This window comes from Leptodactylus fuscus, chromosome 2, assembly GCF_031893055.1.
Source record: "Leptodactylus fuscus isolate aLepFus1 chromosome 2, aLepFus1.hap2, whole genome shotgun sequence".
Lineage (NCBI taxonomy): Eukaryota > Metazoa > Chordata > Amphibia > Anura > Leptodactylidae > Leptodactylus > Leptodactylus fuscus.
The window spans coordinates 125,717,619-126,871,051 of record NC_134266.1 but is presented as its reverse complement, the minus strand read 5'-3'; the positions used below and the strand labels follow the sequence as shown (position 1 = coordinate 126,871,051).

Sequence of the window (1,153,433 nt, the reverse complement as noted above, 5' to 3'; positions counted from 1 at the left end):
ATTCCTTGAAAAAACTCCACACCTTCGAGAAACGTGCCCTCGAGGTGGGAGTTTTTCGGGGCTGGGTACGAACTGGAACATCTTGGGAGATTCCGGGTGTGGCCTGGCTTCGCCTAAGCTGCTGACCTCTGCCTCTGCCTCTAGCTACCCTTTTTGGTGCTGCACCTGCCTCAACATCCACACTACTTTCCCCGCTTGACATCCCCCCTGTCCAGGTCGGGTCAGTGTCCTCATCATCCACCACTTCCTCTTCCAACTCCTGTCTCATCTCCTCCTCCCGCACAATGCGCCAGTCAACTGGATGCCCTGACGGCAACTGCGTCACATCATCGTCGATGAGGGTGGGTTGCTGGTCATCCACCACCAAATCGAACGGAGATGGAGGAGACTCTAGTGTTTGAGCATCTGGACACAGATGCTCCTCTGTTAGGTTCGTGGAATCGTGACGTGGAGAGGCAGGTTGAGGGACAATGAAAGGAGCGGAGAACAGCTCTGGGGAGCAGGGACAGTTTGGGTTATTGTTCTGTAAAGCTTCGGAATTTTGGGAGGAAGGAAGACAAGACTGTTGGGTAATAGGAGGAGAGGAGGCAGAGTCTGACTGGCTGCTGGACAATGTGCTGTAAGCGTTCTCTGACAGCCATTGCAAGACCTGTTCCTGGTTCTCGGGCCTACTAAGGTTTGTACCCTGCAGTTTAGTTAATGTGGCAAGCAACCCTGGCACTGTGGAGTGGCGCAATGCTTGCTGCCCCACAGGAGTAGGCACGGGACGCCCTGTGGCTTCACTGCTACCTTGCTCCCCAGAACCATTCCCCCGACCTCGCCCACGGCCTCGTCCACGTCCCTTTCCGGGAGCCTTGCGCATTTTGAATTCCTAGTTAGAAATTGGCACTGTATACCAGTAGTAAAAATTGTGGGTGCACGTAACCCCAATATATTCTTTGAATTACCAGTCAGACACTGGCACTATATGGCAGTAGCAAGAAATGAGGGTATTTGTATTCCCAATATATTCTTTGAATTCCCAGTCAGACAATGGCACTGTATACCAGTAGTAAAAATTGTGGGTGCACGTAACCCCAATATATTCTTTGAATTCCCAGTCAGACACTGGCACTATATGGCAGTAGCAAGAAATGAGGGTATTTGTATTCCCAATATATTCTTTGAATTCCCAGTCAGACAATGGCACTGTATACCAGTAGTAAAAATTGTGGGTGCACGTAACCCCAATATATTCTTTGAATTCCCAGTCAGACACTGGCACTATATGGCAGTAGCAAGAAATGAGGGTATTTGTATTCCCAATATATTCTTTGAATTCCCAGTCAGACAATGGCACTGTATACCAGTAGTAAAAATTGTGGGTGCACGTAACCCCAATATATTCTTTGAATTCCCAGTCAGACACTGGCACTATATGGCAGTAGCAAGAAATGAGGGTATTTGTATTCCCAATATATTCTTTGAATTCCCAGTCAGACAATGGCACTGTATACCAGTAGTAAAAATTGTGGGTGCACGTAACCCCAATATATTCTTTGAATTACCAGTCAGACACTGGCACTATATGGCAGTAGCAAGAAATGAGGGTATTTGTATTCCCAATATATTCTTTGAATTCCCAGTCAGACAATGGCACTGTATACCAGTAGTAAAAATTGTGGGTGCACGTAACCCCAATATATTCTTTGAATTCCCAGTCAGACACTGGCACTATATGGCAGTAGCAAGAAATGAGGGTATTTGTATTCCCAATATATTCTTTGAATTCCCAGTCAGACAATGGCACTGTATACCAGTAGTAAAAATTGTGGGTGCACGTAACCCCAATATATTCTTTGAATTACCAGTCAGAAACTGGCACTATATGGCAGTAGCAAGAAATGAGGGTATTTATAACCCCAATATATTCTTTGAATTCCCAGTCAGACAATGGCACTGTATACCAGTAGTAAAAATTGTGGGTGCACGTAACCCCAATATATTCTTTGAATTACCAGTCAGAAACTGGCACTATATGGCAGTAGCAAGAAATGAGGGTATTTGTATTCCCAATATACTCTTTGAATTCCCAGTCAGACAATGGCACTGTATACCAGTAGTAAAAATTGTGGGTGCACGTAACCCCAATATATTCTTTGAATTCCCAGTCAGAAACTGGCACTATATGGCAGTAGCAAGAAATGAGGGTATTTGTATTCCCAATATATTCTTTGAATTCCCAGTCAGACAATGGCACTGTATACCAGTAGTAAAAATTGTGGGTGCACATAACCCCAATATATTCTTTGAATTACCAGTCAGACACTGGCACTATATGGCAGTAGCAAGAAATGAGGGTATTTGTATTCCCAATATATTCTTTGAATTCCCAGTCAGACAATGGCACTGTATACCAGTAGTAAAAATTGTGGGTGCACGTAACCCCAATATATTCTTTGAATTCCCAGTCAGACACTGGCACTATATGGCAGTAGCAAGAAATGAGGGTATTTGTATTCCCAATATATTCTTTGAATTCCCAGTCAGACAATGGCACTGTATACCAGTAGTAAAAATTGTGGGTGCACGTAACCCCAATATATTCTTTGAATTCCCAGTCAGACACTGGCACTATATGGCAGTAGCAAGAAATGAGGGTATTTGTATTCCCAATATATTCTTTGAATTCCCAGTCAGACAATGGCACTGTATACCAGTAGTAAAAATTGTGGGTGCACGTAACCCCAATATATTCTTTGAATTCCCAGTCAGACACTGGCACTATATGGCAGTAGCAAGAAATGAGGGTATTTGTATTCCCAATATATTCTTTGAATTCCCAGTCAGACAATGGCACTGTATACCAGTAGTAAAAATTGTGGGTGCACGTAACCCCAATATATTCTTTGAATTACCAGTCAGACACTGGCACTATATGGCAGTAGCAAGAAATGAGGGTATTTGTATTCCCAATATATTCTTTGAATTCCCAGTCAGACAATGGCACTGTATACCAGTAGTAAAAATTGTGGGTGCACGTAACCCCAATATATTCTTTGAATTACCAGTCAGACACTGGCACTATATGGCAGTAGCAAGAAATGAGGGTATTTGTATTCCCAATATATTCTTTGAATTCCCAGTCAGACAATGGCACTGTATACCAGTAGTAAAAATTGTGGGTGCACGTAACCCCAATATATTCTTTGAATTACCAGTCAGAAACTGGCACTATATGGCAGTAGCAAGAAATGAGGGTATTTATAACCCCAATATATTCTTTGAATTCCCAGTCAGACAATGGCACTGTATACCAGTAGTAAAAATTGTGGGTGCACGTAACCCCAATATATTCTTTGAATTACCAGTCAGAAACTGGCACTATATGGCAGTAGCAAGAAATGAGGGTATTTATAACCCCAATATATTCTTTGAATTCCCAGTCAGACAATGGCACTGTATACCAGTAGTAAAAATTGTGGGTGCACGTAACCCCAATATATTCTTTGAATTACCAGTCAGAAACTGGCACTATATGGCAGTAGCAAGAAATGAGGGTATTTGTATTCCCAATATACTCTTTGAATTCCCAGTCAGACAATGGCACTGTATACCAGTAGTAAAAATTGTGGGTGCACGTAACCCCAATATATTCTTTGAATTCCCAGTCAGAAACTGGCACTATATGGCAGTAGCAAGAAATGAGGGTATTTGTATTCCCAATATATTCTTTGAATTCCCAGTCAGACAATGGCACTGTATACCAGTAGTAAAAATTGTGGGTGCACGTAACCCCAATATATTCTTTGAATTACCAGTCAGACACTGGCACTATATGGCAGTAGCAAGAAATGAGGGTATTTGTATTCCCAATATATTCTTTGAATTCCCAGTCAGACAATGGCACTGTATACCAGTAGTAAAAATTGTGGGTGCACGTAACCCCAATATATTCTTTGAATTCCCAGTCAGACACTGGCACTATATGGCAGTAGCAAGAAATGAGGGTATTTGTATTCCCAATATATTCTTTGAATTCCCAGTCAGACAATGGCACTGTATACCAGTAGTAAAAATTGTGGGTGCACGTAACCCCAATATATTCTTTGAATTACCAGTCAGACACTGGCACTATATGGCAGTAGCAAGAAATGAGGGTATTTGTATTCCCAATATATTCTTTGAATTCCCAGTCAGACAATGGCACTGTATACCAGTAGTAAAAATTGTGGGTGCACGTAACCCCAATATATTCTTTGAATTCCCAGTCAGACACTGGCACTATATGGCAGTAGCAAGAAATGAGGGTATTTGTATTCCCAATATATTCTTTGAATTCCCAGTCAGACAATGGCACTGTATACCAGTAGTAAAAATTGTGGGTGCACGTAACCCCAATATATTCTTTGAATTACCAGTCAGACACTGGCACTATATGGCAGTAGCAAGAAATGAGGGTATTTGTATTCCCAATATATTCTTTGAATTCCCAGTCAGACAATGGCACTGTATACCAGTAGTAAAAATTGTGGGTGCACGTAACCCCAATATATTCTTTGAATTACCAGTCAGACACTGGCACTATATGGCAGTAGCAAGAAATGAGGGTATTTGTATTCCCAATATATTCTTTGAATTCCCAGTCAGACAATGGCACTGTATACCAGTAGTAAAAATTGTGGGTGCACGTAACCCCAATATATTCTTTGAATTCCCAGTCAGACACTGGCACTATATGGCAGTAGCAAGAAATGAGGGTATTTGTATTCCCAATATATTCTTTGAATTCCCAGTCAGACAATGGCACTGTATACCAGTAGTAAAAATTGTGGGTGCACGTAACCCCAATATATTCTTTGAATTACCAGTCAGAAACTGGCACTATATGGCAGTAGCAAGAAATGAGGGTATTTGTATTCCCAATATATTCTTTGAATTCCCAGTCAGACAATGGCACTGTATACCAGTAGTAAAAATTGTGGGTGCACGTAACCCCAATATATTCTTTGAATTCCCAGTCAGACACTGGCACTATATGGCAGTAGCAAGAAATGAGGGTATTTGTATTCCCAATATATTCTTTGAATTCCCAGTCAGACAATGGCACTGTATACCAGTAGTAAAAATTGTGGGTGCACGTAACCCCAATATATTCTTTGAATTACCAGTCAGAAACTGGCACTATATGGCAGTAGCAAGAAATGAGGGTATTTGTATTCCCAATATATTCTTTGAATTCCCAGTCAGACAATGGCACTGTATACCAGTAGTAAAAATTGTGGGTGTATATAGCCCCAATTCTATTGCTAGGGGACTTGCAGGGTATTTCTGGGGTGAAGGTGGGGGGGCACACCGTTGGAACGGGTATCGGGGTATATATCGGGTATACGGGAATACACTGACAGTGTATTCCATTCAGGATCCTGGGAAAGCTGGGTTGCGGCGATTGAGCCCGTCAGTGCCACGTTACACTGACAAGCTTCTCCCTGGAATTTAGCTCTTACAAGAGCTGTTGGTTGTCTTCTCCTTCCTATCCTAGCCTGTCCCTGCCTACCCAGAATCTAAGCCCTAGCTAGCTGGACGGAAACCTCCGTCCTCGGTGAATTGCAAGCTCAGAATGACGCGAAGCTGGGCGTCGCTGTTCTTTTAAATTAGAGGTCACATGTTTTCGGCAGCCAATGGGTTTTGCCTACTTTTTTCAACGTCACCGGTGTCGTAGTTCCTGTCCCACCTACCCTGCGCTGTTATTGGAGCAAAAAAGGCGCCAGGGAAGGTGGGAGGGGAATCGAGTAATGGCGCACTTTACCACGCGGTGTTCGATTCGATTCGAACATGCCGAACAGCCTAATATCCGATCGAACATGAGTTCGATAGAACACTGTTCGCTCATCTCTAGTCTTAATGTTTGCAGGAAAATTGTTCTTCATGATGCCTTCAGGATGATTTTGGAGATAACAAATTTATATGGTTTTATTTACATTTTAACCCCTTGATAAAAATCTAAAACAGTGCCAATATTTTTTCCCCTAAAAGTCACCATCTTCTGACACCGGTAACTTTTTTTTATACTTCTTTGTTTGGGGATATACAGGGTGTTTTTTTTTTTTTTTTGTGGGGCTGGGTGTATTTTTTAGTTATACCATTTTGGGGAATTGATATTCCCCCACATCCAAACCGCAGCACAGCAGATGGGGTATTCCTGCACATGTGTGTGGTTTAGGACATGTGGATTTTTAATTAAATTAATAAAGCAATTAACCCCCCTCCCACTATAAGAAGGTAAGAGGAACAGGGAGGAGGCTTTCTAGCCTCCTGTATGGTTTGGAGGAAGGTGTCTTAGAGCCTTCTTATTCTCCTTTTTCTTCTTTTTCTTTCTTTCTGAGAGAAAGATCTGGGTTTATATTCCAGTCTTTTGTTTTCCTGTTACTGACATTTTTTCAGCTGTGTTGCAGCTTGCTCACTACCAGCAGTAAGTTAAAGGGATTCTACCATTAAAACATGTTTTTTTCTAATGACCACGTTGGAATAGCCTTAAGAAAGGCTATTCGTCTCCTACCTTTTGATATGGTCTCCGCCACAGCTGTCATCCGAAATACCATTTTTTCCCGCTATGCTAATGAGTGTCCGGCAGCAATGAGGGTGGGCCCCAGCACTCATACGCCGATGGAGGCGTCCCCACTGCTGCCGGAACTGGGCAATCCAGCCATGCCTTCCTCCTGATCTGCCTCCTCCCCTTCTGTGCCCTCTTCTTTCGTTGTCATGGGTGACGCATGCGCAGTTGGCTCTGGCAGCGAGACCCTGTTAGAGCCGACTGCGCATGCCGGACGGCGGCCATATTTGCGAGGCCGCAATTGCGCGCATGTGCAGTACACTCCATGAAGTATTTGCCGAACAGAGTGTACTGCGCATGCTCAGTAAGGTCCGTACAGCCCTCCGACGCACGAGTGGACTCATCCAGGCGTCGGAGGGCTGTACGGACCTTACTGAGTATGCAAAGTACACTCTGTTCGGCAAATATTTTGCGGACGCCACATTGCAGGATGCAGCTAAAAAATGCTGTGGGAAAAAAATGCTGCAAAAACCCATTGCATTTTTTCTGCAGTGTTTTTCACTTCTTTTTTGTGGCTTTTTTCTATGAACCTTTTCTTCTTTTATTAACTCTATAGGGAAAACATGAGCATTTCCATAGGTAAAATTGACATGTTGAGTTTTTCAAGAACATGTGCATTTTTGAACACGCAGCTGTTCCACAATATTTTTTTTCCCCACAAAATGCAGCATTTTTTTCTGCTGCTTTTCTGCAACTTGAGGCCTTAGCGTTAAACTTCTGTTTACAAATATAAGCAAATTTGAGTTGTATTTACTTTAAAATTGGCCACTTTTGTATGGCCACATACCAGTAGGTGCACCCCAATAACTAGGATTTAAATTATAAACCAATTCTTTTGTTATTGTAACCCACTCACCCATTCCAGTCTTCTAAGATAGTACCACACAAGGGTACGACTCCACTGCAGAATCTGCAGTTGCACAAAGGCCTTGGTGCTTGAGAAACAGAACAGAAAAAATAGCAAGAAAAGTATCAGACCACTTTCTGCCCATGAACTGATATTCTCGGTTTTCTGCATATGCAAAGGATTTTTCTCTCAGCACTGGGGACATCCCCAGTGTTGCCTGAAAAATTTCCAACACCACCTCATCTTCTTCTGGAATGTGTATCCGCATCACTGTGACATTATAATCTAGCATAGTGCTTGCAATTGCGTTTGTATTCCATTCAGGGGGTCTCCATGCAGACTCTCCCTGGACGGAATACAAAAGCAGATGTGAACAGGGCATTAGTTGAAGGAAATTAGAATAGATTGCCCGGATTAGACTTGAACACACTGCATGCTTATTTTTTATATATTTTTTATATACTGTAATAATTGCACTTTGCATGTATTGGTTGAAAAAAAAAAAATATTGCCCCCCCCCTAAAAAAACAAACAAACAAAAAAAACAACAAACCTTAACAATATAAGGATTTGCACTATAAATTATAATACACTGCATCAGGCAGCTTTTAACAAAATTAGATTGTTCACTAAAAGCTTTTCTCCTACCAATCATAATTGACAGAGATGATTTCTGGTGATGCCAAAAGCCAACCTATGTCATAGAGCCTATGGGATCCTCCTTGTGCTCCATATTTTAACTACACAATACATGACATGACAGCCATTTTAGTTCACCTCAGAGAAAAATTGCAAAGTTTTTGTGTTTGTTAAAAACAAAACTTTTGGAAGATTCAGGCCTAATCCGAAATTGTTGCAAAACTCCCAAACATATACAGTTAGGGCCATTTTATTGTGTGGAGGGGCTACTATAGGATACTATACTGTGTGAATGGCCACTGTGGGGCATTATACTGTATGAAGGGGCCACTATGGGACAATATACTGTATAGAGGTCTTTGTGGGAAATTATACTCTATTAGAAACACTATGGAACATTATACTATGTGTAGGGACACTGGAATATTTTTTACTTTGTGGGATCCAGTAAAGGGAGCGTTTTTACATGTGTGGACCAGTAAATGGGGTATTTTATAGTGTGGAAGGCACTTGTAGTGGTAGGGGGCTCTAAGTCAACAGATCGCTATGGGGCCTAGACTTTGATAGCTATGCCTTTACAAGCAAGATCGGGCACAGTAGAGAATTGAGGTCACCACAGTTCAAGTTAGGGTAAAAAGTCCTATAACTAGCACTTAGACTGAGTTAACACAGAGTTTTTTGAACTGCATTTTGATGTGGAGGCCACCTTGGAATCCGGTCCAAAAACGCCTCCCACAGCTAGCAGTGCACCCAGTGCATCCAGTCGAGGCATTCTGCTCCGGATTAGGTCCAAATGAAAGGGCCTAGTCGGGAGGGAGTCTCACGCCGCGGATGCTGCGGCGGATTCAGCTGCGGAATCTGTGGCAAGATAGGGCAGGAAAAAAATACTAGCGGAAAAAAAGAAGTGAACAGCTCCCATTGGAGTCAATGGGAGGTGTTTTTTTGGAGCCGGGTTCTGAGGCAGATTCCACATCAAAATCTGGTCCAAAAAATTCAGTGTGAACTCAGCCTTAGATCTTTGTAGCTCAGTCTCACTGGCTTATTTCTCATTCTGATTGTTCAGATGACCCCACACTGTGCATGTGCACCACTTGGCATTCCTAAAAACCTTGTCGCAAGAATTATTGCAACAGTGACAGGAAGAACAAAAACATGGTGCTGCAATGCAGATAGGTAAGACCACAATGTAATACTTGCCTGAATTTCAAAAAGACATGAAAAAAAATCTACAGAATGTGAACAAGGGTTTCTGTTCTCGGAAAAGCTGTCAACCAGCTTTTGCACACTGTTAGGCTGGGGCCCCACGGGAAGTAAACGCTGCGATTTGCCCGCAGCGGAGACGCGTTGTACAGTGCAAGCAAAGGGGATAGGATTCATGCGAATCCCATGCCCACTTTGCGGAAAAAAACGCAGTGCAGACATGCTGCGATTTGCAAAGCCGTTGTGGTTTTGCAAATCACAGCATGTCAATTATATCTCCGGAAACGCTGGCGGTTTTCCCATGAATATAATTGTAACAGAAAGTCCATGGAAGAAAACTCTGCAAACTTTCTGTTGAAAGCACTGTGGAAAGAACCGCAATGCGTTCACACAGTGGTTCTTTCCGCAGCGCTTTAGCGCTGCGATTACGGCCCATGGGGCCTTAGCCTTAAGCAGCAACTTACTAGGTATCTAGGAAAGTTAAGAGTCATAATAGTTAATATATTGGTTGTCATCGCCTTTCTAGGACGCTTGAAAAACAATAAAGTCGATTTTTTTTTTACAAATTAATGAAGATGACAAGTCAAGGACTTCTATTTCTGATTTTACAGAAAATTCTCATTAACTGCCATAACTCTCATCAGTATCAGTTGGTTACATGAATAGGCTAATAAAGCTTTCAATTGCTTTCATGACCTGCATCCGATCTTTCCAGCAAAGTGTAAACATATTGTCTAGAGGTATCCATTAATGGCTGCTATAATTCACAAGCACCTTATTTATTAGCGATTTGCTCTAGCAGGAGAGATTTAATGATTGGCTAATGATTTAGTTTTACCTCTTTACTCCTGAAGCTTATGATTTGTACACAGGGGCATTCACTGGCTGCATTTTCCACACCGCAAATGTATGATTGTACAATTCTGAGCTGTCACTTAACTGTACAGATACACAGAAATATAATAAGCAATGCTGCATTTAAGACACCCAAAAGCTCTTTGGATATTTCACTTTTTATGGTCCACACATCATATAGAAGTATCTACTTTTTCTGCATTTGCTACTTCATAATTAGAGTTAGAAAAACTACAAAAAGTCAGTGTGTACAGTATGTTACTCTGAAATGGAACTAGAGTGCTATTGTAAAAAAGTGAAAAAAGAAAAGAAATAGTAAATAGAAATATCTGTGCTATCAAAGCACATATGAGGATGCTTATTTGGGTATGTTGATATAGCGGAAACCTCCGCGCGGCTAGCCATGACGGAATGCTGATGCAGTGCACCGGCATCCTGTTGCGACAGCCGCAGAATCCACAGGAAGAAGGGACATGTCACTACTTTTTCCCACTAGCGGGAAAAAAATCGCTTGCGGGAAAAAAAAGCGAGTGGCTCCCATTCAAATGACAGGCCAATTTTGAGACGGATTCCGCCTCAAAATCTGCCTGCAAAAAACTCTGGTGAACTAGCCCTTAGCCATCTTTTTTTTATTATGTATTACTTCACTTTTTACCTAAATCTTTGTCAATATGCAGAGTTGCAACATCTCCATTTTTCTTCTGTTGACTCTTTTTGTTATTTTTTAATAGTACTTTTGAGTGGGGCATACTCACCTCTACCTGGTCCTCAGTTTCCAGCAGCACCAACATTGGTCTTCAGTTTATAAGAACCCTGGATTAATACCTTTACCAGGGATATTGGTATTTCAAAATTTGTCTTGTACTGACAACTAGAGATGAGCGAACAGTGTTCTATCGAACTCATGTTCGATCGGATATTAGGCTGTTCGGCATGTTCGAATCGAATCGAACACCGCGTGGTAAAGTGCGCCATTACTCGATTCCCCTCCCACCTTCCCTGGCGCCTTTTTTGCTCCAATAACAGCGCAGGGTAGGTGGGACAGGAACTACGACACCGGTGACGTTGAAAAAAGTAGGCAAAACCCATTGGCTGCCGAAAACATGTGACCTCTAATTTAAAAGAACAGCGCCGCCCAGCTTCGCGTCATTCTGAGCTTGCAATTCACCGGGGACGGAGGTTTCCGTCCAGTTAGCTAGGGCTTAGATTCTGGGTAGGCAGGGACAGGCTAGATAGGAAGGAGAAGACAACCACAACAGCTCTTGTAAGAGCTAAATTCCAGGGAGAAGCTTGTCAGTGTAACGTGGCACTGACGGGCTCAATCGCCGCAACCCAGCTTTCCCAGGATCCTGAATGGAATACACTGTCAGTGTATTCCCGTATACCCGATATATACCCCCGATACCCGTTCCAACGGTGTGCCCCCCCACCTTCACCCCAGAAATACCCTGCAAGTCCCCTAGCAATAGAATTGGGGCTATATACACCCACTATTTTTGCTACTGCCATATGGTGCCATTGTCTCACTGGGAATTCAAAGAATATATTGGGCTTACATATAACTTAAATTCCAGGGAGAAGCTTGTCAGTGTAACGTGGCGCTGATGGGCTCAATCGCCGCAACCCAGCTTTCCCAGGATCCTGAATGGAACACACTGACAGTGTATTCCCGTATACCCCATATATACACCCCAAATCCCCGTTCCAACGGTGTGCCCCCCCACCTTCACCTCAGAAATACCCTGCAAGTCCCCTAGCAATAGAATTGGGGCTATATACACCCACAATTTTTGCTACTGGTATATAGTGCCATTGTCTGACTGGGAATTCAAAGAATATATTGGGGTGACGTGCACCCACAATTTTTGCTACTGCTATACAGTGCCATTGTCTCACTGGGAATTCAAAGAATATATTGGGGTTATGTGCACCCACAATTTTTAATACTGGTATACAGTGCCATTGTCTGACTGGGAATTCAAAGAATATATTGGGGTTATGTGCACCCACAATTTTTACTACTGGTATACAGTGCCATTGTCTGACTGGGAATTCAAAGAATATATGGGGGTTATGTGCACCCACAATTTTTACTACTGGTATACAGTGCCATTGTCTCACTGGGAATTCAAAGAATATATTGGGGTTATGTGCACCCACAATTTTTACTACTGGTATATAGTGCCATTGTCTGACTGGGAATTCAAAGAATATATGGGGGTTACGTGCACCCACAATTTTTGCTACTGCTATACAGTTCCATTGTCTCACTGGGAATTCAAAGAATATATGGGGGTTATGTGCACCCACAATTTTTACTACTGGTATACAGTGCCATTGTCTGACTGGGAATTCAAAGAATATATTGGGGTTACGTGCACCCACAATTTTTGCTACTGCTATACAGTGCCATTGTCTCACTGGGAATTCAAAGAATATATTGGGGTTATGTGCACCCACAATTTTTACTACTGGTATACAGTGCCATTGTCTGACAGGGAATTCAAAGAATATATGGGGGTTACGTGCACCCACAATTTTTGCTACTGCTATACAGTTCCATTGTCTCACTGGGAATTCAAAGAATATATGGGGGTTATGTGCACCCACAATTTTTAATACTGGTATACAGTGCCATTGTCTGACTGGGAATTCAAAGAATATATGGGGGTTATGTGCACCCACAATTTTTACTACTGGTATATAGTGCCATTGTCTGACTGGGAATTCAAAGAATATATGGGGGTTATGTGCACCCACAATTTTTAATACTGGTATACAGTGCCATTGTCTGACTGGGAATTCAAAGAATATATTGGGGTTATGTGCACCCACAATTTTTACTACTGGTATACAGTGCCATTGTCTGACTGGGAATTCAACGAATATATGGGGGTTATGTGCACCCACAATTTTTACTACTGGTATACAGTGCCATTGTCTGACTGGGAATTCAAAGAATATATGGGGGTTATGTGCACCCACAATTTTTAATACTGGTATACAGTGCCATTGTCTGACTGGGAATTCAAAGAATATATTGGGGTTATGTGCACCCACAATTTTTACTACTGGTATACAGTGCCATTGTCTCACTGGGAATTCAAAGAATATATTGGGGTTATGTGCACCCACAAGTTTTACTACTGGTATATAGTGCCATTGTCTGACTGGGAATTCAAAGAATATATGGGGGTTACGTGCACCCACAATTTTTGCTACTGCTATACAGTTCCATTGTCTCACTGGGAATTCAAAGAATATATGGGGGTTATGTGCACCCACAATTTTTACTACTGGTATACAGTGCCATTGTCTGACTGGGAATTCAAAGAATATATTGGGGTTACGTGCACCCACAATTTTTACTACTGGTATATAGTGCCATTGTCTGACTGGGAATTCAAAGAATATATGGGGGTTACGTGCACCCACAATTTTTGCTACTGCTATACAGTGCCATTGTCTCACTGGTAATTCAAAGAATATATTGGGGTTATGTGCACCCACAATTTTTACTACTGGTATACAGTGCCATTGTCTGACTGGGAATTCAAAGAATATATGGGGGTTACGTGCACCCACAATTTTTGCTACTGCTATACAGTTCCATTGTCTCACTGGGAATTCAAAGAATATATGGGGGTTATGTGCACCCACAATTTTTAATACTGGTATACAGTGCCATTGTCTGACTGGGAATTCAAAGAATATATGGGGGTTATGTGCACCCACAATTTTTACTACTGGTATATAGTGCCATTGTCTGACTGGGAATTCAAAGAATATATGGGGGTTATGTGCACCCACAATTTTTAATACTGGTATACAGTGCCATTGTCTGACTGGGAATTCAAAGAATATATTGGGGTTATGTGCACCCACAATTTTTACTACTGGTATACAGTGCCATTGTCTGACTGGGAATTCAACGAATATATGGGGGTTATGTGCACCCACAATTTTTACTACTGGTATACAGTGCCATTGTCTGACTGGGAATTCAAAGAATATATGGGGGTTATGTGCACCCACAATTTTTAATACTGGTATACAGTGCCATTGTCTGACTGGGAATTCAAAGAATATATTGGGGTTATGTGCACCCACAATTTTTACTACTGGTATATAGTGCCATTGTCTGACTGGGAATTCAAAGAATATATGGGGGTTATGTGCACCCACAATTTTTAATACTGGTATACAGTGCCATTGTCTGACTGGGAATTCAAAGAATATATTGGGGTTATGTGCACCCACAATTTTTACTACTGGTATACAGTGCCATTGTCTGACTGGGAATTCAAAGAATATATGGGGGTTATGTGCACCCACAATTTTTACTACTGGTATATAGTGCCATTGTCTGACTGGGAATTCAAAGAATATATGGGGGTTATGTGCACCCACAATTTTTAATACTGGTATACAGTGCCATTGTCTGACTGGGAATTCAAAGAATATATTGGGGTTATGTGCACCCACAATTTTTACTACTGGTATACAGTGCCATTGTCTGACTGGGAATTCAAAGAATATATGGGGGTTATGTGCACCCACAATTTTTAACACTGGTATACAGTGCCATTGTCTGACTGGGAATTCAAAGAATATATTGGGGTTATGTGCACCCACAATTTTTACTACTGGTATACAGTGCCATTGTCTCACTGGGAATTCAAAGAATATATTGGGGTTATGTGCACCCACAATTTTTACTACTGGTATATAGTGCCATTGTCTGACTGGGAATTCAAAGAATATATGGGGGTTACGTGCACCCACAATTTTTGCTACTGCTATACAGTTCCATTGTCTCACTGGGAATTCAAAGAATATATGGGGGTTATGTGCACCCACAATTTTTACTACTGGTATATAGTGCCATTGTCTGACTGGGAATTCAAAGAATATATGGGGGTTACATGCACCCACAATTTTTGCTACTGCTATACAGTTCCATTGTCTCACTGGGAATTCAAAGAATATATGGGGGTTATGTGCACCCACAATTTTTACTACTGGTATACAGTGCCATTGTCTGACTGGGAATTCAAAGAATATATTGGGGTTACGTGCACCCACAATTTTTGCTACTGCTATACAGTGCCATTGTCTCACTGGGAATTCAAAGAATATATTGGGGTTATGTGCACCCACAATTTTTACTACTGTTATACAGTGCCATTGTCTGACTGGGAATTCAAAGAATATATGGGGGTTACGTGCACCCACAATTTTTGCTACTGCTATACAGTTCCATTGTCTCACTGGGAATTCAAAGAATATATGGGGGTTATGTGCACCCACAATTTTTAATACTGGTATACAGTGCCATTGTCTGACTGGGAATTCAAAGAATATATGGGGGTTATGTGCACCCACAATTTTTACTACTGGTATATAGTGCCATTGTCTGACTGGGAATTCAAAGAATATATGGGGGTTATGTGCACCCACAATTTTTAATACTGGTATACAGTGCCATTGTCTGACTGGGAATTCAAAGAATATATTGGGGTTATGTGCACCCACAATTTTTACTACTGGTATACAGTGCCATTGTCTGACTGGGAATTCAAAGAATATATGGGGGTTATGTGCACCCACAATTTTTAATACTGGTATACAGTGCCATTGTCTGACTGGGAATTCAAAGAATATATGGGGGTTACGTGCACCCACAATTTTTTGCTACTGCTATACAGTTCCATTGTCTCACTGGGAATTCAAAGAATATATGGGGGTTATGTGCACCCACAATTTTTAATACTGGTATACAGTGCCATTGTCTGACTGGGAATTCAAAGAATATATGGGGGTTATGTGCACCCACAATTTTTAATACTGGTATACAGTGCCATTGTCTCACTGGGAATTCCACAAATAATTTGGGGATTCATTCACCCTACATCTCAGGCTCTTGCCATATTCACCCAGGTTGTCAGTGCTGCACCAGCTCGTTCCCAGACAGCTCGGCCCGAAAAACACGTTACCTATATAGAGGATTTGGACAATGAAGACAACATGTTCTAAATCTAATGTCTGCACCTTCTCCAGAATTAAAATAAAGGCAGCGTTTAACTTTCAAATAGCACTGCACAAAGGAAGAGCTTATCAGCTTGTCTCATGACATGCTACTGAAAAGTTTCATTTGTGTATCTTAATGTAAATATAGTTGTATAAGCTTTTTGGGTTTTAGGCACTGCCAAGTTATTTATTACCACCCGCTCCCTTATAATGATGATGACGCCAAAGTCACTGTGGGTGTTCAGAGCTCACAGCTTTGGGTGACATTTGTCTTGCTCTCTGTCGGTACCAGCTGTCTTTTTGGATACCGTAAAGTTATGTTGACTTTATTAACAGCTATAGAAGCTTTAGCCAGGTTGTGACGGTGTGTAACCCTAACAACACTAAGTGGGATACACATTAATAGTCAGTCTATGTACGCTAAACGTATCACTGAAGTAATTTTTTTTCCCTCTCCCCTAATATAAGAAAGGAACAGACATTAGACCTAGACCGGGGTTCGAGGCTTGAAAAAATCCAGTATTATTGTTCTTCATGATTTGAAATATGTGTTGAAAAGCAACCCAAGATGAAGTCAGCCATGTGTGCCAGTGTGTTACTTGGCATGCCTTTGCTGGCCCCAACTGTAAGGGTCACTCTCCATTTCCTCCATTTTCCACTCCCCTTCACACCATTTGTGGTGAAGCAATGGGATGCACTGAAGTGCACCCTCTAGCCTCGTGTGGGATAGGGACATCAGATGCCACTCCAACCCCCTCGTCTTCCTCCGCCAGCCAACGGTGCGAAGATGAGAGGAGTGTGCTCTGAATGTTTTCTGCCTAGCAGAGGCTAGTTCTCACTTACGAAAATGGCCCCACTTTGACCTGTATATCAGGCACAATGGTGTAGGTTTCAAAGAAACATGGCACCAACAAGTTGGAAAACGTGGGCCATGCGTGGACCGTGTTTGAGTCTGGCAAGCTCCAGATCTGCTACCAGGTTCCAGCCATTATCACAGGCGCAAAAATGCCAGGCCCCAGGTGTAGCAGGGAAAAAAAAATGCCATCTCAGCCAGGATGGCATCCCTGACCTCGGAGGCACTGTGCTGTCTGTCCCCCAAGCTGATCAGTTTCAGCACGGCCTGCTGACATCTCCCCATGCCAGTGTTACAGTGTTTTCCGCTAGTAGCTGGGGTGGAGGTTGCAGCTTCGTAGGGTTTCAGTCTACTCCTGCCATGAATTTTGGCCTGGGAGAGGAGATAGGCCACCCCAGTTTGCACCCGGGGAACAGACTCCACCACATTCACCCTGCCTGTCATTAAAGATAAGCACTGCAGCATCCCTGACCACAGGCGCTTGTCCATGTGTCGGTGGTCAAGTGGACCTTGCAGCAAAGCGCAGAGCTCTGGGCCCGACTGATGTTATGGGACACATGCAGGCGCAAGGCAGAGACAGCACACCAAGAGAAGTAGTAACGGCTAGGCCCAGCATAGGGAGGTGCCCCAGCTGCCATCTGCTGACGGAAGGCCTGGGTCTCCAGAAGCATAAACAAACACCAACATCTCCAGGGCCAGCAGTTTATCGATGAGGCTGTTACAGGCTTGGGCATGGGGGTGGGTTGTATTGTACTTCTGCCTGCAATGAAAAGCTTGGGAAATGTGGAGTGGCTGGGAAGAGGCGCATGATGGTGCAGGCCAAAAGGGCGCATGAGGGTGAACTCCCCAATGTGTCAGAGATAGGTGTGTAGGTGTCCTTGCATCATATACTTGCACCATATTTGGCTTTGGAAGTTAATTTTGTGCCAAAAAGTGGTTAAGACAGCGATCCCTCAGCTACTCCCGTTACACTGTCTATTGAAGTTACCATCTGTGGAAGTGGACCACCATTTCTAAGATCCCAAAGGAAGCAGGCAAGAGATGTGCAGTTCAGAAAAAAAGATGAGAAAATAAGTTTAGGCTGTAGAGCACAGAGGGATCGGAGAGGACAGAGCTGGTGTCGGCCAGGTATTCCCACAACATGCGCCTATACTTGTCCCTCCTGGTGACACTAGGCCCCTGAGTGGCAGTAATTTGTCCAGGGGGGCCATTAACGTGTTCCAGACCTAGGAATAAGTCTTCCAACAGGGTAGAGTTTTGCATGCCTTTGCTTCTACCCACTGTTTTTGCTGCTTAGCTTCCCTCCACATCTACTCTGCTTTCACCCCTAAACATCACCCCAGTTTATGCCTTTGCTTCTACCCAGGTTTTTTGTTGATTTAGCTTCCCTCTACATCTACACTGCTTTAGCCCCTAGACATCACCCCTGTCCATGTGGGGTCGGTGGCCTCGTCATCCACCAACTCCTCTTCTAATTGCGCACTGCCCCCTTACTGCAAACCGCACATGACCACAGCTTGCCTTGATGGCAACTGTGTCTCATGATCCCCACTTAGGTCCAGACAAGTCGGTGGCGGGTCCAAAACCCCAAAATTGGAAGGAAATGGCAGATGCTGCAGTATTTCTAACACCTGTTCCTGGTGCTCGGGCCTGGTCTGTGTTGTACCCTGCACCCTGCTTAACGCATCTGCCATATCCGAAGTTGTGCTGAGCGCATGCTAATGTTTCGTGTCCAGTGCAATGGATGGGATGGGATTTCACATAAGTCTGCCACCCATGGCCACTCATGGTTGAGCAACTGAGGGAGTTGACTTTGACGAACCCGAGGGTTTTGGAGTTGGAACTACATCAAAGGTCTGTGCTGCTCACACACTCTGCTCAACATATGATATGTTTAGTGCCAGCAGTGTGGAGACGTCGCACAACAGCCGTTGTTCCAGCAGGTACAGGCGTTGTAGGAGTGCATAGAGGCTAGCAGCGGCAACTATACACTTTAAAAACTATCCGCACAAGCGCCACACTTTCACCAGTAGCTCAGGAACATTGGGGTACCTTTTTCAAAAGATTAGCAGCAATGAGTTAAAAACGTGGCCCAGGCATGGAATATGTTGCAGGCTGCCAAGCTACAGAGCCAATCCCAGGTTACGGCCATTATCACACATGACAACATGCCTGGGCCCAGGTGCAGTGGCAAAAACCACATTGCCGTCTCATCGAGGATGGCATGACTCACTTTGTAGGCAGTGTGCTGTCTGGCCCCCAAGCTGATGAGCTTCAGCACGGCCCGCTGACGTCTCCCCACACCAGTGTTGCAGCGTTTCCAGCTCGTAGCTGGGGTCAATTTAACAGCGGAGGAGGGTGGTGTTTCAGCCCTCCTCCCAGGAATGTTGTGTGGGGAGACAAGTCAGGCCACCACATTTTGCGACCCGGTCCACGCCTCAACTACATTCAACCACTGTGCCCAAATTGAAAGGTAGCGTCCCTGTCCGCATGCACTTGTCCATTCGTAACTGGTCACATGGAACTTTAGGGCTAAGCGCTGAATTTAGGGACCGCCTCATGTTTGGGGGAAAGTGCTGGTGTGGACGGCACAGTGCGGTGGCGCAGTAGACACTCTGCCCAAAAAGGGCAGAGTGTCCCCCAGCCGGGATTCCAACATCTCCTGGGCCAGATTTCTTGAGATGAGGCCGTTGAAGCCTTGGGCATGTGGGTGGGTTGCGCTGTACTTTAGCATGAAATGAAAGGCTTGGGAGATGGGGAGTTGCTGGGAAGAGGCGCATGATGGCGCGGGCAAAAGGAGAAATGGCAGGAAAAGGTGAGGATAAGGGTGAACTCCCCAAAGTGTCAGAGGCAGATGTGGAGGTGTCCTGGCTCCTGGTCTGGACTGCAGCGCCAGACCTGTCAACAGTGGAAGAGGCAGTGGCCGCCAGGCCAAACGACGATTATCCTGCGCTTGCTCTCACCCACTGAGCCCAGGGCTTGCCTTCCAAATGATGGCACCCGCAAGAGGTGGTGAGATTCCTCTCCGCAGATCTCCAAACCATCTTGGACTTGCAAATTGCACTAAATTTGTCATGTAACTGACATGTATATGATGAGTCTATCCATTGTCTGTTCATTTTGGTGAAAGTCAGCCTGTCAGCTGACAGACAGCTGTGCTTGTCAGTGATGATGTCACCGGCTGCTTGTACCCCCAGTTTTTGCTGCTTAGCTTGCCTCCACATCCACACTGCTTTTGCCCCTACACATCACCCCTATCCATGTCTGTGCCTCTAGCCATAAGTCTGCCACCCATGGAAACTCATGGTGCAGAAAGTGAGGGAGCTGACTCTGAGGAACCCTTGGGTTTTGTAGCTGGTACTCCATCAAAGGTCTCTGCTGCTCACACACCCTGCTGAACATACGGTATCTAGGGTTAGAGCGTGTGGTGACCTCGCACAACAGTAGGTGCTTCAGGCAGATGTAGGCCTTGCTGGAGTGTATTGCGGCTAGCTCCAGGTACTGTAGACTTGGGAAAGTGGGTGTCCAAGTGCCGCACTTTCACCCTTAGCTCAGCTAATTTGGGGTATGTTTTTAAAAATCATTGCACCACTACATTGAACATGTGGGCCAGGCATGGAATGTGTTGGAGGCTGGCAAGCTCCAGAGCCCTCCAACAAGCTAAAAAACCTGGCCCCAGGGGCAGCGGGGATAAACAAATTGCCATCTCATCCAGGATGGCATCCCTGACCTCAGAGGCAGTGTGCTGTCCGTCTCCCAAGCTGATGAGCTTCAGCCCAGCCTGCTGACGTCTCCCCACACCAGTGTTGCAGCGTTTTCAGCTCGTAGCTGGGGTCAATCTAACAGCGGAGGAGGAGGAGGGTGGTGTTTCAGCCCTCCTCCCAGGAATGTTTTGTGGGGAAACAAGTCAGGAAAATTCTTGAAACGGGAGAGTTTTGCATCTTTGCCCTTGCTGCCTATGGACATCCCTTTGTCTCTAGCCACCATTTTCCCTGCTTTGCTTGCCTCCACATCCACACTGCTTTTGCCCCTAGACATCACCCCAGTCCATGCCTTAGCTTGTACCCCCAGTTTTTCCTGCTTAGCTTGCCTCCACATCCACACTGCTTTTGCCCCTAGACATCACCCCAGTCCATGCCTTAGCTTGTACCCCCAGTTTTTCCTGCTTAGCTTGCCTCCACATCCACACTGCTTTTGCCCCTAGACATCATCCCTATCCATGCCTCTTCCCCTAGCCATAACTCTGCCACCCCTGGAAACTCATGGTGCAGAAACTTTGGTTGCTGACTTTGAGGAACCCTTGGGTTTTGTAGATGGAACTCCATCAAAGGTCTGTGCAGCTCACACACCCTGCTCAAGATATGGTATTGTAGGGTTTCAGCGTGTGTGAATGACGGACAACAGCCTGTGTTTGGACAGATGTAGGCCTTGCTAGAGTGTTTTTAGGCTAGCAGCGACTCCTGTGCACTTGCAAAAGTGGGCGCACAAGCGCCGCATTTTCAACAGTAGCTTCGGTACATTTGGGTATGTTTTTAAAAAACTTTGCACCACTAGGTTAGACGTGGGCCAAACATGGAACGTGTTGGAGGCTGGCAAGCTCCAGAGCCGCTACCAGGTTCCAGCCATTATCACAGGCGTAAAAATGCCAGGCCCCAGGTGTAGCAGGGAAAAAAAAATGCCATCTCAGCCAGGATGGCATCCCTGACCTCGGAGGCACTGTGCTGTCTGTCCCCCAAGCTGATGAGCTTCAGCACCGCCTGCTGACGTCTCCCCACACCAGTGTTTTAGCGTTTGCCGCTAGTAGCTGTGGTGGAGGTTGCAGCGTCGTAGGGTTTCAGTCTACTCCTGCCATGAATTTTGGCCTGGGAGAGGAGATAGGCCACCCCAGTTTGCACCCGGGGAACAGACTCCACCACATTCACCCTGCCTGTCATTAAAGATAAGCACTGCAGCATCCCTGACCACAGGCGCTTGTCCAAGTGTCGGTGGTCAAGTGGACCTTGCAGCAAAGCGCGGAACTAAGGGCCCACCTGATGTTGAGTGACACGTGCTGGTGCAAGGCGGGGACGCCACACCGGGAGAAGTTGCCATCAGGTCCGGGAAGGCGGGAGTTTCAACAAGCCGGAACGCCAACCTCTCCTGGGCCAGCAGTTTAGCGATGTTGGCGTTCTAGGCTTGCGTGGGTGGGTGGTTAGCGGTGTATTTCTGCCGGCGCTCCAATGTCTGAGAGATGGTGGGTTGTTGTAAAGAAGCGCCTGATGGTGCCTTTGATGGTGCAGGAGAAGGAGATAAGACAGAAACAGGGGAGGATGAGGGAGAAGTCAACAAAGTGGCGGAGGCAGATGAAGTGATGTCCTGGCTCGTCCTCTGGAGTGCATCGCCAGCACTGTGAGCAGAGGCAGTGGCATGAACGGCGGGCGACGTTTGTCCTGCCGTTGCTGCCTGCCACTGATTCCATTGCTTGGATTCCAAATGACGGTGCATTGAAGTGGTGGACAGGTTGCTCTTCTCAGGGCCCCTACTCGATTTCGAGAGGCAAATTGTGTAGACGACACTATATCTGTCCTCGGCGCATTCCTTGAAAAAACTCTACACCTTCAAGAAACGTGCCCTCGATGGGGGAGTTTTTCTGGGCTGGGTACAAAAGGGAACATCTTCGGACATTCCGGGTCTGGCCTGGCTTCGGCAAAGCAGCTGACCTCTGCCTCTGGACATGTCTCTGCCTCTAGCTACCCTTTTTGGTGCTGCACCTGCCTCAACATCCACACTACTTTCCCAGCTTGACATCTGCCTTGTCCAGGTGGGGTCGGTGTCCTCGTCGTCCACCACCTCCTCTTCCAACTCCTGTCTCGCCTCCTCCTCCTGCACAATGCGCATGTCAACTGGCTGCCCTGACAGCAACTGCGTCTCATCGTCGTCGATGAGGGTGGGTTGCTGGTCATCCGCCACCAAATCGACCGGAGATGGAATGGAGGAGACTCTAGTGTTTGAGCATCTGGACACAGATACTCGTCTGTTAGGTCCGTGGAATCGCGAAATGGAGGGGCAGGTTGCGGTACAGTCAAAGGAAGGGAGAACAGCTCTGGGGAGCAGGGACAGTTGGGGTTATTGTTCTGGGAAGATTGGGAATTTTGGGTGGAAGGAGGACAAGACTGTTGGGTAAGAGGAGGTAGAGGCTGACTGGCTGGTGGACAATGTGCTTTAAGCGTTATCCGACAGCCATTGCAAGACCTGTTCCTGGTTCTCGGGCCTACTAATCTTTGTACCATTCAGCCTAGTTAATGTGGAACTTTTGTGCAAAGCGCAGAACTTAGGGCCCGCCTGATGTTAAGGGACACACGCTGGTACAAGGCTCAACTCACCCTAAGTGCCAAAAACACTGCTGGTGCAAGGCTCTACTCATGCCAAGGGCCTCAATCTCTGCTGGTAGCTCAGCTTAAGGTCATGTAACTTTGTTTGGAAGGGCTCATGTTAAGGGCTAGAAAAGTGAATTTTGGAAGGTCTTACCACATCACACACACACACACACACACACACACACACTCAAAATGACAGTTAAGGGTGAGGGCTTTTGGAATTCCCATTGCCTATTCCATTTGTGGTTGTCATGGGGAATGTGATTTAAAGGGGTGGTTGTTACTGTTTGTTGAGCTTAAATTGGGGTTTGTGTCCATCCATTTGGGGAGTAAAGAAGGTTTCCAGGTATTTTCCCACTTTGATAGAGGTTTTTTTGAATGTGGAAAGTGTGTAGTTGTTAGGCAGTGATGTTGGGGTAATAAAGGGTCTTTGGTGTGTTAGATGCCCCCAGACATGCTTCCCCTGCTGTCCCAGTGTCATTCCAGAGGTGTTGGCATCATTTCCTGGGGTGTCATAGTGGACTTGGTGACCCTCCAGACACGGATTTGGGTTTCCCCCTTAACGAGTATCTGTTCCCCATAGACTATAATGGGGTTCGAAACCCGTTCGAACACACGAACATTGAGCGGCTGTTCGAATCGAATTTCGAACCTCGAACATTTTAGTGTTCGCTCATCTCTACTGACAACCCCTTTCTACTTAGAAGCCGTGCTATTGATAGTTCAATATATGGGGCTTTCTGGCTATTAGAGGGAACCCACCGCAATGATTTCCAAATGCTTAGTAAGTAGACATGTAGGTCAGAATAATATGTTAGCTATCATAGCAATCTTATTTTTTCAGTTTTTTATTTTATTTTATTAACCGCTTCAGTACCGGGCTAATTTGTGGTCCAGGACAGATACATTTTAGGGTTTTTTGTATGTGCGATTTTGAAGCCTGTAACATTTTCATATGTGTTGTTCTACTAATTTTTGTGTAATTTTTTGGTTACCCATAAGACTTTATTTGTATGTTGTTTTTGATTTTGCATGTGTTTTAATTTTTTTATAACATAAACAAAATAGGAGGGAAATCGTGTCTGTTAACTTTCATCTTTTTTAAATTTAATAATAATGTTTATTGGCGTATTATTTTATTCACTTTTTTTTAAAGTTACTATTATTTTTTTTTTTTTTTTTTTTTTTTTTATATTGTGTCCCCATAAGGCCATAATAGACCTTTGGACATCTGATCACTTTTTTTTTCTAGGGGAGATTGATTTCCCCTGTAACTGGGGCTGGAAAATATAGCCCCAGTGTCAGGAGGAAAGCAGCCTCCTGTGCATAACTATGGGACTAATAGAGCTGATTTGTGTCCTGGGTCCCAGCAGCTCTTAGAAGACACTGATCCCAATGAATCACATAACTGTTGGGTCAAAGGGGTGCCGCAAAATGGCGGCATTCATAGTGTTGGTTACAGCTCTCATTGAGGGCTGTATACACAGCGATCGGGAAAGCAGGGGAAGGTAATAAACCTTCCCTACCTTCTCTATGGGAGCTCTAGCTGAAGATGCAGCTGGCTCCTACGTTCAGGAGCTGCTGAGTTCAGATGTAAAAGTCCAATGGGCAGTCCAGAAGTGCAGGGCCGCACCTCTAATGAGGCAACGTGAGGCGGCTGCCTCAAACGGCACTATCACGGCAGTGTAGGAACACTGATCTGCGTGCATCCCATCAGGTACATCGCTCTTCATTTAACCTTACCTGACGGGACGCATGCAGCCTAGGCTTCCCTCCTATTTCTAAGCTGCCCGGGCCATTAATCTATGCTTCACTTTTAACTAGATTGGCATCTACAAGACACCGACAACCACACACAACTGAACTGTGGTTTACAAGACACTGAGAAGACATCTGCTTTTATGTGTAGGAGGTGTGATGCTATGATGTCACGCGCCTCCTAAGCTGAGACGCAGACGTCCTGCACTCTGTTATTCCGGGTGATGAAGAGGAGACGCCGGCTGCATTAAGGGCTCCAAAATAGGTGAGTATAACTTTTTTCTTTTTTAACCGAGTTATGGGTATTTCAAGGGGTCGTTAGGAGGGGGTAACATATATATTAAAGGGAGTTATTTATATAAGGGCTATTAGGGACATTATTAATACAAGGGGGGTATTTTAAATACCCCCTTGTATTAATAATACCCTTTATAGCCCTTATATAAATACCCCCTTGTATTAATAATGCCCCTAATAGAGCTTATATAAATACGCCCCTTGTATTAATAATACCCTTAATAGCCCTTATATAAATACCCCCCTTGTATTAATAATGCCCCTAATAGAGCTTATATAAATACGCCCCTTGTATTAATAATACCCTTAATAGCCCTCATATAAATACCCCCTTGTATTAATAATGCCCCTAATAGAGCTTATATAAATACGCCCCTTGTATTAATAATACCCTTAATAGCCCTCATATAAATACCCCCCTTGTATTAATAATACCCTTAATAGCCCTTATATAAATACCCCCCTTGTATTAATAATGCCCTTAATAGCCCTTATATAAATACCCCCCTTGTATTAATAATGCCCTTAATAGCCCTTATATAAATACCCCCCTTGTATTAATAATACCCTTAATAGCCCTTATATAAATACCCCCCTTGTATTAATAATGCCCCTAATAGAGCTTATATAAACACCCCCTTGTATTAATAATACCCTTAATAGCCCTTATATAAATACCCCCCTTGTATTAATAATGACCCTAATAGCCCTTGTATAAATACCGTGTATCATTAATACAAGGGGGGTTATTTATATAAGGGCTATTAAGGGCTTCATTAATACAAGGGGGGATTTATATAAGAGCTATTAGAGGCATTATTATTATTATTATTATTATTGTTTATTTATTTATATAGCACCATTAATTCCATGGTGCTTTACATTTGGGGGTTACATACAATACACAGAATATACAGGTAGATATAATACTAACAGTGACCGACTGGCACAGTGGGGTAGAGGACCCTGCCCGCGAGGGCTTACAATCTATGGTGGAAGGACGTAGAGACAGAAGGAGATGGGGAGACTGTACAGATGTCAGTGCGGTGATAGTGTTATTGGGGGTTGTAGGCCTTCCTGAATAGGTGAGTCTTCAGCGCCTTCTTGAAGTCTGTGATTGTGGGGGTCAGTCTTATGTGTCTTGGTAAGGAGTTCCAGAGTATGGGGGATGCACGAGAGAAATCTTGGAGACGGTTGTGTGAGGAGCGGATGAGAGCAGAGCGGAGTAGGAGGTCATTGGAGGATCTGAGGTTACGTGTGGGCAGGTAAGGAGGGGTACTATTAATAAGGAGCACTATTTAAGGGGCTTTATGTCGGTGAGAACAATATGGGTCGGGTGCCTGGGGAAGTGAGGAGTCAAAGATGTCTGTGTTGCAAACTTTACAGAGACAAGTGAGAGCTGGAAGAAGTGGCCATGACGGTTCAAAAAGGAAGAGACAAGAAATGTGATTGATTAGTCAGACACGTCTCCTGTAAGTCACCACAAAATGTTCCTGCCCTGTATTGACTGTAATGCTACCACTAGCACCCCCTCCCCCATTTGTGGTATTCAGTCTTTCTATCGTCCGCCTCAGGCAGCACAAAGGCTATGTTCACCACTGGGAAGTGGTTAAAGGTCTCTAAATATAAAATACATGTGTAAAATATAATTTGCTGTATAACAAAAGTATTATTATTATTCTACTTGATGATGATACTTAATGACAATGTACATGTAGAAATATTCATATAGCAATGTATGAAGTAACAATCATTATCCATGAACTTTACACAGGGCAAGGAATATTATACAGTTATTACTTACTTTGCTTACTTTTTAAATATAAGTTAAAAAATACACTGAATAGATAGAAAATCTTTGGGACAAAGTCAATGTGAAATAATAATATCAGTAAGGTAGAACTGCAGCTATAAGCTCAGCACTCGCTCCATGTAACTGCAAACAATGACATGACAAATTTAGCCCTGATACATCTGCTTACTAGAGTTTTTTTATTGCCCAGAAGCCTGTAGGAGGAACCAGTGGAAAGAAGAGGATATATACTGTATATATATATATATATATATATATATATATATATATATATATATATATATATATACAGTCCTATGAAAAAGTTTGGGCACCCCTATTAATCTTAATCATTTTTAGTTCTAAATATTTTGGTATTTGCAACAGCCATTTCAGTTTGATATATCTAATAACTGATGGACACAGTAATATTTCAGGATTGAAATGAGGTTTATTGTACTAACAGAAAATGTGCAATATGCATTAAACCAAAATTTGACCGGTGCAAAAGTATGGGCACCTCAACAGAAAAGTGACATTAATATTTAGTAGATCCTCCTTTTGCAAAGATAACAGCCTCTAGTCGCTTCCTGTAGCTTTTAATCAGTTCCTGGATCCTGGATAAAGGTATTTTGGACAAACAATTCAAGTTCAGTTAAGTTAGATGGTCGCCGAGCATGGACAGCCCGCTTCAAATCATCCCACAGATGTTCAATGATATTCAGGTCTGGGGACTGGGATGGCCATTCCAGAACATTGTAATTGTTCCTCTGAATGAATGCCTGAGGATTTGGAGCGGTGTTTTGGATCATTGTCTTGCTGAAATATCCATCCCCGGCGTAACTTCAACTTCGTCACTGATTCTTGAACATTATTCTCAAGAATCTGCTGATACTGAGTGGAATCCATGCGACTCTCAACTTTAACAAGATTCCCGATGCCGGCATTGGCCACACAGCCCCAAAGCATGATGGAACCTCCACCAAATTTTACAGTGGGTAGCATGTGTTTTTCTTGGAATGCTGTTTCTTTTTGGACGCCATGCACAACGCCTTTTTTTATAACCAAACAACTCAATTTTTGTTTCCAAAATGAAGCTGCCTTGTCCAAATGTGCTTTTTCATACCTCAGGCAACTCTATTTGTGGCGTACGTGCAGAAACGGCTTCTTTCTCATCACTCTCCCATACAGCTTCTATTTGTGCAAAGTGCGCTGTATAGTTGACTGATGCACAGTGATACCATCTGCAGCAAGATGATGCTGCAGCTCTTTGGAGGTGGTCTGTGGATTGTCCTTGACTGTTCTCACCATTCTTCTTCTCTGCCTTTCTGATATTTTTCTTGGCCTGCCACTTCTGGGCTTAACAAGAACTGTCCCTGTGGTCTTCCATTTCCTTACTATGTTCCTCACAGTGGAAACTGACAGGTTAAATCTCTGAGACGTTTTGTATCCTTCCCCTGAACAACTATGTTGAACAATCTTTGTTTTCAGATCATTTGAGAGCGGGCTGTCCATGTTCGGCGACCATCAAACTTAACTGAACTTGAATTGTTTTGTAGAAAGAAATGGTCCAAAATACCTTTATCCAGGATCCAGGAACTGATTAAAAGCTACAGGAAGCGACTAGAGGCTGTTATCTTTGCAAAAGGAGGATCTACTAAATATTAATGTCACTTTTCTGTTGAGGTGCCCATATTTTTGCACCGGTCAAATTTTGGTTTAATGCATATTGCGCATTTTCTGTTAGTACAATAAACCTCATTTCAATCCTGAAATATTACTGTGTCCATCAGTTATTAGATATATCAAACTGAAATGGCTGTTGCGAACACCAAAATATTTAGAACTAAAAATGATTAAGATTAATAGGAGTGCCCAAACGTTTTCATAGGACTATATATATATATATATATATATATATATATATATATATATATATACACAGTGCACTTTGGAAACATTTGTGAATTTCAGTATAGCTATGCTGCCTGTGGGAGGCAACATCTTACTATATATAACACACACCAGGGAGACAGGCAATGATAGCACGGAGTGAATGCACCAAACATAAACAAAACTGATTTATAGCAAGCACATATTTAACAAAGCTGATTAAGGGACCTTTCATGGGGAAAAAAACATGGATGATGGCCTATGCCTCATGTCTGTGATGGACACAAGTGGCTTGAAACAATCCAAAATAGAGCAATTGAATTCACCATGTTGCTGTGGCACTACTAAGCAGAAAATAAATTAAGAGAAAGTGACAGGAGAGGTCAAAGCCTTAGTGGAAGCTGCCGCTAATAAGATGTCATGCAGGTAAATCATAGATGCCAGTGGCTCAGAAGGGGATAAGAGCAAGATATTTTGTGTGAAGGCTCCAGGGAAAATATTATGGATAAGTTGAATCTAGATGGAATGACAGCTGATGCGTCATGAAAGTTTTTATTTGTTTTTTGCTATGTGGGTGAGGACATACATCTAGTGTTCCAAGGTATTATTATTACATATGGAGGGTCCACACATAGATTACATTATATGTTTGATAGTTAACCATTTCAGGGCATTTTCCTTGATTGAGGATGGAGTATTTTTGTGCATGCGGTTTTGAGGGCTATAAAATTTTTTCCTTTGGGTTATTCCAGTCGTCTAAGACACATGCTCATGCACTTCACAGCCTCTTCCGGTCATGTGATCTCAGGGCAGGAAGTAAAGCCGCATCATGGAGGCTCCCATAACTGTGTACATAGCATCAGAGATCATTGAAGGCAATGACAGTAATAGACTGCCTCCCTATAGGAGCTCTGGTCATAGCAACAGCCGGCTCCCTGCTTCAGCAGCTGCACGATTTTGTCCAGCTGCTTAATAGTGCAAGGATATATATATATATATATATATATATATATATATATACATATACACATATATACAGGGTGTCCCAAAAAAAAGTATACAGATTTTAGCAGCTGCTAACTCAATTATTTATTTATCTGTCTCCATACTGCTGTGAACCTTTTCTGTTGTTATAGTGAAGTCTTTTTCAATTAATTTTTAATTTAAGCCTGAGGACTCATAACATGGGTAGAAAATTTGTTTATATTGGTCTAAAGCAAAAAAAGCGCTACAGGAAAAACTGCAGTGACAATGCATCACAGTTTCTGACAGAAAGTCCTATTTCCTACATTTATAATTTTTTGACATCACAGCATGTGCGCTGCGTGGATTTTCCTGCAATGTGGGGATGGGATTTGCAGGAACTGTAAAACCCAGTTTTCCACAGCATTTTCGTCACGGGAAAACCGCAGCGTTTACTCCACATGGGACACCGGCCTTAACATGTCTATAAGACTTATTGCGTTACATTCGATTCCAGTTTCCCCACGTTGCAAAAACAAAATGGCAGAAAACAGAAATGCCATGGCAAAAAACTATATGTTTTACAGTACCTGCAAAGTGGATGGGATTCTGGCTAATCTGCAGTGGAAAAGATACATTTTCAAAAATGCCCATGTTTTTGAAAATCGCAACAAGTCAATTATACCTGCAGAAATGCTAGCGTTTCCCGTATAGGTATAATAGGGGCAGAAAGTCTGCAGAGGAAGACTCTGTGAAAATGCTATGAAAAATGCGGAGTGCTTTTCCGACGTGTTTTTTTTTTTTTTTTTCCTGCGTTTCACTATGTGGGGCCTTAACCTAAGCTTGTTAACCCTAAAAATATTAATTCAAATGATGAAAACATACAGTACTGTATGCCTGGTGTGAAGTACACAAGGAAGCAAACATGACAGCAGATATGATGGGGTATAAATGTGACAATTTAGTCACAAGAAACAGAATGTTAGAAATGCTTTCAGTATAAAGTATATGGAATGCATATATTTGATTTATTAGTTACAACACAAAGGTCTAAAGATTAAAGAGTTGTTTAGAGCAGAAGAGGAAAGACATAACTTTCTGTGTAGTAACACTTTTACATATTGCTGTCAAATGCTGTCAGACAGAACAGATGGTGTATTACTCAATCTGTAACCATCAAATAATGTGTAAAATAACAGAGCAGTATAATAGCACAGTAGGTTTCCAAAGACTTAAAGGGGTTTTCCAGACCCAAATGGATATTTCCTATTGATGACTAGAGATGAGCAAACACTAAAATGTTCGGGGTTCGAAATCTGATTCGAACAGCCGCACACTGTTCGACTGTTTGAACGGGTTTCGAACCCCATTATAGTCTATGGGGGGAAATGCTCGTTTCAGGGGTACGCAACATTCGATCAAATTCTACTTACCAAGTCCATGAGTGAGGGTCGGGCTGGATTCTTCTCCCTGCGCAGCGTCCCCGAGTCCTCTTCCAGCCTTGAATTCACTCTGCTAGGCATCGGGCCTGGGCAGAGCCGACTGCGCATGCCCGCACTACAAGCGGACATGCGCAGTCGGCTCTGCCCAGGCCCGATGCCTGGCAGAGTGAAGTCAGAGCTGGAAGAGGATGCGGGGCACTGCGCAGGGAGAAGGGTAAGAGAAGAACCAGCGTTGATTGGCAATGTATAGCATTCTGCCAATCAACGCTGGTTCTGCATCGAATCTTAACTTTGAACAGCTAGTAGTACTCGATTGAGTACGAGTATTTTGAATACCGTAGTATTCGATTGAATACCTACTCGCTCGAGTACTACTCGCTCATCTCTATTGATGACCTATCCTCTGGACCTCACATAGATCAGCTATGTTATGTTTCCTGTGCATTGGTCGTAGTATGGAAAATCCATCTGGGGCCTGGAAAACCTATTAAGGCTGGGGCCTCACGTGGCATACACTTCACATGGTTTGTGGCTGCAGCGGAAACACGGCAGCATAAAATGTGGCGTTTTTTACAGTCAATGCCAATCCCATCCACAAATTGCAGAAAAATATGTGCAGCGTAAATGGTTGCAGTTTTGAAAATCACTGTATGTCAATTATAACTACTTTCTGTGAAAATCACCGCATGAAACGTAAGATAATATGCCCAAAAATAATCAAGATAATGTTACCAGAAAATCAATCGCTGGGACTTCGATTTGCCACATAACAGATGACTATAGCTGTCATATGATGGGAAATTCACCTGATTACTGTTTGATACATCTAAATTGAAAATGCTTATTCAAATGTTTGGCCAAATATGTACGCCCATTGTGATGGCTATAAAAAGGGCATGACTTGTACAATAAAGCATGCTTCTGCTCAGATACAATTTGGTCTCTGTGTTGCTTTTATCTTTCTATGGCTCGGGCCTCTATCTGATCTAGCTACCATCCAACATACTCAAATGGTCCCATTGAAGATGCTTTACTTCCACAGTTTTTCCCACAGCATTTTTTATTTTGTTTTTGCTGCGGCCTGCTACATGGAGAATTAGCCTAAGGTAGCAAATTGCAGCAAAAAAAAAAAAAACGCCTTGAAAACTCATTGTACTAGCAAAGTCAATGAGATTTAGGTTAACCTAACATAAGATAGGAAAAGAAATATATTCCGTAAAGCACATCAGTTAGCTTAAGCTTCAAGTGAGAATATGATCCTTGAGGCCAGGGCCGCACATGGCATAAACGCCATTTTACTTTCTCTTCAAAGTGGAAAATCCCACTCTAGTGAATCCCATCTACACATTGCGAAATAATACGTGCAACGGAAGATCAGCGATTTCCAAAACCATTGCAGTTTTGGAAATTGAAGAATGTCAATTATACTACTGAAATGACAGTGATTTCCCTATAGGTATAATGAAAGCAGAAAGTCCTGAAAAACCTTTGTAGAACAACAGCATTGCCATCAACAGTTCCGGGATTTTTCTACATCATACAACGTTGAAAAGAGAATTTTACGGACCAGACAAAGCAGGTTGATTTCACTGTGCAAATTACATACCGAAAGAGTCATTGCTCTCTGTTCACAACACGTAGGGCAAGTTGTTTTTTTTTAAGGAAAATACTTAAATACTTAATACTTTATACTTTAATACTTTACATAGTTGCAAGAATAAATAACTGTAGACAAAGATCTTAAAAACCACAAGGAATTGACTTAAAAAAGAATTTTGAAAAACTGCATTACGGTATCATCATACTTTTTCCACATGGCTGTATAAGGTCATATGATCATCTGGAGTGGTTAACTTGAATGTATAAAAAATTCCAACACAAAAACTGCTCGTTTTTTATACATGCATGCAGTCTATATGTCCACAGATAAGGAGGAGTGGGACGCTGTGTGAAAATTTTTTTCTCCAATGCTCTAAAAATCCCTGTTGTCAGCAAATTAAAAAAAAAAAAATGAAACTGCCGTCCTTTTCACGTGGACTGTGGGTGTGTGTGAAACAATAGTGGTGTGAATTTCTCCATTCACTATTATAGGTCTGTGTGCTGTCCCTGTGGAAACCATTTTACACATGCGACTAAACACACAGACCAACAATACAGTCTTCTGAATTAGTAATTAGTAGCAGAAGTCAAATTTGTAAAATGGACCAGACCAATATTGTGCATAGAGTTGCTAATACATTAAGGCTGAGGTCCATGTTGTGGAAACTCAGCTTTTTTTCTTGCAGATTTTGCTGAGGTTTTTTGAGCCAAAAACAGTAGCGAATGGAGTAGAAGGTAGGAGTATAAGAACTTCCTATATATTGCTCATTCCATTTGTAGCTATTAGAGATGAGCGAACAGTGTTCTATCGAACTCATGTTCGATCGGATATTAGGCTGTTCGGCATGTTCGAATCGAATCGAACACCGCGTGGTAAAGTGCGCCATTACTCGATTCCCCTCCCACCTTCCCTGGCGCCTTTTTTGCTCCAATAACAGCGCAGGGTAGGTGGGACAGGAACTACGACACCGGTGACGTTGAAAAAAGTAGGCAAAACCCATTGGCTGCCGAAAACATGTGACCTCTAATTTAAAAGAACAGCGACGCCCAGCTTCGCGTCATTCTGAGCTTGCAATTCACCGAGGACGGAGGTTTCCGTCCAGCTAGCTAGGGCTTAGATTCTGGGTAGGCAGGGACAGGCTAGATAGGAAGGAGAAGACAACCAACAGCTCTTATAAGAGCTAAATTCCAGGGAGAAGCTTGTCAGTGTAACGTGGCACTGACGGGCTCAATCGCCGCAACCCAGCTTTCCCAGGATCCTGAATGGAATACACTGTCAGTGTATTCCCGTATACCCGATATATACCCCCGATACCCGTTCCAACGGTGTGCCCCCCCACCTTCACCCCAGAAATACCCTGCAAGTCCCCTAGCAATAGAATTGGGGCTATATACACCCACAATTTTTACTACTGGTATACAGTGCCATTGTCTGACTGGGAATTCAAAGAATATATTGGGAATACAAATACCCTCATTTCTTGCTACTGCCATATAGTGCCAGTTTCTGACTGGTAATTCAAAGAATATATTGGGGTTACGTGCACCCACAATTTTTACTACTGGTATACAGTGCCATTGTCTGACTGGGAATTCAAAGAATATATTGGGAATACAAATACCCTCATTTCTTGCTACTGCCATATAGTGCCAGTGTCTGACTGGGAATTCAAAGAATATATTGGGGTTACGTGCACCCACAATTTTTACTACTGGTATACAGTGCCATTGTCTGACTGGGAATTCAAAGAATATATTGGGAATACAAATACCCTCATTTCTTGCTACTGCCATATAGTGCCAGTGTCTGACTGGGAATTCAAAGAATATATTGGGGTTACGTGCACCCACAATTTTTACTACTGGTATACAGTGCCATTGTCTGACTGGGAATTCAAAGAATATATTGGGAATACAAATACCCTCATTTCTTGCTACTGCCATATAGTGCCAGTGTCTGACTGGGAATTCAAAGAATATATTGGGGTTACGTGCACCCACAATTTTTACTACTGGTATACAGTGCCATTGTCTGACTGGGAATTCAAAGAATATATTGGGAATACAAATACCCTCATTTCTTGCTACTGCCATATAGTGCCAGTGTCTGACTGGTAATTCAAAGAATATATTGGGGTTACGTGCACCCACAATTTTTACTACTGGTATACAGTGCCATTGTCTGACTGGGAATTCAAAGAATATATTGGGAATACAAATACCCTCATTTCTTGCTACTGCCATATAGTGCCAGTGTCTGACTGGTAATTCAAAGAATATATTGGGGTTACGTGCACCCACAATTTTTACTACTGGTATACAGTGCCATTGTCTGACTGGGAATTCAAAGAATATATTGGGAATACAAATACCCTCATTTCTTGCTACTGCCATATAGTGCCAGTGTCTGACTGGGAATTCAAAGAATATATTGGGGTTACGTGCACCCACAATTTTTACTACTGGTATACAGTGCCATTGTCTGACTGGGAATTCAAAGAATATATTGGGAATACAAATACCCTCATTTCTTGCTACTGCCATATAGTGCCAGTGTCTGACTGGTAATTCAAAGAATATATTGGGGTTACGTGCACCCACAATTTTTACTACTGGTATACAGTGCCATTGTCTGACTGGGAATTCAAAGAATATATTGGGAATACAAATACCCTCATTTCTTGCTACTGCCATATAGTGCCAGTGTCTGACTGGGAATTCAAAGAATATATTGGGGTTACGTGCACCCACAATTTTTACTACTGGTATACAGTGCCATTGTCTGACTGGGAATTCAAAGAATATATTGGGAATACAAATACCCTCATTTCTTGCTACTGCCATATAGTGCCAGTGTCTGACTGGTAATTCAAAGAATATATTGGGGTTACGTGCACCCACAATTTTTACTACTGGTATACAGTGCCATTGTCTGACTGGGAATTCAAAGAATATATTGGGAATACAAATACCCTCATTTCTTGCTACTGCCATATAGTGCCAGTTTCTGACTGGTAATTCAAAGAATATATTGGGGTTACGTGCACCCACAATTTTTACTACTGGTATACAGTGCCATTGTCTGACTGGGAATTCAAAGAATATATTGGGGTTATAAATACCCTCATTTCTTGCTACTGCCATATAGTGCCAGTTTCTGACTGGTAATTCAAAGAATATATTGGGGTTACGTGCACCCACAATTTTTACTACTGGTATACAGTGCCATTGTCTGACTGGGAATTCAAAGAATATATTGGGGTTATAAATACCCTCATTTCTTGCTACTGCCATATAGTGCCAGTTTCTGACTGGTAATTCAAAGAATATATTGGGGTTACGTGCACCCACAATTTTTACTACTGGTATACAGTGCCATTGTCTGACTGGGAATTCAAAGAATATATTGGGAATACAAATACCCTCATTTCTTGCTACTGCCATATAGTGCCAGTGTCTGACTGGTAATTCAAAGAATATATTGGGGTTACGTGCACCCACAATTTTTACTACTGGTATACAGTGCCATTGTCTGACTGGGAATTCAAAGAATATATTGGGAATACAAATACCCTCATTTCTTGCTACTGCCATATAGTGCCAGTGTCTGACTGGTAATTCAAAGAATATATTGGGGTTACGTGCACCCACAATTTTTACTACTGGTATACAGTGCCATTGTCTGACTGGGAATTCCAAGAATATATTGGGAATACAAATACCCTCATTTCTTGCTACTGCCATATAGTGCCAGTGTCTGACTGGGAATTCAAAGAATATATTGGGGTTACGTGCACCCACAATTTTTACTACTGGTATACAGTGCCATTGTCTGACTGGGAATTCAAAGAATATATTGGGAATACAAATACCCTCATTTCTTGCTACTGCCATATAGTGCCAGTGTCTGACTGGGAATTCAAAGAATATATTGGGGTTACGTGCACCCACAATTTTTACTACTGGTATACAGTGCCATTGTCTGACTGGGAATTCAAAGAATATATTGGGAATACAAATACCCTCATTTCTTGCTACTGCCATATAGTGCCAGTGTCTGACTGGGAATTCAAAGAATATATTGGGGTTACGTGCACCCACAATTTTTACTACTGGTATACAGTGCCATTGTCTGACTGGGAATTCAAAGAATATATTGGGAATACAAATACCCTCATTTCTTGCTACTGCCATATAGTGCCAGTGTCTGACTGGTAATTCAAAGAATATATTGGGGTTACGTGCACCCACAATTTTTACTACTGGTATACAGTGCCATTGTCTGACTGGGAATTCAAAGAATATATTGGGAATACAAATACCCTCATTTCTTGCTACTGCCATATAGTGCCAGTTTCTGACTGGGAATTCAAAGAATATATTGGGGTTACGTGCACCCACAATTTTTACTACTGGTATACAGTGCCATTGTCTGACTGGGAATTCAAAGAGTATATTGGGAATACAAATACCCTCATTTCTTGCTACTGCCATATAGTGCCAGTTTCTGACTGGTAATTCAAAGAATATATTGGGGTTACGTGCACCCACAATTTTTACTACTGGTATACAGTGCCATTGTCTGACTGGGAATTCAAAGAATATATTGGGGTTATAAATACCCTCATTTCTTGCTACTGCCATATAGTGCCAGTTTCTGACTGGTAATTCAAAGAATATATTGGGGTTACGTGCACCCACAATTTTTACTACTGGTATACAGTGCCATTGTCTGACTGGGAATTCAAAGAATATATTGGGAATACAAATACCCTCATTTCTTGCTACTGCCATATAGTGCCAGTGTCTGACTGGTAATTCAAAGAATATATTGGGGTTACGTGCACCCACAATTTTTACTACTGGTATACAGTGCCATTGTCTGACTGGGAATTCAAAGAATATATTGGGAATACAAATACCCTCATTTCTTGCTACTGCCATATAGTGCCAGTGTCTGACTGGTAATTCAAAGAATATATTGGGGTTACGTGCACCCACAATTTTTACTACTGGTATACAGTGCCATTGTCTGACTGGGAATTCAAAGAATATATTGGGAATACAAATACCCTCATTTCTTGCTACTGCCATATAGTGCCAGTGTCTGACTGGTAATTCAAAGAATATATTGGGGTTACGTGCACCCACAATTTTTACTACTGGTATACAGTGCCATTGTCTGACTGGGAATTCAAAGAATATATTGGGAATACAAATACCCTCATTTCTTGCTACTGCCATATAGTGCCAGTGTCTGACTGGGAATTCAAAGAATATATTGGGGTTACGTGCACCCACAATTTTTACTACTGGTATACAGTGCCATTGTCTGACTGGGAATTCAAAGAATATATTGGGAATACAAATACCCTCATTTCTTGCTACTGCCATATAGTGCCAGTGTCTGACTGGGAATTCAAAGAATATATTGGGGTTACGTGCACCCACAATTTTTACTACTGGTATACAGTGCCATTGTCTGACTGGGAATTCAAAGAATATATTGGGAATACAAATACCCTCATTTCTTGCTACTGCCATATAGTGCCAGTGTCTGACTGGTAATTCAAAGAATATATTGGGGTTACGTGCACCCACAATTTTTACTACTGGTATACAGTGCCAATTTCTAACTAGGAATTCAAAATGCGCAAGGCTCCCGGAAAGGGACGTGGACGAGGCCGTGGGCGAGGTCGGGGGAATGGTTCTGGGGAGCAAGGTAGCAGTGAAGCCACAGGGCGTCCCGTGCCTACTCCTGTGGGGCAGCAAGCATTGCGCCACTCCACAGTGCCAGGGTTGCTTGCCACATTAACTAAACTGCAGGGTACAAACCTTAGTAGGCCCGAGAACCAGGAACAGGTCTTGCAATGGCTGTCAGAGAACGCTTACAGCACATTGTCCAGCAGCCAGTCAGACTCTGCCTCCTCTCCTCCTATTACCCAACAGTCTTGTCTTCCTTCCTCCCAAAATTCCGAAGCTTTACAGAACAATAACCCAAACTGTCCCTGCTCCCCAGAGCTGTTCTCCGCTCCTTTCATTGTCCCTCAACCTGCCTCTCCACGTCACGATTCCACGAACCTAACAGAGGAGCATCTGTGTCCAGATGCTCAAACACTAGAGTCTCCTCCATCTCCGTTCGATTTGGTGGTGGATGACCAGCAACCCACCCTCATCGACGATGATGTGACGCAGTTGCCGTCAGGGCATCCAGTTGACTGGCGCATTGTGCGGGAGGAGGAGATGAGACAGGAGTTGGAAGAGGAAGTGGTGGATGATGAGGACACTGACCCGACCTGGACAGGGGGGATGTCAAGCGGGGAAAGTAGTGTGGATGTTGAGGCAGGTGCAGCACCAAAAAGGGTAGCTAGAGGCAGAGGCAGAGGTCAGCAGCTTAGGCGAAGCCAGGCCACACCCGGAATCTCCCAAGATGTTCCAGTTCGTACCCAGCCCCGAAAAACTCCCACCTCGAGGGCACGTTTCTCGAAGGTGTGGAGTTTTTTCAAGGAATGCGCCGAGGACAGATATAGTGTTGTCTGCACAATTTGCCTCTCGAAATTGATTAGGGGCTCTGAGAAGAGCAACCTGTCCACCACTTCAATGCGCCGTCATTTGGAATCCAAGCACTGGAATCAGTGGCAGGCAGCAACGGCAGGACAAAGGCCGCCTGCCGTTCACGCCACTGCCACTGCCTCTGCCTCTGCCTCTGCCACTGCCACTGCTGACTGTGCTGGCGATGCACTCCAGAGGACGAGCCAGGACACCACTTCATCTGCCTCCGCCACTTTGTTGACTTCTACCTCATCCTCCCCTGGTCCTGTCTTATCTCCTTCTCCTGCACCATCAAAGGCACCATCAGGCGTTTCTTTACAACAACCCACCATCTCTCAGACATTGGAGCGGCGGCAGAAATACACTGCTAACCACCCACACGCGCAAGCCTTGAACGCCAACATCGCTAAACTGCTGGCCCAGGAGATGTTGGCGTTCCGGCTTGTTGAAACTCCCGCCTTCCTGGACCTGATGGCAACTGCGGCACCTCGCTATGCCGTCCCTAGCCGTCACTACTTCTCCCGGTGTGCCGTCCCCGCCTTGCACCAGCACGTGTCACTCAACATCAGGCGGGCCCTTAGTTCCGCGCTTTGCACAAAGGTCCACTTGACCACCGACGCGTGGACAAGTGCATGCGGACAGGGACGCTACATTTCACTGACGGCACACTGGGTGAATGTAGTTGAGGCTGGGACTGCTTCCCAAACTGGCCCGGTGTACCTCGTCTCCCCGCCTAACATTCCTGGCAGGGACACGAGAAGAACACCCCCCTCCTCCTCCTCCTCTACCGCCTCCTCCTCCGCCACCGCCTCCTCCTCCGCCACCGCCTCCTCCTCCGCTGTTAGATTGACCCCAGCTACGAGTTGGAAACGTTGCAGCACTGGCGTTGGTAGACGTCAGCAGGCTGTGCTGAAGCTGATCAGCTTGGGGGACAGACAGCACACTGCCTCCGAGGTGAGGGATGCCCTCCTCGATGAGACGGCAATATGGTTTGAGCCGCTGCACCTGGGCCCAGGCATGGTCGTTTGTGATAACGGCCGGAACCTGGTAGCAGCTCTGGAGCTTGCCGGACTCCAACATGTTCCATGCCTGGCCCACGTCTTCAACCTAGTGGTGCAACGTTTCCTAAAGAGCTACCCCAATGTTCCAGAGCTACTGGTGAAAGTGCGGCGCATGTGCGCCCACTTTCGCAAGTCGACAGTAGCCGCTGCTAGCTTAAAATCTCTCCAGCAACGCCTGCATGTGCCACAACACCGGCTTTTGTGCGACGTCCCCACACGCTGGAACTCAACGTTTCAGATGTTGAATAGAGTGGTTGAGCAGCAGAGACCTTTGATGGAATACCAGCTACAAAACCCTAGGGTGCCACAAAGTCAGCTGCCTCAGTTTCACATCCATGAGTGGCCATGGATGAGAGACCTTTGTGACATCCTACGGGTCTTTGAGGAGTCCACAAGGAGGGTGAGCTCTGAGGATGCGATGGTGAGCCTTACAATCCCGCTCTTGTGTGTTCTGAGAGAATCCCTGATTGACATCAGGGATAACTCAGATCACACAGAGGAGTTAGGGATAGCATCCGATCCGTCACAGCTGGAGAGTAGGTCCACACATCTGTCCGCTTCACTGCGTTTAATGGAGGAGGAGGAGGAGGAGGAGGAGGAGGAAGAAGAGTTGTCCGATGATGTGATGGTGATACAGGAGGCTTCCGGGCAACTTCGAATCGTCCCATTGTTGCAGCGCGGATGGGTAGACATGGAGGATGAGGAGGAAATGGAGATTGAACTTTCCGGTGGGGCCAGAGGAGTCATGCCAACTAACACTGTGGCAGACATGGCTGAGTTCATGTTGGGGTGCTTTACAACCGACAAGCGTATTGTCAAAATCATGGAGGACAACCAGTACTGGATCTTTGCTATCCTTGACCCCCGGTATAAAAACAACATCTCGTCTTTTATTCCGGTAGAGGGGAGGGCCAATCGCATCAATGCTTGCCACAGGCAATTGGTGCAGAATATGATGGAGATGTTTCCAGCATGTGACAGTGGCGGCAGGGAGGGCAGTTCCTCCAGTAGGCAACCAAGTTCTCACCGGTCCACACAAACGAGGGGCACACTGTCTAAGGTCTGGGACACCTTGATGGCACCCCCTCGCCAAAGTGCCGCCACGGAGGGTCCTAGTGTCACCAGGCGTGAGAAGTATAGGCGCATGTTGCGGGAATACCTTTCCGACCACAGCCCTGTCCTCTCCGACCCCTCTGCGCCCTACACGTATTGGGTGTCGAAGTTGGACCTGTGGCTTGAACTTGCCCTATATGCCTTGGAGGTGCTGTCCTGTCCTGCCGCCAGCGTCCTATCTGAGAGGGTGTTCAGTGCAGCCGGTGGCATCATCACTGACAAGCGCACCCGTCTGTCAGCTGAGAGTGCCGACCGGCTCACTTTGATAAAAATGAACCACCACTGGATAGAGCCTTCATTTTTGTGCCCACCTGTGTAAAGCACCCCAACATGAAACTCCATGTCTGTACTCAACCTCTCCAATTCCTCCGCATCCTCATACTCATCCACCATAAGCGTTGCACAATTCTGCTAATACTAGGCTCCCTCCAACATGATTTCCCCCAACTCTGCTGGTTAGAGGCTCCCTCCACCCTGATTTCCACCAACTCTGCTGGTTAGAGGCTCCCTCCACCCTGCTTTCCCACAACTCTGCTGGTTAGAGGCTCCTTCCACCATGAATTTGCCCAAACTGGGCTGTTTAGAGGCTCCCTCCACCATGAATTGGTCCAAACTGGGCTGGTTAGAGGCTCCCTCCACCATTAATTGGTCCAAACTGGGCTGGTTAGAGGCTCCCTCCACCATGAATTTGCCCAAACTGGGCTGTTTAGAGGCTCCCTCCACCATGAATTTGCCCAAACTGGGCTGTTTAGAGGCTCCCTCCACCATGAATTGGTCCAAACTGGGTTTTTTAGAGGCTCCCTCCACCATGAATTGGTCCAAACTGGGGTGGTTAGAGGCTCCCTCCACCATTAATTGGTCCAAACTGGGCTGGTTAGAGGCTCCCTCCACCATTAATTGGTCCAAACTGGGCTGGTTAGAGGCTCCCTCCACCATTAATTGGTCCAAACTGGGCTGGTTAGAGGCTCCCTCCACCATGAATTTGCCCAAACTGGGCTGTTTAGAGGCTCCCTCCACCATGAATTTGCCCAAACTGGGCTGGTTAGAGGCTCCCTCCACCATGAATTGGTCCAAACTGGGGTTTTTAGAGGCTCCCTCCACCATGAATTGGTCCAAACTTGGCTGTTTAGAGGCTCCCTCCACCATGAATTGGTCCAAACTGGGGTGGTTAGAGGCTCCCTCCACCATCAATTGGTCCAAACTGGGCTGGTTAGAGGCTCCCTCCACCATTAATTGGTCCAAACTGGGCTGGTTAGAGGCTCCCTCCACCATGAATTTGCCCAAACTGGGCTGTTTAGAGGCTCCCTCCACCATGAATTTGCCCAAACTGGGCTGGTTAGAGGCTCCCTCCACCATGAATTGGTCCAAACTGGGGTTTTTAGAGGCTCCCTCCACCATGAATTGGTCCAAACTGGGGTGGTTAGAGGCTCCCTCCACCATTAATTGGTCCAAACTGGGCTGGTTAGAGGCTCCCTCCACCATGAATTGGTCCAAACTGGGGTTTTTAGAGGCTCCCTCCACCATGAATTGGTCCAAACTTGGCTGTTTAGAGGCTCCCTCCACCATGAATTGGTCCAAACTGGGGTGGTTAGAGGCTCCCTCCACCATTAATTGGTCCAAACTGGGCTGGTTAGAGGCTCCCTCCACCATTAATTGGTCCAAACTGGGCTGGTTAGAGGCTCCCTCCACCATGAATTTGCCCAAACTGGGCTGTTTAGAGGCTCCCTCCACCATGAATTTGCCCAAACTGGGCTGGTTAGAGGCTCCCTCCACCATGAATTGGTCCAAACTGGGGTTTTTAGAGGCTCCCTCCACCATGAATTGGTCCAAACTGGGGTGGTTAGAGGCTCCCTCCACCATTAATTGGTCCAAACTGGGCTGGTTAGAGGCTCCCTCCACCATTAATTGGTCCAAACTGGGCTGGTTAGAGGCTCCCTCCACCATGAATTTGCCCAAACTGGGCTGTTTAGAGGCTCCCTCCACCATGAATTTGCCCAAACTGGGCTGGTTAGAGGCTCCCTCCACCATGAATTGGTCCAAACTGGGGTTTTTAGAGGCTCCCTCCACCATGAATTGGTCCAAACTGGGGTTTTTAGAGGCTCCCTCCACCATGAATTGGTCCAAACTGGGGTGGTTAGAGGCTCCCTCCACCATTAATTGGTCCAAACTGGGCTGGTTAGAGGCTCCCTCCACCATTAATTGGTCCAAACTGGGCTGGTTAGAGGCTCCCTCCACCATGAATTTGCCCAAACTGGGCTGTTTAGAGGCTCCCTCCACCATGAATTTGCCCAAACTGGGCTGGTTAGAGGCTCCCTCCACCATGAATTGGTCCAAACTGGGGTTTTTAGAGGCTCCCTCCACCATGAATTGGTCCAAACTGGGGTGGTTAGAGGCTCCCTCCACCATTAATTGGTCCAAACTGGGCTGGTTAGAGGCTCCCTCCACCATGAATTGGTCCAAACTGGGGTTTTTAGAGGCTCCCTCCACCATGAATTGGTCCAAACTTGGCTGTTTAGAGGCTCCCTCCACCATTAATTGGTCCAAACTGGGCTGGTTAGAGGCTCCCTCCACCATGAATTGGTCCAAACTGGGTTTTTTAGAGGCTCCCTCCACCATGAATTTGCCCAAACTGGGCTGTTTAGAGGCTCCCTCCACCATGAATTGGTCCAAACTGGGTTTTTTAGAGGCTCCCTCCACCATGAATTGGTCCAAACTTGGCTGTTTAGAGGCTCCCTCCACCATTAATTGGTCCAAACTGGGCTGGTTAGAGGCTCCCTCCACCATGAATTGGTCCAAACTGGGTTTTTTAGAGGCTCCCTCCACCATGAATTTGCCCAAACTGGGCTGTTTAGAGGCTCCCTCCACCATGAATTGGTCCAAACTGGGTTTTTTAGAGGCTCCCTCCACCATGAATTGGTCCAAACTGGGCTGGTTAGAGGCTCCCTCCACCATGAATTGGTCCAAACTGGGCTGGTTAGAGGCTCCCTCCACCATTAATTGGTCCAAACTGGGCTGGTTAGAGGCTCCCTCCACCATTAATTGGTCCAAACTGGGCTGGTTAGAGGCTCCCTCCACCATGAATTTGCCCAAACTGGGCTGGTTAGAGGCTCCCTCCACCATGAATTGGTCCAAACTGGGTTTTTTAGAGGCTCCCTCCACCATGAATTTGCCCAAACTGGGCTGGTTAGAGGCTCCCTCCACCATGAATTGGTCCAAACTGGGGTTTTTAGAGGCTCCCTCCACCATGAATTGGTCCAAACTTGGCTGTTTAGAGGCTCCCTCCACCATGAATTGGTCCAAACTGGGGTGGTTAGAGGCTCCCTCCACCATTAATTGGTCCAAACTGGGCTGGTTAGAGGCTCCCTCCACCATTAATTGGTCCAAACTGGGCTGGTTAGAGGCTCCCTCCACCATGAATTTGCCCAAACTGGGCTGTTTAGAGGCTCCCTCCACCATGAATTTGCCCAAACTGGGCTGGTTAGAGGCTCCCTCCACCATGAATTGGTCCAAACTGGGGTTTTTAGAGGCTCCCTCCACCATGAATTGGTCCAAACTGGGGTGGTTAGAGGCTCCCTCCACCATTAATTGGTCCAAACTGGGCTGGTTAGAGGCTCCCTCCACCATTAATTGGTCCAAACTGGGCTGGTTAGAGGCTCCCTCCACCATGAATTTGCCCAAACTGGGCTGTTTAGAGGCTCCCTCCACCATGAATTTGCCCAAACTGGGCTGGTTAGAGGCTCCCTCCACCATGAATTGGTCCAAACTGGGGTTTTTAGAGGCTCCCTCCACCATGAATTGGTCCAAACTGGGGTTTTTAGAGGCTCCCTCCACCATGAATTGGTCCAAACTGGGGTGGTTAGAGGCTCCCTCCACCATTAATTGGTCCAAACTGGGCTGGTTAGAGGCTCCCTCCACCATTAATTGGTCCAAACTGGGCTGGTTAGAGGCTCCCTCCACCATGAATTTGCCCAAACTGGGCTGTTTAGAGGCTCCCTCCACCATGAATTTGCCCAAACTGGGCTGGTTAGAGGCTCCCTCCACCATGAATTGGTCCAAACTGGGGTTTTTAGAGGCTCCCTCCACCATGAATTGGTCCAAACTGGGGTGGTTAGAGGCTCCCTCCACCATTAATTGGTCCAAACTGGGCTGGTTAGAGGCTCCCTCCACCATGAATTGGTCCAAACTGGGGTTTTTAGAGGCTCCCTCCACCATGAATTGGTCCAAACTTGGCTGTTTAGAGGCTCCCTCCACCATTAATTGGTCCAAACTGGGCTGGTTAGAGGCTCCCTCCACCATGAATTGGTCCAAACTGGGTTTTTTAGAGGCTCCCTCCACCATGAATTTGCCCAAACTGGGCTGTTTAGAGGCTCCCTCCACCATGAATTGGTCCAAACTGGGTTTTTTAGAGGCTCCCTCCACCATGAATTGGTCCAAACTTGGCTGTTTAGAGGCTCCCTCCACCATTAATTGGTCCAAACTGGGCTGGTTAGAGGCTCCCTCCACCATGAATTGGTCCAAACTGGGTTTTTTAGAGGCTCCCTCCACCATGAATTTGCCCAAACTGGGCTGTTTAGAGGCTCCCTCCACCATGAATTGGTCCAAACTGGGTTTTTTAGAGGCTCCCTCCACCATGAATTGGTCCAAACTGGGCTGGTTAGAGGCTCCCTCCACCATGAATTGGTCCAAACTGGGCTGGTTAGAGGCTCCCTCCACCATTAATTGGTCCAAACTGGGCTGGTTAGAGGCTCCCTCCACCATGAATTTGCCCAAACTGGGCTGGTTAGAGGCTCCCTCCACCATGAATTGGTCCAAACTGGGTTTTTTAGAGGCTCCCTCCACCATGAATTTGCCCAAACTGGGCTGGTTAGAGGCTCCCTCCACCATGAATTGGTCCAAACTGGGGTTTTTAGAGGCTCCCTCCACCATGAATTTGCCCAAACTCTGCTGGTTAGAGGCTCAATCCACCCTGATTTTCAAAACAAATGTTGGTGCCAACCTCAACTTACTACAAGGGCCAAATTCACTGCTGGTGACAAGCTCTCCTCACTGCAAGTGCCAAATACACATGTTTCAAGGTGTTTTCCTACTGTCAGAGAGGTGGTATTGAGTGTGTAAAGTGTGTAGTTGTTAGGCTGTGATGTTGGGGTAATAGAGGGTCTTTGGTGTGTTAGATGCCCCCAGACATGCTTCCCCTGCTGTCCCAGTGTCATTCCAGAGGTGTTGGCATCATTTCCTGGGGTGTCATAGTGGACTTGGTGACCCTCCAGACACGGATTTGGGTTTCCCCCTTAACGAGTATCTGTTCCCCATAGACTATAATGGGGTTCGAAACCCGTTCGAACACACGAACATTGAGCGGCTGTTCGAATCGAATTTCGAACCTCGAACATTTTAGTGTTCGCTCATCTCTAGTAGCTATTCTTGACTTTTGCTCAAAAAAACGCAATGTGAGGCCTCAGCCTAAGAGAAGAAGCTGAAAGTGCAGAGTTCATGTGCAAAGAAGAATCTAAGAAAGTATTGTAAACAACAGGAAGTAAAATTGGCCTTATGTATATATCACCCACCTTCCGTATTAACATGTAAACTTGGTTTCATCAATCATATGCCAGTGCAAAGAGTGGAAAACAGCTGAGACACCTCTGGCAGCAGGTTAAGTTTCATATCATACATTCGGTATGAGCCATAGCCATAAGTAAATCCAACAGAAAGGAGAAATATAAGTGCTTCATTTATATTCCTCATCCCCCTTGAATCCACTCCTGGCTTGGGTCAAATAATTGCATTGAAAACCACCAAAAAACTACCACAACAGCTAAATGTGCAATTCCAGCTAAAGTCTGTTGAAATCTATAAAATACTAAAATGATGTATGTAGTCTTACTTTAGAGCTGAAACCATTTTATGTCTACAACTTCTCTTCAGATTTATAAATTTGTAAGATTACAGTCTATAAACAATCCCTGTGTTGTCTAATCCTGCTATTATAAATCGGTAGGTTGCCAGGAAGTATGGGACAAATAAATGACAATAGCTTACCTTAAAATCGGTCACCCTAAGGGGGCATTCACACGGAGTAACGCCGGGCGTGTATCACAGCCGTACACGCCGGCGTTACGGCAGACTGCCCAACACTTCCCATTCACTTCAATGGGAGCGCTCGTAAACGCCGCTGTTACGAGCGCTCCCATTGAAGTGAATGGGAAGTGTTCAGCAGTCTGCCGTAACGCCGGCGTGTACGACTGTGATACACGGCCGGCGTTACTCCGTGTGAATGCCCCCTTAGAGTATATTTTATTTTCAGATGCAGTGGAACAACACAAAATCAATGGTTTTGGGTTAGGTTTGTGCTGTATATTATTTCCATGACAGCTGTAAGTTTTCTGATCACAGGTTCCAAAAAGTTACCTCCTATGCATCACTACTCCATTAATTTCATTGGGAGTGCCCGAGATGGCTGAGCACTTACTTTATCTATAGAGGTCCCATTTAAATGAATGGACCATAGGTATGCATTTCTATTCAGTTGCTTCATTCAAACTGGGGAACAAAACTCCCTAGTTTTTATGATTCTGTAGATAAGGGGTAACTTGTTTTGAGCTTCTCTTGACCTGACTCAGAAGCAGACTCTTTTTTGCTCATGGTGATCTTTAGTTTGCATAACAATTCTACAGCACATACATATATAGTTGATCTGACTTCTGCTAGTAATAGTATAAAAATATACATTTTAAGGGGCCACACGGTGGCTCAGTGGTTAGCACTGCAGCCTTGCAGCGCTGGAGTCCAGGTCTTCAAATCCCGCCAAGGGCAAAAAAAAAAAAAATCTGCAAGGAGTTTGTATGTTCTCTCCGTGTTTGCATGGATTTCCATCCCATATTCCAAAGACATACTGATAAGGAAAAATGTACATTGTGAGCTCTATGTGGGGCTCACAATCTACATAAAAAGAAAAAAATATATATACATTTTATTAGGTACATTTTATATTCCTTTATTTAGCCTATAGAAACTGATTTTTAGCATGCGAAATCCAATTTTGGAAATAAGTTATTAAAAGAAATCTAAATTGTAGTAAATAACATAGAAATATAGATAAACGTAAAGTAGACTTAAGAACTGAATGAAAATCTTGTGTTATTGAAAATAGAATGAATAGCTGTTTGTTCCAGTGGTCAATGAAGTAATGTGTCTTATCTTGACATTTCTCGGCAATGAACCTTCAAATGGACAAGGACATTGTAGAAAACAGAGCAGAGTAAATATCCTCAGAGCACGGGGAATTGTATTTTGTCTTTGTTGGTTCACACATTCCTAATCTCTCCCCAAGAGAGCAAAAGATTTACCAAACATCTGAGGTTTATGATAGTCCCAGTGCCTGTTTGAACATGTAATCTGACAATGCCAGAATCACATATCCTTCTTCAGATGGGGCCAAGCTTTGAAAAAGTGGTCTTTCGGGAGTATGGAGATCCATGCTGTTATAAGGCTGCTAGGTCTAAAAACTCTTGACTTATAACAATGTTCCTGCTATAAACCTCATAAATTAGAGCCAAAGGTGATTGAGAACAATAACAATGGAAAGTGGCAGCTAGGTATATGCTAGTTAAAGGATAGCTTATTCAGAATATTTTGTTGGAGAAGCATTGGAGAAACATTTTGTTTACTCTTGGTTTATTATTTTATATAAAAAAATTGACAATGGAGCTTTACCTCTTTATATACATCTTTATTGATACTCTCTAAAATAAATATGCACAACACATATGAATAAAATTCAACCGCATTAGGTGGATAAAGATCAATAAATACCCCTTCTATAGATCAGTAAAAGATAGAAAAACACCGAGCACACTTTATAGTGTAGATAGTCTATTCACCTTTTTAGATAATTGTAATGAATGTATCAGACCTGGTGGCCTCTCACCTGGTTTGGTTGTGACAGCGTTCACAACTCCGTACAAAGGTGTATATGATACCAGGTATGGGGAGCAGCACGTCTCTATGGCACCAGTTGTGTCAACCGGGGAAACAGCAGAGGAATAGGGCAGGACGGCGCTCACAGGTCCAATAGATTTTATTAATAAGAAGAATTGCAATTCTTCTTATTAATAAAATCTATTGGACCTGTGAGCGCCATCCTGCCCTATTCCCCTTCTATAGATCACACCATCTGCAGATATACATTACTAGTAATATCACATATTCTTGACCATATACACATATGCTGCTACACACCAGTATACAAGGTCTAAGTCACTATGAGCGAACTTCTATATACTAAAGCCCAACTAATAGTCAACTACATTAACACTAAAATGGTGAGACAAGACAGAAATCATGGATGTCTGCACGTTGACTTTCTCAAAGGGCAGGTCTATTGATTTATTTTGATCTATATTATGGTTTTTAAATAGAGATGAGCGAGTAGTACTCGATCGAGTAGGTATTCAATCGAATACTACGTTATTCGAAATACTCGTACTCGATCGAGTACCACTCACTGTTCGAATATAAAAGTTGGATGCAGAACCAGCATTGATTGGCCGAATGCTATACAGTTGGCCAATCAACGCTGGTTCTTCTCCTACCTTTAGAAGTTTTCTCCGTGCAGCTTCCCCGCGGTGTCTTCCGGCTCTTCATTCACTCTGCCAGGCATCGGGCCTGGGCAGAGCCGACTGCACATATCCACTTGTAGTGCGGGCATGCGCAGTCGGCTCTGCCCAGGCCCGATGCCTGGCAGAGTGAATGAAGAGCCGGAAGACGCCGCGGGGACGCTGCAAGGAGAAGACTGCACCGAGGATCCAGCCCGACCCTCACTCGTGGACTTGGTAAGTATAATTTGATTGACTGTTGCCTACCCCGGAAATGAGCATTTTCCCCCCATAGACTATAATAGGGTTTGATATTCGATTTGAGTAGTCGAATATTGAGGTGCTACTCAAAACGAATATCGAACCTCGAACATTTTACTGTTCGCTCATCTCTATTTTTAAATCATTACATATGTTTAAGAAAGATGCATACTGGTTTTTAGGAAAATAGCATTGATGAGTATCGGCATAGTAGTGGCAAGAAATTATCCCTTACAAGTCCTTCATGTTCCATTTTCTCCACCCTTGTTTTGGAGCGATAAGAAAAAAACAGACTACATAGTTATTGTGATTTAATGTATATATAAAAATGGAGCATGGTCTGATGCTTAGACAGGATGCAAGAGTTACATGACTGATTTAGGGTCCACATAAAAGTAATAGGCTTAGGACAAGAGAATTTCAGCCTTATCTTTTCCAGGGCAATGGCCTAACTTCTGGAGGGGAAAAAAATCGAATGAAATTAGAGATGTGGAAATGTGTTCTTGGCTTTCTCAGCTGAACAAATGGAACATTAAACCCAAAGAATGTAAATCTCATTGACTGTCCTCTTGTGAATTATTTCATATTAAAAATAAAGCTTCAGGTGCATCTATTGGACTATGTATGACTCCTGATGTCTTTAATTGTAAAAGTCACCACACTGTCGGTCATTAGTTTCAGCTCCCTAAATATCATATAGTATCAAATATATAGTATCAAATATAACATAGTAACATGGTTGGAAAGGCTGTAAAAAGATAGATCCATCAAGTTCAAGAAACTTCTATGAGGTGACTACCAATTGCCCCATATTAGGGAAGGGGGGTTTCCTAATTCCAAATATAGCATTCATAATCAATCCTTGGTTCACAGTCACAATTCAGTAGTGTAGTTCATCTACCTGTGATATACTATACACTTCAAGAATGGTATCCAGGGTGCTCTTAAACTCCTTTAACATATCAATCAATGTTGATATAAAAACCTCCTTTCCTCAAGACATAGATCTCTGCACTGTCCATTCATTTATTTGTGCATAGTTATCAGATATCTCTTAAAGGGATTCTATCATTAAAACTGATTTTTTTTCTAACTGGGGCCAACCCCAGTGCTGCGAGAAAACTCTCCAGCAACAGCGTTTTCTTCCTCTGGAATGCCCTCTCCGCTACGCAGAGCCAACTACACATGCCTGCTACCATTTTCTTGTGGTCGCTTACACAGTACACGCATACGCAAGAAAATTACCGCAGTCAGCTCTGCCCGATGGCAGAGCCAACCGCACATGCATGTCATCTAAATCTAGAAGATGCCAACGGAAGAACAAGTAGCGTTCCAGAGGAAGAATACGCTGTTGCTGGAGAGTTTTCTCGCAGCACTGGGGACACCCCAGCGCTGTTTGAGTGCTGGGGACCACCCCAAGTGCTGCGAGAAAACTCAATTGCATATCAATGAAAACCCGGGATATCTACGGAACGGTGGCGAGGAGAAGACATCTATAGGTAGGAGAAGAATAGCCTTTCTTAAGGCTATTCCTATGTGTTAGGGAGAAAAAAAAATCAGTTTTAATGATTTAATCTCTATAAGTAATTTTTTTTCCCAAACTAAGGTTGACAGTTGTGGAAATGCAGATATTTTTTGCAGATTTTGCTACGTTTTTTTTTAACCAAAGTCAAGAATAGCTACAAAGGGAACAGGAAATATATGGGAGGTACTTCTGCTCAGAGTGCTACTGCTTTAAATACTTGCCTATTGTGCCTCTGGGTTGTGTTGGAATGCCCCATCCTTTTTATTCTATGTCACTTGTACATACATTGTTTTGCCGCTTCCCTGTTGTTTTTCCCCCAATGTTACAAACCTTTGCCTTGGTTTAGCCCTGGTCAATCAAAGGCCACTAAGTGGGGTTGTAGGAGACCTAGGTCTTCAGGGTGTCCATTGAGCCTCAGTTCAGTTGAGTCTAGAGTTTGGTTCAGTGTAGAGACAGTGTGTAGATCTTCACTGCAGCCAGCACCTGGACTGGATTCCAATGGCTACCCATACAGCCTCTAGAAAGATAATTATTGCTGTATGGACTATTGTACATTTTGCATTCAGTGTCAGGAGGAGTGGGTGAGGACCCTGACAGGTGGAACGTATTCGGGCCTAAGCTGAAGGTAACCAGGTCCCTGTCACGACTTCCTGCAACACCACTATCCCCAGCATCTTTATCTTTGAGTGGCACGGGAGGAGGAGTAATTGGAGAATTTTGCCATAGAGCCTGTAACATCCCTGGGCACCTTCCTATAAACAAGGCTGGGGGATTGGACATTGTGCTACTACTACCCACATTTGAAGCTGCCGTTTGTATCTGTTCCAGTTGCTGAATAAAGCAGTTTCTCTGTTCAACTGCAACCTCTGGCTACCTGAGTTTTGCCTGCTTTACCATCAGGACCCTTCCAAACACCGTCACACCAGCTTAGAGAGGAGAGGTTCCCTCTCCAACTGGAAGCACTCCTGGAAAAAACTACTACCACCACTGTCCAGGCAGGTAGTGCTAAAGTACCCCCTCAGTGGTGTCCGACTCAGGAGTTCAGCTGGAGTTTTTAGTTGAGTGTGCTTGGCCTAGCAGGTGGAACATGATCTGCCACTACAACTCCCATCCTCTGGTCTCCTCCATCTGGGTTGCAGCACATATTCTCTACTACATTTTTATGGACTTTTCTTTCTGCAGAAACCTAATGGACCCCATTATAATCTATGGAGTCCTAAGATTTCTGCATGTAACTGATTTTAAGTAGAGTTTCCATTTTTTGGATCCCTAAAGTGGACCTAAAGAATGGAAACCCGAATGCGGTGAACCTAGCATTAGTGCTGCTCACTGTTGTACAGTTTCAATAAAGAAAAGCTGAAAAGTTGAAGCTCCTTAATTCTATGCATGTGATCTCTTAGTTTATTTAGAAGAATATATAGGGGAGGATAATTATGTTTATGTTTAGTTATGTAAATCAATATCTTTGGTATTGGCTCTAGTTCACCATGTGATGCTGTGCTGAAGCTTCATGTCATTGATAGCAAAGCAAAGAGAGAAAAATGAAGTGGAAATCTAAAAATCAAGATGGCGTTTGATTAGAAGAAGAGAGGAGGCTACATTGAAGGCTGGAAGTACATAATTTAAGAGCATCTACTGATTCTGGGGCTGAGTGTTAAGACTCGCTCTATAATAGTGTGTTTTCAGTCTCAGTCTCCAAATCCACAATGCCCCAGCTGGAGATGCAGAGCCACAAAGGGTTGCCTTGACTGACCCCAGACTAACAAACAGAGTCATTACTCCGAGGTCCATATAATCTCTATCTTCTGACTGCAGAACAACACATAGACTGTCTTTGAGCTAGCTTGAGACCAGCCTAAACTGGAGCTCCAGCTCAGTCTCCTCCTATTCCCTCCACCAAAGTCAGGGATAATGCCAAATGCTCAGCTCACAGGTCAAATGGTTCACTCCATTTGTGCATATTAAACACACAGTGATTTTCAGGCTATCACACAAGCAATTACAATTCCTAACTCTCATAGTGCTCCTGATGGTACATAGCATAAGTTCTTTTAGCAACAGAACTTTAGTTGAAAATATTACAATCCAGGTAAAGATAAAGTAAAGATATGTTGCACTGCCAGTGAAGCTAAAATAATGTTGTGCTACTCATTGGAATGTTCAATGCATCAATGTAAGACCATGATTTATAGGAGATTTCCAACTTCATGTGTTCGCCACCCATAGTTATTTGTGGGGAGACCCCTTTGAGGGCTTGTGGGAAGTCCAGTCTGTAACAATCTATACATATAAAACTCATATTCTGTAGTAGTCTGCTCTCTACAAATCCACAGTTCTCGCCTGATTTGGGTGAAATTTGGCACACCCCCTCTCCACCCACAGGAGCAGAATACTGCGCATGTTGCATCTCACTAGCATCCCTCCGTCATGAGATTGGGGCCCCAAAGTTAGACCCTATACATATAATGGGGAAATGTGAAAGTGCTGAGGGGAAACAACAGTTGTGACTGACAGGGACGGATTATAGTGACAGCGCCAAAGAGTGGCTGCTAAAGGGGCCACATCACCACGCACAACACACAAACACCATATAAATATCACACAGACAGCACACATACACCAACCCACACGCACAACACCATACAAATACCACAACACACCACACAAACACCAGAGCACTCTAAACACACACAACACAAACACCACCCCAGAAATACCACAACACCTCCCCATAAATACCACATGCAAACCACACACATACACACGCACGCAAGGACCACATATGCACGCAAACACATTCAGATGAATGCACACTACGCATATGGACAAACAGAGCACATGCGTACTCAAACACAACTACGGCACGGATAGACACTTGCACTGCGCACACACAAACACATGGATCACATGCACACATGCACGCATACATATACACGGACTGCACACGTGCATGCACACACGCATACATACACATGGATCACACACAGGCACACACACCCATACATATACACGGATCACACGCGTGCATACATCTGGTATCCTTAGTGGCTGTTTGCACAGTACAGTATTTTTCATGGGCCTCTGGGCTATGAATATGGCGGTTCCATAGATTTCTTTGTGCACAAAGCTGTAAATTTTGGCAATTATGGCTCAGATTTCCAGTGGAAATGGGGGACTGTTTTTCCTAGATGCACCAGGAGGTTCTGGTAAAACATTTTTAATTAATTTGCTGCTTGCAAAACTTGGCTTAAACAATGACATTGCCTTGGCTGTTGCATTATCTGGGATTGTGGCCACTCTTTTAGATGGAGGGAGCACGGCTCATTCAGCATCAGGATTGCCCTTTAATCTAGCGCTGTCTGTAATATCACTTAGGCTGGGTTCAGACAGGGTTTTTTGGTCTGGATTATGACACGGAATCTGCATCAAAATCTGGCTCAAAAAACCACCTCCCATTGAAGTCAATAGGTTCCTTTTTCCAAGAGCAGTTTCTTCCTGCTCACAGAAAAAAGAAGTGACATGCCCTTTCTTGACATAAATTCCACATCTGAATCAGCTGCGGCAGCACTCCCTTCATTTGGGCCCAATCTGGAGCAGAATACCACAAATGGATGCCAGCATCCAGTCGCAGCTACCCGTTTTTTGGACCAAACTCTGAGGGTAAGTTCACACGAGGATTTTTGAGGATACGGCCTCAAAAAGACGGCTCCCATTGACATCAATGGGAGATGGTCAGGTCTTTTTTCCAGGAGCTGTTTGTTCCGGATCGCGGAAAAAGAAGCGGTCTGAAGACACTCCCTCAATATATCTACTTATAGATTACACTGGAGGGAGGGGGAAGGGCTGCACTATGTTGTTAAATGGGTGTAAAGGTTTTATATGTTTGTGTAAGGTGCATACATTTTAATTTTAATTTTTAAAAAAACTGTTAAAGTTGTAATATTTCAGACTACATAATATGTATTGAATATATTAAATAAAAAATGTTGAAATAAAAAAAATAAGTTGTTGTTGACATCAATGTCACGACAAATTAGTAAAATGACAAAATAATAAAAATTTGAAGAGGAAAATGTGAAAATGTCAATTTCATTGTGACACTGAAAATTTTACTTAAGATAGCATAACCAACAATTTAACATATTTTCCGCGAGCGAAGCCACGGGTATTCTGCTAGTAATTCATAAAACAATTATTGCTGTTTCCGCTGCAGTGCGTCTTCCAACACCGCTCACACCTGCTGAACAATATACTGCAGCTATGTAAGTGGCATTGTTTGCACCAAAAAGTAGATGAGATGTGCTTCATTGACATGATGTCAGACATTATAATTGTTCCCTAATGTGTAAAAACCTATATTCACTATATTATTGATACAATGTCTATATTATACATTTTCATTGTGGCTAAAATAAAGCAAATAAAAAACCGAGATATTGACTTAACTAATGATTACAGCAATATTTATAGTGAGATATTTAATCCTATTGTCTCTTGGTAAGCCATATTCTCCAAGCACTTTACCGCATATTACTTCTCAAGATCTAATGCTCCTCAGAAATATCATTTGCTTACAGGCAGCTTTAAAAGCATCTAATTAAAACCCAGGTGGATTAGAACAAGAGCCGTCGGAGTAACGGTTACTTTTATTACTTGGGAATTTTGGATGTAATCTAATTTGATATAAATTGGTTACAACTATATTAGTGTAGTGACTTGCCCTTTTAAGGAATTGAACATGTGTTAATTTAAGAAGTCTTATTATAAAGGCATCCAGTATTTTAATGACTATCTGGTAAAAGAGAAAAAAAATCAAAGCAAGTTTAATCTGAATATGTTGCCTTTTACTTCCCAGCAGGATTGCTAAATTGTTCTGATTGTCTCTCACAGACACAGAAATTAAATGGAAATGATATCGTTCCCACTAATACAAGGCAAGGACTGTTTCCCATCCACTTACATGACATTTTCATTACCCTAACAACATCTCACTGAATGCAGTCATCATTAGATTGCCCCGGCTCTCAGATTGGATAAGATAACAGCTCCAATTTAAAATGGATACATTTGAGAACATCATTTAAACATTCATTGAATGCGTTATATTGATTTTCAGCGGTTGCTAGGGAATATCATGCATTCTGTTGCTACATGGTAATTTAGTAAAAGAAAAAAAAAAAATATCCATTTACCTAATAAATGAAGAGGAAGTTTTAAATGTTGCATGAATTCGACCCTGCACAGTAATAACCTTAATAACATCAATGTGAGTAGGCATGATATTCCTAGGCAAGTTCATTGTGAAAGAGTGATGAAAGTATGAAAACATATGATCTAAGTGATAAAGTTTGCTGAATTTATGTTTAAGGCTTCATTCACATGACCATAATTGTATCCATAAGTACGGCTTATACACATGGTATACACATTTTTTGTCCAGGTTGTGGAAGAGGTCCTTAGATTATGAAGCATGTTCTATTTTTATCTGCATTTCTACCCTATGGGCCTATATATTAATTCTACCCTTCTGGCACATGCACATTGTGAGAAGCTCATCTGTGGGTAAAGTTGACACACGGGTAAAGTTGACACACAAGGAAGTTCCGAAGTTCCTGTCGAGATCTGTGTTGGTGACTGTTTATGACTGTGTTGCAAGAGCCCTGGCTGCTTCCAGTTTCCATCACTTCTGGGTTGTGTCTACATCCTTGCAATAATAGCCAGAGAAGTTGTTGAGCAGCTCATCACTTTAGTCCAGGTATGTGTCCCACTAGAGACCGCCCCCCCCCCCCCAATGTATTCCCCATAGTAATGTGCAGTGTCTAAGCTCTGCATCTAGAACCCATAGAACCATCCTCATTATTTTGCACCTGCCACTCTGGCCCCCACAATATAATATACACATCATTTGCTTCTCACAGTATATTGTGGCTTGCAAAAGTATTCATATTCCTTGAATTTTTTCACATTACAACCACAAATTTAAATGTATTGTATTGAGATTTTAAGTGATTGACCAACACAAAGTAGCAGATAATTGTCACGTGGAATGAAAATGATACATGGTTTTCAAAATTATAATGAAATAAAAATCTGAAAAGTGCAACATGCGAAAGTATTCAGCCCCCTGTACGCTGACACCTCTAAATAAAATCCAGTGCGTACAATTGCCTTCAGAAGTCACTTAATTAGTTAGTAGAGTCCAGCTGTGTGTAATTTAGTCTCAGTATAAATACACCTGCTCTGTGAAGGCCTCAGTGGTTTGTTAGAGAACACTAGTGAACAAACAGCATCGTGAAGAACAAGGAACTCAACAGACGGTTCAAAGATAAAGTTGTGGAAAAGTTTAAAGCAGGGTTAGATTGTAAAAACATATCCCAAGCTTTGAACATAACAAAGAGCACTGTTCAATCCATCATCCAAAAATGCAAAAAGTATTCTACAAATGCAAACGTACCAAGACATGACCATCCACGTAAACTGACAGATCGAACAATGAGAACACTGGTCAGACAAGCAGCACATGATCACTTTTTGAGGAGCTGCAGAAATCCACAGCTCAGATGGGAGAATCTTACTACAGAACAACTATATATCGTGCACTCCACAAATCTTACCGTTATGGAAGACTACATTTTGAAAACCATGTATCATTCAACTTCACAATAATCTGCTACTTTGTGTAGGTCTATCAGTTAAAATGTCAATAAAATACATTTAAATTTGTGATTGTAAGGTGACAAATTGGGAAAAAGTTCCAGAGTTATGAATACTTTTGCAAGGCACTGTATGGCCCATTCAATGTGGTCATTACAGTATTCCGTTTTTTGTTGGTCCAGGAACACACCATTCTCTGGGAAAAAGGTAGTGATTACTACTGCAACCACAGTGCCAAAGACCTCCTCTGGGGATAACTAGTGAAAGCACTACACCCAACCGAGTGGGAAACTAGGTTAAGATCCAAGTACAAATTACTTGGTAAGTACCCATCTTTTCCCTTGCCATACAACAAATAAATATAAATTTTTGTGCATAGCAATTTTAATTTTCACCATGTAAAAATCTGTTGAAAGACAACTTTGCAAAAAAAACTTTTTCTTAAAGTTGCCATTTCTGACACCCTTAACTTTTTTCATATTTATGTATAAAGTGAGGCATAAACAGTCATTTTTAGAGGGGCTAGATGTACTTTTTAGTTATACCATTTTGAGGGATGTCTATTGCGTTGATCATTTTTATTCAAATTTTTATCAGAGGCTATTTCATTATCCCTACTTGAGATTCACTACATCACTATTGAGGCTGGTTATTTTTACAATACCTGCAAAGTGGATGGGATTCTGGCTAATCCCATCCATACATTGTAGAAAAAAAATCTGCAGCTGAAAATCTGCGTTTTCAAAAACGCTCATATAGGTATAATAGAAGCAGAAAGTTTGCAGAGAAAACCTCTGTGGACTTTCTGTGAAAAGCACTGGGGGAAAACTGTGATGCGTTTCCATCAAAGTTTTTCCCACAGCAATTTTTGGCTGCAGCTCACTATGTGGGACCTTAGCCTAAGTTGTGATACACATATATGGACATGTCCTGGCTACGAGGCATACAAAGAACCATGCATTTGTACTTGTTGCTCTGAGTACTAATATTTAATATTTCCCCAGAGAACATGGCACAGTCACCATGATAAATTCCTCAGATGCACAAGGCCAATACACACTTTTCCAGTCCAAAAATCATGGTGTTGAGAGCAGGGGAAAGGTTCAGACACTGAGATTGGGGTGTCATCTTTGGTGTTTACACGATGAGGAACTCGCTACGAACCCCATCATATCCCTGGCTTGACACTATGATCATCTGAGGAGTAAGTATGACTGTTCATAGTTATTTGGTTTCAAGGATGGAGGGCGGGGTGTATAGCCCTGATGACATCACTCCAGGGAGGAAACCAGGAAACCACGTGATGGGACTATGGAACTCTTATGGACTAAAATCATGGGCCTGTTCTGTTCTGACCTACTGATAGAAGTCATGTGCTCTGGTCTGCTCTGGACTGTTATACTGTTGGGGAATGCCACCCCAAAAGCCTGAGGATTACTTAAGGACTTTAAGCAATGTGCCCTGGAATTTCTGAGAATAAACTCCAGAGACCCATGTGGGTATTATATCTCTTTTTCTAACCTTTTAATCTCCTTCTCTTTTATTGAACTGTACCATGCTTTTGTAACCATATTTGCTTGTCTTCCGCTAATATATGTCTCCATTTATGTTTGTGGCTAGTACTGACCCATTTGGGGTTAATAAATATATAAAATTTATAAAGCTTGTTTCGTATTATCCTATAAGACCCGGACACTCTCAGGGTGAGAGTGGACAGAAAGGTAAGAGGGGTGGCCCAGGTGTGCGAAGCTGTTTGGTAAGGCGGGCAACCCTTCACAACCCTCTCAAATGGAATACTGAGTGTATTAAAAAGCAGAGAGCAATGAAACCACACGGACGCCATAGACTATAATGGCGTCCATGTGTTTTCCCCACGGTGTCTGTATGAATCTTGTGGAGAGAAAAGTGCTGCAAGAAGTAATTTTCTTTCCGCATGATTCGTGTAGACACCATGTGGAAAACACTCGGACCCCATCTCCAAGCGGACTTCCTGAACAGAATACCAAACGCAGATGTGAACCAGGCTTCAGATTTCATATATATATTACTGTTGACCAGACTTTGGTTCTGTTACACATACAGACTAGGGATCTATTTGTTACACCAGGGACACATAGGGGCAGCTGTGGACTGCCCTTGTCAGGGCAGGAGTTATCTGGGTCTTGAGGGTCAATGTGAGACTGCATAATAGGGAGAAATTGCTTGCTGAACCCTTGACCCTGTTACTTCTCCTGCCTGCAAGGTGAGACCGGTAAGACCGTTTAAATTTCTAATATATGATAGACGGTTGGGCTCTGCTATATAGGTGAGAATTAAATTTGTTCATCTATTGAGTTCATTTGTGTATTTGACTACTCATGGTTATGTTCTTAACATGAGGACGTTTGTCTTTTTTAAGGGACCTATCTTTTAAATATAAGAAATAAATGTTATGTTTTATTATTTTGCATCAGTGCTTTTACTTCTGTTACACATACCACCAGTTGCTGCTATCTCAGGAGTATTGAACATATGGGACGACTCAAATTACTGTAGTTTACAAAGAATGATATGTGGAAAAGATACAAAAGGTAGGGTAAAGGTAGTAGCAGGATCAGATTATCTCTCTATGATAACCAGAACTCTAGAGCGGATCATCAACATGATTTGTGAATTGCCATATTATAGAGGAATTTTTAACACAAAAGTTGAGATGAATTTACTTGAATACTCAAGCAAGATAATTCCATACCTTGGTAGCTTTGCATAGGAAGAGTTTATATTTACACTGCCTACTGGTCACCATTAAACTGTGCATGGAAATCTAAACTGGTACTAGAACTATACAGGTTAGATATGTCTCTATGGCAAGTTAAACCATAAAGTTTCTAAGATTCTAAATGCCCCTCATTTATCCAGAGAAAATATATTCAGAAATACAAGTTCTCTAAAGTGTGGTAATGGTAAGACATTTTGAGAAGACTTAGACAAGGTGTTAAATGCCTTCCACATAGCAGCCTAGTCTTTTTTTTTTTTACACTTTTGTCTAATTATCGTTAAAAGTGGTAAAGTTAATCTGACATATGTTTTGCTAAGAACCCTGGGTTACTTAGACATATTTTTTAAGGAGTATTGCAGGATATTAGACGTATGGTTAAGGCACATCTTGCAGTGTCTTAATTTGTAATAAACTACATTGATTCTTTGATACTTTTTCTTACCTTAACTTAAACTTATAATTTGGATAATATAATATCACCTCCTCTTACAGAGTGAGAAAATAATCGAAAAGAAGCTTTATAAAATAGGCTGCTACTTAAGCCATTTTTCTAAAAATGATTTCAGCTACATAGCTTTCCTAAGCCTTATTAATAATCAGTCCCGTGGGCAGAAGATTGTATGGGAATTAGAAGCAGCTGGAAGAAATTACTCAGTTTTATTAGCAATTTTCCTGCTTTTATCAGCTAAATATGAGGAATAGAAGAAGTGATTCCAGCATGGTCTATCTGGGACCCTCGCTGAGTGAGCAAGCAATCATTTGTAAGCTGCTCATGGTAATTGAAAGTTAGATGTATCCCCTGTGTGTCCTTCATTAGGCTGTTATGTAACTTGCATCGTTTAGACTGTATAATAAATGACTTCTCTGAGAAGGATAAATCTGCAGAGTCTCACTGATGTTGAGCTGGGTTCAGTCTACTGGGTTGTGGTCAGAAGGTGAAGGGGACTGGATAAATATCACATCAACACATTAAATGATCCAGTCAGTGACTCACAGAGCAAGTGGAAATCAACAATGGTTTATAAGAGAACGAAGGGGATTCCAAATAAAGTTTCCAAGGTCAGAGAAGTGTTTTGATATTTTATCATGTTAAACATTCAATACAAATACCACAAGACAACTCTTACCAAAATTGATCTGAGCTACTGTCCTACAGTGCTTGAAATACCATCTTTCATGGATTCTAGTTTGATCAGAAAATCTCTTTTCCCTCCCTTAGAATATACCTGATCATTGGGTTTTCTGTTGTGTGTACAGACTGGTGCACAGGCTATGAAAAAAGTCTAAATTTGTGTGTGTTAAAATTGTAACTTTTCAAGGTCCACTTTCCACAAAGGGGATGTAACAAGGCATGTGGTGGGTCATGGCCATAGGCCCCCGTTCGATTTATCATCAATCACGCCACTTTTCTGACATAAATTATGTTAGAACCTGGCATAGATTTCTGTTTAGACACATGAACTCTAGAAGATGCATTTCATTTATGACTTGTACAAACTCAGCCCCTATGTATAAGGCTGCAAACAACAAGAAGTAGACCATTACGTCTCACCACTGCCTATTACTAAACATCTAAAAAAAACCTTCAGCCATCAGACGAGTACTCTTTGAAATGTTATTTTTTTTTGAATGTACAAGATGATTTAATTGGAAGAAAACCCTGTACTTAAACCTGATAAAGATTCCTGTCAAGGAGTAATGTTAAGAAATGTGCTGTACTGTTAAGAAGAAAATTTCAGCGAACATCTGATTAATGTTTAATTCTTTTTCAAAGGTTTGGGTTATGCAGTGTTCTGATATTCAGGCGCAACGGGATCCTTTACTCCACATACGCTAACAGCACTGGGGTATAGGGGGTTTTATACTTTTCATTATTACCCATCCTTGTATTCTATTTTTTTTTTTTTAATTCTGAAGTTTATTGAGTTTTTTCAATAACATTTTTAAAAGAACAGAACAGAAAGTTATTGGCAACAGTCAAACAGCCAATACCACAAACATTCCACATGTACAAAAATAAGCAATCAATAAAGAGGGGACAATGTCCCTAGTCCGCATCATGTCACAACCGTGAAAGTCATAATTAACGACAGCAATGGCAATAGCTATAAGGAGAAAATGCATAATGACTAACAATACCACTATGATCGGTCCGTGAAGGTATGACAAAAGTAAAGAGGAACAGAATTGCGAATTGAAAAAAGGGGAGGAGCAATGCTATGATGTTATGAGAATATTTTGAGAAATAAAAAGAAGAATGAAAAAGAAAAAGGAAGAGGAGGCAGAGAGCGGAGGGAATAAGATGAAAAAGAAAAAATGAAAAGAATGGGAAAATAAATAAAATGAAAGCAAGAGAGAGTGGAGGAAATAAAAATCCATTGAGAGAAAAAAAGATTCAGAAAAATCAGATAAGAACATAACAATGTTCTCCATATAAAAGACCAGAGAAGAAAAGAAGGTTCAGTGCTTATGCAAGATCCAAGGGGTTCACGTTTTCACATAGCGATCATGAGACCGCGCTGACCAACACATCAACTCGTCAAAGCGGGCAATTTGGTTGACTTTGTCGACCCACTGCGAGAATGGGGGAGCTGCAGAGTTCATCCAATATAAGGGGATCAGTAGTTTTGCCGCTGAAATAAGATGTGTAATCCTTGTATTCTATTTTGCCCATGCTGGATTCCAGCTGAAGACCCACTATACAGGAGGCAGAATCACTGAACAACAAAGTCATCTGTCTGCCTTATATCCTCAATAATATTCTTCTTCTACCCCATTATCATGTTCTAACATGGTCAGATTTCTTGATATTTATTGATAAAAATGACAGAATAAGTATATACTTATATTATTTTTGCAAAAAAGTACACAAAAAATGCCTCACATTATATTACAAAATGTCTGTTGACGCTATTGATTTATGCTATGCTGGGTGTTTAAAATAAGTCGAGACAAAAGGGATCCCACCACAACTCTAGTGGAAAGTTGGTATTATATATTATATTACACTATTTGTAATATCTGAACAAGCAACTACAATCAAGTCAAAAAGTAAAGACATTTTTTTAAACCATTTTAACATCTGTGAGCATATTATTACTAGAGATGAGCGAATAGTGAAATATTCAATATTCGTTTTGAGTAGCTCCTCAATATTCGACTATTCGAATGAATATCAAGTCCCATTATAGTCTATGGGGAAAAATGCTCATTTCAGGGGAAACCACAATTCGACTAAGGAGAGTCACCAAGTCCACAATAACACCCCAGGAAATGATGCCAACACCTCTGGAATACAACTGGGACAGCAGAGGAAGCAAACCTGATGGCATCTAACATGCCCAAGTCCCAGGATTACCCCACTATCACAGCCTATCAACTAGACGCTCCAAACTCAATATGGAAAGTGGAAAAATAATTGGAAACCTTCTTTCCTCCACAATAGTATAGACAGAAACACAAATTTAAAGCTAAAGAAACATTAGCATGCACCCCTTTAAATCACATTGCCCATGACAACCACAGATGTCATAGGCAATGGGAAATCCAACAGCCCCCACCCTTAACTGTCATTGTGGATGTGTGTGTGTGATGTGGTCAGACCTCCAAAAATAACATTTCTGGCCCTTCACGTGAGCCCTTCCAAATTAAGTTAGAGGCCCATAAGCTGAGCTACCAGCAGAGATTGAGGCCCTTGAGGTGACTTCAGCCTTTTACCAGCATAGATTTAGGTCCTTTAAGTTAGTTCAGTCTTGCACCAGTGGAGTGTTAGGCCCTTTAAGTGAGTTGCACCTTGCACCAGCAGAGTTTTTTGCCCTTTGGGTGAGTTGAGCCTTGCACCGGCAGAGTGTTAGGCCCTTTGGGTGAGTTGAGCCTTGCAGCAGCAGAGTGTTAGCCCCTTTAAAATTGTTAGCCCCTAAAACAGTGTTTCCAAAACCATCACTCTCATTGTGTGGGATTGATGCAGTGGATTGGACTGAGGACCCACACATTGACCTTGATTTTGATTGTGAAATTGATAACATTTTGGCATCAAGTCCTGGGGTAAATTTTATTTAGAAGATCGCAAAAGTGGAGAATTGGCTGCAACCACTACTACCGGTAATGGTCCTCTAATATCGGACTCTACATTGCCTCTACAGGGTTCTGATCAGATGTTAATAGTCCAAACAACATGCTCCAGTACTTTAAATGTAGATCAGAAACCACTTTCCCTTCCAACACCAGATTTAACCAAGCTTCACCATCATCATCCTGCTGAGATGGAATCACTAAAGGAGACCTTGCCTTCCAAGGTATGTTCTGTAGTTGCAACTGAGCCAAATCTAAACACAGTTTCGTTTGGAACTGAACAAAATTCAAAGTTTCAAAAGACTTTAGAGACTGTTGAAATTAATGGGGTCCAGGATGAAGAGTTTATCACAAGGCTGACAGACCAAACTCCAAATGCTGCAGCACAAGCAACCAGCAGTCAGACTAAGATTGTCTCTTCTTCAAGTATGACACGATTCTTTGGAACCAGAACAGGAAAACCCAGTGATTGCCATTGCAGCAGTGCCTAGGCCATCTTTCAGAGCAGTTCGTTCAGAGACTGAATTGGAGAAAAATAAGAACATTTACTGTGATCGAGTCTTCATGCACATTAGTGGGCATGGACAACCTAATGTAGAAGATCCTCATGCTAAGCTGGCCTCATTACTGAACAAGATCAACCACGATAATCAGGGCTGGAAACAGTCATCAGATCTTACCAAAAGGAATCACCCTCGGTTTGTTAAGAAGCCATCTAAACGATGCACCTTTAATTGAGTTGAGCAGTGCACCAGCAGAATGTTAGGCCCTTTGGGTGAGTTGAGCCTTTAACCAGCAGAATGTTAGGCCTTTTGGGTGAGTTGAGCCTTTAACCAGCAGAATGTTAGGCCCTTTGGGTGAGTTGAGCCTCTAACCAGCTTAGTTTTTGGCCCTTTGGGTGAGTAGAGCCTCTAACCAGCCTAGTATTTGGCCCTTTGGGTGGATTAGGCCTCTACACAGCATAGGTTTTGGCCCTTTGGGTCAGTTGAGCCTCTAAGCAGCATACTTTTTGGCCCTTTGGGTGAATTGAGCCTTGTAGCAACAGAGTTTTAGTTTTTGGCCCTTTGGGTGAGTTGAGCCTCTAACCAGCATAGTTTTTGGTTATTTATGCACATTTACTGTGTTGGGTATTTCATATATAGCAGAATTTAAAGGTGTCAAAAGGTTATAACCGTTTATATAGGGGGATTAGTTGTATATGACAAATGGGTTAAGTGGTTTGAATGGTGTTATATGTAGGGTATAGTTGTGGATGCATAGACACACATTGTTCATTGGGGGGGCATTGTAGGTATCTATGGGTATATAATGTCAAGTTGTATATGTTGGGAGTATTGTATTGTAACTCAAATTAGTTTTCAGGCCCTTGGGGTGAGCCCTAAAACATTAATGTTTTTTTTAACTATTTATTTACGGTGAAGGTGGTGGTGTTGGAGGAGGACCAGTAGAAGGATGATGAGGAGGACAAGGAACTTGTGTGCTTGCACAGATACATGGAACTGTGTCTTACCAGTACTGTTGACGGGACATGCTGGTTGCGGGTCCACAATATCTGCTATCCACCCTAGCATATGTTCCTGGTACTTGGCCTCGTCAGCAGCGTACCCTGCTTGATGTTGTGGCACTGCTGGCTGCCCCTCTCCAGTAGCTAATTGGATCTGCAGTCGAGCTACTATGGTCTGGATTCCCAGCTGGATTTCCATGTCCTCGTCCCCGTGTGCTAATGACGAGGGGCACTGCTGGCTGGCACTGCTCTCCAGTAGCTGGACTGTGGACTGGATCCCCAACTGTATTTCCACATCCACGTCCATGTCCTCGTCCTCTTGTTGTTACCCTGATGCATCTTTGGCAGGTTCAGTGTATAGTACACTGTTTCTGCAGTGTAGCTCTGAAAAGAGCTGTTGATTACTGTTTTCCTGCCTAGCAGAAGCTACAATCTTTCTCACCCTCAACACAATGTCTCACCCTAACTAACTCAAAACCGCATCTGACACAAATATGGCTGACACTATTCCTATAAATCCGAGGTCACCTGTTTTAGCGAGCCAATGACTTTTTCCTAGTTTTTTTTTTTTTTTTTTTTTTAAATGTAGATTGTGAGCCCCACATAGAGCTCACAATGTACATTTTTCCCTATCAGTATGTCTTTGGAATATGGGAAGGAAATCCATGCAAACACGGGGAGAACATACAAACTCCTTGCAGATAGTTTTTTGCCCTTGGCGGGATTTGAACACCAGGACTCCAGTGCTGCAAGGCTGCAGTGCTAACCACTGAGCCACCGTGTGGCCCCTCCTAGTTTTTTTTTTTTTATGCCTATGTTTTCCTGCTTCCTGTCTCACCTTCCCTGCACAGTTATTGGTGCAAAAAAAAGCGTCAGGGAAGGTGGGAGGGCATACAAATTTTTACTGCTTTTACCGTGTGGTATTCGATCGGAATCGAATATGTCGAATACCCTAATATTCGATTGAATATCTACTCGATCGAACGGTATTGGCTCATCTCTAATTATTACCTGATTTACATTGAAATAGTGTGATAAGATAAATATGAAAATGAACAAAATACTAATAAAATACCATTGAAACTTCTTCTGTATCTCTTTGTAAAAAAACAACTAAAAAAAAAAAAACACTTAACATGAGATGTTCTAAATTTTTGACTGTATATGTAAATGTAATTGCAACTAATTCCCAGGCATTTAGATTGTCTCAACATATGTATAATTTATATACCAGTGTTTCTCATTCATTTCAAGCCAAGTACCCATTCCAACCAAGTCTGCCTAGTGGACACTGTGTTGCTTGTCATGTGACAGATCCTGCTTAAGTGGGGAATAAAATTGGCACATATAGCATACCAAGCAATTTCCTTTTCTTGTGGGGGCACCTGTGGCAGCTACACACTAAAAATTCTGAGGGTCTTTTAGCTTCAGATCAGCTTTTCACTCTTCAGATAATAGATCACAAGCTGTTTGCCTATTCAACACAAACTACCCCATGCTGTAGAGGAGATCTGCCATTTTAACAATGCCTTATGACATCTGCTTCTGCTAGCAGCCTCTGTGCCTCTGAGCACTCACTAAGTCAGAACAGTAGTTTTAGCCATGACAAGTTACTTCTGAAACTGATCAGCATAACCCCTCAGTACCACAGGTGGAGAGCCAATGGTATACACAGGGGTGAACCTAGCCTTTCTGCTGCCTGAGGCGGACAACAGAACCCCCCCCCCCCCCCGCCAGACTGAATACCAGGGGGGGGGGGATTTGCTAGTGGTAACATTACAGTGAATACAGCGATACAGTGCATAACATTTTGTGGTGACTTACTGGAGACTTCCCTGACTAATCGCTCACATTTCCCTTCTCTTCCCTCTGGACCACCATGGCCACTTCTTCCAGCTGTGATTTGTCTCTGTAAGGTTTGCAACACAGACATCTTTGACTCCTTACTTCTCCAGGCACCTGACCCATATTGTTCTCTCCTACACAAAGCCCCTTAAAGAGGACCTTTCATGAGTTGCGGCACATGCGGTTTTATGTACCGCTGGAAAGCCGACAGTGCGCTGAATTTAGCGCACAGTTTTCTTTCCAGCGGTATACAAAACCTCATGTGCCCCAACTCATGAAAGGTCCTCTTTAAATAGTGCTCCTTATTAATAATACCCTCCTTATATTATTAATGCCTCTAATAGCCCCTATATACCCTCCCTCACTTGTATTAATGATATGCAGTATTTATATAAGGGCTTTTAGGGGCATTATTAATACAAGGGGCGGGGGGTATTTATAAAAGGGCTATTAGAGGCATTATTAATACAAGGGGTGTATTTAAAATACCCTCCTTGTATTAATAATACCCGTAATAGCCCTTATATAAATAACTCCGGTTAATAAAGTGTCCCCTCCTAACGAACCCTAAATACCCACAACTCTCCTTTAAAAAATAAAAAGTTATGCCTGCAGTTATCACCTGCTGTGTTTTCCTTAGTGAACTAGAAATTGGATAGCTAGATTTCTAGGAGCCCTGAAAGTGCTCTACATGATGTTTTAAGCCAATTTAAGGTGTGTTTCATACCAAATCTGTTTGATTAAAAGTAATCTTGTCATTGAACCACCCAAACCCTAAACTAATCTTGAGATGTTCACCAAACTCTAATGGCTAATTCATTTTTCTGTAATGGTTACCTTTGCATGTACATGTACACTCTAATTAGTAAAGTACTATGGAATATGGTGATGCTATAAAAATATTTTTGTTATTAAATATGAAAAGGGGTTTCGAGGGCCTGAAGACAACTGATACCACCCTGGGGCCTACTCCTATTATACTCTGGGGTCTGAAGAGAGCATAACAATTTACTGCAAATCATGTCGCAGTGGCCATTTCAGTTCCTCTAAGACGAATCCCAAATTGTTCAGTGTCAGTAAAAAACAAACACTTTGGAGTATTCAGGTTGGTTTAGTTCATTGTGAGCTGATTCATCCAACACTACTAATGACTAGAGATGAGCAAACACTGTTCGGAACAGCCATTCTGAACTGCATGCTCACAGCACGCTCCCATAGAAATTAATGGAAGCGAGCAGCACGCGGGGGGTTAAGCGGCCGGCCGCCGGCAAAGTCTGCGTGCCAGGTGCTTCCATTCATTTCTATGGGAGCATGCTGTTCAGATCGGCTGATCCGAACAGTGTTCGCTCATCTCTACTAATGACCTATGCACAAGATAGAACACTAGTATCAGATCAGTTAAGGTCCGACACCTCAACTTTCCACTGATCAGCTGATACAGCCGCTGGAAACTGGAAACTAGGTATATGGACAGAAGCAACCCTGTTCCTAGTCAAGTGAATAGAAGTGGAGCTACAGCTTTCCTGCACTGCCACTACAGTGTATGAAGCTCTATATATATGCTATATACAGCCAGTGGTGTAACTAGGAATGGCGGGGCCCCGTGGCGAACTTTTGATATGCCCCCCACCCCCCGACCGCCTTCCAGCTATACACCTAGCATATGGATTCCCTCTGCCTGTGAAGGGGTTCGGGTGTTGGACCTTAACTGATCTGATACCGATGACCTATTCTGTGGATAGGTTATCAGTATCAATTATCTTCAGGTCCTGGACCCTTTCATTCTTTACATTACATATGAGACAAGATATGAATTCAAACCATTTACTTTAATGATAGCTTACCCTGCTAGTACGCTCTTTTTTCAGTGTACATTCTGTATATTCTTTTTTTGCATCAATCTTTCTTTGAAACTAGTTTATTTTAATCATAGCGTTAAGTGCCATCCTAGATCCTTGTATAAAACTTGTGTCTTTGTGAATGCTGAACTTCGTAAATTGTGTGTCTCAGGCAGACAATAAACAAGATTGTCACAAAGAACAGAAGGTGGTTCTTCTGAATGAGATTGTAGGATGCGAGCAGGTCATTCTTGTCTTAGATTTTTCACTCTTTAACACACTGTACTTCTTTGAATTGTTGTTCTAAACTTATTAATATTGACATTTCTGTTCCTTTGCTTGTGTGATAATTTTGTGTGAATTTTGCTTTGGCAAAGCTGTTATTTTAGTTGAGCGAAAAATAAGCTCACATAATTGTTACTGTTCTCACTTCTGACAATCAGAATGGCCTGCCAGCATTTATCAGAACAGTTAAAGAGGCTTTGAATGAAGAAGAAGAGACTTGAAGGGGTTTTCTGGAGTTTTTTGTTGGCTTATCCTCAGGAGATGACCTTTCTCTTGACCATCACTTCTGCTCCTACGGGAGCTTCAGATCTTGCTAAGTTAGTGTCAACCTTTCAATGGAAATCGTGATTGTTCAACCTTCCTTTTGTACCAATCCTCAGAACCCTAGAAAAGAGTCCTTTTATCATCAATTGGACCTAATTGTCTATCTAGGCAGTGGAATAGATGGTAGTTGTTAATCTTTTGGCAGGTTGGCCTTGTCAACATGATATCGTCCACGACAATGATTCCAGTTGTGATAACTGCTGAATATTGGTTTTTAATATATTCGTAAGTATTGGACTCATGCTCTTGCTATTTAAAGAAGTATGCTATCTGGAGGTCTCAAACTACTGTGTTCTGATCCCTGGGCAATGGTGACCAGATTTTAAGGTAAGTATTATATTGACTGTTTTTCCAGCTCTCCATTTCCTTGAAGTGCGCTATATGGTTTACTTTCTTCCTCGATTGGTGTATGCTTGGGGCTGTTGTTGCATCCAATGGAGAGGGAGGAGAGATTTTGTTGCTGCAAACATGAGGGTCATGAACATCAAGTCATTTCTAGAGTGTCAGAGATGCAAGGTGAGTCATTCTGTTGAAATTATTATTTTCAGATTTGTCATTCTTTGGATGCGTGCCTGTACCATGCACCAGAAAGATTGAATAGCCTCAGAGTGCCACCAGATGTGAAGGACAGATCAAGGTTGTTACATCATCAGTGCTTGTTGGTGTCCATTAATTTATAAGTATCTTTAAACTCCTAGACCAGTGACAAGAGGACATCCTCTACGTCTGGAGGAGAGAAAGTTTCACCAGAAACATAGAAGGGGATTCTTCACAGTAAGAACAGTGAGGCTCTGGAACTCTCTGCCCCAGGAAGTGGTGATGGCGGATTCACTGAACAAGTTCAAAGTGGGCCTGGATGCCTTTCTTGAAGAGAAAAATATAACAGGTTATGGACTCTAGATTATAAGGACATGTTGAGCCAGAGTTTTTATACTGACTGCCAGATTTGAAGTCGGGAAGGAATTTTTTCCCCCTGAAATGGGGCGATTGGCATAAGCCTCATGGGGTTTTTTGCTTTCCCCTGGATCAACACTGTAGGGATTGTAGGGTTATAGGTTGGACTTGATGGACTGATGTCTTTATCCAACCTCATCTACAATGTAACTATGTAACTATATGCAATGTAGCCATTCAGGGGTCTTGTACCACCTGAACATCAGTTTAAAATTTCTTATTTTTCACCCCTTTTATGAGGTAACTTACCTCATACTGTGTGAGAGGTGGGTCAAGGCCAGTCTTGTTTACTAAGGCTTCATTGTACTGTCGACAATGACCATAGTCTAGAAATGTAGACTTTTTTTTGGCTAAACGTAACGGGCCACAGCAAAAAAGGATTTATCTGCGGACTTTCTACTTCAATTATTACTATAGGGAAACGGCGGCATTTTGTTAGATATAATTGACATGGTGTGATTTGGAAAACTGCAACGGATTTGCAAATCACAGCATTTCCACTGCGCATATTTTTCTAAAGCTTTTCTCTTTTTTTGTGTTGTTCCAATACACACAAAGGAAATTAACATGTATAACAAAACATATGTAATTGCAATCATTTTCTGAAAGAAATTCTTCATTTTCTGGAAAAATTTCAGGGGTACCAACACTTGACTATAAGTAAATTATTTTATTATTATATTATTATTAATAAAATATTGTAAATAGAATAGTGTTATTCTATTCAATAATAATAGAAGCAAATATAAGAAATACTTTGCTTAGGTGTTAGGTGATAAATATTCATATAGAATATACATGTTATATTACATGTTCTTTTTTTCTGTTCTATTATACTCTGCTTGGCTTGTGCTGTCATATAGCTGAATGCAAGTAGAAAACATGTGGGTGTACTTAACAGATTTCCAAGCTACTTCTCTATGGACGGATAACATTCTGAGGTCCTTGTCGGATATGCTTATTTCGAAAGGTAATTAAATTTCCTAGCATCAGCTTGCAAAGTATTCAGCTTATATTTTTATCTCCTCAAGCAGAAAAAAACATGACAAAGTGATAATCGTATTTTTAATTGAGCACCCTGGAAAGGAACTCTAACGGTAACTAATTACTTTTCATCTTGAGGAGCTAACTTGTAACATGACAGCCACTAGTAACTGTGACTAATTATTTTTTATTAGAACAGTTACAACAGGGTGATTTCTACAGAGTACAAATTGGTTAGATATTTGATATGCTATGCTGCACTGATTAAAATCTATAGGCTCCTCAGATATTCAGAAAAGGAATAAATAAAATGGACAAATTCTATTCTGTGGGTACCATAATCTTTGGTTACATTAAATATTCATGGCTGCCTACTGGCTTACAGATGTAGCATTCTTTAACCTAACACTTTTACATACCCCAAGTACCATTGAAAAAGTCAAGATAAAGTGTGAAGCAGCTGTTTATTTGAGTAGTTGACTGTAATGGAAAACTTTGTTATATCTGTAGACCCTTGAGTAACAGAGTTGGTACAGACAACTGTTGGCATAACAAGCTACAATGTATTATTAAAGCTATGCTACTGCTGTCTAATATTCAATGCATCCTACTGACAACATGAAACTTTGTAGCTAGAGTCTCAGGAACTTATGCTATTTATTTTTTAAAAATGCACTAAAAGGAAAAAATATTTAATTTAGTATTTTTTAAAGGTCTTCCCGCTTAGATAACACCCCAGTTTATGTCCCCATCTACATAGGATCACATTATCTATTTGCCTCAGACCTCCTATAGCTGATTGTTAACTTATAGCCACACCACTTTTCAAAGTTACAGTTTCCAAAGTTCCTTGCACTGATTCATCCTCCCGTGCAAGGAAACTTCCCTTGGAACTACCTCCAGTTTCCTATTCTCTCCATCTTTATCTTTCATTGTCTCCCTCTACACCACACCCAGACAGGTGTCATATGACTGTAGTGCTCAGCAACCTAGCTGTAGTCAACCCCCTTTAAACTGGGGTTGTCCATTCAAGATACATTTTTGGTAACCCTGATCCAAATGCTGTACAAAAACGGCCTCCTCCTAGGAAACACTAGTAGGGAACCTTGAAGCATTGTATAAAAGGAGTGGTGTGGGATTGGTGAAAGGAGTATATTTTTTGTACACCATTTTGAGGCAGACTAAGAATATTTTTGATGGGATAAAACCCTTTCACTACTATGTGGCTGTCTATGAAAGTAACACAACTCCCATTCTAAGTTTATACTTTTACACTCTTTAATTGTCCATAAAGTGCAAAATTTACCATAAAGATTTCTGCATACAAGTACTTATCCTAATTTTGAGATGATAGCTTCTATAGCCTTTATGTTTCTGCAGCTCAGCCAATGTTTTGTTACCTATAAAAAAAAACTGCTTGCAGTTCACATTTGGTGTATAATCCTACTGATGTACTCACTGGCTGCATCTATACAGTTCCATAGACAAATATATATCATTAGAGTGTCTAATTTTATTGGAAAGCATTATTAGTAGAGATGAGCGAACACTATTCGGAATAGCTGTTTCGAATAGCACGCTCCCATAGAAATGAATGGACATAGCCGACACGCAGGGTTAACCAGCTGCGTGCCGGCCACTTCCATTCATTTCTATGGGAGTGTGCTATTCGAAACGGCTGTTCCGAATAGTGTTCGCTCATCTCTAATTATTAGCTATACTTCTGACCAGAGCTGCTTTAACCAAAGGGTCAATGGTGTAGCCACATTGGGCCCTATGGTTGTGAGGGCCTCCTCAGTTGCCCTGGATTGATCTAGACCAGGGGTGCTCACACTTTTTCAGCGTGTGAGCTACTTTGTTAGCTGACCAAGGCATAAGATCTACTAGGGCGAGGATGGGGCGGGCCTGTGGACAGGGACGGGGCGGATCTATGGGCGGGACCGGGTGGGCTTATGGGCAGGGCGGGCATATCTGTGGGTGTGGCTGGACATGTGGCCGGGGCCGAACAGATCGTGAGAGCAGGAGACAGCAGCGTTCTGTGGCTGCCCAGGGATCCCCGGTGTCTGTTTGTTCACAGCGCAGGCTGAGAGTTATCTCTGGACACTGGCAGGCTGGGGCCGCGGCAGCTCCGCCTGCCAGTGTCCGGAGATGACTCTCAACCTGCACTGTGAACAAGCAGACACCGGGGATCCCTGCATCTCGCGATCGACCCATATGTCCTTTGCGATCTACCAGTAGATCGCAATCGACTTATTGGACACCCCTGATCTAGACAGTCCCACAAATTTGGGTGCTTTCCCACTGTTTCAAGCAGCAGCCAATGATTTTAACTCAATGTGTGTCCTTAGGACCCAGATAGAGGTTGAAACAGGGGTGAACCTGCCCCTTTCGCCACCCGAGGCGAACTACAGAAAGCCGCCCCCCCGCCGGAGGAGAGGGTGGAGCGGGGGCGTGGCAGAGCAGAGGGGGCGTGGTGAATCGAAGGGGACAGGGCTTAGCGCCGTTTGCCGGCAGAGAGCAGGCTCGGAGACTGCCTGCTCTCTGCCTGAGCATGAGGGGAGGCTGCTGGAACAGCGCTGCTCCAGTGGCCTCCCCAAACCACCGCTCGGTGCTAAGCCAGTCCAGGATAGCTTGTCCTGGACTGGCTTAGGTTAGCAAAAATGACGCCCTCCTTGGGGCCCTGGCATAGCGCCGCCTGAAGCGCTCGCTTCAGGTCGCCTCATGGGAGGTGTGGCACTGGGTTGAATACAATAGTAAAGCACGGATCTATCAGCTGTCAGCCTTCGGGTGATAATGTCTGCGGCAGACAAACACAATGAGTGCTGAGCTGCAGACATTACATTATCATTACAGTCAGAGCCTGCAGGTCTGTGGGGATGTGGTTAGGTGAGTATTCTTTAGTGGTTTTTTTTTTTTTTGTTTCTTTTTTTGTGTGGTTATTCAGTAGGCAGGGAGACATGTGAGAGGGCTAGAATATTACAATGATTACAACGGCACTGGTTCTGACTACATAGTATACAACTATATGGCATACAGTTGCACGTCATGTCACATACAATGTACAGTACACAAAGTAGTGGTAGAAAGCAAACCTAGTGGATCAGGTTTAATCTAAAGGGTAAGAGTTAAAATAAAGTAGTTGATTTGGATACTTTGCACTGGGGGGGATTCAGAGGGGATACCTCATGAGAAAATTTTTGTATTCTTTCTCCTTATTCCTATTTTACAAGATGGAGAAGGAGAACTTTATGAGAAGGTGTTAACATTTTATGTTGTTTATTTATGTTTCAAAACAATAAAATATCACCCAAAACAAAGAACCATAGTACTATCTAAACTGATCTGTAAGACAGGAGGTTTTATGAATAAAATTCCACTGATACTATAAAATGGGGCCATTTTATATGCCATGTTTGGCTTGCTGCTTTAACATATTTCCCTACTTAACACAAAATACAGCTGCTACATGAAATACTTTGCCTATGATTAAGAAGTGCACCACATATATCTGTAAGTTTGTTTCAAAACAACAGGCTCATGATAAGTGAAAACAAATGTTGGCATATGTGTGCTAACTACTGAGCATTGCTGAGAAAATACCTGTTATTAGGAGGTTACTGGGGTTTTGCTCTGTCACAAAGCAATTTAACACAGATCACTGCATCCATATTCTGCTCAGGGAAAATGTGAAAACACATAGAGATAATTAGGATATATAAATATAAAGTACATCAAACTGAAGTAATGTACCTAGATAAACTTTTACAACCCAGTCAGTGGATTCTTCCTGTTTTAATTAGTTTTGCCCTCATTCGAAAATCACCAATTAACTCTAATTAGGCGTTATTTCAATCCACCGTAATTTTGTTAACATTTTCAAAATTTAGTAGTTTAGTACAGTAGCAAAAACAAATATAAATTATGTTATTAAAAATCATTACATAGGGCTGTTACTCTTATTTACAGAATGTTGTAACTAATGATAGGTGAACCTCAAAAGATTTGTTTCATCCTGTGTTCGGACGAAGAGAATCTGCGGGTTGGATACAACTGGAAGGGAAATGATTATATACTGGGTTCTCTTCACATCCAAAGTTTAATACCTGGAGGCCCACTAGCGGCACAATATGGGGTATTTTTTGCCCCTGTGTGCTGGTAGGACAGACGGAATTTTTAATTAGCCAAATTAGCCACATGGCTGACCCTATAAGAGGGCACAGAGACACTCCCCCCTTGTGTTTTTTTCTGTCCTGTGTGACCGGACAGGTGGTGAGGAGGCCCTGTAGCCTTCTGTAGGGGTTGGAAGAAGGTGTCTGTTAACCCCTTCTTCTTTCCCTTTTTTTCTTCCCTTTTCTTTCCTCCTGAGAGAAATATTTAGGTTTTGTCTTACCTGCTCTGCAGGGTGTTCTGATTGTTCAGCTGTGCACAGCTCATTCACTGCCCAGTAAGGTAAGCTGAGTCCTCTCCAGCTTTCCTATGTATTTAGTGCAAACTAAAAGCACTGATATTTTTTGCTACGGGCACTGTCAACTTCCTTCCGTTGTGTTTTGTCAGCGCCGGTGCGCACTTATCTGTGCCTCAGTGTAGCGTGGAATCTATTGTGGCCTGTGCGTGCCTGTCTGTGTTACAGTCACAGGCATGGAAATTGTGTAGGAGCTTTCAGCTTTCCCTTTATGCTTAGTGCATAGTCTGAGAACTTATGTCTATTGCAATGGCTTGTGTGCACCTGTCTGGCCGGGCTTCGCCCGCTGCCCTAAAGCGCAGCTAATGTGAACAGCATCCTGTGAGATGGCAGTGAGTTTTTTCCAGCAACTCCCACAGCTCAGGTGAGGTAAGCTGAAGGTGCACCAAGACTACTTTTGCGAGTGAGCAAGTCCCTTTAAAAAAAAAAAGGAAATTTTTTGTGTTTCAGTCTGTAAGGAAACAGACTTTTATCTTGAGTGTACCGGGCCTACAGTTCAATACTGTTTGTACTATACCCCTATAGATCTACCCTATAGATATACCTATAGATTTACCCCTATAGATCTGCCTGCTGCCATCTTTCAGCCTTTGTGTCTTCCTTCTTGTGGCATCTGCTACTCTTTTGTGACATCAAAGAAGAGCATCAGATGCCGATAAGAGGGAGACACAGAGTGCTTGATGTTGCAAGGAGGCCCAAAAGAAATAACGGAAGGTGAATATAAGTGGGGGGTTTTGTCACCTCCCTAGGTCTCCAGCTATTATACTTCAGATTTGATGAGACCCCAGAGTATATTAATTTACTATCAGTGGCCATTTAGTTTGTCCGAGATTAATCCCAATTTGTTCCTTTCTTATGTATGTCACTTTTGTATATTGGAGGAAAAAACTTAAAATTGTATGCAAATGTGGCAGTTGGTACACTGGAGGAGGGCCTTCTTCTCCCTCAAAAACTGCTTGTGACTACCAGACCCTTATCTTCCCCTGCATGTGCCACCCTGTGTAGTGGGAGTTGATCTCCCCACTGTTATGATATCACCCATCCTACTGGAGCTACAAGAACATCGCTCCCAGGGCAGAAGGCCCACCCCCATTGCACCAATCCATTTGCCTATTACTTCAAAGTTGTTTTTCTGCAAATCTACAAAATTGACATTCACAAAAAAACTATGTTGTTCATCACTGTAATGTACTCTGGAATGTGGTTGTGAAAGTTGAATATGTCTGGTGGAGGTGGTAGATTCAATATCAGATTTCAGAATTGTGCCCTGCAAGTAAAACACTAATATTTTAATCGACTGACTACAAATAGAGATCTGGAAAGGCCAAGAGATTGAAAGGCAAAGTGTACCACATGGCTGCATACTTTTTATTTTTATCATACAATGACTAAACTTTGTTTGTTGTACATACAAGAAAATCTGTTTAAATCTACTATAAAATAGTGTCATACAGTCAATTATTAAAAGTACAAAGGGTAGACGTGAACCTACAGAGCTGCCACAACACTTGGCAGTATGATCAAGAGAGCCTGAAGCCTTCGCCTAATTTTTTGACCGTCTCACACTGCGGCCGAGTACTTTCCTGTTTTACTGTTCAAACCTAGTGTCCTAAGTACTGCTGAATACCAAGAATTGAGGGTGGTATGAAAGCCCCAATATCTTTTTTGAATTAACAGTCAGAACCTGGCACTATATGCCAATAGCAAGAATTGAGGGTGTATGTAGCCCCAATATATTTTCTCAATTACCAGTCAGAACCTGGCACTATATGCCAATACCAAGAATTGAGGGTGGTATGAAATCCCCAATATCTTTTTTGAATTAACAGTCAGGACCTGGCACTATATGCCAATACCAAGAATTGAGGGTGGTATGAAAGCCCCAATATTTTTTTTCAATTACCAGTCAGAGCCTGGCACTATATGGCAATACCAAGAATTGAGGGTGGTATGAAAGCCCCAATATCTTTTTTGAATTAACAGTCAGGACCTGGCACTATATGCCAATAGCAAGAATTGAGGGTAGTATGAAAGCCCCAGTATATTTTTTAATTACCAGTCAGAACCTGGCACTATATGCCAAAAGCAAGATTTGAGGGTGGTATGAAAGCCCCAATATCTTTTTTCAATTACCAGTCAGAACCTGGCACTATATGCCAATACCAAGAATTGAGGGTGGTATGAAAGCCCCAATATTGTTTTTCAATTACCAGTCAGAACCTGGCACTATATGGCAATACCAAGAATTGAGGGTGGTATGAAAGCCCCAATATCTTTTTTAATTAACAGTCAGAACCTGGCACTATATGGCAATACCAAGAATTGAGGGTGGTATGAAAGCCCCAATATCTTTTTTGAATTAACAGTCAGGACCTGGCACTATATGCCAGTAGCAAGAATTGAGGGTGGTATGAAAGCCCCAATATATTTTTTGAATTACCAGTCAGAACCTGGCACTATATGCCAATAGCAAGATTTGAGGGTGGTATGAAGGCCCCAGTATATTTCAGGAATTACCAGTCAGAACCTGGCACTGTATGCCAATAGCAGCAAATGGAGGGTGTATGTAGCCCCAATTCTATTGTTAGGGGAATTACACACAGTGTATTCAAGTTAGTTTCAGGGGTGGGGGTGCACACTGTTGGAACGTTGATTGGTATATAGGGTATATGGGAATACACTTTCAGTGTATTCCATTCAGGATCCTCCACACTGTGGAAAGCTGGGTTGCGCAGACTGAGCCTGTCAATGCCACGTTATGGTGATGGACAAGACACTGGAATGTAGTTATTAAAAGAGCTGTTGGTTTTCTTCTTCTCCTTCCTATCCTATCCTACCCTATCCCTGCCTACCAGAATCTAATTCCTAACTCTATGGCCGCAGACCTCCGTCTGTGACCAAGTGTAAGCTCAGAATGACGCGAACCTGGGTGGCGCTGTTCTTATGAATCAGAGGTCACATGTTTTCGGCAGCCAATGGGTTTTTAATATTTTTTTCAATGTCCCTGTTGTCGTAGTTCCTGTCCCAACTCCCCTGCGCTGTTATTGGAGCAAAAAAAGCACCACGGAAGGTGGGAGGGGAATCGAGTTTTTGTGCACTTTACCACGCGGTGTTCGATTCAATTTGAACATGGCGAACAGCGTGATATCCGATCGAACATGTGTTCGATAGAACACTGTTCGCTCATCTCTATTCTCAACAACAAAAGCACTCCCCCCCCCAAATTCCCCACCAAATATCACATATGGAGGATCTCTCTCCCACTTATATCCGTCCATGAGCATAACAGCCTGAGCGCCCTGGTATTCCTTTAGGAATAGTGTTAGATGGAAGCATCTGTGGATTGACTCTAGCACATACATATATGTATTCTCTCTCACTCCCTCATCTCCTCCTGTATTCACTGTTATTTACATTTATGCTTCTCCCTACTGATTGAGTCCTTGACACCATGAGAGAAGACTCGCAACACATTGTTTACCGTCTTTTTTAATAATATTTTGACCTTTTGTCTTCTCTGTTTAGGTTTCTAGTCTCGTTTACTCAGTTTTAAGCCCTTTCAGTTTCCAATGATGCAGACAAGATATACTCTTTTGACACAAAGTAAGTAATCGTTTATCTATGCATGTAAAATTAATAAAAAGTTATTTAAAAAGAAAAGTGCAAAAGGTTAAATATTCTATACACACTTTCCCACACTCTGTTTCTCACTGAATACTATGACCTTCAATACAATTGTAAAAGGATTATCAGCTTTCCACTCGTACACTTACATATTTCTATATAGTAATATGTGTTGTCAGGGTTTGGGGTTGCTAGGTGGGGTGGCATAGATACACAAGTCCAGTTTCTTTAGTTCAAAACAAAGGTAGAGTTTATTTTCACTCAAAAATCCAGTGCAGCAAAAAAAGGAAACAATACAAAAATAAATACCTGCCCGGCTAGGCTCTAACTAAACCTAGAATAGGTTACCTCACCTAGAATAACAGAAATCCAAAAAGCCAGTAGAATCATTCAGGACACAGCTCCCAAAAAATATGACCTCTCTGTCAGCTCTTCAGCCAAGCTCTGCCCAAAGTCTGCTGCTGGAGCTGACTTCTTGAGAGTCACTGCTGGAACATCCCCAAAGTGTGGACTGGAGGGGGGTGGAATGACAGGTCCCACCACCAACTTACCTGCCAATCCTAAAAATCCAGCCCAGTAACCGGAACTTTGAAATAACACTCAGCAGACAATAGTTATCTGCTGAGAAATGTTCTTCCTGGAGATTTCTTATCTCGCCCACCTTAGTAGTCTGGGTGAGATGTATACCCCCTCCATTACCTGACCAGCCATCGGCTTACAGTATATTCATATTATTTTAAAAAATAACACTCCAAAACCAGTGCTCACATCCAGTCTAAGTGATGCCACCTCCTGTCATTATAGTCAAAGATTTTCCACCCCATTAACACACAAGTATACACAGGCACACACCACTCTAAATGGTAGGGCCAACCACTAGAAAACTAACATTCAGACAAGTAACGAAAGGAAAGAAAATGTAATTAAAATTTAATTTACAAAAGTATAATAGTAAAGTTTTTGACTAATAGATGAAATAACTTAACTTGAGTTGCTGCGTTGATGGACGTGTTGAAGTCTATTGGGTTTTGTGATCACACAGAAAGAAGCAGCTGGAATTGGAAGTCAAAGCTTCACAAAGGAGTACTTTGTCAAATTGTAGCCAAAATACACAAAACTGCAGTCCTGCAAATTACAGCAGAGTTTAATGAAATTTTAAGCGCACCAGTGTTAATAAAAATCATTAGACCTGCATTACAAAAGTCAACATCTATAGCCAAACCAAAGTGGGGCTTTGACTTTCAATAACATCTGCTTCTGCCTGCAGTTGTTTCACCAAGCTTTGTATACTGAAATATGATCAGGAACCAGTAGGCCGACAGCACGTGACAGTGCTGTGTATGGTGTTTTTCTAATTTGTTTTCATATTCATGAAATCAGCTATTATATCTGTTTTGAGTAGTTTTAAAAGCAGTCTTTAAGATTATTTTCATGTAAAGAAAAACCCTGCATATGCACAAGATAACTACCACTTTATAAGGGCTTGCAAAAGTATTTATACCCATTGAACTTTTTCACATTTTGTCACCTTACAACCACAAACTTATTGACTTTTTAACTCATAGACCAACACAAAGTAGCAGATAATTGTGAAACGTAAAATGATATGGGGTTTTCAAAATTTCAATCAAATAAAAATCTGAAAAGTATTTAGCCCTCTGTACTCTGATACCCCAAAAAACAGTGCAATAAACTGGCTTCAGAAGTCACTTCATTAGTTAATAAGAGTCTAGCTGTATGTAATTTAGTCTCAGTATACATACACCTTTTCTGTGAAGTCCTCAGGGGTTTGTTAGAGAACACTAGTGAACAAACAGCATCATGAAGACCAAGGAACTTACCAGACAGGGCAACTGATAAAGTTGTGGAGAAGTTTAAATCAGGGTTAGGTTACAAGAACATGTCCCAAGCTTTGAGAATCCCAATGAGCACTGTTGAATCCATCATTCAAAAATGGAAAAAGGATTCTGCAACTGCAAACCTACTAAGACATGGCTGTCCACCTAAACTAGCAGAGTGAGCAAGGAAAGCACTGGTCAGAGAAGCAGCCAAGAGTCTCAGAGTTACTCTGGAGGAGCTGCAGAAATCCATGGCTCAGGTCATAGAATCTGTCCATAGGACAACTATAAGTTGTGCACTTCACAAACCTGTCCTTTATGGAGGAAAGTGGTAAGAAGAAAACCATTATTGAATGAAAGACATAAGAAGTGCCATTTACAGTTTACCACAAGCCATATAATGAACACAGCAAACATGTGGAAGAAGGAGCTCTGGTCAGATAAAACCAAAGTTGAAATTTATAGCCTAAATGCAATGTGTAGCAGAAGTAACACTGCTCATCACCCTAAACACACCATTCCTGTTGTGAAGTGTGGTAAAAGTAGCATCATGCAGTGGAGAGGCTTTTCTTCAGGTGGGACATAGAAGCTGGTAGGAGTTGATAGCAAGATGGATGGAGCTAAATACAGGGCAATCCTGGAAGAAAACCTGTTGGAAGCTGCAAAAGACTTGAGACTGGTAAGGAGATTTACCTTCCAGCAAGACAGTAACCATAAATATACAGCCAGACATATAGTGGAATGGTTTAGATAAAAAAAAAATATTCAAGTGTTAGATCAAAGAATATTCATGTATTAGAATGGCCCAGTCAAAGATCATACCTAAATCCTTTTGAGCATCTGTGGCAATACATGAAAATTGCTGTTCTATCCCATCTGGCTGAGTTTGAGCTATTTTGCAAAGAAATATGGGCAAATAACTCAGTCTCTAGATCTGCAAAGCTGGTAGAGACATAGCCCAAACATAGCCCCAGACTTGCAACTGTAATTGCAGGAAAAGGTGGCTCTAAAAGTATTGATGTATGGGGGGGGGTTTGAATACTTTTGCAAATCACACTTTTCAGATTTGTATTGGATTAAAATTTTGAAAGCCACTGCAAATAAAACTATTGTATGTTATGTTATGTGCAGTAGTCACTATGTAGAGGAAGGAGGAGATGATAAACTATTCCCATCATCTGTTGTTAATGCAATTATATATTGTCTTATAATATAGATACTACTATCTAGAGATGAGTGAACAGTAAAATGTTCGAGATTCAATATTCGTTTCGAGTAGCCACTCAATATTCGACTACTCGAATCGAATATCGAATCCTATTATACTCTATGGGGGTAAAATGCTTGTTTCAGGGGTAGGCAACATTCGATCAAATTGAACTTACCAAGTCCACGAGTGAGGGTCGGGTTGGATCCTCCGAGAAGTCTTCTCCGTGCAGTGTCCCCGCGGTGTCTTCCGGCTCTGAATTCACTCTGCCAGGCATCGGGCCTGGGCAGAGCTGACTGCGCATGCCCGCATGCCGATGCCTGGCAGAGTGAATTCAGAGTCGGAAAACGCCGCAGGGAAGCTACACAGAGAAGACTTCAAAGGTAGGAGAAGAACCAGCGTTGACTGTATAGCATTTAGCCAATCAACGGTGGTTCTGCAACAAATGTTTCCATTTGAATAGTCCAGATCAAGATCAAGTACGAGTATTTCGAATACCGTAGTATTCGATCGAATAACTACTCGATCAAATACTACTCGCTCATCTCTACTACTATCCATTGTAATATGCCCTGTGACAAAAATGGGTGACCATTCCCCCATGTTAACCTAATCTATTTGGTATCCAGTCTGAATATTGCAATTTTTTAGTTTACTTTAGAAAAAAAAAATATTGATATCCCTGGGTTTTGTAGATGGAACTCCATCAAAGTTCTCTGCTGCTCAACATACGGTATCTAGGGTTTCATCGTGTGGCGACCTCGCACAGCCAGTGCTTCAGGCAGATGTAGGCGTTGCTCGAGTGTATTGAGGCTAGCACACACATTCAGCTCTACTTCATCGGGCTAATAGAATGCATTGGCCAGCGCTGATTGGCCAGAGTACGGAACTCGACCAATCAGCGCTGGCTCTGCTGGAGGAGGCGGAGTCTAAGATAGCTCCACACCAGTCTCCATTCAGGTCCGACCTTAGACTCCGCCTCCTCCAGCAGAGCCAGCGCTGATTGGCCGAATTCCGTACTCTGGCCAATCAGTGCTGGTCAATGCATTCTATTGGCGTGATGAAGCAGTGCTGAATGTGTATGTTTAGCTCAACTACACCGGTGGAGTAGTTGAGCTAAGCACACAGATTCAGCTCTGCTTCAATCAGCGCTGGCCAATGCATTCTATTAGCTTGATGAAGCAGAGTGTGCACAAGGGTTCAAGCGCACCCTCGGCTCTGATGTAGCAGAGCCGAGGGTGCACAAGGGTTCAAGCGCACCCTCGGCTCTGATGTAGCAGAGCCGAGGCTGCACAAGGGTTCAAGCGCACCCTCGGCTCTGATGTAGCAGAGCCGAGGGTGCACAAGGGTTCAAGCGCACCCTCGGCTCTGATGTAGCAGAGCCGAGGGTGCACAAGGGTTCAAGTGCTCCCTCGGCTCTGCTACATCAGAGCCGAGGGTGCGCTTGAACCCTTGTGCAGCCTCGGCTCTGCTACATCAGAGCCGAGGGTGCGCTTGAACCCTTGTGCACACTCTGCTTCATCAAGCTAATAGAATGCATTGGCCAGCGCTGATTGGCCAATGCATTCTATTAGCCCGATGAAGTAGAGCTGAATGTGTGTGCTAAGCACACACATTCAGCACTGCTTCATCACGCCAATACAATGCATTAGCCAGTGCTGATTGGCCAGAGTACGGAATTCGGCCAATCAGCGCTGGCTCTGCTGGAGGAGGCGGAGTCTAAGGTCGGACCTGAATGGAGACTGGTGTGGAGCGATCTTAGTCTCCGCCTCCTCCAGCAGAGCCAGCGCTGATTGGTCGAGTTCCGTACTCTGGCCAATCAGCGCTGGCCAATGCATCCCTATGGGAAAAAGTTTATCTCACAAAAATCACAATTACACACCCGATAGAGCCCCAAAAAGTTATTTTTAATAACATTCCCCCCTAAATAAAGGTTATCCCTAGCTATCCCTGCCTGTACAGCTATCCCTGTCTCATAGTCACAAAGTTCACATTCTCATATGACCCGGATTTGAAATCCACTATTCGTCTAAAATGGAGGTCACCTGATTTCGGCAGCCAATGACTTTTTCCAATTTTTTTCAATGCCCCCAGTGTCGTAGTTCCTGTCCCACCTCCCCTGCGCTGTTATTGGTGCAAAAAAGGCGCCAGGGAAGGTGGGAGGGGAATCGAATTTTGGCGCACTTTACCACGCGGTGTTCGATTCGATTCGAACACGGCGAACACCCTGATATCCAATCGAACATGTGTTCGATAGAACACTGTTCGCTCATCTCTAGTAACAATGATATAATAAGAAACTGACATATAAGCTGTACTTGCTGTCTAAGTCTCCTGGCCCAGATATCCATGTTTTGTAATCTCCCTCCTAATTTACACGCAGTGTTTTCATCCACAATGAAATTGAAAACCCTCAGGATAAAGGGAAAGCTGAATTTTCTCTGATTTCCCCAGACGTGCAAGAGAAAGCACATGAATAAGATGAGCATACCTGAATGTTTTAACCCTTTGTCATCTCTTCCGCAACTTCTGCTAATTGTTAATGATTACAGTACTGTCAACTAGCATGGTCTGTGTGATGATTCCAACATATGGAATATTAGGGGGTGTTCACACTACCGTCATTGTCCGACAGGTATTGTCCGCTGCTAATGTCCGTTCAAAATCTCGCTCGGACATTAGGAGCGGACCCTAGCTGTGTCCGTGACACTTTTCATTGATTTAAATGGCGATCGGGTGCATACTTTTGCACTCTGTGCCTGTCCTTAAGTGTCTGTTTGTAAAGATGTCCGACTTTTCAAGTGGACAGAAAAAACCTACATGTCGGGTTTTGCTGTCCGCTTGAAAAGTCGGACATCTTTACAAACGGACACTCAAGGACAGGCACGGAGTGCAAAAGAATGCACCCGATCGACATTTAAATCAATGAAAAGTGTCAGGGACACAGCTAGTGTCCGCTGCTAATGTCCGTGAGAGATTTTGAACAGACACTAGCAGCGGATACTGCCTGTCGGACAATGACAGTAGTGTGAACGCTTCCTTAGTTAGTACTTTCCATCCATATTTGGAAAAGGTTCAAATCCAATATAATTTTTTTCTGTTTATGTTTCACTCTTGATTTTGTCTTTAACATTGTATACACTCCAGTCTTTGCTGCATTCTGTATTGTTTTTCTATTTTACATCTCTGACTCCACTTCCAAACAAAAAACTATGAAAAAATATACCTGGCTTACACATGATATTAGGTTTCTTTTGGAATATTCATGCATCACTAGGATGAATGGGATCCTATGGATACATAACTGTGTGATCAACATGCCTTAGACATAATGATGCACAACTGGCCTAAAGCTTTGCTTGCTGTACAGAGGTATACATTTATGTATGACTTAAAAAATTTGGGTGCAGATAGTATTCTATGCTGTTCTGTCCCTTCAAACAGGGTATTACATGTAAGTAAAGGACACACTTGTTGACCCATCTTTTAATAGTATTTATTACATGTTACGTTTTAGTTAGGGGATATTCAGTAAGAGTTAGTTAAACTTGTGTCCAGTTGAGACTTTTATTGCATGCTGACATCTTTTGGTTTTAGAGAACTAAAATTATTTAGTTATTTAAAGAAATTTTCAAGTTACAACAACAAACCTCCGACTCCTTAAAAGTAAGTGGAATGCATGTGGATGTCATTACCTTCACTTCACATCACTTCAATAAATAATCACATAGCAAGCAAATTGCACATAAAGGATATTCAGCGCTCGGACTTATATACTATAACAGCACTGGTACGTAATATAGGTTTTAACATCCAAAAGCATAGAGCGGTGTCTCACACTGTTTTTACATTACAGACAGTTTGCAGCATTAAACTAGTTACAACTCATCTCCTTGAGTCTAGGTCATGAAATGAGAAACTGCCTTAACTGTGGATGATACGCTCTCATCTTCTTCGTTAAAAGAAGGGCTGAACTCTCCCCAAGGAATGCATTGACTGAGGCTTGGGGATAACATCACCGTCATTTTTTTTTCTCCAGCCCTTCATGACCCCGGCAGTCCTCCGAGGATCTGAAGTTTGACTGTAAAAGCCCACTTTCTGAGTAACTTTCTGACATCTCTTTTCAAAGGAAGTGAATTCTTAATCGCATTCTTTGTAATTGAGCCATGGGATCTCAGGATCTTGCAGCAAAGGATGTGAAGTGGTTACGCAGTCTCATTTTGGAATATTTCTCAAAATAATAGTTTTGGAAAGAAATGAGAGTTAATCAGTGCCAGGAGAATTTTACAAACACAATGAAAGACTTGTCAATTTTACAAGCACAATATTAAACAATATATTCGGCACGTGCAGAATCAACATAAATAAACATAAGTCAGGTTGAAAAGTGCGACATTGCAACATGTAAATAATTGTGAGGTCAGCTCCCTAAACCCTATAGGGGGAAAGTTAGTGAAGGTCACAAGCTTGTCTTAGGAAACTGAATTAAACAATAAACCAATGAGTCTAAATACCAATGGCAACCAACAAAACATCTTGTCAAAATACTGAAAATACTGTTCAATGGGCAACAATTATAGGTCAAAGACCTAACAGGAGAGCTCTCTGATAGCCCAGATATAGCTTTATTCCCAAAAGCCAGAGTAGACCATTCGTATAGAGCCACATTGGGCAGCCCATGAGGCTTACAGTATAATGACAGATTTGAAGGTGTTTGGAGTCAGGGCTTTCTCCCCATGGTATTCTATTAATGCAAGCAGTCCTAGCTGTATTATAGCCCTTTTGTTTGCTTGCGTTAGAGCAGGACTTGAGAATTAAGATGAGTTAGAGCTAGTTTACACAGAGTTTTCACACTTCAATGGGAACTGCTCGCTTCTTTTTTCTGCTAGCTAGTAGCGGAAAAAAGAAGCAACATGCCCCTTCTTCCTGCGGATTCCACGGTTGGCTCAACTGCAGCGTCTGTGGCATGAGACTCCCTCCCAATTAGGCCCTTTCATTCAGGCCTAATCCGGAGTGGAATGCCGAAATGGGATGCCGGTGCACTGCATTCCGTTGCGGCTAGCCTCGCGGTATGTTCATACGTGGAATCCATTTTCTGCCGTGTGAATATACTCTTAGAGAACCTGTCTATGGAAGTCAGGAAAGGAGTAAATAAGATAAGATAATCCTTTAATAGTTCCACCGTGGGGAAATTTCAGTGTATTACAGCAGCATGGTAATACAGATACAGGATAATACACAGTAATATATTACAGAAGGAGACACACATATACTGAGAAAAATACTAGGAATCCATAGCAGCTAGGAAGAAAAGAAATAATGAAGACTTAGGATCATTTAGTTCTCTGTGCGGAGTGATCTTCGCTTGGTCTGATGTAGATTATGTAGACTGACAGCAGTTGGGAGGAAGGACCTCTCGATAGAGCTCCTTCTCACACTTGGGGTGAAGCAGTCGGTCACTTACAGTGCTGCCAACTGCTGTCAAGGTCTCATACATGGGGTGGGATTTATTCTCCAGCATGGAGGTCACCACAGACAGATTCCTTCTGTCACCCACCACCTGTACTGGGTCCAGGGGGCTTCCCAAGGACAGAGCTGGCCCTTCTGATAAGCCTGTCAAGTCTATTTCTGTCCTTGGTTGATATACTGCTCCTCCAGCAGGCCATACCGAAGAAGAAGGCTGAAGCAACCATAGAATTGAAAAAGCCCCTGGACTCCAAAGGCCCTCAGCCTTTGTACTCTATTCAGTTATGCAGTACGCAGTACGCTCATGAGCTGCCATTGAGAAAAATGGTGCCGGAGCCTGTGCAGTGCTACTGCGCACGTTCCGGATTTGAACCAATCCTGCCGGAAGAAGAGGACGATGAAGCCGGGGAAGAGTCAGGACCGGAGGGCGTCGCCGAAAGAAGAAAGAAGAGGAAGGAATGCCAGAAGATGACATCGAACCGTGCATCACCGCCCAGCGTGCACGATAAGTATAATTTACATATATGTTTTTATGGTTTTATTTTAAAACAGTGTGTGTGTGTGTGGGGGGGGGTGTAAAATAAGATTAGCGGTGCCTGAATAGGCTATTCACGCATATGTGGGTCTCATACAGCATAATTTTGCGGATAGAGCCCGTTTAAACTGGGCTGATAGGGCCCCTTTAAACTGGGGCATCTGGCAGGGGACATTAAACAGTGGGGACATTTGGAGGGGGACATCAAACAATGGGGATAGTTGGAGGGGGACATTAAACTGGGGGCAAGTAGAGGCAGACATGTCCCCCTCCAGCTACCCCCCATTGTTTAATATCCTCCTCCAGCTGCCCCAGTTTAATTTCACCCTCCATCTGTCCCCTAGTTTAATGTCCTCTCTCATGTGCGTTCAGTTTAACTGCCCCCCTACATCTGCCCCTAGTTCCCCCTCTTGCTCACACATGCTGTCTCTTCTCTATTCTTTATCATACAGCAGCCTCATTGCCGGCAGCTTGCAGCAAGCACACAGTCCCATGTGGCTCCGCCCACTAACAAGTCATAGCCTATCCTGGTGATAGGCTGTGATGACATCATCTCATGTCCTTGAACTAACGTCCACAAGCTATGCGGGCCGGATAGTCGCCATCAGAGGGCCGGATGTGGCCCACGGGCCGTACATTGCCCAGGTCTGCTCTATGGTATATCTTACAGGAAACACCTATACTCATGCAACAAGGGATGGAAGAGAAGAAATAGTTTCCACCTCTTAGTCAATATCATTGTCTTCAGTTGATGAAGGAGGATGAGGATTTGAGTTGGAGTCATTACAGTGAAGGAACTAGAACCCCTAGACTGGAGGAAGAGAAGGAAGGCTCTCCTTTGGATGCAGAAGGTGCTCTAGATTTGTTATTGGTACAGCCAGGAGAGGAGTCTGACCCTTATTTCTTCCAATATGATGATGATGATGATGACCATGCTGGCCAAGTACACTAGCCCCCAGATCTGTGCACACGCTGGCATGCATAGCAGCTTGTATGCTTACACAGCAGCAAGTGTATTATTAGCAGCAAGCAGAGGACTGAGTGCTGGATGGCACTGCTCTTAGACCCTCATTTTAAAGCTAAAATCCAGGAAATCTTCTCTGCTTCCCAAAGGGAATAAAAATTGCTGTATTATCCAGATAGGCTGTGTACCCAGCTTACCACAATGTCTAGAGAGACCACTGCAAGTGCCAGTGGGATGCATACCCAGGTGGCCTATGCCCATTCCCTAAACCCCTCACATCTAGAACTCCACCTCCTCTACCAGGGCCAAATCTCCAAGTGTCAAGGCTTAAAATATTAGCCAAGCTCAATACCTGGAACACGATGAACCAGAAATTTTCGCCTTGCAGCTCTCAACTTTCATTCATTTATCTTTCTTACCCATACTCCTTTCTCTAGAAAGTTTTTTTTAAACCATAACAAGTATTTTAGCTGTAAAAGTTTATCATTCAACATGTACAATTTTGTACAATGCAACGATTTTGTAAAGAATTTTGGTAAGTAGACGCTTTCTAGGTAGACCAATAGATGAACCCCCGTCACTCTAAAATTGATGTACTATCTTATGGATATGCCATCAATTTTTAGAATTTGGATAGCCCCTTTACGGTGGCTCTTTAAGGCGGCCATACACATAAAATAGAACAACCAACTTTTTCAATGTACTGCTCTCTGGTATCAGGTATATACAGTAGCAGAACTTGAATCACTTTTCTGTCTATAGAACCAATTATACAATTAAAAGTGTTGCATAATAAGTAAAGGAGCCTACCGTCTGACTGTATATAGTACAAACTAATTTATCTTTCTATGTAGACTTAACCTGAACTATGGGATGTTGCAATAGCTATAGCAGGGATATGATAAAAGCCTTGTACACTTTCAAACTACGCAACAATGTTGTTTAGCCCTGTCATAATATGCACTTTTAATAATGCTGTTAGCCAATTAATTAGAGCTATCTTTTGTTTTCCCATCATATGCTTATTACGTAGCACCACTTGCTCTATGATAACAAACGTTTACTGAAATTTACATTATAGCTTTGAGGATTGATATTTTAAATTGTACCAATCCCTCAACACTTCTTCTGTCTTAGTAATTGGTATTTGAAGATAAAAAAAAACACTACTTACAAACTTTTTACATAAATTTGCATTCATAAATAACTTTAAACTTAACTTCAAAGAAAAACAGAGTTTAACGAGAGGTAACAGGAATACCCTATGTATGACACAGCATCACACTTGTAGAGATGATATGGGAATAGGATACAATATGCATGCAAGATGTACTAGGGGTCAATTGTTCAAAATGCCCTAAGCTATTCACTGGCACAACAACAGAGTATTCTATTATTCATTCTATGGAGGTTGTTCCAGCTTTGTCTGCCATACTGCCCCTGGTATTGATAATGTGAAACAACTGAGTAGCGATTTCTAATTCAAAAATAGGAATTGAAGGGACAATGGTGCACGGAATTCTTCACTGACAGACAACAGTTGCTGCAAGTTGTGTGACTTTAAATGAGTAGTAACATATCTTGTTCTGCATAGACTAAAAGCAATTCATATTCACTTATGCAAACATTGCATAGGGATCAAATATTTACAGTTTAAAATTTTTGTTTTAGGGTAAAATTTTCGTTTAACCATTTCAGTACAGGACACGTTTTCATAGATTTGATTTTGAGGGCTATAACATTTTCTCATTCAGCTAATTTCTCAAAGCTCGTGTAATCTCCCTATATTATAAAAATGAATTTCTGTCTGTCTGTCTGTCTGTGCTCTAATGCGAACCAAACGACTGGACCGATCTTCACCAAATTTGGTACAGAGATACTTCAGATACCCGGGAAGGTTTAAGACGAGACTCCAACTCGCTCGGACGTACCGTTGCTGAGATACAGCATTCCAAACACAGTGTCCCCCCCCTTAGCCAATACAAACCTGCAAGACTTTCACTCATATTCCAACTGCAATACACACGGTCACTCCACATGCACAATACAACACTGATATAAAAACTGAGATACACACATCAGAGGATTAGATACACAGATCAGCACACAGTATCACACACCAGAGGATTAGTCGGGTCTGCACACAGTCCCACAAACCAGAGAATTAAATACGCGCTTCTGCACACAGTTCCACACACTGAAGGATTTGATACGTATGTCTGCACACGGTTCCACATACCGAAGGATTAGATACAGGCGTCTACACACAGTTCTACACTCCAGAGGATTAGATACGCGCGTCTGCACACAGTTGTACACGCCATAGGATTAGATACACGCGTCTTCACACAGTACCACATGCAGTAGGATTAGATACGTGCATCTACACACAGTTCCACACGCCGAAGGATTAGATACGCGCCTCTTCACACAATACCACACAGGGGAGGATTAGATACACGTGTCTTCACACAGTTGTACATGCCTTAGGATTAGATACACGCGTCTGCACACAGTACCACATGCCGTAGGATTAGATACGCGCGTCTACACACAGTACCACATGGGGGAGGATTAGATACGCGCATCTGCACACAGTACCACATGCCGTAGAATTAGATACGCGCGTCTACACACAGTTCCACACTCCAGAGGATTAGATACGCGCGTCTGCACACAGTTGTACACGCCATAGGATCAGATACACACGTCTGCACAGAGTACCACATGCCGTAGGATTAGATACACACGTCTACACACAGTTCCACGCTCCAGAGGATTAGATACACGCGTCTGCACACAGTACCACATGCAGTAGGATTAGATACGCGCCTCTTCACACAGTACCACACAGGGGAGGATTAGATACGTGTGTGCACACAGTAACACACTTTGGAGGATTAGATACATGCCTCTGCACACAGTACCACAAGCCAGAGAATTAGATACGCGTCTCAGCACACAGTATCACACGGGGAGGATTAGATACGCGCATCTGCACACAGTACCACATGGGGGAGGATTAGATACGCGCATCTACACACAGTACCACATGCCGGGGGATTGGACACGCGCGTCTACACACAGTTCCACACGCCGTAGGATTAGATACGCGCCTCTTCACACAATACCACACAGGGGAGGATTAGATACGTGCATCTGAACACAGTACCACACAGGGGAGGATTAGATACAGGCCTCTGCATACAGTACCACATGCCAGAGAATTAGATACGCGTCTCAGCACACAGTTCCACATGGGGGAGGATTAGATATGCGCATCTGCACACAGTACCACACGCCAGAGTCATTAGATACGCGCGTCTGCACACAGTTTCACTTACTGGAAGATTAGATACGCGCCTCTTCACACAATATCACATGGGGAGGATTAGATATGTGCATCTGCACAAAGTACCACACCAACAAGGATTAGACACTTGCATCTAAACACAGTACTACACGGGGAAGGATTAGATACAGCTTTACTCCAGGTATCTATAACAACTGATCACAGGTTTTTCACTGACATCCAAAATGAGATACACATAATCACATTACGCTTATGGACATACACACAAACCACATACAAAATACACCAGTGCAAAATTGGACAATTCTTATGGGGCCAGTACACAAACATAAATTGTAATATACCCGTGCGAAGCCGGGTCCTCCCTCTAGTATGTTATAATTCTAACACTGACTATGCACTCATGTGGTTACTATAGATATATATTTTACTAAGTCAGTACTCTGTACTATGGGTTGGTACCTTTTAGTTAAAATTTTTGTGAGTAACCTGAAATCATTTTACATTGCCAGTGTTAGGAATTGCTAGGACAGCAGTTCCCCAGTGCTGTAGATGAACCCTTGAGGAAGGGGCACAAGAGACAGTGAGCCCTAAGCTGAAGCCCCCCCACTGTCCCTTCCTGCTTGCCTAGTCCTATCCTAGGTAATAGGCGGCAACTTGAAGACGGACCCTTCCTATATATGTGAAACACAAAATGCAGACAAGACAAACAACAAAAAAGGGAGATCAGTAAGCCAAGGGTTCAATAACAGTTGAGCAATACAGTGTCAAAATCGATAGCCAAAAGAGTAGTTAGGATGGAAAACCAGAGGTCAAGAATCAGAATACAAGAATAAACAGCGAGAGAAAAACCAGCACGCACAAGGCAATAGCAAGCACCAATGTCAATCTGAGCCAAGAATAAATAGGGAGGAAGAACCTGCCCTGGAGTTGATAGGTGGACAGGCTGTCAATCACAGGGCAAGGCTAAACGTAACCACTTCATGAACAGAGGCAAATAAGAGCAGAAGACGGGTGTGGTGGAAATTCAATTACAGAACTAGAGCCGTGTTCACACAGTGCAACCAAAAACTCTAAGCAAGGAACTAAGCTGCACACACCTCCTGCACCGCAGCATGCGAGCACAGGGTGGCGCAGTGACCCAAATAGGCAGAGATTTTACAGCCAGTGTTTATCTTTATGTATTATGCAGTATGTCTACATATTTATGACTAATAAAATGTGGGTTTCTTGTGATGTATTTTGGGTACTTTTAGTGCTTTATCTCATATATTTTCTTTTTGTATGTTTTTGTATTTTATGATATGCTGCCAACACGTGCTACACATGAGGTTTCTCATGTTGTTTACTGGGAGGCTTTAGGGGTATTATTACCTCTTTGCACCTTTTTAAATAATTTTTGGAGCAATTTAAATGTTAAGACACATAAAAGCGAGTGTCAGTGCAGTGCATGGTTAACCTTGGAGTTTGTATCTACTGCTTACCATCCGTTTTTCATAGACATATATCACTTTCACTCCAACATAATGACGGCTGTTTTTGCCTTAGAAATTGGATACATACTGTAGGTTTCTAGGAGCCCTGACTGTTATACATTATGTTTTAAGCCAATTTAAGTTGTAGTTGGTACTAAACTTATTTGACCCAAAACGAATTTGGGACCTAAGTCACCGAAAACCCATAACTAAATGAATCTTGACAGGTTCACTCTTCTCTAGTCAAAGTATAGATGTATTTTAGTGTCACATAATGGACTTCTTAAGTGGACTTTTATATGGATAATAGGGGTGGACTGAGCAGGAGGTTCTCTCAGGGCTCTGCTTGATCGCAGAAAGAACCTGTGCTGCTGTTTAATCATAGTCGCATAGTTCTCTGTGTCAATGCCTGCACTGATCTGCGCTATCAGTGCTAGGAGCGAAAAGTCAAAAAGAAACTGAATGTTATAATATTAATGTCTTCAGTAAGCTAGAATATCATGGAAATGTGAATTAAAGGGGTTTTTCCCATAAACAACAATAATTAAATTTATACACAATTAAAAGTTTAACATTTTGTAAATATAATTAATTAAAAAATTTGCAGAGTTTTAAAGATTCGCTAACAAGCTTAGTGGTGACTGTTTTTTTTTCTTAGCTAATTGCCAATGTATATTATTGTGTGAAATTTGTTAGAAACCCAGCATAATACCTCGCTATTCATACAGAAGTGAATTCTTGAAACAATGCTCTCATCTTAGATGCATTTTTTGGATTGTCATGGGTTGTTGACCGCGACTCAACCGAAACCAAATGAGACAGGCTCAATGAGAATGATAGTTACCTTTGACAATGGGGAAATCATTTTGTGACACTGGGGCATATGGATAATGTACCAAGTTCTTAAAACATTTATGGATGAATGCCCACAACTAACATATTGGGTAAAGTCACTGAGGGACGGGCTGGTTCACAGCCACTTCTCCTAGCAGACAGAAGCCACATGGTTAAAAATAGGAACAGTTGTTAGAGATGCAGTGGTTGCATCTGCCCCTGCATACAAATGGGTAAGGGCTTCATATCCTTTGTGACAAAGAAAATATTCCTCATCCGAGACCTAATTAACTGTAAAACAGGGTGTTATCTACAGGTATTATATGATTGCAATTTGGAGTACATATGAAAACTAAGGGAGAATCAAGAAGGATAATGAGTTGAATACCTGAATCATATCACCAATGCAAGGGGCACACTAAGTTACTGCATGGTGGAAAGTTGCCATAATAAAATGTAAGGGTGTTGATCAGTTATATTGGAATATAAGAGGTGTTGATTAGGAATGAACCATCCTCCAAAAGGAGACAAAATGGATATTTTGGTTGCACACGCTTGCAACTAAAGGACTGAATGAATAGCTTCAGTTTATCTGTTTCATCTAATAAGTTTTGTTATCCAGTATGGTTCAAGGAAGGAAGAAGGGTAGATGGGGTACAAAAAGGGGTGTGTGGGGGGTATGAACAACAGTGTAACCTGCAGGAAGTAGTGGTAGGTACCTATGGGGGGATGTTGGAATCTATGAGTCACTGTGGTAGTGTAATGCATAATACAGTGAAATGTGAGGCAGACAAGCTTAAGTCTATGAGGAAATACAGTAGGTAAATTAGTTACATGAAATTTAGATTCGTAGTTGTGCAAGTGTCTTTTTTTTTTATAGATAATCACATGATCCACATTTTTAGGAGGGTTTATCGGGACATGTTGTTCTATTGTACCAACTCCTCTATCTGGAAGATGCCACTAACCTTAAAAACCCATTGTAAGAAGGGGGGTGGGTGGAACTCTTAAAGTGAGCAGGTATAAGAAGCTTGATCACAGCTAGTAGGTGGGAGGCCAGGTCCTCTTTTCGAGGTTGATAGTTTTTATGGGAAAGCCATAGTAAGATGCATTCAGGAGAGGAAAAATTTGCATGGAGCAAATCTGATTAATCACTTTGTCCTAGAAGGGTCGGATCATTAGGCATTGCCACTGGTGTTTTGGTGCTGCGTGAACAATGCAAACTGTGTCCAAACGCAGTGAGTGAAGATGTGTGCATTGGCCACAATTGCATGTGGAAATGGTTAACTCTAGTATTTCTTCCCATCGCAAAAAGAACCATGATTGGATGTCAGCAATTAGGGAAAGAATGTACTTGTAGAGTGTGGAGAAAGTATCTTTCAGTCGCAGATAGTTCATTGCAAAGAACTCTAGCCAAGACAAGAACCACTTGGTCCATTTTTTGCTGTAACTTTGGTGGTCATTGGTGGGCAGTCCCTATTGAAAAAGGAGGACAGAAAGTGGTGCCAGAGTGTTCCAGAATGTGGGTTGCACAAAACTCTTTGATCAATGACTTGTTGATCATATAGGGGAAAAGGTCCAGGGTTCGTGTGGGGTATGGTGCACACAGCAGGGGGGTGTTTTCTGGAGAGTGTGCCAGGTTATGATAACATTATGGAAAAGAGAGCTATTAGTAGGAGCAGGAGCTATGATACCCCAGAATGATAATTTATCCGATAACAACATAAGAGAGGTTTTGATTATGCAACAAAATTATCACTGGAGGCTTGCGTTAAGAGGATCCAGTGCTTCAATTGATGGGCATGGTGAAATGTAAGCAGTTCTGGGAGTCCCGTTTCTCCCTTTGTAAGTGGTTGCAGAAGCTGGTAGTATTTGGTCATGGTGAGACAGTTGGAAAAATTGCTAGCAGGGGCTGGGGAAGACCTATCTGTCATGGTCGATGTAGTTACCAATGTCAGAGTAAATAGTAGTAGGTAGAGTGAGTTTATTCTGCATAATAGAGGCTGTGAGAGGTATGTCCCAGCCAGGCAGCTAAAGGGTGTTTAGTAGAGATGAGCGAGTACTGTTCGGATCAGCCGATCTGAACAGCACGCTCGCATAGAAATGAATGGACGTAGCCGGCACGCGGGGGGTTAAGCGGCCGGCCGATGTCAAAGCGGAAGTACCAGGTGCATCCATTCTTTTCTATGGAGCGTGCTGTTCGGATTGGCTGATCCGAACAGTACTCACTCATCTCTAGTGTTTAGTAAAGGCCCACACCAGGGAGGTCAGCTGACTAATCAAGGCCTGATAATAGTCTGTGAGTGAAGACTAGGAGTGTGGCACCACACTGACAGAGCTGACCTGTCCAGACCAAATTTACAGAGCAGGTACTGTGCCACCCGTTGTTATTGCCAAGGTGGGAGTCTGGTAGCGAGGCTTCTGTATAGTCAGGGAACAGTTTTCCTATGTTTAGTGAGTTCTCAGCCGAGAAGGCTTTTGTTTTGTTTATTTTGTGCCTTTGAAAAGTAAGTGTATGCACTACAAGTGAATACAGCCTGAACTTGTGTGCAATCCAGTGTCTGTGTCCCTGTTTCCTGCACTACAAGCATCTACCTGAGCGATTCACCACATATGGTGCTTCGGATGCGGGCATAAGTGCAATGAGACATACACAAGCTGAAATAGAATAGGCATAATTCCACATGCAAGGGGCATTTATTAAAAAATTCGTTAGGGGACATTGTGAATAGAAGGGGCATTAAATAGATAGATAGATAGATAGATAGATAGATAGATAGATAGAGATATATATATAAGTGTATATATATATATATATATATATATATATATATATATATATATATATATATATATATAGGAGTCGGGTGTGTGGAGAAGTGTGGAGTCAAAGATGTCTGGGTTGCAAACTTTACAGAGACAAGTCACAACTGGGAGAAGTGGTCACGAAATGTGATGGGAAATGTGAGAAGACGTCTCCTGTAAGTATTAGAGATGAGCGAACACTAAAATGTTCGAGGTTCGAAATTCGATTCGAACAGCCGCTCAATGTTCGTGTGTTCGAATGGGTTTCGAACCCCATTATAGTCTATGGGGAACAGATACTCGTTAAGGGGGAAACCCAAATCCGTGTCTGGAGGGTCACCAAGTCCACTATGACACCCCAGGAAATGATGCCAACACCTCTGGAATGACACTGGGACAGCAGGGGAAGCATGTCTGGGGGCATCTAACACACCAAAGACCCTCTATTACCCCAACATCACTGCCTAACAACTACACACTTTCCACATTCAAAAAAACCTCTATCAAAGTGGGAAAATACCTGGAAACCTTCTTTACTCCCCAAATGGAGTAACCCCAATTTAAGCTCAACAAACAGTAACAACCACCCCTTTAAATCACGTTCCCCATGACAACCACAAATGGAATAGGCAATGGGAATTCCAAAAGCCCTCACCCTTAACTGTCATTTTGAGTGTGTGTGTGTGTGTGTGTGTGTGTGTGTGTGATGTGGTAAGACCTTCCAAAATTCACTTTTCTAGCCCTTAACATGAGCCCTTCCAAACAAAGTTACATGACCTTAAGCTGAGCTACCAGCAGAGATTGAGGCCCTTGGCATGAGTAGAGCCTTGCACCAGCAGTGTTTTTGGCACTTAGGGTGAGTTGAGCCTTGTACCAGCGTGTGTCCCTTAACATCAGGCGGGCCCTAAGTTCTGCGCTTTGCACAAAAGTTCCACATTAACTAGGCTGAATGGTACAAAGATTAGTAGGCCCGAGAACCAGGAACAGGTCTTGCAATGGCTGTCAGAGAACGCTTACAGCACATTGTCCAGCAGCCAGTCAGACTCTGCCTCCTCTCCTCCTATTACCCAACAGTCTTGTCCTCCTTCCACCCAAAATTCCCAATCTTCCCAGAACAATAACCCCAACTGTCCCTGCTCCCCAGAGCTGTTCTCCCTTCCTTTGACTGTACCGCAACCTGCCCCTCCATTTCGCGATTCCACGGACCTAACAGACGAGTATCTGTGTCCAGATGCTCAAACACTAGAGTCTCCTCCATTCCATCTCCGGTCGATTTGGTGGCGGATGACCAGCAACCCACCCTCATCGACGACGATGAGACGCAGTTGCTGTCAGGGCAGCCAGTTGACTTGCGCATTGTGCAGGAGGAGGAGGCGAGACAGGAGTTGGAAGAGGAGGTGGTGGACGACGAGGACACCGACCCCACCTGGACAAGGCAGATGTCAAGCTGGGAAAGTAGTGTGGATGTTGAGGCAGGTGCAGCACCAAAAAGGGTAGCTAGAGGCAGAGACATGTCCAGAGGCAGAGGTCAGCTGCTTTGCCGAAGCCAGGCCAGACCCGGAATGTCCGAAGATGTTCCCTTTTGTACCCAGCCCAGAAAAACTCCCCCATCGAGGGCACGTTTCTTGAAGGTGTAGAGTTTTTTCAAGGAATGCGCCGAGGACAGATATAGTGTCGTCTACACAATTTGCCTCTCGAAATCGAGTAGGGGCCCTGAGAAGAGCAACCTGTCCACCACTTCAATGCACCGTCATTTGGAATCCAAGCAATGGAATCAGTGGCAGGCAGCAACGGCAGGACAAACGTCACCCGCCGTTCATGCCACTGCCTCTGCTCACAGTGCTGGCGATGCACTCCAGAGGACGAGCCAGGACATCACTTCATCTGCCTCCGCCACTTTGTTGACTTCTCCCTCATCCTCCCCTGTTTCTGTCTTATCTCCTTCTCCTGCACCATCAAAGGCACCATCAGGCGCTTCTTTACAACAACCCACCATCTCTCAGACATTGGAGCGCCGGCAGAAATACACCACTAACCACCCACCCATGCAAGCCTAGAACGCCAACATCGCTAAACTGCTGGCCCAGGAGAGGTTGGCGTTCCGGCTTGTTGAAACTCCCGCCTTCCCGGACCTGATGGCAACTGTGGCACCTCACTATGCCGTCCCTAGCCGTCTCAACTTCTCCCGGTGTGGCGTCCCCGCCTTGCACCAGCACGTGTCACTCAACATCAGGTGGGCCCTTAGTTACGCGCTTTGCTGCAAGGTCCACTTGACCACCGACACTTGGACAAGCGCCTGTGGTCAGGGATGCTGCAGTGCTTATCTTTAATGACAGGCAGGGTGAATGTGGTGGAGTCTGTTCCCCGGGTGCAAACTGGGGTGGCCTATCTCCTCTCCCAGGCCAAAATTCATGGCAGGAGTAGACTGAAACCCTACGACGCTGCAACCTCCACCACAGCTACTAGCGGCAAACGCTAAAACACTGGTGTGGGGAGACGTCAGCAGGCGGTGCTGAAGCTCATCAGCTTGGGGGACAGACAGCACAGTGCCTCCGAGGTCAGGGATGCCATCCTGGCTGAGATGGCATTTTTTTTTCCCTGCTACACCTGGGGCCTGGCATTTTTACGCCTGTGATAATGGCTGGAACCTGGTAGCGGCTCTGGAGCTTGCCAGCCTCCAACACGTTCCATGTTTGGCCCACGTCTAACCTAGTGGTGCAAAGTTTTTTAAAAACATACCCAAATGTACCGAAGCTACTGTTGAAAATGCGGCGCTTGTGCGCCCACTTTTGCAAGTGCACAGGAGTCGCTGCTAGCCTAAAAACACTCTAGCAAGGCCTACATCTGTCCAAACACAGGCTGTTGTCCGTCATTCACACACGCTGAAACCCTACAATACCATATCTTGAGCAGGGTGTGTGAGCTGCACAGACCTTTGATGGAGTTCGATCTACAAAACCCAAGGGTTCCTCAAAGTCAGCAACCAAAGTTTCTGCACCATGAGTTTCCAGGGGTGGCAGAGTTATGGCTAGGGGAAGAGGCATGGATAGGGATGATGTCTAGGGGCAAAAGCAGTGTGGATGTGGAGGCAAGCTAAGCAGGAAAAACTGGGGGTACAAGCTAAGGCATGGACTGGGGTGATGTCTAGGGGCAAAAGCAGTGTGGATGTGGAGGCAAGCTAAGCAGGAAAAACTGGGGGTACAAGCTAAGGCATGGACTGGGGTGATGTCTAGGGGCAAAAGCAGTGTGGATGTGGAGGCAAGCTAAGCAGGAAAAACTGGGGGTACAAGCTAAGGCATGGACTGGGGTGATGTCTAGGGGCAAAAGCAGTGTGGATGTGGAGGCAAGCAAAGCAGGGAAAATGGTGGCTAGAGACAAAGGGATGTCCATAGGCAGCAAGGGCAAAGATGCAAAACTCTCCCGTTTCAAGAATTTTCCGGACTTGTTTCCCCACAAAACATTCCTGGGAGGAGGGCTGAAACACCACCCTCCTCCTCCTCCGCTGTTAGATTGACCCCAGCTACGAGCTGAAAACGCTGCAACACTGGTGTGGGGAGACGTCAGCAGGCTGGGCTGAAGCTCATCAGCTTGGGAGACGGACAGCACACTGCCTCTGAGGTCAGGGATGCCATCCTGGATGAGATGGCAATTTGTTTATCCCCGCTGCCCCTGGGGCCAGGTTTTTTAGCTTGTTGGAGGGCTCTGGAGCTTGCCAGCCTCCAACACGTTCCATGCCTGGCCCACATGTTCAATGTAGTGGTGCAATGATTTTTAAAAACATACCCCAAATTAGTTGAGCTAAGGGTGAAAGTGCGGCACTTGGACACCCACTTTCCCAAGTCTACAGTACCTGGAGCTAGCCGCAATACACTCCAGCAAGGCCTACATCTGCCTGAAGCACCTACTTTTGTGCGAGGTCACCACACGCTCTAACCCTAGATACCGTATGTTCAGCAGGGTGTGTAAGCAGCAGAGACCTTTGATGGAGTACCAGCTACAAAACCCAAGGGTTCCTCAGAGTCAGCTCCCTCACTTTCTGCACCATGAGTTTCCATGGGTGGCAGACTTATGGCTAGAGGCACAGGCATGGATAGGGGTGATGTGTAGGGGCAAAAGCAGTGTGGATGTGGAGGCAAGCTAAGCAGCAAAAACTGGGGGTACAAGCAGCCGGTGACATCATCACTGACAAGCACAGCTGTCTGTCAGCTGACAGGCTGACTTTCACCAAAATGAACAGACAATGGATAGACTCATCATATACATGTCAGTTACATGACAAATTTAGTGCAATTTGCAAGTCCAAGATGGTTTGGAGATCTGCGGAGAGGAATCTCACCACCTCTTGCGGGTGCCATCATTTGGAAGGCAAGCCCTGGGCTCAGTGGGTGAGAGCAAGCGCAGGATAATCGTCGTTTGGCCTGGCGGCCACTGCCTCTTCCACTGTTGACAGGGCTGGCGCTGCAGTCCAGACCAGGAGCCAGGACACCTCCACATCTGCCTCTGACACTTTGGGGAGTTCACCCTTATCCTCACCTTTTCCTGCCATTTCTCCTTTTGCCCGCGCCATCATGCGCCTCTTCCCAGCAACTCCCCATCTCCCAAGCCTTTCATTTCATGCTAAAGTACAGCGCAACCCACCCACATGCCCAAGGCTTCAACGGCCTCATCTCAAGAAATCTGGCCCAGGAGATGTTGGAATCCCGGCTGGGGGACACTCTGCCCTTTTTGGGCAGAGTGTCTACTGCGCCACCGCACTGTGCCGTCCACACCAGCACTTCCCCCCAAACATGAGGCGGTCCCTAAATTCAGCGCTTAGCCCTAAAGTTCCATGTGACCAGTTACGAATGGACAAGTGCATGCGGACAGGGACGCTACCTTTCAATTTGGGCACAGTGGTTGAATGTAGTTGAGGCGTGGACCGGGTCGCAAAATGTGGTGGCCTGACTTGTCTCCCCACACAACATTCCTGGGAGGAGGGCTGAAACACCACCCTCCTCCGCTGTTAAATTGACCCCAGCTACGAGCTGGAAACGCTGCAACACTGGTGTGGGGAGACGTCAGCGGGCCGTGCTGAAGCTCATCAGCTTGGGGGCCAGACAGCACACTGCCTACAAAGTGAGTCATGCCATCCTCGATGAGACGGCAATGTGGTTTTTGCCACTGCACCTGGGCCCAGGCATGTTGTCATGTGTGATAATGGCCGTAACCTGGGATTGGCTCTGTAGCTTGGCAGCCTGCAACATATTCCATGCCTGGGCCACGTTTTTAACTCATTGCTGCTAATCTTTTGAAAAAGGTACCCCAATGTTCCTGAGCTACTGGTGAAAGTGTGGCGCTTGTGCGGATAGTTTTTAAAGTGTATAGTTGCCGCTGCTAGCCTCTATGCACTCCTACAACGCCTGTACCTGCTGGAACAACTGCTGTTGTGCGACGTCTCCACACTGCTGGCACTAAACATATCATGTGTTGAGCAGAGTGTGTGAGCAGCACAGACCTTTGATGTAGTTCCAACTCCAAAACCCTCGGGTTCGTCAAAGTCAACTCCCTCAGTTGCTCAACCATGAGTGGCCATGGGTGGCAGACTTATGTGAAATCCCATCCCATCCATTGCACTGGACATGAAACATTAGCATGCGCTCAGCACAACTTCGGATATGGCAGATGCGTTAAGCAGGGTGCAGGGTACAACACAGACCAGGCCCGAGCACCAGGAACAGGTGTTAGAAATACTGCAGCATCTGCCATTTCCTTCCAATTTTGGGGTTTTGGACCCGCCACCGACTTGTCTGGACCTAAGTGGGGATCATGAGACACAGTTGCCATCAAGGCAAGCTGTGGTCATGTGCGGTTTGCAGTAAGGGGGCAGTGCGCAATTGGAAGAGGAGTTGGTGGATGACGAGGCCACCGACCCCACATGGACAGGGGTGATGTCTAGGGGCTAAAGCAGTGTAGATGTAGAGGGAAGCTAAATCAACAAAAAACCTGGGTAGAAGCAAAGGCATAAACTGGGGTGATGTTTAGGGGTGAAAGCAGAGTAGATGTGGAGGGAAGCTAAGCAGCAAAAACAGTGGGTAGAAGCAAAGGCATGCAAAACTCTACCCTGTTGGAAGACTTATTCCTAGGTCTGGAACACGTTAATGGCCCCCCTGGACAAATTACTGCCACTCAGGGGCCTAGTGTCACCAGGAGGGACAAGTATAGGCGCATGTTGTGGGAATACCTGGCCGACACCAGCTCTGTCCTCTCCGATCCCTCTGTGCTCTACAGCCTAAACTTATTTTCTCATCTTTTTTTCTGAACTGCACATCTCTTGCCTGCTTCCTTTGGGATCTTAGAAATGGTGGTCCACTTCCACAGATGGTAACTTCAATAGACAGTGTAACGGGAGTAGCTGAGGGATCGCTGTCTTAACCACTTTTTGGCACAAAATTAACTTCCAAAGCCAAATATGGTGCAAGTATATGATGCAAGGACACCTACACACCTATCTCTGACACATTGGGGAGTTCACCCTCATGCACCCTTTTGGCCTGCACCATCATGCGCCTCTTCCCAGCCACTCCACATTTCCCAAGCTTTTCATTGCAGGCAGAAGTACAATACAACCCACCCCCATGCCCAAGCCTGTAACAGCCTCATCGATAAACTGCTGGCCCTGGAGATGTTGGTGTTTGTTTATGCTTCTGGAGACCCAGGCCTTCCGTCAGCAGATGGCAGCTGGGGCACCTCCCTATGCTGGGCCTAGCCGTTACTACTTCTCTTGGTGTGCTGTCTCTGCCTTGCGCCTGCATGTGTCCCACAACATCAGTCGGGCCCAGAGCTCTGCGCTTTGCTGCAAGGTCCACTTGACCACCGACACATGGACAAGCGCCTGTGGTCAGGGATGCTGCAGTGCTTATCTTTAATGACAGGCAGGGTGAATGTGGTGGAGTCTGTTCCCCGGGTGCAAACTGGGGTGGCCTATCTCCTCTCCCAGGCCAAAATTCATGGCAGGAGTAGACTGAAACCCTACGATGCTGCAACCCCAGCTACTAGCGGAAAACACTGTAACACTGGCATGGGGAGATGTCAGCAGGCCGTGCTGAAACGGATCAGCTTGGGGGACAGACAGCACAGTGCCTCCGAGGTCAGGGATGCCATCCTGGCTGAGATGGCATTTTTTTTTCCCTGCTACACCTGGGGCCTGGCATTTTTGCGCCTGTGATAATGGCTGGAACCTGGTAGCAGATCTGGAGCTTGCCAGACTCAAACACGGTCCACGCATGGCCCACGTTTTCCAACTTGTTGGTGCCATGTTTCTTTGAAACCTACACCATTGTGCCTGATATACAGGTCAAAGTGGGGCCATTTTCGTAAGTGAGAACTAGCCTCTGCTAGGCAGAAAACATTCAGAGCACACTCCTCTCATCTTCGCACCGTTGGCTGGCGGAGGAAGACGAGGGGGTTGGAGTGGCATCTGATGTCCCTATCCCACACGAGGCTAGAGGGTGCACTTCAGTGCATCCCATTGCTTCACCACAAATGGTGTGAAGGGGAGTGGAAAATGGAGGAAATGGAGAGTGACCCTTACAGTTGGGGCCAGCAAAGGCATGCCAAGTAACACACTGGCACACATGGCTGACTTCATCTTGGGTTGCTTTTCAACACATATTTCACATCATGAAGAACAAATAATACTGGATTTTTTCAAGCCTCGAACCCCGGTCTAGGTCTAATGTCTGTTCCTTTCTTATATTAGGGGAGAGGGAAAAAAAATTACTTCAGTGATACGTTTAGCGTACATAGACTGACTATTAATGTGTATCCCACTTAGTGTTGTTAGGGTTACACACCGTCACAACCTGGCTAAAGCTTCTATAGCTGTTAATAAAGTCAACATAACTTTACGGTATCCAAAAAGACAGCTGGTACCGACAGAGAGCAAGACAAATGTCACCCAAAGCTGTGAGCTCTGAACACCCACAGTGACTTTGGCGTCATCATCATTATAAGGGAGCGGGTGGTAATAAATAACTTGGCAGTGCCTAAAACCCAAAAAGCTTATACAACTATATTTACATTAAGATACACAAATGAAACTTTTCAGTAGCATGTCATGAGACAAGCTGATAAGCTCTTCCTTTGTGCAGTGCTATTTGAAAGTTAAACGCTGCCTTTATTTTAATTCTGGAGAAGGTGCAGACATTAGATTTAGAACATGTTGTCTTCATTGTCCAAATCCTCTATATAGGTAACGTGTTTTTCGGGACGAGCTGTCTGGGAACGAGCTGGTGCAGCACTGACAACCTGGGTGAATATGGCAAGAGCCTGAGATGTAGGGTGAATGAATCCCCAAATTATTTGTGGAATTCCCAGTGAGACAATGGCACTGTATACCAGTATTAAAAATTGTGGGTGCACATAACCCCCATATATTCTTTGAATTCCCAGTCAGACAATGGCACTGTATACCAGTAGTAAAAATTGTGGGTGCACATAACCCCCATATATTCTTTGAATTCCCAGTGAGACAATGGCACTGTATACCAGTAGTAAAAATTGTGGGTGCACATAACCCCCATATATTCTTTGAATTCCCAGTCAGACAATGGCACTGTATAGCAGTAGCAAAAATTGTGGGTGCACGTAACCCCCATATATTCTTTGAATTCCCATTCAGACAATGGCACTGTATACCAGTAGTAAAAATTGTGGGTGCACATAACCCCAATATATTCTTTGAATTACCAGTGAGACAATGGCACTGTATACCAGTAGTAAAAATTGTAGGTGCACATAACCCCCATATATTCTTTGAATTCCCAGTCAGACAATGGCACTGTATACCAGTATTAAAAATTGTGGGTGCACATAACCCCCATATATTCTTTGAATTCCCAGTCAGACAATGGCACTGTATACCAGTATTAAAAATTGTGGGTGCACATAACCCCCATATATTCTTTGAATTCCCAGTGAGACAATGGAACTGTATAGCAGTAGCAAAAATTGTGGGTGCACGTAACCCCCATATATTCTTTGAATTCCCAGTCAGACAATGGCACTGTATACCAGTAGTAAAAATTGTGGGTGCACATAACCCCAATATATTCTTTGAATTCCCAGTGAGACAATGGCACTGTATAGCAGTAGCAAAAATTGTGGGTGCACGTAACCCCCATATATTCTTTGAATTCCCAGTCAGACAATGGCACTATATACCAGTAGTAAAAATTGTGGGTGCACATAACCCCAATATATTCTTTGAATTCCCAGTGAGACAATGGCACTATATACCAGTAGTAAAAATTGTGGGTGCACATAACCCCCATATATTCTTTGAATTCCCAGTCAGACAATGGCACTGTATACCAGTATTAAAAATTGTGGGTGCACATAACCCCCATATATTCTTTGAATTCCCAGTGAGACAATGGAACTGTATAGCAGTAGCAAAAATTGTGGGTGCACGTAACCCCCATATATTCTTTGAATTCCCAGTCAGACAATGGCACTGTATACCAGTAGTAAAAATTGTGGGTGCACATAACCCCAATATATTCTTTGAATTCCCAGTGAGACAATGGCACTGTATAGCAGTAGCAAAAATTGTGGGTGCACGTCACCCCAATATATTCTTTGAATTCCCAGTCAGACAATGGCACTATATACCAGTAGCAAAAATTGTGGGTGTATATAGCCCCAATTCTATTGCTAGGGGACTTGCAGGGTATTTCTGAGGTGAAGGTGGGGGGGCACACCGTTGGAACGGGGATTTGGGGTGTATATATGGGGTATACGGGAATACACTGTCAGTGTGTTCCATTCAGGATCCTGGGAAAGCTGGGTTGCGGCGATTGAGCCCGTCAGTGCCACGTTACACTGACAAGCTTCTCCCTGGAATTGAAGTTATATGTAACCCCAATATATTCTTTGAATTCCCAGTGAGACAATGGCACCATATGGCAGTAGCAAAAATAGTGGGTGTATATAGCCCCAATCCTATTGCTAGGGGACTTGCAGGGTATTTCTGGGGTGAAGGTGGGGGGGCACACCGTTGGAACGGGTATCGGGGGTATATATCGGGTATACGGGAATACACTGACAGTGTATTCCATTCAGGATCCTGGGAAAGCTGGGTTGCGGCGATTGAGCCCGTCAGTGCCACGTTACACTGACAAGCTTCTCCCTGGAATTTAGCTCTTACAAGAGCTGTTGTGGTTGTCTTCTCCTTCCTATCTAGCCTGTCCCTGCCTACCCAGAATCTAACCCCTAGCTAACTGGACGGAAACCTCCGTCCCCGGTGAATTGCAAGCTCAGAATGACGCGAACCTGGGCGGCGCTGTTCTTTTAAATTAGAGGTCACATGTTTTCGGCAGCCAATGGGTTTTGCCTACTTTTTTCAACGTCACCGGTGTCGTAGTTCCTGTCCCACCTACCCTGCGCTGTTATTGGAGCAAAAAAGGCGCCAGGGAAGGTGGGAGGGGAATCGAGTAATGGCGCACTTTACCACGCGGTGTTCGATTCGATTCGAACATGCCGAACAGCCTAATATCCGATCGAACATGAGTTCGATAGAACACTGTTCGCTCATCTCTAGTAAGTAACAAAATATTACTACACTGTATTCACTGTATCTCTTGCAAAATCTAAGATGATGTATGATTAAAAGCAGAGGAAGATGCAGTAGCAAGCAGGTTCCAGGTGGTGACAGAGGGTCACAACAGGAGGAAGCAGAGGTACAGAATCGGAGGACAGAAAACGAAGTCAAAGAGCAGAAGCAAGAAGTTACAAATGAGTAATGCAGATCCAGAAGCTAACACACAGAGAAACAGAATAGCCAGCAGAGCAGGAACGGCAGAAGTATGCAGATATAGGTTTGGGAGTGAGAAGACAGGTAACCCCTAACAAGACAAGTGCACTACAGGCACATGTAAGGAATAAAGCAGCACCTCACAGCGCAACTGAAGAGGTCCCAATTCTCTCTTGACCTCCTAATTGATGTCATGGACTTGGGGTCACCACTGAGATGTTATGATGTCATGAAGCTCGGTATGCCCATGTGACTCTGATAGCCCAATCACTAGAAGAACACCAGGCACCCCAAGGAGGCCAAAAAAAGAGGTAAGAGAAGGTGAGTATGAATGTTTTTATTTTATTTTTTTCACTTCTGGGCATCCACCTAATATACTCTGGAGTAGTATAAAAGTTGTTACATTTTAATTAACTTTTGAAAGCAAAAAAACTTGAATGAATTAAAGTTTTAATTATTTCTTATATGTGGTTAAATGCTTTTTCATGACATGATATTGATATCCCCTATATCCCCTTTATGTGTCCTTTTTCTCCCCAGTGTTAGTGTACATTAATCTAGGTAGATTTATTGGGAAATATTTGTCCTCCTTATACGATTTTATATTTTAGGACCTAGAATTACCAGCTTTTGGTAGTGGAAAAAGATATTTTGAGAAACACATGCCTTTTGATGATTTTACAAAAGCATCATGCACATGCTCAGTAGGGACTATAAAGCAATTACCTGTCTGTTTCTACTTGAATAGAATTTATCTTCAAGAGATGATTAGAGATTTCAACAGATGAGAATCATAAACAGTATTTCAGTAATTTGGGTTGTTATTGATATTTCCAAGTAAACATCTACATTACAAGAACTGTCTCATCTGAAAATATAATTTGCAAAGCAGACCCTTAAGTCAGTGCTTTACCCACTGGGTATTTAGAGCATGGCACAAGGCGTTTTGAGAAAGAATCCTACCTAGCATCTGCAAAATTGATGGAATAAATGATTTATCTCATATACCCAAGGAGTCAGTTCAAATTAGCCATACAAAAAATGTACACTGTTTTCTTTTATTTATTTTTCTCTGTAGATTGTGACCCCATATAGGGCTCACAATGTACTTTTTTTTTTTTTTCCTATCAGTATGTCTCTAAAGAATGGGAGTAAATCCAATCAAATACGGGGAGAACATACAAACTCTTTGCAGTTGTTGTTCCTGGCGGCATTTGAACCCAGGAACCTCTTGTAGATAAGAGGCTATGAGAGCACAAAATGAGGCTATAAATCAATTAACTAGCCAGAAGCCTACTCAAGCACTCTCTGCTCCATCGAAGCTCGAACTTCTGCACCATCCACTGGCATGCTGCGGTGCAGAAGGCATGTTCAGTTTTGATTCTTTGCTTTGGGTTCTTCTTGTGTTGTCTGAACACTGTCCTATTCCCTCACCTTGGTAATTGATTTACCACCACACCCATCTCCTTCATCCTGGGTTCAATCTGTCCCTTTAATGGTTAATGTTTGTCTTGCCTGTGTGTTTGACAGCCTATCTTCCTATCAGGTCTGGGGCAGGTTCTTCCTTCCTATTTATTGTATGCTCACATTCACATTGGTGCTTGCTATTGCCTCATGTGTGCTGGCATTTCTCTTACTATTTGTTAGTTGTATTTTTATTCTTGACCTCAGGCTTACCCTCTGACTATTCTCTTTGATTTTGATTCTGCACTGCGTTGCTTGACTATTAACGGACTCTTGGCTAGCTGACCCTGTTGTTGTTTGTCTTGTCTGCATTCTGTGTTTTCACGTATATAGGTAAGGCCCATCAACCAGTTGTCGTCTATTACTTAGGATAGGACCGGCAAGCAGGAAGGGACAGCGGGAGGGTTTCAGCTTAGGGCTCACTGTCTACTGTGCCCCTCACCCCAGGGTTCACCAGCAGCTACTGGGGAGATGCTGTCCTAGCAATTCACTTACATGTATGTTTAAGACGGATATAATGCAAATAAACAGTGAGATTGATAAGGAACAAGAGACCAGCTTAAAAGTGGAGAAGGAAACATATTTCCTTTATAACATATATTGCTAAGTTTCATATATTTAACTGCACTACTTTTTTTTTTTTTTTTTTAATGTAGATTGTGAGCCCCATATAGAGCTCACAATGTACATTTTTTTCCCCTATCAGTATGTCTTTGTAATATGGGATGGAAATCCATACAAACACAGGGAGAACATACAAACTCCTTGCAGATGGTTTTATGCCCTAAGCGGGATTTGAACACCAGGACTCCAGCGCTAACCACTGAGCCATCGTGTGGCCCCTCACTACTCATTTATGAAAAGTTATTTATAACTGATTTAACAAATCTGTCCCCAAAGGAGCACTACTATTGGAACTTTACAATAAAGGAATTCTTCATATTTTAAAAATTGATTTCCTATCTTAAGAACTAACTCGGACATTGAAATCCATGTACTGTATAACATTAGGATTTACTAATGTTGGAGAACACATTTCAGTATCAACATTAACCCCTTAGCGACCTTTGACGTACTATTATGTCATGGACGCGAGGTACTTCGCGCACCATGAAGTAATAATACGTCATGGTTATAAACAGCCTCCGTGTCTCAAGACACGGAAACTGTAAGAAGGTTGCTGCTGTCCATGACAGCAGACAACTTTGTTTACATGAATCAGAAGATTTAACCCCCTCCCTGCCACGTGGATCGCTGCAATTGGACGATTGCTTCGCAATGTCCAATTGCAGCTTGCCGGCACAGATCCAATGATCTGTGCCGACAGATCGGTACAAAAGTGACAGTGATTGGAGCTACACCTTGCACCAATCCCTGTCGAGTGTTTGGGGGGCGTACAGTGGTGCGACCCCCTCCAGATGTTTTAATTGGTCAATCTGCCAGCATCATGGCAGATTGACCAATCAATGGCGTGCAGGGCAGTGTAAACTTCGGGCACTGCTCTGCTTACATCACTCCCTCTGGGAATTGCGAGCAGAGCAGAACCCGTGCTGCCCTGTGAGCCCTGTGCGTGAGATTGCTGCGTTACCGCTGCGTCATACCTCGATCAGATTCTGCCAGACGTCCTAGGTCCTCTCCCAGCCAGCCCTCTACTACCCATCTCTCCCCTCTGCCGTCTCCCGTCCCCCCTCCCATCTCCTCTCCACCCTTTCCTGACCGAGGCATCTGAGACTGTCTGGCTCCTCCAGCTTCTGGGTCCTAAACTCTGCATTCTGTGCAGAAAAGAGACTCACTTCCCTCCCCTTTTTGAGAAAGCCCTTTTTGGCATTTCTCCAAATATTTTTTTTTTTTTTGTTAGGTTTTTTTGCATTTTTGCATTTTGTTTTCCTTTTCTTTTTTTTTGTTTGTGCACAAGCTTTTTTTTTTTGTAAAACTCGCCACCGCAAATTGACCAGTAATAAAATATACGTTATTGGTCACATTTGTGATTTTTGGCTCAGTTTTTTTTTTCTAGTAGGTAGAAAAGAGAATTTTGTTTGTGCACAAGCTTTTTTTTTTTGTAAAACTCGCCACCGCAAATTGACCAGTAATAAAATATACGTTATTGGTCACATTTGTGATTTTTGGCTCAGTTTTTTTTTCTAGTAGGTAGAAAAGAGAATTTTGTTTGTGCACAAGCTTTTTTTTTTGTAAAACTCGCCACCGCAAATTGACCAGTAATAAAATATACGTTATTGGTCACATTTGTGATTTTTGGCTCAGTTTTTTTTTCTAGTAGGTAGAAAAGAGAATTTTGTTTGTGCACAAGCTTTTTTTTTTGTAAAACTCGCCACCGCAAATTGACCAGTAATAAAATATACGTTATTGGTCACATTTGTGATTTTTGGCTCAGTTTTTTTTTCTAGTAGGTAGAAAAGAGAATTTTGTTTGTGCACAAGCTTTTTTTTTTGTAAAACTCGCCACTGCAAATTGACCAGTAATAAAATATACGTTATTGGTCACATTTGTGATTTTTGGCTCAGTTTTTTTTTCTAGTAGGTAGAAAAGAGAATTTTGTTTGTGCACAAGCTTTTTTTTTTTTGTAAAACTCGCCACCGCAAATTGACCAGTAATAAAATATACGTTATTGGTCACATTTGTGATTTTTGGCTCAGTTTTTTTTCAATCTATATATAGCTCCATTTTTGATAGAAGGGAAGGTTTTTTTTTTGTTTTTTTTTACATAAAATACACGTGTTAAAGCACAACACACACCCCACACTGAAAAAGTTTCAAAGAAATAAAGTTTCAAAGAAATAAAGTTTCAAGAAATAAAGTTTCAAGAAATAAAGTTTTATATACTCAAGTAAAACACCACACACACACAAAAATGTCCCAATCATCCCAAAGAAGGTTTTCAGTAGAAGAGGCGTACGCCATACTGGCCTCTGACACTGATACCGCCAGCGAGGGAGAAGAGGAAAATGCCCCATTCCTTTATTTTTCCTCTTCTTCCTCCTCCTCCTCCTCCAGTGATGAGCAACCCCGAAGGAGGCGCCCCAGAACAATTGCTGAGTTAGTTGCCCCACCTGTAGAGCCCATGTGGACCCCACCCCCAGAAAATTATGAGCCTCAGCTTCCTGACTTTGTTGCCCGGTCAGGAATACAAATTGAGACTGAGGGCTTCAGAGAAAATGACTTTTTCAAAATCTTTTTCTCTGATGAGTTTGTAGATCTTATGGTGGCCCAAACGAATTTGTACGCTGAACAATTTTTGGAACAAAATGCCACCTCTTCCTATGCCAGGCCACAGAACTGGACCCCAGTAAATGCAGCAGAAATGAAGATTTTCTGGGGTCTTATTCTGCATATGGGCATAGTGAAAAAACCTAAAATTCGTCAGTATTGGAGTACAGACGTCTTGCACAACACTCCAATCTATCGAATGGCTATGTCCAGGAAGCGGTTTGAAAGTATCCTAAAGTTCATTCATTATAATGATAATTCCCAGTGCCCGCCCCAAGATGCCCCAAATTTTGACCGCTTATACAAAGTTAGGCCAGTCATTGACCACTTTAGTTCCAAATTTGCAGAGTCCTACATCCCTGATCAGAACATTGCAATTGATGAGTCTCTGATCAGTTTCAAAGGGAGGCTAAAATTCCGCCAATACTTGCCCAGTAAGCGGGCACGGTATGGCATTAAAATGTATAAGCTATGTGAGAGCAGTTCAGGATACACTTATAAATTTAGGGTGTATGAAGGAAGGGACACAAGGATTGAGCCCCCAGACTGCCCCCCAATCCTAGGAGTTAGTGGGAAAATTGTGTGGGATTTGATGCACCCACTGCTGGACAAGGGTTATCACCTCTATGTGGATAACTTTTACACCAGCATCCCACTCTTTAGGTCCCTGAGTTCTAGAGGAAGTGCAGCTTGTGGGACTGTGCGCAGAAATCAAAGAGGCCTCCCTAGGGCACATATTAAGCAGCGCCTCAGAAAGGGTGAGAGTAGTGCCGTCTGCAATGAGAATATGCTGCTGGTCAAGTATAAGGACAAGAGGGATGTTTTTGTACTGACCACAATTCATGGCAGCGGCAGCACCTCTGTCCCTCTGCGTGGCACCAGTACCACTGTCTCCAAGCCAGACTGCATCCTGGCATACAATAAGTACATGGGAGGGGTTGATCTATCTGATCAAGTCCTAAAGCCCTACAGTGCCATGCGAAAAACAAGAGTGTGGTACAAAAAGCTGGTCGTGCACATGGTTCAGATGGCATTGTATAACTCTTACGTGCTATCACGATGTGCAGGCCACACAGGAACTTTCCTTGAGTTTCAGGAGGCAATTATCAAGTCCCTGATATTTGGGGACCTAGAAGTGCCAGGCCCCAGTACTTCTGAAACTCATGGTTCCCGTATTGTACCAGGGCAACATTTTCCCGGTGAAGTCCCCCAAACTGCTAAAAAAGGGAAAACTCAGAAAAGATGCAGAGTGTGTTACAAAAGAGGAATAAGGAGAGACACCATTTATCAGTGTGACACCTGCCCTGATAAACCTGGCCTGTGCATGAAGGAGTGCTTTAGATTGTACCACACTTCCATGGAATATTAATTTTAGAATTTATTTTCCATGGAATATCACCTCCTTATACCATCACGTACTCTGCACACAATTACTTTCATCCGGTTATGCAGTAATTTCTGGATAATAAATTATTGCCATACAAGCTGCATCCAAATGTTTGCTATACTTCTTGGTAAATTTTTTAAGAGGTGTAATTTAACACTAACGTCACTGAAGTCAAGGGGTCTAGTTTCCAAAATGGGGTCACATTTTGGGGGTTTCCACTGTTTTGGCACTTCAAGGCCTCTACAAATGTGACATGGTAACTAAAACCAATTTCAGCCAAATCTACCGTCCAACTATTGTTCTATCCCACTGTGTGACCATACATCACTTTACGTCCACATGTGGGGCATTTCTGTAGTTGGGAGAAAATGCTTGACAATTTGTGGGGTGCATTTTCTCTTTTAACCCCTTGTGGAAATGCATAATTTGGGGTTAAAGCTACATTTTATAGCAAAAAAATGTCACTTTTCCTTTTGTTGGGCCAATTCTGTTACACTCCTGTAGGGTCAAAGGGCTCACTATACCCCTTGATAAATTCCTTGAGGGGTCTAGTTTCCAAAATGGGGTCACATTTTGGGGGTTTCCACTGTTTTGGCACTTCAAGGCCTCTACAAATGTGACATGGTAACTAAAACCAATTTCAGCCAAATCTACCCTCCAACTATTGTTCTATCCCACTGTGTGACCATACATCACTTTACGTCCACATGTGGGGCATTTCTGTAGTTGGGAGAAAATGCTTGACAATTTGTGGGGTGCATTTTCTCTTTTAACCCCTTGTGGAAATGCATAATTTGGGGTTAAAGCTACATTTTATAGCAAAAAATGTCACTTTTCCTTTTGTTGGGCCAATTCTGTTACACTCCTGTAGGGTCAAAGTGCTCACTATACCCCTTGATAAATTCCTTGAGGGGTCTAGTTTCCAAAATGGGGTCACATTTTGGGGGTTTCCACTGTTTTGGCACCTTGGGGGCTCTGCAAAAGGAACATGGTGCCTGCAATCTATTTTAGCAAAATCTGGCCTACAAAATCCAATTAGCGCTCCATCCGTTCTGAGAGCGACCGTGTGCCCGTACATTAGGGTACCAGCACATATGGGGTATTGCCATGTTCGGGAGAAATTGTGTAACAAAATGTGGGGTGCAATTTCTCCTTTAACCCCTCGTGAAGATGAAAAATTTGGGGCTACAGTGACATTTTATTATAAAAAAAGTAATTTTTCATTTTCACTTCTCAATGGTAAAAAAATCTGTGAAGCACCTGTAGGGTTCAAGTGCTCACTATACCCCTTGATAAATTCCTTGAGGGGTCTAGTTTCCAAAATGGGGTCATTTTGGGGGGGTTTCTACTGTTCTGGCACTTCAGGGGCTCTCCAAATGCAACATGGTGCCTTGTACAAACTCAAGCTAAATTTGCCCTCCAAAATCCCAATAGCGCTCCTTCCGCTCTGGACCTTACAGCGTGCCCATAGATCACTTTACATCCACATGTGGGGCATTCCTGTTTTTGGGAGAAAATGCTTGACAACTTGTGGGGTGCATTTTCTCTTTTAACCCCTTGTGGAAATGCATAATTTGGGGTTAAAGCTACATTTTATAGCAAAAAATGTCACTTTTCCTTTTGTTGGGCCAATTCTGTTACACTCCTGTAGGGTCAAAGTGCTCACTATACCCCTTGATAAATTCCTTGAGGGGTCTAGTTTCCAAAATGGGGTCACATTTTGGGGGTTTCCACTGTTTTGGCACCTTGGGGGCTCTGCAAAAGGAACATGGTGCCTGCAATCTATTTTAGCAAAATCTGGCCTACAAAATCCAATTAGCGCTCCATCCGTTCTGAGAGCGACCGTGTGCCCGTACATTAGGGTACCAGCACATATGGGGTATTGCCGTGTTCGGGAGAAATTGCATAACAAAATGTGGGGTGCAATTTCTCCTTTAACCCCTCGTGAAGATGAAAAATTTGGGGCTACAGTGACATTTTATTATAAAAAAAGTAATTTTTCATTTTCACTTCTCAATGGTAAAAAAATCTGTGAAGCACCTGTAGGGTTCAAGTGCTCACTATACCCCTTGATAAATTCCTTGAGGGGTCTAGTTTCCAAAATGGGGTCATTTTGGGGGGGTTTCTGCTGTTCTGGCACTTCAGGGGCTCTCCAAATGCAACATGGTGCCTTGTACAAACTCAAGCTAAATTTGCCCTCCAAAATCCCAATAGCGCTCCTTCCGCTCTGGACCTTACAGCGTACCCATAGATCACTTTACATCCACATGTGGGGCATTCCTGTTTTTGGGAGAAAATGCTTGACAACTTGTGGGTGCATTTTCTCTTTTAACCCCTTGTGGAAATGCATAATTTGGGGTTAAAGCTACATTTTATAGCAAAAAATGTCACTTTTCCTTTTGTTGGGCCAATTCTGTTACACTCCTGTAGGGTCAAAGTGCTCACTATACCCCTTGATAAATTCCTTGAGGGGTCTAGTTTCCAAAATGGGGTCACATTTTGGGGGTTTCCACTGTTTTGGCACCTTGGGGGCTCTGCAAAAGGAACATGGTGCCTGCAATCTATTTTAGCAAAATCTGGCCTACAAAATCCAATTAGCGCTCCATCCGTTCTGAGAGCGACCGTGTGCCCGTACATTAGGGTACCAGCACATATGGGGTATTGCCGTGTTCGGGAGAAATTGTGTAACAAAATGTGGGGTGCAATTTCTCCTTTAACCCCTCGTGAAGATGAAAAATTTGGGGCTACAGTGACATTTTATTATAAAAAAAGTAATTTTTCATTTTCACTTCTCAATGGTAAAAAAATCTGTGAAGCACCTGTAGGGTTCAAGTGCTCACTATACCCCTTGATAAATTCCTTGAGGGGTCTAGTTTCCAAAATGGGGTCATTTTGGGGGGGTTTCTACTGTTCTGGCACTTCAGGGGCTCTCCAAATGCAACATGGTGCCTTGTACAAACTCAAGCTAAATTTGCCCTCCAAAATCCCAATAGCGCTCCTTCCGCTCTGGACCTTACAGCGTGCCCATAGATCACTTTACATCCACATGTGGGGCATTCCTGTTTTTGGGAGAAAATGCTTGACAACTTGTGGGGTGCATTTTCTCTTTTAACCCCTTGTGGAAATGCATAATTTGGGGTTAAAGCTACATTTTATAGCAAAAAATGTCACTTTTCCTTTTGTTGGGCCAATTCTGTTACACTCCTGTAGGGTCAAAGTGCTCACTATACCCCTTGATAAAATCCTTGAGGGGTCTAGTTTCCAAAATGGGGTCACATTTTGGGGGTTTCCACTGTTTTGGCACCTTGGGGGCTCTGCAAAAGGAACATGGTGCCTGCAATCTATTTTAGCAAAATCTGGCCTACAAAATCCAATTAGCGCTCCATCCGTTCTGAGAGCGACCGTGTGCCCGTACATTAGGGTACCAGCACATATGGGGTATTGCCGTGTTCGGGAGAAATTGTGTAACAAAATGTGGGGTGCAATTTCTCCTTTAACCCCTCGTGAAGATGAAAAATTTGGGGCTACAGTGACATTTTATTATAAAAAAAGTAATTTTTCATTTTCACTTCTCAATGGTAAAAAAAATCTGTGAAGCACCTGTAGGGTTCAAGTGCTCACTATACCCCTTGATAAATTCCTTGAGGGGTCTAGTTTCCAAAATGGGGTCATTTTGGGGGGGTTTCTACTGTTCTGGCACTTCAGGGGCTCTCCAAATGCAACATGGTGCCTTGTACAAACTCAAGCTAAATTTGCCCTCCAAAATCCCAATAGCGCTCCTTCCGCTCTGGACCTTACAGCGTGCCCATAGATCACTTTACATCCACATGTGGGGCATTCCTGTTTTTGGGAGAAAATGCTTGACAACTTGTGGGGTGCATTTTCTCTTTTAACCCCTTGTGGAAATGCATAATTTGGGGTTAAAGCTACATTTTATAGCAAAAAATGTCACTTTTCCTTTTGTTGGGCCAATTCTGTTACACTCCTGTAGGGTCAAAGTGCTCACTATACCCCTTGATAAATTCCTTGAGGGGTCTAGTTTCCAAAATGGGGTCACATTTTGGGGGTTTCCACTGTTTTGGCACCTTGGGGGCTCTGCAAAAGGAACATGGTGCCTGCAATCTATTTTAGCAAAATCTGGCCTACAAAATCCAATTAGCGCTCCATCCGTTCTGAGAGCGACCGTGTGCCCGTACATTAGGGTACCAGCACATATGGGGTATTGCCGTGTTCGGGAGAAATTGCATAACAAAATGTGGGGTGCAATTTCTCCTTTAACCCCTCGTGAAGATGAAAAATTTGGGGCTACAGTGACATTTTATTATAAAAAAAGTAATTTTTCATTTTCACTTCTCAATGGTAAAAAAATCTGTGAAGCACCTGTAGGGTTCAAGTGCTCACTATACCCCTTGATAAATTCCTTGAGGGGTCTAGTTTCCAAAATGGGGTCATTTTGGGGGGGTTTCTGCTGTTCTGGCACTTCAGGGGCTCTCCAAATGCAACATGGTGCCTTGTACAAACTCAAGCTAAATTTGCCCTCCAAAATCCCAATAGCGCTCCTTCCGCTCTGGACCTTACAGCGTACCCATAGATCACTTTACATCCACATGTGGGGCATTCCTGTTTTTGGGAGAAAATGCTTGACAACTTGTGGGTGCATTTTCTCTTTTAACCCCTTGTGGAAATGCATAATTTGGGGTTAAAGCTACATTTTATAGCAAAAAATGTCACTTTTCCTTTTGTTGGGCCAATTCTGTTACACTCCTGTAGGGTCAAAGTGCTCACTATACCCCTTGATAAATTCCTTGAGGGGTCTAGTTTCCAAAATGGGGTCACATTTTGGGGGTTTCCACTGTTTTGGCACCTTGGGGGCTCTGCAAAAGGAACATGGTGCCTGCAATCTATTTTAGCAAAATCTGGCCTACAAAATCCAATTAGCGCTCCATCCGTTCTGAGAGCGACCGTGTGCCCGTACATTAGGGTACCAGCACATATGGGGTATTGCCGTGTTCGGGAGAAATTGCATAACAAAATGTGGGGTGCAATTTCTCCTTTAACCCCTCGTGAAGATGAAAAATTTGGGGCTACAGTGACATTTTATTATAAAAAAAGTAATTTTTCATTTTCACTTCTCAATGGTAAAAAAATCTGTGAAGCACCTGTAGGGTTCAAGTGCTCACTATACCCCTTGATAAATTCCTTGAGGGGTCTAGTTTCCAAAATGGGGTCATTTTGGGGGGGTTTCTACTGTTCTGGCACTTCAGGGGCTCTCCAAATGCAACATGGTGCCTTGTACAAACTCAAGCTAAATTTGCCCTCCAAAATCCCAATAGCGCTCCTTCCGCTCTGGACCTTACAGCGTGCCCATAGATCACTTTACATCCACATGTGGGGCATTCCTGTTTTTGGGAGAAAATGCTTGACAACTTGTGGGGTGCATTTTCTCTTTTAACCCCTTGTGGAAATGCATAATTTGGGGTTAAAGCTACATTTTATAGCAAAAAATGTCACTTTTCCTTTTGTTGGGCCAATTCTGTTACACTCCTGTAGGGTCAAAGTGCTCACTATACCCCTTGATAAATTCCTTGAGGGGTCTAGTTTCCAAAATGGGGTCACATTTTGGGGGTTTCCACTGTTTTGGCACCTTGGGGGCTCTGCAAAAGGAACATGGTGCCTGCAATCTATTTTAGTAAAATCTGGCCTACAAAATCCAATTAGCGCTCCATCCGTTCTGAGAGCGACCGTGTGCCCGTACATTAGGGTACCAGCACATATGGGGTATTGCCGTGTTATAGAGAAATTGCGTAACAAAATGTTGGGTGCAATTTCTCCTTTAACCCCTCGTGAAGATGAAAAATTTGGGGCTACAGTGACATTTTATTATAAAAAAAGTAATTTTTCATTTTCACTTCTCAATGGTAAAAAAATCTGTGAAGCACCTGTAGGGTTCAAGTGCTCACTATACCCCTTGATAAATTCCTTGAGGGGTCTAGTTTCCAAAATGGGGTCATTTTGGGGGGGTTTCTGCTGTTCTGGCACTTCAGGGGCTCTCCAAATGCAACATGGTGCCTTGTACAAACTCAAGCTAAATTTGCCCTCCAAAATCCCAATAGCGCTCCTTCCGCTCTGGACCTTACAGCGTACCCATAGATCACTTTACATCCACATGTGGGGCATTCCTGTTTTTGGGAGAAAATGCTTGACAACTTGTGGGTGCATTTTCTCTTTTAACCCCTTGTGGAAATGCATAATTTGGGGTTAAAGCTACATTTTATAGCAAAAAATGTCACTTTTCCTTTTGTTGGGCCAATTCTGTTACACTCCTGTAGGGTCAAAGTGCTCACTATACCCCTTGATAAATTCCTTGAGGGGTCTAGTTTCCAAAATGGGGTCACATTTTGGGGGTTTCCACTGTTTTGGCACCTTGGGGGCTCTGCAAAAGGAACATGGTGCCTGCAATCTATTTTAGCAAAATCTGGCCTACAAAATCCAATTAGCGCTCCATCCGTTCTGAGAGCGACCGTGTGCCCGTACATTAGGGTACCAGCACATATGGGGTATTGCCGTGTTCGGGAGAAATTGTGTAACAAAATGTTGGGTGCAATTTCTCCTTTAACCCCTCGTGAAGATGAAAAATTTGGGGCTACAGTGACATTTTATTATAAAAAAAGTAATTTTTCATTTTCACTTCTCAATGGTAAAAAAATCTGTGAAGCACCTGTAGGGTTCAAGTGCTCACTATACCCCTTGATAAATTCCTTGAGGGGTCTAGTTTCCAAAATGGGGTCATTTTGGGGGGGTTTCTACTGTTCTGGCACTTCAGGGGCTCTCCAAATGCAACATGGTGCCTTGTACAAACTCAAGCTAAATTTGCCCTCCAAAATCCCAATAGCGCTCCTTCCGCTCTGGACCTTACAGCGTGCCCATAGATCACTTTACATCCACATGTGGGGCATTCCTGTTTTTGGGAGAAAATGCTTGACAACTTGTGGGGTGCATTTTCTCTTTTAACCCCTTGTGGAAATGCATAATTTGGGGTTAAAGCTACATTTTATAGCAAAAAATGTCACTTTTCCTTTTGTTGGGCCAATTCTGTTACACTCCTGTAGGGTCAAAGTGCTCACTATACCCCTTGATAAATTCCTTGAGGGGTCTAGTTTCCAAAATGGGGTCACATTTTGGGGGTTTCCACTGTTTTGGCACCTTGGGGGCTCTGCAAAAGGAACATGGTGCCTGCAATCTATTTTAGCAAAATCTGGCCTACAAAATCCAATTAGCGCTCCATCCGTTCTGAGAGCGACCGTGTGCCCGTACATTAGGGTACCAGCACATATGGGGTATTGCCGTGTTCGGGAGAAATTGCGTAACAAAATGTGGGGTGCAATTTCTCCTTTAACCCTTAGTAAATGTGTAAATTCTAGGGCTAAATTAGGGCTATTAGTGATAGAAATTGAAAAATGTAAATTTGACCTCCATTTTGTTTTAATTGCTGTGAAATGCTGAAAGGGTTAAGAAACTTTCTAACTGCTGTTTTGGATTCTTTCAGGAGTGCAGTTTTGAGAATGGGGTGACTTATGGGGGTTTTTACAAGAGAGGCCTCTCAAGTTCCCTTCAAAACTGAACTGGTCCCTTGAAAAATGTGTTTTGGAAATTTTCTTGAAAATTTGGAAAATCACTGCTTGACTTGTAAGCCTTATAATATCTGAAAAAAATGAAAGGGTGATTAAAATTTGACTTCTACATAAATCAGAGACATGGTTAATTATATTTATCAAAAAATTTGGGTAGTATGGCTTTCCATTTGAAAGGCTTGCAATTTCAAAGTTTGAAAACTGCACTTTTTTCCAAATTTTCATCAAATTTCCTATTTTTTCATAATCAAAGGCAAAAAATATCGACAAAAATTTTCTACTGACATGAAGTACAATATGTCACAAAAAAACAGTCTCAGAATCACTTGTGTAAGTTAAAGTGTCTCAAAGCTATTGCCATTTAAAGTGACACATGTCAGTTTTGAAAAAAGAGGCCTGGTCCTTAAGTCACTTTTGGGCTGTGTCTCTAAGGGGTTAAAGAGCTTATCTATTTAGGGGAAAAGGATATTCTGAAAGTAGACTAATGGATGTCCAACTGGAAGAGTTCAGCCTCTGCAATATTACCAAAAAAGGGAAATCACATACAATAGTACACACTGAAATAAACAGTCTTTGTATTGCATAGATATACAGAAACCTTAATATAGATGTTTTTGTGATGTCTCTTTTTACCAACTAATTGATGTAGGTTACAAATGAGGAAATCCCCCCTATTTTGATAGAGAATTTAATAGGGTTGTTGAGAAATGTCCTCTAAGCAGCCCTTTATTCAATACATCTCAACAGTAAAATATATGAATTAAAAGCAAGCCTCTGTTAACATCTGAGCTAGACAGGCAGAACGAAAAATAAAATTGTTTTATACAGTAAGAATACAGGAACATTATTTCACTGATATGGAGACGATCAGCAATGATAAAAGGTTAGAGTAAAATCACAACAATCATATTCAGTAAAATTGTCGGAAGGCTAAAAATCTTACAAGAGAATGATTATCTTTTGAGAAAGTTAAATCTACATTTTGCTCTGGAAGCAAAGAATTGCTCTTTTGGAAATAGGTTGATCTCCTATAACTGGATATTATTGGATCTAAAAAAGTGCAGTTGAAGTCAAATATCCAAACCATCCAACCAATTTAAACAATAAGTAAAAAGCCCAGAATAACATCACTGTTGTATAAATTTCAGTTTTTTACAATTGGAAATACATTTTCTCCTACAGTACTGTGAGATGTAGCTTAAATTATTGTTGAATTCACAGAGATAACGTGCAGCAATATCACACTTAAATTACTCTAGTCCATCTCATACTGCACTTTCTGGTCATCTCAATCATAGAAGTATCATTCCAGTATAACATGATGCATAATAAGGTAATACTGACACACTTGTGGCTTAGAATAAATGCTCTACTACATCTATATGTCACTTTTGTGCTCAAAGTTCTAGCTACAGAATAACCTGTATCTATTTGACAAAGTTTGAAATATTTATCAAATAAAATGTATAGAATTAGGTCTGAACATTGCAAGCTTTGTGGTAATATAAACTGAATGCCCTTATGAGAGCTGAGAATAGCTACAAGTAAGCAGAAATACAGGTAGATACGTATTCATCTTAGGGTCCTTCCATGTGCTTGCCAGAGGTAGCCTAACTGGCATTAGGTACCGAGATGAGATCCTCAGACCCCTTGTGAGACCATATGCTGGTGCGGTTGGCCCTGGGTTCCTCCTAATGCAGGACAGAGCCAGACCTCATGTGGCTGGAGTGTGTCAGCAGTTTCTGCAAGATGAAGGCATTGAAGCTATGGACTGGCCCGCTCATTCCCCAGACCTGAATCCGATTGAGCACGTCTGGAACATCATGTCTCTTTCCATCCACCAACGTCACATTGCACCACAGACTGTCCAGGAGTTGGCAGATAATTCAGACCAGGTCTGGAAGGAGATCCCTCAGGAGACCATCCACAACTTCATCAGGATCATGCCCAGGCATTGTAGGGAGGTCATACAGACACGTGGAGGCCACACACACTACTGAGCCTCATTTTGACATGTTTTAGGAAAATAAAAGTTGGATCAGCCTGTAGTGTGTTTTTCCACTTTAATTTTGGAGAAAACTTCAAATCCAGGCCTCCATTGGTTAATAAATTTGATTTCCATTGATGTTGTTTGTGTGGTTTTGTTGTCATCACATTCAACTTTGTACAGAACAAAGTATTCAATGGGAATATTTTGTTCATTCAGATCTAAGATTTCTTATTTGAGTGCTCCCTTTATATTTTTGAGCAATATATATATATATATATATATATATATATATGTAAACCGTGCGGTCTGTCAGCAACTTGTGTGGATGGAAAATGTTCTTTTATTGGAAAAAGCAGTACACCACGTATCAGTCCACACTGGGACCTTGCACTTGAGAAAGGTCCCAGTGTGGACCGATACGTGGTGTACTGCTTTTTCCAATAAAAGGACATTTTCCATCCATACAAGTTACTGATTGACCGGATTGTTTTTTCTATTGCAAACCCTTTTTCCTGGAGAGGGGTTTCTGCCGTGCAATTTGTGGGATAATCCCCAGATTTGCTGGTGCTGCAGCAATTATTTTTCTTTAAAATACTGACACTGTTGGGGATTTATTCATAATTAAAGGCATACTGAACTAGCATGGCTACCACAGCATCTTGCATATATACCTATATATATATATATACAGTTCTATGAAAAAGTTTGGGCACCCCTATTAATCTTAATCATTTTTAGTTCTAAATATTTTGGAATTTGCAACAGCCATTTCAGTTTGATATATCTAATAACTGATGGACACAGTAATATTTCAGGATTGAAATGAGGTTTATTGTACTAACAGAAAATGTGCAATATGCATTAAACCAAAATTTGACCGGTGCAAAAGTATGGGCACCTCAACAGAAAAGTGACATTAATATTTAGTAGATCCTCCTTTTGCAAAGATAACAGCCTCTAGTTGCTTCCTGTAGCTTTTAATCAGTTCCTGGATCCTGGATAAAGGTCTTTTGGACAAACAATTCAAGTTCAGTTAAGTTAGATGGTCGCCGAGCATGGACAGCCCGCTTCAAATCATCCCACAGATGTTCAATGATATTCAGGTCTGGGGACTGGGATGGCCATTCCAGAACATTGTAATTGTTCCTCTGCATGAATGCCTGAGGATTTGGAGCAGTGTTTTGGATCATTGTCTTGCTGAAATATCCATCCCCGGCGTAACTTCAACTTCGTCACTGATTCTTGAACATTATTCTCAAGAATCTGCTGATACTGAGTGGAATCCATGCGACCCTCAACTTTAACAAGATTCCCGGTTTGATGGAACATGCAGTGCAGTTTATCAGTAGTGTAATACCAGTGTAGTCTTGTAGTGGGTGACACACTTAAACATCTTCTGTGTAAAATCCAATGCTCTTTTCTTCTAGTGCCCGGATGTGATGATCTTCTGTAGGGATATTTCCCAGCTGCGTAACAGGGCAGTTTTAGTAAATGAGTGCTCAGAGTCTAAGGTATGATAGATAGGACCTGGGTCACAATTGTTTAATCAGGGTTCTGTGTGTTCCTCCTCAACATATTATTTACCATGCTGTCTTTCTGAAGTGTTAAACATGTTTTCTTTACTGACAGGAATCCCATTCTCTAGTAGTCATGTGGCATCTGATCAGGGAAATATTCCTCAGCCCAAGACTTCCGCTTCACCCTATTTTGTATTGTTTGGATGAGAACTGCCATTGTTTTTTGGATGTATTGTGAGGGCATAGAGGAATCCCATTACCATAATGAGTCACAAAAAAGTGGGGAGGATGGTTACATTACTGAATCTGATGAAGTTTCTATTACAGATAAAACCTGGCAAAAAGTTGAGGGTGAAAGAGTCTACCCGAAATGCAGCCCCAACATCCAAAAGAACCGCCTGGGGTAGAGCTAAGGCAAGCACAGGTGGTGGTGTCACTAACAGACACTTTTCTTCTGCTGATGGTTTTGGCATCAGGGACATGCGGACGTTTCTGGTCTGTATTATAATTTTTTGTACATTACCAAATGACAAATCTATGGCAAGGTGCATAATGAAAAATTTTTATTGGCTATTTTATGAAATCAATTTTTTAACACTTCACTTTGGCATGCTGACAGTGTGCCACAAATTTGTCTTCAAATTCTATAGTCAGTGCTACTTGCCACTGCCACTCTATTAGCATAATACAAAGAAAATGAAAACCAAACAACCCCAACATTGCTTCTTCCAGTACCACTGCAATTTTTTTTTTTTTCTTATGTAGATTGTGAGCCCCACATAGAGCTCACAATGTACATTTTTCCCTATCAGTATGTCTTTGTAATATGGGATTGAAATCCATACAAACACGGGAAGAACATACAAACTCCTTGCAGATGGTTTTATGCCCTTGGTGGGATTTGAACACCAGGACTCCAAGCCTGCAGTGGTAACCACTGAGCCACCATGTGCCCCCCAGTGCCATTGCAATATTTGAGTGGAATTCTGCTTCCATAAAGGGATAATGTTTGGTGTTTTTTTTTTTTTTTTGTAAATGCCAATTCTTCATTACTTCCAAATAGACTCACAGCCATATTTTTTTTCCCAAATAAAAACAAGGCTATAACATATAACATATCATTTGACCTTGTCTAGCTACTAAGAAGAGGAAATTGAAAAAATATCAAGATACATTTTATATTAATAAATTATCTAAATGTGTGCTAGTATGAAAATTATTTCTTTACCATATACTGTATGTAACTCCCATGTGAATATAATTGGTTAAGCTACAGCCTGTAAGAAGCGGGGTGTTATAAATAAATACTTGTCAGGGGCCATACCCTGAGACAGCATCTCCATGGACCTGTGTGTAAATGTTGTTTTCTCCTTGGTCTTTCAGTTATTCTCCATAGATCAGAGGGAGAGAGATTTACTAACCTTAATTTCAATCCCATAGGGCCCATGAGCTTTGTAATCAGAGTTCATGAGCTTTGACTTATGTCAGTGTTACCAAACACAGTCTTAGGACTTGGTGTTTACTGAACTAAGAGCAATTGTTGCCTATCTTTGTAAAGCAAAATTCATAAATGATAAAGTCATCAGTTTTGTCATATAGTTGCTCTTATGGGAAGGGAAGGATTGTATGCTAAACGGTTAATGAATTTTGTAGTGCAACTTTTTTACTGTATTCAAATTAGTTTTAGTTATGATTGTAATTCTTGGTCAATTATGTTTCCTTGTACTTCAAAGGTCCTTGCTTAATCAGTACAGATTTTATTAAGCCTGACACATCTTCCTCCATTTGGAACTAATGATGTTCTCACAGAGTTTGTTATGAAAATGTTATCTGTTTTGTTTTGTGACTTTGACAGGGTTGTTATGTTAAGTAAATTCTAATTCTTGGATAAAAATCAAGCACAGATACAGTGCACCCTCCATTTATAATACTAATAGATTCTAGGATAAGCATTGAAACTTAACATATGCAGAATTTGAGTTCTATGAAAAATGAATTATCGGTTTTGAAGCCCCCAAAATGTCAAGTTAACATGGGAAAAAAATAGCAAATAGAGATGAGCGAATAGTATTCGTCGAATTCCTCGCTCCCACAGGAATGCGTGTAAGCGGCCGAACACCAAGGGGTTGAGCGCAGTGAATATTTGATGCACTTAACATCTTGGTGTTTGGCCGCTTACACGCATTCCTATGGGAATGAAGTATTCGACGAATATGATTCGCTCTACACTAATAGCAAACTAATATAAACAAATCAGGTTCCGTTTCCATTATGGATGTAACTGCACAAGAACTATTCCAGCAAAATCTGCCCTCAAAAAGCCAAATAGTACTTATTCCATTCTGAGCCCCAGAATTTTCTTTTTTTAATGGGCTAAAAAAATCCAATTTATATGTACTGTATATAACTGAACAGAATAGCACAGTATGCAAAGTGATGAAACATAGTGTGAAAATACAGTGTGAAAATCGCATAGATATGTAGCCTACAGTGTTTTATCTCAGTCACTCTGTCCCACAACTCGGTGACCACCAGCACCGAGTTTACTTAATAAATAGACACGGCAGCCTTTTTTCCTTATTGTACTCCTAAAACTTGCTCCAGTTTGTTACTAAGTGAATGCAGGTAAGGATTAAGACAAGTACCCTGACATGTTCTTTTTTTTTTTTTTAAGTCTATTTCTGGAGTATTCCTTTAATCCCTGGTCGTGTAATGGAAAGGGTCGAAACAAAGTCTGCTACAGATATGAATTATTAAGAAATTTTGTCATATTACAGAGTAAGATATAACTAGCAAAGACACAGGTGTATATATATATATATATATATATATATATATATATATATATATATACAGTCCTATGAAAAAGTTTGGGCACCCCTATTAATCTTAATCATTTTTAGTTCTAAATATTTTGGTGTTTATAACAGCCATTTCAGTTTGATATATCTAATAACTGATGGACACAGTAATATTTCAGGATTGAAATGAGGTTTATTGTACTAACAGAAAATGTGCAATATGCATTAAACCAAAATTTGACCGGTGCAAAAGTATGGGCACCTCAACAGAAAAGTGACATTAATATTTAGTAGATCCTCCTTTTGCAAAGATAACAGCCTCTAGTCGCTTCCTGTAGCTTTTAATCAGTTCCTGGATCCTGGATAAAGGTATTTTGGACAAACAATTCAAGTTCAGTTAAGTTAGATGGTCGCCGAGCATGGACAGCCCGCTTCAAATCATCCCACAGATGTTCAATGATATTCAGGTCTGGGGACTGGGATGGCCATTCCAGAACATTGTAATTGTTCCTCTGCATGAATGCCTGAGGATTTGGAGCGGTGTTTTGGATCATTGTCTTGCTGAAATATCCATCCCCGGCGTAACTTCAACTTCGTCACTGATTCTTGAACATTATTCTCAAGAATCTGCTGATACTGAGTGGAATCCATGCGACTCTCAACTTTAACAAGATTCCCGATGCCGGCATTGGCCACACAGCCCCAAAGCATGATGGAACCTCCACCAACTTTTACAGTGGGTAGCATGTGTTTTTCTTGGAATGCTGTTTCTTTTTGGACGCCATGCATAACGCCTTTTTTTTATAACCAAACAACTCAATTTTTGTTTCCAAAATGAAGCTGCCTTGTCCAAATGTGCTTTTTCATACCTCAGGCAACTCTATTTGTGGCGTACGTGCAGAAACGGCTTCTTTCTCATCACTCTCCCATACAGCTTCTATTTGTGCAAAGTGCGCTGTATAGTTGACCGATGCACAGTGACACCATCTGCAGCAAGATGATGCTGCAGCTCTTTGGAGGTGGTCTGTGGATTGTCCTTGACTGTTCTCACCATTCTTCTTCTCTGCCTTTCTGATATTTTTCTTGGCCTGCCACTTCTGGGCTTAACAAGAACTGTCCCTGTGGTCTTCCATTTCCTTACTATGTTCCTCACAGTGGAAACTGACAGGTTAAATCTCTGAGACAGCTTTTTGTATCCTTCCCCTGAACGACTATGTTGAACAATCTTTGTTTTCAGATCATTTGAGAGTTGTTTTGAGTAGCCCATGATGCCACTCTTCAGAGGAGATTCAAATAGGCGATCAACTTGCAATTGGCCACCTTAAATACCTTTTCTTATGATTGGATACATCTGGCTATGAAGTTCAAAGCTCACTGAGGTTACAAAACCAATTTTGTGCTTCAGTAAGTCAGTAAAAAGTAGTTAGGGGAATTCAAATCAATAAAATGATAAGGGTGCCCATACTTTTGCACCGGTCAAATTTTGGTTTAATGCATATTGCACATTTTCTGTTAGTACAATAAACCTCATTTCAATCCTGAAATATTACTGTGTCCATCAGTTATTAGATATATAAAACTGAAATGGCTGTTGCAAACACCAAAATATTTAGAACAAAAAATGATTAAGATTAATAGGGGTGCCCAAACTTTTTCATAGGACTGTATATATATACATATTTGTGAAAATCTCTACTGGAAGATAGTTAGATTTCAGTCACAGTTGTTTGGCACATTCTGAAATGTAAGAAGGCACAAAGCTTTTAGAAACCAACATACAGTGCAAAAGAGAACTTTTAGGCCAAATTTAGGAGAGCGGTAACTATCCCTGGGCCATAACTAAATTTATCATCCGTCTCCAAGTTACTGCTGCTAAGAAACCTTTGTAAAGTCTTCAAGATATGAAAACAATTTGAAAGAGAAGCTATTGTTAGAAATTTGCCTATTGAACATTTTTTATGTTACAAATATTTTTTTTCAATGATTGGTAGTGGTACTGAATCTTTTTTATATTATTATATATTATTCCTGAATCTTTTTTTATATTACTACTAGAGGTGAGCGAACAGTGAAATGTTTGAAGTTCGAAGTTCGATTCGAGTAGCCGCTCAATACTCAATACTCGACTGTTCGATCGAACATTGAACCCCATTATAGTCTATGGGGAATAAATACTCGTTTAGGGGGAAACCAATATTCAGAGGGTTATCAAGTCCACTATGACACCCTAAGAAATGATGCCAACACCCTGGAATGCTACTGGGACAGCAGGGGAAGCATGCCTTGGGGCATCTAACATTCCCAAGTCACTGTATTATGTCAGGATCCCTGTCAGCTTGCAATATGCGGGAGCTGACTTTTTCCCATAGGAATGCATTGACCTGCAATGATTGGCCGAATGCCATACAGAGTACAGCATTTGGATAATCAACACTGGTTTTGTCGGAGGCTCGTCTGTGAGGAGGCGGAGTCTAAGATCAGACCAGAATGGAGACTGCTGTGGACCGATCTTAGACTCCGCCTCCTCCAGCAGAATCAGCATTGATTGGCCGAATGCTGTACTCTATATGGCATTCAGCCAATCAACGCTGGTCAATGCATTCCTATGCCGAGATGTAGCAGTACTGGCCATGCGCGTGGCCAGCACTGCTACACCGGAGATGTGAACCCTGCTGTACACTCAGTCATGCTGCATCAGAGATGTAGCAGAGCTGAGTCTGCGCTGAACACTGCTGCACACTCAGCTCTACTGCATCAGAGATGCACTGAACCCTGCTGCACACTCAGCTCTGCTGCATCAGATATGTAGCAGAGCTGAGTGTGAGCTGAACCCTGCTGCACTCTCAGCTCTGCTGCATCAGAGATGTGCTGAACCCTGCTGCACACTCAGCTCTGCTTCATCAGAGATGCGCTGAACCCTGCTGCACACTCAGCTCTCCTGCATTAGAGATGTAGCAGAGCTGAGTGTGCGCTGAACACTGCTGCACACTCAGCTCTGCTGCATCAGAGATGCGTTGAACCCTGCTGCACATTCAACTCTGCTGCATCAGAGATGCGCTGAACCCTGCTGCACACTCAGCTCTGTGGCATCAGAGATGTAGCAGAGCTGAGTGTGCGCTGAACCCTGCTGCACACTCAGTGCTGCTGCATCTCAGCAGAGCTGAATGTGCAGCAGGGTTCAGCGCACACTCAGCTCTGCTTCATCCCCGGTGTAGCAGTGCTGAGCGCATGGCCAGCACTGCTACATCTCGACATAGGAATGCATTGACCAGCGTTGATTGGCCAAATGCCATACAGAATACAACATTCGGCCACTCAACACTGGTTCTGCCGGAGGAGGCGGAGTCTAAGATCGGCCCACAGCAGTCTCCATTTTGCTCCAATCTTAGACTCTGCCTCCTCATAGATGAGCCTCCGTCAGAACCAGCGTTGATTGGCCGAATGCTGTACTTAGTATGGCATTTGGCCAATCAATGCTCGTCAATGCATTCCTATGGAAAAAGTCATCTCCCGCATATCGCAAGCTGACAGGGATCCCGACCAGATAGAGCCCCAAAGAGCTCCGATGCCTCCGTTGTCGTAGTTCCTGTCCCACCTCCCCTGCGCAGTTATTGGTGAAAAAAAAGCGCCAGGGATGGTGGGAGGGGAATCGAATTTTTAGTGAGTTTGCCACGTGATGTTCGACTGGAATCGAATATCTCAAACAGCCTGATATCTGATCGAACATGTACTCGATCGAATGCTGTTCGCTCATCTCTAATTAGTACATGTTGCTCCTGAAATATTGCGTTTTTTATTCAGACCACTTAGCCAATAGGTTGACACTTCCTTTTCTGTAGAGATCACCTCTCAGAGGTTGTGCTAGTGTCATAAAAGAGCACACTGTCTTTCTTCCACAAATAACACAGAATTTGTTCAGAATCACATTTTCTCATTGTACTGTAAGTCAATATGTTTGCCACAAAAGAACCTGTGAAAAATGCTTTTATTCACAGAAAACTACTACTCACATTTTAACCTCAAAGAAGCTTAACACTTTTTCGATTTCCTTTTTTTTTTTTTCAATTCACGCCTTCCAAACTCCATAACTTTGTTATTTTTCCATTCACAGAGCCATATGAGGGTTCAATGTTTGTGGGACAAATTTTTCTTCATAACAGTACCTTGTATTATTATGTACAATGCACTGGAAAGCTGGAAATAAATGTAGGGTGAGTGGAATTGGTGAAAAAGTACATTTGTACGACTTTCTTACATTCTTCGTTTTATGGCGTTCACTCTGCAGGCAAAATAACATGTCACCTTTATTCTATGTTTTGGTACGATTATGCGGAAACCAAATTTCTATAGTTTTATTTAAATTTTTACCCCTTACAAAAATCACTAAAAAATTATATAACGGTATTATCAATAGAGATGAATGATCTTCTTCAGTACATACAAGTTCGGTACAAGCCACACCTTAAATTGGTTATCCAATCTAATTGTTATCCAAGGCAAACACAGTCGAAGCTTTGGCAAAGTAAAATTGACATTAATGTCTATGGAAAAATGGATGTTAAGCAGGGGACTCAGACTCATAGAAAAACTCGGCCTAACGTTGCCCAAAAGTTTGGTTCAGGTACCCAAACTTGACCTGAACCCAAACCCCATTCAAATCAATGGGGACCCGAACTTGGTGACCTAAAAAAGGCTGTAAAATAGGATAGTAATGGGTAGAGGGCTACAAAACGGGGGCGATAACAGGGCAAATTCCCTGCAAAAAATAGGGAAGGGAAAGTACTTAAATTAATAAAATAACATAAATAAAAAGAGATATAATAATAATTTTGAAACAAGTGGTAGAGGTTCAGGGGAATGAGGAGGGGTATGTGGCAGTGTAAGTTGGAGAGGCAGAGAAGGTAGTCAACATTTAAACCACTTACTCAGATGCTGGCAAAGCCAAGTCCTTTGGATCCATGCCACATTCATCTTAATGGACATAATTATGTCCATATTGGCTGCGGCTAGGTATATCTTCTTCTCAGTGATGACACCCTCTGTCGTGCTGAACACATGTTCTGATAGGAAACTTGCATTACAGCAGACCAGACCTCTAAGGCATAGTGGGCAAGCTCTGGCCACGTGTCCAATTTACCAATTCAGAAATTGTATGTGGAGGACCCATTGCTCAATACCAGAAGACGTATTGACAGATACTCATCCACCATATGAGTCAAAGTTTCACTGCATTAGAAGACAGTATGTGTATACAAATGTAATTATTGCTACTTCGCTAGGAAACAGTGTGAGTACACACACAGTTATTGTTATTGCTCTAGGAGATGATATGGCTATACACACAGTTTACTGTCACTGCCCTGAAAAGGGCAATTCTTATTTTTAGGCTAACTGTCCCTCACAGTATCAGGCTCCTCTCCCAACCTAGCTGCAATGCCCTGAAAAAGATAATCAAATTTAGCTAAGGCCCTAACAGTCTTTATCTCCAGTTACAGACTCTCCCTACCTAGCTAGCTTAACTAGCTGGAATGGCGATGGGACCTGTGACCCTGCCTCTTAAACCGAAGCGTCACATGTCCAACTTGGCCAATAATGGGCATGTATATGACGTCTGTGGGCTTATAGTTGGTTGATAAGCTGCTCAGCAGTCAGTCCACCAGCTTTAGGGATGAGCTGAACCTGAACTTCTGTGCAATACTTGGAACAGACTCGAACTCTGTGGTTCGGGCCCGCTCATCACTACTTCTAACTAATCAGTTCTCCAAAGGGCAGAAAACAAAAAAAGCATGCAGGTCCTATTTTGTTGGGGGTGGGCTCAGTAATGGAAGCCCTCTTCTGATACATAGATTGTTTGTATGCTATTATTAACTACACTCCCTTCCTTGGTTACTGGCACTAAAATTTTTTTTGCAAACTTTAGAAGTTAGTTGCCATTTTAACATGAAAAATACTCCAAAAATTAGACTGTTTTGGAGGAAGGTGCTTGACCTTGTTTCTTTTTATACAAATACAGCGGTTATATTGCAAAAAAAAGGATGAAAATTAGCCATTTATAAGAGCAGAATGTCACAAAAATCTGGCATTGGTATTGGAAAAGGCAATGGTGGTATTTTTTTTGTTTTATTTTGTTGTTTTTATACCAATAATGTGGTAGTGTGAAACGTAAACTACAGAATTTCAAGAAAATTTGTGGCACACAGTTAGTTGAAAAGTAATTGAGTTTATGAAAAAAAAGTCACCAAAAAGTTATCCTATTATGGGAGCAGAGATGGGAACTTCAAGGAGATGCAGACAGAGATAATAATTATAACAACTCTATTATATTTGGAAAACTCTTATATATCAGGTTTATGGAACATGTGGAAGGGAGGGTTAACACGGTGTAACATCACGCAACATCACGGCCGCAAACTAGCGCGGCGCATACGATCCCTGCTCCCATTGAAATCAATGGGAGCGTGTACGGCCCGCAAAGGGTCCCACGGCGTAGACGTGCCACATCACGCGGCACGTTACACCGTGTGAACCCTCCCGAAGGGTGACCTCAAACATATGGTGAAGAATCAAATGGGGAATGCATCAAATCTTAGATTTTCTGATCTGCAACATGTGGGAGTACCACCACCGAGGGTAGGGCGTTTTCTGGAGTTCAGACATAAAATTCTATTAAGGAGAGAGAGTGATTGGATATTGATGCTGAATTACTTGGAATCTTTGGGTCTCAACGATAGAAAAGATCTAAGTCCATTTTGTAAAAATATAGTCTGTTATTGAGGACAGAACTGACTTATTCTGTTTTTTGTAGAATATTTTTAAAATAAGAAAAACATCTTTTATTATATGTGAATAATAGTTAAGGTTATGTGTAATGCCAGCCTGAGGAAGGGCATGTGTGTGCATAATATGTCCCTATATAGTCAAAGCCAGGATGAAGCGAGAGTGATCATGAAACAGCCGTCACTCTGTTTGCTACATGCTTGTATTCTGTTATGGAAACATTTTCACAAAACCAAGAGATAAGCCATCTCTAAGGTGGATAAAGCAGATTTTATTTTATTGAAAAGTGAGGTTAAAGCAAAAACAATATCATACAGAGAGATTATAAAAGAAACAAAGAGGACGTACTGTAGCTACAGAAACCTCTGATAGGGTACAGAATTCTGGCATATGTCCCAAAACCAGGGTTTTTAAGCCAATTTCCTGGCAACCAGCCATCAGAACATCCTCTTACAATCAAAGTCAGTCTCATATGCGATATCATAAAAATACTTTGACTTACAGTCCACTCTAAGGCTGTATTCACACAGAGTAACGCCAGGCGTTTTTTGTGTGTTTTTTGCACTTAGCGCCGCGTTAACGCCGCGTAGCGCCGGGTTAACGCCACATATACACCGCGTTAACGCTGGGCAATGCCACCGCATAGTAGCGTGGCGCGTTAACGCCGCGTATACGCGGAATTAACGCGGCATTAACGCGGCGCTATGTGCAAAAAGCACACAAAAAACGCCTGGCGTTACTCTGTGTGAATACAGCCTAAAGAACATTAAGTGGCCTAAACACTGTGTTTTTTCCCCTTCAAGGTAGCCTTTATCAAAGTATTTCTATCTATAACAATGTCTCTGGATTCGCTTGGTTCCAAGTAACTACATCATAGGTAAACATTCTTGTTCACATGACAAGGCCACATGTGAAAATGTCAGCAATAAAGGAATTAGCAGTATGCATTTATACCATGGGATTTAAAATACATTAGCAATTATTAGTAAAGCCTATAATGATGATTTTTATTTATCAACTCCCTCCAGTCCATGTATTTTATGTAACAGATGATGGAATAAATAAAAAAAATTCTATGGAATGATGAGCATAGAAGGGCTTTTGAAGTTGAATTGCTACAAACAAGAACTTTTCTCTAATGCATTTAAGGTACCTTGCAGATGACTGTGTGAATTGTGCAGTCCACACAATACTGTGCAGTTTTTGCGGACCATGTGTCAACAGTATGTCTTCAGCATCAGAGCCGTATATCTGTAAACATGAGCGATATTGTTTCAGAGTGTCATTGTTTTTGGTAGAAATAGTACACAGTCACATGCAAGGGGAACAGAAGCAGCTGGTGGCTGAAGGTCGGAAATACTAGAAATGAGGAAGACACTGCATCACTACAGCTTTATAGGCTAAGAAGTATACATGATCTAAGCAGATACTAGGGCATGATCAAAGCAGATACTGGCTAGTACGGGACCTGAGGAGTGGTACATAACAGAAGGAATCAAAAGGGAAATCCACTGTTTACTGTTGTGCACCCTGCTGCCACTTTAACTAATCTTTCCTTACTTCTATTTTGCTAGAAGCAGTGAATATAGGCTGTCATTGTAGAGAAGTAGATAATAAAATAAGGTGTACGAGTATTTAAAAAGGTAGTAATAAAGTACACCTTATTTTTTCATCTACTTCTGGAGTGCTTCCTTTTTGTTATATAATGCAGTGGTTAGTCCTTTATATAAATAAACTATATATATTACCTGTCAAAAAGTTTAGAACACCTCATCTTTTTAAGTGATTTTTTACATTTACATAGTTCTAGTACAGCAAATAACATGAAATGATTCACAGGTTTAAAAGTATGTTAAAATGTATAAACAATATGAAAGCAACAATGTCGAAAGCAACCATAGTCTAAAGTTCTGATTTTAACCAAAAGGCGTACAAATTATGGTTCAAAATATGATGCAAATTGTTAATACAGGTGTTTCAACCTTTGGAGATTACGTTCAAACCTTCTCATTCTACTGTACAGTATATAACCAGTATGGGAATAGACTGCATTACAACACCCTCTAGGGTAGGATTTGGACAGTCTTCCTCTTCAGAACAGAGCACACTGCTATCATAATGGTAATTATAATTAACAATTAAATACAATTCTAACCCTTAGAGGTGTAGGACTGCCCTACAGAGAAATTGTTAAGAAAGCCAACGTGGCAGTCTACATAGTTTCCTATTCCATTTAAAGGCATTTGAGAATTGAAGGAAACTCTGACAAGAGGCAGACCATAGGGCAATACAAAATAATTTTTGAGAGTCAACAGTTTGTGTGATCAACAACTCACAGTACAAAATCTTCCAACACAAGCACAGTTTAATGCAGCAAAAAATAAATCTCAAACATGGAGAGGAGGAGTAATGGTCTGGGCTCTTTCACTAGATCCACTTGCACAGATTCACTGGCACATTGGACAAAAAGGGCTACCCCAGCATTCTGATTCACCATGCAGTATTGTATATATTTAGTTAGTCATGGGTTCATATTACAGCAAAATGGACAAAAGAGTTAAAGCAAAGCAACCTAAATTTATAACTCGGGAGGCGTGGCCTAGTTGATGACGGATTGAGGTGAGGTGTCTCTTACCTCGGCTCTCACCCAGGTATTCTTCTCTGCTGTTTGAACAGCCTCAGTGATATGTGGGATCTCAGGAAGATGGGAAGCCAGGACCTCCCAGATCATCATTGGTGCCTCCGGTACCGGCTTCATCTCTCTCTCTACAATGTTTCCTAGGTAGAACGGGGGCTGTGTGCTGGCCTGAGGGTGAGTCCGATATGGTGCCGGCCTCCCACCGTGCACTGTCTCCCTGTTCTTCCCCAGCTTCCACCTTGAGGGACTCTATGGATACCTCCCCGGGAACTTCAGCATCAGCTCCCCTGGGGGCAGTGCTGGACAAGTGCTTCTCTGCTGTCCTCCTGCGCCCTGTCTACAGTGAGCACTGGGGCTGTGTGCGCACCATGCCCTGCGGGTGTCAGCCATAACATACGGCTGACAATGCCCTGTAACACCTGGTCGGAACTGGGTTCGATTGCGGGTTTTTAACCCCTGAGATGCCGGCGGTCAAACATGACCCCACGGACTCTCAGGGGTTTCTGTACATAACGGTGCCGATCGGCACCCCCGCGACAGTTTCGGGGGTGTTGGTGTTGGTAGTGGGCATCCCGGGTTGACCAGTGACCTAGGGTCTGTCCCATGTCATCCCCTCCACGTACCTGGTTGATCTTGCCAAAATGGAAGCTGTCAGCCCCGTGCGTGTGCACGGGGCTGAGAGCTTCCTGTTCTCTGCAATACACATGTATTGCAGCATACATGTAGTTAAGCAGTGACCAGCATATCACTGCTTCAATGCCCCATGGGGACAAAAAAAAGTTATAAAAACGTAAAAATAAAAAAGTTTAAATAAGTTTAAAATAAATTAGAAATAAATAAAGCCCCAAAAATCCCATTTTCCATATAAAATGTTTCTTTATGTAAAATAAAGAAAAATAGAAAAAAAATTATATATTTGTTATCACCGCGTCCGTAATAACCTGAACAATAAAATGAAAACATTACTTAACCCAAACGGTGAACATCATTAAAAAAAAATGTAGAAAACTGCACAAAATAATGATTATTCACCACCTTTGCCTTACAAATTGTTCAATAAAAAGTAATCAAATGGTCAGATGAAAACCAAAATGGTACCAATAAAAAGCAGAGGTCACCCTGCAAAAAATAAGCCCTCAACCAGCTCTGTCTACTGAAAAATAAAAATGTTATGCCTTTCAGAAGATGGTGATGCAAAAATAATTGATTTTTTTCCCCTGAACTGAATGTTATTCTGCACAAATAGCAACGCATTAAAAAATAATATAAATGAGGTATCGCCATAACAGTGCCACCCGCAGAATAAAGGTAACATGTTACTTATGTTGTATGCTGCATGGGAAAAAAATAAAAAAGGCTAAAAGCAATGCTAGAATTGATGTTTCCTTTTACATCCCACCCAGAAAGAGTTAATAAAATGTAGTCAATAAGTTACAGGCCCTAAAATGGTGGCATTGAAAAGTACATCTAATACCGCAAACACCAAGCCCTCATAGGGCCACATTGCCAGCAAATAAAAATAAAAATCTAGCTTGTACAATGTGAAGACAAAAATCCCAAAAGTCGCCAAATCATTAGGACATAAGTGGCTGCGACTAGAAGGAAATGTATAAGCTGTGTGAGCGTTTTCAGGGGACACCCCAGAGCTTATAAGAGATAATACACCAGCGCTGACCCCCCAGAATGCCCCTCTTCCCCGTCCGTGTTATAGGAGCTAGTGGAAAAATAGAATGGGATTTGGTGTACCCAATTTACTCCGCACAGCTTACATATTCACTTCGGGGTTACTAATGCTCACTACATCACTTGATAAATTCTTTGAGGGGTGTGGTTTTCAAAACAGGGTCACTTTCTAGAGGTTTCCACTGTTTTGACTCCTCAAGGGCTTTGTAAATGTGACATGGTGCCTGAAACTGATCACAGCCAGATCTGCCCTCTAAAAGCTCCTTGGCGCGCCTTCCCTCCTGTGTCTCGCTGTGCGTCCATATATTAGTTTACACCCACAAGTGGGGTACTTAAAAAATGGGTTTTAGAAATTTCTTGAAAATTTTGAATATTGTTGTTTCACTTGTAAATCTTATAATGTCCATAAAAAGTAAAAGGGTGACTAAAGTTTGATGCCAACATAAAGCAGAGATCTGGAACATGAGAATTCTGATATTTTTCAAAATTTATACCAAATTTCCTATTTTTTCATAATTAAACACAAAACATATCAACCATAATTTATTACTAACATGAAGTATTATGTGTTACGAAAAAACAATCTCAAAATGACTTTGGTAAGTTAAAGAGGACCTTTCACCACTTTTGGGCACTGCTGGAAAGCTGACAGTGCGCTGAATTCAGCGCACTGTCGGCTTTCCCGATCTGTGCCCGGTGTAAAGAGCTTACGGTGCCGGTACCGTAGTGCTCTATGGTCAGAAGGGCGTTTCTGACCATTAGCCAGAGACGTCCTTCTGCCTCGCGGCGACAATCGCGCTGTGCTGTCGAGCGGGGAGGAACGCCCCCCTCCCTCTGCTCACAGCGCTCGTCCATAGACGAGCATTATCAGGAGCGGGAGGGGGGTGTTCCTCCCCGCTCCACAGCACAGCGTGATTGGCGCCACGAGGCAGAAGGACGTCTCTGGCTAATGGTCAGAAACGCCCTTCTGACCATAGAGCACTACGGTACCGGCACCGTAAGCTCTTTACACCGGGCACAGATCGGGAAAGCCGACAGTGCACTGAATTCAGTGCACTGTCAGCTTTCCAGCAGTATATAACACTACGAAGAAGAAGAGAAATGGGCGTCTTCACACCTTGACTTCCTTAAAACTTAGCTTTTATTCCATGTTGAATTTAAAAATACAGAAGACGGTGCAAAAAGATATGAAAATACATGGTATACATGTATTTTCATATCTTTTTGCACCGTCTTCTGTATTTTTAAATTCAACATGGAATAAAAGCTAAGTTTTAAGGAAGTCAAGGTGTGAAGACGCCCATTTCTCTTCTTCTTCGTTGATTTATACAGCTTTGCAAGTCCCAAAGTCGGGATCTCACACTCTGTGATCTTCCATCAATACCTGGTGAGTCGTAACCTCAATAGCACATTTTGTTTTTTAGTATATAACACTGCATGTGCCCAAAAGTGGTGAAAGGTCCTCTTTAAAGTGTTCCAAAGTTATTGCCACATAAAGTGATACGTCAGTTTTAAAAAATCGAGCTTGGTCAGCCCATAAAGGATTAAAATCCTGATTTTCAACCACCCATGAATAAATTCAAAGTTGAGTATTAAAGTAAAATAAAGTGGCATCTATCATAATGATAAATATAAAAGAGCTCCTAAGTAGAAACAAAAGGTTCCACTGATAAAATACAACATGGAACCAATCCCTCAACTTGTCAACTTATTATTCAAATCCCATTCTCTAAATATTAGATGTAAGAATAGGGCAGATATATAACCTAATAAGACAGAGTAAGTTTCAGGCTGTGACCCACACCTGGGCGCTCTTAACCCCTTCCCGCCGATGGCATTTTTTGATTTTCGTTTTTCGTTTTTGACTCCCCTCCTTCTAAACCCCATAACTTTTTTATTTCTCCGCTCCCAGAGTCATATGAGGTCTTAATTTTTGCGGGACAATTTTTTCTTCATGATGCCATCATTAATTATTCTATATAATGTACTGGGAAGCAGGGAAAAAATTCAGAATGGGGTGGATTTGAAGAAAAAATGCATTTCTGCGACTTTCTTACGGGCTTTGGTTTTACGGCGTTCACTGTGCAGCCAAAATTACATGTCCCCTATATTCTGTGTTTCGGTACGGTTCCAGGGATACCAAATTTATATGGTTTTATTTACATTTTGACCCCTAAAAAAAATTCCAAAACGGTGTTAAAAAATTTTTTTTCTAAAAGTCGCCATATTCTGACGGCTGTAACTTTTTTATACATAGGTGTACGGGGATGCATAGGGCGTCTTTTTTTGCGGGGCCGGGTGTACTTTTTAGTTCTACCATTTTCGGGAAATGTTATTGCTTTGATCACTTTTTATTCAAATTTTTATCAGAATTAAAACAGTGAAAAAACGGCGGTTTGGCACTTTTGACTATTTTTCCTGCTACGGCGTGTACCGAACAGGAAAAATATTTGTATAGATTTGTAGAGCGGGCGATTTCAGACGCGGGGATACCTAACATGTATATGTTTCACAGTTTTTAACTACTTTTATATCTGTTCTAGGGAAAGGGGGGTGATTTGAACTTTTAATACTTTTTATATTTTTTTATATTTTTTTTTACTTTTTTTTTTATTTTTTTTTTTGCATTTATTAGACCCCCTAGGGGTGTTGAACCCCAGGGGGTCTGATCACTAATGCAATGCATTACAATGCTAATGCATTGCAATGCATTGCCAAAAAGCATCATCTCTTTTGCAGGCTGTATACACCAGCCTGCAAAAGAGAGAATTTGCAGACCGGCTGGGAGCCTTTAACAAGGCTCCCGGCTGTCATGGCAACGGGGGGTCGGCCCTGGAGCATGCTCCAGGAGCCGGCGATCCCTGCCAAAATGGCGGCGCCCATGCGCCGCCGGGAAAATGGCGCCTCCGGCGCCTTTGACAGCAGCGCCGGAGGGGTTAATGCCTCCGATCGGTCCGGGGACCGATCGGAGGCATTAGAGCCGGTTGTCTACTGCTTGAAGCAGTAGACACCCGGCGGCTATGACGGCCGCCCGGCTCCCGGGCGGTTGCCATAGTTACAGACCCGACACGCGCCGTACTATTACGGCGCATGTCGGGAAGGGGTTAAAAGAGCCAAAACCAGACTTGCAAAAAGTCTATTTGAATTACTTAGTCAAAAAAACAGGGCCCATGAATAGGAATAGGATCCTGAAGCAGCTAAGATGTTTTTTTTTTTTTTTTTTTTTTTTTTAAAGCAGTCCCAGTTTTCTCTATTCAAGTCCTCTATATATATATTTATTATTCTAGCAAGATATGTTTATTAAACATGGTTCAAGATTGATGAAGGAGAAGTAAGCCTGGGTGGCCGTCTGATTGGTGACTATTCATTCTTTGGAGGCAACTCATAAGCGAAGTTTGGACCGTGCAACTGATATGGAGCTCCTTAATGTTAGGGAGGAACTCCGTATGTATCTTGATCATATGAATGTTCACCTTAGGGACAAATTTTGTAATCATTACTCTGAGTTTGTGGATAAATGCAGTCGCTCCTTGGCCTGTTGTATATACTCCATGAGATCTCCATGACCCTGTTGCTATTACGGAGGCCTTCCGAACATACTATCACAATTTTTATAATATACAGGGCCAATGGATCCGGATTCTCTCTGTGACAGATTGTGGGACAATGTCAGTGATATGGCCTTCCCACTCTCTCGGACTCTGAGAAGGCTTTCCTGGAAGAACTGTTTTATCAGGAGGAGCTCTTTAAGGTTATCCAACCAAGCAAGTTATCTCCCTCTACTAAATCTTCAGGACCCGACAGTTTTACCCCGCAGTTTTATAAATGTTTTCAAGACCTCCTGCCCCAGTTCTTCTTTGGACCTTTAATAGTCGTGATAGTGATACTCCATTCCACTCACACGCGCTGATGGCCCTAATTACAGTTATTTCAAAACCTGGGAAAGACCACACTAATTGTGCTAATTATCGTCCGATCTCCTTAATAAACGTTGACATCAAACTCTACTCCAAATTACTGGCTGTTTTTCTCCTCATACCGGGCTTGGTATGGTAGGTTCTGGATAATGTTGGCAAGATGCTCTTGGCAATCGATGTGGCCTGAGGCAGTTCATCACTGCTGTGTCTCCTCTCTCTTGACGCTGAAAAAACATTTGACTGTGTTCACTGGGGCTTTCTACAGGACAGCCTAGAGCAGGTGGGCATTGGACCAACTTTCTTGGGGAAGATTCTTTCCCTCTATGGAGACGCTTCTGCCAGGGTTTGGATTAATGATATCCTTTCATTTCAAACCTTGAATGGGATAGGACAGAGTGCCTTAGTCTCATAAGCTCTATACCCTGGTTATGGAACATTTAGTGCTTGCCCTGCGGGCTAGCTCCAGTGTACACAGTTTGCAGATGAGGAACAGGCAGGTTAAGGCAGCTCTGTATGCTGATGGTCTACTTCTCTATGTTACGCAACCAGGGGTTTCATTCCCCTCGATACTCCATGTGTTCCACAGGTTTGGTCTGATGAGCAATTTCAGAGTTAATTTGTCTAAGAGTGAGGACTTGGACATTACATTACCATCAATGGAGGTTTCCCACTTGTCTATGCTGTTTCCTTTTAGGTGGCAGCCCCATTCTAATAAGTATCTGGGGATCCAGATTGTCCCTGACCCTGCTGGTTTGTTCTCAAGCAATTATCTCCAACTTTTAATACAGACCGAGGCAGACTTGCAGAGATATGGAGCGCTGGGCCTCTCTTGGTTTGGGTGTATTAATGCTTTAAAAATGGATGTTATTCCCCGTTTCTTATACCTATTTCAATTCCTGCCAATTGGGGCTGATTTATTTGGGTGTTGGCCCATAGTCACCTGCATTTTCTCACATTGTCATGAAGTAAATGCAAAGGTAGAGCAGGTTTACCTGATCCTTTTTTATATGATGTGGCTGTGATCTTGTGGCGCCTCTTTGATTGGCGCTACTGGGAATCTGGCAAGCAGTGGGTAGCCATTAAGAAAAAACTTCTTGTGACACATCATTTCTCACTGCCCATTTTCTTAGTGTCTGGGACTCAGTGTGTGCCGTAGTCAGGATATAGTGAGGATTCTGCTGGGCTGTTTTTCTCTGCATTTTTTGTGCTGGTCTGACCAGGACGATATAAGATTGTGTAGTGTTTTAAGTTTGAGCTCCTTCTCCTCTTTGTATTAGCTGCGTGCTTCCAATCCAGGCCTCACCATGTCCTGGTTGGAAACATCATCAACTGCTCTGTTTTATTTGTAAGTTCTCTTTGTTGCAGGTTTCTTCTTCTGATCCCATCGCACGGGAAAAGGCATTGTTTCAGTCTCACACCCCTCTATGTGTAGTTTATTTTCTTTATAATGTTCTTCTGAGTGACATTACATCAGGAACTTCCCCTATACTGTGACTTGGGCCATGGTCTGTAGATTTCAATTTCCCCCACTGATTGGTCTAGAATTTTTTTGTTTACTCATAAACTACCTTTGCTGTGCAATGAGCAGTAGAAATTTTTTTAAATATAGCACCAGTGGTATCGTTGTCGAGATCCCTTCCATAAGATATACCCTAGCGTGTCTGATCGGTGTTGGTGCTATGGTGCAGAAAAAGGTTCCCTTTTTCATATTTCTGGAATTCTGTTTTTAATCTCTTCTTTAAAGTCAGTGGTTGTACCTTCTGCTCTTCCTCCAGTTGGCCCTCTTTTCCCTCATAAGGGGCAAATATAAAATAGTTAAGGGTGACCTCCTACGACACTTTCTTGCGGCTTCCAGGGCAGTCATCCCTAGGCAGCTTCTAGGCAGGAGTGGCTCCAGGAATTCTTCTATATACGGCGTATGGAGGGGTTAGTAGCAGCGGATGTAGTGGACTCTTCCAAGTTTGATTCATTGTGGCAGCCATGGATGGTGTTTGAGTTGTCACCTGATTTTGTTAGTTAATTTCCTGAGCCCCTGATAATTTGGGATGTATTCCTGTTTTTACATCTCATTTTGATATCCTTCTCTTTTTCCTTTTGTTTATTTTTTTCTTCCTTTGTTGTATTTCTTGTCTTTATGTCTTTTTGTTTTTTGGTTCTATTTACACTGGCTCCTATAGGAACAACGGTTTCCGAGAAGCCTTTCTTTTAGGCTTCAGTTTTTTCTTTTTTCTGTTTGTTGAGTCACTATGAGAGTCTGAACTGCACCTTTTTGACCATCTTTTTTGGGCCTATGACCCTACCTTATATATTGAAATTGAACTATGCAGCCTCCTGTTTTGTATTCTGTTTTATTTTCTATTGTTATTCGATGTTATATATTTTGAAAACTTTAACAAAATTTGATTAAACCTAAATATGCAATCCATTTATAGGAATTTCTGAAAAAATGTTGTATAAAAAAAACCCAAAAACTTGAGAGTCTTCAGTAGATGATACATTTTAATGGCTAACTCATAATGATGACAGAATATAACGTTTCGAAGCTCTTTGGCTTCTTCTTCAGATATAACTAAGAACAATCATTTATGAAAAAATGTTGGAAATATATTTCTGAACAATATCTAAATGCAATTGTAGAAAGCTTTTTTAAAGCTGTTATATCAGCTAGAGGTGTCTACTTACAAGAGTCAAATGTCAAGATTTCATTTTTGGAAACAAAGTTCATTTCAAAGTACGTGTGAGACATTAAACTGTGTAAATATGAATAAAATTGAGGTGTTCTAAAATTTTTGACCAGTAGATTAAGGTCTCCTCATGTGCCTGTTAGTATTTAATTGTGACAAGTAAGGCTCATGTGTTCTGATGATATCTGTTGGTTTGCTGTATTCCTGACCCTGGCTTCTTTACTGAATATTCTCTTGCTTACTGATTTTGACTTTGAATGTTAATTCTCGTATTGACCTCAGCTTGAATCTAGGTACGAATTCAGTTTAAGACCAACTGACTTTGCAGCAGGCTCTGATGAAGAAGTCTGTGTCAGGAGTGTCTCTTTAGGTGTGCTTCTTTAAGTTTGTTGTGACAACTTAAGGGTGCATTCACACTACGGATACGGTGACTGATTCTGAACGTAAAAACACGTTCAGAATCAGCGCGTATAAAGCAGATCCCATTCATTTCAATGGGAGCCGGCATACAAGCGCTCCCCATCGAAATTAATGGTCTGCTTTTTTCTCTACGAGCGCTCCTATTGAAGTGAATGGGAAGCGCTCGCGTGTACGGTTCGGAATGAGCCTGAGCGCCGGGCCCCTTCACACGACGAGCCGTACACGCGAGCGCTTCCCATTCACTTCAATGGGAGCGCTCGTAGAGTTAGGGAGGGTTCACACGATGTCTTTTGGCTCGTAATCTGGCCGCGGGAGCTTTTGCGGGCCGTATACACTATTTTGCGTATATGATCCACGGTCCCATTGAAATCAATGGGAGCGTATACGGCCCGCAAAAGCTCCCGCGGCATAGACGTGCCAGATTACGAGCCAAAAGACATCGTGTGAACCCTCCCTAAGAAGCAGCCCATTCATTTCAATGGGGAGCACTTGTATGCTGGCTCCCATTGAAATGAATGGGATCTGCTTTATATGCGCTGATTCTGAACGTGTTTTAATGTTCAGAATCAGTCACCATATCCGTAGTGTGAATGCACCCTTAGGGAAGCTTTTCACTTATGGGGTCAGTTCACACTGCGTTTTATCGGGAGGCTTTGTTTGGAGGCTGATTTTGAGGCGGATTAAGCATCAAATCCTAGCCAAAAAATTCCGTGTGAACTGATCCATATACTTCCATGTCTTAACCTATCATTAGCTGATGAGGCCTTTATAAACCACTCCTTTATTCATACAGATGCTGACTAAACCGATCAAAGCCCATTTACAGCAAGCCTTGCATCTAACCATAACAGAATGGGTAACCGTTGATTCTGTTCTCTGGTACCTGCCAGTTTCTGCATTTTTTTGGCAAAATTACTCCTATGGCAATTTCATAACAATGAAAACAGATTAATTAGAAACTTGCATTTGGATACATATTTTTATCTTACTTGGATTTATGCAGTCACAAAAGCCTAGAGCCTCCGTATGCTCTATTTATGGTACTCTGATATTACTTATCCCTAACTAAGGTATTCAAGATATTCAAATCCAAATTTGAATCCCCTCTCACTTTCCCTGGCGCTTTTTTTGCACCAATAACTGTGCAGGGAAGGTGGCACAGGAAGCAGGAAAAGATAGGCATAAAAAAAAAATAAAAAAAAAAATAGGGAAAAGTAATTGGCTGGCTAAATCAGGTGACCTCGGATTTATAAGAATAGTGTCAGCCATATTTGTGTTAGATGCGGCTTGGATTTAGACAGAGAGAGACATTCTACTCAGGGTTAGAGAGGATTCAGCTTCTGTTAGGCAGGAAATATCACACCAACAGCTCTTTTAAGAGCTACACTGCTTGAAGAGTGTACATACACCCTCAGTATATACACTCATCCTGCAGTTGATTTCACAAAAACCCTTTTTAGGGCTCAAATATATAGAGTATATACCTGTCCCATATGGGTGTGAAGCGAGGCTTATACTTTCACACATCACACACACATACACAATAACAGTTAAGGGTGGGGGCTGTTGGATTTCCCATTGCCATCTGTGGTTGTCATGGGCAACGCGTTTCTTTAGCTTAACCACTTCAGTACCGGGCCAATTTGTGGCCCAGGACCAGACACATTTTAGGTTTATTATGTATGTGCAGTTTTGAGGGCTGTAACATTTTTCTCATTTTTTCTCATACGTCTCATTCAACAAATTTTTGCGTCTTTTTTCTTGGACACATAGGGCTTTATTTTTATGTTGTTTTTATTTTTGAATGTGTTTTAATTTTTTTTTTATATCTGGGAAAATATAAACAAAATAGGAGGGAAATCGTGTCTGCTTTTCACTTTTCTTTTTTTTTTAAATTTAATAACACATTTAATAAGTGCAACTGAAAAACTTTATAAAATAGTTTTTCCTCTCCTTTATGGTAATTTTTATTTTGTATGGTATTGTTGGGGGTGGGACTATAACTTTTAATAACGACATTCTATTGGCGTATTATTTTACTTATTTTTTTAATTATTTTAATTTTTTTTTTAACTTTTTAATTAATTTTTTTAGATTTTTTTTTTTCAGATGGTGTCTCCATAAGGTCATAAGAGACCTTTGGGGACATCTGATCACTTTTTTCTTTGTTAAGGAGGCTGATTTCTCCTATAACTGTGGCTGGTACATTTAGCCCCAGTTACAGGAGGAATACAGCCTCCTGCACCTTGTATACACAGTATACAGAGCTGATCTGGGTCCTGTAAGACTCAGCAGTTCTTGCATGACACTGAGCCCGGCAGATAACGTGACCGCTGGGTTAGAGGGCGGCTGCATCATGGTGGCGCCCATAGCTCATTGAGCGCTGTATACACAGCAATCGAGAAGGCAGGAAAGGGAATAAACCTTCCCTGCCATCTCTCTGGGAGCTCCGTCTGAAGTTTCAGCGGGCTCCCAGTATCAGCAGCTGTACGATCTTGTGCAGCTGCTGTGTTCTAACAGGACGTAATGGCGGTCCGGAAGTGCTTAAAATTTGTCTTTCTGTCCATACTAATGTAGAGGAAAGAAGGTTCCCAAGTATTTTTCCACTTTCCATAGAGGTTATATTGAGTGGAGTTGATAGGCTGTGATAGTGGCGTAATCTTGGGACTTGAGCGTGTTAGATGCCCCCAGACATGCTCCCCCTGCTGTTCCTGTTGCATTCCAGACATGTTGGCATCATTTCCTGGGGTGTCATTGTGGACTTGGTGACACTCCTTAGTCGAATTTGGGTTTCCCCTGAAACGAGCATTTTTTTCCCCATAGATTATAATGGGATTCGATATTCGATTGAATAGTCAAATATTGAGGGCCTACTCTAATCGAATTACAAATATTGAATATTTCACTACTCGCTCATCTCTATCCCTAATGTAATGGACCTGAAGATGATCAGTGTATGTTCCACACCTAAACATGGTTAATACAGTTAATACAGAAAGCTTAAAATTGACTCCCAAATTTAATATATTTTTAATTGTGTATTGTATGCAATTTCTTTACTAGCCCTCATTTAATAACACCAAGCCAATTTGTAAAGCTCATTTAAGCTTACTTTATTAGATCTGCTTATTATTTAGATGCATAGTTCATTACCTGGTATGTTGAGTCTTCTATGTGAAGTAATGTCTAAGAAGCCTATCAGATAATTGATTTCTTTGTGTAGAAGTAATCCTCTCTATGAAGAATTAATAATTTATGTAAAGTATTTATTTTTGTTTGTGAGACATTGTTAGCTCTTTTTTGTTTTAGAGTATAATGGCCATTATCAATACAGTAATTAAAAACCAATAATCAGGAATGTAATTTTTTTCTATTAAAGTCATGTGCACACAAACAATCCCAGTGTGTAGTCGGATTGTATAATTATATATTCCCTCACTCATCCACCTGGTACTTCCTAATCTATTCTTGGACATTCAAAAAGCTGTTATGGTCAATGAATGTCAGCATTATTTAGACATAGCATGCTGTATTCTGAGCAGTTATCTGATTTGCATTTACTCATAGAAATGACAGCTAGGCACTGTGAGAATGAAACAGTGAGGTGATCTGGGCATATATACTAAACTTCTCCAAGAAATAAGAGAAAGAAGGTGGGAGAGCATACTTCTCAGGGAATACCCACAATCTTTAAATATTCATGGTCCTAGAAGATACCTGCTGGATAGAGAGCAGCTCTGTGATGTTTTTCCAGTTATCCTTGTTATGTATATATCTTACCTAGTTTGTAGTTCAGCGTTGGGTTCTAGTGGTAGACTTAAATTAGGCTAGTTATGAATCTCTGCTTCCCTATAAAAGTACAGTTTATGATAAAAGCATTTCCAATGCGAGGGAAAGAAATTTCTAATGCAGCATCCAAATTTACCGAAGTGCAGATTAAACAAAGTGCACTTAGACAGGGAACGAGACAGGCAAGCAAAGGAAAAACACCAGTGCTCTCCATTCACTCAATGAACTAAGACTTATATCCTCAATTATCAGAACCTCCCATCCCATGTCCAAGACTTCTTTCAAGTTGCACCACTTCTCTGGAATGCTCTATCCCAATCAGATTAATAATCAGATTAACTCGTTATTTCTACAACTTCAAGAGCAAACTAAAGACACATCTTTTCAGACAGGCTTATCCCAATTTCTAATGTAAACCTTCTTTAGTTAGAATGCCTTAAAACAAACCCTCCTCTGTTCTTTCTACTGCATTACCCCACAAGATGTGATGTTGCATCACTATCCTATTAATATTATAAATGTGAAAGTTTGTGAGTTTGTGGGTTTGTGTGTTTGGATGTTTGCATGTTCGGATGTTTGTTCCTCAATCACGGAAAAACCGCTCCACCGATTTGGCTGAAATTTTCCACAAACATAGTCATTACACTCGATTAAACAATAGGCTACTTTTCGTCACAATAGCGCACATACATTTGTGCCAGGACCCCCACAAAACCCAAACTCACACCACCATCTCTGCAATCTCACACACTTTGGACCATAGCAAGCCACAAAATTCATATTGCCCTCTACAGCCTAGCCCCTAACCCCACACAATCACATATACATATACTTTACCACTTCGCCCCTCACCTTAACGATACTCCAGGAGGCGCTCTTTAACGCTCCGGAGCAGCCATGTTTGCCGACCCCCACCACTCTGACAATCCGCGACACCGCCCACCCATGTCAGTACCCCTAGGCAGTCTAATAAATGCAAAAAAAAAGTTTAAAAAAAGTAAAAAAATATAAAAAAATAAATAAAAAGGATGAAAAATTCAAATCACCCCCCTTTCCCTAGAACACATATAAAAGTAGTTAAAAACTGTGAAACACATACAAGTTAGGTATCCGCGCGTCCTAAATCGCCTGCTCTACAAAGTTATACAAATATTTTTCCTGTTCGGTAAACGCCGTAGCGGGAAAAATGGTCAAAAGTGCCAAACCGCCATTTTTTCACTGTTTTGATTCTGCTAAAAATTTGAATAAAAAGTGATCAAAGCAATAACATTTCCCCAAAATGGTAGAACTACAAAGTACACCCGTTCCCGCAAAAAAAGACGCCCTATATATCCCCGTACATGCATGTATAAAAAAGTAACGGCTGTCGGAATATGGCGACTTTTCAAAAAATTATTTTTTAACACAGTTTTGGATTTTTTTTAAGGGGCCAAATTGTAAATAAAACCATATAAATTTGGTATCCCCGGAATCGTAATGAAGCACAGAATACAGGGGACATGTCATTTTGGTTGCACAGTGAACGCCGTAAAACCAAAGCCCGTAAGAAAGTCGCAGAAATGCATTTATTCTTCAAATCCACCCCATTCTGAATTTTTTCCCTGCTTCCCAGTACATTATATAGAATAATTAATGGTGGCATCATGAAGAAAAATTTGTCCCAGGAAAAATTAAGACCTCATATGGCTCTGGGAGCGGAGAAATAAAAAAGTTATGGGGTTTAGAAGGAGGGGAGTCAAAAACGAAAATCAAAAAATGCCATCGGCGGGAAAGGGTTAACTTCAAATACTTCTGTCCCAAAGTCACTATGTAAAGTTTCTCACAACACCGTATATATAGCAGCGCAAATACAAAGTAACTGCAACACAAAAGTCTCACATATTCTCTGAATTACAGCAAAAACAAGATACAAACTTACATTTCATATCCCATACCTTATACACAGTACGAAAACCTTACCCATGCCTGTATATACCCACTTCTACAGTCACCGCAGACGAAGTCGCGGGTACCAGCTAGTAACTTTATATGTCCAGGCATTAGCTGCACATTAAAGGACACTGACTGGTGATGGCTCATACAGCTTTTTTTTTTTTATGTTTAATGAAAGTAACTTATATTACAAAAATGGCTAGACCACTGCATAAATAGGTAAAAAATAATGTAAGACCCTGTCTTATTTTCAGAGGAACACTGTATTATTATTATTATTATTATTATTATTATTATTATTATTATTATTAGTCTTGCATTGCAGATCAATGCAGTTAATGCACTGCAGTTTACTTTAGGAATATCTTTAGCAATAGTGAGGGTCAGTGGTGTCTGATGTTAAGGTCAATGTTCAAGGGTTTACACAGAGAAAGATTCCATTAAGGTCACCTGCCATATGTTCATCTATTATTAATCCTCCATCTGCTCCATACTCTGACTGTCACTATTGTCATCCTTTTGAGCCATCCATTATGATCACCATGTGCTTCTCATTAGAGATGAGCGAACACTAAAATGTTCGAGGTTCGAAATTCGATTCGAACAGCCGCTCAATGTTCGTGTGTTCGAACGGGTTTCGAACCCCATTATAGTCTATGGGGAACAGATACTCGTTAAGGGGGAAACCCAAATCCGTGTCTGGAGGGTCACCAAGTCCACTATGACACCCCAGGAAATGATGCCAACACCTCTGGAATGACACTGGGACAGCAGGGGAAGCATGTCTGGGGGCATCTAACACACCAAAGACCCTCTATTACCCCAACATCACAGCCTAACAACTACACACTTTACACACTCAATACCACCTCTCTGACAGTAGGAAAACACCTTGAAACATGTGTATTTGGCACTTGCAGTGAGGAGAGCTTGTCACCAGCAGTGAATTTGGCCCTTGTAGTAAGTTGAGGTTGGCACCAACATTTGTTTTGAAAATCAGGGTGGATTGAGCCTCTAACCAGCAGAGTTTGGGCAAATTCATGGTGGAGGGAGCCTCTAAAAACCCCAGTTTGGACCAATTCATGGTGGAGGGAGCCTCTAAAAACCCCAGTTTGGACCAATTCATGGTGGAAGGAGCCTCTAAAAACCCCAGTTTGGACCAATTCATGATGGAGGGAGCCTCTAAACAGCCCAGTTTGGGCAAATTCATGGTGGAGGGAGCCTCTAAACAGCCCAGTTTGGGCAAATTCATGGTGGAGGGAGCCTCTAAAACCCCCAGTTTGGACCAATTCATGGTGGAGGGAGCCTCTAAAAACCCCAGTTTGGACCAATTCATGGTGGAGGGAGCCTCTAAAAACCCCAGTTTGGACCAATTCATGGTGGAGGGAGCCTCTAACCAGCAGAGTTGGTGGAAATCAGGGTGGAGGGAGCCTCTAACCAGCAGAGTTGTGGGAAAGCAGGGTGGAGGGAGCCTCTAACCAGCAGAGTTGGTGGAAATCAGGGTGGAGGGAGCCTCTAACCAGCAGAGTTGTGGGAAAGCAGGGTGGAGGGAGCCTCTAACCAGCAGAGTTGTGGGGAAGCAGGGTGGAGGGAGCCTCTAACCAGCAGAGTTGTGGGAAAGCAGGGTGGAGGGGGCCTCTAACCAGCAGAGTTGGTGGAAATCAGGGTGGTGGGAGCCTCTAACCAGCAGAGTTGGGGGAAATCAGGGTGGAGGGAGCCTAGTATTAGCAGAATTGTGCAACGCTTATGGTGGATGAGTATGAGGATGCGGAGGAATTGGAGAGGTTGAGTACAGACATGGAGTTTCATGTTGGGGTGCTTTACACAGGTGGGCACAAAAATGAAGGCTCTATCCAGTGGTGGTTCATTTTTATCAAAGTGAGCCGGTCGGCACTCTCAGCTGACAGACGGGTGCGCTTGTCAGTGATGATGCCACCGGCTGCACTGAACACCCTCTCAGATAGGACGCTGGCGGCAGGACAGGACAGCACCTCCAAGGCATATAGGGCAAGTTCAAGCCACAGGTCCAACTTTGACACCCAATACGTGTAGGGCGCAGAGGGGTCGGAGAGGACAGGGCTGTGGTCGGAAAGGTATTCCCGCAACATGCGCCTATACTTCTCACGCCTGGTGACACTAGGACCCTCCGTGGCGGCACTTTGGCGAGGGGGTGCCATCAAGGTGTCCCAGACCTTAGACAGTGTGCCCCTCGTTTGTGTGGACCGGTGAGAACTTGGTTGCCTACTGGAGGAACTGCCCTCCCTGCCGCCAACGTCACATGCTGGAAACATCTCCATCATATTCTGCACCAATTGCCTGTGGCAAGCATTGATGCGATTGGCCCTCCCCTCTACCGGAATAAAAGACGAGATGTTGTTTTTATACCGGGGGTCAAGGATAGCAAAGATCCAGTACTGGTTGTCCTCCATGATTTTGACAATACGCTTGTCGGTTGTAAAGCACCCCAACATGAACTCAGCCATGTCTGCCACAGTGTTAGTTGGCATGACTCCTCTGGCCCCACCGGAAAGTTCAATCTCCATTTCCTCCTCATCCTCCATGTCTACCCATCCGCGCTGCAACAATGGGACGATTCGAAGTTGCCCGGAAGCCTCCTGTATCACCATCATATCATCGGACAACTCTTCTTACTCCTCCTCCTCCTCCTCCTCCTCCTCCATTAAACGCAGTGAAGCGGACAGATGTGTGGACCTACTCTCCAGCTGTGACGGATCGGATGCTATCCCTAACTCCTCTGTGTGATCTGAGAAATCCCTGATGTCAATCAGGGATTCTCTCAGAACACACAAGAGCGGGATTGTAAGGCTCACCATCGCATCCTCAGAGCTCACCCTCCTTGTGGACTCCTCAAAGACCCGTAGGATGTCACAAAGGTCTCTCATCCATGGCCACTCATGGATGTGAAACTGAGGCAGCTGACTTTGTGGCACCCTAGGGTTTTGTAGCTGGTATTCCATCAAAGGTCTCTGCTGCTCAACCACTCTATTCAACATCTGAAACGTTGAGTTCCAGCGTGTGGGGACGTCGCACAAAAGTCGGTGTTGTGGCACATGCAGGCGTTGCTGGAGAGATTTTAAGCTAGCAGCGGCTACTGTCGACTTGCGAAAGTGGGCGCACATGCGCCGCACTTTCACCAGTAGCTCTGGAACATTGGGGTAGCTCTTTAGGAAACGTTGCACCACTAGGTTGAAGACGTGGGCCAGGCATGGAACATGTTGGAGTCCGGCAAGCTCCAGAGCTGCTACCAGGTTCCGGCCGTTATCACAAACGACCATGCCTGGGCCCAGGTGCAGCGGCTCAAACCATATTGCCGTCTCATCGAGGAGGGCATCCCTCACCTCGGAGGCAGTGTGCTGTCTGTCCCCCAAGCTGATCAGCTTCAGCACAGCCTGCTGACGTCTACCAACGCCAGTGCTGCAACGTTTCCAACTCGTAGCTGGGGTCAATCTAACAGCGGAGGAGGAGGCGGTGGCGGAGGAGGAGACGGTGGCGGAGGAGGAGGCGGTAGAGGAGGAGGAGGAGGGGGGTGTTCTTCTCGTGTCCCTGCCAGGAATGTTAGGCGGGGAGACGAGGTACACCGGGCCAGTTTGGGAAGCAGTCCCAGCCTCAACTACATTCACCCAGTGTGCCGTCAGTGAAATGTAGCGTCCCTGTCCGCATGCACTTGTCCACGCGTCGGTGGTCAAGTGGACCTTGGTGCAAAGCGCAGAACTAAGGGCCCGCCTGATGTTGAGTGACACGTGCTGGTGCAAGGCGGGGACGGCACACCGGGAGAAGTAGTGACGGCTAGGGACGGCATAGCGAGGTGCCGCAGTTGCCATCAGGTCCAGGAAGGCGGGAGTTTCAACAAGCCGGAACGCCAACATCTCCTGGGCCAGCAGTTTAGCGATGTTGGCGTTCAAGGCTTGCGCGTGTGGGTGGTTAGCAGTGTATTTCTGCCGCCGCTCCAATGTCTGAGAGATGGTGGGTTGTTGTAAAGAAGCGCCTGATGGTGCCTTTGATGGTGCAGGAGAAGGAGATAAGACAGGAACAGGGGAGGATGAGGGAGAAGTCAACAAAGTGGCGGAGGCAGATGAAGTGGTGTCCTGGCTCGTCCTCTGGAGTGCATCGCCAGCACAGTCAGCAGTGGCAGTGGCAGAGGCAGAGGCAGTGGCAGAGGCAGTGGCAGTGGCGTGAACGGCAGGCGGCCTTTGTCCTGCCGTTGCTGCCTGCCACTGATTCCAGTGCTTGGATTCCAAATGACGGCGCATTGAAGTGGTGGACAGGTTGCTCTTCTCAGAGCCCCTAATCAATTTCGAGAGGCAAATTGTGCAGACAACACTATATCTGTCCTCGGCGCATTCCTTGAAAAAACTCCACACCTTCGAGAAACGTGCCCTCGAGGTGGGAGTTTTTCGGGGCTGGGTACGAACTGGAACATCTTGGGAGATTCCGGGTGTGGCCTGGCTTCGCCTAAGCTGCTGACCTCTGCCTCTGCCTCTAGCTACCCTTTTTGGTGCTGCACTTGCCTCAACATCCACACTACTTTCCCCGCTTGACATCCCCCCTGTCCAGGTCGGGTCAGTGTCCTCATCATCCACCACTTCCTCTTCCAACTCCTGTCTCATCTCCTCCTCCCGCACAATGCGCCGGTCAACTGGATGCCCTGACGGCAACTGCGTCACATCATCGTCGATGAGGGTGGGTTGCTGGTCATCCACCACCAAATCGAACGGAGATGGAGGAGACTCTAGTGTTTGAGCATCTGGACACAGATGCTCCTCTGTTAGGTTTGTGGAATCGTGACGTGGAGAGGCAGGTTGAGGGACAATGAAAGGAGCGGAGAACAGCTCTGGGGAGCAGGGACAGTTGGGGTTATTGTTCTGTGAAGCTTGGGAATTTTGGGAGGAAGGAGGACAAGACTGTTGGGTAATAGGAGGAGAGGAGGCAGAGTCTGACTGGCTGCTAGACAATGTGCTGTAAGCGTTCTCTGACAGCCATTGCAAGACCTGTTCCTGGTTCTCGGGCCTACTAAGGTTTGTACCCTGCAGTTCAGTTAATGTGGCAAGCAACCCTGGCACTGTGGAGTGGCGCAATGCTTGCTGCCCCACAGGAGTAGGCACGGGACGCCCTGTGGCTTCACTGCTACCTTGCTCCCCAGAACCATTCCCACGACCTCGCCCACGGCCTCGTCCACGTCCCTTTCCGGGAGCCTTGCGCATTTTGAATTCCCAGTTAGAAATTGGCACTATATACCAGTAGCAAAAATTGTGGGTGCACGTAACCCCAATATATTCTTTGAATTACCAGTCAGAAACTGGCACTATATGGCAGTAGCAAGAAATGAGGGTATTTGTAACCCCAATATATTCTTTGAATTCCCAGTCAGACAATGGCACTATATACCAGTAGCAAAAATTGTGGGTGCACGTAACCCCAATATATTCTTTGAATTACCAGTCAGAAACTGGCACTATATGGCAGTAGCAAGAAATGAGGGTATTTATGACCCCAATATATTCTTTGAATTCCCAGTCAGACAATGGCACTATATACCAGTAGCAAGAAATGAGGGTATTTGTAACCCCAATATATTCTTTGAATTCCCAGTCAGACAATGGCACTATATACCAGTAGCAAGAAATGAGGGTATTTGTAACCCCAATATATTCTTTGAATTCCCAGTCAGACAATGGCACTATATACCAGTAGCAAGAAATGAGGGTATTTATAACCCCAATATATTCTTTGAATTCCCAGTCAGACAATGGCACTATATACCAGTAGCAAGAAATGAGGGTATTTGTAACCCCAATATATTCTTTGAATTCCCAGTCAGACAATGGCACTATATACCAGTAGCAAGAAATGAGGGTATTTGTAACCCCAATATATTCTTTGAATTCCCAGTCAGACAATGGCACTATATACCAGTAGCAAAAATTGTGGGTGCACGTAACCCCAATATATTCTTTGAATTACCAGTCAGAAACTGGCACTATATGGCAGTAGCAAGAAATGAGGGTATTTGTAACCCCAATATATTCTTTGAATTCCCAGTCAGACAATGGCACTATATGGCAGTAGCAAGAAATGAGGGTATTTGTAACCCCAATATATTCTTTGAATTCCCAGTCAGACAATGGCACTATATACCAGTAGCAAAAATTGTGGGTGCACGTAACCCCAATATATTCTTTGAATTACCAGTCAGAAACTGGCACTATATGGCAGTAGCAAGAAATGAGGGTATTTGTAACCCCAATATATTCTTTGAATTCCCAGTCAGGCAATGACACTATATACCAGTAGCAAGAAATGAGGGTATTTATAACCCCAATATATTCTTTGAATTACCAGTCAGAAACTGGCACTATATGGCAGTAGCAAGAAATGAGGGTATTTGTAACCCCAATATATTCTTTGAATTCCCAGTCAGACAATGGCACTATATACCAGTAGCAAGAAATGAGGGTATTTATAACCCCAATATATTCTTTGAATTCCCAGTCAGACACTGGCACTATATGGCAGTAGCAAGAAATGAGGGTATTTATAACCCCAATATATTCTTTGAATTACCAGTCAGAAACTGGCACTATATGGCAGTAGCAAGAAATGAGGGTATTTGTAACCCCAATATATTCTTTGAATTCCCAGTCAGACAATGGACTATATACCAGTAGCAAGAAATGAGGGTATTTATAACCCCAATATATTCTTTGAATTCCCAGTCAGACAATGGCACTATATACCAGTAGCAAGAAATGAGGGTATTTATAACCCCAATATATTCTTTGAATTACCAGTCAGAAACTGGCACTATATGGCAGTAGCAAGAAATGAGGGTATTTGTAACCCCAATATATTCTTTGAATTCCCAGTCAGACAATGGCACTATATACCAGTAGCAAGAAATGAGGGTATTTGTAACCCCAATATATTCTTTGAATTCCCAGTCAGACAATGGCACTATATACCAGTAGCAAGAAATGAGGGTATTTGTAACCCCAATATATTCTTTGAATTCCCAGTCAGACAATGGCACTATATACCAGTAGCAAAAATTGTGGGTGCACGTAACCCCAATATATTCTTTGAATTACCAGTCAGAAACTGGCACTATATGGCAGTAGCAAGAAATGAGGGTATTTGTAACCCCAATATATTCTTTGAATTCCCAGTCAGACAATGGCACTATATGGCAGTAGCAAGAAATGAGGGTATTTGTAACCCCAATATATTCTTTGAATTCCCAGTCAGACAATGGCACTATATACCAGTAGCAAAAATTGTGGGTGCACGTAACCCCAATATATTCTTTGAATTACCAGTCAGAAACTGGCACTATATGGCAGTAGCAAGAAATGAGGGTATTTGTAACCCCAATATATTCTTTGAATTCCCAGTCAGGCAATGACACTATATACCAGTAGCAAGAAATGAGGGTATTTATAACCCCAATATATTCTTTGAATTACCAGTCAGAAACTGGCACTATATGGCAGTAGCAAGAAATGAGGGTATTTGTAACCCCAATATATTCTTTGAATTCCCAGTCAGACAATGGCACTATATACCAGTAGCAAGAAATGAGGGTATTTATAACCCCAATATATTCTTTGAATTCCCAGTCAGACACTGGCACTATATGGCAGTAGCAAGAAATGAGGGTATTTATAACCCCAATATATTCTTTGAATTACCAGTCAGAAACTGGCACTATATGGCAGTAGCAAGAAATGAGGGTATTTGTAACCCCAATATATTCTTTGAATTCCCAGTCAGACAATGGACTATATACCAGTAGCAAGAAATGAGGGTATTTATAACCCCAATATATTCTTTGAATTCCCAGTCAGACAATGGCACTATATACCAGTAGCAAGAAATGAGGGTATTTATAACCCCAATATATTCTTTGAATTACCAGTCAGAAACTGGCACTATATGGCAGTAGCAAGAAATGAGGGTATTTGTAACCCCAATATATTCTTTGAATTCCCAGTCAGACAATGGCACTATATACCAGTAGCAAAAATTGTGGGTGCACGTAACCCCAATATATTCTTTGAATTACCAGTCAGAAACTGGCACTATATGGCAGTAGCAAGAAATGAGGGTATTTATAACCCCAATATATTCTTTGAATTCCCAGTCAGACAATGGCACTATATACCAGTAGCAAGAAATGAGGGTATTTGTAACCCCAATATATTCTTTGAATTCCCAGTCAGACAATGGCACTATATACCAGTAGCAAGAAATGAGGGTATTTGTAACCCCAATATATTCTTTGAATTCCCAGTCAGACAATGGCACTATATACCAGTAGCAAGAAATGAGGATATTTGTAACCCCAATATATTCTTTGAATTCCCAGTCAGACAATGGCACTATATACCAGTAGCAAGAAATGAGGGTATTTGTAACCCCAATATATTCTTTGAATTCCCAGTCAGACAATGGCACTATATACCAGTAGCAAGAAATGAGGATATTTGTAACCCCAATATATTCTTTGAATTCCCAGTCAGACAATGGCACTATATACCAGTATCAAGAAATGAGGGTATTTATAACCCCAATATATTCTTTGAATTCCCAGTCAGACAATGGCACTATATACCAGTAGCAAGAAATGAGGGTATTTGTAACCCCAATATATTCTTTGAATTCCCAGTCAGACAATGGCACTATATACCAGTAGCAAGAAATGAGGGTATTTGTAACCCCAATATATTCTTTGAATTCCCAGTCAGACAATGGCACTATATACCAGTAGCAAAAATTGTGGGTGCACGTAACCCCAATATATTCTTTGAATTACCAGTCAGAAACTGGCACTATATGGCAGTAGCAAGAAATGAGGGTATTTGTAACCCCAATATATTCTTTGAATTCCCAGTCAGACAATGGCACTGTATACCAGTAGTAAAAATTGTGGGTGCACGTAACCCCAATATATTCTTTGAATTCCCAGTCAGACAATGGCACTATATACCAGTAGCAAGAAATGAGGGTATTTATAACCCCAATATATTCTTTGAATTACCAGTCAGAAACTGGCACTATATGGCAGTAGCAAGAAATGAGGGTATTTGTAACCCCAATATATTCTTTGAATTCCCAGTCAGACAATGGCACTATATACCAGTAGCAAAAATAGTGGGTGTATATAGCCCCAATTCTATTGCTAGGGGACTTGCAGGGTATTTCTGAGGTGAAGGTGGGGGGCACACCGTTGGAACGGGGATTTGGGGTGTATATATGGGGTATACGGGAATACACTGTCAGTGTGTTCCATTCAGGATCCTGGGAAAGCTGGGTTGCGGCGATTGAGCCCGTCAGTGCCACGTTACACTGACAAGCTTCTCCCTGGAATTGAAGTTATATGTAAGCCCAATATATTCTTTGAATTCCCAGTGAGACAATGGCACTATATGGCAGTAGCAAAAATAGTGGGTGTATATAGCCCCAATTCTATTGCTAGGGGACTTGCAGGGTATTTCTGGGGTGAAGGTGGGGGGGCACACCGTTGGAACGAGTATCGGGGGTATATATCGGGTATACGGGAATACACTGACAGTGTATTCCATTCAGGATCCTGGGAAAGCTGGGTTGCGGCGATTGAGCCCGTCAGTGCCACGTTACACTGACAAGCTTCTCCCTGGAATTTAGCTCTTATAAGAGCTGTTGGTTGTCTTCTCCTTCCTATCCTAGCCTGTCCCTGCCTACCCAGAATCTAAGCCCTAGCTAACTGGACGGAAACCTCCGTCCTCGGTGAATTGCAAGCTCAGAATGACGCGAAGCTGGGCGTCGCTGTTCTTTTAAATTAGAGGTCACATGTTTTCGGCAGCCAATGGGTTTTGCCTACTTTTTTCAACGTCACCGGTGTCGTAGTTCCTGTCCCACCTACCCTGCGCTGTTATTGGAGCAAAAAAGGCGCCAGGGAAGGTTGGAGGGGAATCGAGTAATGGCGCACTTTACCACGCGGTGTTCGATTCGATTCGAACATGGCGAACAGCCTAATATCCGATCGAACATGAGTTCGATAGAACACTGTTCGCTCATCTCTACTTCTCATCACCTACTGGTGAGTTTCTATTTTCTTGAATTTCCTGTTACCTGCTGTGTGCAGTATACATTTGGGACCTACAGCACATATCAGCCTAAAGCACAATAGATTGTCATGGATACTTTCAAGCTTTAACCACCCAAGACCTCTTTAAATGTTTAAGCAGGTTTGGCTTATGATATGTATTTAATTCTAAACTACAAGTAGTACTATTTTCTAAATCTATAGCTACTGTAGACCATTAGGATAATCAGAATGTCTGAAAATGTCACAGAACCCTGGAATTCTATAGACTTCCCCATGCGAAATAGGCAACTAGAGTACAGACAACAGCTGGAAAGAAACTACTTTAACAGCAGGAAAGATTTACTTTTGTACATTTGTACAGTATTATTCTCTAAAGCAATGTATTGGACTGACAATTTAGACATTTATACAATGCCACGGTAGACTGCAATGCAAACGTTCTTCACTATTTCCCTTCTTTTTCCCTTGTTCAGTAGAACTTGCACGGAAACACTAAATGATTAAGGACATGGCCGCGCCAAATGGGACTTAAAAGCAAAGGCAATGCAAATGGATTATGCAAAAATTCTGGCAACAATCTGTAAAAATGAAGTAGTGTATGAGGATATTGCTTTCTAAAACTCTTGTGACTTAAGGAAGCAGTAGAGCAATGTATTTTTTGTTTTTAGGAGTGCAGGGCTTGGTATAGAAATTAAAATGGCAAAGTCCATTGTAAACTACACAAGGGAAATTAAAACTTGCATTCTGACTGCAATGAAAGTCCCTGTCTGTATATTATACTTGTCAGTGGAACTGTATTGTAGATTTGTGTGTATGTGTTGTGATTATGACATATCCATAAGGAATATATCAGTGTTAGTCAATTGTGATCACTTAGGAGGATTGCTGTGGTTTTGCCACATATGCTCTCTCCTTTGAGGCCTCAGCACAATACAGACAGGAGGGTTATAAAAAAAATAGAAGAGGCCAAATATAGACCTCTTTTAGACATCAAAGATTTTTTTTTTCTCTCTGTTCATTTTATACCTGTTTGCTTGTTTATGTCACTTATTGTTTTCTTCTATTTTTGGTAAACAGCCATATGACTGTTGAGAGAGGTGGTATATGTGTGAGTCGGGATCCTACTACCCCAAATCAGTAGGTGGTGGCAGTGTGTATTTGGGGTGCATAGAATGTGTGGGGTATCATTTATGCTCAATTTTCAGCCTGAGCTCAAGATTAGGGTTGAGCCGATCTTGACTTTTCAGGATCGATTTTAAAATCCGATTTCCGATCATTTTTCATTCGAACCCGATCTCGATCCCAATTCTGATCCCAATGCAAGTCAATGGGATTTTCTTATTAATCGGAGATCGGATTTTAAAAGCAATCCTATTCATATACAGCATGGACTCTAACAATTGAACACTTTAATTGTTAGAATCCACGCTGTGTAGTGAATCACTAAGTAGCCAGAGGATTTTTTTTGGCTACTTAGGCCCCCTGGTGTCCGCTTACCTGCAAAGATGGCTGGTCCAGTGTCCGGTGTTCTTCTTCGCCTCGCTGCTGCTCCACGCTGCTCTTCTCGCCTCGCTGCCCCCTGCCTCCCAGATTAGGAGAGTGTGGGTGGGTACTGGGAGGAGAGACATCACGTCTCCCTGCCCTGTACCCCCCACACTCTCCTAAGCCACAAGCCCCACCTTCCTAGCTCTTTAAACACTAACCTGGGAGTCGATGGCAGCGAGGTGAAGAAGAAGGAGAACACTGGGAACTGGAGCAGCCATCTCTGGAGGTAAGTAGCTACTAGAGATGTTAGTTTAGTCTCCCATTAGAATGAATGGAGGCAGCCGGCACACAGGGGGTTAAGGATGTGTGTCGGCTGCTTCCATTCATTCCTATGGAACCGCAGCGGAGCCTTCACACTGAGTATACACTCCACTCAGAATGAGCGGAGTGTATACTCAGTGCGAAGGGTAAGGAAAACATTGTGGGAAATAGTACCGATCTCGATCCCACCTAAAAAGATCGTGTTCGGAATTCCAATCGTGATTGTGAAATTTTCTTGATCACCGATCGGAATCCGATCTTTTCCAAACACGATCACTCAACCCTACTCGAGATTGAATAAGTATAGTAAACCCACTTACATCATGTGCTAGGATGGTGATTAGGTGACAATGACTATACACCCACTCAACAACATGCACTAAATCATTAATAGAAAGATATTAATATAAAATGATATTTAGATTTCACCAGAGGGAATAATATGTGTCTTTTGATTTCTATCAAATATAAACTATTATAATGGCCTATTTTGAGACAACATCACTCATGTAGTGAGTACTTCTATGGCATAAAGTGAGTGTACATGATACAATTAAAAATGGTCCATACTAAGGGGCTACTGAAATGTGGAATCTCTCACACCATCTGCCACAGAGGCTGTGCATGCATCTCAAGAACACCATTAGTAGGGAACTGAAAAAGGTACTTTATTGTCAATTTAGCTAAACTTAAGAGGACTAACAAATGTTACCATATTCATTACACTTCAATAAAAAGGTAATGGTGTGAATATGTTGGAGATCTGCATCGTATATTTTCATTACTGTGTTTTAAAATATGTTTTGCTGAGAAAATCTGCTACTGCTTGATGGAGATATAGTAGTAAATCTCCAGTCATCTCACTGAAGAGGATATAACAGTTTAGTACAAATTTCAGGGTCTGTGGTCAATGATAAAAGAGTTGATCTACAGATGTAATAAAATTTACTTAGCCACTTCAATGAACCAGGACAATTACATTAGCAGCATTCTAGTCATTTTACACATCATTTTCAACATTTATGGGGGCACATTAATTGATTTGTTAGTAAAAAAAAAAAAAAGCCATAATTTTAATTAAAAAAATAGTTATACAACTTTAAAGTACATTTTGTTGTAAAATTCAAATTATGTTAAAAAATGATTTTCCCTACTCTAGACCTGCTAGGCTTGTGTCAGTGACTGGTGATGCCGTCTAAGCCAATTGCTGCAGTGGCCTGCCTTGGTTAGTGACTAGCTGAGGGGTATTTCCTGTGTGTGAAGTAGGAATCCCGGCAGGAACAGGATTTGAACAGGGACAGAGGAAGATCGGAGGAAGTGATTAACACCATTATTTATCTTCTTAAACTTTGTCGAATGTTATTAACTCATTTCCCCTACAGGCATATTTCTAATTTCTGATTTGTTTTTCACTACCCGCCTTCCAAACCCAATAACTTATTTTATTTTTCCATTCACAAGGTATATGAGGGCTTAATCTTTGCAGGATAAATTGTTCTTCATAATGTCTCAATTTAATATTCCATACAATATACTGGGAGGCTTGAAAAAAAATGCAGTGGAATTGGAGAAAATTTTTTTATTTTTGTGTCTTTTTTATGGGCTTCGTTTTTATGGCTTTTATTGTCCAGCCAAAATAATGTCATTTATATTCTGTAGATTGGTACAATTTTGAGAATACCAGACTTATATACTTATTTATGTTTTAACTCCTTAAAAAAAATACAAAACCTTACAATTTTTTTTTTCTTAAATTAACCATATTCTGACACAGATAGCTTGCTAATATTCCTGTGTACAGGGATGTATAGGGTGTGTTTTTTGAAGAATAAAAACAAGAAAAAAGTTATTTGTAATTTTTTCTGTAGAGTGAGATCCAATGCTTTCTGGATCATGTACTGTAGGTCCTAAGGTATATATACGGTCATATAGTTCCTTTAAGTTTTCTGCAATTTAAAGATAACTTTTTCCTAATTCGATCAACTCCAACTTTTTGCACCAATTTTTTTTCTGTGACTTCCTTTTCCAATCATTTCGGTCAGTTTCAGCATCCAAAATGCTAATTAAGCTTTCTATTGGACATTCCATGTCTACCAAAGGGTTGCACAGTAGAGAACCTAGTTTGTATATTGGGAGCTAAAACTGCCAAATATATTTGTTTAGAACCTGTGGGGGCTAGACAAACATTTCAACCGCACTGGGATCATTGGAGTGGCACCCATTGGAGGATGCAAATAGGTAGATTCGGTGATAATGGTGAAATGTTCTCTTTAAGGGTTTTTATTATACAAGCAATACAAAGTACATGTGACACTTCATTCACCATGAATTTTAGACTGTGTATATATATATATATATATATATATATATATATATATATATATATATATATATATATATATATTACATGCACTAAGGATTGCTTTCCCAAGTAAATAAAACTGAAATTGCAACCACTTTGTAGTTCAGAGCTCTACCTTACACTTGTAATTTTTTTTTTTTTTTTTGCAGACAACGGTTATTGATATATGAATATTTGAAATTAAAGGAGTATTCCCAAACATAACCATTTTTAAATTTGTAGATAATTAAAAGTTAAACATTTTTGTAAATGTAAGTTAGTAAACATTTTGCAGAGTTTACATTTTTTTCTCTAAATATCTTGTGGTCACAGTCTGTTGTCTTGATCAGTTGCCAGTAGATACGACCAACAGTGCAGGAACTTTCTAAGATTAGTACATCAGCCATGATTTCCTTATTGTGGAAGGAATATCTTCTCATACATGTAGTGTCCCTGCCTGATAACCCAGCTACAATAAGAAAATCATAGCTGGGTTCCTGAAAACTCCCAGACCATAGAAAGTTTCCACATTCGTGATCATATCTATTGCCAACCGATCAAAACAACAGATTATCACTAGAGATGAGCGAGTACTATTCGAAACGGTAGTTTCGATTAGCACACTCCCAAAGGAATGAATGGGAGCTGCCAGTACACAGGGGGTTATGCGGCAGGACGCTGGCCCCGGCTGTGTGTCGGGTGCATCCATTCATTCCTATGGCAGTGTATTATTCGAAACTACCATTTCGAATAGTACTCGCTCATCTCTAATTGTCACCACTAAGATAGTTAGAGAAAATCTTTAAAACTGCAGAATTTTTAACTCTTTATATTTGCAAAAATGTTTAACTTTTAATTATTTATAAATATAGATATCATTATGTTCGTGGGAATACCCCATTAATTTCTTGAAATAATGTGACAAAATGTAATATGCAATTCTTAATTCCTTCTTCTTCAGGGGGTGATTTTGCAAGGAAAAAAAATCGCTAACAAAATATCAAGAATACTCAAATGAATTTTTAATACAGATCAACAGCAGGGAGTTCATGGATTGCCAAGTGTAATTAATTCACACTTAGTAAGCCAAATGAGTTAGATGATAGAATTACATTGGAATGGGAGCAACAGCCATATTGGGCCCAGATTGAATGTGTTCAGTCTCTTCTATGACATCACACTCCGTTACACAATGGGTTGGATATATTGAATATTTTGACACATATTGAAAGTAAAGCTATCTTAATATTATAGAAACTAGATAACATTATTATAAAATTTAACAAGTATATATTAAAGAAAAACTACTTACATTTTCTTATAAAACTGTAAATTATATTTATCACAGACTTAAGTTAGCAATGATATGTATATGCTGCCATAAGAATATTGTTTGTATTATTATTGTATTATTTGTTGGTTTACTGTTTAAGGGTGAATTCACACTGAGTAAACGCTAGCTTATTCTGAACGTAAAACACGTTCAGAATAAGCGGCGTCTAAAAGCAGCTCCATTCATTTCTATGGGAGCGGGGATACGAGCGCTCCCCATAGAAATGAATGGGCTGCTTCTTTCACTCCGTGCAGTCCCATTGAAGTGAATGGGGTGTGCCGGCGTGTACGCTCCGGCATGAGCAGAGCTTGCCGTATACGTCGGCACTCCCCATTCACTTCAATGGGACTGCACGGAGTGAAAGAAGCAGCCCATTCATTTCTATGGGGAGCGCTCGTATCCCCGCTCCCATAGAAATGAATGGAGCTGCTTTAGACGCCGCTTATTCTGAACGTGTTTTATGTTCAGAATAAGCTAGCGTTTACTCAGTGTGAATTCACCCTAAGGCCGGGGCTCCACATGGCATAAACATGTAAATACGAATCTAGTAAATCCAAATCCACACATTGCAGAAAAATAAATGTGGCAAATTTGGAGGTTTCCCTATAAACCCCATGGAGTAACACGCCTCTCATTTAGACATGTAAACACGTGTCAGAGCGAGGCACTTCAAAACAGATCCCATTGACTTCAATGGGTGCTGGTTTACGCACGCTACACATTGAAATCAATGGGTTATAAAGCCTCCCATTGATTTCAATGTGTAGCGCATGTAAGCTGGCACCCATTGAAGTCAATGGGATCTGTTTTGAAGCACCTCGCTCTGACACGTGTTTACGTGTCTAAATGAGTGGTGCGTTACTCCGTGGGAAGCAGAAAGACTGCAGAGGAAACACCTGTGGACTTTCTGTGAATGCGCTTTTTGAAAAAACCATGATGCATTTCCACCATCGTTTTTCCTGCAGCCCTTTTTTGCTGTGGCCCGCTACGAGGGATGTTAGCCTAAAACGCTTTTCTTCCATGGAGCCTTTGTAAAATGAAAAATGCTTACAAAGTATATACAATTTCCTTTGGTTACTAAAACAAGCTAAGTAATAGCACAAAGAGCAATGACAATCTAAGGTAGAGTTCACACTACCATTGGAGTCTGTTATGAAGGTGTACATTTTTTTAATAAAAATGGATACCTATCATAACAGACAAAAAACAGACAATTACTATCCATTATATGTCTGTTGCCTTTAGACCTCAATGTAAAAAAAAAAAATGGACACTTGCTGTCCATTTTTTCTAATGGACAGAAAAGTCCTGCATGTAGGATTTTTTTGTCCGCTAGAAGAAACGGACATGGATGTAAAGGACACAAATGGACTCTAAAGCACAAACGAACACAAGATAAAATCCCATTGAAATGAATGGAAATTTTAACGGACTTCTGACAATTCAGCTAGTGTCCATTGCTAAAATCTTGAATGGACAATAGCCACGGACACTGCTGAGCAGACATCAATGGTAGTGTGAACGATCCCTAAAGGAGCAAAATAAATAATATATATTACAGACAAACTAAATGTTAAGGAGTTAAGTATGACAATGTGCCTGGATAACAGGAAGATGCCGCAAATTTTTGGTCACTTTATTATGGTACATGCTGCTGAGATTGTTGCAGAAAATTACTAAAATTATTAACAACAATGTTGTAAACCATAGCCTTTCCAGTCACATGTTACTAGCCCATAATGGGACTAACATTGAATATAAGCTTAGGCTAAGGCCCCCAGGTAGCAGGTCGCAGTGAAAAAGTACTGCGGGAAAAACGATGGTGGAAACCCGTCACGGTTTTTCCCACAGTGCTTTTCACAGAAAGTCAAAGTTTTCTTTTGCAGGTATATTTGGCATGCTGCGATTTCTAAAAACGCAACAATTTTGGAAAACACAGCATTTCTGTTATGGGTATTTTTCCGCAATGTTTGGATGGGATTTGCTATAATCCCATCCACTTTGCAGGAATGTGTTTTTTTCCATTGTGTTTCCACTGTGTTTCCCTATAGGTATGATTGAGGCAGGAAACTTATGCAGACATTCTGTTAAAAGCGCTGCAGGAAAAACTGCAATGCGTTTCTGCCACTGGCCTTAGCCTTAAAGTGATTGTCCCAGAAAAAAGTTTTTTCTCTGGAGGCTGGTGAAGGTAAGAAATAAAAAAAGACAAACATACTCACCTGTCCCTGGTATTCTGGTTTCCCAGGTCACTACCCAATCCCGATGAACAAGGTGTTTTTTTTTTTTTTTTTTTTTAATTCTTCAGCTCCCCCAACCTCCAGAGAAAAAACTTTTTTCCTAGACAACCCCTTTAACAAAAACAAAAATATCAAACTTTTGCGATGCAACCAGTTTCTACTATTTAGAGCATTTGCCCTTTTTTTTGGTATTGCTAAGAGTTTTTATTTTAGTAATTTACTTTTATATTTATGTCTTTTATGATCCCCTTCTTTAACAAAGGTAAACAAACCAAACTAATAGAGTTGCGAAGTAGCCTTCTCTGGCCTTAGGTTATTCCCATTTCTAGTACAAGTATATTTACAATGTCTAGCAGTGTACTTATTATCTAAATTGGAAGCCACAGCATAAATCTCTTCATTTGTCATAAAAAATGATTGCCTATTCCTCAGGTATAGGAAAAGAACATAGATTCTTGCACTCTTTACTCCCAAGAGAAAGATGTCATACTATAAAGAGCAGATCATGCATCTTAACAAAGAAAATACTTAGTAAGATGGATGCCATTGCTATCCCAGCAGCCTCCTTCTCCTGAGAATATGGAAGAAAAAGACTAATTCTCCCTGAGGATGGCAAGATTGTACACAATAGGTGTTTGGGGAATGAAGACGACTGAACAAAATGTAAGCATGCAATTTATTAAAGGTGTAAAGTATGTAAAGTTCTATGTAGTAATTAAAATGATAGTTAGTGTAATGATAGGAATAAGCAGAAAAGCTTTTTTAATGGCCTTGTAGCAGTAATTTGAAGAATATATAGCACCTCTATGCAGTAAGTGGAGCACGCTCAGCATTTATAAATTAAGTTAATTGATACTTCAAAAAGTAAAGAAACCAAAAATGAATCAAAACTTGCAAAAAGTACCATGCATTTCATATATAAGACATGTATTAATATGTTTAATCAATGCTTATTAAGGTTTTCAAAGGTAAACACAAAAGAGTAACAAACAAGCAAGACAGGCTGCAACAAGGGTAAGAAAGTACATATGGCGTAAGCACTAATGAGAAATGCATGTGCAGTCCCCCACGCAGTATGTCTCTTACAGAGAACAAATAGGGCTGCAATGAATTCCAGTACACAGCAGACATGGCAATCGATAGAAACATATCTTATAGCTAAACCACAAGAAGTGATTACGGGGCATGTCGAGGACCCTCCAATCAGGGCTGTTTGAATGTACTGGGGGCCCTGTGAAAACTTTTTGAAAGTGAGCCCCCAATATCCCCCCATAATTCTTAATGAATTTACATTTCTCGGTCTCAAAGAAACATGGCTGACACCCTCACACACCACCTCCCCCGCTGCCTTCTCCTATGGAGGTCTGCAATTCTCACATACTCCCCGCCCCAACAACAAACCTGGTAGAGGTGTAGGCGTCCTCCTGACAGACAAGTGCTCATTCGCCCCTATCCAAGCGCTACCTGCCCTCACCCCCCTCTTTGAAGTGCACTCTGTTCGTATCTACTCACCCTCCAACCTCCAACTGGTCATCATATACCGACCGCCTGGACCTGCCGCTGCCTTTATCGACCACTTCACCACCTGGCTCACACACTTCCTAGCCGCAGACACCCCGACCATCATCATGGGTGATTTCAACATCCCCATTAACACAGACCACCCCCCCTGCTTCCAGCCTCCTGTCCCTCACTGCCTCCTTTGGTCTCTCCCTTTGGTCCTCCTCTGCCACCCACATAAAGGGGGCACATATACACCCGCCTCTGATCCATATGCAGCCTCTCTAACTCACCGTCTATGCTCTCTGACCACAACCTGCTGACATTCTCTGCCCTCTTCTCTCCAATTGACCCCCAATCTCTAAACCACCATGTCCTCACAGGAACCTCAACCGCCCTGACACCTGCACTCTCTCAGACTCTCTCCTACCACTCGCTGACATATCCTCACTCCAGGACACAGATGCTGCTGCTGCCTTCTATAACACCACAATTACCTCAACCCTTGACTCTTTGGCTCCCTACACAAACACCAGAGCCCGACCGATCAATAGACAACCCTGGTACACCGACCTGACTAAAAAACTGAAACGTGCCTCGCGGGTTGCAGAGCGTCTCTGGAAGAAAAGCCACTCCCAGGAGGATTTCCTCAGTTACAAAGAGGCAGTTCTCACATTTAAGAACACACTCACTTCCGCAAAGCAGGTCTACTTCACCACACTGATATCTGCAGTCATATCTGCCAGAGTTCCAGATTGTTTAGCGGCGTCTTCCAGCTCTGAATTCACTCTGCCAGGCATCGGGCCTGGGCAGAGCCGACTGCGCATGTCCGCTTATAGTGCGGGCATGCCTAGTTGGTTCTGCCCAGGCCCGATGCCTGGCAGAGTGAATTCAGAGCCAGAAGATGCCACGGGGAAGCTGCAAGGAGAAGACTTCTCGGAGGATCCAGCCCGACCCTCACTCATGGACTTGGTATGTATAATTTGATCAAATGTTGCCTACCCCTGAAACGAGCATTTCCCCCCATAGACTATAATAGGGTTCGATATTCGATTTGAGTAGTCGAATATTGAGGGGCTTCTCGAAACGAATATCGAACCTCGAACATTTTACTGTTCGCTCATCTCTATTCATGACATCTTGCATGTGACTAATGCCAATGCACTAATGCCAATGCTATTTCCTATTTAACGGGAGAAGGCATGACGTACATCACAATCGCAGATATCTTCATTTGCATGGGTGTCCAAATACTTCTTGGTAGGCAGTGTATTACAGAGCCACACTTGGATCTGTCATGTTTCTACCCTGCTCTGTTTAGATCTCCAGCACTACATTAGCGCCATCTTCACTGCCATCTACTAATAATGAGATGACTGCTTACTTCCACCATTCTATACAGCAAAGGATGTAACATATCTTAAAAAAAAAACCCAAAAAAACAAACAAGAAGTAGCAGCCTGTGTAAAGACAGTTAATAGGAGTAAGACAAACCTATCAATAACCAACTAAGCTCAATTTTAGCATTAAACTCAAAATGTTCAACCTCTCTCCTCCGTAGCCTTTCAGTACATTCTCTGCACAGCATCCCAACTACACAGGAAACTGTGCAGGAAACTTGAACACAGCTTTGTTTAATTGAATGGGACTGCATTGTATTTGTCATACACAGTAGGTGATCAGAAGTACCGTTTCGTTTTGCAGGGAAAAAACTAGTGGAGCCACAGCCGTTAACTAGAAGAGGATGAAGATGTTTCCAGCAGTTAAGCCCCTACTAATGGTATATGTCAGTGATATGTCATAGGACTCCATGCAAAAGCAAGCGATAATCTATGAAGTAATTTTTTCTTTCAGTTCATGAGGGTTGCAATACATCTGTAACTTTCATTCCGAGTAAAAAGTGTTTAATTCATGCCTGTTATACCTATACAGCAACATTCTTAACTCTCGGGAGTCTAACGCTAACATGCAGATTTATTAATTATGGGCTTGCGCTGGTAAATCGTGTCCCCAGAGGAAGCACAATGAATACAATCTGACATCTTTATAAGCCAACATTGAACTGCCCAAACTCAACAGCCGTCTGTGGCTCTGGAGGAAAGCAGAATAAGCAGCTGGTAAAGGCCTGATAGTTTTCTTAAGTCGATTATAAAAAGGTTGCCTTAACTGTACCTACAGGAACAAAACTATAAAATACAGGGATATAAAACAAACAATTTAGAACAATGAATCAGACAATCTATTAATCTTTAAGCATGGAATGGAAATAGGCAGAATATTTTCTTTCAAAGTGCACGCAGTAATTTTATTGCTTGTATTTTTATCCTTCATATGAGCTGAAATTTTTGAACTGTATAATAATCCTTTAGAAATCTATATAAAATATATTACATATACCACATTAATTACACGATAAAAATAGAAGTATCTATTATCCTTTAAAAAAAACAATAAAATTCCATATTTAGAGGGCCTATTATCTCTGCAGACTAGTATTAAAAAAGTAAATTGGCTAAATACTAAATACATTTTACAATTTTACATGTACAGTTTATATGCAGCAACCCAGACCCCAGTGGTAATGTGGTGGGCCTACAGCAGTGCAACTAATGAAAGCAGTTATGCCCAACATATTAACTGTCCTTTTCAATGAGTCTGTTGTTGTTTGGTCATGGTGGCTGGGTCCTTCCTGACAAAACCTCCCACAAGTCCTTGGGTGGTGCAGTGATGAGGAGGATGCACAGGAGTGGATAGTGGTGGTGATTGTTCATCTTAGACACACCATATTCTCATTGATGGATGGTAGGGAGACGTTAATGTTAGGTGCAAATAATAGGCAGGAAAACTATGACAGCTTAACAAGCATAACCATACCTTCCAACCGTCCCGCAGAATTCGGGGTCATGTCCCGCGGTCCTAGTGAGTGGGAAGTATGTCCTGGATTCAACTCAGCTGCATCCGGAGAGGATGAGGATGAGTTGAATACAATGGTAATGCAGTAGTGGACAGCTCCTGACTCATCACCCTGTCCCTGTGTGCTCAGTCTGGGTAGGTATGATGTCACAGAAAGGGCAGAGACTCTCTGAGGAAGGTGGGGTCTCTTTTATCCCTGATCTGTGTTCTGTAGAGGAAGCAGGAGCGACGCTCATGTAGATGGAGAACAGAAACTAGAGAGGTGTTTTGTGGGACTGGATGATGGAAGGGGAGTGATAAAATTATTTTACATGGGATTCAATGTTGGAGGAGGCTGAGAGGTAGTAGTAATGTATTTACTTGGGACTGCATGTTGAGGAGTTGAAGAAAGAGTGATGTTTTACATGAGACTATATCCTGGAGGGTCTGGAGGATTGGATGGATGTTTATGGTGGGATATGAGTCCCTTGGGTGCCGTTGGCATTGAGGGATAAAGGGTCCTGTGGGTTCTGCTGGCATCTAAAGGAGGGACCCTTGGGGTGTTTCTGGTATCTAAAGGAGGGGCAGGAGTCCATGGGGTGTTGCTGGCATATAAGGGGGGCAGGGGTTCTTGGGGTGATTCTGGCATCTAAGAGGAGCAAGGGGGCAGAGGTCCATGGGTTGCTGCTGGCATCTAAGGGAGGGCATGGTTCCTCGGGGTGCTGCTCACATCTAAGGGATGAAGGGGTCCGTGGGGTGCTGTTGGCATCTAAGGGAGGATAGGAGTCTCTAAGGTATTGCTGACATCTAAGGGGTCACAGGGGTCTTTGAGGTGCTGTTGGTATCTAAGGGGGGGACAGAGGTCTTTGAGGTACTTCTGGCATCTAAGTGGGGGAAAGGTCCGAGACATTTTCATTTTCAAGTCTTGCACACATATTTGCTCTGTATTTCCCAGTCAAGCATGTGCTGGCAGCCATTTTCTCATAGCTTGGCTATTCAAAGAAAATCACCATTTGCAATAATTTTGAAAAAAATTTTTTTAATCCATTTAGTTACAAACTGATTCACCCATCTTTAACTGTAATGCCTCGTGTTCAAGCTTCGAATACCTTATATAGTGTATATGACATCAGCACAGTATGGTGTCCATATTTCACTGTCCATTTGCTGAAAGGATATCAGCCAACAATGGGGCATCTCAGGGGATTGGTGGAGATTATTTGGCACTTAGGAGGAAGGTACGAAGTACTGTATTTACTCGAGTATAAGCCGACCTGAGTATAAGTCGACCCCCCTAATTTTACCACAAAAAACTGGGAAAACTTATTGACTCAAGTATAAGCCTAGGGGGGAAATGCAGCAGCTACTGGAAAATTTCAAAAATTAAAATGGTTTTTGGGTGCAGTAGTTGCTGGGTACTGGGAAAGGGGAGGGGGTGTTTTGGTTGTCTGTCTGCCCCTTCCCCAAGCTTGAGGACTGGGTTTTTTTTTTCCCCACTTGGAATTCAGCCTGGCTGAATATAGGGTATCTGCAGTGCTCCTATTAACCCCTTCCTGATTTAATAGGAGCACTGCAGATACCCTATATTTATGTGTTTCACAGTAATTTTCTACTTTTATATGTATTCTAGGGAAAGGAGGGATTTAGAACTTTTATTTATTTTTAGAGATGAGCGAACACTAAAATGTTCGAGGTTCGAAATTCGATTCGAACAGCCGCTCACTGTTCGAGTGTTCGAATGGGTTTCGAACCCCATTATAGTCTATGGGGAACATAAACTCGTTAAGGGGGAAACCCAAATTCGTGTCTGGAGGGTCACCAAGTCCACTATGACACCCCAGGAAATGATACCAACACCCTGGAATGACACTGGGACAGCAGGGGAAGCATGTCTGGGGGCATAAAAGTCACTTTATTTCATGGAAATCCCTGTCAGTTTGCGATTTTCGCAAGCTAACTTTTCCCCATAGAAATGCATTGGCCAGTGCTGATTGGCCAGAGTACGGAACTCGACCAATCAGCGCTGGCTCTGCTGGAGGAGGCGGAGTCTAAGATAGCTCCACACCAGTCTCCATTCAGGTCCGACCTTAGACTCCGCCTCCTCCGGCAGAGCCAGCGCTGATTGGCCGAAGGCTGGCCAATGCATTCCTATGCGAATGCAGACTTAGCAGTGCTGAGTCAGTTTTGCTCAACTACACATCTGATGCACACTCGGCACTGCTACATCAGATGTAGCAATCTGATGTAGCAGAGCCGAGGGTGCACTAGAACCCCTGTGCAAACTCAGTTCACGCTAATAGAATGCATTGGCCAGCGCTGATTGGCCAATGCATTCTATTAGCCCGATGAAGTAGAGCTGAATGTGTGTGCTAAGCACACTCATTCAGCACTGCTTCATCACGCCAATACAATGCATTAGCCAGTGCTGATTGGCCAGAGTACGGAATTCGGCCAATCAGCGCTGGCCAATGCATTCTATTAGCCCGATGAAGTAGAGCTGAATGTGTGTGCTAAGCACACACATTCAGCACTGCTTCATCACGCAAATACAATGCATTAGCCAGTGCTGATTGGCCAGAGTACGGAATTCGGCCAATCAGCGCTGGCTCTGCTGGAGGAGGCGGAGTCTAAGGTCGGACCTGAATGGAGACTGGTGTGGAGCGATCTTAGACTCCGCCTCCTCCAGCAGAGCCAGCGCTGATTGGCCGAATTCCGTACTCTGGCCAATCAGCGCTGGCCAATGCATTCTATTAGCCCGATGAAGTAGAGCTGAATGTGTGTGCTAAGTACACACATTCAGCACTGCTTCATCACGCCAATACAATGCATTAGCCAGTGCTGATTGGCCAGAGTACGGAATTCGGCCAATCAGCGCTGGCTCTGCTGGAGGAGGCGGAGTCTAAGATCGCTCCACACCAGTCTCCATTCAGGTCCGACCTTAGACTCCGCCTCCTCCGGCAGAGCCAGCGCTGATTGGCCGAAGGCTGGCCAATGCATTCCTATGCGAATGCAGACTTAGCAGTGCTGAGTCAGTTTTGCTCAACTACACATCTGATGCACACTCGGCACTGCTACATCAGATGTAGCAATCTGATGTAGCAGAGCCGAGGGTGCACTAGAACCCCTGTGCAAACTCAGTTCACGCTAATAGAATGCATTGGCCAGCGCTGATTGGCCAATGCATTCTATTAGCCCGATGAAGTAGAGCTGAATGTGTGTGCTTAGCACACACATTCAGCTCTACTTCATCAGGCTAATAGAATACATTGGCCAATCAGCGCTGGCCAATGCATTCTATTAGCTTGATGAAGCAGAGTGTGCACAAGGGTTCAAGCGCACCCTCGGCTCTGATGTAGCAGAGCTGAGGGTGCACAAGGGTTCAAGTGCACCCTCGGCTCTCCTACATCAGAGCCGAGGGTGCGCTTGAACCCTTGTGCAGCCTCAGCTCTGCTACATCAGAGCCGAGGGTGCGCTTGAACCCTTGTGCACACTCTGCTTCATCAAGCTAATAGAATGCATTGGCCAGCGCTGATTGGCCAGAGTACGGAATTCGGCCAATCAGCGCTGGCTCTGCTGGAGGAGGCGGAGTCTAAGATCGCTCCACACCAGTCTCCATTCAGGTCCGACCTTAGACTCCGCCTCCTCCGGCAGAGCCAGCGCTGATTGGCCGAAGGCTGGCCAATGCATTCCTATGCGAATGCAGACTTAGCAGTGCTGAGTCAGTTTTGCTCAACTACACATCTGATGCACACTCGGCACTGCTACATCAGATGTAGCAATCTGATGTAGCAGAGCCGAGGGTGCACTAGAACCCCTGTGCAAACTCAGTTCACGCTAATAGAATGCATTGGCCAGCGCTGATTGGCCAATGCATTCTATTAGCCCGATGAAGTAGAGCTGAATGTGTGTGCTAAGCACACACATTCAGCACTGCTTCATCACGCCAATACAATGCATTAGCCAGTGCTGATTGGCCAGAGTACGGAATTCGGCCAATCAGCGCTGGCTCTGCTGGAGGAGGCGGAGTCTAAGGTCGGACCTGAATGGAGACTGGTGTGGAGCGATCTTAGACTCCGCCTCCTCCAGCAGAGCCAGCGCTGATTGGCCGAATTCCGTACTCTGGCCAATCAGCGCTGGCCAATGCATTCTATTAGCTTGATGAAGCAGAGTGTGCACAAGGGTTCAAGCGCACCCTCGGCTCTGATGTAGCAGAGCTGAGGCTGCACAAGGGTTCAAGCGCACCCTCGGCTCTGATGTAGGAGAGCCGAGGGTGCACTTGAACCCTTGTGCACCCTCAGCTCTGCTACATCAGAGCCGAGGGTGCGCTTGAACCCTTGTGCACACTCTGCTTCATCAAGCTAATAGAATGCATTGGCCAGCGCTGATTGGCCAATGTATTCTATTAGCCTGATGAAGTAGAGCTGAATGTGTGTGCTAAGCACACACATTCAGCTCTACTTCATCGGGCTAATAGAATGCATTGGCCAGCGCTGATTGGCCAGAGTACGGAACTCGCCCAATCAGCGCTGGCTCTGCTGGAGGAGGCGGAGTCTAAGATCGCTCCACACCAGTCTCCATTCAGGTCCGACATTAGACTCCGCCTCCTCCAGCAGAGCCAGCGCTGATTGGCCGAATTCCGTACTCTGGCCAATCAGCACTGGCTAATGCATTGTATTGGCGTGATGAAGCAGTGCTGAATGTGTGTGCTTAGCACACACATTCAGCTCTACTTCATCGGGCTAATAGAATGCATTGGCCAATCAGCGCTGGCCAATGCATTCTATTAGCGTGAACTGAGTTTGCACAGGGGTTCTAGTGCACCCTCGGCTCTGCTACATCAGATTGCTACATCTGATGTAGCAGTGCCGAGTGTGCATCAGATGTGTAGTTGAGCAAAACTGACTCAGCACTGCTAAGTCTGCATTCGCATAGGAATGCATTGGCCAGCCTTCGGCCAATCAGCGCTGGCTCTGCCGGAGGAGGCGGAGTCTAAGGTCGGACCTGAATGGAGACTGGTGTGGAGCTATCTTAGACTCCGCCTCCTCCAGCAGAGCCAGCGCTGATTGGTCGAGTTCCGTACTCTGGCCAATCAGCGCTGGCCAATGCATTCTATTAGCCCGATGAAGTAGAGCTGAATGTGTGTGCTTAGCACACACATTCAGCTCTACTTCATCAGGCTAATAGAATACATTGGCCAATCAGCGCTGGCCAATGCATTCTATTAGCTTGATGAAGCAGAGTGTGCACAAGGGTTCAAGCGCACCCTCGGCTCTGATGTAGCAGAGCTGAGGGTGCACAAGGGTTCAAGTGCACCCTCGGCTCTCCTACATCGGAGCCGAGGGTGCGCTTGAACCCTTGTGCAGCCTCGGCTCTGCTACATCAGAGCCGAGGGTGCGCTTGAACCCTTGTGCACACTCTGCTTCATCAAGCTAATAGAATGCATTGGCCAGCACTGATTGGCCAGAGTACGGAATTCGGCCAATCAGCGCTGGCCAATGCATCCCTATGGGAAAAAGTTTATCTCACAAAAATCACAATTACACACCCGATAGAGCCCCAAAAAGTTATTTTTAATAACATTCCCCCCTAAATAAAGGTTATCCCTAGCTATCCCTGCCTGTACAGCTATCCCTGTCTCATAGTCACAAAGTTCACATTCTCATATGACCCGGATTTGAAATCCACTATTCGTCTAAAATGGAGGTCACCTGATTTCGGCAGCCAATGACTTTTTCCAATTTTTTTCAATGCCCCCGGTGTCGTAGTTCCTGTCCCACCTCCCCTGCGCTGTTATTGGTGCAAAAAAGGCGCCAGGGAAGGTGGGAGGGGAATCGAATTTTGGCGCACTTTACCACGTGGTGTTCGATTCGATTCGAACATGGCGAACACCCTGATATCCGATCGAACATGTGTTCGATAGAACACTGTTCGCTCATCTCTATTTATTTTATTATATTTTTTAAAGCTTCTTTTTTTTTGCACTATACTATGGGAGATTCTATTCACTACTATTGCGGCTGGTCATAGACCCCCCCAAGAAAAAAATTATAATTTTTTTTTTTTTTTTTTGCTTGACTCGAGTATAAGCCGAGGGGGGCTTTTTCAGCACAAAAACTGTGCTTAAAAATTCGGCTTATACTCAAGTATATATGGTAAGTACCACTGGAAAGTTCACCAGGCCAGTATTATTTTGAAACTAGTAGATTCTTTATCTACTGCTCGTCTAAGAATATTAGCCAGCTTGCATTTATTATGAGCTGTAGGGTCCTGCGTAAGGAAGTTGATAATGATCCTTGTCTGTAGATTTTATTTGTGGATTTTTCTCTGATAATTTTTGCCAAGATTTAACTCTTGTATTCACATTTGCATACTTGTATAATGAGTGTCTTTTTGCACTGGCATTTTGATGTAGCACCTTAGATATATAAATGTACATTGCACTTTATTATTGTATTAAATTAATTTTGCATATTTAATATTATTTTGTGACACTCTTGTCTTTTTCTTAGTTTTGTTATTAGTGATTTTTTGCACTTGGATGGTTATTATTAGAGATGAGCGAACAGTGTTCTATCGAACTCATGTTCGATCGGATATTAGGCTGTTCGGCATGTTCGAATCGAATCGAACACCGCGTGGTAAAGTGCGCCATTACTCGATTCCCCTCCCACCTTCCCTGGCGCCTTTTTTGCTCCAATAACAGCGCAGGGTAGGTGGGACAGGAACTACGACACCGGTGACGTTGAAAAAAGTAGGCAAAACCCATTGGCTGCCGAAAACATGTGACCTCTAATTTAAAAGAACAGCGCCGCCCAGGTTCGCGTCATTCTGAGCTTGCAATTCACCGAGGACGGAGGTTTCCATCCAGCTAGCTAGGGCTTAGATTCTGGGTAGGCAGGGACAGGCTAGATAGGAAGGAGAAGACAACCAACAGCTCTTATAAGAGCTAAATTCCAGGGAGAAGCTTGTCAGTGTAACGTGGCACTGACGGGCTCAATCGCCGCAACCCAGCTTTCCCAGGATCCTGAATGGAATACACTGTCAGTGTATTCCCGTATACCCGATATATACCCCGATACCCGTTCCAACGGTGTGCCCCCCCACCTTCACCCCAGAAATACCCTGCAAGTCCCCTAGCAATAGAATTGGGGCTATATACACCCACAATTTTTACTACTGGTATACAGTGCCATTGTCTGACTGGGAATTCAAAGAATATATTGGGAATACAAATACCCTCATTTCTTGCTACTGCCATATAGTGCCAGTGTCTGACTGGGAATTCAAAGAATATATTGGGGTTACGTGCACCCACAATTTTTACTACTGGTATACAGTGCCATTGTCTGACTGGGAATTCAAAGAATATATTGGGAATACAAATACCCTCATTTCTTGCTACTGCCATATAGTGCCAGTGTCTGACTGGGAATTCAAAGAATATATTGGGGTTACGTGCACCCACAATTTTTACTACTGGTATACAGTGCCATTGTCTGACTGGGAATTCAAAGAATATATTGGGAATACAAATACCCTCATTTCTTGCTACTGCCATATAGTGCCAGTGTCTGACTGGGAATTCAAAGAATATATTGGGGTTACGTGCACCCACAATTTTTACTACTGGTATACAGTGCCATTGTCTGACTGGGAATTCAAAGAATATATTGGGAATACAAATACCCTCATTTCTTGCTACTGCCATATAGTGCCAGTGTCTGACTGGGAATTCAAAGAATATATTGGGGTTACGTGCACCCACAATTTTTACTACTGGTATACAGTGCCATTGTCTGACTGGGAATTCAAAGAATATATTGGGAATACAAATACCCTCATTTCTTGCTACTGCCATATAGTGCCAGTGTCTGACTGGGAATTCAAAGAATATATTGGGGTTACGTGCACCCACAATTTTTACTACTGGTATACAGTGCCATTGTCTGACTGGGAATTCAAAGAATATATTGGGAATACAAATACCCTCATTTCTTGCTACTGCCATATAGTGCCAGTGTCTGACTGGGAATTCAAAGAATATATTGCGGTTACGTGCACACACAATTTTTACTACTGGTATACAGTGCCATTGTCTGACTGGGAATTCAAAGAATATATTGGGGTTATAAATACCCTCATTTCTTGCTACTGCCATATAGTGCCAGTTTCTGACTGGTAATTCAAAGAATATATTGGGGTTACGTGCACCCACAATTTTTACTACTGGTATACAGTGCCATTGTCTGACTGGGAATTCAAAGAATATATTGGGAATACAAATACCCTCATTTCTTGCTACTGCCATATAGTGCCAGTGTCTGACTGGGAATTCAAAGAATATATTGGGAATACAAATACCCTCATTTCTTGCTACTGCCATATAGTGCCAGTTTCTGACTGGTAATTCAAAGAATATATTGGGGTTACGTGCACCCACAATTTTTACTACTGGTATACAGTGCCATTGTCTGACTGGGAATTCAAAGAATATATTGGGGTTATAAATACCCTCATTTCTTGCTACTGCCATATAGTGCCAGTGTCTGACTGGGAATTCAAAGAATATATTGGGGTTACGTGCACCCACAATTTTTACTACTGGTATACAGTGCCATTGTCTGACTGGGAATTCAAAGAATATATTGGGAATACAAATACCCTCATTTCTTGCTACTGCCATATAGTGCCAGTGTCTGACTGGGAATTCAAAGAATATATTGGGGTTACGTGCACCCACAATTTTTACTACTGGTATACAGTGCCAATGTCTGACTGGGAATTCAAAGAATATATTGGGGTTATAAATACCCTCATTTCTTGCTACTGCCATATAGTGCCAGTTTCTGACTGGTAATTCAAAGAATATATTGGGGTTACGTGCACCCACAATTTTTACTACTGGTATACAGTGCCATTGTCTGACTGGGAATTCAAAGAATATATTGGGAATACAAATACCCTCATTTCTTGCTACTGCCATATACTGCCAGTGTCTGACTGGGAATTCAAAGAATATATTGGGAATACAAATACCCTCATTTCTTGCTACTGCCATATAGTGCCAGTTTCTGACTGGTAATTCAAAGAATATATTGGGGTTACGTGCACCCACAATTTTTACTACTGGTATACAGTGCCATTGTCTGACTGGGAATTCAAAGAATATATTGGGGTTATAAATACCCTCATTTCTTGCTACTGCCATATAGTGCCAGTGTCTGACTGGGAATTCAAAGAATATATTGGGGTTACGTGCACCCACAATTTTTACTACTGGTATACAGTGCCATTGTCTGACTGGGAATTCAAAGAATATATTGGGAATACAAATACCCTCATTTCTTGCTACTGCCATATAGTGCCAGTGTCTGACTGGGAATTCAAAGAATATATTGGGGTTACGTGCACCCACAATTTTTACTACTGGTATACAGTGCCATTGTCTGACTGGGAATTCAAAGAATATATTGGGGTTATAAATACCCTCATTTCTTGCTACTGCCATATAGTGCCAGTTTCTGACTGGTAATTCAAAGAATATATTGGGGTTACGTGCACCCACAATTTTTACTACTGGTATACAGTGCCATTGTCTGACTGGGAATTCAAAGAATATATTGGGAATACAAATACCCTCATTTCTTGCTACTGCCATATAGTGCCAGTGTCTGACTGGGAATTCAAAGAATATATTGGGAATACAAATACCCTCATTTCTTGCTACTGCCATATAGTGCCAGTTTCTGACTGGTAATTCAAAGAATATATTGGGGTTACGTGCACCCACAATTTTTACTACTGGTATACAGTGCCATTGTCTGACTGGGAATTCAAAGAATATATTGGGGTTATAAATACCCTCATTTCTTGCTACTGCCATATAGTGCCAGTGTCTGACTGGGAATTCAAAGAATATATTGGGGTTACGTGCACCCACAATTTTTACTACTGGTATACAGTGCCATTGTCTGACTGGGAATTCAAAGAATATATTGGGAATACAAATACCCTCATTTCTTGCTACTGCCATATAGTGCCAGTGTCTGACTGGGAATTCAAAGAATATATTGGGGTTACGTGCACCCACAATTTTTACTACTGGTATACAGTGCCATTGTCTGACTGGGAATTCAAAGAATATATTGGGGTTATAAATACCCTCATTTCTTGCTACTGCCATATAGTGCCAGTTTCTGACTGGTAATTCAAAGAATATATTGGGGTTACGTGCACCCACAATTTTTACTACTGGTATACAGTGCCATTGTCTGACTGGGAATTCAAAGAATATATTGGGAATACAAATACCCTCATTTCTTGCTACTGCCATATAGTGCCAGTGTCTGACTGGGAATTCAAAGAATATATTGGGGTTACGTGCACCCACAATTTTTATTACTGGTATACAGTGCCATTGTCTGACTGGGAATTCAAAGAATATATTGGGAATACAAATACCCTCATTTCTTGCTGCTGCCATATAGTGCCAGTGTCTGACTGGGAATTCAAAGAATATATTGGGGTTACGTGCACCCACAATTTTTACTACTGGTATACAGTGCCATTGTCTGACTGGGAATTCAAAGAATATATTGGGGTTATAAATACCCTCATTTCTTGCTACTGCCATATAGTGCCAGTTTCTGACTGGTAATTCAAAGAATATATTGGGGTTACGTGCACCCACAATTTTTACTACTGGTATACAGTGCCATTGTCTGACTGGGAATTCAAAGAATATATTGGGAATACAAATACCCTCATTTCTTGCTACTGCCATATAGTGCCAGTGTCTGACTGGGAATTCAAAGAATATATTGGGGTTACGTGCACCCACAATTTTTACTACTGGTATACAGTGCCAATTTCTAACTAGGAATTCAAAATGCGCAAGGCTCCCGGAAAGGGACGTGGACGAGGCCGTGGGCGAGGTCGGGGGAATGGTTCTGGGGAGCAAGGTAGCAGTGAAGCCACAGGGCGTCCCGTGCCTACTCCTGTGGGGCAGCAAGCATTGCGCCACTCCACAGTGCCAGGGTTGCTTGCCACATTAACTAAACTGCAGGGTACAAACCTTAGTAGGCCCGAGAACCAGGAACAGGTCTTGCAATGGCTGTCAGAGAACGCTTACAGCACATTGTCCAGCAGCCAGTCAGACTCTGCCTCCTCTCCTCCTATTACCCAACAGTCTTGTCTTCCTTCCTCCCAAAATTCCGAAGCTTTACAGAACAATAACCCAAACTGTCCCTGCTCCCCAGAGCTTTTCTCTGCTCCTTTCATTGTCCCTCAACCTGCCTCTCCACGTCACGATTCCACGAACCTAACAGAGGAGCATCTGTGTCCAGATGCTCAAACACTAGAGTCTCCTCCATCTCCGTTCGATTTGGTGGTGGATGACCAGCAACCCACCCTCATCGACGATGATGTGACGCAGTTGCCGTCAGGGCATCCAGTTGACCGGCGCATTGTGCGGGAGGAGGAGATGAGACAGGAGTTGGAAGAGGAAGTGGTGGATGATGAGGACACTGACCCGACCTGGACAGGGGGGATGTCAAGCGGGGAAAGTAGTGTGGATGTTGAGGCAGGTGCAGCACCAAAAAGGGTAGCTAGAGGCAGAGGCAGAGGTCAGCAGCTTAGGCGAAGCCAGGCCACACCCGGAATCTCCCAAGATGTTCCAGTTCGTACCCAGCCCCGAAAAACTCCCACCTCGAGGGCACGTTTCTCGAAGGTGTGGAGTTTTTTCAAGGAATGCGCCGAGGACAGATATAGTGTTGTCTGCACAATTTGCCTCTCGAAATTGATTAGAGGCTCTGAGAAGAGCAACCTGTCCACCACTTCAATGCGCCGTCATTTGGAATCCAAGCACTGGAATCAGTGGCAGGCAGCAACGGCAGGACAAAGGCCGCCTGCCGTTCACGCCACTGCCACTGCCTCTGCCACTGCCTCTGCCTCTGCCACTGCCACTGCTGACTGTGCTGGCGATGCACTCCAGAGGACGAGCCAGGACACCACTTCATCTGCCTCCGCCACTTTGTTGACTTCTACCTCATCCTCCCCTGGTCCTGTCTTATCTCCTTCTCCTGCACCATCAAAGGCACCATCAGGCGTTTCTTTACAACAACCCACCATCTCTCAGACATTGGAGCGGCGGCAGAAATACACTGCTAACCACCCACACGCGCAAGCCTTGAACGCCAACATCGCTAAACTGCTGGCCCAGGAGATGTTGGCGTTCCGGCTTGTTGAAACTCCCGCCTTCCTGGACCTGATGGCAACTGCGGCACCTCGCTATGCCGTCCCTAGCCGTCACTACTTCTCCCGGTGTGCCGTCCCCGCCTTGCACCAGCACGTGTCACTCAACATCAGGCGGGCCCTTAGTTCCGCGCTTTGCACAAAGGTCCACTTGACCACCGACGCGTGGACAAGTGCATGCGGACAGGGACGCTACATTTCACTGACGGCACACTGGGTGAATGTAGTTGAGGCTGGGACTGCTTCCCAAACTGGCCCGGTGTACCTCGTCTCCCCGCCTAACATTCCTGGCAGGGACACGAGAAGAACACCCCCCTCCTCCTCCTCCTCTACCGCCTCCTCCTCCGCCACCGCCTCCTCCTCCGCCACCGCCTCCTCCTCCGCTGTTAGATTGACCCCAGCTACGAGTTGGAAACGTTGCAGCACTGGCGTTGGTAGACGTCAGCAGGCTGTGCTGAAGCTGATCAGCTTGGGGGACAGACAGCACACTGCCTCCGAGGTGAGGGATGCCCTCCTCGATGAGACGGCAATATGGTTTGAGCCGCTGCACCTGGGCCCAGGCATGGTCGTTTGTGATAACGGCCGGAACCTGGTAGCAGCTCTGGAGCTTGCCGGACTCCAACATGTTCCATGCCTGGCCCACGTCTTCAACCTAGTGGTGCAACGTTTCCTAAAGAGCTACCCCAATGTTCCAGAGCTACTGGTGAAAGTGCGGCGCATGTGCGCCCACTTTCGCAAGTCGACAGTAGCCGCTGCTAGCTTAAAATCTCTCCAGCAACGCCTGCATGTGCCACAACACCGGCTTTTGTGCGACGTCCCCACACGCTGGAACTCAACGTTTCAGATGTTGAATAGAGTGGTTGAGCAGCAGAGACCTTTGATGGAATACCAGCTACAAAACCCTAGGGTGCCACAAAGTCAGCTGCCTCAGTTTCACATCCATGAGTGGCCATGGATGAGAGACCTTTGTGACATCCTACGGGTCTTTGAGGAGTCCACAAGGAGGGTGAGCTCTGAGGATGCGATGGTGAGCCTTACAATCCCGCTCTTGTGTGTTCTGAGAGAATCCCTGATTGACATCAGAGATAACTCAGATCACACAGAGGAGTTAGGGATAGCATCCGATCCGTCACAGCTGGAGAGTAGGTCCACACATCTGTCCGCTTCACTGCGTTTAATGGAGGAGGAGGAGGAGGAGGAGGAAGAAGAGTTGTCCGATGATGTGATGGTGATACAGGAGGCTTCCGGGCAACTTCGAATCGTCCCATTGTTGCAGCGCGGATGGGTAGACATGGAGGATGAGGAGGAAATGGAGATTGAACTTTCCGGTGGGGCCAGAGGAGTCATGCCAACTAACACTGTGGCAGACATGGCTGAGTTCATGTTGGGGTGCTTTACAACCGACAAGCGTATTGTCAAAATCATGGAGGACAACCAGTACTGGATCTTTGCTATCCTTGACCCCCGGTATAAAAACAACATCTCGTCTTTTATTCCGGTAGAGGGGAGGGCCAATCGCATCAATGCTTGCCACAGGCAATTGGTGCAGAATATGATGGAGATGTTTCCAGCATGTGACGTTGGCGGCAGGGAGGGCAGTTCCTCCAGTAGGCAACCAAGTTCTCACCGGTCCACACAAACGAGGGGCACACTGTCTAAGGTCTGGGACACCTTGATGGCACCCCCTCGCCAAAGTGCCGCCACGGAGGGTCCTAGTGTCACCAGGCGTGAGAAGTATAGGCGCATGTTGCGGGAATACCTTTCCGACCACAGCTCTGTCCTCTCCGACCCCTCTGCGCCCTACACGTATTGGGTGTCGAAGTTGGACCTGTGGCTTGAACTTGCCCTATATGCCTTGGAGGTGCTGTCCTGTCCTGCCGCCAGCGTCCTATCTGAGAGGGTGTTCAGTGCAGCCGGTGGCATCATCACTGACAAGCGCACCCGTCTGTCAGCTGAGAGTGCCGACCGGCTCACTTTGATAAAAATGAACCACCACTGGATAGAGCCTTCATTTTTGTGCCCACCTGTGTAAAGCACCCCAACATGAAACTCCATGTCTGTACTCAACCTCTCCAATTCCTCCGCATCCTCATACTCATCCACCATAAGCGTTGCACAATTCTGCTAATACTAGGCTCCCTCCAACATGATTTCCCCCAACTCTGCTGGTTAGAGGCTCCCTCCACCCTGATTTCCACCAACTCTGCTGGTTAGAGGCTCCCTCCACCCTGCTTTCCCACAACTCTGCTGGTTAGAGGCTCCCTCCACCATGAATTTGCCCAAACTGGGCTGTTTAGAGGCTCCCTCCACCATGAATTGGTCCAAACTGGGGTTTTTAGAGGCTCCCTCCACCATGAATTGGTCCAAACTTGGCTGTTTAGAGGCTCCCTCCACCATGAATTGGTCCAAACTGGGCTGGTTAGAGGCTCCCTCCACCATGAATTGGTCCAAACTGGGGTGGTTAGAGGCTCCCTCCACCATTAATTGGTCCAAACTGGGCTGGTTAGAGGCTCCCTCCACCATTAATTGGTCCAAACTGGGCTGGTTAGAGGCTCCCTCCACCATGAATTGGTCCAAACTGGGCTGTTTAGAGGCTCCCTCCACCATGAATTTGCCCAAACTGGGCTGGTTAGAGGCTCCCTCCACCATGAATTGGTCCAAACTGGGGTTTTTAGAGGATCCCTCCACCATGAATTGGTCCAAACTTGGCTGTTTAGAGGCTCCCTCCACCATTAATTGGTCCAAACTGGGCTGGTTAGAGGCTCCCTCCACCATGAATTGGTCCAAACTTGGCTGTTTAGAGGCTCCCTCCACCATTAATTGGTCCAAACTGGGCTGGTTAGAGGCTCCCTCCACCATGAATTGGTCCAAACTGGGTTTTTTAGAGGCTCCCTCCACCATGAATTTGCCCAAACTGGGCTGTTTAGAGGCTCCCTCCACCATGAATTGGTCCAAACTGGGCTGGTTAGAGGCTCCCTCCACCATGAATTTCCCAAAACTTGGCTGTTTAGAGGCTCCCTCCACCATTAATTGGTCCAAACTGGGCTGGTTAGAGGCTCCCTCCACCATGAATTTGCCCAAACTGGGCTGTTTAGAGGCTCCCTCCACCATGAATTTGCCCAAACTGGGCTGTTTAGAGGCTCCCTCCACCATGAATTGGTCCAAACTGGGCTGGTTAGAGGCTCCCTCCACCATGAATTTGCCCAAACTGGGCTGTTTAGGGGCTCCCTCCACCATGAATTTGCCCAAACTGGGCTGGTTAGAGGCTCCCTCCACCATGAATTGGTCCAAACTGGGGTTTTTAGAGGCTCCCTCCACCATGAATTGGTCCAAACTTGGCTGTTTAGAGGCTCCCTCCACCATGAATTGGTCCAAACTGGGGTGGTTAGAGGCTCCCTCCACAATTAATTGGTCCAAACTGGGCTGGTTAGAGGCTCCCTCCACCATTAATTTGTCCAAACTGGGCTGGTTAGAGGCTCCCTCCACCATGAATTTGCCCAAACTGGCCTGTTTAGAGGCTCCCTCCACCATGAATTTGCCCAAACTGGGCTGGTTAGAGGCTCCCTCCACCATGAATTGGTCCAAACTGGGGTTTTTAGAGGCTCCCTCCACCATGAATTTGCCCAAACTGGGCTGGTTAGAGGCTCCCTCCACCATGAATTGGTCCAAACTGGGTTTTTTAGAGGCTCCCTCCACCATGAATTTGCCCAAACTGGGCTGGTTAGAGGCTCCCTCCACCATGAATTGGTCCAAACTGGGTTTTTTAGAGGCTCCCTCCACCATGAATTTGCCCACACTGGGCTGGTTAGAGGCTCCCTCCACCATGAATTGGTCCAAACTGAGGTTTTTAGAGGCTCCCTCCACCATGAATTTGCCCAAACTGGGGTGTTTAGAGGCTCCCTCCACCATGAATTTGCCCAAACTCTGCTGGTTAGAGGCTCAATCCACCCTGATTTTCAAAACAAATGTTGGTGCCAACCTCAACTTACTACAAGGGCCAAATTCACTGCTGGTGACAAGCTCTCCTCACTGCAAGTGCCAAATACACATGTTTCAAGGTGTTTTCCTACTGTCAGAGAGGTGGTATTGAGTGTGTAAAGTGTGTAGTTGTTAGGCTGTGATGTTGGGGTAATAGAGGGTCTTTGGTGTGTTAGATGCCCCCAGACATGCTTCCCCTGCTGTCCCAGTGTCATTCCAGAGGTGTTGGCATCATTTCCTGGGGTGTCATAGTGGACTTGGTGACCCTCCAGACACGGATTTGGGTTTCCCCCTTAACGAGTATCTGTTCCCCATAGACTATAATGGGGTTCGAAACCCGTTCGAACACACGAACATTGAGCGGCTGTTCGAAGCGAATTTCGAACCTCGAACATTTTAGTGTTCGCTCATCTCTAGTTATTATTAGAGATGAGCGAACAGTGTTCTATCGAACACATGTTCGATCGGATATTAGGGTGTTCGCCATGTTCGAATCGAATCGAACACCGCGTGGTAAAGTGCGCCAAAATTCGATTCCCCTCCCACCTTCCCTGGCGCCTTTTTTGCACCAATAACAGCGCAGGGGAGGTGGGACAGGAACTACGACACCGGGGGCATTGAAAAAAATTGGAAAAAGTCATTGGCTGCCGAAATCAGGTGTTACATCAGAGCCGAGGGTGCGCTTGAACCCTTGTGCACACTCTGCTTCATCAAGCTAATAGAATGCATTGGCCAGCGCTGATTGGCCAATGCATTCTATTAGCCCGATGAAGTAGAGCTGAATGTGTGTGATAAGCACACACATTCAGCACTGCTTCATCACACCAATACAATGCATTAGCCAGTGCTGATTGGCCAGAGTACGGAATTCGGCCAATCAGCGCTGGCTCTGCTGGAGGAGGCGGAGTCTAAGGTCGGACCTGAATGGAGACTGGTGTGGAGCGATCTTAGACTCCGCCTCCTCCAGCAGAGCCAGCGCTGATTGGTCGAGTTCCGTACTCTGGCCAATCAGCGCTGGCCAATGCATTCTATTAGCCCGATGAAGTAGAGCTGAATGTGTGTGCTTAGCACACACATTCAGCTCTACTTCATCGGGCTAATAGAATGCATTGGCCAATCAGCGCTGGCCAATGCATTCTATTAGCGTGAACTGAGTTTGCACAGGGGTTCTAGTGCACCCTCGGCTCTGCTACATCAGATTGCTACATCTGATGTAGCAGTGCCGAGTGTGCATCAGATGTGTAGTTGAGCAAAACTGACTCAGCACTGCTAAGTCTCTGCATTCGCATGGGAATGCATTGGCCAGCCTTCGGCCAATCAGCGCTGGCTCTGCCGGAGGAGGCGGAGTCTAAGGTCGGACCTGAATGGAGACTGGTGTGGAGCGATCTTAGACTCCGCCTCCTCCAGCAGAGCCAGCGCTGATTGGTCGAGTTCCGTACTCTGGCCAATCAGCACTGGCCAATGCATTTCTATGGGGAAAAGTTAGCTTGCGAAAATCGCAAACTGACAGGGATTTCCATGAAATAAAGTGACTTTTATGCCCCCAGACATGCTTCCCCTGCTGTCCCAGTGTCATTCCAGGGTGTTGGTATCATTTCCTGGGGTGTCATAGTGGACTTGATGACCTTCCAGACACGAATTTGGGTTTCCCCCTTAACGAGTTTATGTTCCCCATAGACTATAATGGGGTTCGAAACCCATTCGAACACTCGAACAGTGAGCGGCTGTTCGAATCGAATTTCGAACCTCGAACATTTTAGTGTTCGCTCATCTCTAGTTATTATATCACTTTGTATTCCTTTATATAGCTTTAATTGATTCAGTATATGCATTTCTGATTTAATGGTGGCAGTCAATTATTTATGGATTATGATTTATCTCTTTGTTCTGGCACTCATAGATACAGTGCCTACAAGTAGTATTCAACCCCCTGCAGATTTAGCAGGTTTACACATTCGGAAGTAACTTGGCATTATGACATTTGGACTGTAGATCAGCCTGGGAGTGTTATGTCAGTCCAGGTAGCTGCAACGGGGCTAAGGGATAGCAGTAGGGAATCTCGCCCTGCACTACTCCCACTAGCTATCCCGGTCCCTGCCTCACGGGTGTGGGTCGGCTGTACTCAGGCTAAGCCTGACCCCGACAGCTCCTCTCTCACTGATTCCGTAGGCCTAGAGGGAAGTGGGAGAAAGAATGCCCTATAAGACCTCTAGGGACTGGAGACTAAAGGGGGTCACCCCTAACGAACAAGTGAAGCTGCTACTGACAGGGACTGACCAGAGTGTTTGCGCTGACTAACAACACAAGCAGCACACAGGAAACATGTGGGAAAGGATTCCCCCAAACCAATATGGGAAGCAACCTTACACTAGGAAACAAACACAGGGAAACTGAGTAGAAATCAAAGGATAAGGCAATTCACTCACACAGTCAATTATACACAGAGGGAGGATTGGTGAACACAGAAGGGAAAACACACAAACCAACTCGTTCACCCAAACCTCCCAAAAATCAACCACGGAACTTCCTCTATCCCAGAACACCACCTACTCCTCCTGCTAAGGCCTAGCTCTGTAAAAGCGACACTCAGCACAGAACCATGGGAGGCATGGGTTTAAATACAGAGTAGAGACCACTCCTCCCAGGTGCAAATGGGAGGACAGACTAATCAACCAGGAGATAAAGCTGCCTACCATCAGTGCGCACGTGCAAGTCAGAAGGTGTGCACCAATACTCACGACAGGGCAACCCCGCAGCGCCAGGATGCCACCCCAGACACTGCGCAGCCAAAAACTCCCCAGGTAAGAAAAATAGAAAGTAAAGAACCTAAATACTCCTAACAGGATCCTCCCCTCAAGGAGAAGACTCCGGATTCTCTAGGAGCATCCTTCTTCGGGAACTCCTTGTGGAATTTCTCCACGAGTCTGGGAGCTGACACATCCGACTCCAGGACCCAAGAATTATCCTCAGGACCGTATCCCTTCCATGCCACCAGATACCATAGCTTCCCCCGAACATATTTGCTATCCAGAACTCGGGATATCTCATACTCCCCGGACTCAGAAACTGGTGGAACCTTAACTGGAGACGTTCCCTTCTTGGCCTTCTTTAACAAGGAGACATGGAAGACCCGGTTTATCTTCCACCTTTTAGGTAGTTGCAGCTGCGCCGCCACTTCATTTACCATCTTGATGATCTTAAAAGGACCCACAAATCTGGGACCCAGCTTCTTGCTAGGAACCTTTAACCTGATATTCTTGGTGGACAACCAAACCATCTCACCAGGGAAGAACTGCAACTCTCCTCTCTTCCGATCCGCCTGGACCTTAGCCTGGTGCGACGCCCGCACCAGATTCTCTCGGATACGGGACCATACCCCTTGCAGCTTTTTAGAAAATAGCTCCTCCTCCGGAACTGGGGAAGAAATGGAAGAAAATACTCCGAAAACAGGATGTCTACCACCGGAGCAAAAAAAAGGTGTGGTACCTGTGGCATTGGAATCATGGTTGTTTAGGGAAAATTCTGCCAGGGGGAGAAAGGCAGCCCAATTATTCTGGTTCTCTCGAACAAAACACCTCAAAAACTGTTCCACATCCTGATTCTTCCTCTCTGTTTGTCCGTTAGACTCTGGGTGAAACCCGGAGGAAAACAACAGTGTAACTCCCAACCTGCTGCAAAAAGCCCGCCAGAATTTAGCCACAAATTGCGGTCCCCTGTCCGAAACGATCTCCTCAGGAAGACCATGCAACCTTACAATTTCTTTAATAAACGCCTCAGATAGTGTCTTGGCACATGGCAGCCTGGAAAACGGGATCAAATGGCACATTTTCGTGAAGCGGTCAACGACTACCCAAATGACCGTGAAACCCTTAGACACCGGAAGGCCCGTGATGAAATCCATAGACAGATGAGTCCAAGGTGCCTTAGGAGGTTCCAATGGATGTAGAAGACCGTGGGGACGGGTATGCGACGCCTTGGCTCTTGCACAGACCGAACAGTTTTGAACAAACTGCAAGACCTCCTTACTCCACCCTGGCCACCAAAAATTCCTAGACACCAATCTCATGGTCTCTGAAACCCCCGGGTGACCAGCAAGAACCGACTCGTGACACTCCCTCAGGAGACTTTGTCGGAGAGTAGTTGGGACAAAAAGCTTGTTTCTAGGTATCTTGGAAGGTGCAGCGTGTTGCGCTTCGATCAAGGCCTTCTCCAATTTTGCGCCCAATACTGCTACCACCACTCCATCCCCAAGAATAGTGGCAGGCGCCTCTCGTTCCTCCTCAGTCGACATATACCGGGATAAAGCATCAGCCTTAACATTCTTTGAACCCGGCACATAAGTCACGGTAAAATGGAACCGCGCAAAAAATAGAGCCCATCTGGCCTGCCGTGCATTTAATCTCTTCGCCGACCCAAGATAAATCAAATTCTTGTGGTCAGTAAATACCTGGACTGGCCTTCTGGCCCCCTCCAGGAAATGACGCCAATGTTCGAACGCTAGTTTTATTGCTAGTAGTTCCCTATCTCCGATGTCATAATTCCGTTCAGAGGCAGAGAATTTCTTAGAAAAGAAGGCACAGGGATGCGTACCCTCCTCGAACTCCTGAGAAAGTACTGCTCCCACCCCCACCGAGGAGGCATCCACCTCCACTCGGAAGGCCAACCTCTCATCCGGCTGTCTCAAAATGGGAGCGGACGAGAATCGCTTCTTCAGTTCTTCAAACGCAGCTAGCGCCTCTGGCGACCACTTAGCACAGTCAGCCCCCTTCTTAGTCAAGTCCGAGATAGGTTTCACAACCTCAGAAAATCCCTTGATAAACTGGCGATAATAGTTGGAGAACCCCAAGAACCGTTGGACCGCCTTTAGGTTCTCGGATCGCGGCCACTCCAAGACTGCCCTGACCTTCTCAGGGTCCATCTCGAACCCCTTGTCCGATAGGATATAGCCAAGGAAACATAATTTATTGACCGCGAACACACATTTCTCCAGCTTAGCACTTAATTGGTTAACCCTCAGGAGATCTAAAACCTCTCTCACTCTCTCCCAATGAGTCTCCAAATCCGGGGTGTAAATGAGTATATCGTCCAGATAGACCACAACCCCCCTCCCTATGACGGCACTTAGTACATCATTAATAAAATTCTGAAAAAACGCAGGCGCATTGGTTAGACCGAAAGGCATCACAAGATTCTCAAAGTGTCCTAGGGGTGTGTTAAACGCTGTTTTCCACTCATCCCCCTTCTTGATTCTCAGCAAGTTATACGCCCCACGTAAATCTATTTTACTAAACCAGCGGGCTCCCGTAATCTGGCTGAATAGATCCGAGATCAACGGAATGGGATAGGGATTCCGCACCGTGATTTTGTTAATCTCCCTAAAATCCAAACAAGGGCGCAACCCTCCATCTTTCTTCTTTACAAAGAAAAACCCCACTGCTACTGGGGACTTAGATGGGCAAATATGCCCCACCTCTAGACTCCCCTCAATATACTCTTTGAGCGCCTCCCTCTCCGGAATAGTGAGATTGTACAACCGTGTCTTGGGTAACACTGCATTAGGTATAAATTTAATCGAGCAATCATAGGTGCGATGTGGTGGTAATGTCTTGGCTGCCTTTTCCTCAAAGACCTCCCTGAACTCACATATTTCTTGAGGCAAATTGTCTATAGACAAAGACATAACGGATATGGGCAGACATCGACCATTACACCCCTGCCCCCAAGAAACTACTGACTCGGTCTCCCAGTTGATAATAGGGTTATGCTGCTTCAGCCAGGGCCACCCCAAAACTACTTGTGCTGGTAACTTAGACAACAAGAACAAGTCAATCTCTTCCCTGTGGCCACCCACAATAAACTCTAAACCCTCCACCTGTTTGGAGATGACAGCTTGCTGTAGAGGGGTCTTATCAATAGCCCACACCGGTATCTGAGACTCCAAGACCAAAGGACTCACCCTTAATTGCTCACAAAACTCTGAGTCAATAAGGTTGACTGCCGAACCACAATCAACCAAAATCCGGCACTTCTGCCCATTTACCCATCCTTCAAGGGTCAACCCGGCATTCTGAGTACAGGAAATATGCACACCTCCCTCCTTAGTAGGTTTTCTCCCTTTACCCTCAATAGACCTGGGGTTATTACTCTCCTTGGCGAACCATTCTCTGGAGGGGCATACCCTTGCTACATGTCCCATCCCTCCACACACAAAACAGCGTACTGTGCGGGACCCTTCACTCTTGGGTCTTGCACTTTGCACAGTGGCCCCAATCTGCATGGGTTGGTCCCCCGGGTCCTCTCTAAAAACAGAGAGTTGAGGAGGGCTAAGCCCCCCAGGACTCTTGTCTCCATGCTCCCGGAGGCGCCGTCCAACTCTAATTGCCAGCTGCATGGCCTCATCTAGATCTCCCGGAACAGGGTGAGAAACTAGATGGTCTTTAACCTGGTCCGAGAGCCCTGTCTCAAACTGACTAAGTAGAGCGGGGTCATTCCAGTGTACTTCTGCTGCCCACCTACAAAACTCTGTGCAATATTTCTCTATAGCGTGATCCCCTTGCACCACACGTCGTAGGTTATACTCAGCCGTGCGTACCCTGTCTGGGTCGTCATACAGTAACCCCATTGTGGAGAAAAATGCCTCTGCAGTTAGTAAGCAAGCTGAGTCGGCTGGTAACGAATGTGCCCAGATGAGGGGATCATCTCTCAATAAAGTAATAATAATCCCAACTCTCTGTACCTCAGAACCGGAGGAAAAAGGCCGTAGCCGGAAATACAAAAGACAGTCCTTTTGAAATCGGAAAAAATCTGACCTCTTACCTCGGAAGGGTTCAGGTAAGCTGACTTTTGGCTCCAGAGGCCGACCCACAGGGGCGCTACTCACCTGCCTCTGTATGCCCTCCACCTGAGAGGCTGTGTGTTGAGCCAACTGCTGTACTTGAGATACGCCAGAAGCTTGGATGGCATCCATTCATAGCTTGATCCCCTCCATCTCAGTGGAAATCTGCTGCACCGCCTGGTACAACTGTTTCAGGTCCGTCATAATGCAAACAAACCTTTTTTTTTTTTTTTACCGGCTGAGTGTACTGTTATGTCAGTCCAGGTAGCTGCAACGGGGCTAAGGGATAGCAGTAGGGAATCTCGCCCTGCACTACTCCCACTAGCTATCCCGGTCCCTGCCTCACGGGTGTGGGTCGGCTGTACTCAGGCTAAGCCTGACCCCGACAGCTCCTCTCTCACTGATTCCGTAGGCCTAGAGGGAAGTGGGAGAAGGAATGCCCTATAAGACCTCTAGTGACTGGAGACTAAAGGGGGTCACCCCTAACGAACAAGTGAAGCTGCTACTGACAGGGACTGACAAGGGTGTGCGCTGACTAACAACACAAGCAGCACACAGGAAACATGTGGGAAAGGATTCCCCCAAACCAATATGGGAAGGAACCTTACACTAGGAAACAAACACAGGAAAACTGAGTAGAAATCAAAGGATAAGGCAATTCACTCACACAGTCAATTATACACAGAGGGAGGATTGGTGAACACAGAAGGGAAAACACACAAACCAACTCGTTCACCCAAACCTCCCAAAAATCAACCACGGAACTTCCTCTATCCCAGAACACCACCTACTCCTCCTGCTAAGGCCTAGCTCTGTAAAAGCGACACTCAGCACAGAACCATGGGAGGCATGGGTTTAAATACAGAGTAGAGACCACTCCTCCCAGGTGCAAATGGGAGGACAGACTAATCAACCAGGAGATAAAGCTGCCTACCAACAGTGTGCGCGTGCAAGTCAGAAGGTGTGCACCAATACTCACGACAGGACAACCCCGCAGCGCCAGGATGCCACCCCAGACACTGCGCAGCCAAAAACTCCCCAGGTAAGAAAAATAGAAAGTAAAGAACCTAAATACTCCTAACAGGAAGTATGAAATGCACTGCAGCAAAAAAGAATGTTATTTCTTTGTTTAATTTGTTTTTTTTAATTGTGAAAAGTTTATTCAGAGGGTCATTTATTATTCAACCCCTCAAACCACCAGAATTCTGTTTGGTTCCCCTAAAGTATTAAGAAGTAGTTCAGGCACAAAGAACAATGAGCTTCACATTTTTGGATTAATTATCTCTTTTTCCAGCCTTTTCTGACTATTTAAGACCCTCCCCAAACTTGTGAACAGCACTCATACATGGTCAACATGGGAAAGACAAAGGAGCATTCCAAGGCCATCAGAGACAAGATCGTGGAGGGTCACAAGGCTGGCAAGGGGTACAAAACCCTTTCCAAGGAGTTGGGCCTACCTGTCTCCACTGTTGGGAGCATCATCCGGAAGTGGAAGGCTTATGGAACTACTGTTAGTCTTCCACGGCCTGGACAGCCTTTGAAAGTTTCCTCCCGTGCCGAGGCCAGGCTTGTCCGAAGAGTCAAGGCTAACCCAAGGACAACAAGGAAGGAGCTCCGGGAAGATCTCATGGCAGTGGGGACATTGGTTTCAGTCAATACCATAAGTAACGTACTCCACCGCAATGCTCTCCGTTCCAGACGAGCCCGTAAGGTACCTTTACTTTCAAAGCGTCATGTCAAGGCTTGTCTACAGTTTGCTCATGATCACTTGGAGGACTCTGAGACAGACTGGTTCAAGGTTCCCTGGACTGATGAGACCAAGATCGAGATCTTTGGTGCCAACCACACACGTGATGTTTGGAGACTGGATGGCACTGCATACGACCCCAAGAATACCATCCCTACAGTCAAGCATGGTGGTGGCAGCATCATGCTGTGGGGCTGCTTCGCAGCCAAGGGGCCTGGCCATCTGGTCCGCATCCATGGGAAGATGGATAGCACGGCCTACCTGGAGATTTTGGCCAAGAACCTCCGCTCCTCCATCAAGGATCTTAAGATGGGTCGTCATTTCATCTTCCAACAAGACAACGACCCAAAGCACACAGCCAAGAAAACCAAGGCCTGGTTCAAGAGGGAAAAAATCAAGGTGTTGCGGTGGCCTAGTCAGTCTCCTGACCTTAACCCAATTGAAAACTTGTGGAAGGAGCTCAAGATTAAAGTCCACATGAGACACCCAAAGAACCTAGATAACTTGGAGAAGATCTGCATGGAGGAGTGGGCCAAGATAACTCCAGAGACCTGTGCCGGCCTGATCAGGTCTTATAAAAGACGATTATTAGCTGTAATTGCAAACAAGGGTTATTCCACAAAATATTAAACCTAGGGGTTGAATAATAATTGACCCACACTTTTATGTTTAACATTTATTAACATTTAACTGAGCAACATAACTTTTTGGTTTGTAAGATTTATGCATCTGTTAATAAATCCTGCTCTTGTTTGAAGTTTGAAGGCTCTAACTTATTTGCATCTTATTAGAGATGTGCGAACACTAAAATGTTCGAGGTTCGAAATTCGATTCGAACAGCCGCTCACTGTTCGAGTGTTCGAATGGGTTTCGAACCCCATTATAGTCTATGGGGAACATAAACTCGTTAAGGGGGAAACCCAAATTCGTGTCTAGAGGGTCACCAAGTCCACTATGACACCCCAGGAAATGATACCAACACCCTGGAATGACACTGGGACAGCAGGGGAAGCATGTCTGGGGGCATAAAAGTCACTTTATTTCATGGAAATCCCTGTCAGTTTGCGATTTTCGCAAGCTAACTTTTCCCCATAGAAATGCATTGGCCAGTGCTGATTGGCCAGAGTACGGAACTCGACCAATCAGCGCTGGCTCTGCTGGAGGAGGCGGAGTCTAAGATCGCTCCACACCAGTCTCCATTCAGGTCCGACCTTAGACTCCGCCTCCTCCGGCAGAGCCAGCGCTGATTGGCCGAAGGCTGGCCAATGCATTCCCATGCGAATGCAGAGACTTAGCAGTGCTGAGTCAGTTTTGCTCAACTACACATCTGATGCACACTCGGCACTGCTACATCAGATGTAGCAATCTGATGTAGCAGAGCCGAGGGTGCACTAGAACCCCTGTGCAAACTCAGTTCACGCTAATAGAATGCATTGGCCAGCGCTGATTGGCCAATGCATTCTATTAGCCCGATGAAGTAGAGCTGAATGTGTGTGCTAAGCACACACATTCAGCTCTACTTCATCGGGCTAATAGAATGCATTGGCCAGCGCTGATTGGCCAGAGTACGGAACTCGACCAATCAGCGCTGGCTCTGCTGGAGGAGGCGGAGTCTAAGATCGCTCCACACCAGTCTCCATTCAGGTCCGACCTTAGACTCCGCCTCCTCCAGCAGAGCCAGCGCTGATTGGCCGAATTCCGTACTCTGGCCAATCAGCACTGGCTAATGCATTGTATTGGCGTGATGAAGCAGTGCTGAATGTGTGTGCTTAGCACAAACATTCAGCTCTACTTCATCGGGCTAATAGAATGCATTGGCCAATCAGCGCAGGCCAATGCATTCTATTAGCTTGATGAAGCAGAGTGTGCACAAGGGTTCAAGCGCACCCTTGGCTCTGATGTAGCAGAGCCGAGGGTGCGCTTGAACCCTTGTGCACCCTCGGCTCTGCTACATCAGAGCCGAGGGTGCGCTTGAACCCTTGTGCACACTCTGCTTCATCAAGCTAATAGAATGCATTGGCCAGCGCTGATTGAAGCAGAGCTGAATCTGTGTGCTTAGCCAACTACTCCACCGGTGTAGTTGAGCTAAACACACACATTCAGCACTGCTTCATCACGCCAATAGAATGCATTGGCCAGCACTGATTGGCCAGAGTACGGAATTCGGCCAATCAGCGCTGGCCAATGCATCCCTATGGGAAAAAGTTTATCTCACAAAAATCACAATTACACACCCGATAGAGCCCCAAAAAGTTATTTTTAATAACATTCCCCCCTAAATAAAGGTTATCCCTAGCTATCCCTGCCTGTACAGCTATCCCTGTCTCATAGTCACAAAGTTCACATTCTCATATGACCCGGATTTGAAATCCACTATTCGTCTAAAATGGAGGTCACCTGATTTCGGCAGCCAATGACTTTTTCCAATTTTTTTCAATGCCCCCGGTGTCGTAGTTCCTGTCCCACCTCCCCTGCGCTGTTATTGGTGCAAAAAAGGCGCCAGGGAAGGTGGGAGGGGAATCGAATTTTGGCGCACTTTACCACGCGGTGTTCGATTCGATTCGAACACGGCGAACACCCTGATATCCGATCGAACATGTGTTCGATAGAACACTGTTCGCTCATCTCTACATCTTATCAAACCTGCTAAATCTGCAGGGGGTTGAATACTACTTGTAGGCACTCTATATTTCGGATGTACTTCCAGGCTGTACTTCTGTGTGTTTTTCGTCTGGTGCCGTGATATCATCTAGTTCTTTGTCTTTTTATCTGTTTCTTATTTTTATGAATTTCTATGTAATATTTGTATCTGAATAAAAGTGTTATTATTTTTATAAAGTATTTTTTGTTTTTTTCTGATATTGTTTTTCTGTTATCGATTGGATTCTGTGATAGCTAGAAATTGGTATGGAGATGATGTGGGCAACATCATGAAGAGGCCTTCACAATGGAACTTTGTACTGGTCCTACTCACAAGATTATGGTGTGGGGTGGCATAATGTGTGAACCGAACTTCTCTACACTTACACTTATAGTTCCATCCGATATTAATATTGTCATGGAACCAACGGTACGATCATTTCTCCAAATTGTCCCAGGAGCTGTTTTTCACCAGTATAATGTCAGGCCACATGTTGGTCATGATACTGTGAGGAGCCTGTGTGGCCTAAACATCTTATCATGGCCTGCAGCATCTCCTACTGCTATTAAGCATGTTTGGAGCATCATGGCAAAGGGAGCTGCCAGCAGCCAATATTGATGATTTATGTTCCTAAATCCACAGTATAACATTCCTCAGGCAACCATTAATAACCACACTGAAAGCATATAAGTGCAAATTACTTCATTTGGCTCTCATTCTCTATAGTGAATAAATCGACATTTGTGAATATTTTGTTTCTTATTTTTGTTTGTTTTATTAATAATTCCATAATTCCAAGACTTTTCATTCTTGGTGTTGCAATTTTAAAGTTAAGGAGTGTACATGTAAATTTTGTACTTCAGCTGCACAGTACTAAAAAATATAAAATATAAAATAAATGCTGATGTAAATGAGTCTGCAATGATTTTTATGGAGACTGTGCACAACCCATCGACAGGATCTCGAAATGCTCCTGAGTAAGTATTGTAGCAACAAACTACAACAAGGAAAAGGAGCAAACATTGGTAAAGGAACATGAAGTAGTCTACATGTACAGTATGGGAGACAACACTATTTGGGTGATTGTGTTCACATTTTATCACCTCTGTTTTTTTTCTTTGCCGTTGCAAAGAGTTCCAGTGTTAGTAAATGTTCACTGTGATTATATATTAATCCTTCCGTGAGTAATACTCATTCCGTACTTGTCCTTACATCCTTCTCTTCGCAGCAAACGCTAATTTTTCAACTGCAGAGATGCACAGCCAAGAGGTACCTTGGCAGTTTTCTGTTATCATTTAAGAGATTTATTGAGTGGAACTTCTTTAATGTAGCTCTCAAAGCTCAGAGCTTAAGTGCCAAGCTGTATTGTATTTGCACAATCAGCCTATAATAAATGCTTGACTATTGTCTTGTGTTTTTGGCTCCTGCTGTGTTTTCTGATGAGAAAGGAAATCCTCCATTTATCTACACTTCATGTTCAGCTCTGGCAGTTTTGGCTGAAATTTCCTTGCACTGTCAGCGAAGAGACTGCAGAGAGCCACACAGGACCAAGTAAAAGTAATGTTCTCTATCATTTCACCAATGTGCTTTTTTTTTCCATTTTTTTCCATTCTCAATTAATCATAACTATTATTAACTCAACTGACAAACTGAAAAACCTATTCTTATAGCCGCCACATCATAAAAACTTGGACATTTCTATTCTTTTGATTAAACAAGGGTCGCTCAAAAGTGTTTCCTACAGTTATGTTGAAAAATAAGGGTATGTTCATACAGGATCATAATGATGCAACCCAGTCTCCTTTGTCAGTCCAGTCTCTCAATCTATCCATGTGCGGTTCCCTGCTATCCCTTCACTCGTTCTATGAATTCATATATGGTAAGAAGAGAGGGAGAGTAGGATGTGACCAGTGTGCCCAGGGCCACTATAAAGTAGAGACCATTCCTGAGTAATCATCAGGGTTAGACTCATGCCATGATGCTCCTGGCTGCGAGAGCATTGACCTGGGGATTAGTACAAGTAAGGCTAAGGCCCCAAGGGACGATACACAGTGCGGCGGCAACGCATCGTGGTTCTTCCTGAAGCTCTTTAAATGGAAAGTTCATGGAGTTTTCCTCTGGAGACTTTCTGTTACCATTATATTTACGGAAACGCTGCTGGCATTTCCGAAGATATAATTGACATGCTGCAATTTCCAAAACCGCGCCAGTTTTGGAAATCGCAACGTGTCCGTGCTGTGGATTGAAATGCAAAATGGGCATGGGATTCGCATGAATCCCTTCCCCTTTGCAGATATTGTAAATTGCGCAATTTTTTGTGCCGCATTTCCACCGCGGAAAAATCGCGGCATTTCCAGCCCATGAGGCCCCGGTCTAAATATGCCCTGGTCTAAGGGTGTGATCAGTTTTTTTTTCAAGTAGATTTTGAAGCAGGGTCTGTCTCAAAATTCACCTCAAAAAACAACTCTCAACTCTCCCATTCATTTCAATGGTAGTCAGTAGCAGATTTTCTCCTCTAGATGATTTTTCAGGTACAGAGTATAAGAAAAGCGTAATGACTTATCGTCAAGTGGATTCTGACTTGCAAATAGGAAATAAACGGGAGGTGGAAAAAACTCTAGAAATTAAAACCACTTTAAAAACCCCAAAATTAAATGTAGAAAATAAAAATATACTTTACATTTGTGTTGCATGGAGTCAACCAACTTCTTGCACCTCTGAACAAGTATTCCAGTACAGGAAGATTGGACTAAATACCACAGTTCTTAATTTTTAGGTATTGCTTCATAAACCACATCTGTAATGTCACCCCACAAGTTCTGTATGGGATTGATGTCAAGGAATTAGATTGGAAAATGAAAAAAAGAAAGATTGTTTCTTGATTTTTTTTTTGCGTTTTTAGGGTGTATTCACATTTCGGATACGCTGACTGATTCTGAACGTTAAAACACATTCAGAATCTGCGCGTATAAAGCAGATCCCATTCATTTCAATGGGAGCCGGCATACGAGCGCTCCCCATTGAAATGAATGGGCTGTTTTTTTCTCTACGAGAGCTCCCATTGAAGTGAATGGGAAGTGTTTAGATGCGCTCACGTGTACGGCTCGGAATGAGCTGAGCGCTTATGCCGTGTGAAGGGGCCCTTAGGGTCAGTGTTGTTTTTCAAAAATTAGCATGATCTAGATATGATGGTTTTTGTCATAGTTTTCCATAGACAGTCATCTGAATGATCAACAATGTTCGTTTCATATGATTGATGGCAGTCTAAGGCAGTGAATAAATGGCACTGCTTGCACACAAATGTTATCTGTGTGCCGCCCATGCATCGGCTGTGCTTCTGTGGCCCCATTCATTCAATTTTGCGGCCCAGACTGTCAACACATGGGACTGTGTAATTCAGACATTTATGAGTCAGTGTGCTATCCAGGAAAAACCCAGATAGCACATTGACCTAGCACACAGTCATGTGCAAAAGGCTTAAGGGTAAGTTCACACAGAGGAATTTTCTGTGGATTTCAGCAGCTTGAGACTCCCTATGATTAGACCCATTTATCTGAGTCTAATCATCACAACTGAATGGCGATGTCCTGCTCGGCCATAATTCCTCTTCCACCATGTGAATTTATCCTCAAATCTAATGTATAGAGCTAGCATGAGGCCATGACCCCAAGTAGCGTAAATGACACAAATTTGGTAAATACCACTACATTTTACAATCCCTGCAAAGTGGATGGGCTTGTGGCTAATCCTAACCACACATTGCAGGAAATAATTCTCAGTGGAAATTTTTGCAAATAGCAGGATGTAATTATACCTACGGAAATGCTGACTGTATAATAAAGTCCACAGGGGAAAACTGCAATGCATTTCTTTCTTTTTTTTAAATTCAAACGTTTTATTTGAGTTTTTACATTTTACAGCAAAGGAATACAACAATATAGCATAGCATTTCTTAACACATACAGTCAAATGGGTAATGATGAAAATATCTAAAGAACTTGTACGCCATCTGACTCGGCGATGAAGAAAGTCCAAAGTTGAAATTTCTTGAGACACAGAACAAAGGTAAGTACAAAAACTAAAGGTTGTAAGTCAGTCAAGGCAACAGCTCTCTGAATTAGCTAAATAATAGTACTTGTAAAGGTAAGTTAGGTAAATTATGAAAGGGTTAAAGATAAACAGTAGTCTAGCAAACATCAAAAACCAGAGACCCAAGAACTAGGAGAAAGAAGTAGACTAAGAAAGAGAATGGAAAGAAATAGAAGATATAGAGGAGAGAAGAGGGTATGTGAGAGGAAGCAGAAGGGAGGGAGAAAGGAAGGGGGAGAGGAAAAGATGGACATAAAAGAGGTTAGGTTAGTATAGTGAGGCTAAATCGAGGCGGTAAATCTGGGGTGTGGGTTGTACAGTGGGCATAGAACTGAAAATGTAAGGGGGTCAGTTGTGGGTAAGTTTAAGATTGCTTTTGATGGGGGGCAAATATAATTAGGAAAAAAAGGGGGGATGAGGGATGGAGCTAAAGGATGGGAGGGGGAGTTTGTTGGTAAGAGGCGAGAGGTGGATAAGTACACGTAGAGTAAGGACTGGGGTGAGGTGAAGTTAGGGTCACTGGTTCTAAAGATCAATTAGTAGAACTGTTCCAAGAATTACCCAGCAGACTAGCCTGTAAACTGCCCGGGGGCTGCACAAGTAAGGTCAGAGTTTGACACAAATGTGACAGCCAGAGGAGGGTGGAGAAAATCCTAATCAGTAATCGTCTATTATTCACCAATGCAGGAGCTAAAAATATTCAAAGTACAAAAGGTCATGAGTATGTAATCCGAGATAAATGCTACATTCAGTGACAAGTGAAGAAACATAACCAAATTGCTGAAAATATATAAGGTATAAAGGTTATATATATATATATATATATATATATATATATATATATATATATAATCCAGATATGAACATAAACAATTGCTTTGTATCTAAATGTCTTCAGGAACAGTATTTGCAAGTAAAAATGGGAATTTTCACTTAGATAATCAATGGAGGCACAGGCAGGAGAAGATGGGACGAGTCGATCTGACACAGTGGGAATGGGTGTATATGTGCTAAAATTTGTTAGAGAAGACCGAGGTCTAATCCATCAGGTAAGTATCTACCAGGGTTAGCAAACAACTAACACCCATTTTAGGGCAGTAGGATGCGTGAGATCTGGAGAAAAATACTGTACCGAATCGAGAAGTCCATAAGACATATATAGTGCAACAAGTTCTGAGGTTGGTGAACTATAAACACAGGTACGTGAATGTATGGAAACATAGGAAAGAAGTGGACCTATGTACTGTAATGCATTTCTGTCACTATGTGGGGCCTTAGCCTTACAAGTGATTTTATCTCATAACAGGTGTGTTGCATGATTCTGTATTTTCACAGCATTTAGGTTTGTATTTGTTGAGCTGTGTTGTGTTTTCCTACTTTGCCAGTATGTGGCGCCACTGTGCCGCTTCTCTCACTCCTCCTACTTGCCTTACACAATGATGAATTAATTTTTGCCAAGAACGTAAGCTATATGAGTTAGTTCCTTCGAAAGGTCATTTCACATTGTTCTAATAGTTCATTAACTCCCCATCTCTACACTAAATTTGATGCAACAATGAAGTAGGATTTTAGATATATAAACACCATCTCTGTCTGAACATACCTTGGCAGCCATTCATTTACATTAAATGCTGCACCTGCTTATTATAAGCAGAGCCTTATGTTCTCTTACCCTGGTAAAGCTATGTACCAGCAAAGTGAAAAACTCCAGTAATCTTCTATTACAGACCTTGCCTCCCTAGATAGACTTCCTAGACGTACTTGGGTCACTACGGCTCATACTGCAACCACACTCTTGATTTGTGTTCAGTTTTACAGCATGTGACAGAATTAACTCAGCACAAATGCTCATTCAAGCTGCCCCAAATGTGTCTTGAATTCTTTTGGATGTTCCCCTACAAACAGCAGCTGCAGAAAGGTTATACTCTCCCTCCGGGGACCACTATTCTTAAACAAAGTACATAGCAGCAGTGGTTATTGTTGCAGTAACAATGTTATCCTAGCGCTAGACACTTGTAACAATTGCAGAATTAGAATTAGTCCTCATTTCAGCTAATATAGTAGCTGAGAGCATCCCATTGTGGTTTGGACAAGTGAAATTGTTCCAACATAGATTTTAACTCATTCCGCTTTCAAGTTTCCCACTGTGAATATACTTTTACTGCTTTTATTTCCTCTTTCTGGAAATCTACTCATAATGGTTACAGTAATGCCATTTAGTTATGAAGCTGCGGAACTACAGATGGCGTTTCATCTCTACAGGTGCATGCCCTGACTGCACAGGCTAAAATTGGAGCTTTCATACTTAATACTAAAGGTGTGATGTTAGAAATGACACTTTAATACTATCCATACGTTACATAAATGCATATTAACTTCATTATCTGTAATAAGGTGATGAATACAGATGAGATGATAATTCCATATTCAATTTATCATCTTCTGTCGTGTGAGAATGTGAGAATGACCAATAATCTAGTCCGCTTTGGTATTATTGCATTTCTATGCTGCTGGAGGCTGACTATGGACAGAATAAGTCTTCCTTCTATTTTTCATTTCAGCAACATAATGCTAACAAACCGGGTAGAAGCTATGTCATCATATCACGGCAGAGGTGCTGAAACTTTCCTGGCAAGCGGGGCAAAAAGCTCTTTCCATTGGCTGCTTTGTAGTGAACAGTGAAATATGTAGACAACTGTCTGTAAGAAGAGTGACTGAGCATACATGTTTACCTATTCACAAGTCATTGAGTGGCCATGCACATTGCAACTCAACACTCTACAAGATAATCCTTTAATAGTCCCACCTTGGGGAAATCTCAGTGTGTTACAGCAGCATGGATAATACAGATATGGGATAACAAACAGTAAAATATTATAGAAGGAGACGAATCCATAGCAGCTAAGGAAGAAAAGAAAGAAGACTTCAGGATCATTTAGTTCTCTGTGCGGATTGAACTTCTCTTGGTCTGATGTGGATTATGTAGCCTGACCGCGATTGGGAGGAAGGACCTCCGAAAATGCTCCTTCTCACACTTGTGGTGAAGCAGTCAGTCACTTACAGTGATACCATCAAGGTCCCATACATGGAGTGGGATTTATACTATACTATACTATATAAAAATATCATGTTATAATTTTTTTACTAGATCATTTGTTTAAGAAGATTCATTTGTGTGACTTTTTGGGGTTAGTTACCTAAAAATCTTAACCCTTTTTGCATTATTGCACAGCATATTCCACTGTTGAAAAGTGAGTGGGAATGTGGACCTGGTTAGACTACGCTATGATTAAGAGGGATATCCACCCTGAAACACGTTAGTCACAAAAGTCACAAAAATTGACACAGTGTAACTCCAGTAAGAGGTTGGCATAAAAAGTGGAGTGACATCTCAGGGTGAAGTGTTAGACTTGATGATGTGCAAAACTCATCAAACATCATGAACTGTCTCCTAAATTTGGGGCAAACTGAGGCAAAGCAGATATCAATTCAACAAAATTGACTTTAAAAATTCCCCCTCCCCAACATTTAACAGAAATAAATGAATAGATAGTAATAGATGGAGCTATGTCACTAAATGGCCAGGATATATAGTAAATTTGGGGAAGAAATTAGAGGCCACATGATCCTGTTTACTAAGCAAATTGTGAATGAAGAGGATGAACTTATAATTAATTTGGACATGTCCTGAAATGTATATGACAAAGTGAGCGCCACATGATCTTGTGATAAGTTATCACACATCTATATATCAACTATCCTATGTATGTGTATGTGTGGCCATCCTGAAGGTGAACTGTAGATGATAAACTGTGAATTGTAGCCCTTTCTGTTAGCATGTCATGATATTGGGAATTGATTTAATGAGGCATTGCATTATTTCACCAAAGTGGAGATTATTTATGTATAGATACATCAGTATGGTAGAATAAAGTCATCTGAGTATTTTTTATGTATACAGTAGAGATGAGCGAACACTAAAATGTTCGAGGTTCGAAATTCGAATCGAACAGCCGCTCACTGTTCGTGTGTTCGAACGGGTTTCGAACCCCATTATAGTCTATGGCAAGGATGGACCGGACAAAAAAGAGGATCTCTGCGCTCAATCCGTCGTCTTTTAAAATTTCACTTTATTTTGGAAATATAAACACAACGCGTTTCGGGCTAGCTGCCCTTTTTCAAGTGTATGAACTTATATCTCACGTCGAGCTGGATGCTTCCCCTTCATAAGTGGTCTATAAACTGTGAAAAACGGTTGTGTTTAAAACCTTCCAAGGTGAGCAACTTTTTTGTCTTATTGACCTCCTTACTATACGGTACTTCACTATGTGCAGCTCGGTGCTGTTCTTTGTTTATCCGATTATAGTCTATGGGGAACATATACTCGTTAAGGGGGAAACCCAAATCCGTGTCTGGAGGGTCACCAAGTCCACTATGACACCACAGGAAATGATGCCAACACCTCTGGAATGACACTGGGACAGCAGGGGAAGCATGTCTGGGGGCATCTAACACACCAAAGACCCTCTATTACCCCAACATCACAGCCTAACAACTACACACTTTACACACTCAATACCACCTCTCTGACAGTAGGAAAACACCTTGAAACATGTGTATTTGGCACTTGCAGTGAGGAGAGCTTGTCACCAGCAGTGAATTTGGCCCTTGTAGTAAGTTGAGGTTGGCACCAACATTTGTTTTGAAAATCAGGGTGGATTGAGCCTCTAACCAGCAGAGTTTGGGCAAATTCATGGTGGAGGGAGCCTCTAAAAACCCCAGTTTGGACCAATTCATGGTGGAGGGAGCCTCTAAAAACCCCAGTTTGGACCAATTCATGGTGGAGGGAGCCTCTAAAAAACCCAGTTTGGACCAATTCATGGTGGAGGGAGCCTCTAAACAGCCCAGTTTGGACCAATTCATGGTGGAGGGAGCCTCTAAACAGCCCAGTTTGGGCAAATTCATGGTGGAGGGAGCCTCTAACCAGCCCAGTTTGGGCAAATTCATGGTGGAGGGAGCCTCTAAAAACCCCCGTTTGGACCAATTCATGGTGGAGGGAGCCTCTAAACAGCCCAGTTTGGGCAAATTCATGGTGGAGGGAGCCTCTAACCAGCCCAGTTTGGACCAATTCATGGTGGAGGGAGCCTCTAAAAACCCCAGTTTGGACCAATTCATGGTGGAGGGAGCCTCTAAACAGCCCAGTTTGGACCAATTCATGGTGGAGGGAGCCTCTAAAAACCCCCGTTTGGACCAATTCATGGTGGAGGGAGCCTCTAAACAGCCCAGTTTGGGCAAATTCATGGTGGAGGGAGCCTCTAAAAACCCCAGTTTGGACCAATTCATGGTGGAGGGAGCCTCTAAAAACCCCAATTTGGACCAATTCATGGTGGAGGGAGCCTCTAAACAGCCCAGTTTGGGCAAATTCATGGTGGAGTGAGCCTCTAAAAACCCCAGTTTGGACCAATTCATGGTGGAGGGAGCCTCTAAAAACCCCAGTTTGGACCAATTCATGGTGGAGGGAGCCTCTAAAAACCCCAGTTTGGACCAATTCATGGTGGAGGGAGCCTCTAAACAGCCCAGTTTGGGCAAATTCATGGTGGAGGGAGCCTCTAAAAACCCCAGTTTGGACCAATTCATGGTGGAGGGAGCCTCTAAAAACCCCAGTTTGGACCAATTCATGGTGGAGGGAGCCTCTAAAAACCCCAGTTTGGACCAATTCATGGTGGAGGGAGCCTCTAAACAGCCCAGTTTGGACCAATTCATGGTGGAGGGAGCCTCTAAAAACCCCAGTTTGGACCAATTCATGGTGGAGGGAGCCTCTAAACAGCCCAGTTTGGGCAAATTCATGGTGGAGGGAGCCTCTAAAAACCCCAGTTTGGACCAATTCATGGTGGAGGGAGCCTCTAAAAACCCCAGTTTGGACCAATTCATGGTGGAGGGAGCCTCTAAAAACCCCAGTTTGGACCAATTCATGGTGGAGGGAGACTCTAAAAAACCCAGTTTGGACCAATTCATGGTGGAGGGAGCCTCTAACCAGCCCAGTTTGGACCAATTCATGGTGGAGGGAGCCTCTAAAAACCCCAATTTGGACAAATTCATGGTGGAGGGAGCCTCTAAACAGCCCAGTTTTGGCAAATTCATGGTGGAGGGAGCCTCTAAAAACCCCAGTTTGGACCAATTCATGGTGGAGGGAGCCTCTAAAAACCCCAGTTTGGACCAATTCATGGTGGAGGGAGCCTCTAAAAAACCCAGTTTGGACCAATTCATGGTGGAGGGAGCCTCTAAACAGCCCAGTTTGGACCAATTCATGGTGGAGGGAGCCTCTAAACAGCCCAGTTTGGGCAAATTCATGGTGGAGGGAGCCTCTAACCAGCCCAGTTTGGGCAAATTCATGGTGGAGGGAGCCTCTAAAAACCCCCGTTTGGACCAATTCATGGTGGAGGGAGCCTCTAAACAGCCCAGTTTGGGCAAATTCATGGTGGAGGGAGCCTCTAACCAGCCAAGTTTGGACCAATTCATGGTGGAGGGAGCCTCTAAAAACCCCAGTTTGGACCAATTCATGGTGGAGGGAGCCTCTAAAAACCCCAGTTTGGACCAATTCATGGTGGAGGGAGCCTCTAAAAACCCCAGTTTGGACCAATTCATGGTGGAGGGAGCCTCTAACCAGCCCAGTTTGGACCAATTAATGGTGGAGGGAGCCTCTAACCACCCCAGTTTGGACCAATTCATGGTGGAGGGAGCCTCTAAACAGCCCAGTTTGGGCAAATTCATGGTGGAGGGAGCCTCTAACCAGCCAAGTTTGGACCAATTCATGGTGGAGGGAGCCTCTAAAAACCCCAGTTTGGACCAATTCATGGTGGAGGGAGCCTCTAAAAACCCCAGTTTGGACCAATTCATGGTGGAGGGAGCCTCTAAAAACCCCAGTTTGGACCAATTCATGGTGGAGGGAGCCTCTAACCAGCCCAGTTTGGACCAATTAATGGTGGAGGGAGCCTCTAACCACCCCAGTTTGGACCAATTCATGGTGGAGGGAGCCTCTAAAAACCCCAATTTGGACCAATTCATGGTGGAGGGAGCCTCTAAACAGCCCAGTTTGGGCAAATTCATGGTGGAGGGAGCCTCTAAAAACCCCAGTTTGGACCAATTCATGGTGGAGGGAGCCTCTAAAAACCCCAGTTTGGACCAATTCATGGTGGAAGGAGCCTCTAAAAAACCCAGTTTGGACCAATTCATGGTGGAGGGAGCCTCTAAACAGCCCAGTTTGGGCAAATTCATGGTGGAGGGAGCCTCTAAAAACCCCAGTTTGGACCAATTCATGGTGGAGGGAGCCTCTAAAAAACCCAGTTTGGACCAATTCATGGTGGAGGGAGCCTCTAAAAACCCCAGTTTGGACCAATTCATGGTGGAGGGAGCCTCTAAAAACCCCAGTTTGGACCAATTCATGGTGGAGGGAGCCTCTAAAAAACCCAGTTTGGACCAATTCATGGTGGAGGGAGCCTCTAACCAGCCCAGTTTGGACCAATTCATGGTGGAGGGAGCCTCTAAAAACCCCAATTTGGACCAATTCATGGTGGAGGGAGCCTCTAAACAGCCCAGTTTTGGCAAATTCATGGTGGAGGGAGCCTCTAAAAACCCCAGTTTGGACCAATTCATGGTGGAGGGAGCCTCTAACCAGCCCAGTTTGGGCAAATTCATGGTGGAGGGAGCCTCTAACCAGCAGAGTTGTGGGAAAGCAGGGTGGAGGGAGCCTCTAACCAGCAGAGTTGGTGGAAATCAGGGTGGAGGGAGCCTCTAACCAGCAGAGTTGGGGGAAATCATGTTGGAGGGAGCCTAGTATTAGCAGAATTGTGCAACGCTTATGGTGGATGAGTATGAGGATGCGGAGGAATTGGAGAGGTTGAGTACAGACATGGAGTTTCATGTTGGGGTGCTTTACACAGGTGGGCACAAAAATGAAGGCTCTATCCAGTGGTGGTTCATTTTTATCAAAGTGAGCCGGTCGGCACTCTCAGCTGACAGACGGGTGCGCTTGTCAGTGATGATGCCACCGGCTGCACTGAACACCCTCTCAGATAGGACGCTGGCGGCAGGACAGGACAGCACCTCCAAGGCATATAGGGCAAGTTCAAGCCACAGGTTCAACTTCGACACCCAATACGTGTAGGGCGCAGAGGGGTCGGAGAGGACAGGGCTGTGGTCGGAAAGGTATTCCCGCAACATGCGCCTATACTTCTCACGCCTGGTGACACTAGGACCCTCTGTGGCGGCACTTTGGCGAGGGGGTGCCATCAAGGTGTCCCAGACCTTAGACAGTGTGCCCCTCGTTTGTGTGGACCGGTGAGAACTTGGTCGCCTACTGGAGGAACTGTCCTCCCTGCCGCCAACGTCACATGCTGGAAACATCTCCATCATATTCTGCACCAATTGCCTGTGGCAAGCATTGATGCGATTGGCCCTCCCCTCTACCGGAATAAAAGACGAGATGTTGTTTTTATACCGGGGGTCAAGGATAGCAAAGATCCAGTACTGGTTGTCCTCCATGATTTTGACAATACGCTTGTCGGTTGTAAAGCACCCCAACATGAACTCAGCCATGTCTGCCACAGTGTTAGTTGGCATGACTCCTCTGGCCCCACCGGAAAGTTCAATCTCCATTTCCTCCTCATCCTCCATGTCTACCCATCCGCGCTGCAACAATGGGACGATTCGAAGTTGCCCGGAAGCCTCCTGTATCACCATCACATCATCGGACAACTCTTCTTCCTCCTCCTCCTCCTCCTCCTCCATTAAACGCGATGAAGCGGACAGATGTGTGGACCTACTCTCCAGCTGTGACGGATCGGATGCTATCCCTGACTCCTCTGTGTGATCTGAGTTATCCCTGATGTCAATCAGGGATTCTCTCAGAACACACAAGAGCGGGATTGTAAGGCTCACCATCGCATCCTCAGAGCTCACCCTCCTTGTGGACTCCTCAAACACCCGTAGGATGTCACAAAGGTCTCTCATCCATGGCCACTCATGGATGTGAAACTGAGGCAGCTGACTTTGTGGCACCCTAGGGTTTTGTAGCTGGTATTCCATCAAAGGTCTCTGCTGCTCAACCACTCTATTCAACATCTGAAACGTTGAGTTCCAGCGTGTGGGGACGTCGCACAAAAGCCGGTGTTGTGGCACATGCAGGCGTTGCTGGAGAGATTTTAAGCTAGCAGCGGCTACTGTCGACTTGCGAAAGTGGGCGCACATGCGCCGCACTTTCACCAGTAGCTCTGGAACATTGGGGTAGCTCTTTAGGAAACGTTGCACCACTAGGTTGAAGACGTGGGCCAGGCATGGAACATGTTGGAGTCCGGCAAGCTCCAGAGCTGCTACCAGGTTCCGGCCGTTATCACAAACGACCATGCCTGGGCCCAGGTGCAGCGGCTCAAACCATATTGCCGTCTCATGGAGGAGGGCATCCCTCACCTCGGAGGCAGTGTGCTGTCTGTCCCCCAAGCTGATCAGCTTCAGCACAGCCTGCTGACGTCTACCAACGCCAGTGCTGCAACGTTTCCAACTCGTAGCTGGGGTCAATCTAACAGCGGAGGAGGAGGCGGTGGCGGAGGAGGAGGCGGTGGCGGAGGAGGAGGCGGTAGAGGAGGAGGAGGAGGGGGGTGTTCTTCTCGTGTCCCTGCCAGGAATGTTAGGCGGGGAGACGAGGTACACCGGGCCAGTTTGGGAAGCAGTCCCAGCCTCAACTACATTCACCCAGTGTGCCGTCAGTGAAATGTAGCGTCCCTGTCCGCATGCACTTGTCCACGCGTCGGTGGTCAAGTGGACCTTTGTGCAAAGCGCGGAACTAAGGGCCCGCCTGATGTTGAGTGACACGTGCTGGTGCAAGGCGGGGACGGCACACCGGGAGAAGTAGTGACGGCTAGGGACGGCATAGCGAGGTGCCGCAGTTGCCATCAGGTCCAGGAAGGCGGGAGTTTCAACAAGCCGGAACGCCAACATCTCCTGGGCCAGCAGTTTAGTGATGTTGGCGTTCAAGGCTTGCGCGTGTGGGTGGTTAGCAGTGTATTTCTGCCGCCGCTCCAATGTCTGAGAGATGGTGGGTTGTTGTAAAGAAGCGCCTGATGGTGCCTTTGATGGTGCAGGAGAAGGAGATAAGACAGGAACAGGGGAGGATGAGGGAGAAGTCAACAAAGTGGCGGAGGCAGATGAAGTGGTGTCCTGGCTCGTCCTCTGGAGTGCATCGCCAGCACAGTCAGCAGTGGCAGTGGCAGAGGCAGAGGCAGTGGCAGAGGCAGTGGCAGTGGCGCGAACGGCAGGCGACCTTTGTCCTGCCGTTGCTGCCTGCCACTGATTCCAGTGCTTGGATTCCAAATGACGGCGCATTGAAGTGGTGGACAGGTTGCTCTTCTCAGAGCCCCTAATCAATTTCGAGAGGCAAATTGTGCAGACAACACTATATCTGTCCTCGGCGCATTCCTTGAAAAAACTCCACACCTTCGAGAAACGTGCCCTCGAGGTGGGAGTTTTTCGGGGCTGGGTACGAACTGGAACATCTTGGGAGATTCCGGGTGTGGCCTGGCTTCGCCTAAGCTGCTGACCTCTGCCTCTGCCTCTAGCTACCCTTTTTGGTGCTGCACTTGCCTCAACATCCACACTACTTTCCCCGCTTGACATCCCCCCTGTCCAGGTCGGGTCAGTGTCCTCATCATCCACCACTTCCTCTTCCAACTCCTGTCTCATCTCCTCCTCCCGCACAATGCGCCGGTCAACTGGATGCCCTGACGGCAACTGCGTCACATCATCGTCGATGAGGGTGGGTTGCTGGTCATCCACCACCAAATCGAACGGAGATGGAGGAGACTCTAGTGTTTGAGCATCTGGACACAGATGCTCCTCTGTTAGGTTCGTGGAATCGTGACGTGGAGAGGCAGGTTGAGGGACAATGAAAGGAGCGGAGAACAGCTCTGGGGAGCAGGGACAGTTGGGGTTATTGTTCTGTGAAGCTTGGGAATTTTGGGAGGAAGGAGGACAAGACTGTTGGGTAATAGGAGGAGAGGAGGCAGAGTCTGACTGGCTGCTGGACAATGTGCTGTAAGCGTTCTCTGACAGCCATTGCAAGACCTGTTCCTGGTTCTCGGGCCTACTAAGGTTTGTACCCTGCAGTTTAGTTAATGTGGCAAGCAACCCTGGCACTGTGGAGTGGCGCAATGCTTGCTGCCCCACAGGAGTAGGCACGGGACGCCCTGTGGCTTCACTGCTACCTTGCTCCCCAGAACCATTCCCCCGACCTCGCCCACGGCCTCGTCCACGTCCCTTTCCGGGAGCCTTGCGCATTTTGAATTCCCAGTTAGAAATTGGCACTATATACCAGTAGCAAAAATTGTGGGTGCAAGTAACCCCAATATATTCTTTGAATTCCCAGTCAGACAATGGCACTATATACCAGTAGCAAGAAATGAGGGTATTTATAACCCCAATATATTCTTTGAATTACCAGTCAGAAACTGGCACTATATGGCAGTAGCAAGAAATGAGGGTATTTATAACCCCAATATATTCTTTGAATTCCCAGTCAGACAATGGCACTGTATACCAGTAGTAAAAATTGTGGGTGCACGTAACCCCAATATATTCTTTGAATTACCAGTCAGAAACTGGCACTATATGGCAGTAGCAAGAAATGAGGGTATTTGTAACCCCAATATATTCTTTGAATTCCCAGTCAGAAACTGGCACTGTATACCAGTAGTAAAAATTGTGGGTGCACGTAACCCCAATATATTCTTTGAATTCCCAGTCAGACAATGGCACTATATACCAGTAGCAAGAAATGAGGGTATTTATAACCCCAATATATTCTTTGAATTCCCAGTCAGACAATGGTACTGTATACCAGTAGTAAAAATTGTGGGTGCACGTAATCCCAATATATTCTTTGAATTACCAGTCAGAAACTGGCACTGTATACCAGTAGTAAAAATTGTGGGTGCACGTAACCCCAATATATTCTTTGAATTACCAGTCAGAAACTGGCACTATATGGCAGTAGCAAGAAATGAGGGTATTTGTAACCCCAATATATTCTTTGAATTCCCAGTCAGAAACTGGCACTGTATACCAGTAGTAAAAATTGTGGGTGCACGTAACCCCAATATATTCTTTGAATTCCCAGTCAGACAATGGCACTATATACCAGTAGCAAGAAATGAGGGTATTTATAACCCCAATATATTCTTTGAATTACCAGTCAGAAACTGGCACTATATGGCAGTAGCAAGAAATGAGGGTATTTGTAACCCCAATATATTCTTTGAATTCCCAGTCAGAAACTGGCACTGTATACCAGTAGTAAAAATTGTGGGTGCACGTAACCCCAATATATTCTTTGAATTACCAGTCAGAAACTGGCACTATATGGCAGTAGCAAGAAATGAGGGTATTTGTAACCCCAATATATTCTTTGAATTCCCAGTCAGAAACTGGCACTGTATACCAGTAGTAAAAATTGTGGGTGCACGTAACCCCAATATATTCTTTGAATTCCCAGTCAGACAATGGCACTATATACCAGTAGCAAGAAATGAGGGTATTTATAACCCCAATATATTCTTTGAATTCCCAGTCAGACAATGGCACTGTATACCAGTAGTAAAAATTGTGGGTGCACGTAACCCCAATATATTCTTTGAATTCCCAGTCAGAAACTGGCACTATATGGCAGTAGCAAGAAATGAGGGTATTTATAACCCCAATATATTCTTTGAATTCCCAGTCAGACAATGGCACTGTATACCAGTAGTAAAAATTGTGGGTGCACGTAACCCCAATATATTCTTTGAATTACCAGTCAGAAACTGGCACTATATGGCAGTAGCAAGAAATGAGGGTATTTGTAACCCCAATATATTCTTTGAATTCCCAGTCAGAAACTGGCACTGTATACCAGTAGTAAAAATTGTGGGTGCACGTAACCCCAATATATTCTTTGAATTACCAGTCAGAAACTGGCACTATATGGCAGTAGCAAGAAATGAGGGTATTTGTAACCCCAATATATTCTTTGAATTCCCAGTCAGAAACTGGCACTGTATACCAGTAGTAAAAATTGTGGGTGCACGTAACCCCAATATATTCTTTGAATTCCCAGTCAGACAATGGCACTATATACCAGTAGCAAGAAATGAGGGTATTTATAACCCCAATATATTCTTTGAATTCCCAGTCAGACAATGGCACTGTATACCAGTAGTAAAAATTGTGGGTGCACGTAACCCCAATATATTCTTTGAATTACCAGTCAGAAACTGGCACTATATGGCAGTAGCAAGAAATGAGGGTATTTGTAACCCCAATATATTCTTTGAATTCCCAGTCAGAAACTGGCACTGTATACCAGTAGTAAAAATTGTGGGTGCACGTAACCCCAATATATTCTTTGAATTCCCAGTCAGACAATGGCACTATATGGCAGTAGCAAAAATAGTGGGTGTATATAGCCCCAATTCTATTGCTAGGGGACTTGCAGGGTATTTCTGGGGTGAAGGTGGGGGGGCACACCGTTGTAACGGGTATCGGGGGTATATATCGGGTATACGGGAATACACTGACAGTGTATTCCATTCAGGATCCTGGGAAAGCTGGGTTGCGGCGATTGAGCCCGTCAGTGCCACGTTACACTGACAAGCTTCTCCCTGGAATTTAGCTCTTACAAGAGCTGTTGTGGTTGTCTTCTCCTTCCTATCCTAGCCTGTCCCTGCCTACCCAGAATCTAAGCCCTAGCTAGCTGGACGGAAACCTCCGTCCTCGGTGAATTGCAAGCTCAGAATGACGCGAACCTGGGCGGCGCTGTTCTTTTAAATTAGAGGTCACATGTTTTCGGCAGCCAATGGGTTTTGCCTACTTTTCTCAACGTCACCGGTGTCGTAGTTCCTGTCCCACCTACCCTGCGCTGTTATTGGAGCAAAAAAGGCGCCAGGGAAGGTGGGAGGGGAATCGAGTAATGGCGCACTTTACCACGCGGTGTTCGATTCGATTCGAACATGCCGAACAGCCTAATATCCGATCGAACATGAGTTCGATAGAACACTGTTCGCTCATCTCTAGTATACAGTACTATTTGACAGATGTTTTTTGAAATGGCTTTGGACTCCATTTCTTTTTAGATGCATGTGAGGCACTGACCTGGAGCTCCCAGAAATCCATGATCAAGGAGAGTCCCCGACATCCCTGATAACTCTGACCAAATTTAGTTACGGCTGAGTGCAAATCCAGGAACATGGGAAGAAACGGATTGGGAAACTTTCTCTAACAAACTTACTGGCTGAACCCGCCTAACCTCTGAGTAACATCCTTACAAGGGCACTAGAGATGAGCACTAGAGATTTTGCATAGAAATGAATGGACGTAAGGTGGGTTAAGCGGTTGGCCGCCGTCAAAGCAGAAGTACCAGGTGCATCCATTCATTTCCATGGAGCGTGCTGTTCGGATGGGCTGATCCGAACAGTACTCGCTCATCTCTAAAGGACACCCCTCTCCGGAACCTATAATAGATTCCCTACATTTACCCTAACAGCAGACTGGGATGAGCAAAAAGAAGTAAACCAAGCATTACTAGTTGTGACTGATAACAGAGAGCAATAGCAAAAAGCGTAGTCAGGCAAGACCAGTGGTAGATATCGGTGAGCAATAGAATACAAAAATAAACAAGGAAACAAAACAGGCAGGAAGGGTAAGGGAAAACAAAGCTTAAAGGGATTGGCCACTTTCAGACCAATATTGACAAACAAATGTACAATAACAAGATATACAATTTTCCAATATACTTTCTGTATCAATTCCTCACGGTTTTCTAGATCTCTGCTTGCTGTCATTCATTCTGTTAGGGGGCGTTCACACTACCGTCAGTGTCCGACAGGTAGTGTCCGCTCTTAGTGTCCGTTCAAAATCTCGCACAGACATTAGGAGCGGACACTAGCTGTGTCCGTGATACTTGTCATTCATTTAAATGGCGATCGGGTGCGTTATTTTGCACTCTGTGCCCTTCCTTCACTGTCCGCTTGTAAAGATGTCCGACTTTTCAAGCGGACAGAAAAACTCTACATGTCCGCTCCTAATGTCCGTGCAAGATTTTGAACGGACACTAGGAGCGGACACTACCTGTCGGACACTGACGGTAGTGTGAAGGACCCCTAACAGAATGAATGACAGCAAGCAGAGATCTAGAAAACCGTGAGGAATTGATACAGAAAGTATATTGGTAAGTTGTATATCTTTTTATTGTACATTTGTTTGTCAATATTAGTCTGAAAGTGGCCAACCCCTTTAAAGGATAGAGCTGGAGTACAGAAAAAGTTATAAAGAAGCTGGAAGTTGCAAACAAGTCTGAATGCTATAGCAGGCACATGAACTTGGGGGAGGGGACCTAAATAGGAGCAGAGATAGGAACCCCACCCTTCACAGATAGGAATGAATGGCCAGACAGTCTGCAAGTCAAACAGTCACCAAGGAAACAACACCTTAATGAACTAAAAATAGCCAGAAGAGTCTCTGGTGCGCCTCCGGGACATGCACCACATAGCAGGAAGGCCGCAGTGTCCCCGAATCCTGACATTGCATATTTCATTTAAAAGCGCAAAAGAAATTGCATGTTTCCATATAAATAAATCCTTAGCAGACAGATATGTATGACTTGTATCTTTTAAGAAAAGTTGCAAATGACATTTAGTGTGTAACCAGATTTTTCGTCTCTACTAGACTATACTATCCTCTTTCTTATATACTGTATATCTTCCAATAAAAAAAAACTTTGAGGCAAATGTCAAGGATATTTACTAAGATTCAACAGTTTTAGTTTCTGAATCACAATCTTCACACCATATTTGCTTTGATATATAAAATAGGATAAAAACTGCAATGATAATGGACATATTTTAGCGCAATAATGTAGAAAGTCTTAAAATAACAACTGCCTTCAACATTTATAGGGCTACAATAAAATGTGTCACAACCTCCATAAAAATCTGTTTTTATAGGCACAGCACATCGTAGTCTTAGTTTCTTAAACAGTATGAAATGTCTGGATTTTGCAGATCTTGGACATCACCTTTTGCAATGTCATAGAACACCTTTATTGCTTAAGGCATCAGGAACATTTTGCTATTTACATTTAGTTAAGGGACGGCATAGAACAGAGGTGAAAAAGGACAATCTGCATCAATAGTCTGAAGAATCAACTCAAGGATAGAATATTTCTTTAGATGCATCTCGGGAAAAGCAAAGGTGATAATGCCAAGTCTTTGAACTTTTACTGGTGAAGCATCGATGAGTTCATCTTTGGAGCAGGGCAATAGTTGAGAGCAGTAAGTTTTAAAGTTACAGCCATGATCATTCTTTATCCTATATTGAGACACACCTGAGAAAAGACTATACATCCTGTAAGATTGTTAAGAGATATACCAAGTTCTACTCTCTTGCAAGCTGATACAAGTCTCGCAAGCTTTAACAAAGGTTCAAAATGAATTTCAACTATGGGTCTATAATTTGGAATTATTATATTAAATAAATTGTCTGAGTTGTCCATAGGTGCAAGAGAATATAACAAACAAACAAACAAACAAAAAAAGCAGCAGGACATATCTAAAGGCTCATGGACCCTGTTGCAAAAGTTCAGTTTTAGTTCGTGTCCTGATATGCACACCCCCAACATCAACCAACGCCAAGCTGTTGAAGGGCAAAACATAGTATAAAGTCAGACCAAAACAGAGCCAATAATTTGGTAATGATCTTTATACCATCCGCATTACAAATGTGATAGCTAATTCATTTTTTTCTTGGAGTACTTCATTAGGGTAGGGCCAGACTTGGTTGTAATATGGCCAGGATGTTGCTGGAAACCATGCTATTAATTCAGCCACTGGTGTTTTCTATTTAAGCATGATTATATATTTAACCCCTTAATGACCAAACACATACTATTACATCATTGGTTGCACGGGGATGTATGAAGAGGGGTCAGGAGTTGAGCTTTCCCCATACAAGGCTAATTCTGGCTGTATAAAACCATATAATGCCATAGGCTGCGTTTAATAGAAATGAATGGATTTAACATTAGTATTGCAGTGAATAGCAAGAACGATCACATCCCCTAGGGTACAAGGTCCCTAGGAGGTCTAAGCATAAAAGTAAAATAGAAATTTAATTAAAACTATTTAAAAACACAGAAGTTCAAATCCCCCCTTTTTCCCTAGATCACAATAAATAAATAAAGTTAAACAAACACTTTAGGTATCCCAGTGCTCAAAAATCTGATGTCTGAACTATAAAAATAGGCATCAAAACTATGAATTAACACATGTGGAATTATATACTTAACAAAAAAGTGTGAAACAACTGAATATATGTCTTATATTCTAGGTTCTTCAAAGTAGCCACCTTTTGCTTTGATTACTGCTTTGCACACTCTTGGCATTTTCTTGATTAGCTTCAAGAGGTAGTCATCGGAAATGGTCTTCCAACAATCTTGAAGGAGTTCCCAGAGATGCTTAACACTTGTTGGCCCTTTTGCCTACACTCCAGCTCACCCCAAACCATCTCAATTGGGTTCAGGTCTGGTGACTGTGGAGGCCACGTCATCTGACCTAGCACCCCATCACTCTCCTTCTTGGTCAAATAGCCCTTACACAGCCTGGAGGTGTGTTTAGGGTCATTGTCCTGTTGAAAAATAAATGACGGTCCAACTAAACACAAACTGGATGGAATAGCATGCCGCTGCAAGATGCTGTGGTAGCCATGCTGGTTCAGTATGCCTTCAATTTTGAATAAATCCCCAACAGTGTCACTAGAAAAGCACCCCCACACCATCACACCTCCTCCTCCATGCTTCACAGTGGGAACCAGGCATGTAGAGCCTATCTTTTCACCTTTTCTGCGTCGTAAAAAGACATGATGGTTGGAATCAATCTCAGATTTTGACTCATCAGACCAAATCACAGATTTCCACTGGTCTAATGTTCATTCCTTGTGTTCTTTAGCCCAAACAAGTCTCTTCTGCTTGTTGCCTGTACTTAGCAGTGGTTTTCTAGCAGCTATTTTACCATGAAGGCCTGCTGCACAAAGTCTCCTCTTAACAGTTGTTGTAGAGATGTGTCTGCTGCTAGAACTCTGTGTGGCATTGACCTGGTCTTTAATCTGAGTTGCTGTTAACCTGCAATTTCAGAGGCTGGTGACTCGGATGAAGTTATCCTCCGCAGCAGAGGTGACTCTTGGTCTTCCTTTCCTGGGGTGGTACTCATCTGAGCCAGTTTCTTTGTAGTGCTTGATGGTTTTTGCAACTGCATTTGGGGACACTTTCAAAGTTTTCCCAATTTTTCGGACTGACTGACCTTCATTTCTTGAAGTACTGACGGCCACTTGTTTTTCTTAGCTGCTTTTTTTCTTGCCATAATACAAATTCTAACAGTCTATTCAGTAGGACTATTAGCTGTGTATCCACCTGACTTCTGCACTACACAACTGATGGTCCCAACCCCATTTATAAGGCAAGAAATCCCACTTATTAAACCTGACAGGACAGACCTGTGAAGTGAAAACCATCAGGTGACTACGTCTTGAAGCTCATCAAGAGAATGCCAAGAGTGTGCAAAGCAGTAATCAAAGCAAAAGGTGGCTACTTTGAAGAACCTAGAATGTAAGACATATTTTTAGATGTTTAACACTTTTTTGTTAAAGGGGTTGTCCCATCAGAAGGATCCTATCTATATTGCTTGTTAATGTGGATGTAAGACTTTTCCTAAATACTAGAGATGAGCGAACACTAAAATGTTCGAGGTTCGAAATTCGATTCGAACAGCCGCTCACTGTTCGAGTGTTCGAATGGGTTTCGAACCCCATTATAGTCTATGGGGAACATAAACTCGTTAAGGGGGAAACCCAAATTCGTGTCTGGAGGGTCACCAAGTCCACTATGACACCCCAGGAAATGATACCAACACCCTGGAATGACACTGGGACAGCAGGGGAAGCATGTCTGGGGGCATAAAAGTCACTTTATTTCATGGAAATCCCTGTCAGTTTGCGATTTTCGCAAGCTAACTTTTCCCCATAGAAATGCATTGGCCAGTGCTGATTGGCCAGAGTACGGAACTCGACCAATCAGCGCTGGCTCTGCTGGAGGAGGCGGAGTCTAAGATAGCTCCACACCAGTCTCCATTCAGGTCCGACCTTAGACTCCGCCTCCTCCGGCAGAGCCAGCGCTGATTGGCCGAAGGCTGGCCAATGCATTCCTATGCGAATGCAGACTTAGCAGTGCTGAGTCAGTTTTGCTCAACTACACATCTGATGCACACTCGGCACTGCTACATCAGATGTAGCAATCTGATGTAGCAGAGCCGAGGGTGCACTAGAACCCCTGTGCAAACTCAGTTCACGCTAATAGAATGCATTGGCCAGCGCTGATTGGCCAATGCATTCTATTAGCCCGATGAAGTAGAGCTGAATGTGTGTGCTAAGCACACACATTCAGCACTGCTTCATCAAGCCAATACAATGCATTAGCCAGTGCTGATTGGCCAGAGTACGGAATTCGGCCAATCAGCGCTGGCCAATGCATTCTATTAGCCCGATGAAGTAGAGCTGAATGTGTGTGCTAAGCACACACATTCAGCACTGCTTCATCAAGCCAATACAATGCATTAGCCAGTGCTGATTGGCCAGAGTACGGAATTCGGCCAATCAGCGCTGGCTCTGCTGGAGGAGGCGGAGTCTAAGGTCGGACCTGAATGGAGACTGGTGTGGAGCGATCTTAGACTCCGCCTCCTCCAGCAGAGCCAGCGCTGATTGGTCGAGTTCCGTACTCTGGCCAATCAGCGCTGGCCAATGCATTCTATTAGCCCGATGAAGTAGAGCTGAATGTGTGTGCTTAGCACACACATTCAGCTCTACTTCATCAGGCTAATAGAATACATTGGCCAATCAGCGCTGGCCAATGCATTCTATTAGCTTGATGAAGCAGAGTGTGCACAAGGGTTCAAGCGCACCCTCGGCTCTGATGTAGCAGAGCTGAGGGTGCACAAGGGTTCAAGTGCACCCTCGGCTCTCCTACATCAGAGCCGAGGGTGCGCTTGAACCCTTGTGCAGCCTCGGCTCTGCTACATCAGAGCCGAGGGTGCGCTTGAACCCTTGTGCACACTCTGCTTCATCAAGCTAATAGAATGCATTGGCCAGCACTGATTGGCCAGAGTACGGAATTCGGCCAATCAGCGCTGGCCAATGCATCCCTATGGGAAAAAGTTTATCTCACAAAAATCACAATTACACACCCGATAGAGCCCCAAAAAGTTATTTTTAATAACATTCCCCCCTAAATAAAGGTTATCCCTAGCTATCCCTGCCTGTACAGCTATCCCTGTCTCATAGTCACAAAGTTCACATTCTCATATGACCCGGATTTGAAATCCACTATTCGTCTAAAATGGAGGTCACCTGATTTCGGCAGCCAATGACTTTTTCCAATTTTTTTCAATGCCCCCAGTGTCGTAGTTCCTGTCCCACCTCCCCTGCGCTGTTATTGGTGCAAAAAAGGCGCCAGGGAAGGTGGGAGGGGAATCGAATTTTGGCGCACTTTACCACGTGGTGTTCGATTCGATTCGAACATGGCGAACACCCTGATATCCGATCGAACATGTGTTCGATAGAACACTGTTCGCTCATCTCTACTAAATACATTGTTTCAGCAAAACTGCTTTGTTTGTCCACTATCTTACTTTATTCAATTCATTGTTGACACAGCCCTTGACTTATCTGCTCAACAGTCAAGTGATGTATCTGCCTGCTCTGAGGGGGGAGGGAGGAGGGGCTAAGTGCACGGGAGCGAGCCTGTGTTTCTAGCTATTCCTGTGTCTACACCATGTGACCTAGCTTCCTGCTCTCAGATAGGGGAGAGGAGCTGCTTTCATTTCTGAACTCGTCTTCTGTTCTCCCAGTTATCAGGCTAGCTAATTTAATTGTGTTCATTATGGCAGAGACAGGCAGTCTCTGTATGTAACACAGAATGGAGTTGCTCCTGTCTGTACTTCATAGTCCAATATTGTGCATATAGTGTTTTTTGAGGACCTTTGATGACATAGGATCACGCTATGTGGTGGGCGGAGCTATACGCTAATTTAGGGCGGAGATAAACAGCAGGTTGCATGTGAAACCCCGCCCACCAAATGACGCAAGAAACCAGGAAGAAAGAAGATTTTACAGCAGTGAAGACAGGTGAGTATGCAATGTAGGAATACCCCTTGAAGTATATAATTCCACATGTGTTAATTCATAGTTTTGATGCATTCAGCATGAATCTACAATTTTCAAAGTCATGAAAATATAGAAAACTCTTTGAATGAGAAGGTGTGTCTAAACTTTTGGTCTGTACTATATATATATATATATATATATATATATATATATATATATACCTCTGGACTTTGGGCAGCATATGGCCACTGATGCATATGCTGTAGCACATATGAGCTGAGTAATACTGACTATTAGAGTTGAGCGAACAGTAAAATGTTCGAGATTCGATATTCGTTATGAATAGCATCTCAATATTTGACTATTCGAACGAATATTGAACCCCATTATATTCTATGGGAGAAAATGCTTCGCTACAGGGGATCCCACCATTCGACTCAGGAGAGTCACCAAGTCCACTAAGACACCCCAGGAAATGATGCCAACACCCTGGAAACAACTGGGACAGCAGGGGAAGCATGTTTGGGGGCATCAAGTACCTTTATTATGTCGGGATCCCCGTCAGCTTGCGATATGCCGGAGCGGACTTTTTCCCATAGGAATGCATTGACCAGCGCTTATTGGCCGAATGCCCGTACGGTGGCCAATCAACGCTGGTCAATGCATTTCTATAGAGATGCCAGAGATATAGTAGAGCCCGTGCGGTTAGCCCAGCTACTCTGGACACCGGAGATGAAAAAGCACTACACCCAACCATCCCTCCAGCTCCTCCTCCTGTCACATACATCTCTGGCGTAACAGAACTCAGCACACACTCAGCTCTGCTACATCTATAAACTCTGTTGTAGAGATGTAGTAGAGCTGAGTGTGTGCTGAGCTTTGCTACATACGAGATGTGTGTGACAGGAGGGGAGTAGATGGAGGGATGGTTGGGTGTAGTGCAGAGCTGGCCAATGTTAGCAGTCCAGCTCTTCTACATCCGGAATAGTTGAGCTGAGTATGCAGTATTAAGTGGGCGATGAAGCAGAGCTGGGATTTTAAAGACGATCCTATACATTACACAGAATGTAGTCCAAAAATTGTTGGACCCCACGCTGTGTAGTGATTAACCCCCTCCCTCCCTTACCGGTGTCCGGTGTTAAGGGAAAAAGTCAGCTCGCGCATATCGCAAGCTGACAGGGATCCCGACAAGATAGAGCCCCAAAGAGCTAGGTGAGTGACATTCCCCCCTAAATAAAGGTTATCCCTAGCTAACCCTGTCTGTGGATCTGTCCCTGTCTCATATTCATATAGTTCACTGCTTCAAATTAAATGAATAGTAAATTCACCATTCATCTAAATTGGAGGTCACATGTTTTTGGCAGCCAATAGGTTTTTTAAATTTTTTTAACTGCCTCTGTTGTCGTAGTTCCTGTCCCACCTCCCCTGCACAGTTATTGTTGCAAAAAATGCGCCAAGGAAGGTGGGAAGGGAATCAAATTTTTAGTGAGTTTGCCACCTGGTGTTCGATTGGAATCAAAAACCTCGAACGGCCTGATATTCGATCGAATATCAATTCGATCGAACACCGTTTGCTCATCTCTACTGACTATATACTTCAGCAGTGCTACATTAACAGCAAGTTGCAACTCTACAACAGTATACAATAAGAGAGCTCCCCATGGATTAGAAATCCATTATGCCGAGCAACTACCAAACCCAAGCCATGAGCACCTACAGCATGGGAGCTCCTCTGGGCTTTCTAATCTAAGTATTCTTTCCTTTTTTATTATTTTAATCATTTTCCAACACTGATATTGTTTTATATATGATTTCAAAAAGCTCTTCAAATTGAAATGTCATTCTATAATATACTTGTTCTGGCTCTCTTCCTAGTGATAAGAAATGTCTGTAGAAGTCAATAAGTTATCTAGAATATGTCCATGTCATCGCCACATTCATAGTTCAATAGTGGAATGTCATGTGAAATATTATAGGGACTTTTAAAACAATACTATTTCAATAAAAATTGACCTGGCAATCAGCTGCAGGTTCCGCTTCGAAAACCCTACAGGAAGTAGCTTGACTAATATTTACTCTTTAGCATCTGCAACAGAGTGATATAGAGTGGGATATTCTGTCTTTGTGCTGGAGTTCCTTTTATATTTCAATACTTTCAGTAAAAATGTAAGTTTTCTTTTTATTTATACATTAAAAATTCTCAAAATCTGAGAATACAGGATTTCAAACATTTAAACAATTTAGGTACACAGGCCTTTCCATTTTTTCCTAAAGAAAAAGGTTTTAGAAACATGGTACATTACATTGTATTACCATACTCACTTTTAGAGATGGACAATTCAGTTTGTAACGAGTCCAAATATTTTTTTTTTAACATTATAATTAGAGATGAGTGAACAGCGTTCGATCGAGTACATGTTCGATCGGACATCACGCTGTTCGCTCTGTTCGATTCGATACGAACACCACGTTGAAAATGCACTTACAGTTCAATTCCCCTCCCACCTTTCCTGGCACTTTTTCTGCACCAATAACAGCGCGGGGAGGTGGGACAGGAACTATGACAACGGAGGCATTGAAAAAACTAGGAAAAAGCCATTGGCTGATGAGGACATGTGACCTAAGATTCAAATGAACAGGTGGCATCAGCTCCGATTCATTCTGTACTTGCACTTAGTTAGAGAGAGAGACATCTGTTGAGGGCTAGTTAGGTTTTAGATTCTGCTAGGCAGGAATAGCAAAGAAGAAGAACCACAACAGCTCTTTTAAGAGCTACACTAAAGGGAGAAGCTGAAACAAGCTTGGCACAGTGTCTACCCACAAACGCTAAAGTGGGACTCACAGCAATTATATTTCGAGACTCCTACATCTCTTTCTCAAAGCCTTTGAGAAAGAGGTGTAGGTATCTCAAAACGCGTCAATAGCGTGTTTTATGGGAGGGGGGGAGGGGTTCCATCATTTTCTTTCTTTATGTCACTTTTTTGCTATGTAATATTTTTACTTATTTAAATTAAAAGTTATATTTTAATTATCTTCGGAGAGCTGCCGGTTTTCCTTTTATCTATTTTTTATATCATATGTTGAGCAGAGTGGTTGAGCAGCAGAGACCTTTGATGGAGTACCATCTCCAAAACCCTAGGGTGCCACAAAGTCAGCTCCCTCAGTTTCAACCATGAGTGGCCATGGATGGGAGACCTATGTGAAATCCTACAGGTGTTTGAGGAGTCCACCAAGAGGGTCAGCTGTGACAACGCACTAGTGAGCGTAACAATCCCCCTCTTGTGTGTGATGCGAGAATCCCTCATTGCCATCAGGGATAACGCAGATCACACTGAGGAGTCATGGATAGCAGCAGAACTGTCACAGCAGGAGAGTAGTTCCACACACCTGTCCTCTTCACAGCGTTTAATGACGGAGGAGGAGGATGAAGACGTGGCAGATGATATGATTGTGACACAGGAGGCTACCGGGGAAGTTCAATGCATCCCATTCTTGAAGCGTGGATGGGGCAAAAGGGAAGAGGAGGAGGAAGAGGAGGAAATGGAGAGTGACCTTTCCAGTGGGGGCAGCGAAGTCATGCCAAGTAACACTGGCACACATGGCTGATTTCATGTTGGGGTGCTTTTCAAGTGAGAAGCAATACTGGATATTTGCAATCCTTGACCCCCGGTATAAAAATAGCATCTCATCTTTTATTCAGGTAGAGGGGAGGGCAATTCACATTAGTGACTGCCACAAGCAATTGGTGCAGAACATGATGCAGATGTTTCCATCAAGTGTCGTTGGCGGCAGAGAGGACAGTTCCTCCATGAGGCGAACAAGCGCCGTCCGGTTCACACCCACAAGGGGTACACTGTCTAAGCTCTGGGACACGTTAATGGTACCCCCTCACCAAACTCCCGCCACTGAGGGGTCTAGTGTCACCAGGCGGGAAAAGTATAGGCGCATGTTGCGGGAATACCTGTCTGACCACAGCCCTGTCCTATCCAATCCCTCTGCGCCCTACACATATTGGGTATCGAAGTTGGACCTGTGGCTTGAACTTGCCCTATATGCCTTGGAGGTGCTGTCCTGTCCTGCTGCCAGCATGCTATCTGAAAGAGTTCTCAGTGCAGCTGGTGGTATCATCATGATTAAGCGCAGCCGGCTGTCAGCTGAGAGTGCCGACCGGCTGACTTTCATCAAAATGAACAGCCACTGGATAGACCCATCATTTTCATGCCCACCAGTGTCAAGCACCCCAACATGGGGCAAAACGGTGGCTCAGTGGATAGCACTGCAGTCTTGCAGCGCTGGAGTCCTGGGTTCAAATCTCGCCAGGAACAACATCTGCAAGGTATTTGTATGTTCTCCCTGTGTTTGGGTGGATTTCCTCCCATTCTACAAAGACATACTGATCGGTAAAAAAAATGTACATTGTAATCCCTATATGGGGCTCACAATCTACATAAAAAAGCACCCCAACATGAATTGTCATGTCTGCGCTCAACCTATACAATTCCTCTTCATATTCTTCCACCATCTGCGTTGCACAATTCTGATCCTTCTAGGCTCAATTCACCCTGATTTCCCCAAACTCTGCTGGTTAGAGGCTGAATCCACCCTCATTTCCCCAAACTCTGCTGGTTAAACACTGAATCCACCCTGATTTCACCAACCTCTGCTTGTTAGAGGCTGAATCCACCCTGATTTCTCCAAACTCTTCTGGTTAGAGGCTGAATCTACCCTGATTTCCCCAAACTCTGCTGGTTAGAGTCTCAATCCACCCGGATTTCCCCAAACTCTGCTGGTTAGAGTCTCAATCCACCCTGATTCCCCCAAACTCTGCTGGTTAGAGGCTGAATACACCGTGATTTCCCCAAACTCTGCTGGTTAGAGGCTCAACTCACTCCAAGGGCCAAAAACACTGCTGGTGCAAGGCTCAACTAACCCCAATGGCCAAAAACACTGCTGGTGCAAGGCTCAATTAAGTTAAAGGGCCTAAAAATCTGCTGGTAAGAGGCTGAAGTCACCTTAAGGGCCTCAATCTCTCCTGCTAAGAGGCTGAAGTCACCTAAAGAGCCTAAAACTCTGCTGGTAAGAGGCTGAAGTCACATAAAGGGCCTCAATCTCTCATGGTAAGAGGCTGAAGTCACAGAAAGGGCCTCAATCTCTCATGGTAAGAGGCTGAAGTCACCTAAAGAGCCTCAATTTCTGCTGATAACTCAGAATGGGCCTCTAACCTCTAACAATGACAGTTAAGGGTGGGTACTGTTGGATTTCCCATTGCCTATTCCATCTGTGGTTGTCATGGGCAATGTGATATAAAGGGGTGCTTGTTAAGGTTTCATTAGAGTAAAATTTGGGTTTCTGTCCATCCAATTGGGTAGGAAAAAAGGTTTCCAGGTATTTTTCCACTTTCATAGTGGATTTTTTTGAGTGTGGAAAGTGTGTAGTTGATAGGCTGTGAGGTTGGGGTAAAACTGTGACTTGGGCTTGTTAGATGCCCCCAGGCATGCTTCCCCTGCTGTCCCAATTGCATTCCAGAGGTGTTGTCATCATTTGCTGAGGTGTCATAGTGGACTTGGTGACCCTCCTGAGTCGAACATTGGTTTCCCTCTAAACGAGTATTTTTCCCCATAGACTATAATGGGGTTTGATGTTCGATCGATCAGTCAAGTATTGAGCAGCTACTCGAATCGACATTCGAACTTCGAACATTTCACTGTTCGCTCATCTCTAATTATAATCTTTATTAGATTTTCCGAAAGAGTTATACAGAAACATAAGGAAAAGGTATGACCCAAAAAACAAGACATAATTCAAAATTCAATACAATATAAATATCCATACAATAAAATATAACATAGACCAATGTCAAGAAAGAAAGGAATTATAGGACAAGCTAGGTATCATGGTGGGAGGGGGAGGCAACAAAGGAAAGGGAAGGCAAAGGAAAGCAAATCTCCAGTAAGGGAAAGGGAAATTTAACATAGTACAGAGAAATCAGTGGATATTAAAAAGTGTCTCACAAATGCCAGGTACATAGAAACGTATCAGAGTTTGGTCTCAGTTCAGAAATGAAAAAATCCATTTGTAATAAATGGTACTCTTATGACTTTTTAGAGCCTGGGTATGATGGTGCGAGCCCCAACTAACATGAAGCCAAGTTTGGTTGGAAAAAAGAATAGCAACAAGAAAAATTGAAGTTGCGTATAGATGTGGGTTAGTTGTCATATTGTAAATGATGAGATGGAGTGCTGGGGTGGATTCGACAAGGTACAGAGTTTTTCAAAAATAATAATAGGGTATGAACAATATTCTATTTTAGTTTTGTTGTAAAAGTACTGGAGTTGGGAGTGTTGCAGGGAGACGGCATTGTAGACTTCTTGGGATGGACAGTGGTCTCAAAACTGGAAAGTGAGTTGTGGCTAAGAACATGCAAAAAATCTTGTAGAATGGGCCTCATAGGGCGAGCCAGGAAGAAAAGGGTGTAGGCTGACAGAAGATCAGGATTATGAGATATTGGGGTGAGAGGGCCATCATTTCCGAATAGGTTCACTGCATGGAGGTAGCGTTCCAATGACCTGTTTTGTAACTATTGGAGTCTGTGACAATACCATCAAGGTCCAATATCTCCTGTGCAGGGAGGGAAGGACCTCCAAGGGGGAAGAGAGTAGTTAATTTTTCAGGAGTATGCATAGTTTGGTGAATTTATGATGATGCCATCCAAGAATACGTGCAGTCACTGCTTCCTTATAATAGTATAAACAGTGTGGTGCTGCTAAACCTCCTAGATGTTTATGCTTAAAGAACATACATTTTAAAAACTCTGGATGACCTGGAAAGCCAGATACATTTTAAGATAAACCCACGACAGAATAGCCTTAAGAAACGCTATTCTTCTCCTACCTTTAGATGTCTTCTCTGCGGCGCCGTTCCATAGATATCCCTGTTTTTGTCCATATGCTAATTAGTTTTCTTGCAGCACTAGGGGAGTCCCCAGCACTCAGACAGTACTGGGGGCGTCCTCAGTGCTGCGAGAAAACTATCCAGCACTACCTTCTTCTGTTCGCCGCTTCCACCTCTTCTTTCCTGTTTGGCCACAGTAAAATGGCACTTTTTGAAGAAGACGTGGCGGGACAAGGAAGAAGAGATGTTGAACAAGAAGAAGGCAGTGAAGAAAATTAATTAGCATATGGACGAAAACTGGGATATCTAAGGAATGGTGGCGCGGAAAAGACATCTAAAGGTAGGGAAAGAATAGCCTTTCTTAAAGGGGCTCTTTCAGCAGATTTACGGGTTATGAGCTAAAGATATTCCTGAATAGCCTTTAAAAAAGACTTATTCAGGTGCTGCTATTAGTGTGTAAAAAAAAAACAACAGTTTTTTTTAATTACCTTGGTAATTGATATTTAAATTAACTGGATCGTGCACGGTGGGAGTGTCGTGTACCCCTTAGCATCATAGCTTCTGCATGCCCACTGCTGTCTCCAAGCCCCCCTCCTCCTGCTTATTCACGTTGGTTTCTATTAAAAGCTATTGAAAGCACGCGCGTGCTCCAGCTCCAGCTCGCAATGGTCTTTATAGGAAAATGGCACTGGAGAGTGCACAGTATTATACTCTGGGGTTTTGTTACTTACCTCTCCTGGGCTCTGGCAAGCTCTGGGCCTACTTGGTGATGTCCCATACATCACATGGGCCCAAAGTATAATAATTGTTCATGGGGGGTCCACAATGGGGCCTAATACTGTGTGGAGGGGCCACTATGGGGCATAATACTGTGTGCAGGGGCTACTATGGGGAATAATACTGTGTGCAGGGGCTACTATGGGGCATAATACTGTGTGCAGGGGCCACTATGGGGCATAGTAGTGTGTGCAGGAATGCAGGGGGGGAGTCAATCAGGGTCGGAAGGGGGAAAGTCCCATGTCAAATGTTTGCCTTGGGGCTCCGCTATTCCTATTTACGCCACTGCACTGAAGTCTTGTCAAGACTGTTTGATTGGTGCTATAGGGGCTATGATAAGAAATGGGTGGGCATTGCATTCCTTTTGCCTCACCCACCTGCGAGATCACCCAGGCTCTTCTAATATTTTCTGTAGTGCTCTTGCCTGGGATAAAGTCCAAAAAAGCAGACTTGAGTCATGTGACTAGTATTTTGGTCATTAATTAATATACAATCTACATTGAATAGAAATGCCTCTTGTATATTTTTGCTTTTCCAGTTTTTCTGTGTTATGTGATGTTAAATTTGAAAGCTTTTTCCTCAATAAAGTCTGATTAAACATGGTGTTATCGTTGACTTGCTATCATTTTAATCTGGTCTGTACGTGAAGCTATCAACTGCATCATTGTCTGAGTATATCCACCTTAGATTCAGTTTTGTTAGGCACTGGGCAATGAACCTATAGCGCCAAGGTAATAAAACACTCTTTAAAATGACTAATAAGATCATAGGGGAAGCGATGACTTGTCAGTAACAAGCTGTCGTCCGAAGGTTAATGCTCAGTGTTCTCCTTGGAACACTTCTCAAGGGCAGCAGACAGACTGTAGTGCAACAGAGATGTATAGGAGACTGGTAGCAGCTGGCCATGCAGACACTGAACAGGTAGACAGATTTATTATATGTGGCAGAATGGGGATGCTGGTAGGAGTGGGACAGTAAAACTATTATCATCCAGTGATCTGATGCAGGCACATTACTACACGAGACAAATGGATTTCAAGTCACATTTGCTGATATAGTTTAGCTGCCACTTTTTCAGGAGTCAGAGGTTCCTATAACACAAGAACTCATTTAGCATATCTGCCTACACAATATATAATAGAATGATGAAGATTTATGGTGAGCCATGAATCCAGGAAGGATTATTAAACTTGCATATGTCTGTGCTGCAGATGTCCCCAGTAAAATTTAAGGTACTCCTGAGATGATGTAATTTCTTTTCAAAATTTTATACTTTGCTCACTTTTTAATGCTTCTTAACATTTACTCAGCATGAAAGAAATCTATATTACGATCACCTACTGTAAGCTAGTAGCTGAATGGGGAGGACATTACAGCAATGGATATAGCACATAGAAAATAGTAATAGAGCTTTGCCTTGACATAGCTTTCTTTATTACAAGAAATATATAAAAAGTGAAATCACCAAGAGATGTCATAATGACTAGAATGGGACTAAGTGACCTGAAACTTAAGGCCAAATCTAAATGGCACATGTTCGTTGGATGGATATTCATTTAAATATATGGCAATTACAATGAAAGACATTATATTGATCAGGCTGTAAGACAAAGGTGACATCATTGCCAAGCATGATTTGCTAGGGCTGCTGAGATGTTGTATTACTCAATAAATAATGTGTTACTGGCCATATTAGCTTTTTACAGTCAGGGTTGTATTAATACATTGGTGGGGACCGTGCAAGTTTTTCATAAGTGGGCCCCCTGATCACCACCATCTAGAAATACACCATCTGAAATTTTCATGTCCCCTTCACAGATTCATATCCCAAACCCCCTTGGTTGCTCCCACATTGTCATGTACTCCCCAGTTGCTCTCACACTGTCATGTCCACCTCAGGTTGCCTCCACAGTATCATGTCCCCCCAGGTTGCACAGACAGTATTAAGTTTCCCCAGGTTGCCCCCACAGCGTCATGTTCCCCTCAGGTTTCCCACACAGTATCATGTCCCTCTCAGGTTGCTCCCACAGTTTCATGTCACTGCAGGTTGCTCTCACAGTGTGTCCTCCCACACTGTCATGTCCCCCTCCAGGTTACCCCCACAGTATGATGTCCCCACACAGTATGTCCTCCATCATGTCATGTTCCCATCAGGTTGTCCCCAAAGAATCATGTCCCTCTCAGTTTGCTCCCACAGTATTTCCCCACACACTGTTTTGTCCCCCTCCAGGTTTCCTCCACAGTATCATGTCCCCCTATGGTATAGCCCCCACAGTGTCATTTCCCTCTCCAAGTTGCTCCTATAGTATCATGTCCCCCACATTATGGCTTCACAGTGTCATATCCCTCTCAGGTTGCCCCTACGGTATCATGTCACCCCAAGTTGCTCCCACAGTATGTCTCCCCCCCAAACTGTCATGTCCCCCTCCAGGTTGCCCCCACAGTATCATGCCTCCCCACATTATGGTCCCCACAGTATGTTTACCCACCCACACTGTCATGTTCTCTTCAGGTTGCCCCCCCCCCCCACAGCATGTATCCCCACCCCTTGCATATTGTTGCTACAGTTTCATGTCCTCCACTGTATTTAATCGAAGAAAAAAACAAACCTTAATACTCACCTTACCCCATTCACTCTTCTTTCTGGTCCCGGAGTCTTCAAGGAGCAACTGGCATGATATAAGTGGCCTCATTACATTGCGTCTCCTGCTTCCAGGACACCTGGAACAAAGACAGCAGCCATGTGTGGAAGCAGGGAGTGGACAGCGGGACCCTGGACAGTGGGACAGAAAATGCAGGACGGCGTACTAGCATACGGCGCAGTGCAAGTGCAACATTGGCCCTATGGTTAAAGCAGCTCTGATTACATTGATACAATAGCAGCTAGAAAAATTTCCCCAATTAATTCTGATTTGATGCCAAGCAGTTAATAAAGAACTTTGGTTTTCCGCAAACCCCAAGTGGTATATAAATCCCAACTGTTATGCACTCTGCCTCTCTAGAATATCCAAAATAATTCCCTTTCCAATAGACAGAAATAATGGAATAATGAATAGAGAAATTATTGCAAATTATGTAACACTCCTAGAAAAGCTTATAAAGCTCTGCTTTTACTGACTTAGCCATCATAAAACTTAAATGAGTCATTCTTGGTAACACAAATTTAAAGAAAACTGTACAAGTTAGTAAAATTAGTGTGGAAAAAATTTCTGTATAATGGTAAGGGGCTAAGATGTACTATGATGTCTTATGTCACCAAGGGGATTATATTTAGTGCTCTTGTGAATTTAATTGTATATATAATGCGGCACAATAGGTGCTTATTCTAGCGTCAGCTTTATTTTATGAGACTGCATAGTATTTCACTGTTTCTATGGTGAGGACACACGCAGGGCTGGATGCCGATATGGCGTCATCCACCTTTCAGTGCATATGCCCACAATGTCATTGGCTGAGTGATGCACATGCGGAATGCTCTGATACCAGGTAAGTTCAAATACATGTGTAACAGGGCCAGACAAAGTACAGTGTGAGCAAATCGGCGGTCACTGCTCGTGTTCTGTTCTTCTTTTGCTGTTGTTTCTATGTCCTTGCTGGAATAAACATAATAAACATCGGTGACTGCCTCCTCTTCATTTGCTTCTATACAGGATTGCCTTACTACATTGCTATTGTATGGGGTTGAGCACATGGGGTTCTTTAATGTGCTTGAAAGAATTGATTTCAGAATTATGGCTGTGTCATTCCTTGTTCCAACTTCTTTGTGAGATATTTGTAAAGATGTTCACCATATGGATAATTAACATTATTTTCAAATAGCTCTGAATTTTACAGATGTGAAAATATCAGTAATGTTAATTTATTTCTAATTCTATTTAAACTCTATAAAATATTTGTTTTTTTTAAATTGCTTAACTTTTTATGGTGCAAGAGGACTTGAATATGGAATTGCTTTTTACAATTGTAACATCTCTGCCTAGTCAGGTCTCTTTGCCACCCTCTGCTCGCACGCTGCGGTGCAGGAGGCGTGTTCAGTTTAATTAGTTGCTTAGTCTTTTTCATTGCACTGTGTGAACACTACCTCCAGCACCTTGATTCCCTCTGCCCCTCTAATGGTTAATGTTAGCCTTGCCTGTATGTTTAACAGCCTGTCTTCCAATCAATCCTAGAGTGGGTTTTTCTATATTGGACTTTCTATATTGGGCTTTCTATATTCAGGAGATCGGGCCTCACTGAGTTTCTGGCTATTGTGACTTTGTCCCTGCTAAGCTTCTCTTCTGCTACCATTGTACAGTCATGGCCAAAAGTTTTGAGAATGACACAAATATTCTATTTTCACATGATCTCCTGCCCTATGTTTTTTATGTGTGTTTGTCAGATGTTTTTATCACATACAGAAATATAATTACAATCATATTATGAGTAACAAAAGCTTATATTGACAGTTACAATGAGTTAATGCAGCGTTGCAATATTTGCAGTGTTGACCCTTCTTCTTCAGGACCTCTGCAATTCTCCTTGGCATGCTCTCAATCAACTTCTGGACCAAATCCTGACTGATAGCAGTCCATTCTTGCACAATCATTGCTTGCATTTTATCGGAATTGATAGGTTTTTGTTTGTCCACCCGTATCTTGATGATTGTCCACAAGTTCTCAATGGGATTAAGATCTGGTGAGTTTCCAGGCCATGGACCCAAAATATCTCTGTTTTGTTCCCTGAGCCATTTAGTTATCACCTTTGCTTTATGGCAAGGTGCTCCATCATGCTGGAAAAGGCATTGTTGATCGCCAAACTGCTCTTGGACGGTTGGGAGAAGTTGATCTTGGAGGACATTCTGGTACCATTCTGTATTCATGGCTGTGTTTTTAGGCAAGACTGTGAGAGAGCCGATTCCCTTGGCTGAGAAGCAACCCCACATATAAATGGTTTCAGGATGCTTTACAGTTGGCATGAGACAAGACTGGTGGTAGTGCTCACCTCGTCTTCTCCGAATAAGCTGTTTTCCAGATGTCCCAAACAATCAAAAAGGGGAATCATCAGAGAAAATGACTTTACCCCAGTCCTCAGCAGTTCACTCCCTGTAGCTTTTGCAGAATATCAGTCTGTCCCTGATGTTTTTTCTGGAGAGAAGTGGCTTCTTTGCTGCCCTCCTTGAGACCAGGCCTTGCTCCAAGAGTCTCCGCCTCACAGTGCGTGCAGATGCACTCACACCTGCCTGCTGCCATTCCTGAGCAAGCTCTGCACTGCTGGTAGCCCGATCCCACAGCTGAAACACTTTTAAGAGACGTCCTGGCGCTTGCTGGTCTTTCTTGGGCGCCCTGGAGCCTTTTTGCCAACAATGGAACCTCTCTCCTTGAAGTTCTTGATGATGCGATAGATTGTTGACTGAGGTGCAATCTTTCTAGCTGCGATACTCTTCCCTGTTAGGCCATTTTTGTGCAGTGCAATGATGACTGCACGTGTTTCTTTAGAGATAACCATGGTTAACAGAAGAGAAACAATGATGCCAAGCACCATCCTCCTTTTAAAGTGTCCAGTGGTGTCATTCTTACCTAATCATGACAGATTGATCTCCAGCCCTGTCCTCCACAACACCCACACCTGTGTTAATGGAGCAATCACTGAAACGATGTTAGCTGGTCCTTTTAAGGCAGGGCTGCAAATGATGTTGAAATGTGTTTTGGGGGATAAAGTTCATTTTCTACGCAAATATTGACTTTGCAAGTAATTGCTGTTACGCTGATCACTCTTAATAACATTCTGGAGTATATGCAAATTGCCATTAGAAAAACTGAAGCAGTAGACTTTGTAAAAATTAATGTTTGTATCATTGTCAAAACTTTTGGCCATGACTGTATTGCTGACTAGAGATGAGCGAACACTAAAATGTTCGAGGTTCGAAATTCGATTCGAACAGCCGCTCACTGTTCGAGTGTTCGAATGGGTTTCGAACCCCATTATAGTCTATGGGGAACATAAACTCGTTAAGGGGGAAACCCAAATTCGTGTCTGGAGGGTCACCAAGTCTACTATGACACCCCAGGAAATGATACCAACACCCTGGAATGACACTGGGACAGCAGGGGAAGCATGTCTGGGGGCATAAAAGTCACTTTATTTCATGGAAATCCCTGTCAGTTTGCGATTTTCGCAAGCTAACTTTTCCCCATAGAAATGCATTGGCCAGTGCTGATTGGCCAGAGTACGGAACTCGACCAATCAGCGCTGGCTCTGCTGGAGGAGGCGGAGTCTAAGATCGCTCCACACCAGTCTCCATTCAGGTCCGACCTTAGACTCCGCCTCCTCCGGCAGAGCCAGCGCTGATTGGCCGAAGGCTGGCCAATGCATTCCTATGCGAATGCAGAGACTTAGCAGTGCTGAGTCAGTTTTGCTCAACTACACATCTGATGCACACTCGGCACTGCTACATCAGATGTAGCAATCTGATGTAGCAGAGCCGAGGGTGCACTAGAACCCCTGTGCAAACTCAGTTCACGCTAATAGAATGCATTGGCCAGCGCTGATTGGCCAATGCATTCTATTAGCCCGATGAAGTAGAGCTGAATGTGTGTGCTAAGCACACTCATTCAGCACTGCTTCATCACGCCAATACAATGCATTAGCCAGTGCTGATTGGCCAGAGTACGGAATTCGGCCAATCAGCGCTGGCCAATGCATTCTATTAGCCCGATGAAGTAGAGCTGAATGTGTGTGCTAAGCACACACATTCAGCACTGCTTCATCACGCCAATACAATGCATTAGCCAGTGCTGATTGGCCAGAGTACGGAATTCGGCCAATCAGCGCTGGCCAATGCATTCTATTAGCCCGATGAAGTAGAGCTGAATGTGTGTGCTAAGCACACACATTCAGCACTGCTTCATCACGCCAATACAATGCATTAGCCAGTGCTGATTGGCCAGAGTACGGAATTCGGCCAATCAACGCTGGCCAATGCATTCTATTAGCCCGATGAAGTAGAGCTGAATGTGTGTGCTAAGCACACACATTCAGCACTGCTTCATCACGCCAATACAATGCATTAGCCAGTGCTGATTGGCCAGAGTACGGAATTCGGCCAATCAGCGCTGGCTCTGCTGGAGGAGGCGGAGTCTAAGATCGCTCCACACCAGTCTCCATTCAGGTCCGACCTTAGACTCCGCCTCCTCCAGCAGAGCCAGCGCTGATTGGCCGAATTCCGTACTCTGGCCAATCAGCACTGGCTAATGCATTGTATTGGCGTGATGAAGCAGTGCTGAATGTGTGTGCTTAGCACACACATTCAGCTCTACTTCATCAGGCTAATAGAATACATTGGCCAATCAGCGCTGGCCAATGCATTCTATTAGCTTGATGAAGCAGAGTGTGCACAAGGGTTCAAGCGCACCCTCGGCTCTGATGTAGCAGAGCTGAGGGTGCACACGGGTTCAAGTGCACCCTCGGCTCTCCTACATCAGAGCCGAGGGTGCGCTTGAACCCTTGTGCAGCCTCGGCTCTGCTACATCAGAGCCGAGGGTGCGCTTGAACCCTTGTGCACACTCTGCTTCATCAAGCTAATAGAATGCATTGGCCAGCACTGATTGGCCAGAGTACGGAATTCGGCCAATCAGCGCTGGCCAATGCATCCCTATGGGAAAAAGTTTATCTCACAAAAATCACAATTACACACCCGATAGAGCCCCAAAAAGTTATTTTTAATAACATTCCCCCCTAAATAAAGGTTATCCCTAGCTATCCCTGCCTGTACAGCTATCCCTGTCTCATAGTCACAAAGTTCACATTCTCATATGACCCGGATTTGAAATCCACTATTCGTCTAAAATGGAGGTCACCTGATTTCGGCAGCCAATGACTTTTTCCAATTTTTTTCAATGCCCCCGGTGTCGTAGTTCCTGTCCCACCTCCCCTGCGCTGTTATTGGTGCAAAAAAGGCGCCAGGGAAGGTGGGAGGGGAATCGAATTTTGGCGCACTTTACCACGCGGTGTTCGATTCGATTCGAACATGGCGAACACCCTGATATCCGATCGAACATGTGTTCGATAGAACACTGTTCGCTCATCTCTATTGCTGACCTCTGACCTCTGGCTTACCCTCTGACTTCTCTCTTGGATTATGTTTCTGTACTGCATTGCTTGACTGTTACTGGACCCTTGGCTTGCTGACCTCCCTTTGTTGTTGTTTGTCTTGTCTTCGTTCTGTGTTTTCACGTATATAGGAAGGGTCAGTTGACCAGTTGCCGTCTATTGCTTAGAATAGGACCAGCAAGCAGGAAGGGACAGTGGGGGGAATGCAGCTTAGGGCTCACTGTCTTATTGTGCCCTTCCTCCCAGGGTTCACCAGCAACTACTGGGGAATTGCTCCTATTGCAATTCCCTTACAACAATATAATCCAATATATTGGTGCTCTGGTGTCTGCCAGTATAGTCTTGTACTTCTGCTTTAGTGTCTTGTCCCTGCCTCACATGACTGGTGAGACAGATCAGTGGCCTAAGGAAAAGGCACATTACATCATAGGTAGTAATGTCCTCTTCTTGGCTGATAGGAGGCACAATGGGAGGCAGAATCATTATGAAATGTGCCACTAATTCTGTTGCGGAATCCTAGTGCCAAATTTTACTGTGTGAACAGGCAGTGCCATATACTGTATTATGCTGTAAATAGAGATAGGAGAATCCACTTCCCTACTTTCACTAAGAAGAACTCAGATACATGCATTATCTGATTACTCAGTACTGAATTGTATTGATGTTAATAAAATATTGCATTTGGGTTGTGAAAACTCGTATTTAGCTGTAGCCTAAGCCTAAACATGTTTTGGTGCTCTTTATCTCCCTATACATCTGTTCATTCGAAACGCTTCCTTGCTCGATAGACTTCTATAGATATGTGTAATGTGATGTCTGTTAACAGAGGGAGGTAATAAATTATTGTGTTAATAGGAGAAAGAGCCATTTTTCACTGGTAAGATGTACTAATAAGTTTCTTAAATTCAAAGAGTGTCCTAGTGACAGGGATCATTTAAGGCATTTTGCAGAGCATCGTGAAAATATAGTATGTACAATGGCATAATGTACAGTAGATACAGCCACAGAATAATACAACTCTAAATTGAAATACTCACACATTTCTAATACTTAATATTAGAGAGCTCGAAAACTGATTGTCTGGGAGATTCTCTACGATGAAAAATCTCACCTTTTGTTTATAATAGAAACAGAAAATGATTCAAAATTACATACATTATTACAATTAACTCTAAAACCTAACCTAACTCTTAACCTAACATTTCTGCTACATGGCTATTGAAAATATTAACATTAGTGTGGGGTGCACTTTAAGAAAGATATGAAGAAAATAGTCTTGCTGCTTGTAGCATCCCCAGCGTCTGCAGCTCCCGGAATCCCTGCAGTGCAGACACTTTGCTCTCTGACGCTTCATTAGCTGGCTGTTTCCTGGATGGTTCTCCTGATCGAATCCAAATTTTATCCCACAGCAAAATAATACGATCTTTCATCTAACCGATAATGGAAAATAGAAAGGTATTTAAAAACAAATGACACAACTGCACTAAACATACCAGGGAGAACATTGAGATGGTGAGAAACTACTTTCCCCTTAGGGAAAAAAGCTATGGAAGATAGTCCTACTCTCTAGTAGTAAAAACAAAGTTTATACACAATCCTTGAGACTAAAATAGGATCTCAACTATGTAATTCGCAGCAAGATCATCCACCACCAAAGTCTATTACCTGCATTGTTTCCAGTTAAGTGTTAATTAATATGCTTATAGACGGTTGAAGAAGATGAATCTTTATCTACAAAAAATGCAATTTATCTCTAAAATTTTCATCCAAAGGACAATTTCACTTTTATGTTTCATATATTTAATAGAAGAAGAGAACAATACCATTGGAACAAAAAATGTGAGTTTAAAATTCTGCTCACATATGATTTTTTTTCCACCTTTGTCTTTGCACAGTTGAATTTTTTGACCAGGGATATATTATGTACAGTGCATGCATAGGTGAAACAAATACCACAACTTACACTACTGATGTATTATTCAAAGATAAATGTGGTGCATTACAGATGTCTGGATTTAGTCTTAGCATGATGCTGGCCGTAAAGCTATTTGTTACCTAATGAAAAGGTTGAACAAATTTATTTCTCACTCGATTTTCAAGATCTCTGCTTGCAGTGATTTTACTGGGTTTTCCCTTGGATATAACCATATTTTTATTTCTACATAATTAAAAGATACACGCTTTTGCAAATGTAGATAATTAAAAATTTTGCTGTGTTTTAAAGATTTTCCCTAATCATCTTAGTAGTGCCAACTAGAGATGAGCGAACAGCGTTCGATTGAGTACATGTTCGATCAGATATCAGGCTGTTCGAGATGTTCGATTCTAGTCAAACACCAGGTGGCAAACACACTAAAAATTTGATTCCCCTCCCACCTTCCCTGGAGCTTTTTTTTGCACCAATACCTGCGCAGGGGAGGTGGGACAGGAACTATGACAACGGAGGCAGGAAAAAAAAATAGGAAAAAGTAATTGGCTGGCTAATTCAGGTGACCTCCAATTTATACGAACAGTGGATTTAATATCCGGTTCATATGAGACTGTGAACTATGAGATTGTGAGACAGGGACAGATGTACCGGCAGGGTTAGCTAGGAATTACCTTTATTTAGGTGGGAATGTCACTCACACAGCTGTTTGGGGCTCTATCTGGTCGGGATCCCTGCCAGCTTGCGATATGCACGAGCTGACTTTTTCCCATAGGAATGCATTGACCAGCGTTGATTGGCCGAATGCCATACAGAGTACAGCATACGGCCAATCAACGCTGGTTCTGCCAGAGGCTTGTCTGTGAGGAGGCGGAGTCTAAGATCTGACCAGAATGGAGACTGCTGTGGATCGATCTAAGACTCCGCCTCCTCCGACAGAACCAGCGCTGATTGGCCGAATGCGTTACTCTGTATGGCATTTGGCCAATCAACGCTGGTCAATGCATTCCTATGTCTAGGTGTAGCAGTGCTGGCCGTGCACTCAGCACTACTACATCGGAGATGAAGCAGAGCTGAGTGTGCAGCAGGGTTCAGCGCACACTCAGCCCTGCTACATCTCTGATGCAGCAGAGCTAAGTATGCAGCAGGGTTCAGCGCATCTCTGATGCAGCAGAGCTGAGTGTGCAGCAGGCTTCAGCGCACACTCAGCTTTGTTACATTTCTGATGCAGCAGAGCTGAGTATGCAGCAGGGTTCACATCTCTGGTGTAGCAGTGCTGGCCATGCGCTCAGCTCGGCTGCATCTCTGGTGTAGCCGAGCTCAGCGCATGGCCAGCACTGCCACACCTTGGCATAGGAATGCATTGACTAGTGTTGATTGGCCGAATGCCATACAGAGTACAGCATTCGGCCAATCAATGCTGGCTCTGTTGGAGGAGGCGGAGTCTAAGATCGATCGACAGCAGTCTCAATTCTGGTCTTATTTTAGACTCCACCTCCTCAGAGACAATCCTCCGGCAGAACCAGCGTTGATTGACCGAATGCTGTACTCTGTAGGGCATTCGACCAAACAACGCTGGTCAATGCATTCCTATAGGAAAAAATCAGCTCCCGCATATTGCAAGCTGACAGGGATCCTGACGTATTACAGTGACTTGGGCATGTTAGATGCCCCCAGGCATGCTTCTCCTGCTGTCCCAGTTGCATTCCAGGGTGTTGGCATCATTTCCTGGGGTGTCATAGCGGACTTGGTGACCCTCCTGAGTCGAATAGTGGTTTCCCCCTAAACAAGTATTTATTCCCCATAGACTATAATGGGGTTCAATGTTTGATCGAACAGTTGAGTATTGAGTGGCTACTCGAATCGAACTTTGAACATTTCACTGTTCGCTCATCTCTAGTGCCAACCTTTTGTCTTTATAAGTTGTCAATGGATACAATCGTAAGTGCAGAAATTTACTATTGCCTGGTCTATACATAAACATAAATATGATTTTCTTATTGTGAACAGGTTAGGGCGGGTTCAAACTAGTGCCCGATCTCCGTTTTGCAGGTTTCCGTTTCCTGCCTGAGAAACTGGACATAAGACAGAAACCGGCAGACACTTTTCAAACCCTCACAGTGAGCACTTGTGAGCGTTTTGTGGTCTCCGCTGCGAAACCGTTTTTTTTAACCTAACAAAAAGTCGGACATGCATGTGTCCAGTTAAAAAAAAAAAACGGTTTAGCCGCGGAGAGTACAAAACGCTCACAGACGCACATGGCCGGACACTGTCTGCCAGGATTCCATCTTCTGTCGACCGAAGACGGAAACCTGAAAGCGGAGGCTGGGGCACAGATGTGTACCCGCCCTTATAAAGCAGGGACAATACATGCAAGAGAAGGCAATTGGCCACAATTGTGGCTGGATTTCAAGTGGCTCCTGGGACACTTTGGAAAATTGACTGCATCAAGGTTTCCATGATCAAATCAATATAATTCTGAGCTTCTGGTGTAACTGAAATAAGCAGTCTTTCTGCCATACATTATGCCATCCCAAATGACACTGCAACCCATAATCAGATCAGTAAAACCAGTGTGAATAAATGAAAAAAATGACACTGGGTACCTCTTTTTTTCCATAACTAGCCAAGGTAAACCCCGAACCACATTAACCCCTTCCTGACATCTATCGTACTAGTACATCAGATGCTGGGTGTTTAAAGATGGCAGTCCCCATAGCTGCCAGGTCTCTGCTGTTTTATGCAGCAGAGACCCAGTGCTAATGCCTGAGATTGGTGCCCACACTGTGCATGGGCATTTACCCCTCCGATGCCTCGATCAAAGCTGACCAAGGTACCATTTTTCCAGTGGTGTGCATTGTAATGCATTGTATTAGTGATCAGACCCCTAGGGGGTCTAATAAATGCAAAAAAAATAAATAAATACTGTGAAGTTATCCCTGTCTGAAAACACCGATCTACAAATCTATTTAAATATTTTTCCTGTACGGTAAGAACTGTAGTGGGAATAAAAATCTAAAGTGCCAGACCGCCATACTTTCACTGTTTTGCCTCTGATAAAAATTTGAATAAAAAGTGGTCAAAGCAATAGCAATTCCCCAAAATGATATAACTAAAAAGTACGCCCGGCCCCGATAAAAAAAGATGTTTTATAAATAATAATAATAATAATAATAATAATAAATTTTATTTATATAGCGCCAACATATTCCGCAGCACTGTACAATTTGTAGGGTTCAGATACAGACAGATACAAAACAAAGAACGTCATTTCACACAATGGGACTGAGGGCCCTGCTCACAAGAGCTTACAATCTATGAGGTAGAGGGGATGACACAAGAGGTAGGAGGGGCGGCATTGCTTATACAGAGGTCAGACAATTTTGTAATAGAGGTTGCAGCCATTACACAAACAAAGCTTTATAGGCCGTCACTAGTAGTGTCCTTTAACATGTGGATAGAGCATGGACAAATATGTTAGGCTGAAAAGGCATCAAGAACGGAAGGGTTTGCATTAGGACTTGTGATAGGCCTGTCTGAAAAGATGCGTCTTTAGTTTGCATTTGAAACTGTAGAAATTGGGAGTTAATCTGATTGTCCGGGGTAGAGCATTCCAGAGAAGTGGTGCAACTCGGGAGAAGTCTTGTATACGAGCCTGGGAGGTTCTGATAATAGAGGATGTAAGTGTTAGGTCATTGAGTGAGCGAAGAACACGGGTTGGGCGGTAGACAGAGATGAGGGAAGAAATGTAGGGAGGTGCGGCATTATGGAGAGCCTTGTGGATGAGAGTAATAACTTTATATTTTATTCTATAATGAATAGGCAGCCAATGTAGCGACTGGCACAGACCAGAGGCATCGCTGTAGCGTCTAGCCTGGTAGATGAGCCTGGCCGCTGCATTCAGAATAGATTGAAGAGGGGAGAGTTTAGTGAGGGGAAGACCGATTAGTAAGGAGTTACAGTAGTCAAGGCGAGACTGAATCAGAGAGACAATAAGTGTCTTTAGTGTATCTCTGGTAAGGAAAGGACGTATTCTGGAGATATTTTTGAAGTGGGGGTGACATGAACGTGCAAGTGATTCAATATGTGGGGTGAAGGAAAGGTCTGCGTCAAATACATCCCCGTACACGTAACAACACATAACAATTTTATGCATGTATTCTCTCTAAGTTATAAAAAAATGTTTTTGATAAAAAATCAGTTTGATAAATACAACTGTTATATGGAATAACAATAATTGAAATTGTCATTATTCAAGTAAAAAAACAAATGTTCAGTGAAATTCTGCAATCTAAATAGTTCTATCAAATTTTAATTTGCCCATTGACTTCCCTTAAATGAATTGGTAGAAGTTAACAAGAATTTGCACTTAATAATGAACTCAGAGACAAAAGATTCACATTTTCTGTTAGTTCACGTTAATGAAATTAATAGAATTATGTCTTTCTGCATGCCTCTGTGGGTATTCTCATTAGCAAAGCTAAAGAACTTATTAATTCAGAAGTGAGCTTATATTGCATACAGTATGCCTAATAACATGTATATTACTGTATAGTTAGCTAGTAGCTCTGATTTGCCATGTCTCGAATCTACTTAAATGGCATTTTTTTTAATCAGATCTGATAAACAGAAATACATTATTCATGGATCATTTTTCCCTAAGATATTTTTTCTAAGAGAAGTGAAAAGTGTCTTCTGTTTTAGCGCGACATAGAACTCACCAATATTTAACAGCTATTGTTAATAGTTGTCACAATACAAATTTTTAAGAGCATAACAATAGAACTGTCATTTATCCCAATCTAACTAATATATGACAGCAATGAAAGACTTTTCAGGAGCATCAGAGGGTGAAATATATAGATTTCAAGTAAAATGTTTACTTGTCTGTTCTCTTAAATGCTCCCTTTTATTACAGTAATAAAAAAGGCTTAGAGATAAAAGATAAGCTCTTAGATGAAAAGAAAATCGCAAATGATATGCATCAAAACGCGTCATAAAAATAAATAGGTGAAGATCGGTAGTGGATAGATCCAGGTGTATAAGAAGGATGGTTAAAGACATTCGGTCACTTTATTTGAAGTTCCTAAACTACCATCTTCATGTTATATCCCCTTTGGTATAGCTTTATAAAGAAACCCCTGTAAAAATTGTTGGTCTCAGTAATATGTAGAAAAGGAAGCTAACATACATAATATGCATAATGTACAATATACCATAACCTTAATATTTACACAGTCCAGGCATTGAACTGCCCCATTCACCTTGACTGACATCCTCTTGCATCCATTTTCATATGCAGGGTAGGTATACTTACAGGACACACATGGTGCAGAAATGAAATCAAGCATAATACCGAGCAAGAAATAGAAGACATTAGGGAACTAACCCTTGGACATGGTATAGGGGGTGTCAATCAAATTAGAATGTCTGGAGAACCTCATGACTATTTAGGGTAGCAACATTGCCCTCATGACTATTAAGCTTTGATCAACATCCACCACAGTATGTCATATAAGTCCTTTATAAATAATGCTGAAATTTAATTTACATAAAGGCTTATTTAGAAAACTTTAACACTACTGGTTTACATGCCTCAAATAAAGTGATTGGCTATCATTAAAGAGGATTCCAAGAATGTTACAATCCCCCAGGAGGTGTAGCATATATACTCACCTGTCCCTGACACTCCTTCCACTGTCCATTTCATCTCATGCCTTGCATTTGTCGCTGGAAGTCCTGCACACCACTTGACTGCTGGAAAAGGATCAGTGAGGTCAATCACATACATCACTAGTTCCTCATAGGGTTGAGCGATCGTGTTCGGAAAAGATCGGATTCCGATCGGCGATTCCGAACACGATCTTTTTATGTGGGATCGAGATCGGTGATTTTTCCCACAATGCATTGCTTATCCTTCACACTGAGTATACGATGTATATTCAGTGTGAAGGCTCCGCTGCAGTTCCATAGGAATGAATGGAAGCAGCCGACACACAGCCTTAACCCCCTGCGCGCCGGCTGCCTCCATTCATTCGAATGGAAGGCTAAACTAAATCTCTAGCAGCTACTTACCTCTAGAGATGGCTGCTCCAGTGCCCTCCTTCTTCTTGCCTCGCTGCCCCGCCTCCCAGGTTAGTGTTTAAAGCACTAGGCTTGTGGCTTAGAGTGTGGGCGGGTACAGGGCGGCGAGCCGTGACGTCTCCCCTCCCAGTACCCGCCCACACTCTTCTAACCCGCCCACACTCTCCGAACCTGGCAGGGAGGGGGCAGCGAAGGAAGAAAAGCAGCGTGGAGTAGCACCGAGGCGAAGAATGAAGGCACTGGGCACAGGACCAGCCATCTCTGGAGGTAAGTGGACACCAGGGGGTAGGATTGCTTTTAAAATCCGATCTTCGATTAAAAAAAAAATCCCATTGACTTGCATTGGAATCGGAATTGGGATCGAGATCGGGTTCGAATGAAAAATGATCAGAAATTGGATTTTAAAATCGATCCTGAAAAGTCAAGATCGGCTCAACCCTAGTTCCTCATCATTGACTGATTCAATGGTTAAAGAAAATTGGTCACTTTGATGCTCCTAAACCACCACCTTTATGTTATACCCCCTTGGAATAGCATTATAAAGAAACATCCCTAGTTTCTTATCATTGACTAATGATTGACTGGCCATTGATTGGTCTCAGCAATAGTGAGGGACGCAGGGCTTACAAAAAAGATGACATAGCACAATACCAAACATAAGACCCCTATGCCCCCCTCCAACAAACATAAATTATAATGACCAAATTTAGCACTAACATAAAAATACATACAATGTGTCCCAAAAAAAAAAACAAATTTGGAATCACATTGATAGATAAATGCGTTATGAAGCTTTTCTAACAGAAAGTAAAAGGTGTCAGATTTTAAAAATGGACTCTGAGCATTAACGTCCAATCTACTCTGCATTAAGGGGTTAATGAGAAATTTTCAGAGGCATGCATCCCACAAAAATTATTGCCATTGATGATTCACTGGCACTATTTAAGGGGAGACTGAGATTCTGGCAATATTTTATTTTCATTTTTTTAAATGTAGATTGTGAGCTCCACGTAGAGCTCACAATGTACTTTTTTTTTTCCCCTATCAGTATGTCTTTGGAATTTGGGATGGAAATCTATGCAAACACGGGGAGAACATACAAACTCCTTACAGATGGTTTTTTGCCCTTGGCGAGGTTTGAACACCAGGACTCCAGCGCTGCAAGGCTGCAGTGATAACCACTGAGCCACCCTGTGGCCCCCATTTGGGCAATATTTGCCTGGTGAATGAGCAAGATACAGAATTAAAACTTATAAGCTCTGTGAGAGTGAAAGTTGGTCAGACTAGACTCCCAAATCTGTCCATCTGAATGCCCCAACGGGGCTATTCCAAGTAATAATATTGTATAGGACCTTTTATACCCCCTACTAGGTAAAGAGTATCACATCTACATGGTCAATTTTTATATGAGTGTCCCACTTTTCAAATGTCTCTTTGATAGAGCAACAATGTGATACAGTAAGGAGGCATCAAAGAGAGCTCCCGAAAAATCTGATCACCCAAAAATGAAGACCTCGTGAAAGCAGGTCCTTGTGTAGTGACAGTCTTATGCGCACTAAATTTAGGTATAAAAACACTTATCCATTCATGCAGACATCAGCATTCATGTTCCTGCAGGAGCAAATAACGCCACAGTCATCCATCCTCTATGTATACTGTAATATAGCCAACACAAGGAGGGGGTAAATTTAAGCACATCATTCGTGCGGGTAGTGCACGGCAAGCACACGGAGCCCATTATATGCTATGGGGTCCGTGTGCTTAACTGCCCAGCACTTGCAGTTGTACTGATATTCCATTCGGGGGGTCCTCCTTCCGGACGAGAGGCAAGTGCTAATGTGAAACGGCCCTTACTTGTCCTGCAGAACCAGCATTGATTGGCCGAATGCTATACACTGTATAGCATTCGGCCAATCAATGCTGGTTCTGCAGCAGGCTCGTCTTTGCTAGTAAGGAGAGCTGAAAGCTTGCGTTTTGTGGGAGCTGAATTTTTCTCATAGGAATGATAGACCCGGAAGGATAATATTGCAGTATCCCTCCTGCAGAACCAGCGTTGATTGGCTGAATCCCGTACAGTGTATAGCATTAAGCCAATCAACGCTGATTCTGCAGGAAGCTTGTCTTTGATGAGGCGGAGTCTAAGATCGGACCACAATGTAGACTGCATATTTAACACTGTATAGGATTCAGCCAATCAATGCTGGTTCTGCAGGGATGCTGCAATACTATTCTGCGGGTCTATCATTCTCCCCATGCCATCTCCTACTCCTTCCACTTTGCTTTTAGGGCCGGTTCACATTAGCGCTTGCCTCCCATCTGGAAGAAGTTTGCAGGAGGAACCCCCGAACGGAATATCAGCGCAACTTCTAGCGCTGTGCAGTTAAAGCGCACAGACCCCATAGACTATAATGGGTTCCATGTGCTTGCCGCGCACTGCCCACACGAATCATTCATGCAAACAGTGCGCTGCAAGCACATGGACCCCGTTATAGTCTATGGGGTCCGTGCACTTTAACTGCACAGCGGTCCTCCTCAACACTCCTCAACTGCACTTCGCTCCTCCTAAACACTCTCCTCCTGCTACTCAAGGACTTGGTGACTCTCCTTTAGTTGAATAGTGGCTTGCCCTGAATCGAGCATTTTTTCCCATAGACTATAATGGGATTCGATATTCGATTGAGTAGTCGAATATTGAGGCTCTACTCGAAACAAATATCAAATCTGGAATATTTCACTACTCGCTCATCTCTACTTATAAAGATGTAAGGATTCTCAAAGAATCCATAGACAATGAGACGTCTCTTATTTTCCAATCCTCTGATGGACCTCCAGCAGAGCAGGCATATGATCCTTCCTTTTAAAGTGAAAAGGGTCAAGTAATAACAAGAAGTCACTCTTTGTAAGAAATATGAAATACATAGGGGAATCTTCACATTGTAGTATACTATTCAATATCATTTGTCAACATTTGTACGTTAAAGTCAGGGGTGTGTCCAAAACAGAGGAGAGATGTAAATCTTCCCTTTATATTTTGTTTCTGTAGAATGGGTTTTTGGTTTTGACATAATACGTAAAATATTGAGCAGAACACAGCAGCGTGGAACCTATATTTACATGACAGTGATAATAATCCATATGACATCACATGGCTTCATTAAATCCAATGCATGTGAGTGCAGGGCTATTAACATTGCATTTTTAATTTTAATTTTTTATTTACAGTCCATTTTAACAATCCATTTTAACAAACTACTCATTTTTACCCATTTTCACGGATCCTTCATATCCTCAAATGTATGATGGAAATGTGAACATGGATACCACTTATATGCAAAATGACCTTGAAACATGTCAAATAAGTACCACCATCATGTGCATACAAGCTTTCAGGTTGTAGGACACAATTAATAATTTATGACCCCTTTATGAGTAGCTTTTTTTGTGATCAGTTTATCCCATTAAAGAATTACACAGTTAACATCACCATCTAAAAGAAGATTCACCCATAATAATAGTATTTATCGGAGTTTAATATTATGTTATTTTTATTTACTAACAAAAATTACAAAGAAAACAAATATTTTTTTTTATTGTTTCAGCTTTTTTTTTCAAAAAGGACAACTAGAATTTAATTCATATTAGTTCCTGTTTGTTCTTAGAAACAACCGTCATTTTGTCATCATATCAGTTCTGCCATCCGATGATGGGAATCCAATTCAAAAGCGACCATCAATATGACTATATTAATTTAGACACTTTTGAAAAAAATTCCACTTTAATAAATAAAAATACACCAACATTTAATCACAAAGAAAAGGACAAAACTTTCAAAATTTGATTTAGGACAAGGGTTGAGCGATCGTGTTCCGAAAAAATCGGATTCTGATCAGCGATCAAGAAAAATTCACGATCGCGATCGGAATCCTGAACACAATCTTTTTAGGTGGGATCGATATCGGTGATCATTTCCCACAATGCTTTGCTAGCTAGTCTCCCATTCATTCTAATGGGAGACTAGTTAACATCTCTAGTAGCTACTTACCTGAAGAGATGGCTTGTCCGGTGCTCGATGTTCTCGTTCTTCTTCGCCTCACTGTCCCCTGCCTCCCAGGTTAGGAGAGTATGGGCGGGTTAGGAGAGTGTGGGCGGGTACTGGGAGGGGAGACGTCACGGCTCCCTGCCCTGTTCCCGCCCACACTCTCCTAAGCTACAAGCCCCGCCTTCCTAGCTCTTTAAACACTAACCTGGGAGGCAGGGGCAGCGAGGCAAAGAAGACCACGAACACCGAACACCGGACAAGCCATCTCTTCAGGTAAGTGGACACCAGGGGGGACTAAGTAGCCAGAGGATTAAAAAAAAATCCTCTGGCTACTTAGTGATTAAAAAAATTCACTACACAGTGTGGATTCTAATAATTAAAGCATTTGTTAGATTCCATGCTGTATAGTGAATAGGACTGATTTTAAAATCCGATCTCCGATTAGTAAAAAAAATCCCATTGACTTGCATTGGGATTGGAATTGGGATCGAGATCAGGTTCGAATGAAAAATGATCGGAAATCGGATTTCAAAATTGATCCTGAAAAGTCAAGATCGGCTCAACCCTATTTAGGACACTATGGAAACATCCTAGTTCGATCCTTAAGAACGCAGTGATTTTACTTTATTTTTGTTAGCATATTTTTGTACATTTGATGTAGTTGGAGGAAAAAAACAGCAATGTCACCCTTTTTGGTTGGATATGTTGTTATGGCATCCTGTGGAAAAATATATATAAATTATGGCTTCTGTTTTTGCAATGAAAAGGTGCTGAAGTCATGCTAGATGGCCTCACATCAATTAGAACCAAAAAATGAAGTTTAGGAACAAGTGGCATAACTAACGTCTTATGGGTCCGGTGCAATCTTTTGTCCGGGGCCCCTTACCTCATCCCTACAGTGAATTCTTGATAGTGATGATTATGGGTGATGAGGAGTTTAATCCACCTTAGTGTGGCTAGGGTAATCTGTCTCCTTGGCTTATGGGCCAGATGGAAGCTGCAATCTCAATACTGATGCCAGTGCTTATGGGCCCCTAAGGCTCATGGGCCCCGGCATTACTACACCCTCTGCACCCCCTCAAGTTATGCCCCTTTAAGGAATGTGCCGATTCCATGGCATACAAACTGGAAAATCACAGCTGAATTTGGAAATTTTTGTACTGCGTAAGGGAAGGTGATGGTGGGAAGATAATATAAATAGTTTAAAGCCCAAGCATTCTATATTAATATATGGTTCTTTTAAATCCTATTAGCTCAAATGAATTGAGCTCAAATACATTTACTGCATTCCACTAGTGTCCCTGCTGATTTACTGTAAAATTATTTTTTTATATTTTTAAAGAATTTTAAGATTATTAAAATGTTTCTATATTATCTGTATTTTTTTTTAAATAAATATCTTTAAGTGACAGGCCTCCTCTACATATGTCGCCCAGCACACCAAATGGACAAACATCACCATAGGACCTAAGGTATAATACTGTATCATGTAACAGACAATAACGTTATGACAGTAAAATATACAGCAAAATATTATTTACCATCATTTTCATGATCATTAATGGACTTGTCCTCAGCCCACTCTCACATCAGCCTCATCAATAACTACAATCTATTTAATAAACCATACACATTTGGTATTTGGTGTATTAAACCATGCGGTAAGTATTTCATATATAGATTTTGTCCAGTTATAAATATTAGCTATTATCATTTAATGCACCTCTATGTATCAATAGGAGGTTCCAGTTTGTTGCTTCAGCTAACACTACAGATGGTTCTTAAACACACAAGGAAGCATAAATTACCCAGCCAGCATGAGCCCAACATAACCATTTTGGTAACAAAGAAAATGAAATATTCCTAGGTATGAGGAATGACATACAATGCCAGCGATAGTCGATTTTCCTACTTTGCATGATGTTAGCGTAAAGCTTGTCTCAGTCCAAAAACAATAAACTTGACATCAACATTCAATATGCATTTCAAGTGCACCAATGCAGTCTATGGCATACATGGAAATCTGCTCAAAGAGACTCTTCAGGGAATGCTCACTTCATTGAAAATGTCCCACTGGTCTGCATTGATTTGGCACATTAATACCTCTCAGTGCACCAGTAAAACAATCAACTGTATGAATATTAGATGAAGGACTGCCGAGTTCCAGTAGCGAGCAACTGAGATCCAATTTGCCATGTGCTTTTTATGTAATATCAGAGCCATGAGACTTTAAATAGCATCTTGTAAAGCGGAAAAACAAGCATTTTCTAACTCATTTCACTTATATCACAAATAATAATTGTTAATAATGACTATTAATACTGTATTTTAGAATAGATTTTTTAAATGAAATGTGTATATGTTATTTGTGTATATATATATATATATATATATATATATATATATATATATATATATATACAGTCCTATGAAAAAGTTTGGGCACCCCTATTAATCTTAATCATTTTTAGTTCTAAATATTTTGGTATTTGCAACAGCCATTTCAGTTTGATATATCTAATAACTGATGGACACAGTAATATTTCAGGATTGAAATGAGGTTTATTGTACTAACAGAAAATGTGCGATATGCATTAAACCAAAATTTGACCGGTGCAAAAGTATGGGCACCTCAACAGAAAAGTGACATTAATATTTAGTAGATCCTCCTTTTGCAAAGATAACAGCCTCTAGTCGCTTCCTGTAGCTTTTAATCAGTTCCTGGATCCTGGATAAAGGTATTTTGGACAAACAATTCAAGTTCAGTTAAGTTAGATGGTCGCCGAGCATGGACAGCCCGCTTCAAATCATCCCACAGATGTTCAATGATATTCAGGTCTGGGGACTGGGATGGCCATTCCAGAACATTGTAATTGTTCCTCTGCATGAATGCCTGAGGATTTGGAGCGGTGTTTTGGATCATTGTCTTGCTGAAATATCCATCCCCGGCGTAACTTCAACTTCGTCACTGATTCTTGAACATTATTCTCAAGAATCTGCTGATACTGAGTGGAATCCATGCGACTCTCAACTTTAACAAGATTCCCGGTGCCAGCATTGGCCACACAGCCCCAAAGCATGATGGAACCTCCACCAAATTTTACAGTGGGTAGCAAGTGTTTTTCTTGGAATGCTGCTTCTTTTTGGACGCCATGCATAACGCCTTTTTTTATAACCAAACAACTCAATTTTTGTTTCCAAAATGAAGCTGCCTTGTCCAAATGTGCTTTTTCATACCTCAGGCAACTCTATTTGTGGCGTACGTGCAGAAACGGCTTCTTTCTCATCACTCTCCCATACAGCTTCTATTTGTGCAAAGTGCGCTGTATAGTTGACCGATGCACAGTGACACCATCTGCAGCAAGATGATGCTGCAGCTCTTTGGAGGTGGTCTGTGGATTGTCCTTGACTGTTCTCACCATTCTTCTTCTCTGCCTTTCTGATATTTTTCTTGGCCTGCCACTTCTGGGCTTAACAAGAACTGTCCCTGTGGTCTTCCATTTCCTTACTATGTTACTCACAGTGGAAACTGACAGGTTAAATCTCTGAGACAACGTTTTGTATCCTTCCCCTGAACAACTATGTTGAACAATCTTTGTTTTCAGATCATTTGAGAGCGGGCTGTCCATGTTCGGCGACCATCAAACTTAACTGAACTTGAATTGTTTTGTAGAAAGAAATGGTCCAAAATACCTTCATCCAGGATCCAGGAACTGATTAAAAGCTACAGGAAGCGACTAGAGGCTGTTATCTTTGCAAAAGGAGGATGTACTAAATATTAATGTCACTTTTCTGTTGAGGTGCCCATACTTTTGCACCGGTCAAATTTTGGTTTAATGCATATTGCGCATTTTCTGTTAGTACAATAAACCTCATTTCAATCCTGAAATATTACTGTGTCCATCAGTTATTAGATATATCAAACTGAAATGGCTGCTGCATACACCAAAATATTTAGAACTAAAAATGATTAAGATTAATAGGGGTGCCCAAACTTTTTCATAGGACTGTAATATATTTATATATATATATATATATATATATATATATATATATATATATATATATATAGGAGATGTTTTTTTTGGAGTCTATTGCTGGTGTGTGAAGATGCTACAGCTGACTGGTATTTCTTTCTATTACTGTGGACACGTGGGACTCTGTTACAGCCTGGGAACCATCACCCACCTACCCCCAGGAGTTATGGAAGCTTGGCAAGAGAGCAGCACCCTGTATACCTGGATGGCTTCAGACTTCTTTGGGGAAGTAGAACACAGTGGGAAGGAGGAAGGAGGAGGAGGAGGGCTTGTGATGAAGGACATTTGGGGCATTTTTTTGTGGTTAATGGACAATAGTGCTGATACAAGATACCAAACTATCAGCTGTGAGCAGGAGATCTCACCACCTACCAAAGTAACTGCCACATGTTATCATGATAGCTGTATATGTCCCCCACCTCTGCAAAAATGTTTTCTGCTTGTTATATCCACATGCTGTGATCCCTCCTCATGTCCTCCAACCACGGTCGGGCTGTATTATTATTAACAACACTCCACACAGAGAACTAAATGATCCTGCAGTGTGTCTGTGTTTCTTTCCTTTTTAGTTGCTATGATTCCTAGGATTTCTCTATCTGCCATGAGCTTGTATGTGTTTCTCTCTTGTTATATACTACTGTACCATCTATGAAACTGTATCACTGAAATTTCCCCATTGTGGGACTATTAAAGGATTATCTTATCTTATCTTATTATATATATATATATATATATATATATATATATATATATATATATATATACATGCACATACACACACACACAATATGTATTGTATAAACACACATCTGTACAATAAAACAACATATAGACATAATATAAGTGTTAATGCTCACAAGAGTATAACTGAATCACATATTGTATATAACATGTGTATATAATAGGTTCATGAGTGCTTGCATATAAAGTATAATTACAGCATAAAGTTATATAGTTTATAATTGTATGCCAAAAATTCTCATGGTTCTTAGCAGTATACTATATAGCTATAAAGCTGCCAGCTCTCCCGACTAGCAAGGACGAGCCTGCTGGAGAACCAGCGTTGATTTACCGACAATCAATGCTGGTTCTGCAGGACGAGTAAGGGCCAGTTCACATTAGCACTTGCCTCCCGTCCGGAAGGAGTTCGCAGGAGGACCCCCCAAACGAAATATCAGCGCAACTGCAACCGCTGTGCAGTTAAAGCACATGGACCCCATGGACTATAATGGGGTCCGTGCGCTTTAACTGCACAGCGCTACTCCTAAACACTCTCCTCCTGCTATTCGTGGACTTGGTGACTCTACTTCAGACAAATAGTGGTTTGCCCTGAAACAAGCATTTTTTCCCATAGACTATAATGGGATTCGATATTCGATTGAGTAGTCGAATATTAAGGCTCTACTTGAAACGAATATCGAATCTCGAATATTTCACTACTTGTTCATTTCTATTTAAGACCTATTGATGGTAATGGTACTCCTCTGGTCTCTATCCTCAAGAGCCCTGTTTAGGCGACTACGTGAAGACCCCATGATTACCCAATTCACTAATCCCCTGGAGTATACAAATGTTTGAATTCAGTTTCTGTTCTTAATCTCCATTTCAGACATGTCAATTCATTTGTCCTTGATTTGGACTTTATCATGGCAATAATTTACTGGAGAGTTCTTTCCTACCTTATCCCTCCCCCACCCTCCTTTTTCTTATGGGCTGAAGACCACAGGCAAAGTAATACCACACATTTCAACAGAGCAATCACAAATAATAATTCATATTTTTAATTTAAATAAGGGAAGGGAACACGGGAAACATATAGTATTTAGATTTTATTAATAAACTGTGTCCTGGATTTAAATTTTGTACAAATCAGGGTATTTCTCTGTATTAAAATGCTGTAGCAATTTGATGGGCAGTCCAAATTCTGCTGAATACCTTTCATAAAAATCTAATTAAACAAAGATATTGGTTACGAGCTCGGGGAATGGAGACATACATTCTCTGAAGGTATGTAAAGATGTTACTTTATTGAAAGAGTCCATTTTTTTACAGATGCCAAGGAGCATGATGACTGCTAAAGTAAAGGTTATAGTGGCTAGAAATAGACAATGCAATAGCATCTCATGACTGAGTCATCAAATTAGATTCTTTGAAAGATAAATACAAACAAATGTTCTTTCATTCGATACCATTACTAGGTTGGAAATCAACAGAGCTTGTTCTTTCTTGTCCTCTCTGATTCTTTCTAACAATGTGTTAATCATTTGTATCTGATCTGAAGCAACTGATTTATGTCTTAGGTCTTTACAGTCCAAGATTAAGGTCTATACAAAAGATAGTATACTATATACATTGTCTAAGAATTGTGAAAGAAATGCTATGTCAGTAAAGTTATAACTTTAAAAAATATTGGAAGCTTTCACTGTATTTGTGTAGTTACATCAGTTTTATTTTTTGCTTATGTGAAGATCAAATATTTCCACAAGTTAAAAAATAAAAAGATTATAACACTGGTTGTCCTCCCTTGCTATTCCTCATGACTGTATACTTTTTAGAGGTGAAAGCCTTTGATGAACTTTCACTTATGAAATTTTCTATAGAGCAATCACTTAAATGACTCCTTTTGGCAGAGCAATTCCATAATAGATCAAGGAGGCCAAAGCAACACACCTTGAGATGAAATGTGAAATCCCTACAGTTTCTCACAGTTATTACTGAATAGTTTCATCCAAGAAAGAGAGTAATTCTTATATAGCTATAGCAGAGATTAGTTTGACATTTAATTCTTTGGGGCTAGTTTGATTTTTGAATTGGCTATATTGGTGAGATTATACTTTATATAAGCCTTTCATTACATGATATAATGGGTAATATATGTAATATAGGTAAAAAAAAAAAAAAAAACCACACTGTGTAACATTTCACAAAGAGGGTATTTATTACAAAATAAATGAATACAAAGGAAGAAATATGCTCTATGGCCCAAAGAATGTGGACTACCATCCATCTACTAAGTTCAGATGTTTCATCTACACCTATGGCAGACTATTGAGGCCCCATAAAATCTATGTATACCCCTGCTAATCAGAGATGATGCTGAGCTGTAAGGCCAGCCTTTATGATAGTTGGGAGATATTGGTGCCAAAAGTAGGTGCACCAATATCTCCAGCACTGCGGTGCCTTCCGGGAAAGCTGACAGTGTACTGCATTCAGCGCACTGTCGGCTTTCTAACAGTATATAATACTGCACATCTATGAGACTATGAAAGGTCCCCTTGAAGTACAGTCAAGAATCATCACCCAGGTTTCTTTTGTCAACCATGTACCCAATGTTTTAGGTGGTACAAAATGGCTTTGTACCAATTTATTACATAGGTTGCAACCCCATCTCAATGAAAAAGCTGGTTAATCTGGTAACAAATCAGTCAGATCTTTTACTAAGGGCCAGTGCCTAGTAATTATATCACTCACAATCTTGGTCTCTGTCAAAATTATTTATAACACAGATTATATTATTCCTTTCCTTCACTTTGCCCGCGAGTAGTGAGTGTTTGGCATGATTATAGGACAATCTATGAATCTGAGGCAGGTATTCCCTATCTCTAAATCTCTGGAATAATTTACTTGATTCTTCTTCACAACTATGACTAGAGTGGGGAACCACTCAGGTAGATGCTCGGTAGCAGAGCAGGAAACAGGGACACAGACACTGGGCTGCACACAAGTTCAGTGTTTATTTCACTTGTGGTGCATAAACTGACTTTACAAAGGCATAAGTAAACAAAACAAAAGCATTTTCGGCTGAGAACTAACTATAACAGAAACTGTTCCCTGACTATACAGGAGCCTGGCTGCCAGACTCTCGCTCTGGATACATCAAACGGTGGCACACTACCTGGCTTGTAGGACAAGCTGTCCTGGACTGGCTTAGTGTCACCGAGCAGTGGATTGGGGAGGCCGCTGGAGCAGCGCTGCTACAGCGGCCTCCCCTCACACTCAGGAAGAGAGCAGGTCCTCTCTGTGTCTGCTCTCTGCCTGCTAACGCCGCTCCGCCATGCCCCCTTCGCTCCGCCACGCCCCCCTTCGCTCAACAACGCCCCCCTTCGCTCCACCCCACCCCCTAGGCTCCGTCCCCTCCTCCGATGAAAAAGGCAGGTTCACCCCTGCTTGTAGGTGCAGTTCACACAGGAACTCTCAGCTTTGTCAGTGTGGTGCAACACTTCCTAGTCCTCACACACAGACTATATCAGGCCGTAATTTGTCAGCTGACCTCCCTGGTGTGAGCCTTTACCAAACACCCTTTAGTTGCTTGGCTGGAACATACCTGTCCTCCCAGACCACAGCCTTCACTCTATCACCCCAGGTTGAACAATTTCTCCTCTCTCTGAGGAACTGACTTTTTAAGATACTTTTCTTCAGTGGAATTGGATGGGACCTAACCACAGTCTCTTTTTTAGACAAAGTATTCTTGATATTATTGTGCTCACCCGCCTCTTTATTAATATTTCAAACAAAGACAGTGAGTTACTATCAAATTAATAAGTGAAATGCAGATCGTTAATATTCAGGTCAGCAGACCAAAACTTTGTCAACATATCTGGTTCAGATAATCAAATGCTGAGACCTTCTAAAGTTACCTTCTGCAAAGACAACCCAATCCTCCCACCAACCCAGGCAGGAGCACAGGGACTGCTATCTGCTATGCCTCTGAGTTAGTGGTAAAAGCAGGAGTCAAAGAGGAAATAATTCTTTATAAAAATTAATTTAAAAAACTTAATCAAGTCTAGGATGAATCTATTATGCCTGAACAGGTTGCTTGCCCTTGTACTCAGGAAATAAAAAAATCTTTTTAGGTCAACATTGTGGGAGATAGAACTATAGGGCTTTGACATCATTGTTGTAAGCTCTTTTGAGCAGGGCCCTCAGTCCCATTGTGTGAAATGACGTTCTTTGTTATGTATGTCTGTATCTGAACCCTATAAATTGTACAGTGCTGCGGAATATGTTGGCGCTATATAAATAAAATGTATTATTATTATTATTATTATTATTATTATTATTGCATAAGCACCTTCAATTCCTCTGACAATATGGCATACCTATTAAAGTAAAAAGGCAATACTTGAATTGTGCCACTTGCATAGTGTCACTCATGAACTTAGACCAACGACATCACATGTCAGAATTCTCAAAGTTCCTCAGCACATCTAAGCTAGTTAAGGTAACTGGGAATGCTGTACTAAGGGTTGCAGAAGATTGTCTGTGGGTCATGACCTTGACACCCCCACATGATCGCTGAGGCCTAATCATATAAAATGACTTGGGGCTGCTGGCATCACCCGAGAGGACAAGGCTTGTACAAGCCATTATTATATATTTGTTTTTCATATTTCAAACATAACAAGGCAAAATCTTTCTTAATATAAAGCTTAACAATCTGATCAGTCAAGTGTTTCGGGATAATGCACACTTAACATGCTTGACTTAGCACATTAGGAATGAACTCTAATTCCCAATGTATGCTGTATGTGTTCACATCATAAACAAGATTACACATCTATTAAACAAGTACAGAAAATGAAGACCATGTTTTATTTGTGTCCCACAATTAATTAGTCAATTATCCATCTTTCATCAAATTAAAAGACTTTCCTGAAAGGGGTTATAATACAATAAGAAGACATTTTTTATGCACATTCATTTACTAGAAGAGCAACTTGTAAGTGAGGGAATCACTATAGAAATCAACATGTTAGGATGAAGTTCTTATGATAAACATAGAAAAAGCAATAATGAATAGAGATGAGCGAACGCCGTTCGATCTAATAGGTATTCATTTGCAATCGAATACCACATGGCATGTGCAGTAAAAATTTGTATCCTCTCCCACCTTCCCTGGCACTTTTTTGCACCAATAACTGTGCAGGGGAGGTGGGACGGGAACTACGACAACAGAGGCATTGAAAAAAATTGAAAGAACCCATTGGCTGCCGAAAACTTGTGACCTCTGATTTATAAGAACATCGGCCACCATCTTTGATTCATTTTCCGGCTTTGAGACATAGGGACAGAGGTGCTGCTGAGGGCTAGATAGGAACTAGCTTTAGCTAAGCAGGGAAAAACGGAAGAACAACAACAGCTCTTTTCAGAGCTATACACTGCAGGGAGAGGAGTCGATAGACGCTCAACCCAGCTGTGCAGGCAGTGTCCCCTCAAACACCTAACAGGGATACAGAGCAATTCAGTCCAGCGATATACGCTCAACCCAGCTTTGCAGGTGGTGTCCCCCCAAAACAGGGATACAGAGCAATTAGGTCTGGCTATGTATGCTCAATCCAGATATCCACGGCGTGTACCCCCAAAACCTACCTGGGAGACACAGAAATTCAGTCAGGCTATGTATGCTCAATCCAGATATCCATGGTGTATACCCCTAAAGCCTAGGTGGGATACACAGAAATTCAGTCAGGCTATGTACGCTCAATTCAGATATTCACAGTGTGTACCCTCAAAACCTAAGTGGGATACATAGAAATTCAGTCAGGCTATATACACTCAATCCAGTTTTTCATGGTGTGTAACCCCAAAACCTACCTGGGAGACACAGAAATTCAGTCAGGCTATGTAAGCTGAATCCAGATATCCATGGTGTGTACCCCTAAAGCCTAGGTGGGATACACAGAAATTCAGTCAGGCTATGTACGCTCAATTCAGATATTCACAGTGTGTAACCCCAAAACCTAAGTGGGAGACACAGAAATTTAGTCAGGCTATATACACTCAATCCAGTTTTCCATGGTGTGTAACCCCAAAACCTACCTGGAAGACACAGAAATTCAGTCAGGCTATGTACGCTCAATCCAATTTTTAAGGGTCTACCCCCCAAAAGCTATGTGTGAAACGCAGCAATTCAGTCATGCTATAAAAGCTCAATCCAGTTTATAATGCTGTACCCCCCAAAGCTAAGTGGGAGACACAACCAGTCAGGCCATGTATGTTCAAACCTGTTTTTAATGCTGTACCCCCCAAAGCTAAGTGGTATACACAGCAATTCAGTCAGTCTATATACACAAAATCCAGCTTTCCCCATGCTGTAACCCCCAAAGCTTAGTGGGAGACACAGCCATTCAGTCAGGCCATGTATAGTCAAACCTGTTTTTAAAGCTGTACCCCCCAAAGCTAAGTGGTATACACAGCAATTCAGTCAGTCTATATACACGAAATCCAGCTTTCCCCATGCTGTACCCCCCAAAGCTAAGTGGGAGACACAGCCATTCAGTCAGGCCATGTATGGTCAAACCTGTTTTTAATGCTGTACCCCCCAAAGCTAAGTGGGAGACACAGCAATTCAATCAGGCTATATCAGCTCAATCCAATTTTTAAGGGTCTACCCCCAAAAGCTAAGCGTGATACACAGCAATTAAGTCATGCTATGTAAGCTCAATCCAATTTTTTAATGCTGTACCCCCCAAAACCTACCTGGGATACACAGCAATTCAGTCAAGCTATATAAGCTCTATCCAATTTTTGGTTCAATCCAGTATTGTTTGCTCTCCATGATGTGAACTATGCCTTTATCTCTTGAAAAGCAACCCAACATGAAGTCAGCCATGTGTGCCAGTGTGTTACTTGGCATGACTTCACTGCCCCGAACTGTAAGGGTCACTCTCCATTTCCTCAATTTTCCTCTCCCCTTCACACCATCCGTGCTGAAGCAATGGGATGCACTGAACTTCACCCTCAAGCCTCGTGTGGGACAATGACATGAAATGCCACTTCATTCCCCTCGTCTTCCTCCGCCAGCCAACGGTGCAAAGATGACAGGAGTGTACTCTGAATGTTTTCAGCCTAGCAGAGGCTACTTCTCACTTACGAAAATGGCCGCACTTTGACCAGTATATCAGGCACAATGGTGTAGGTTTCAAAGAACCTTTGCACCAACAAGTTGAAAACGTGGGCCATGTCTGGACCGTGTTTGAGTCTGGCAAGCTCCAGATCTGCTACCAGGTTCCGGCCATTTTCACATACGCAAACATGCCTGGGCCCAGGTGCAGCAGGGAAAACCATATTGCCATATAATCCAGGATGGCATCCCTCACCTCGGAGGCAGTGTTATGTCTGTCCCCCAAGCTGATGAGCTTCAGCACGGCCTACTGACATCTCTGACATCTCCCCACGCCAGTGTTACAGCGTTTCCAGCTAGTATCTGGGGTTGAGGTTGCAGCGCAGAAGTAGGCTTTCAGAGAACCACTGCCATGAATTTTGGGCTGAGAGAGAAGATAGGCCACCCCAGTTTGCACCCTGCGCCCAGACTCCACTACATTCACCCAGCCTGTCATTAAAGAGAATCAGCATCCCTGACCACAGGTGCTTGTTGATGTGTCAGTGGTCAAGTGGACCTTGCAGCAAAGCACAGAACTCTGGGCCCGACTGATATTATGGGACACGTGCAGGCGCAAGGCGGGGACAGCACACCAAGAGAAGTAGTAATGGCTAGACCCAGCATAGCGAGGTGCCACAGCTGCCATCTGGTGACGGAAGGCCTGAGTATGCAGAAGCATAAACGCTAACATCTCCAGGGCCAGCAGTTTTTAGATGAGGCCATTGAAGGCTTTGGCATGTGGGTGGCTTGCGCTGTACTTCTGTCTACAATGAAACTTCCTGGGAGATGGGGAGTGGCTGGGAAGAGGCGCATGATGGTGTAGGCAAAAAGGGCGGATGGGGGTGAACTCCCCAAAGTGTCAGAGACAGATGTGTAGGTGTCCAGGCTGGTGGTCTGGACTGCAGCACCAGCACTGTAAACAGTGGAAGAGGCAGTGTCGGCAATGCCGGGCGACAATTGTCCTGTGTTTGCTCTCTCCCACTGAGCCCAGGGCTTTCCTTCCAAATGACAGCGCATGCAAGAGGTGGTATGTTTGCTCTTTTCAGAGACCCTACTCAGTTTAGACTTGCAAAGTATGCAAACCGCACTAAATTTGTCATGTAGCAGACATGTAAATGATGGGTCTATCCATTGGCTGTTCATTTTGATGAAAGTCAGCCTGTCAGCACTGTCAGCTGACAGCCGGCTGTGCTTATCCGTGATGATGCCACCGGCTGCGCTGAAGACACTTTCCGATAGCACGATGGCATCAGGGCAGGAAAGGACCTACAAGGCGTATAGTGCAAGTTCCAGCCACAAATCCAACTTGGAGACCCAATAAGTGTAGGGCGCAGAGGGATCGGAGAGGACAGGGCTGGGGTCGGCCAGGTACTCCCACAACATGTGCCTATACTTGTCCCCCCTGGTGACACTAGGCCCCTCAGTGGCAGTAGTTTGGCCAGGGGGTGCCACTAGCCTCCTGTTTGACAATGAGATCATCTCCCACTTCATCATCCTCTTCTTCCTCCATCAATATACGCTGTAAAGCGGACAGGAGTGTGCACTGACTATCCTGCTGGGATGGTTCTGCTCCTATGCCTGATTCCTCAGCGTACAGTGTGACCCTGATGGCGAGGAGGGATTCTTGCATCACACACAGGAGTGGGATTGTTACACTCACGAGTGCGGCATCACAGCTGACCCTCTTGGTGGACTCCTCAAAGACAGAGAGAGATCTTGCATAAGTCTGCCGATATGGGTGAGTTTTGCGCGAGTGGCTAGTATACGGAAAATCTTTGGCCTTGCTGCCTCTGGACATGCCTCTGCTTCTAGCCACCTATTTTGCTGCTGCGCTTGCATCCACATGTACACTGCTTTCCCCCTTAGACATCACCCCTGTCCATGCACCTGCCTCTAGCCACCTTTTTTCCTGCTTAGCTTGCCTCCACATCTACACTGCTTTTGCCCCTAGACATCACCCCTGTCCATGGTTTTGCCTCTAGCCACCTTTTTTCCTGCTTAGCTTGCCTCCACATCTACACTGCTTTTGCCCCTAGACATCAACCCTGTCCATGCCTATGCCTCTAGCCACCTTTTTTCCTGCTTAGCTTAACTCCACATCTACACTGCTTTCCCCGCTAGACATCACCCCTGTCCATGTCGGGTCGGTGGCCTCGTTGTCCACCAACTCCTCTTCCAATTGCTCACTCTCCCCTTACTGCAAACCGCACATAACCACAGCTTGCCCTGATGGCAACTGTGTCTCATCATCATCACTGAGGCCCAGAAACGCCGGTTGCGGGTCCATAACCACAAAATTGGTAGGAAATGGCGGATGCTCCAGTATTTGGGCATCAGGACACACAAAGTCGTCTGGTAGCTCCTGTGATTTGGGAAGTGGTTCAACAGAGGGAGAGACAGTATAAGGACCCAAAAATAGATCCTGGGAGGGGGCAAGGGTGGGATGACTCTGTTGGGAAGATTGGGCATGTTGGGAGGGAGGAGGGGCAGACTCTTGGGTATGAACACGACTGCAGGTAGGGGCTGACTAGCTGGTGGAAAAGCAGCTGGAAGCATTATCCGCTAGCCATTGTAACACCTGTTCCTGGTGCTCGGGCCTGGTCTGTGTTGTACCATGCACCCTGCTTAACGCAGCTGTCAAATCAGGAATTGTGATGAGCGCATGCTAAGGTTTCTTTCGGTTTAAAGTTATGTTTCTGTCCATATTAATGTAGAGGAAAGAAGTTTTATAATTATTTATCCACTTGCATAGAGGTTCTAGTGAGTTTGTAAAATGTCCAGTGGAAAGGATGGGATAGGATTTCACATAAGTCTGCCACCCATGGGCACTCATGGTGCAGAAACTGAGGGAGCTGACTTTGATGAATCCTTGGGTTTCGGAGATGGAACTCCATCTAGGGTTTCAGCGTGTGGTGACCTCGCACAATAGCCGGTGCTTCAGGCAGATGTAGGTGCTACTGGAGTGTATTGAGGCTAGCAGCAGCTATTGTAGACTTGCCAAAGAGGGCGCACAAGCGTCGCACTTTAACCAGTAGCTCGTATAAATTGGGGTACGTTTTTAAAAACCGTTGCACCAATAAGTTGAAAACTTTGGCCAGGCATGGACCGTGTTGGAGGTTGGCAAGCTCCAGAGCCGCTACCAGGTTCGGTCCACTATCACACACAACAAAAATGCCTGGCACCAGATGCAGCGGGGAAAAACACATTGCCATCTCATCCAGGATGGCATCCTGACCTTGGAGGCAGTGTGCTGTCTGTCCCCCAAGCTGATGAGCTTCAGCACGACCTGCTGATGTCTCCCCACGCCAAAGTTGCAGAGTTTCCAGCTCGTAGCTGGAGTCGATTTAACGGCTGCAGTGGAGGAGGAGGAGGAAGAGGGTGGTGTTTCAGTACTCCTGCCAGGAATATTGGACAGGGAGACAAGGCAGGCCGCCACAGTTTGTGACCCGGTCCCAGCCTCAGCTACATTCAGCCAGTGTGCCGTGATTGAGATGTAGCGTTCCTGGCCGCATGCACTTGTCCATGCGTAGGTGGTCAAGTGGAACTTTGTGCAAAGCGCAGAACTTAGGGCCTGCTTGATGTTATGGGACACGTGCTGGTGCAAGGCTCATTTCACCCTAAGGGCCAAAAACATTGCTGGTGAATTTTGTTCAGTTCCAAAGGACTCTGTGTTTAGATTTGGCTCAGTCACAGCTCCAGAACATACCTTGGAAGGCAAGGTTTCCTTTAGTGGCTCCATCTCAGCAGGATGATGATGATGATGATGATGAAGAAGAAGAAGAAGCTTGGTTAAATCTGGTGTCAGAAGGGAAAGTGGTTTCTGATCTACATGTGAAGTACTGGATCATGTTGTTTGGACTATTAACACCTGATCAGAACCCTGTAGAGGTAATGTAGAGTCCAATATTAAAGGACCATTACTGGTAGTAGTGGTTTCAGCCAATTCTCCACCTTTGCGGTCCTCTAAATAATAGTTACCCCCAGGACTTGATGCCAACATGCTATCAATTTTCCAATCCAAATCAAGGTCAATGTCAGTCAAATGCACTGCATAAATCCCACACAATGAGAGTGATGGTTTTGGAACCACCGTTTTAGGGGCTAAGAAATTTAAAGGGGCTAACACTCTGCTGGTGCAAGGCTCAACTCACCCAAAGGGAAAAAACTCTGCTGGTGCAAGGCTGAACTTAAAGTTAAAGGGCCTAAAACTCTGCTGGTAAGAGGCTGAAGTTACCTAAAGGGCCTCAATCTCTGCTGGTAGCTCAGCCTATGGACCTGTAACTTAATTTAGAAGGGCTCACGTTAAGGGCCAGAAAAGTGAATTTTGGAAGGTCTTACCACATCACACACACACACACACACACACACACACACACACACACACACACACACACAATTCCAGTTCAGGGTGGGTACTGTTGGATTTTCCATTGCCTATTCAATCTGTGGTTGTCATGGGTATCGTGATACTCTATGTAGCCTGCAATAGAAGAGCCCTAGGGGGGATAATAATTGTAACAAAAAAAAAAAAAAGTAAAAGATAATATATAAAATAATAAAGCATATTAAAAGTTCAAATCACTGCCTTTTCCCTAGAACATATATAAAAGTACTTAAATACTGTGAAACACCTAGTATTCTTGTGTCTGAAAATGCCTGCTCTACAAATCTATAAAAATATTTGTCCTGTACGGTAAACACCATAGCAGGGGGGAAAAAAAGCCAAAGCGCTGTTTTTTCAATGTTTTGCCTCTAATAAAAATTTTAATAAAAAGTGGTCAAAACAATAGCAATTCCCCAAGATGATATAACTAAAAAGTACATGTGGTCCTGCATAAAACGATGCCCTATACACCAACGTAAACGGAAGTATAAAAAAGTTACGGGTGCCAGAATATGGCAACTTTTTGAAAAAAAAAAATTTTTTGCACAGTTTTGGATTTTTGTTAAGGGGTTAAAATGTAAATAAAACCATATAAATTTGGTATCCTTGGAATCATACCGAAACACAGAATACAGTTGACATGTCATTGTTGGCTGCACAGCGAACACTGTAAAAATGAAGCCCATAAGAAAGTCACACAAATATACTTTTTCCTTCAAGTCCACCTCATTCTGAATTTTTTCCAACTTCCCAGTACATTGTTACATTGCACAGAATAATTAATGATAGCATCATGAAGAAGAATTTGTCCTGCAAACATTAATACCTCATATGGCTCTTCAACGGAGAAATAAAAAAAAGTTATGGGGTTTGGAAGAAGGGGGAGTCAAAAATGAAAAACAAAAATTTTAAAATTCCTCTGGCAGGGGGATGAGTTATATAAAGATTTGAAAATGTTTTTCATTCCATTCTTTTTTCTTAGTAAATCTGTTTTACTAAATGTTTTATGCTGACAAGGAATATAATTTTGATTCTTTGATTCCCAAGATAGAAAACCTGATAGAAAATCTCCTTCATTATTGCACTACATTTAAACCCAATGTCTGGTCAATACTGCTTGGCAATTGATAGTCAGAAGGCAATGAGCACAGTTCTTCCAGTCATGGAGGATCTAAACTTAGTGATCAGCCTGTGTCATGGCTGAGAATTTGGATTGTCTCCACCTACCTTTATCGAGATTCCATTGGTTAAAGACCTTCATTAAATATTCTTTATTATCTTCTACTTTTGCAGATCACATCACTGTTTTCATTGTGGTTATGGTAGGAGATGAACCATATGAACTACAAGCAAAGACGTATAATGAATATATGTTCTTCCTATTAAATTCTAATATGCAGGCAACCACCATTTCTGTGTCAGGAAAGAGTTTTAGGCAATAAGAGGTATTGCTTTATTACAAGGGCATCTAGAACTTTTACACATTTCCATAGCTCAAGGCTTCATGTTATGTACACACAAAATTAAAAACTGTACCTTTAAGACATATTTGAAATGATTTTCATAACCTGCCTTGTGAAAAATTATTTATCTTTTCCAACTAATTTAATTTAGGTAATTGCAATACCAAACCTGTACCTGCTATAGGAAAGGGCCCCAAACAAACTCACAGTGCAGATGGACTGATAAAACCTGATGCTAATGTAATAAATGGAAAACCTTGCACAATTACAATAATTTAATTTGCATAGCAAACGACTCGAAGGATTAGCTAATTGCTGCCTTTGGCTGTTAGCATCAGATGGCGTTCCATAATAGAGTGCCTTATTGCATTATCATTCTGGCATGTGGTACATAATTAGAACTTTTGATTTGTAAACCTTTTTAGCTGTTTAGGTTTCAAAAGCTGGTTCTGTGTTTGGCTTTTTGTGTAATATGTGAAAGCATATAATTGTACAACAATGCAAAGAGAGTTGCCATAGCACTCAGCGCTGAGAATCAAGGCTGTAGGTAGTAAGCTATTTCTGTCCATGTCAAGAAATGTCTTATCTCTACTCCCTGTGGTTACCTCCTTCTTGATCATATATAAAAGCTTTTCTTTTTTATTACATCCTTTCTTTCAGGTAACCTCACAGCGCTAATTTCTGTGATGCAAAGTGTATAAAAATATATATAGAAAACTACCATTAGACCTGTGAAGACACATTACTCTTACTTTCTTACAGGAAGAACTGAATTTGTGCAATATGTTTTGTTCAAGTTTCGCACAATATGTATTATTACATGTATTTATAAGTTTACCCCAATGTGATACACCGCACAAATATACTATAGGATTTAATTTATAGACAGGATTTTAAGAAGTTTTCTTCTGCAGACTTTCCGTTTCCATTATACTTATACGGAAACCAAAAAGCATGTTTTCAAAAGACAGAACCACCAATTATAAAATGATATAAATTTATTAATGATATCAATAAAATGACATGACAAAAATAGCAAATAGTAAAAGGAACAAACAAAGAAAGGGGGAGGTCAAAGTTGCCTTAAAGGGGTTGGCCACTTTCAGACCAATATTGACAAAAAAATGTACAATAAAAAGATATACAATTTTCCAATATACTTTCTGTATCTTTTCTTCACGGTTTTCTAGATCTCTGCTTGCTGTCATTCTCTCTGTTACTTCTAGAGGATAAAACGCTGACCATGGTCATGGGATTTACGGTCCATGGTCATGTGATGACCATGTAACCGAATGAATGACAGCAAGCAGAGATCTAGAAAACTGAGGAATTGATACAGAAAGTATATTGGAAAATTGTATATCTTTTTATTGTACATTTGTTTGTCAATATTGGTCTGAAAGTGGCCAACCCCTTTAATGCATCACATATGGAGAAATAGAAACAATAATATGATACGAGGACACAGGTTGTGATATAAATGTATCTATATGCTAACAAGTAGAGATGAGCGAACACTAAAATGTTCGAGGTTCGAAATTCGATTCGAACAGCCGCTCACTGTTCGAGTGTTCGAATGGGTTTCGAACCCCATTGTAGTCTATGGGGAACATAAACTCGTTAAGGGGGAAACCCAAATTCGTGTCTGGAGGGTCACCAAGTCCACTATGACACCCCAGGAAATGATACCAACACCCTGGAATGACACTGGGACAGCAGGGGAAGCATGTCTGGGGGCATAAAAGTCACTTTATTTCATGGAAATCCCTGTCAGTTTGCGATTTTCGCAAGCTAACTTTTCCCCATAGAAATGCATTGGCCAGTGCTGATTGGCCAGAGTACGGAACTCGACCAATCAGCGCTGGCTCTGCTGGAGGAGGCGGAGTCTAAGATCGCTCCACACCAGTCTCCATTCAGGTCCGACCTTAGACTCCGCCTCCTCCGGCAGAGCCAGCGCTGATTGGCCAAAGGCTGGCCAATGCATTCCTATGCGAATACAGAGACTTAGCAATCTGATGTAGCAGAGCCGAGGGTGCACTAGAACCCCTGTGCAAACTCAGTTCACGCTAATAGAATGCATTGGCCAGAGCTGATTGGCCAATGCATTCTATTAGCCCGATGAAGTAGAGCTGAATGTCAGTTTTGCTCAACTACACATCTGATGCACACTCGGCACTGCTACATCAGATGTAGCAATCTGATGTAGCAGAGCCGAGGGTGCACTAGAACCCCTGTGCAAACTCAGTTCACGCTAATAGAATGCATTGGCCAGAGCTGATTGGCCAATGCATTCTATTAGCCCGATGAAGTAGAGCTGAATGTGTGTGCTAAGCACACACATTCAGCTCTACTTCATCGGGCTAATAGAATGCATTGGCCAGCGCTGATTGGCCAGAGTACGGAATTCGGCCAATCAGCGCTGGCTCTGCTGGAGGAGGCGGAGTCTAAGATCGCTCCACACCAGTCTCCATTCAGGTCCGACCTTAGACTCCGCCTCCTCCAGCAGAGCCAGCGCTGATTGGCCGAATTCCGTACTCTGGCCAATCAGCACTGGCTAATGCATTGTATTGGCGTGATGAAGCAGTGCTGAATGTGTGTGCTTAGCACACACATTCAGCTCTACTTCATCGGGCTAATAGAATGCATTGGCCAATCAGCGCTGGCCAATGCATTCTATTAGCTTGATGAAGCAGAGTGTGCACAAGGGTTCAAGCGCACCCTCGGCTCTGATGTAGCAGAGCCGAGGGTGCACAAGGGTTCAAGTGCACCCTCGGCTCTCCTACATCAGAGCCGAGGGTGCGCTTGAACCCTTGTGCAGCCTCGGCTCTGCTACATCAGAGCCGAGGGTGCGCTTGAACCCTTGTGCACACTCTGCTTCATCAAGCTAATAGAATGCATTGGCCAGCACTGATTGGCCAGAGTACGGAATTCGGCCAATCAGCGCTGGCCAATGCATCCCTATGGGAAAAAGTTTATCTCACAAAAATCACAATTACACACCCGATAGAGCCCCAAAAAGTTATTTTTAATAACATTCCCCCCTAAATAAAGGTTATCCCTAGCTATCCCCGCCTGTACAGCTATCCCTGTCTCATAGTCACAAAGTTCACATTCTCATATGACCCGGATTTGAAATCCACTATTCGTCTAAAATGGAGGTCACCTGATTTCGGCAGCCAATGACTTTTGCCGATTTTTTTCAATGCCCCCGTTGTCGTAGTTCCTGTCCCACCTCCCCTGCGCTGTTATTGGTGCAAAAAAGGCGCCAGGGAAGGTGGGAGGGGAATCGAATTTTGGCGCACTTTACCACGCGGTGTTCGATTCGATTCGAACATGGCGAACACCCTGATATCCGATCGAACATGTGTTCGATAGAACACTGTTCGCTCATCTCTACTAACAAGTATAGCTAAAAGAACATCAGTGACATAATGTGTACAAAAAAAGAGAGTGAACTCATAATAATACAATCAAGTGGATACATAAAGCCATATAAGGTTGCAATACCATAATGGAACACCACTATTCTGTCCTTACAAATATAACATGAGTCTCACCATATGAGAACGCGCCCCAACGCTCGTTTCACCATACTGGCTTCGTCAGGGGGTGACCTGAACAAAGAGAAAGATAAATAGAAAGCAAAGATGTCTATTTAGGAGCAGGGGAGATACTAGAATGCAGGAACATGAGGGCAGTATAAATGAGAGAAGCTTGGAGAGTGATAGACTATCAGGTAAGGGGAGCGGACAGCTTAGCCAACAGGGTAGTAGTGGTGGTACTGCAGTCAGGGACCTGGCCTTATTGCTAATGGAAAGAGGCCTGGACACCCAATGTCATGTGATGACTGTACATGCTGCCATACCCCTTTCCAATAGAAGTCTGCTTTCAACAGCATATCAGAGTCAATTTGCTGAACAGAGTGGCAAAAATGTAACTTTTATTTAAAAAAAAGTATTAGATAAAATAATAAAATCAAATTGGTCTGGCAATGTATAAAATATATAAGTCTTCCATCTTCTGTCATTGGATAACAGCAATGGACATTAAACTGGCACAGAGAATGGTCACAGACTGATTCTGTGTCCGTTCCTATTGACACTAAGATAACACAGATAACATAACAGAAGCTGTTTTCCCTTATGTTTGTTTACTTTTATATTGGAAACTAAAGTCCTGCATGCAGGGCTTTAGCTTCCTGTACCGCATGTAGGACTTTATCTTCCTGTACCACATGCAGGACTTTATCTTCCTGTACCACATGCAGGGCTTTATCTTCCTGTACCGCATGTAGGACTTTATCTTCCTGTACCACATGCAGGGCTTTATCTTCCTGTACCACATGCAGGACTTTATCTTCCTGTACCACATGCAGGACTTTATCTTCCTGTACCACATGCAGGGCTTTATCTTCCTGTACCACATGCAGGACTTTATCTTCCTGTACCACATGCAGGACTTTATCTTCCTGTACCACATGCAGGACTTTATCTTCCTGTACCACATGCAGGACTTTATCTTCCTGTACCACATGTAGGACTTTATCTTCCTGTACCGCATGCAGGACTTTATCTTCCTGTACCGCATGCAGGACTTTATCTTCCTGTACCACATGCAGGGCTTTATCTTCCTGTACCACATGCAGGACTTAATCTTCCTGTACCGCATGGAGGACTTTATCTTCCTGTACCGCATGCAGGACTTTATCTTCCTGTACCGCATGGAGGACTTTATCTTCCTGTACCGCATGCAGGACTTTATCTTCCTGTACCGCATGCAGGACTTTATCTTCCTGTACCACATGCAGGGCTTTATCTTCCTGTACCACATGCAGGGCTTTATCTTCCTGTACCGCATGCAGGACTTTATCTTCCTGTACCGCATGCAGGGCTTTATCTTCCTGTACCACATGCAGGACTTTATCTTCCTGTACCACATGCAGGACTTTATCTTCCTGTACCACATGCAGGACTTTATCTTCCTGTACCACATGCAGGACTTTATCTTCCTGTACCACATGCAGGACTTTATCTTCCTGTACCGCATGCAGGACTTTATCTTCCTGTACCACATGCAGGACTTTATCTTCCTGTACCACATGCAGGGCTTTATCTTCCTGTACCACATGCAGGACTTAATCTTCCTGTACCGCATGGAGGACTTTATCTTCCTGTACCGCATGCAGGACTTTATCTTCCTGTACCGCATGGAGGACTTTATCTTCCTGTACCGCATGCAGGACTTTATCTTCCTGTACCGCATGCAGGACTTTATCTTCCTGTACCCCATGCAGGGCTTTATCTTCCTGTACCACATGCAGGGCTTTATCTTCCTGTACCACATGCAGGACTTTATCTTCCTGTACCACATGCAGGGCTTTATCTTCCTGTACCACATGCAGGGCTTTATCTTCCTGTACCACATGCAGGGCTTTATCTTCCTGTACCACATGCAGGACTTTATCTTCCTGTACCACATGCAGGACTTTATCTTCCTGTACTATATGCAGGACTTTGTCTTCCTGTACCGCATGCAGGACTTTATCTTCCTGTACCACATGCAGGACTTTATCTTCCTGTACCACATGCAGGACTTTATTTTCCTTTACTGCATGCAGGACTTTATCTTCCTGTACCGCATGCAGGGCTTTATCTTCCTGTACCGCATGCTGGACTTTATCTTCCTGTACCACATGCAGGACTTTATCTTCCTGTACCGCATGCAGGGCTTTATCTTCCTGTACCACATGCAGGACTTTATCTTCCTGTACCACATGCAGGACTTTATCTTCCTGTATCACATGCAGGACTTTATCTTCCTTTACTATATGCAGAACTTTATCTTCTTTTACAAAAATAAACAAACATGAGGGACAATAGCTTCCTTCATCTTGTTTACAATTGTGTCTGTGACTGTTCTCTAAATCAGTTTAATGTCCATTGCTGTCATGCTATGATGGAAGACAGCAACGGACTTTTAGTGTGAATTCCCCCTTACAATTGTGCAAGATCATGGGTGGAGAATGAGCTAGATGTAGTGATATGGTTTGTGATATTTATAGCATTTAGTCCTTTAACAGGCATAATCCTATGTTCCAGTTTTCATCACATTGATAGCAAGCCTATGTCATAGGATGAGGATATGGTTCACAAATTGCTATATGTGATATGACATTGGAAGCATTTTACACTATGTGGGCCACTGTGGACCATCATATTTCGTGGAGACTCGAGTGAGCATTTTATACCATGTGGGGTCACTGTAAAGTATTACACTGTGGGGGGCACTGTGGAACATTTTACACCGTGTGTAGCATGTGTACAATATATGCAAAGCGTTATAGTGTGGAGTAGGGTAGGGAACATTATACTATGTGCGGAGAATAGGGGAACATTATATATATATATATATATATATATATATATATATATATATATATATATATTTTGTGGGGGCCACAGGACTGTAAAATGTAAGATACAACTGTAAGGGTGCATTCACACTAAGTAAAGGTTGAGCTGATTCTGAACTTAAAATACACTCACCGGCCACTTTATTAGGTACACCTGTCCAACTGCTCGTTAACACTTAATTTCTAATCAGCCAATCACATGGCGGCAACTCAGTGCATTTAGGCATGTAGACATGGTCAAGACAATCTCCTGCAGTTCAAACCGAGCATCAGTATGGGGAAGAAAGGTGATTTGAGTGCCTTTGAACGTGGCATGGTTGTTGGTGCCAGAAGGGCTGGTCTGAGTATTTCGGAAACTGCTGATCTACTGGGATTTTCACGCACAATCATCTCTAGGGTTTACAGAGAATGGTCCGAAAAAGAAAAAACATCCAGTGAGCGGCAGTTCTGTTGATGCCAAAGGTCAGAGGAGAATGGCCAGACTGGTTCGAGCTGATAGAAAGGCAACAGTGACTCAAATAGCCACCCGTTACAACCAAGGTAGCCAGAAGAGCATCTCTGAACGCACAGTACGTCGAACTTTGAGGCAGATGGGCTACAGCAGCAGAAGACCACACCGGGTGCCACTCCTTTCAGCTAAGAACAGGAAACTGAGGCTACAATTTGCACAAGTTCATTGGACAATTGAAGAATGGAAAAACGTTGCCTGGTCTGATGAGTCTCGATTTCTGCTGCGACATTCGGATGGTAGGGTCAGAATTTGTCGTCAACAACATGAAAGCATGGATCCATCCTGCCTTGTATCAACGGTTCAGGCTGGTGGTGGTGGTGTCATGGTGTGGGGAATATTTTCTTGGCACTCTTTGGGCCCCTTGGTACCAATTGAGCATCGTTGCAACGCCAAAGCCTACCTGAGTATTGTTGCTGACCATGTCCATCCCTTTATGACCACAATGTACCCAACATCTGATGGCTACTTTCAGCAGGATAATGCGCCATGTCATAAAGCTGGAATCATCTCAGACTGGTTTCTTGAACATGACAATGAGTTCACTGTACTCCAATGGCCTCCACAGTCACCAGATCTCAATCCAATAGAGCATCTTTGGGATGTGGTGGAACGGGAGATTCGCATCATGGATGTGCAGCCGACAAATCTGCGGCAACTGTGTGATGCCATCATGTCAATATGGACCAAAATCTCTGAGGAATGCTTCCAGCACCTTGTTGAATCTATGCCACGAAGAATTGAGGCAGTTCTGAGGCAAAAGGGGGTCCAACCCGTTACTAGCATTGTGTACCTAATAAAGTGGCCGGTGAGTGTACATTCAGAATCAGCGCGTACAAAGCAGATCCCATTCATTTCAATGGGAGCCGGCATATGTGCGCTCCCCATTGAAATGAATGGGCTGCTTTTTTCCCTATTGGTTTCAATGTGATACACGCGTATCACATTGAAACCAATTGGGAAAAAAGCATCCCATTCATTTCAATGGGGAGCGCTCGTATGCCGGCTCCCATTGAAATGAATGGGATCTGCTTTGTACGCGCTGATTCTGAACGTGTTTTACGTTCAGAATCAGCTCAGCGTATACTTAGTGTGAATGCACCCTAAAATAATAAATTTTTGTTGGTGTGGGGCCCTAAAGTTCCTAATGGAGTACTTCTTTTAGTATATTATATACATACAGTAGTAACAAATTCAATGTGTAGTGCTTACAACCTTCAACTGATCCAGAATGGAAGAAACCTAATTTGCCATAAAATGGATAAAAGTTAAGTACTGTTTGAGCATAGTTTGTGAAGTATTGATTTCAAACCTTACAGAATTGCACTTCTACTAATTGCCAATAGTGATCCAGTAGTCTATGCTGGGTCTGCAAAAATAGTATTTTATTGTTCTGGCTGTAATAGGGATCCCTTACATATTTATTCAAAGCTGTTTCCTCTATAGGGTAAATAAATTTAGTTTTTATAAGGGCTTGTTCACATCTGCGCCGGCACTACGTACTTCAGGTTTCCGTTTCCTGCATAAAACAGAGCAGGAGACGGAAATCTGCAGGAGTCTCTCTCACCCATTCATTTGAATGGGTGAGAAAGCTGTCCGGCCGTGAGCAGCGGTGAGCGTTTTAGGCTCTCCGCCACGAAACCGGGTTTTATAATCCGGACACAGAGTCGGACATGCAGTACTCTGTGTCCAGATAAAAAATGGTTTCGCGGCGGAGAGCCTAAAACGCTCACCGGCGCTCACGGCCGGACCCGGTCTATGGTTTCCGTCTTCTGGCATGCAGAAGACAGAAACCATAGAATGGAGACCCTGAACGCATGTGTGAACCTAGCGTAACCTGCCTTAATAACTGTCGACCTAATATTTTGGTTTGGTGATATCTGAACTCTCTTCAGCTCTCTGATGTCTTATTTTATGGGGAGGTGACCAAAAATGGACTACATATTCAAGATGCAGACAGTGCTTTATAAAGGGGTAAAATAATGCTATCGTCTCTAGAAATCAGTACTTTCCTCATGCAGGAGAGACTACCTCTCTAAGTTTAAGCTCTCTATTAGTAAAGCTGAGCCACTGGGTTTTTGAATCCTGTTTACAGGAGCTGTGCAGCACCCAATAGTGCAACCCTTTAAACAATGGTATGTAACAATTCTCACATATATAGTGTGTAAATTGAGCTTGTGAGCTATTTGGAGCCTTTTAGTTTATTTTCTGGGCCATAATAAAGTTGCATATATTTATTGTATTCATATTCATGTGTACCCACTTATGTAGATTTGTACTCTATTTTCTGTTATAGGTTTAGTCTCATAATTAGTTATTTCTATACAGTCTGTTGCTTCTGATCTTGTTTAATTACATTGTAAGTCACCTAAAACGTCTATGCTGAAGATAAGAACAAATGATAAAAAAAAACCTATCAACTTGCCAAATTGAGAGACTGTTACCTTAGCTTTTCATAGTTTAAGGGCTAGTTCACACGTGAACTGCCCGCGCGGGTTTTGACACAGAGAGAGACGCGGCGAGCCGCGTCTCTCTCTTGTCAAAACCCGCCCGCCGCGACCATCGCTGTCGCGGCTTAACCCTCTGCTGTCGGCTCAAATGAATGAGCCGACATAGGAGGGAGCTGCCGGGGGCGGAAGCCGCGCGGCTGAGCCTGCGCGGCTTCCGCCTGAAGAAAGGACATGTCCTTTCTTTTCTCCGCTAGCAGCAGCCCGCCGCTAGCGGAGAAAAGAAGCCCGGCGGTCTCCATAGACCACCATTATAAGGGGAGGTTTTGGACGCGAAATCCGCTGTCAAAAACCTCCCCTTATACTCACGTGTGAACTAGCCCTAAGAGCTCTATTATGTATAGAAGAAATGTGTGCAGTGGGTTCTTGGCATATTCTTTGGCACTTAATTTACTTTAAGCAACTTTCCCCTTTAAGTATTTTACATCACGTCATTGTAAGAAACCTTATGAATAGCAGAAAGCTGGCAAATATGAAGTTATTGTACTCAATTTACAAACAGAATGTGACATCAAAAGCACATACAGCTGGGCTCAAACACATCCTGGTTAATACGCATCTAACTTATTCGATTTTGCTTTTGTATTGGAGACATTCTGAGAGGCAAACTCTATTTATTCAGTTATTATTCTGCCGTGCTATGAGAGTACATTGGTCTAATGTTGTTGGATGTTCTTCTGAGTCAGCCAAGATATGGAAACATTATAGTCAATTTACTAAAGACTCAAAATTTCAAAAAAACAAAACCTCGATTCTTCAGAGCAACTTAAATGTCAGTTGATTTACAGGAAAGGAAAATCTCAGTTTCAGAGCAGAAACAGTAGAAAATGCAATTTACTGTCTTTGTATTTTGTATTAGACTTTGGTTATTCTTGCTATTGTGTTTCCTCACCAAAGAAAACATTTACATTTTCATTTCACTAAAAAAGAAAAATATTGCATGCCGTATAATTACCGTATTTTTCGGACCATAAGACGCACTTTTTTCCCCAAAAATTTGGGGGGAAAAGAAGGGTGCGTCTTATAGTCCGAATGTGGCGCCTGGCACCCGCCGTAATAGAGAGGCGAATGCCGGCAAGGGATAGACGCCGGGGCCTGAGACATCGCTGCGCTCCTCTGCTCTGCATGAAGCCAGCAGCGGCAGGGGCGATGCTATTCCGCTCCTCCGTCCCCCCGCCGCTGGCTTCATGCAGGGCAGAGGAGTGTAGCGATGTCTCAGGCCCCGGCACCTGTGCTGGCGTCTATCCCTCGCCGGCATCCGCCTCTCTAGTACAGCGGATGCCGGGTCAGTATCGGTGGCCCCTTCTCCCCCGGGGCCGGTCCCCACCGACCCCGTACCTGTGAAGTTGCAGGCCGGCTCCTGCGCGGCGATATCGCAGGAGCCGACCTGTTCGGGTGACAGCCGGGAGCCTAATGAGGCTCCCAGGCCTGTCACTGCTGTATTAGTATTGCGGCTGGGTCTATGACCAGCCGTAATACTAATAGACAGAATGTCCCATAGACGGCAATACAGTTGTATTGCCGTCTATGGGACTTGCAATCAAGTGACCGCAGGTTCAAGCCCCCGGGGGGGAATAAAATAGTTAAAAAAAAAAAAAAAAAAAGCTTTAAAAATATATAATAAAAATATGAAATAAATAAAAGTTCTAAATCACCTCCTGTCCCTAGAATATATATATATAAAAGTAGAAAATCATGTCATAAACCACCGGGTTTTTTTTCAATACAAGGTGATCTAAGAAATAGATATTCCCCAAAATGGTATAACTAAAAAGTACTTCTGGCCCCGCAAAAAAAAAAACGCCCTATACATCCCCGTACAGCTGCAGGGTCACCTGTAAATGTGGCCTTGCAGCTGTTGCAAAACTACAACTCCCATATATTAAATATTTTACCATTTTTTGCTTCAAAAATTTTTTTCCCTATTTTCCTCCTCTAAAACCTAGGTGCGTCTTATAGTCCAGTGCGTCTTATAGTCCAAAAAATACGGTAGTTAAATGAACAGCTCCCGAGCTATAGGTTATTACCGAGGATGGCTGGTACTGGAAACACATACATTGCTTGTCTAGTCTGCAATGTAAAGTAAAATGGAGAACTACACACATATACATATAGTATGCCTACTTGTGAGCTTATTTACATGCAATAACTGAAAGCATTTTTCTCATTATTTTAAATACCTGTTCTTACATTGAGAAGGTGACAGAAAGAGTGCTGGAGTCACAGTATATCTCCTCCAGATTCCTGACCTATGTGTGGTCCAGTGTGGGTCTTGAGTAGGCCTCAGCCTAGGTCTGGGTCCTGAGGCTCGTTACTGGGCCATAAAAGGCTGCAAAGCCTGCACTTCACAGCAGATCCTGGGAGCAAGAGGAGGTGCCTGGCCTGTCCTGACAGTGTGAGTCTGGTAAGACTGTATTCTACTCTTTTTGTTGATTTGTGTGGCTGGTAGTAAGTCACCCATACAATTAGTACTCATGGATTAGTTAGAGCTCGAACGAGCAGGGTTTTGTTTCACGTTCTTTTTCCTGAAGTTAAGGCTGTATTTAATTTTGCTTGTTTTGTGCCACAAGTGAAGGTTTATTTATTTTGCTGTTTTTTTCTAAATAAACTTGCTTGCTACAGATTTTGTGTCCCTGTCTCTGACTGGTTGGGTCCGCACCATTGCTGCTACCAAGCTACCCCACAACCTGTTAAAGTGTGACTAAATCTTTATTTATTTCATAAATCCCCAGTTCAAGTGATGATAACAATAATGAAAGTGTGTGTTTCTTCATGTAATATTTTCCTTCTCTCACTAATCAAATCTCTACTATAAAACTCTATAGGGAGGGAAGGGGGAGGAAAAGGAGTTCCTCAAACCAAAGAGATATCTGAAAGACAGTTTTCTTTTTCACAACACATCGGGGTTATCAGAAATTATCATCCAGCTATCTCTTTAAATTCTGTAGACAGCTTCATACCTCTATTTCTCTCTTTCTCTTCCCTCTCCCCTCTCCATTAACCATGTTATTACTAGGGACTTTTCAGACCTTGATGCTCAAAAATTCACCTTTTGCAATGCTATATTTTAAATATAATGTTATCTGGTTATTTCCCTTTTTTATTTACCTTCACAATTTTGCCTTTTGTTATGCCAGCCCTGACCTGGAGTAATATGTGCCTAGTTTATTAAAGAGGACCTTTCGCCGATTTGGGCACAGGCAGTTCTCTATACTGCAGGAAAGCTGACAGTACGCTGAATTCAGCGCACTGTCAGCTTTCCCAATCTGTGCCCGGGTAAAGAGCGATTGGTCTCGGTACCAAAGCTCTTTACAGTCAGAAGGGTGTTCCTGACAGTCTGTCAGGAATGTCCTTCTTCACAGCAGTGCCTATCGTGCTGTGCTGTGTGAGCGGGGAGGAACTCTCCCCTCCCCTCCTAATAATACTCGTCTATGGACGAGCACCATGAGGGAGGGGGCATTCCTCCCCACTCACACTGTACAGCGCGATAGGCACTGCTATGGAGAAGGACGTACCTGACAGACTGCCCCTATATATACCTATACAGAAAATGCCAGTGTTTCCACAGGTATAATTTTTGAAAACACAACTTTTCAGCTGTGGATTTTTTCTACAATGTGTGGATGGGATTAGCCTGAATCCCATCCACTTTGTAGGTATTGTAAAGAGTTTCTCACTGTGGCCAAAATGTTTTGTTTTTGCAACATTAGACCCCGACCTTAAAGGGGTTTTCCTGTCAAATCAAGCTATCCCCTCAGACGAGCATTGATCATAAGATTGTGAGACCACCCACACAGATCAGGAGAAACATTCAATAACAGCAGCGCTTGTTCTGTGATTGGTCAATTTCAATTTACCGCTTCACCACCTGCTTTGGCGCTAAATTCAAATGACCAAAGCGTCTATTCACATAGGGGCCACCACAAGTAATAGTGGCAGCAGACAGTAGTCCACTAAGTTTTTTTTTCTTTTATTAACATTGCCCCACCAATGTTATTATCCCTGTACTGAGACATCATGGTGTCCTAGTACAACGATACATTTTAGTGGGGGTCACTGCTGCTATTACTGGACATGGCCCTGCTGTGATTGTACACTTGCTATTAATTTCAATAATCTCCTCAGTGATTGGCCCAATTGAATTTAGCACCAGCTGTATCAAAGCTGAACAGGGATAAATCATAGAGAAGCCACTGCCGCTAAATAGTAGCTGTGGTCCTGCTATAATATTATTCCACCAATGATTTTTTTCATTGTAGGCAGCAATGGAGGGGATGGAGGAGGTGGGTGCTGCAGCAGCTCTGCAATACAAATAGGGACTGGCTGACAATTCAAGTGAATTGCCTGACGGTGCCTCAGAACATCCCAAATGGATTGTGTTATATTATTAATATATCTCGATATATAGTTCACTTATAAAGTATATTTAAATATGTATAGATAAATAGACAGATATTACTGTAAGTAGTGTCCACTTATGTATTAAAGGGGTTTTCCAGGATAACCACCTTTTTAACATTTAACCGGTTAAGGACCGCTGGCCGTAAAATTACGGCCAGTGATCCTGGTACCTAAAGACCGGCCGATTGTAAAAATACGGCCGGTCTTTAGACTCCATTTTAGAGAGGATCGCGCGTCCCCCCGGCGACAGTCCCGCCCCCACTACCGGCGCGGGACTTGGTGAACATGCCGGGGACCGATCTGATTGGTCCCCGGTCATGTGATCGCTGTGACAGCAAGTCACAGCGATCCGTTCTATTTAAAGTAGTGACGGCTGCTTCTAAGTCTCCTCCTTCTCCTCTTCTTCTTACACTTAGTTTCTTTTGTGAGGAGAAGAGAAGAAGAAGCGATATCTTAGAGCAGCAGTATAGTGTCACAAAACACTATACTTTGTTTCCACTGCCCAAAAACCCATCGATCACCCCATCCACTGCCCCAAAACCCCTAATTCCCACCCCATATCACCTTATACATAGATCATATATATATATATATAAAAAAATAAATATATATATATATATATATATATATATATATATATATATATATATATATCTCTGTATATCAGATCTAGATAGGGAGATATATCTATATATATATATATATATATATATATATATATATATACCCGCCATATAGGTATATATATATATATATATATATATATATATATATATATATATCTGTCCCCTGTATAGCGCTAACATATTCTGCGGCGCTTTACAGCCACTGTGTCAAAGAGGGCTAGCAATAATCAGCTCTCTAGCTAAATACATATACATATATCTACCGTATAAAATATATATATATATATATATATATATATATATATATATACCCGCCATATAGGTATATATATCTGTCCCCTGTATAGCGCTAACATATTCTGTGGCGCTTTACAGACATTGTCAGCCAAAGTGTCAAAGAGGGCTCGCAATAATCAGCTCTCTAGCTAAATACATATATATATATCTACAGTATAAAATATATATATATATATATATATATATATATATATATATATATATATATATACCCGCCATATAGGTATATATATATATCTCTGTCCCCTGTATAGTGCTAACATATTCTGTGGCGCTTTACAGACATTGTCAGCCAAAGTGTCAAAGAGGGCTCGCAGTAATCAGCTCTCTAGCTAAATACATATATATATATATATATATATATATATATATATATATATATCTACCGTATAAAATATATATTATATAAATTACCCACCATATAGGTATATATATATATATCTGTCCCCTGTATAGCGATTATGGCGAGGAGGTTTTATACTAGTGAGGAGGCATACGCCATTCTTTGGTCAGATGCATCAGATGCGTCTGACACTGAAACATTTGCAGACAATGAAAATGACAATACAAGTGTCATTTCAGATATGTCTTCAGGGGACGTTCTCCCTGATGACATTGACTCTTCAGATGGTGAAGGTGCAGGAACTAGCAGTGCGGCAGCACACAGTGACACTTTCCCACTAATTGATGTGCGTTCCCTCCAGTGGGCACCTGCTCCATCTTTTGCCCCTAGAGTCCACCCATTTACTGCATCTCCTGGCATAACAGTGGATGATTCCCAATTTACCCACATGAATTATTTTAGTTTATTTATAAGCGACGACCTCCTCAATGAAATTGTCCTTCAAACGAATTTATATGCCACCCAGTACATAACCCAAAAACCTTCCTCTGCCCATGCCAAAGATTGGACACCCACAGATCTAGTGGAAATGAAAAAAATTTTGGGGCCTCACCCTAAATATGGGTATTGTAAAAAAGCCCTCAATCAGATCATATTGGTCAAAAAGTCCCGCACAGTCAACCCCAATATATTCGGCAGTCATGTCCAGGCTTCGCTATGAGCGAATAATGAGGTTCCTTCACTTCAGTGATAATTCACAGGCCCCCCCAAGTGATGATCCAAACCGTGATCGGTTATTCAAACTGAGACCCCTCATAAATTATTTGAACCACTCCTTTTTACAACATTACACCCCAGAGCAAAACGTCAGTGTGGGCGAATCCCTCCTTAGTTTTCACGGCAGACTGAGCTTTCGCCAATATCTCCCTTCCAAACGGGCAAGATATGGCATAAAGCTATATAAGCTTTGCGAAAGCAGTTCTGGCTACACCGCCGCCTTCAGAATATATGAGGGACGAGATAAAAAAATAAATTCCCCAGGATGCCCCCCAAATTTTCCCATCAGTAGTAAAATAGTGGTGGAGGTAATGCAGCCCCTGCTACACAAAGGGTACCACTTGTATTGTGACAACTTTTATTCAGGTGTGGCCCTATTTAGACTCTTGCATTGTGCAAACACAGGAGCATGTGGAACCATGCGCAAAAACCGAATTGGTTTTCCGCAGCAGCTAGTGGGGAAGGGCATACAAAAGGGGGAGTCCTGTTCTTATTCTTGTGAGGAGCTGTTGGCGGTGAAATACAGAGATAGGAGAGATGTCTATGTGTTGAGCACAATACACCCAACAGGAACAGTGGCAGTGAGGGAAAGAGGGGCAACAGCAGACAAGCATAAGCCAATAAGTGTGTCCGAGTATAACAAACACATGGGGGGGGGTGGATTTAAGTGATCAAATCTTACAGCCCTATTTGATAAAAAGGAAAACCAAAACCTGGTACAAAAAAGTGGCCATCTACCTAATACAAATTGGAATTCACAATGCCTTTTTACTTTATAAAAAGAAGGGAGGCACCGACAAATACCTGGATTTCCAGGAGGAAATAATTCACAACCTCCTTTTTGACCCTCAGGACCCCATAGAGAACCCCCAGTCTGAAAATGTCAAACGACTCACTGAAAGGCATTTTATCAGTCTAATTCCCTCCACAACAACACGAGCTAACGTGCAAAAAAAATGCCGTATCTGCGCCAAAAATGGGCGACGCAGAGATACCCGTTACTTTTGTCCCTCATGCCCCTCACAACCAGGCCTGTGTATTTCTTGTTTTGAGAGATACCACACTGTTCTTCATTATTAGAGCTCTTCCCCAGAAAATATTCCACTTCTAATTTTGTGGTTGCCACCAAGCCCCATTTTTTGCATAAACCTGCAAATTCCTATTGTTATAAACTCTAAATTCCCTAAATTATACCCCTAGATGAATACATTGGGGAACAAAAATACTAATTACATTTTTTGCATCTTTTTCAACATTTCACAAAAAATCTGGATACTCTAAGAAGATGCTAAAGCACTTATTGAATGCCTGCAAACTATTCTAGCAAAATCTGGCCTACAAAATCCAATTAGCGCTCCATCCGTTCGTACATTAGATTACCAGCACATATGGGGTATTGTCACGTTCGGGATGAATTGGGTAACAAAATGTGGGGTGCAATTTCTCCTTTAACCCCTTGTGGAAATGCAAAATTTTGGGTTAAAACAACATTTTATAGCAAAAAATGTCATTTTCCAATTTGCTGGGCCAATTCTGTGAAACTCCTGTAGGGTCAAAGTGCTCACTATACCCCTTGATAAATTCCTTGAGGGGTCTAGTTTCCAAAATGGGGTCATTTTGGGGATGTTTCTACTGTTCTGGCACTTCAAGGGCTCTCCAAATGCAACATGGTGCCTGAAAGATATTCCAGCTAAATTTGCCAGCCAAAATCCCAACAGTGCTCTTTCTGCTCTGGACCTTACAGTGTGCCCATACATCACTTTACAGCCACATATGGGGCATTTCTGTAGTTGGGGGAAAATGCGTAACAAATTGTGGGGTGCATATTCTCCTTTAACCCCTTGTGGAAATGCAAAATTTTGGGTTAAAGCAACATTTTATAGCAAAAAATTTAATTTTCCAATTTGCTGGGCCAATTCTGTGAAACTCCTGTAGGGTCAAAGTGCTCACTATACCCCTTGATAAATTCCTTGAAGGGTATAGTTTCCAAAATGGGGTCACATTTTGGGGGTTTCCACTATTTTGGCACCTTGGGAGCTCTGCAAATGGGACATGGTGCCTGCAAACTATTTTATCAAAATCTGGCCTACAAAATCCAATTAGCGCTCCATCCGTTCTGAGAGCGACCGTGTGCCCGTACATTAGGGTAACAGCACATATGTGGTATTGTCGTGTTCGGGAGAAATTGTGTAACAAAATATGGGGTGCAGTTTCTCCTTTAACCCCTTGTAAAGATGAAAAATTTGGGGCTACAGTAACATTTTATTACGAAAAAAGTAATTTTTCATTTTCACGTCTCAGTGGTAAAAAAATCTGTGAGACACCTGTAGGGTCAAAGAGCTCACTATACCCCTTGATAAATTCCTTGAAGGGTCTAGTTTCCAAAATGGGGTCACATTTTGGGGGTTTCCACTATTTTGGCACCTTGGGAGCTCTGCAAATGGGACATGGTGCCTGCAAACTATTTTATCAAAATCTGGCCTACAAAATCCAATTAGCGCTCCATCCGTTCTGAGAGCGACCGTGTGCCCGTACATTAGGGTAACAGCACATATGTGGTATTGTCGTGTTCGGGAGAAATTGTGTAACAAAATATGGGGTGCAGTTTCTCCTTTAACCCCTTGTAAAGATGAAAAATTTGGGGCTACAGTAACATTTTATTACGAAAAAAGTAATTTTTCATTTTCACGTCTCAGTGGTAAAAAAATCTGTGAGACACCTGTAGGGTCAAAGAGCTCACTATACCCCTTGATAAATTCCTTGAAGGGTCTAGTTTCCAAAATGGGGTCATATTTTGGGGGTTATCACTATTTTGGCACCTTGGGAGCTCTGCAAATGGGACATGGTGCCTGCAAACTATTTTATCAAAATCTGGCCTACAAAATCCAATTAGCGCTCCATCCGTTCTGAGAGCGACCGTGTGCACGTACATTAGGGTAACATCACATATGTGGTATTGTCGTGTTCGGAAGAAATTGTGCAACAAAATGTGGGGTGCATTTCCTCTTTTAACCCTTAGTAAATGTGTAAATTCTAGGGCTAAATGAATATATTAGTGATAGAAATTGAAAAATGTAAATTTGACCTCCATTTTGTTTTAATTGCTGTGAAATGCTGAAAGGGTTAAAAAACTTTCTACCTGCTGTTTTGGATTCTTTCAGGAGTGCAGTTTTTAGAATGGGGTGACTTATGGGTTTTTTTTTTTTTTTTTTACAGAGGCCTTTCAAGTTCCCTTCTGAACTGAACTGGTCCCTTGAAAATTGTGTTTTGGAAATATTCTTGAAAATTTGGAAAATTACTGCTTGACTTGTAAGCCTTATAATATCTGAAAAAATTTAAAGAGTGATTAAAATTTGATTGCTACATAAATGAAAGACATGGTTAATTATATTTATGAAAAAATTTGGTTGGTATGACTTTCTATTTGGAAGACTTGCAATTTCAAAGTTTGAAAACTGCATTTTTTTTCGAAATTTTCGCCAAATTTCATATTTTTTAATAATCAAAGACATAACATACCAACCAAAATTTACTATTGACATGAAGTACAATGTGTTACGAAAAAACAATCTCAGAATCACTTGTCTATGTTAAAGCGTCTTAAAGTTATTGCCATTTAAAGTGACACATGTCAGTTTTGAAAAAAAAGGCCTGGTCTTTAACATACTTTTGGGCCCGGTCCTTAACCGGTTAAGATGAACCAACACTCCCCCCCAAAAAACCTAAACCCATATTCACCTGTCCCTGGTGTTCCAGTGTCTCCCAGCGCGGTGTCTTCCAGCCCCTAATATTAAATGAGTGGTCATCCTGGACAACCCCATTTAAGTATATTTAAATACAGTTTTTGTAACCCCCTTAAAGCTGACATAAGGCAGTGAAGAAAAATGGCTGGGTTGCTATGGAGACCTGGAATAAAACTCTAATATTTGGTTCTCTGTGCAGAGCCGTGTATCTAATCCTCCGGCGTATGGTATTGTGTGCAGTGCTGCATATCTAATCCTCTGGCATGTGGAACTGTGTAAAGACGCATGTATCTAATCCTCTAGCGCTTGGTACTGTGTGCAGACATGCATATTTAATCCTCTCACGTGTGGTACTGTGTGAAGACGCCCGTATCTAATCCTCCAGTGTGTGGTACTGTGTGCAGACACATCTATCTAATCCTTTGACATGTGGTACTGTGTGTAGACGCGTGTATCTAATGTTCCCCGTGTGGTATTGTGTGCAGTAGCGTGTATTTAATCATTCGGCGTGTGGTATTGAGTGCAGTGGCGCGGATCTAATCCTCCATCGTGTGGTACTGTGTAAAGACGTACATATCTAAGCCGCTGGCGTGTGGAAGTGTGTACAGACGTGCATAACTAATCCTTTGGCATGTGTAACTGTGTATAGACACACGTATCTAATCCTCGGGTGTGTGGTACTGTGTGCTGACATGCGTATCTAATCATCTGGCATGTGGTACTGTGTGCAGACACGTGTATCTAACCCTTCTCGTGTTGTATTGTGTGCAGTAGTGTGTATCTAACCATCCGCCGTGTGGTATTGTTTGCAGGGGCGCGTATCTAATCCTCCATTGTGTGGTATTGTGTAAAGACATGCATATCTAATCCTCTGGTGTGTGGAACTGTGCGCAGATGGGTGTATCTAATCCTGCGGCATGTGGAACTGTGTACAGATGTGCATATCTAATCCTGCAGCACATGATATTGTGTAAAGACGTGCATATCTAATCCTGTGGCATGTGTAACTGTGTATAGATGCACGTATCTAATCCTCTTGCATCTAAAACTGTGTGGAGATGCGCGTATCTAATCCTCCAACATGTGGAATTGTGTGTAGATGTGCATATCTAATCCTGTGGTGTGTGTAACTGTGTGCATTGGCACGTATCCAATCCTCCGGCGTGTGGTATTGTGTGCAGTTGCGCATAGCTAATCCTGTGGCGTGTGGAAATTTGTGCAGATGTGCGTATCTAATCCTCCTGCATGTGGCATTGTGTGCAGACATTCGTATCTGATCCTCTAGTGTGTGGTGCTGTGTGAAGATGTGCGTATCCAATCCTCCAGCATGTGGTACCGCGTGCAGACGTACATATCTAATCCTCCGCCCGTCATGTGTGGTACTGTGTGAAGACGCGTTTATCTTATCCTCTGGCATGTGATACTGTGTGCAGACACACGTATCTAATCTTCCGGCATGTGTTACTGTGTGCTGACTTGTGTATCTAATCCTCCAGCGTGTGGTACTGTGTACAGATGCGCGTATCTAATCCTCCCACATGTTGTACTGTGTACTGACATGCGTATCTAATCCTCTGGCATGTGTAACTGTGTGCATTAGTGCATATCCAATCCTCCGGCGTGTGGTATTGTTTGTAGTTTCGCATAGCTAATCCTGCGGCGTGTGAAACTTTGTGCAGATGTGCGTATCTAATTCTCCTGCACGTGGTATTGTGTGCAGAAATGCGTATCTAATCCTCTGGCATGTAGTACTGTGTGAAGACGTGCATATGTAATCCTCCAGCGTGTGGTACTGTGTGCAGACGTACATATCTAATCCTCCAGCGTGTGGTACTGTGTGAAGACACGTATATCTTATCCTCTGGCATGTGATACTGTGTGCTGACTTGTGTATTTAATCCTCTGGTGTGTGGTACTTTGTGCAGACATGCATATCTAATCCTCTGGCATGTGGAACTGTGTGCAGATGCACGTATCTAATCTTCTGGCATGTGTTACTGTGTGCTGACTTGTGTATCTAATCCTCCAGCGTGTGGTACTGTGTACAGATGCGCGAATCTAATCCTCCAACATGTGGTACTGTGTGCTGACATGCATATCTAATCTTCTGGCATGTGGTACTGTGTGCAGTAGCGCATATCTAATCCTCTGCCGTGTGGTATTGTGTGAAGACGTGGGTATCTAATCCTCCGGATTATGGTACTGTGTGCAGGAGTGCATATCTAATCCTCCGTCCGGCGTGTGGTACTGTGTGAAGATGCATGTATCTAATCCTCTGGTGTACGATACTATGTGCTGACTTGTGTATCTAATCCTCTGGCATGTGGTACTGTGTGAAGACATGCATATGTAATCCTCCAGCGTGTGGTACTGTGTGCAGACGTACATATCTAATCTTCTAGCGTGTGGTACTGTGTGAAGACGCATATATCTTATCCTCTGGCATGTGATACTGTGTGCTGACTTGTGTATTTAATCCTCTGGTGTGTGGTACTTTGTGCAGACATGCGTATCTAATCCTCTGGCATGTGGAACTGTGTTCAGACGCACGTATCTAATCTTCTGGCATGTGTTACTGTGTGCTGACTTGTGTATCTAATCCTCCAGCGTGTGGTACTGTGTACAGATGCGTGAATCTAATCCTCCCACATGTGGTACTGTGTGCTGACATGCATATATAATCGTCTGTCGTGTGGTATTGTGTGAAGACGTGGGTATCTAATCCTCCGGCTTATGGTACTGTGTGCAGAAGTGCGTATCTAATCCGCCGTCCGGCGTGTGGTACTGTGTGAAGATGCGTGTATCTAATCCTTTGGTGTATGATACTATGTGCTGACTTGTGTATCTAATCCTCTGGCATGTGGTTCTTTGTGCAGACGTGCATATCTAATCCTCTGGCATGTGGAACTGTGTGCAGATGCACGTATCTAATCTTTCGGCATGTGGTACTTTGTGCAGACATGTGTATCTAATCCTCCGTAGTGTGGTACTTTGTGCAGATGCGAGTATCTAATTCTCTGGCATGTGATAATGTGTGCTGACCTGTGTATCTAATCCTTCAGCATGTGGTACTTTGTGCAGACGCATGTATATAATCCTCTGGCATGTGGAACTGTGTGCAGACACGTGTATCTAATCTTTTGGCATGTGTTACTTTGTGCAAATGCGCGCATCTAATCCTCTGGTGTGTAGAACTGTGTGCAGACGCGTGTATCTAATCCTCTGCCATGTGATACTGTATGCTGACCTGTGTATCTAATCCTCCAGCGTGTGTTACTTTGTGCAGATGCATGTATCTAATCTTCTGGTATGTAGAACTGTGTGCAGACGTGCATATCTAATCCTTTGCCTTGTGGAAATGTGTGCAGACGCACGTGTCTAATCTTTCGGCTTGTGGAACTGTGAGCAGATACGTGTATCTAATCCTCTAACGTGATACTGTGTGCTGACCTGTGTATCTAATCCTCTGATGCATGTATCTCAGCTTGGATATCAGTGTTGGATTGTACATGTGGAGTGACCGTGTCTATGGCAGTTGGAATATGAGTGACAGACTTGCAGGTTTGTTTTGGCTAATGGGGGTCAGGGTTTTGGGAAAGCTGTATCTCCAGAACGGTGCGCCTGAGTGAGTAGGGTTCTAAACTTAAACCTTCCCGGATACCTGAAGTATCTGTGTGCCAAATTTGGTGAAGATCGGTCCAGTCGTTTGGTCACACATAGAGAACAGACAGACAGACAGACAGACAGACAGAAATTCATTTTTATAAGATATATATGTGTATGTATAGATAGATATGGCTGTAAGTAGTGTATATACACACACACATACAACATGTATCAAGTGAGAGAGAAAGGCCCCTTTGTGTGTCAATATGTGGTGTAATGCTTTTCCGTCAATCCATAAATTACTGATGGATTGGATTTTTTTTTTCGGGATTGTGACTAACCCTGGATTGGGGTTCTGCCGTGCAACTTGGGGAGATTTAATTTTTTGTTCTGTTACAAAATGACTTTCTTTAACCAATATGTGTGTATAGATAGTTATGACTGATATATATAACACGTGTTAACTTAACACTTAGGTTAGAGTTAGAGTTATATGACTTTTAATTCAATTGTATGCAATGTGTTGAATGTCAAGTTAATGTTTTCTGGGTCAAGTTAATGTTTGACCCATGATTCTCTATATATAATAGAGCCCATCGACCACTTAGTGGCCTTATTACGATGGGTCCCTACACTAACACTTTATATATGGGACAGGAGATTACCTTCTTATATACTTACTGTTAAAGAGCAGTATCTATTAACTTGATCTCTGGGGTATTATCTATAGGGGAGTACAGCATTTATTATACAAGTAAAGTCTTAGGGTAGGGACCCATCTGAATGAGGTCGCCGTGACGTGGCAGATGGGCTCGCACAATTTACCAAACTGTGCGCTAAGAACCTCACATTTCTAATAGTAGTCAGTGATACATGAAAGTGGAGGCAAAGAATTTTAACATTTAAATATCCACGCTAAAAGTATAATTGATTGTATTCTCAAAATGGCTTCTCTAAAAGCTATTCTGGCTGTATCAGTCCTCAGCTAATCTACCTGGTCTTTTAATTTGTCTCCACTAGAGATGAGTGAGTACTATTCGAAATGGCAGTTTCGAATAGCACACACCCATAGCAATGAATGGAGACGGCCGCATGCAGACAGGTCCGTTTCATATAGTACTCGCTCATCTCTACTTTCCACTAGTTAACCTCTTAGTTCGACTTGAAGAGTTTTTCTAGTGAGTAGCATTTATTACCTAGCCACTGATGTGATGATCTGGGGAGCCATCGCATATGACATTCGCACACCCCTAATAGTGATATGAGGGACACTAACAGGTCAGCGATAAGCGCAGGACTTCCTATGTTGCATCTCACAGCAGGGCTTCCATCTGGCATTTTTTCAACAGGATAAAGCTCACCCGTACACACAAGGGTTTTCCAGAATTGCAATCCTTGATCTAATATTGTAATTAGAGATGAGTGAGTACTATTCAAAACGGTAGTTTCAAATAGCACGCTTCCATAGGAATGAATGGACGCAGCCGGGGCCAGCATCCTGCTGCTTAACCCCCTGCGTGCCGGCCGCTCCCATTCATTCCTGTGGGAGCATGCTATTCGAAACAGAGTACTCGCTCATCTCTAATTGTAATCATATTCCAATTGCAGAACTACCGTCATAGCAGCCATGCTATGGGGCTTTTTTTTCTATAAATAGGAGGCCGTTACCTACTAGACTATTACTGCAGGTAACAGCCAATATTCACTTACCTATCCTTGCTCCTGCCCACAGTGTCCTCCATCTCTCCTTCAGCCTCCAGCAGTTGCTGCACGAAATGTCCAGATGTTGTTCAGCTTCAGGATGTAATAAGAAGCAAGAGGTTAGAGCCAAAGAGAAAGAGTCACTAGGCAGGAACAGGGATGAATAAGTGAATATCGACTGTTAACTGCTGGAGTAATCCAGTAGGTAGTGACCTGAAGTCACTTTGTGGGAGCCAGTAAAGGGACTTACATTATAGAGGCCAGTAAAGGAAGCACTTACTACTGTATGGGAATAAGTGAATGAATAGTATACTGAATGGGGACTAAAAGACTAGGCAACATACTGTATATGGACCAATAAAGAGAACTGTATACTGTGTGGGGGCAAATAAAGCGGGCAATATACTTTGTGGTGGCCAATAAAGAGGTTGTATACTATGTGGAAGAGAATAAAAGAGGCCATATACTGTGTGGAGGACAAAAAGGGGCAATATACTGTGTTGGGGTCAGTAAGGCGGTTCATATACCACTCATATGTCTGCTATTGGGTTTGGTCTTTCCTAGTTATGTCCTGTTAATTAGGTGTATTATTGTTGAATTTACACATATAACATTTCGTTCAATTCTAAGAACTCTTTCTTGGAGAGCTTTTTTTGTCAGTAAGTGTATTTTCACTAGTGTAGTATATTGTTTCCCAACAAATATAATCCCCCTATATAATAACCATCATGGCATTCACTACATTGACAAGAAAACAAAAAAAAAAAAGGAAAGGAATGGGGAAGAAACTGGGAAAAAAGCAGTGGTATGTCTGAGATTAAGACTTCACCTATAAATGTAAATTCCAACAGGATACCCCATTTTAAGCAATCAGCAGCAACTATATGTAGCTGTAAGTCCAAATTTCTGTTTGTGTGTATGCACAAAGATGGAAGCCTGTCCAAACATGCGTACAATTGTTCAGTTGGCTATGCATAGGCATGTAACGTCCAAAATGACAGACAGAGCCCCCTCCATGCTGTGACGTTCAATTAAGAATGGGGCGCCACACAATATTGTGTGCAGTTGTAACTCAGTATCCCTGCTGGGTGAAGCAGTAGAGTGATAGGAGATGGCGCTGTGCTGGAAAAGGTTACAACCCACAGTGTTTTATTTCGCGGACACAATAATGCGGGATGCAGGGCTTTTGTGTTCATTAAAAATAACGGACTTATGTTGGATGGTGTCTGTTATTTTTTAACATTAATGTCTTTTTCTTTTTTTTAAACTGTAATTTTTATCACATTTTCAAAAATATATTATACATACAAAAAAAGCATAATTAACATTAATGTCTAAGGGTAATGGACAGTAACGTAGGGGTGTCCCTTATACTGTCTGTTATTACTGTTCGTTTTTTTATTTTGGACATGAACTGAAGGTATATTCAGGAAGGGGGGGGGGGTGTTGGCGATGTACAAGAGCCTCACGAAGAACGGAGGAATCTTTCATATCTGTGTTAGGTTTGCATGAGAGGTGCAAAGAAACTCCTTCATTGGCAGGCTAAGGTCCCAAGTAAGAAAAACAACATGGCACACAATGTGAATGGAGACCTAAAAAGTCAAGTCTATTAGTAGCATGGTCCCATCACTCAACACTAACACACCCTGTACTAGGCGTACCACACTGAATTGATACATAAACATATATAAACAAAGTGGTTTTTCAAGTGGTACTCACAATCACAAGACACTATTAGAGAAATGTTAAAAAGTTGCTTTATTAAAGTTTAAATAGTAAAAGATACAATTGATACAACACAGTACAAAAAGGAGTGTCAGGCAGATGACTACAGGACCCTGCACCTAGATGACAATGTAATCATACAAAAGTGGACAATACATGATTATGTAGCACCAAATATAGCAATCTTTATCCCCTGCGTCAATTTCTAGAAAGTTGGGGATTCTATCATGCTCCATCTGTTAATGCAGACAGCATTGCAGACAAACAGCTATATCATACACAAGTACATCATATAAAATGTGAAAACAAACATACCCATATGTGAGGCAGATGTAGTGCAGGGGTCCGCCGTCTGCTGACACCACTCCAATGCACGTTTCAGATGAAACACCTTCTACTGAGGACTCCCAGTAATGCTGTGATTTGTGTCCTCAAACTTTTTGGACACTATTACTTGGTTGGAGATTTATTTACGAGTTATATATGATCATACAGCATTAACAGATGGAGCATGATAGAATCCCCAACTTTCTAGAAATTGACGCAGGGGATAAAGATTGCTCTTTTTGGTGCTACATAAGCATATATTATCCACTTTTGTATTATTACATTGTCATCTAGGTGCAGGGTCCTGTAGTCGTCTGCCTGACACTCGTTTTTGTACTGTGTTGTATCAATTGTATCTTTTACTATTTAAGTTTTAACCCTTTCCCGCCGATGGCATTTTTTGATTTTCGTTTTTGACTCCCCTCCTTCTAAACTCCATAACTTTTTTATTTCTCCGCTCCCAGAGCCATATGAGGTCTTAATTTTTGCGGGACAAATTTTCTTCATGATGCCACCATTAATTATTCTGTAGAATGTACTGGGAAGCTGGAAAAAAATTCAGAATGGGGTGGATTTGAAGAAAAAATGCATTTCTGCGACTTTCTTACGGGCTTTGTTTTTACGGCGTTCACTGTGCAGCCAAAATAACATGTCCCCTGTATTCTGTGTTTTGGTATGATTCCAGGGATACCACATTTATATGGTTTTATTTACATTTTGACCCCTTAAAAAAAATCCAAAACTGTGTTAAAAAATTTTTTTTCTAAAAGTCGCCATATTCTGACAGCCGTAACTTTTTTATACGTCCATGTTGGGGGATGCATTGGGCGTCTTTTTTTGCAGGCCCGAGTGTACTTTTTAGTTCTACCATTTTCGGGAAATGCTATTGCTTTGATCACTTTTTATTCTAATTTTTATCAGAATCAAAACAGTGAAAAAACTGTGGTTTGGCACCTTTGACTATTTTTCCCGCTATGGCGTTTATAGATTTGTAGAGCAGACGATTTCAGACAAGGGGATACCTAACATGTATGTGTTTCATAGTTTTTAACTACTTTTATATGTGTTCTAGGGAAAGGGGGGGTGATTTGAATTTTTTATACTTTTTATATTTTTTTATATTTTTTTTACTTTTTAATTTTTTATTTTTTTTTTGCATTTATTAGAGCCCCTAGGGGTGTTGAACCCCAGGGGGTCTGATCACTAATGCAATGCATTACAATGCTAATGCATTGCAATGCATTGCAAAAAGTCATCCTTTCTTTTGCAGGCTGCATAGACCAGCCTGCGAAAGAAAGAGTCTGCAGACCTGGCTCCCGACTGTCAAGGCAACGTGACGTCGGCCCTGGAGAATGCTCCAGGAGCCGGCGATCACCAGCAAAATGGCGGCGCCCATGCACCGCCGGGAAAATGGCGTCTCCGGCGCCTTTGACCGTGGCGCTGGAGGGGTTAATGCCTCCGATCGGTCCAGGGACCGATCGGAGACATTAGAGCCGGTTGTCTACTGCTTAAAGCAGTTGACACCCGGCAGCTATGGCGGCCGCCCAGCTCCCAGGCGGTCACCATAGTTACACACCCGACATGCGCCGTACTATTACGGTGAATGTCGGGAAGGGGTTAATAAAGCAACTTTTTAATATTTCTCTAATAGAGTCTTGTGATTTTGAGTACCACTTGAAAACTCCTTTGTTTATATAAGGTCCCAAGTAGCTGGACGCAGCCAAAAACCGCCATGGAAACCCCTAGTGATTTCCTACAGCGCTTTTCACACATTGTTTGCAGAGATTTCCTCTGCAGACTTTATGCTACCATTATACCTATAGGGAAACCGTTGGTGTTTTCATTGGCATAATTGACATGCTGCAATTTCCCAAAACACAACTGTTTTGGAAATTGTAAAATTTCCGTTGCGGGTATTTTTCTGCAGTGCATGGATGGAATTCGCTATCCACTTTGCAGGGACTGGAATACACTGCAGTTTTTGCCGTGGTGTTACCACCACATTGGTCTTCAGCCTTAAAAGACACATGTACAGCTGTGTGAAGGTTGTTTGGGGTGTTCTGAGCTGTCGAGTGCTTATTAACACTATGGGGGTGCACTAGAGAGATATAGAATGCTTGTTTGGGGGTGCCCAGGAAATATATGGCTATTGGTGAAGTAATTGCTATCAGTGCAGGAGTAGACTTACAGGGGCTATTTGAAACAAGTTATCCCCTCCCCTGTGGGTTTCTTGCATGGGGGTCAGAAGAATGTGGTCTTTTCTCTGGAATTTGGACTAGTGAGGACCTGATCCTTGTGGAGTAAGGGATTTAGCCATTTCACTGTGAGCTGGCTAAATACTACTTCAGTTCAGGACCTGACCACTAGGGGGCAAAAAGGTCCTGACTAGAGATGAGCAAACAGTAAAATATTTGAGATTTGATATTCGTTTCGAATAGCCCCTCAATATTCGACTATTTGAACGAATATCGAACACCATTATAGTCTATGGGGAAAAATGCTTTGTTTCAGGGGAAGCCACACTTCGACTCAGGAGAGTCACCAAGTCCACTATGACACCCCAGGAAATGATGGCAACAGCCTGGAATGCAACTGGGACAGCAGGGGAAGCATGTCTGGGGGCGTCTAACATGCCTTGGTCAGTAGTAAACCTTATAATAGAGCGGAGACCCGACGGCAAAGATTGCGGCTCAACTCCTACAGATGTTGGTAAGGTGTTAACATTTCTTTTAGACGGTCTTTTATATATAAGCATTGGGGTATATTCCTGACATAGAGTGGTTATTACTTCCTATTTTTATTTATCAATTAGACCTGATGGTGAAAAACATAAAAGAAAAACTTGCTCACCTGACCCCAGTGCTCCGGCGTCTCCACGCAATGTGACGTCCCAGACTTCCTTCCTGAGGCCACTGAAGCTGTTGATTGTCCTCAGCAGTCACGTGACCATTGAAGCCAATCAGCGGCCTCAGTGGATGGAAACTGGGACATCACAGCCATTGATAAATTCAACAGCACAAAAGCATCTGACCAGACCAGCCAGGGAGGCCACCAGAGCATCAGGGACAGGTGAGCATGTTATTTACCTCTCCCAGCCTAATTGGAGAATATTGTTTAGCATGGGCAACCTTTTTAAGTCCAACAGAACGACGTAAAGGATGCCAGCTTGTGCTTTTCTCCATCTTACATTCTTTTCTGCGTTCTCTAGATGTGACTGTATGATTCTCTGAGCCACCTCGGCCCCCACAAAAGCACATGTATACAGACCCTAAAATGAGTAATACAGAGCTAAATGAAAACAATGACATAATATATTAAGCTAGGCCTGTTTTATTTAACAATGCAAACTTACTCTTAGTGGCTATAGGATCAAATTTACATGTAAAGAATATTAATAATACATGCATTCCCTTTCAACCCCGGAACAGTTTATATTATTAAAAGCAAAATGATATCAAAATGCTAAGGTTCATATTGTTCCCTCAGAAATTCTGCTGCATGTTGCTATAACATTGAAAATGACCTCACAGTAAGACATTACATAATAACCCTACTAAGAGAGCAGTAAGCTAGTGCACTGTGACAGGGATGCCTCCGGCTAGAGAACTCAGTTATAGAAATGGATAAGTATGCCTAAAAGCCTTTTCTATCTATACAGCATGCACTCCGAAACACAGCCCTAAAGAAAATATTCACCACTGAAGTAGTGTGTATGCAACTGAAAACAATAACTTGCACATCAAATATGTATGTATTCAAAATGCATTATATCCTAGCAAAATCAAGGCATGACTAGTGCATGGTGTCCATCTGCTGACAGACTGCAGAGGTGCTGGAAGAAAGAAATCTGGCTTAGTTCTCATATCAGCTCTACATTGCAGGCATTTCCAGAAATGGTGAAAATATCTAGTCCTCTTACTCCGAATGCTACTGTACATTATATATCGTATACTGTATATCGTCTTTCTATGTAGCTCTTAGCTCTTACTATGAACTACAGTTATAGGCATTTAATATTTGGTTCTGGCTACAGAAACAATGTGGCACATTTAAAGTGAAATGTAATATATGCGTGAAAAAACTGTACAGCTAGTAAATGAAAGCATAACTCCATGAATGGGGATTTACATTATTCACTAAAAGTGAATATTAGGATTGTGGATTGTAATTCAACATAATATGATAATCTGTAGTCAAAATAAACTTGAAAGTACTGTCAGGGTCTGGGGTTGCTAGGTGGGGTGGCATAGACACACAAGTCCAGTTTCTTTTAGTCCAAAACAAAGGTAGAGTTTATTTTCACTCAAAAAGGTAGTGCAGCAACAAAAGGAAACAATACAAAAATAAATACCTGCCCGGCTAGGCTCTAACTAAACATAGAATAGGTTACCTCACCTAGAATAACAGAAATCTAAAAGCCAGTAGAATCATTCAGGACACAGCTCCAAAAATATGACCTCTCTGTCAGCTCTTCAGCCAAGCTCTGCCAAAGTGTTGCTGCTAGAGCTGGCTTCTTAAGCCTCCTTGACAAGGAGACTCTCTGCAGCTGAGTCGCTGCCGGAACATCCCCAAAGTGTGGACTGGAGGGAGTGGAATGACAGTTCCCACTACCAACCTACCTGCCATTCCTAAAAATCCAGCCCAGGACTGAGCATTTACCAAAATGCTCAGCAGACGAAAGTTGTCTGCTGACACCAAACATTCCTGGAGTTTTCTCATCTCACCCACCTGAGTAGTCTGGGTGAGATGTACACCCCCTCCATTACCTGACCAGCCATCGACTTACAGTACATAGATAGATGTAAAAATAAAAAAGTTAGTACATAGATAGATGTAAAAAAAAAAAAAAAAAGGCAGTCCCAACAAAGGTATGGGTGCCAGCCCAAGGATTAATGCTGGTCCAGTATAAAAATAGGCAGCACTCTAAAGAAGTATTGAAAAAAGTGGGTTTTTATGTATCTGGGGAAATAAAAGCACACTTTTTACTCCTTCATTGGAGTGCTGCCTATTTTTTATATTTTAGATAGACAAAAAATTCATAAAAATATGAGATTCTTCTTTATTGTAATTAGATAAACATACCATATAAATATAGTACTTACATAATATGAAGCAATACCACAATAATGAACCCTAGAGAGGAGATGACGTCCCCTGAGTTTCAGTTAAACAATGGCTTTGTCTAGGGGTAGGTCAACATTGGAAAAAGGAATAATTTTATAAACTTTTTAAATAAACCAATCAGTCTGTAAACCCTACATGATATGATGTACGAGTATATGCATATGCCCTAGACATGAGTCCACAGAGACAAATAGCAAAATATACAACCCCTGCAGCCTGAGTTATTAATGGTATATCAGCGACTTTGGTCAGAGTTCCAAAACTCTTCTGCTGAAACCACATTGGTACAGGCAACGCATTTTTCACATGGACGACAACCCTTTTTTTATCCCTAGGAGCCAAGCATGGGGACAAATAGCCAAGAGACTCAGTACCAGGAGGTCACTTAAGTTCTTTCTTCTCCGATAGATGGTCTTTGACCCATATAAATTTTCAAGGCCGGATCTTGGATTAGAATGTTCCAGTGTTTCTGTAACATGTTGCAACTGATTCCATCTGCAGTAAAGTTAAACGTAGAAATGAATCTTACCAGTTGTTTAGACTCTCCTGGCAGTTTTTGAACATGCAATAGATTGGTGGCTCATACTTACTTTCCGTTATATTTACCCCCACTATTGGTGCATAGGTTATGAGCTGCACAGGCACATTGCGCTATAGGGCATGCCAGCGTGTCTGATCTATTCTTATGGACATTTCTCTTTATCCTTATTGTATTGTGTTCAGGTCCTCATCTATGTTTCTCAGCATATATATCATGTGATCTAGGATTTACAGAGTGATTAGTTGATTTTCCCTATAAAATTTTTCCTTTTTCCCATGTTGACACAGCCGTTGGCAAAACACACGTTGGGGAGTATTAACTCTTCTCCAGGGTTTTATGTAGTCTGTTTGTGCCTCTTAATTATACACTTGACTGTGATGAATTGCTGTCTCTTTGGTGTGTTTATTAGAGATGAGCGAACAGTGTTCTATCGAACACATGTTCGATCGGATATCAGGCTGTTCGATGTGTTCAATTCGAATCGAACATCACGTGGCAAACTCCAAAAAAATTCGATTCCCCTCCCACCTTCCCTGGCGCTTTTTTTTCACCAATAACAGCGCAGGGGAGGTGGAACAGGAACTACGACACCGGAGGCATTGAAAAAAAATCGGAAAAAGTCATTGGCTGCCGAAATCAGGTGACCTCCATTTTAGACGAATAGTGGATTTCAAATCCGGGTCATATGAGAATGTGAGCTTTGTGACTATGAGACAGGGATAGCTGTACAGGCAGGGATAGCTAGGGATAACCTTTATTTAGGTAGGAATGTTATTAAAAATAACTTTTTGGGGCTCTATCAGGTGTGTAATTGTGATTTTTGTGAGATAAACTTTTTCCCATAGGAATGCATTGGACAGCGCTGATTGGCCAGAGTACGGAATTCAACCAATCAGCGCTGGCTCTGCTGGAGGAGGCGGAGTCTAAGATCGCTCCACACCAGTCTCCATTGAGGTCCGACCTTAGACTCCGCCTCCTCCGGCAGAGCCAGCGCTGATTGGTCGAAGGCTGGCCAATGCATTCCTATGGGAATGCAGAGACTTAGCAGTGTTGAGCCAGTTCTGCTCAACTACACCGTGTGCCGGTCAGCCCATCAGATGTAGCAGAGCTGAGGGTGCACTAGAACCCTTATGCACCCTCGGCTCTGCTACGTCAGATGTAGCAGAGCCGAGGGTGCACTGGAACCCCTGTGCAAACTCAGCTCACGCTAATAGAATGCATTGGCCAGCGCTGATTGGCCAATGCATTCTATTAGCCTGATGAAGTAGAGTTAAATGTGTGTGCTTAGCTGAACTACTCCACCGGCGTAGTTGAGCTAAGCACACACATTCAGCTCTACTTCATCGGGCTAATATAATGCATTGGCCAGCGCTGATCGGTCGAATTCCGTACTCTGGCCAATCAGCGCTGGCTCTGCTGAAGGAGGTGAAGTCTAAGATCGCTCCACACCAATCTCCATTCAGGTCCGACCTTAGACTCCGCCTCCTCTGGCAGAGCCAGCGCTGATTGGCCGAAGGCTGGCCAATGCATTCCTATGGGAATGCAGAGACTTAGCAGTGTTGAGCCAGTTCTGCTCAACTACACCGTGTGCCGGTCAGCCCATCAGATGTAGCAGAGCCGAGGGTGCACTAGAACCCTTATGCACACTCGGCTCTGCTACATCAGATGTAGCAGAGCCGAGGGTGCACTGGAACCCCTGTGCAAACTCAGCTCACGCTAATAGAATGCATTGGCCAGCGCTGATTGACCAATGCATTCTATTAGCCCGATGAAGTAGAGCTGAATGTGTGTGCTTAGCTGAACTACTCCACCAGCATAGTTGAGCTAAGCACACACATTCAGCTCTACTTCATCGGGCTAATAGAATGCATTGGCCAGCGCTGATTGGTCGAATTCCGTACTCTGGCCAATCAGCGCTGGCTCTGCTGGAGGAGGTGGAGTCTAAGATCGCTCCACACCAGTCTCCATTCAGGTCCGATCTTAGACTCCGCCTCTTCCGGCAGAGCCAGCGCTGATTGGCCGAAGGCTGGCCAATGCATTCCTATGGGAATGCAGAGACTTAGCAGTGTTGAGCCAGTTCTGCTCAACTACACCATGTGCCGGTTAGCCCATCAGATGTAGCAGACCCGAGGGTGCACTAGAACCCTTATGCACACTCGGCTCTGCTACATCAGATGCATCCCATAGGAATACATTGGCCAGCCTTCGGCCAATCAGCGCTGGCTCTGCCGGAGGAGGCAGAGTCTAAGGTCGGACCTGAATGGAGACTGGTGTGGAGCGATCTTAGACTCCGCCTCCTCCAGGAATTCCGTACTCTGGCCAATCAGCGCTGTCCAATGCATTCCTATGGGGAAAAGTTAGCTTGCGAAAATCGCAAGCTGACAGGGATTTCCATGAAATAAAGTGACTTTTATGTCCCCAGACATGCTTCCCCTGCTGTCCCAGTGTCATTCCAGGGTGTTGGTATCATTTCATGGGGTGGCATAGTGGACTTGGTGACCCTCCTGAGACGGATTTGGGTTTCCCCCTTAACGAGTATATGTTCCCCATAGACTATAATGGGGTTCGAAACCCGTTCGAACACTCGAACAGTGAGCGGCTGTTCGAATCGAATTTCGAACCTCGAACATTTTAGTGTTCGCTCATCTCTAGTGTTTATGTGATTACTATGTGGGCCTTTTACAGGCACAGCCTCCTATTTAACCTTATTGTGGTTTTTATATACACCTGCTGAGTCGTTTGTATATGGTTTCACACCCGTCTGCTATATGTAATTTTAAATATTTATGTAATAATGAAGTTAAAAATTTTTATTGAATACAACTTAGTGTGCTTTTATTTTTGTTCTTACCGTAGTAATTAGTAAGAGATCCATGATCATTGCAAAGCCCAGATCACTATAAGTCCACCTTTACATACCTTGTTGTAAATGTACAGATCATGTGTCTACATATCAATGTGTGGGGCATATATACGATTTTCCAAAAGTGTGGTGTATATTGCTCCGGACAGAGGGATATTGAATGTGGAGAGGTATCACACATGCGGAGGCATGAAGTATGTGTGAAGGATATTGTAGCGGGCGGGGGAGCCCTCACAGACTACAATTTCTCCTAAGTGTTCCCACATGGTATAGTCCCCTGGTCCCACACAATATATTTCTTGTCGGGTCAAATAAAGTATAGCCCCCCAAGGTCACACACAGCATCGTGCACCCAGGTCCCACACAATGTCATTTCCCCCAGAACCCACACACTACAGCAGTAAGATTCTCAGTACTTACCACATCTTGGAATACCTTTTTCTTCTTTGGTTCTATCTCAGAGTAACGTTATTGCACAGTAGAGGAGAACATCAGCTACTGATGCAAGCAGTGGCGTAACTAGGAATGGCGGGGCCCCGTGGCGAACTTTTGACATGGCCCCCCACCCCAACCGACACCGAAGACCTCGACCGACCCCTCCTCCACACTCCGCACTCCCTTAGTAAGCCCTGCACACAGTATTATGTCCATTAGTGGCCCCTGCACATAGTATTATCCCCCATAGTGTCCCCTGCACACAGTATTATCCCCCATAGTGGCCCCTGCACACAGTATTATAGCCCATAGTGAACACCCATAAACAATTATTATACTCTGGGGTCTTTTCAGACCCCAGAGTATAATAATCGGAGACCCGGGGGAATAAAAACATAAAATATTACTGTTTCTTACCTGTTCCCCGGCTTCTACGCTGTCTTCTCCACTGCCGTCCTTCTTCTATGACGTCGGACGTCACATGACCCAGGAAGCAGGCCGGGTTCATGTGACGTCAGAGATGTCAGACAAGTAGGAAGGAGGCCTGGCAGGATCCTGGAGAGGTAAGTAACAGTGTTTTTTATGTTCCCTTACCTCTCCCGGTCCACCGATCATTATACTCGGGGGTCTGTAAAGATGATCTCGGGGGTCTATAATGATAGTATTTGTGGGGCACGCGGTGTCACTTACCGATCCCGGCCCAGCCAGCATCAGCAAGTAAATAAGGCCCGTAACGGCCTATTAAAAAAAAAACGCAGCTCTAGCGGCTCTCACTGGGCCCCTTAATGGCCCGGGCCCTGTGGCAGCTGCCTCTGCGGTAGTTACGCCACTGGATACAAGCAGTCATTGGTTACCAGGCCACCTGCATATGTATATAAGTATGTGTTTAAGAGGAAACAAACATTGCTACCAAATAGGGGAATAGTCTGTAATAAACAGCAAACATCTAAAGGAATATATTGGAGGGCAGTCCAGAGACACTTTTAAAGAATAATGAAACAAAAAGAGAAGAGATAAATGAATGAATAAGGTGACATATAACTTAAGGGTAGTTGCTTTACAATACATCAGATCAGTAGTTAGTCAAATGGGCCTATAAGGGAGGTTAGGTGTCAGTCTTCATGGGTGAGAGAGTTTGTAAAGCGAGTATAAAATGTTTGCTAAGTTGCTAAGGTTTCCACACTTCAGTAAATTAAGAGTGTGATCTCACTTCCCAGCTCACTGATTCTTCCAATCAATAAATCTGTTCAATCCCATTAAACCATTGGCCAATTGTGAGGGTTGCGTGAGGTTGGAGCCCATGTTTTATGAGGAAGCCATAAGAGGACAGCCTCAGGGTTAGATAACCTGAAATAGAGAAAATCTTATTGACATAAATTTCTATTTGTCTCCAAAAGACTGTATACAAGTGCAAAGCTAAAACATGGCCCAGGATAGCACCTTTCCCACCACATTTTCAACAGGTATTCTCTGTAGCTATTTACATTCTAATTATTGAAGATGGGGTCTTGCACCACCAAGTTTTTCATTTAATAGAGTTTTCTTGAATTTGTATATATTGTGAAAAAAACTATGGGATCAATAGACTGAATGGATAGACCGAATTTCAGCATAATTGAAAGTTCTACCTGAATCAGCCTATTGTCTTACATATGCAGGCATTGAGGTTTTGTTTAAAGGGAGCAGGTAGTCATACAGAACATAAATTATTAAATTAGTAAACTTTGGCTTAACTAAGCATTTTCCTGTCACATGAAGTATTTGGTAGCTCAAAAAAATAGCAATTTTCAAAATGTAAAATGTTCTTCTTTTAAGGAAAATAGCCATACCACTGAAATACATTAATAAATATTATCTACCATATTTCTCTTTTATTTCGGCATATTGTTTTAAGCATCCTTTAATTTATTTTGGATGTTAGAAGGCTTTGAAGTGTAACAGCGATTTTCCAGATTTACAAGTAAATTTCCCAACCTCATTTTTTAGAGACCACTTCAGTTCTGACGGAGATTATAAAGGTCTATATATTAGAAATCCCCATAAATCACAAAATATTTAAAACTGAACCCATCTAATAATTCAAAACAGCATTTAGGAAGTTTGTTAGCCCTTTAATCATTTCACACCAATTAAAAGAATATGGAGGTGAAATTTAGACATTTCATTTTTATCCAATCATAGATTCATTTATTCCTAAAATTAACACATTCACAAAGGGTTAAAGGAGAAAATGCATCTCACAGTTTGTTATGCAGTTTCTTCTGAGTACAGAAATACCCCACATGTGGGTGTAAACTGATGTTTGGGCACAGAGCAGTGCACAGAAGGGGAGGAGCGACACTGTATGTTTGAAAAGCAGAATTTTCTGGAATAGTTTTCAGGTGCCATGTCTCATTTGCAGAATCCCTAGAGTACCAAAACAATGGAAACACCCAAAAAGTGACCTCATTTTGGAAACTACACCCCTCACAGAACTTATCAAGGGATATAGTGAGCACTTTGACCCAACAGCTGTTTCATAGGTTTTATTTCATTGGGATGTGTAAGTGAAAAATTACTGAAATGTCACTTTATCCCCAAAATTTCATTTTTACAAGGGGTTAAAGGAGAAGAAGCCCCACAGTTTGTTAAACTATTTCTCCTGAACACGGCAGTACCCGATATGTGGTTGTAAACTGCTGTTTAGGTACATGGTGAGGCTCAGAAAGGAAAGAGCACTATTTGGCTTTTAGAGAGCATAATTTACTGGAATATTTTTCAGGTAACACATTGCATTTGCAGCGCCCCTAAAGTACCAATATAATGTAAACCCCTCAAAAGTGACCCCATTTTAGAATGTACACCCCTCAAGGAATTTCTCAAGGAGTATTATCATTTTGAGCCTAAAAAATGCTTCTCAAAAATTAATGTACAACATGAAAATTTAAATTTTTAAAGAAATGCCATTTTGGTGCCCAATACATTGTACCCATTTTATGGCATCAGAGACATACACTCATAAAACTATTAATTGAGCTATACTGGGTACAAAAAAGTTATATATGTGGGTGTACACTGATGCTTGGGCACACAACAGGGCTTAGAAGGGAAGCAGTTCTGCGCTTTTTAGCTTTACAGTCAAAGCGGACATTTTCTTGTAGCGCAGGCATGCGCAGTCGGCTCTGCCCAGGCCCAATGCCTGGCAGAGTGAATTCAGAGCCGGAAGACACCGCGGGGAAGCTGCACGGAGAAGACTTCTAAAGGTAGGAGAAGAACCAGCGTTGATTGGCCGACTGTATAGCATTCGGTCAATCAATGCTGGTTCTGCATCGAACTTTTCCATTCGAATATCGAGTGGTGCTCGATCAAGTACGAGTATTTCGAATACCGTAATATTCGATCGAATACCTACTCGATCGAATACTACTCGCTCATCTCTAATCATATATAGTAATAAAACCATAAAAGCCTCTTTCGATAATAATCCACTGACAGGGGCGCATCTTCCATGAGGCAACCTGAAACAATGACCTTAGGTAGCACCTCATGGAATAAACTGGGGGTTAGCATTTTTTATTCAGCAGGTATAGGAGCGTGGACAGGTAAGTAAAAATTATCAGCTGCTATCTATTGCAATAACACAGGTATAATCATATACTCTTTGTATATTTGTGGTGAGAGGAGCAAAAAAAGAGGGTCCTAAATTGTGTGTGGAGAGGGTTAAAAAGGAAATCATATACTAGTTGTGGTATATAAAAAGGGGTCATATACTTTGTGGGCAGGTATAAAATGGGGTAATAAACTGTGTGGGGTACATAAAAAGGCACCATATACAATGTGGGCAGTAAGAAAGGGGTCATATACTGTGGGGGTAGCATAAGAAAGGGAAATGAGTCATATACTGTGGGGGACCATTTAAAGTGGGATCATATACTGTGGGTGGCAGAAAGAGAACGCTATATGCCATGTGGTAGGTGAAAAGAGGGTCTTGTATTGTGTGGTGGGCTAAAAAAAAAGGGGTTTGTATATATCATGTGAGGGACAAAAAAGGAGGTGTAATACCATGCAGGGACCAAATAAGGATTTTTTTGATCTGCCAAGGTGGGGCATGTTCTAAAATTGAGGGGGGCCCATCACGCAAATAAAGATCATCAGGTTGGATATCTTTTTTTTTTTTTGGGGGGGGGGCACCTGTTGTAGTCAAGATTCACCCCTGCCATCTGATCCAGGGCTCTTGACTAGGGGCTTAGACATGAGGACTAATTTGAGCTCCTCTTTAGTTACTTGCTTAGTCAGCTCCCTGTCAATTGAGAGAGAAATAGTTTTTACAGAAAAGTCTGCATCATTTCCATAGACATGGGGTCATCTAAGGTTAAGTGTCCTGAAATATTGTACAGATCACTGGAAAAGGTATGAAACTCTTCCGCTATTACCTTGCTGAGGCCTGCAGAGATAGATCAGATGAAAAAGCCTCTTTTCTTTTTTTTAATCATCTGGGACATCATTTTATTCCCATAATCCCCATGAGACTAATTTTTAAATCTAGAATATTGATATTGTTTGTGTGGGCCTTAAGGTTGAATGGATAGAGCCACTTGTACATTGCCATAATGGTACACAAATGTTGAGTTAGCAGTCTTAGCGCTTGCTGTTTAGATAGGGTGGTAGGAGTCAGATCCTGATACAAGGAAACTGGGTCAGGGCTGGTTCACATCTGTGCCCGATCTCCGTTCTGCAGGTTTCTGTTTCCTGCACAAAACAGAGCAGGAGATGGAAACCTGCAGGACTCTTTCATATCCATTCATTTGAAAGGGTTTGAAGGATGTCCGGCCGTGAGCGGCGGTGAGCGTTTTATGCTCTACGCCACAAAACCGGTTTTTTTTTAAATCGGACACAGAGTCGGACATGCAGTACTCTGTGTCCGATTTAAAAAAAACGGTTTCGCGGCGGAGAGCATAAAACGCTCACCGCCGTTCACGGCCGGACCCGCTCTGATAGCTTTCCGTCTTCTGCATGCAGAAGACGGAAAGCTGAGAACAGTGACCCGAACGCTAGTGTGAACCTAGCATCACCAGTAAAGTGTGAGTCCTTATAGCTTCTGGCTGCTTTTAGAATTTCCTCTGTACCTTTGTAACAGAGGAGGCCACAAACAACCTCTCTACGAGACTCATCCAGGGCAGTCTTTGAATGAAGAAAGAGCGATGAATATTTCAATAGAGATACTAGTCAGCATCCAGCAAGGTAGTGAAAATTTGTTGGTCCTGTTTTCATGGTTCTCTAACCTGGAACAGACTGAGTTGAGAGCATCTAGTTGTGTGACATGCCTTTGTTCTAGCTTATTAGCAAATGTCACAATGGTGGATTATTGTTATTCAAGTACATCCACCCTATCCACTCCACCCTACATCCACTCATATGTCTGATCTCTGAATGCAGAGATGATATCTCCTTCAGGACAGGGCTGTTGGTTGTGAGAGGGCATGTTTAGGGAAAATCATCAAGGACAGGTTCACATTCTTCTGCACTGGGCTGTCTGCCCACTTGGGCTTCCAGTCTGTGGAGCCAAGTGGGCAGACAGCTGAAAAGCAATCACAGCAGAGAGCATGAGCCACTACACACTTACATTTGGGAAGAATCATGTTGATACCCTCCCGAGAACTTCTGTCTCCTTTTTTACTTTAAATACAGTTTGGGCGCTGTTGGAAAGCCTGTCTCAGGAGTGTGTGACCTGTGTGACTGCATAGAGTGCCACACTCTGATTAGAAAGGGGGTGCTGCAGGCTACAATTTTGCGCACAGCAGAACTGAGTAGCTGCACAGAGAACAGCTTGTCTGGAAAGCTCTGTTTATTAGTCTGATAGGGAATAGAAATTCTCATGGTTCTCATGCACTTATATTAGTAGGGATACTTCATGTCATTCCCCATAGTTTCTCCTTGAATAAGAATCCTCTTCATCATAATTATAAACAGCTGTCAGATCATCCCTCTAACATACTGCACAAGCCCCATACCCCCTGCCTGCTCCTGCTAACTTCCTGAATAGAACAGCCTCCCTCTACATGCATGCAGCTCACAATAAAAAAAGTTTTCCAGGCAAGTACTGGCCGACGGCCATGACGATGTCATGCATGTGTCGCCCGTGCACTAGCCATGCATACTTGGCCCCATTCATTCAATGAATAGGAGCACTATAAGCATGGCCGCAAAACTGGACAGGAATAGAACCTGTCTTGAGTTTTGAAGCTTAGACAATCTGCCTGTATGTGGAACTGTGTAATTCACATTCGTGTGCGTGGGCCAATAGAAATGAATAGGTCAGTGTGCTATCTGGGAAAAACCCAGATAGTTGAATGACCTATGCCACAGTCGTGCGCAAGGGTCCCCACAGTCATATGCAAGTGGTCTAATAGTGACCCGCATTTCTTGACAAAGTACTGACTGACATGCTGCACACATACCTCCCAACTTTTGAAGAACCGAAAGAGGGACAAAATGTGTGGCGCGCTACACGCGCAGTGGCAAATTTGGCCCCGCCCACTTTTGTGTTGACTCCGTCCACTCGTTAATTTTTCATGTGCCCGCAAACAGTATAATCCTCCTACAGTCTCCCGTAAATTATATGTCCCCCCCTCTATCTCTCCCCAGTTTCATATACACCCTTCATCTGTCCCCAGTTTCATGTCCCCCTTCCATCTCTGCCCCAAGATTCATGTCCCTCCATCTCTGCCCCCAGATTCATGTCCCCCATCTCTGCCCCCAGATTCATGTCCCCCATCTCTGCCCCCAGATTCATGTCTCCACATCTCTGCCCCCAGATTCATGTCCTCTCCATCTCTGCCCCCAGATTCATGTCCTCTCCATCTCTGCCCCCAGATTCATGTCCCCACATCTCTGCCCCCAGTGTCATGCCGTCCTCTCCATCTCTGCCCCCAGTGTCATGCCGTCCTCTCCATCTCTGCCCCCAGTGTCATGCCGTCCTCTCCATCTCTGCCCCCAGTGTCATGCCGTCCTCTCCTTCATCTGCCCCCAGCTTCACGTTCCACCTCCATATTACACTTACCTTCTCCTCCGCTCCCTCGCTGCTCTCTGTGCGCCTCTCTCGCTGACACATATGCGGCTGAAGCGAGGAGCTGACCTGTGTCAGCTCCTTGCTTCGCCGCTGCCGCCGGCTACTGGCTTGTAGATGCGATCATCACATCGCATCTACAAGCCAGTAGCTGGTGGCAGCGGCGAAGTGAGGAGCTGACACTGGTCAGCTCCTCGCTTCAGCCGCATATGTGTCAGCGAGAGAGGCACGCAGCGGCGAAGCGAGGAGCTGACCTGTGTCAGCTCCTTGCTTCAGCCGCATATGTGTTCAACTCAGATGACGCAGATCTGAGTTGAAATCGGGACATTATTATTATTATTATTATTATTATTTATTTATTTATTTGTATAGCACCATTAATTCCATGGTGCTTTACATTTGGGGACATACCTCCCTCCAACCGGGACCGTGGGACATGTCACCCAAATCGTGAATGTCCCACGGAAATCGGGACGGTTGGGAGGTATGGCTGCACATACTGACACACTGTTACAGACTCTGACTACATGCTGCACTTACTGGCGCATTTTTTCAGGCACCAAATCAAGATAACTCCTTGTTCACCTTATTTCTAGCAATGTTAATCCCTACAACAGACCTCACATTCTGCCCAACCCTTCTAAGCACAATATCAAACACACTATCAAAAGACCCAGAAAAGATGTTCACAACTAAAGTAAATCCAACAACATTCTTCTCCTACCTTTATTATTCTGAGCCGCACTGCCATTTCTGTGAATCTTCTTTTTTTTTCGTATGAAAATGAGTGTTCAGAAAGCACAGGGATGCGTTCCTCCTTTGTTCAGAAAGCACAGGGGGCGTCCCCTGTGCTCTCCGAAGACTCTCCAGTGATGCCTCTGTCTTCTTCTCCCGATGCCTCTTTGTCACGTCAATGGCCTCATCAACTGCTGGCAGAGGTGACTGTGCATGTCAGTTTGGCCATTTTCCTGTGGCCAAATGGACGCTCATTTAAGAGGCCACAGGAAAATGGCCAAAACCATTTTGCAAAGATCCTCAGAATGAGACCATAAGGCCAACACTCCTCCTTCTTACTCTCATACAAACACAACCTAATCAAGTTAAACATACTCGCCACTCCAGATATTCCTTGGCCTTTTGTTTCAAATATGCTACCAAAGGGCCATTAAAACACATATAAACTTTGCCATGCCACAATCCGACAAGCACGCATCTTGCTCCCTGTAGGGTTATAGGTTGGACTTGATGGACTGATGTCTTCATCCAACCTCATCTACTATGTAACTATGTGACACATATAGGTGTGATAACCAGTGATCCTTGTAGTTTCCAGGGTTTGACACACTTTAGACCTCCCTTGCCACTGTTCTTAAAGGCTTATTATAGACTCAGAAATCCTATCTCCAATCTGGGACATTTCATCACATAGTATTAACATCACAATTGGGATCTATGTCAGTGGTTGTTTTTTTACACAGTAGGCGCTGGGAACATGAGATATTATATTTTATTACACCTGTGACCCATGCAAAATCCACACTAAATCACAACCACTGTTGATTCCAGCTCCCTAGAATCCAACAAATTTTGCACACCCATACATTCACGTGCACCTAAAAAAGACAAACAGGCACAGACAGACAAACAGGTAGCATGAAAGCATACTCACCAGGCTTATAGACCATATTATGCAAGGGAAGATGTGGAACTCCACCCACCAACATCCCAGGAAGATGGTCCTTCTTCTCTACAGGTAGCATGGAGGACCAAGACATCTTCTCTGCAGGCTCCTTCAGTCTCAGCTTTCACTAGCTCTGTGCAAAATCCTGAAAGAGAGCTAGAAGCTTTAGGCTGCTCACACCGACATCCCATGGTGGGCTACTCTGCATTTGGGCACATCACCCCATGAGGCAGCCTTTTCCACAAGAGCTGTAGGAGTTGTCATCACAGGAGCAGCACCATAATCCAATGGATCCCCCTGCTGACAATCATTCCTCCCAGGTACAGGTGAAGAGGAAAGCAGCGGGTGCTTCCTCTCGCCAGACCAGTTCCTAGGTGAAGGGCTTCAATGGCCATGGCTCATCGGGGGGTTGTATCAGGACTGAGGTATTTAGGAGGACATGACTTCATATTGACTCCAAAAACAAGAACCTTCAACCTCTGCACTCTGGTACCATCTAGGACCGCCCTGTCAACTAAAGAATATATATCTCCTTACTCTTCTTAACGCTTTCCTCTATTATCATCAACCCTAGTCATGCCTCCCACTGGCTATGATTTTGCCTGATCAAATTTTGGATGACCCCTTTAGGCTGAGACCCTATTATGCAGAAAAGCTGTTGTTGGTTTTTTGTTTTTTTTTTGTTGCAGTGGAGTTTTTTTTTAGCCAAAGTATGGATGGATTTAGTAGATGGCAGAAGTATTATTGTTTCCTTTATTTTTGCAATTGCTTTAAAAGCCACTCTTAGACAACATGCGCAAACTAGCGCGGCGCATACGATCCCCGCTCCCATTGAAATCAATGGGAGCGTGACGGCCCGCAAAGGGTCCCGTGGCGTAGACGTGCCACATCACGCGGCACATTACACCGTGTGAACCCTCCCTAACACTGCAACCCTTTTGAATAGTGAGCTACCTTCCAATAGGTGATGCTAGCAGAAATTCTCTTTTCACCAATAAAGATTTTATTTGGAAAATCCTGACCTCAGTTTGGTTAGCAGATGAGGGTGTGATGGTGTCCTGTGTATTTATACTTTGTATTGTGACTAAGCAATGATGGTGTAACATCTCTGCCTGTTCAAGTCACTGTGCCACCCTTGGCTCGCATGTGGCTGTGCAGGAGGCGTGTGCAGTTTGGTTCCTTGCTTAGAGTTTTTGGTTGCACTGTGTGAACACGGCTCTAGTTCTGTAATTGAATTTGCACCGCACCCATCTTCTGCCCTTGTCTGTCTCTGTCCATGAAGTAGTTAAATTTGGTCTTGCCCTGTGATTGACAGCCTGTCTTCCTGTCAGGTCCAGGGCGGGTTCATCCTCCTCTATTTAGTCTTGGCTCACATTCACATTGGTGCTTGCTATTGCCTCATGCTTGCTGGCATTTCTCTTGCTGTTAATTTACTTGTATACCAAATCCTGACCTTGGCTTTTCCTATTGACTATTCTTTTGGATTTCAATTTGGCACTGCATTGCTCTACTGTTACCCAACGCTGGCTAGCTGATATCCCTTTGTTGTTGTTTGTTTTTTCTGCGTTTTGTGTGTCACATATATAGGAAAGGATCGTCTCTAAGTTGGCGCCTATTACATAGGATAGGGCCTGACAAGAAGAAGGGACAGTAGGGGGCTTCAGCTTAGGGCTCACTGTCTCTTGTGCCCCTTCCTCCAGGGTTCTCCAGCAGCTACTGGGGAATTGTCATCTAAGCAATTCCCTAACAGATGAAATGTTAATTTATCTTGTGTAACCCTTTAACAATTCAGGGTAGTTTGGCAGTTAATGCCATGCAACTTTTTTCATATATGCTATCTCTTCTTTCCAAAATTCATATTTTTTAAAATTTTTCTACAGACATACTCATAGGAGGGATTATTCTTTGTGCAATGGGTTGAACTTTCAGCTAGCACCATTTTGGAATAAGTATATTTTAATTAACTTTTATAACGATTTTGGTGGAGTGCATGTAAAAATCTACAATTCTGTCATTATATTTTGTATTTTGCTTATTTTGTTTTGATTTTTTTTGACTCTGTATTAAAAATTAGATGAGCGAACAGTAAAATGTTCGAGCTCACCTACATCGGACACTCCACGCTCAGTTTATCAGTATAGCCAAGCTGAGTTTGTAGTATCGGACACTACACACTCAGTTTATCGATATAGCCGAGCTGAGTTTGTAGTATCGGACACTACACGCCCAGTTTATCGGTATAGCCAACCTGAGTTTGTAGTATCGGACACAGTTGATTAAGCAGAGCTGGGATTGTAACGACTATCCTATTCACTACACAGCATGTACCCCACGTTGTGTAGTGATTAACCCCCACCGGTGTCCGCTTACCTGCAGCTCTTTGCTCTTGGTCCACTTCGATCCATGGTCCCGGTTTCAGAGTGCCCTGCCCCCCTCTCCCCGACTATTATTATAGAGAAGGCAGAGCTTAGGAGAATGTGGGCGAGTACTGGGTGGGGAGACGTCTCCCCGCCCACACTCTCACTTAGGAGAGAGTGTGGGCGGGGAGTCTCCCTGACATTCCCCCCTAAATAAAGGTTATCCCTAGCTAACCCTGCCTGTAGATCTGTCCCTGTGTCACATTCATATAGTTCACAGTCCCAAATTAGTCGAATGGTAAATCCACCATTCGTCTAAATTGGAGGTTATCTGTTTCCGGCCGCCAATTCCTTTTTCTGATTTTTTTTTTCACTGCCTACCTTGTCGTATTTCCTGTCCCACCTCCCCTGCGCAGTTATTGGTGCAAAAAATGTGCCACGGAAGGTGGGAGGGGAATCAAATTTTTTGTGAGTTTGCCACGTGGTGTTCGATTGGAATCGAACACCTCGAACGGCCTGATATTCGATCGAATATCAATTTGATCGAACGCCGTTCGCTCATCTCTATTAAAAATGAAATGTTAACTTTGGTGGATCATCACGATCACAGTGATATCAAATTTATATTGGTTTTATTATATTTTACTGCTTTTACTAAATAAACCGCTATTTTTCTAACATAACCGATTTGCTTAAGCTTACCGTAGTCTATGACTTTTTTTTTTTTTTTTTACTGTTGCCGTAACGTGATGTGATTTTTTCTGAGGCAAGTTGTTTATATTGATAAATATATTTTTTAGTGCATACAAATTTGTATATATATATATATATATATATATATATATATATATATATATATATATATATATATATATATATATATTTTTTTTTTTTTTTTTTTTTTTTTTTTTTTTTTGCTTTTTTGGGAGTAAGCAAGGTGTTCTCCATATATAAATTTGTTTGGATACTGCAGAATTAGTTCACGTTATGTATTTATTCAATTTCAAGGTTGTTTTTTATTTAACTAATACTAAGATTTTGTAACTAAAAACTATTAACTTTTTTATATTTTACTGTCCCACAAGAAGACCTGACCCTGGGATCTCTTGACCCCCAGTGCAGTGTAATGCAAGGGGTGTGGGCAATCTCATCCCTTAACTACCCAGATGACACGATTGCTATTGATCACAGCATCTGAGGAGTTAAGCCACAAGGACTGGAGTATTTTCCAACTCCAGCAAATACTCTTGGGTTCTGTCTGTGTAATATAGCTGCAACCTGGAAGTCATGCTACAGATATCGGGTGTGACAGTGTCAAGCTATTTCAGGGTTGACCATTAATTATATGCTCAGCACAACATAATACTACAGTGCAGAGAATTAAAGGGTTAATAAATATGCCCGAGGCAGCCTTTCACCTCAAACAAATGTTTTTATTTTAGGGTGCTTAGTGTGTGGGTGACATCTAATAGGTCAAGTACTTTAGTGTGATATAAAGTTTCTGTTCAGCTCTATAGTTGGACTTTTCTCTTCATTATTCCATACACTTCCTACTCACTCTTTCAGCTCCCCTCTCCATATACTTCTATAGACATGAGTCATCTGAGTGATATGCAGTCATGCTGGATATGAAAAGTCAGTTTAGTAGAGGGTAAGAGGAGCAGGGAAACAACCTGATAAGAGCAGAGAGAGATATTTATCTCTGATAATATATATTATAAAATTTCTTACAATCATCTGCACTAGAGATGAGCGAACAGTGAAATATTCGACTATTCGAACAAATATCGAACCCCATTATAGTCTATGGGGAAAAAAAGTTCATTTCAGGGGAACCCACAATTCGACTCAGGAGGGTCACTATGTCCACTATGACACCTCAGCAAATGATGACAACACCTCTCGAATGCAACTGGGGCAGCAGGGGAATCAAGTCTGGGGGCATCTAACAAGTACAAGTCACAGTTTTGCCCCACTATCACAGCCTATCAACTACACACTTTCTACACTCAAAAAAACCTCTATGAAAGTGGGAAAATACCTGGAAACCTTCTTTACTCCCCAATTCTATGGACAGAAACCCAATTTTTACTCTAATGAAAACCTAGCAAGCACTCCTTTAAATCACGTTGCCCGCGACAACCACAGATGGAATAGGCAATGGGAAATTCAACAGTACCCACCCTGAACTGTCATTGTGGATGTGTGTATGATTGGGTAAGACTTTCAACAATTTACTTTTCTGGCCCTTAACATGAGGCCTTCCAAATTAAGCTCAGCTACCAGCAGAGATTGAGGCCCTTTAGCTGACTTCAGCCTCTTACCAGCAGAGTTTTAGGCCCTTTAACTTAGTTCAGCCTTGCACCAGCAGAGTTTTTTGCCCTTTGGGTGAGTTGAGCCTTGCACCAGCAGACTGTTAGCCTCTTTAAAATTGTTAGCCTCTAAAACAGAGGTTCCAGAATCATCACTCTCATTGTGTGGGATTGATGCAGTGGATTGAAGTGAGGACCCAGACATTGACCTTGATTTTGATTGGGAAATTGATAACATTTTGGCATCAAGTCTTGGGGGTAACTTTTATTTAGAGGACCGCAAAGGTGGAGAATTGGCTGAAACCACTGCTACCAGTAATGGTCCTCTAATATCGGACTCTGCATTACCTCTACAGGGTTCTAATCAGGTGTTAATAGTCCAAACAACATGCTCCAGTACTTCACATGTAGATAAGAAACCACTTTCCCTTCTGACACCAGATTTAACCAAGCTTCATCATCATCATCCTGCTGAGATGGAGCCACTTAAGGAAACCTTGCCTTCCAAGGCATATTCTGGAGCTGTGACTGAGCCAAATCTAAACACAGAGTCCTTTGGAACTGAACAGAATTCACCAGCAGTGTTTTTGGCCCTTAGGGTGAGTTGAGCCTTGCACCAGCATGTGTCTCGTAACATCAGGCGGGCCCTAAGTTGTGCGCCTTGCACAAAGTTCCACTTGACCACCGACGCGTGGACAAGTGCATGCGGCCAGGGATGCTACATCTCAATCACTGCACACTGGTTGAATGTAGTTGAGGCTGGGACCGGGTCACAAACTGTGGTGGCCTGCCTTGTCTCCCCGCCCAATATTCCTGGCAGGAGTGCTGAAACACCACCCTCCTCCTCCTCTTACGCCTCCGTTAAATCGACCCCAGCTACGAGCTGGAAACGCTGCAACACTGGCGTGGGGAGACGTCAGCAGGCCGTGCTGAAGCTCATCAGCTTGGGGGACAGACAGCACACTGCCTTCGAGGTGAGGGATGCCATACTGGATGATATGGCAATGTGGTTTTCGCCGCTGCACCTGAGCCCAGGCATTTTTTCGTGTGAGATAATGGCCGGAACCTGGTAGCGGCTCTGGAGCTTGCCAGCCTCCAACAGCCTCCAACACGGTCTACAGTAGCTGCTGCTAGCCTCAATACACTCCAGCAACGCCTACATCTGCCTGAAGCACCAGCTGTTGTGTGAGGTCACCACATGCTGAAAACCTAGATACCATATGTTGAGCAGGGTGTGTGAGCAGCAGAGACCTTTGATGGAGTTCCATCTCCAAAACCCAAGGGTTCATCAAAGTCAACTCCCTCAGTTTCTGCAACATGAGTGCCCATAGGTGGCAGACTTATGTGAAATCCTATCCCATCCTTTCCACTGGAAATTTTTCAAACTCACTAGAACTTCTATGAAAGTGGATAAATAATGTGAAACCTTCTTTTCTTTACATTAATATGGACATAAACATAACTTTAAACCAAAAGAAACCTTAGCATGTGCTCATCACAATTCCTGATATGACAGCTGCATTAAGCAGGGTGCAGGGTACAACGCAGACCAGGCCCGAGCACCAGGAACAGGTGTTACAATGGCTAGCGGATAATGCTTCCAGCTGCTTTTCCACCAGCCAGTCAGCCAATAACTGCAGTCGTATTCATACCCAAGAGTCTGCCCCTCCTTCCTCCCAACATGCCCAATCTTCCCAACAGAGTCATCCCACCCTTGCCCCCTTCCAGGATCTCTTTTTGGGTCCTTTTAGTGTCTCTCCCTCTGTTGAACCACTTCCCAAATCCCAGGAGCTACCAGACGACTTTGTGTGTCCTGATGCCCGAATACTGGAGCATCCGCCATTTCCTACCAATTTTGTGGTTGTGGACCCGCAACCAGCGTTTCCCGGCCTCAGTGATAATGACGAGACACAGTTGCCATCAGGGCAAGCTGTGGTTATGTATAGAGTTGAGCGAGTACTGTTCGGATCAGCCGATAGATCATGAAATCAATGCACGCAGCCGGCTCGCGGCGGGTTAAGCGGCCGGCTGCCATCAAACCGGAAGCACCAGGTGCTTCCATTCATTTCAATGCGTGCGTGCTGTTCGGATCGCTGATCTGAACAGTACTCGCTCAACTCTAGTTATGTACGGTTTGCAGTAAGAGGAGAGTGAGCAATTGGAAGAGGAGTTGGTGGACGATGAAGCCACTGACCCGACATGGACAGGGGTGATGTCTAGCAGGGAAAGCAGGGTAGATGTGGAGGCAAGCTAAGCAGGAAAAAAGGTGGCTGGAGGCAGAGGCATGGACAGGGGTGATATCTAGTTGGGAAAGCTGTGTAGATGTGGAGGCAAGCACAGCAGCAAAAAAGGTGGCTAGAGGCAGAGGCATATCCAGAGGCAGCAAGGCCAAAGATTCTCCATGTACTAGCCACTCGCGCAGAACTCGCCCATGTTGGCAGACTTATGCAAGATCTTGCGTGTCTTTGAGGAGTGAGTGTAACAATTCCACTCCTGTGTGTGATGTAAGAATCCCTCATCGCCATGAGGGATAACGCATTGTACTCTGAGGAGTCGGGCATAGGAGCAGAACTATTCCAGCAGGATAGTCAGTGCACACTCCTATCCGCTTCACAGCATATATTGATGGAGGAAGAGGAGGATGACGAAGTGGCAGATGATCTCATTGTCACACAGGAGGCTAGCGGCACCCCCTGACCAAACTACCGCCACTGAGGGGCCTAGTGTCACCAGGAGGGACAAGTATAGGCGCATGTTGTGGGAGTACCTGGCCGACCACAGCCCTGTTCTCTCTGATCCCTCTGCACCCTACACTTAGTGGGTCTACAAGTTGGATTTGTGGCTGGAACTTGCGCTATATGCCTTGAAGGTCCTTTCCTGCCCTTCCGCCAGCGTGCTATCGGAAAGGGTCTTCAGTGCACCTGGTGGCATCATCACAGATAAGCACAGCCGGCTGACCGGCTGACTTTCATCAAAATGAACAGCTAATGGATAGACCCATCATTTACACGTCCACCAGTGTTAAGCACCCCGACATGAAGTTTCATGTGTTTGCTCACCCTCTACAATTCCTCCTCCTCCTCATACTCCTCAACCATGAGCGTTGCATAATTCTGCTCCTACTAGGCGGTTCATTAGAAGTCATGCCAAATAACACACTGGTACACATGGCTGACTTCATTTTGGGTTGCTTTTCAAGAGATAAAGGCATAGTTCACATCATGGAGAGCAAACAATACTGTATTTTTGCAATCCTCGACCCCCGGTATAAATAAAAAATCTCATCCTTTGTTCTGGTGGGGGAGAGGAAAAAAATCGTAAAAATGTTATGTAGATATGGAGGGAAGCTAAGCAGGCAAAAAGGTGGCTAGAGGCAGAGGCATGTCCAGAGGCACAGGACAGCTGCTTCACAGAAGCCAGGCCTGAGGCAGCAAGGCCCAAGATGTTCCCTCTTCTAGCCACCTGAGAGAAACTCCCCCATCGAGGCCACATACCTCGATGGTGTTGAGATTTTTCAATTTATACAAATTTAGTGTGGTTTGCACACTTTGCAAGTCTAAACTGTGTAAGGGCTCTGAAAAGAGCAACCTTACCACCTCTTGCTTGTGCTGTCATTTGGAAGGCAAACCCTGGGCTCAGTGGCAGAGGGCAAATGCAGGACAATTGTCGCCCAATGTTGCCGACACTGCCTCTTCCACTGTTTACAGTGCTGGTGCTGCAGTCCAGACCACCAGCCTGGACACCTCCACGTCTGTTTCTGACACTTTTGGGAAAGCCTCTCTGTAAGCCTACTCCTGCGCTGCAACCTCGACCACACCTGCGACCTGTAAGTGCTTCAGCACTGGGGTGTGGAGATGTCAGCAGGTCGTGCTGAAGCTCATCAGCTTGGCCGACAGAAAAAACACTTCCCCCAAGGTTAGGGATGCCATCGTCAATGAGACGGCAATGTGGTTTTCCCCACTGCAACTGGGCCCAGGCATGTTTGCGTATGTGACAATGGCCGGAAGCTGGTAGCAGATCTGGAGCTTGCCAGACTCAAACACGATCCACACATGAGTGACATTTTTAACTTGTTGGTGCAAAGGTTCTTTGAAACCTACACCATTGTGTCTGATATACTGGTCAAAGTGCGGCCATTTTCGTAAGTGAAAAGTAGCCTCTGCTAGGCTGAAAACTTATTGAGTCACTCTTCTACTTGTAACTGCATGATAGAACCTGCGTGTGTATGCTCTCTTGAGTTAGAGATAGATTGGGGTCCCTGCATTTTAAGTTTATGGCCCATTCAGCTTCAGCCCATAAACAGAGATGTTATTTTAAAAGCTGGATTGAGCTTGTATGGACTGACTGATTTGCTGTGTATCCCACTTAGCTTTTTGGGGGTACAGCATTAAAAACCGGTTTGAGCGTATATAGCCTGACTGACTTGCTGTGTATCCCACTTAGCTTTTGGGGGGTACAGCATTAAAAACTGGATTGAGCGTATATAGCCTGACTGACTTGCTGTGTATCCCACTTTGGCGTTTGAGGGTAGACACGTGGAAAGCTGGGTTGAGCGTATATAGCCTGACAAGTGCTGTGTATCCCACTTTGGCATTTGGGGGGACACACTGTGAAAAGCTGGATTGAGTATACATTGACTCCTCTCCCTGCAGTATATAGCTCTGAAAAGAGCTGTTGTTGTTCTTCCATTTTTCCCTGCCTAGCAGAAGCTAATCCCTATCTAGCCCTCAGCAGATCTCTCTCCCTATCTCTCACCGCAAATGTGACGAAGATGGCGCCAACTATTCTTCTAAATCCGAGGTCACATGTTTTCGGCAGCCAATGGGTTTTTTCAATTTTTTTTTCAATGCCTATGTTATTGTACTTCCTGTCCCATCTTCCCTGCACAGTGAGGGCTAGTTCACACGGGGACAAGGAGGTGGATTTTGACAGCGGATTTCGCCTCAAAATCCGCCTCCATAAAATGGTGGTCTATGTAGAGGTTTTTTGCGGCCCATTCTCTTTACGGGAGGGGAAAATCGCCTGGCGTTTTTGGAAGCGGTTTTTACAAAAAAAAACGCTCCACAAAAAGCGTGACAAGGTCCATAAAACGCTTCCTAATTAGGAAGCATTTTTTTCCGGGACCAAAATAAGCCACACATAATTTACGTATGAACTAGCCCTTATTGGTGCAAAAAACACACCAGGGAAGGTGGGAGGGGATATGAATTTTTACTGCGTTTACCGCGTGGTATTCGATTGGAATCGAATACCTCGAACAGCCTGATATTCGATCGAATACCAATTCGATCGAACGGCGTTCGTTCATCTCTAGTCTGCACTATTACGTCATGGAAAGTTTAAAGAAACAACAGTGCCTATTAAAATATAATCCTTATACCTACCTATAGATAAAGCAGGCAACAATAAAATACAATCCTTATTTACTGTAGGTACCCCCCTCCAGTCTAGGGCCCAAGCCAAATTTTTTTTTGAGGTTGGCACCATACCAATAAACTTTTAATATGGGTGTGTGCCATTGGCACCATATGGATGGAAATATACTATAGGGCTGATTAGTCTTTTACATTTTTATTTTTTTTTGGACTTTATTTTCATTTATATGATATATATATATATATATATATATATATATATATATATATATATATATATATATATATATATATATATATATATATACAGTCCTATGAAAAAGTTTGGGCACCCCTATTAATCTTAATCATTTTTAGTTCTAAATATTTTGGTGTTTGCAACAGCCATTTCAGTTTGATATATCTAATAACTGATGGACACAGTAATATTTCAGGATTGAAATTAGGTTTATTGTACTAACAGAAAATGCGCAATATGCATTAAACCAAAATTTGACCGGTGCAAAAATATGGGCACCTCAACAGAAAAGTGACATTAATATTTAGTACATCCTCCTTTTGCAAAGATAACAGCCTCTAGTCGCTTCCTGTAGCTTTTAATCAGTTCCTGGATCCTGGATGAAGGTATTTTGGACCATTTCTTTCTACAAAACAATTCAAGTTCAGTTAAGTTTGATGGTCGCCGAACATGGACAGCCCGCTCTCAAATGATCTGAAAACAAAGATTGTTCAACATAGTTGTTCAGGGGAAGGATACAAAACGTTGTCTCAGAAATTTAACCTGTCAGTTTCCACTGTGAGGAACATAGTAAGGAAATGGAAGACCACAGGGACAGTTCTTGTTAAGCCCAGAAGTGGCAGGCCAAGAAAAATATCAGAAAGGCAGAGAAGAAGAATGGTGAGAACAGTCAAGGACAATCCACAGACCACCTCCAAAGAGCTGCAGCATCATCTTGCTGCAGATGGTGTCACTGTGCATCGGTCAACTATACAGCGCACTTTGCACAAATAGAAGCTGTATGGGAGAGTGATGAGAAAGAAGCCGTTTCTGCACGTACGCCACAAATAGAGTTGCCTGAGGTATGAAAAAGCACATTTGGACAAGGCAGCTTCATTTTGGAAACAAAAATTGAGTTGTTTGGTTATAAAAAAAGGCGTTATGCATGGTGTCCAAAAAGAAACAACATTCCAAGAAAAACACATGCTACCCACTGTAAAATTTGGTGGAGGTTCCATCATGCTTTGGGGCTGTGTGGCCAATGCCGGCATCGGGAATCTTGTTAAAGTTGAGAGTCGCATGGATTCCACTCAGTATCAGCAGATTCTTGAGAATAATGTTCAAGAATCAGTGACGAAGTTGAAGTTACGCCGGGGATGGATATTTCAGCAAGACAATGATCCAAAACACTGCTCCAAATCCTCAGGCATTCATGCAGAGGAACAATTACAATGTTCTGGAATGGCCATCCCAGTCCCCAGACCTGAATATCATTGAACATCTGTGGGATGATTTGAAGCGGGCTGTCCATGCTCGGCGACCATCTAACTTAACTGAACTTGAATTGTTTGTCCAAAATACCTTTATCCAGGATCCAGGAACTGATTAAAAGCTACAGGAAGCGACTAGAGGCTGTTATCTTTGCAAAAGGAGGATCTACTAAATATTAATGTCACTTTTCTGTTGAGGTGCCCATACTTTTGCACCGGTCAAATTTTGGTTTAATGCATATTGCACATTTTCTGTTAGTACAATAAACCTCATTTCAATCCTGAAATATTACTGTGTCCATCAGTTATTAGATATATCAAACTGAAATGGCTGTTGCAAATACCAAAATATTTAGAACTAAAAATGATTAAGATTAATAGGGGTGCCCAAACTTTTTCATAGGACTGTATATATATATATATATATATATATATATATATATATATATATATATATATATATATATATATATTTATATGATACTTCCTAGCAGCTGACTCTGTGCGCACAGTGTGAGAAGGAGAAACGCAAAGTGCTGGAGTCCCGCTATATCAGCCCCAGATTTCTCACTTATGTGTGGTCCAGTGCGAGTATGGAATAGGTTTCAGACACAGGTGTGGGTCCTGATGCTTGTTACTGGCCCATAAAAGGTTGCAGAGCCTGCATTTCAGGGCAGATATAGGAAGGGTGGAGGTGGCTAGATCTGTCCTGTAACCCTGAGTCCGGTGAGACCAATTTGTGCTTATGTATTTCATGTGACTGGTAGTAAGGCACTTGTATATTTAGTTTATTACTTCTGTTTAGTTAGTCGCTCGGACGAGCAGGGATTTGTTTTACTTTAGCCTGAAGTTAAGGCTATATTTTGTTTTGCTCATTTGTGCCTGAAGTCAAGGTTTATTAATTTATTTTTTTTATTTTTTTAACAAACCAGTTTGTGCACAGTTTGTGTCCCTTTCTTGACTGTTTGGGTCCACACCACTGCTTCTACTGAGCTAACTTCTCCTCAACACTTAGACTGTACAAAAAAGGCTGTCATTCAGTGAGTAGGACTGCCTACATGACTTCTAAGCCCAGAATAAAAATGTCAATCTGATCAGCTCCTTCTGCTCTGTAACACACAGACTGCAATTTCAGTGTTTACATGAAACCAGTGTTTCTGGTACTTCAGATCTTCTCATTCATATATCCCTTAAACCTTTGTCTATTCCACATATCATACCTATTCTTTCTTTGTATCTGATTGTTCTCCTGAAGGCTCTTGACATAATAAAATACATTCATAAGATTCAGCCTTCAGATCTGAAAACTCACACAAGCTTTCATGTACCTACCTATAGATAAAGCAGGCAACAATAAAGCAAGAAAAGACTCTCTTGTTTTTGTCACAAGTCGGTCATACACATAAGCCATCAACAATGAGTTCTTCTCAGCTACCCCAAAATCATTCAGATTCAATGACAATGTGCTCAAGAAGAAGGAAATAAGTAGCAACCATGAGCATCACTTATCTCTAAGTGTACTAAAGATATTAATAAATCTGGAACAATATACAAGCTCAATTATTTGAAAAGATTTTGTCATTCCTGGTGAACCCCTTATATGGTTTTTCCTTGACCTTAATGCAAAATGTATATCACTAATATCAGTACAATGACAATGTGACACTCTTGATCCAGAATTTAGAAGCTGATGAAAGTGAATGGAGTTGTGTTACAATTTCCCTTCGCAGTCGGAAATGGCGCTACACGGTGATTGGTGAGGGTCCACCAATCTGACACTATTGGCGTATTGTATGTCCTCGATTGGTGGCAAAGTCAGACAACAATAGGGCAGTTTTAGTAAGTATCTTTCTTCTGCATTTCATCCTGTTTCAATTTAATTCTCAAAGCGTTTCATATACAGCTATATTCTTCAAGCAATTACAAATCCGTCCAGTATATATAAATAAGATAAGATAAGATAAGATAATCCTTTAATAGTCCCACAGTGGGGAAATTTCAGTATGTAGCAGCATAAGACAAAAATAGAATGGCTTAAACCTGAGCCGTAATACAGGACATGTCCCCAGTAATTTTAATGCATAAGAGCTTTTCTTACCAATGTATTTTTTGATGTTTCATAAAAAAAAACAAAAAAACTAAAATCCATTTTATTCATTGCAAATTCAGTCTCTTCCTGCTACAAAGATAGCAGAGCTAAAATGACCACTTAGCTTTTTTCAGTCCTCCTTATTTGTGCATAGAAATAACTACTGAATTACGATGACCCCTCCGGTATCTCCGCAGTCCTATATAAGACATATAACGCATGCTGAGTTGTGCCACATGGCAAACTCAGCTGTACTACATCTGCATATTTTCACATGGTACACTTCAGTCTGTCAAACAATGCACAAGCGCTCGCTGCAAATCCTCCCATTGCATTCAGTCTGTGCTTGATCACATCTTTTCTCTAATGTGTCCAAATTTCCATTCTCTGCTCACTCTGCAGCTTTAACACCCCCTTCTTCATAGAGACCCTACACGTGTTGGCTCCCTCCCCGTCCACACTCTCATTGGTTTGTGCTCCAGGCTCTGATCCGCCTTCCCATTCCTATTATGGAGCAGCCTGAATCCAAACTGGGAGCTACAAACAGCAGCAGGAGCAGCATCAGTATCAGCATCTCTGGGTATCTACAGTACACACAGCATGGGGCTCTGCAGCACCCTTACCTGCCTCATCTGCCTCACTCTGCCCTGGTACCTCTCTGCAGAGCAAGGTAGGTACCTCCACTCAGAGGGTCAATGAATGGCAAAGTGCTGTGTGTGTCCGATAGTCATTACCTTTTCTCTGGATAAGGCAGATTTGTTCTCAGAGGATAAAGTCATTTGTCTACTACACTGTGAGCAGGTGTATGAATACATGTCCTATGTTCTCAAAGACAAAGACATGGCTTGATGTAAATGACAAAGCATTCATAGAACTGGTGGCTGGTGGAGTATACAAACTTTAGGGATTTTACAATGATATACATGCATGTTGTATACACAGCAGTGTGTACACATCATTTCAATGGGCATTACTAATGTGTCATTTCTTTTGTGAGTTAGTATTGATAGCAATAACGTTTGCAGCATGTGATCCGTATAACCTTCCGTTATATATTACTCCTGTTTATTTCATAAAGCGCCTTTGTCACTAATAATAATGGTGTTAAATGTCCATATGTGCTATGCCTTTAAATATTCATATTGTAATAAAATATTCTACGCTCATTGACGATAATGATGATGATGATGGTTATTATTATTATTGCTTTTTTTTGTATTTTTATTGTTTCTTGCGGTCTAATATTTCACTGCTGGCATTTCCTCAGCAGTCTATGAGATATTGATATCTCTCATTTCAATGAATTACAGGGTGCCATTCAAGGAAGTAATGATTCATATTACATGTGCTGTCTGATTACTAATATTAGCCTGGAAATGTTTTCACTATTTGGATGTGAAATAGAAAACAGCTATGTACCTATCGCATGATTGTCCTTAAGCTTTGTATTGAATGCAATATTTCCTATTGTGCTGCTCTCTGAACAATAAATTCATTGTCCTGGGCAGTGTAAGTTTCAAGGGCAGGTTTGTCTCTATATCCTTCCTTTAAGATTTGGTTGACCTTTCACTCATCTGTGTAAGATTTCTGTTTCTGCCATTGGTAACGATGGGGTTAATTGTACCTGTTGTGTCATATGAGTACAGACTAAGTTATTTGGAGAGTATCTGGGCAGTTCCTAAAATCTACCATTCATATTGTCATTGTTTGTAGCTGTGATATTGTACACTGTTTGGCAAGGCTGGAAAGTGGGAGGTAGTGGAGGAGTTGCAAAATAATGGGTATTTTGCTTAGGATGTGAGGGCTGACTTTCACAGCAGTATGGAAAATCATTGCTCAATGGTGCATGAATGATTTCTAATTGACTGGACTCTTAGTATCTTAACAGAGCGAGCCAGCAGGGTGCTGCATATCTCAACAATGACAGCTATTTACTGTATCCAGCACTTGACTATTGGCATAAGATGGCATAATTACTTCCTGGTGACAAAAGACAGCATGGCTACAATCCCTCCCTCTGAAAATTCATGGGCAACTTTAGATCGGAACATTAATGATCTTTAGGATTTGTAAGGTTACTTGTTTGTTCAGGATAGAAGCTTGTGGCAGGCTTGGTCTATGCCACTGAATGTGTGAAACTATGTGCAGATTTAATGTGTCCTTGGTGTATCAGCTGGAAGGGAATACAATGAGACTAGGACAGGTAGGTGCAAGAGATATAGGATGTCTATCCAGGTATCGTATGTAACACATTGTTATATTGTATCCAGAGTTGGGCTAAATTAAATTAGATACAATACAATACACGACTTATGTCCTGAAGAGCATGCGCTCGCAGATAAGTCACTGGAGCACAGCGTGAGATGATGGCCATCAATGAACTTTAAAGTCTGTTGGAGCAGTCGGTGAAAGACTTGTTTCTAGAAGTCCATTAACACCTAGACTGCAGGAGAGAGAGAAAAGCTCCTGATGAATTGTGAGAGGGAGAAGGCCAGAGGTACACAGAGATGAGAGAAGAGATTTAGGTATGAGTGTTGTAGATAGAAACAGTTCAAAGATGAGGCATTTCTGAGCTTGGTATAAGAGGCTCATATTGATGGAATCAGAGATTGAAGATGATATACCTGAAGGTGCCAAGCAGTGTTAAGTCTTGTAGAGAACCAGGGAGATGTGGAGTTTAGAGATATTAATAGAAGACATTTTGTACAAAAAAAAAAAAGAAAAAGGATTTTTTAATACGTTTTTGGCTATGTCATATTATCTGGATATCTGAACTAGTTATATTGAGTTGAAGGGCAAAGTTTTATTAAACATTGTAGAGTGTGCTACATTATGTTAACAATGCCAAAATTCCTAAGATTCCTAAGAATTTCATTATATATATATATATATATATATATATATATATATATATATATATATCTCACTAAAGTGACTCTGAAACAGTAATAAAACCAGCTTATCATATTGTGATATCAAAATAAAAATCGGAGGTACTATTTGATTTGTTATAATACAGTATGGTACTAATAAGTTGTTACTGCCAGCCAGCCGGCCATTGTGAGCCTGTCCCCTTCCCTGATCTCTGGACTACTGTGAGTTAACCTGTATATGACATATTCAGCTCAGCTACAAGTCTATATTAATTCTTCGTACATTATTTGTCAATGCACCGATATCACTAAACGTAGGGGTCACCTTTGTGCAATAATTTAAAGTGATCTATTTTTGATGCAATATCTTCTCCCTAAAAGGAAGCCATATTTATTCAGCAGTATGACACTGTATTGTGAGAAAGGTAACTTTCCACCATTATACCTGTCATGCTTTTGTCACTGCAGATGTCCTCCTATTCTTATCTGTGAGTCCCATGACTTTAATAAACAGCTCCCCCTTGTGTGTAAAAATCCTTATATTGTAATGTGATACAAAAATCACCTTCAATATCTTAAAAGGAAAATATGTGGTTTAATATGTCTTTGTTGCTTTTGTGTTTTGTCCTAATTTTAACATCCACATTATATATATATATATATATATATATATATATATATATATATATATTTGTGTATTTATAATTGATAGTATACATAAATGACTCTAAATTAAATGTGGCCCCTTTGTGTCTGGGACTGTAATATTAGCCATACCAGAATTACAGCACATCCTCTGAACAAAGACAGATTGTGTACATTGCTTTTTTTTGTAGATGTGCTTTTTACTGTGCATAATTTGGATTTTACTGCAAAACCGGAACACAAAGAGAGGTTGATAATGAAAAATGTCGTTGTATCTGTTAAGATGAAGGAGATAATGTCTGGTAGTCTCTGACAGGGGTTTAAATAGCTTGTCTGTTCATTACAATATTGTCTGGGAGAGCGACTCAGTACCTCGGATAAACTTGTCCTGTGCTGCCAGTACCTTACATTTCTGCTGAGAAACCTTAACCCCATCCAACTGTCTAGATTTCCTTGTCAAGCATTCTTTTTTTATAGGAATGTTCATCTTGATTCTTTTTTGACTGCTTGTAGTTCTTCTATGGTACCTGAACCTACTTGATCTACATGATATCATTTTGGTGGTGTCATATCAAGCACGTCCATATGCTTCTTTGATTCTCAGTATAAAAGCTATCATATGGAACCGCAAAGAACAAGAGGTAGTGTTACAAGCTGCTCCAATGACAGCAAAAACCTCCTTGGCTTGTAAACGTCTACTATTCTATATTTTATTATCTTTAATCGTCTTCTAGCTGATTCAGGCCTACACGTGCTAGAATTTGCTTATGACAAGCTTAGGGTTTTTGTATGTTCATGGGGTTATCTAAGACATTATACACTTGTAACATTTCCCCCATGAACCCCTTGAAAACTTTTAGAAAAAAATATATAAAATGTATTTTCCTTCACTGTTTCATAAGTTATAATGTGACACCTGCCTCAACATCTAGACCATGGTGACCAGTAGTGATGCCCACTACAGTCAGTGTATCATAATTATACATACTGTTATATAGTAGTCACATGTGAGCATCACAACGCTAAAATCTGCAGTTTCACCTTTGGCACTGCTCAGTGATTTCTGTCGCTGGAAATCTGACACAATATGTTGTTTTACATCAGTGATAAATTGCTTAGAAGGAAGTGACAGATTTCTAGTAACAGAAATCATTGAGTAGTGCCAGAAGACTTTACACTGTCCTTTCATTATTGAAACAAGTGATTATCAAGATAATCTTGTTTCCCTTAGTCCTAACAGCGGCACAACTGGGGTATTTTCTGCCCCTGTGTGCTGGTAGGACAGGTGGATTTTTAATTAGCCAGTATTAATTTCACATGGCTAGGATCCCTTAAAAGGACACAGCTTCCTCCCTCAAAATGTGTACATACCAGGTAATATAACAACATCAAGCATAAGCATATAACACATTTTGTGGTTTTCTCCCTTTTTTATTTTTTTTTTAAATAGGGTGGGAAGTCTTATGCTGCTGTTAGGACTAAGGGAAACAAGATTATCTTCATAATCACTTGTTCCCTGTCGTCCTTACCAGCGGCACAACTGGGGAGATACCAAGTAATCCCTTCAGGGCGGGAGTTGACTGCAGACCGAGCTTAAGACAGCTCGCCCAAAGGCAGTAGATTCGGTAGAGCGAGAGCTCAGATGGTGGTGGCTTATGAACGTGGTCTCCGAAGACCAGGAAGCAGCTGCGCAAATCTGGTCCAGAGATAGCGCCCTATTCTCTGCCCAGGAGGTAGCTACAGCCCTGGTTGAATGAGTCCTGAGAAGGGAAAGAGGCGGTAACCCCAAGAGTGTAAATGAAGCTTTTATGGCTTCTCTTACCCAGCGTGCTATAGACGCTTTTGATGCCTTAAGGCCTTTCCGGCTACCAAGGTAGTTGATCAGAAGGTTGTCAGACCTTCTGAAGGGGTGAGTGCGCTGCAAATAAATTTGAAGTCATCTGACCACATCTAAGGTGTGAAACTTCTCCTCTTCCGGAGAGGAGGGAGATGGGTAAAAGACAGGCAAACAAATGAGCTGATTTATGTTTGCACTTGAAGGCACTTTGGGCTTAAACCCCGGGAGGAACCGGAATTGCACCCGGTCCTCGAAGAATGAAGTGTAGGGTGGTTCTGAAGAAAGTGCCTGGAGCTCACTCACTCTCTTTGCAGATGTTATTGCAAGGAGAAATGCGACTTTGTAAGTCAAACATTTTAGGTCCACCTCTTCCAGAGGCTCAAAGGGAGCGATGCACAGTGCCGAAAGGACCAAAGTAAGGTCCCATTGGTGGACGGGAGCAGTAACTGCTGATCTCAGCCTAGTTGCCCCTTTAATAAAGGTGCTCACCAAAGGATCCTGAGACAAACGTCAACCCAGATAGGCGGACAGAGCGTCAACATATACCTTCAGGGTAGAGGCAGCCAGTCCTTTGTCTAGACCGTCCTGAAGAAAGTCCAGGATCACCCTCACTGGGGGATCGGAGGAGTCCACTTCATGTTCAAGACACCAGGCATTAAAAATGTTACTGATCCTACGGTAGCTTCAGTTTGTAGATTCAGCTCTGGCACTAGCAAGGGTCTTCAGGACGTTCCAGGACAGTCCTCTATTCCTTAATAGGGACTGGTCAACCTCTAGGCTGTCAGGTTGAGTCTCCTCAGATCCTGGCATCTCAGCTGTCCTTGGGTCACCAGATCTGGGAGGGGGGGAAGCATCCAATACACGCCTTGACTCATCCACATGAGCTGGGTAAACCAAATCCTTTTCAGCCAGAACGGGATTATGGCAACTCCCGAGACTTAGTCCTGTTTTATTTTCATCAATACCCTCAGTATGATGGGAATTGGAGGGAAGATGTGTACCAGCCTGAATCTCCAAGGGATGGACAGGGCATCCACTGCCAAGGGATTGTCCTCCTGGTACAGAGAGCAGAAGGTCCTTACCTTGGCGTTGAGTCTGGTTGCCATAAGATCGACCTCCGGGAGACCCCATTTCTGGATGATCTGTTGAAATACATCTTGATTGAGAGACCATTCTCCTGATACGGTAATACTCCGACTCAACTGATCTGCTACTATGTTCAGGGAGCCCTTGATGTGAACAGCGGATAAGTGGGACAGGTTCTTTTCTGCCCACGTAAAAATTAGGTTCGCCTCTTTCAGTAGGGCAAGAGATCTGGTGCCACCTTGTTTGTTGAGGTATATCACAGTGGTCATATTGTCTGACTGCACCTTCACTGCCTTCCCTTTGAGAAAGGGGACAAAGTGACATAGCGCTAGGTAAACCGCTCTTAGCTCTTTCAGATTGGATGTTCCTTTCTCTGGATTCCTGGGCTCCCCACCCTGTATAGGATGCATCTGTTGTCAACAGGGTCCAACGAGGTTGAACCGAGGACCTTCCGTCTTTCAGGTGTCTCCACCATCTGAGGGAAAGATGGGTAGTGGAAGAATGGCAGATCTTCTTGTGCAATCCCCGTGGAGACTTGTTCCAGGAACTCAACACTTCCATCTGAAGGGGACGCAAATGCCATAAAGCCCAAGGGACTGCCTTGGCCGAGGACGACATCAGGCCTAGGTCTCGATTAGCAGTGCGTATTGACACGCGGCGGGTCTGCAAAATGAATTGCGCGGTGGCTTCTATTCTTGCTCTCCTCGGGCTGGTTAGGAAGATCTGCATCTTTTGCAAATCTATGATAAATCACAGGAATCTTTTCTGGGTAGACGGCACGATTTCTGACTTCTCCCAATTGATGAGCCAGCCCAACCTCTGCAGGAGAGAGATGGCTATCTGGAGGTGGTGATGGAGAATTGAAGTAGACTGAGCTTTTATAAGCCAGTCGTCGAGGTAAGGAACAAAAAAAAGGCCTTGCAGTCTGAATGTGGCGGCAACTGGAGCGATGACCTTGGTGAAGACATAGGGGGCTGATGATATGCCGAAGATGAGAGAAGTGAATTGTAGGTCCTCCCTGAGACCGGATATGAATACGGAGATTCAAAGATACTTTCGGATCGGCGGTTAGATGGGAATATGAAGATAGGCGTTTTTCAGGTCCAGAGTAGCCATAAATTCTTCTTGCTGAAGGAATGTTGTGACTGAGTCTTTGATGTGGAGATTGAGATACCTCAGTTCTATTATCATGCGCCAGCCTCCTGTAGATTTTGGAACAAGAAAAACTGGTGAATAGACTCCCCGGCCTACTTCTGAAGGAGGGACCTTTTCCAAGGCCCCCTTTGCTATGTACTCTGCCACTGATATTTCGAGGCAAGCTTGTTGAAGAGCCGGGAGGGACCGGGTGATGATGAACCGGTCGCGAGGAGGCGTGGAGAATTCTATAGCGTAGATGGATGATGGATGATTTGAAGGACCCAGGGGTCCGAGATGGTTAGACTCCAGCCCGCGAGAAATGCCGAAAGTCGTCCTCCTATGGGAGGAAAGGTCACAGGGAGCTGCATCCCGTCAAAAAGCAGGTTTCTTTTTGGGCTCCTCTCTGGAACTCCCCCGTCCTGCACCTCTTGGACGATAACCAGGGCGTCTCTGGGACTGTTGGGGCGATAGCCCCGCCCTCTAGAGGAGGGGGCCCTCCTGCCCCTAGCGACTTGAGGAAGAGACCTACCTCTCCCCTCGGCAGCAGCTCCAAAATCGGCTGCAGGTTTGCTGGGAGCCTTTTAGAAAACGATCTTAATAATCTTTGCTGGAAGCATGTCGCAAGGAAGCTGTGGAAACAAACAACGAGCCAGGTAACTGTTCAGACCTGATCCCTTAGGAGAACACAACATCTTCTCCACCTGTCCTGGTCCAAACAGGACAGAAAAAAACACGTTTTGGCGGAGGAAGCTGTGTCCTTTTAAGGGATCCTAGTCATGTGAAATTAATACTGGCTAATTAAAAATCCGCCTGTCCTACCAGCATACAGGGGCAGAAAATACCCCAGTAGTGCTGCTGGTAGGGACGACAGGGAATCAATGATTGTCCTAGATAACAAATTTCACCACTGTTCTTCTCATATGTATCCATGACACACCAGAAAGCAAATATAATATAAAAGATATATTCATGATATTGGTGAAAAAAAGACATCTCAGGACTGATAACCTCAGGAGAGGCCAAATTTGTGAAGGTCTTATTCTTACGTGTGACCCCTGTCTCTTTTTTGTTCACTTACTTTGTTCTTACTACTAGTGGCTGTGAAGGGAATTCCAACTCTACAGTTCCCATTAAACATCTAATTGGATGAATAAGATTAAATTGCAGGGACATTATGTGAGTATCTTTAGTCCAATAGATGCACCATTTCCTTGAAAAATCAGTTTTCAGATATATGTGAATGATGCTTAAGTGCAATGTGGGCGTACCTGAGCGTAGGTTCAGGTTGTTCCAAATCTGAATAGAAAGCCCTTGGAGGCTCTGACACCTGCCAAGGAGATGAAGCATCTGTCGGTTTGTCCAAGTATAATGGTGCTGAACATAATTTCACCTACAATGTACTGTGACTGGTGACAGCCATACAAGTATGTAATCACATGTATGCATATATACAATCTAATGTAATAAACTAAAAGATCAATTTAGATTGTCCTATTATATGTAGTATTACTGCAAAAGAAAGTCACTTTTAATTATTCTCTTATTTTATATGGAGAAAGCTGATTGTATATGTGTGTTAATGCACCCATTATGTACTACTCGTGTGCAGTCCTTCTCTTGCTGTTAAGGAATATATATATATATATATATATATATATATATATATATATATATACACTTAGAAAGCCTTCTACAGAATCTCACACTATACTAAGCTGTTCTACAAATTGGTCACCAAGAGCTGATCTCAAAGAAGGGGGGAGGGGGCACTGCTACTAGGACAAGGGGGTGATTTACATGTGTTACACCCATGTATAAGCTCTATTTGGGTGAGATAAATAGAATACATCCCCAGACTGCTATAGAAATCTGTGGATATAATATGTCCATTATGACACCTGAATTAACAGCGAGCCACAGTATGACAGCTCTTAGACAGCAAGTACATGTGTCCTGTTCTGTGACAATTGACGTAACATTATAGAGGTAGTCTATGCAACATATTTAGAGGTCTGTTTTTGTATTTGTATTTCCTGAACAAATGCTGCTACTTTCAATAAATAAGACCTATTCACCATTAGGAACAGTGCACAAAAGTAGGATTTTTGATTTAACACTACATTCTACTCATGGTCAGAGGCTATATAGAATATTTCATATGGTGACTGTATCCAAGGTGTCTTGCAACAGACAATTATCTACTTCCCTTTATTGACATAACATGCATGTTTGGGCCATTGAATGATGGCTGCTCTTCTTACTTATCTACCACATGTTCCCTTTTAGTTCATTCTATTAGACCCTTCTTAAAATCGTACAAATGATAAAATGGGCTACAATATGTCCCTTATAAAGATTTTCCCAAAAATTGTTGAGAATCTTGGATACGAGAGTTCTAGTGTTAAACGTAGTTCTGCTGCATTTATTTTGAGTATTGTTTTCAGTAAAAATTCTTAGTGAATTTCATCTCTTCTTACTGTTTCTTCTATTATTGTAGAAAATGGTGCAATTATTGGAAGTATTGTCTAGGAGTTTCAGATTGCAGTTATCTTTTTTATTTTTTTAGCACCGTAAAAGCTCTGAAACTTTCTAACACAACAATGTTTCAGTGAAATCCGTCTGAAGAATTAGGAAGCATGGCCACAGATGCTGGGAAGTTTACTGTATCTCCATAGATTTGTTATATCTAAGGGAGCGTTCACACTACCGTCGGTGTCCGACATGTAGTGTCCGCTCCTAGTGTCCGCTCAAAATCTGTCACGGACACTAGGAGCGGACACTAGATGTGTCCGTGACACCTGTCATTCACTTGAATGGGCATCAGGTGCGTTCTTTTGCACTCCGTGCCCGTCCTTCCCTGTCCGCAAGAGAAGATGTCCGACTTCTCAAGCGGACAGAAAAACCCTGCATGCAGGGTTCCTCTGTCCGCTTGAGAAGTCGGACATCTTCTCTTGCGGACAGGGAAGGACGGGCACGGAGTGCAAAAGAACGCACCCGATGCCCATTCAAGTGAATGACAGGTGTCACGGACACATCTAGTGTCCGCTCCTAGTGTCCGTGACAGATTTTGAGCGGACACTAGGAGCGGACACTACATGTCGGACACCGACGGTAGTGTGAACGCCCCCTAAAATAGATTTTCTGCTTACATAGACTTATCTATAGACTGTATGCTATGGTTGTGTGTTCATGAATATAATACTTTACAGCACGCTTAGGAGAAGAACAAATAACAATTCATACATCTCCGAAGCATTGTTATGCAAGGTTTTAGGCATGGTGGCGCTGTTGAGCCACTCACAGACCACTGTGTTGCATAATACATGACTCAATATTATATGATTTATGTAAAAGATCAATTACCACAAATTGGTATTACTTTTTTAATTGAATATAGCAAAGCTGGCAAACCCATTCTTCAGGTCATTTCTGACAATTCACATATGCAATGTGCCAACCTGCACCATACACATACTTACCTTTCTCTGCTCAATCTGTCAAGAACCCTAAGTGTTGTCTCCCAGGCACAATTTTCTATATTTCTTTTTTTTCCACTGAAAGCAGAGATACGCTTCTGTAAACATCAGAACGATGAACACTTTGACTGTAATACAACAAGCTATAAAATGGGTCTGATAGCACTAAACCTCAGAATTCGTTCTATTGGTTCCTGGCAGATGGAATTCACAGTGCGGTTAAATGGGTCACTGCCCTACAAGATATGACATGGCACAAACAGGAAACATTGTATGGATACACAGGTCCATATAAAAAAAAAAAGACAGTGGTTATTTGATTCAGACACTTGCGAGTACAATATGATGGATAAAACTTAGTATATTGGCATAAGGGCCCTGGGTCATGAAACAAAAAAAAAAAAAAAATATTTGATACAATTAAACAATGCCATAAAATATGATAGGTATAAAATGGTTAACTTTAATCATGCTGTTAGGTAAAGAGGCTATAAAAGTATACAGGTAAGGATAAGACCATGAGCAATATAAAGCCACAACTGCACAAGTAAAGCAGCGACATTCGGTTCACTGTAAGCAATATTCCAGTAAATTCCAGTAAAGCGCCCGAATAGTTCTATTACAATAAGATATTCTTCATGTTAATAGTGAGTAAAATTTTTCAGAGCATTTCCTTGCTAAAACATGTTCTATTGACACATTAGTACAGGACTTGTTAAATATGATGTCCATAGAATAGAAGCAAAGATGCTGTGAAGAAATTGTCATCTCTGCACCTCCTGCAATCTGCTCTTGATAAACTAAGACTGAGAGTGTCTCTTGGAACAGGATGACTCCCAGCATTTACTGAAAACAATTTGTGACTAATAATTCCAGTAGCTACAGTATAGCTTAAGATGTGGCCCGTTTAATGCAGCTAGTCTCAAGTCAAACTGAAAATGTTGTAAGACGCTCTATCTGTCAAGCCTTCTTGACCTTATTCTCAGCTCAATGCCAATTCAGCCTTGTGTAGAACCTCTTCATAGCCTGACTGGCTTCTGTGGATTTGTTGCCTGACAACCTCATATCACAAATGACAAAGTTATTATGTTCAAAGATGGATTGGCGCTGAACTAGTAGCAGAAAATGGAAGATGTTTAGCAGTATTAATACCAGGTTATTCTCCGAAAGTTAGACACATATCATTGTTTTTTAAAAGTACATTTAGGTGAAAAATCATTTTACATCATGACCCAAGTAGGGGTGTAACTTGAGGGGGTGCAGTCTCACCGGGGCCCATGAGCCTTAGGGGGGCCCTTAAGCACCGGCATCAGTATTGAGATTACAGCTTCCATCTGGCTCATAAACCAAAGAGACCCGCAGATTATTCTTTTTTTTTTTTTTTTTTCAAATGTAGATTGTGAGCCCCACATAGAGCTCACAATGTACATTTTTCCCTATCAATATGTCTTTTTTTTTTTTTTTTTTTTTGAATATGGGATAGAAATCCAAGCAAACACGGGTAGAACATACAAACTCCTTGCAGATGGTATTTTGCCCTTGGCGGGATTTGAACACCAGGACTCCAGTGCTGCAAGGCTGCAGTGCTAACCACTGAGCCACCGTGTGGCCCCTCCCACAGATTATTCTAACCACACTAAGATGGATTAAACTCCCATAATCCATACCCATAACCATCACTATCGAGAATTCGCTGTAGGGATGAGGTAGGAGACCCCGGACAAAATATTGCGCCACTGAGTGTTATGAGGAAAATGTAGTGCAATGTTATTAAAGGAAATCATGGGTTTCATACATGTGCACCAACAACTGGGCATCACAATCCCAAACAACATACATTTTTGATATCCATTAAACAATGAATCAATGTAAAAACATGATGTGAATGGACCGTAAGTTCTTTTAGTGTTAATGCAATTTAGGATATACAGTGTTGGCCAAAAGTATTGGCTCATCCTTGCTAGTCAGGAGTCTAAGATCGGACCACAATGGAGACTGCTGTGGTCCAATCTTAGACTCTGCCTCCGGCAGGACCAGCGTTGATTGGCCGAATGCTGTATACTGGCCAATCAACGCTGGTCAATTCATTCCTATGATAAAAAGTAATCTCCCTCGTAACAGCAAGCTGCCAGCTCTCCTGACTAGCAAGGACAAGCCTGCTGCAGAACCAGCGTTGATTTGCCAATCAATGATTCGGCCAATCAACGCTGGCTCTGAATTGAATATTTACTGTGAATAGCTAGTAGTATTCGATTGAGTACGAATATTTAGAATACCATAGTATTCGATCGAATACCTACTCAATCGAATACTACTCGCTCATCTCTAGTTGTGAATGGTATTACAACTCAGCCCCATTCACTTTCATAGAATAAATCTGCAATTGCAGACACAATTCAAACTCTGGGGCACCGCTGTTTCTGGATACTGTGAAAAGGTGACAGGGAAGAGTGTTGGAGTCCAGATATTTCAGCCCCAGGTTTATGTGTGATCCAGGGCAGATCTGTCGTAGGCCTCAGCCCAGGTGCAGATCCTTGGCTCATTACTGGGCCAGGAAAATGCTGCAGATCCTGCATTGCAGGGCAGTTCCATGAGGTGAAAGGTGGTGTATGGTTCTGTCTTGTAAATCTGAGTCCAGTGAGACAAAGTTGTACTTATTTTGTTTATGCGGCATGTAGTAAGCCACATATATAGTTAGGTTATCCATCCTGTTTAATTAGTTGCTCAGACAAGCAGGATTTTATTTATTTTCCTGTTTTTTTTTTTTCTAAATAGACCAGTTTGCTGCACATTTTGTGTCCCTGTCTTAACTGTTTGGGTCTGCACCACTGTTTTTTTTCAATCCTGGCAGCGTTTACTGTATCGATCAATAGCTAATAAATTATGGGTATAACTTGTATGAAAGGCATCAGATTGTTTATCATGAAGAAGCAACATAAACATCAAACAGTAATTGGTTATATAAAAATGAACAAAAACATTATGAGCCAATAGACTAATAACCTCTGTTTACCATGCAATTTCTTTTATATGGTGTTTTATGTTGTTTTATTAATATTTATGCTGAACTTAATGTATGTGCTACAATTTACTGTGTCTGGTAAAAATACAGCGAAGATCATGAAAGAGTTTCAGAGATAAATAAGAAACAATAGAGCCATAGACAGCAGCGGCTAAGATCAGACAGTGCATATTAACGTGAGGTAATGGTGGACCTTGCTGTAGGGGGTCATACTGTATTTTGATATGTATTTATGGTCTCAGAGACAATACGCTGGGGAATTGACTGCCTTTGTTTGCCTAGAATGTAAATCAAGCCATTACATTCTCTCTCCTGCTTTATTTCTTTATAAACTCCGAAGCACATTACATTGTGCTGTCTGTTCTCATCTCCACCGTGACAGTCATTGTAAGAGGTTCAGTGCATAACTTCAGAGAGAAAAATGAGACATGGGCTATTTACAAACCTCTACAGTAATATTTCACCCAGCTTCTATTTTATTGTAAGATGGAGAGATAAATCGCAGATCCCTTCTTCTACCACATTTACAACCTTAAACTGTCCTGTCTTGTTTAAAGAACTGAAATATTCCTTCAGGGCTTTCCTTATAAAAATAAAATATGCACCAGCCAAAAGAGAGGCCTTCAAGGTTTCACATGCTGTGGGTTACAAATGTCTTGTTTAATCTCTAATGTGTGCGAGAATATTCAATGAAATTTAAGGAAAGACTTCTTTATTGCAATACGGGCCAAATAATTATGAGGTAACCGTAGTATAATCGATATAGACAACCTGGAGCACCTGATTCCATTAGGCTTTATACAGTGAAGAAGAGCAAGAGTATGTTGAGAAATAGTATGGTCCAACTTCCAAAAGTATCTGTAAATGGCAGTGCTAAATACTCACTATTCCCTAGTGCCGCCTTTGGGTGTCTTTAGTTTTCTTGCTGCTCTTTGTATCATTGTTATTTACATGCAGTGAATCTATGAATAAATTACATTTCCCATGATTCACCTTCCCGCTCTCACTCTCTGTGTACCTCTCCCTTCTCCACTGCACCCTCGCAATGAAACCACAGGTAATAAATCACGCTGACATTGAACGTCACATGATGCTGTGATGTTTCGTTTGCAAGCTCTCTCCCAAACCCCTGTGAGCAGGAAACACAGAGATTGAGAACAGGGAGTTGAATCATGAGAAATGTAGTTTGTCCACAGATTCACTGCATGTAAATAAAAGTGATACAAGAAACAGCAAGTAAAATAAAGCCAAGCAAAGGCTTCACAAAGGAACAGTGAGTATTTAGCACTTACGTGGATGTATTTGCAGATACATTTTTGGAAACTGGACAATCCCTTTAAGGCAAAGGCCCTACATAGTAAAAAACTGCGTTTTTTTGTTGCAGATTTCGGCACAATTTTTTAGTCAAAGTCAGGAGTAGGTTGTGCATTGGGAAGAGTATAAGCGCTTCCTTTAAATTTTGTATTCCTTTTATAGCAACTCCTAGGTTTGGATAAAAAGCAATGCCGCAAAATCTGCAACAAACAAGCAGTTTTACTACAATGTGGGGCCTTAGCCTAAAGCACAGAATAAAGAGAAGTCAGAACCTGGCAGAATATAGATTTTATGTAAGAATCTTCCGAAATTGGTACAGACACATCTAAGGCATGCAGAAAAACTGTTATCACATTTTCTAGCCCCCTCGGTCTATGACTGTTCCCATTGACTCTAATGTAAATAATATGACAGGGGAAAGCTGTGATGGATGAGAGCAACAGACATTAAAGAGGGTAGTGTAAGCCTTCCCCAAGTAAATCGTATTGTTAATGTCTTTACATATATCATATTATTTCTGCTATGTCGCTCATGTCCTTGTGTGACTTTACATTTAAGGACGTTTGTATTTCTCAAAGAAATAGAGTGCACATGGTTGCAACTAGAGATGCCTGGTTCTATTATTTAATGAGTGTACAATCCCAAGCTGGCATGCTATGAAAATAACAATTAGAGCAGGTGGCAGTGCCATCCAGGGCATGTACTGTGTTGGAAATGCCAATCTGCTCTAACAGAGGCTTGCTCTCAACATTGTTTGCAACAGGCGATTTCGCCTGAACGTTTCTTGGACTGTGTTCAGCTTTAGTTAGGAAGGGTATACAGATTATGCTTTTACTAAAGAATATTTCAGCACATTTTGTTTCATTTCTCATTTTGCCAAACAGCAACTTTAATACCATTGACATTAAATAGGGTCTACGTGTAATTGACTTTCCTTATTTAAGAAGGGAATTAGATTTCTTGTATTGTATATAATTGCATGAAATGCAGATTTATTGCTTTGTGCCATTTACGGCATATTGAGACCTTTATAGAACTCTTGGGATTTACAATTCAGTATAAAGACCGAGAAATAGCTTTTTGAGGTTGTAAGGAACATTAATATCCTTGACAGAATTAAAATATTTTTCTTGTCTTATATTAAAGCTTAATTCTCTGGTTCTCCATAATGGGGTATATAATGGGGCATTTTGGTAACAACAAGTAATCCCCTAATCACAGGAATTGCAGTGTTCGGATATCTCTGGTAGTTCTCAATGTACTGGATGTAGAAACACAGTACATTTACAATATGCTGATCCATTCCAACTCATTGTCATGATAAGTTGGGGTTCCAGCAGTCGAAAAGTTACCAGCTATTCTGTGGGTACCCGAATATTCCTTTGATCCCCTAATAATCACATTAAAATTGCTAAAAAATTCCAGCATTATTATAGAGAAAAAATATCAATTCTGGAATCTGAATTTTAAAGCTGATGGAATTTATCATGTAGAATAAATAATATACACATTGTATGGATTTTTACTGATGTAAGTTATCAGTGGAATCTTTTTATTTTTAATTTCTCCACTAACAAGTGAAAAAGTTGTCTTTTTTTTTTTTTTCATTTTTTTGCAATTTTCAACAGTTTTCTTTTCTGTAGGCTCTAGCTCTAATTCCCAGTTTTTCCTGTGCTGGTGAGTGGGGACCAGCTGCTATGTTGTCTCCCATATACTGCATCAAACGTAAATCAATAGTACTTTCTCTCTCTCATATATGATACAGCAGCATCATGGAGCACATTGCCCTAAACTAATAAACAGTACTGAAAAAAGCTCTGGATTAGATAGAAAACATCCTGATTGTCTCTCACTAGTCTCCTCTGTTCTACCCTTAGACCCTCTCTAGACTTCTATGGGCAAAGTATTATGTAATCTCTCTGTGAGCAGATTATCTGTTTATTCTGTCAAGATTTAGAAGTGAATAATACAGCAAGATGGGGGGATAAGAACCTGATGAGTTGATAAATATGCATTCTCTCTGATTTATTACAATGTGTCTTATATTGCTTGTACTATGGATTAATGCAAAGTGACCACTTAAGATTCTATTATCTAAATGCTGTGTCTTATTTAATTCAGGTTTCTGGATGTGTTAAGGAAAAATAACATTGCTGTTGGCTTGAACTTGAAAACCATATGCTTTCTTTCAGCGGTACTACCTTACGAAGAAAACCCTTAAAGAGATATTCCCATGTACATAATCATATCTATATTTGTAGATAATTAAAAGTTAAACATTTTTGCTAATATAAGTACTTAAACATTTTGCAAAGTTTTAAAGATTTTCTCTAACTATCTTAGTGGTGACATCTTTTGTCCTGATCGGTTGCCAATGGGTATGACCACAAATGCAGAAACTTTCTATGGTCTGGGAATCATGAGGAACCCAGCTATGATGTTCTTATTGTAGCTAGATTATCAGGCTGGGACACTACATGTATCAGAAGATATCCCAGCCACAATAAGGAAATCATAGCTGATTCTTTGACCTAAAAAAGGTCCTGCATTCCTGCAATTGATCAAGACAACAGCTTGTGACCACAAGATATTTAGAGAAAATCTTTAAAACTCTGCAATATGTTTAATTACTAATACTTGCAAAAAAAAATTAACTTTTAATTATCAACAAATTTAAAAATTGTTATCTTCATGAGAATACCCCTTTAAGACTCTGTCTGAGAATCTCAGTATTCTGAGTTCCTCAAAAATCTGTCAGGGAAGTAAGGGTTACAAAATAAAAAAATAAAAAAATAACCAATATTTACCAGTTAAATCTGCATGTCATTCTGGCACCAGTGCTCCAATATAGTTCTTTCTTTACTTGGCTACAATAATAATGTGCTGTCCACATGTGACTGCATGTATCTATCACTGGCTTCAGCCACTAAACACTGCTACACTGTGAGACTGAAAGATCCATTAACACTATCTTTTCAGATAAAATCTACCACTGCATGGAATGAAGCAAAAAAATCAATTGACACCATCTTTCTCACCCCCTCCCCTCTCTATAGAATTTCTATAGAATTATGTGTGTAAGGTGAACATGGAAATGGATTTTATATAAGTAATAGTCTGAATGAAGATAAGGAGGAGGAGAGCAACATAATAACTGTACTATTCATTTATTAAAGTGGTTTTACAACTGGACATTTGCTTTACAGAGGACCTTCCTCAGGCACATGCGGTTTTATATACCAGTAGAAAACCAACAGTGCACTGAATTCAGCGCAGTCGCTTTCCTGTTATGTGCCCCAGGGCTGGAGATACCGGTGCCGTTACCGATGTCCGCCCACTGTCAGAATGGCGTTCCTGACAGTCTAACTGGGCTGTGAGGAACGCCCCTCCTGTCAGTACTCATCCATAGCCCTGTACTGTCAAAGGGGGTGTTCCATACCACCCAGCCATGACGCTGAGTGGTGAGGAATGCCCCCGAGGACAAGTCTATGGACTAGTACCGTCATGAGGGGCGTTCCTCACAGCTTTGCGTCATGGCTGGATGCTAAGGAACACCCCCTCTGACAGCACAGAGCTATGGACAGTGAGTAGACATCGGTGCTGTTGTAACAGCATTGGTTTCTCCAGCCCTGGGGCACATAATGGGAACACTTACAGTGCATTGAATTTAGCACACTGTCTAGCAGTATATAAAACCGCATGTGCCTGGGGTTATGAAAGGTCCTCTTTAAGTATATATTTCCAAAATGCGATGGTTCTCTTCCAATGAAAAGAAAAAAAAAATCTAAAAATGGACCCATTTTCATTTTCGTGAAAACAATGTGTCTAGGGGAAAAGCAGTCAGGAATTTATTACAGCCAGGCTATGTCTCCAAATGACTTTCTCTTTTCCTATGGCATCTTTATACTAAAAATGTTTCCATATTGACTGTACTTATTATTTAAACCCTAGACAGCGGCGCAGTGAGTTCGGTAGTATACAAGGGTGTATGTGCAGCCACAAACATATGGTGCATTGTGCTAATCTGCAGCAGTATAGATTTTGTGATGTTTGTTTATTATGCTTTTAAGACGCTCGTTGGTTTTTAACAACCAGGCATTTAATTGGTGAGGAGTCTACAGCAAGAGAAAAATAATGTAAAGCTGGCGGGGAGGAGTGGAGAGTTTCATAGGGACTCTAATTAACTTATCTGCTCTGCAAAGTCGTCACCTTGGCTTCTATATAACAGACTCTAATATAATTAACATTTCCATCTGTGAGCATTATTGTGATATATGGAGGATAAGCTCGCTGAATAGGTTGGATAAAGTGCCTTAATGCATTTATGCACTAGTATTGTTTGTTAACACTGGTGGAATTCTTACCAGCTGTTTTCACATGTTTTTATATACGGTATATTATAATAAATGTTTATTCAGTTCCGAGATGGGGAAAATATCTGAAGCTGCATGCTGAAAACAGAGGAAGACAAAACCTTATTGTCTGATAAGAGATGAAGAATTAAAGGGGATGTACATGATTAAAGGGCTATAATCAAAGGTTTCACTAACCCCCATCAGTAGCTTAGCTATAGGGTATAGGGCTTTCATATCTGGGTTAGTCCAAAGGCTTCTTTGCCACAAAAGGTACCAATATTATAATATATATATATATATATATATATATATATATATATATATACTGTATAGACCAAAAGTTTGGACACACCTTCTCATTCAAAGAGTTTTCTGTATTATCATTAGAGACGAGCGAGTAATATTCGATCGAGTAGGTATTCGATCGAATACTACGGTATTCAAAATACTCGTACTTGATCGAATACTACTCACTATTCGAATGGAAAAATTTGATGCAGAACCAGCGTTGATTGGCCGAATGCTATACAGTCAGCCAATCAACGCTGGTTCTTCTCCTACCTTTAGAAGTCTTCTCCGTGCAGCCTCCCCATGGCGTCTTCCAGCTCTGAATTCACTCTGCCAGGCATTGGGCCTGGGCAGAGCCGACTGCGCATGCCCGCGCAACAAGACTGTGACTGTAAGCGGCCATTTTCTTGTAGTGCGGACATGCGCAGTCGGCTCTGAGGTCGGAGAATCCAGCCCAACCCTCACTCGTGGACTTGGTAAGTTCTATTTGATCGAATGTTGCCTACCCCTGAAACGAGCATTTTTTCCCCCATAGAGTATAATAGGATTCAATATTCGATTCGAGTAGTCAAATATTGCGGGGCTACTCGAAACGAATGTCGAATATCAAACAATTTACTGTTCGCTCATTTCTAATTATCATGACTATGAAAAATGTAGATTCACACTGAAGGCATCAAAACTATGAATTAACACATGTGGAATTATATACTTAACAAAAAGTGTGAAGCAACTGAAAATATGTCTTATATTCTAGGTTCTTCAAAGTAGCCACCTTTTGCTTTCTTCAGTTGTTTTCCACATGTGTTAATTCATAGTTTTAATGCCTTCAGTGTGAATCTACAATTTTCATAGTCATGACAATACAGAAAACTCTTTGAATGAGAAGGTGTGTCCAAACAGTGGCAGATCCAGGGTTTGCGGGGCCCTGGGCAATTGACTTTAGCGGGGCCCTACTTACTGGGGGGTCTCGCACTTCTAACCTGTACTTCCCAACTGTTGAAGACTAGAAAGAGGGAATAAAACGAGGGAATTAGGCCCTTTTATGTTGACTCCGCCCATTCTCATTCAATTTTCATGTGATTCCACACAGTATAATCCTCCTACAGTCACCCGTAAATTATGTGTCCCACCTCCATCACTCCCCCATTTTCATATACACCCTTCATCTACCCCTAGTTTAATGTCCCCCTCTCTATCCCTGTCCCTAGTTTCATGCCATTCTCCCCCTTTATCTGCCCACAGTTTCATGTCCCCCCGTCTCTGCCCCAGTGTCATGCCGTTCTCCCCCCTTCATCTGCCCCAGTGTCATGCCGTTCTCCCCCCTTCATCTGCCCCAGTGTCATGCCGTTCTCCCCCCTTCATCTGCCCCAGTGTCATGCCGTTCTCCCCCCTTCATCTGCCCCAGTGTCATGCCGTTCTCCCCCCTTCATCTGCCCCTATGTCATGCCATTCTACCCCCTTCATCTGCCCCAGTGTCATGCCATCCCCCCCTTCATCTGCCCCAGTATCATGCCATTCTCCCCCTTCATCTGCTTCAGTGTCATGCCGTTCTCCCCCCCTTCATCTGCCCCAGTGTCATGCCATCCCCCCCTTCATCTGCCCCAGTATCATGCCGTTCTCCCCCCCTTCATTTGCCCCAGTGTCATGCCGTTCTCCCCCCCTTCATTTGCCCCAGTGTCATGCCGTTCTCCCCCTTCATCTGCCTCAGTGTCATGCCGTTCTCCCCCCTTCATTTGCCCCAGTGTCATGCTGTTCTCTCCCCCTTCATCTGCCCAAGTGTCATGCCGTTCTCCCCCCCCTTCATTTGCCCCAGTGTCATGCCATTCTCCCCCCTTCATCTGCCTCAGTGTCATGCCGTTCTCCCCCTTCATCTGCCTTAGTGTCATGCCGTTGTCCCCCCTTCATTTGCCCCAGTGTCATGCTGTTCTCTCCCCCTTCATCTGCCCCAGTGTCATGCCGTTCTCCCCCCTTCATCTGCCCCAGTGCCATGCTGTTCTCCCCCCTCCATCTGCCCCAGTGTCATGCCGTTCTTCCCCTTCATCTGCCCCAGTGTCATGCTGTTCTCTCCCCCTTTATTTGCCCCAGTGTCATGCTGTTCTCCCCCCTCCATCTGCCCCAGAGTCATGCCGTTCTCTCCCCGCCATCTGCCCCAGTGTCATGCTGTTCTCTCCCCCTTCATTTGCCCCAGTGTCATGCCGTTCTCCCCCCTCCATCTTCCCCAGTGTTATGCCATTCTCCCCCCTTCATCTGCCCCAGTGTCATGCCGTTCTCCCCCCTCCATTTGCCCCAGTGTCATGCTGGTCTCACACTCACTCACTCACACACACACACACTCACCTTCCCTCGCAGCTACGGACGCCGATGAGTTGAAATCAGGACATGCCGACTGGGACCATTTTGTTAGGTCCGGGCCGCGCCACGGGGCCCCGCTAAGCGTGGGGCCCCGGGCGGTTGCCCGGCTCACCCGGCCCTGGATCCGCCCCTGGGGGGTACCTACAGAAAATAAGGATTGTATTTTATTGTTGCCTGCTTTATCTATAGGTAGGCATAAGGATTATATTTTAATAGGCACTGTTGTCACTTTAAACTTTCCATAACGTAATAGTGCAGACTAGAGATGAGCGAACGCTGTTTGATCGCCCGGCTCGCCCAGCCCTGGATCCGCCCCTGTGTCCAAACTTTTGGTCTGTACTGTATATATATGTATATATATATATATATATATATATATATATATATATATATATATATATAATTCATGGTGGCCACAGTGGGCCCTGTTATAGTATAAGTATAGGGGCTCAGAAGCATCAAGTTACACTCTAACCCCCGGGGTGAGTGGATAATACTAAGAAAAGAACATTTTAGTAGTTCACTGTAATATTTCTGATCTAAACTAGGTTGTGTTGGGTGAATAGCAGGAGGTGCACATGAGGATGCTGAGAATAGTGTGAATGGAGTAGCGGCTTGAAAGAAATATATGGTTGTAGATATAAAATGTATCCCCACTGAGAACTCCACTCTTACTTTGCACTTGTAGAGATGTATTATAAGCACACAATATAGTGCATTGTATAGTGTTCTCTAAAATTATCTAATTTTCCTGCTTTAGGTGACTTTTACTCACAAAGAACCAAGGTATACATTAAAAAGTAGCCTTTGCCACCAGCTTTGGGAAATAAAGTGACCTTAAAATGATTGAAGCAAAGAACTGGTTATTCCCTTAGATATTCTACTCTACTGCAGTCTGAGAAAATGTAATAATATAAGATTAAATTCTACTAAAATAAACCTTGTAAATATAAGGCAAAAATGAGAGGTATATAGTATCAAAAACATTTTCCTTGAGTATAAAGGAGGAAATCAAAAGCTATAAAAACATCCTAAAATTACATATTAAAATACTAATGTACCAAAATAGAAACACCATCAAAATACAGAGAGAGGATTTCTAAATAATACACTCAGGAATTCTGTATCATACTGTGCTATAAAAGGGGAGTCTGTGCTATGGGGCAAATTTATTGTGTTTTAAAACATGTATGTTTTTTTTTTAGAATGTGTAACAAAAGATTTTTTTTAAAAACCCCCCAGAGAGGTATAAAGCACCAAATTCATTTTAGATGTTCCCCATTTTTGTCACAAAAATGCATTTAGGATTGGGTTGAGCCGATCTTGAGATTTCAGGATCGATTTTAAAATCAGATTTCTGATCATTTTCCAGCCGATCCCAATCGCGATAGTGAAATCTGCTCGATCGCCGATCGGGATCCGATCTTTCCTGAACCCGATCATTCAACCCTATTTATGATATATACAAGAATAGGGTTGAGCCGATCTTGAGATAACCTCCCAACTCTATGCCGCCGGAAAAGATCTGGATCAGAATTTCGATCGCGATCATGAAATTTACTTGATCGCCGATCGTAATCCGATCTTTTCCGATCCCAATCGCTCAACCCTACTTTGGGAAAATAAATTACTGCACTTAATGAGGACCTTCCACCACCACCAAGTACAACTCTTTGCATCCTTCAATAGATGCCATTCAACTGATTCTAGTTTTCTCTAGACCCCACCAATCCTGAGTAATTAGTGCAGTTAGTTTCAGTACCCAATATGCTAAGTAAGCTGTCTACTGTCAGGTGGGCAGTTCCAGGCTATCTGCTTCAGCCCAGGGCAACCTACATGAAGAGAGCCTAATTAGCATACTTGGTGCTGAAACTGACAGCAACAATTTCTCAGAAATGATGGGGGCTACAGAAAAAAATAGCTATTGAAGGATGCAAAGAGATGGTGGAGGTGGTCCACTTAAATTAACAATGTCTTTGATGTCAAAAAATCCATTGGCATTAGAGAATTAAAATAAAAGTGATATCCCAAGCAGTATATCCATATGGGATAGAACCTTAAGTGGGGTCATAAAATGCCTACACAAAGAGCCATTAACATTGAATGTTTGGAAACCTATGCAATGTGCAGACCCCGAGTGGAGGCAAGGGTGACAACTGAGGAGCCTATCATGTAGTAGGTTGACAACCACTGATCTACTGTAGATCATCCTTTAGAATGCAACATTTTTAGTTATCCTGTTTTATATAGACATTAGCCTACATTAGGTGACATAAGAATTGTTTATTAATAACTTTAGCATTTGTTCAGCTATAAATGAAGATTAAGCATACCGCCCTGATGATAAACAACTATAATGAGTATTTCTGGAATAGCAATAAAGTCATGTGATATGCAGTATATTAGAAATACGGGAAAAATTACTGTGACCAGTCCTCCCTAAGAATCTGATTACTTTACATGATGACAGTTGACAAATAACAGGTTCATAGTAATTTTATACAACATGCTAAGGTTTACAGAATGTAGGTTATAATGTATTTAGAATGAGCTTTGTTAGCAATAACAATATTATCTATATATATCTATACATAGATATACTATATATATATATATATATATATATATATATATATATATTATATCTATGTATATATATTATATATATTTTCTATCTATCTATCTATCTATCTATCTATCTATCTATCTATCTATCTATCTATATGATGAGAGTATGTACAGAAAACCTCAGAGGAGTGCATAATGCTTCATTTTATACAGTGTTCAGTGTTGACCTCTAAAGGGCAACAAATAGCTTTGTCTTTACATTTTACCCTGCTTTTCTATTAACCAAAGTTCTAATAATGTAGGTCAGTCAATCCTGAAATGGTCGGATTTCTGGGATTCTGTAGAATGGTTCTCAGTTTTAGCTCAACATGTTATACTAATATGTGATATAATATAATATCATATAATATCATATAATATTTACAACATGCTATATACTAATGGCATACTAGTTACCCACAGTGGGCAATTGAAGTCTCCAACTGCAGCAGTTTGGTGACATGTGGGCTAAAACATCTTAAGTGGCGTTCACACTGCTGCTTTGTCCGCCCTAGGTTGTCCATGGTAAACCCTGGGGAAATCGGACAGCAGACAGCTTGCAAGAGGTCGGCTTTAAAACTCATTCATCTGAATGGGTTTTCAAAGGTGGCTGCCCGTGAGTGTTTTCAGCCTCTCCGCCTGGTGTATGTTTTTTTTTCAGCGGACACAAAGTCCTGCATGAAGGATTTTGTGTCCATGTCAAAAAAACGTACACCAGGCGGAGAAGATGAAAACGCTCACGGGCGGTCACGTTTGAAAACCCATTCAGATGAGCCAACCGCTCACAAGCGATCTGCTGTCCGGTTTCCCCGGGGTTTAACACGGACACCCCAGGGCAGACAGCAGCGGCAATGTGAACGCCGCTTTAGGGTTCAGTAGTGGGGTTTCTACTTGATTTACTTGCCTAATAAAGTTTGAGAGCCACAGATTTAGGTTACCATAAATAATTATTATAAAGCATTATAGGAATATCTTATAACTATCCATCCGGTACAAGGTAAAATACTTTAGAATAGTAGTAACTCTTAACTTCTGCTGACTGTGAAGCAAATGTAATACCTTGTGATATATTATGACACATTCTGTAAAAGAAATATATGTAATGTTTAAATATGCAGCATTATAAAGGAGTTTCTGAGAGCAGAATGCATTGAAGAAACCTATTCAGGAATGATGGGGCTGCTTCAGTGGAGGATCAGAAAGTATGCATCAGCAGGTTATGCCGACATCTTCTACAACAGTGCACCATGACAGGAAAACCTCAACTTTTTTTCCTAGTTCTTTTTTAGCTCTGTATGGATCTTATGCTTATTTTATGACACATTTTAATCAAATAAAATATAAGCACTGTATAAATTACAGAAATTCTATTCTATTCTACTTTATGGTTTGTCATATTAAATAAGAAATTTTTTTTTTATCGATAATGCTAGTGCCCATCTTGAGAGTTACTGTGCCCTAACAGATGAATGCTTGTATATAGAATATGGAGTATAGTGCATTTTTAAACTGTAATGTAGACTTTAGAAAGCCTTTTCTTAATCAGATCCTCCAGCTAGGAAGTGCAAATGGTGGCAGGCAAATAAGTGGAAAGAGGATGGCACAAAAAGGAAAGGAGGCGTCATTCCTCGATGACACAGTGTGCTCACTTGCCAACACTAACACCCCCCTATAACTCATATACATAGTTAAAAAGCCCATTTTTAAAAAAAAAAAAAAAAAAAACTATGATGGAATTCCCCAAGAAATAATCCTATTTTATAAACGCTACCTTTCAAAGAATTTATATAGGGGCATAACAAGCATTTTTAAGTTAAAAGTCGAATAACTATTAAATTACTTTGGTGCTTTGATTCATGCAAATATCAAAAGATGACCAATTGTTACATCCTTTAGATGATGTCTAAGGGTCCATTCACATGGAGGAAAATGGTGAGGAATTTGGTGTGGAATTTCAGCGCTGAAAAAAAGCCTCCCATTGACTTCAATGGGTTCTTTGTTCTGGTAGCAGAAAAAGAATCCCATTGAAGTCAATGGGAGGCTTTTTTTTTCAGCACTGAAATTCCACACCACATTCCTCACCATTTTCCTCCGTGTGAATGGACCCTAAGGGTAACAAAAAGATGAGGCAGTGGGCAAAAGAAAACACAAGTTGGATAAATGAGAAATGGAAACCATTGCCTGGTGAAAACTATTGAGAATTCTGTTACATGATGCTGATAAAATGGACTGCCAGACTGGGGGTCACACAGTGGCTCAGTGGTTAGCACTGCAGCCTTACAGCACTGGAGTCCTCAGTTCAAGGCCTGCCAAGGGCAAGAGAACCATCTGCAAGGAGTTTGTATGTTCTCTCCATGTTTGTGTGGATTTCCATCACATACTCCAAAAGACATACTGATAGGGAAATATAATTAAAACAATAATAATTAAAAAAAAAAAAAAAAAAAAAAGAATGGACTGGTAGAGATGGAGGTATGGTGAAATGTTTTTTTTTGGCACATCCTCTTATACCTGTGAATGATACTTGTGGATGCCACAATAAGACAATAAGTAGGTGTCTCTAATAAACTGGCCAAAAATCTTTCTACATGTAAAACATACATTTAATGATCTTTAGGTTAGATATATTGGGTTCCCCTGATTCAATTTCAATGGAGGTGGAGAATTTGAGCTAATGTCTCATCACTAATGTCGTTCAATATTCACAGCATAAAACTAAATGTCCCATCATTCTGCTAAGGTTCTGTGTACAGACAGACAGAAAAGGGTATCTAACACTTAATCCTCAGTCCTTTACTCCCTAGCCCTGGAGTCAGCAGGAGATCAAAAGCTAAATCAAAGAGGTCAAAATCCATAAATTCAGAGGGGTCCCACTGGCTGGTAGAGACAAACAAAGATATGGTATGAGCCTACAGACCTCTACAGCTACTCAGAATCTGTACAGACCTGCAATACTGGCATGTGCATAAACTCTAATACTAAGTGCAGGTATCAGATAACCAGCTTTAGGTAGAGAAATGCTTTCCTAATCTATCTCGCATTGGATATATTAAGATTATTAAATTATTAATAACTTTTGTAATTGCATCATCAAATGTAGCCTGCTATTGCATGATGATGATGCAAGGAAGACTTCTCTGTCTTTTTCTGCCTTTTTCAGGTGGACAGACCCTATTTTAGTCTGCTGGGTAAACGCTTTTTTAGGCTAAGGCTCCACTGGGTGGAAACGCAGCGTTTTTGAGCATTGTGAAAACGCAGCGGAAAAAAACGCTGCGTTTTACAGTACTAGCATAGTGAATGTAATTTTGTCTAATCCTAGCCCCACACTGCGGAAAAAAAACACTGCGGAAAAGCTGCGTTTTTCAAAAACATTCGCGTTTTTGAAAAATGCAACATGTCAATTATAGCTGCAGAAACTCTGAGTTTTTCCCTCCATAGATTTCTATGGAAAGTGTGAAAACCATGATAAATGTGTTGCGGAAACTCCGCAGAAACGCCATGGAAAAGCATCAAAATCAAAAACTCACTGCTTTGCTTGGTTGAGGCTAAGGCCCCAGGGGCCGGAACCACCGCGCTAAAGTGCTGCAGGAACAACCGCGGCCTGAACGTATTGCGGTTCTTCCCATAGCGCTTTGAACAGAAAGTTTACGAAGTTTTCTTCCGCGGACTTTCTGTTACAAATATATCTATGGTAAAGCCACTGGCGTTTCCGTAGATATAACTGACATGCTGTGATTTTCAAAACCGTGACGGTTTTGGAAATTGCACCGTGTCCGTGCTGCGTTTTTTTTCCAAAAAGTGGGTATGGCATTTGCATGAATCCAATCCACTTTGCAAGTACTGTAAAACATTGCGGCGTTTATGGCCCATTGAACCCTGACGTAAATAGCAGAGGACCATAATTCCTTAGGATTTTCAACATAACCTTTCAATTACCTTTATTGCACATGAGAAAATCGAGCAAAAACGCGATGAAAAATTCAACAGAAAACTGAAAAACGCATGTACATGCGCGCTTTTTCCGCGACAGAAAACGCAGCGTTTTCTCTGCGTTTTTTTACGCTCTGTTTTTTTGCTGTGTTTCCGCCCAGTGGGGCCTTAGTCTTAAGTGGATTAGATTTCCGTAAAGGGGGGCCCCAAGTGGACCTCCCAAACAGAAACCCGAACATAGATATGAACCTAGCGTAAATGAATAAATTACAAGTTATACTCACTCATTCCATACAAAACTATGTATCAATCGGACCAGCTCCTATCACATGCTGCCTGCAGATAAGGCTGGATTTTCTTGGTGACAACAGTCTATAGGTTTTCTATTCTGTTTTGTTTTATCTACCAGGCTATAATGGAATTAAAAGTATATATTTTTATAACCTAAATATTTCATATTGCTTTGTTGGTATAAATAAGAAAACACCCCAGACTCTTCTACATTACATGGTTGTCCATTTATGTTATGCTAAAATGTGAAGCAGCCCCCAATATGTAATTCTAAACCATATATGACAAGATGCCTACCTGCAACCCATCTAGACATGCTATATTTCTATGCACAGAGAAAAGTATAACCTGTCTACCAGCAAAGTCTGTTTTACTAGAAAACAGGTAAGCATAATGCTAAAGACAGACAGAAAAATGAGGTAACAGAAACAAAGGAGAAAGACTCACGCGGCTACAGCAAAGATATTTATCAGGCAGGCATTGTACTTGGTAGACTTTTATTGAAAGCAGCATGTAAATAGATGATGCTGAGTTCAGGACCACACAGTGATACAAGGGAAGGATTTTGAGCTGCTCACAGCAATATAAAGCTACATTAAATGACAATATCAATCTACCATGTCATAAAAAAGGTTCTATCTGTGGTGAAGCACCAAATGAAATCTGCTGCATGGAAAAAAAAGATATAATAGTATAGATAATAAAGGCATATACAGAACATGCATCTCTAGAGAATACTAATGCCTTTCATTCTGTGTCATTTGTATGATGTTTAAGAAATTTTCATTGTTATTATTATTATTATTATTATTATTATTATTATACTATGTTTTATATGTATTTTATAATACACTGAATGTTTTCCAATTTTACATCTATGTTCACTTTCTAACTGGCATTTTATTTCTTTTAAGGCAAATTGTAGGCAATAAAACTGCTTGGCGTCTTGGCCCTGTATTGCCATCTCAGCCTGTGGCAGCACAGCATAAGTGCTGAGACATACCATGTAATCATAAATGCTCAGATATTATACCACTATGCTATAAATGCTGAGAGGTACCCCACAATATTGTCAGTTTTTGGCCACTGGCATTTTCTAAATAGGTATAATAAAAGCAGAAAGTCTGAGGAAAACTGTACGGACATTTGGTGAAAAACGCAATACGTTTATGCTGCGGTCTTTTCCGCTGTGTTTTTTGGTTGTAGCTCGCTATGGGGGACCTTAGTCTTATGGAAATTCACATTGATACACATAAAATATGTCTCTTGATTTTATGTTGTGAACATGTGTCTCATTTCCCTATAGATAAGCTCCAATCGTGAAAGACCAGATGTCTTTAATAAAGGGGCCATTCAGTGTAAAACCCAGAAAAGATTTGGAATTTACTTTTACGCATAGCAGCTTGGATTTCACTTTTCTTTTTAATTTCAAAATTGAATTCTTTCTTTCCTATTCTAGCTATGTGCTCTCAAGGGTCAAGAGGATTATTTGGCTATAATGGTGTTACAAGAATAACACAAGAAAATCAAACTGCTCTTCTAAGGGCTCGTTCACATCTGCGTTCTCCTCTCCGTACTGCAGGTTTCCGTTTCCTGCTTAAAACAGAGGCAGGAGACGGAAACCTGCAGGATTCTTTCTCACCCATTCAAATGAATGGGTGAGAAAGCTGTCCGGCCGTGAGCGGCGGTGAGCGTTTTATGCTCTCCGCCGCGAAACTGGGTTTTATAATCCGGACACAGAGTCGGACATGCAGTACTCTGTGTTCGGATTTAAAAAAAACGGTTTTGTGGCGGAGAGCATAAAACGCTCACCGCCGCTCACGGCCGGACCCGGTCTGTGGTTTCCGTCTTCTGGCATGCAGAACACGGAAACCACAAAACGGAGGCCCTGAACGCAGGTGTGAACCTAGCATAATACTTCAGATACGAGTGGCAGAATCCGTGTCGGGTTATAGCTAACCACATTACACTTAGCTCACATCTGTGTTAAGTAATCTGTTCAGGGAGTCCGCATGAGGACCCCCTGTACGGACTATCGAACGCATTGGCAAGTGGTGTCAGCGCCGCACCTCCCATGAGGCGTCCTGAAGTGACCACTTCAGGCGGCGCTATGCCAGGGCCTCAGGAGGGCAGCATTTTTGCTGACCTAAGCCAGTCCAGGACAAGCTGTCCTGGACTGGCTTAGCGTCACCGTGTCTGCAGCCCAACACGGGAAGCGAGCGGTGTATTGGGGCGGCCCTGCTGGACGCAGCGCTGCTCCAGCGGCCGCCCCTCACACTCAGGCAGAGAGCAGGTCCTCTCCTTGCCTGCTCTCTGCCTGCGAACGCCGCTCGCTCCGCTCGGCCCCGCCCCTTTCCGATTGACTCCACCCCTTCCGCTCGGCCATGCCCCTTTCTTGCGACCCCACCCCCTCAGCTCCGCCCCCTCCTCGGGGGGGGGGGCAGCTTTCTGACGTCTGCTTCAGGCGGCAGAAAGCCCAGGTTCACCCCTGAGTGGTGTGCAGTGAAAGCACACGGACCCCATAGACTATAATGTTTCCATGTGCTTTCCATGTGCTGCCCGCATGAATCACGCGAACATGAAAGTAGATCACAATCTACTTTTCTGTCCGCATGTTCCATGCGGGCAGCGCGCAGATTGCACATGAACCCCATTATAGTCTCTGGGGTCCGTGTGCTTTCACTGTCACACCGCTTACCAGTGCGTTTGGTAATACATTCAGGGGAGTCTGCATGGGGATTACCAGCGTAGATGTGAACAAGGCCTTACTCTGTTAGTAACAACTATAATGGGGTAGTCAAAATTCTTCATTATTAACCGGTTAAGGACCAGGCCCAAAAGTATGTTAAAGACCAGGCCTCTTTTTTCAAAACTGACATGTGTCACTTTAAATGGCAATAACTTTGAGACGGTTTAACTTACACAAATGAATTTGAGACTGTTTTCTTGTAACACATTATACTTCATGTTAGTGGTAAACACTAATCAATATTTTTGCATTTATTTATAAAAAAACTAGGAAATTTGATGGAAATTTGAAAAAAATTGCAATTTTCAAAATGTGAAATTATCTGCTTTTCAGGCAGATAGTCATACCATCCAAATACATGAATAAATATTATCTCCCATATCTCTGCTTTATATTGGCATCATATTTTGATTGTCTTTTAATTTATTTTGGACGTCACAAGGCTTACAAGTGTAACAGCAATTTTCCAGATTTACAAGAAAATTCTCCAAACCAATTTTTTAGGGACCACTTCAGTTCTGAAAGTAATTATAAAGGCCTGTATAATAGAAACCCCCATAAATTACCCCATTTTCAAAACTGCACCCCTCAAATTATTCAAAACAGCATTTGGGATGTTTGTTAACCCTTTAAGCATTTCATAAGAATAAAAATAATATGGCAGTGAAATTTAGACATTTCATTTTTTTTCACTAATACATTAATTTAGACCCAAAATTAACACATTCACAAAGGGTTGAAGGAGAAAATGCATCTGACAGTTTATTGTGCAATTTCTCCCGTGCACAGAAATACCCCACATGTGGGTGTAAACTGATTTTTGGGCACACGGCAGTGCATGGAAGGGAAGGAGCGACACTGGGTGTTTGAACAGCAGATTTTGCTGGAATAATTTTCAGCGCCATGCCTTATTTGCAGAGACCCTAGAGTACCAAAACAATGGAAACCCCCCAAAAGTGACCCCATTTTAGAATCCACACCCCTCACAGAATTCATCAAGAGGTATAGTCAGCATTTAGACCCTACAGTTGTTTCACAGATTTTACTAACATTGGGATGTGTAAATGAAAAATTACTAAAATGTCACTTTATCTCCAAAGTTTTCATTTTCACAAGGGGATAAAGGAGTAAAAGCCCCCCACAGTTTGTTAAACAATTTCTCCTGAACACGGCAATACCCCATATGTGGCTATAATCTGCTGTATGGGAACATGGCGGGGCTCAGAATGGAAGGAGCGCTATTTGGCTTTTGGATGGCAGATTTTGCTGGAATAATTTTAGGTGCCATGTCGCATTAGCAGAGCCCCTAGAGTACCAATACAGTGGAAACCCCCTAAAAGTGACCCCATTTGGGAAACTATACCCCCCACAGAACATATTAAAGGGTAGAGTGAGCATTTTGACCCTACAGCTGTTTCACAGATTTTATTAACATTGGGCCATGAAAATGAAAAATTACTTTTTTTCCAACAAACTGTCAATTTAGCCCCAAATTTTTAATTTTCACAAGAGGATAAAGGAGAAAAAGCTCCATAAAGTTCGTTACACAAATTCTGCTGAACACAGAAATGCCCCATATGTGGTCATAATCTGCTGTATGGGAACATGGCGGGGCTCAGAATGGAAAGAGGGCTATTTGGCTTTTGGAGGGCAGATTTTGCTGGAATATTTTTCAGGTCCCATGTCGCATTTGCAGAGCCCCTAAAGTACCAATACAGTGGAAACCCCCTATAAGTGACCCCATTTTGGAAACTACACCCCTCATAGAATTTGTCTAGGGGTAGAGTGAGTATTTTGGCCTCACAGGTGTTTCACAGATTTTATTAACATTGGGACGTGAAAATGAAAAATTACTTTTTTTCCCAATAAATCGTCCATTTAGCGCCATAGTTTTAATTTTGCAAATAGTTTAAGAATTAAAAGCCCCCCACAGTTTGTTACACAATTTCTTCTGAACACGGCAATACCCCATATGTGGCCAAAATCTGCTGTATGGGTACATGCTGGGGCTCAGAATGGAAAGAGCGCTATTTGGATTTTGGAGGGCATATATTGCTGGAATAGTTTTGAGGTGCCATGTCGCATTTGCAGAGCCCCTAAAGTATCAATACAATGGAAACCCCTCAAAAGTGACCCCATTTTAGAAACTACACCTGTCAAGGAATGTATCAAGGGGTATTATCATTTTGAGCCTAAAATGCTTCCCAAAAATTAATGTACAAAATGAAAATTGAAATTTTTAAAAATATGCCATTTCGGTGCCCAATACGTTGCACCTACTTTGTGTTGTCAGAGACCTGCACTCCTAAAACTATTAAGTGGGCCATCCCGGGGGTCAAAAAATTATATATGTGGGTGTAAACTGCTGCTTGGGCACACAGCAGGGCTCAGAAGGGAAGGACCACTGTGCGTTTTAGCTTTTGGGGTACAGATTTAGAGGGACCCTCTGGGCGCCATGATGTTTTTGCAGAGCCCTGGAGGTTCCAGTAAACTGGAATTCACCAAGAAGTGACCCCATTTTGTAGGGGCAATTTTAGGGTCTCTGCAAATGTGACGTGGTGTCCAAAAACGAAGAATCTAAATCTTCACTCCAAAAGCACATATTGCTCCTTCACATCTGCACCCTGCTGGGTACCCAAATAGCAGTGTATGCCCACATGTATGACACTGGTGTACCCCGGATAACGTACTTAATGCCATATGTGGGTAGAAATGGCTGTTTGGGCACAGCCGGGGACAGAAGGAAAGGAGCGCTATATTGGTTTTTGGAGCACACCATGCCACTTTTGCAAAGCCCCTGAATTGCCAATAAAGTGGAATCCGCAGACATGTCACCCTATTTTGGACACTACCCCACTGATGGGATTTATCAAGTGGTGTAGCGAGAATTTTTAACCCTTGAGTGTTGCATTTATTTAGTTTCCAGAAATGAAATCGCAACTGATAGAGAAGTTAAAAATGAAAATTTTACAGATTTGCCATTTCAGTGTGCAACATGTTGTGCCCGACTTATGTCAGCAGAGACACTCCAAAAACTGTTAAACGGGTATCCCAGGCACAACAGCTTTTAGAGCGTTCATCTCTGATACAAGGTGGGCACAACATATTACTAGAGATGAGCGAACAGTGTTCTATCGTACACATGTTCGATCGGATATCAGGGTGTTCGCCATGTTCGAATCGAATCGAACACCACGTGGTAAAGTGCGCCAAAATTCGATTCCCCTCCCACCTTCCCTGGCGCCTTTTTTGCACCAATAACAGCGCAGGGGAGGTGGGACAGGAACTACGACACTGGGGGCATTGAAAAAAATTGGAAAAAGTCATTGGCTGCCGAAATCAGGTGACCTCCATTTTAGACGAATAGTGGATTTCAAATCCGGGTCATATGAGAATGTGAACTTTGTGACTATGAGACAGGGATAGCTGTACAGGCAGGGATAGCTAGGGATAACCTTTATTTAGGGGGGAATGTTATTAAAAATAACTTTTTGGGGCTCTATCGGGTGTGTAATTGTGATTTTTGTGAGATAAACTTTTTCCCATAGGGATGCATTGGCCAGCGCTGATTGGCCGAATTCCGTACTCTGGCCAATCAGTGCTGGCCAATGCATTCTATTAGCTTGATGAAGCAGAGTGTGCACAAGGGTTCAAGCGCACCCTCGGCTCTGATGTAGGAGAGCCGAGGGTGCACTTGAACCCTTGTGCACCCTCAGCTCTGCTACATCAGAGCCGAGGGTGCGCTTGAACCCTTGTGCACACTCTGCTTCATCAAGCTAATAGAATGCATTGGCCAGCGCTGATTGGCCAATGTATTCTATTAGCCTGATGAAGTAGAGCTGAATGTGTGTGCTAAGCACACACATTCAGCTCTACTTCATCGGGCTAATAGAATGCATTGGCCAGCGCTGATTGGCCAGAGTACGGAACTCGACCAATCAGCGCTGGCTCTGCTGGAGGAGGCGGAGTCTAAGATCGCTCCACACCAGTCTCCATTCAGGTCCGACCTTAGACTCCGCCTCCTCCGGCAGAGCCAGCGCTGATTGGCCGAAGGCTGGCCAATGCATTCCTATGCGAATGCAGAGACTTAGCAGTGCTGAGTCAGTTTTGCTCAACTACACATCTGATGCACACTCGGCACTGCTACATCAGATGTAGCAATCTGATGTAGCAGAGCCGAGGGTGCACTAGAACCCCTGTGCAAACTCAGTTCACGCTAATAGAATGCATTGGCCAGCGCTGATTGGCCAATGCATTCTATTAGCCCGATGAAGTAGAGCTGAATGTGTGTGCTAAGCACACACATTCAGCACTGCTTCATCACGCCAATACAATGCATTAGCCAGTGCTGATTGGCCAGAGTACGGAATTCGGCCAATCAGCGCTGGCTCTGCTGGAGGAGGCGGAGTCTAAGATCGCTCCACACCAGTCTCCATTCAGGTCCGACCTTAGACTCCGCCTCCTCCAGCAGAGCCAGCGCTGATTGGCCGAATTCCGTACTCTGGCCAATCAGCACTGGCTAATGCATTGTATTGGCTTGATGAAGCAGTGCTGAATGTGTGTGCTTAGCACACACATTCAGCTCTACTTCATCGGGCTAATAGAATGCATTGGCCAGCGCTGATTGGCCGAATTCCGTACTCTGGCCAATCAGCACTGGCTAATGCATTGTATTGGCTTGATGAAGCAGTGCTGAATGTGTGTGCTTAGCACACACATTCAGCTCTACTTCATCGGGCTAATAGAATGCATTGGCCAATCAGCGCTGGCCAATGCATTCTATTAGCGTGAACTGAGTTTGCACAGGGGTTCTAGTGCACCCTCGGCTCTGCTACATCAGATTGCTACATCTGATGTAGCAGTGCCGAGTGTGCATCAGATGTGTAGTTGAGCAAAACTGACTCAGCACTGCTAAGTCTGCATTCGCATAGGAATGCATTGGCCAGCCTTCGGCCAATCAGCGCTGGCTCTGCCGGAGGAGGCGGAGTCTAAGGTCGGACCTGAATGGAGACTGGTGTGGAGCGATCTTAGACTCCGCCTCCTCCAGCAGAGCCAGCGCTGATTGGCCGAATTCCGTACTCTGGCCAATCAGCACTGGCTAATGCATTGTATTGGCTTGATGAAGCAGTGCTGAATGTGTGTGCTTAGCACACACATTCAGCTCTACTTCATCGGGCTAATAGAATGCATTGGCCAGCGCTGATTGGCCGAATTCCGTACTCTGGCCAATCAGCACTGGCTAATGCATTGTATTGGCTTGATGAAGCAGTGCTGAATGTGTGTGCTTAGCACACACATTCAGCTCTACTTCATCGGGCTAATAGAATGCATTGGCCAATCAGCGCTGGCCAATGCATTCTATTAGCGTGAACTGAGTTTGCACAGGGGTTCTAGTGCACCCTCGGCTCTGCTACATCAGATTGCTACATCTGATGTAGCAGTGCCGAGTGTGCATCAGATGTGTAGTTGAGCAAAACTGACTCAGCACTGCTAAGTCTGCATTCGCATAGGAATGCATTGGCCAGCCTTCGACCAATCAGCGCTGGCTCTGCCGGAGGAGGCGGAGTCTAAGGTCGGACCTGAATGGAGACTGGTGTGGAGCGATCTTAGACTCCGCCTCCTCCAGCAGAGCCAGCGCTGATTGGTCGAGTTCCGTACTCTGGCCAATCAGCACTGGCCAATGCATTTCTATGGGGAAAAGTTAGCTTGCGAAAATCGCAAACTGACAGGGATTTCCATGAAATAAAGTGACTTTTATGCCCCCAGACATGCTTCCCCTGCTGTCCCAGTGTCATTCCAGGGTGTTGGTATCATTTCCTGGGGTGTCATAGTGGACTTGGTGACCCTCCAGACACGAATTTGGGTTTCCCCCTTAACGAGTTTATGTTCCCCATAGACTATAATGGGGTTCGAAACCCATTCGAACACTCGAACAGTGAGCGGCTGTTCGAATCGAATTTCGAACCTCGAACATTTTAGTGTTCGCTCATCTCTACATATTACGCACTGAAAGGACGTATTCCTGGAAAAATGGTCATTTTCACCTCTCACAATCCACTACAGTTATAGTTATATATATAAAGTTATAGCAACACTTGGGGGTTAAAAATGCTGTCTGTACCCCTGGATAAATCCTTCAGGGGTGTAGTTTCCAAAATAAGGTAATTTATCAGGGGATTCCAAATTACTGGCGTTTCAGCTCTACAAAAGTGTCATGGCATCCAAAAACCAAACCGTCTGTGCTCCAAAAACCAAATGACCCTTCTTCCCTTCTGTGTCCGGCTGTGCCCTAGTATCAGTTTATACCCACATATGACATTATGTCCGTTATCCGGGGGTACACCAGTGTCATACATGTGTCATACATGTGTCATAAACTGCAGTTTGGACGTACAGCAGGGTGCAGAAGGGAAGGAGCGCTATGCGGCTTTTGGAGCACAGATTCAGATGTTTGGTATCTGGACGCCATGTCATGTTTGTAGAGCCTGTAAGGTACCAGAAAAGTGGATTCCATGGGGTACCAGGAGTGACCCCATTTTGAAAACTGCACCCCTCAAAGAATTTATCAGGGGGTGTAGTGAGTATTAGTATCCGGACGTGACTGCACAGCGGATGGCGAAGAGGGAATATATAAGCTGTGCGGAGGACATTGCAAACACCAAATTCCCTACTATGTCCCCGTAGCTCCTATGATTGGGGGAGTCACTCTGGGGGTCACTTTAGGGGTCACTTCTGGTGTCTGTTCCCTCATAAGCTGTAAATCTGGGGTGTCCCCTGATATCCGCTCACACAGCTTATATATTCCCTACATGACGCACCCAGTTGTGTTCTAATAATTTGGCGATTTTTGAGGGTTTTTGTCTTCACATTGTGAGATGCTATATTTTCTTTATGTTTCTGGTGACGTGGCCATATAAGGGCTTATTCTTTGCGGGATGAGATGCATTTCGTAATGACACCATTTTTGGGTGTCTACATCTTATTGAATACATTTTATTAACCCTTTTTTGCTGGATTTAAAAAAAAAAAATCAATCCTGGCATTGAGTTTTACTTTTTTAATTTTGCGCCATGCAGCGTACAGTATAAGTAACATGTTCCCTTTATTCTGCGGGTCGGTACGGTTACGGCGATACCTCATTTATAGTATTTTTTTATGTGTTACTAGTTCTGCAGAGGAAAAACACATTTGGGGACATAAATCAATGTTTTTTGCATCGCATCTTCTAAGAGGCGTAACATTTTTATTTTTCGGTTGACAGAGTTGGTTGAGGGCTTATTTTTTGCGGGACAACCTGCGCTTTTTATTGGTACTGTTGTTGGATGCATATGACTTTTTGATCACTTTTTATAGCATATTTTGTATGGTGAGATGGCGAAAAATCATTACTTCCGGCGAGTTTTTTCCGTTTTTTTTTTCCGGCGTTCGCCGTGTACATTAAATATTGTTTCAGTTTTATTGTACAGATTGTTACGGACGCGACAATACCAAATATGCATTGTGTTTATTACTTTTGAGTTCTTTTTTTATATAATTCATTTTCTATTGAGAAAAAGGGATTTTTGGGCTTTATAACTTTATTAATTTTTTTCATACACTTCATTTTATTTTTTTTACATTTTTTTTTACTTTTTCATGTGTCCATTTAGGACACTTCAATCAGCAATACTTTGCTGATATAGAATGCCATGTGAGACACAGCCTGCAGGTGTCCCACATGGCATTCCGTAGCAGGATGTCAGGCTGTGTAGACGCACAGCCTGACATCAGAAGGTCCTGGCAGGATCACCAGGTATGTGGGGGCTTCGGGCAGTCTGGGGTCACTGGCCAGACCCCAGACTACCTTTTACTGCTATCGGCACCCTCCGATCTCGCCGCGGGGGGTGCCGATCTGATTTAATTGTCGGCGGATGCCTTTCGATCGCGCCGTGATGTTTCACGGCGCGATCGAAAGGGTTAAAACTTCCAGTCGGACTCAGTTCCGACTGGACGTTATGGAGGAAGGGGTTAGGTGTTAGTAACACCTAACCCCTGTCCCCCCCGCACCCCTCCCCCCGCCAGAAAGGTACCTAAAGGCCGGACGTATTTCGGCAATAGTCCGGTCTTTAGGTACCAGCACATGAGGCCGTAAATTTACGTACGGCGGTCCTCATGTGGTTAAACAACCAGGTCACAAAGAGTGACATAATGTGACCTATGACCATTTTACACACCTTACACTTCTTCGAGGTCATAAACCATGGTACGCTGTGACAGCTTTTTAAAGAAAAGAAGACATCTGACTACATTGGTGAGTGTCTTCTTTTGATGTTGCCACTAACCTATAACTTTTTTTGTATAATAAACACAAGATTAACTTGTATCAGTCACAGTAGAGATTGTAAACCACTTCGAAAAGTTCATGATATAAGTAGACTGTATAATGTAAGACATGCAAATCAGTCTTTGTTACTGAGGGAACTGATTCTTCCTGTTTAGGAATTTTGGACATACTATCTGAACAGAATGACCGGGATGGAAATCTCTGGTACAGAGTATATAGAACAGATGCCATAGTAAATAGTTTGCAATGCCCTACGCTGTAAGAAAAACATGTGCAAATCCTTCAAATCTCATTATTTTCTATTCTCAAGGCTTTCTATCCAGATGGTTTAAACACTATGGTTTGTGTTTGCTTTAGCAAACAAAGTAAAGAAAGACACCTGAGATTAAGGAAAATCAAACTTCTACCATAAGCGCTCTCATCTCTTCTGACATATATTACATCTTATTAGTAGGCATTACCAGCAATCTATTTTTTTACTCTTAAAAAGTTGTCATAGAATAGGTTTGGGATACCACATATTCATAAGACTTTGGAGAGGCGTCAACAATGAGAGGAAATAATGAAGCCGGAGCCACATACAGAACATGCGGCTGTATTCTTATCTGAAGTACAGGGGGTGGACAACAAAATGGAAACACCTTGAAAAATCATCAAAATATCTTTTAATATGGTGTTGGTCCACCTTTTCGGCAAATACAGCCTCAATTCTCCGAGGTATTGAGTCATACAAATTGTGAATAGTTTCCAAAGGAATTTTAGCCCATTCTTCAGTTAAAGCACCCTCCAGTTCTTTTAGAGACAGTGGTGGTGGAAAGCGACTTCTTACTTGAATCTCTAAAATCGCCCATAAATGCTCAATAATGTTGAGGTCTGGTGATTGTGGAGGCCAGATGAGATGCTGAACTTCATTAGAATGTTCCTCGTGCCATTCTTTAACAATTCTTGCTCTATGGATTGGTGCATTATCATCTTGAAAGATGGCATCTCCCTCTGGAAACAGTTCTTGAAGCATAGGTTGAAATTGGTCAGCCAAAAGTCCTAAATAGTGATGGCTGTTAATTCTTCCATGAAGGGAAATCATTCACCCGGCGGATTTCCAAGAAATAGCACCCCAGATCATCAATGAACCCCCGCCATGTTTGATGGTTGGGAGAAGGCAGTCTGGATGAAATGATTCTTTTGGCTGTCTCCAAACACGTCCAGAGGTTGGAAAAAAGGTAAACGATGATTGGTCAGAGAAAATCACATTTTGCCACTGCTCGAGGGACCATTTCTGGTGGTTTCTACACCACTCTAAATGCTTTGAAACATTTGTCTTTGAGAGCAGAGGTTTTTTAATTGCAGCTCTTCCATGGAATCCAGATTTGTGAGGCTCCCTTCGAACACTTTTTTTGGAAACTGGGTTCTGTATGTGTCTATTGAGCTCTGCAGTGATATTAGGAGCTGTGGTCTTGCAATCCGCTCTAACAATTCGCTTTAGAATCTGACGGTCTCTCTCAGACAACTTGGACTTTCGACCAGACCTGTGCTTGGCTGAGGATATTTTCCCTTCTCATTCAAAAGCAGTCATTACTTTTGAGACATTACCTCTTGAAACGCCAAACATTCAGGCACTTTCTGTTACCCTAGCGCCTGCCATTCGAGCATTAACAATTTGGCCTCTTTGAAAGTCTCAGAGGTCTGCCATTTCTAGATTATAACCAATTTCCTTAAATTTCTGTTAAAAAAAATAGTTTAAAAAAACATATTAAATAACCGAATTAAAAAACAAAAAAAACATTAAAATATGTCAAGTTTTGATTGATTTGAGCATGTTCAAACATTATGATGCCAAAAAGTCAAGCGTTTCCATTTTTTGTCCCCCCCTTGTACAGTCCTATGAAAAAGTTTGGGCACCCCTATTAATCTTAATCATTTTTAGTTCTAAATATTTTGGTGTTTGCAACAGCCATTTCAGTTTGATATATCTAATAACTGATGGACACAGTAATATTTCAGGATTGAAATGAGGTTTATTGTACTAACAGAAAATGCGCAATATGCATTAAACCAAAATTTGACCGGTGCAAAAGTATGGGCACCCTTATAATTTTATTGATTTGAATACTCCTAACTACTTTTTACTGACTTACTGAAACACAAAATTGGTTTTGTAACCTCAGTGAGCTTTGAACTTCATAGCCAGGTGTATCCAATCATGAGAAAAGGTATTTAAGGTGGCCAATTGCAAGTTGTTCTACTATTTGAATCTCCTCTGAAGAGTGGCATCATGGGCCACTCAAAACAACTCTCAAATGATCTGAAAACAAAGATTGTTCAACATAGTTGTTCAGCGGAAGGATACAAAAAGCTGTCTCAGAGATTTAACCTGTCAGTTTCCACTGTGAGGAACATAGTAAGGAAATGGAAGACCATAGGGACAGTTCTTGTTAAACCCAGAAGTGGCAGGCCAATAAACATATCAGAAAGGCAGAGAAGAAGAATGGTGAGAACAGTCAAGGACAATCCACAGACCACCTCCAAAGAGCTGCAGCATCATCTTGCTGCAGATGGTGTCACTGTGCATCGGTCAACTATACAGCGCACTTTGCACAAATAGAAGCTGTATGGGAGAGTGATGAGAAAGAAGCCGTTTCTGCACGTACGCCACAAATAGAGTTGCCTGAGGTATGAAAAAGCACATTTGGACAAGGCAGCTTCATTTTGGTAACAAAAATTGAGTTGTTTGGTTATAAAAAAAAGGCAATACGTAGATATCCAGCACTCCAAAGATTTCTTGTTATATAAAAGTAAGAATTTTATTTTGGAGACATGCTCCTTTAAAATCACGTATATACAACATATATGAGGCACAAACCGGATGGAAGAATTGAAAAATTGGTTTTTTCAATTCTTCCATTCGGTTTGTGCCTCATATATGTTGTATATACGTGATTTTAAAGGAGCATGTCTCCAAAATAAAATTCTTACTTTTATATAACAAGAAATCTTTGGAGTGCTGGATATCTACGTATTGCCATTTCCTCTTCACCTAGCTGGAAGGTTTTCCGTGCATCTCCGTGTTTCTTCCTTTTGGTCTCGATGCAAATGAATGAGTAAGTTGACTTTTAAATACTTACCTGTTATTACATCATGTGGCTGTGACTACTCTATTTATAAAAAAAGGCGTTATGCATGGCGTCCAAAAAGAAACAGCATTCCAAGAAAAACACATGCTACCCACTGTAAAATTTGGTGGAGGTTCCATCATGCTTTGGGGCTGTGTGGCCAATGCCGGCATCGGGAATCTTGTTAAAGTTGAGGGTCGCATGGATTCCACTCAGTATCAGCAGATTCTTGAGAATAATGTTCAAGAATCAGTGACGAAGTTGAAGTTACGCCGGGGATGGATATTTCAGCAAGACAATGATCCAAAACACCGCTCCAAATCCTCAGGCATTCATGCAGAGGAACAATTACAATGTTCTGGAATGGCCATCCCAGTCCCCAGACCTGAATATCATTGAACATCTGTGGGATGATTTGAAGCGGGCTGTCCATGCTCGGCGACCATCTAACTTAACTGAACTTGAATTGTTTGTCCAAAATACCTTCATCCAGGATCCAGGAACTGATTAAAAGCTACAGGAAGCGACTAGAGGCTGTTATCTTTGAAAAAGGAGGATGTACTAAATATTAACGTCACTTTTCTGTTGAGGTGCCCATACTTTTGCACCGGTCAAATTTTGGTTTAATGCATATTGCGCATTTTCTGTTAGTACAATAAACCTCATTTCAATCCTGAAATATTACTGTGTCCATCAGTTATTAGATATATCAAACTGAAATGGCTGTTGCAAATACCAAAATATTTAGAACTAAAAATGATTAAGATTAATAGGGGTGCCCAAACTTTTTCATAGGACTGTATATACCAGTGTATTCTGCTGAAACCAGTCAGCAGAACTTCCCTGAAATGCAGGGATTTTTGCTATGGCATAGCTACATTGCAATGGTTGAAAGTCACTGGTGAAACACCAAGAGATCACTGACACGCTTTGGGTGTAAAATCCACAGCTCAGGTCACTTTGCACTATGCGTTTTAGTTGCAGCATAGAAATAACATTTACACAATTCACGTTCCTTATATTTCATTGTTACTGTACATTGCAACAGGTTATCTGCCAGTGAGTTTACAGCGGATAATCCACAGCAGTTACTTACCAAAATCATAAATCAACTCAATTCATGATGTGAACTTGCTGACATTGATTCCTTCAGAATCCTGCCTCACACTGTCATTGGCTAAAGAATATGTCAGTAACTGTACACTATCCAATCCGAATTGCTGATATGTGAATAGCCAAAAGGAAGATATATTTTCTATCACTGATGTGGAAGTATCTATGGATCCATGCAAATAAAAACAAAAAAACTGTTGGCATCCATGTAGATGCAGAAACGATAGGAAATAGGAAAAAATGACATTCTTTTCAAAGACATGGAAAACAGTTGAACCACGAAGAGCGGACAACACCCACAATTTCATAGGGTCGGTTGCTCACCATGAATAGCACTGGCATCCCAGGTATGAACATAGTATAATGGCCACACTTTTTACTTCCATCCAGGGTAAGCTGTTGTTCACTTCATCCACCTGAGTCAGTGCTTCAGTTACAGGCCTATTCTTGAGTGAGGTCCTGATCCAAATCCACAGGACAAGGTGTAATAGTAAAGCTTTGAATCCCTTATAGGTTTATATGATTTGGAGCAGGACATCCTCACAGGATTTCCACATTTTTTACTTGGAAGGGCAAGGTTGGGGGTACCATAAATTAGGAGGTATCATAAGAAATGTGACCAGACAACAAGAGAAACTCCATAGGATAATTCTGTATACCTACAGTAAAGTTGCGCTTATTGAGTAAAGTACCAAGAATAGAACAGTTACTACATATACTGTAAATGAATAATGTTGGGGAAGGGGGATGTTTGGGCCACCTAAAAGTGAGTTGTGGTTGCCACATATGCAAAAAACTCAAGTGTCAGTCCCTCTAGTCTGAATTACTGATGTACTTAAACAACATATCTAGTAAGGAGAGTTTCTTGCAATGGAAAGATGAAAGTGGGCAGTCCTGCCTTGGTGCCATTCCAAATTGTGAGTGCACTAGAGAGGCACTTGGGCGACTATGTAAAGATAGAGCTGAGTGTATGGAATCATCCGGAATGCCAAGAACAGCCAATTAACATGAATGAAGGTCATCTCAGCGTGTATGCCAAAAAGGAGTAAGGAATTCTTGTTATAATATAAGGCGTGAATTGCTCTGGCAGACTTGGGATTCTTTTTGCACCCAGAGAGAGCAGGGTTAATCAATTTAACCATTTGGTCGGTATTTTTGGACACACTTTCATGTTTACATTTAATAGAGGAATGAGGCAGTGGTCTCCACATCTTCCAATATTTGTCTGCTTGAGGCTGAGGTCCGACGTTGTAAAAATGCAGCATTTTGGGCAAGGTAAAAACGCCACGGCAAAAAATGCTGCATTTTACATTACCTGAAAAGTGGATGGGATTCTGGCTAATATGCAGAAAAAAAATCCACCATGGAAATGCGGTGATTTACAAAAACATGAGCGTCATTTCTTATCCCTGTTTTCCACGGGGTGTTTCCCGTATAGTTATAATGGAGGCAGGAAGTCCATAGAAGAAAACTCTGAAGACTTTCTGTGAAAAACACAGCAGAAAAAATTGTAATATGTTTTTGCTGTAATCTTTTCCACAGCATTTTTTTGAAGTGACTCGCTGTGTGGGACCTTCGCCTCAGACAGAATTGTTATGGTCGCCTCCAACACTTTGGAGGGCAGTTGTTTGTCACAGATGTTCTCCTTTAACTCAGAAGTCCTACTCCAAATCATATAACCTAAGTATCATAGAGCTCAGTATAGGGCAACATAGGTAAGCTTCAAAACTACCCTGTTTCCCCTAAAAGAAGACATGTTCTTATAATTAATTATCTAACGAAATATATGACCTTTCTTATTTTCGGGGGATGTTTTATGCAGCGGCTGGAGCGGGGAACAATCGGCAAACAAAGCTTGGAACAATTAGCTGAGTGCCGGCATGACTGCCGGTTGTATGTGATCCAGAAGGTGAAGGGGGAGGGGTGTCTTATTTTCGGGGAAACAGGGTACTAGTAAACCTATATTGTTGCTAAACAAACTGGGCTACTTGGGAATAGTTATATCCCCCATAGTTACTGTATATCCCCATTCTTCGGGCCTAATCCGGAGTGGAATGGCGCGATTGGATGGTGCTGCACTGTACTGGTACCCCGTCGCGGCTAGCCACGCAGAAGTGTTCACACGCGGAATGCAAATTCCGCTGTGTGAATATACCCTAAAGGTTAAAGCTCCCCCAGAAACACATTACGTTTTTTTTCCACAGCGTTTTTGACAGAAAGTGTTCAGAGTTTTCCTCTACAGAATTTCTGCTTGTATTATAGCTATATGCAAAATGGCAGCGTTTCTATGGATATAATTGACATGCTGCAATTTACAAAAACACAACGGTTTTTAAAATCGGAAAATTTCCATTGCAGATTGGATTCTGTGGATGGGATTAGCCAGAATACCATCCACTTTGCAGGTAACGAAAAATGTAGTAGCCAAAATGCTGTTCTTTCGCAATGTGAAAACACTCATTTTTTTATGCTGATTTTCCTACATTTTTTTGAGCCAAACCTAGTAGTGAGTACAGAAGGAATGGGAAACATAAAGGAAGTACTTATACTTCTCCCTTCTGCTCAATCCACTACATAATTTGGCTCAAAAAACCGCAGCAAAATCTGCAACCAAAAAAATCTGCTTTTAGGCAATGTGGGGCTTCAGCCTAAAACCTTTGATAAATGATTTTTCTAGCCACTAAACCACATTTTTTTCAGCAGAAACTGAATAATTACCTGCTAGAGATGAGCGAACGTCGTTCGATCGAATTGGTATTCGATCGAATATCAGGCTGTTCGAGGTATTCGATTCCAATCGAATAGCACGTGGCAAACGCACTAAAAATTTGTATCCCCTCCCACCTTCCCTGGCACTTTTTTTGCACCAATAACTGTGCAGGGGAGGTGGGATAGGAAGTAGGAAAAGGTAGGCATCGAAAAAAATCGGGAAAAGTAATTGGCTGGCTAAATCAGGTGACCTCCACTTTATACGAATAGTGGATTTCAGATTCGGTTCATATGAGACTGTGAACTATGTGACTGTTAGACAGGGATAGATGTACTGGCAGGATTAGCTAGGGATTACCTTTATTTAGGTAGGAATCTTACTAAAACAGCTCTTTGGTGCTCTATATACCTTCCTTGCCAGCCCGAGATACATGCAAGAGTACGGTCAATGCATTCCTATGGGAAAAAGTCAGCTCCCGCATACCGCAAGCTGCCAGCGATCTCGACTAGCATATGGTGCGCTGCCACTATGAGTTTGCATTGAACTTACTCTCGCATTTAGCTCTGGCTGGCAAGGTCTCATCACTTTCAAACTTCACCTGCAAGCACATCTCGTGGCAGCCCATTATATGCTAGTCGGGTTACCTGGCAGCTTTCGTTATACGGTAGCTGCCCTTTTCTCATAGGAATACATTGACCAGCGTTGATTGGCCAAATGCCATACAGTGTACAGCATTGACAATCAACGCTGGTTCTGCTGGAGGCTCATCTGTGAGGAGGCGGAGTCTAACATCAGTCCATAGCAGTCTCCATTGTGGTCCGATCACAGGTGTAGCCGAGTTTAGCGCACAGCTCTACTACATCTCAGATGTAGCCGAGTTGAGCACACAGCTCTACTGCATCTCAGGTGTAGCAGAGCTGTGCGCTCAACTCTGCTACATCTGAGATTTATTAGATCTGTGCGCTCAACCCTGCTATACCTGAGATGTAGCAGAGCTGTGCGCTCAACTCTGCTACACCTGAGATCGGACCACAATGGAGACTGCTGTGGACCGATCTTAGACTCCGCCTCCTCCAGTAGAACCAGCGTTGATTGGCCGAATGCTGTACTCTGTATGGCATTCGGCCAATCAACACTGGTCAATGCATTCCTATGGGAAAAATTCAGCTCCCGTATTATTAGTGCTGTAATACAGTGACTTGGGTGTGTTAGATGCCCCCAGACATGCTTCCCCTGCTATCCCAGTTGCATTCCAGAGGTGTTGTCATCATTTCCTGAGGTTTCATAGTGCACTTGGTGACCCTCCTGAGTCGAATGGTGGGATCCCCTCAAATGAGCATTTTTTCCCCATAGACTATAATGGGATTTGATATTCGTTCGAATAGTCGAATATTGAGGGGCTATTCGAAACGAATATCGAATATTTCACTGTTTGCTCATCTCTATTACCTGCACAAAAAAACTCTTCTGCCTGCTACCAAAATAAAATGAAAGATACTGCAAATGTCAACAGTAAGGACATCCTTGTTTTAATCAGCAAAGTATTGTCGCTTAATGTTTTACCTTAAACTCGCCTTCATTTTCTATATATAGTGCTCCCTAGACACTGAAAACATTTCTCTTGTACTTAAACAGCGGCTCTCGCGGCTCCGAACACCTCTGCATTTAATTAATACTTGGCTCCATGTCATATTTTAACTATATTATGCAGAATGTTTGCCAGAGATCAATCTGGCGTTCTTATGGATGTACATATTAAGTATTAGTGTTAACATCATTGCTATGCATCCTCTGGGAATTCAATAGATTTTTAGCTATGATTTTTGGTGAATGTATGCCAATGTATAGTATTTGCAATTTCTTTAGCTAAAATGTGGCTTGTAAAATAACATAGGTGGTCCTTCAGTAAAATCAACCCTATAGTGTTTTTATAGCACTTGCAAAGGTACGTACTATACATTAATAATCTGGAAATTACTGGAAGCGTTCTAAAATGCAATGCAGAGGATGTCGTAGGCAACGGCTGGTACGAGTCAATAGGTTAATAAGCGAATTATTTGAAGTTTAATAGCATCATTGGTCAGCTCAGCCTATGAACCCATCAAACAGCCCTTTATTCACAGTCTGTGATCAGCACACTTCAGATAAGGCTTTACCAGGACTGTGTCCGCTCAATCACTTTGCAAAAGGCAGATTTAAGGTTCAACATCATGTGGAATATTTACAATATACTGCAGTGAACTCTGACTCAGCTAATCTCTTTACTGTGACTTTCATCTGTATATGGCACTCGCTACTAGTGTCAGAATAAATAGTCAGAATAAATGCAAGTCTTTGTGGATCACCGAGATTCTATTTAGCTTGTGTCCAGAGCCATTACTGTGCTGACCTATACCGCACATATTAAATGTATATGCACAGCAACTAACTTCTCTTATTATGGGAAATCTGTTCAAGTTCAGTTGATATTTTATGCTCAGAAAGAATCTCTGCAATGCAAATAACTAGTTTTCTTATTTTTGTACATAGGTTGCAGATATGTTCTCTCTTACCCCATGGCTGGACATGTTCAGATATGTTTATTACAAGTTAAGCAACATTTCTGGACACAGTATGGTTTTGTGATAAGTTATCACAATGTATTAAGTTAACAATCCTATTTGTGTCTACATATGTGACCATCTAGAGAAGTGAATTGCGGCATTTCAATGCTTTTGTTAGCATGTTGTGATATTGTGTTCAATTCAAGACAAATTACAGTGAGGCTAGGTTCACGTCTGTGTTCAGGTTTCCGTTTGGGGGGTCTGCCTGGAGACCCCCAGAACGGAAACCCAATCCGCATGAAAAAGCGGTCACCTTAGGAAACCCGTGGGCCCTATACACTATAATGGGGTTCTTGTGACTTCCCCTTGGTTTCCACCCAAAAAGGGCAAAGAATGTGTAGAGAAAAGCGTTGCTTACTGCCTCCCAACTAGACCCATTTATTTGGGACTAATCTGGAGCGGAGTGCCACGACTGGATGCCAGTGCACTGCACCGGCATCCAATCACGGCTACCCAGTTTTTGGTCTGTAATCTGAGGCAGCCTCCGTGTCAAATTCCAGACTAAAAAACCCTGTCTGAACCTGGCCTTAGAAGTTCCCTGGGATTGTCTAATTAGCAGCTGAAGAGGCATTAGAAATCTGAACCAGGTATCTGCTCATTTAGGTTAGGCTCTGAACCCTGATTGTGTGTGTATTGGATTGTTTCATTCTGATTCTCAGCTTGTCTCTGGTTATTCGATTGTCTGCTGATTCTACCTTTCACATGACTGCTCAGAACTGAACCTTGGTTTTGTATTGCCTCCTGATTCTACCTCTGACAAAATTTCTTGATACTGAGAATTTGCCTGGACTTTTATTCTCCTGTTTTAGATCTTCTCTGTAAGTTAATTGTGTGTTTTTTTTTGGTTACTGAAATGTTTATTTCTCAAATAGTGGTAGTGATACCTCAGACCCCATATTCATAAAAGTCCATCTGGCCTTGCAGTTGGTGCTGATGAAGGCGTTTGAGTACCTGGGCATGTCTTTCAGCACTGTATTAAATTTAATCAGCTGTTCTACTGCTCTCTGTCATCGGCCAGACCCTACTATTTTCTGAAATTTGCACCAGGAACTCATCATATCATAACAGTCAGGCAGGGGGTGTGATTCAAAGGTCCAATCAGAGACAGCCAGTGTCAGAGTCATACCCATTGCCTACTCCTGCCTGACACTGCCCTCCTGACTGTACAGAGCCTAAATAGTATGTGAGGCATGCAAATTAAAAGTATTGATTGCTCAGGAACAGTAGTGTTTGGAGAAAAACTCCAACTGTGCTAGAACCAGTGGAACAGCACCAATTAAATGATATAACAAGTTGGACTTGTTGGACGTGGTGAAAGGTCTTCTTTAAATGTGAACAGATCAGAACATGCAGAAGCATTTCAGGAAATAGCAACAGAGGCAGGTGAGCAATGCATTGGTGCCTGAGGCAGTGGTTTTGGAATGCACCTACCAACCTTAGCCTCTGCAGTTCTGTAGGATAGTCGCTGGGGAGACAATCATTATATTTTTCATGTGGTTGGATCTTTCCCATTAATCCTTAGTATTCTTATTTTAAGTAGGTAAGCACTTATTGGATAAAATTCTATACAATACGCTCAGCACAGAAACATACTGTACTTAATGTTCAAACACAGACTGTAGGGATATGAAATAGTGGCCTGTGCTCATTGCCATTGCAACCTGCTGTGGGTGAGCATGGAGACCACCACTTGAGGTCAGCAGATGTGCACCACAATACAGAAGCAAAGCGTTGGAGGTTCAGGAGCACTCCCCTATATAGCGGAGAGATAATGTGCAATTGGACAACCTTTTCATTTGTCAGTAAAATCTATTTTGTTGAAATTTCAGTCTTGATATTCTCATGAACCAAAAAAGTAATCCTACAAGGAAGACTTGATATTTTTGTCAGACAAAATATATATATATATATATATATATATATATATATTCTACCATATATAACACAGTGTATAATGTTTGGCAGTGGAGACAGACTTGCAGAAGTGAGAAATTAACCTACAGCTGGAAGCCACAGGAACGCAGACTAAATTATACATGTGCCGGGATAACTTTTGTCAAATTAGCAATGGGTGCATTTTATGGGTATTTGGAGGCACTGTCAGTGCTGTTCATTATGAATAACCATTCAGTTAATATGTATAGAAAAAACTGGAAAGCGTGCAGGGATTCTCTGCTTCATATCTGTCACATGGAGACGAAACAATCTCTGGGACATAATAGAGTCAGATCAATTACCTCTCTTTCTCCAGATGAAATACCCATATTAAATTTTAGCATTAAGTGAGGGCATGTTCTACAGATCAAACATGGAAGTATGAAATTTCCTGGTAGTGATCCATCCTTTTCCTACTTCTGGCATTGGATCATGAATATAAAAATGATAAGTGGTAAGTTTATGTCTTTTACATCATTGCTTGCCGAATCACCACCTATGGTAACTTATTCAAAAGGCAAAAGATTGAAAGTGACAAAATTGACTATAGCTGATGCATAATAAAAAAGATCTCCACAACTGTGCTGTGCACATATTATAAGAGAACACCGAATAGCATGAAATATACATATTAGAATGGAAATACTTTTTTGTAATACATTATACATATTATTTTTAATGTTCTTTGGGAACAGCTTTGAAATAAAAATCTTGTATATAGTACAACGAACAATTGAACTATTATTTAAGATATGCCTCAGTATCAGATAGGTGGGGGTTCATCTTGGTATTTCCCTTAGAGTATATTCAGTGGCCTTTCTGTTCCATGAAAGTAATAATATTTTCACATTGTAACAAGGGGTACTTACAGTATGATTTGCCATATAAATCATAGGTCGTACATGTCTTAAATACACAGTTACGTATGTTAAAATTGATACAGGTTCAACCTTTATCATTCAAATATATATCATTGTTAGATTTCTTATAACCCACAAAGCTGTTTACACAAATCTTTTCTAAAATCCTGACATAGTATCTGGGTTTGAGTATTTCATGTCATTGTTATTTATTCATTCACTTCTGAAATCAAAAAGAATCTCTTCCTGTATAAATGTTAAAATCAATTTGCCATCCCATGAAGGTTACCTGGTTGTACAAATACTTATGTGAACCGAGAGCAAGGCAGGTGGTTTGGACTCCGCAACCAGAAATGAATGCAGACGTGGTCAAGTTCAAGGAAAAAAAATATGTATTTACTAAAGCTTAATAAAGCAAGTTAAAGGTAAAATAACAAGTAGAAGGAAAAGCAAAATACAGAGTATAGGATGAACAATTCAAGGTAGATTTTGCAATGGTTTCCACTTTTACTATGTCCACTTCTACAGTACGGACACTGGATGAACAATTTACACAGCACTATCCCTAACTGACCCTGACTTCACATTTGGGTGCGCTCTCCCATTTTCCCAGTGGTCCAGGTGGACCGCTTACAGTCTGTAGAAGCGGGGTGGGGCCCAAAGTCGTTCCATTCTTTTCTAGTGACACATTCTCTCCTCATGGTTATCATGATTTCTGAAGTGAAGAAATCCTCCTCAGCAGGCAGGGAAACCAAATGGATGCAATGGAGTCCCACAGCAGATATCACTCAGCAAACTGAGAGTCCTGCAAGAATATATCTACTGAGCTGGGATGTAAACCAGGGTTTTGCAGCTACTATCCGGTACTTCAACAGTACTGCAAGAGTCTCCATATATGGTGGCAATATACTCAGCCACAAGTCAGTTTCACAGACTAGCCACTGAGCACAGTTCTTGTAATGTGGCCACTAGATGCACTGTCTCTTTTATACTCTGTTCACATCTGGACTGATATATCTACAGCTTAGCTGCACAGGAAGGTCCTCTGATGTCTCCACACACACTCAATATAGCACATATAGTCCTTCTTTCATCCTGCCAATATGGCTGCAGCTCCCTGTCTCGTCACTTCCAGCTTCTCTCTCCACACTCTGCAAGCACAGGCAGCTGACATCATAGAGGCCTGTCACTCCAGCATCATGTCACAATTACAATGGCTGCTGTTTTAAAGGACCAGAATCACAGAAACACATTTAACTTTAACAGCTTAAACACACAAATGAAGCTTCAGATATCATTGGGCTCTCTCTTACTCTTAGAACAAATTTGTTGTCAAAATTCAAAAACGTGTCCGCACTTTCTTGTCAAATCTTACTTCATTTTGGTGGCCACACGGTGGCTCAGTGGTTAGCACTGCAGCCTTGCAGCGCTGGAGTCCTGGTGTTCAAATCCCACCAAGGGCATAAAACCATCTGCAAGGAGTTTGTATGTTCTCCCCGTGTTTGCATGGATTTCCATCCCATATTCCAAAAGACATACTTATAGGGAAAAAATGTACATTGTGAGCTCTATATGGGGCTCACAATCTACATTTAAAAAAAAAAAAAAGAACTTCATCTTTTTTGCTCAAATTGCATGAGAATGAGAACCTTTCCACGACTTCTTACAATGCAATTTATATATTTTAAAATATAGTAAAACCTCTCCAAAAGACCACCTTAGAGAAGGCCACCTCCTTAGCCAGACCACATTTTCTGTGATGGATTTTTAGTTTTCCATACTATCCACTTTCTGTGGAATATTATCAACTTCCTATAAGTATGATCAAACTCTTTTTAAAAAATTTTTTTGCCAACAAGTGTATGATGGCTTTCCTAAAATAAATCAGAAACAAAATTCTGAATTCTATTTATTGTATCTGTGTCAGTTAAAAGGGTTGTCCCATCACAAGGATCCTATCTATACTGCTTGTTAATGTGGATGTAAGACTTTTCCTAAATACACTGCTTCAGCAAAACTGCTTTATTTGTCCACTATCTTACTTTATTCAATTCTTTGTGGCCACAGCCCTGACTTATCTGCTCAAAAGTCAAGTGATGTATCTGCTGCTCTCAGGGGGGAGGGAGGAGGGGCTAAGTGCAGGGAGCCAGCCTGTGTCTCTAGCTATTCCTGTGTCTACACCACGTGACCTAGCTTCCTGTTAGCAGATAGGGGAGAGGAGCTGCTTTCATTTCTTCTGTTTTCCCAGTTATCAGGCTAGCTAATTCAATTGTGTTCATTATGGCAGAGACAGGCAGTCTCTGTATGTAACACAGAATGGAGTTGCTGCTGCCTGTACTTCATAGTCCAATATGGGTGGGCAGAGCTACACAACAATTTGGGGGCGGAGCTAAACGGCAGGTTGCCTGTGAAACCCCGCCCACCAAATGATGCAAGAAGCCAGGAAGAAAGAAGATTTTACAGCAGTAAAGACTGCTGAGTATGTGAGCTGGGAATACCCCTTTAAGTGTAATAGGGCCATTTGAATAAAGTCTCACGTGTACTGCTGTATTACATATCTGTGTTTTAGCTATCCATAATTGGAACCCACAGACAAGTCCTGCATCCTGCGCCTATGATTTTATACAGATTCAGGTTTTTCTCTTGTGCTAGCTTTGTATGAATTCCTAAAAAGGGTATTACGCTTATTTCATATTATCCACAGGATAGACTGTAACTTGAACTGAATAGAATAACCTTTAACCATTTTAAAACTTCTATAGGTGCTGCAAATGGGTCTGGAAAAAAAAAAAAAAATGCAATTACATCTCCCTGTTCCAATGTTTCCAGCAGGGGGTGCTGTTTACACTCTCCTGTCTGACATCCTGTTTGTCTGAGGTAACTGCTGCAGCCAATCACAGTCCATGGCAATGACCTCTTTGTAAATGGAACGTGACTAATAGGCCCCATAAAAAAAAAAAAAAAAAAAAAAAAAAATCTCATAAACTACCCCTCAACAATGTGGAATTCTCAGACACATGCTTTATCAGAAAGTTACATTACTCAAAACACGACACATTAAGCAGAATGAAACCATCGATTTAAGTTAAACTCCATGAATATTTAATTCACAGGACGTCCAGCCTGGTGTATATAAAAAACTATAAAAATTGATTTTAAGAAGAATTATTAGATAAGTGTAATTACTGAACATCTGTATATCCATCACATCTGTGACATGAAAGCTCGAAACATGCAACACATTGATCCGTAGGGTGTGCACCGGTCATTGTTGAGATGTTTTCCTCGATGCGGTCATAAATAGAAAGAAAAAAGACATTTGTTTCACCATATAACAGGTAGAACTATTTACTGACTTTAATATAAGGCTTTTAGTTACCTAGAAGGCATATATTCACATGAAATATTTTTGCAGCATACAATAAAAAAGTTAAAAACTTTATTTAAAAAACACACATAAAGTGAGTCAAAAACATTATCTCACTTATAGAGATGAGCGAGTACTGTTCGGATCAGCCGATCCGAACAGCACGCACGCATTGAAATGAATGGACGTAGCCGGCACGCGGGGGGTTAAGCCGGCGTCAAAGCGGAAGTACCAGGTGCTTCCATTCATTTCAATGTGTGCGTGCTGTTCAGATCGGCTGATCCGAACAGTACTTGCTCATCTCTACTCACTTATACTATGACTAAGGGCTATGTGATATCTCAAAATGCAAAGGCCCAGATAATGTTAATTTCTTTTCTAAATAAAGTTGTTGTTTTTTTTATTTCATGCTGTGGATGACTTTTATATCTGGGAGTCTGGCCTGTCTGTCTGCGCCCCCGGGAACTGGATTTTGGAGAGGAGCACATGAGACGATTTTGTTCTTTCTACAAATTGTTACTTACCAAACATACAATTCCAACTGCCCTATTCCCAATGAAAGTTATATAGAACAGCCAGTTAGATTTTAGATGTTTTTCTAATGTTTGTTGGAAAAAAAGTTTAGGTTTTCGATTGGTTCCCATTACAGGACAGGATACAGGCCTGTTATGCAAATTAGAGCAAAGGCAGCTACCCACTAGCTTTAATGGCAGTGGCTGACTACAGTGGGCAGTACTGTCACTGACCGACTGCTTCACCCTAAGTGTGAGAAGGAGTGCTATCGGAGGTCTTTCCTCCATACTGCAGTTAGGCTGTACAACTAACACTGAGCTAAGTGGAAATCATTCCATACAGAGAACTGAAAGATACTTAAGTTTGTGATATCCCTTCTACTACTTTTTACCTTTACCTTTTTATCTGTACCTACTGTCACTGTAATGCCTCTATCATGGAGCTCTTGTATTTTGTATTATCTATGCTGCTGTAACACACTAGATTTCCCCATGGTGGGACTATTAAAGGATTCTCTTATCTTATCTTATTTGGGAGGCAAAGAATAATGGGGCTTGTTTAATTCTTAGTGGGTATACTGTAAACCACTTCCATCAGTACGTCTGGCCAAGTATGCTTGGGTATGGGAAAAGGAGTTTAGTTATTAATGAATAGGTATGATCAAAATATTTGTTTGAAAGCTATGTGGTCAAAGGATGCCTAAATAATGAGCATTAGGGTTGAGCCGATCTTGAGATTTCAGGATCGTTTTTAAAATCCGATTTCTGATCATTTTCCATTCGAACCCGATCCCAAATCCGATCCTAAAGCAAGTCAATGGAATTTTTTAAATAATCGAAGATCAGATTTTACAAATGATCCTATTCACTACACAGCATGGAGTCCAATTTTTAGACTCCATGCTGTGTAGTGATTAAAGAAAAATCCTCTGGCTACTTAGTCCCCTCTGGTGTTGACTTACCTGCACAGATCGCTGCCGCTCCCGCTCCCCGTTGTTGTCGCTCCTCTTTACTCTCATTTACAGGCCTTCAGAGCACGCCTCCACCTCCCTAGGCTAGTGTTAGAGATGCTGGGAGTAGGCAGGGCTTGTTGTGGCTTAGGAGAGTGTGGGCAGGTACAGGGCAGGGAGACATGAGTGCATCACTCACATCTTCCCTTCCAGTACCCTCCCAAACTCTCCTAAGCCACAAGCCACGCCTTCTTCCTAGGTCTGTAACACTAACCTGGGAGCTAGGGGCGTGCACAGCGCTCTGAAGGCCTGTAAATGAGAGAGAACCGGACTGAGAAGAACAGGAAGCGACAGTGGCAGCGGATCTGTGCAGGTAAGTGGATTATTCTGTTTCTAGTGGACTATACCATTCTGTTTCCTCCCTGCTGTGCTACATCTGATCTCAGATGTAGCAGAGCTGAGTATACGGTAAAGCAGGGATGAAGCAGAATAGATAGACAAGTCAATGTACAGTAATGCAGATGTAGCAGAGTCCAGTATACGGCACAGCAGGGAGGAAACAGAAGAGTAGATACTATCTGCTTTTCTGTTTTCTCCCTGCTATGCCATAGGAATGAATGGACGCAGCCGGCGCGCAGGGGGTTGAGCGGCCGGACTCCGGCACAGGTTGCTTCCATTCATTCCTATGGGAGCGTGCTATTCGAAACGGCAGTTTCCAATAGTACTCGCTCACCTCTAGTAGCTAACATTGTTAGCTTTTCCCACAATGCTTGGCCAGTAGCAAAACATTGTGGGAAATAACCTCCGACCTCGATCCCGCGTAAAAAGATCGGGATCGGAATTCCGATCGCGATCATGAAATTTACTCGATCGCCGATTGGAATCCGATCTTTTCCGATTCCGATCGCTCAACCCTAATGAGCATCTTTAGGCAGAGGACATCTTTAAACAATGACCATCTTTATATGGGATGATTCTTAACATGATCCTGCTAGAAATCTAAGTACAACTATAATTTATTATAAGTATATATTAACTTCACATCATATATACTTTTATATAATCTATATTACATCTCTTTAGTAGAAAGGCAGATTTTGACATTCAAAAAAATAAGCAATCCCATAGGAATAAAAAGGTTAATAGTTTTTTTTCTAACTTTAATAAACAGACCAGCCTTGCCTTTCTGTTATTTATTAGAGGATGTTCACATTGGAAATACCTTCAGACTATGCTGTTTCTGCTTTGTCTTTTCTGTGCAGAAGTTTGCACGTAATTCATCTCCTACGGGAGCGTTGTTAAATAGCTGGTATCAATCACATTGCACGGGTATAAATCATTTAAAGGCAAGGCAGGGCTAGTGATGCAGAGATAACCTTGTGTAATAGCAGATAGAGAATCATAATGCAATCTCCAGCTACCATTTCCAGACCAGATGTGTGAGTGTATGAGCAGAGAAATTGCGAGTCGGATGAGAAAGTTTATTATGATATGAGAATTGGCCATGAAACATATTGTGTGTTTTGATTCCAAGCACATTTGAGGCTCTGCTTTCTCCTCAAATAGTGTTCTGGATGATTACAACTTCAATTTACCTTCAGTTTACCCAGTCTCCTGCTAAAACAACTATTAAGCTTATGTAAGACATATGGAAGAGCTGTTGGCTGGTGGTTGTTCATCGCTGGTCTCATGATTGTAGAAATCCCTTTATTGATCATATTGTAGCTAGCTTGTTGTTATAATAGCATCATGTGAAATCAGCCTCAAACAGCAAATATAATTTCACATGGATGGGTCTGCGACCTACACCTTAGATTACTATTAGAATGAAGCAACATTGACAACTGCATAATATAGTTTTATGTGCCAAAACTTTGATAGGGTCTGGCCATGAGAACAATTTCCCAAAGTTTTCCTATATAAAGGACTTGGTCTATTTTTTGCACTAAATAAAGTCAATGGAGCATGAACAAGATTGGCACTGTATGTGGAAAAAAGTTTTTTTTTAATGCAATTTAATCCTGAGAAAAGTTAGCAAGCCTTCATAAATGACAATAGGATGTTACTTGGCCATGACTAATGTCAGGAAATGGTCTTCGATTATTGTGATGATAAGTTGAAATTGACATGAGGGTACCAGATATAGTAAAGCACTTAAATTGGCATTTAATGCGTGTTATATGAAATTTTAACTTGACTTTTTAATGGCTTTTGTTGTGTTAAGTGTGAATTTAAGGTTTGATTCTTAGCCAATTAAAGCCAATTAACTTGATTCTTAAATGCACTGCTGCAGCAAACCATAAACTGACACTTAACAAAATTAATTGAAAAACATTTACTGCCACAGTGTATTTCTGAAAACTTCTTTAGGCTAAGTCCCCACATTGCGGAAACGCAGCTTTTTTTGTTGAAGAGTTTGCTGTGGTTTTTTGAGCCAAATCCAGGAGTGGATTGAGCAGAAGGGAGAAGTATAAGTTCCTATATATTTTCCATTCCTTTTATATTCATACTTGACTTTGGCTCAAAGAACCATAACAAAATCTGCAACAAAAAAAGCTGCATTTCTGCAGCATGGAACCCTTGCCTTAAGTTTTATTACATCTATATGTTCTATGCTCTTTTTGCACATTCTACCCTTTCTTTGTCTTCATGCCATGTACTTTTTGACTAGTCTCTTAGTAACCTACGTACATTCAGTTTATATTTCTATTCTTTTACTACATGCTCAATCTTATGAGCGCCCTTCTATATGTGTATGCTATTGCTATTGCAATTGCTCCAAGCTTTTCAGTCCACTTACATGGGGCACTAAATATTATTGTTTAATAGTAAAAAAAAATCTGAGTTCATGTCTTTGTCACTGCATCCCACTAAAAACAATGTGATGCAGATTTTGAGCCAAAATTCATATCAAATTTAGATAAAAATTCCTATGTGTTAATGATAGCCTAAAGAGCCACAAGGAAAAGCAGAAGCCAACCCTGTTGCATTCTAACTTAGAATCTAATCCTGTTGCAGTAGGATTATCCTATTTGCTAGGTGGTCTAATGGATCTTCATGTTCTAGTCCTCAAGATCATTTCCTATGGGGGCTAATAGGTGGGACTTTAACTTGGGTGTAAATCAACATTTATCTATTCACTAACAGATCTTAAAAATTGTAAAAAAAACTCAACTAAATTACATAAACAAGGTTTTCTTTATGTACAATGTATAAATGTATAAAATGAACAAATATCTTTGGCGTGCTATAATTTCATTAAAACAATGTTAGTAAGAGACATTTGAATAGAAAAATGCATTTTTTTTCCCCAAGAACATCCAAATAAATCCATTTACAGAATGTGACAGACTTTTGAGAAATAAAAAAACTTTAGCGTGATTCTGATGATGATTTTAATAGGAAATTGCTACACATACAGTATGTCCTTTTTAATCTCTCCTCTTGGTTTGAGATATCCTGAGATGAGTGACACAAGATGACCAGATTTGTAGAAAAAAAAATTGCATCATTCACAACACCCAACAGATTTTTATTTTATTTAATCTTGTCATTTTGTGACACTCATCTCAGGATATCTTAAACTCAGAGTACAGGCAAGGAAGGATACATCTGTATTCATATAGATATAATATACTAGCAGGAGGACCCAGCTTCGCACGGGTATATTACATTTTATGTTTGTGTAGTGGCCCCATAAGAATTGTCCAATTTTGCACTGGTGTATTTTGTATGTCGTTTGTGTGTGCTCATAAGTGTCATGTGATCATGTGTATCTTATTTTGGATATCAGTGAAAAACCTGTGATCAGTTGTTATGGATACCTGGAGTAAAGCTGTGTGTATGTGATGTTATATAACAGTGTCATCCACAGTGCCCTGCTTCTTTAAAGCTGACATACAGCAGTGAAGAAAAATGGCTGGGTTGCTATGGAAACCTGGAGTAAAACTGTAATGTGTGGTACTCTGTGCAGAGCCATCTATCTAATCCTCCAGCGTATGGTACTGTGTGCAGAAGCATGTATCTAATCCTCCCTGTGTGGTATTGTGTGAAGATGCACGTATCTAATCCTCCGGTGTGTGGAACTGTGTGCAGATGTGCGTATCTAATCTTCCCCTATGTAGTACTGTATGTAAACACATGTATCTAATCCTCTGGCATGCGGTACTGTCTGAAGACGTGCGTATCTAATCCTCCGGCGTGTGGTACTGTTTGAAGATACGCGTATATAATCCCCCAGCGTGTGGTACTGTGTGCAGAGGCACATATCTAATCCTCCTTTGTATGGTATTGTGTGCAGTGGTGTGTATCTAATCCTCCAGTGTGTGGAATTGTGTGAAGACGTGCATATCTAATACTTTGGCGTGTTGTACTGTGTGCAGATGCACATATCTAATCCTTCCCCGTGTAGTACTGTGTGTAGACGCAAGTATCTAATCCTTGTTGGTGTGGTACTGTGTGCAGATGCACATATCTAATCTACCCCCATGTGGTATTGTGTGAAAATGCATGTATCTAATCCTGCCACATGTGGTACTGTGTGCAGATGCAGGTATCTAATCCTCACCTATGTGGTATTGTGTGAAGTGGCGCATATCTAATCCTCCAGCATGTGGTATTGTGTGGAGAGGAGCATATCTAATTCTCTGGAGTTTGGCACATATCTAATCCTCCCTGTTGTGGTATTGTGTGCAGTGGCGTGTATATAATCCTCTGGTGTGTGGTATTGTGTGAAGACGCATGTATCAAATCCCCCGGCGGGTGGATATGTGCAGACATGCTTATCTAATCCTCTGGCGTGTGGAAATGTGTGCAGACGCGCATATCTAATCCTATGGGATGTGGTACTGTGTGCAGATGTGCAAATCTAATCCTCTGGTGTGTGGAACTGTATGCAGATGTGCATACCCAATCCTATGGCATGTGGTACTGTGTGCAGACGCATGTATCCAATCCCCCAGCATGTGGTACTGTGTGCAGACTCGCATATCTAATAATACGGCATGTGGTACTGTATGTAGATGTGTTTTTAATCCTATGGCGTGTGGAACTGTGTGCAGATGTGCGTATCTAATCCTCCGGCATGTTGAACTGTGTGCAGATGTGTGTATCTAATCCTCCCCTGTGTGGTATTTTGTGAAGAGGTGTGTATCTAATCCTCCCCTGTGTGGTACTTTGTGCAGACACACATATCTAATCCTTCAGTGTGTGGAACTGTGTGCAGATGTGCATATCAAATCCTCGGTCGTGTGGTACTGTGTGCAGATGCACGTATCTAATCCTCCCCTGTGTGGTATTTGTATCTAATCCTACGACATGTGAAACTGTGTGTAGATGCGCGTATCTAATCTTACAGCATGTGGAACTGTGTGCAGTCGTGTGTATCTAACCCTATGGCGTGTACAACTGTGTGCAGATGCGTGTATCTAATCCTCTGGGGTGTGCAGATGTGTGCAGACGCATGTATCTAATCCTATGGCATGTGGTACTGTGTGAAGACATGCGTATCTAACCCTCCAGCGTGTTGAACTGTGTGTATGCATATCTAATCCTCCCCTGTGTGGTATTGTGTGAAGAGGTGCGTATCTAATACTCCCCCGTGTGGTACTTTGTGCAGACACACATATCTAATCCTTCAGCGTGTGGAACTGTGTGCAGATGCGCATATCGAATCCTCGGTCATGTGGTACTGTGTACAGACGCGTATATCTAATCCTCTGGAGTATAGTACTGTGTGCAGATACGCGTATCTTATTTTCTGGCATGTGGTACTGTTTGCAGATGCACGTATCTAACCCGTGTGGTATTGTGAGAAGAGGTGTGTATCTAATCCTTCAGCGTGTGGAACTGTGTGCAGATGCACGTATCCAATCCCCCGGTGTGTGGTACTGTGTGCAGACTCGCGTATCTAATACTACGGCAAGTGATACTGTGTGCAGACACGCGTATCAAATCCTCTGGTGTGTGGAACTGTGCGCAGACTCGCCTATCTAATCCTCTGGTGTGTGGAACTGTGTGAAAATGTGCGTATCCAATCCTCTGGCATGTGGTACTGTGTGCAGACGTATGTATCCAATCACCCGGCGAGTGGTACTGTGTGCAGACACGTGTATCCAATCCTTCCGCATGTGGAACTGTGTGCAGACGCATGTATCTAATCCTTCAGTGTATGGAACTGTGTGCAGACCCGTGTATCTAATCCTCTGGCGTGTAATACTGTGTGCTGATCTGTGTATCTAATCCTCTGATGTGTGTGTCTCAGTTTGGATATCAGTGTTGGATTGTGCATGTAGAGTGACCGTGTGTATTGCAGTTGGAATATGAGAGAAAGACTTGCAGGTTTGTATTGGCTAAGGGGGGGGGGGGCATTGTGTTGGGAATGCTGTATGTCAGCAATGGTACTTCCGAGTGAGTTGGAGTCTTGTCTTAGACCTTCCCAGATACCTGAAGTATCTCTGTACCAAATTTACTGAAGAACGGTTAAGTAGTTTGGTTGCGCTTAAAGAACAGACAGACAGACAGATAGATAGACAGACAAGAATTCATTTTTATAAGACAGAGAGATGAAAGCTTATTGTAGATCTTATACATTCTTATTAATTCTACCTCTTTACTGAGAGTGTGGACACTATATCAAGCTGATCCCTTATTTCACATCTGGAAACATGGTGCAAAAGAAAATATTTTGTAACGTAAATCCTTGTGTAAATAAGGGAAAAGTCAGTTTCATTCTTATACAGGTGCAAAATCTGGATGGGATGCATTGCAGAAGATGACTTTGGTCTCCCCATGGGAGAACTATTCTATTATGGGGTGTATAGCAGAAGATGACTTATATAATGTCTCCATGGGAGAACTAGTCTATTATGGGGTGTATAGCAGAAGATGACTTATATAATGTCTCCACGGGAGAACTATTCTATTATGGGGTGTATAGCAGAAGATGACTTATATGATGTCCCCATGGGAGAACTATTCTATTATGGGGTGTATAGCAGAAGATGACTTATATAATGTCTCCACGGGAGAACTATTCTATTATGGGGTGTATAGCAGAAGATGAATTATATGATGTCCCCATGGGATAACTATTCTATTATGGTTAAGGACACCTTTATAGATGTATGTTAAACAAGGTTCTAATGTTGCTAGAAAAACACAACTATCCCAGTAATGTCCATCTGTTTTTACCAATACCTAAAAGGGAAAACCCTTTAAATTATATTATAAATTGAGTTAATGTTAGCTATAGAAGACAGTATGGTGGGGTTACCAAAAGCAGATATCTCAGAACTACAATAAGAACTTTGAGTTGAAAAAAACACTTCAGCAGCAATAAGGAATTTAGCCTTAAACTGGTGTAAATAATTACATGCAGTTGGTATTGACAATTTAATGAAATTCTAAACTGTGTTGCTCTTGTTTGCTTTTAAAGTAGAAAGATATAGCGGAAAGAGTGATGATGTTCGGCATTTGGTGAGTGTATCTTTGTGACTTCCAGCAGTGCCCTGCCTCTTAGCAATGACAAGTGTCATTAGCAGGAGCACCATGGTTATTCAGTCAACATGGAGACAACACTGAGGCACTTTTTGTGAGGAACATGATTCATTGCATTATTTACTGTGATAGATGTTCTGCAGAAATGTTATTTGCCACTTACTGAATAAGACTTGCTGAATATTTAGGAAATTTATGAAATCTATGACCTTATCCTGATCTCATAACTGTTCAGGTTTCTCATTGTGATGCCCTGGAAAGTAGATATATTATATAATGAGGTGTGCAGTGTATGTACTGAAAACAGAGTACCATATATCAATGTATGGGATTGAGGGAAACTGATGCAAGCCTGTTTAGTTTTTAAGACCCTCTATTGGTTTGCAATACAGAGGCAGCATCTGACTTCCTAATTACATCATGGAAGACAGATTTGCATATTCTTCCCATGGTCCTTTGCAAAGTGGAGTGCTAAAGGCTTAATGAGTCTCCACACACCTATATGGTGGTCTCTCCCTAAGGAGTGACAATATCCCCTTAACCCCGTCTAAGCCTCTCACCTCTACCAGGTTATAGTCCTCTCTACATCGAGCTGAAGAGATGCAAGTATATCAAAACAGCTGTCCTCGATTGAGAGACTATACCTGGTAATAATCCCAGCGTCATTGCAAAACAAAGGCCTCTTGGAAGGTCGAGCATGACGCAAAAGGGAGCAACCTTTATTGGGTTATTTCACTGGAATTCTGTCTTCCCAACTACATCAGGGAAGATAGGCTTGCACATTCCAGTGAGCGCCCTCTATTTGGTTTGCAATACAGAGGCAGCATCTGACTTCCTAATTACATCATGGAAGACAGATTTGCATATTCTTCCCATAGTTTTTAAGAGGGTAGGTTCTGGATGTGACACTTGAGTCTGACACTTGAGTAGGTGCACTATAAGATCCTGACATGCGGCTGTTAGACTGAATTAAACTTTAACATGAGGCAAACACACTTGATAGTTGCATTACAGAGCAGTCATCTTCACTGTTACAGTCACAACTGGGGACATAGTTTGGCCGTTACATATTTTTTAGGGTTGAGGCAATCTTGAGATTTCAGGATCATTTTTAAAATCCGATTTTCGATCATTTTCCAGCCGATCGAGATCCGATTTTTCCAGATCCCGATCTCTCAACCCTAATCTTAGCTTTTTCCTCAATGATTGGCCAGTAGCCAAGCTGTAAGGATTGGAGTCAGGGTCAGGCAGTGCAAAGTGACACAGCTGGGAAAGCAACACTGTGCAACTAATGACAAAAGGGGTCGCAGGCCCTGCAGCTATAACTATGCTGTAATATCTGAGATGAGGCAGACCAATGCACTTCCTAATTGAAGTGCACCTACCACGGCTCCTAACCTTCTATCTGGCGGCTAGGATAAGGGGAGAGGAGGCCCTGAAAGTCCTAGGGACTGGAGTCACGGGGTCACACCTAAACAGAAAGCACAGTGTAAATGCAATGCAAAACAAAAGACTAAACAGCATGGAACCAGGGAGGACCACAAGTCCCAGCAAGACACAGAAGAGAAGGCGAGGTCAGACGAGCAAGAGGTCAAGCCAGGAGATATAATAAAAGGTACCAAATCAAAAGACAAGGGATAGTTAAAAATACAAGCCGGGTCTAAAAACGAAGAAACATATGGAATACAAACAGACAGGAATCAGACTGAGCAGGGGGACCAGGAAACACAAAGTGAGTGGCTGGCAAGGATCCATGCCTGGGTGGGGATTAAATAGCAGCAGAGAACACACCTGATGGCTAATGACATGGAGACTGAAGGCAAGGAAAAGATTAACCCTTAATGACCTAAGCACACCCAATAGAACTCCTAACACGTCTCCCAGGGAGACGCCGCGCAGCAAGGAGACCGCGGCGACTCCGTATCCTGACACAAGCATTGTGGGAACTAACGTGAGAACTCGATCCCGCCTAAAAAGATTGGGATCGGAATTCCAATCGCGATTGTGAAATTTGCTCGATCGCCAATCAGAATCCGATCTTTTCCAATCCCGATCGCTCAACTCTAATGGTCTTAAAGGACACATACAGTAGTTTGGTAGTTAAAGTCTATCAGACACAGATCTTAGTAGTTACCGGTCTTGGATAGGTACACAGCTTAGAAGTTAAAGTTCTTTGATGGACACACAGTTTAATGATTACAGATCTCTGGTGGTACACTGCTTAATGGTTACAGTTTTTGGTGCACACACAGTTTTGTGGTTAGGGAGTTACAATTAAAAGTTATTTCATGGCCACAGTGGGTTGGCAAATTCCCAGTCTGATACAGTAGAATCAGGGCTCCATACCTTCCACGGTACAGGTTCTTCACCAGGAAGTGCTGTGTAAATGCTTATAAATTCCACAGATATAAATGACAGATACTGGTATGTACACCTCCAGCAAGGTTAATAGTGATACAAATAACCATTTAAAATCTTCTTAACAGCAGCAGCACATTATGATGCACATCATCGGATCTATGTTCTTTCCTTCTCTATCAACATCACTATCCTGAATGCTACACCAACATCTAGATAAGTGCTGGTGGATTATTTAGCATGGTGATAATGGGAAGACTTGTTGATCATTGCATTTGGCTATAGAGTGGATCCATGAGTAGTAAATATTTATTATCATTAACTCTTTATTTGCATGTTTGTTGGCATTTAATACTGACTGATCCATGTGATTGACTAAACTTTGTGACCCTTTTCAATACCCACAGTGATGCTGCTATTTTTGTCGCTCGTTATATATTATATTTTACTGGATTGATACTCCTGATGAACTCTGAGAGATAAATGTGCATGGTTCCGTTGTGTTTATGTGTCATTGTTTTCCGGTCAAGGATCACATTGGTCCCAACAGACCCAAGTAAGGCCATAGCTCAATGTGTGTCCCATGTGCCATATCATGCATTTAATGGTCACTGTATACATTCAACTAAAGGATGATCACAAGTGTACAAGCTTTTACAGTCCACATATGACATCAGCACTGTAAGGTCTACCTACCACTGTCTATTGGCTGAGAGCTCTGCTAGTGGTCAGGTGATGCTACAACATCACAGACAGTGTCTTAGTTATACACATGTCTCTTCTGTATTTACTAGTTAAACATGGGGCAGTGGCCATTTTTGTTCATCCCTGATAAATAGCCATTTGTCAAGTTTTGTTAATAAACTAAAAAAGATGGCATATTTGGGATGAACTCGGCTTGTGGCAAAATAATTCTAATTGTAGAAGGCCAGAATTTTTACTTGTTGACAGTCTATGGAGCCATATACATTGTACATTATATAGTGATTGTGCAGCAGTACTACAGCTCTGTCTCAATTGAAGTGAACAGGAGCTGAACTATAATAGTGTGGACCAGCTACTATACAAAATATAGAGTCATTTGCTTCCAGTAACCTACAACATATAGTACCATGCCTGGCAGCAGTTCTGAACAGCTTATTGGTGTGGGAACTAGGTGTCAGTCCCCAACTTATTAGGTGTTTATGACCTATCATAATGGTCTGGTATGGTCTGCAGCAAACCTTAAATTGACCTAACACAATAAAATTCATTGAAAAAGTCAAGTTAACATTTTCTGCACAATGAATCCCAGAAAACCCCACAGTACATTAGAGATCAATGTCACCCATGTACTTGCCTGCAAAGCAACACACTTATTGCTGTGCAAATAAACACAGGGAACAATACCGTCAAAGAGACTATAATTAACCCACACATTGGTACGTTAAGACATATCACAGTAGAACATATCAACTAAATAGCTACATCCTATTAACCTTACTGGGAAAACAACACTTCAATGCACAGTAATAAAGTTTAGTTCAAATGCAAGAGGGAATGGATCAAATAAATCTATGATTCACCATACTTTCCAGATTTAGCTGTTTTGTAGTAGTAGGCTAAAGTGATGGATCTCCAAATTGTATCTATTCAAATAAATGAAACTTTGGGACAAGTAGTTTTCATTTAAAATATGTATTGGTTAAAATCTGATGCATATTCACCCTCATGATTTTGCAAGTAAATTTCACTGTTATTCAGTGCCAAAATCTGCAAATTTTTATATGAGAATTTTGTTGCCTCATATTTCAGAAGATTTCCCAATATGTATTGCAAATAGTGAAGTCTGTGAAGAAATTCACAGGAAGAACTGACAAATTACAGATTTATAAATCTGCACAGCAGGTCAGATTATGTGCTGAAAATTTCAGCAAAACATACATTAGATTTGATGTCTCATTGACTTTGCTGGTATTGTGCCTAATTTACGACAAGGTGTATACTTCATCAGAAAGTAGGCATATCCTCCAGGGTCTGTGCACTTAAAGAGGACCTTTCATGGTTTGGGGCACAGGCAGTTCTATATACTGCTGGAAAGCTGACAGTGCGCTGAATTCAGTGCACTATCGGCTTTCCTGATCTGTGCCCAGGTAAAGAGCTTTCTGTCCCGGTACCGTAGCTCTTTACAGTCAGAAGGGCGTTCCTGACAGTCTGTCAAGAACGTCCTTCTCCACAGCAGTGCTGTACAGTGTGAGCAGGTAGGAATGCCCCCTCCCTCTGCTCACAGTATATAGAACTGCCTGTGCCTCAAACCATGAAAGGTCCTCTTTAAACAGAAATCTACACTCACCGGCCACTTTATTAGGTACACCTGTCCAACTGCTCGTTAACACTTAATTTCTAATCAGCTAATCACATGGCGGCAACTCAGGTCATTTAGGCATGTAGACATGGTCAAGACAATCTCCTGCAGTTCAAACCGAGCATCAGTATGGGGAAGAAAGGTGATTTGAGTGCCTTTGAACGTGGCATGGTTGTTGGTGCCAGAAGGGCTGGTCTGAGTATTTCGGAAACTGCTGATCTACTGGGATTTTCACGCACAACAATCTCTAGGGTTTACAGAGAATGGTCCGAAAAAGAAAAAACATCCAGTGAGCGGCAGTTCTGTGGGCGGAAATGCGTTGTTGATGCCAGAGGTCAGAGGAGAATGGCCAGACTGGTTCGAGCTGATAGAAAGGCAACAGTGACTCAAATAGCCACCCGTTACAACCAAGGTAGCCAGAAGAGCATCTCTGAACGCACAGTACGTCCAACTTTGAGGCAGATGGGCTACAGCAGCAGAAGACCACACTCCACTCCTTTCAGCTAAGAACAGGAAACTGAGGCTACAATTTGCACAAGCTCATCGAAATTGGACAATTGAAGATTGGAAAAACGTTGCCTGGTCTGATGAGTCTCGATTTCTGCTGCGACATTCGGATGGTAGGGTCAGAATTTGGCGTCAACAACATGAAAGCATGGATCCATCCTGCCTTGTATCAACGGTTCAGGCTGGTGGTGGTGGTGTCATGGTGTGGGGAATATTTTCTTGGCACTCTTTGGGCCCCTTGGTACCAATTGAGCATCGTTGCAACGCCAAAGCCTACCTGAGTATTGTTGCTGACCATGTCCATCCCTTTATGACCACAATGTACCCAACATCTGATGGCTACTTTCAGCAGGATAATGCGCCATGTCATAAAGCTGGAATCATCTCAGACTGGTTTCTTGAACATGACAATGAGTTCACTGTACTCCAATGGCCTCCACAGTCACCAGATCTCAATCCAATAGAGCATCTTTGGGATGTGGTGGAACGGGAGATTCGCATCATGGATGTGCAGCCGACAAATCTGCGGCAACTGTGTGATGCCATCATGTCAATATGGACCAAAATCTCTGAGGAATGCTTCCAGCACCTTGTTGAATCTATGCCACGAAGAATTGAGGCAGTTCTGAAGGCAAAAGGGGGTCCAACTCGTTACTAGCATGGTGTACCTAATAAAGTGGCCGGTGAGTGTATGCAAACTTCTCACTTGTGTAGATTTCTAACATTATTAATGGAAGAACAATGGCATGAAAGATAAAAATAAAACTGACGGGGCAATGAGAAAAGCAGCTTGCAGGGCCCAAAACTTAGATGGTCACAATTTTTATGGAGTATACTGTAGGCAGAACTGTGGGCCTTCATCAGGCTCCAACCGCCATGTAACTGATTGTGGTGTAGATGTCAGACAAAAGAATTCCCCTTCTACAAAATAATTTAAATACATTATAGACCATGACACCTAAACAATTGGATTAAAGGATTGGAATTTTTAAGGTCGTGGTTATTAAGAGTAGTTGCCCAGCTGTGCTCAGAAGCATTCACGATAAAAAGGCGTATGAGTTGAAATAAAGCACCTAAGAGACCAACATAAAAAGACTTAGAGGCCGTCATTAAGGGGTTAAAAAAAGCAGAAACATACCTTTGTGGTCACAGACCTTTTTTTTTTTTTTTTATAGATATACAAATCAGCCTACAAGGGCATTGAGACCAGGTTTGGTTTGCCAGATCAGTAGGTCTATCTGATCTTTGATGGCCCCTACATATCTCTAATAATATAGAATTGGGTGGCATTTTAAACCTAATAGACCCATGTTGATGCTCATTAAATGTACTGTTACCTGTGATTCTGTTTAGACTCCATATACATAACTCAGTGTGCATCTGATATGGGGCTGAGTTTGCAGTGGATGGCAGTCAGATGACACTTGGAGTGACAACCAAGTGTCATCCAAGTGCATCCTGTCATGCATTCTTGTCTATGGGTGCTTCTGATTCACTCTGTTCCAGTGACACTGAGCAGGATAGGACCATGTTGTTGGAACGGAATGAATCCGAAGCCCCATAGACTTAAAAGCATAATGGAATTGGTTTCTAGATAACATGAATATGATTTCTATCTTAGTATCATTTTATTGCATTACTTATCCTTTACTCTTTTTCTAGATTTTCCAAGCAATAGGATAGATTGTATTATTTTGTGGATTGAGTTGCAAAAAGTAGAATGGCGTCTACATTAATCTGTCAGTATTTTTCTCTTGTGTTTTATTTTTTGTTTCCTAACTAGCTCTATTTATGGCAATGTCTAAGATTTAAGACAACATCTTGACAGCAATATCTGTTAGCAGTAACAAATGTCCTGAAAACATTAAAAAAAGAAAAAAAAATCTCCAGGGATTTTTAAAATTATTATTTAGAACATCTGTAGTGGAAGTTAAAGGAATTAAGAAAGATGTGTTTTATACAAAACACTGTAAATTCTAAACAGCAATTTCTTTTATAATGGAACAAACTGACAATACACCTTACTTCATATTACTGTTAAAATATCATCAGTATTAAACATACCATATAAATGAGATCAAATTATGGCTGAGCCTGCAGATTTTGGCATGAATGGCCAATGATCTACTATTAATGGAGCACAATTTAGCATTCTCTTAAATGGCAGCTCAATAAGGACTGAGCTTGTTGGAGGTCAGTATAACATATGGGTGGCTTATTCCCCACATAATAGTAAAAGTAAGCCAGGGTAAGGGGCCACACGGTGACTCAGTGGTTAACACTGCAGCCTTGCAGTGCTGGAGTCCTGGTGTTCAAATCCCGCCATGGGCAAAAAACCATCTGCAAGGAGTTTGTATGTTCTCCCTGTGTTTGCATGGATTTCCATCCCATATTCCAAAAAAAGACATACTGATAGGGAAAAATGTACATTGTGAGCTCTATGTGGGGCTCACAATCTACATTTAAAAAAAAAAAAAGTAAGCCAGGGTATACTGTATGTTCATTGCAGAAATCAAAATAGAATGGCCATAACACATTGAAAGGGTACATTCTGGCAGGGGCCACAGCTAAGCACAAAGCAGAAGCTTCATCCTACAAAAGACTGAGAATGTCATGATCACATGTCACATATGGAAGTTAGCTAACAGAGCTGGATGTTGCCCATATTTGTACTCCAAGCCTCCTGAAAACAAAGACTTGTCAGTGTTATTCTGTTTTTTCTCCCTTTGTTTTTAAGTCTGCTTCTGTATCATTTGATTGCTTTTCTTTTAATGCATAGCATTTAATCTTTTGGGTATTAAATTGTTTAATTTAAGGATACTTTGTGTTTGCTCGATGAATCCATTGACTTTCTGACAAGTCATTGGTGGTTTCAGGGTGTATTCAGGGTGTTTGGACTGTGTTGGAATGGGATTTACGATCAATTTTCAGCTTGAGTGAAGGATGAGTGCAAGATTGAGAGAGTGGAGTAAGTTGACCCCTGACAGCCCACCTGTGTTACAACAGCCCATATGTAACAGAATCTTACCCAATAAGATTGCCAAATTGGTGGATGAAGAAGACACCATCCCAGGGGTAACAACGTTAGAGGTAGATGGAAAGTTGTAAAAAATTATTTTAGGTACTTGGGCAGAAAACCTAAGGTAAAGACCTTAAAGTAGTATTTTCTGAAATACTACCTGTACTAATGATCACAAAGGAGAGCCAATGGAAGATTAGGGAAGTAGATAAGTGGCTCAATAGCTGGTGTAGTAAGGAGGAATTTGGGTTCTTGGAGAACTGGGATGACTCTGTGTTGGCTTGAGGCTCTTCAATAGGGATAATCTGCGTCTCCATGTAAGGGGTGGGCTGCACCTTTTGACTGTAAGTGCCGTGAGGCTATGAAAATCTCTGCCACAGGATGTTGTGATGTGTGATGTTGTGATACAAAAATAACATGTTACAGGTTTAACATTTTTGGTAAAGATAAGTTGATCCAGGATTTTATATTCATTATGCAGGCATGAAATAATTGGCATTTGCCTCATGTTTTTTTTTTTTTGCCTTCCTCTGGATCAACACTGTAGGGTCATTTGTTGGACTTGATGGATCTAGGCCTTCATCCAATCTCTTGTAATAAGTTACTATGTATTTTGTTTAGTTAGAGCTAACTGCTGTGTGGACTAAAACATACTTGTGTGCCTGTTACAGAGTTCCTGCCAACTGTTCTGCTACCTAATCACAATATACAATAGAATACTGTACTTCTGGGAGAAGTGGCTCACCAACTGCACTGATAAACTTTAACTTTAATAGGACATTATTGGTATGTTATCAGTTATTTATTATTAGAGATTATGTGGAACATCTGGCAGTAACAGATACCTCTTAGGGTAGCATGGAGTTAAAAATAATATATTATATAGAAGATCCTCTTTGCTTTCTATATTTTTATTTTTTACATCATATTTTTTTCAATACAATGTCTTAAACAATATTAAATCAATATGAAATACTATATAAAGAAACCTTATCTAGTCATATCTATTTTAAAATATTTACCTCCAAACTTTAAAATTGTGTTTTAGAGTCAAGCTTTAATTGAGAAGAAATGTTTATGGAGTTATTTATGGGAAAATTTGGTTTCTTAATTTGATGCATTTCTTACCATCTGCTTTTTAAATTACACGTTCACACCTCAACCTGGAAAACAACAGAACTCTGGCTTTATTAAGTAAACGCATCAATCAGAGCTATTTATAACAAGCAGCATATGTTGGGGGTTGAAAATATAAGAAAAATAACATTATGCATTAAGGATAGAGATGAGCGAACACTAAAATGTTCGAGGTTCGAAATTCGATTCGAACAGCCGCTCACTGTTCGAGTGTTCGAATGGGTTTCGAACCCCATTATAGTCTATGGGGAACATAAACTCGTTAAGGGGGAAACCCAAATTCGTGTCTGGAGGGTCACCAAGTCCACTATGACACCCCAGGAAATGATACCAACACCCTGGAATGACACTGGGACAGCAGGGGAAGCATGTCTGGGGGCATAAAAGTCACTTTATTTCATGGAAATCCCTGTCAGTTTGCGATTTTCGCAAGCTAACTTTTCCCCATAGAAATGCATTGGCCAGTGCTGATTGGCCAGAGTACGGAACTCGACCAATCAGCGCTGGCTCTGCTGGAGGAGGCGGAGTCTAAGATAGCTCCACACCAGTCTCCATTCAGGTCCGACCTTAGACTCCGCCTCCTCCGGCAGAGCCAGCGCTGATTGGCCGAAGGCTGGCCAATGCATTCCTATGCGAATGCAGACTTAGCAGTGCTGAGTCAGTTTTGCTCAACTACACATCTGATGCACACTCGGCACTGCTACATCAGATGTAGCAATCTGATGTAGCAGAGCCGAGGGTGCACTAGAACCCCTGTGCAAACTCAGTTCACGCTAATAGAATGCATTGGCCAGCGCTGATTGGCCAATGCATTCTATTAGCCCGATGAAGTAGAGCTGAATGTGTGTGCTAAGCACACACATTCAGCACTGCTTCATCAAGCCAATACAATGCATTAGCCAGTGCTGATTGGCCAGAGTACGGAATTCGGCTAATCAGCGCTGGCCAATGCATTCTATTAGCCCGATGAAGTAGAGCTGAATGTGTGTGCTAAGCACACACATTCAGCACTGCTTCATCAAGCCAATACAATGCATTAGCCAGTGCTGATTGGCCAGAGTACGGAATTCGGCCAATCAGCGCTGGCTCTGCTGGAGGAGGCGGAGTCTAAGATCGCTCCACACCAGTCTCCATTCAGGTCCGACCTTAGACTCCGCCTCCTCCGGCAGAGCCAGCGCTGATTGGCCGAAGGCTGGCCAATGCATTCCTATGCGAATGCAGACTTAGCAGTGCTGAGTCAGTTTTGCTCAACTACACATCTGATGCACACTCGGCACTGCTACATCAGATGTAGCAATCTGATGTAGCAGAGCCGAGGGTGCACTAGAACCCCTGTGCAAACTCAGTTCACGCTAATAGAATGCATTGGCCAGCGCTGATTGGCCAATGCATTCTATTAGCCCGATGAAGTAGAGCTGAATGTGTGTGCTAAGCACACACATTCAGCACTGCTTCATCAAGCCAATACAATGCATTAGCCAGTGCTGATTGGCCAGAGTACGGAATTCGGCCAATCAGCGCTGGCCAATGCATTCTATTAGCCCGATGAAGTAGAGCTGAATGTGTGTGCTAAGCACACACATTCAGCACTGCTTCATCAAGCCAATACAATGCATTAGCCAGTGCTGATTGGCCAGAGTACGGAATTCGGCCAATCAGCGCTGGCTCTGCTGGAGGAGGCGGAGTCTAAGATCGCTCCACACCAGTCTCCATTCAGGTCCGACCTTAGACTCCGCCTCCTCCGGCAGAGCCAGCGCTGATTGGCCGAAGGCTGGCCAATGCATTCCTATGCGAATGCAGACTTAGCAGTGCTGAGTCAGTTTTGCTCAACTACACATCTGATGCACACTCGGCACTGCTACATCAGATGTAGCAATCTGATGTAGCAGAGCCGAGGGTGCACTAGAACCCCTGTGCAAACTCAGTTCACGCTAATAGAATGCATTGGCCAGCGCTGATTGGCCAATGCATTCTATTAGCCCGATGAAGTAGAGCTGAATGTGTGTGCTAAGCACACACATTCAGCACTGCTTCATCAAGCCAATACAATGCATTAGCCAGTGCTGATTGGCCGAATTCCGTACTCTGGCCAATCAGCGCTGGCCAATGCATTCTATTAGCCCGATGAAGTAGAGCTGAATGTGTGTGCTAAGCACACACATTCAGCACTGCTTCATCAAGCCAATACAATGCATTAGCCAGTGCTGATTGGCCAGAGTACGGAATTCGGCCAATCAGCGCTGGCTCTGCTGGAGGAGGCGGAGTCTAAGGTCGGACCTGAATGGAGACTGGTGTGGAGCGATCTTAGACTCCGCCTCCTCCAGCAGAGCCAGCGCTGATTGGCCGAATTCCGTACTCTGGCCAATCAGCACTGGCTAATGCATTGTATTGGCGTGATGAAGCAGTGCTGAATGTGTGTGCTTAGCACACACATTCAGCTCTACTTCATCGGGCTAATAGAATGCATTGGCCAGCGCTGATTGGCCGAATTCCGTACTCTGGCCAATCAGCGCTGGCCAATGCATTCTATTAGCTTGATGAAGCAGAGTGTGCACAAGGGTTCAAGCGCACCCTCGGCTCTGATGTAGCAGAGCCGAGGCTGCACAAGGGTTCAAGCGCACCCTCGGCTCTGATGTAGGAGAGCCGAGGGTGCACTTGAACCCTTGTGCAGCCTCGGCTCTGCTACATCAGAGCCGAGGGTGCGCTTGAACCCTTGTGCACACTCTGCTTCATCAAGCTAATAGAATGCATTGGCCAGCGCTGATTGGCCAATGTATTCTATTAGCCTGATGAAGTAGAGCTGAATGTGTGTGCTAAGCACACACATTCAGCTCTACTTCATCGGGCTAATAGAATGCATTGGCCAGCGCTGATTGGCCAGAGTACGGAACTCGACCAATCAGCGCTGGCTCTGCTGGAGGAGGCGGAGTCTAAGATCGCTCCACACCAGTCTCCATTCAGGTCCGACCTTAGACTCCGCCTCCTCCAGCAGAGCCAGCGCTGATTGGCCGAATTCCGTACTCTGGCCAATCAGCACTGGCTAATGCATTGTATTGGCGTGATGAAGCAGTGCTGAATGTGTGTGCTTAGCACACACATTCAGCTCTACTTCATCGGGCTAATAGAATGCATTGGCCAATCAGCGCTGGCCAATGCATTCTATTAGCGTGAACTGAGTTTGCACAGGGGTTCTAGTGCACCCTCGGCTCTGCTACATCAGATTGCTACATCTGATGTAGCAGTGCCGAGTGTGCATCAGATGTGTAGTTGAGCAAAACTGACTCAGCACTGCTAAGTCTCTGCATTCGCATAGGAATGCATTGGCCAGCCTTCGGCCAATCAGCGCTGGCTCTGCCGGAGGAGGCGGAGTCTAAGGTCGGACCTGAATGGAGACTGGTGTGGAGCGATCTTAGACTCCGCCTCCTCCAGCAGAGCCAGCGCTGATTGGTCGAGTTCCGTACTCTGGCCAATCAGCGCTGGCCAATGCATTCTATTAGCCCGATGAAGTAGAGCTGAATGTGTGTGCTTAGCACACACATTCAGCTCTACTTCATCAGGCTAATAGAATACATTGGCCAATCAGCGCTGGCCAATGCATTCTATTAGCTTGATGAAGCAGAGTGTGCACAAGGGTTCAAGCGCACCCTCGGCTCTGATGTAGCAGAGCTGAGGGTGCACAAGGGTTCAAGTGCACCCTCGGCTCTCCTACATCAGAGCCGAGGGTGCGCTTGAACCCTTGTGCAGCCTCGGCTCTGCTACATCAGAGCCGAGGGTGCGCTTGAACCCTTGTGCACACTCTGCTTCATCAAGCTAATAGAATGCATTGGCCAGCACTGATTGGCCAGAGTACGGAATTCGGCCAATCAGCGCTGGCCAATGCATCCCTATGGGAAAAAGTTTATCTCACAAAAATCACAATTACACACCCGATAGAGCCCCAAAAAGTTATTTTTAATAACATTCCCCCCTAAATAAAGGTTATCCCTAGCTATCCCTGCCTGTACAGCTATCCCTGTCTCATAGTCACAAAGTTCACATTCTCATATGACCCAGATTTGAAATCCACTATTCGTCTAAAATGGAGGTCACCTGATTTCGGCAGCCAATGACTTTTTCCAATTTTTTTCAATGCCCCCGGTGTCGTAGTTCCTGTCCCACCTCCCCTGCGCTGTTATTGGTGCAAAAAAGGCGCCAGGGAAGGTGGGAGGGGAATCGAATTTTGGCGCACTTTACCACGTGGTGTTCGATTCGATTCGAACATGGCGAACACCCTGATATCCGATCGAACATGTGTTCGATAGAACACTGTTCGCTCATCTCTAATTAAGGATACAATTGCAACAAACCAGGCAAACTGGTTCTGATGTGAGAAGTAGTTGGCCCAAGATTGCATCTGGACTTTAGTTATGGTGGCTGTGTCTTTCCGGTTACAAAGCTCTTTAAACAAAGTAGTGGCATTTGCTTCTTATTCCCTCCTCTAGTCTTCTAACCCCTTCCTTCAAGATGAATATGGGGAGATCTGGTTTCAATTCACCTTCCCAGGCACTAACTTGTTCCTTGCAGGACTGATCAAAATGTCACAGACACATCTAGTGTCCGCTGCTAATGTCCGCACAAGATTTTGAATGGACATTAGCAGCGAACACTAGCTGTCGGACACCGACGGTAGTGTGAACGCCCCCTAAGGCACAAGAGTGCAATCCTGGTCATGTGAATGATGCTGAGTTGAGCTGCTAAACTCATCTGAAAAATGGCACTTATTCTGGAATAACACATTTATTTATTCTTAGCTCAGACAGTAATGGAAAGACAGATGAACATCAACTGGATCCAAGGAGATATGGATCAAGTTGGCTTTCCTTGAGGTTATACTCAATTTGTTTATGGATATCATTACATTAAAGGTACCAGGTCTTTAGTGACACAAGACTTGAGTTATATATTTTTTTCATTGATTGTAAATGATAACATATTTATTATTATTGGAGTAGTTAACGGCATTATATTATTAGATTGTTTTATTGTGATTGTTTTAGATGTAATTGGCCAAACGATTCATTATTTTCAATTTGTGGTACTGTAAGTAAAGATTTGGATGCCTAGAATGAGGCATGCTAAGTTAATAAGATCACTTTCAACGGTAAACCATGTTCTACATACATGTACACGTTATGTTTCATCTTTCTCTCTCTACTGAGTGTATAGACAGATATGGGAGAAAATCACAGGCCAACCTCTCCAATATAATAAGCTCTGGATCATTGGGAATCTGTAAACCCTGTCCAATTGCTAGTCTTAAATTATAGATATAGGCTATGTTCACATCAGTATTGTACAGCTTAAAAAACAGTCATTGAACCCCCAAGTTCAAGATCTTATAGTTCCTGCCCATAGAATATGAACCTTACCGAGATGAGGCATATTTACAGAATGAGCAAATTGAACTTTCAGGTTTTTACAGATTTAATTTAAGCATTTCATTTTAGATTCTGAATATTAATACTGATAACTGTGAGCAAGTGGTATAAAATTGTGCACGATTACATTTATGGTTTAGATATATGTGTTCATTAAATTCAGGATTTTAGTAGGTGTGTAGAATTAATACGGCTTAATAAGCTAACCTATAACAACTCAATGCAATTATTCATCCTAATAGGATGAAGCAACTGGTGATCTTTCAACACTCTGAAGTGAACAAAGGGATATAGGAAGTAACGTGCTGTCCATGGTGCTGAACTCCTCTAATATAACTTCCATCTCTTCTCTCATTCTCTATCTCTGAGGTATCACAGAATTATGGCCAAGGAGTCTGAAAACTTTATAGTCTTAAATTTATAATAAATCATGATCTATTACTAGGCTTATGGTTTTCTAAAATTTAGAAAACGTATTTTCAAATACCCTAGTAGGAAATTTAGTTAATAAAATAAAGATCCCCAACTGGAGGACCCTATACATCCATACATTACAGGTACTGATCCCAATACAGGGGAATTGTACACATGCTGATGGATAAAATCATAGCAGCAGAGCACCACCATGGTATCAGTTTATGATTAGGAGCTCTTAATAGGTAATTCAGCAGTTTTAGGTATAGTCATATTGGATTCAATGATTTGCCCGATTTTCTCATCAATAAGTTAGATTACTATATTGCTGTTCCAGACTTGAGGTTTACTTATGGTGAATATATGAATATAAATAAGAATACTGCATAACCTGATTCTCCTTCAGTGTGTATTGTACTGTACACACTTAACCCCTTAAGGATGAGGTCATTTTGCGGTTTTGCATTATTGTTTTTCCCTCATCCACATTTCAAGAGCCCTAATTTTTTCATGTTTCAGTTCACAGAGTCACATGATGGCTTATTGTTTGCATAACAAATTGTACACTGTAATGGCAACATTCAATGTCCTGTGCAATGTACTGGGAAACTGGAAAAAAATTTCATATGGGTTTAATTTTTACAGCTTTCACTGTCTGGTAAAAATTACATGTTACCAGTATTCTGCATGTCAGTACAAACACGGTGATACCAAATTTATTTAGTATTTGTAATTTGTAATGTTTTGATACCTTTTAAAAAAATTAAAACTTTGCAAAACAGAAAAAAAATTGTCGCCATATTGTGTCACGTGTAACTTTTTCATATTTACTAGAGATGAGTGAGTAGTGAAATATTCAAGATTCGATATTTGTTTCGAGTAGAGCCTCAATATTTGACTACTCGATCAAATATCGAATCCCATTATAGTCTATGGGAAAAAAATGCTCGTTTCATGGGAAACCACTATTCGACTAAAGCAGAGTCACCGAGTAGCAGGAGGAGAGTGTTTAGGAGGAGCATTGTGCAGTTAAAGCGCACGGACTCCATTATAGTCTATGGGGTCTGTGTGCCTTACCTGCACAGCACTTGCAGTTGCGCTGATAAAAAGTAAACTTCCTCATACCAGCAATCTGCCAGTTCTCCCGATTAGCAAAGACGAGCCAGTGGCAAATCATCGCTGGTTCTGCAGCAAGCTCGTCCTGGCTAGTCGGGAGAGCTGGCAGCTTGCTGTTATGAGGGAGCTTACTTTTTCTCATAGGAATGCATTGACCAGTGTTGATTGGCCAGTATACAGAATTCGGACAATCAACGCTGGTTCTGCCAGAGGATCGTCTGTGAGGAGGCAGAGTCTAAGATCGGACCACAATGTAGACTGCTGTGATCCGATCTTAGACTCCGCCTCCTCACAGATGAGACTCCGGCAGAACTAGCATTGATTGGCCGAATGCTGTACACTGGCCAATCAACGCTAGTCAATTCATTCCTATGAGAAAAAGTCAGCTGCTTCGTAACAGCAAGCTGCCAGCTCTCCCAACTAGCAAGGACGAGCCTGCTGCAGAACCAGCATTGATTTGCCGAATGCTATACACTGTATAGCATTTGGCCAATCAACACTGGTCCTGAATCTAATATTTACTGCGAATGGCGAGGAGTATTCGATCGAGTATGAATATTTCAAATACCGTAGTATTCGATCGAATACCTACTCGATCAAATACTACTCGCTCATCTCTTATATTTACATACATGGAACTGGGTGTGGCGTCTTTTTATGCAGAATAAGATTACTTTTTTATTGATACTATTTGGGGAAAGATCTGATGGTTTAATTGCTTTTTATTAAATATTACTCAGGACGTAATATTACACGTGACAGTAACAGACTTCTCAGTTTACCTCTCCTTTTCCTGTTTGCTGCCTACCAATATGTATATAATTCCATTTTTCTCACTTTACTGCAAAACATGTGGTTCTCTCTGTCTCCCTGTCTTATATACTGACTTACAGCATTGATTGATGACAGGTCATTTCTTTTCTATCTTCCCAGTAAGCTCACTAAATAGCCTCTGGGATGCAGCAGGAAGATTAAGGAGACCTGTCATCAATGCTAGAGAAAGGCGAAACAGTTCGTAACTAAACTTGATTCTACCCGAAACTCCTAAAATAATTTTGATTCCTGAAATTGAGGAGGAAACAAGAGGAGAAAGCAGAGAGCAGGAGAATCACATGATTTGTAAACCAGGTGGGCTTTCCAATAATCCCTTGGATCAGTCTGTCAGACAATCTTGAGGGACTGGGGAAAGAGAGGTCACTAAAGTCATAGACAGTTTATAAGAAAATACCCAGAAAGGTGCATTTTTGTGGGAAAGAAGACTGATAGAGAGCAGAGGAAAGAAAACACAGATAGATAGATAGATAGATAGATAGATAGATAGATAGATAGATAGATTTAATTTAATTAATTGAGAAGAACTTTGTAATGAATTTTGTAATGAAGGTTTTTATGAATTTTCCAACAATTTTGGATTGAACGACATTGAGGTTTTGGGGTTTCCCATTCTGAAAACATTCTTATACTCCTCGGTCTGTTCAGAACCAAGAGTATAATCGTTATAAGCCTAAAGATGTTGTGGTAAAATAACAAACCCCTCATACTCCCCTATTCCTTATCTTAACTGGGCTCCACCACAGCCCCTAGTCTTCTGCCCCAGTAGATAACATGTATTAACTAATTTAGATGGTATGTCTGAAAAAGCACATTTCACATTTTGAAAATTGCTTTTTTTTTCTAAATTCCATCACATTTCCTATTTTTGCATTAATAAATGTAAAAATATCAACCACTAACATGAAGCACAATGGGTAGGTTTTTACAATACTTTTTACTACATTTTACTTCTATACAAGCAGAGTGGAATTGTAGCAGAAGCTGGCCAAGTTTGCCATGGTGTATGATGTAAATGATAAATCAGTGAGATGTACTTCTGCTGTTGTTTGAAAGACAAGATTCTCTAGGGATGCACTTCTGAGCATAGCTCTCAATAAATAAGCAAGGGAAGGGATAAGAAATACAGGATTAAACAGAAAGGAGACCAAATTTGTTGTGTGATTAAGTATATTACACAATATACTGATGAAACAAACGCTGCCAAAAATTAAAAGTTGTTCAAAAGCTTAGTTACACATAAAGTTTTCAAAGCTGCATCTGAACAAACCACTAGATTAGAGGAATAATGTCCATTGGAAATATAAGTCCAAAGTGGAGATGTTCTGGAAAAGTCCTGTTCATCCTACACTTCTTCTGTTTAAGGATTGGGGAGGCCACTGTGCTCTTAGGAACCTTGAATGCTACAGAAATTCTATTTTAACCTTGGCCAGATCTGTGCTTTGCCACAATTCTATCTCCGAGCTCCTTGTTCCTTTGACCTCATGATTCCCATTTACACTGACATGCACTGTGAGCTGTGAGGTCTTATATAGACAGGTGTGTGCATTTCTTAATCAAGTCCAATCAGATTAATTAAACACAGCTGGACTCCAATGAAGGAGTAGAACCATCTCAAGGAGGATAAGAAGGAAATGGACAGCATGTGAGTTAAATATGAGTGTCACAGCAAAGGGTCTGAATACTTATGACCATGTGATATTTCAGGTTTTCTTTTTTAATACATTTTCAAATAAAATCTACATTTCTGTTTTTTTTTTCTGTCAAGATGGGGTGCTGAGTGCCATTTTACCAAATGGCTGCAATAAAACAAAGGGTGAACAATTTAAACTGGTCTGAATACTTTCCATACCCACTGTGTGTAACATATCACATTTGGTGGAAACCTAACAGAGTATATAAGTTCAAACACCATATGCCAACTATCAAACATGATGGTTGAGGGGTGGTGATTTGGGCTTGTGTTTCAGCTACAGAACCTGGTTACCTTGATATCATTGAGTTCACCAACTCCTCTTTACACTAATATATTCTAGAGTCCAATGTGAGGCCATTATCCTAACAGTTAAAGCTTAGTCATAAAACAGAGCAATGATTCCAAACACATCTGTAAAGCTACAATAAAATGGATGAGGACAAAAACTCTAGACCTCCATCCAATTGAAATACAGTGACAGTATACTAAGATAGCTGTACATAAACATGTCGTAAAGAAAAGTTTCTCCAGTGACTGATAAAGTTCTGAAGAAAGTGATTTCATCAAGTTATTGCTGCTAAAGATGGTTCTATAAATTATTCATTCATGGGACTTGGTTTCTCACATGACTTTACCATTTTTGCTTCATTTTTAGTAAAAAAAAGAGATAAATCAGTGGAGTCTGTTGTATGTTTTTGTTCCTCTTAGATTGTAATTATCTAATTTTAAGAACTTGTAAGAACCAAATGTTACTTTATTATGTCCTGGTATGTAAAACCATACAATTCAAAAAGGGTGTACTATTTAGGGTTGAGCCGATCTTGACATTTCAGGATCATTTTTAAAATCCGATTTCTGATCATTTCCCATTCGAACCCGATCCCAATTCCAATCCTAATGCAAGTCAAGATTTTTTTTAATAATCGTAGATAGGATTTTAAAAACAATCCTATTCACTGCAGAGCATGGAGTCCAAAAATTTTTTCAATTTTTGGACTCCACGCTGTACAGTGATTAAAAAAAAAATCCCCTGGCTACTTAGCCCCCTTGGTGTCCTCTTACCTGCACAGAATCACTGCCGCTGCCACTCCCCGTTCTTCTCGGTCTGGTCCTCTCTCATTGACATGCCTTCAGAGCGCCGTGTGTGCCCCCACCTCCCAGGCTAGAGTTAGAGATGATGGGAGTAGGCGCGGCTTGTTGTGGCTTAGGAGAGTGTGGGCGGGGAGATGTAAGTGATGCACTCACGTCTTCCTGCCAAGTACCTGCCCACACTCTCCTAAGACACAGGCCCCACCTTCTCCCAGCATCTCTAACACTACACTAGGGAAGCAAGGGCACACAGGGAGCTCTGAAGGCATGTCAAAGTGAGAGAAGAGGAGCGAAAAGAACGGGGAGTGGCAATAGATCTGTGCAGGTAAGTTGAGTAAAGTTTGCGAGTAGATAGATACTATCTACTCTTATGTTTCCTCCCTGCTGTGCCATATACTGGACTCTGCTACATCTCAGATGTAGCAGAACTGAGTATATGGTAAAACAGGATTGAAGCAGAAGAGTGGTAGGCTGTGGTAAATACATAGGAATGAATGGATGCAGCCAGCATGGAGAGGGTTAAGCGGCTGGATGCGCCTGCATGCCGGCCGCTTCCATTCATTCCTATGGGTGTGTGCTATTCGAAACGGGAGTTTCAAATAATACTCACTCATCTGATAACCTCCGACCTCGATCCCACCCGAAAAGATCGGGGATCGGAATTCAAATCCCGATCACTCAACCCTAGAACTATTTTTAACAGGACTGCATCCATATATTTTTGTCAATTGAAAATGACCTCCTCCTCCTCCTATCTATCTATCTATCTATCTATCTAGTTCATAGCTATTTATTTATCTATCTAACTATCTGTCCAACTCCTATCTATCTATCTATCTATCTATCTATCTATCTATCCAGTTCATATCTATATATCTATCTAGTTCATATCTATCTATCTATCTATCTATCTATCTATCTATCTATCTATCTATCCAACTCCTATCTATCTATCTATCTATCTATCTATCTATCTATTCTGTTCATATCTATCTTTCTATCTATCTATCTATCTATCTATCCAGTTCATATCTATCTATCTAGTTCATATCTATCTAGTTACAGTCCTATGAAAAAGTTTGGGCACCCCTATTAATCTTAATCATTTTTAGTTCTAAATATTTTGGTGTTTGCAACAGCTATTTCAGTTTGATATATCTAATAACTCATGGACACAGTAATATTTCAGGATTGAAATGAGGTTTATTGTACTAACAGAAAATGTGCAATATGCATTAAACCAAAATTTGACTGGTGCAAAAGTATGGGCACCCTTATCATTTTATTGATTTGAATACTCCTAACTACTTTTTACTGACTTACTGAAGCACAAAATTGGTTTTGTAACCTCACTGAGCTTTGAATTTCATAGCCAGGTGTATCCAATCATGAGAAAAGGTATTTAAGGTGGCCAATTGCAAGTTGATCTCCTATTTGAATCTCCTCTGAAGAGTGGCATCATGGGCTACTCAAAACAACTCTCAAATGATCTGAAAACAAAGATTGTCCAACATAGTTGTTCAGGGGAAGGATACAAAAAGTTGTCTCAGAGATTTAACTTGTCAGTTTCCACTGTGAGGAACATAGTAAGGAAATGGAAGACCACAGGGACAGTTCTTGTTAAGTCCAGAAGTGGCAGGCCAAGAAAAATATCAGAAAGGCAGAGAAGAAGAATGGTGAGAACAGTCAAGGACAATCCACAGACCACCTCCAAAGAGCTGCAGCATCATCTTGCTGCAGATGGTGTCACTGTGCATCGGTCAAAAATACAGCGCACTTTGCACAAGGAGAAGCTGTATGGGAGAGTGATGAGAAAGAAGCCGTTTCTGCACGTACGCCACAAATAGAGTCGCCTGAGGCATGCAGAAGCACATTTGGACAAGCCAGCTTCATTTTGGAAGAAGTTCCTGTGGACTGATGAAACAAAGATTGAGTTGTTTGGTCATACAAAAAGGCGTTATGCATGGCGTCCAAAAAAAACAGCATTACAAGAAAAACACATGCTACCCACTGTAAAATTTGGTGGAGGTTCCATCATGCTTTGTGGCTGTGTGGCCAATGCCGGCACCGGGAATCTTGTTAAAGTTGAGGGTCGCATGGATTCCACTCAGTATCAGCAGATTCTTGAGAATAATGTTCAAGAATCAGTGACGAAGTTGAAGTTACGCCGGGGATGGATATTTCAGCAAGACAATGATCCAAAACACCGCTCCAAATCCTCAGGCATTCATGCAGAGGAACAATTACAATGTTCTGGAATGGCCATCTCAGTCCCCAGACCTGAATATCATTGAACATCTGTGGGATGATCTGAAGCGGGCTGTCCATGCTCGGCGACCATCTAACTTAACTGAACTTGAATTGTTTTGTAAAGAGGAATGGTCCAAAATACCTTCATCCAGGATCCAGGAACTGATTAAAAGCTACAGGAGGCGACTAGAGGCTGTTATCTTTGCAAAAGGAGGATCTACTAAATATTAATGTCACTTTTCTGTTGAGGTGCCCATACTTTTGCACCAGTCAAATTTTGATTTAATGCATATTGCGCATTTTCTGTTAGTACAATAAACCTCATTTCAATCCTGAAATATTACTGTGTCCATCAGTTATTAGATATATCAAACTGAAATGGCTGCTGCAAACACCAAAATATTTAGAACTAAAAATGATTAAGATTAATAGGGGTGCCCAAACTTTTTCATAGGACTGTATCTATCTAACTATCTATCTATCCAACTCCTATTTATCTAGTTCATATCTATCTATCTATCTATCTATCTATCTATCTATCTATCTATCTGTCTGTGTATCCATCTTCTGTACCTTGCTATAATATATATTGAATCCAAATACAAGAAATAAATATAAAATGTTGTTTACCTCTGAGCATCATACTCGAAGCATCAGATAGGTCCTGGCCTAGACTATTATGGATTTTATGTAATATAGTTCACTCTGCTTATTAGTCTTTTGCAGCAGACACACAGCCTATCTTAATAATGGATGAAATTCTGTATCCTTTGAAAGGCTTTTTCTTGTACAGATGCATTGACTGAAACCATCCTGTTCACACAGGGAGCAACCCTCCTGCTTTATTGCTTACTTAGAACTTACATGGTTCTTCTGTCAAGATGAGGCATAGCTAGACGGGAGCTAAGCAAACAATCCATATCTCATTAGTGCAATAAAAGAAGATGTTGTATTTCGTTTTTTGTGTATAATCTGTGAGATAGAGAGAATATGAATTCAGAACAGTAAAAGAGGTATGCTCAGTGAGGTGTCATTTGCAACCAGTGAGGTGCAAAATAGGCTGCAATCTTGGAGGCAGTGTTTAGAATATTTTATGGCTAATAATTTGTTTCTTAGATAACACATATTCTATACGGAGCACTGCACTCTCCATAATAGAACTACTTGGAAGTGATTTTACTTTGAGATTTGAATTCAGATTTCATCTTAGTGTCTGCTACACAAAGGACAAATGTATGAGGTTTGATCTCACATTGAGATGTTGTATAACACTACCAGGTAAAACGTCATATGTTGTTCACTTGCTCTGTATGTTATAGTTAGAATATTTAACCTTAAAGTGCAAGTTCACATTGATACTATATTTTGAAAATACCGGATTAGACATTACTTACTGTATGTATTTGAGTTTTCCATACTTTAAACTTTTACTTATAAAGGCAGAACAGGGGCCAAAATAGTCAAAAGTTGCTATAAAAGACCCAGAGAGGTAAATGCAAATGCATTTTTCTTTTAGTAATCTCTTTTTGTGATGATTATATAACACTAACATCAATTCTTTGTTTTCTGCTCTAGTAATGGTACAGTTGTCATCCTGCTGTCTGCATTACTAAAATTCAGTTGACTGAAGACCAATTCTTGACTTTGCTCTGAGCTCTTATGAACACTGGTGACAACACTTACAAATGTTGAAAAAGGTTACATTATTAAAGGGGCTCTATCAGCAAAATTGTGCTGTATGAGCCCCATATATGCGTGAATAGCCTTTAAAAAGGCTATTCAGGCACCACTAATGTTTTTTTACACCCCCCCATTTTAAAATAAAACCATACAAACATATATGCAAATTATACTTATCGTGCATGATAGGTGGTCATGCATGGTCCGACATCATCTTCTGGCATGCCTTCCTCCTCTTTCTTCTTCTTTCAGGGATGCCCTCAGGTCCTGGCTCTTCCCCAGCTTCATCGTCCTCTTCTTCCAGCGGGATTGTTTCAAATCCGGTGCGTGCGTAGTATCGCTTGCCTCAAGGACACAAGCGTACTGCCATTGAGAAAAATGGCACCGGGGTGTGCGCAGTAGCGCCATTTTGAACCAATCCTGCCAGAAGAAGAGAATAATGAAGCCGGGGAAGAGCCAGAACCAGAGGGCATCACCGAAAAAAGAAGAAAGAAGAGGAAGGCATGCCAGAAGATGACGTCGGACCAAGCATGACCGTCCACCATGCACGATAAGTATAATTTGAATATATGTTTTTATGGTTTTATTTTAAAACGGGGGGGGGGGGGGTAAAATAACATTATCGGTGCCTGAATAGCCCTTTTAAAGGCTATTCATGCATATGTGGGGCTCATACAGCATAATTTTGCTGATAGAGCCCCTTTTAATGTATCATATACAGTACTTACAAAATTTTAGCTAGGTGTGGACAAAATGATACAAAGTAAGAATGCTTTTAAAAATAGAAGTGCTAATTAGAGATGGGCAAATGATCCATCATGACCCAGATTCAGCCCAAAAATTATAAATTGTTCAATTTTTAACCAAAATGAACCAATGCCTATTAGCAATGAACAAATCTGTTTGTGACAAACCAGATTCTATGTGAATATCCCACATTGTTTGCCTTTTAATGAAACTAAACCAATGGTGATTCGCTTTGGATGAAAAAATATCTCTTGAAACCCCAGAGAATAATAGGTGGAGGACTAGGGGAGGTGCCAAAAATTTTATAATAAATATAGGCTACTATTCTGTATATATACATGACACAAAAAACCTTAAGAAATTATTTGAATATGTCATGTGGTGCTAGAACATCAGAGAGTCAGTCACACATGTTTCTCTTCTGTATTACCTGCTCAAACATGTGGTGACAACTATTTTATCTAGTCCAAGATGAATTACCATTTGTTTGGTTTTGTCTCTAGTTATCTGTAGCAACAGTACTCATAACCCAACTCAGTTTTCTTTGCAATGGCTGTATCATATTGTGGCCAAAGCAATTCAGCAACCTTATCTACATTCTTATCTCTAATAAATGAATTTACATCGGCCCTTTTTGGTATAATACACACAACAAATATAGCATTAATACGACCATTTACATGAACCAGTTATCACATGTCATTTGAGTGTGACCCTCTTGTCAAACTGCATACTCACAATCTTAACAGACATCTTTTCATATATTTTGCAAAGCAAGATAGAGTGTACAGGATATTTCCAAAGAAGGAAAAAAAATATATAAAACTTCACCTTTAATAAATAAATGTAAAAAGAGGACAAAGACCATCATAGATCAGCTGTGTTTGAGTCTGGGGTAAGATAAAATTAGCAATTTGTATTATATATAAAATTCTGATCGGCTTCAAGCCTATGTCCACTGAAGATCTGTGGTTAGTTTTCCAAGATGTTTGAAACAACCTCCATGCTGTGTTCCTTCATAAACTGTGTGTAAGTGTATCTAGAAGAATTGATCAGATATTGATTTGATATAGATTTCTCTTTTGTTCATTCCCTTTGCATTTTGTTACCTGACATAACTACACTATTAATATTTCTATTTTTGCAAGCATTCATAATTTGCAGCATTTTTTCCCCTTTGACTTTTGCTCACTGCTGTACCCGGCTGGTTTAGATGAAGCAAAATAAAATCCCAGAGTCATTGCATCCAGTTCTACCTCTCCATATGGTACTTGTGGGTATGATGTGATAATACAGTATATGTATAACTTAAAAGACAGATGAAATCTATAATTGATGTAATTATTTTCAATGTATATGAATAGGTATTTTTTTATTGTGCTTTCTTACGTAGAAGGTCTTGACCAGTTTACATATATTTTGATAGATTACCACCCCAGTTGTGGACAAGGATGCTTTTATTTGCAGTCTTTGTTGAAGTTGTTTGTCCCTAGGATTTTTCTTCAATATCTCTGAAAGATTCTTCCAATGAATTTCCACTGTATATGCACACCGTGGCATCTGCTCTCCATAGTCTTCCAGGTTAAAAGAATAAGGTATATGGCACCATATAAGTTTCTTTACTAGATGCCTTCTTCTGGAGCAGCTAAGCAGACACAAAAAAAAGTATATCAACTTTTACCAGGTGCTCTTTTGGACTTATTTGGTGGGTGAATGTTGGCCTGTGGATATGTTTGACATATGTGATAGGAGCTTTCCTGGTGCAAATGGACAATGCAGACACAGTGTGACACACTTACTGTCACTGTTCAGTTCAGGATTGTGTTTGCAAGCACTGTAAGGTTTTAACCATTGAAAAGCTGTTTCTGGAGCACACATCTTTTTATATTAAATACTAGCTTTTTGACTCTTATCTTAGCATGAGCTGTGAAATGTTTGTATATAAACAACAGTACTAATGTATTATTAATGAAGCACTTAGGTAAGGTACAGGGGACTTTCAATTAATATTAATACAGATATCATCATTTATATATAATATGCTCCTTTACAACATGTGCTAAAAGACATTTTATATGATGTTATCTTTCCCAATCTGTTTTATTTTAGTTATTCTGTTGGATTCCAAAGAATCACAGGCAGAGCTGGGCTGGACTTCACACCCATCCAATGGAGTAAGTGTTTGTTTATTTAAGATTTTCCAACAAAATTGAAGCTAATGGTATTCTCACTTTCACAAGAAGTATGACAAGACTTGGCAAAGAGCATGAAACTGTTAACAAAAGGATTATTTTTATTACAGAAGTAGTGCCATCCATTGGTTTAGGTCTAAAATTGCAGCTCGGAGCTATTTTAATTCTTTGAATGTTTTGGCACGACTATACATACACACGAGGACAAAACCGTTGGTACCCCTTAGTTTAATGAAAGAAAAACCCACAATGGTCACAGAAATAACTTGAATCTTACAAAAGTAATAATAAATAAAAACTGTTGGGAAGCCACAAAGCTTCTGGGAGAATGTCCTATGAGACAAATACCAAACTTTTTGGCAAGGCACATCAGCTCTATGTTAACAGACGTAAAAATGAAGCACATCTTGAAAAGAACACTGTCCTTACTGTGAAACATAGAGGAGGCTCTGTTATGTTCTGGGACTGCTTTGCTGCATTTGGCACAGGCTGTCTTGAAACTGTGCAGGGTACAATGAAATCTCAAGACTATCAAGGGATTCTAGAGAGAAATGTGCTGCCCAGTGTCAGAAAGCTTAGTCTCAATCGCAGGTCATAGGTCTTGTAACAGGATAATGACCCAAATTCTTTTTATTTATTAGTGCTTTTGTTAGACTCAAGTTATTTCTGTGACCATTTTGGGTTTTTCTTTCATTAAATGAGGAGTAGAACACACTGGATCAAGGGTTGCCAATTTTACAATAATTCCAAAAAGGGGGCACCCCCACTAAATAGGATAAAATAGGATATCCTATTTAGTGGGGGTGCCCCCTTTTTGGAATTATTAAATGAGGAGTACCAACAATTTTGTCCACTTGTGTATAAGAATATAATTCAATTATTCATGACTGCCCATTTTCCTTGGTTCATGACCAGACACTTTCAGATTTTTTGTACGTTGTTTTTTTTTGTTTGTTTGTTTTTTTCATTTTTATTTTACATTTTTATTTTGGAAAAGATAAAAAAGAAAAGTGGGGGTGTCAGTTTTTAACCCAAAATGCCAAAGGCTGAGGATCCACATTGCCCATTATTTTTAATTATACACAGTGGGATACATTTATTAAGACTGGCATATTATTTGCCCGTTTTAATAAAGGACTCAACTAGTGCAGGGAAGGAGAGATTTAAGTGGCGTACACCAAATGTGTTCCATAAAATGATCCCTTTACACCAGAAAACTGACCCACATGACATTTAGAGACATCAGGAATTATGCATGCATGTATATTGAACATTTTAAAAGTTGCCAATAAGCCTAACATTCAAGAAGGGGTAGCTAGACCTCCTCCTCAAAACACAACTCAAAATGTGTAGAGTTAAATTTTCTGGTTGCATGTGGCTCTGCTTGTACATGTCACCATTAACCTGGATGAACCTGAGCTGTTCTTGAATCCCTTCCTCTCAAGATAAGCTTCTTTTTATAGTCTAAGCAGACAGAGGGTTATGACAAATACTCCCCAGGGTATACATAAAGTTCAACAGAAGGCTTTCTCTAGAGAACATATTTTGTAGGAAACTGCATAGAGTGAAGATTAGTATGAATGACTTTATAGTTGATATGTATTTATGATTTGTAAGTAAATGGTTGTAATTGATTTGTAATAATTTATAAGCTATAAAGAATATAAAAAGTACGAAGAATACAAAATTTCATTATTGACCAAAAATATTGTACATTATTTAATTATAGTAGTAATGGAGGTGCTTTAACGTTTGTGAACCCTTTAGAATTTCCTATATTTCGAAATGAATTTGACCTGAAACTACATCGGATTGTCACACAAGTCCTAAAAGTAGATAAGGAAAACCAAATCAAACAATTGAGTTAAAAAATTAGACTTAATGGTATATCATATGTCTGAATGGCAAAAGTATGTGAACCTTTAGGAAAAGAAGATAATTTGAGGGTAAACTAGTCTTAAACAATAGGAATCTATGAAAGTTATATCTTTACAACCCATGTTTGTGGAACTGTAACATAGCATATACAAAGAAGGTTAATATGTGCTTCAGAATAGAGCTTATCAGGCTGGAAAATGTTACAAAGCCATTTCTAAAAAGAATAAGCCCCACTAATCCACAGTCAGACAGAATGGGGGGAATTTACTAACTCATCTATGCTAGTTTTCTTGTACCAAAGAGGTTCAACATTGTTCCATCTGTGTCCTGCTTGACACTTTTTACAAACATTGTTGGAGCAGGGAGGAGACAAAGGCAGGTTGTGGTAGTACCGCCTTCACCTGACAAATTTGCATCTGAGTTCCAGCCTCTTAATAGTTCAGTTAAATTTTGCAGCAACCAAGGATTTGATTAAGATTGGCATACAGAACAACAGTTTTAATAAATTCCTCCATTGTGTACAAATGGAGAAAATTTAGACCCTTTTTACCCATCCCAGGAGTAGCTGTCCAACCAAAATCATACCAAAAAGTAGGCATATAATATTATGTGACGTTACAATGGACCCCAAGGTAACCTCTAAGCAAATAAAGCTTTTATCACATAATATGTGGGTTTAAATTAGAAGTAATATGTTTGGATATAGGAAAACACTGCATAAAAACCTTATGCTATCTCTGAAAAACAGTTATAGTGTCATGGTTTAAGTCTCTTTGCTATCATTTGTGGAATAATGAATAGTGAATTATACCAGCAAATTCTAAAGGAAACTGTTAAAACATCTGTCTGTGACCTGAATATAAAGAGAACACAAGTCATGCAACAAAACAATGACCATAAGCACACCAGTTGTTCTACCAAAGAATGGCTAATACAAATACAATTTTGGAATATCCAAGTAAAAGTCCTGATTTTTAAGGGGTCTTCCAGTTCTTAGTTTTACTGCATAGTTAGCCTTAACTTAACCTATACTGTATACTTACCTCTCCTTTCAGCTGGGGATCTAGCAGAGAGTCAATTTAGTTCCCTTTATCTACTTTTAGGAATAATGTGAAAATTAGTCATAGTTTTTGGACACATTTATTACAAAATATAGAATATTTTGAAAGGTTCACAATCTTTCAAGTCCCTCTGTATCTTAAAGTGGTCATCTGGACCTCATAGGAAATTAGAGACCCTCTTTAGTTTCTCCTTCTTCCTTACTAAATCTTTTAACCTGCTATCCCACACTGAAACATGGAATATGTAGCCTGATGCTACTTCCCCTGCTGCTCTGTCTCGTGATGGTCTCCATTTCTCCAATTCTTTTAGACCTAATAGCAGGCAGGGTGGAGGGCTAGGCATACTTCTTTAGCCACAGTGTACTTTTCAGGTCATTCCCTCAATACCCTCATTCACCATCCTCTTATTTGAGGTCCACACCTACAGACTTTTCCTCTTCCTACTTTGACTCTTTGAAACTTTTCACTCCTTACTTACTCCCAAGATGAAGCCATATATCACAGACATCTGTACTGAGGACATAGCTACTTATTTCAGTTACAAAATTGATAAGATCCATAAGGTAATTTTGCCCATGTCCCATTGAACAAGTTTGGATAGAACTGGAAGCGAAATTGTTATACTCTGGGTCTCGTCAGACTCCAGAGTATAACAGGTGGTGGTCCAGGGGAGGTGTAAAACAATAACAAAAAATTATATTTACGTTCTGGACCTCCTCACAACATACTTGTCTCTTCGGGTCCCCTTCTGTGCTTCTGATGATGTTATGCACCCAAAGTCACCGCTGAGGCCTGTGTGTTTGGGCCTTACGCCTTAATGCTTGGTGTGAACCATGTTACCACAAAGGCCCAATCACAGGCCTCAGCAGTGACCTTGGATGCCTGACGTCACCCAGAAACTTAGAAGAGGACCAACAAAGAGGCCCATAAAAGGTGAGAGAAGATAAGTATAATTTTTTGTGATTTTTTTTTCACAACTCTCCTGGTCCTCCACCCATTATATTTTGGGGTCTAAAGAAACCCCAGATTATAATAATTTCATTTTCTTTTTTGGGGTTGAACCAAAAACTTTTGTAATATTTGGGTCGAATCCGGTTCATTTTGAACCGAATCTCCCTTCTCTATTCTGAATTTATGCTCCATAAAACTAATCCTTGTCTGTTTAATGCCCCCCACATTATCCCACAGGACACAATGCCATAATCTAAGTGTAACTGAATATGGACAGAGGCTGGTGATGGATAACATAGTTTTATTTGTGTAATTAAGTAACTTTTTTCATAAAAATGGCTGGTCCGCTGTATAAGCACTTCTACTTCTTATGTCACCCCTCCTCCCTCATAGATTGTAAGCTATCTATCACATCTATTGTGTGACCTGATTTATTACAATGTAATGTCTGTATATAAACTCTATGATTTCTGAAGTGCTTCAGAATATGGTGGCACTATATAAATAATTTTTAAATTATTATTAGATGTATAGATGCATCTGCTATGTACAATAGAAATGTCTGACCACAGAATCCACTGAAGAAATGAATTGTTTGCTGTAGTTGGGTCAAACCTTTAGCTTCCATATTAAAGGAGCTAGCCGTGGTGAGATGACTCCTTAAACAATAATGTCTGTATAACCAGTGTGGTTTGCTTTAGTGTATGCACAGTCCAATGTAGTCTTACTTGAGGGTCATTACAAAGAGTTAACAGAGAAACAGGTCTTCAGACATAAAAAAAAAAATCCATCTTGCTCATTGAACTATTTTATTTATTTTGCTATTCTGAGTCCTTTCCATTAAAAGAGTAAAATGTTAGGGTATTTGTCATGCAGTCTTTGCTTTTCAAGTGATTTAAGCAGAAATGAAGGCTTGGCCTTCCACAGTTCTAAATGAAATGCTAATCCTTAGAACACTAGCTCATAATTTATGCTTCCGATAATGACCTTATGAGTCATCAGAGCTTCATGCTGTTAATGGATGATGTACTGTAAATGATTTCACTAAGGTCTACTGCAGTTAGATGATAATTCGAACAAAACTTAGAATCCATTGTAAACCTATTCCAACGTATCGTTTAGGTATAAGGTTATTCTGTACAAAAATAGAAAGAGATAACAATACAATTAACACCTTGTCTTATTCCATTATTTTCACCCTAGTGGGAAGAAATTAGCGGTGTTGATGAGAATTACAAGCCCATCCGTACTTACCAAGTATGTAACGTAATGGAGCCCAATCAGAACAACTGGCTGCAGACTGGCTGGATCTTAAGACGTAATGGACAACGAATCTTTATTGAGCTGAAGTTCACTCTAAGGGACTGTAACAGCATTCCCGGAGTAGTGGGGACATGCAAGGAGACATTTAATCTTTATTACATTGAATCTGATTATGATCTGGGTAAAAACATCAAGGAGAGCAAGTACGTTAAAATTGATACCATAGCAGCCGATGAGAGCTTCACCCAAGGGGATCTAGGAGAACGCAAAATGAAACTGAATACCGAAGTCAGAGAGATTGGACATCTTAACAAGGAAGGTTTCCATTTGGGATTTCAGGATGTAGGGGCCTGCGTTGCCCTAGTCTCTGTACGTGTCTATTATAAAAAGTGCCTCTCCACAGTGCAGAACCTTGCAGTCTTTCCGGACACGGTGGCAGAGGCAGCCTTCTCGACTCTAGTGGAAGTTAGGGGGACTTGCGTGAATAACTCTGAAGTAGACTTGGATAACCCGCCCAGGATGCATTGCAGTGCAGAGGGGGAATGGCTGGTCCCTATTGGAAAATGTACTTGTAGTGCTGGCTTTGAAGAAAAGGAAGGTAGCTGTACAGGTAAAACTCAGTTTACAGTCTCTATAGATTTGCTTGATTAATACGTAATTGTGCTAAATGTGATTCTATTACAAGAGACACGTTGCAAGTGAATGTTAAACTTTGGTAGGTGATTTATAGTCTATGAAGTTAAATTAGCTTGTAAAAGTGATTATTTACTACAGAATACATCTGCTCTGTATAGCCGGGGCCATTAATAATCCTTTGTATCATTATATTTGTATTAACATCACTTAAAGGCAGCTATGATATGGCATACAAATAGGTACATTGTGATCTGTAGCATATTCTCGTTGCAATACACTCATGCCAAGCTATATCTACTGTGCTTTGTAGCTAAATCTAATATCACCATAGTAACATTATTACAAATAAACTAACAATGACTGCTTTATTATGTTGGACAATTAAAATGCATTCTGCGAGGCTGGATGGAAAATGTTGTTAGCTAAAGCACCCACTGTTAAACTACCTCTCCCCTAATTGGTAGTTATGCCTTTTCTATACACATTATACTGTTGCTTTCCAGTAGTATGGCCTTATTTTGTAAAGTGCTAGACACTGTTCCCAAGAGTAGTGGGGACAATTCAGTCCGACAGTATTTCATTATATAGAAAAATGTGTCCCTTCTTCTTGTATCCAGCCAAATAATCATCTTGTCAGGTAGGTGAAGTTCCAGTATTGTCCAGTGTGCATTGGAACATTTCTCTCTTGCTTAAAGAGGTTTTTCAGTGAGGATTTTTTTTTTACAAACTACTCAGAACGGGTTGAAAAAATAAAAGAAGCAATACTAACCATGATTCCCAGAATGTCCATCCCAAGGCTGCCAAGGGTCTCTACTCCCTGGTCCCTCTCGACGGTGAAATGTCCTTTAGCTAGTGTGGCGGGCTACCAATGTCACAAGTGATTGGCTAAGTGGTCATTTTTTTGTGTGTCAAAAGGGGCCACGAAATGGAGACAAATAGAGCATCTGGGCAGTATTGGAATGCAGACATAGATATCCGAGGGCTCCTGGACAAAACATCTATGGGCCCTTTGTTTTCCAATATTTCAGCACAGTGTCACCCCCTTATGTTTCTCCAACAATTCACCTTGTTCATTAGCTTAGAGTTTCACCCATAATCTAAAACACAGTAGAAAGCTGCTGTTAAAGTTGATAGCGCCCTCTGACCTACTAGGTCGCCGCACCAAGAGTAATACCCAGTCATGTTGGAGTGGGAAAAGCATTTAATTGAGGTGAGGATTGCTTCCTCTATTTTTTTTAAACTAATTCTGAGCCGCATATAACAAATTTTTCCCTGCCGGAAAACTAGTTTGACATTTGATTAAGTGTATTAAAGGGGATTTTGGTCTCTATAACATTGATGGCCTATCCTTAGGATAGGCCATCAATATTAGTTCTGTGGAGTCCCAGGTGTCAGATGTGAGAAAGGTGTCAATGTTAAAAACTGGATAACTCCTTTAATGCCATCAATAATTCATATTACGGTATACTAATATTACACATTTCTGAAACCTGTTAAGATGTCATGTTTAAGGAAGTAAAGTAATAAAATATGAAGTAATAGAAGACCAGGTAGTTAGCAGATCCTTTCATAATATGCCTAATATAAGCATCCATCTTAGAACCACTTAAGAAAGTATTGGGAAATTGATTAAATAGCAATTCAATAGTATAAGCTTGTAAATGAAGTTACCTACTTTAACTGATGATTCCTGTATTGTCATGTAGTCATGCAGGTTTGTCAGCCTTCAGTATGGTATATTCCCTTCAGCCTGCTGACTAAACTGCAGAGCAACCACAGGGAATTGTTATTGTTCTGTAGTCTTTAAATTGAATGGTGACCTTTTAACAGCATATCAATATTACATTCTATATTTTGTACTGATTCATTTTTTAATGGATCTTTTAAGTTATTTGATCTCTAACAATATCCTGGTTTAAAAGACAGAATCCAGATGGCCTGCAGGTTAGTCTACAGGGGAAATATAGAAGCTAACTGCAAATGGTTGAATATTTAGCTCAATGTATAAAAAGTATGCAGTTAGCTCCTCATCTCCCTCTGGGGGTGACTGTAGGAAGTCAGAATTTTACCTTTTGAGAAGGATTTTTTGGCTTATTCATTGATGATTTAGGAAAGAATTGAGATCTTGGTTATTGGTTTCCTGTTGACTGCACTGTTTAGGTGAGAACTTCAGCTTCTTTTTTAGAAAACCAAGCACAACAACTATACTTGGTACCACAGACACAGTACCAAGCCATAGTATAGAACCAGAATAGGGCATAGGATATCCAAATCCAGAAATGTCTGTGTCAGGAGTTTGGAGCATTATGTCAGAACAATCCTTACTTTATCCACTAAACAAATGGGATCTAAAATCTGGGACCTCTGCTGTTGGCTCTGTGACCACTTCACTGTTTACATTATATGCTGTCAAAACCATAGGTGCTGTGTGATGGAATTAGTCTTGTTCAATTCACTTTTATGGGTGAGACTGTAATTATATCACTGCTATAAATCAGATAATGTGTGATGTAAACCATGAAGACGTCACACAGCTCACATAAGTGCTGAATTCCTTTCAAATAGCTGATCAGTGGAGGCCCCAAGTGTCGGACATTAAATTATGTTTTACTGTAGACCTATCATAAAGATAGTTCATCAATAAAAGTAAACTGTATTAACCCTTTAATCCATGCTGCTCCTCATTAACAAGTGCAGAATACTTGTGTTATCTTACTCAGTAAAAGATGATTCTGTACTTGTGCTCCAGTTTTCTCTGCCAAGTAGGGAAATTCCATAAGCAAAGATAAATATGACATTGAGATGAGTTAGGGAGCTGAGAAGTTACTGAACCACAAGTCCACTTCTGAGCAGTGAAGATAGACATGCATCTTGAGAAGATAATACAGGGGGTGCCTCCCTGAGATTATCCCTTTAAATAATCTTCTTGAGATTATCCCTTTAAATAATTAAAATAATAGGCCAAGGTCAGACATTCTCTTTAAAGCTCCTATTGGGATATTATCCAAGTAACAATTATAATTCTAACTTTTTATTATTGACTTGGTAGCTTCCAAATAATTTCTATGAGTGGTTCTAAGGTGAAATTATACATTAATATCTATTATAAAATGCATATGTTGTTTCAATAGTGATGCAATAGTAGCTAATAATAATATAAGTACTGTAACTTGACATTACTATTAGTAGCAATGTACAAAGACTTTAGACTTTGGAATGTATATAATGTATTTTTATCTAGTGTTGCATTTAATCTATATTATCTGAATAATTGATATGTAGTAAAACACATATGTAAAAACTGCTTTCATGTAGTGAAGTGAAATGTTAAAGTCTGTCGACCAGCTTTATGTTTTTGACCATGGATTATGAAGTCAGTCCTGTTGATAGAGGACTCTACCTCAGTTGCATTCAGATATGAAAACAACCTCTGGCAGGAATATTTCTCCAGTTTGTGTTGACTTGCCTTTCTAAACACAAGTAATTCATTCTGTTATGACCCTTCCTGGGAACTCTCAGAAACTGACTAGGAGACTCCAGGTTTTTTCAGCATCATAGTTAGGGGGCGTTCACACTTGCGACCGTGTCTGCCCGCCGGGTCCCTGTCCTATTCCCTAGAGAAACTACATAGGGACCAGCTTCCCGACGGACGTTTGAATGGGTCTTAAAAGCAAACCACCGGTGTCTGTATGCAGCCTCTCGGCGGGGAAACCGTTTTTTTGGGGGCTGGACACAAAATCAGATATGCAGGACTTTGTGTCCGCCCCAAAAAACAGTTTCCCCGTGGAGAGGCTGCATGAATAGGTTTTTCAAAGGACAAGCCTATATAATGACCCACATAATGACCAATATGCATTTAAAAAATCATGCAATGAAGTTAAAGTTTGGGTGTTCTGGATAAAAGCTTCACTTTTTGACTGCATCTATATTTACATGAGGCCCATACACCAGGGGTTTGGTATTATGCACACTAGAGTATCACATTTCCTTCTTTTCTAGGATGTTGAGGTAACATCAGTATTATTATTAATATTTTTAATGACTTGCATTTTAACTACTTATAATGGTACTGTAAGTATTATTAACTTTTAACACGTACAGTCTTAAAATGATATTTCTGTAAATAGCATAATATAATATCTCGTAGCACAACTGTAGCAGATCTGACTTGTCAAAATAATGTAAATGAAGCACATTTTAGTGATGTCCCAGGGTGATATCTAAAATCCAAGACTTATGTGGTAGCATTATATGGTCATCTTCTATAGAAAGTTCCCAGTTTTGGTCATAACCCTACTTCATAAAATCATCCTTTGTTGCATTGTAATTTTAGTTGCTAATTCTCGCACAATGAACTTAGAATGGAAAAAACGATTTTCCTGTGTACTAAATTTGTCTTTTTTTTACATTTGAAATAAATGGTATTATGATATGATCCAAACATAATGAAAAGTCTGTGTTCTTTTTAAACCAACAACAAAACGCCTAAGAAGCAAGAGATGTTTTTCCAGTACTGACTTGCTTGACCCAAAAATGCTCATAGGGAAATATAATGCTTCTCAGAACACACATAGCATTTTAACATCCAAGATATGCAGAGACCAATAGAAAAGATCCCTTGGTATATTTCTGTGGTGAACAGAAACATGGCTTGACTTTCATAAGTGAATTTGTTAATGGGGTTTCCATATTTAGATGTGCTTTATTATATCAATTTACTAAGCCCCCACTGGATGTTTCCGCTACTGGCAAATCAAGGCATTTCCAACCCATGGGGCCCTGGCCTAAAGCTTTGTCAAAGGCTCCATCCAGAGATTTATTCATATTTCATGGGGCAAACAGAGGAAGAATAGACATTGTAGCAGACCTCTTAATAATTCAATGGGGTCCATCGTTTTCTGTTGATGTTTGACATATGATAGGTCTGTATCTGAACAGAAGACCTAAAAATACACAGAAGCCCTATAGAGTACTGAGACCATGAAAATGTGGTTTTACTTCTGATATGCCTTCCTACGGGTCCATTCACACAAAGGAAGTTGGCGATGATTCTGGCACGGAACCCGTGTCAGAATCAGCGTTGAAAAAAAAAAGAATCCCAATGACTTCAATGGGTTCTGTGGAACCCATTGAAATCAAAGGAAAACAGCCTCCAATTGATTTCAATGGGTTCCACATGGAAAACGGAACCCAAAGTCAATGGGAGCCTTTTTTTCTGCGCTGATTCTGATGGGTTCTGCACATCAGTGCCAACTTCCTCCGTGTGAATGGACCCTACCTCTAATCTGGGTCTAGCTGAATTAAGCCTTGCCTTGAAATCCTATCTATCCTGTTACACACTTGTTTCCATGAATGTGCTGCTTACAGGGGTATTTTCATCTTCAGGAAAATATATAAAGCTAATAGAGATGAGCGAGTAGTACTCGATCGAGTAGGTATTCGATCAAATACTACAGTATTTGAAATACTCGTACTCGATCGAGTACTAGTAGCTGTTCGAAGTTAAGATTCGATGCAGAACCAGCGTTGATTGGCAGAATGCTATACATTGCCAATCAACGCTGGTTCTTCTCTTACCTTTAGAAGTCTTCTCCCTGCGCAGCGTCCCCACGTCCTCTTCCGGCTCTGAATTCACTCTGCCAGGCATCGGGCCTGGACAGAGCTGACTGCGCATGTCTGCTTGTAGTGCGGGCATGCGCAGTCGGCTCTGCCCAGGCTCGATGCCTAGCAGAGTGAATTCAAGGCCGGAAGAGAACACGGGGACGCTGCGCAGGGAGAGGAATCCAGCCCCCTCTCATGGACTTGGTAAGTAGAATTTGATCGAATGTTGCGTACCCCTGAAACGAGCATTTCCCCCATAGACTATAATGGGGTTCGAAACAGTGTGCAGCTGTTCGAATCGGATTTCGAACCCCGAACATTTTAGTGTTCGCTCATCTCTAAAAGCTAACTGAAGTTTTACCCAACACATTGCTTTATCTATCTTGCTCATTTTGCCAGATACTGTTCATTATTTCTCCTCAATATTTAGAGTTCATTGGCTAGATTTTAGACTGCTATCTACATACACTGGTCAGACTGGTGATTGGCAATAGCAAATGGAGCCTTCTGTCAGCTCTGCAATGTAGTTGCTGAGACCAAGAAATGGAGGGGAGGGGAGAGGAGACAGGGGAGCAGGTGAAATTCTTAGTTGGGACAGCCCCAACAATATGAAAACTGTACTAAATAGGCAGCATTGATAACTATTGGACTGTCTCAAGGCTGGTAGGCGTTATGCTGATAAAAAAGCACCGTGACAGTTACAAAGTCTCATGTATTAATATTACATTTTTTAGACACAGAAATTTTTTAGTAATGATAATCAAGGAAAACAGAAAAAATATATATTTTATGCAGTAATTTACATATGAATATTATGAAATCTTCATTATGTGTACAAAATGATGTAGTAGAAAAAACATGGAATTATAGAACAGATGGACATAAAGACAAAATCAATATCAGAATTAAAAAAAATTAATCACAGTAATACAAATACTTTGGAATACTACTGGGATACATGAATAAAAAAAACACAGCTGTTAGGCCAATAGAAGTGAAAGAAATAGTAAGCTTACATGCAGATCATTACTCCATTTCCACAGAGGATTCAAGAACACTATAATCTTGTGGAACGCCCCCTCAAAGTATAGCGCTACATACAGTTCTGTCAGGAGAGGCGTTCCCAGCTAGACTGTCAGGAGCGTCCTTCTGACAGTGAAGAGGTATTGGTAAATGCACCGGCATATACCGGGAATGCCGACAGTGCACTGAATTCAGAGCACTGTTGGCTTTCTAGTGGTGTATAAAACCGCATGTGCCCAAGGACATGAAAGGTCCTTTTTAAACCACCAACAACATGAAGTCACTTTGGAACCACATTTATCTTTTATTGATGGCCTATTCCAAGGATACGCCATAAATATCTTAATTCTAGAAACCCCTTGTGTGCTTATATGGATAATGCTATGATGAAAAGTAGAGTTTAAATTTTATCAAAAAGTTAAGCTAGTAGTAAAAATAGGAATTGCATTGTGTACAATACTTCATTGTTAGTGCAATAGCTGGTTAATCTTTGTCTTCTTTAAAAACAACTATATGCCATGCCAGGCATTGTTCAACAGAGAAGGTGTTAATCAGATGTTCTGAAGTAATGAAATGTAAAACATGCTATTGAAATATTTATATACAGTTTGCATAAGTTAATGTCAGTTTAATTAATGGAGTGTAGAAGTATAATTAAAGTTATCAAAGATATTAAATTCTAGTAAGAAGTGATGATTAAAACTGAGACACTGTATTGATCAACAGAGATAATTAATATGGATGATTTTTAATTTACATCTTGCTATTCCTGTGCAGTTTGTGTTGTTTTGAAGTTGAGATGCCGCATTTTTTTTTCTCAAATGTAAGAAGCAAATTAACCATTTAGGCACTGTTTGTACCTAACCTGCATTCAAAATATTACTCTATTCTATTGAAATAGTCATTAGATGTCTAAATGTGGTGATTTTTTTTCAAATTTCTAATTATTATACTTATTTATTTTTTACATTTTTGTATTAAAAGAGCAAGGAAAGACTTTCTATAGAATATGTACAGTACCTCTCCAGGTAAGGGCTCATGTACATGGCAAAAAAAACTATTGACACTGGTGTAACAGCCAAAGTAGAATTTAGAACAAGTGTTATAGAGCTGAACAACTAAGGATGCCCACTAGAGATGAGCGAGTAGTATTCGATCGAATACCTCGACGCCATAGGAATGCGTGTGAGTGGCCAAACACCAAGGAGTTAAGTGCATCGAATATTCGATACACTTAAGTAAGCTTTCAGTAAGCTTTCATCTTATTGGCTGGAATTGTCTTCATGCAATGATGAGTGACTGAGAAAGACACATTCAGGTATTTTTGTGATTTAGAGAAAGAAACGACTATTAAGAGTAAATAGAGAATTCAACAAGGTTAAACCCCAAACAAATGGAATACCATGTCACAAGGAACTCTGCTCCGGAGTCACCTTCCAAGGTCATTTATGATAATTAGACATGGTAGGATTGATTCCCAAAGTTCAAGATCTGCCGTGAATCTGACTCATTCACATTTTAAAAATCATTAGAGAGCCATCCATCCTTTCTTATAATCCCCTGCACCGGCAAGTGTTAGCCTAGTGGTAAAGACAATTACTGTAATTGTGATACTAAGAATTTCTAGAGACTTGGCTTGTAACCCCTGTGACCTTCAACAAGTTTCATTGTTTCCCTTCACTATGCAAGGAAATTATCCTTGAAAGTTCTTTGTAAATCAAGAAAGTTATATTTTCAGAAACTTCTAGCACATTTATTTTCTGAAGCCAAAGATAGAAAACATTTATAATTCTCAATGTTGTAATGCTTATAGGTTTATGCAACATTTTTGTTAATATTAACACATTGAAAACATGTATAACAACATATACCAAGTGATATACAGTATTAGCACTGAATTTAAGGATGCACAAGGATAAACTCAGAAAATGTAATAAAAACATCTTCCAGCCTTTCCTCTATAAGTCTTTTACTTTCCTATGGTTCCATTTAGTCACATAACAGTTAAAACTGTGAAACATATAAATAAATCTTCTCTATATGTCTCAGGAGCTCAATCATAATCTCCCCCTTCTTCTCAGTGGCTGACTGTTATGTAAGTGGCTGCAACAGGATCATGTGCAGGATCAGAGGCAAGTTGAGGGTTTGTTGTCTACAGTAAGTCAAAGGGATTGTTAGGCTCTACCATGTGGCTAAGGTTCACATCTGCATTGGTATTCTGTCCAGGGGAGTCTGCATGGGGACCCCCCCGAATGGAATACCAAACGCAATTGCAAGTGCTGTGCAGTAAAAGCAGACGCACCCCATAGACTATAATGGGGTCTGTGTGCTTGCCACCAGATAGTCACAGGGATCATATGGACAGGAAAGTAGTTTACAATCTACTTTCCTGTCCACAAGATTCGCGTGGGCAGCACGCGGCAAGCACACAGACCCCATTATAGTCCGTGTGCTTTTACTGCACAGCACTTGCAATTGCGTTTGGTATTCCATTTGGGCGGTCCCCAAGCGGACTCTCCCGGACGGAATACCGAATGCAGATGTGAACAAGGCCTAAGCCACACTGCGAGTCAGTTTTCAGGCAACAATGGCACAGACCAGAAGGAGTTTAACACCTTTGTTTTCTGTAGGATTTCTATAAGAATATATCTGAGTCAGGTAAAAATATCTACAGACTGACAAACAATGAGGGGAACTATATTTCTTTTTAGTTTTAGTATTCCTTTTTAGAGTTAAAATTAAAAATCTAATCCATCTCTAGGATCATATCCAAAGCTGTACTTTAAGCTAACCGGAGTGCAATTATAGCCAATACATTGGTTGTTCCATTTGTCAGACACTGCTCATTATATCCCCTTAATATTTAGAGCTTGTTGCCTTGGTTAGAGATTACCTTTTTGGTCAGCTTATGAGACCAGTCCTTGCTCCCACATGTATTTGCTTTTGATCTCTGCAAAACACACTGAGTTGCTGAGACCTAATAAGGGCCAGAATAGTGTCTTGATCAGTGTTTCTGTAAATAAATCCAAACATAAATGTGCACGGAGTACCCTACTGACCTGAGCTGAAAACCAAGAAGTGGAGGAAAGAAGAGACAGGAGGGCAGGTGAAATCCTGAGATGAGACAATCTTTTAAAATAGTATATTGGTTTCCGTGTAGAATATTGATACCATAATATTGTAATGCTAGTACATACATCAGGTCCTTCAAACAAGCCACTTATCACCAGTCTTTGATCTAACAAAGGACCAGATGAATATATAGATCACTTCTAGTGTATTCCATGCCATCATTCTAATCAGTGAGTGACTATCTAATGCTTTGATGACCTCATGTTGCAGAAACCAATTACAGCAATAATGAATATGGTCTATAAACCAATGACACCAACAAGGTCTGGAAAGAAGCCCACATTTTTTGAAATGTTTGTCTCATAGTCAGACATAAGAGTTTCAATCTTCAAATGGTCTTCCCATGAAAGCGTGTACCCAGAGACATCATTTGCTCTTCACCTGGTGTCGCTGAAAATCTGTAAACTATATACCCTGAGCTTCTGCAACTGGTTAAAGTGCTGCTGCATGATATCTTAGCATGAAAGACAAAAAAAAAAAAAATGAAATGTCATTGTAAAAACATTTTTCAATGATTTTTATTTGTGCTTGTTGTCCTCCATGATAAAATATCATGCTGCAGCTGTTTAACCAATTGCAGAAATTTGGGTTAACTCTGCTGAGTCTTTATACCTTATTTCCATCTGCTACAGACATTGTAACGTGTAATCCATCTATACGGAGATTGCAGCATATTTTATTAGTGGCTATTAAAGAAACACTAAACTTGGGAATTAATAATAAAAGTAAATATGAAATATACAGTGTGACCTCACTGTTTGTCTGCAGCTTGTTCTGAACAATCCTGAAGACACCTGTCTTGTCGAAATCCTGCATAGAAGAAAGTAGAAAAACTACTGCTGATCTACATAATCTTTATCTGGAAACTGACCTTGGGGTGGGTCTTAGCCAAGATGGCAAGACTTAATGATCTTTTCACACTTCTGCAGACTAGGAACAACAGGGATGGTCCTGTGCTAGTCAGTCTTATAAGAAGCCATAGTACAACAGGAAAAGGATGGGCGTATGCTTGAACTCCTTTCTCAGTTTTAGGTTTAACACAAGACAAAATAGGCTCATAGGAAGAGAGGAAATGTGTGGGGAAGAGTTAGGATAAATATTTGATGTGCATTTTCTCTGGTTAGTGTTCCTTTAATGACATCGTCTATATTTGTAGGTCTTTATGTGAGTCACTGAATTTACTCATCCCATTTGGATGATTTGATTGAAACACTGAATGGCTTAGACTATATCATAAATGTCTTCCATAAACATCTATAGTCAGAGCAGATGGTCAGAATAAGCAGATGCATTACCCTGAGTAATTGTACAGTAACTAATGAGAAGTTACTTTGCCTTAATTCAATATCATTAGGAAACATTCGAGATTCAGTACATATGAGTACTTCTGTACTTATGAGAAAATTGTTTTGTGTCAATGATTGCCATGTTCAATGATTTAGTAATAACTTAACCAATTTTCTAGTACTGTAATTTGCAGACTATCGCCATATAGTGACCATATAAAGTGATAACTACCGATTCTACAAAGGGCTCTGCAGACTATTAAAGCATGGAATTTTGTGACTTCTCTAATGAAGTACATTTGCCATATCTTCCATTTGGACCACCATGACCACTTCCTCCAGCTGTAAAATGCTGTGATCAGCATTGACTGCTGAGTTAAAAGGTAAGTATGCTATTTGATCAATGATAAGGTGTGTTATCATGAATGAACAAAAATCCATGGTATCCCCATGCCTGAAGTCAGTGGAGCAGAAGAATGAGGAATCAATCTCTTCTCCATGCCGCTGCACGTGTTCCACTGCATACTGGTTTAAGTGAAAGCTGCAAGTATATGCAGCTTCACTACAACCAATGATAAGCTAGGATATACTGAGCAGAATTCTTGGCTATAAAATGAGGCCTAGATCAGGACTTATACACTGGTGTTAGAGCTGCTACCTCTGCAGTTTTCACAAAATTTATTATTATTATTATTATTATTATTATTATTATTATTATCATTATCATTATTATTGTTTATTTATATAGCACCATTAATTCCATGGTGCTTTACATTTGGGGGTTTACATACAATACACAGAATATACAGGTAGATATAATACTAACAATTACCGACTGGCACAGTGGGGTAGGGCTTACAATCTATGAGGGAAGAGGAATAGAGACAGAAGGAGAGGGGGGAAGACTGTTCAGATGGCAGTGCGGTGATAGTGTTATTGGAGGTTGTAGGCCTTCCTGAATAGGTGAGTCTTCAGGGTCTTCTTGAAGCCTGTGATTGTGGGGATCAGTCTTATGTGTCTTGGTAAGGAACTCCAGAGTATGGGGGATGCACGGGAGAAATCTTGGAGACGGTTGTGTGACAGGAGCAGATGAGAGCAGAGCGGAGTAGGAGGTCATTGGAGGATCTGAGGTTATGTGTGGGCAGGTAGCGGGAGATTAGTTCGGAGATATATGTAGGGGACAGGTTGTGGATCACTTTGTATGTTAACGTTAGTAGCTTGAATTCAATTCGCTGGGCTATGGGTAGCCAGTGGAGGGACTGGCAGAGGGGAGCAGCTGATGAAGATCGGGGGGTGAGGTGAATTAAACGAGCAGTGCAGTTTAAGGTGGACTGGAGGGGGGCGAGGGTGTTTGCTGGGAGTCCATGGAGGCAGGACATTATGAGGGCCTGGACAAGCATCTTAGTGGTTTCAGGGGTGAGGAAGGAGTGGATTCAGTGGATGTTCTTGCGTTGGAGGCGGCAGGAAGTGTTGAGGGTTTGAACGTGTGATTTGAAGGATAGGTCGGAGTCCAGGGTTACCCAAAGGCATCGGGCCCGAGGGACAGGGGTAATTGTGGTTCCATTAACTTTGATAGATGGTCAGGAGAAGTGGCCATACAGGGTGGGGTGAAGATTATGAACTCCGTTTTCTCCATGTTGAGTTTGAGAAAGTGGGAGGAGAGGAAGGAGGCTACAGGTGCTAAACAATCTGGAACTCTGGCCAGCAGGGAGGTAATGTCAGGTCCAGAGATGTATATTTGGGTGTCATCGGCATAGCAATGGTATTGAAAACCATGAGATTCTATGAGTTGGCCCAGGCCGAGGGTGTAGATGGAGAATAGAAGGGGTCCTAGGATGGAGCCTTGGGGAACACCTACAGAGAGAGGGTGGGGTGAGGAGGTGGTGTGAGAGTGGGAAATGCTGAATGTGCAGTCGGTGAGGTATGAGGAGATTCAGGAAAGGGTCAGGTCTGAGATACCATGGGATGAGAGAATCTCTAAAAGGAGGGAGTGGTCAACTGTGTCAAAGGCAGAGGAGAGGTCAAAAAGGAGGAGGACAGAGTAATGGTGTTTGGCTTTGGTGGTTAGAAGGTCATTAGTGACTTTTGTTAGGGCAGTTTCAGTGGAGTCTGTCAGTTTCTGACTGTAGTCTGTCAAAGAGCAGGTTGTACGAGAGATAGGAGGAGAGTTCGGAGTGTACGTGCTACTCAAGCAGTTTTGAGGCATACGGGAGCAGCGAGATGGGACGATAGTTGGCTGGAGAGGACGGGTCGAGGGATGGTTTCTTAAGTATGGGTGTGACTGTGGCGTGTTTGAAGGCAGAGGGGAAGGATCCATTGGCTACAGATAGGTTGAAGAGATGGGTTAGGGCCGGAGTAATGACTTCAGTGAGTTTGGGGATGAGATGTGACTGGATCAGGTCAAGCGCGCAGGTGGTGAGGTGGGATTTAAAGATTAGGGAGGAGAGTTTTTCATCACGGATAGTGGAGAAACAGGTCAAGGATGATGAGCAGTGGGCAGTTGGGTGGAGGGGTTTTCGGGGGAGTAGGGTAAGACTGTCTCTGATGGTGTCAATTTTTTTTTTAAGTAAGAGGCAAAGTCGTCAGCTGAGATAAGTGATGTCAGAGGGGATGCAGGAGGACGGAGGAGGGAGTTGAAGGTGGAGAATAGCTGTTTGGGATTGCAAGAGAGTGCAGATATGAGTGTGGTGAAGTAGACCTGCTTCGCAGAGGTGAGTGCGTTCTTAAATGTGAGAACTGCCTCTTTGTAACTGAGGAAGTCTCCTGTCCAGGATACACTGTGAACTACTTTGCTCAAACCCTGATCAGACAACATTCAAAGGGTTGTCTTCAATCATAAATTTTAATGTATGTAGCAGTGAAGGGGGGAGGGTTATAACATAAAAATGCACTGACACCTGCATCCTTTCCATCACATTCACATCTCAATTTGTATACACAGCTGCTGCAATAGTGACATTAAGTCATTGGAACCACTGTAGCCAATCACCACTCTCAATGGCATATAGTGGTATACAGTGCTTGGGTGCCACAGTCCTGCTGATGTGACATCATTAAGACAGTAGCTCTGCTTGCAACCATTGGTGGCAGGCTGGGTTTACATTTGTTTTGAGACTCTGGGGTAGTGACTGCCGAAAATCGCATTATAATCAATGCGGTCTGTCAGTCACCGCTGTTTTGCCAATTTGTGTGTCCATTGTTCTATTTCTTCAACAGACCAGAACAACGGACACACAATATAGTGCCAGCACAGGTATTGAAGGAATATACATCATAACCCACTGCTACTGTCTGCATTAACATTTATAATCTTGGACAGCCCCTTTAAATTAATAGATACCCTCAATTAATAATGACATGTACCCCCTATTAATTATATTTCTGTATTCCACCTTAAATCAATAATGCCCACCTAAAATTAGTACATCCCAGTACTCTAGAGGTTAATACTCTCTTATATAATTACTACCTCCTAACCCCCCTTTATATTAATAATGCCTCCTCTTCCCCCAAAGACCCCTTTTATGTTCCTGTGACTCTACGGAGCATGAAGCTCCGCACAGTGCATATAGCTTCCTGTTTTTGCAATCCAGTGGTGGTGCCATGAACTGAAGATTTGTTCCCATTCGCTTGAATAGGAGCACTGTTGATTCCTAGCTGTATACCTAATACTTGGCTTCTGTCAGACAAGACAGCTACTTGATAATCCAAGCAACACAACTGTAATTTTATCCTCACACAGCTAACAACATAAAAAAATCTAAAAAATAAAAACAATACCAGAATTGCCGTTGTGTCTGTCATTCACTGATGTTCCCCAAAATGGCATCAATTAAAATATCAGAGCTTCCCAAAAAAATAAACTACCCCAAAAAACTATACCAATTTGATCAGCGTACTCGTATTGACACAAAGAATAGGATTTATCAGGTTATTTAAGGCACAAGATTTATAGGGTAACATAGCAGGGGTGGAATTGCTTTCTTTTTGCATTCCCTCCCTTAAAATTATGATTTTAAACTCAACAACTTGTCCAACAAAAAACAAGATAGAAAAATGATAAAGTTATGGCTCCTTGGGATGAGAGAAAAACAAAAAAAAATGGCTTGGTCATCAAGGCCTAAAACAGGTTGCCTTTAAAGGGTTAACAATCGCACCATCAGTAAAAGAATATACTGTGCCTGTATATAGTGAGAACTGAGAATTGATTGACCAGGGTAAATCTTACAGCATAATTCTAGAAAAAAAGTCCAAATTCAGTTAGCTGTGACAGTAGTGTACGCTAGTGCTACTAATGTGATAACAACATGCGTACTGTTAAATTGAATAGCACATGCTGATCAATAGCTGACACTGCCAGGCATAAGAGATTGTTCCTCAACTCAAATTGCCAGAAGACTTTGCCCTTTACTACAATCTTATAACATGCATTGCATGCCGATTCAATCCTCTTCTGATTAAATTGTATTAATGGCCATCCAAAGGTCTTATTATCTGCAATATATATGCAATCTTCACAGAAAACAGTAGCAAGATACTAATAGGTACTAACAAATTTGAGACAATACAAATCTAGCAACTTTTATTTTAGTATTAAGTAATCTAACTGGCCAGGGGTATACTGCTTAAAATGAGCTTAAGGCTTTATGTATATGTCATATTGTGGTAAGAAATATCTTTCAGGCATGTGTTTATGACTTAAAGAGTAGAGATGAGCGAACACTGTTCAACTGAATACATATTCAATCGAATATCAGGTTGTTCGAGGTATTTGATTCCAATCGAATACCACGAGGTAAACTAAAAATTTGTATCCCCTCCCACCTTCCCTGGCGCTTTTTTTGCACCAATAACTGTGCAGGGGAGGTGGGACAGGAACTACGACAACTGAGGCATCGAAAAAAAAATCTGAAAAAGGAATTGGCTGGATAAATCAGGTGACCTCCAATTTATATGAATGGTGGATTTAACATTTGGTTAATTTGAGACTGTGAACTATGTGATTGTGAGACAGGGACAGATCTACAGGCAGGGTTAGCTAGGGATTACCTTTATTTAGGGGGAATGTTACTCACACAGCTCTTTGGGGCTCTATCTGGTCGGGATCCCTGTCAGCTTACGATATACGCAAGCTGACTTTTTCCCATAGGAATGCATTGACCAGTGTTGATTGGCTGAATTTCATACAGAGTACAGCATTCAGCCAATCAACGCTGGTTCTGCTGGAGGCTCGTCTGTGAGGAGGCGGAGTCTAAGATCGGATCAGAATGTGGAGACTGCTGTGGACCGATCTTAGACTCCCCCTCCTCCGGCAGAACCAGCGTTGACTGGCCGAATGCTGTACTCTGTATGAAATTCAGCCAATCAACGCTGGTAAATGCATTCATATGCCGAGATGTAGCAGTGCAGGCCGTGCACTCAGCTCGACTACTCCGGAGATGCAGCTGGGCTGAGCGCATGGCCAGCACTGCTACACCGGAGAACCGCTGCTACTCTGGAGAACCGCTGAACCCTGCTGCACACTCAGCTCTGCTGCATCAGAGATGCGCTGAACGCTGCTGCACATTCAGCTCAGCTGCATCAGAGATGTAGCAGAGCTGAGTGTGCGCTGAACTCTGCTGCACACTCAGTTCTACCGTTGTAACTGCAGTGAAAGGTATTGAAATAAGGGGGCTGAAGACTTTTGCACATCACACTTTTGAGATTTTTATTTCATTAAAATTTAGAAAACCATGTATCATTTCCTTCCACATTACAACTATCTGCTACTGTGTTATGTTATATATTTTATATATATATATATATATATATATATATATATATATATTATATATATATATATATTATATATATTTTATTATATATTTTTTAATATATTTTATTTTTTTTAAATTTCTGAGTTTAAAATAGTCTTCTTTTTCCCAATATAGAGTGTTTATTTTGTGAATACCTCATTATAGCATGATTCGAATCTATACCAGAGTTTCAATGTGCAACGCTATTGGTATGTACAGTACATAGTTTCTATGGAAATAAATCCATACTAATTAATATTTTATAAGTTAGTATCTACTTGTATTAGTTAAATCTGTAGATATTGTGAGCCTTATTACATACTAATAAGGGGCCATATGGTCCAAGCTTATCATTATAAATACTCGCTGTACAGATTGATCTTTGTATAAATCTTTGTACTATGGACTTCATAATGTGTTATAGCAATGTTCCACTAAGCTTTCTTCATTGCTTCTCACCACTACATTTGCATCTATTTAGCTTGTGACTAGCTGATTTATGTAAAGTATAGTGAGGGCATGCACAGAATTGTAAGCAGCACATACAGTATATTGTAATGCATGTACTATGCAATTTTCATATTCAATTGAAATATATTCTAAATTAGCATTCAACCAATGCTAATGTGTAAGAAGGTTAGACAATAACATCGGTTGAAACTGAGTTATCTACGGACAGTTGTAGGGTTTAGAATTCTAATACTTGCCAGTTTCATGATATAATAGGAAATGCGATTAACTCATCTCAGTGAAGTTATTTCAAAGGGTTTTCAAGGACATATATATTGACGGCCTATCCTTAGCATGGGGCATCAATATCTAGCCTCCACAGGTCAGCTGTATGAAGAGGCAGCAGTGCTTGGGGGAGTATGGCTTCTGTGTCCCAGAAACAAACTGTATACCAAATAGTAAGATAACTAGCACTTCTAGGACCTTTATAACAGATTTTCAGCAGATTTTAGCAGTTTTGAGCAGCATAGATGTGAATAATGGTCTGGTGAGAGAGATATCTTACTGTAATCTGCTCCATGATGTTTCTCTCCACTTCTCTCCATAGGCTTCTTCATCCCCTCCCCTCTCCTTAAAATTTTCTGAATTACAGCCTGACTTCAGTGTAGATGGGTGAATCGAGCAGTTTATCAGGTAGGAGAGGTTCTAATAACAGGAGATAGAAACATTTTTGTGATAAGTTAAATTACAATATTTTTAATATTCAACAAAATCCCATCAAATAGCAGTTATTCTGGGAAAACCATTTTAACATTACTTCCCTATAAGGCTGAGTTCATACGGATTTTTTTGGTCCGGACTTTTACGCGGAATCCGCCTCAGAATGCCTCCCATTGAATTCAGTGGCAGCCGTTCATTTCTTTTTTCCACTAGTGTTTTTTTTCCGCGGAAAAACGAAGCGAGCTGCCCTATCTTGACACGACTCTCCCTCCCGCGGTGGCGCGACACTCCCTCCCAACTAGGCCCATTCATTTGGGCCTAATCTGGAGCGAAATACCGTGCACCGGCATCCAGTCACAGCTAGCTGTTTTTTTGGACAGGATTCTGAGTCTGCCTCCACGTCGAAATCCGGCCCAAAGAACCCCGTGTGAATCCGGCCTAAGAAAAAAGAAAATCTGACTGTTCTTGTGAATCCTGTCAGTTATAGTAACTGTTTGTAGTCTTTTTACTTAGAATCTTAGCCAGTAGAGATCTGGACTTTTCCCACCTTGATTTTCCGGGGCTGCAAACAGCTGTTGATAGTAACTGCCTGTTAGCCATATTTGTTCTTATGGGACTATTGTCTATACGACTTTGTCATCTACAGTCCTAAACTCTCACCTTCTCTCAGGTTTCTTTGACAGTCAGTCCCATCATTCTCACTGTATCTTGAAGAGCAAATCTCTAGAAACACATTGTCATATTCTTCTTACTTTCCTGAATAAAAATGTGACAAAACATTTAGTGAATGAATAGCAATATATTCTGTTCCTAGCGGACAGCTCGTAGACAATAGCCGTGCACGTCATTAGAACTCCATTACAACTCCATTTCATCTTTTGTGTTTCCTGTTGATACCACGCTGCCCTTTGCTGTTTGAAAGCTTTAATGGCCCTTGTGGAAATCCTCAATTTTATCTAGCACAGCATCAAGTGCTTTCATCAAACTGAAAGGAATTCAGCCGCACTTCAAGACTGCTGGCTTTTGCAATATTAACATTTTTCCCTAGGATTCAAGGAAGAAAGGGAGAACTTTGAAAAGCACTCTAACTTCTATTTGTTCTCTTTAAATCACGGAGTAAAGAGACACAGTTAAAATCATATTGCAATCTTGCTATTGTTGCACGCTTCACTACCTCAGTGGCAGCTAGCCATTATCAGCCATCTGCTTGCTGCAGAGCATTTACATACTAGGTCCCTGAAGAGTTTTTCACTAATGTTTTTAGGTTTTCTTTATGTTGAGTGTGAATAATTTATGTCCTCCTAGGACACATAAGGAGAAATTATTAAATGGGTCCTATTAACCCTTTCTGTTTAACAGTGGTGGACTGAAGTAGTTAATATGCGGTAACAAACCAATGTAGTACTCTTCTTATCGACTCTTTTGTCTTCGAAAGGTCTTCGTGCATTCTTGCAACTGAATACAATAAGCATAATAAATATCATTTTAATAGAAATATTTCATTTGTGCTAAGCCAAATTGTATTGAGTTGGAGAACAAAGCTTTCAGATGCCTATGAGCAAGGCTGTTGTGCCATATCAGGTCTTATGAAGGTAACAGTGGACACCTCAGTATAGGACAACACTCAAAGGGTTAATTGGGAGCTGTTTAAAAAATATTATAAATCTTCCCCTAGCAGACTTATGCTAGCTTCACACCTGCATTTGGGTTTCCATTCAGGGAGTCCATTTGGGGACCCTTTGAATGGAAACCTAATCTGCTTAAAAAAGCGGTTACCCACGGAATCCCATAGACCCCATAGACTCTAATGGAGTCTGCCGGGTTTTTGCCAGGTTTCTACCCTGAAAAGGGTGAAAATGTGGAGAGAAAAGTGCTGCTTACAACGCTTTGCTCTCCACATTTTTTAACGGGGTTGTCCCATCTCAAGGATCCTATCTATATTACTAAATACATTGATTTCGCAAAACTGCTTTGTTTGGCTGGTATCTGAGATTATTCCCTTTATTATTTACACAGCGTTTCCATAACCACGGACCTTGGGGTGATCTTATCTCTCCGCCCAGGACAAGTGACATAGCTCCCTGCTCTCAGGAAGGGAGGGGAAGCTGAGTGCTCGGAGCGAACTTATATTTCTGAGCTGTTTATCTCCCTTTTCCAGTTATTAGTCTGCTAATTGATTTTTGCTGATAAGGGCGGAGACAGGAAGTATGTTACCTCTGTATGTAAACACAGACCTAAAACTGAGTTTATTGCAAGCTGATTTTCTTGCTTTGTCCTGTAGCATGTATGTTTGGGATTCACAACAACTATCAAATCCAGCTCTGCTATATCAGCTTCATATTGTGCATCTTCTAGTGATACTGTGCATATTATTTACAACCATCCCTCATTACTGACTGCAAACATGTACTGCTATGAGGAGAGATAACAGAGCTGGCTTTGTCTGGGAGACAACATTTGAAACCCCGCCCACCAATTTACCGAGAAAACCAGGAAGTAAACAAACCACACAGCCTGCAAGTTGGTGAACAGGTGAGTTGGGAATACCCCTTTAAGTGGGTTCGAGGACAGAAACCCTGAACGGAATTCAAATGCCATTGTGAACCCAGACTTAACTGTATACCTTGTAACACTTAGATACAATATTATAAAACATAAAACTATATAATATATTGTAATTAAACACAGGGGAAGGAGAAGTGAGAACTGTACATTCAGTTGGACATCTTTGATCTAGGAAGCTGCCTAGATAGGAAAATCCTTATTAGGCAAGGGCCCTATGTAGCATCCTGCAGCAAAAAAGTGCTGTGGGAAAAACCGTGGCGTCAATACATTGTGGTTCTCCCCTCAGCACTTTACAAGGAAAGTTCACAGAGGTTTCCTCTGCGGACTTTCTGTTTCATTTATACTTAGGGTGCGTTCACACGATGTAATGTGCCACGTGATGTGGCACGTATACGGCATGTGAGAGTTTGTGCGCCGTAAACGCTCCCATTCATTTCAATGGGAGTTAGGATCGTATACGCCGCGTTATTTTCATGGCCGCAAAATAACGCGGCGTATACGATCCTAACTTCCATTGAAATGAATGGGAGCTTTTACGATGCACAAACTCTCACACGCCGTATACGTGCCACATCATGCGGCACGTTACATCGTGTGAACGCACCCTTGTAGGGAAACCGCCAAAGTTTCTCTAGGTATAGCCGTGGCAGTTTTGGAAATCGCAGCATGTCCATTGTGTGTATTTTAAAGCAAAGTGGCGATGTGATTCACTAGAATACTATCCACTTTGCTGTGACTGTAAAACAACACGTTTTTTTATGTTGCACTATCACGGTGGACTAACCTTGGTGTTTACACCACATAAGGCTTCGGCCTTAGAGTCATTTTTCAATTAAAGAGGTGTTAGATTCCTGAAATGTTATGTTACAAGAACTCATAGAAATCTATCTATCCTATTTCTAGCTATCTAGGGCAAATACAACTGATGTTATGTCAAAGTGACAGTAACAACCACACTAACTACATAACTATGTACCTATAGGAGAACATCTCTGTATTTGTCTTGTTTTGGGTGGCTAGGGTCCAAGATTTGTTTCAGATCAAAAAAATTAGGTATGTACCACACTTCAAACTGTCTTAAAAATGAGTCCAGAGTGTATAATGGGGCAGAGCTTGGTCGGCATCTTGCATTACCACTTGAACTGAAGACTCTGTGAGACCTAGCGGCTCACAACTGAAAAGTACTCACTGTTCCATTTTTACCTTCTTTGGGAACTGCTTGTGACTCTCTCCTTTATCAGTCTGTACCTACCAGTCACCGGCGGTGGCACTTTGTTACTATAGGATCTTGCTACCATTTTCCCCTGCTGATACAAACCACATCCTCTTCTGGGGCTTGCAGTGCTGATGACCGCCAGCAGATGCAAGTTGAGGACCTGCCAGGAATTTCACTACTCTCATTTGCTCACTGCTCCCATCTGCAAAGACTATACTGCACTTATACCTTAAAGAACTTGCAGGTAGGAGCGCAATTACTTTACCCACATTTCAATACCCCTGTTTGATACTGGTGCATCTATTACTCTTCCTGGCACTCCCCCTGTTTCTAAAGTGAATCCTCTACACTTTGTACAGACTGGACCCTGCTATACGCCTCCCTCTTCTGAACCCTTCCTGTATGTAGTGAGTAGGAATGACTTGTTACTGTAATATTATACGCCCTCCGTTGGCAATCCTGTACTTTTATAGCTTCTGACAGTTTTTCTGCTATTTTATTATTGGGTGAGAGGGTGTGCTACATTGCTTTGATGATGCCTAGATAAAAGACTAAGTCAGAGTTCCCTCGGAAAGGTACAAACTTTTTCGACATTCAAGGTGCCCTAACGGTGGACTCAAACTAACAAAGCTTACAACTCTATGTCTTATGCCTCTTCATCTCCTTGTGCCGATCAGCACCATATCTCTACTCCTCAATCTCATGAAAGGAACGGAGATGCCGCTGAAAATGGTAAACGCAGTGCCACTCACTCATCTAATGCCTCATTGGCAAGCAAAGGACCGTCTTCTAAGAAAATGTTATCAGAGGATGTTCAGTCTCTCTCTCAGACTCTGCTAAAGCCGCAGTCCGACCTCTCTTCCTTTCCATCTAACAACGACCTAATAACTGTGGGCACCCTCAAAGAGATGTTAGTGGTGCTGCAAAATGGCTTCAACCATTACATCACCTCCCTGCTTAAACAGGTAAAATTCAATGTACAGGAATTGGGGAACCAATTGGAACCATATAGATGACCTATAGAAGAAAATGGAGGAATTCTCAAAAGTGTATAATGAGCTCGTGGATGCTCATAACACCCTGGAAGACAATGTGAAATAGTTTATAGACAAGGCTACTGACACTGAAGACAGGTTCAGGAGAAATAATATAAAGATTCAGCTATAAAAGATAAAACGGCCTTTTCACTCCACTCTGTGGTTCAAGACCCACTGTTCTAACTTGGTTCTGTCTGAGCTAAAAGATTGGTATTCAAGGCCATATCAAGTTTACAATACTTGTCCTCTCTTCGAGGCCCTCATTGAGGGTGCTGGCCTCTGGCTTTCTATTTGACAGACGTCATATTACCAAAGGCAGGGCTGCCCATTACTGCCTGTAATATTTGCTCTGGTAATGGAACCACTGGCCGAAGTCATCTGTGTTTATCTCATCCATATAAGGTATCACTTTGGATAAGTTATCACATAACATAGGTCATTATGCGGGTGATGTCATTCTGTCTTTTACTAACCTGCTTGTCTATGTCCCTGCCATCTAAAAAAAAACATGCAACGTTGGAGTGGTATCCTACTATAAGGTTACCACTATCAAATCTCAGATACTCAATGTTGGTGGAGATAGAAGCACCAGGACTCTCCTCTAAGTTCCCCTACCAATGGCAAGATGACTCACTACCATTTCTAAGGGTCTCTTTAATAGCCCCCTAGCTCAGCACTATCTTCATTTAATTATGTCCTACTCCCTATGAAAGTCTCTATCATACTGGACAAATTTAATAATCCAACCCACTCTTGGGCAGGCTGCAAGGTGGTGGTCAAGATGTTAGTGTCATGCCGATCATATTGTATGTTTTTAGAACAGTTTCTAACTACCTCCTACTTTGTTCGCTCTCAAGGTCTCCTTACCAATTTTATATGGAATGGGAGTACACCCAGAATTCAATTCTCTACTATGATTAGATTATGTAAAGATGGTGGCATGGGTGTTCCTGATATTAATAAAAACTTCTACCTCTGCTCAGGGATTCTGTTCCACATTCCACTTTAAAAAAAGAGGATAAACGCTTTTTTAAATGGATTAGATTTTAGTTTTTCGGGTCCCCAAGCACTGAAACCTGAATGCAGGTGTGAATCTAACTTAAATAAGATAACTTTTTTTCCACCTATCAGTATGTCTTTGCTGTGTGGGAGGAAACCCACGCAAACAAGGGGAGAACATACAAACTCCTTGAAGATGTTATTCTTAGCAGGATTTGAAACCAGGACTTGAGCGTTGCAAAGATACAGCCACTGAGCCACCATACTGCCTTTAAATAAGACAACTTTGTACAACTTTAACACTGTATATTATCCTCTAACTGACATATGTGTGATTCCACTGACCTCCCATAGACCACAGTCAATAAAATATTTAATACTGGCATACGGTGCGCTTGTGGAAGCCAGATATATAGATGGAATAAAACAATCTTTGTTTTAACATAATTGATCTTATTACTAACATTCAGAATAATATTATATATAATACATATATATATATATATATATATATATATATATATATATATATATAAAATTCTAAACCAAAATGATACAATTGAAACTAATTCTAACTATATAGCCAACAAACTAACCCTCTCTCATCTGTTCTGTTGGCTGTCATTCTCAACATAGCATGTATTCGCAAGCTGGTATGTTAACTATTTGTTTTTTTAATAGATTGTGAGCCCCATAGAGGCATCACAATGTACTTTTTTTCACAATGTACTTTTTTTGGAATCTTTAACTAAATTGGAGATCAGTTGAGTGTGAACATAGTTGAACTTTTCGGCAGCCCCTTAGCTATTCATAGAGTATGCAAACCTGACCACTGGGGCATTCAATTGAAAACCCAGGACCATTGTCCACGTGATTTTTGGGGGACCCAAACATCAGACACCCAAATGATCATACATTTATCACTTATCCAAAGTAAGATATTTTCCGTATACAAATATAGTAAAAACAAATATATGAATATATGAATATTTCCCTTTATATTCTCAAATATCTAGCAACAAATTCCTGTTATTATTCTATTCTAATGAAAACATCCTTTGATAATATCAGATGTCCTGAACAAGCAGGTGCTGAGATTATGTATTCTTAACAGTCACAAACCCAGATGAGGAGACCTTCTGATTTACATGCCAGAAGAGATTATTGTGAGATTATTTCTTTGTTCAAAGGAGAATGTATAGGGTTTTTTTTTTTTTTTAAGACAAGAAAGTATATCTGAATGTAAATGTTGCCATCTTCTGACACAAGAAGTCACCTTATGTGTACTTAGAAATTAATGAGTTGCGTTCCTCTGCCTGATTTACAAACACATTCTGTCTAATCCACATCACTGTCACTCAAGCAAACCGAAGCCTTGCTGCATCTCACAGTCACTTTATCAAACATCAATTACATTTACATTAACTGCAAAGGCAATCAATATCTCATATTTGCAACTCCCACTGAAAAGAAGCAGGTTTCATTCATTCGGTTAGCTGTTTATATTTGTATCTTAGACAGATTATGTTTGGGTTTTGCAGAAGCACGCAACAATAAACCAAGACAAACAAAATGAGCGCAGTTCAATTTTGGCATAAAGCAAACAAAAACTGAATTGTTGTTATGCACAGAAACCGTGACAGCTTTTCAGATGTACTGATTTCTGTCTTCATAATTGGAAATATTTCTTTGTCTCTTTACTCCTTTCTTCAGCACAGGCATGGCCTTGGATTCCACCCATCACTTCCTTTATTGTAATTCGATGGCATACTGATTATTATTGCAATGTATTGCGTTGGGAAAAACACTATTTTTATTAAGTTTTTGCATAATTTTCTCAAAAATAAATGAATGTTGGAATAATGGATATATGACTCTTTTATTAGTCAAGTGGTTCAGTGATTGTTATACCTTCTACACACTATCTGAATTCTTCTATTAATAGATTCCTTCATGTTCTTTATTTTTTTCAAGTGTTTATCACAATTTTTTTTTTAGATATTGTGTAGCTATCACTGGTTAAAGTGAATTTGCATAGACTCATAGCCTTCACTTCAACCAATGTTCAATGAGAACATGTGCAGTTGAGTGCTCAAGAAGATTTTTTTTATTTTTTTAATTCCCCTGTCCCCATAACTTCAGATGACCACAGGGGAGGGGGTACCATGGACTTTTGTTCATGATATATTTACCCCTCATTGCCCATTATAAAGCATACTTACCATTTGTCCCCTTATATGCTGCGGATATTACTGACTACAGCACCTAAGTTGTTTTATAGTAATAATTTTTAAAAAAATACTTTTTTCATGAGTTAATTGGAAAAATATTTCCGTACTTTTACCATACGGGAAAATATTTTTATAGATCTGTAGACTAAGTGTTTTCATATGCAGCGATACCTAAGGTGTATGTGTTTCACGGTATTTACAGTGGGGCAAAAAAGTATTTAGTCAGTCACCAATAGTGCAAGTTCCACCACTTAAAAAGATGAGAGGCGTCTGTAATTTACATCATAGGTAGACCTCAACTATGAGAGACAAAATGAGAAAACAAATCCAGAAAATCACATTGTCTGATTGTGTAAGAATTTATTTGCAAATTATGGTGGAAAATAAGTATTTGGTCACCTACAAACAATCAAGATTTCTGGCTCTCACAGACCTGTAACTTCTTCTTTAAGAGTCTCCTCTTTCCTCCACTCATTACCTGTAGTAATGGCACCTGTTTAAACTTGTTATCAGTATAAAAAGACACCTGTGCACACCCTCAAACAGTCAGACTCCAAACTCCACTAGGGTGAAGACCAAAGAGCTGTCAAAGGACACCAGTAACAAAATTGTAGCCCTGCACCAGTCTGGGAAGACTGAATCTGCAATAGGCAACCAGCTTGGATTGAAGAAATCAACTGTGGGAGCAATAATTAGAAAATGGAAGCCATACAAGACCACTTATAATCTCCCTCGATCTGGGGCTCCACACAAAATCTCACCCCGTGGGGTCAAAATGATCACAAGAACGGTGAGCAAAAATCCCAGAACTACATGGGAGGACCTAGTGAATGAACTGCAGAGAGCTGGGACCAATGTTACAAAGCCTACCATCAGTAACACACTACGCCGCCAGGGACTCAGATCCTGCAGTGCCAGACGTGTCCCACTGCTTAAGCCAGTACATGTCCGGGCCCGTCTGAAGAGAGCATTTGGATGATCCAGAAGAGTATTGGGAGAATGTCCTATGGTCTGATGAAACCAAACTGGAACTGTTTGGTAGAAACACAACTTTTCGTGTTTGGAGGAAAAAGAATACTGAGTTGCATCCATCAAACACCATACCTACTGTAAAGCATGGGGGTGGAAACATCATGCTTTGGGGCTGTTTCTCTGCAAAGGGGCCAGGACGACTGATCCGGGTACATGAAAGAATGAATGGGGCCATGTATCGTGAGATTTTGAGTGCAAACCTCCTTTCATCAGCAAGGGCATTGAAGATGAATCGTGGCTGGGTCTTTCAACATGACAATGATCCAAAGCACACCGCCAGGGCAACGAAAGAGTGGCTTTGTAAGAAGCATTTCAAGGTCCTGGAGTGGCCTAGCCAGTCTCCAGATCTCAACCCTATAGAAAACCTTTGGAGGGAGTTGAAAGTCCGTGTTGCCAAGCGACAGCCCCAAAACATCACTGCTCTAGAGGAGATCTGCATGGAGGAATGGGCCAACATACCAACAACAGTGTGTGCCAACCTTGTGAAGACTTACAGAAAACGTTTGACCTCTGTCATTGCCAACAAAGGATATATAACAAAGTATTGAGATGAAATTTTGTTACTGACCAAATACTTATTTTCCACCATAATTTGCAAATAAATTCTTACAAAATCAGACAATGTGATTTTCTGGATTTGTTTTCTCATTTTGTCTCTCATAGTTGAGGTCTACCTATGATGTAAATTACAGACGCCTCTCATCTTTTTCAGTGGTGGAACTTGCACTATTGGTGACTGACTAAATACTTTTTTGCCCCACTGTAAGTACATTTATATGTGTTCTAGGGAAAGGGGGGCGATTTGAATTTTTAATACCTTTTACTTTTTTTACATTTTCTTTTTACTTTATTTATTTATTTTTGCAGTTATAAGACACCCTAGTGGTCTTGAACTGCAAAAATCAAGCATTACTATTGCAGGATACATACAGTAGCCTGCAAAAGCAAGTATTGAATGACAGGCCTGAGAGCCTTCACAAGGCTCCCGGCTGTCATAGCAATGGGAAGCCAGACCTGGAGCTTGCTCTGGGTGCTGGTGATCCCTAGAAAAATGGCGGCACTCATGCGCCGCCAGCAAAATGGTGCTTCAGTCAGCTTTGACCAAGGCGCCAGAGAGGTTAATGCCCACGGTATTGGCACATGAACGCGGGCATTAGCGCAGGGTGTCTGCTGTTTTATACTGCTGTTTTAGTTATACTATTTTGTGGAGTTTCTGTTGCTTTGATTACTATTGAATCAGAAACTGTGAAGAAACTGCAGTTTGGTCCTTTTAATATTTTTACTGCCACATAGTTCAACGTATAGGAAAAATATTTTTATAAGTTTGCAGACTGCGCACTTTCAGACACAGGCATATACCTAACATTTATGTGCTTCACTTTTTTTTTTTTTTTTTTTTTACTTTTGTATGTATTTTAGGGAATTCTCGTATTTATTTATTTATTTATTTATTTATTTATTTATTTATTTATTTATTTTACAGTAATTAGACTCCGTGGGAGGTGTAACCTCAGGGAATTTGATCACTAGTGCAATGCAATAGAATGCTAATGCATTGTAATTCATTGTAAATTGATTGCACTTGAATTTCAGGCCGCATAGAGCAGCTTGTAATACAAGTAAATGCCAAACAAGCCTGAGAACCTTCAATAGCTCCTGGCTGTCATGGCAAAGGTTCACAGTCCCAGAATCTTGATGGACACCTCTAGGAAAATGGAATCTTGGTTAGCCTTGACTGAGGCATAGGTGGACTTAAAACTGGCATTGATTACAGGAATCTCCACAGCAGAAACCCAGCAGCTATGGTGGCCACTAGGCTCCTGAGTAGCTGTCATAATTAAATACCTGACATCTACTGTATTATATAGCTAATACTATACGGTAATAGGTTAAGGTTTTCTGTTGATGGCACTTTTCAAAAACAAAAAATAATAAAAAAAAGTCTTAAAAATATGAAGGCTGGAACTCAGAGAAGGATAAAATTTTACGGGTTTGAGGCTAAAATGCTTTGCCTCATTAAAGGATTAAATGTGCATAAATTCAGGATGTTTGCAATTTTGCTGTGACTGTTAGGGGGTTAAAGGGGTTGTTCAGGAAAATAATAATTATGTAAAAGCAGAGAATACTTTAAAATCCAAAAAACATAATATTACCATTAACTCCCCTTTCCATTCCAATATTGCCACTCTGGTAGTTTGGTTAAGTCTTGCTGATCTTCAAACATCACCCCTAGGATCAGTGATTAGATGCAGCAGTCACGTGTATATGTGCAGCACTTCATCACTGCACCAGGGTGAGTCTGTTTAACCGTCGCGGTTTTGAAAATCGCAGCATGTCAATTACGGTATATCTACAGAAACTCTGGCGGCTTTCCTATAGCTATAATTGTAACAGAAAGTCAGCGGAGGAAAACTCTGTGAACTTTTTGTTGAAAGCACTGTGGCAACAACCGCGATGCATTCATGCTGCAGTAATTCCCGCCCAGTGGGCCTAAGCCTAAATGAGTAATTTTCTTTTTAATTTGCTTGCTTTTTTCATTTCAAATCATCTTATAAATATAATTTTATTGTAATATTATTTAATGAAAATATCTTTTTTTCTTAGAAGTCAATTCCTGCTCTATTTTTTCTATTTATATCATGCTGTATATTCCTCAAAGCAAAATGTGATTGACACAATCATGAAAATGCTATCCTTGTTCATTTAAAGCTCTGCTATCAAACCCCCATCTCCTCATCTCATGTCTGTCCTGCTCTACAAGGAGAATTTAAACGAGGCCCAAGGTTAATGTTTTCTGACCTGATTGGTCACAAATGAGACAACGTCAGACTTAGGAGATAATTCTTGAAGGCCTGTGTTTGGAAATTACCATTGTCTCCTTTGACTCAGGAGCTATCACACCACAGCATAGTATTGTACATCTAGTCAAGCAAGGTCAAAGTTTCCATACTTTGAGCTTTTGTCTTGTGGTTTCTGGTAATCTATCTCCTTTACTGATAGGTAATATCTTCATATTGTTTTATATGCATTTGATATTAAAATTACATGAAAGTATCTTAACCAAAGAGATATATATATATATTTTTTAATAAGAATCTAACAAATGGTGAAAAGATAAAATAATATACGTTTATAAATGCAGATTTTACAAGTCTCTAACCATATCCACAGTTAATAATAAAGGATATCTGCAAATAACTATTTTTGATCAGACTCGATAAAGTTTCAAACAGATGCACCAGATTTTGCAGAAAGAAAAAATTACATTGCTGGAAAATTGTAGGAAAATAGATAATTATTTATCCTACTAATATTATAAATGGGAAAGTTTGTGTGTTTAGATGTTTGTGTGCTTGTTCCTTAATCACGCAAAAACAGCTGAATGGATTTGGATGAAATGTGGCACATAGATAGTTTGTCTGTTATGAATTTATGTACATATACTATATTAAACTGTTCTTGGCAGTAAGTTGATAAAGCCAAGTCTATTATCTTTTTGTGTAAACATACAGCTAACCCTGAGTCCATTGTGTACCTGCATTTGCATATTATCTGATCTGTTCTAGGCAGTGCTGACACACTGGATGGGAAACACCTTTAATCCAAATTGGCAGTTTGCTAATTTTAAACATGCCTGGAAAAAAAAATCTAATTTGTCGCAAAATTTTAAAATAACGAGAGCTATAAAGGTAGCCAGAAGTCAAAAGACTTCTCCTCAAGAGGAGCTCAGGGGGATCATGGACACCAACAACACTCTCATTATATGGCGTTCCAGAGAGCTACTGAGATGCCAGAACAATCAAAGGCACAGCACGAGGAACAAGCTCAGCAGCCAGCCAGCTTGAGAGCTGCTGAAACACCAGGGCATGTGGATCATCACTGCCAACAACATGCTCATTATGTGGCTTCCCAACTAGCTGCTGAGATGCCAGAACAATCACGGCAACAGCATGAGAAATGAGTTCAGTGGCAGGCTAGCTTGACAGCTGCTGAAAGGCGGATCATCAACGCCAACAACACGCTCATTATATGGCATCCCAGCAAGCTGCTGAGATGCCAAAACAATCACAGACATGGCATGAGGAACAAGTTCAGCAGCAGTAGAGCTTAATAGCTGCCAGAGCAGGCAAACCATGGATGGCAGCAATTTGCAGACAAAGTTGCGGGCAGAGGCTAGTTACTAATAAAGGATGGCTGACAACATACTATCTGCTAGTTGATTAATTGGAATGTACCTATTAAAAGCCATTGGTTGCTAATATTATTTGAGTGTTTATGTATACCTTTATTTGTCTTAGTCCAAAAAGTATGCATGTATCCACACTTAGCTTATCTCCAGTTTGAATAAGGACTTAAATTTCTCATGAAACCAGTATTACAACCTTCTAACAAAAATCTTGAAAGGTTGGAATTCCCCTAGCCCCATATGAGGTGGCACACGTATTTACACATGAGATACCCTTCAGGGTAAATTTACTACAAAATTGTGGAGGTTTTTTTTTATAGAAAAAGCAGCTTAACTTATGTTACACATACCGATAATTTAACATGTCTACGCAAGAGAAAACATATGTAACTTGTTTCATTTTTTTTTTACGTAGCCATTTTGTAGCACTCTTATGCACAGGTTGAATCCCAATCCAATTCTATTGAGGTCATACAGTGAACATATTGCAAATAATCCAAGGGCATAAGGATGTCAAAGAGGCATCATCCAATAGAGAGCTCCCATAAGGCAAATACAAATTATTCTCCGAGGAGAGCCGAGACATTACAACAGTATACACCTAATCCAAATTTCATGTAAATTAGACAAAAGAAGAAGGAAGAAACAATTAAAGAAAAAAAAAGGTGGTGAAACCCTGAAGCAATGGAAGAGTACAGTTTCTTTCTATCACGTTCTTAAGATGACGTTGGACAACTCCTTTACAGTGTCCATGGAAAAAATACAGCTAACAATAGGAAAATTCTTTACAAATATCTTTGGCTCAATTTATTTCTACGGGTGCCAAACGCATTGGACAGGAGCATCCATGTTGTCCTTGTTTCTTCTTGAGGTATTCTTATGTCCCACGCATACTAAAACATCAGTGGATCAGATCAATAGCAATGGTGACAAACTTTATCACCATCTTTAAAGGGTTATGTTTCTAGTTTGATACAAATATTATGAACAAGGAGTGAGTTTTATCAGCTGCTGCATGAGAACAGCCAAGTATATTCAAGCATTACTGGGAATTGAGAGTAATCAATAGGCATCTGTTGTGTTCATAGCATCTACTGGTTTCAGTGATAATAATTCAGTCTTCCAGAGCCAAGAGCTTTAGATAATGTAATGAAATCTCAACTATTATTTACCTATGTGCTAATACAGCTTAGGATAGAAGTCACAACTTACTTTACAACAGTATTAGTATGGCGAGTACTAGTTGTAGGCTTTTGAAACATGTATTTCTGTTTAAAGGGCCACCTAAAATCAGCAAAAAATAAAAAATTCTACATTTGTAATTTTATAAAATGATAACCGAAGCGATAGCTACCTATTAGATCCCCTACCATTTGAGCACTGTTGCTCTGGTGCTCCCTGCCTATTTTGTTTACTGTTATACACAACTGATGTCACATGCGCCCCCTGCAGCCTGTCAGTGACCTCAGCAGTATTAGTAGTGATTGGGTGCAGTGGTCACGTGTTAATTGGGGTTGAGCCGATCCTGACTTTTCAGGATCGATTTTAAAATCCCATTTCTGATCATTTTTCATTCGAACCCGATCTCGATCCCAATTCTGATCCCAATGCAAGTCAATGGGATTTTTTTATTAATCGGAGATCGGATTTTAAAAGCAATCCTATTCACTATACAGCATGGAATCTAAGAATTGTTAGAATCCACGCTGTGTAGTGAATCACTAAGTAGCCAGAGGATTTTTTTTTAATCCTCTGGCTACTTAGTCCCCCCTGGTGTCCACTTACCTCCAGAGATGGCTGCTCCGCTGCTCTGCTGTTTTTCGCCTCACTGCCGCATCAGCTGCAGTCTTCTTCTCCCTTCGTTGCCCCCTCCCTGCCAGGTTAGGAGAGTGTGGGCAGGTTAGGAGAGTGTGGGTGGGTACTGGGAGGGGAGACGTGATGTTTCCCCGCCCTGTACCCGCCCACACTCTCCTAACCCGCCCACACTCTCCTAACCTGGCAGGGAGGGGGCCACGAGGCGAAGAAGACTGCAGCTGAAGCGGCAGTGAGGCGAACAGAAGCGGAGCAGCCATCTCTGGAGGTAAGTAGCTATGAGACATGTTACTTTAGTCTCCCTTTAGAATGAATGGAGGCAGCCAGCGCGCAGGGAGTTAAGGCTGTGTGTCGGCTGCTTCCATTCATTCCTATGGAACCGCAGCGGAGCCTTCACACTGAGTATACACTATATATTTAGTGTGAAGGCATTGTGGGAAATACTACCGATCCTGATCCCACCTAAAAAGATTGTGTTCGGAATTCCGATCGTGATCGTGAAATTTTCTCGATCGCCGATCGGAATCCGATTTTTTCTGAACACGATCGCTCAACCCTAGTGTTAATATGACAGCAGACCAACATACAATGTTATGTTGACTCTGGAATGGCAAGGGACCTAATAGGTAAGTACTGCTTGGTTTTCATTATATACAATTTTCAAACCTCTTCAATTTCTATATTTGTTTTAGGTCATAACATGGACTTAGACACTGTTTTTTGCCTATAGGAAAGCTCTTCTTTCATTTACATTTAAGTTCTAATGAATTTAGTTGTGGAGCTCCTTCCATTATACACCCTGTTTATCACTAAATGTCTCCATAATACAATTCTGTCTCATCACATTGAGTGGTATTGCCTCACTAACGTCAGAGCAATGTCTAAACAGCATTTCATTCCCTTAAAAGGGACCATATCATAATTTAAGAATATGGTTTTATATGCTAATTTGGAATACTGCATTGCTCCAAGACATTCTAGTGGGAATAAGACCCAAGCTATTAGCCTTTCCATTCATCATGAAAGGTTTTAAGACACATACAGAAGTATGGTATGTTTTGCACATAACAGAGAGAGACTACTTAATATGTGTGCATATTATAGTTACACAGGCCTTCTTTGAACATGGTCAATGACTCCACCATCACCACTTCCTGGGGCAGAGAGTCCCATAGCCTCGCTGTTCTTACTGTAAATAATCCCCTTCTATGTTGCTGGTGAAACTTTCTCTTCTCCAGATGTAGAGGATGTCCCCTTGTCACTGTCACTGGCCTAGGAGTAAAAAGATCCTTAGAAAGTTCTTTGTATTGTCCCTTCAAGTATTTTTGCATTGTTATTAGATCTCCCTGTAGACACCTTTCTTCTCAATGGAATAACCCCAAGTTTGTTAATCTATCACTGTACTCCAATCCACCCGTTCCTTTAATAATCTTGGTCGCCCTTCTCTCCACTCTCTCTGGCTCCTCCTGGTAGACTAGGTCCCAAAATTGTGCACAATAGCATAAGTGTGGTCGTACCAGTGATTTGTATACAGGTATAACTGAGAATCTACACCTCTTTTGATTCATCCCATAATTTTATTTGCCTTGGCAGCAGCTACCTGGCACTGGTCACTAAAGGTAAGCTTTGTGTCCACCAAAATTCCCAAGTCTTTTTCATTGGCAGCCTTAGGGCTCGTTCACATCTGCGCCCATACTCTGTTCTGCAGGTTTCCATTTCCTGCACAAAACAGGGTCAGGAGAGGAAACCTGCCGGCATTTTTCAATCCCATTCATTTGAATGGACTTGAAAAGTCTCCGGCTGTGTGTGCCAGTGAATGTTTTATGCTCTCCGCGGACACAGAGTCGGACATGCAATACTCTGTGTCCGTTTTTAAAAAAAACGGTTTCGCCACGGAGAGCATAAAACACTCCCTGGCGCTCACGGCCGGACTCGGCATGACAGGTTTGCATGCAGAATACGGAAACCTGAAAATGGAGTTCAGGCGCTGATGTGAACCCAGCATTACTCAGTAATTTACTATTAGTACATAATCATACATATTATTTCTTCAACCAAGATATAATCTTACATTTGTCTACACAAAGCTTCATTTGCCAAGTCTCTGCCCATGCTTCCAGTTTACATAGATCATAGATGTAATACCTACCTGCATAGAATATTCTACCTGCATAGAATATTTAATTTACCTGTATTTTCTATGATAGTACGCAATAAGACTTACACCTAAGAAACTTTGGTTTTCCTACCTGGCATTGATAAGAGTATTGCATGTTGCTCATTAGAGGGTCAGAATAATTGGTTTGCAATTATTATAGATTCCAGAAAAATGGTAATTCCAGTTGGTCAATGAGAAGCTACTCGTATACTTTTAATTTCACCTCCCATTGCCTTTAACATAGTGGACAGTGTTGAGGAAACATAATTTTGCTGGCATATGAAATAATTTAGCTACAGGCAGTTAAACTGGCCAATGCCAGAGACGTCTGGTAGATAGGCTGACGTTTATGCCCTCCTTAAGAATATCCCTTACCCCTATCTCTAGAGTGCTGCAATATGTGTTATTTTCTACAGAATACATGTTACAGTATTATAATAATAGGAATGATTTCCATATTGAAAATTGTTATCAGTAATTCAATTATCCGCCTTATCCCACATGAATATACTTCCGACTGATCTAAAACTCATAACCAAATATTAACTTTTAAGAGCTGTTAAATAATTGAATAATTACTAAATGTTCTGCTTGAAATAGAAAAAAAGATTTCATTAATAAATATCATTATAATCTGGATAATTAAAACAGGTCAAGAGCCATTTAGATAGCACTGAGGGGATATTTGAGTTGGGGTAAATTATTGAAGGTCACAAACCCTCAACCTCCTTAATCTCAAACTAAAACTTGGCTTTTCACAGAAATCAGAAAAACTCACCTAATTTCCTCTATTAGGCCGGGACTATCATGACGTAAATGTGAAATAGGTGAAGAAAACGTGACATTTTACAGCTACTGTAAGGTGGATATGATGTTAGTAAACCCCATTCAAACCTTGCAGAAAAATACGCTGCGTTTTCCAAAACTGTTGCGGTTTTGGAAATTGCAGTATGTCAATTGTACCTACGGAAATGTCGGTGGTTTCCCTATTGGTATAATTGAAGCAGAAATTCAGCAGAAGAAACCCATGTGGACTTTCTGTGAAAAGCGTTGCGGGACAAACTGCAATGCTCTTCTGCGATGCTGCGAGCTGTATGAATAAGAACTGTTTAAGGATGAGGTTCATATTCACTGATAACGGATACATTTTTAAAGAAATTTCTTAAGATTAAAGCCTCATGTAGTGGGTCACAGCAAAAAAGTGTTGCAGGAAAAACTGCAGCGCTTTTTTGCTGTGACCCGCTACATGAGGCTTTAATCTTAAGAAGCTTCTTTAAAAATGTATCCGTTATCAGTGAATATGAACCTCATCCTTAAACAGTTCTATTTCATACAGCTACATTAATTACATAAAGCAGAATTTTCTGCAGCTAACAATCTGTTGCATACATGTGAACAGTGTCTGACTAGTGTGTCTGGGGCCCTCCAGTAAAATTCATTGTGGCAGTTCATAGCACAGCTACATTCAACTATTACCTGACACCCATTTGCAAATGTCTAAAATTGTAACCAAATATTTTTTTTTTTATCATTAGTAACTTGTAGTTAAGGCCTGGTTAACATCTGCGTCAGTATTCCGTTCGGGGGAGTCTGAAGGGGAACCCCCCCAAACGGACTACCGAAGGCATTGACAAGCGGTATGCAATGGAAGCAAACGGACCCCATAGACTATAATGGGGTCCGTGTTTTTTCCACGTGGTCTCCGCACGAGTCATGCAGACAAGAAAGTAGATTGTGAACTACTTTTCTGTCCGCATGTTCCATACGGAAACTGTGCAGAAAGCACACGGATCCCACTACAGTCTATGGGTCCATGTGCTTTCACTGCACACTCCTTGTCAATGTGTTCGGTAGTCCGTTCGAACGAATCCGCATGGGATTACCGTTGTAGATGTGAACCAGGCCTTAACCTAAGTCCTTGGGACCTTGTCAGTGTCCTGCTGACTTTTGCCTTAAACTAGGACCCTCTTGGGAAAGTAAGACAGGAATATGTGCTCACACAGAGGCAATCCTTAGGCAGCGAGATTAGTAATTAGGGTAATCATTCGGTACTGATATATATGCAGTAAATATATATATATATATATATATATATATATATATATATATATATATATATATTATAAGCATATCATTTTGATTTGACTTCACGGAATTGAATTATACAGTTTTATTTTATGAATGGGACTGAAATGAGATATTACAGATGATCTTCAGGGAATATAAAAATGTATGAAGTGTATGAAATGTCAGGTATGAAATGTCAGGTTCTGAGCAGTCATGACATTTTAGTTGGTCAGAAATCACATGAGATCTACTACCATAAAACGTAAAAATCAGGACCATAGATTATTACCCATAATATTCACCAAACAACAACCAATTTTGTAGCTATGTCTTTCAGATAGTTGTTGGATCTACACAATTTCCTATAAGATTAGCTCAGGCATGGTGTATAAATTCTAAATGGCAAAAGCAATGAGAGCTTATATGCCCAAGAACAAAAGGATTGCACATGTTAAAATCCAACTGTCTGCTCTTTCTCTTCCCAGACATTGTCACTTATAAAGAGTTGGGAAAGAAGTCTTGCCATAATGTGGGGTTTGGAAGACTTCCATATAATGTGTATGGCCGCTAAACTTTAAATATCAAGAGAGTCAGTGCAATAGTGGTATAGGCAAGTGAAAGGAATTTTTTGCAGAATGTTTGTGATCTCTAACACAGAGCTGGAATCTAGAATCTAGAAAAACGTACCACATATTTAATTTACATTTGTTTTAATAAAAGGAGGAGATCAGAATAATGAAACAGAACACAATGAATCATACATGTATCTATAGCCAATTTTAGGAGAAATCTGCAGGGTTTACAAGACAAAGTACTCCATAGATATATGGTCTACTATTATGATTATCAGTAACATTTACCAGTGTTTTATGTTCATAGGTTTATTAATCCATTCATTATCTGGATTATGTATGAATGCAACATTTATTATAGTAGATGGAAATGGACATGGAAACCTGAGAATTTTGGATCCATGTTTGGTAGTGACGCTTCTCTACATATCTGTCTATAGAGTCTCTATCTTAATGTGACACTTGGAATCCAACACCGACTTTTCCATGATAAAATGTTAGCATACAGCCACGCTCACTTTATGGGGTTTAAAGTAGCTTTAATATGCAATCCCAGTCATGTGTGACATTAATATCAGTAATATTATAAACCATAACTGCCCGAGACAGCAAATATTTAAAAAAATAGAGTAAAAATTTTGAGAAAAGTTTTCGTTATCTATATGATCCAGGCTTTGGTAATAAAGCAGAAAAATTGTATGTAATAAAATACAAGTAGCTGTTTAATCACATAACATATAACATATATTTAGCTTAGAAATATTGCATAAATGCATAACATAAGGCATAATCACAATACAGTAAACCAACCTTTTAATCCGCTCAAGGCTTCTATGATCTTGTATAGATACTACAGTGTTATTATGTTGAACTGGAAACTTTAACCAAACTATAGATCCATTAAGTATGTATATCAATTACAGAAGTACAGTAGGAAGGGACACTGATACATATAGCACAGAACGCTTAAGGCAACTGGATCAGCAAACAAACAAGGAGTTTTCCAATTATCTGTAAATGAATATAGTGTCTGAATGTTTCTTTAAAGGTGACTGAGGAAATAGATCTTGAATCCTTGAAGCAACATGCTCTGTTTTCCAGAAAAGCACATTAGCGTGTTTTGATTAAGGGTAATTAGAGGCATATTCTCGATACATTACAGAATTTGTTTTGTAACTCCCAGCAAAGACATTACATTGAATTTAATTAGTTTACAGTGTGTTATTAATGACTTTAATTGGCGGTTAGATCTCGCAGCATAAATTGTCTGATCATGCTCCCTGACTCTTTCTAATCATCTTCAGAATGGATGGTATCATAACTGAAGATGCGAAAGTGTGCTTTCTGCAGTAAAGTGCTATACGACGGCTGACTTATATGCCGACTTGATGCCTAGTAAATGCCTTACCCACACTGCACTACTTTATGTGCCATCTTCAAACTAAGTATAAACGGTCATGTCAGTTTTTATATATACCTGTATGGCTGAAATGGAGAAATTATTGTCCATAAAGTGGTTTGTGTCTATTGGGACAGTCATGCCCATGATTCTGGCTACTTATTTAATATAAATGGAATGCAACAGAGCGTGAAAGGTTGGTAGCTTATAAGGAAAAACATATTTCACCAGTGGAGAGTGTACAAAGTATACATTAGAGCCTGAGTGCACATGCAGATTGAAAGTGGCAAGTTGCACATGGACAAATATATCCACTGGGATCAAATATTAAAAGGGTATTCAGTTTTTAAGTAATTTTTATGTTGTTATTATTATTATTATTATTATTATTATTATTATTATTATTATTATTTTATTTTATTTTATTTTTTTTGTTAAAGGTTTAGCTATATTGTATATTGTTTACATAAATGTATGTAAAATTCTGTTCATATTCCTTTTCTATACCATACTTGGTAATAATGTACCGTCACTCAGTCAAATCTTCGGTGCGCAGAAACGGCCTCTCACAGCTATAATACATAGAAGAAAATTTCTGGCACTCAAAAAGTAAAATTCTATACTTTTTCTTTACCAGTTATGTTTTTATCTCTTTAAAGTCAAATAACAAAGGCTAACTGAATTATGGGTGTACATACACCTTCAAAATCTGTTGACGTAGCTATTTCAACATGCACATACATGCTGCCAAATGCCTCCTTCTTTTTCCCAGAACCATCTATCATGGGAGAGAAAGGAGGTCCCCATACACATTAGATACGCTGATATTTTTCAACCAATCACTACTTGACTTTAGGCCCAGCTACTACAGTAATAAAGGAAGTCTCAAAGACGCAAGTGCTTCACCATTCCTGACATTGGTAGTACTATGATGGATGTCAGGAGCTGAATGGTCGCAATGCTGTATTATACAGCAAAGACCCATTGGCAATGCCCACGATCAGTGCCCACACTGATTGTGGACAATCACCCTACTATAGTTTCGGTCAAATGTGACCAAGGTGCCATTTTACCAGGTGGAAACTGAGAGCATCAATCCATTGCCATGACAGTTGGGAGTCTCTAGAAGGCTCCAAAGCTTGTATCTTATATGTCTCTATTACAGGCTGCATTAGGTATAGAAACTTTACTATTCACTGCAATACATTTATTTATAAAAATATTTTTTTAAAACATGGCATTTTGACTGCACAGTGAATGCCGTGTAAATAAAGTCCAGCTTTCCACTAGATCTCATGGAATATTAAATGCTACTATTACGAAATACAATTTGTTCCACAAAAAATAAAGTCTCTGTGGATGGAAAAGTAAAAAAGTAATGGCTTTTGAAAGATGAGGTGTAACATTTCTGCCTGTTCGGGTCACTGCACCACCCTCTGTTCGCATGCGGTGGTGCAGGAGGCGGGTGCAGTTTAGTTCTTGGCTTAAAGTTTTTGGTCGCACTGTGTGAACACGGCTCTAGTTCTGTGATTGTATTTCCACAACACCCATCTTCTGCCCTTGTTTGCCTCTGTTCATGAAGTGTTAATTTGTGTGATTGACAGCCTGCTTTCCTGTCAACTCCAGGGGTGGGTTCTTCCTCCCTATTTAGTCTTGACTCTCATTCACACCAATATTTGCTATTGCCTTGTGCGTACTTGCTCCTTGCTGTCACTCATTTTGCTTGCATTCTAATCCTTGACCTCTGGCTTTCCATACTGACTAATCTTTGGACTCCAATTTGGCACTGCATCGCTCGACTGTTACCGAACCCTGGCTAGCTGACCTCCCTTTGTTGTGTTCCGTCTTGTCTGCGTTTTGTGTCTCACATATCCAGGAAGGGACCGTCTTCGAGTTGCCGCCTATTACATAGGATAGGGCCTATGAAGGGACAGTTGGGGGCTTCAGCTTAGGGCTCACTGTCTCTTGTGTCCCGTCCCAGGGTTCAACAGCTACTGGGGAATTGCTGTCCTAGTATTCCCTAACATGAGGAGTAAAAAATAAAAATAATAAAATGGCTGGGATTAACATAGTATGTCCATTTAACTTTATAGTTCAATAAAGCATGCCCCTTAATATTTGTATAGCTATAAGAAATATTTGCTTCTTAATACAATATATAAATGCATAAGTTCCAACTTCACAATAGAGCTTACATTAAGCAGTTCTAAGACACCATATGTATTAATATACAGGACTGTTTATAATACATATAGATTCCATATGTGTTAATATACTGTACAGGATTCTTCAAATAAGAATATAATATTCGGAAGTGGATAAAGTATAAAAAAAACATAAAGGGCTCTAACAGGTATCCATTCAAACAGGGCCTTGTATTAGTAAAAGCTACCCCTGCCTGGAGCTAATTCAGAGCTCTGCTCCCAGGATGTAAAATTACATTACACGATGCATCGGAGCCGCTGTTGGGAGCAATGCTACAGTGTGTTACTAATAGTTTACCATCCACAACCCCAATAGCTTTCTATTAACTTAAATTATGCACACATTTTAGTATGATAATAGGAGATTCCGTTATAGATCTGTAAACTTCATCCAACCTGTTCTGAAATTAGCAAAGCCCAAGGCAGCATTTATAGAACAAAGCGTTTACCAACTGCCAAGTCTCCATTTCCTCTAAGAAATACTCAAATGATGATTTTTTTTAACTTCAGCTGTCGGTCTATCCTGTATCGTAGGAGAAAGTCACTGGAGGACCTGCAGCCTGAGGGGGACATATTTACTCCTAGTCTGAAAATTCGAAAAGCTTTTCGGGCAATGTAGCAGCCAAGTCGAGTTGGTATCACTGACCAAGTAATACGTGCCAGCTTTGTAATTTCTCGCCAGTGAACTGTATATGAGATGTGCAAACAATGACATTATGAAGCTGTTGAGAATTGAGACTCTGGCATCTGCTCACACAAAGGGTGGTCTGAAAGCAGACAGAGGCCTGACAATCAGACTGCCCATAGCTAAAACGTATTAGACTGCCATTTGCATATATTTGCCTGACTTTCATCAGCTTTGCTTCTGGTAGAGAATGCTGGAAACAATTATAAACATATTAGAAAGCCTGAATTATAGCTGTGCTAACTGGGTGTCTAAGTGACTTGTTAGCTGCTAATTGGTCTGCTAATTATGCACTAAACAGTATGGGATGTGCAATGTAAAGATGTCCTTTTTGCCACAGTGCCATGGGAAGGTAAAGCAGCGCTGCAGGTACTCAGAAGATGAACAAAACCTGGCATATCTGCATACCGTAAAACAAATGATGTATTAGCTTATTATATCACTAGCGAGTCCCACTAGTCTGTGCTTCATAGATTTCATTTAAAAACCTGTGAAAATGCTCTTTACTCCGTGGCCCCCTTGGATTCAGATGTGTTACGGAATCACACATAAGGCTGCAAAACATAGATAAATAGATTTATTATTATTGCTTTCCCTTTAAATATTTAATATTTTTGTTATGAAGTCTAACCTTTTATTTATTCTTATTCAGTTTCAGTAAGAAAATCCTGTTTTGACCATGGTGGGAATTTAATATTAAATTCTAAACATATATTAATCATAAATGTATAGCTTGTATAATGGAGAAGTACGGAATAAAATAGGTGACAGTAAAGATGCCTCGCCCTTCAAGCAATATTTTCATAGCATATTATTTAGCCCCTTTATCCTTGTGGACAGCATTCTTATAAAAGCCCTGACTATTTCTGCATAATAAATGTAATCGCCACTAGTTATAGCTTTTTACTTGTATAACAATTTTCCAATCTACTAGTAATAGTTGAAAAGGGTTAGCCCATGAAGGACATTATTATCTATCCAAAGTATAGATGATCATTGTGTAATTGCTAGGGCCCATGATCCACCCAATGATCCACCACAGTGAGAACAATCCTGAATGGAGCCGTAGTCATGAATGCGCCCTAGTCATGTGTTATACTGAACTGTCACTGTCAGACATTGAATACGTCCTGAGGTCCCAGTGGTGGGGTTCTGGAGATCAGACATTTATAACCTATTCTATGGACAGGTGATAAATGCATTTTGTGAAATAAAGGGATTCTGTGGGAATAAAGTCTTTTTGCAGTGTACTTGCTGTACCATATACATCCAGCTACTGATATATACTCCAAAAATAATAATGCACTCAAATAGAAATGCCAAACCCCATAGACTATAATGGAGTCTACATGGTTTCCACTTGGGTTACGCTTGAGAAGGGCAAAAAATGCAGAGAAGGGAACGCTCTTTTCAAACGGATCCCCATATGAAGAGCCAATGCTGGTGTGAACCTAGTCTTACTATGATACCTATTGAAACAAAGTATAATACTAAGTACTGTATATTTGAAACTGGAGTAGTATTAAATATGTGCTATGAAACATTTATCAAATAGCAAGGTGGAGCTTCAAATTTACCATACACTAATTCATAAAAATCTGTGGATCTCAAATCATTGTTTTAGTATCAAAGGATGTCATTGGAGTCAGCTTGTGTTTGTCCATCCACATGATGATTTTCAGTTCCATTTTATTATCATTATGTCTAACAAATTGTTGCATTTCTACAATGGGTTAAAAGATAAAATAAACCACACAATTTGTTACAAATTTTCTCCCAACTACAGAAACACCCCACTTGTGAATGTAAACTGATGTTTGGGCACGTTGTATGGTCTAGAACAGAACGAGAGCTATTGGGTTGTGGAGATTTTTTTTTCAGGCACCTTGTTGCATTTGTCGAGCCCTGGAAGTGTCAGAGCAGTGGAAATCTCCCAAAATGACACCATTTTGGTAACTTGAACCCTCAAGGAATTAATCAAGGGGTAGAGTGAGCACTTTGACCCTTTCCATAAAATGTCACAAATTTTTCATCTTCACAAGGGCTTAAGGAGAAAAGTATCCATTATTTCTTAAGAAATTTCTCTTGACTAAAGAAATGCCGCACATGTGGATGTAAACTGCTGTATGGTCACACAGTGGGACTGAAAAGGGACAGAAAAATATTTATCAAGGGGTATAGCAAACATTTGCTATCAGAAGATATCTCCTTGTCTTCTTTCCATCATGTCCAAGGGCAGACTTTCCAAACGCTCATTAAAGTCTGTTCATTAAATATTTTTCTCTCTATTGGTCAGCTGAAGGGAGTTTATCCTGAGCCATCATATCTCCCACTAGATAAGAAGTTAACATTTTATTATTGGATGTAATTGGAAAATTCTTCTTCGGGTCATTCTGCCCTTGTGTTGTGCCAGGTCTGCACACAATAACAAGCCTAATAAAAGTAGAGACAGCAAATTTTCACTTTTGAAAACATGTGATACACACGTGTGCTTTATAGTGTGCCATGAAAGTAGGTTATACACATGAACAAAGCTAACATTGTTTAAAGTAAAAAATGCACCGCACCAAAAAAAGTATTTACCTCTAAAGTAAAATATAAATTTGTAAATTGTAAATTTGAACTGTGAACTTTATCAATTACTGTATTATATTGTTAGAAATTCTATTTAGCCATTTTGTAGTTCTTTTCTTATGAAGGAAGTGTGAAATTCTGTATCACCATCATTACAATTCCCATGAGTTGCCATCTAGCATTTACAGATCAATCTGTCTTTTAATAATTACTTATTAAACGTGTCCCTAGACTAAGAACAGGTCACAAAGTGCCTCCCTATTGGGACCTCGAGCGATCAGCTATAAACAGGAATATGCTACCGATAATCCATAACACTACATGGGAGAGAAATGATGGCAGTAACACTTGCCAAGGCCAATACAAGCAAGTGGTAATCAATATATTATAGCACAGGGGTCCTCAAACTACAGCCCGCGGGCCACATGTGGCCCGCTGAGGGCATTTATCCGGCCCACCGCATGTGGCTCATGTATCATCACCTGCATCGCTCACTAATGGAGAATCCGATTACCCGTTAGTGCGCGGATCGCTGCTTTCAGTTGTATGTGCAAGTGCACATACAATTGAAAGCTGTCAGTATAGGCCACGTGACCGCAGCCTACACTGACTACAGAGAGTGAGCTCTGCCCCCGATGCAGGTGCAATGACATCATTGCTCCTGCAGGCTGAAGGAGGCGGACACGCGGCTCTTCAGGGTTAAGTATAATAGAGTATGTGTGATTGTACTGAGGATCATATAATACAGTGGGGGGGAGGTACTGAGGAGCATATAATACAGTGGTGGGGGTACTGAGGAGTATATAATACAGTGGGAGGACACTGAAGAGCATATAATACAATGGGGGGGCGTACTGTGGAGTATATAATACAGTGGTATTATATACTGGGGTGTGGGGGATACTGAGGAGCATATAATACTGTGTGTGGGTAGTCGTACTGAGGAACATATAATACTGGGGGGTAGGGGGGGGGTGCTGAGGAGTATACAATACTATGGGGTGGGGGGGAGCATACTAATGAGTATATAATACAGTGGGGGTGTACTGAAGAGCAAATAATACAGTGGTGGGGGTACTCAGGAGTATATAATACAGTGGGGGGGGGGTTATTGAGGAACATATAATACAGTGGAGGGTACTGAGGTACAGATAATACTGGTGAAGGGGGGGGGGCGCTACTGTGGAGCATCTAATCTTACATTTTTTTAAACTATATTTCGGCCCACCAGTGGTTTGTGGGACAGTGAACTGGCCCCCTGTTTGAAAAGTTTAAGGACCCTTGTTATAGCATAAATCAACATATCACCCCAAAATTGGGACTCAGTTATGGTACTGTAAATGTTCAGCTGCAGTGCGAACACAAGGGAAATGAAGAATTATACAGAGCCCATGTAAATCAATCCTACACATGAGAATCCAGGATATAGGACTCCCTTTACTAACAATTTCTTAACAGGGTAAGAAAAACTGAGCATTATAAACTACTAGCTTTTACCCGCGACTTCGTCTGCGGTGATTTGAGAATTGGGCGGACACAGACGTGTGAAACTGTAAAAGTGCTTTAAAAAGTTTGGTGGGCTAGCAAATGTGATGTGTTATATTGTGTATGTAGTAATACAGACAATGTGATGTGTTGTATTGTGTATGTCGTGGTACAGACAATGTGATGTGTTGTATTGTGTATGTAGTGATATAGACAATGTGATGTGTTATATAGTGGAAAGCTATATGTAAATGTGAGTGAGTAAAGTGAGGGCTACTTCTGAGGTGACAGTAAGGAGTGTGCAGCCAGGTTGAGGCAGGAAATGCCAGGCAGTGTGTGAGAGTCTATAGCTGGGGCTAGGAGTCCTGCTTTTGTGAGTCTCCTGCTAGGAAGCCATGTTGTTTAGTGGCACCAAAAGTAGCCTGTGACTCAATCCTAAGGGAAAACTATGTTTGTGGAAAATTGCACGCAAATCCGTCCAGGCGTTTTAGCGTGATTGAGGAACAAACATCCAAACTCACAAACATCCAAACATCCAAACACACAAACTTTCACACTTATAATATTAGTAGGATGTTGATAAATCCCCCACAATATTTATTACATGGCAAATTAAAAATTGTAGCCTTGGCTAATAGGTGGACAGGAAAGAAGACATATAAAGGTCATAGAAAGTGGACAACGCTATTCATTTTAATTGTAACTTTGTAGCACGAGCCTTCATTTATAACCGTTTTCTTTGTTCAGACGATGACACATTGAAATTACTATAATACATTTTCTATCTCCTTCACTAAAATTGGAAGTGGAGATGGAAACATTTAACACCACAAAAGCAAAATAAAGTCCTTATTAATAAAACCTTATCAAATAATTTTACAGAAGTTGTGTGGATGTTCTGAACTTATTCTTCAGTGTGGTTAAACTAAATCCATCAGGAACTATGTGCAGCAATATGTCACTTATTAGAACAAGTTAGACATTTCAGTTAAAGAAGATGGTTTAATTGATTTCTTCTTAAACGGTGACTTTGAATTTCCTTGCTCATGGAGTACAGCTAGATCAAGGCTTAGATCACATTGTTAATAGATTACAAGGAATGGTCTTGTCTCTATACACCAGCTCCAATCAATACACCACACATACACTATGTTCTAGTGATTTCTATGCAGACATGGATTATGTATTCAATTTATATATTCAAAGCTGATATTAACATTTTTAGCAGAGTTGTTATATTTAGAAAAAGCTTTCCTTGTAGAGAATTGTAATGTGAAGAAAGTTTAATTTCGGCAAAAACTGTGAACCAAAATTTTGAATAAAAAAAATTAATAACCAGACTTTCATTAAATAGTAACTAAGGGCATGCATACTGCATCTGAGGGTGCATTCACACGATGTAAAGTGGAGCGTGATCTGGCACGTCTACGCGTGTCAGCAGTTTGCGCGCTCAAAAAGATCCCATTGAAATCAATAGGATCTTTTTGAGCGCGCAAACTCTGACACGCCGTAAACGTGCCAGATCACGCTCCATTTTACATCATGTGAACGCACCCTTAGAATCATGGACTGATGTAGATGAAAGTGGTTGGTCCAGTAGTCTCAGTTTTCAGTACTGATATACATATGAAATAATTATATGTAATACAATTGTACTGCATTTGTGGATCCCTGGTAGATGATTGGGTATCGGTGGCTGGTACTGGTTCTCTTACATTTACTGTTCAATGGATGATCAGACTTCTTAAGAATTCTAGTGGATCTTGGATATAAATGTACATAATAAAAATATATAATTTACAGTTTATAGTAAATCTGTCTGACCAAGCTATTCTCGCACTGGCCTGCCATGATCTCTCTCTAATAAAAAAATGATGAGTAGGTCATAAAATGGAGAAAATGTGTGTATTTCGCACAAATGGTTTTTTGTTAAAACTGTGCCATCAAAAAACTTTCTAGTCCCCACCGGGCAATGCAGTAATAATTTTAATAATAAAATAAAGAAAAAAAACTGAAAAATAACAGAACTGGCTAATGGTTTCACCAAACAGTAGCATGAGGGGTGGTCAGTAGAGATGAGCGAACACTAAAATGTTCGAGGTTTGAAATCCGATTCGAACAGTTGCTCACTGTTCGACTGTTTGAACGGGTTTTGAACCCCATTATAGTCTATGGGGGGAAATGCTCGTTTCAGGGGTACGCAACATTCGATCAAATTCTACTTACCAAGTCCATGAGTGAGGGTCAGGCTGGATTCTTCTCCCTGTGCAGCATCCCCGCGTCCTCTTCCAGCCTTGAATTCACTCTGCTAGGCATCGTACCTAGGCAGAGCCGACTGCGCATGCCCGCACCTGCGCGGACGTGCGCAGTCAGCTCTGCCCAGGCCCGATGCCTAAGCAGAGTGAATGCAGAGCCGGAAGAGGGCGCGGGGACGCTGCGCAGGGAGAAGACTTCTAAAGGTAAGAGATTTGGCATTCTGCCAATCAACACTGGTTCTGTATCGAATCTTAACTTTGAACAGCTACCAGTAGTATTCGATCGAGTACTACTTGGTCATCTCTAGTGGTCAGTTGAATGTTCATCTATCTCTGTTTACACATACCCTGAACAAAAGTACAGTATATTTCTTAGATATACTATTAAAATGATATATATGATAGTTTTTTAAATCATCCACATTCTCAATAATACAGTTCAAATCTCCCCTTCTTCTGGTAAAAATCTTAATATACTGGATAGCATCAGGGGTCAAGAATTCCCTCTGGGGCACAATCACTTTTCTAGCAGTTATATAATGAAATAGCTATGTCTATCATATGTATAACTTCTAGCTGATCCAGGAGAAGACATATTGAACACAACCTTGAACAACACAAAACAGCCCAGATCCATCATATTCATATTCATGTATACCAATGCCAAGCACAAATAAATGATAAAACAATGAACATTAATATATTGTATATTATTCGATTTCATGACATTTACATTTTTTTTTCCAGATCTTATAGATAATAGAAAATCATTTCTATGTTTAGAAAACAAGATGATGTTGAATAATTATTAATTCAGAAATGGTCTGCACCTCACATAGAGATAATGATGAAAGGGAAGGAATAGCTTGTATGCTTTGGTTGCTGGAGACTACAGGCGTTTGATGTGGTGCAGACTGTCAGTGTTTGTCCTGGAGAGACAGTTTGTCACTCGCTGTGATGGCTTCTAACAGACAAACAAATTAGTTTTTCAGCGGTGTAAATGAGATTTTTAAACCTCACAAGTGTCTCCTTCATCTGTAATTGGGACAATACAAAAGCCTGGTTAACACAAGTACATCTATTATACAAGCCCGGCGTGTCACAGTAAAGTATGATAACAGCTCCTATGATAAATCTATAGATTTCATAAATCTCAGAGGTCATTTAATGCATTTTGAGACTTTGTGGTTTATTTGATTTTTTTCTCCAAAAGCTGATTGAAATTTTATTGATTTGTTGGCGCAGATCCATGCATATTGTACGCCAAGCTCACCATGTCTTTTTAACAGCAAATTAATGTGGCTGGGAATTTAATACTTATATATCAATAACCCACAATTTCATTTAAAGTACTGTGATATCAGTGACAATTACAGCCATCACTTATTCTCGGGATAAAGTTTTATTTGACTATTTTATGGAAACTTTTCACATTTTTTTACTTCAGTTTATTGTGCTGGTCTGACCAAGTTTATCTAAAATGGAACCGATAGTTTTAGTTATCTAGCATATATCTCAGGAAGTTTTATTGAAGAACTAGCCTCTGCCCGTGACTTCTTCTGCGTGTTGTTGGCGTCGATGATCCACCTATATTCAGCAAATTGCTGCCGTCGAGGGTTTGCTTGCTCCGGCATTTCGGCAGCTCTCAAGCTCCTCCTGCTGCTGAACCTATATAGTTACATAGTTACATAGTAGGTGAGGTTGGATAAAGACATCAGTCCATCAAGTCCAACCTATAACTCTAACTTGTTCCTCACACCGTGCCTGTAATTGTTCAAGCATCTCAGTAGCTCGCTGAGATACCATATAATGAGCATGTTGTTGATGTTGATGATCCGCCTGCTCTGGCATTTTGGCAGCTGTCAAGCAGGCCTGCATCTGAACTCATTCCTCGTGCTGTGCCCGTGATTGTTCCAGCATCTCAGCAGCTTGCTGGGATGCCCTATAATGAGCGTGTTGTTGGCATTCATGATCCGCATGCTCTATCATTTCAGCAGCTCTCAAGCTGGCCTGCCACTGAACTTGTTCCTTGCACCATGCCTGTGATTGTTCCGGCATCTCAGCAGCTCGCTGCTAAAATTAGAATTATTGCATGTTGAATAAATGCCAAACTAATATCTTGAATGGCATTACCCCCTGTTTCGAAAGAGCCTGGTATACCTAATGAGAACTCAGTCGCAGGTTGGATTACAAACCTAGTTGACATCTCACTCCAAGACAACACCCCCTTCTTATAGATTTGTCTTCCCTCTTGCATTTCTTTGTCTTATGCTTAAGGTGTCTTTGTCTTCCCTTACTCCACTTTATAACTACATTGAAGCAAGTCCACCACCTCAAACCCACTTATATGTTGTACGGATGTTTGTTACCTAGTAAACATAGCTTTCTTGTTTCCGAGTGCAGTCTTGTAGCTGAAAAATTAAACTTTTATTCCGTATGCAAGAGAGATGTTTGTTGTACTCAGGGCAGGGTCACACCTGATAAAGCACCATCTTCTTTTGTGGTCACTGCAAATCACTTCCCATGGGACTTCTGTTTTGGGGCTGCACTAAGTTTTGGCTGGTGAGGCCCCGCCCTGAGTGCACTAAACAGCTCATTTGCATATGGAATGAAAGTTTAATTTCTCAGAAACAAGATTGCACTTTGACACAAGAAAGGTATGTTAACTATGTCACTGACCAGCCCTACAACAGCCTATAGTCATTTTCAAAATGAAGTTATGTAAAATCATTTGTAGTCATTTAATGTTGCGCTCCACACAAATCTTTGCAAATCTTCTTTCTTGCATATCCATAATATTTTGCTACTTTACATAAGGCTGTGCCTCCTGTTGATGTGTTGATAGTAATTGTAGAAGCTGGAACTGACTTACCATCGTATAAGCAGCCATGTAGACACATACAGTAACATTACAGAGCAGCACTGAGTGAAAACAGAGAGTGATCCATCTACAAACAAGTTGTGGTCTTGTATCCTGCCACTGTACTGCAGCAAAGTATTACTGTAAGGATATTGTGGCTTGTATCAAGCAATCAATTGTATTCTGATCAGTAGATACTAAGCCAAATATTCATATTATTCAACTTGATACTAAGGTTGACACAAAGCTACCAGAACATGGTGGCAGGAAGTGGTGACATGAGGACCTAAACATTCACTTGAACATCCTACTCCTAGTTTTATTATATATTGCATTATTGCCATTGCACTTTACCTCTAGCTTTTGCTATTAGATATCCAACTCTTGATACTTTAGGGATGTCTTACCATGTGGTTAAGTTTATATTGGACTGCCAATTTAGTATTTATTTTTTTCATTTATGAGATCTAAGTGCCATTTTATTTTTCATTTAATGGCTGATGTGGATTTCTACTGTGGTATCTGTGTTAGTTGTTTATCTTGCTACTTATAAGAAATATGTCATTTAAAATGTATCTATCTATCTATCTATCTATCTATCTATCTATCTATCTATCTTCATCATCATCATCATCATCATTATCATCATCATCATCTATCCATCCATATATTATCTATCTAATTATCTATCTATCTATCTATCTATCTATCTATCTATCTATGTATATATCTATCGATCTATCAATCACATATATATATATATATATATATATATATATATATATATATATATATAATCTGTTGATCTATCCGTTTATCTTACCATTGTGTATGCATCTATCTATTCCTTTTTTGATGTGAGGGGTTCATTCTATCTCAAACTTTTGGCATCAAGGCTTTTCTAAAAGTCACCAATATTATGCATGGATAAGTATAGTATTCCCGTTTAAATCCCCCCAAAAAGGTCGTTGTGCTGTTAGCGTGTTAACTCCATCTCTAAATGAACTCATGTTGTAACATATTCACTTACTAAATATCGTTACTCGTTGTGGAACAACATATTTGTGATACAGAAGTACCCGAATAACATTATAAAAGAGCTAAATGTAGCGGTGACCTTATTTTCACCTTCAGTAGTAGTCACTCATTAGCCGCAGAACATCAGCTTGTTTGCTAAAGCTGTGCCGCTCAGTGCATCTCTGTTTCTGGAAGTCTGAGACCGCTGTTTGCTTATCTTCTGCTATCTGCTAAACGACCCGCATAGCAAAGCGCTCCATGCCCTTTAAAGTTTAATGTTGAATTGCTGTTTACTAATGTTAGTGCTGAAATCACTAAACACCGTTGTGCTTCAATTATTCAGGATTGTGTGCGCAAAGTTTTTTTTTTATATATATATATGCTTTTTATATATACACATCATTGGATTCCCTAGTGTAAAAAGTCATATATTTAATCAGATACCAAAGATAATATTGAGATTAAAAACAATCAAGTTGGGAGTAAAACCCATCAATTATTTATTTGCTGCCTAGAATGCCAACAAAGCACTTTGGGATTTTGGTACTGAGTTTTATGTAAGCAGATGAGGAAATAAAATAAAGGGCAATAATAATATTGATGCTGATAATAAATACAAGTAGGCAACTTCACACAACATATTGTTATAGAAATGTAATGTATGTATACTTAAATTATTGCTTTCATGGCAATTCAGAGCTCAGGAAAATATAAGGGTTTCGAAGAAAGAAAGAGATTGAAATTATATCCTCCTCAAAAGCAGTAAAAGATTCCAGAAATGCCATATGCTCCAGTCCCCAAAGATATAGTGTGATGTGTTCAGTGGTCCACATTTTTGGCAACCTCCGTACATTGTAGAAAACTAGTTTAGAAAATACAAATAAATCTGAAATTAATTTCGGAAACAATAATGGAAATGTAAAAATTAATCTCGCAATTGTTTTGGGTTTTAGCAAATAAATGCTATTGTTTTGTATAATAAAGAGATATCATTTTACAGTATTATTTCTATATCAATGACTCATGGTTTTCAAGATCGCTGCTGACATTCAGTAATACTTAAAGAGGACCTTTCATCAGAATGGGCACATGCAGTTCCATATACTGCTGGAAAGCTGACAGTGCGCTGAATTCAGCACACTATCGGCTTTCCCGATCTGTGCCCCGGGTAAAGAGCTTTCGGTCCTGGTACTGTAGCGCTTTTCAGTCAGAAGGGCGTTCCTGATAGTCACTTAGGAATGTCCTTCTTCACAACAGCGCCTATCGCACTGTACCATGTGAGCGGGCAGGAACGCCCCCTCCCTCTGCTCACAGTGCTCGTCCATAGACAAGTATTAAGAAGAGGGGAGGGGGCGTTCCTCCCCGCTCACACAGCACAGCGCGATAGACTGTCAGAAACGCCCTTCTGACTGTAAAGCGCTACAGTACAGGGACCAATAGCGCTTTACCCGGGGCACAGATTGGGAAAGCCAATAGTGCGCTGAATTCAGTGCACTGTCAGCTTTTCAGCAGTATATAGAACTTCCTGTGCCCAATCTGATGAAAGGTCCTCTTTAATAAGAGTTTAAGACTAAGCATAGTGGTTCACAGCAAAAAAGCGTGGCGGGAAAAACCATAGCGGCAATGGATTGAGGCTTTTTCCTGCAGCGTTTTTCACAGAAAGTCAGGAGAGGTTTCCTCTGCCGACTTTCTGTTTCCATTATACCTATAGGGAAACTTCGGGTGTTTCGGTAGGTATAATTGACATGCTGCAATTTCCAAAACCACAACCACATTTTTGCTGCGTGTATTTTTCTGCAACGTGCGTATGGGACTTCAAAAAAGGCTAAGGAGTTTATGCCGTGAGGGGCCCCATCCTCAAGCTGAGGGCAGACTCTGTGGAAATGCTGCTTTTTTGTTTCAGAGTTTGCTGCAGTTTTTAGAGCCAAAGCCAAGAGTGGATTGAGCAAAAGATAAAAGTATAAGAACTTCCTATCTATTTCCCATTCCTCTTGTAATCACTCTTGGCTGTAGCTCAAAAAAGCACAATAAAATCTGTAACAAAAAAAGCTACAATTCTGCAAAGTGGGACTTCAGCATAAAGGGGTTTTCCAGGCCCAAACTCATTTTTCATATTGATGACCTATCCACAGCACAGGTCATGAGTTATGTGATCTATTGGATTCTGACTTGCAGAACCCACACAGATCAGCTGTTAGCTCCCGAGGCTGTGCATTCAGCACTGATCCTATTCAAGAATAGGAGTGTTGCAGAAACCCTTCCACTACATATCAGCAATGGCAGCTCAAATAATAAGAGCACTGCTGCAAATGCTCCCCATCCACTAGAAGCTTCTGCTAGAACAACTGCTTTTGTTTCATTTAATATTTTTTCCTTTTTTGACTTCTGCATCTTTTAAGATCAATCTTTTAATCTCATCTTGTAATAAGGTGTGGGAGAGGTCAGAGAAGGGCTGAAGAACGAGTCCATCTAAGCTGATGAATTTTCTAAAAAAAATGGAGTAATGTAACATATAGCTGCAAAAGTCAAATGAAGTGAATTTTAATAAAAACATATTGCAAAACTGTTCCACTTTTATTTTCACCCCAAAGGACATGTAAGGGTGAGTTCACATTTGAGTCTTTTCTGCTAAAAGCAGATTAAAAAATGATTGAAAATTCTTCTATTGATTTCAATGGATGTCAGCTAGCTTCTTTTTTCAGCATTTTTTTCAGCTAGCTGAACAGCAGAGATAGCACATAGTAGAGAATAGCAGACGGTGATCACAGACACTTCAGGGTGCACTGTGGAGGCTAATTAGTAGAGATGAGCGAACACTAAAATGTTCGGGGTTCGAAATCCGATTCGAACAGCCGCACACTGTTCAACTGTTCGAACGGGTTTCGAACCCCATTATAGTCTATGGGGGGGGGGGAAATGCTCATTTCAGGGGTACGCAACATTTGATCAAATTCTACTTACCAAGTCGATGAGTGAGGTTCGGGCTGGATTCTTCTCCTTGCGCAGTGTCCCCGCGTCCTCTCCCGGCCTTGCATTCACTCTGCTAGGCATCGGGCCTAGGCAGAGCCGACTGCGCATGCCCACACTACAAGCGGACATGCGCAGTCGGCTCTGCCCAGGCCCGATGCCTGGCAGAATTAATTCAGAGCCGGAAGAGGACGCGGGACGCTGCGCAGGGAGCATTCTGCCAATCAACGCTGGTTCTGCATCGAATCTTAACTTCGAACAGCTAGTAGTACTCGATCGAAAAACTACTGAGGCAATTTACATACAAAAGATAGGTGTGGAATAGCCTTTCTAAAGCCTATGCAAGTATGTACTTAGCTAAAAATGACTTTTCCCAATGATAGAGCCCCTTTAAAATGGAACTAAACTTTCAAACAACTTTTGATTTTCTCACAGCATTTGTGTCATTAATACATTTTGTAGAATGAGTTATTAACAAATGTTGGCTCCTTTCAGTGAAATCCTGCATTTCTTTATTCTTTCCTTTGGTCAAGATCTGTTTCCCTGTTTCTCATTATTTACAGAGTATGGGCTTGTGTGAAGTGAAGAGAAAATGAAGGTGGGGAGGGTTGCTTTATATAGTTATATCTCAGTTGTTATAAAACTTAGAAATTTGCTTTTGATATTGTTTGAAATTTATTAAGGGAATTCTATCATTATCAAACACATTTTAAACTAAAATCATATAAGAATAGCCTTTATAAAGGGTAATTATCTCTTACCTTTATCTTGAAAGTTTGCGCCGCTGTTTTTTACTTTTTCTCCATTCTTCATTGTGCTCAGAAAGCAAAGGAGGCATTCTCCTTGTGCTCTAAACACTGTGTTGTCATCCATTTCAGTGACACTTTTCTTCTGCTCCATCAATCATTCTTCTCCTCTTCTTACAGGAGACCACCACAAAATGGCCGACAGACATGAGCAGTCGGCTGTTCCGTCGGGCATTTTGCGGTGGTTCCCTGTAAGAATCAGAATAAAGAGGCAGAGAATGGCTGACAGAACAGAAGAAAAGTGTCACTGGAATGGATGACAACACTGTGTTCAGAGAACAAGGAGATTTCTTCCTGTGCTTTCTGAGCACAGTGAAGTATGGAGAAATATTCAAAAACAGTGGCGCAGACCTTCAAGATAAAGGTAAGAGATGAATAGCCTTTATAATGGCTATGTGCTTTTAGTTTCAAATGTGTTTATTAATTATAGAATCCCTTTAATTACACAAATGATGTCGGACAATCAAAAGTTGTCTGAAACTTAGTTACGTTTTTAACCCTTCCCATGCAAAGAAATACTGTGCACTGTAAAATAGGAAGAAGGGTGAAGATGTTACATCGACTTGCATAAGAGGATTTTATAAGGAGCTACCTGGGATTTTTTTTAAAGGCCTATTATTAGTATAGCAATCAATATTTGATTGTGGGGGACCAGCACTCAAAACCTGCCACTTATTACAGACTTCTGCCGGGCCTAGTAGTATACAGTACATGGAGTCAGAAGTAGATGGTTCTTTATAGTTTACTGGCTGAGACTGTTACAGCTTTCTTTTACAATGGGAGTGGGACTACAGTAGTGCCACAAACCTGTAAACTGTATAGTGCTGGGCCCAACAGCAGATGTTCAAGCCAAGTGTTGGTCTACCACTGATCAGTTATTGATGGACTATTCTATGGACTATTCTAATGCCCCATGGTTCTTCCCACAGAGCTTTTCCTCTGCTGACTTTCTGTTACAATTATATCTACTGGGAAACCACATGCTTTTTTGTAGATATAATTGACATGCTGCGATTTCCAAAACAGCGCCAGTTTTGGAAATCGTGGTGTGCACATGCGGCAGTTTTTATTGCAAAGTGGGCATGAGAGTCGCAAGAATCCCATCCACTTTGCAGTTACTGTAAAATGCCGCAATTGTTCCCACAGTGTTTCCGACCCATGGGGCCCTTGCCTAAAACAATTTTTTTTGGAGCAAATCTATCACTGCATACCATATAAACACAAACTAGGTATTCATTAGGCTTTAAAGCCATTCTAAATATCAGACATAGAGAGGTGGTTTTGATCTCAACATTTATTTGTAGTAGGAATAACAATTGGAGACATTTCAATTATGACCTTTCTTTCTTAGCACATAACACCTTTGCACTTGATACACCCAGAGCTGACATGATGACCCAGATGTATGCTATGAGGGCTTTGCAGTACAAAAGATATTTTGTAGCAGGACATTCCACAAAGGCATTGTTCTATATTCAGATATAGATCTATGTCTCTACAATACATTACTGGCTCCCCCGACAGTTCAGAATTTAATAGAGAATTCAGGCAGCTTTACACATTTCACACCTCGTTCAAATTAGATTTGACAATTGAGATTCTATAGGGATAGTGTCTGCAAAGTATCTGCCTAGTCCGGCATCAAGGGGTGGCAACATACATTTCAGAGCCGAGTTGATTTTTTTAGATCTAAAAGCATGTAAGTCTAATCTGTGAAAGAAAATCATTTTAGCTTTAAAACAAAATTTTGCCTAAGAACATTATAACCAGTGGTGTAACCCCTTTGGGACCTATGCAACGCATATATGTATTAAACTTTAACTTGACACAGATAGAATACTATTTAAAAAGGAAATACACTGTCTACCAATAAGTATTTGTACAGCTGTGGTAGAATAGAAAAACAACATTTATTGATATTCAATAGTTGGTAGAACCCAGCAGATGCTTCCTTATGGATGGTATTGAGCGACACAATACTCCCGGATGCTTGTTCAAACTCCTGCTGTATGTGAGCCATCGGTTGTGTGCGGTTTCTCTGGCCAGCACTCGTTGGTCTCTATCTCCCAGTTTGGGGGGCTCTGCCTACTTGGGGCACATTCCGACAATCACTGTTCACCTTCTACTTTGTAATCACATAGACCACTGTTGATTTTGGGTAATTCAGTTCGCTTGCTATGTCCCTTAAGGATCAGTCATTTCTGTGGCACCCCACAATTACCCCTTTCTCGAAATCAGAGAACTCTGCACTTCGTGGCATCTTGCATGTATTCATTTCAAATACTTTCATGGTCCTAGAATAAGCACATAGTTATGTAAATTCACATTTGTTATTTAGAAATTAGATAGAAGTGTTCTCTGTTATTTCCCTTTCAGGCTACACAGTCCACAAATGTCAATATGGCAGAATAGGTGGAGATATAGATTACTACGGTTGTTCTGATTCTCCTGGATGTTAGTGATATGCATAAGAAGAAAATTAGAAACATATGCCTATAGAGGAAACATACTAGCTAATATAATTCTATGCTCACAGAAACATTGGCACACATTCCAACAGGTGGATTCCTTTCCTCTGCTGTGTAAAGAGAAGAGAGAGGAGGGAGAAGTACCATATAATTAGATATGAGCGAACCGATTCGTTACAAGCTGGGTCATAATTGTGATGTTTTTTTAACGCAAATTGGTAATACGATTAGCAAGAATCCCATCCACTTTGCTGTGATTGTAAATTGTCTCGTTTTTTATGCCACGTGGGGCCCAGCCTAAAGATGTTTTTAAAATCAGTGAACCACAAATGTTGAATAAGGTTTCTGTGTGTTCCTCCTCCTCCTCTGTTTTAATACATAATTTACCACATTATCTTTCTATAGTCAGCCATGTCTATTTGACTAATACAAATCCCATTCTTTAGCAGTCATGTGTAGAGATGAGCGAGTAGTGTTCGATCGAGTAGGTGTTCGATTGAATACTACGGTATTCGAAATACTTGTACTCAACCGAACACTACTAGCTGTTCGAAGTTTAATGTTCGATGCAGAACCAGCGTTGATTGGCAGAATGCTATATATTCTGCCAATCAACGCTGGTTCTTCTCTTACCTTTAGAAGTCTTCTCCGTGCTGCGTCCCCGCGTCTTCTTCCGGGTGGAATTCATTCTGCCTAGGCATCTGCAGTCGGCTCTGCTCAGGCGTCGGGTCTGGGCAGAGCCGCACGCGCATGCGCAGTCAACTCTGCCTAGGCCGGATGCCTAGGCAGAGTGAATTCCACCCGGAAGAGGCCGCGGGGACCCTGCGGCGGGAGAAGACTTCAAGCAGAATCCAACCCGACTGTCACTCGTGAACTTGGTAAGTATGATTTTATCGAATGTTGCCTACCCCTGAAATGAGCATTTCCCCCCATAAACTATAATAGGGTTCGAAATCCGTTCGAACAGTCGAACAGTGTGCGGCTGTTCGAATCGGATTTCGAACCTCGGACACTTTAGTGTTCGCTCATCTCTAGTCATGTGGCATCTGAGATATTCCACAAAGTGCAAAACTTCCTCTTCTCCCTCTTTTTGATGAATTGTATGAGAACTTCCAGTATTTTTTGGATATAGAGAAGGTAAAAGTGGAAGCCATGCATGTTGGTGGAGGTTGTAGTAGCAGGAGGCATTTTACAAAAAAAGACTCCCAGGAATCTTATTTTTAGGTAGAAGGATTTACTAAAAATCAGGACATATATCAGGAAAGGTGACAATAGAGTCCTTTTCTTTGAGATAGAGGCAGTGTTTGTACTGCACATGCAGTAGAACCACATGGTAAAACCAACTTCACATAAAATTGAAGCAGTTTGAGGAACAGCTTTTTGACCATGGAGCTTATATAGGTGAAGAATATTGAAACCAAGAACTTACAAATATAGTTTTATAGTTAGTGGATTAAAAAAACACCAACAAAGTCCATCAACTGTTTTATACTTACAAAGTTGATCCAGGACAAACTTTATTAATGGCACAGACCCAATTCACCATTAAGTTGAAAAAAATGTCTTCCTGACCTCTGCTGGCATTCAGACAGATCCCTGGATATATATTCTGCATTACTACCAGTAGCCACTTCATCTGTACATCCTGCTAGAGTGAATACAACATTGCAAACCTGCAGCAATTTGTGGTAAAATCTATTTACTGTACCATGAAATAAATGTAAGAAGAAGAAAAAAACACTTTACAGTTTATTGGTTTCTGTGCAATCGAGTAACATGATTCTTAATGCTCCATTGATTTTTAACAGTATCTACTTTGCAGCTCTGTATAGCAAAGTAAATGGCTTCAATAACGTCTGTAGAATTAGAATTTATGCCTAGGCAGTAATCACACATGGGATTTTTATCTCAGAATCCTCTTCTAATTCTGGGGCAAAAAAAAGCAAAACAAAAAACTGCATCAAACATACTTAGGCTAAGGCCGCCAATTGTGGAAAAACTGCATATTTTATTTCAGATGTAGGCTGAGGCCCTAAGTTGCGGAAACACAGCTTTTTTGTTGCAGATTTTGCTCTGGTTTTTGGAGTACTTTCAAAAGAAATGCAAATTATAAATTAAGGACTTTACACAGCTTTTACACAATGTGTGGCCTCTGCAACTATAAAACATGTTCCTGAACCAGTGGCATGATGATCGTGGTCACAGGGGATGAGACCGTGACCGGGCCCAGAGGGCTACGGGGTCCACGGCCAGCTGGAAATGGCTGAGGCCTAAGAACACCACTATAGTGGTCGGGGAAAGCCTGGTTCCCCGATTGCTATACATATCATATATTGTTAATAGAAAGGGACCTGGCCAGGTTCCTTTCCATTAGATGTCAGCTCAGGGGAGGTGACTAAAAAGAAAAAAAATACTTATACTCACCTATGTTGGGCTCAGCATCCACTCCGGTGCTTGTCCAGCTATTAACTGAGGTCATGCACCTCAGACCTCACTGCTGGCACCTGTTATTGGGCCCCAGTGGTCACATGGGGTGCGCCAGTATATTGATGTCATCACGTCCCAAGTAACCACTGGGCAGTGATGTCTGGAGCACAATACCTCTGTCACCAGACATAATAGGGTACTGCAGTCAGCAGGACTTAACGACAGTGAGTATAAGGGAGTGAGTATGAGTGAGCATGAAGTGTTTGTTATTTTTAATCACTTTTCCTGGACCCCAGAGAATGATAGTAAAGGCTCTTGGAGGGCAGGAGTGTGCTCTTGGGAGCAATAATACTGTGCCACTGTGGAGCGTACAGTATAATACTGTGTGGGGACATGTAATAGTGTGTGAGGAGCCACTTTGGAGCACCTAATACTGTATGGGGCCACCATGGAGCATGTAATACTGTGTGGGGGCCACCGTGGAGCATGTAATACTGTGTGGAGGCCACTGTGGAGCATGTAATACACCCTATTCTTTATAACTGCAGTTGTGGCTACTAAAGCTGTATCCCTTTCAAGTATCTGAGATATCGCTATAGCACACAGACAAAAATTTGCACTGTTGCCCACAATACTTTAGTTACGCCACTGGCCTGAACTACTATGCTACAGAGAAAACAGAAGAAAAAAAGATCCAAAGAAGTCATTATTATCTTTGAAATCAATTTGACTATCCTACAGACAATCTATGAATGGGAAGTGCTCTGTACTCCAGGAAATAGCATAGCAATCTCTGAGATACTGAATTGGCAGTCAGCACTAGCCATATACAGTAGGGGCCAAGTATAGGGGAAACACGTGAGACCAGAGGCAGTTGTGGAGTCATCTTCAGGTATCCATACAATATAGCAGCTCAGGACTATTTTTCACTGTGATTACTTTGTAAAGGAGAACCTGTCATATCCTGAAGGGTCATTTTATTGTACTTGTATTTCCCATCTTACTACAGTCGGGAGCATCTGTACCTTGAACCTTTTTTTAAATTTGTTTTTATTGTTTTTTTTTTTTAAATGGCACCTGTGACATCTGAATACAACACCATCAGAGATTACATTGATAGTGTCAAAACAAGGGGCAAACAGTCAGAAAGGAGAATTAAAAATGAATCAAAAGGGAAGGGAGACACCAAAGGCATTAAATGACATCAAACGAGAGAAGGGTTTGGTTTCAGGAAGGGTAGCAGAGGAATAGAGAATGAATAATTGTACTTGTGTGCTGGCATAAGAGGTTATGGGTACAAAAAAAGATTACCAACTGTGTCTCAATTTTCCCCTGTCAATTGGCTTGTTTGTTCATATTCTGACACCGTTCAGTATCAAACTCTAAGAAATGACTCTATTCACAAGTAGAAAGGTAATACAGAGGTGTCAATAGGGTATGCATATACTTTATTTCTTTATACTGCACATTTCTTCAACTCTTCCTACTCTGTATGGCATTCGGCCAATCAACGCTGGTCAATACATTCCTATGGGAAAAAGTCAGCTCCCACATATCGCAAGCTGACAGGGATACCAACCAGATAGTGCCCCAAAGAGCTGTGTGAGTAACATTCCCCTCTAAATAAAGGTAATCCCTAGCTAACCCTGCCTGTACAGCTATCCCTGTCTCACAGTCACATAGTTCACAGTCTCAAATTAACCAAATGTTAAATCAACCATTTGTATAAATTGGAGGTCATCTGATTTAGCCAGCCAATTACTTTTTCCGATTTTTTTTCGATGCCTCCTTTGTCGTAGTTCCTGTCCCACCTCCTCTGCGCAGTTATTGGTGCAAAAAAAGCGCCAGGGAAGGTGGGAGGGGAATCAAATTTTTAGTGCGTTTGCCTCGTGGTATTCGATTGGAATTGAATACCTTGAATGGCCTGATATTCAATCGAATATGTATTCGATCAAACAGTGTTCGCTCATCTCTAATTTTTATCTTAGTTGTTTATGCGAATGTCACAAGCAGGCTTATGTCTGATTTGAGGAACATTGGGATGTATCCACTTCTGCATATATTGGCTATGCTTGATTAGATATAATCCATACATTATCACAGCATGGTGATTTTTCTCTCTTTACTTAGCAATCAAGATCTATAGTAACACAAAATCAAGTAATATTCAGACAGCAGAAGCTCATTAGGTAGAACATTCCGGAGAGTCAATTAAAGACCACAGAAGCAGATCTGTCAAGTTAATCTCATTGTTGTTTCCTAAGTGTCCTACTTTAACCGGCCCCATCAGATTAGATGCATATTGTAAAGTGGAAATCATGAAAATATATTGAAGATTATTTGGGCGCAAACGCTGAGCGCTGTTAATACGGATGACCATATTTCCATTATACATTATACATTATCCGGAATAATGGGTTCGGATGTTTTCCCGGATAATCACTTTTCTATGCATATAGGTTTCTGTTTGGGGGGGTCCCCAAGCAGACTACCCGAATGGAATCCCAAACGTAGATGTGAACCAGGCCTTAGTAGTCAAAAATAGAGATGAGCGAACAGTAAAATGTCCGAGGTTCGATATTCATTTCAAGTAGCCCCTCAATATTCGACTACTCGAATGGAATATCGAACCCTATTATAGTTTATGGGGGGGACAATGCTCGTTTCAAGGGTAGGCAACATTCAATCAAATTATACTTACCAAGTCCACGAGTGAGGGTCGGTCTGGTTCCTCCGTGCAGTCTTCTCCTTGCAGCGTCCCCACGGCGTCTTACAGGCTCATCATTCACTCTGCTAGGCATCGGGCCTGGGCAGAGCTGACTGCGCATGCCCGCACTACAAGCGGACGTGCGCAGTCGGCTCTGCCCAGGCCCGATGCCTGGTAGAGTGAATGAAGAGCCGGAAGACGCTGCGGGGAAGCTGCACGGAGAAGACTTCTAAAGGTAGGAGAAGAACCAGCATTGATTGGCCGACTGTATAGCATTTGGCCAATCAATGCTGGTTCTACATTGAACTTTTACATTCGAACAGCGAGTGGTACTCGATCGAGTAGGAGTATTTTGAATACCGTAGTATTCGATCGACTACCTACTCGATCGAGTACTACTCGCTCATCTCTAGTCATCTAGTATTCTCTTAGCCATTTGGGTGTCTTGCATTCATTTCAACCTCCATATCTGTTTTTATACCATTCTAATTCAGTTTATTCAGGAGTAATTTCGAATTTAAATAGACATACCTAACTACAGGAAACATGATAAACTTATACACAAGTTAGATTTTTCCTACCACTTCAATGCTGAAGTCCTGGTGTGATGTAAAGTCACATAACTACTGAAACCAGGTACAGGCCCTTAGGATGATACATGCTTGCACCACACCAGATGGCCAAGACAGTGTAGCAGTCACAGGGATGTATGTGACATCATCGCTGCTGGACAAGCTAACAAAGACTAGCAGGAGCCATTGGAGAATCAGTGCTGGAACATCTAGGGATTTATCTGGTGAGTAATGGTGGAGGATCGCCACTCTACTGTACTACTGTATGGATGAATAGAATGTAGGCTGAAAACAAGGACAATCTGGATGCTTAATCTTGGTGGAGGAAAATGGCCTCACCTACTAGTGCTTTGCCAAATACTGTTTGTTGAAATTGTTTGTTCCAAATAATGTACTTTTTATACTATGGCACAATACTCATGTGGAAATGTAGCTTTTTTTTGAAAATTTTTGAGGCAAAGCCAGAAGTGGATTGAGCAGACAGGAGAAGTATAAGTACTACCTATTACAGATGAGTGAATGGTATTTGATCGAATACCTCCCCGCCATAGGTATTCGTGTAAGCGGCCGAACCCCCAGGTGGTTAAGCGCACCGAATATTCGAAGCGTTTAACCCCTTGATGTTCGGCCACTTACACGAATACCTATGGCGGGGAGGTATTCAATTGAATACTACTCACTCATCTCTACTACCTATATATTTCCCATTACTTTTGTAGCCATTCTTGGCTTTGGCTAAAAAAAACAAAAACAAAAAAAAAACAGCAAAATCTGCAACAACAACAAAACAAAACTGTTTTTCCACAAAGTGGGGCCTCACCCTTAAAGCTGCATTCAGCGAGCCAAAAGAAAGAGCTTCCCTTGCTTCTTAGAGCATAAGTCATTGTCTACCCAATTATAAAAGTGTGTATTGAATGGAGAATGAGGCTCCTATGTAACTATGTTTTATTGGTGTGCTATATACAAGCATTATTCATTACTTAATCTTTGCTGATTTTCCCTTGTATAATTGTGTATCCTATATGAGACCATGTACCGGCACCACTGTTGTCTTCGTATATGGCACAAGGCCATGAGATACTATGTATAAAAAGTAACCAATGCAGTGTCTACTAAGTTTTCTCAGATGACCCATTTATGTAGTTATTTTTTTGTCTCAACTTTTCTTTGATCTAGTTTCGGAGCTTGAAAAGTAAATGACCTCTGTGGGCACCGGATGATGGCAGCTTTAAGTGTTGTGTAAGAGCAGCAATTTGGGGACCAAAGTATTCTTGGCTCTTGAGCAATCCATGGCTGTAAGCTGAAGGATTTGTTTTACAGCAAGCAGCTGGTGAAATAAGAGAGTCTGTAAGAATCTGATGTCTTCCAGCACATGCTGTTTCTACCTTCGCTGCTTGTCTGATTGCAAAATCTGTAATCAATAAGTAGCAGGCTGAGAGAGACTTTGCTACAAAGTCCCCACTGCGAGGACGAGCACAAAAGCAGCATACGCTCTGTTATGAGATACTGGACAAGAGTCAGCTGCTGAGAATCAATAGTGACTCTGAAGATGCATATTGGATAGATTGAGACTCTCAAAGTGTTTACAGATTTCTACACTCTGCTGGATGAAAATGATGCTGATTTCCAACAACCTACTTCATTGCTGTGCCTGTGAAGTGTGCAGTCCAATTCTGTCCAATTCTAGCATCTGAACAAGTTAAACTGTTGCACCTTTGAAGCACCACATGGTGTGACCTGTTTAAACTGAATGTATTTTCTTTTACATCCATACACATTGATATACATAGACAAAGTAAGTTGATCAAAAGGGCAGGAGAGATGCCGAGTTTTGGTTTGTCTCATCCTACTCGTAGATCCCTAATGGGTCTCCATTTTATAAAAAATACTGCTTTGCAACACATAAGTAACTAGACAATCAACTGTATGCATAGTAGTGCTCTAAATATATTTCTGTTATGTACGTTTTCCCCTTTGTTAGTGAAACCGATCAATTCCATACAATTTTCCTCTAAGTCCCTCAATAGATTCAGGCTAAAGTCAGTGTTTGCTACTGCTTACATAGGAAACCGACTAGTATAAAAGGGTGGCATTCTGTTAACTTACTCATGAGGCTACAGCAAGAATACATTGTTGTCCTCCTAAGATATCAGATTCCCTAGAGCGGAAGCAATGTCTCAACAGAAAATCATGTATTGTTATTGTTTTTGTTACACTGTATATTGACTCCTTGTTGGTCACCATATAGTTTGATGCCTTCTTTACTGCCCCTCCACCCCACACAGTATCCTGCCTACCCATGCAGTAAGTACACCCTTTAGAGGCCTCCATATAGTAAATGCTAATTACTTTAGGATGCTATCTGCTCCAGGCATCTCCAGAGTTTATCCAATTCCTGGACAACCCATAGTGTTCACAGTATAATGTCATACAGCGGCCCCACTAAACAGTATAATGTCCTACAGTGGTCCCTCTAAACAGTATAATGTCCTACAGTGGCCCCTTCACATGGTACAATATCCAATAGTGGTCCCTCCACAAAGTATAGAATCCCATAAAGACCCCTGCCTGGTGGCACCTACGGTGTTTGTTATGCATAAATTTTGGGTTCTCTTTAGACCTCAGAGAGTAATGGGCAGAGGCTTAACAAAGGTTATTAAATATTACTAACAGTTTAAGTTCTCCTGGGCTCAGATGTGGTTCTTCAAGCCTGTTAAATAACATCAGAGTCATGACAATGGCATGATCTACTTGACCACTAAAGCCCAATTACAGGTCTCAGCAGTCTCTGACGTCGTTCAAGAAGTCCAAAGACTGACACTGAAGCCCAGGAGACGTGAAAATCACTTTTGTTAGTTATGTTTTCTCTCCTCCCCTGGGCCCTCACTCATTATACTCTGGGGTCTGAAGAGATAAAAATGCCATGGACCTACTTACTGATCCACACTCCTGGTCATAGCTGCCTTTGCTTCTTCAGCCTCCAGGAGGTCTTGCACGCTGGGCGCATGCTCTAGAAAGCAACTAATCAGTGGGAGTCCTAACAGTCTGACCTCTGTCAATTTAAAATTGATGACCTTTTTTTAGTAACAGACCATCAATTGTAAAAGGTGAATAACCCTTTTTAGGCTAAGGCCCCACGAGGCGTCCCACAGCAAAAAAGCGCTGTGGGAAAAACTGCAGCGGCAACTCATCATGTTTCTTCCAGCAGCGCTTTAGACAGAAAGTTTGCATAATAGTTACTATTTGCTCGTTTGAATCACATCTAATATAACCCTCCTCATATAACTTGTGATACTCTTAGACCATGTAATTCACAAATGAAACAATATATTACCTCCATGGTGCCACTACCCCTTCATAGCTTTAGATGTCTCTGCTCCTGAGTTTGACTCCCCTTTCTGCTGTATATGATTAGTTTTGCACTGTTATGTTTATTAGTGCAGTAGAGCAATGTAAAGTATTTACAAAGAAACGATAATCGTCTACCTGAGTCAATATGTGACTATATGCACACATATGGATTGATCATTCACTGCTTGGGTTGCTTCTGTTCTTCTTCTCATGTGTGACGCAGACAGACATGACAGAGTAGTGAGGCATGTGTAGTTACAGAGGCAGAGATCATCAATCATGAGAAGCCGAAGCAGCAGAGGGCAGGCAGCTAGCACTAACGGACAATGGAGGGGCGAGATAGAGGAACTTCTCTACTTTGCTGAAGGAGTGACAGTGGCAGGTGGAGGTGGAAGCTACTGCTTCAGTGTCACAGTGAGCCATCACCTGTACCTTGAATTAACTGGCTGTAGAAGCAGCAATGAACTGGAGGTGGAGGAGACTGATCCTTTTTTTTTAGCCAGGGGAAAGGTGGGGGTGGCAGAAACTCTGAATTCTGCAGCCTCAGGTGAGATGCTCATCTCGCCTCATGGCAAATGTAGTGGACTATTGTCCATTTGGCTGCTTTAAAAATATTAAGAAAAGCCCAGGAAAAATGGCTGCTACCATAATTATACAGAAAATAATTTAAAAAATCTACAATCTTGAAAATAAAAACGATGAAAATATGTCTTGCCATCTGGTTCTAATATTATTATTATTATTATTATTATTATTATTATTATTATTATTATTATTATTATTATTATTATTATTACCCCACCAGTCAGATATTAATGGCCAATGCTAAGAATAGACTATCAGTACTACAGTCCTGAAAAAAAAAATTGTTACTCTTTATTTTTTCCAAATAGTTCAATTGTGACCACAAAATTGTTGCGCAATTTGCATTGTGAGTGGCTTTAAATTGCCATGTGTTTTCTTTTTTACAGGTACTCCAAAAATATATAATTTGTTCACCAATAAGCCTATGTTCTTTATGAGACAGCTTTGTGTTCCTTCGCTGAACAAGAAAAATTATTCTTCTTGGTTTGAAAAGCCAATTTGACCCTACAACAAACCCCTTGACCCGTTTTGACTTAAAACACACTTTAATCAAAGCCATGTCCCGATGTGCAGCTATGTTTCTTGGAAGGGTCTTAGAATATCTGTAATGCAAGTATTGATATTAAGACAGATTGCAATACAGGTGTTGTAAGTTTGTACAGTGGTTTATCTTTGTAAATTGTTATTGACCGATATGGAAGTGGAAATCAATGATAAAAGGGATTATCGGATGACTCATGCTTACTATGAAACTTTTAACTTCAGTGACAAATGGTCTAATATCAGGAATATGTTGGTATTATAGTAAAAAATTATTGCAAACCGTGTTTATAATTAAAAAGATATACATATAAAACAAGGCAAACCATGATAGATAGATAGATAGATAGATAGATAGATAGATAGATAGATAGATAGATAGATAGATAGATAGATAGATCTTGTAGATAGATAGATCCTGTAGATAGATAGATAGAGGGATAGAGAGAGAGAGAGAGAGAGAGAGAGAGAGAGAGAGAGAGAGATGATAGATAGATAGATAGATAGATAGATAGATAGATAGATAGATAGATAGATAGATTAGATTGAATGTCCAGCTTTAAATAATAGGTTACAGTTTACACACACATTACATGTTAATTGACATAAAATATGTTAATTCACTAACTTTGTAATTGCATTACATTACATGGCTCGTACTTATGCTGAGTTATAACCTGTATTATAGTCTAGATCAGCACAAAGCTTGGTCTAGTGACTTGTATTGGTGTAAGGAACTACTCTGTACAGTAATGGATGCAGGAACAGCATTGAGCTATAATACTGTGCGTTGCTCTGTAGTACAGGGCATACTAATATATAATGTATGCCTCATCTTTCACTTTATTGAGCTGCAGAACAGGACCCCTGACTGGTTGTGTGACTGATCTACCGATTCACACACCAGTCTGTTGTTCTATGGAAGTCTTTGAGATTGTAACATCCAGACTCTCATAGATGTACATAAAAAAAAGTGAATTTTGGCTTGAGCTGTTTTGGAATGACTTATTTTCCATCTTCCCTCTCAGCTGAGCCTAGTGTGCATGTGTATTGGGGAAGGGTTTTGGCCAGAGAAGGCTAATGAAGCAGCATGGTAGCTTAGTGGTTAGCACAGTTGCCTTGAAGTGTTTTTGCCTTGTAGTGTTTTAGATCGCTCCAGCCAAGGACAACATCTCCATGGAGTTGTCCTCACAAATATTGATTTCACGGTTAGAAGCAGTAACAACTGCTGAATGTTGAGCGGCGGTCCTGCTGGCGGTCAGCCCATTATACCGCTGTAATTTAACAGCAGTTGTTACTGCTTCTAACCGTGAAATCAATATTTGTGACCCCTGATGAATCTGAATATGGAGGAAACGCGTAGGGTCAGCGAAAAATAGCTAGTACGGAAGTCCAGTTATCCCTGCTGTTGCAATAGGTGACCTGGCCAGTGAGTCCTTCCGTCCTCTCTGTTGGCGTGGCAGAAGGCCAGTAACCTCAGAGGGGAGGAGGGGTTGCTCGCTGAGCCTTGTGCAAGGTCCCGTGAATACAGCTTGGCAGTACTGGACCCCGTATATTAATTGTGTTAGGGAGTTAGGTCTTTCTCAGTCTCTAGGGACATATCAGAGACAGATCTCCCCTCACAATTTCTTATCTCCCTTTTTTTTGTTTCACAATCAGTATTCACCTGGAAAGGTGTTATCAGCAATATTAATCTTTTATCTTACGAGTGTTTTTTTAAATGAACAAATAAAAGTCAAGTTTTAATATTTCTTTGGTAGGCAGTGTCACCTGCCCCTCTGTGATACTACAGTTTTTATATCTATTGTTCTTATCCATCCTTTATGGGTTCCCTTTTTCCTGTTTTTCTTTTTTACAAGGAAAAAAGGGCAATAGATTATTATTTTAAGCTATTTTAAGCTATTCATTGGCTGTAAAAATGTTCTAACGTTATTTCAACGTATATTAAATAATTCCTTATAGGATTATAGAGTCATTCTATTCTATATCACAACAAGTACTTTCAGAAAGTCTGCATTACTGCAGAATAATTAAAGAATTAAAATGATTTTAGCAAAGCACTTGAGGCAGACAAAGTATTCCGTAATGACTTTGTCTATATGGCTGATTAATGCTTTACCCCAGCTACCTTTAGTACCATGGATTATTCTGTAAAGCTGAAATGGATTTAAAGGGTCAATGTTCCAGGAACGTTTCCTCCCACAAACAAATACAATAAAAAAAGTGGTGGCTTTGTCAATTTCTCTTCATAAAACAAAATGCAGTTTAATCAGGAAGACCATGTTAAACTCCAATTTACAAAGAAAAACTCCATTTGTTTTAATGATTTCAGGCAAGAGCTTTAGCCGTTCATTGCACTTCATTTTTTACAAAAGACTTTAAGAAGAAGAAAACAGACTTTCTGCTGACTCTGACTATCTGCAACTCTTCATTAATTATGCAAATAAAATATTCTATAATGATGGTTTGTTAAGGGTATGTTATGTCTAATAATAGCAAATCTTCTGAGCATAATAATGTTCAGAAATGAAAATACAGGCAAACAAGAATATAATTCTTGTACAAAAACAATATATGATACCCAACAGTTAATATTTCTTACTTAAATAATTCCCTCCTTCTGCTACTTCATCTCTTCTGGGTCCTCTCTGCCCCACTGCTCTCTACTAGAGATGAGCGAGTAGTGTTCGATCGAATACTACGGTATTCGAAATACTCATACTCGATCGAACACTACTAGCTGTTCGAAGTTTAAGGTTCGATGCAGAACCAGCATTGATTGGCAGAATGCTATACATTCTGCCAATCAATGCTGGTTCTTCTCTTACCTTTCCGAAGTCTTCTCCGCGCTGCGTCCCCGCATCTTCTTCCGGGTGGAATTCACTCTGCCTAGGCATCCGGCCTAGGCAGAGCTGACTGCGCATGTGCGGGCATGCACGCGCATACACGCGCATGCGCAGTCAGTTCTGCTCAGGCGTCAGGCCTGGACAGAGCCGACTGCACATGCGCGGGCATGCGCGTGCATGCCCGCGCATGCGCAGTCGGCTCTGCCTAGGCCAGATGCCTAGGCAGAGTGAATTCCACCTGGAAGAAGACGCGGGGACCCTGCGCCAGGAGAAGACTTCAAGCAGAATCCAGCCTGACCGTCACTCGTGGACTTGGTAAGTATGATTTTATCGAATTTTGCATATCCCTGAAATGAGCATTTCCCCCCATAGACTATAATGGGGTTCGAAATCCGTTCGAACAGTCGAACAGTGTGCGGCTGTTCGAATCGGATTTCGAACCTCGAACATTTTAGTGTTCGCTCATCTCTACTCTCTACTACTGATCCCTCAGGAAACCAATCTGTGTGTGCAATAGTCATGTGTGGTTGCAATGGTCATACATCCTGTGGATAGGTGATAAATTTGTGAAAGCAAAATCCTTGCCCTTAGATTGGCCTGTGAACCAATAAAGAATAACTATAGGCAAAAGTGATATATGTGATAAAGGTAAAAACAGACCTGAGAGGGCATTGACATACAGTAGAAACACCAGAAAAGGGATGCACCATCTCTCAGGACTTCCATAACACATAGCATAGTGCAGAAATGTAGCAAACATTATATTGACTAGTACAGTGAGCTACACTGTTAATGCACTGTTATAACATTAATGCAATGTGACATACATCTATACACATTGTGAGAAGGTGACAGGCAGAGTGCTGGCATCACAGTATATCTCCCCTAGATTCCTGACATATGTGTGGTCCAGGGTAGATCATCGATAAGCTGCAGCCCAGGTGTGGGTCATAGGCTCATTACTGTACCATAAAAGGCTGAAGAGCCTTCACTTCAGGGCAGATCCTGGGAGGAGAGGAAGTGGCTGGGTCTGTCCTGACACTGAGAGCCTTATGTTAAGTTATAGTGTTGTTTTGGTTGATTTGTGTGGCTGGTAGTAAGCCACTAGTACAGTTAGTATTTTCTGTTGATTGCTCAGATGAGCAGGTTTTGTTTTGCCTTTTGGCTGGTGTTATATGGGGCTGGCGCGTATACGTGTGCGCGTCCGGCCTAGCTTTATTAACAGCTTTACACTGAGCACAATTTAGTCACCACGTTACGCATGCGTGGTGATGTCATATGTGACTTGCGGCCATGCACAGGAACGGAGCACCATGCTAGGGACATGCCAACTCTTCGGAACAGGTGAAACTGTTTATTGTGTTATTTATGGATATATATACTGCGCTTTTGTCTATGACAATTTGCCTCCTGATGAAGCCGAGTGTAGGCAAATGCGCGTCAGGCGTTTCTGATTGTCCCACCGGTGATTTACTGAGTATCCCCCCTTTTTTCTATTGCCTTACCTGGATTATAGGAAACATGTCTGCACCCATGGGTATGTATTAATGGTCTCATTTGGGAAACTCTTTATTTCATGCTACCTACATAACCATGGCTTTATTGATTTGCTGTACTATGGTCTGATTAGCTATCATATTCTGGCCATTTAATCTTTGGCTAGTGGGCAATATAATATAGTGTATTTATTACGATATTATACATGGACTCCTTCTAAACATTTTTCCTATCCTGGCATAGCCTAATTATTAGGGGTTTCTTTCTCAGTCTTCACCCGTGGTAGGGTTGCGGTATTCAACTGCCACGTGGTGGTGGATTTTCCCCTGTTGTCTTCCCGTTTTTTATGTATGTCTTGTTATATTTTGGATATTTTTTAATAAAATTATTTATATATTTTTAAACTTCATTTGGTGTCTCAGGTTGTTTTTGGTTGTTTTTTTGCCTTTTTGCCTGAAGTTAAGGCTGTATTTTATTTTTCTTATCCTGTGCCTGATGTAAAGGTTTATTTATTTTGCTATTGTTTTTTTTTAACTAAACCGGTTTTTGCTGCAAGATTTGTGTCCCTGTCTCTGACTGGATGGGTCCACACAGCGCCGCACCTCCCATGAGGCGACCTGAAGCGACCGCTTCAGGCGGCGCTATGCCAGGGCCTCGGGAGGGCGGCATTTTTGCTGACCTAAGCCAGTCCAGGACAAGCTGTCCTGGACTGGCTTAGCGTCACCGTGTCTGCAGCCCGTGTCTTCAGGCGGCAGAAAGCCCAGGTTCACCCCTGGGTCCACACCATTGCTTCTACCAAGCTGCCTTCACACAACATACATTGTATTGTAGTAGTAATGTTTATAGCATAGTCCGCTTGCAGTTAGTATTATGCCTGCTACAAGTATAGAAATCATGCTTTAAGTATGTATATAAAAGAACACTGAGTAAAGAGTAAATTGGTTCTAAACTTAATCATAGTACTTTGTAGAGATGTTTCTACACTTTCCAAATATGCCCCTGGTATTCATCATTGGAGCCCCATTTTCATGTAAATCACCTTTTTATTATATGTAAATGAGGAGAAGTCAATTAGAGCAGTTTTGGCAGGTGGATTTTGAGGCAGATTCCGCGTCAAAATCTGCTGCCAAAAAACTCTGTGTGAACAGATCCTAAGTCTGTTATCTTTTCATCCCTGACAACTCTACTGTAGGGTGTTTATTTACCTAGTGCTAATTCTATTAATAAACCTATTAATCATCATATAAATCCTATTTTGCAAAAATCATTTTCTGAAATTAAAGATAAGATGTTTGCTTTCTGCGCAGCAATCTCTAGTACAACCCTATAGGTATTTTACTACTGTTTCATTTTGCTGAAGTGCTCATTCTTGTTCTGTAAAGTATAACCTCAAGATAACATGATAGAAAATGAAACTTTATGACCAATGCTATAAAGGTGATTTTCTTTATAGTTACTGAAAGCGCCGCATCAAGTCATTGATTTGCAAGCTAAAATATGATGCGGCTCTTGTTTATTGATTAATAGCATTAGTGCAAGTGGATGAGCGTTTTACTGTTGCTGCAGAATTTCCATTATCCTCAAGGGAGCAGGAAAGATAAGATGCTGTGAAGAACCATTAATATTGTACAAAGTAGCTAATTATGTTATATGGCTGTTTGCTTACTAACAGGATGTCCTTTGTATATATAATTAAAAAAATAATGACATTTTGAATGATAAGTACCACTTAATCTATTTATGTGCTGGCAGGTATCGCTCACTGGGTAGATATTCGTGACAATTTCAAGTAAAACTGAATTTTCAAACATATCTTACAGCAAAATATACAGTTTATTGTGAAAGAAAACAGTAATATGTTAGCTTCAGCTTTGACTACACTTGATAGAATTCTCAATGAAATACAACCACACATAGCCTAGACCTCATAAGTGGTAAACTCAATAGCTTAAGCTATGTGGGTGTACCCTATTGGATAATCCCAGGGGATCGACAGAGGATTCAGAGATTGGTTTAAAGAGGACCTTTCACCACCTCCAATAAGTCCAGCTCTTTACATCATTTAATAGTCACTGCTCCTCTAATTCTGACACAGTTATAATTTTTTTTCTCTAGACCCCACCATTCACGAGCAATCAATGCTGTTAATTTTGGTGCTTGATATGACATTTAGGCTCTGTACTATCAGGAGGGCAGTATCAAGCAGGAGTAGGCAAGGAGAGTGATTCTGAGCTCTGACACTGGCTGCTTCTGATTGTCGGACTCTGCTCTTCTGACATTACAAAGCTTAAACCCAAATTATAGAGGTTATAGAGATATAGAGGTCAACAGATGGGCCACAGGCAACACACTTATGTGTCTTTCATGAAATGGGAGTTGCAATGGAGTCTGACTGATTACTGTTGAAACCAGCGCTCCCATTGAAGTGAATGGGAAGTGTTTAGAAGCGCTCGCGTGTACGGCTCGGAATGAGACGAGCGCTTACGCCGTGTGAAGGGGCCCTAAGGGTCTCTTTGAGCCTCTAACACCAGGCCCCTTTAGGAATGTCTTGAAATCTCAGTTTAATGGAGGTTGACGTGTCGTCAGATAACAGAATCTGACCAATATCCCCCAACATTACCAAAGGTGTTTTTTTACAAAAGATATAAATATAATCAACCCTGAGATATGACTCATGCGTGTGAGAATAATAGGTATAACCTCTGTTGGATGCTAAATGTCAGTCAAGTGTAGGGCATCTAATGACTTCTTGAGCCTTGATATGTCCCTGTATGAGATGTTTTTGGTAGTAGTGATATGTGGAGAGGGGTTAATGGATATGATGAGGTCGCCATCAACAATCTAAATACCTTCTGTAAAAAGACCTATCTTTCAGAGGGTCTAGATCAGGGGTCCTCAAACTTTTTAAACAGTGGGCCGGAGGCAGAGTAGGTCGCGCAGACATCAGGAGTAGTGCCCTCCAATAGGTAAAGTGAAGTGCGCTCCATGGCCTGGCCCGAGCTCCCCAGGAGCTCGTTATAAATGCACGCCTGCAAGCGTTGTCGGCGGGGCCAGACAGAAGTGCTTGGCGGGCCGCATGTGGCCCTCGGGCCGCAGTTTGAGGACCCCTGGTCTAGATGATCTAAGACACTGGCCACTTATTAGATGTGTAGAGATTAGCTATTGTATGATATCAACCCTTTGCACCAGCCATCTCTGAGGAAATTTGAAATTGAATATACTTATTTATTGCTATACTCACTCCTCTAATGGCTTTCTGGTATTTACATTGAATTTATTTAGCATTGAGAGGTTGGATTTTTTAGTTGCTAAGCATGGAACATGACAAATTTTAAATGTGTTTCTTGCAAGATAGACATGCCGGCATGTTGTCTTTTGAGGTGATGTTAGACCTCAATTCTCTTCTGTAGGATGTTTAGTCCGCTTCCATTAAAAACCCCAATAACTATATCAGTCATAATATAATCTCATGAGGGTAATTTACCCTATTGGGGTAGGCAGTGAGGGATCAACTCAAAATGAACCAAAAAAATTGGGAGTGAATGGGGGGAGCAGTATGATTTGACAGTTAGACTCCATGGTTCAAGGTTCAAAATCAAAATGGGGTAAACAGAAATGAACAAATTGGTTAGATATGTACTCTGCTAACAAGAATATGGAGAGGATCTACAACCATATACAGTGGTAAAGATTAGAGATGAGCGAGTAGTATTCGATCGAGTAGGTAAGCTCCCTCGTAACAGCAAGCTGCCAGCTCTCCCGACTAGCAAGGACGAGCCTGCTGCAGAACCAGCGTTGATTTGCCACAGGCTTGTCTTTGCTAGTTGGGAGAGCTGGCATCTTGCGGTTACGAGGGAGCTTACTTTTTATCAGCGCAACTGCAAGCACTGTGCAGTTAAAGCGCACGGACCCCATAGACTATAATGGGGTCTGTGCGATTTAACTGCACAGCGCTCCTCCTAAACACTCTCCTCCTGCTATTCATCGACTTGTTGACTCTCATTTAGTCGAATAGTGATTTCCCCTGAAACGAGCATTTTTTCCCACAGACTATAATAGGATTCGATATTCGATCGAGTAGTCGAATATTGAGGCTCTACTCGAAACGAATATTGAATCTCAAATATTTCACTGTTCGCTCATCTCTAGTAAAGACCAGTTTCAGAAGGAACGCCATGTCCGGATAGCAGCAAAGCCCTCTAATGATGTCTGAGGCTCTGGGTATAGAATGTAGAGCTCTGTGTATTGGCTCAATTTTGATTTGAGAGGCCTGGATCTGGGTCTAAGAGAATAGCAAAGTTGTTTCATGTGCAAAGTACTCAGGGACCACACAGATTCTAATAATCTTCTGGCAGCTTCTATTTTCTTGATCCCCAGCTCTCAGTGAGACTTGATAGAGCAAGGAGCATGTGGCAGGGGCTTGATTGGAGTCATCTCCAGCAGAATACTCACATATGCTCTCAATTTCAGATTCACCCTCCAAAGCTCATCCATCCTGGGTCTCTGCCACCATCTTTTGAGATCATGTGGGAGGAGATAACAGTTTCATTTTCCAGTGTTTAGCTAAATCAGTTTGGTTTCTTGCTTGGTCAGTGAGGCCTCTTAGTCTCTTTGCCTATTCTTGTTGATGTTAAGTCACCTGTATCTTGGACTCTAGTAAGTGAACAGTGAGGAGCTTAGATGGCAGCCACCTTTATAGTCAGCGGTCAAACTCTGTCCCCAATTCTCAGTCGTAAGAACTGTAAAAGCCATTCTGTAGGTTTGAAAGACTGTTCTTCAATATTTGTGCCTTCCTGTGAATAGTAAAAGAACCTGTTGTTTTGCACCTGTTACATCTGTGTATGCAATTATCCTGTTGGGATATCTATAAATCCCCTCACCCCACATCACATATGCTTGCGATAAATTCATTTTAGTCCTCTTTTGGTATAACACTTTTTTGCTACTTGCATGAGTGTAAACATGCCTTTTGGTACAGAAGTAAAAAGTAAGAATTATAACTACATTTCTATTGCTACCTACAGAGTCTCCAATCATTTCTTTACATCCACTGGTGACACTGACAATATGTATTTGTGCTGGGATTTTTACATTTCTATAAAGCTAAGGCAATGTTACCATTGTTGTACACATCCCCAGTTTGTGTTTTAATGTCCAGTCCACTGAGAATGTGCTTTAATGCTACTCAAGCTGTATGATACTGTCACACATGAGTAACTATGCCTGGAAAGGTAATGACTAGAGATGAGCGAGTACTGTTCGGATCAGCCGAACAGCATGCTCCATAGAAATGAATGGATGCACCTGGTACTTCCGCTTTGACGCCGGCCGGCCGCTTAACCCCCCACGTGCCGGCTACGTCCATTCATTTCTATGCGAGCGTGCTGTTCGGATCGGCTGATCCGAACAGTACTCGCTCATCTCTAGTAATGACACTGGAGCTGCATTGTTCCCAAGCAGGGATTAGTCAGTTGTCCACTGATTCTCCAAATTATTAATCACATGATTCACTGAATGGAAAATCATTTTCATTTTCATCATCTCTATTAACAATGATTGAAAAAGATAGTATAGAGGACATATTATGTAGGTATATCCCACATATACCTAAAACAGTGCTGTATTGCTTGAATCAATAGAGTGTCTTTCAGCAAGATTATATAGAACTGTATGCCATGTTACAGATAAAAAGCTTGAGGCTAAGACCCCACATTGCAGAAAAACTGCTTTTTGTATGCAGAATTCTCTCTTTTTTTACTTTTTACCAAAACCAGGAATGGAATAAATTTGAGGAAAACGTCTAAGAGCTTCCTTTATACACATACTCATAGGAACCCTTCTTTGATTTCACCTTCATAATTCTTGCATCCATTGAACGTGTGAGTTTTTGGATAGTTTCTGCTTGAATTTCTTTGCAGGATGTCAGAATAGCCTCCCAGATCTGCTGTGTTGATATGAACTGCCTTCTACCTTCACATATTTTTTTCTTGAGGATACTCCAAAGGTTCTCAATAGGGTTGATGTCAGGGGAGGATGGTGGCCACACTATGAATTTCTCTACATTTTATACCTAAAGCAGTCAATGACTTAGAGTTATTCTTTGCTGCCTGAGATGGTGCATTGTTGTACATGAAGATAATTTTGCTGTAGAAGGCACAGTTCTTCTTTATCTAGCATGGAAGAAAATGGTCCGTTAGAAACTCTGTATACTTTGCATTGCTCATTTTCACACCTAAAAGGGCCTATTAGCTCTCTCCCCATGATTCCATCCCAAACCATGCACTAGCTATTTAGTACTCCATCCATCTGGACCATCCCAGGTTGTACAGCCTTCATCAGTAAAGAAGACTGTTTCAAAATTAGTCCTCGTGTATGTCTGGGCTTAACATCAGAAGTATCGGCGTCCACCATCAGGGCGCCGAGAACTGTGGTTCTTACCGCATCCTCGTATCTTGGGGTCTTTAAATCTGCATATCTATTATATAAGAACTCTCCTGATGATCCTAGCATGGAAAATGATGCTGGGGGAAACGCGTAGAGGGAATTATTTATGATAAAAACTAGTGGAGTAGTGCGTTAGCATGGATAGTATCGAGCCTTAACTAAGTGTCTTTGTATAGACAACAATGCTAGGCATATCCAGTTAACTACGATCAGGGACAGAATAGAAACTATGTATCTCTGTCTGACCCCTGCAAGTGTATATCAGATATAGGAGGATATCTATAGTGATCACAGAGGCAATAGAGTGGTTACATTTGGTTACTGAACACTAGTGATATATCTATATACCTAAAAGGATAGTATTTATCACTACAGTTTTGTTCTTGTTTGCATTGGGTGGGGCTCTATAGTGGGCGTGTGGGTGAGGGTTTTGAACTGGAGTTATTATACCCCCCATAATAGATGACACTGCTTACCTCACCAATGTTAAGCCTATTTAGGCAACAAAATAAATCCTGAGAGTGAGCTACTCTAGTGATGTTCACTATATGCTTTTATAAGAGTGTTTTCTATCGCTACCCTATAATATATTGTTCACTAATATAGGGTTTTAGATTCCTTATCCCTCAGTTTGGGATTGTCCATACCATAGGCTGAGGGTAATTTATCAAAAAGGAGTAAAGTTTTTTCACGTGTGTTATCACTATATATATGGTTTTAAATATTTCTAATAAAGAATTGAAGTTTTATTTTTTATTTTTGCCATGTCAATTAGTTTGAAAAATTAGACCCACCCGTGTCTTCCTGATGGTGAATAGAAGGTTTATACACAACTACAAGCCTCTGGAGGATCCTACTACTTGACGTTTGTGGGACTCCAGAGGTACCAGCAGCTTCAAATACCTGGTAATGATATTTTATCAGCTGCTCTCTTAATCCGATGAATTTGTTTGGCAGAAACCTTCCTTATTATGCCCATCTGTGCTCTAAGCAAATCCCATCCACACTGCGGAAAAATATGTGTAGCAGACACACCGTTGTGGTTTTGGAAATCGCAGCATGTAATTATACCTACGGAAATGCTGGTACTTTCCCTATAGGTATAATGGAAGCGGAAGGTCCCCAGAGGAAACCTTCGATTTCTCCCGCAGCGCTTTTTTGCTGCATGTTGGTTTCCTTTAATTGGGCTCACCTGGCAAACTAATTATCACAAGTATTTGAGGTTGTTTCCTGTAATCCAAAGAGCCCTCAGACACAATACCATCCATGAATTTAGTTGTAAAACAAAAAAATTAATCTTTAGGACCCTTACATCTGATTTGCATAATAATTTGGAATGTGCTATTTTCTACCTAACTACTATAACTTGTTTACTTCAGTGCAAACATTCTGAATATTCACTTATTTTCAGCATGTAGCAAAATAGTTATCTTCCATACCAGATTTATGCAATATAAGTCAAACTGCCAACCTGTTGAATATACGTTTTTGGTCAGAGAATGTCTTCAGGGTGCAATAATAACAGTAACATAAAGACATGTTAGGTAAAAATGGAAGGGGTAGACTGGTGTGTCCCCCCAAAAAAAAACAAAAAAACAAAACAACAACAGCATAAGTCATAAAACTATATAGTAACACATATCGAAAGCATACCATACAGTACAGCTAGGACACTAATTGTGGGTTTATGATATCACATTTTGGCTAAAGCCCCACTTAGTGAAACAAATAGAGATGAGCGAGTAGTACTCGATCAAGTAGGTATTTGATCGAATACTATGGTATTTGAAATACTCGTACTTGATCGAGTACCACTCGCTGTTCGAATGTAAAAGTTTGATGCAGAACCAGCATTGATTGGCCGAATGCTATACAGTCGGCCAATCAACGCTGGTTCTTCTCCAGCTCTTCATTCACTCTTCCAGGCATCGGGCCTGGGCAGAGCCGACTGCGCTTGTCCGCTTGTAGTGCGGGCATGCGCAGTCGGCTCTGCCCAGGCCCGATGCCTGGCAGAGTGAATGACGAGCCGGAAGATGCCGTGGGGACGCTGCAAGGAGAAGACTTCTCGGAGGATCCAGCCCGACCCTCACTCGTGGACTTGGTAAGTATAATTTGATTTAATGTTGCCTACCCCTGAAACGAGCATTCCCCCCCCCCCCCATAGACTATAATAGGGTTTGATATTCAATTCGAGTAGTCGAATGTTTAGGGGCTACTCAAAACAAATATTGAACCTCGAACATTTTACTTTTCGCTCATCTCTAGAAACAAAGCAAACAAACAAAAAAAATAGCCGAAAATTTGTTTAACTTATAAACTTAAAAAGAACCTCACCAAAAACAACATCAAAACAGTGTGCATTTTTCCATATCAGTTTTGATCCAATTGTAACTGTATCACAACTGTACCATGTGAATGCAGCCTCAAAGATACACCATCATATACTTTCCACCCAGAACATGCAAAAATTCACCTTTCACCATCACCAAGCTCCTGTAGTGGCCGCACATAGTTTCATGCCCCCAATAATCCAAAACACACTATATACCCCATAGTGGTCCTCAGACACATACTAATGTAGCAATACTCCTCAGTGACCCCCAGACAACTAGTAATGTTCTTCAGTAACCCTGAGGAAAGTAATAATGTCCTCTGTGACCCACAGACAAATAATAATGTTTTCCAGTGGCCTCCAGGCAAGTAATAATGTCCTACAGTAACCCCCAGATAAGTAATAATGTCCCCCAGTGGTCCACAGACAAGTGATAATGGTTCTCAGTGCCCCCCAGACATGTAAATGTCTCCCAGTAGCCCCAAGACAACTAATAACTCCCCCAGTGTCTCCCAGGCAAGTGATAAGTTCTCCTAGTGGCCTCCAAACAAGTGATAATGTCCCCCAGTTGCTCCCATACAAGTTATAAAGTCCACCAGTGCCCCCTGACAAGTAATAATGTCTCCCTGGGGCCGCTGACGACTAATAATTCCCCCACAGTGTCCCTACACTGTAGTTGTGCTATAGTAAAAAAAATCAACACTGACCAATCCTCGGCTCCCCGAGAGCTCTAAGGTCTTCCTGCTTCTTCTCTGCGGATTGAGGCATCGCATCTTCAGCAAACATGACTAGCCGTTGGCTGAATAATAGAAGATTAAGGCAAATAAAGACTTTGTGCTGCACTGTAATATATAACTACATTGGCATCCTAAGGATGACGATGTAGTTAAAAGGGGATATGTGGGCATTTTCCCACCAGATTGCAGCAACACCTTTGGGGGATCTCCACGGCACCCCAGTTGGGAATAGCTAGTGTATCCATTTAGCATATATCTAATGGAAATTAACCGCATATTGCTTTTGACATGCCAATATATTACTAGATGGCTACACTTTAAACCATGCAGTTACACAGATGTTATGACGTAGAAATATTTTGTAATTCATTTTAAGTTTTGGTTTCCATGGAATATAAAACTGAATATACCATTAACAATTGAAAAAAAGCTATTTTTCTTGATACAAAGATAGGTATATACAATAAACTATTGTATTAGAAACCAGTAGTAGGTTGACTGTATAGAAACCTATATCAGTAATTTAAATATCCTTCCCAGACGCTCTTGAGTAAATGAACAAGGAAATGGTTCAGATATACCATTGTACGTTAGAGATATGATATGATAATTAGACTTGAATGTCTTTAGCAGGTCAATTGAATTGTATAAGTAGCTGTTTGATCATTTTAGCTTGTTTAATAGCATAAACTGGTTCTAGTCACAAGCACTAATAGCTGATATTGAATCATTCTCAAAACCATCACATAAAATCTTTAGTATTATATTTAATATATTTAGAATATTATGCCAGATCTGAAAAAAGAGTCTCTTGTGCCTATTTTCTTCTAATTCTGCCCCTTTTTTTAAGCTTTATGTTCTGTGCATCGAGATTTATCATGTATTTGTGCCTATCTTGAAAGCTTTTACACAAGGCTCATTACTTTTCTACGTGTTAATAGCCCTATAAAGTGCAATAAATACAAAAGAAGAGACTCTGATAACCGATTATACATATTAAATACCTATAGAATGAATAGACAATAGTGGTGGTTGCATAAGTAGAACCAACTATCAAAATGAAGAAAAATCTACAAATATACAGTTGCAACTATAAAATAATTACATACATATACAGACGTCAAAAATCAGTATAGCGACAATATATAGTGGAACACAGAATGACAATAACTGATAGGGTTCACATTAATGTTCATACCGCAAATGAATTAAATTAGCCATTCAGAAAATCTTGCCATGACCCCACAAAAGTCATCACCCCAGCCATACAGCAATGGCCATAGGTATACATACTTCAATACAAGTTTTGTTAAAGGGAGTCTATCATTGGCTCTAGTGATTTTTAACTAAGCATATATTTGCATATATGAAATAGAAAGGCTATTCCAGACATACCTTTAGTTTAGTAATAATTTGAGACATTTTTGAATTAGCCCGCTTCTATTGATATGCTAATTATCATAGCATGGTGCAGCGGAAGTTCAGTGAGCACTGTCTGCTGTGTGTAAACAGAGGGAGGAAAGAGCACGGAAGGCTGCTGTTGCTGATGATGATGATGACTCATCAGCTTTCCTGCTCTCAACTCCCCCTGTGTACACACAGCAGACAGTGCTCAGTGAACTTTCGGTGCTCCGAGCTGGTTAATTAGCATATCAATAAAAGTGGGCTAATTCAACAATGGGTGAGAGGATTAACAAACAAAAGGTATGTCTGAAATAGCCTTAGGGCTATGCAAATATATGCTTAGTTAAAAACCACTAGAACCAATGATATAATCCCTTTAAAGATTCATCTGAAGGTGATAATTGTCACGTTCGTGTCAGAGTCCAGACACAGATTCCAGGCTGCAGATTGCACCACTAAGGAGACAGGGGAAGGAGACTATCCCTAGCACTACGGTGGCTAGCTAGGCCCTGCCTACGGGTGGTGGTCAGCTGTCTCCAAGCTAACCTTGGCCCCAACGACTCCTGGCTCTCTAGCACGAAGACCTGACAGACAGACAGGGCAAGAGCTGCAAGAAAGCTAGGGACTGAGGATTCTAGGGTGGTGACCCCTGCAGAAATAAAGGTGCAGCTGCGGACAAACAAACAGGACGGGAGGTGCTGGACAACTGACACGCAGCACAACAAAGTACAAAACAAGAGGAATGAGGAGAGGGACAGTGGAGAGGTGAGGAAAGGGTAAACACGAGACTGGGGTAAAATAAACTGGAACCCACCTCAAACAACCAGACAGTGCCAAACAAACAGACGTGAAGGGCAGGGCAGAGTAGAAGTGTGGAGGGAAAAACCAACTCACACACAAACAACACTCAAACTCCTTTTAGTCAGTAAGCACAAGCAAATAACTCCTCCTCCTCCTAAGGCCAAGAATTCTAAGTTGGAACCACAAAAACCGGCAACTGGTGGAGCCAGCCCTCTTCCTAATAAAGGCCCCCAGATCCTCCCATAGGATGATGGCGATACATAACACCTGAGGTTAGACTCCTATAACCTCAAGTGTGTTCAGAAGACCAGAACACTATGTACACACTGATGGCTCAATGGTAGGGAACCCAGCAGCAGATCACAGACACCCAGATCAAATCCCTGACAGAACAATACACAAACAATCAGGTCATGACAATAATAGGGTACATATACAGGGTATATATTTACTCCTCTGGTTCTATATAGGTTATATAGTTATTCTCTTTACCATTGCCCAAAGCCTGCCTTATTATGTACTTATATCCATATTGAACTTACTATTAGGACTCATAGCTACTGTATATTGTGCATTAAGTGAGTTGCATGTAACAGACTTTCTAACTTGACTTTACACTTTTTTTTTGGCTTGGATCCCATATATCTCAAATAATGATGATATTCTCCATGAGTTGCTATATGGAGGCATTGTCCTCTAAATGCACCTACCCTGTAATGTATTCATTAGAATTACAGCATGACAAGAGATGAGAAGACCATCTGTCTCAGAAGTATCATACAGCGTCTATGAAAATCTTACTAACCTACACCTCTTATTACTTCTTGTCAGTACAGTGCCATGAGAAAGCAATAAGCACTTCTGTGACATAGGCTAAGAATGTCCTCTGAAGCTTTAACAATACAATAATGGTTATTTCAGCCTGAAGGATTAAATTGATGAAACTTGGTCATGGAAGTAGAAGACCTTTATAACATCTTACATGAAATAATAAAAGCAATAATGCTTCTTTAATCTATTCTATTTTGTACTCTGCCAAGAAAATACCCAACTCAGCTGTGACCTAGACATTGACACTTTCACAAGTATTAGAAGATTTACAGATGATGTGTAATACTTGTTATTGACCCACAGTAATTACTTCTTGTGTCATATACTCAATAATGATATAATAAAATGTAAAAAGCATCACTTATGAGACAAGTGCATTTCAGAGAGGGTCATCTATCTTCCTAAAGTATTAAACAGGCAAGTAACACTTCAAAGTCCCTGAATCTAGGATGAAGGGGTGCTGAAAGCTGCTTGTTCTGTCCAGTCCTTTTGAAGTTTGACTTATTCAGCAAAGTTATAAGATTAGCTGCATTTAGTATTCTTTGGGAAGGGCTGGAGACATTAGACGAGGAATTGGGTTAAGTGCCAATAACAAGCTGGGCCAGTGCCTAGTGTTAAGTGAAAAACTGTGATGTTTTCCAATTTCCTTAGCTGGAAGGTGTGGTCCGAGGCAGCTGGGATAGAGGTATAGCTGAACTGCTTGTTCCCTGAGCTCTCTGCTCTAGATATGACTATAAGCCATTAGTGTGTGCGGTGTCTTATCTTAAATTAGCTGCTAGGTGAACTTTTCACTGGACCACCAGATGAAATATGGCTATAGGATAATGTAGGGTGCATATTTGTGGTACTGCCCTTGTAAGGGCTGGAATTCTTTGTGGGGTCAGGGTGAGTCCAGCAGATCTGCATTGTGATATCCCTTCTACTACTTTCTTACCTTGACCTTTTTAACTGTACCTACTGTCACTGTAATATCTCTACCATGGAGCTTTTGTATTTGTATTTTGCATTATTGTATTATCTATGCTGCTGTAACACACTGAATTTCCGCATGGTGGGACTATTAAAAGATTATTTTATGTTATCTTATCTTATCCCTCATATTATGACAACTACGGCACCTTGACCAACTTGATGTATGTACTTGACATGAGACAACTCCTCCCTTCTTTTTGACTTTCTTTAAATTTAAATTACAGGAAAACCATTCCATAATCTTGTGCAATCTGCGCTAATCTGGAAAAAAAAATGCCCATTATTTAAAAGGTCTTTTGTCAGCACAATAAACAGTGCAATCTTGTTGATGTTGTTGTTGTTGCTCCTCATTAAATATACAGCGGAGAAGTTGCTTCACTGGATCCTGCTGGGTAGCTCCTCATCAACTCCAACTGGGCATTGTTGCCAGTTCCAATGCCACCGATATTGTTGCTGTGCTGCCGATAGGTCAAATAGCACATTGTTCCTGTTTAGCACATGTGCTTAATATGGTGCTTTGTCACTTTATTAACCTGCCTACAGGATTAAAGAGGACCTTTCATGTCCCCTCACATTAGCAGTGAATTCAGCTGAATTCAGCACACTGTCAACATTGCCGGAATGTGCCCCAGTTGTAGTGATATCTCAGAGGGACCGGCTGGGTGGTTAGAAATGCCCCCTTGATTGTACACTTTGCATAATCATTGTACTGTCGAGGGGGGGGGGGGGGTGCGTTCCTCACAGCACTAATATAATTGCAACTGGGGCACATTCCAGAAAACTGGATAGTGCTGTAAATTTAGTGCATTGTCAGCTTTCTGATGGTATATAACCACCAATGTCAGAGGACCTGTAAGGTCTTCTTTTAAAGAGGTGATCCTCATGGCCAGAAAAGTTTCTGCCCATTTCAACCATTGCTATGTCACAAAAACACCTTGCTTGATTTGTAGCAACAAAAAAGTCTGCCTTATCTGCACTGTTCACCGATTTCAGTTGCACACACAGACACTCCAGCATGTTTAAAGTGGAGTTCCACCGAGGTCCAACTCCGTTCAACTCTGTCATGACACTAACAACTCAAACATTATTATGTTGACATCCCACATGACTGTTGAGGCCCAATAACAGGCCTCAATGGTAAAATAGGAAACTGACATCACCCATGAGGCCAGAAGATGTCTGGAAAAGAGAGCCCAGGAGAGTTGAGGGAATACGAGTATTTGAGTTTCTATTATTGTTATACATCAGGAAACAGACTACAGAATATAATATTGATTCCTGGGTAACAAACTCTAAACAGTTCAGGTCCAACTGAATCCAATTTTTTGGGGAGAATATGGTAACAAACCTGTCTAGTAGTGGGCTGGGGGCTTTCAACAATCCTTTTGTTTTTAGGGGACATAAGCAGCTACAAGGGGTCACTGGCAATCACCTATTCCCCACACAATTTTAAATGGAGTCAGGACAATCATTATCAATGTAATGACAGTATCCTGTAGAGCTACTGCTACACTTTCCAAAGATGATCCTTGTATTCTGCATTGCATCATAAAACCTGTGTTTTATTCTTATAAAAAGGGCTTTAGGGTTGTTTCTTCTCCTGCCAGAACATTATTCTCCTCTCTACATAACTGCCCTTAACTGCAGACAAAGTGGAGGATGCCATTTAATCCAAGGGGGTGGTTATCTAGAGCAGAGAATAAAGCCCTAGTAGGAAAAGAAATGCCCATAAAGCCCTACTCAGCTAACTTACATAAGAATTAAATAGGGTTGAGCGATCAGAATCGGGAAAGATCGGATCCCGATCGGCGATCAAGCAAATTTCATGATCGCGATCAGCTGGGAAAATGATTGGAAATCGGATTTTGGAATCTCAAGATCGGCTGTATATACAATATACAATCAGGGTTGAGAGATCGGGAATGGGAAAGATCGGATCCTGATCAGCAATCAAGCAAATTTAGCAATTGCGATCGGGTTCGGCTGGAAAATGATTGATTCTGAAATCTCTAGATTGGCTCAACCCCAGAATTAAACTCTGATTTTCATGAAAATAGAACTTCAATGCATAACAAAAAGGCATCTTTAGAAAGTGTAGGAGCAGCCCTACAAGGTACCGTCATTAGTTTGATACTGATTTTCCTGTTGACAGACTCCCTTTAAGCCAGCACTACTTTCCAGCAAAAGTCTGATATGCTGACAGACCAGGATCTGGCAAGGAGCTAGTTTCTTCCTTTCACTTGCTCTCGGTTCTTTGCACTCATGCTGGAGAAAATGTGCCAGAAAGATTAATAATAGAGTGCCCTAGAGGTTACATAGGTGATAAACAATGGTCTTTGCTGCCAAATACTCATACATAAATAACTCATTTTAAATTCCGAAGTTTACAATAGTTTAGAATTCCCCAAAAATGTATACATTTTAAATTGGCTCAAAATCAGAACCAATAACAGAAACGGATTGGTGTTGTATCTGAAGTATTAATGTTTAGAATGGTTTTCTGCAGGCTCAAAAAGTATCTTAAAAGCAAAAAATATCTTTCTTTACTATGTTGCTGTGATGCGATGCCATACATAACCTTTTATGAAGTACAAGCCATATAACTGGTTTAGCCCCTTCCCACTCTGCTTCATACCATTATGTTGCAATGAACCTATAATTTACACTCACCACCATAATAGTATGGCACATCAATGTAAGAGACATGGTTGGGGGGAGGAACCCCTTCCCCCCTTGGACTCTGCAATATTGCCTTGCCATATCAGCCAGGAGTATAATCATTCAGATCTTTAAAAGGTCTTGGGCTAATACACAGACACCCCAATATTTATGGGGGTTAGTATTAGTCGTGGACTAACAATGGCCCTATCACAAGAAAATCACCAGGAATATACAGTGAGGTGGAAATATGATGAAGACAATGTAATATGGAATTATACATTATACAACATAATCCACTAGCTACATATTACAGACAGTAGTTTGGCTTTATATTATCCGTAGCTGACTTGTAATGGTTTTCTTTTCTTCCTTGCTGGAATTTATAGAGGACTATGTACTGTACTTTTATTATTTCTCAGAGAAGTAATAACAAGCCAGGCAAGATGTACTTTTAGAAGGGTTCAGAAGCTTTCAGCTCAGAAAGTTATGTACTTTCATGAATTTTATTCTAATGGATTAAAATAGAGCCAGCTAAATTACTGGGCAGAACTCCTACAGGTCAATGCATCCTCTGTAACCCACACACCAGCAGGTAGCAACAGAGAACATCATTTCCTGCACAAGATTTTCTTATTAACTCAAAGTATTTCTTGGTATTACTTTTAAAATTCATTTAGATTCAATCTCATTCATTCCATAGATTATTCTGTAAAAGGTCAGGTGTCTCGCTATTTCCTATTGCTACTTTATGAGCCATGAGCTGGTGGGATTTTAATGACACTTATTATATGTTCTACCTGCGCAGTCATCCTAGGTCAAAGCGGCATATTACTGTGTAGATTTAAGGAAGACATGACACAAGCCATATATAAGGGACCATAGTACTGTGTGTTTCATGTCAACATCAGAAAATGTTTCTGCAGAGCAAATTGATCTCTTCTGATTTCTGGAATAAAACACATGATAAATGTAAAATACTGTATTGGATTTGGTGATATCAAAAATTACTGCAAGCGTCGCTAGATGCATAAAAATAATGCATAACGCAGTAGTTGCATTTACAGTATCTCAAGTATGATAACATGCATAACCTGAAAACAGATTTGTGATGTTTTTGGAAATAAAAAAGTCATTTTCTAATTCTGTGCAATCCTTTTAGAAGTCTAAATCCAATTTGTAGGTGTCTAGGATGGGCTAGTAGACATCTGTAAATGGGTAATGTATGTTTATCAACAACTAATCCATGAATGAAACCTAGAAGAAGTAACCTATTCTTATATGACAGCAGTGTAGTTGGTAAACGCAACCGTGTAGTTTGTTCACAGTCTCAACCACAGGAAATCTAGTTAGTTTGGAGCCTCAATAGTCGCATTGCTAGGGCATTCCTTATATATAAGATCCTTCAGATCTGGAATGCCATGCACGAACTTCAGGACTGAAACTTTGAACTAGCAGTTCACCTTTTGAATTCCATTATGTATCTTGAAGTCACATAACTGATGGCTGGATTATTACAAGTATAGGGGGTATTTTTTAAAATAATGGGATCCCCCTTGGCCTGCACCATTAGTCATGTGTATGAGGCTTTACAGTTTACAGGTTTTACAAAATTAAGGATATAGAGATGGCATAGTTACCACTGCAACAATTCTCTTTACATGTTCTTTCTGACATGAAACCTAACCCTTAAAGAGGACCTTTCATTAGATCGGGCACATGCAGTTTTATATACTGCTGGAAAGCTGACAGTGCGCTGAATTCAGTGCACAGTCGGCTTTCCCGATCTGTGCCCGGTGTAAAGCGCTATCGGTCCCGATACCGTAGAGCTTTACAGTCAGAAGGGCGTTTCTGACACTTAGCCAGGGACGCCCTTCTGCCCAGCAGCGCCTATTGCGCTGTACTGTGGAGCAGGGAGGAATGCCCCCCTCCCTCTCCTGATAATACTCGTCTATGGACGAGCTGTGTGAGCAGAGGGAGGGGGCGTTCCTCCCCGCTCAAACTCTACAGCGAGATAGGTGCTGCTGGGCAAAAGGGCGTCCCTGGCTAACTGTCAGAAACGCCCTTCTGACACTAAAGCGCTACGGTACCAGGACCGATAGCGCTTTACACCAGGCACAAATCGGGAAAGCCGACAGTGCGCTGAATTCAGCGCACTGTCAGCTTTCCAGCAGTATATAGAATTGCTTGTGCCCGATCTGATGATCTTTAAGTTATCCATGCAGCTTACCATCTATTTCTCCCAATTACTCTTCACATACTCCCTAGAGTGTGGGTGTTCTTAGTGCGGATAGGGGGATAAGTCGCTGACAGACTCCTCTGGTTGTGGCTTATCTCCCATGTGAACAAAGAATAGACTATAATAAAAGTCTATATATCTGATACATCCATATGATGTCGAGGGAGGGTTGGGTGGCCTCCATACACCTAAGGCAGTCAATAGGTCTTGTCAAAATTGCTGGATTCAGATGACTTACCCCTAAAGAGTATGGAAGTGTTTCAGATCTGTAGGGCTGGTGATAGGCAAATAAAAATCTAACCTTCATAAATAGTTAATAGATCCCTCTTTTTTTAATGGTAGCAATAAAGACATAGTTTAAAGGGGTTTTCCCATCTCAAGGATCCTATGTATAGTAGTAGCTTATGTAAATTGAAGACTTTTCCTAAATATATTGCTTTAGAAATTCTGCCTTCTTTGCCTGCAGTGTGATCTTATTCCTTCCATTGTTTACACAGCATTGCTATAACCACGGACCTGGGAGATAGGACAAGTGATGTCATTTACTCAGTGCCGGCAGGGGAATCCGTTCAGATAATTGCACTTTGCTGATAAAACCGGGTCTGTTGTCTCTCTATGTAAACACACAGATAGCACTGAGTCAATTCTGTACAAGAATCTGCATATTATCTGCTCTTCTTAAGTGTTTTGTGTCCCGTTCAGAAGGGAGGGGGGAGAAATAGAAGCAGACATTGCATGCAGCCTGGCTGCAAGACTGACATGGGAGAACCCCTTTAATACATCTGTATTAACCCCCTCCCAAGCTTCATGTTAATTTCTATATAATACCTCTAGATAGATCCTCTAATGTAGCATAGAGTCTATTGAGCCTCGCTCCCCAGACATTAGTGTCCAGGCGTAACTGCGTCATTGCACCCCTTTGTTCTAAGACTTCTACAAAGCTTGCTAGAGATACGAGCTTCATAAGACTTTGGAGGGTACATAATTTTTACACGACTTCAAAACTGGAAAACTCATTTAGGATTTAAGTAAAATAACTCTTTTTACACTGCTAATATATATTACAGCTGAGTGCTAAAGTTATGAAATATCGTAGTCTTCTTGACATCTATGGACAAAGTAACGCTTCTGCTAATTAACAAAAGTACAATATTTTAAGCAAAGCTCATATTAATGATAAATGTTCTATGTTTTCTCAGTAAGTCACAAGTCACAGCAGAGAAGGAAATTCAGTCTCTCAGAACTGTATATATTAAAAAGTACTCCATCATACCTGATTAAAACGGGATGCCTCAGCAACCTCACATTACTATAATAATGATAAATAATGAAATGTCTGCACGTTTCTTGGTTATATATTTTTGTACCACAGAAGCATGGCAGATTTTTACAGCTGAGCTGCAATGACCTCCAGTGGATTCTCTCTCTGTAAGTCAGACACAAGCCGTTATCTTAAAATGAATTTACATGGCTACGGCATGAAGACATTTCTAGAAAACCAGGCTGATCATCGCTTGTGCACGTAGGCTATCCCTCCAGATCATTAGATGGCCAGCTTCAGCCTCGGAGGCATTGAAAAGAAAATCCTGTCAAACTCGGTTTTTCCTTTTATAGGAGGGATATATCCTATTTACTCACTGTCTTTGATATTACTCCTTTGAGTTAGAATATAAAAACAGTAATAGTTGTTTAGTCTGTTTCCTGATGCTTTATTCTCACTTGCAGTCTGCATTTGTTTCCGTTCATGAAATCAGAAAACATTGGTGACAGGTTGGTTATAAAAGAAGAGAGATTTATCTTATATCATGGCAACTGGCTTGTACTATACATAAAGTAATGAGAACTATTAACCTTTGCATTATAAAGCTATAGATTCTGCAGAAATACCTGGCATATGGGGGACTTACTATTTCACTCATTCTCCGTGGACAATAGGAAAATGGGCAAGGAAATGAGCAAACATCTTACATAACTAATAAGAAACTACTTATCGGATAGGACTTCTACTACTCTACCAGTCTAAAGCTAGGTAAAGGTAAAACTCATTACTTTTAAGATAGATAGATAGATAGATAGATAGATAGATAGATGATAGATAGATAGATAGATAGATAGATAGATAGATAGATAGATAATAGATAGATAGATAGATAGATAGATAGATAGATAGATAGATAGATAGATTAAAAAGGCGCTATGTTACATAATAAACACAGAATACAGAATAAACCACATTTTTTGGATTTTTCACTGAATTTTGGAGTGCTGCCTGTGTTTATGTTTTTATATATTTATAGATAGATAGATAGATAGATAGATAGATAGATAGATAGATAGGAGATAGATAGATAGATAGATAGATAGATAGGGAGATAGATGGATAGATAGATAGATAGATAGATAGATAGATAGATAGATAGATAGATAGGAGATAGATAGGAGATAGATAGATAGATAGATAGATAGATAGATAGATAGATAGATTATAGATAGATAGATAGATAGATAGATAGATAGATAGATAGATAGATTATAGATAGATAGATAGATAGATAGATAGATAGATAGAAAGATAGATAGATTATAGATAGATAGATAGATAGATAGATAGATAGATAGATAGATAGATAGATAATAGATTTGTTTAAGATTATACATTTATTTGAAGCTATTTAACATCATTATATTATTTTGGATAATAGTAGAAGCAGAAATAATCTGTAATGAGCGTTTGTAATAAACCCCATCCCAGGCTTTGTATCCAGTTGTACCCAGAGAGCTGTTCCTCTCTCGTAATTCTTGCCCTGCTAAATTTATTGGCTTTCAATATTGGTTTTCTGTAATTACTGTATGAAAGTCATATTATTCCATTTACCGTAAACCTTAATTTAATGGAACGCTCCAATTGTATTTTATTCATTATGAATATTAAGACCTTCCCTTCAGTAGTAATAGAGGCCTATTTACAGTGTCTTTATTATTCTGCTTTTCACATATTTTTGTAAGTCACATGATCTGTGGTTATTTTTTTTCAATCATGAGTTGCTGTGTAAATATGTAGATAGTATTTATGATAATTTGCTTGCAAATAATATTTAGAACTGTGACCTCAGATTCGGCAGTGTTGCACCCTCCAGTTCTGCCCCAACTCTTCTGTGAAAATGCCATCTAACCCCTTCTCTGTTTCTCACATAATTTTCTAATTATAGATCCCTCTCACCCATAGTCCCTCTCTTTAAAGTCAGGTCACCATGACTACTTTTACCTTACCCAGTGTTATCTGCAACAGTTGGTGCTGCTTCTAGGACCTTTGGTAATATCATAGCCTAAAGTCCTAGAAGATATAAACTCTGTAATTTTTTACAGAAACAGAAAACAGATATGGGTACAGGTTCAGACATGAGTACAAGTACTAGGCATATGTGACAACATAAGCAATAGCACAGTGGTGAACCTAGCCCCTCTGCTGAGTCTTCAGCATGGGGGAAGGGGGCACAATATGTTTTTTCTTTTAATTGTCCACATCAGGCAACGGGGAAGGGGAGGTTGCTAGTGGTAAGATTAAAGTGAATACAGTGCAGTAATATTTTGTAACTTTCAGGAGACGTCTTTTCACATTTCCAGGATCCCAGGTCGCGATCCCCAACTACCTCTTTTATTATACTCAGTGTTACTTACCTCTCTGGGAACCGGTGTTACTCCTAGCAGGCTTCGGGCCTGTATGGTAATGTCTCAGACCTCGTGACCTCTGGGACATTACCATAAAGGCCCAAAGCCTGTGCTAGCAGTAACAAGCTTTTATACCTAGCAGGCTTCGGGCCTTTATGGTAATGTCCTAGACGTCACATGGTCTGGGACATTACCATACAGGCCCGAAGCCTGCTAGGAGTAACACCGGCTCCAGGCGAGGTGAGTAACACTGTTTATTATGTTCCCTTACCACCCCTGGTTCTCCGATTATTATACTCAGGGGTTTGAAAAGACCCCAGAGCAAATAATAGCGGTGGTTCGGATCACTGATTTCCACAAATGGAAAGTGGTTTACAAGGACAGATATATTATATTATATTAGTCTTACCTTTGTTTATACTTTCAGAATTATAAAATGTGAAACGCAGTGAAATAATGTAGTTTCCTACAGTAAAAACAATTTTGTTATTTACCATCAATTGTTGAAGATTGGTGTCATGCCCCTTATAGCAAGCAATATGTCAAATTTGAGGATATTCAAGACAATTTATTTAGATTTTTTTAATAATGTAGTTTTTTCAAATGCTAAAAATATATTTGCGCAACCCATCTGTCCTGTCATGAGGGCTTTTTTGTTTAGGCTTTTGACAGGAAAATTATGTGGTTTGCCATGAACATGAATAATAAGTAAAGAAGAAGCAAGTGTAAATGAAATAAAGCGAAGAACTATCTTGGAGCCTTTTGAAACCATGTATTTAGAAAATGCTGTAATATGTATTTAATAATATGAAGCTGTCATACAAACCTGACTTATACTAAATATAGTTTGTTGTCTGATAAATGCGGCTATGTACTTCTGCTTTTATTAAGCTTGGACACTGACTAAACACTGCTATATGGTACCCATAAGAACAAGACTGTAAAGGGTTATTCCAGGACCTATAGATGTATGGTGTTGTGCTTGATCAGCAGGGAAAAAGTCATAGCATTGATCCAAATGCTGCAGCCTCTTCAAACAACTGATCAGTAGGTGTGCGAGGTGAGGCACCCTACTTATCCGATAGATCACAGGTCTAAGAAATTCCCTTTACTTGTCCATATTTCATATATAACACGTTTGGTTTAGTAGACTCATTGTGGGAGATCTGGAAACAGTATTTCTGTGTAAATGAAACCTAAAAGTGTCTTTCTTCTGCTGCATATTAGTCTTCTGACACAGACCCTTCATCATATAATCAGTTCTATAGGTGCACACATTTTAGTTTAGTGATGTTCAAGCTGAGTTACTTTAATATATTAATTTTCCTTGCATATCACGCATTCAACAGTTCTCTTAACACATGCCAGAATGGTGTTATACTTCCTGGGCATTGGTCCAATGCATTCAGCAAATTGAACTTTCAAGATCTTTTTTGTCTTACAGAGCTCATATCACAAGCTGGTAAATATGATTCAATTTATGAAGTGAGGGTCAACCCTTATATGATTGTGCTAAATTTTCTCATTTTTTACCAAAAACTTCTAACTAAAAAAAAAGTAATTAATCAAGCTGTGAAGTAAATCTGCTCAATGTAAACTAGGCAATAGACAAAGGTTCATCCATGGCTTTATTACCAATTTATGTGAGAAAACACAGCAGAGATAACTGTAAATAAACTTGTGTGTTTTATTTCTTTTTGGTATACGTGATTTAATTTATTGGATTAATGGAGTTATTCATTTTTATTTTATAAATTGATGGCTTATCCTTATCGAATTTTAGTTTGGTAGGAGTCTGACTCTTGGCACCTGTGCTGATCAGTTTTTTAATGTGTCTACAAACAATAAAGAGGAGCCGCTGCTTGCACTAGTTCAGTGCCCTCTATTAACAGTTGACTGGCACAGGTCGTATTCCTACCAATCTAAATTGTTAGCCTGTCTTACCCCTCGTTCACATCTGTGTTTGTACTCTGTTCTGGGAGTCCGCATGTGGACCCTCCCGAACGGAATACCAAACACAATTGCAAGCACTGTGCCGGTGGTGGATCCAGGCTTTGCGGGGCCATGGGCAATTGACTTTGGCGGGGCCCTACTCATCGGGGGGTCTGGGGGTCCCCCCCAGTATTTTTTGAAAAAATTAGCCCTAAAAATGCATTTTCCAAATGCGATTCATATTTTCTGCCATTACTTTCTGACATTACAATAAATACTATGCAGTAATACTCACAGGAGACATCTCCCCACATTTCCCGTCTCTTCCCTTTGGGCCGCTAAGACCATTTCTTTCAGCTGTGACTTGACTCTGTAAAGTTTAAAACACAGACATCTTTGACTCCTCACTTCTCCACGCACCCAGCCCCATAGTGGCACAATAGACTGTGGGGCATAATAGAGGTTGCAGGGGGACCGCTGTGGGGCATAATAGAGGTTACAGGGGCCACAGTGGTCTATTATTATACTCAGGGGTCTTTTCAGTCCTCCAAGTATAATAATCGGAGCCCCAAGGGAAATGAGAGAACATAATAAACACAGTTACTCACCTCTCCGGGATCCGATGTTAAAGAGGACCTTTCATGGGTTTAGGCAAAGGCAGTTCTATATACCGCTGGAAAGCCAATTTCAGTGAATTCAGTGCACTGTCGGCTTTCCAGCGGTATATAGAACTGCCTTTGCCCAAACCCATGAAAGGTCCTCTTTAATCCTAGCAGGCTTCGGGCCTATATGGCACTGTTAGCACAGGCTTTGGGCCTATATGGTAATATACCAGACCACGTGACGTCTGGGCATTACCATATAGGGCCGAAGCCAGCTAGGATTAACATCAGATCCTGGAGAGGTAAGTAACATTGTTTATTATGTTCCCTCACCTCCCCTGGGGCTCTGATTATTATACTCGAGGGTCTGAAAAGACCCCCAAGTATAATAATAGCAGCATTGGGATCACAGCCTGGCCCGGGCCTATTCACTGCCGGCCTCCGCGGCCTATAGTACAAGGGGAAGCCGGGTAGTGGCCTATTATAAAACAAAAAAATGTTATTATACTTACCGATCCCGCTGCCTCCGCAGTCCTCCTCTCTCGGCAGACCTCAGACGTCTACGTATCAGCGTAGGCAGCGTCATGATACGGCGCAGATATGTAGACGTCCGAAACAGCACACGGAGAGTGGCAGCTCTCCTGCACTGGTTCAAAGAAAAAAGAAAAAAAAAAAAGAAAAAAAAAGAAAAAAAAAGAAAAAAAAATTGCCTGGGCTGACGCCCCCATTAGAGGCGCTGGGTCTGCCCCTGCGCTGTACTGTAAAAGCACATGGACCCCATAGACTATAAAGGGGTCCATGTGCTTGCTGCCAGATCTCCGCAGGGAACATGCGGACAGGAAAGTAGTTCAGCAAGCGGTAAGCACATGGACACTATTATAGTCTATGGAGTTCATGTGCTTTCACTGCTTAGCGATGCAAATGCGTTTGGTATTCCATTCGGGGGGGAGGGGGGTACGTAAACCGCCAGCATCTCCATAGATATAATTGACATGCTGCGATTTCAAAACACAATGGTTTGGTAAATCACAGCATTTCCACTGCAGCCATTTTCCTGAAATGTGTGACTGGGATTTGCTAGAATCCCATCCAGTTTGCAGGGACTGCGACTTCAGCCTTAAAGGGGTATGTCCATTTTGGCATTTATGGTTATATCCATAATAGCCACATAATACATCTGGTAGATGCAGGTCTCTGACACTTACATCTACAGGTTCATGAAAGTGAATCAGAGGGGACTGTGCAAGTGAAAATCTATCCAATCACTTATATGGAGACCTTGGCTACTTCTGGAAGTACTTTACTAGTGAATGGAAAGATGTGCACATGTACCACGCTCTCTAATTCACTTGCGGTTGCAAGTGGGATTCTATTCTCCAGATACAAGCTGCCCCAAGGGTATCAATTAACTTAGATAACCCCTTTAATTCTGAAAGTGCCCATACATAGTAGTAATAATGGATAAGGTAATTACAAGCACAGACTATATCGGTATGTCTCTCTATGAAATCCTGCCATTTCTGTTTGTTATTCTAGTCCTAGCAAAATCAATACTAGTGGCCTCTATGTAAAGGCTTTAAGTGACACATACATATTATTAATGTCACAGTATCCATTTTAGTGAGCTGATATATAATGATTTAGACTTATGTACAAACTACTGTCATTTCGGCACATGATTTCTTACAGACGCCGCAGTAGTTATAGTCTACTACAACATAAATTGCTACATAATTGGCCCATTGGTGTCCAACAGAAAACGATCAAAACATGATCAGTTTCTCTGCCAAAAGATATGTTCCTGCTGAATCTATATTCCGAGCAGCTCCGAAGCTACCCAGAAATGATTTAATATTGCAGATAAATGTTCTTTTTCTTCACTCGTCTAAATGAAATATATTGAGTGAAATTTCAATCCATGAAACCTAAGTAAAAACATCCAATAAAAGATATAGATACAGTAGCTGCAGGTGGACAAATACATGTGTCTCTGTTGATGGCAAGTCGGGAGCTGGACTTGAGTAGTGTTTTGCATAGTAATTTCAAGAAAAACTGCTATTTTCCAACCCTATTGAAAGTACACAGTTTGCAACATTCACACAAAAAAGAGTTATTAAGTTGTCAAGAGTCATGATTTTTTTTCTGGAGACACAAAAAAGCAGATACGGAGAAAGACATAGAAATAGATATAACTCATTATTATAGTATGTGTCACGACTATTTTCAAGGATCCAAATAACATGCATTTCAGTCTTCAAGGAAGTGCCGTCCAAGATCAATATTATGCATGGAAGTGAAAAATGTCTGACATCTCCCATTTTGGCAATTATTTGAGCATTTTGAAATATATAATGTAGATTGACAAATTAAAATATCTCCCAATTATTAAAGGGTGGTATTAAAATGGATTATCATTATGGAATTCCATATTGGTAGGGTTCAGGGTTCAGAAACCCTACCAATAAGCAGAAGTAAGTAGTCACCTGCTCCTCTTCCATATTCACTAAGTATGCCATTGTATATTTTGTAGAGATGCAGGCACCTCTACAGGTATAGCCAGTTGCGTAACTAGGAATGGCGAGGCCCCAAGGCTAACACTTAACATGGGCCCCCCTCTCCTCAACTGACCCCACTGCCCCGAAGACCTTGACTGACTGACCTTCCCCTTCCTGCACTCATGCACACACTTTTATGACCCATAGTGGCCCCTGCACACAGTATTATGCCCCACGGTGGCTCCTGAACACAGTATTATGCCCCATAGGGGCCCTTGCACACAGTATTATGCCACATAGTGGCCCTTGTACACAGTATTATGCACCACAGTTTCCCCTGCACTAAGTATTATGACCCGTAGTGGCCCATCCACACAGTATTATGCCCCACTGTGGACACCCATGAACAATTACTATACTCTGTGGTTTTTTTTCACACCCCAGAGTATAATAATTGGAGACTCAGGGAATGATACAAAAATAAAAAAAAACTGTTATTTACCTCTCCTGGGCTCTGATACACTCCCTGCTGATGTCGGCCATCTTCAATGATGGAAGAGACATCACTTGAGCCGGGCTTGCGTTGCGACACATAAGGACGCAAGCCTGGCCCACGTGACGTCTGAGACATCACCAAGTAGGTCTGAAGCCTTCCAGAGAGTAGGAGAGGTAAGTAACAGTCTTTTTTGTCATGTTCTTTCACCTTTCCCAGCCCTCCGATTGATATACTCAGGGGTCTGAAAAGACTTACAGGTATAATGATAGTGGTGTTTGTGGAGTTTGCGGGTTCGTAGGCCCGTGGCCTAACTTAACAGCTCTTGCTCACAGTTGCTTCCATAGAAGGGGAAGCACAGGCAGCCGTGAGCAGCAACCAGTATCAGTAAGTAAAAAAAAAAAAATCCTCTTGGTGGTTACACTCCTGGGTATAGCTTGCCACAATTTAGGCCCACACAAGTGAAAAGGAGCTGCAATACTAAATTCTCTACCAAAAATCAGTAGTGATACTATCCTAGGCATGTCCTGCAGCAGAAAACTTTGTGGGATCTCTGAAATCACCTACTTATATCTAACAAACCACCACAATATTAATGAAAAATGGTGTTCTATCTAGTGTCACATAGTTACATAGTAGATGAGGTTGGATGAAGACATGAGTCCATCAAGTCCAACCTATAACTCTACAATTCCCTATAGTGTTGATCCAGGGGAAGGCAAAAAACCCAATTGCCCCATTTCAGGGGAAAAAAATTCCTTCCGAACTCCAATCTGGCAGTCAGTATAAAAACCCTGGATCAACGTGTCTTTAAAATCTACAGTCCATAACCTGCAATATTTTTATTTATAAGAAAGGCATCCAGGCCCTCTTTGAACTTGTTTAATGAATCCGCCATCACCATTTCCTGGGGCAGAGAGTTCCAGAGCCTCGTTGTTCTTACTGTGAAGAATCCCCTTCTATGTTTCTGGTGAAACCTTCTCTCCTCCAGACGTAGAAGATGTCCCCTTGTCACCGTCACTGGCCTAGGAGTAAAAATATCCTTAGAAAGTTCATTGTGTTGTCCCTTCATGTATTTGTACATTGTTATTAGATCTCCCCGTAGACGTCTTTTCTCTATACTGAATAACCCCAATACTATATCTGATATTGCAGCATTGGTCTATGTGTTAATCATTTCTAAGCTTGACTATTACTGTTACTGATCTCCCTATAAGCTTCCTTTGAATTACAAATGTCAGTGCCTTAATAGCGTCTGTCTTATAAGTCTCCAAGTCTGCCCCAAGCAACCAATCAGCTTTCATTTTTTATGTCTTACACTGGAAAAATGAAATGTGGTCTTGGGGCCATCTATTCACAGAGACAAGTTTCAATCATGAGGTCCACTGAATTTAGTGTGAAGACAATCATAAACCCAGGATGTTATATTTCTATAGCAGGTGGTGTTTTCTTTTTTTTTTTTTTCTTTAATTTAGCCATTGTGATAATTTTTCTAGCAATTCTCAGGCTTATTTGTGATTACTTATCTCTATAACTGCCTTTACTTAGTTTGCTTTCAAATTATCATAAGTGTTGCCAAAAAGATATCTTTATTTTATGTTAGGGTGTTATTGAATCTTTTCATAACCAACAATTTGAGGCATAGATAATGGTGTTTCTACAGAATGCTGATCGAGCAAATAATAGATAAAATCATTGTGTATTGTATCCTCGAAGCAGTGGAAGAAATACGAGTTCTGGACCTTAAAAACACTATTTATAATTTTATTGTATTGTAAGCAGATTTGTAGTGTATTTGTAGTGCAGTAGGAAGGAAAAAAATGGACGTTATTTAAAAGGATTCAATCATTAAAATGGAATTTTTTCTGTCTAACACGTAGGAATAGCCTTAAGAAAGGCTATTCTTCTCCTAAAACAAGATAGTCTTTGTGATTTTATACATTTTTTTGCACTTTGTATCTTGTGATTAGTTTTTAATGCTCCAAAATTAAAAGTTAAGCTTTATATTTTACAGAACCTTCCTTAATGCAGGATATCTTTTTCATTATGTTCTTCTCCTTCCTTTAGAAGTTTTCTTCGTGCCGCTGTTCCGTATATATTACTGGTTTCTTCATCATGGTAATGAGTTTCCTTGCAGCACTGGGGGCGATCCACAGTGCTCAAACAGCACTGGGGGTGTCCATCAGACAGAGCCGACTGCGCATGTCTGCGGCCATTTTCTTGTGGCCGTTTACACATTACGCTCGTTGACCTCATGAAGAGCACGTTATCGTGAAGGACTCCTGCTTGCTATCAAATAACATAATTATTGCCTGTTACTTCCCGATCATTTGGAAATGGGTTATGATACCACAAGTTAGCGCTTACAGGGGTAGGAAGACTGTAAGGAATTTAATTACCATTTAGAAGAGTAGAAGGGAAAAGTTTGTATATGGGTCATTTAAAGATCACTAGGTTTAGAGAGGACCAGAAGGAATAGCGTTAAGACACAGATAAGACATTCAATCCTTGGTTTTTCCTTTGCTTCTTGCAGCTGTTGTATGTTTGGCTATCCTATATGTCAGCGAGAATATGAGTACACAGATAGGACTTTCCTTTTTCCCTCAAAGTTTAATGATTTCTGAAACTATCCAGATATGGTTTTAGTTGTCTATGCTCAGAACTTGTGCCTTTTTTTTTTTTGGTTATCTATTATTTACTTTATTATTTACTTTACTATTATTTACTTTCCTCAGTGCTTTCTTCTTGGCGGCTTTTTAGCTCAGCTCCATTAGGGAAGAATTGTGATTTGTGACTACAGTTCAGCTGCAGTTCCTCTATGGAGTCTGACACACACCTCCTGTCTGATAGATCCAAACTGCTGTCTTCTTCTTCCCTTTACAACTGTACCGATTTTGGTTGACTCCTGAGTATGATCTCAAGTTAATTACGGATTCTACAAGAAGTCAATGAATGGAGAGCCGAGTATTATTACAGCAGGGGGAAAAAAATGATCGTAAAGTACAGTTCACTAAATCATCAGGTGATATCATACATTAAGGGGTGCAAGCCTTAGTAAGATGGTCCTGGCGGGCTGCCTTAAGAACTTGCAGTAAAATTCACTAGAGGGTTGAAACTGCTGGCTTAACTTTTAGCAATTTCCAACCCAAAGATAGCCAAATCCTGTTAGTAGGATTTTGGGCTCTTAAAGGAACATATACATAATTTGCAATTTCAGAAACATTAAAAAGGCACATACAAACGTAGTCAAAATACAACTGTACCCCTCCCATTCCCCCATCTCCACCTGTCTCCATGCAACCATTCTGAGAATATAGGTCATACACTTGTATCAGGTCCGTTTTCAGTAGGTATGGCTCCAGAATGAACATATTTATATAAATTCTATGTTTGCGCTGTCTATTCAAGAATTTGATGACAAGCAGGGTATCTGTGTTATGATTCTAGATAGCAATGACACATTTAATGTATATACAGGGCCCAAACATGGTGGGATTAGATAATGAAACAAATGAACACACGTAATCTGTCACACCAAACTTTATTAGACTCTTTTCCTTTGTAATCAGCCTCTTAGGGAAAATAGCATCTGTAAGGTGAAGGGTGTATTTTATATCTTTTTTTAACTCCCTTAAGGACTTCATGACATTGACCTACAAAATTGTTTACAATCTAAGAATCTGAGTTAGTGAGGACGAGCAAATTTCATATCATAGATAGAGATGAGCGAACAGTGTTCTATCGAACACATGTTCGATCGGATATCAGGGTGTTCGCAATGTTCGAATCGAATCGAACACCACGTGGTAAAGTGCGCCAAAATTCGATTCCCCTCCCACCTTCCCTGGCGCCTTTTTTGCACCAATAACAGCGCAGGGGAGGTGGGACAGGAACTACGACACTGGGGGCATTGAAAAAAATTGGAAAAAGTCATTGGCTGCCGAAATCAGGTGACCTCCATTTTAGACGAATAGTGGATTTCAAATCCGGGTCATATGAGAATGTGAACTTTGTGACTATGAGACAGGGATAGCTGTACAGGCAGGGATAGCTAGGGATAACCTTTATTTAGGGGGGAATGTTATTAAAAATAACTTTTTGGGGCTCTATCGGGTGTGTAATTGTGATTTTTGTGAGATAAACTTTTTCCCATAGGGATGCATTGGCCAGCGCTGATTGGCCGAATTCCGTACTCTGGCCAATCAGTGCTGGCCAATGCATTCTATTAGCTTGATGAAGCAGAGTGTGCACAAGGGTTCAAGCGCACCCTCGGCTCTGATGTAGCAGAGCCGAGGCTGCACAAGGGTTCAAGCGCACCCTCGGCTCTGATGTAGGAGAGCCGAGGGTGCACTTGAACCCTTGTGCACCCTCAGCTCTGCTACATCAGAGCCGAGGGTGCGCTTGAACCCTTGTGCACACTCTGCTTCATCAAGCTAATAGAATGCATTGGCCAGCGCTGATTGGCCAATGTATTCTATTAGCCTGATGAAGTAGAGCTGAATGTGTGTGCTAAGCACACACATTCAGCTCTACTTCATCGGGCTAATAGAATGCATTGGCCAGCGCTGATTGGCCAGAGTACGGAACTCGACCAATCAGCGCTGGCTCTGCTGGAGGAGGCGGAGTCTAAGATCGCTCCACACCAGTCTCCATTCAGGTCCGACCTTAGACTCCGCCTCCTCCGGCAGAGCCAGCGCTGATTGGCCGAAGGCTGGCCAATGCATTCCTATGCGAATGCAGAGACTTAGCAGTGCTGAGTCAGTTTTGCTCAACTACACATCTGATGCACACTCGGCACTGCTACATCAGATGTAGCAATCTGATGTAGCAGAGCCGAGGGTGCACTAGAACCCCTGTGCAAACTCAGTTCACGCTAATAGAATGCATTGGCCAGCGCTGATTGGCCAATGCATTCTATTAGCCCGATGAAGTAGAGCTGAATGTGTGTGCTAAGCACACACATTCAGCACTGCTTCATCAAGCCAATACAATGCATTAGCCAGTGCTGATTGGCCAGAGTACGGAATTCGGCCAATCAGCGCTGGCTCTGCTGGAGGAGGCGGAGTCTAAGGTCGGACCTGAATGGAGACTGGTGTGGAGCGATCTTAGACTCCGCCTCCTCCAGCAGAGCCAGCGCTGATTGGTCGAGTTCCGTACTCTGGCCAATCAGCGCTGGCCAATGCATTCTATTAGCCCGATGAAGTAGAGCTGAATGTGTGTGCTTAGCACACACATTCAGCTCTACTTCATCAGGCTAATAGAATACATTGGCCAATCAACGCTGGCCAATGCATTCTATTAGCTTGATGAAGCAGAGTGTGCACAAGGGTTCAAGCGCACCCTCGGCTCTGATGTAGCAGAGCCGAGGCTGCACAAGGGTTCAAGTGCACCCTCGGCTCTCCTACATCAGAGCCGAGGGTGCGCTTGAACCCTTGTGCAGCCTCGGCTCTGCTACATCAGAGCCGAGGGTGCGCTTGAACCCTTGTGCACACTCTGCTTCATCAAGCTAATAGAATGCATTGGCCAGCACTGATTGGCCAGAGTACGGAATTCGGCCAATCAGCGCTGGCCAATGCATTCTATTAGCCCGATGAAGTAGAGCTGAATGTGTGTGCTAAGCACACACATTCAGCACTGCTTCATCACGCCAATACAATGCATTAGCCAGTGCTGATTGGCCAGAGTACGGAATTCGGCCAATCAGCGCTGGCTCTGCTGGAGGAGGCGGAGTCTAAGATCGCTCCACACCAGTCTCCATTCAGGTCCGACCTTAGACTCCGCCTCCTCCAGCAGAGCCAGCGCTGATTGGCCGAATTCCGTACTCTGGCCAATCAGCACTGGCTAATGCATTGTATTGGCTTGATGAAGCAGTGCTGAATGTGTGTGCTTAGCACACACATTCAGCTCTACTTCATCGGGCTAATAGAATGCATTGGCCAATCAGCGCTGGCCAATGCATTCTATTAGCGTGAACTGAGTTTGCACAGGGGTTCTAGTGCACCCTCGGCTCTGCTACATCAGATTGCTACATCTGATGTAGCAGTGCCGAGTGTGCATCAGATGTGTAGTTGAGCAAAACTGACTCAGCACTGCTAAGTCTGCATTCGCATAGGAATGCATTGGCCAGCCTTCGGCCAATCAGCGCTGGCTCTGCCGGAGGAGGCGGAGTCTAAGGTCGGACCTGAATGGAGACTGGTGTGGAGCGACCTTAGACTCCGCCTCCTCCAGCAGAGCCAGCGCTGATTGGCCGAATTCCGTACTCTGGCCAATCAGCACTGGCTAATGCATTGTATTGGCTTGATGAAGCAGTGCTGAATGTGTGTGCTTAGCACACACATTCAGCTCTACTTCATCGGGCTAATAGAATGCATTGGCCAGCGCTGATTGGCCGAATTCCGTACTCTGGCCAATCAGCACTGGCTAATGCATTGTATTGGCTTGATGAAGCAGTGCTGAATGTGTGTGCTTAGCACACACATTCAGCTCTACTTCATCGGGCTAATAGAATGCATTGGCCAATCAGCGCTGGCCAATGCATTCTATTAGCGTGAACTGAGTTTGCACAGGGGTTCTAGTGCACCCTCGGCTCTGCTACATCAGATTGCTACATCTGATGTAGCAGTGCCGAGTGTGCATCAGATGTGTAGTTGAGCAAAACTGACTCAGCACTGCTAAGTCTGCATTCGCATAGGAATGCATTGGCCAGCCTTCGGCCAATCAGCGCTGGCTCTGCCGGAGGAGGCGGAGTCTAAGGTCGGACCTGAATGGAGACTGGTGTGGAGCTATCTTAGACTCCGCCTCCTCCAGCAGAGCCAGCGCTGATTGGTCGAGTTCCGTACTCTGGCCAATCAGCACTGGCCAATGCATTTCTATGGGGAAAAGTTAGCTTGCGAAAATCGCAAACTGACAGGGATTTCCATGAAATAAAGTGACTTTTATGCCCCCAGACATGCTTCCCCTGCTGTCCCAGTGTCATTCCAGGGTGTTGGTATCATTTCCTGGGGTGTCATAGTGGACTTGGTGACCCTCCAGACACGAATTTGGGTTTCCCCCTTAACGAGTTTATGTTCCCCATAGACTATAATGGGGTTCGAAACCCATTCGAACACTCGAACAGTGAGCGGCTGTTCGAATCGAATTTCGAACCTCGAACATTTTAGTGTTCGCTCATCTCTAATCATAGATAGAGAGAGAGAATGAGCTCAACATTCAATGTCACTTTTGATTACATAACTCAATAAGACAAGAAACTGACTACCTGGGACTACTTATCAAAGAAATATATATGAAGCAAATGTTCATGTTCTCCTTTAAGTGGATTTCTACATTCAATATAGGGTCTGTGAGCTGGGACCTAAACTAATATATATATATATATATATATATATATATATATATATATATATATATATATATATCCTATTAATATTATAAATGTGAAAGTTTGTGGGTTTGTGAGTTTGGATGTTCGGATGTTTGTTCCTCAATCACGCAAAACCCGCTCGACCGATTTGGCTGAAATTTTCCACAAACATAGTTACTACACTTGATTGCGCAATAGGCTACTTTCCGTCACAATAGCGCACATACGTTTGTGCCAGGACCCTTACAAAACCCGAACTCACACCACCATCTCTGCAATCTCACACACTTTGGACCATAGCAAGCCACAAAATTCATATTACCCTCTACAGCCTCGCCCCTAACCCCACACAATCACATATACATATACTTTACCACTTTGCCCCTCACCTTAACGATACTCCAGGAGGCTCTCTTTAACGCTCCGGAGCAGTCATGTTTGCCGACCCCCACCGCTCTGACAATCCGCGACACGCCCACCCATGTCAATACCCCTAGGCCAGTGATGGCGAACCTATGGCACGCGTGCCAGAGAGGGCACGCAGAGCCCTCCATGCTGGCACGCGTGCGGTCGCCCGGATCGCTCACCAACAGGGAATCCGGTACAGGATTCCCCGTTGATGAGCGATCACTGCCTTCAGTTGTATGTGCAAATGCACATACAGCTGAAAGCTGTCAGGGTAGGCCGCGGATCGCGCGACCGCGGCCTACACTGGCTGCAGAGTTTGACCTCTGCCCCGACGCGGGCGCGATGACGTCATCAGCGCCGCCAGTGACAAGAAGGTGGATGCCGGCGGCTCTTCAGGGGTGAGTATGAGAGTGGCTCACTGTGTACAGTCCTATGAAAAAGTTTGGGCACCCCTATTAATCTTAATCATTTTTAGTTCTAAATATTTTGGTGTTTATAACAGCCATTTCAGTTTGATATATCTAATAACTGATGGACACAGTAATATTTCAGGATTGAAATGAGGTTTATTGTACTAACAGAGAATGTGCAATATGCATTAAACCAAAATTTGACCGGTGCAAAAGTATGGGCACCTCAACAGAAAAGTGACATTAATATTTAGTAGATCCTCCTTTTGCAAAGATAACAGCCTCTAGTCGCTTCCTGTAGCTTTTAATCAGTTCCTGGATCCTGGATGAAGGGATTTTGGACAAACAATTCAAGTTCAGTTAAGTTAGATGGTCGCCGAGCATGGACAGCCCGCTTCAAATCATCCCACAGATGTTCAATGATATTCAGGTCTGGGGACTGGGATGGCCATTCCAGAACATTGTAATTGTTCCTCTGCATGAATGCCTGAGGATTTGGAGCGGTGTTTTGGATCATTGTCTTGCTGAAATATCCATCCCCGGCGTAACTTCAACTTCGTCACTGATTCTTGAACATTATTCTCAAGAATCTGCTGATACTGAGTGGAATCCATGCGACTCTCAACTTTAACAAGATTCCCGATGCCGGCATTGGCCACACAGCCCCAAAGCATGATGGAACCTCCACCAAATTTTACAGTGGGTAGCATGTGTTTTTCTTGGAATGCTGTTTCTTTTTGGACGCCATGCATAACGCCTTTTTTATAACCAAACAACTCAATTTTTGTTTCCAAAATGAAGCTGCCTTGTCCAAATGTGCTTTTTCATATCTCAGGCAACTCTATTTGTGGCGTACGTGCAGAAACGGCTTCTTTCTCATCACTCTCCCATACAGCTTCTATTTGTGCAAAGTGCGCTGTATAGTTGACCGATGCACAGTGACACCATCTGCAGCAAGATGATGCTGCAGCTCTTTGGAGGTGGTCTGTGGATTGTCCTTGACTGTTCTCACCATTCTTCTTCTCTGCCTTTCTGATATTTTTCTTGGCCTGCCACTTCTGGGCTTAACAAGAACTGTCCCTGTGGTCTTCCATTTCCTTACTATGTTCCTCACAGTGGAAACTGACAGGTTAAATCTCTGAGACAACTTTTTGTATCCTTCCCCTGAACAACTATGTTGAACAATCTTTGTTTTCAGATCATTTGAGAGTTGTTTTGAGTAGCCCATGATGCCACTCTTCAGAGGAGATTCAAATAGGAGATCAACTTGCAATTGGCCACCTTAAATACCTTTTCTTATGATTGGATACATCTGGCTATGAAGTTCAAAGCTCACTGAGGTTACAAAACCAATTTTGTGCTTCAGTAAGTCAGTAAAAAGTAGTTAGGGGAATTCAAATCAATAAAATGATAAGGGTGCCCATACTTTTGCACCGGTCAAATTTTGGTTTAATGCATATTGCGCATTTTCTGTTAGTACAATAAACCTCATTTCAATCCTGAAATATTACTGTGTCCATCAGTTATTAGATATATCAAACTGAAATGGCTGTTGCAAACACCAAAATATTTAGAACAAAAAATGATTAAGATTAATAGGGGTGCCCAAACTTTTTCATAGGACTGTATATGATGTTGGGGGGAGCGCTTATAATACTTGGTGGGGTGTATAATACTGGGGGGAGTGTATAATACTGGGGGGGCTTATAATACTGGGGGGAGTGTATAATACTGGGGGGAGTGTATAATACTGAGGGGGCTTATAATACTGGGTGGGGTGTATAATACTGGGGGGAGTGTATAATACTGGGGGGAGTGTATAATACTGAGGGGGCTTATAATACTGGGGGGAGTGTATAATACTGGGGGGGCTTATAATACTGGGGTGGCTTATAATACTGGGGGGTGTACTAAAGCGCATATAATACTGGGGGGGGGCTATTTATAAGCACACAATACTGTGTGTGGATGCCACTGTGGAGCATATAATCCTGTGGGGGGGGGGGGCACCTACTGCGGAGCATATAACACTGGGGGGCTACTGTGGTACTGTGGAGAATATAATATTGTGTGGTGGGCCCACTGCAGAGCATATAATACTGTCTGGGGTCCCCTCACTATTTATATCACACAGTATCTGTTTTATAGCAGACGTGATATTAGTACAGGATGTAAGAATATTACACGGTAACTATAAAACAGATCCTGTGCGATGTAAATAGTGAAAATTAATTGTTCAAAGTACCAAATGCCGAGACCTTTACATTTCAGTACAACGTTGTTTGTATTATTGAAAGCTCTGTAAAGCCCCACATGACTGTAATTTTTGGTCAGTAACTGTCCGCAATTGTGGATCCGCATAGTATTAAGTCTATATTGTCGTGTTGGCACTCCGCGAAAATTTTGTGGGTTTTGGGTTGCAGTTTGGGCACTCGGTCTCTAAAAGGTTCGCCATCACTGCCCTAGGTGGTCTAATAAATGCAAAAAAAAAAAGTTTAAAAAAAGTAAAATATATATATATATATATATATATATATATATATATATATATATATATATATTAAAAAAAAAAGGATTAATAATTCAAATCACCCCCCTTTCCCTAGAACACATATAAAAGTAGTTAAAAACTGTGAAACACATACATGTTAGGTATCCCCGCGTCCAAAATCGCCCGCTCTACAAAGCTATACAAATATTTTTCCTGTTCGGTAAACGCCGTAGCAGGAAAAATGGTCAAAAGTGCCAAACCGCCATTTTTTCACTGTTTTGATTCTGATAAAAATTTGAATAAAAAGTGATCAAAGCAATAACATTTCCCGAAAATGGTAGAACTAAAAAGTACACCTGGTCCCGCAAAAAAAAAATGCCCTATACATCCCCGTACACGCACGTATAAAAAAGTTACGGCTGTCGGAATATGGCGACTTTTCATAAAAAATTTTTTAACACAGTTTTGGATTTTTTTTTACGGGGTCAAAATTTAAATAAAACCATATAAATTTGGTATCCCCAGCATCGTAACGAAACACAGAATACAGGGGACATGTCATTTTGGTTGCACAGTGAACGCCGTAAAACCAAAGCCCGTAAGAAAGTCGCAGAAATGCATTTTTTCTTCAAATCCACCCCTTTCGGAATTTTTTCCCTGCTTCCCAGTACATTATATAGAATAAATAATGGTGGCCTCATGAAGAAAAATTTGTCCCGAAAAATTAAGACCTCATATGGCTCTGGGAGCGGAGAAATAAAAAAGTTATGGGGTTTAGAGGGAGGGGAGTCAAAAACGAAAATCAAAAAATGCCATCGGCGGGAAAAGGTTAACTTCAAATCCCTCTGTCCCAAAGACACTATGTAAAGTTTATACCAACACCGTATAGCAGCTCAAATACAAATTAACTTCAACACAAAAGTCTCACGTATTCTCAGAATTAAAGCAAAAACAAGATACAAAGTTACATTTCATATCCCATACCTTATACACAGTACGAAAACCTTACCCGCGCCTGTATATACCCACTTCTACAATCACCGCAGACGAAGTCGCGGGTACCAGCTATACTCAATATAACCTGGAGAATTTGCTATCCATTCCACTTTTTCAAGTACGCAAACATTTAACAAATCTGTATCCACCCAATTCTCGAATCACCGCTGACGAAGTCGCGGGTAACAGCTAGTATATATATATAACACAAATTCTGTAGTAGCCTGCTCTATACAGATCCACAGTTCTTTCCCGATTTGAGTGAAATTTAGCACGTCCCCTCTCCACTCACAGGAGCAGAATACTGCACACGTCACATCTCGCTATCATCCCCCCGTCATGAGATTGGGGCCCCTAAATTTAGGCCCTATACATATAATGGGGAAAAGTGAAAGTGAAAGCGCTGAGGGGAAAACAAAAGTTGTGACTGACAGTGACGGATTATAGCGACGGCTTCAAAGAGTCGCTGCTAAAGGGGCCGCACCTCACACACAACATACAAACATTTCATAAACACCATATAAACATCACACAGACAGCACACATACACCAACCCACAAGCACAACGCCACACAAATGTCACAACACACCACACAAACACCAGACCACTCTAGACACACAGAACACAAACTCCACCCCACAAATACCACAACACCACCCCATAAATACCACACACATACGCACAGACCACACACACATGCAAACACACTCAGATGGTTGCACACTACGCACACAGACGAACAGAGCACATGCATACTCACACACAACTACCGCACACATAGACACATGCTCTGTGCACGCAGAAACATATGGATCACATGCGCACATACATATACACGGACTGCACACGTGCATGCACACATGCATACATACACATAGATCACACGTGTACACACACACAAATACACGCACGCACGTGTAAACACAAGCATACATATACACGGACCACACACATGCATGCACACACACCTCCATACACATGGATCACACGTATGCACACACATACACACGCGCACACACACATACACATACATGGACGATACACGTGCATGCACATACACACACACACACACACACATGGATCACACGCATGCACATACACACACACACATATACACAGACCACACGCATGCATGGACACACGCATACATACACATGGAACACACGCATGCGCACACACACATACACTTACACACAGGCATACATATTCAAGGACCATACACACGTGCATGCACACACGCATATATACACATGGATCACACACATGTACATCAACGCATGCATTGACAAAACACATCTGGTCTCCTCAGTGGCTGCTTGCACACTATAGTATTTTTCAGTCCTCCAGGCCATGGATTTGGCGGTTCCATAGACTTCTTTGTGTACAAAGCTGTGAATGTTACAGGCTCCATAGAAGTCTATGGAGCCTTTTCAATTAAAAGACACAAAGACACAGCATATCTGATGATTTTTCTGACCAGAAAAAAATCTGTGTGAAGCATAAATCAAGAATGTGCGCAATATTAAAAAATAAACCAATAAAATTTATTGGCTTAAAATTTATAGGTTTACAAATAAACCAATAAAAATGATAATGAAATAAGTATAAAATACACAAGTGTATGCAGAAATTCTAAAAAGGACTGTTCCACAGTATTCTAAAAACGTAAGTCTCACAATGCACCTTATTTTCACATATATGCAGCTCTATTTTAAAAAGTAGGCATTTTCATGTTCAGTTTCATGCGAATGAAAGGGAAAGTGAATGATTTTTGAAGCTGACATTCAATATTTGCATAATAATATTATCATCCCTTCATATGACAGCACACTTCCTAATAACTAAGCTATATCTATAACACTGCAAACAGAAACATACACAATAAAAATATGATGGCTTATTTCCCAGAGGCTTCCTATTTTTATTGGGCCCTGTAAATTAACAGACATGAAAGCATAAACTGGGATATAGCCATTACATCTTTCCATAAAAAGCCTGGCCATCCTTGCTGACTGGTCCCTATCTTTACCAACTTATGCTTGGATGAATTTAACAACCCCAGTCACTAACACTGATGTTTTTTTCTGTTTATTAGGAACTGGTTAATAAATGTATATGTATTTCCTCAAGCAGGTCTCGAACGAGGCTAAAAACCTTATAACATTGTGTATGTGACCTCACTTTCAATAAAACAAAAATAAAAATACAAGAAACAAATATATATATATATATATATATATATATATATATATATATATATATATATATACACAAACACATAAAAAGCATATTCAGTCATAGTTATTCTGCATTTGCTTAAACTTGCAGATAGTCTGGAAAAAGTTGCTATCATAATAAGTATTTGAGAAACATCCTGTAGTGGCAGCTCCAAATAACCCGAATGTTAACAGGCAAGAGCTCAAAATATGTAAATCATTTCCTACAGTAAATGCTTACCTGCTGTTTATATTTTTCAGATTTTACACCTTGTTTTTTTAGCTCATCTGTTGAGCTTTAGGGTGCTAGTTAATACGTAGTAAACTAACAATAGTAATTAGATCTTTAAAGGGATTCTATCATGGGGAAAACTCGTTTTTAACTAAGCATATATGCTGTGTGTGAGAGCAGGAAGATGAGTCATCAGCAGCAGCAGCAGTCTGTGCTGTACACACAGCAGACAGTGATCACTGAACTTCCAGTGCCCATTGCTGGCTAATTAACATATCAATAAAAGCAGGCTAATTCAAAAACAGCTGAGAGGATTAATAGATAAAAGGTATGTGTGGAATAGCCTTTCTAAAGGCTATGCAAATATATGCTTAGTTAAAAATAATTTTTCCAAATGATAGAATCCCTTTAATGGTATAGGGGAATAATAGGCAAACTATGTCACAGTAACAAAGGGAAACATACTGGCATGAGTTGGGGAAGAAAGTGCCTAACTAAATGTATATGTACAGTCTTATATACCAGTCACACACACGCTCGCACATGCACATACACACAGCTCACACATTACCCATTTATTTTTACAATTTTCAGTGAATGTTGTAGAGGTCAACACCTTCTGGTAGTTAGTGGCTTTGAGTCTATAGCAGGGGTACTTAACTACTTATAATAAAGAGCCACTGAGGGGGTTGTGCCATTAGGTGAAGGTCTGAGATAGACTATAAGACGATAATAATAAGGCAATAAGGAGCTTTATGTGTTGGGGGCACTCTTAGGGTGTTACATACAGACTGTCTTAGCACTCAGGCTGCTAATTGAGCATAAATTACATCCCACACAGTCCAAATCAATAATCCTGGCTTGTCCAGAGTAATAAACTTGTCCTCACAAGGAAAGAACAGTCTAACCCATGACTCCCTGACCCATTCCAGACATTACTTATAACATGCATACCAGTGTAATGTACTGATGACACATGCTGAAGCACTATATTCACTAATGATATATACATGAACACTATCAGCTGAACCACCTCAGGATTAATGCTGGGAAGACCAAGGAGATGGTGGTGGACTTTAGTAAACGCTGAAGTGCTCCGACCCTGCTGGAGATCCAAGGGCATGCATTGAGATAGTCAGGACCTATAAGTATCTGGGTGTGCTCCTCAATAATAAACTAGACTCGGCTGATCACCTGGAGGCGCTGCACAGAAAGGGCCACAGCAGACTCTACCTGCTCAGGAGGCTGAGGGCCTTCGGAGTCCAGGGGCCACTTCTTAGGGCATTTTTCAACTCAGTTGTTGCTTCAGCCATCTTTTTCAGTGTGGCCTGCTGGGGGAGCAGTATATCAACCAGGGACAGAAATAGACTTTGCAGGCTGATCAGAAGGGCCAGCTCTGCCCTGGGGAGACCCCTGGACCCAGTACAGGTGGTGGGTGACAGAAGGATACTGTCCGTGGTGACCTCCATGCGGGAGAACAAATCCCACCCCATGTATGGGACCTTGATGGGACTTGGCAGCACTGTAAGTGACCGTCTACTTCACTCCAAGTGTGAGAAGGAGCGCTATCGCAAGTCCTTCCTTCCAACCGCGACCAGGCTACATAATCTACATCAGACCAAGCGAAGATCATCCCGCACAGAAAACTAAATGAGTATGATGATGAAGTCTTCCTTCTTTCATTCTTCTGTTCCTTAGCTGCTATGGACTCCTAGTATATCTACTTTTATCAGCATATGTGTGTCTACTTCTGTATTATATTACTGTGTATTATCCTGTATGTGTATTATTATGCTGCTGTAACATACTGAAATTTCCCCACTTTGGGACTATTAAAGGATTATTTTATCTTATATATACAAGTGGATTTCTTTCATCAAATAGGGAATTATACTATATTGTGTCATTATACCCTATATGGGGCATTAAGTCGGAGTACACTGTGTGGCAGCAATAACATGTCATTATACTGTCCTGGCATTATACAGTGTGTGGGATGCTAATATGGCATTATACTGTATGGAGGGCACTAAGAAGCATTATACTGTGTGGGGTGCACTATCTTGGCACATTATACTTTATGGGAGCAAGGACATTGCATCATACTATGTTGAGGGTACTAAGGGGCAGTATACTTTTTGGGACAATAATTTAGCCTTATATTGTGAGAGGGCACTTAATGTGAAATTATACTGTGGGAGATAATAAAGAGTATTATACTATGTGAAGGCAATAACACGTCATACTGTGTGTAAGGGGCACTGTCCTGGCATTATACAATGTCTGGGGGAACTAACGTGGCATTATACTGTGTGGGAAGCCCTATCTTTTCTCAAAATACTTTGTGGGGGGTCAATAATGTTGCATCATACTGTGTGGAGGACACTTAGGTACAGTATTCTTTGTAGGAGCAATAATGTGGTATTATAGTGTGAGAGAGCACTAATGTGACATTATACTGGGGGGGGGGCACTTAGGAGAATTATACTGTGCAGGGTGCATTACAGAGTATTATACTGTGTGGAGGAAATAACATGTCATTAAACTGTGTGGGGAGCACTAAGCAGCAATATACTGTGTGTGGGGGACACTGCCTTGGCACATTATACTTTGTGGGGGCAATGACGTTTCATGATACTGTGTGTGAGCACTTAGGCGCAGTATACTTTGTGGAGGCAACAATGTGGCATACTGTGAGAGGGCACTAATGTAATATTATATTTTGCTGTGCTCTTAGGAGCATTGTACTGTATGAAGGGGCATTAAGGAGTATTATAATGTGTGGGAGGCATTAAGGAGCATTAATGGAACATTAGTACCCACCACAGTATAATGCTCCATGTTTCCATGTTTTAGTGAAGTATTTGTTCCTCTTTGTAGTATGCTCCTTAGTCCTTTACTTTTAGGCCCTGTTCACACAGGGAGCGGAACAGCAGCTTTTGGCACCGACAGTGCCGCGTCACTCTTGGGCCAAAATATGCCTGCCACAACTCTCGCGGCTTTTGACAGTCATGGCTTCCCCCTCCACAGTAGGCTCAAATGAATGGGCCGACTCCGGAGGTTGCTGCCGCGAAATTTGCGGAATCTGCCTAAAGAAAGGGCAGCTTGCCTCTTTTTTCCGCTAGCAGCATGTTGAAAAAAGAACGCTAGTGGTCTCCATAGACCACCATTGTGAGGGGACAGATTATGACGTGGATTCCGCGCCATAATCCACCCCCTCTGTGCTCGTGTGAACTAGCCCTAATTCTTTGGACTTGTGAAGGGAGCAGGAGTTTTACCATTCTGCACTGGGATTCCAGCCCATTTAAAGATATCTTGTGACATTAAAGCTAACATAATTGAGGATTCATTTACAGTAAAAGGGGTTTGATTTGTCCATAGGTTGTCTATGGTAGTGTATCTCAACTAAACTGTCAAATAATAATTCAATAACAAGTAGCAGCAAAGTGAGGAAAAAGAAACCCTAATGAGGAAGAATATATGGTTCAACTAAATGAACTCTTAAGAACTGTGTAGGGTTAATCTTTAAGGCTTTTTTTGGAAATTTACATAACATTACTCATATGTACAAAAAAGCTCCACATACAAACTACTAGTCTAGTGTGGGAGGACTTGACAGGCCTGCGCACAGCTATGGCCACAATCACGTCTATCATTTGAAGCAATATTCATGCCCACTGTTGCAGTTTTATGGATGAAGCCCACAGATTTATGTTCCATAATTCAACAGAAAACATTCTCTTTACAGCAGCGTTCATCTGAGCAAATGGACCAAAAATAAAGAAATATTAAAAAATTTGAAGTTGACAGAACACAGCCCTTTCAACTTCTATACACTACAAACTTAATATAAAATAATCCTAGCAGTGAACCCACACACTTTAATGTACCCCACCAGCGGCCCTATATAGCTTGTTGTCCTCCATCAGTGGTCTGTCCCTTACCACCAGTTTTTACCTCACTGGTCCCAAGCACAATCTCTACACCCTGCTTCAGGAGCACATACGTCACTACCATGAACATGGACAGCAGTAAAGAATGGGATGTGCCTAGGAGCAAAGAAGTATCTACACTCAATCTACCCTGAGCTTGCAGCCTGCAGCCTGCAAAATCTGGAAGCTTTGGGACCAAGTTGTAAGTTCTTTTCTCCCCAGTTCTGCGGTTCTCCGTCGGCTGCATATGACAGCCTCAGGGGTCGCTTGTGGATCACAGACTGCTTGTTTGAGATTCCTTCTCTAGAATATAGTATGAAATAGGATTGAAAAAATTCCAATGTTATATCAAACCAGACATCTTATATTAACTAGATGGGTGAATGGGTTAATACCAAGCTTGGTTCAACCAAAATATTCCAAATTGTTTGTATTTTTACAAAACTGAACAAATAGAGATTTGTATTGGATAAACTAAAATGGCCACTACAGTCATGGCCAAAAGTTTTGAGAATGACACAAATATTATATTTTCACATGATCTGCTGCCCTCTGTTTTTATGTGCGTTTGTCAGATGTTTTTATCACATACAGAAATATAATTGCAATCATATTATGAGTAACAAAAGCTTATATTGACAGAATGAGTTAATGCAGCAAGTCAATATTTGCAGTGTTGACCCTTCTTCTTCAGGACCTCTGCAATTCTCCCTGGCATGCTCTCAATGAACTTCTGGACCAAATCCTGACTGATAGCAGTCCATTCTTGCACAATCAATGCTTGCATTTTGTCAGAATTTGTAGGTTTTTGTTTGTCCACCCGTCTCTTGATGATTTACCACAAGTTCTCAATGGGATTAAGATCTGGGGAGTTTCCAGGCCATGGACCCACAATCTCTATGTTTTGTTCCCTGAGCCATTTAGTTATCACATTTGATTTATGGCAAGGTGCTCCATCATACTGGAAAAGGCATTGTTGATCGCCAAACTGCTCTTGGACGGTTGGGAGAAGTTGATCTTGGAGGACATTCTGGTACCATTCTTTATTCATGGCTGTGTTTTTAGGCAAGACTGTGAGAGAGCCCTTGGCTGAGAAGCAACCCCACACATAAATGGTTTCAGGATGCTTTACAGTTGGCATGAGACAAGACTGGTGGTAGCGCTCACCTCGTCTTCTCCGAATAAGCTGTTTTCCAGATGTCCCAAACAATCGAAAAGGGGATTCATCAGAGAAAATGACTTTACCCCAGTCCTCAGTAGTCCACTCTCTGTACCTTTTGCAGAATATCAGTCTGTCCCTGATGTTTTTTCTGGAGAGAAGTGGCTTCTTTGCTGCCCTCCTTGAGACCAGGCCTTGCTCCAAGAGTCTCCGCCTCACAGTGCGTGCAGATGCACTCACACCTGCCTGCTGCCATTCCTGAGCAAGCTCTGCACTGCTGGTAGCCTGATCCCGCAGCTGAAACACTTTCAAGAGACGGTCCTGGTGCTTGCTGGTCTTTCTTGGACGCCCTGGAGCCTTTTTGCCAACAATGGAACCTCTCTTCTTGAAGTTATTGATGATGCGATAGATTGTTGACTGAGGTGCAATCTTTCTAGCTGCGATACTCTTCCCTGTTAGGCAATTTTGTGCAGTGCAATGATGACTGCACATGTTTCTTTAGAGATAACCATGGTTAACAGAAGAGAAACAATGATGCCAAGCACAAGCCTCCTTTTAAAGTGTCCAGTGGTGTCATTCTTACTTCATCATGACAGATCTCCTGCCCTGTCCTCATCAACACCCACACCTGTGTTAATGGAGCAATCACTGAAACGATGCTAGCTGGTCCTTTTAAGGCAGTGCTGAAATGATGTTGAAATGTGTTTTGGGGGATAAAGTTCATTTTCTAGGCAAATATTGACTTTGCAAGTAATTGCTATTAAGCTGATCACTCTTTATAACATTCTGGAGTATATGCAAATTGCCATTAGAACAACTGAAGCAGTAGACTTTGTAAAAATTAATATTTGTATCATTCTCAAAACTTTTGGCCATGACTGTACATTATTCTCAGAGGTTCATATACATCTTCTGTTACTTCTTTTGGGCCTACTTGTGGCCTACATTGCTGTCCTGGCTCTCTTCTGTGACATCATCAGCTGGAGCTTAGCACTTAGGCCAGTGATTAGGCCTCAGTGGTAAACTAGGTATGCTGAGTGTCATGACATTTAGCATGTCCATGTGACTACTGGCGGCCCAATCAGAGGACTCAGTGGTGTCCCACGGGCCAATGACATTACAGAAGAGCACCAGACCTCCCCAGTAGAGCCTGGGCATGTTGAAATTCAGACCTCCCTTTCCCCCTGACATAAGGGGAGAACCAGCATGGCACTATATACTGAAGATACTTACCCAGTCCTGCTGACCTCGGCTGACTTTTCTTATGTGTATGGACACCTATAGTCAATCATACTTGTAATAAATTAGCGTACATGTAGAATTAACTGACTATCACAGAGTAGAAACAGTCGAGTCAAGATTTAAAGGGGCTCTATCATTGGAAAAAGTCATTTTTAACTAATCACATCCTTGCATAGCCTTTAGAAAGGCTATTCCACACCTACCTTTTGTATGTAAATTTTCTCAGTAGATTTTGAATAAGTCCGTTTTTATACATATGCTAATGAGCTTCTCGTTGCACCCTGGAAGTCTCACCGTGCACTGTCTTCTGTATATACAGCACAGGCTGCTGCTGACTCCTCCTCCCTGCTCTCATACATAGCAGACAGCAGGGAGAGGAGAGCTCGCTGACAACTTCCTGTGCTCTGAGAAGCTAATTAGCATATGAATAAAGACAGACTTATTCAAATACTACTGAGGCAATTTTCATACTAAAGGTAGGTGTGGAATAGCCTTTCTAAAGACTATGCACGTATGTGGTTAGTTAAAAATGACTTTTCTCAATGATAGAGCCCCTTTAAATATATATTTTACTGAATCTTTTTCTATATATCAGTAAGGGCCCCATCATGTGTAGTATGAAGTAGTTCCCTTTCCATTGGTGCCCTCTCTAATCTTTCTGTTGCAGAAAGTGAAGTTATAATGTCAGACAGCATAACAAGTCCTATGTAAATGAACCTATGCAGTCAAGGCGGGCCCCTAGTCACACTGTGCCCATACACACCTCTTTGGCATGACCGACATCCCCCTCACAGCCCCTTCACTCCCTGACATATGACGGTGCCAATTTATAATGGAAAAACCACCTGACATGTTCCCTTTAACTTTTTTGTTCTTTGTCTGCTGTTTCACCATAGTAACAGGAATTTGGGGTAGAGAAGGAAAGCGAGGAGACAGATTCAGCTGCTATTTTAGTAATGTAAGACAATATTTTGTCGGTGCTTTCGGAAAGGTGTTGCCTTTGATGCTGGTAGACGTTAACTGGGGGAATCTTTAAGTACCTTTCAGAGACGTGAATACGCTTCCAGATGAGGATGATTAATAAATGTCTTGTCTTCATTTTGAGGATTTGAAGGAGCTCAAAGCGAATGTAAAACATAAGTTAGATTACAGAGCAGCCGCCCTGCATGCATCGCATATAATCACATGTGAGACTTCAAGTGGCAAGCTGACAGTCTGAATTAGACATGCAGCTACAATTGTCAAATTCATATGTCCCCTGTTGTTTCCTACCTGCAGCACTCGCACACCTATTTTGTCATCCTATATCAACTAGTGGGGTGCAGATCCTTTCTGAAATATGAAGGCAGGCTTTTCTAGTGAAGTATGGCAATTTTTAAGCTTCGGATGTCAGTTCTTCCTTGTGAGGTAAAACTCGATGGTCCGTGCCCAAATCCCAGCAGGCAGAAGTTAATGTGACATGACTGCACGCAGAGATTCCAGATTGGTTTGTATGTGCTTAAAGGACAGAAAAATTCTTGTCAGTCGGTTGCAAGTCACACATTTGCTGTCAGATCCTATGATTTCTTACATTTTATTCTACTCCTGCCGAGTTTACCATACCCCTGAGCAAATGCAAATATAAATAAGTATAACCCTTTCACATGGTGATGGTTTTGAAGTAGCAGTTATCTTGGTAGGAAGGTAGGACATTATTTTAGCAAATGTCTCGGGCATTTTGCATATTACTTTCCGCAATCTGTTGGTATCTTGTTGTTGGTCTAAAAGTAGAGGTACAAAAATAACACTTATGCATTATGCAATTATGTAATTTTTCACGGCAGTTTTCACAAATCCCCCATACATTTGATTATATGGAAGGTTACGTGAAAGCAGACAAAAATAGAAGAAACTACATTATTTTGTTGTGTACCATCAAAATATGGGTAATGTGAATAGTGTCGAATGAATGCAGCCTAACTATTCATGAAGGTATTTGTTTTCTCAATGAAGCCATCCATTGCAGGTGTAGCCTATGAAAACCCCAACAAACAACAGATATAGGTAAACACAATTGATATTGACCATTGCAGGGAAAATATAGAAGTACATGCCAGTCACTCATCTTAAGGTTGAGGTCTGACATTGAAGAAACATAGCTTTTTTTGTTGCAGATTTTGTTGTAGTTTTTTTTTAGCATAATCCAAGAGTGGATTGAGCAGAAGTGAGAAGTAAAAGTAGTTCCTACCATATTTCTCTGAAAATAAGTGAGGGTCTTATATTATTTTTTTGCTTCTGAAAGATGGGTCCGGGCTTATTTTCAGGGGATGACTTAATTTTTTCATGAACAACAATCCACTCTCTAGACCCTCTTAGGGTAAGTTCACACGGGGTTTTTTGGTCAGGATTTGAAGCCGTATCTGCCTCAAAATCCTGACCAAAAAGACGGCTCCCATTGAAATCAGTTTCAGAACAAACAGCTCCCGGAAAAAAGAAGCGACAAGCTCATTCTTTCAGGCGGATTCGCCTCGCGACATCTGCCTGAAGACACTCCTTCATTCATTCATTCATTCATTTGGGCCTAATTCAGAGCAGAGTGCGCAACTGGATGCCGGTGCAGTGCATCCAGTCACAGCTACCCGTACTTTGGTCCGGAACCTGAGATGGACTCCACCTCAGGTTCCGGACCAAAAAACCCTGTGTGAACTTACCCTTACACAAAAAACTATTATCTGCAAGTGCCAATAGTGGGTGGGCTCTCTCACACAGATATGAGTCACCCCTGTCACTGTCAGGTCCCTTGCCATTGCATCAGTGTTCCACTGCAGCCAAGTGTAGCAGTCGGCTGCCCCTGGTGTCCAGAAGCAGTCACAGTGGAGTGATGCGAGCAGGACTACCTGATCTGTGTGTGAGAGCCCAGAACTACCGGTATACAACCCTTATTGTTGTAGAATGTAGAGATGAGCGAACAGTGTTCTATCGAACACATGTTCGATCGGATATCAGGGTGTTCGCCATGTTCGAATCGAATCGAACACCGCGTGGTAAAGTGCGCCAAAATTCGATTCCCCTCCCACCTTCCCTGGCTCCTTTTTTGCACCAATAACAGCGCAGGGGAGGTGGGACAGGAACTACGACACTGGGGGCATTGAAAAAAATTGGAAAAAGTCATTGGCTGCCGAAATCAGGTGACCTCCATTTTAGACGAATAGTGGATTTCAAATCCGGGTCATATGAGAATGTGAACTTTGTGACTATGAGACAGGGATAGCTGTACAGGCAGGGATAGCTAGGGATAACCTTTATTTAGGGGGGAATGTTATTAAAAATAACTTTTTGGGGCTCTATCGGGTGTGTAATTGTGATTTTTGTGAGATAAACTTTTTCCCATAGGGATGCATTGGCCAGCGCTGATTGGCCGAATTCCGTACTCTGGCCAATCAGTGCTGGCCAATGCATTCTATTAGCTTGATGAAGCAGAGTGTGCACAAGGGTTCAAGTGCACCCTCGGCTCTGATGTAGCAGAGCTGAGGCTGAAGAAGGGTTCAAGCGCACCCTCGGCTCTGATGTAGGAGAGCCGAGGGTGCACTTGAACCCTTGTGCACCCTCGGCTCTGCTACATCAGAGCCGAGGGTGCGCTTGAACCCTTGTGCACACTCTGCTTCATCAAGCTAATAGAATGCATTGGCCAGCGCTGATTGGCCAATGCATTCTATTAGCCCGATGAAGTAGAGCTGAATGTGTGTGCTAAGCACACACATTCAGCTCTACTTCATCGGGCTAATAGAATGCATTGGCCAGCGCTGATTGGCCAGAGTACGGAATTCGGCCAATCAGCGCTGGCTCTGCTGGAGGAGGCGGAGTCTAAGATCGCTCCACACCAGTCTCCATTCAGGTCCGACCTTAGACTCCGCCTCCTCCAGCAGAGCCAGCGCTGATTGGCCGAATTCCGTACTCTGGCCAATCAGCACTGGCTAATGCATTGTATTGGCGTGATGAAGCAGTGCTGAATGTGTGTGCTTAGCACACACATTCAGCTCTACTTCATCGGGCTAATAGAATGCATTAGCCAATCAGCGCTGGCTCTGCTGGAGGAGGCGGAGTCTAAGATCGCTCCACACCAGTCTCCATTCAGGTCCGACCTTAGACTCCGCCTCCTCCAGCAGAGCCAGCGCTGATTGGCCGAATTCCGTACTCTGGCCAATCAGCACTGGCTAATGCATTGTATTGGCGTGATGAAGCAGTGCTGAATGTGTGTGCTTAACACACACATTCAGCTCTACTTCATCGGGCTAATAGAATGCATTGGCCAATCAGCGCTGGCCAATGCATTCTATTAGCGTGAACTGAGTTTGCACAGGGGTTCTAGTGCACCCTCGGCTCTGCTACATCAGATTGCTACATCTGATGTAGCAGTGCCGAGTGTGCATCAGATGTGTAGTTGAGCAAAACTGACTCAGCACTGCTAAGTCTCTGCATTCGCATAGGAATGCATTGGCCAGCCTTCGGCCAATCAGCGCTGGCTCTGCCGGAGGAGGCGGAGTCTAAGGTCGGACCTGAATGGAGACTGGTGTGGAGCGATCTTAGACTCCGCCTCCTCCAGCAGAGCCAGCGCTGATTGGTCGAGTTCCGTACTCTGGCCAATCAGCACTGGCCAATGCATTTCTATGTGGAAAAGTTAGCTTGCGAAAATCGCAAACTGACAGGGATTTCCATGAAATAAAGTGACTTTTATGCCCCCAGACATGCTTCCCCTGCTGTCCCAGTGTCATTCCAGGGTGTTGGTATCATTTCCTGGGGTGTCATAGTGGACTTGGTGACCCTCCAGACACGAATTTGGGTTTCCCCCTTAACGAGTTTATGTTCCCCATAGACTATAATGGGGTTCGAAACCCATTCGAACACTCGAACAGTGAGCGGCTGTTCGAATCGAATTTCGAACCTCGAACATTTTAGTGTTCGCTCATCTCTAGTAGAATGCTATCTCACTAGTGTCATCTTGTAAGTCAGTGTCCAATTCTTTTGGGGTTTGACTCGTTTGGAGGTGTCCACTTTCCTTGATGAAGGGTCTATTGTATCTGGTCTGATGTATTCTGTTTACTTTTCTACATGTATAGCTGCCTGGACACTATTATTTTTAATGAACTGTAACTAGGGTTTATTTTCAGAGTAGGGTTTATTTTTGGAGTAGGGCTTATAGTTAGGGTTGAGCCGATCTTGACTTTTCAGGATCGATTTTAAAATCCGATTTCCGATCATTTTTCATTCGAACCCGATCTCGATCCCAATTCCGATCCTAATGTAAGTCAATGGGATTTTTTTATTAATCGGAGATCGGATTTTAAAAGCAATCCTACCCCCTGGTGTCCACTTACCTCCAGAGATGGCTGGTCCTGTGCCCCGTGCCTTCATTCTTCGCCTCGCTGCTGCTCCATGCTGCTCTTCTCTATTCGCTGCCCCCTCCCTGCCAGGTTAGGAGAGTGTGGGCGGGTTAGGAGAGTGTGGGCGGGTACTGGGAGGGGAGACGTCACGTCTTCCCGCCCTGCACCCGCGCACACTAAGCCACAAGCCCCGCCCACCTAGCGTGTTAAACACTAACCTGGGAGGCGGGGCAGCAAGGCAAGAAGAAGGAGGGCACTGGAGCAGCCATCTCTAGAGGTAAGTAGCTGCTAGAGATTTAGTTTAGCCTTCCATTCGAATGAATGAAGGCAGCCGGCACGCAGGGGGTTAAGGCTGTGTGTCGGCTGCTTCCATTCATTCCTATGGAACTGCAGCGGAGCCTTCAGACTGAATATACATCGTATGCTCAGTGTGAAGGCTAAGCAATGCATTGTGGGAAAAATCACCGATCTCGATCCCACATAAAAAGATCATGTTCGGAATTCCGATGGCGATCGTGAAATTTTCTCGATCACCGATCGGAATCCGATCTTTTCCGAACACGATCGCTCAACCCTACTTATAGTTCAAGCATACTCCAAAAATCCTGAAAAATCATGCTTAGTTCTTATTTTCAGGGTAGTCTTATTTTCGGAGAAACACGGTATACATTTCCCATTCCTTTTGTATCCATTCTTGGCTTTGGCTCAAAGAAATGCAGCAAAATCTGCAACAAAAAATGTAGGGCCTCAGCGTAATGGTGCCTGGGCCAAGCCCTGCTTTTTATTAGCAGCTTTTCACTTGGACTAATAGAGATGGTTCCTGAGTAGGTGAATGTCCCCTAAGGTCATGACATTTATATTCTGTGTTAAGCAGCTACATCTGTAATAAGTAGAGCCGTGTTTGTAAACTCTAGTCCATTAAACTAACAGGAAATATGTGAAAAATGTGTAGCTTTTGCTTTGGATTTTATCAAAGTAAAACAATAATAGTTACAGTATAATGTGTTTTGGTGCTAATAATAGAGGAGCTAATGACAATACAGATTTGCATGTTCTTCTGGAGTGTGTTAGCGGAGATAATTAGATCTATACATTTCGTGAAACCAGGGTCATTACCTTCCAATGAGGTACAGTTGCTCATCTGAATACCTACAATTAGACCTCTGCGCTGTCTCCTACTCCATTAGAATACAATTATCCTGTTTGTAATACATGCTGCAGATAAACTCTCCATTATCAGAGGAGAGGGCAGTAAAATACCTTATTCTGACACTTGTCATCTTATTAGAACTCTTCTACAATCGTGCGGTGTTATAACTGTTCTACCGTTGCATTTGCTATTTATTTGCATGTTCTGCCCGGCAACAGTGAGGAAGCAGACCGAGGAATAGACTAAGCTACTTCATATGCTACAGACCGAGCCATGGAATACAGTAGTCTCTGATCCTGGAATCCAGAGTGATTTTCTACATCCCTACTACATTACGTAGTGTGGGAATTCACACTCAGTGGCCACTTTTTTAAGTATATACCTGTTTCTTCAGATGGAACGTTGGACGGGTGTTTTTATTCAGTTATGTCATTGGATATACACTGTCTACCAATAAGTATTTGGACACCTGTGGTCCAAGTGACATGAGCGGCAATTATTGCCTCAACCCTCTGGGGCATGCTTTCAACAAGTCCTTGTATGTTGGCTAGTGGCATTTATTCCATTCGGCTTGGAGAAGATAGGTAAGTTCTTTCACGATTTTGGACGGCTGTTGCACCCCTTAGTTCAGCAATCCAACTCTTCCCAGAGGTGCTCAATAGGGTTCAAATCTGATCTCTGGGTAGGCCAGTCCAGTCGGTTAACCTGATTGTCACTGTACCAAGCCATGGTAGACCTCGCTACATGACAGCTACATGACATCCTGGAAGTAACATTGGTCCGATCCATAGAACCACCATAATATAGGAAGTAGAGTTGAGCGATCGGGATCGGAAAAAATCAGCTTCCGATCGGCAATCGAGTAAATTTCACGATCACAATCGGAATTCTGATCCCGATCTTTTTCGGTGGGATCGAGGTCAGAGGTCATCTCAAGATCGACTCAACCCTATTCATGCATATATCATTAATGGGGTTGAGCGATCGGGATCGGGAAAGATTGGATCCCGATCGGTGATTGAGTAAATTTCACGATCGCGATCAGCTGGAAAATGATCGGAAATAGGATTTTAAAATCTATCCTGAAATCTCAAGATTGGCTCAACCCCAGTAGGAAGCACACTGTTATCTAATATAGTGCAATAGGTGTTGGCGTTGAGTTTACCATACACTGGGACCAAGGGTCCCAGTCCATACCAGGTGAGACACCCCCAGATCATAACTCCTGCTCCACAGAACTTTACTGGGATTCCAAATACTTATACTTATACTTGGTAGACAGTGTATTAAGTAAGGATATCAGAACTTTAGGGACACTGAGGGTCTCCTTCTGCAATCAAATAAATACATAAAGAAACAAACAAGTAATAAATAAAGCTGAATCCTATGAACTAGATTTAGGTTTAGTCTGTCAGCAACTGGCGGTGTACCAAATGAATTCTAGGACTTGGTAAAAGACTTATACACATACATGCATGCATTTCCTAGCAACTGTATGGAAAATTAACTTTATAGGTATATGCAAATGAGGCGGCAAATGCCCCAAGATTTTGCAAGATGTCCAGATTGCTAGGGGCCCATACTCAGAGAAGTCTTATACAGCAAGAGCCTTATGTGAAGTATCAATTGGATGATGATATGGACCCATGTAAGCACATTCACTGATCGAGCCTCCATTGCTGAAAGATAAGTGTAACCATATGTCTTACAAGTGTATGACATCTGCTATTTAGATTGTCTTTTCATGGACATCTGTCTAGAGGAACGCACTCTACATCTATATCGTCTATGGTAGATGACTGGGTTAACCTAATGCCAAGTCTCTTTTTATAACACAATCCAAGGACAGATTTAGTCAATCATAAATGAATAGGTCAGCAATGTATCGTGAATGAGGTCACCAGTGTCACTGTTTTTTACAGATTACATGTAATTTATTAACATATATTAGCCAATGAGTTATGTGGTCCAATATAACAGATGCAAGAGATGAAAACAGTTCCTATGTCACTGTCTAAAGTTATGGAAAAAAGATACCAAACCTTATAGAGAAAGTTATATGAAAGGAAAAAGTAAGGGTCAAAAATTCTTGGCTGTTTTTCTTGGTTCAAAACTTGTAAGAACACATATTTTATTGCTGATACTACAGTACAATGGATTCTACATTACTTATATGATGTTGGAGTGGTAGTTAGTAGTATAGTCAACATATCCTTTTATATCAAGTCTTGATGCAGAAAAGACAATGTTTAGGTTAAAGCCACACATTGGTAAAAGCTATGTCTTTTGTTGCACATTTTCCTGTTTCTTTTTTTAACCATAGTCAGGAGTGACTTTAGCAGAAAAGAAAAGTATACCGTATATACTCGAGTATAAGCCGAATTTTTCAGCCCAGTTTTTGTGCTGAAAAATCCCCCCTCGGCTTATACTCGAGTCAGAAATTTTTTTATTTTTTTTATTTTTTTTTAGGAGGGTGGGTCTATGACCAGCCACAATATTAATGTATATAAACTCCCATAAAATAGTGCAAACAAAAAAAAGATTTAAAAAAAAAAAAGTAAAAGTTCTAAATCCCTCCTTTTCCTAGAATACATAGAAAAGTAGAAAATGACTGTGAAACACAAACACATTAGATATCCCTGTGTCTGAAAGTGCCCGGTCTACTGAATATAGGGTACCTGCAGTGCTCCTGTTCCATGAGGAAGGGGTTAATAGGAACACTGCAGTTACCCTATGTTCCGCCAGGCTGAATTCCAAGTGGGGGAAAAAAAGGAAGGGAAGGACAGACAGACAACCAAAACACCCCCTCCCCTTCCCCAGCATCTACTGCACCCAAAAATTCCGACCATTTTAATTTTTGAAATTTTCCAGTAGCTGCTGCATTTCCCCCCCTCGGCTTATACTCGAGTCAATACATTTTCCCAGTTTTTTGTGGTAAAATTAGGGGGGTCGGCTTATATTCGGGTCGGCTTATACTCGAGTATATACGGTAAGTGTTTCCATTATATTTCATTTTCCTTTTGAAGGTACTTTTGTCTTCAGCTCAAAAATTTGCAGCAAAATCTGCAAGAAAAAAAACACAGCTTTTTTGCAGTATTTAGCCAGAATCTTAATCTGTATGCAAATGTATTTGCAGGTCCTCATGTGCCATGAGCACAGACAAAAAAATGTGCTCCAGGTTCCTATTCCCTGGGTGCTTCAAGAGGTTTATTTGACATTGACTTTTCCTTGTGCAACTTTATCAAGAAAGGCTTTATTAAGAAAGGCTATTCTTCTCCTACCTTTAGATGTCTTCTCCACGCTGCTGTTCAGTAGAAATCCCGGTTTTCGTCGGTATGCAAATGAGTTCTCTTGCAGCACTGGGGGCGGTCCCCAGCATTCAAACAGCACTGTGGGTGTCCCCAATGCTGCGAGATAACTCTCTAGCGCCGCTTCCATCTTCCTCAGAAGTGGGCTCTCTTCGCATCTGGCGGTGCCTTTAAGCTTCTATGCCTCGGGCCTAGGGCAAAGCCGACTGCGCATGCCCGCCGGCCACAAGAAAATGGCTGCTTACACGGTATTGTAAGCAGACATTTTCTTGTAGCCGGCAATCATGCACAGTCGGCTGCCTGAGGCCTAAAAGATTGAGGCCACCGCCGGAAGAAGATGCGAAGAGAGCCCGTTCCTGAGGAAGATGGAGGCGGCGCTGGAGAGTTCTCTCGGAGCATTGGGGACTCCTCCAGTACTGTTTGAGTGCTGGGGCCCGTCCCCAGTCCTGCGAGAGAACTCATTTGCATACCAACGAAAACTGGGATTTCTACGGAATGGCAGCGCGGAGAAGACATCTAAAGGTAGGCGAAGAATAGCTTCTCTTAAGGCTATTCCTATGTGTTAGGGACAAAAATTTGAGTTTTAATGATAGGATCCCTTTAACATACTGCAACAAATGTTCAGATTCATGTTAAAATTTGCTATATCTGTAACAATAAATTGAGGTCTTCAAGCTACCTCATACCTGAATATGCAGGTACTACAAGGGGTTAAGGACCCATAGTGCAGATATCACCCTGGAAATTTGTATTTAAGAGACCATGGTGGAAGAAATAATAGTTATGTTCCCTATTTGATACCCTTATGTACGTTTGAACATTTTTCTGGAATTTCATCTTTCTTTTTTGTCTCAGTGTGATATATAACCGTTTCTTTTCTACTTCCCATGTCTGGTCTGAGGGTCTATTCCCTGATGTCCAGTTGTAATTGTGAAGATACAGATAAATCAAGTTATTGTGTATTACCAGAAGCCGAAAAGTTCTAAGTGATAGGAGTTCCAGTAGGCCTGACCATGATTCCGTGACTTACCGACTATTACAGGTTACTACACTAAAAGGTTTTGTACTGTCAATAGCTATGCTAGCTTTTATTAGATGTCTTAGAAGCAGAGCTTGAACTCAGAAAGATTTCTTTAGCACTTTCTTCATTGCAGGTCTGACAAGCCAATCAACTGAAAAAAAGTACATGTTTTCATTCTTGTCTGATTCTGTTATCTCTGACAAATCTCTGCTTCATTCAGAGTTCAACACACATCAAATAGTGAGAAATTCCTGACAAAACTGAAGATGTGATGGCAGGATCAATTCTGGTGCCACGACATGAGCTGTTGCAGTGGTTGATGTGGTGTCTCCTGCACATACCCTGACCTTGAAATGCACGCAGTATGTCAAAAGGCACTTCATTGCTGCCATATGTTTTGTAACTCTAGATTTTATTTTTACTGAAAAATAAACTGGCATCTGAATTTAATGTAGAAATGTGAGTCTATAGTAGAAACAGGATCCAGTGGTTATCCTATAAGCATCTGACGGGACATTGTCATCTTGGTCATGTGAATATAGCCTAAGTGGAGAAATGGCAATACATAGAAAGAGCTATGCATGCTATTTCACTGCCCTGGTGAGAAGGAACCAGGCCCTTATTCTAGTTGTTTTCACGTTAGTGACACTCCCAGTTTGTCTCTAAGTTACTTTAACACTAAAGCCCCACATAACGGGCCACAGCAAAAATTGCAAGAAAAAACACATTGTGGTTTTTCTTGCAGCGCTTTTATTCTGTGGAGAAATCATAGCATGTCCACTGCACATATTTTCCTGCAATGTGTAGATAGGATTTGCTAGATTCTCTAGACACTTTGCAGGGAGTGCAAAACTCTGCTGTTTCTTCCACTGTAGGCAAACCAGGGTTTTTACACAATGAGGAACTGTAGCCCTCGTTCCCATCTGCGTTGGTAATCCATTTGGGGTAGTCCACATGGGGACCCGCGCTGAACGGACTACTGAATACATTGACAAGTGGTGTGCATTGAAAGCACGCGGACCCCATAATGGGGACCGTGTGCTTTCCGCACGGTCTCTGCACGGAACATATGGACAGAAAAGTAATTCACGATCTACTTTCCTGTCTGTATGACTCATGCGGAGACCACGCAGAAAGCACACGGACGCCATTATAGTTTATGGGGTCCGTGTGTTTTCACTACACACTGCTTGCCAATGTGTTCGGTAGTCCGTTCAGGGGGGTCCCCATGTGGACTACCCCAAATGGATTACCAACGCAGATGTGAATGAGGCCTTAGTCTGAGGCCCCACATTGCAGAAACGCAAATTTTTTTGTTGCAGATTTTGATGTGCTTTTTTCAGCTTTGAGCCCAGTCTTGGCTTGTTACTCCCCTGTTCAATCTGTATTATTTCCTGAGATATCAATGGTTAAGCTGCAGCAGCATATATAAATCCAGGATTTTACAGAAAGGAGCCAAAATTTGCTAGTTAAGTATACTACAATATTTATTAATATTACGCATACTGTCAGAAAATCAAAAGTTATATGAAAATTTAGATATACTTTAAGAGAAAATCACACTTGACTAAACTCGAGCGAACCCAAAGAGGTCAGCTAACTATGTTATGTGGTGTCCCAACTTCCCAACAATGACAAATATCAGGGGAAAGAAGGATTGATTGGGTGCTGAGGAGACTAGGTCCATGGGTCCCATCTCCTTGCCAACTCTAACAACAAATCTTTATGTCAATTTATAGTGAGTGTCATTATTGTCCTTGTAATATAAGCCGTAGTTATTGCAAAACATCTTTCAGAAGATAATAGGGAAACTGTACCACAACCAGTAAGATACTGCAAATACTGACATTCAAGCACCTGGCAAACACTGACATTGCATTCAAGCACCTAGCATTCAATCTGAGCATCCTTCAAACTGACCTTACATCATCAATGAAGGTGTAATTCCTCCTGTCACACAACTTTTCCAGGTGCTGATGTGAGAGGAAATTGCTGAATATATGTTTAATGCTGTTTCTTGTACATTTAGAAGTCTCTTTGTGTCAAATGAAGGCAACAACCAATTAGTATTTCTAAGGGTTAGTGACGTGACCACATCTTCTGACTATGAATGGACCAGGATGCTTCTGTTTCATTTGACATTTTCCAAGTACGAAATGTCCACATCCGCCTGCACGGCAGCAGCATATATGCAATGTAATTCCTTTTATTTCTTTTAACCAAACACATTTGTAAACATGTGAAGGTCAGTATTGAGCACCTGCCGGCTGCGAGGAATCAATATGTCATTAAACAGTGACAAAAAGGTCTGCCGCACTAATCAGCCCTCCTTCATAGCTCAGCAATTCGCCTAAAATGATGTTCCTCTCAGCTTTTGGTAGCTGCCTGTGCTAACCACTGAGAAAATGTCTTGCCTGCTGAGATTATAACCCACACTACAAAGTTATGATGACTTACTATAAAAGTAGATCTAGAGGCTTTCATACTTCCATATTTTGAGTATTTTTCATCTTAGTTGAATTTACAATACTATATGAACATATCTGACAACCAGTTAACTTTCAGAGGTCAATTTACTTTTGTATAGCAACTAAGGTCAGCATTAGGCTGGGTTCACACCTGCTCCCAGATTCAGTCCTCGAATCCACTTGAAAAATCCAAGCAGGCCTTTCTTTCCGCATTTTGTGAGCGGAAACCCGGTGGACCTCATTATAATCTATAGGGTCCGCAGGTTTCCACGAGTAACCGATTTGCCCAAAGAATGGAACCTAGAGTTAGTTAAATAGTATTTACATTGCTTGGTTCAGATGAATACACTGACTGCTTATGAGGATATAGATGTAAAACTGCCTCTCTAGCTAGAGAGATATCCTCCTGTCACTCAGGATCCTTGCAGTCTTATAGATGGTTACTAGAGATGAGCGAGTAGTGTTTGATTGAGTAGGTGTTCGATCGAATACTACAATATTCGAAATACTCGTACTCGATTGAACACTACTAGCTGTTCAAAGTTTAATGTTCGATGCAGAACCAGCGTTGATTGGCAGAATGCTATACATTCTGCCAATCAATGCTGGTTCTTCTCTTACCTTTCCGAAGTCTTCTCCGCGCGTCTTCTTCTGGGTGGAATTCACTCTGCCTAGGAATCCGGGCTAGGCAGAGCCGACTGCGCATGCGAGGGCATGCGCACGCATACTCGCGTATGCGCAGTCGGCTCTGCTCAGGCGTCGGGCCTGGGCAGAGCCACACACGCATGCGCAGTTGGCTCTGCCTAGGCCGGATGCCTAGGCAGAGTGAATTCCACCCGGAAGAGGATGCGGGGACCCTGCGCCAGGAGAAGACTTCAAGCAGAATCCAGCCCGACCGTCACTCGTGGACTTGGTAAGTATGATTTTATTGAATGTTGCCTACCCCTGAAACGAGCATTTCCCCCATAGACTATAATGGGGTTTGAAATCCGTTCGAACAGTCGAACAGTGTGCGGCTGTTCGAATCGGATTTCGAACCTTGGACACTTTAGTGTTCGCTCATCTCTAATGGTTACATAATAGGGAAGGTTATATTCACAAGTGTCATGTGTGTTGTAGAACATTTCACAAGTGTCCCATTTGTCTTATTGCAGAAATCCAAACACATGCTACATAAAACAACTCAATACAGATGCACAGTATGGAACTGATTTTCATTCACAGAAATGTCTGCAACAAATCAGCCAAATGTGAATATTTCTTAAATCTCAGTTACAAGAAAAAAATAAAAATCATTTTGATTGATAATTAGAGATGATCAGAACTTAGTAAGTCCTCCTACTTTGTTTGACCAGTCGGTGTATTTTCTATTAGATACTTATGCAGCAGAGGATATAAGCATTTTTTTTTCTTTTACATGTAGACTGTTCACCCCATATAGGGTTCATAATGTACATTTCTTCCCTATCAGTATGTCTTTAGAGTATGGAAGGAAATGTACACAAACTCGTTGCATATGTTTTGTCCTTGTCAGGATTTAAACCTAGGACTCCACCACTGCAAGGCTGCAGTGCTAACCACTGAGCCACCGTGTTGCTCCCAGGGTATAAGCATTTTTGTACATGATGGTGCACATCATGACATCACTGGATAAAAGGCCATTAGCGCATAATCCATATAATGATAACAAAATTAACTTCACAGCTATGTTGGATTCTCTTGTCGTTGGTTATTGCATTTTATATAGAAATCAGGTGCTGACAAGAGATATGCAGAGGATACACTGTGTGAAACAGTATAGAGAAGGGAAGGAGCATTAGAAGATTACATATGATAACCTAATTATACGTGTGGCGTACTTCCAGCCAAAACAAGCACAATATTGTCTCAAAACAACAAATAGACGGTAACGCTCAGCCCACTAAATAATTATCCACAAATATAGAAAAAACTGGTCATTTACAGTTCTTGAAGAGTGATGGAAACAACTGGTATGTAAACGGAGTCCTATATTGAGTGCACAGATAGGAATTCCTCCGGCCGGGATCGCAGCAATGCATATGATAATAGTAGAAAATCCAGCACCCAGGAGTTCGGTGTAAATTAGGTTTAAAACTTCACTTTTATTTTAATGGAGTCGTACTCTGAAGGTAAAAACAAAACATCCAAGTGTGAGTTCAAGTGCAGAGGTGGATTACCGAACAGCCAACGCGTTTCGGTGCTATAACACCTTATTCATGGCATGAACATTCACGGATAGTGTTGAACTTATATACCAAAAAACAGCCTAAGAGCAAAGGAAGTACCTCCCATCTACACCCAGAGCGGAAGTGAACATTAATTGAAGGGTTAAACATCACATGAAAAAAGGACATATATCCAATATTCCCAAACATTGTGATTTTGAGATGAGCGAACACTAAAATGTCCGGGGTTTGAAATCCGATTCGAACAGCCGCACACTGTTCGACTGTTCGAACGGATTTCGAACCCCATTATAGTCTATGGGGGGAAATGCTCATTTCAGGGGTACGCAAAATTCGATAAAATTATACTTCCCAAGTCCACAAGTGACGGTCAGGCTGGTTTCTTCTCCCTGCGCAGCGTCCCCGCGTCTTCTTCCGGCTGGAATTCACTCTGCCTAGGCATCGGGGCCTAGGCAGAGCCTACTGCACATGCACGGTCAGCTGTGCCCGGCCCGACGCCTGAGCAGAGCCGACTGCGCATGCGAGGGCAGGCCCGCGCATGTGCAGTCGGCTCTGCCTAGGCCGGATGCCTAGGCAGAGTGAATTCCACCCGGAATAAGACGCGGGGACGCAGCGCGGAGAAGACTTCGGAAAGGTAAGAGAAGAACCAGCGTTGATTGGCAGAATGTATAGCATTCTGTCAATCAACGCTGGTTCTGCATCGAACCTTAAACTTCGAACAGCTAGTAGTGTTTGATCGAGTACGAGTATTTAGAATACCGTAGTATTCGATCGAACACCTACTCGATCAAACACTACTCACTCATCTCTAATTGTGGTACAATACACAAAATGACCATGCACAAGAATTTTATAAAGATACAAGTTACTAAGTGTGTATTCAAACAATGAGAATTGGCAATCTTGGCAATAAAGATATATTTAAAAATATATATATATATGTACTGAGTTTTTTTCATTATATTTTATTTTAAATGTATGAGCCTATATATATGGCTTTTTTTATTATATACTGTTGCTGATTAAATGTAAACGTATAGAATATAATGATGTTATGAAAGAACGTACTAAACTGGATATTAAACGTTTGATAAATCTGTTGACTATTGAAAAATTCCAACCAATCTAAAACAGAAGAGACCAGCTAGGTGACCAATCATATGGGTGCCTGCTGGGATTAGTATTAGTATCTAACCATAAGCTCCTCCCACTTATAGTGGCGGACCTGAAGGAAAACATGGAGGTATCCAAAATCGTCTGCCAGTTACCTTACAGTGCATAGAAGTTCAAAGGCATCAGCCAATAAGGGAAGAGCTGACAGTCTCAGGCTCCGCCTCCCCATAGCCACCAATTATGGAGAAGCCTACTATTGTTGGGTGCTGGATATTCTACTATTTTCATATACAATATTGTCTCACCGGACTCAGGATTACAGAACAGAACTATACATCTCCTTTCACCTCATGGAAATACATGCAATGCAGGATCTGAAGCCTTTTCCTGGCCCAGTAATGAGCCAAGGATCTATACCTGGGCTGAGACCTACTCCAGATCCGCCGTGGACCACAAATACGTCAGAAACCTGGGGCTGATATAGCTGGTCTCCAGCACTCTGCTAGTCACCTTCTCACAATTATTTAATGTTTTCTGCTGTCAGTTCCTCCTCTCTTATCTGCGACGCTGATCAAATCAATGTCATATCCATTTTCAATGAATACAGGCTAGAACTTATAGACAGATTACATAGATGTCTATAGAAAGGGTAGAAGGGGGGGGGGAGTCCAGTGGAGAGAAAATCAGACAAGGACATGTTGCAAAGGGAAACAGTAAGAAAACATATAGAACTATAAGGACGCCTTGGATTATTTAAAGTTTTGTAAATCTAAGGTATCTTTTGGCAATTCACTATACATACAGCTGTAGTACAGTTTACGTAACACTTGCTGATGCTCGTAACTTGCTGGAGAATGATATCTTATCATAGTAAACAACAAAAGCCATTGAAATGGTTAAGTTAGTATGTTGTGCCTCAGTGTAGCTAGCATGTTCTATCAGTTTAACCTTTCCACATATTTAGCAGAAATATACACTTGCATTTTAACGATTATACTACCTTAGATGTACAGTTTAGCTTTAAATATGAAAGAAACAGATGTGAATTTCTGTAAAAATATCAAGACACACAGGGCCAGAGCAGACTTTGTGCCCTTGTTATTATAAACTCTGTCTCTGTTGCTCTGGGTACAAGCAATACCACATAATTTTTCCACGTCAAACACACTTGACAAGACCTATACAAGATGCATTTCCCTAATGTTATACTACCTGTGATATATGGCAATGTTAGGGTAGAAAAGTTAATGTATATTTGACAACTCATATCGTTACATGAAAAATAGATTCTTTGGCAGCCAACTTTGCTTCAAGATTCCTGTAATAGAAATATCATTAAGAGTTGATGAACTACATTCAGTCTAAGAGTGATGCCAACTTACCCAGCTAGCTAGAAAATAACAAGTATGCCAGGGGGAAAATGACAGCCCATTTAAACCTTCATTAAACAAAGCCTCCACTACTCATATTGTCAAATGGCTTCACGGTATTCCATCCTTCTCTATATACTCATACCGTAAGTGACATTCATTTGAGATGTCATTGGATAGTTTCAAAGTCCCACAAGGGTAACAATGGAAAAATGGGAATTTTTCATATGATGTGAAGTGTAATTTATTGTGTGATCTCATTCTATTACACATGTATCAGGTATGGCGATAGTGCCTTACTAAGAGAAAGCTCCTTGACTTGTGTCTTTGTGCTTAAAGGGGTATTCCCACCTCACATACTCAGCAGTCTTCACTCTTGTAAAATCTTCTTTCTTCCTGGTTTCTTGCATCATTTGGTGGGCGGGGTTTCACTGGCAACCTGCCGTTTAGCCCCGCCCCCAAATTCACGTGTAGCTCCGCCCACCCACATTGGACTATGAAGTACAGGCAGCAGAAACTCCATTCTGTGTTACATACAGAGACTGCCTGTCTCTGCCATAATGAACACAACTGAATTAGCTAACCTGATAACTGGGAGAACAGAAGAAATGAAAGCAGCTCCTCTATCTGAGTGCAGGACCTAGGTCACATGGTGTAGACACAGGAATAGCTAGATACACAGGCTCGCTCCCTGAACTTAGCCCCTCCTCCCTCCCCCCTGAGAGCAGCAGATACATCACTTGACTCAGGAGCAGCTAGGTCAGGGCTATGGCCACAAAAAATTGAATAAAGTAAGATAGTGGTCAAACAAAGCAGTTTTGCTGAAGCAGTGTATTTAGGAAAAGTCTTAGGGCTAGTTCACACGTGAACTGCCCGCGCGGGTTTTGACACAGAGAGAGACGCGGCGAGCCGCATCTCTCTCTTGTCAAAACCCGCCCGCCGCGACCATCGCTGTCGCGGCTTAACCCTCTGCTGTCGGCTCAAATGAATGAGCCGACATAGGAGGGAGCTGCGGGGGGCGGAAGCCGCGCGACTGAGACAGCGCGGCTTCCGCCTGAAGAAAGGACATGTCCTTTCTTTTCTCCGCTAGCAGCAGCTCGCCGCTAGCGGAGAACAGAAGCCCGGCGGTCTCCATAGACCACCATTATAAGGGGAGGTTTTGGACGCGAAATCCGCTGTCAAAAACCTCCCCTTATACTCACGTGTGAACTAGCCCTTACATCCACATTAACAAGCAGTATAGATAGGATCCTTGTGATGGGACAACCCCTTCAATGTAATGCTTTTATCATGATATAAGACAAGGTTGTTTAGAGTTGTAGTTTTGTATGAAATGAAGTATGGGGACCCGAAAAACAGAAACCCAGTCTGCTTACAAAGCAGTTAAACATGGAAACCCGCAGACTCCATAGACTATCATGGAGTCCACCGGGTTTCCACACGAAAAATGTGGAGAGAAAAGTCCTGCTTTCAGGACTTGTCTTTCCACATCTTTCAAGTGGAATGGGGGGAATGTTTACCCATCGCAGATGTAAACCAAGTTTGAGGTTGGAAAGAGATTTCCCACCTCAAGGATCCTATCTATACTGCTAGCTTATGTAAATTGAAGACTTTTCCTAAATATATTGCTTTAGCAAAGCTTTGTTTGCCTGCAATGTGACCTTATTCCTTCCACTGTTTACACAACCTGCATCCGATAAGACTGGATGGCGCTGAGTCATTGCTCTCAGAGGGGGTTGAATTCTCTTGCTGTTCTGCAGTCAGGACTATCAGGTCAGCTAATTGCATTTTGCTGATAAATGTTTGGGACAGGGTGTGGGAAAACCCTTTTAACTCAGGCATGGACCTGCTGACTATGAGGGCATGACATCAATACCCATCCAGTGTAAATCTGTCTATTGCAGAGCCATTTAAATATTGAACTGCTTAATGAGCCATACATCTACAGTCCTTGTTCATTGTCCTTTATGTATGGTACTGGTTTAATGCTCTTACTCGTGAAATACAGGAGTAGGTTGGGTCTCCAGCTGTAAAATTCACCAGGGGATTGGAGAAGATGAAAAAGGTTTATAACAAGAGATGTGCGAACATTAAAATGTTTGAGGTTCGATATTCGTTTCGAGTAGCCCCTCAATATTCGACTACTCGAATCGAACCCTATTATAGTCTATGGGGTGAAAATGCTCGTTTCAGGGGTAGGCAACGTTCGACCAAATTGTACTTACCAAGTCCACGAGTGAGGGTCGGGCTGGATCCTCCGTGCAGTCTTCTCCTTGCAGCGTCCCCGCGGCAATATCCAGCTCTTCATTCACTCTGCCAGGCATCGGGCCTGGGCAGAGCCGACTGCGCATGCCCGCACTACAAGCGGACATGCGCAGTCGGCTCTGCCCAGGCCCGATGCTTGGCAGAGTGAATGAAGAGCCAGATATTGCTGCAGGGACGCTGCAAGGAGAAGACTGCATGGAGGATCCAGCCCGACCCTCACTCGTGGAAGGGTCGCGGGGAAGCTGCATGGAAAAGGTAGGAGAAGAACCAGCATTTGTTGGCTGACTGTATAGCATTCGGCCAATCAATGCTGGTTCTGCATCGAACTTTTACATTCGAACAGCGAGTGGTACTCGATCAAGTACGAGTATTTCGAATACCGTAGTATTTGATCGAATACCTACTTAATCGAGTACTACTAGCTCATCTCTATTTATAACCACTTCAGTCTTCTTCTATCCATACTACATATCACTGAATTAGCACTATGTAGTGAATAGAGGAAGCAGCAAAGCTGCTGCTCCCATTACTTCCAGTGATTATATGATCAAGTGACTCCCAGCACTGCAGAGCTGTTGGTTATTGGGAGACCTAGAATGAGTTCCTCTGTAACTGGGGCTCACATGGATGCTCTAGTTACAGTAGAAATCTTAATATAAAAAAAAAAAAAATCTTAAGAAAGTCCCCCAGGGCCTTTTATGGCCTCATAGGGGAAGGAGGGGGGGGGGGGGGTTGGGGGCATAATATTACAAAAAATACAAATATATATATAAAAAAAAGTCAATAAAAGTCAATAAATAATTAATATGTACCCCATAATTGTGCCACTGAAAAATACAACTCATCCTGCAAAAAAACAAACCCTTGATCAGATATGTCAAAATTAAAAACAAACAAACAAACATTACAAATCTAAGAAAGTGATGATTAAAAGATAAGCTATATAGTATATAAAATAGGCTTTGTCATGAGGGAAAAAATAGGTCTGATCCTTAAAGGATTTAATAATAGAAAATGTACTGTATGATTACATGGCACAATGTACTTTTCTGCGAGATAGTAATCTGATCCCTGTATTGTGTTCTATTTTAACTAATATTGTCCTTGACATGCAGACATGTCTTAGAGCTTTACCTCATAACCATTAATTTCCCTTTATTTCCTTCACATCTAATGTGACATTTAGTAGCTTCTAGGTACAGTATAGAGCAAGTTGCAACTAGACAATATTACAACTGACTTGATATTACCGTAATGTTATTATTAGAGATGAGCGAACACTAAAATGTTCGAGGTTCGAAATTCGATTCGAACAGCCGCTCACTGTTCGAGTGTTCGAATGGGTTTCGAACCCCATTATAGTCTATGGGGAACATAAACTCGTTAAGGGGGAAACCCAAATTCGTGTCTGGAGGGTCACCAAGTCCACTATGACACCCCAGGAAATGATACCAACACCCTGGAATGACACTGGGACAGCAGGGGAAGCATGTCTGGGGGCATAAAAGTCACTTTATTTCATGGAAATCCCTGTCAGTTTGCGATTTTCGCAAGCTAACTTTTCCCCATAGAAATGCATTGGCCAGTGCTGATTGGCCAGAGTACGGAACTCGACCAATCAGCGCTGGCTCTGCTGGAGGAGGCGGAGTCTAAGATAGCTCCACACCAGTCTCCATTCAGGTCCGACCTTAGACTCCGCCTCCTCCGGCAGAGCCAGCGCTGATTGGCCGAAGGCTGGCCAATGCATTCCTATGCGAATGCAGACTTAGCAGTGCTGAGTCAGTTTTGCTCAACTACACATCTGATGCACACTCGGCACTGCTACATCAGATGTAGCAATCTGATGTAGCAGAGCCGAGGGTGCACTAGAACCCCTGTGCAAACTCAGTTCACGCTAATAGAATGCATTGGCCAGCGCTGATTGGCCAATGCATTCTATTAGCCCGATGAAGTAGAGCTGAATGTGTGTGCTAAGCACACACATTCAACACTGCTTCATCAAGCCAATACAATGCATTAGCCAGTGCTGATTGGCCAGAGTACGGAATTCGGCCAATCAGCGCTGGCCAATGCATTCTATTAGCCCGATGAAGTAGAGCTGAATGTGTGTGCTAAGCACACACATTCAGCACTGCTTCATCAAGCCAATACAATGCATTAGCCAGTGCTGATTGGCCAGAGTACGGAATTCGGCCAATCAGCGCTGGCTCTGCTGGAGGAGGCGGAGTCTAAGGTCGCTCCACACCAGTCTCCATTCAGGTCCGACCTTAGACTCCGCCTCCTCCGGCAGAGCCAGCGCTGATTGGCCGAAGGCTGGCCAATGCATTCCTATGCGAATGCAGACTTAGCAGTGCTGAGTCAGTTTTGCTCAACTACACATCTGATGCACACTCGGCACTGCTACATCAGATGTAGCAATCTGATGTAGCAGAGCCGAGGGTGCACTAGAACCCCTGTGCAAACTCAGTTCACGCTAATAGAATGCATTGGCCAGCGCTGATTGGCCAATGCATTCTATTAGCCCGATGAAGTAGAGCTGAATGTGTGTGCTAAGCACACACATTCAGCACTGCTTCATCAAGCCAATACAATGCATTAGCCAGTGCTGATTGGCCAGAGTACGGAATTCGGCCAATCAGCGCTGGCCAATGCATTCTATTAGCCCGATGAAGTAGAGCTGAATGTGTGTGCTAAGCACACACATTCAGCACTGCTTCATCAAGCCAATACAATGCATTAGCCAGTGCTGATTGGCCAGAGTACGGAATTCGGCCAATCAGCGCTGGCTCTGCTGGAGGAGGCGGAGTCTAAGATAGCTCCACACCAGTCTCCATTCAGGTCCGACCTTAGACTCCGCCTCCTCCGGCAGAGCCAGCGCTGATTGGCCGAAGGCTGGCCAATGCATTCCTATGCGAATGCAGACTTAGCAGTGCTGAGTCAGTTTTGCTCAACTACACATCTGATGCACACTCGGCACTGCTACATCAGATGTAGCAATCTGATGTAGCAGAGCCGAGGGTGCACTAGAACCCCTGTGCAAACTCAGTTCACGCTAATAGAATGCATTGGCCAGCGCTGATTGGCCAATGCATTCTATTAGCCCGATGAAGTAGAGCTGAATGTGTGTGCTAAGCACACACATTCAGCACTGCTTCATCAAGCCAATACAATGCATTAGCCAGTGCTGATTGGCCAGAGTACGGAATTCGGCCAATCAGCGCTGGCTCTGCTGGAGGAGGCGGAGTCTAAGGTCGGACCTGAATGGAGACTGGTGTGGAGCGATCTTAGACTCCGCCTCCTCCAGCAGAGCCAGCGCTGATTGGCCGAATTCCGTACTCTGGCCAATCAGCACTGGCTAATGCATTGTATTGGCGTGATGAAGCAGTGCTGAATGTGTGTGCTTAGCACACACATTCAGCTCTACTTCATCGGGCTAATAGAATGCATTGGCCAGCGCTGATTGGCCGAATTCCGTACTCTGGCCAATCAGTGCTGGCCAATGCATTCTATTAGCTTGATGAAGCAGAGTGTGCACAAGGGTTCAAGCGCACCCTCGGCTCTGATGTAGCAGAGCCGAGGCTGCACAAGGGTTCAAGCGCACCCTCGGCTCTGATGTAGGAGAGCCGAGGGTGCACTTGAACCCTTGTGCAGCCTCGGCTCTGCTACATCAGAGCCGAGGGTGCGCTTGAACCCTTGTGCACACTCTGCTTCATCAAGCTAATAGAATGCATTGGCCAGCGCTGATTGGCCAATGTATTCTATTAGCCTGATGAAGTAGAGCTGAATGTGTGTGCTAAGCACACACATTCAGCTCTACTTCATCGGGCTAATAGAATGCATTGGCCAGCGCTGATTGGCCAGAGTACGGAACTCGACCAATCAGCGCTGGCTCTGCTGGAGGAGGCGGAGTCTAAGATCGCTCCACACCAGTCTCCATTCAGGTCCGACCTTAGACTCCGCCTCCTCCAGCAGAGCCAGCGCTGATTGGCCGAATTCCGTACTCTGGCCAATCAGCACTGGCTAATGCATTGTATTGGCTTGATGAAGCAGTGCTGAATGTGTGTGCTTAGCACACACATTCAGCTCTACTTCATCGGGCTAATAGAATGCATTGGCCAATCAGCGCTGGCCAATGCATTCTATTAGTGTGAACTGAGTTTGCACAGGGGTTCTAGTGCACCCTCGGCTCTGCTACATCAGATTGCTACATCTGATGTAGCAGTGCCGAGTGTGCATCAGATGTGTAGTTGAGCAAAACTGACTCAGCACTGCTAAGTCTCTGCATTCGCATAGGAATGCATTGGCCAGCCTTCGGCCAATCAGCGCTGGCTCTGCCGGAGGAGGCGGAGTCTAAGGTCGGACCTGAATGGAGACTGGTGTGGAGCGATCTTAGACTCCGCCTCCTCCAGCAGAGCCAGCGCTGATTGGTCGAGTTCCGTACTCTGGCCAATCAGCGCTGGCCAATGCATTCTATTAGCCCGATGAAGTAGAGCTGAATGTGTGTGCTTAGCACACACATTCAGCTCTACTTCATCAGGCTAATAGAATACATTGGCCAATCAGCGCTGGCCAATGCATTCTATTAGCTTGATGAAGCAGAGTGTGCACAAGGGTTCAAGCGCACCCTCGGCTCTGATGTAGCAGAGCTGAGGGTGCACAAGGGTTCAAGTGCACCCTCGGCTCTCCTACATCAGAGCCGAGGGTGCGCTTGAACCCTTGTGCAGCCTCGGCTCTGCTACATCAGAGCCGAGGGTGCGCTTGAACCCTTGTGCACACTCTGCTTCATCAAGCTAATAGAATGCATTGGCCAGCGCTGATTGGCCAGAGTACGGAATTCGGCCAATCAGCGCTGGCCAATGCATCCCTATGGGAAAAAGTTTATCTCACAAAAATCACAATTACACACCCGATAGAGCCCCAAAAAGTTATTTTTAATAACATTCCCCCCTAAATAAAGGTTATCCCTAGCTATCCCTGCCTGTACAGCTATCCCTGTCTCATAGTCACAAAGTTCACATTCTCATATGACCCGGATTTGAAATCCACTATTCGTCTAAAATGGAGGTCACCTGATTTCGGCAGCCAATGACTTTTTCCAATTTTTTTCAATGCCCCCAGTGTCGTAGTTCCTGTCCCACCTCCCCTGCGCTGTTATTGGTGCAAAAAAGGCGCCAGGGAAGGTGGGAGGGGAATCGAATTTTGGCGCACTTTACCACGTGGTGTTCGATTCGATTCGAACATGGCGAACACCCTGATATCCGATCGAACATGTGTTCGATAGAACACTGTTCGCTCATCTCTAGTTATTATACATTCTGCTTGCATCTAATTGAACGATATAAACCTAAGTAAAGCTAAACGCTTTATCAAATCTTTAGCTTTGTATTAGTAATGAACATGGCAGACTTTAGCTTGATAACTGAATACAAAAACTTGGACATCCACTATAATATTATAAGCTACAGATGACTGACAATGTCTTATGATACTCTACCTATTTGTAAGTGAATACTGCACCAACCACCAGCCAAAATACTATATTGAGTTCATTTTCATTACCCTGGCTATTACTGCCATCAAATGTTGCCTATTTTCCTACTTTTAGAGAAATCCCATTAATGCTAAAAACATCAAGAATTACACCTCTGCGATAAGACACAGTTCTTTTGAGTTCACCATTGGGTGCTTTAACCATCATAATAATATTTATACTGTATCAGTGTTTACATTCTTCTATTTGGTTCGTCTCTGTTCATGACATTGGTCACTTACTGTGCCCTTCACACATTATCCCCAGTCAACCATGCTCAGTCACAGTTTCCTCACTAAAATCTTGCACTTGCATGGGGCGCTCCATGCCTATGTCACTATCCATACTGCACTATGCATGATCCAGCCATGGGACTATTGTGGCATGAACAGAGGAGTAGAGGAAAGAGTAAGGAGCAAATGCCACGCCTGTCCACTTTGTAGATAAATTATTTGTAAAGTTATTTGCAAGCTACTTCTGTTAAACTGCTATAGGTTTCCTGCCTTCTTATTTCTCTTAATACTAAGGGCACCCTGCCTTGCATCTGCTAGGAGATTGCCACCAGGGACCACCATTAGACTTAGCACCAATCACTGTAGAGGGTCAGGGGACGTATAGTGGCTACCTCCCCTCCCACAGCGCACTGTCAGCTTTCTCAGTATGTGGTGATATTAGTCCTGTTAATTTAAGCAACCATCTCTCCCCACTGTCAGAAGGGCATGTTAAGGGGAAGATCTAGCTGGGCTGTGAGGAATGCCTTCCCCCCGACAGTACGCCATAGACTTGTACTGGAAGGGGCGTTCCTCAGAACTTAGCTTCATCGCTAGGCAGTAAGGAATGCCCCCTCTGACAGTACGAGTCTATGTTAGAGTATTGTTGGGAATGGGGAGGGGGCGTTCTTCTTTAAACTCCCTAAGCTCTTTTTGCCTTTCTTCTGTTGTGCATGGCACAGGTAGTATTCTAGAGAATACAACCTTGGAGGTCTTTCCCTTTAACTTGCAACCTAGTTTCCTAAATGGAGCTTCCACCTACTATGTATTCTGTCATTAGTACCCACATGGACCCATACACCTGGGTTTTCCCCAGCTTCTACTAGTAATTTATAGACCAATTTTACCACATTTATAACACTGACTCCCGGGAGACAGCAACCATTTGGTTTGGACTGTCTTGGCAACAAATTGTTATCTATAATTCGGTAACCGCCGACTACTGGCTCCCCCAACTACTAGCTGGGCTGTCTTCCTGGCTGTTAGAGCAATCATTATCTGCTATGGCTGCCATTTCTGACACTGACATCCTCATATCATCACCCACCTTGGTAATTTTGCTTGAATGAACAGAATAAGGTGTAGCATTTGTTTTGTTTGAGCCCCTTGCTTGGTTCTCCTGATGCTCCTTCACCATATAACATTTTATTAACCATGGATGAATTATTCTTCTTATATATACAGTATATTGTTTATGTACTGTTGCCTGTTAGCTCATAATATTAGTCATCAGGTGCCATAATATAGATTTTTGACATCACTTCTTCCATACTGTGCAAGCAAGCTTCAAATAGCTTTACTGCATTACATTCTATTTCTTATAGACTATATAGATGAATATAGCTACTTGCCTTATATGCTGCTGTATAAGAACTCTAGATTTTGTGCTGAAATGCCAGTGTTTTACATTGGGTTTATCTCTTTCTCTGCATGAACACCAAGAGATGTCCAATAATCACATAATTGCTTATGTAAATGAATGCTAAGTACCTGAGTACACAGCCACTGTAAGTAAATGTATCTTCGGAATCATAACATTATATTACAAGCAAATATGAGCTCATTGAATATTCAGGTTGTTATTTCAAACCAACAGACAGGAATAATCATTGCTAAATATTTATTGTCTATGCAATAACTTTAATAAATAAGATTTTATTATTAGTTTTATTTTAATATTATTTATGTAAACAGAAATAAATAAAAAAATAAACATATTTTTTATATTTTTTAATTTAGTGTTAACCTTGAAAATATTAAAAGGAATGATCATAATTCACAATATATAATGTTTTGTCTCTCAAAAGAAAACAAATATAACTACAAATACAGTATATAGCTGTATAGCGATAGATAGATAGATAGATAGATAGATAGATAGATAGATAGATAGATAATTAGATAGACTGATTGATAGATAGATAGATAGATAATTAGATAGACTGATAGATAATTAGATAGATAGATAGATAGATAATTAGATAGATACAGTGATAGATAGATAGATGATAGATAGATGATAGATAGATAGATAGATAGATAGATAGATAGATAGATAGATGATAGAGTCATAATCATAAGGGGTTTATAGTTTTGTGCTCTATAGCAATTGCTATTTGCAAATGGTAAAAAAGAGCCCCATTTGGGATGTGCATCTCAGTAACTTCAACCCAGTATGCTGACCATTGTTTTGTTGCCTAGTTAAACATATTTTATGTCTAAGTGGCAGAAACTTTAAGGGAATTCATGTCATACCACTTGACACTGACTTTGGTTGGTTAGATTTTGGCAATGGAGATGCCAGTGGGACAACATTGAGAGCATCTAAACTCCAATTTACTATAGAAATGGGAACTCATGTATAGTAGAAAAGTAGGAAACAACAGATGATGACAGTTCTCTAAATGGTAATAATTATACATTGATAAACGTTTTTCACCAATATTAGTAAACTTGGGGGATTATAGTTCCTTTTACTGGAAACCTACCTATGAACATTTCAGGAGAAAACATTGAGTTACAGTCAGGAATAACTCGAGAGGTGCAGAGGGTACTGTTGCAACGGGCCCAGAAGCCTAAGGAGATCCAAAGGTGTCACATCCCAGTAAGAATAGACCAGTATTACAATATAAACGCTAAATCATACTTGGGAGATCTGGTACAGATTTTGCACTAGGGCACAGAAGCTTCATGTTATACTTCTGGTTACAACAGTTGGGGAGATTAATGCATAATGATTTAGTACAATGTTCAAAGAAAGTTTAAGCTGAAGTTTAAAGGGCACCTGAGTCAGAAGTTGAGATTTCTGTAGGATCTTGCTATTCTCTGGCTGCCTTAGCCTCATAAATAGATTCCTATGAAATTTTCTGCTGCTGCTAGCCCCATTATGTCTGCAAAACATTTTTGTCTAAGGCATGATATATGTACAATAAGGGCTAGTTCACACATGAACAAAGGGGCGGATTTTGACAGCGGATTACGTTTCAAAATCCGCCCCTTTACAATAGTGGTCTATGTAGATTGCATTTTTTTTTCTGCTAGCAGAAAAAAAGAAGCAACATGACCTTTCTTCAGGCGGAAGCCGCGGCGCGCTGATAATATTCTATCAGTAATAATGCAAACATCTAATCATAAATAAATATACTTTGATCTTTGAGAATTTTTTTCATGATATCTATGGATGGACCTTTTCTAGTAGCAGGGCGTGAATGGCAAATTAGATAGAAGGAAACACCTAGTGGCAGGATTAAAAAACAAAACAAAAAAAACAAAACATTTACATAAAGTGGATCACATGTTGGTCCAGAATCTTATACTCTATTAAATGAGACTAAGTAGTCTGAAAAGTTAGTGACCATTTAAAATGTATTCTGTTATTTTCTTTTATACTGTTCAGGTTAATACTTTAGTGTAATGTGCACTGTAATCTTCATAAGAAAATGTATGAAAAATGTTATTTGATTTGACTAAAAAGTTTACTTGGCAGGCTTTAGGTCTCTCGTTCTATTCCAGAGAGGGAAGGTTTTGTAAGGCTTGGGAGCAGGAAACAGAGTACAGTTCATTTTGTGTGTATGAGTGTCATGCAAAGCACATGTCACCCAGACCCCTATTAGGGGGACCCTTCAGTATAAATCCTAGGTAGGTCAGATCCCATAAGAGTGACATGCCTGAGAACTCATTCCCGCAGCATATAGAGGTAGAATATGGTTAGCTAGTTGTGCATGTATGTTCAACTGATACTGCTCAGGGGGATGTTGTTATGCAAAAAATGATGGCGAGTGAGACAGATAGTGAGAGCAGAAGTGTCGCTCATCATGTTTTACAGACTGCTTGACCTGTGGCCAGTGTGTTGTGTGCTGTTGTGTGTTTCAAAAAGTATTTCTTGGAGGGAATCAGCATGTAACATATTTCTTGGAGTAACATCATGCAATATAGAGACTAATGTTAACTGTTTGTTGCAATTTACAGTACCTGCAAAGTGGATGGGATTCTGGCAAATCCACTAATTACGAAAAAGTATCCACAGCAGATATGCTGCGATTACAAAAACTGTTGCATTTTTGTAATTTTCGCAGCATGTCAATTATACCTATGGAATCGCTAGAGTTAATTGTAAGAGGAAGACTTTATTTGACTGTGTCTCATGACTGTGAGGCCTAAAACAGTTTTATTGGATTCTTTATCATTGTTTGTACTTTTACATTAGATAAGCGTTCAAATCCTGAAGATACTTGTAACAAGCAAGCAGAGCCTATTCTCTGGCTACTTATACAGTATGCATACTGTGCTAATATGTCTTCTTGGTTTTTTATCTGCAGTCTTTTTAAGAGTCCCAGACCAAGTTTCATGTTGCTGGAAGTTATATTGCAGAGATAAAGTAGTAATATGTATTTACAGGATCTTTACCAAGACTCAGCAACATATCCGATTATGTTGGAAAGGAGATACAGCTTTAAAATAGAAACATTGTGGCAGACAGACAAAACATCACACTGACATTCTGGCAGATATCCTAAGGATAGATTTTGATGCCAGACATAGATTCCTCAGGCTTCATAAAAGTTACTACATGCTGTACGTTTCCCGTCACTGTCAAACTATATATAATGCACCGAGAGCAGTAGCTGACCTCTAATGTTAAAGTCTAATAAGAGTTTTATTCATCTACACTAGTATAGATTTAGGATTTAAGCGAATCTCAAATAAAACACTCTGTTAGATCAGCCTCTTATGAAATTGTCCATAGTGTCTGATATAGGGAAATTAGGTTGCGAACCCCATTGGAAACAAGTGCTTGTGTGAACAATGACAATATCTGTACTGCATTGCTGGGTAACTACTTTTTTAAGCAAATCAGCCTTACCAATCTGTAAAATGGCAAATCTGCAGTTATGCACTCATGTACCCCCCGCCATTCTGCCGTTTTGCTAGCTTTCTAACTGCTTCCATTCTCACAAGATAATTGTTTGTTTCTGTTTTTCACACTCATTTTCCAGTTACGATAATGTAAGATGAATCTGACAAATCACATTACTAAATAGTTAACTCAAGAAAATGCAGGTGATAAAAAAGCGTGAACAAGTTGTTATCTCATTGCGAAAGAGACATTATATCCTTTGCTTGTTTCCGAATTTGGGTTTAATGTACTATAATATATATTATTACTACTAGAGATGAGCGAGTAGTACTTGATCGAGTAGGTGTTCGAATGTAAAAGTTTGATGCAGAACCAGCATTGATTGGCCGAATGCTATACAGTCGGCCAATCAACGCTGGTTCTTCTCCTACCTTTAGAAGTCTTCTCCGTGCAGCTTCCCTGCGGCGTCTTCCAGCTCTTCATTCACTCTGCCAGGCATCGGGCCTGGGCAGAGCCGACTGCGCATGTCCGCTTGTAGTGCGGGCATGCGCAGTCAGCTCTGCCCAGGCCCGATGCCTGGGAGACTGAATGAAGAGCCGGAAGACGCCGCGGGGACGCTGCAAGGAGAAGACTGCTCGGAGGATCCAGCCCGACCCTCACTTGTGGACTTGTTAAGTATAATTTGATTGAATGTTGCCTACCCCTGAAACGAGCATTTTCCCCCCATAGACTATAATAGGGTTCGATATTCGATTCGAGTAGTCGAATATTGAGGGGCTACTCGAAATGAATATCGAACCTAGAACATTTTACTGTTCGCTCATCTCTAATTACTACATATTATAGTTGTGTGCTTGCCCAATAATACATGCCTTTAAGAAATCTGAGTAAGCCTAAGTTGCTGTTAACTCCTTTAGGCTAATGCTCCGCGTAGTGGGCCACAGCAAAAAAAAAGTACTGCAGCAAAGCATCATGGTTTTTCCCGCAGCACTTTTCACAGAGTTTTTCTCTGTTGACATTCTGCTTCTGGTATACCTATAGAGAAATGGCGCAACAGTTTTGGAAATCGATGGAATTCACTAGAATCCCATCTATCTTACACCGATTTTAAGACGCTGTGCCCAAACCATGTTGTTTATGCTGCATGGGGTCCCAGCCTTAAATAGATTGTCTCTCATGAAAAGCCCATTTGCAGTTTCCTTGGTTTGACACTTGGAGAAAGCAACAGGTTATATGTTTCTCTTCTCATTTACTTGTTTTCAGTAAAAAGTAATAGCTTATACAAAATAAATTTGATGAGGTCTATGAAATATAACAGATGATAGATATGGAGGAAGAGCTATGGTGACATTTGGGCACAGTACTGTGCCAAGACAGATATTTTCAATCCAAGTAGAGCTTTCTTTAAAATAAATGAAACTTTCACTATAAGTCATGTTTTGGAATTTTTGTAATTCTTTGATGTCTTTAAAAAAAATGCATAAAACTGCAGTGGATAATGGCCTCATGGCTTACTCGTGAACAAGGATTTTGAGGGCAAAAATACTGCAGTGGGGTAAAGAACTGGGAGAGATCCTCTTTTTTTGTTGAATTTTTTCTGCATTTTACTCTGTGTTTTTTCTATCCCTATTAATTTTAATTGCTCACAATTCTGTTGCTAAAGCTAAAATTCTGCAGTTTTTGAAAATGCAGCTTTTCCACAGCTTTTTTTCCGCAATGTCAAAATCTCTGCTTTTGTACAATGTGAGGCCTTAGTGTAAATGGGTTTTCTGGGCTTTATTGATTTATGACCTACCATTAGATCAAGTGCTCTTTCTGGATAAGGCCCCATGTTGTGAAATAGCTTCTTTTTTTGAGCAATTTTTGAGGCAAACCTTGTAATGACTACAGATGGCATGGAATATAGCTAGGAGGCACTTATATTTGTTCCCTTTTTCTCAATCCATTTCTAGCTTTAGCTTAAAAAAAAACAAAAACAAAAAAAAAAACACAGAAAAACCTTCAACAGAAAAAGCAGCTTTTCCTTAAGTTAGCGTCAGAGGTCATGTGACATCACGTTCATTGGACACATGGTCTATTTGCAGTTTAGTCCCTTTGTTCTCACTGTAGTTGTTTCTGCAGTTGCAAAATGTATGAATATCATTCATAAAAGTACAGCACCAAGCACCAAGGAACTAATGGTGCTATATAAATAAATGCAATAATAATAATACAGAGAATGAACAATTTTGACAGTGTAGTTACTATATATATTGTACAAATGCTCAAATGAGTTTGAGGGGCTCGAATGACTTTAAGGCTCTCCAACTACATTATTAGGGAACTAATTATAAGTCATTTAAGACACATAACATTATCTCAGTTTCTCCCTAAACTAAATTAAATTATTATAATAAGGAGAAAATACATCAAATCTCCCACATTTGCCTCGTGGGCAACATGAGTAGATTGCAGGTGTCATTTATGGTAGACTACACTGCTGAAGCTGGGTGGAATAAGCGGGAAGACTCATCACATATGACTGCTGGCTTTGTTTTTTTACTACATGTTTGCTTAAAACTGGACTGTAGGATCTGGGAATGGAAGAATGATGTGGGCATGCTCTGTGATAAGTGGACACTTTTGTAGGGAGTCAGAGGATGTGACATCATCTGTTACATTATAATGAAGATGCTAGAAATGTATCATTATAAGGCCTCCTTCACATTGGTATCTGTGAGTCAGCCCCATTTTGCTAATCGATACATTGAAGTGAAAGGAACAAGCCACAAATATGAACTGGTACACAACCTACTCCATATTTTGCAGCTCTTCACTAGAGCCCACACAGCCACTAAAACTATGACTGTGTGTATGGCCCATAAAAATCCATGTGTCTATACTTTGATCCACAATTTCAGATCATGAAGTACATTCATGTGAAGGAGGCCTACAGAACTGAGAAGTGATCTCTACAGAACAGTTTGTATCAGTCAATTGGAAAGCTAAGTGACCAAGGTGAAAACTGTGTTGCAGTTTTTCCCATAGCATTTTTCACAGAAAGTCTGCAAAGTTTTCCACTGCAGACTTTATTCTTCAATTATATCTATAAGGTGTGGGGAAGTTACCTCGGTAGAAGCAGTGGTGTGGACCCAAACAGTCAAGACAGGGACACAAAATATACAGCAAACCGGTTTATTTAAAAAAAAACAAAACAAACAAAAAACCAGGAATATAAATAAACCTTAACTTCAGGCACAAATAAGCAAAACAAAATATAGCCTTAACTTCAGGCAAAACAAAATAAAATCCTGCTCGTCTGAGCAATTAACTAAACTGAACTGCCAACCTGACTATTTGTGTGGCTTACTTCCAGCCACATGAACAAGACAAGTGCAATATTGTCTCAGCAGACTCAGAGTTACAGGACAGAGCTATACACCTCCTTTCACCTCATGGAGCTGCCCTGCAATGCAGAAATTAACAGCTTTTTCTGGCCCAGTAATGAGCCCAGGATCTACACCTGGGCTGAGGACTACTCCAGATCCGCCCTGGACCACACATATGTCAGAAACCTGGGTCTGATATATCTGGACTCCAGCACTCTGCCTGTCACCTTCTCAAAAGGGTTTCCATAGGTATAATTGACATGCTGCGATATCCAAAACTGCGACGACCTAAAACGGCTTAAAGATTAAATAAAAGTTTGACCCTTAACTTTATCCTTTGCATTGCTTTTGTAGTCCTTGAAGAAGCATTGATTTTCAGACATTTCCAGCTGTATTTGCTACACACGTATATTCTTACGTATTCAGATATCAACAGTTTTCAGCACCATTATCATGGCAAGCAATATTGCATTAAGCATATATATGATTTATTCTTTTAGAGAGATGTTACCTGTTCAGTAATAAAGTATCGAGCGTTAACAAATTATTTTTATCGTATTCTGACATAAAGGCATAGTCAAGGCAACACTGAACAAACAGCAATAGAAATATTTTCAATCAGCCCCCTACACAGTCAGTTATTACCTTAAGTTTGCACTTTACTGCAGCTGCTGCATCAAATATTCATAGACTCCTTACTTGACTTTAACGAATGCATTTACTAAAATTCCACATTCAGACCTTGCGCTCCAAATAGAGTTGGGGGGAAAAAGACAAGCATTAGTATGCCAAACCTTTTTTCACAAGTGTTTAATAATTTAGATTTGCTGTGTTATTAAGCAGTCGCAGGTGGAAAGATGATACTTTGTGAGTGTGGAATGGATGGGTGTGCGGAATTCAATTATTTTTTTCCCCGCTTGTAATTTATTTTCAACCCTGTAATATTTGCACGCTAGTCTGGAACTGCTTGAGAGCTGCCATATTGAAAAGATAATGAAAGAAGTCCCTGGAGTGATGCAGGACAGCTTTGTCAAGGACGGTTACAGTTTCTTGTGAATATGAATATTTTCAAACTGTCATGATATTTTTTCAGACAGCTATTTTATTTTAAGCACATTTAGCTCTGGATGTTTTAACAATTCTTAATCTAAGTGCTTAAATACAACACATTTCACTATAAAGAAACATGTAAATAAGAAAATATGAAGAAAATGCTACTTACCCCAAAATACAGAAGAGTTGTCAATTAAAGATAGGCGAACCTCTGAAGATTTGTTTTGTCCAGAGTTCGGAGACAGAAATCCTCCAGTTCGGCCCAAACTTTTTCTGATAGAACCAAATGTGAAATTATTATACACCGGGGTCTCTGGAGACCTCAGAGTTTAATAGGTGTAGATGCAACATTTATACTCACCTTCCCTAACCTCTTTCGGACCTCCTCACAGCATACAGTGAAATATTTTCTTCCGCTGGGTGCATGACATCACAAAAGAGCTCCAGATCTGGTGTCTAGCACCTTCTGTAGCATCATGCACCCAGGGTCACATGACGATATGATGTACGGCTTGCCCATGTCACCCAAGCACCTTAACAATTCCCTCGGACACATGACATTACAGAAGTGAGCCAGAACCCAGGTGAGGGAATGTGAGTATCATTGTTTTTTGTTAAATTTTTTTCACCCTCTTGGACCTATACTTATAATACTCTGCAGTCTGAAGAGAACATAAAGTATAATGATTTAGAGAAAATCATGTTACAGCAGCCAATTTAATTGGTTCGAGACCAATTCAGAATATTTGGGTCGAATCCAGTTCGATGTAAACCAATTTGCCCAACATAATCGTCAATATATACTCTTTAATATAGTCTGATTGCTGCTTTTTAGAACTAAAATAAAACCCTATGAAAACTGGAAACACCATTGTTCTTCTAATGATAACACTGTTACACAGAGTAATAACTTGACACATTTAAGTCTCATTTATCTGATTGTGTTAATCCAGTCTAAGGGTGCATTCACACTACGTAACGCCAGCGTGTATCACAGCCGTACACGCCGGCGCTACAGCAGGGCTGCCGAACACTTCCCATTCATTTCTATGGGAGCCGACATACGAGCGCTCCCCATAGAAATGAATGGGCTGCTTCTTTCACTGCGAGCAGTCCCATTGAAGTGAATGGGGAGTGCCGGCGTGTATGGCTCGGCATGAGCAGAGCTTGCCGTATACGCCGGCACTTCCCATTCACTTCAATGGGACTGCTCGCAGTGAAAGAAGCAGCCCATTCATTTCTATGGGGAGCGCTCGTATGTCGGCTCCCATAAAAATGAATGGGAAGTGTTCGGCAGCCCTGCTGTAGCGCCCGCGTGTACGGCTGTGATACACGCTGGCGTTACGTAGTGTGAATACACCCTAAAGAACAAAAGGTGCCGACACATCATATGATTTTCCTGAAAAGTGATTTGAGCTTTGATCAGAATGACTATATTATTTTGTCATTAATTTTTTTAAAAGGGTTGCCCAAGACTTCACTTCCTTTACATAGGTCATCAATATCAAATTGTTGTAGGGCCAACTCCTGGAACACTGTGGCTCCAGGTAACTACTAATTAGCTGGGGTGCCAAGTGCTATCCCCCACCAATCTGTCAATCTGAATATTTATACTAAGGCCCCAAGTAGCGGGCCACAACAAAATAAGCTCTGGCAACTCATTGTGGTTTTTCTCATTGCAGAAAGTTCCTCGGGTGAAGCACAGCTTGGATCAGGAGTTTTAACACGACTGCACATGTCCCCCTCAGCACCCCCGCTGCAAGATTGGTGGCTGCTGAAAGGGCTAGCATCAGCACCTGGTGGAAGCACCCACAAAGCAGGGTGCTTCCACCATGGTTTGCAGGAAGTCTTTCCTGGCAGCGCCATACTATAAATATATTTGGATCGAATCGTTACAGAAAATTCGACCATCTCTAAAAGAATGTTTAGAATCTGTTTCACTTTGCGAAAATGCAGTGTTTTGGCCATGGTGAAAACGCTGTAGCGTTTTACATTACCTGCAAAAAAAAAAAAAAAATATCTCTTTGTCAATCATACTTATGGAAATGCTTGTGTTTTCCATATAGGTATAATAGAAGCAGGAAGTCCGCAGAGAAACTCTGTGGCCTTTCTGTGAGAAACCCTACAGAAAAAAAAGTAAAGCGTTTCTGCTGTGGTATTTTCCACAGTGTTTTGTTTACAGCGATTCGCTACGTGGGCCCTGAGCCTAAAGATAGATTTGTTCATTTGTTCATCTAATTTTTTGTTTTACCTTTGTCTAGATTAATAAGGGGAAACAATGTTTTAATATTTAGCCAAATCTATTTCCTTCATTCACGTTCTCTCCCAGTTTGTGGCTCAACATTATGGGCATAAATCTTTTTTATCTATACTAACTAGAGATGAGCGAACAGTAAAATGTTCGAGGTTCGATATTCGTTTCGAGTAGCCCCTCAATATTCGACTACTGGAATCGAATATCGAACCCTATTATAGTCTATGGGGGAAAATGCTCGTTTCAGGGGTAGGCAACGTTCGATCAAATTATACTTACCAAGTCCACGAGAGAGGGTCGGGCTGGATCCTCCCTGCAGTCTTCTCCTTGCAGCGTCCCCGCGGCATCTTCCAGCTCTTCATTCACTCTGCCAGTTATCGGGCCTGGGCAGAGCCGACTGCGCATGCCCGCACTACAAGCGGACATGCGCAGTCGGCTCTGCCCAGGCCGGATGCCTAGGCAGAGTGAATTCAGAGCCGGAAGACGCCGCGGGGAAGCTGCACGGAGAAGACTTCTAAAGGTAGGAGAAGAACCAGCGTTGATTGGCCGACTGTATAGCATTCGGCCAATCAATGCTGATTCTGCATCGAACTTTTACATTCGAAAAGCGAGTGGTACTCGATCGAGTACGAGTATTTCGAATACCGTAGTATTCAATCGAATACCTACTCGATCGAGTACTACTCGCTCATCACTAATACTAACCATGTAGCTATTACTGCATATTACAGTGGGTGCAAGGATTGCATACATATACCTTTCTGTTCATGTTCAATATGTTATTCATTTACTGTACAGTGCAAAAAATATGTGTTTCCTGGATGGATAAATGAGTGTGAGAAAATACCTTGGTGTACCTTTGTAATTGTGTCAAAGGGATAATTTACAATAAAGGAAGAACATGCACAGCAGAAACCTCCATGCTCAGGAGAAAAGCCTCCTTAAAGAGCACATTTCACCACCATCAACAAGTCCAGTTCTTTAATTCATTTAATAGCCTCTACTCCACTGATTGCAGCACAGTTGGAAATTTTTTCTCTAGCCCCCACCATTCCTGAGCAATTATTGCCATAAGTTTTGGTGCCTGTTATGCTATTGATATATGCTCCAGCCACATAAATATTGTTAACATATGATATTTAACAGGTTGACATTGCTAAAACGTAATTAAACTATAACTAAATGAAGACTTTTTCTTGAAATGCTATATGATAAAAGTGATATAAAGTATATCTATTGGGTAAATACGGCCTATAGAAAATACCTAAGATAAGCTAATACTGGCAAAAATGAAATTTGGCTGTTAAATCTTCCATGTAGTTCTTGTATTTCACAGACATTTCCAATATAATACATACACTAAGTATTCCTGTGTACAACAAATATTATTTTTAATAATGAATGGCTTGCTAATGGCTGTAGACAAAGTTAAGTGTTCTGTCTTTCACCTTTCTGCTAAATTTAATGCTTTGCCCTATGAAACTTTAATAGAGCCTTAAAAGAGTTTTATGGCTCCGAAGTTACAATGCTGAATTGATTCAAGACCTTCTTGACAGGGACTCAACAGAAATATATTCCTCCACCAAGACTCTTGAAGAGACAGTATAAGGACTTCAACTGAATTGTTGCAGTCAAGACTATCCTTGGCAATTTGCAATGGCTGAATTATTTGCCTGTTTTTACAAAGTGACTAAGTGACCTCTTAAAATAATACTGTTTTTCTCCTAAAATACGTTATGTACAAATCACAGGGTTAATTTTCAGTCTTACTATTAGGAATATTAGGATTTTTATTGTAATTTCACCATATATAAAATTCAGTAGCATGTGTTTTACAAATGTACCAAACATAAATGTGACACTTAAAGGAATTCTACCACCTCCCTGAAGCATATTCAACTGTGATCACAGTGTTATAGGGACACATTACAGTGATAAACCCCATAGTTCTAGTTATAAAGTTTATATAGTATATAGTATATAGTTTACTTTTAAAGTTATGGAGAAAAATAAGTTTTAAGTGATATACAAATAAGGAGGACGCCCCAACCAATACATACCCACTGCTCCATCTTCATATAGCTTTATTTTTATCATAATTTTCAAGTGACATATACAGTCATGGCCAAAAGTTTTGATAATGATATAAATATTAATTTTTACAAAGTCTAATGCTTCAGTTTTTCTAATGGCAATTTGCATATACTCCAGAATGTTATTAAGAGTGATCAGCTTAACAGCAATTACTTGCAAAGTCAATATTTTCCTAGAAAATGAACTTTATCCCCCAAAACACATTTCAACATCATTGCAGCCCTGCCTTAAAAGGACCAGCTAACATCGTTTCAGTGATTGCTCCATTAACACAGGTGTGGGTGTTGATGAGGACAGGGCTGGAGATCAATCTGTCATGATTAGGTAAGAATGACACCACTGGACACTTTAAAAGGAGGCTGGTGCTTGGCATCATTGTTTCTCTTCTGTTAACCATGGTTATCTCTAAAGAAACACGTGCAGTCATCATTGCACTGCACAAAAATGGCCTAACAGGGAAGAGTATCGCAGCTAGAAAGATTGCACCTCAGTCAACAATCTATCGCATCAAAAAGAACTTCAAGGAGAGAGGTTCCCTTGTTGGCAAAAAGGCTTCAGGGTGCCAAGGAAAGACTAGCAAGCGCCAGGACCGTCTCTTAAAAGTGTTTCAGCTGCGGGATCGGGCTACCAGCAGTGCAGAGCTTACTCAGGAATGGCAGCAGGCAGGTGTGAGTGCATCTGCATGCACTGTGAGGCGGAGACTCTTGGAGCAAGGCCTGGTCTCAAGGAGGGCAGCAAAGAAGCCACTTCTCTCCAGAAAAAAACATCAGGGACAGACTGATATTCTGCAAAAGGTACAGGGAGTGGACTGCTGAGGACTGGGGTAAAGTCATTTTCTTTGATGAATCCCCTTTTCGATTGTTTGGCACATCTGGAAAACAGCTTATTCTTAGAAGATGAGGTGAGCGCTACCACCAGTCTTGTCTCATGCCAACTGTAAAGCATTCATGTGTGGGGTTGCTTCTCAGCCAAGGGAATCGGCTCTCTCACAGTCTTGCCTAAAAACACAGCCATGAATAAAGAATGGTACCAGAATGTACTCCAAGATCAACTTCTCCCAACCGTCCAAGAGCAGTTTGGCGATCAACAATGCCTTTTCCAGCATGATGGAGCACCTTGCCATAAAGCAAGACTTGAACTTACAAGATAGGAGCCCCCATCCCCAACCAAGTTACTGTCCCTAGGATTCTCTTTCAGAACAGCTCACTATCAGGGGCTAATAGCTTTTAGGGGTAACTCCTTAGCATTTAATTCAGGGTCATCTCAGTCATAAACCCACAGGTAGGAGCAAACCCAAACTGAACCCACAGCTGTCGAGTCCAGCACTAATACCCCACCAGGGCCGTTCATTCAGTAACTTGGTTGGGGATGGGGGCTCCTATCTTGTAAGTTCAGGTCTCACTCACAGGCATATTGGAGTTAAACTGGGCCATTAACTAGTGTTCACACACAGACTAATTTAGCCCAATGAGTTTTTGACCATTTTTTTTATTTTTTTGGTTATTTAAGCTTTTAATGAAACTAATGAAAGTTACTTTTTAAATGCACCTTACACAATTCTAATAGTTTAAGATTGGTGCATAAACCTTTGTAATATCGATTTATTATTTTGTTACTTTATTCTCAAAACTTTTGGCCATGACTGTATAACATAGGTATATTATTTATTACTGTAATATACTCTGTAAAGCATTGGTGGCAGTAGACTATGTTTGGGGTGGATGGTAGATTATTAAAGAGGACTTTTTACTACCTCTACCATCTCCAGGTCTTAGAATAGGTTAATAGTCACTGCTCCACTGCTGTGCTGATTCTGGCACAGTTGGACTTTTTTCTGTTTCCCCCACCATTCCTGAACAGTCAATACTGGTAGTTTTGGTGCCTGATATGCTATTTAGGCTCTGTACTGTCATATTCTGAGTTCTCACACTGGCTGCCTCTGATTGTAGTTTTAAAATCATACCCCCTGTCTGACATTACAGAGATTAAAAGGGTCGCCTACTTTCAGACCAATATTGGGAGACAAATGTTTGTATAATAAAAGATGTACATGATTCCAATACATGTTCTGTATTAATTCCTCATAGTTTTCTAGATCTCTGCTTGCTGACATTCATTCTGCTTACCTATAGTGAATAAAAAATCAGTCATGTGATGAACACAATCACAGCACAATAATCATACCTTTGTCTGATACCTTTTTATCCACTGGGGGTAAGCAGAATGAATGAGAACAAGCAGAGAGCTAAAAAAAAAATCATGAGGAATTGATACAGAAAATATATTGGAAAATTGTACAACTTTTTATTACACAAAAAATAACACTTATTTCACAATATTGGTCTGGAAGTCGCCAACCCCTTTAAATAGGTGATGGAGCTAAAACCGAAGACTCCATCCCCTATGCAGAGGCTATTTCGTAGTACTGCAGCTCTGCTCGTATTCATTTCAATACTGGGAACAGTCTTCTGCTTCTGGATCTGTCCCATGTATAGGTTCCAGTTATGGTGAATTTCTGAACAAACTGATCGATGTGGAGTACAGGAGACAATCTGATGCTAATGATAGATCCTGAGGAATGGTCATCATTATCAGTATTGACCCCATGGACCAGGGAAGCCCATTAAGGTGCTCAAATGAGAATGCTAGATGCCCAAGTTAGTTCACTGCTAACACAATGCCTTACTAATAGAGATGAGCGAACAGTGTTCTATCGAACTCATGTTCGATCGGATATTAGGCTGTTCGGCATGTTCGAATCGAATCGAACACCGCGTGGTAAAGTGCGCCATTACTCGATTCCCCTCCCACCTTCCCTGGCGCCTTTTTTGCTCCAATAACAGCGCAGGGTTGGTGGGACAGGAACTACGACACCGGTGACGTTGAGAAAAGTAGGCAAAACCCATTGGCTGCCGAAAACATGTGACCTCTAATTTAAAAGAACAGCGCCGCCCAGGTTCGCGTCATTCTGAGCTTGCAATTCACCGAGGACGGAGGTTTCCGTCCAGCTAGCTAGGGCTTAGATTCTGGGTAGGCAGGGACAGGCTAGGATAGGAAGGAGAAGACAACCACAACAGCTCTTGTAAGAGCTAAATTCCAGGGAGAAGCTTGTCAGTGTAACGTGGCACTGACGGGCTCAATCGCCGCAACCCAGCTTTCCCAGAGTCCTGAATGGAATACACTGTCAGTGTATTCCCGTATACCCGATATATACCCCGATACCCGTTCCAACGGTGTGCCCCCCCACCTTCACCCCAGAAATACCCTGCAAGTCCCCTAGCAATAGAATTGGGGCTATATACACCCACAATTTTTACTACTGGTATACAGTGCCATTGTCTGACTGGGAATTCAAAGAGTATATTGGGAATACAAATACCCTCATTTCTTGCTACTGCCATATAGTGCCAGTGTCTGACTGGGAATTCAAAGAATATATTGGGGTTACGTGCACCCACAATTTTTACTACTGGTATACAGTGCCATTGTCTGACTGGAAATTCAAAGAGTATATTGGGAATACAAATACCCTCATTTCTTGCTACTGCCATATAGTGCCAGTGTCTGACTGGGAATTCAAAGAATATATTGGGGTTACGTGCACCCACAATTTTTACTACTGGTATACAGTGCCATTGTCTGACTGGGAATTCAAAGAATATATTGGGGTTATAAATACCCTCATTTCTTGCTACTGCCATATAGTGCCAGTTTCTGACTGGTAATTCAAAGAATATATTGGGGTTACGTGCACCCACAATTTTTACTACTGGTATACAGTGCCATTGTCTGACTGGGAATTCAAAGAATATATTGGGAATACAAATACCCTCATTTCTTGCTACTGCCATATAGTGCCAGTGTCTGACTGGGAATTCAAAGAATATATTGGGGTTACGTGCACCCACAATTTTTACTACTGGTATACAGTGCCATTGTCTGACTGGGAATTCAAAGAATATATTGGGGTTATAAATACCCTCATTTCTTGCTACTGCCATATAGTGCCAGTTTCTGACTGGTAATTCAAAGAATATATTGGGGTTACGTGCACCCACAATTTTTACTACTGGTATACAGTGCCATTGTCTGACTGGGAATTCAAAGAATATATTGGGAATACAAATACCCTCATTTCTTGCTACTGCCATATAGTGCCAGTGTCTGACTGGGAATTCAAAGAATATATTGGGGTTACGTGCACCCACAATTTTTACTACTGGTATACAGTGCCATTGTCTGACTGGGAATTCAAAGAATATATTGGGAATACAAATACCCTCATTTCTTGCTACTGCCATATAGTGCCAGTTTCTGACTGGTAATTCAAAGAATATATTGGGGTTACGTGCACCCACAATTTTTACTACTGGTATACAGTGCCATTGTCTGACTGGGAATTCAAAGAATATATTGGGAATACAAATACCCTCATTTCTTGCTACTGCCATATAGTGCCAGTGTCTGACTGGGAATTCAAAGAATATATTGGGGTTACGTGCACCCACAATTTTTACTACTGGTATACAGTGCCATTGTCTGACTGGGAATTCAAAGAGTATATTGGGAATACAAATACCCTCATTTCTTGCTACTGCCATATAGTGCCAGTGTCTGACTGGGAATTCAAAGAATATATTGGGGTTACGTGCACCCACAATTTTTACTACTGGTATACAGTGCCATTGTCTGACTGGGAATTCAAAGAATATATTGGGGTTATAAATACCCTCATTTCTTGCTACTGCCATATAGTGCCAGTTTCTGACTGGTAATTCAAAGAATATATTGGGGTTACGTGCACCCACAATTTTTACTACTGGTATACAGTGCCATTGTCTGACTGGGAATTCAAAGAATATATTGGGAATACAAATACCCTCATTTCTTGCTACTGCCATATAGTGCCAGTGTCTGACTGGGAATTCAAAGAATATATTGGGGTTACGTGCACCCACAATTTTTACTACTGGTATACAGTGCCATTGTCTGACTGGGAATTCAAAGAATATATTGGGGTTATAAATACCCTCATTTCTTGCTACTGCCATATAGTGCCAGTTTCTGACTGGTAATTCAAAGAATATATTGGGGTTACGTGCACCCACAATTTTTACTACTGGTATACAGTGCCATTGTCTGACTGGGAATTCAAAGAATATATTGGGAATACAAATACCCTCATTTCTTGCTACTGCCATATAGTGCCAGTGTCTGACTGGGAATTCAAAGAATATATTGGGGTTACGTGCACCCACAATTTTTACTACTGGTATACAGTGCCATTGTCTGACTGGGAATTCAAAGAATATATTGGGAATACAAATACCCTCATTTCTTGCTACTGCCATATAGTGCCAGTTTCTGACTGGTAATTCAAAGAATATATTGGGGTTACGTGCACCCACAATTTTTACTACTGGTATACAGTGCCATTGTCTGACTGGGAATTCAAAGAATATATTGGGAATACAAATACCCTCATTTCTTGCTACTGCCATATAGTGCCAGTGTCTGACTGGGAATTCAAAGAATATATTGGGGTTACGTGCACCCACAATTTTTACTACTGGTATACAGTGCCATTGTCTGACTGGGAATTCAAAGAATATATTGGGAATACAAATACCCTCATTTCTTGCTACTGCCATATAGTGCCAGTGTCTGACTGGGAATTCAAAGAATATATTGGGGTTACGTGCACCCACAATTTTTACTACTGGTATACAGTGCCATTGTCTGACTGGGAATTCAAAGAATATATTGGGGTTATAAATACCCTCATTTCTTGCTACTGCCATATAGTGCCAGTTTCTGACTGGTAATTCAAAGAATATATTGGGGTTACGTGCACCCACAATTTTTACTACTGGTATACAGTGCCATTGTCTGACTGGGAATTCAAAGAATATATTGGGAATACAAATACCCTCATTTCTTGCTACTGCCATATAGTGCCAGTGTCTGACTGGGAATTCAAAGAATATATTGGGGTTACGTGCACCCACAATTTTTACTACTGGTATACAGTGCCATTGTCTGACTGGGAATTCAAAGAATATATTGGGAATACAAATACCCTCATTTCTTGCTACTGCCATATAGTGCCAGTGTCTGACTGGTAATTCAAAGAATATATTGGGGTTACGTGCACCCACAATTTTTACTACTGGTATACAGTGCCATTGTCTGACTGGGAATTCAAAGAATATATTGGGAATACAAATACCCTCATTTCTTGCTACTGCCATATAGTGCCAGTGTCTGACTGGGAATTCAAAGAATATATTGGGGTTACGTGCACCCACAATTTTTACTACTGGTATACAGTGCCATTGTCTGACTGGGAATTCAAAGAATATATTGGGAATACAAATACCCTCATTTCTTGCTACTGCCATATAGTGCCAGTGTCTGACTGGGAATTCAAAGAATATATTGGGGTTACGTGCACCCACAATTTTTACTACTGGTATACAGTGCCATTGTCTGACTGGGAATTCAAAGAATATATTGGGGTTATAAATACCCTCATTTCTTGCTACTGCCATATAGTGCCAGTTTCTGACTGGTAATTCAAAGAATATATTGGGGTTACGTGCACCCACAATTTTTACTACTGGTATACAGTGCCATTGTCTGACTGGGAATTCAAAGAATATATTGGGGTTATAAATACCCTCATTTCTTGCTACTGCCATATAGTGCCAGTTTCTGACTGGTAATTCAAAGAATATATTGGGGTTACGTGCACCCACAATTTTTACTACTGGTATACAGTGCCATTGTCTGACTGGGAATTCAAAGAATATATTGGGAATACAAATACCCTCATTTCTTGCTACTGCCATATAGTGCCAGTGTCTGACTGGGAATTCAAAGAATATATTGGGGTTACGTGCACCCACAATTTTTACTACTGGTATACAGTGCCATTGTCTGACTGGGAATTCAAAGAATATATTGGGAATACAAATACCCTCATTTCTTGCTACTGCCATATAGTGCCAGTGTCTGACTGGTAATTCAAAGAATATATTGGGGTTACGTGCACCCACAATTTTTACTACTGGTATACAGTGCCATTGTCTGACTGGGAATTCAAAGAATATATTGGGAATACAAATACCCTCATTTCTTGCTACTGCCATATAGTGCCAGTGTCTGACTGGGAATTCAAAGAATATATTGGGGTTACGTGCACCCACAATTTTTACTACTGGTATACAGTGCCATTGTCTGACTGGGAATTCAAAGAATATATTGGGAATACAAATACCCTCATTTCTTGCTACTGCCATATAGTGCCAGTGTCTGACTGGGAATTCAAAGAATATATTGGGGTTACGTGCACCCACAATTTTTACTACTGGTATACAGTGCCATTGTCTGACTGGGAATTCAAAGAATATATTGGGGTTATAAATACCCTCATTTCTTGCTACTGCCATATGGTGCCAGTTTCTGACTGGTAATTCAAAGAATATATTGGGGTTACGTGCACCCACAATTTTTACTACTGGTATACAGTGCCATTGTCTGACTGGGAATTCAAAGAATATATTGGGAATACAAATACCCTCATTTCTTGCTACTGCCATATAGTGCCAGTGTCTGACTGGGAATTGAAAGAATATATTGGGGTTACGTGCACCCACAATTTTTACTACTGGTATACAGTGCCATTGTCTGACTGGGAATTCAAAGAATATATTGGGAATACAAATACCCTCATTTCTTGCTACTGCCATATAGTGCCAGTTTCTGACTGGTAATTCAAAGAATATATTGGGGTTACGTGCACCCACAATTTTTACTACTGGTATACAGTGCCATTGTCTGACTGGGAATTCAAAGAATATATTGGGAATACAAATACCCTCATTTCTTGCTACTGCCATATAGTGCCAGTGTCTGACTGGGAATTCAAAGAATATATTGGGGTTACGTGCACCCACAATTTTTACTACTGGTATACAGTGCCATTGTCTGACTGGGAATTCAAAGAATATATTGGGGTTATAAATACCCTCATTTCTTGCTACTGCCATATAGTGCCAGTTTCTGACTGGTAATTCAAAGAATATATTGGGGTTACGTGCACCCACAATTTTTACTACTGGTATACAGTGCCATTGTCTGACTGGGAATTCAAAGAATATATTGGGAATACAAATACCCTCATTTCTTGCTACTGCCATATAGTGCCAGTGTCTGACTGGGAATTCAAAGAATATATTGGGGTTACGTGCACCCACAATTTTTACTACTGGTATACAGTGCCATTGTCTGACTGGGAATTCAAAGAATATATTGGGAATACAAATACCCTCATTTCTTGCTACTGCCATATAGTGCCAGTGTCTGACTGGTAATTCAAAGAATATATTGGGGTTACGTGCACCCACAATTTTTACTACTGGTATACAGTGCCATTGTCTGACTGGGAATTCAAAGAATATATTGGGAATACAAATACCCTCATTTCTTGCTACTGCCATATAGTGCCAGTGTCTGACTGGGAATTCAAAGAATATATTGGGGTTACGTGCACCCACAATTTTTACTACTGGTATACAGTGCCATTGTCTGACTGGGAATTCAAAGAATATATTGGGAATACAAATACCCTCATTTCTTGCTACTGCCATATAGTGCCAGTGTCTGACTGGGAATTCAAAGAATATATTGGGGTTACGTGCACCCACAATTTTTACTACTGGTATACAGTGCCATTGTCTGACTGGGAATTCAAAGAATATATTGGGAATACAAATACCCTCATTTCTTGCTACTGCCATATAGTGCCAGTGTCTGACTGGGAATTCAAAGAATATATTGGGGTTACGTGCACCCACAATTTTTACTACTGGTATACAGTGCCATTGTCTGACTGGGAATTCAAAGAATATATTGGGAATACAAATACCCTCATTTCTTGCTACTGCCATATAGTGCCAGTGTCTGACTGGTAATTCAAAGAATATATTGGGGTTACGTGCACCCACAATTTTTACTACTGGTATACAGTGCCATTGTCTGACTGGGAATTCAAAGAATATATTGGGAATACAAATACCCTCATTTCTTGCTACTGCCATATAGTGCCAGTGTCTGACTGGGAATTTAAAGAATATATTGGGGTTACGTGCACCCACAATTTTTACTACTGGTATACAGTGCCATTGTCTGACTGGGAATTCAAAGAATATATTGGGGTTATAAATACCCTCATTTCTTGCTACTGCCATATAGTGCCAGTTTCTGACTGGTAATTCAAAGAATATATTGGGGTTACGTGCACCCACAATTTTTACTACTGGTATACAGTGCCATTGTCTGACTGGGAATTCAAAGAATATATTGGGGTTATAAATACCCTCATTTCTTGCTACTGCCATATAGTGCCAGTTTCTGACTGGTAATTCAAAGAATATATTGGGGTTACGTGCACCCACAATTTTTACTACTGGTATACAGTGCCATTGTCTGACTGGGAATTCAAAGAATATATTGGGGTTATAAATACCCTCATTTCTTGCTACTGCCATATAGTGCCAGTTTCTGACTGGTAATTCAAAGAATATATTGGGGTTACGTGCACCCACAATTTTTACTACTGGTATACAGTGCCATTGTCTGACTGGGAATTCAAAGAATATATTGGGGTTACGTGCACCCACAATTTTTACTACTGGTATACAGTGCCATTGTCTGACTGGGAATTCAAAGAATATATTGGGAATACAAATACCCTCATTTCTTGCTACTGCCATATAGTGCCAGTGTCTGACTGGGAAATCAAAGAATATATTGGGGTTACGTGCACCCACAATTTTTACTACTGGTATACAGTGCCAATTTCTAACTAGGAATTCAAAATGCGCAAGGCTCCCGGAAAGGGACGTGGACGAGGCCGTGGGCGAGGTCGGGGGAATGGTTCTGGGGAGCAAGGTAGCAGTGAAGCCACAGGGCGTCCCGTGCCTACTCCTGTGGGGCAGCAAGCATTGCGCCACTCCACAGTGCCAGGGTTGCTTGCCACATTAACTAAACTGCAGGGTACAAACCTTAGTAGGCCCGAGAACCAGGAACAGGTCTTGCAATGGCTGTCAGAGAACGCTTACAGCACATTGTCCAGCAGCCAGTCAGACTCTGCCTCCTCTCCTCCTATTACCCAACAGTCTTGTCTTCCTTCCTCCCAAAATTCCGAAGCTTTACAGAACAATAACCCAAACTGTCCCTGCTCCCCAGAGCTGTTCTCCGCTCCTTTCATTGTCCCTCAACCTGCCTCTCCACGTCACGATTCCACGAACCTAACAGAGGAGCATCTGTGTCCAGATGCTCAAACACTAGAGTCTCCTCCATCTCCGTTCGATTTGGTGGTGGATGACCAGCAACCCACCCTCATCGACGATGATGTGACGCAGTTGCCGTCAGGGCATCCAGTTGACCGGCGCATTGTGCGGGAGGAGGAGATGAGACAGGAGTTGGAAGAGGAAGTGGTGGATGATGAGGACACTGACCCGACCTGGACAGGGGGGATGTCAAGCGGGGAAAGTAGTGTGGATGTTGAGGCAGGTGCAGTACCAAAAAGGGTAGCTAGAGGCAGAGGCAGAGGTCAGCAGCTTAGGCGAAGCCAGGCCACAACCGGAATCTCCCAAGATGTTCCAGTTCGTACCCAGCCCCGAAAAACTCCCACCTCGAGGGCACGTTTCTCGAAGGTGTGGAGTTTTTTCAAGGAATGCGCCGAGGACAGATATAGTGTTGTCTGCACAATTTGCCTCTCGAAATTGATTAGGGGCTCTGAGAAGAGCAACCTGTCCACCACTTCAATGCGCCGTCATTTGGAATCCAAGCACTGGAATCAGTGGCAGGCAGCAACGGCAGGACAAAGGCCGCCTGCCGTTCACGCCACTGCCACTGCCTCTGCCACTGCCTCTGCCTCTGCCACTGCCACTGCTGACTGTGCTGGCGATGCACTCCAGAGGACGAGCCAGGACACCACTTCATCTGCCTCCGCCACTTTGTTGACTTCTACCTCATCCTCCCCTGGTCCTGTCTTATCTCCTTCTCCTGCACCATCAAAGGCACCATCAGGCGTTTCTTTACAACAACCCACCATCTCTCAGACATTGGAGCGGCGGCAGAAATACACTGCTAACCACCCACACGCGCAAGCCTTGAACGCCAACATCGCTAAACTGCTGGCCCAGGAGATGTTGGCGTTCCGGCTTGTTGAAACTCCCGCCTTCCTGGACCTGATGGCAACTGCGGCACCTCGCTATGCCGTCCCTAGCCGTCACTACTTCTCCCGGTGTGCCGTCCCCGCCTTGCACCAGCACGTGTCACTCAACATCAGGCGGGCCCTTAGTTCCGCGCTTTGCACAAAGGTCCACTTGACCACCGACGCGTGGACAAGTGCATGCGGACAGGGACGCTACATTTCACTGACGGCACACTGGGTGAATGTAGTTGAGGCTGGGACTGCTTCCCAAACTGGCCCGGTGTACCTCGTCTCCCCGCCTAACATTCCTGGCAGGGACACGAGAAGAACACCCCCCTCCTCCTCCTCCTCTACCGCCTCCTCCTCCGCCACCGCCTCCTCCTCTGCCACCGCCTCCTCCTCCGCTGTTAGATTGACCCCAGCTACGAGTTGGAAACGTTGCAGCACTGGCGTTGGTAGACGTCAGCAGGCTGTGCTGAAGCTGATCAGCTTGGGGGACAGACAGCACACTGCCTCCGAGGTGAGGGATGCCCTCCTCGATGAGACGGCAATATGGTTTGAGCCGCTGCACCTGGGCCCAGGCATGGTCGTTTGTGATAACGGCCGGAACCTGGTAGCAGCTCTGGAGCTTGCCGGACTCCAACATGTTCCATGCCTGGCCCACGTCTTCAACCTAGTGGTGCAACGTTTCCTAAAGAGCTACCCCAATTTTCCAGAGCTACTGGTGAAAGTGCGGCGCATGTGCGCCCACTTTCGCAAGTCGACAGTAGCCGCTGCTAGCTTAAAATCTCTCCAGCAACGCCTGCATGTGCCACAACACCGGCTTTTGTGCGACGTCCCCACACGCTGGAACTCAACGTTTCAGATGTTGAATAGAGTGGTTGAGCAGCAGAGACCTTTGATGGAATACCAGCTACAAAACCCTAGGGTGCCACAAAGTCAGCTGCCTCAGTTTCACATCCATGAGTGGCCATGGATGAGAGACCTTTGTGACATCCTACGGGTCTTTGAGGAGTCCACAAGGAGGGTGAGCTCTGAGGATGCGATGGTGAGCCTTACAATCCCGCTCTTGTGTGTTCTGAGAGAATCCCTGATTGACATCAGGGATAACTCAGATCACACAGAGGAGTTAGGGATAGCATCCGATCCGTCACAGCTGGAGAGTAGGTCCACACATCTGTCCGCTTCACTGCGTTTAATGGAGGAGGAGGAGGAAGAAGAGTTGTCCGATGATGTGATGGTGATACAGGAGGCTTCCGGGCAACTTCGAATCGTCCCATTGTTGCAGCGCGGATGGGTAGACATGGAGGATGAGGAGGAAATGGAGATTGAACTTTCCGGTGGGGCCAGAGGAGTCATGCCAACTAACACTGTGGCAGACATGGCTGAGTTCATGTTGGGGTGCTTTACAACCGACAAGCGTATTGTCAAAATCATGGAGGACAACCAGTACTGGATCTTTGCTATCCTTGACCCCCGGTATAAAAACAACATCTCGTCTTTTATTCCGGTAGAGGGGAGGGCCAATCGCATCAATGCTTGCCACAGGCAATTGGTGCAGAATATGATGGAGATGTTTCCAGCATGTGACGTTGGCGGCAGGGAGGGCAGTTCCTCCAGTAGGCAACCAAGTTCTCACCGGTCCACACAAACGAGGGGCACACTGTCTAAGGTCTGGGACACCTTGATGGCACCCCCTCGCCAAAGTGCCGCCACGGAGGGTCCTAGTGTCACCAGGCGTGAGAAGTATAGGCGCAATACCTTTCCGACCACAGCCCTGTCCTCTCCGACCCCTCTGCGCCCTACACGTATTGGGTGTCGAAGTTGGACCTGTGGCTTGAACTTGCCCTATATGCCTTGGAGGTGCTGTCCTGTCCTGCCGCCAGCGTCCTATCTGAGAGGGTGTTCAGTGCAGCCGGTGGCATCATCACTGACAAGCGCACCCGTCTGTCAGCTGAGAGTGCCGACCGGCTCACTTTGATAAAAATGAACCACCACTGGATAGAGCCTTCATTTTTGTGCCCACCTGTGTAAAGCACCCCAACATGAAACTCCATGTCTGTACTCAACCTCTCCAATTCCTCCGCATCCTCATACTCATCCACCATAAGCGTTGCACAATTCTGCTAATACTATGCTCCCTCCAACATGATTTCCCCCAACTCTGCTGGTTAGAGGCTCCCTCCACCCTGATTTCCACCAACTCTGCTGGTTAGAGGCTCCCTCCACCCTGCTTTCCCACAACTCTGCTGGTTAGAGGCTCCCTCCACCATTAATTGGTCCAAACTGGGCTGGTTAGAGGCTCCCTCCACCATGAATTTGCCCAAACTGGGCTGTTTAGAGGCTCCCTCCACCATGAATTGGTCCAAACTGGGTTTTTTAGAGGCTCCCTCCACCATGAATTGGTCCAAACTGGGCTGTTTAGAGGCTCCCTCCACCATGAATTTGCCCAAACTGGGCTGTTTAGCGGCTCCCTCCACCATTAATTGGTCCAAACTGGGCTGGTTAGAGGCTCCCTCCACAATGAATTTGCCCAAACTGGGCTGTTTAGAGGCTCCCTCCACCATGAATTTGCCCAAACTGGGCTGTTTAGAGGCTCCCTCCACCATGAATTGGTCCAAACTGGGTTTTTTAGAGGCTCCCTCCACCATGAATTGGTCCAAACTGGGCTGTTTAGAGGCTCCCTCCATCATGAATTTGCCCAAACTGGGCTGTTTAGCGGCTCCCTCCACCATTAATTGGTCCAAACTGGGCTGGTTAGAGGCTCCCTCCACCATGAATTTGCCCAAACTGGGCTGTTTAGAGGCTCCCTCCACCATGAATTTGCCCAAACTGGGCTGTTTAGAGGCTCCCTCCACCATGAATTGGTCCAAACTGGGTTTTTTAGAGGCTCCCTCCACCATGAATTGGTCCAAACTGGGCTGTTTAGAGGCTCCCTCCACCATGAATTTGCCCAAACTGGGCTGTTTAGCGGCTCCCTCCACCATTAATTGGTCCAAACTGGGCTGGTTAGAGGCTCCCTCCACCATGAATTTGCCCAAACTGGGCTGTTTAGAGGCTCCCTCCACCATGAATTTGCCCAAACTGGGCTGGTTAGAGGCTCCCTCCACCATGAATTGGTCCAAACTGGGGTTTTTAGAGGCTCCCTCCACCATGAATTGGTCCAAACTTGGCTGTTTAGAGGCTCCCTCCACCATGAATTGGTCCAAACTGGGCTGTTTAGAGGCTCCCTCCACCATGAATTTGCCCAAACTGGGCTGTTTAGCGGCTCCCTCCACCATTAATTGGTCCAAACTGGGCTGGTTAGAGGCTCCCTCCACAATGAATTTGCCCAAACTGGGCTGTTTAGAGGCTCCCTCCACCATGAATTTGCCCAAACTGGGCTGTTTAGAGGCTCCCTCCACCATGAATTGGTCCAAACTGGGTTTTTTAGAGGCTCCCTCCACCATGAATTGGTCCAAACTGGGCTGTTTAGAGGCTCCCTCCACCATGAATTTGCCCAAACTGGGCTGTTTAGCGGCTCCCTCCACCATTAATTGGTCCAAACTGGGCTGGTTAGAGGCTCCCTCCACCATGAATTTGCCCAAACTGGGCTGTTTAGAGGCTCCCTCCACCATGAATTTGCCCAAACTGGGCTGGTTAGAGGCTCCCTCCACCATGAATTGGTCCAAACTGGGGTTTTTAGAGGCTCCCTCCACCATGAATTGGTCCAAACTTGGCTGTTTAGAGGCTCCCTCCACCATGAATTGGTCCAAACTGGGGTGGTTAGAGGCTCCCTCCACCATTAATTGGTCCAAACTGGGCTGGTTAGAGGCTCCCTCCACCATTAATTGGTCCAAACTGGGCTGGTTAGAGGCTCCCTCCACCATTAATTGGTCCAAACTGGGCTGGTTAGAGGCTCCCTCCACCATGAATTTGCCCAAACTGGGCTGTTTAGAGGCTCCCTCCACCATGAATTGGTCCAAACTGGGTTTTTTAGAGGCTCCCTCCACCATGAATTGGTCCAAACTGGGCTGGTTAGAGGCTCCCTCCACCATGAATTTGCCCAAACTGGGCTGGTTAGAGGCTCCCTCCACCATGAATTGGTCCAAACTGGGGTTTTTAGAGGCTCCCTCCACCATGAATTGGTCCAAACTTGGCTGTTTAGAGGCTCCCTCCACCATGAATTGGTCCAAACTGGGCTGTTTAGAGGCTCCCTCCACCATGAATTTGCCCAAACTGGGCTGTTTAGCGGCTCCCTCCACCATTAATTGGTCCAAACTGGGCTGGTTAGAGGCTCCCTCCACAATGAATTTGCCCAAACTGGGCTGTTTAGAGGCTCCCTCCACCATGAATTTGCCCAAACTGGGCTGTTTAGAGGCTCCCTCCACCATGAATTGGTCCAAACTGGGGTTTTTAGAGGCTCCCTCCACCATGAATTGGTCCAAACTTGGCTGTTTAGAGGCTCCCTCCACCATGAATTGGTCCAAACTGGGGTGGTTAGAGGCTCCCTCCACCATTAATTGGTCCAAACTGGGCTGGTTAGAGGCTCCCTCCACCATTAATTGGTCCAAACTGGGCTGGTTAGAGGCTCCCTCCACCATTAATTGGTCCAAACTGGGCTGGTTAGAGGCTCCCTCCACCATGAATTTGCCCAAACTGGGCTGTTTAGAGGCTCCCTCCACCATTAATTGGTCCAAACTGGGCTGGTTAGAGGCTCCCTCCACCATGAATTTGCCCAAACTGGGCTGTTTAGAGGCTCCCTCCACCATGAATTGGTCCAAACTGGGGTTTTTAGAGGCTCCCTCCACCATGAATTGGTCCAAACTTGGCTGTTTAGAGGCTCCCTCCACCATGAATTGGTCCAAACTGGGGTGGTTAGAGGCTCCCTCCACCATTAATTGGTCCAAACTGGGCTGGTTAGAGGCTCCCTCCACCATTAATTGGTCCAAACTGGGCTGGTTAGAGGCTCCCTCCACCATTAATTGGTCCAAACTGGGCTGGTTAGAGGCTCCCTCCACCATGAATTTGCCCAAACTGGGCTGTTTAGAGGCTCCCTCCACCATGAATTGGTCCAAACTGGGTTTTTTAGAGGCTCCCTCCACCATGAATTGGTCCAAACTGGGCTGTTTAGAGGCTCCCTCCATCATGAATTTGCCCAAACTGGGCTGTTTAGCGGCTCCCTCCACCATTAATTGGTCCAAACTGGGCTGGTTAGAGGCTCCCTCCACCATGAATTTGCCCAAACTGGGCTGTTTAGAGGCTCCCTCCACCATGAATTTGCCCAAACTGGGCTGGTTAGAGGCTCCCTCCACCATGAATTGGTCCAAACTGGGCTTTTTAGAGGCTCCCTCCACCATGAATTGGTCCAAACTTGGCTGTTTAGAGGCTCCCTCCACCATGAATTGGTCCAAACTGGGGTGGTTAGAGGCTCCCTCCACCATTAATTGGTCCAAACTGGGCTGGTTAGAGGCTCCCTCCACCATTAATTGGTCCAAACTGGGCTGGTTAGAGGCTCCCTCCACCATTAATTGGTCCAAACTGGGCTGGTTAGAGGCTCCCTCCACCATGAATTTGCCCAAACTGGGCTGTTTAGAGGCTCCCTCCACCATGAATTGGTCCAAACTGGGTTTTTTAGAGGCTCCCTCCACCATGAATTGGTCCAAACTGGGCTGTTTAGAGGCTCCCTCCACCATGAATTTGCCCAAACTGGGCTGTTTAGCGGCTCCCTCCACCATTAATTGGTCCAAACTGGGCTGGTTAGAGGCTCCCTCCACCATGAATTTGCCCAAACTGGGCTGTTTAGAGGCTCCCTCCACCATGAATTTGCCCAAACTGGGCTGGTTAGAGGCTCCCTCCACCATGAATTGGTCCAAACTGGGGTTTTTAGAGGCTCCCTCCACCATGAATTGGTCCAAACTTGGCTGTTTAGAGGCTCCCTCCACCATGAATTGGTCCAAACTGGGGTGGTTAGAGGCTCCCTCCACCATTAATTGGTCCAAACTGGGCTGGTTAGAGGCTCCCTCCACCATTAATTGGTCCAAACTGGGCTGGTTAGAGGCTCCCTCCACCATTAATTGGTCCAAACTGGGCTGGTTAGAGGCTCCCTCCACCATTAATTGGTCCAAACTGGGCTGGTTAGAGGCTCCCTCCACCATGAATTTGCCCAAACTGGGCTGGTTAGAGGCTCCCTCCACCATGAATTGGTCCAAACTGGGTTTTTTAGAGGCTCCCTCCACCATGAATTTGCCCAAACTGGGCTGGTTAGAGTCTCCCTCCACCATGAATTTGCCCAAACTGGGCTGGTTAGAGGCTCCCTCCACCATGAATTGGTCCAAACTGGGTTTTTTAGAGGCTCCCTCCACCATGAATTTGCCCACACTGGGCTGGTTAGAGGCTCCCTCCACCATGAATTGGTCCAAACTGGGGTTTTTAGAGGCTCCCTCCACCATGAATTTGCCCAAACTGGGGTGTTTAGAGGCTCCCTCCACCATGAATTTGCCCAAACTCTGCTGGTTAGAGGCTCAATCCACCCTGATTTTCAAAACAAATGTTGGTGCCAACCTCAACTTACTACAAGGGCCAAATTCACTGCTGGTGACAAGCTCTCCTCACTGCAAGTGCCAAATACACATGTTTCAAGGTGTTTTCCTACTGTCAGAGATGTGGTATTGAGTGTGTAAAGTGTGTAGTTGTTAGGCTGTGATGTTGGGGTAATAGAGGGTCTTTGGTGTGTTAGATGCCCCCAGACATGCTTCCCCTGCTGTCCCAGTGTCATTCCAGAGGTGTTGGCATCATTTCCTGGGGTGTCATAGTGGACTTGGTGACCCTCCAGACACGGATTTGGGTTTCCCCCTTAACGAGTATCTGTTCCCCATAGACTATAATGGGGTTCGAAACCCATTCGAACACACGAACATTGAGCGGCTGTTCGAATCGAATTTCGAACCTCGAACATTTTAGTGTTCGCTCATCTCTACTTACTAACAGAATATTTAGCTCAGTATGTGTTTAGTGCCTTCACGTATAGTATGATGCCCCTTAGAGACTCATCATACAATGTGGTGGCTTTTTAGTGCTTTGTACACACAATCAAACCTCTTTACTGCCCTAGACATTATGATGCCTGCTTTGTGTTTTTTTCCCTATGGTATAATTTCTTACTAATGTCCTCCACATAGAAGCAGTGCATTAATGGGGCATACTCACATGCCATCACAGGTTGAGCATGGTATTGCGGCTTAGACCCAATAGACCTAATATTGGACAAGTATTATGCTGTAATTACAGACAACCACTTTAATGCACTGCTTAGCAATCTTCTGCAGATGTTATAACCTTACATGCAGCCTATATAGTCTGTATTCTCAAACTGAAGTAACAGTATAATAATAATAATAATAATAATAATAATAATAATAATAATAATAATAATACATTTTATTTATATAGCGCCAACATATTCCGCAGCGCTGTACAATTTGTAGGGTTCAAATACAGACAGAAATATACATTACAAAGAAAGTCGTTTCATACAATTGGACTAAGGGCCCTGCTCGCAAGAGCTTACAATCTATGAGGTAGAGGGGGTGACACAAGAGGTAGCAGGGGCGGCATTACTTATACAGAGGTCAGACACTTTTGTAATAAAGGTGACTGTCATTACATAAACATAAGACTTTATGAGCCGTCACCAGCCGTGTCCTGTAACATGTGGATGGAGCTTGGACCTATAAAGTTAGCATGAGATGACATATCATGTGGGGTAATGTGGGAGCGGGGATAGAGGAAGGTTAAGGGTTTACGTTAGAAATTGTGATAGGCCTGTCTGAAAAGATGCGTCTTTAGTTTGCGTTTGAAACTGTAGAAATTGGGAGTTAATCTGATTGTCCGGGGTAGAGCATTCCAGAGGAGTGGTACAGTATTTCTCAAGGTGTTCGTCCAGTGGCTTATGTCAGTACTACTGAGTTACACTGACCAGCACAGACCTTATATGCAACCTACTGTAGAAAGAAAATAGGCAATTTCTGATCTGATGTCACTTGAGTAAGTTACACTTCAGGAGATGTAGAAGATGTTTTGGATTGGGCAGAAGTTGAAGCTCATTTTTTCTTCCAAACGTATCTTTAACAATGTGTTTGGTTAAAAAACAACAACACATTTTAAAGCAAAGAACAGACTGCCTTTATTTTTTTCTCCAGTTAATAAACAGTTAATATTTCACATAGGAAGTGTTTAAAATTAGTTTTCCCAAAGCATCACCAACATACGGAGAGAAATGAAACGTTTGTGTTTTCTTGGTCACATTGTGTGTGCTTGGCCACTTCCTGGTGTCTTGTGAATGTAGCATATGGTGCTGTTTATGTGTGAGGAGAATGGGTTAGCGCTGTTTCTCTAGAAATAACTTGCATATATTATTACTTTAGTCATTCATTTGGATAAAACACCAAAGAAATGTGTTAGCCTTGCCCTCTCATGCTTCTTTACAGCTGTGTAACTGAATGGCTCCCAACTGTTTTCTACAGAATGCCATCTGTATGAGAGAAACCTTATACATGAAAATTATCCGAGTTCCTATGCTACTAAATCTATGCATTATTAAGCACTAAGAAACGATATATTTTTACAATATTTCCCCTATTAATATATACGTAGTCAGCTAATATCATCATGTATTCATTTAAAGGGCCTGCGTCACTAATACAAATGGGAACGGAATATGAAAATAAGTTCTTCTTGGAAGAAAAAGGGAATTTGCTCTAGTACCACCTTTGGATGTTTTAGAAGGTAGCACACCCTATGGGTTAGTTCACACGGGGATCCTGCGTGTGCACATTCCGTCACGGCTTTCCGCTCCAGATTAGGTGCAAATGAATGGGCCTAGTCCGGAGGGTGCTGTCGCGAGGCGGACACCGTGGCTGAATTAGCTGTGGAATCCACCTGAAGAAAGGGCAGCTTGCTTCTTTTTTCCACTAGCGGGAAAAAAACGCTAGCGGACAAAAGAATGCTAGCGGTCTACATAGACCTCTGTTGTGAGGGGGCAGATTTTGAGGAGGATTCCGTGCCAAAATCCGCCCCCTCTTGCCCCGTGTGAACTAGCCCTATGAATTATCTGGTTTTCCTGCCCCTGGTAGTATAAGCCTTCTAAATGGAAGAACAATTCAACTGAAGACATTCTTTTGAAGTTATTGTCTCTCAATAATGCGAGGCAGGGTACTAGCTTGCTGTCTGAGAAGTCATAAGTGTGGGTCATAAGGGGTATTATGTCTCATTAAGGAGATGTTGCCTCAAAGAGACTGCTCGGAGGTAATGTCTCCTAAATGAGACACAGTACCCTTTCTGACCGATGACTATGCCCTCTTATTGTATAGGTCTGTTAATGTAATTCTATTAGAGATGAGCGAACAGTGTTCTATCGAACTCATGTTCGATCGGATATTAGGCTGTTTGGCATGTTCAAATCGAATCGAACACCGCGTGGTAAAGTGCGCCATTACTCGTTTCCCCTCCCACCTTCCCTGGCGCCTTTTTTGCTCCAATAACAGCGCAGGGTAGGTGGGACAGGAACTACGACACCGGTGACGTTGAAAAAAGTAGGAAAAACCCATTGGCTGCCGAAAACATGTGACCTCTAAGTTAAAAGAACAGCGCCGCCCAGGTTCGCGTCATTCTGAGCTTGCAATTCACCGGGGACGGAGGTTTCCGTCCAGTTAGCTAGGGCTTAGATTCTGGGTAGGCAGGGACAGGCTAGGATAGGAAGGAGAACACAACCAACAGCTCTTGTAAGAGCTAAATTCCAGGGAGAAGCTTGTCAGTGTAATGTGGCACTGACGGGCTCAATCGCCGCAACCCAGCTTTCCCCGGATCCTGAATGGAATACACTGACAGTGTATTCCCGTATACCCTATATATACACCCCCGATCCCTGTTCCAACGGTGTGCCCCCCCACCTTCACCCCAGAAATACCCTGCAAGTCCCCTAGCAATAGAATTGGGGCTATATACACCCACTATTTTTGCTACTGCCATATAGTGCCATTGTCTGACTGGGAATTCCAAGAATATATTGGGGTTACAAATACCCTCATTTCTTGCTACTGCCATATAGTGCCATTGTCTGACTGGGAATTCCAAGAATATATTGGGGTTACAAATACCTTCAAGTTCTGCCACTGACATATAGTGCCAGTTTCTGACTGGGAATTCAAAGAATATATTGGGGTTACAAATACCCTCATTTCTTGCTACTGCCATATAGTGCCAGTTTCTGACTGGGAATTCAAAGAATATATTGGGGTTACAAATACCCTCATTTCTTGCTACTGCCATATAGTGCCATTGTCTGACTGGGAATTCCAAGAATATATTGGGGTTACAAATACCTTCAAGTCCTGCCACTGCCATATAGTGCCATTGTCTGACTGGGAATTCCAAGAATATATTAGGGTTACAAATACCTTCAAGTCCTGCCACTGCCATATAGTGCCATTGTCTGACTGGGAATTCCAAGAATATATTGGGGTTACAAATACCCTCATTTCTTGCTACTGCCATATGGTGCCATTTTCTGACTGGGAATTCCAAGAATATATTGGGGTTACAAATACCTTCAAGTCCTGCCACTGCCATATAGTGCCATTGTCTGACTGGGAATTCCAAGAATATATTGGGGTTACAAATACCTTCAAGTTCTGCCACTGACATATAGTGCCAGTTTCTGACTGGGAATTCAAAGAATATATTGGGGTTACAAATACCCTCATTTCTTGCTACTGCCATATAGTGCCAGTTTCTGACTGGGAATTCAAAGAATATATTGGGGTTACAAATACCCTCATTTCTTGCTACTGCCATATAGTGCCATTGTCTGACTGGGAATTCCAAGAATATATTGGGGTTACAAATACCTTCAAGTCCTGCCACTGACATATAGTGCCAGTTTCTGACTGGGAATTCCAAGAATATATTGGGGTTACAAACACCTTCAAGTCCTGCCACTGCCATATAGTGCCATTGTCTGACTGGGAATTCCAAGAATATATTGGGGTTACAAATACCCTCATTTCTTGCTACTGCCATATAGTGCCATTGTCTGACTGGGAATTCCAATAATATATTGGGGTTACAAATACCTTCAAGTCCTGCCACTGACATATAGTGCCATTGTCTGACTGGGAATTCCAAGAATATATTGGGGTTACAAATACCTTCAAGTCCTGCCACTGCCAAATAGTGCCATTGTCTGACTGGGAATTCCAAGAATATATTGGGGTTACAAATACCCTCATTTCTTGCTACTGCCATATAGTGCCATTGTCTGACTGGGAATTCAAAGAATATATTGGGGTTACAAATACCCTCATTTCTTGCTACTGCCATATAGTGCCAGTTTCTGACTGGGAATTCAAAATGCACAAGGCTCCCGGAAAGGGACGTGGACGAGGCCGTGGGCGAGGTCGGGGGAATGGTTCTGGGGAGCAAGGTAGCAGTGAAGCCACAGGGTGTCCCGTGCCTACTCCTGTGGGGCAGCAAGCATTGCGCCACTCCACAGTGCCAGGGTTGCTTGCCACATTAACTAAACTGCAGGGTACAAACCTTAGTAGGCCCGAGAACCAGGAACAGGTCTTGCAATGGTTGTCGGATAACGCTTACAGCACATTGTCCAGCAGCCAGTCAGGCTCTGCCTCCTCTCCTCCTATTACCCAACAGTCTTGTCCTCCTTCCTCCCAAAATTCCCAAGCTTCACAGAACAATAACCCCAACTGTCCCTGCTCCCAAGAGCTGTTCTCCGCTCCTTTCATTGTCCCTCAACCTGCCCCTCCATGTCGCGATTCCACGGACCTAACAGAGGAGCATCTGTGTCCAGATGCTCAAACACTAGAGTCTCCTCCATCTCTGTTCGATTTGGTGGTGGATGACCAGCAACACACCCTCATCGACGACGATATGACGCAGTTGCCGTCAGGGCATCCAGTTGACCTGCGCATTGTGCGGGAGGAGGAGATGAGACAGGAGTTGGAAGAGGAAGTGGTGGATGATGAGGACACTGACCCAACCTGGACAGGGGGGATGTCAAGCGGGGAAAGTAGTGTGGATGTTGAGGCAGGTGCAGCACCAAAAAGGGTAGCTAGAGGCAGAGGCAGAGGTCAGCAGCTTAGGCGAAGCCAGGCCACACCCGGAATCTCCCAAGATGTTCCAGTTCGTACCCAGCCCTGAAAAACTCCCACCTCGAGGGCACGTTTTTTGAAGGTGTGGAATTTTTTCAAGGAATGCGCCGAGGACAGATATAGTGTTGTCTGCACAATTTGCCTCTCGAAATTGATTAGGGGCTCTGAGAAGAGCAACCTGTCCACCACTTCAATGCGCCGTAATTTGGAATCCAAGCACTGGAATCAGTGGCAGGCAGCAACGGCAGGACAAAGGCCGTCTGCCGTTCACGCCACTGCCTCTGCCTCTGCCACTGCCACTTCTGACTGTGCTGGCGATGCACTCCAGAGGACGAGCCAGGACACCACTTCATCTGCCTCCGCCACTTTGTTGACTTCTTCCTCATCCTCCCCTGTTCCTGTCTTATCTCCTTCTCCTGCACCATCAAAGGCACCATCAGGCGCTTCTTTACAACAACCCACCATCTCTCAGACATTGGAGTGGCGGCAGAAATACACCGCTAACCACCCACACGCGGAAGCCTTGAATGCCAACATCGCTAAACTGCTGGCCCAGGAGATGTTGACGTTCCGGCTTGTTGAAACTCCCGCCTTCCTGGACCTGATGACAACTGCGGCACCTCGCTATGCCGTCCCTAGCCGTCACTACTTCTCCCGGTGTGCCGTCCCCGCCTTGCACCAGCACGTGTCACTCAACATCAGGCGGGCCCTTAGTTCCGCGCTTTGCACAAAGGTCCACTTGACCACTGACGCGTGGACAAGTGCATGCGGACAGGGACGCTACATTTCACTGACGGCACACTGGGTGAATGTAGTTGAGGCTGGGACTGCTTCCCAAACTGGCCCGGTGTACCTCATCTCCCCGCTTAACATTCCTGGCAGGGACACGAGAAGAACACCCCCCTCCTCCTCCACCGCCTCCTCCTCCGCCACCGGCTCCTCCTCCGCCACCGCCTCCTTCTCCGCCACCGCCTCCTCCTCCGCTGTTAGATTGACCCCAGCTACGAGTTGGAAACGTTGCAGCACTGGCGTTGGTAGACGTCAGCAGGCCGTGCTGAAGCTGATCAGCTTGGGGGACAGACAGCACACTGCCTCCGAGGTGAGGGATGCCCTCCTCGATGAGACGGCAATATGGTTTGAGCCGCTGCACCTGGGCCCAGGCATGGTCGTTTGTGATAACGGCCGGAACCTGGTAGCAGCTCTGGAGCTTGCCGGACTCCAACATGTTCCATGCCTGGCCCACGTCTTCAACCTAGTGGTGCAATGTTTCCTAAAGAGCTACCCCAATGTTCCAGAGCTACTGGTGAAAGTGCGGCGCATGTGCGCCCACTTTTGCAAGTCGACAGTAGCCGCTGCTAGCTTAAAATCTCTCCAGCAATGCCTGCATGTGCCACAACACCGGCTTTTGTGCGACGTCCCCACATGCTGGAACTCAACGTTTCAGATGTTGAATAGAGTAGTTGAGGAGCAGAGATCTTTGATGGAATACCAGCTACAAAACCCTAGGGTGCCACAAAGTCAGCTGCCTCAGTTTCTCATCCATGAGTGGCCATGGATGAGAGACCTTTGTGACATCCTACGGGTGTTTGAGGAGTCCACAAGGAGGGTGAGCTCTGAGGATGCGATGGTGAGCCTTACAATCCCGCTCTTGTGTGTTCTGAGAGAATCCCTGATTGACATCAGGGATAACTCAGATCACACAGAGGAGTCAGGGATAGCATCCGATCCATCACAGCTGGAGAGTAGTTCCACACATCTGTCCGCTTCATCGCGTTTAATGGAGGAGGAGGAGGAGGAGGAGGAGGAGGAGGAAGAAGAGTTGTCCGATGATGTGATGGTGATACAGGAGGCTTCTGGGCAACTTCGAATCGTCCCATTGTTGCAGCGCGGATGGGTAGACATGGACGATGAGGAGGAAATGGAGATTGAACTTTCCGGTGGGGCCAGAGGAGTCATGCCAACTAACACTGTGGCAGACATGGCTGAGTTCATGTTGGGGTGCTTTACAACCGACAAGCGTATTGTCAAAATCATGGAGGACAACCAGTACTGGATCTTTGCTATCCTTGACCCCCGGTATAAAAACAACATCTCCTCTTTTATTCCGGTAGAGGGGAGGGCCAATCGCATCAATGCTTGCCACAAGCAATTGGTGCAGAATATGATGGAGATGTTTCCAGCATGTGACGTTGGCGGCAGGGAGGGCAGTTCCTCCAGTAGGCGACCAAGTTCTCACCGGTCCACACAAACGAGGGGCACACTGTCTAAGGTCTGGACACCTTGATGGCACCCCCTCGCCAAAGTGCCGCCACGGAGGGTCCTAGTGTCACCAGGCGTGAGAAGTATAGGCGCATGTTGCGGGAATACCTTTCCGACCACAGCCCTGTCCTCTCCGACCCCTCTGCGCCCTACACGTATTGGGTGTCGAAGTTGGACCTGTGGCTTGAACTTGCCCTATATGCCTTGGAGGTGCTGTCCTGTCCTGCCGCCAGCGTCCTATACTGAGAGGGTGTTCAGTTCAGCCGGTGGCATCATCACTGACAAGCGCACCCGTCTGTCAGCTGAGAGTGCCGACCGGCTCACTTTGATAAAAATGAACCACCACTGGATAGAGCCTTCATTTTCGTGCCCACCTGTGTAAAGCACCCCAACATGAAACTCCATGTCTGTGCTCAACCTCTCCAATTCCTCCGCATCCTCATACTCATCCACCATAAGCGTTGCACAATTCTGCTAATACTAGGCTCCCTCCACCCTGATTTCCCCCAACTCTGCTGGTTAGAGGCTCCCTCCACCCTGATTTCCCCCAACTCTGCTGGTTAGAGGCTCCCTCCACCCTGATTTCCCCCAACTCTGCTGGTTACAGGCTCCCTCCACCCTGATTTCCCACAACTCTGCTGGTTAGAGGCTCCCTCCACCCTGATTTCCCACAACTCTGCTGTTTAGAGGCTCCCTCCACCATGAATTGGTCCAAACTGGGGTTTTTAGAGGCTCCCTCCACCATGAATTTCCCAAAACTTGGCTGTTTAGAGGCTCCCTCCACCATGAATTGGTCCAAACTGGGCTGGTTAGAGGCTCCCTCCACCATGAATTGGTCCAAACTGGGGTTTTTAGAGGCTCCCTCCACCATGAATTTCCCAAAACTTGGCTGTTTAGAGGCTCCCTCCACCATGAATTGGTCCAAACTGGGCTGGTTTGAGGCTCCCTCCACCATGAACTTCCCATAGCTTGGCTGTTTAGAGGCTCCCTCCACCATGAATTGGTCCAAACTGGGGGTTTTAGAGGCTCCCTCCACCATGAATTTCCCAAAACTTGGCTGTTTAGAGGCTCTCTCCACCATGAATTGGTCCAAACTGGGCTGGTTAGAGGCTCCCTCCACCATGAATTGGTCCAAACTGGGGGTTTTAGAGGCTCCCTCCACCATGAATTTCCCAAAACTTGGCTGTTTAGAGGCTCCCTCCACCATGAATTGGTCCAAACTGGGCAGGTTAGAGGCTCCCTCCACCATGAACTTCCCATAGCTTGGCTGTTTAAAGGCTCCCTCCACCATGAATTGGTCCAAACTGGGGGTTTTAGAGGCTCCCTCCACCATGAATTTCCCAAAACTTGGCTGTTTAGAGGCTCCCTCCACCATGAATTGGTCCAAACTGGGCAGGTTAGAGGCTCCCTCCACCATGAACTTCCCATAGCTTGGCTGTTTAGAGGCTCCCTCCACCATGAATTTTCCAAAACTTGGCTGTTTAGAGGCTCCCTCCACCATGAATTGGTCCAAACTGGGCTGGTTAGAGGCTCCCTCCACCATGAACTTCCCATAGCTTGGCTGTTTAGAGGCTCCCTCCACCATGAATTGGTCCAAACTGGGCTGGTTAGAGGCTCCCTCCACCATTAACTTCCCATAGCTTGGCTGTTTAGAGGCTCCCTCCACCATGAATTGGTCCAAACTGGGGTTTTTAGAAGCTCCCTCCACCATGAACTTCCCATAGCTTGGCTGTTTAGAGGCTCCCTCCACCATGAATTGGTCCAAACTGGGCTGTTTAGAGGCTCCCTCCACCATGAATTGGTCCAAACTGGGGGTTTTAGAGGCTCCCTCCACCATGAATTTCCCAAAACTTGGCTGTTTAGAGGCTCTCTCCACCATGAATTGGTCCAAACTGGGCTGGTTAGAGGCTACCTCCACCATGAATTTCCCAAAACTTGGCTGTTTAGAGGCTCCCTCTACCATGAATTGGTCCAAACTTGGCTGTTTAGAGGCTCCCTCCACCATGAATTGGTCCAAACTGGGGGTTTTAGAGGCTCCATCCACCATGAACTTCCCATGCTTGGCTGTTTAGAGGCTCCCTCCACCATGAATTGGTCCAAACTGGGCTGTTTAGAGGCTCCCTCCACCATGAATTGGTCCAAACTGGGGTTTTTAGAGGCTCCCTCCACCATGAATTTCCGAAGACTTGGCTGTTTAGAGGCTCCCTTCACCATGAATTTGCCCAAACTCTGCTGGTTAGAGGCTCAATCCACCCTGATTTTCAAAACAAATGTTGGTGCCAACCTCAACTTACTACAAGGGCCAAATTCACTGCTGGTGACAAGCTCTCCTCACTCCAAGTGCCAAATACACATGTTTCAAGGTGTTTTCCTACTGTCTGAGAGGTGGTATTGAGTGTGTAAAGTGTGTAGTTGTTAGGCTGTGATGTTGGGGTAATAGAGGGTCTTTGGTGTGTTAGATGCCCCCAGACATGCTTCCCCTGCTGTCCCAGTGTCATTCCAGAGGTGTTGGCATCATTTCCTGGGGTGTCATAGTGGACTTGGTGACCCTCCAGACACGGATTTGGGTTTCCCCCTTAACGAGTATATGCTCCCCATAGACTATAATGGGGTTCGAAACCCGTTCGAACACACGAACAGTGAGCGGCTGTTCGATTCGAATTTCAAACCTCGGACATTTTAGTGTTCGCTCATCTCTAAATTCTATTAATACTCAAGTCAAAAGTAAATGCTGTTGCCTATCTAGGACATTCTCTGGAAAGCATAAAGAAAGCTTATGTCCAGCCTAAACAAGATCTCTGCTTCTCTTCATTCACTAAACATAAAGCAGAAGCCTTATTGTTCTCTATTGAGTATTCATGCCTCAGTAGAGTTCTTTTTTGCAAGGGAGTCTTCATTGATCATGTACATAGTGAAATGTCACACCTCATTAATATGCCAATATTAATTAATTATTGTTATTTAAATTCTCAGTCAAATAATAGATTTTCTAGTACTTTGTAAAATAAACCAAGAACGAAACAGAAAAGATAAGTTTATTCAACTTGTATAACCCTTTCTTGTAAAGTGAAAAATGAAGAAACTGTCAGGAAATATTTGATATATCAAATACTAGAGATAAGCGAACAGTGAAATGTTTGAAGTTCGAAGTTCGATTTGAGTAGCTGCTCAATACTCGACTGTCCGATTGAGCATCGAACCACATTATAGTCTATGGGGAATAAATACTCGTTTAGGGGGAACCAACTATTTGACTCAGGAGGGTCACCAAGTCCACTATGACACCCCAGAAAATGATGCCAACACCCTTGAATGCAACTGGGACAGCAGGGGAAGCATGTCTGGGGGCATCTAACATGCCCAAGTCACTGTATTACGTTGGGATCCCTGTCAGCTTGTGATATGCGCGAACTGACTTTTTCCCATAGGAATGCATTGACCAGCATTGATTGGTCGAATGCCATACAGAGTACAGCATTCGGCCAATCAACACTGGTTCTGCCGGAGGCTTGTCTGTGAGGAGAAGGAGTCTAATATCGGACCAGAATGGAGACTTCTGTGAACCGATCTTAGACTCCGCCTCCTCCAGCAGAACCAGCGTTGATTGGCCGAATGCTGTACTCTGTATGGCATTCCTATGGCATATGTATGGCATTCTGTATGGCATTCCTATGCTGAGATGTAGCAGTGCTGGCCGTGCGCTTAGCTCAGCTACACCGGAGATGCAGCCGAGCTGAGCGCATGGCCAGCACTGCTACGCCAGAGATGTGAACCCTGCTGCACACTCAGCTCTGCTGCATCAGAGATGTAGCAGAGCTGAGTGTGCGCTGAACCCTGCTGCACACTCAGCTCTGCTGCATCAAAGATGCGCTGAACCCCGCTGCACACTCAGCTCTGCTTCATCTCCGGTGTACAGTGCTGAGCGCATGGCCAGCACTGCTACATCTCAGCATAGGAATGCATTGACCAGCGTTGATTGGCCGAATGCCATACAGAGTACAGCATTCGGCCAATCAATGCTGGTTCTGCCGGAGGAGGCGAAGTCTAAGATCGATCCACAGCAGTCCCCATTCTGGTCCGATATTAGACTCCTTCTCCTCACAGACGAGCCTTCGGCAGAACCAGCGTTGAGTGGCTGAATGCTGTACTCTGTATGGCATTCGGCCCATCAATTCTGGTCAATGCATTCCTATGGGAAAAAGTCAGTTCGCGCATATCGCAAGCTGACAGGGATCCCGACCAGATAGAACCCCAAAGAGCTGTGTGAGTAATATTCCCACCTAAATAAAGGTAATCCCTAGCTAACCCTGCCGGTACATCTGTCCCTGTCTCACAGTCACATAGTTCACAGTCTCATATGAACTGGATATTAAATCCACTGTTCGTATAAATTGGAGGTCACCTGAATTAGCCAGCCAATTACTTTTTCCGATTTTTTTTCGATGCCTCCGTTGTCATAGTTCCTGTCCCACCTCCCCTGCGCAGTTATTGGTGCAAAAAAAGCGCCAGGGAAGGTGGGAGGGGAATCAAATTTTTAGTGAGTTTGCCACCTGCTGTTCGACTCGAATCGAACATCTTGAACAGCCTGATAACCGATTGAACATGTACTCGATCGAACGCTGTTCACTCATCTCTATCAAATACCCATATATTAACTAAAGAACTATACCCTGAATGGAAATAAAACTCTTTTTGTATGTATATTTTAGTGACTTCTCATTCATTCTAACATTCTACCTACTTTATTTGAGACAACTTTTTCAGCTTTAGATATCATCCTGCTTTCCTATGTGATACTTCTAAGGCCCTGATGGTTTGCATGAAAAGTTGTTAGAAGCCACCACCATTATTCCACAAAATGGATAAAGATAGGTGACTTTGTCAAGTCCTGACACAAGATTGACCTGTATAGCTGTTATGTATAGTTGCTTTTGCACTGTGTGTCTTGTTACTGTGAAGAGGTTATGCTACAAAACATATTTAACCTCTGTCCATAGGATAGGAGATACAAACCTGACCAAAGGGGTCCAATGAATTGAGATCCTCACAGATCCTGAGGATAGGGAATGCTTTGCCCCATTGCACATTCAGTCTGACTGTAGCTAGGCTGAATTTAGGCATGCCGCTTGGTGGATGGATGAACCCACGCTCCCATTCACCTCAATGGGCACACAGAGACAGACGAGTGCTTTACTATGGTTATCACTGGCATTCCTATTAACATGAATGGGATTACTGTACACCAAATGGCACACCAACATTCAGCCAGACTGTGGTCAGTCTGAATGCACAGCACAGTTCCTCAGCTTGTGAAGGGTAACATCTACTGTACTGAGGCAGAAAGGGAGCAAAAAATTATGAGACTGCCCCATACGGCAATTCCTAAAGGAAGGTTGTCTGTTGAAGAGAACTTTTCTCCATATGCTAATATGGCACATGGCTTGGGATTCTTCTTTATTAGCGAAACTGGATAACTGCGCTCAAAGATCAGCCTTTAATTTTTTTGGACCAAGTCTTTATTAGACCATGTGAACTTAGAATGGAGGGAAGTTTCCTACCAGGATGACTGAGTTAAAGAAGGTACAGTGAAATAACTAGAGATGAGCGAGTAGTATTCTATCGAGTAGGTATTCGATCGAATACTACGGTATTCGAAATACTCGTACTCGATCGAACACTACTAGCTGTTCGAAGTTAGGATTCGATGCAGAACCAGCGCTGATTGGCAGAATGCTATACATTGCCAATCAACGCTGGTTCTTCTCTTACCTTTAGAAGTCTTGTCCCTGTGCAGTGTTCCCGCATCCTCTTCCGGCTCTGCATTCACTCTGCTTAGGCATGCGCAGTCAGCTCTGCCTAGGCCCGATGCCTAGCAGAGTGAATTCAAGCCCGGAAGAGGACGCGGGGACGCTGCACGGAGAAGAATCCAGCCCGACCCTCACTCATGGACTTGGTAAGTAGAATTTGATCAAATGTTGCCTACCCCTGAAACGAGCATTTCCCCCCATAGACTATAATGGGGTTCGAAACCCGTTCGAACAGTCGAACAGTGTGCTGCTGTTCAAATCGGATTTCGAACCTCGAACATTTTAGTGTTCGCTCATCTCTAGAAATAACATGATAACGCTGTTTTACAACCCATTATAACCAGAATGATTCATGTATAATATGTGAATGTTATGCCTGTATTGTCTTGTGCTACTGCTGTTTTCATCTAAGTGACAGTTTGTATACAAGAAGGATGATTTTGTGTGTATCTGTTTTCCCTTTATCTTGTACATCAAGGAGATGTTTTCCAATCCAGAATTTCTGAGGCTGCTGTGACAGGTATTGTTGCAGAATTGTCACAATAAGTGAAAAAGTAAAGGATATGTATAAATCCCATATACATAGCTGCTGGCTTTATTGTGTGCTGTAGAGCAATCTTTGCTTTCATGTGGCAGTACAAAACGTTATGGAACCCTGTCCGCAATGCATCTGATACAATAAATGCATGGGTTAAGTGAGGATGAAATTTTTCATTAAACATAGGAAGAATGGAAGAGTTATTTAATTTTTTTTTTTACACTGGGACCTCTATGAGCACGGCTTTACATTAATGCGAGTGAACAACTCCATCATATAGCAAAACAATAACTTCAAGGCCTTAGATACGAAGCAGCAATTCTGCTGATCTCTGTTCTTCATAGTTGCTGGGCCACCATATATTTTTTCTGCAGAGCCTGGTCTCTCTGCAGAGAGTTCTGAGGTCAAAACTTCTTCTCGAGTATATGTTACTTCCCTCTATATATATAAGGTTAAGGGGATATTGTCACTCCTTGGGGAGAGACCACTATATATATATATATATATATATATATATATATATATATATATATATATATATATATATAGTCACACTGTTAATGGCACAAAGCAATTTAACACTTTTTGCACTGTATCTTGCTTTTCCCTCATCTAGCTTTTTTTCCTCACCCCTCCTTAACTGATAACCACTTTGAAATTTCTTGTGAATCTGTCTTAGCCTAAGGCCCCACACTGCAGAAACGCAGCTTCTTTTGTTACAAATTTTGTTGCGTTTTTTTGAGCGAAAGTCAAGAGTGGATTGAGCAGAAGGCAGTATAAGAACTTCCTATATATTTCCCATTCCTTTTGTATCCATTCTTGGATTTGTATAAAAAAAAAAACAAAAAAAAAACCAGCAAAATCTGCAACAAAAGAAGTTGCGTTTGCACAATGTGGGGCCTTAGCCTCAAGGAGAACCTTTGACCACCTCCACCTAGTCCAGTTCTTTGTATCATTTAATACTTACTGCTCATTTTATTCTGGCATTGTTGGAATTTATTCTCTAGCCCCCACCATATCGATATATAGTTTTCTTGATTAAACCTTCTTATTTATGAGACTACCAGACATAGCTGAATGTTGTTACTTGCCTATATCTGGCAGTCTCATGGAGATGAATGGAACACAATAGACATGCATATCCATCGCTCAATGTATGAAGTGCAACTTCTGACCCTAAGTCTGAGATCCTTTGGATAGGGGATAAGTGATATTAAAAGCATTTGTAAAGGATATAATGGAGCATGTGTAAAAAAAAAAAACAAAACAAAAACATGTAGCTGCCATTTTGTTGTGTCCTTAGCTTGACAATGTTGTAGCAGTATGAATATATAAAGTATAGAGTATAACAAAAAGAAAGTCCATTTCTGAAAACATCTACTTTTTATAATACATCTAAGCCCTTGTGTGTCACCCTGACCTTGGCCACCGAGGCTTCAAGATACCATCAAACTGTAGTACAATAGAAGTAATGTTTGTTTGGAATACTAAGCAAAATGACATTCATGTCTCATTTCTTGCTCTTGTAATAGATGAAAGTAGACATCCTATGTGGAAATGCCCTTCTGACAAATAGACTAGAGAATTTCTGCTTAGCTGACAAATATGTTCCCAGTAGAGATGAGCGAACAGTGTTCTATCGAACACATGTTCGATCGGATATCAGGGTGTTCGCCATGTTCGAATCGAATCGAACACCACGTGGTAAAGTGCGCCAAAATTCGATTCCCCTCCCACCTTCCCTGGCGCCTTTTTTGCACCAATAACAGCGCAGGGGAGGTGGGACAGGAACTACGACACTGGGGGCATTGAAAAAAATTGGAAAAAGTCATTGGCTGCCGAAATCAGGTGACCTCCATTTTAGACGAATAGTGGATTTCAAATCCGGGTCATATGAGAATGTGAACTTTGTGACTATGAGACAGGGATAGCTGTACAGGCAGGGATAGCTAGGGATAACCTTTATTTAGGGGGGAATGTTATTAAAAATAACTTTTTGGGGCTCTATCGGGTGTGTAATTGTGATTTTTGTGAGATAAACTTTTTCCCATAGGGATGCATTGGCCAGCGCTGATTGGCCGAATTCCGTACTCTGGCCAATCAGTGCTGGCCAATGCATTCTATTAGCTTGATGAAGCAGAGTGTGCACAAGGGTTCAAGCGCACCCTCGGCTCTGATGTAGCAGAGCCGAGGCTGCACAAGGGTTCAAGCGCACCCTCGGCTCTGATGTAGGAGAGCCGAGGGTGCACTTGAACCCTTGTGCACCCTCAGCTCTGCTACATCAGAGCCGAGGGTGCGCTTGAACCCTTGTGCACACTCTGCTTCATCAAGCTAATAGAATGCATTGGCCAGCGCTGATTGGCCAATGTATTCTATTAGCCTGATGAAGTAGAGCTGAATGTGTGTGCTAAGCACACACATTCAGCTCTACTTCATCGGGCTAATAGAATGCATTGGCCAGCGCTGATTGGCCAGAGTACGGAACTCGACCAATCAGCGCTGGCTCTGCTGGAGGAGGCGGAGTCTAAGATCGCTCCACACCAGTCTCCATTCAGGTCCGACCTTAGACTCCGCCTCCTCCGGCAGAGCCAGCGCTGATTGGCCGAAGGCTGGCCAATGCATTCCTATGCGAATGCAGAGACTTAGCAGTGCTGAGTCAGTTTTGCTCAACTACACATCTGATGCACACTCGGCACTGCTACATCAGATGTAGCAATCTGATGTAGCAGAGCCGAGGGTGCACTAGAACCCCTGTGCAAACTCAGTTCACGCTAATAGAATGCATTGGCCAGCGCTGATTGGCCAATGCATTCTATTAGCCCGATGAAGTAGAGCTGAATGTGTGTGCTAAGCACACACATTCAGCACTGCTTCATCACGCCAATACAATGCATTAGCCAGTGCTGATTGGCCAGAGTACGGAATTCGGCCAATCAGCGCTGGCTCTGCTGGAGGAGGCGGAGTCTAAGGTCGGACCTGAATGGAGACTGGTGTGGAGCGATCTTAGACTCCGCCTCCTCCAGCAGAGCCAGCGCTGATTGGTCGAGTTCCGTACTCTGGCCAATCAGCGCTGGCCAATGCATTCTATTAGCCCGATGAAGTAGAGCTGAATGTGTGTGCTTAGCACACACATTCAGCTCTACTTCATCAGGCTAATAGAATACATTGGCCAATCAGCGCTGGCCAATGCATTCTATTAGCTTGATGAAGCAGAGTGTGCACAAGGGTTCAAGCGCACCCTCGGCTCTGATGTAGCAGAGCCGAGGCTGCACAAGGGTTCAAGTGCACCCTCGGCTCTCCTACATCAGAGCCGAGGGTGCGCTTGAACCCTTGTGCAGCCTCGGCTCTGCTACATCAGAGCCGAGGGTGCGCTTGAACCCTTGTGCACACTCTGCTTCATCAAGCTAATAGAATGCATTGGCCAGCACTGATTGGCCAGAGTACGGAATTCGGCCAATCAGCGCTGGCCAATGCATTCTATTAGCCCGATGAAGTAGAGCTGAATGTGTGTGCTAAGCACACACATTCAGCACTGCTTCATCACGCCAATACAATGCATTAGCCAGTGCTGATTGGCCAGAGTACGGAATTCGGCCAATCAGCGCTGGCTCTGCTGGAGGAGGCGGAGTCTAAGATCGCTCCACACCAGTCTCCATTCAGGTCCGACCTTAGACTCCGCCTCCTCCAGCAGAGCCAGCGCTGATTGGCCGAATTCCGTACTCTGGCCAATCAGCACTGGCTAATGCATTGTATTGGCTTGATGAAGCAGTGCTGAATGTGTGTGCTTAGCACACACATTCAGCTCTACTTCATCGGGCTAATAGAATGCATTGGCCAATCAGCGCTGGCCAATGCATTCTATTAGCGTGAACTGAGTTTGCACAGGGGTTCTAGTGCACCCTCGGCTCTGCTACATCAGATTGCTACATCTGATGTAGCAGTGCCGAGTGTGCATCAGATGTGTAGTTGAGCAAAACTGACTCAGCACTGCTAAGTCTGCATTCGCATAGGAATGCATTGGCCAGCCTTCGGCCAATCAGCGCTGGCTCTGCCGGAGGAGGCGGAGTCTAAGGTCGGACCTGAATGGAGACTGGTGTGGAGCTATCTTAGACTCCGCCTCCTCCAGCAGAGCCAGCGCTGATTGGTCGAGTTCCGTACTCTGGCCAATCAGCACTGGCTAATGCATTGTATTGGCTTGATGAAGCAGTGCTGAATGTGTGTGCTTAGCACACACATTCAGCTCTACTTCATCGGGCTAATAGAATGCATTGGCCAATCAGCGCTGGCCAATGCATTCTATTAGCGTGAACTGAGTTTGCACAGGGGTTCTAGTGCACCCTCGGCTCTGCTACATCAGATTGCTACATCTGATGTAGCAGTGCCGAGTGTGCATCAGATGTGTAGTTGAGCAAAACTGACTCAGCACTGCTAAGTCTGCATTCGCATAGGAATGCATTGGCCAGCCTTCGGCCAATCAGCGCTGGCTCTGCCGGAGGAGGCGGAGTCTAAGGTCGGACCTGAATGGAGACTGGTGTGGAGCGATCTTAGACTCCGCCTCCTCCAGCAGAGCCAGCGCTGATTGGCCGAATTCCGTACTCTGGCCAATCAGCACTGGCTAATGCATTGTATTGGCTTGATGAAGCAGTGCTGAATGTGTGTGCTTAGCACACACATTCAGCTCTACTTCATCGGGCTAATAGAATGCATTGGCCAATCAGCGCTGGCCAATGCATTCTATTAGCGTGAACTGAGTTTGCACAGGGGTTCTAGTGCACCCTCGGCTCTGCTACATCAGATTGCTACATCTGATGTAGCAGTGCCGAGTGTGCATCAGATGTGTAGTTGAGCAAAACTGACTCAGCACTGCTAAGTCTGCATTCGCATAGGAATGCATTGGCCAGCCTTCGGCCAATCAGCGCTGGCTCTGCCGGAGGAGGCGGAGTCTAAGGTCGGACCTGAATGGAGACTGGTGTGGAGCTATCTTAGACTCCGCCTCCTCCAGCAGAGCCAGCGCTGATTGGTCGAGTTCCGTACTCTGGCCAATCAGCACTGGCCAATGCATTTCTATGGGGAAAAGTTAGCTTGCGAAAATCGCAAACTGACAGGGATTTCCATGAAATAAAGTGACTTTTATGCCCCCAGACATGCTTCCCCTGCTGTCCCAGTGTCATTCCAGGGTGTTGGTATCATTTCCTGGGGTGTCATAGTGGACTTGGTGACCCTCCAGACACGAATTTGGGTTTCCCCCTTAACGAGTTTATGTTCCCCATAGACTATAATGGGGTTCGAAACCCATTCGAACACTCGAACAGTGAGCGGCTGTTCGAATCGAATTTCGAACCTCGAACATTTTAGTGTTCGCTCATCTCTAGTTCCCAGTAGATATACGCGTTCAGTCTATGTGCCCATTACTGTAATGGTGTGCACCTTCACAGAAGTGCAGAGATAAAGAGAATATTTCACAACAGAAACATGAAGATTGCTTTTAACCTGAGAAATATGGATAGTTGTTTGTTGAGCACCTGTTGCATGTCTCTGTAATTCATGATTTGTTTGTGCTCTTTCTCCTGTAAAGCATAACCATTATTCTTGCTATTTGTGAATAAACTGGCTTTTGGAGCTTGAAATGAGGAGCATTCACACACTGTCCTTGCTTGAAAGTGTTAGCAGTATAAATTGATTAAGTTTTTGCATGCAATTCAGATACTAAAAAGCTGCACATTTTTACAGCAGAATGTTAACTGTGTAGTGATGTCGGCATTGTCACAGTAGGAGAAAAGCTGCTCAATATCTGAATACCTTTAAATGTCACTGGAGTGGCCTTCACTAAGATTCTGTTCCTGTGTTCCCAACCTTTTAGCCCACCACTGGAAAAATCCCTGGGGGGAGGCATTCAAAAAACTTTTACCAAAATATAAAAAAAGGTAATTTGCATATGGTTATGTCAGGAGTATCTCTTCAGCTGCTGACAACCTAGGGAAGCTTTTCAGTTGTATTCTTTCAGTTGTATTCTTGACCTATCAGCAGCTGAAAAGGCCTTTTATATGACCACAACTTTTTGATTCAGGTGCCGACTAATTTATAATTTTCATTGCTCACCAGTTTGGCTCTGACTGTTGGTGTATTCTTGATTGATCTCTGGCTACTGGCTTGCTCCTCGATTTTACCGCTTGATTCTGTTGTGACCTTCCTGTCTGGATTTGTGACCCTTGGCTTATTTCCCAGATCTGGCTTTTGTATTTTGTCTCTGCTTAATATGTGCTCTTCTGGTTTTGACTCTTAGGGTCCATTCACATGGAGTAAGGTGCCGCCTGACCTGGCACGTATACGGCGTGTGAGATTTTGAGCACTGTAAAAGCTCCCATTGATTTCAATGAGAGCCTGGATCGTATACGCCACGTTATTTTGCGGACGTGATTTTGCACAAAATAACGTGGCGTATACGATCCAGGCTCCCATTGAAATCAATGGGAGCTTTTACAGCGCTCAAAATCTCACATGCCATATACGTGCCAGGTCACGGCGGCATGTTACTCCGTGTGAATGGACTTTAAGTATGACTTTCCTGCATCTTTGTAAGTTTTCTGGACTTTGTGTTGGTTTCTGCAGCAATTCAGATCCCCAGATCCAGCAAAGACTATCTCTCCATGCGGCAACCTCTGGTGAAGGCACCTGGAGGTCTGTCTTGGCTCACAGAGGTGTGCTAGTTGTAGATAGCTGCCTCTACTGCTTATAGTTATCAGCCAATTTCTTGCTGCTGCTTTTAATGGTCTTTCATCTAACCATAAAAGGTTGCATGTGCAGTTTTGAAATTTACAGGTGAAACATGTACCCTTAACAGTGTGAAGCCAAGTGTGAAAATGTAGTGGCCCTCACACATTATAATACTCCCCAATGGTCACACAATGTATAATGTTCCACAGTGGCACAAACAGTATAAGACTCTCCAATGGATCCATGCAGTAGAATCCTCCATAGTGGTCCCAAGTAGTATAATGCACCTCAATGCACTGCTGTTGTGCACAGTTGTTTCATAAATATAAAAAGGCTATATTTATCAAGCCCCCCTCACCATGCAGCTGATCTCTGGCTTGATGCAGCAGGCTTGCATTGAGCTGCAAACAGAACAGAGTTGACATTGATACATAGGCCAATATTGCAGAGCATCCAATAAGGAAATAGTGTTTTTCACTTTAATAGGAAGAATATCCCTGTATACAGCACTAGTTTTTCTACCAAATCTGAAGAATTCTGTAACCAAGATTCCAACACAGATGTGAACAGAACGTAAGTCTGCTGAAAAATACTAAGTTAATAGAAACTGACCCTGCAGATTTTGGAGGAGCTTGGCAACTACAGTATTTAATGTGTATAGCAGTGTAACTGACTAATAGAAGGGAATAAGGATTGGGCATGTTGAACTTTACATGTCCAATACTTTTGTTCTCAGGGAGGACACATGCATTCTTGATACAAACAAACATATATGATGGGAAAGCAGGGGAAATTACTGAAGATGTCACCTTAGGTCATCAAGAAGCTTTCAAGAAATAATGTATATTTTATGGTGTATATGTGTATTTATGACCTTTTATCAAACTTCTCTTCTACAAAGCCATACTAGCTCTTGTGGTATCCTTCTCATCTTAACGTGTGATTATGTAAATCGTGAGAATGCAGCGATTCTCCTGCCACACTGAATAAGACATTACAGTAGTGTTAAATGACAAAAATTAAATAATAATAATAATAATAATAATAATAATAATAATAATTTTATTGCTAAGAACCTTTAAACTCTTCAACAATTTTTAAAGCAAGAATGACACAACATTTTTATATGAAATATTTAGCATTTAATGCACACCTTATAAAACATCTCTATCACAGGTGGTACCCTCTTAGCAAGTTCTATAAATAAAGAAAAGAGAAGCCCAGATCTGCAGTGCAGTGTGATTAAAATTTAATAATATACTTTTCAGTTCCCAGAAACAAATATGCTTCTAGGCTAACTTTATAGGAAGCCAGTTAACCTATCTGCCCTTACGTCATGGTTGGAGAGAATAACTAGTGAAAACGTGACTTGGAGAAATATGGGATGGGGAGATATAAATTGTACGCAGCTCTGGAGTTTGGAATAGCAGGCAGCAGTGTATGGAACTTGCGCTTACATATAAGTTCAGTGTTATGTTAAATTGACATGTACATATTGTCCCTTAACCAGTGGCATAGTGAATTTACCATTGTTACAAACTGAAAGCTTTTTAACAGAATGTATGGGCTTAGAGAATGGAAACACACGTCTGTTTGTTTTGCATTACTAGAAATATCTTGCAACTTGTATTATACAAAATTGGGTGATTTATGTTGTGGCTCTACTGCAGATTTGTCTGGGACCCCCTGTGGCTTTCAACTTTTACATTGCAAAGATTGAAATCACTAGGTAAAATCTATACAGCTCACTCATATCTTACAATCTTGAAACATCTATGCTGACCAATGCATGGAAAAATTGGAACCTTGCGCTCACAGGCACATAGTTTCCAAAAATACAAACACATAAAATTCCAGCACCCACTCACATCACTAAGATTAAGAGGCGCATAACCTCGAAATGCATATACAATGCATAAGTGATAATTTACCACAGTTTTTCCCATGCATTGTTTTTCTTTTAATATGAAGATTAGAGATGAGCGAACAGTAAAATGTCCGAAGTTCTATATTCGTTTCGAGTAGCCCCTCAATATTCGACTACTCGAATCAAATATCGAACCCTATTGTAGTCTATGGGGGGGGGGGGGAAATGCTCGTTTCAGGGGTAGGAAACGTTCGATCAAATTATACTTACCAAGTCCACGAGTGAGGGTCGGGCTGGATCCTCCGAGAAGTCTTCTCCTTGCAGCATCCCCGCGGCGTCTTCTGGCGTTTCATTCACTCTGCCAGGCATCAGGCTTGGGCAGAGACGACTGCGCATGCCTTCACTACAAGCGGACATGCGCAGGCGGCTCTGCCCAGGCCCGATGCCTGGCAGAGTGAATGAAGAGTCAGAAGACGCAGCGGGGAAGCTGCACGGAGAAGACTTCTAAAGGTAGGAGAAGAACCAGCATTGATTGGCCGACTGTATAGCATTCGGCCAATCAATGCTGGTTCTGCATCGAACTTTTACATTCGAACAGCGAGTGGTACTCGATCGAGTACGAGTATCTCGAATACCATAGTATTCGATCGAATACCTACTCGATCGAGTACTACTCGCTCATCTCTAATGAAGATTAAAAGGTTTTTTTTATGTACATTGTGAGCCCCATATAGGGCTCACAATGATTTTTTTTTCCCTATCAGTATGTCTTTGTAGTATTGGAGGAAATCCATGCAAACACGGGGAGAAGATACAAACTCCTTGAAGATGTTGTTCCTGGCAGGATTCAAACCCAGGACTGCAGCACTGCAAGGCTGCAGTGCTAACCACTGAGCCATCGTATCGCCCCTATGAATATTAAAAGTTAATTTTTGTAATTTTTTCTATATAAGTGCTGGAATTTTATGTTTTTGCTCTCTGACACTGTCCAATTAGAGGCTAACAGTATCAGATGTCAAAATCACACTCCTTGTCTGCTCCTGCCTGATGTCATCCACATGACAATACAGAGCTTAAACACCATAGGTACCAAAGCTAACTGCACTCATTGCTCAGGAATGGTGAGGGTTAGAGAAAAAAATCCACTGTGCCAGATTAAAGGAGGCAAAGAACTGGCATGTATCAAGGGGATAAAATGTTCCTGTTATATTTAGATAGTCTAAAGCTATAGTGGATTCAGCAATTATATCACAGTGGCTCATTCGGGATAATTTGGTGCATGGTTAGACATTTTTCTCTAACTTTAGGCCACTTCTTGGTTAACCTACTTGAGAATATTTTTGTGCCAATATTAAACTGTATCCCATTCTGCTAATCTAATCTACACTTTTTCCCTCCAAGCAATGCTTCTTGTTGAGGAGCCATAGTGTTTAATGTGGTACACTATATGTGAGCCAGGATTCTGGTTCAATTTGAGAAAGGATTCTGGCAAATTTTACTTAGTAAATCTGCCCATTTATGTTACAAGGAAAATGTTTGTTTTGGTGTTTTGGTACCGTGTTAGCCAGTGGTTATAAAATATAAAAAACAAAAAAAACTTTGCAAGTCTTCATTTATGTTACAGTATTAAAGCATAATTATTGTATAATAAAAAGTTATTACACTTATATGCATGGAATATTCATATATCTATTCAAAAATGTACAGACCAAACTTCAAATCTGATGGAGTTAATGGTTTGATAGTTTAATGTATCAGTTTAGGCAATCCTCTGTATCAACCAGCCATTGTGTAAAAGAACATAATAACACCAATCTTAATGAAGGTGATCCACTTCACGTTTTTTTTTTTTTAAATAATTATTTCTGTGAATGAAAAACTAGTACTATAATTAAATGTATTTATTGCTTTGTTTACAGGAAGTTTCATTGTATTTTTTTTTTTTTTTGTCACAACAGCTTGCCCCCCTGGATTTTATAAGATGTCCAGTCGCCTCCAGATCTGTGTTCCTTGTCCTCAGAATAGCTACACAAATCTAGAGTCATCAACCGTCTGCACATGTGAGAAGAACTTCTACCGATCTCCTTTGGATTCACCTTCTACTGCATGTACAAGTAAGTTGTAATATTCTCCATGCAATGATATTTCTTGTTGTTGAGGTTAACAGGGACGGCAGTCGACCACTAAACTCACTATGGATGGCAACAAACTGATCCATCAAAATGCAATATGTCCTCTAAAAGAGCAAATCAATATACAGCAGAAAAATATCCTCTTACCACTGTGCCATCCGTACGTTACACTCACACACCAGTGTGTACAATCGTTCCATATAGTCCTATTATAACAGAAAATTATTACTCACAATGTAGGGCATCTAGGATGGCTATTTAGCATCTGTAACAGCTCTATATATGTGATAATTTGAGCCACTTTATTAATAGGCCATGTATTTCAGATGCGGCCACTTGCCATGCTAATCTCATTACTTTCACTTTCGGAAGTGCTATGGAATGGCGCCTTGTCAACCACATCCTGTAGATAGGAGAAAAAAAACCAAAATTACAGATACAAAATTGATGGAAAGCAGTACATGGAAATAAACAGTAAAAAAAAAAAAACAACATATATATACAGTCCTATGAAAAAGTTTGGGCACCCCTATTAATCTTAATCATTTTTTGTTCTAAATATTTTGGTGTTTGCAACAGCCATTTCAGTTTGATATATCTAATAACTGATGGACACAGTAATATTTCAGGATTGAAATGAGGTTTATTGTACTAACAGAAAATGTGCAATATGCATTAAACCAAAATTTGACCGGTGCAAAAGTATGGGCACCCTTATCATTTTATTGATTTGAATTCCCCTAACTACTTTTTACTGACTTACTGAAGCACAAAATTGGTTTTGTAACCTCAGTGAGCTTTGAACTTCATAGCCAGATGTATCCAATCATAAGAAAAGGTATTTAAGGTGGCCAATTGCAAGTTGATCTCCTATTTGAATCTCCTCTGAAGAGTGGCATCATGGGCTACTCAAAACAACTCTCAAATGATCTGAAAACAAAGATTGTTCAACATAGTTGTTCAGGGGAAGGATACAAAAAGCTGTCTCAGAGATTTAACCTGTCAGTTTCCACTGTGAGGAACATAGTAAGGAAATGGAAGACCACAGGGACAGTTCTTGTTAAGCCCAGAAGTGGCAGGCCAAGAAAAATATCAGAAAGGCAGAGAAGAAGAATGGTGAGAACAGTCAAGGACAATCCACAGACCACCTCCAAAGAGCTGCAGCATCATCTTGCTGCAGATGGTGTCACTGTGCATCGGTCAACTATACAGCGCACTTTGCACAAATAGAAGCTGTATGGGAGAGTGATGAGAAAGAAGCCGTTTCTGCACGTACGCCACAAATAGAGTTGCCTGAGGTATGAAAAAGCACATTTGGACAAGGCAGCTTCATTTTGGAAACAAAAATTGAGTTGTTTGGTTATAAAAAAGGCGTTATGCATGGCGTCCAAAAAGAAACAGCATTCCAAGAAAAACACATGCTACCCACTGTAAAATTTGGTGGAGGTTCCATCATGCTTTGGGGCTGTGTGGCCAATGCCGGCATCGGGAATCTTGTTAAAGTTGAGAGTCGCATGGATTCCACTCAGTATCAGCAGATTCTTGAGAATAATGTTCAAGAATCAGTGACGAAGTTGAAGTTACGCCGGGGATGGATATTTCAGCAAGACAATGATCCAAAACACCGCTCCAAATCCTCAGGCATTCATGCAGAGGAACAATTACAATGTTCTGGAATGGCCATCCCAGTCCCCAGACCTGAATATCATTGAACATCTGTGGGATGATTTGAAGCGGGCTGTCCATGCTCGGCGACCATCTAACTTAACTGAACTTGAACTGTTTGTCCAAAATACCTTTATCCAGGATCCAGGAACTGATTAAAAGCTACAGGAAGCGACTAGAGGCTGTTATCTTTGCAAAAGGAGGATGTACTAAATATTAATGTCACTTTTCTGTTGAGGTGCCCATACTTTTGCACCGGTCAAATTTTGGTTTAATGCATATTGCACATTTTCTGTTAGTACAATAAACCTCATTTCAATCCTGAAATATTACTGTGTCCATCAGTTATTAGATATATCAAACTGAAATGGCTGTTATAAACACCAAAATATTTAGAACTAAAAATGATTAAGATTAATAGGGGTGCCCAAACTTTTTCATAGGACTGTATATATATATCAGTTTACAGAAAGGTTCTCTGAGTTTATGATTCCTTTGATCAGTCACATGGTGTGTAGTTGTTGTAAAACATCATAAAACCCTGTGACTGGTTTAGCCCCCTTTGGAGTGTGTGAAAGCTCATCTTGAGTTTATATTCCCATATCCTTCTGTTTTCTGCTTTTGAAATTTCCTCTTAAAACCAGGATCTTCATGTCATTGATGATATTATGATTTTGATTGCAGAAGTGTTTTGGCACAGGGAGGTCAATTCTCTGCTCTAATCATATGTCGGTTTGAATTAATTAAAAATTATTTAAAAAAATATTTTTTTTTATATATATTTCATATCCACTGGCTAACATGGTACAAAGATATTTTTCCTTATACAACTTTTGCACAGTACTTTATACATGCCATTAAACTGAGCCAAAAACAATGGTACATTTAGCTTTGTAAATCCACACATCAATGTTTGTATATGCTTACTCTTAGGCATAGATGTAATTTACTTATTTTTTCTAGGACCACCTTCTGCACCAAGGGAACTGATATATTTAATGAAACAAACAACGCTAGTTTTAGAATGGAGTGCGCCGCTGGATACGGGAGGCAGGGGTGATCTTACCTACAATATCTTCTGTGACCGTTGCTCCATCATCCTTCAACAATGTGAGCCTTGTGGGAGCAGCATTGGTTATGTCCCCCAACAGATTGGATTAGTGGATCGGACAGTTACAATGGTCAACCTGTTGCCCCATATGAATTACACCATCCGCGTGGAATCTGTAAATGGAGTTTCTGATTTTAGTATGTACACCAAACAGTTTGCTGAAATTAACATCTCCACAAATAATGCAGGTACTGTAACATGACAAGTTCAACTTAAAATATTTGTTTGCAAATGTCTTAATATATTTATTTTTTTTGGTATAATTGAACAAGCCACTTTAAAACATTGACATTCAGACCATAGAACTCCACCAAGTCCAGTTCTTCACATCCTTTAATAGGTGCTGCTTAAGAGGCTCCAGTTTGAATAGTTGGAGCTAGAGAAAGATCCCAATTGTGTCAGAACCAGTGGAGTGAGCATCTACTGAAGGGTGTGTAGAGGTGAAGTTGTTGGAGGTGGTGGAAGGTCCTCTTTGGCGTAACAATTGTGTATGGCCCATGTGTATGGAATCTAATAGAACTGACATACATGGGAAAATTCTAAATTGTAGTCCTTCAATTTACAAGTACAATAATATTTTATACTGGAACAACCTAGAAAGTGGGGACTTACCATGTGGACTTTGTTTTTCCAAATGTGCAATTGTCTTTTTTTCTCTATTTTCTTTAACCAATGGCAATAGAAGGCTTGTGGTGACATTATTTTGTACATTTCTGGCAGAATATGCTAACCTTATACATAAAATTGATGATTGTGTTTGGCAGTATCCTTATATATTAGAGTATTGCTTTAGAGGTCAATGTGCTAGGAGTTTAGTAAGGACCCTTCACATGGAAATGTTGATCACAGCGTCCTGGAAATCTATCAGCATGACTGTCTTGTGTAGATATAGGGTACAGTATGATGTTACTTGTGTGAATGGTTAACAATAATACTAATAACTTTTTTATTTGTGTTTTAATATATACTTCGCTACTTGACTGACAATTCATGTGATGAGGAATTTTATGGTGTATGATGTTATCGTACTTTCCATAAAATATCTCAACAAAAACTAGATTTAAAAGGATTTGTCCAGGACAAAAAAAATTACATACAGAATGGTGTCACATCTGTACACGAGCTGTGTCAGTATTGTTAGTATTGCTGTATTGCACATACAACCAATGAATGTTATTCCCCTGTTTCTGGGGAAAAAAAAGATGAATCCCAGGAAAGCCCTTTAATAAGTAGTATACTATAGTGCTGTATTACTATGCATGTGGATAAATTTTTACTACGCAGACCCCTCCAATTATGTTTTCCATACATAATGTATTAGCCTATGAGTTGTTCTGTAAAACAGTCCCACATTTACCATATTTTATCATCTTGTCATAATGAAAGACAAGGAGATCATTTCATCTTTGGAAATACAGTGGAAGAGGGTGCTAAGTGCTCATCTAAAAAGAGCTTTGATTGAATGCTCACTCTTGATTGATTTTGTAATGAATGTTTATAGCCACAATCGGTTTTGATAAGCCCATTAAAAGTAGTAAATTAATGCCTTCTTTATCATCATGGTCAATAGTCACCATCTGCTTAATCCTTCTTGATTACTATTATTATTGTCATAACATTTAATGTAATTAAATCCTTGGAAAAGCCACCATCAGAGTGACATTCAGTTCCCGCTATTGAGCTGCACTTGAAAACTGCATTGCTTTGAATTATGGATTGCTTAGGAGCCTTCTAATTGCTATTGTTAGGAGAATGCAGTTCTTACACAGTTGGATTGGTCTTACACTTTAAAGGGAGTCTGTCAGGTCCAAAATGTCTCTCTAACTAATAATAGTGCTGTGTAGTGCACCAGGGGACCAAGGGAGGGGTGATTTACCAGATTTACCTACAGAAAGCGGTCTCGGACAGAGACTAAAAGTGACAATGATTGGTCAGTCCTGGACAGTGTATCCATATCCATCACAAGATGTTTAGTTTCTGCATTTCTTCTGTAATTTTCCCCATTGCGGTCCATTTGTAAATGCTCAGTAGCTTACAAACATATGGATCTCACTAAATGATGGAATATTTACAACAAAGTGCACATTTTGAATTCACATATTCCTAGGATTTTCTCACATTTACTTTCATGTGTTATGAATGTTTAGTACTTTAATAAGGTATGTTAATTTCTTTCACTTGCTGAATATAATCCTGAACTGACATACGCAGTGTTCACAAACAATCCAACTGAGCAAGTCATTAAAAAGTTTGCAAGGGGTCCTCTCTTTCCCTGAGTCATCTGGTGGTCTTCAGAATGACCATGATGCTAAGAACAGGAACGACTTAGCAGGCATTAATGCAGTTGAACCAAGATGGAACTTTACTGTGTGAACTGGTAACAGACAACTGAAGCAACTCCCACTGCACTGGCTATCCCCAGACTCGGGGTAAGGGATGCCCAATATAATATGGTGGAATATGATGCCTTTCTCCACTACAAATTAGCATATAATTTTCTGTCTCTCCCAATATTTTCATGGGGGTTAACTTCTATGAAGTTCCAGGGCTCAGATACCTGGTGATACAAAGGTCCTAGTTGATTCTAGTGCTTCTCATAATTTATACAGATTTTGTGTGAAATAGTTTGATCCATCTCTGTGGACCCATATAATCTAATGTTCGCTCATTACAATGGTGTATAATAGAAAGTTACATAAGGGCTTATCATAATTAGTTTTTTAGTTATTTTATTGTATTCTTATGATTATCCCCAATGGTTGTATCCCCATTGATATTTTAATACATATTTAAGTGTCAGTACTTTAAAAAAAGCAAAAAAAAAAAAAAACACAAATGAATTTTATCCTGAAATTGGCATGTGCTATACTACAATACATAGGTACTAGAAGCTTGATACAGCTTCACAGCAAATGTTAAGGATCATTGGATGTTTGGTTTTCAAGCTGCGGTTCTTCAGACAGCTGCTCCCAGATGAAATCTCTACCAGAAGCTAAACTAATTAGTCTTAATCTCTGGGTTTGTTGTAACTGAGATTCCTAATCAGGAGGCTGAGTGAGTGCAGAGGGCATGATAATGTCTTCCCCAATGCCTTCAGTGACTTTTGCAGAATTCTTTACTCTACTTAATTATGTATGTGCATTATGATAAAAGGTACAATACATATATATATATATATATATATATATATATATATATATATATATATATATATTATGATTCACATCACCAAATTATTAAATGTAGACTAGGAAGGATTATAAAGAGAGCAGCAATTCATCAGAATAAGCTTTGATATAATTTATAAGTATATATATTTTTTACCTGACACAAGGAAAATGTTTGTTCTCGTACAGTGTTAGCCAGTGGGAAGGCAATATAAAAAAAGAAAAAACTTGATAGTCTTCAGTAGTTGATACCTTTTGAATGGCTCACTATTGGCTAACTAATGGCTAACATCAATCTATTAGTTAGCCATTAAAAAGGTACCAACTACTGAAGACTATCAAGTTTTTTCTTTTTTTATATTTCTTACCTGACACAATAATGCAGCTTTAAAAAATACTGCAATACTAGTTAAACCATTTTTAACTAGTAAAACTGTGTTTTTCTACAATACATACAAACAGTGGGGTGTAGTTATAAGGAGTAGCAGTCACCCAGAACATGGAGCCAATCTGCCCAATAAAAAAGGCACAGGTAGGTGGGTGAGTCTTACGCTCTGTTCACACTTGCGGTGTGCTCTTCATCATTCGTATCCGCTATGGAACCTTAATGACGAAGAGTCTGACTGCTAAAACAGTGGCTACTCGCGGATCACGTGGGGTCTTCCGAGTGTCCATCAAGTTTCCGATGTTTTTACACTTAAACAGGTGAAGAGAAAAGTCCACCAAGCACATAGATTTCATATTTGGCCAATTTTACATAAACGCTTTGATTACTGATCCTTAATATTTTTTGTGCATCTTGGTTGGTCCATGTAACAGAATTTGAAACCTATACATGCTTGGAGCTGGTTTACACTCCATTCACATCTGTGGTCCAGTTTCTGTTCACGGAGTCCGCTTGAGGATCCCTCGAACAGAAACTTATGCGCATTAAAAAGCAGTTACCTGGCAAAACACGTGGACCCCATACTTTATAATGGGGTCCATGTGGTTTCTGTACGAAACATGTGGAGAAATAAGTCCTGCAAGCATCAGTTTTCTCTTCATATGTTTTGTGTGGAAACTGAACGGAAACCATATGGACTCCATTATAGTCTATGGGGTCCACATGTTTCCTAGGTAACTGCTTTTTAAAGGGTATAGGTTTCCGTTTGGGGGCTCTTGAAGTGGACTCCATGAATGGAAACCCAAATACGGATGTGAATAGGGCCTTAGGTTTCACCAGTTATGTACACCAGTTTTATGTTTTATGATTTATCTGTCCCTTTCTTGCCCAAACCCAAGCCACAAAATGCCAAGCTTGGGTCAAACAGTGAAACATTTTTCTTAAGGTTTATATAAAAGTGAGTTTGTGAAAATTTATTTTCTACTCCAAAAAATGAGATACTCTATTCTGTTATGAGTAAATTGTGTGTATTAAAAAATCATAATCAAGTGTCATTTTTAACACAACTAACAAGACGTATGTCAGCTGCTAAAGTGAAATCTAGAAGCATGTGCAGAACATTTATAACTTCCACACTTGCTTTGGAAAGCAGTCCCTGATGGAGCAGGAATCACAGAAAAGTAATCAGAGACGAGAATGCCTCGTTTGTTCCATATTTGATCGCAACAGATGGAAGTCACTTGCAAAACAGAATAACATCTGATGATGCAGATGCACTCAATTTCTATAAGACAACATTCTGGAAAGTTCAGACAGCTAATGTGAGGAATCGACTGCTTTATTAGAGACGCTGATGCTTATGGAAGGTCTTCTTTACTGTCATTATCCAGCAAAGCTACAAATATAAGATATTCCATTATGAACATGATAAAGTAGAAGAATGTCAAACCATTTATCTCAGGCAATGCTTAGTAAACTGGTTTACGGCATCAAGATATTAATGTGTTTTTCTACTTTGCATACCAAAGATTTAGTCATAGATTTTGAACATTTAGGAATTCATTCAAGGTCTTTGAATACACATAATTCTTGACTCCCCTGGATCCCACTCATTTCTACTGATTTTACAGAATTTTTTGTCCAAGTACAACTTGTTCCATTATAACAAGGCACTCATGCAAACCTTTTCTTACTAAACAATATACAATTGTAAATGAGGGCATGGCTTAGTTCAGTACTTGCTGGCATCCTAACCTAAACTAAGAAGATTAAGAAAAAGTAAGATTTGAAAAACTTGGCAAAACTTGGGCATACAGGGGTAGCAACCATGAAACAAAAGTTTGTATCTCGTTAAGAAAAATTAACAAAATACAAAAAGTAGTAGTACAAAAGTTTACATGCACGTATGTGCCTTTGAGAATCAGCATTAATGTTAATATGTACAGTATATTTCTTTTAATGAAGTGAGCCACTGGGGAATGAGTGCTTTAGTGATGGTATGATCTTGACTTAGAGAGTATGGGTGGAGAGGAGACTGTTCCTCCCCGTGAGTGGAGTCAGCTGGTCTTCTCTTCCCTGTACAAAGAAGACGTAGAGTAGAGGTGTCATACGGTGTGATGATCTCTTCTGCTGTAAATCTTACTCTTGCTGCAACATTTCTGACTTAGAAATATAACTAGAGCTGATCTGGGCTTATTTATATATTATATAGGGCTCAGGAGAAAAATGAAAAGCAAAATAATGTTTACTTTGATATTGACCATTAATGTTCTGGTTGATGAGGCCTCAGTAGAAAAACACTGAAAAGTCTGCCTTATGCTGTACATAGACAATAGTCACATAAGTCTTCAGAATAGAGTTTTCATACACTAGGAACAACCACGCAGGAAGTCAAATATTGGGGGTATAGGTGCTGAATTTTTTTCCAAGCTTCTCAAACCCTAAATCCTCCATATATTTTTTCTTGTTTTTTTTAAATCACATGTAAAACACACTATTCATTTTTAGATTTTTAACCCCTTCCCGACATCTGCCATAATAGTAAGTAGGATGTCAGGTATTCAAATATGGAGGATGCTCAGGAGCTGAGTAGCCGCCATAGCCAACGAGTCTTTGCTGTATTGTACAACAAATACCTGACACTAATGTCACACATGATCACTAATGTCCACGATCATGAGCATTAAGGTCCCCGGCGCCTGCGACTCTAGTGGGAACCAGTTTTTTTTTTTTTAATAGGCTGTTACCTGCTGGAGTAACTCAAGCAAGTAATGGGTCCTATTTACTTACTGATCCCCATTCCTGCTCACAGCTGCCTTCGCTTCCCATTCAGCCATCCAGGGGTCCAGTGCATCGCTGTTGTGCCCTGGAGGGAAAGTGAAACGGAGGTAGTCATGAGTAGGAGCACATTTGAACAATTTGGCAAACGAGGGGCAGAAAGGAGAATGTAGGGCATGTTTAATGCAAGAAAGAGCCATGTGCAACATCTGCAACAATTTTATTGACTGATAAATTTCCTCCATTGTCCCTTGTTTTAGAAGACACAGTATAACCTTAGAATATCTTAGATGAATAGTGCATTGATTTCAAAGAGCACCATTTAATACTTGACTATGCCTCCAGGTGGTGGTGCAGGGGACTTGAACACTAGTAATCTATCAGATTAGAGGTGATAACTGGAGCAGGACCTCCCATGACTAGTGTATAGTCAGGGGACTTTCTAACCACAAACTTCCAAAGCAAAGAACTTTTATATTAGTTTTATGTTTGTACATTTTTTATTTGTACGAAAAGGGACTGAGTCTTCTAAATGCAGTTATACATGTATTTTCATAGCTGATGTTATGGTGTAGATATGGAGTTCACTCATTCGTAGTTGTCATGTGAAATCTTAGATGACAGTACTTTCTTGTTTTATATTACATAAATGCAAACTATAGCAGAATAAAGATTTGTTTTCATTACCTGTGAGATGTTGTTAGGCTATTTCCCTGGTGTCTAGTAAATCCCTTTAGCTCTATTTCATTAACGTTTACCCTTTTTAATACGCATTTAATCAGAAGTATAAAGAGGATTCAAGTGTATTTATCTTCTGCAGACGCGAGCACAGCAGTCAATATGGTCATTAAATGACATAAAAAGCAGAGTTTAAGCCACCTCTCTGGATTCCTTTAAATATACAGCTAAGACTCTTCATTCTGAATGAAGCTCTAGCATGATTGATCTGTCTATGGGTTTATAGAAGGAAAAATCCTTGCTCCGACACACAATGGCTGCCTATTACTGAATTATTAAAAAGAAAAAAAACGTAAAACTTGTTTTGTTTGTTAGATTTGTTTTCATCTCTGCGTTTTTTTATCTGGCATTCTCATTCCTATAAATTTTTAATATGCATTAGCCATGGTACCATATATTTAATACTCTAATCTGCTATTATGTTGCCATTACTTTTATTCCATTGCAAAAATAAAATCTCTTTGACAGCATGACAGCAAATAAATATTAGCTACCTCTATAGTGACAGAATTATAGTTGCCAATATTTTATCGGACATTTTAGGCATTTTCTGATGCTACTATGTTATATATAAGTCTGTCATGAGAAACACTGGTTTTGGACAGGAGTAGAACATCAAAAATTAACTTCCATATAGACAAAACAAATCTTAGGCCCCATTAACATCTGCATTCAGGTTTCCATTCATGGATTCTGTTTGGAGACCCCTCGAACAGAAACCTATATGCATTAAAAAGCGGTTACCTAAGGAAACCACATGGACCTAAAGACTAATGAGGTCAAAATGGTTTCCGCATGAAAAATGTGGAAAGAAAAGTGCTGCTTGCTAGAATCCTAAATTAATCTCCAGCAGAACGAAAAAAAGGTCTAATTCTTGCCACATAAAATGATTCCATCCATTTATTCCATATAGATAGATAGATAGATAGATAGGTAGATATAGATATACTAGCCTCTGCACGTGACTTCGTCTGCATGTTGTTGGCATCGATGGTCCGCCTATATTCAGCACACCATCCCTGTGATTGTTCTGGCATCTCTGCAGCTTATTGGAATGCCATATAATGAGTGTGTTGTTGGCATCAATGATACACCTCAACTCCGCTTGAGGAGACCTCTTTTGACTTCTGTTTACCTTCATAGATCTCTTTGTTTTAGAATTTTGCGACAAATTAGATTTTCTTTTTCCCGGTATGTTTAAAATTGGCAAACTGCTAATTTGGATTAAAGGTGTTTTCCCATCCAGTGTGTCAGCACACATGCCTGAAGCAGATCAGATAATATGCAAATACGTGTACACAATGGACTCACAGTGTTATCTGTGTGTTTACATAGACTGCTTTCACATTTAGTTACGCTCCGCTCATTCAAACACGTAAACACGTGTCAAAGTGACCGCTGTAGAACAGAATCCCATAGACTTCAATGTGTGCCAGTCTTACGCACGCTACACATTGAAATCAATGGGAGGCTTTTTTTTTTTTTTTAAATGTAGATTGTGAGCCCCACATAGGGCTCACAATGTACATTTTTCCTTATCAGTATGTCTTTTTGGAATATGGGATGGAAATCCATGCAAACACGGGGAGAACATACAAACTCCTTGCAGATGGTTTTTTGCCCATGGTGGGATGCTGCAAGGCTGCATTTCTAACCACTGAGCCACCGTGTGGCCCCCTCAATGGGAGGCTTTTAAACCACACATTGAAGTCTATGAGATTCTGATTTACAGTGGTCACTTTGACACGTGTTTACGTATCTGAATGAGCGGAGCATAACTCCCTGTGAAACCACCCTCAGAGAGATAATAGACCAGGCTTTATCAACAGCCTCTAATTAACTGAGATAAGGCTGCTGCAAGAGCAGTTTAATATAGTATATGAACATAAATTCATAACAGTCATGAAGCCATGTAAGTTACCGCTATAAAAAGTAGCCTATGTGTTAAATGAGGTTACAAACTATCTATGTGCCAAATTTCATCCAAATTCAGTTCATCCATTTTTGCGTGATCACACATACACACATACATCCAAACTTTCACATTTATAATATATACTACATTCCACAAGTAACAGAGATAGCGATCACTGTAATTCACCTATCAATACTGAATGCTTCAAATGCTGCCCCCAAACAACCACAATTCTACAGTATGTGGCTCCATGACAGAGCTTGAATAGAGATCTGCTCAGATGTTTATGCTTTGTTGGTAAGCACAGAGATCCTAGGCGTCTTGATAGCCATCAGTACCACTAGTAACACTGCCAAGAATTGAAGATATATTCCAAAGATAGCAATATTCTTTGTGTCGGAAATGAAAGGATAGATGGAAACCTCATATTCACATAGTAATGTCTAATGGCTGCTTAGATTAATATATAGTAGCATGCTGTTATTGTGATGATATACAGTGTTCAGATTGGAAGCTTTATATGAATGTAATTGCAACATGGTTAATTCTACAAACAATGCGGTTTGTGATAGTGAATGAGCAGCTATTGTCAGCAGTCTGATCTCTACACTGTCACATGCCTAGTTTGTGAATAGTGAGCCATGATTCAGCATCCGTAGTAAAGCCTGAAGTCTTTGTCCATAAAGCAATTGTTCATCACCTTATAACACCAGTTATTTTACTGTTCTACTGGTTAAACTGTTTGTGCTTTTCGTATCACATTGACACATGAGCACATTACTACACAAAATCTTTTAAAACTTTCACTACTATAACTTTTTACCCTTTTGGCATCCGCAGTCACATCATATGCCATATTCATAATTATTAGACACTTTATACCCAGGGATGAACCTATATTCTCTGTTGCCTGAGGCAAACTATTAAAATGGGCCCCATAATTTATAGATTTCTCGTTTCACAAAAAAAGCATACACAATAACACATAAAAACCATAAATAGAGATGAGCGAGTACTATTCGAAGCGGCAGTTTCGAATAGCACGCACCCATAGGAATGAATGGATGGAGCCGACACACAGAGGGTTAAGTGGCAGGACGCCGGCCCCGGCTGCGTGCTAGCTGCGTCCATTCATTCCTATGGGTGCGTGCTATTTGAAACTGCCGTTTCGAATAGTACTGGCTCATCTTAAACCATAAATAAAACTGTGACCGCAACTTTGAGTCAAATGCTGTTCACCATTTTTGCCACTGGGAAAGGTGGTCGGGCATGCTAACGGCGTGCAATGCGACACCTTTCACTAACATTAGTTAAGGAGACACAGGATGCGTGATGGAGACCCTTAACTAAAAATAAAGGCCAAAGCCTCCATTTGCAGATCAAAAAATCCCCCTATCCGGTCCACATACACAGTATAATATTCCCTTTACTGGCTCCCACAGTATGTTACCCACTTTATTAGCCCATATGCCGTATAAGGTGTTACGCATTAAATTTACAACTGCTCACAGCTTTAGTATAGAAAAAGTCCCAGCCATCAGATAGCACCAAATGCTAATTCTTTAGTAGGGGGAGAAAGATGTTAACACAAAGAAAAGATTGTGTTTCCTTCCTTATAGACACAGGGGTAGGAAGGGGAATGATTCAAACGCAGAGAGACCCAGATATCCTTGAGTAATTACAGTAATATATCTATCAAAAGAGCTTTATTCTCACCTATAAAGCTCAGTACTGATAAATCCTGACTGAAAACTGCTAAAAATTGCCTGAAATCCTACAGTTTTCTGTAGAAACATGAACTTTTGCCCATGTCTCACTCATTAAGCTCCTCCTACTCCCCTTTCTATTGACTTCTTTGTAACCTGATTTGTCTGTGGGTCTCCAGTGATGAAGAATCTGGCTGTGGATTGCACAGTTTAGCAGCCAGGAAAGGAGCTGAGAAGTGGAGATAGAAGCATTCTTCTCTGTCCTTTACAACAACAGTTACTCTTCCAACTCTCCAACAGATAGATATTAAATGTTATATTCTTCATAGTCTATACCTGCTTGTACTCATAGCAAAATTATACAGCTTTAAATCACCATCTCCATCAATATCATCTCATAAAATGCATAAAATGGCTGTGTTGTGAACCAAATGCAGTATAGACAGATAATTAGCTCCAGAAACCAGACACCTCTGCACAGCACTGAGCATCTGGTGCCCTCTCGAAACCAACCTCCAGAGGTCCTCACCAGAGCCCTCACTGGTGGAGATGGACTTAGTTGTTCCCATTGGCTGGAGTGGTAGCATCCCAGGGAGCGCAGGAAGCACAGTGCACCACAAGCGACAGCAGGCCCAGAAATACAAAATCACTCACCTGAGAAAATGCAGAGGTTGCAGGAAAATCAGAAGCAGGAGATGGTGCAGTAGCAAACAGTATCCAGGCGGTGCCAAAAGGTATATACTCATAGTCATTCAGTCCAGTTGGCAACAGGAGGTATTGCAGTACAGAGGAGTGAAATGAGAGAGTAGTCAGCAAGCCGATAATGGAAGATCAGGCGGTACCAAAATGTAGATTAGTGAGAAGTGTTTTGGAAGGCAAGTGGTGGTCACAACAGGAGAGAGCAGAGGTACAGAGTCGGCAGGCAGAAAGCAAGGTTCAGGAAGTGGAAGCCAAAAGTCAAACACCAGGAGATCGCCAGAAACGCAGGTCAGAATCTAACACCCAGAAGAAGACTGACTAGCCAGGGGAGCAGGAGCAGTGGAAGAGCAGAGATATAGGATCGGAAGTGCAGGACATTTACCCTTGAGGAACGAGCACTCCGCACCATGTGAGGACCGGAGTGTCACCTCACAGGACTACTGCAGAGGTGCCAGCTCCAGTCCTAACAGGCTGTTTTGTATGTTTTAATAACATTGATAGGGATTAGATAATGTTAATAATGTCCTGAGTGTAATGGTGAGATTGACAGAACCAAGGACAAGATGGGAGCACAACAGACTTACTGTAACGCTGATACGAGGAGAACTATGACAAACTATCTGCGTATATTTTCATGTATTTCTCCTTTGAGCTTTTGTAGAAAGATCTGGCGATCACAAGGTGTAGCTTTATTTTACATGAAATGTTCTCTTTTATCAAATTGCAGCACTTGATTTTGATCACTTTTGGCTTATAATAAGAGCAATTCTGTGCTGCACATGCCCAATTGTAGAAAATTCATCATTTCTTAAGGTGCACAATTTTTTTTGTCAGGTGTGTCATTTCCTTCAATTTAGAATTGCATTAAGTACCTGCTTAGTGAGACCTATGAATTTCCCTCCTAGGGTATAATAATAGCTCAATCCTCAAAAGAGCAGATAAGTAGGGAAGGTTTGGATGCTAATATACATAGAAAAGTCTTATAAATGCAAGCACTTTCCTTTGATGTCCGTGTCTACTGAATTTCTTTTGTGCGGTTTGGTGGCTGTTCTCGATACCATACGGGTACGTGGGAAGTGTATGATTTGTTTGACACTGGATAGTTCAGTACAGGGAGACACACTCATGGTCTTGTTTTATAACATAATGCATCCATTTTATGGATATTTTCTGTAGATAGAGAGACACAAATACTACACACAGAAGATGTAGTACAAGCAACAGATCTTACCTCTTGGTTCAGTACTGTCGGTATGTAGACAGCTTACACTTAATGAGATTGTAAAAAGAAGGCTGCAGGGTATTGTATTTTGTCATCCATTCATCACTTTGTGCTCATGAGACAATGTGCCATACAATCCCCAGTTGACTAATGACAGGATTATGGTCAGTGGTACAGTTGGCCTAGCCTGACCACATTGAGTAAAGGAATAATAGTATCTTGTGAAAGCTCTGTTATCCTTCTGCAAGTGCTTCAGGCTGTAACATTGAGTTGGGTTTAATGTCAGTGGTATGATATTGTGTAAATCCCATTGCATGGAAAAACTATCATTTTTTGTATGCTTAATGTTTGCTCAAGGCCTAGCAGAGTTAAGATATACTCACAATGGCACCAGTATGTAGAATTCTCACTGCTATGCGGTCAGTTATAATAAAGTTCAGAGAACTTTCTTTGGCTGCTTATATAAATCGTAAATCATGAAAAATCTAACAATATTTAATGACAATACTTACAGGTGTATCTCAATAAATTAGAATATCTTTGAAAAATTAATTCATTTTGTTAATTCAATTCAAAAAGTGAACCCTCCCATATTCTATAGATTCATTACATGCAGAATGATCTATTTCACATGTTTATTACATTGAACATTAATAATTATATCTTACAACTAATGAATACCCAAAAGTTAGTATATCAGGTAGTATCACATTATTTTCAATACAGAAATGTTACCTACTAATATGTATCTATAGTATATATGTCCCCTTTTTCTCCAGACTCTGGGACCTTGATTGCCAAATGAAATGCAAAATTAACTTTAATATGATAACAAGACTTTGGATCACTGAGCATGTGTCTGTGTGTGGTGGCTCTTGAAACACTTGCTGGCTGCAGTCCACTTCTTGTGAATCTTCCCCCAATTCTTAAATTGCCTTTTCTTGACAATCCTTTCAAGGCTGTATCCTTGTTTCTTGAGTCAGTATCTCATACTTATGTTTGCTTTGTAGGTGCTTTCAGCAGTTGACATGGTATGACATAGGAATCTAACTGGTTTGTAGCTATGAATTGCTATGCATCGCACTGTGTCTTCTGACACTTTTATATCACAATGGGCTAAAGTTGATGAAAACTAACCACAGCAAATGTTCATTGGGTGGAGTATAACAATGAAATCATTTTAACTGATTTTTGACACACAGTCTGCATCTAGAGATAAGGCTTGGGTCCCGATCTCCGTATGGGCAATCTGCATGAAAAATGGAAACCTTGCGGCCCCCATTATAGTTTATGGGGTCCACGGGTTTCCTAAGCTAACCACTTCTTTATGCAAAATAGGTTTCCGTTCATGTGTACCCAAGTGGACCCCTCAAATTGAAACCCATGTGCAGATGTGAACCAAGCCTAAGTCTGCCTGATTATAATTTTTGAATATTAAAGTATCATATTGTACTTTGTAGAGACCTCAGAGCATAATAATGATTTATGAATTTGTAATCCGGCTTTTTACAAACCAGTTCACTCATCTCTAATCATTATGTATGAGATGGGGTGTCCAGCTGGGGAAGATATACATTTTTTTGTAGCTTGTACAAGCCAGATGACGGTGTCAAAAGTCATACTCAAAGTGGCTTTGACTGACATTCTTCATCATGCAATAAAAATTCTCCTCTACAGTTCAAATATATAGGCACATATAACATATAAGCTCAATAAAAATCCGATAAATATATATTTAGAGGATTTCATTACCACCACTATCCCTCTAAAACAGAATGTCTGCAAACCCCAATGTTTTATGGATCTTATTTTTGTATTGCTCTTACTTGTATAGCATCAATATATTCTGCAACACTTTACAGACTTTGGCAGTCACTATACCATATAGGACTCACAATCTAAATTCCATATCTGTATGTCTTTGGAGTATGAAGTGTTTATAAAATGTCATTGTTAATTTTCTCAGTGTGTATTCTCCTCACTATAACACTGCTTGCTGCTTTTGTTTTAATGTTGCCATGCCAACATGTGAAGCTTTCACTGACTCTGTTGCTCAGAGTTTCGAGGTGATGAACCAATCAGCAGCTGAGGAGGGATATTTAAAGTCTGTTCAGAGCTTGTCATGTGCAATTGGTTATTTGTTAGTTACTAGAAATGAGCCAGTAGTACTCGATCGAGTAGGTGTTCGACCGAATACTACGGTATTCAAAATACTCGTACTCGATCGAATACTACCAGCTGTTCGAAGTTAAGGTTCGATGCAGAATCACCGTTGATTGGCCGAATGCTATACATTGCCAATCAACGCTGGTTCTTCTCTTACCTTTAGAAGTCTTCTCCCTGCGCAGCGTCCCCGTGGCATCTTCCGGCTCTGAATTCACTCTGCCAAGCATCGGGCCTGGGCAGAGCCGACTGCGCATGTCCGCTTGTAGTGCGGGCATGCGCAGTCAGCTCTGCCCAGGCCTGATGCTTAGCAGAGTGAATTCAAGGCCGGAAGAGGATGCTGCGCAGGGAGAAGAATCCAGCCCGACCCTCACTCATGGACTTGGTAAGTAGAATTTGATCAAATGTTGCATACCCCTGAAACAAGCATTTCCCCCCATAGACTATAATGGAGTTTGAAACCCGTTCGAACAGTGTGTGGATTTCGAACCCCGAACATTTTAGTGTTCGATCATCTCTATTAGTTACTAATGAGGCTATTGTGCACTGATCATTTCTGTTAGTTTGCTGTATTTCTCATCTTGGCTTGTTCACTGGATTTCCTATTATTACTGATTTTGGATTTGCCTATTAACGCTCAGATTTTACCTCGGCTTGCACACATACACTCACCGGCCACTTTATTAGGTACACCTGTCCAACTGCTCGTTAACACTTAATTTCTAATCAGCCAATCACATGGCGGCAACTCAGTGCATTTAGGCATGTAGACATGGTCAAGACAATCTCCTGCAGTTCAAACCGAGCATCAGTATGGGGAAGAAAGGTGATTTGAGTGCCTTTGAACGTGGCATGGTTGTTGGTGCCAGAAGGGCTGGTCTGAGTATTTCAGAAACTGCTGATCTACTGGGATTTTCACGCACAACCATCTCTAGGGTTTACAGAGAATGGTCCGAAAAAGAAAAAACATCCAGTGAGCGGCAGTTCTGTGGGCGTAAATGCGTTGTTGATGCCAGAGGTCAGAGGAGAATGGCAAGACTGGTTCGAGCTGATAGAAAGGCAACAGTGACTCAAATAGCCACCCGTTACAACCAAGGTAGCCAGAAGAGCATCTCTGAACGCACAGTACATCGAACTTTGAGGCAGATGGGCTACAGCAGCAGAAGACCACACCAGGTGCCACTCCTTTCAGCTAAGAACAGGAAACTGAGGCTACAATTTACACAAGCTCATCGAAATTGGACAATTGAAGATTGGAAAAACGTTGCCTGGTCTGATGAGTCTCGATTTCTGCTGCGACATTCGGATGGTAGGGTCAGAATTTGGCGTCAACAACATGAAAGCATGGATCCATCCTGCCTTGTATCAACGGTTCAGGCTGGTGGTGGTGGTGTCATGGTGTGGGGAATATTTTCTTGGCACTCTTTGGGCCCCTTGGTACCAATTGAGCATCGTTGCAACGCCAAAGCCTACCTGAGTATTGTTGCTGACCATGTCCATCCCTTTATGACCACAATGTACCCAACATCTGATGGCTACTTTCAGCAGGATAATGCGCCATGTCATAAAGCTGGAATCATCTCAGACTGGTTTCTTGAACATGACAATGAGTTCACTGTACTCCAATGGCCTCCACAGTCACCAGATCTCAATCCAATAGAGCATCTTTGGGATGTGGTGGAACGGGAGATTCGCATCATGGATGTGCAGCCGACAAATCTGCGGCAACTGTGTGATGCCATCATGTCAATATGGACCAAAATCTCTGAGGAATGCTTCCAGCACCTTGTTGAATCTATGCCACGAAGAATTGAGGCAGTTCTGAAGGCAAAAGGGGGTCCAACCCGTTACTAGCATGGCGTACCTAATAAAGTGGCCGGTGAGTGTATATTCCTTTGATTATGCTCTTCTGGTTTGACCTGCCTTCTAAGTATTACTTTTATGGATTATCACCACAGAAGTTTTATGTAAGAAATAGATGCACTACCAAACTTCCGTGAAACCAAAACCCACAGCAATACTCACAAGGCAGGTGAAACCAGGAAACCAATGGTGCAAATCTGGCTGAATGAGTGAATATTGCTAACAAAAGTAAAGTCAGTTGGCTTACCAATTTTCCAGCACAAACTTTTCAAAGGTGCATGGCCCACGCTCCGGACCTCCCAGAGCGATGCAACACAAATTCCAAAAGCAGAGAGAAAAGGGTCTGCACTCTTTGTGTTCTTCTTATAAAATATAACCTTTAATCCGTTAGTTTAAAAGATAGTCAAAAAATACATACAGAAGGTGTGAAAAAGATTAGAAAAAACACAACAAAGTAATGCTTAAAAATCGCATAACGCTGACGTGTTTCAGGACCTTTCACGTTCCTTACTCATAGCGAGATTGGTGTTCGTCTTATATGTTAGATGACTTACAGTATGTTACTTATATAGGAGTTCCCAAGACCATCTCCTGGATACATGTGTGGATACACCTTTACATTACTCACTTTGCTTCTAGTCTCTACATTTTGTTTTAATCTATTGTAGGTTCAACCATTAATATGTTGGCGCTATATAAAAAAAAAATATTATTATTATTATTATTATTATTAATAATGTAAACCTGTCATGTAAACAACTCTGTTCAACCAGCAGGCATTATGTTATAAAGCAGAAGGAGCTGAGTAGATATACAATATTATGTGAAAAAAATTGTATACCTTTTCTTTTATACATTGAAATATCTGATCTTTCTATGAGAAGTCAAAATGGTGGACCTATGAGTGAAATAACAGCTTTCTCTGTATGCACAGTTGTAGAGGGGAGGTTGACAATCACTGTTCTACCTTCTTGACTTCTTAATATGCAACAGACCAGAGATATTAGTGGAGGAATGACAGTTTATACAGAATCCTACAAGCCTATACATCAATCTGCTCAGCTGTGTATGCTCTATAACATACTGTCTACAGATTGAACACCTTATTCATATGCAATGTCCCTTAAACAGTTCTTACAGAAATTGTTCTTAACTTTTCACTTGTGTGAACAGCATGGCCAAAAGGGTGCCTTCACATATATACAGCCATCCTGTGTTTTTTTTTCCTCTGATGTTTCAGTACACTGCCAAATTCTAGAACTTATCACATGGTTTTCAATGGCTTTATTTTTAGCATACATTCCTGGGCCAGACAGGTCATGAGCCAGATTTATAAAACATTGACTGAAGCATTTGCAATCTGGCTTGTTGACTGCTTTGGCACCATGACCCATTTGAAGCTCTGGAGCCTCAAATATCCAGTGTGTTGGATAGAGAAAGTACATAATTTTGTCATCATCTGTGTCTGACTCAAGACCATGAACAGTACCCAGGGTGTTGCCAATTGCGCATAATTCGTACACTGTCCGTGTCCATGTTTGGCAAGTGTCAATGGTATATGGAATAAGAAATGAAGCTTTTTATTTTTTTGGAAGTTGTAGGTGGTTCAGTAGAGTCACATACAATTGGTTTACACTATTCTATATTGTTAAATGAACTATGGCTGATGTTATGTCTATTGCTGTAAATTATGTGCACTATTGACAGCAGATTTCCATTAAAAGAGCTTATGATTTGTCAGCTAGATTGATAGAGTTAGACCTGTCAAAGACATTGTAAGGGAATTGCTGTAGGAGCAATTCCACAATAGCTGCTGGTGAACGCTGGGGGGAGGGGCACAATAAACAGTGAGCCCTAAGTTGAACTCCCCCACTGTCCCTTTCTGCTTGCCGGTCCTATCCTAAGCAACAGGCAAAAACTGGTCGATGAGCCCTTCCTGTATATGTGACAACACAGAAAAGACAAAAAACAGCAAAGGGAGGTCAGCTAGCCACGGGTCCACTAACAGTTGAGCAACACAGTACAGAATCAAAATTTAAGAAAGTAGTCAAAGGGACAGCCAGAGATCAGAGGTAAGCAATACAATAGTAGCAGAAGAGGAGTTTAGTGGGGACAAAGTCACAATAGCCAGTCAGTTTATGAGGGCTGATCTCCAGTATATAGAAATCTCAAGACCCGCCTTGGCTTGAATGGAAGACAGGCTGTCAATCACACAAGGAAGTCTAGAATTAACTATTTGATGGACATAGGGAACAAGGTGCAGGAGATGGGTGTGGTGGAAATTCAATTACAGAGATAGATAGAGCAGTGTTCACACAGTGCAATGAAAAACACTAAGCAAGGAATCAAACTGAACTCACCTCCTGCGCCTCAGCGTGCGAGCGGAGGGTGGCACATAGACCTGAACAGGCAGAGACGTTATACTAATACTACCAGTTTATGTCGAGACTTTCATTTGGAAAGTGGAATTTGATAAAGTTGGCTAGTTGATCAATATACTACAAGTAAAGGATAAAAGAGTTATATCTTTAAGAATATTCCTGTGGTTTATTCACAGCTCTCCGGAGTTTAGCTCGTACAGTAATATGAAATGTGGGAATATCCACCAAAGTATTTATTTTACATCAATCTAGTTTAAACAAACCACAGACAGAATAATTAGTTCTTCCAAGTAAGATAAATGTATTTTTAGGTGGCAGGTTAATTTCTTAAGAACTTGCAATCTCCCCTAGCAGTCAACCTATCTCCAGAGCACCTTGATTCAACAATAAGAAAAGTGCGTCCTGAATAATGATTGGAGCCGGGTTTTAATTAATAAGTGCGTCGTATCTGCCCAAACTAATTGGATTTTGAATAGAGTCAGAAGGAAGATTTGTAAGACTTGCCGATCTTCCTTCACATTGCCTTATTACTGAGTTTGAGACCAGTGCCTATGTGTGCCATCCTCATGAATTCTTATCTTTCTCCCTGTACTATTATGTTATTATTAATTTGCATAAAAGTCCATTCAAGTAGTCCAGGTTAATGGAGACAAACGATTTTCATGCACTTCTCGAAAGGAATTCACGAGCAATTTAATTTTAAGAGATTAAACTTTGATCCTGCTCAAAATCATTTTTTAGCCGTTTGATCAAATACTGCAGGTCACTTGGCTTTTTCTTCAGTTATAAAGCAATTAGTTAGAATACAACACTATCTCTTCAATCTCTTTTCAGTTTCCATGCTGCAGTCACATTCATCATGGAAGCCCTCCATTACCAAGCACCTAAATGCAATCTTTGAAGAAGATAAATACCCAATAGACACAGAAATGATGTCTTCCTGTAGGCCATTGTGGTATAAGACAGATGTATTAACCCTCTGGGCTGACAACAATTCATACATTATATCCCTCTATAATATAATGCGGCTTGCTTGGCAGAGAAGGTTTAATGCAGTAAACGATACTAGCCAGAGAGATGAACTCTTTCCAGATTCTGAAATAACTGTTTCCCAGAATGCAGCTCACTTTACCACAGGGATCAATGGGGTGCATCAGATAATGCAGCCAAATAAAATTAACAAGCAAGCACTTTACAAATAACCCAGCGTTAATATGCATATCATTAGGCAATGAAGGTCCATGGCATACATGCCAGTAAAAATGACCACATAATTTAATAGGTTACAGTACTGCACCCAGGAAAAAGACGCATACAGCTCAGTATCTTAGCTGATCTGCCGAATAAACTGCCTTGATTAAAGCCTGCTAGCAGAATTTAACAGTATAAATACTTTGATAAAAAAAAAGCATGAAATTTACAATCTTACATCTGTGTATCCGTCTTTCTATCCATCAATGGCTATCTAAATATAATAATAATAATAATAATAATAATAATAATAATAATAATAATAGTTTTTACAATCCCGTTAACTTCTGACCGATAGCAATGCTAATGGACTTCCATCTTTAGCACATCTGAAACCCAGGATATTATACAAGATATGCAGATTTATTTGATGCTAAATGTAAAAAATATAATTGGGCTATATGCTACTTGTGGAAGGCAGATCCTTAGATATGACCAGGATCTCATGGATATATGTCAGCCTATCAAATTCAATAGATAGTGCTCTGAAGGAAATGATAAATGTCAGCTCTTCATGTGCAAATATAAAGGGCGGTTCATCTGCAGATATCAGCAAAATGAAGCCCTAAAAATGCAAACAGCATTACTGCCAAAAAAGATCTCAAATTTACTAAGAGTATCTTAGATGTACCTGACAGATTGGTTTTCCCGTAACTGTTCTATACATAGGATCAATGATGTAGTGGAATCGCTATAGGAGACTTGGCCTATAAAGGGCATACCACTGTCCTCTAGTTCACATAGTGTCTACAAGATATTAACAAAGGCTGGCTAGAGGCTGGTCATAAGAATCACACACATTAGGTTCTCAGCTATTTTACATATACGAACAGTAATGTAGTGATATCTTCATAGAGAAGTGCTCTAACAAGAGCATACCACAGTCCGATATATATTTTGGCTGATAGCTAGTAAATATGTTTTATGCGGAGTTGACATCTTCAACATTAGCTATAATATTTACACTTCTACTGGATACTCCGAAATAGTGTTTTATTCCTTGTGGAATCCTGGGTGAGTTCACATGGAAGACTTTGCAGCAGATTTCGCCCTCGAATCCGGAGCAGATTCCTCTCAGAATCCGCCTCCTATTGTTTTCAATGGAAGGCAGAAATTATAGCAGGATTCTTGGCTGACTCAGCCATGGCGTCCGTGGCTTGAGACTCCATTCTGATTAGACCCATTCATCTGGGCCCAATCAGGAGTAGGATGCGATAACAGAATACTGATGCCCTGCCCTGGCATCCCATCGCGGCTAGACTGCGGCAAAAATGCCGGCGGTGAAAAATGAAGATAATGACTCTTAATTTTCCACTGTGTGAACAAACCCTAACACAAACTCTCTACTGTTGTCAAACACATGGAACCACAAATACAGTCTTAACATAACATTATTTGCGGTTGTTATCCAAATTTATCACATACTATTTTATTTTTATTCTAATAAAGGTTATGTTTTAGTTTTCTATTTGGAGAGGACTGTCAACTAGTCCCTGTTCTATACATATGTAACGTTCATTTATTTTAATGGACTCATACCATCAATACAAATGACAATTAGTAAACTGGATATTTACAATGAACAACTTTTTAAAGTATTGTTATATGAAGAAGAATTCCTTGAAGAAATATCACAATTATCTTCATGTAATAGTACATCTTAATCAAGAAGAAGGGGTTCAGGCAGCCCTCAGGTTGTAGATCAGGAAACAGAAAAAGATGACCGTTCTCTGAGGGGCTGGCCACCACCCCACCTTTTACAATCAAGTAAACAGAGTTGAGAAACCCTCCAAAAAGTTATGCGTGTAATTAATTTAATTAAGATGAAGATACAATATTTTGGGTAGTGAATCCTTCATTCAGCAACAAGAAAATAGTTGAAATATGTGAAGGAAATATTAAATGAGGCTGGATCATTTTTTGATGCGGAAAAGATAGGTTCTGCCTGCCGATACGCCAAAAAATATACTCTCAGATGGGGAATTTCATCCAGGGAGACACTAATACATGTTGAGTTCCTGCTTGACATGGCTAGTTCATTGGTATGCTCTAGTCAGGAATGGGACCGGGTGGGCAGCTATGCTGGTGTTATGGTGGTATTATGGTGGTATTATGTCCAAATGTTTTACCCTCATAATCTCCCACTTAAACTATTGTCACACCCTTTTTCACAGCCTTCTAGCAAATGTTCTCACCCCACTCCAGTCCTCTCTAAATTCTGCCGCTCACTTAATCTATCTCTCTTATTGTTTTTCATTAGTTACCCCCTCTGCCAATTCCTTCACTGGCTACCCACCGCCCAGCGAATAGAGTTTAAAATGTTAACGCTGACATACAAAGCCATCTATAAATTGCCCCCTCCCATAAATATCTGACCTAATTTCCTGTTATCCAAACAATCAAATGTACAGCACTATGGAATTAATGGTTCTCTAAAAAGAAATAATAATAGTCATAATAATAAAAAAAATTAGGAACACTGGTTTGACCACTCCATCAAAGATCTTAAATAAGGGGTGGGAAAGTTGAACATCAGTTCACTGAAGGATAAAATCTCACAGAAAAAAAATTAACCTTGTTGTCACAAGAAATAGAAACACAGCACAGCTGTTCCACACAGTACATGAGCTCTGCAATACACACCACCTAAGGGTCAGTGCACACAGAGTTTCTTGGCGCTGATTTTGAGGCATATTCAGCATCAAACTCATCTTGGCAGGAACAGAAGCTAATGCACCATCCTAATTATTCTAGACCTCTCAGCAGTATTTAATACATTTGACCATGACATCCTAATACATATATGGCACAGTTCTTCAGTGATTTAGTTCCTTCCCTGCTGACAGACCCCAAAAAGAATCTATTGACTCATCATCATCATCATCGGTTCCCTCAAAATATGGAGTTTCGCTGGACTCAATGCCATCCCAATTCTGTTTGCCGTGTACATGCTTACTTTAGGCGAGTTATTCCGGAGTCATTGCCTGGCCTATTACTGCTATGCAGATGATACTTCACTAAATATATCTGTTAAACCTGGAGTCGGTGATCCATCTCCAGCCATAATTTCATGCCTAGCTGAACTACAAGAATGGATGAATGCCAGCTGGCTAAAGCTGAAATGGACAAAACTGAAGTTCTCATGGTTGGAGATCAGTGTTTAATTACAAAATGGCAACTTATACATCAATATATCCACCACCTGTATCCCTAGGAGACACAACTCTTCAAAGCTCAGACTATGTGCAAAACTTGGGCAGATATCATCACCAAGTATACTCTTTATCAAATCGTTGTACTCCTAACCGATGAATATTGCAAAAAACCAACCGACTGCCATTCCAAGACCTCTCAATGCTGGCCCATGCCTTCATAACCTTACAGTTGGACTACTGTAATGCCTTAAACATAGATCTTCTAGGTAAATAAATACATTGTCTTCCGCTAGCCCAAAATGCTACAGTGAGGTTAATAGCTAAACAACCCCAACATGCTCCCATAACCTCCATCCTCCATTCGCTGCACTGGCTGCCTATAAAATGGAAAATAGCTTTTAATCCCTTCCCAACATTCACCGTAATATTACAGAGGATGTCGGGTCTTTAAAGATGGTGGCCTCTCTGCTGCAAAGTGCTGCTCTAGCTACCAGGTTTCTTCTGTAATGTACTGCAGAAACCTGCTGCTAATGCCCATGACCAGAGTCCTCTTTGTTTTTGCAAACGTAAATTGGGTTGAAACGTAGATTAAACTATATAAATCTGGTATCCCAGAATCTTACCGACCCATAAAATACAGGTGACATGTCATTTTGACTTTTTTGTGCTGTAAAAGCAAAGTCCGTAAGAAAGTCGCATGTGAGTGGAAATAGAAAAAAGTTTAAAAGGCAGGGAGTCAAAAACCAAAATTGAAAAATGCTCCTAGCAAGAAGGGGTTAAAGTCTGCTTGATGACCTTCAAATTCATTAACAACTTAGGCCCTGGCTAATTAAAAGAACTGCTGCAGGCCCATAATCCTCGCCAACCTCTCAGATCAGCAAGCCTGAAGAAACTGTCCATTCCCAAGATCCACCTGAAACTATTTGGAGCCAGAGTCCTCTGCATACAGTCCCCACTCTCTGGAACGCTTCTACCCTGATCTTTTAGAGAGGTCTCATACATGGACAATTTTAAATCAAGACTCAAATATATTATTTGTTTTTAACCCCTGAATGACATGGCCCTGACTAATTAAAAGAACTGCTGCAGGCCCATAATCCTGACCAACCTCTCAGATCAGCAAGCCTGAAGAAACTGTCCAACTTTAGGACATAGTCCCATTTTTCAAAGGTGACATGTGTTACTCTAGGGTGTATTCACACGGAGGAAAATGGCGCTGAATTTGGCATGGAATCTGCCTCAGATTTAGCGCTGAAAAAAAAAACAACCTCCCATTGACTTAAATGGGTTCCTTTCAGAAATTTCAAAAAATTCTCAATTTTCAAAAATGTGAAATGCTCTGATTTTCAGACAGACATATCATCATAATATGTTAATAAATAATATCTACCAAATCTATGTTTTAAGCTAAGGCCCCATACAGCGTTTGCATTGAAAAATGAGGCGGAAATACATCCCTGTTTTTCCCCCAGCTGCAGACTTTCTGCTTCAATTATACTGATACCTGACAACAGCGTCATACTATTATTGCCTGTGTCTTTAAGGGAAACTTCAAACTTAGCTGAATAGATTTTCTAGAAAACAGAAACTTCTTAATTCAGCACTATCCAGGCTATTCATTGACAAGCAACAGGAAATATCACCTTGTAACCTTGCACATTCTGTGTTTGGACATGCATAATTCACGTAATCTGACATGGCCCCCAGGTCTAGACAGACAAATTGCACGGTGATACTGTACTGAGTCATAAGCAATGCAAGTCCTCTTTTTAATAGAAATACAAGCTTGCTTTGATTGGTTAGACAAGAGGTGTCAAGAATATCAATGCATGATACAATTGCAGGGGACCTGCTAATAATGATCTATATATATTTTCATTGCTAGAAATTACACAGTCATTCTCTGGTGAACTTCAGAATTTAGAATCCATTGAAATGCGCATAACTACCTACTCATTCATCTCTCCAAAAATTGTCATAAGCACTATGGCTAAATTTTAACCAAACATTATTCACAACCATGTAGTAAGTGAATGTAGAAGTGAAGATGTGCTATTAATCAATCAATCTGGCATCTCAAAGATCTCAACAAATTTATTTCCCAGAAGAAAGAAAATATATCCCGTTGAATATGACACTCAAATGGTTCTAATCAATCAAAGCTTCCTGTCTGGTTGCTTCTATTTAATCGTGTCTTACATACAATCTTCACAATAGAAAACCACACAGGCTTGAATAATGCTCATTTCTGTCCTCAGGAAACCCTGGTCATGGCTTACTAAACCTTCTGGAGGTGCAAGTATTTATGAACGTATTATGTTGTCACATAGGCATTTCTGGTCATATTTCTGTTTTCTCATTCATTCCCCTATGACTTCTTCTTCATATTCTGCTCCAAACAATACTCGGGAAACACAGTCCTAAGGTTCATTCATTCTGCTGTATTGTCCAAGTAACCTAACATAGCAATTGCCAGATTGTCATTTTGTTCTATCAGAAATTGTTAAGGGTGTATCAATACTGTATTTACATCAAATACATCAAATGTATCCATGGTCCATTATCTTTTATTTTAGCTTCATTTAGGCCAGTGTATATAAGTACTTATTTTTCTTGTATATAAGGGTAGTTACTAGAGATGAGCGAGGAATAAAATACTCGATATTCGATAGTCATTTCAAGTAGCCCCTCAATATTCGACTACTCGAATCGAATATCAAATCCTATTATACTCTATGGGGGAAAAATGCTCGTTTCAGGGGTAGGCAACATTCGATCAAACTGAACTTACCAAGTCCACGAGTGAGGGTCGGGCTGGATTCTCCAAGAAGTCTTCTCCGCGCAACGTCCCCGCGTCGTCATCAGGCAATGAATTCACTCTGCTAGGCATCGGGCCTGGGCATAGACGACTGCGCATGCCCGCACTACAAGAAAATGGCCGCTTACAGTCAAAGCGGCCATTTTCTTGTAGCGCGGGCATGCGCAGTCGTCTCTGCCCAGGCCCAATGCCTAGCAGAGTGAATTCAGAGCCGGAAGACGCCGCAGGGACGCAGCGAGGAGAAGACTTCTAAAGGTAGTAGAAGAATCAGCGTTGATTGGCCGACTGTATAGCATTCGGCCAATCAACGCTGGTTCTGCATTGAATTTTCCATTCGAATAGTGAGTGGTACTCGATCGAGTACGAGTATTTTGAATACCGTAGTATTCAATCAAATACCTACTCGATCAAATACTACTCGATCATCTCTAGTAGTTACTACACCAGTTTATCCTTTCAATAAATATAACATGCTGTATATACGTTTTTAATGTAACTTTGCAAATTTTTCTTATATGGCTCACATCCTGAGATGTGCTTCAAAAAATAACTAGATTTAAAAAAAACAAACAAACAAAAAAAAAAACATGATTTTGTGATATTGTGTCATAAGAAACCTCCGCAATGTGTGTTTATTAGAGATGAGCGAACACTAAAATGTTCGAGGTTCGAAATTCGATTCGAACAGCCGCTCACTGTTCGAGTGTTCGAATGGGTTTCGAACCCCATTATAGTCTATGGGGAACATAAACTCGTTAAGGGGGAAACCCAAATTCGTGTCTGGAGGGTCACCAAGTCCACTATGACACCCCAGGAAATGATACCAACACCCTGGAATGACACTGGGACAGCAGGGGAAGCATGTCTGGGGGCATAAAAGTCACTTTATTTCATGGAAATCCCTGTCAGTTTGCGATTTTCGCAAGCTAACTTTTCCCCATAGAAATGCATTGGCCAGTGCTGATTGGCCAGAGTACGGAACTCGACCAATCAGCGCTGGCTCTGCTGGAGGAGGCGGAGTCTAAGATAGCTCCACACCAGTCTCCATTCAGGTCCGACCTTAGACTCCGCCTCCTCCGGCAGAGCCAGCGCTGATTGGCCGAAGGCTGGCCAATGCATTCCTATGCGAATGCAGACTTAGCAGTGCTGAGTCAGTTTTGCTCAACTACACATCTGATGCACACTCGGCACTGCTACATCAGATGTAGCAATCTGATGTAGCAGAGCCGAGGGTGCACTAGAACCCCTGTGCAAACTCAGTTCACGCTAATAGAATGCATTGGCCAGCGCTGATTGGCCAATGCATTCTATTAGCCCGATGAAGTAGAGCTGAATGTGTGTGCTAAGCACACACATTCAGCACTGCTTCATCAAGCCAATACAATGCATTAGCCAGTGCTGATTGGCCAGAGTACGGAATTCGGCCAATCAGCGCTGGCTCTGCTGGAGGAGGCGGAGTCTAAGGTCGCTCCACACCAGTCTCCATTCAGGTCCGACCTTAGACTCCGCCTCCTCCGGCAGAGCCAGCGCTGATTGGCCGAAGGCTGGCCAATGCATTCCTATGCGAATGCAGACTTAGCAGTGCTGAGTCAGTTTTGCTCAACTACACATCTGATGCACACTCGGCACTGCTACATCAGATGTAGCAATCTGATGTAGCAGAGCCGAGGGTGCACTAGAACCCCTGTGCAAACTCAGTTCACGCTAATAGAATGCATTGGCCAGCGCTGATTGGCCAATGCATTCTATTAGCCCGATGAAGTAGAGCTGAATGTGTGTGCTAAGCACACACATTCAGCACTGCTTCATCAAGCCAATACAATGCATTAGCCAGTGCTGATTGGCCAGAGTACGGAATTCGGCCAATCAGCGCTGGCCAATGCATTCTATTAGCCCGATGAAGTAGAGCTGAATGTGTGTGCTAAGCACACACATTCAGCACTGCTTCATCAAGCCAATACAATGCATTAGCCAGTGCTGATTGGCCAGAGTACGGAATTCGGCCAATCAGCGCTGGCCAATGCATTCTATTAGCCCGATGAAGTAGAGCTGAATGTGTGTGCTAAGCACACACATTCAGCTCTACTTCATCGGGCTAATAGAATGCATTGGCCAGCGCTGATTGGCCAGAGTACGGAACTCGACCAATCAGCGCTGGCTCTGCTGGAGGAGGCGGAGTCTAAGGTCGGACCTGAATGGAGACTGGTGTGGAGCGATCTTAGACTCCGCCTCCTCCAGCAGAGCCAGCGCTGATTGGCCGAATTCCGTACTCTGGCCAATCAGCACTGGCTAATGCATTGTATTGGCGTGATGAAGCAGTGCTGAATGTGTGTGCTTAGCACACACATTCAGCTCTACTTCATCGGGCTAATAGAATGCATTGGCCAGCGCTGATTGGCCGAATTCCGTACTCTGGCCAATCAGTGCTGGCCAATGCATTCTATTAGCTTGATGAAGCAGAGTGTGCACAAGGGTTCAAGCGCACCCTCGGCTCTGATGTAGGAGAGCCGAGGGTGCACTTGAACCCTTGTGCACCCTCAGCTCTGCTACATCAGAGCCGAGGGTGCGCTTGAACCCTTGTGCACACTCTGCTTCATCAAGCTAATAGAATGCATTGGCCAGCGCTGATTGGCCAATGTATTCTATTAGCCTGATGAAGTAGAGCTGAATGTGTGTGCTAAGCACACACATTCAGCTCTACTTCATCGGGCTAATAGAATGCATTGGCCAGCGCTGATTGGCCAGAGTACGGAACTCGACCAATCAGCGCTGGCTCTGCTGGAGGAGGCGGAGTCTAAGATCGCTCCACACCAGTCTCCATTCAGGTCCGACCTTAGACTCCGCCTCCTCCAGCAGAGCCAGCGCTGATTGGCCGAATTCCGTACTCTGGCCAATCAGCACTGGCTAATGCATTGTATTGGCTTGATGAAGCAGTGCTGAATGTGTGTGCTTAGCACACACATTCAGCTCTACTTCATCGGGCTAATAGAATGCATTGGCCAATCAGCGCTGGCCAATGCATTCTATTAGCGTGAACTGAGTTTGCACAGGGGTTCTAGTGCACCCTCGGCTCTGCTACATCAGATTGCTACATCTGATGTAGCAGTGCCGAGTGTGCATCAGATGTGTAGTTGAGCAAAACTGACTCAGCACTGCTAAGTATGCATTCGCATAGGAATGCATTGGCCAGCCTTCGGCCAATCAGCGCTGGCTCTGCCGGAGGAGGCGGAGTCTAAGGTCGGACCTGAATGGAGACTGGTGTGGAGCGACCTTAGACTCCGCCTCCTCCAGCAGAGCCAGCGCTGATTGGCCGAATTCCGTACTCTGGCCAATCAGCACTGGCTAATGCATTGTATTGGCTTGATGAAGCAGTGCTGAATGTGTGTGCTTAGCACACACATTCAGCTCTACTTCATCGGGCTAATAGAATGCATTGGCCAATCAGCGCTGGCCAATGCATTCTATTAGCGTGAACTGAGTTTGCACAGGGGTTCTAGTGCACCCTCGGCTCTGCTACATCAGATTGCTACATCTGATGTAGCAGTGCCGAGTGTGCATCAGATGTGTAGTTGAGCAAAACTGACTCAGCACTGCTAAGTCTCTGCATTCGCATAGGAATGCATTGGCCAGCCTTCGGCCAATCAGCGCTGGCTCTGCCGGAGGAGGCGGAGTCTAAGGTCGGACCTGAATGGAGACTGGTGTGGAGCGATCTTAGACTCCGCCTCCTCCAGCAGAGCCAGCGCTGATTGGTCGAGTTCCGTACTCTGGCCAATCAGCGCTGGCCAATGCATTCTATTAGCCCGATGAAGTAGAGCTGAATGTGTGTGCTTAGCACACACATTCAGCTCTACTTCATCAGGCTAATAGAATACATTGGCCAATCAGCGCTGGCCAATGCATTCTATTAGCTTGATGAAGCAGAGTGTGCACAAGGGTTCAAGCGCACCCTCGGCTCTGATGTAGCAGAGCTGAGGGTGCACAAGGGTTCAAGTGCACCCTCGGCTCTCCTACATCAGAGCCGAGGGTGCGCTTGAACCCTTGTGCAGCCTCGGCTCTGCTACATCAGAGCCGAGGGTGCGCTTGAACCCTTGTGCACACTCTGCTTCATCAAGCTAATAGAATGCATTGGCCAGCACTGATTGGCCAGAGTACGGAATTCGGCCAATCAGCGCTGGCCAATGCATCCCTATGGGAAAAAGTTTATCTCACAAAAATCACAATTACACACCCGATAGAGCCCCAAAAAGTTATTTTTAATAACATTCCCCCCTAAATAAAGGTTATCCCTAGCTATCCCTGCCTGTACAGCTATCCCTGTCTCATAGTCACAAAGTTCACATTCTCATATGACCCGGATTTGAAATCCACTATTCGTCTAAAATGGAGGTCACCTGATTTCGGCAGCCAATGACTTTTTCCAATTTTTTTCAATGCCCCCAGTGTCGTAGTTCCTGTCCCACCTCCCCTGCGCTGTTATTGGTGCAAAAAAGGCGCCAGGGAAGGTGGGAGGGGAATCGAATTTTGGCGCACTTTACCACGTGGTGTTCGATTCGATTCGAACATGGCGAACACCCTGATATCCGATCGAACATGTGTTCGATAGAACACTGTTCGCTCATCTCTAGTGTTTATGTATTGTGCACCACAGTCTGACAGTTGTTTTGATATTGAGTTAGTTTAAAAAAATTTCCCTTAAAGGGGTTTTCCCATCTCCAGTTTTCAGTAGTTTTGTCTGTTGTCTCTTTTTCTCATTTCCTGTATCCCCCCCCCCCCCCCCCCAGATTGCTGAACAAGACACTATGAAGTATCACAATACTTATTATTCTGGAAATCTAATATAAATGCAGATCAGATAATATGCACAGACTTGTAGAGAACAGACTCAGTCTTATCTGTGAGTTTACATAGAGAGATAACAGACGGGTTTGTCAGCAAACTGCAGCTAGCTGCACTGATTTTCCTGCTGGCAGAGCTGCGAGTCATGTCCTAGTCCTAGCACACAGAGCCTGCGGCATGGAAAAGCTGTGTAAACAATGGAAGGAATAAGGTCACATAGTAGGAAAACAAAGTAGCATTACTAAAGCAATATACAGTATTTAGGAAAACTCTTGAATTTACATAAGCTACAAGTATAGATAGGATCCTTGAGATGGGAATACTCCTTTAACCAAACTATTTGCTTATGCAGTGGTGCATGCTGGAATCATTTGTCAGATTAGTCAATGTGAATAACATTATAATTCTTGTTCTCTAGTAACCTTGTTAACACAGTTTCAAACATACCTATTTTCAAATTATTTGGACTTTAGATATTTTTACCATGTAGATGAGCATATGCCACATTTCCAGTGTAAGTTAACCATTAGTTAACTTATACCTGTGTTTTAGGTAAGCACTATTTCCTTAAAACATATGTTGTTGAATATGATGACTTAATACTGCTGATATTAGAATATGGAATCTGATATAGAATTTTAATTAAAAATGATTATTGAGTAATGTATATTTCAGAAGTACCTGCAGGTTCTGAATAAAACAATACAGGTAGCTAATAAATGTCCAACAGTGGCAGCTGCAGCCATCATGTTTTTTATTTAACTTTTGGCTATACAAGTAAATGGGAATTAGGCGAATATTTTTATATCAGGTAATAACATGACTAAGTTAGTGCTACAATTTTTTAACAAATAAAATAATTGAAGTCCCATTACCCACCCATGAAAGAGAAACTGTTACACCACCTTTGTCTGTAATTAAACGTAATATTTTCAATAATTTATGTATGTTTCTAGCACCACCTATTGTAAGGCAGAAATCATATAAGTCAAGGTTTTACCCTTTAGACAGGCCTTGAAATACAACCAAGTAGCACGCCAAATCAGAAACTCGTCTGCAGAGAGCTGTGCCAAGGTGATTGTACTTCATCAGTGCAGAACTGGCTTGACTTGGTGAGAGGCCACTGTGGGGATCTGGTGTTTACTGTTTGCTCTTAGGAAGAAGACCATAATAGGCTCTTATCTGTGTCCTAAGCCCTGCCTAAAGTGTTGGACATTGACCTACGTGATTGCTGCTTTGTAACAAGTTGTTCTAGGGGTGCAGCTTTCTTTTTTATTCTGCTAAATATAGCTAACTTGCACTGATTGTTTCAGGTCATATCTCATCATTTCAATAGGGTTCAAGTCTAAAATTGTTATTCAATATGTCTTCCTCTATTCAATAAGTCACCCTTAACCACTGTGTGAAGTTTTGTAGCATGTGAGACTATCGTTTAAGAGCCCTAGAAATCAAAACCCTGACAGATATGTTTTTGTTATGAATTCGATTTAAGGTTCTGCAATATAATCACTACTTGATTTGGGATTCCCTAATCTGAAAAAGTTTGGGAACCCGTGATTTACAGTTTTTCATATTACACATATAAATATAAGTGTTATATGTTTGTTCACAAAACATGTTATATTTGTAAGATTATTATCATCTGGATACAACAAATCAGTGTCGTATTTATAGAGTAACACACAGTATCATAGTACATGTTCTAAACTACAATAACCCCACACTTTACTCCTACAAGATCGTAAATATGACCGTGCACTCCTTAACAGGTGTTTTTCAGATTTTCAATTTTCCTTGCATGCTGAACCACTGGGATGTAATGAAAAAGAATGAATCAGAATGTGCTGTAAATACATTAGTCGATTATCATATTTAATATCTACCTGTTGTCACGCTATTTGCTATTTGCTTCATGTAGAAGCCGGGCCATTTGCAGTCTGCAGTTTAATAACAGTTGAGTTCAAACCATAATGCTCTTGGAGTGAAGCATACTTAATGAACTGTCACTTTCAATTATTTCCTGTGAGTGTAAATTCCTAGGAGCTAACATAGTGCTGTGACCCGGATTAAATGGTGTGCCTATGTCTGTACTAAAGAGCCTAGTGCATTGTAAATTAAATGTCACTGGTGTGGGTGTACAGCGTATGGGGTTTCTAGATTGTAAAATCTCAGCTGCCGGATCCTAGACTTCTCTTGTTCTCAGAAATAATCCTTGTGTTTCCGTGAATACGTGTCAATGTGAGTTTTCTGCCTCTCTACCTGATAAATTGCAACATTTATATTAATACCCTATGTTATGTGCCTTATGTATGTACATCAAATTCATATAACCTTTAACCAGTGGTTACAAAGAAGTCAATACTAATGAGAAGCTGGATTACTCATAGCTAGTGTATTATACATTCTGAAAGAATGTATGTGCCTCTATTACTAGCAAGAAAATTTGGGGAGGTAGCAATAGAGAGGACAGGCAGCAGTTGTATTCAGAACCTGGAATCTAAGGGCTTGAAGGCCCTTCTGGACTATACCATTCCTGGAATATACCATAAGTAGACACCAAGCATTGGAAGTGAGGGGTCCTCTTATAGATTGGCATTGAGGCCTGGGAGCTTTAAATGATTCCTCTATGGAAATTTTTCCTTGAATTAACATTGATTTTTGGTAATTTATTTGCCCTCATTTTCAGTAATTGTTTGTTCTAGGTTTTCAGTCTAGATTAGTTTTATCAACAGGGTGTGAACCTCACGAATAGAAATGAGTGAATTTCATGAAACTCATTTCAATGAAGGTTTGTGAGGATTGTTTTGGGTCGAACTTGTTTGAAGGAACCAAAAGTGCTATTATTATACTCTGGGGTATTTGCGATGTTTGTCCAACAGTTTTGTTCTGACACTTCTATTATTATGCTTAGGTATCTCTTCAGTCCCCACAATATAATGGGTGGAGGCACATGGGGTATGCATATACGTGATAAACAAAGTTTTAGAGGTGGTTTGTGGGAGGTGTACCCCAATAATTTTGAGTTCATCTGATTTTTTTTTTTTTCCCACAGATTTTTTAGATTTCATTTAATGATCTTTACTAGAAATGAGCGAACAGTAAAATGTCCGAGGTTTGATATTCGTTTTGAGTAGCCCCTCAATATTCGACTACTCAAATCGAATATCGAACCCTATTATAGTCTATGGGGGGAAAATGCTCATTTCAGGGGTAGGCAACGTTCGATCAAATTATACTTACCAAGTCCACGAGTGAGGGTCAGGCTGGATCCTCTGTGCAGTCTTCTCCATGCAGCGGTGTCTTCCAGCTCTTCCGGCTCTTCATTCACTCTGCCAGGCCTGTCAGAGTGAATGAAGAGCCGGAAGATGCAGCGGGGAAGCTGTGCGGAGAAGACTTCTAAAGGTAGGAGAAGAACCAGTGTTGATTGGCCGACTGTATAGCATTCGGCCAATCAATGCTGGTTCTGCATCGAACTTTTCCATTCGAATAGCGAGTGGTACTCAATCAAGTATGAGTATTTCGAATACCGTAGTATTCGATCGAACACCTACTCGATCGAGTACTACTCGCTCATCTCTAATCTTTACCACACAGTGTGAACAACATCTTACCTATAGTCTGTACGTTATTATGATTAGAAAAAAATCAAATTTATTATATAGTTTTCTTTGATTTACTATCTAACCACAGAACAGTTCCCATTGAAATAAATAGAGCAGTATCTTACATTTTTGACCTGCTGTCCCAGTCAAACTTGCGTGCAAAATATCATCATAGGAGTTCCAGCAGTCGGACCCCCACAAATCAGCAAGTTACCCCCTTACTGTTACTGGAATATCTCTTTAACATGCTAAAGCTCATAACTTTCATTTGACCTGTCAGTATATCTTTGTTAGGTCTTTTTTACAGCATTATACCTCATGTTGCTACAAATGTGGCAATCCAATTTTTGTGCAGTTTTTTTTTTCCTTTAATGCTCATACCTGCGTTCAGGTTTTTGTTTGTGGGGTCTGCTTGGAGACCCCATGAATGGAAAAATAATCCACTTAAAAAAAACGGTTACCCGCAGACTCTTTAAGCTATAAAGGTGTCCACTGGGGTTCTGCCCAATTGCCGGTCAGAAAATGCAAAGACAAAAGTCCTGCTTACAGGTTTTTTTTCTCCGCATTTTTAAAGCGGAATAGGGAACAGAATCATTGAGTGGAGATCAGGCACAGGTGTGAACCTACCCTTAGAATTAGAATATTGTGTAACAAAAAAAAGAAGTTCCTTAAGATCCTAGTCCTAGTCAATAGTAGCTCTCTCTCTCTCTCTCTCTCTCTCTTTCTCTCTCGCTATATATATATATATATATATATATATAGTTACTGAAATTCAAATATTTTTGGCCAATGTAGTGACCAACTTTATATTCTGATACATGATAACAGGGTTAAAAAATTGGCCATTGACATGTTTGGCTTTGTGTGCAATCTAAGGCATAATGATTGATACATTTAGCTAGTATTGATTCAGATGTAGCATTCTATCAGGTTCAATTTGATCTTCATTATACCTAATGCGTTCCCTACTGAGAATTAACATGTACGCCTATTGGTATTCAGTTTGTGTTCCGTACAAAGACGTTCTCTTATTATTTTCACTAGAAGTGAGATTTATGTGACTTTCATTTATTTTAAATCTGAAATCTATTTAAGAAAATTGGCCAATTATATTAACCAGTACATGAATGTTCTAGATAAATTAAAGCTAAATTAGTGAGATTGGTTGAGATATACATGAGGCCTGAGTTGTTGACAGCATGCTGTCCTTGACATTTCTCAAAGTTACCCAATTGACTATTTATGTTAAAGTACATCAACTTATATCTGAAGTGTAAGACCTTATACTTGGGTTTCTCAAATATTTCAAGGGAAACTCAGTAAGAGTTTGCATGGAATGTCCACTGTATGCCGAGACACTTTGGGAAGAGAATAAATGGAAAGACATTTGGAATGTATTCAATTCTGTTTAATAAGGTGTTCCAAGAGGACAATATTCATGTCCTTACAATTGGCTATCTATATCAAACTGGTAGAGATCTGGCTCTCGGCATCCCACCAGTCTGCTGTTTGAAGGGGCTGCTGCACTTAGGCAAGTACTGCAAGTTTTTCATTGTCTACATCGGTCTGTACACAGAATGTTGCACACTTACCAGCAACAATGTCTGGTGTTGCAGTTTGATCCCATTCATGGAAACATGCAACAGACAAGTCACAATAGTTTATATAAGAATACAAAGTACTGATGTGCAGCCACACACACACTTAGTATATAGCATTATATACTAACTTTTCATTGTTTCATCTCTGCATGCTGCTGGGAACTGGAATCTGAAGCTGTCCTTGTATTAGACAATGTTTTGACCTCTAATAGCTGTCAGAATAGACATTGGAGGAACTTGTAGACTACAGCTTTCCCTTACATTTCATGGAGGCAATAATCTGGTGCTACATTACATCCACTGGTATGACCAACATTCTAATACTTTTTTGTATTGCATGTATTTACAGGGATAACATGTCAGCGCTGGTTACACGTATAATACTCAGGCCTTGACATTTAATAAAAAGTGACCTTTCACAAGGAGAGTTACTTTTAGGCTTTTTGAATATTGAATACGCCCATGACTTTTTTTTATGGAATAAGTTCTAATTTAAAGTTTATAAACAAAATGAATAAAACAAGCATTGTGTATATGAGTTATGTTTAGCAGATTTTAATATCCCTATAGGAGAACTTTTGTTCACCTGTTTATTTCATGAACTACATATTTTAAACTGTATTTTATTATCAACACCATCTGGCATAGCCCACCACATTCACAGAGCAGCTGTGTTTCTCTTTCTCTTAGATTTGTCATCGCCATTTATTCTTAACATACAAAAGGATGTTATTTATGCCCTATTACTTTCTAGTCTTCTTGAAACATGGTGATAATAGTGGATCACTACAACGTAAAAGTAGAGTTCTTCATCATGGTTGTTAGTTTGCATATCAAGCAGAACTTCTGCGTAAAATGTTATTATGTGGCCCATGGCCATCCGGTATTCAACTTAAAAAGCATTTCAATAAGTATGATGAAGGTTGAAGATGATGTCATCCCAAAATTGGAAGAAATGTGCACAATGCTTTGTCATCAATAGACATTATGCAGAATATTGGCACATACACAGTTAGCTAACTATGCAAAAAGAAAACTTTAAAGATCCGTTCACATCTGCGTCCTTCTGTCCATTCTTCTAGTCCATCTCAGGTGAAGAAAAATGGTTCATCTAATAATAGAGAACAATGGATGAAATAATGGATGTGTTATCTTTTTTCAAAGACCTCGGCACACAAAAAATTGTCAGCTTATAGGACTTTTTAGCAGGGATTTTTGACAGACTGTGCGCCAGAGTCTCCAAATGGAGGCGCTTGCAGATCTGAACGTAGCCCTGCTTATACTAACGTTAGCTGTGAATAATTTAAAAGCTGACTCTATGAAAAAGTGTGACCAGGGGCTAAGAAATTTCAAGAACTACACCAAAGACCATAGTCCAAGGACACGTAGGCATCTGAATTGGCAATTATATTTCAGTGTTACTGATCAACAGTTACACTTTCATCTTAGTAATATACATCAAGTATTAAAGGTTTTTTTGTGCTAGTAAAAGAGCCCTTATTAAATACCTAAGACCATAGATTAACAATTGTTGTGTCCTATACATTAAAGTGGTTATCCAGTTTATAAAACACATATTCATTATCCCAGATAGGAAATTCTGAACTATGAGGGTTTAGGATACTCTTGGTCAGAGTATAGAGTACAAAGAGCAGCTCTGGGGGACTTCAATTCAGTATTATGTCACACAGCTCCTTGATCGGAATGGATATTGTGTAACACTCACATTCTCCTGTAGTGGCACTGCAGGGAAAGTGAACAATTGAAGCTATGTGTTTTCATGAAGCATTTTAAAAAGAAATTTTATTTTTCCACTGTTACATTTTGATCATCTTATTGTCATTCTAACAAGTAGGCATTGTCCAAAGAGGAGAACCCCCTTATGCATTATGAATTAAGTTTATTTTACATTTCAGTATAAACATGACATCATCTTTATGTTCATTTAAATTGCTGTATACACAAGATTTGTTCTGTATTCATACATAGAAGTCCATGAAGACATATAATCATCATTGTGTGTTTAATATTTAGCTTTCACTAGAATTCTGGCAGAGTTGCAAAAGGGGAATTGCTCACAATTTACTATGATGATTATCATTCTCTATATTGTTATGGTTATAAGATATTAATAACTTATAAACATGGATAATTCTGAACTATTCTGGTTTTGCAGATATGAGATTAATATAAGCGGTGTACCCCAGGGTTCAGTGCTGTGCTTATTGTTATGTAACTTATTTATTAATGATATGGAAGATGGTTCTCATAGCACTATCCCAAATTGTGCATATGACACCAAGTTATGCAGTATAGTGCAGTCTATAGAGCAGTGATGGCGAACCTATGGCACGCGTGCCAGAGAGGGCACGCAGAGCCCTCCATGCTGGCACGCGTGCGGTCGCCCGGATCGCTCACCAACAGGAAATCCGGTACAGGATTCCCCGTTGATGAGCGATCACTGCCTTCAGTTGTATGTGCAAATGCACATACAGCTGAAAGCTGTCAGGGTAGGCCGCGGATCGCGCGACCGCGGCCTACACTGGCTGCAGAGTTTGACCTCTGCCCCGACGCGGGCGCGATGACGTCATCAGCGCCGCCAGTGACAAGAAGGTGGATGCCGGCAGCTCTTCAGGGGTGAGTATGAGAGTGGCTCACTGTGTATATGATGTTGGGGGGAGCGCTTATAATACTTGGTGGGGTGTATGATACTGGGGGGGAGTGTATAATACTGGGGGGGCTTATAATACTGGGTGGGGTGTATAATACTGGGGGGAGTGTATAATACTGGGGGGAGTGTATAATACTGAGGGGGCTTATAATACTGGGGGGAGTGTATAATACTGGGGGGGCTTATAATACTGGGTGGGGTGTATAATACTGGGGGGAGTGTATAATACTGGGGGGAGTGTATAATACTGAGGGGGCTTATAATACTGGGGGAGTGTATAATACTGGGGGGGCTTATAATACTGGGGTGGCTTATAATACTGGGGGGTGTACTAAAGAGCATATAATACTGGGGGGGGGCATATAATCCTGTGGGGGGGGGGACACCTACTGCGGAGCATATAACACTGGGGGGCTACTGTGGTACTGTGGAGAATATAATATTGTGTGGTGGGCCCACTGCAGAGCATATAATACTGTCTGGGGTCCCCTCACTATTTATATCACACAGTATCTGTTTTATAGCAGACGTGATATTAGTACAGGATGTAAGAATATTACACGGTAACTATAAAACAGATCCTGTGCGATGTAAATAGTGAAAATTAATTGTTCAAAGTACCAAATGCCGAGACCTTTACATTTCAGTACAACGTTGTTTGTATTATTGAAAGCTCTGTAAAGCCCCACATGACTGTAATTTTTGGTCAGTAACTGTCCGCAATTGTGGATCCGCATAGTATTAAGTCTATATTGTCGTGTTGGCACTCCGCGAAAATTTTGTGGGTTTTGGGTTGCAGTTTGGGCACTCGGTCTCTAAAAGGTTCGCCATCACTGCTATAGAGGAATGGCTCACTGAAGAAAATGAGGTGTCACCCCTTCCATTTAAGGCATGGACAGGAAAAGCACTTTCCCAAGGGTAAGTAATATATTATAAAACTTCACTTTAAACAAAATAAAAAGTGCAAAGCTGATACCACACAAAGGGTTAAAAGTTGAAGCGATCAGTTGCTGATACTCTGTTTGTACAACAACTTGCTAGATCAGGGGCAAGGGCAAGGGAATAAGATGTATGCTAAATCCTTTATGCTAATTAGTTACCCTTGGGAAAGTGCTTTTCCCGTCCATGCCCAGTCTATTGTCATGACCTGGTTGTTTGTATATGTTGGTGTGTGTGTCAGCTGGGGATTTGATCCGGGCTCCTGTGTTCTGCTGGTGGTTGCTTTGCCACTGGACCATCTGGTTTGATATTGGTGGCAGTCCTCTTAGCATACTTGAGGTTCCAGGAATCTAACCTCAGGTGTTTAATATTGCCATCATCCCATGGGAGGATTCTGGGGCCTTTTTAAGGAAGAGGGCTGGCTCCACATGTTGCCGGTTTTCGTGGTTTACACCTTAGGATTCTTGGCTCTAGGAGGAGGAGGATTGTTTTGGTGAAAGTTCCAGCAGATTAGGAAGTGGTGTGAAAGTTGCCTGTTGTGTGTATCTGGTTTGTTCCCTCACACTTCATCTCTACCCTATCCTTCTGCTCTGTTTGCCTGGCACTTTCTTGTGGTTTGAGAGGTTTTGGGTTCCAGTGTTTTGCCCCAGTCCTGTGTTTACCCTTTCCTCACCTCTCCACTGTCCCTCTCCTCAGTTTCTTGTTTTGTATTGTGTTGTGCTGCGTGTCCGTTGTCCAGCACCCCCCAGCCCGTTTGTCTGTCTGCAGCTGCACCTTGATTTCTGTAGGGGTCACCACCTTAGAAACCCCAGTCCCTAGCTCTCCTATAGCTCTTGCCCTATCTGTCTGCTAGGTCTTCGTGCTAGAGAGCCAGGAATTGTCGGGGCCAAGACTAGCTTGGGGACAGCTGACCACCACCCGTAGGCAGGGCCTAGCTAGCCACCGTAGTGCCAGGGATAGTCTCCCTCCCCTGTTTCCTTAGCGGTGCAACCTGCAATCCGGAATCTGGGTCTGGACTCAGACGCGATCGTAACATCTATAGAGGAAGTGCATAGGCTACATGAAATATAAGTCCTAGAGAGCGTAAAGCTAAGGGAGTTTCTTGTACAGAAGGATCTAGGTGTATTTGTAGATCATAGATTATATAATAGCATGCTTCTAAGGCCATCAAGATATTGCTATACATTTAAAGAGGTATGGACTCATGGGATAGAGATGTATTATTACCAGTTTAGAAATCTTTGGCGCAGTCCCATCTGGAATGAACAGTTCCATTCTGGACACCAGTTCATAGAACAGATGTTATACATTTGGAAAATACAGTGGAGAGCCACAAAAATGAAGGGACATAGAGGACCTCATTTTTGAGGAGAGATTAAAGGGGTTAAATTTGTATAGTTTGAGAAGAGGCATGAAGGGGAGATAATGATGTATAACCCGAGAACCAGTATAAATATCTAAATGACCCATACAAGTAATATGGAAAAAAACTCCATGTAAAATCCTCTCTAAAGTCAAGGGGGCACTCTCTCCGTCTAGTGGGGAAAAAAAAAAAAAGATTTAATCTCCAGATGTGACAAGACTCCTTTACTGTGAGGACAGTGAATCTGTGGAATATCCTACCCCAGGAGCTGGACACAGCAGTTACAGCTGAATAAAACGGCTCAGATGCTTATGGAAAGATATAGAATGCTTATTTCTCTCACTCATCCCTTCAGGCATACCCCTTCCTAACCCTTGGTTCAGGTTGATGAATATAAGTCTTTTTTCATCCATATTAACAATGTCAGATTTTACTGTACTTGTTCTAGTAAAATGCTGAGTAACCAAGAATTGTATACTATCAACATCTAGACATGAGCTCCATGCACAGAATAGTCATTGTATATAGACCATCACAGAGCTTTCTGCATTCTCATCTTTGTGTAATGAATAGATAAGAATAATGGAAACTAAGGGGAATGTAAAGAAACAGAGATGAGCCACATTGAAAGCATATTTTTCTCTATCTGTTTCTATCAAATCGGGCGTAGAATGAATAAAGTGTATTCACAAACAACAATAGAAAAACAAACCAATCTACAAACCCTTGCAATGCTTCATCTAAAGCTGTTAAAGAAGATAATTACATTATTTTTTGCCTGCAATTCAATAAACATTGACAAACCCAAACTTTAAAGATATTCAGTTAATGCCAGCTCTATTGAGATTTTTTTTTTCAGGTTTTTTTTTTTTTATTTATTTTTACACGGGACATTTAATTAGTTTTCTTTTATGCAGAAAAAGCAACAGATACAGCAGGTGGTAGAAATTAATTCATAAAGTCACCTCTCCTACTAATCGGTAAGCAGCATGGGGTTAAATAGAAGTCTTTGCGCAAGACGGATTGTTCTAGATTTGCCCCAGAAATTCACATTAACAGAATAATAAGACTGTTGTTTGTTCTGCTACGCTGCCGAATTCATTTACTATGTAAAATCAGAACCCAGTTACTCATTTTATGGCAGATTTATTGCATTTACAGAGGTTTAATCTTCTGTTCCTGGCAAGCCTTTAAATGCACATAGCCTATGATATTTGAGTTCCCATGTCTGCAGTGCTTTACACAGTTATGTGATGACCCCGGAGCTTTAACCTTGTCTTCCAGAATGTCAATGTAGAAGAAGTCTAGATCTAAATATCAAAGTCACTTGAATTCTGTTTCTCAGTCGAATGGCTGATATACAGTATACAGTATATAGTCATATATAGCCATCTGCAAACTTACTGCACTGTGATAAGTCACAACAAAAGCCATTCTTGAATTAAAGTGATTAGAAACTATTAAGTTAACTTATTAAAAGTCATATTAAACTTGGGTACATGTATAATACTTCCGACTGCTCTTTGGGTGATATTCCATGATTTCAGGTCTATGGGATTTTTCCTCTAAGAAGAAAATCAGATTGTCCTATTTCACTGTTTCCCTCCAATACATTCCTATATTCCAGATCAGTATACATAACTTCCAGTTATGTAAGTTTATATTATATCAATGATTGTTTATATCCATAAAAGATATGTTTTATTTATTTTGCTTCATTAAATAACTTAATTATTGATTTTTGTTACCCTTTAAACCCACCATAAAACAGGCCCCAGCTTTTGGTCATACCATGACTACATCATAACGACATCTTGGACCCTTCATGAGGACAATTTGTAATTGTATCCTAATGACTGTAATTATTATAAACTACTTTGAATATGTTGATAATAAATATGATGTTTTTATTAATAATGGCTCAAGTCTACTGGTGCTGGCAAAATATCTATGTTTGATATTACTTTACACACTACCTAAACCACCTCAATCTTGGGTTAATCCTACCATCCCATTACTATCAATAATATACACTTAAGAAGGCAACATTTAGAATTAGTGCTTGTGATTGCAGAGAATGATAAGGAACATATGATGGGTTAAGTTACTATACACAACTGTGTTAGCTTAGGAAATCATCTATTTATAGAAAATAGTAAGATTCCCAAATCTTCACTCGGATACTTTAGTAAGTGAATTCTTCCCTATTGCTTGCCGTCAAGTCTACTCTGTTCTAGAAGATCTCATGTTCAGTCAACTCCACATTTACAACTTTTACACAACCTTATTTATTAGGAAAAAATTCAATATGCTTAAACTTTTGTTCTCAGTGAAGATTAGCTGTCACCACAGGTTCCTGCCAGAGACTTACCCCCCTTTTTCCCTTAATATACATGCATACTTGGTCAAACCGAACAACTATTGAAGATGTATAGCCAAATTAAAAAGAATCTTGGTACAAATAGATTTGTCTTACACGCTTGGATAAATCCTGTAATTACTGCTTGGTCCATGTACTGTACATGTATTATTGCTAATTAAGTACTTTCAACCTTCCTTATAAATGTATCTGGCTTTTCTGTCAATTCTACACGGTACAATTACTACTGTTTGGGTTTTCTTTTAGCGAACTTCGGATGAATTGAAGTAGCCCTGTGTAAAGCTCTCCAATTTTCATGCTTGTGATCTTTATTTTTAAACTGTAATTTTTATTAAGAATAGTACAAAAAAAGTACATCGATAAAGTCAAGGTCAAACAAAAGAACAATGAGAAGAAAGCGCTGACGAACAAGACAAAAACACAGTGGCTGTTGACAAGGAGGGAAAGAACACAGGGGTGAGGAGGGGGGAGTGGAGGTCAGAAAATCTGCAATGTACAGTCCCAGGAGGACCAAACTGAATCAAAGGCTGGGATTGTGTTATTATGTTGACCATCAAATACTCTAAGTTACTAACCTCCTTAACATGAGCAAATAGGAGTGTCAGAAGAAGGGAAGACAGACTACCAATGCAGGGCAATACGTGTAAAGGCAGTAGCATAGAGATAAAGAAAGAGTCTAGAAGTCTTCCTGCCCATCTGTCTCAGAGACAGATTAAATAAATAGATGAGGTGATCACCCCTCTCCTGAAGTCCGCATCAAGGGGCAGTTCGAAAACAAACAATATAGTGAACCCTTGGCAGAGTCATATGTCCAACGGGTCAAAGGGATCATGGGGTTCAGGGAATGGGGAATGGTAGGAGTGTCACCTGTGCATAAATAGTTTATATTGCATCATATTGAAGTCCTGGAGAACTTCAACAAGGGCAATGCTACAGGTGTCCTTAACTTCAGCAAAGACTGAATTAAAATCATCCCAAGTAGGTAGGTGTTTTAGATATTCACTCCAACTGCCAATGTCAGGAGGGTCTGACGCCGTAGAGAAGGACCAGGAATGGGAGAGAAAGGCATATTGAGGCAGGATAGGGGTGGTAGATATGGTCCCATCATCCCCCTCACAGGCATATCAAGCTGGGGTAGGGGCTCTGGACCACCTGGACATGGTGTGTGTCACCTCTCCGGGTTCTAGGCGGTTGTGGCAGGAATGCACCTCCTGGGGGGTGCAGATAGCACTAACCTGTGTGCCCAGATGGCTGAAGGGTGACTCTTGCAGAGGCCCAGTGGTAGAAGATGGACCATCCACTGCTGGCGCGTGGCTCAGGTTGCAGTTCAGAGGCAAAAAGAAGTATGTATTTCATTTTGCAAGATCCAGCATAATAACAAACGGTACTGGATATATGCCACTTCTTAGAAAGTAGTATCATTTTTTAAACCTACTATGAAGGTTTTTAAAGTCAGCTGAAATAAACTGAAGAACCTAAAAATGATACACACACACACGATGAGTGTTGTTTTGTGAACAAACTACATTACATGCATAGATTCTGAATGGTTTAGGGAATGAAGTGAAATTGGAATCATTTTTAAAAAGAGTAAAAAGTCAACATTTTTGACACATATATGGTTATGTGCCAAAAAAATACAGCTTTAAAAATACATTTTACACCAGAAACTGGCGCCAAAGGTATGATAAGTTTTCTCTTAGGTTTATCCAAGTGTCTAATGCTGAAAGATAAATCTGCATATCCTAGTCTAACTTTACATCACCTATTTCATAGCTTAGCTTGCCATCCATTGTCTAACAAGTCATAAATAAATAAATAAATAAATAAATAATGCGTTGCAAGGCATGTACAACAGTTTTATTTTTTAACACAAATTATTCCTGAATTTTGAAGATTTTCAGTTAGTAAATCTGTTCTATAATGAGAAGTCTTCTTGGTGCTGTGTATACAGAGACCAACACCATCTAAAGCAATAACCTTGTTAAGCAGGAATGTTCCAGAGTCCTTTGTTTCTAATGACTTAAACTAATTGTCCTTTTGGAAATCATATAGAAGCTCGGATAAGCTTCAGCATACTCCTATTAAATGAATAGATTAACGTTATGGATTGTTAACAGACATGTAGGTCAGATTTCAGGTTTGGTACTGAAAAGTCTGTCTATGCTCTTTTCACATTACGTCCTGTTTGCTCCCAACTAATGAGTTAATCGACATGCCTATGTCAAACAGTAGCATTTGTAACCCATATTGATCCACTTTTTTATTGTTTACCTCTTTATGGAATAGCACAATCTTTTGCTCTATTCTATACAGTCTTAAAACAGAAACCCCAGTGGACACAGCTGAACACTGGCATAATGAGAGTCTATGGCTTTACCCTATGCACTAAGAGCTTTCCCAGCACATACAATGAATGGGGAAGATTTATCAAGCAAAATGGTCAGTCTGGTCACCACATTTATCCATTTTTTTAGACACTTATCACTTGTGCAAAAAAAGTAGTGTGATTTTGGTGTCCCAAAATTGCACCATTTTTTTAAAGCCAAGTAACAATTGGTGCATTGTTAGACTAGACAGTCTAGTAATATGTTCAACTCATCAACCAACATCAGACACTTTGAAAAATCTTTAGCAGTTTAGTTTAAAATTTGGACACTATTAGTAAATCTGTCCTAGGGTTAGGGGGATATCGTCACGCCTTAGGGAGAGACCACCATATAGGTGTGTGGAGACTTATTAAGCCTTTAGCACTCCACTTTGCAAGGGACCATGGGAAGAATATGCAAATCTGTCTTCCATGATGTAATTAGGAAGTCAGGTGCCTCAGTGTTGCAAACCAATAGAGGGAATGTGCAAGCCTGTCTTCCCTGATGTAATTAGGAAGACAGAATCTCAGTGATATAGCCCAATAAAGGCTGCTCCCTTTAATATCATGCTCGACCTTCCAAGAGGCCTTTGTTTTGCAATGATGCTGGGATTATTACCAGGTATAGTCTCTCAACCGAGGACGGCCGTTACGATGTTATTGCATCTCGTTATTGTAGCTGCTCAGCTCACGAGCAGCTGCCATATTTAAACACCCAGCATCTGCTGTACTAGTATGGTGCATGTCAGGAAGGGGTTAAAGACACTTAAAGTTTTTCAGATCACTGGGGGTCTAATTTCTGGCTTCCCCATGCCTCGCCCTTGTCAATGGAGTACCAGTGTGTTTGCATGGTCGGTACTCAATTTACTGCTATGCTTATCCTGTGGATGGGGGAAAAGTGTTTAGAATGAGAAAACCCCATTAAATATGCTTTGATAGCCACACATTGTAATCACACAAGCAGCCAGAAGCAGATAAAAATGCATAAGTAGATTTTTCTTACATTGTAAGCCGTGATAAGCTGCAGAATGTTAAGTTTCAGTAGTTTGTATACATGACTAGACATTATGAAGAAAATCAGCTCATTCACATCCGCATTCACTGTGTATAGAGACCAGACCCATCTCTTTCCACATCTTGCTTATCTAAAGTATTTATGAACAGGACATACCTAGCAACAGGGAGTGAACTTCAATTTAGCTAGAAGGAGACACCTAGCAGTGAGAATTTTTGGGGGGCATGGAGAATATTTACATTTAGGTGCATTACATTTTTGTCTGCAAAGTTAGTGACCATTTAAATTATTTTAAAAAGTGTTTTAAAGTTACCCCACTAGATGTTATTTCTCTATTTCTCTAGTTTGCAGTTTTCCCTGAGCTGGTGGGTGGAGACTAGCTGCCATACACTGCATACAATAAATACAGGGGGATGTGCTCTGTCTCACTCAGAAACAACCCCATGATCATAAAGGAAATGTATACAGATGCAGCAAAGTTTAACATTCCATAGAAAGAACACTATGCTGTGATAATTGATCAGAAACTATAACAAAACTTTTTGACAAAGAGATAATACTCTGTGCCACAGTGCATATAGCATTCTGTTTTTAGTGCTACAGCTTTGGACAGTTACTGACTTGTACTGATATGAGTTAAGTGCTTTGGTTGTGATAGGAAGCTCCTATTCAGCAACTATCTTATATCCTGTACTTCCTGTTCACTCCTTCCTCTTCTATAGACATAAGAATTATGAGTCATGTTACTTGCATAATGTTCTGAGACAAATAAAGCAGAAATGCTTAGAATGAAAGTCATTTTTGCATAGAGTAGACAAGAAGAGATATATCCTTTGTAATGAAGCCCAATGTATATGGAATTTCACTGTTGTTTTGTGTGTCTATGTGGGGCTATGAACTGCCAAAGTATTCTTAATTTCAGAGAAAACCAGAGCCCTGGAAAGAGATATGATTGTGAGCTTTGTCACTTTGGTCTGACTTAAACTGTTTTCCCAGGTTGACCAGAAGGAGAAATAAAGATTTCAACCCCCCCATCCCAGAAGGAATGGTTAATGTTCATGGAATTTTCCCCCTTATGATTCCACTATCCTGTGACCAACAGATGGGTGACTCTGAAATTTGAGGCAAGGCATAGCATTATGAAGTTGCTGATGACCAAAGGGATCTTGTGTCACATCTGGTCAGCCAAGCTGGGTGCGGCCATCTTCTTGTCTCAGATTTTTTCCCTGACAAAAATCCCTGTGAAGTGAGTATATTTATGTCCTGACATCATATGCAAGTCATTGTCAAATATGGACAGTAGCTTTTAAACAGCATGCCCTCCTTTGTTTATGATAAGAGCGAGTATGGCTGTCAATCACAGTATGTCCTACTGCAGAAAGGAGTTAACCTTCTTTAGAACACTGGATTAGCCTTCCAAGTTTTCTAATTGTAAAAATACTCAAACAATTCACTTAAAGTCTTCAGATTTACTGCTGCATATGGGACCTGTCATATTACTGACCATCGGTGTTTAAGACCTGTCAGCAGTAATTGCCTTCCAACAATTAGATTTATCGCATATTGACATATTTACTTACCGTCCGTGAATGCTCCATAGCAAGGATGAGATTGGTTGACAATGTACATTAGCATCATCCCAGCAATAAGACTAAGGTATTTATTGCTCCAGACAGTCGGTCTGCTCTTGATTCTTATAGCCATTCACTGTAAAATATCTCATCTCTCTGCATTCAGTACTTAACTTGTTGGGAGGAATTGGGTTGGTTAATAGATATGAGCGAACAGTAAAATGTTCGAGGTTCGATATTCGTTTCGAGTAGCCCCTCAATATTCGACTACTCGAATCGAATATCGAACCCTATTATAGTCTATGGGGGGAAAATGCTTGTTTCAGGGGTAGGCAACGTTCGATCAAATTATACTTACCAAGTCCACGAGTGAGGGTCGGGCTGGATCCTCCGAGCAGTCTTCTCCTTGCAGCATCTACAAGCGGACATGCGGAGTCGGCTCTGCCCAGGCCCGATGCCTGGCAGAGTGAATGAAGAGCCAGAAGATGCCGCGGGGAAGCTGCACGGAGAAGACTTCTAAAGGTAGGAGAAGAACCAGCGTTGATTGGCCGACTGTATAGCATTCGGCCAATCAATGCTGGTTCTGGATCGAACTTTTACATTCTAATAGCGAATGGTATTTTATCAAGTCCGAGTATTTCGAATACCGTAGTATTCGATCAAAATACCTACTCGATCGAGTACTACTCGCTCATCTCTATTGGTTAACATTAACTTGATAGAACACAAAGCTCTGATCAAGTAAATATTTTGGCACTGTTCCCAAGTTATTCCTACTGGAAATGTATGAATAAATTAATAGTTTGGTGCTACCATTGCCTTAGTGAGCGCAACATTTCTGTACACTCTTCAGCACTGTCAAACTAATACTGGTAGTGCCAGCCTATGTACAAAGACACATTAAAGTGACACTCAATCATGAATTTATTTGTACATCTCCTGGAGGAAAACCGACAAAACATATTCTAAAATAATTTTATGTGGAATATAAGTTTCTGCGCTGGAATTTTACCCCACTTACTACTCCACTCCTACCACCATCAAATTGGAGAAAAGATGTGAAAATTTAAGCAACTTTAAAAAAAACGTCACATAGATAAATCTGGAGAAATTATACTGAGGAAACCAACCATGGCCAACTTTATGGACCAGTTTGTATTAAAAAAAAAAAAAAAAAAAAACCTTCTGGCCACCCTTTTTTAACTACACATCTGTACCCATTTTCTTAAAAGAAACAGCTCTCAAACACATGCTGTAACTGTAGCCATTCCTGTACCTGTGTGTCTATCACATGACCATTATAGATTATGTAGTATCCATTGGATGTAAAGTAAACTATTAAAGGGGTTTTCCAGGGCAAAAAAAATCTTTTTAAAAAAGTCTGTTAGTGCTAGTAATGGGTTAATCATTGTATCCTAGCTAACTCGCCCACTACTAGCTCTTCACTACTAACTAACTCAGCCCACCCCCACACTGCATCACACTTACCTGTCTTCCTCTCTGGGAGACAGTTTCTCCTTTTCTTTAACTGTGCGCAGGCTGGAGATGTTTCTCTTCCTCTCTGCAAGCACATACACAGACCGGAAGTACGTTTGTCACCTGCGCAGTAGAGATGGAGTCACAACCAACCAAATTTATCCATCAATAATAAATGAGTAGCCTCAAAACTAATGCAACTAAACAACAACAAAAATTGAGGAATCCAAAAAATAAAAATATATATTTAATGAAAAGACAATAAAAAACACATACAAAACATATAACATACAATGGAGGGCAACACAGAGGGGTCAGACTGTATAAAAACAGTCCGACAGAACCGTACCCCTCTCACTACTGATGAACCAGAGAGTTTCTCCCTATATGTATGGTATATAATCCTAATTATTCAAATCCTTATAGAAATAAATAAATACACTGCACCAACAAAATGCACATATGTATAATAAACAAAGTGCACAAAATATACATATAGACCTCCAAAAGAGTGTAACCCCTATAACAGAGTCCCCAAAATTGGGGTATATTATACATATAATGAAGAGTAACTAGTTAAGAGGTAAATAGGAGGTATAGCAATGAATGTCATAGGTCCAAAGTCAATACATACCCATAGACATATTGGTAGTGTAAATAAACCATAAGAGTTAACCTCGGAACATCAGAAGTAAGGGAACCAAGACACCCCGACGCGCGTTTCGCCTTAGCGTGGCTTCATCAGGAGGTGCCTACTCTACTGTAAATGTGTTGCAGGCACCTTCAGACTGTGCAAGCACTTGCAGAGGGGGAGAGGGGAAGAGCCGTTCCCGGAGAGGAAGACATGTAAGTATGATGGAGTTTGGGGGGGTAGGGGAATAATGGTGACTTTATGTTTTGGAAATGGGGAAATGGAACATCACTGGATTATCAGTAAGTGTGCCTGGCATGGTCACATGACCACCCCTGGAATATGGCTAATTATAGATTTTTTTTTTAATATAAATTAAATTGTAAATTAGAAGGTAGGCAGGGCAGATGGGGTTTAATCTAATGATTAATTTTTATTTAATCCCGGGCAACCCCTTTAAGGTCACAGCAAGCAGAGATACTGAGAAAGCTATTAGAAAGTTATGCACAGTATTCTACAGTATATAGGAACATTGTAAATTATGCATTATATTTGCTACATTTAAAGAGGACCTTTCATGGTTTGGGGCACCAGCAGTTCTATATACTGCTGGAAAGCCGACAGTGCGCTGAATTCAGCGTACTGTCGGCTTTCCAGCAGTGTATAAAACTGCCTGTGCCCAAACCATGAAAGGTCCTCTTTAATGAAACCAAAAAATGTACTTTAAGACAAAGGAGCTCAACAATGAAACACTCACAGCATAGCTTACAACTTACTGAGTCTCAGATGTAAGTTGTTTGGATAGGTTCTCTTACAAGTTCCCAAATAGTTAATGTCTACCAATGTAGAAGAGTTTACTCATAAATTGCTGCAGCATCAAATCTTTTCACAGAAGACTACAAATTAAAAGCCAATGAAAAATCAGGGAATTGTTTTTTTAATGACTTTTCATCGGCTTTTGTTGGCTTTGATAATAAGATATCATGCTGTGGCAATTTATCCTGCTGTAGAAAGTCAGGTTCACTCTGATACTTCTATATGTGACCTAAAATAAAGGAAAATTTAGCTAATAGGAGTAAGGGCTCGTTCACATCTGCGCCCGGGACTCCATTCTGCAGGTTTCCGTTTCCTGCACAAAACAGAGCAGAAGACAGAAAGCTGCAGGACTCTTTCAAACCCATTCATTTGAATAGGTTTGAAAAGTGTCCGTCCGTGAGCGCTGGTGAGCATTTTATGCTCTCTGCGGCAAAACCATTTTTTTAAAACCGGACACAGAGTCGGACATGCAGAAGACGGAAACCTGATAACGGAGAGCCGAACGCTGGTGTGAACCCGGCATAACAGAGTGAAAAATACAAATACATGTAGTATAAGGAATATTCCATGCTCTTATGGTTGCTTTCAGTGGTTCGTAACTCTACAATACTTATATAAATCCACTAGTATATGACAATGGTAGAAAGCCATTGAACTATAAACCACACTATAGTAACAACTAGAGATGAGCGAACAGTGTTCTATCGAACTCATGTTCGATCGGATATTAGGCTGTTCGGCATGTTCGAATCGAATCGAACACCGCGTGGTAAAGTGCGCCATTACTCGATTCCCCTCCCACCTTCCCTGGCGCCTTTTTTGCTCCAATAACAGCGCAGGGTAGGTGGGACAGGAACTACGACACCGGTGACATTGAAAAAAGTAGGCAAAACCCATTGGCTGCCGAAAACATGTGACCTCTTATTTAAAAGAACAGCGCCGCCCAGGTTCGCGTCATTCTGAGCTTGCAATTCACCGGGGACGGAGGTTTCCGTCCAGTTAGCTAGGGCTTAGATTCTGGGTAGGCAGGGACAGGCTAGGATAGGAAGGAGAAGACAACCAACAGCTCTTATAAGAGCTAAATTCCAGGGAGAAGCTTGTCAGTGTAATGTGGCACTGACAGGCTCAATCGCCGCAACCCAGCTTTCCCAGGATCCTGAATGGAATAGCTTGTCAGTGTAATGTGGCACTGACAGGCTCAATCGCCGCAACCCAGCTTTCCCAGGATCCTGAATGGAATACACTGACAGTGTATTCCCGTATACCCCATATATACACCCCAAATCCCCGTTCCAACGGTGTGCCCCCCCACCTTCACCCCAGAAATACCCTGCAAGTCCCCTAGCAATAGAATTGGGGCTATATACACCCACTATTTTTGCTACTGCCATATAGTGCCATTGTCTGACTGGGAATTCAAAGAATATATTGGGGTTATAAATACCCTCATTTCTTGCTACTGGTATATAGTGCCATTGTCTGACTGGGAATTCAAAGAATATATTGGGGTTATAAATACCCTCATTTCTTGCTACTGGTATATAGTGCCATTGTCTGACTGGGAATTCAAAGAATATATTGGGGTTATAAATACCCTCATTTCTTGCTACTGGTATATAGTGCCATTGTCTGACTGGGAATTCAAAGAATATATTAAGGTTACAAATACCCTCATTTCTTGCTACTGCCATATAGTGCCAGTTTCTGACTGGGAATTCAAATAATATATTGGGGTTACAAATACCCAAATTTCTTGCTACTGCCATATAGTGCCAGTTTCTGACTGGTAATTCAAAGAATATATTGGGGTTACGTGCACCCACAATTTTTGCTACTGGTATATAGTGCCATTGTCTCACTGGGAATTCAAAGAATATATTGGGGTTACAAATACCCTCATTTCTTGCTACTGGTATATAGTGCCATTGTCTGACTGGGAATTCAAAGAATATATTGGGGTTACAAATACCCTCATTTCTTGCTACTGCCATATAGTGCCAGTTTCTGACTGGTAATTCAAAGAATATATTGGGGTTACAAATACCCAAATTTCTTGCTATTGCCATATAGTGCCAGTTTCTGACTGGTAATTCAAAGAATATATTGGGGTTACGTGCACCCACAATTTTTGCTACTGGTATATAGTGCCATTGTCTGACTGGGAATTCAAAGAATATATTGGGGTTACAAATACCCTCATTTCTTGCTACTGCCATATAGTGCCAGTTTCTGACTGGTAATTCAAAGAATATATTGGGGTTATAAATACCCTCATTTCTTGCTACTGCCATATAGTGCCAGTTTCTGACTGGGAATTCAAAGAATATATTGGGGTTATAAATACCCTCATTTCTTGCTACTGCCATATAGTGCCAGTTTCTGACTGGTAATTCAAAGAATATATTGGGGTTACGTGCACCCACAATTTTTGCTACTGGTATATAGTGCCATTGTCTGACTGGGAATTCAAAGAATATATTGGGGTTATAAATACCCTCATTTCTTGCTACTGGTATATAGTGCCATTGTCTGACTGGGAATTCAAAGAATATATTGGGGTTACAAATACCCTCATTTCTTGCTACTGCCATATAGTGCCAGTTTCTGACTGGGAATTCAAAGAATATATTGGGGTTATAAATACCCTCATTTCTTGCTACTGGTATATAGTGCCATTGTCTGACTGGGAATTCAAAGAATATATTGGGGTTATAAATACCCTCATTTCTTGCTACTGGTATATAGTGCCATTGTCTTACTGGGAATTCAAAGAATATATTGGGGTTACAAATAACCTCATTTCTTGCTACTGCCATATAGTGCCAGTTTCTGACTGGTAATTCAAAGAATATATTGGGGTTATAAATACCCTCATTTCTTGCTACTGCCATATAGTGCCAGTTTCTGACTGGGAATTCAAAGAATATATTGGGGTTATAAATACCCTCATTTCTTGCTACTGCCATATAGTGCCAGTTTCTGACTGGTAATTCAAAGAATATATTGGGGTTACGTGCACCCACAATTTTTGCTACTGGTATATAGTGCCATTGTCTGACTGGGAATTCAAAGAAAATATTGGGGTTATAAATACCCTCATTTCTTGCTACTGGTATATAGTGCCATTGTCTGACTGGGAATTCAAAGAATATATTGGGGTTACAAATACCCTCATTTCTTGCTACTGGTATATAGTGCCAGTTTCTGACTGGTAATTCAAAGAATATATTGGGGTTATAAATACCCTCATTTCTGGCTACTGCCATATAGTGCCAGTTTTTGACTGGGAATTCAAAGAATATATTGGGGTTATAAATACCCTCATTTCTTGCTACTGGTATATAGTGCCATTGTCTGACTGGGAATTCAAAGAATATATTGGGGTTACAAATACCCTCATTTCTTGCTACTGGTATATAGTGCCATTGTCTGACTGGGAATTCAAAGAATATATTGGGGTTACGTGCACCCACAATTTTTGCTACTGGTATATAGTGCCATTGTCTGACTGGGAATTCAAAGAATATATTGGGGTTACAAATACCCTCATTTCTTGCTACTGCCATATAGTGCCAGTTTCTGACTGGGAATTCAAAGAATATATTGGGGTTATAAATACCCTCATTTCTTGCTACTGCCATATAGTGCCAGTTTCTGACTGGTAATTCAAAGAATATATTGGGGTTACGTGCACCCACAATTTTTGCTACTGGTATATAGTGCCATTGTCTGACTGGGAATTCAAAGAATATATTGGGGTTATAAATACCCTCATTTCTTGCTACTGGTATATAGTGCCATTGTCTGACTGGGAATTCAAAGAATATATTGGGGTTACAAATACCCTCATTTCTTGCTACTGGTATATAGTGCCAGTTTCTGACTGGTAATTCAAAGAATATATTGGGGTTATAAATACCCTCATTTCTTGCTACTGCCATATAGTGCCAGTTTCTGACTGGGAATTCAAAGAATATATTGGGGTTATAAATACCCTCATTTCTTGCTACTGGTATATAGTGCCATTGTCTGACTGGGAATTCAAAGAATATATTGGGGTTACAAATACCCTCATTTCTTGCTACTGGTATATAGTGCCATTGTCTGACTGGGAATTCAAAGAATATATTGGGGTTACGTGCACCCACAATTTTTGCTACTGGTATATAGTGCCATTGTCTGACTGGGAATTCAAAGAATATATTGGGGTTATAAATACCCTCATTTCTTGCTACTGCCATATAGTGCCAGTTTCTGACTGGGAATTCAAAGAATATATTGGGGTTATAAATACCCTCATTTCTTGCTACTGCCATATAGTGCCAGTTTCTGACTGGTAATTCAAAGAATATATTGGGGTTACGTGCACCCACAATTTTTGCTACTGGTATATAGTGCCAGTTTCTAACTGGGAATTCAAAATGCGCAAGGCTCCCGGAAAGGGACGTGGACGAGGCCGTGGGCGAGGTCCGGGGAATGGTTCTGGGGAGCAAGGTAGCAGTGAAGCCACAGGGCGTCCCGTGCCTACTCCTGTGGGGCAGCAAGCATTGCGCCACTCCACAGTGCCAGGGTTGCTTGCCACATTAACTAAACTGCAGGGTACAAACCTTAGTAGGCCCGAGAACCAGGAACAGGTCTTGCAATGGCTGTCAGAGAACGCTTACAGCACATTGTCCAGCAGCCAGTCAGACTCTGCCTCCTCTCCTCCTATTACCCAACAGTCTTGTCCTCCTTCCTCCCAAAATTCCCAAGCTTCACAGAACAATAACCCCAACTGTCCCTGCTCCCCAGAGCTGTTCTCCGCTCCTTTCATTGTCCCTCAACCTGCCTCTCCACGTCACGATTCCACGAACCTAACAGAGGAGCACCTGTGTCCAGATGCTCAAACACTAGAGTCTCCTCCATCTCCGTTCGATTTGGTGGTGGATGACCAGCAACCCACCCTCATCGACGATGATGTGACGCAGTTGCCGTCAGGGCATCCAGTTGACCGGCGCATTGTGCGGGAGGAGGAGATGAGACAGGAGTTGGAAGAGGAAGTGGTGGATGATGAGGACACTGACCCAACCTGGACAGGGGGGATGTCAAGCGGGGAAAGTAGTGTGGATGTTGAGGCAGGTGCAGCACCAAAAAGGGTAGCTAGAGGCAGAGGCAGAGGTCAGCAGCTTAGGCGAAGCCAGGCCACACCCGGAATCTCCCAAGATGTTCCAGTTCGTACCCAGCCCCGAAAAACTCCCACCTCGAGGGCACGTTTCTCGAAGGTGTGGAGTTTTTTCAAGGAATGCGCCGAGGACAGATATAGTGTTGTCTGCACAATTTGCCTCTCGAAATTGATTAGGGGCTCTGAGAAGAGCAACCTGTCCACCACTTCAATGCGCCGTCATTTGGAATCCAAGCACTGGAATCAGTGGCAGGCAGCAATGGCAGGACAAAGGCCGCCTGCCGTTCACGCCACTGCCACTGCCTCTGCCACTGCCTCTGCCTCTGCCACTGCCACTGCTGACTGTGCTGGCGATGCACTCCAGAGGACGAACCAGGACACCACTTCATCTGCCTCCGCCACTTTGTTGACTTCTCCCTCATCCTCCCCTGTTCCTGTCTTATCTCCTTCTCCTGCACCATCAAAGGCACCATCAGGCGCTTCTTTACAACAACCCACCATCTCTCAGACATTGGAGCGGCGGCAGAAATACACTGCTAACCACCCACACGCGCAAGCCTTGAACGCCAACATCGCTAAACTGCTGGCCCAGGAGATGTTGGCGTTCCGGCTTGTTGAAACTCCCGCCTTCCTGGACCTGATGGCAACTGCGGCACCTCTCTATGCCGTCCCTAGCCATCACTACTTCTCCCGGTGTGCCGTCCCCGCCTTGCACCAGCACGTGTCACTCAACATCAGGCGGGCCCTTAGTTCCGCGCTTTGCACAAAGGTCCACTTGACCACCGACGCGTGGACAAGTGCATGCGGACAGGGACGCTACATTTCACTGACGGCACACTGGGTGAATGTAGTTGAGGCTGGGACTGCTTCCCAAACTGGCCCGGTGTACCTCGTCTCCCTGCCTAACATTCCTGGCAGGGACACGAGAAGAACACCCCCCTCCTCCTCCACCGCCTCCTCCTCCGCCACCGCCTCCTCCTCCGCCACCGCCTCCTCCTCCGCTGTTAGATTGACCCCAGCTACGAGTTGGAAACGTTGCAGCACTGGCGTTGGTAGACGTCAGCAGGCTGTGCTGAAGCTGATCAGCTTGGGGGACAGACAGCACACTGCCTCCGAGGTGAGGGATGCCCTCCTCGATGAGACGGCAATATGGTTTGAGCCGCTGCACCTGGGCCAAGGCATGGTCGTTTGTGATAACGGCTGGAACCTGGTAGCAGCTCTGGAGCTTGCCGGACTCCAACATGTTCCATGCCTGGCCCACGTCTTCAACCTAGTGGTGCAACGTTTCCTAAAGAGCTACCCCAATGTTCTAGAGCTACTGGTGAAAGTGCGGCGCATGTGCGCCCACTTTCGCAAGTGGACAGTAGCCGCTGCTAGCTTAAAATCTCTCCAGCAACGCCTGCATGTGCCACAACACCGGCTTTTGTGCGACGTCCCCACACGCTGGAACTCAACGTTTCAGATGTTGAATAGAGTGGTTGAGCAGCAGAGACCTTTGATGGAATACCAGCTACAAAACCCTAGGGTGCCACAAAGTCAGCTGCCTCAGTTTTACATCCATGAGTGGCCATGGATGAGAGACCTTTGTGACATCCTACGGGTCTTTGAGGAGTCCACAAGGAGGGTGAGCTCTGAGGATGCGATGGTGAGCCTTACAATCCCGCTCTTGTGTGTTCTGAGAGAATCCCTGATTGACATCAGGGATAACTCAGATCACACAGAGGAGTTAGGGATAGCATCCGATCCGTCACAGCTGGAGAGTAGGTCCACACATCTGTCCGCTTCATCGCGTTTAATGGAGGAGGAGGAGGAGGAGGAAGAAGAGTTGTCCGATGATGTGATGGTGATACAGGAGGCTTCCGGGCAACTTCGAATCGTCCCATTGTTGCAGCGCGGATGGGTAGACATGGAGGATGAGGAGGAAATGGAGATTGAACTTTCCGGTGGGGCCAGAGGAGTCATGCCAACTAACACTGTGGCAGACATGGCTGAGTTCATGTTGGGGTGCTTTACAACCGACAAGCGTATTGTCAAAATCATGGAGGACAACCAGTACTGGATCTTTGCTATCCTTGACCCCCGGTATAAAAACAACATCTCGTCTTTTATTCCGGTAGAGGGGAGGGCCAATCGCATCAATGCTTGCCACAGGCAATTGGTGCAGAATATGATGGAGATGTTTCCAGCATGTGACGTTGGCGGCAGGGAGGGCAGTTCCTCCAGTAGGCAACCAAGTTCTCACCGGTCCACACAAACGAGGGGCACACTGTCTAAGGTCTGGGACACCTTGATGGCACCCCCTCGCCAAAGTGCCGCCACGGAGGGTCCTAGTGTCACCAGGCGTGAGAAGTATAGGCGCATGTTGCGGGAATACCTTTCCGACCACAGCCCTGTCCTCTCCGACCCCTCTGCGCCCTACACATATTGGGTGTCGAAGTTGGACCTGTGGCTTGAACTTGCCCTATATGCCTTGGAGGTGCTGTCCTGTCCTGCCGCCAGCGTCCTATCTGAGAGGGTGTTCAGTGCAGCCGGTGGCATCATCACTGACAAGCGCACCCGTCTGTCAGCTGAGAGTGCCGACCGGCTCACTTTGATAAAAATGAACCACCACTGTATAGAGCCTTCATTTTTGTGCCCACCTGTGTAAAGCACCCAAACATGAAACTCCATGTCTGTACTCAACCTCTCCAATTCCTCCGCATCCTCATACTCATCCACCATAAGCGTTGCACAATTCTGCTAATACTAGGCTCCCTCCACCCTGATTTCCCCCAACTCTGCTGGTTAGAGGCTCCCTCCACCCTGATTTCCACCAACTCTGCTGGTTAGAGGCTCCCTCCACCCTGCTTTCCCACAACTCTGCTGGTTAGAGGCTCCCTCCACCCTGCTTTCCCACAACTCTGCTGGTTAGAGGCTCCCTCCACCCTGCTTTCCCACAACTCTGCTGGTTAGAGGCTCCCTCCACCCTGATTTCCACCAAATCTGCTGGTTAGAGGCTCCCTCCACCCTGATTTCCACCAACTCTGCTGGTTAGAGGCTCCCTCCACCCTGCTTTCCCACAACTCTGCTGGTTAGAGGCTCCCTCCACCCTGATTTCCACCAACTCTGCTGGTTAGAGGCTCCCTCCACCCTGTTTTCCCACAACTCTGCTGGTTAGAGGCTCCCTCCACCATGAATTGGTCCAAACTGGGCTGTTTAGAGGCTCCCTCCACCATGAATTGGTCCAAACTGGGGTTTTTAGAGGCTCCCTCCACCATGAATTGGTCCAAACTGGGCTGTTTAGAGGCTCCCTCCACCATGAATTTGTCCAAACTGGGCTGTTTAGAGGCTCCCTCCATCATGAATTGGTCCAAACTGGGGTTTTAGAGGCTCTTCCACCATGAATTGGTCCAAACTGGGGTTTTTAGAGGCTCCCTCCACCATGAATTTCCCAAGACTTGGCTGTTTAGAGGCTCCCTCCACCATGAATTTGCCCAAACTCTGCTGGTTAGAGGCTCAATCCACCCTGATTTTCAAAACAAATGTTGGTGCCAACCTCAACTTACTACAAGGGCCAAATTCACTGCTGGTGACAAGCTCTCCTCACTGCAAGTGCCAAATACACATGTTTCAAGGTGTTTTCCTACTGTCAGAGAGGTGGTATTGAGTGTGTAAATTGTGTAGTTGTTAGGCTGTGCTGTTGGGGTAATAGAGGGTCTTTGATGTGTTAGATGCCCCCAGACATGCTTCCCCTGCTGTCCCAGTGTCATTCCAGAGGTGTTGGCATCATTTCCTGGGGTGTCATAGTGGACTTGGTGACCCTCCAGACACGGATTTGGGTTTCCCCCTTAACGAGTATCTGTTCCCCATAGACTATAATGGGGTTCGAAACCCGTTCGAACACACGAACATTGAGCGGCTGTTCGAATCGAATTTCGAACCTCGAACATTTTAGTGTTCGCTCATCTCTAGTAACAACTAAATGTTGCCGCAGTTTCCACAACTCGGTGTAAGGAAATGCAAAGTGTTTTAGCAGTAAAATCAACAGCCCAACTTACAATGTCATACATATTCTGCTCTTGGATACTACCCGTGGCTTTCCCAGCTGCTAAAATGTAGGCCACAGGGATTGTTAGTAAAAGAAAGTAGTCATGAATAATTCATGATATTTTATGTTTTTCTTTTTTTTTTTTTCTTTTTCACTTGAGATTAATGAGCAGCGTAATAAACATGGATTTTCACAGACGTTTAAGTTGACTTCCTGGGGACTTGTTGTAACTTTGAAAAGTCGTGTTTTGTATTTAGAAAGTTGGCATGGTGTATTTTGCACAATCCACGAAGAACTAGGGCATATAAAAAAAGAAAAGTATGTGTCGTGTGATGCTTTTTTAAGCATCCTATTTTTCTGGAGATATATTAAAGGCTACTTGTATTGTATTTACACTGTCATCACGAGAATAAAAAATGTGTTTTATGAGTAGAACAAGTGGAAAATTTAACAGCATAACGCAACCAATCCTTTATTTAAATCTGTGTCGCACATCTGTGCTGGTTCTGTAGAAGAAATAATATAGAGCAACAGTTTGTCCCATAGGATAGGATAGACATGTCTGATCGCTGGGATCACCAGTGGGTCCTAAGATTACTTGATTAGAGATCCTAAGCTCCTTCTTCCTTTTCTGAGGAGCAGTGGTCACATATGAGCATTGACACTAAATTCAGTTACAGAAACCAAATGCAATGTGTATAGGAAATAAATGTCCTTTGACCAGTAGAAACCTATGGGTACAGTATTCGACTAGGCACAGTTTTCTCTTGGCCAGGGATAGAAATAGACTTGACAGGCTGATTAGAAGAGCCAGCTCTGTCCTGGGGAGCCCCCAGTACAGGTGGTGGGTGACAGAAGGACACTGTCTGTGGTGAGCTCTATGCGGGAGAACAAATCCCACCCCATGTATGAGACCTTGATGACACTTGGCAGCATTGTCATTGACCAACTGCTTCACCCCAAGTGTGAGAAGGATCGCTATCGGAGGTGCTTCCTCCTAACTGTGGTCAGGCTACATAATCTACATCAGGCCAAGTGAAGATCACTCCGCACAGAGAACTAAATGATCCTTAAGTCTTCTTTTTATTTAGCTGATATGACTCCTAGTATTTTTCTCCTATATGCTGTTCTGAGTTATGTGAGTCTCCTTCTATAATATATTACTGTTATTATCCTGTATCCATATTATCATGCTGCTGTAAGGACTAGTTCACACAGGGAAAGTTGGTAGCGGATTTTGATGTGGAATCCGCCTCAAAATCCGCAGCTCCCATTGACGTCAATGGAAGCTGCTCGCTTCTTTTTTCTGCTAGCTAGTAGCGGGAAAAAAAAAAAAAAGCTGCCCTACCTTTCCGCACATTCTGCAGCTGAATCAGCCACGGCGTCCATGGCACGAGGCTCCAGCCCATCACCTAATCCATCACGGAATGCCGCGACGGGATGCAGCCGCAATGGAATGTGTACACGTGGAACTTCATGTGAACTAGCCCTAACACACTGAAATTTCCCCATGGTGGGACTATTAAAGAATTATCTTATCTTTTTCTATAAATGTGACATACCTTTGCTTAGCTGACTGAATTCATACAATGATGGTGCAGACATAGAATTGCTTTGTTTTATTACACGCATGAATTGTAAAGTGAGCGTGACTATGATAAAGAAAGTTGGCTCTGTCCTTAAATGGATTAATTATAAGGATTCACACTTTATGGAATTTCTCTTAAAAGTCTTGTCTTTTATTTAGCAATATATTGTGCTACAGTTTATCACAACATTCTTCATCTATAAAATTTCTATTTATCACTGTAGAATAAAACGCATTACAATAATAATAATAATTTATCGCTCTGGTCAGCAGATAAATGACTACCCGTGTGTGAAGGTAATACTTAGATGTGCTAAACTGTTCAATATGGAAAATACATAAAGGAGTGACCAATGAGGCTTTATTTTCCTGAATACATGTCAAAATCTGAAGTTCGCCTTTAGAGTCACTTTAAAAATTACAATAGAAAGTTCAGTGCAGGCCCATTTCACTTGAATGGGTGTTAGGTCCTGAGCCGGAGCCTCCACTGCGATGCATGGAGGCTGCCAGCTTGGTCTACTAACTGCACCACATCTGGTCCCTTCAGAGGGAGGACCTGAACTTCCACAATAGTCTGCAGGGGTTGCCGGTCTCCTCCTGGGACCGAAACCAGGACTTCTTCAGTCAAGTGGTTGGTGGTGAGCTGGAGGTTTTTAGGCCTCATTCAGGCTCTGGCTCGCTGCTGGTTATTTAGTTTTTCTGTGATCAGCTCACCCTGTGCTCCTGTTACTTCCTGACCTGCTTCTCCTGCCCTCCTACTGAGCTCCTGCTATTTGACCTCCAGTGTATGACCCTGCTTACCTTCCAGACCAACTCTCCTTGACCTGCAATTCTGAACCACTTGACCTCCAATGTATGACCCCGGTTTGTTTGAAGACTACCTCTCCTTGACCTGTGACTCTGTACCTCATGACCACCAGAGTATGACCCGACTTGTTTGATTACCCTTCTGCTGCACCCTTTGGTACCTTTTGACTTCCAGTGTATGACCCAGCTTGTTCAACTACATCCTGTCTAATCCCTTGAAACTGTGTGATCTCCTGGATACCAACCTGGCCTGTATGACCACCGGTGCTTCTGCCATCTCCTAGTGAACTCTCGTTACTGCACTCAACTCTGCTGACAAGCTTCATCTGTTTCATCACCCACCTAGGGGAGTGGTTTTTGGGTTTTCTGGTTCCACTGTAACTTGAGGTGCAGTGTGCGTGTGACGATCTCTGGGTGGCTATGGTTCGGGGTCCCAGAATTTACCAAGTCCATCTCCACCATCAGGAACTCTGACAAAGACCTCTGGGGCCTGGTTCTGCTCCTGTTTAGAGGGCATTGGACGCTCAGTGCTGTTTTGCCTTGGCCTGCAGGGGAGTCTGGTTGCCCGGAACTAACTGTCCATTATATATTGTACTAGGATCCTAACAATGGGATGGAGATACACAATGGTCATGTGACAAATGAATATGCCTTGTCTGTGAAGCACAGTGCCACTCTCTGGGCACCACTGCTACTTCAATAAAATCAAATAACGTGCATAAGTTCAATAGGACCATATGAATAAATAGAACAATTAAAAAAGGAATGGGAACTATTACATTTCTCCCAAAGTCACTAAACAGGGATAGCCTTACCTGGGTTACTGGTCGGTTAAGCAATATGACAAACTGGGTCATTTCAACAGAAGGTCATTTCAGGTTCTTAAAGTATGTAGTTTTATCAGGTTATTTTAAGTATGAAATGTATCAAGTAAAAGTTTAAAAAAATCTCATAGCAGATTTAAGAAAAGAAATGAAAGATTAAAGCCTCTCTATGGTTTCTGAGACCTTTATGGAGTCAGGAAAGAGGTTTATGATTTGTGAACAATTACATTCACTTAACTTATTTAGTCAATTTTTCCCTCCCAGAGAGTGTGCAAATCTCTCCTGTATTGCCGTGAATGTGACATGCTATTACAGCCGCACGTACATGTCGCCATAATTAATTGTTCTCACATTCTGATATGGAATTTGAGCTGCAGGGAGGGCGACAAAATGTACTTTATTATAAATTTCATTGTATCCCAGTTAATCCCTTCAATCAGCCGTCCTTCCACTTCAGGTGACAAGTGTATTTTTAGCATATTTTCCATTATACATTTTAGACATTTTCCTCTGATTTGATATTGGATGGGGAAATTTTAATCATCTATCTTTCCAGATCACACGAACAAAATAATTGTCAGAATAATAAGCCAGCAACTAAGAAATAATCTAACAAACAGAATAATAAAAAAAAGTAACAATGTGGGGCTTAGTAAAGGAGGAAGAAGCTGGTAGGGCGTATACCCATGGGGTGAAGTGCCAGAGAAACGTCAGCAAACTTCTTAGCTTTCACCAGGTTATTTAAGTACAGGACTAGGGCAGGAAACAACTCAGCCTAAAGTGACAGAAAACCTAGGAAAGGGTATGAAATAAACAGATTTACATTCTGACAGTTTAGGTTGGTCATGTATTACTCATGTAAGGGAATACTAGGAGGCAGAGAGCCGTGGACATTCAGCTCCGCTTTAGCTAGTGTACTAACATTCAGGATTAGGGTAGTGAACAGAATGTTTTGCCTTGAGCTGCAATATGGGGGAAAAGGGGTGTTACCAAACAGATGCATCCGATTGAGAGAAAGAAGGCATATTGGGACACATCTTGGCAGTGGCTAGAAGGATAGTTCTGGACCTTGGTAAATCTAATAGGATTCTCTTTATGATCAGGCTGGTGGGATTTGCAGTATACTGTATTCTGAAAATAGAAGAATTGATAGTGAATAAGTATGATCATTACTTTAAGGTAGCACTGAAGAACTTTTATATAGCCTGGTGAGTTTGTTGCTTTATTACAGCATGTACACTATGTGATGGGTACTCATTAGGTCATGGCGGGCCTGATGCCTCTGTGATTTACCCTATATCACTTTGATAATTGGAATAATTAATTTTTGATTGTATCCAGTGGGGGACTGGCCATATACAGTACTGTAAAGGGAAGATTCCTGGTTGGGGCTGTGGCTTTTGATCACATATGGGCCATCTGATTTATGATGTATACACAGAATCTTCTGTAAAGCGTTTGCCAAGAATTTTAGGATTCTTTCAGGAAAGGTTAGTGAGCCCGAACTCTAAGTCAATAAGGACACAGATGTGTTAGTGTGCTGTAATTTTGACCTCTCTAATGTGCATAAAGTATACTCTATATTATGATAAGCACTTTGCTCTCCATGCTCAGGGCTCTCGCTTATCTCTTGCAGAAATAGCAGCCTTCCCTGATGTGTCAGTAGTTGCAGACTTTGTTGCAGTTTTTGGAGCCAAAGCCAAGAATGGCTATAAATGGAATCGAAAATATATGGAAAGTTCTTATACTTCTAACTTCTATTCAATCTAGTTCTGGCTATGGCTCAAAAAAACACAACAAAATCTTGCAACAAAAAAAGCTGTGTTTCTGCAACGTGAAGCCTAAAGCACAAAATACTATAAGTGCTTTTTTTTTTATATATATATTTTTTTATAAATTGAGGGATAATACTGGAGCCTTTAACTTAGGAACTCACCCCAATGCTTCTATATAGATGTAGGTGAGTCTACCATGTTTTCTAGTCTAAATGTATCTGTAGTCAGAAACTTTTATAGCTGTTCAATGTGAACTTTGTCTAATTGCATGCGCTATTGCACAGCATGGAGATTAAGTTGCCCTGCACCTCTTCATTTTAACAAACAGTGAGGGTCCAGGAATACTCATTGATTAGTAAGTGATGATATATAATATATGAAAAATTTCTTTAAAGTAGAATGTTCGATGAAAATGATTTTAATATAAGACTTATGTGTGAATACCTCTGTGCCTCAATATATATATGACATAAGCAGGGCAATTATACAGGGTCATATTGGTACACATATCCCCAGGTTAAATGCTGGAGAATGTCTGAAATTAGATACTAATTTGAATTTAGTTAAACTATATTTGGTGTTTCTGAAGAGTTCAAAATGCTATCCATATTTAATAACAGAAGAAGAAACATCAATATTTCTATACAGCTGGAAATGCCTAGAGGCCATAATCTAGCTATTGGGATTAATATGAAAAATGAAAAACTCTGTTATTTCTGAAGGCGAAATATGTAGCTATTTCAACTGATTTTTTTTCTGTATGCTCCAAAGAAATGAGGCTGTTACCTTTACAAGTAATTTAACATGCGTACCGATATGACTTTTTAATTTCCTAGTGCGCTGTACAAACTCTAAATCTGAAGCAATTCTAATTAACCTCTTCCTGACAATACTATGTATTTATAATTAACCTTTTGACTACAATGGATACGATTTTCAAAATCAGATTATACTTTGTGTCAAGTGCAAATAACAAATAAAAAAATCCCACAATGTTGGGCTTAGAAAAGTAAAGCTTGAATCCCATGTGCTTGATACAGTAGCTCACCTTTTATGAAATTCCCATATTAAGACAAACATTACTTATTCACTTTAGTATATTGGGAAATTAAATTGAGACAAGATTGTTGGCAAAGCAGGATGTGTATAAAAATGGGGACTGCGGGTGGCTGAATCTTAAGAAAAGTTGTGTTTGAAAATAAAATGGAAAATTGTGACTAATCAATTAATTTCATCTCAAGGATACAGATCCATTTCTGCAAACTGTTGTGACTAGGTCTCTGACTCAAAGAGAAAGAATTAAACTTAGTTGCACAAATGACTTCTGGCAACATCTTATCCTGAAACTATGCTGGCTCTCATGTTTTAACACCTATCTGGTAACAAATTATTTGGGTAACAATAGAATTAGGGAATAAAAAACATTATGGGTAGAATTAGTGGTAGGTCTCATAGTCATGTATTTGGTTCAAGGTACATCAGTCATGTACAGCACCTAAGAAAACAAAAGCCTGAGTGAGAGTAGAGAAGGGTTAGGGGATAATCATACACATTAGGGAGAGTGTGTGCCTATATAGGCGTATGGAGACTTAAAAGTCATTCCTGCTCCGCTAGGGATTCTGGGTAAAAAATATGCAAATCTATTCTCCAAGATGTAATTAGGAGAACAGTGCCTCTAGAGGTCAGCATACAGAGACACTGTTCTCCTAATTACATCTTGGAGAATATATTTGCATATTTTTTACTGAGAGTAGAGAGGCATAGAAACATAAAAATGTGGTGCAAGGAAACATAAACTAACAGACAAAGTTTATAGAGAATGTAGCAACAGTTCCTCCATGCTGATAGATTCTATTTGGGTTTCTGTGTAGTAAGGCCTGGTTCACATCTGCGTTCGGTATTCTATTTGGGGAGTCCATTTGGGGACCCCTTGAACAGAGTACCAAATGCATTGAGAAGCGGCTAGCAAAGAAACCAAACGGACACCATAGAATATAATGGGATCCGTGTGTTTTCCATGCAATGTCCGCATGAGTCAAGCAGAGAGGAAAGTAGTTCATAAAGTTCTTTTCTCTCCGCATGATTCGTGCGGGCACCGCACGGAAAACACATAGACCCCATTATAGTCTATGGGGTCCGTGTGTTTTCATAAGCTCAGCGCTTGTCACTGTCTTTGGTGTTCTAATTGTGGGGTCTCCAAGCGGACTCCCCGAATGGAATACCGAACGTAGATGTGAACCAGGCCTGAGAAACCAACATAATTAGCTTCTTAATTACTTTGCCACATAAAATTAATAAAATATAACAAAAAAGAAAGCTTAAAACAATAACACTAACAGCAACTGATTAAAAAATGGAAAATGACTTGTTTGATAAAGCAGCTGCTTGTTTTGCTCTAATATTGCCACAGTTTTGTAGTTGTCAGACTTTGATAAATAACAAGCCATAATTGTGTTTAAAATATGACAAGATTACCATTAGCAAATTGCTCCTGACAAATGGCAGTAACATTTTCTAGCAGCGCTGCCAAGGTTTAATGCGAGTGTTGCCTTTCCCCGTGTGCAAATGACCCTATAAAAGCCAGCAAAATCTCAAAGGCAACTTGGCTTATGTGCTGTCCATAGTGCTGAATCCAGCAGTGAACTGGTTATAGGCGGCAGCACATCTCCACCTGCTCATGCTCCTATATTGTGCCTGATAATGACCACACATATTGATTTCTGGCTATATGAGAGGTTATGTTTGTTTGCTCTCTGGATTAATCTTGATTATGAATGAGGCTCTGTCTCTGTAGAAATATCTTTCTAGACAGGATGAAATGAAGTCAGCAGCCTGCCAATGAGATCAAACAGAGAGTTTCCAAAGAGCACCAGACATAACCTTTCTGCTAATTGCCTGAACTCAAAGAAGAAATTGCAGCTATTAAGGGAGAAGCTTGAATGATAGTGTACATATTATTATATGCATCTTATTTATTTTACAAGACACTTCTCAGAAAATGCATGGACTTTGCCAAAATATTACTTGTCTGTTTATCACAACATGTTTCATGCTCATGCCCTTCTTAAAGAATCAAGGTTCCAACACAGACAATTGATTTAGTAGAGTCTTGTGTGTATCTAATTTGATATGCGTTTAACTGTAGTTTATGTTTTGGCTTTGGATGGTTCAGTCCTAAGATTTGTTTAGGGTAGGCAGAGTCTTGTTTTTGAATACTGCCAAGGACAACATCTGCAAGGAGTTTGTATGTTTTCCTCGTGTTTCTATGGGTTTCCTCCAACTCTCCAAAGACATACTGATAGGGAGGAAAAAAAAACAGATTTGTTTAGGGTCAAGTAAGTCTGACTCCAATCAAAGATTAATTTGGCTTAAAACATATTTTATGACACTGCTAGGGCTCCTAGAACTATGTATAGTCCATTTCTACCAGCAGTGCTAGAAATGTGTCTGCCACTGCCATTACCACCCACACCCTTCAAGCTTCTCTTAGGTCCTCTTTCCCCAAGGTTCTACTTAATCTCTAGGAGCTCATCATCATAAAAACAGTGGGCAATACAAATTAAGGGAGATTGATTAAAACAAAAAAAAAAAAAAAATAGTTGCCTGTTCCTTCTTATTTTTCTGAGGCCAATGTTTATTTTAAAGGAAACGTGATAGGTTGCTATGGGTAGCAGTTTATCTTTAAGTTTTTGATAAATATAACCCACCATTAGAGCTTGGCAAACCTCTCATGATTCGTTTCATGCTCAGGTTCGGCAGCTGGAAGCCCTGTGCATTTCAGGACTAACAAGTTCGGTACAAACAACACTTTAAATTGTCTTAAATCATGGCATAGAATACTTTTAAGGCTCCTAAGAACTTATCTATCTAATTTCTAGCTCTCTAAGGCAAACACAACTGAAGGTATGTCAAAGGGAAAAAGGACATTATTGCACTAGAGGGACTCTTCAGACCCCACAGTATAATAGATGGAGGCCCAGGGGAGGTGTAATAAAAAATATTCATTTGCACCTTATGTTTCTTCTCTTGGGTCTCCTTACCGGCATCTGGCACTTTCCTTGTCAGGTCCGGCACTCTTCCACAATGTCATTTACCCAGCTGTCATGGATGAGGCCTGTGATTGGATCACCAGTGGTCACATGGGCATGTCGAGGTCATCAGTGAGGCCTAATCACAGGCCTAAGTGCTGAACCCAGGCCGATGACATCACAGAAGGGCACTGAACCCTGTGAGGAAGGAGAGTATGAGTGGTTTTTTTTTTTTTTTTTTTTCACCTCCCCTGGACCTCCACCTATTACACTCTGGTGTCTGAAGAGATCCCAAAGTATAATGCGGCGACTATTTTATTTGGACTGAGACAAATCTCCATTTGTTTCATAAAAAACATTGATTTGGAATATTCATGACAAACCTGGCTTTTACGAGATGATTCTCCCATCTCTACCCACATGTGTATTAACATTTTTTACTATAAAGCGTTCTTAATTTTATTATTCATTTGATCTACTATATGTATGAATTTTAGTACCCCAGTTGTCTGGTTAGTAATGGGTGTAGCTATTTGTGCATTGGAATAACCAACTTTCCATTTGTCATGGAACCAAGTAAATAATTAAAGACATTGACAAAACAGTAAGATTCTAGTCAAATGTTTATTGTGGTTATTGTTAATTCTGGGAGCCACATTCTAGAGACAGATCTGTCAGCAATTATGGTACAACTGATGTTGGTGTGAACAGGGCCTAAAAAATAGATACTGACGCAACATAAGTGCCACCAAGCTGGCTCTTCTTTCTCTGCTGGCATCACAGCACATTTGAGACGTATAAAGTTTTTTTTTTTTTTAATTCAAAGATTTTATTAAAGATTTTCAAATATACAACAAAGGAGTTAAAGAAACAATAATGGCAGATACATAGAAATCAGTACATACAGACAATTGTATTCGCCATTTACAAGTCAGGGGGGGGGAGGTGTGCAAGGTCAAATCTCAGCAGTTTTATGTACAGCTAAACTCGCACAAATAGAGATGAAAAGGGAAAGAAGAGGGAGGGGAAGGAGGGTAGGGGGATAAGCATATTAATGAGTCTATGGGCAATCATCTACGACGATCTTGCGGCGTAGTTGAGCCACGGGGCCCAGACCTTCATGTACTTGTCGTGTGTCCTATTCGTCCAGCTGAGAAGCTCCTCTAACCTAGCTATATCCTGCACCGTATGCAGCCAAAGTTGGATAGGTGGGGGTCGGTCTTGCATCCAGAATCTTGGGATCAATAATTTGGCTGCAGCTAGAAGCATGTGGGTCAGCTTATCTTTGGTCGGTGAGTATTGTTTAGTCGGGAGCGAGAGGAATAGGGACTTCGGATCTAATAGAAGAGGGGATCCTCTAATTGCTGCAACAATGGACAAGACTTCATCCCAAAAAGGCTTGATTTTTGGACAGGTCCACCAAATATGGAGATACGTGCCTCTCTGTGAAGAGCATCTCCAACATTTGTCATCTGCTGAGAGTCCTTTCTGAACCAGCCAATCTGGTGTCCTATACCAGCGCGATATCAATTTGAAACTGTTCTCTTGTAAGCGGACACATGGGGTAAGACCATGCGAGGCCAACAGCGCTAGTTCAACTTCTTCATCAGTTAAAGTGATCTGGAGATCTTTCTCCCAACTAGTCAGATACGCGGGTTTGTATGGTGTTATCGGATTAACAAACCTGTGTAATAAAGTTGCCGTTTTGCGTAACATAGGAGTATCAGAGAGAAGCATTTTCTCAAAGGTCGTTAAAGATCTCTTCGGCATTTCTAGTTTGTTAAATGTTGCTAAGTGATGACTAATATGGGCCTGATGTAGAAAAGAGGTATGCTGATCTTGAGATATAAGGGAATAGTCAAGCTGCATAACATCACCTGTCGCTGCCCATGTATCTTTCAATCTCCCCTGGAGGTTCGAAGGCCAGGAGAGGTCAGTCGATGGTTTGCTCTTACTCATCCATTTCGGGAGGAGGGGAATTGGCAGAAGCGGAGAAGGGGCTGGGGCCAGTTTCGGGCCCAGTTCCCTCCAGGTCTCCATAGCACCACGCAGTAGAGGGGTCTCAGAGCTAAGGTTGTTCGTGCTGGTAGGCGGAAACCAAAGTTCCCCTTGAAGCTTCAGTGAAAGAGGGTAATAAGTCGTCCTGGTTGGAAACAGAAGGTGCGTCCACCAACGAAGTTGGCTTGCTTTATAGTAGCGAATCATATCAGGCATTCCAATGCCTCCTTGAAGCTTATGTTTAGTTAATAGTGACCAGGCCAATCTTGGAGATTTCCCATTCCAAACGAATCTGGTAAAAATCTTCCTAATGGATTCAAAAAATATTTTTGGTATATAAATTGGTAGCATAGACATAGTGTATAGAAGTTTTGGAAATAGGTAGGTCTGAATTAAGGCTTTTCTTCCAAACCAAGAGAGCGGTAAGGCTTGATATGATTGTAGATCTTTTCGTAGAGAATCCAAAAGTGGTGTAAAATTGAGTTCGTACAACCAAGATATTCTGGGCGCTAGTCTAACACCCAGATACTTGATTGAAGTCGACGTCCAGTGAAATGGGGACTCTTCTTGGAGCTTTTTCACATGAGCGTGACTCACCGAGACATTAAGTATTTCTGATTTATCAAGGTTTGCCTTATACCGAGATGCTATTCCATATTCTTCGATCACTTCGGTAAGTGCCTTGAGGCCCTCCGCCGGATTCGTCACTAAGAAGAGGACATCGTCCGCGAAGGCTACAGCTGAGGTGGTGGTTTTCCCGGTCTTAAAACCAAGGATCCTAGGATCTTGTCGGACAGCTTGGAGCAAAGATTCCAAGACAAGGATAAACAACGTTGGTGAAAGCGGGCAGCCTTGTCTTGTCCCAATTGTAATCTTGAACGGTTCGGATAAAATCCCATTCAGTTTAATCTTAGCGTATGGCTCAGCATATAGAGTAAGAATAGCCGTGATGAATTGAGGTGGGAAGCCAAATTTCTGTAGAGATGCCTTCATAAATTGCCAATCCACCCGATCAAAGGCTTTTTCCGCGTCAATTCCAACCAGTGCTAGTGGAATGTTGGACTGTTTGGCCTTGTGAATAATGGGGAGTAGTCGCCAAGTGTTGTCCCTGCCCTCTCTGTGCTGGACAAATCCGGATTGCTCCGGGTCAATTAGATCGGGTATTAACGATTTCATACGGAGTGCTAGTAGTTTGGCCCAGATTTTAATATCAAGATTTAATAGTGAAATCGGCCTATAATTACCACATTGTGAGAGATCTCGCCCCTCCTTTGGGATTAGTGTCACTTGAGCTTCCTGGGCCTGAGGTGGAAGGCAGCCTCCACGCAATAAAGAATTGCACAATTTGAGCAGTGGAGGAATGAGAGGCTTCTGGAACTTTTTATAGTATATCAGCGGAAGACCATCCGGACCCGGGCTCTTACCAGGTGGAAAGCTGGAGATTACCATCAATAATTCCTTGGTGGATATTGGGTCAAGTAAAGTAGCAGCGTCTTCCGTAGATATCCTGGGCAGATTCAAATTATCCAAGAATTGCTTGGTGAGGTGTCCTTTAGACTCAGTGTAGGATCTTGGATCGTTGTCACGGAGGTTATACAAGTTCGAAAAGTATTTAATAAATTCTTTTGCTATTTCGCCTGTGTCGTTTGTCAGCGTCCCATCTTCCTTTTTGATAGAAGAAATATAAGATCGGGTTTTCGCTTTCCGGATCAATGAAGACATCAAGCGGCCACCCTTGTCTCCGTGGGCATATATCATTTTCCGGAAGTTCAAGTGTTGCTTGGCCACTCTGGCATTGAGAAGGTTCAGCAATGATTCTCTTAAAGAGGTCAGGTCTTTCTGAATATTTTCCGCTTTGGTACGTTTATGGGCTCTTTCCAATTGCGCTATCTTCCGAAGAATGTCGTCCATGTTCTTCTGTGCCGTCTTCTTTTCTCTGGATGCCAGGGCGATTAAAACACCTCTTATATAAGCTTTATGGGCTTCCCAGATGATTTGAGGATTAACATCGTCTGTTGTATTGTTCTCAAAGTACTCGGTCAAGTGCTTGGACAGGAAATCTACATGTTGCTCGGAATCTAATAGTGCCTCATTCAGCCTCCATGTCCACTGGCCCTTTGGTACTCTGCAAAGCAATATATCACACGACACTGGTGCATGATCGGAGATAGTGATCGGCCAGATCTTAGCAACAGAGGCGAGCTGGAGAGAGGTTTTGGAGATGAAGATATAATCAATACGGTGGTAAGAGTGGGCCGGGGGGGAAAAAAACGTGTAGTCACGAACCGAGGGATGGAGTGTTCTACAGATATCTATAAGGTCTAGTTCCTGTAGCGTTTTGTGGAGTGCTCCAATGGCTCTTTGTGACAATGAAGGTGCAGAAGAAGATGAGTCTAGTGCGTGGTTCAGAGTCATGTTGAAATCTCCGCCTACAATCAGTTGACCTTCTCTGAACAGGTTAAGGGTTGTCAAAGTCTGTATTATCCACGAAGTTTGGTTTTTGTTAGGTGCATACATGGATGCGAGAGTGTAGGGAATTGATGCAATGGTGCCCTTAAGGAAAATCGCCCGGCCTTCCGGGCGGAGTGAGGGTGTGTAGAGTGAAAGCATTGGGTATACTCTTTACTATGTAATTTTGGTATTTTTATACCTTTAGACGTATAAAGTTTTCACCATATAAAGCTATCTTCACTGAGTTCAACCTTATCCAAGTTTTATTTCATTGCAAAGAGGAAGTCACTGCTGTCAGTGATTCAAGTTCCCATATCTTTGTTTCCTTGGCAAGGCCTTTAGACTCACCATACACATAAGATAATTGATGGAATATGCCACATTAATTGTATGGACTGATTAAAACATATTAATTGCTTTAGATTCAATGACAGGTCTAGCCCAGTGTCAATAAGTGGAGCCTAGATTTTTTCACTTAGACTCACTCATGCCGTAACTTCCTGCACAGGATTCTGCGATTTACTATGTTCTCAAGAATTACCCCTACTGTGGAGCACTTGAAATATGGTGATCTGTTTGTACAACTAGGCGATTTTAAATTGGTACTATGTTGAGGGCAGAGAAAGGAGAAGGAGGATACTCAGACCAGGCCTACAGTCACCTCAATGGCATTAATTGTCACTAAGAAGAGAACAACTATATTATTATATATTGATGCCAAGTCACTGAGGTATTCCATGCAAACTCATCCAGTAATTTCATGTCAAGCGTAGATAGTGCCAATAAACTGTTGTTCTATAACTATAAGTCAGCTGTATAATTGGTTCAAGCATCTAACATGGTTAGCATAACAAAAAGAAATATCTTGCTATAGCTTTTCTTTGTTTTCGCTTCACTTCTCGCTTCTACAAACAGTCTTACAATGCTGAGTGGCATCTGATTAAACCATTCCATGTGGCTGCTTCTTTGTTCGGAAAGATGGCCTCAATTTTCATTAACATGACCACTCTGCAATCAGCCATAAACAAGACATAGAGGCCTGCCAAATATTAACATGCTTGTCTGCTAGAAGCAGCCAAGGAAGACAATATCTTCTCACCCTGTGCTGTTCACTTCAGTTATGTGGTTCTTTCATGTTGCAATACATCAGCTGTTTCCATGGCCATCACTATCATCTAGCTTTCAATGTAATAATCAAGACTCATGAATCCCTGTACAAATCCTTTCATTGTTTTATAGAATAATATAAAACCAATTGTTATTTCAAATGCTATGTATTAGGGACAAAGAAGAATTCATGACTCCACATTAAAACAACAACCCATGTAGTTGTATAAAGAGATGTGCGATCTTTAAAGATTCTCTTCTGCTTATTTAAAGTGCACATCAAGCAAATTTGTTGCAAATCTTGAACCTGACAAGTCCATCTTCCATCTGTAATAAAGTAAATTAAAATTTATTAAAGTTTTTGTACATATGTCTATCTATCTATCTATCTATCTATCTATCTATCTATCTATCTATCTATCTATCTATCTATCTATCTATACAGATGTAGGCTTTCTTACCCATCCTTTTGGATGGACATGTACAGATGTGTATGCCACAAATTAAAGGGTTGTCAGTTTTTTGTTATTTTTTAGAATTTAATACTGTTGCTAATAGTGCCATGAACATAACAAACCAGTAATCACCTCTCCCTGCACCTTCAATACCAGCAGCTACCCTTTCACAAGTGGCATGTCAGCAGAAGGGACTGTTGAAGCCTGTTATTGGCTGCAGTGGCTCATATTAAAAAAAAAGGTTCTTAGAGGCTACTTTTGGGTAGTGTACCTCTTGGACAGAGATTGACTGTTGGCACTTTCAGCTTTCACTTTAGTCACAGTGTGGTGGACTGAGAAACTTTCACCAAACTTTTACCAATATATATAATAATCTAACAAACGTCCAAAATAAAACAAACTTCTTGTTTTATTGGAATTAACCAACAATCCACACTAAGGGATTGGATGTTTTCGAATAAATACTCCACAATTCTTAATTATAGCTCATGATCAAGATACTTGGACTGCTACATACTGGAATCTGTTTATTTATTGTTGATCACATGGCATAAAAGCCACACAGCTAAGAAGCTGACATTCCTAAAACCAAGGAACCAGATTAAACTCGAATATTCAAAATATAATCGCATAATTTGTAAATTGTACACTAGAGTCATGATACTGACCTTGTCACCAATACGGCTCAATCGCAGGCCTCAGTGGTTACCCTGGGTGTATGAGGTCACAGAAGAGTACCAGATGCAAACTCTGCTGCTTTTCCGTGACGTCACACCCAAAGAGAAGTCAGAGAAAGTCACAGATTGCTTGATGCTGTGAGGAGGTCTGAAAGAGGAGAAGGAAGGTGAGTATAAACGTTTTATTATACCTATTATACTTTCACACCTTGTTCTATCTTAACAAGTTCTGACCAAACCATAGGATTGTTTTGTCTGAACACCAGACAAAGCAAATCATCAAAGGTTCCCCTCCTTATTTCTAAGCCATACAAATTAAATCTTCTTCTGGAGCTATAGCCAGATGCAGGGCCGGCTTCAGGTTTTTATGGGCCCTTGAGTGACAGAGCCTCAGTGGGCCCCCTTGTAAAGGAGGCGGGGGAGTCGAGACACTGTGCGTCGCAGATGAAGCGAGTGACGTCACGCAGAAGTGTGGCGTCACCAACGCCATACCTCCCAACTTCTGAAGAGTAGAAAGAGGGGCAAATTTAGCTCCACCCACTTTTATGTTGACTCCGCCCACCCATTTATTTATCATGTGCTCCCACACAGTATAATCCTCCTACAGTCACCCGTAAATTATATGTCCCCCCTCCATCTATCCCCAGTTTCATATACACCCTTCCTCTGCTCCCAGTTTCATGTCCCCCCCTTCATCTCTGTCCCCAGTTTCATGCCGTTCTCCCCCTTCATCTGCCCAGTTTCATGTCCCGCTTCTCTGCCCCAGTGTCATGCTGTTCCACTCCCCCATCTGCCCCAGTGTCATGCCGTTCTCCCCCCTTCATCTGCCCAGTTTCATGTCCCCCCCGTCTCTGCCCCAGTGTCATGCCGTTCTCTCCCCCCTGTCATCTTCCCCAGTGTCATGCCGTTCCCCCCTCCCCTTCATTTGCCCCCCAGTTTCATGGGCTCCCTTCATTATGTTCCACCTTAATATTTAATACAAAACAAACACTTACACTCACCTTCCATCACTCCCCCGCTGCTCCTCTCTCTGCTCTTTCACTCCATCCACATAGTTGTAGGCGCGATGACGTCATCACATCGCGCCTACACACGCAAGCCGGGCCGCAGCGTTAAAGCAGGAGCTGAGCTCACAGCTTCTGCTTTAATCGCCTATGTATTCAGCTCATCGGCGTCCGTCGGATGACGATGAGCTGAAATCGGGACAGGCAAGTGCTGGGGCAGGCAAGTGCCGGGGGCCCTCAGAGGCTCTGAGGGCCCCGGCACTTGCCCGACTATGCCGTGCGCTGACGCCGGCCCTGGCCAGATGATAAGCTGAAACATCATGATAAGGTATTAACTTGCAGGGTGATTGATAGAGTGAATTCTCTGTACAGCAATGAGGTTCATCTTCACATTAATGGGAAGGTCAATTGCTACAATGCTGGGGGCTCAGAAAAAACATTTAACTTTGTTAAGCACAAGAGGGACTCATCCAAAGTAAACATGCTCTGTGTAAAGAACAGGCAAAAGTCTATGACACCTTCTTTTTGCCAAGGATACTGTCAATGCCACTCATACCTGGACATGTTAAAGGAATTCTTATTTCACATATAGACAAAGATCTGTAAACTGTAGTCTATTAACAGGATGGAGCACATCTGCATTTCCACTTGGATGTTCACTGATATCTGAATGAAACAGTAATCCACTGCAGGTGCAATGAACTTCATGACCCCCAGACCTAAACCCTCCTGAATAACTGAAAGGATCTGAATGACCTGAGATGTTGCATCAATGAAACAGCAGAGTCCATATCTGAGGATATGCTGGCACATTACAGGACTGAACTCTAATACTGCCTGGACATGTGCCATATCACCAATGTAAATCACATAGAACATTTGTAGCGCATGCATAAAATTTGGACAGATAGTTGGACATATTAAAAACATTTGTGTTATTATATTCTCTAGGTTATGAAAATCGAGGCTATAATTTTGCACCATTATTTTGTATCGCCCAGCATAACTGGGCAACTAATGTTCTTTATTATCCTTTGCTCCAGGAATTACTCATGAATGGACAGCATGAACACTACAAACATCTGGTTATTGTTTTGATTTTTTAATTTTTTTAATGTAGTTTATATTACAAAAAGAATTAGACCGGATAGAACTTTCGGTTTTCAATTTCCTCTGCAATAAATGCTGTTTTGTTGAAGAATATGTTAGTTTTTTGGTATTGTGAAAATGAATTGGTTTGCATATCAAGAGTTTCCTTCCTAAGCATCCATCTAGCAAATGTAAAGCATTCTCATCTCTATAATGAAAAGTACATCCTCCTACTCTTTCAATTAAGCAGATACGTAGAATCCTGTTAGAGAGATGGGGCGCGAGGTAATAACAATGTGTTGTTGATTAGACGGCGGCACGTACTCTCTTGGTTCAGACTGTATTTCACCCTTTCACTACTAGCCTGGCATGGAATACTAATTGGACGTGCTCCCATGTTCAGTGTGCAGGACACGTCAGATGGTGAGGAGGGCTTGTACTGTCTCTGGAGAGAAATTGATTTATTTGTGTTTCATCTACCTGCTGTCAGTGGCTGAAATTCTTCATTTTAGCTGATTGTTAGTTGTTTAGTGTCAGATATTACACTTGATATACAAATGTGGAGCATAACAAAAGACTATTTGAAGAACTGTTTGGTCATAAATCTTTCCTAAACTTCCAACAGAAGCCCTTCTATACACAATGCTTTATAGCAATAAATCGATTTTATTCATCAGTTTAACATTTGAAGTGAATCTAAATTTACATTTTGGAACTTCAAAGTATAATGCAATGTTAGAAGATTAAATCATCTCTAATATCTAGCAATAGGTCTCTATTTATCATCAATGAAACCAATAATATTACAGTTATTAAAAGGATTTTCAGTCCCCATATGGATTTTTTCATACCGATGACCTATTCACTTGATAGGTCATCAGTATCTGATCAGTGGGGGTCCACCACCCAGGTCCTGCACAGAACAGCTATTCAAGCAGCACCAATAGCTATTACAGTAGACAGTGAGCATGTGCAGTCTAAGCCTATTCAAGTAAAAGGAGCAGAGCAGCAGTCTAATACACTGTATATCAGTGGTTCTGGGAAACTCCAACTCCGCTCCTATTGCTTGTATAGGCTCCCATGTGCTCCCCACCCACTACACCAGTTTCTATATATTATATACTAAATAAATATTTAGTATTGTGGGCCTTTATGTAAGCCCCTTTTTGGATGTGTTACCAATTTACCAAAAACATTGTAAACATTCTTCTGTTTACCTAACAAGAGGTCATCTGGTTCCCCACAAGTTAAAATGATTATTGACTATCCTCGGGCTAAGAACGTGGAAGCAAGCAATAGGTTTCACTGTAGCAGATCCACAATAGAGATGAAACATTCCAGATCTTAACTACATCATTGAACTTTAATAGTAAGATGCAAACAGGAAAGTAGGTCAGCAGTCCTTTTCGGATATGTTTAAAATTTAACTTTTAATCCATAGTTTAAAAAGTACAGATTTCCAGATAGAAGTCAAAAAATAAAGTTCCAAAGTGAAGAAAAAGTTAGGAAAATACACACATAGTGATTAAAAAGTATGGAACGCCGACGCGTTTCGAGGTAGAACTACCTCTTACTCATGGCAGGTCTAAACTGACTCTAACGGTTTCTGTTCATATATCCGCTTTAATTAAATAGCTTATGCGTTGCACCTGTGTTTGTATACGATTTCAATGGTATCCACCCTTTTTACCAAACTGAAGCCTCAAGTTAAGGACAGAATAAGCATACATATATACATCAATAATAAAAATAAAAATACGTATATAATAAATATATGTAAAACCATTGGTTTCTGCGTAAAAATACAATTATAATTCCATGTCCACAATAAGAACTCCTGTGTTCATCTTGAACTACGATTCCCTTAGTTCTCCTGGGTTAGGTCACCTGATTTATGATACTCGGATGTACTCTAATTCGTACATGGTATTCCCTACTTGGTTTTAACTAAATTAATAGCGCCAGAGACCACGTAAACTATCATAATTATCGTCGAATGACATTAATTACATATTACATATAACTACAGGATTATAGTTACCTGTCCCCCTTCTCTTCCGTCCCCATTATGTTCCTATGCACTACAATTCCCATAATCCTTGGAGTTTACCCACGTGACCAATACTAACCAATCCTGGTTCTTAAGAGGTTGTATTGATAGCAGTGATGTGTTCTCAAACACTACAATTCCCATGACCCTTAGGGTTGAATCACGTGACCAATATTGGCCAATCCTGGTTCCTAAAGGGCAATAATAACGGCAATGATATATTCAATTCTAGGGTGAAAAAGGTTTAACCTTATGATCTCAATAGATGTAAGTAAGATCCGTTTTTATATTAAGTCCAAATGGTGTTCTACAATTAAATTTTAATATATAAAAGGCTTCCCTTTTTAGCAACATATCCCTATGATTACCTCCCTGTTCAGATTTTTTCACAAAAAAAAAATCTGAACGGGGAGGTAATCATAGGGATATGTTGCTAAAAAGGGAAGCCTTTTATATATTAAAATTTAATTGTAGAACACCATTTGGACTTAATATAAAAACGGATCTTACTTACATCTATTGAGATCATAAGGTTAAACCTTTTTCACCCTAGAATTGAATATATCATTGCCGTTATTATTGCCCTTTAGGAACCAGGATTGGCCAATATTGGTCACGTGATTCAACCCTAAGGGTCATGGGAATTGTAGTGTTTGAGAACACATCACTGCTATCAATACAACCTCTTAAGAACCAGGATTGGTTAGTATTGGTCACGTGGGTAAACTCCAAGGATTATGGGAATTGTAGTGCATAGGAACATAATGGGGACGGAAGAGAAGGGGGACAGGTAACTATAATCCTGTAGTTATATGTAATATGTAATTAATGTCATTCGACGATAATTATGATAGTTTACGTGGTCTCTGGCGCTATTAATTTAGTTAAAACCAAGTAGGGAATACCATGTACGAATTAGAGTACATCCGAGTATCATAAATCAGGTGACCTAACCCAGGAGAACTAAGGGAATCGTAGTTCAAGATGAACACAGGAGTTCTTATTGTGGACATGGAATTATAATTGTATTTTTACGCAGAAACCAATGGTTTTACATATATTTATTATATACGTATTTTTATTTTTATTATTGATGTATATATGTATGCTTATTCTGTCCTTAACTTGAGGCTTCAGTTTGGTAAAAAGGGTGGATACCATTGAAATCGTATACAAACACAGGTGCAACGCATAAGCTATTTAATTAAAGCGGATATATGAACAGAAACCGTTAGAGTCAGTTTAGACCTGCCATGAGTAAGAGGTAGTTCTACCTCGAAACGCGTCGGCGTTCCATACTTTTTAATCACTATGTGTGTATTTTCCTAACTTTTTCTTCACTTTGGAACTTTATTTTTTGACTTCTATCTGGAAATCTGTACTTTTTAAACTATGGATTAAAAGTTAAATTTTAAACATATCCGAAAAGGACTGCGGACCTACTTTCCTGTTTGCATCTTACTATTGAAGTCTTGCTTCGTGAGTCCAGAAGCTTCTAGGTCGTGCACCCTTGGGGATTATGGTGAACATATGGTGAGTTTCAGTGGTTACTTTTTTGCGTATATATTTATCATTGAACTTTCCACATAAAACAAGTACAGATTTGCCATTTGCCATGTAACTAGAGATGAGCGAACATTAAAATATTTGATATTCGATATTCGTTTCGAATAGCCGCTCAATATTCGACTATTCGATCGAATATCGAACCCTATTATAGTCTATAGGGAAAAATGCTTTGTTTCAGGGGAACCCACCATTCGACTCAGGAGGGTCACCAAGTCCACTATTACACCTCAGCAAATGATGAAAACATCTCTGGAATGGAACTGGGACAGCAGGGGATGTCTGGGGGCATCTAACAAGCCCAAGTCACTGTTTTACCCCACCATCACAGCCTATCAACTACACACTTTCCACACTCGAAAAAACCTCTATCAAAGTGGGAAAATACCTGGAAACCTTCTTTCTTTCCCAAATGAATGGACCGAAACCTAAATTTAAGCTAAAGAAACATTAACAAGCACCCCTTTAAATCACGTTGCCCATGACAACCACAGATGGAATAGGCAATGGGAAATCCAAAAGCCCCCACCCTTAACTGTCATTGTGTGTGTGTGTGTGTGTGTGTGTGTGTGTGTGTGTGTGTGATGTGGTGAGACCTTCAAAAATTCACTTTTCTGGCCCTTAACGTGAGCCCTTCCAAATTAAGTTAGAGGCCCTTAAGCTGAGCTACCACCAGAGACTGAGGCCCTTTAGGTGACTTCAGCCTCTTACTAGCAGAGTTTTAGGCCCTTTAACTTAGTTCAGAATTGCACCAGCAGAGATTTTTGCCCTTTGGGTGAGTTGAGCCTTGCACCAGCAGAGTGTTAGCCCCTTTAAAATTATTAGCCCCTAAAACACCCTAAACACCCTAAAATCACTCTCATTGTGTTGGACTGAGGCAGTGGATTGGACTGAGGACCCAGACATTGACCTTGATTTTAATTGGGAAATTGATAACATTTTGGCATCAAGTCCTGGGGGTAACTCTTATTTAGAGGACCGCAAAGGTGGAGAATTGGCTGCAACTACTACTACCGGTAATTGTCCTCTAATATCGGACTCTACATTACCTTTACAGGGTTCTGATCAGGTGTTAATAGTCCAAACAACATGCTCCAGTACTTTAGATGTAGATCAGAAACCACTTTCCCTTCCGACACCAGATTTAACCAAGCTTCATCATCATCCTGCTGAGATGGAGCCACTAAAGGAAACCTTGCCTTCAAAGGCATGTCCTGGAGCTGCGACTGAGCCAAATGTAAACACAGAGTCCTTTTGAACTGAACAAAATTCACCAGCAGTGTTTTTGGCCCTTAGGGTGAGTTGAGCCTTGCACCAGCAGGTGTCCCTTAACATCAGGGGGGCCCTAAGTTCTGTGCTAAGTTGCACAAAGTTTCACTTGACCACCGACACGTGGACAAGTGCATGCGGCCAGGGACGCTGAATCTCAATCGCGGCACACTGGCTGAATGTAGTTGAGGCTGGGACCGAGTCGCAAACTGTGGCGGCCTGCCTTGTCTCCCCACCTAATATTCCTGGCAGGAGTGCTGAAACACCACCCTCCTCCTCCTCCATTAAATCGACCCCAGCTATGAGCTGGAAACGCTGCAACACTGGCGTGGGGAGACATCAGCAGGCCGTGCTGAAGCTCATCAGCTTGGGGGACAGACAACTTTGTTCAATCCAGTATTGTTTGTCTCCATGATGTGAATTATGCCTTTGTCTCTTGAAAAGCAACCCAACATGAAGTCAGCCATGTGTGCCAGTGTGTTACTTGGCATGACTTCACTGCCCCCAACTGTAAGGGTCACTCTCCATTTCCTCCATTTTCCACTCTCCTTCACACCATCCGTGCTGAAGCAATGGGATGCACTGAACTTCACCCTCAAGCCTCGTGTGGGACAGTGACATGAAATGCCATTTCATCCCCTCGTCTTCCTCCGCCAGCCAATGGTGCAAAGATGACAGGAGTGTGCTCTGAATGTTTTCAGCCTATTGGAGGCTACTTCTCACTTACAAAAATGGCCGCTCAAAATTCGACTATTCGATCGAATATCGAACCCTATTATAGTCTATGGGGAAAAATGCAGGGTCGAAGCAGTAGAGTGGCAGGCTGCGGTAAATCCATAGGAATGAATGGACGCAGCTGGCGCGCAGGCGGTTAAGCAGAAAAGTCTGCATGCCGACCGCTTCCATTCATTCCTATGGGTGCGTGCTCGCTCATCTGATACTATAGCTTTTCCCACAATGATTGGCCAGTAGCCAAGCATTGTGGGAAATAACCTCCGACCTCGATCCTTGATTTAGAACTTTTACAGTGCATATGATTGTTTGACCCCCTTGATGAGGTTTCCTATGTTATGTATTGTCTAGTTATGTCATAGCATAGTATGGACAGAACTTGTCTACTGGATTTGTATTGTATCATAGAACACATTTCCAAAACTACAATTTATTAAACTGTCTACAAGAAACCCTCTCTTTGTTGTTCATAGCAGTGATTCACAGCTCATCTTTAGTTTTGTATGCTGATATGTGGACAAAATCTGCATATCAGAGGCCCCACATTGCGGAAACGCAACTTTTTTTTGTTACAGATTTTGTTGCGGTTTTTTGAGCCAAAGCCAAGAATGACTACAAAGTAAATGGGAGTTATATAGGAAATTCTTATACTTCTACCTTTTTCTCAATCCACACTTGGCTTCGGCTCAAAATCTGCAACAAAAAAAGCTGCATTTCCGCAACGTGGGGCCTTAGCCTAAACAATTTTCATAAATCTGTCCTAATTTTCTACATATAATTTCATTATTGTCACACCACCTGGTTATTTCAGCGCTGCTATTAAGTTAAAAAGCTTGGAAACCTCTGGCTTAGATGTTATCCATAGTTTCATCTTGACCTTGCTGACATTAAATCCACAATGTGCTGATTGTTTTCTATATGCATTTCTGTCGCTGCCACTTCTACTAATGAATTCATTCTACATCCTTCCCTTTTCATTCATCATAAATGACATCACCCATATTCATTATCAACAGAAAAGTCTCACTTCCTAATAACATGTTAGACTCGGGGGGGGGGGGGGGGGGCATTGTTATATAGCTAGAGACTCATTATTAAAAGAGCATCTAATTTGCTTTCTCATTAGGAATATTAGTGGGACTTTGCTGCCTATAAAATGGAGAGTAAAAGGAAATGTATACGAGACAACCACTTATTCTGTTTACACGACTGCCTTATTGAAGTAGAGAAGTAGCGTCTGGCATAGAGCCTGGTGTTGCTGAATAATACTCAGATGTTGCGGAGAGTTATAATGAAAGACACAGAGCAATGTAATGTTATAAACACAATTTCAATCAGCATTATGTGCATTGCTGCCAAATATAAACATATAGTTGTATATTTCCATCAAAATGTAAATCATTTATATATATTTGACATACTGTATATTGAGCAATAACAGGGCAAGCATAGAACTATCACTCTGCTTCCACATGCCTCTGATTTTATATATATATATATATATATATATATATATATATATATATATATACACTCACCGGCCACTTTATTAGGTACACCATGCTAGTAACGGGTTGGACCCCCTTTTGCCTTCAGAACTGCCTCAATTCTTCATGGCATAGATTCAACAAGGTGCTGGAAGCATTCCTCAGAGATTTTGGTCCATATTGACATGATGGCATCACACAGTTGCCGCAGATTTGTCGGCTGCACATCCATGATGCGAATCTCCCGTTCCACCACATCCCAAAGATGCTCTATTGGATTGAGATCTGGTGACTGTGGAGGCCATTGGAGTACAGTGAACTCATTGTCATGTTCAAGAAACCAGTCTGAGATGATTCCAGCTTTATGACATGGCATTGCATTATCCTGCTGAAAGTAGCCATCAGCTGTTGGGTACATTGTGGTCATAAAGGGATGGACATGGTCAGCAACAATACTCAGGTAGGCTTTGGTGTTGCAACGATGCTCAATTGGTACCAAGGGGCCCAAAGAGTGCCAAGAAAATATTCCCCACACCATGACACCACCACCACCAGCCTGAACCGTTGATACAAGGCAGGATGGATCCATGCTTTCATGTTGTTGACGCCAAATTCTGACCCTACCATCCGAATGTCGCAGCAGAAATTGAGACTCATCAGACCAGGCAACGTTTTTCCAATCTTCAATTGTCCAATTTCGATGAGCTTGTGCAAATTGTAGCCTCAGTTTCCTGTTCTTAGCTGAAAGGAGTGGCACCCGGTGTAGTCTTCTGCTGCTGTAGCCCATCTGCCTCAAAGTTCGACGTACTGTGCGTTCAGAGATGCTCTTCTGGCTACCTTGGTTGTAACGGGTGGCTATTTGAGTCACTGTTGCCTTTCTATCAGCTCGAACCAGTCTGGCCATTCTCCTCTGACCTCTGGCATCAACAACGCATTTCCGCCCACAGAACTGCCACTCACTGGATGTTTTTTCTTTTTCGGACCATTCTCTGTAAACCCTAGAGATGGTTGTGCGTGAAAATCCCAGTAGATCAGCAGTTTCTGAAATACTCAGACCAGCCCTTCTGGCACCAACAACCATGCCACATTCAAAGGCACTCAAATCACCTTTCTTCCCCATACTGATGCTCGGTTTGAACTGCAGGAGATTGTCTTGACCATGTCTACATGCCTAAATGCACTGAGTTGCCGCCATGTGATTGGCTGATTAGAAATTAAGTGTTAATGAGCAGTTGGACAGGTGTACCTAATAAAGTGGCCGGTGAGTGTGTGTATATATATATATATATATATATATATATATATATATACACTCTTTGTTGTGATGTTCCTCTGTTATTCCTCCTAGAAATTCATGAAAAAATTGGAGCCTGGGTGTTATCATTCCTCTTCTCGAAGGGCTATGTCTCTACACAGTCTGGTGCTATCAGCACACATTGGAAAGAGTGAGACTGTGTACAGACATCCCCCTCCCCATCTAGTAATAATTAGCTGTCAATGTATTCACGCTACCAAGAATAATATAAGAAAATGAATGTTCTCCATGTTTGTTGGAGGAATGATATGAGAAAAGATTATCCAGAATTCCAGAATTTAATGAATATTGCAATTATTTACTGATATAGACACCTCTGAGGTGGTGACAGGTCTCATTTAACTTGGCTATGCACTTTCAGTAACTATTATCTAAATAACGAATTTACCTACGACTGTGTCTCCAGACCTTAACATACAAATGCATGCCAGACAGAGCTGAGTGTGCATGTATTCTCTACGAGGAGAAGAACACTTCTAGACACCTCTGGCGGTGACTTATTTCCCTTGAGAACAAAGAATTAGACATGTTGAAAATTAACATATATATGCGAACAAACATTGGTTGAACATGTAATACACAAAAGATGCTCGCCTGACTCTTCTGGGATTAGCAGGCTATACCTTTTATAGACACCATCATTTCAAACAGGAATCTAAGAAGGTGTGGTGATGTGTCTGACGATTTACACTGACATTGTGTAGCCTTATGGTTCCTGCATGTTGCTTTATAATATAATAGTTACAAATCTAGGGGTAGTCAGGGGCTTAACTATGAACAACAGGGCCCCATAGGAAGATTTTTACACAGTATAATGCCCTTTATACTCACCCACACATAGTATAACACCCCAATTTTCCACCATATAGCATATTGCCTCCTTTAATAACCACCCACACAGTATACTGCCCCTTTACACGCCTCCACACATTGATAACCTACTTTATGGTCCCCCACAATTAAGGACTCCCTGTGAAGGCCCCAATACTGTAAGAATCCCCACTACACTACAGGCCCCTGTACGATATACTGCCCCTTAGAATAACTTTAGGCCTTTACCTACTGGATTTATTCAAGCAGGTAACATCTGATATTCTCTTGCCCATACCACTCCTGCTCACTGGCTCCTCGTACATCACCTCTCAGCAAAGAGACATCTCAACGCTGTATAGTGTCGGGACATATTGCATAGTTCCCCTTGGAAGCTGAAGGTGAAGCGGAGATGGCGCTGAGCAGGTATGGGGATGGGTAAGTGAATACATTACCGAAAAAAAAGCAAATGGGACTGGCCCTCTTAGTGTTGTGAGCCCCATATCAGCTGCTACGGCAGTAGTTCTGCCCCTTGGAGTAGTCTTGCTAAGAAATATGAATAAAAATGAGGAAGCAAATACTTAGCACTGTATACAGGTCTGTCTGCCTGCAGCAGTGTGAAAGGTAAAAAATGTATTTTTTACTAAAGGCTTGTGCTTCTTCTACATTGATGGAACAATAGTACTAGCAGCCCTTCGCACTGCATGTTTTTATTACTATTCTCTCATTAAATGCAACCTGAAATTCCTAGTCTAAATGTGTTCTACATAGGGTTAAATTATAACAGAATTTAAGGATTGATACCTAACAGTTTACCAGAAATTAGCCTTCATTGGCCAAGATAAAAGGTGGTATTTTCACTGCCTGCTTTACTGCATTTGGCCTGCATAATGATGCATTGGGTAACTTTTACAGAGTGCCCAAAGTTCATGTGAAAAAAAGCTTTTCCATTTTCTACTTTAAATAGAAGCTTTAACACATTAAGGCTTATAGAAAGAGACTGATCTGTCTGTAGAGAATGTGTTTTTTCCTTTTCCTTTAGAATGTTCTATTGTTATGTTCAGTCAATGTAATTTACAGCTCTTACAATCTCTCACATACAGTACACAATCTTTTTTTGGGACGTAAGTGAGTATAAAAACAACTAAAAGCAACATTACATTTTTTAGATTTTATTTTTTAAAATATTTCAAAAATAAAGAGGGAGGGTACAACAAAGGGGAGGCGGGCTCAAATTGGCAAGTACCTGCATATTTCTATGAAACTGCGCACATGACAAGAGACTGAAGATATCAGTTTACAGTATATTCCTAAATCCAGCCAGAAATATGGCAATGATGATTAAGAACAATATTAAGGTGGACAAATACTGTATACTTTAGGTCCAATTGAAGGGTTTTCCACTGGAATTTCTCATTTTAGGTGACTCAGCCTAGGATTATGAGGAATAGGTCCTGTTAAACTAATGTGATGAACTTCTATCGGGAAATAGCAGATAAATAAAGTATTATATTATCTATCTATCTATCTATCTATCTATCTATTCATCTATCTATTGTGAGAAGATGAAAGACAGAGTGCTGGAGTCCCTCTATATCAGCCCCAGACTCTTGATTTATATGTGGTCCAGTACGGGTCTGGAATAGGTTTCTGGGCTATAAGAGGCTGAAGAGCCTGCACTTCAGGGCAGATCTATGGAGGAGAGGAATTGCCTGGGTCTGTCTTGACACTGAGAGCCTTGTGTATGGTACAGTTTTTTTTTTTTTTTTTTGTGGTTGATTCATGTGGCTGGTAGTAAGCCAAACAGGCAGCAAGTATTCTGAAAATGTCCTGGATGTGGATTCTTATCAGAGAGTGGAGTTGTTGTTGTGTCTTCCAGCCTTGAAATAGCTTCCTGAGGCTCACTAATGAAAGCTGAAGCTGAGGCAATCACCCTGGGGGATACTGGAAAGGGTCCTGCATGAGCCTCCATATGAAAGAGAGGAACTGAGTCTGCAAAAAGATCTTCTGAAGAATTCGGGTGAGATCTTTATTGGCTGGAGAGACTTAGTGGATCTTTATTGGTCAGGGAACTGATGCTATAGAGAGCACCCTAAGACTATTGTGATATATACCCAAAACCACTTGATTAACTTTGGACTCCTTTTAATAACCATGGACACCTCAAGTGTGGGTAAAGCTGGGATTGGCCACGATGTTTATTTAGTAAACATAACTCTAAAGTAAACATAACTTAACTCCAAACAGAATTCAACCACCCAACAGTCGCAGCCCTTCTTTCTATTTGCTTCAACGGCTACCAAGATTTCCTTGTGGACTAAATCATCACCTGTGTATCCTGCCCTATTGGACTGTACTTTATTTTATGGAATGTGTTCATTTTTTCCTGTATGGTATACTACCTGCTCTGGCATAATTTTTGCTATAAAATAGTTGGTGACTATTGACAAGTACATACTTAGTTTGAGTCACTGTTACTACTGGTGTACCAAAAGATTCTGTATTGGGCTATATTCTCCTATCTTTGTTAATGGCCTTGTAGAGGGATTGTGCAGTAAAATATAATGTTTTTTTGCAGATGATATCAAACTGTGTAATCTATGGTACGTAACACAGAAGTGTTATTGTTTGTATAATTATAAGTTGTACAATTTTCCAATATACTTTCTGTATCAATTCATCACAGTTTTCTAGATCTCTACATGTTGTCATTCATTCTGCTTACCTCCAGGAGATAAAAGTCAGTCCATGGTTATGTGATGAATACACAGCAGTGTAACCTGTGTGTTCATCACATGACCATGCACCCTATATCGCATGACTATGTATAAACATATCAAAGCTCAATTGTAACGTCTCTGCATATCCGGGTCTCTGCACCACCCTCCACTTGCAGGCTGCAGCACAGGAGCATATTCAGTTTGATTCCTTACTTAGGGTTCTTGTTGCTCTGTTTGAACACTGCTCTATTACCTCTCCTCTGTAATTGAATTTCTGCCACACCCATCTCCTGCACCTCTGTTCCTCAAAGGATTTAATCTTAGTCTTGCCTGTGTGATTGCCAGCCTATCTGCCAATTAAGCCTAGGGTGGGCTCTGGAGTTTCTATAAACAGGTCATCAGCCCACACACTGTCTATTGTGAATTGTCCTGGCTAAGCTGTTCTCTTGTTATTGTATTGTATAACTGGCTTTCCCTGTGACTACTCTTTGGATTACAATTTGTACTGCATTGTCCCTCTGGCTTTGACCTTTGGCTTGATGACTCTGCTTCTGTGTTGTTTTGTCTTGCCCTGTTCTGTGTAAACACTTATTCAGTGAAGGGATGGTTGCCCAGTTGTCGCATAGGACAGTCCTGGCAAGTAGGTAGGGACAGGGTTGGGTCAAGTTTAAGACTCACTGTATCTGTCTTTCCCTTCTCCCTGGTTTCAGTAGCACTAGGGAATTGCACAACTATTTATTCCCTTACATCAATACAGAGGTTTCTTAAATGATCTATTTATAGTTAGGACTGCAACTATAATATTGGAGCATTCTCTATGTCTATACCACCATAGAAGGTGGTTCTTTTCTGTAATAGTGAAATGATGTTATGCCTGATGATGTAGTGATGTTGAAATCACTAAAATAGTCATTTTGAAGGTAATGTGTAGATCAAAAGTTATGGCTAAAGATTTCTGAAGATAGGTTGTTGAACCAGGGATGTATTCTAATTGCCAGATTTGGAGGAATTTGTTTTTTATTTTCTTCCTCTAGATCAACATTGGCCTGTGTTGGATGGACTTTTTTCAATCTTACAAACTACAGTATGTTAATATGAATCATATTCTCAACCATATGTTAGAATATAATATTGCCATACAAAATTGAATGTCCTAGAGGAAGTAAAGCTGGGAGAGCCAATGGTGGAGAAGGCTTTGGGTATACTACTAGATCATAGGTTAAATCGCAGCATGCTATGTAAATGAGCTGCTTCTACAGCCATTAGGATATTGTCATGTATTAAAAGGTGCTAATCAAGATAAAGGTTTCACCTTTATCTTGATTATCAGCATTCTTTGGAAAGAGTCCACCCATATACCGTGCTCTCCGGAATCTGGACATTTGGGGAATATATGGTGAGCCGAATTACACATTTTTCTATTTTATATGTATTAAAAGGGACAGGAATGTAATATTAACATTTTACAACTCATTGATGTAGCCCCATCTGGAATATGCAGTGCAGTTCTTGGCACCAGTTCATAGAAAGGATGTCTTAGACTTGGAAAAGGTTCAACGGAAAAGCCACAAAATTAAAAGGGGTATGGAGGACCTCAGTTATGAGGAGAGTCTAAAGGAGTTAAAGCTGTTTAGTCTTGAGAAGCTTCATAAAAAATATATATATATTATATCCAAAAATTACAAAAAACATATAATAACACCAAAAAGGCACAAGGAGAGACATACATGCAGTTATGTGCATAATGAATCCCTCTAAATATATAATTAGTAGCCGCTCAATGCTCGACTGTTCGATCGAACATCAAACCCCATTATTTTCTATGGGGAATAAATACTTGTTTAGGGGGAAACCACTATTCAACTCAGGAGGGTGACCAAGTCCACTATCACACCCCAGGAAATGATGCCAACACCCTGGATTGCAACTGGGACAGCAGGAGAAGCATGTCTGGGGACATCTAACATACCCAAGTCATTGTATTATGTCAGGATCCCTGTCAGCTTGCGATATGTGGGAGCTGACTTTTTCCCATAGGAATGCATTGACCAGCGTTGATTGGCCGAATGCCATACAGAATACAGCATTCTGCCAATCAACACTGATTCTGCCGGAGGCTCGTTTGTGAGGATGCGGAGTCTAATATCAGACCAGAATGGAGACTGCTGTGGACTGATCTTAGACTCCGCCTACTCCAGCAGAACCAGCGTTGATTGGCCGAATGCTGTACTCTGGTCAATGCATTCCTATGCCGAGATGTAGCAGTGCTGGCCGTACACTCAGCACTGCTACACCAGAGAACCCTGAATTTGGTTAATATTCTGTTTTTTATTTTTTAGATAGTTTCTTATTTTGGGGTACGTTATTTTTGGTTGGATTTAGTCTTGAGAAGCAACATTTAATGGGAGATATGATAAACCTGTATAAATATATAAATGGCATATATAAAAGAAAGGAAAGGAAAAAAAGAAAAAGGAGCCATCAAGGCTTCTTCAATGTAAGAACTGTGAATCTGTGGAATAGCCTATCCCAGGAGCTGGTCACAGCAAAAACAGCTCACACCTGCAAAAAAATGCTTAGATGTATTTTTAGAGTAAAATAGCATTGATGCTTATGGAAATGTATAGATTGTCATGCACTTTCCCATCCCTTAGTTGAACTTGATGGACATATGTCTTTTATCAACCGTATTATGTAACTATTTAATGTTATGGTTTAAGAAAAACTGATATGTGGTTTAATATTTAAATACAATCTACAAAATCACTATCTGCAGAATAATGGATACTTCTTGACTTTACAATTGTGCTTTAATCACAAACATGTATAATAAAAGTGACTTGTATGGTATTAATAGATCTTTTACAACAAGTGAAATTCATGGAGTCAATAAACACCATTGAGTATTCGCATGATTAGCTCTGCTGTACTGGTGTAAAGGAAAGGTTACTGAACACAACAGCAGAAAGCTTGCTTTCACAATACCCCTCTAGCGTCCCCTTTGCTTGTCAAAGTTAATTTATCAGCATTTTAGTTGGCTGGTTTTACTTGAGTTTAGTGCAGATGCTGATGTTTCAGGGCAAACACTGGAATACATTGGATTTATTGCTACTTTATTTGAAAGTTCATAAAATATGTTATCCTCAATCCACATTTCAATTTCCAAATGCAAAAATGAGTGGGCTTTAACATGTACCTGAGGCATTGAAAGATCTAACAAGCTTGTTAATATTGAGTAATGTTCTTGCGAGGCATTACCTTGACTTGTGATGTTTGCTACATTTTTGGTTTGCTTTTAAATGTAGACAAAATGGCAGCACTATGTATGAAATAGCTGTGAAATGACATATATCTTATTTTAATCAAATCTATACTTTATTTGGACTAATTAATAATATAGTTAGAATAAGATTCAATATACAACTTATCAATTAAAGGGGTTGTCTGCTTGATGTTTTTAATTCAGAATGGTGTAAAAAATATGTAAAAAGTCATACAAGCCTCAATAATCCCCTAATTTTGTGCTTAGTACCATGTCGAACAACTGATTTTTCAGAAGGAATCAGTGGGCAGTCAGGAAATGTAGCAATACATGATGGTTATTCAAATGGATGGCAGTCCATGTAATACAAGGGAAGCATGTAGATGCCCTCATAGAGCTTCCCTCAGTTCTTGCTCTCAGAGAGGTTTCCAAGTTGGGAACCCCACCTTATAACATTTATATACCCTATTGGACAAATCCTATAAAGTTAGAAGTATCTTATTATAATAAAAGGTATGGCTATAATGCAAGCTAATATGTCTGAAATAAAGTAAAGAGGCAGACCACAACAGAGGGTCATATTTACAATGGACAATGAGAGCAGCTCATCTGTCTCTTCCCCTTTTTCCTTGATGCCCAGTGATACCTGGTCATGTAACAACTAAAGCATAAGAAGTAGATGCCAGAACTTTCATTTGTTTTACCCAGCCAATGTCTGTTTCTATGTGGATCTCCTAAATAAGCTACTTTTACTCTTTTTACCTCTTCCCAACTGATTGCGAAAATCGAAAAATGACATCGGTAGGAAGGGGTTAACAATGAACTAGTTGAGACCTGAATGGAAATGAAATAGGGACCCGACACCTGAGACTATGAGACAGCACCCGAAATGCATGACTGTTCTGATGAAACCAGGGCGACTGACAGGGGAGCTCCTGTTACTGTAGTGCCCAGTGAAGGTATACGGTTGTCCTGTGGTTAATATAACCTTTATAAATATTGATAATTATATCATCAATGCTACTATGGACCTTTAAAACCAGTTACTATTAAGGGGTTAAATAGACTTGACTGTTTTATGAAAATAAAGGCTAATCTATGTATAATAAAATAAAATTAAAAAGCATACAATTATTTTTATGTACTTTATGTATTAATTCCTCAACTGATCTATCCTGACAATGTCCTTCTCACACCAATGTAGAAGCAGAAAGTTCTGTACAAGTCCTGAACCTGTGTCATTTGATCAGGATGGATTTTCAGTCTTTGGATGAACATCTTTTCTATTCACAGAAAGAAGGCAAAAATTGAAGAAATGTACATTAAGAAGTGATGATAAATGTTTTATATTATATATGACCTTAAAAATCCCCTAAGCGAGATGTCTTAGCACCCAATGTACTGTTAGTTTCCATATTTACTGAATTCTAGACATTTCGAATGCATTCTAGTTCTGATTCATATTATATTCTGCATGCAGCATAAAGCAAGTATGCCTGGCTACTATTTCTTGTGGCTAAAGAAACAATAGTTCTGCAGATGAGGATGAGTGATAATGTGCAGCATATTTCTATGTAGAGCTATGTGGAGAAGAACACTGAGAAGTGATGAATGTTAAAGAGCTCAGTTACCTCTACTTTCTCTTACTTATAGAATGCACCAAAGTATAGGCAGTAAAGGAAGAAATATCAATGTTTCTAACAGCAGGAAATCACTGATGGTGGTGAGTCAATAATATTACAAAACTCACTGAAAATAGGACCCCTAAAACATAACCTTTATTAGATATTATATAAATTCAGGTGCAAGTAAACTAAAACTTGTATGTAACACCTGGACAATATTAGCGTCAGTCCCGGTATGTTACAAGATAGCTAGAGATAAGCGAACACTGTGTCCGACGTTCGAAATCCGATTCGAACAGTCGCACACTGTTCGACTGTTCGAACGGATTTCGAACCCCATTATAGTCTATGGGGGGAAATGCTCGTTTCAGGGGTAGGCAACATTCGATAAAATCATACTTACCAAGTCCACGAGTGACAGTCGGGCTGGATTCTGCTTGAAGTCTTCTCCCAGCGCAGGGTCCCCGCGTCCTCTTCCGGGTGGAATTCACTCGACGCCTGAGCAGAGCCAACTGCGCATGCGCGTGTATGCGCGTGCATGCCCACGAATGCGCAGTCGGCCGGATGCCTAGGCAGAGTGAATTCCACCCGGAAGAAGATGCGGGGACGCAGCGCGGAGAAGACTTCGGAAAGGTAAGAGAAGAACCAGCATTGATTGGCAAAATGTATAGCATTCTGCCAATCAACGCTGGTTCTGCATCGAACATTAAACTTCGAACAGCTAGTAGTGTTCGATTGAGTACAAGTATTTCTAATACCGTAGTACCTACTCGATTGAACACTACTCGCTCATCTCTAAAGATAGCGGCTAGAATAGAATAAATTATATCTCTCATGCCCTAGGGATTATTGTACCCAATTAGGACCACAATATAAACCATAAAGCTATAGAGTGCACTTAACAGTACAAGGACAAATTATCTCATAATCTGGGCTCGGTCATCAACCTAATAGATACCCTGATTGTGGCAATAAAGGTGTAGAGACCTAAACCCAGGATGAAGTATATGATATAAATTGTCCTGCATATAACTGTACTATGGGACCAGTAAGTTACTTCACTAGGGACTCACTAGGAAACCAATATAAAAATGTAAGCCACTGATCAAACTAGCGGTAACAGGACCATGTGTATCTCAGCCCCAACACCCCTACATACAGCTGTTCAGTATGAGGCACAGGCTCTCAATCTGGAAATTTTGCAGTTAGAACTATATGCTTAGTATCCTATGAAAGATGACACCGAGCAAAGCAAAAGCAAAATCAAGTTTCTACAATATATAATACCTGAGATATAGCCGTTGGAAGTGACCCTGTCCACTCTAATTTTTTCTTCACATCACACAAGCCCATACTCTGTACACAATGATAAAATGGGAAGCAGGGGGCAGCTCTCAATAGAGAAACAAGGGAAGGAGTGAAAAAATGCAGAATTTTTCAGGAAGGATCCAAAATTTGTTAATAAAGTACAGTATATCACAAAATTTATCAATGACATGAATACTGCCAATAAATTAAAAGTTGTCCGAAAGTTTAGTTACGTTTTAAGTACAATGGCGGAGTTTTGTCATAGTTAAATTAAACAAACAGCTTTAGTGCACTCCATCCACCCACGCCTTCATCTTTGACCTTAAAAAGAGTGCAATGGCTTCCCTTAAAGTTAATAAGGACAATGGGGATTTATGATCCATTTAAAAACACATTTGGCATAGGTATTTTTTTATGATTTTGACAGTTTGCAGTGTAGTCCTAAAGGTGTGACTTGATTAATACAGTGGTATGAATTGACTATTATACATATCTACAGTAATGGTAAATACCAATGTTGTAAATATTTTAATAAAATAGGTTTTGTAGCAAGGATACCCGGCAAATTGCATATTTGACAATCAAAAGAAATTTTTAACATGTTACCTAGCTGATGGGGTTGTAGTTTGGCCAAAAAACAATGCATCATGTGGACCTTGCATTTTTTTTTTTTTACTTGACTGGTAATATGGCTACTTAATTTAAGAACAGCTGTTTTACCTGAAATGTCACACTGCTAAAGGGTGAACATTGGAGTCTGCAGAAAATGATGACAATGGCTAATAGGAGGGACATTACAAACAGAGCAAAGCCAGATCAGGACACTGCTTTTCCCGGGTTCAGCAAAGCGACTGAGTCACCTGAACAGGAGCCCTTGGGGCCTTACCTATATAATAACTTAAACCTAGAATCAGAATCAGAGTAGTTCTTAGCTCTGACCACTATGGCAATAAAAAGTAACCACATTGGGAAAAAAATATTAAGGCAGGGACTTTGTACTTTCTGCGCCAGTCCTAATGCCTTGTGATGATGCAAGGTGTACTAGAATTACTCAGAGGCTCCAGCCTTTTAATAACTTGGATGCCTTGCCTTAGGTGTCCTGTGCTGTAATCGCTATCTATGCCTGTCAGGCCAGGTGAAGATTTCAGCTATAACTTGTACCAGTTTGATGGTGCAAATTATAATACATTTGTTGGGTCGAGGCTTCCCTACCCCATCCTGCCTTCCTTCCTTTTTGTCTAATTCTTTTAGAAGTGGCAAGTGGGGCAGAAACTACACAAAAGTTGCAATTTTGTGGAAAAACAAACCCAAAACAAAACAGCACACAAAAATTGCTAGTATTTCCTGGGCCACACGGTGCTTCAGTGGTTAGCACAGCAGCCTTGCAGCGCTGGGTCCTGGTGTTCAAGTCCCATGAAGGGCAAAAAAACATCTGCAAGGAGTTTGTATGTTCTCCCTGTGTTTGCATCCCATATTCACAATCTACATTAAAAAATTGCTAGTATTTCCTATCTTGTTGCCAGAAAACTAATATACAGGGAAGAATAAATCTACCCTATTAGCTCCAGGCAAACTACACAAATTGCTTAAAGAGGCTGCGATCAATGAATACAATGAAAAGCACCAACTGTCTGCAATAATATTAGTTATATTATGACTGACTTAGTTATTGGCATTTCTTTATAATAGAGTATATTTCGGTTGCAAAAGATTGTGTTCCACATAATAAATTTGTAGAATTCTTCCTTCATTTTTTCTTTACATTTTATTTGAATTGGTCCTTTAATTTAGTGAGAAGAAAAATAGTTCACTGCCCTAACATCATAAACGTAGCAACCCCAAAGAAGTGATGTTCTGAAGTAGACAAATACTTATGTGCTATTTCCTTATTCTTTTTTATTTAGATTTTGAGCCCCGTATAAGGATCACAATGTAGTTTTTTTTTTTCCTATCGATATGTCTTTGTAGAATGGGAGGAAATCCACACAAACACAGGGAGAACATACAAACTCCTTGCAGGTATTGTTCCTGGCAGGATTCAAACTCCATGACTCCAGCGTTGCAAGGCTACAGTGCTAACCACTGAGCCACCATGTCACTATTTCCTTATTCTTAACCCCTTAACCCTTTCCCGCCGACAGCATATTTCGATTTTTGTTTTTCCTTTTTGACTCCCCTCCTTCTAAACCCCATAACTTTTTTATTTCTCTGCTCCCAGAGCCATATGAGGTCTTAATATTTGCGGGAAAAATTGTTCTTCATGATGCCACCATTTATTATTCTGTATAATGTACTGGGAAGCTGGAAAAAAATTCAGAATGGGGGGGGATTTGAAGAAAAAGCGCATTTATGCGATTTTCTTACGGCCTTCGGTTTTACGGCGTTCACTGTGCAGCCAAAATGACATGTTATCTATATTCTATGTTTCGGTACGATTCCGGGGATACCAAATTTATATGTTTTTATTTACATTTTAAACCCTTAAAAAGTCGCCATATTCTGACCCTATTACTTTTTTATACATCCGTGTACGGGGATGTATAGGGCGTATTTTTTTGCGTGGCCAGGTGTACTTTTTAGTTCTACCAATTTGGGGAAATGCTATTGCTTTGATCACTTTTTATTCAAATTTTTATCAGAAGTAAAACAGTGAAAAAAACGGCGGTTTGGCAATTTTTACTCTTTTTCCTGCTAAAGCGTTTACCATACAGAAAAAATATTTTTATAGATTTGCAGAGCAGGCGATTTCGGACACAGGGATACCTAACATGTATGTGTTTCACAGTATTTAACTACTTTTATATGTGTTCTAGGGAAAGGGGGGTGATTTGAATTTGTAATACTTTTTAATTTGAAAAAAAAAATATATTAGATTTTTTTTTCTTTGCATTTATTAGACCCCCTAGGGGGTGCACAGCTGATTACCAGGCAGATGTCTGAATATTGTGCTGTGACTATAACGAGCAGCACCTGTGTACTCATCACATGACCATGGACTGTAAATCACATGACCATGGTCAGAGTTTTATCCTCTAGAAGTAACAGAATGAATGACAGCAAGCAGAGATCTAGAAAACTGTGAGGAATTGATACAGAAAGTATATTGGAAAATTGTACATCTATTCATTGCACATTTGTTTGTCAATATTGGTCTGAAAGTGGCAAATCTCTCTAAGGACCCAGACATTTTTGGGTTTCGCATAAGCTCCCGGCTGTCATAGCAACTGATCATTGCCCTCCGATGACGTTCAGGAGGGCAGTGAACATTGAAAAATGGTGGTGCCTGCGCAATTTAGATGTCGTGTTCTGTTTTGACTGTGGCGTCTAAAGGGTTAACAGCTTTGATCGGTGCGGACACTGACCATTGCTGTTAGCGAAGGGTCCTGGCTGTATTATACAGACATTATCTGCCCTCAGTTCCTGAGCTCTCTCCATACATCCTCATATGACTCAGGACATAGTATTACGTCCTGGGTCTCTAAAGGGCTATAAAAGAATATAAGGGATGTTAATTACAGATGGGCGAGTAGTATTCGATCGAATACCTCACTCCCATAGGAATGCGTGTAAGTGACCGAACACCAAGGGGTTAAGCACAGTGAATATTTGATGCACTTAACCCCTTGGTGTTCGGCTGCTTACACACATTCCTATGGGAGCGAAGTATTCGATCGAATACTACTCGCTCATCTTTAATATTAATTGGTTTATTTTTTCTTTGTTTTCATTGATCAATATCTTACAGTGTACAAGAAGTAGTCTGTAAAGATGATGGGAAGAAGCCAGATAGGTGCCACCCAGTGGATACGTCTCCCCATGTCTGGCTATGTTGTCTCCAAAACATCATCAGTTCCCACCTGCATGTCAAACATGTCCATAGTCACACACTGGTGAATGCAGGCTGGTATACATTAGTACACCACAGTTTTTTTTTTCTCTATAGCAAACAGTAATCACCATGGTTTTCCATTGAAATGGAAGATACCACACTGTAGGCTTTTTTTTTTTATAGTAGGAGTCAATGGGTGAAACACCACAGTATTCCTACACATACAGTATACCAGAGTCTTCCATTGGAGGTATGCATGGGACAATACTTCTGATGAGTACATCTGACAGAGACCTCTGACCTAAATGTAAAGACAGCTTTGGTTATAACCCAGAAATTAACAAAAATTTGGTTTGTACTTTTTTGTGTTAGAGGTTTTCAAAGAATATTTTGGCAGCCACAGAATGCAAATTCCTCTATAAATGTAACAAGAAAAATATATATCTACCAGGTTTCATATAGTATATTTCACGTGTTGGCATGTTTTCTTGGTAAATTGCATTATTTAACACTATTCTGTCTATGTGTTGCTTCTCATAAAATTGTGGCACTAACAGCTTTTTTTTTCAGTTTTCCTAATAGATGACATTTTGTGCGCAGCTATTTAGCAAAGCGATTTACATTTAGAGTTATTAAATAACCATTCAATTATTTAACAGACAAAACATTCTGGAGACTTTCTTTATGACTTGACAAATAGAATCCCTCGTGAGCAGGAAATACACGCCAATGTTTGTGCCATCACGGTCGCTTTTAGACGTGTATTTTCTACATACATCAGTTGCCAAGCAATGTATTTTAGTGATTGTAATACTTGTCAGTCATGATGTGGATGAGCACAGATATTTCAGGCATCTGGACCATAAATAGGGATATGTTATGCTTCGCTTTCTGGCTACTAAAATTGTCCACTAGAATTCTCTATGCATGTCAAGAGCCCCATTAGAAACAATAACTGACTGACAGATATGAAGTGTCAACCCTAAGTGACCGATATGTATATTTCTCAGTAGAAAGGCCTGGATACTTGGAAACATTTTCTAATGGTTAAGCTTCAGAGCTACATCTAAAGTACAAAGGAATACATTGCAATGCATCCAATTTGGAGGATTGCAGCTCTCAATCATGGAAAACTGGCCCTGAAGAAGACCTTTCACCACTAACTCCAGTCTAGGACCACCCACATGACAGTCAAGTGTTTAATTAGCCCTGCGCTGATTGCTAAGGAACAGTGGGGGCTAGAGGAAAAATTACACATGAATCAGCTGAAGTATGCAAAGAGATGGGGTTGATGGAATTAGTCATAGGTCATCTTTTTTTATATGATTTACTTATTTTAATAATGGTTTATTTATTACGTTTTTTTTATAGAAGAGCTGGACACTAACCTATATCTATCTGGGAATCTTAGCACAGCATTATTGGAATCTCTTGGCTAACTGCTAATGTTTTGGTAAATTCTGCATTTTATGCTTAGCACTTCAAGAGGTTGTGCTGGATAACATTGCTGCTTTCTTCTTCAGAAGCAGACCTCAAATCTTTAGGTCACATGGCAATGCTACAGTTCAGTCTCATTAAAATGAATGTCACTGAGCTATTGCATGACCATGTGACCAACACGTGCGATGTCTCTTCCTGAGAAATAGAAATCAGTCATATTTTCTAATCCAGCACAACCCCTTTAACCTCCTAAGGAGGTGAAGTGCTATGCTAATAACAAACCTTGGGTTACAAAAGAGCTGAAAAGTCTTCTAAACAAGAAAATAAGGGCATTTGCACAAACTGTCTGGTCCAGATTATGTTGTTTCAAGGGTCTGGAAGGGTTTGAGGTGCTAACGTACTTGTTCAATGTGAGTATACGTGTACAACGTGTTCCTGTGCAATGGAAGACTTCCCGTCTTATGCCTACTGCTAAGATAAAGGAAAACTGTGAAATAAGTAACTACTGTCCAATTGCCCTGCCGCACATCATGAACGTGTTTAATTTCCTTGTGCTATCTGACTTGAAAGCGTGTAGAGATGAGCGAACAGTGTTCTATCGAACACATGTTCGATCGGATATCAGGGTGTTCGCCATGTTCGAATCGAATCGAACACCACGTGGTAAAGTGCGCCAAAATTCGATTCCCCTCCCACCTTCCCTGGCGCCTTTTTTGCACCAATAACAGCGCAGGGGAGGTGGGACAGGAACTACGACACCGGGGGCATTGAAAAAAATTGGAAAAAGTCATTGGCTGCCGAAATCAGGTGACCTCCATTTTAGACGAATAGTGGATTTCAAATCCGGGTCATATGAGAATGTGAACTTTGTGACTATGAGACAGGGATAGCTGTACAGGCAGGGATAGCTAGGGATAACCTTTATTTAGGGGGGAATGTTATTAAAAATAACTTTTTGGGGCTCTATCGGGTGTGTAATTGTGATTTTTGTGAGATAAACTTTTTCCCATAGGGATGCATTGGCCAGCGCTGATTGGCCGAATTCCGTACTCTGGCCAATCAGTGCTGGCCAATGCATTCTATTAGCTTGATGAAGCAGAGTGTGCACAAGGGTTCAAGCGCACCCTCGGCTCTGATGTAGCAGAGCCGAGGCTGCACAAGGGTTCAAGCGCACCCTCGGCTCTGATGTAGGAGAGCCGAGGGTGCACTTGAACCCCTGTGCACCCTCAGCTCTGCTACATCAGAGCCGAGGGTGCGCTTGAACCCTTGTGCACACTCTGCTTCATCAAGCTAATAGAATGCATTGGCCAGCGCTGATTGGCCAATGCATTCTATTAGCCCGATGAAGTAGAGCTGAATGTGTGTGCTAAGCACACACATTCAGCACTGCTTCATCACGCCAATACAATGCATTAGCCAGTGCTGATTGGCCAGAGTACGGAATTCGGCCAATCAGCGCTGGCTCTGCTGGAGGAGGCGGAGTCTAAGATCGCTCCACACCAGTCTCCATTCAGGTCCGACCTTAGACTCCGCCTCCTCCAGCAGAGCCAGCGCTGATTGGCCGAATTCCGTACTCTGGCCAATCAGCACTGGCTAATGCATTGTATTGGCGTGATGAAGCAGTGCTGAATGAGTGTGCTTAGCACACACATTCAGCTCTACTTGATCGGGCTAATAGAATGCATTGGCCAATCAGCGCTGGCCAATGCATTCTATTAGCGTGAACTGAGTTTGCACAGGGGTTCTAGTGCACCCTCGGCTCTGCTACATCAGATTGCTACATCTGATGTAGCAGTGCCGAGTGTGCATCAGATGTGTAGTTGAGCAAAACTGACTCAGCACTGCTAAGTCTGCATTCGCATAGGAATGCATTGGCCAGCCTTCGGCCAATCAGCGCTGGCTCTGCCGGAGGAGGCGGAGTCTAAGGTCGGACCTGAATGGAGACTGGTGTGGAGCGATCTTAGACTCCGCCTCCTCCAGCAGAGCCAGCGCTGATTGGCCGAATTCCGTACTCTGGCCAATCAGCACTGGCTAATGCATTGTATTGGCGTGATGAAGCAGTGCTGAATGTGTGTGCTTAGCACACACATTCAGCTCTACTTCATCGGGCTAATAGAATGCATTGGCCAGCGCTGATTGGCCAGAGTACGGAATTCGGCCAATCAGCGCTGGCTCTGCTGGAGGAGGCGGAGTCTAAGATCGCTCCACACCAGTCTCCATTCAGGTCCGACCTTAGACTCCGCCTCCTCCAGCAGAGCCAGCGCTGATTGGCCGAATTCCGTACTCTGGCCAATCAGCACTGGCTAATGCATTGTATTGGCTTGATGAAGCAGTGCTGAATGTGTGTGCTTAGCACACACATTCAGCTCTACTTCATCGGGCTAATAGAATGCATTGGCCAGCGCTGATTGGCCGAATTCCGTACTCTGGCCAATCAGCACTGGCTAATGCATTGTATTGGCGTGATGAAGCAGTGCTGAATGTGTGTGCTTAGCACACACATTCAGCTCTACTTCATCGGGCTAATAGAATGCATTGGCCAATCAGCGCTGGCCAATGCATTCTATTAGCGTGAACTGAGTTTGCACAGGGGTTCTAGTGCACCCTCGGCTCTGCTACATCAGATTGCTACATCTGATGTAGCAGTGCCGAGTGTGCATCAGATGTGTAGTTGAGCAAAACTGACTCAGCACTGCTAAGTCTGCATTCGCATAGGAATGCATTGGCCAGCCTTCGGCCAATCAGCGCTGGCTCTGCCGGAGGAGGCGGAGTCTAAGGTCGGACCTGAATGGAGACTGGTGTGGAGCGATCTTAGACTCCGCCTCCTCCAGCAGAGCCAGCGCTGATTGGCCGAATTCCGTACTCTGGCCAATCAGCACTGGCTAATGCATTGTATTGGCGTGATGAAGCAGTGCTGAATGTGTGTGCTTAGCACACACATTCAGCTCTACTTCATCGGGCTAATAGAATGCATTGGCCAATCAGCGCTGGCCAATGCATTCTATTAGCGTGAACTGAGTTTGCACAGGGGTTCTAGTGCACCCTCGGCTCTGCTACATCAGATTGCTACATCTGATGTAGCAGTGCCGAGTGTGCATCAGATGTGTAGTTGAGCAAAACTGACTCAGCACTGCTAAGTCTGCATTCGCATAGGAATGCATTGGCCAGCCTTCGGCCAATCAGCGCTGGCTCTGCCGGAGGAGGCGGAGTCTAAGGTCGGACCTGAATGGAGACTGGTGTGGAGCGATCTTAGACTCCGCCTCCTCCAGCAGAGCCAGCGCTGATTGGTCGAGTTCCGTACTCTGGCCAATCAGCACTGGCCAATGCATTTCTATGGGGAAAAGTTAGCTTGCGAAAATCGCAAACTGACAGGGATTTCCATGAAATAAAGTGACTTTTATGCCCCCAGACATGCTTCCCCTGCTGTCCCAGTGTCATTCCAGGGTGTTGGTATCATTTCCTGGGGTGTCATAGTGGACTTGGTGACCCTCCAGACACGAATTTGGGTTTCCCCCTTAACGAGTTTATGTTCCCCATAGACTATAATGGGGTTCGAAACCCATTCGAACACTCGAACAGTGAGCGGCTGTTCGAATCGAATTTCGAACCTCGAACATTTTAGTGTTCGCTCATCTCTAAAAGCGTGTATTTCCACATTCATGGACTGCTTTCAGGAGGATACCCTTATTCATCTATTGCAAAGGTTCACTGGCACTTGGAGTTGGGGTCACCTTCTATGATTTTAGCAATGTCAGATTTCTGAATTTTTGGTGAACTGGATAGTGAATACACATTGGGGTCATACTCATAACAGTTGGATTGATACTTCTCAAACATGGAGTTGAGCAGGATTGGCGTGCCACAGGGTACAGTATTAGAACCATTTTTATGGTATATAAATCTGAGTTTCAATATGATTCTGGCTCCTGTTTTTTTTGTCTAAATTATGCTATAGACAAGGAATACATTGGAAGATGTGAGAAACTTGTCATCACGGTGCAGTGACAAGGGCCTTGTCGTGAATTTGTCCAAAACTAGGGAGATGATAATAGACATTGGAAAGGTTTACAGTCAACATCAAGGGGCAAGAGTTAGAAAGGGTTAAGTCATACAAATATACCTGGACAATAAACTAGACTGGACACTGAAAAGTGTAAAGGTGTTCAAGAAGGGAAGAAGCAGGGGCGTAACTTGAGGGGGTGCAGAGGGTGCAGTCATACCAGGCTCAGGAGCCTTAGGGGGTCCATAAGCACTGGCATCAGTATTGAGATTACAGCTTCCATCTGGCCCATAAACCAAAGGAGTCCCAAAGATTACCCTAACCACACTAAGGTGGATTAAACTCCTTAGCACCCGTAACCATCACTATTAAGAGCTCTCTGTAGGGATGAGGTAGGGGGCCCTGAACAAAAGATTGCATCTGGGCCCACAAGACTTTAGTTATGCCACTGGGAACAAGTAAAATATTTTTATCTTAGGTAGCTGAGATCATTACAGAGCAAGTTACTGGAAATTTTCTATTAATCTGTGATTGTGGAGGCTTTGTTCTATCTGGTACCTGCTTGGGGAGGGAACACAAGGATGACTAATGTTCAAAAGACTGGCAAATTGATTAAGAGAACCAGTGCTGTGGTAGGATGTCAGATTATTAGTTGGGAGACTATAGTGCAGCAGAGGACTATAAGGAAATTCCAATTCATTACAGTTTATCCCTTACAGCATCTCTACAGGTTCTTTAGAGTCAACAAAGCTCATTCAGTGGTAGGTTCCACCGGCAGTGTTGTGGCATGGAAAGGCGCAGAAGTGGCAACAAACTGAAAATGTAAAATGTCAAGGGGGTTAAATTGGGGTCTCACTGACTGTATTACTATTTATGTAACTTTATATACTACTACTGAATCAATGAGACATGTTGATTTCTGCATTGTGTTACCACATGTTTTAAGGAGCTGTTGAATAACTCATTTCCTCTAGGATTTAAAATGACAGAATGAGATTTGTGATGTCTCAGCTCCTTACTGGACTAAAAGTGGTTTTAATAACATATGATAAGTTCTTAAAAGTGTAGTCACCCTGGTGGCAGTATTATTTATCAACTAATATGGAAGCTTTATCAGATTATTTTTATGTAAAAATGTCTATAACATATTCTTTCTAGGCTTTGTAGGCAATTTTTTTTTTTTTTTTTTTTTTTTTATGTCACTCACCCACACCCGCCTCCCAAATCCTTTCTACCTTTTTTCACCTTATGGAACTCTTGAAGTGGATCACTTTGTTTTCAGTTGTATTTTTTTTGTGTATTCAAGCGATTGTCTTTTTCAGCTCTACTACACTTTGTATTATGTGAAAATTCTTTACTATACCATTGGGTAAATATATCTGTTATAGTTCATGTCTAAGGAATTTTTTTATTCAAAATTATTTTCAAACTCATAGAATGGAAAAGATACTTTTTCCTGTGTTGTAACACATGGTTGATTTTGTGCTTTTGTCTTTCCAGCGTTGTCTTTGATAACTGACATTCGGGCAGACAAAGTAGATCAGAAAAGCATCACGTTATCGTGGCAGGAACCAACTTTCCCATTCATCAACAATACAGAATATGAGATCAAGTACTATGAAAAGGTATTTTAGAACTTGTTTATAATCTTAGTTTTTCAAACTAAAACATGTTGTTGGTTGAATTTGTAATACTATAGAAATGCAAACTATGCCACAAGCAAGCAGTTTTCACTAAAGGTGTGTCTTTTTTGTAATAGGGTTGAAAAATGTTGCTTTATTTTTAAGATGTTGTCATGTAGACATTATATTTTTCCTTTCTATGCTGGATAAGCCAAAGCTATTGAGATAAGATATTATGTTGACATAATACTAATAACACAACTTTCATCCACACTCTATGCAAACAATGCTTTTCAATCTGGTGCTTTAGGGTAAATTCACACGGGGTTTTTTTTGTCCAGAACCTGAGGTGGAGGCACCAGCACCAGCATCCAATCGCGCACTCTGCTCCAGATTAGGGCAAATGAATGGGCCTAGTCGGGAGGAGAAAAGGCCTGAGGAATGAGCATATTGCTTCTTTTTCTGGGAGCCGGAACAAACGGCTCCCAGAAAAAAGACCTGACTGGCTCCAATTGGGCTGCTGTGGTCCGATCTTAGACTCCGCCTCCTCACAGACGAGCCTCCGACAGAACCAGCGTTGATTGGCCGAATGCTGTACACTGGCTAATCAACGCTGGTCTATTCATTCCTATGAGAAAAAGTAAGCTCCCTCGTAACAGCAAGCTGCCAGCTCTCCTGACTAGCAAGGACGAGCCTGCAGCAAATCAACACTGGTTCTGCAGCAGGCTTGTCCTTGCTAGTCAGGAGAGCTGGCAGCTTGCTGTTACGAGGGAGCTGACTTTTTATCAGCGCAACTGCAAGCAAACTGTAATTTTCTTCTATGGTGTAGGAAGCAAAATAAGGTAGTAAATTTGGTAAATGTATGAATGAATGAAATACATTACTTAGAACTGTAAGTACAGGTCAATGTAAAAAAAAATGTAGACATGTATGGGATACTTTATCCAAATGAACCTACTAGAAATATCACTGATCCCATAAATGGGGGGCCTGGTTCTGAGCTTTATATATGTCATATACTTTAAAGGAAAGTAACCGCATTTGTATATACACTGCTCAAAAAATAAAGGGAACACTCAAATAACACATCCTAGATATGAATGAATGTGATGACAACAAAATCACACAGAAATCATCAATGGAAATCAAATGTATTAACCAAAGGAGGCCTGGACTTGGAGTCACTCCCAAAATTAAAGTGGAAAAACACACTACAGGCTGATCCAACTTTGATGTAATGTCCTTAAAACATGTCAAAATGAGGCTCAGTAGTGTGTGTGGCCTCCAAATGCCTGTATGACCTCCCTACAATGCCTGGGCATGCTCCTGATGAGGTTGTGGATGGTCTCCTGACCATCAATGCGAGCTGTGACAAGAAGGTTTGCTGTGTTTGTCAGCGTAGTGTCTAGAGGCAGGAGGCGCTACCAGGAGACAGGCCAGTACACCAGGAGACATGGAGGGGGCCATAGGAGGGAAACAACCCAGCAGCAGGGCCATTACCCCTGCTTTTGTGCAAGGAGGAACAGGAGGAGTACTGCCAGAGCCCTGAAAAAGGACCTCCAGCAGGCCACAAATGTGCATGACTTCATGAGGATCGTATGAGGGCCCGACGTCCACAGATGGGGATTGTGCTCACAGCCCAACACCGTGCAGGACGCTTGGCATTTGCCACAGAACACCAAGATTGGCAACTTTGCCACTGGTGCAATGTGCTATTCACAGATGAAAGCAGGTTCACACTGAGCACATGGGGTGCATTTTTCCTTAAATGTCCATCCTGTCTGTTCGGGTCCACTAATTTTCCATCATGGCCACAGGTAATCCAGCTTAACTGCATAGTGATTGTCCTGACTTAAGTATAGGTACATTGTGAATCTATGGCATATGCCTTGAGGAATAAGTGTAGTTCTATAGGGGGTGGGAAATTTCCCTTTCTCTGCTGGCTATGTGATATTTAAATGAGACTTCAGATTCCCTTGATTTACCTGCAGTTTTTCTGGTTTTGATTTTTCCAGCATGTGAGATATATTCAATTCACCTTCTATGGCTAATACAGCATGAAATTGGCTTGCTATATATATCATTCTACTGAGTGGGATATCATTACATTTATGTCTTAATATTAGTTACCTTGATATATTTCTATCTTTAATCATTGCATTAATGAATATTGTTGTGATATTGCATACTTTTGGTGCCCGTCAGATTATTCTGTTTCTCTCCCAGTGTCTTGTTGTGTTCTTGACATTTTTTCACCTTACCCTACTGTAATATTTAGATGGTGATTTTATACTTATTAATAAATTTATTACATTTATTAATTTATTGAGTGAGTTTTTTCATTTTCTTCTGACTTGTACTTTTTCTTATTTTCAGTTGTGTGTCTTATGGGGGTCAGTTTATGTTATTTTTGGAGGAATTATGTGTAGTCTCTCACACTGAGCACATTTGACAAACATGACAGAGTCTGGAGACACTGTAGAGAGCGATCTGCTGCCAGCAACATCCTTCAGCATGACTGGTTTGGCAGTGGGTCAGTAATGGTGTGGGGTGGCATTTCTTTGGAGGGCCGCACGACCCTCCATGTGCTCGCCAGAGGTATCCTGACTGCCATTAGGTACCGAGATGAGATCCTCAGATCCCCTGTGAGACCATATTCTGGTGAGGTTGGCCCTGGGTTCCTTCTAATGCAGAACCTCATGTGGCTGGAGTATGTCAGCAGTTCCTGCTAGATGAAGGCATTAAAGCTATGGACTGGCCTGCCCGTTCCCCAGATCTCAATCCCATTGAGCACATCTGGGACATCATGTGTTGCTCCATCCACCAACGTTACATTGCACCACAGACTGTCCAAGAGTTGACAGATGCTTTAGTCCAGGTATGGTAGGAGATCCCTCAGGAGACCATCTGCAACCTCATCAGGAGCATGCCCAGACGTTTGGTTAATAAATTTGATTTCCATTGATGATTTTTGTTTGATTTTGTTGTCATCACATTCAACTTTGTACAGAACAAAGTATTCAATGAGAATATTTAATTCATTCAGATCTAGGATGTGTCATTTGAGTGCTCCATTTATTTTTTTTTTTTTAATTCAACAATTTTTATTGGATTTTCAAAAAGTATTTGCGGGGATACAGAAAAAAGAAAGGGGAGGGGATATAGACACAATAAATCAAATCAACTTTATACTATTGAGTACAAAATCATAACAACAGCCCATTCTGTCAGGCCAATGTTCAGCATACGTGAATTCAAACCATCTATTATTTACTAAACAACTACAAAAGCACTATATATGACATCTGCACATAAGATAGATGAGGCTTAAGAGGGAAGAGGGGGAGGGAAGAGAGATTGTTAATAAGAGAGGTATTGGGGGGGTGGGAAAGGAAGTAAAGGTGTACTGCCTTAATGGGGGGGGCGGATAGTTATCTACCTATTTATGCGCCAGAGGAGTCGTTATGGGTGATTTGTTCTCCAGTAGTTGATCCAAGGATTCCAGTATTGTAAAAATTTATCATGAGACCTTGACGACCAGCTAAGTAGTTCTTCAAATCTCGAAATCTCCTGGACCGTATTTTCCCAGAGTGTCAGGGGTGGGGCAGTCGTCTGCAACCAGAATCGTGGAATTAGGAGTTTCGCTGCAGCTAGCAAATGGGTGACCAGTAAGTCTTTCTGAGGCTTATAGGTGGCAGTCGGTAATGAAAGAAAGATAGTTTTGGGGGACAGGCCGACAGGAGAGCCTATAACCTGGGCAATTCGAGTCTCGACCTCTCTCCAGAAGGGAGCAATAACTGGGCAATCCCACCAAATATGTAGGTATGATCCTTCGTGAGAAAGACATCGCCAGCATTTAGGGTCGGTGATGACTCCTCTTTGAGCCAACCATTGTGGGGTTTTATACCACCTGGCCAAGAGTTTAAAATTGTTTTCTCTAATTCTCATACAGGCGGAGAATCCTTGGGACGCTTTCAAGACTTGGTCTACTTCTTCTTGCGATAGGCAAATGTTTAATTCCTTCTCCCAACTAGTGACATAGGCCGGTTTATAGCTGGAACGTGGAGCTATGAACCTGTGGAGAAGGGACAAGATCTTCCTCAGCATTCTGGTCTGCGATAATAACACTTTCTCAAATGGAGTCGACTCAGTTCTTAGGTCCGGATCCCTTTCTAGCTTGGATAGGTAGTGCTTAATATGCTCTTTGTGGAGGAAGGATATGGATGTGTTCGGTAGAAGTTCGGAGGGATCTGTTAGGAACTCTCGCTTAGTGTCATCCCAAAGATCTCTCAATCGCGACTTGTCGAGAGGGTGCCACAACGAGGCACTCTGGCTACGATGCCCATCTAGGTACGTTGGAATGAGATAGATCGGCATAAGGGGCGACGGATCCGGAGCAAGAGTTTGTCTAAGAGATTTCCAAGTTTCTAGGGCCCCTTTCCAGAGAGGATTTGAAGCATCTGGGTGCCTCCTGGAACTTCCTGGAAGCCAAAGGTCTCTCATCAAGGCTAGCGGGACCTGGCAAGAGCTAGGTTTTATAGGAAACATGATATGCGACCACCAGCTTAGTTGGACCGCTCGATAATGGAGGTGTGCGTCTGGTAGGCCAATCCCACCCTGACTTCTGTGTTTGACAAGTAGCGACCAGGCTATTCTGGGGGGCTTGTGGTTCCAGATAAAGTTCGAAAAAAGCCGTCTGAGTAAACTGAAGAAGACATTGGGTAGATAAATTGGCAACATGTTCATTTTATACAGCACCTTAGGAATAATATAGGTCTGTATTAGGTTCTTGCGGCCGAACCAGGAGAGTGGTAAGGACTGATACGATTCTAATTCCTTTTTGAGGGTTCCAAGTAGGGGAAGAAAATTTTTTGCGTAAAGATCTTCTATTTTAGGGGTGAGATGAATGCCCAGATATTTCACTGAATTGGTCGCCCATCTGAAGGGAGAGTCGCGCTTCAGTGCGTCTAGTCTCCCACGAGGTATAGAGATGTTCAGGATTTCTGATTTGTCTAAATTCGCCTTGTAGCCAGATATCGTTCCATATTCCTGTAATATTGCGACCAGAGCTGGTAAGGCCTCCTCAGGATTGGAAAGGACAAAAAGCACGTCATCGGCAAAGGCTATCGAGGATGTCACCAAGTCTCCCGACTTCATGCCCTGGATTCTTGGGTCTTGTCTAACCCTCTGCAGAAGCGTTTCCAGGACTAGAATAAATAGCGTGGGCGAGAGAGGGCACCCTTGTCTAGTCCCATTTGCAATCTGGAAAGAAGCTGACAAAGTGCTATTAATCCTGAGGCGAGCATGTGGGTTGGAATATAAAGTGAAGATGGCTTCAACAAATGGTGGAGGGAAGCCATATCTCAGAAGGGAGGCTCGCATAAAGACCCAACTCACTCTGTCGAAAGCTTTTTCCGCATCTACTCCAAGGAGTAGAAGCGGTGATTTCTTCTTCTTGGCTTCAAAAATCAGGGGGAGTAGGCGCGCCGTATTATCCTTCCCCTCTCGACCTGTCACAAAGCCAGATTGTTCTGAGCCCACCAAGTCAGGTATCAGAGCTTTCATTCTGGTAGCTAATACTTTGGCCCATATCTTTAGGTCGAGATTGAGAAGCGAAATTGGTCTGTAGTTTCCACATGACGCAAGATCTCTCCCCTCCTTGGGAATCAGCGTGATATATGCCTCCTGCGTTTGGGTAGGGAGCTTGTCACCCCGAAGTAGTGCATTGCACATCGAGGCCAAATGGGTGATAAGAATGGACTGAAATTTCTTGTAATATATAAGTGGCAACCCATCTGGTCCAGGGCTTTTTCCAGCCGGAAAACTGTTAATAACATCAATCAACTCTTCATGAGAGATCGGGTCCATGAGTGTCATCGCGTCGTCCTCAGAGATTCTAGGTAACGAGAGCTCGCTTAGAAAGTTGTTTATCTGCGTCAAACGATTCCCCGTTATCCCCAGAGGAGGGTGCTGTTCAAGATTGTATAGGTCCGAGTAGAACTGGACAAATTCTTCGGCTATATCTGGCGTCTTGCTCAGCATTAAACCGGATTTGGAGCGTATCTGTGCGATGTAAGATTTGCTCTTGGCTTTGTGGATGAGCGCAGACATAAGCCTACCTCCTTTGTTGCCATGGGCGTAAAGCATTTTTCGGTGTTGGAGGTGGTGCTTAGCAGCTCTCAAATTTAGGATGTCTAGAAGTTTCTCTCTCTGGGTCACCAGCTCTGATAGGGTTGAGGCAGCTAACGAGCGTTTATGGAGTCTTTCCAGTTTAGCAATCCTAATGAGAGTGTCATCTAGAAGGAGTTGACGGGCCTTCTTTACCTTCACCGCTAAGGAGATTAGGATGCCTCTTATAAATGCCTTGTGGGCTTCCCAAGTTATCGGGGAGGAGACGTCAGGTGAGACATTTATATCAAAATATTCTCTCAGGTGTTTGCTGAGGAAGTCAACATGTTCCTGGGAATCTAGCAGAGACTCGTTGAGGCGCCAGGACCAGTTCCCCTTCGGTACTTGACGAAGCTTGATATTAAGCGAGACAGGGGAGTGATCTGACACTGTGATAGATCCTATTTTAGCTCTTGAGGAAAGCGGGAGAAGCTCTTTGGAGATGAAGAGATAGTCCAATCTGTGGTACGTCTGCCCTGTAGGTGAGTAAAAGGTGTAGTCTCTGCTACTGGGATTGAGACATCTCCATGAGTCCACCAAATGCAAATCCTGCAGGGCCCTGGAAATAGCGCTGATAGATCTTTGAGAAAGCAAAGGTTTGGTAGCTGTAGAGTCTAAATTGTGATGCAGAGCAACGTTTAAGTCCCCACCTAAGATTATGAGACCTTCGCTAAACAGGGAGAGTGCTTGTAGGGTTTTTACTAGCCATGACGTCTGATTCTTATTCGGGGCATATAATGAAGCAAAAGTATACGACACCGAAGCGATAGTTCCCTTGACAAAGATTGCTCGGCCCTCTGGGTCTGAGTATTGCTGTTTACATATAAACGGTGTAGCAGAGTTTATCAATATCGACACGCCTCTGGACGCAGAGTTGGGGTGGGCTGAGTGGAAATTCTGCGAAAAATGTTTTGTCGGTAGCCTGGGGATTCTTGCAGATTTAAAATGTGTCTCTTGCAGGAATACAATGTCCGCATTCCATTTATGTAGTAACTGGAATATGTGATGCCGTTTATTAGGAGAATTGAGGCCATTGGCGTTCAGTGTCAGGCAAGTCAGTTCAGCCTCTAGAGAGGACTGCATGGTAGAGGCGGAAGTTTAGATTTAACTTCTATGGCAGTCGGCTAGGTTAAATAAGTATCTGTGTGTACACCTAGAAAATGAGGAGAAGGGGGTGGGGAAATGAACGTGCCAAGATGGGTAAGAGAACAAAAGGAGGAGGGAGAAAAGGAAAAAAAAAAAAAAAAAAAAAAAAGGGATAGATAAAGGCGAGACAAAAGAAAACAAATTTCAATGGAGCAGTATGGGTAAACAATGCACTCGCAAACAAGAGTGTTCAATCGTCAACACTATCTTTTAACGGCTATATTATGATAAATCTGACAATGTTATAGAATTCAATAAAGTGCAATAACAGGTCAAACAGGTTTAACTAGTCCAAAAGAGGTAACAAAGTTAGTTAAGATCAGGGTCGCACTGTGCGCGACTCCCACACCTTCAAATAATGATAAGCGAGCTTAGTGAAGTTAGAAACACCTTCCTACCGTATAAGTGTATCATGAATGCACGCTGTAAGAGGGGGGGAAGGTGATCAAGAGAAGCACTGAAAGACAAAGGAATATCAACACTCTGTAGATATTGAAAAACAAGGTATCTATACGCTTAAACAATTCTTATTAACCGGCATTAGAGGATTTGTGTAATCACATGAGAACAAACCGTGGGCAAACTGAGAGACAACTATCGCTTAGAGTTCTCAAGCATCATTAAATGATAGTTGCCGGTCTCTCTGTTTACTTTCAGGGGTGCGCATCTGGTGTTTTTTGGCTCTAGGAGACCGAAAACGTCCTGGTGTGCATGGAACACCAGCCCTTGTTGATGTAGCATCTGGAAGGTCCTCCTGCATTGGAAGCCACGATGGAACTGGGACCGGGGGGATATTAAGTACGTCCCAAATAGCATCAAGGTCTCTCGGCGTGAATACGTTTAGTCTTCTTCCATTTTTTATGATAGAAAGGCCAAACGGGAATAGCCATGCATATTGAATATTATGTGCTCTTAAAACGTCCAACAGGGGGCGCATGACTCTTCTTTTTTGCAATGTTGCTGGGGCTAGGTCCTGAAAAATTTGCAAATGTGCATCCTCATGTGCCAGGTCTTTTTTATCTCTCGCCGCCCTAAGTATCTCTGAAGTGTGGGCCGAGGATAGAAGACCACAAATTACATCTCTTGGGGGGTCTCCATTATCTGGCTTAGGGCGGATTGCCCTGTGAATCCTCTCTATTTCTATTTTTCCCGCCCTTTCCTCTCCTAATAATGTCTTAAAAATCGAGGAAGCCACTTCTGGTAACATTTCAGGAAGATATTTTTCAGGGAGCCCCCTGATTCGCACGTTTCTACGCCTATTTCTGTTTTCCAAATCCTCCAAGAGTAAGTAAGTCTTATTAAAATGTTCAGAGTGTGAGTCAATTCTGTTGGAAAGGGCAGAGGTGCAATTTTGGGTCTTAGCTTGTTTAGACTCGAGGGCATCAACTCTTTTTCCCATAGCTTTCAGATCAGCACGCATTTCTGCTATCTCTGAGAGTACTGGCGCTAAAGCCTGCGACAATGTTTTCTTGAGAAAGGATCTAGTAATAACCGTAGGATTAGAGTCTATCATAGAGTCCTCATTATCAGAGTCCACTCCCTCCCCTCCTAAGGTGTTATTGCCCTCTGAAGGTGCTCTGCCTGTATTCAGGGAGCGCTGGGCAGATTTCTTCAGAAATTTTTGCATCTCTGTTTGAGGGTCAGAGAGTTTTTGTTGCACAGGAGTCTCAGTTGCTCTGTCTCTTCCAATCTTAACCATCTCAAAAACCAGCAAGCTAAAGAAAAGGTGTAGGGGAAGCACACAGCTACAGTCTAAGGCTTATCCCCGCATCCCGACTCAAAAGTCTTTACACTCGAAATGTGAGAAAGGACAGGGAGGGCAGAGGAGCTCCCCTGATGTTTGCGTAGGAGCTCGTCACTCTACCTTCCCTGCCGTTCGGGACTGAAGACAGTAGACAGAAAGATATACACTGCTGCCTGCTCCTCCCAGTGAGCTATAAATCCTTTGCTGTTTGACAAAATGGTGGGTTGTTAATCTCAGCGGGGAGGGAAGAGGTGGGAATGGAGAGGGAGAACTGTGTACTTAGCTGTGCTGTAGTGTCCGCACCTCGGTCCCGTCCTGTAGCCAGCAATGCTGGAGTTCAAAGGGTCACTGCTGGTCGGCTTGATAGTCCAAGGCACGGAGAAGAATGAATCCTCCTTCTGTGAAACTTCCCTGCGATGCAAGGCAGTGGGGAATTCCCGCCGGAAGTAGCTCCCGTCCGACTAATGTGCAATACAGCTCCTGTACAAGTGATAAGCGATCCGCCGGCTTCAGGCTCTAATGTTTTGTCCCCCGTCTGGACCCCTCGCCCGCTAGAGGATGTCTCCAGCTGTGGATGCTCCTGTCCTGTAGCACGTAGGTCTGACCTAGTTCCCCCAGCTCCGGCGGCAAGATGGCGGACGGCTTCAGCAAGGGGAGGTAGGCCGCAGTCACTGCTCTCAAAAAAGATGCTGTGGATCGTTCCCACCAGCTCCAAAGATGGATCGTAAGTACTTGGGGGGGTACCCTTGAAGGAAGGTCTTGTGGATAGTGGCCGTACTGAGGTCGATGTTGATAGATTTGCCCCGGTATTATCGGAGCTGCAGACAGACACGTCCGCTCACCTCTGCAGTCAAGCCACGCCCCCCCGCTCCATTTATTTTTTGAGCAGTGTATAAATCCTTTTCCAAAAAGAAATGGCAGTCAATGATCTCAAAGTTTGGGATTGTGGAAGTCTTAGATTGACAGACTTTTATGGATATGCTATAAAAGTATGTTACACTTGACATTAAACTCATTCATTGGAAGCTCCATTAACATGGAGTCAAACAGTGCCTTAGTATAGCTTAGTACACAGAAATATGCTTATTGGAATATGTGAAAAAAAAAATCAAAGTATGGATCAGGAGTACTTACTAGAACCAAGTTATATCCTATAAACTTCCTGGGAGGTGGAAAGGCATTTCATAAACATGTCTAACAGTGAAATTTGGAATCCTATCAACACAACATGATTACATTAAGATAGAAACATGGGCCTCTCAAAATGAATAAGTCCTTTAGTTATGCAGAACAATAAACTAATTAGCTGTGACAAGCTGTAGCTAAATCAATACTGAACCTTTCCTATTATGTATAATTGTATTTCCAAGGCATAACTGCATATCCAATTTGAGTAGAACAAATCAAATATCGTAACTAAAGGTCTAATCATGGAGGATCATTTAGAAAATGAGATGGCCTTAATTTGAAAAAGAAAATTGCACTGCCAAACCTTTCAGTGGATCGTGCCTGGAGATGACAAATATTGTTAGTGACACTCAGAAATGGAAGTCAGAAAGAACCTAAAACTCTGTAAGGTTATGTGCAGATGTGTCCTCCTCCACCTGGTCTCCGGGCTGAACATGTCCAGATATGGATATCACAAAAAAAAGTTGCTTTTCAAGGCTTTGTGACAAATTATTACAAAGTGATTTGCTAACTATCCTATTTGTGTCTGAGTGGGGATGGTAAATTGTAGCCTTTTCATAATTAGCACATTGTCATATTGAATTCAGATGGCTTTAAAATAAATTGGGATTTTTACCCAAATTGGATGTGGACATGTCTCTAGTTGCTCATACACAGATGTGTCATTCCTTACCTGTCTCTTGGCTGGACAGATATATGTAACACAAATTAAGCCACTATTATAAAATGCACATGAATTTGTATTAATTTGGCACAAAAGGTTATGCTACCTATACTATGTCTATGTGGAGAATCCCTATGGGAAAGGTGTGAATTCCAGTTTCTTTTGTTAGCTACATGCTTGTAAATTGTGTTCAATTTATTTAATAAGTTATTGCACTTTTTAACCCAGGCCAACTGTCCATCAGCTAATCGTAGACAGTTATGTATTAGAGATGAGCGAACAGTGTTCTATCGAACTCATGTTCGATCGGATATTAGGCTGTTCGGCATGTTCGAATCGAATCGAACACCGCGTGGTAAAGTGCGCCATTACTCGATTCCCCTCCCACCTTCCCTGGCGCCTTTTTTGCTCCAATAACAGCGCAGGGTAGGTGGGACAGGAACTACGACACCGGTGACGTTGAGAAAAGTAGGCAAAACCCATTGGCTGCCGAAAACATGTGACCTCTAATTTAAAAGAACAGCGCCGCCCAGGTTCGCGTCATTCTGAGCTTGCAATTCACCGAGGACGGAGGTTTTCGTCCAGCTAGCTATGGCTTAGATTCTGGGTAGGCAGGGACAGGCTAGGATAGGAAGGAGAAGACAACCAACAGCTCTTATAAGAGCTAAATTCCAGGGAGAAGCTTGTCAGTGTAACGTGGCACTGACGGGCTCAATCGCCGCAACCCAGCTTTCCCAGGATCCTGAATGGAATACACTGTCAGTGTATTCCCGTATACCCGATATATACCCCCGATACCCGTTCCAACGGTGTGCCCCCCCACCTTCACCCCAGAAATACCCTGCAAGTCCCCTAGCAATAGAATTGGGGCTATATACACCCACTATTTTTGCTACTGCCATATAGTGCCATTGTCTGACTGGGAATTCAAAGAATATATTGGGGTTACGTGCACCCACAATTTTTACTACTGGTATACAGTGCCAGTTTCTGACTGGGAATTCAAAGAATATATTGGGGTTATAAATACCCTCATTTCTTGCTACTGCCATATAGTGCCAGTTTCTGACTGGTAATTCAAAGAATATATTGGGGTTATAAATACCCTCATTTCTTGCTACTGGTATATAGTGCCATTGTCTGACTGGGAATTCAAAGAATATATTGGGGTTACGTGCACCCACAATTTTTACTACTGGTATACAGTGCCAGTTTCTGACTGGGAATTCAAAGAATATATTGGGGTTACAAATACCCTCATTTCTTGCTACTGCCATATAGTGCCAGTTTCTGACTGGTAATTCAAAGAATATATTGGGGTTACGTGCACCCACAATTTTTACTACTGGTATACAGTGCCATTGTCTGACTGGGAATTCAAAGAATATATTGGGGTTATAAATACCCTCATTTCTTGCTACTGCCATATAGTGCCAGTTTCTGACTGGGAATTCAAAGAATATATTGGGGTTACGTGCACCCACAATTTTTACTACTGGTATACAGTGCCATTGTCTGAATGGGAATTCAAAGAATATATTGGGGTTATAAATACCCTCATTTCTTGCTACTGCCATATAGTGCCAGTTTCTGACTGGGAATTCAAAGAATATATTGGGGTTATAAATACCCTCATTTCTTGCTACTGCCATATAGTGCCAGTTTCTGACTGGGAATTCAAAGAATATATTGGGGTTATAAATACCCTCATTTCTTGCTACTGGTATATAGTGCCATTGTCTGACTGGGAATTCAAAGAATATATTGGGGTTACGTGCACCCACAATTTTTACTACTGGTATACAGTGCCAGTTTCTGACTGGGAATTCAAAGAATATATTGGGGATACAAATACCCTCATTTCTTGCTACTGCCATATAGTGCCAGTTTCTGACTGGTAATTCAAAGAATATATTGGGGTTATAAATACCCTCATTTCTTGCTACTGGTATATAGTGCCATTGTCTGACTGGGAATTCAAAGAATATATTGGGGTTACGTGCACCCACAATTTTTACTACTGGTATACAGTGCCAGTTTCTGACTGGGAATTCAAAGAATATATTGGGGTTACAAATACCCTCATTTCTTGCTACTGCCATATAGTGCCAGTTTCTGACTGGTAATTCAAAGAATATATTGGGGTTACGTGCACCCACAATTTTTACTACTGGTATACAGTGCCATTGTCTGACTGGGAATTCAAAGAATATATTGGGGTTATAAATACCCTCATTTCTTGCTACTGCCATATAGTGCCAGTTTCTGACTGGGAATTCAAAGAATATATTCGGGTTACATGCACCCACAATTTTTACTACTGGTATACAGTGCCATTGTCTGACTGGGAATTCAAAGAATATATTGGGGTTATAAATACCCTCATTTCTTGCTACTGCCATATAGTGCCAGTTTCTGACTGGGAATTCAAAGAATATATTGGGGTTATAAATACCCTCATTTCTTGCTACTGCCATATAGTGCCAGTTTCTGACTGGGAATTCAAAGAATATATTGGGGTTATAAATACCCTCATTTCTTGCTACTGGTATATAGTGCCATTGTCTGACTGGGAATTCAAAGAATATATTGGGGTTACGTGCACCCACAATTTTTACTACTGGTATACAGTGCCAGTTTCTGACTGGGAATTCAAAGAATATATTGGGGTTACAAATACCCTCATTTCTTGCTACTGCCATATAGTGCCAGTTTCTGACTGATAATTCAAAGAATATATTGGGGTTATAAATACCCTCATTTCTTGCTACTGCCATATAGTGCCAGTTTCTGACTGGTAATTCAAAGAATATATTGGGGTTACGTGCACCCACAATTTTTACTACTGGTATACAGTGCCATTGTCTGACTGGGAATTCAAAGAATATATTGGGGTTATAAATACCCTCATTTCTTGCTACTGCCATATAGTGCCAGTTTCTGACTGGGAATTCAAAGAATATATTGGGGTTACGTGCACCCACAATTTTTACTACTGGTATACAGTGCCAGTTTCTGACTGGGAATTCAAAGAATATATTGGGGTTACAAATACCCTCATTTCTTGCTACTGCCATATAGTGCCAGTTTCTGACTGGTAATTCAAAGAATATATTGGGGTTATGTGCACCCACAATTTTTACTACTGGTATACAGTGCCAGTTTCTGACTGGGAATTCAAAGAATATATTGGGGTTACAAATACCCTCATTTCTTGCTACTGCCATATAGTGCCAGTTTCTGACTGGTAATTCAAAGAATATATTGGGGTTATAAATACCCTCATTTCTTGCTACTGGTATATAGTGCCATTGTCTGACTGGGAATTCAAAGAATATATTGGGGTTACGTGCACCCACAATTTTTACTACTGGTATACAGTGCCAGTTTCTGACTGGGAATTCAAAGAATATATTGGGGTTACAAATACCCTCATTTCTTGCTACTGCCATATAGTGCCAGTTTCTGACTGGTAATTCAAAGAATATATTGGGGATACGTGCACCCACAATTTTTACTACTGGTATACAGTGCCATTGTCTGACTGGGAATTCAAAGAATATATTGGGGTTATAAATACCCTCATTTCTTGCTACTGCCATATAGTGCCAGTTTCTGACTGGGAATTCAAAGAATATATTGGGGTTATAAATACCCTCATTTCTTGCTACTGGTATATAGTGCCATTGTCTGACTGGGAATTCAAAGAATATATTGGGGTTACGTGCACCCACAATTTTTGCTACTGGTATATAGTGCCAATTTCTAACTGGGAATTCAAAATGCGCAAGGCTCCCGGAAAGGGACGTGGACGAGGCCGTGGGCGAGGTCGGGGGAATGGTTCTGGGGAGCAAGGTAGCAGTGAAGCCACAGGGCGTCCCGTGCCTACTCCTGTGGGGCAGCAAGCATTGCGCCACTCCACAGTGCCAGGGTTGCTTGCCACATTAACTAAACTGCAGGGTACAAACCTTAGTAGGCCTGAGAACCAGGAACAGGTCTTGCAATGGCTGTCAGAGAACGCTTACAGCACATTGTCCAGCAGCCAGTCAGACTCTGCCTCCTCTCCTCCTATTACCCAACAGTCTTGTCCTCCTTCCTCCCAAAATTCCCAAGCTTCACAGAACAATAACCCCAACTGTCCCTGCTCCCCAGAGCTGTTCTCCGCTCCTTTCATTGTCCCTCAACCTGCCTCTCCACGTCACGATTCCACGAACCTAACAGAGGAGCATCTGTGTCCAGATGCTCAAACACTAGAGTCTCCTCCATCTCCGTTCGATTTGGTGGTGGATGACCAGCAACCCACCCTCATCGACGATGATGTGACGCAGTTGCCGTCAGGGCATCCAGTTGACCGGCGCATTGTGCGGGAGGAGGAGATGAGACAGGAGTTGGAAGAGGAAGTGGTGGATGATGAGGACACTGACCCGACCTGGACAGGGGGGATGTCAAGCGGGGAAAGTAGTGTGGATGTTGAGGCAAGTGCAGCACCAAAAAGGGTAGCTAGAGGCAGAGGTCAGCAGCTTAGGCGAAGCCAGGCCACACCCGGAATCTCCCAAGATGTTCCAGTTCGTACCCAGCCCCGAAAAACTCCCACCTCGAGGGCACGTTTCTCGAAGGTGTGGAGTTTTTTCAAGGAATGCGCCGAGGACAGATATAGTGTTGTCTGCACAATTTGCCTCTCGAAATTGATTAGGGGCTCTGAGAAGAGCAACCTGTCCACCACTTCAATGCGCCGTCATTTGGAATCCAAGCACTGGAATCAGTGGCAGGCAGCAACGGCAGGACAAAGGCCGCCTGCCGTTCACGCCACTGCCACTGCCTCTGCCACTGCCTCTGCCTCTGCCACTGCCACTGCTGACTGTGCTGGCGATGCACTCCAGAGGACGAGCCAGGACACCACTTCATCTGCCTCCGCCACTTTGTTGACTTCTCCCTCATCCTCCCCTGTTCCTGTCTTATCTCCTTCTCCTGCACCATCAAAGGCACCATCAGGCGCTTCTTTACAACAACCCACCATCTCTCAGACATTGGAGCGGCGGCAGAAATACACTGCTAACCACCCACACGCGCAAGCCTTGAACGCCAACATCGCTAAACTGCTGGCCCAGGAGATGTTGGCGTTCCGGCTTGTTGAAACTCCCGCCTTCCTGGACCTGATGGCAACTGCAGCACCTCGCTATGCCGTCCCTAGCCGTCACTACTTCTCCCGGTGTGCCGTCCCCGCCTTGCACCAGCACGTGTCACTCAACATCAGGCGGGCCCTTAGTTCCGCGCTTTGCACAAAGGTCCACTTGACCACCGACGCGTGGACAAGTGCATGCGGACAGGGACGCTACATTTCACTGACGGCACACTGGGTGAATGTAGTTGAGGCTGGGACTGCTTCCCAAACTGGCCCGGTGTACCTCGTCTCCCCGCCTAACATTCCTGGCAGGGACACGAGAAGAACACCCCCCTCCTCCTCTACCGCCTCCTCCTCCGCCACCGCCTCCTCCTCCGCCACCGCCTCCTCCTCCGCTGTTAGATTGACCCCAGCTACGAGTTGGAAACGTTGCAGCACTGGCGTTGGTAGACGTCAGCAGGCTGTGCTGAAGCTGATCAGCTTGGGGGACAGACAGCACACTGCCTCCGAGGTGATGGATGCCCTCCTCGATGAGACGGCAATATGGTTTGAGCCGCTGCACCTGGGCCCAGGCATGGTCGTTTGTGATAACGGCCGGAACCTGGTAGCAGCTCTGGAGCTTGCCGGACTCCAACATGTTCCATGCCTGGCCCACGTCTTCAACCTAGTGGTGCAACATTTCCTAAAGAGCTACCCCAATGTTCCAGAGCTACTGGTGAAAGTGCGGCGCATGTGCGCCCACTTTCGCTAGTCGACAGTAGCCGCTGCTAGCTTAAAATCTCTCCAGCAACGCCTGCATGTGCCACAACACCGGCTTTTGTGCGACGTCCCCACACGCTGGAACTCAACGTTTCAGATGTTGAATAGAGTGGTTGAGCAGCAGAGACCTTTGATGGAATACCAGCTACAAAACCCTAGGGTGCCACAAAGTCAGCTGCCTCAGTTTCACATCCATGAGTGGCCATGGATGAGAGACCTTTGTGACATCCTACGGGTCTTTGAGGAGTCCACAAGGAGGGTGAGCTCTGAGGATGCGATGGTGAGCCTTACAATCCCGCTCTTGTGTGTTCTGAGAGAATCCCTGATTGACATCAGGGATAACTCAGATCACACAGAGGAGTTAGGGATAGCATCCGATCCGTCACAGCTGGAGAGTAGGTCCACACATCTGTCCGCTTCACTGCGTTTAATGGAGGAGGAGGAGGAGGAGGAGGAGGAGGAAGAAGAGTTGTCCGATGATGTGATGGTGATACAGGAGGCTTCCGGGCAACTTCGAATCGTCCCATTGTTGCAGCGCGGATGGGTAGACATGGAGGATGAGGAGGAAATGGAGATTGAACTTTCCGGTGGGGCCAGAGGAGTCATGCCAACTAACACTGTGGCAGACATGGCTGAGTTCATGTTGGGGTGCTTTACAACCGACAAGCGTATTGTCAAAATCATGGAGGACAACCAGTACTGGATCTTTGCTATCCTTGACCCCCGGTATAAAAACAACATCTCGTCTTTTATTCCGGTAGAGGGGAGGGCCAATCGCATCAATGCTTGCCACAGGCAATTGGTGCAGAATATGATGGAGATGTTTCCAGCATGTGACGTTGGCGGCAGGGAGGGCAGTTCCTCCAGTAGGCAACCAAGTTCTCACCGGTCCACACAAACGAGGGGCACACTGTCTAAGGTCTGGGACACCTTGATGGCACCCCCTCGCCAAAGTGCCGCCACGGAGAGTCCTAGTGTCACCAGGCGTGAGAAGTATAGGCGCATGTTGCGGGAATACCTTTCCGACCACAGCCCTGTCCTCTCCGACCCCTCTGCGCCCTACACGTATTGGGTGTCGAAGTTGGACCTGTGGCTTGAACTTGCCCTATATGCCTTGGAGGTGCTGTCCTGTCCTGCCGCCAGCGTCCTATCTGAGAGGGTGTTCAGTGCAGCCGGTGGCATCATCACTGACAAGCGCACCCGTCTGTCAGCTGAGAGTGCCGACCGGCTCACTTTGATAAAAATGAACCACCACTGGATAGAGCCTTCATTTTTGGGCCCACCTGTGTAAAGCACCCCAACATGAAACTCCATGTCTGTACTCAACCTCTCCAATTCCTCCGCATCCTCATACTCATCCACCATAAGCGTTGCACAATTCTGCTAATACTAGGCTCCCTCCACCCTGATTTCCCCCAACTCTGCTGGTTAGAGGCTCCCTCCACCCTGATTTCCACCAACTCTGCTGGTTAGAGGCTCCCTCCACCCTGCTTTCCCACAACTCTGCTGGTTAGAGGCTCCCTCCACCCTGCTTTCCCACAACTCTGCTGGTTAGAGGCTCCCTCCACCCTGCTTTCCCACAACTCTGCTGGTTAGAGGCTCCCTCCACCCTGCTTTCCCACAACTCTGCTGGTTAGAGGCTCCCTCCACCCTGATTTCCACCAACTCTGCTGGTTAGAGGCTCCCTCCACCCTGCTTTCCCACAACTCTGCTGGTTAGAGGCTCCCTCCACCCTGATTTCCACCAACTCTGCTGGTTAGAGGCTCCCTCCACCATGAATTGGTCCAAACTGGGCTGTTTAGCGGCTCCCTCCACCATGAATTGGTCCAAACTGGGGTTTTTAGAGGCTCCCTCCACCATGAATTGGTCCAAACTGGGCTGTTTAGAGGCTCCCTCCACCATGAATTGGTCCAAACTGGGGTTTTTAGAGGCTCCCTCCACCATGAATTGGTCCAAACTGGGCTGGTTAGAGGCTCCCTCCACCATGAATTTGCCCAAACTGGCCTGTTTAGAGGCTCCCTCCACCATGAATTTGCCCAAACTGGCCTGTTTAGAGGCTCCCTCCACCATGAATTGGTCCAAACTGGGGTTTTTAGAGGCTCTCTCCACCATGAATTGGTCCAAACTGGGCTGTTTAGAGGCTCCCTCCATCATGAATTGGTCCTAACTGGGGTTTTTAGAGGCTCCCTCCACCATGAATTGGTCCAAACTGGGGTTTTTAGAGGCTCCCTCCACCATGAATTGGTCCAAACTGGGCTGTTTAGAGGCTCCCTCCACCATGAATTGGTCCAAACTGGGGTTTTTAGAGGCTCCCTCCACCATGAATTGGTCCAAACTGGGCTGTTTAGAGGCTCCCTCCACCATGAATTGGTCCAAACTGGGGTTTTTAGAGGCTCCCTCCACCATGAATTGGTCCAAACTGGGCTGGTTAGAGGCTCCCTCCACCATGAATTTGCCCAAACTGGGCTGTTTAGAGGCTCCCTCCACCATGAATTTGCCCAAACTGGCCTGTTTAGAGGCTCCCTCCACCATGAATTGGTCCAAACTGGGGTTTTTAGAGGCTCTCTCCACCATGAATTGGTCCAAACTGGGCTTTTTAGAGGCTCCCTCCATCATGAATTGGTCCAAACTGGGGTTTTTAGAGGCTCCCTCCACCATGAATTGGTCCAAACTGGGGTTTTTAGAGGCTCCCTCCACCATGAATTGGTCCAAACTGGGGTTTTTAGAGGCTCCCTCCACCTTGAATTTGCCCAAACTGGGCTGTTTAGAGGCTCCCTCCACCATGAATTTGCCCAAACTGGGCTGTTTAGAGGCTCCCTCCACCATGAATTGGTCCAAACTGGGGTTTTTAGAGGCTCCCTCCACCATGAATTGGTCCAAACTGGGGGTTTTTAGAGGCTCCCTCCACCATGAATTTGCCCAAACTGGGCTGTTTAGAGGCTCCCTCCACCATGAATTGGTCCAAACTGGGGTTTTTAGAGGCTCCCTCCACCATGAATTGGTCCAAACTGGGGTTTTTAGAGGCTCCCTCCACCATGAATTGGTCCAAACTGGGCTGTTTAGAGGCTCCCTCCACCATGAATTTGCCCAAACTGGGCTGTTTAGAGGCTTCCTCCATCATGAATTGGTCCAAACTGGGGTTTTTAGAGGCTCCCTCCACCATGAATTGGTCCAAACTGGGGTTTTTAGAGGCTCCCTCCACCATGAATTGGTCCAAACTGGGGTTTTTAGAGGCTCCCTCCACCATGAATTGGTCCAAACTGGGGTTTTTAGAGGCTCCCTCCACCATGAATTGGTCCAAACTGGGCTGTTTAGAGGCTCCCTCCACCATGAATTTGCCCAAACTGGGCTGTTTAGAGGCTCCCTCCATCATGAATTGGTCCAAACTGGGGTTTTTAGAGGCTCCCTCCACCATGAATTGGTCCAAACTGGGGTTTTTAGAGGCTCCCTCCACCATGAATTTGCCCAAACTGGGCTGTTTAGAGGCTCCCTCCATCATGAATTGGTCCAAACTGGGGTTTTTAGAGGCTCCCTCCACCATGAATTGGTCCAAACTGGGGTTTTTAGAGGCTCCCTCCACCATGAATTGGTCCAAACTGGGCTGTTTAGAGGCTCCCTCCACCATGAATTGGTCCAAACTGGGGTTTTTAGAGGCTCCCTCCACCATGAATTGGTCCAAACTGGGCTGTTTAGAGGCTCCCTCCACCATGAATTGGTCCAAACTGGGGTTTTTAGAGGCTCCCTCCGCCATGAATTGGTCCAAACTGGGGTTTTTAGAGGCTCCCTCCACCATGAATTGGTCCAAACTGGGGTTTTTAGAGGCTCCCTCCACCATGAATTTGCCCAAACTCTGCTGGTTAGAGGCTCAATCCACCCTGATTTTCAAAACAAATGTTGGTGCCAACCTCAACTTACTACAAGGGCCAAATTCACTGCTGGTGACAAGCTCTCCTCACTGCAAGTGCCAAATACACACGTTTCAATGTGTTTTCCTACTGTCAGAGAGGTGGTATTGAGTGTGTAAAGTGTGTAGTTGTTAGGCTGTGATGTTGGGGTAATAGAGGGTCTTTGGTGTGTTAGATGCCCCCAGACATGCTTCCCCTGCTGTCCCAGTGTCATTCCAGAGGTGTTGGCATCATTTCCTGGGTTGTCATAGTGGACTTGGTGACTCTCCAGACACGGATTTGGGTTTCCCCCTTAACGAGTATCTGTTCCCCATAGACTATAATGGGGTTCGAAACCCGTTCGAACACACGAACATTGAGCGGCTGTTCGAATCGAATTTCGAACCTCGAACATTTTAGTGTTCGCTCATCTCTATTATGTATGCTTAGTGGTCACTTTCTTATGGACAACTATCCTTTCATGAAATTAGAGGGTAACTCCAGAGTGTTGCATGACAGCAAGTGAGAACATTTTTGGTGGATATATTTCAAAACCTATATGAGGTTTGGAGTTGAGTGACCTGAACAACTTTGAATGAGGCATGGTCATCTGTACTAGACTGAGGTTTGCTCATACAACTGTGTTTGACTCCAATGGTTAAAAGAGCACAAATCTCAGATCAGTGAGCATTGGATAAACAAGGCCTGGCCCAATGAGTCCAGATTCCTGTTACATTGTGCTGATGGGAGAGTCATAATCTGATACAAGCCTTATAAACCAAACAACCCCTCCTGTCCGGCGTCAACAATTTAGGTCCTCTGATATGGAAAAATAAAGTTTAAAGGGGCCCTCTACTATGCTGACTCAGCAATCTAAATATTGTAAATAATAATGATAATAGGGGCAACATGGTGGCTCAGTGGTTAGCACTGCAGCCTTGCAGCGCTGAAGTCCTGGGTTGGACTCCTGCCAAGAACAATATCTGCAAGGAGTTTGTATGTTCTCCCCATGTTTACGTGGATTTCCTCCCATTCTAAATAGACATACTGATAGGAAAAAAAAATGTACATTGTGATCCCTATATGAGGCTCACAATCTACATTTAAAAAAATAAAATAATAATAATAATAATAATAATAATAATGTGATATAGCACTTTGAACAAATCCATCTTCATTGATAATTCTTTATAAAATCATGGTGTGTGTACATTTATAATTTAAAATCCCTACACATTTCAGACCTGTGTGGTCCTAGACCAGGGGTCATAACCTTCGGCACTCCAGCTGTTGTGAAACTACAACTTCCAACATGCACCATTCACTTCCATGGGAGTTGCAAGAATAGCAGAGCCAGTATACATGCTGGGAATTGTAGTTTTGCAACAGCTGGAGTGCCGAAGGTTGCCTACCCCTGGTCTAGATCATAGCACACTGATAGAAAATTATTCAGGTCCAAAAAGTGCAATCCTAATTCTAATCCTGATTGCTTAATGATTTATTTTCTGGGTCACCTGATACCTGTGAATGACACAACAGATTGCTTTGGTCCTAAAAGCCAATGTGCTATGGGTGTCTCTAATAAAGTGACCATTCAGTGTACATAAGCACTAGGTTTACAGTTCTGTTATATGGTTATATGGGGGCCTAGTATAGAAATTTTGGATTTTAAAATAAAAATCTGATTTCCAGTTTTATCCAAATAAAGCTTTAACACTGTATGAATAAAAAGCTCTGAGACTGCGTAATACTTTCTCTTTTAATAATTTACCATTTCTAAAATAATTTTCTTTGCGAGTTAAAGTGGATACATTTGTATTCAGTCTGAATTGGGCTCTAAATACAGCAGCAGCAGCTGTACATTATGTACTGCTAATTAGCTCACAGAGTATTGCTTAGGCTGGACAAAACTGTATCCGCTTATTATATGATAGGACTAGCTCAGAATGAATGTACTGATTTGCCGTCTCTGCATGTGTACAAGAGTGTTTGCATTCACTGACAGGCAAAAAATGGCTCAAAATGGCGAGAAATGGAAACACACAAATGGATTAAGATTTGCTTTTCTTATGCAAATCTAAGAAAAAGGAACATTGCAGTGATATTTAGGCAAATTTATCATAAGACGCGTGCCTGCTGTAAAGTCTTAAAGACAGATTATAAGCGCCTACACTTGTAGTGAGCAGGTGTAATTTGCACCCTTTTCACCATATATCTAATTCTAAGCCTACATTCAGATGACCGTCAGTGAAAACATCCATTTTTCATAACAGTTTTTCACTTCAGGAGGGCCCTTTACATGGATCCCTAATACATTGCAGTGTAAGGAGGGACAAGTCAAACTGGACAAAGACAGAGCATGAGCTATTTTTGATGGTCTGTTACAACGGACCATCAAAATATTGGTCATGTGAATAACCACCGTGAAAGTGAAATGAATGCAGCTCTTTGTCAATCATTAACCACTTCAGCACTGGCACATTTCTGTTTTGTTATTGTTTTTTTGTTTTTATTTTTTGTATATGCAGTTTTGAGGGCTGTACCATTTTTTGAGTGACACATGGGGCTTTATTTTTGTTATTTTTACTTCTGCATTATTTTATATACCGAATATACTCGAGTATATGCTGACCCAAATATAAGCCGAGTCCCCTAATTTTACCACAAAAAACTGGGAAAACTTTTTGACTCGAGTATAAGCCTAGGGGGGAAATGCAGCAGCTACTGGAAAATTTCAAAAATAAAATAGATGCCAATAAAATTACATTAACTGATCACTTATCTTTACATTAAAAAGGAATTGATAGGGCTGCAATTGCAGACACATATAGGACAGTTATAGGATACATATAGGATGTGCTCTATAAGTTGCAGCTCTTCAATTTGGCCCGGACACACAGCCGTTAAAGCAATGGCATCTATGTGTACGGGCCCAATAAAATGTAATATTCCATAATTTTATCCACCATTGCAGATAAAAAGTCTGGGCATGGGTATTACAGTGTTGTAACTCCATGTGCCTGAGGTTAATAGCAGTTAACCCCATCATGTCCCTCACATTAAAGGGTTACTGATATGTGAAAGACATGGAGGTAACAATTATTACATTAAAAATTATTAAGGCACTTTATTATTACTTCCATATGTCTCACATATTAGTAACCCTTATATGGGGCACACAGGGGTTAATTTGAGGGACATGATGGGGTTAACTGCTATTAATGTGAGGCACATGGAGTTACTAAAACTAAATTAATAACCCCAAATGCCTGACATTAATAGGAATTGTAATCCCAGTATGTACCTGTGTGTTTTACTTTCAGTTCACTCTCCTCTTCCTCAATGCAGACACAGGAGCAGGGACCTGCCACCTCCTGGGCACAGGACTGCAAGGACCTGCATAAATTAAGTGAAGGGGGAAGTGTCCTATATCACGCCCCTTTCACTTAATGTATGTAGGTCCTTGCAGTCTGTGCTGCCTGACTCGAGTATAAGCCAAGGAGAGCTTTTTCAGCATAAAAACTGTGCTTAAAAAGTAGGCTTATACTCGAGTATATACGGTAAAATATATCTGGGGAAAATGTAAACAAAAAAGAAGGGAAAAACTTGTCTGTTTTTCACATTTCCCTTTTAGTTTTTTATTAGCTCAAACAACTACTACAGATCTTTTTAAGTCTAAGACCCCATGTTGCGGACCACAACCAAAAAATGCTGCTGGAAAAACTACAATGGAAACGCATCATGGTTTTTCCTACAGTGCTTTTCACAGAATTGCAGTGTTTATGCTACTTGGGGTGACCTAAATTAGTTTTCCCTCTTTATAATTGTTATTTTCTATTGTGTTGTCAGGGGTGGGGCTTGAACCTGTGATGTGAACATGGTATTGGTGTACTATTTTTTTTTTTTTTTTTTTTTTTTTTTTTTTTTTTTTTACTTTATTATTTTACTCTACTTTTTGATTTAGTTATTTATTTTACATTGTGTCCCCATATGGTCATAATAGAGCTTTGGGGGTATTTTACCAGTTTTTTTTTTTTTTAGGGGAGGGTGATTTCCCCTGTAACTGGGGCTGATATATTTAGTTTCAGTTACAGGAGGAAAGCATCCTAATGCCCATAACAACTGAGCTCATCTGGGTCCTCCAGGATCCAACATCTCTAACAGTTCTGATCCCCTGCGGATCATGAGACTATCGGATCATAGAGAAGTCACATCATGGAAGTTCCCACAGCTGTATACACAGCACTCATTGAGGTAATAAACCATCCCTACCTTCTCTAGAGGAGTTTCGGCTGAAGTTACAGCCAAGTCCCCAGTTCTTCAGATGCACAATTTCATACAGGTACGTCTTTGCAGAGTTAAAAGTGGACAACCCAAACTATGGGTAGTCTTGAACAGTCTAAAACAAGCTGATATTAACTGTATATATATATATATATATATATATATATATATATATATATATATATATAATGTTTTTTGCTTATTCACATGACTATGAAGAATGGATGTGTGACAGATGTTTTCGCAATGTCCATCACATCGTCCATCGTTTTGGCAACACATTGTATTTAGTGTGTCTATTCACTTGTCTGTCTTTTCAACAGTCTGTTTTTACAACCATCAAGAAAAGGGATATAGATAGTGACATGGGAATAGACCTATTAAAAATTGTGGGCCCTATAATGGACATGCCATGGCCGTTTCAAAAAAATGCTGTCACATAGCCATTATTCACTATGTGAATAGGGGCCCTCAGCGCAATTGCACAGACCATTTCATGAACAATATTTCCGTCAGAAATGGCACAGCGAGGTGTATGGTAATAAATCTGACTGACTAGGATTATACATAAATTGACAACAAAATTTGAGTAACGAATATCGTTACACTTAGATACTGCTTGCTATTTAACCTTTTATATTTCTTGGATGTTACTTTATTTTTTAAATTGTTAATGAAAATTATTGGCATTAGATTAAATAATCTTCATTCGTTCTACACAAGAAGATTCTGTTGAGGTCACTTGACCCAGATGAGAAAATATGGCTTCTAAATCAATTTCAAGAAACCTTTATGATCTTAAAATTTGTAGAAAAGATAAATGTATCCACTTTTAAATAGACGACTGAGATAAATTTGGTTTTCCTGGAAAATGACTGGCTTTTTTCATGGGTATTCTTATTCCTTGCCCTATGTCTTACGTATTGCTCTTAAACGGATCTTATCATTCACACACTATTTTTTCTAGGTACCACGTCAGAATAGCCTTGAGAAAGGCTATTGGTCTCCTACCTTTCGTTGTCTTCTTCGCACTGCTGTTCACCTACAATCCCGATTCTTGTCGGTATGCAAATTAGCTCTCTCGCAGCAGTGGGGGTGGGCTCCAGCGCTCAGATAGCACTGGGAGTGTCCCCATTGCTACAAGAGAATTCTCTCCAGTGCCGCCCCCATCTTCTTTAGCAGCATCATCTTCAGCCTCTTCTTCCAGCAGTGGCTTGTAACTTCTAGCCCTCACGCCTTAGGCAGAGCAGACTGCGCATGCCCACAGGCCACGAGAAAATAGCTGCTTACAATACTGTGCAAGCGCCATTTTCTTGTCGCCTGTGGGCATGCGCAGTCTGCTCTGCCCAAGGCCCTCCAGTACTTATGGCCTGGATCAGAGAAAACTATAATCCTGGTTATGTGACCTTTCTGTATGGTAATCAATGCAGATCATGGGGTTGGAAAAGGGTTCTCTGACTTCTATTTATCTATGTTAGGTCTAACATTACAGACCCGTGTAAGGAGGTCTGACCTTACCAGGATCTTTGGCCCAATGAGTGGTATATCTAGATCCTCCTTTGCGAATGTAGGAAGTACCAGTGAATCCTCTTTAAAATAACCATTGAAAAGTACAATAAAAATGATCTTTAGAATGGTGGTTTAAAAAAAGATGGTCAGTAAATATATACTGTAGAACTATATATGGTGGAATAAAATCTGTTTCAAGAAATCTGATCTGACTTCACCAGGATCTGTGGCCCAATGAGTGGTACATAAGGATCCTCATTTGAGTAAGAGTAACTAAACCCTTATTAAGATAATCACTCAAAATTGCAATGAAAATGGTCTTCTAGATTGTTGGTACTATATTACGGAATGAAAATCTGCCTCAAAATTTTTTGGCCAGGATTATCATATTTGATCATAAAGAAGAGCGGTATTGGAGAGTTTTTTTTTCTGTAACCACATGGAAATAGCATGAGATCTTAAGTTTTTACTTAAGGTGAGACAACTAGTGTGATGGTTGCAAAATCAGACTTACATCAGACTACAATCTTCATGATTACAGACACAAACATAATGAAAACTAGCTCGGTGGTTATAGAATATCTCTATGTGGGCAAAATTCTATTTGCAGATCTTATCCAATAGGCCATTACTTGTAACTCTGATTACAGTGCAACAGATAGATGACCATACTTGTAGTCAACAGGAAGGGTGCCAGCTGGACGGGAACCTGCAGTATACCTGTAATGCCAAAGTCCACTTTAATCCACATCAGCAATAGCCTCACAGTGCATCCCTGGCTATTACTCACGCAGAAGGGCTCCACATGGCATCACATGACAGGTAAACAAATTTTCAAGGCTAGGCCCCATCTTGCTCATACTCTCTTTCAAATTCTTTTTTGTCTCCAAATCCTTGCTGTTGAGTGCTGTCCCCCAACTCTGTGCCATCTAAAGGCTGACTGTCACAATACGCATTCTATTGGTCACCCACGGGCATCTGATTGGATAATCTCTATCAAACCCAAGCAGTTTTAGCACCTCATCACTTTAGGAAACTGGTATTATACAGTCCTATGAAAAAGTTTGGGCACCCCTATTAATCTTAATCATTTTTAGTTCTAAATATTTTGGTGTTTGCAGCAGCCATTTCAGTTTGATATATCTAATAACTGATGGACACAGTAATATTTCAGGATTGAAATGAGGTTTATTGTACTAACAGAAAATGTGCAATATGCATTAAACCAAAATTTGACCGGTGCAAAAGTATGGGCACCTCAACAGAAAAGTGACATTAATATTTAGTAGATCCTCCTTTTGCAAAGATAACAGCCTCTAGTCGCTTCCTGTAGCTTTTAATCAGTTCCTGGATCCTGGATAAAGCTATTTTGGACAAATAATTCAAGTTCAGTTAAGTTAGATGGTCGCCGAGCATGGACAGCCCGCTTCAAATCATCCCACAGATGTTCAATGATATTCAGGTCTGGGGACTGGGATGGCCATTCCAGAACATTGTAATTGCTCCTCTGCATGAATGCCTGAGGATTTGGAGCGGTGTTTTGGATCATTGTCTTGCTGAAATATCCATCCCCGGCGTAACTTCAACTTCGTCACTGATTCTTGAACATTATTCTCAAGAATCTGCTGATACTGAGTGGAATCCATGCGACTCTCAACTTTAACAAGATTCCCGATGCCGGCATTGGCCACACAGCCCCAAAGCATGATGGAACCTCCACCAAATTTTACAGTGGGTAGCATGTGTTTTTCTTGGAATGCTGTTTCTTTTTGGACGCCATGCATAACGCCTTTTTTTATAACCAAACAACTCAATTTTTGTTTCCAAAATGAAGCTGCCTTGTCCAAATGTGCTTTTTCATACCTCAGGCAACTCTATTTGTGGCGTACGTGCAGAAACGGCTTCTTTCTCATCACTCTCCCATACAGCTTCTATTTGTGCAAAGTGCGCTGTATAGTTGACCGATGCACAGTGACACCATCTGCAGCAAGATGATGCTGCAGCTCTTTGGAGGTGGTCTGTGGATTGTCCTTGACTGTTCTCACCATTCTTCTTCTCTGCCTTTCTGATATTTTTCTTGGCCTGCCACTTCTGGGCTTAACAAGAACTGTCCCTGTGGTCTTCCATTTCCTTACTATGTTCCTCACAGTGGAAACTGACAGGTTAAATCTCTGAGACAACTTTTTGTATCCTTCCCCTGAACAACTATGTTGAACAATCTTTGTTTTCAGATCATTTGAGAGTTGTTTTGAGTAGCCCATGATGCCACTCTTCAGAGGAGATTCAAATAGGAGATCGACTTGCAATTGGCCACCTTAAATACCTTTTCTTATGATTGGATACATCTGGCTATGAAGTTCAAAGCTCACTGAGGTTACAAAACCAATTTTGTGCTTCAGTAAGTCAGTAAAAAGTAGTTAGGGGAATTCAAATCAATAAAATGATAAGGGTGCTCATACTTTTGCACCGGTCAAATTTTGGTTTAATGCATATTGCACATTTTCTGTTAGTACAATAAACCTCATTTCAATCCTGAAATATTACTGTGTCCATCAGTTATTAGATATATCAAACTGAAATGGCTGTTGCAAACACCAAAATATTTAGAACAAAAAATGATTAAGATTAATAGGGGTGCCCAAACTTTTTCATAGGACTGTAGCAGGCCAGTCTAGTAGGCACATTGTCAGACAAGGATCTCTCAGTGTCTTTAGTTCTAGGGCCCCTGCCTGCTTTTGTTAACTTCAGGGCTCAGCAGAATCGGAGTTAGTGTGACTTGGGTTTGAGTTTCAACACCTTATAGAGTCTATAAGGGTTAGCATTCTATGTGCTTTATTCCACTTTATCTCTTACTGCACAGTTTATGTGCTTCTCTACCCTGGGGTGATACATACATTTTCAAGAACTACTCTTGAACATGGGATCCTCTGACAATACAATGTTTCCAACCAGTTCATTATGTGGCAAAAGAGAACCTTTTACTGTCAAGTGTAATATTTGTCTTGAAACAAAAGGCAAATTGGAATTATCTGATATGGCAGATAAATATCCACCTCTGAATCCTTACAAGCCTTGGGCCACAAAAAGGCTAAGTTAGGTTAGGACATTTATAAGACATAAAAAGGAGATCTATCCCAGCTAAAAATGTGATTTATATAGGATAGTACAATACAATTTCATTACTATTCCCCATTCTATACATGCCTATAATTTGTGATTTGATTTAAAGGGGTTTTCCAGGACTATAACACTTATGACCTATACCTATACCTATCAATATCATACTGGTGGGTATCCAGTACCCCACAACCAATTGTTTGAAGTAGCCATGGAGTATTTTTCACTTGCAAATTCCTTTTCTTAGGCCAGTGACACTGTTAACATGTCTATTCTGGAATTTGCAATTTACTTCAAATGAATTGGATGGAGTTATACAATGTAAGGCACTATGCCGTCCCACTTTAAAAGGATTCTATCATTAGAATTAGAGATAGTAGTATTCGATCGAATAATAGTATTCAATCGAATACCTCCCTTTGCATAGTTATTAGAGATGAGCGAACACTGTTCGGATCAGCCGTTCCGAACAGCACGCTCCCATAGAAATGAATGGAAGCACCTGGCACGGCGACCGGCCGCCGGCAAAGTGTACATGCCAGGTGCTTCCATTCATTTCTATGGGAGCGTGCTGTTTGGAACGGCTGATCCGAACAGTGTTCGCTCATCTCTAATAGTTATTGGTGTACTTGCTCGAATACCACATGGTAAATATTCAAATCCCCTCCCACCTTCCCTGGCACTTTTTTTTACAACAGTAACCTATGCAGGGGTGGTATTCGATCCAAACTACTCACTCATCTCTAATTAGAATCCCGTTTTTAGCTAAACCCATGTTGGAATAACCTTAAGAAAGGCTATTCTTCCCCTAGCTTTATAAGTCTTCTCTCCACCGTTTGGTATATATTCCCGGTTTCTTCATTTTGGTAATGAGTTTTTTCGTTGTACTGGGAGAGGTCCCAGCAATAAAACAGCACTGGGGCATCCCCTGTTCTGCGAGAATACTCTCCAGGAGTTTTTTCTCTCCCGTTCGCGCTCAAACAGCAATGGGGGTGTCCCCTGTGCTGCGAGAAAACTCTCCTGTGCCACCTGTTCTCTGCCTCCGCCTCTTCTCTCTCATTCAGGTACAGGAAAATGGCCGACGGACATGTGCAATGAGCGCAGTCGGCCATTTTCCTGTAGCCAAAAAGGAGAGAAGAGGCGGAGGCAGAGAACAAGAAGAAGGTGAGGCTGGAGAGTTCTCTGGCAGGATTGGGGACACCCCTACTGCTGTTTGAGCACTGGTGAATGCCCCCAGTGCTGGGAGAAAACAGATTACCATAATGAAAAAACTGGGAAAATATATACCGAATGGTGGCATGGAGAAGACTTCTAAAGGTAGGGGAAGAATAGGCTTTCTTAAGGCTATTCTGACGTGGGTTTCGCTAAAAACGAGATTCTAATGATAGACTCCCTTTAAAAAACAAAGAGATGGGGGCTGCCAACCCCATCAATCTGATATTCTAAGGGCTGTTTTTTAATATTATACTTTCAGAAAACTCCTTAAAATATACAGTGGTCATTCTTGAGTAGTTTATAATATATTTATTCCTTGATAATTCCTCCGTCTGTCTTGTCACAAAGTCACATTTGCTCCAACATCAACTGATAAACACATAGCAGAAATAGGTCTGAGAGATTAAGATAGGTTTATGATATCACAATAACCTTATGAGTTTGAGTGTTTGCAGGGTGGCAGAGTTCATGTTGAGCCTTGGATTAGATAAAAGCCTGAGAAAAGCTCTTGACAAACCATAAAATACACAAAATTGCCCCATAAAACCTGCTTTTACAATGGATGCTGATGGTGATCCTTTACTACGGCATAAACTATAGACAGAATTTTGTATACCTTTATAGTAAGTGATGTTATTGAATTTTATATATACAGTAAGTGCAGATCAGAGAGCCAGATGCCACAGTGTTGCCTGGATTTCTAGCTTCAAAGCAGAACAGTGGGGTATGATACAAAATGATATACTTGTCAAATTTCAGCTTACATAAAACATGAATTTGAAGCAATTTACAACATTACTATTATATTTTATTTATAAAGCACTGGCATATTACCCAGAGCTCCACTCTCTTTTATAGCCCATTCTGCAAATTAGTCTTTCAGACTCAATAGATATCTTTATTCATGTCAAGTGTGATGTACAAGATAAATTCCCTCATAACCTATATAAAATAATAATAGCCCACCACACACTTGCAGTCTTCTGCTGGTATACTGTAAAATCAGGTGTATATTATTACTTGTATTACTTGACATTTGAAGCTTCAGATACTCTAGAGAATTTGGATAGAGTATATATATATATATATATATATATATATATATATATATATATATACTGTATCCAAATTCTCTAGAGTATCTGACAAACACGCATACATATATATACTGTATATATATATATATATATATATATATATATATATATATATATATATAATCTGTCACAAGATTTAAAGTGAAAATGTCTACATGAAACAAATGCATGGCAGATATTCCTTCTCAGAAATTCCACAACACATTTACATGGAGTCTACAACATACTAAACAATAAAATGTATGCTGTTGCTGCAGATTTCATGGAGATGCATTGCAAAATGCTTTCAGAAGCATACATTTACTTCATTTAAAATTTACACCACAAAACAATTTCTATTTTTTTTTCGACATGTGGATAAGATTAGTTTACCATCCATTGAATTTGCAGCTACTGTGCATACTGTGTATTCTCTGCCCTCAGTTTCCTGGAGAAAAATCTGGAGCAGATATGTCACATGTAGTATAAATAGTATTGGATTGTCTTGGGATTGGTCAACAATATGGGTATGAGTGAAAAAAACATGGTACACATTAGAGATGAGCGAGTTGTATTCGATCAAATACGACTATTCGATTGAATACTCGTATCGGTCGAATACCACGTGGGAAAATTCCATTGAATTCAATGCAAAAACCTCCTCGTGCTCCTCGTCCTGCTACTTCCGGAACTTGGAGGATCCAATGTGTCGAACTTTGGAAACTGGAACAACATTCCTGTTTTTCCCATAGACTATAATGTTATTCGATATTCAATCGAATAGTACTCGGTCATCTCTAGTACACATATAGCTACTGTTCTTTTGTAAACAATACAAGGTCATTTCATTGCATTAAATATAATGGTCCTAGTGGTCAGGCCACTATAATCAAACATCAATAGCCTAGTAGAAGGGATTGTCGTGGAACAGGTGCCATGAACTCCATTGGTGCCAAAGCAACTCGTGTACATCTTCTGTAATGTATGCTTTTCTTGAACAGCTGTTTGAGGGGGTATATTGTTGTTTGGGATGTAAGAGAATTGCCAATCTGGAAGCCCAGATTCTGGATCTAAATGAGCAACTCTGAACATTGGAGTGAACTCTGATAGCAGGCATTATATATATTATATATTATACATTATATATATTACGGCATAGTGGTACAGCGGAGACCTGGTAGCTATGGCAGCCGTCCTGCTGCATCTTTAAAGACCCTACATCCGCAGTAATAATACAGCAGATGTCAGAAAGGGGTTAAATGTATTTTCACAGGAATATATGACGGGTAACATGACTAGAGAGAGTATAAGCCCTCCATTAAATGGCATCTGTTTAACCCAGGGTAAAGTACAGAGGTGCCTTAAAAATGTTAGAATAGACAAATCGGAATAGTATTCACAGGACAACTAATATAAATAGGGGGTGAGTGTACTGTATGGAGACTACAGAGACGCGGTTATTTAGTTTAGAAAAAAGACGGCTACGTGGACACCTATGTAGAAATACATGATGAGAGAGTACAAAGATCTCTCTAAGGATCTTTTTACACCTTGAACAGAAAAATATTACAGGTTACAAGTTTTAGATTTTTTGTAAAGTTAAATTGATTCACAGTTTTTTACTGATTTGGAGTAGGGAAAGATTTTTTTTCCCCTGACATGGAACAATTGGCATCAGCCTCTCTAGAAGTTGTCATAGAGTTAGGGCCCCTTCACACGGCGTAAGCGCTCGGCTCATTCCGAGCCGTACATGCGAGCGCTTCTAAACACTTCCCATTCGCTTCAATGGGAGCACGCGTAAAGACGGCTTTACGCGCGCTCCCATTGAAGTGAATGGGAAGTGTTTAGAAGCGCTCGCGTGTGCGGCTCGGAATGAGCCGAGCGCTTACTCCGTGTGAAGGGGCCCTTATAGCTCGGACTTGTGTCTTCATCCACCCTCATCTACTATGTTATTAGGTAATATTAATTTTCTCTATACATTCCACATTTATATCCTGCCAACAACAATTTTCATATTTCTTCTTACTGATGCTAGTCATTCAGCTGCCAACTTATAAAATTGTGAATTTCATCTACTCTCACACTTATTAAATATCACTAGACTGGGATTTTTTTTTTTTTTTAATTCAAATGTTTTATTAAAGTTTTCCAATAAACAGGTACAGCTAAGATACTGAAGTACATTAATAATACAAGAAATCGCTAGTATACAATAATCATTTAAAATACTAGACTGGGAATTTCACTGTATCATGTTGCTGCAAAAATATTAAAGGAATTTTCCAGTAAATAAAAATGGCTGAGACTGCCCAGTCCCATTGCAGTGATGAGATTTTTTTTTTTTTTTTTTTGAAATTCTTATTTTATTTGGTTTTTTAAAGATTTTTTACAAGCAGAATAAACATGTGGAACATAGCAGATAAATGATAAGTATCATGTAGAGACTATATGAGACAATACAATGTAAAGTCGAACAAGTTTAAGAAATAATCAAATATAAAGTAAAAAGCATTCCAGCAATACAAAATTCTTTCTTGAAAGTTGGTGATGATATCTGGAGAGTTTATAGAAGAATTAGTCCATCCGGTAGTAAATACCGGTGGAGTGCTAAACTCCAAAAAAGGGGTGTGGTAACCAAATCAATAAACAAAATAAGGTTTTAGAAAATGAAACTGTGTGTAACATACAGAATAATGGGAAGAGGAGGAGGGGTAGGGTAAGGAGTAGTTGAAAAAGAAATTGAGGTGCTAAGAGTGATAATGGGCAAAACAGTCGAGGATAGGCGCTACTTAGGCACGTCTAGCATCCATAGTTAGAGATGCGTTTCTGAATTTTAACCAAGGCGACCAAATATTGAGGTATTTATCTTGGCGTCCTTTAGACCAGTAGATTAATTCTTCGAATCTTGAGATAAGAGATACTTTTTCAAGCCAAAGGGCTAATGGAGGAGCTGATTGATCGGTCCAGTATGCTGGAATAAGCGATTTTGCTGCTTCAATGAGGTGCGTGGTCAGATCATTTTTGCTAGGACGATAATCTGCTTGAGGAAGTGAGAGTATTATTGAGGCTGGAGAAAGGGTTATAGCGGAGTTTGTGATGACCCTAATTTTCTGTTGAATCTGAGACCAGTAGGAACTTATGAGTGGGCACGACCACCAAATGTGAAGGGGGGTTCCTGGCTCCAGATTGCAGTGCCAACAAAGATTGGAGTCAACTAGTTTGCGTGAGAACAGCCATGAGGGGGACCTATGCCATCTGACTAAAGTTTTGTAATCTATTTCCATTGATTTGACACATGTTGAGAAGCCGTGAGACGTTGAAAGAACGGTCTCTATATCATCTTGTGATAATGTTATATTTAGCTCTTTCTCCCAGGAAGTGAGAAATGTTGGTTTAAAGCTGGTAGGAGTAGAAGATAATGCCTTTTTGCAATGTGTAAGTTTCCTCTTGTGGGGCTCATCAGCGCGAATCAGTTTCTCGAACCTTGTTGAGGGTCTGGAGATCATTTCTAAGTGTGGAATGGACGACAGGCACCATTTAAAGTGTTCATAGTGTAAGTGTGTTCATTTGGTTTCTGGGAGCTTGGTGCTAAGTTCTAGAAAAGAGATCGGTGCACCTTTTTGGTATATTTCACCTAGCGTATGACCTTTGAGTTTTGTCCAGAATTCTTTTATAAACTTCTTATTCTTTGGGAGCAAAGTAGGGACTAGCTCAGCAGGAAATGCTTTTGAAGGGTTTGGAGCCAACGTTTTACGGTTCATAGTCCATATCTCGCAAGGGCCTTTGAGAAGGAGTGGAAAGGAGCTGTCACGAATACTTTTTAGGCTAGAATTCCACATGATGTTAGTTAGTGATTGGCCAAATTCTTCTTCAGCGAGGAGGCGGATCAAAGAGTTGTTGAGTGGTGCGCTGAGTGAGAGCCATCTATGTAGTAAATTAGCCTGATAGTAAGTATAGATGTCTGGGAAGGCGATGCCTCCTCTGGTTTTGGGTTTAGTCAACAGCGCATATGCCAATCTTGGGGATTTATTCTTCCAAACATATTTTGAGAAGAGGGATCGAATTGCGTTTAGGTAATCCCTAGGCAAGGAAATGGGGAGCATTTGGAATCTATATAGGAGCATAGGTAATACAAATGATTTAAGAAGGTTTTTTCGTCCCATCCAAGATAGGTACGGAAGATCATAAGAGTGTAGGGTACCCTGAATATCTTTCAATAAGGGCAAGAAGTTTTCTTTATAAATATCTGCTGGGTCACTGGTTAATTTTATTCCTAGATATTTTATGCTATGATATCTCCAGATGTAGGGAGATGATTGTTCTAGTTCCTGGGAAACGTTTGATGGAAGGTTAATAACTAAGACCTCTGATTTCGACAAGTTTGGTTTATAATTAGACAAGGAACCATAGGTAGACATTAGGTCAGTCAAAATTGGAAGGCCCTCCCTTGGGTTCGAGACTAAAAACAAAATATCATCAGCAAACGCTGCCGCATGTAGGGAACCTGAGCTGACTGGTAGGCCACATATTTTGGGGTGGATTCGTACCGCCTGAAGTAAGGACTCAAGAGAAAGTATAAATAATGATGGTGATAAGGGGCATCCCTGACGGGTTCCATTTTTTATGTTAAAGTAAGGGGAGAGAGACCCGTTAATTTTCAGTCGAGCATGTGAGTCAGAGTACAATGAAAAAATAGCTGTGACAAACTTTTCAGGGAAACCAAAAACATCTAGCGAGGCTTTAATAAAGTTCCAGTCAACTCTATCAAATGCCTTCTCGGCGTCTACACCGAGAAGGACCAAGTCATTATTTCTTTTGCGTGCCAGGGAAATTGCATGGAGCAGCTTATGGGAATTGTCTTTTCCCTCTCTGGATTTAACGAAGCCTGACTGTTCTTCATTCAAAAGCCTAGGGAGATATGGTTGTATCCTTAATGCTAGTAATTTTGCCCAGATCTTAATGTCGAGATTTAACAGTGAGATTGGGCGATAGCTTCCACACAACATCGGGTTTTTCCCCTCTTTAGCAATAAGAGCAATAAATGCTTCTTGTGACTGCTTTGGGAGAGTATCACCATTTAGTAAGGCATTACACAGCTCCACTAATCTAGGGAGTAGAACAGAGCTAAATTTTTTGTAGTACATCAAGGTCAGGCCGTCCGGGCCCGGGCTTTTACCTGGTGGGAAGGTTTGAAGTACTTTCTCAAGTTCATATTGATCAATTGGTTTAAGCAAGGAAGTCGCAGATGCATATGATAATTTGGGAAGGCCCAAGGAATGTAGGAAATCTTTAGTCTTAGTTTCTCTCTCTAAAACATTCTCTTGAGTGTCACCACCTCTGATATTGTATAGCTGTTCATAAAAGGTTTTGAAAGCGTCTGCTATCTTTGGTGTGTCTGTAATTCGGTTATTTAAAGAGTCTTTAATTTCTCGAATGTAAGTTTTGTCTTTTTTCTTTTTAATATATTGGGACATAAGTTTCCCTGCTTTGTCTCCATGTTCATACATTTTTAATTTATAAAAAAAACTGATGTCTCGAGACCTGATGTTGGAATAAGCGCTTTAGTCTGTCACGTAATGAGGAGAGTTCATCTTGAAATGCGGCAAGTCTATTCGCTTTTTGCAGTCTTTCTATAGAGGAGATTTGGGCCAGTAGAGAGTCTACTTCTCTCTGTCTCTTTTTTTTTTGTATGTGATGCTTTGGCTATCAAAATTCCTCTTAAATATGCTTTATGACTCTCCCAAACCATGCAGGTAGAGGATTCTTCATTTGTGTTTAGTTTGAAGAATTCCTCTAAGTGTTTGGTGACATCTGCAATTAGGTCAGGGTCGTTAAGTAAGCCTTCATTAAGTCTCCAGTGCCACTCGGAAGGGGTGATGTCCGGGAAAAGAAATTTTACTGAGACCGGGGCGTGGTCAGATATAGTGGCCACGTCTATCTCTGATGAGAGTAGCTGATGGGATATGTGGGAAGAACATAGAATGTAATCTAATCTCTGATGAGAGTTATATTTGGGGGAGTAATGTGTATAATCTTTAGTTGAGGGGTGAGTTGATCTCCATGTATCAAATAGGCCCATTTCATAAATGGTTTTATTTAGTGAGCCTAAGGTCTGCTGCGAGATAGCAGATTTGCCAGAGGAGGAATCCAGCTGTGGGTTTAAAGTAACATTTAGGTCACCTCCAAGGATTATGTCACCTTGCGCGAATTGTTTGAGAACACTCATTGCATTTCTGATCCAATGACCCTGGTCTTGGTTAGGGGCGTATAGGCATGCTAGGGTGATTTTCTTGTTAGCTAGTGTGCCTTTTAGAAAAAGGTAACGTCCCTCTGAGTCTGCATGTTGGCAATGGCAATCAAACGGTATAGAGTGTTTGACAGCAATCGCTACTCCTTTGCTCGCTGATGATGGGTGTGAGCTAAAGTACCATTTGTCATACATTTTCTTGGGGAAAGAAGGAATATTATTGTGCTTCAAATGTGTCTCTTGGATGAAAATAAAGTCTGATTTAAGTTTTTTAGCAATCCTCAATACACTATGGCGCTTTTGAGGGGAGTTGAGGCCATTTACGTTGAAAGTGGTTAAAGTCACCGTCGACATTCTCAATGAAACTATGGAAGACATGTTGGTATAAGAGTGGAGTTCTATAGGCCCACCGACTGTTAGCGAAAGAGGAGATGAGAATGGGGGAGGGGTGGAAAAAAGTGCTCCTCTCCTTATCGAAGAGTACAGTTAGTTGGAGGGAGAAATTTTTAGAGTAATAGTTAGTAAGAACAGTTTCAAGTAGCTGTAAAATTAAGTTACACACAAGAACAGCAAAGTATAAAAATACTACTAACTAGGTCAACTAGACTAGTAAATAACAAAGAAGAACAAAGTATTGTTCAAAACAATTCAACAAATTTTTGAAGTGATAAGATAACGGAGCGGGAAAATAAGTAGGGTCTGATCAGACATGTCCAGCATAATCCCGCTTCATATGCATAAAAATACGATGCGTGAAGACAGAGCAAAGAACATTATGCTAAGCAAATATATATGAGATGATCACAAGATTCAGGGTAAGGGGGTGGGGTGGGAGGGGGGGGGAGGAGAGGAAAGTAGGAGAGAGGAGGACGCAGACCCCCAGGGCCGCCCTTATTATAGGGACAGGGCCAAGGGATCCGGGGCCCCCTCTCCCCAAAGGCAACAAAAAAGGACATATCGCTAGGGATAGCGACTAGGTAGTCTGGTATACTTAAATTAGCTGTAGATAATGTCATATATATAAAGATATATGCATGGAAGTAAGGTAGGTACTGCAAATATAAAGACTTAGCTGTAGTGTCCTTCGGTAGGAGAGAACAATAACCCTGTGTCCTATAGAGAAGGGACTTCATAGTCCTATAACATAGTCCTGTTCAGTGTAAAGACTTGTACTGCTGGAGAGAAAACGTAAACAGGCATGCTGTAACAGCTGTTTCAACGTTCAGGTTGGTCTCATCTTAGTGGCAAATTTCCTCGCTTTTGGGGACTTGTAGCGGGGTGGGTGGTGATCTTCTCCCAAATCCAATAGGTCAGGTAGATCCGGTAGAGGAGGCATAGGTAGCCATGATGGAATGTCCATGGGTGGTACATCCAGGAGGGCCCAGATAGGGGAAAGATCATCAGGAGTGTGGATAACATGGCGTTTCCCTTTAAGCATAATAGCTAAGCCGAATGGATATAACCACGCATATTTTATCTCCCTTTGTCTAAGCAAGTCTAGCAAGGGACGTAACATGCGCCGTTTAGCGAGTATGGAAGGCGCTATGTCCTGATATATGCTAACTTCATCTTCTCCAATTGTAATCTTCTGCTGGCTTCTTGCTGCGGTAAGTATGGCTGTTGTGTCCTGGTACGAGAGGAGGCCACATATAATGTCGCGTGACGGCTCCCCCTGCTGGGGTTTCGGTTTAACTGCTCTGTGTATACGCTCGATTACAATAGCGTTGGCGCGGTCTGGGCCTAGTAAATCTGAGAATAATGACTGCGCCATACTCTGAAGATCATCAGTTGCGCTTTCTGGTAGGCCCTTTATTCTTATATTTCTTTGCCTGCTGCGATTTTCCTGGTCTTCAACCAGGGTTAAAGACCTGTCTATATAGTCTTTGTGAATGCGCAGGGCTGCCGCTACAGAAGTAGAGTGATTTATGATAGCTGTGTGGCCAGCTTCTAGTTGCTGCACCCTGTTGCCTATTCCTTGAATGCCAGCCTTAATATCTGCGAGGTCCGTAAGGACCGGGGAAATCGCTTTGGACAAAGCCTTTTGTAGATACGATCGTGAGAGAGTAGTAGGCTCAATATCTACCTGTTCCTCCTCACGCAAACTGTCCTGATCCGAGTCCTCCTCCATGTTCAGGGCCTGTTTTGCTGCGGGCGCCATCTTGGGATGCCGAGCGGGAGAATGGAGGGACTTTCTTCTCAGGAATTTTTGTAGGTCGCTCTGATGTTTATGCTGTTTTGGGGTCTCAGGGGGTTCCTGGCCCCTTTCCTTGCCTGTCTTCACCATCTGGAGGGAGAAAGCTTGAGATAGAAGCGGGATATCTGCTGTCTATGACGGAGCTCTGAAATCAGGCAGCCATCCGTGTATGCGGTCAGACTCCGCCCCCGCAGTGATGAGATATTGACAGAGCAGGGGCGTAACTACCATAGAGGCAGCAAAGGCGGCTGCCACAAGGCCCGGGCCATTAGGGGGCCCGGTGACAGCCACTACCACTGCGTTTTTTTTTTTTTTTTTTAATAGGCCGTTACGGGCCCTATTCACTTGCCGATCCTGGCTGGGCCACAAACACTATCATTATACTCAAACACAAACACTATACTTTGAAGACCCCCGAGTATAATGATTGGAGGCCCGGGAGAGGTAAGGGAACATAACAAACACTGTTGCTTACCTCTCCACGATCCTGCCAGGCCTCCTTCCTCACGTCCTTTCTGACGTCTGTGACGTTACATGAACCCGGCCTGCGTCCCGGGTCATGTGACGTCTGACGTCATTTCAGAAGGACGGCAGCAGAGAAGACAGCGTAGGAGCCGGGGACAGGTAAGAAACAGTAATTTTTTATGTTTTTATTTCCCCGGGTCTCCGATTATTGTACTTTGGGGTCTGAAAAGACCCCAGAGTATAATAATTGTTTATGGGTGTCCACTATGGGGTATAATACTGTGTGCAGGGGCCAGTAAGGGACATAATATTGTGTGTAGGGGACACTATGGGGGATGATACTGAGTGCAGGGGCCAGTAAGGGACAAAATACTGTGTGCAGGGGCCACTAAGGGACATAATACTGTGTGCAGGGGCCACTATGGGACATAATACTGTGTGCAGGGGCCACTAAGGGACATAATAGTGTGGAGGAGGGGGCCGGTCAAGGTCTTCGACGTCAGTGTCAGTTGGGGGGGGCCATGTCAAAAGTTTGCCACGGGGCCCCGCCATTCCTAGTTACGCCACTGTGACAGAGGGATAGTCTATAGCAGGTCATCACTGTGGTGGTGACATGTCCCTGTGTTAACATGCCATTGCTGTTTAACCATTCTCGCACATTTTGAAAGGATTCTTTATTCACTGGACAACTCCTAACTGTGATTCCATGGAATCCCAAAACGGATGCAATGAACACCGCTAATAGTATAAAAAATGCCACTTAAAAAGTAACACTCCTCTAACCAAAAATGACATACCAAAATAAAACCTCTATATCGTGTATAATAGGAATGTGAATTAATGGATCCTACATTCCTGTATTCCTACATATACTCTTCCATATCATCACTCTGCTGTTGCGCTCGCTTCCTTTGCGTATCAGCCACCCCATAACTTGCTACAGGAACCTGGTAATAAAGCTGTTCCTATCTAGTAACTGCATTTCCTCACCAGAGCTTGCACTATGCATTATTAAGATACATTGTTACCTAGTAGAAAGAGGAATTTATTCCTCACTCATTTCTCCATTTTTATAAGATAGATTTTTTCATAAATCTGGTTTACAAACGGTTCATGTATCTTTATGCTACATATATTGTATTCACTAGAAGCTAGTTTATTACATTAAAATGCAACATACGCATTTCCATAAATGTTTTACATGATTTTTGAAGATCATTGCCATTTATCATGCTAATCTCCGCCAACCGAGCATTGCCTCGTGACTTCTTTTTTCCCATAATTCCTTCCGCATAGTTGGAACTGAGGCAGGCATCTTTTGACAGCATCATTTGTAACACAGGGTATAGAGTTTTCAGCACTGCTGGAATCTGACACAACATTTGTTCCTAATGTTTTTTTGGCTTTGGCGTAGCAAAATCTTGTGTATTGGTAGGATTTTAGCTGCATAGCGGGCTTACACATATTAAGATAAAGTAACAAATATAATCAATAGGTTTGATTTCATTTTTCCTTCATATTACTAGATATATACAGCATTGTGGGAAGGTTCTAAGCTGCAAAGTAAGAACGCTCTCAAAAATAGAAGTGTTAGCAATTTTTAGTCAATTAACAAAAGGTTAAGTAAATGAACAAAAGTGAAATTTTATTAAAATCAAAATTTGGTGTGAGCGCCTTTTTCCTTCAAAGTAGCATCAACTCTTATAGGTACATTTAAACAGGTATTGAAGGAACTCTGCAAGGAGGTTGCTCCAAACATCTTGGAGAACTAACCACAGAAATGTGGGTGCAAGGTTGTTCAAATCCTTCTGTCTCTTCATGTAACCCCAGACAGACTTGATGATGTTGAGATCAGTGCTCTATGGAGGTAATATCATCACTTAAGGACCCCTTGCTCTTATTTACTCTGACGATCCCATAGCTACTCCATTAAAATATTATGTTACTGATTAGGGTTGAGCAATCGTGTTTGGAAAAAATCGGATTCCGATCGGCGATCGAGAAAATTTCACGATTGCGATCGGAATTCCGAACATGATCTTTTTAGGTGGGATCGGGTCGGTAGTATTTCCCACAATGCCTTCACACTGAGTATATAGTGTATACTCAGTGTGAAGGCTCCGCTGCGGTTCCATAGGAATGAATGGAAGCAGCCGACACACAGTCTTAACCCCCTGCACGCCGGCTGCCTCCATTCATTCTAATGGGAAACTAAACTAACATGTCTCGTAGCTACTTACCTCCAGAGATGGCTGCTCCGCTGCTGTTCGCCTCGCTGCTGCTCCAGCTGCAGTCTTCTTTGCCTTGCGGCCCCCTCCCTGCCAGGTTAGGAGAGTGTGGGCGGGTTAGGAGAGTGTGGGTGGGTACAGGGCAGAGAGACAAGACGTCTCCCCTCCCAGTACCCACCCACACTCTCCTAACCCGCCCACACTCTCCTAACCTGGCAGGGAGGGGGCAGCAAAGGGAGAAGTAGACTGCAGCTGGAGCGGCAGTGAGGCGAAGAACACCGGGCAGCGGACCAGCCATCTCTGGAGGTAAGTGGACAACAGGGGGGACTAAGTAGCCAGAAGATTAAAAAAAAAATCCTCTGGCTACTTAGTGATTCACTACACAGTGTGGATTCTAACAATTCTTAGATTCCATGCTGTATAGTGAATAGGATTGCTTTTAAATTCCGATCTCCGATTAATAAAAAAAATCCCATTGACTTGCATTGGGATCGGAATTGGGATCGAGATCGGGTTCGAATGAAAAATGATCGGAAATCGGATTTTAAAATCGATTTTGAAAAGTCAGGATCGGCTCAACCCTATTACCTTTGTTCTTACTCATGTTTTACGAATGATTGTAAAATTGCAATGGTTTTTACAAAAGTATGCCACAAATTTACTAAAATGGGGATAAAAAAAAATCACTCATTTCAATACATCTCAAAACTACCAATATCAAACGTAGGGAAAATGTTTGATTTCAAGATGACCAATCTTTACTTCTGTATTGCCCAAGGTGTCTTGTAATGGATCTTTACTAGTTTCCTGCTGAGAACATTTGCACACTTGGCCAAATTTCGAAGAGCATTCATTCTTAGGTTACATTTTAGTAATCCAGTATAACCAATATGCTCAATGTTGAGATTCCTGAATCTAATATAGTTAGTTACAGTATGTCGCCAAAAAAGATAAACCGTTTTAAACAGTAAAACTTCTGTAGTACACCCGCCTCTACCGGATGCATGCCACAAGCTCTTAAATATAGTGGAAACACCCCAGATATCACCAGATAACCATTTAATGATCTGCATGATCTCACAATAAATTTTTTGTAGGCAATGAAAGTCTCCGCTGAGATATACTAGCTCCATGTGCATGCTTTCTAGATAAAACTGTAATTCAACAATGGAATTCTGATACATAGTGTTGTCATATCACCAGACCTGAAAATATACAGAAGGAATTGTACAATTACAGTTATCTAGGGGATAATTTGGCCAAAAAAGTGACACATAACATGTCTCTTATTGTTTAGTGCCGTCTGGCATCTTGATGACAGGATACAATTATTTGGCCTCATCTAACCATGCTAAGCCTATATTCACACAACCAAGGCAAAATCCAACTGTGTGTTTAACCTCTTAAGGACACATGATGATTTGTACGTTAATGTATGGTGAATTTTTTCATACTTTCATGCCCCTCTTTCCAAAATGTATAACTTTTTTATTTTCCTGTCAACATAGCTAAGTGAGAGCTTATTCCTTGTGTAACAAGTTGTACTTTCATTTTCACCATTTTGGAGTAAATATAATGATTCGATTAGCTTTTATTAACATTTTTGAGGGGTACATGTGAAAAACCCATAATTTTGTTTTTACAGAGTTCACTTTGCACTGAAGATGACTTGGTAACTTTTTCTTGGGGGGGGTCAATGTAATTATATCAATACCATTTTTTTTTTTTTTGTATTATATATTTACTAGCTTCTGCCCGCGACTTCGTCTGTGTGTTGTTGGCATTGATGGTCCGCCTATATTCAGCAAATTGCTGCTGTCGATCATTTGCCTGTTGCAGCATTTCGGCAGCTCTCAAGCTGTCCTGCTGGTGAACTTGTTCCGGCATGTCAGCACCTCGCTGGGAGGCCATATAAAGAGTGTGTTGTTGGTGTTGATGATCTGCCCGCTCCGGCTTTTCGGCAGCTCTCAAGCTTGCCTGTGGCTGTACTTGTTTCTTGCACTGTGCTTGTGATTGCTCCGGCATCTCAGCACCTCGCTGCAACATCATATAATGAGCATGTTGTTGGTGTGGATGATCTGCCTGCTCCGGCGTTTCAGCAGCTGTAAAGCTGGCCTGCTGCTGAACTCGTTACTTGTGCTGTGCCCATGATTGTTCTGGAATGTCAGCAGGTCGCTGGGACACCATATAATGAGTGTGTTGTTGGAGTCGATGATCCCCCTAAGCTGCGCTTGAGGAGAAGTCTGTGATTTCTGGCTGCCTTCATAGTTGTTGTTTGTGACAAATTAGATTTTCTTTTTCCAGGCATGTTTAAAATTGGCAAACTGCCAATTTGGATTAAAGGTGATTGCCCATGTCAGTGTGTGAGCAGTGTCTGGAGCAGATCAGATAATATGCAAATATGTGTACACAAACCACTGAGGGTTAGTGTGTGTTTACACAGATCGATAACAGCCCTGGCTGAGATAAGGTGCTGCTAAGAACTGTTTAATGTAGTATGTGAAATTAAATTCATAACAGTCATTAAGCCATGTCATTTACCAGAATAAAAAGTAGCCTATATGTTAATCAAGGTTACAATCTATCTGTGTGCCGAATTTCATTCAAATCCATTCAGCCAAACATCCAAACATCCAAACACACAAACTTCCAAATATCCAAATTTTTCACATATATTATATAATATTAGTAGGATATATATACTGAGGCTGAGGGTTAGCTGAATGTTTACATAGAGAGATAACAGACCTGGCTTTATCAGAACCTGAGATAAGCTGCTGCAAGAGCTGTTTAACATAGTATGTGAACATAAATTCATAACAGTTATGAAGCCACGTCATTTATCAGGATCAAATTTAGCCTATGTGTTAATTGAGGTTACAAACTATCTATTTGCCAAATTTCATTCAAATTCATTCAGCTGCTTATGCGTGATTGAGTAACAAACATCCAAACTTTTTTATAGTATATCAATATATTTATTATTATTATTATTATTATTATTATTATTATTATTATTATTATTATTATTATTATTATTTATATTAGTATTTATAATATTAGTGTGTATATATATATATATATATATATATATATATATATATATATATGAAATATACAGTATATATATAAGATAAGATATATATATTTAGGCCTGCTTGACCTTAAGAAGACACCTGCCCAGTGTCGAAACGCGTAGCCATTTTAAGTTGTTGTTTATGTCCTTGGAGCAATAAACAGAACCAATTCATCTTAAACATCCACATCGTTATTTTTATTTTCAACTTCATTTTAGATTTTGTTGTCATTAGCGCTCTATCATTTCCCAGTTTTTCTATATTTTATTATATATATAATAAATATAAATATATATATATATATTTTATATTTCCTATCTGCTGTGTATGGAAAGAGTTCAGCTCCTGAGCCCTCTCCATAGTGGCGTAATTAGGAATAGCAGGGCCCCCGTGGCGAACCTTTGACACGGGCCCCCCCGACCGACGCCGAAGACCACGAACCCCCCCCCCGCATTCCTGCGTGCACTATTATGCCCCATAGTTGCCCCTGCACACAGCGTTATACCCCATAGTGTCCCCTTCACTCAGTATTATGCCTCATAGTGGCCCCATCACCCAGTATTATGCCCCATAGTGCCCCATCACCCAGCATTATGCCCCATAGTGGCCCAATCACCCAGTATTATGTTCCATTGTGGACACCCATTAACAATTATTATACTCTGGGGTTTGAAGACCCCAGAGTATAATAATCGGAGTCCGAGAGGGAGATACAAACATAAACACTGTTACTTACCTATCCCTGCACTCCCCGCTGCCGGCTATCTTCAATGACGACAGGGACGTCATGTGACTGGGGGCCTGCGTCGTGATGCATAAGGACGCAGGCCTCGGTCATGTGACGTCTGAGCCGTCACACAAGTAGGCCCGAAGCCTTTGTGGAGCATGGAGACGTAAGTAACACTGTTTGTTATGTTTGCTTACCTCTCCCGGGCCTTCGATCATTATGCTCGGGGATCTGAAAAGACCAGTCCCTGCCAGAATAGCCGGTAACGGCCTATTTAAAAAAAAACAAAACACAGCGGTAGCAGCTGTCGCTGGACCCCCTAATATCCTGGGCCCTGTGGCAGCTGCCTCCACTGCTTCCCGCTGCTTCCACTGCCTCTCCATATATGCTCATAACTAGCAGAGATGTGGGCCCATAGCAAACTACTCCCACAAGGCATAGCACCCCCTTTCTTGACCTGCACATGGTAAAATGCCCCCTTTGCTGGCACACAGTATAATGCCCCAATTACACCCAGCATCATGCCCCACATAGGTCCCATCACGCCGTATAATGTACCATAGAGCCCCCCATACAATATAATGTCCCACAGTGGCCGCTTTACAATGTATAATATTCCATAGTAGCCTCTCCATACAGTATAAGGTCACACAGTGGCCACTTGACAAACTATAATGTCCCATTGTGGCCCTACGCTGTTCGTCACAGATATTGCAAAAATTTTGAGTTTATCAGAACCTGACATTTTTAGGACTCACCACCCACTCACCATCCACTGTGGAGATCGCTGTCCAATACGTGTCCAGCTGTCACCAAATAAGAGGAAGATGAGACTCCACAGACTGTTATATTTATCCCAATACACCCGCCCCACCCCACCCCACCCCACCCACACTTCCCCATATATTGGTCACCAAATAAGAGGAAGATGAGACTCCATGGACTGTTATACCCCAAACCACCCACCCCACCCCCACCATACCCACAACTCACCCACCCGAGTCCAACTTCCCCCCCCACACACACACTTTACTAGCTTTGGCAATGCCAAATATCTATTCGGACATGCCAATAAAGCTTTTTTTTATTTGATTTGATTGTTATACTCTGGGGTCTCTTCAGACACCGGAATATAATGATCGGAAGCCCAGGGGAGGTGATCAAGCATAAAAAACATCCACCTTATATGTTGTGATGCCAGCTTGAACCATGTGACTACTGAGGTCATGGTCCAGGGCCATGTGATGGACACAAAGGTGCATGGCTCATTACCTGGCAGATATCTGTGACTATAACCAGCTGTATACCTGTGTACTCATCACATGATCATGGACTGTCCATCACATGACCGTAGTCAGAATCATATCCACTAAAAGTAAACAAAATGAATGATAGCAAGCAGAGGTCTAGAAAACTGTGAGGAATTGATACAGAAAATATATTGGAAAATTGTATAACTTTTTATTATACAAACAATAACATTTGTCTCTCAATCTTGGTCTGAAAGTAGCCAACCGCTTTAATGATGGATGAGTCACGCATGCTACCTTTACTCAGCAGTTGTAATGTCCATTGTTTGATCACTGTAGAGATCAGAATAACAGATATTAGAACTGACAATATAACTGATACAAGTGAAACACTTTCCCTTTCTATTAGTCATCAATGAGTGCAGTGAACAGTTCTTTCCTTCGGCTTTCAGATGCTTTTGGACAGAATTAAAAAGCATCAACTGAAAGCTTACAGACAGACCTTGTGCAGTCAGTTACAGACAGAAGGTGTTTAGTTTGTAATTAAAGACAAGAAAGATCCAGGAAACTATAGCTTCTTGTGAGGAAGTCTACCAGGTAGGAGGATGAGAAGGAAAAGAGGTAGATAAAGGAGAGTGTTATACATGTGCAAGTTTTCAAACATAATTTCCATTTATAACATTAACAAATGATAAATATAAGATAATAAAAAGTGTGTGGCAAAGGCCACCAGGGATTCTATGCGGATGTCCCCTATTAAGCCAAATCACCCTGCCTGTAGGAGTTATTGAGGGACAAATACAGCATAGAGTGGAGATTGGCCACTCTCCACTGTAATAAATATAATACGTTATTTTAAATCATATGTGAATGAAAGAAAATAGCTAGTATGAGTTATAATCTCCTATTATCATACTGCCCTTAGGAATTATTGAGGGACAAATAAAAGATACAGTAGAGATTGTCCACGCTACACTATAATAAATAAGAGCAGTATATAGATGCAGTGGAGAGTGGCCAATCACCACAATGCACTGTATGTTCTGTTTGTCCCTCAATAAATCCTACAGGCAGTGTGATTGGGTTTAATAGGGGACACCAGACACGAATCCTTAACAACCTTTGTCACACATTTCTAACATTTTTAATTATTTTATATTTATATTATGAAGAGGTAATTAATATTAACACCTTAGCAACGAGTGCCATAATAGTAGAATGCTGTCATCTTTGAGCTAACATATTCTGTTGTATTACTAAGTAGGCGGCCTTTTGAGAGTGTTAGCTGTAACTTACAGCTAGCACCCTATTTAAGCTCCGATTTGTATTCTTATGCTTAACCTTTAGATTGGGGCCCCACAATGCTTGCAGGACTTTTCTCTCTGTATTTTTCAAGTGGAACGAGAGACAGAAACCTCCAATGCACACCGAGCACTAGTGTGAACCTTGCCTTAAGTTGTCTGAACTGTTTTATTTAATTTGTGGCACTGTGTATATAAATAGTATTATATTAGTGTTACACCCCTCCTTTGGGATAGATTGGTCTAGTTCAACCCATATTTTGCTGGGAAGGGAAGGACACTCTAAGGGGGCATTCACACTTGCGCCCCTGTGAGCCCCTGTCCGCCTGTCAGGTTTCCGTCCTATTCCCAAGAAAAACTGCATAGGGAACGGCTTCTGGGCAGTTCTGGTTGGATACAGACAGGGCTTTCTGCCCAGCCCCCCAAAAAACGATTTCCACGCAGAGAGGCTGCATACAGACAATGGCAGTTTGCTTTTAAAACCCATTCAAATTAATTCAGTTTCTCTGGGGAATAGGATGGAGACCTGGTGGACCGGCACAAGACACACAGGGGTACAATTGTGAATGCCCCCTAAGTCACCTTATGGTAATCTATTACAGCCTCTGATGAGTAGGGTTGTGTACAGAGGCGTCATACAGTTGCCTATATTATCATTGCTGCAGCCTTGAGACAGGTAAGAATATTTGATGACAGGCTGCAGAGGAGAGGGAGAAAAAATGCCAAGACTGAGAGGAGGTTGAGGTTTGTTACTGCCTCAAAAGTGGACTCTGTTATCTCCTCAGGTAGATTCTTGGAATTTACTCATTTCAACCACCATAAAGATTGGGAGAGGCAGGAATATAGATACAGTGAAGTGGAGAGACTAAACACTGTATTTAACATCTATAACTTGGCACCCCCTTTCTGTGAAAACCATTACTAGGCTCAGTAACACCTTCTACAATGGAACGTCCATTGCACTACTTCATCCATCTGGAAGCTGCATCTGTTGCCATTACTTCAGTAAAGTCACATCACTTTGTTCAACTGCAACTGGTGTCTCCTGAGTCAATCCTGTGCTTAGCATCATGTATAAAGAGCAATGGAACCGCACACTATAAAATATGGAGTTTGGGTGCTAGCAGACAAAGAGTCCTGCGACTCACATACAATGTAGATTAATGCTGCTGCACACCGTATGCATGTGAAAAAGTGAAAATTTATTGGTACATATACGCCATGAATTTGGTAAATTGGTTTGTAAAGCATAAAGAAAGTACTAGATCATTTCAGTGAACATAACGTTTCGGTCATATTAGACCTTCTTCAGATAAGATCTAGGAGTTGGCAGAGTTTGCAGCGGGATCATGGCGTCATGATCCCGCTGCAAACTCTGCCAACTCCTAGATCTTATCTGAAGAAGGTCTAATATGACCGAAACGTTATGTTTAGAGATGAGCGAACACTAAAATGTTCGAGGTTCGAAATTCGATTCGAACAGCCGCTCACTGTTCGAGTGTTCGAATGGGTTTCGAACCCCATTATAGTCTATGGGGAACATAAACTCGTTAAGGGGGAAACCCAAATTCGTGTCTGGAGGGTCACCAAGTCCACTATGACACCCCAGGAAATGATACCAACACCCTGGAATGACACTGGGACAGCAGGGGAAGCATGTCTGGGGGCATAAAAGTTACTTTATTTCATGGAAATCCCTGTCAGTTTGCGATTTTCGCAAGCTAACTTTTCCCCATAGAAATGCATTGGCCAGTGCTGATTGGCCAGAGTACGGAACTCGACCAATCAGCGCTGGCTCTGCTGGAGGAGGCGGAGTCTAAGATCGCTCCACACCAGTCTCCATTCAGGTCCGACCTTAGACTCCGCCTCCTCCGGCAGAGCCAGCGCTGATTGGCCGAAGGCTGGCCAATGCATTCCTATGCGAATGCAGAGACTTAGCAGTGCTGAGTCAGTTTTGCTCAACTACACATCTGATGCACACTCGGCACTGCTACATCAGATGTAGCAATCTGATGTAGCAGAGCCGAGGGTGCACTAGAACCCCTGTGCAAACTCAGTTCACGCTAATAGAATGCATTGGCCAGCACTGATTGGCCAATGCATTCTATTAGCCCGATGAAGTAGAGCTGAATGTGTGTGCTAAGCACACACATTCAGCACTGCTTCATCACGCCAATACAATGCATTAGCCAGTGCTGATTGGCCAGAGTACGGAATTCGGCCAATCAGCGCTGGCTCTGCTGGAGGAGGCGGAGTCTAAGGTCGGACCTGAATGGAGACTGGTGTGGAGCGATCTTAGACTCCGCCTCCTCCAGCAGAGCCAGCGCTGATTGGCCGAATTCCGTACTCTGGCCAATCAGCGCTGGCCAATGCATTCTATTAGCCCGATGAAGTAGAGCTGAATGTGTGTGCTTCTAGTGCTGGAGGATTCAGTTGAGTGTTGACAACTACTATTCCCATCCTGTGGTTCCCTCAAGTGGATTGTGGCAGAAAGTAGACAATCCAAATGTATTTTTATCTGTGAATTATCACATCTATACAGTATAAGGCAGATTTTCATATCATATTCATTAGTCTGTATTAGCAGAGGGGTTTGATTTGATGATGAATAAAACAATATATTTGTAATGCTTTATTACAGTAATTTGAAATCTCAAGCTAAGAAATGTGTAAAGTGTATCCCATCACCCAGGACTTCACCTGACCTAGATGCTCAGACATAAGTTGCAGCATAGACAGATCTGGTGGCTGAAGCAATCAGAGTCATTTGCACAGGTCTGATGCAGGGCAGAAGACAAGAAGTGTGTGGCTGCGGAGATTACAAGCAATCTCATACCTCTTTTGGTTTTATCAGTTCTCACTTGGGAGAGGTCCCATCATGCCTCTGCCAGGGTCACCAAATAAATTACAAGCAGAGCTGGAAAGATGTCACATCTAGTTGGCCGTGAGATGTTATTAATTATGGATGCCGCTATTGAAGAGATTACAAATCAGTTCAGATAAGCAAAGCAGCAAAGTCTTTGTTCAAGGAAAATAGGTAACTGAAGCATGGATTTCTCCTGCATTTTACCTTCACAAGTCTCCAATTTTTCCTTACTTACTATAAAGCGCTGGTAGTACATGATCCAATGATCCAGCTTGCTGTGCGCTTGCATTATTCAGAATAAATGCTCCTGTCCTTCAGACATTATTGTAACACATTTATTGTCAGCGCAGGCAAGGAAGCATTCAGTATTCATGTGAAAAGCTGACTTTTATATTGTCCTGAGGAATAACTTAATCCTCTCTGAGTTAATCTTGAAAGCTATAGCCAAAAGTGAATTAGAGCATTGGTACTGCTTACAAATAAGAGACAGTTTAAAGGCATATGCACACAATAACATGAGCACACATATGTTATTATGGTGACTGCTTTCCTAACCTGGGTATCCATTCATAGCTTATCTGGGCTTTCTTATGTTGCCATAACATTCTAATCTCCTTTTACCCCCTTAACAACTAACTCTGTATATACTCATTGAGAACTGTGTATAGAATTTGTGTTTTGTAATTCTGCTCAAAGATTTCTCAGGGTGCAGAGCTTGTCAGCAGGAAAATTGGTATTAAACTAATGACAGTACCTTGTAGAGCTGCTTCTACTCTTTCCAATGATGCCGTTCTTATTCTGCATTGTAACTCCATTTTCATGAAATTCAGCATTTAATTCTTACGCAAATTAGATGACAAGGGCTTGTCACACTTTGTCTGTAGTAAGTGGTGGTTATCTGAATTGAGGATCAAAGGTCCAGCGGGAGAAGAAACACCCCTTTCAATCTAATTTGCATAAGAGCTGCAATTTAGAATAAGAAAGTTCATCTTTGGAAAGTTCATAAGCAGCTCTACAAGGTACTATCATTAGTTTAATACTTATTTTGCTGCTGATAGACTCCCTTTAAAAAGGACACACATATTTCTTCAATAGTATACAAATAGAAAAGTCAAAACCATTTAACTCATATTAAAAAAAAAAAAAAATCATCTGGTCAATGAGTGGTGAGGAATGACTCCTCTACTGCTAACAGTACTCATCTATAGACAAGTACCAGGGAAGGGAGCGTTCCTCACTCCTCAGCGTCATGGCTGGGAAGTAAGGAAAGCCCCTTATCACAGTACAGCGCAATAGACGCTACCGTGAGGAGGGGTGTTCCTGACAACCTGTCAGAAATGCTTTTCTGACACTGAAGAGCTATGGTACCGACACTGATAGCTCTTCATCGGGGGCACAGAACAGGAAAGCCGATATTGCGCTGAATTCAGTTCACTGTCAGCTTTCTAGCGGTGTATTTCACTGCATGTGCCCGAAGATGTGAAATGTCCTCTTTAAAGTGAAAATTTAACTTTTCTTCTGTATTGTTAGGCTTACCCAAAGGTAAGGTTTTGTGTGGGTAGGTTTCATAAAAGGTGCTTTACCCACTCTGTTTCTAACTCTGTCTTTAGTTGACTGACTAGCTTTTAAGTTAGCAATTTAAACACAGTTTCTACTTTTTATATTCAAATATATCAGGTGACATGTGGGATCTCCTCAGTGTGGTTGATACCTCAAATGTTACAGAGTATGCTGCTTTCTTACTATATGCATACAATGTATATGTCATGTACACTCCTTCTTCTGCAAACTGCTTTCTGTATCTATAACCTGTGTGATCCACCTTTGCAGACAGCTTGGATGTTTCCCCTTTTCCAGTCTCTACTCTGTAACCTCCTCTCTGGTACCAGCATAACCAGGAGTGGTATAATAAATCAGGACAGATTCAGCAGGACAGCCAGCTATGTGAAATAGTTACACTCTCTTTACAGCACTTTCAAACTAGTTGAGCGTTTTCAAAGTTGCTTTTATTTTAAATTCAGGAACAAGCAAACAATTAAATACGTTAGTTGAAATGTGTCCATGGCCTTAAAGATGATGAAAGAGGCAGGTCAGCTTGTATATACAATGTCACATCAATGGAAAATGATCTTGACATGAATTGATCTTGTAGTATGACCTGTTCATCCCTATTGACTTTTTACACTTAAAATGATGCTGATCAATCCAACAATGCCTAGGAATATTCTTGAAAAACTAATAGTAGGAGGCAAAAAGAGGAAAGTATTCTGTGGTTTTGTGCTTGGTAGTAATGTGTCGCACACCCAATTAAACTGTACTTTCCTGATGATAGCTGATGAAAACGAGTATTAAAAATTCTTTAAGACTCTTTTCCATGTATCCTCATCGGAAGACTCTATGACAAAGAGAAAGTTATTAATTACCTGTTTCTTTTAACTATGAGATAATTTAATTAAAATTATGCATTCTCTGACTTTGGCAGTAGATCAACTAGTAAATGAGAAAGTGAGGTGAGAGTGCTTAAATACACCATATTAAATGACTAAATGACTCTCAGGGCTCAATTTTCTATGCTTAACACACCATGATCTGACACTGCAAAATACCTGTCTGATTATTTCTGTCGAGTATTTATCTGCCGTGATTATCACTATGCATGATTGAGAATACCAAGCATAGCAGTACAGTCTTCATTTTTGGATGACAATCCTGTAGCCAGCTGGTACTGCAGAGGGTCATTTGTGAATGTCATAGTCTTGAAAATTTCAGATAAACTAAACAACAACTTTTATTAACTGAAACATAAAGTGAGAATAAAGAACACAATTTAGTCCGAATTTTAAAATTACAACCATGTAACAAAAACTCTGTGTTATAGTTGACGTGTTAATTGGTACAGGGAAGCCAAAGGCGTCATATATTCTACAAGAGGGTTCTCAATTCTGCTTGAAAAAATAAATGTGCTTTAAGGATTTTCTAAATTTTCTTTAATACAGTGTAATATCAAGACATGTTGGGATTTGTGATGACTTGAGACTGGTTTGGTGATCAGATGCAGTTTTATATAAATGGCTTGCCATATGATAAATACCTGTAGTTGGGATGGGTTTGACAGAGCCAGGGCTACTCTACCACTCTGGACAGACCCAGGACTATATATACTATATGTATAGCTTGTGCAACTACACAGTAGCCCTGATGATAAAGGGCTGGCCACAATATAAATTAGCATGGTAGACCCAAGAGATAGTATTATTTGATACAGATATGTATTAACTCAATAGATCTCCATTTTTGGACTACAATTTTGAAACCAAAACACTATATTTCAACATGCTAACAAATGCCATGACAGGTTTCAATTCATGCCACAAACACTGGGTGGTTCAGTACAGACAGATAAAAATCATCAACCTAGTTACAATTAGAGATGAGCGAGTAGGATTCGATTGAGTAGGTATACGATCAAATACTACGTCTAGAAGTCTTCTCTGCGCAGCGTCCCCGCGTCCTCTTCCAGCTCTGAATTCACTCTGCTAGGCATCGGGCCTGGGCAGAGCCGACTGCACATGCCCGCACTACAAGAAAATGGCCGCTTTGACTGTAAGCGGCCATTTTCTTGTATTGCGGGCATGCGCAGTCGTCTCTGCCCAGGCCCAATGCCTAGCAGAGTGAATGCATTGCCAGATGATGACACGGGGATGCTGCATGGAGAAGACTTATCGTAAAATCCAGCCCAACCCTCACTCATGGACTTGGTAAGTTCAATTTGATCGAATGTTGCCTACCCCTGAAACGAGCATTTTTCCCCCATAGAGTATAATAGGATATAATAATTAGATTCGAGTAGTCGAATATTGAGGGGCTACTCGAAATGAATATCGAGTATTTAACTACTCGCTCATCTCTAGTTACAATTTACCATTAAATTATATTGCTTTTAGAAAAGCTGCTTAACTTGTGATGAGCATATCTATGCAACAAACAAACTATCTGTTACACATAGAAAGGCCCACACAGAGATAAAGCAGACAACAAAAACAATGAAAGTCAATGAAAAATGTTTTTCCGATGGCTTCTCATTGGTTTTTGTTGTCTTCTCTGATAAGATATCATGCTGCAGCAGTTTAACCAGTTACAAGTTAAAAGTTACTAGTTAAAGTTTGGGTTTCTGCTACACCCGCATATAGGTTTCCTGTACTAGGCGTCTGCCTGCTGACTATACCCACCCCTATTTTGGACCCCCCAGTGATCAACAGAACAAATAAATTTCAATGCAAAGAAAAATAAATAATGAAAGGAGGCACTCACCAGGATTACCATTGGAACATAGAATAAAGAATAATAGTTTATAAAATCTTGCTGAGTGCCCGTTTATTTATTTTTCTTTGCATTCTAGTGTATTTAGGATATTTTTGTAAGTGTGGAAAGCACCACCATATCATTTGGAGTCTGTCCTAATGCTATTCAGAATTGATCACAGATAAAGCATTGGAGCAGTGCCACCTTATTCTCCTGTATTTGTATTTTTCTGAGAACAAATAAATTATAGATTCTAATAATGCTCATATAGACAATCTCCCATCTCACAGTTTGCCTGCAGTCTCTTCTTCTCACTTCCTTTATTCCCCCCACCTCCCTCTTGCTGAATGGGACTCTGAAGTATCACAATACTTATACAGGTCAGATAATATGCAGATGCTTGTACAGAATGGACTTTGTGTTATCTGTGTCTTTACATTGAGAGATAACAAACTCAGCTTTATCAGCAAACTGCAATTAGCTAAACTGATTGTCCTGCAAGAGCAGTGAGTGACATCACTTGTCCTATCTCACAGGTCTGTGGTTATAGCAACATTGTGTAAATAATGGGAGGAATAACAAACAAAGAAAGCAGCATTTCTAAAGCAATATATTTAGGAAAAGTCTTCAATTTACATAAGCTACCAGTATGGATAGCATCCTTCAGATGGAACAACCCCTTAATACTTTTGTTCATTTTCTTAGGTACTGCAACTCAGACACAGCTCTGCCCTATGTACTGTTATGGTGTTACTACACCAGCAGAAACATGCAATGGAGTGAAGATCCCCACCGATGATATATTGATTCTCTACCAACCATATGAGAATCCATTAAAGTATCACTTTAGTGATTGATTGATTTATTTATGTTATGGAGAGAGGGTGACTATATTCTATATAGAATAAAATACACTTTAAAAGTATCAGAAGTTGTTGGGGGATGGGGTTTGAGGATTTTAGTAAAGAATATTGAAAAAGCCACTTATCTTATCCTCACCATCTGTACTATGTATCCTTAGCCAGAAATATTTATGGTTTTCATCATAGTATTTATCATACTTCAGGAGTCCTCTGCAATGGCCAGTCCATTTTCTGAATAAGGAGCAGAACTATCTAAATACTGTAGCTGTAGTCTGATTTTTAAGAACTGATATTCTGCTTGATGCACACAGGTTTATCAAAGCTGATCCATGTCAGGCAGATTAATGCACTTCTTTTAACTCTTAACACGTTTTAGTGCATTTCATTTTGTTAGAACTGATAAGAGCTATAGATAGGCACCTTGCATTTCATTGCTTACTTATCCGAGAAGTATAGCTCTTTCCTCATCTTATAATCAAAATACCAAGTATATAAGTTAAAAAAATCATTTGCTTTCTGATAACAGATTTCTTCCATCCTCTAATAATAGGGATTTGTCTATTAAAGGAATGAGTTTGGCCTGCAGCTGTTGTAGAGATCTTGAGTCTTGTCTTGGCACTGTGTTATATGTATCTAGCTCAGTACCTTGCAGTATGTGTGAACATTTAGAGAGCGGCCAGACAGAACAGTAAGGATTACGAACTCAGCATGGCAGGCTGATCCACATTTTTGGAGATTTTTAAACCTATAATATATTATTTTCTTATAGGACCAAAGAGACCAAAGTTACTCCACACTGAAGACACCTTTGACATCAGTAACTGTTCATAACCTGAAACCAGGAACTGTCTATGTCTTCCAAATTCGCACATCATCATCTTCTCAAGATTATGGAAGCTATAGCCCAAGCATTGAAGTGGAAACTCTAGGAGAATGTAAGTATTATTCTGCAAGGTGCTGCTTCTGCTGCCAAGATAAATTATATTAGGGTCAGAATATGATTTACAGGCTGTAGGTTGCAATGCTAGAAGTATCTATGTTGGAGATCCACTGCTTATTATCTGTATTTTTAGTTTTCCTGTATTGTAGATTTTTTATTTGCCAATTTACTTGTTATGTTTTGGATTTAGGTATTGTATTGAGTTAACCATGTACATTATGAACTAGAAGTATTTCCCGTCTTCTAAAATATCAGTTGCATAGAGCTCCTATATGTATATCCCCCAACCGAAGCCAATAAATAACAACAAAAAATTAAAATGAAATGTACAAATGTATTAAATATCCAAAGTAAATTAGAACCGGACAATTAAAAACATATTAAAATCACACCATCATACTTTTACATGGTATATTATTCATCTAAATTTAATTTCATTATCATTTATTTGGTGAACACATCAATTTATTTTCATTAACTTATATGTAATTTAATATTTTATATACAGTGGTGTTTGACTTTGTTAATCACAACTGTTTTTGTTGTCATTCATAGGTTTAACTTAGGGGATATGTACATATATATATATATATATATATATATATATATATATATATATATATATATATATATATGCGTTCATTTGATTTATTTGTATTTCCCATTTGATAGGAATTTGCTAAAATTTACTAGGATTACTGTATGAATATTATTTGTTGCATCTATAACTTTTTATTGTTATTATAAATATAGAAGGACATCTGCATGAATGCTTCCCATAAGCAGCTGACATTATGCAGTGAGGGCAGTCAGAAGCATTTTGAGCAGTAGTGTGGTTCTTAAGACACATCTCGAACACCCTAGCATAGAACCCTAAGTAATAATGTGGGATCTTCTTATAGGGATATGTGTTAAGTATTTGAGAGCATAAGACAATACGTTTTATAGGTATTTAATAGGAAATACATATTGTAGTACATATTTGATGGTGGTTTCTTGTTTGTCATACGAGAAATGCATTAAATAACTGGACAGACTGGACACACAACAAATCTGAGGTGCTAAGAGATATCCTGGTGTATTGGTAGAATGTGTGAAATACCAGTTCAAATATGTGCACACAAAAACGGCAAAGATTCCAGGAAATATTATAAATGATAACACATACATTGACATTTTGAAAATGGCTTTTCAATCAAGGTCTCCATAAATATTCATAGGTCAAATCACTTCCAAAATAATATACAGTAGTTTTCTTACTCTTGAATTCGTAGATTACCAAGTCACAAGTACATTTTATACACTTCTGTGTTTTATTGTAACTCCAAGAGATCAACTGACTGCACATGAAGCTCTGTAAAATGTATTCTGCTTCTGATGGATCTTTATAAATTCTATTTTAATCGCTTTGTGTGTTAGATAAATGGTGAAATAGATTTAGTAGAAAATGTACAATGTATCATGGACAAAAGATGTAAAATGAACATTCCTTTCTATAAGTGACTAAAGTCAATGAATACCAAATGCCTATTAGTAGTCTATTTGACTCACATGCCTCAGTTTTTTTCTCTCAATAAGTACTGTATATGTGATGAAGGATAACATATGATCTAAAATGCATTGTCTATTTTCACTACACTTGGATACAAAAAAAGATATTCTTCAATATACTGCTTTTTTGTTGAAGCAGCAGGGAGTCTCTATGGTCAGACCTTTGGTGATCTAGCACTTATTCCCTGTCTTATGGGGTATATGTGCTTATAATGGGAAAGCTCCTTTAAATTTCTTGCAGCACCAGTAAAGGGAAAAGGAAGAATTAAATGAATAGGCTTTCTGTTACTATGCATTGTTAACCACAATGAGAGTTTCTCTTTGGGACTGCTCTACACTCTGGATAATAGAATACAGTCCTAAAATGGTTGACTTTTGCTCTGTGTTGAGCACAGTACAAAATAGTCTTCTGTACTTCTTACTGTAATTGTATTATTTTTTTTTAGTTATTTCCAGCTAGCTATCTTACTATTCACCACAAGCAATGTGTAAGGAGTAGTTCTATAAGATCATGTTGAGATTGCAGAAAAAGTCTACTTTATTCTCCATAAATAGCACCGCTATTGCCTATGCACTTCCTTAAATATTGTTTTATCGGAAAAAGGCTGCAGTACTATGCACAGTTTATAGGATAGGAGGGGCGCTGTTTCTGAAAAGCATAATAACATACATGATCTCAAATATTGCTTACTCATTAGTTGTGACGAATTAGGGGGATAGCTAGAAATCTGACCAGTAAAAATCATGCTTTTTGCTTGCTTTAAGTGCCAGGTGGGGTTCTTTCCTATCTTTAAAAATACATAATCAGAAACAGACTACCCAATTTTCAATAGGCTGTCAATGAGGTTCTCATTAAGACTATCCCACTAAGCAAAATATTGTGTATTGACATCCAAATTCACTGTTATTAAATACAAGCAGTATAGAATGTGGTTGAAACTGTTTAATATAAAGATGTTACACCAAGTGTGAGCATGTTATGCCCCAGGAATTTGAAGATAAACTCCACATTATTATTGATTTTTCTATGTAGTCCTTTAAGCTAGTTGTGCCGTGCCGTCCAAGTGTCACTGTCTGAATATAGGATTGTCTTTCTCTATTAAAATATTATTAAAGGGAGTTTAACATCACCAAACCACTTTTGAACCCCATTATATGCGTTAAGGATCATTACTCACATTAATGCACATACCTGACTTGTGTCAAAGCTGTTCCTGATGCTAGCTTCACACTAGTGTCCGCATGGGGACCTGAAAGATGGAGAGCCTGTTTGCTTAAAAAGCTGTTACCCAAGGGCACTCACAGACCCTAGAGTTTGTAATGGGGTTCACTGGGTGTCTATTTTATAATGAAAAGTCCTCCTGGCAGGACTTTTTTTCTCTGCCGATTTTAGGCGGAATCTGTTTTGGCATCTCTTAGGGAAACTCCAATACAGTTGTGAACCTAGCCTAAGATGTTGAGAAATTCAAAGTTTATTTCATACATAGATTTGATATTTTGTGCAGTCTGGGCAGGGTCACACCTGCTGGGCCACCATATTATTTTGTGGTCTCTGAAAAAAGCTATTATTGGGACACACCAGTGTTATGGAATTGCATCTAAAGCCAACAGGAATTGGATCTAACAGGAAGCAGGAGAACACACTATCTAAATCTCACACTACCCCACAGAATAATCAAAATAGAGGAATATAGAAATTCCCAAGCTGCGGTCAAATCGGAGAGTTCACAGTCAAATCCAAATCAGTAAGTAAGCTGATATTCAGTAATGTAAGCCAAAGTGAGTTACCAAGAATACAAGAAACAGCAGATGTGTTCTGAGCACAGGAACCTAGCTAGTGACAATTTGTTTATAGCAGACACGTGGGAAGTTCTGAACAAACTTTACATATCCCTCCTCAGCTGATGATTGGGCAATGAGGCAGCACCCAGATTGGCCCTGTATCTCAGAGCTTTAACAGGCTGCAGAGCCATTATTTCTGTTTTGTAGGCAGTACTGGGTGGCCATCACATAAAAATGGGTGCTCCGGCAGGTGTAACACTTCACTGAGTGTACTGAACTCATTTACATATGGAATCTCTCAGCAACAAAATTGTAGTTTGACACATGAAAGGTATGTTCAATATGTTACTAACTGACCCCACAACAGCATGTAAGTGGTTTACAAGAAATTTTGGATGGGGGGAAACTCCCTGAAGATATTACAACAATGCAGTGGACCCAACACTCACCAAACATAGTCAACTATAATGCAAATACGTGTGCAGGTAAAAAAAACGCCACTGATACAAATGACAATAGCAGCTGCAATAGTTTAAAATTACTTTGAAAAATAAAACTTAAACAATGTTTAGAAAGTTGTTAAAGTTATTGCTAAATTAAAATTTTGCAAGTATAATTCATCTGGATTAAACATGTATACAGTGAAATATTAATATTAACTACAGGAACACGCACTGAGGGTATACACTGTGAAAGTAAATCTGTTAATATTGAGTTCCCATGATTGCACATCATCAAATCCGTCTAGTGAAAAACTAATTTTTGTAACTACAGACATGACAACGCATACTATCATCTCAAAGCTAATGATATCTGTTTATTGGAATAACTATTTTATCTTCCACTTGTGTCCTTAACTCCTTCATCTTTTATATGTAAAAAAAAAAAAAAGCACCCCAAAAAAGCATTTAGCATTAATTTTACTTTGGAATTGCGGTTTCCTGGACAGATAAATCAAATTTATAACATAATAGAGTAGTACCCAGTGTTGCCTGGGTATAAAGTGTGGGTGCAAAGTATCCTATTGAAGTGAGGAAGATCACCTGGGACATGGTAGTGGTAGGGCCCCTTCACACGGCGTAAGGGCTCGGCTCATTCCGAGCCGTACATGTGAGCTCTTCTAAACACTTCCCATTCACTTCAATGGGAGCGCTCGTAAAGCCGGCTTTACGTGCACTCCCATTGAAGTGAATGGGAAGTGTTTAGAAGCATTCGCGTGTATGGCTCGGAATGAGCCGAGCCCTTACGCCGTGTGAAGGGGCCCTAATGGGGAATGATTTATTTAAAGAGGTGGAAAAGCAAAATGAGGCAGTTTCTGTATATTATTATTATTATTATTATTATTATTATTATTATCATTATCATTATTATAGGACCATTGACTTCATGGTTTAATACAATACACAAAATACACAATACAAGTACGATATTAACGGTGACCATCAAGAACAGTGGGACACAAAGTCTGTCCTGCAAAGGCTTACAATCTATGAGGGACAAGCTTGCGATTGTGGGGGACAATCTAATTTGTTGTGGTAGTGAGTTCAAGAGTATTGGGGATGCATCACAGTCATGTGAAGATATACAATATATATCAGGTATTCTAGGCTAACACCCACTCTCGATGCCGCCCGCCTAATATCAGGGAAAGTTTGTTACTGCTACAAACTTTCCCTGATGTGGCCTTTACATGATCGGAACCTGAACCTATGTGATTTATAAAGACAAAGTGTGGGGAAATCCGGATTCAATGCAAATCGAATATTTCCTGAAATTCGGATCAAATTCCACTTTGTCGTCTTCAATTCGCTCATCTCTAATTATGACCTAAGAATATGAAAACTTTTATGCGCTTAAATATTGCTAAAGATTTGCATACGTTTTTAAGAAGCAGACAATTTTTAATTGAAACAGATTTCTGACTGATATTAAAAGTATTAAAGGATATGGTGTGAAAGTAGCCTTAGAACCCTGTTTGAGGCCTAGGGCTGAGGAGAATCCCAGTTGAAAGATAGGTAGGAATATGGATCTGGTCTGAACATTTTTTTTATTAGGTCTGGAATCTGAATTTAGTCCTCTGCATTAGATTCTGAGATAATGAAGGGCCATGGTCTGGGGTCTAAATTTATTTAAGAGTATGGCTTGTGGTCTGAATTTATTAAGAGTCTGATCTGGGATCTAAACTGACTTATGGATTTATGTTATTTTTGCCTGCCTAAAATATTTTATGCAATTTCTCCCTAAAGCATAGATTTCTTATTTTGTTCCATTTCCATTATTATGAAGTTATTATGAAGATACAGGCCAAATAGTGACGAATTATGTGTTGTTATTTTTGTTTTTGTCCCACAAATGTTTTCTCGGTTCATTTTATTCATATTGTAATAAAATGATTCAAATCACACTTAAATGTCATGATGGCTCTTTATGACAGTTAATCTTGGTCATTATCACAAATGATGTCTGATTCCCTGCAGCTTGTCTAGCAGAGTACAAGCGAATCATGCTGAGTAAACACAGACATAAAGTTCATGCCTATTACTTGGACATACTTGTGTGCCGACTTCTTTCTATTACTAGATTTACACATTGCTACAGCTTGTAGGCACCCAAGGCCATAAACTTTCTATTTAGCATAAAACATCCTTTTTCTCCCTTGCTTAGAGAGCCACCTCTCCTTTACCATTTAAAGCTATAACACCTCTTTCTCAGTTTTCTTTTCCATTTCTAAAAAGTAATCTTTATTCACAGTCTACTGGAAAGGAAATGACTTTCAACATGGCTATTGCATGAACCGACTAAGGTTATTGGAGGCCTTTATAAAGGTGCCATTAAAAAGCAGCTACAAAATATCTTAGGATAAAAGTCCACAACCACAAAGCGCTGTGAGAAAAACCGCATCAGAAATGCATCACACTTTCTGCGGAGTTTTCCTCTGCGGGTTTTCTGCTTCAATAACATCTAGATGGAAAATACCAGCATTTCCGTAGGTATAATTGATATGCTGTCATTTACAAAATGCAACAGCATGTCTGCTGCAGATATTTTCCTATAGTATGTGGATGGGATTAGCCAGAAAGCAAGGCTATGGCATCATGCATATGTTAGAGCTTTCTGCAGGAAAAATAAGTACAGGTGTAATAAGATAAAATAAGATAATCCTTTAATAGTCCCACCATCGGGAAATTCAGTGTGTTACAGCAGCATGGATAATACAGTAATATATTACAAGAAAGAACACATACAAGCTCATAGCAGAGAGAAAAAAATACTCTGAGTCATAGCAACTAAAAAGAAAAGAAAGACTCAGGCTCATTTAGTTCGCTGTTTGGAGTGATCTTCACTTAGCCTGATGTTGATTATACAGCCTGACCGCAGTTGGGAGGAAGGATCTTCAATAATGCTCCTTCTCACACTTGGGGTGAAGCAGTTGGTCACTGACAATACTGCCTAGTGCTGCCACGGTCTCATACATGGGATGGGGGTTGTTCTCCAGCATGGAGCTCACCACGGAATATGCTCTATTAGGTACAGGACAAGAGACATAAATCATTATTTCTAGAGGAAAATGTATTGCTGAAGCCATGGCACAAGTTTTTTTTTCTTTTGGACTTTCTGAAAAACCTCTGTATGTACGGTAATTAGACAAATATTGAAGTGCACCAAGGCCCCATACAGCAATATCAAAAACAAAAGGGAATAACGACACCGAGCAACCATAGTGTAGTAAATTCTGGAATGGGAAATGTCCTAATAAGTGGTGAACGCTCACCTTTAATGGTTGTGAATCAAAGTCACAACTCTGTATTCACATGTGTAACCGGAGTGTCCACCTCGGGTTCAGCAGCAGTAATCCCAACACCTCAAAAGGTGTTCGTATGTAGAGAAGAAATGACCAAGCCTCAGATTTGGTGACAATCTGGGAAATAAAGAACTGCGCTCCCCTTCTTAGTTTGGTAAAAACGGTTTTATTTTGGTAAACTCACACACAACGCGTTTCGGGCATCTAACCACGCCCTTCTTCAGGTGCAATAGTTTCTAAAAGTGAAAGATAAAATGTACAAAAAATATATACAAATCTCAAACCTTAGTCATTCGTCATTAAAACAAAATTTCAAGCCAGCCCAACCTGGATATCTACATATGGAAGCTGCACCTGGGACTGTCGACATTATAAAAGAGTATAATATAAAATGGTACACATTGGCCTTATGGGCTATCAAAAAGAATACCCCTTGCAATAATATCCATTCTTATCACACTATGGAACCTATAAGTCCCATTAGCATCAAACCCTTTGTGGGTTACTAGCAACCAATACTCAAAAGAAAATACAAGCCTTTCTGCTTGTAGTTGAAAGCATCAGGCTTTAATGACAGTTAGCTCCCTAACAGTGAGTAGAACTGCCAAAAAACAACCCCACATTAGGACAGGGCATTCCTCAAACTAAACTCTCCCGAATCGGAGAGAGAGAATAAATACAAATAGAAATGAGTGACGGAAAACACTTACTTTAACCGCTGGGCTAGATTGCATGTCAGCCCAGCGGAAGGCACGGCTATTTAAATCATTGGCGGGAGTGGGTAGGAACGCCCTCCAGGTTTCCCTGTGCGGGCGCATGCGTACCAGCATGCACGCATCTGCCCGGGACCAGGCGATCCCGTCCCAGAGACCATACTACTGCGCACGCGCCAGGCCTGGCAGATCCGCACCTGCGCATGAAAACATCTGAATCAACTTCTATAGTGGCCTCTAGAAGCCCCTATGCGCATGCGTGTAAATCTCGGCACCCTGCACGGCTATATCAGCGCGATCTGTTAAGTGAATGAGAGATGTATTAACAGTCATTGCGCCCCAAAGACTCTTTTAGGTGCACGTTTGGATGAATGATCTATACTCAATATATTGATCAGTATATTGATCAATCCCTGGTTCTGACCCAGGCTAGCTAGGATGGATCAGGCTCGGGGGTATAGGGCGTTCCTACCCACTCCCGCCAATGATTTAAATAGCCGTGCCTTCCGCTGGGCTGACATGCAATCTAGCCCAGCGGTTAAGGTAAGTGTTTTCCGTCACTCATTTCTATTTGTATTTATTCTCTCTCTCCGATTCGGGAGAGTTTAGTTTGAGGAATGCCCTGTCCTAATGTGGGGTTGTTTTTTGGCAGTTCTACTCACTGTTAGGGAGCTAACTGTCATTAAAGCCTGATGCTTTCAACTACAAGCAGAAAGGCTTGTATTTTCTTTTGAGTATTGGTTGCTAGTAACCCACAAAGGGTTTGATGCTAATGGGACTTATAGGTTCCATAGTGTGATAAGAATGGATATTATTGCAAGGGGTATTCTTTTTGATAGCCCATAAGGCCAATGTGTACCATTTTATATTATACTCTTTTATAATGTCGACAGTCCCAGGTGGAGCTTCCATATGTAGATATCCAGGTTGGGCTGGCTTGAAATTTTGTTTTAATGACGAATGACTAAGGTTTGAGATTTGTATATATTTTTTGTACATTTTATCTTTCACTTTTAGAAACTATTTCACCTGAAGAAGGGCGTGGTTAGACGCCCGAAACGCATTGTGTGTGAGTTTACCAAAATAAAACCGTTTTTACCAAACTAAGAAGGGGAGCGCAGTTCTTTATTTCCCAGATTGTCACCAAATCTGAGGCTTGGTCGTTTCTTCTCTCCATACAGCAATATGATCATGAGCATAAGGGCCCATAAAGTAGTTTTTGAAATATTTTCTGCTTTTTTCAATTAATTAGTAGTCCCATATTATGTATATTTCCATACTCCTTTTAATGAAAACGTTGAAAGAGCATTACTTCCCAACCATAGTAAATAATAGAGATGAGCGAACAGTGTTCTATCGAACACATGTTCGATCGGATATCAGGGTGTTCGCCATGTTCGAATCGAATCGAACACCACGTGGTAAAGTGCGCCAAAATTCGATTCCCCTCCCACCTTCCCTGGCGCCTTTTTTGCACCAATAACAGCGCAGGGGAGGTGGGACAGGAACTACGACACCGGGGGCATTGAAAAAAATTGGAAAAAGTCATTGGCTGCCGAAATCAGGTGACCTCCATTTTAGACGAATAGTGGATTTCAAATCCGGGTCATATGAGAATGTGAACTTTGTGACTATGAGACAGGGATAGCTGTACAGGCAGGGATAGCTAGGGATAACCTTTATTTAGGGGGGAATGTTATTAAAAATAACTTTTTGGGGCTCTATCGGGTGTGTAATTGTGATTTTTGTGAGATAAACTTTTTCCCATAGGGATGCATTGGCCAGCGCTGATTGGCCGAATTCCGTACTCTGGCCAATCAGTGCTGGCCAATGCATTCTATTAGCTTGATGAAGCAGAGTGTGCACAAGGGTTCAAGCGCACCCTCGGCTCTGATGTAGCAGAGCCGAGGCTGTACAAGGGTTCAAGCGCACCCTCGGCTCTGATGTAGGAGAGCCGAGGGTGCACTTGAACCCTTGTGCACCCTCAGCTCTGCTACATCAGAGCCGAGGGTGCGCTTGAACCCTTGTGCACACTCTGCTTCATCAAGCTAATAGAATGCATTGGCCAGCGCTGATTGGCCAATGTATTCTATTAGCCTGATGAAGTAGAGCTGAATGTGTGTGCTAAGCACACACATTCAGCTCTACTTCATCGGGCTAATAGAATGCATTGGCCAGCGCTGATTGGCCAGAGTACGGAACTCGACCAATCAGCGCTGGCTCTGCTGGAGGAGGCGGAGTCTAAGATCGCTCCACACCAGTCTCCATTCAGGTCCGACCTTAGACTCCGCCTCCTCCGGCAGAGCCAGCGCTGATTGGCCGAAGGCTGGCCAATGCATTCCTATGCGAATGCAGAGACTTAGCAGTGCTGAGTCAGTTTTGCTCAACTACACATCTGATGCACACTCGGCACTGCTACATCAGATGTAGCAATCTGATGTAGCAGAGCCGAGGGTGCACTAGAACCCCTGTGCAAACTCAGTTCACGCTAATAGAATGCATTGGCCAGCGCTGATTGGCCAATGCATTCTATTAGCCCGATGAAGTAGAGCTGAATGTGTGTGCTAAGCACACACATTCAGCACTGCTTCATCACGCCAATACAATGCATTAGCCAGTGCTGATTGGCCAGAGTACGGAATTCGGCCAATCAGCGCTGGCTCTGCTGGAGGAGGCGGAGTCTAAGGTCGGACCTGAATGGAGACTGGTGTGGAGCGATCTTAGACTCCGCCTCCTCCAGCAGAGCCAGCGCTGATTGGTCGAGTTCCGTACTCTGGCCAATCAGCGCTGGCCAATGCATTCTATTAGCCCGATGAAGTAGAGCTGAATGTGTGTGCTTAGCACACACATTCAGCTCTACTTCATCAGGCTAATAGAATACATTGGCCAATCAGCGCTGGCCAATGCATTCTATTAGCTTGATGAAGCAGAGTGTGCACAAGGGTTCAAGCGCACCCTCGGCTCTGATGTAGCAGAGCTGAGGGTGCACAAGGGTTCAAGTGCACCCTCGGCTCTCCTACATCAGAGCCGAGGGTGCGCTTGAACCCTTGTGCAGCCTCGGCTCTGCTACATCAGAGCCGAGGGTGCGCTTGAACCCTTGTGCACACTCTGCTTCATCAAGCTAATAGAATGCATTGGCCAGCACTGATTGGCCAGAGTACGGAATTCGGCCAATCAGCGCTGGCCAATGCATTCTATTAGCCCGATGAAGTAGAGCTGAATGTGTGTGCTAAGCACACACATTCAGCACTGCTTCATCACGCCAATACAATGCATTAGCCAGTGCTGATTGGCCAGAGTACGGAATTCGGCCAATCAGCGCTGGCTCTGCTGGAGGAGGCGGAGTCTAAGATCGCTCCACACCAGTCTCCATTCAGGTCCGACCTTAGACTCCGCCTCCTCCAGCAGAGCCAGCGCTGATTGGCCGAATTCCGTACTCTGGCCAATCAGCACTGGCTAATGCATTGTATTGGCGTGATGAAGCAGTGCTGAATGAGTGTGCTTAGCACACACATTCAGCTCTACTTCATCGGGCTAATAGAATGCATTGGCCAATCAGCGCTGGCCAATGCATTCTATTAGCGTGAACTGAGTTTGCACAGGGGTTCTAGTGCACCCTCGGCTCTGCTACATCAGATTGCTACATCTGATGTAGCAGTGACGAGTGTGCATCAGATGTGTAGTTGAGCAAAACTGACTCAGCACTGCTAAGTCTGCATTCGCATAGGAATGCATTGGCCAGCCTTCGGCCAATCAGCGCTGGCTCTGCCGGAGGAGGCGGAGTCTAAGGTCGGACCTGAATGGAGACTGGTGTGGAGCGATCTTAGACTCCGCCTCCTCCAGCAGAGCCAGCGCTGATTGGCTGAATTCCGTACTCTGGCCAATCAGCACTGGCTAATGCATTGTATTGGCGTGATGAAGCAGTGCTGAATGTGTGTGCTTAGCACACACATTCAGCTCTACTTCATCGGGCTAATAGAATGCATTGGCCAGCGCTGATTGGCCAGAGTACGGAATTCAGCCAATCAGCGCTGGCTCTGCTGGAGGAGGCGGAGTCTAAGATCGCTCCACACCAGTCTCCATTCAGGTCCGACCTTAGACTCCGCCTCCTCCAGCAGAGCCAGCGCTGATTGGCCGAATTCCGTACTCTGGCCAATCAGCACTGGCTAATGCATTGTATTGGCGTGATGAAGCAGTGCTGAATGTGTGTGCTTAGCACACACATTCAGCTCTACTTCATCGGGCTAATAGAATGCATTGGCCAGCGCTGATTGGCCGAATTCCGTACTCTGGCCAATCAGCACTGGCTAATGCATTGTATTGGCGTGATGAAGCAGTGCTGAATGTGTGTGCTTAGCACACACATTCAGCTCTACTTCATTGGGCTAATAGAATGCATTGGCCAATCAGCGCTGGCCAATGCATTCTATTAGCGTGAACTGAGTTTGCACAGGGGTTCTAGTGCACCCTCGGCTCTGCTACATCAGATTGCTACATCTGATGTAGCAGTGCCGAGTGTGCATCAGATGTGTAGTTGAGCAAAACTGACTCAGCACTGCTAAGTCTGCATTCGCATAGGAATGCATTGGCCAGCCTTCGGCCAATCAGCGCTGGCTCTGCCGGAGGAGGCGGATTCTAAGGTCGGACCTGAATGGAGACTGGTGTGGAGCGATCTTAGACTCCGCCTCCTCCAGCAGAGCCAGCGCTGATTGGTCGAGTTCCGTACTCTGGCCAATCAGCACTGGCCAATGCATTTCTATGGGGAAAAGTTAGCTTGCGAAAATCGCAAACTGACAGGGATTTCCATGAAATAAAGTGACTTTTATGCCCCCAGACATGCTTCCCCTGCTGTCCCAGTGTCATTCCAGGGTGTTGGTATCATTTCCTGGGGTGTCATAGTGGACTTGGTGACCCTCCAGACACGAATTTGGGTTTCCCCCTTAACGAGTTTATGTTCCCCATAGACTATAATGGGGTTCGAAACCCATTCGAACACTCGAACAGTGAGCGGCTGTTCGAATCGAATTTCGAACCTCGAACATTTTAGTGTTCGCTCATCTCTAGTAAATAACATTATAGTGCCAATACAGCAAGACTTGCATCAGTAAGTTCAAACATCCACCAGCTCAAGGAGAACTGAGAACTATAGAAAAGGGGAAATTGCTAAAATCTAGTCAGTGACAGATGGATCGTGGTTAATAGAATCCACATTCCGTTATCTGGCTATAACAGTGAGTATTAATTTGTCAAATACAAAGTACTAAGAAAGAATAGTTCATTGTTATACACTGTATTACTGTAATACTGTCTATTCTACACTGTGATATCATAACATAGAACTTCTGGACCTACAGGTGGCTCGTTAGTAGGCACATACAAGTGTATGTCCCCTTGCTCTAAAATAGCTTATCATAGAGCACCCTTTATATCTACCTAACAATCCATCAGTAATTGTGATCTATGGAATTCATTAGGTTACTCCTTTATAAAACTAATAGAGAGTAGAAAACTTCTTCTGAAGTGGCCTTCTTACCTCTGAACATCAGTGCAGATGCACTTTGTACATGTTATGATATGTCTATGAAAATTCCTGTCTATTAAAAACATGATTATATTTTTAAGTTTATAAGATCATATTTTAAAGAGTTTATCCCATCTCTTCTCATATGACTGGAGAGCAAAGTAACCGCATGTATTGGTAGGTTTCAATGCAGCTCGGGACGATGAAATATATGGGCTATAAGAGCTGTCTATGTGCTTGTAAGGATTGGAGTCAGGGTCAGGCAGTGCAAAGTGACACAGCTGGGAAAGCAACACTGTGCAACTAATGACAAAAGGGGTCGCAGGCCCTGCAGCTATAACTATGCTGTAATATCTGAGATGAGGCAGACCAATGCACTTCCTAATTGAAGTGCGCCTACCATGGCTCCTAACCTTCTATCTGGCGGCTAGAATAAGGGAAGAGGAGGCCCTGAAAGTCCTAGGGACTGGAGTCAAGGGGTCACAGCTAAACACAAAGCACAGTGTAAATGCAATGCAAAACAAAAGACTAAACAGCATGGAACCAGGGAGGACCACAAGTCCCAGCAAGACACAGAAGAGAAGGCGAGGTCAGACGAGCAAGAGGTCAAGCCAGGAGATATAATAAAAGGTACCAAATCAAAAGACAAGGGATAGTCAAAAATACAAGCCGGGTCTAAAAACCAAGGAACATATGGAATACAAACAGACAGGGAATCAGACTGAGCAGGGGGACCAGGAAACACAAAGTGAGTGGCTGGCAAGGATCCATGCCTGGGTGGGGTTTAAATAGCAGCAGAGAACACACCTGATGGCTAATGACATGGAGACTGAAGGCAAGGAAAAGATTAACCCTTAATGACCTAAGCACACCCAATAGAACTCCTAACACGTCTCCCAGGGAGACGCTGCGCAGCAAGGAGACCGCGGCGACTCCGTATCCTGACAGTGCTATTTGTATGTGGTTACATGTTTACTAAAATGGCTAATTCTGCTTTTTAAAATAATCTGAAATAAACATTTCCTATAGCTCACCTGAATTACATTGCACACTGCATCCTATGTCTAAATGAAATTGAAACACCTTAAGACTAGGGTTGAGCGATCAGGATCGGAAAAGATCGGATTCTGATCAGTGATTGAGTAAATTTCACGATCGCGATCGGAATTCCGACCCGATCTTTTCCAGTGGGATCGAGATCGGAGGTTATCTCAAGATCGACTCAACCCTAAAAGTGACTTTTCCCATAGAAAAGCATTGACTAGGGTTGAAGATCAGGATCGGAAAAGATCAGATCCCAGTCGGCGATCAAGCAAATTTCACGATCGAGATCGGCTGGAAAATGATCGGAAATCGGATTTTAAAATCGATCTTGAAATCTCAAGATCAGTTCAACCCTACTTAAGACAGATGAGACACTGTAATTTTATCATTAACCCATTATAACTAACAATTCCCTTCTATCAATATTATGTCTATACCTTTGCTATCCCTGCACTAGCAAAGCCTTAGCACTTGTTCCCTCTACAGCAATTTCCATGAAAGTGAAAGTATCCCCTTGTCCCTCCTATTACTTCACTCTTCACCTTCTCTATTCATGAATCTTCACAATAGACACAACATTTCAAATAGTTCTTATTCTCCTTCAACACTTGGAGCACTTTCACTGTTGCCACTTCTGTTCTGTTTCTGAGGGAATTTCAGCAACTCAGAAATTCAGCAGTCATCTGGGGTACACATGATGTCTTTCTTTTTATCTTTTTCCTTGAAGCTTTGTAAGTAAAAGAGCATTATGTGAGTAACTTAGACACACAAGCAATAAAAACCTTAACAAGCAGAACAATGATTGTAATGCCTATAGCAATCTGCACCAGTAGCAACATGAGGCGTAAAAAAACATCCTCCCCAGGCTCCATGATTCATCCCAATAGCTTTACATAGATTCCAGACATTTTCAGATATTTTAAAGCCTCTCTCTTTGCTCCTCTTTTGTACTCAGTAGAGATACATCTGTTGGGGTAGGCACCCCTATTGTAATATACAACATTGGCACTTGGATATTGCCACTCTTTGAGTGCAGCTTGTGCAGCAGCTTTGTCCACTGTGGCCTTGCCAAAGACTTTAGAAGTCTTTTCTCTGGTATGAGCCTGCACCTTTATTACTGATAGTCTACACAGACATGAAGTCAATTCTGCATGCTTATTGGCTTAATTGCTTCAGCCTCTTCATAAGTCAGCCGGACGTCCCTCTGTCATAATAGAAATTTACGCCAGTTAGCAACCGGAGTAGATTTCCGTTATGATTAGAGATGAGCGAACAGTGTTCTATCGAACACATGTTCGATCGGATATTAGGCTGTTCGGCATGTTCGAATCGAATCGAACACCGCGTGGTAAAGTGCGCCATTACTCGATTCCCCTCCCACCTTCCCTGGCGCCTTTTTTGCTCCAATAACAGCGCAGGGTAGGTGGGACAGGAACTACGACACCGGTGACGTTGAAAAAAGTAGGCAAAACCCATTGGCTGCCGAAAACATGTGACCTCTAATTTAAAAGAACAGCGCCGCCCAGCTTCGCGTCATTCTGAGCTTGCAATTCACCGAGGACGGAGGTTTCCGTCCAGTTAGCTAGGGGTTAGATTCTGGGTAGGCAGGGACAGGCTAGATAGGAAGGAGAAGACAACCAACAGCTCTTATAAGAGCTAAATTCCAGGGAGAAGCTTGTCAGTGTAACGTGGCACTGACGGGCTCAATCGCCGCAACCCAGCTTTCCCAGGATCCTGAATGGAATACACTGTCAGTGTATTCCCGTATACCCGATATATACCCCCGATACCCGTTCCAACGGTGTGCCCCCCCACCTTCACCCCAGAAATACCCTGCAAGTCCCCTAGCAATAGGATTGGGGCTATATACACCCACTATTTTTGCTACTGCCATATAGTGCCATTGTCTCACTGGGAATTCAAAGAATATATTGGGCTTACATATAACTTCAATTCCAGGGAGAAGCTTGTCAGTGTAACGTGGCACTGACGGGCTCAATCGCCGCAACCCAGCTTTCCCAGGATCCTGAATGGAACACACTGACAGTGTATTCCCGTATACCCCATATATACACCCCAAATCCCCGTTCCAACGGTGTGCCCCCCCACCTTCACCTCAGAAATACCCTGCAAGTCCCCTAGCAATAGAATTGGGGCTATATACACCCACAATTTTTGCTACTGGTATATAGTGCCATTGTCTGACTGGGAATTCAAAGAATATATTGGGGTGACGTGCACCCACAATTTTTGCTACTGCTATACAGTGCCATTGTCTCACTGGGAATTCAAAGAATATATGGGGGTTATGTGCACCCACAATTTTTAATACTGGTATACAGTGCCATTGTCTGACTGGGAATTCAAAGAATATATGGGGGTTACGTGCACCCACAATTTTTAATACTGCTATACAGTTCCTTTGTCTCACTGGGAATTCAAAGAATATATGGGGGTTATGTGCACCCACAATTTTTAATACTGGTATACAGTGCCATTGTCTGACTGGGAATTCAAAGAATATATGGGGGTTATGTGCACCCACAATTTTTACTACTGGTATACAGTGCCATTGTCTGACTGGGAATTCAAAGAATATATGGGGGTTATGTGCACCCACAATTTTTAATACTGGTATATAGTGCCATTGTCTGACTGGGAATTCAAAGAATATATGGGGGTTACGTGCACCCACAATTTTTACTACTGGTATACAGTGCCATTGTCTCACTGGGAATTCAAAGAATATATGGGGGTTATGTGCACCCACAATTTTTACTACTGGTATACAGTGCCATTGTCTGACTGGGAATTCAAAGAATATATGGGGGTTATGTGCACCCACAATTTTTAATACTGGTATATAGTGCCATTGTCTGACTGGGAATTCAAAGAATATATGGGGGTTACGTGCACCCACAATTTTTACTACTGGTATACAGTGCCATTGTCTGACTGGGAATTCAAAGAATATATGGGGGTTACGTGCACCCACAATTTTTAATACTGCTATACAGTTCCATTGTCTCACTGGGAATTCAAAGAATATATGGGGGTTATGTGCACCCACAATTTTTAATACTGGTATACAGTGCCATTGTCTGACTGGGAATTCAAAGAATATATGGGGGTTACGTGCACCCACAATTTTTAATACTGCTATACAGTTCCATTGTCTCACTGGGAATTCAAAGAATATATGGGGGTTATGTGCACCCACAATTTTTAATACTGGTATATAGTGCCATTGTCTGACTGGGAATTCAAAGAATATATGGGGGTTACGTGCACCCACAATTTTTGCTACTGCTATACAGTTCCATTGTCTCACTGGGAATTCAAAGAATATATGGGGGTTATGTGCACCCACAATTTTTAATACTGGTATACAGTGCCATTGTCTGACTGGGAATTCAAAGAATATATGGGGGTTACGTGCACCCACAATTTTTAATACTGCTATACAGTTCCTTTGTCTCACTGGGAATTCAAAGAATATATGGGGGTTATGTGCACCCACAATTTTTAATACTGGTATACAGTGCCATTGTCTGACTGGGAATTCAAAGAATATATGGGGGTTACGTGCACCCACAATTTTTAATACTGCTATACAGTTCCTTTGTCTCACTGGGAATTCAAAGAATATATGGGGGTTATGTGCACCCACAATTTTTAATACTGGTATACAGTGCCATTGTCTGACTGGGAATTCAAAGAATATATGGGGGTTATGTGCACCCACAATTTTTAATACTGGTATACAGTGCCATTGTCTGACTGGGAATTCAAAGAATATATGGGGGTTATGTGCACCCACAATTTTTAATACTGGTATACAGTGCCATTGTCTGACTGGGAATTCAAAGAATATATTGGGGTTATGTGCACCCACAATTTTTACTACTGGTATATAGTGCCATTGTCTGACTGGGAATTCAAAGAATATATGGGGGTTATGTGCACCCACAATTTTTACTACTGGTATACAGTGCCATTGTCTGACTGGGAATTCAAAGAATATATTGGGGTTATGTGCACCCACAATTTTTACTACTGGTATATAGTGCCATTGTCTGACTGGGAATTCAAAGAATATATGGGGGTTATGTGCACCCACAATTTTTAATACTGGTATACAGTGCCATTGTCTGACTGGGAATTCAAAGAATATATTGGGGTTATGTGCACCCACAATTTTTACTACTGGTATATAGTGCCATTGTCTGACTGGGAATTCAAAGAATATATGGGGGTTATGTGCACCCACAATTTTTAATACTGGTATACAGTGCCATTGTCTGACTGGGAATTCAAAGAATATATGGGGGTTACGTGCACCCACAATTTTTAATACTGCTATACAGTTCCTTTGTCTCACTGGGAATTCAAAGAATATATGGGGGTTATGTGCACCCACAATTTTTACTACTGGTATACAGTGCCATTGTCTGACTGGGAATTCAAAGAATATATTGGGGTTATGTGCACCCACAATTTTTACTACTGGTATATAGTGCCATTGTCTGACTGGGAATTCAAAGAATATATGGGGGTTATGTGCACCCACAATTTTTACTACTGGTATACAGTGCCATTGTCTGACTGGGAATTCAAAGAATATATGGGGGTTACGTGCACCCACAATTTTTAATACTGCTATACAGTTCCTTTGTCTCACTGGGAATTCAAAGAATATATGGGGGTTATGTGCACCCACAATTTTTAATACTGGTATACAGTGCCATTGTCTGACTGGGAATTCAAAGAATATATGGGGGTTATGTGCACCCACAATTTTTACTACTGGTATACAGTGCCATTGTCTGACTGGGAATTCAAAGAATATATGGGGGTTACGTGCACCCACAATTTTTAATACTGCTATACAGTTCCTTTGTCTCACTGGGAATTCAAAGAATATATGGGGGTTATGTGCACCCACAATTTTTACTACTGGTATACAGTGCCATTGTCTGACTGGGAATTCAAAGAATATATTGGGGTTATGTGCACCCACAATTTTTACTACTGGTATACAGTGCCATTGTCTGACTGGGAATTCAAAGAATATATGGGGGTTACGTGCACCCACAATTTTTAATACTGCTATACAGTTCCTTTGTCTCACTGGGAATTCAAAGAATATATGGGGGTTATGTGCACCCACAATTTTTAATACTGGTATACAGTGCCATTGTCTGACTGGGAATTCAAAGAATATATTGGGGTTATGTGCACCCACAATTTTTAATACTGGTATACAGTGCCATTGTCTGACTGGGAATTCAAAGAATATATTGGGGTTATGTGCACCCACAATTTTTAATACTGGTATATAGTGCCATTGTCTGACTGGGAATTCAAAGAATATATGGGGGTTACGTGCACCCACAATTTTTGCTACTGCTATACAGTTCCATTGTCTCACTGGGAATTCAAAGAATATATGGGGGTTATGTGCACCCACAATTTTTAATACTGGTATACAGTGCCATTGTCTGACTGGGAATTCAAAGAATATATGGGGGTTACGTGCACCCACAATTTTTAATACTGCTATACAGTTCCTTTGTCTCACTGGGAATTCAAAGAATATATGGGGGTTATGTGCACCCACAATTTTTAATACTGGTATACAGTGCCATTGTCTGACTGGGAATTCAAAGAATATATGGGGGTTATGTGCACCCTCAATTTTTAATACTGGTATACAGTGCCATTGTCTGACTGGGAATTCAAAGAATATATGGGGGTTATGTGCACCCACAATTTTTAATACTGCTATACAGTTCCTTTGTCTCACTGGGAATTCAAAGAATATATGGGGGTTATGTGCACCCACAATTTTTAATACTGGTATACAGTGCCATTGTCTGACTAGGAATTCAAAGAATATATGGGGGTTATGTGCACCCACAATTTTTAATACTGGTATACAGTGCCATTGTCTCACTGGGAATTCCACAAATAATTTGGGGATTCATTCACCCTACATCTCAGGCTCTTGCCATATTCACCCAGGTTGTCAGTGCTGCACCAGCTCGTTCCCAGACAGCTCGGCCCGAAAAACACGTTACCTATATAGAGGATTTGGACAATGAAGACAACATGTTCTAAATCTAATGTCTGCACCTTCTCCAGAATTAAAATAAAGGCAGCGTTTAACTTTCAAATAGCACTGCACAAAGGAAGAGCTTATCAGCTTGTCTCATGACATGCTACTGAAAAGTTTCATTTGTGTATCTTAATGTAAATATAGTTGTATAAGCTTTTTGGGTTTTAGGCACTGCCAAGTTATTTATTACCACCCGCTCCCTTATAATGATGATGACGCCAAAGTCACTGTGGGTGTTCAGAGCTCACAGCTTTGGGTGACATTTGTCTTGCTCTCTGTCGGTACCAGCTGTCTTTTTGGATACCGTAAAGTTATGTTGACTTTATTAACAGCTATAGAAGCTTTAGCCAGGTTGTGACGGTGTGTAACCCTAACAACACTAAGTGGGATACACATTAATAGTCAGTCTATGTACGCTAAACGTATCACTGAAGTAATTTTTTTTCCCTCTCCCCTAATATAAGAAAGGAACAGACATTAGACCTAGACCGGGGTTCGAGGCTTGAAAAAATCCAGTATTATTTGTTCTTCATGATGTGAAATATGTGTTGAAAAGCAACCCAAGATGAAGTCAGCCATGTGTGCCAGTGTGTTACTTGGCATGCCTTTGCTGGCCCCAACTGTAAGGGTCACTCTCCATTTCCTCCATTTTCCACTCCCCTTCACACCATTTGTGGTGAAGCAATGGGATGCACTGAAGTGCACCCTCTAGCCTCGTGTGGGATAGGGACATCAGATGCCACTCCAACCCCCTCGTCTTCCTCCGCCAGCCAACGGTGCGAAGATGAGAGGAGTGTGCTCTGAATGTTTTCTGCCTAGCAGAGGCTAGTTCTCACTTACGAAAATGGCCCCACTTTGACCTGTATATCAGGCACAATGGTGTAGGTTTCAAAGAAACATGGCACCAACAAGTTGGAAAACGTGGGCCATGCGTGGACCGTGTTTGAGTCTGGCAAGCTCCAGATCTGCTACCAGGTTCCAGCCATTATCACAGGCGCAAAAATGCCAGGCCCCAGGTGTAGCAGGGAAAAAAAAATGCCATCTCAGCCAGGATGGCATCCCTGACCTCGGAGGCACTGTGCTGTCTGTCCCCCAAGCTGATCAGTTTCAGCACGGCCTACTGACATCTCCCCATGCCAGTGTTACAGTGTTTTCCGCTAGTAGCTGGGGTGGAGGTTGCAGCTTCGTAGGGTTTCAGTCTACTCCTGCCATGAATTTTGGCCTGGGAGAGGAGATAGGCCACCCCAGTTTGCACCCGGGGAACAGACTCCACCACATTCACCCTGCCTGTCATTAAAGATAAGCACTGCAGCATCCCTGACCACAGGCGCTTGTCCATGTGTCGGTGGTCAAGTGGACCTTGCAGCAAAGCGCAGAGCTCTGGGCCCGACTGATGTTATGGGACACATGCAGGCGCAAGGCAGAGACAGCACACCAAGAGAAGTAGTAACGGCTAGGCCCAGCATAGGGAGGTGCCCCAGCTGCCATCTGCTGACGGAAGGCCTGGGTCTCCAGAAGCATAAACAAACACCAACATCTCCAGGGCCAGCAGTTTATCGATGAGGCTGTTACAGGCTTGGGCATGGGGGTGGGTTGTATTGTACTTCTGCCTGCAATGAAAAGCTTGGGAAATGTGGAGTGGCTGGGAAGAGGCGCATGATGGTGCAGGCCAAAAGGGCGCATGAGGGTGAACTCCCCAATGTGTCAGAGATAGGTGTGTAGGTGTCCTTGCATCATATACTTGCACCATATTTGGCTTTGGAAGTTAATTTTGTGCCAAAAAGTGGTTAAGACAGCGATCCCTCAGCTACTCCCGTTACACTGTCTATTGAAGTTACCATCTGTGGAAGTGGACCACCATTTCTAAGATCCCAAAGGAAGCAGGCAAGAGATGTGCAGTTCAGAAAAAAAGATGAGAAAATAAGTTTAGGCTGCAGAGCACAGAGGGATCGGAGAGGACAGAGCTGGTGTCGGCCAGGTATTCCCACAACATGCGCCTATACTTGTCCCTCCTGGTGACACTAGGCCCCTGAGTGGCAGTAATTTGTCCAGGGGGGCCATTAACGTGTTCCAGACCTAGGAATAAGTCTTCCAACAGGGTAGAGTTTTGCATGCCTTTGCTTCTACCCACTGTTTTTGCTGCTTAGCTTCCCTCCACATCTACTCTGCTTTCACCCCTAAACATCACCCCAGTTTATGCCTTTGCTTCTACCCAGGTTTTTTGTTGATTTAGCTTCCCTCTACATCTACACTGCTTTAGCCCCTAGACATCACCCCTGTCCATGTGGGGTCGGTGGCCTCGTCATCCACCAACTCCTCTTCCAATTGCGCACTGCCCCCTTACTGCAAACCGCACATGACCACAGCTTGCCTTGATGGCAACTGTGTCTCATGATCCCCACTTAGGTCCAGACAAGTCGGTGGCGGGTCCAAAACCCCAAAATTGGAAGGAAATGGCAGATGCTGCAGTATTTCTAACACCTGTTCCTGGTGCTCGGGCCTGGTCTGTGTTGTACCCTGCACCCTGCTTAACGCATCTGCCATATCCGAAGTTGTGCTGAGCGCATGCTAATGTTTCGTGTCCAGTGCAATGGATGGGATGGGATTTCACATAAGTCTGCCACCCATGGCCACTCATGGTTGAGCAACTGAGGGAGTTGACTTTGACGAACCCGAGGGTTTTGGAGTTGGAACTACATCAAAGGTCTGTGCTGCTCACACACTCTGCTCAACACATGATATGTTTAGTGCCAGCAGTGTGGAGACGTCGCACAACAGCCGTTGTTCCAGCAGGTACAGGCGTTGTAGGAGTGCATAGAGGCTAGCAGCGGCAACTATACACTTTAAAAACTATCCGCACAAGCGCCACACTTTCACCAGTAGCTCAGGAACATTGGGGTACCTTTTTCAAAAGATTAGCAGCAATGAGTTAAAAACGTGGCCCAGGCATGGAATATGTTGCAGGCTGCCAAGCTACAGAGCCAATCCCAGGTTACGGCCATTATCACACATGACAACATGCCTGGGCCCAGGTGCAGTGGCAAAAACCACATTGCCGTCTCATCGAGGATGGCATGACTCACTTTGTAGGCAGTGTGCTGTCTGGCCCCCAAGCTGATGAGCTTCAGCACGGCCCGCTGACGTCTCCCCACACCAGTGTTGCAGCGTTTCCAGCTCGTAGCTGGGGTCAATTTAACAGCGGAGGAGGGTGGTGTTTCAGCCCTCCTCCCAGGAATGTTGTGTGGGGAGACAAGTCAGGCCACCACATTTTGCGACCCGGTCCACGCCTCAACTACATTCAACCACTGTGCCCAAATTGAAAGGTAGCGTCCCTGTCCGCATGCACTTGTCCATTCGTAACTGGTCACATGGAACTTTAGGGCTAAGCGCTGAATTTAGGGACCGCCTCATGTTTGGGGGAAAGTGCTGGTGTGGACGGCACAGTGCGGTGGCGCAGTAGACACTCTGCCCAAAAAGGGCAGAGTGTCCCCCAGCCGGGATTCCAACATCTCCTGGGCCAGATTTCTTGAGATGAGGCCGTTGAAGCCTTGGGCATGTGGGTGGGTTGCGCTGTACTTTAGCATGAAATGAAAGGCTTGGGAGATGGGGAGTTGCTGGGAAGAGGCGCATGATGGCGCGGGCAAAAGGAGAAATGGCAGGAAAAGGTGAGGATAAGGGTGAACTCCCCAAAGTGTCAGAGGCAGATGTGGAGGTGTCCTGGCTCCTGGTCTGGACTGCAGCGCCAGCCCTGTCAACAGTGGAAGAGGCAGTGGCCGCCAGGCCAAACGACGATTATCCTGCGCTTGCTCTCACCCACTGAGCCCAGGGCTTGCCTTCCAAATGATGGCACCCGCAAGAGGTGGTGAGATTCCTCTCCGCAGATCTCCAAACCATCTTGGACTTGCAAATTGCACTAAATTTGTCATGTAACTGACATGTATATGATGAGTCTATCCATTGTCTGTTCATTTTGGTGAAAGTCAGCCTGTCAGCTGACAGACAGCTGTGCTTGTCAGTGATGATGTCACCGGCTGCTTGTACCCCCAGTTTTTGCTGCTTAGCTTGCCTCCACATCCACACTGCTTTTGCCCCTACACATCACCCCTATCCATGCCTGTGCCTCTAGCCATAAGTCTGCCACCCATGGAAACTCATGGTGCAGAAAGTGAGGGAGCTGACTCTGAGGAACCCTTGGGTTTTGTAGCTGGTACTCCATCAAAGGTCTCTGCTGCTCACACACCCTGCTGAACATACGGTATCTAGGGTTAGAGCGTGTGGTGACCTCGCACAACAGTAGGTGCTTCAGGCAGATGTAGGCCTTGCTGGAGTGTATTGCGGCTAGCTCCAGGTACTGTAGACTTGGGAAAGTGGGTGTCCAAGTGCCGCACTTTCACCCTTAGCTCAGCTAATTTGGGGTATGTTTTTAAAAATCATTGCACCACTACATTGAACATGTGGGCCAGGCATGGAACGTGTTGGAGGCTGGCAAGCTCCAGAGCCCTCCAACAAGCTAAAAAACCTGGCCCCAGGGGCAGCGGGGATAAACAAATTGCCATCTCATCCAGGAGGGCATCCCTGACCTCAGAGGCAGTGTGCTGTCCGTCTCCCAAGCTGATGAGCTTCAGCCCAGCCTGCTGACGTCTCCCCACACCAGTGTTGCAGCGTTTTCAGCTCGTAGCTGGGGTAAATCTAACAGCGGAGGAGGAGGAGGGTGGTGTTTCAGCCCTCCTCCCAGGAATGTTTTGTGGGGAAACAAGTCAGGAAAATTCTTGAAACGGGAGAGTTTTGCATCTTTGCCCTTGCTGCCTATGGACATCCCTTTGCCTCTAGCCACCATTTTCCCTGCTTTGCTTGCCTCCACATCCACACTGCTTTTGCCCCTAGACATCACCCCAGTCCATGCCTTAGCTTGTACCCCCAGTTTTTCCTGCTTAGCTTGCCTCCACATCCACACTGCTTTTGCCCCTAGACATCACCCCAGTCCATGCCTTAGCTTGTACCCCCAGTTTTTCCTGCTTAGCTTGCCTCCACATCCACACTGCTTTTGCCCCTAGACATCACCCCAGTCCATGCCTTAGCTTGTACCCCCAGTTTTTCCTGCTTAGCTTGCCTCCACATCCACACTGCTTTTGCCCCTAGACATCACCCCAGTCCATGCCTTAGCTTGTATCCCCAGTTTTTCCTGCTTAGCTTGCCTCCACATCCACACTGCTTTTGCCCCTAGACATCACCCCAGTCCATGCCTTAGCTTGTACCCCCAGTTTTTCCTGCTTAGCTTGCCTCCACATCCACACTGCTTTTGCCCCTAGACATCATCCCTATCCATGCCTCTTCCCCTAGCCATAACTCTGCCACCCCTGGAAACTCATGGTGCAGAAACTTTGGTTGCTGACTTTGAGGAACCCTTGGGTTTTGTAGATGGAACTCCATCAAAGGTCTGTGCAGCTCACACACCCTGCTCAAGATATGGTATTGTAGGGTTTCAGCGTGTGTGAATGACGGACAACAGCCTGTGTTTGGACAGATGTAGGCCTTGCTAGAGTGTTTTTAGGCTAGCAGCGACTCCTGTGCACTTGCAAAAGTGGGCGCACAAGCGCCGCATTTTCAACAGTAGCTTCGGTACATTTGGGTATGTTTTTAAAAAACTTTGCACCACTAGGTTAGACGTGGGCCAAACATGGAACGTGTTGGAGGCTGGCAAGCTCCAGAGCCGCTACCAGGTTCCAGCCATTATCACAGGCGTAAAAATGCCAGGCCCCAGGTGTAGCAGGGAAAAAAAAATGCCATCTCAGCCAGGATGGCATCCCTGACCTCGGAGGCACTGTGCTGTCTGTCCCCCAAGCTGATGAGCTTCAGCACCGCCTGCTGACGTCTCCCCACACCAGTGTTTTAGCGTTTGCCGCTAGTAGCTGTGGTGGAGGTTGCAGCGTCGTAGGGTTTCAGTCTACTCCTGCCATGAATTTTGGCCTGGGAGAGGAGATAGGCCACCCCAGTTTGCACCCGGGGAACAGACTCCACCACATTCACCCTGCCTGTCATTAAAGATAAGCACTGCAGCATCCCTGACCACAGGCGCTTGTCCAAGTGTCGGTGGTCAAGTGGACCTTGCAGCAAAGCGCGGAACTAAGGGCCCACCTGATGTTGAGTGACACGTGCTGGTGCAAGGCGGGGACGCCACACCGGGAGAAGTTGAGACGGCTAGGGACGGCATAGTGAGGTGCCACAGTTGCCATCAGGTCCGGGAAGGCGGGAGTTTCAACAAGCCGGAACGCCAACCTCTCCTGGGCCAGCAGTTTAGCGATGTTGGCGTTCTAGGCTTGCGTGGGTGGGTGGTTAGCGGTGTATTTCTGCCGGCGCTCCAATGTCTGAGAGATGGTGGGTTGTTGTAAAGAAGCGCCTGATGGTGCCTTTGATGGTGCAGGAGAAGGAGATAAGACAGAAACAGGGGAGGATGAGGGAGAAGTCAACAAAGTGGTGGAGGCAGATGAAGTGATGTCCTGGCTCGTCCTCTGGAGTGCATCGCCAGCACTGTGAGCAGAGGCAGTGGCATGAACGGCGGGCGACGTTTGTCCTGCCGTTGCTGCCTGCCACTGATTCCATTGCTTGGATTCCAAATGACGGTGCATTGAAGTGGTGGACAGGTTGCTCTTCTCAGGGCCCCTACTCGATTTCGAGAGGCAAATTGTGTAGACGACACTATATCTGTCCTCGGCGCATTCCTTGAAAAAACTCTACACCTTCAAGAAACGTGCCCTCGATGGGGGAGTTTTTCTGGGCTGGGTACAAAAGGGAACATCTTCGGACATTCCGGGTCTGGCCTGGCTTCGGCAAAGCAGCTGACCTCTGCCTCTGGACATGTCTCTGCCTCTAGCTACCCTTTTTGGTGCTGCACCTGCCTCAACATCCACACTACTTTCCCAGCTTGACATCTGCCTTGTCCAGGTGGGGTCGGTGTCCTCGTCGTCCACCACCTCCTCTTCCAACTCCTGTCTCGCCTCCTCCTCCTGCACAATGCGCATGTCAACTGGCTGCCCTGACAGCAACTGCGTCTCATCGTCGTCGATGAGGATGGGTTGCTGGTCATCCGCCACCAAATCGACCGGAGATGGAATGGAGGAGACTCTAGTGTTTGAGCATCTGGACACAGATACTCGTCTGTTAGGTCCGTGGAATCGCGAAATGGAGGGGCAGGTTGCGGTACAGTCAAAGGAAGGGAGAACAGCTCTGGGGAGCAGGGACAGTTGGGGTTATTGTTCTGAGAAGATTGGGAATTTTGGGTGGAAGGAGGACAAGACTGTTGGGTAAGAGGAGGTAGAGGCTGACTGGCTGGTGGACAATGTGCTTTAAGCGTTATCCGACAGCCATTGCAAGACCTGTTCCTGGTTCTCGGGCCTACTAATCTTTGTACCATTCAGCCTAGTTAATGTGGAACTTTTGTGCAAAGCGCAGAACTTAGGGCCCGCCTGATGTTAAGGGACACACGCTGGTACAAGGCTCAACTCACCCTAAGTGCCAAAAACACTGCTGGTGCAAGGCTCTACTCATGCCAAGGGCCTCAATCTCTGCTGGTAGCTCAGCTTAAGGTCATGTAACTTTGTTTGGAAGGGCTCATGTTAAGGGCTAGAAAAGTGAATTTTGGAAGGTCTTACCACATCACACACACACACACACACACACACACACACACACACACACACACACACACACTCAAAATGACAGTTAAGGGTGAGGGCTTTTGGAATTCCCATTGCCTATTCCATTTGTGGTTGTCATGGGGAACGTGATTTAAAGGGGTGGTTGTTACTGTTTGTTGAGCTTAAATTGGGGTTTGTGTCCATCCATTTGGGGAGTAAAGAAGGTTTCCAGGTATTTTCCCACTTTGATAGAGGTTTTTTTGAATGTGGAAAGTGTGTAGTTGTTAGGCAGTGATGTTGGGGTAATAGAGGGTCTTTGGTGTGTTAGATGCCCCCAGGCATGCTTCCCCTGCTGTCCCAGTGTCATTCCAGAGGTGTTGGCATCATTTCCTGGGGTGTCATAGTGGACTTGGTGACCCTCCAGACACGGATTTGGGTTTCCCCCTTAACGAGTATCTGTTCCCCATAGACTATAATGGGGTTCGAAACCCGTTCGAACACACGAACATTGAGCGGCTGTTCGAATCGAATTTCGAACCTCGAACATTTTAGTGTTCGCTCATCTCTAGTTATGATCACACCAGAAATCTTGAGTGAGTTATACTGAATCTGTTGGCCTACCCCAACACTGCCATTCTCACAATGTGGCAAGAGAGGTGTAAAACTGATGGTCACTGATAGGCAATTCACTGTCTACCAATAAGTATTTGGACACCCATGCAAATGAATATATCTGCAGTCGTGATGTACGTCACGCCTTCCGCCATTAAATAGGAAACAGCATTGGCATTAGTGCATTGGCATTTGTCACACCAGGAGTTTTAACAGGCATCAGGGACTATTGTGCCACTCAATACCATCCATAAGGAAGCATCTGCTGGTTCTACAATCTATTGAATATGAATAAATATTGTTTTTCTATTCTACCACAGGTGTCCAAATACTTATTGGTAGACAGTGTATATACAACCCAGGCAGAAAGAAAGGGTGACCATTTTGAAAAGAGTGATTAAAGAGATATAGTCTCAACAGTGAGAATGAGCTAGATAACCTAAAAATAATACATAGAAAATGTGGTGTTGGAATTCAGGGGATTAGTATACTATTAATAAGTAGAGAGATAGTAGACTGAGCGAAAGTGTCAGTATGCCCCATCACAGCAATGCTAGAGCTGCCAGCAGTCCAATACAGGCACAGACAGTGTGTAGTCAATAGCTGCTGCAGCAAACAGTCAATGCTATTGTATTGGACCATGCAGCAGTCACATGAATGAAGCACAATTCTCAGTGACAAATAAACTCAATCAGTACTGTGCGTACACGAGTGGACTGGGAACAGACAATTTAGTCTTATTAAATGTACAACTTTTGTATGTTCTTTCCTGCCCCAGGACAAAAAGACAGTGAAAAGTCCTAAACACTAATAATACTACCACATCTGGCCCGACGTCTTCATGTGTTGTGCTATACTGTTAAAAGTTCATTAAAGCCATCGTCATCTACTAAATTGACTTTTGGGTTTCCTGCACGACCTTGAGCGCGGATCCTCTTCTCCATTGTTTGTCCTATTTTCTTTTCCTAAAAAGTTCTGTCATTAAAAATAGGCCTTAGTTACATAAAACAACTTCTCCCCCCAGGGATAGTGAAACTTTACACTAGTTACTCTGACACTAATATGGTCAGTGTTCCTCTGTATTATAATTAACCCCTTTGTAACTGTACCTAAGGAATCACGGTGGGTGAGTGGGAACAGCGTCAGACTAGTCACACTGTCCCCTTATGTTCATGACTAACGTTTTCCTCATGATGTCCCGGAGTGAGGGGGCTATGAGGGAGATGTCAGTCATGCTCAGGAGGTGTATATAGTAAGGGGACAGTGTGACTAGGTGGCACTGCTCCTGCCCGCCATGACTGCTTACGCTTATTTCCATAGGGCTTTCTATGCTTTCTGACATCTATAACTTCACTTAGATTACAGGAAGCACCAATGGAAAAAAGATAAGTGCTTTATCCTACACATGATGGAGTCAGTTTATGGTGGAAAAAAACATGGTGGACGGTTTCCCTTTAATACTACTTCTCCGTAAAATATATACTGTATCTCAATTTGAATAAGTAGTTTTCTTCTAATTCCTCATTTTATTTTTAAGGAAAATAAGATTAACCTTCATGCTGTGCGGAGAAAGAGCCAACTTTTAACCTCTGCTTCCTAGAGGCAAAGGCCTACTGTGCCTGCTAATAAATCTGGCCTTCTATATAAGACACCTTCTATTTCTGTTAACCAATGTAGTGCATACTAATTCAGTCAGAAAGCTGATGTTCACTGCAGGAGTAAACTGGATCGCAGACAAAAGAGCTGAGCTTTACATTTCTATGTCACCGTATGCTATTGTTCTGTTACCTTCCCGAAACAAATACTGTCACAGATTGCGACTGATGCCTGGTTCACACTAGCGCTCGGGTTTCTGTATTCCACATGGGCACCTGAAAGACAGAAGCCCTGTCCGCTTAAAAAGCAGTTACATGCGGAAATTCGCAAGACTCTTCTCTCCACCGATTTTAAGCGGAATCTGCAGCAGAATCTCATACGGAGATTCCAACGCAGATGTCATCCTAGACTTACAAAGTTTCCGTTCAAATCCATTTTGAACTCCTTTAAGTCTTCATGGAAAATAGTGAGAATGTAAATTTTGATTTATGTGTTTTTTTACTCTTGGGGCATATAATTCTCCTTGCTTTATGTAAAAGATAAATCTCTGAAACAATCCATACTGACAATAATCTATAATTATTCCGCTTATACTTTTATGAATTAGCTTTCATCTCAGTACTCTATTGTATCTTTAGCTGCAATCCAATAACTACGTTCTATAACTTTCTCATAGACTATACATAATTATATCTTATATATTATAGCAATTAACACAGAATAATTTAATACACCTTTATTCTTGGCCTGCTTTGCACAGTGAACATCCTATATCTTGTTAATGTACATCATTATTACTTACAAAAGAAGACTGTTAGCCATAAATGTATAACATAATATGAATAGCAGCATTTTTGTCTTAAAGGAAAACTATCTCCAATTTATGATCCTTTCCATTCCCAGAGCAACTTCACTCAAATACAGTCCTATGAAAAAGTTTGGGCACCCCTATTAATCTTAATCATTTTTAGTTCTAAATATTTTGGTGTTTGCAACAGCCATTTCAGTTTGATATATCTAATAACTGATGGACACAGTAATATTTCAGGATTGAAATGAGGTTTATTGTACTAACAGAAAATGCGCAATATGCATTTAAACAAAATTTGACCGGTGCAAAAGTATGGGCACCCTTATCATTTTATTGATTTGAATACTCCTAACTACTTTTTACTGACTTACTGAAGCACAAAATTGGTTTTGTAACCTCAGTGAGCTTTGAACTTCATAGCCAGGTGTATCCAATCATGAGAAAAGGTATTTAAGGTGGCCAATTGCAAGTTGTTCTACTATTTGAATCTCCTCTGAAGAGTGGCATCATGGGCTACTCAAAACAACTCTCAAATGATCTGAAAACAAAGATTGTTCAACATAGTTGTTCAGCGGAAGGATACAAAAAGCTGTCTCAGAGATTTAACCTGTCAGTTTCCACTGTGAGGAACATAGTAAGGAAATGGAAGACCATAGGGACAGTTCTTGTTAAGCCCAGAAGTGGCAGGCCAAGAAAAATATCAGAAAGGCAGAGAAGAAGAATGGTGAGAACAGTCAAGGACAATCCACAGACCACCTCCAAAGAGCTGCAGCATCATCTTGCTGCAGATGGTGTCACTGTGCATCGGTCAACTATACAGCACACTTTGCACAAATAGAAGCTGTATGGGAGAGTGATGAGAAAGAAGCCGTTTCTGCACGTACGCCACAAATAGAGTTGCCTGAGGTATGAAAAAGCACTTTTGGACAAGGCAGCTTCATTTTGGAAACAAAAATTGAGTTGTTTGGTTATAAAAAAAGACGTTATGCATGGCGTCCAAAAAGAAACAGCATTCCAAGAAAAACACATGCTACCCACTGTAAAATTTGGTGGAGGTTCCATCATGCTTTGGGGCTGTGTGGCCAATGCCGGCATCGGGAATCTTGTTAAAGTTGAGGGTCACATGGATTCCACTCAGTATCAGCAGATTCTTGAGAATAATGTTCAAGAATCAGTGACGAAGTTGAAGTTACGCCGGGGATGGATATTTCAGCAAGACAATGATCCAAAACACCGCTCCAAATCCTCAGGCATTCATGCAGAGGAACAATTACAATGTTCTGGAATGGCCATCCCAGTCCCCAGACCTGAATATCATTGAACATCTGTGGGATGATTTGAAGCGGGCTGTCCATGCTCGGCGACCATCTAACTTAACTGAACTTGAATTGTTTGTCCAAAATACCTTCATCCAGGATCCAGGAACTGATTAAAAGCTACAGGAAGCGACTAGAGGCTGTTATCTTTGCAAAAGGAGGATGTACTAAATATTAATGTCACTTTTCTGTTGAGGTGCCCATACTTTTGCACCGGTCAAATTTTGGTTTAATGCATATTGCGCATTTTCTGTTAGTACAATAAACCTCATTTCAATCCTGAAATATTACTGTGTCCATCAGTTATTAGATATATCAAACTGAAATGGCTGTTGCAAATACCAAAATATTTAGAACTAAAAATGATTAAGATTAATAGGGGTGCCCAAACTTTTTCATAGGACTGTATATTCTAACTAAAAATGGTGTGAATTACAATGAGTTATATTCCTCGAGTTCAACAGACTCACTATAAGGACTCATGTACACTGTCTACCAATAAGCATTTGGACACCCATGCAAATGAAGATATCTGCGGTTGTGATGTATGTCACACCTTCCGCCATTAAACAGGAAACAACATTGGCATTAGTGCTTTGGCATTTGTCACATGCAAGATGTCATGAACTGCAGCGTTGTCCGATTTCGAGAAAGGGGTAATTGTGGGGTATCACAGAAATGGTCGATCCTTAAGGGATATAGCAAGTGAACTGAATTACCCAAAATCGATCGATATGTGATTATGTAGTGGAAGGTGAACATTGATTGTCGGAATGTGCCCCGAGTCAGCAGACCCCCGAAACTGGGAGATAGAGACCATCGAGTGCTGGCCAGAGAAACCGCACCCAACCGATGGCTCACATACACCAGTAAGTATTAGTTTGATCAATACCATCCATAAGGAAGTATCTGCTATGTTCTACCAACTATTGAATCTGAATAAATGTTGTTTTTCTATTCTACCACAGGGGTTCAAATACTTATTGGTAGACAGTGTATATGGCCATTATATGGAACTATCTTTTACAGATTAGCAGTATGGTGCTCCCTGTGCTTCTGATATCATACAGAATGATGCAGAAATTCACTTTCTTTATTATTCTTATAGATCCACAAATAAAGGAATTGTTTCATATTTTATGGTATGCTTTGTAGAGATGAGCGAACAGTGTTCTATCGAACTCATGTTCGATTGGATATTAGGCTGTTCGGCATGTTCAAATCGAATCGAACACCGCGTGGTAAAGTGCGCCATTACTCGATTCCCCTCCCACCTTCCCTGGCACCTTTTTTGCTCCAATAACAGCGCAGGGTAGGTGGGACAGGAACTACGACACCGGTGATGTTGAAAAAAGTAGGCAAAACCCATTGGCTGCCGAAAACATGTGACCTCTAATTTAAAAGAACAGCGCCGCCCAGGTTCGCGTCATTCTGAGCTTGCAATTCACCGGGGATGGAGGTTTCCGTCCAGTTAGCTAGGGGTTAGATTCTGGGTAGGCAGGGACAGGCTAGATAGGAAGGAGAAGACAACCAACAGCTCTTATAAGAGCTAAATTCCAGGGAGAAGCTTGTCAGTGTAACGTGGCACTAACGGGCTCAATCGCCGCAACCCAGCTTTCCCTGGATCCTGAATGGAATACACTGACAGTGTATTCCCGTATACCCTATATATACACCCCAAATCCCCGTTCCAACGGTGTGCCCCCCCCCCACCTTCACCCCAGAAATACCCTGCAAGTCCCCTAGCAATAGAATTGGGGCTATATACACCCACTATTTTTGCTACTGCCATATAGTGCCATTGTCTGACTGGGAATTCCAAGAATATATTGGGTTTACAAATACCCTCATTTCTTGCTACTGCCATATAGTGCCATTGTCTGACTGGGAATTCCAATAATAGATTGGGTTTACAAATACCCTCATTTCTTGCTACTGCCATATAGTGCCATTGTCTGACTGGGAATTCAAAGAATATATTGGGGTTACAAATACCCTCATTTCTAGCTACTGCCATATAGTGCCAGTTTCTGACTGGGAATTCAAAGAATATATTGGGGTTACAAATACCCTCATTTCTTGCTACTGCTATATAGTGCCTTTGTCTGACTGGGAATTCCAATAATATATTGGGTTTACAAATACCCTCATTTCTTGCTACTGCCATATAGTGCCATTGTCTGACTGGGAATTCAAAGAATATATTGGGTTTACAAATACCCTCATTTCTTGCTACTGCTATATAGTGCCTTTGTCTGACTGGGAATTCAAAGAATATATTGGGTTTACAAATACCCTCATTTCTTGCTACTGCCATATAGTGCCAGTTTCTGACTGGGAATTCAAAAAAATATATTGGGGTTACAAATACCCTCATTTCTTGCTACTGCTATATAGTGCCATTGTCTGACTGGGAATTCCAATAATAGATTGGGTTTACAAATACCCTCATTTCTTGCTACTGCCATATAGTGCCATTGTCTGACTGGGAATTCAAAGAATATATTGGGGTTACAAATACCCTCATTTCTTGCTACTGCTATATAGTGCCATTGTCTGACTGGGAATTCCAATAATATATTGGGTTTACAAATACCCTCATTTCTTGCTACTGCTATATAGTGCCATTGTCTGACTGAGAATTCCAATAATATATTGGGTTTACAAATACCCTCATTTCTTGCTACTGCCATATAGTGCCAGTTTCTGACTGGGAATTCAAAGAATATATTGGAGTTACAAATACCCTCATTTCTTGCTACTGCTATATAGTGCCATTGTCTGACTGGGAATTCCAATAATAGATTGGGTTTACAAATACCCTCATTTCTTGCTACTGCCATATAGTGCCATTGTCTGACTGGGAATTCAAAGAATATATTGGGGTTACAAATACCCTCATTTCTTGCTACTGCTATATAGTGCCATTGTCTGACTGGGATTTCCAATAATATATTGGGTTTACAAATACCCTCATTTCTTGCTACTGCTATATAGTGCCATTGTCTGACTGCGAATTCCAATAATATATTGGGTTTACAAATACCCTCATTTCTTGCTACTGCCATATAGTGCCATTGTCTGACTGGGAATTCAAAGAATATATTGGGTTTACAAATACCCTCATTTCTTGCTACTGCTATATAGTGCCATTGTCTGACTGGAAATTCCAATAATATATTGGGTTTACAAATACCCTCATTTCTTGCTACTGCTATATAGTGCCATTGTCTGACTGGGAATTCCAATAATATATTGGGTTTACAAATACCCTCATTTCTTGCTACTTCCATATAGTGCCAGTTTCTGACTGGGAATTCAAAGAATATATTGGGGTTACAAATACCCTCATTGCTTGCTACTGCGATATAGTGCCATTGTCTGACTGGGAATTCCAATAATACATTGGGTTTACAAATACCCTCATTTCTTGCTACTGCCATATAGTGCCATTGTCTGACTGGGAATTCAAAGAATATATTGGGGTTACAAATACCCTCATTTCTTGCTACTGCGATATAGTGCCATTGTCTGACTGGGAATTCCAATAATATATTGGGTTTACAAATACCCTCATTTCTTGCTACTGCCATATAGTGCCAGTTTCTGACTGGGAATTCCAATAATATATTGGGTTTACAAATACCCTCATTTCTTGCTACTGCCATATAGTGCCATTGTCTGACTGGGAATTCAAAGAATATATTGGGTTTACAAATACCCTCATTTCTTGCTACTGCTATATAGTGCCTTTGTCTGACTGGGAATTCCAGGAATATATTGGGTTTACAAATACCCTCATTTCTTGCTACTGCTATATAGTGCCTTTGTCTGACTGGGAATTTCAATAATATATTGGGTTTACAAATACCCTCATTTCTTACTACTGCTATATAGTGCCTTTGTCTGACTGGGATTTCAAAGAATATATTGGGTTTACAAATACCCTCATTTCTTGCTACTGCCATATAGTGCCAGTTTCTGACTGGGAATTCAAAGAATATATTGAGGTTACAAATACCCTCATTTCTTGCTACTGCTATATAGTGCCATTGTCTGACTGGGAATTCCAATAATAGATTGGGTTTACAAATACCCTCATTTCTTGCTACTGCCATATAGTGCCATTGTCTGACTGGGAATTCCAGGAATAGGTTGGGTTTACAAATACTCTCATTTCTTGCTACTGCTATATAGTGCCAGTTTCTGACTGGGAATTCAAAATGCGCAAGGCTCCCGGAAAGGGACGTGGACGAGGCCGTGGGCGAGGTCGGGGGAATGGTTCTGGGTAGCAAGGTAGCAGTGAAGCCACAGGGCGTCCCGTGCCTACTCCTGTGGGGCAGCAAGCATTCCACAGTGCCAGGGTTGCTTGCCACATTAACTAAACTGCAGGGTACAAACCTTAGTAGGCCCGAGAACCAGGAACAGGTCTTACAATGGCTGTCGGATAACGCTCACAACACATTGTCCAGCAGCCAGTCAGACTCTGCCTCCTCTCCTCCTATTACCCAACAGTCTTGTCTTCCTTCCTCCCAAAATTCCCAAGCTTCACAGAACAATAACCCCAACTGTCCCTGCTCCCCAGAGCTGTTCTCCGCTCCTTTCATTGTCCCTCAACCTGCCCCTCCACATCGCGATTCCACGAACCTAACAGAGGAGCATCTGTGTCCAGATGCTCAAACACTAGAGTCTCCTCCATCTCCGTTCGATTTGGTGGTGTATGACCAGCAACCCACCCTCATCGACGACGATGTGACGCAGTTGCCGTCAGGGCATCCAGTTGACCTGCGCATTGTGCGGGAGGAGGAGATGAGACAGGAGTTGGAAGAGGAAGTGGTGGATGATGAGGACACTGACCCGACCTGGACAGGGGGGATGTCAAGCGGGGAAAGTAGTGTGGATGTTGAGGCAGGTGCAGCACCAAAAAGGGTAGCTAGAGGCAGAGGTCAGCAGCTTAGGCGAAGCCAGGCCACACCCGGAATCTCCCAAGATGTTCCAGTTCGTACCCAGCCCCGAAAAACTCCCACCTCGAGGGAACGTTTCTCGAAGGTGTGGAGTTTTTTCAAGGAATGCGCCGAGGACAGATATAGTGTTGTTTGCACAATTTGCCTCTCGAAATTGATTAGGGGCTCTGAGAAGAGCAACCTGTCCACCACTTCAATGCGCCGTCATTTGGAATCCAAGCACTGGAATCAGTGGCAGGCAGCAACGGCAGGACAAAGGCCGCCTGCCGTTCACGCCTCTGCCTCTGCCACTGCCACTGCTGACTGTGCTGGCGATGCACTCCAGAGGACGAGCCAGGACACCACTTCATCTGCCTCCGCCACTTTGTTGACTTCTTCCTCATCCTCCCCTGTTCCTGTCTTATCTCCTTCTCCTGCACCATCAAAGGCACCATCAGGCGTTTCTTTACAACAACCCACAATCTCTCAGACATTGGAGCGGCGGCAGAAATACACCGCTAACCACCCACACGCGCAAGCCTTGAACGCCAACATCGCTAAACTGCTGGCCCAGGAGATGTTGGCGTTCCGGCTTGTTGAAACTCCCGCCTTCCTGGACCTGATAGCAACTGCGGCACCTCGCTATGCCGTCCCTAGCCGTCACTACTTCTCCCGGTGTGCTGTCCCCGCCTTGCACCAGCACGTGTCACTCAACATCAGGCGGGCCCTTAGTTCCGCGCTTTGCACAAAGGTCCACTTGACCACCGACGCGTGGACAAGTGCATGCGGACAGGGACGCTACATTTCACTGACGGCACACTGGGTGAATGTAGTTGAGGCTGGGACTGCTTCCCAAACTGGCCCGGTGTACCTCGTCTCCCCGCCTAACATTCCTGGCAGGGACACGAGAAGAACACCCCCCTCCTCCTCCTCCGCCGCCTCCTCCTCCGCCTCCTCCTTTGCTGTTAGATTGACCCCAGCTACGAGTTGGAAACGTTGCAGCACTGGCGTTGGTAGACGTCAGCAGGCCGTGCTGAAGCTGATCAGCTTGGGGGACAGACAGCACACTGCCTCCGAGGTGAGGGATGCCCTCCTCGATGAGACGGCAATATGGTTTGAGCCGCTGCACCTGGGCCCAGGCATGGTTGTTTGTGATAACGGCCGGAACCTGGTAGCAGCTCTGGAGCTTGCCGGACTCCAACATGTTCCATGCCTGGCCCACGTCTTCAACCTAGTGGTGCAACGTTTCCTAAAGAGCTACCCCAATGTTCCAGAGCTACTGGTGAAAGTGCGGCGCATGTGCGCCCACTTTTGCAAGTCGACAGTAGCCGCTGCTAGCTTAAAATCTCTCCAGCAACGCCTGCATGTGCCACAACACCGGCTTTTGTGCGACGTCCCCACACGCTGGAACTCAACGTTTCAGATGTTGAATAGAGTGGTTGAGCAGCAGAGACCTTTGATGGAATACCAGCTACAAAACCCTAGGGTGCCACAAAGTCAGCTGCCTCAGTTTCTCATCCATGAGTGGCCATGGATGAGAGACCTTTGTGACATCCTACGGGTGTTTAGAGGCTCCCTTCACCATGAATTTGCCCAAACTGGGGTTTTTAGAGGCTTACTCCACCATGAATTGGTCCAAACTGGGGTTTTTAGAGGCTCCCTCCACCATGAATTTCCCAAAACTTGGCTGTTTAGCGGCTCCCTTCACCATGAATTTGCCCAAACTGGGGTTTTTAGAGGCTCCCTCCACCATGAATTTGTCCAAACTGGGGTTTTTAGAGGCTCCCTCCACCATGAATTGGTCCAAACTGGGGGTTTTAGAGGCTCCCTCCACCATGAATTTGCCCAAACTGGGCTGTTTAGAGGCTCCCTCCACCATGAATTGGTCCAAACTGGGGTTTTTAGAGGCTCCCTCCACCATGAATTGGTCCAAACTGGGGTTTTTAGAGGCTCCCTCCACCATGAATTGGTCCAAACTGGGGTTTTTAGAGGCTCCCTCCACCATGAATTGGTCCAAACTGGGGGTTTTAGAGGCTCCCTCCACCATGAATTTGCCCAAACTCTGCTGGTTAGAGGCTCCCTCCACCATGAATTGGTCCAAACTGGGGTTTTTAGAGGCTCCCTCCACCATGAATTGGTCCAAACTGGGGTTTTTAGAGGCTCCCTCCACCATGAATTGGTCCAAACTGGGGTTTTTAGAGGCTCCCTCCACCATGAATTTGCCCAAACTGGGGTTTTTAGAGGCTCCCTCCACCATGAATTTGCCCAAACTCTGCTGGTTAGAGGCTCAATCCACCCTGATTTTCAAAACAAATGTTGGTGCCAACCTCAACTTACTACAAGGGCCAAATTCATTGCTGGTGACAAGCTCTCCAAGTGCCAAATACACATGTTTCAAGGTGTTTTCCTACTGTCTGAGAGGTGGTATTGAGTGTGTAAAGTGTGTAGTTGTTAGGCTGTGCTGTTGGGGTAATAGAGGGTCTTTGATGTGTTAGATGCCCCCAGACATGCTTCCCCTGCTGTCCCAGTGTCATTCCAGAGGTGTTGGCATCATTTCCTGGGGTGTCATCGTGGACTTGGTGACCCTCCAGACACGGATTTGGGTTTCCCCCTTAATGAGTATATGTTCCCCATAGACTATAATGGGGTTCGAAACCCGTTCGAACACACGAACAGTGAGCGGCTGTTCGATTCGAATTTCGAACCTCGAACATTTTAGTGTTCGCTCATCTCTAATGCTTTGTTATGGAGCTGTTACTGCAAATTGTCTAGCTCAATTGAATGAGATTAAACAGGACAAGCTGTAGTTGATCCTACAGTTGTTATCCAAACTAATCAACTATTGTGGCTCCTTCCATGTGGATAGTACAGAAGTTCTCTTGATAATGGAGCTGCAATACTGAATTACAAAAGCATATTTGGAAAGTGTATAAAAATCACTACTGGGCCTGCTTTGATTATGATTGTCCTGCTGACAGGCTCCCTGTAAAAAAACATATGACCAAGCCTATGTGACCAGCCCCACATACTAATATTGTACCAGCAACATTGAATTGCACATTTGTACAGAGATATGCTTCAAATTAATTCTTGTGTGCATGTAGCCTAATAGCAGAGTTGATCTCACTGGGGGCCTCACTTTCCATACTTCAGTAAGCCATGGGCTTCACTGGTGCTACTGTAAATGACAGCAATTATGGCATCAATTTAGAGTCAGAATTTACAAGTGGCAATTTCTGAGTACATCGATGGTAAACAGCAGCACTATATCACTCTAAAAATGACTAAATGTTTGGAGAACCAGTTTGGGGATAGATGGGTATCATCAAATAGACAATAACTTTATCACACTTTGTGATGGTGTTAGGGTAAGTTCCCACAGACAAAACCTTTTCCGCTGTGTGGATTTTTCATGGATAGCCACGACGGGATGCCGATACACTGCATCAGCATCCTGTCATGGCATCCCGCTCCTGATTAGGCCTGAATGAATGGGCCAAAGTAGGAGGGAGTCTCGAGCCGTGGACACTGCAGCTGAGTCACCGCAGAAACTGCATGAAGAAAGGGAATTTTGCTTCTTTTTCCCACTAGCTGAAAAAAATCGCTAGTGGGAAAAAACTGTTAGAGACTCTGGTTTTGCAGGCGGATTCTGCAGCAAACTCTGCCTGCAAAAAACTCTCTGTGAACATACCCTTAGAATGCAGCGCTAAATCCCTGTTTCACATTGTCGGCAGCAACATTAGATGACAACGACACATCATACGTACAAGTAATTTTATTAGTGCCTACTCCCAATAGGCTTATATTACCAGCAGACTACAATTATCACTGTATGTAAAATCCAGAAGGATCACATTAGTATTGAAGTGCTAATTGATATGGATTACACAAGCCAAAGTTTATATATATATATATATATATATATATATATATATATATATATATGTGTGTATATATATGTGTGTGTATAGATAGATAGATAAATAGATAGATAGATAGATATCATGAATCATGAATATATATTGAATATCAAGATTTTTGTGTGAGCAGCAGAAGGCTCAAATACTTGGCAAATACAGCCAGTGTTGGCCTTGTAATCTGAACTAACACCGCAAGACGAGGTCATGGATTAACTAGGGCAAGGATTTGATATCAATTTGGAAAAGAGCAGATTAGTTGGGGCAAGTGGTTTTTATCTGCTGAGAAATTGTATGTATGTATGAAAACCTTTCATTTTGTTCCATTAAAAAGCTCCAAAGCCACGACAGCCGCAGCTCACACACAGTTTGTTAAAAAGCCATGGCGCTGACATGCATGACAAAAATATTGTTGTCTGAGAAAGGGATGATTTCCATTTAAACAGACACCACCGTTATAAATGAAAGGTTGGAATGATAGCTTGCTCAGTATGAATTTTACAGATTGTGCTTAACGGGGCCTTAAATTGCATCCGTTTACTGCTCAAGAGACATTTTCAGAATGAATTGAATCCAATAAAAATTTTATGGAAAAAAGTGTAGCTGCCTAGAACCTTCTCATGCAAACATTGGGTGGCAGAAAATTAATGAATAAGAAAAGCATTCAGATGTCATCATTTTAATATGGCCTTGTGATAAACAGGAATATTTTTTCTCATGTCATCTCATATGAATGTATCAGTGCTATAGGAGCCAGAAGGATTCATTTTAATATTTTAGTAGAGTAATTTTGAAATACAGCTTTTATTAGACTATTATATTGGCCCTGTCAAAGGGCCAGCATATTGCTTTATGCTTATTTACAGTAACTTAATGGATCACAGATCTTTTCGATCTGGTTATTACTTTTTATGCTTAGGATACTCCTTTAAGTTCTGAGAAAAACATCAATTTTCTTAATAGTGGCCATTTACTCTTAAACTCTTTGTGTGAAAATAAATGAAATAGATGTGTTTAGAATGGCTGTGCAGTATATGAAAAGGTTTTTTTTTTTTTTCTGGAAACAGCACTGCTTTCATCTATAGTCAGCTTAAAGAGGACCTTTTATGGCTTGGGGCACAGGTAGTTCTATATACCGATCTGTGCCCTGGGTGAAGAGCTAGCGGTCCCGGTACCGTAGCTCTTTACAATCAGAAGAGCGTTTCTGACACTATGTCAATAGCGCTGTACAGTGTGAGCGGGGAGGAACGCCCCCTGCCTCTGCTCACAGTACTCGTCCTTAGACGAGTATTATCAGCAGGGGAGGGGGTGTTCCTCCCCGGTCTCAGAGCACAGCGCTATTGGCGCTGCTTGTACAGAAGGACGTTCCAGACAGAGTGTCAGAAATGCCCTTCTGACTGTAAAGAGCTACGGTACCGGGACCGCTAGCTCTTCACCCGGGGCACAGATCAGGAAGGCCGACAGTGCGCTGAATTCAGCGCACTGTCAGCTTTCCAGCAGTATATGGAACTGCCTGTTCTCCAAACCATGAAAGGTCCTCTTTAACGTAAGCTGCAATATCAGACATAGCAAATATATAAGAATGGCTCTGTCTCTGGACAAAAACAGGCCTTTTTGATTCATCTTAGGGGGCGTTCACGCTACTGTTGGTGACTGTCAGTAATGACCGTAGCTTTTGTCTGTTAAAATTTTTTAGCAACGGACCCTAGGTGAACCATCGGTAATCCATAAAAATTTCCATTAATTTCAATTGGATTTTATCTTGTGTCCATTTGTGTCAGAATCCGTCAGAAGTCGTTTTTGTTTTCCAGGGGACAAAAAATTCTACATGCAGGACTTTGTGTCCATTTGAAAAAAACGGATTCTTGTCGTACAGCAAGTGTCCATTATTTTTTTTAACTTTGAAGTCTATGGGCAACAGACTTATAATGGACAGTCAGGGTGGGTTCACATCTGCGCCCGATCTCCGCTTTGTGGGTTTCCGTCTTCTGCCAACAGGAGATGGAAACCCAACATTCAGTGTCCACCTGTGAGCGCCATTGAGCGTCTTCTGGTCTCCGCGGTGAAACCAATTTTTTTTTTAACTGGACACAAAGTCCTGCATATCAGACTTTGTGTCTGTTTAAAAAAAATAATAATGTTTTGCCACGGAGACCAGAAGACGCTCACGGCTGCTCACGGGCGGACACTTTGCAAACCCATTCAAATGAATGGGTTTGAAAACTGCCTGCCAGTTTCCGTCTCCTGTCCAGTTTCTCGGGCAGGAAACAGAAACCTGCAAAGCGGAGATTGGGCGCTGGTGTGAACCCACCCTAACTGATAACTCTCAGTTGCTGTCTCTTATTTTGTGTCTGTTGTTTTGTGCCATGCTCAGAAAGCAGAAACAAGGCAAAAAACGGACAGTATAAAAAAAACGGACACTGACACTAACTGACGTTAACTGATACTAACTGATGCTATTGTGTCCATTTTTTTTGCTAATCCATTAAATGGATCCGTGAAAAAAATGGACATGTTAACATCAGTTCCTGTCCATTAATGTTTTTTTTTTTTTTTTTTTTAAACAGACGCCTTCATAACAGAATCCAATGGTAGTGTGAACCCTGCCTTACATTACTTCTTTAGGTCTCTTGCTTGGAGCTTGAAGTGATGCACACAGAGTATCCATGGCTCTGGACTACACAGCCATGACACTCCATTAGGTCACTATATAATATCACCATATGGTACTGAATAACAAAAGATAAAACATATTTACTGATTAGACTGCAATTTGCTAAAAAAACTAAACTGTTGTTCATATCTTGCATTACATCTATTAAATATTTTGGACATTTTATCATAAAACCTTTTGAGAAATCTGGTATTTTTAGCCTAATCTAAGTTTATACTGTATAACTACAGAATTCATAACTCTTTTCCATTGTGCATTGGCTGTCAAAATAGATTCATATTGAAGAAAGCCTGGAGCACGGAGTTTACCTCTACAATGTCCATACTTCTTGGGAGCCTGCCAGCAGATGTAAATGTTGGGAATATCCACACAGAGATGATCTAATTGGTTAAGGATTACAATTTGTCTTGAAACCAATTCAACATATTATCCCGGCATGATAAGAAAAGCCTTGAAAGGCTGGGATTCACTCTCACACACAAGCTGGTCGTTCAGACACAAATAGGATGTTATTGGTATTATTAGGTTATTGCTGGATATTAGTTTATGATAACTTGTTGTTTTGCGAAAAGTTGCTTAACATATGATACACATCTGAATTTTCAGCTCAGAGAACATGTAAAAGATGACACATATGTACATTTAACAGAAATCTCCATCTTATGCCACTGTCAAGACAAACCATGGCATAATGTATTTACCACTTTAACCCCTTAAGGTCTGAGTCAATTTTCATTTTTAAACATCCTTTTTTTATCTTCCTCACATTCCAAAAGCCATAATTTTTCATTTTTCAAAATCACATGATGACCTATCATTTGCAGAACAAATTATACTTTCTCATGGTACTATTCAATATCCTGTGCTATTGGGAAACTAAAAAAAAAATAAGAAAAAGAAGAATGTGGAGGAATTGGGGGAAAAAACACATTTGCATCAATTTCTTAAAGGGTTTAATTTTTATGGCATTTTGTATGTGGTAAAAATGACATGTTACCTGTATTCTGTGGGTCAGTACGATTACATGTACAGAGCTGGGTATGGCGTCTTTCTATGGAGTGCATTGTAAATAGAGCTGTATGGATACATTTGATATACACGTAGGAGCTTTTCCAACATAGATGGCAAATGTAAGTCCAAAATGCAATGTAGACAGAACTTTAGTAGTGTATACAGACAATAGTTCCTTAAGTAGACAAATCATTCTATAGACTGACAGTGTACAGCCAGTGAAGAAGGCATTATGGGGGGAGGGAGGTGCATTCATTCTTAACCTATTTCAAACCTTTATGATTGTTCATATTATGACAGCATTGTTATTATTGACCACTTTCAAACCAATATTGAGAGAGAAATGTTATTGTACGTATGGTGAAAAGATTTTCCTTTATATTTTCTGGATCAATTCCTCACAGTTTTCTAGCTCTCTGCTTGCTTTCATTCATTCTGCAAATGAGTCCATGTGATATACAGTCCATGGTCATGTGATATACATACAGATGATAGCTCGTTATAGTCACAGCCTGGTAATCAGATGCCTGCCTGGTAACGAGCTGTGCCCCTGTGTGCCCATCACATGACCATGGACTGATTTTTCTCCACTGAACGTAAGCAGAATGAATCAATTCAAGCAGAGATCTAGAAAAAGTGAATAATTTGTACAGAGTGTATATTGGACAATTGCAGAACTTTTTATTATATAGGCACTAACAATTGTCTTATTAAAGAATCTGTGATGTGGGCATGGTAGTGGCTTTTGCTTTTTAATTTTTTTTCTACACTTTTTTTTGCTAAATGTTTAATTGCAATAATTAATTGCACGACTATCACAATACATCTAAAAGGTGCTGTTACACTGCATTAAATGCCGCCACTCATGTCTACGATTTACCGCTAATTAACAGCTGCAACTAGACTTGCAACCCGAAACAATGGTGAGACCGGGTACAGATTGGCAATTAGCAGTAAATCTCGGACATTACTTGCATCCACTAACACTCATGTAATAGCACCTATTGTCTATAGAGCTTAATGAACTAACAGAACACTCCTCATTGTCTTTTTATTTACATTGCAGTGGCGCTGGCATCCAGTGAACAGAATCCGCTAATCATCATTGTGATAGTGTCCATAGCAGGATTCATTGTGCTGCTGTCTATGGTAATAGGACTCATGATATGGAGGAGGTAAGACTCTTTGTTGGCGAATACTACTAATAGTCTACAAATTATCCATTGATTTACATTGGTTTACACATTACAGTTGTATGTGGGATTTGATTAATATCAACCACATACAGTACAACAATAATTATGTGGCAATACAGGTAGTTTCCAATTGATGATAATTGCCTCATATAGTTAACAGAATAAACTACACTGTAGGGCTGCTTTACCAATGTGTTATAAGGAGCTTATTACTGATGACAAAATACATATGTTAACATTTCTTGTCAAACTGGTCTCAGTATGGTCAGTATACTAGATTTTTACAAAACCATCTTGTATACAGTAAAGATTGAAGAACAATTTTTCTTCTTACAGAGGTTTCACACCCAGTTTATGTGGCACCTTTTCATGCAACTTTTTTTAGTAAGTGAATTCAAATGTAATGTAAAATATAAAATAAAGACATATATATATTTTCCTATAAATACTGCTCATATTATAATCATGTAAAATTCTTTCAGTGCTGAAACGAAGTGCTGTAAGAGAGAGTGCACACAAAGTTTTTTGGCGCTGATTTTGATGCTGAATCTGCCTCAAAATCAGCCTCCAAAAAAAAACCTCTCAACAGAACTCTATTGGCTTTTTTGGAGGCTGATTTTGAGGCGGATTCAGCATCAAAATCAGCGCCAAAAAACTCTGTGTGCACTGACCCTGAACAGCTCATGAATCATTATTGATTCTACTAGTTGTTTTTGGTCACTGTGGCAATGGCACCCGAGCACTCACATTTTAGGGAGCCTTCACACGGAGTAAACGCTTTGCTCATTCTGAACGTAAACTCGTTCAGCGTGAGCGGCGTTAAAACAGATCCCATTGATGTCTATGGGTGCCGACATATGCGTGTATCACATTGAAAGCACCCATAGAAGTCAATGGGATCAGGGGCCACACGGTGGCTCAGTGGTTAGCACTGTAGCCTTGCAGCACTGGAGTCCTGGTGTTCAGGTGTTCAAATCCCACCAAGGGCAAAAAAACATCTGCAAGGAGTTTGTATGTTCTCCCCGTGTTTGCATGGATTTCCATCCCATATTCCAAAAAAAGACATACTGATAGGGAAAAATGTACATTGTGAGCTCTATATGGGGCTCACAATCTACATTTAAAAAAAAAAAAAAAAGTCAATGGGATCTGTTTTAACGCTGCTCACTGTGAACGAGTTTTATGTTCAGAATGAGCGAGCATTTACTCCATGTGAAGGCTCCCTTGATGTGTATTAATTGGAAACTGTGGAATATACATGTGAGGTCTGGTCCTTATCAAGAAAATGCTTTATAAAACTTGCCTTGATAAGTTTCACAGTAGTGAAAAATACAAGCAGTAGATTCTCCATAGTAATAAAAAGGAAAATAAAAAGATATATATATATATATATATATATATATATATATATATATATATATATATACAAAATCTTTCTAAGAAATTTCTTAATATAGGTGGAAGATCCACCAGGGTCAGTGCTATGGTGCAGACATTGTCATTAAAATTAAGAATACCATACCAGGATTTAACCTGGAGGTGCAAAACATCTCAAGCATACCATAACAAGGGCCATTGGGGTACATGTATACATTTACTGATATGTATTAATAATTGTTAAGAGCACTGTTTGACACAATACTTTGAAACAACTTCATGTAAGACTTAAGAATAATGGAAAGAAAATAAAAAAGAAAACTAATGAATTAATTTGAAAATGAATCTAGGGGGAGAGGGGATAGGGATCACCCATCAAGATCAATTTGCAAATTCTAACCTGTGCTAGTAACTGGACTGAAGGCTACTCAGGGAAACTAGCACCTGGACAATTTTCATCAACCCCAATGAGGTTCTTCTATTAATTCCGTGCCACATGGTGACTCACTGGATTTTCAATGCCTGAATGTGGAAGGAAATTATATAGTTTTACTCTTTCGGGTAACCATGGCGACAACTATAACATAGAAATTTCCAAAAATAGAATCAATATAATGGCGCCAACTGGTACTAAAATGTCAAACATAAAGGCTGTGTGAGCTTTGTAGAAACATTTATCTGGATAAGTCTCTGATCATCCTTCAAGCTGACACAGAAACATTAAGTAAATTTTACTAATATAAGTGTGCCAGAATTCTGATGGAATTTGTCCAAAAAACTGGCAGAACGTACATGCAGTGTGCCAGATATATTATATGTTACACACACTTGTACATCAATAGATAAGGGGATTTCATGAAGGGAATATGGCCTAAAATGGGCCAAACTGAATGAAAATGTTAGTGAAAGAAATTGGTGTAAAGTTTAAAGTTTGCACCAAAATTTAGCACATGACATCAGTCACTGTGATAAATGTGACACGTCTAGTCTAAGCTGTCTACATTTAAGATAACTAATAATACATCTGCCCTACTATGTCTAGTCGGAGAGCTATATCCTAAATGTGAAGCTGTCTCAATATGCCAGTATGTGCCGATCTCTTATTACATCCAAAGAATTCCTTTTTTACTGTTATTTTCAGTGGCTGTCACTCAATCAAATCTAAAGGGTAAAATTCATTGCAAACCCTGCATGTTAATATATGTGACGTTACATGCAGATTTTACTGGGACATTCACTTTGTCAAGCTTATATAAACATATTCACTATCAATATCTTATATACAAGTCTATCTAAAAGTCAGTTATAACAAAGGATTCATTTTACACATCGTCTCTTTTTCTTATTCATTGCTTTTTGCTTCATTTGCAACCCGGTGATATAAATAACGTGTCTTACCTTATTATTCTTCACATTCCTCATATGGAATTTTAAGCAAACATTGTCCTCCCTTTCTCCAGGCAATGTGGCTACAGCAAGGCCAGTCAGGATGGAGATGAAGAACTCTACTTTCACTGTGAGTAAACTAGGAATAATTTCATTATATCAAATGTCTTCTCAAGTGTCTACAGAATGACCACAAATAAAACTAATATTTGTTTCCACTTCTTGTTAACACTTAATGATGGACAAAGTTCTGAAGATTAGTTTTGTGTTCGGACGAAGAGATCCTCCAGTTTGGCTCGGTCCTAACTTGTTTAGATAGAATCAAACTATCTTCAGACCCCAGAGTATAATAGGTGTAAGCCCAAGGGAGGTATAAGCCCAAGCATTTATACCTTTACTCACCTCTTTCGGGCTTCCTTGTGGTGCCCAGAACCTGCCAATTTCAGATGAGATTGTTTTCTTATGCATGTGGAGAAATTCTCACTCTCCTGGACAGGTGATGTTGGACGACAGAGGCTATGATTAGAGATGAGCAAACAGTGTTCTATCGAACTCATGTTCGATCGGATATTAGGCTGTTCGGCATGTTCGAATCGAATCGAACACCGCGTGGTAAAGTGCGCCATTACTCGATTCCCCTCCCACCTTCCCTGGCGCCTTTTTTGCTCCAATAACAGCGCAGGGTAGGTGGGACAGGAACTACGACACCGGTGACGTTGAGAAAAGTAGGCAAAACCCATTGGCTGCCGAAAACATGTGACCTCTAATTTAAAAGAACAGCGACGCCCAGCTTCGCGTCATTCTGAGCTTGCAATTCACCGGGGACGGAGGTTTCCGTCCAGTTAGCTAGGGGTTAGATTCTGGGTAGGCAGGGACAGGCTAGAATAGGAAGGAGAAGACAACCACAACAGCTCTTGTAAGAGCTAAATTCCAGGGAGAAGCTTGTCAGTGTAACGTGGCACTGACAGGCTCAATCGCCGCAACCCAGCTTTCCCAGGATCCTGAATGGAATACACTGTCAGTGTATTCCCGTATACCCGATATATACCCCCGATACCCGTTCCAACGGTGTGCCCCCCCACCTTCACCCCAGAAATACCCTGCAAGTCTCCTAGCAATAGAATTGGGGCTATATACACCTACTATTTTTGCTACTGCCATATGGTGCCATTGTCTCACTGGGAATTCAAAGAATATATTGGGCTTACATATAACTTCAATTCCAGGGAGAAGCTTGTCAGTGTAACGTGGCACTGACGGGCTCAATCGCCGCAACCCAGCTTTCCCAGGATCCTGAATGGAACACACTGACAGTGTATTCTCGTATACCCCATATATACACCCCAAATCCCCGTTCCAACGGTGTGCCCCCCCACCTTCACCTCAGAAATACCCTGCAAGTCCCCTAGCAATAGAATTGGGGCTATATACACCCACAATTTTTGCTACTGGTATATAGTGCCATTGTCTGACTGGGAATTCAAAGAATATATTGGGGTTATGTGCACCCACAATTTTTACTACTGGTATACAGTGCCATTGACTGGGAATTCAAAGAATATATGGGGGTTACGTGCACCCACAATTTTTGCTACTGCTATACAGTGCCATTGTCTGACTGGGAATTCAAAGAATATATGGGGGTTATGTGCACCCACAATTTTTGCTACTGCTATACAGTGCCATTGTCTCACTGGGAATTCAAAGAATATATTGGGGTTATGTGCACCCACAATTTTTACTACTGGTATACAGTGCCATTGTCTGACTGGGAATTCAAAGAATATATGGGGGTTATGTGCACCCACAATTTTTGCTACTGCTATACAGTGCCATTGTCTCACTGGGAATTCAAAGAATATATTGGGGTTATGTGCACCCACAGTTTTTACTACTGGTATACAGTGCCATTGTCTGACTGGGAATTCAAAGAATATATGGGGGTTATGTGCACCCACAATTTTTAATACTGGTATACAGTGCCATTGTCTGACTGGGAATTCAAAGAATATATTGGGGTTATGTGCACCCACAATTTTTACTACTGGTATACAGTGCCATTGTCTGACTGGGAATTCAAAGAATATATGGGGGTTACGTGCACCCACAATTTTTGCTACTGCTATACAGTGCCATTGTCTCACTGGGAATTCAAAGAATATATTGGGGTTATGTGCACCCACAATTTTTACTACTGGTACACAGTGCCATTGTCTGACTGGGAATTCAAAGAATATATGGGGGTTACGTGCACCCACAATTTTTGCTACTGCTATACAGTTCCATTGTCTCACTGGGAATTCAAAGAATATATGGGGGTTATGTGCACCCACAATTTTTACTACTGGTATATAGTGCTATTGTCTGACTGGGAATTCAAAGAATATATGGGGGTTACGTGCACCCACAATTTTTGCTACTGCTATACAGTGCCATTGTCTGACTGGGAATTCAAAGAATATATTAGGGTTATGTGCACCCACTATTTTTAATACTGGTATACAGTGCCATTGTCTGACTGGGAATTCAAAGAATATATGGGGGTTATGTGCACCCACAATTTTTGCTACTGCTATACAGTGCCATTGTCTCACTGGGAATTCAAAGAATATATGGGGGTTATGTGCACCCACAATTTTTACTACTGGTATACAGTGCCATTGTCTGACTGGGAATTCAAAGAATATATGGGGGTTACGTGCACCCACAATTTTTGCTACTGCTATACAGTGCCATTGTCTCACTGGGAATTCAAAGAATATATTGGGGTTATGTGCACCCACAATTTTTACTACTGGTATATAGTGCCATTGTCTGACTGGGAATTCAAAGAATATATGGGGGTTACGTGCACCCACAATTTTTGCTACTGCTATACAGTGCCATTGTCTGACTGGGAATTCAAAGAATATATTGGGGTTATGTGCACCCACTATTTTTAATACTGGTATACAGTGCCATTGTCTGACTGGGAATTCAAAGAATATATGGGGGTTATGTGCACCCACAATTTTTACTACTGGTATACAGTGCCATTGTCTGACTGGGAATTCAAAGAATATATGGGGGTTACGTGCACCCACAATTTTTGCTACTGCTATACAGTTCCATTGTCTCACTGGGAATTCAAAGAATATATGGGGGTTATGTGCACCCACAATTTTTACTACTGGTATATAGTGCCATTGTCTGACTGGGAATTCAAAGAATATATGGGGGTTACGTGCACCCACAATTTTTGCTACTGCTATACAGTGCCATTGTCTGACTGGGAATTCAAAGAATATATTGGGGTTATGTGCACCCACAATTTTTACTACTGGTATACAGTGCCATTGTCTGACTGGGAATTCAAAGAATATATGGGGGTTATGTGCACCCACAATTTTTGCTACTGCTATACAGTGCCATTGTCTCACTGGGAATTCAAAGAATATATTGGGGTTATGTGCACCCACAATTTTTACTACTGGTATATAGTGCCATTGTCTGACTGGGAATTCAAAGAATATATGGGGGTTATGTGCACCCACAATTTTTACTACTGGTATACAGTGCCATTGTCTGACTGGGAATTCAAAGAATATATGGGGGTTATGTGCACCCACAATTTTTGCTACTGCTATACAGTGCCATTGTCTCACTGGGAATTCAAAGAATATATTGGGGTTATGTGCACCCACAATTTTTACTACTGGTATACAGTGCCATTGTCTGACTGGAAATTCAAAGAATATATGGGGGTTATGTGCACCCACAATTTTTAATACTGGTATACAGTGCCATTGTCTCACTGGGAATTCAAAGAATATATTGGGAATACAAATACCCTCATTTCTTGCTACTGCCATATAGTGCCAGTGTCTGACTGGGAATTCAAAGAATATATTGGGGTTATGTGCACCCACAATTTTTACTACTGGTATACAGTGCCATTGTCTGACTGGGAATTCAAAGAATATATGGGGGTTACGTGCACCCACAATTTTTGCTACTGCTATACAGTGCCATTGTCTCACTGGGAATTCAAAGAATATATTGGGGTTATGTGCACCCACAATTTTTACTACTGGTATACAGTGCCATTGTCTGACTGGGAATTCAAAGAATATATGGGGGTTATGTGCACCCACAATTTTTGCTACTGCTATACAGTGCCATTGTCTCACTGGGAATTCAAAGAATATATTGGGGTTATGTGCACCCACAATTTTTACTACTGGTATACAGTGCCATTGTCTGACTGGGAATTCAAAGAATATATGGGGGTTATGTGCACCCACAATTTTTGCTACTGCTATACAGTTCCATTGTCTCACTGGGAATTCAAAGAATATATGGGGGTTATGTGCACCCACAATTTTTACTACTGGTATATAGTGCCATTGTCTGACTGGGAATTCAAAGAATATATGGGGGTTACGTGCACCCACAATTTTTGCTACTGCTATACAGTGCCATTGTCTCACTGGGAATTCAAAGAATATATTGGGAATACAAATACCCTCATTTCTTGCTACTGCCATATAGTGCCAGTGTCTGACTGGGAATTCAAAGAATATATTGGGGTTATGTGCACCCACAATTTTTACTACTGGTATACAGTGCCATTGTCTGACTGGGAATTCAAAGAATATATGGGGGTTACGTGCACCCACAATTTTTGCTACTGCTATACAGTGCCATTGTCTCACTGGGAATTCAAAGAATATATTGGGGTTATGTGCACCCACAATTTTTACTACTGGTATACAGTGCCATTGTCTGACTGGGAATTCAAAGAATATATGGGGGTTATGTGCACCCACAATTTTTGCTACTGCTATACAGTGCCATTGTCTCACTGGGAATTCAAAGAATATATTGGGGTTATGTGCACCCACAATTTTTACTACTGGTATACAGTGCCATTGTCTGACTGGGAATTCAAAGAATATATGGGGGTTATGTGCACCCACAATTTTTGCTACTGCTATACAGTTCCATTGTCTCACTGGGAATTCAAAGAATATATGGGGGTTATGTGCACCCACAATTTTTACTACTGGTATATAGTGCCATTGTCTGACTGGGAATTCAAAGAATATATGGGGGTTACGTGCACCCACAATTTTTGCTACTGCTATACAGTGCCATTGTCTGACTGGGAATTCAAAGAATATATTGGGGTTATGTGCACCCACTATTTTTAATACTGGTATACAGTGCCATTGTCTGACTGGGAATTCAAAGAATATATGGGGGTTATGTGCACCCACAATTTTTGCTACTGCTATACAGTGCCATTGTCTGACTGGGAATTCAAAGAATATATTGGGGTTACGTGCACCCACAATTTTTACTACTGGTATACAGTGCCATTGTCTGACTGGGAATTCAAAGAATATATGGGGGTTATGTGCACCCACAATTTTTACTACTGGTATACAGTGCCATTGTCTGACTGGGAATTCAAAGAATATATGGGGGTTATGTGCACCCACAATTTTTACTACTGGTATACAGTGCCATTGTCTGACTGGGAATTCAAAGAATATATGGGGGTTATGTGCACCCACAATTTTTGCTACTGCTATACAGTGCCATTGTCTCACTGGGAATTCAAAGAATTTATTGGGGTTATGTGCACCCACAATTTTTACTACTGGTATACAGTGCCATTGTCTGACTGGGAATTCAAAGAATATATGGGGGTTATGTGCACCCACAATTTTTGCTACTGCTATACAGTGCCATTGTCTGACTGGGAATTCAAAGAATATATTGGGGTTATGTGCACCCACTATTTTTAATACTGGTATACAGTGCCATTGTCTGACTGGGAATTCAAAGAATATATGGGGGTTATGTGCACCCACAATTTTTGCTACTGCTATACAGTGCCATTGTCTGACTGGGAATTCAAAGAATATATTGGGGTTACGTGCACCCACAATTTTTACTACTGGTATACAGTGCCATTGTCTGACTGGGAATTCAAAGAATATATGGGGGTTATGTGCACCCACAATTTTTACTACTGGTATACAGTGCCATTGTCTGACTGGGAATTCAAAGAATATATGGGGGTTATGTGCACCCACAATTTTTACTACTGGTATACAGTGCCATTGTCTGACTGGGAATTCAAAGAATATATGGGGGTTACGTGCACCCACAATTTTTGCTACTGCTATACAGTGCCATTGTCTCATTGGGAATTCAAAGAATATATTGGGGTTATGTGCACCCACAATTTTTACTACTGGTATACAGTGCCATTGTCTGACTGGGAATTCAAAGAATATATGGGGGTTATGTGCACCCACAATTTTTGCTACTGCTATACAGTGCCATTGTCTCACTGGGAATTCAAAGAATATATTGGGGTTATGTGCACCCACAATTTTTACTACTGGTATACAGTGCCATTGTCTGACTGGGAATTCAAAGAATATATGGGGGTTATGTGCACCCACAATTTTTGCTACTGCTATACAGTTCCATTGTCTCACTGGGAATTCAAAGAATATATGGGGGTTATGTGCACCCACAATTTTTACTACTGGTATATAGTGCCATTGTCTGACTGGGAATTCAAAGAATATATGGGGGTTACGTGCACCCACAATTTTTGCTACTGCTATACAGTGCCATTGTCTGACTGGGAATTCAAAGAATATATTGGGGTTATGTGCACCCACTATTTTTAATACTGGTATACAGTGCCATTGTCTGACTGGGAATTCAAAGAATATATGGGGGTTATGTGCACCCACAATTTTTGCTACTGCTATACAGTGCCATTGTCTGACTGGGAATTCAAAGAATATATTGGGGTTACGTGCACCCACAATTTTTACTACTGGTATACAGTGCCATTGTCTGACTGGGAATTCAAAGAATATATGGGGGTTATGTGCACCCACAATTTTTACTACTGGTATACAGTGCCATTGTCTGACTGGGAATTCAAAGAATATATGGGGGTTATGTGCACCCACAATTTTTGCTACTGCTATACAGTGCCATTGTCTCACTGGGAATTCAAAGAATATATTGGGGTTATGTGCACCCACAATTTTTACTACTGGTATACAGTGCCATTGTCTGACTGGGAATTCAAAGAATATATGGGGGTTATGTGCACCCACAATTTTTAATACTGGTATACAGTGCCATTGTCTCACTGGGAATTCAAAGAATATATTGGGAATACAAATACCCTCATTTCTTGCTACTGCCATATAGTGCCAGTGTCTGACTGGGAATTCAAAGAATATATTGGGGTTATGTGCACCCACAATTTTTACTACTGGTATACAGTGCCATTGTCTGACTGGGAATTCAAAGAATATATGGGGGTTACGTGCACCCACAATTTTTGCTACTGCTATACAGTGCCATTGTCTCACTGGGAATTCAAAGAATATATTGGGGTTATGTGCACCCACAATTTTTACTACTGGTATACAGTGCCATTGTCTGACTGGGAATTCAAAGAATATATGGGGGTTATGTGCACCCACAATTTTTGCTACTGCTATACAGTGCCATTGTCTCACTGGGAATTCAAAGAATATATTGGGGTTATGTGCACCCACAATTTTTACTACTGGTATACAGTGCCATTGTCTGACTGGGAATTCAAAGAATATATGGGGGTTATGTGCACCCACAATTTTTGCTACTGCTATACAGTTCCATTGTCTCACTGGGAATTCAAAGAATATATGGGGGTTATGTGCACCCACAATTTTTACTACTGGTATATAGTGCCATTGTCTGACTGGGAATTCAAAGAATATATGGGGGTTACGTGCACCCACAATTTTTGCTACTGCTATACAGTGCCATTGTCTGACTGGGAATTCAAAGAATATATTGGGGTTATGTGCACCCACTATTTTTAATACTGGTATACAGTGCCATTGTCTGACTGGGAATTCAAAGAATATATGGGGGTTATGTGCACCCACAATTTTTGCTACTGCTATACAGTGCCATTGTCTGACTGGGAATTCAAAGAATATATTGGGGTTACGTGCACCCACAATTTTTACTACTGGTATACAGTGCCATTGTCTGACTGGGAATTCAAAGAATATATGGGGGTTATGTGCACCCACAATTTTTACTACTGGTATACAGTGCCATTGTCTGACTGGGAATTCAAAGAATATATGGGGGTTATGTGCACCCACAATTTTTACTACTGGTATACAGTGCCATTGTCTGACTGGGAATTCAAAGAATATATGGGGGTTATGTGCACCCACAATTTTTGCTACTGCTATACAGTGCCATTGTCTCACTGGGAATTCAAAGAATTTATTGGGGTTATGTGCACCCACAATTTTTACTACTGGTATACAGTGCCATTGTCTGACTGGGAATTCAAAGAATATATGGGGGTTATGTGCACCCACAATTTTTGCTACTGCTATACAGTGCCATTGTCTGACTGGGAATTCAAAGAATATATTGGGGTTATGTGCACCCACTATTTTTAATACTGGTATACAGTGCCATTGTCTGACTGGGAATTCAAAGAATATATGGGGGTTATGTGCACCCACAATTTTTGCTACTGCTATACAGTGCCATTGTCTCACTGGGAATTCAAAGAATATATTGGGGTTATGTGCACCCACAATTTTTACTACTGGTATACAGTGCCATTGTCTGACTGGGAATTCAAAGAATATATGGGGGTTACGTGCACCCACAATTTTTGCTACTGCTATACAGTTCCATTGTCTCACTGGGAATTCAAAGAATATATGGGGGTTATGTGCACCCACAATTTTTACTACTGGTATATAGTGCCATTGTCTGACTGGGAATTCAAAGAATATATGGGGGTTATGTGCACCCACAATTTTTAATACTGGTATACAGTGCCATTGTCTGACTGGGAATTCAAAGAATATATTAGGGTTATGTGCACCCACTATTTTTAATACTGGTATACAGTGCCATTGTCTGACTGGGAATTCAAAGAATATATGGGGGTTATGTGCACCCACAATTTTTGCTACTGCTATACAGTGCCATTGTCTGACTGGGAATTCAAAGAATATATGGGGGTTATGTGCACCCACAATTTTTGCTACTGCTATACAGTGCCATTGTCTCACTGGGAATTCAAAGAATATATTGGGGTTATGTGCACCCACAATTTTTACTACTGGTATACAGTGCCATTGTCTGACTGGGAATTCAAAGAATATATGGGGGTTACGTGCACCCACAATTTTTGCTACTGGTATACAGTGCCATTGTCTCACTGGGAATTCCACAAATAATTTGGGGATTCATTCACCCTACATCTCAGGCTCTTGCCATATTCACCCAGGTTGTCAGTGCTGCACCAGCTCGTTCCCAGACAGCTCGGCCCGAAAAACACGTTACCTATATAGAGGATTTGGACAATGAAGACAACATGTTCTAAATCTAATGTCTGCACCTTCTCCAGAATTAAAATAAAGGCAGCGTTTAACTTTCAAATAGCACTGCACAAAGGAAGAGCTTATCAGCTTGTCTCATGACATGCTACTGAAAAGTTTCATTTGTGTATCTTAATGTAAATATAGTTGTATAAGCTTTTTGGGTTTTAGGCACTGCCAAGTTATTTATTACCACCCGCTCCCTTATAATGATGATGACGCCAAAGTCACTGTGGGTGTTCAGAGCTCACAGCTTTGGGTGACATTTGTCTTGCTCTCTGTCGGTACCAGCTGTCTTTTTGGATACCGTAAAGTTATGTTGACTTTATTAACAGCTATAGAAGCTTTAGCCAGGTTGTGACGGTGTGTAACCCTAACAACACTAAGTGGGATACACATTAATAGTCAGTCTATGTACGCTAAACGTATCACTGAAGTAATTTTTTTTCCCTCTCCCCTAATATAAGAAAGGAACAGACATTAGACCTAGACCGGGGTTCGAGGCTTGAAAAAATCCAGTATTATTTGTTCTTCATGATGTGAAATATGTGTTGAAAAGCAACCCAAGATGAAGTCAGCCATGTGTGCCAGTGTGTTACTTGGCATGCCTTTGCTGGCCCCAACTGTAAGGGTCACTCTCCATTTCCTCCATTTTCCACTCCCCTTCACACCATTTGTGGTGAAGCAATGGGATGCACTGAAGTGCACCCTCTAGCCTCGTGTGGGATAGGGACATCAGATGCCACTCCAACCCCCTCGTCTTCCTCCGCCAGCCAACGGTGCGAAGATGAGAGGAGTGTGCTCTGAATGTTTTCTGCCTAGCAGAGGCTAGTTCTCACTTACGAAAATGGCCCCACTTTGACCTGTATATCAGGCACAATGGTGTAGGTTTCAAAGAAACATGGCACCAACAAGTTGGAAAACATGGGCCATGCGTGGACCGTGTTTGAGTCTGGCAAGCTCCAGATCTGCTACCAGGTTCCAGCCATTATCACAGGCGCAAAAATGCCAGGCCCCAGGTGTAGCAGGGAAAAAAAAAATGCCATCTCAGCCAGGATGGCATCCCTGACCTCGGAGGCACTGTGCTGTCTGTCCCCCAAGCTGATCAGTTTCAGCACGGCCTGCTGACATCTCCCCATGCCAGTGTTACAGTGTTTTCCGCTAGTAGCTGGGGTGGAGGTTGCAGCTTCGTAGGGTTTCAGTCTACTCCTGCCATGAATTTTGGCCTGGGAGAGGAGATAGGCCACCCCAGTTTGCACCCGGGGAACAGACTCCACCACATTCACCCTGCCTGTCATTAAAGATAAGCACTGCAGCATCCCTGACCACAGGCGCTTGTCCATGTGTCGGTGGTCAAGTGGACCTTGCAGCAAAGCGCAGAGCTCTGGGCCCGACTGATGTTATGGGACACATGCAGGCGCAAGGCAGAGACAGCACACCAAGAGAAGTAGTAACGGCTAGGCCCAGCATAGGGAGGTGCCCCAGCTGCCATCTGCTGACGGAAGGCCTGGGTCTCCAGAAGCATAAACAAACACCAACATCTCCAGGGCCAGCAGTTTATCGATGAGGCTGTTACAGGCTTGGGCATGGGGGTGGGTTGTATTGTACTTCTGCCTGCAATGAAAAGCTTGGGAAATGTGGAGTGGCTGGGAAGAGGCGCATGATGGTGCAGGCCAAAAGGGCGCATGAGGGTGAACTCCCCAATGTGTCAGAGATAGGTGTGTAGGTGTCCTTGCATCATATACTTGCACCATATTTGGCTTTGGAAGTTAATTTTGTGCCAAAAAGTGGTTAAGACAGCGATCCCTCAGCTACTCCCGTTACACTGTCTATTGAAGTTACCATCTGTGGAAGTGGACCACCACTTGTAAGATCCCAAAGGAAGCAGGCAAGAGATGTGCAGTGCAGAAAAAAAGATGAGAAAATAAGTGTAGGCTGTAGAGCACAGAGGGATTGGAGAGGACAGAGCTGGTGTCGGCCAGGTATTCCCACAACATGCACCTATACTTGTCCCTCCTGGTGACACTAGGCCCCTGAGTGGCAGTAATTTGTCCAGGGGGGCCATTAACGTGTTCCAGACCTAGGAATAAGTCTTCCAACAGGGTAGAGTTTTGCATGCCTTTGCTTCTACCCACTGTTTTTGCTGCTTAGCTTCCCTCCACATCTACTCTGCTTTCACCCCTAAACATCACCCCAGTTTATGCCTTTGCTTCTACCCAGGTTTTTTGTTGATTTAGCTTCCCTCTACATCTACACTGCTTTAGCCCCTAGACATCACCCCTGTCCATGTGGGGTCGGTGGCCTCGTCATCCACCAACTCCTCTTCCAATTGCGCACTGCCCCCTTACTGCAAACCGCACATGACCACAGCTTGCCTTGATGGCAACTGTGTCTCATGATCCCCACTTAGGTCCAGACAAGTCGGTGGCGGGTCCAAAACCCCAAAATTGGAAGGAAATGGCAGATGCTGCAGTATTTCTAACACCTGTTCCTGGTGCTCGGGCCTGGTCTGTGTTGTACCCTGCACCCTGCTTAACGCATCTGCCATATCCGAAGTTGTGCTGAGCGCATGCTAATGTTTCGTGTCCAGTGCAATGGATGGGATGGGATTTCACATAAGTCTGCCACCCATGGCCACTCATGGTTGAGCAACTGAGGGAGTTGACTTTGACGAACCCGAGGGTTTTGGAGTTGGAACTACATCAAAGGTCTGTGCTGCTCACACACTCTGCTCAACACATGATATGTTTAGTGCCAGCAGTATGGAGACGTCGCACAACAGCCGTTGTTCCAGCAGGTACAGGCGTTGTAGGAGTGCATAGAGGCTAGCAGCGGCAACTATACACTTTAAAAACTATCCGCACAAGCGCCACACTTTCACCAGTAGCTCAGGAACATTGGGGTACCTTTTTCAAAAGATTAGCAGCAATGAGTTAAAAACGTGGCCCAGGCATGGAATATGTTGCAGGCTGCCAAGCTACAGAGCCAATCCCAGGTTACGGCCATTATCACACATGACAACATGCCTGGGCCCAGGTGCAGTGGCAAAAACCACATTGCCGTCTCATCGAGGATGGCATGACTCACTTTGTAGGCAGTGTGCTGTCTGGCCCCCAAGCTGATGAGCTTCAGCACGGCCCGCTGACGTCTCCCCACACCAGTGTTGCAGCGTTTCCAGCTCGTAGCTAGGGTCAATTTAACAGCGGAGGAGGGTGGTGTTTCAGCCCTCCTCCCAGGAATGTTGTGTGGGGAGACAAGTCAGGCCACCACATTTTGCGACCCGGTCCACGCCTCAACTACATTCAACCACTGTGCCCAAATTGAAAGGTAGCGTCCCTGTCCGCATGCACTTGTCCATTCGTAACTGGTCACATGGAACTTTAGGGCTAAGCGCTGAATTTAGGGACCGCCTCATGTTTGGGAGAAAGTGCTGGTGTGGACAGCACAGTGCGGTGGCGCAGTAGACACTCTGCCCAAAAAGGGCAGAGTGTCCCCCAGCCGGGATTCCAACATCTCCTGGGCCAGATTTCTTGAGATGAGGCCGTTGAAGCCTTGGGCATGTGGGTGGGTTGCGCTGTACTTTAGCATGAAATGAAAGGCTTGGGAGATGGGGAGTTGCTGGGAAGAGGCGCATGATGGCGCGGGCAAAAGGAGAAATGGCAGGAAAAGGTGAGGATAAGGGTGAACTCCCCAAAGTGTCAGAGGCAGATGTGGAGGTGTCCTGGCTCCTGGTCTGGACTGCAGCGCCAGCCCTGTCAACAGTGGAAGAGGCAGTGGCCGCCAGGCCAAACGACGATTATCCTGCGCTTGCTCTCACCCACTGAGCCCAGGGCTTGCCTTCCAAATGATGGCACCCGCAAGAGGTGGTGAGATTCCTCTCCGCAGATCTCCAAACCATCTTGGACTTGCAAATTGCACTAAATTTGTCATGTAACTGACATGTATATGATGAGTCTATCCATTGTCTGTTCATTTTGGTGAAAGTCAGCCTGTCAGCTGACAGACAGCTGTGCTTGTCAGTGATGATGTCACCGGCTGCTTGTACCCCCAGTTTTTGCTGCTTAGCTTGCCTCCACATCCACACTGCTTTTGCCCCTACACATCACCCCTATCCATGCCTGTGCCTCTAGCCATAAGTCTGCCACCCATGGAAACTCATGGTGCAGAAAGTGAGGGAGCTGACTCTGAGGAACCCTTGGGTTTTGTAGCTGGTACTCCATCAAAGGTCTCTGCTGCTCACACACCCTGCTGAACATACGGTATCTAGGGTTAGAGCGTGTGGTGACCTCGCACAACAGTAGGTGCTTCAGGCAGATGTAGGCCTTGCTGGAGTGTATTGCGGCTAGCTCCAGGTACTGTAGACTTGGGAAAGTGGGTGTCCAAGTGCCGCACTTTCACCCTTAGCTCAGCTAATTTGGGGTATGTTTTTAAAAATCATTGCACCACTACATTGAACATGTGGGCCAGGCATGGAACGTGTTGGAGGCTGGCAAGCTCCAGAGCCCTCCAACAAGCTAAAAAACCTGGCCCCAGGGGCAGCGGGGATAAACAAATTGCCATCTCATCCAGGATGGCATCCCTGACCTCAGAGGCAGTGTGCTGTCCGTCTCCCAAGCTGATGAGCTTCAGCCCAGCCTGCTGACGTCTCCCCACACCAGTGTTGCAGCGTTTTCAGCTCGTAGCTGGGGTCAATCTAACAGCGGAGGAGGAGGAGGAGGGTGGTGTTTCAGCCCTCCTCCCAGGAATGTTTTGTGGGGAAACAAGTCAGGAAAATTCTTGAAACGGGAGAGTTTTGCATCTTTGCCCTTGCTGCCTATGGACATCCCTTTGCCTCTAGCCACCATTTTCCCTGCTTTGCTTGCCTCCACATCCACACTGCTTTTGCCCCTAGACATCACCCCAGTCCATGCCTTAGCTTGTACCCCCAGTTTTTCCTGCTTAGCTTGCCTCCACATCCACACTGCTTTTGCCCCTAGACATCACCTCAGTCCATGCCTTAGCTTGTACACCAAGTTTTTCCTGCTTAGCTTGCCTCCACATCCACACTGCTTTTGCCCCTAGACATCATCCCTATCCATGCCTCTTCCCCTAGCCATAACTCTGCCACCCCTGGAAACTCATGGTGCAGAAACTTTGGTTGCTGACTTTGAGGAACCCTTGGGTTTTGTAGATGGAACTCCATCAAAGGTCTGTGCAGCTCACACACCCTGCTCAAGATATGGTATTGTAGGGTTTCAGCGTGTGTGAATGACGGACAACAGCCTGTGTTTGGACAGATGTAGGCCTTGCTAGAGTGTTTTTAGGCTAGCAGCGACTCCTGTGCACTTGCAAAAGTGGGCGCACAAGCGCCGCATTTTCAACAGTAGCTTCGGTACATTTGGGTATGTTTTTAAAAAACTTTGCACCACTAGGTTAGACGTGGGCCAAACATGGAACGTGTTGGAGGCTGGCAAGCTCCAGAGCCGCTACCAGGTTCCAGCCATTATCACAGGCGTAAAAATGCCAGGCCCCAGGTGTAGCAGGGAAAAAAAAATGCCATCTCAGCCAGGATGGCATCCCTGACCTCGGAGGCACTGTGCTGTCTGTCCCCCAAGCTGATGAGCTTCAGCACCGCCTGCTGTCGTCTCCCCACACCAGTGTTTTAGCGTTTGCCGCTAGTAGCTGTGGTGGAGGTTGCAGCGTCGTAGGGTTTCAGTCTACTCCTGCCATGAATTTTGGCCTGGGAGAGGAGATAGGCCACCCCAGTTTGCACCCGGGGAACAGACTCCACCACATTCACCCTGCCTGTCATTAAAGATAAGCACTGCAGCATCCCTGACCACAGGCGCTTGTCCAAGTGTCGGTGGTCAAGTGGACCTTGCAGCAAAGCGCGGAACTAAGGGCCCACCTGATGTTGAGTGACACGTGCTGGTGCAAGGCGGGGACGCCACACCGGGAGAAGTTGAGACGGCTAGGGACGGCATAGTGAGGTGCCACAGTTGCCATCAGGTCCGGGAAGGCGGGAGTTTCAACAAGCCGGAACGCCAACCTCTCCTGGGCCAGCAGTTTAGCGATGTTGGCGTTCTAGGCTTGCGTGGGTGGGTGGTTAGCGGTGTATTTCTGCCGGCGCTCCAATGTCTGAGAGATGGTGGGTTGTTGTAAAGAAGCGCCTGATGGTGCCTTTGATGGTGCAGGAGAAGGAGATAAGACAGAAACAGGGGAGGATGAGGGAGAAGTCAACAAAGTGGCGGAGGCAGATGAAGTGATGTCCTGGCTCGTCCTCTGGAGTGCATCGCCAGCACTGTGAGCAGAGGCAGTGGCATGAACGGCGGGCGACGTTTGTCCTGCCGTTGCTGCCTGCCACTGATTCCATTGCTTGGATTCCAAATGACGGTGCATTGAAGTGGTGGACAGGTTGCTCTTCTCAGGGCCCCTACTCGATTTCGAGAGGCAAATTGTGTAGACGACACTATATCTGTCCTCGGCGCATTCCTTGAAAAAACTCTACACCTTCAAGAAACGTGCCCTCAATGGGGGAGTTTTTCTGGGCTGGGTACAAAAGGGAACATCTTCGGACATTCCGGGTCTGGCCTGGCTTCGGCAAAGCAGCTGACCTCTGCCTCTGGACATGTCTCTGCCTCTAGCTACCCTTTTTGGTGCTGCACCTGCCTCAACATCCACACTACTTTCCCAGCTTGACATCTGCCTTGTCCAGGTGGGGTCGGTGTCCTCGTCGTCCACCACCTCCTCTTCCAACTCCTGTCTCGCCTCCTCCTCCTGCACAATGCGCATGTCAACTGGCTGCCCTGACAGCAACTGCGTCTCATCGTCGTCGATGAGGGTGGGTTGCTGGTCATCCACCACCAAATCGACCGGAGATGGAATGGAGGAGACTCTAGTGTTTGAGCATCTGGACACAGATACTCGTCTGTTAGGTCCGTGGAATCGCGAAATGGAGGGGCAGGTTGCGGTACAGTCAAAGGAAGGGAGAACAGCTCTGGGGAGCAGGGACAGTTGGGGTTATTGTTCTGGGAAGATTGGGAATTTTGGGTGGAAGGAGGACAAGACTGTTGGGTAAGAGGAGGTAGAGGCTGCCTGGCTGGTGGACAATGTGCTTTAAGCGTTATCCGACAGCCATTGCAAGACCTGTTCCTGGTTCTCGGGCCTACTAATCTTTGTACCATTCAGCCTAGTTAATGTGGAACTTTTGTGCAAAGCGCAGAACTTAGGGCCCGCCTGATGTTAAGGGACACACGCTGGTACAAGGCTCAACTCACCCTAAGTGCCAAAAACACTGCTGGTGCAAGGCTCTACTCATGCCAAGGGCCTCAATCTCTGCTGGTAGCTCAGCTTAAGGTCCTGTAACTTTGTTTGGAAGGGCTCATGTTAAGGGCTAGAAAAGTGAATTTTGGAAGGTCTTACCACATCACACACACACACACACACACACACTCAAAATGACAGTTAAAGGTGAGGGCTTTTGGAATTCCCATTGCCTATTCCATTTGTGGTTGTCATGGGGAACGTGATTTAAAGGGGTGGTTGTTACTGTTTGTTGAGCTTAAATTGGGGTTTGTGTCCATCCATTTGGGGAGTAAAGAAGGTTTCCAGGTATTTTCCCACTTTGATAGAGGTTTTTTTGAATGTGGAAAGTGTGTAGTTGTTAGGCAGTGATGTTGGGGTAATAGAGGGTCTTTGGTGTGTTAGATGCCCCCAGACATGCTTCCCCTGCTGTCCCAGTGTCATTCCAGAGGTGTTGGCATCATTTCCTGGGGTGTCATAGTGGACTTGGTGACCCTCCAGACACGGATTTGGGTTTCCCCCTTAACGAGTATCTGTTCCCCATAGACTATAATGGGGTTCGAAACCCGTTCGAACACATGAACATTGAGCGGCTGTTCGAATCGAATTTCGAACCTCGAACATTTTAGTGTTCGCTCATCTCTAGCTATGATCTTTTAGTTTCTAGGGAAGGAAAACTAGAGATGTCTGGCAGTCTTCTTCCCTTTACTGTTGGCTATACACACATGCTTGAGTGAACCTAGCATAGTTAGGAAAGGGGAGTTGGGAAGAATAGCTGTTAGATAGAAAGTGAAGGTGTATGGTCATCTGTCAGGGTAGCTATTGTGTGACAGACATGAAGGGCATGAAAGTCATTTAATACAGTTGAAACACTAACTTATGCTAGGTTTAGAAGCCTGCAATATCATATTTGTATTGTGACCCTATACCAAGAGATCTTTTCAGCATTTTTTAACTACTACTCATTCAAGAAAAAAAAAAAAAAGCAATGGGATGACATTGGTCTTCATAAGCAAGTAAGTGAGACAGAGAGGTATGTATTCCACTTGACAGCCTTTGAATTTTTTTCATAACACAAAAATAACATGTTTTTTTTTTTAGGGGGGGAGCAATGTTTAAAAAATTATTTAGTTTAGTTTAACTCTCCTAAAGCAGTACATTTAATTGTCTCTTCAGTGGTGGACAAAACATATGCTAGTATATCATAACTAGAGATACCTCGCCGCCATATTCGATGCGCTTAACCCCTTGGTGTTCGGCCGCTTACACGCATTCCTATGGCGGCGAGGTATTCGGTCGAATACTACTCGCTCATCTCTAATCATAACCTATTTGTTGTTTTCATGAATTTGAAGTAACCACTGCATTGTCTAAAATAATTCCAGTAATATAACTCTTTTCATTAAATAGGGATTTAATAAGAAATAAAGACCAAATAAATAAAATACTGCTTGGATTTAGTTGCGATGAGACCTTCTGTATTTGGAATGTAATGTATTCATGGAGTAAGCAGCTGCCTGCTCAGGCTTCCTTCCAAACAAAGTAAACTCAGTCAATCAGTGTGTGTTTAAGACACCTTGTGTTGTTAGAATTCTGTACAGTGTTCTTGTACTGTCAGCATTCTTCGCAGCTCGGCATGAAGCTTTGTCTTTGTGGGACATCTCTGGGTTATCAAGACACTATGATTTCAGACAGGGCTTGTCAAAGATAGGCCAGATATGAAAAGGGATGACTTGATTTGATTTTTGGCGTATGTCATGTCAGTTTGCCATCTTCTGCTCCCTGAAGCATTTCGCCAGCAGTCCTTGCCTTATTCCAGTTTAGGTGCACTGTCTTATTAGAGCTGCTTGTGATTCTCAAGTCCTCCCATTGTAAAGAGTGAAGTGTGGCTCTGTTTTTTGCCAGTAACAGATTAAAGAGAAGAGATGATTTAGACCAATTTCACTTCTACATAATAAACATGTTTAGTACATTTTACTGTATCACAGTGGGACTTTGATGATCTCCATAATGCAGCATGATAGAGCCATGATATTAGATTATGGTCTAGTTCTGTATGTGTACAAATTGAGCCTAAAGATACTTATTATGGTTACTAATAAGTAGTACATGACCAATACTTACGAACTACACATCCTGCATTTCTTACTGATCCTTATTTTTTGTTTGTAAAAATGTATTCAGCTTACCATTTATTCTTACTTTCTCTGCATCCTGCTACAATCCTCCACACACTGCAACACTTTCCTAAATATAATGATTGCTCATGAATATCCTGCCAAAACTACTTTAACATGAGCACAGAAACAGTCGTAAGGGGAAAAAAGCATGGGAAAGAAGTTAAAGCTTTCTTACCATAAATAATCTGCATATCTGAAAATTTTAGTGTTTTTTTTTTAGTGCGAATCTGTATGTAGTATCTAGTTAGATCTACAGTGTTGGCCAAAAGTATTGGCACCCCTGCAATTCTGTCAGATAATACTCATTTTCTTCCAAATAATGATTGCAAGCACAAATTCTTTGGTATTATTATCTTCATTTAATTTGTCTTCAATGGAAAACCGCAAAAAGAATTGTCAAAAAGCCAAATTGGATATAATTCCACAGCAAACATAAAAAAGGGGGTGGACAAAAGTATTAGCACTGTTTGAAAAATCATGTGATGCTTCTCTAATTTGTGTAATTAACAGCACCTGTTACTTACCTGAGGCACCTAACAGGTGGTGGCAATAACTAAATCACACTTGCAGCCAGTTGAAATTGAAAATTGACTCAACCTCTGTCCTGTGTCCTTATGTGTACCACATTGAACATGTAGAAAAGAAAGAAGACCAAAGAACTGTTTGAGGACTTGAGAAGCAAAATTGGGAGGAAGCATGAGCAATCTCAAGGCTACAAGTCCATCTCCAAAGACCTGAATGTTTCTGTGTCTACCGTGCGTAGTGTCATCAAGAAGTTTAAAGCCCATGGCACTGTGGCTAACCTCTCTAGATGTGGACGGAAAAGAAAAATTGACGACTGATTTCAACGCAAGATTGTGTGGATGGTGGACAAAGAACCTTGACTAACATCCAAACAAATTCAAGCTGCTCTGCAGTCTGAGGGTACAACAGTGTCAACCCGTACTATCCGTCGGCGTCTGAATGAAAAGAGACTGTATGATAGGATACCCAGGAAGACCCCACTTCTTACCCAGAGACATAAAAAAGCCAGGCTTGAGTTTGGCAAAACTTACCTGAGAAAGCCAAAAACGTTTTGGAAGAATGTTCTCTGGTCAGATGAGACAAAGGTAGAGCTTTTTGGGAAAAGGCATCAACATAGAGTTTACAGGGAAAAAAAAGAGGCCTTCGAAGAAAAGAACACGGTCCCTACAGTCAAACATGGCGGAGGTTCCCTGATGTTTTGGGGTTGCTTTGCTGCCTCTGGCACTGGACTGCTTGACCGTGTGCATGGTATTATGAAGTCTGAAGACTACCAACAAATTTTGCAGCATAATGTAGGGCCCAGTGTGAGAAAGCTGGGTCTCCCTCAGAGGTCATGGGTCTTCCAACAGGACAATGACCCAAAACACAATTCAAAAAGCACTAGAAAATGGTTTGACAGACAGCATTGGAGACTCCTAAAGTGGCCAGCAATGAGTCCAGACCTGAATCCCATAGAACACCTGTGGAGAGATCTCAAAATGGCAGTTTGGAGAAGGCACCCATCAAATCTCAGGGACCTGGAGCAGTTTGCCAAAGAAGAATGGTCTAAAATTCCAAATTCTAAAATGGTCTAAAATTCCAGCAGAGCATTGTAAGAAACTCATTGATGGTTACCGGAAGCGGTTGTTCGCAGTTATTTTGTCTAAAGGTTGTGCTACCAAGTATTAGGCTGAGGGTGCCAATACTTTTGTCTGGCCCATTTTTGGAGTTTTGTGTAAAATGATCAATGATTTGACTTTTTTTTTCTCTTTTGTGTTTTTTCATTGCAAGCAAAATAAATGAAAATATTAATACCAAAGAGTTTGTGCTTGTAATCATTTTCTGGAAGAACACAAGTATTATCTGACAGAATTGCAGGGGTGCCAATACTTTTGGCCAACACTGTACATAGCTAGATACAGATTGTGTGGGGGGTTATTGGGGGAACTGAGCTCTGGGTTTGCACTAAAGTCATGGAACTGAGATTTACAGCCCTCATACAGTTACGTTGAATGAAAATAAGTTATTAGATTTTGATATGGGATGAAGGAAAAAACACAAAAAATGGCTTGGTCATTAAGCCCTAGAATAGACTGGTCACTACAGAGTTAAGATCCTTGTGATTTGTATGAAGGACAGTGAAATTGAGTAACTCTTAGGATGGGACAGGAATCGATAAATATAACTAGTTGAATTTTATAAAATGCAATAATGTTCTTTAACCAATAGGTACCTCCATAAGTATAAGGGCAGAGGTTGCATCGACAGTCAAACCTTGGTATTAATAGGGCGGTATCTGATTCTAGTTAATACAGTTACTACAGTAGCTGAGTAGAGCTAAATACAAGAAACATTTATGAACATTAGGAATAGGAATATTTGTGATCTTCTTTAGCGGTGAGTTGGTAAAAGTAATATCCCTTTCTTACAGAATCCATGCTTCCTGCCAGTCTGTTGAAGGACATTACATAGAGTACTTAGAGAATTAGAAATTACAGAGTACAGGAGGGAGCTCTTAGCTGAATAACAAGATTATATACCATTTTAAACATCTTAAGTTCTTAAAATGTATTAGAACTTAAACAAATCCTCATTTCTTAAAGTCTAGGGTAAGATATTTTCCGGCACTGCAAGACTAGACATTGAGAATACCTAAGCAGGAGAGTACATCTGCATTCAGTTCTGTAAGGCGGCTTTAATTACAATAGGTCTCCATCGCTCTACAGCTGCCATTCCATCAACATATTAGGTCATTGACAAGATGATAGAGGACAAAACGTATCTGTCTCCCTATTGCCTCTTCATCTACACCATGGGTGAAGCTGCTTAATAGATTTGTGCCTGATTTTTTTGCTGTAGAAAAGTTGCAATTTTGAATCGCTCCATATTTGGCCAATGATTTTCAGCTTTTCTCTCTTCCCAACACTTTTGTGGCTTAGAAAGGTATGACGCAGTATTCCAGCAGTGTGCCAAATTTTGGTGCATTTTTCTAACCTAAACTAAGCCAAATAACAGGATTGTAAATAATTTGACAAATATAATTTTAAATTTGGCTCATTTTAAGACTATTTAGTTTACCTTTGCACCAACGTTTAGGACAGAACCCCACGTTGCGAAAAAAAAAAACCTGTGTTTTACAGTACCTACAAAGTGGATGGGAATTTTGGCTAATCCCATGCACACATTACAGAAACCAGTGATTTAATGTAAATTGCCGGATGTCAATTACATCTACGAAAATGCTGGCGTTTTCTGTATAGGTATAATATTTCTATGTGTTTTCGCTGCAGCTGTTTCCTCAGTGTTTTTCAGCTGTGGCTCGCTATGTGGAGCCTTAGTTTTAGACGGTATTAGTGAATCTGCCTCGATGTGTGAACGCTCTGGGGAGGGATTTATCAAGAGCAGGAAACTAAACGCTTGTGATTACAGAGGATTTGCCTGATTCATGACAATACACAGGTCTTGTCAGAATCAGGCACAACTTGGAGCAACACGGTGGCTTAGTGGTTAGTACTGCAGCCTTGCAGCACTGTAGTTCTGCGTTCGAATCCCACCAGGAACAACAAGGAGTTTGTATGTTCTCTCTGTGTTTGTGTGGATTTCGTCCCATTCTATAAACACATACTGATAGGACAAAAAACTGTACATTGTGATCCCTATATAGGGGCTCACAATCTACATTTAAAAGAGAATCAGGTACAACCTCTGTTTTGCTGTGAGCCTACACTAAAATCTAAACCAGATCATAACTGGCATAGATTTTAAGGGGTTGTCCGGGATAAAAAAAAAATAAAAAATTAACATTAAGCTAAACACCCCCCTTCCTCCCCCACAAAAAAATTATCTACTTTATAAATTACTTTCATTAGCAAAACTTCAGATTTACCAATCTTCATAGTATCATGTGATGATCTGTTTCGCCGCTTCCAGAGATGGGGGTCACATACTATATCCCCCCTTCTCTCTTCGCCTATCCTCCGATCCCCACCCCTCCCCGTCATATTTACCTTCCTTCCGGCCTCCTCCTGTCAGGTGGCATCATCAGTGACGCGTGCACAGTAATTCTTCAACTCGGACATGTGCAATAGACTTCCTGAGTGATTGTGAGCTATTGCGCGTGTGTGAGCTACCTGGTGATGCCACGAAAATGGCTGCTGGTGGTGAAGTAGGCAGGCTAGCTAGGAAAAAAGGGAGGGTAAGTGTTGTAAGGTAGGGGGACAGTGAGTGTGAGAGGGAGGTGTAGTGAATGGAGATCTAGTATTATATCTATGACTGCTGACGTTGTAGTGGGTGGGCTACCTAAGGAAACAGGGAGGAGGGAGTGCGTGAGAAAGCGTGGGGGTCAGTCAGTGTAAGAGGGAAGAGTATCCTGAAACTTGTAGGAAATGCAGAAGATGAAATTATTGATGTAAAGAAATGTAGAGGATGCAATGAGCTCACTGAGAATACCAGAAATCACTCAAAACACTGCTAAAGGTATTTGGTGGCATTTATTAACCCATTAACAGACCTTTTTTTTAAAAAAAAAAAAAAAAAAAAAAGAATTTTTGCCCGGAAAACCCAGAAACCAGAAAACTACCCAGAGCATACCCTCACTACACCCTCTTTTTAAAAAGTGGCAAGAGAGGCATTATAGCATATGTTACAGGTGGTGCAGAGGCTTTATAAATCTGACCCTATAGCTCTGCTCATCTGAAAATACATGCCCCATGGAACAAGCTATTAAAGCTCCCTTGCATACTGTTTGGAATGGCAGGTTGCAGTCTTTGGTTCTCTGATCTTAAGTTCACATTGCATTTGAACACTTTGCTTAGCATACTGTACATGTCGATAAATGTTCAGAACCTACAGTGTATGTCTAATACACTGCCTGACCAAACAAAAAGTCGTGAGTGTTAATATTTAGTTGGGCCACCATGAGCACGAATAACAGCACGCATCCGTCTCGGCATGGAGTCTATAATGTTCTGTAGTGTAGACTCAGGGATTTTGATCCAGTTCTCGAGTATCGAGGGTGCCCAGGTTACGCAGATTCATTGGGGGTGGTGAGTGACAACACAGGTTCCTTTCCAGCACATTCCAGTGTTTCGTGTGCTTCTCATCGCACCCATACATGACCATCACTCTGGAACAATGTGAAACGTGATTCATCTGACCACATGACCTTTCTCCACTGCTCTAGGGTCCAATCCTTGTGGTATCTTGCAAATGACAGGCGCCGACGTCTGTTGGTCTCTGTCACCAATGGCTTTCGTGTGGCCACACAACTGTTGAGACCCATTCCTTTGAGTTCTCGTCGCATTGTTTGCTCGAAATGTGTTGCTCCATCGAGTTGAACATCTATGTGAGCTCAAAGGTGGTTTTCCGGCGGTTAATAATGCCAACATAGAATGTGATTCAGATAATAAAAATGGACTGTGTGAGTTACCATAGAGTTTCCAAGGAAGAATGCGGAGCTAACTTAAACCTATGATACTCACACTCTTGTTTAAGAGTAGGTGACTGCATGGGAGTTCAGCTGTGTCGCCCCAGCTCTATGAATTTCTCAACTCTTAGTCATGCTGCCCATCTAGTAGTATAGTCACAACAAAGTTTTACCAATGCTCCTTCTGTGTTTCGGTCGGCTGTTCTAGATGATACATATCTGTTGATACACTGTTATTTTTTATTTGTAAATTGTGAGCCCCATATAGGGATCACCATGTAGTTTTTTTCCTATTGATATGTCTTTGTAGAATGGGAGGAAATCCACGCAAACACGGGGAGAACATACAAACTCCTTGCAAATGTTGTTCCTGTTCCTCCAGTGCTGCAAGGCTGCAATGCTAACCATTGAGCCACCATGTCGCCCCTATATCTGTTGATAAACTTTTCTTAGATATCAAGTTTATAAAATTATAACTTTGGAAATATTCAGAGCAACTGATAAAGTAAATGAAACCTGTTGATTAAAGAAACCATGACACATGAAAATACCAAATACCAAGCACATCAAAGATCTGAGCCATTCTTTCATATACAAAGACATGTTATGAATTTCTGATGGACTCTAAAGGGAGCTAAATTCTTTCCTGCTTATTAAAAATCTGCATACGTGGATCTGAGCAGTTTTCGCTCCCCTGAGGTCAGTTTCAACAACTGGTATAGAAATCACTGTACACAAAATTAACATTCAGTCCTCGTCATGGCTCTGCTAATCATGAGCTGTTAGTGTATGTCTATAGCTGGCGATAGACAGGGGACATGCATTTGTTTCACTTAATTGCAGGTTTCGGATGGATGAGCCGATCTAAAATGAGTTTCACCTGAATGTACGGAGCTGGTCATGCACAGCAAACTATAATCACGCCGATATTTTTGCTATCACACGGGATAAATTGCGTATGGAAACTAGGCAGCTTCGGAGTCCACATTACATTTCTGCCATTTTCTACATGTTGTTTTGTAAGCCATGGTCAGCTAGCAGTTATTCGGAACATATGCATTTATTCTTCTAGAATCGTGCAGTAACATGTTCCCATTTAGTGCTTACATGAGCCCATATGTATTGTTGCATATATTTCCCAGAGCACAGTTTGCTTCTGGACAGTACTTTTTTTTTTTTTTTTTGCATGTATTTATTAGAGATGAGCAAGTAGTACTCGATCGAGTAGGTGTTCGATCGAATACTACGGTATTCGAAATACTCATACTCGATCAAATACTACTAGCTGTTCGAAGTTAAGATTCGATGCAGAACCAGCGTTGATTGGCAGAATGCTATACATTGCCAATCAACGCTGGTTTTTCTCTTATCTTTAGAAGTCTTCTCCCTGCGCAGCGTCCCCGTGTCCTCTTCTGGCTCTGCATTCACTCTGCTTAGGCATCGGGCCTGGGCAGAGCCAACTGCGCATGTCCGTGCGGGCGCGGGCATGTGCAGTCAGATCTGCCTAGGCCCGATGCCTAGCAGAGTGAATTCAAGGCTGGAAGAGGACGCGGGGACGCTGCACAGAGAAAAGAATCCAGCCCGACCCTCACTCATGGACTTGGTAAGTAGAATTTGATCAAATGTTGCGTACCCCTGAAACCGAGCATTTCCCCCCATAGACTATAATGGGGTTCAAAACCCGTTCGAACACTCGAAAAGTGTGCGGCTGTTCGAATCGGATTTCGAACCTCGAACATTTTAGTGTTCGCTCATCTCTAGTATTTATATTTGCTACCTCATGCTTGCCAACCAACCATATGCTATATCAGTGGTTCTTAACCAGGGTTCGATCGAACCCTAGGCCATATGCAAGGTTCATTTTGTGTGCCAGTAAAAAAAACATATACCTACTGTATGTCTTGAATTTGGAAATAAATCATTTGATTTATCACTAAAGAAGGGTTCGGTGATTGTGCATATGAAACTGGTGGGTTCGGTACCTCAAACAAGGTTAAGAACCACTGTGCTATATACTTAATGGGGTCAGCAAATAACACTGCAATGACCAGTGCACAAAATAGTACAAGACAGTTTACCAAAGAGAAGTCAAGAATAGTTTATTACTGTCATTGCTTTCCCAATCTCCATATATACAATGTTCAATACATTACAGCTATAAAAGTCACTATACTAAAGCTTCCTCCTGGTCCAGATGCCACATGACTGACAAGTGCTGGGGAGATGCTGAAGTTGCTGAGACCTCCTGGACACAGATTAGCTCTGCAGTGAATGTGAGGCTGTATTATTCCTGTAATTGCTTCTAACAGCCCCAATTAAATGTAATAATAATAATAATAATAATAATAATAATAATCATAATCATCATAATCATCATAATCATCATAATTCAGATATAAAATGTCTATTATGACCTGGGTGCAATGTGTACAAAACTATCCAAGACAAAGAAAAAATGAAACAACTTAAATATAAAAGATCGCTACCACACTCACATCATAGATCCTAGCCAAACCCCTGGTGACACAAACATATGTGTCACCTATATAAAAATAACTGTAATGGAGAGGGAAAAAATAGATTAATATTCACTTTACTAATCTCCCACCACTCCTGTGCCATCACTGACCCCCCTGGTCCCTAAATCCTGACATTTCAAAACAGATAAGTGACTGCAACAGTTAACCACAGGAGGGAGTGGATTCCACCATAGCCAGTAGTCACAAGTTCATGTAGAAGGATTGTTACTGGAGGCCAAGATACAGAAATTATTGGGTGGGTCTAGGATTTGTGAAAATGGCAGTGAGGGGTTATTGAAGGAAATCTAAATCTTCTTCCAAGCATATTTAACTGTCGCCACCATGTTACAGAGCATGTCATTATAAGTATTTGCATGAGTTATTATTATTATTATTATTATTATTATTATTATTAATAATAATAATAATAATAATAATAATAATAATAATAGTTTCTCTTCCCTGCTGTTTAAAGTAAATCTAGGTTTTAGAGCTACCTCTAGGGGGAGCTCAGGAGCTTCCTGTATGTGGTGTTTGTATATTTGGTTTAATGTACAAACAGTTAGCAATGAACTAGCTCCTCCTAGTGGTAGCTGCACAAGCACTTATTTTTTATCATGGCTAATTTGATGCAAATAGTTAAGAAATAAATGTTAAGAAAACAATCAACAAAAAATTTCAGGAGTAACAAATATTCACTTTATCCAAACAATGATTTGAATTGATTTGAAATAATTGTTTTTCTTTGTCAATGTTGATAATTAAGATAGTCATTCTTACTGCAACAGTTCAATGGTAACAAAAGAACATGACATTTCACAATGTAAGAAGTCATTTGCGTACCTTACAATACTCCTGTATTTTTCTTTTAGTCAAAATACCCACAAGAAGAACATACATTGATCCAGACACATGTGAAGATCCCATGCAAGCTGTCCATTTGTTTGCAAAAGAATTAGATAATTCCAGCATAAAAATTGAACGAATACTTGGCACAGGTATGTATAGAGCATGTCACTGTTTGTCTTATCACCTGTCAATGTGCAACTATTGTATAAGGTTGTCCTGACCATTAAGGTTGTGTTCCAAAAGGATGTACATGCATCCGATTCCCCATTGTAGACTTGCTGGCAGCCAATTCACTGTGATTTCCAATTGCAGCAAAGTGGACGACATCTAACCAAATCTCATCCATATGCTGTGAAAAATATTCAGAAGACTAATGATACTTATTTCTTTTCTACTGGATCGGTCTTTTTTGCTGTGATTAAACTATGCATCCCCATACACAGAATTATAAACAAGTTATGGGTGTCAGAATATGGTGAATTAAAGAAAAAAAAATGTTTTGCAAAGTTTAAGATCTTTAAATAAATAAATAATCCTACTAATATTATAAATGTGAAAGTTTGTGGGTTTGTGTATTTGGATGTTTGTTACTCGATCATGCAAAAAACGACTGAACGGATTTGAATGAATTTTGGCACATAGATAGTTTATACCCTCAATTAACACAGATGATACTTTTTATCCTGGTATATGACATGGCTTCACACCTGTTATGAATTTATATTCATATACTATACTAAACTACTCTTGCCAGCATCTAATTGTAGGTTGCTGATAAAGCCTGGTCTGTTATTTATCGATGTAAACAGACAGTTAACTCTGAGTCCATTGTCAACAAGTATTTGCATATTATCTGATCTGCTCCAGTGCTCAGACACTGACAAGGGAAAACCGCTTTAATCCAAATTGTCAGTTTGACAGTTTTAAACATGCCAAGAAAAAGAAAATATAATTTGCCACAACATTATAAAGCAATGAGAGCTATGAAGGTAGCCAGAAGTCAACAGAATTCTCCTCAAACAGAGCTGAGGAGAATTGAGCAAGCTAGGCGCCAAGCGGCTCTTACAGCAGCCGAAACACTGATACAGGTGGATCATTGAAGCCAACAATACGCTCATTATATGACGTCCCAGTGAGTTGCTGAGATACCAGAATAATCCCAGGCACGGTGTGAGGAACAAGTTCAGCGGCAGGACAGATTGAGAGCTGCCGAAATGCTGGAGCAGGCAGATCATCGACGGCAGCAATTTGCTGAATAAAGGCAGATCATGGACACCAAAAATACAAAGATTAAGTCGTGGGCAGAGACTAGTACTATATAAAGTTGGTACCAACTCATAGAATCAAGTGACGGGGATAAAGGGGTGGCATCATTATAGAAACATTACAGGGTCTACTCTCCCAACTATCTGACTGTGGACAGTGACATTCAAAGAGGAGATGCCCCAGTAAAGACCTTAACTCTCTGTCTACAGGATAGGGGATCAGCGGCACATCTATGAGTGTGACCACTAGGTCTGAAGGTAATCTGGTAATTCCCTCTGTATATCCCCAGTGAATCAACCACTCATGAACTTACATGGTCAGTGCTCCATTAACTTGGAATTACAAATTACAGTCCCAGAAACCCCACAGCAGTGAAGCGAGAGGGAAGGGAGGATTCAGGGCAACGTTCAGCCCTCTGCTTTCCTCATTGCTGGGGAGCAAGCGGGTGGATCCTTAGTGATGTGACACTTATCCCTTATCCTGTGGATATCCTGGGAGTAGGTGTCTGTAATGGGACAACCCATTCAAGAAAGTTGCTATCCCCCGTCAAATGGCTGGAAGTAGGGGGTTCACAGTTTGATAATATCTGATCTATACTTTTCTGTATAATGGAACCTTTATTCAAAAGTGTCCACATTTTCACTGGTAAAAAGAACATGAAGTGGGGCTTAACTAGATGTTTCTCTATGGATTCCATGCGTCAGAAAGGAAATGTCACAATCATTTTGAGATCCGCTTCCTTCCAAATTGCACAATGAAATTGTAAATTGAGTATGACATTTTTAAAATTTGCCGGAAAGCAGTAGCCAACGCTATTTCAGTTGAGATGTCTCTTATCTGTCATTTCTGAAGTTTTCTAACCTACAATGACCACAAGGTCCACAGCACGTCTATGAAGCAAAGCAATGCTGAATAAATACCTTTCTTAAATTTGACAGAAAAGAATAAGTCAATTCTCTAGGTACAGCACTCTGCCGCTGAATACATAACACCTCTTGAAGAGGGTGATTCAGTTCTGAAGATGTCTGATGCTATAGAGAATTGGCAGTCTTTTTTCAGTTTATATTCTCATTTACCTGCAGCAAGGATAGCATTAAATGATGCTGCTGATCTCTCTGCAAGGCATCACAAGCTAACATCTGTTCTGAGAGGCTTTGCAGAAAACTGTCTGGAAATATGCTAAGTTACTAAATGATTTATTGATTTTCATCCGCTTTGCCGCTGAAGACTTTAAAGCAAATTAATTCTATTCTTACAACCCTGAAGCTTTAATCACTTGAGCACGCCTAAACTTCAAGCTCGCTTCTTCAGGCTTTTTATTTTTTTAAGAGAAGTTCACCATGAGGTTATATTTTTTTTTGCCTTAATGACAAGATAGCAAGATATGAAAAAGTTAACTCATTCAAGGCCCTAGGATTGAGAAAGCACAGGATATGTGGCAGATTTGTATGTTAGACTTGAATGACGTAATGTAAAATACAGTAAGATATCATTCTTACAGATCTAAAGAGGTTGCCAATTTTAGATAATGAAAAAAAAAATATTACTACTATTAAAAGTTATTACTACCTATTACTGTATGCTCCCGTACTAATATTTTTATAAGTAAGCACGCCATTGGTGATGCGTTCTGGGCTCTCTAAAGCACTCGCTTCTCTGGGTTATATTGTCCAGGAGAACACATTACTAAGAGCAGAATTGAGAGCATGTGGAGCAGATAACTGCAAGTGGCTGAAAGCACTTCAATGTTAGGACCACATTTGGGGTTGCTGCAGTGGCATGTGATGGATTAAGAGTTCACCTTCTCGCTCATACTGCTGCTAAAAACCATCTACCAAAGTAAGTTTGAACAGGTAACCAGGCCCCCTGTTTAGCACTGTGAACAGGTTTGCCAGGTGAAAATTGCTAAGAGACTCCTGTTAGGTGAGTAGCAACTATTGTATTTTTTTAATCACTACAATCATGGATTTCTGAGAGACTCTAGAAAGTTGTAACTACTATTCCGATAGGGTAACATGATAATCACGTAAAGTGTTTGTTAGCCCAGAGCACCACGTCGCAAAAATGCAGCAGCAAAAAATACTGCATTTTACAGAACCTTCAAAGTGGATGGTATTCTGGCTAATCCCATCCACAGATTACAGGAAAAAATCTGCTGTGGAAAAGCTGGGTTTTCAAAAATGATCAAGTTTTTGAAAATGACAGCATGTCAAGTATACCTGCCACTCTTTATGTATACAGTCCTATGAAAAAGTTTGGGCACCCCTATTAATCTTAATCATTTTTAGTTCTAAATATTTTGGTGTTTGCAGCAGCCATTTCAGTTTGCTATATCTAATAACTGATGGACACAGTAATATTTCAGGATTGAAATGAGGTTTATTGTACTAACAGAAAATGTGCAATATGCATTAAACCAAAATTTGACTGGTGCAAAAGTATGGGCACCTCAACAGAAAAGTGACATTAATATTTAGTAGATCCTCCTTTTGCAAAGATAACAGCCTCTAGTCACTTCCTGTAGCTCTTAATCAGTTCCTGGATCCTGGATAAAGGTATTTTGGACAAACAATTCAAGTTCAGTTAAGTTAGATGGTCGCCGAGCATGGACAGCCCGCTTCAAATCATCATACAGATGTTCAATGATATTCAGGTCTGGGGACTGGGATGGCCATTCCAGAACATTGTAATTGTTCCTCTGCATGAATGCAGAGTCGATTTGGAGCGGTGTTTTGGATCATTGTCTTGCTGAAATATCCATCCCCGGCGTAACTTCAACTTCGTCACTGATTCTTGAACATTATTCTCAAGAATCTGCTGATACTGAGTGGAATCCATGCGACCCTCAACTTTAACAAGATTCCTGGTGCCGACATTGGCCACACAGCCCCAAAGCATGATGGAACCTCCACCAAATTTACAGTGGGTAGCATGTGTTTTTCTTGGAATGCTGTTTTTTTGGACGCCATGCATAACACCTTTTTGTATGACCAAAAAACTCAATCTTTGTTTCATCAGTCCACAGGACCTTCTTCCAAAATGAAGCTGGCTTGTCAAAATGTGCATTTGCATACCTCAGGTGACTCTGTTTGTGGCGTGCTTGCAGAAACAGCTTCTTTCTCATCACTCTCTACTACAGCTTCTGATTGTGCAAAGTGCGCTCTATTGTTGACTGATGCACAGTGACACCATCTGCAGCAAGATGATGCTGCAGCTCTTTGGAGGTGGTCTGTGGATTGTCCTTGACTGTTCTCACCATTCTTCTTCCCTGCCTTTCTGATATTTTTCTTGGCCTGCCACTTCTGGGCTTAACAAGAACTGTCCCTGTGGTCTTCCATTTCCTTACTATGTTCCTCACAGTGGAAACTGACAGGTTAAATCTCTGAGACAACTTTTTGTATCCTTCCCCTGAACAACTATGTTGAACAATCTTTGTTTTCAGATCATTTGAGAGTTGTTTTGAGTAGCCCATGATGCCACTCTTCAGAGGAGATTCAAATAGGAGAACAACTTTCAATTGGCCACCTTAAATATCTTTTCTCATGATTGGATACACCTGGCTATGAAGTTCAAAGCTCAGTGAGGTTACAAAACCAATTTTGTGCTTCAGTAAGTCAGTAAAAAGTAGTTAGGAGTATTCAAATCAATAAAATGATAAGGGTGCCCATACTTTTGCACTGGTCAAATTTTGGTTTAATGCATATTGCACATTTTCTGTTAGTACAATAAACCTCATTTCAATCCTGAAATATTACTGTGTCCATCAGTTATTAGATATATCAAACTGAAATGGCTGTTGCAAACACCAACATTTTTAGAACTAAAAATGATTAAGATTAATAGGGGTGCCCAAACTTTTTCATAGGACTGTAGGTTTAATAGGAGCAGAAAGACCACAGAGGAAAACTGCACAATTCCATTGAGGGAAAAATATGCAAATCTGTTATCCAGGATGTAATTAGGAGAGCAGTGCCTCTGTTTGCTGCCCTCTAGGGACAGCCCCATTAACATCATGCATGACTTTTTAATAAGCCTAATAACATAATGCGGGGATTATTGCCAAACTAGTATTTCTATTCCAAAAGGAACAGCTGCAGACAGTGCTGTTTCAACCTGTTGGATCTCTTCAGTACAGCGTAGGGATACTAGTTTGGCAGAGTGAGAGACTATAGACCAGGATCAGGGGATAATAACACTCCTCAGGGAGAGTGTGCACTTTGACAGGCGAATGGAGACTTACAAGCTATGATGTTAAGGGGGATGCCCCTAGAGGGCACCAAACAGAGGCATTGTTCTCCTAATTACATCCTGGAGACCAGATTTGCATATTTTTCCCATAATCCTCCAGTGGAGCAAAAATGGCTTGTAAGTCTCCATTAACCTGTGAGGGTGCACATGCTCCCTAAGTAGTGTTATTATCCCCTGATCCAATTCCTTTGAAAAACACTACAGAAAAAAATGCAATGCTTTTCTGGTGCAGTTTTCTAGCTGTTCTTTGCTACGTGATGCCTTAGCTTTACTCCATTTGTTAAAGTGTGGAATTGCTCCAATGAAATAAAAATATTTAAATGTTATCATACTTATATTCGTTGACGGTGGCACAATATGGCTATTATACAACAAGCATAGTGGCCAAAACCCCTCCCATCCTTGGTGAACCATTAGCTGCACAATTTTGTTTAAAGCAAGTATATTAATATTAGATGTATGTGGTTGCCAAATGGAGACCATTTTGTGTGCTATCACCTGAAATCCAGAGTCCATTATTACTACTCATAGATATTTTAAAATGACAGTCAATGTTAGTTGGTGTTAGCACATGATCCTAGTATAGTAAATCTATCTATCTATATATCTATTTATTTATCTATCTATCTGTAGATATCTATAATCTATATCTATTTATAATCTATCTATCTATCTATCTATCTATCTATCTATCTATCTATCTATCTATCTATCTATCTATCATCTATCTATCTCCTGTATCTATCCATCTATCTATCTATCTATCTATCTATCTATCTATCTATCTATCTATCTATCTATCTATCTATCTATCTATCTATCTATCTATCTATCTATCTATCATCTATCTCCTATCATCTATCTATCTCCTATCTATCCATCCATCCATCCATCCATCCATCCATCCATCCATCCATCTATTCATCTCAATGACATTATTTACTGGAATATTTCTAGGCTGCTATTCACATACTACAGTACTTCTGATGCAGATTATTATTGTCAATGCAAGGTTCTAACCATGCCCCTAAGCATTTGACTAGGTCAGCTTTCATGAAATCCATTTCTAAGTATGTTTCCCGGCTCACTGTTTTTTAGGCAATACTCTTAATGCATATTCATTACAATGCATCATTTATATACATCATTTAAACAAGAGAGGACAGCTTCATATTCCAACAGCAATAACAAGCAATTCACATACTCACTAGCTATATAATTATAAAAAGCGTCTTATATTATTTAAAGTCACCAAGTAAATTAACAGTTAAAGTGCTCTAAAGGCATCAAAGTGAATAAGTGATATTCAGTGTTCTAACAAGAGGCAGACAAATTCATAGAATATTAAATCTGATGGAAAGGAGAGCAATTCCCACAAAGAGATCCTGCTGAGTTAATGGCTTCACTTCAATTAAAGGGTAGAGATGAGCGAACACTAAAATGTTCGAGGTTCGAAATTCGATTCGAACAGCCGCTCACTGTTCGAGTGTTCGAATGGGTTTCGAACCCCATTATAGTCTATGGGGAACATAAACTCGTTAAGGGGGAAACCCAAATTCGTGTCTGGAGGGTCACCAAGTCCACTATGACACCCCAGGAAATGATACCAACACCCTGGAATGACACTGGGACAGCAGGGGAAGCATGTCTGGGGGCATAAAAGTCACTTTATTTCATGGAAATCCCTGTCAGTTTGCGATTTTCGCAAGCTAACTTTTCCCCATAGAAATGCATTGGCCAGTGCTGATTGGCCAGAGTACGGAACTCGACCAATCAGCGCTGGCTCTGCTGGAGGAGACGGAGTCTAAGATCGCTCCACACCAGTCTCCATTCAGGTCCGACCTTAGACTCCGCCTCCTCCGGCAGAGTCAGCGCTGATTGGCCGAATTCCGTACTCTGGCCAATCAGCACTGGCTAATACATTGTATTGGCGTGATGAAGCAGTGCTGAATGTGCAGACACACACATTCAGCACTGCTTCATCACGCCAATACAATGCATTAGCCAGTGCTGATTGGCCAGAGTACGGAATTCGGCCAATCAGCGCTGGCTCTGCTGGAGGAGGTGGAGTCTAAGGTCGGACCTGAATGGAGACTGGTGTGGAGCGATCTTAGACTCCGCCTCCTCCAGCAGAGCCAGCGCTGATTGGCCGAATTCCGTACTCTGGCCAATCAGCGCTGGCCAATGCATTCTATTAGCCCGATGAAGTAGAGCTGAATGTGTGTGCTTAGCACACACATTCAGCTCTACTTCATCGGGCTAATAGAATGCATTGGCCAATCAGCGCTGGCCAATGCATTCTATTAGCTTGATGAAGCAGAGTGTGCACAAGGGTTCAAGCGCACCCTCGGCTCTGATGTAGCAGAGCCGAGGGTGCACAAGGGTTCAAGTGCACCCTCGGCTCTCCTACATCAGAGCCGAGGGTGCGCTTGAACCCTTGTGCAGCCTCGGCTCTGCTACATCAGAGCCGAGGGTGCGCTTGAACCCTTGTGCACACTCTGCTTCATCAAGCTAATAGAATGCATTGGCCAGCACTGATTGGCCAGAGTACGGAATTCGGCCAATCAGCGCTGGCCAATGCATCCCTATGGGAAAAAGTTTATCTCACAAAAATCATAATTACACACCCGATAGAGCCCCAAAAAGTTATTTTTAATAACATTCCCCCCTAAATAAAGGTTATCCCTAGCTATCCCTGCCTGTACAGCTATCCCTGTCTCATAGTCACAAAGTTCACATTCTCATATGACCCGGATTTGAAATCCACTATTCGTCTAAAATGGAGGTCACCTGATTTCGGCAGCCAATGACTTTTTCCAATTTTTTTCAATGCCCCCGGTGTCGTAGTTCCTGTCCCACCTCCCCTGCGCTGTTATTGGTGCAAAAAAGGCGCCAGGGAAGGTGGGAGGGGAATCGAATTTTGGCGCACTTTACCACGCGGTGTTCGATTCGATTCGAACATGGCGAACACCCTGATATCCGATCGAACATGTGTTCGATAGAACACTGTTCGCTCATCTCTATTAAAGGGGTCTTGGAGTCATGTATAGCAGTAGTACTGGGATACATGCAATCTCCCATCAAGGGACCTGTGCTGTGTGTGAATGAAAGAATTAAACATGTTTATTGTTAAAAATCTTCAAAGTCAGGTTGTGCAAGAAAAGCACTCAATATGGCCAGGTACAAAGAATTACTAAAAGCTATAGTCTCCTCCATTAGCACAACCACCTCTGATGTTACTATTTTCCATGAGAAACAAAGAAATCATACAGAAAAAAAATCCTGTTGGATTCTTGCTTTTCCCAGTGTAAACCTTGCAAAGACACATTACCATTAGATTGTAGACAAATCTCCTTGCAATTGCCCAAACCACCAGCCTAGAACTATTGTTTGCAGTTGCTTTTAAATCAGGATATTGCGCAAGTGGACTGGATGAGCCCTTCATGGTGAATGCAGGAATAGACTCAGAGACGCAGGTTGCATGTGAAAACAGGATGAAACTTAATGATAATGGAAACCAGGACAGTTTCCAGTAAAACATGTAGGTGCAGATCTTGATGGCAGTTCTGAATATCGATAAACAGGGTGATGGTTAGAGCATTGTACGCCTGATTAATCATATATTATGCTAGTAACCCCAGGTTCTCAAACTTTCTTGGCACCTAAATGTTGGCCCCCCTTCCCTGGGGACCGCCCTTAAAAGGAAACAGTTACAGTTACATATAAACACTATAAACTTTAGGCACATGTCCCCTGGATTGCTGCACTAGCTACTAGAGATGAGTGACTTTTTCAAAAATTCAATTCAGTTGCTTCATGCTAAAAAAAAAGAGCTATTTCCTGGCTGCAGAAAGCTGGTACAGTGGTGTAGAAGACTGTGTCTTGCAGTAACACTGTGTTAGTGAAACAATACTGTGAGTCAGTATGACACGCACACAACAGGCGTCACTCTCAGAACCACTGCACAATTCACTTATTTGGCCAGTTACAGGGCCAAAACTGACCAACTAACTCAAGTATGAACTCAGCCTTACAGGTTGATGTTAGTGCCAGGTATATAGAACCGTGCAGAGGCCCAAGATCCTATTGTAGCATGAAAGAGCACACTCCCTTTACACCATTGTCTGCTGATTCCACATAGATGTGTACAGAACCTGTTCTAATAAGTGGAGAGGGTGTCAGCAGTAAACTTGTGTTGACATCACTGATTATTTTCCCTTCCTCTGATCCGTCAGAACAAGAACCCCCAAAAAACTGGATCCTGTCTTTTGAGCATCCACCTTCACTTGGTCAGGATTTGGTCAGTAATCCATCAATATTGCTGATGCCCCTCCCCCCAAAAAAAAATAAAAAATAAAAAAATAAAAATAAATAGGAGTGGATCCAAAACAGAGAAGACACATGAATGGAATATTTGCATGTCTTCTGTGTTTTATACCCACTCCTGCTTTTCGCTACCAAATCATAAGACAATTCTGATGGGACCATACAGGGCTTGCAGCTGCTGCACAGACGATTGTGGCTGTAAGAAGGCGCATGTGGCATTAGGCAGATGGCAGCATCAGAATAGTAGCTAAGACAGGTAACCAGAATTTCTCTTCTGTCAAAGATTGGGTGAGGCAGCATGGATGATTTAATCTGATGCATCAGGCATTGGTGGGTGGAAATCCTGGCTTATCCACGATTGTTTCATCTTGACAAAGGTCACTCTCTCCACATTATGGGTGGACAGGCATGTTCTCCTTGGGGTAGCTTTGGCCCTCTCCACACTAAACATCTGCTCTGATGCCACACTACTGGCCGAGAAAAGGCGTTATAACAGATAACTGCAAAGATTAATGGATAACAATCCTTTTTTCTGCCACTAATGCATGGCAAGAATGCCCGTAATTTTCTCCCTTCAACACACAACGGCAAACAAGCCACTTATTTTTTCCTCACTAATAAACACCAAGATAATAACATCTCTCCCTGCACTAAATACACTCTAAAATGCCTGAATCCAAGATGGTGGAGGGTATTTATAGGGTTGTGACATCACAAGGCTCGCTGGTTGCTGATTGGCTGCATGCATGGCATTGTGGGTGATCCTGCGTTCCCAGAGTTCCAATCCTTACCCCATGCCCTAAAATGTGCAGCAGCCATTTCAGGAAAAATTGTGATTTGTTACCACGAAGCGTGAGGAAATCCAGATTGGATTCAATTCAAATATTTCCTTAAATTCGGATCGAATTCCACTTCATCAGCTTCAACTTGCTCGTCTCTACTTGCTACATTGGTGATTGGACGAGACACTGTACTTAGTTGTCTCTGCTTTCATTATCCTTAGTAATCGAGTTATCAGTGGTCTTATAAGGCAGATAAGAGAGTGAGGGCAAACCACATAGGATGAATATAGAGAGGGAAGTACATGGGAAGGTGAATCACATATGTTGTGCAGAAAGAGAAGAAAACTCACAGAAGACTCCAAAGGAAATAAAATCACACACTCCTTAGCCATAGTGTCTGCCGATAGAATGGAGTAGAGATGTCTTATGTGTTGTTCAAGAAGAAATGAGTAGAGAAATGAAGCTATGCTTTTACAACAGAGCTGCAACAGTGTGACAGTATCCTGAATACACAGATATTAAATTTAACATGCATTGTCCACATGAGAATGTCCACATGAGAAGCATCTGATACCAAGAGCAGATTGCAAATCACATATTAATGTGGTCTACAAATAAAATAGAAGGAATGACAATAGCAATCCGAAACATAAGGCAAATCTTTTACACAGTACTTACTAACTGATAACGTACTGAGTGTTAAAATTATTCTTTTCTATGTTAAAGGTTGCCATATTTTGTAATACAGTATGTTGTTACTAGGGTTGAGCGATGTTCGGAAAAGATCGGATTCCAATCGGCGATCGAGAAAATTTCACGATCGCGATCGAAATTCCGAACACAATCTATTCAGGTGGGATCGAGATCGAGGATTTTTTCCCCACTATTTCCCCTTAGCCTTCACACTGAATATATAGTGTATACTTAGTGTGAAGGCTCCGCTGCGGTTCCATAGGAATGAATGGAAGCAGCTGGCACACAGCCTATACCCCCTGCGCACTGGCTGCCTCCATTCATTCTAAAGGGAGACTAAATTAACATGTCTCGCAGCTACTTACGTCCAGAGATGGCTGCTCTGCTGCTCCGGTGTTCTTCTTGCTGCCACTCCACGCTGCAGTCTTCTTTGCCTCACTGCCCCGTCTCCCAGGTTAGTGTTTAAGGAGCTAGGAAGGCGGGGCTTGTGGCTTAGGAGAGCGTGGGCAGGTACAGGGCGGGGAGATGTGATGTCTCCACTCCCAGTACCCGCCCACACTCTCCTAACCCACCCACACTCTCCTAATCTGGAAGGTAGGGGGCAGCGAGGCAAGAAGACTGCAGCGTGGAGTGGCAGCGAGGCGAAGAAGAACACCGGAGCAGTGGAGCAGCCATCTCTGGAGGTAAGTGGACACCAGGGGGGACTAAGTAGCCAGAGGATTAAAAAAAAAAATCCTCTGGCTACTTAGTGATTCACTACACAGCGTGGATTCTAACAATTAAAGCGTTCAATTGTTAGATTCCATGCTGTATAGTGAATAGGATTGCTTTTAAAATCCGATCTCCAATTAATAAAAAAAATCCCATTGACTTGCATTAGGATCGGCATTGGGATCGAGATCGGGTTCGAATGAAAAATGATCGAAAATGAATTTTAAAATCGATCCTGAAAAGTCAAGATTGGCTCAACCCTAGTTGTTGCTAGTTGTTACTTGTCAATGCACTGTAGACAAAGAATGTTATAATGCTAAACTACTAAACAGTATGTATAGCTTATGTGCTTAACTTTACAGTATCACATAATAGAGACTACAGTTTTTCTTAGTGCAAAACTGGTCACAGAGAATAGGTGTCATTTCATTCCTCTGATAATACTCTGTTTAATGACCTCCAACACCACACTTTATACACTGTGCTAGCACCAGCAACAGGAGATTAAAGTATTCATGAGATGCATCATTTACATCTCATCTCCATCTTCTACTGCCAGTCATAGCCAGTAAGGTAGTGTACTTGATGCATCAGTAAACACATATATACACTTAGCATATCTAACTGAAATGGTACCGTCAGATATGGCATATACAACTGTGTCAGTCCTTACCTTTTCTTTTGGTTCCACATATCTTGGGATGTGTGGTACCAGATGATCTGCTTTTTCATAAATATATGATTTAATAATATTAAAGTATTGAACAGCAGCCCTTTAACAAGAATTTTTTTTACCACCTCCAACAAGTCCAAAGTTACAACTGCACTGGGATCAGTAAAGCAGCACCTATTAACTAGATGCTAAGAACTTGAATTGGTGGAGGTGGTGAAAGGTCCTCTTTAAGGATTTTTCTAGCTTGTCACAATATTGTATTGACTTTGTTTCCTGAGAAATTGGAGTACTACACACAAACAGAGAAAGGATCTCCATACGAAAATGATCATATTTATTCTTAGAGACAATTAAAAGGAAAAAATTTTTGAAAATTTAAAGAACAAATTTTTTTTAAAATCATCTTAGTAGTGACAGTCTATTGTTTTGATTTGTTTCCAATGATACGACCATGAATGCAGGAGGTTTCTATGGTCTGACGGTTGTCAGAAATGCAGCCATGATTTCCTTATTTTGGACAGATTGTACGACAATGCATGCATGAACAGATGACCCAGCCACAATAAGAAAATCATCTTTTTAAATGGGGCCAGTTCACTGTCCTTCAGACAACTGGAGATCCAAAATCTAGTTTAAAAAATACTATGACCCAATCCATCCCCATACAGTATTAATTGCTCCACAGTAGCCCCCCTCTCCACACAATATTAAATGCTTCACAGTAGCCTCCCTCCTCACGCAGTATTAACTACTCCACAGTATCCCCCTCCCTACACAGTATTAAATGTTCCACAGTGGCCCCCTCCCCACACAATATTAAGTGCTCCACAGTAGCCCACACACACACAGTAACCCATCACACACACATACACAGTATACACACACACTTACACTTACCTGAAGTCCTATGAAAAGCCGCTGGGCGTCCTACTCCTTCAGACTGCAGGCACTGATGACTTACATCATCGGGCAGTGGTCACACTCTGCAGTCAGTGTAGGCCACGGTCGCTGTATGCACATACAGCTGAAAGAAAGGATCACTCATTAATGGGGACATCCTGTACCAGATTCTCTGTTGGTGAGCAATCTAGGCAACGGCGCACGTGCCAGCAGAGAGGGCTCTGCATGCCCTCTCTGACATGCATGCCATAGGTTTGCCATCACGGCCCTAGGACGTCATTATAGGTGCGCTTCTGCCAGCAGGCTGGAAAAATGTCCTCGGCGGGCCGCATGTGGACCGTAGTTTGAGGACCCCTGCTTTATATTATAGAAAGTTCCAGCATTTGTTGTTGTATCCATTGGAAACCAATCAAGGCAACAGTGCAGTCAGCACTAAAATGATTAGAGAAAAACTTTAAAACTTTTTTTTTTAATTTTACTTAGATTAAAATTTTTATTTTATCATTTAAGTTTGCAAAATTTTTTAACCTTTAATTGACTACAAATATAAATATGTTATAGTTTATAGACACACCTGTAACATAAGGTCAAGTAAATGGTTTCAATTTTGTATCTGTTCCTGTTAAAGCGGGGGGGGGGGGGGGGGGAGTCACAAAAATCCACAAAGTTTCATTGTGAAAATATATAATGCCTAAATGGATCTTCAGAAATTAAATTATGATAGATAAAATAATACTATTAGATATAATGTTAGTACAGAAAATCCATTATGCCTACTTCTTTATGATTATATAACACATGTATGTAAAGATGTAGCTAAATTTAATATGACCCTTAATGTGTTAAATAAATAGTTGCAGCTATTTTCATCTTGTTTTTTCAATGATTTTCTGGCTTTTTTTTAAAATTTTTAGACACTTGCATGGGTACGTAGAGGTGGCAGTGGCTGCAGCTAGAAGCCAAAGGGGTTAAGGGGCCCAAAGGTCATGCTCATCACACTAGGAATGGATAAACGTTTTTGATCTCCTTTCTGATTTCCTCTGATAGCTGACAGTCTGTATATTGAAATGTATCACCCCTGCACAATGAGGAGCTGGAGGGAGAAGATTTATGATAAATAGCCTTTCACATTCAGAAAAGAGAACATGAACTATTTCATGGCAAAAATATCAGTTGGTCAGCAGCATATAGTCAAGGAGAAACTCTGTGGGGAAGGCTGTGGAATAAAAGCTGGCACAATTACTGGGGGGGGGGGGGCATCGACAGTGGATGGGAATGATGAGAAGCTTGTGTGCGCAGGCATGTTGTGAATGAGTCTTCATGGTGATCTAGGCCAAGATAGAGAAGAAAAGGGAAAGGCAAATGCTGCATAAATGTATGTAAGGGACACAGCCAGCAGGTATGAGGAGAAGTTTAGCAGGAGGACCCAAGTCGGGCTTTGTATTACGCCTGGTTCACATCTGTGTTTGGTAATCCATTCGGGAAGTCTGCATGAGGAACCCCCAAATGGACAACCAAACACATTGGCAAGCGGAGAGCTTATGAGAGCACGTGGACCCCATAGACTATAATGGGGTCTTTGTACTTTCTGCGCGGTGTCCGCACAGAACATGCGGACAGAAAAGTACTTTTTGATCTACTTTCATGTCCGCATAACTTGTGCGGGCAGCGCGTGGAAAGCACACGGACCCCATAGACTATAGTGCTTTCACTGCACATCGCTGGCCAATGCGTTCAGTAGTCCATTCGGGGGGGGGTCCACAATGCATCAAGGAATCAGCTTCAAGCTAACAAAGACTACTTCTGTAAATGCTCTAATTAACTAAGTATCGCAATTGTCTTGTTATATGACCATTTACAATAGCATTATTTTCATTAGAACACTTTAAGTGCATTAGTACAGTGTATTAGAATCATCACGACTAATGAGTTTAGCAATCAATACAACATCTTAATGTTAATCATTGCTACTTAGTACATTTCCCTTTCACTTTTCCTTAATTATAGCACATTAATTAAATTGTCATTACACAAAAGTATATATTTTATGAGTTATAGAGGATAATTTCTGGTAATTTGGGCTTTATGATAGCTTGAGATTTTAACAACAATGCAGTAAAAAGCAAAGCATTGCTTAATATTGTTTGGCTAAATAGAAAACAAGCTTTCATTAGTCATTGGCCTTGTGCTTGAATAATTGATAATATTACAATAAGGTTTTCTTCTAAAGGAATATTCACAGGGTGATGTAGAAATGGCAGCAAATTGCCATAGCTTTTGCAGAATCTTGGCAAAAACAAGTGTTTTAACCACATCTTGTGAATGTGCTCTAAACCAACCTGTGAGCAAATTAATAAAAGCAACTCACAAATATTTACATTTTTTGTCCTTACTGATTTCTTTATTCTACTTTCACTGAAATATTGGCCTAGATTTACTAGGTTATGACTAGATACTGGTGTAAACATGGCCATATTAGGCACATATCTGGTGCAATGTGGCACAACTTTGATGATCTTCAGCTAACATTTTTCCATATAGAAGGGAGGGGGGAGGGGAAGTTCAGGTTCAACTTGCAGGTATTTAACAAAAAATGTATCCAAACTCATGTTCCTGAAGACAGCCAATACACGGAAAATCTTCACGGCCCGAAGACATGTATCCAGGAAAATTTGCATTGCAAAAGTCCAGCAAAGACTTCTTCCATAAAATTTAACTTTTAATAAAGATGCAATTAAAGATCATAAAATTCTTCAGCAAGCATTTTTACATAGATAGAATTATGCAGTGAGCCACATGGGTGACTAGCTAGCTTACCCGTTTCAGAATAAAGATTCCTTAGTCGTAGCTACAACTAAGGAATCTTTATTCAGAAACGCGTAAGCTAGCTAATCACCCATGTGGCTCACATTTTTCCAACTTGCTTCCAAGTACTGTCTTTTCAGCTACATTGTTCGGATGTTTCATTAGGATTCAATTCTGATACTGTAGTTTGCTGGGTTTTTTTTGTTTGTTTTTTTAATGGCACACAGTTAATGATTGCAATGCAATATTTAAAAAGCAATAAATTAGAGTAACCCTGGACTATCTTATGTAAAGTGCCCAATCACACTCATTGGCTATACTGTGTCTGGTGCAATCTCCTTGCTCCTGAAATGTATCACAATTATTAATAAAACTAAAAATTGGGATGCATTTCTGGCACATACTAGTATGAGCACTCTTGCAGCACAAAAGAGTCCTTGCATTAGGAAAAGTTACTCATGGCCATTAACCTACTTTTGAATGTCCACAAGTAATCTTGGCCCACATACAGACTTCACTACTGTGTGGAGACTCTGTGTGGGGGTCAAGAAAGAGCTCAGGGTGTTGTTAGGGGCAGTGAAAGGGAGAAATCCCAGTAATTCAAAGTATTTGCTGTGCTAGCACAATATTTTACACCAGCAGTGCAACTTCTTTGAGCATTAAAGCTGTATCTATTTTCTTCTATTTCATACTATATTTAAAGATTTATGCTGCTTGCTCATGATTAGGGTTGAGCCGATCTTGACTTTTCAGGATCGATTTTAAAATCTGATTTCCAATCATTTTTCATTTGAACCCGATCTCGATCCCAATTCCGATCCCAATGCAAGTCAATGGAATTTTTTTTATTAATCGGAGATCGGATTTTAAAAGCAATCCTATTCACTATACAGCATGGAATCTAACAATTGAACACTTTAATTGTTAGAATCCACGCCATGTAGTGAATCACTAAGTAGCCAGAGGATTTTTTTTTTAATCCTAAGGCTACTTATCCCCCCCCCCCCCCCCCTGGTTTCCACTTACCTCCAGAGATGGCTGCTCCGGTGTTGTTCCTCGCCTCGCTGCCACTCTACACTGCAGTCTTCTTGCCTCGCTGCCCCCTGCCTCCCAGGTTAGGAGAGTGTGGGCGGGTACTGGGAGGGGAGACGTCACGTCTCTGCACCCTGTACCCGCCCACACTCTCCTAAGCCACAAGCCCTGCCTTCCTAGCTCTTTAAACACTAACCTGGGAGGCGGGGCAGTGAGGCAAGAAGACTGCAGCGTGGAGCGGCAGCGAGGCAAAGAAGAACACCGGAGCAGCGGAGCAGCCATCTCTCGAGGTAAGTAGCTACTAGAGATGTTAGTTTAGTCTCCCATTAGAATGAATGGAGACAGCCGGCGCACAGGGGGTTAAGGCTGTGTGCCGGCTGCTTCCATTCATTCCTATGGAACTGCAGCGGAGCCTTCATACTGAGTATACACTATATACTGAGTATTCACTCAGTGTGAAGGCTAAGCAAAGCATTGTGGGAAATTGTACCGATCTCGATCCCACTGTGAAAGATAGTGTTCGGAATTCTGATCGCGATCGCAAAATTTTCTCGATCGGCGATCGGAATCCGATCTTTTCCGAACACGATCTCTCAACCCTACTCATGATTTATAATTAATTAATTCATGATTTATAATGCATTTGTGCCTATTTTGAAGACTTTTGTGCAATTCTCATCACTTTGCATTTTAATGCAGGAAAATGGGCATGGTTTATTTGTATCAACATTTTACAATGCAGTTATAAACTGTCTTTAAAAAAAAAAAAAAAAAAAAATCTTCTAATTGGGCAAACCTATGTATATATACAGCCAAAGAATTTACTGAATATTTTACTTGGAGTGTTGGGCACTTTATCCGCACAATCTCTAGATAGACAGGAAAAATACAGATATATAGGTATATTGATCCATGACTTTCTCTGTGACTGCACGTATTAGTGTGTGCAGAGACTATAAAGACATCAGAACACAAGGTTAAGTTAGTGGGCCTCGCAGTTGGTGAGGAAATCAGATAACTGTGATAGAATGAAAGAAGATGATAGTGACAAGTGTTTAGTGTCAGTAAGGACACTGGAGCCATCAACAGATTTGTTCAGGTCAGCAAGCATGACTGCATGAATTTTACTGAAAAGAGAAGTACTTGAGAACTGGAGCAGATCTAAATATGTAAGTCTTTCATTCTAATAATATATGTGCGATGTTTGTTTTCTGCTGTAATTCCAAAACATTAGGTATTAATACATAAGCATTTATGTAAAATTTGTGGGGGGGTTTGTGTTTACATTCATCAGGAATGTAAACCTATTTCCAAAAACGTAGAGGCACCTAAACTTCCTTTGGTGTCACCCAATCATTCTTATCAATGAAAAATACTGACACGGACATATGATAGAGGGATATTTTTAAATATAACCTAGCCCTACAAGATATAACCTTGCCAAGGAAGAAACACGTGGTTGAGGCTTGTGGTTGTGAAATGATCTTTCAGTTTTGACTGGCACAGGTCCACACAGATTACCCTCATCTATGTGTGGGCACCTGTCATGTACGGGCCACCCTAAAATGTGACGTGAGAGCAACTGTCAATTCACTTCACTCTTGCACTCATCCTTCACTTAGACTGCAAGTTGAGCATAAATCTCACCCCAACACAGTCCACGCAAGAAAGATACACACTGCAACAACTTATTGTATGCAGAATCAAGTACCAATAGAAATCTTAGACACACACTGTGCCTATGAGTCATGGCAAACCGTGCCGAACAAGTCGAGTCTCCTCCCATTTAGACATATACTTATGAGTTGGAGAAGAGCATTCTTCTGGAGAAGATAGGAGTCTATGTATATATTGGTTATAAGGTCCTTAGTAGAAGTGCCCAATCGGCAAAGTTTTTTGAAAGCTGTGGGGTGGGACGTTCCCTTATTTAAAAAAGAACGTCATTACAGTGTTTTGCTAATTGAAGGTATTTTTGGGGGATCCCAGCTATAGGACCCTCCAGCTGGATGTATAGTTCACACATTAAGCCTCAGCAATAACCTCCTCCAGCTATTACACGCTAGCGGATAGTTTACACATGGTTGCATCCTATAACAGATCACTCCTCCTTGTCATTTCAGTCCTGACACTAACCTCTATATACTCATCACATTTTGATATCAAGACAAATTCTACAAATATAATTCAGATACAGATCAACCAAAAATGCACAATGGAGAATTGATGTCTATTTCCATAACAGAAATAGCAGAGATCATCGAATCTATCACACAATACTGTTTGAAGAAGACGTATAACAAAAGTATTTTATTTAAAGAGGGCCTTTCATGTCTTGTACAATGTGACATTGTATATACTGATGCAAAGCTAACAGTGCACTGAATTAGATTTGCAGGTATGTGCCCCAGTGCCAGAGATATTGGTATTAGTTTAAGCCAACAATATTACGGCAATATCAGAGGGTCGATTGCTCCAAATGTGTGTCACCATATCATCCCTCTATTCCAGAAAACTGGCATAGAACAATTGATGACTTCCCCCGTTCTCTTAAATTTTGACAAATTCTTATAATGTTTCTGATATAGTTGCAAAGGACCATAAGAATATTTTTTTAATGAATATACAATTACAAATTATATTGTGACGGGAAAGTCACTTTTTCTAGATAAACAACTGACATCTAATCTTGAGGTTTTTTTTCAGGAGAATATGGTGAGATATGCAAGGGTTGTCTGAAACTTCCAAGCAAAAGAGAGCTACCTGTCGCCATACAGACCCTGAGAGCAGGCTGTTCAGAAAAACAGAAGCGCTCATTTCTGGCAGAGGCGAGCATCATGGGACAGTTTGATCATCCGAACATCATACGCCTTGAAGGAGTGATCACCAGAGGTAAGAATTACATGATTTGAGGACGGGTTCCGTTTGGTCTTTTGCCAGGACAGGTTCCCCTGAATTACAGGCTTTATTCTGTTTCCCATTTCATTCTGTTTTCTACTTGTGTTACCTTGTCCTATTGAGCTAACATCTGGCAAGCTTTCCTGTTTGCACCTTATAAACTTTATATGTCTCATTATGTATTCTTTATGTCAAATCATTTCCTTTACTTGCTCCATTTTCATCAAATAGCTCATCCTGATATCTCCCCTGAGTCTATCATCCTTTAGTTTCATAGTATAACCTTTAAGTTTATTAGGTCCCACCCTTTTCATCTCAGCTTTATTATCTCTATATATTTGACATTCATAAAAATATCCTTCTACTTTATAGGCAATACAATGATGACGGTTATGGAGTATATGGGCAATGGCGTGCTGGATTCATTTTTGAGGGTATGTACTATATATTTGCAAGTCAATCTAAAAATATGTATTTTGTATTGTGACATTAATAAATTCTATATGGCTTTATTTTCATAAAACCATATAGAATTTGGATACATAACGTAAGAACTTGGTTACATAAGGTAAATCCCATATCTAATGATCCTGGAAATAACAAGCAACTGTGTAGCCCCATAGCAAAACTTGTAGTGAGGCCTCATTCTACTATGACTACCTTAAACAGCAAGGTTAGAACTTGAAAGTGTACAATTATTTTGGCCCCTTTTACACATAGGGATAAGGCACACAGTGATTTTAGAGTACAGATAATGCACTCAGTGATATCACAGTACTGGGACATTGTACACAATAATGTCAGAGTACAATGATACTGCACATAGTGATGTCACAATACAAGGATAAAGCACATAATGATGTTGCGGTAACTTTATCATGTCACAGAAAAGTAACGGTGCATTCAGCTTTCAATATTTCTTTTCATCATCCATAGTTATCAGTAGAGATAAGCGAACAGTAAAATGTTTGAGATTCGATATTCGTTTCGAGTAGCCCCTCAATATTTGACTACTCGAATCGAATATCGAACCCTATTATCCTCTATGGGGGGAAAATGCTCGCTTCAGGCAACATTCAATCAAATTATACTTACCAAGTCCACGAGAAAGGGTCGGGCTGGATCCTCCATGCAGTCTTCTCCTTGCAGCGTCCCCGCGGCATTTTCCGGCTCTGAATTCACTCTGCCAGGCATCGGGCCTGGGCAGAGCTGACTGTGCATGCCCGCACTACAAGCGGGCATGCGCAGTCGGCTCTGTCCAGGCCCAATGCCCGGCAGAGTGAATTCAGAGCCGGAAGACACCCCGGGGAAGCTGCACGGAGAAGACTTCTAAAGGTAGGAGAAGAACCAGCGTTGATTGGCCGACTGTATAGCATTCGGACAATCAATGCTGGTTCTGCATTGAACTTTTCCATTCGAATAGCGAGTGGTACTCGATCGAGTACGAGTATTTCAAATACCGTAGTATTCAATCGAATACCTACTTGATCGAATACTACTCGCTCATCTCTAGTTATCAGTAGTTGCAGACTAGGTCTAAGTGGAAATGGGCCCCGTTATTTGTCGAGCCCCATAGCAGCTTCTATGTCTGAGTAGACCTATTGGATATATGAGTATGGCTTCCAGTTTAGGCAGCCTTGCTGCTGTGGTGCTTAGCCCACTGACAGTACATGACTTACACTTGACATACCGCACCATCCAATGTATTAGGAGGATAGACTAATGTAACAGGATACATGGTTTTATATTTTGATAAGAGGTCTCACATACAGATGTGTCCATACTGTTTAAGGACTTCAATTTCTCCTTAACCAAATCAACACAATATTAGGACATACCAACAAAATTCACTCTTCACAATGCATGACCACACACAGACCCAATCGGATATAGTAGTTTAGTGTAATGCACTTACCTGGACATGTACTGTAATCCAGAACCAAATCCATCCCCCATATATAAATGCATTCCAGAGCCCTGTGTTTTGTATGGCTACCTGACGTATGGTAGACAGCCATACTCAGTAGTGCTTAGACCTTATATCTACAATACTTTCATTGATAAAAGAGACTAGAGACTTATTTTAGAAAACTTTATTGTTTGTAAGTGTGAAGTATCCAAGGGATTAGCATAACAATATTGAGAAATAGAATTTTAAAACCATTGTATATCTCTATATTAATATAACAATATTCTTTCTACAATGAAAAGTACATTATATATTGTAAAAAAAAATATCTATGATCTATGGTTTTTAATCTTATTTTCTACCACATAGCTTTTTCTTTTAATCCATGTATAATACAAGCAGTAAATGAATGCTAACATCTTTTATCAATTTATGACTGTTATCTGAGTAAAATACATCAAGGACAGTTGTCCACTCGGAATCCGGCAGCTTTTAAGATGGATATTTGTGTGCCGCTTCAGTTTATTGCATTATTCCATTTAAGATAGGAAATTAAAATTCCCTCCCCTTCAGCACTTACACAGAACATGAAAACGATGTTCCACAATAGCACAATTATGCCTGGAAAAACATAAAAGGTGCAAAGAAAATAGAAGGTTGGAGGTGGGAAAACAAAGCAAAACATCAGAGAATTTGTATGAGCTGATTATGGCAAAATATGGAAAGCTTTTACGAGACAACCCAAATTAGCATATAAGCTTCAGGGTGCACCATTGTGAATGAGACACATTTATATCAGTGGAATTCTGTCTATAGAATCCTGTTTATATCAATGGAATTCTGTCTATAGAGTCCTGTTATAGTTATGTTCGGAGGACTTACAAAACACAAAATGAATGTACACTCTGTATTTTAGGTAAGGTTTTTGCATTTTGTCTTAAATAACATCTTCTACATATACTATACTCACAAAAATACCCGAGCACCCTTCTTAGTCATTGAATGTTAGTGTTTTATTCATTCCCCTAGGTCATTCTAAAGACCTCACTGAATTCTATGTGGTATTGTAATAGTATTCCACTGCTACAATAAGTCAGTTCATGAAATGCTCCACTCCTAGATATTCCATGATCAATTGTGAGGAATGGTGTTATTGAAAAGGGAAAGAGTCTAGGAACCTCAGCATCTCAGTCATAAAGTGGCAGACCACTAAAACTTACAGAGTGGGGTTGGTGAGCACAGAGGTGCATAATACATTAAAAGTAGCAAATGCCCAGCAGAGTGCTATAATTCCTCTTACATTAATGCAAAAAACTGTATTCTGGGAGCTTCATGGCTTAGGTTTCCATGGCTGAGCATCTACATTAAAGCCTTATATCAACAAGTACAAGATGAAGTTCCATATATGGTAATGTAAAGCACTTTGGCATAGGACTCTAGAAGTGGAACTTGAATGTGGGTATCAGAAATAAAACCACCCAGTTCCTGAGCCTGCACCATTTCAACGATTCATACATTATGACTAGAGATGAGCAATTCAAGGCTGACAAAGTGGAATTCGATCTGAATTTCAGGAAATATTCGATTCTAATGGAATTCAGGTTTCCTCAGGCTTCGTGGTAACAAATCACATTTTTTCTAAAATGGCTACTGCACGTTAGGACATGGGGCAAGGAAATCTGGGAATGCAGTGTCACTCACAATGCCATGCATGCAGCCAATCAGCAACCAGCGAGCCTTGTGATGTCACAGCCCTTTAACCCCTTCCCTATCGCCCACAGCGTCTGTCAGTTACAGCTAACACTCTGCTCCATAACCCTCGGTTGGAGCACAGCTCGGTTTTAACCTTTGGATGTTGCAGTCAAACATAACCACATCATCCAATGGGTTCTGCCATGCTACATGTCTCCCTTGGCACACCCTGCGGTGAGATCAGGAGGTGCCGACATACATCTTCTGCAGCCCGGGGTCTGGCTAATCACCCTGGGCTTCTAGTATCCCCCAGTACCTGGTTGATCCTGCCCAGAAGTGAGGAAGTCAGCCTGTGTTTGCATAGGCTGACTTCCTCTATAGACTGCAATATACTGTACGTGTATTGCAGTATATACGTAGTGCTGAACCAGTGATCAGTGCATCACTGGTTCAAGTTCCCTAGTGGGACATCTCAAAAAACCACTGCAAGTCACAGTTTTCTACATCACTATATATGCTCTCTGTAGCCAGGAAATAGTTGTTTTTTTAATGTGATTCGCTGTTAATTAATTTGGATGGAGTAGGAAAATTTGGCGAAGTTGCCGAATCAAATTTTTGAAAAATTCTCTAATCTATAATTATGAGATACAGGTACCTCAAATGTCAGGAAAGGGATTAAAACTCTAGGACAAGACAATCTAAATTATACCTCAGAGAGAACTATCTGCAGCAATCTATGAGCAACAGGAACATGTGCATATTTCAGTATATTAACATCATCCATGCACAAAACAAAGGTCATACAATACCTTGCCAGGTTTTGTTGGTAGGAATTTGACTGACTTTCATAAGATTTTTTTTAGAATAAAATAATTTTTTGATCTCTTGACTTTGATATATCAAAATAATATGACACTTTGGAGAGTATGGGTGCTTAGAGAGGAACCTATCCCAATTTGTACAAGAATGAGTGACCCCAGCACTCCAATGTTATTTTGCACTTCAGAATAGGTTTATTAAAAAGCAATCCATATGACTTAGTCTCTGACGTTTGGGTCCTACCTAGACCTTTATCAGACTTTCAGATCACTGAATATAAGAGGAGGAAATCATGCAGAGCCAAGCAGCATGGCACTATATCCCTGTTACATTCAGTGATCCGATGGATAATTGTCCAAAATCAAAGTTCAACAATATATAGAGCTTTTAATATCTGGTTGTCTAGGTGTAACATAAACTATTTGTTCTAGCAGTTGAAGTAATTTTTTTTGAGAATTGGAAACAAACATTAGTTTAATCCTCAGTTAAAATATTCCTTTATGTAAATGATGATGTAAATGAATGTAAAAAAAAGGATTTTTATGGTGTTAAAGAAAATTAATGAATCGTCTTGAAATTCAATTTTTTTTTTTTAAATGTAGATTGTGAGCCCCATATAGGGATCACAATGTACTTTTTTTCCCCTATCAGTATGTCTTTGTATAATGGGAGGAAATCCACGCAAACACAGGGAGAACATACAAACTCCTTGCAGATGTTCCTGAAATTCAAAATTTTTAACACGGTTTGTTGAAAAAATTCTAATGTTAAAGTGTAACTGTCATTTCATTTTTTTTTTACTATTGTGAAAGGGGTGTTTGTCTAACATTTTTGTAATTGAATTTATTAGACTTTGCTACCTTTTACTAAATGGTGTTATTTTAATTAGAACATTGGGTCTCCTGAGCGGTGTTGATAAGGAGAATCTGTTCCATATACAGGATACATAGTGTGCACTATAAACACTGCCTAAGACTAGCATTACATACAGCCTCTACACTCCCTGCCCTCTATACAACCTGCCACTGTCCCCGTCTGTCTTCTGCCTGCTAGCACTGAGCTCTGCATTGCTGTGCACAGCCCCCTCTTGTCTGCCTTCACAGCTCATCCCTCTTCTTGCTCACTATCTAGCCAGTGGGGCTTGCAAGGCCTCGCCTTAGGCTAAGGCCCCATGGGACGATATGCAGCGCCAAAGTGTTGCGGGAAAAACCGCAGTGGGAACGCATCGTGATTTTCCACACAGCGCTTTGAACAGAAAGTTCACTGAGTTTTCCTCCGTGGACTTTCTGTTCCCATTGTATCTACGGGAAAGCCGCCGGCAAAGCGAGCCACTTCTGGTCCGTGGGGCCCGGCCATAGCATTTGTAAGGAGGGACTTTAGAGCCATGTTTAGAGCAAAATCTTTTAATAAAGTATTTTATAACACAGTTAAACATACATTCCTACACAATAGTCAAAAGGAAAAAAAAAAGGATAGTTACACTTAAATCATATTGTATATGTACTGTAGAAATCTAGCAGGTTTATTATATGAATATGAATTTCCATATGTGTTTTATTTTCTTTTGACAAATGGTGTTCCTTGTGTTTTTACAGAAAAATGAGGGACAATTGTCCGTACCTCAACTTGTGGGAATGCTAACTGGTATAGCCTCAGGAATGAAGTACCTAACAGAGATGAGTTACATTCATAAATGTCTTGCTGCTCATAAAATACTTGTTAATTCTAACCTTGTCTGCAAGATATCTGGATTTCGACAATTTCAAGACGATAAACTTGATACTGTGTTTTCCACCATGGTACGGAATACAAATGTAAGAGAAACTGAATTTGGATTATTTACTATTTATTAATATGACTAGTCATTGTTTAGGATTGGATAAGAAGTCATTTTCTGATCTGTGCGGGTCCAACACTTGGCATCTCCATCAATGAACTGTTCTCAGCAGCAGATACACAGAGAATGCCCTTCTCTGTGTATTGGCCATATCAGGTTATTATAGCATCTACTCACTTGACCAGTACACAAAGAACAGAACTGTCTGTGTATTAGCTGCTAAGAACAGCTGATGTGTGAGTGTGCTGGTCATCTGACCCACACAGTCTAATATTGATTAACTATCCTTAGAATTAGTAATTAATATTTTTAGCCCAGAAAACCAAAGGCACCATTTTTCTAGCAGTAAATGAGCACTACTATTTTGTAGTGGATCATCATCTTTGGGAGTGAGATCCAGGCCCGATGAACAATTACTATGGAGACTATTGAAGCTTCTCACACTTGTCATTGTATGCATTCTATAAGGCTGCATTCACACGGAGTAATGCGCCACTCATTCTGACACGTAAACACGTGTCAGAGTGAGCACAGTAAAACAGAATCCCATTGACTTCAATGGGTTCGGTTTTACGCTCGCTACCCATTGAACTCAATGGGAGGCTTTTTTACCTATTGCTTTCAATGTGATACACGCGTATCACATAGCTCTTCACCGTCAGAAGGACATTTTTGACAGTTAGTCAGGAACACCCCTTCCTCACAGCAGTGCCTATAGCGCTGTACTGTGAGAGCGGGGAGGAACGCATCCCTTCCCTCCTGATAGTGCTCCTCCATAGACGAGTACTGGGGGAGATGTTCCTCCCTGCTCTCACAGTACAGAGCTATAGATGCTGCTGTGAGGAAGGGCGTTCCTGACTGACTGTCAGAAATGTCCTTCCACGGCCATGGCCTGCAGGAGAGTTATGTAAGTAAGAAGTGGAGTTAACACTAGCAGTGATTGGACCTGGAGGAAGAAGACAGAGGTAACACTATCAAGGGTTAACTGCATTGCGAGCATCCAGGCCCTAACACTGGCATCAGGTCAGGAAACATACTAACAAGTCAATTAAATTGGTTTGCTTGTTTTTTGACCCGATGGCAGTGAGAGCAAATGGATGTTCTCAGTGAAGTCAACCTTTTCTAGCGTGCTGCTGCCTGCTTACTTCTGGCCCAATCTCTGAAGTCACTGGGAAACATCTTGAGTGCCAGGAGTGGCTGACCCCCTCCTCTATAAAGTCTGACCCGCTCAGCATTGATAAAACAGTGTGAGAATATGTATGGACTGACACCTTTCACAAGGGGAATGGTTACACTCAGTTGTCAGTTTACTCATACATTTACAGGAGGAATACAGAGGAATCCCACAACACAGATTACCTAGAAATGTTATTTTATGTAGAATATAATTATTCTGAAAAACATAGAAATCAGGAGAACTGAATATTTCATAATGATATTCAGTGTATTCCGTTTACTGTCATGTATGTATTTTTTTTATTGTTTACTTCAGGGTGGTAAGAGCACAGTCTTATGGTCAGCACCAGAAGCAATCCAGTATCGACGTTACAGCACTGCAAGTGATGTCTGGAGTTTTGGCATAGTCATGTGGGAGATCATGTCCTATGGTGAAAGACCTTACTGGGACATGTCCAATCAGGATGTGAGTTTGGAAAGATTATTGATATCGTTTAGTTTTATCTTTCAAGCAAAAAATGATTTTACCCTTCAGAAATCAATTTATTTTTTATTTATGTATTTATTTAGCTTACTTATATAGCACAATCATAATCCACAACACTTTACAAACATTTACAGTGACTGTCCCATATAGGGCCCATAATCTACATCCCCTATCAGTGTGTCTTTGGAGCGTGGGGGGAAACCCGGAGTACCCAGAGGAAACCCACGCAAACACGGGGAGAACATACAAACTCCTTGCAGATTGTTCTGTCTTCTTACACGTTCTCACAGTGTGTAGTCTGACATGCCGCATAAAACTTTTCTGTCTTCCAAATAAGCAGACTGTTTTTCCATAGTCTAACTATTTATTGGTCAACATGATGTAGATATGGTAAAACTATAAGAATACAAATAGTACAGGTATAAGTACCGAGCATGAATCACACAACCATGACACACAATCAACAGTGAAAGGCACATGGTAAGATGGCAGCCTATACATGTAAACATAACTTTCTACCAGTAACTCCTTTCTGTGTTCCTAGACAGAATATAGATGTTGTATTTGGACTCCAGCACCGCAAGGCTTCGGAGCTAACCACTGAAAATCAGATCTTATAACTGTATTTTTTAATGTTATGATAATACAATGAATTTTGTTTTATTTTCTACATTTGACAATTTTAGGTCATCAAGGCTATAGAAGATGGATTCAGGCTTCCAGCACCAGTAAACTGTCCCCCTCCTCTTCACCAGTTGATGTTAGATTGCTGGCAAAAGGACAGGAATGACAGACCAAAATTTACTCACATTCACAATATACTAAGCAAACATGGCCAAAGCCCTGAAAAAAGCAAGTCTGCCACATTGACATCAACAAGGTAAGACTGTAGCCTTTGTTTATTCATTTCAAAGAGGACCTTTCACGTCCTCATTGATATGCAGTATTATATACCGGTAGAAACCCAACAGTGTACAATAAATATATATTGCAATAAAATAGGAACACATCGATCAACTGTTGTTGTTTTTTTAGGTTTTTTTTTTCTAATTTATTTTATTTTTTTGATAATTGACAATTTAACAGATGCACCTTCGCTTCTCTTTCCTCTTGGCTGGAAATGTTCATATGTGCATCATAAAAATCATAACATGGTTCTATGGTGTGTTATCATAAAGCAATATTCTATCTTTGTTTGTGTCTATATGAGGCCATTGAAATGTGAGAATGAATTACCTCCTTATTTCCAGGACACTAATCATTTTTGTAATTGATTTACATTATTTTCAGCAACCACACACTTGCAACTCCTGTCTCTCTGCTCTGGGCACAGATGATGTCACAGCAGTATGTCCAAAGCAGAGAGACAGAGCAGCATCGGGAAGCAGGAAGGAGTGGACGGGGTTAGGAGCAGACACGTAAATTCTGATTCTTGTGTTTTATGCCACACAGCTTGTAGGCTTGTGTGCACTACCAGTAGCAGAACTTGGTCGAGGCTCCGCTTCATCCCCTTTTTTTGTCATCCGATTATATTTTTATAAGAGCTGGCTACAACTCATCTATGACTGTGGCTTGAATTGGATGATACATTTTGCGCATCTATAGACTGTCTAATCTAAATTTATACCACCTATTCATTTTCTTATTCAGAATTTTGTGTGCTTTGTCCTATCTTAAGCCATGGCCACTTTTTGAAATAGCATGTCCACAGTTCCTTCAGTGTGAATTGTGATGGAATTTACACATTTTTATTTCTCTTATTCAGACTTACGTGAATGAAACTTAAATTAAATATATGATACGTCCCCTTTTATAGAACAAGGTCATAATGAAATTTTCCGTAACTATATCTGCAAATAATGCTACAGAACTGGTTGCTCAAATGAAGCCGTGTATACATATACACTGAGATGTTGCTTTGGCCATCTATCCTAGAAATAAGCTGTCCAGCAGACTGCCGTGAAGCCACTCATGTGAAACAGACCATGTAGTATAAGGCTGTACAGGATAATTTCTTTTCACATTTCTCTCTCTATAAAATGGAGATTCCTGCTGACTTGTTATGTTGTTGGTATTTCACGAGTCGAGATCTTACCTGTTATGGGATCATTTATTGGCTTAGTTTCTATGTGGTCTAATATTGGCTTGTTGCTGTCTCGCTGTCCTCCACCGCTCGATATTTTATTCATCATCAGCCTGTACATCCGCAGTGGCCCAGAGGTCTTGCTGTACACAAATCCTATTCCCAGTTGGAGTGTTATCAAGTTAAGTAGAGAATGTAAGATTTCCAGAACAAGCAAAAACTGAAGTGATTATCCCTAACACTTTGCTGATGGTGCACTGATGCAGCGACAGAAACACCTCTCTATTTCCAAGACCTTTTATTGATCCATCACCCAGAAAAGAGGGAATTGACACGTATTTCTGTTTTTATCAAAAGGTTTTTACTGCTAGTATGAGTTACAATGGCTGACTTAGATACAATGCACTGCTTAACTACATTTCTTATGTATCATTACAAATATCATTTATTCTGCTTATATCCATTAGCCTACATCATACATACCAAATAATTGCATTTCAGTTGCTTGACCACGTCCTGTGTATTACAAGTATACAGAAATTTATTGACCTATCCGTTAAGTAATGCAACAAAAACTGTGAATGGCGTCAAAAAGAACACTAAACCTACCATAAAATATGATGTGCTATGTTGGTGCGATATATTACTAAACTGGCATTATTCACATATTTTCTATGGAACTGAGGGAAGTGGATGTAACGTGTTTTCCAAGTCAGTTATAAACTTATCCTTGAGTGATTTTCTTACGCTAGTTTACTTAAGAATCAAGTTCTAAATCAAGTATTGTAATCTGCAGTGAGTACTTTGCTGATCAATAGGGTGTTTAATAGCAAGAACACATAAAGTTCTCATACTTTTAAATCCCTTTTGTTGAAATGTTGTCGACTTTAGGAGATTAGGAGGAGCTGGACACATAGGAAGCTGAGACTTTCCGAATGGAATATAAATCATTGTAAGGATTTGGATGATTTGATTACATTCAATTCAAATTAAATATAAGTAAAAGATCAGAACAGACTTGTGATACATTTTTAAAGGGGTTTTCCAAAATCTTTTCTTAACCCCTAAGAGAGGCATAAAATAATAGACTCCTCTCTATTTGGCGTGGGATCTAGAGGAGTGTCTCAATTCAGGTCCCTGGTCTTTGTTTACCTTCTGCCTGCATGAGAGCCTATCAGTCAATCAGTGTCTGAGTGATGATGCTCCCTATATAGAACTTCATTGCTCAGGAGCAGATTGACATGACTGACATGCTCACGTGATGGACACACAGTCGGAGACTACTTGCTGGATTCCTAGCTGAATGGGAGGTGAGTGTACAGTGTTTATTATTTTAATTCTCACTAGAGAGTTAAAAAGTAGAGATGAGCGAGTAGTGTTCGATCGAGTAGGTATTCGATCGAATACTACAGTATTCTAAATACTCGTACTCAATCGAATACTACTCACTATTCGAATGGAAAAATTTGATGCAGAACCAGCGTTGATTGGCCGAATGCTATACAGTCGGCTAATCAACGCTGGTTCTTCTCCTATCTTTAGAAGTCTTCTCCGCACAGCGTCCCTGTGGCGTCTTCCGGCTCTGAATTCACTCTGCCAGGCATCGGGCCTGGGCAGAGCCGACTGCGCTTGCCCACGCTACAAGAAAATGGCCGCTTTGACTGTAAGCAGCCATTTTCTTGTAGTGCGGGTATGCGCAGTCGGCTCTGCCCAGGCTTGATGCCTGGCAGAATGAATTCAGAGCCGGAAGACGCCGCGGGGACGCGGCACGGAGAAGACTTCTCGGAGGATCCAGCCCGACCCTCACTCGTGGACTTGGTAAGTTCAATTTGATCGAATGTTGCCTACCCCGGAAACGAGCATTTTTCCCCCATAGAGTATAATAGGATTCGATATTTGATTCGATGTAGTCGAATATTGAGCGGCTACTCGAAACGAATATTGAATATCGAACATTTTACTGTTCGCTCATCTCTATTAAAAAGCACTTGGAATATCACTTTATTATAGAGACTATAGAAAAATGCTTACAGAAAGATCTGGATGGTAGAATGGCTAGAATGAATGAGAATGAATAATCAGTCTGCATTATTTTTCGTAAGGAAAATGTTGATGATAAGACTGGGGTTTCTTTTCTTTTGTGTTTATCTTCAATATTGTTGGTGAAAAAAAATTAATGGATTGTCTGATTTGGACAATCTTCTTTTCTAGAGGATTTCCTGACAATAAGCTCACAATTGGTTATCCTATTGCAAATATGTGTAATAGAGATGAGTGAACACTAAAATGTTCGAGGTTCGAAATCTGATTCGAACAGCCACACACTGTTTGACTGTTCGAACGGATTTCGAACCCCATTATAGTCTATGGGGGAAATGCTCGTTTCAGGGGTACGCAAAATTATAAAATTATACTTACCAAGTCCACGAGTGACGGTCGGGCTGGATTTTCCTTGAAGTCTTCTCCTGGCGCAGCGCCCCCGCGGCGTCTTCCGGCTAGAATTCACTCTGCCTAGGCATCGGGGACTAGGCAGAGCCGACTGCGCATGCGAGGGCATGCCCGCGCACGCGCAGTCAGCTCTACCTAGGCCGGATGCCTAGGCAGAGTGAATTCCAGCCAGAAGATGCCGCGGGGACGCTGCACGGAGAAGACTTCTAAAGGTAAGAGAAGAACCAGCGTTGATTGGCAGAATGTATAGGATTCTGCCAATCAACGCTGGTTCTGCATCGAACCTTAAACTTCGAACAGCTAGTAGTGTTTGATCGAGTACAAGTATCTCGAATACCATAGTATTCGATTGAACACCTACTCGATCGAACATTACTCGCTCTTCTCTAATGTGTAACACTCAGCAACCATATAAAGTAATCTTTGGTAAAGTAATACAGCAATAGAAGTTCAAATCTATGGAAGCGCCACTGTCAGGACTTGATCCTGGGGACTTCGGTGTCCAAAGCTGTAGTTCTTCCAACTGATCTGTTCCAGCTATTATACTTCATGAACAGAAAATGAACTTGTGAGATTATTCAGCTATCAGCCTGTAATCTAGCTAGTCTCTCCTGCTCAGCTGCTAATAATGATGCTCATCCTGTGTATCAACCACTGGCTTCCTCCTGACTATGGTATTTGGCTTCTGTGTGGGATTTGGGGGTGTTTTATAGTGTGTGGGCATGCGGAGATAGAGACAGAATGGATTGAAAGAAAGTGGCCTTTTAACTCTGGTCTACCTATTATGTTGAGCACTGTCCATTTGCTATCATTATTCACCTTCTAGGATTATTTTTTGCTATAGATAATTACAAAGTCTAACACAATAAATTTTTTATTGTATGTGAACAGTATAGCATCTTCAGCTTTAAAACATGTAATTTTCCATGCTATTTTACAGTCACAAAATGCCTCACACTTTGATTACTCTGCGATCTTTACAATACCTGCATTCTCCTCCCGTCCTCCGAATGTTCCCTTTCTTGCTGTGCAATTGCTTTGGTTTGTATAGATTGCGGCACAATGCTTCTGTGTTCTTTTTACTGATGTATAATTATATTTAAATGCTTCCTATATAGAGAAATATAATAGTGGTTTTTAATATAATTACAGCTTTATCATTTTCATAGTGATTGGCTATTGGACTGTGATTTCTCAACCATTGAGTAAAACAGAAACTTAGAACAGGATTTGGCTGTGCTGTATTACAGAGTAAAAAAATATAGGAAAATCCATGTATAAGGAAATGCACAGCTGCTATAAACAATAATTATAATTATGATATAGAGTAGTCTTTCCTGTAACATTGTAAAAATTTATTTCTATTACTTCTACTTCAGATTTAGGGTGGTGTCAGATAAATGGTATGTGGCCATAAAACCGAACACCCGTGGTTCTTCTGAACTTAAATCACTAAAGAGTTCTGTTGTGATCTAAGTTCAGTTCAGTCGAACTGTGTGAGGTCTGGATGTTACATCTGTAATACAGAAGACTAAAAGTCTACCATTTTGCTATAACTAGTTTTAGATACGCACAATATCTTAGAGTGCGGTCAGGCTATATGGAACTGATGCATGATCACATGAAGTTACCATATATATGCATCATGAAGCTACATATAGAATACCTGAAAGTTATGTCATATCGTGAGAATCATATACATTCCTATATATCTAGCTCTTATATATCTACAATTATAAATCTACAAATTATCTTCAAATCTATAATTCCTATATCTATAATCTATATCTATAATTATAAACATGTATGATTATGGGCTGCGGTATGGGCAGAACATCACAGAAATTTGTGCCCCATCAGATGCAGTTTTTTCTCATCAGGTTTACTGAGATTCTGATGTCAAATTATAAAATAACAAAAATTTATATAATGACCTTACACCCTAATAGACACCTGGTACATTGTGAAAATACCATTATCACTTCACATTCATTCACACCTTCATGCAATTTTGTATTAAAGTGTAACGGCCAAAATGTTCTATTTGTTGCAAAAACTCTGGTGCAACACCACCAAAAAATAGAGTAGAAGTAGAAGCTGTGCAGAGGTCACAAATGTGACTTAATGTTTGCCTATTTCTTCTTACACATATCCTCACTTAAAAACTCTTCTAAAAGACATAACTTTTTAATTTTGAATGGACGCACCTGGTTAAAGGCACACTTTAATTGCTAGAAAAGATGTACTTTTCATTTGTACCATTCTGCTGGTACATACATGCAACTTTTTGATCACTTTTATTCTTTTTGGAAGTGACATGACAAAAAAACCTGCAGTTTTTTTTTGTTTTGTTTTTTAATATTTTTATTAATGGTGTTCACTGATAAGTATTGAATTTGTTTAATTGTATGATTGTTTACAGATTTGGTGATACCAAAATTGACTTTTTGTCCAGTTTTCTTTTCATAATTAAAAAATTTCAATGGTACAGAATGAGGTTTTTTTTTTTGCGGTTTTCCCTTTATTTTTCCTTTTTAAAATATTTACATTCTGTTTTATCAACTTTTTGTCCCACAAAGGGACTAGACAATGCTTGGAAAATACACCAAAGTACTAATGTAGTAATGTTTGATAGCTAAGGGGTTAAGCATCCACAATCGGTGTTATCTCGTATCGAGGATGTTATAGCAACGTGTCCGCTGTATGTTCCAGCTGATGCCAGCAGCTAATGGAGCCCAGTTCCTGGGCTGAAGCTGCATTGACTGATGTAATTGTACATCACAGTGTACTAGCCTGCTCTTACCATGAAATACTATTATGTTAGGGCACATTGTGTACAGAATAGAAAATAACATCTTCTGTCTGCCACATTTCATCTTGCTCAGGAAGCTTTAATATGTATTTTGTAGTGGCGACTCATTTACGGAGGATGGCATGTTTACTTGGGCTGTTACTACTAATGAGGTATTGTCATTTAGTGCGCCCGGGATGTGTATGGTGATGAATATGGAGGATAAAGTCCATATTGTTCCATCATGATAATTATCCATGTATTATTCAGGAATATTATAATCCCTATGGAGCTATCTGCCGGCGGTCATAACTGATTAGGGAGCCGGAGAGTTTTGCATCTATTGATTTTGCAAATCAGCCCAGAAAATGGCTGTTTATCACTTGCTTTGTGCTATCTGCTTCATCTGAATTACAGGATAGCCAAGGGTTAATGACGGAGTTGACATGTTACCATAGCACCCACCAGTGGCTGTGACATCAATGATGGGTGTGGCTATTTCTATTCAGTCCGTAGCTATAGCTGATGGCTAATGCAAAGAGTACTGGTGCCTAACATCAAGGATCAGAAAATTCAGGTTTCACTGCAAATAAAGGGTCTTTTAGGCAGCAAAACTAATTTGTCCTGATGAACCCCTTTGTCAGCTGATAGAGGCAGGGAAATGCATTGAGAGGGTATCAGAGATGCTAAAACACATGTTATTCAGAATATTAAATGTGTGTATGTCTATGTACCTGCAGCAATATCTACCTGCCACAGTTACTATATTCAATGCTGTCTGGTAATCCTCTATCACCACAACGTGTGTCTCAGGATATGTGTTATGTGCTGGAGTAGTATACCATTGTAATACATAGCTAATAAATTTAATATGTTATTTTCATGTAATTTTTTATCAATGATTTGTCTCATTAATGGTAGTTTTCCCTCTGTGATTCATATGTTATGGCAGAGAAAGGGATTTAATGGGGCGTTCATACTACCACCGCTGTCCACCCAGGGGTTTCCATCTTAAACCCTTGAGAAACTGGACAGGGAAAGGTTTGCCGGAGGTCAGCTTTAAAACCAATTCATTTGAATGGGTTTTTAAAGCAAACCGCCAGTGTCCATATGCAGCCTCTCCGCCTGGAAACTATTTTTTTTTTTTACACAAAGTCAGATATGCAGGACTTTGTGACTGGCCCAAAAAAAATGGTTTCCAGGAGGAGAGGCTGCATAGAGACACTGGCGGTTTGCTCTAAAAACCCATTCAAATTAATACATTTTAAAGCTGACCACCAGCAAGCAGTCCCCTATCCAGTTTTTCTGGGGTTTAGAACGAAAACCCCTTAGTGGACAGCGGTGGTAGCATGAACGCCCCCTAAGAGGATCTGTCACCTTTCCTGAAATGTCTGTTTTAGTAAATAGTTGTATTTCCAAACATCTGGAACACATTTTCATTTCAGGACTTTTCTGTCCGTTGGAAAAACATGGACTGCAAGTGTCCGTTTTTTTTACATTGAGGTCTATGGGCAACAGACAGTAACTGATAGTCATCAGTTTATATCTGTTATGATAGGTGTATGAAAAGCTGCTGCAGAAACGTATTACGATTTTCAGCGCTTTTCACAGAAAGTGCAGAGTTTTCCACTGTGGATGTTGTGTTACAATTACATCTATAGGGAAACTGCCTGCATCTCCATAGGTGTAAATGACATGCTGTGATTTCCAAAAATGCAGCAATTTTGGAAATTTCTGCTGTGCATATTTTTCTGCAATGTATAGATGGGAATCGCTAGAATTCCAATAATAGATATAAATGGTCTTTTTTTAAACACTGGGATGGTTCAGGTGAAATTGCTGTTTTTGTTTTTATATAGAGGTCATTAGGGAAGTATTACGACTGGAATTGTTACGAGATTGGTAAATATGACAGAGGATCAGTCTACTGACTGAGGTCACCAATATAATAAATATGACAATGAAGACATGACACAGGGCTTATGTATCTGATGACATTGAATTTGCTTTTATATCCGTGTATATTACTTTTGAAAGATCTGGTAACAGCTCCTCTTCCTTAACATCATCTATATGTCATATTTGTAGAAGCTATTATTCCTTAAACTTCTAAGTTGTCAGTGAGGATGGTAGCTGCAGCTTTGCTGCTGGTTTGCTGGCTGCTAATGTTCTTGGCATCTGTTTTTTTTTTTTTTAAAGTCAAAGTAATGTCCCCTATTAAAGTAATTCAATAATCAAAAGCTTTCTGAGCCACGTAGCCCCATAAAACAGCAGCGGAGGCAGCTGTTTTCTCGCACTGTAATTATAATGATGGGCTCCTTTAGCATATTTATGGTTATTATGAAATTCAGTTCTTTCGATTAGTAGATTAATAATCCCAGAGCAACCTGGTATGTCATATACTGTATAGCTGCATTACCACTATGGATGCACAAAATAAACAGACCTATATGGTATAGAACAGGGATACTCAACTGGGAATCCTTCATCTCCCACCCGCTGTCCCCAAACCCTGACCACTTGCACCAGAGGAAACAAGGATCATCTGTAAACATCCTGATGCCTTCATACATGAGGGCTCTTGTGCAGGCAGCAGGGATGACTGTCGATCCCTGCTGCTTCTTAGTGTAAGGGATCAGGGCTTGGGGACAGCGGGTGGGAGATTAATGTTTCTCCCCTCTGCTGGTAATGTTAATTATGAGTGGAGGTACTAATCAAATATACTATGAGAAGTTAGGAAGGAGCATTTTGTAAGGAGTCCCAATAATAGCACAGTATTCGATTAGGCCCTTCCAGTATAATGCTCCTTAATGCTCCTACCCACAGTATAATGCTCTTTAGTGCCCCCACCCACAGTGTAATGCTCTTTAGTGCCCCCACCCACAATGTAATGCTCCTTAATGGGCCCAATCACCATATAATGCTCCTTAATGCCCCCACCCACAGTACAATGCTCCTTTGTGCCCCTGCACACAATATAATCCCACATTAGTTGCTCCTGCATACAGTATAATGCCACACATTTTCCTAATAAGCTTTTTTTCTTATAGTCAGTGTCTTTTTGTCCGAAAAGTACTGTAAGTACTAGACAAATTCAGCTTCTGTTCAGTTCAGGCCTTTATTTGATGATGGAATACGGTCAACGGACCTACTTCATGTCCTTAAAATATAATATAAAAATATTTGTTAAAAAAAACTCTGCAAGTATTGGTAAAGTAGAATATTGGTAACATCAACCGGTTTGATGCTTTCAAGGCTAAGAATGAATGACAAAGGTCTAAGCATTTTACTTGGTTATTCCAAATTATTGCTGGTTTTTGTCTCTAATCTTACTGGGGGGTTTTTTCAGAAAACATTTCCTTACAGGAGGATTCAAAATTTTCTATTCTTCGGTAAATTCGAAACATTTATGGCACTAAATCAATAAAAATATAGTTCTTGTTTGTAACTGAAATTACATCTTTTTAAAATATAGAAAGGGAGAAATGTAAGGTTTATTCATAGGGTCATTCCACATCAAGTGGACCAGTTTTTAAAATCGTCCCTACTCGATCTTCTCTGATTTTGCTGAAAATTTATAAGGATGTACATATATGTTTGAAACGAGGTTCTGTAAATTTTTAGGGCCAGATATCAAATACCTGGGGCACTGTTGACCTTTCACTGGAGATGGTCGAGTGGGTAGCACTGGTCCACTTGACATGGAATGACCCCATAACAATTTATAACTAGGGGTAGGAGAGGTGGTCACTATAGATACTATAGATCTGTGATCTTGGATTTGCAGACTCACTAACCATATACTGTATATTGCTTTAGAAATTCTGCTTTGTTTGCCTGGTATGTGAATTTATTCCTCCTGTTTACACTGAATTGCTACAACCACAGACCTGGGAGATAGGATAAGTGATGTCACTTACTCAGTGCCAGCAGGACAATCTGTTAAGCTAATTGCACTTTGTTGTTAAAGCCTGGTCTGTTATCTCTCTAAGTAAACACACAGATAAAACAGAGTCTATTCTGTACAAGCATCTGCAGATTATCTGACCTGCAGAAGTGTTGTTTGTCCCATTCAGCAGGAGGAAGGAAATGAAGAGAAATACAGGAAGTGAGAAGCAGACACTGCATACAGCCAGGCTGAAAGACTGAAATGGGAGAACAGCTTTAAACCTTTTTTTCTTCAGAAGAAAAGAGTCCCCCCTTGTCTTTTGAGGGGATTTTACATGGGACTTCATTTATCCATAATTAATCTCATGAGCCATGTGGATGCCTAAACACTCAGTCTATCTAAGTGTGCCTGTAACCTATGTACATCATCCATATACTGCATTGTACTACATGACCTGGTATCATCTTCAAAAATAGAGACAGTGTGATTAATCCCATCTTCTATAGCATTAATACATTACATAACAGCCTAAGCAGCACTGAACCATGGGTTACACCATTTATAACAGAGGACTAGTCTGAGCTGCAGTCATCGACCACAACTCTCTGGATTCAATTCGCAACCATTTTTCAATCCAATTACAAACTATATTTTCCAAGCCAATGGACCTGATTTTACACATTAAACATCTATAAGGGACAATGTCAAACACCTTTGCAAAGTCCAGGAACTCCATGTTCACAGCCTTCTCAAAGGCTACAGCTGACCGGTCAATTTTGTGATTTCACTCTTTGCAAATGACTGGAGCAATTTCTGAATTTCATTACATACTACATGTAAGAGCAATATATGTGTTGCATAGTATTCTCTGGACATTTTAAAATAAATGTATGAGGAATTCTGTTTGTTTTATATATTACAGAGATCAATCAGGCCATTTATTACCTTCTGCTTGAGTGTTATGTTTGTTGCTTTCTGCTTGAGAGTGTTATGTCATTGAGTTAATGGAATAATTGAACTTCAGAAACCAATGAAAACTAAAATAAAATGATAATCTATAAATGTTTCCTAAAACTAAGTGTATAATTGATTGTGCCTCTTTTTTTTTGTAGATCACTGAGCACTTCCATTCCATTAATTGAGCGGACATTTACATCATTTCCTTCATTTAGTTCTGTGGGAGAATGGTTGGAGGCTATTGAAATGGAGAGATACAAGGATAACTTTACAGCAGCAGGGTATTGCTACCTGGAGTCCGTGGCCAGGATGACAGTTCAGTAAGTTGACAATATATGTTTTGTCTTTAATATAAGAATATTTGCAACAACAGCCTTATGAAATGATATAATTGTAAATACTTCACTTAAAACATTGATAACTTAAAGTGTAGTCAAACCGTTGCTAGATAATTATACTGCTTCATTTCAACATCTGTGCTAATTTAAACCCCTCCTACAAAATAATTTAACTGTACCGCATATCAACATACAGTTATGCCATGTCAATGGCATGGGCTCAGAAGCCAGACTCCCAGAGCCATATAGAATGTCTGTCAGCATTATGCTGACAGGCATAACACACTGTAATACAGAACAAATGTAATGGATTATATAAATGATCACCTTCATATATGTCCACAGTGGGACTAAAAAGTAGATAGCAGCAATGCAATCATTTTAAAAAAAAATATTTTTTTTTCATTTTTTTTTTATTGTGATAAATAATTTATAAAATTAGCACACTATGAAAATGTCAGTCGTCCTACTAAAATTCAAGTCCTCTCGCTGTTGTGAATGGAAAATAAAAAAAAAAAATATGGCTCCATAACGCAAAACATATTTGTACTAAATGGCAAATGCTGTAAGAAAAAAAAAAAAAAAGCAATGGCTATCTTGCTGTTTTTCTATCTCCCTCCCCCAAAAATGAATAAAAGTTTTCTTTTATACAGTAACTGTAGTCAAAATAGATGATTGATTCATTTTTAGCTTATTAAATCTCCCTTTAAATAAACCCTCCCCCCCAAAAAATGTATCCTCCTATCCAGTGTTGGACTGGGATGTCTAGAACCCACCAGTGGAACTGTCTCTAGGGACCCACCAGCAGGACCCCTGCAGTTCAGCTGTACCGAGACAGCTCGGCTATAGGTAATGACTGTCATGCCATACATCGTGTACCACTGCACTACCTAAACCCACCTCTACACTCTGTATAGCAAGCGAGCAGCATGGCTCTTGAAATTATTAAGATTACCTATAGCTGCTCTGTAGGGATTACCTGTAGCTGATCTGCAAGGGTTCTGGTTATTGAACCTACAGATGTAATACTGATGGCCTATTCTAAAGCCATCAATATTAGAAAGATGGATAAACACTTTAAAAAAGGTTGTTCAGGAATTGGAACAACCCATGAGGCTGGTGGGAGCTGCAAAAAATATATAAAAAAGCATGGCTGCCTGTCCCCTGTGATCTGTTGTCTGTCACCAGTGTCCATTCAGTCTTATGACAGTGCCTTCTTTCTGAGAGTTCTGTGCTGTACAGGAGGTACAGTATTTACAGAAATGAGACGCTGATACAAGGGCTGATCCTTTACACAATACAGGGCCGCAAACAGAAAACTTTGTCCACTGTATAGCAGCTGGGCGCCTTCACTGCAGCTCTGCTCCCAGGGATTTCAATAAGTGCTTAGAGGCAATTCCAAGCTCCTATCAATCAGGTATTTATAGCGTTTCCTGAAGACAGACTATAAAACAAGTAAGCTTGGATAACTCATTTAATATTCCCCCCTAATTCCCCACATACTTTAATGCCCCATCAGGATATTAGCCCCCAGTACTGCCCCCACACAATATAATATACAGTATGGGAGACCAGTGAAGTGGCCACTGTATGGGGGAATAGTGAAGTGGCCACTGTATAGGGGAAAATAGTGAAGAAGACCCTTCACTGGTACCCCTTATATCAGTATTGGGTCATTACTAGAGATGAGCGAACTGTGAAATATTCGAGATTCGATATTCGTTTCGAATAGCCCCTCAATATTCAACTATTTGAACGAATATCGAACCCCATTATAGTCTATGGGGAAAAATGCTTTGTTTCAGGGGAAGCCACACCTCAACTCAGGAGAGTCCCCAAGTCCACTATGACACCCCAGGAAATGATGCCAACACCTTGGAATGCAACTGGGACAGCAGGGGAAGCATGCCTGGGGGCATCTAACATGTCCAAGTACCTGTATTACGCTACTATCTCGTCGGGATCTCTGTCAGCTTGCGATATGCGGGATCCAAGATGTAGTAGAGCTGAGTGTGCGCTGAGCTCTGCTACACCCGAGATGCTACACCTGTGCGCTCAACACTGCTACATCTGAGATCGGACCGGAATGGAGACTGCTGTGGACCTATCTTAGACTCCACCTCCTCCGGCAGAACCAGCATTGATTGGCCAAATGCTATACTCTGTATGGCATTTGACCAATCAACACTGCTTAATCAATTCCTATGGGAAAAAGTCAGCTCCCGCATATCACAAGCTGACAGGGATCCCAACAAGATAGAGCCCCAAAGAGCTGTTTCAGTAACATTCTCACCTAAATAAAGGTAATCCCAGCAATTCAGCAGCATCGGGAATTACATCCGAGGACTGACTGCTTGCCCGATGCTTTGGCCTTGACTCTAGTAGCCAGTACATCGATGCCCCCATCCATCCTCCCAGTGCTGCCTCCCCCCAGCTCTCCTTACATCTGTCCCGTACCCTATCCCCGCCACACTACTAAGCCTGACTCACACTACTAGTCGACGGACGCTGCAGGAAGTTTGTCCCTCCGGCTCGCCGTAGTTCCCTGCTGTTACTATGGTCGGCGCATCCCTTTTAGGAATGACCCACACTGTACTGAATCTCTGCTGCCACTTTCAGGACCTGTATTGAGCCCTGGTGAGCGCCGAGGTGAGGCCTAGTCATATGGCAGGGATAGGGTACAGGGCATATGTAAGGAGAGCTGGGGTGGGCACCACTGGGAGGATGGATGGGGGCATCGATGGACTAGAGACAGGGCACAAGCACCGGGCCAGCAGTCAGTCCTCGGATGTAATTCCCGGTGCTGCTGACTAAATTGACAGCTGACTGCTGTCCTGATGCTAGTACTGAATTGCTCTGCTGGCTCGATAACGGAATAGTACCAAATTTGTTTCTGAAAACTGGAATAGCAAATAACCTATAACAATAACCTTATATAATTTGAGCTTTCTGTTCCATTTGTTTTGCAGGGATGTCATGAGTCTAGGAATCACTTCTGTGGAACATCAGAAAACTATTTTGAGTGGCATTCAGACCTTACGTGCTCAAGTTATACAAATGCATGGTAGAGGAGTGCAGGTGTGACCCTCAAGGGCACAAGACAAGCTCTGAGACTAAAATATCCAAAGGGAGCGCTGCTCAGCCCCCATATCTGGCCAAGAAACACGAGCAGAAAAAGGCAACATATAAGAGGAGGCAACTATATCTAGGATTATACCGGAGTCAAATCCTTTTTTTGAAATTGTGAAAATTGCCCTGTGGTTAGCCCATGGGTGAAGATGTCACAGCCGCAAAGAAGATTTTATCTCTTACATTGAGAAGATGTGAAATCTGGCTGTGTAACCTTCAATCTAGTCATAGACTGCAAGACTGGGCAGATTTGAGCAGCCTATAAATATGGCCAAGTGTCTGTATGACGCATAAGCATACAGGGTGAGCTGGAAACGCGTGCACTTGTTTTTACATGGGGTACATTGTTGTAATATTGTGGTGCCAACTACTCCATTAACTCTAAGTACTTAAGTATTTTTCTAACAGCAACTGTGTTGTACTGACTACCATAAATAGCTTTTATTTTTACAGATTGTAAAAGAAAAAAAAGACTTTTTTATACCACATCAAGTGTCCAAGTGATATGTGTTTGGTGCAGAAAGTGCTAGTCTTTTTCTTTTCTCCTCCTTACTAAGCACTTTTTCCTCGGCGGCATTAAATGATGGCTTCTTTCTCATGGGGCAAATGCGATGAAGCTGAAGTGGTGCAATTTGTCTTGTAGTTGAAGTTCAATGTGAGCAATCGCTTACTTTGCAAAGGTTTGTCTGACAGTTTCTATCAGCGGGGAGGTGAAATGGAGAATGAAGCAAGCATTACAGGAAAAAACACAATAATATAGCTATAAAGCCTTTTAAGCATAGATAGAATGGTTGATGGGAAAGAAAATTAATTAAAAAATAGAGGTGGCTGACGTGGTTTATGTCACTGTACCTGCAGGAAGATAGTCCTGCAACCAAACAGGGTACGCCTGAGACTTCTTAATCCCATTGTATTCATGCATAATGCCACTGTACTTGACTTGCTCCATTTCGCCTCTTTGAGCAAAAAGTAAACCTAAAAAAGTTACGTAGTTTGTTCATTCATTCAGTCTGTAGGTAGCTTCCGATGATAAATTTACCTGAAGCTGTGTTATAATATTCTCTCCATATACGTATAAGAATGACAATAGCCATGTCCCTTTTTCACTTTCTGACAATAACTCAATTTACTTTGGACCATGTTGTTTTTAACCTATCTTCTTTTATGCGCAAGGAAAGTACCGGTTGACTGGCCACGTCTTCTGACTGCCACTAGTGATTCTCTTCCTACAGTATAATTATTAAGAAAGAGGACCTGTTCTTACCAGGGTATAAGTGTGATTCATAGCACTTAAAAACTTAGGGAGTGCTTCATGCAGTCTTAGTCTTAAAAATACATGAGCTGCATCATCTCTCTGTACACACAGGTAAGCTCCCACACTTAGGGATAACAGCTTTGGAAATGTCTTAGTGCATTGCAGAATATTTCATTTCTTCTGCTTACGTCTCTTTCTAGTGACAGAAAGTGGGTTGTAAAATCAGGTGTGCACCTTGCCAATGTTGGCTTCTTAACATAGGAGCCTATTCACATTTTACAATTGTTGTGGAGATACAAATTGCTGTAAAATACAGCTCCAAAAAATTGGCACATTTCATACATACAGCTGTAGGTATTGGGAAAAAAAAGTAGATTTATGGGTGCTGTATCAATCTAAAAAATTCCACATATCATGTTGGAAATAAATGCAACAGGGCCATAAAGAACCACAAATATAAACATGACAAACACAACTCAATATCCCACAGTTACAAATTCTGTCTAATATTTAGACAGAATAAACAATGAGCAGACAGTCTGAACATACACCAACTTGATCAATATGGCATACTCTGGGGCAGATTTACTAATAGTTAGAGATGAGCGAACACTAAAATGTCCGAGGTTCGAAATCTGATTCGAACAGCCGCACACTGTTCGACTATTCGAATCCCATTATAGTCTATGGGGGAAAATGCTCGTTTCAGGGGTACGCAAAAATTCGATAAAATTATATTTACCAAGTCCACGAGTGACGGTGGGGCTGAATTTTCCTTGAAGTCTTCTTCTGTCGCAGTGTCCCCGCGTCTTCTCCTGGCTGGAATTCACTCTGCCTAGGCATCGGGCCCTAGACAGAGCCGACTGCGCATGCGCAGTCGGCTCTGCCCGGCCCGACGCCTGAGCAGAGCCAACTGTGCATACGTGGGCATGCCCACGCATGCGCAGTCGGCTCTGCCTAGGCCGGATGCCTAGGCAGAGTGAATTCAAGCCGGAAGACGCCGTGGGGACGCTGCACGGAGAAGACTTCTAAAAGTAAGAGAAGAACCAGCGTTGATTGGCAGAGTGTATAGCATTCTGCCAATCAACGCTGGTTCTGCATCGAACCTTAAACTTCGAACAGCTAGTAGTGTTCGATCGAGTACGAGTATTTCGAATACCGTAGTATTCCATCGAACACCTACTCGATCGAACACTACTCGCTCATCTCTACTAATAGTGTGAAATTTTAGACTAGGCAAATTAAGTCCTAAACGGTAACAGATTTATCAAATTGCCTGATGCCCTTTGATAATTCTGGCATATTGTTAGACCATCTGGTCTAAATTTATGCCACTTATTAGTTGGCTTTAAAGTTTTGGCATACTTTTGGCACATTGTTGACACACAGAGTTTCAACTTAGGTCACCTCTTTCTCAAAAGACCATGCCCCTTTTTCATATAAGTCCAAAACATGTTTAAGGCTAAGGACCCACGTTGCAGAAACGCAGCTTTTTTTGTTGTAGATTTTGGTTGCGTTTTTTGTTTTTTTTTAGCCAAAGCACTAAAAGAGAGGTGTATGCCAGTAATATGTCTGGCCCATTTTACTACTCAACAAAATCATGTTCATTAATAAGAAGGTGCAACTTCCAATAGAATTATGGGGCACCACCGATAATAAATGTGAGCTAGTGGGTATTGAAAGTTATATCTGACTTCTGAATTTTAGTAACTAAAAATCACAGGAGAAAATTATTGTATATTCCATAAGAAAACAACATTTGCAAATGTGAAACACTTTCTGTTCAGTTTCTGACATTGTTTTTTTAACTGTAATTTTTATTGAACTATTTTATACAACGAGAAGAATAAACAGAGAATTCTTACATAGTGTAAACAGTACTCCCATAATAAGAGAGAAGACATGATGCCAACCCAATGAAACCGGCGTAAGCCAGGAAATAAGACAAGGCAAAATGGGGAAGGGGGGGGGACAATAGCAAAGAACAAGGGAAGAATAAGAGGTAAGGGGGGGACAACATGGTGGCTCAGTGGTTAGCACTGCAGCCTAGCAGCGCTGGAGTCCTGGTGTTCAAATCCTGCCAAGGGCAAAAAAACATCTACGAGGAGTTTGTATGTTCTCCCCGTGTTTGCTTTGATTTGCATCCCATATTCCAAAGGCATACTGATAGGGAAAAATGTACATTGTGAGCTCTATATGGGGCTCACAATCTACATTAAAAAAAAAGGTAAGGGACAAGGGTCCAGAGATCTTGTAATATACTATATGAGTCCCAAAGGGACCAAACTGAGTGGAAAGCATCCAGGGAGTTGTTGAGACTAGCAGTTAGGAATTTGAGGCTCCTCACGTACTTCATTCGAGCCAGAAGCTCAATACCAAAAGGGGGTTAGTTGTGACATTGTTATAGGCCTTCATCCCCAAAGTGATCTGACTCTGTGATTGTGACAAAATGAAGCAATGGTTTAGTATGTTGAACAATCCCACAAAATGAAAATTTTCCTTTGTGTTCTAATGGAGTAGCCAGCGATAACCCGTTTATAGACAAGGACTTGGAACTGCCGTGTTTCTGTCTATGTTAAACACCCTTTCTAAGAAATAGAGAAGTAGGCTTGTAATTGAAGCCTGTCCTTACAATGTATTTTATTGAAGCCACGCTTCTAGCAAGAAAATCTCATTTAGGATTTAATTATATTTAACAGCACCTTTTATACTGCCAGCAAAAGTCAAATGATAGAGTGTTTTGGGTTATTAAACATAACATTAAAAGTACATTATATTTCTCTTTCCCTTGCTAATGCAATTGTTAAAAGCAGGAAACGCAATGGAACTTTAGAAATGAAGTTATTGTTGGAGTCTTATCCTAATGGAGGCCATAATTAACAACAATTCATCTTCTGTTACATTGGTGTGAATGTAACATCACTATAAATGTCATGTAACTTTTACCATAGATAAGAGAATAATGAAAGTATAGCCGCAGAGTTCTATCTCTTTACATGGGCAAATTCATTAACAATGATGAGTATAAAATAATTCCAGTCTCAGAGTAAAGGATTTAGGATTGCTACATATTTCAGCGCATTAAACAGCAAACAGATCTTATACTAATGGTAATATCGTTATTGGGGCTAGAGCTTTGTTTTTCTACCACTGAGCATAACTAAAATCTAGGTAATGCATACAGCTCACACAAAAAAATTATAATAATATAAAAAAACATTAATAATATAGTAATATACAGTTATTGTAGCTCTTCAGCTCATCCCGTAGTATTCAAACAAAAATATAAATTTTGACCTAAAATGACAAGTTATTGGTGGTTTAAACCAATCAAATAATAATTAGAGATGAGCGAGTAGTATTCGATAGAGTAGGTATTCGATCAAATACTACGGTATTCGAAATACTCGTACTCGATCGAGTACCACTCGCTGTTCGAATGTAAAAGTTCGATGCAGAACCAGCATTGATTGGCCGAATGCTATACAGTCGGCCAATCAATGCTGGTTTTTCTCCTACCTTTAGAAGTCTTCTCCGTGCAGCTTCCCCGCTGCGTCTTCCAGCTCTTCGTTCACTCTGCCAGGCATCGGGCCTGGGCAGAGTCGACTGCGCATGCCCGCTTGTAATGCGAATATGCGCAGTCGGCTCTGCCCAGGCCCGATGCCTGGCAGAGCGAATGAAGAGCCGGAAGACGCCGCGGGGACGCTGCAAGGAGAAGACTTCTCGGAGGATCCAGCCCGACCCTCACCCATGGACTTGGTAAGTATAATTTGATCGAACGTTGCCTACCCCTGAAACGAGCATTTTCCCCCCATAGACTATAATAGGGTTCGATATTCGATTCGAGTAGTCAAATATTGAGGAGCTACTCGAAACGAATATCGAACCTCGAACATTTTACTGTTCGCTCATCTCTAATAATAATATAATGATGTTTTAAGCCTTATATTAACAAAGATCCTTTGGATAGCTGAAATGTGATCTTCCAGGTGCTTCCGATCCTGGATTTCTTTGCCAGTGCTTTACATTTAAGCATACCATCTATATTAATGTCCATTGAACCTGTCAATCTCAGGTGGACTGGCTTCTTAATTTTCTCCTAAAGGTAAATGTTGGTTCTTACTCCACATGCATTCTGCACATACATATCGGAAGACAGAGGAGGATTGGAAGACTGTTTTCCAACAAAGTGTTCAGTCAACAGCTAGAAATAAGATAGGATAATCCTTTAATAGTCCCACTATGGGGAAATTCAGCATGGATAATACAGTAATTTATTACAAGAAAAGAACACATACAAGCTCAGAAAAGCAGGTAGAAAAGTATACTAGCAGTCATAGCAACTAAAAAGAAAAGAAGACTTCAGGATCATTTAGTTCTCTGTGTGGAGTGATCTTCACTTAGTCTGATGTTGATTATACAGCCTGACCGTGGTTGGGAGGAAGGATCTTCAATAATGCTGTGTATGACCATCCATAAAGTAGCTATTCCATTAATCTACTTCTACTCAAAGTAAAGAATTCAGATGGAGGATTCCTGCTATATATGAAAGCAAGTACAGAAAGTACCTTCAAAATAGCCCAGAATTATTTATTGAAGGTCAATGTACAGTAGAACCTCAAGCATCTATATGGAAGTTTATTTCCTTTATTTTATAATATACCTTTGGTGATTTATAGTTTGCAACTACAGACACCTTGAATAAAAGGCTCATATGCCTATGACCCTTTGGCAATATATCCTGTCATTATGCTCTAACAGATAAGTATTAGTATTAGCCAATCCGGTGGGTTTAGATCTTCTGCCTTCGAGAAACTGGACAGAGAACAGAAACTTGGCGATCAGCTTTCAAACCCATTCACTTCAATGTGTTTGCAAAGTGAGCACCCGTGTGCGTTTTCCGCCTCTTTGCAGTGAAAATGGTTTTTTTTACCGGACACAAAGTGGAACATGCAGGACTTTGTATCCAGTTAAAAAAAAATGGTTTTGCCGCGAAGAGGCAGAAGATGCACACGGGTGGTCACTTTGCAAACCCATTCAACATTTATATAGTTTTAACATGTTAGCATTGCTTTAATGCAAATATTTTGATAGTTCTCCTTTGTATCTCAAAAATGATTTTCTTACACCCAAGTAGTCGCATTGATTTTAGAAGTATAATTTACTAAATGCAAAATTCTCTTTTCTATTAGATATTCATGTAAGCATGTAAGGTACATTTAAATACTGTAGCGTAAGTTATTATTACCTAGGAAATACACCAAAACTAGCTAAAAAAATACACACACATATCTATTAAAGTTCTTACAGGTACCCATTATTAGGCTTTCAGAAAGATTATAATAGAGTCTGAAATATTGACATTCCCTGCACATACTTTAAACCTGCTTTATATGCATTCAGTAGCAGTAATCTGCATTTACCTTAGGGAGAGACGCTAACCTTACAAAAGCATGTTTGCTCAACTGCTTTATTTCCTTCTCAAATTTGCATACCAAATTAATAAAAAAGAACCCCCTTCTCTGGCCTGTTGACATTTAAATTTATGATAAGTATTGAGAACCTTTTAGCATACATAAATTTTATTCATGTAACACTACACCTCGGTTGTTAAGAATTGAAAGGAATAGAATATCAGTCATAGCCAATTTCAGCTCTTTCCAGGCAGATGCTTTTAGAAAACCTACAAAAACAAGCTGCGAGGCATCTCCATGTATCTGAACATTTTCATTGTTTTAAGTACATTTCAGACCGCTTGGATCGGCGTTGCTTAATTATAACAACATATTATGTACTGAAATACACATTTCTGTCCTCATTAATTAAGCCGTTCCATCCGTATGAAGTAGCCATTATCAAATGTTCGAGTTATTAATCAGATTTCATAGTGCAGATACATTTTATGTATTTGTATTGCTATCTGAAATATTAGATGGAAAATCTGTTGTTACACTGTTCATGTGAAATTACAAATTACTGAAGAGTTAGAGGAAAAGAAAACGGTTTAATTAATTAAATGAAGCTCCATCAGACATAAGAAATCATTCCTATGAAACCCCACAGTATTTCTGATGTTACACCATGCAGCTTCCTGCAGCCTTTTAGAAAAGAGTAAACCAATTTTTCCAGGAGTATGTGTCTGCAAGCAGAAGCGCTGGTAGCTACTTGTCCCATGATGCCTTGCCAAGATATCATACACGCAGGTATACCCAAATCTTCTGTATCAAAAGCTATGGGAGAGACAGAATGAGTTAGTTGGCAATAGTCTTACATCATCTACAAAGAAGTGGAAGCAGCTTGAGGCCGAGACTCCATGGGATGGAGATGCCGCAATTCTGCCCATGGCAGAAACACCACAGGAAAAATTGCAGCATTTTACAGTACAGGCAAAGTGGATAGGTATCTAGCAAATCCTATGCCCACTTTGCGGTAAAAAACACAAAATGGCGCAGCTTTGGAAATCACAGCTTGTCAATTAAACCTATGGAAATGCCATCGGTTTTCCTATAGATATAATTGTAACAGAAATTACATGAAGGCAAACTCTGTGAACTTTCTTATTATAAAGAGAAAAAATGGACGGCACAGCTATATAAAGACAATATCACTTGGGTCGTTCTTCTTTTTCCTCCATTAAGCCCTCTATCTGGCAAAACATTCCAGTTGCACACCGCTAAAGGTGGTGCTCTACAACCCCTAATGCATAGCACATAGCATTTGAAGCAAAAATAGAAGGAAGTCGGGGTGGGCACTCACCATTCCATAGTCGGCAGATGATACTTGACACTTCTCGTATGTAAAAACAAAGTCCTTTATTAAGTGTAGATAAAAATAATGATACAGGGAGGGAGAAAAAGCATCATAGGCACAAAAAGTGGCAACAGCCGTTTTGCGTCTAATCTGACGCTTTTTCAAGCCAAAAATGCAATTTGGCTTGAAAAAGCGTCAGATTAGACGCGAAACGGCTGTTGCCACTTTTTGTGCCTCTAATGCTTTTTCTCCCTCCCTGTATCATTATTTTTATCTACACTTAATAAAGGACTTTGTTTTTACATATGAGAAGTGTCAAGTATCATCTGCCGACTATGGAATGGTGAGTGCCCACCCCGACTTCCTTCTATTTCTGTGAACTTTCTGTTTAAAGCGCTGGGGGAAGAACTGCAATGCGTTGCCGCCGTGGTTTTTTCCACAACGCTTTTTGACTGCGGGATATCCCAGAGGGCCCAAAGGCAGATGTGAAAATCTTATGTGAACATAATATATTTGTGCATTTTTTTTTTCAATTTTTACAAGAGGCAAAGGAAACTTTAGTATAACCTAATAAAAGTGTTTTCTAATAACATTAAGACATTTAAAAAATAATGCAAGTGAGCCATCTTGTGAATATTACAGTATTTATTTTGTATCTGTAGGATACTACACAAGAAGAACAAAGAAAAAATGCAAATATTATCAATTGATATATCTTGAGGGTAACACGTGCTTAAAATGTATGTTGTCTGTTGTTGACCCTAATCCATAAACTACCTGGAATAAAAAAAAAAACAAAAACATTTGGTTCTAAGAAAATCAGTAAATAACAGATTAATATACAGTCCTATGAAAAAGTTTGGGCACCCCTATTAATCTTAATCATTTTTTGTTCTAAATCTTTTGGTGTTTGCAACAGCCATTTCAGTTTGATATATCTAATAACTAATGGACACAGTAATATTTCAGGATTGAAATGAGGTTTATTGTACTAACAGAAAATGTGCAATATGCATTAAACCAAAATTTGACCGGTGCAAAAGTATGGGCACCCTTATCATTTTATTGATTTGAATTCCCCTAACTACTTTTTACTGACTTACTGAAGCACAAAATTGGTTTTGTAACCTCAGTGAGCTTTGAACTTCATAGCCAGATGTATCCAATCATAAGAAAAGGTATTTAAGGTGGCCAATTGCAAGTTGATCTCCTATTTGAATCTCCTCTGATGAGTGGCATCATGGGCTACTCAAAACAACTCTCAAATGATCTGAAAACAAAGATTGTTCAACATAGTTGTTCAGCGGAAGGATACAAAAAGTTGTCTCAGAGATTTAACCTGTCAGTTTCCACTGTGAGGAACATAGTAAGGAAATGGAAGACCACAGGGACAGTTCTTGTTAAGCCCAGAAGTGGCAGGCCAAGAAAAATATCAGAAAGGCAGAGAAGAAGAATGGTGAGAACAGTCAAGGACAATCCACAGACCACCTCCAAAGAGCTGCAGCATCATCTTGCTGCAGATGGTGTCACTGTGCATCGGTCAACTATACAGCGCACTTTGCACAAATAGAAGCTGTATGGGAGAGTGATGAGAAAGAAGCCGTTTCTGCACGTACGCCACAAATAGAGTTGCCTGAGGTATGCAAAAGCACATTTGGACAAGGCAGCTTCATTTTGGAAACAAAAATTGAGTTGTTTGGTTATAAAAAAAAGGCGTTATGCATGGCGTCCAAAAAGAAACAGCATTCCAAGAAAAACACATGCTACCCACTGTAAAATTTGGTGGAGGTTCCATCATGCTTTGGGGCTGTGTGGCCAATGCCGGCACCGGGAATCTTGTTAAAGTTGAGAGTCGCATGGATTCCACTCAGTATCAGCAGATTCTTGAGAATAATGTTCAAGAATCAGTGACGAAGTTGAAGTTACGCCGGGGATGGATATTTCAGCAAGACAATGATCCAAAACACCGCTCCAAATCCTCAGGCATTCATGCAGAGGAACAAGTACAATGTTCTGGAATGGCCATCCCAGTCCCCAGACCTGAATATCATTGAACATCTGTGGCTGTCCATGCTCGGCGACCATCTAACTTAACCGAACTTGAATTGTTTGTCCAAAATACCTTTATCCAGGATCCAGGAACTGATTAAAAGCTACAGGAAGCGACTAGAGGCTGTTATCTTTGCAAAAGGAGGAGCTACTAAATATTAATGTCACTTTTCTGTTGAGGTGCCCATACTTTTGCACCGGTCAAATTTTGGTTTAATGCATATTGCACATTTTCTGTTAGTACAATAAACCTCATTTCAATCCTGAAATATTACTGTGTCCATCAGTTATTAGATATATCAAACTGAAATGGCTGCTGCAAACACCAAAATATTTAGAACTAAAAATGATTAAGATTAATAGGGGTGCCCAAACTTTTTCATAGGACTGTATGTAGTCCTATCACTTTCCAGCTATTACACATAACCATGTCTTGAGATTGACAAGATAATCATTCAAGAATTTTCATCAAACTCCTAACTTCTTACTGGGCTACACATTCTATAGTAAGTGCTAAGGTTGTCCAAGTCTTGTCCAAGTTGTCCAAAAAAATGGTTGCTGGAGATGCCATCCTGTGTTTGGCATGTTGATAAGAGGAAGGGGCAAATTTGTTAGAGGTTGTGTCCAACACTGTGGCTAATTTGAGAGCCACCATCTTGGAACCACGTTGATTATTTTTAAAATCGGAAGTGGTGCATGTGACATATGTATCTGATGAATTTGATAAGGAATCCAAATATGTCTGGTTTTTATTCCTGGCAAAGATATTTTCATTTTTCTCTGTGTTACAGACACAGATACAGTATGACTGCAAGAAGAGGACAGAGATTGTGTTGTTTTCCAGGGAGTGCAGTACCCAAATCAGTGCAGACAATTTCAGTGCTCGGCACCCTAATAGACCACCCATTTGCCATGGCAAACTTGCAAATTTCTTGCCAATTTTTGCCGGACACATTCTATGTTGGACTTACTAAGAGGTAAATGTAACAAAACTGCCACAGACAAAACAATGTCCACTTTTTGGCAAGTCTTTAACTGTACCTGTTGGTCTGGTATTGGAGGTCTGTTAGTGTGCTGATAGTTGAAATATACTGCATTGACTCAGATACTGGGCTCCCTAGATTTCATCATAATCGCTGTCCTCTCTTTGTGTGTTACTCTTATTACTTGGCAGGACTAAAGATACACCGCTATAAAAAATGTCTCAGCAGATTCTCTATCAGATATATATTTCACATGCACTTCTTCACATTTGAATAAACTGATTCGGTTCCAAGATGGTGGCTTTTAAACTGGCCACGTGTTGGATACTGTCCCTCACAAATTTGCCTCCATCCCCTTAGCAACATACTAAACACCCCCAACCACAATTTTCTATGTATTCAGGTGTCTCCATACCTTTGGACCATCCTGTACAAGAGTATTTTACTGTCCCTCAAAAATGTTTAGAGATACATACATACATACATACATACATACATACATACATAGGGTGACCCTATGTGACCCCATAGATACATACATACATACATACATACATACATACATTTGAAGTCTTCATTTTAGATCAAGTTAATTTGACCAAATTAATTGAAAGTTAATTTGACCACAATGAAAGTAGTATGCCGAGTTAATCTACGCTAGAAACAGATCAGAATTCTGTCTATTGTCTATTACAAAAAATTTAATCCAGTTTTTTGTCTGTATTAACTAAAATCTAATTAGATCTAACATACCAAACATAGAGCAGTTTTGATGACCCAGAACATCCTTCTGTCTGCAATTGCTTTTATCTATCTATACATAGTAGCATTATTACGATCAAGAGCTTACAAAGAAAAGTCCTCTCCAATTACTGTATAATAACTATAAGGCTTGGTACATTTCTTAGAAAGTCCCACTGTTTTCACAGAAAGGATATGACTAAGGGAACCATTGATGGTAAATATAAAAGTAGACCTAAAGGTTGTCCATATATTTACATTTCTTGAAGCAGCTTAAAATGTAATAAAATAAGAAAAAGAAACCTCGCTAAATCCCCACTGCATCCAATGGCCCGTGAGCACAAATGACCATATTGGGATGTTATTACTAGAGGAACAAGTAACTAGGAAGGGACTAGGAAGTCTTAGAAAATTCAATAAGTAACTTATTTCATTATTTTAAAACACTGTAATGTTAAGACAACCATTGGAGGTGGTCAAGTGAACATCAAATGTCTTTAGAAAGGATTACTTGCAAAAACAAAAATATGTCCCCTTCTGCACATTTTTTATATTGTCCAGATCTAAATTTTATTTGATAAAAAGTGACTGGGTCTCCACACACAACCCAAGATACTGGGATTTTTCTTTGTACTGGTTGATAATTTTTCCTATTGTACCCTGAAATCGAGCATATTCATGTTCCTCAAGCATTATATCAAAAAAGAGACCGTATGGTGGCCATTAAATGGAAAACTAAGATTTCTTGATAGATTTCTTTAAATATTCATTTATTTTCAGTGTCAATCAGATAGACATTTATGACCACTTTCACATAACTTTATCTGTATTAGTATTTTGCATCAGTATTGGTAACCCAAACCAAATCATTTCAAAAAGGCTAAAAAAAAAACTGCAAATCTTTCAATTATAACTTTTGTCTATCAGTGTGTTATCTGGTGTTGGCTTACAAACACTGATGGAAAATACTGGCCAAAACGCTGCCCTGTAAAAGTGGCCTTTATGGCACAAAGCAACTTTCCACTACGATAGCATAACATGCTATGGGTTCTTCTGTATGAACACACTTATAAGAATGTCAAAATATTACTACAGCACAATTTTAACATTTGCAAAAAGTATACCAGTAATTTTCTTTAGAGATTATGGCAACAAAGTTTACGGTAATAAATTATGGTTTTTGCATATGGGGGTCTGTGAAATGTGGAAAAAAGAATTCTTGGCAATATAAGCTATATACAATGCTTTCAACATATACTATATATTACAGATAAAACCCCTATATTTACTACTTGACATTTTACATTAACCAGTAAAGTTATCATTAGGTGGTTGTATTTTACCTGTATGTAACAGTCTGTTTTTCTATGCAACACAAAAATGAACTGTGGCCAAACTTATGCTTTACTACCACAGTGATCGGTAAAGCTTTAAGTTTAGTCCAGCAGAACCATAACTTTTATGATTGCTATGTAAAGAATATGCACTGTTATACACAGGTCGAATACATTTGTCTGAATGAGGCTTTAGTCTAGAAATGACTTTTTATTATATTATTAAAGAATATGCTCAAGAATGTGGAATCTAGTATCAACCTGTGTGTCGAATAACGGCAAACTTTAAAATAGCTTATCCTTTATTTGATATCTATATTCATTTTATATGCTGTCTATACATATGCATTAACCTTATTGTTAAATAATGTAAATATATCTTTGAAAAAATGACTATATTTTTCTATGTTTTCTGAAAAGTGTGGGAGTCTGAATGTGAGGGTGTACAGTACACAGCATTAGCCGAAAATTATTAAACCATTGTTTTTACAGTAAGCAGACTGAAGGCCATTCATTTACTCTTAGATCAAAGCTGGTTTAACAAGCAAACATTCTTGTACAATAACCTGTTATGAATTGCTATAAAAATGTATTAAAAGGTCAATTCACCTTTAAAAATTACCATACAATGATATATTTGTCTTGACCTTTGAGCACAAATTCGGAACACAATTTCTTGAATGAAGTTAAGTAACTAATAAATGGCAAAACTAGTGGGCACTATAATACTCTGTCTCTGGAAAAGATTTCCCCATTCAGACTTTGAACTCTCCATAGTCTTCGTTGTTGATGATCTGACTGCTCCTCAGTGGACAAGCCAATCTTTCCATCCTCCTCATGGATTGATATCACCATGTGAGGCTTGTTTCACATCTGTGTTCAGTATTCCATTTGGGGAGTCTGCTTGGGGACCCCCCAAATGGAATACCGAACACATTGACAAGCGGTGAGGAATGAAAGCACGTGAATCCCATAGAATATAATGGGATCTATGTGTTTTCCATGCGGTGTCCGCACGAGCCATCCAGAGAGGAAAGTAGTTCATGAAGTACTTTTCTCTCCCCATGATTCATGCAGAGACCGCACGGAAAACACACGGACCCCATTATAGTCTATGGGGTCCGTGTGCTTTCATAAGCTCACCGCTTTTCAATGCATTCAGTATTCCATTCGGGGGGTCCTCTTGCGGACTCCCTGAACTGAATACCAAACACAGCTGTGGACCAGGCTTTAATTCCTTGAATCCTTACCTGCTCAGACACTAACAGTGGTCATACATATTATATGAATGCTGGTCAGACCTGACGATTCAAATGTATTGGTGGACCATCAAATATATATGGCGGAAAAAGAGTAAGACATGTTAGATTCCGGCAGGAATCCTTTTGTTCTCACAGGAGATAAGGTGCTAGTAACAGCAATAATATATGAGAACCTTGCAGCAAAATCTCAATTGTCCTGCAGTACAACAGGAGAAATGTTACACAGTTTTCATTGAAGTCAATAGGTTATATAAAATTCAGACCCCAGGCTACATCCTCTCCTATCAAGTTGGTAAAAATTCTGTTTTACTCCAATTAGTTATAACTGTTCTTGAAAAAGTCTGTGACAGCCAATATGGTTGCCGTTACTACACCCATATTCAATATTTCTGCATACCTAGGCATATAAGCTGCTCAGGATTCTGAATGAGAGGAAACAGTGGCCCATCACTGGCATACATAGAAGGAGCACCATAGCAAAGATGAAACAGGACACCCATTAAATAAGGTTTTTTCACCAAGAAAATATTGGCCTGGTGTTTGTTTCTTCTTCCATGCCCTTTGGCTAATTATCAACCACTGATTTGCTAACAATCTAAGATGGAAGGGAGTCTTGAATAAGTAAGCAAAGTGGATGTGATCTCTCTCCGTGGGGCATATGGTATCTTTGCAGGAGGTTTCAATCACGTATACACTTTCTGACTCTGACCTTGATGTGACCAGACAATAATCTAATCTTTTTATATTGTCACATTCATAAATAGTAGAGACCATCCATATAGTAAAAACTTCACATTACACCAATGACCATAATTAGTTGTAAAGTAAATATACATAGTTACATTATAACAACAGTGTCTACAATAAACCCTCCAAATATTGTTTCCTAGGCCCCTTACCCATACACAGGTATTTACTCCAACTCTTCCTCTGTCAACTAAAGCTCGGCAGAGCAATGAAGAGTGAAGTCCCAAGAGGTAGGCTTGTCGGAATGGCAACCATTTGCATTCAGTAATTATCTTGTTACTGTTCCACTTTCCACTACAAGTCTTTGGCAGAGACGTTCAGTTCCAGGTTTTGACTAAGAGTAAATGCTCTTTTTAAACAAAGGGCTTAAACTGCGAAGTGAAACAATGATAAACAAACTAATATCTCTGTTCACTTTTGTTATTTTTTTCTGGAGTATTTTGTATGAATCAACTTGTTTTAAGACTGAAATAATGAAGGGTTATTAAATATATAAATTGAGCCAATTCCGCCTGCCATTGTTTGTTTTTTGTGTTTGCTTTTTTTTTCTTTTGCCTTTTTCACTGAGTGGTTTATTTAAAGTGCCCGGAGGAAAGCATTAATTAGCATATTTGGCAATTATGAAGCAATTAGCACTTTATGGTCTGGCAATAAGAAAGTTAATTTGCTAGTGATTTATTAAAACCTATGCAAGCTGCAAGGGAATAGTTGCACTCATTGAAGGAATCAACATATGAAAACAGCAATTATTACATATAAATAGAAAAAAAACATTTTGGTACTTTTCTCTTTTTTATTAGTTACACTGTTGCATTCACAGCCTTATTTTTACTTCTTAAAATTTTACATCAATTTTGAAACAGCGAGATTTTGTGTTATTTAAACATTTACTGTTCACAGTATCACTGTACCCAAGGCTGAAGTCAACACTGCCCCACTAGGCTTGGAGGTCCATAGACATCTTGGTCAATATCCTCTATGTATGTCAAGCTAAGGATGGTTGGCAGGAAGTCAGCTGTCACTCTGTTACTCAAGGAACGGCATGAAGCTATATCCAACCTTATTTTAAAATGTCATAAGAGTTAAGATCTCAGGAACACTATAAGAAATGCACAAATAGAAAAGTATGTGATTTAGCTCACCATATCCATCAAATATGTCGTGTAGTCCTGGGAAGCACGGAGACCAGGTGAACTCAACCCCTCAATCAATGTCCATATGTAGTAAAAACTCCAGCGTCCTCCAGGATCAAGTTGTAGAATAATTCCATGGTAGGTATATAAAATGTAACTTTTATTGTAATCAAAAAATGTCAAAAAGTTACAGGTTGGTTAGGATCTAACAAAGCGACGCATTTCGGGAACGCCATGTCTCTTCCTCTTGGCTTAAAACAACCTTCAACTCTGATTCCTTATAAAACAAACTCAGATCAACAAATATATATACTATATATATATATATATATATATATATATATATATATATATATATATTGGAGTGCTGCCATTTTTTCCGTTTCATATATATATATATATATATATATATATATATATATATATATAATATTGTGTTAAGATGTTTTGATATGGGGACATGTGTAAGTTAAACGGACGAACAGAGTCCCAGCAAGGGTTAAAAAAAATGGTTTGAGGGGAGGAGTTGGTTGAACTGAGTTTGTTTTATAAGGAATCAGAGTTGAATGTTGGGAATCAGAGTTGAATGTTGTTTTAAGCCAAGAGGAAGGGACATGGCGTTCCCGAAACGTGTCGCTTTGTTAGATCCTAACCAACCTGATACAGTTACTATGTAACTTTTTTACATTTTTTGATTACAATAAAAGTTACATTTTATTCTACAACTTGATCCTGGTTGACGCTGGAGTTTTTACTACATATGAATATAAGAAAAGCATGGTTTTTGCCTCACTCATATTTACCAATACAGTATGTATGGTTGAACTACACTACATACACCATGTATGGAGAAAGTATTAGGACATAGCCCTTATTCCTTTAAATCAGGTGTTTCATTCAGTCCCAATATTACAGATGTATAAAATTCTTTATGAACATTTGTGAAATAATAGGTCCTGCTAAAATGCTCAATGAATTCTGGGGGTAAGGGTACAGTAATAGGATGCCACCATTGCAACAAGACAGTCTGGGACATTTCTTCCCTCCTAGATATTCCACAGTGTTGTATTATTGAAAAATGGAACTACATAAACTCAGCAGTGAAATCTCATACAACATAAAGCTACTCAGTTTAGATCCATAGTGCGTAAAATTTACCTGTGCCCTGCTGCCTGCCTCTGGCATTAACATCAGCCCATAAACATTGCACTGGTGATTCACAGCATTGGTTCCCATGACCATGTAACTGATGAATACCACAGTCTTGCTACATGCACTTTGTTGGTCGGTGCACGAAATGGCGCTCACTCAGCGGTGACCAGCAGCTAATGTACTTTTTGTCTGGATGGCCTTCAGGGAGCACCTATCCACCCACACCACCTACTTCCCTCGCAGGTCACTTACTGGAGGACTTATTAGCTGAGGAATGGGGACAAAAACACTGGACACTCTGGTCCTTTCCCGTAACATTGCATAAGCAGATACAACTGAACAGAAGCACTTGATGACAGCAATACCCACACCTCTGGACCCAAAAATAGTGTCACCACGATCAGGATCTGACTCATGTTCCATTTTCAGGAACTGGCTACTGAATCAAGGCTTGCCAAGTCTCCCTCCTGCTCAAGCTGATGGACATGTGTGCTGCCTTCCAAGCTCAAGAATTCTCCTCTCCTGACTGCTCATCGTTTTCCACCTCCCTTCAAAGTGCTGGAATGAACTTTTAAATAGTAGACCCCTTCCCACAACATACAACTTCTGCTGTGTATGTCTCAGATGTAATTCTGTTCTGCCTAAAACCAATGACTGCACAATAACCTGCAAAGATAATCCAGCACATTGCCAATGTTTCACCCCTGTATGCAAACTTTTTAATGGAAGAATGATACATTCTTAAATAAATTTGAAGTTTTAACCCTACTATTTACCGTGGATTCCAAGTGCTGGATTATCTTTGTTTGTCTGCTAATGCAACCAGCCCAGCCGAGGAAACTTTCTTCCATGCACTTTCTCAGAGGATCCTATTCATCACACATTAATCTACCTAGGACACTGGCATCAGACATGTGAGTGTACGCTACTTTCCTTCCTTTTTTTTTCACAATTTTTCTATATGTGTATTTCTGCACAATAACCTGCCCTGGCCTAAATGACACATAACACTCAAAAAGAATACACAGTGAAAGTCATATATCAACACAGTACAATATGCAATACAACCTGAGGAGCAATGGCAAGACTACGCCAAGCAAGTTCAGAATGCACTTCATGTTCTTGAATGTGCGCAGTGACTGAGCTTATTCACATGACTATTGTGCAGAAATTATGCAGCGTACTGCCAACTAACTAATGTTTTCTTCCAAACCACCACACAGCTGAGCAGCTGCATCTCTAAACACAATGTCAAGCAATGGATAGGATGGTGTAATATAGCACTGGGCTCTAGAGCATTGGAAATGTGTTCTGTTGAGTGACAAATCGCATATCTCAATCTAGCAGTGCGATGGATTAACCTGGGTTTGGAAAATCCCCGAAAAAAATATCTTTATTATAAATCTATGGGGATATTTTTTTATATGGTAAAAGTGAGAGTTACATGATCTTACTGAAGAAAAGGATTCAGGTAGAAAGAAATAACTAAATAATTAACCCCTATATGCACCACAAGATATTAGTACTTCATTGGAAGGAATACGTTCATGCACAATGACGTACCATCTCATCCTGAGCAAGTGTCACATCGAGAGCAAGTGTCAACTGTAAGCAACAGCTGACATCCGCATGTAACACCTGCGGCCGGAACTGAGCTCCGATAGCAGGTGTTAACCCCTTAGATGTCACAGTCAAACATGACCAAGAAGTTGCGCCGTTAAAAAGACCACCTCAGCAACCCCCGCGGTGAGATTGGGGGGGGTGCCAGTATGCATTTTCAGCAGCCAATCTGTCTGGCCAATGACCCAAGGCTGCCTTAAGCCCCCTGTTACCTGGTTGATCTTGTCGGGACCAGGGGAAGTCAGCCTATGCGTAGGCTGACTTCCTGTATACACTGCGGTCTTGTGTCTTGCAGTGTGTAATACTATATCAGCAAAGTATTGCTGAATCAAGTGTCCTAAAGGGACACATGAAAAATGAAAAAAAAAAACTGTGACAAAAGCAAAGTGTTTGAAAAAAATTAATAAAGTTATATAGCCCCAAAAGTTCATTTTTTTTTCTATAGAAAGTGAATTATATAAAAAAAACTAAAAATGAATAAAAACAATTCATATTTGGTATTGCCGCATCTGTAATGATTTTTTGCCATCTCACCTTACAAACTATGCTATAAAAAGTGATCAAAAAGTCATCAGTAATGTATCTGTAAAAAACACAGGTTTTCACTCAAAAATAAGCCCTCAACCAACAATTTCAACTGAAAAATAAAAATAAGTAAAATGCAATACCAGAATTGTTTTGTCTTTTTTTGTAATCAGTCTGATGCAAAAATGTATTCATTTAACATGTGTGTGCAAGTGTTTTACACTGACGTACTAATAAAGAAGAAGTTTTAACTTTCTCATAATCTCTCTATATTATAAAAATGAATTTCTGTCTGTTCTCTATTGCAAACCAAACGACTGTACCGATCTTCACCAAATTTGGTACAGAGATGCTTCAGGTATCTGGGAAGGTTTAAGATGAGACGCCAACTCGCTCGGATGTACCGTTACTGAGATACAGCATTCCAAACACAATTCCCCCCACCCCTTAGCCAATACAAACCTGTAAGTCTTTCACTCATATTCCAACTGCAATACACATGGTCACTCCACATGAACAATACAACACTGTTATCCAAACTGAGATACACGCATGAGAGGATTAGATACACAGATCAGCACACAGTGTCACACGCCAGAGGATTAGATACACGTGTCTGCACACAGTCCCACACACCAGAGGATTAAATATGTGCTTCTAAACACAGTTCCACACACTGAAGGATTAGATACGTGCGTCTGCACACAGTACCATATGCCAGGGGATTGGATATATGCGTCTGCACACAGTACCACATGCCAAAGGATTGGATACGCGCATCTGTACACAGTTCCACACACCAGAGCATAAGATAAGCACATCTGCATACAGTAATTAAACAAACATATACCATAAGTAGGTACAATCTCTGGTGTAGTTAAATGAAAAATTACAAGAAACCACCAGGTACACAAATTTAAGCAAAAATAGAAAAAAGGTTTTATTACATAAAATCCACATATAACAATACAACATATAACATACAAAATATACAGAAAAATGGAGGAGGCAACTGAGTTACCCAATAAATAGGAGTGAGAATGGGGAAGATGGAAAGTATGCACATAAAAGATGAATTGATATAGTTAGCAAGGTCATAAGCCCAGAAGTATATATAGAGCAGTGGATATATAACAAATGTAGCATAACAAGACTAAGTGTGTTGCTGTAATAGCGAAAATGACATGCCACAGTTGTAAATCTCCTACAGAGATATGATAGACATATAGGCCCATGAATGATGCAAAAGATACATTATTACAATGGTATTAGCATACAGACCGTGTAGGCCACAAGGCCAAATGTCCCAAACCACTCCACACCCGACGCGCGTTTCGCCCGTTAGGGCTTTGTCAAAGCCCTAACGGGCGAAACGCGCGTCGGGTGTGGAGTGGTTTGGGACATTTGGCCTTGTGGCCTACACGGTCTGTATGCTAATACCATTGTAATAATGTATCTTTTGCATCATTCATGGGCCTATATGTCTATCATATCTCTGTAGGAGATTTACAACTGTGGCATGTCATTTTCGCTATTACAGCAACACACTTAGTCTTGTTATGCTACATTTGTTATATATCCACTGCTCTATATATACTTCTGGGCTTATGACCTTGCTAACTATATCAATTCATCTTTTATGTGCATACTTTCCATCTTCCCCATTCTCACTCCTATTTATTGGGTAACTCAGTTGCCTCCTCCATTTTTCTGTATATTTTGTATGTTATATGTTGTATTGTTATATGTGGATTTTATGTAATAAAACCTTTTTTCTATTTTTGCTTAAATTTGTGTACCTGGTGGTTTCTTGTAATTAATCTGCATACAGTACCACATGCCGTAGGATTATATACTCACGTCTACACACAGTTCCACACTCCAGAGGATTAAATACGTGTGTCTGCACACAGTTGTACACGCCATAGGATTATATATACACACATCTGCACACAGTACCACATGCCATAGGATTAGATACGCGCGTCTACACACAGTTCCACACGCTGTAGAATTAGATACGCGCCTCTTCACACAATACCACACAGGGGAGGATTAGATACGTGCGTCTGCACACAGTACCACATGCCGTAGGATTAGATACGCGCATCTTGACACAATTCCACACAGGGGAGGATTAGATACGTGCGTATGCACACAGTACCACACGACCGAGGGTTCGATATGCGCATCTGCACACAGTTCCATATGCTGAAGGATTAGATACGTGTGTCTGCACAAAGTACCTCATGGGGGAGGATTAGATATGCACCTCTTCACACAGTTCAACATGCCAGAGGACTAGATACGCATGTCTTTACATAGTCCACCACCAGAGGATTAGAAACACACGTCTGCACACAATACCACATGCCGTAGTATTAGTTACGCACGTCTGCACACAGTTTCACTTGCCGGAGGATTAGATACGCACCTCTTCACACAATACCACACGGGGGAGTATTAGATATGTGCATCTGCACACAGTACCACATGGGAAAGGATTAGATACAGTTTTATTTCAGGTATCCATAACAACTGATCACAGGTTTTTCACTGATATTCAAAATGAGATACACATAATCACATGACGCTTATGGACATACACACAAACAACATACAAAATACACCAGTGCAAAATTGGACAATTATTACTACACAAACATAAAATGTAATATACACGTGCGAAGCTGGGTCCTCCTGCTAGTGATATATAAAATTGACAAATTTTGATTAAAGGTGTTTGCCCATGTCAGTTTGTCTGCATTGCCTGGAGCAGATCAGATAATATGCAAATGTATGCACACTGAGGGTTAGTGTGTGTTTACACAGAGAGATAACAAACCTGGCTGAGATAAGGCTGCTGCAGGTGCAGTGTAACATAGTGTGTGAAAATAAATTCATAACAGTCATGAAGCCATGTCATTTACCAGGATAAAAAGTAGCCTATATTTTTAATCGAGGTTACAATCTATTTATGTGCCGAATTTCATTCAAATCCGTTCAGCCATTTTTGCGTGATTGACAAACAAACACACAAACATCCAAACATCCAAACCTTCACATGTATAATATTAGTAGAATTTGAGTGGTATAACTCTATATATGTAAAGAGGAAAATTTCAAATTTTGAAAATTGATTTTTAAAATATTGGCACAATTTTTCTAAAAACAAGAAGTAAAATGTGTCACGAAAAAACAGTCTTAAAATCTCATGGAAAAGTGAAACCGTTCCAAAGTTATTACCAAAAAAAGTGTCACATGTCATATTTGAAAAATTGGGGTTGTGTCATAAAGTTCAAAACTGGTGTGCAACAACAAGGGGTTAAAGAGAGTTTCTTTAATACTTCAGTATATCACATTTTTTGACATTAATGTACTTCTAACTTTGTGGTAACAGTGAGTGTGGGGAAGAATTCCTGTTCCAGCATTGCAGCATGACCCTAGTGCACAAAGCAAGATTTATAAAGAAATTAAAGGGTGAAATTGGTATCAAAGAAATTGACTGGCCCAAGCATTGCCCTGAATTCAACCTCAAGGAGCACCGAGAAAAACTTGAATGGAGATTGCGAGTTCAATATCAGTGCCTTTCCTCACAAAAAAGGCTCCTCTGGATGAATGGGCAAAAATCCTACCATTAGAGATGAGCAAGTAGTATTCGAAACGGCAGTTTCGAATAGCACACACCCATAGCAATGAATGGAGCCGGCCGGCACATAGATGGGGCCAACGTCCTGCCGCTTAACCCCCTGCGTGCCGGCTGAGTCCATTCATTCCTATGGGTGCGTGCTATTCGAAACTCCCGTTTCGAATACTACTCGCTCATCTCTACCTACCATATACTGTACACTCCACATTGTTATAGAAAGCCTTCCTAGAAGAGTGGTAAATGTTTGGCAGTCGTAATATTGCACTACAGTGCCTTGAACCCACTGGTAAAATTCATTTTGGGAGTCCGCTGAAAAGCTATGTGCAAATATTACCTGTCTACATTTTAGCTGTGAAGGGAGGAACAATTCTATATTAATAGAGTTAGAATGGGAGGTCATTAGAGGGTTGTGCTGTTATAGATAATTATCTACTATCCACTGGACAGGGAATACGTTTCTGATCACTGAAGTCCTGATCACCAAGTGTCCCAGTGTTCAGGAGGACAGGGGACCAAAAGTCCTCCTAAAGTATCCTTGTAAATGGAGTGCCACTGTACATGAGTGACCGGCATTTCATTTCCCATAGCGGCATAGAAGTGAATGCAAGTACACTGGTGATTCATTGACAAGGAGCTTTTAGAAGAACTTTTGGTCCCCCATCCATAATGCACAACCCCTTTAAAGCTCCTGTAAGGGTAATATATAGATGTTCCAATACATTTATCATATAGCATACAATGATTGTTATTAGAGATGAGCGAACAGTGTTCTATCGAACACATGTTCGATCGGATATCAGGGTGTTCGCCATGTTCGAATCGAATCGAACACCGCGTGGTAAAGTGCGCCAAAATTCGATTCCCCTCCCACCTTCCCTGGCGCCTTTTTTGCACCAATAACAGCGCAGGGGAGGTGGGACAGGAACTACGACACCGGGGGCATTGAAAAAAATTGGAAAAAGTCATTGGCTGCCGAAATCAGGTGACCTCCATTTTAGACGAATAGTGGATTTCAAATTCGGGTCATATGAGAATGTGAACTTTGTGACTATGAGACAGGGATAGCTGTACAGGCAGGGATAGCTAGGGATAACCTTTATTTAGGGGGGAATGTTATTAAAAATAACTTTTTGGGGCTCTATCGGGTGTGTAATTGTGATTTTTGTGAGATAAACTTTTTCCCATAGGGATGCATTGGCCAGCGCTGATTGGCCGAATTCCGTACTCTGGCCAATCAGTGCTGGCCAATGCATTCTATTAGCTTGATGAAGCAGAGTGTGCACAAGGGTTCAAGCGCACCCTCGGCTCTGATGTAGCAGAGCCGAGGCTGCACAAGGGTTCAAGCGCACCCTCGGCTCTGATGTAGGAGAGCCGAGGGTGCACTTGAACCCTTGTGCACCCTCAGCTCTGCTACATCAGAGCCGAGGGTGCGCTTGAACCCTTGTGCACACTCTGCTTCATCAAGCTAATAGAATGCATTGGCCAGCGCTGATTGGCCAATGTATTCTATTAGCCTGATGAAGTAGAGCTGAATGTGTGTGCTAAGCACACACATTCAGCTCTACTTCATCGGGCTAATAGAATGCATTGGCCAGCGCTGATTGGCCAGAGTACGGAACTCGACCAATCAGCGCTGGCTCTGCTGGAGGAGGCGGAGTCTAAGATCGCTCCACACCAGTCTCCATTCAGGTCCGACCTTAGACTCCGCCTCCTCCGGCAGAGCCAGTGCTGATTGGCCGAAGGCTGGCCAATGCATTCCTATGCGAATGCAGAGACTTAGCAGTGCTGAGTCAGTTTTGCTCAACTACACATCTGATGCACACTCGGCACTGCTACATCAGATGTAGCAATCTGATGTAGCAGAGCCGAGGGTGCACTAGAACCCCTGTGCAAACTCAGTTCACGCTAATAGAATGCATTGGCCAGCGCTGATTGGCCAATGCATTCTATTAGCCCGATGAAGTAGAGCTGAATGTGTGTGCTAAGCACACACATTCAGCACTGCTTCATCACGCCAATACAATGCATTAGCCAGTGCTGATTGGCCAGAGTACGGAATTCGGCCAATCAGCGCTGGCCAATGCATTCTATTAGCCCGATGAAGTAGAGCTGAATGTGTGTGCTAAGCACACACATTCAGCACTGCTTCATCACGCCAATACAATGCATTAGCCAGTGCTGATTGGCCAGAGTACGGAATTCGGCCAATCAGCGCTGGCTCTGCTGGAGGAGGCGGAGTCTAAGATCGCTCCACACCAGTCTCCATTCAGGTCCGACCTTAGACTCCGCCTCCTCCAGCAGAGCCAGCGCTGATTGGCCGAATTCCGTACTCTGGCCAATCAGCACTGGCTAATGCATTGTATTGGCGTGATGAAGCAGTGCTGAATGTGTGTGCTTAGCACACACATTCAGCTCTACTTCATCGGGCTAATAGAATGCATTGGCCAGCGCTGATTGACCAGAGTACGGAATTCGGCCAATCAGCGCTGGCTCTGCTGGAGGAGGCGGAGTCTAAGATCGCTCCACACCAGTCTCCATTCAGGTCCGACCTTAGACTCCGCCTCCTCCAGCAGAGCCAGCGCTGATTGGCCGAATTCTGTACTCTGGCCAATCAGCACTGGCTAATGCATTGTATTGGCGTGATGAAGCAGTGCTGAATGTGTGTGCTTAGCACACACATTCAGCTCTACTTCATCGGGCTAATAGAATGCATTGGCCAGCGCTGATTGGCTGAATTCCGTACTCTGGCCAATCAGCACTGGCTAATGCATTGTATTGGCGTGATGAAGCAGTGCTGAATGTGTGTGCTTAGCACACACATTCAGCTCTACTTCATCGGGCTAATAGAATGCATTGGCCAGCGCTGATTGGCCGAATTCCGTACTCTGGCCAATCAGCACTGGCTAATGCATTGTATTGGCGTGATGAAGCAGTGCTGAATGTGTGTGCTTAGCACACACATTCAGCTCTACTTCATCGGGCTAATAGAATGCATTGGCCAGCGCTGATTGGCCGAATTCCGTACTCTGGCCAATCAGCACTGGCTAATGCATTGTATTGGCGTGATGAAGCAGTGCTGAATGTGTGTGCTTAGCACACACATTCAGCTCTACTTCATCGGGCTAATAGAATGCATTGGCCAGCGCTGATTGGCCAGAGTACGGAATTCGGCCAATCAGCGCTGGCTCTGCTGGAGGAGGCGGAGTCTAAGATCGCTCCACACCAGTCTCCATTCAGGTCCGACCTTAGACTCCGCCTCCTCCAGCAGAGCCAGCGCTGATTGGCCGAATTCCGTACTCTGGCCAATCAGCACTGGCTAATGCATTGTATTGGCGTGATGAAGCAGTGCTGAATGTGTGTGCTTAGCACACACATTCAGCTCTACTTCATCGGGCTAATAGAATGCATTGGCCAGCGCTGATTGGCTGAATTCCGTACTCTGGCCAATCAGCACTGGCTAATGCATTGTATTGGCGTGATGAAGCAGTGCTGAATGTGTGTGCTTAGCACACACATTCAGCTCTACTTCATCGGGCTAATAGAATGCATTGGCCAGCGCTGATTGGCCGAATTCCGTACTCTGGCCAATCAGCACTGGCTAATGCATTGTATTGGCGTGATGAAGCAGTGCTGAATGTGTGTGCTTAGCACACACATTCAGCTCTACTTCATCGGGCTAATAGAATGCATTGGCCAGCGCTGATTGGCCGAATTCCGTACTCTGGCCAATCAGCACTGGCTAATGCATTGTATTGGCGTGATGAAGCAGTGCTGAATGTGTGTGCTTAGCACACACATTCAGCTCTACTTCATCGGGCTAATAGAATGCATTGGCCAGCGCTGATTGGCCAGAGTACGGAATTCGGCCAATCAGCGCTGGCTCTGCTGGAGGAGGCGGAGTCTAAGATCGCTCCACACCAGTCTCCATTCAGGTCCGACCTTAGACTCCGCCTCCTCCAGCAGAGCCAGCGCTGATTGGCCGAATTCCGTACTCTGGCCAATCAGCACTGGCTAATGCATTGTATTGGCGTGATGAAGCAGTGCTGAATGTGTGTGCTTAGCACACACATTCAGCTCTACTTCATCGGGCTAATAGAATGCATTGGCCAGCGCTGATTGGCCAGAGTACGGAATTCGGCCAATCAGCGCTGGCTCTGCTGGAGGAGGCGGAGTCTAAGGTCGGACCTGAATGGAGACTGGTGTGGAGCGATCTTAGACTCCGCCTCCTCCAGCAGAGCCAGCGCTGATTGGTCGAGTTCCGTCCTCTGGCCAATCAGCACTGGCCAATGCATTTCTATGGGGAAAAGTTAGCTTGCGAAAATCGCAAACTGACAGGGATTTCCATGAAATAAAGTGACTTTTATGCCCCCAGACATGCTTCCCCTGCTGTCCCAGTGTCATTCCAGGGTGTTGGTATCATTTCCTGGGGTGTCATAGTGGACTTGGTGACCCTCCAGACACGAATTTGGGTTTCCCCCTTAACGAGTTTATGTTCCCCATAGACTATAATGGGGTTCGAAACCCATTCGAACACTCGAACAGTGAGCGGCTGTTCGAATCGAATTTCGAACCTCGAACATTTTAGTGTTCGCTCATCTCTAATTGTTATGTATGAAGCTCACTGTATAGATGAGCTACAAATATTTGCTGCTCATATCACCTTTAGTTTTCAATACTTCCTGCTGTGGATGCCAAGGAAGAGAAATAGGACTTCCACCACCAAGACCATTTCCTGGAACTGATGGACCTCCTATGCCCTTTATTCTTGTTGGTGATGAGGCAAAGTCAGGTGACAAGTGGTCTGTGCATTTAGCATCCTTACTGCAAAGTGGAGGATCTTCACTCAGCCTAATTACAGTGTTGGCCAAAAGTATTGGCACCCCTGCAATTCTGTCAGATAATACTCATTTTCTTCCAGAAAATGATTTCAATCACGAATTCTTTGGTATTGTTATCTTCATTTAATTTGTCTTCAATGGAAAACCACAAAAAGAATTGTCTAAAAGCCAAATTGGATATAATTCCACAGCAAACATAAAAAAGGGAAAAAAAAAAGAGGCCTTCAAAGAAAAGAACACTGTCCCTACAGTCAAACATGACGGAGGTTCCCTGATGTTTTGGGGTTGCTTTGCTGCCTCTGGCACTGGACTGCTTGACCTTGTGCATGGCATTATGAAGTCTGAAGACTACCAATAAATTTTGCAGCATAATGTAGGGCCCCGTGTGAGAAAGCTGGGTCTCCCTCAGAGGTCATGGGTCTTCCAGCAGGACAATGACCCAAAACACTCTTCAAAAAGCACTAGAAAATGGTTTGAGAGAAAGCACTGGAGACTTCTAAAGTGGCCAGCAATGAGTCCAGACCTGAATCCCATAGAACACCTGTGGAGAGATCTCTTGATGGCAGTTTGGAGAAGGCACCCTTCAAATCTCAGGGATCTGGAGCAGTTTGCCAAAGAAGAATGGTCTAAAATTCCAGCAGAGCATTGTACGAAACTCATTGATGGTTACCGTAAGCGGTTGTTTGCAGTTATTTTGTCTAAAGGTTGTGCTACCAAGTATTAGGCTGAGGGTGCCAATACTTTTGTCCGGCCCATTTTTGGAGTTTTGTGTAAAATGATCAATGATTTGACTTGTTTTTCATTCTCTTTTGTGTTTTTTCATTGCAAGCAAAATAAATGAAGATATTAATACCAAAGAGTTTGTGCTTGCAATCATTTTCTGGAAGAAACTGAGTATTATCTGACAGAATTGCAGGGGTGCCAATACTTTTTGCCAACACTGTACCTAGCTGTCTATCGTGTATCCTTATTTTTTGGAGGAGCAAAAGTGCTGCAAGTCCAACTTTTGTCTCTGCCCAAAAGAGCAGATACATGGCAGAAATGCTACAAACGCACTCCTGTGGATCATAAACACTGATTCTGATTCTGTGTCTGTTGAGACACCAACGCTGATGTGAACCCAGCTATATTCCCTTATATATTATATTCCCTTACATTCCCTTCTTGTCATGAAATAATCAGTGTTATTTTCTTCACCAGCAATACATTTACATATTTTCAGTATTTCATCTTTTAATTATTTCGGCTATTGAAATGTGGTCAATCTTAGAGTGAGACATAAAGTTTCTTATTAATATAAAATGCTTTAAGTTCAATCTGAAGACAATGATCATCACAAGAGAATGACATCTAGAATTCTGCTAGTTTACTAGAGCTGTGTGGCCATCATTAAACATCAATAAAAACGTATTTTATTTCTGAAGTGCTGTATTTGTTTATAGAACAAAGGCAACTAAAAGCATGCCGATTATTACCGCATTGCATTATTGATTCCTACATCTCGGTCTTCTTTTAGTGTTATTTACTGTTATCCTGTGCTAGGAACTATAAATTCTGCTCTACATGTTCAGTCTTTGTGGTCTTAGCAATGTCATAAGAAGGGAATAGTACATGCCACAAGAAAACCCTATAGAAATGTTGAGAATATCTTTGAGAATATGTCAACCCTGAAAACAATTAACTAATGTAATGCTAATAAAATAGTGAAAAAAAAAGCTTTAAAAAATATAATAAAAAAATAAAATAAAAGTTCTAAATCACTCCTTTTCCTAGAATACATATAAAAGTAGAAATTACTGTGAAATACATACACATTATGGCGGGTTTACACCAGTGCCCGATCTCCGTTTTGCAGGTTTCCGTTTCCTGCCCGAGAAACTGGACAGGATATGGAAACCGGCAGGCAGTTTTCAAATCTATTCATTTGAATGGGTTTGAAAACTGAGCGCTTGTGAGCGTCTTCTGCTCTCCGCGGTGAAACTGTTTTTTTTAACCGGACACAAAGTCAGACATGCAGGACTTTGTGTCTGGTTAAAAAAAAAAATGGTTTCGCCGTGGAGAGCAGAAGACGTTCATGGGCGCTCACTGGCGAACACTGACTCCTGTCAGCAGAACACAGTAACCTCAAAATGGAGGTCGGGTGCTGGTGTGAACCCGCCCTTAGGTATCCCTGTGTCTGAAAGTACCCAGTCTACTGAATATAGGGTATCTGCAGTGCTCCTGTTCAGTTGGGAAGGGGTTAATAGGAGCACTGCAGATACCCTATATTCAGCCAGACTAAATTCCAAGTGGGGGGAAAAAAACCCAGTCCTTTCCCAGCACCCAGCAGCTACTGCACCCAAAAACTCCGGCCATTTAAATTTTTGAAATTTTCCAGTAGATGCTGCATTTCCCCCCTCCCCTCGGCTTATACTCGAGTCAATAAGTTTTCCCAGTTTTTTTTGTAAAATTAGGGGCCTCAGCTTATATTTGGATCAGCTTATACCCGAGTATATACCGTATATTAGTCCAAAAAGTCTGATGATCCAATGTAAAGTAAGGAAAAAATAAGAATTTTACTGTCTAGGGGAATTTGCAGAAAATGCCTTTGAGTTTATACGGGTATATAATACTCTGATTCATCATTTACCTGAAACATTGCCTGCCATTGGGTTACTGAACACTCTTTGGGACAGAGCGATGTAAAGACCTTGAAGAAATGGGCTCCTCTAATTAATGACAATGGACGACTGACAGAATGGTCCTTAATCCATCATCATGTGTTACAGCTTAGTTTATGGGTCCATGTTCAAGTTTTTATTACTACTTGCCAATAGAAACAATTAATTTCAATTTCCCTAATCTAGATAACTAATTAATATAAGTAATGCTGGGAAAAAGTCATGTAATTACAAATGAATCACTAATTACATGTCAGATCCTCATTTCCTAGCAGTTTCTTATATAAATGACTATTTTTGCTCAGTATCTCTTTGCCTTTTCACTCTTTTCTGATAGTGAAGATGTGGTGCGCTCAGATTTTTAGAAGATATTTCAGCAGGAATGTCAATAGTTAGAGATGAGCGAGTAGTGTTCGATTGAGTAGGTGTTCAATCGAATACTACGGTATTCGAAATACTCGTACTCGATCGAACACTACTAGCTATTCGAAGTTTAAGGTTCGATGCAGAACCAGCGTTGATTGGCAGAATGCTATACATTCTGCCAATCAACGCTGGTTCTTCTCTTACCTTTAGATGTCTTCTCCGCGCTGTGTCCCCGCGTCTTATTCCGGGTGGAATTCACTCTGCCTAGGCATCCGGCCCAGGCAGAGCCGACTGCGCATGCACCTCCCTCAGCTAGCTCGACTGTTGCGGCATTCTGACAGTCACAGCATTCCACTCCGGATTAGGGCCTAGTTGGGAGGGAGTGATTGGGCCTAATTGGGAGGGAGTGTTGTGCTGCGAATGTCCGCTACTAATTCAGCTGCGGAATCTGCGGCAAGAAAGGACAGCTCACTACTTTTTTCCGCGAGCGGGAAGAAACTGAATGGTTCCCAATGAAGTCAATGGGTGACGATTTTTTGAGCCAGATTTTGAGGTAGATTACGTGTCAAAATCCGGTCCAAAAAAACCTGTATGGACTCAGTCTAAAGGGCCTGTTCATGAGAGAGATACGTTTTTGTATTTGGGTTTGATTAAAAATGTTGTTTGTGTGGATTCTCCAGCTGTACAGTACAAGCACTACAATGCAAGCTGTACAATGCTATTTATTAGCTAATCCATCAGGCTAACTGCCCAATGGCTCATTTCTCTCACCCCTCCTGAAAAAATTTTAGGCTGATTTATGACCAGATCAAAGTTCAACTTTGGTCTGGTCATAAATCAGCTTTATAGCTTTATTCAATAATAATAATTTAAAAAAAAATCAGTGACCACATTTTCACTTTAACTTTAGGACTGCATTGCTGCAAAATGGAAAATTACCCGACAGGGTGTATGGTAAAGAATAAGCAGTGTATTTCCCAAGCGAAGAGGGTAGTAGTAGGTAATAGAACACAATTGGTTGAAAATCTAAAAAAAAATTATATTTTTTTTTCATTTTTTTTAAAGTCCACAATGTCTGACTTGTGTCTCTTTCTACAGATGACTTTTCCTTTCCTTTGCCCTCTTTACTTTGACATAGTACTGTGTATTGAATGAATATTGCTACATACTGAAAGGTTGGACTGTTAAAGTGTGTAGGATATTTGTTTAATTCTAAAGGCCCATGTAGCGGGCCACAGCGAAAAATTGTGTTTTTTTCTACAGCGTTTTTCACAGAAAGTCCACAGAGGTTTCCTTCTGCTCCCGTTATACCTATAGGAAAACTAACATTTCTGTAAGTATAATTGATATGCTGCAATTTCTAAAACTGCAACCGGTTTTATAACACGCATGCTGCAGTTTGTGGATAACAAAAGAAGACTACAAAAGAAGACAAAAAATTATCAGCAGTAGATATCACTGAAAACATCTTCTGACTGCTTATTCTTCAAAGATTTCTGCATGTACTGTATAATAGCAGAAGGTTCCCAAGTAAGAAAAGGTTTAGAGCCAAATCTCTGTCATTGATATCACCACACAATGGTAATATAAATAAGTGAATATTGTAATGTCAAAAGGGCAATTGATGGCAAAGAAGGTAATTGAGAAAGCAAAAATCTGATTGATCACATATAAGACTTGCAGATATATGTGGTGTATCCGAAGATTTGTACTATTATTTAAATCATTATTAATGATATATAAGATGACATTAATAGCACTGTTTGTGTTTGCAGATATAGTACACAGATTTGTCCTTTCTCGCCTTTCTTTTCGCCTTTATGTGAAAACATGCCACTCTGAGTTTAATGAGGAACAGGTAGTAGGTTCCAAACCCAGAGCCAGGATCAAAGTTCTACATCCTCCAATAGATATACAGTAGATATAGTTTGAGAAGTTCTGTTTGCAAGTCCGATGCATATAAATGTTTTTGGTTTATATCAGAACATCTGATGGTACCAGGAATATCACAATAAGACTTTGGTAATGACAATAATGGTATGTAGTCACTAGGAGAGTGTGGGGTGGGGGTTGGAGGATGCAGAGTTTTATTATTTATTTAAATATTTTTAATTTAGCAAAGACTATGGAAAATGTTCCAAAGTTACAATCATGCACCAATAACCTGTATGCACCATATGTCCTAGGTGACATAAAATGGGAGAATCACATGTAGAGAAGATCCAAGTGTACTTCTAAATCCTATAATAATTACTAGCATGCAATATGATAGCAGGATACTGTAATGTTTTTCGGGATAGTTAGCTCAGTAGAAGAAGTCGTGCAGACCCAAACAGTCAAGACAGGGACACAAAATATACAGCAAACTGGGGCCAAACGGTGGCTCATTGGTTAGCACTGCCGCCTTGCAGCGCTGGGTCCTGGTGTTCAAATCCCGCTAAGGGCAAAAAAACTATCTGCAAGGAGTTTGTATGTTCTCCCCGTGTTTGCATGGATTTCCATCCCATGTTCCAAAAAAGACATACTGATAGGGAAAAATGTACATTGTGAGCCCTATGTGGGGCTCACAATCTACAAAAATATATATATATATATATATATATACAGCAAACTGGTTTATTTAGAAAAAAAGAGGAAAATAAATAAACCTTGACTTCAAGCACAAAATGAGCAAAACAAAATACAGCCTTAACTTCAGACAAAAACAAAATAAAAACCTGCTCGTTTGAGCAACTAACTAAATAGAATGGATAACCTAACTATACGTGCGGCTTACTTCCAGCCACACGAACAAAACAAGTGCAATATTATCTCACCAGTCTCAGGGTTACAGGACAGAACCATACACCTCCTTTCACCTCATGAAACTGCACTGCAATGCAGGATCTGCAGTCTTTTTCTGGCCCAGTAATGAGTCAAGGATCTAAACTTGGGCTGAGGCCTACTCCAGATCTGCCCTGGACCACACATATGTCAGAAACCTGGGTCTGATATATCTGGACTCCAGCACTCTGCCAGTCACCTTCTCACAGTATTAAAAAGCATGGACTTCATAAATGCCAATGATGGTGTGTCCAATTTTATGTGCTTTTATTTTTCAACAGTATTTAATAAATGCGCTTAAGCAACAGAAAATATGAAGCAACTAAATAAATATATAAAATAAATAAAGATAAAATATGTCCGTCAAATAATACCTGCCTATCTGATAACACATGGCATATTACTCTCTACAGTAATTATTGTCATTGCGAGACACCAGTCATTGTAAAATACATTGGCGCTGTCTGAATAGAATGCAATAAGCTATGATGTAAACTAAAGGAGAACAATAGACTGGACAAAAACAGGTCTTGTAGATAGAAGACATTAAACACTAGAAAGAACAGAAGTATCTAGGGGAATAATAACAGATTGAAGAATAAAGAAAAAGATACAGGTAGAACATTATCTAAAGTTCAGCAATGACAGCACTGACCCATAGAGAAGTGTTCTAGAGGTACTACAGATCGAGACAGTGGAGGTTCACAGAGAAGCAGTCAAGGGGATAGTCACAAAGCTGAGATTAGAGGAGACACAGATAAAAAACCTCAGGGAAACAGTGAGAACATGGAAGCAAAGGTGGAAAATCAATGAGCATGAATAACAAAGGTTAGACAAAATGAAGTATTTTCTCTGCAATGCATTAGTACAATACGGGAGAGCTTTTAAAATGTCAAGAATATAAAAAGGAAAAAGGAAGCTTCTGCATGTAGATACTCCCCAGTACATTATTCCAAATCTGAACTTTCAGAAACTCTGCGAAAGGATACGAAGATGCTTATTGCCAGCAAAATTATATTTATTTGCCTTAGATATGCCCTTTAATACTGGAAAGTTTGGACACTTTTTGTTCTCTAGAGTTATCTTGCAGACGTATACTGCTATAAAACACATATAGCCAGGACACAAAGGAGCTGAAAATGACAAAGCTACCAATTTAGCTTCTCGTACTTCAGTATTACATATATATGTTCCATTTACTATTTCTGTAAGAGCTTTTCTTCTTCAGCTCAATGTTAATGGGGGCATTCAGTGTTTTTTTGTCTACGGAAACAATCCCAATGCTAAGATAAGAGTTCTAAAGTTATATTAGGGTAGTGAAATGGAGGTGTGATGCAATATAAAATGTACAGTATTTAATCCCATCTCCGGTATTTATAGCTCTACTCAAAATATATACCTACAAGATATTCTATAAAGATCTGATAAATTCAGGTCCTTCTCTCAAGAAGAGGGGTTCACTGAGCCCCATTTCAAGTTCCGCATAGAATGTAGAAGAGTTCATGCAGATGCTGCTCTGTACACTTACTACTACTTATGTACAAATGAATGGAGAGAGCTACATCTGCACCTCCTCCTCCCTTTTCCATGACAAAGGCATGGGTTCCAGAAATGGGAATATCCATTTAAGTGTTGGTGGATGTTATAAAAGAAATAAAATTATGATCTTGATGATCCAGGGGAAGCATGAGAGAAGGTCATATGGTCAGATGAGACCGAAATAGAAATATCAACTCTACTCGTATTTGGAGGACAGCGAAGGTTGTACAACCCTAAGAACACTGTCCCAAACATGAATAATGGGTATGAAAACATCATTATTTGAGAGTGCTTTTCTGCAGAGGGGACAGTAGGACTGCACCGAATTGAAGGGAGGATGGATGGGGCCATGTATTACAAGAGTTTTGCCAGCAACCTCCTTCCCTCAGAGCAATGAAGATGGGACGTGGCTTGGTCTTTCAGCATGATATTGACCCGAAACACAGCCAGGGCACCTAAGGAGCGTTTCCAGAAGAAGCATTTCAAGGTCTTAGATTGGATTAGACAGTCTCCAGACCTGAACCCAATCAAAAATGTTTGGAGGAAGCTGAAACTCAATGTAACCCAGTGACAGCCCCAAAACATGCAGAAGTGGGCCATAATCCCTTCTTCAGTGTGTGAAAACTTGGTCAAGAACTACAGGAACCATCTGACCTCTGTAATTGCAAACAAAGGTCTCTGTACCAAATATTAAGTCCTGTTTTTCTGTTGTATCAAATACTTATTTCATGCATTAAAATGCTAATTAATTATTTAAAAATCATACAATGTGGTTTTCTGCATTTTTTTTATCTTATCTCTCACAGCTGAAGTGTACCTACGATAAAAATTCCCATAGATGGAAAAACTTGCAAAATCTCCAGTGTATCAAATACTTATTTTCCTCACTGTATATAGCTTCCATTTAAGTGTGGTTATCATGGGCTAATCAAAGTTCTAGCCTATAAAGGCAGAGTTTCAGGATTGCACTATGACTAGAGATGAGCGAACACTAAAATGTTCGAGGTTCGAAATTCGATTCGAACAGCCGCTCAATGTTCGTGTGTTCGAACGGGTTTCGAACCCCATTATAGTCTATGGGGAACAGATACTCGTTAAGGGGGAAACCCAAATCCGTGTCTGGAGGGTCACCAAGTCCACTATGACACCCCAGGAAATGATGCCAACACCTCTGGAATGACACTGGGACAGCAGGGGAAGCATGTCTGGGGGCATCTAACACACCAAAGACCCTCTATTACCCCAACATCACAGCCTAACAACTACACACTTTACACACTCAATACCACCTCTCTGACAGTAGGAAAACACCTTGAAACATGTGTATTTGGCACTTGCAGTGAGGAGAGCTTGTCACCAGCAGTGAATTTGGCCCTTGTAGTAAGTTGAGGTTGGCACCAACATTTGTTTTGAAAATCAGGGTGGATTGAGCCTCTAACCAGCAGAGTTTGGGCAAATTCATGGTGGAGGGAGCCTCTAAAAACCCCAGTTTGGACCAATTCATGGTGGAGGGAGCCTCTAACCAGCCCAGTTTGGGCAAATTCATGGTGGAGGGAGCCTCTAAAAAACCCAGTTTGGACCAATTCATGGTGGAGGGAGCCTCTAACCAGCCCAGTTTGGGCAAATTCATGGTGGAGGGAGCCTCTAACCAGCCCAGTTTGGACCAATTAATGGTGGAGGGAGCCTCTAACCAGCCCAGTTTGGACCAATTAATGGTGGAGGGAGCCTCTAACCACCCCAGTTTGGACCAATTCATGGTGGAGGGAGCCTCTAAACAGCCCAGTTTGGGCAAATTCATGGTGGAGGGAGCCTCTAAAAAACCCAGTTTGGACCAATTCATGGTGGAGGGAGCCTCTAACCAGCCCAGTTTGGACCAATTAATGGTGGAGGGAGCCTCTAAACAGCCAAGTTTGGACCAATTCATGGTGGAGGGAGCCTCTAAAAACCCCAGTTTGGACCAATTCATGGTGGAGGGAGCCTCTAACCAGCCCAGTTTGGGCAAATTCATGGTGGAGGGAGCCTCTAAACAGCCCAGTTTGGGCAAATTCATGGTGGAGGGAGCCTCTAACCAGCCCAGTTTGGACCAATTAATGGTGGAGGGAGCCTCTAACCAGCCCAGTTTGGACCAATTAATGGTGGAGGGAGCCTCTAACCAGCCCAGTTTGGACCAATTAATGGTGGAGGGAGCCTCTAACCACCCCAGTTTGGACCAATTCATGGTGGAGGGAGCCTCTAACCAGCCCAGTTTGGACCAATTCATGGTGGAGGGAGCCTCTAAAAAACCCAGTTTGGACCAATTCATGGTGGAGGGAGCCTCTAAACAGCCCAGTTTGGGCAAATTCATGGTGGAGGGAGCCTCTAAAAAACCCAGTTTGGACCAATTCATGGTGGAGGGAGCCTCTAACCAGCCCAGTTTGGACCAATTAATGGTGGAGGGAGCCTCTAAACAGCCAAGTTTGGACCAATTCATGGTGGAGGGAGCCTCTAAAAACCCCAGTTTGGACCAATTCATGGTGGAGGGAGCCTCTAACCAGCCCAGTTTGGACCAATTAATGGTGGAGGGAGCCTCTAACCAGCCCAGTTTGGACCAATTAATGGTGGAGGGAGCCTCTAACCACCCCAGTTTGGACCAATTCATGGTGGAGGGAGCCTCTAACCAGCCCAGTTTGGACCAATTCATGGTGGAGGGAGCCTCTAAAAAACCCAGTTTGGACCAATTCATGGTGGAGGGAGCCTCTAAACAGCCCAGTTTGGACCAATTAATGGTGGAGGGAGCCTCTAAACAGCCAAGTTTGGACCAATTCATGGTGGAGGGAGCCTCTAAAAACCCCAGTTTGGACCAATTCATGGTGGAGGGAGCCTCTAACCAGCCCAGTTTGGACCAATTAATGGTGGAGGGAGCCTCTAACCAGCCCAGTTTGGACCAATTAATGGTGGAGGGAGCCTCTAACCACCCCAGTTTGGACCAATTCATGGTGGAGGGAGCCTCTAACCAGCCCAGTTTGGACCAATTCATGGTGGAGGGAGCCTCTAAAAAACCCAGTTTGGACCAATTCATGGTGGAGGGAGCCTCTAAACAGCCAAGTTTGGACCAATTCATGGTGAAGGGAGCCTCTAAAAACCCGTTTGGACCAATTCATGGTGGAGGGAGCCTCTAAACAGCCCAGTTTGGGCAAATTCATGGTGGAGGGAGCCTCTAAAAAACCCAGTTTGGACCAATTCATGGTGGAGGGAGCCTCTAAACAGCCAAGTTTGGACCAATTCATGGTGAAGGGAGCCTCTAAAAACCCGTTTGGACCAATTCATGGTGGAGGGAGCCTCTAACCAGCCCAGTTTGGGCAAATTCATGGTGGAGGGAGCCTCTAAACAGCCCAGTTTGGGCAAATTCATGGTGGAGGGAGCCTCTAACCAGCCCAGTTTGGACCAATTAATGGTGGAGGGAGCCTCTAACCAGCCCAGTTTGGACCAATTAATGGTGGAGGGAGCCTCTAACCACCCCAGTTTGGACCAATTCATGGTGGAGGGAGCCTCTAAACAGCCAAGTTTGGACCAATTCATGGTGGAGGGAGCCTCTAAAAACCCCAGTTTGGACCAATTCATGGTGGAGGGAGCCTCTAACCAGCCCAGTTTGGACCAATTAATGGTGGAGGGAGCCTCTAAACAGCCAAGTTTTGGGAAATTCATGGTGGAGGGAGCCTCTAACCAGCCCAGTTTGGACCAATTCATGGTGGAGGGAGCCTCTAAACAGCCCAGTTTGGGCAAATTCATGGTGGAGGGAGCCTCTAAAAAACCCAGTTTGGACCAATTCATGGTGGAGGGAGCCTCTAACCAGCCCAGTTTGGACCAATTAATGGTGGAGGGAGCCTCTAACCAGCCCAGTTTGGACCAATTAATGGTGGAGGGAGCCTCTAACCACCCCAGTTTGGACCAATTCATGGTGGAGGGAGCCTCTAAACAGCCAAGTTTGGACCAATTCATGGTGGAGGGAGCCTCTAAAAACCCCAGTTTGGACCAATTCATGGTGGAGGGAGCCTCTAACCAGCCCAGTTTGGGCAAATTCATGGTGGAGGGAGCCTCTAAACAGCCCAGTTTGGACCAATTAATGGTGGAGGGAGCCTCTAACCAGCCCAGTTTGGACCAATTAATGGTGGAGGGAGCCTCTAACCACCCCAGTTTGGACCAATTCATGGTGGAGGGAGCCTCTAAACAGCCAAGTTTGGACCAATTCATGGTGGAGGGAGCCTCTAAAAACCCCAGTTTGGACCAATTCATGGTGGAGGGAGCCTCTAACCAGCCCAGTTTGGACCAATTAATGGTGGAGGGAGCCTCTAAACAGCCAAGTTTTGGGAAATTCATGGTGGAGGGAGCCTCTAACCAGCCCAGTTTGGACCAATTTATGGTGGAGGGAGCCTCTAAACAGCCCAGTTTGGGCAAATTCATGGTGGAGGGAGCCTCTAAAAAACCCAGTTTGGACCAATTCATGGTGGAGGGAGCCTCTAACCAGCCCAGTTTGGACCAATTAATGGTGGAGGGAGCCTCTAACCAGCCCAGTTTGGACCAATTAATGGTGGAGGGAGCCTCTAACCACCCCAGTTTGGACCAATTCATGGTGGAGGGAGCCTTTAAACAGCCAAGTTTGGACCAATTCATGGTGGAGGGAGCCTCTAAAAACCCCAGTTTGGACCAATTCATGGTGGAGGGAGCCTCTAAACACCCAGTTTGGGCAAATTCATGGTGGAGGGAGCCTCTAAACAGCCCAGTTTGGGCAAATTCATGGTGGAGGGAGCCTCTAACCAGCCCAGTTTGGACCAATTAATGGTGGAGGGAGCCTCTAACCAGCCCAGTTTGGACCAATTCATGGTGGAGGGAGCCTCTAAACAGCCCAGTTTGGGCAAATTCATGGTGGAAGGAGCCTCTAACCAGCAGAGTTGTGGGAAAGCAGGGTGGAGGGAGCCTCTAACCAGCAGAGTTGGTGGAAATCAGGGTGGAGGGAGCCTCTAACCAGCAGAGTTGGGGGAAATCATGTTGGAGGGAGCCTAGTATTAGCAGAATTGTGCAACGCTTATGGTGGATGAGTATGAGGATGCGGAGGAATTGGAGAGGTTGAGTACAGACATGGAGTTTCATGTTGGGGTGCTTTACACAGGTGGGCACAAAAATGAAGGCTCTATCCAGTGGTGGTTCATTTTTATCAAAGTGAGCCGGTCGGCACTCTCAGCTGACAGACGGGTGCGCTTGTCAGTGATGATGCCACCGGCTGCACTGAACACCCTCTCAGATAGGACGCTGGCGGCAGGACAGGACAGCACCTCCAAGGCATATAGGGCAAGTTCAAGCCACAGGTCCAACTTCGACACCCAATACGTGTAGGGCGCAGAGGGGTCGGAGAGGACAGGGCTGTGGTCGGAAAGGTATTCCCGCAACATGCGCCTATACTTCTCACGCCTGGTGACACTAGGACCCTCCGTGGCGGCACTTTGGCGAGGGGGTGCCATCAAGGTGTCCCAGACCTTAGACAGTGTGCCCCTCGTTTGTGTGGACCGGTGAGAACTTGGTTGCCTACTGGAGGAACTGCCCTCCCTGCCGCCAACGTCACATGCTGGAAACATCTCCATCATATTCTGCACCAATTGCCTGTGGCAAGCATTGATGCGATTGGCCCTCCCCTCTACCGGAATAAAAGACGAGATGTTGTTTTTATACCGGGGGTCAAGGATAGCAAAGATCCAGTACTGGTTGTCCTCCATGATTTTGACAATACGCTTGTCGGTTGTAAAGCACCCCAACATGAACTCAGCCATGTCTGCCACAGTGTTAGTTGGCATGACTCCTCTGGCCCCACCGGAAAGTTCAATCTCCATTTCCTCCTCATCCTCCATGTCTACCCATCCGCGCTGCAACAATGGGACGATTCGAAGTTGCCCGGAAGCCTCCTGTATCACCATCACATCATCGGACAACTCTTCTTCCTCCTCCTCCTCCTCCTCCTCCTCCTCCTCCATTAAACGCAGTGAAGCGGACAGATGTGTGGACCTACTCTCCAGCTGTGACGGATCGGATGCTATCCCTAACTCCTCTGTGTGATCTGAGTTATCCCTGATGTCAATCAGGGATTCTCTCAGAACACACAAGAGCGGGATTGTAAGGCTCACCATCGCATCCTCAGAGCTCACCCTCCTTGTGGACTCCTCAAAGACCCGTAGGATGTCACAAAGGTCTCTCATCCATGGCCACTCATGGATGTGAAACTGAGGCAGCTGACTTTGTGGCACCCTAGGGTTTTGTAGCTGGTATTCCATCAAAGGTCTCTGCTGCTCAACCACTCTATTCAACATCTGAAACGTTGAGTTCCAGCGTGTGGGGACGTCGCACAAAAGCCGGTGTTGTGGCACATGCAGGCGTTGCTGGAGAGATTTTAAGCTAGCAGCGGCTACTGTCGACTTGCGAAAGTGGGCGCACATGCGCCGCACTTTCACCAGTAGCTCTGGAACATTGGGGTAGCTCTTTAGGAAACGTTGCACCACTAGGTTGAAGACGTGGGCCAGGCATGGAACATGTTGGAGTCCGGCAAGCTCCAGAGCTGCTACCAGGTTCCGGCCGTTATCACAAACGACCATGCCTGGGCCCAGGTGCAGCGGCTCAAACCATATTGCCGTCTCATCGAGGAGGGCATCCCTCACCTCGGAGGCAGTGTGCTGTCTGTCCCCCAAGCTGATCAGCTTCAGCACAGCCTGCTGACGTCTACCAACGCCAGTGCTGCAACGTTTCCAACTCGTAGCTGGGGTCAATCTAACAGCGGAGGAGGAGGCGGTGGCGGAGGAGGAGGCGGTGGCGGAGGAGGAGGCGGTAGAGGAGGAGGAGGAGGGGGGTGTTCTTCTCGTGTCCCTGCCAGGAATGTTAGGCGGGGAGACGAGGTACACCGGGCCAGTTTGGGAAGCAGTCCCAGCCTCAACTACATTCACCCAGTGTGCCGTCAGTGAAATGTAGCGTCCCTGTCCGCATGCACTTGTCCACGCGTCGGTGGTCAAGTGGACCTTTGTGCAAAGCGCGGAACTAAGGGCCCGCCTGATGTTGAGTGACACGTGCTGGTGCAAGGCGGGGACGGCACACCGGGAGAAGTAGTGACGGCTAGGGACGGCATAGCGAGGTGCCGCAGTTGCCATCAGGTCCAGGAAGGCGGGAGTTTCAACAAGCCGGAACGCCAACATCTCCTGGGCCAGCAGTTTAGCGATGTTGGCGTTCAAGGCTTGCGCGTGTGGGTGGTTAGCAGTGTATTTCTGCCGCCGCTCCAATGTCTGAGAGATGGTGGGTTGTTGTAAAGAAACGCCTGATGGTGCCTTTGATGGTGCAGGAGAAGGAGATAAGACAGGACCAGGGGAGGATGAGGTAGAAGTCAACAAAGTGGCGGAGGCAGATGAAGTGGTGTCCTGGCTCGTCCTCTGGAGTGCATCGCCAGCACAGTCAGCAGTGGCAGTGGCAGAGGCAGAGGCAGTGGCAGAGGCAGTGGCAGTGGCGTGAACGGCAGGCGGCCTTTGTCCTGCCGTTGCTGCCTGCCACTGATTCCAGTGCTTGGATTCCAAATGACGGCGCATTGAAGTGGTGGACAGGTTGCTCTTCTCAGAGCCCCTAATCAATTTCGAGAGGCAAATTGTGCAGACAACACTATATCTGTCCTCGGCGCATTCCTTGAAAAAACTCCACACCTTCGAGAAACGTGCCCTCGAGGTGGGAGTTTTTCGGGGCTGGGTACGAACTGGAACATCTTGGGAGATTCCGGGTGTGGCCTGGCTTCGCCTAAGCTGCTGACCTCTGCCTCTGCCTCTAGCTACCCTTTTTGGTGCTGCACCTGCCTCAACATCCACACTACTTTCCCCGCTTGACATCCCCCCTGTCCAGGTCGGGTCAGTGTCCTCATCATCCACCACTTCCTCTTCCAACTCCTGTCTCATCTCCTCCTCCCGCACAATGCGCCGGTCAACTGGATGCCCTGACGGCAACTGCGTCACATCATCGTCGATGAGGGTGGGTTGCTGGTCATCCACCACCAAATCGAACGGAGATGGAGGAGACTCTAGTGTTTGAGCATCTGGACACAGATGCTCCTCTGTTAGGTTCGTGGAATCGTGACGTGGAGAGGCAGGTTGAGGGACAATGAAAGGAGCGGAGAACAGCTCTGGGGAGCAGGGACAGTTTGGGTTATTGTTCTGTAAAGCTTCGGAATTTTGGGAGGAAGGAAGACAAGACTGTTGGGTAATAGGAGGAGAGGAGGCAGAGTCTGACTGGCTGCTGGACAATGTGCTGTAAGCGTTCTCTGACAGCCATTGCAAGACCTGTTCCTGGTTCTCGGGCCTACTAAGGTTTGTACCCTGCAGTTTAGTTAATGTGGCAAGCAACCCTGGCACTGTGGAGTGGCGCAATGCTTGCTGCCCCACAGGAGTAGGCACGGGACGCCCTGTGGCTTCACTGCTACCTTGCTCCCCAGAACCATTCCCCCGACCTCGCCCACGGCCTCGTCCACGTCCCTTTCCGGGAGCCTTGCGCATTTTGAATTCCTAGTTAGAAATTGGCACTGTATACCAGTAGTAAAAATTGTGGGTGCACGTAACCCCAATATATTCTTTGAATTCCCAGTCAGACACTGGCACTATATGGCAGTAGCAAGAAATGAGGGTATTTGTATTCCCAATATACTCTTTGAATTCCCAGTCAGACAATGGCACTGTATACCAGTAGTAAAAATTGTGGGTGCACGTAATCCCAATATATTCTTTGAATTACCAGTCAGAAACTGGCACTATATGGCAGTAGCAAGAAATGAGGGTATTTATAACCCCAATATATTCTTTGAATTCCCAGTCAGACAATGGCACTGTATACCAGTAGTAAAAATTGTGGGTGCACGTAACCCCAATATATTCTTTGAATTCCCAGTCAGACACTGGCACTATATGGCAGTAGCAAGAAATGAGGGTATTTGTATTCCCAATATACTCTTTGAATTCCCAGTCAGACAATGGCACTGTATACCAGTAGTAAAAATTGTGGGTGCACGTAACCCCAATATATTCTTTGAATTACCAGTCAGAAACTGGCACTATATGGCAGTAGCAAGAAATGAGGGTATTTGTATTCCCAATATATTCTTTGAATTCCCAGTCAGACAATGGCACTGTATACCAGTAGTAAAAATTGTGGGTGCACGTAACCCCAATATATTCTTTGAATTACCAGTCAGAAACTGGCACTATATGGCAGTAGCAAGAAATGAGGGTATTTATAACCCCAATATATTCTTTGAATTCCCAGTCAGACAATGGCACTGTATACCAGTAGTAAAAATTGTGGGTGCACGTAACCCCAATATATTCTTTGAATTACCAGTCAGAAACTGGCACTATATGGCAGTAGCAAGAAATGAGGGTATTTATAACCCCAATATATTCTTTGAATTCCCAGTCAGACAATGGCACTGTATACCAGTAGTAAAAATTGTGGGTGCACGTAACCCCAATATATTCTTTGAATTACCAGTCAGAAACTGGCACTATATGGCAGTAGCAAGAAATGAGGGTATTTGTATTCCCAATATACTCTTTGAATTCCCAGTCAGACAATGGCACTGTATACCAGTAGTAAAAATTGTGGGTGCACGTAACCCCAATATATTCTTTGAATTACCAGTCAGAAACTGGCACTATATGGCAGTAGCAAGAAATGAGGGTATTTATAACCCCAATATATTCTTTGAATTCCCAGTCAGACAATGGCACTGTATACCAGTAGTAAAAATTGTGGGTGCACGTAACCCCAATATATTCTTTGAATTCCCAGTCAGACACTGGCACTATATGGCAGTAGCAAGAAATGAGGGTATTTGTATTCCCAATATACTCTTTGAATTCCCAGTCAGACAATGGCACTGTATACCAGTAGTAAAAATTGTGGGTGCACGTAACCCCAATATATTCTTTGAATTCCCAGTCAGACACTGGCACTATATGGCAGTAGCAAGAAATGAGGGTATTTGTATTCCCAATATACTCTTTGAATTCCCAGTCAGACAATGGCACTGTATACCAGTAGTAAAAATTGTGGGTGCACGTAACCCCAATATATTCTTTGAATTCCCAGTCAGAAACTGGCACTATATGGCAGTAGCAAGAAATGAGGGTATTTGTATTCCCAATATACTCTTTGAATTCCCAGTCAGACAATGGCACTGTATACCAGTAGTAAAAATTGTGGGTGCACGTAACCCCAATATATTCTTTGAATTACCAGTCAGAAACTGGCACTATATGGCAGTAGCAAGAAATGAGGGTATTTATAACCCCAATATATTCTTTGAATTCCCAGTCAGACAATGGCACTGTATACCAGTAGTAAAAATTGTGGGTGCACGTAACCCCAATATATTCTTTGAATTCCCAGTCAGAAACTGGCACTATATGGCAGTAGCAAGAAATGAGGGTATTTGTATTCCCAATATACTCTTTGAATTCCCAGTCAGACAATGGCACTGTATACCAGTAGTAAAAATTGTGGGTGCACGTAACCCCAATATATTCTTTGAATTACCAGTCAGAAACTGGCACTATATGGCAGTAGCAAGAAATGAGGGTATTTATAACCCCAATATATTCTTTGAATTCCCAGTCAGACAATGGCACTGTATACCAGTAGTAAAAATTGTGGGTGCACGTAACCCCAATATATTCTTTGAATTCCCAGTCAGAAACTGGCACTATATGGCAGTAGCAAGAAATGAGGGTATTTGTATTCCCAATATACTCTTTGAATTCCCAGTCAGACAATGGCACTGTATACCAGTAGTAAAAATTGTGGGTGCACGTAACCCCAATATATTCTTTGAATTACCAGTCAGAAACTGGCACTATATGGCAGTAGCAAGAAATGAGGGTATTTATAACCCCAATATATTCTTTGAATTCCCAGTCAGACAATGGCACTGTATACCAGTAGTAAAAATTGTGGGTGCACGTAACCCCAATATATTCTTTGAATTCCCAGTCAGAAACTGGCACTATATGGCAGTAGCAAGAAATGAGGGTATTTGTATTCCCAATATACTCTTTGAATTCCCAGTCAGACAATGGCACTGTATACCAGTAGTAAAAATTGTGGGTGCACGTAACCCCAATATATTCTTTGAATTACCAGTCAGAAACTGGCACTATATGGCAGTAGCAAGAAATGAGGGTATTTATAACCCCAATATATTCTTTGAATTCCCAGTCAGACAATGGCACTGTATACCAGTAGTAAAAATTGTGGGTGCACGTAACCCCAATATATTCTTTGAATTCCCAGTCAGACACTGGCACTATATGGCAGTAGCAAGAAATGAGGGTATTTGTATTCCCAATATATTCTTTGAATTCCCAGTCAGACAATGGCACTGTATACCAGTAGTAAAAATTGTGGGTGCACGTAACCCCAATATATTCTTTGAATTCCCAGTCAGACACTGGCACTATATGGCAGTAGCAAGAAATGAGGGTATTTGTATTCCCAATATATTCTTTGAATTCCCAGTCAGACAATGGCACTGTATACCAGTAGTAAAAATTGTGGGTGCACGTAACCCCAATATATTCTTTGAATTACCAGTCAGAAACTGGCACTATATGGCAGTAGCAAGAAATGAGGGTATTTGTATTCCCAATATATTCTTTGAATTCCCAGTCAGACAATGGCACTGTATACCAGTAGTAAAAATTGTGGGTGCACGTAACCCCAATATATTCTTTGAATTCCCAGTCAGACACTGGCACTATATGGCAGTAGCAAGAAATGAGGGTATTTGTATTCCCAATATATTCTTTGAATTCCCAGTCAGACAATGGCACTGTATACCAGTAGTAAAAATTGTGGGTGTATATAGCCCCAATTCTATTGCTAGGGGACTTGCAGGGTATTTCTGGGGTGAAGGTGGGGGGGCACACCGTTGGAACGGGTATCGGGGTATATATCGGGTATACGGGAATACACTGACAGTGTATTCCATTCAGGATCCTGGGAAAGCTGGGTTGCGGCGATTGAGCCCGTCAGTGCCACGTTACACTGACAAGCTTTTCCCTGGAATTTAGCTCTTACAAGAGCTGTTGGTTGTCTTCTCCTTCCTATCCTAGCCTGTCCCTGCCTACCCAGAATCTAAGCCCTAGCTAGCTGGACGGAAACCTCCGTCCTCGGTGAATTGCAAGCTCAGAATGACGCGAACCTGGGCGGCGCTGTTCTTTTAAATTAGAGGTCACATGTTTTCGGCAGCCAATGGGTTTTGCCTACTTTTTTCAACGTCACCGGTGTCGTAGTTCCTGTCCCACCTACCCTGCGCTGTTATTGGAGCAAAAAAGGCGCCAGGGAAGGTGGGAGGGGAATCGAGTAATGGCGCACTTTACCACGCGGTGTTCGATTCGATTCGAACATGCCGAACAGCCTAATATCCGATCGAACATGAGTTCGATAGAACACTGTTCGCTCATCTCTAACTATGACTAAAGGCATGTCAAGGGCTTGAACCCTGAGAGAGCATCCTCATCGAATGTACTTGTGTGTCAGTGTGTTGCTTTTCCAAAACCGATAATTCATCTAGAGGGTGGGAGAAATTTGCTAACCATAATTTGAATCCTACAGACAAACGGGTGAAATCCTCGGGGTTCTGTGACTTGTCCTAAATTTTGCAGCAACAATGTACGTTTTTCACAGAGGTAATCACATTTGTAACACAAACTCTTCTTTTATCTCCTGCCCCAGGAAAGTTTCCAAAATTTTTCTTCATTTGATAACAGTAGCACATCTAAATATATTTCAACATTGCTTGCGTTTGACACTTTGCAATATTTCATTAGGAAGGTGACTCCGTTGTAGAAGGTTTATGAAGTTCACTAAAGGATACATTTGTTTTCATCGATTGTTGGGTGTCTTAAATTCCATGTGACTCACAGCCAAATTGCATAGTCACGAAACTTCAGTACAACAGTAATTTGGTGACAAAGAGCACACTTTTTTTTAATTGTATAACGTGTATGCAACCTGATGTCTTGCAACCAAATCAGTAATGTAGTCCTAATTCAAGGCTTCTCACATATGGCTGTGTTACCATTCAATGCAAAAGCCCCCAGTGTTTCTGGACAGGATGAAATCCTTACTTTGGCACTAAGTAATAATCTATTATAAGATATGGATTGTGGATTTGTATTGCAGCTGTACTGTTTCAGATCTTGTGGTACAATCACAGTGTCTGCACACTCAATTGGTTATTACAGTACAGCACAGATTTACTGAGCATTATCACCTGCATTGCCCTATTATTATGTATGAACCAGATACTAAATATCAGCTATGTTCTAACATATTCAAGCTATTACTTATAGGGATTCTCTCATTGGGAAAACAAATTTTTAATTAAGCATATATTTGCATAGCCTTTAGAAAGGCTATTCCATACTACCTTTTGTTTGTAAATTCTCTCAGCCGTTTTTGAATTAGCTCACTTTTATTGATATGCTAATTAGCCTCCGGCATGCACCTGGAGTTCAGTGAGCACAGTGAGTCTGCTGTGAGTACACAGTGGGGGGGGGGGGGGGGGGGGGGTTGAGAGCAGGGAGTCTGATGAGTCAGCAGCAGCCTCCCCCTGTGTACACAGATCACACAAGCAGTGTTCAGAAAGAATCACAGACACTTATGGGTACACGCTGGAGGCTAATCAGCATATCAATAAAAGCTAGCTCATTCAAAAACGGCTGAGAGGATTTACAAACAAAAGGTATGTGCCTTTCTAAAGACTACGCAAATATATGCTTAATGTTACGGTCAGCAGGATATATAAGAAAAATAATAATAATAATAATAATAATAATAATAATAATAATAATAATCCTGCGGAGTCCACTGGGCTCTGAACTGCAGGGTGTGCAGGTGTGATCAATGCCCGACAGTTAAGCTCACTGCCGAGCTACATCACAAAGAAGGTGCTCCCTGTTACCTCACAGGGAACTGCCACTGCAGAACAAAGCAGCCCCTAAAATGATTTATTATGCCTTAGTGGTTACTTCACCACTAGACAACACAATCAACAATGACCGTGTGCTCCCAGCAGCTTACTAGGCCACACCCACACCACAGCCACCTGTTATGGAGTACCACAGGTAACAGCCTGCCTAAGGTAACTGACAGACTGTGAAACACACAGCCGTAGCACATGTAACAATAGAGATTAAGGCTAGCTAGGTGGGAATTTCCTAGGTAATTCTAGATACAATTCTAACTGAAGCCTTACCTAGTTAAGGCAGTACTCTGCCAAACTAAGTACTGCACTGATGTGCAGCATGTGGTATTTGAGTTTTAGGCTAGAGCACCGAGCGTCCAAACCAGCCTCCTTAAATGGAGGGAAGGCAGGACCGATCAGCCCGCCTAGGTGCTCAAGCCAGATGCCGATAGTCTGACCTAAGTGTCAGTCAGCAGACCGACCATGCCTATTGGCTGCAAGGGAATTAACCCCATGCAGGCTGGACTGAACAGTCACAGTGGAAGAGGCTGCGACCCTGATATCAAGGCTACACCTACTGCACAGTCCTAACACTTAGTTAAAAATGACTTTTCCCAATGATAGACTCCCTTTAAATTCATTTGCGCATTCGTAGGAGTTCTTCATAGTTCATAGTAGTAGGCCTCAGGCCAATTTCGACAGAATGAAAATTGTAAAATATATGCATAAAATTATTGCTGTAATTTTGTTGGAGTCAGTGTAATAGAATTGTATCCCTTGTATACATTTAATCTAATATTTCAAATACCATAGTAAGACATAAAAATCTTCTTTATGGTAATTTAATTAAATGTAGAGAAAATTTACACATGGATATGATACAGAATAGTCAGACAATCTACCAATTTTAGGTTTGACCTAATGCTAAACAAGCATCCAGACAGTGCAGACTCTGAAACATGTACTATATTTTGTGTATAATAGTAATATGATGGAAATCTGCCAATATTTTATAGTGTAGCCATTTTTAAATGTAACTGCATCCATTAGTCAGACCTTTTCATTTTTTCATTAATATGATTTTCATTTGAAATTCACCTTTGGGGGAACAGTTGTATTTCAATAAAAAAAACAAACAGATAATCCTCCATTGTTTTGGATTTTTTTTAATATATTGTTTATTCTCTGGAATAAATAATGTGTTAAATTTATTCTATGGATTATTAAAAACGATTGTTACAAAATTGAATATGTATTTTCCACTTAGTATGGGAAATATCTAACCATGCTGGTGACTGATTTACTAAGGTGAATACATTCTATGGAAAAACAAATCAAAAATAATTTGTGAAACTCAAAATGTAAACACATCTAAAGATTATAATTAAAAGGAATTTTCATGATTTTACTGCATATTAGTAAATCAATTCCAGTAAAGTTATTGCCTTTATGTTATTCCAGAACTGCATACACAATACTCCTTTTATTTCTGGAAGCAGTTAACAGAATTTTGTCCGATACACATCTAACAGCAAAGCCCTAGAATATCTTCTTAATGTTGTAAAAAATTTTCTGACCGCAAATACACCGTATAGTTAGTTACCTGAATTAGAAGGTAACACTGGAAATACTGAAAAAGTAAGATCTGCTGGAAGATTTGAGACTGACACATCATAAATAGAGATGAGCGAACAGTGTTCTATCGAACACATGTTCGATCGGATATCAGGGTGTTCGCCATGTTCGAATCGAATCGAACACCGCGTGGTAAAGTGCGCCAAAATTCGATTCCCCTCCCACCTTCCCTGGCGCCTTTTTTGCACCAATAACAGCGCAGGGGAGGTGGGACAGGAACTACGACACTGGGGGCATTGAAAAAAATTGGAAAAAGTCATTGGCTGCCGAAATCAGGTGACCTCCACTTTAGACGAATAGTGGATTTCAAATCCGGGTCATATGAGAATGTGAACTTTGTGACTATGAGACAGGGATAGCTGTACAGGCAGGGATAGCTAGGGATAACCTTTATTTAGGGGGGAATGTTATTAAAAATAACTTTTTGGGGCTCTATCGGGTGTGTAATTGTGATTTTTGTGAGATAAACTTTTTCCCATAGGGATGCATTGGCCAGCGCTGATTGGCCGAATTCCGTACTCTGGCCAATCAGTGCTGGCCAATGCATTCTATTAGCTTGATGAAGCAGAGTGTGCACAAGGGTTCAAGCGCACCCTAGGCTCTGATGTAGCAGAGCTGAGGCTGCACAAGGGTTCAAGCGCACCCTCGGCTCTGATGTAGGAGAGCCGAGGGTGCACTTGAACCCTTGTGCACCCTCGGCTCTGCTACATCAGAGCCGAGGGTGCGCTTGAACCCTTGTGCACACTCTGCTTCATCAAGCTAATAGAATGCATTGGCCAGCGCTGATTGGCCAATGCATTCTATTAGCCCGATGAAGTAGAGCTGAATGTGTGTGCTAAGCACACACATTCAGCTCTACTTCATCGGGCTAATAGAATGCATTGGCCAGCGCTGATTGGCCAGAGTACGGAATTCGGCCAATCAGCGCTGGCTCTGCTGGAGGAGGCGGAGTCTAAGATCGCTCCACACCAGTCTCCATTCAGGTCCGACCTTAGACTCCGCCTCCTCCAGCAGAGCCAGCGCTGATTGGCCGAATTCCGTACTCTGGCCAATCAGCACTGGCTAATGCATTGTATTGGCGTGATGAAGCAGTGCTGAATGTGTGTGCTTAGCACACACATTCAGCTCTACTTCATCGGGCTAATAGAATGCATTGGCCAGCGCTGATTGGCCAGAGTACGGAATTCGGCCAATCAGCGCTGGCTCTGCTGGAGGAGGCGGAGTCTAAGATCGCTCCACACCAGTCTCCATTCAGGTCCGACCTTAGACTCCGCCTCCTCCAGCAGAGCCAGCGCTGATTGGCCGAATTCCGTACTCTGGCCAATCAGCACTGGCTAATGCATTGTATTGGCGTGATGAAGCAGTGCTGAATGTGTGTGCTTAGCACACACATTCAGCTCTACTTCATCGGGCTAATAGAATGCATTGGCCAGCGCTGATTGGCCAGAGTACGGAATTCGGCCAATCAGCGCTGGCTCTGCTGGAGGAGGCGGAGTCTAAGATCGCTCCACACATTCAGCTCTACTTCATCGGGCTAATAGAATGCATTGGCCAATCAGCGCTGGCCAATGCATTCTATTAGCGTGAACTGAGTTTGCACAGGGGTTCTAGTGCACCCTCGGCTCTGCTACATCAGATTGCTACATCTGATGTAGCAGTGCCGAGTGTGCATCAGATGTGTAGTTGAGCAAAACTGACTCAGCACTGCTAAGTCTCTGCATTCGCATAGGAATGCATTGGCCAGCCTTCGGCCAATCAGCGCTGGCTCTGCCGGAGGAGGCGGAGTCTAAGGTCGGACCTGAATGGAGACTGGTGTGGAGCGATCTTAGACTCCGCCTCCTCCAGCAGAGCCAGCGCTGATTGGTCGGGTTCCGTACTCTGGCCAATCAGCACTGGCCAATGCATTTCTATGGGGAAAAGTTAGCTTGCGAAAATCGCAAAGTGACAGGGATTTCCATGAAATAAAGTGACTTTTATGCCCCCAGACATGCTTCCCCTGCTGTCCCAGTGTCATTCCAGGGTTTTGGTATCATTTCCTGGGGTGTCATAGTGGACTTGGTGACCCTCCAGACACGAATTTGGGTTTCCCCCTTAACGAGTTTATGTTCCCCATAGACTATAATGGGGTTCGAAACCCATTCGAACACTCGAACAGTGAGTGGCTGTTCGAATCGAATTTCAAACCTCGAACATTTTAGTGTTCGCTCATCTCTAATCATAAAACATTATAGGTGCTTAGCATTTGCTATAAAATCTGTAAAAACACTTAAAAAACCCTGCATAAGCTGCATATTAAAAAAATTATTTTATTTAGTATAAGGTTATGCACCAAAGTGAAACAAAATAAAGGTTGAAAAAGGTGCACTAAAATGTAACTTTTATTGGTAAACTTAAAAGCCAAATAACCACACAATAAAATGGTCATGTATATGTAGGGCAACTCATGGGTTAACACTGCGATAGCAGGTACGCTCCTAGTGAAGTTCGAGCGTCCGGCCGGCTGTGATGTATAGCCGCTAGAGATGAGCGAACAGTGTTCTATCGAACTCATGTTCGATCGGATATTAGGCTGTTCGGCATGTTCGAATCGAATCGAACACCGCGTGGTAAAGTGCGCCATTACTCGATTCCCCTCCCACCTTCCCTGGCGCCTTTTTTGCTCCAATAACAGCGCAGGGTAGGTGGGACAGGAACTACGACACCGGTGACGTTGAGAAAAGTAGGCAAAACCCATTGGCTGCCGAAATCATGTGACCTCTAATTTAAAAGAACAGCGCCGCCCAGGTTCGCGTCATTCTGAGCTTGCAATTCACCGAGGACGGAGGTTTCCGTCCAGCTAGCTAGGGCTTAGATTCTGGGTAGGCAGGGACAGGCTAGGATAGGAAGGAGAAGACAACCAACAGCTCTTATAAGAGCTAAATTCCAGGGAGAAGCTTGTCAGTGTAACGTGGCACTGACGGGCTCAATCGCCGCAACCCAGCTTTCCCAGGATCCTGAATGGAATACACTGTCAGTGTATTCCCGTATACCCGATATATACCCCCGATACCCGTTCCAACGGTGTGCCCCCCCACCTTCACCCCAGAAATACCCTGCAAGTCCCCTAGCAATAGAATTGGGGCTATATACACCCACTATTTTTGCTACTGCCATATAGTGCCAGTTTCTGACTGGTAATTCAAAGAATATATTGTGGTTACGTGCACCCACAATTTTTACTACTGGTATAGAGTGCCATTGTCTGACTGGGAATTCAAAGAATATATTGGGGTTACGTGCACCCACAATTTTTACTACTGGTATACAGTGCCATTGTCTGACTGGGAATTCAAAGAATATATTGGGAATACAAATACCCTCATTTCTTGCTACTGCCATATAGTGCCAGTGTCTGACTGGGAATTCAAAGAATATATTGGGGTTACGTGCACCCACAATTTTTACTACTGGTATACAGTGCCATTGTCTGACTGGGAATTCAAAGAATATATTGGGGTTATAAATACCCTCATTTCTTGCTACTGCCATATAGTGCCAGTTTCTGACTGGTAATTCAAAGAATATATTGTGGTTACGTGCACCCACAATTTTTACTACTGGTATACAGTGCCATTGTCTGACTGGGAATTCAAAGAATATATTGGGAATACAAATACCCTCATTTCTTGCTACTGCCATATAGTGCCAGTTTCTGACTGGTAATTCAAAGAATATATTGTGGTTACGTGCACCCACAATTTTTACTACTGGTATACAGTGCCATTGTCTGACTGGGAATTCAAAGAATATATTGGGAATACAAATACCCTCATTTCTTGCTACTGCCATATAGTGCCAGTGTCTGACTGGGAATTCAAAGAATATATTGGGGTTACGTGCACCCACAATTTTTACTACTGGTATACAGTGCCATTGTCTGACTGGGAATTCAAAGAATATATTGGGGTTATAAATACCCTCATTTCTTGCTACTGCCATATAGTGCCAGTTTCTGACTGGTAATTCAAAGAATATATTGTGGTTACGTGCACCCACAATTTTTACTACTGGTATACAGTGCCATTGTCTGACTGGGAATTCAAAGAATATATTGGGAATACAAATACCCTCATTTCTTGCTACTGCCATATAGTGCCAGTGTCTGACTGGGAATTCAAAGAATATATTGGGGTTACGTGCACCCACAATTTTTACTACTGGTATACAGTGCCATTGTCTGACTGGGAATTCAAAGAATATATTGGGAATACAAATACCCTCATTTCTTGCTACTGCCATATAGTGCCAGTTTCTGACTGGTAATTCAAAGAATATATTGTGGTTACCTGCACCCACAATTTTTACTACTGGTATACAGTGCCATTGTCTGACTGGGAATACAAAGAATATATTGGGAATACAAATACCCTCATTTCTTGCTACTGCCATATAGTGCCAGTGTCTGACTGGGAATTCAAAGAATATATTGGGGTTACGTGCACCCACAATTTTTACTACTGGTATACAGTGCCATTGTCTGACTGGGAATTCAAAGAATATATTGGGGTTATAAATACCCTCATTTCTTGCTACTGCCATATAGTGCCAGTTTCTTACTGGTAATTCAAAGAATATATTGTGGTTACGTGCACCCACAATTTTTACTACTGGTATACAGTGCCATTGTCTGACTGGGAATTCAAAGAATATATTGGGAATACAAATACCCTCATTTCTTGCTACTGCCATATAGTGCCAGTTTCTGACTGGTAATTCAAAGAATATATTGTGGTTACGTGCACCCACAATTTTTAATACTGGTATACAGTGCCATTGTCTGACTGGGAATTCAAAGAATATATTGGGAATACAAATACCCTCATTTCTTGCTACTGCCATATAGTGCCAGTTTCTGACTGGTAATTCAAAGAATATATTGTGGTTACGTGCACCCACAATTTTTACTACTGGTATACAGTGCCATTGTCTGACTGGGAATTCAAAGAATATATTGGGAATACAAATACCCTCATTTCTTGCTACTGCCATATAGTGCCAGTGTCTGACTGGGAATTCAAAGAATATATTGGGGTTACAAGCACCCACAATTTTTACTACTGGTATACAGTGCCATTGTCTGACTGGGAATTCAAAGAATATATTGGGGTTATAAATACCCTCATTTCTTGCTACTGCCATATAGTGCCAGTTTCTGACTGGTAATTCAAAGAATATATTGTGGTTACGTGCACCCACAATTTTTACTACTGGTATACAGTGCCATTGTCTGACTGGGAATTCAAAGAATATATTGGGAATACAAATACCCTCATTTCTTGCTACTGCCATATAGTGCCAGTGTCTGACTGGGAATTCAAAGAATATATTGGGGTTACGTGCACCCACAATTTTTACTACTGGTATACAGTGCCATTGTCTGACTGGGAATTCAAAGAATATATTGGGAATACAAATACCCTCATTTCTTGCTACTGCCATATAGTGCCAGTGTCTGACTGGGAATTCAAAGAATATATTGGGGTTACGTGCACCCACAATTTTTACTACTGGTATACAGTGCCATTGTCTGACTGGGAATTCAAAGAATATATTGGGGTTATAAATACCCTCATTTCTTGCTACTGCCATATAGTGCCAGTTTCTGACTGGTAATTCAAAGAATATATTGTGGTTACGTGCACCCACAATTTTTACTACTGGTATACAGTGCCATTGTCTGACTGGGAATTCAAAGAATATATTGGGAATACAAATACCCTCATTTCTTGCTACTGCCATATAGTGCCAGTGTCTGACTGGGAATTCAAAGAATATATTGGGGTTACGTGCACCCACAATTTTTACTACTGGTATACAGTGCCATTGTCTGACTGGGAATTCAAAGAATATATTGGGGTTATAAATACCCTCATTTCTTGCTACTGCCATATAGTGCCAGTTTCTGACTGGTAATTCAAAGAATATATTGGGGTTACGTGCACCCACAATTTTTACTACTGGTATACAGTGCCAATTTCTAACTAGGAATTCAAAATGCGCAAGGCTCCCGGAAAGGGACGTGGACGAGGCCGTGGGCGAGGTCGGGGGAATGGTTCTGGGGAGCAAGGTAGCAGTGAAGCCACAGGGCGTCCCGTGCCTACTCCTGTGGGGCAGCAAGCATTGCGCCACTCCACAGTGCCAGGGTTGCTTGCCACATTAACTAAACTGCAGGGTACAAACCCTAGTAGGCCCGAGAACCAGGAACAGGTCTTGCAATGGCTGTCAGAGAACGCTTACAGCACATTGTCCAGCAGCCAGTCAGACTCTGCCTCCTCTCCTCCTATTACCCAACAGTCTTGTCTTCCTTCCTCCCAAAATTCCGAAGCTTTACAGAACAATAACCCAAACTGTCCCTGCTCCCCAGAGCTGTTCTCCGCTCCTTTCATTGTCCCTCAACCTGCCTCTCCACGTCACGATTCCATAAACCTAACAGAGGAGCATCTGTGTCCAGATGCTCAAACACTAGAGTCTCCTCCATCTCCGTTCGATTTGGTGGTGGATGACCAGCAACCCACCCTCATCGACGATGATGTGACGCAGTTGCCGTCAGGGCATCCAGTTGACCGGCGCATTGTGCGGGAGGAGGAGATGAGACAGGAGTTGGAAGAGGAAGTGGTGGATGATGAGGACACTGACCCGACCTGGACAGGGGGGATGTCAAGCGGGGAAAGTAGTGTGGATGTTGAGGCAGGTGCAGCACCAAAAAGGGTAGCTAGAGGCAGAGGCAGAGGTCAGCAGCTTAGGCGAAGCCAGGCCACACCCGGAATCTCCCAAGATGTTCCAGTTCGTACCCAGCCCCGAAAAACTCCCACCTCGAGGGCACGTTTCTCGAAGGTGTGGAGTTTTTTCAAGGAATGCGCCGAGGACAGATATAGTGTTGTCTGCACAATTTGCCTCTCGAAATTGATTAGGGGCTCTGAGAAGAGCAACCTGTCCACCACTTCAATGCGCCGTCATTTGGAATCCAAGCACTGGAATCAGTGGCAGGCAGCAACGGCAGGACAAAGGCCGCCTGCCGTTCACGCCACTGCCACTGCCTCTGCCACTGCCTCTGCCTCTGCCACTGCCACTGCTGACTGTGCTGGCGATGCACTCCAGAGGACGAGCCAGGACACCACTTCATCTGCCTCCGCCACTTTGTTGACTTCTACCTCATCCTCCCCTGGTCCTGTCTTATCTCCTTCTCCTGCACCATCAAAGGCACCATCAGGCGTTTCTTTACAACAACCCACCATCTCTCAGACATTGGAGCGGCGGCAGAAATACACTGCTAACCACCCACACGCGCAAGCCTTGAACGCCAACATCGCTAAACTGCTGGCCCAGGAGATGTTGGCGTTCCGGCTTGTTGAAACTCCCGCCTTCCTGGACCTGATGGCAACTGCGGCACCTCGCTATGCCGTCACTACTTCTCCCGGTGTGCCGTCCCCGCCTTGCACCAGCACGTGTCACTCAACATCAGGCAGGCCCTTAGTTCCGCGCTTTGCACAAAGGTCCACTTGACCACCGACGCGTGGACAAGTGCATGCGGACAGGGACGCTACATTTCACTGACGGCACACTGGGTGAATGTAGTTGAGGCTGGGACTGCTTCCCAAACTGGCCCGGTGTACCTCGTCTCCCCGCCTAACATTCCTGGCAGGGACACGAGAAGAACACCCCCCTCCTCCTCCTCCTCTACCGCCTCCTCCTCCGCCACCGCCTCCTCCTCCGCCACCGCCTCCTCCTCCGCTGTTAGATTGACCCCAGCTACGAGTTGGAAACGTTGCAGCACTGGCGTTGGTAGACGTCAGCAGGCTGTGCTGAAGCTGATCAGCTTGGGGGACAGACAGCACACTGCCTCCGAGGTGAGGGATGCACTCCTCGATGAGACGGCAATATGGTTTGAGCCGCTGCACCTGGGCCCAGGCATGGTCGTTTGTGATAACGGCCGGAACCTGGTAGCAGCTCTGGAGCTTGCCGGACTCCAACATGTTCCATGCCTGGCCCACGTCTTCAACCTAGTGGTGCAACGTTTCCTAAAGAGCTACCCCAATGTTCCAGAGCTACTGGTGAAAGTGCGGCGCATGTGCGCCCACTTTCGCAAGTCGACAGTAGCCGCTGCTAGCTTAAAATCTCTCCAGCAACGCCTGCATGTGCCACAACACCGGCTTTTGTGCGACGTCCCCACACGCTGGAACTCAATGTTTCAGATGTTGAATAGAGTGGTTGAGCAGCAGAGACCTTTGATGGAATACCAGCTACAAAACCCTAGGGTGCCACAAAGTCAGCTGCCTCAGTTTCACATCCATGAGTGGCCATGGATGAGAGACCTTTGTGACATCCTACGGGTCTTTGAGGAGTCCACAAGGAGGGTGAGCTCTGAGGATGCGATGGTGAGCCTTACAATCCCGCTCTTGTGTGTTCTGAGAGAATCCCTGATTGACATCAGGGATAACTCAGATCACACAGAGGAGTTAGGGATAGCATCCGATCCGTCACAGCTGGAGAGTAGGTCCACACATCTGTCCGCTTTACTGCGTTTAATGGAGGAGGAGGAGGAGGAGGAGGAAGAAGAGTTGTCCGATGATGTGATGGTGATACAGGAGGCTTCCGGGCAACTTCGAATCGTCCCATTGTTGCAGCGCAGATGGGTAGACATGGAGGATGAGGAGGAAATGGAGATTGAACTTTCCGGTGGGGCCAGAGGAGTCATGCCAACTAACACTGTGGCAGACATGGCTGAGTTCATGTTGGGGTGCTTTACAACCGACAAGCGTATTGTCAAAATCATGGAGGACAACCAGTACTGGATCTTTGCTATCCTTGACCCCCGGTATAAAAACAACATCTCGTCTTTTATTCCGGTAGAGGGGAGGGCCAATCGCATCAATGCTTGCCACAGGCAATTGGTGCAGAATATGATGGAGATGTTTCCAGCATGTGACGTTGGCGGCAGGGAGGGCAGTTCCTCCAGTAGGCAACCAAGTTCTCACTGGTCCACACAAACGAGGGGCACACTGTCTAAGGTCTGGGACACCTTGATGGCACCCCCTCGCCAAAGTGCCGCCACGGAGGGTCCTAGTGTCACCAGGCGTGAGAAGTATAGGCGCATGTTGCGGGAATACCTTTCCGACCACAGCCCTGTCCTCTCCGACCCCTCTGCGCCCTACACGTATTGGGTGTCGAAGTTGGACCTGTGGCTTGAACTTGCCCTATATGCCTTGGAGGTGCTGTCCTGTCCTGCCGCCAGCGTCCTATCTGAGAGGGTGTTCAGTGCAGCCGGTGGCATCATCACTGACAAGCGCACCCGTCTGTCAGCTGAGAGTGCCGACCGGCTCACTTTGATAAAAATGAACCACCACTGGGTAGAGCCGTCATTTTTATGCCCACCTGTGTAAAGCACCCCAACATGAAACTCCATGTCTGTACTCAACCTCTCCAATTCCTCCGCATCCTCATACTCATCCACCATAAGCGTTGCACAATTCTGCTAATACTAGGCTCCCTCCACCCTGATTTCCCCCAACTCTGCTGGTTAGAGGCTCCCTCCACCCTGATTTCCACCAACTCTGCTGGTTAGAGGCTCCCTCCACCATGAATTTGCCCAAACTGGGCTGTTTAGAGGCTCCCTCCACCATGAATTGGTCCAAACTGGGGTTTTTAGAGGCTCCCTCCACCATGAATTGGTCCAAACTGGGCTGTTTAGCAGCTCCCTCCACCATTAATTGGTCCAAACTTGGCTGTTTAGAGGCTCCCTCCACCATTAATTGGTCCAAACTGGGCTGGTTAGAGGCTCCCTCCACCATTAATTGGTCCAAACTTGGCTGTTTAGAGGCTCCCTCCACCATTAATTGGTCCAAACTGGGCTGGTTAGAGGCTCCCTCCACCATGAATTGGTCCAAACTGGGCTGTTTAGCGGCTCCCTCCACCATTAATTGGTCCAAACTTGGCTGTTTAGAGGCTCCCTCCACCATTAATTGGTCCAAACTGGGCTGATTAGAGGCTCCCTCCACCATTAATTGGTCCAAACTTGGCTGTTTAGAGGCTCCCTCCACCATTAATTGGTCCAAACTGGGCTGGTTAGAGGCTCCCTCCACCATTAATTGGTCCAAACTGGGCTGGTTAGAGGCTCCCTCCACCATGAATTTGCCCAAACTGGGCTGGTTAGAGGCTCCCTCCACCATGAATTGGTCCAAACTGGGGTTTTTAGAGGCTCCCTCCACCATGAATTGGTCCAAACTTGGCTGTTTAGAGGCTCCCTCCACCATTAATTGGTCCAAACTGGGCTGGTTAGAGGCTCCCTCCACCATGAATTGGTCCAAACTGGGCTGGTTAGAGGCTCCCTCCACCATGAATTGGTCCAAACTGGGCTGTTTAGCGGCTCCCTCCACCATTAATTGGTCCAAACTGGGCTGGTTAGAGGCTCCCTCCACCATGAATGTGCCCAAACTGGGCTGTTTAGAGGCTCCCTCCACCATGAATTTGCCCAAACTGGGCTGGTTAGAGGCTCCCTCCACCATGAATTGGTCCAAACTGGGCTGTTTAGCGGCTCCCTCCACCATTAATTGGTCCAAACTGGGCTGGTTAGAGGCTCCCTCCACCATTAATTGGTCCAAACTGGGCTGGTTAGAGGCTCCCTCCACCATGAATTGGTCCAAACTGGGTTTTTTAGAGGCTCCCTCCACCATGAATTGGTCCAAACTGGGGTTTTTAGAGGCTCCCTCCACCATGAATTGGTCCAAACTGGGCTGTTTAGCGGCTCCCTCCACCATTAATTGGTCCAAACTGGGCTGGTTAGAGGCTCCCTCCACCATGAATGTGCCCAAACTGGGCTGTTTAGAGGCTCCCTCCACCATGAATTTGCCCAAACTGGGCTGGTTAGAGGCTCCCTCCACCATGAATTGGTCCAAACTGGGCTGTTTAGCGGCTCCCTCCACCATTAATTGGTCCAAACTTGGCTGTTTAGAGGCTCCCTCCACCATTAATTGGTCCAAACTGGGCTGGTTAGAGGCTCCCTCCACCATGAATTGGTCCAAACTGGGTTTTTTAGAGGCTCCCTCCACCATGAATTGGTCCAAACTGGGGTTTTTAGAGGCTCCCTCCACCATGAATTGGTCCAAACTGGGCTGTTTAGCGGCTCCCTCCACCATTAATTGGTCCAAACTGGGCTGGTTAGAGGCTCCCTCCACCATGAATGTGCCCAAACTGGGCTGTTTAGAGGCTCCCTCCACCATCAATTTGCCCAAACTGGGCTGGTTAGAGGCTCCCTCCACCATGAATTGGTCCAAACTGGGGTTTTTAGAGGCTCCCTCCACCATGAATTGGTCCAAACTTGGCTGTTTAGAGGCTCCCTCCACCATTAATTGGTCCAAACTGGGCTGGTTAGAGGCTCCCTCCACCATGAATTTGCCCAAACTGGGCTGGTTAGAGGCTCCCTCCACCATGAATTTGCCCAAACTGGGCTGTTTAGAGGCTCCCTCCACCATGAATTGGTCCAAACTGGGCTGGTTAGAGGCTCCCTCCACCATGAATTTCCCAAAACTTGGCTGTTTAGAGGCTCCCTCCACCATTAATTGGTCCAAACTGGGCTGGTTAGAGGCTCCCTCCACCATGAATTTGCCCAAACTGGGCTGTTTAGAGGCTCCCTCCACCATGAATTGGTCCAAACTGGGTTTTTTAGAGGCTCCCTCCACCATGAATTGGTCCAAACTGGGCTGTTTAGAGGCTCCCTCCACCATGAATTTGCCCAAACTGGGCTGGTTAGAGGCTCCCTCCACCATGAATTGGTCCAAACTGGGCTGGTTAGAGGCTCCCTCCACCATGAATTTGCCCAAACTGGGCTGTTTAGAGGCTCCCTCCACCATGAATTGGTCCAAACTGGGTTTTTTAGAGGCTCCCTCCACCATGAATTGGTCCAAACTGGGCTGTTTAGAGGCTCCCTCCACCATGAATTTGCCCAAACTGGGCTGGTTAGAGGCTCCCTCCACCATTAATTGGTCCAAACTGGGCTGGTTAGAGGCTCCCTCCACCATGAATTTGCCCAAACTGGGCTGTTTAGAGGCTCCCTCCACCATGAATTTGCCCAAACTGGGCTGTTTAGAGGCTCCCTCCACCATGAATTTGCCCAAACTGGGCTGGTTAGAGGCTCCCTCCACCATGAATTGGTCCAAACTGGGTTTTTTAGAGGCTCCCTCCACCATGAATTTGCCCAAACTGGGCTGGTTAGAGGCTCCCTCCACCATGAATTGGTCCAAACTGGGTTTTTTAGAGGCTCCCTCCACCATGAATTTGCCCAAACTGGGCTGGTTAGAGGCTCCCTCCACCATGAATTGGTCCAAACTGGGTTTTTTAGAGGCTCCCTCCACCATGAATTTGCCCACACTGGGCTGGTTAGAGGCTCCCTCCACCATGAATTTGCCCAAACTCTGCTGGTTAGAGGCTCAATCCACCCTGATTTTCAAAACAAATGTTGGTGCCAACCTCAACTTACTACAAGGGCCAAATTCACTGATGGTGACAAGCTCTCCTCACTGCAAGTGCCAAATACACATGTTTCAAGGTGTTTTCCTACTGTCAGAGAGGTGGTATTGAGTGTGTAAAGTGTGTAGTTGTTAGGCTGTGATGTTGGGGTAATAGAGGGTCTTTGGTGTGTTAGATGCCCCCAGACATGCTTCCCCTGCTGTCCCAGTGTCATTCCAGAGGTGTTGGCATCATTTCCTGGGGTGTCATAGTGGACTTGGTGACCCTCCAGACACGGATTTGGGTTTCCCCCTTAACGAGTATCTGTTCCCCATAGACTATAATGGGGTTCGAAACCCGTTCGAACACACGAACATTGAGCGGCTGTTCGAATCGAATTTCGAACCTCGAACATTTTAGTGTTCGCTCATCTCTAATAGCCGCCAATCGCAGTGTTAACCCATGAGTTGGGTGACACTGCATTAGGTCATTTAGGGAATCTAGTAGCCTCTGAAGAACCGGCAAGAACCGGTGAAACGCGTCAGGCAGTTTCCAATAGACCGTACATGCTAGTACATTATGTGTGAAGGGATGTGTGTGTGTGTTATCTTAACCAGTTAATTACCATCTCTGGCTTAATTGCTTTAGTGCTGGATCAGGCAGCTGCTGTTCCAGTATAGGAGTGCTTTGTCTTTTCTGTGTGAATCCTATTAAGGAGGTGTAGAGGTTCCCCTCAATGTAGGTTCTGGCAATAGAATTATTACTGAGGTAGAAGTTCGGAGGGACCCAACCTTATCAATTAGGGATTTGCACTAGATTGTTTTGAGCAATTCAGGCAGCATTCACACACAGATCCCCAATTGCCCTACATATACATGACCATTTTATCGTGTGGTTATTTGGCTTTTAAGTTTACCAATAAAAGTTACATTTTAGTGCACCTTTTTCAACCTTTATAAGCTGCATATTGTCCATTGTTGATACACACATGCAATTTACAGTATGTTATTCATCAACAACAACGCACACACCAATAATACAATTAACTCTAAATTATGGATAGAAGATACCGTCAGTCCAAAGAGGAAGCATTTACTGAAAGATGATATACAGTGAGTAAGAGGATTGTGGAGTTCTGCTGGAGACACAAAACTTCAATGATGGCCAGGGGTGATACTATACTACCTGCTTCAAAATATATTCAAAGAACAACATAAACTGTATAAAAGTGTATTCAGTTTTATTTATTTTTTTACTATTGTATTGGGGATGACCATTTTTGGAATATACTTTATTAACTTATTTAATTTCCTATCTAATAGAAAACAGTAACTGGAAGTTACTAGGGAAAGTCCATACACGTATGTATTGTAAATATGTAGGACCATAAAGTTGGCGTAGTCTCTAAATTTTTAAAGGCCGTAACAACACGAGTAAAAAAACTTTCTTAGGGCAGGTTCACACCTGCGCCCAGTCTCCACTTTCGGGTTTCCGTCTTCTGCTAACAGAAACTGGAGAGGAGACGGAAACATGGCGGTCAGTTTTCAAACCCATTCACTTGAATGGGTTTGCAAAGTGACCGCCCATCCATGAGCGTCTTGTGCCTCTCCGCAGTGAAACAGTTTTTTTTTTTTTAACCGGACAAAAAGTCCTGCATGTCCGACTTTGTGTCCAGTTAAAAAAAAAACGGTTTCGTCATGGAGAGGCAAAAGACACTCACGGGTGGTATCTTTGCAAACCCATTCAAGTGAATGGATTTGAAAACTGACTGCTGATTTTTCATCTCCGGTCCAGTTTCTCTCGGCAGAAGACGGAAATCCGAAGGCGGAGACCAGGCGCAGGTGTGAATCCACCAATAGACATAATTTTGTCCTTTGTATTTTTTTAGTATTTTTAATATTGGGGCAACCTTATTTCCCAGACATTTTGCTTTCTTAAAAATAAATAGAAGTTTAACTGATAGAGATTTCCCAATAATTTGTTACTGTAATGGACACTGTATTTTGTAAGAATTGTTAAATACATGGTTTCATTATTTATTCTTATTTTGCCCCTTTTTCATCATTTCTACACCTTTTGGAGCTACCTGTATTGGCACCTTCTTTGCTGTAGTATTTATCAGTCCTCAATTGTTACCTTCATAAAATTTTTACGCTAATGGTCAGAAATGCAAATTATATTGATTCAGATTAATCAAAACTAAAGTGGAACTAAACCTTTAGTTGTTCCATAAATATATAGTGTGGATGAAGATTTAAACTTTGTAATATACTTTATTTAAAAAAGTATTTGCTTCTTCAGGTATTTGCTTCCTGATCAAATCTCTACAGAATAAGTCTATGCAAGGGGGAGGGGGAGGAGAGGAGAGATCTGCCTTGTAGAGAGACAGTAGAGTTTTCTATCACAACACAGCTTGATTATCTGGAATTATTATCCAACATTCTCCTTAGAGATATAACTGATATACTGTAGACAACTTCATATCTCAGTCTCGCTCATTCTCCTCCTCTCCTTCCATCTCCATGGAATTAGTTGTAAACGGAAACTGCTTGTATGGGAAAAAAAAAATCTCTTAGAGAAGAAGTAAAGACACAAATAATAGTTAAAGGGATTCTGTTACATTCGTGTCTGAGTCTAGACCCAGATTCCGGATTGCAGATTGCACCGCTAAGGAAACAGGGGAGGGAGACTATCCCTGGCACTACGGTGGCTAGCTAGGCCCTGCCTACGGGTGGTGGTCAGCTGTCCCCAAGCTAGTCTTGGCCCCGACAACTCCTGGCTCTCTAGCACGAAGACCTAGAAGACAGATAGGGCAAGAGCTATAGGAGAGCTAGGGACTAGGGTTTCTAAAGTGGTGACCCCTATAGAAATCCAGGTGCAGCTGCAGACAGACAAACGGGCTGGGAGGTGCTGGACAACGGACACGCAGCACAACACAAAACAAGAAAATGAGGAGAGGGACAGTGGAGAGGTGAGGAAAGGGTAAACACAGGACTGGGGAAAACACTGGAACCCAAAACCTCTCAAACCACAAGAAAGTGCCAGGCACACAGAGCAGAAGGATAGGGTGTGAGGGAACAAACCAGATACAAACAACAGGCAACTCTCACACCACTTCCTAATCTGCTGGAACTTTCACCAAAACAATCCTCCTCCTCCTAGAGCCAAGAATCCTAAGGTGTAAACCACGAAAACCAGCAACATGTGGAGCCAACCCTCTTCCTTAAAAAGGCCCCAGAATCCTCCCATAGCATGATGGCAATATTAAACACCTGAGGTTCGATTCCTGGAACCTCAAGTATGCTAAGGCCGGGTTCACACGGAGTTACGTGCCGCGAGATTTGGCACGTAGACGCCGCGTGACCCTTTGCGTGCCGTACACGCTCCCATTCATTTCAATGGGAGCGGGGAGCGTATGCGCCGCGCTAGTTTGCGGCCGTGCATTTATTCACGGCCGCAAACTAGCGCGGCGCATACGCTCCCCGCTCCCATTGAAATGAATGGGAGCGTGTACGGCACGCAAAGGGTCACGCGGCGTCTACGTGCCAAATCTCGCGGCACGTAACTCCGTGTGAACCCGGCCTAAGAGTATGCCAAATCAGATGGTCCAGTGGCAAAGTAAACATCAGCAGAACACCTGATCCCGGATCAAATCCCTAGCCGACACAGACACCAACATATACAAACAACCAGGTCATGACAGATTCTACCATTAAACTACTTTTTTTTCTAATTACCACGTCGGAATAGCGTTAAGAAAGGCTATTCGTCTCCTACCTTTAGACGTGGTCTCCGCCACGTCGTTCCGTAGAAATACCGGTTTTAACCGGTATGCAAATGAGCTCTCCGCAGCAATGAGGGCGGGCCCCAGCGCTGAAAGGCCGATGAGCGCATCCCTATTGCTGCCCGAGAGCTCTTTCCTGCGCCGCCTTCTTCTTCTGCATCAACTCCGCCTCTTCTGGCTTATCTTGCTCTTGTAGTTCTATACAGGAGCATAGAAAGGCCACCCCAAAATGGCCACCGGCTCCTGTATTGAACTGCAAGAGCGGCTACCCAAAAATGGCCGGCGGCCGGCGGCCATTTTGGGGTGTCACTCTTGCAGTTCAATACAGGAGCCAGCCGGAGGCAACCACGTCTAAACGTAAGAGACAAATAGCCTTTCTTAATGCTATTCCAACGTGTTCATTAGAAAAAAAGGTAGTTTAATGGTAGAATCTCTTTAAAGACACAGACACTTTTATTTAATTGAAGTAAAGTGCAAAGTCTCTTTCCTTTAACTGCACTATTGATTTATGAAAAAGTTTACATATGTTTGAAGAAATTATTAAGGAAATTGTCTTCCTCTCCCAATATAAAGAAGATGTTATCAATAGGATATCACCATAGGACAAGAAAAATGAATACAGTATAGTATTTTGCATGTATTTATCATTGACTGCCCATTTGCAATTCATGTAGGCTACTTTATTTTAAGTGTCTGAGTTTGCAAATTACATGGAAGTGTTATAATACTCCCCCTCTACAACTTTTTTGATGATTTTATAGTAGATGTGCAGCATGTAAGGGAATTGCTAGAGGAGCGATTTCCCAGAGCTGCTGGTGAACCCTGAGGGGAGGGGCACAACATGACATTGAGCCCTAAGCTGAACCCACCACTACCCCTACCTGCTTGCCTCACTGCCCTGGGTGGCAGAGGACAACTGGTCGAGAAGCCCTTCCTAGATATATGTGATGACACAAAACGCAGACAAGACAAACAACAACAAAATGAGGTCAGCTAGTCAAGGGTCCAGTAACAGTCAAGCAATGCAGTACAAAATCGTAATCCAGTAGAATAGTCATGAGGGAAGCCAAGGGTCAGAGATCAGTAATACAATAGTAGCATAAAAAGGAGCTTAGCAGGGACAAAGTCTAAGGACAGAGTCACAATAGCCAGCAAGCCTGTGTGTGCTGATGGCGTGTATATAGGAAGTCCTGGACCTGCTCTAGGCTTGATTGGTAGGCAGGTTGTCAATCACAAAGGCAAGGATACAAAGGATAGATAATAGAGCAGTGTTCACACAGTGCAATAAAAAAAACTCTAAGCAAAGAATCAAACTGTACACGCTTTCTGCATTGCAGCACGTGAGCGGAGAGTGGCGCAGAGAACCAAACAGGCAGAGACGTTACACAGCACCTATACTATTTTGTGGTGTGTTTCTCAAAGTACTGAAAGTTTATCTTTATGACAAATCTGACTTAATGTCTAACATAACTTAGTTTTTCTATGTTTTTTTTTATCAACACATGTTCAGCTTTTATCTCTCACATTTATTAAAAATGTCATTTATATTTAAATATACTGTGGAGAAGGAAGCTCGGTATAAGCAACAGTGCGGACCCAAACAGTCAAGACAGGGGCACAAAATGTAAAGAAAACAGGTTTATTTAGAAAAAAAAAACTGGAAAATAAATAAACCTTGAATTCAGGAACAAAATAACAAACAAAATACAGCCTTAACTTTGGCAAAAATAAAATAAAAAACCTTCTCGTTTGAGCAACTAGCTAAACAGTAATGTTCACTTAACTATGCATGTGGCTAACTATCAGCCACACAAACAAAACAAGCACACTTTGTATCACTGGACTCAGGGTTACAGGACAGAACCATACACCTCCTTTCAGTCCATGGATCTAAACGGCAGCCTTTTTCTGGCCCAGTAATGAGCCAAGGATCTACACCTGGGCTGAGGCCTACTCCAGATATACCCTGGACCACATATACGTCAGAAACCTGGGGCTGATATATCTGGACTCCAGCACTCTGCCTGTCACCTTCTCACAATACATATAAGAGCTGTAGATCATGCTCCACTCCTTTCATTCCATGCCTATATATGCATTTTTCATAAATCTAATAACCATGTTTTATTAGCTATTTATCAGGATATAATTTATACAAATTCCAACTGTAATTTATGTGAAAGTGTTGAGTTAAAAGAAAACATATGATAGCCATTAATTTATAGTCTGGATGTCAATGTAAATTAATTAACATAACCACCAAACACTATGGTACAATGTACATACAAGTCTCCTTACTTTGGATAATCCTTTCTTTTGCTATGGGCAAAGTTTATGTTTAATTCATTTTCTGTAATTTTTATGCTGAATTGTAAAACTAGTGTGCTGTGTCTGAAATATTATGCTTTACTAAATAATATCCTACACATTTTTTTAACTAAACATAAATGTAATAATGTTCATCATAGGAAGTATATTTAATTCCAGGCAGTATTTAACTGGGGTTCCCTGGCACCCCTAGAGGAAATAATTATTAATGCCCTTAGCGTCATCTATATGAAACATGCATATTAATTATTAAAGTGTAAATAAGGCCGGGGCCCCGCATGGGGTAAATGCCACGGTTTTGCAGCAGTGGAAACCCCGTGAATAAAAATGCAGCGTTTTACCGTCCCTTCAAAGTTTTACAGTCTCTGCAAGTTCTATTGAATCCTATCCACACATTGCGGAAAATGCAATGAAAATGCCGCAAAATCACATAATTCAATGATACCTATGGAAATGCTGGTGGTTTCTCTATAGGTATAATGGAAGAAGAAAGTGCTTCCGTTAAAAGTGCCATAGGAAAAACGATGATGCATTTCTGCCGTGGTTTTTCCTGCAGCACTTTTTTGCTGGGACCTGTCACATGGGGCCTTAGCCTTTGTTATTTTTTCATACATCAATATTTTTTTTTCACCTCACAATCAGCCCAGGCTTCTTACGGAAGCTGTTGCTGCTCCAAGGATAATGTTCCTCTTACCATTTCCATTGACAGCCTTTTCTCATTGTGTAACATCCATATGATGCATATGAAAGAGATGGGCATTCAAGCAGCTTACCATTTGCAGTGTTCCAGGGAACAAGTAGTAAGACTTACTTAGGGGGAGTTCACACGACCGTTGGTGGCCGACAGCAGTGTCCGTAGCTACTGTCCGTTCAAGATTTTAGTAACGGACACTTGATGTGTCCATTACAATTTCCATTCATTTCAATGGGATTTTATCTGTTGTCCTTTTGTGTCCTTTAGTGTCTGTTTGTGTCCTTAAGTGTCCATTTACAACCATGTCTGTTTTTTCAAGAGGACAAAAAAAATCCTACTTGCTGGACTTTTTAAAAAAAATGTAGATTGTGAGCCCCATATAGGGATCTCAGTGTACAATTTTTATTTTTCCTATCAGTATGTCTTTGTAGAATGGGAGGAAATCCAAGCAAACACGGTGAAAACATACAAACTCCTTGCAGATGTTGCTCCTGGTGGGAATTGAACCCAGAACTCCAGCGCTGTAAGGCTGCAGTGCTAACCACTGAGCCACCGTATTGCCCCACTTGCTGGACTTTTCTGTCCGTTTGAAAAAACGGATAGCAAGTGTCCGTTTTTTGTTTTTTTTTTTACATTGAGGTCTATGGGCAATGGACAGTAACTGATAGCCATCAGTTACTGTCCGTGTGTGTTCGTTATGATAGGTGTCATTTTATTTTTTTTTTTTTAAATGGACTCCTTCTGTGTGGACACCAACTGTAGTGTGAACCCTACCTGAGGGTCCATTCACACGGAGTAAACGCACACTCATTATGGCAAAATACACGTGTAAAGATAAAACTAACCTTGACTTCAATTACATTTTTTTATACGTGTAAAAAAAAACACGTAAAAAAACACGTAAAAAACACATCTAAATACACGTAAAAATACACGTGTAAAATGTCATTGAAGTCAATGGGAGTCTTAATTTTACACATGTATTCTTTAGACGTGTATTTTGCCAAAATAAGTGCGCGTTTACTCTGAGTGAATGAACCCTTAGGGTGAGTTCACACGGAGTAAAGTGTCGCGTGATGTGGCACGTAGACGCCGCGTGAGCTTTTGCGGGCCATATACGCTCCCATTGATTTCAAAATCACGGCCGCAAAATAGCGCCGCGTATACGATCCCGGCTCCCATTGAAATCAATGGGAGCGTGAACGGCCCGCAAAAGCTGACGCGGAGCATACGTGCCACATCACGCGGCACGTTACTCCGTGTGAACTCACCCTTAGACTTACTTTCTGAAATCTGCAACTTAGAGCCTACAAATAAGAAGCTGGTGACCCTTTCTATTACAGTTCTACAGAAAGACCTCTGTAGACACCTACAAGTTGCCCTTTCAAGTACATACTTTATAAACATTCTCTTAGTGATTGAAAGCTAAATATTATGTACGCAACAATTAAACCAGGAGATCATTTGGCAAAGCAGCTTCAACTATTGGAGGCCTCGATTCTGCTACACAACAAGTTATTAAGTCATCATTTCCTTTCTAGTGAAAGGATGCTAAGATTATATACAGTGGGGCAAAAAAGTATTTAGTCAGTCACCAATAGTGCAAGTTCCACCACTTAAAAAGATGAGAGGCGTCTGTAATTTACATCATAGGTAGACCTCAACTATGAGAGACAAAATGAGAAAACAAATCCAGAAAATCACATTGTCTGATTTTGTAAGAATTTATTTGCAAATTATGGTGGAAAATAAGTATTTGGTCAGTAACAAAATTTCATCTCAATACTTTGTTATATATCCTTTGTTGGCAATGACAGAGGTCAAACGTTTTCTGTAAGTCTTCACAAGGTTGGCACACACTGTTGTTGGTATGTTGGCCCATTCCTCCATGCAGATCTCCTCTAGAGCAGTGATGTTTTGGGGCTGTCGCTTGGCAACACGGACTTTCAACTCCCTCCAAAGGTTTTCTATAGGGTTGAGATCTGGAGACTGGCTAGGCCACTCCAGGACCTTGAAATGCTTCTTACAAAGCCACTCCTTCATTGCCCTGGCAGTGTGCTTTGGATCATTGTCATGTTGAAAGACCCAGCCACGTTTCATCTTCAATGCCCTTGCTGATGGAAGAAGGTTTGCACTCAAAATCTCACGATACATGGCCCCATTCATTCTTTCATGTACCCGGATCAGTTGTCCTGGCCCCTTTGCAGAGAAACAGCCCCAAAGCATGATGTTTCCACCCCCATGCTTTACAGTAGGTATGGTGTTTGATGGATGCAACTCAGTATTCTTTTTCCTCCAAACACGAAAAGTTGTGTTTCTACCAAACAGTTCCAGTTTGGTTTCATCAGACCATAGGACATTCTCTCAATACTCTTCTGGATCATCCAAATGCTCTCTAGCAAACTTCAGACGGGCCCGGACATGTATTGGCTTAAGCAGTGGGACACGTCTGGCACTGCAGGATCTGAGTCCCTGGCGGCGTAGTGTGTTACTGATGGTAGGCTTTGTTACATTGGTCCCAGCTCTCTGCAGTTCATTCACTAGGTCCCCCCGCGTGGTTCTGGGATTTTTGCTCACCGTTCTTGTGATCATTTTGACCCCACGGGGTGAGATTTTGTGTGGAGCCCCAGATCGAGGGAGATTATCAGTGGTCTTGTATGTCTTCCTTTTTCTAATTATTGCTCCCACAGTTGATTTCTTCAATCCAAGCTGGTTGCCTATTGCAGATTCAGTCTTCCCAGCCTGGTGCAGGGCTACAATTTTGTTTCTGGTGTCCTTTGACAGCTCTTTGGTCTTCACCATAGTGGAGTTTGGAGTCTGACTGTTTGAGGGTGTGCACAGGTGTCTTTTTATACTGATAACAAGTTTAAACAGGTGCCATTACTACAGGTAATGAGTGGAGGAAAGAGGAGACTCGTAAAGAAGAAGTTACAGGTCTGTGAGAGCCAGAAATCTTGATTGCTTGTAGGTGACCAAATACTTATTTTCCACCATAATTTGCAAACACATTCTTAAAAAATCAGACAATGTGATTTTCTGGATTTGTTTTCTCATTTTGTCTCTCATAGTTGAGGTCTACCTATGATGTAAATTACAGACGCCTCTCATCTTTTTAAGTGGTGGAACTTGCACTATTGATGACTGACTAAATACTTTTTTGCCCCACTGTATCTGAGGGTCTCATTGACAAGATCGATGGACCAGATCAGTGGTCCCTGAGTATGGTTGCCTCTGTCAAGGTGTTTAAAAGATGTTTTGCAGTATCTTTGGACTGGAAAATATTGATCTTACTAAGTTACCCCTGTGATTTGTGTATACTATGATAGCTAGTATCTCTTCTGAGGGCTGAATTAATAAAGGGACTATGATTTTTAGATATATTTTACATCGGCTGGCTGAGACCCTTCTCTCACATTTCTTCTATCTATGGCATTTCTGACAGGGATTTCCTTAAGTATTTATCACTAAGACAAGTAGTGCTTTCTATTAAAGATAGTTCTACTTTGTTCCCTAAGCTACCATTTCAATTATTTTCTACTCTGATCCCTTCACATGGGAGTTTTGCAGACTACTACAACTTATTACTTCCATGTTTCTTCTCCAACAAACCATCATATTGTTCTAAATGGGAGGAATACCGGCACAGTACAGGAGTGGAAAAAATGGCTTTCCATATAGCATCTATCTAAGCAATATTTCTAAGAGAGTTAAGCATTGGGGAATGTTGCTGTTTTTGATACTGTGCTCCACACTTTGGGAACTTGATGACACGTTCAAGTACCTGCTGGAGAGAATGTGGCCAAATAGGTTCTTGCTTAGATATGTGGTGGCAGTATCTGGTCATTACTTTTTACTGATATCAGACAATTGACATTGTCTCCAGGGTGAGGAGAGGCAAATACTTCAGAGAATTCCAATATACCAATATAGCTATATGTATTCTGCATAAGACATCACTCTAAATTGAGCCAACACAGTTGTAATTAATAATACTTCCTATTTGCACTTATCTTTGCAAACCAATGGCCACTTTTCTAGCCCACCATCTATTACTGAGACTATTAATATGATTTATTCTAACTACAGTTTTAGACTTCCACATGCCCAAAAAACTAAATCTTCATCTGTTGTTGGTGTCAGCGTCGATGATCCACCTATATTCAAATTGCTGTCATCGATGGTTCGCCTGCTCCAGCGTTTTGGAAGTTGTCAAGTTGTCCTGATGCTGAACTTGTTCATTGCACCATGCCTATGATCGTTCTGGCATCTTAGGAGCTGTCTGGGACACCATATAATGAGGGTGTTGTTGACATTGAAGATCCACCTACTCCGGCATTTCGGCAGCTCTCAAGCTGGCCTGCCGCTGAACTTGTTCCTCACACTGTGCCCGTGATTGCTCCAGCATCTCAGCAGCTCTCTGGGACACCATATAATGAGTGTGTAGTTGGTGTTGATGATCCATTTACTCCAGTGTTTCGGACGCTCTAAGAGCCACTTGATGCCTAGCTTGCTCAATCCTTCTGAGCTGCGCTTGAGGGGAAGTTTGTGAATTCTGAGTACCTTCATAGCTGTCGATGTTATAGAATTTTGTCCTAAATTAGATTTTCTTTTTACTGGCATGTTTAAAATTGACAGACTGCCAATTTGGATTAAAGAGGTTTTCCTATTTCAGTGTCTCAGCAGTGGAGAAGATCAGATAATATGCAAATGGTTGTACACAATGGATTCAGTGTTATCTGTGTGTTCACATACACAGATAACAGACCTGGCTTTATCAGCAAAGTTCAATTAACTGATAGTCCTGCAGCCACGAGCAATTTAATGTAATATATGAACATAAATTCATAACAGTCATGAAACCATGTCATTTACCGGGATAAAAAGTCCAAATTATCTATGTGCCAAATTTCATCCAAATCCATTCAGCTATTTTTGTGTAAAAGAGTAACAAACACACAAACTTTCACATTTATAATATTAGTAGAATTATGTTGCTTACTTCTCCCTAAATCTGTAAAACTAGGCCTATAATGCAACTTTTTGTAGTACTACTAATACATTTTAACACCTCCTTAAGTTTTATTTTGCCATTGTCCTTCATTTTATGTTACTGGTTTTTATACTCCTTGTACTTTTTCCTTGAATGACTTGAATGATTTTTTCCTTGAATAAAAATGTATGGTTAAAATATATATATAGCAATTATCATTTATTATTTTTTCATATAACCAATCAAAATAGAATAGAAAAATTGTGGAAAATGTATAATTTTACTCTGTTAAAAGAATAGAAAATTCTATTCAAAAGATTTTAGGAAGAAAACCTATTTAAACAAACATGATTCATGATTGTTTTATGACAGATGATTTTTTTCATACTACGTCATTTATGGTTTCCTATTTTTTTTAAAATAGCAAACAAAGGTAGTAATGGATGGGAAGATGTTTAGTTATATAAAGGAAGTAAGAAACATAGTAGCATATCTACACAATTCTTATTACATGCAGCCACCAAAAAGATTGTCTAATGATTAATGACCTATCTTTCTATAATACCATATTATTCTGTGATATAAATTAATCATGTAACTCTAAATGTTTGTGTAATGTGACTCATTTTTATGAGAACCATAAAGCACACGATTTCTATAATAAATGGAATGGAATAAACAATAAGAGCAAAGATAGTATTTCAGGTTACTCTCGGCTATATAGCTGATCAGGGCTTAGACCATGGTCTAAGTAATAAAAGTACATTCAAGTAAATGCTTCTTAAAGGGATTCTATCATTAGAATCCCTTAACTAATACCACATAGGACTAGTCTTAAGAAAGGCTATTCTTCCCCTAGCTTTAGAATCCTTCTCTGCACGACCGTTCCATAGATATCCCGGCCAAGCATACTGTTCCTGTAAGCGGCTAAAGTAAAGCCCGATGCCTGATTTACATTCTGAAGACAGGATTGCTGAAAGAAAACAACACACAAGATGTGGCGGAAAGGCGCAGCTGTAGAAGATGGAGGTGGAGCTGGAGAGTTTTCAAGCAGCACAGTGGATGCCCCCAGTGCTGTTTGTGCACGGGGGAATGCCTCCAGTGCTGTCTGGAGACTCATTAGCATACCAAGAAAAAACCTGAGATATCTATAGAATAGGCTCAGAGAAGAAGTCTAAAGGTAGGGGAAGAATAGCCTTTCTTAAGGCTATTCCTACGTGGTATTAGTTAAAAAGGGGATTCTAATGATAGAATCCTTTTAACTGCAATACCAAAAACATCCACTGGAAAAGTAGTGCTATTCTTACAAGAAATCAACCCATGTTTTCTTCCCTTAACATCCTCTGTAACAAAAGGATGACAACAATACTCTGAAAATTCTGATAGAAAAGAAGAATATTAACTTCCTCTGGAAATTTGATGAAGAGATAGATAGATAGATAGATAGATAGATAGATAGATAGATAGATAGATGATCTAGTAATAAATAAGTAACTAAAGATATAGAAAAGTAAATTAAAAAATATACATTCTAACTAGTAAAATATATGTCATCTCTTGAGTCTTGTTTTGTAACAGAAAGGAAAATAAGCACTGTGAAAGTGACATGCAGAGCTTTATACAGTATAAGGAAGAGCTAAGAGAAAATTAGTAATTCAGTCACAATGGAAAAACTATGGCATAGCTGCTAGTATCACGCTTTGTTTCCAGAGTGCCATGTATTCAGTCCTGATGTGTGTTGCTAAGGCAGCTGAAAATGTGTAGATTTCTGCTGAGCTTTCATCAGCTAGACGCAGAGATTTGTGAACCAGATCTGACCATTTTGCGAAAGGTTTTCACCTGAGCACCTGAGAGACACAGTGAACTAGTGGAAGCAGATGTGAAGAGAGCGATCAAAACACCAGGAGCTTAGTTGATGTTGGAAATGATGCAGGCGGTCAGAGAACATTTTTTGGCTCGTAGGAAGTATTTTAAAGTTTGTAGTTTATTTATCTTTTCTCCCACCAAGAAATAAGGTTTCAGAAACTACACGTAATAGAGCTACTATATGAGCTTACACAGACAATGTGGAGTTATAGAAGTCAGAGAACAAACTACTTTCAAAGGTTAATTGTCTTGACAATACAAACAGTCTTTTTTTTCAGAGTTTTTTTTTAACCTTTTAAGGACATGGAGTAGTTTGGTCTTTAAGGCTTGACAATATTTTCCATATTTGCCTTCTCCTCCTTTAAAAATCATAGCTTCTTTATTGTTTTCTCTAGACAAAGCCTTATGAAAGATTATTCTGTCTGTAACTCAATTTATGTCATTTGGGGGTACACGTACAGTTTTGATTAGTTATTATTATTGTTTGTTTGGGGGGGCCGTGTGAAAATATTTACAATTCTGTAATTTTTGAGGTTTGTTTTAATGGTGTTTACACTATATTAAAAATTAAAAGGCAGCTTTTTCCAGGAAGTCATTAACCCCTGCCTGCTGGGGGCAGTTTTTGATTTTCAAATTTCTTTTTTGACTCTCTTCCAAACCCCATAAGTTTTTTTTTATTTTTCTGTTCACAGAGACATATGAGGGCTTAATGTTTGCAGGACAAATTAGTACTATTTATTTTTCTGTACAATGTCCTGGGAAGCTTGAGAAAAATTCAGCATGAGGTGGAATTGGAGAAAAAGTGCTTTTGTGTGACTAACTTCTAATTTACTTACCATTAAAAAAGAATCTATAATTGCCATGGCGGTCATCTGACCACCCCAGGCTCCTTTCTGATAATTTAGTGATGTTCCATTTCTTTGTTTCCAAAAACAGAATGTTAACAATAATGCCCAACCCCTCCTCCCATCATACTTTATTTCACTTCATGTCTTCATTATCCTGGGTTGAAGCGTCACCTTCTTTTCCGCCGGCGCTTTTGCAATACAATCACTGGCTGATGTGAAGAGAAGAAGCCTGTCTCCCATGCAAGCACAATAGAGCTCAATTGACTCTATTGTACAGTCATTGTAGAAGTCCACAGAAGAACGAGCTGATGGGACAGAAGAAAGTGATCTCAAGGATACAGAAGACAAGTAAGTATGATGGGATGGGATGGGGTGTGGGGCTGAGTTAGTTAGTTAGGTAGGGCTAGTAATCCATGGGCTAGCTAGAGAAACAGGGAGGGGGTGTGAGACGGGGGGAGGGAAAGAAAAGCAGGATCTGAGAGAACAGCAATGCATCATGGTAGTAGTAGGCTAAGACAGCATGCAGATATCCATGTAAACAAATGAAGAATGTGAGGAGCTCCCAGAGAAACACATAAATCATTCAAAATACCGCTAAATGTATCTTAGCAATAAAATAAAAAATTTTAGAAAGAAAGGTGTTTTTTTATCGGAGAACCACTTTAAGTTTGTCCAATGTTTTGCTTTGCACAAAATAGAGCATTTTGTTTTTGTTAGGAAGCGCAACTACAGTATGTCTGCTATATGTAAAGAGAGAGAAATGTAGTTGTTAAAATATTCAAGTGTGTGTGTGTACCAGTGTACCAAATACCAAAAATAAGCATCAAGAATTCATTGTTGTCTTAAAGGGTTCTCTGTTTGATTGTAATGATAATATATGGAAGTGATTACAATATTACAGCCAAAGGAGAAGGTTATTGAGTGAGCGATTGAGAACTAGGAGTCTAAAGACTAAGAGTGTAGATAGCTAAGGAAACAGAGAGGGCCGAGTGAGTGAGTGAGTGAGTGAGTGAGCGAGAAAGGGAGGGGGACTGAGTCAGCTCACAACACTGCTAAAGGTATTTGGGTGCACTTATTAACCTATTAATAGCACTAACAGACCTTTTTGGAAAATTATTTTTTGCCTGGAAAACTCCCTTAAGTTTTTTTTTTTCTATTGAAGAATGAGAAGCAGGACTATAAATAAATAAAAAAATCTAACTGGGTTTTGAGACACATCAATCTAATAACAGAAATCATATTTTTAGTGTAACTTAAAAAATCAATTGCAGATATTGAAATCAAATCTTCATATTCTATCAAATGTAACTTGGAGCAACAAATCATTTAAGCACATTAATGAAGTATGACTCACAGTGCCATGTTTATTTTCACTCACATAGAAATCCCACTTATTTTCCTGCCTGTCAATTGCGAATGAGTTTCTGTGAGAATTTTTGACATTATGTACATACTTGCATATATTTCCGAAAGCTGCAGTATAATTTCATTATTTTGATTTTTTTCACTGCAAAGCTGAAATAATGTCACACAATGTGATGAATATGATAACAATAGAACATTCTTAATATAATTTTATATAGGAAACATTCTAAGTAGTTTTACAGAAAAAAGTAACATAAGATTTATTTCATTAATTTAAAGTGTGATGTGTTGGATTTCTGTCCAAGTCATAGGAAATTTGGGATACTATAGACCACAAAGAGCATAGAAACAGTTCTTGTCCAAGTCTACTTGTCCTATGTGCAGGGAGTATATTTGCCAAGAATTGTGAGCACGTATGTTTGCGATTCAATACTTAAGGGTTAATAAGTATTGTGCACAGAAGCTTGTTTTGCTAGTGTTGATTTCAAGTCTCGAATGTGTGATGTGACAGAGGTTTGAAATTTCTCAAGCTCTGGTATACGAGTCTGGTATACACTTTTCTGTAGTTCCTACTTTGTCAGTGGGAGGGTGATATCCTTTGCTGAGGACATATCATCTCTAAGGGGGGTAGAATATCTATAACTGATTAAACAGAGATTTTTTTTTAGTTAGGGAGCTTGCTTCCCAGTCATTGCCTGCCTGATACCTTTGAAATGTGGGTGGTGTTTGATTGGATGCCATGGGATAGCAGGAGGAGCCAGAGAGACAACTTCAGGTTGCAAGCTGTTAGTAACTGGGTTGCCTATGTACTCAAAAGTAGAGATGAGTGAGTACTATTCGAAATGGCCATTTCAAATAGTATGCACCTATAGGAATGAATGGAAGCGGCCAGCACATAGACTTTGCCGGCGGCCGACCGCTTAACCCCCTGCGAGCCGGCTGCGTCCATTCATTCCTATGGGTGCGTGCTATTCGAAACGGGAGTTTCGAATAGTACTCACTCATCTCTACTCAGAAGTAGGAGAGGTTTTTGGGGGGCTTGAGAGTTTGTATTAGGATTGCTGGTTCCAGGAGGGAGGAATCGAGTACTATATCGAGTGGGAGCTGTATCTGAGGGAACAAGGAGTCTATGGCGCTTGTGAGGCAGTGGCTGTGTTGGAGCGAGGAGGCACCTGATTCACAGATGTGAATTCAATGTTTTTTTGTTTTTTTTAATGCTAACAATGTGGCACCAACAGTGTGTTATAGTAGAATGTGATGTGGACCAGGCTGCAGGACATATCTTGCGTAGTTGTGATAGCAGTGGAAACATGTACAACAGAGCAGCAGGGCATAATATGATGGACCAGGCCACAAGACATGTCTGCCTAAGTGGTGGTAGCTGTTTAGGAGCTGCCAGCATCAGCAGCAGTACAGTAAATGTAAGATGATAAAGGGAGATGTGTCTGGCTAGGCAGCTGAAAAAGCTAGAATATCTTCTGATATGGATTGTATGACCTGAGAATAACACTTGGGAGGCGCAAAGAACCTGGAAGATCCTACCAGTTATCCTTTTATGGGAGCAAATGCCATGCCAACATCATGTTGGTGGAGTGATAATTGACAAAATTTCCCAAAACAATTGGGGAACGACCTCAGTGTGCCTGGCCTGGTTGCTGAAAGTGATCATTGTGTCTGCAGCATGCAGTAACCTTATACTGTTCTTATAAGTTCTCATCCAATTAATCAAAAAAGATGACGTAGTCTTGGGCTATGAGGAATATCTCTTAAAAGATGCCACATGACTACTAGATAATTAAATATGTGTCAGGGAAGATAAAGGAAAAGAGAAGGTTTACAGATAAACAGCATGGTAAATTATGTGTTGAGGAGGAACACACAATATTTGTGGTTCACTGCTTTCAAAAAAGTATTTATTCTCAAGAAGTACAACAACATTTGGTGCTACTGGCAGGGCTGTCAAGACCAGTAGTGTTGCTGTTGCCATCCACTTTCTTATTGCTAGTACTAGTACTTGCATAAATGTTTCCTCCTCCCCTTTCTTTTTCCTGTCCCCTACCCTGTTTTTCTAGTCATTACTGCACACTGCTGAAAGATTTCACACATGTTCTGGCTCCGTGTATTTCTTTTTGTTATGTTATTTAACAAAAAAATATTTCCTGACCCTCTGGTCAGTATTAAACTAGATCAATAAAACAGTCCTAGTCAGCTTATTTTAAATATTAGGTGAACTTATAATAAAAACCCTGACACAATAGATATTTGTTATGTTTTCGCAGTAGAGGAGGATGCACTACTGTGTGTGTATATATATATATATATATATATATATATATATATATATATATATATATATATATATATATATGATGCACTTGCGCAATACTTCCATACATACATATTTTATTCAACCTAGCAATAATGCTCCTTTACATTGTGTATGGTCAGTCATGAGCCATTGTGTATGAAATTACAAAATATTTGATCAGGACAGACTAAACTATATAGTGGATAGACACTCAAAAAAAAAACACCACTGAAATAACAAAGATTTTTTTTTTCATTAATGAAGGATGCACTACTGTGTGTACTTATCTATAAATAAATAGATATATGTGCACTTTGCATATAAAGAGTGACACATATAGAGAGTAAATGACACTAAATCAATAAATAGTTTGTTTAGATTAACAACAACTTGGGAGGGGGGGTTGCCTAACTGTGAATGGGAACAGATGTATATCTGTGGAGCTCCTATATAAGTTCCAGTGTCATTAGAGCCTCTTCAAAGATCCATCATGCCTGTAGCTTATTGATGCTTTACTGAAGCCTTCCTCCTCTTTTTGGTACCTCTCTGAGCCTGTCATATAAAAAATGCTGATAGTTTGCAACATATAATCATTATAAAGCATTACAATAGAGATCAGACCCTCTGGGGATCAAGACCTTTAGGGGGTCTAACAAATACAATATAAATTAAATTTTTTTAAAAAAAAAAGTCAAATCTCCCCCCTTTCCCTAGACTACATATAAAAGTAAAAAATAAAATAAAATACTGTGGAACACATACAAGTTAGGTATCCCTGTGTTTGAAACTTCTGGTCTACAAACCTATTAAAATATTTATTACATTATATAATATATATGTATTAGGAAAAGAAATTAAAAGTGATGAAATGATGTTTTTATGCCATTTTGCCTTTGATAAAAATTTTAATAAAAACTGTATAACTAAAACTACATCTGGCCTTGCAAAAAAAACACCCTATGCATCCCCTTAAACGGAAATATTATAAATGCCCTTTTTTTCCAATTCCATACAATACTGAATTTATTTCCAGCTTCCCAGTACATTGTACAGAATAATAAATGGTACCATTATAAAAAACAATTTGTCCTGCATAACATTAAGTCTTGATATGGTTCAGTGAATAGGAAAATAAAAAAAGTTATGAGGTTTGAAAGGTGAGGAGTCAAAAACAAAAAATGAAAAATGTCACCAGTGGAAAGGGGTTGAATCAGAAACCCCCTTCTCCCGACTAAGTGATGACTTTGGGAGATTCTTGTTCCTCAGAGGTCAAATTGCTCACGGTTGGTAATATTTATGCCCACATTGTAGCCCAAGTCCCATGGTTGCTGGATGTTCTAGTCATTCTGTCTATTTACCACTGACTATTGGCTGTGAGGCAATGCCAGGTGACACCAATACATCAGGGACCCACAAATACCTGGGTCTTGTGTATTTTTATGGTACAATATAACAATATGTATTCAGTTTAGTAAAAAAACAAATAATTTGGAATATTTGGGTTAAACCCAGCTCAGAAAACAATGTTTTCCCTCATCTCTAGTTACCATCTATTTTGGGAACATACCAGAGATGATATGGCCATTACAGGTCCATGGATACTAAACATGAATATACAATTATCATCCCTCCCCCAGATATGTAATTTGATGTGGTTTGAAAGGTTATTAACATCAGGTCCAGATACTTTATGACAGAGCTGAGTCTGGGTTCCTCAACCATACTTCTGTAGACATAAATTATGTCATTCCTGCTTTTTATATCATATTTGTTCCCTATACAGAGTTTTAGTCTGGCATGATTCCAGATTGAAAAGGTATCCAAGGTGTCTGGTCTGTAAGTCACATACAAAGACCCTGGGCTCTTTGCATTGACGTATTAATTAGCTGGCTGTAGTCAATTCAATTAATATCCTGGACATCTTCACTTTGGGATGTGGATTACAAATTAGAATTAATATATACATACAACAAGACAGAACCACTACAATGACTAACCAGACATAACTACCCCCACTCAAATTTATCCAGAATCCATACCCATGATATATATATATATATATATATATATATATATATAATGCTGAACACGCGCTGCACTTTTATTCTCAGTTTAGAGCAGTTTAGAGTGCTGACTCAATTTTTGTGTTTTACATAGTGATGTGTCTGATCCTGAGCCCTTGGAGGTTATTGTACGCCTATTATTTACATCATACTAGCCAGTGGAAACTAGGTTTGAGGTGAAAATTTGTCACACATCCTTTCTTGCGATGTAAGCGTGAAATGTGTAAGCCCCACCGCTTTTCTGTCATGAAGAACCAAGTCATATATAAAATGAACTCTAGCCCAGGGGCTGAAAATATTTATCTGCACTTCCCGAAGTTTGGGAGGTCACTCCTTTTTATGGGTAATGGTGTAAGATGGCCCAGCCTCCTCACAGGATTTGGCCAAAAAAGAACAGCGCTCGCCTAAAGGTAACAGTGATATTTCTTTATTGACATACAATGCATTTCAAGCTCTGTGAGGGAGGCTGGTCCATTTTACACTATTTCCTTGACGTCCCTGTGGCAGCTGCCCTGGACCCGACATCATCTGTTTGTTGGCAAAAGTGGATTATATATATCCATATATACAGTGAAACCTCCCAAGATGACCAACTTTTCAAGAAGAGTACACATTCCAGACAGTGGCGTAACTACCATGGTATCATGGGTAGCAGCCGCCACAGGGCCTGACACGTCAGGCCTGAACATGACCTTCTACAATGTCTCCTCTCTCAGCATGCATCCTGACGCTGGTGGGGGTGGAGACTTATTTTGCAAGAAGAAGTGGGCTGCGAGGGAGTCCATTTTTAGAAGTGCGGAGCATTTGTGAAGGCAGGTGAGTGCTTGTGTAGCCAGGACAGGAGCGCTGAGTGCTCATGCCTTTACAAGCATTCAGCACTCCTGTCCTGGCTACACAAGCGCTCACCTCTCTTCAGAAGTGCTCCACTGGTGAAGACAGCGCTTTGCGCTTGTTGTGTGGTGGTGCAGGTGTCCATGTTGTCCATACTGGAATGGTGAACATGGATCCAGACCAATGTTTTTCTTAATTATACTTTATGAAAGCTACCCTCTATAAGTAAATAACCCCAAATCTGATCAAAGATCACTTTTTTTTTTAATCAGGTTTTAGAGTTGGAAATGATTTGACAATATTACATAGTACTAATATGCATCATGAATCATCTGGATGTGTCTGTGACACATCACTGCATTGGGGTAATCAGCCAGCACCATAATGCACAATTAGACACAATTAATTTTCTACAGCAAGAACACACAAAAAAAGTAATTGAAAAGTATAAAGTTATTTGTCATAGCGTAGTTAATGTTTTAAGTGTCAATTTAACCACTTCTGGACCACCCATAGACTATTTATGTCCGGAAGGTGGCTGGACCCAAATCAGCTCTATAAACTGTATATACTAACGTGCAGGAGCTGTATTCCTCCTACAACTGGAGCTAAATGTACTAGCCTCAGTTGCAGGGGAAATCAGCCTCCAATACAAAAAAAAAAAGTGATCAAATGTTCCAAAAGGACTCTTATGACCTCATGGAGACATCATCTGAAAAAAAAACAAAAAAAAACAAAATTAATAAAAAAAGTAAAAAAAAGAATAAGTAAAATAACATGCCAATAAAATGCCGTTAATAAAAGTTATAGCCCTCCTCCCCCCCTGACAACACCATAAAAAATAAAAATTATCATAATGGAGAGGAAAAACTATTTTATAAAGTTTTTCAGTGACACTTTGTGTTATTAAATTAAAAGAAAAGTGAAAGCCAGACACAATTTTCCTTCCATTTTGTTTATATTTTTCCCGATATAAAAATAAAATTAAAACACATTCGAAAATAAAAACAACATAAAAATAAAGCCCTGTGTCCCCGAAAAAAAGACATGAAAATTTGTTGAATGAGGTGTATGAGAAAAATGTTACAGCCCACAAAAGTGCACATACAATAAAAAACCTAAAATGTGTCTGGTCCTGGACCACAAATTGGCCCGGTACTGAAGTGGCTGAATCTCCAAAAAAAAAAAAAGTAAAAACTTCACTTTAAAAAAAATTATTACACGTCTTGAGTAAAAATTATTTAACAAATTGTATTTAAAGTCACAAAATGAAGCATTACATCATAGGATGTACGAATCACTGGATGGAAACTATTATACATCAAGCAGGATAGGTCTGATAAAAACCAGGGCTTGTGCTGCTAGTCTCAAAGATGTGGACAACAAAGTATCATGAGAATATTAAGTTAAAATCAAGATCAATATATTCTTTTTTAATTTCCATCAGTTGGTAAGAGAGTACGCTTAAGATGACTACAGCAAATGATCAACAATTAGCAATATTCAAGAGGCTTGAAAGAATACTTAAAAGAATTTTTAGCTGCTTGATGAAGGGCACCGGAATGAGTAGAGGAAAATGTTTATTCCAATTATAGACTTCTCTTTTATTCTTTTGCCTAGGGTGAAAGTAGCAGAAATGAAAATCAATGTAGCATAAAAGAACACATCAGCATCATGTTTGCTTGTAATCCTGATGTCTTAGCTACAATACAGCAAATGATGGCACTGGACCAATATTATAAATGTCTGGCTTGTTTCCTGTTTTGTGACTCAGAGTGAAGCTGGAACTTATCAGTTTATTTATCAAATCTTCCTACTGAGTGCCTTGCACTTGTAAATTCTGGCCTTGGCACACCTACAGTAGGAACCTGTCACAATTCATGAATACTGATGAGAAAGGGCAACAGACTTGATTCACATAAATACATTTTATCCAAATATGTCAAGTATTCAGTAGAATTGGAAGAAAAATGCTAATAGACACTGAGGTAGGCACACAGATATTTTTTATTCTTACCTGATATTAGTTTTTCCTATTACTTTTGCAGATTTTTCTAGACCTACTTGCAGGAGATTAGCGGCCATGGAGTTCCTGATGGCTCATCCATCACAATAGCTGCAAAGTGTCTGACATTCAGGGCTCTTTCACATGACTGATTATATGAGTATTGGTCATTAAAAAAACGGACAGCAAACGGACCCATAATGGTCAATAGAGAAATTTGCATATCTATTTTTTTCATAGATGGATGGTCAGTAATAAAATAAATTGAATGCACTATTTTTTTTTTCTTTTCTTTACTTGTTTTGACCATTCAAATCTATAGGGTTGGGAAAAAATAAGTGCTGTCTGTGAAAACCAAATGAAACACAGATTCATTCCTAGGTGATTCTGGCAAATAAAGATGTCTATTCTAACCCATATCCCCCCCCCCCCCCCTTAAGCTTCCACTGTCTTTCCTGTGTAGTGCATGACACTGGCAGTATTCCAGAGATTATTACCATGGAGGCCCTTCCCTTTAGCTTGCCTAGTTCTCTAAAATTATTCTTAAAGAGCCTCTATCTACTGTCTACTGTCTACATCCTGTCATTGGTACCCACTTGGACCACGGCATTAGTCTTCCCAGCCCACCCATGCAATGTGTTCACCTGTTGCTCCACAATAGTGTTCTCAATTTAAGATTTTCATTTGCCCTCAATGTTGCATTCTGCTGTTCCAAATCTCTAATTCGAGTTTCTGGTTGGGCAACATGTTCACATCTGCCGCAACGCTATTCACCCTGGAGCTCTTGTTCCAGTAGTGTATTTATATAACATACTGAATGGATAGAAAGGATGTCCTAGAGTTGGAAAAGGTTTTCACAGGGAAGAACATCACCTTACCCCTCAACATCTGGATATAGTTCATCATGGAGTGCTTCCTAGTCAAGTAGGATCAGTACACTGTTAACCCCTTCCCGACATGCGCCGTAATAGTACGGCGCGTGTCGGGTCTGTAACTATGGCGACCGCCCGGGAGCCGGGCGGCTGTCATAGCCGCCGGGTGTCTACTGCGGCGCCGGGTGTCCCCTCCGGCGCTGCTGTCAAAGGCGCCGGAGGCGCCATTTTCCCGGCGGCGCATGGGCGCCGCCATTTTGGCAGGGATCGCCGGCTCCTGGAGCATGCTCCAGGGCCGACGTCATGTTGCCATGACAGCCAGGAGCCTTGTTAAAGGCTCCCAGCCAGTCTGCAAATTCTCTCTTTTGCAGGCTGGTGTATGCAGCCTGCAAAAGAGATGATAATTTTTTGCAATGCATTGCAATGCATTAGCATTGTAATGCATTGCATTAGTGATCAGACCCCCTGGGGTTCAACACCCCTAGGGGGTCTAATAAATGCAAAAAAAAAAAAAAAAAGTAAAAAAAAATATAAAAAAATATAAAAAGTATTAAAAGTTCAAATCACCCCCCTTTCCCTAGAACAAATATAAAAGTAGTTAAAAACTGTGAAACATATACATGTTAGGTATCCCCACGTCCGAAATCGCCCGCTCTACAAATCTATAAAAATATTTTTCCTGTTCGGTAAACGCCGTAGCAGGAAAAATAGTCAAAAGTGCCAAACCGCCGTTTTTTCACTGTTTTGATTCTGATAAAAATTTGAATAAAAAGTGATCAAAGCAATAACATTTCCCGAAAATGGTAGAACTAAAAAGTACACCCGGCCCCGCAAAAAAAGACGCCCTATGCATCCCCGTACACCTATGTATAAAAAAGTTACGGCCGTCGGAATATGGCGACTTTTAGAAAAAAAAAATTTTAACACCGTTTTGGAATTTTTTTTAGGGGTCAAAATGTAAATAAAACCATATAAATTTGGTATCCCTGGAACCATAAAGAAACACAGAATATAGGGGACATGTCATTTTGGCTGCACAGTGAACGCCGTAAAACCAAAGCCCGTAAGAAAGTCGCAGAAATGCATTTTTTCTTCAAATCCACCCCATTCTGAATTTTTTTCCTGCTTCCCAGTACATTATATAGAATAATTAATGGTAGCATCATCAAGAAAAATTTGTCCCGCAAAAATTAAGATCTCATATGGCTCTGGGAGCGGAGAAATAAAAAAGTTATGGGGTTTAGAAGGAGGGGAGTCAAAAACGAAAAACGAAAATCAAAAAATGCCATCGGCGGGAAGGGGTTAATATCGATCACAGTCCTAGCACTCTAGCCTACATTATGCTCCTTATTTCAAAGCCAAATTTAATCTTCAAACATTCCAGTCTTTGGCTGAAAAATGGCCAATACACATGCGCAGTTGGTGCTTTTGGATCAAGGGAAGAGGAGCGCAAGAGAAGAGGCGGAGGTAGTGAAGAAGACAGAGGCCGTTGCCCCCAGTGCTGTGAGAAAACTTATTTGCTCAGCTTTTATAATTTTGCTTTTAGTCTATAAATTGTAAGCTTCAGACATCATTTATATCTCTAATGTTGCAACTATGATGAGCCACTTGTGGTCTCCAATAGGTATAACACATACTTGGAATATAAGCGCTAGTCAGCACAATCAGAAACATTAAAACAGCATTGGACATACTGCAAGTATAGAGCAAGTCAGGGACAACATGGTGGCTCCGTGGTTAGCACTGCAGCCTTGCAGTGCTGGAGTCATGGGTTTGAATCCCACCAGGAACAACATCTGCAAGGAGTTTGTATGTTCTCCCCGTGTTTGTGTGGATTTCCTCCCATTCTAAAAAGACATACTGATAAGAAGAGAAAAAAAAACGTACATTGTGAGCCCTAAATGGGGCTCACAATCTACATAAAAAAGTATAGAACAAGCCATGCAAAACATCAGGCCTGGTTCACATCAGCACATGGGTTTCCATTCCATGCTTGCATAAAAAAGCAGTTACCTTAGGAAACCCGCAGACCCCAAGGACTATCATGGTGTCCATGAGGTTTCTGCATGGAAAATGCAGAGAGAAAAGTGTTGCTTACAGCTCTTTTCTCTCACATTTTTCATGCGGAGAGGGGAATGGAATCTCCAAACGCGGGTGAGAACTGGGCCTCATTTTGAAAATTGGTAAGATATCCTGAGAATTCATGGCATACTAAAGTTAAAAGCATAACAGCAAAAAGAATACAATATTATCAGTATAAGAAATTAATTCTTAAAATGTAACAACTTTTGATTTTCTGGCACTATTTGTGTATTTGGTATAATTGAAGCAGAAAGTTGCAGAGGAAAACTCTGCAGACTTTCTGTGAAAAGTGTTGTAGGTAAAACTCTGAAGTGTTTCTGCTGCAGTTTTTCCCACAGAGCTTTTTGGCTGTAGCTCACTACGTGGGATCTTAGCCTTAAGCTAATTTCATCCAGAATATCACATTTTTTGTCAATTTTCCAAATGCAGTGTGCACTGGGTTTGGCAGTTTTGCATTTTTATTCTATAGTTAAATATTGTGTAGCATTGCTTGACATATAGTTATGCTCTTTGTGAAAAATAAAACTACCTCTGTACCAATATAGATTTTGTCACCACTTTCTTTAGCAAGTATTTGACTTTACTTTCATTCGTGACCAGCAATTTATGTCATACTAGCAGGAGGACTCGGCTTCACATGGGTATATTTCATTCTTTGTATGTGTTCTGGCCCTATAAGAATTTCCCAGTTTTGTACTGGTGTATTTTGTATGTTGTTTGTGTGTGTGTGTCCATAAGCGTCATGTGATCATGTGTATCTCAGTTTGGAAATCAGTGAAAAAGCTGCGATCGGTTGTTATGGATACCTGGAGTAAAGCTGTGTGAATGTGAACTTATGTAACAATGTCATCAACAGTGCTCTGCCACTTTAAAGCTGACCTACAGCAGTGAAGAAAAATGGCTGGTTTGTTATGGAAACCTGGAGTAAAGCTCTGATGTGTGATGGTGTGTGCTGAGCTCTGTATCAAATTCCCTGATATGTGATGGTGAATGCTGAGCTGTGTATTGTTACGTTCGTGTCTGAGTCCAGACCCAGATTCCGGATTGCAGGTTGCACCGCTAAGGAAACAGGGAAGAGAGACTATCCCTGGCACTACGGTGGCTAGCTAGGCCCTGCCTACGGGTGGTGGTCAGCTGTCCCCAAGCTAGCCTTGGCCCCGACAACTCCTGGCTCTCTAGCACGATGACCTAGCAGACAGATAGGGCAAGAGCTATAGGAGAGCTAGGGACTGGGGTTTCTAAAGTGGTGACCCCTATAGAAATCCAGGTGCAGCTGCAGACAGACAAATGGGCTGGGAGGTGCTGGACAACGGACACGCAGCACAACACAAAACCAAACAAGAAAATGAGGAGAGGGACAGTGGAGAGGTGAGGAAATGGTAAACACAGGACTGGGGAAAACACTGGAACCCAAAACCTCTCAAACCACAAGAAAGTGCCAGGCACACAGAGCAGAAGGACAGGGTGGAGATGAAGTGTGAGGAAACAAACTAGATTCACACAACAGGCAACTTTCACACCACTTCCTAATCTGCTGGAACCTTCACCAAAACAATCCTCCTCCTAAGCCAGGAATCCTAAGTTGTAAACCACAAAAACCGGCAACATGTGGAGCCAGCCCTCTTCCTTAAAAAGGCCCCAGAATCCTCCCATAGGATGATGGCAAATTAAACACCTGAGGTTCGATTCCTGAAACCTCAAGTCTGCTAAGAGGACTGGCACCAATACCAAACAAGATGGTCCAGTGGTAAAGCAACCATCAGCAGAACATAGGAGCCCGGATCAAATCCCCATACACAAACAACCAGGTCATGACATGTATCTAATTCTCTGATGTGTGACAGTATGTGCTGAGCTGTGTATCTCATCCTCTGATGTGTGATAGTGTGTGCTGAATTGTATATCTACCCCTCTGTGTGATACTTTGTGCTGAGCTGTATATCTAATCCTTTAATTGTGATAGTGTGTGCTGAGCTGTGTATCTAATCCTCTATGTGTGATAGTGTGTGCTGAGCTGTGTATCTAATCCTCTGATATGCGATACTGTGTGTTGAGATGTGTATCTAATCTTCTGATGTGTGATACTGAGTGCTGGCTGAGCTGTATATCTAATCCTCTGATTTGTGATAGTGTGTGCTGAGCTGCGTATCTAATCCTCTGATGCATATTTCTCAGTTTGGATATCAGTGTTGGATACACCTGGAGTAATGCTGTGTGCATGTGGAGTGACCGTGAGTATGGCAGTTGAAATATGAGTTAAAGACTTGTAGGTTTACTTTGGCTAATGCAGGTCATTAATTTGAGAATACGGTATCTCAGGAACGGTATGTTTGAGAGAGTTGAGGCCCGATCTAAAATCTTCCTGGACATCTGATATACCTGTGTACCAAATTTGTTGAAGACCGGTTCAGTTGTTTGGTCAAGCATAAAGAATAGAGAGAAACTTATTTTTATACATATCAGAGATATATCATGTAGAATGCACGTCTTTGATTGTTATACACATTTTACAACATCCATGTGCTTATTCCAGTTATGTTAAATACCAAACTAAAACTTGATTGTTTTTAGAAAGTAATGACTGGTTCACTTAGAATGTGCCATGTAGTTTAATGAGATGTCCACAGTAAGACAAGTGGATACATAGCAGAGATTCTGTGCTGGATCAGACACCACTGTACATCCTGCAAGAGCATACACAGATGAAAGATTGTTTGAATTAAAACTTCAAATATTCTGGAGTGCTGAATTCATTGTGGCACACCCTGTGAAATAAATCTTGTCTGGAAGTATCCTCAGGTGTGCGGTGACACAAAAAATTGATGTGATTTGCAAAACATTGCAGCTGAATGATTGAACACCTGATAGACAAAGTTTTAATAAGTCAGCACTGACAAAAGAAGTGCAAGAGAAATAGAAAAACACAAACCAGGTCTGTCTTATGGATTTAGGAGATTTCTCTCTCGTAAACTTACGGTAGCAAAATGACCTCATGGATTCTCCATGGTACTGAACATGACCACTATTATTGAATATGGTATTAAGTAGGTGACATTGCAGCCGTAATATGGAGCATCCAATTTACTTGTATTTTTTTTTTGTCATATTATGTAACCCTAAAATATTGACCTTTACTGTGGTCCACTCCAATCTAATCTTCAGTAGGGATGGGTGAATCGGCTCATAACAAGCCAGATTCATCCGAAATATTCAAATTTTTAGTTTTTTAACAAAGCCAAACGAAAGGCAATTGGCTTTAGAAGAACAAAAATGGCTTCCACCATATATTTGGCCAGGAAATACAGAGCAGATACATATGCTATAAATCACGCATGTCTGTTACATGGCAGCAACATCTGGCAGCCTCTCTGTTAGGAGTATTTAGGTTCATTACTTTCTATTTTTCTTACCTGGGGAGTTTTTGGCTGCGCAGTGTCTGGGGTGGCATCCTGGGTTGTCCTGTCGTGAGTATTGGTGCACACCTTCTGACTTGCACGTGCGCACTGATGGTAGGCAGCTTTATTTCCTGGTTGATTAGTCTGTCCTCCCATTTGCACCTGGGAGGAGTGGTCTCTACTCTGTATTTAAACCCATGCCTCCCATGGTTCTGTGCTGAGTGTCGCTTTTACAGAGCTAGGCCTTAGCAGGAGGAGTAGGTGGTTATCTTGGATAGAGGAAGTTCCGTGGTTGGTTTTTGGGAGGTTTGGGTGAACGAGTTGGTTTGTGTGTTTTCCCTTCTGTGTTCACCAATCCTCCCTCTGTGTATAATTGACTGTGTGAGTGAATTGCCTTATCCTTTGATTTCTACTCAGTTTCCCTGTGTTTGTTTCCTAGTGTAAGGTTCCTTCCCATATTGGTTTGGGGGAATTCTTTCCCACATGTTTCCTGTGTGCTGCTTGTGTTGTTAGTCAGCGCACACCCTTGTCAGTCCCTGTCAGTAGCAGCTTCACTTGTTCGTTAGGGGTGACCCCCTTTAGTCTCCAGTCCCTAGAGATCTTATAGGGCATTCCTTCTCCCACTTCCCTCTAGGCCTACGGTATCAGTGAGAGAGGAGCTGTCGGGGTCAGGCTTAGCCTGAGTACAGCCGACCCACACCCGTGAGGCAGGGACCGGGATAGCTAGTGGGAGTAGTGCAGGGCGAGATTCCCTACTGCTATTCCTTAGCCCCGTTGCAGCTACCTGGACTGACATAACAGTACACTCAGCCGGTTAAAAAAAAAAAAAAGTTCGTTTGCATTATGACGGACCTGAAACAGTTGTACCAGGCGGTGCAGCAGATTTCCACTGAGATGGAGGGGATCAAGCTACGAATGGATGCCATCCAAGCTTCTGACGTATCTCAGTTACAGCAGTTGGCTCAACACACAGCCTCTCAGGTGGAGGGCATACAGAGGCAGGTGAGTAGCGCCCCTGTGGGTCGGCCTCTGGAGCCAAAAGTCAGCTTACCTGAACTCTTCCGAGGTAAGAGGTCAGATTTTTTCCGATTTCAAAAGGACTGTCTTTTGTATTTCCGGCTACGGCCGTTTTCCTCCGGTTCTGAGGTACAGAGAGTTGGGATTATTATTACTTTATTGAGAGATGATCCCCTCATCTGGGCACATTCGTTACCAGCCGACTCAGCTTGCTTACTAACTGTAGAGGCGTTTTTCTCCACAATGGGGTTACTGTATGACGACCCAGACAGGGTACGCACGGCTGAGTATAACCTACGACATGTGGTGCAAGGGGATCACGCTATAGAGAAATATTGCACAGAGTTTCGTAGGTGGGCAGCAGAAGTACACTGGAATGACCCCGCTCTACTTAGTCAGTTTGAGACAGGGCTCTCGGACCAGGTTAAAGACCATCTAGTTTCTCACCCTGTTCCGGGAGATCTTGATGAGGCCATGCAGCTGGCAATTAGAGTTGGACGGCGCCTCCGGGAGCGTGGAGACAAGAGTCCTGGGGGGCTTAGCCCTCCTCAACTCTCTGTTTTTAGAGAGGACCCGGGGGACCAACCCATGCAGATTGGGGCCACTGTGCGAAGTGCAAGACCCAAGAGTGAAGGGTCCCGCACAGTACGCTGTTTTGTGTGTGGAGGGATGGGACACTTTGAGAATCTTGTGATGCCTTTCGGTCTAACCAATGCGCCTGCGTTTTTTCAGAATTTTATTAATGATGTACTAAGTGCCGTCATAGGGAGGGGGGTTGTGGTCTATCTGGACGATATACTCATTTACACCCCGGATTTGGAGACTCATTGGGAGAGAGTGAGAGAGGTTTTAGATCTCCTGAGGGTTAACCAATTAAGTGCTAAGCTGGAGAAATGTGTGTTCGCGGTCAATAAATTATGTTTCCTTGGCTATATCCTATCAGAAAAGGGATTCGAGATGGACCCTGAGAAGGTCAGGCCAGTCTTGGAGTGGCCGCGACCCGAGAACCTAAAGGCGGTCCAACGGTTCATGGGGTTCTCCAACTATTATCGCCAGTTTATCAAGGGATTTTCTGAGGTTGTGAAACCTATCTCGGACTTGACTAAGAAGGGGGCTGACTGTGCTAAGTGGTCGCCAGAGGCGCTAGCTGCGTTTGAAGAACTGAAGAAGCGATTCTCGTCCGCTCCCATTTTGAGACAGCCGGATGAGAGGTTGGCCTTCCGAGTGGAGGTGGATGCCTCCTCGGTGGGGGTGGGAGCAGTACTTTCTCAGGAGTTCGAGGAGGGTACGCATCCCTGTGCCTTCTTTTCTAAGAAATTCTCTGCCTCTGAACGGAATTATGACATCGGAGATAGGGAACTACTGGCAATAAAACTAGCGTTCGAACATTGGCGTCATTTCCTGGAGGGGGCCAGAAGGCCAGTCCAGGTATTTACTGACCACAAGAATTTGGTTTATCTTGGGTCGGCGAAGAGATTAAATGCACGGCAGGCAAGATGGGCTCTATTTTTTGCGCGGTTCCATTTTACCGTGACTTATGTGCTGGGTTCAAAGAATGTTAAGGCTGATGCTTTATCCCGGTATATGTCGACTGAGGAGGAACGAGAGGCGCCTGCCACTATTCTTGGGGATGGAGTGGTGGTAGCAGTATTGGGCGCGAAATTGGAGAAGGCCTTGATCGAAGCGCAACACGCTGCACCTTCCAAGATACCTAGAAACAAGCTTTTTGTCCCAACTACTCTCCGACAAAGTCTCCTGAGGGAGTGTCACGAGTCGGTTCTTGCTGGTCACCCGGGGGTTTCAGAGACCATGAGATTGGTGTCTAGGAATTTTTGGTGGCCAGGGTGGAGTAAGGATGTCTTGCAGTTTGTTCAAAATTGATCAGTCTGTGCAAGAGCCAAGGCATCGCATACCCGTCCCCACGGTCTTCTACATCCATTGGAACCTCCTAAGGCACCTTGGACTCATCTGTCTATGGATTTCATCACAGGCCTTCCGGTGTCTAAGGGTTTCACGGTCATTTGGGTAGTCGTTGACCGCTTCATGAAAATGTGCCATTTGATCCCGTTTTCCAGGCTGCCATGTGCCAAGACACTATCAGAGGCGTTTATTAAAGAAATTGTAAGGTTGCATGGTCTTCCTGAGGAGATAGTTTCGGACAGGGGACCGCAATTTGTGGCTAAATTCTGGCGGGCTTTTTGCAGCAGATTGGGAGTTACACTGTCGTTTTCCTCCGGGTTTCACCCAGAGTCTAACGGACAAACAGAGAGGAAGAATCAGGATGTGGAACAGTTTTTGAGGTGTTTTGTTCGAGAGAACCAGAATAATTGGGCTGCCTTTCTCCCCCTGGCAGAATTTTCCCTAAACAACCATGATTCCAATGCCACAGGTACCACACCTTTTTTTTGCTCCGGTGGTAGACATCCTGTTTTCGGAGTATTTTCTTCCATTTCTTCCCCAGTTCCGGAGGAGGAGCTATTTTCTAAAAAGCTGCAAGGGGTATGGTCCCGTATCCGAGAGAATCTGGTGCGGGCGTCGCACCAGGCTAAGGTCCAGGCGGATCGGAAGAGAGGAGAGTTGCAGTTCTTCCCTGGTGAGATGGTTTGGTTGTCCACCAAGAATATCAGGTTGAAGGTTCCTAGCAAGAAGCTGGGTCCCAGGTTTGTTGGTCCTTTTAAGATCATCAAGATGGTAAATAAAGTGGCGGCGCAGCTGCAACTACCTAAAAGGTGGAAGATAAACCGGGTGTTCCATGTCTCCTTGTTAAAGAAGGCCAAGAAGGGAACGTCTCCAGTTAAGGTTCCACCAGTTTCTGAGTCCGGGGAGTATGAGATATCCCGAGTTCTGGATAGCAAATATGTTCGGGGGAAGCTACGGTATCTGGTGGCATGGAAGGGATACGGTCCTGAGGATAATTCTTGGGTCCTGGAGTCGGATATGTCAGCCCCCAGACTCGTGGAGAAATTCCACAAGGAGTTCCCGAAGAAGGATGCTCCTAGAGAATCCGGAGTCTTCTCCTTGAGGGGAGGATCCTGTTAGGAGTATTTAGGTTCATTACTTTCTATTTTTCTTACCTGGGGAGTTTTTGGCTGCGCAGTGTCTGGGGTGGCATCCTGGCGCTGCGGGGTTGTCCTGTCGTGGGTATTGGTGCACACCTTCTGACTTGCACGCGTGCACTGCTGGTAGGCAGATTTATCTCCTGGTTGATTAGTCTGTCCTCCCATTTGCACCTGGGAGGAGTGGTCTCTACACTGTATTTAAACCCATGCCTCCCATGGTTCTGTGCTGAGTGTCGCTTTTACAGAGCTAAGCCTTAGCAGGAGGAGTAGGTGGTTATCTTGGATAGAGGAAGTTCCGTGGTTGGTTTTTGGGAGGTTTGGGTGAACGAGTTGGTTTGTGTGTTTTCCCTTCTGTGTTCACCAATCCTCCCTCTGTGTATAATTGACTGTGTGAGTGAATTGCCTTATCCTTTGATTTCTACTCAGTTTCCCTGTGTTTGTTTCCTAGTGTAAGGTTCCTTCCCATATTGGTTTGGGGGAATCCTTTCCCACATGTTTCCTGTGTGCTGCTTGTGTTGTTAGTCAGCGCACACCCTTGTCAGTCCCTGTCAGTAGCAGCTTCACTTGTTCGTTAGGGGTGACCCCCTTTAGTCTCCAGTCCCTAGAGATCTTATAGGGCATTCCTTCTCCCACTTCCCTCTAGGCCTACGGTATCAGTGAGAGAGGAGCTGTCGGGGTCAGGCTTAGCCTGAGTACAGCCGACCCACACCCGTGAGGCAGGGACCGGGATAGCTAGTGGGAGTAGTGCAGGGCGAGATTCCCTACTGCTATTCCTTAGCCCCGTTGCAGCTACCTGGACTGACATAACACTCTCAGCTAGTAGACAATGGTAGATGGACCTTACAGTACTGATGTTATATGGAGTATAAAAGCTTCTGTATTCAGTCACTGTAAATGCTGGACAAGCAAATAGATATGTGATCCATCTCCTGCATTATAGGCTATAGTTCAGAAAATTAAGGAATTCTGGCAATAGGTATTTCACAGACAGATTAGTGCTAGAAGTCAATACACATAGATAGGACAAGTTAATAAAGGAATCTGTGCTGCACAGGATATGCAAGTACAATCTCAGCAGTGGCCATGCAGGACCAAATGTAGGAAAGACATCTCTACATAAAGTATCTCTCCTGAAATGAATCACTCTTTTAGGGGGCATTCACACGGAGTAACGTGGTGCTGATTCTGGCACGATAACTCGCGTAAGAATCAGCGCTGCAAAACAGAATCCCATTGACTTCACTGGGTTACGTTTAACACACGTAACACATTGAAACACATTGAAATCAATGGGAGGCTTTTTAACTCATAGTTATCGTGCCAGAATCAGCGCCGCATTACTCCATGTGAATGCCCCCTTATTTGGAAAAATAGAGTTGACAGTGGCACTTGCAGAGTTCTTTTGTGACACATTGTATTTTATGTTGGTGGTAAATTTAGTCATTGTATTATGTGTTTGTTGTTAAGAAAAAAAGGTCAATTTACTGAGAATTTCATAAAATTATCAATTTTGAAAGTTTCTGTTATTATGGTAAAAACATAGTAATATCACGCATAATTCTTAATAATTAGCATTTTCCATATGACTTTATGTTGGCATTGTTTCTTCAATGTCCTTTAACTTTTCTAGGATAATAGAAGGCTTATACATTTAGTAGCCTTAGTAGCCACTATAATAGAAAACACTGATAAATGACCCCTCTTTAGAAACTGTGCTCCTCAAATTATTCAAAACAGATCCGATCGTATGAGGATGTTAAAGGATAGTGATGAACAGAATCCTCTCCAGGAGAGAAGCAATGATTCCATGCTTATCCATATTTATAAAAAGGTTACAGTGGCATGCAAAAGTTTGGACACCCCTGGTCAAAATGACTGTTATTGTGAACAGTTAATCAAGTTGAAGATAAAATGATCTTCAAAACACATAACATTAAAGATGATACATTCCCAATGTATTTTTTGGAAAAAAAAAATATATATTTTTTTTCATATTTTACATTTTCAAAATAACGGAAAAAAAAAATGTGACCCGAAACAACAGTTTGGGCACCCTGCATGGTTAATACCTAGTAGTACCCATTTTGGCAAGTATCACAGCTTGAAAACACTTTTTATAGCCAGCCAAGAACAGTTCAATTCTTATTTGAGGAATTTTCATCCATTCTTCTTTGGAACAGTCTTTCAGTGGGATTCCTGGGTCATCTTACATGCACTGCTCTTTTGAGGTTTATATCAGATGTTTAGGTCAGGGGATTGTGAGTGCCATGGTAAAACCTTCAGCTTGCACCTTTTTAGGTTGTCTATGGTGGATTTTGACGTGTGTTTAGGATCATTATCCATTTTTAGAAGCCTGCTGCAGAACCAGCATTTATTTGCCGCAGGCTCGTCTTTGCAAGCCGGGAGAGCTGGCAGATTGCTGTTATGAAGGAGCTGACTCTTTCTCATAGGAATGAATTGACCAGCGTTGATTGGCCAGTGTACAGCATTCGGCCAATCAACGCTGGTCCTTGTGGAGGCTCGTCTGTGAGGAGGCAGAGTCTAAAATCGGACCACAATGGAGACTGCTGTGGTCCGATCTTAGACTCCGCCTCCTCACAGACGAGACTCCGGCAGAACCAGCATTAATTGGCCGAATGCTGTACACTGGCCAATCAATGCTGGTCTATTCATTCATATGAAAAAAAGTAAGCTCGCTCATAACAGCAAGCTGCCAGCTCTCCTGACTAGCAAGGACGAGCCTGTGGCAAATCAACGCTGGTTCTGCAACAGGCTCGTCCTTGCTAGTCAGGAGAGCTGGCAGCTTGCTGTTACGAGGGAGCTGACTTTTTATCAGCGCAACTGCAAGAGTTGAGGGGATATCATCACTCCATAGGGAGAGAACCACCATTTAGGTGTGTGGTCGCAACTCTATTGTTTATGCATTATTAATATTGCAGAACAAAAACCCATTTGGGGACAGAAATAAATTATTTTTGCATCACCATCTTCTGAGATGTGTTCCTTTCTTTTGGGTTGAGGGTTTATTTTTTGCAAGACAACCATGGTTAATGGTACTGTTTTGGGATACATATGACTCTTTGATCACTTTTTATAGCATATTTTGTAAAGTGAGTTGACAAAAAATCATTAAGTCTGGTGTTTTTTTCCATTTTGTTTTTCCACGTTCACCATGTAGGTTAAATAATGTTTCAGTCTTATTTTATGGGTTGTTATGGTTGTGACAATACCAAATATGTATTTTATTATTAACTTTTTATATTATTAATTTCATATAAGAAAAAGGCATTTGGGGGGCTTTATTTATTTTTTTGAACTGTTTTTATTTTTTATTTGTATGCCCCACTAGGAAAACTGAGTGTCTATGCCTGATAATCTGTCCACAATAAGGAAATCACAGCTGGGTTTCTGGCAAATATCGGATTTTTGAAAGCTCCTGTATTCATGGTGGTATTCATTGCCAACCGATCAAGACAAAAAGTTAGCAACACTCTGATGGTTAGAAAGAAATCTTTAAAACTCAGCAAGATATGGTATGTGTGTGTTAATACCCCTTTAAGGCATTTTAGGCATAAAAGGAGCAGGGGTTGGTACAAAGCTACCTAAGGAACCCTGTAGTATCAATAAAACATAAAAAGCTTAGAATATAGTATCGAAATGGTTGGAATAGATGGACTGGAAATGCAATGAACTGTGGAATAAGCTGCATGGAGTAATAAGCATAAGTATCCATATGAGACTTCTGAGCAACCTTGCATGCATTTCTAGAGGTTGATAGGACCATTGGGTATAAGATGAACTTCACTTGTAGGTCAAAGACATTTTAAAAAAGGAATCATATGCGATCCTGATTTTTTGAGTGCTAAGTAGCTACTGCCTGTAAAGTTAGTCCAATGACAAATTACACATGGCCTTCAAGGGACATCTGTAAAGAATACAACAAAATTTATTCAATCATTCATTCATTCAACTTTACTAGAAAATTTATATGAAATTAACACGATGACAAATATATCATTAATGTATTTTAGTTGTAACAGCCAACATAGAGGAGCTTAAAAGCCTACCCATCCTTAGTACATAGCTTAAATATTAATATTACTTACTTCTCCCATACACTGAAGTCTTGCTCTGGTTCACTAGAAAAAGGCAGAAAAGCCAGGAAGTATAAGACTGAATCAAGCAGAACATCTTGTAAGTATAAAATAAACTTTAAGCTAACCAAATGAAGATGAAAGAAAACCTAGCTATTAAAAAGGTATTCACAATAAGTTGGATATGAAGTTTGAGTACTATCCAAATTTTTTCTAAAAATTATGTGCAATTTTACATTGTTGATTCCATTGCCAAGAAATCTATGCTTTTTGACAATATGCAAATGAGCTTTTTGATGAAACAAGGGAATTGCTGTTGCTCCAAAGAGGTAAACATTAGAGATGAGCGAACAGTGTTCTATCGAACACATGTTCGATCGGATATCAGGGTGTTCGCCATGTTCGAATCGAATCGAACACCGTGTGGTAAAGTGCGCCAAAATTCGATTCCCCTCCCACCTTCCCTGGCGCCTTTTTTGCACCAATAGCGCAGGGGAGGTGGGACAGGAACTACGACACCGGGGGCATTGAAAAAAATTGGAAAAAGTCATTGGCTGCCGAAATCAGGTGACCTCCATTTTAGACGAATAGTGGATTTCAAATCCGGGTCATATGAGAATGTGAACTTTGTGACTATGAGACAGGGATAGCTGTACAGGCAGGGATAGCTAGGGATAACCTTTATTTAGGGGGGAATGTTATTAAAAATAACTTTTTGGGGCTCTATCGGGTGTGTAATTGTGATTTTTGTGAGATAAACTTTTTCCCATAGGGATGCATTGGCCAGCGCTGATTGGCCGAATTCCGTACTCTGGCCAATCAGTGCTGGCCAATACATTCTATTAGCTTGATGAAGCAGAGTGTGCACAAGGGTTCAAGCGCACCCTCGGCTCTGATGTAGCAGAGCCGAGGCTGCACAAGGGTTCAAGCGCACCCTCGGCTCTGATGTAGGAGAGCCGAGGGTGCACTTGAACCCTTGTGCACCCTCAGCTCTGCTACATCAGAGCCGAGGGTGCGCTTGAACCCTTGTGCACACTCTGCTTCATCAAGCTAATAGAATGCATTGGCCAGCGCTGATTGGCCAATGTATTCTATTAGCCTGATGAAGTAGAGCTGAATGTGTGTGCTAAGCACACACATTCAGCTCTACTTCATCGGGCTAATAGAATGCATTGGCCAGCGCTGATTGGCCAGAGTACGGAACTTGACCAATCAGCGCTGGCTCTGCTGGAGGAGGCGGAGTCTAAGATCGCTCCACACCAGTCTCCATTCAGGTCCGACCTTAGACTCCGCCTCCTCCGGCAGAGCCAGCGCTGATTGGCCGAAGGCTGGCCAATGCATTCCTATGCGAATGCAGAGACTTAGCAGTGCTGAGTCAGTTTTGCTCAACTACACATCTGATGCACACTCGGCACTGCTACATCAGATGTAGCAATCTGATGTAGCAGAGCCGAGGGTGCACTAGAACCCCTGTGCAAACTCAGTTCACGCTAATAGAATGCATTGGCCAGCGCTGATTGGCCAATGCATTCTATTAGCCCGATGAAGTAGAGCTGAATGTGTGTGCTAAGCACACACATTCAGCACTGCTTCATCACGCCAATACAATGCATTAGCCAGTGCTGATTGGCCAGAGTACGGAATTCGGCCAATCAGCGCTGGCCAATGCATTCTATTAGCCCGATGAAGTAGAGCTGAATGTGTGTGCTAAGCACACACATTCAGCACTGCTTCATCACGCCAATACAATGCATTAGCCAGTGCTGATTGGCCAGAGTACGGAATTCGGCCAATCAGCGCTGGCTCTGCTGGAGGAGGCGGAGTCTAAGGTCGGACCTGAATGGAGACTGGTGTGGAGCGATCTTAGACTCCGCCTCCTCCAGCAGAGCCAGCGCTGATTGGCCGAATTCCGTACTCTGGCCAATCAGCACTGGCTAATGCATTGTATTGGCGTGATGAAGCAGTGCTGAATGTGTGTGCTTAGCACACACATTCAGCTCTACTTCATCGGGCTAATAGAATGCATTGGCCAGCGCTGATTGGCCGAATTCCGTACTCTGGCCAATCAGCACTGGCTAATGCATTGTATTGGCGTGATGAAGCAGTGCTGAATGAGTGTGCTTAGCACACACATTCAGCTCTACTTCATCGGGCTAATAGAATGCATTGGCCAATCAGCGCTGGCCAATGCATTCTATTAGCGTGAACTGAGTTTGCACAGGGGTTCTAGTGCACCCTCGGCTCTGCTACATCAGATTGCTACATCTGATGTAGCAGTGCCGAGTGTGCATCAGATGTGTAGTTGAGCAAAACTGACTCAGCACTGCTAAGTCTCTGCATTCGCATAGGAATGCATTGGCCAGCCTTCGGCCAATCAGTGCTGGCTCTGCCGGAGGAGGCGGAGTCTAAGGTCGGACCTGAATGGAGACTGGTGTGGAGCGATCTTAGACTCCGCCTCCTCCAGCAGAGCCAGCGCTGATTGGTCGAGTTCCGTACTCTGGCCAATCAGCACTGGCCAATGCATTTCTATGGGGAAAAGTTAGCTTGCGAAAATCGCAAACTGACAGGGATTTCCATGAAATAAAGTGACTTTTATGCCCCCAGACATGCTTCCCCTGCTGTCCCAGTGTCATTCCAGGGTGTTGGTATCATTTCCTGGGGTGTCATAGTGGACTTGGTGACCCTCCAGACACGAATTTGGTTTTCCCTCTTAACGAGTTTATGTTCCCCATAGACTATAATGGGGTTCGAAACCCATTCGAACACTCGAACAGTGAGCGGCTGTTCGAATCGAATTTCGAACCTCGAACATTTTAGTGTTCGCTCATCTCTAGTAAACATCAATTCCCTTATTGCTCATTGACAAAACCGGCAATATCTGGATAACAGAGGCAATGATTCACAAGGAGAAAACTCAGTGTATAATTCAGTTGACCTTTACCTATCTATCTACATGTATGGTGTGCTCTGCTGGTTTCTGACAGCAGACTCCATTTAAACTGAAATGTCTTGGAGTAAATTTTACAGAATTTATCAAAGAAAAGTCTCAATACAGGGGGCAAAAAACACTTGATAAGTTCTCCTCTAAATGGCTGAGTATTTGAGGGGTAAACTACCTATATGGACAGTGGTAATACTGTATTAATGTAACTTTGGGAGACATTGTTTAATTTGGCACACACTACTCTCGCAAGTTCTCCAGAGGGAGTCCCTAAAGCTAAAGGATATATCTCCCTATATTATAAAAATGAATTTCTGTCTGTCTGTCCGTCCGTCTGTCTGTCTGTCTGTCTGTCTGTTCTCTAATGCGAACCAAACGACTGGACCGATCTTCACCAAATTTGGTACAGAGATACTTCAGATATCCGGGAAGGTTTAAGACGAGACTCCAACTTGCTCAGACGTAGCGTTGCTGAGATACAGCATTCCAAACACAGTGCCCCCCCTTTAGCCAATACAAACCTGCAAGACTTTCACTCATATTTCAACTGCAATACACACAGTCACTCCACATGCACAATACAACACTGATATAAAAACTGAGAAACACGCATCAGAGGATTAGATACACAGATCAGCACACAGTATCACACGCCACAGGATTAGATACACGCGTCTGCACACAGTCCCACAAACCAGAGGATTAAATACGCACTTCTCCACACAGTTACACACACTGAAGGATTTGATACGTGCATCTGCACACGGTTCCACATGCCGAAGGATTAGATACAGGCGTCTATACACAGGCCCACACTCCAGAGGATTAGATACGCACGTCTGCACACATTTGTACACGCCACAGGATTAGATACACGCGTCTGCACAGAGTACCACATGCCGTAGGATTAGATACATGCGTCTACACACAGTTCCACACTCCAGAGGATTAGATACGCACGTCTGCACACAGTACCACACGGGGGAGGATTAGATATGCGCGTCTACACACAGTACCACATGCCATAGGATTAGATAAGCGCGTCTGCACACAGTAACACATGCCGGGGGATTGGATACGCACGTCTACACACAGTTCCACACGCCGTAGGATTAGATACGCGCCTCTTCACACAATACCACACAGGGGAGGATTAGATACACGTGTCTTCACATAGTTGTACACGCCATAGCATTAGATACACGCGTCTGCACACAGTACCACATGCCGTAGAATTAGATACACGGGTCTGCACACAGTCCCACACACCAGAGGATTAAATACGCACTTCTGCACACAGTTCCACACACTGAAGGATTTGATACGTGCGTCTGCACACGGTTCCACATGCCTTAGGATTAGATACACGCGTCTACACACAGTTCCACACTCCAGAGGATTAGATACATGTGTCTGCACACAGTTGTACATGCCATAGGATTAGATACACGTGTCTGCACACAGTACCACATGCAGTAGGATTAGATACGCGCGTCTACACATAGTACCACAGTCTGCTCTAAGTATCACACGGGGAGGATTAGATACGCACATCTGCACACAGTTCAAAATGCTGGAGGATTAGATACGCATGTCTTCACATAGTACCACCGCCAGAGGATTAGATACACGTTTCTACACACAGTATCACACGGGGAAGGATTAGATGTGCGCATCTGCACACGGTACCACATGCCAGAGGATTGGATATGCACATCTGCACACAGTTCCATACGCCGGAGGATTAGAAACGCACGTCTGCACACTGTACCACATGCCGTAGTATTAGATACATGCATCTGCACACAGTTTCACACGCTGGAGGATTAGATACGCGCGTCTGCACACAGTACCATACGCCAGGGGATTGGATAAGCAGGTCTCTACACAATACCACATGCCAGAGGATTGGATAAGCAGGTCTGCACACAGTACCACATGCTGTAGGATTAGATACCTGCATCTGCTTACAGATCCACACGCCAGAGGAATAAATACACGCATCTTCACACAGTTGAACACGCCATAGGATTAGATACACACGTCTGCATACAGTACCACATGCTGTAGGATTAGATACGTGCCTCTTAACACAATACCACACAGGGGAGGATTAGATACGTGCATCTGAACACAGTACCACACTTTGGAGGATTAGATACAGGCCTCTGCACACAGTACCACATGCCAGAGAAGTAGATACGCGTCTCAGAACACAGTTCCACATGCCAGAGTATTAGATACATGCATCTGCACACAGTACCACACGCCAGAGTCATTAGATACATGCATCTGAACACAGTTTCACTTACTGGAGGATTAGATACGCGCCTCTTCACACAATACCACACGGGGAGGATTAGATACACGCATCTGCACACAGTACCACACGCCGGAGGATTAGATATGTGCATCTGCACAAAGTACCACACCAACAAGGATTGGATACTTGCATCTAAACACAGTATTACACGGGGAAGGATTAGATACAGCTTTACTCCAGATATCCATAACAACTAATGACAGTTTTTTCACTGATATCCAAAATGAGATACACATAATCACATGACGCTTATGGACATACACATGAACCACATACAAAATACATCAGTGCAAAACTGGACAATTCTTATGGGGCCACTACACAAACATAAAATGTAATATACCCGTGCGAAGCCGGGTCCTCCCTCTAGTATTAAATAAATACTTTTTTTCAGAGAAATATGATATTTTCATATCTGCATACAGGTTGTCCAAGCAGTATGTGGGTGTGGCTGTCAGGGGTCAACCCATTCCACTCATTCAATAGAAAGAAAGATACTTAAAAACCTTGTTGGTCCCAGGAGTTTGTGAATCTTCTGCTGGAGATGGACACACCCAGCTCTCTCAGCTAGCTTCTGCAGATGTAACATCCATTTTAAGATCTCATAATCTCTTAAGGCTAGGATTTAGCTACACCTCCCTGCCAGGGTGCCCCTCTCCTCTTACTCCCTGAGGTGGGGGATGAATAATTCATCTTCATTTGGGAAAGAGGAAATTTTTTCTTTAGCTGGTTAAGCAGTGTGGTCTCTGCTGGCTCTGGAGGTCAGTTCGGGGGACCCCCTTCCTCTTTCTGAGTCAGACCCCTTTTTCTCCCTGCTGGAACTTGATGTCATGAAACAATAAAACTAGGAGTTTCCTGCCAGGTCCCAAACAGTATTTATCCTCTGAACACCTCCCCCACATAGACTACTGAGGTGGATTGATAACACAAACGTAAACAAAACATTGACTAAAGATGTATAATTAGGCAATAATACATAACTTCTATATTCATACTGCAGGTAAAATAAACATAGATTCAGTATACATTGTTCTATATACTATTTTTCTGTGCAATTTAAAAGCAGAATGTGCACCAATTGCAGAGTTATTAACCATAAATGCAGACTGCTTTACTTTTAAACCTGAAAGCAGCTACATGTTCTGATCTTGTGACAAGGTGATTACGGAATTGATTTTAAACATGAACTTAAGTAATACACATTCAATAGGAGAATGTGCCATGGCTGAAAGTGCAAACACCCACATGTACATTGACGTCAACTTGTCATTAAAATGTTTCTCGTCTGCAGTGTCTTGACTTACTTAGTCTTACTTAGTATATGAAGCACAGAGAGCAATTTAAGATTATGTACCTTAATTTCAGTAGTTTTGGAGGTCACAGTGAAATGTCAAAAATATGAAACATCAAACATTTTGCACAGTATTGAACTGAAATAATATAATTAACACATTCTGCACAAAATTAACCCCTTAGTGACCAGCCTATTTTGGCCCTTAATGACCAAGCCAAATTTTGGAAATCTGCCTTGTGTGACTTTATCAGAAAATAATTCTGTAACAGTATAGCGCATCCAAGCGATTTTGATATTGTTTTTTCGTGACATGTTGTACTTTACTGAGAAGGTAAAATTAGACTGATATAACTTGTGTAAATTTATTAAAAAACTCGCAAATGCTGAAAATTTAGAAATTTTTTCAATGTTTTCCATTTTCAGCTGCGATATCTCACATATGCACAATAATACAGGGCAAAAAAATTAGTAGTTATATACTTCCAAATGTTCCTTTTGTGTTTAAAGCATATTTGAAATAATTTTAGCATATTTGAGTAACTTAGACAATTTACAAGTTTATAAGCAAATTTTAGAAATTTGGAGTATGTGATTTTTTCCTGTACCAAGCTATGTTTGCAGACAGGAATAGGTGGCATAATGACAGAAACTCCCATTAAATGACCCAATTTGTAAAACTAGACCCCTTCAGGTATTCTTTGAGGGGTTTAGTGAGCATTTTGATCAAACAAATATTATTTTGCAAGAATTATTACAAATGATGAAAAAAATTACATTTTCATTTTCTTCAAATATGTGTCATTTTAAAGCCAGTTTTTTTGCACACAACACATCAAAAAGAAGAAACACACCCCAAAATATATCACCCCACTTCTCCCGTGTTAAACAATGTACACTTTGTGGCCTTAGTCCTATGTACGCACATATAGTAGGGCCTAAGAGATAGGGAGGGCCAAATGGATTTCAAAACACAAATTTTGCTTGCAGATATTTTAGGCCCATTGCACATTTGAACAAGATTTGAGTTACCAAAGCAATTGAAAACCCCCATAAATGACCCCATTTTATAAACTAGACCCCTTAAGGTATTCATTGAGGGGTATAGTGAGTACTTTTATCCCATAAGTTTTTAGACATGTTGCGTCAAACAAAAAAAAATCATATTTTTTTACACAAAAGTGTCATTTTATAGGCAGTTTTTTTGAAAATAGCACATGAAAATGAAGAAAAACACTCCAAAGTAGATGACTCCATTTCTCCTATGTTCAAAAACATACACTTTGTGGCCTTAATTCTATGTACGGACGCACGGTAGGGCCCAAAAAGAAGGGAGCACCAACTGAATTTCAAGACACAAATTTTGCTTGCAGATATTTCAGGCCCATTGCACATTCAAACATGATTTGAGTTACCAAAACAATTGAAAACCCCCATAAATGACCCCATTTGATAAACTAGACCCCTTAAGGTATTCATTGAGGGGTATAGTGAGTAGTTTGACCCTATAGCCGTTTCACAGATTTTACTAACCTTAGGATGTGTAGGTTAAAAATTACTAAAATGTCCCTTTATCCCCAAAGTTTTCAATTTCACGAGGGATTAAAAGAGAAAAAGCCCCCCAAAGTTTGTTACACAATTTCTTCTGAACACGGCAATACCCCATATGTGGCCATAATCTGCTGTATGGGTACATGGTGGGGCTCAGAATGGAAAGAGTGCTATTTGCGTTTTGGAGAGCAGATTTTGCTGGAATAGTTTTCAGGGGCCATGTCGCATTTGCTGAGCCCCTAAAGTATCAATACAATGCAAACCCCTCAAAAGTGACCCCATTTTAAAAACTACACCTATCAAAGAATGTATCAAGGGGTATTATCATTTTGAACCTAAAAATGCTTCCCAAAAATTAATGTACAAAATGAAAATTGAAATTTTGAAAGAAATCTGTCATTTTGGTGCCCAATACGTTGCACCCACTTTGTGTTGTCAGAGACCTGCACTCCTGAAACTATTAAGGGGCCATCCTGAGGGGCCAAAAATTATATATGTGGGTGTAAACTGCTGCTTGGGCACACAGCAGGGCTCAGAAGGGAAGGAGCACTGTACTTTTTAGCTTTTGGGGTACAAATGTAGAGGGATCCTCTGGGCACCATGATGTTTTTGCAGAGCCCTGGAGGTTCCAGTAAACTGGAATTCCCTAAGAAGTGACCCCATTTTGTAGGGACAATTTTAGGGTATCTGCAAATGTGACATGGTGTCCAAACACCAACAATCTAAATCTGCACTCCAAAAGCACATATCACTCCTTCACATCTGCGCCCTGCTGTGTACCCAAATGGCGGTATATGGCCACATGTATGACACTGGTGTACCCCGGATAACGGACTTAATGCCATATGTGGGTAGAATCGGCTGTTCGGGCACAGCCGGGCACAGATGGGAAGGAGCGCTATTTTGTTTTTTGGCGCACAGTTTGGTTTTTGGATGTCACTTTTGCAAAGACCCTGAATTGCCAATAAAGTGGAATCCGCAGACGTCACCCCATTTTGGACACTACCCCACTGATGGGATTTATCAAGTTGCGTAGCGAGCGTTTTTAACCCTTGAGTGTTGCATTTATTTAGTTTCCAGAAATGAAATCGCAACTGATAATGAGAAGTTAAAAATGAAATTTTTCCAGAGATTCGCCATTTTAGTGCCCGATATGTTGTACCCAACTTATGTCAGCAGAGATACACACTTCAAAAACTGGTAAGCGGGTATCCCGGGCACAACAGCTGTTCATCTCTGATACAAGTCGGACACAACATATTACGCACTGAAATGACCGATTCCTGGAAAAATGGTCATTTTCACCTCTCACAATCAGCTTCATATTAATTTATGGATACTAAGTTATAGCAACACTTCGGGGTTAAAAATGCTCTCTGTACCCCTGAATAAATCCTTCAGGGGTGTAGTTTCCAAAATAAGGTCACATATCAGGGGATTCCACTTTACTGGCATTTCAGCTCTACAAAAGTGTCATGGCATCCAAAAACCAAACCGTCTGTGCTCCAAAAACCCAATAACCCTTCTTCCCTTCTGTGCCCGGCTGTGCCCTAATATTAGTTGATACCCACATATGACATTACGTCCGATATAACGGGTACACCAGTGTCAAACATGTGTCATACCTGTGGCATAAACTGCAGTTTGGGCGCACAGCAGGGCGCAGAAGGGAAGGAGCGCTATGCGGCTTTTGGAGTACAGATTCAGATGTTTGGTATCTGGACGCCATGTCATGTTTGTAGAGCCTGTAAGGTACCAGAAAAGTGGATTCCCCAAAGGAGTGACCCCATTTTGAAAACTGCACCCCTCAAAGAATTTCTCAGGGGGTGTAATGAGTATTAGTATCCCAGGCGTGACTGCACAGCGGATGGTGAAGAGGGAATATATAAGCTGTGCGGAGGACATTGGGAACACCAAATTCCCTACTATGTCCCAGTAGCTCCTATGATTGGGGGAGTCACTCTGGGATCACTTTGGGGGTCACTTCTGGTGTCTGTTCCCTCATAAGCTGTAAATCTGGGGTGTCCACTGATATCCGCTCGCACAGCTTATATATTCCCTTCCTGTGGCAGCCAGTTGTGTTCTAATGATTTGGCGATTTTTGCGGGTTTTTGTCTTCACATTACTAGATGCTATATTTTCTTTATTTTTCTGGTGACATGGCCATATAAGGGCTTGTTGTTTGCGGGATGTGATGCATTTTGTAATGACACCATTTTTGGGTGCCTACAATCTTGAATACATTTTATTAACTCTTTTTCTGCTGGATTTAAAAAAATAAAATCAATTCTGGCATTGAGTTTTCCCTTTTAAATTTTGCGCCATGCAGCATACAGTATAAGTAACATGTGATCTTTATTCTGCAGGTCGGTACGGTTACGGTGATACCTCATTTATAGTATTTTTTTATGCGATACTAAGTCTGCAGAACAAAAACACATTTGGGGACATAAATCAGTGATTTTTGCATCGCCATCTTCTGAGAGGCGTAACATTTTTATTTTTCGGTTGACAGTGTTGGTTGAGGGCTTATTTTTGCGGGACAACCTGCGCTTTTTATTGGTACTATTGTGGGGTGCATATGACTTTTTGATCACTTTTTATAGCATATTTTCTAAGGTGAGATGGCAAAAAATCACTACTTCCGGCAGGTTTTTTCCGGGGGGGTTTTCCGACGTTTACCGTATACATCAAATATTATTTCAGTTTTATTGTACAGATTGTTACGGACGCGGCGATACCAAATATGTATTGTTTATTAATTTTCAGGGTTTTTTTTACATAACTCATTTTCTATAGAAAAAAGGGGATTTTTGGGGCTTTATAACTTTATTAATGTTTTTCAAAAGCTTTATTTATTTTTCACTTTTCTTCACTTTTTATTTGACTTTTTTATGTGTCTCTTTTAGGACACTTGATTCAGCAATGATTTCATTGCTGAATCAGTATTACAGGCTGGAGACACAGGAGACACAGGCTGCACGTGTCTCCAGTCTGTAACAGGAAGCCAAGCGATGTAGACGCATCGCTTGGCTTCCTGACAACAGGGGCAGGATCAACCAGGTAACAGGGGGCTCAGGCAGTCTGGGGTCACTGGCCAGACCCCAGACTGCATGTTTTTCATATTGGCACCCCCGGATCTCGCCGCGGGGGGTGCCGATACCGCCGGCACATCACGGAACCGCTTCAGTTCCGTGATCATGTTTGATCACGGAACTGAAGAGGTTAAAACCCCCCCCTCGGAGCCCCCTCCGATGGGGGGTTATGGAGCAGGGTCTTAGCTGTAAGATACAGCTAAGATCCGCTCCAGTTACATCGGCACTGACAGGGAATCCTTCCCTGACTGCCCGATGTAGTTTTCCTATAGGGCAGTCAGGAAGGACCTGTCACTGCCGACGTAGATTCCCTATGGGCCGGTCGTTAAGGGGTTAACTAATTATGATGAATTTGCTAATGACCAGCAAATTACAGGCAGGTGTAGTGTAAATGTATCACCTAAGCAATCTTGTAGTCTAGAAAGACAAAGAATTCTAGCCTAATCATCACCAGGGCTTTGTGTTGCAACTTGTACAGTGTTTCCATAGCTCTGTGTACCCCCCTGTGTAAGATCTGGTTTAATTTTATGAATTCTGATTTTGTCTGTCGTTGTCACCCTGACTGACCCCAACTATGTTGATGATCTTTGGCTTTAATTCCTAGATTCTGAATTTGTTTACTATTCTGGTACTTTTGGTAGGTTATGTGCTATTGACCATCTTGACAACAATTTCTTGAATTGCTCCCTACTGCTGTCAATCCAACACAGGCCCTTCCCGTACTAATGCTTCTGACCACTGTCGCCAGACTTAGTCCTATCTTTTTACACTGTGCTATACTATCTATTGTATCAGAAAATATTTGCCTATAGGTATGCTTTCTAATCGTGACCATGGTAATCTCTAAATTATCCTTAAAATGTTTGCCCATATTTATCAGGGAACCTTTTTTGTTTTGTTTTGTTTCTCCACTTCATATTTTTTATTCCATCTAAAAACAAAAAAAGTGTACATTTATATTGAGATATAAATCAAATATTGCAATACACAAACTCTAGCATCAGGGAGGGAGGGTGGACAGGGGTACAAATCATAGAGAAGCACGTTGAAGGAGATATTAGTTAACCTCTTCCCGGCGACAGCATTTTTTGATTTTTGTTTTTTGTTTTTGACTCCCCTCCTTCCAAAGCCCCATAATTTTTTTTACATTTTTTCCCTCTCAGAGCCATATGAGGACTTATTGTTTGCGGGATAATTTTTTCTTCCTGATGCTACCATTAATTATTCTATATAATGTATTGGAAAGCTGGAAAAAAAATTCAGAATGGAGTGAATTTGAAGAAAAAGCGCATTTGTGCAATTTTCTTACGGGCTTTGTTTTTACGGTGTTCACTGTGCAGCCAAAATGACGTCACCTCTATTCTATGTTTTAGTACGATTCCGGGGATACCAAATTTACAGAATCGTTGATCAAGGAGAAGTGGTCTAGGAGGCAAGTGGAGGTCACAACAGAAGGCAGGCAGAGGTATAGAATCGGCAGGCAGGAAGCGGAGTTAGGAAGTCAGAAGCAGAGAGTCATACAGCAAAAACACCATGGACGCAGAGTAGAGCTAATACCCAGAAGATCTGAATAAGCAGCAAGACAGGAGAGATGGACAAACCCAGATATAAACTAGGAAGTGAAGGCGACTTAACCCCTACCGGGGTGCAGTGCTGGCACATACAAGTACCAGAGTGGCACCACTGCTGAGGAGCTGGCTCTATTCCGAACACTAGGAAGTGGAGGAGAGTTAGCCCCTGGAGGACCAGGGTGCAGTGCTGGCACACACAAGAACTGTAGCGGCACCACAACACACAACTGCTGATGTGCCAGTCCTAACAGTATGTTTCTCTCTGCTCTCCATGACACCAAACTTTTTCCAATTTTGAAAGCATGACACCAAACTGTTTCCCATTTTGACAACCATGGAAAACCAACTGTATAACCAGCTATTGAGATTCTACACTGCAACACAACACATTTATCCCCCAAGTGGATCTTCAACCTACCTACAGAGAAGTTTTTACCATGGGGAAAAGGAAGTTCTCACTAAAATCCAGCTGTCAAATATACTGAAGCCTGTAATAACAACACAATTTCTGGTGACCATTGGAAGAAATAAAATGTTAGGCAAAATTTCTGACCGTTATTACTGAAGGGAATGAAGAAAAAAATGAATGAACATATCAAAGTCTCTCAAAATTGTTTTGTCATAAATCCAAAGTCAGCAAAGAAGATCCACCACTCAACAGTATACCAGTGCCTGGAAAATTATGGAATTTATTATATCATATATTATATCAGGACTGATATAATCAATCCTCTTCAGAAAACATCAAATGGCAACAAATATATACCATGGTTGTTGCCACTGATCATTTCTCCAAGTGGACTGAAGCAACAGCTGTTCCAAATAAGACTGCCTAGTCTGTAGCAATTTTTTGTACTTTGCTATTTACTGCCTTGGCTGTATGGCCACTATTATAGCGAGACAACAAATTATCAACAATATTTACAAGCATTTTCAAAGAGATCACTGCATTTTATCTGCCTACCACCCACAAACAATGTGGAATAGGAACATGACAATTGAACAAAAGAATCTCTTAGAAAGCTTGTCAATGACCAAGGAAACAACTGGCATCAGAAAATGTCTTTTTCTGTTGATTTAGTTGTGTGAGAGCTATAGTTTTTATTGGTATTATTTTGGTATACATTTGACTTATCACTATTTGTTTAACCCTTTCCCGACATCCGCCGTACTAGTACAGCGCATGCCGGGTGTGTAACTATGGCGACCGCCCGGGAGCTTTACGCAGTGGACAACCAGCGCTAATGTCTCCGATCGGTCCACGGACCAATCGGAGGTATTAACTCTTCTGGCACCTCGGTCAAACCGGTTCCGGTTTCAGACCCGGTTCTGACCTTGAGTGTTACAGGGCAGTGTCAGCCGTATGTGATGGCTGACAACTGCAGGGCATGGCGCGCACACAGTTTCTGTGTGCGCACCATGCAGCTGCCGTGGTACTACTGGTACTATTACGGCGGATGTCGGGAAGGGGTTAATAACATTCTATAACTGTTGGTTTGGTATATACAGTAGTGTAGAAGAGAATATTTTATTAATACCAGAGGGAAAAGTTATTCAATGACTCGGGACTACACATAGCATAATATATACAGTATAACATAACAACAGTTGCAACATAGCAATACAGTCAGAGAGTGTACAGTTAAAGGAGAGGCACCAGTCCAGGACATACAGTTAGTTGTTAGGATGCCCCATGTGAACTCTACAACATCAGTCATTTGCAGAGTCGTTGAAGACTGAGATCACTGACGGGATATTGTCATTTACTGTGCAATTTTTCATAACAGAACATTCTTGTCTGTTCCTCCCTGCCTGGCACTGACTCCTACCTTTCTCTCTAAAATCTATCTGGCTTAACTCTTTCCCTACATATGCCATAATAATACAAAAGTGTATGTGCATGCACGTGTGTGTTCCATGTACAAAAAAAGCAGATCACAGCCATGAAAAAAACTAAAGGCATTTCATATGGCAACTTTCTGGCTTTAAGAAACACTAAAAGAAATCCAGAAAAATAATTGTGGAAGTCAGTAACAGTTAGATTTTTTAAAAAAGCACAGGGAATACATCACTCAATTCTGAGGAAAAAAGTAGGGAATCATGAAAAACAAAAAAACAAAATAACACTCCAACACATCACTAGTAGAGATGAGCGAACACAAAAATGTTTGCGGTTCGAAATCCGATTCGAACAGCCGCACACTGTTCGACTGTTCAAACGGGTTTCGAACCCCATTATAGTCTATGGGGGGAAATGCTCATTTCAGGGGTACGCAACATTCGATCAAATTCTACTTACCAAGTCCATGAGTGAGGGTTGGGCTGGATTCTTCTCCCTGCACAGCGTCCCCGCGTCCTCTTCCGGCCTTGAATTCACTCTGCTAGGCATCGGGCCTGGGCAGAGCCGACTGCGCATGCCCGCACCCGTGTGGACATGCGCAGTCGGCTCTGCCCAGGCCTGATGCCTAAGCAGAGTGAATGCATAGCCGGAAGAGAATGCGGGGACGCTGCGCAGGGAGAAGACTTCCAAAGGTAAGAGAAGAACCAGCGTTGATTGACAATGTATAGTATTCGGCCAATCTGGTTCTGCATCGAATCTTAACTTCGAACTGCTAGCAGTATTCGATCGAGTACAAGTATTTAGAATACTGTAGTATTCTTTTTTTTTTTTTTATACTCTCAATTTTATTAATTTTCAAAGCAAAATTACAGTCTGGAACAAAGATACATATGGAAAAAATTTACAAGAAAATGGTAAATATCCGTAGTTACATCTTAACTAAAAGCTAAGAGAATAGAAATAAGTAAACAGTACACTCGATGAGAACGTCAAAGAGAGTTCACAAGAAAAGACAGTTGGTAGGGACCTCTTTCCAGTAGGGAAGGGGAAGGGGGGGGGAAGGAGGGGGGGTAGGATGTAGAGAGAGCAATACATAGGCAGTCACATGGGCGGGTGGGGAGACCAAACAGGGAGGTCTCCTCCCAACCACCAAGAAGTAGTATTCATCAGTGGTCCGAGTTGAGGAGCATGTTTCTGTCAGAGAGCCACAGTTTCCACAATTTCAAGAAGCGATCATGAGAAGCATTGGTCCAGCTCAATAGTTCTTCAAATTGTGCCACCTGGGACACCTTCTCAATCCAGAGAGAAATGGGTGGAGCTGTCTGTTGTAGCCAAAAACAAGGTATCAGGGACTTAGCAATCTCAAGGAGATGGGTCACCAAATTGTTACGCCTTGGTTTGAGGCCATCAGAAGGGAGAGAGAGGAGGACAACCCCGGGCGTCAAATCAATCGGGTAGCCAATAGAGATGAGCGAACAGTGTTCTATCGAACACATGTTCGATCGGATATCAGGGTGTTCACCATGTTCGAATCGAATCGAACACCACGTGGTAAAGTGCGCCAAAATTCGATTCCCCTCCCACCTTCCCTGGCGCCTTTTTTGCACCAATAACAGCGCAGGGGAGGTGGGACAGGAACTACGACACCGGGGGCATTGAAAAAAATTGGAAAAAGTCATTGGCTGCCGAAAACAGGTGACCTCCATTTTAGACGAATAGTGGATTTCAAATCCGGGTCATATGAGAATGTGAACTTTGTGACTATGAGACAGGGATAGCTGTACAGGCAGGGATAGCTAGGGATAACCTTTATTTAGGGGGGAATGTTATTAAAAATAACTTTTTGGGGCTCTATCGGGTGTGTAATTGTGATTTTTGTGAGATAAACTTTTTCCCATAGGGATGCATTGGCCAGCGCTGATTGGCCGAATTCCGTACTCTGGCCAATCAGTGCTGGCCAATGCATTCTATTAGCTTGATGAAGCAGAGTGTGCACAAGGGTTCAAGCGCACCCTCGGCTCTGATGTAGCAGAGCCGAGGCTGCACAAGGGTTCAAGCGCACCCTCGGCTCTGATGTAGGAGAGCCGAGGGTGCACTTGAACCCTTGTGCACCCTCAGCTCTGCTACATCAGAGCCGAGGGTGCGCTTGAACCCTTGTGCACACTCTGCTTCATCAAGCTAATAGAATGCATTGGCCAGCGCTGATTGGCCAATGTATTCTATTAGCCTGATGAAGTAGAGCTGAATGTGTGTGCTAAGCACACACATTCAGCTCTACTTCATCGGGCTAATAGAATGCATTGGCCAGCGCTGATTGGCCAGAGTACGGAACTCGACCAATCAGCGCTGGCTCTGCTGGAGGAGGCGGAGTCTAAGATCGCTCCACACCAGTCTCCATTCAGGTCCGACCTTAGACTCCGCCTCCTCCGGCAGAGCCAGCGCTGATTGGCCGAAGGCTGGCCAATGCATTCCTATGCGAATGCAGAGACTTAGCAGTGCTGAGTCAGTTTTGCTCAACTACACATCTGATGCACACTCGGCACTGCTACATCAGATGTAGCAATCTGATGTAGCAGAGCCGAGGGTGCACTAGAACCCCTGTGCAAACTCAGTTCACGCTAATAGAATGCATTGGCCAGCGCTGATTGGCCAATGCATTCTATTAGCCCGATGAAGTAGAGCTGAATGTGTGTGCTAAGCACACACATTCAGCACTGCTTCATCACGCCAATACAATGCATTAGCCAGTGCTGATTGGCCAGAGTACGGAATTCGGCCAATCAGCGCTGGCCAATGCATTCTATTAGCCCGATGAAGTAGAGCTGAATGTGTGTGCTAAGCACACACATTCAGCACTGCTTCATCACGCCAATACAATGCATTAGCCAGTGCTGATTGGCCAGAGTACGGAATTCGGCCAATCAGCGCTGGCTCTGCTGGAGGAGGCGGAGTCTAAGGTCGGACCTGAATGGAGACTGGTGTGGAGCGATCTTAGACTCCGCCTCCTCCAGCAGAGCCAGCGCTGATTGGTCGAGTTCCGTACTCTGGCCAATCAGCGCTGGCCAATGCATTCTATTAGCCCGATGAAGTAGAGCTGAATGTGTGTGCTTAGCACACACATTCAGCTCTACTTCATCAGGCTAATAGAATACATTGGCCAATCAGCGCTGGCCAATGCATTCTATTAGCTTGATGAAGCAGAGTGTGCACAAGGGTTCAAGCGCACCCTCGGCTCTGATGTAGCAGAGCTGAGGGTGCACAAGGGTTCAAGTGCACCCTCGGCTCTCCTACATCAGAGCCGAGGGTGCGCTTGAACCCTTGTGCAGCCTCGGCTCTGCTACATCAGAGCCGAGGGTGCGCTTGAACCCTTGTGCACACTCTGCTTCATCAAGCTAATAGAATGCATTGGCCAGCACTGATTGGCCAGAGTACGGAATTCGGCCAATCAGCGCTGGCCAATGCATTCTATTAGCCCGATGAAGTAGAGCTGAATGTGTGTGCTAAGCACACACATTCAGCACTGCTTCATCACGCCAATACAATGCATTAGCCAGTGCTGATTGGCCAGAGTACGGAATTCGGCCAATCAGCGCTGGCTCTGCTGGAGGAGGCGGAGTCTAAGATCGCTCCACACCAGTCTCCATTCAGGTCCGACCTTAGACTCCGCCTCCTCCAGCAGAGCCAGCGCTGATTGGCCGAATTCCGTACTCTGGCCAATCAGCACTGGCTAATGCATTGTATTGGCGTGATGAAGCAGTGCTGAATGTGTGTGCTTAGCACACACATTCAGCTCTACTTCATCGGGCTAATAGAATGCATTGGCCAGCGCTGATTGGCCGAATTCCGTACTCTGGCCAATCAGCACTGGCTAATGCATTGTATTAGCGTGATGAAGCAGTGCTGAATGAGTGTGCTTAGCACACACATTCAGCTCTACTTCATCGGGCTAATAGAATGCATTGGCCAATCAGCGTTGGCCAATGCATTCTATTAGTGTGAACTGAGTTTGCACAGGGGTTCTAGTGCACCCTCGGCTCTGCTACATCAGATTGCTACATCTGATGTAGCAGTGCCGAGTGTGCATCAGATGTGTAGTTGAGCAAAACTGACTCAGCACTGCTAAGTCTGCATTCGCATAGGAATGCATTGGCCAGCCTTCGGCCAATCAGCGCTGGCTCTGCCGGAGGAGGTGGAGTCTAAGGTCGGACCTGAATGGAGACTGGTGTGGAGCGATCTTAGACTCCGCCTCCTCCAGCAGAGCCAGCGCTGATTGGCCGAATTCCGTACTCTGGCCAATCAGCACTGGCTAATGCATTGTATTGACGTGATGAAGCAGTGCTGAATGTGTGTGCTTAGCACACACATTCAGCTCTACTTCATCGGGCTAATAGAATGCATTGGCCAGCGCTGATTGGCCAGAGTACGGAATTCGGCCAATCAGCGCTGGCTCTGCTGGAGGAGGCGGAGTCTAAGATCGCTCCACACCAGTCTCCATTCAGGTCCGACCTTAGACTCCGCCTCCTCCAGCAGAGCCAGTGCTGATTGGCCGAATTCCGTACTCTGGCCAATCAGCACTGGCTAATGCATTGTATTGGCGTGATGAAGCAGTGCTGAATGTGTGTGCTTAGCACACACATTCAGCTCTACTTCATCGGGCTAATAGAATGCATTGGCCAGCGCTGATTGGCCGAATTCCGTACTCTGGCCAATCAGCACTGGCTAATGCATTGTATTGGCATGATGAAGCAGTGCTGAATGTGTGTGCTTAGCACACACATTCAGCTCTACTTCATCGGGCTAATAGAATGCATTGGCCAATCAGCGCTGGCCAATGCATTCTATTAGCGTGAACTGAGTTTGCACAGGGGTTCTAGTGCACCCTCGGCTCTGCTACATCAGATTGCTACATCTGATGTAGCAGTGCCGAGTGTGCATCAGATGTGTAGTTGAGCAAAACTGACTCAGCACTGCTAAGTCTGCATTCGCATAGGAATGCATTGGCCAGCCTTCGGCCAATCAGCGCTGGCTCTGCCGGAGGAGGCGGAGTCTAAGGTCGGACCTGAATGGAGACTGGTGTGGAGCGATCTTAGACTCCACCTCCTCCAGCAGAGCCAGCGCTGATTGGTCGAGTTCCGTACTCTGGCCAATCAGCACTGGCCAATGCATTTCTATGGGGAAAAGTTAGCTTGCGAAAATCGCAAACTGACAGGGATTTCCATGAAATAAAGTGACTTTTATGCCCCCAGACATGCTTCCCCTGCTGTCCCAGTGTCATTCCAGGGTGTTGGTATCATTTCCTGGGGTGTCATAGTGGACTTGGTGACCCTCCAGACACGAATTTGGGTTTCCCCCTTAACGAGTTTATGTTCCCCATAGACTATAATGGGGTTCGAAACCCATTCGAACACTCGAACAGTGAGCGGCTGTTCGAATCGAATTTCGAACCTCGAACATTTTAGTGTTCGCTCATCTCTAGTAGCCAACTATACGTTGAATGTGAGTTTGGACTTGAGACCAGTACGTTTGGATCACTGGGCAGCTCCACCAGAGGTGTAGGTGGGTGCCTCTCTCAGATCTGCAGCGCCAGCACAAAGGGTCGTCAGAAAGATCATGTGTGGACAGCCAGTCAGGAGTTCTGTGCCATCGTGTAACAACTTTATAGTGCATTTCCTGAAGCCTAACACACCTGGAAAATCCATGCGAGTGTTTCAAAATGCATGTAACATCATCATCAGAGAACTGAGTACCAAAGTCCTTTTCCCATGCCGTAATAAAGTGGGGTTTCTCTAAGGAGGACGAGAAAAGGAGCAGTGATTTACAGGCTGACAATTTCCTCCCCGCTCTCGAAGAAGTCGAGATCAACTGTTCCAGTTTCGTAGGGTGGCGAAATAACAAACCTCGATGAGGCAGGGAAGCAGCACACCATCGGAAATGATTGTAATGAAGGTGAGTAACAGCAGTCTCGGGGAGATGAAACTGAAGCTGTTCCAGGGTTAAAGGGACCAGGTTAAAGTTATATAGTTCCGACAGAGTGACATGGCTGAGGCTGTCCCACAAATCCGAATATCCCGTCATAGGATGTGGCAAAAGTTTCGGTAAGACTGAGGCGGGGCATAATCTAGACGGGGGAGGGGCCAGTTTCGCATTCCATTTCGCCCACATCTCACAGGGGCCTTTAAGTAGGACATCACAGTTGGAGCTTTTCAAAAAGGAAGGGTTTGGTGCCCATAAGTGATCTAGGAGTCGAGCGCCATATTGTAAGTCCAGCATATCTCGGATCAAAGAGGTTCCCACTGGCGCAACCAGAGAAAGCCATCGGGAGAGCAAGTTGGCATAATAATACAATTCGATGTCTGGGAGTTGTATACCCCCCTCTCCCTTCTTCCTTTTGAGAATAGCATAAGAAAGTCTTGCTGACCCTCCCCTCCAGACGAAGTTTGTGAAAAGCGATCTCACAGCTCTAAGAAACTTCAAAGGCAGCGCTATAGGAAGCATCTGAATCTTATAGATCAGTTTCGGGAGAACGTACATCTGTAAGAGGTTACGCCTCCCAAACCATGACATAAAGGGTAGATCCATATTATGTAACGAATTTTTCAAATCCTGTAACAATGGTGTAAAGTTCTCCTTATACAGGTCAGATAAATTGCTAGTTAGCTTAACTCCTAAATAGGTTATGCAATGGGATTTGATAATATATGGAGAAGATTGAGCTAAGAGTCGCCTTTCCTTTAGCGGTAGCGAAATCACCAAGATCTCAGATTTAGAGATGTTGGGTTTGTAATTAGATAAATTACCATAGTGGTTCATTAAAGAAGTGATGATGGGCAGACTTCGCAAAGGATCAGAAACCAAAAATAAGACATCATCTGCGAAAGCTAAACTGTGCAACGCTCTAGGTCCAATTTGAAAGCCAGTTATGTCGGGGTGAAGTCGAACTGCACTCAGGAGGGTCTCCAAAGTTAAAATAAAAAGGGATGGAGAAAGGGGGCAGCCCTGCCGAGTACCATTCAGGATCGCAAAGGCAGGGGAGAGAGTACCATTAATTCGAAGTCTGGCGTGCGGTGCAGAATAAAGGGAAAACACCATATCAATGAATGTAGGGGGGAAGCCAAAAGCTCGCAAAGTCGCAGCCATAAAAGACCAGCTGACGCGGTCAAAGGCCTTCTCGGCATCTACTCCGAGAAGGACCAATGACCGGCCAGTAGACCGTGCGAGGGAGATAGCATGTAACAGTTTGTGCGAATTGTCCTTACCCTCCCTGCCCTTAATAAATCCAGCTTGCTCCTCGTGAATGATACTCGGCAGGATCCGACACAACCTGAGGGACAGCAACTTGGCCCAAATTTTTATATCAGAATTGAGGAGAGATATAGGGCGGTAGCTACCGCAGGAAAGAGGGTCCTTACCCTCCTTGGCTATCAAGGTAATGAAAGCCTCTTGCGATTGTTTCGGAAGAGATTCACCAGACATAAGAGCGTTGCACAGAGTAGCCAGCTGAGGAAGTAAGACATCTTGAAACTTTTTGAAGTATAGATTTGTAAGTCCATCTGGACCGGGGCTCTTCCCCAAAGGAAAGGTGCTCAATACATCTCTGAGTTCCTCCGAAGTGACAGGGGAAATCAGTTTTTCAGCGTCAGCCGACGACACGGTAGGAAGTTGGAGAGACTTGTAAGTAGTCTTCCGTAGCAGCCACTCTGTCTGCGTCAGTGCCAGTATTCTCAATATTGTATAATTTCTCGTAAAAAGCCTTAAAGATTCGAGCAATATCCGCCGTCTTCTGATGGGTAACACCTAAATCGTCCTTAACTGCATGTATAAATGATTTAGCTCGGGCCTTTTTTATAAGAGCTGACATCATCTTACCCCCCTTGTCCCCGTGGGAATATGTACGTAGCTTATAGTAAAAATGGTGTTTGGTAGTCTGGTTGTGGAAGATGCGCTTGAGCTTAGCCCTCAGCGAGAGCAAATCCTCCTGTAGCGATGCCAAGCGTGATCGCTTATGTGCTCTCTCAATTGTAGAAATTTGGGACAACAGCGAATCCACCTCCTTCTGTCTCTCTCTCTTAAGGAAAGTGCCCCTAGAAATTAATATACCTCGGATGAAAGCCTTATGGGCTTCCCAAACTGCGCCCATGGAGACCGCAGGGGAGTTATTAAGGCGAAAGAATTCAACTAGCTTCAGCTTAAGATCATCTACAAATACCACATCGTTTAGTAGCTTTTCGTTCAATTTCCAGTTCCATTCTGTAGGGGTAAGTTCCGGGATGACAAAGGAGGTGGAAACAGGAGAATGGTCCGAGAGGGTCGCTACGCCTATACTAGCTGAGACACAAGATTGCAATAAAGAGGTTGAGCAAAGCACATAATCGAGACGTTGGTGGGACCTATGATGGCGAGAGAAGTGTGTATAATCTTTAACTGACGGATTAAGCGTTCTCCAGGTATCTACTAGATGTAGATTCTGAATCGACTTAATCAGGGAACTGAGCGCTATTTGGGAAATGGCCGATTTGCCGGTGGACGCATCCAATAATGGATTTAAAGAGACATTCAAATCTCCTCCCAGAATAACATCACCCTCTGAGAAGAGCTGAAGATCTGAGAGGGTCTGCTTGATCCAGGGGATTTGATTTTCATTCGGAGCGTAGATACACGCCAATGTAATAGGTCTTGTTGCCAATAGCCCTTTAATAAAGACATAAAGTCCCTCAGAGTCTGTCTGGGTTTGTTTGCAAGTAAAAGGTGTGGAGCGTCCAACAGCAATGGCCACTCCCTTAGAAGCGGATAGAGGGTGGGAACTAAGGAACCACTGATCAAAGTATCTTTTAGGGAGGGTAGGTATTCTAGAGGCCTTAAAATGGGTCTCCTGTAACATTAAAATGTCCGACTTCAATTTGTGTACCAACCTAAGAATGCCGTGACGCTTTTGTGGGGAATTCAGGCCATTCACATTAAAGGAAGTAACGGTGACGGCTGCCATAATTCTCCGCAGAGGTTATGCACGGCCCCAGTCAAGCCCCTGATTTGTTCCCTGTCCCTTCGGAGGAAGATGAGCTGTAAAAATAGGGAACGGGCTACAAGAAGGGACGAGAAGAGCCTAGAGAAAGGAAAGAAAAGAAAAAAGAAAAAAGGAGGGAGAAGAAAAAATAGGGGGAAGGGAACAAGGAAGAAGGGAGAGAAAACGAAGAAAGAAAAAAAAAAAAGAGAGGGAGGGAAGAAAGGAAGGGAAAGAGGTGAGATGCGAGAGAAGGCTAGATGAAAAACAACAATATTGACGAGTATAATCGAGTGCAGTATTAGCAAAAAGGAAACCTGAAGGCTATCCACAAAGGAGATAACAGGGACGGGAAATTACACTATTACTATAGCCTAACCTGTATAACTAACCCGCTCCAGCTCCCTACTCCTATGCATATATGGTATAAAGTATAAATCTCACAACCCGTATAAGGTAGAAACAAAAACAACTTATTTAGGGCAACACAGCAAAGAGCAAGTAAATAACAATTAACTGCGAGGACAAGTTATGGTTATAATGAGAGAATCAGGCATAATAAGTCCTCCTACAGTGTTTGCACCAAAAACCAGAAATGTCACTGAGACCGGGGGTCTCAACAGAACAATTACAGGTAAACCAACCAGGTCCACACCTCCAGCTATGAAATCAAATATGCTGGGGTGAAAGGATGCGGATTGCAGGAAATCCAACTAAAGAAGACAAAGGATATGTAGAAATTTCTCAACGGGGAAGAGAAATCGATTTCTTCCTCTTAGACGACTTGTTGCCGCTACGGTGAAGCCATTGCTCACAATCTGGGAGGTCCGGTAGGTCTGGAAGAGGCGGTGTGGGCAGCCAAGATGGAATATCCAGCGGGTCCATTCGTAGAAGAGCCCAGAGGGACGGGAGGTCAGCTGGTGAGTGTATCGCAATTCTTTTGCCTCTATACATGACTGCTAGGCCGAAGGGGTAAAGCCACACGTACTTAATGTCCTTCGCCCTCAGAACATCTAGCAGGGGTTTTAGCAATCTGCATTTAGCTAGTATTGAGGGCGCAATGTCCTGATAAATGGATATTTCAGCCTCTCCAAAGGGCAATGAGTGTTTGTTTCTCACTGCGGCCAAGATTTCGGCGACATCAGGGTATGCCAGGAAGCCACATATGACGTCTCTTGGGGGTTCTCCATTTTGTGGCTTCGGCCTGAGAGCTCTATGGATTCTCTCAATCTTGATACTATTTGCACGTTCCGCACCAAGGATATCTGTGAAAATCTGTAATGCCGTGACACGTAGGTCCTCGGTGTCCTCCTGCTCAGGGACCCCTTTAATTCTCAAGTTTTTACGTCTGCTTCTATTTTCTTGGTCCTCCACTAGGACCAAGGAGCGGTCTATATAGTCTTTAAATAAGCACAGCCTAGCTGCCATGGAAGTAGAGTGATTAGTGATGGCGACTGTGCTATTTTCTAACCGCGACACTCTCTGTGTAGTGGCCTGCATATCTGCTCTTATTGCTGCCAATTCGGACATAACTGGAGAAAGTGCTTTGGTTAAGGCTTTCTGCAAGGTGGCCATGGACACTGTAGCATGGCCGGAGTTACCTTGGACAGGCTGCTCTGTGTCCTCCATCGCCTCTGCTTCCGACTCGTCCTCCGTGTCCTGTTCTTTCCTGGACGCGGGCGCCATCTTGGAAGGGCCTGCGGGTGAGTAGCTAGGTTTCTTCCGCAGGAATTTTTGCAGGTCCCCTTGTGTTTTGCTCTTTCTGGGGGTGCCTGGTGGGTCTAGGCTGTTATCTCTGCCGAGTTTTCCCATTTCGAGGGTTGTGGGCGCTGAAAAGGAGCTGGATGCAGGTTAATAGTGACGGAGCTCAGCAGTGTCGCATCCTTCACTAAGCGCGGTTAGACTCCACCCCCCCGAATACTGTAGTATTCGATCAAACACCTACTTGATCAAGTACTACTAGCTCATCTCTAATCACTAGTGCTTTGTTGCATCACCTCTGGCTTTTATAACTGCTTGCAGTCTCTGAGGCATTGACTTCATGAGTGATAAACAGGACTCTTCATCAATCTGGCTCCAGACTTCTCTCATTGCTGTTGCCAGATCAGCTTTGCAGGTTGGAGCCTTGTTATGGACCATTTTCTTTAACTTCCACCACAGATTTTCAATTGGATTGAGATCTGGACTGTTTGCAGGCCATGGCATTGACCTTCATTCTTCAAGGAATGTTTTCAGTTTTTGCTCTATGGCAAGATACATTATCATTTTGAAAAAATGATTTCATCTTCCCCTTCCCCAAACATCCATTCGATAGATGGGATAAGAAAAGTGTCCTAAATGTCAATGTAAACCTGTGCATTTATTGAAGATTTAATGACAGCCACCTCCCCAGTGGCTTTACATGACATGTAGCCCCATATCATCAATGACTGTGGAAATTTGCATGTTTTCTTCAGACAGTCATCTGCATAAATCTCATTGGAAGACCCCAAACAAAATTTCCAGCATCATCACCTTGCCCAGTGCAGATTCATCACTGAATATGACTTTCATCCACAGTCCACAATTGCCTTTCCTTAGCCCACTGTAACCTTGTTTTTTTTTTCTCTTTAGGTGTTAGTGACGGCTTTCTTTTAGCTTTTCTGTATGTAAATCCCATTTTTGAAGAATACTGTTTATCACACATTAATGAGCGAACACCATTCAATTGAAAAGGTATTCGATCGAATATCAGGCCGTTCGAGGTATTCGTTTCCAATTGAATACCACGTGGCATACGCAGTAAAAATTTGTATCCCCTCCTACCTTCCCTGGTGTGTTTTTTGCACCAATAACTGTGCAGGCGAGATGGGACAGGAACTACGACAACATAGGCATTGAAAAAAAATTGAAAAAACCCATTAGCTGCCGAAAAAATGTGACCTCCCATTTATAAAAACAGCGGCCCGCCATATTCGTCAGATTTGCGGTGAGAGATAGGGAGAGAAACATATCTGCTGAGGACTAGTTAGGCATAAGCTTCTAGTAGGCAGGGAAAAACTGAAGAAAAACAACAGCTCTTTTCAGAGCTATATACTGCAGGGAGAGGAGTCGAGTTTTCCACGGGCTTTCCTCCCAAACACCTAATGGGGATACCGAGCAATTCAGTTCAGCTACATACGTTCAACACAGGTTTGCAGCCGCTTTCCCCCCAAAACAGGGAGACAGAACAATTCATTGCAGCTATATACATTCAACCCAGCTTTCCAAGCCATGTCCCCCAAACACGTAACAGGGAGATAGAACAATTCAGTGCAGCTATATACATTCAACCCAGCTTTCCAAGCTGTGTCCCCCCCAAACACCTAACAGGGAGACAGAGCAATTCAGTCCAGCGACATACGCTCAACCCAGCTTTGCAGGCAGTGTGTAACCCCAAAACAGGGAAATAGAAAAAAATCATTGTTTTTAAGGCTGTGTGAAACCCCAAAACAGGGATACAGAGCAATTAGGTCTGGCTATGTACGCTCAATCCAGATATCCAGGGTGTGCACCCCCAAAACCTCGGTGGCAGACACAGAAATTCAGTCATGCTATGTACGTTCCATCCAGATATCCACGGTTTTTACCCCAAAACCTAGGTGGGAGACACATCAATTCAATGAGGCTATATCAGCCCAATCCAATTTTTAGTGGTGTACCCCCAAAAGCTAAGTGTGACACACAGCAATTCAGTCACGCTATATAAGCAAAATCCAATTTTTTTAATGCTGTACCCCCAAAACCTACCAGAGATACACAGCAATTCAGTCAAGCTATATCAGCTCAATCCAATTTTTGGTCAATCCAGATCTGCTAGCAGGTTCCAGCCATTATCACATACGCAAACATGCCTGGGCCCAGGTATAGCAGGGAAAACCATATTGCCATATCATTCAGGATGGCATCGCTCACCTCGGGTGCAGTGTGTGTTCTGTTGGGCAAGCTGATGAGCTTCAGCATGGCCTGCTGACGTCTCCCCACTCCAGTGCTGTAGCGTTTCCAGCTCGCAGCTGGGGTCGATGTTACGGCGGAGAAGGAGGGTTTGTGAGAGGGTCCCAGCCTTGACTACATTCACCCAGTGTGCCGTGAGTGAGATGTAGTGTCCCTGTCCGCATGCGCTTGTCCATGCGTCGGTGATCAAGTGCACCTTAGAGCAAAGCGCGGAACTCAGGGCCCGACTGATGTTATGGGACTCGTGCCGTCACAAGTCGGGGATGGCACACCAAGAGAAGTAGTGATCGCTAGGGCCAGCATAGCGAGGTGCCGCAGCTATCATCAGGTCACAGAAGGCCTGAGTCTCCACTAACATAAATGCCAACATCTCCAGGGCCAGCAGTTTTGAGATGAGGCCATTGAAGGCTTGGGCATGTGGGTTGCTTGCGCTGTACTTCTGCCTGCAATGAAATGCCTGGGAGATGGAGAGTGGCTGGGAAGAGGCGCATGATGGTGCAGGCAAAAAGGGTGGATGAGGGTGAACTCCCCAAAGTGTCAGAGGCAGATGTGGAGGTGTCCAGGCTGGTGGTCTGGATTGCAGCACCAGCACTGTAAACAGTGGGAGAGTCAGTGTCGGCAATGCCGGGTGACGATTGTCCTGCGTTTGCTCTCTCCCACTGAGCTCAGGGCTTGCCTTCCAAATGACAGTGCACGCAAAAGGTGGTGAGGTTGCTCTTTTCAGAGCCCCTACTCAGTTTCGACTTGCAAAGTGTGCAAACCGCACTAAATTTGTCATGGAACTGGTGACACTAGGCACCTCAGTGGTGGTAGTTTGGCCAGGGGGTGACGCTAGCCTCCTGTGTGACAATGAGATGATCTGCCACTTTGTCATCCTCCTCTTCCCCCATCAATATATGCTGTGAAGTGGATAGGAGTGTGCACTGACTATCCGGCTGGTAGGTTCTGCTCCTATGCCCGACTCCTCAGCGTACAATGCGTTATGCCTGATGGTGAAGAGGGATTCTTGCATCACACACAGGAGCGGGATTGTTACATTCACGAGTGCGTCATCTTGGTGGACTCCTCAAAGACACGAGGAGATCTTGCATAAGTCTAGCCACATGGGCGAGTTTTGCATGAGTGGCTAATACACTGAAAATCTTTGGCCTTGCTGCCTCTGGACATGCCTCTGCCTCTAGCCTCCTTTTTAGCTTGCCTCCACATCACACTGCTTTCGCCCCTTGACATCACCCCAATCCATGCCTCTGATTCTAGCCACCTTTTTTCCTGCTTAGCTTGCCTCCACATCTACACTGCTTTCTCCACTATACATCACCCCTGTCAATTATGGGTTGGTGGCCTTGTCGTCCACCTACTCCTCTTCCAATTGCTCACTCTCCTCTTACTGCAAACCGCACATGACAACAGCCTGCCCTGATGGCAACTGTGTCTCATCATCATCACTGAGGACGGAAAATGCTGGTTGCGGGTCCAAAACCACTAAATCGCTAGGTGAAGGCGGATGTTCCAGTGTTTGGAGATCAGTACACATCAAGTCGTCTGGTAGCTCCTGTGATTCGGGAAGTGGTTCAACAGAGGGAGAGACTATAAAAGGACCCAAAAAGAGATCCTGGGAGGGGGCAAGGATGGGATGACTCTGTTGGGAAGATTGGCCATGTTGGGAGGAAGGAGGGTCAGACTCTGGGGTATGAACACGACTGCAGGTAGTGGCTGACTGGCTGGTGGAAAAGCAGCTGGAAGCATTATCCACTAGCTATTGTAACACCTGTTCCTGGTACTTGGGCCTGGTCTGCGTTGTACCCTAGACCCTGCTTAATGCAGCTGTCATATCAGGAATTGTGATGAGCGCATGCTAATGTTTCTTGTCCAGTGGAAAGGATGTGATAGGATTTCACATAAGTCTGCCACCCATGGAAACTCATGGTACAGAAACTGAGGGAGCTGACTTTGATGAACCCTTGGGTTTTGAAGATGGAACTCCATCAAAGGTCTCTGCTGCTCACACACCATGCTCACCATATGGTATCTAGGGTTTCAGCGTGTGGTGACCTCGCACATCAGCTGGTGCTTTGGGCAGATGTAGGCATTGCTGGAGTGTATTGAGGCTAGCAGCAGCTACTGTAGACTTGCCAAAGTGGGCGCACAAGCGCCGCACTTTAACCAGTAGCTTGTGTACATTGGGGTACGTTGTTAGAAACCGTTGCACCAATAAGTTGAAACCGTGTGCCAGGCATGGACCGTATTGGAGGCTGGCAAGCTCCAGAGCTGCTACCAGGTTCCGTCCATTATCACGCACGACAAAAATGCCTGGCCCCAGGTGCAGCTGGAAAAAAACATTGCCATATCATCCAGGATGGCAATCCTGACCTCGGAGGCAGTGTGCGGTCTGTCCCCCAAGCTGATGAGCTTCAGCACGGCCTGCTGACATCTCCCCACGCCAGTGTTGCAGCATTTCCAGCTTGTAGCTGGGGTCGATTTAATGGCGGGGGAGGAGGAGGTTGGTGTTTCAGCACTCCTGCCAGGAATATTGGGCGGGAAAACAAGGCAGGCCGCCACAGTTTGCGACCCGGTCCCAGCCTCAACTACATTCAGCCAGTGTGCTGTGATTGAGATGTAGCGTCCCTGGCCACATGCACTTGTCCACGCGTCAGTGGTCAAGTGGAACGTTTTACTGGTTAGATTGCCTCAGTGGTTTCTGAATAAGTCTATTTTTATTCATATGCTAATTAGACTGGTGCTTGATGCATTGTGCACCCTCTTTGCTATTGTTTCCTATGGGTGTATAATGCACAGGATGCTGCAGATGATGATGACTCTGCTTTCTGTTTGCACACACATAGGAGACAATAGCAGAGACGAGTGCTGCTGGGAACTTCCTGTGCTGGCTGGAAGCTCATTAGCATATGAATAAAAATGGACTTATTCAGAAGCCACTGAGGCAATCTACATACTAAAGGTAGGTGTGAAATAGCATTGCAAGGATGTGATTAGTTAAAAATGACTTTTCAAAGTGATAAAGCCCCTTTAAAAACTGTGACGAGCTGGATACAGGTAGTAATATATGCCAATTTTGCCTCCCATTGGAAAGCAGGCAAAATTCTTGTTTATAAAGGACAGTGCTTGGAATCCTACTCTAACACTGTCTAATCAGAAATAGTGTACAATTTGGAGAGAAAAAAAAAAGATATTAACCTTTCTTCTATATGCATGAATAAGCAGACAGGAAAGCAGTGTTTGAATCATGTACAAGTGTTAAATGGGCTCCATCATTGGGAAAAGTCATTTTTAACTAAGCACATACTTGTATAGCCTTTAGAAAGGCTATTCCACACATACCTTTTGTATGCTAATCCCCTCAGTCATTTTTGAATGAGCCCACTTTTATTCACATGCTAATTAGCCAGCAATGAGCACTGAAGGTCTCAGTGAGTACTGTCTGCTTTGTGTGTGAGAGCAGGGAAGGCTGATGAGTCATCATCAGCAGCAGCCTCCCTGCTCTCTCACACACATACACATACACACACACACACACACACACACACACACACACACAGCAGAGAGTCCTCACTGAGACATCCGATGCTCGTTGCTGGCTAATTAGCATGTGAAGAAAAGTGGGCTCATTAAAAAAAAACGACTGCGGAGATTAATATACAAAAGGTATGTGTGGAATAGCTTTTCTAAGTATATGTTTAATTAAAAATGAGTTTTCCCAATAGAGCCCCTTTAAGAAATGATACATATAAGATCCAATTTTATTACTATTTATAATTTTAAAAAAACATGTAAATGAAGCCATGTGGTTTTGCATAAAACAGATTTATAGTTGGCACATTTTTGTATTCTTGGAGTTCCCAGATGATTCAGGACGAGCAGTGACTTTCAATGCTTCAGAAGCCAACTGTGGCAGTTTTGCAGATGTTTGAATCAGACTCGTCTGTAGGAAATCATATATAAATTGCTCTGATAATTGTGCTGTTGCTAAATATCTATGAATAACTTTACGGGATGTGTTATTCTTTGCTATGAAATCATTGATCACAAAAAAGTATAAAAATATGTTTTTCCATTATTCATTTTTCACAAGGAAATAGAAAATTAATATCCCAGGAAATGCTATTGTTGTTGTCAATCAAAGAGCACATTGGAGGAAATTTATCAATCGCTCTACACCAGTTTTCTTCATTTCTTGAGGCCTTTATTAAGACTAGCATAGAAATGCCAGGCAAAATTTGGGTTATAGCACCCATTGATTTATTCCAATGTCCTCCTTATTTTTATGCCAAACCTCTGGCACATGTGAAACATATGATCATGTGAACTATCTTCGTGTGCTCTTCTTTACCTTTTCTCTTGGCTGGACAGATATAGGTTTTATCAATGAAAAAAAAAATATATTGTATAAGGTTATGCACCAAAGTGAAACAAAATAAAGGTTGAAAAAGGTGCACTAAAATCTAACTTAAATTTAACTTAAAAGCCTAATAACCACATGATAAAATGGTCAAACATATATAGGGCAATTAGGATCTGTGTGTGAATGCTGTCTGAATTGCTCAAACAAACAAATTGGTGTGAATCCCTGATTGGTTAGGTTGGGCCCCTCCGGACTTCTACCTCAGTAATAATTCTATTGCCAGAACCTAAACTGAGGGGAACCCCTACACCTCCTTTATAGAATTCTCACACAACAAACAAAGAACTCCTATACTAGATTAGCAGCTGCCTAATCCAGCACTAAAGCAATTAAGCCAGAGATGGTAATTAACTGGTTAACCTCACACACACACATCCATCAACACATCATGTACTAGCATGTACGGCCTAATGGAAACTGTCTGACGCGTTTCACTGGTTCTTGCCGGTTGTTCAGAGGCTACAAGATTCCCTAAATGACCTAATACAGTGTCACCCAACTAATGGGTTAACACTGCAGTAGCAGGTACGCTCCTAGTGAAGTTTGAGCGTCCGGCCGGCTGTGATGTATACCTAGATATAGGTTTTACTAGATAAATACTGTAGCTTGTCATATACCATGTCATCTAGTTTATGCATCTATATAACAAACTATTAAGTAATGTTCCAGCTTATTATTACAGATTAATTCTTATTATGGGGATAACGTCCATACTTAGGGAAAGACCACCTTTTCAGGTGTGTGGAGACTTATACAGCCATAGTTGCTCCACTGCAAGGGAACATGGGAAGAATATGCAAATCTGTCTTGGGAGACAGATTCGCATATTCTTCCCAGATTAATTCTTAGTTTGAATAATTTATTCCAATTAATGATTAAACCAATTAAATGCATTATTGCAACATACAAACTATTCTGGACAAGCTGCAATTTACAATGCAACTACTAGGAGGCCACATGAAGATATACAAAGCATATCACTTTGTGACAGAATATCATGAAATAAGGTTGTATTGAAAACTTGATCCTTCTGTGACACATATATATGGACATGACGGACAAAGAAAAAAGGTAAGGAAGGACAAATCTGTTTTAAGTGATGGACAAGTCTCTCAAGTTTTGTTTTGTCTTGGGTTCAGCTGGTTCACTCCTATATTTAATTTCTGTCTGAATAAATTAGTATTGAATCAGAGTCAAAATTGGCCTAACATATAGTGTGTGACACGCTCAGGGCTCCTATGTCCCTATCTAACCCATTTCTAGCTCTCTAAGTCATACAAAAGCAAAGTAATATCAAAGTAACTGTATCATATCCATCTAAGGGCAAATGGATGTGCCTGTGCTTTTGGAGAGAGGATCTTTTTTAAAATAAATATATAAAAAAATGATATCTATATGAGTTATAATGGATCAAGAGGTGTCTGGTTCAGAGATGGCAGTAGCTGGAACATAAGAGGCAATACGGTATGGAATGCGATATGGCGGACCCGGCTGCCCCCAGCAGATGTCTGTCAGTAGTGGTAGCAATTGCAAAACCAGTGACAGTATAATATGGAATGGAACATGACAGCCCAGGCCACCCACAAGACTGGTAGCAGTAATAGGAGCAGTTGCAACATCAGTAGCAATACAATATGGAATACAACCTGGTGGACTAAGCTGCATGAGATGATGTAGGGATGTGTATCAGGCAGCATCAGCAGCACAATGAATGGAAATTGATAGAAAAGGTGGCAACAGAGGTCGATACTTGGATAAATGATAAATAGCCAGTCCCCCCTACAGTCAACAATGGCAGATCTATCGATTAGCATCAGCCAGAGGTGTAGGAAATACTCAACAATTTTGGTGACACAAACTGCAGAGCTGAATACCCTTTTTTCCATTACATCTAGGACTGCACAAAACAGGACACCTATAACAAACTGGGCATGTGGTGCATCCTGTTGTAGATGCAATGTAAAACATGTTTGGTTCATCATGTTCCAGATGCTGTCCTGGCTGTTGTTGGTGCTGATTTTTCTTGTGCTGCTTGTAGTGGTGGTTCTAGCAGCAAGGAGGACTGAGATGGACAGAAGCCACCTGTGCAGACGTGCAGTCACTGACAGCTGTGTCCTTAAAGGGGCTCTATCATTGGGAAAAGTCATTTTTAACTAATCACATCCTTGCATAGCCTTTAGAAAGGCTATTCCACACCTACCTTTTGTATGTAAATTGCCTCAGTGGTTTCTGAATAAGTCCGTTTTTATCCATATGCTAACTAGACTGGTGCACAATGCATCATGCACCCTCTTTGCTATTGTTTTTCTATGGGTGTATAATGCACAGGCATCAAACTCATCATCATCTCCACACAAAAAAAGAGATCGCCTCATCCCCTGACTGAGATGTGGAAGCCATTGTTCTTCTTCAAATTCTCATTGCATGAGTATATTTCATGAATTATAAATATTAAAGTGATAACATCACTGAATCTGCAGTTGATCTAACTAAAAATTATGGGGCCTCCTCAAAGGGCCCCAGGAGGAGTCCACACACTTCCTTGATGAGCCTTCATTGACTGATTTCAAAATAACACATTGTCCCTCTGCTCTACTGCATGAAATAACCACTCATTGCCTTTTGCAGCTCATATAGATGGTTCAGCATGTGCAATGTGCAATTCCATAAAGTTTCAATGTCAAAGATAAGGTGAAAAAGAAAAGGCTAAAATGTGAAGACACGTTTCTGTCCATAAGCAGTGCTTCACTTGAGTCACCATAAAGTGTCTCACTAACAAATTTATGAATATGATGATGGCACCCACTCAGAAGCAGGGAGGTCAGAACAGATGGCAACAGAATAATGGCACAGGCTGGACTGTCCCTTCCTGGCATTTCCAGGAGCACAGTCTAACTATGAGATACATTAAGCAGTTCAGCACTGATTTGGAAATAAAACTGACCTAAAGTAATATGAATCTTGATTGCATATGGTCATCGGCAGTCAAATGAATGGGTATTAAAGCTGACCGCTGGCAAGCCGTCCCCTGTCCAGTTTCCCCGGGGTTTAGGTTGTTATCCCCAGGGCAGACAGCAGCAGTAGTGTGAACGTAGCCTAATAGATATACTTAGTATGGCACAAATACTGGAGGTTGCATGGGCATCGATCAGATGTTTGAAAGAAAGAGTCACCAAACATTATTCAAATATTAATAATGGATATCTGAAACACAGTGTGTCACAACCAGCTGCAAGTACACATAACAGTTCCTTCAATGGGTTTGTGTTTACACCTATGGCTCATATCCTCTCTACCATAAATAATAGATTTGTCGTTTTAGGACAGAAAGACATGTTTTGGATATATAAGTTAAATACTTTAGCACCCGCCGGTCTGAATGACGCATTGGGGATGTGACTAAATTATAATGGTTCTTATTGTATTTATAATGCAACACTTTGTTACCATTTTAACAGTTCCTTCTATTATTATCATTGTTTTTATTAATGAGATCTGAGTGTTCTCCCTCTAATCAAATTTGAAATATGCATCCAATTTATTAGCTTTTAGCCAGTTTAATTTTGTATTTGTTGAGTCATTTGTCATTATGTATTTGTTGAGTTAAAGATTTTTTTTTTTATAGATTAGTGCAGATTGCAATACCATACATATGTGCTTACAGAAAAAAAAGATTAAAAAATGAGCATTTTTTTTTTATTATCACTCTGTCACATTGTGTATTTGGGGAGCAGAGCGAAAAATCCCATTAAATAACGAGTTTTTTTAGGTAAAAAAACATGTTGGAATTCATTTACAATGAATCATGCCCCGAGAACTGACATAAGTTCACTGACAAATCTTCCATCTTATGTGCAGTTTGAATTTGGATACTTCTTGATACATTTTGGACAGGGCACACGGGATGGAAACGCCATGATTTGGCCGCGGCAGAAATGCCGTGGGAAAAATCGTGGCGTTTTACAGTATGGGCAAAGTGGATGGATACCCACTTTGCGATAAAAATTGCCGTGCAGACACGCTGACGTGGTTTTGGAAATTGCAGCATGCCAATTATACCTACAGAAATGCTGGTATAATTATTACATAAAGTCTTTGGTGGAAAATGCCACAAATTTTCTGTTTAAATCACTACGGGAAGAACTGCGATGAGTTGCCGGTTTTTCCCATATCACTTTTTTTCCTCTGATCATGCCATGGGGCCTTAGGCTTTCTCTGTTTTGTTTTTTTTTTTTTGTTTATTTTCTAGAAAAAAAATAAAATAAGATAAAATAAAATAATAATAATAATAATAATAATAATAATAATAATAATAATAATAATAATAATAGGTGTTTTGTCCTATGTGAAAAAAAACACAAGTGATTACGCTACTGGTTTGGATTATTTTGTGTGTCACCAGGGCCACTGATGCTCGACCACTGATTACATACAATTTCAATTTTGTAATTTCAAATTGTAATTTCAGGATTTGGCACTTAAATGGAATGAATATGATGCTATAATTTACCTGCTTTCCATCACTGAATGCAATAATTTTATACATCCATTTACATTTTGTTTGGTGTGGTAAGCAGCATTAAATGTGTTGAAAATAAAGAATGGTCATACATTTCTGGGGAATAGAAACCAATCCCTGCTGTCTGCAGATGAATCTTCTGTCACTTAATTAGTGGAAAATTGCAAAGCATTCGGCTTCTCTTCTTATTAACGATCAATTCGTCATGAATAGAAGAACAAGCATCTGGGCTTTTTTAGAAAACGAGAACTGTCTTATCCTATTTGCAAAACTAGGAAACAGTATTTTTAATAGTGCTTTCTTCATAAAGAAGTTATTCCACTGAACAGAGCTTAAAATTTCCGGGATGTTCTTCACTCATCATAACCAGACATAGATCTTAGAAAGAATTTTTATTTGACAAAACTTAACTAGCTTTTTATGTTACCTCGAAGACTTATTATATCTACTTTTTGAGTTGAATGCTTCATTATAATTGAATGAGGGACAGTTTATTGTACAGTTTGCCATTTCAACATTGTACATATATTTTCAGCAGCACAAAATAGTGCTATTCCAGTATATTTTAGTTAAACAAACATGAAGAAAGAAAATACAACTCAACATGACGTATTTCTTTTACAGATAATAGACAGTTTTGAACATAAGAAAGCTTAAGCATGATGTTTTCCAAGATTTCTACATATCTAGAACCAGCGCCGCACCTCCCATGAGGCGACCTGAAGTGGCGCTATGTCAGGACCCCAGGGAGGGCAGCATTTTTGATTACCTAAGCCAGTCCAGGACAAGCTGTCCTGGACTGGCTTAGCACCTAGCGGTGGTTTGGGGAGGCCACTGGAGCAGCACTGCTCCAGCAGCCTCCCCTCACGCTCAGGCAAAGAGCAGGTCATCTCCGTGCCTGCTCTCTGCCTGCGAACGGCACTAAGCCCCGCCCCTTTGCTCGACCACGCCCCTTCACTCGGCCACACCCCATTTGCCCCGCCCCCTCCTTGGGGGGGTGCGCTTTCTGTAGTTCACCTCGGGCGGCAAAAGGGGTAGGTTCAGCCCTGTCTAGAACCAATGAAAAACTTTAAGCAGCTGCACACAACAAATATACACTGGATTGTAGCTTATATTAACCTTTTAGTAGAGCTGCATCCATAGCAGGACACAGTGGCGTAACTAGGAATGGCGGGGCCCCGTGGCGAACTTTTGACATGGGGCCCCCCCGACACCGAAGATCTCGACCGAGTCCCTCCTACGCATTCCTGCATGCTCTATTATGACCAATAGTGGACCCTGCACACAGTATTATGTCCCATAGTGGCCCCTGCACACAGTATTATGTCCCATAGTGTCCCCTGCACACATTATTATCCCCCATAGTGTCCCCTGCACACACTATTATGACCAATAGTGGCCCCTGCACACAGTATTATGTCCCTTAGAGGCCCCTGCACACAGTATTATACCCACTAGTGGCCCCTGCACATAGTATTATGTCCCTTAGAGGCCCCTGCACACAGTATTATCCCCCATAGTGGCCCCTGCACACAGTATTATGTCCCTTAGAGGCCCCTGCAGACAGTATTATCCCCAATAGTGGCCCTTGCACACAGTATTATGTCCCTTAGTGGCCCCTACAGGACTAAATACTGTCACGTCACCGCTGACCGCTATACCAGGACAATTGTGGATAAAAAAATTTGGTCATGTGCATTACAATTTAGTAACTCCATGTGCCTCATATTAATAGAAGTTAACCCCATCATGTCCCTCACATTAACCCCTGTGTGCCTCACCATAAGAGTTACTGATATGTGAGAGACATGGAGGTAATAGTAAAGTATCTTCATTACTATTACCCCCATATGTCTCACATATCAGTAACTCTTATGGTGAGGCACACAGGGGTTAATGTGAGGGACATGATAGGGTTAACTGCTATTAATATGAGGCACATGGAGTTACTAAAACAAAAGTAATCACCCCAAATGCCTGATATTAATAAGTATAGTAAACCCAGTATGTACCTGTGTACCTGATATTAATAAGTATAGTAACCCCAGTATGTACCTGTGTACCTGATATTAATAAGTATAGTAACGCCAGTATGTACCTGTGTACCTGATATTAATAAGTATAGTAACCCCAGTATGTACCTGTGTACCTGATATTAATAAGTATAGTAACCCCAGTATGTACCTGTCTACCTGATATTAATAAGTATAGTAACCCCAGTATGTACCTGTATACCTGATATTAATAAGTATAGTAACCCCAGTATGTACCTGTGTACCTGATATTAATAAGTATAGTAACCCCAGTATGTACCTGTGTACCTGATATTAATAAGTATAGTAACCCCAGTATGTACCTGTGTACCTGATATTAATAAGTATAGTAACCCCAGTATGTACCTGTGTACCTGATATTAATAAGTATAGTAACCCCAGTATGTACCTGTCTACCTGATATTAATAAGTATAGTAACCCCAGTATGTACCTGTATACCTGATATTAATAAGTATAGTAACTCCAGTATGTACCTGTGTACCTGATATTAATAAGCATAGTAACCCCAGTATGTACCTGTGTACCTGATATTAATAAGTATAGTAACCCCAGTATGTACCTGTGTACCTGATATTAATAAGTATAGTAACCCCAGTATGTACCTGTGTACCTGATATTAATAAGTATAGTAACCTCAGTATGTACCTGTGTACCTGATATTAATAAGTAACCCCAGTATGTACCTGTCTACCTGATATTAATAAGTATAGTAACCCCAGTATGTACCTGTGTACCTGATATTAATAAGTATAGTAACCCCAGTATGTACCTGTGTACCTGATATTAATAAGTATAGTAACCCCAGTATGTACCTGTGTACCCGATATTAATAAGTATAGTAACCCCAGTATGTACCTGTGTACCCGATATTAATAAGTATAGTAACCCCAGTACGTACCTGTGTATCTTTAGTTTCATTTTCCTGGAGCAGCTTCTTCTTCTCCTCTTGAGTGCAGGACGGCAGGAGCTCGGCAGGGATAAGCCCCGCCTCCTGGGCTCTCCTCAGCCCTCTCATTGGTGGGCAGAGGACAGGCAGAGAAAGGGAGAGAGGGGGAGAGAGGGTGAGCATCCTGAAGCGCTGAGAGGAGCCAGACCTGCAGCTCCTGTGTGTCAGCCGTTGCTGCAGCTTCGGGGCCCCCTGTTGGTGGAAAGTATTCCACCAACAGGGGGCCCCGATCATTATACTCGGGGGTCCGAAAAGACCTCCGAGAATAATGATAGCAGCAGTAGCAGCTGTCACTGGGCCCCTGATGTCCCGGGCCCTGTGGCAGCTGCCTCTGCTGCTATGGTGGTAGTTACGCCACTGGCAGGACACATCTTTATTAGCTGATATTCCCTTTTGAAATTCTGAGTTTTTTTTGTTAGGTGTCTCTTGAATCTCTTATGAGAGATAAGAACTGTACAGCATTTCTCAGTGGACTACAGGTGACTTTAAGTAGTTGTATCTTGGGCATTATTATAAGTAGAACATCTTTCTTTTTGTTATATAAATGATGACATTGTCAAGATTGCAGTTCTACCTATTGTTAGGAATTTCAGTGTGTATTCTCCTTACAGCTTCACTGCTTGCGTCTTATGGCTTAAGGTTGCCTTGCCTACACACGAAGACTTGTCCGAGAGGCTGAACCAATCGGCAACTGAGGAGGGATATTTAAAGTCTGTTCTGAACTCCCTTTGTGCTTGCTATCAGTTGATTGTGACTAATTAGACTCATTTGCTCTGAGCATATTGGATTTCTCTACTCCTGGCCTTGGTTTGTTTACTGAATATTCTCTTGCTAAATAACTTTAGCTTTTACTGTTAACTCTTGGATTGACCTTAGCATGGGTACATTTAATTTTTTGACTCCACTCTCCTGGTTTGACCTCATATATAAGTTTTGCTGTGGGTCCTGGTTTGATTTTAGTGTGTGGAGCATCTATTTCTTATGCTAAGCTTTTGAGGAGATGAACTTACCCCAAATCCAGCTCAAGATCAACCGGTTTTGTAGCGGGCTCTGGTGAAGGCATTTGCATTTTATAACCTGTGAACCACTTCAGGATTGATGCTGAGAGATGAAACGACCCAGACAGAGAGAGCTCTGTGTAGCAATGGAGACAGATAGTGTTATCTTCCTCTCTGAAGAAGGAGGAAGTATGTATTGTCAGTATAGATCAATCCAAAACCCAAATTAGACTGGAGAAGGTCCAGGATAAGATAAGTTTTATGTGGGCCTCATAGCTAGGGCCTTGACTGTGCCTCAGGAAAGAAAGGATTGGCTGCCTGGTGATCTATACCCTGACAGTGAAAACCTGTAGGGGTCCAATATGATGGTGATGAGGCAGAGCCTGTTTTTGCATTGGCATCAAAGGCATCTTCCTTGAAGAAATCCTCTGCCTCCTCTGGGGATGTAAAAGTATTAAAGGAGTCATCAGATTAATTGGAATTTTAGGTTCCTGCAAAACTGTGAAGCACATGGGGGGGCAGTCATTAGGGGTAGCACATGTTGGGGAGTCAATCAATCCCTAATGGCTACCCCCCTCTACATGTGCTGATGGTATTAGGTGAAGCACAAGTGGCAGGGTGGCAGAGGAGCTGTCTCCCAATGACTACAAGTCACAGCACAATTGTTTTTATTTGTGCTGTGACTTGTAGTGCTTGGGGAACAGCTCCTTTTCCACCCGACCCCCACTTGTGCTTCACCTAATACCATCAGGGGTAACACATATGGAGGGGGGCAGCCATTAAGGATTGATTTCCTTCCCAACATGTGCTACCAATAAAGGCTACTATCCCCTGCCATTTGTAACCCCAATAGAGAAAGGGATACTGCCACCCCTCTCCCACATCTCACCACTTGTATCCGGGCTACCGGATGTCTCCTGGGCCATCCCCATGCTATCTTCTACTACGTGTGCCACCCCTCCCCTATTTTTCACCGCTAGCTTGTCCCAGCTTCTGAATAAGGTGGGGTAGAGGTGACACTTGTGAGGTAGGGGGGGAGATAGCATGGGGATGGTGTTGTAGTGATTCTGGAACCGTGATACATGGTGAGAGGTGGGGTAGGGGAGGCATCAATTTCTCTTAGGGGATCACAATGACAGGATCATTCCTGCTGGGATCAGGGATGTGAGGACGGAATTGGGGAGGAGGAGTTTGGGCTTACCTTATTGAGAGTTCCACTGCCTTCTTCCTACGAGACTCTGCTGCATGGTTGCAGCATGTACATAAGGGGTGTGGCTATAGCTAATGGAGGTGGGTTCCCTATTCAAGAGATGAAGGGACAAGCATTAACGGAATGTTCTAAGCAGCTGCAGATCGATAGCAGCCATTTACATAGGGACCTAAAGGAAATAGAAAATGTTGCAGAGCTGTTGTGGTTAAAGGATAGAAAAGCACAGTAGTACATGCTTTTCTGTCCATTTGAAATAACAGAAAGGGCATACAGAGACCATAACGAAGTGAGGTTTTTAAAAATTATTTTAGGAAATGGAGGCAAATTAAACTTTAATTTCTCTTTATGAGACTAAGAAAAAGGTAAATGTAAATAAAACAGTAAAAGTTATACTTTCCGGAATAAAGGGATCAAAATTGTGTTGTCTTCAAGGCCAAAATGTCTTGGCATTAAAGGGTTATGTTTGGAAATTAGAAAAAAATACTGGATTTGACAGCAGTTTAATTTAGTTCATACTGTTGGCTGGATACAATGTGACAGACTATTATCAATGAATAGTAGACCACCTAGGAGAGTATGAGCCAAGCAAATCAGTTTCCTTGAACGTTTTGACCTGTATTTCTAAACATTAAATGGATGTCTGAAAACTTAAGGAGAAAATAAATATAACTTGCAAAACAAATGCAGGAGGACAAAATTAAAGAGAAATGAAATGCAAAGTGAGCAGTGTAATAAAAATTGAGGGAAGATATGGGGGGGTTAAATGGCAGAAGCTGAAACAAAGTTTCACTGAACAAAGGGGATTAGAAATAGCAAGTAGAAAGATAGTCTGTTTTTGGCTGAGTCTAGTGGGTTTGGCTAAAAAAAAATACAAAAAAATTTGCAACACAAATTTGCAACAAAAAGCTTTTCAGCAACATGGGACCTTAAGTGTAACAGTGTACTATAGGCTTTATCACTTAAAACTGCTTCATAAAGATGTACCACAAATATTATTTTTGGTAAATTGTTATATAGCAATTTATTTTTTAAAGAAAATGTAGACAGTATTTTCCATAGTGCATTCACACTGAGTAAACGCGCGTGTATTTTTGCAAAATACATGTGTAAAAATACACGTGTAAAAATAAGACTCCCATTGACTTCAATGACATTTTACAGGCATATTTTTACAGGCATATTTTTACAAGCGTATTTTTACACATGTAAAAAATATCATTGAAGTCAATGGGATAGCAAAATTTACAAGTGTAATTATCTGTATGTTGGAGAGACCGGCCAGAGGCTCAGAATGATAATTAATTCACATCGCCATAGAATTAAACAACAAAGAATAGACCTTCCCGTGACAAAACATTTCTGCCAGGAAGATCATAATATCATCCAATGACATGAAAATTTTGATTTTGAGACGGAATTTTAAATCAAGGAAACAGAGACGGATTTACGAGTTCAGGTGCATGACCCTATTTAACACTCTGGATAATGGAATGAATGCATCACATGGGTTCATGTCATTCTATACAAATCACTGAACTAAGACAGCCATAAAGATAAAGAACCTGGGAACTGTGAATTGTTTATATTTATATGTATATAGTAATAAGCCTCTTCCCCCTCCCTCCTGAAATCCTATCCCTATGTGTCCAGTTGTACATAAATATGCAGCCTTTAGAAAGTGTTTTTAGATATATCTGAAAAAGAAGCTGAGAGCTTCAAAACGTTATATTCTGTCATCATTATTAGAGATGAGCGAACAGTGTTCTATCGAACTCATGTTCGATCGGATATTAGGCTGTTCGGCATGTTCGAATCGAATCGAACACCGCGTGGTAAAGTGCGCCATTACTCGATTCCCCTCCCACCTTCCCTGGCGCCTTTTTTGCTCCAATAACAGCGCAGGGTAGGTGGGACAGGAACTACGACATCGGTGACGTTGAAAAAAGTAGGAAAAACCCATTGGCTGCCGAAAACATGTGACCTCTGATTTAAAAGAACAGCGACGCCCAGCTTCGCGTCATTCTGAGCTTGCAATTCACCGGGGACGGAGGTTTCCGTCCAGTTAGCTAGGGCTTAGATTCTGGGTAGGCAGGGACAGGCTAGGATAGGAAGAAGACAACCAACAGCTCTTGTAAGAGCTAAATTCCAGGGAGAAGCTTGTCAGTGTAACGTGGCGCTGACGGGCTCAATCGCCTCAACCCAGCTTTCCCCGGATACTGAATGGAATACACTGACAGTGTATTCCCGTATACCCTATATATACCCCCGATCCCCGTTCCAACGGTGTGCCCCCCCCACCTTCACCCCAGAAATACACTGGCAGTCCCCTAGCAATACAATTGGGGCTATATACACCCACTATGTTTGCTACTGCCATATAGTGCCATTGTCTCACTGGGAATTCAAAGAATATATTGGGCTTACATATAACTTCAATTCCAGGGAGAAGCTTGTCAGTGTAACGTGGCAATGACGGGCTCAATCGCCGCAACCCAGCTTTCCCCGGATCCTGAATGGAATACACTGACAGTGTATTCCCGTATACCCTATATATACCCCCGATCCCCGTTCCAACGGTGTGCCCCCCCACCTTCACCTCAGAAATACCCTGCAAGTCCCCTAGCAATAGAATTGGGGCTATATACACCCACTATGTTTGCTACTGCCATATAGTGCCAGTTTCTGACTGGGAATTCAAAGAATATATTGGGGTTACAAATACCCTCATTTCTTGCTACTACCATATAGTGCCAGTTTCTGACTGGGAATTCAAAGAATATATTGGGGTTACAAATACCTTCAAGTCCTGCCACTGACATATAGTGCCAGTTTCTGACTGGGAATTCAAAGAATATATTGGGGTTACAAATACACTCAAGTCCTGCCACTGCCATATAGTGCCATTGTCTGACTGGGAATTCAAAGAATATATTGGCCTTACAAATACCCTCATTTCTTGCTACTGACATATAGTGCCAGTTTCTGACTGGGAATTCAAAGAATATATTGGGGTTACAAATACCTTCAAGTCCTGCCACTGACATATAGTGCCATTGTCTGACTGGGAATTCAAAGAATATATTGGGGTTACAAATACCTTCAAGTCCTGCCACTGACATATAGTGCCAGTTTCTGACTGGGAATTCAAAGAATATATTGGGGTTACAAATACCCTCATTTCTTGCTACTGCCATATAGTGCCATTGTCTGACTGGGAATTCAAAGAATATATTGGGGTTACAAATACCTTCAAGTCCTGCCACTGACATATAGTGCCAGTTTCTGACTGGGAATTCAAAGAATATATTGGGGTTACAAATACCTTCAAGTCCTGCCACTGACATATAGTGCCAGTTTCTGACTGGGAATTCAAAGAATATATTGGGGTTACAAATACCCTCATTTCTTGCTACTGCCATATAGTGCCAGTTTCTGACTGGGAATTCAAAGAATATATTGGGGTTACAAATACCCTCATTTCTTGCTACTGCCATATAGTGCCAGTTTCTGACTGGGAATTCAAAGAATATATTGGGGTTACAAATACCTTCAAGTCCTGCCACTGACATATAGTGCCAGTTTCTGACTGGGAATTCAAAGAATATATTGGGGTTACAAATACCTTCAAGTCCTGCCACTGACATATAGTGCCAGTTTCTGACTGGGAATTCAAAGAATATATTGGGGTTACAAATACCCTCATTTCTTGCTACTGCCATATAGTGCCAGTTTCTGACTGGGAATTCAAAGAATATATTGGGGTTACAAATACCTTCAAGTCCTGCCACTGACATATAGTGCCAGTTTCTGACTGGGAATTCAAAGAATATATTGGGGTTACAAATACCTTCAAGTCCTGCCACTGACATATAGTGCCATTGTCTGACTGGGAATTCAAAGAATATATTGGGGTTACAAATACCTTCAAGTCCTGCCACTGACATATAGTGCCAGTTTCTGACTGGGAATTCAAAGAATATATTGGGGTTACAAATACCTTCAAGTCCTGCCACTGACATATAGTGCCAGTTTCTGACTGGGAATTCAAAGAATATATTGGGGTTACAAATACCCTCATTTCTTGCTACTGACATATAGTGCCAGTTTCTGACTGGGAATTCAAAGAATATATTGGGGTTACAAATACCCTCATTTCTTGCTACTGCCATATAGTGCCAGTTTCTGAGTGGAAATTCTCCAAATTATTTGGGGATTCATTCACCCTACATCTCAGGCTCTTGCCATATTCACCCAGGTTGTCATTGCTGCACCAGCTCGTTCCCAGACAGCTCGGCCCGAAAAACACATTACCTATACAGAGGATTTGGACAATGAAGACAACATGTTCTAAATCTAATGTCTGCACCTTCTCCAGAATTAAAATGAAGGCAGCTATTAACTTTCAAATAGCACTGCACAAAGGAAGATCTTATCAGCTTGTCTCATGACATGCTACTAAGAAGTGTCATTTGTGTATCTTAATGTAAATATAGTTGTATAAGCTTGTTGGGTTTTAGGCACTGCCAAGTTATTTATTACCACCCGCTCCCTTATAATGATGACGCCAAAGTCACTGTGGGTGTTCAGAGCTCACAGCTTTGGTTGACATTTGTCTTGCTCTCTGTGGATACCAGCTGTCTTTTTGGATACTGTAAAGTTATGTTGACTTTATTAACAGCTATGGAAGCTTTAGCCAGGTTGTGACGGTGTGTAACCCTAACAACACTAAGTGGGATACACTTTAATAGTCAGTCTATGTACGCTAAACGCATCACGGAAGTAATTTTTTTCCCCTCCCCTAATATAAGAAAGGAACAGACATTAGACCTAGTCCGTGGTTCGAGGCTTGTAAAAATCCAGTATTATTTGTTCTCCATGATGTGAAATATGTGTTAGACTCTTGAAAAGCAACCCAAGATGAAGTCAGCCATGTGTGCCAGTGTGTTACTTGGCATGCCTTTGCTGGCCCCAACTGTAAGGGTCACTCTCCATTTCCTCCATTTTCCACTCCCCTTCACACCATTTGTGGTGAAGCAATGGGATGCACTGAAGTGCACCCTCTAGCCTCGTGTGGGACAGGGACATCAGATGCCACTCCAACCCCCTTGTCTTCCTCCACCAGCCAACGGTGCGAAGATGAGAGGAGTGTGCTCTGAATGTTTTCTGCCTAGCAGAGGCTAGTTCTCACTTACGAAAATGGCCTCACTTTGACCTGTATATCAGGCACAATGGTGTAGGTTTCAAAGAAACATGGCACCAACAAGTTGAAAACGTGGGTCATGTGTGGACCGTGTTTGAGTCTGGCAAGCTCCAGATCTGCTACCAGGTTCCAGCCATTATCACAGGCGCAAAAATGCTAGGCCCCAGGTGTAGCAGGGGAAAAAAATGCCATCTCAGCCAGGATGGCATCCCTGACCTCGGAGGCACTGTGCTGTCTGTCCCTCAAGCTGATCAGCTTCAGCACGGCCTGCTGACATCTCCCCACGCCAGTGTTACAGCGTTTGCCGCTAGTAGCTGGGGTGGAGGTTGCAGCGTCGTAGGGTTTCAGTCTACTCCTGCCATGAATTTTGGCCTGGGAGAGGAGATAGGCCACCCCAGTTTGCACCCGGGGACCAGACTCCACCACATTCACCCTGCCTGTCATTAAAGATAAGCACTGCAGCATCCCTGACCACAGGCGCTTGTCCATGTGTCGGTGGTCAAGTGGACCTTGCAGCAAAGCGCAGAGCTCTGGGCCCGACTGATGTTATGGGACACATGCAGGCGCAAGGCAGGGACAGCACACCAAGAGAAGTAGTAACGGCTAGGCCCAGCATAGGGAGGTGCCCCAGCTGCCATCTGCTGACGGAAGGCCTGGGTATCCAGAAGCATAAACAAACACCAACATCTCCAGGGCCAGCAGTTTATCGATGAGGCTGTTAAAGGCTTGGGCATGGGGGTGGGTTGTGTTGTACTTCTGCCTGCAATGAAAAGCTTGGGAGATGTGGAGTGGCTGGGAAGAGGCGCATGATGGTGCAGGCCAAAAGGGCGCATGAGGGTGAACTCCCCAATGTGTCAGAGATAGGTGTGTAGGTGTCCTTGCATCATATACTTGCACCATACTTGGCTTTGGAATTTAATTTTGTGCCAAAAAGTGGTTAAGACAGCGATCCCTCAACTACTCCCGTTACACTGTCTATTGACAACTCCAGCACTGAAGTTACCATCTGTGGAAGTGGACCACCACTTCTAAGATCCCAAAGGAAGTAGGCAAGAGATGTGCAGTGCAGAAAAAAAGATGAGAAAATAAGTGTAGGCTGTAGAGCACAGAGGGATCGGAGAGGACAGAGCTGGTGTCGGCCAGGTATTCCCAGGTATGCGCCTATACTTGTCCCTCCTGGTGACACTAGGCCCCTGAGTGGAAGTAATTTGTCCAGGGGGGGCCATTAACGTGTTCCAGACCTAGGAATAAGTCTTCCAACAGGGTAGAGTTTTGCATGCCTTTGCTTCTACCCACTGTTTTTGCTGCTTAGCTTCCCTCCACATCTACACTGCTTTCGCCCCTAAACATCACCCCAGTTTATGCATCTGCTTCTACCCTGTTTTTTTGTTGAATTAGCTTCCCTCCACATCTACACTGCTTTCGCCCCTAAACATCACCCCAGTTTCTGCCTTTGCTTCTACCCTGTTTTTTTGTTGAATTAGCTTCCCTCCACATCTACACTGCTTTAGCCCTTAAACATCACCCCAGTTTATGCCTTTGCTTCTACCCAGGTTTTTTGTTGATTCAGCTTCCCTCTACATCTACACTGCTTTAGCCCCCTAGACATCACCCCTGTCCATGTGGGGTCGGTGGCCTCGTCATCCACCAACTCCTCTTCCAATTGCGCACTGCCCCCTTACTGCAAACCGCACATGACCACAGCTTGCCCTGATGGCAACTGTGTCTCATGATCCCCACTGAGGTCCAGACAAGTCGGTGGCGGGTCCAAAACCCCAAAATTGGAAGGAAATGGCGGATGCTGCAGTATTTCTAACACCTGTTCCTGGTGCTCGGGCCTGGTCTGTGTTGTACCCTGCACCCTGCTTAACGCAGCTGCCATATCCGGAGTTGTGATGAGCGCATGCTAATGTTTCTTGTCCAGTGCAATGGATGAGATGGGATTTCACATAAGTCTGCCACCCATGGCCACTCATGGTTGAGCAACTGAGGGAGTTGACTTTGACGAACCCGAGGGTTTTGGAGTTGGAACTACATCAAAGGTCTGTGCTGCTCACACACTCTGCTCAACACATGATATGTTTAGTGCCAGCAGTGTGGAGACGTCGCACAACAGCCGTTGTTCCAGCAGGTACAGGCGTTGTAGGAGTGCATAGAGGCTAGCAGTGGCAACTATAGACTTTAAAAACTATCCGCACAAGCGCCACACTTTCACCAGTAGCTCAGGAACATTGGGGTACCTTTTTAAAAAGATTAGCAGCAATGAGTTAAAAACGTGGCCCAGGCATGGAATATGTTGCAGGCTGCCAAGCTACAGAGCCGATCCCAGGTTACGGCCATTATCACACATGACAACATGCCTGGGCCCAGGTGCAGTGGCAAAAACCACATTGCCGTATCATCGAGGATGGCATGACTCACTTTGTAGGCAGTGTGCTGTCTGGCCCCCAAGCTGATGAGCTTCAGCACGGCCCGCTGACGTCTCCCCACACCAGTGTTGCAGCGGTTCCAGCTCGTAGCTGGGGTCAATCTAACAGCGGAGGAGGGTGGTGTTTCAGCCTTCCTCCCAGGAATGTTGTGTGGGGAGACAAGTCAGGCCACCACATTTTGCGACCCGGTCCACACCTCAACTACATTCAACCACTGTGCCAAAATTGAAAGGTAGCGTCCCTGTCTGCATGCACTTGTCCATTCGTACCTGGTCACGTGGAACTTTTGGGCTAAGCACTGAATTTCGGGACCGCCTTATGTTTGGGGGAAAGTGCTGGTGTGGAAGGCACAGTGCGGTGGCGCAGTAGAGTGTCCCCCAGCCGGGACTCCAACATCTCCTGGGCCAGATTTCTTGAGATGAGGCCGTTGAAGCCTTGGGCATGTGGGTGGGTGGCGCTGTACTTTAGCATGAAATGAAAGGCCTGGGAGATGGGGAGTTGCTGGGAAGAGGCGCATGATGGCGCGGGCAAAAGGAGAAGTGGCAGGAAAAGGGGAGGATGAGGGTAAACTCCCCAAAGTGTCAGAGGCAGATGTGGAGGTGTCCTGGCTGCTGGTCTGGACTGCAGCGCCAGCCCTGTCAACAGTGGGAGAGGCAGTGGCCGCAAGGCCAAACGACGATTTTCCTGTGCTTGCTCTCACCCACTGAGCCCAGGGCTTGCCTTCCAAATGATGGCACAAGCCCACAAGCCGGGACCCCAACATCTCCTGGGCCACAATTTTTGAGATGAGGCCGTTGAAGCCTTGGGCATGTGGGTGGTTTGTGCTGTACTTTAGCCTGGAATGAAAGGCCTGGGAGATGGGGAGTCGCATTGCAAAGTGTGTAAACCACACTCAGTTTGTCTTCGACCTATACATTTAGAAATTATCTCCCCCAGCGAGGAACGTGGCCTCAATGGGGGAATTTTTCTAAGGAAGCTAGAAAAGAGGGCATCTTGGGCCTTGCTGGCTCAGGTCTAGCTTCTGTCATGCAGCTGTCTTCTGCCTCTGGACATCCCTTTGCCTCTAGCCACCTTTTTCCCTGCTTAGCTTGCCTCCACATCCACACTGCTTTTGCCCCTAGACATCACCCCAGTCCATGCCTTAGCTTGTACCCCCAGTTTTTGCTGCTTAGCTTGCCTCCACATCCACACTGCTTTTGCCCCTAGACATCACCCCAGTCCAAGCCTTAGCTTGTACCCCCAGTTTTTGCTGCTTAGCTTGCCTCCACATCCACACTGCTTTTGCCCCTAGACATCACCCCAGTCCATGCCTTAGCTTGTACCCCCAGTTTTTGCTGCTTAGCTTGCCTCCACATCCACACTGCTTTTGCCCCTAGATATCACCCCAGTCCATGCCTCTGCTTGTACCCCCAGTTTTTTCTGCTTAGCTTGCCTCCACATCCACACTGCTTTTGCCCCTAGACATCATCCCTATCCATGCCTCTGCCCCTAGCCATAACTCTGCCACCCCTGGAAACTCATGGTGCAGAAACTTTGGGAGCTGACTTTGAGGAACCCTTGGGTTTTGAAGATGGAACTCCATCAAAGGTCTGTGCAGCTCACACACCCTGCTCAAGATATGGTATTGTAGGGTTTCAGCGTGTGTGAATGACGGACAACAGCCTGTGTTTGGACAGATGTAGGCCTTGCTAGAGTGTTTTTAGACTAGCAGCGACTCCTTTACACTTGCAAAAGTGGGCGCACAAGCGCCGCATTTTCAACAGTAGCTTCGGTACATTTGGGTATGTTTTCAAAAAACGTTGCACCACTAAGTTAGACATGGGCCAAACATGGAACATGTTGGAGGCTGGCAAGCTCCAGAGCCGCTACCAGGTTTCAGCCATTATCACAGGCGTAAAAATGCCAGGCCCCAGGTGTAGCAGGGAAAAAAAATGCCATCTCAGCCAGGATGGCATCCCTGACCTCGGAGGCACTGTGCTGTCTGTCCCCCAAGCTGATGAGCTTCAGCACCGCCTGCTGACGTCTCCCCACGCCAGTGTTTTAGCGTTTGCCGCTAGTAGCTGGGGTGGAGGTTGCAGCGTCGTAGGGTTTCAGTCGACTCCTGCCATGAATTTTGGCCTGGGAGAGGAGATAGGGTACCTCAGTTTGCACCCCGGGACCAGACTCCACCACATTCACCCTGCCTGTCTTTAAAGATAAGCAGCATCCCTGACCACAGGCGCTTGTCCAAGTGTCGGTGGTCAAGTGGACCTTGCAGCAAAGCGCGGAACTAAGGGCCCACCTGATGTTGAGTGACACGTGCTGGTGCAAGGCGGGGACGCCACACCGGGAGAAGTTGTGATGGCTAGGGACGGCATAGTGAGGTGCCACAGTTGCCATCAGGTCCGGGAAGGCGGGAGTTTCAACAAGCCGGAACACCAACATCTCCTGGGCCAGCAGTTTAGCGATGTTGGCGTTCAAGGCTTGCGTGGGTGGGTGGTTAGCGGTGTATTTCTGCCGGCGCTCCAATGTCTGAGAGATGGTGGGTTGTTGTAAAGAAGCGCCTGATGGTGCCTTTGATGGTGCAAGAGAAGGAGATAAGACAGAAACAGGGGAGGATGAGGGAGAAGTCAACAAAGTGGCGGAGGTAGATGAAGTGATGTCTTGGCTCATCCTCTGGAGTGCATCGCCAGCACTGTGAGCAGAGGCAGTGTCATGAACGGCGGGCGACGTTTGTCCTGCCATTGCTGCCTGCCACTGATTCCAGTGCTTGGATTCCAAATGACAGTGCATTGAAGTGGTGGACAGGTTGCTCTTCTCAGGGCCCCTACTCGATTTCGAGAGGCAAATTGTGTAGACGACACTATATCTGTCCTCGGCGCATTCCTTGAAAAAACTCTACACCTTCGAGAAATGTGCCCTCGATGGAGGAGTTTTTCTGGGCTGGGTACAAAAGGGAACATCTTCGGACATTCCGGGTCTGGCCTGGCTTCAGCGAAGCTGCTGACCTCTGCCTCTAGCTACCCTTTTTGGTGCTGCACCTGCCTCAACATCCACACTACTTTCCCAGCTTGACATCCGCCTTGTCCAGGTGGGGTCGGTGTCCTCGTCGTCCACCACCTCCTCTTCCAACTCCTGTCTCGCCTCCTCCTCCTGCACAATGCGCATGTCAACTGGCTGCCCTGACAGCAACTGCGTCTCATCGTCATCGATGAGGGTGGGTTGCTGGTCATCCGCCACCAAATCGACCGGAGATGGAGGAGACTCTAGTGTTTGAGCATCTGGACACAGATACTCGTCTGTTAGGTCCGTGGAATCGCGAAATGGAGGGGCAGGTTGCGGAAGGGAGAACAGCTCTGGGGAGCAGTGACAGTTGGGGTTATTGTTCTGGGAAGATTGGGAATTTTGGGTGGAAGGAGGACAAGACTGTTGGGTAAGAGGAGGAGAGGAGGTAGAGGCTGACTGGCTGGTGGACAATGTGCTTTAAGCGTTATCCGACAGCCATTGCAAGACCTGTTCCTGGTTCTCGGGCCTACTAAGGTTTGTACCATTCAGCCTAGTTAATGTGGAACTTTTGTGCAAAGCGCAGAACTTAGGGCCCGCCTGATGTTAAGGGACACACGCTGGTACAAGGCTCAACTCACCCTAAGGGCCAAAAACACTGCTGGTGCAAGGCTCTACTCATGCCAAGGGCCTCAATCTCTACTGGTAGCTCAGCTTAAGGTCCTGTAACTTTGTTTGGAAGGGCTCATGTTAAGGGCTAGAAAAGTCAATTTTGGAAGGTCTTACCACATCACACACACACACACACACACACACACACACACACACACACACACACACACACACACACACACACAATGACAGTTGTGGATGAGGACTAAAGGATTTCCCATTGCCTATTCCATCTGTGGTTGTCATGGTTTAAAGGGGTGGTTGTTGCTGTTTGTTGAGCTTAAATTGGGGTTTGTGTCCTTCCATTTGGGGAGTAAAGAAGGTTTCCAGGTATTTTCCCACTTTGATAGAGGTTTTTTTGAATGTGTAAAGTGTGTAGTTGTTAGGCTGTGATGTTGGGGTAATAGAGGGTCTTTGGTGTGTTAGATGCCCCCAGGCATGCTTCCCCTGCTGTCCCAGTTGTATTCCAGAGGTGTTGGCATCATTTCCTGGGGTGTCATAGTGGACTTGGTGACCCTCCAGAGACGGATTTGGGTTTCCCCCTTAACGAGTATATGTTCCCCATAGACTATAATGGGGTTCGAAACCCGTTCGAACACTCGAACAGTAAGCGACTGTTCGAATCGAATTTCGAACCTCGAACATTTTAGTGTTCGCTCATCTCTAATCATTATGAGTTAGCCATTAAAAAAGGTATCACCTACTGAAGACGCGCAAGTTTTTTGTTTTTTATATTTCATACCCACTGGCTAACATGGTACAAAAACAAACATTTTCCTTATAGCAAACTTGCAAGGCTGTCGAAGGCCATGCCCCTACTATTCATGCCCCGTCCACATCCTGCTCACTTTTCATAGTGACAAGCACAATGCAAAATGGCATGCTATTTTCTGACATATATTAAAACCAACTTGCATGGCTGACAAAGGCCATGTTCTTCATAGCCATGTCCAGTGGCATAACTAGGAGTGGCGGGGCCCCATTGCAAACTTTTGACATGGCTTTCCCCCCGACCGACACGGACGCCGAAGACCTCGACCGACCCCCTCCTCTGCATTCCTGTGCGCTCTATTATGTCCCTTAGTGGCCTCAACGCACAGTATTATGTCCCTCTGTGGCCCCTGCACACAGTATTAGGTCCCTTAGTTTCCCCTGCACACAGTATTATGTCCCTTAGTGGCCCCTGCACACACTATTATGTCCCTCAGTGACCCCTGCACATAGTATTATGTCCCTTAGTGGCCCCTGCACACAGTATTATGCTCCACTGACCCCAGAGTATAATAATCGGAGACCCGGGGGAATAAAAACATAAAAAACTACTGTTATTTACCTGTCCTCTGGCTCCGACGCCATCGGCCTCCGCCGTCGGCCTTCTTCAATGACGTCGGACGTCACATGACCCGGGATGCAGGCCGGGGTCATGGGACATCAGAAACGTCAGACAACTAGGCCGAAGGCTGCCGGGAGCTTGGAGAGGTAAGTAACACAGTTTTTTTATGTTTCTTACCTCTCCCGGGCCTCCGATCATTATACTCGGGGGTCTGCAAAGACCCCCGAGTATAATAATAGTCTTTGCGGGGCCCGTGTTGTGACTTACCGATTCCGGCCCAGCCAGGATCGGTAAGTAAATAGGACCCATTACCGGCTGGACTCCAGCCGGTAAAGGCCTATTAAGAAAAAAAAAAAATGCAGCGGTAGCGGCTGTCACCGGGCCCCCTAATGTCCTGGGCCCTGTGGCAGCTGCCTCCACTGCCTCCGCGGTAGTTACGCCACTGTCCATGCCCCATCAACATATTGCTTACTTTTCATTGTGGTGAGCACAGTGCAAAATAGTAAAGATGTCAGAAATCTCAGTTCAACTGCTTTAAGATTATCATGCGAACCTCAGAAGCTTCTGCAGTGTGAGATGTTCTCTGGGCATATACAGTTAACAGCTGAGGGGGCATATATAAACCCTATTCCTTCTGTACCAGGTGCCTGCTCATTAGTACTCTAGTTAGGCTCTGAACCCGGATTGTGTGTATCAGATTGCTTTATTCAGACCCTTGGTCTTTTTCTGGTTATCTCTTTGTTTCCTAATTCTGTCTTTGACATGACCTCCTGGTGCAGACAATTGGCCTGGACATTTATTCTGCTTATTCTGATCTGCCCTGTAAGTTAATTGTGGCTTCTGGTTTTAATTCCAGTCAGTGAAGTGTTTATTTCTAGTACAGTGTTTGGTGGTGATAACTTCAGTAAAGTCCATCTGGCCTGGCAGATGGCGTTGGTTAAAGCATTTGGGTATCTGGGCTGATTTTTGCACGTATAGGATTTATATAGCTGGTTCTACTGCTCCCTGTTATCAGCCAGATGCTTTATTTTCTGATATTTGCTACAGGAACTCTACCATAACAAAAGATTTGTGATTTTTTTTATGAGTTTATACAAGCAAATGTGCCTTTTTAGCACCTGAAGATGTGCAAAAATATCTTGATAAAGCCTCCCACCTCAAAAATATTCTTTCATTAAAAAAGAGCATTCCCTACACAAGGGGATATTGTAAGCGGACTGTACTATATCTACCAACGCATTTAAAGCTATTTGTCTTTCTTTATCATGGCAATACAAAGCACATTGTTCTATGCATCAATCATTGCCTTTTCTTCTGGTCATGCAATGCTATCTAGAAAATCAGTGCTTCCTCTGCTGTCACAGGCCTCATCTATGTTAGTTCACTTCAAGTCCTGTTAATGTTCAGGATATCAGAAATGTGGGTGGTGACAGTGGGCTTAGAAAGTAATAGGAGAGTGGCATAGATATTTCATACGGTCAAGTGTTAGTCTAAAGCCCCATGGTTCGACCCACGCTTTAAACTTTCTGTTTAAAGCATTGTGAGAAAAACCACGTCAAGAACGCATCACAGTTCTTCCCACAGCATTTTAAACAGAAAGTTCACTTTGTTTTCCACTGCGGATTTTCTGTTATAATTATATCTATGGAGAAGCCGCCGGCGTTTCCGTAGATCTAGTTGACATGCTGCAATTTTCTAAACCGGAAATCACGGTGTGTCAGTGTCGCGATTTTTACCACAAAGTGAGCATGAGATTTGCAAGAATTCCATCCACTTTACAGTTACTATAAAAAGTCACTATTTTTCCAGCGGCGTTTCCACCATGGGCAAATCGTGGTGTTTCCAGCCCGTGGGGCCCCGGTGTTAAAGCCTTTGAATTTTGGGGAAAGTTATTAGAGCTTTGAGAATAGTGTATAGTTGTGGGGTTGATATTATACCAATTACTTGTATACTGTGGGAAATATAAAGTTAAATTTGAATTCTATTCAATTCTTTTAGGGGAAACTGCAGACATATTGTTTAACCAATTAAGTGCAGTATAGAATTTGTCATCTCCTCAACAATATATTCTAAGATAACTAAATCTCATGAGTTAATAAAAAATCTCCATGTCTGAATTCTAACACTCTTTGAAGCATTTTTGTACTAGCTTGACCGGGGTATAGTCTATTGGTAATTATTTGAAGTGGTGTCAGATTGTTTTACAGCTTTTTTCCAAATGTAACATTTAAGCTTTTTAACCTTTGTATTTTATGCTGACGATAAAGATGCAATTAGTAGAACGCCGCTGAATGAGAATCTACAGACACCCTTATTGGAGGATGGATTCCAGGCAGCCACTGTAATAGTAATATCAAGCCAGATAAGCTCTTGCAGATGCATGAGAAAAGAATCTCATTTACCTAAACCAATTACAAGGTGCTACGGCTTTCAGGCCTGATGAAATATACATTGCAATAGGCGATCAATAACACTGTCACTAAAACTAATGGATCCTTCAGAGGCCTGCCGTTATTTCCTCAGAAAGCACAGGCGTTCTTAATAAACCGCCACCATTCTGGCATAACTTTTTTTCTATAATAATTTTATAAGAAAAATTACTTCTGAAATAAAGTGGATCAAAGATAAACAGTAATTTAATATTTTTATGAAAAATTTCCTCAACAGAGAGCTAAAAACATGATAAGAAGGTCAGGCTGCAAAAGTTGAAATGGTAATTTAAATCTTCCTACCTATTTTCCCTATAGTACATTGTATTTTATTGAATAAACTGGAAAATAGTAATTATTTAGTTAGAAAATTTACTTCTCCTTAATGGAGCCATGATGCAAGTTGAAGTTCATCTGTACGTCTAAGACTCCAAGTTGCAGAAACACGTTTTTTTTTTTGTTGTTGTTTTTTTTGGGGGTGGGGGTGCAGCTTTTGTGGTTTTTTTGGCCAAAGCCAGGGTTGGATTGAGCAGAAGGTAGAAGTATAATAACTTCCTTTATATTTTCCATTCCTTTTTTAGACATTCTTGGCTTTGGCTAAAAAAAATGCAGCAAAATCTGCAACAAAATAAGCTACGTTTCCGCAACGTGGGACGTTAGCCTAAAATAGTAATCTAGTTGATAAAGTTGGATAAAGACAAGTCTGTCAAGTCCAAGCTATAATCCAACCATTTTGATCCAGATAAATGAAAGAGCCCTTATGAAGGGTTCACAATATGGGATAAATAGTTTAAGATATTCATAGCAGATGTGAGGATGCCAGATGTGTTTCTGATTATTTTATTTAGCTGTATTCATTTAATTTTTTTAATGTTTTTATTTTTCTAAAAACATTTTAAAACCACTCTATGGGTCTTGAAGCCTATGGCATCTGATGGCCCATGTTATGTACTGAGCGGGCACCGTGTTTTAAAACCAGACATTTGCCATAATATTATGGAGATTATCAGGAAGAGGTTAAAGAGTAAAATCCTTAATTGCCTGAAAAAGAGGGCATAGCTGTTTATGCTGACAGAATAATTATATTTGTATGTGTATTGTCAATTTTTATTAGTTTTTTAGTAACAACAAATACAGGTAAGGGAACGTAGAAAAGATGGAGAGAAAAGAATGCAGATCAAAATGAACAGGCATTTTTAGCAGGCAGCATGTACATCACTATGAGGACACTGTTACAATAGGACATGGAGGCAAAAAGTCCATATTCCCTGTCGCCCCACCAGCGACACAAGGCTCCGTATTGTGCCGTTGTTGGGACTAAGGGAAAACAGATTATCTACATCATCATCCATTCCCTGTCGTCCCACCAGCGGCACAATACAGAGCCTTGTGCCGCTGTTCGGACTAAGGGAAAACAGATTATCTACATAATCAATGTGGTGTTCTGTACAATGGGGTTTTTTTTATTGAAAACAACACCATTCAATTTCTCTAATTTTCAATCACACAAACTGCGCAAAAAAGAATTATGTGCTGGTACAGCAGCGCAGATGTAATATCAGAATAAACATTCCTCAACATGAGCCTACCTACCTCCTTTGAAGTTAATCCCACTAATGTCTATATAACAATTCTACAACCTGGAACAGAGTAAGGTTAAGAGAAAGCGTTGTGAGGAAAAAAAGAGGCGGAAACAATGTCATTAAGGCTAAGGCCCCACGGGACGATACGCAGCACTAAAGCGCTGTGGGAAAAACCACAGGGGGAACGCATCGTGGTTCTTTCCACAGTGCTTTGAACAGAAAGTTTGCAGAGTTTTCTGTTACAATTATATCTATGGGAAAGCCGCCAGCGTTTCTATAGACATAATTGACATGCTGTGATTTCCAAAACTGCGCCGGTATCTGCGCTGAAGTTATAAACGCAAAGTGGGCATGGGATTCGCATGTGGCGTTTTCAGCCCGTGGGGTCCCGGGATAAAAAAACCTAATAAAAAGATTAAAAAACTTCCAGAAATGCTATTTTTAGGTCATCCCACCTCCCAAAAAATGAAATAAGAAATTATCAAAAAGTTATATGTACACCAGAAAGAAATAGCACAGCCTATCTTGTGAAAAACAATTACCACTATGCTTTATAGGATCATGGCAAACCGGAGGGTTTTCGGAACTCACAATAAGTCAATTACAGAATGGTGGTGGTTTCCGTATAGGTATAAGTGAAGTAGAAAGTCCAAGGAGGAAAACTCTGCAAACTTTCTGTGAAAAGCTCTGCGGGAAAAAGTGCAATGCGTATCCGCCGCAACGTTGGGCCTTAACTTTAAATAGCAATTGTGCTTTCTAAAAGTCATTTAGTTTTGTATTATACTGTATTATACTGCTATTTAAAGACTCACAACTGTTAGCTTATTCTAATATGAGAATGGCTCAGAGGTTATACCCGCTGTAATGGGAATTTTTTAAAATTGTCATAAATATTTTTTAGCGATTCATCATATGCTACTGCTATATATCAATGTAAGCACCGATGAACTAAAGATCTTGTCCTACTCATATTAATCTTCAACCATCTGCATGTTAATGGTTCTAGCACGAAGAGCACTGGAAGAGATCCAGACTCTTTAAATACAGCCTTATATCTTCAGATTTATATGTAAATTTTAATAGGTTATCATTTTCTGTCTATGACTTTTATAACCCCATAAGTGCTGAAAAATGCCTGTACTATATTCACTAATATTCACACAATCATAAATTTTATCTCATTGTCTATACTTTTCTTAATAAATATACATTTATTCATCATGGCAACTTTATTTTGCATATGCTGTTTTATGCATTGCTAAAATGAAGAAAGTACTTAGCAAAGTATGGAGCGAGGGCTAGGCTTAAAGATTTTTGCAATGTGAGATGAATAACCATTATAAAATGGTTAGCTTTTAAACACTGGGAGAAATTTACTAAGCAAAATTCAGCATAATTTGGGCATAATTTATGCTAAAACCAAATGCTTAAAATGCCATGGGCCAAATATTAGACATTTTTTTAGACACTTTTATGACTTGTACGAAAAGGAGAATGGCTCTTGAAAAGGGGTAGAATATAAAATGAGACACTATACGCCACAGGTAGCTATAAAGTGGATATTCAATGACCAAGTCGCATTTATCAGTAATTCACCTATATAGGACCTATTTAGATGAATGTAATACTTTTGACCCAGATAATTCTTTCTTCTGGGTAACTTTTTTTTATGGGGAGATAAATAGTGATAAATCATCACTGACCACCAATGTCTGGTTCCCCTGCATAGCTATTGACATTTATCTCGTACCATGATTAATACTCCAGAAGTGGCCATAGTGCATCTTCTATGTTTATTTAATTTAGGCATAGACAAGTACTGGTGAAAGCTGCTGAAATTCTTTGGACACTCTATCTTGATTCACTCTGTTGCTCTATACCCAAAAATACAATGGTGGTCCCAAAGAACTGATATTTAATATTTGTGCTCAGCAGAATGATTCCTCCATTCCATATATATACAGTAAATAGATAAACTGAGACACTCCAGTTGGATGCAAGAAAGTACACAGGATTTATTGACAACGCAACAAAACTGTTTGGGTCAAACATGTAATTCATCCAGCTACATCAGAGTATGTCTAGTAAATAATATTTCTGATAAACCTTCGAGATTTCAATTTGTTCAACATTTGTACTTGAGCCTTTGTCAAGTCATATCCATAAACTGGATCAATAGTAGTTTCAGCATGTGTACCCACTGTTCCTATCCTATTAATAGTATAAAGGTGAAAGTTTGTGAGTTTGGATGTTTGTGGGTTTGTGTGTTTGGATGTTTGTTTTTCAATCACAGCCAAACGGCTGAATGGATTTTGGGGTAATTTCACACACACACATATTGCCCAGGAAAAGGTAATAGGCTACTTTAAATGTGGGTCACTCACCCCAAATCGCCACCGTGACCCTCCAATGAACCCTCTGGCATGGCTGTAGCAGCTGGCATTCCACCAGCGCTGGTCTGTGCACGCACCTCCTATTGGTGCATGGCAGGCTGTGGGCGGGCTCTGGAGTCAGGGCTGCAGCACCATAGGTTGGGGCTGAGGGTGGGCGTGCCGATTCAGCAGGGACACAGTGAGCAAGATGGCGGAAGCCCACATGGTCCCGGCGCTGCAGCTATCCCAGGCCACCTACACACTTCGTGGATGGCTAAGGAGGAGGCTGCTGCACCCGACACACCACATAACAGGTCAGTGCAGCAGGTACAGGCAGTTGGGGAAGGGGTGTCCCGGGGGGGTGTCCCTAGGTCGGTGTCCCCAGGGATCAACCACATTCCCCAGCTTCATATCCCCTCCCCTACATTGGTCCCAGCGTAGTTGGACTCACCTTGCCACGCTCCCCCGCCGCTCTCTCCACTCACTCACTGCACATAGGTGTCGGGCGGCTGGTTGCGTATGGCAGGTAGACTGCAATAGAGGCGCCGGTATTCTGCAATGCATTGCAGAATACCGGTGCTTCTATTGCAGTCTACCTGCCTAGGCTGCAATAGAAGCGAAAGACTGACAGGCCAGGGAGACAGCGCAAGGCTTCCAGCTGTCATAGCAACCTAACGCCGGCCCCCGCTCTGCTTCATATATGCCACATGCAGCCAGCCGCCCGACAACTATGTGCAGTGAGCGAGCGGAGAGAGAGACGGGGGAGCGTGGCAAGGTAAGTCCAACTACACTGGGGACGATGTAGGGGGCGGACATGAAGCTGGGAAAAGAGATGGGAACAAGAAACTGGGGGCAGAGATGGGAGGCCAAGAAACTGGGGGCAGCGATGGAGGGACAAGAAACTGGGGGCAGAGATGGGGGGACAAGAAACTGGGGGCAGAGATGGGGGGACAAGAAACTGGGGGCAAATGAAGGGGGGACAAGAAACTGGTGGCAGAGGTGGGGGGACAAGAAACTGGAGGCAGAGATGGGGGACAAGAAACTGGAGGCAAAGATGGGGGGACAAGAAACTGGGGGCAGAGATGGGGGGACAAGAAATATAAGCGGTTCAGCGCCACCGTCAACCCGCAGACGAAGTCGCGGGTAACTGCTAGTATATCTATATTTAGCTTTAACAGAATACACTAACAAGTTTCCCTTTGCTCCCTATATTATGAACTGTAGTTTGCTCTGGTGTACCATAGATTTCTGAATCAATCTTCCTAAAGTGTTTTCCCTCAATGAGCAGAGGATCATTAGGTGATAAACAGTGGATAAAGTAACTAAATTAGGAGAGGCAGTCCTCATTCAAATAGATGGATAGAGTCCTTGTATGTGATGTGCCTGATAATATATTGCACATATTTAAAGGGACCCTATCATTCAGATGGAATTTTTTGTGACTAACACGTCAGAATAGCCTTAAGAAAGGCTATTCATCTCCTACCTTTAGATGTCTTCTCTGCGCTGCTCTTCCGTAGAAATCCAGATTTTCATCAGCATGCAAATGAGTTCTCTTGCAGCACTGGGGGCGGTCCTCAGTGTTCACACAGCACTGGGGGCATCCCCAATTCTACCAGAGAAGAAAACACAGGAAGAGGACATTCCTGAAGAAGATGGAGGCGGCGCTGGAGTGTTCTCTCGCAGCGTTGGGGACACCCCCAGTGCTGTTTGAGCGTCCCCAGTGCTGCGAGAGAACTCATTTGCATACCAGCGAAAACCAGGATTTCTACAGAGAAGACATCTAAAGGTAGGAGAGAGAATAGCCTTTCTTAAAGGGGTATTCCCATGAACATAATCATATCTATATTTGTAGATAATTAAAAGTTAAACATTTTTGCAAATATAAAGAGTTAAAAATTCTGCAGAGTTTTAAAGATTTTCTCTAACTTTCTTAGTGGTGACAGTCTTTTAGCTTGATCGGTTGCCATGGTTATGACCACAAATGGAGAAACTTTCTATGGTCTGGGACTTGTCAGGAACCCAGCCATGACTTTCTTATTGTAGCTGGGTTATCAGGCTGGGACACTACATGTATCAGAAGATATCGCGGCCACAATAAAGAAATCATGGCTGATTTTCTGACCTTAGAAAGTTTCTGCATTGGTGGTCATATCCATGGCAACCGATCAAGACAACAGACTGTCACCACTAAGAAAGTTAGAGAAAATCTTTAAAACTCTGCAAAATGTTTAATTACTTATATTTGCAAAAATGCTTAACTTTTAATCATCTACAAATTAAAAAAAATAATTATGTAGATGGGAATACCCCTTTAAGGATATTCCGATGTGTTTATCAAAAAAAATTCCATTTGAATGATAGGATCCCTTTAAGATTTGTGGGATATCCACACAATAAAAAAATGTCAGTAGATTAATAACAGTAAGGGACGCATTCAAAATTATTGCTAAAATTATTGAAAAAGTTTAATTGATAAGAAATGTAAAACAATTGAGCTAAAGTGTTAGAACTTCCTCACAATTCAGCAATGCAGTCCGTTGTACTTCATGATGACCTGCACATCTGGGGAAAGCACTGTCTAATATTACATAATAGCTAAATCTGATTTAGATAACTCGTTCCATTTCAGGACTTGGCAAGACATCATAGAGTCACAATGTATCGTTCAGCTTCCTAAGTCCTATGTTCTTCCATTATTAGCGGATTAAGAATTTCTTCTGTTCAGGTTAACACATGAAAAATGAAGTTACTTACATAATAGTCCTTTCATCATTATCATTGCTGTAAAATGACCCTTGAAAGGGTTGCTGCTATAGAAACCCTTTTTCAATATACCATACCCTATTAAGAAATATTCTGGTCAGGATGCTCAGCTCTGGCCCACAGTGGAGAATACTGATTTTGAAGCGGATTCCTGACCAAATTCCTGACCAAAAAACTCAGTGGGAACTCAGCCTAATGTGGGAACGGATAGATATTTCAGATAAAGAGACTCATTTAAACATTTTTCCTGTCCCTGTGCTATCCATGAAAAAATTGGACAGTACACAGATAAATGAACAGCACACAGAATATGGACTTGTTATAGTGTATGGACTTGTTTCTACATTCACCTTGGTCATTTACGTCTGTAAGTATGTGAAAAAAAGACACATACGTCTTCCATCTTTGTGCTGTCTGTGTTTCAGACGTCTTTCATATATTCACTGTTTGGTGATGTTGAAAGCATATGGATGAAAAATTGAAATATACTAGGTTGTACATCTCTGTTTTTTTTTATAGCCTGTGAAATGGATAGTTTGTGTGAACGCAGCCTTACACAGACAGCTCAGTGATTTGAATGGGTTCTATGCAATGTTAAATTTCCCAAGTGTTGGTACTGTAAAGAAATGGAACACTTACTGTCAGATCGCTAGCGGCTCCAGAAGGAGGACTCTTTTTGACCTCTACATTGTCAATGTAACCTTCTAACAAGTGGAGAACACTTTAAGAAAGCAGACTTAACCTGTTTCTGGAGGAAAATTACTATGAAGAATTATTCCGCAGAAGCCAAGTATGTTTCATGAAAGATCATATTGGCTGCTTGTATAAACTTTAATTTGATCATTTAGTCTTAGTTGCATGCTGTTTGTTCCTCTTCTCATTTTCTAGCGTTATCAGACACACTAATACAACAACAACGTGCTTGGCAAGCTATAATTCAAAGTAAAATTTAATTATACAGAGTATAATCCCCGTTCACTTAGGGTATTACTATTCTTTGAACAGTTTACCACAGAGACCCAGTGATTCTCTTTGCTCTTATCTGTTCGTGCTTGTAATAATCCTGCTAATTGAACTGTACAAATAAACCTCTTGCAGTAAACCAGAGGCTGTAATAACCCACACACTAATGTGGATTAGACATACACTAACTCAGAAGGAGTCAGTGTTGTTTTCATTGAATGCTTTCCTCTGTTGCGATTAGGTGAGTACTGTCATAAACCATTAATAGACTGTCCCACTAAATTAGCAGCTAGATAATTACTAGACATTAAAGACTACTGCTCTGATTATACTGCTGTGGGTTGAACATAAGGACATAAACTCCCAACAAGGTACTATAAAGGTCAGTCATGCTTAAAATAAATAATAAAATTACTAATAAAAATCAGTATGGGTCAAATTAGTTGTATACATTTTAATACTACTTTTTTTTAGTAATTTGATAATTTTGCAATGAAGAACTGGGGTAACATTAAGACCCAAAGTTTACACCGGCCATAAAATAGTTATAGGCACTAATTCACATATGCCCAGTTCATCTATACTCATGACAAACCGTTTTAAATGTGATTTTCATCAATGCATGAAAGGGAACATATCACCTTAATTTCTTGTAAATTTTGAATTCTGGCAAATCGGAAATTTGAGGGATTTGATAAGCACAAATCCAGAAAAGTAGTGGCCACATGGCTACTATTTTTATGTTTTGTTTTTTTTCAATAGGGAAGGGGCTTAACAATAATAGAACACCATACCCACCTATCCAAGGCACTGCACAGCAGCTGTTCATCTTCTAATTATTTTCTCCTCTTTCTAAAGTTGGAAGAAAATTATGTGCATTGACCACTCATGGTCAATCACAAGCCTCATCTGTGATGTGGTACTGAATGACATCATATAGATGGTAGATGGGACTGGAGAAGAGGACTAAAAGACTTCTGCAGTAAGCCCCTTTTCATCCCTAGGTATTTGGGGTCCACTTTGCAGGGCCAAATTGCTTAGGACCAAATTTTCCAGCTCAAAGCGAGCAAATCTACTTGAAATTAATTGCCAATGGGAGACATGGCTTGATGCTGAAGACACCCGCTACTCACCACTTTGGGATAACTTGCTGGCCTGGTCTGGCAGGGTCCAAAAGCTTGCCAGTGCCTGCAAGCCAACTGTATCATAGCTCCCAAGTGTCCCGATTTCCGCGGGACCGTCCCAGTATCAGACTGCTGTCCCGCGGTCCCGGACGGCTTACTACATGTCCCGCTATTTCCCTGATGCATGTCTTCATGAATACACTTTATTAGTTAACCATCCAGCTGTTATCCCCCGTAAAAACTAATACTGCACTCCTGCAAGGACCTGCTGATGACATCAGACGTTACATGACAGGGGGAGGGGACATGTCTATGCTTCTAACACGATCCTTCACATGAAGAAGAAAGTCATATTAGTGGAGGAAAATGGAGAAACGTCAAGTGCCAGGTGTACTGTGTGATGGGGGAAGGATGTGAGGTGCAAGGTGTACTGTGTGAGGGGGCAGGGTGTTCTGTGAGTGGGGCAGAGAGGTGGGGTGCAAGGTGTACTGAATATGATATGAAACTGGGGACAGATGAAGTGGGGACCATTAAAATGGTAGTAGATGAAGGGGGGTTATTAAACTGGTGGCAAATGGAGGGGGTGGCTACATTAACTAGGGGAGATTTAGAGGGACATTAAAGGGGCTCTATCATCACATTTTAGCATTTTCAGATAAAGATATGGCTGAACTTTTAATAAGTCTATTCAGGTGCTGTTAATCATTTTTAAAAAGACCCCCCATTTTTTTTAATTACCTTTGAAATGGTTATGTAAATCACTGTCTTCATGTACAGTGGGCGTTCCGTGCACTCCCCTGCGTCATCTTGCTTTTGCTGCATAGCTTCCTCCTGCTCCTTCTTCTTTACCGACTCCAGCATTGTCCTACTTGGCGGTTTCTATTGAAATTTTGCACGTACGCAGTAGTGCTCCCTCTGGAACGCTACTGCAAAGATTCCAGCGCCAGCTCACAATATTCCCTATATGAAAATGGCGCTGGAGCATGCGCAGTAGCACTCCGGATGGAGCGCTACTGCACATGTCCAAAATTTCAATAGAAACCGCCGGGAAGGACAATGCTGGAGGCAGTGAAGAAGAAGGAGCAGGAGGAAGTCATGCAGCAAAAGCAAGATGACGCAGGGGAGTACACAGAACTCCCAACGTGCACAAAGACAGTGATTTACATAACCATTTCAAAGGTAAAAATCTCTGAACTAATCTCCCGCTACCTGCCCACACGTAACCTCAGATCCTCCAATGACCTCCTACTCCGCTCTGCTCTCATCCGCTCCTCACACAACCGCCTCCAAGATTTCTCCCATGCATCCCCCATACTCTGGAACTCCTTACCAAGACACATAAGACTGACCCCCACAATCACAGGCTTCAAGAAGGCCCTGAAGACTCACCTATTCAGGAAGGCCTACAACCTTCAATAACACTATCACCGCACCGCCATCTGTACAGTCTCCCCCCTCTCCTTCTAAATTAAACTGTGGACAACATGTCCGCCTCTAGTTGCCCCCAATTTAATATCCCCTTACTGCTATCCCAGTTTAATCTCCTTCTCTAGTTGTCCCCAGTTTAATGTTCACTCCAGCTGTCATTAATTTGTCCCCCTCCAACTACCCCAATGTTTCATTTCCCCCTCCAGCTGCCCCAGTCTAATGTCCCCCTCCTTCATATTTCCCCCCAGTTTAAACTGGGGCATGAGGAGAGGGACTTCTTACTGAGGGGAAATTGGAGGGGAACATTATAATGTGGGGGCATATAATATTAGGGTGATTGTAAGAGAATTATACTGTGTGGGGCATGTGGAAAAATGGATGAGAATGGGCAGAGTCAATACAGAAGTAGGCAGAGCTAAATTTGCCGCGGCGCACATAGCGCGCCGCACATTTTGTCCCTCTTTCTGTTCCTTGAAAGTTGGAAGGTATGCTGTATGCCGCTCCTCCATGTGTTGCGGGTATCATCTTACTTGCTCTGAGGCAGCTTGGCTTTATCATCCTTCTGGCTATCTTGCTGAAGCAATCTATACTTTTCCCAGCCAGCTACAAAGCATCTCCATGGCAATTCTCTGTTCCGTGCCTGTGGAACTCGGCACAGTCCTCTGCTGCTGACTGATCCTCCTTCTGAGTTATTTCGGATACACACCCACTGCTCCTATGAATCTCTGTCCCTCCTACAGTAAACTCTCCTGTCCAGTGCATTGGTGGGCCTGCTGACCCCAACCTCGCTCCTGTCTTGGATACAGAGAGTCCCTGAATGAGGTCTATTGCATGCTGTTCTGCCCTGGAGGACTTGTACTTTTGTTTTGCTATAGGTCACCATTTTGGATAAAAATGCCATTAACACAGAATATGCAGTTAGATATAGGAGAAGAGACAGTGGTAACTTAGGAGAAGCAGATAGATTACATACATTCAATTAATTTAGACAATTAGACACTGGGTAAGATCATTAGAGTAAGTCACAGTCTGGAACAGGCACAGTCTGTATAAAGAAATGCCAAATCTATGGCATCTCACAGCATCTGTTTGCATTATGTCCTGTGGTGTTGCCACTAGTATTTGTGTGCAGCATTCTTTGCCAAATCTATCATATCAGAGTAGTGCAGTTAATTACTAATCCTCATTTATTATTGAATGTAGCAAATCTCCCACAATTGTTTTGCGGTCTATGGGACTTAAACTGAAATGATTCAAGCCCCCTGGTAAAAAAAAAAAAAAAAAAAAACACAACCACAACCCCTTTCCCTAGAACACATATAAAACTAAAAAATGACTGTGAAACACATACACATTAGGTATCTCTGTGTCTGAAAATGCCTGGTCTACAAATGTCATAGTGGGGAAAAAAATTAAAAGCACCGAACCACTTTTTTTTCAGTGTTTTTCAGATTTTCAAGTTTTGTCTCTAATAAAAATTTTAATAAAAAGTTATCAAAGCAATAGACAATCCCTAAAATGTACACCTAGCCCTGTCCTATGCATGGAAATATAAAAAGTTAAGGATATCATAATATGGTATTTTTAAGAAAAAAAAAAAAATTACTGATTTTTTTTATTTTTGTTAAGGGTTTAAAATGTAAATAAAAGTATATAAATTTGGTATCCCCAGAATAGTATGAAAACACAGAATACAGGTGAAATGTCATTTTGGCTGCCGTAAAATGAAACCCATAAGAAAGTCACAAAAATGCACTTTTTCACCAGTTCTATCTCATTCTGAATTTTTTCCAGGTTCCCAATACATTTTACATAACAATAAATGGTACAAAAAAACACAAATCGGAAAATGCCACTGGCGGGAAGGGGATAAAGGGAGTCTACCACCTCTCCCTCGCATATTCAACTGTCACCACCATGTTACAGATCATATTACAGTGATTAACAATGGTCCTTTGTTATGTTTGTCACTTTTGTAAATTTGGAGGAAAACAACATTAGGATAGCACCCCACATTGCGGAAACACTGCTTTTTTTGCTGCAAATTTTACTTAGTATTTTTTTTAGCCAAATCTAGTAGTGTCTATGCAAAGAAAAGGGAATATCTAGGAAGCACTTATATTTCTTCCTTCTGCTCAATCCATGTGTAGCCTTTGCTCAAAAAAACTCAGCAATGTTTTTTGCAATGTGGAACCCTGATCTTAGGCTAATGCTTCACATAGTGGGCCACAGCAAAAAAGCACTGTAGAAAAAAAACACAGCTGCAATGCATTAGGTTTTTCCCACATCACTTTTCACAGAAAGTCCACAATGGCTTTGGAAATTGCAGTGTGTCCACTGCACGTTTTTTATGGTAGAACTCCATCCATCTTGCTGTGACTTTAAAACACCATGTTTTTTCCCGTTGCCTTAAAGTGATTTGCACATGAGGCAGTTGGTGCACTGGGGCCTTCAGCTCCTGGAGCATTGCTTTTGCTTCTCAAACGCCTATGATGTCCTGACACCTTCTCTGCATTACCCAACAACAAATTCATGTCAATGTGCAAAATCTGCAAGCAGAAAATAATCCTTGGCGGCACAAATGTAAGAACTACAACTCGTACAAATCGTAAAAAAAAATGTGACCGCGCATAGTTTGGATAAACTAATAGAACACTAGTGGAAAATAAACCAAGCCAAAAAAGTGGCCATGATGACCCCTATATTTTAAGACAATTGAAACTCTGATTCCAAACAAATTTTGTTGAACCAAAACACATCTTGGGATCAAACAAGAAACAAAGTGAAACTTGAGAAGTTTGCCTATCAATATAGACAACATCTTTGGTAGTATAGTTACTGGACAGAAATCTCTACCACACATCTGTTGCATGAGAGTTCACCTTTTTGGAAGGGTTGAAATTCTTCCTAACCCCTTCCAATCCAAACCTATATTATACATAAATCTGTAAATTAATCTGTGCTATAATATGTGCAATCACACTATTGAAGCATATTGCTAGAGCTAGCATATTATTTATGAGAACTTCAGTATAATAACTTCCTCACAGTAGAGATTAGAACAGCATGGGAAAGAGAAGGAGGGGAGCTCTGTGACTGGATTTCTAATGGGGGAAGAATTGTGACTGTCATTTCATCTCCTGATATGAGTTATACACCAAGAGTATGTTCTAAAATTTACAGTTTGATTGTCATATGCTGCTTTCCAGATTCAGCCTTTAGTATGTCAGGTCCACACAGTGTAAAATGTAAAGAAAACAAGAATTCAATAACCTCTCGTTCATATCTGCGCTTGGTGATCCGTTTAGGGAGTCCACATGGGGACCCCCCTCCAATGGAATACCAAATGCATTGGCAAGCGGTGTGTGCAGTGAAAGCACACGGACCCCATAGACTATAATGAGGTCCGTGTGCTCTCCGCATGCTGCCTGCATGAATCATGCGGACATGAAAGTAGATCATGATCTTCTTCTCTGTCCACATGTTTTGTGCGACCACTGTGCGGAGAGCGCACAGACCCCATTATAGTCTATGGGGATCCATTTGCTTTCACTGCACACACTGCTTGCCAATGCGTTTGGTATTCCGTTCAGGGGATGTCCATGTGGACTCCCCAAACAGATTACAAAACGTAGATGTGAACGAGGGATTATTTGATAATCTCATATAAATATGCTTTTTTCACAGAAGAACATAGCACACGTATGAGAAGTTGATATTTTTCTATTTCATCTGAAGAAATTCACTCATTTTGAATAGATGGCTGCAACATCTCAAAAAAAGTTGGGACAGGTTTAATAAAAGGATGGAGAAGTATGTGATACTAATGAAAAAGAATTTTCAAGTCATATCACTGTGTATAATAAAAGCATGTTACAGAGGCAGAATGTCTCAAAAGCAAAGGAGGTTCACCAAATATCCTCAGTATAAAATTGCAAAGAATGAAGGGCATGGCTTGACGTGCTGACAAACAAACACAAGTGAAGAGAACTCTGCTCTAGCCCTCTGCCCCTTGCTTGTTTACCCTGCAAATATGTTGAAAATAGGAACAAAAAAAGTTCCAAAAGGTCTCCTACATCCTCAGGCACCAGAATTGCCTATTTCTAGCTATTTTCAACCACTCCAAGAGGTGCTACAGTCCTCACACAGCGAGTCAGGTCTAAAATCTTGCCATCTTGGCAGCAGTCACTCCCATCCTCAGGTACTGCTGCCTAGGTGCCGTCTTCTCTAGACCTGCTACCTGAGCTCTTATTGGCAATGACATGGAACCCATCTTCTCAGAGTTAGCACTTGCCTCTTGCAGCCCCATCCCAGTCTCTGCCACGCAGACCTCCACTCTGCCGTCACACAAGATGCTGACATCCTTTAATGTGCCTAATCCTACAAGTGCACCTGCTGCAGAGGGCCAATGCCCTGAAATAGGCCCTATCTATTTAGTACTGCACCGTGATCCACCGCAGCTTCCTCTTCCTCTGTTTCCAGACCTCTTTCGTCATATGCTCAAATGAAGAACATTGCTAAAACTCAGTTTGTGACTCTTTCTGCTCTGGAAGTCCTCCCTGCCTTCACCAATGCCCTGAACCTGCCCCTGCTGAGGCTACCTGCATGTGAAGCCCTTCTTAAGACCCTAACCTACCCATAAAATAGGTTCTTCCACGGGAGGTGAATAGATGTACACCTCCTAGAACACCTTGTCCTTAACGCAAACGCAGAGAATGAGAAAAGGGAGATGGAAGCTGGATAACCCCTTTAAGTTAGAAATCTGTTACCCATGGGTTAGGTCCTATCACTCTTCAGACTTTCATACCTACTCCTGATATTCCGCACCTTCCCTCCCATACCCCCTGCACAATCCTATTCCCTCCTGGATCCCTTGGTTTTCATTACCTCACTGCTTCAGTTTTTTTTTTTACCCCCCTCTCCTTCCCGACCATGTGTTTTTGTACTGTACTTTAGACTTTGTACACTCTCTGCTGCATCACAGAATTTGATCTATATTTGTTTCCCATCCACTCAGAGAAATATCTGCAGTGGAAATGTGATTTTTCAGCTGTGCTTCAGACTCAAAAAGGAGAGTGAACCATCCAAATATTCAGAACCCCCAGCCTCTCCCAGAATAGGCATGAGTTCAATAAATACTGTGTAATATTTCATCTCTCTTGTTGTGGGTACTGCAGGCAAATGGACTGCCAAGTTGCTGTACATATTTCAGCAGAATACTGGAGGTCCTAGCAGTGAGATATCCTTTTATCTCTTATCATCATAGACTTTACCAAAGGAAGTAGCCAAAGCAGACAACCTATTTAGTCATACTCTTACTGTTCCCCAACTTGATCAGCACTGGCTATTTCCTCTAAATCATCATATACATTACACATTGTTAAAAAAACATCATTGAAAGTATCATATCAACATTTTCTACTCATATTATAGTTAAATCAATATAATACAGTTGTAGCATAGATAACTTGACTTTCAGCATTGTAGTACCTTGCTGCAGTGTGAAATCTTTATCACATAACACTGTAAAACAAAGCCCGTAAGAAAGTTGCGTAAATGCAAGATTTTTTTCTAATTCCATCATTGTAACATCCTTGAGCATCCAGGCTTTAGTACCATCCTCCAACTGCATGCTGCAGCGCAGGAGACATGTCCAGCTTTGATTCCTTGCTTTGGGTTCTTCTTGTATTGTCTGAACACCTCTATTTCCTCACCTCTGTAATTGATTTTCCACTACACCCATCTCTATCACCTTGATTTCGCTCTGCTCATCTAAAAGATAATCTTAGCTTTGCCTGTGTGATTGACAGCCTATCTTTCTATCAAGTCTGGGGTGGATTCTTCCTTCCTCTTTATTGTTTGTTGGCTATTTACTCTTGCTGTTGTTATCTCTTTACATATTCTCTGGCTTTACCTTTGACTATTCCCTCAGATTTTGATTCTGTACTGCATTGCTAGACTGGTATCAACTCCTTGGCTAGCTCACCTCCCTTTTCTTGTTGATTGTTTTTCTTTTTTCTGTGTTATCACTTATATCTAATAAGGAACTGTCACCCAGTTGCCCTTTATCACCTAGGATGGTTGAGGCAAGTAGGCAGGGAAAGGGGAAGTTTTAGCTTAGGACCAGTGGTGGAACTAGGAATGGCGAGGCCCTGTGGTGAACTTTTGACATGGTCCCCCTTGAATACCCTGATCGACCGACCCCACCCCACGCGCATTCCTGCACACAGTATTATGCCCCATAGTGGCCTCTGAACACAGTATTATTCCCCATAGTCACTAGCATCTGAGAGCGTTTTCATAGGGCAGTGTTGAAAGCTATAAAATTTTATTTATTTAATTTTATTACATGATTTACAAATAGTTTGCAGATAATAACCACAATACTTACCAGATAAAACTGCATGTGGCAAAATTTGCATAGTACTGTGTGCAGTGGCCACTATGGGGCATAATACTGTGTGCAGGGGTCACTGCTGGAAATAATACTGTGTGCATGGGCTGCTATGGCATAGTGGCCTCTGCACACAGTATTATACCTATAGTGACCCCTGTACACATTATGATTAGGGTTGAGCGTGTTCGGAAAAGATCAGATTCCGATCGGCGATCGAGAAAATTTCACGATCGTGATCGGAATTCCAAACACGATCTTTTTATGTGGGATCGAGATAAGTGATCTTTTCCCACAATGCTTTGCTTAGCCTTCACATTGAGTATACACTGTATACTCAGTGTGAAGGCTCCACTGCAGTTCCATAGGAATGAATGGAAGCAGCCGGCACACAGCCTTAACCCCCTGCGCACCGACTGCCTCCATTCATTCGAATGGGAGGCTAAACTAAACATCTCTAGCAGCTACTTACCTCTAGAGATGGCTGCTCTGGTGCCCTCCTTCTTCTTGCCTCGCTGCCCCGCCTCCCAGGTTACTGTTTAAAGCGCTAGGTAGGCGGGGCTTGTGGCTTAGGAGAGTGTGGGTGGGTACAGGGCAGGTAGACATGACATCTCCCCTCCCAGTACCCGCCCACACTCTCCTAACCCGCCTACACTCCCCTAACCTAGCAGGGAGGGGGCAGCGAAGGGAGAAGAACAGCGTGGAGTGGCAGCGAGGCAAAGAAGAAGGAAGGCACCGGGCACCGGACCAGCCATGTCTGGAGGTAAGTGGACACCAGGGGGGACTAAGTAGCCAGAGGATTTAAAAAAAAATCCTCTGGCTACTTTAGTGATTCACTACACAGTGTGGATTCTAACAATTGTTAGATTCCATGCTGTATAGTGAATAGGATTGCTTTTCTAACGAGTACTTTCCCTTTTCGATGGCAACCTTCCTCCTTTACGTACTTAGGGATCCGCATTTCCCCTGATCCTTCTTCCCTTTTTCAGCTTAATTATCTCCCTCTTCTGGATAAGATCACTGACGACCTGCGCTCCTATGGTGCTCGTCTTCCCTCCTGGTTCAGACGCATTCATGCCCTCAAAATGGATGTCCTCCCCCACTTTTTGTATTTGTTCCAGGCCCTCCACATTTCTCTGCCACGCTTTTTCCTGGCGCGGGTTCAATCGTTGTTTGGGAGGTTCGTGTGGGGCGCTGCACGGAGCAGACTCAAATTTGGCACCCTCACCAGGCGCAAGTCCAGGGGAGGCGCTGGCCTCCCGGATCTGCGTCTTTACTATCGCGCCTCAGTTCTGCTCCGTCTGTTTGACTGGCAGTTTCGGCGCAGCAATAAGCAGTGGGTGGATATTGAGTTTGACTTGATCTCGCCTTCGCTTTCCTCTTGGCTGTGGATTCCGCCACACTTCCACCCAAGTCCCCCGGCCTTTACGTCCTCCCCCTGCACTTTCTTAGAGTTTGGGATTTGGTGTGTTCCAGGTCCTCTGACTCCCCTTTTTGATAATCCTATGTTCCCCCCGGGTGCTCTGCAGATCGGTTCCTCTATTGGGACAAGGTTGGCGACGTTCATCTCCGGGAGGTGGCAGGTGATTCTCCGCTTCTTCCTTTTGCCCAATTTTGCGCCTCACACCCCGACCTGCACCTTTTTTGGTTAGAGCATGCGGTTCTCCCTTTCCTCTCAACTCTAACAGCCGGCTCTTGGTGGTTGGTCCCCTCCCTCCCGCGCCCAGTCAGTGATGTATGACATCCTCCTTACGGATGCCACAACAGAGCCCCCCTCCTACGTGGCCGCGTGGAGCTCTGACCTCTCCGTAAGTCTGTCATCTGCTGACTGGGATAGATCCTTCCTGCTTTCCCACAGGATGGCCCTTCCATGTAGTGCACAAGAGAGGAACTTTAAGATCCTGACTAGGTGGTATAGGTGTCCGGCACTCCTTCATACAATCTTCCTGACTGTTTCTGACCGGTGTTGGCGTTGTGGCACCGCTAGGGGCACTATGCTCCATATCTGGTGGAACTGTGATGTTCTGCGGCCTTTCTGGGATGCGGTGTTTTCATTGTACTCCAAGGTGAGTGGGCGCTCTGTATCTGCCTCCCCGCAGTTGGTGCTTGGGGCATTTTCTCACGGCCGCCAGGGCTGTCATCCCGAGACACTGACACACCTCCCTCTTTGCTTGAATTTCTCCAAGAATTCCTTTTTATACGGAGGATGGAGGGTTTGGTGGCGGAGGACTCTCCTGATTCCTCCAGGTTTGAGCGCCTCTGGCGGCCCTGGATTCTGTTTCAGGAGTCATCTGACTTTTCCGCTGCCTTTGCTTGAGTGTGACGTGGCCTTTTTCTTTCTTTCCCCTCCGTTAGTCCTTTTTCTTTCCTGCTTTCCCCATGTGCTTCGGGTCTGGTCCTCCCCTTGCTGTTCTCTCTTTCTGTGTTTGTGTTTCTGGTTTCTTTCTCCTGCTTCTTTCCCCTATCTGCACTGAGATGTTTTTCTTGGTTGTTGGTTGTTTTTTGTTTTTCCCTTCCGGTCCCCCCTGTGTTTCTCCTTTGTCTTTGTGGTGTTGTTTTGCGTATCCTGCATTGGTATTGCAGCTTGGGGCCTATATCCTGGCCACCCTTCTTGCCTATTTATTTGCTTTTTGGATGCTGCACAGTTTACCCTCTGTCTGTATGTCATAATTATTGAAAAATCTTCAATAAAACCCGTTTATACATAAAATCGATCCTGAAAAATCAAGATCCGCTGAACCCTAATTGTGATGCCTCATAGTGGACCCATTATGAACCACTCATGAACAATTATTATACTCTGGGGGGTTTTCTGACCCCAGAGTATAATAATCGGGGAACCAGGCAAGGATACAAATCTAAAAAACACAGTTATATAAACCTATATGGTATCCATATAGAAATAATATACATTAAAAAAATAGCTCTTAATACAAAAAATTTTTTAATTAATATTACACATATCAAGAAAAAAAGAAAAGACAAAACAGTTAAAAACAATAAAAAAAGAATTGCATCGAAAATGTGAGTGGAGGTCGCAGGGTCACATGTAAATCACAGTAGACAACTTATTTGAGTCAGTACTGTTGCTGTATTATGCCCATTAATTAAATAGATGTGCATCCATTTCAAGCCCATATGGTGTGGGAGATGAAAATAATCATAAATATATGGGGTCACCCAGCTAAAGCAAAATCAAATATGATAAAGTATAATGAAAGGTAAGTATCAATCATATATAGATAATATCATATGGGAGAAGGAGTACATATAACTGTAGTACAAAGAGTACCTTATACAGGTAAAACACATCAAAGCCTGACTACATAGCATAACCAAAATGTAAATTGACTCCTTGTGGAGTATGCTTACCACTGCGACCTCCACCCAGAGCCCCAACATGTGTTTCGCATCCTGCTTCGTCAATTCTTCAATGAAGGAAGAGAAGTCACTTGAGCTGGGGCTTGCGTCATGATGTATAAGGACGAAAGCCTGCTGGAGCCAGGAGAGGTAAGTAACAGTGTTTTATATGTTCCCTTACCTCTCTTGGCCCTCCGATCGTTATACTTGGGACTCTGAAAAGTCCACTGAGTATAATGATAGTGTTTGTGGGTTTCCCAGCTCCTGATCACAGCCTCTGCAGAAGAAGAAGTGCCGGCGGCTGTGAGCAGGAGCCAGGATGTAGTGGTAGTGGCTGCCACCGGGCCCCCTACTGTCCCAAGCTAGGTAGCAGCTGCTACCGCTGCTACCCCGGTAGTTACGCCCCTGCTTAGGGCTCACTGTCTTGTCGGGTTCCTCCTTCCATGGTTCATCAGCAGCTACTGGGGAATTGCTCTTCTAGCAATTCCCTTACAACCACGTTCTGATTTTTTTTCCATCTGAGGGGTAGACTCAGAGAAAGAGGGTCAGGTTCCTCTTAATTTGTGATTGAAATGGGTGCAAATTAAAGTAGAAAGATTTTACTATGATGGGAAAGTCCAAGATTTGTCACATTTATTAAGAAATTTGTGCCTCTTTCTAAATTTGAAGCAATTTATTCCAGTGGGTTTCTGTTACAGGCTAGTGTATAAAACAGGTCCACCTTTAATTAAATATATGTTAATAAGGTCTGTCTTCGCCTGTCACTAATGATAATGCTGATGACATTAATGAGTGATGATATTTGACCCGAGCTATTGCCTTTAGAAGTCAATCATCTATGCTTCATTTTCCCGTTTGGGTTGCTCCTCTGATATGTAAATAATGATATAAATTCTGATAGTAACAATAGCAGATATATTCCCAAACATTAAAGCATTTATATGTGGGAGGTTATCTTTAATAGCATTGCAAATTGATTTTGTTTGTAGCTGACTGGTGTTAAGCGGTGGCATAGTAGGAGGTTGCCTTACGTGGCTTTTTCATCTTTTATTGATTTTTGCAAATATAGTCATCACCCAGAGAGTGACAGATGCCCTCAAGGTATCCTTTAATACATTAGCAATTTCATTTCATAATTAGAAATGCCTGTGGCCTTTTTATCGCCTGGAAGCTGACAAGCACCTTCAACATCAAACAAAAGAGACGCTTTATCACCACCAAACACAGCCTTGGATCCCCGGCCGTAGTGTTGATTTAAATGCAACAGAGTGGAAGGTAAACAATGCAGAATTATAGCAAGGTGTGCGTCTCTGCATATACCGTGTAAGTGATAATGCTTTATATCATCTGTGCTTGGAACAGGTAACATTACAGAAAGGGATCTCATTTACATTTTCTGTTGAGCATTAGCAATCTGTGGGACAATGGGACGAGATGATATGGCTAATTAATGTGACAAAAACAGACTGGACAGTATTTCTGGAATGTTCTTAGGGAGCGTTCACACTACCGTCGGTGTCCGACATGTAGTGTCCGCTCCTAATGTCCGCTCAAAATCTGTCACGGACACTAGGAGCGGACACTAGATGTGTCCGTGACACCTGTCATTCAAATGAATGGGCATCGGGTGCGTTCTTTTGCACTCCGTGCCCGTCCTTCCCTGTCCGCAAGAGAAGATGTCCGACTTCTCAAGCGGACAGAGGAACCCTGCATGCAGGGCTTTTCTGTCCGCTTGAGAAGTCGGACATCTTCTCTTGCGGACAGGGAAGGACGGGCACGGAGTGCAAAAGAACGCACCCGATGCCCATTCATTTGAATGACAGGTGTCACGGACACATCTAGTGTCCGCTCCTAGTGTCCGTGACAGATTTTGAGCGGACACTAGGAGCGGACACTACATGTCGGACACCGACGGTAGTGTGAACGCCCCCTTAGACTTAGTACTCACTAAATGATGGTAGAATGAATATATATATATATATATATATATATATATATATATATATATATAGTGTAAGAAGGTGACAGGCAGAGCGCTGGAGTCACGGTATATCTCCCCCAGATTTCTGACTTATATTTGGTCCAGTGCTGGTCTGGAATAGATTTCAGCCCCAAGTGTGGGTCGTAGGCTCATTACAGGGCCATAAAAGGCTGGAGAGCCTGCACTTCTGGGCAGATCCTGGGAGTGGAAGGAGGTACCTGGGTCTGTCCCGGAGAGCTGAGTTTTGGTTAGACCAAACTGGGAATTGTTGTGTTTTGTTTGATCATGTGGCCAGAAGTAAGCCACACATATAATTAGCCTTATTCTGTACTATTTAGAGCTCGGACGAGCAGGAATTGTGTTTGCCTTTTTGCCTGAAGTTAAGGCTGTATTTTATTTTGCTTATTTTTGTACCTGACCTGACAGTTTATTTATTTTGTTATTTTTCAAGTAAACCTGTTTTCACGAGATATTGTGTTCCGGTCTCTGACTAGTTGGGTCCACACCATTGCTGCTACCGAGCTATACACACACACACACAAACAATTATATATATATATATATATATATATATATATATATATATATATACAGTTTTTGACAAAAAAAAATCACCAATAAGTAGTCTATGGAATAATATTAAACGTTATATATGTTAATATATGTCAGTGATTCAGTGATTACACTACTAGAGTGAAAAGATAAGAGTAATAGGGACATTGATGCCATATAGGCTCCATATAGCATTCTTTGGCACATTTACCCATAGATATTGCACCTGGACCTGTAGATTCTGCTCACTGGTACGTTGTCAAAGTTGGTGCCCTCTCTAAAGTCTGCCAAATGGGCAAAATGTCTTTAAGTGTGCCATAGAGGCATGTCTAGCAGACAGTGATCCCTCACCACTCCTACACTACTCAAAAGTAGCATCTGAGAGCCTTTTCATAGGGCAGTGTTGAAAGCTATAAAATTTTATCACATGCTTTACAAATAGTATTCAGATAATAACCACAATACTTAACAGAAAAACTGCATATGGCAAGATATGCAGCACAAAATCAAGGTCTAAAGTTTTTGGAAACACTACGGCTAAAATGTGGTAATAACAAGACTAGATAAAATGATGGCTGACTAAAGATTCAACAGGACAGATCGCAATTTAAACTTATTGTCTGGAAATTGTTAACTGAATGAAATGACACTGTTGCAGAAATTATGATGCTGCAGCAATGACAAAACTATGTACTATGGTGATCACTTTGGCCATTGATTAACTATGGCAGCCGCATGGAATTGGAGAATGAAGGATAAGACCAGAGGCTGCCACTGGAACATAGAAGGGGTAACAATTCAACCTCGGGGACTACGATTGTTAGGACTCATTCACACAGGGCAAGAGGGGGTGGATTTGGGCGCTGAATCCACGTCAGAATAACAATAGAGGTCTATAGAGAAGCGATCTGCACTTTCTTCAGGCGGATTCCGCGGCTGATTCAGCCCCGGTGTCCACCTCGCAGCAGCACCCTCCAGATTAGGTCCATTCATTTTGGGCCTACATCAGAGCGGGAAGCCGCGATTGTCGGAAGCCGTGACAGTCGTGGTAGGTGCATTTTGGCCCTATTCTGATGCAGCTTCCCGCATCAAAATCAGAACCAAAATACGCCATCCCGTGCCCCGTGTGAACTAGCCCTTGGGATTCAGAGCAGTGAGACCCACAGACATTTATTACCAAATTTTGGGGGGTATATAAAACAAAGTATGGTATCTCTACTATTCTACACAGTATTTGATTAAATAAATTCAGAAAATTAGCAAAGATAGTGTTCACCAGGCTTAAAAATCATTTATTTTCTCATGATGATGAAAGAAACAGTCATGACCTTGATTTATAGACCACTGACGCATTCTAATAGCTAATATTAAACTGTTTTTGAAAAGGAATGAGAGCTACAATCTGTTTTATATAATCCTCATGTTCACTTTAGAACTATTCCACCATATTGTGGATAAAAGAGATTTCAGCATACGTTTCCTTTTATGTCAATATTAGAATTTATTATCCCTTTAAATGAAATATTGATCTGGTCTCATCTGCTCATAACCCCTTGTGTCAATAAACTTTTATATTGGCAAAGCAAAGGTAATTTCTCATAAGAGATATGAGAAAAGAATCTTCAAATACTGTATATACATTATAAAGCCATATGTCACGCTCATACAAATGAGCTTTCTTCTTTTAATTCTGGGAAGAAACATACAAGTAAGGTCAAAACAAGGTCCAACTTGAAAGAGAGGTAATACATGCATGGGTTCACCCATGTGCCCCTTAAAACGTACATATATTTAGGTGAGATAAGTATTAAAGGGTGTATCTTGAGGCAAATGGGGCTGGTAATTGAACACTCTGCCCCAGGCTGTTCATTCACTACAAATCTTTTCTGTACGATGATTTGTGACATGGCTGCTATTTTGTCATACAACTGTATTTATCAGTCTAGTAAGGACACATCTTAATTCAGATTTTGTAACTTTTCATTAACCAAGGCACTCATAGGAAGAAAATTATAGTGTCCATGCTGTATAGAGCACCTATGAGAATACATCTGGACTACTGTGGAAAGTTCTGGAGACCCACCTATAAAAAGAGACAACTAAAGTAGAACAGATGCAAAGGCAGACTATAAAAATGGGGAAGGGTCTGAAGCATAAAACATATCAGGTGAGACTTACAGGAGCCTTGAGGAAAGAAGAAAAAGAGGGGACATGATGAAAACCTTTAAATGTTAAATGTATAAACAAGGTTTAGGTGGGAAGTATTTTTAATGAAAAACTGATCAAAAGAACAAGGGACATCATTTGAAATTAGATACAGAAAAGATCCCAAGCAATGTCAGGAAATATTGTTTCCATAAAAGAGTAAATGAAAATCAAGCAATATGGATCTCTCTGAACCTTACCATTTACTACATAATTAAAAAAAATAGACCCATAAAATAGAAATAAATGTAGATACATATACTTTGTGGGAGAGGCTTAAATAGAATGAAATGGACTTACTGATATCTAAGCAAACTAAATTTTGGGGAATATAGAGTACTACAGCCTTCTTCAGAAAATGTGAGGGTTCAGGACTCACCCTAATATCATCCCTAGGGTTCCCAACATACAACCCTATTGCACCCTATTCAAGTTCACTGCTACCAACGCATTTCATTCGCTGGCTATCCAGGGTACTCCTCAGAGAATCTACAAGTGAAAGCAGAAAAACAAAAGGACAATCACAAAATGCATTCTGATCATATTCAAAGTCGATGCAGTGAAATATACACCAAAGAGATTAAATATGAAAGTAAACATAAAGTCAAATGGACTTAATATAGGAGAAAGATATCATAAACTTATATTACTATACTGTAAAAAACAGACAGCATGGTTTTAATAAAGACAGAAATTATTAGACTAACCTGATTTGCTTATATCAGGGGTAGGGAACCTTCGGCTCTCCAGCTGCTGTGAAACTACAACTCCCAACATGCTCCATTCACTTCCATTGGAGTTCCAACAACAGCAGAGCAAGTATGCATGCTGGGAGTTGTAGTTTTGCAACAGCTGTTGAGCCGTACGTTCCCTACCCTTGTCTTATATGAAAAGGTGAACAGATGTCTGGACAAAGGTAAAGGGGTTGATATTGAGTTCCTGGACTTTGCAAAGGCATTTGACACTGTTCCTTATAGATGTTTAATGGGTAAAATTAGATCTATTGGCTTGGAAAATATAGTTTGTAATTGGATTGAAAACTGGTTGAAGGTCAATGACTGCTTCTTAGACTCTTATAAGTGATGTACCACATAGTTCACTCAAGGATAGACTGTTATTTAACTTAATTATTAATATATAGAAGATGGGGTTAATAGCACTGTCTCTATTTTTGCAGATGACATCAAGTTATGTAGTACAGTGCAGTTTATGGAGGATGTACGTAGGTTACAAGCACACTTGGAAACACTGAGTGTTTAGGCATCTACATAACACATGAGGTTCACGGTGGATAAACGTAAACTTATGCATCTGTAAAAATAATCTGTATACAATGTATGTCCAAGGGGAAGTAAAGATGAGAGAGTCACAGGTGGAGAAGGACCTGGGTGTTCTTGTAGATCATAGATTAAATTGCAGCATACAATGTCAATCAGCTGCTTCTAAGGCCAGCAGGATTCTGTCTTGTATTAAAAGTGGTCAGCAACAGCTGATACTTCCAAAAAACAGTTAGATACCTTTGTAGAGCAAAATAGGATTGATGGCTATGGAAATGTATAGACTATCATGCCGTTTCCCATCCCCTGGTTGAATTTAATGGACATATGTCTTTTTTCAACCATACTAACTATTGTGAGAGAGTGAAGGGTGTAGTCTGGGAAGACAAGTACATCCCAGCCAGGCACCTAAAGGGTGTTTGGTAAAGACCCACACCAGGGAGGTCAGCTGACTAATCAGGCCCTAATAACAGTCTGAGTGTGAAGACTGGGAAGTGTGGCACCTCACTGATAGCATTGAACTGTCCAGACCGGACCTCCAAAGCAGGTACTGTGCCACCCGTTGTTGCTGCCAAGGTGGGAGACTGGTAGCTAGTCTCCTGTATAGTCAGGGAAAAGTTTCCTTACATTTAAGTTAGTTTCTCAGCCGAGAAAGGATTTGTTTTGTTTATCCTGTGGCTTTGCAAAAACAGTGTATGCGTTACATGTGAATAAAGCCTGAACCTGTGTGCAATCCAGAGTCTGTGTCCCTGTTTCCTATACTGCTACAAGCATCTACCTGAGCGATTCCCCACACTATGTAACTGTGTAACTATGGACTCACAGTTAGGAATTGACATAGGGTAAATACCAAGAAACAAGGGCTCAACCCCACTCCAGTCGGGGAGCTTGGAGTCCTCACATTGGTAAGGACTGCATGAGGAAGCATGCACCTGGAGCACTTTAAATGAAGCCCAGAGCCTTTCACTCCCACCCTTCCAACTCCCAATTGACATCAGGCCAGAGGAAATCCTAGCCAGATCAAACGAAAACAGTGGGTATTGCACATACTTAAAGAAGTGCAGAGGCTAAATCTTTGAACTCCTATAGTCAGTACATAAAAATCGTTATTATCTCCACTACTTACAATGCATTTAACTACTTTTATTAAATATCCCATGGTTTTAGCTAAATTCTCCTGCTACACCCACTCATTTAGTACTGAATGTTAATTATACAATATCTATAAAGGTGCTGAAACATAATATGGATACTGCTGAATATATTTGCATGATTTAACTTTATTGGGCATTTGCTGATGCACTAGGTAGAGCCAGTGGAGATGCTGAACTAATGTGTAAACAGCGCTGTGGTCGTGCCACTCAATAATAGAGTGCTGGCCAATGCGCTTCTCTATGTATGTACTGGAAATCCCCATTTCTTTCGTTTTGACGCAGTCAGGCTTTTTCCCGGCCTGACATCATTGTGGTGGGTGTGACCGACTCCAGCCTTTATTTAAAGTTCTTACCATTCTAAGGACTTCAGGCTTCCCAGGGGTTGATCCCTTGATTCTTGTATTTACCCTATGCTAACTCCTAACTGTGTGTGATATAAGTATATACCTTACAGCAGTGTTAAGTCCATTTGGCTTTATGTTTACTTTCATATTGAGTCTCTTTGGTGGATATTTATTTGACTGCATAGGCTTTGAGTATGATAAAGAAGCATTTTGTATTTTCCTCATGTTTTTTCTGTTCTCACCTGTAGATACCCCGAGGAGTAACCTGATTACCTAGGATAATGAACACGTTGGGAGCAGTGAACTTGAATATGGTGTATTAGGATTAGATTTGGGGACCACTCTTTTCATGGCGGGAGTTATATTTTGGGGGTCCTTGGGATGATATTAGGGTAAGTTATCCACCATCTCCCTTTTCTGAGGAAAACATTCAGGTTATAGTACCCTATAGTCCCCACAATTTGATTTTCTTAGATACCTATAAGGCTAAGGCCCCACGGGCTGTAATCGCAGTGCTAAAACGCTGCGGAAAGAACCGCTGCGTGATCGCACTACAAGCAGACATGCGCAGTCGGCTCTGCCCAGGCCCGATGCCTGGCAGAATGAATTCAGAGCCAGAAGATGCCTCGGGGACGCTTTGCAGGGAGAAGACTTCTAAAGGTAAAAGAAGAACCAGCGTTGATTGGCAATGTATAGCATTCTGCCAATCAACGCTGGTTCTGCATTGAATCTTAACTTCGAACAGCTAGTAGTACTCGATCAAGTACGAGTATTTCGAATACCATAGTATTCGATCGAACACCTACTCGATCGAGTACTACTCGCTCATCTCTATTTCATACTATTTAAGCTTCTACCTTTAAGTGTATGTATCTGTATTTAATTCTATTTTATGGGCCTATTTTTTTTTTCTTTAATTATTTAGGAACAGTTAAGTTTTAGAGAGATCCATATTCCCCAATTTTCATTTATAACGAGTAGTGGATCAGTGGGTGATGGGCTGCTATGGGACATTATACTGTGGGGCCATGGAGGGGCCACTATGGGACAATATGCTGTGTGGAAGGGCCGCAATGGTACATTATACTTTTGGAGGGTCCGCTATGGCACATTATACTATACTGAGGGCTGCTATGGCACCTTTTACTGTTATTGAGGGCCGCAATGGGAAAATTATACTGGAGAAGGGGTAACTGTGGTATATTATAGTGTGTGTAAATGGGGAATTATATTGCATGTAAGCCACAAAAGGGGGTGCTTTGCTTTGTGGGGGTGGGGGGCCCAAAGTAAAATGTTTGCTATGGGACCCAGTCTTTGATAGTTATGCCCCAGGACTGAGATAGCTACATTTCATGCATTTTTGTCAAATAAGAGTAAGCTTTCTTTTTACATCATTTTAGGGATTCTTGTTTATTATTATTTGTTCTTGGTTTTAAAAAATATTGAAAATGTTTACATATTCTTTATGTTTTTCTTACTTAGTCCTTATGTTTTCCTTTTTCCTGGACATAAAGACACTGAAATGAATTGTTAAATAAGGGATAATGCCTTTAAGTTAAAGGGTTATTCCAACCAAAGATATTATGTGTGATGTGCACTGGATATGCTCTAAACATCTGTTGTTGGTGGGAGTTCAAACTTTTGAGAGCACCATCCGATTTTGCTATTTAACGTCACCAACATAAGAAATCACAGCAGCAATTTGTCTACCTCCTTGTATAGGGAAAAACATTACCTCCGTTTTCGCTATAGACAAAAACTCCTATGTCTATGTCATAAATGCCTTTGGTTATAGCACTTAATAATGCAAACCATGTAATCTTTACATAGATGTAATGTATGCATAATGTAAATGCAAATATACACAAATAAAAATAGCCTCAGCTCAACCATTTCCACTAAGGAATACATTTTTGTTATTGCTCTGAATATTAATAATATATTAAATTAGCAACATTGCAGAGAAAGTCTGAAATAAGTTTTAAAAAATCCAATGTATTTAACCACAGGATATTTTCGAGCCTTGTAGAGATTTTTTTTCACAGTAACATTAATCACAGCAAGTTAATGTCGGCTTGGCGTGCTTAATCTTCAAGCCTACAACATGTGAAAGATATAGAGCCTAGACGTACACTGGAGAATACAATCAATACATGAATTAAAATGAATGCTACATCATTAGCCTTAAATATCCCTCAGATGACACATATGACCTAGTCCTGTCGATACGCTCTCAATTCTAACGTCCTATTCCCATGGAAAGGTATTGCTTGCCAAATTGCTTCTTTAAGAGTCTGAAGGCGATTTTATTATTAGGTGTGTCCTATGAAAGAAAAGTATAGTTAAAATATGTCAGATTATTAATATACATATTAAAGGGGTTGTCCGATGTCAGTAAATGTATGTTATTGTTTGTATAATGAAACGTTTTACAATTGATACAAAAAATGTGTATCAATTCCTGGTTGCTTCCATTTCTTAATGATTTTCAGTGAATAAAAACCGGTCCATAGTCATGTGATGGACACACAAGTGCACGTCTAAAGTAGTCAGTGCTCTGTCTTGTAATGAGCTGTACAAGTGTGTGTGTGTGAATCACATGACCATGGACTGTCCATAACATGACCATAACATAACATGGACTGATTTTTATGTACTGGAAGTAAACAAAGAATGACAGTAAACAGAGTTAGTACATGAAGAAGTTAGCACACCTACTAATGTACAGTACCATGCATAAGTTTATAAGCACCTTTCAACTAATTCTGACACATTAGTAGGACTCTACCTTGCCATTAGCTTTCCTTACACATATTTGTAACCTGGATATGCACTACACTTTCTGGTTTGGTTTTTAAGTGACGTGGAAAGTGTAACTGAATTGGTATAATATACAGTCCTATGAAAAAGTTTGGGCACCCCTATTAATCTTAATCATTTTTAGTTCTAAATATTTTGGTGTTTGCAGCAGCCATTTCAGTTTGATATATCTAATAACTGGTGGACACAGTAATTTTTAAGGATTGAAATGAGGTTTATTGTACTAACAGAAAATGTGCAATATGCATTAAACCAAAATTTGACCGGTGCAAAAGTATGGGCACCTCAACAGAAAAGTGACATTAATATTTAGTACATCCTAATTTTGTAAAGATAACAGCCTCTAGTCGCTTCCTGTAGCTTTTAATCAGTTCCTGGATCCTGGATGAAGGGATTTTGGACCATTCCTCTTTACAAAACAATTCAAGTTCAGTTAAGTTTGATGGTGGCCGAGCATGGACAGCCCGCTTCAAATTATCCCACAGATGTTCAATGATATTCAGGTCTGGGGACTGGGATGGCCATTCCAGAACATTGTAATTGTTCCTCTGCATGAATGCCTGAGTCGATTTTGAGCGGTGTTTTGGATCATTGTCTTGCTGAAATATCCATCCCCGGTGTAACTTCAACTTCGTCACTGATTCTTGAACATTATTCTCAAGAATCTGCTGATATTGAGTGGAATCCATGCGACCCTCAACTTTAACAAGATTCCCGGTGTCGGCATTGGCCACACATCCCCAAAGCATGATGGAACCCCCACCAAATTTTACAGTGGGTAGCAAGTGTTTTTCTTGGAATGCTGTTTTTTTTTTGGACACTATGCATAACACCTTTTTGTATGACCAAACAACTCAATCTTTGTTTCATCAGTCCACAGGACCTTCTTCCAAAATGAAGCTGGCTTGTCCAAATGTGCTTTTGCATACCTCAGGCGACTCTGTTTGTGGCGTGCTTGCAGAAACAGCTTCTTTCTCATCACTCTCCCACACAGCTTCTCCTTGTGAAAAGTGTGCTGTATTGTTGACCGATGCACAGTGACACCATCTGCAGCAAGATGATGCTGCAGCTCTTTGGAGGTGGTCTGTGGATTGTCCTTGACTGTTCTCACCATTCTTCTTCTCTGCCTTTCTGATATTTTTCTTGGACTGCCACTTCTGGGCTTAACAAGAATTGTCCCTGTGGTCTTCCATTTCCTTACTATGTTCCTCACAGTGGAAATTGACAGGTTAAATCTCTGAGACAACTTTTTGTATCCTTCCCCTGAACAACTATGTTCAACAATCTTTGTTTTCAGATCATTTGAGAGCGGGCTGTCCATGCTCGGCGGCCATCAAACTTAACTGAACTTGAATTGTTTTGTAAAGAGGAATGGTCCAAAATCCCTTCATCCAGGATCCAGGAACTGATTAAAAGCTACAGGAAGCGACTAGAGGCAAAAGGAGGATGTACTAAATATTAATGTCATTTTTCTGTTGAGGTGCCCATACTTTTGCACCGGTCAAATTTTGGTTTAATGCATATTGCACATTTTCGGTTAGTACAATAAACCTCATTTCAATCCTGAAATATTACTGTGTCCATCAGTTATTAGATATATCAAACTGAAATGGCTGCTGCAAACACCAAAATATTTAGAACTAAAAATGATTAAGATTAATAGGGGTGCCCAAACTTTTTCATAGGACTGTATAACTTGTACAATAGTGCTATCATCTTGAAGATGATCATCATCTTGGAGTTCTATTTTAACCTCATTGTAAACTCATTTAAAACATAACTTGTAATAGTTCCATATATAAAATCTATTGGAACTAATAAATTAAATAGATCAAAATGTGCATCCTATAGTGAACAAGGTGACTTCACTAAGGTACCATGCATCAAATACTCCTGGGCCTGTATAGTGCTAACTAATAGATACAGAATATACTGGCATTTATAGGGTAAGTTAGCATTATAGGGTAAGTAGGCGACTCACTCTCTCCCTAGATGACATCAGAGCATTGCACTTATTAAAGGGGCTCTATCAGCAAAATTATGCTAATAGAGCCCCACATATGCGTGAATAGCCTTTAAAAAGGCTATTCAGGCACCGTAAATGTTATAGTAAACCCCGTTCCCGTGTTTCAATAAAAGCATTAAAACATATATGCTAATCGTACCTGAACGTGCACCATGGCGGGGATGCACGATGCTACATCATCTTCGGGCACGCCTGCCTCTTCTGTCTTCTTGTAGTTACGCCCTCTGGTTCCGTGTCTTCTAATCCCGTGCCTGCGTAGTAGCGCTTCCCTCCAGAGCACTACTGCGCAGGCTCACTTGCCAGTCCACGTAGAACTACACGAGTGTACTGCACGCTCACGAACTGCCATTAAGTAAAATGGCGAGTGATCCTGCGCAGTAGCGATCTGGAGGGAAGCGCTACTACGCAGGCATGAGATTTGAAGACCTCAAGCCGGAAGAAGACCAATAGGAAGCCGGCAGAAGAGATGGGACCAGAGGGCGTCGCTCCAAGAAGACAGAGGAGGCAGGCGTGCCCGAAGATGACGCGGCATCATGCATCACCGCCCCCGATGCACGTTCAGTAAGAATGGCATATATGTTTTTATGCTTTTATTTAAAAACGGGACCTGGGGTTAATATAACATTTACAGGGCTCATCAAGGCTCTATAAAACCCTGTTAAGGCCTCAGTCCTGGGCAGATCCTGGGGGAAAGAGGAGGTGCTGGGTCCTGTCACAACAACCTGACCTCTGGTGAGAGGCCTGTGTGAACACAGCTTCTGTTTTGTTTTGTTTTGTTTTCTTCGTGTGGCTGGAGCAAGCCACACATATAGACAGTGTTCTTGTGTTTAGTTAGTAGCTCAAGTGAGCAGGTTTTGTTTTATTGTTTTGGCCTGAAGTTAAGGCCTGTTTTTGTTTCTGCCAGTTTTTGAAAATAAATGTACAGGGTAAAACCTGTTTGTACCAGATTTTTATGTGTCTGTCTCTGACTGTCTGGGTCCGCTGCTGCTACCACTGAGCTTACTTCCGAACAATATATATATATATATATATATATATATATATATATATATATATATATATATATATATATATATGTATGTAACATATGTGACACATGGATGCAAAACAGCCATGAGAAATGGACTCTTTCATCCATCTTTCATAGCCATTTTTATCTGTTATCGTGAATATAGTCAGCTAATCTAATAGCTATTCGACAACTACTGTACTTTGTGTTCCACAAACAGCAGCTTGTACCATATTTCTCATGCATTACTTCCTTTAAACAATATACAGAAAGTGCTAAGAAAGGTAATGACATGATATAAATTAGGATCATGAAGTGCTGTCCTCATTGTGCCAATGTGAATTGGAAGAGTAAATGAAGCAAATTGATGCAAAATGTATTGATGTTTTTTTTTTAATAGGTAGTCCATTTTTCAGAGGCCCCTGAATATACAGTACATTTAGTTTACAAATAATCTTATTTTACTATCAAGGAAATAAGTGAATTAGCAATCTGGTTCCTAGTTAAACAACCACCATGGGTTCTCTGTCTGTATTCCTATTAACTACTTTGAAAATGTGCGTGAAATATTCATGTTTTAGAATAAAATAATACGTTATTAGTCCCCAAGGAGATATTCAGCATTCCACTGCTCCAGTGTAGAACAAACAAAAATGGTAAAACAACAAAACATCTACAACATCTCAAAACATCAAAAAAATAACATAACAAATGGTATAAACAGTATAAGAACAAAGAAAAGAGTTGATCACTTAGGTAGCATGTGGTGTAGTCAGAGTCGTGGCCACAGTTTGCAGATCACCAGGCAGCACCTGCCAGAGACAGTTACATTACTAATATTGTGCCCAACTTTTGGCAAGAATGGGTCACTGAGAGACCTGACCTTTCTGCAAGGAGGGATTTGTTTTAGCACTGGAATGAAACCCCAAAGCCAATGAGAAGGCTGAGGAAACACTTAGCAATGCAGAGTTTAAATAGTTTGTTGGCAGTCCTAGTTGATGTATCGCTCCCGTCAAGTAGACAGTGCATGCTTGAAGAGAACGATAGCAGATGGTATGAAGAACTTTCTGAGTCACTCCTTACCACACTGCAAATGGATGAACCTGTTGCTGAAGGAGTTGTATTGATTCATGATGGTGTTGTGTAAGGGGGCGAGTTGCTGCAGATGGCCAAAAATGTCTTTAAGGTCTTCTTTTCCAGGGTGTCCTACTCACTTTCAAGCATTTTGGCACCCACCAAACTAGCTATTTAGCTCGTTTCTTGACCTTTCTTTCTGGCATTTCCCCTCCGCCAAGCTACTGCCTCATAGAATAATGTTCTGGCTATCATTTACTGGAAGACCATTACTAGCAATTTTTCATACAGTTAAAATGACTGTAGTTTTCAAAGAAGGAATATTCTGCTGATGCCATTTTCTATATTTTTTTAAGTGTTCTGTTGTAAGGGAATTGCTTAGATGACAATTCCCCAGTAGCTGCTGGAGAACCCTGGAGGAAGGGGCATAAGAGACAGTGAGCCCTAAGCTGAAGCCCCCCACTGTCCCTTCCTCTTGCCAGACCCTATCCTATGTAATAGGCGGCAACTTAGAGACGATCCCTTCCAATATATGTGACACACAAAACGCAGACAAAACAAACAACAACAATGGGAGGTCAGCTAGCCAGGGGTCAGTAACAGTCGAGCAATGCAGTGCCAAATCGAAGTCCAAAAGAATAGTCAATAGGAAAAGCCAAGGTCAGGATAAGAATACAAGTAACAAAACAGCAAGAAAAACCACCAGCAAGCACAAGACAATAACAGGGACCAGTGTGAATGTGAGCCAAGACTAAATAGGGGAGGATGAACCCACCCCGGAACTTAAAGGAAGGCAGCCTATCAATCACAGGGCAAGACCAAATTTAACTACTTCATGGACAGAGGCAGACAAGGGCAGAAGATGAGTGTGGTGCAAATTCAATTAAAGAACTAGAGCCGTGTTCACACAGTGCAACCAAAAACTCTAAGCAAGGAACTAAACTGCACACGCCTCCTGCACCACTGCATGTGAGCCGAGGGTGGCGCAGTGTCCTGAACAGGCAGAGATGTTACATTAAACAAATGAACAAAACAAAATAAACAAAAAAAACGCTGACGTGTTTTGGAACAATGTGTCCCTTTCTCAAGGCATCCATAACAGTGGTTTCAGTTCCCTTAAATACTCCTTTCACTTTTTCCCAAGCACAATTGCCTTTCATTAACAAATTGCACATACAGGTGATGTTGTAAACAGGTGAAAATGTCCTTTACATAGAGAAATACTTCACTCGAAAACTGCTATACACCTACCACTTCATTTCCTTTTGTTTCCCTTAGATGTTCACGTATTCACATTAAAAGTCCCCTTATCCTTATATTCTAACATTGCTTAAATTAAATTTATTTATTATTAATATCATTTTATGACCCTACTCACTAGACCTTCAATCTGAACACTGTTCACACTTATATGCGTTATATCCAGCAAAAGACACATCCACCTCCTATTATTAAAAGCGATATACCATAGCCTATACATAAAAAGGGGGGATGACAATGTACATTTTTCCCTATCAGTATGTCTTTGGAATATGGGATGGAAATCCATGCAAACACAGGGAGAACATACAAACTCCTTGCAGATGGTTTTATGCCCTTGGTGGGATTTGAACACCAGGACTCCAGCATTGTAAGGCTGCAGTGCTAACCACTGAGCCACCGTGTGGCCCCTTCAACTGGTTGGTTTGTAATCCAGACAAAATATTAAATCATCCCCCCATTTTTATATATAGGCTATGGTTTATCGCTTTAATAGGAGGTGGATGTGCAAAAGTATGGGCACCTCAACAGAAAAGTGACATTAATATTTAGTAGATCCTCCTTTTTCAAAGATAACAGCCTCTAGTCACTTCCTGTAGCTTTTAATCAGTTCCTGGATCCTGGATGAAGGTATTTTGGACCATTCCTCTTTACAAAACAATTCAAGTTCAGTTAAGTTTGATGGTCGCCGAGCATGGACAGCCTGCTCTCAAATGATCTGAAAACAAAGATTGTTCAACATAGTTGTTCAGGGGAAGGATACAAAAAGTTGCTGTGAGGAACATAGTAAGGAAATGGAAGACCACAGGGACAGTTCTTGTTAAGCCCAGAAGTGGCAGTCCAAGAAAAATATCAGAAAGGCAGAGAAGAAGAATGGTGAGAACAGTCAAGGACAATCCACAGACCACCTCCAAAGAGCTGCAGCATCATCTTGCTGCAGATGGTGTCACTGTGCATCGGCCAACAATACAGCGCACTTTGCACAAGGAGAAGCTGTATGGGAGAGTGATGAGAAAGAAGCCATTTCTGCAAGCATGCCACAAACAGAGTCGCCTGAGGTATGCAAAAGCATATTTGGACAAGCCAGCTTCATTTTAGAAGAAGGTCCTGTGGACTGATGAAACAAAGATTGAGTTGTTTGGTCATATAAAAAGGCATTATAAATGGCGTCCAAAAAAACAGCATTCCAAGAAAAACACTTGTTACCCACTGTAAAATTTGGTGGAGGTTCCATCATGCTTTGGGGCTGTGTGGCCAATGCCGGCACCGGGAATCTTGTTAAAGTTGAGAGTCGCATGGATTCCACTCAGTATCAGCAGATTCTTGAGAATAATGTTCAAAAATCAGTGACGAAGTTGAAGTTATGCCGGGGATGGATATATCAGCAAGACAATGATCCAAAACACCGCTCCAAATCAACTCAGGCATTCATGCAGAGGAACAATGACAATGTTCTGGAATGGCCATCCCAGTCCCCAGACCTGAATATCATTGAACATCTGTGGGATAATTTTAAGCGGGCTGTCCATGCTCAGCAACCATAAAACTTAACTGATCTTGAATTGTTTTGTAAAGAGGAATGGTCCAAAATACCTTCATCCAGGATCCAGGAACTGATTAAAAGTTACAGGAAGCGACTAGAGGCTGTTATCTTTGCAAAAGGAGGGATCTACTAAATATTAATGTCACTTTTCTGTTGAGGTGCCCATACTTTTGTACCAGTCAAATTTTGGTTTAATGCATATTGCACATTTTCTGTTACTACAATAAACTAGAGATGAGCGAGTACTGTTCGGATCAGCCGATCCGAACAGCACGCTCGCATAGAAATTAATGGACGTAGCCGGCACGCGGGGGGTTAAGCGGCCGGCCGCCGTCAAAGCAGAAGTACCAGGTGCATCCATTCATTTCTATGGAGCATGCTGTTCAGATCGGCTGATCCGAACAGTACTCGCTCATCTCTACAATAAACCTCATTTCAATCCTGAAATATTACTGTGTCTATCAGTTAGTAGATATATAAAAAAATTGTATATATCTACTAACTGACAGTGTAGACAGTGTGACAGTGTAGCAGAAAAGTAGTATAAAACCCAAGTATTTTTGCTGTGCTGTTTTTTGCAGCATTATTTTCGCTGCATTTCACCAAGTGTGGCCTTAGTCTTAAGATTGCCCTAAATTTGCTAGCATTGTAGTAACTTGTAACAACCTGATGATATGTAGACGCACGAGGAAATGATATAGGAAAGATACAGTAAAATCCAATAACTTTATTACTTCGAAAATAGCATTTACTCACTGAATCCCAAATACCTCTTTAATGTAATGCATCACTCCAGGCAAGGAGATATAAAAAAAAGTGAATGGTGTCATAATGTGTCAACCATTGTTCCCAGAATAAAAACAAAGCTAATTTTACATGAATTGATGTTAATGTGTATGTTTATATGCATGTCTGCATGTCACATTTGTCACAGTTCCATATCCCACATTTAGATTTTAATATGATACTGATGTATTTTTGAAATTATTCTATTATATTGTTACATTGTGATAAAAGCCAGGTGGCTTTCCTATTAGAATTGTACAGTTCCCCATATTCTGCATAAATAAATGTAAATTACAGCTCCACATCTACTGACTATTTCTGTATAGTATAATATGTGTAATATATGATAGTCTTTCATAAATCTCCTCTGCCTTGCTCTTGTTGACTTTCATTTGAGTTTTTCATAATAAGAGAATATGAAATCTCCTCAAACAATCTGAGCTTTCTGTTTATTCCTTCACATTCTAGGTTTCTGAGTGACCTTTCCCAGAACAAGATAAGGTGCCGAGATGATCAGTGTTAGAAGTTATTTAAATATAGTCAGCTATTTTATTCTGTATGTAGTGCGGGATAATATAGTACAACATTTGCACATCTGGCAGGTGGAATTTAACACTGTCAGGGATTCTGGAATTGAAAACTGCATTCTGAAAAGCTGCTTGGAGAAGTTCAGAGTTTCAATCTTAAGGAATATGTGAGGAAATTCTATTATATTGTTTTGACATTTAGACCAAATGCTCTTTAATAATAAGCCTGGTCAACATGACAAAGCAACGAGGACTCACTTACAGTGTTATGTAGCCTTCTGACATAGTTAAAAGAAGATGTTTCTTGTTAAGAATTCTCTATATGGGCCAAATATATTACAATGGTCTAAAAGTAAAACTGTCTTATGGCAGGTTCACATCTGCGCCCGTGCGTGCTTTAAGCAATCCTGCTGGGTTTCCGTCTTCTGCCCAGAGAAACTGGACAGGGGACGGAAACCCAACAGTCCGTTTTCAAACCCATTCAAGTGAATGGGTTTGAAAAGTGAGCGCCCGTGAGCGTTTTGTACCTGTTCGCAGCAAAAAACTTTTTTTTTTTTCAACCACACAAAGTCGGACATGTAGGACTGATTCTGATTTTTTTTCCCAGCATCCCAGTACATTATACAGGATATTGAATAGGGCCATTTCAAAGAACAATATGTCCTGCCATCATAGCTCTTGGAAGTTGGGAAGGAAAAAACAGATACGCAAAAAAAAAAGTCTCAGTCTTTAAGGGGTTAAATATATTGTCAACACAGTCCAACATAGGGCTCATAATGTAAGTTCCCTATAAGTTTGTATTTGGAGTGTCGTGTATCCAGGCTTGAGGTGACCCATCAGGAGTACTGGCGCCTCCTCCCAATTGCACAGTATTGCCCAATAAAAAATCCTTTCACTCAAGTATTGTAATTGCTTACATATATCATTATTACATTCACAGATATATTTTTTTTTATTCCATTCCAACAACTCATTCTTGGTATGGTAGTGTTTTGTCAATGAGTTTATATAATCACTAAGGTCTCACTTCTGTGGTTGTCTTCATCAACTCCATAGACTTTCAGTGTAGTGACAGGGCACATAGTCGCCCACAGCTTCATTTAAACAAATCCTCATTGTGGTTATGCAGTGAGGAGGAATAGGGGACTTGGAACCATGGTTCTAGTCATTTCTGGGGGTCCTAGAAGTGGGAATTCTGTCTATCACACATTTCTCATCTATACTTTGGATAGGTGAAATACATTATTGGTTGAAAAAACTCCTTAAACGCAGCATTTGGCCGCAACAGAAAAGCCAAGGCAAAAAACACTTTTTTATTTACAGTATCTGCTAAGTGGATGGGACTTTGACTTATTCTATCCACACATTGCAGGAAAAAAAACTCAGTGTAGTTTCTGTATATGTGTAATAGGGGCAGAAATTGTGCAGAAGAAAACTCTGTGGACTTTCTGTAAAAAAAAAAAAAAAATGCTGCGGTACAAACCCTTAAGTCTCCATGTTGCAGAAAAGCTGCTTTCTTTGTTGAAGATTTTGCTGTGTTTTTTGAGCCAAATCCAAGAGTGGCTACAAAAGGGACAGGAAATACTATGTATACACTTATATGTCTCCCTTCTTCTCAATCCAGCACCTTGCTTTGGCTCAAGAAATTGCAGGAAAATCTGCAACAAAAAAGCTGCTTTTTCTGCAACATGGGGCCTTAGCTTTAAGGGGTTGTGCAGTTAAGGTCACTTATGCCCTATCCACAGAACGTAAGAACATTAAAAATAAAAATGAGTAAGTGACTTATCTCTTTTAAAAAATAATCTCTAGGGTCTGATCATCAGGTCCCTCTGTGCTTAGGAAAATGGGGGACTGGAAGCCTCCTTGTGAAAGGAGTGCCAGTGCACTTGTGTGACTGGTGCTCCATTCACTGCTATGAATCTGTGTGTGCTGCTGGAGATTGCAGTCCCAGAAGCCCCATAGAAGTAAATTGAGTGCTACTGATGCAAGCACACTAGTGCTCCATTCACAAGCAGGCTTTCAGTAGACTTTCAGTCCCAAGTTTTTCTGAATGCTGATGAGACCTGGTGGTCAGACCCCAGATATTTGATACTTATTCCAAATTCTGTTTATAGGGCATAATTTTCCATCCTTAATGGCACAAACTTTTTCATGATAAGGCCATGTGGCTACATGCAAATGAATAGCACCGATGTTAAATATCTTGTATTTGCCGGTGAGACTTGTGTCCACTGTTAAATATCCGGACCTGGCCTTGTCCACGATAGGAAGAAGTCAGCTTGTTATAAATCAGTGTAGAGGTTTATTAATATCTTGAAGGAAAACACAGGAACAGGGAAAATGTCCAAATAACACAAATATCAGTCAATTGTCAATAGCTTACATCTTCAGAGAAGTTAAATCATCTGGATATCTTGTAGTTACAGCTTGGTTCATGCTTGTCATCTGGTTGGTGGACTTGGGCTGGTTACGACGTCCATGGATGTCCATCTGCCTGGACCACCCACCCTGGTGTTCCCAAAGACAGACCTCCTGGTCTTCCCCTGGTCTTCCCAAAGACAGACCCAGACATGTGTATTTCTTCCTCATTTATATTCATGAGAGTGGGTGTTACCTTCCATCTTGTAGCTATGTAAGGAGATTTCTAAAATGGTCTACTCTAACCGCACCCATGCACCCAAAATATAAGACTATGATGTCAGTAGAGTGTTAACCCCATGTCTGCTAGAGAATATTGTAAATATATAATATTTAACATTTCCCCCTTTTGAGAGTGAAATATCTGTTTGAACTCTCAAGATATACCATAAAACAATATTCATTCAATTAGATTATATCTTCTTTCTTCTTTGCTGAATACTGGAACTTAATTTTCATTAATTGTCCATATAATAATTTCATCAATTTGCGATACATTTTGACATTAGTAAACGTTATGGTATGTTATGGTAAACTGTGATCAAAGATGGAAACAATTTGATCCACTATCTAACCTACACCTGATGAAGGCTCTTCTTTCATCGTCTGGTCTTCTGGTCATCTCTTCTTCCGTCATAATAGAAGGCTTACCACAAATGTAGTTCTTGACTTAAAGTCCTTTAGATTTCCTCCGTGTTGTGCAGATATTATAACATTGTCCATTAAAGTTCATATTGTGAAGATATTGATATAACAACAAAGTCCATATGTTATGTTTCACTTCACCAAGACATAGACTGTAGAGGAGTTTCCTTCTGTAATTCCCTTGACCACCTGTCACTGTACAATCATGTGACACTTCTGGAGCAATACTGCAAAAGCAAGGCAAGTGTGAATTCTGACATCATCCCTGCTGCTTGTCAGTAAGGTTCAGTCCTGGAATCTCAGTCTCTTGGATACACAATATCTGTGTTCGGGTTTTATCATTCACAACCCTTTTGCTCACCAAAAAACTTGAAGTCTTGAAATAGAAAGGATTCCACCAAACATTGATGAGGACGTCTTTATATTTGTCCAATCAGCTGATCAAAGGTTCCAACCTCCAGTAATAATTTTTTAAACACAGTCCTTGGCATAAGCTTAAGCATATAGTCTCATACCTTCAGATTGTCTTTTCCCGCACATCTTCTTCTTGTAACTGTTAAAGTCTTTTTATTAACATTTGATATCAAACTTTATCATAATCTTGGACTTGATTGAAGATAAGTTTTCTTTCCCTAATAACTAAGCCAAATTAGGCAATTGACTAAACTATAATATCACAGTGTACCATACCACTCATTTATATATCATACTTCTCTTTATATTGTATCAATATTTATATTTGACTTATAAAATATTGATATTCAATACATTTATCAAACTATCAGATAATAGTACTTTGGATACAATAATCTATATAAACATCATATATCAACATATATATATCTTTATATCTATATGCATGAATATATATGTGTACTTTACTTGTGATGACAAATTGCAACATGACTTTGACATATAATGTGATTATTAATTACCATTCTATAGACAATCACAATATTTATTCTTTAGTTAGAACTTTTCACCAATTATACTAAACATATGTTCCTATATGAATGTGTTATATTATACTTAATCATACATTTTCTAAAGTTTAATCACTTTATTTCCTTTTTAATAAGATATTATTTTATTTTAAACATTCATTTATTAAATATCATTGTGTTCTTTATCTGAGACACAATATTAACCTTTATTCATAAAAACGTATGTGCCTAAAGTTTCCTCTTAACACCTCGTCTCTTCACAGATTCCTGTGACCTTCTTAACCTTTCAGATACCTCCAATACCAAGAATAGAGACAACACTTGTGCCAACACACTCTTGTCTCTGTCTTAAACTTAACTGTATATATTCTTGTGTACTGGCTGTATATGAATACCATATATATGAAATAAGTATATAAACATAAACTTTTCAAAATATGTCACATCCTATAATCAGAAGTTTGAAGAATAAACCAGAGACTATCTCTCTTGATATCCCATATCCTTTGATGATATTATACTTCTCCTTTCATGAAGATGATTAGCTTATCTCATTTGCATATAAGACATATTTTTCCCAATGTTTGTTTTCCCAATGTTTGTTTTCCCAATGTTTGTAGATGTTGATGTGTGTAAGTGTATGCAAGTGTGTGTGTACATGTAAGAATACATAATGAATAATAATACAATAAATCAATACTGCAATACTGGCTATAGCTAACTAGATTTTCCCACCATAACTAATATATTTATTATCCCATGATCCAATTACCACAATAAACCTTTATTATTTGTCAGGTTTGAACAAATATATTGAAGAGCTATCTATATCTTAGTCAAAAGCTTCTTCTTTTGCAACAAACTATTCACAAACTAAAATAACCTTCACCCTACTGCATCTGTCACCTTTCCTCAGCTCATGTGACTTAAACACTTGGTTTTCCTGTAGGTATAAACATATGAGGTTCCTTTCAATGGATTTCACATATATTTGCTAATTTCCCAATTTAATAAAGAGGATCATATAAGATAAAAAATAGAAAAAATAAACAATAGAAAAAGAAAATAGAAATAGACGTCTTTTTGTTGGATAGATGTTTCTTTTTCCTTCTTGGATGCATCCTGATTTTCTTAGGCCTATTTGTGATGTCACAGATCTGTTGTATACACCAGTCGACTCGACACATAACACTTAGCACTTATACTGACCAGCCCATCAGGGTCACAGGTCACAATGTGTTGCTGTCAATCAACTGACCACATGAACGGACATTGATTCACTGTAAGAACTCCATGCCTAGTTGCATGCCTTTAAACAAAATGGATTATAACTTGAAAATCCTAAAAACATGGACTTTACATGAAACTATTGAAAAACATGCTTGAGGTAAGTTAGAACTTCTATCACTTTATCATGCATTGTTATTAGTCACACCATGTTAATTTGTTTACTCATTAATAGTTAGACACTCCATGCATTCTTTTGGCTAGAAGAAAGAATGATGAATGAATGGACATCACTGATTGAACTGCTGCATTTTTCCATATATCTATATCTGAAGAGAAAAATAGATAAACTTTAGCAAAAACCAAATTAATACAATAATGATTTTAACCAATGGACAGTTTAATAACTTTATGGATTCCTAATACTATTTGATCATATTCATATATTGTACATATATTCATATACATGTCATATATTCATATATTGTACATAACATGTTCCTCCTCTCTCTGCATCTAGAGAGTGGACTATGACGAAAATCTGTCACCACACATGAGACTCTCCTCCTGTGTGTATACATATATGATGATTATGATCCATAGTATTATTCACAATAGCATAATTAGGATTATTTATGAACATCATCACATAATCATGTGGATTATACCTGATCATTGGACTTCTCCTCATATAAAAGGGATTTCTCTTTATATAGCCAAATAGTACATAAGTAAATCTCAATAGACAGTCATTCCTTCAGAGATACTTTTAAATTCAACCCCTGACCTCCTTTCAGATATATATTTTTAAGTTAAACCCATGAACTTCCTGTCAACACGTCCATCCATAATAGCCTCGCCAGGTCATGAGAGAATGCCAAGCTTGCCCTTTTCCTAAGAATATAAGACAGGTCAGATGCCATTGGGTTACTGAAAAGATCTGACATTTTGGAGACAACTGGTACATTCCCAGATACAATCTTTTGACTATCAATAGATTTGGTTGGCTGCAATTCTTTAATTTCAGTTAATACTGGAATTTCAATTTGTGGACTTTCCTGCATGGCATATGGTTTATATGCAACATGTAATTTCCTACGTTTCTCATAGATTTTGTCACTTTGCCTCCTATAAATAGGGGACACTTTAACATGATTTGACAGATGTCTCTTAATAGGCTTTGCTTTTTGCTTTGGACATACTCGATTTACATTTGACATATGTTTCTGATGTCTTCTGGCCATGTCCAATAAACTAGCAGCTTCAAATAAAGTCTTCTTATCTGACGCACTGGCAAGGGTGACTGCATCCAAGAATTTGAACTTTTTAACAAAACTTTTCACCATAGATGAAGAGTTCACCTTTTGAATGACAGTTTTGTATGTTCTCTCAAATTTAGACATGAATGCAAATGTACATTCTTTTCTGCCAATCTTTATCTCATTCAGTATGTCAGGTGTCGGCATGCTGTCACCTCTAGTACACCAGATTAGCTTCTTTAATCTCTCCACATCACTGTCTTTTAACCATTCATTTGACTCATTATCATAAGACATTTTTGCAGACAAACGTTCTGTAAAATCAATAGGAAGCCATAATTTAAACAGTTTATTTCTCTGTTCAATATTTAGATCAAATTTCTCTGCATGGCTTTCAAAAATTTCTGAGTTTCTACACACATGGATCTTTACATCATATGTGGGAATGGCTTTACTCAGATTCATCAAATATTCCTGAGATTTTAATTTCAATTTAGTTTCTTGTATCATTTGTTCCTCACCATCTATGGCCATTACTGCCACATGGTGCTCTTTATCAACATATTGTTGAGATTTCTCATTATCTGTCTGAACAGATTTATGCATACTATTACTTAATTTCTTCTCTGTTACCACGTCATTAAAAATCTTTACCAAAGAAGCTATATTCCTAAATACCTGCTTCTCTTTTGTAGAACAAATTCTATTTTCAATCTTAGAATTTGCCTGCTTACATTGTGTATACAAATCTTGCCATATACTCGCTAAATTGTCACTAGACACAATTTTAAACTCAACGTTACACTTTTTAGACAATAGCTCTAATTTTTCCATACTTTAAAAGTAAAATCTTTACTCACCACTGTAGAAAGCTTCACCTTTAGCTTGTCCTTGGAACAGTTGGTCCCTGTCATCAGAACGTCTCAGTACGTCTGGCACTTGTGGTCCTTCTGTATTTCCTCACAGGCTTTCCTCACACAGGCTTCCGTATCATATAACACGTACAACAGTCATCTGTATCTCACCAATATAGGTTTCTTTTCGAAGTTTTCCTGAAGCTTGCAATTCATACAACTTGCAAAATACTCCTCTCTTCCCCCTTAATTGCAAGTGAACGGAACGAGAAAAACAGGAAAAAAAAAACGACCATGCTGGCTCGCCACTGTTAAATATCTTGTATTTGCCGGTGAGACTTGTGTCCACTGTTAAATATCCGGACCTGGCCTTGTCCACGATAGGAAGAAGTCAGCTTGTTATAAATCAGTGTAGAGGTTTATTAATATCTTGAAGGAAAACACAGGAACAGGGAAAATGTCCAAATAACACAAATATCAGTCAATTGTCAATAGCTTACATCTTCAGAGAAGTTAAATCATCTGGATATCTTGTAGTTACAGCTTGGTTCATGCTTGTCATCTGGTTGGTGGACTTGGGCTGGTTACGACGTCCATGGATGTCCATCTGCCTGGACCACCCACCCTGGTGTTCCCAAAGACAGACCTCCTGGTCTTCCCCTGGTCTTCCCAAAGACAGACCCAGACATGTGTATTTCTTCCTCATTTATATTCATGAGAGTGGGTGTTACCTTCCATCTTGTAGCTATGTAAGGAGATTTCTAAAATGGTCTACTCTAACCGCACCCATGCACCCAAAATATAAGACTATGATGTCAGTAGAGTGTTAACCCCATGTCTGCTAGAGAATATTGTAAATATATAATATTTAACAACCGATATCTACAGTACCAGGGCACATACCGGGAAAGCCCACAGTGCACTGAATATAACACCATATACAGTCATATGAAAAAGTTTGGGCACCCCTATTAATCTTAATCATTTTTAGTTCTAAATATTTTGGAATTTGCAACAGCCATTTCAGTTTGATATATCTAATAACTGATGGACACAGTAATATCTCAGGATTGAAATGAGGTTTATTGTACTAACAGAAAATGTGCAATATGCATTAAATTAAAATTTGACCGGTGCAAAAGTATGGGCACCTCAACAGAAAAGTGACATTAATATTTAGTAGATCCTCCTTTTGCAAAGATAACAGCCTCTAGTCACTTCCTGTAGCTTTTAATCAGTTCCTGGATCCTGGATGAAGGTATTTTGGACCATTCCTCTTTACAAAACAATTCAAGTTCAGTTAAGTTTGATGGTCGCTGAACATGGACAGCCCGCTTCCAATCATCCCACAGATGTTCAATGATATTCAGGTCTGGGGACTGGGATGGCCATTCCAGAACATTGTAATTGTTCCTCTGCATGAATGCCTGAGTCGATTTGGAGCGGTGTTTTGGATCATTGTCTTGCTGAAATATCCATCCCTGGCGTAATTTCAACTTCGTCACTGATTCTTGAACATTATTCTCAAGAATCTACTGATACTGAGTGGAATCCATGTGACCCTCAACTTTAACAAGATTCCCAGCCCCAAAGTATGATGGAACCTCCACCAAATTTTACAGTGGGTAGCAAGTGTTTTTCTTGGAATGCTGTCTTTTTTGGATGCCATGCATAAGGCCTTTTTGTATGACCAAACAACTCAATCTTTGTTTCAGTAGTCCACAGGACCTTCTTCCAAAATGAAGCTGGCTTGTCCAAATGTGCTTTTGCATACCTCAGGCGACTCTGTTTGTGGCATGCTTGCAGAAATGGCTTCTTTCTCATCACTCTCCCATACAGCTTCTCCTTGTGCAAAGTGTGCTGTATTGTTGACCGATGCACAGTGACACCATCTGCAGCAAGATGATGCTGCAGCTCTTTGGAGGTGGTCTGTGGATTGTCCTTGACTGTTCTCACCATTCTTCTTCTCTGCCTTTCTGATATTTTTCTTGGCCTGCCACTTCTGGGCTTAACAAGAACTGTCCCTGTGGTCTTCCATTTCCTTACTATGTTCCTCACAGTGGAAACTGACAGGTTAAATCTCTGAGACAACTTTTTGTATGTTTCCCCTGAACAACTATGTTGAACAATCTTTGTTTTCAGATCATTTGAGAGCGTGCTGTCCATGCTCGGCGACCATCAAACTTAACTGAACTTGAATTGTTTTGTAAAGAGGAATGGTCCAAAATACCTTCATCCAGGATCCAGGAACTGATTAAAAGCTACAGGAAGCGACTAGAGGCTGTTATCTTTGCAAAAGGAGGATCTACTAAATATTAATGTCACTTTTCTGTTGAGGTGCCCATACTTTTGCACCGGTCAAATTTTGGTTTAATGCATATTGCACATTTTCTGTTAGTACAATAAACCTCATTTCAATCCTAAAATATTACTGTGTCCATCAGTTATTAGATATATCAAACTGAAATGGCTGTTGCAAACACCAAAATATTTACAACTAAAAATGATTAAGATTAATAGGGGTGCCCAAACTTTTTCATAGGACTGTATCAATGAGGACATGAAAGGTCCTCTATAAATGAAACCTCTTTCCCTTTGCTGGGACTATAAAAGACTGCATTTCTGCAACAGCCAAAAATGATGCTTTTCTGAAACTGGTGAACTCACCCTTAGGGTGCATTCACACTGAGTAAACGCTAGCTTATTCTGAACGTAAAACACGTTCAGAATAAGCGGCGTCTAAAGCAGCTCCATTCATTTCTATGGGAGCGGGGATACGAACGCTCCCCATAGAAATGAATGGGCTGCTTCTTTCACTCCGTGCAGTCCCATTGAAGTGAATGGGGAGTGCCGGCGTATACGGCAAGCTCTGCTCATGCCGGAGCGTATACGCCGGCACTCCCCATTCACTTCAATGGGACTGCACGGAGTGAAAGAAGCAGCCCATTCATTTCTATGGGGAGCGCTCGTATCCCCGCTCCCATAGAAATGAATGGAGCTGCTTTAGACGCCGCTTATTCTGAACGTGTTTTACGTTGAGAATAAGCTAGCGTTTACTCAGTGTGAATGCACCCTTAGGCTGGCTTCATGTAGGATGTATTCAAAATAGATGTGCTTCCAGACATCTGCTGTGCTGTGACTTATACTAACAACACATTGGATGAGATCTGAACAAATATCAAGGTATTTGTAATTCAAAGTTCCTAGATTTCCTTTATTATGTTTCCTTGGGTTTCTATTTGTTTGCTAGTGTACAGTTGCTCCAGGCAGAGTTATATGTAAACAGTATAAACAAGTAGAAGTTGTAATGGATAGAGGATTGGAAAGACTGTGCCTTATTGTACATAACCACAGCCTTAGAGACAAATGTACAATCTAATGTAGCCAAAAGGAGGATATTAACAGCAGAAAAACTGATAAGACACCAGATTGTCCAGCTTGAACCTGCAGACACTGCAAGGTCACGAAGCACCCAGAAATTGTCCTAGGGCTATAAGGAATACCATCTAATATGGCAGTGAAAGTGAGCTGATAAATGTCTATGAGCTGGATTTGGCACAGTGCTAGAGAAATTCTGATGGTCCATCCTATCCGAGAATCCATTTTTAAAATTACCACCTAGCATTATAGCTGCAGGGAGAAGTTAGACACCTTATTTAGGATCTAGCTGAGTGTGATGTTGTTATAAGTATGTTCTGTATGTTCTGTTCTGCTTACTTATTCTGCTTTGTCTGCCTAGCAACAGTGAGGTAGTAATGGAGGAGGAGCTGAGCTTAGGGGGAGTGGTTATTAGACAGGGAGCCATGATGGAAGCATGGAATAAAGTGTTCTGATCTACAAGAGTAACCATCTCGCTCGCATGTTCTGAGCGTGCGCCGTGGTATTCATCTGATTGGCCGCCTGGCCATTTTATACCGGACCTCCGGCACCCGCTGTACGCGCCCTTCCCCACAGCGCTACAGCTGTTTTCCTTGTGCCGCGTCCATCTTCTTGCTACTGACCACCAATTATATCGTTTCCAGCGGACCCTGCGGGCTAACAAGCGGAGGTAAGTCACCTAGGCAACGAGCATCATGCTAAGCAATATATTGTCATATCCGCACCACTAAGTTCTAGGTTCTTTTCCTGAACTACTGATGTGGTTAATAACTTCTCCTCTGCCACCAATGATTCAATAATTTTGACATGCTACCTTGTTTATTGACAGAATCCAAGTTGTCCCAGGGGTCATATGTTGAAAAACCGTGTATGTTACTCTACCCCTCAGTTTAAGGTATTGCTTATACGTCTGTTTACTACTGTAGGTTTGACTATCTTTATTTTACCTTAATCGGACAATCAGTTCTCAGGATCAAAGAATCCAACATCAGTATCATTTTCTTCTATGAAGTCAATTATTGCTTACTATAGTTCACTGTATACCTCACTACCTGTCACTCGATTATGTCTTCATTCCTTAATATTTTGATATATCCTGATCTATTGTATTAGTATGTGGAAATCTACCATTGTATTCCCTGCCTCTTTACATCTGGGCCTTGTATTGTACATATGTTGTATATATTGTATATCATGTGCATTTTTTTCTCACTGGTATGTATTTCCTTTTTTATATGTAGAGTCTGATGAAGGTGCTTGTATGCACCGAAAAACGTTTCACCTAAAAGCTCTACTCGAAGCACTTAATAAAACACTGAATGACTTTGAAGCACAATTTACTGTGTGACGTTCCATTATTGATGATCTAACTGGGTTGGGACCCTACGCTCACACTACTACCGCATCTCCTACTGCAGCTCTCTTACTACCATCTCATAGTGGAGTTATTCCAGAAGACCTGCATCCTCACTACAACACTACAATTGGCGACGAGGATTAAGAATCATCAGCTAAAGGTATTTCACTGCTACAGAAAACTGTTTCCAAGACTGCAATCCTAGCAACAGCCATGGCCTGCTTACCCTCCTTTGCTGTATTTGATGTGCACCAGCCCCAAGCAAACTTAGCAGCATGCTGGAATAAATGGCTGAAACGCTTTGAGATATTCCTGCAAGCAATGAACATTACGGGACATACTAAAAAGAATGAAGAAAAAGAATAAAGAAAAAGAATGAACATTATTACCAATGGGGAAAGATGTAAAATAAAGATTTAGTGAGCTTTCTAGGTTTAAAAGAACTGGAATGAACAGGATATATCTGTAGTCTCTAGTGGAATGAACATATATTCCATAGAAAGAGATGTATAATACTTTTCCTGTGCTACATACACCAGGAATGAACAGGATATATCTGTAGTCTATAGTGGAATGAACATATATTCCATAGAAACAGATGTATCACACTTTTCCTGTGCTACATACACCAGGAATGAACAGGATATATCTGTAGTCTATAGTGGAATGAACATATATTCCATAGAAACAGATGTATAATACTTTTTCTGTGCTAGATACACCAGGAATGAACAGGATATATCTGTAGTCTATAGTGGAATGAGCATATATTCCATAGAATCAGATGTATAACACTTTTCCTGTGCTAGATACACCAGGAATGAACAGGATATATCTGTAGTGTATAGTGGAATGAACATATATTCCATAGAAACAGATGTATAACACTTTTCCTGTGCTAGATACACCAGGAATGAACAGGATATATCTGTAGTCTATAGTGGAATGAACATATATTCCATAGAAACAGATGTATAATACTTTTTCTGTGCTAGATACACCAGGAATGAACAGGATATATCTGTAGTCTATAGTGGAATGAACATATATTCCATAGAAACAGATGTTTAACACTGTTCCTGTGCTAGATACACCAGGAATGAACAGGATATATCTGTAGTGTACAGTGGAATGAGCATATATTCCATAGAAACAGATGTATAATACTTTCCTGTGCTAGATACACCAGGAATGAACAGGATATATCTGTAGTCTATAGTGGAATGAACATATATTCCATAGAAACAGATGTATAATACATTTCCTGTGCTAGATACACCAGGAATGAACAGGATATATCTGTAGTGTATAGTGAAATGAACATATATTCCATAGAAACAGATGTATAATACTTTTCCTGTTCTAGGTACACCAGGAATGAACAGGATATATCTGTAGTGTATAGTGGAATGAGCATATATTCCATAGAAACAGATGTATAATACATTTCCTGTGCTAGATACAGCAGGAATGAACAGGATATATCTGTAGTGTATAGTGGAATGAACATATATTCCATAGAAACAGATGTATAACACTTTTCTTATGCCAAATACACCAGGAAGGAACAGAATATATCTGTAGTCTCTAGTGGAATGAACATATATTCCATAGAAACAAATGTATAACACTGTTCCTGTGCTAGATACACCAGGAATGAACAGGATATATCTGTAGTGTACAGTGGAATGAACATATATTCCATAGAAACAGATGTATAATACTTTTCCTGTGCTAGATACACCAGGAATGAGCAGGATATATCTGTAGTGTATAGTGGAATGAACATATATTGCATAGAAACAGATGTATAATACTTTTCCTGTGCTAGATACACCAGGAATGAACAGGATATATCTGTAGTGTATAGTGAAATGAACATATATTCCATAGAAACAGATGTATAACACTGTTCCTGTGCTAGATATGCCAGGAATGAACAGGATATATCTGTAGTGTATAGTGGAATGAACATATATTCCATAGAAACAGATGTATAACACTTTTCCTGTGCTAGATACACCAGGAATGAACAGGATATATCTGTAGTGTATAGTGGAATGAGCATATATGCCATAGAAACAGATGTATAACACTTTTACTGTGCTAGATACACCAGGAATGAACAGGATATATCTGTAGTGTATAGTGGAATGAACATATATTCCATAGAAACAGATGTATAACACTTTTCCTGTGCTAGATACACCAGGAATGAACAGGATATATCTGTAGTGTATAGTGGAATGAGCATATATGCCATAGAAACAGATGTATAACACTTTTACTGTGCTAGATACACCAGGAATGAACAGGATATATCTGTAGTGTATAGTGGAATGAACATATATTGCATAGAAACAGATGTATAATACTTTTCCTGTGCTAGATACACCAGGAATGAGCAGGATATATCTGTAGTGTATAGTGGAATGAACATATATTGCATAGAAACAGATGTATAACACTTTTCCTGTGCTACATACACCAGGAATGAACAGGATATATCTGTAGTGTATAGTGAAATGAACATATATTCCATAGAAACAGATGTATAATACTTTTCCTGTGCTAGGTACACCAGGAATGAACAGGATATATCTGTAGTGTATAGTGGAATGAGCATATATTCCATAGAAACAGATGTATAATACATTTCCTGTGCTAGATACACCAGGAATGAACAGGATATATCTGTAGTGTATAGTGGAATGAGCATATATTCCATAGAAACAGATGTATAATACATTTCCTGTGCTAGATACACCAGGAATGAACAGGATATATCTGTAGTGTATAGTGGAATGAACATATATTCCATAGAAACCGATGTATAACACTTTTCTTATGCCAAATACACCAGGAAGGAACAGAATATATCTGTAGTCTCTAGTGGAATTAACATATATTCCATAGAAACAAATGTATAACACTGTTCCTGTGCTAGATACACCAGTAATGAACAGGATATATCTGTAGTGTATAGTGGAATGAACATATATTCCATAGAAACAGATGTATAACACTTTTCCTGTGCTAGATACACCAGGAATGAACAGGATATACCTGTAGTGTATAGTGAAATGAACATATATTCTATAGAAACAGATGTATAACACTTTTACTGTGCTAGATACACTAGGAATGAACAGGATATATCTGTAGTGTATAGTGAAATGAACATATATTCTATAGAAACAGATGTATAACACTTTTCCTGTGCTAGATACACCAGGAATGAACAGGATATATCTGTAGTGTATAGTGGAATGAACATATATTCCATAGAAACAGATGTATAACACTTTTCCTGTGCTAGATACACCAGGAATGAACAGGATATATCTGTAGTGTATAGTGGAATTAACATATATTCCATAGAAACAGATGTATAACACTTTTCCTGTGCTAGATACACCAGGAATGAACAGGATTTATCTGTAGTGTATAGTGGAATGAACATATATTCCATAGAAACAGATGTATAACACTTTTCTTATGCTAGATACACCAGGAATGAACAGGATATATCTGTAGCCTCTAGTGGAATGAACATATATTCCATAGAAACAGATGTATAACACTGTTCCTGTGCTAGATACGCCAGGAATGAACAGGATATATGTGTAGTGTATAGCGGAATGAACATATGTTCCATAGAATCAGATGTATAACACTTTTCCTGTGCTAGATACACCAGGAATGAACAGTATATATCTGTAGTGTATAGTGGAATGAACATATATTGCATAGAAACAGATGTATAACACTTTTCCTGTGCTAGATACACCAGGAATGAACAGATACACCAGGAATGAACAGGATATATCTGTAGTGTATAGTGGAATGAACATATATTCCATAGAAACAGATGTATAACACTTTTCTTGTGCTAGATACACCAGGAATGAACAGGATATATCTGTAGTATATAGTGGAATGAACATATATTCCATAGAAACAGATGTATAACACTTTTCCTGTGCTAGATACACCAGGAATGAACAGGATATATCTGTAGTATATAGTGGAATGAACATATATTCCATAGAAACAGATGTATAATACTTTTCCTGTGATAGATACACCAGGAATGAACAGGATATATCTGTAGTGTATAGTGGAATGAACATATATTCCATAGAAACAGATGTATAACACTTTTCTTATGCTAGATACACCAGGAATGAACAGGAGATATCTGTAGCCTCTAGTGGAATGAACATATATTCCATAGAAACAGATGTATAACACTGTTCCTGTGCTAGATATGCCAGGAATGAACAGGATATATCTGTAGTGTATAGCGGAATGAACATATGTTCCATAGAATCAGATGTATAACACTTTTCCTGTGCTAGATACACCAGGAATGAACAGGACATATCTGTAGTGTATAGTGGAATGAACATATATTCCATAGAAACAGATGTATAACACTTTTCCTGTGCTAGATACACCAGGAATGAACAGGATATATCTGTAGTATATAGTGGAATGAATATATATTCCATAGAAACAGATGTATAACACTTTTCCTGTGCTAGATACACCAGGAATGAACAGGATTTATCTGTAGTGTATAGTGGAATGAACATATATTCCATAGAAACAGATGTATAACACTTTTCTTATGCTAGATACACCAGGAATGAACAGGAGATATCTGTAGCCTCTAGTGGAATGAACATATATTCCATAGAAACAGATGTATAACACTGTTCCTGTGCTAGATACGCCAGGAATGAACAGGATATATCTGTAGTGTATAGCGGAATGAACATATGTTCCATAGAATCAGATGTATAACACTTTTCCTGTGCTAGATACACCAGGAATGAACAGGACATATCTGTAGTTTATAGTGGAATGAACATATATTGCATAGAAACAGATGTATAACACTTTTCCTGTGCTAGATACACCAGGAATGAACAGATACACCAGGAATGAACAGGATATATCTGTAGTGTATAGTGGAATGAACATATATTCCATAGAAACAGATGTATAATACTTTTCCTGTGCTAGATAAACCAGGAATGAACAGTATATATCTGTAGTATATAGTGGAATGAACATATATTCCATAGAAACAGATGTATAATACTTTTTCTGTGATAGATACACCAGGAATGAACAGGATATATCTGAATTTTTTTCAATATGGCCAGGTAGACCCCAGGTGAAAAGAAAAACATCCACCGTGGTTCCAGCACTGACTCCTAGAGTCTGCCGCTGTGGTCTTCATCATTTCCTGGTCTGGGACCTGGCTATATTAGAATATATGTTCATTCAACTATAGACTACAAACTTATCCTGTTCATTCCAGGTCTATCTTGCACAGGAAACGTATTATACATCTCTTTCTATGGAATATATGCTCATTTCACTAGAGACTACAAATATATCCTGTTCATACCTGTTGTATCTAGCACAGGAAAAGTGTTATACATCTGTTTCTTTGGAATATATGTTCATTCCAGTAGAGACTACATATATATCCTGTTCATTCCTGGTGTATCTAGTACAGGAAAAGTTTTATACATCTGTTTCTATGGAATATATGCTCATTCCACTATGGACTACAGATATATCCTGTTCATTCCTGGTGTATCTAGCACAGGAAAAGTGTTATACATCTGTTTCTATGGAATATACGCTCATTCCACTATACACTACAGATACAGTCCTATGAAAAAGTTTGGGCACCCCTATTAATCTTAATCATTTTTTGTTCTAAATATTTTGGTGTTTGCAACAGCCATTTCAGTTTGATATATCTAATAACTGATGGACACAGTAATATTTCAGGATTGAAATGAGGTTTATTGTACTAACAGAAAATGTGCAATATGCATTAAACCAAAATTTGACCGGTGCAAAAGTATGGGCACCCTTATCATTTTATTGATTTGAATTCCCCTAACTACTTTTTACTGACTTACTGAAGCACAAAATTGGTTTTGTAACCTCAGTGAGCTTTGAACTTCATAGCCAGATGTATCCAATCATAAGAAAAGGTATTTAAGGTGGCCAATTGCAAGTTGATCTCCTATTTGAATCTCCTCTGAAGAGTGGCATCATGGGCTACTCAAAACAACTCTCAAATGATCTGAAAACAAAGATTGTTCAACATAGTTGTTCAGGGGAAGGATACAAAAAGTTGTCTCAGAGATTTAACCTGTCAGTTTCCACTGTGAGGAACATAGTAAGGAAATGGAAGACCACAGGGACAGTTCTTGTTAAGCCCAGAAGTGGCAGTCCAAGAAAAATATCAGAAAGGCAGAGAAGAAGAATGGTGAGAACAGTCAAGGACAATCCACAGACCACCTCCAAAGAGCTGCAGCATCATCTTGCTGCAGATGGTGTCACTGTGCATCAGTCAACTATACAGCGCACTTTGCACAAATAGAAGCTGTATGGGAGAGTGATGAGAAAGAAGCCGTTTCTGCACGTACGCCACAAATAGAGTTGCCTGAGGTATGAAAAAGCACATTTGGACAAGGCAGCTTCATTTTGGAAACAAAAATTGAGTTGTTTGGTTATAAAAAAAAAAGGCGTTATGCATGGCGTCCAAAAAGAAACAGCATTCCAAGAAAAACACATGCTACCCACTGTAAAATTTGGTGGAGGTTCCATCATGCTTTGGGGCTGTGTGGCCAATGCCGGCATCGGGAATCTTGTTAAAGTTGAGAGTCACATGGATTCCACTCAGTATCAGCAGATTCTTGAGAATAATGTTCAAGAATCAGTGACGAAGTTGAAGTTACGCCGGGGATGGATATTTCAGCAAGACAATGATCCAAAACACCGCTCCAAATCCTCAGGCATTCATGCAGAGGAACAATTACAATGTTCTGGATTGGCCATCCCAGTCCCCAGACCTGAATATCATTGAACATCTGTGGGATGATTTGAAGCGGGCTGTCCATGCTCGGCGACCATCTAACTTAACTGAACTTGAATTGTTTGTCCAAAATACCTTTATCCAGGATCCAGGAACTGATTAAAAGCTACAGGAAGCGACTAGAGGCTGTTATCTTTGCAAAAGGAGGATGTACTAAATATTAATGTCACTTTTCTGTTGAGGTGCCCATACTTTTGCACCGGTCAAATTTTGGTTTAATGCATATTGCGCATTTTCTGTTAGTACAATAAACCTCATTTCAATCCTGAAATATTACTGTGTCCATCAGTTATTAGATATATCAAACTGAAATGGCTGTTGCAAATACCAAAATATTTGGAACTAAAAATGATTAAGATTAATAGGGGTGCCCAAACTTTTTCATAGGACTGTATATCCTGTTCTTTCCTGGTGTATCTAGCACAGGAAAAGTGTTATACATCTGTTTCTATGGAATATATGCTCATTCCACTATAGACTACAGATATATCCTGTTCATTCCTGGTGTATCTAGCACAGGAAAAGTGTTATACATCTGTTTCTATGGAATATATGCTCGTTCCACTATAGACTACAGATATATCCTGTTCTTTCCTGGTGTATCTAGCACAGGAAAAGTGTTATACATCTGTTTCTATGGAATATATGCTCATTCCACTATAGACTACAGATATATCCTGTTCATTCCTGGTGTATCTAGCACTGGAAAAGTGTTATACATCTGTTTTAATGGAATATATGTTCATTCCACTATACACTACAGATATATCCTGTTCATTCCTGGTGTATCTAGCACAGGAAAAATATTATACATCTGATTCTATGGAATATATGCTCATTCCAAAATACACTACAGATATATCATGTTCATTCCTGGTGTATCTAGCACAGGAAAACTGTTATACATCTGTTTCTTTGGAATATATGTTCATTCCACTATACACTACAGATACATCCTGTTCATTCCTGGTGTATCTAGCACAGGAAAAGTATTATACACCAGTTTCTATGAAATATGTGTTCATTCCACTATACACTACAGATATATCCTGTTCATTCCTGGTGTATCTAGCACAGGAAAAGTGTTACACATCTGTTTCTATGGAATATATGTGCATTCCACTATACACTACAGATATATCCTGTTCATTCTTGGTGTATCTAGCACAGGAAAGTATTATACATCTGATTCTATGGAATATATGCTCATTCCAAAATACACTACACATATATCCTGTTCATTCCTGGTGTATCTAGCACAGGAATAGTGTTATACATCTGTTTTAATGGAATATATGTTCATTCCACTATACACTACAGATATATCCTGTTCATTCCTGCTGTATCTAGCACTGGAAAAGTGTTATACATCTGTTTTAATGGAAAATATGTTCATTCCACTATACACTACAGATATATCCTTTTCATTCCTGGTGTATCTAGCACAAGAAAAGTGTTACACATCTGTTTCTATGGAATATATGTTCATTCCACTTGAGACTACAGATATATCCTGCTCATTCTTGGTGTATCTAGCACAGGAAAAGTGTTATACATATGTTTCTATGGAATATATGTTCATTCCACTATACACTACAGATATATCCTGTTCATTCCTGGTGTATCTAGCACAGGAAAAGTGTTATACATCTGTTCCTATGGAATATATGTTCATTCCACTATACACTACAGATATATCCTGTTCATTCCTGGTGTATCTAGCACTGGAAAAGTATTATACATCTGATTCTATGGAATATATGCTCATTCCAAAATACACTACAGATATATCCTGTTCATTCCTGGTGTATCTAGCACAGGAAAACTGTTATACATCTGTTTCTATGGAATATATGTTCATTCCACTATACACTACAGATATATTCTGTTCATTCCTGCTGTATCTAGCGCAGGAAAAGTGTTATGCATCTGTTTCTATGGAATATATGCTCATTCCAGTAGAGACTACAGATATATCCTGTTCATTCCTGGTGTATCTAGCACAGGAAAAGTGTTATACATCTGTTTCTATGGAATATATGCTCATTCCACTATAGACTACAGATATATCCTGTTCATTCCTGGTGTATCTAGCACAGGAACAGTGTTATATATCTGTTTCTATGGAATATATGTTCATTCCACTTGAGACTACAGATATATCCTGTTCATTCTTGGTGTATCTAGCACAGGAAAAGTGTTATACATATGTTTCTATGGAATATATGTTCATTCCACTATACACTACAGATATATCCTGTTCATTCCTGGTGTATCTAGCACTGGAAAAGTATTATACATCTGATTCTATGGAATATATGCTCATTCCAAAATACACTACAGATATATCCTGTTCATTCCTGGTGTATCTAGCACAGGAAAACTGTTATACATCTGTTTCTATGGAATATATGTTCATTCCACTATACACTACAGATATATTCTGTTCATTCCTGCTGTATCTAGCGCAGGAAAAGTGTTATGCATCTGTTTCTATGGAATATATGCTCATTCCAGTAGAGACTACAGATATATCCTGTTCATTCCTGGTGTATCTAGCACAGGAAAAGTGTTATACATCTGTTTCTATGGAATATATGCTCATTCCACTATAGACTACAGATATATCCTGTTCATTCCTGGTGTATCTAGCACAGGAACAGTGTTATATATCTGTTTCTATGGAATATATGTTCATTCCACTAGAGACTACAGATATATCCTGTTCATTCCTGGTGTATCTAGCACAGGAAACTTGTTATACATCTGTTTCTATGGAATATATGCTCATTCCACTATAGACTACAGATATATCCTGTTCATTCCTGATGTATCTAGCACTGGAAAAGTGTTATACATCTGTTTCTATGGAATATATGTTCATTCCACTATACAATACAGATATATCCTGTTCATTCCTGGTGTATCTAGCACAGGAAAAGTGTTACACATCTGTTTCTATGGAATATATGTTCATTCCACTTGAGACTACAGATATATCCTGTTCATTCCTGGTGTATCTAGCACAGGAAAAGTGTTATACATCTGTTTCTATGGAATATATGTTCACTCCACTAGAGACTACAGATATATCCTGTTCATTCCTGGTGTACCTAGCACAGGAAAAGTGTTATACATCTGTTTCTATGGAATATATGTTCATTCCACTATACACTACAGATATATCCTGTTCATTCCTGTTGTACCTAGCACAGGAAAAGTGTTATACATCTGTTTCTATGGAATATATGCTCATTCCACTATACACTACAGATATGTTCATTCCAGGCGTATCTAGCACAGGAAAAGTATTATACATCTGTTTCTATGGAATATATGTTCATTCCACTATAGACTACAGATATATCCTGTTCATTCCTGGTGTATCTAGCACAGGAAAAGTGTTATACATCTGTTTCTATGGAATATATGTTCATTCCACTATAGATTACAGATATATCCTGTTCATTCCTGGTGTATCTAGCACAGGAAAAGTGTTATACATCTGTTTCTATGGAATATATGTTCATTCCACTATACACTACAGATATATCCTGTTCATTCGTGGTGTATCTAGCACAGGAAAAGTATTATACATCTGTTTCTATGGAATATATGTTCATTCCACTATAGACTACAGATATATTCTGTTCATTCCAGTTCTTTTAAACCTAGAAAGTTTAGAAAATCTTTATTTTATATCTTTCCCCATTGGTAAGAATGTTCATTCTTTTTCTTTATTCTTTTTCTTCATTCTTTTTAGTATGTCCCGAACATTACTGATAATGCAAGAAAGAAAGCCATGTTATTACACTATGCAGGGGAGCTAGTCTATGATATCTTCACAACTCTGCCCAATACAGGGGAGGACAGTGACTATGAGCTAAGCATTTCTCTCCATATATAAATGCGGCTTTTGAAATTTTCAAGTTTAGACAGTCAAAACAGTCAGCAACAGAAACCATTGATGAATATCATGTCCGCTTAAGACAACTTGCAGCTTACTGTGAATTTGCTGATATAGACAAGGAAATTCTGATGCAAATCATACAAGGATGTGTGTCCTCTAAGTTAAGGAGACAAGCACTCAGAGATGCCACCATGACTTTAGCAAAGCTACTGGACATTGCACGTATTCATGATGCAGCAGAGAATCAAGCTAAACTTATAGAGAACACAGACTGTATACCAGAGCAGCCATCTTCTGTAGCAAAGCTCACTCAGAAGCCACAGGTGCCTCACACACAGGCTGCAACCTGCTACAACTGTGGAGGTCCTTATCCTCATCAGCAACCATGCCCAGCAAAGGGAGTAACTTGTCATAACTGTGGGAAACAAAATCACTTTGCAAAAGTCTGCAGATCAAAATCACAATCTTCTCTCTCTGCTAAACAAGCCTTGCCACAGAAAGTTCAGGCAGTGCAGTCGTTGCCCCTTGCTGATGAGCCCAGCAGCACCTGCTTATTCTCAGTGACTGAGGGGTCTCGCAATGTGCATGCAATGTCTAATCCCAAACAAGTCATCTTAATACATGGCAATCCGGTGGAGACACTGGTAGATACAGGGGTGTCTGTCAATGTTATTAGTCATGCCACTTATAGCCAGCTAAAGAACAAACCTGCTTTGCAAGGCACTAACCTGAAGATATATCCTTATGGTTCAGCTACTGCATTACCCCTATGTGGCAAATTTCAGGCATTACTGACGGCTGAAGGGAAATCTATCACGGACACTTTCTATGTAGTGGAGTGTTCTGCAGACACTCTTCTTAGCTGCAGTAGTGTAGTATCTCTGGGCCTAGTGAAACTGGCAAACAGCGTAACACACTCTTCTGTCCAAACTATTATGCAGAAATATCCTCAACTCTTTCAAGGCATAGGAAAGCTGAAAGACTTTCAAGTGACATTACACATTGACCAGTCGGTACAGCCGTCAGTTCAACCTCACAGGCGCATCCCATTCCATGTCCGCAAGCTAGTGGAGAAAGAGCTACAAGACCTTGAGACAGATGATGTTATTGAACGTGTCGAGGGCCCAACTCCCTGGGTCTCACCAATTGTTGTTGCGCCTAAACCTAAGCAGCCTGGTAAAATCAGGTTATGTGTGGATATGCGACATGCCAATCGAGCCATTCAAAGAGAAAGGCACATTATGCCTACCATTGATGACATTCTCACAGATCTAAATGGTGCAAAAGTATTCTCAAAAATTGATCTAAAATCTGGTTATCATCAGCTTGAATTGCATCCAGACTCCAGATATATCACATCTTTTAGCACTCATGTCGGTCTAAGAAGGTTCAAGAGGCTGAATTTTGGCATTTCATCGGCTGCAGAAATCTTTCAGAATCTTATCAGGCAGGTTCTTTCAGGAATACCTGGAGTCCTCAATGTTAGTGATGACATCCTTATCTTTGGCACAACCCAAGAGGAACATGACAATCACCTAGAACAAGTTTTTCAGAGACTGCAAACCTGCAATTTAACTGTTAATCCATCAAAATGCGAGTTCAACAAGACGTCATTGAACTTTTTTGGCTACATTTTTTCTGAAAATGGTGTTTCTGCAGACCCTGAGAAAGTAGCTGCCAGAACCTCTGCTAGCCAGCCAGCCACAAAATGTCTCAGATGTTCGAAGTTTTCTTGGTCTGGTCACATACTGTGGACGATTCATACCTGATCTGGCTACTGTTTCTGAACCCCTACGACAACTCACTAAAAAGGATACTCCTTGGTCATGGACAGTTGAACATCAATCAGCATTTGACACACTAAAGTCCAGTCTTTCTAGTGACACGGTCATGGCCTATTTTGACCCACTAAAGTCTACTGAGCTCATTGTGGATGCCAGTCCTGTAGGCCTTGGTGCAATTTTATCTCAGGTGTCCAAAACTGGCAGTATCTCCACAGTCTCCTATGCGAGCAAGGCTTTAACAGAAACGGAACAGCGCTATTCTCAAACTGAGAGGGAAGCTCTCGCAGTTGTATGGGGATGCCTTCATTTTCATCTTTACCTCTTTGGTCGTCCATTCACAGTGGTCAGTGATCATAAACCACTCATTCCAATCTTCAATAAACATTCATCAAAGCCACCCCCACGACTTGAACGCTGGCTACTCCGCCTGCAGAACTATCGCTTTCACTTGAGATATGAGGCAGGAGCTGGGAACCCTGCAGACTATTTTTCAAGACACCCTTCACCACAGTCTACCAAAGATGACTTGCCTGCCACTGTCTTAGCTGAGGAGCATGTAAATTTCATTGTTAGGGCCCCTTCACACGGCGGAAACGCGCACGTTTTTTGTTGCGTAATTTTACGCGCGCAAAATTGGGAACGTCGCGTACATGCGGCGTTTTACTAGACGCCGCGTATACGCGGCGCTTTCTATGCGTATTTTGACCGCGTAAACGCCGCGTTTACGCTCGCGTGTATTTACACGCGTAAAATCAGGCCACCTCATTAAAAAAAAGACCAGCCCACTGGGCAGGCCAAAAAAGGACAGCCCATTATTTAATCATGAAACATCTGAGTATGCTGTCTGGCAAATTTGGCTTCCAAGGTCACTTTGCAAGTCTAAAATGGCCACAAATGCTAATGCAGGAAACTGGCAGATAACAGGTGAAAGGCCTGACACGGCACTATTAGTTTCTGTGCTGGTTAACCAGGTTAAGCGACGCAGACTTCAACAGCAGGTACGTTCACAAATACATTTTTTAAAAGTATATTCATAATGTAGCAAATGCTGTGGCTAATGTAATTTATTTGTTTCATTGCAGCCGGAGGCGACGGACGACTCTGAGGAGCTGCAAGCTGAGTCCCCAAGGCAAAAGCGCCGACAATACTGGGTGCACCCCATAAACTATGTACGGCCATGGCGGGGCTTCTTTGCAGAACTATACCATGAGTTGAGGCAGTAAGTTTATTTTATTATTGGGAATTTCGTTCATTAATGTGCATGTCTGTATTGTTACAATTGTTTCATGTAGCGTAACAGTAACTTTGTGGGCCAGTGTCATAGTTTTTAGTGTCTGCTGGTTCCATTTTGGATATTTCATGGTGTGGGGGTTCCAAGTGCTCAACATTCCAGTGTGTGCATTATTATAATGTTTTTTTAATATATTTTGTTTTTAAAGTGATCCGGCTAAATTTGCCGAGTTTGTTCAGATGCCTCCAGAGGCATTTGATGTGTTAGTTGAACACATGGGGCCGCATCTTCTGCACCAAGACACCAACATGAGGAAGGCCCTCAGTCCAACGGAAAGGCTGGTCATCACGTTGCGGTATTTATTTGTTATTTACAACTTCTTAGTCGTGTTTACAATTACAGATGTAGATGTCTAAAATGGTTGCTTCTCAAATGTGGATAGCACATAACATTTTCAAGAGGAAGACATCATATAAATGTGTCCCTGTGCTTTCCATTATCGAATAAATGTAAATAGTGTACATAACTCGTTAATACTCTGTTTCTAATTGTTGTTCTCTGTAGTTACCAATAGTTGTCCAACTGTGTCTCTATATACATAAACTATAGTGGCAGGTAAATGTTGTGATATACTTTGCATAGTGCTGCAAATGTGTCCCTATATAGTTTATAATATTGTGTTCAATGTGTACCTCAACTTTATCTAGTGTTTGCCTAATGTAACTGAAGTTCATATTGTGCAGTGTTGTAATATATATATATTTTTTTCTTTTCACAGATTTCTGGCAACAGGGGAGAGTTTTGCATCCCTGCACCTCCAATTCCGGGTGGGCCAATCCACAATATCCGGAATTGTGAGGAGCACATGCCATCTGATATGGCAGCACTTGCAACCCATAGCGATGCCCAGTCCGACACAGGAGATTTGGTTGCAGTCAGCAGCAGGCTTTCAGTCTGTGGCCAATTTCCCCAACTGCATAGGTGCCGTCGACGGTAAGCATGTACGTGTGCAGAAGCCACCGCACTCAGGATCACTGTACTTCAACTACAAGAAGTACTTTTCAGTGGTCCTGATGGCGGTCGCTGATGCCACGTACCGTTTTATTGCTATTGAAGTCGGTGCCTATGGTAGTACTGGGAACTCCCGTGCGCTACTGTCATCGGTTTTGGGTCCACAGTACTGCTAGATCAGGTGACTCTACCTCCACCAAGACCGCTTCCGGGTACCACACATCCAGTCCCGTTCGTCATGGTAGGGGATGAGGCATTTCCCCTCTTGGAAAACCTGCTGCGCCCTTTCCCACGGTCGAGACTAGATGCCCGGAAGAGGGTCTTCAACATGAGGCTGAGCCGGGCACGACGCTTCGTGGAGTGTGCCTTCGGCCTCATGAGTAATAAGTGGAGGGTCTTCACCTGTGCGCTGCAGTTGTCTCCCGATACTGTGGACATGGTGATCAAAGCTGCCTGTGTGCTTCACAACTTTGTTTTGGACTATGACAGGCCGAACATTGGAGTGGAGCCACAGGCAGCTTTGGGTCACCCACTCATACCATCTAGGTCCTCAGGTCGGGCAGACAACGCAGCTGTACAGGTGAGAGCTGCCTTTGCGGATTATTTCATGAGGTCCGAAGGTGCCGTGCCCAGGCATTTTTCTCGCCTCAGTGCTGACCATCCTGACCCGGACTGAAGACCTTCCTCATCGCGGTGTCCCTTTTTTGGGGGGGCTTTTTTTTTTTTTTTATATTGTTAAAACAAATAGATATATTGTATTGTATATGTATATGATTATGGCGGACATACACAGCGCCTATGCTGTCCACATACCTCCAGAGGATTTGTAACCTTGCTCTCTCTTGAAAATGACAAGCACAGATGCTTAACAAAACATCTGCCCAGATGTTGGCCACAAAGGAATCATTTTAAACAAGTGCCAGCCAAATAAAGTCATGGCTAATGGAATGTTAGACTTTAGTGTTTGTGTCTTTTTCTTTATTCCTTTTCATAATGTCCTTGACACAAGAAAGGTCTGTTAGAAAAGCCCATTTGCAAATGTCTCATTCTTCTTGTGTCTGTGTATTTTTCACATGTGCAAATGAAGGGCACAGAGTGGCAAAGAACGCACCCAATCTACATGTAAAGAAATGACAGTTGTCACGGACCCAGCTACTGTCTGCTACTAATGTCCGTGCCTGATTTTGAACGGACAGTAGGAGAGGACACTACCTGTTGGACACTGAGGGTAGTGTGAATGCAGCCTTAAAAAACCTCCTCAAACTTTGCTACACACAAATGATGACATCTGGCTTTCAAGAGAACAAGACATCTTGAGTGTAGCCCATGGTGTTTGTCCAAAATACAAATAAAAACACAAAATGAGGAGCTTTCATGTCTTTGCAAACAGACATTTCCATATACTGCAGCACACATAACAGTTGGCACAATTGTGTGCAGTGTTGGCATTCCGAAACTATATAGAAGTGGCTGTGTGCAAAGTTATTAACCCCTTAAGGACCTGGCCATTTTTGTGTTTTGTATTTTGGTTTTTCCCTCCTCACATTTCAAGAGCCATAAATTTGTTGGATTTCTGTTCACAGAGTCACATGATGGCTTATTGTTTGGCGGACAAATTGGACTTTGTAATGGCACCATTCAATATGCTGTGCAATGTACTGGGAAGCTGGCCAAAAAGTCTGAATGAGGTGCAATATTTGAAAAAATGCCTTAGCGCCATTTTGGTATGTGTTTAATTTTTCAAGCGTTCACTGTTTGTTACAAATGACATGTTACCTGTGTTCTACGTGTCAGTACGAACGCGCTGATAACCAATTTATGTAGTTGTAGAAATATTTGTTTACTTAGAAAAAATGCTAAACTTTGCTACATTTAACTAATTATTTGTCCAATCTTATTTTTTCTTGTTAGACATTTATGATCAGACCCCTTAGGGACCTTGAAACCTAGGGGGTCTGATCGCTCATACGATTCACTGTAATACTACAGTATTGCAGTGATTATGAAAATCCCAGCACTTCTATTAGACGATGCCTCTGGCATCGCCTAATAGATCTACTGCATAGACAAGCCTGGAAGCCTTCTATAGGCTTCCGGCTGTCATAGCAACCGATCACCCCCCTCATGTGACATTCAGGAGGGCGGCGGTGGACCAAACATGGCGGCGCCCGTGCCGGTCACGCCGTTTACACACTGCGGTCACGTTTGAGCGCAGTGTGTAAAGGGTTAACACCAGCGATTGGCTCGGGCACCGACCGCTGCTGTTAGTGGCAGGTCCTGCCTGTATGATACAGCCGGCATCTGCCCTGTATCGACCAAGCTCAGTGTGTGAGCTTGCTCCATACATCCCCATGCGACCCATGACGTACAGTTACATCTTACATCAAGGGGCGCTAAGGGGTTAAGGGACCCTTGACAGGTAGTTTAGGGTCCCCTTGTTTGGCAACGTATACATGAGCGCTTCAAAATGCATTCCAGTCACTTCAATGGGAGGGCGCAGTAATGTGGCTTTTGGTGTACTCCCATTGAAGTGATTGGCATGTGTTTTGTAGCGCTCGGGCATACATGTCTGAATGAGCACACCATTTACTCCGTGTCTACTTATCCCAAACTAAATAGGTAACTGGAAAAAAAACATTGGTTTACTATATAAAAATATACACAATTTTTTCCAAAAATGTTTTTATTTTTGGGCCCAAAATGTTATTTTGGACATCTGCACAATTGTTTTTTTTTGTTTTTAAACAAATGTGCTAATACATCCAAAAACAACCCCCCACCCACTCCCCAAAATAACCCAAACACCCCCCCCAAAAAAAAAAACAAACATATGTATGTGCGAACTCCACATAATTACAATTTTTTACAAGGTGGGGTTTCACACATGGAGGAGTTTACTCAGACTCACTGTATAACAGCGAACTAAGGAATGGGGGTGGTTGGGATGCAGCCTGGAGCTCAGGAGAAGTGACAGGGGGATCGTGAATTGGTGGGGAAGGTGCTGAAGCAGCAAGTGGGCCACTTTGGGGTTCTTCCCAGGGCGCATAATCATGTGCCCTGGGCAATAACCCATTTGATGCTGCAACACACTGCTGCTGCATCTGGGTTACCATGTAACCCAGACGCGGCAGCTCAGGAGAATCCTGAAAGTCTACCGCGACAGCAAGGACATAGGCCTTAAAAAGAAGGCGCCTGTGAGGTGGCAGCTCACGGCAGATAGCTGCAACTTGTATGCCAAAATGGGCAAAAGTGTCCTGGCTGTTTACCCTCTGGATAAAAGACAGGGCTTGACTCTCCAAGTCAAGCTGCCTGTCTGTTATCTGGGGGGTCCTCTCAGTCTGCTCCTGGGTGGAAGGTGCTGGGGTACGAGGGGTGTGACGTCGCCTAAGCCTCCGGGTGACTGGTGGTCGCTCCTGGGCGTCCTCACTCGTGGGTGGTGGGACCCTTGATGAGGCGTCTGAGGAAGCTGGGGAAGGCACCCGGGAGGTCGTAGGCACGTGCACAACTGGTGGTCCCCTCTCCGCTTCACGAGAGGAGCAGGCCGGTGGGCTGGGTGGGACGCTCTCCCTCTGCTGCGACTCCTCTTCAGGTGTGGGTGCTGCTGGTTCCACGGACACTGTGGCACGGGTATTGCCAGAAGCACTGTGAATTAAAGGAAAACCAAGAAATCAATATTTAGTTCAAGATTAAAAGGCAAAACACACACAAATATTGGTCTTAAATAAACTTACTCCCGGGAAACACTGCCAGTCAACAGGAACTGCAGCTCATCTTGCAGGGGTATTTTGGGTCGCTGGGAGGGAGAGGCCCCACTGCGCTCTTGTGGCCTGCTGTGTCTGATGAAGCGGTCCCGCACGCTTTTCCACCGTGTGCGCACATCGTTTTCTACCAATATGAAAGACAAAACAAGAGAGAGGGGAAACGTTATAGGCCTATTGCCAATGACATAATTGGTGTTGCTTTCAAAGAGAATGAAAAGTGTCCAACATGTGTTTACATGCTTATCTTGAAGTAAAATTTTCATGGCACTTTGTCAGTTGTGTGCAAAATATCTTGTGGTCACTGTGTCTTGTCTTCATTGGTTGCCAATGTCAGGCAGCATAAATGTGGCAAATTAGGAATTTCAGGTCCACCACAACTAGTAAGTTACATGTGTGCCAGAGATGTTGGCATACATGGAGTGTCCCTGTCTGATAAGGCAGCTACTGTACTACAATCGCATCTCGGTTCATGAGAACACCCATGTGATGGAAGGTTGTCAGATTTCAGGGTGGTAACCATTGGCAACCGATCAAGACAACTGACTGTCGCATGTAAAAACTGGCCCTGAAAATCGACTTCAATCACAAGAATAAGGGCAAACTAAGATTAGCACAAATGTCACATTCTGAACTATGTGTAAAGCTAGTTCGCATTATGTGCATGTCACTAGCCATTTAAGGTGAAATATTGTGTGTGCAAATTCGAACATGATCAATATATACATATTTGCTACTCACCAATTGTCTGTTTTCGGCTTCGGGAAAAGGTGGACCAGTCCGGGAACATCTGGGAGCAGATATGGATCCACCCTGCATCTCGTGCATTGCGGTCTGAGTAAAGGGCGTGTGCCTTGTCCCACAAGTTGGGTTTTATGTGAACCTGGAAGCAAAATAAAACTTAATTGTGTGCCCAATTCCTGTCCAACTGCCAAAAATTACAAGCATATTGCGTGTGGTGGTGTTTTGACAAGACTACAGCCTACTATGTTTGAAACACTAGCAGCTACATGCGGCAAGGTTTAACTGTCCAAACGGCCAAACATGGGCTGCCTTACGTTTCAAAGCGGATGAATGTTAAAGCCTTCAAACAGTTCATTATGCAAAAACATTGCATTGGGGCTAAAAACATAGAAAATTATGGCTACACCAAAATGTCATGTTTAAACAATGGAATGAAGCAGCATGCATGTGTAGCATGAACTTACTAATTCGACAAGGCGCTTCACATCAAGATCCATGCGGTGGTACTGGGTTTTAGTTGTTTTTTTTGGGGTCGACATCTCCAATGTGAATTGTTGTTGTCTAAAAAGCAAACAAAAGTATGAAAAGTCAATAAATTGTACCGTATATTTGACATGAAAACGAAAATATGAACCCACAGCATGTGTGTGCATGGGCTTACGATTTTTTGGTTTTGCCAAAAATAAAATTCAAAAAGGATAGTAGCATGTTAACCCCTTCCCCACATGTGCGGTAATAGTATGCCACATGTGGTTTGAAAAGTGAACCCAGTATAGACACAGCGGCCATGCCTACAATTGGTCCCTGGACCTATTTTATTACTTAACCCCTGTAGGACGATGTGGAAAGGTGCATGAGGCGCCATGTTCACCTTGCCGCATGGGCATGGAAATTAGGCCAATGCTGGCTGCTGGATCCACCAACCTCCTGGCCCCACGACACGTTGCCATGACTGGTGTAAGCCTTGGAAAGCCTCAAAGCTTCTATGCAGTCATTTACTTTAGCACCCTGGTGTATGCAGCCTGGCCTTTTTTTGGCCAAACAAATGCATTACCTTTGTCATGCATTGCATTAGTGCTCACCCCCCTTTTTTTTTTGGAGAACCCTAGTGGTTGTGGTGAAAGCACAATTCATCTTCTCAACATCTAAAATAACAGCAATAGGGCAAAAAACCAAAACAAAAAATATGTTTGGCCAGCAAGCAGAACCAAACACCGAATACAGGGGACATGTAATTTAGTTGGCACAATGTATGTACTAAAACCAAAGGCCATATGAAGGTTGCAGACATCTTGTTTGTTTATCAAAATCAAACCATTCCCATTACTCAGTCCAGCTTCCAAGTTCATTCCACAGAGAAATTAATGGTGGCATCATGAAGAAACATTTGTGCGGCAAAGATAACCCCCTCATATGCGTCTGTGAGCCGCAAAATAAATAAGTTATGGCCTTTAGGAGTAGGGGAATGAAAAAGGAAGTAGCAAAATGGCTCACTAACATTGTGCTAAAGGGGTTAAACACTACAACCCAAAATTTTTTTTAAAAAATGTACTTACAGCAAAGATGTGTGTGAGATGTCCTAATGGGGAGCCGCTGGCAGTGCTGCACACTATTTGTGGGCGCTGTTGGGGTTGGAGGGCCCAAAATGGTGCAGAATAAATTGCGTTCTATTGAAGGGAGAAAAATGAAAAAAAAACATCAGCAAATGTCAAAAAACAAAGGGGGATTGGAGTAGGGAGTGAAAAAAAGAAAAAAAAAACATGGCCAAGA

General features: G+C 42.0%; 1 protein-coding gene and 1 non-coding gene across 3 annotated transcripts; one reads left to right on the top strand and one right to left on the bottom strand.

Annotated features, from left to right (window-relative positions):
* The first annotated feature begins 333,990 nt into the window (after positions 1-333,990).
* On the top strand, positions 333,991-923,861 carry EPHA10 (EPH receptor A10). Of its 2 annotated transcripts, XM_075264482.1 has the most exons (17): positions 333,991-334,115; positions 425,105-425,169; positions 430,281-430,950; positions 634,364-634,519; positions 637,166-637,501; positions 744,728-744,852; positions 803,015-803,180; positions 849,297-849,405; positions 852,264-852,319; positions 879,898-880,023; positions 900,014-900,199; positions 900,578-900,639; positions 906,221-906,439; positions 907,955-908,104; positions 908,812-909,005; positions 920,449-920,613; positions 923,601-923,861. In XM_075264482.1, exons 1-17 carry the CDS (start codon positions 334,046-334,048, stop codon positions 923,713-923,715), a joined length of 2,970 nt encoding a protein of 989 aa, XP_075120583.1. In that variant the 5' UTR covers positions 333,991-334,045; the 3' UTR covers positions 923,716-923,861. The 2 variants fall into 2 exon arrangements, with proteins under 2 accessions (XP_075120583.1, XP_075120584.1); XM_075264483.1 differs by lacking the exon at positions 920,449-920,613.
* Positions 923,862-1,115,880: 192,019 nt separating this feature from the next.
* LOC142196422 (small nucleolar RNA SNORA35) lies at positions 1,115,881-1,116,010 on the bottom strand. The gene has a single exon (XR_012715237.1). It is a non-coding gene; the product is annotated as a small nucleolar RNA SNORA35 (small nucleolar RNA).
* Positions 1,116,011-1,153,433: the final 37,423 nt, after the last annotated feature.

Coding starts and splice junctions, on each gene's coding strand:
- EPHA10 (XM_075264482.1), top strand. CDS start 334,046: ATGGGGCTCTGCAGCACCCTTACCTGCCTCATCTGCCTCACTCTGCCC. Junction 637,502..744,727: donor CATCTCCACAAATAATGCAG/GTACTGTAACAT, acceptor TTGTCTTTCCAG/CGTTGTCTTTGATAACTGAC. Junction 900,640..906,220: donor TGCTGGATTCATTTTTGAGG/GTATGTACTATA, acceptor GTGTTTTTACAG/AAAAATGAGGGACAATTGTC.